The 1,153,433-nt window shown below is 37.9% G+C and overlaps 13 protein-coding genes and 4 long non-coding RNA genes across 34 annotated transcripts; 5 read left to right on the top strand and 12 right to left on the bottom strand.

Moving 5' to 3' along the window:
• Positions 1–8,364: 8,364 nt before the first annotated feature.
• On the bottom strand, positions 8,365–22,371 carry LOC146438408 (uncharacterized). The gene is made up of 3 exons (XR_014852071.1): positions 22,139–22,371; positions 10,258–10,394; positions 8,365–9,669 (listed from the first exon to the last, which is right to left on the bottom strand). It is a non-coding gene; the product is annotated as an uncharacterized LOC146438408 (long non-coding RNA).
• A 231,479-nt stretch (positions 22,372–253,850) lies between these two features.
• On the bottom strand, positions 253,851–257,696 carry LOC146438407 (uncharacterized). Its single transcript, XR_014852070.1, has 3 exons — positions 257,205–257,696; positions 256,639–256,714; positions 253,851–253,978 (listed from the first exon to the last, which is right to left on the bottom strand). It is a non-coding gene; the product is annotated as an uncharacterized LOC146438407 (long non-coding RNA).
• Positions 257,697–346,027: 88,331 nt separating this feature from the next.
• On the bottom strand, positions 346,028–349,151 carry LOC146438406 (uncharacterized). Its single transcript, XM_085059048.1, has 3 exons — positions 348,746–349,151; positions 346,395–346,463; positions 346,028–346,307 (listed from the first exon to the last, which is right to left on the bottom strand). Exons 1-3 carry the CDS (start codon positions 349,025–349,027, stop codon positions 346,230–346,232), a joined length of 429 nt encoding a protein of 142 aa, XP_084915174.1. The 5' UTR covers positions 349,028–349,151; the 3' UTR covers positions 346,028–346,229.
• Positions 349,152–376,461: 27,310 nt separating this feature from the next.
• On the bottom strand, positions 376,462–433,625 carry GABRG1 (gamma-aminobutyric acid type A receptor subunit gamma1). Of its 5 annotated transcripts, none has more exons than XM_085059047.1 (9): positions 433,309–433,625; positions 416,006–416,154; positions 408,130–408,197; positions 394,575–394,795; positions 391,724–391,806; positions 390,538–390,675; positions 390,265–390,417; positions 387,014–387,225; positions 376,462–378,093 (listed from the first exon to the last, which is right to left on the bottom strand). In XM_085059047.1, the coding sequence occupies exons 1-9, from the start codon at positions 433,398–433,400 to the stop codon at positions 378,085–378,087; spliced, it is 1,125 nt and encodes a 374-aa protein (XP_084915173.1). In that variant the 5' UTR covers positions 433,401–433,625; the 3' UTR covers positions 376,462–378,084. The 5 variants fall into 5 exon arrangements, with proteins under 5 accessions (XP_084915173.1, XP_084915172.1, XP_084915169.1 ...); XM_085059046.1 differs by having other exon boundaries at positions 376,462–376,928; XM_085059043.1 differs by having other exon boundaries at positions 377,369–382,222.
• An 18,315-nt stretch (positions 433,626–451,940) lies between these two features.
• Positions 451,941–454,412, top strand: LOC146438404 (uncharacterized). Its single transcript, XR_014852069.1, has 3 exons — positions 451,941–451,986; positions 452,084–452,163; positions 454,187–454,412. It is a non-coding gene; the product is annotated as an uncharacterized LOC146438404 (long non-coding RNA).
• Positions 454,413–466,860: 12,448 nt separating this feature from the next.
• Positions 466,861–527,480, bottom strand: GABRA2 (gamma-aminobutyric acid type A receptor subunit alpha2). Of its 3 annotated transcripts, none has more exons than XM_085059041.1 (10): positions 527,363–527,480; positions 526,273–526,361; positions 523,640–523,755; positions 500,836–500,903; positions 488,982–489,202; positions 486,658–486,740; positions 483,951–484,094; positions 483,348–483,500; positions 474,444–474,646; positions 466,861–470,550 (listed from the first exon to the last, which is right to left on the bottom strand). In XM_085059041.1, exons 2-10 carry the CDS (start codon positions 526,341–526,343, stop codon positions 470,242–470,244), a joined length of 1,368 nt encoding a protein of 455 aa, XP_084915167.1. In that variant the 5' UTR covers positions 526,344–526,361; positions 527,363–527,480; the 3' UTR covers positions 466,861–470,241. The 3 variants fall into 3 exon arrangements, with proteins under 3 accessions (XP_084915167.1, XP_084915166.1, XP_084915168.1); XM_085059040.1 differs by lacking the exon at positions 527,363–527,480 and adding an exon at positions 526,980–527,015; XM_085059042.1 differs by lacking the exon at positions 527,363–527,480 and adding an exon at positions 526,460–526,944.
• LOC146438402 (uncharacterized) lies at positions 526,579–536,682 on the top strand. The gene is made up of 3 exons (XR_014851758.1): positions 526,579–526,656; positions 535,614–535,717; positions 536,168–536,682. It is a non-coding gene; the product is annotated as an uncharacterized LOC146438402 (long non-coding RNA).
• An 81,606-nt stretch (positions 536,683–618,288) lies between these two features.
• Positions 618,289–677,984, bottom strand: GABRA4 (gamma-aminobutyric acid type A receptor subunit alpha4). 2 transcript variants are annotated; one of them, XM_085059037.1, is made up of 10 exons: positions 677,666–677,984; positions 677,460–677,578; positions 668,258–668,325; positions 665,623–665,843; positions 665,438–665,520; positions 663,547–663,690; positions 661,996–662,148; positions 658,448–658,707; positions 641,075–641,489; positions 618,289–628,292 (listed from the first exon to the last, which is right to left on the bottom strand). In XM_085059037.1, exons 1-10 carry the CDS (start codon positions 677,746–677,748, stop codon positions 628,165–628,167), a joined length of 1,674 nt encoding a protein of 557 aa, XP_084915163.1. In that variant the 5' UTR covers positions 677,749–677,984; the 3' UTR covers positions 618,289–628,164. The 2 variants fall into 2 exon arrangements, with proteins under 2 accessions (XP_084915163.1, XP_084915164.1); XM_085059038.1 differs by lacking the exon at positions 618,289–628,292 and having other exon boundaries at positions 630,529–641,489; positions 677,666–677,983.
• A 15,962-nt stretch (positions 677,985–693,946) lies between these two features.
• On the top strand, positions 693,947–817,023 carry GABRB1 (gamma-aminobutyric acid type A receptor subunit beta1). 2 transcript variants are annotated; one of them, XM_085059033.1, is made up of 9 exons: positions 693,947–694,532; positions 694,623–694,714; positions 694,791–694,858; positions 756,678–756,898; positions 782,075–782,157; positions 799,597–799,734; positions 799,841–799,993; positions 801,299–801,549; positions 808,304–817,023. In XM_085059033.1, the coding sequence occupies exons 1-9, from the start codon at positions 694,453–694,455 to the stop codon at positions 808,649–808,651; spliced, it is 1,434 nt and encodes a 477-aa protein (XP_084915159.1). In that variant the 5' UTR covers positions 693,947–694,452; the 3' UTR covers positions 808,652–817,023. The 2 variants fall into 2 exon arrangements, with proteins under 2 accessions (XP_084915159.1, XP_084915160.1); XM_085059034.1 differs by lacking the exons at positions 693,947–694,532; positions 694,623–694,714; positions 694,791–694,858 and adding an exon at positions 753,936–755,475.
• Positions 817,024–817,959: 936 nt separating this feature from the next.
• Positions 817,960–823,305, bottom strand: COMMD8 (COMM domain containing 8). Of its 2 annotated transcripts, XM_085059036.1 has the most exons (5): positions 823,163–823,304; positions 822,442–822,597; positions 821,319–821,471; positions 819,530–819,685; positions 817,960–818,424 (listed from the first exon to the last, which is right to left on the bottom strand). In XM_085059036.1, the coding sequence occupies exons 1-5, from the start codon at positions 823,205–823,207 to the stop codon at positions 818,404–818,406; spliced, it is 531 nt and encodes a 176-aa protein (XP_084915162.1). In that variant the 5' UTR covers positions 823,208–823,304; the 3' UTR covers positions 817,960–818,403. The 2 variants fall into 2 exon arrangements, with proteins under 2 accessions (XP_084915162.1, XP_084915161.1); XM_085059035.1 differs by lacking the exon at positions 817,960–818,424 and having other exon boundaries at positions 819,497–819,685; positions 823,163–823,305.
• Positions 823,306–831,311: 8,006 nt separating this feature from the next.
• Positions 831,312–868,914, top strand: ATP10D (ATPase phospholipid transporting 10D (putative)). Its single transcript, XM_085059025.1, has 23 exons — positions 831,312–831,454; positions 840,036–840,337; positions 841,106–841,300; positions 842,264–842,468; positions 843,754–843,839; positions 844,953–845,059; positions 845,799–845,930; positions 846,330–846,457; positions 846,602–846,854; positions 849,450–849,685; positions 850,318–850,506; positions 852,074–852,689; positions 854,134–854,237; positions 855,120–855,246; positions 856,386–856,570; positions 858,423–858,732; positions 859,322–859,398; positions 859,927–860,052; positions 860,452–860,652; positions 863,245–863,325; positions 863,565–863,669; positions 864,970–865,154; positions 867,129–868,914. The coding sequence occupies exons 2-23, from the start codon at positions 840,072–840,074 to the stop codon at positions 867,484–867,486; spliced, it is 4,272 nt and encodes a 1,423-aa protein (XP_084915151.1). The 5' UTR covers positions 831,312–831,454; positions 840,036–840,071; the 3' UTR covers positions 867,487–868,914.
• A 3,071-nt stretch (positions 868,915–871,985) lies between these two features.
• CORIN (corin, serine peptidase) lies at positions 871,986–991,101 on the bottom strand. 4 transcript variants are annotated; one of them, XM_085059027.1, is made up of 23 exons: positions 990,851–991,101; positions 973,873–974,017; positions 966,628–966,919; positions 966,476–966,597; positions 949,451–949,661; positions 932,317–932,498; positions 924,376–924,489; positions 919,212–919,319; positions 917,536–917,646; positions 916,860–916,976; positions 913,424–913,522; positions 908,661–908,892; positions 903,997–904,142; positions 903,155–903,262; positions 898,769–898,882; positions 896,182–896,292; positions 895,341–895,470; positions 884,956–885,078; positions 882,091–882,140; positions 880,431–880,605; positions 877,364–877,635; positions 875,600–875,733; positions 871,986–875,150 (listed from the first exon to the last, which is right to left on the bottom strand). In XM_085059027.1, exons 1-23 carry the CDS (start codon positions 990,923–990,925, stop codon positions 874,968–874,970), a joined length of 3,354 nt encoding a protein of 1,117 aa, XP_084915153.1. In that variant the 5' UTR covers positions 990,926–991,101; the 3' UTR covers positions 871,986–874,967. The 4 variants fall into 4 exon arrangements, with proteins under 4 accessions (XP_084915153.1, XP_084915152.1, XP_084915154.1 ...); XM_085059026.1 differs by having other exon boundaries at positions 966,476–966,919; XM_085059028.1 differs by lacking the exon at positions 990,851–991,101 and adding an exon at positions 990,390–990,827 and having other exon boundaries at positions 966,476–966,919.
• A 3,349-nt stretch (positions 991,102–994,450) lies between these two features.
• On the bottom strand, positions 994,451–1,043,019 carry NFXL1 (nuclear transcription factor, X-box binding like 1). 2 transcript variants are annotated; one of them, XM_085059031.1, is made up of 22 exons: positions 1,042,734–1,043,019; positions 1,041,345–1,041,515; positions 1,040,896–1,041,005; positions 1,039,230–1,039,363; positions 1,037,572–1,037,750; positions 1,037,240–1,037,401; positions 1,037,034–1,037,134; positions 1,035,689–1,035,803; positions 1,035,229–1,035,353; positions 1,034,296–1,034,418; positions 1,032,879–1,032,969; positions 1,029,282–1,029,402; positions 1,028,480–1,028,636; positions 1,027,667–1,027,758; positions 1,024,407–1,024,428; positions 1,018,163–1,018,303; positions 1,015,537–1,015,703; positions 1,014,699–1,014,768; positions 1,006,985–1,007,089; positions 1,005,651–1,005,737; positions 1,002,632–1,002,685; positions 994,451–997,680 (listed from the first exon to the last, which is right to left on the bottom strand). In XM_085059031.1, exons 1-22 carry the CDS (start codon positions 1,042,891–1,042,893, stop codon positions 997,507–997,509), a joined length of 2,661 nt encoding a protein of 886 aa, XP_084915157.1. In that variant the 5' UTR covers positions 1,042,894–1,043,019; the 3' UTR covers positions 994,451–997,506. The 2 variants fall into 2 exon arrangements, with proteins under 2 accessions (XP_084915157.1, XP_084915158.1); XM_085059032.1 differs by lacking the exon at positions 1,042,734–1,043,019 and adding an exon at positions 1,042,387–1,042,558.
• Positions 1,043,020–1,045,552: 2,533 nt separating this feature from the next.
• On the bottom strand, positions 1,045,553–1,050,742 carry CNGA1 (cyclic nucleotide gated channel subunit alpha 1). Its single transcript, XM_085059894.1, is given in 7 exon segments — positions 1,045,553–1,047,617; positions 1,048,441–1,048,547; positions 1,048,694–1,048,801; positions 1,049,694–1,049,795; positions 1,049,900–1,049,925; positions 1,050,318–1,050,388; positions 1,050,631–1,050,742. Coding segments are annotated over 7 exon segments (1,944 nt in total). The 3' UTR covers positions 1,045,553–1,046,199.
• Positions 1,050,743–1,060,976: 10,234 nt separating this feature from the next.
• NIPAL1 (NIPA like domain containing 1) lies at positions 1,060,977–1,072,566 on the top strand. Of its 3 annotated transcripts, none has more exons than XM_085059022.1 (6): positions 1,060,977–1,061,043; positions 1,061,767–1,065,567; positions 1,066,674–1,066,730; positions 1,067,188–1,067,278; positions 1,069,086–1,069,246; positions 1,069,388–1,072,566. In XM_085059022.1, the coding sequence occupies exons 2-6, from the start codon at positions 1,065,216–1,065,218 to the stop codon at positions 1,069,990–1,069,992; spliced, it is 1,266 nt and encodes a 421-aa protein (XP_084915148.1). In that variant the 5' UTR covers positions 1,060,977–1,061,043; positions 1,061,767–1,065,215; the 3' UTR covers positions 1,069,993–1,072,566. The 3 variants fall into 3 exon arrangements, with proteins under 3 accessions (XP_084915148.1, XP_084915150.1, XP_084915149.1); XM_085059024.1 differs by having other exon boundaries at positions 1,060,977–1,061,413; positions 1,065,304–1,065,567; XM_085059023.1 differs by lacking the exon at positions 1,060,977–1,061,043 and having other exon boundaries at positions 1,061,643–1,065,567; positions 1,069,418–1,072,566.
• A 2,942-nt stretch (positions 1,072,567–1,075,508) lies between these two features.
• TXK (TXK tyrosine kinase) lies at positions 1,075,509–1,094,610 on the bottom strand. Of its 2 annotated transcripts, XM_085059019.1 has the most exons (15): positions 1,094,492–1,094,610; positions 1,088,536–1,088,587; positions 1,088,215–1,088,317; positions 1,087,208–1,087,413; positions 1,086,246–1,086,311; positions 1,085,566–1,085,620; positions 1,084,675–1,084,754; positions 1,083,165–1,083,292; positions 1,082,488–1,082,562; positions 1,081,385–1,081,556; positions 1,080,456–1,080,672; positions 1,079,457–1,079,521; positions 1,077,308–1,077,426; positions 1,076,680–1,076,837; positions 1,075,509–1,076,262 (listed from the first exon to the last, which is right to left on the bottom strand). In XM_085059019.1, the coding sequence occupies exons 1-15, from the start codon at positions 1,094,505–1,094,507 to the stop codon at positions 1,076,194–1,076,196; spliced, it is 1,581 nt and encodes a 526-aa protein (XP_084915145.1). In that variant the 5' UTR covers positions 1,094,508–1,094,610; the 3' UTR covers positions 1,075,509–1,076,193. The 2 variants fall into 2 exon arrangements, with proteins under 2 accessions (XP_084915145.1, XP_084915146.1); XM_085059020.1 differs by lacking the exon at positions 1,094,492–1,094,610 and having other exon boundaries at positions 1,088,536–1,088,603.
• Positions 1,094,611–1,096,333: 1,723 nt separating this feature from the next.
• TEC (tec protein tyrosine kinase) lies at positions 1,096,334–1,142,574 on the bottom strand. Of its 2 annotated transcripts, none has more exons than XM_085059017.1 (19): positions 1,142,416–1,142,574; positions 1,127,569–1,127,750; positions 1,113,332–1,113,433; positions 1,112,246–1,112,327; positions 1,110,750–1,110,878; positions 1,109,344–1,109,384; positions 1,108,724–1,108,905; positions 1,107,709–1,107,774; positions 1,105,898–1,105,952; positions 1,105,657–1,105,736; positions 1,104,986–1,105,119; positions 1,104,127–1,104,201; positions 1,103,191–1,103,362; positions 1,102,809–1,103,025; positions 1,102,209–1,102,273; positions 1,101,177–1,101,295; positions 1,100,695–1,100,852; positions 1,097,223–1,097,717; positions 1,096,334–1,096,955 (listed from the first exon to the last, which is right to left on the bottom strand). In XM_085059017.1, exons 2-18 carry the CDS (start codon positions 1,127,704–1,127,706, stop codon positions 1,097,640–1,097,642), a joined length of 1,893 nt encoding a protein of 630 aa, XP_084915143.1. In that variant the 5' UTR covers positions 1,127,707–1,127,750; positions 1,142,416–1,142,574; the 3' UTR covers positions 1,096,334–1,096,955; positions 1,097,223–1,097,639. The 2 variants fall into 2 exon arrangements, with proteins under 2 accessions (XP_084915143.1, XP_084915144.1); XM_085059018.1 differs by lacking the exon at positions 1,142,416–1,142,574 and adding an exon at positions 1,127,839–1,127,862.
• Positions 1,142,575–1,153,433: the final 10,859 nt, after the last annotated feature.

Here is a 1,153,433-nt window from a genome sequence, read left to right as displayed (position 1 = left end):
GTGTGTGGGCCTGGCAATCCCAGGCATTTTATCTTGTCTGCCAGCATAGGAGAACCAACAATCTTGAAAAAGGGGGTATGAGCAGGAGATATCACCAGGAACTTGGTAAGGCAGACTGTAACCCTTGCTGCGATTCCAGTCCTGGCCAGCACTGTCAAGGTGAGGAGGGAACATTTCCCTTTCCAATCTCATTAGAATATCTTATATGCTGAAAAAACAGCAGAAAACAGAAATCCTTTGTCATTAAGGTTGGTTTTGTGGTGCATAAATATTTTTCAACTGGCATTGCAGCTGAGCTTTTGAGTCTGAATGCCTCAGCCTTGAAGGATGACTGCTGGAGAACTGGCAATGTGTGAGCTCAGGGTCATCCTAACCTGCTTTTACTGCACATGGGTGTGCCCTTAACTGCGCTGCCAAGGACAGAGGTTTCACAAGTCTCTCTCACAGCTACTTCCAACAGGGAAACTTATTATCTCTCCTGAATATGAGACTGAATGGGGGTAATGTGGATAATGTAGCTCTGCCCTTGAAAAACTAACCTCCAGTCTGCTGTCCAAAGGTGATTTGGACATTCAGAACCTTGCTACTGACTAGTTAGTACCAGCTTTCTTCATCATAATTGTCTTCTTTCAAACAGGTTGAGCAAACAAAAAAAACTGCATACCATGATGACACTGCTAATTCATTTCTACAGAAAAGGTTGGCGAAATCTAAGATATCATGGCATAACCAGCTCAGAAGGTAGCACGTAAAACTGTACACAAAGGCACAGTTCAGATTATGAAAGAGACGGGTCAGCGTCTGGAAGAGAGAATGACTTTACTTGTTTAAGAATTTATATCATACCTACACTCCTTGAGACCTTTTCTGCAACCAAGGACAGCTAACAGTGCTGACACATTTCTTTTAGTACTAGACAATTAACTGCACAATCAAACTTTTTCTCAGAAATGGAAACTGTTCTGGAGGAGTCAAATGGACACTTGATTAAAATGTGGGTTTTTTTCTGGAAAGGAATAGTCTGTAGAGCACCTTTGGTCTTAGTGTTGCCAGCAATAAAGAGAAGAAACAAATCTTTTGAAAATGCTCATCTGAAAATGCTGATACTTCTGAGAGGATCATCTAGACAGACATTCTCTTCCTCACTGTATGGCAAGAGATTGCAGGGTATGGAAATGTATCATCAGACAGCTACCTCAAATGCCAACCTCCTTCTTTCCTCCTTTACAAGACATCAGTTCCAAATAACTGATAGAATTATCCCAGAAACTGTGAAGTGTGAAACTACCTGCATGAACCCCCTCATTGATCTCTGACACACGATCAGTCTGATTACAATGACAAAAGGATTTATGCCATTTCTGCAAAACTTGGTTGATGCATGGAGCTCGTTGCTGGACTGATCACTGCCTTTTGAAATACAGGCTATCCATCATCTTCTCTCCACAAGCCCAGACAGCCATCTGTCAGGGATGCTGATGTCAGCAAATTCAAAAAAGGTGCTCTTATGTAGCATGGCTTTGAGGGTGGCGTTAGGGAGAAACTGGGCAAAGGATTTTGCTCTGATTTTGCACTTGTGCCCTAAACGCTCATACCGATTCATTACCAATAAAGAAGAGGTCAGGTATATCTTTTACAGACTTGCCTTAATATTGTAGTCACTGTATTTTTCATTGCTCCATTAAAAAACCACGAAGAGAAACTTTACAAGACCTTGGATGTTGTGATTTTGTAGGGCTTCAAAAGGAGGATGTGACTAGAGAGAGCCAAATACATCTAAGATAAAAACCATATTTTCTTATATTTCTAACTTCATGGCATTAAAAACCTTTTTGCTGTGCTTGTAGTGACACTTACATTTTACTGTCCTCAGTGCAGAATTACCCAGGCATTCCTCTTACACCCAGAAAATGTTGTTACTAATGCAGCTGAGCAGAAACCATTCCCAGCCACAGTGGTCCCTGTGCAGCTAAGGAAGCTGCAAGAGAAAGTCTACCTGTAATGGAAAGGTGATGTTTCCAGTGATTTTATTTTCTTTCATTGTTTACCCAAACTTTTACTAAATTATGAAACTCACCAGGTTCAGATGTTTCTACTGCACCATGTAAGGTAAAAGTCACATTTCACATGACAACTATTATGACATCTTGTTTATCTGCACGTAGAAGCTGTAAGGCTCAGAACAGTTTCATTTTGCAGACAGGAGAGTTCTGATAGCTATAAGAGCTCCCTGAGCTCCTCTTCAAACATACCAACACTCTCGCAGTAACTGGAAGGAGACTTTAGATACAGATATTAGCAGGCGAATTTATTGGAGAGCACTACACACTCCAAGAGGCAAACAGCAAGAAAAGGTAACTCAAAAAAGCTCAATAAACATCATATAACTATTAGAAATTTTTGTACTTGAATAAATAAGAGGTAAGGCTGATACTGAACTCACTTCCAATCCTTGTGTCATGTTCACCTCCACAGATGTGGTTGCACACAATAAATAGATCCCTTATCCCCATGCTGGGACTGAGGAAAAGCCCTCACCTCAGACCCAGGCAGCAGCAGGCCTTGGCAGAGCTGGGAAGCTATGGAACTCCCACCAGCCCTTGGCACTGCTGCAGCTGCTCAAGCACTAAAGCCAGGGCAGGGATTGCAGTGTTCCATGTGGCAGCAGAATGTTTCTGTCGATACTGAAAGGCAGCCTTCTCTACCAGCCCTGGAGTGAACAATAAATGGTGGGAAAGGGGAGAGGGAATGGATGAAGAAGATGATCCCTCTGATCTGTTGGCCAAAGAAACTGCCCACTTACCAGAAGCAAGTCCTGCTCATTTTTTGAGGCCAGTCTGTTCTCAGCTGACAGAGTGCACAGCCAGCAGTAGCCATTATTGATATTACTCTGAAGAAATGACTTTTCAATGAAGTGACAATGAGGTGATTGATTTTTAAATAGAGAGTATCTGGATTATTTCCTCCATGCTCTCTCAGATTGAGAGAGAAATTAATAACAAGGCAGGTGTTGAAGTCAGTTGATGTCTTTGTTGACAGGGTCACATTCTAAAGTTGCTCTTCTAATAAAAGAGTAGGAACTGTCAGGAACAGTTGGGGAATAATCACACTTTTAGGCAGAAAACACCATTCCTTGTGCTAGAGTCAATTTAGTTAAAGTAAAATTTAATTAAAGGCATGTGAGTAAGAAGATCTTAGAATGATTAAACATCCAGGCTGGAAGAGACCTCAAAAAATCATCCATTCCAACCTCTTGTGGACACGGGAGTCTAGCTGAGATTATGTAGCATCCTGTCCAATTGAAAATCTCTGTTTATGGAGACTCCGCCACATGCCTGGGGAGGTTGTTCTTGTGAATAGTTGTTCTAACTGTAAAAATCTCTTTATTAGATAAAAATGAAACTTCTGCTGAGGTTGGGTGTAGATATATGAACAATAAGAAGAAAGGCTGAGTATAGCTATTGTGCATAGTAGCAGAATGTGTTCATTAATCTTTTGTTTGGGGGTTTAGGGGTTGGAGTTAGGGTCTACTGAGCTCTTCACAGTGACACTCACAACAAGGTGTTTGTACCTCAAAAGCCATCTGTGCAGGTGAAATTGCTTCTTTCTCTGCATACCTCCATGAACTTTTGCACACTGGTAATCTGCTGGTATATTATCTAATCTCCTGTCTTTGTTAGGTCTGTCTGAAGTTTGCTGCATTTCTCTGCTGACTGGTTTGTATCACCTCTCTGCTTGGTCCCTCTTTCCAGGGTGTGAACAAAATGCCATTCAGGCTTGTAAGGGAAAATCTATCTGCTCTCTGCAGGCACATGCTGTTGCTGTTTATTTAGCAGTGTCTGCTTGTGTTTCCAGATAAATTCCCTTATCATTTGGTCTGTTGTTTTTACCAGTACTGATGTCAAACTAAGAGATAATGTTCTAGATTTTGCCCATCTTTATTACAGAGTGATACCATATTTGCGCTCTTGATTCTTTTGTTTCTAATTTTAGATAACTCTGTACTAAAGGTATCTTTACTTGTCTGACAGTTCTAAAAAACTAGCAGAGGTGTGACCTTGCTGCCTTGTGATAAATCAGCCTGAGTAGAGGAAAGGCATACAGGTCTGAGGGGTTAGCCTTGCCTTTTGGGAGATATTGGCTTCTCAGCACAACAGCTAACATCCTTGGATCCAATCCTTGCTCCATTTATTTCAGAAACATAGACATAAAATCCTTTCACCTCAGAACATAATGGCCACATCCAAATCTGGATGCTGGCAAAACGCCCAAGTCCTTTGTCATATGCCATGCTCCTGAAATGCATATTTTCTATATTTTGTTTTTCTTAAAACAGTGTCCCAGATAAACCCCAGAGGGTACCTAGGGTCGGGATTTTGTGTTGTATATGCTCCAGCCTGCAGTTATATTGCCAGTAGTCAGTAACTTGTATTCATAATGGGAAAGATGTGGAAGAAACTAGCAAACACCAGAGTATGCAAATTCACTACCAGCTGGCAAAATGATGGAAAGAAAATCCATCTTAAAGTGCAGCCTCTTATATTTGCTTTTGCGTATTAGCAATCTTCTGAAAGTGTATCCTCAAAAACATCAAACTCAACACAAGATGAAAATCACAGTTACCATTAGCAACAAAAAAACAGATGACATGTCTTGAAAACTTCAAGCCTGTTAAAACATCCTCAGAAACTACTTAGCATCTGTATTTCCCTCCTTAATAATTAGTGCATTGAACAAATATTGCGCTTTAAAGTGGTGATTGTATTTTATCTCAGATTTGAACTGTCGGATTAACGCAGGGAGGGGAGGAGGGATGGAAATAGGCCTCTGCGTTTACCGAAAGTGTCTCTAAGACTATCAAGAGATCACTCCAGCCAGCACTGCTCTGGTGCTGTACAGAAAGACCCTTCTCACACCTGTGCCGGTGTAAGGCACAGATTCTCACTCACCCAGAGAACCGGATAGCTCACGCGTTACCAGAGACAAAGAATCCAGAGGCTCAATCAGCTGGATATTCCAGATGTTTATTCCAGAGGGTTCTAGGGTGAAAGAGGAAGAAGAACCCCACGTGTCCCTAGATATAGGGATCACCTGGAATCAGGGGAGAGGAGGCAGGGGGAACACCACAACCAATGGGGAGAAGGGAGGGATGAGTCAAGGTTAGGTTACAGCCAGGGAGATTTACATAATTTGGGGAGGGACTTATCATGTTACTCAGACTAGGATGTTTCCCACCAGTGAAGCCCTGCTGTACTGGAACCACTTGGCTCCCCAGCAGTTCCTGAGGTGGTATCACGCACCACCACATTGGATTAAATCTTCTCTTAATTCCAAACTGACAGCATTTTCCTTCCTTCTAATTGCCACCATGAAAAACGAACTCTTTTCTTTGTTTCACCTCTGTTTTATATTTATAGCTTCCTCACCTTTCTTCCCCTGCAATTTTCTTTCTCATTCATTTTCTCCATATTTTTATGTCTCAGCATTATTCCCCTTCTGTGTCACAATGCTCCTTCATTCCAGGTACTTTTTGGCAAAACACAGTGATGTCTCCCCGTAGAAAACCACATTCAGCTGAAGAGTTTGTGCTGGTTTCTGATAACACAGATAAATATCTGAAAGAATTAATAATTGTATCCAACCCAGAGTACTGTTTATCTCTCTTCCTCAGGCACAGTTAAACTGTCTTGATAAAGATATTGCACATGGATTCGAATTAGGGCTGTATTTTGTAAGTCTTCATTGAATTTCATCTTTTGATGCCTGGAAAAAATTGTTCGATCAATTGCATTTCATTTTATGGGACATTCATATATTTGTGAAATAAATTTATTTCCTCACAGATGTGACTGATGGTAACAGCAAGAACCAAGTTTACTGGATTTGAGTCTTTATCATCTCTGGAGTAAATGCATGACTACTGCTCACCCTAGAGTCTTTCTGGTCCAGAGGAAGAAGGCAAGTGGGCATTTGAACTAATACTGTTCTTTAGGAGCCAGAAAATATTATTTAGAGGAGAGCCACAGATTCACTAATGGAAAAGTAGAAATAACCCTCTTATCCTCCTAGTGGTAATGGACTTAACAGTGCAGAGGGATATTAATAAAATGTTGAAAAACATGCTGTAAAATTGCTCACTTTTAAATTTTTTGATCAGAGCTTACTGACTTTTTATAGTCTATTTAAGTCATAAAATACTAGTGACAGATTGGTACAACCCATCTACATATACCTACAGACCTTTTCAGCCAGTCAACAGAAAAACTACAGCGAACTTGAGCAGTATCAAGAGAGATGGATGTCTTCATAGAAGGCGTACAGTGAACTCCCTATCTTTGAAACACGTACCTATTAGATAAGGGTATTTTGTTTGGAGTGCATGTCTTTTAAACTCATTAGACCTCAAAACAGAATATGACAAGCAAAAGAAACAAAAATGAGCCACAGTGAGCTGGAATTCTGAGTAATTGGTTGCTTTAAATTGTTAATACCTCAGGTAATTATCCATTGTTTCTTTTCCAAAGACCATCTGTGCAGCACTACTACCAATATTTAGCATCTTCACAAGAATACGGTGTTCCAGAAGTTGTGTCTTCTGCACTAAGCCAAGATGTTTCACCTCGGTGTGAAAGTCAGTGGGTTGTCAAGAAGAAAATGTCAGCTGAAAAGTGCATATCGACTCTTCCTATCACAAGCCTATACCTTGTTTGATCTACTGCTTTCAATGTTCCAGGTCTTGAAATTAAGGCTAAGGTAGATCATCAGCTAGATATTATAAAGTGATTGCTATATGCACTGCATTTCAACTCCATGGTATCAAAATTACAATTTTTACTTTGGCTGTTGTCCAAGCCTTTCCAATATGCCTTCCATTTCCTTTGCCTCCTACCAGTTAGATAGGCCATCTGTTTTCCCAGTGAAAGTTAAAGAGCCAATATATGAAAAGCACCAGCTCCTTTTAAAATAACTTTCCCACTGATTTGTATTCATGTAATTTCATAATGATCAGACTCTGTTTCTTGTTGCTCCTCCTTAGTGCAGGCAAGATTTGTTAGCTATCGAGGGTGTTGTTGTTAAGTAAATGTTGTTTGAGGTTTTCCTTTCAAGTAGCTCTCTGAGAAGACATCAGTTGGAACAATCTGGTGTTCTTTCATGAAGATTTTCTCTCTGGTTTGAAAGTGACATATGTGTAGGATGAAAATTACACATTTCTTCAAGGGTATGTGCTATTTTTGGCTATTGTGATCTGTACATTCTGCTCATGTTCCATAAAAGATGAATGTAAAAGGCTTTTCCTTCTTTTTTAAAATTCTAGGAGAAAGCCTGCACTATTTGCTCTGATATTAAAGAAAGGAATTATGTACCAGAAATGTATTAAAAAGTAACATGGAACAGATTCTGTTGTGCAAGAGAAATAATAGATATATCCCAGCTGGGTTCTCGTACTCTCTTAATTTTCATTTACTTTCATCTGATCAATTGTTTGCAGTTCTGTCTGGTAGCTGATTTAGTAGATCAGGGAAATTGCAGCTGACTTCTAAAACCTATTTCATGGAAAGTGTTGAATGAAACTAAAGACTCAGCATAGAAGTGACAGAAAGAGAGAGCTTTCCTGCTCCCTCATCTGTAAGGGCTGTACTGCAAATCACTATTAATGCTTCCTTCCTTAATTACTGAAATGTTAGGGATATTGCTTAAATAATAACATTGAAAGACAGGGGATTAGGAAAGAATGTTTCTCAAGTTTTTGATATAACCAGCAAAACCTTAAAAACTCCCACTCTCAAAAAAGAAGTAGATTAAATACCTTTTAAGGCTCTTGTATCAGATCTTGTGCCCAAACGTACAATTACTTGTATAAAGATGTTGTAATGGTAATTTCATTTTCCCTTCATATACATATAGAAAGGCACATTATAAGGGGTTAGCTGATCTGTAGAGATGTGTGGTGCTAATCTCTTTGCCAGCTGTGAGTAATTAAAGGAAATTAATCTGAAAAATGCATTCTCATTGCATTGCTGAATTCTGAAGTGTAAGTTAACCACTCCCCTTGGTTTTATATTTTCTGAAGACAAGAATAAGCACTTCATTTCAGTAAAATAGATGACACTGCTTATGAAAGAGATGCAAAATTCAGATAATCAGCATATAGAATACCTCTTCTCAGTTTTTCGTATATTTCACACTTTCCCCAGTAAAGCAAACCAAGAATTTGGAATAAAGTTTCTCAGTGAAAGTTAATCAGTTTCAAAACAGCAATTATACAGAATTTCTTATTGTTGCTGTTTCTTATAGCAGTGGGTGTTAATATGGTATCCTAAATAGCATGATTTGACCTATTATAGGATACAGAGAACACATGAATAATTAACCTCTAATTTAATGCCAGAAAAATGTTAATAATACAATCCATTACATAAAGAGATTTTTGCCTTCGGTTTCCAGCTCATTCATGCAATGGGGAAAAAAAATATTCATTACTGAATGAAATTCACCAAAGTAATCGGCAGGTTTTTTAAAATATGGAATCATAGGCCTAATGGATGAAGTGAACAAAATGAAGTTTCTTTCCATGGATAGCTACAGGATGTTCCTCAAACCTCAGGGATCAGCAGGCTGGGATACTGCTTCTCAATACTATCTGTTCTTTGGGTTTGAAATGGTTTATGGGAATTGTTCGTGTTTTCCTGTTGACAGTTCAACTTCACCAATATGTTCTCAGGCAACAATGAAAGTCTAAGCAACTATATGCCACCACTAAAGTTTACTCTCCCGCAAAAATGATAAAATATGTTGAATATAGAAGCCTATATCAGGAAAATGTTATTCACTTCACTATATAAATACATTGAAAAGAAGATACTAGTCCTCCTTGCTTCCATCTCACAAGGTACTTTGGGTAGATATTCAAAGTACTCAAAGTGTTTTAATATAGCTGAAAAAATTACATAAACCTTCATGGGACTAAGATTGAGCCAACACTGAGTACTTGTTAATATCTCTGCTCCTTCTCATGTTTTTTTAAATTCTTGTAAAGGGAAAAAAATATTGCCACACATCATCCAATTATATGATACTGGGCTCTACTGTGTCATTTAAAGAAGTTTATTATGCTGTTTGAGGATGCTTTTGCATTCAGAATGACTACTGTTTTCACCCTTGGATGTTATTTTCTTAGCCCAGCTTTGAAGTATGCCATTTCATTTTCATGTATCCCATGCCACTGGCATATAGGCAGGTCTCTCCTGAGATGTTAGGTACCAACAGGGCTTTGTAGGAAAGAGTGAGCTAGTTGAGGAGTATGCTACTCAACTTCCCATCCTGAATCTCTGCTCATCAGGGAAGAAATGCTGCCAGATGATGGCAATTCCAGTTTGGATCCACTTTGTGAAGTTTCAGACTTCTTTTGTGACAGACTAGAAGGCTCACAATAACTGTCACTAAGCTCAACACATCTGTCCTTTGGAAATAAAACTGCAGCTTCTTGGGTCCTGAGCCTCAAATCAACTTCCAGAAGTGTTTGCTCCAGCTTTAGCCTGGTGACCAAGGCATGAAACACCTGCCTTTGATTCTTTGCTATAATGAATTCATAGCACTTCCATCTCAGTTCTCTCCAGTTGAGGCAGTGAACAAATCTCGGCATGAGCTTCCTTTATTGTGAACAGATTCCTAGCCAAAGGATTCATAGGTTAGTGTTCTGGTGAACCCTGCATTTATGATGATTTTTGGTGAAACCTCTACATTTACTTAAAATGACAATGATTGCAGTCAAATTTGATTAACAAAACACATTAATAAAAGCTTGGTTTTGTACTAACTCAAGGCAAATCTTACTCAAAATCAGTATAAATTGTCTTTACAAGAATAAAGGCCATAGCAAAAACCCTGATCTATTGTCCCATGGAAACTGCAGAAGACAACTTCTCAATGAAACTCAGAGGTGAAAAAGCTGCATTTGTCTTTCGGGCTCCTCAGAGAACCAGAAGGATGCAGCTAATGACATGGTGACAGCATGCTGCAGTCCTTAGGAAGAGGTTGATCTTTATCCATTTCAGCTTTTACATCCAAGCTTGCCAGGATCTCTTTATAATTAAGATCGTATTTTTCTAGCAAATCCAACATGGGATCAGTGTACATTTGTCTCCTAAGTCAGTAAGTTAATGAAAAGGACTATGTTCTGCTTAATATTTTATTATTATCCCAGAGTTTTGTTGCCTTTTTCATTTTTTCCATAACTTGGATCAATGCCAGCCTCACCTGCCTCCTTTACAAACATTTTAATTGAGCTTTAGTCCCTCACTTTCATCACCCACTTTTCATTGTTTCTCCATTTCTGCATCTTTTGCATCATGTCTTTTCTTCTTGCATCCATTTGAGTTTTTTACTCACGTATTCTGAAAATAATACACAGGGGGAAAAAAAGAAAGCATTGAGAAAATTGAACAAAATAAATAATATGCCAATTACCAATACATGTTCTAATATGTATATAACCATTATTATATAATTTAAATATAATCAAAATAGCTACCTTCATCATGTAGCCATTTATGAGAGAAACCACATAATTAATAGGAAACTATTTACCAGTTTCTATCAATATACAAAATACGTCCAATTCTTTAAGACATTAAGTTTAAAACCTTTCTGTATGGAGTAGGAAATTGATGCATAGAAAGACTGTAGAATCATATCCCTGGTAAAACAAAATTGCAAAACGCTTAGAAAATATGAAGTACATTTGTAAACAGAGTTTGCAAGCAGTAGTAATCTCCTGGAATAGATTTATGGGATTTCATTGCCTGTATTGAAAAAAGTCTGTCCTTCAGTGAAAATCACAGATTCAAATCCTGCTTGTCTTCAGTGGTAGAGGTTATTCGACATGTTCCTATTTTACTTCAATATGGACTCCCTACCAATAAAACACAATTTTTAATCACGCTAGATATTTTTTCTTAAACTTCAAATCCTTTCTATTTATTCAGAGCATACAGACTGAGGAGAGCACATCTTTTTATAACAATTTTTTTTATACAGTGACAGATGATACTTAAATTTCCTAAGCATCAAATGTAACAGCTTGGTTCTATTTAATCATCTGGCTTTTTTTCTTTTTTCACATTGAGTTGTAATTGCACATTAAAATATTCTAAAAATCTGATCTAATGAGCCAGTAAAAGCCAATTATTTACTGAAAAAACACAAAGCTTAATATTTGATAGGCACAAAAATGCATTAATTACATGAAACATAATTTTTGTTGTTCAGTGACTACCCCATAGTCTATATCATCAGTTCACAAGGAGCAAGCGTAGCAGCTTAGAAGCTAAGTAGCAACATGTCTTTTTGCCTTCCCCAGTACTTGGAAAAAAATTTCCATTACTGTCTACTGGTCGTTTCTGGATGAGTGCACTAATCTTATTTCTTCTTATCTTGTTACAATAGAAAGAACTTTTGTGAGATGGGATGAAACAAATAGGAAAATATGAAACACATTTCTCAGTGTGGGGAGATTCTAATGTAAGTAGTTACTGAAATATAACCTGTAACATCTTCAAATGTCTGGTACCAACTTCATGCAATTGAAGAATGCAGAAGGAAATCTGATTAAGTAACCATCCAACATACAGTAAAGCTTTAAAAATAAAAAAGACATCCAGTCTAATTCTGATTTCAGTCTGAATTTAGCATAGCTCAACTCCTTAAATTTCTCAGCACACTTCAATTTAACAGGAAACACCTGTAGCACTGCACTTCATGTTGCAGTGTAATTCAAATAGAAATCACATAATAAGTTTAGTACTCAGAACACCTGCTACCTTAAAACCTATTCCTTTGAGACACTTCTACACTAAGCTTTCCTACATCTTCAAAAGACTGTGAATAAAGCCATGGCTCTTTCAAGAGCCTGAGATATTCCCTGAGATAAAAGTAGAAAATGCATAAATTGTTCTTTGTGAAAACAGGATGACAAATTTCACAACTTACCACCTAAATCAGCTCTGTTTGGACGTGAAACTTAGTTGTACATCCTGCCCAAAGAAAAAATAAATTTTCCACAGATTTTCTTAGGTGATGTTGGACAAAGCCAGAGTGCCTGGTTTTGAAAATAATGAACCCTAATTTTACTGCCATTCTTTTGAGAGTTCTGATGCCCAAAACTGTGCCAAATTCAGCAAAGTATTTACATTCCGAAGTCCTGCCGTGTGGACACAGACAATGACTAGTGATGGATATTTTAGTGGTGTATTTCCATGCTTTTTTTCTTCTTTCAGTGAAAATGGGATAACTTTGTGTAGGAGATCCACCAGGGCATCTGTCTCATTAGTTTTCTGTTTGGCTGGACTCAGCTGACTAGGAAATAATTTTGCAAGTGAATTGTATCTCTTAGCACCATTAAGATTTTTGGCAGAACAAGACATCAATGACCCCTTTTAGCAGTTCAGAAAATATTGAACTGTAAAAAAATGATGGAGGAGACTGTCCCTAGAATCAAAGAATAGCACAGAACCAGGCAAAGGGTGGAAGAAAAGATCTAACGCCAGCAGTAGTAATAAATCAGAACTTAGAGACAGAGGCAATGGGACTTTCATGCTTTGTCTCCAGAGGACATGGCTGGAATGTCAGTTCCTGAATGTGAACTGCCTGGATAGGAATAAGTTCTGTGCTGAATTGCCCAAAGGCATTCCTGCACTTCCCAGGGGACTGTTGTGCAGTCAGCAGCCCTTGTACCTGGTCTGCAATTCAACCTTCATATACACAAGTGTTGCTGCACAATCCTATTTTTTAAAAGCAAAAATAAAAGTATTCCATTTATCACTTTTAAAAACAGCAATAAATGCAGAGCAATGCTGCTTCTCTTTTGGGAAAAAACCCCAAAAAACCCAAACACAAACTACCCCACACAGACAGGATGTCTCAAATTATTGGCTAGCATACTGAATATACAAGGATAAAATGCAGTCCACAAGATGGCAGAGATAGCGGGTAGAATTCATTTTGCATCCTAACCTTTTTGTGTGTGTAGTCAGACTGCAGTACACACAAAACTTCTTGGTTAAGAGCATATCTCTCAAGACTGAATCATGTACTGAAATTAAATAGCAAACAGAGAATGTGTCTAAACATTTAAGATTTTTGCTCACTGAAAATAAAATATGGGAACTGGAGAAGAATTAATTTCTTGGGTGGCTTAGCATCTATTCTTTATATTCTCTAATTAAATTTTTAGAGTATATCCAATGCTTCTGTTGCTTCTTTGGCTTTTCATTTTGCCATTAAAAATAATTTAGGCAAGGTACAAGATGTCAGATTTACTTATCCTTACAGATGTTTTGTGCCTTGTAAAATATTTGTGTTTGTCTTGGGACTGTACCCCATGATCAAGAGCCCATGGTTTATCTCTGTGTAACTGCATATATTACATGCTGCACCAATCACACAGCATTATTCCCATGATAGCCATATATCATCATTCCCCAAACACAAGCTACTCGTTTGAAAACTAACACTGCAGAGTAGTGTGATTCTGCATAGCAAGGCAGGGCTTTTGTGTCTTCTGGCTCTTTGCTTGCCTGTTGGGGCTCCCACGCCGACTGCCAGCATCCCCACTCTTCCAGCATCTTCCACTCATTTCATCTGCTCCCTGTCTTCTGTCTTTGCTCATCCTTTCCAATGCATGGAACTTGTTTACTGAATGTTGTTTTTTGGAAATTTTTAATGAATTGCCATAGTTCATATACATTTTTCATAGTGTCTTTTGCTTACACTGTTTGACTGCACTTTAAAGTTGTCTAAGTTGTCTGTGTCAGGCTGCTTGCTGCAGACAGTGACAGAGAGCCCAAGAACTGGACAGAAAACAGAGACACAGATAGTTGTTCCACATGATGTGTGTCTGTCCAGACCCCTTGAACACTTTCCAAGTCAAAAGGATCAGCTGAGAAGTACCTAAAGTTATAAGAATTTCTAGACAAAAATATTTTTAGATCGTGGCATAAAATAATATACTTTTTAAAAACAAGTACTTTTGGTAAGGAAATATTGAAATCAGGTAACCAAATACACCATCAAGATTGGTTGTAAATGTTAGATAACCCTCCATGACTAATTAAATTCTATTTTCACTTCTTTTCAATTATATTTTTGTATATCTTAGGGACCCAACTGCTAAAGTGTTTCAGCAAAGTGTTTGCCTTAGCAAAGTGATAGTGGCTATGATAGATGCGAAAAACAAAAATAATGCTGTGTTAATTAACAGAAGAAAGAAAAGAAAAAGGTTAAGCATAACCACTGTCTTCTGTTAAGAGAGAAACATGCTGTGTGATACAGCACAGCTTTGAAGCACTGGACCAAGTTAATCAATAACTTCATTAGGAAGAACAAGTAAGCTAGTAAAAATCAGTCTTTTACCATCTCCCTTGGCTTCCCCTGCTCCTCAAAGCTCTGCAAGACAAACCTGCATGCCTGGAGTTGTAGCAGAGATAGATAGTAGCACTGAGATTAGAAAATGAGAGTTTCAGTTTCTAGAATATATTTACTTTTTTTCTCAGTATTTTGTGGAAATGTATTGTACAGTCTTTACCAGACCTGAAGGTCTGAGAAACCAGTAAATTTAGAAACAAGGTGTGAGAGTAGGGCTTCAAAGTGGTGTGAATTATGCTGCTTTTTCACTGCTTTAGCTATTTCAATTTTCAGCAAAGAGCCATCTGTTACTTGAAATCATACGGAGTATACTACAAGGGAAAACTCAGAGATTTTCCGTCCGCTGTGTCAGAGTAGCTGCCTTTGGAACCTTAAAACTGCATCAATAATAGTTTGAGTTTTGTCATTGTTCCTTCTAGGATTGTGCCTTTATTAAATGTGAGGTGGTTTTGGAATTCCTGACTTTTGCTTGAAAAGACATCAATTTGCCCTGCTTATTCTGCTTCTAACACCTGCTAACCTATGTTGAATGGTTAAAAGATGTATATTTCCTTTGTTAAAGAAACACGTGGAAGTCTAAAGTTATCCCTTAAAATACTTTTTACTATACTGAATAAAACAGAATAATGAGGGGCAAAAATACTTGCCATTGGCCTCTACTCCCACAGATACTGAATCAGTGAATAACTTCACATTATAGTGATTAATTTATATAATAACATAAATATTATTAGAATATTATTGCATCAAATCCATTAATGCCAGCAACTCACTATTGCTTATATCCCATACTTGGAATCAGGAATATGAGAGTATTTATTATTTACTTGGTTGCAGTCCTGTCATGGTTATGGCTTTGTGAATGCTGCCTCACTCATTTGAAATCTAACTGCTATCATAAAACATTGCTATTAGTTTTTATTTCACATAGCCAAATGGATTTTGCCCCCCTCCCCCTATTGGTGTTATTCCTATAGAAAATTACTAATGGCTTTAGAAAAGCCAAAATTTTAATGCTTTTAATGCACTCTTCACTATCTGATGTTCCTGGTAATTTACATATTAAAAACATGATTTATAAAGCAAATATATGCTATTCTTATCCACAGGGAGAACATGGTATAATTAATTTTTATTCTTTTTTTTTTGCCTTGACAACCTAAGCTTGATTGCTTAGTATAAATTCTAATTATTGGAGAAAGATGACAGATTCGGGATGGAGAAGAGAAGGAAGAAGCCAAAAGCAAAAGGCTATTCCCAGGATAAAGAAGCCATCAAAATGCTAATAAGCCCTGTTCCAAAAGGGTATTATTGTTTCTTTGTTCAGCTTTATTTATAAACACAAACATCTGAAGCAATGGTTCCATCTGCACAGACTAAAAAGCTCTGTGTCCAAAATGCACATTGCTCCAGAACCTACAGAGAATAAAAAGCTCAGTTACTCAGCTTTCAGAAAATAATTCTGGAGTGAAAATTAACAGAAGTTTCTAGAAATTTAAAGTTTAGGTAGAAAACATGCTTTGAACAGAAACTGTTCTGAATCAACTGCAAAGGAAGGAACTGAATTCTCTGGCTGATCTCAGTCTGGTGGATGTTCCAGCACGGGTAATTAGTAACATCAGCCTTTATGAGTTATCAGGAGGAAAGGGAATTGTCTGATTTACCTGATTATATGACCGACAGGTTGAACTGTATTTTGGGAGAAGAGAGTGGAATCTATGCAAGTTCTTGATGTATCATAACAGCACTTCATAAAAAATTGTAAGGGGAAGAGGAAAAAAAGATAGGGGAAAGGGGGCACCACAAACAACCCAAACTCAAAGTTAAAGGAAAATCAGGAAAGGATAACTCTCAAGTGAATACAGGACTGAGTTGAAAGAGCACTTCTAACTCTTGCCACAAGGAATGTTCCTCTAACTTTGGTTGCGAAGCTAAAAAGGCAGCAAGACAGTCTCACTGTTTGTCACAGTAGCAAGCTCACAGCAGTAGCAGAACCAACAGTCTGAGCCTTATTTGTTCATTATATAGGTAAATATAACACGGAATTATCAGCACAAATCTTTAAAATAAAGAAAAAATAACTAACTCTACAAATGAACATTTTGAGAGATGGCTTAATTAAAAATATTTTTCCACATTTGTGTAGGAAAACAGGACAAATTCAATACCCTCCTTGAAGACATGTTTTCCTTGAAGTGCCAATAGAAGGGAATTTAATTTTTTTTTAAACATTCAAGAGAATAAATACAACTTGAAATAGGACAACTTTAAATAGGACATTGAAAATAGGGAGATGTGAGCAGGTTTACATGTATGTTACTTTGTTTTTAGGTAAGTCACTTAAGCAGACTTTTTTCTTCTTGGAAAGGGACAGGGACATTGAGCTGAAGTGAACCAAGCATGCACTAGACATGATATGCCTCAAAGAATAATTAGCATGTATATCTATGGAAAAATTACAGATAACCTGCTTATAAACAGTCCTGCCTTGTGTTTGTGGTGGGCAGAGATGATAGATTTCACTGTCTAAAACAGCAGTATGGAAATGTTTCAGGAACTTGATCTTAGTCTAAGGCAAAGAGAAAATGATAACAGAATTTTCACTTTATTAATACAGTGGGCCTGATGATAATGAAAAACAGTTTCTACAATACAACTGATCTGCAATGTATTTGCTTCATTGAGCAAAAGCAAATTTCCCTTCAAGTTGTTAACATCCACAGAATTGATGAAAATAAATTTAGTTTTATGATTTTAGGGCATAATTCTTTAACAAAAAAAAACAAAAAGCCAACAAGCAACCATATAATAATGAATGTTTCCATAAAGTAAATTTCCTCATTGATTAAGTTTGGCATATCTCTTTCAAGGAAAGTATTTATTTTTATTTTTACTATCTTCTTTTACTTCTATATTTTTGATATATCTATATATAGATATGTGTATTTAGCTATTTATTCTGCTATTTATGTTTCCACAACCGTCACCACTGCTGTTGCTCTCTGGTGACTGCACGTCAGTTGGAGCTGGGCAAGACATTGAAGCAGAAGGGCTTTGACAACATGGGTTTTATTTTGATTTTGCATGTGTCTCTTTCTTTTTACTTTCAAAATATCAGCCAGTGACATTTTTCATTTGTTGATTTAAACGATGGGTTGTCAAAGTAGGAAAAAATTGTATGGAGCTCAGAGTTGGCACTGGCACAGTTGAGAGCCTCTGGGTAAGAATGAAGAGACAGACAAATAATGTGGATGTCATCGTGGGAGTCTTTATAAACCTCCCAGCCAGGACGATGATGCCAACGAGGAACTAAGGGAAGCTTCCAAGTCAACTACCTGTGTCCTTATGGGGGACTTCCACTTGCCAGGAATTAACTGGGATCATCACACTGCTGCTACAGACCAGGCCAGAAGATTCCTAAAAATCCTGGATGACAACTTCTTAATTTGTGTTTAACATAGCTAATTGACTGTCCTTGCATGGAATGAGAGGCTGGAAAGCAGTGATGTGGAAAAGGTCCTGGGGGTCCCAGTCAACAGAAAGTCTAGGTCTCTAGTCCAGCCTCCTGCTTACCTATTGACACATGAAAAATCTAGAGGAAGAACAATAGTGAGAGCAAGTGACAATCCTTGCTTATTAAAGAAAATAGCTCTGTGATGTGAGCCGTATTGACTGTTTAGCCATATTGACTGCAAGGAGACAAAGAAACACAAGAGAACACCAGCAATGCACTTGGGACTATGACAGAACCACATACAAACTTCTGTTGCTGCAGCTTTCCAATTTCTTCTGGTTTTGAATGTCAAGTCAACATTTTGTGCACTTCTCCCTTCAGGATGTTCTGTGCAGGTAGTGCATTTCTTATGTTTGCTGCCACATCATCCCCAAGCTATAGAAATAAATATGAAGTGCTCAGAAAGGTAGACTCTCAGAACAGTTTGAGATTACCAGTACCAGCTGAACAGAACCAGCTGAATGGGATTGGGCTGTGAAAAGAGGCTGTGTGTGTTGCAGGGGAGAATGTATTTACAGGCCAAAACTGACAGCAGTGTGGTCCCAGAGTAATAAGGTTTGGAAACAGATCAGACCTATAATTTGTGTTTAACATAGCTAATTGACTGTCCTTGCATGGACCTTTGCAGGAACTTAACACTCCCATTTAAATAAACTGAAGAATAAAGTATATATTATCCAGTTTAAAAATACCCCAACAAAATAGGATGGAGACTGACACCCATCTCCAGATGCTTATCTCTCAGGAGAGCTGTCAACCTTTCTTCTGAAGGAATTACTTCACACGTGGATGAATTTTTTACAGATGAAAACACCTGTGTTCTCTGTTCACTTTAGAAACTCCCAAGGCAAAGTATGTTCCAGACAGTCCATCCAGTGGAACACGGCACTGTGTCACATCACATTCTGATAAAGTGTATGTCCTTTGAAATGAAATGGTTATTTTCTGCTTTGTTTTACTCATTCCTGTTTAAGCAAGCATTACGGGGAGAGCTAACAAACAGTGGAGAAACTTCAAAACCTTCTTTTAAAGCCACAGCAAAAGTTGTATGCAGCCTACCTAGATTTTATATGGGGATTTTGAAAGCAGGAAAAAAGGGAGTTTTATTTCAGGAAAAAGTTTCTATCTTATTTAGGCTGCAGACCTGTCGTGGAGGTATCCCCATGCTTTGAGAGTTTCCTATCTCTCATGGCATTTTTTTCAGTGCGTGTCTATAATTTCGCCATGTGTCTACATATTCAAGTCCTGTATATCCCATTCTGATCTTATTTTGGTGGGTGACCTATCCCCTGTATCACCCTAGCTGTCCTGTGACTAAATTTAATGCAGTTAGAGGAAAATGATTTTTAGATACCTCATTTCCATTTACTAAATACATCTTATCAGAAAGACCACTGACCTCTTTTATTTTTCTGTCTTCCATCTGAATGCATGTTTGTCTCTATGTTTAAGCAGTGGTTTTACTGCAATAGCTCCAAAGTACAAGGAATAAAAAATAGCACTGTGAGGTGCTTAGTTTGATATTGAGACAATGGAGATCAATATGAGACAGCTGCCTGCTAAACTCATTCCAGCTAAGCTGACCCTTTTTCTCTGAGGTTCCAGCGAAACTGAAGGTTGCTCAGGCAATCACTGATGCTCCTGAAGAAGTGAATTATTTACTAGTGAATATATGACACTAATATTTTTAGTCTCTTGTCATTAATTGTGGAGAGGAGAGTGCTTTTCTTTCCTTAAAATAAAAGAAAGGTTTCTCTGCAACAGCAGCTGACTTAAACCAAAGATTATATTTTATGCCCTACAGGATGATATGGGAGCAGACACACCTGTCAGACATGTTCCTTCCTTCCCAGTGAAGGGTGCTAATAGGAAAATGGTTTTGCAAGTGCTTCTATGGCCTTTGAAGTGCTTCTATGGCCTCTCATACAATGTATGAGAGAAACATTTGCAAGGTTTAGCTTGCTTGAAAATGCTTTTCAATATTTGTATTGAGTAACTTCTAATCATTTGATGAAGCAGTGTTTGAGATCTCCAAGTGCAGACTTACCACCAGAAGGGCTGAGTATTGTTGCAGATCATTGTCCCTTAAAGTGGAATTCCAAATTGCCACATGGCTATTCAGGAAGCTGCCTATCTCTCCAGGCAACAGAGAGAAATTCCTCCAATGTCATACTCTAAAGACATGAGGTGCAGTTAAAGAGATCATAGAATTATATAATGGTTAGGGTTGGAAGGGACCTTATAGATCACAAAGTTCTAATCGCCCCTGCCATGGGCAGGGACACTTTTCAGTGGACCAGATTGCTCAGAGCCTGATCCAATCTGCACTTGGATACTTCCAGGAATGGGTATTTGCCACTTTTTCAGGTACCTTGTTCCAGTGCCTCACCAATGAAAAGAGCTGCCAGCCTTTCTGGCTGCTGTCCTTCATGAGGACATTTGCAGGGCAAGGTTTTGCTCAGATTGGCAGTCAGAAGTCCTTCTGCTTATAAAAGGAAGAGGGATATCTTGCCTTGGTGTAGGCGTAAGGCAATCCTGAAACTGCTCAGTATTATGAAGACTGAAGTGCAATGGGAAAAATTCTGGAGAATTACAAGATAAATGGACTGAAATGCTTAGAGAAGAAAAAGTCCCTTAGGAACAGACAGCAGCTGAGCATGGAAAGTTGCAAAGTCCATGCAAGACTAATTTTAAATTCCCAGCTGCAGTTCCATTTTGTGTCTGGTCCTTCAAGTCTAATTTTTTCTCGCCTTTTAAAGGATGTTGATCAAATCAGTAGAAGTTAAAAAAGCTGAATTTTACACTATGTTGTTACCTTTTATATTTTTCATTTCACCTTATGTATTTAATTATTTGGACGTTTTAACAATATTTTTGTGCAGTGATGATATCAGTGACATCTGTGCTTAGATAGATCTCTGTGCTTTTATTCTTCGAGATTTATGTTAAAACTTTTATATATTAGCTCAAAAATATTTACAGATTCTCCTTTGGCCTACTTAGTCTCTTTTTAGTAACTGCAGTGCCCTGCAGCTTTAATAGCATACTTTCACCTAAACTGAATACATATGAGCAAAAAAATTATACTAGCATATTAACGTGTCAGTAATTTGTACTTTAACTCAATCTCCCTGTCTCTCTTCACTGTCTAATGAGAAGGATTTTTTGTGTGTTTATATTAGAATGACTTCTTTGTTACTTAAGTTGTATTTTTCATTCTAAGTAGTTTTTCTGATTATTATACCTTTTGGAATGAATTGTTAGCAGAAAAATCAGCACATTCAACTGCATGAGTAGTGACAGAAAAAAGAAAGATTGATAACAGGGTAACTACTCTTTGCTTTTGTCATCATCTGCAAAACCTAAAAAATAGTATTTCCCTACTTTTCAATTGTGCATCCAAACAATATAAGGATTAGGAGGCACTCAGATGTTATGGTGGTTATCAGTAAAGCAAGCTGTACAAACAAATTTTGTGATGTCACAACACCAAATAACTTATTGCAGAAAATGATTGCATACACCTATTACGTGCATGTTAAACAAGGCATTATTAATGCACACAGTTTTTGAAGGCAAAAATGCAAAGTAAGGGAGAGAGTTTGGGCCAAGATTACAGGGAGTTTTTTTCTTTGATTTTGATTTTTTTTTCATACTGCTGATTGCTTTTGATAGATATATGTTTTCTAATGAAGAATTATACTACTTTAAAAAATCCTTCACATACACACTTGGTGTTTGAAGAATCCTTGCTTTGTGTAGAAGTGACAAGCTCCTAGGAAGAAATTATGTGTGGCACTGTTATATAAATTCAACTAACCTGCTGAGACATTTTATTCTCATAAGACACCAGAAAATTCCACTTGTGCTATTGCCTTTCACAGTGATTCTTTGAAAAATCTAAATCACTCACTTGAGACAAATTGGCATAGCCAGCAGGATCCTAAATCAGGATTCACAACATGATATGGTAAATTATATGAGTGTTAAAAATAGAAACAAGTTCTAATAACTGAAATATTTAAAATAACAAGTTACTTACCAGAGGAAGAAAACGTATTTCTTCTAGCTTTAACATTTGAGTTTCTGCACTAAGATTACAAAAGTATCCTTTATCCTGTGTAATCTGTAAGAACTGTCACATTTTTATATGTTGCAGCAATTAACCTTAGCAAGTGGTGTGCAAAGCAAAAGTTTTCTTACCGCTTAGTCTGATAATTTTTTTCCACATCAGCCTTCACAGCTGCTCCAAGTACTTCAGTTTTTCAGATGATGTGTCTGACCATGGCAATTCAGCCTAATCCAAATATGTATCAGTCATGCAAGCAGATTGCTCTTCATTAGGATTCACTCTAAAGAACTGTGACTAGGAGTAGCATGATGAACAGAAGGTCATCAAGACTGATTTTCTTTTTTTCAGAACATTACTAAGAAAACTCTGGAGGAATTCCAAGCTAAATCTTTGTTTCCCTAAATGGCAGATATTAGGAGAGTTGCTCCTACACAGCATGAGAGGGGAAGGGAAGTTCCTTGATAGACAGATGGTGCCATTGCAAATTGAATATGAAAAATAACGGGCAAGGAAAGAATTGGCAAAAGTAGGAACCAGAGAGCAGATTAGCACTTAAGGGAGAAAAAAAGGGAGGACCTATATTCAGCTAGCAGCAAAATTAAAGGATAAAGATAATAACCCAAATTTCTACCCAAGACTGTGTGGGGCACATTTCCTGTTTCCTACCAGATCAGGATTCTTGGGTATCCATCTGTTAGAATGCCAGGAAATCATGAAAGCAGTTTTCCTGCTGTGTTGTATTATCAATCTGAATTCAGATTAACCATGCTCAGCTAGGAGATCTCCTATCAACCTTAGCATCTCATCCAAGCTCATAGTGACCTGTGACTTGTACAATGCTTCAGACCAGCTTTGTTTTCTGCCACTCATTGAGTGTCTTCTTATCAGTGAATTGCAATGAAACCAACTCTGATGCCTTTAAGGCATGGTGGGGGACGTAAATAGTGTGAAACACTCATTTCTGTGTTTTTCCTCTTCTGTTGCCACCATCATAAATGGTGGATAATGTGTGATTAAGCCAACTGAGCTTCAGCCCGGTTTCCTGACCCAAAGGTGTCACAGATCTCTTTGCTTCTGTCTTTTGGTCTGCAGAAATCATCTAGCTTTCTCCTTTCCTTATAGTGATAAAATGCTTATCTGTTTCTCTGGCATTTTCTCTTCTTTTCCTCTTTTTTTTTTTTGTTAATTATTTTTCATGCTGGATCTGTGATGATAGAAGCTGCCCTTGAATGAACTTGCAACCCATTGTTTCCAGGAGCACCAGCTGCTTTGCTCTATCAGAATAATTTTGTCCAAACTAAGGATTTTCAGTCCATGTGTGGAAGTATTTTTCTGTCTTTCAGGAAGAATACTTTTAGCTGTTCCTCCATTGACAATTATTGTCTTTGAAACATATAGTTACACATATGCAAAGAAAGCAAGCAAATATCCTCTATCCGATTGAGGAGAAAATTTGGTTGAGAACTGGAAATGCACAGGAATTTTCACTATACATTTGTGTGGTCAGCATCCTCCTTTGGCAGAGAGAAGCCAATTATTCTTACAATGTCCTCAACTTTTCATTGTCCTTAAGGTCAAAGCAGTGAGATTAAACCAAAATTATGGGCAACTGTGACAATTGGCCACCCTTGTTCTCTTGTAGCAGTGACCATGAACATAAACGAGTACAGCAAAATCCCTTTCTGCAAGTGCAGGCAGGAGAAAAGTAGCCTTTTCTGTCTTCCATTGCCAGAGTCCTGAGACCTGATGTCTTATGGTGATACTAGTCCTGATGCCTCACTTTAACTGAACATGTATTTTTCACTGTCTATCTTTTGAAAGTGCAGTAGTTTTTCTATCTGATGTTTGACAAGTGCTAAAAAAGTCATGTTACTAACAGCTCAAAATAATAATTTTACATTATGAGTAGTCTCCCCTGACATTTGCTTACTACTAAAATAATTCCAGATATGTGCCCACACAGACGTGCTATAAAGGTCTGATGTTTTGGCTTGGGTGGGATTAAGCTCTCTAAGTGAAGGTTGCTTTATAGGCAATGGACAGAAGGAAGCACATACAAATGCTGATTAATCCCAATTACTTTAGACATCTCTTTTTAAGAAGGAAGAATATGCCTTTGGAGTTGCCTTGGATTGCCCTTTGCCTTTCCATTACCTTTGGAGGGGAAATGCTACCAGAATCTTCATGTAAACTCTTAATTTCCACATGGAAGGAATCTTTCCCTTGCTGATCAACATCCTCCTCTTTTATGTGGTTTCTGAAAGATCTTTACATCCAGAAACTTCTATTAACTTGTTTTCAGTATCCCTTGCCTGAAAACATGCTGCTTCATGCAAAGATTGACTGTTCTGTGTGTTTTTTTCTAAAGGTCCCGACTTTCCATGTTCTGTAGATCATTCATCGAAAGGTTTTTTATGAGCCTTTTGAATTCAGTGGCCACCAGATGGCGGCAGAGGATAAAGATAAATAGTAGGAATGGTCCCGTTCATTTTGCTAGAGATGGTCTTTGAATACTATTCTGGTATTAAAGAGTTAGCTCTGTTTTTTCTTTTTTCGTAATAGTCTTATACTCTTGATTTATGATTACAAGTTATTTCAAACTTATTCGAACAACTTGTTTTCTAATATGGGTAGAAATAATCTTTCCCTGCTATCTATCTTGAAACCTCAATGTATATTGCTGTCATTCTAAATCACCTTATATGCCATCTTGTTTTGGTTTGGTTTTTTTTCTCCCCCACTGTGTTTTCTACTGGCAGGGAGAGACAAAAAACACAGACCTGAAGATATGCCAGTGGACACCAGGAATGAGACAAGATTTTCATGATTTCACTGAAGTCTTTAAAACTTCTGATTCTTAAATTATAGACGGTCACATTTATCTCACTTGTCATCACTATTTTTTTTTTCCTCCCTTGCTCAAGTATTCAGTGTAAGATATCCATTCAGTCTGCCCTTTATTAAAGACTGGTGCTTGAAACCCATTTTGTGTGGAGCAGCATCCTTGGAGAGCAGCAGAGACAGGAGGTTTCTAGGCAGAGGAAGATTTCTCTGCTTGGAGTCCTCTCCTGTGAGTTGCTCTCCGCATGCACTCAGACAGCAGCACTCCCTGGCCAAAACCCGTGTGAATACCAACACCAGGCTTATAATTACCCTCAAGTCCTTCCTTCTAGGAACCATCTGCTAGTGGCATTTTACAAAGATTTGCAGCACAGACACTCAGAAAATCTGCTAGTGAGTTTGGAGACTTTGAGCAGTCGCAAGGTGCTTCTGTCTGCTCCTTCCATACAGACTCTGGGATGTTCTGTGGCTCCTCACTGCAAGCTCCAGCTGCTTTGTCTGCATTTCACCCCCAAAAGGGATGATGTGCTTACTGCTAAGTTAAAATGCATTAAATATGCCACTAGTATTTTTCCATGTTGGCAGTTACTGTAGTTGCCATGGGAATGTCAAATCATGTAAATGGGTGAAGAGGCAGTTCACAAAACAGTATAAATTAGAGATGTGGCCCACAGTATTAAAAACATGTACAAACTGTCTTCTGTACATAACCACACCATCTTCTGTCACTAAGAGGCTTCAGGAAAATAAATTGATACTTCTCTAGACCTGTTTTATAAATGAGCATCTTAAATAAATAAAGCATTTAACTGTGATGAGTAATCCCAGTTCTTTAATAAAGTATGGAGTTATGCTAATTGAACAGCAAAGTTGTTTGTCAGGGCTGACAGATATCTGCATACTTCATTTATTCCATTAATTCATTTTCTGCAGCATATAATTATGATCCCTCGCACAAGTGACAGAATCACAGATAGTATTTCAGTGCAGTGTTATATATCTATTTTGCTATGATCACTGGAGTATAGCAGTTATATCATTTTTATCAGGAGCATGCTGAGAATAAGCAAAGAAGTATTCTAATGATTATAGACTAGTAAATCTTCCATTTATTCATTAAGCAGCTCATGGACAGACATGAATTTATTTTAAATTAATACATCTTTTTTCTTTTGTTAGTTCTCAGGAATTAAAATTTAGAGAAAGACTGGCACTAGGAACTATTAGAGGCATTAAACTCAATAATTCTTAAGCAGTAAGGGAGTTAGAATGAGCATCTTTGTAAAGAATGTAATTATGGATAAGGGTATAACTGGTATTTTAGCTTATACCATGACAAAAATAAGTTAAATTCCACCCATGTTGACTAACACATTGTTTGGGTTTTTTTTCATCTCTAAATGTTGCTTATTTCACATTGAAATTGTTCCCTTACGTATGAATCATCTAAATTAGAGCAGCTGAATAGATGCCCGCCTCGCCCTAATCACAGAATGTTCTTTCTCACATTCTGTAAACAAGCTCAGTTTTTCAATATTCTGCAAAAGTTACTGTATAATAACACTTTGTTCCAGATAGGGTGGGATTTATTTCTTAATACAGAATCTGGACATCTCTAGGTGTCTTTCTATTAAATCTGGGTGCAAATCCACAAGAAGAAGGAACTAAACAGGGGGTGAACTTGGTAAAAGGGGGATAGCACCTCCTTTGCCTGTACATTTTGATTTCAGTAAAACATCACATGGGTTTAGACAGAATTTGTGTGGTGTAGATATGATCAGATTCATATAGGTAAATTAAATGTAAAATTCATCACCCTCAGGCATTAGACCCTCTAATAACAAGAATCAGGCATTGTGCACTGGTGAACAAAAAAGGCTTATTTTTGTCAGTTAAATATTTTCTAGTGTTGCTCAACAGAACAACTCATTTCAGACAAAAAAAATTCTAATGGGTTCTGAATGTAATAAAAATATTCACCAATTCTTATTAATGTCTAAAAGTCTGTAGTGAAATTTAAGTGATACCTTCTATTTAAAATATATTTTTAAGTAAAGAGATGACTTTTTATGATAAAAATCATACACAATGTCACGACTGCCCAATCATTTTCTAGATATGGGTCAATCAAAAATGACAGAGAAAAATCTGTTACCATTTAATGAAAGTGAAAAATGCATCACATTTAATATGATAATAACTGACTTCATCTGTATTTGGACAAGAATGCTATGTGTAGTGCAGCCAGGTGTCTTTAGCATGCATAGAAAACACTGTCTGTGTGAAGACTTGGATTAATTTTATTTTAGATCCAGTGCAGGAATTTCCAACACTTTTTCCACTGATATTTTTGGTGACCTCTCACAAAGAATGTCAAACTGCTTCTGAACTCACATACAACATGAGCTGGCCTCTTGTGTGTCAGACTGTAAGACAGAAAAGATGTTTCTTGCTGGTTGTTCTCAGAGTATCAGTAAAATGACTTTGAGATTCTGCATTTGAAGGTCAGAGACTAAACTGGGGGTGGGTTTTTTGTTGGTTTTTTTTTAATAAAAACTGGCCAAATGCACTGCATTGCTGAAACAACTCTGCCCCTTTTCATGTTTTGGTGGTATTTTTGGTGGTATTTTTGTACCAGATTTTAATTTGAGAGCAACTTTTAAACATGAACTGAAAATAGAAAATTGGAGGCTATGACCACTGACTCTGACTGGGTTTTGACCATGAGTAAATCAGGTAGTTTCTTTGTGGTTTAGTTTATTGAGCAATATAATGAATACATAATACTGAGCTGTGACCTATTATGAAATTATATACCATATTATGAAGTATTATGAAGATTTACAATGATTTCAGAACTTTTTTGCACTTTACTATCCTTGGGAAATGTCATTGAGACGGGGTAAGTCTTTTCTCATTTTGGAATGAAGTAAATAAAGAAATCTCAGTGTTTATCATGAAATGTTAATTTATTAATCATTAGAAAATGAAGACTTGTATAATATTAAAACTTGTTCTATTAGCCTCTCATAAGAACATTTTATTCTTTTAATTTGAATGACTTACAAGAGGCTGTTGTGGGTATTTTTCAGCAGAAGTCATCTAATGGTTTGCTGCCCTGCATGGTAAACAGATGTGAAATATATTCTCAGCCCTATCATTCTGCGTTGTGACTTAATGTGGCAAAGAGTACCTTCTGAGGAAAACTTCACAGATGAAAAAACCCATCAGAACCTCCTAATTCAATTTAAACAATACAACTAAATTAGAAAATCCTCCTTGCTAGATTATCAAATGAAAAAGAAAATTGAATACTTGGAGATGCCCTTGCAGACACAATTTTGTGTATTTTTTTGTGAATTATAATTATAATTATAATTATAATTATAATTATAATTAGTGTTGATGAGATAGAACAATGAAATATCTTGAGTTTACATAATTTCAAGTGCTAAAAATAGTACATGGAAAAAACCTTCCTAAGTGCTTTATCTTCAGGTATATACATGCTACATTATGTACAGACAAAAAATGCAATAAATGTCATCAATAGACATTTTTCACTATGCACAGATGTTCTTTCTGTTTTAAAAGCTGTGTTACTAATTGCATTACACTTGGGTACCAATTCAATGAACTTTGGTTTAGAATAGGAGTTCTCAATTAAACAGGCAAAATAACATTCATGCTTCACTGGAACTGAAAGGCTAGAGAAAATGTAAAATGTACACAGGATCAACAGCAAAATTTATTTTACATAGTTAAATTAAATTGATTTTATTGCAATATATTAGACTATTTTCTGGTGGCTAATATCAAAGGGAATAGATAACCATATGACAAGCAATTGGACTTAAGTCACTGATTTTTTTCCTACTAGCAAGTGGCACAGATGACTTAAGAAGCACCAGTTGTTAATAAACACTGTAATTTTTTTTTTTGTTTTAATTGCTCAAGAAATAAGAAGCTTCTGAAATTTTCAGATAATGAGCAAGCTACGTTCATTTTAGTGACCCTCTCTGGATATATTCTGGGTGAGACTAAAAAGCAAAATGCTTTTGAAATTTTAAGCATGTGTGCAGCTTCCTCTGTTGTGATATGATAATTCATAAAATTAGACATGTTCTTAAATTCTCTAGTGACTTGGGCCTGCATGTTGCGATCTTCTCTGGTGAACAGCTTAAGGCTACAGAAAATCATCAAAGAAATTACAAAATGAGCGGAATTTCTACTACTTTGATCTGGCAATAATAGGGGAAACCAGAAAGAGAGCTGTAACGTTTATTTGAAGTAGTGGGAGGACTACTGTAGATAATGTGTATTACATATTTATCACTAATGTTTTTCTCAGCTGTATTTATTTGCATCTTCATTTTACATGTATTTTTGTTATTCACAGGAATTGCAGGAAAAAAACGTTTGTGTGATGCAATACCTCCCCAGATTTAAATGTCCTTTAGTTTTTAAAAATGTTACAATTTCAACCACACTTCTTAATTAAGCCTTAGTGTGTTACTTCATAGACTAGAAAACACATTTTCCATGTCTTTGAAGCTTGATTCTAGTTATAAAATTCCTTGATTATATTTTTAAAATTTGGTGATATTTTAGTTTTAAATATTGATTACATATTTAATAGGTAAATTGAAATGTTGATTAGAAAAAAGGAGATGAATCAGAAAGGGAGTGGATGGGACCCTTTGACACGACCCTTCCTTAGCATAAACTGGTGAAACTGCTTCCTTCCTGCCCCCTGCACAGGCAGATCTCCCAGCAGGCTCATCAGATCTCCTCTAGAGCTGATGCCAGCTGGAGCAAACACCTCTCTGTCCCCAATGACACATAGCTCCAGCCCAAGGGCAGGGGCAGGAATACACAGTGCAGCAGGAAATCTGATGGCAACTTGCCCTTGGGTCTGCTAAGGCTGATTTGGAAGCAGCAGTGTCAGCTGTGAGCAGAGGCGCTGAGGTGGCCTGAGCTGGCAGCTAAGCTTATTTCCCTCCTCTCCGGGGACTGGGACAGGAAGTGAAGAAAGATCAGGAGCAGGAGAACTCATGTGTAAATCCATTCCTTCTCTCCAGACTCCTCTCCGTGCCCATTGCTGTCACTGCAGGTCACACTCCTTTCAGAGAGGCAACAACTGACATGGGCAAGGGATGTCCAGGGTTGCCAGAAGGACACAGAGGCTCCTCTCTGCCACTCCTTCCTCCTGCTTTTCCTCTGCTCCAGTGTGGGCTCTCCACAGGCTGCAGAGGCTATCCACTGTGCCATGGACCTCCTCCCAGAGGTGCCAGCAGCCTGGCTGAGCAGCTCAGCTGTGCACTACAGTGGCTCCTTTGGAGCCAGCTGGAACTTTCTGGAACCAGCTGCGTCCAGCACAGTGCAGCCCCTGGCCTCTCCCTAGCCACACCTGCAGCCCATATTCTGCTGCTGTCCTGAAATAAGCCTCAGACGTTGCAAGTGCAAGCAGAGCAGCCAGGGTCTCAGTAGCTTTTAGTCTACAAAAAGTCTGAAATTCTTTGTAGAAGTAAATTCTCTATTCATTTGCTGACTCAAAGCATGTGGGATTAATCATGATATCCCCTTCTCAAAACACATTTGAAGTCTGTTGTGTTGGAAATTATGCATTGCATGTGGATAAGGTTTTCATGGTTTTTTAACAGTGACTCATACCAGGCTTTTTTCCCCTCCCCTTTTCTCCCTGTGTGCTCATCCTGCAGTGTGTCTGACTGGTAAGGCTCCTCTGCCCCTTGACTCCTCTCAGACTTCAGCTGTCATGAAGCTGTGAGGAATCGGAGGCACAGCTGCAGGAGGCGTAGGAATGGCTGGTTTACAGCCATCCCTGTTACAGTCCTTTCAGGGAGATTGAATATTTACCAAGACATTATATAAATAGGAATTTTTGACATTCAAAGCATCAATAACTACTGCAGAATTTAGATGCATTAATAACTGGCATGCTACCAGCTCTAAAATTGCTTATTAATTTGGTGTCTAATTGTTTTATAGTGTGCATTCTGGGAACGTAATCTGATGAAAGTGGTGAATGGGATATCTGGGAGAAGTAATGCCGTTGTGTAATTGCTTTTGATGACAGTGTGTACTGTGGGATTTTTGTCACTTATGAAAGTGAATCCTACAAGTGTAATATATACTCCTGGAAAGAGCAGCATTGAGAAATGTGTGTCAGTTGGAGTGCAATAGTGAGTTATTTGCTCTAAGATGAGTTATTCACTAAGACTTGAGGCAGAGTTACTTAATCCATACAGTTCCTATCCTCTCTGATTTTGGTCTGTTTAAACATTGACACAGTAAACCTCTTACCTGGGCTGGGATACCTGTGTGATCCCACTGGAATTGCAAAGGGGCACCAAAGTCTCTTTTGATAAAGGAGTTTGGAAGATTTGACTTTGGGAATTAAGTAACAGCTGTTCAGTACTACTGTAGGGAAAAGATATCTTTTCTTCATAAACATCAGAATGCAAATAATAAACCAACATACAGATTAGTAGATGTCACAGGCATGAAATGAGCAGCTAATTTCATGCCCTACGTATTAGCATAATTAGTTGAGATTTATTACAGGAGTCAATCCCAAAGCTCCTTCACTGTGCAGTAAAATTGTGTTCACTGTCTAAAAAAAGAGTCTGCCTATGGCGCTCCTGTTAAATGCCCTCAGCAGCAGTAGGTGCTCCTTCATCGGAGCCGTGTAGTGGGGATTGGTTTGTAACTTTGGCTTTGACATCCATGTTTAAGATATTGTAAGACTCAGTAGAAAGATCTGAAAGTGATACAGGCTTCTAAGAATATAAGAAAGCCATAACTGCCTGGGTTTTATCTTTATTTCATTTAGGCTAAGGAAATAGGAAGAAACAACTTGTAAACAGAAAAACAAGGTGATGCAAAAGTGAGAAACATAAAAAGTGAAAGATAATTGGGAATTCCAAAGGGCATGTCTGGGAAAGTAAGTTTGACTGCAGGTCAATAAACTGTAAGTCTATCTGTTTTCCCATTCAGAATTATAGGTTTATAACAACTAAAAAGGTACTAAATAAGTAGTTCTACTCTGAGGTGGGCTCCTTTTCTCTGAACTGGCCTGCATTTGGAGGTTCCTATCTGCAGATGTTTTGAAATCTTGACGGTTTTCTTCTGGAAAAGGTAACAAAGGTTGGACTTATTCCCCAGCGAGCTGTCCATCTGTTAATGATTTCTAATGTAGAATTACCTTGTGATCACTTATCTTCAGATGCAAACAAAAGATGTTTTTGTTTCATGTATAAATTTTTTATGCCTTATTTGTAACATGTTATTCTTCATTATTTGTGTCACACATTTACAGTTTTACATGAGGTACTTTTTGTTCTGCTACTATAAAGTCTGTTTTTTCTGAAGCTGTCCTTGAAATCTCTTGGTTCTGAGTTCATGTCTGGGTATCAACATTGAACAGTCAGTTTTTGGCAGTCCTAGATGATGCCTCGTCTGAAGCACTCAGCCACCACCCACACAGGTGACCTACTAGTCATGCCAACTAAATAGAGCATCAAACTGTGGGTGTTGTCAGCATGGCTCAGAATAACTGTTGATGTCTGGGTGTAGTTCAGGGAGCCTGTTGTGGTTTATTCTTAAATTATTCATACACTTGATTGAAACAGAAATGTTTGCAGCTCACAAAGCAGAAACAGCAATCTCACACTCCCCAACACAGACCTGTGACTGTTTTTGTTTCTAGGTTTTTGGATGACTGTTTGTATTAAATCAGAACTAGCCTGACTTAAGTTCTGGGGTTTTTTTCTTTTTAGGGAAGTGTAGGTTATTTTTCGTAAATTTTTAAAGGCAAAAATGCCAAGAAATGTACTCAGGATCTTGTCACAAACTAAATGGCATTTTTCAGAAGCAGCTGAAGATTTGGGAGTAAGATGGTAGGTCAGTTGTGTTCTTTTACTAGGGAGAAATTTAGACAAAAGGATATCTTGTCTGATGGAATGAAAACAGCAAAGCTAAAAGTGAAGGAAAAGCAGAAATGGCATATGTATTGTAGTTTTTTCAGTAGGAAGGGTTTATCTGCTTTGTTGTTCAAAAAGTCATTAGGTTTATATTAGGAAGATTATTTCTTGCTGCAGGGGAGCCCAATCTTCACATCACAGGAAGACTCTTGGATTGCCTCTAATCATATGCTAATGTTCTTCAGGTCTTGACCAAATCCCTGCACACAAACAATGCAGGTAGGATGAACACTGCTCTGAAAATCATAAAACACTACCTAGCAAATCTATTGAGGACACCACAGAGCAGCTATTGCCCACCTTCCTGAGCATGGCCATTTGCACATGTAGAGAGCTGCCAGTCGTACATTTGCAGTGAGTCCACTGCTAATGGGACATAAACACCACAACCACATCTTCCCAAACACTCTCTGTGTAAGGAGCCAGAACCTGGCAGACCGGGTAGCAGCTGGTTCACATCATGCAAGCTGTCCGTTGCTCCAATGGTTGTAATGCCTGACTCACCTATAATGGACAACCCATTCAAAGAGCATTGTCTCCCTCTGAATGCAAGGAGAGTGTTCTAATCAAAATACAGCTCAGTATAAATGCATTAATTCCTTCAGCAGCAGTTTGCATTTAAAAGCTGTTGAATGTGCATAAGTTCTTATAGCTGTCCAGGTGCCACCATACAGCATTTATGGTTAGCTCTTGATTTAGTTCCGAGTTGTTTTGTGAGCACTGCTTTTTTTTTTTTTTCCCTTGCACCAGCCGCTGAAATAACTGGGAGAATAATTCATTGTGTCATGCATTTGGTGAGGTGTCTTTTTTCTATTTTCCCATTTGTCAATTTTTCTAAGCTGACAATTTTTCTAAGCTCTGTGAAACTCTTTGCCCGTAACTCCTACAAATGATGTCGAGTTCAATATGTCTTTGTTATTTATGCCTTATTTTTTGTGTGTTCCAAATGCATTCTGGTTTGCTTGTGATATATTGTATGCTAAGCCAGATGAGCATAACTAGCAGAATGAAGTTTTGCATGCAAATATGTTTCAGTTCAATTGATCTGGAAGCATTCCTGACAAGAAGCTCATTTCCTAGAACAAGCATAGAGAAGAAACACAATAAGAAAAAGTAGTTTAAATTATTTTTTCCTTTAAATGTTTAGTATTACTAGACAATGTGTTTCAGAATAAAACTTCCAGTCCACCATTCCATCACTTCATTTTTCTGATTTTCATTTTCTTTCCATTCTTAGGCTTTGTCTGTAAGCTCTGACACTGAAGCTAACATAAGTGTCAAGTGACTACTATATTTGGCCCACCAACAAGCAGGAGTTTCTTCTCATAGGACAAATTTTTTTTTCAAGCAACTCTTCCTTTTGGCAGTGCTTTTCAAACTGCTGTAGTTTACATTCCAGGATTTACTTCTCTCAGCCCTGACCCTCACCCAAATCCTGAGCCTTCAGCACAGCTATAAGCTGAGAGTTGCCCATCCCCATGAAAAAGTTCTCAAGGCAGACAGTATTTTGCAACCCACTTCTTCCCTTGGCCACTTCTATCCAATTCCATTTCTGTTCTGGCTCTAGAACAGAACCCTGATGGACTGACCAGAGGGAAAAACTCCTTACCCTGCCCATGCTGTCAGAAAGAGGCTGGAAAGAGAGACTCTCCCAAGCAGGGCCCAGCAGCAGCTCCCTCCCTCTTAAGACACCATTTCTCTGCTTACCCCCCTCCCTCCTTCCAACCAGCAGCTCGGGTAGGGGGCAGAGTAGGGGTATTTTCTTAGTCCATAAATCCATTTACTACTACAATTCTTCTACTACAAACACTGCTTTTCTGCTCATCCCTCTCTCTCTTGAGACACTGATTCTCTACTCAGCCCCCTCCCTCTTTCCAACCAACAGCATGGCAAGGGGCAGGGTAAGGGTTTTTTTCTGGTCAGTCCGTCAGGGAGAGGGGTTCTCTACTTAGCTACAGGGTCCCTCCCACGAGAGACAGTCCTCTGGGAACTTCTTTGGCGTGGGTCCAATCTCACGAGCCGCATCCTGCCCAAATTCTGCTGCAACATGAGTCCTCTTGTCCATAGGGTGCTGTGCAGACTCTCCCAAGCCGAAGCCACGCTGCTTCCATGCCAGGAGCAAGGCCCTTCTCTCCCTTGCAAGGCCTCCCGCTGGATCACAGCTTCTTCCAGGCATCTACCTGCTCCTCTGGTGTGGGCACCTCCCCACGGGCTGTGGGTGTATTTCTGCACCCCTGTGGACTCCATGGGCTGCAGGGGGACCTCCTGCTCCCCCCATGGTCTTCACCGCAGCTAGCAGAGGGTTTTCAGCTCTGGTGCCTGGAGCACCTCCTTCCCCACCTTCTTCACTGACCTTGGTCTCTCCATGTTGTTCTCCCTTCACATATTTTCACCTCCTCCTCTAGCTAAAAAGAAGTGCATGACTACTTTGTTCTGATTTTTTTCTTAAATATGTTTTCACATATTTAAAAAAATCAGTTTTCACATATTTAAAAAATCACATATTTAAAAAATCACATATGAAAAAAATCAGGCATAACTAGAGGCATAACTAACATCTCTAATTGGCCCAGACTTGACCAGTAGCATGTCCATCACTCTCAGAGCTGCCAGAGATTGGCTCCGTTGGACTTGGTGAAAAACTTCCAGAACCTTCACACATAAGCCATCTTTGTGCCTCTCCCCACCCCTCAGACACTTCTTCAGGCCCACTACAACATCTTTTGAAGGGTTTAAATTTCTCTTAGATGTTAAAGATACCTTGCTGATGTTCTGGGCTAAGCAAAACCACCACACAGTCCAAGTGAAGTAGTTCAACTGAAGAGGTGATCCTGTGGAAGGTCTGGTCTCCCCATGAAGGTCCAGTGGTAGCTCGTTTCCTCTGGGAACCCAGTAGACAGGGCTGACTTGGGTAGTTCCAAAGCCAGGTTATATCCAGGTGGGAATGCTTGGCTCCTCCCTCCTGGGTGGAGCATCTCACAATAGGGTGAGGTAATTCCATGAGTCATGTGGTGGGTTCTTGATAGCTCATTAACAGTTGTCAGGGGTGAGTCATAGCAGGAGATAACAACCAGTTCCCCCACCTGTTTTAACAGCTTGTGGAGGTGGTAATAGAATAAATACATCTATATTGCAACCTAGGACAAAGATACAGAAACTATAGTGGATTTCTCAAAATGTTTCAAAGGCTGAAAGGAAAATAGTGTTACTACTGGATCTTATATTGCCTTTGTATAAGTAGCTGACAGTATTGCATTGCTATTTTTGCATACTGGTTCTACTCAGTCTTGCTAGCTTAGCATTTCCTTGCATGAACTGTAAGGATAAAATCTTTAGTTTATATCCTAAAAGTCTCCTGGTACCTAGCAGCCTCAGAGAACAACATTTGCTGGTATCTTTACAAAGCTGGTGCTGTTCATGTTCCGCTTACTACTGTTCTGAGCATGATTCCATATAGTCTGCATTCTAATCTTCACTGTCTCAACATATTTCTCATAGGGAATTGGGTTATATGTTTAAGAGATGAGTTCTGTGAACAGCAAATAAGCATTTCTGGCAGTCATAATATGGATGAATATACTGTAATGTTAATATCATGCGCAAAATTTGTTAGAGTAGACTAACCATGGCAGAATAATGCTTTCCCCACAAGGTACTGAATTTCACAGATAAAAAAATGAGGAAAAAAAGTCTGATTTTTATCATACAAAGTAGTTATGCACCATTTTTTTTTTTAATCTTAGCCCATTTGCTTCAGTAGCATGTTCTTTAATAAAAAATGTATTTTTTTTAATTTTTAGTTAGATCAGAGACAGTTATTAGCAAGTTCTGGTTATTGTCTAGAAAGGCATTATATTCTGCTTTAAAATGGCCAGAGGACTTCAGTGTTTGTAAAATTAGTCACAGGTGAAGAGGTCTTCTTGGACAACAGTTACGAATCAACACCCTGATAGCAGATCAAGTTTATGAACTATGGAAAATCCCCAAGGTAAAGGCTGACACTGAACAGAATATTAAGGAGAATTTGGGAATATAAAGCTGCACATATACTCAAATCACAATCATTTTTGATGTAATAAAATGCCAACAATTTGGTTTTGCCTAAAGACCAGTTGTCAGTTTCTGAGTGGTGTGTGTGTTTTTCAGTGCCTTTGCACTGCCAGAAACAGACAGGCTCACAGAGTAAATAGATCTGAAGCACAGGTAGATATCAGTGTTGATTTTTAAATATTTTAAAGTGTTTTCAAATAAATTATTTTCAATAATAACTGTTTTTCCTGATATTCTTCAATTTAATCAGTGAACTTAAAAAAATACTTGTGTTAGACTAAAAATAGGTTGTTTTGATTAAGTGGAAAGATAATAAGTCAGGTTTTACCTACAGAAATGCTACTTTACCTGGCACTTTAAAGATCCTTCAGAAGTGTTTGGAATTGGATAAAAATCATCCTCAGTATACATGAAAATAACGGATCCTTGCATTATAAATTATAAGTTCGATTTATAAATTCTCAAAAAGCACCCTCTTGAAAACTGCTATTGCTTCCTTCTGGGGATTCAGAGCTATTTAAATTTTCCTTCTTTCTAGCTTCCCATGAATATGCTAATAGTAAATCTGAACCATCTGCCATGTAAACAGAGAAGTGGAAAAACCTTGACAGCATAGTCTCTCATTTAACCAATTTACATAAGTTATTATTCATAAAATTATAAGTGTCCTTGAGTTACTTAGAAGTGTTGTGGTCATTATATTTTTTCCGTAATCATCTACTAATTGTGATGAGGAGATGAAACTGCAGTAGAACAGACTGTTTTTTACTCACGGCAGAATGAAATTCATCATTTAAGGAAATTGAGTAAATAGGTTAGTCGCACAAATGCTGGGGATACTAATTTCTTAGGTTAGGGAATGTACATGTTTCTGGCCCATGAATGGTTTATCCAGACTGCTGTGTATGTTCTGTATGAATCAGTGTCTAATGATAGGCATCCATTAAGGGGTGGACCTCTGGACTCATACAAGATCTGTGCACCTTTGAGAGAACAACTTCAATGTTACATTTGAAGTAGTAAACAAAATGTTTGTAAAAGCAGAAAAACTAATGGCAAGCAGCATTCATTTTCAGCTTTTAAATGCAATAAAAATATACTCACAATTTCCGTACAGATTCACTGTGCACTCATTATTTTTGCCTAACATTAAGCGTGTTCTGTTTCAGATTTGCTCTATAGATATAAGAACAAATCTTTCCGACATCATAACCTGTGATCTGTAATAGTGGCATTAAGATAGGTTAAAATATCTATAAATTGAAGGAAAAATAATGACAATTGATTTTAAAATAAAAGGGAACTCCCTGGGAAAATATAAGAGAAGAAATATAGTGTAGCTGATTGTTTTGTACCAGCTGACAGTGTCTGGCTGTCTGCAGGGACCTCTTCTTGTCGGTTTTACACTGACAGCTAAAATCACATTACAGTCTTAAAATATTGACTGAATTTTGTGCTGTTAGTCTCTTTTCAGTCAGAAGAGTGAGAAGGAGTGGGCTAGATTATTTTGAATGGAAGTAAGAATTAAATAGTCCTTATGAAGGAAAAACCTGAAAGAATGCTGAACCACAATATTTTACAGCAATATTAGAAATAAGGAAAAGTGCCAGTTTGCATGAAAAGAGTGACTTTGTAAAACATATTCTATTTGAAGCCAACTGATTTACCTAATGCTATTTCTTAAAATGAAGAAAAGTTTGTATACTAGGAAGTCCACAGCTTTGCCAATCACACACTGGTGTTCTTATTAATTTCACCTTTTACTGACATGTCTGCAATCTTCAGTTTATGTACATACCTGTCTCTCAGAGTCTTTTCTTGTACACCAGCTCTATAATGAATTGGTAGTTGTATCTCAGGCCTTATTTTGCTACTTAATTGTCTCACAAATGGATCCTTTACAGGATCAGGTAAACTGAGAAAAGTTCTGCAAATCTGAGCCCTCCAATTTGAATAAAATTGGTCATTAATTGTGGCCACAGAATATGATATGGGGTAGTTTCAAGGTTATCGGTTATCAGCACGAACAGATGGGCACAATAGAGACTTTTCTCTAAGAGTTTCGGATTTGCTAATTGAGTCAAATAATCACAAAAATTATCCTGAATAATTTTAATTTTAAAACCTATAATGTCCACTTTCATGAAGGATTTAGGTTTTATTTTTATTGTGATGGAGGAACAAGATTTGTGATCAGTATTTTGTAAGGCTTAGAACAGAATGCTGTGAAGTATTTGGATTTCTTCAAGTTCACAGAATCACAGAATGGGTCAGGTTGGAAGGCACTACAGTGGCTCATCAGGTCCAATCTCTGCTCAAGCAGGGTCATCCCAGAGCACATGGCACAGGATTGTGTCCATATTGCAGTGCTCAGTCACCCTCACAGTAAAGAAATTTGTCCTCCTATTTGGGTGGAACCTCCTGTGCATCAGTTTCTGCCCAGTCCTGACTCCATCCACTGACACTCTGTGTGCAGATACTTAAAGGCATTGATGGGGTTTCATCTCAGTTTTCTCTTCTCCAGACTGAACAGGCCCAGCACCCTCAGCCTTTCCTCAGACATGCTCCAGTTCCTTAATCATCTTTGTGTCTTCCCCTGGATATTCAACTTGTTTTGTTCTAACAAACACACCTACAGTGATCAGAATATTATATTTTCAAATACCTTTAGAAGTGGAAGAAAATGTTATGTTTGATTCCCCTCTGTGGCTAGCACAGGTTTTTCCCATGAGAAATTGTCTTGTGTTTTATAAATAAAGATAAAGTTTGGATGTTGTTGGAACAGTGTCCCAGAACTTGGACAGTGCAGGCCTGGCCAATCAGGCCTGGGGGAAGGCTTCTGACTGACCAATCTGGGTGATTTTTGAGAACTCTATATATGTGATGAAATCAAAACAATAAAGGTCATTCCTTCTTGCCACTGAGAACTGATGCATTCATTACTCTGCTAGCTGCTCAACAGCGACATCCCTCTTATTCTAATTCTATATTAGATGCCTCTTTCTGTTTTCAGCGTTGTAAGTAAAGATTTCTTTACTCTGTTTCTCAACATTTCACACCTTCTACTATAGTAATTTTGCATGTATATAGTTTTGTTAAACAGTAAAGCATACTTGCTGACAATCATAGATGAAAGGCTGTGGAATCTCAAAGAAAAAATGTAATGAAAATATTTAATATTTACAAGAAAGGTTGTTGCAGTGATTTACTTATACCCCTCTTAATTTCTGTTTTTCATTGTTTGTAAATTTTCCTTTGAAGTGTCCACGTAAGTTGCAGTATATGTCCTCCAACTGATGAGCACAGAAACAATACACTGTTCCCCAGCTAATCACAGTTACTTGCATATAAACCTAATTAATCAGTCCATTAAAAATCACACAGGCTTTTTGGTCCTTCTCTGCCAAATGTGAATACAATTGGTACAGGGACAGGATCCAGAAACATATTGCTGAGCACAAAGTGCAAAGTGCTAACCTCAGAGCTGGAGTTGAAGTTCTAACAGATGCATTCATTAATCTGCTGAAGTACACTGCCATGTTGGTTCCCCCACTCCTTCTATGCAGTACAAGAAGGAAACAACCTCCCAGGGTCTGTGTGAGATTTAAATAAGACTCCAACACAGTCAGGATGCCTTGCCTCAATATTGAAGACTTCCAGCTGAAATCACTAGCTGCATCATTCGCTACCACCCATTACTCTTCTTGACAGAGACCGCTGTGTGGATTCCTACTGTCCCATTCATCAAATGGCCAAAGGACAAAATACTTTATTGGAAAATAAAGGGAGAATTGTTGGAATAGGCAGAGCTGGGTTGTACTAGGAGGCTGACTTAGTAATTCTCTGAACAAATAGTTAAAAAACATTATTCTGAAAATAAAAGGTGAGCACCACTAGGCCTACCTGTGTTTTCTAGCAGTCATGGGCCAGCTACTAGAAGTTACTCCAAGATTATGTTGTCACTGAAATTTTTACCAGAACATATCTTTTTTTCCCTGTAACTCCATAAACTCATGTAATCTGATTGAGTTAATGATTTTAGTTTATTTCATGTATATTCTTTGACATTTATCTCTGTTTTCCTATTTTTTGGTGGTTTTTGAGTCCAAGATAAAGCAATAGTTAGTTTGTTGTTTTTCTTCTGCCATTGGCACAGTGCAGCTTTGACTGGCCTTTAGAAATCCATCTTTAAAAGCAGTGTCTTGTCATCCAGCAGTACCTTTTCCTATTTATATGTCTGCACATTCACATCAACTGCACAGTAACTGCAAACATTTGTAACAATCCTAAGCTATTTTTGAAAGATATTTGTCAACAGCATGTTCCACACTGCTCTCTTGTCAGATCAGTTGTTAAAGGCCATTTGAAGAAGTGATTTCTGTTCAAAACTGTGCTGACAAGATTCAATTTCACAAAATAAGCAGCACCATCATAAGCAGTCTGGGCTTTGTGAGGAAGAGAAGGATTGGAGTCCTCCCCACTTAATCAACAAGAACTCCAAAGGCAGGGTAATCTTCAGAAAAAAGGAAGTGTTTTCAGCACCACATTCATATTGTAGTCAATAAAATTATATCCTGGGACCTTTAGAAGAGAAGGTCATTGATTAAACACTTAATAAAGTATGCAGGTGTGCTTTTCATTTGAAGTGCCCAATTTAATTAAATTTGGAGGAAAGAAGATCAAGACAAACAAAAGGAGGTTGCTTTTGATACAGCATGTAAATAAGTTGTGGAGCTTCTTGCTGCAGGATGTATAAACTGAAAGTGACTATTGTTCACAGAAGAAAATCTATTAAAAATGTATGCAATTATACAATATTGAGAAGTCCCTTAATGTCTTATTGTTGGAAACAATATCAGAGACTTTCATCATGTCCTTCTTGTCTTATTCCCTAGGGAAGTGCTAGTTGACATGCCTTGGAAGCACATGTGGGATGACAGAACTTTAGTCTGACCTAAACCAGCTGTCTTTTTGGTCTTTAGGTCTTAGAGGACATGAAAAAATAGTTGCTTAAATCAAGATATAACATTAATTCAGTACTTTAGCTATGCATAATCAAATAATTGGCAGTAAGATTTACTGTAATGGAGTTTTTAAGAATATAAACAAATGTTCTAAAAAAATTTGGAAAAAAGTCTTATTCAGGAATTTAAAAATTGATGTATGTGTGTTTACTAGAATTAGTATCTCCAAGTCAAACTAAGATGTCCTTAATTTGCAAATATCTTTTGTGGAGAGATTAACATACAATTCAAATACGGAATAAAAATCTCTTTATTTGCTATTTCTATGGAATATGACTGGGAGAAGTCTCTCTTTTTATGCTCAATTTCTCACCCTCTTCCTGAGAAACAGTTACCACTCAGTTACATTTAAGAGGTACATATGAAAGAAAAATCACAGCTAATTTATTCAGTAAAAGAAAACCATTATTTAATTTTGTTTTGTTTCTTTTTTTTCCCTTAGAATTATCTTAACCTGTTCAGATATTTATTAAAAAAAATTAATGACGGAATGACAGATGTCTCATAATCAATAGAACAGAGAAAAAGTGAACCTTGGAATTGCCAAGTGTAATGAGCCAGCAGCACTGTGCTTTTCCTATAAAGTTTTTCAAGACACATTTCATGTTATTTCATGGGCAACTTAATATTACTATTTCCTGTGGACCTCAAGAACTGAATGCATTTTTCCACAGTTGCTCAGTATCCTAAAGGCTCATATCTGAAACATTTGTTCACTTTCCCTGGTGGCAATTTGCAGTGCCTCTGTTAAGGTGAAAAGATGATTTTTGGGAGCCCTAAACTGAACGGGTACCTTGGGCAGTAGTTTGAAGTAGGATAACATATGTTAAAGGCTATTTCTTGTGTGGGTGTAGAAAGAGAGCTTATGAAACCCTGTTTCCCCTGTGGATTTGTTAGAAAGCCTAAGGATGAGAAAGGAACCTGTCTTGCTCACTCTTTGGCTTTGAATGCACCATGGTTATTCAGAGCTGTGGAAGGCAACAGCAGGATACATAGGAGTCCAGGCAGACATTATTCCCGGGGCAGTAATTATCAATTGCAGACAGACAATTTCAGTTTTGCATTAAAATGGCTGTTTTCAGTTAAGAGAATTGAAGAGCTGTAGCACTTTAAAATAAGGTGGTATTTGGAAATCAAACCCCAATGTGAACTCATTGCCAGTCTATTAAATTTTTATGATACACAGACAGAGTCATAATCCAGCATGGGTGTGAGATTTAGTGACACTGGTATATTACTTAATTACGTCATTATTCCATAATTATTACTAATTATGCATTATTACACGTACTTACAATAAGCAAACTGAAATGAACATGTTGGAACTGTTCTGTCACACGTGGGTGTTCAACATGGTGTTACTTATGGGCAGTTCATTCTGCATAGGGGGAAGTAAAACTTCTCTCTCTATCTGAAAGGGGGTCTTTGTTTAGTTCTGATGTGCTTTTGCCTTTAAATGTCTTTCAGCAGCACAATCAAGGCAAGTTACCCATTAAAATGTCAGATACAATAACTGAAACTGTTCTTTTAAACCTGCTAAGGAGAGTTTCTTCTTCAATATGAGTATGGGCTGGGACTAACCTCATCTGTCTTTGTAAGCATATGACATCTAAAAAGGACTAACTGTAATTTCCAAACCCTTCATTCAAAATAGTTTCTGACTTGCTTAATTCTTTAGGGATTATTTTGACTGCAGGTTGTATGAACCTTTTGCTGTGGTCTCTTTTGTGTTGTGTTCCTTCCCCACTGATCTAAGCACTTACCTCATGCCTGTCTGACAGTGCCATCAAATATCTGTTGCAAATGAAACAATTCCCAAGAGCCAGTGAATTGTCCGACCTGTGAATGAGCGGTAGGAACCTGATATGGCATCCAATGGGAATGCAATAGGAAAGAAAAATTACCCCTTCAGAGAGAGCTCTGCAGTTCCCAGAATAGAACAAAAGCTCTATTAACTGCTGCCCAGCCAGACATCACAGCTTTACAGAGAGTAGACTCTCCAGGAGAGTTTTTCTGTAGGCTCAGCAGGCAATGCCTAAACCAAACATATAGTTTATGGAGACATCAAGAGGTACATGTGCATAGTTAGAATTGATCCTTTCCTTCTTGTCTGCCTGCTAAATTTTAAGGACTGTGTCTGCAAGTAGAAAATAGTTTCCCTAATGTATCTGAAATAACTCCAATCTGAGACACCACAAAATGTAAAAGTTAAAACCAGAAACTATGTTCAAATGATATTACAAATCCAGATGTATTCTATATTGACTTCATTTCTCGAGGCAAACCAAAGTTCTAAAGCATTTCATATTTTCACCATCTTTTCTCAAGCAGGAGCCACTGTAATTGAATCTCACTTGAGGCACTGACTTATCAGTGTCCCTCCCCAGATGTTAGCTATCAATAAAAGCTAGCAGATCTGCTATGCTACTTTTCAGCCATGACAGTGTATTTGCTAAGTCTTCTCCATGTCTGTTGACTTCTAGTGATATTGTTTTGGCAGTATTTTATGGCAGGATCATGAGGAAAAGGCCTGAGTTTCCAGAAAGATCCTAGTGTCACTCCTTAGGATTTGAGAATTTGTGCTGAGGACGTTGGGCCTGTGACAAACGGGTCAGGAGCAGATCTTCTGCCCTCATACTTATGTGAGGAAACTGAAACAACAACAGAACTTAGTAATAACAACACAGCAGGAAAACAGACAACTGGACTGAGAAAATAATTTACTTTGTTTTTTATGCTTTTTATTGCTCATGGGTTAGGGAAAACAACTGTGAAAACAAGGGTTTAGACTGTATCCCAGATATTTAATTTTCTTTCTGTATGCGACAAGTTAAATTTCTTTTTTTAATGAATACTTGCATGAAACACAGTAATAAATGTACTTACCTTTACCAGTAGCTGCACACATGACAAAACTATGTCTAGCAAACAGAGGGAAAACTGGTGGAGAAATATTTTTTCCTTGGCTTAGGAGAAGGGAAACAAGACCATATTATTAAAGTAGAATCACAGAAATTATTCTCAGAGCAGAGCATAAATAATAGAAAATACAGAAGTTACTGCAGTTGTAGAGCAGGCCACGAAACACTTAGGGTTGAAATGAACCCTGAAGATCATCTAGTTCCAATAGCCTGGCCCTGGACAGGGACACCTTTCACTAGACCAGGTTTCTCAGACCCCCATCCAGCCTGGCCCTGAAGACTTCCAGAGATGTGGCAACTACAACTTCTCTGGGCAACCTGTTCTAGTGTCTTACCACCCTCACAGTAAAGAATTTCTTCCTAAGCCTGAGCTAAACCTGCCCTCTTTCAGTCTGAACCACTATCCCATGTGCTGACTATCTGCTCATATAAAAAGTCCTTCTCCCTGACTTTTATAAGCTCCCTTACAATACTGGAAGGCCACAATGAAGTTTGTCTGTCGCTGTTGAGCAGCTAGCAGAGTAATGAAGGCACCAGTTCTCAGTGGCATGAAGGAATGACCTTTATTGTTTTGATTTCATCACATATATAGAGTTCTCAAAAGTCACCCAGATTGGTCAGTCAGAAGCCTTCCCCCAGGCCTGATTGGCCAGGCCTGCACTGTCCAAGTTCTGGGACACTGTTCCAACAACATCCAAACTTTATCTTTATTTATAAAACACAAGAAAATTTCTCATGGGAAAAAGCTGTGCTAGCCACATTTGTCCAATCTTCCTTTCTAACTCTCCTTAAATTACTGAAAGGCTGCAAGAAGGACTCCTCAAAGCCTTCTCCAGGCTGAACAACCCAGCTCTCTCAGCCTGTCTTTGTAGGAGAGCTGCTCCAGCCCTCTGATCATCTTCTTGGCCTCCTCCACATCTGCTCTAATGGGTCATCTTGTGCTGAGCTGAACAAAGCACTCCAGGAGGGGTCTCACCAGAACAGAGCAGAAGAGGAGAATCACCTCCCTCAGCTTTCTGGTCACTGGACTTTTGATGCAGCCCAGGATGCCATTGGCCTTCTGGGCTGTGAGAGCACACTGATGGGTCATGGCCACATGTTCATCCACAAGAACCCCCAAGTCCTTCTGGTCAGGGCTGCTCTCAATGACATCTCCCAGTCTGGGCTTGTGTCTGTGATTGCTCTGACCCAGGTGCACGATGTTTCACTCGTACTTGATTAATTTTGTGAGGTTCTTGTGGGCCTCTTCTCAATTTTGTCCAAGTGTCTCTGAAAAACATCCTATCTTCCTGTTGTGTCACCTGCACTGCTTAGCTTTGTTTCATTGTATTTATGTTTCATTGTATTTGGGTATTTTGTGGAGTAAACCTGTCCTTTCCTGAGGGACTTGCAATAGGTTTATTAGAATTAAACTTTAAAAGAACATTAAGTTTAGAAAAGAGAGTAAACTAAACATAGAATGTACAGCAATAATAGCTTAAGCATGTTGGTACATATAAGCACATCACAACATGACCACAATGTATATTTGGGGGGAATGAAAATATTAATTGAATGTTCTAGCTTATTTTCTTATGAAAAAAATCTGAGTGTTGCATATTTCTCCTTTGTGTGTGTATATCTGTGTATGTATTTTTTATGTAGCTATGATTTTCCATTTAAGAAAATATTAAGTATTCAGACATTGAGATTTAATTGTAATCACTCACATCTCAGCAGGAATCAGAAAAAAAGCCAGAGATTTAACTCTGAAGTCAAGGAGCTATTGAACACTTGAAAGTATCAGGGAATCAGTCAAGTAGGAACTCCAGATGACTGTGAACTGGGACATTCCTGTGATCAGAAAGAAATATCACTGTTAAAGAATAGAGGCATCAGATGATTCTTTAAACTTTGCTTTTGATGGCTTTCTAAAACACTGTTTTGAGATAGGGTTAGCTTGAAATGTCTTTTTGAGAAAAATAGATAATTAGCATAGAAAAAGGCTTACAGAGGCTTTTGCTGCAACTGTTGAAACTGATGAAACAAATGTTTAGTCATTTTCTAAGTTGGCCCAACAGAATAGGAAGTATTGCATTGGAAATTTGGAGTTGATATGGAAGATAATGTACAGTGTTTTGATTACTCAGCAATTCTCTTTTAAGAAATAATGACAATAGAAACAAACATTTGTATATGTTAATTCCTTTAAATGGTCCTTGTTCTGTTTTTGATTCCTCCCTTTCTTTTCACAGTTGTGATATATGATGTCCACATTTATTTTTAGTATTCCCCGAGCATTTTATACTGCCTAGTGTGTTGGCAAAATATCATGATTCTGACCAATTTGGCTGCTCTCTGAGATCTCATCTCACACCAGATGGTGAGCCTCAGCTGCTGTGTGAAACAGGTAAAAAAAACCCAAACCTAAAAACCTATGAACCCTTAAAATATTGTTGGCAGTTTTATCAAAGATGCTTTCCAGACAACAGGTGTTCTTATCTTTAATTTTTTTTAATATATATGAAATTGCATATCATTTAGAGCCAGTGGAAGTTGATTCCTGATGACCAATGTTGTTATTCTTTTAGTCTTTATGGATTTGAATTCCAGTTTCAACTATAGCCTCTGCAGCATATTGTACTCCACCTTGTAACTTGGAGGGTTACAAAGAGGCTGCAGGGAGAGTTGGGGGTTTATTTTGTAAATAAATTAACAGAGTAAATCTACATATCTTATTGTGCTGTTTTACTATGTGGTGCATGCAGGACTGGGACCAATGCCAGCCCAAGTAGGCTGAAGAGTTACCCAGCAGCAGATAGAGGTTCAAGAGGTTTGTAAGTGGGATGGGGATTTTGGGTGAGTGACATGTTTACCCTTAGTGCAACAGCAGTTCTTGGCTGTGTTGTTTGAAGGCAGGCAGATTTATTTTTCTGCCAGCATGAATGAGAATATGTTTTGTTCCTTGGTGATGCAGTAAAGAATTTCTAACCTGGTTGGGTATCTGAAGGAAATATCACTAATTACAAAGGAGTGAGAGGCAGGGTGCAATATTAGGGTGCACAGAGAGCTGCTGTTTGATGCTTTCACCCCTTCTAGGATTACACCATAGGCTCTGCCTCTGGACCTTCTATTTTGTTCTTCTTACTGTATGTTCTTGCTTTTGCTGCCCTTTATCTTGCTCCTTCCACAAAGCTTCAGAACCTAGAAGAAAAACTCCCCAAATTGACTGACTGACAGTCACAGATAACTTATTTTCTTCTTTTTTAAAGGTAGCATTAGGGCTTTGAATCCTGTTACTTTTAAAAATGTAGAGCTGGAAAACCTGACTGTAAGAAGTCAACTAGGATATATTTCATCTGCCTTTTTTTAATTTTTTTTTTTTATGCCAGAAAGGAATGTTATGTCTAATTACACCTTCAAGTATGAAAGCATTTAGCTGGTTCATTTAATGAAGGCCCCTCATGAAATTTTGCATCATGTTTGGGAGGACTGTATGAGTAAAGTGTCTATATATATTAATATTCCCAGGGCAGAATCTTTGTTCAGAAACTGGAGAAAATCAAAGCAGAAAGTCCATGGTTAACCCTGAGGTCAACAGAAGATGGAAACCTGTTACCTGTTTCATTTACAGATGCTTTAAAAGAGGGAGTGAAATCTCCTCAGCAAAACCGTGTTACAAAAAATCACTGAAGTTTGAAAATAGTATAATTCTAGTTTTCTGTCCACACTGTCTGCAAAGTTCTTTGCTGACAATCTTCAAAAGTACCTGAAGAGCTAAGAATTCTACTAATAAAACCAAAATTTTACTAAAATTTGTGATTTTAGTAGAGTAAGTGCTTTTTGGATTGAAGTGACACTATGCAGTCTGAAAACAAATAATGCTGGCTTAGTCAAAAAAACCACACAGAAAACCCCAACAACAAAAACCTCAAAAAATATCAGTCCTCTTTCATGAGAAGACTTTTAACTGGTAACAGTTGGACCAATCAGTCCTTTGTAGATATGGATAAACGAGTGGGTTGTGTTACATTTCTTGCTGAATGCAAAATCTAAATAGTACTATGCTCCTTAGAGGCACATCAAACCCTTCTCGGTAAAACCATGGGAATGCCAAGCAGTGGAAATTTGGATAGGTCCTTCATTAGCTTCCTAATGGTTTTCATTTCAACAACTGTAATCATAATTTAGTAAAATGATACTTAAAACAACCTGAGTAGCAAAGCAACACACCAAATAAAATCACCATTTTGTGGCAGGCTATGTGACTCATATGAACGCTGAGCTCCAAAGAGTGTCAGACTGGGTAAAGCTCATAAAGTTCATTCTGCTGTGGCCAATGTGTGCATGCACCAGCCAGGGCCTCATCCATCTGCCTGGGGAACTCAGGAACTCAGGAACCAACAGCTTTATGTGTTGAAATCCCCACACAGAACCACCTGCTGTTTGCATGGCTGTGCTTTATCCAGCAGCATAGCATGACATAACATAAAACATGCAACATAACCTAATATAACATAGTAACCTAGCCTTGAACAAACACCAGCTTCATTGAGAACGTTCTTCGCTGCCGTTTGTGATATCATCTTACTCTGCTATACTCATGATTGCAGTTGCTGTGGAGGGTACTTTGTAACAGCACTATGGAAAAAAAAAGATCAGCTACTGCCATTTTATGTGAATGTAATGAAACAAAGTGAACAGACCAAGTACCAAGTCTAGAATGAACTAACGTGCTCCCAGTGAATCTACTTCTGATGCAGAAGGATCTGAAAGTGAATGTAGCCTTTAGAAACTACATAAAATATTTATAGTATCTTGTTCTTTATTTATCAATGCCACCAGCGACAAAACACTGCTTCATTTCACAGAAGCTCCCTTTATATGGCACTGCATAAGAGAAGCAAGCAAAAGTAAATGGACAGAAAAATAATCCTGACTCTTAAAATGGAATTTAAATTATAAAGCGGACAGATTTATAATTTATAATGCAGCTCTGAAAAACAATTCCAATCTTTGAGCTGAATCTGTACATTATACATATATAAGTATGCATATGTCACATACATCCTGCTCTTACCTGTTAGATACAAATCTGGTTATGGTACTCTTGGCTTGATGCCTTCTGACTGCTTGAGTCAAATGACTGACTTCAATTTGGATAAATTATTTTACTATAACCTTTTTATGTAGAAAAAATAAATATTTAGAATTTCTGTCAAATCATGGTGGCCATCTGCAATTGCACATATCCAATTCCAATGGCTAGCAATAAAGAGCTCATTTAAAAGCATGGGGAAAAGGAAAAAGGTTCATTCAGAAAATACTCAGTGTTCAGAAGTTTGTGCACATGAGCAATTTTATATATAAATTTGCATTTCAGTTTCAGGAGACAATTTTTGTGTTTTGCTTTAATACTTAATATAAATATTTAAATAGCAAAATAAAAATTTGGGTGAAATGAACTTCAAACCACAGAATAACTGTTGTGGGTGGCCTTTCATGTTCTTGCTCAGCAGAGGAAGGATTCACTTTTGATTCCTTTGTACCTTTGCGGTACTGACCACATCAGCCACAGGGAGGCAGAGAACCCATTACCATCTATCATGCATCTTCCTTGTGCATAATTTATAAGATAGAGCACTGAGAAGAAATAATGTTCTGAATAACCCTAAACCTAACCCTGACAGTAACTCTTCTGTCTGTGTGTTATTCTTTCTTAGGTGGACATGAACTAACACTTTATATCAAACTAGACACTGTCAGATCATACAGGACTGCAACGTTCCTATGCTATTATTTTTGTTTCAAAAGGGAAACTGACTGGTTTACAAAAGAAAAAAAGAGCAAAATCTCATTATATTTTCATTTATGAATGTTTTCAAATGCCTACCATTATTTTAAGTTTTTGTATATGTCTGGTTTTGTCTGGCTAAACCACATTCATTTTCTGTTTTGGTGGAAAAGTTTTGATCAGTCAGAGAGAAAACTACATGAATGGTTAGGAAAACTTCTTGGCAACTCCTCTCATAATGAAGAATAGGAGGATTATGCTGCTGCTTATTTATGCTCTGTTTTGTAGAATGGCTTATTTAAAATAGAGAAAAAATCCTGACATAGCTAAAACTTTACTCAGTTCCCTGAGCTGCTTTTATGCAGTCAGTGTCTTTTAAATACTGTTATATAAGACAGCTCTCATCCTATTTTAATAGTTAAGGCTTTTGAAACAAGCTCTTTTGACAGTGCAAGATATATTTAAAAAAATAGATCTTAGGAGGGAGTTTCTGCTATGTCTGTTCAGGATATGTGTGTTCAGTGGTCTTCTTTCCTATAAGACCTGCTATCTTTTACCAATGTTAGTCCTAGAGAGAAAACCTTAGTTATTCATATTCTGCAGTGAATAACAATGATTTTGTTCTTTTGCAGATTATATGTTCATCTGGCCTTTTCTAAGGTTGGAAAAATGCAGAACAGAAATGAAAGCATCTTTTGCTCCAGTTGTGAAGGAGAAAAAAAGTCTCAAGAGAAAATGAAAAGAAGGCAAGGGCTTACATTTTACCATCTTTTTTTTCCTTTTTTTTTTTTTATTTTTGTGCCTGGAAATAGCTTGGGTTCTTCCCCTCCTATCATCATAAGGAGAGATGAGAAGAAGACATCCCTCATCTCTTTTGAGAACTGTAGTGATGCAGTTTAAACTTAGCAGCTCTCTAGGTAACACTGTCAATTCTACTTTGACAATTAGTGATGAAGGAAAGTGTCCTGAAGCAATGGATGTTAATATTTCAGTAGGTGGCTTTGTCTCTGCTAAGTCAGTGTTGCTAGAGGGCATTTTGATGATGGTGTTTCAAAACGTAAAGCTGACATCCTGGTCCCTTGCAGCTGTTGAGATAAAAGCCAGGGATATTTTTACAAAGATGAATAATAATAGGGAAATCTACTTGTGATTTTCTTCATCTTTAGTTAATGTAAAATGGGGTGAACACATGCTCCTAAATACCTTTACTCTTTACTCTTTCCAGTGATCTATGCACTGACAGTGCAGGAGCTGCCCTTAATTAACATTAATATTGAATTTATATCCTTAGGCTAATGGAGAACAATTCATATGAACCAGGAATTTTATCAGGATTTAAGTAAACAAAGGTGTAGACTGCAAAGGAAGTGCTTTGGGAAGAAAAACAGTCTGCACAGATGGTTGTTATTTGGCCCTCATGAGATTTCATTCTTAAAACATTTAATCAGGTCTCTCCTACCACAACTCCTTCCCTCTGAATTTTTTTATCTGACCAGTTTGTTAGTCTGGGTGGGATACTGGCCATTACCTTTACTTTACCCTCCCTTACGAAAATTAATTTATATGTTCTCAGTATGTTGGGGAGAAAAGTCACAATGCCTATTGTCATTCTGCAAATGCAGCCTGAGTTTTTAAAAATCCCCTCTATTCCTATGTACAAAGCAGCAACTGACTGCACTGTAACCATGGAGACCTGCAGCAGATTCAGGAGTTGATTTTAAGTCTCATGTTTCAAACCAGAAAATGTTAGATACTCTGCTTCACAGAGGTGATGAAGTCAGTCTCAGGGATGTGCTGGATGTGCTGCATGCTGGAGATCCTCTGGAATCACTGGATCCAGGACTGTTCTCAGAAAGACTTTCACTGTGTCACCATTCCTGCATTCCAGGCAAAAACTGGGACCGACCATAGAGTGTGAAGACTGAAAAATCTCTTATGCTATTATTTGATTTTCAAAAATACCTAGAATCCTGTCTGTGACCTGGAAATTTATATTTTATCTTCCCTTGCAAGAGACCTACCCCCTTCCAGTCTTTCTAGTGAAAGTAACTTGCAGTAAGACTATAGAATTATATCTTGAAGTTATATTGCCATGAAACTTTCCTTTTCAATAGAATATGTCAGAACTGAATTAATCACGTGGTATAAACTACTGATTTCATTCTTGATGCATTACAGGTATGTTTGATCTTATGTAAATATTTTTTGCACTTTGGCTCTATATCTTTTCCATGTTTCTCCACAATATTCTCCTATCATAGCAACTTTTATTAGAGAAACTTAGATCAGGTAATAAATCAATGGCTGCCTTAAGTAACAGCTCCAATAGGATCTCTAAACTGTGTTAGTTATATTGTGGAAGAAATAGCTTCTGGATGTTCCTTGTGGGGTATGATCAGACTTAGGGATCAAACAGCTTTAAACAGTGATTAAGCATGAGAAGCTATGAAAAATCAAGGCTGTTTAAACAGCAGAAAATCAGAGAGACAAGTAAGAACTGAAAATAGAGTAACATTTAGCTGATGAAAGTAAAATAAAAGTACTTTGATACGGGAAATAGAGAGGATGAACATTATAGGATCTTGTCTTTGCCAAAACTGACCCGCAGTATATATCAATCTTATTTGTCTATTCAAACAGCAGAGCTTTCAGCATTTGGCTTGTCTTATCAGTACTGTCAGCTCTGATATTCCAGTAAGTGATATATGGCTGCATGCCTCTGAATAAAGGAGATATATTGATATTTGTAGCTAACATTTCTTCTGTATGGAAGAAAGCTGTATTATTGAACAGTACAAATGATTCTTTAGAATGCCATTGCCTGATTGAGTACAGAACAATTGATGTTGGGAAGAAAAGGTTACACTTGAAGATTAGGGTCTTATCTATGTAGCCACATTTAAGGTTTCAATCTCTGAACTCTAAGAAGACTACTCAGAAGATGTAAAATATCTTTTTTGCCCTTCCTCTTTCATTTTTAGATCATTCTTAAACAGTGCCCAATCAAATATTTACTTGTTCTCCACTCCTGTCTATGCACAGGAAATTCTATATTTTGTTTTATGTGGGTAGAAAAAAGCATCTGCACCCACTATTCTTCCCTGATTCTGCTCATTGTAATACATTATACATGGAGGGAAGGGAGTGTTACTCTTTTTGGTTCAACAGTGGGAGTGATTTAGAGCATTAAATGCTTTCTTTAGTAATAGGCTGTGAACATTTGTGAATACAACTAATAAGCAGGAATCTGAACTGAATCTGTCATGGCCTGTACTGAAATAACAGCTTTTCCCTGCTTATTGCCAGCCCACCTAAGACACATCCAGAATGCTGATGCAAGAGTTGTCGTCTCCGAGGCTGAGGAGTTCTCAGACATAGTTCCTGCCCTGGGATACATAAGGGCTAGAGATTTTGGCCTGGTTATGGATCCTGTACACATTAGATCTTTTTCTGAAAGGCCTCTTTCTTTCTAATAACCCTCTGGCATGGATTGCTGCGCAGGGTTTTTACATCCCAGATGCATATTTTTACTTGTTGAGCTTCAGCAGATGTGTCAAAGAAAGAGAGAAGATTCCTTGGAAGATGAGAAGAAATTTGCAAAAATCAGAGCTGAGGAAAGAAAACAAAGAAGAGATAAAAAAAATATTTTGGAAGGCAAAAGTAATGGAAGATAATAAAAATATGGGTAAAAAGGAAATTAAAAAAGCCTGAATTTTATGGCTGTTGCACTTGTATACTGCATTTTTATTCCAGGAGCATATCAGATACAGGAAACAAGGGTAAAAAGCAGTTTCCATGTTATATTTCTAATCTCACACTTTTTCTTGCAGCAGTGGGATAAAACAATGCAGATATGTTTTTATTGTGCCATGGGATTCTGCAGCTACTGCAAGTTCTCTGATGGAATCTGTCAAATGTAAAAGCATATTCATTAAGGTCATGCACTTTTCTGCTTCCAGCTCTGTGCAGCTGTGGCATTTTTCCATCTGTGTTTCTTGTTAAAGATCTGGATGACTCATCCTTGAATTTGCCTTTGAGGTAGACAGTTTTCCTATGGCAATGAAATCCAGCTGGTACACAAAAAAAGTTTGTATGTCGGTGTCAAGGAAGGATCATTCTTCAAAAAGTTCAACTCAGTCTAAAAGCTGGAATGTTAACACTCATTTTTCAGTCCCATTTTAATGCTTTGCAGGTTTTTCTGTGTAACATCATTTTAAAGTAGCAGACCAAATATTAAATCCCCATATATTATGAGTTAAACACTTTCTAAGGATTTTCAAATAGCATTAGAAAGAAGAATCTAAATGTTACTGAACCTCAATTTTCTTTGAAAATATGAGTATTTTCTAAAGTTTAGTTGTCTAATTGTACTTCACAAACTGCCATATACTATTGTCTATTATGAAGCACTTATTATATTTTAGCTGTTTTTTATAGTTTGGTGTTTATGTAAGCCATTCTAAATGTCTGTGGGTTATTAATCTCTCATGTTCTCTGGGGGTTTTTTTTAGGCTCACCAGTTAACCAATTTCTTTGCAAAAGCCTTTACTGAATTGATTCACAGGGGAGCTGAGAGAATGTGCAATGTGACACTGACAGTTATGTGAATTCTGGAAGACTTATTCCAAATGGGGACTATAATAATATGTATTACACTACATTGAAACAGTTTGAGAAATTAATTTGGCTCACAATAGGAAAATCAGTGGTCTGTATTAGAATACCACAGAGCATCATATTGACACTAGAATAGCAACATGGAACTGGAGAAGCCTTGGTCTCATCATTAACACTTTAGAATTAAAAGAATGCTTTCCCCCTATACGTGGCGTACTCACTTGTTGAGTGTGAGTGTGGGCACTGTGAAGCTGTGCTCAGATTTGGGCAACTCACTACAAGAAAAAGGTGCTGAAGTGAGTCCAGAGAAGGGCAATGGAGCTGGGGAAGGGTCTGGAGCACAAGTGTTATAAGGAGCAGCTGAGGGAGCTGGGGGTGTTTAGCCTGGAGAAAAGGAGGCTCAGGGAAGATCTTATCGCTCTCTACAACTGCGTGAAAGGAGGCTGGAGAAAGATGGGGGTTGATCTCTTCTCCTAAGTAACAAGCACCAGGACAAGAGGAAATGGCCTCAAGGAGCACTGAGGGAGGTTTAGATTTGATATTAGAAAAAAGTCGTTTAGTGAAAGAGCTGTCAGAGGTAGGAACAGGCTGCCCAGGAAATGGTGGAGTCACCATTCCTGGAAGTGTTCAAAAAATGTGTAGTTGTGGCACTTGGGTGGTAGTTTAGTACTGAACATGCTGCTCCTTTAGCAGTTGGATTCCATGATCTTAGAGGTCCACTTCTGCACTCAGTATGGTTGTTTATCCATACATAAATGGATATAAATGTGTCATGGGGGTGTTCAGACAGAATGAAAGCAGAATCACTGCTCAGAAAAGATTAGGGCAAAATGCCTTTACACAAAACAAGACAACATTTATCTCAAATACAGTATTTCTAAAGAATGATTCTGTCTAATAGCAACTACAATAGTCACAAATATCCAGAAGAAAACAATTACAAGATGATCAACATGAATGCATGGGAAAGGGCACGAACCAGTGTGAAACATAGACAAAACATGCCATCAGAATATATAGATGTATTTGAATATTGAGAGGAAACTCTACAAACCAATATCTTGCATTTTAGCATAACAGAAAAATCAATGCTTTGGGAAACAAACTCCCTATTAACTTTAATTTCTAGAATGTTTCTTCCAGTTAGTACAAAAAGTCATGCATATGCCTTTGAAGTGGTTTAACAAAAAAAAAAAACTTGAAAAGGGGAATGTAATACCAGAAATAATACTTAAAACACTTGTGACCATCTCAAATAATAAACCCAATAGCATTAGCCACATGGCTGTCCTGGCCCTGGAGGGTGTTCCTGTAATCATTGATATGAATTTCTTCAGCTCTTGTCACCTACCAGTCAGCCCCAATGCTTCTAAATTGTAACAATTTCTAAGGAAATGCTGAAGGTAATGCAAAAAACAATAATTACTCAGGTAAGACTAAATACATACTGTAATCATCTGTTCAGTGGTCTCATCCAGTGCATTTAGATCACAGTCATAGAAAGATTTGGGTTGGAAGAGATCTTAAAAATTATCTAATTCCAACCCCTTAGCCATGGGTAAAGATGCTATTCACTAGGCAAGGCTGCTCAGAGCCCAGTGCAGCCTGGCCTTGGATATTTCCAGAGATGGGGAAATTTCTTTCACAGCTTCTCTGGCCAAATGGCAATGAGGGCTATACCGAGTTACCAGAATAATGTAGGTCACTTTACATGCTGTTTCTACAGAAAAGAGAGATTTTCCTCTGTAATTAGGGGTTATGGAACAATTATCCCTAAAAGCCTTTTGTTGAGTCTTTCAAATAGCAAAAAATGTCTAACCTAAGTAAAATAAGTAGTTTGATGTGCAAAGTAGAAATGAAAATGGGACTCACCTTGAGACATGAATATTTACAAAATGGGTGCATACTAGAGCAATATTTTGAAGTGTACACCTGCAGCAGATGGTTTATGCTGTTGTTATTTTGTTACAAGTGTGTTAAGTCCCAAATGTCTGACTGCAGGCATTGACCATGAATGTTAAAACACAAATGTACCATTGCCGATAGCACAGATATAGACATGCTTCCCACGGCATTGTCTTATGGCAAGAAGGATGACTCACCTTAACCCTTTGCCCTCTTTCATTAAAAAGTCCTTGCTAGTCAGAATACTTGATACACTTCCCAGAACACCTGCTATTAATTGAGTCACTGGTGTGCCTAGAATTTTTCACAGATTTGGCAGATTTTGTACAAACCGCAAGCAGGATTAATGCAAAACAACACAATTTTAATTCAAACGTAATTTTGCTTTTTTTTTGTAATTTTGGTGTTCTTTTATCTTTAATATTGACTTATAAGCTATATTGATGGTACAAAATATAAGTTAAAGCGCACATTGCACACTCAGTAAGCCAGGAAACTGTCCTTGTACCCAGGTGAAGGGAATCTGGTGTATATTGCAACTGTCTTGCGTGATACTTTCTTGGTTGCTTCTCAATAGCTTTCACAAAAATCTGCACATATTTTGATGAATCAAGACACATTTCTGCTGAATACAGAATTATCCTCAAGTTAGCACGTGCTTTGAATCCATTTTCTAGTTAGCTTCTGATATGGCCCACATGTGGTTTTGTTGATAAGACAAGGGCAACAGAATAGCTTACCACCTTCTCTCTAAATCTGTGAGGTTTTCAGTAATATAGAAATACAGCTAAATTTTTTGTTTGTTTGTTTGCTTGCTTGCTTCTTGGGTTTTTTCTTTTGTATTTTGGTTCCCCAGTTACACTTTGAATGCATGAGGTAGTGGGTCATAAAGAAGGTGTAGTCACGACTTGGTCCTGCAGGATACAGGACAGCAGCTACAGCTCGGGAGGACATGCAGACAAAGCAGTTTTCTTCCACTTTGAGGTGCATATATTACTGACAGTAACACAACAAAAGCAATCCAGAAAACTGAAGTAAAGTTATTTTATGATATGGTAATGGAAGCATCCTTCTCCAAGATGATGCAAAACAGCGTAATTGTACTCAGTTCAAGATATCATTTACATAAATTGCTTTTTGACAAGTGACCCATGTTTGAAAATATTTTAATATACGGAGTCTAAAAATATTCTTAGGATCACTCAACAGTAGTGAATAATAGTAGTGATAAATGTTAGTTAGGATTTATTTCATAATGTTTTATTCCTCGGAGGTTGTAATTTAGTGTATCATGTTTAGAGCAATGGATAACCTTTATGTCTTTATAGAACATGGATTTGAATTGTTCACATTAATCATGATTAAAAACAAAATGTGTTTTTAATCTACTACCTAGTTCCTCAAAATCTGCCACCTTTATGAAAAGGTGGGTGAAAGGAGCTAGGAAAATATTATACAATTACATATATTTGCCAAATTCTGTGAGACCTGTAATAATAATATTGAGCTATATATTACATAACTGCACAAAATATTGCATACATGTAGAAATTATTTAGTTTATCCTCACAACAGTAATACAAGAAAACATTATTGTTCTTCTTGCTGTAAACTATTGGCTACATAAGGCAGTGTAACAATTTTGAGATATAATAATTCCCTTTAACAAAAAAAATTAATTAGACTGGATCTTTTCTCACATTTTACCAAGACTGTGTGTCCTATACTAACTTTAAAATCATTAGAGAACATTTAGAGAACATGAGATTTAAAATGAGATTGAATTGTAAAGTTGAGATTCTAATTTTAATTAATATGTAACCAAGGTTTAGCTTTATCCTAGTAAACACTAGAGTTCTTAAATGGAATTGGCTAGACTCATCAAACTTTTTAATCTAAAGTACATTATCTTTTTAAATGTGTTAAAACCTTAGAGAGTTTTGTGTTCAGAGTGATTTTAGGTGAGGTAAAATGAAAAGTCCATTTCTGTAATGCTTTTATTAGAAGATCCGTGTAAAGACTCATAGGAAAATTTGGTTTTCAGAACCTATATTATTTTTGTACATTAAAATGCCTGTTTGATTCCAATGATAATTTTCTTACTTTAATGCATTTTTCCTTTCATATTTTTTTGGAAAAAAAAGAAAGAGAGAGAGAGAGAGAGAGAATATTAATAACCTGCCACAGTACTGTGGGAGGGAACACTGTAAACAGCTCAGGAAAACTTCACTTTTCTGAATTTTTTCAAATGAGAACTTCATGGAAATAATGTCTTCAACAATTATAAAATGATACCAGGCCAGGGGCTTTCCTTCTTTGGTTTCATATTGTAATATAAGGAATATTTATTTGTCAATGCACATGGATAATAATGATTACATTGATCCAAGAAGAAATGATTGCAACCAAGTCCTTGGGGAATTGCTTGATTTATCATCTGTCTCTGCACTTGAAAGAAGAATTGAATATACTTTTCCATGCTCGTCCCTAATTTCAGAGAAGGTAAATATCTAATTAAGGTGTTCTGAATCACATCCAGCTGTGTCTATTGAGTCCTGAGAGAGGCTGAGAGGACCAGCTTTCTGGTGTCTGATGTTTTTGTGACTCCTTGCCTTGAGATGCTGAAACACTGAGTGTATTCTCATGGATTGTGTGAGGAGCTAAAGAGCACAGCTGCCTGTCTCAAGTGCTGTTAAGGCCACAGAAGGATGTTGCCATGAGATAAGCACAGGAGTCTGCGTAGTTCTTTAAACATTTGTCTTGGAATTGAGCATCAATACAAAAAGATACTTTGACTAAAATAAGTGGTAGTGCTTGTTACTTCACTGAATACTCAAGAAAGAAAGGAAGAAAGAATACTTCTATTCTTCACTGAATAGAAGAAAGAAAGTGGAATTGTTCACCACTGGAGTCACAAGTGGCTGGATTAGCACTTGAATGTGTTTTTCTCTCTCAGCCTTTAAACTATTTTATTGTTACATACAACTTTTTAACACAGGTATTTTACAAAGAATGCTAGAAAGTAAATATTCTTTTACTTTTTTTTTATATGAGGAAACAGTACCATGAATTGCAAAAAATAACTTGGCATCTAACAGTCATCAAATATTTAAGGGCATCCTGGCTCTTCAGAATCTTGTTCTGGGCCTTATCCACCATGATACACTGAAATTGAAAATTAAGAAATACATGTACTTGTTATTCTTTTGTTGTACAAGATCCTGCATTCAAGTAATAAATGTAATTGTATAACTATAAATATCAAAATAGAAGGAGTACTCAAACTCCCTTAAGAGATGCTATAGTGAATGTATATGATTTGCACCATCAGTAACTAACACCTCTGATAGAGTTGTGGTCAGAGATGTTTTTCTGATCCATGTGAAAAGAATAGGGTTTGTGTTTTAATCTAGTCAGTCTAAAGTATTTCTTTTAATTGGGGGAGGGGGGAGGATTCTTTAATTAATGATTTTTAAAGTACATTAATTAAATACTAGCAATTATTTAAAAAATCCATAAAGCCAGAAATGGTAGTTTTAATTTCTTGACTTTTTCCTGACATGATTGACATTTCTTTTGAGATGTTCATGTAGTTGTCTAAATTCTTGTCAAAGCATATTGGTGTCATGGCTGTTGTTTTCCTTTCAACAAATTCATATCTAGCTAGCTAGATTTTGTTTTCCCTGACAGAAAGTGTTATATGTTGATGGTGGCATTGCCAACCATGACTTCAAGAACAAATATGGTATTCACTATTTTTTTACTTAATTCCAAAATTACATTCCACAGCCATATTGCATAAATCTAGAAAACTCTAAATAATGCTGATTAAAATAGTGTGATCATTCATTAGGATATAACTATTATGAAGGTGGTGGAATCACCACCCCTAGAGGTGTTCAAGAAATGACCACATGTGGCATTAAGTGCTGTGGTCTAATTGACAAAGTGGTGTTCAGTTGAAGGTTGGACTCAAGGATTTTGGAAGTTTTTTCCAACCTAAATGGCTCTATGGTTGTATAAGGGCCTTATCTTTCGGTCCTGTGAAAACAAACTTCTTTCTCAAAAACTTAATTTATATGTTTAATTTGTGTATGTGAAACAAATTTTTTAAAAAACCCCAATACTTCACTTATCCTAGAAATGCATTATCTTAGCAATTGCAGCATTGGCCTGAATTCAAATCCCCATTGTGCTGAATTCAATTCAGGAATTGCAATCTATATCCTCCAGGAATACCCATCATTAAACAATTTTGAGTGTTTTAGCTTGAGAACCTGTTTCTCTCTTGTTGGAATTCTTCCACTTTATATAAATAATTAACCAAACATTGAAAGAATGATGTGAACTTGTAGCTCTTATATCTTGGTTGAACCTCTAACCACTGGCCTGGCTGCAGCCAACTCATGCCTATTTGCATTAGGTACTCTCTATTTGGAGAAAAATGTGCTTACGAAACATTTTTCACCTGAGTGAAATGGGGCAGTGAAGAAGAGGTCTATATTAAGAATCTTATCACCTAGGGTATCTAGAGCTTCCAAAAGGATCAAAACCCTTTGCAAGATGCATGACAGCCTGAGTCCTTCCTAGTTAGCAAGCTGTTGAATCTGAGTTACTTAAGCAATTATAACACCACCAGAGCTGGATAGCAACAAAGCATCTTTGGCTGAGGAATGTAGTGCCAGATAATGTTAAAGATATAATTCAGATGATTTTATAAAAGGAGTATCCACCTGGATATTAGGCAGAGATTTTGGTAAGGGAAGCTGATGGGCAGAAAACACATTAATATTCCAAATTCAATTTATATAATTGACTGATGAAAGAGGAACCCCACAAAATGGAATAAGATTAGGAACTTTAAATTCCTGTATTGTTAATTAGTGTCATTACAGCAAATGAGTATATTCATGATTCTAGAATTGGCTCAAGGGAGTAGTCTATATGCTTAGATTGTAAATTCAAACTTTTAAGGTTTTTTTTTTTCTCATTTGTTTCAAACACCCTGAGAAGCTTTTCTCTTAAAAAGCTCTGTTTTTCCTCTCTACACTGTTATGTTTCTTACAGGACTGTCAGAATCAGACTGAAAACCACTGAGTAAATGAAAACACAAAGATTTTGTTTGCTCAATTTAACTGTCATTGATTTGTTGGTACTCTCTTCAACATACAAGTTTTAGAAATATCTTGTTTCCCTTTTACTTTCATTATATTTCCAAGGTAATTTGAGATTCCTCTTTGGCACCCTTTTTTGTAGCCAAAGGATGCAAGTCAAATTGTTTTGAAGGCCTACATTTTGCAGAAATGCAGGTAAGGAAGAAGCTAACGCAATTTTTAAAATCTTTTCAGTCACCTAAAAATGAATGCTGTAGAAATTAATAAACAGTACAGAAGATTTCATGTTAGTGTTGTATGGATATCTCCATCAAAGCATTTTATAATAAAGTATTTTGAATTTTGCATTTTCTGGTGATGCTTCATAGGTCCATTATTCTCAGTGTGATTCTACTCAGGAAGAGATGAAGCACTAGAGATTGCTGAAAGTCCCTCAAATAAGTCCTTTTTCATCTTCCTGGTTTAGCTTGTACCTGCCTTCCCTTCACTCTTCTGTCTAGTTTAATCTGCTTTGTGAATGTGATGGACGTCTGTCAAAACAGGGATTTTAACTACCAGGAACACCAAAATATCTTCCTTTGATACAGCTTAATCTTAAAATATCATTACAGAAATAGTTGAGTAGTCTAGTGTCCTTAAAATCTGAACTATATAGAGCATGAGTAGGCCATGAAAGAAGATATCTTCAGTAAGAAGGAGCAGCAAGCATTAAAGAGGAAAATGAAAAAAGCCAAAGCTACAGAAAAAAATTGTTAAAAATACAAGCAAAGAGCAGCTTTTAACAGAAATAATATAGATATCAACATTACTATGTCAAGAAATACTTAGCATACAAAAACCTCTTCAACCTCTTTATGCTACCATTTTTAAAGGGCATCATCTGAGAAAACCTGTCACAGGACCTGAGATTCACTACAGAATTTCACTCCTAAGTGTGGTTCCTGAATAGTTGTCTAGAAAGCAGTAGAATCCATATTTCAAATTGTATTTGTATAACAAAGAAGACTGTATTACCTACTGCAAAAGTCACCTGGGGCTGATTCTCGTCTCAGGCCAGCGGAAGTAAAAATTTTTCTTATCTGGAATTTATGGCCACACTGCTGTGAGGGGAAATCGTGCCTCTTGTTTACATAATGAATTGGAATAGTGTGTTGTTGGGTTTTGTTTTTTTTTTTTCTTTATGCCTAAATATGATAGTTTTTATTCATTTGCATTAGCCATGGTGAAGTATATTCAAGTTGAAGTATACAGGCCTCTCATACAAGTCAGCATGTCCTCATTATTCTGAGTATCTCACCAAGCATGTAATGTGTGTTTACTTGAACTGCACAGTGTTTTTTCCACTGCTCTGTTTTGTTGGAATATCATCAAGTTATTTTATTTTCATTTTTTCTTAAGAATTCCTAGCTTTATGTAAGGCTAACATTGAACTGTTTCCTTCTTCCAAAAGTTTTAAAGAAAAAGCAATTTTAAATATCTGTAATTATAGAACTTAAAACTGTTAAGCAAATAACATAAGTTTACTGTTGATGCATACTTACTCTCAGTGGGGATCTTTATTTTTTAATGGTTTAGTCCTGCAGTTATTAAAACATTAACTGTTTTCCCAATAGGCATTATAGCAACCGCTTTTGCTAAACAAATCTGTTGTGGCTCAGCCTGAAATGACAGCTTGGTACTGAAATTCTGTTCTAACTCTCTTGACTGCCCCTTCTTTTCTATTTGCATTTATGCCATTGCTACTGCTTCTTGATCTTATGCTTTCATTTACCATATCTCAAAAACAGCCCATAAAAATTATGGGAAATGAGAGCTGGAAGTGACCCTGAGAGGCTTCTTATGTATCTTCCTTTTTCTCTTCTCATCGTGTGGACTCTACAGAAAGGACACAGATATGGAGAACTAAAATTAATGCTTTTTTAACTTGAATATTCAGTAATGGAGAAAGTTCTGCTTTCTTCCTTTTTTACTCTGTGAATTACACCATGAATACATGCTGTAAGACAAAACTACGTTTTCTTCCAAGGAAGAAAAGTCACAGCTAAATAAAGACAAATAAAGACAACTGCTCATTCTGAGGCAGATAAAAAATACACCAGGCTGAACAAATTTCTAATAGTCAATTAAATTAACATTTGTTAATAAATATTACATACTCTAAGATGGATTTGCCAAAGTGGTTTTCATTATTTATCAATTATCTGTAGACATGAAAATTCCCTCTGGAATCTACTAGTACCTGATTTCAAGCCCATTCAGAGCTTGTTCTCATCCATTGCTCATCACTCATTCTTCCCTATTGAGGCTTATGCCTTTTTCTGAAATTTATTTTTTTTTAAATGCAATGGAGAATGGTTCCTTTAGAAGCATTGAATGAGGTGTTTCAAATCAGTGCTAAATTATAATTTTATAACCAAGTATTGAGATACTAATAATACATTCAGGCAAAAGGTCATGTGATGCTGACAGACTGTGAATTCATACAGGAATGTTTAGGTCTCTACTCCCTTCCATCCTCCTGATCCGTCTACACTGATCTGATATCTAGGGTCAGGACTAAACTCTTGGGTAAGGAGAGACAAGGCAAGACAAGGAAACAAGGACTGGAACTCCTTATTCCTCACAATATAAAGGACAGGGACTGGAAGGACATGCAAAAGACAGTCTAGTGGGGTAGAAAATATGCATGAACACCATGACACACTGGTAACATCAGTACCAATAATTTTGGTAGCAGTTGATATTAGTCATAGTAATTTACTGAAAAGTGTGGTGTTATTGTGGCATGGTATTATACCTCCCTATTTCAAATCATTATGCAGGGAGAAAATAAACTAGAAAACGTGTTTGAAAACTCACATGTCCTGGATATGATTAAAATTCAGGTTTGACAACAATACAACAGATATGAGGAAAGATTTGTACTTTGGAAGTCCTGTAGGCCTGGTATACATTTTAAAGCCAAAATACTACTCTATCAGTATGAATGGGCATACAATCTAGAAGACAGTTTATTCTTTGGTGAATTTTTGGTCAACATTTAATTTACTAAAATGTTTCAGAGTAACCATAGTCTAAAGAACAATTTTTCTATGGGCTTACCTCTGAAATCCTTTTTCCTTTTGGGTAGTATTCTGACTCTTTTCACTGGGTCTACTCATCAAATTATGATGCATCTGGTGCAAATGTGACAGAACAGAACTACATGAGCACCAAGAAAAAAAAAAGTAATTCTGCATGATTAGTGCAAAAGAGTGGAAAATTATATCAGACTTTTAATGACCCTTGACCTTGCTACCATAATCAAGTACTGGAGGTGGTCATGACATCCATCAGTTATGGCTCTCTTGCTATGAAGGAATATTTTCAAATCTGTCAAATACAATTATGTTTTACGGATATATAAGTGAAGTAAAATGTTGTAATTCAAAGCTGGTATGTTTCTCATTAACACTGTTATTCTGACTAATATCAGATATGACTGCTATGATTTGACCATTTCTGGTCAATAACTTTAACAGCTTTTCAAATTTACATCTGAATATAACCACAGTACTGCCTTATATTTTATGTTCTTGCTGTGATTAATTTCCCAAGGCTTTTCAAATATGAAGTAACCTTCATTTGCCAGAGTAGGTTTGCATTTCTTAAATTTATTTGAAGATATAAAAGTACTAGTATGTGTTTAAATAAAATATTAGAGTGTTAATTTATACTTGAGGAACCATGCATTTGTGTTCATCAGACATTAATGTAATAGCACTGAGCTAAATCTGAAAAATGTTTCCTTTTGGGATATGTACTGTAGGCTTTTTTTACGTTAAAGAAACATTACTGAGTGTAATCACCTAAAAAACCAACTTACTAAAGTCTGCTAAGAAGCTGTGAGAGTAACACCTGTGTTGTCTGCAAGGAGATTAGAAACTCTTCAGGATCAATAACCCTAAAAGAAGGGTGTTTGATTTGGAAATGGCCACTGATGGATGGGCAGCAGGTGCTGAAGAGCACTACCTAATATGCAGACTAGAGAAGGGAAGCCTGGTAGCCAAATGAGAGTGCAGAAGGAAGGCAGCAGAAAGATGATGATTTTAGGCCAGAAGCCATAAGATCAAACAATACAGCTGGTAAGCTGGACACTTGTCTGGAGAGAAAGGCATCAGCAAACAAAAGGGATTTGAGGAAAATTTAGGGGTGGGGTCCTGCTAAGGAAAGCCAGAAATACTGAAAATATTCTTTTGTAGACAACAGTGGGAACTTTTAAATAGTCACTGTAAAGAGCTAAACACGACTTTGGTAAAATTGCGCTTCTTTGTGTGACGGCAATGATGCAGTTTTTTCATGGCAGCAAGTATTTGTGATTTTGCACTAATGAATTCCTTACAAACTTCAAAGAGCATCTTTTTATCCTTGAAATTTTGTAGCTGACATCATAGGAATCAATCAGACTGGAAATCTGATGATTTCCCGGCTTTGGCTTCTTATTCCTCTGCAGTAGTGTATTCAGGTAGTCTGGATGCTCCTTCATTTGAGTATGTGGGGCCAGAAAAAGCACTTGTTCAGGCAAGATTTGCTACTCCCTTGTTTAAAGTAAACTGTCTGGACATAGATGTGTGCTGAGTGCTCTAGGATGACCATGCTTGAGCAGGGAGGTCAGTGTGGTCCAGTGTGGTCCCTTCTAACATGATCCATTTTAGCATTCTGTGGTTCTGTAATTCTGTGGTTCTGTGAAAGGGTTTCCTTGGTGTGTTTCACTTGCTGTTCTCATAATTGAAATTTAATTTGTAACCTTTTCTTGAACATCTCGACAGAATGTCAGAAAAGTAGCTAATAATATTGATAGTGTAGATATCTTGGAATTTACACAAGCAGAAAGAAAAATATCTTCATCTTGCCTTTGCAGGAAGGCAGAGAAATTAAAAGCATACTTCTATTCATCCATGGTTCTGTTGGAATCAAGATGACAGCACAACTTCTGGAAAGATAAGAGATTACTTTAGTATAGCTTAACAGGATAAAAGTACTCCTCATGACCCCCAACATATCTTCTGATGAAATAAGGAAGGGTGCTGGCATCCTGTATATTGTAGTTTTTCATTACATTCCACTGCTCTTTTTGCTCATTTCTAAGATTATATTAAGACATAAATTTAGATATTTGAGATTTGATGTCACCAAGACTTTAATAGCTTGTAATTTTCTTTCTTTTTACTTCAGTCAGTATGGAGCCTTTCTGATGGACCTAAGGAGTTCTTAGGTGGTGTTCTTGCTTTAGTGTGACATGGGATCAATCAACCATACATGCTCTGTGGAACTGTGAGGAGCTCTAGTGATAAAATATCGTGAGAGTTTCGCAAGTTAGCAGGTAGTGATGCCTAAGATAAATTTCAGAAAGGAATTATGTTTCCAAATGGTGGATGGGAAAGATGGGATTATGAGGGTATCTTTGTCTCTTTCATCTCAGATGGACAGGAGAGGAAGGAAGAGGGAAGAGACAGCTGCATTATTAATTTAATAAAAATAATTTAACTATTTTTTCATATAGCAGCCTGACCTTTGGCGACACCTTTAACAAGATAAATAAATCCAAGATCACTGAAAATGCTCTCAGAGGCATAAGATCTCAAAAGATCTGAGATCAGTTCTCTGTTTCATGAAGTATTTTATTTAACTAGAACACATCAGGGGAAGATTTTGTGAGAGGAATAGCAATATATAATCTTTTCAATCAGTTGGAGGATGATGTCAGAAACATAACCAGTGATGGAGGGTGAGAGTGAGTAATATAGAAGAATTTGATGAAACCTGTAATTGGCTTTGGATTTATTTGTTGTTTTCTGATCCTAATCCCACTCTTCATCAGTGCATGACTTTTTCATAGGGTAACAAGGGAAGGAGATGTGGGAAGGAGAGAAAATACAGGGTGTACAAGGCTGACTCATTAATTTTTATGTATCAGTTTGACCTTCTTGGCAACTGGTATTTCCTATTACAAAACAGGTCATTATGACTACAGCTTAGCTGGGCTTTTTGTCTGTTTATTCTCAGATCTTTTGAGAAACATATTTAACACAGAAGAATACATAGTCTTTCATTGCTTTTCTGGATGTTGCCCAGTGAATGTATTTTTCAGAATGGCTCTGACCACTGCTGATTCACGAAGTGCTCTGTTATTTCTATAGAGATTTTTCTTTCCCTTTTCAGGGGCTGAAGGAAACCTAATATATCCAGAAGACAGCAAAATAGATGGTATTTGACTCAGTTGACATAAAGGCATTTTTTGTCCTGTGCTCAGCTAGGACCAGAAAGCCTATTCTTTTGTTGTTTAGTCATACATTTTGTTTGACCCTTCTTCATTTTCATTCTTTCTTGTACTGTTTTTTTTTTTTTTCTGTTTTTTTTAGCTTCAGAAATTCCCTGAAGGACTCTGGTCTCTGTTAGCTATAAGATAATGCCATTGGTGAGACTGAAAAGATTATTTCTTATACAACATGATATACTCCTGGTTTTCAAATACATTTCTCACCACCACTTTTGAATGAACCCTCCATAAATCCAGCTGAGGGCAGGCAAGATCCATGTAGCTCTGAGAGAAAGGATAAATGTAATTTACTAAAGATTCATGAGCTGTTTTCCTGCACTCTCCCAGCTATTATACCCAAGTATAGTATACCTGATAGAATTACTCTGAACGTGAAATAAAGTTTCTGCAGCAACTGAATTTGAGGAAGATCACCACTAGTCTCAAAAGGAATAGAATCTTTCTCTTAATTTACCATAAAATATAATTTCATTTTGGAATATGAGTTTGAAATTAACTGTAATGACAGTTTAATTTCTTCAAAGACAACATTGTACTTCTGCTTTGCATGATCTGTATGGGTTTACATACATTGTAAAGCATTCTCTGCATACTGAAAATACAGAGTGAATGCAAAGCAGGTAAAATTTGAATAAAACTGGAACAATGGATACTGTTCCACTGATTTTAGTCACTTAAATCTGCAAGTTTTTGCATCTGTGTATCCAAGAGTTGCTTTCTTTTTTCCCCCCTCCCCACTGAATGCCTTGGCTTTCAGTCCCTATCAGAACAGCTATACAGGGACAGCTACAGCTGTATTCACTTTCATTAAGGCTCCAGCTCTCATTGCTCTCTTCATCCCTGCAATGTAAAACAAAGCTTGCCCATGTCCATACTCTTGTGAGAGGTAACCAGGTGCTTGAGAAAGAAGCCTGTCTGTGCCCTTCCTTGTTAAGACCTATCCTGCCTAACAGTCTTTCCATTAAGAACTGCATCTAACAGACCATCCAGCCAGGAAAGCTGCAGCATCCCTGGCAGTCAGGCAGGCTGGAGTAGTTTCCTTCTCTCTCTGTATTACAGAGGATAGAGGCAGGAGACAGTTTGCCAAAGTGTGATACTCCCATGTTTTGCCATTTAGCTTGCTGTGTTGCTCTAGTACTGAGGACAAAGAAATTTTCTACACTTGTTTGTTTAAAAATTCATGGTAAACCATATTTAAAATAGAGGAGCAGAATTTCTTGTGTTGTAGTATATTTGTTAGCTGTACTACTGGAAATAATTAAAAACCTTTCCATATGCAATTCAGAGGGTTGCTGCCTCATATATAATCTTAAAATGCATGTTCTAAAAATCAAGAATGTAAATGCAGTTTATGCCTGGGGAAAGCCTTTGTCTATCCCCTGCCACCCCAGGAAAGTTCAAACACACCATATTTTCTAAAGCTGAGAAAGGATTTAACTATCAGAAGCCCATTTTTCCATTTTTATTTGTGTTGGCTAGGCTACTCAGAGAGAGAGAAAGCAGAGATATCTCTTCACATCTTTTCACTGAGCCATGAATTCTTTAAAGCAAGGGACTACCCCACTCCTAAATTATTTTTAACAGTAGAAATACCCTGTGGATAATAAATACATTGAACATTGTATTAGAAAATTGATCTCAAAAGTATTTATAAGGTAAAAATGAATCAATCACCCTCTTCTTACTTTTGAGTTTATATATTGAGATCAAATACATGAGTCTTCCCACTGTTTCTTACCATTACACTTTCCTTGCAATGTGGATTTTAAGGCAATCAGATTTCAAGAAAGTAGATAGTGAGGAATTATACTAAAACAAATCAGTCTGGATGAGTAGTGGAGAAGCCTTGATGAGAACATATTTATGGATTTAAAACTGTATTATTTATGTGAAGGTTGGGCCAGGAACAGTGTTCTATGAAATTGTGATCTCAGCATAACATAAAGCAAACAAGCCTTTTCAAGTGGATTAAGAGTACTCAAGTGGTCTGAGCAGAGAGCTATAACAAATATTGACTACCAAACCGAAGAGAGGAACATGGTGAGCTACATTAGACAGGTTCATCCCTGTCTATATTTATTTTATGTATCCCTGGCAATTGAAAATAATGAAAGCAATGTGGCTTTATAAATAGGGAAACAAGAATATTAGCCTTGCTAAGTGGCTGCCGAAGAGCTCTGCTATAACTTTATATCCTAGAGTAGAAAAGATTTCTTTCCTTCTCTTCTGTCCCCTGAGGAACCCTCTGCCCTGCTTTCTTATTCCAGTGCACAGCCCTGTGACTCAGGCTGTACTGCAAGATAACTCCTTGACCCCACAAGACTAGATAATACTCCTTATATATGCTGCACTGTTTCAGTCCTCCTAACATGAAGTGATAGCTCCTAAGGGGATAAAGGGTGTTGTTATCAAGTTAAGTTTCTTTAACAAGCCAATGGTCCAATCCAATATAAAAATCAATTTTTCAGAGCTTCACAATGAAGAGGTATAATGTATTTTTATTGGATCTAGCCCTGAGCTATCTTGTAAAAAGTTTGCAAAATATTGTTCAAAACCTCTTATCAAATCAGGGGCTCCTAAGCTTTGGTTTTTCCCCCAAATACAAAGGAACCTAAAGCATCAGAAATCTGTGAAGGAATGAAAAAAAGTGAGTTATGCTAGGTGACAGAAATTGGTTATGCATTATCTAAGTTGGCAGCTTTCTGGAAGTGATAATAACTTTTGGGTTGGTTATTTTTTGTTTTAAAGTTCATTGAAAATTCAGGTTCACTGACAGAGATGGACACAAATGACCCTGGAAATTAATAATATATAAATGACCTCGTGATTTTCACAAATGAGGACAGTTTTCCCAGTCAGGAGAGTTCTAGGTCACTCATTAACATGGAGCAGTACTATTTACCTCCTTTCTCTTCAGAAGATTGTACAAGAGAAACTTCTGAATTTTAGTAAATATTTATGCTGGAGGAAAGTGGCAAAACATTTTTGAATAATTTAGCTTAGAGATAGTTTAATCGTGTTTATTATAATGCTCATCACTCATTGTATAATTTAAACATCATCCTAATCAGGAAGGGGGAAAAATGGCTAGAGTCACACTATTAAACCTCCTTCTCTCATTATAGTAATTTTGTAAATTAGTTATTTGATCATGATCTACAATGTAGACATTCACCTGCCTTTTGTTATTTTGATAAAGATCAAGTAACACTTAATTGCTATCCAAGGCATAGGGTTTTTCCAGTGTATTCTATCAATTACTCTTATATCCTTTTGCAAGAATGTGCATTAAATGAACATCACTGAAATGTAGATGAAGATCAGCACTGTAACCCTAGAACTCTTGAGCCTCCTGAGTTTCCTGTGTTTGCCTTTCTAACAGTAACATTCTTATTCCCATTTTGACTTTTCTTTTTCATCAGCTAATTGGTCATTGAAATGGTGGCATAACTTACAACTGGAGAGTTTAATGGGACAACTCGAGATGATTTTTCTTGGAGAACACAGAGCTACTCTGCCCTGGACTAGATAAATAAAAAGACATTCAATCAGAGAACTGGGCAAAACACAAGTGCAAATTTATTTCAAACCATTTTGTTTCTCCTCAAGCCAGAGAGGATCTTCAATCATTACTCTGATCTTCTGTTGAACGTAAGGAGTTGAAATTACCTAAGTGGTGTCTAATCCTGCAAACTATCAGAAGAAATTTCTGATTTGAATGCTACAGATATCCAGAAGAGATACTAAAGTGAAATCACTCATAGACTTTTCTTTCATAGTAGGATTTTAGGAATTATCTTAGCTTGGTTCAGACTAAGCTTTTACAAGCACAGTTTTTTTTCTCCCCCAGCTGGGAAAAAAGAATATGTTATTTGGTGGATACTTTTTCCAGGTTTGACTTAATAACTCAAGAATGGCTTCTCATTGAGGCATTTTCTATATTCCTTATTTATTTGATCACATTATCCTAAGGTTTTCTTCAATTAATAATTTTCAGCAATTTTGGCATAGTTGTAACAATGAGGCACTTCACTGTTACTGCAGACTTTTAAGGAAACTTGACATGCCACCCCATAAACATACTGGGTAATCATAGCTGGAGAACTAAATCTGCATCATTTTAGTTGCAAACTTATTATGACTTTTACAATGGTGCTGATTTTGAATGAATAACGTCTTTCAGAGTTTCATATAAATATATCTCCTCTTTATTTCCATTTTAGAGCGGCAAACATTACATTGTATATCCGTCCTCTTTTTTTTTTTTCCCAGATGTATCTTAGATTTCAGAAATTATGCCTTTCCCCCTTTTTTCTTTAAAAAAATCCCCCAACCATACAGTTTTAGGCTGAGGTCCCTCAACCTGTCATTCAAACATGAAATCTGATTACCTTCAGTGAGATTCCATATGTGAGCTGAAAATCTTGGGATAGCTTTGATCAAATGTTTGAGTTGTATTTCTCCTTACAGATATGTGTGGAGATATAGAAAACCCAAATCTTCAGCTGAAGGCTTTTCAGTCCTTCCTCTGTTAAGAAATGTATATCTCTGTCTTCTTGATTGACTAAAAATCACTAAATCCTTTTCTTAAAGTCATTAGCACCACCTAAATCCTTCAGGAGCACATTAGGTACTTGAAATTTAAAAATTTTTGAAATATTTTTGTACTTGCAGAAAGGTCAGCAATCTGGATTCTTCATATGGACTTTCTGAAAGAGCTTTAGAGCTCCATACATTTCTGCTTTTAAAAATCAAGATTCCTTGCTGAGCCTGTGAGGACCATTAGCTCTTCATGGTTATGTATTCTCCCATTTATGTGCAGTGTTTTTCCCACATTCTGCAGCTTATTGATAAATGAACTTTTGTACTGTCATAGCAAGCTTATTAAAATAACTAGGAGTTCTTGTAAGCAATGCCAAAGTAAGATGCAAGTCACATACGTGCATGAATAACATTAGAAAATAACTTGTGCAGTTTGTGGAGGGGCAGGTTTGTGCATCCAGATATCCTTGAAATTACTAACTGGTTAAAGTGAAGAAAAAATGGTTTCAGGAAAAGATGACAATATCCTGCCTGGATTTCAGATGCTCCCAGCAACGTGCTGACAGTCATAAATACATATTAATTTGGCTCATTCTGGCCTGGGTCATTTACCCAAATGACATGCTTCACCAGGTGAAGAGGCATAACGAAATGTTAGATTTTTTAGTTTCTGTTCTTGAGTATATATATGAAGGTTTTTGGATTAGCACCACTGCCTCCTTAATTATCAAAGAAAGAAATTATGTTATGTGTAGCAAACAATCTCAAAGCAGTGATTTCCCAGTTTCTCTAGAGCAGATAGGCTACCATTTCTGATATGATTTACCCTCTTGAAAATACAGACTATCCAGGAAAAAAGAACATTTTCTCACATACATGATCATCCAGTACATAAACATAAAATCCTATTTTTAATTGGATAAACACTTGTCCCCTTAATATCACTCAGTAGTAAAAATCAAGATGTTTGAATTATAAAAAGTAAGTGTCTATGAGCTATTGCTCGACAAGGGTCAAGAGTTTGAAAAGGGGGCCTTTGGGGGTTGGAACTACATAATCTCTAAGTTCCCTCCCAACCAGAGGGAGGGAATCATTCTATGATTCTGTGCTTCAGGGTGTTAAGAAATCTGTAAATTTACTCGTTAGTATTGCCTCTTAACAGGATATGGGAACTGTTACTCAACCACAAACCTCTTTCTCTTTCTGTTCATATTGTTCCAGCTTAAATATATGTATTTTCTAGAACTTCTACTGTTTGATTCATTTGGAGTGTTGTGTTGATCTGATGAAGCCCAATCGCAGTGATGACAAGGCTAGGATATATAGGGTGGTCATTTCCCTGAAGAGACAGAAATCTGCAGCCCTAAAACTACATTATGATTTTCACAGGTGTTCTGCTGCCTTTGGATGTGATCTCTCACCATCAGAAAATTTCTGTGTAGGGTCAGCAATGGTTCTATTCATGAAGAGCTGCTGATTGGGGAAAAATATGGATGAGATCTAGGCTAAGAAGGAGATAAAGAGGAAAAAACTGGAGAGAAATTAAAGGGATAGAAAAAAATGTATGGTAATTTTATTTTTGCCTTCTTTTAGATTTATCTGTTCCCACTTTGTTAGGAGACTCTACTAATTAAGAAACATAATTTCTTTGGGCTTTATGACTCTAGATCTTTTAACTGTGAAAATAGGATCCAAATATTTTTAATAACCTGCCACTGAATAATTTGAAGCACAGTTTTGATTAGCTCTAGAAAGCATAATATTGTCAATTTTCATGTTCTGTATAAAGCTCTAAAATGGCAGGATCAATTAGTTTCAATTTCCATACCAATCAGTCCAGATAGTTCCCACTATTTGCTGAAGATAGCTGCAAATTTAATTTTTCAAACACATAATTCACATTTTGTAAAAGGTGATAGAGAACTAGGTTTTTGCAGAATAATCAGAGCTGAACTGCAGTCTAAGCTCGCTTTTCTCTAGACTTGGAAACAACTTTGGAAAGTACAATATACTGTTTCAGGAAAAGGGAAAAACAGGCTATGTTGCGTTCTTTTCAGGGAGGTGGAAAAATGTTTGCTTAGATAATGTCTTAAGAGGTTTACATGGTATCTTATTCAAAGATACTAGAAATTATGTTGGATTTTACAAAGTGTTTGTTACTTTCTGTTCTGGTCATAAGCCATTATTAGCACTTCAAACACATATACAGCAGAACACAATCTACAGTCTGTTTTATATCAGAGCAAAATACTTAGGAAGAAGCTGTTTCTAGACAAGACAATGTTAATTTAGCAGTCAGTGCAAGCTTTTTGTGAAAAGCACACCCTCCCCAGTCAACCACACTCATATCATTTATCTGAACAACAGTCAATAATAATCCTTCACATTTATAAATGAAAATTTAAGCAGTTCTGGCTCCTCAATGCTTTGAACATCTGAGTCCTATATATCTCTTCCTTATATCTCGTGATGTATCTTGAGTCCATAAATAATACAGATTTCAGCCTGCATATGATGCATAAGGTTGTATACATCACTTTGATCCAGGACTACCATTGCAATATTTATTGCACTTACTACCATTCCCCTTGAGTAATAAGAATTTCAAAAAGATTTATACATATATGCATGCACATAAACTATATATAGATGCATATTACATCTTCACATATATTACCTTTATATATATTTGTGTATGTTTATATAGATAGATATAGATATAGATAGATGATAGATATAGATATAGATATAGATATAGATATAGATAGATATAGATAGATATAGATATAGATATAGATATAGATATAGATATATACATACAGTATTTTTAAAGGTACAATTTTATCCTTGTCTTAAAAAGCCAGTTGGAGGTACTATCTTTATCTCATTATGGGTGAACTGGAAGTTTTGTTTTAAAATATCTGGAGGAATTGTGCAGTTTTTCCTGATTAAATAGTAAAAGCAATCAACAATCTAAGAATGTGACCTGTTAAATTCAAATTACTGTTCAATAGCAAGATGATACCTATATGGAGACAGGTGTCAATCATTATTATCTGTACCTTTTAAAATCTGGTTTAGAAAGTATTGGAGCATTAAACATATCTTTTGCATAACTCAAGAGGGAATTTGAAGGATCCTCAGCTATCCTTTAGTAGACCAAAGAAGTGGGAATTTCAAAGGCAAGAAATTCAGTCCGAACTGGGCTTTGTAGTATTTGGCTTCTGAGAACAAATTTGTCCTTGCATGTCCATTAACTACAAACATTTATTCCACTTTCACTAACATGTACTTTCCTGCTTCCATGATTTTTCTTTAGGGTTTTTAACCTGATTGCCAACAAAAGTAAGTGTTGTGCGATTATACTGTCAGCCTCTTCTTCCTTTGATGACATTTGAATTCACTGATTAATTGCAATCCAATTTTGACAGGTGGACAAAACTTTCAAAAATAATTAAGTTCTTAAAAACTTCATAGAAATAAGCAGCTAAGGAGAGGAGGGAAAAGCTGTGAGAGCTTGGATGAAGGGAATGGCAACCATAGGCATGTAGTAATGAGGCACTGGCAAACACAGAGCAGTGAGAGATAGAAGTGTCTCCACTGCTGGAAAAGCTTCAGCAGGATCTTGTACCTTCTTATGCACCGGAATAATTGCAGCCCTGAAAGTAGGAAAGGAAGCTTCTTTCGTTTTTAGTACTTGCTAAAGGAGGCTGAGCCATCTAGCTCTTATCATTAGATGCATTTGGGAACCTGATGCTGTCCTGATAGTTTGGTTTTTTGGGTTTTTTTTGTGAAAAATCAACACCTACTTATTATGCTCTGAGAAGTTTGGAGACTCCTGCTTAGAGAAGCTGTGAACTAAATGAGATTATGTAGAACAACTAATTGAGTTCTTCAGAGACTCTCAGACCTGAGGCCTAATAAGCACCTTGCAATGTCAGTAGAGGTAATTGGCCTGCAGCTACTGAAGAGGCAGCTGAGTTTTGCAGGAAGAAAAAGAAAAGAAAAAAGTAAAAAAGAAACCTGTCTTGAGCATGAACTACTGGGTCAATGTCATGTCATGAGCTACGCATGCTTGGAGAATAATTGATAACAGAGAGTGTCTTAGCAAAAAAAAAACAAAGCTTTATATGCAAAGAATAAGTAATATGAAAAATATGCAGCCACGTGTAGGGAAGATAGAAATTACCTTGTTTTGCAAAAATTTTACTTGTCTCTAACCATCATATGATAAGGTAGCAATGAACTACATTCCAGCTTTAATACTATTGAATAGTTGAACACTAATTCAACTCATTTGAAACACAATTAACTAGAAAAATACCAGAGAAATGTGAAACAAAAAGCATTAAAAATCCCTGTCTCTCATGGCAACTCTGCTGTAGCTGCAGATCTTTATGGCTCAGAGGTGACCAGGAGTAGAGCAGCCTGCAACCACCAGTGGCCATCAATTTATGCATCACAGCTCCCCTCTGAACCTCCCTTAAGGACTTGTATTCTCCAAGGCAACCTCTTTCTTGTATTTTTGGTGGATTCCTCTTTGATGCATATAGAGTACAAAGGCACAAAGTGTCCTACTCCGTCACTTTTACAGTGCCCTTATATTTTGTTATTTAGTTTGTTCAGCTTATTTCCCCTCTTTTGCATTAGGAAACAACATTTTACTTGAAAGCTAATGGATACTCAGGGTAATGAATGTTCTTCACATTTTACGTATGCAAAACACAGCCAGGAGAATGCTTGCAATAAATCAACTGCTTTTGCAGCAGACATGAACAGGATTTGCATGCCAGCACATTCCTGGTTTAAAATCAGTCAAGCTGTGCCCTGGAGCTGCAAAGGTTTCTCAGGCTGAGCTGTGTGGAGTGCAGCCTTACTTACATCAGAGCAGATGCTCCCAAGTGCTGGCACGTTCCTACAGCAGCTAAAGCACAATCACAGCTTGGGGACCACTTCTTCAAAAAGGGTCTTTGGAGAGCCACCACAATGATGATCCATATACTGGAATGCCTCCCTGCAAGTGATGTTTTGTTGGCTTTGACTTGGTTTAAAGAGAGGTGAATCAGTGTGTTTAGATACACACTTATGGCACAGTGAATTACATAATACCTTCTACCTCCAGTAAATTTATATTCCGGCCATTGGCTGGTGCAGATGACACACAGTCTCATGGTTTTTATCATAAGATTCCTCTTACAAGTTCATAGTTAGCTGTAGGAGAGAAGTCTGGGCTAAGGACTACTGGACAGGGCAGCAGCTGAAGGTTCCCCAATGAATTATAGAACAAGGAACATCACTCATATGTCTTTATTGCTGATGTGACTCACTGTCTCTTCAACATCATTTGGAGGCGTGAGAAGCAGTCCTGTGGTTCATGCACTGAGGCATCCTGTCCCCAGTTGTGTCTCTGCGTATTCTTCTTTCTGTATGCTCTTTCCATATCAGCAGGATCAACATTCCATATTTTATTACTCAAAAGAGCTAATGGTCATGTGTCTGAACACAACCAAATTTACTCCAACATAGTTGAGATTTTATCTTCTCTATGCAGAGCTCATGTCTCATAATGTGGAGAGAAAATTTGATACAAACTCTAAATTGGTCTTAAGAGTACAATAAAATGCTAAATGTATAACTTACCATAAATATTTTACAGCACAGTCATATAAGTTCACAGTATTCCCATTACAGCTCTTAATTTATTCATTTTCTGTGTGAGGCACTTCTATACATGATCCCTCTTAATTGCGAGTTCATAGATGAATGGAATTAATTTTATCCTCACATATTGTAGTTTTAACATAAATATTTGTTCCCATTTGTACAACATGACCTTGAATATTGCTGAGGAAGAGAATATTTGAAAATGTGACTTTCACCTCTTCTTTATCAGGATTTATAAGCAAATATTAACATGGATATGAGTGTGTGATCTGCAGTAAGTTCATTTTCATAACCCACAATATTAGAAACTTTAGGTGAATTAAACCTGTAAAAATAACAACCTATTCCACTGTTTTGTATTGTAAAAATTACCTTTAGTATGTTATAAAATCTCTTCATGATATTTTTTACCTGATCACTTTCAGAGAAATGCAAAAATCTAAGAATATAAATCATTAAAATGGGAAATTAAAAAAGAAGAAAACATTTCAGCCCCTTAAATTCCAGAGTCATAGAATAGTATAGGTAGGAACCCTTAAAGGTCATCTAGTCCAACCCTCCTGCAATAAGTGGGGACATCTCCAACTAGATTGGGTTGCTCAAAGCCCTGTCCAACCTGACCATGATTCTTTCCAGATATGGAGAATCTACCATACCTCTGGGCAACCTGGTCCAGGGCCCACCCTCATTTTAAAAAATATCTTTCTCACATCTGATTGAAATCTACCCTTTTTAATTTAAACTCATTAGTCAATGTCCTACCCAACAGGCCCTGTTAGAAAGTCTGTCAAAATCTTTGGCATAAGTTCAATTTCAGTCTTGAAAGACCAATAGATAAACTCAAAATAATATGCCCATGAAACGAAGGGTACAATCAGACTTCTAAATTGTATTATGTATTTTATAGTCTTTTACAAGCTATTCCATAGCATTATGGCATGAATATGTGTTAAACAAATTTAACTGCCTCACCAAAGCAGCGATAAAATTATGCTAAATTGTGACCATAATTCACTATGTGCTTTTTGAAAAGAGGAATCAATCAACCCAGCAAACTGAACATGCTAAGTGGTCTAGAAGCTACATCCATGTGGCAAATGCAATAAATACAATACAAAATGAAGGTCTAAGAGAAAAATATAGTCATTTTTTCAGTCTGCAGATATTACAACTTTTTTTCCCCAGTAAACACAAAGAAAAAACAGAGGTTTACATTCTGATGAACTGTTTTATTATTCTATTTTCAAATACTAGAGTTATCACAATGTATGAATAGGTAGGTACTTGGTCAATTTACACATGAATATTTGATTCAAAATTGATAAGTGCATGTTATTCTGTAAGTGGGAATGGGTCAAGCACAATATGCTCCTCTTAAAAGAGTAGGTGAAATCCTTACCTCCCCCTACAGGCTGCAAATAAAACTGAGATAAGCTGTGGCACTTGAACAGCACACAGCTTCAAAGGTTAGAAAATTGGGATCATTCTCTGCAAACTTCAGAATTTGTGTTCCCCAATGTCAGACCAATTTTGACCTTTAAAGGACTGAAAAAGCCCTGTCTCACAAAAATAATTAGACTCCTGATGCCTGAACACCTTCAATCATTACTAGAGTTAATGGAGCAAATATTTGCTCATGGATGTAATCTACCACTGATTTAGGATTGCTTCTGATATATACTCTCAGATGAAAGTTAATCATATTATAGTAGACACATGGGGGTAGAATGAGGGTGAGCAGGTTTTAAAGGGTGCATGTGAGTGCTGGGAAGTCAGAGAAGGAGAAATGCAAACTTGCCACAAAGATGTTGCATATGAGCCTTCACTGGATTTACCTCCTAAGTGGTTTTCCCCATGACAAGTGAAATAGATATTTTGACCAGAACTTTTTCAAAGACTATCTTTACTTTGCTTGTAATCCATATATTCATATTACAAAATGCAATCTTTTTAGCTGTCTGTATTAATTCTATGGAGAACTTAACCCTGCATTATATACAACCCAATAAAATTATTTTGGCCACACAAAGCTTTGTGGGTATCAACTCATTTGGAGGTCAGTACACTGCCACTCGGTCTTCTTTGCTATCAGAACTTATGTATTTCAGCCCTGTCAGAGACAAAGGCTGTCAGAAACAGTTCTTTCTCTTTGGGATTTTCAGTTGCCCTGTCTCTTTGGACTGCTCTTTAAATTGGGCCAATGCCATGCTTAGTGCAGGCTATAAAAGGGTGGCTTTCTACATAATTGCTGACTCTCATCACAATATTGGATGAAGTTCATTATCTATGTATAAGGAAAAATACAAGTGCCATTCTTGCTGTTTATCCTCCTTGTAGAACTTCTATGTAGTAATTCCATAAGAAGGACAAACTTCATATACAGATAAAACATGAGGACTTGTGTACATAACAAAGTGTACCAAAGAATTTAATTTGATCAATACAAACACCAGAAGACCAAATCATCCTCTGTGACTGCACTGTTCAGTGAGAAAGGGAAAGATAATGCTAAGATAACTTTATCACTAGCTGGTCTCCAATAAAGAATCACCTTGCTTGCTGGAATTCTCATTGGAAAAAGGCCAATTTATTTGGTTAGGAATGTTGTTTTGAAGTAAGGAGCTATATTACATTATTGGCAATTAAACAGCAGAGCTACTGTCTTTCACATTAGCATAACCTTTTTTAATACAGAAAACTATAATAGTTCATTACTATACTACAGCAGTTTAAGGAATTATGGCTCCCATTTTGTTTCAGACAGTAAGTACTTAGGAATGGCTAATTTTTTCAGAACCTAATTTAGGTTCTTGGTTTTTTATTGGAGCTATGAAACTATAATATAGTTTTCTTCAAAATAGAATTTCATTTTTGTTTGTGATCTCTGATCCTCAGAGCAGTGATAGCCTTTATTTTTTCTAGACAAAATCATGACTATCCAACTTAATTTAAACTAGGAGCCACTGAAAAGGAGCACTTGCAGCTTCATCCAGTATTTTGAATATAAGACTAGTGCTGTGATGGTATCTTTAAGGTAAAAGTGAAACAATTAGATTTTAAGTATTGAAGACCTGAAATTAAGTATGCAAGCCTAAGTCTGGGGAAGGACAAAAGGCCTGAAAAGAGAAATCCGCATTATATGGTTTCATACTGTCACAGCAACCATTCTGACTGGAAAGCAATATAGTCTAACAAATTTGGTCTAAGGCATGGGATAAGAAAATCTGTTTTCTATTCTTGGCACTGCTGATGACTAATGGAGTGACCCTAGAGAGTCATTTCAAGTCACTGTTTCTCTCTTTTCAGGACTGAATTTGAAACTGTTCTGGGGAGGGATTGCCTTTTTTTTGTAGGGCCTATATAGTGCCAAAGATCTGGGTCTTCTAAAACTGTGATAACATGAATACTCTTAGAGAAATGCTTCACTGAAACTTGAGGTGACCTGAACCAGATATTTCTGGAGCATCAAAAACAGTATGAACAAATCTCTTTCTTTGTTTCATTGTGTGTTCCTATAAGATGTTATTCTTGACTTCATGCAGAGGAGCAGAAATTCAGTCTTTAATATCTCTGTAAAAGCTGCCTTGCAGTATTTCTCTGCAATTTTGCACTCCAGAGTATTTCAATCATCCAGACTTTTAAGTCTTTAATTACCCATTGTCATTGAAGTAAACTTTTGAACCTGAGATGTTGTAAAAAAATGGAAGTAACTTTAATGTGCAATATTCCTGTGCTGAATTCACAGCATTTTCATGATTTTTCAGATTATTAAACACTGACTTCAAAAACTATTTCTTCAAAGACTTGTCTGTCTTCAGAAATAATGAGAGGCATTTCTCACTTTAGAAACTTTCCCTCTCCAACTACAAGCACACACAAAATTTAACTTTAAACAGTGTAAGGGTTTGGCTGCCTGAAGTTTTCAAGAGATATAACCATGACAGGACAAAAAAGTGATGCTTATCTCATTTGAGAGCATTGCTACTGCTCTGTAAGTAGCTGGTGCAGTCTCTTGTAGTTAAGTAGCTGAACAGAGCAGAGGGAGAAAATAAAAGCCTTTAATTATCTTGAAGTTAAGGTTAGTCATACACAGCAGTGAATTCAGGGCAAGAGGACTACAATTACTAAAACCAGTTGTTTTTAAAGGTAAAAAAATTAAATTTCTTTGAAACTCATATATTTGCATCTTGCTACTTTTTTTGGGGGGAAGGAAAGTTGCTACATTTCCTTTTTTCTAGATTTTAACAGTTACACAAGGCTATAAAATCTTACCAGCAGTATGTTAGAGCTCTTCTCAATCCTTGAAAAGTTCAGGAGACTTACTAAGCTTCTCCCTGAAACCTTATGTGATTACTCAGGAATCTGGTAGTCCACAATCCTTACACAACCTTTACAGGTCTCTTTGGGAACTTCTTAAGCATCCACCCCCTCCTGCTATCTATTAGAGGAGATAGCTCATGATCTCACACCCCTGCTGGGCCAGGAGTTCCATCAGCGCATCTTTTCTTCGCCCTTGAAAGTCTTTCTAATTTTACTGTATTCCATCTCTATCTGTGGTAAGTTGTTGGGAAAGTCCAGGTCATTAATGATTATATGTGATTAAGCTCACTGTTTTTAAGTAGTCAAACAATACCTCCTCTTTGTACATCTCAAAATGACCATTTGAGAAGCTAAAACAAAAGGGCTGTACTGAAGTCCTTTACCATCTATCAGATTTTAAGACCACGGTGAAATGATGCCAGGATTATCTAAATATATGAAAATGTGAAAATATTTTCCCAGACATTTTTCCAAATATCTTTTCAAATGTTTTCTCCAGTTGTAATCAATGGTAATATGTGCAATCAATGGGAGAGTCAATGAAATTTAAAGTGTGATTCATCCTATCAGATATTTAATTTTCTTCACGGTAAGATAAACTGTGTTTCTAGACTCTTAAATTTGCATCAATTTTAGTAGGAATCCAAGAGATCAAATGAAGTCTAGGCTTCACTGGTTTTAAATGGAATCCAAAGTTCTTGTATTATTCCCATCTTAGCCTGCTGTGCTAGAAGCATACTGGGAGGTGTTCAATCTTGGGGTTACACACTGTTTCCTCACTAGCAGTCTGGGATGTTCTGGCACTTCCAGAAGTTTCATGGAAATTAACATAAATCAAAATCTCTCTAAATAAGGTATTTCCAGAAGAATTGATTGTGCTGGTTTTGGCTGGGATAGAGGTAACTTTCTTCACAGTGGCTGGTATTAGGCTTGGTTTTGGATTTGTGCTGAACGCAGCGTTGATAATCCTGGGAAGTTTTTGTTATTTCAGAGCTTGCACAGAGCCAAGGCCTTTTCTGCTTTTCACGTGACCATGCTAGTGAGGAAGTTGGGGGTGCCTGGGAGGCTGGGAGGAGACACAGCAAAGACTGGTGACCCCAAGTGACCAAAGGGATATCCCAGACCATATGGCATCATGCTCAGTATTTAAAGTAGGGGGAAAAAGGAGGAAAGAGGAGAGTTTGGAGTGATGGTGTTTGTCTTCCCAAGTCACTATCATGTGTTGGAGCCTTGCTCTCCTGAGGATGGCTCAGCACCTGCCTGCCCACAGGGTACAGTGAATCAATCCCTTGTTTTGCACTGTTTGCATGCATAGCTTTTGCTTTCCCTAATAAATTGTCTCCATCTCAACCCATAAGTCTTCCAGATTTTACCTTTCTGATTCTTTCCCTGATCCCACTGGTGGGGGAAGGAACAAGTGGCTGCATGGTGCTTGGTTGCTGGGTGGGGTTAAACCACTGCACTGTGATATATCTATTATCCAGTAGAGTGGATTAAAATTGTATTTTCCAGTAGTAAACTTATGAACCATCTTATACTTGGAATTTACCCCTGAGAAAAGGTATCAATACTTTTGTGTCTAAATGATATTTCAAATATCAAGGAGGTAGGGCAAATATTTTTGATTCATAGTAATTTTAAGGGTATTATCAAAAGTATTAATTTAAGAGCTTTTATTCAAGTATTTAATTTTTATCACATGCACTGACACTGGATCTATGAATGCTGTAAATTAAATGTTCTTCCACGCTGTCATGTTTTGCTTCAGATTAAAAATAAATCTTTTTTCATCTATAGTAAACATCTCTATATTTAGACTGCCATGATCTCAGAATCACTTTTAAATTGCAGTCAAATCAAGTACAAAAGTATTAATACAAATCATGTTTTTCTTTGTTTCTTATAACAAAAAAGTACAAAGACATCCATTCTTTTCTTTCTGCCTCTCACATAATCAGCCATATATAAGACTGGCTAGATTCTATGCTCTTTAGCTCATTTCTGTCATTACTTGACAGCCTCTCCTTTTGGAGAAGAACACCTGTAGAGAGTAAGCAAATTTAGTAGTTCAGTCCTTCAAACAAAATAAAGCAGATTTCTTCATGCAGAGGTGCAGAATATATGACATTGCATGTTTTCCCATCTGGTGACTTATAAAGAAAAGTCTTTCTGCTTTATAATCAAGAATTGATTAACACATTTATCTTGATTTTTAAATGCATGCAGGTTACAGAGATATGAAACAGAGGCAAAGTTAAGTGAATGGCATCTGATGGTTTCTAAAATATTCCTAAATTTCTTATTTATTTGCAATGTTTGCCCAGGTTTTTTATTCTCTGATTTTGTGGCTGCATTTCAGTTTCATGAACATTCAAATACAGTTTTGACAGACATACTAGCACATTAACAATACAGCTGTGTGACATAAAATTTTTCAAAATATTTTTTTTTCAAATTGAATAGTCTTTTATACCCTTGAAGAATTTGTCCTGGGTAAACAAATGGTGTGTTATTTGAAAGAAGATGTTGTATTTTGTTTTAGAGTTTTGGTTTTTGTTTAGTACTCGTCATACATGGCCCAAGATATTCTTTTTTGCCTATGTTCGCTTATATTTTTTCAGGAAGGCTTTTGACAACACCAGTTTTAATATTAGAAGAAGAACTAAGTAAAACAGATATACCTCTGCAGATTTGCAAACAACTCTTATGTTTCTCTAGTTCATCCACCATCTTAGAGATAGTTAATAGTTGATTACTCAGCCTGTGAGTATGGCTTATTATTCTGCCACAATTATCTTTATATCATTTATTTGATTTTGAAATATTTTAAAAGTTGAGATTCATTTTGCTTTCTTTTCTGTCCTGCTTCCAATAAATTGTTGTGTTTTCCCAGAAGGAGTAAAAGTGGAGGCAGTTAAACTTGGCCAAATCTTTCCTGGGACTAACATATCTGGGACAGGTTACCAGTCCTTCTCGAGCTGTGTTTTCCTTGGGAAGTCTTGAGATGGAAAGTCAAGCCAGTCACAGCAGATCTCCAGCCCTGCTCTTCCATCTGGGGCCAAGGGAAAATGAGAAGACCCTCTGCTGTGATGGGTACTAAATTAGCTCTGCTCCCAAGTGCTTTGGATAACTTTTGAGTTTTACTAGCTACAGACTCATCTATAGGATTATTCATGCTGCTTTAAGTGGGTCCAGCTGACCCTGATCTGTTTGACTTTGTTGTTATATGCCAGAGGGTTCAGCAGCAGCTGTGAGGTCCTTGTGACTGCTGGTGGGGTGGGAAGAAGACTGAGAGGAGTGTCTGAGTCCTTCTGCCCCACAGGGAGCACGGTGAGCTGGGAAGGGGAATGCCCCATCTCACCCAGATCTGCAGTCAGGGCAAGGCCACGTGACATACAGAGCTTTGATGTGTAAAGGAATGATCTGGGTGATTACCTATAAATAGAAGCTGTGAGAAATATATCAGGGATGTCGCTAAATCAATTTATCCTGAAGTTTCTTTTCAGAAATTGCTTTTAAGAGGTTTTTATTTACCAACAATACATGCTTGTGTGTTTGAACCTGATGTGTGAAACCATATACCAGTTTTCTCCTTTCTAAATTAATAATACTGTTTGTGGGGTTTTTATTAACAACAGTGTGTTCTGATCCAAGATATTGTCCCTTTGATAAAGCTAGAAACTTGTGCTAAAGTAAGTAAGATAATATTCCATGTGCTCAATAAAACCTTATATTCCACCCAACCAGGGCATCTATCAAATTGATAATTCTATTTTGCTAGTTTGCAGTGAGAAAAATTTAATTAATAAGCAGTCTGGCAAGTGAATAACATTAGTTTCCCATTCAGAAATTGCAAAATTAAATCCAATGATGTATTCTCTTTTCCCTACCCTAACCCCAAAGACAGAGAATGACTCAACCCTATTTTCTTCATGTCTATAAACCCACCTTTTTCTGGTCATTTATTTTTTATCCAATTCATTCAATTATTTATTTCAAGTTACATGGCTGACCATTTCAGACTGATGGATGTGCTGATCTTGGTCTACATCAAACAATCTCTGGGCTTTAATATCTCCTTCTTGCTCCGCTAGATTGAGCTAAACATAGTTGTGTTGCATTCAATACTTATAAGAGTTTCTTACAGAGCACAGAATAAAGTACTGTGTTGGGTAACATGGTTTATTCATAGATATTTAAAAAAATATCTGAACTGGGAAAAACATGGATTATTCATGGATACTTAAAGACCTGAAGAGGGGCAGGAGTCAAACATTGAAGAAAAAATGCTGAGATGCAGCTACTTAAATCCTTGACATTAATGAAAAATATCTCACAGACTAGTGCGGAACTGGAAAAAAAGGATATCATAATGTAGCATTCAGCTTACTTTATAATTAGAAAAAGAAAACCATTACTTCATTATATACACAGTTTAACTTAATTTTAGGCATATATTGCAATGTATGATTCTAATTTCCCAATCTAGACAGAAAACCTCGTTAAAATATAGTTGCAGTGTCAGTCTTTTTCATGGGATCATTTCTCTTCTGAGGAAACCAAAGCATATGAGTGACATGTATGCCCTAATAAGTTAGACATGGCAAGGAATCAGAAGCATACACAGAAAAGGCTGTAGAATTTGTCTTTCAAACTGAAAAGTCTATTGCATGTCCTCTTTTTTTTTAAAGCAATGATTGATTCGGAACCTGATCCACAATCCTCTAAATCAGCTGGGGGTACCTTAGGAATGATTTCAACCCCTTTTGAATGTGTTACAAATACTGGCTGAGTTAATCTCGCAGAAGTGGTGATGCACTGAAATGGGCAATTTAATAAAAAGGGTATAGTAAAGAAGTATCAGTCCATGTATTTGTATTTCAATTCAACTAATGTTCTTGTCTGGAAAAAAAAAAGAAAATTCTACTCAATAGTTAAATGGAGTCACTACCAATAATCTTGCAAATATTCAGGAAACCCTCAATATTTCAATGTCCTTATTCCACTGGAAAACACTGGGTACTAGTAGTTGATAGCCCAAGAGATTATACAGGAAGATTATACAGGAAGATTATACAGGAAGTTGCTTAACCTATTTGGGTTATTCATTATTTACTCTTAGTATTTACAGGTTTATATCATGTCTGCATACTAGAGAAACTAGCTTGGACTTATGTTCTGTGACAGTAGGGTTTGGACAATACATTGAAAAATGTAGTGCACCTTCTCAGTGGTATAACCTGAAACTCCACTGTTGTTTTTTTTTTTATACTTCTAAAATCTCCTCCTTAGCCCACATTGGAATTTAGAAAAATTTCCTTCATGTCCTTTAAAGATGGATCTTCTTTTGATCCCTGCCAAGAGCTGTAGTATGACTTATTTTACTGTCGTTTTTCCCTTTCTTTTGTTAAATGGCTAAAAGGTACACTGATGGCTCTCCATGTAGTATATATAGGGGGTAGAAGCATGTGAGGTCTCTCTGGGGATTCATTTAGGCACTGGGACTTGCAGAGCAATTTCAAATTTGTAACACACTTGTAATATTTTGTCTTTCTGCAATTGCAATGCTTCCCTTGACACTAAGGTCTCACATTACACCGAGATTTCCATTATTTTGAGCTTATACAAAGCAATGGCAAGTCCTGCTCTTTCCTTGCACCCTGTTCTCCTCGATTCATTCACATCTGTTTACCTCCAGCAAAAATCAGAGCTCTTCACTACAGAGAGTGTATTATGTTTTCTTTCTGTTCTGTTTTGCTTTCTGCATTCTATTGACCAAGGTACATGCTATTTTGTTTTTCTCTCCACCATTTCTTTCTTTCCTCCATACTTACTGCCATTTCCTCTCCTTCCTTCCCTTCATTAACCCAGCTTTACAAGTATTGGAAAATAACTTAATTTTACTGTGTGTCTTTTCACTCTCCCTTTGCACATGTGTGCATGTCTAGGTAGGAAAAAAATAATATAGATACTTTTTCACAAGGGTCTGTGTAACACTATTTGTAATAATTCCATTAGAAAATCTATCTTTTTCCTCTTGCTTTGAGTGGATTAATCAAGAGTTCAAGTCAGATCCACTTGCAGTTTGACACTTAGAGACCAAGGGTTACCTAAAGCTTGGCAAATGTCTGTTCACAGTAGCGTTTATAAGAAATTGCTTGCTTTCTGTTGTGACAAACAATTTTCTTGCCTGCAGCATATATCTGGGGCAGCAATAAGTCTAGCAGAACACAAGCAGAAAGCTCTTTTAAAAATTACTTTGTAGGTCATGCACTGTATTGTAACTCTGGCTATACAAAACTGTTAGAAATGTAATGACTTTATTAGAACAGTATTTGGACAGGGTGATGGAGATTTCACAATTTTTTGGAAGAATAAAGGCAAAAGACACTTAAAGGTGATGCTCCCAAACACCCTTATCTCAATTTTCTCTAGTGCTTTTAGCTTGCTGTGAAGCACAGCCAGGTAAAGCCTGGTCATCCTAAAATGTTCTCCCTCTTCACAGTTTTGTTGTGACTTCTGTTGGTGACTTCTTTCACAAGACGTCACTATTTGACTTGATAGGGAGGACGAGAAAATAGTTCAGTGAGAGGCTTCCAGGGAGAAAGAAAACCTGCCACGCATATTTGTCACTGATGTTTTCAGTTGTCTTTTCTTTTTCTAAAAAAATTTTTTGCATTCACAAATTGCACACATATATAATATCTTTCTATATAAAGAGCAAAGAAATCTGCACATAAGATATTTAATTACTATCAAACTAGCTTATTTTACATCATATAAATCTAATCACAATTAGCTGGCTATGAGTCAGGTTTGCAGGTGGTGTATTTTTGTACTTGTCTAGCTTGCAGCATTGCACAAGTTCCTCGCCACTCCTGCAGCATCCCGCAGTGCTCTGGGACCAGGGGAGGGTCTACAGCAAGAGAATGCAGATCTGATTCCTTGTACCTTCCCTGGACACTTCCTGGGCCCCAGCAGCTTACTTGCAGAGAACCAGGAACCTCTAAACACTGAAGCACAGTCACTATGTGCACCACAGCATGAGCCCAAAGAATGCACACTACATGTGTTTCATTTGCCCTTTTTTTTTGCCAGTTCTCTTTTTATGATATCTTCATTATTATTTTTGACCACAAAAGTCAATGATTTTGAAAAATTCTTAGTTCTTTCTCTCTTCTCTAATGTCTTTTATTTTTTTTTTTAATATGCAAATAGCCAGTACATGCTAAAGAACACAGAAGGAAGGACTTCTACTATAAATACCCTCCCTCAAGCCTCTGTAGTGAGTCTACACATCTAAAGCTGATTAGTAAAGGTACAATGGAATTCAGACTATAGGGGGGGGTTTGTGCAGCTAAGTGAACTGTGCTTATAGCAATGCTCTCTTACTCTTTTAACAGAAATATTATAAGCAAACTTATAAAGTTTGTGTTAAAAGAGACTGTAATTTGTTGTGCTTTTTGTTTTCTAGCATCTGGCATGTGAGTAAAAACATTTGTCCCCCTTAAGATGAAATTAAATTGGTCTCAAAAATTGGAAAAAAAAAAAAGAAATGTTAGTGATTGCAAACACCTTCAAAATGTGAGTTGGTAAAATGTGAAGAGTCTTTCAATATTTCCTTTTCATGGCTGTTTTCAGCTGCAATACTGACTTGAGTAGCCTACCATGTCAGAAGTGACTTAAAGGCCTTTGCAATTATGAATCATCTTTTCGTAAACGGATCAGACCATCTCCTGTTCAAAGCAGCATCTGACTGACATCCCTGTTGGTCATCTGAAAGACAGCTGCCAGCCAGCATCATCATCCCATGGGAGCATCTCTTCTCCACTGCAGGGAGCAATGGTAACACTGATAGGAAGAGAGTACAATCTGTGCCTCGTTCTGTGTTTTTTAGTATCTCTCATGACTTAAAATTGATCAGTACACATGATGATTTTTATTTCACATGTTATTTGTTCATAAACATTTTGTTCAGCAATGAAAAATCTAAAAGACTTTGAATTAAGATCTTTGCCTTATGCTCCTGCACTGATGTAGCCTGACTAATTTCCAGTTACTCTGATTTAATGGTACCCTCGTGAACAAGTGAAAGTATAGCAGTGTAAATAAGGTGTTCTAAAGGAAAGAAGAACAACATTCCCTCCCTAATCGTTTATGTAAGTGCTGGTGGATCGCTGAAAATCAATTAAAAGTTGGAGTAACACTTTTTGATACTGTTTTTTTACTTGCAAAATAGCTGTGGGTCTCAGTACACCTCCTTGACATCTTAACTTTCTAATAAATTTTGAATATATCCATATGAGAAGCTTTATGAAGAATTTCCACTAATGTCACTGTCAAAATTACTGCACCTCCAATTGTAATTGGTCCAAGAGAAAAGACATCCTTTTGGGGTCTTCAAGTAAGAACAGACCTGAGAAATAGGAATTTATCTGATAAATATTTGATAACTACACCTTCAGGACATTTCTTTGTCACAATACAAAATATAGCTAAAATTCATTATTCAGTGCAGTTGAACTCTGTTGACAGATAATCTGGCCAGAGGTAAAGTTAATTGTTTAAAAATGGGTCCATGTAATGAAATTTCTGCACACAAAATATGTGAGTGAAAAAAAAAAAAATAGTCCAGGATTGTAGAGTTTTCAGCACTGACTCTAATACAACTCAAAAATTCAGAAAGGTCTACTATGCAAGTATGCTGTGGTTTCAGATTTCAACAAGCAAAATTTTAGTCTCTGGTGGTACTGCTTTTATCCATAATGGGCTGTAACTCTGCAGCAGTTGAAGCCAAACCCTTTGCTACCCCTCTGAGCTAAGGTCCTGCTGGCCACCTTGTTTCTAGCTGGCTTCTGGGAAACAGCTCAGAGCCAAAGGAATCCAGTAGTGCAAATCTAAATGAAAAATAGTTGAATAAACTAATTAAACCAAAGACATTGCTAATACTTCTGCTGGTTGTAAAGTTTATGAAAACTTAACCCTCCATATGCTGAATGTGAGTTGTGTGCCCTAGAAGGAATGAAAGCCAATTGCTTCCTTGACTCCTTGAACAGGCTGAGCTCAAGAGGCAATAGGTTGAGAGAAGTGATGATTAGATCACAGCAAGACACTGCACCCAATGCTGGGTTCCACAGGGCAAGAAAGAGGTAGCAAACCTGGAGCAAACTCAACAGACACTCATGGGATCATGTGACTTGTGAGGATAAGTTGAGGGACAGAAGATTGTTCGGCCTGGAGAAATGCCTGTGAGGACACCCAACAACATTCTCCCATAACCACGGTGATGTGATCAAGGTGACAGAGCCAGACTTCTTGTAGTGGTGCAGAGCAGGAGAATGAAAGAAGAATCCAGGATAAATATAAAGAAAAGCTTTTGCTCCATGAGGAGAGTCCAGCAGAGAAGCATGATGTCCAGTGTAGTTAAGCCATCTCCATCTTTGGAGAGCAGCAAGACCCAACTTGATCAAGCCCTGAGCCACTTGACCTGACATCAGAGCTGTCCCTGTCTTGAGCTGGAGGATGTACTAGACACACCCTGTGGTTCCACTTCTGTTTACAAGACACATAGAACTGGATTTTTTTTTCAACTCACCTGTTTATTTTATTTAAATGGAAATCCAAGGACCTCTTGCATATTGGAAGCTGTAAACACCACTAGGTCCTGTGTTCATTAATAGTGGTGAACTGGAAGTTCTCTGAGATTCCCCACGTAAAGTGGTAGTTTAAGGCCTTCTAACAGCTTGACAGATACATGGTATTTTTTATCTCTGCTGAAGGCACACAAAGCTGAAAAAAATTTGTACCCCTAATGAGATATGAAGTTAAACTGGAAGTAAATATATCATACTCAGCAGTTTAATACAGAGCTTTGGTCTGAAAGCTGAACTTGAAGCAAATGTATGAATTTCTGAACTGGATACTGTTAGTATTTGTAAGATTTTGTATGAAGGTATGGCTCCTGGCAGATAGTCTATCTGAATGATTTCCTAGCTCTTTAATCTGAAAGCATGATGCTGATCCTAGAGCATGAAAACCAGCTACATTCTTCTAAGATATATTGAATGTCTAAGAGGAAATGTGAAGAGGGCTTTCAAGTTCATTTTTTTTTTGACATGCATCAGTCTCCAAGATGGATCCACACTTTAAACCATGGCCCTTTGACAACTGTTGAAATTGAGTACTTAATTATACCTCTGGAACTTTTTCTTGCAGATATGAGAAGTTGTATATTAGCTGCTCTCCAGTGACCTTTTTTATAGCTGTCCATATAAAGCTTCTAAAGTCCTGACTTAGAAATCATCAGAACAAATATGTTTTTAGGCTAATTCAATTGGTTGCAATTACCATTATTTCCCACATGCTGAATCCATAGACAGTGTTCATCCTAAACAATAAAAAAAAATTTACTAGATAAAGTGTTAGACAGCAAGAAAATTAATTTGTTTAAGAAAAGTAATATTTAGAGGAACTGGAGTCAAACTTGCTTTTTAATATCTTTGTTTCAGTTATCTGGCTGTAAATTGAGGGTCATAGCAATATCTACTTTCCTATATATTCAGTCTTTGGTCTGACAAGTTTGTCATCCAAATAACAAAGATAAAGAGCCCTTAAACATATGCATGTAGAAGATATGTGACAAAACGTTATTGCTGGATTGGTACACTATACTGTGATCATCAATGCAAATAATCAAATAACATCTGAGCTGAACACTACCGTCTAATTCTGCAGCTGGGCTTATTTCTCATAATTGTTTAATATCACATAGACATGCAGCCCACTGGGAGTATGTTTGGAGGTTCAATCTTTAAAACTGCTGCAGTCATGAAAAATTACACATTGAGCAATTTTCTCACTCGCTAGCTGAATGAAACTACTTTTGCATAGTTGCAGTAATTAAAGAGAAACAAGATATTTCTGTTGAGGAGTTTGAATAATACGGTTATTTGATCTATTTAAATTGATGAAGATTTTAACATTCAGATACCTATGTGCATATGAAGAGCATATAAACTCATTAGACGAACATTTCATCATCATCTTATTGAAGCAGGAATTTATAAGTTGTTAACTGGCTTATTACAGTTTCTTAGAGAAAGGATTTTGAATACTCCAGTACAATTTTTTATATTAGCTACTTGTCACTAGCAACCCAGGATTAGACATGCAGATTGAATTTTCAATTAAAATTATTCTGTCTTTCAAAACATCCTTGTCTGCAGTCAAAAACTATGAATACAAAGGTTTCTCAAGAGTCAGTGGTTTTCAATATCAAATCCATCTTTTGGTATGGCTCAAATAAACAGAATTATGCCAATGGTTATAAAAAAGGTGGTGAAATTTTAAATCCTTTAATTTGATTCTTAGATCAGGATAAAAAAGTGATATAAATAGAATTTATTTCCTTTACATCTATCAATTTACTCTTATTTGTGTGCAGAGGAAAGATGTCTAGATTTTAAAAGGAATTTGATGCTCACACAAAGCTTTTAATGACAGCTTTGGAGGCTGAGCTCTTACACAGCCACCCAGTACATGTGAAATGAGCAACAGATGCATAAAGCTTGCAGTACTGCCCTCCTGGGATACTGTCAGCACTCATCCGACAAAAGGGAAAATAGTTTTCAAAGCCCATGATCAGAAGGTATTTGCTACAAGATACAGATATCTGAAGGGGAGTCTGGTTGCATGTTTCATTTTGGATGTAAGACACTGCTTTGACAGCCTTTGGGGCTGTAAACATTCCCAAGGAAGGAGGAGACAAATAAACATCTTTGTGCTATGCCTTTGCTCCCTGTATGAGGTGTTGGTCAGATCTTAAGGACAAGCACATGTAAAACAATCTCTTGTTATGTTGCATTTCAGTATTTTAAAATTCATAATCAAACGTTATATAAATGCTAGTCTCTGAAGAGCATCTCAGATATTGTGCATATTAGGAGAATTGAAAACAAAGGCAAGGAGTGGTACAGAGACTAGATTGTTCCGAAAATTTTTAAAAAGTTTTAGGTTCTTTTTCTTGTAAAGCAAGCTGATAGGATAACTGAAAATGTTCAAAAAGTATTGTCTCTGAGATGACTCTAGGTGTGAGTTATTTCTGCTCAGAGGCTATGACTGACTTAGAATAGATGTACTTTCTCAATGTCTGAGACATTATTCTGGGACTAATTGTGTATGTATCTATACCTACATATAAAAAACCTATGCAATATAAATCTACCAGAAGACGTCTGAAACATCTTCCCCGTCCTTTATATAATAATGTAACCATGTCTAAAAATACTTCATGTCACATTTTATTTTCAGACAGGATCAAAATGTCAAATCTAGGAACAGTTTTAGTACAGATACTATTGTGTCTCTTAAATTAAAATAATGCAAAGGTCTCTGAATAAATTATCACAGTTGCCATGGAAACATAGTGGGCAAGAAATATTTATAGTTGCTGCAAGCAATAATTTTGCAGTTTAATACTTTAAAATGCCAAGCAACACATAATCTCTGAAACAATTTTTTTTGTGCGTGTGTATATTCATAATTTTCTGTTAAAATATATTTTCACTTCTTACCTCCAGAAAAAAATTAAAAATTACAAACCCTTACAAAAAAATTAAACTCCAATATATACTGTGATTGGCAAAAAGCATTTTTTGGCTGTAAAGACATATAATATCTTGTCAGAATTAGGTGTGCATTTTTATATAAGTGATCATTAGAGTCAACAACTGGAGGTTTTTCAAAGATAATTAAGTTTAGAATCTTTTTGAAGTCTCCAAGATCTAGCAATAATTGCAGCTACAAAAATTGTACATGCCTTATTCATAAATGAGAGATAGCAAGTATCTGATATTCTTATTAAAATAAGTGTTATTCCTGTTTTTTTAATGGAAATAGTACTTTATAAGAACACATAGAGAAGCACTGGTAAATTATCTAGATGTATATTGGTTACTAGATGTCTGACAGATTTTCTTTTATATCCTATATCCACTCTCAGCTGGACCCAGTAATCTTCCCAGGAAAGCAATACAATTAGCTTCGTTATATTGGTATGTTGGTATAAACATTGAGCTTCATCATAAAGATGGACTATGTCTTCTTTAGTCCTCAGGACTACCCATCCACAGCATTTGAAAATGCTGTTTTACAATTCTGCATTCTCTTAACAGCTATGTAGAAAGGACTCTGCATAATACATAGAAGTGTGCATGGCTGTGAAGTGATGTACAAACACATGGGAGGAAGGGAAAAGTGAGCACTGAGGAGGGAGAAGGCAGCACAGTGCTATCTTCAAGTCTCTTTAAAGGACGCTCTTAGAAGATGCTAGGAACAGAATCAGTCTGGAGATCTAAGCACAAGTAGCAATGCTTAAGGCATTCATCCCTCAGATCTGTCTCACAAATGCTTTGGGACATGCTGCACCCATCCCTGGTTTTGAAATGCTCCCTCTTCTCATCATACCTAGCTTTATTTGATTATAAGTATTTTGTAGCACTGGAAGAAGACATTCTTAGCTATCCAGCTTTCAGAAAGTGTGTGCTGCTCTAAGTCTCGGGGCAGAGAGGGGCACTGTGACAGCTGGTATTTAAGACTTGATGGATCTGATAATCTGAAGGTGCACCTGGTAGCCACCTAAACAACATAAAGAAGTTGAAGGCTCTCTCCTTCCCCTCTCACTACAGGGACTAAGGAAGAAAAATTTTCACATAGTTCGAAGTAACACAGATGCAAAAAATAAAATATTTCCCTAAATTAAAAATTCAAATCCTAACTTATATACCACATCAGCACAGTCTATTAAGTGGAAATGTTTTTAAGCTCAGACTTATTTAAGTATTTGGGGAACTGCACTACAAGTTCTGCACATCTCTAAAAATGGTCACCTTTGCACAAATACAGTTATGTCTGAGGAGATCGGGGGTCAAGAACATAGAGAAGAAAACCTAAAAAATAAAACTAAATAGTTTTGATTGAATTCCTTGAATGAGAAATATTTAAAGCTAGAAGGATTCTTCCTGTACAGTTCTTCTTCTATCTGAATAATGTGCAAGGGCAGAATTAGTCTCACTTCTCATAAATTTTGTGAAAGAACAGAAATAATCCAGGCATTTACTTCTAAAGAACACTTAATCATTTTCAGAATTTAATACTCCAGTAACTGCAAAATGCTGTCAATTGTAATGGCAAATCAGTTCTCAGCAAGGCAAAGTATTGTATACATTACTATAGAATAGACCCATACACATTTTAGTCAGGCCACACCTTCTAAAAATCCATTTCCTCACATTCCACACTCACTGCAGATCCTGAAGTACTTAGAGCATTATTCAGAAACAGAGGCAAAACTCACAGAACAGCAGGAAGAAGGGCTCAGGTTTTCTCCTCTCAGGAAAAACTCAGAGAACTGACACCTTTGTATAATTTTGCAATACCACACAACAGCAACTGCTGTCTGTTCTGTTTACCAATTTGGAAATGATAATTTCGTGATTTATATAACCTTCAGTGAGAAAAATAAAGATGATATTTCTGCTTGCATACCAAAAGTGGAATTTCTAGGTGTTAAGTTTGTAAATAACAGGAAGGCTTCATGCTAAAAAGAATTTGATTTCTTGATGATTAACTATGTGCAGAAGACATTTCCTTATTTTGTCATATTCCTCATCTCGAAAATTATTGCTTTGTTCATTCATTTCCATATTAGGGAATCAGTTGTCTCCCTATATTTTTGAATACATGTCTATAGCAGAACTACCTTTGCTTTATGAGTTTAAATAACATACTGAACTAAGGCTTTCTGTGAATAAACAGATCTTGTCAGCACTTTGCTAGATTGTTAAATTCTGTTATTTTTTCATAATGAAACACTTTAGAATTTTCACTGCCATACACCATATACTTAAATAATTATTTTGTGGTTTTTTGTATTTTAATGGATGAAATTATTTTAATGTGTGTGTAATAGATATCTTAATGGGCTACATGTCAGCCCTATATTTAAGGTATACAGCATCACTGGTGATTCAGTGAACTGGGACATTTTTCATTGCAACAGTAAAGCAAGAAGTAATGTGTATTCAAGGAACATCAAAGGTATTTTCAAAAAATAAATTTCATATTAAGTAATGTACTGTGAAACGAAGGATAGAAGAGAAAGTGTGTAGCATTTCTTCTGATCTTCCAAAGAATCTGGATTAGGAAACACTGTCTCGTATTTACATGTCAGCCTCCAGCAGGATGCAGCTTGACCTGAGGTTGACTCCAGAGTCACAAGCTAAAAGGAACGGTTATGCAACAGAGAGTGGCTAAAATTAGCCATGCAAAACCCCAGAAGACTGGGGTGAGGGTACCCAGAAACCATGGAACTGTGAGAAATAATGTTTGCTTCTTTCACTGAAAGAACTGACTTGCATTATTTCAGTGTCCATCTTTATTGAGCTTACAGACTGTTGTGCTTCAATTTCTAGGCATAATTTTCTATTTGCCAGGTCATTTATTGCAAAATACAATACTCTTGCTGTTAGATAGAAGTTGTTTAGTGAATGCCCAGGAGCCATGCATCAATATTAAAGAGAGAGCAAGAGTGAAAGAGAGAGGAATAAAAATACATAAAAAGTATAGCCAGACATTTTCTTTGAAAGCTTCAACTCTTATTATTATCTCTATTCTGCTGTATTATTTCTTCAGTGAGAGAAGTAGAATTCCTCTATAAGGGAGAATACTCAGAAACTAATAGCAGGACATAGATGGGGGGCAGGGGTTTGGGATGAGCAGATCCCCCCTTCCACGTTTTTGCCCTTTCTGTGGACCACTGCAAAATTACCTGCAGGTCGGGTAGGGCAGAGTTATTGTACCACTTAGGAAAGGGGAAGTTACTTCCCATAAAATCATCTTTGTCCAGAATCAAGACTCCGAAAATTTCCAGTAGCTGGTTTGGAGGCCCTTAGCATCTACTGGGAGCCTCTGTGAGTTCTTCCAGGATGACAGAAGGAAAGAGATCATCCAGGGTGGCTCCTTTGAAGCTGTGCTGCCATGTCAATTAGTGGTTTAGGAATAATAGCAGTTATTGATTGCCCACCAAATAGCCCTTTTCTTTGCTGAATAACCTGAGATTCATCACATGTTTATGTAGGTGCTACACTCTCAAAACCAGTAGCTGGTTTCTGGCTTCTGGACTGAAAACTATATTTCCAGTTTTGCCCTCAGAAACTGAGGCATTCAGCCTAGCGTATTACTTATTAATAGTATGGACTAATCAGAAAAATCTGAAAGGCAGAAAAATAAAATACTGCAAACAAAAAAGGCTCTTTGTGTGTTCCAAGCATTATGCTGTTAAAAAAAAATACAATACTATGTCAGAAAACAGTAGATCAGTCTTATGTTAGAAAATAAGCCTAACTAGCAATAAATCTAGGGGAGGGAAAGACCACTCAATCCACTCTTACTTATAGATGCCATTGCAGGAAGGAAAAGCAACAGGATTTAGCAAGGTTTATTATAATTACAGACACCATGCTTCACTTTTGGATCTAGATTTCATACTCCAGCTTTGGCACTGAGACCTGTTCTGAGAGTTCTGGAGCATTGCTGCGAAAGTAAAGAGCCTTATGAAAAGGTCAGGTGAGAAGGATTGACAGAAAAATCAGTGCTACCTGCTTCCTTGTAGTCTTGAATAGCACTTGGAACATGAGACTTGTGTTATTTCAGTCAGATGGCCCTTACCTCTTCTTTTCTTTCACCACAATTTTATTTTCTTTCCTTTGTTTCTTTCTTCTTTCACCTTCAATTTAATGAAAGTCATGCTTATCAAAGCAAGTCGTTATCTTTCGAACACTTCTCTGCACCAATGACCAGAGAGACTAACGAAAATAAAGTTTAAAATAGTTCACAGCTAGTACAGGTCTCAGCTGACAAGATCTGTTATGTAGAAAGATGATGCCTTCAAGTAAGTCAGATGCAGAACTTTACAACACAGCACAGCAGAGCCCCTTAATGGAGCACAGGAGGCAGAAACTGCAACTACAAATAGGCTATCCCCAAATCCCTCATCTGTGGAAACCTTACTGCAGTAAAATTAATGCTTATACTTCACTGCAGTACACAGCTACTGTGTCAGGTTTGCTTTTCTCCAGAACTCAGGTTGTAAGTGACTCAGCTTAAGAAAAATAAACTGTTTTCTGTCTTTGCGATACTTTCCTTTGTATTGAATGTTCTTGTGGGTGGGTGTTGACTCTGATGATAAGAGAGAGCACTGATATTTCAGCTGATTTTAGCTTTTTGGTTTTCTTTCCCAGCCAAAGGAGAGTTACTGTTTTCAGGGTCACAAACATGTCTTTTGAACAGTGCTAAAAACTATGGAGAGAACGAAGCAATCCTAAAGTGGAAAGCTTAATTATTCACAATTCAAATGTTTAACTGTATTGCTGGTTTGTGAGTTTTTGTGTTTGGTTGGTTTGTTTTGGGTTTTTTATGTTTGGTTGTTTGGGTTTTTTGGTTTGTTTGTTTGTTTTTGTTGTGGTTGTTGTTTTCATTTTGGTTTAGTGGGGTTTTTTTTTTTAAATTGTGCTTCTTTCTAAGAAGACAAAAAAATTTTTAATGGCCATTATCTGACAAGACACTTTTAAATCCTGTATCTATAGTCAGAGCTTCAAATCTCTAACACTGTAGATTAAAGGCTTCAAATAGACCATTGTTTGAGATAAAAACACTTCCTGGAAAATTAATATGATCCAGGCATATCAGTAAGTTGAAATTCATAAAATTTCTGTTAGCACAACATTTGGATTTTGAGAATTAATAATTTACTTAATTCTGTCAGCATATTAATGTTTTGTATATAATATAGAGCACATCTGAAACTCAAGGAATATGCAAATAATAAAGGTAGATGAGAAAGGTTGCAGTGGTATGCTCTACAGTACAATTAGAAAATAGTGTTTAACATAAGCACATCAAGAATTTGAGCATATTCTTTTCCTTCACCCTGAATAATCTCTCTACAGCTAAAACTTCCCAGGTTTTCAATTTTAAGCTTCCAAGCATACCTCAGAAAGAAACAGAGACTAGTTCAAATGCAATCATGACCAGTTTTTATACTTCAAGGCAACAGATGGTATGAACTTTTTGTTCTAGGTCAATAGCAGACTTTATTATACAGCTCTCTGTCTAGAAATGCTAACTACTATAACACAGATGAAAAGGAAAGCTACTGAGGCCACAATAGCACAGTAGCATGCCCAGAAGTACCACTTATAAAAGAGAAAACACCAAGAGCTTATTGGCATTGACTAAGATTCCTATGTCAATTCTAGAGATAACAAGTAGGACTCCTCAATATTTTCATGAAGGAAACCACTGAGTTGAAAAGTCTTTAGAGATGCATTTTCTGGGAAACTCTTTAATTCACACCACATTTGTTGTCCCTGTTATTGTCCTTGCTTGGAACATCAAAATGAATACCCATTGGCATTTATGACAGATATTGGGTAACAATAAAAGGGATAACCTGACAGAATGTCTACTGTAATGAGAGCCTGAATATAGGGATGTAGGAAGTCCCTTCCTACCAAGTGTCTGTACACATATGCATGCACTCAAGCTAGGGTTCTTTTCCTCATCTAGTAAAAGGTTGACTTTTATGTTCAATTCAAAGGATGAAATCTTAGAGGTGAAAAATGAAGAAGCATATTTTTTAATTGTTTTTCTTTAATTAATGCATATTTATGTCAAAAGAAATGTCAGTATACTACAGCAAATCCTACACACATTCCTGTTTAGAAAAAGAAAGTCTCAGTGAAGCATGTCATTAAAGATTAATATTAAATAGAAATTATTAGTAAACATTTTAATTTCTTGCTCCCTTTAGGAAAACAGCCACAAACATCTTCAAAGATAAATGTTCACACTTCTTATTTCTTTATGATGTATTTTCTAGTTTTTGTGATTATAAAATACTGGTAAAGGTTTATTCAAATTCTTTTTTTTTTATCTAGGTATAATAGTGTAGTGCTGAAATATGCAGACAGCTTCTGAAAAATATTTCTTTGCAAAAAAATGCTATTCTTCTTTGAGCTCAGAATGAAAATAGAATATAGCTGTAAGTATATTATTTCACAATAACATAAGTAAAGGTTGTTAGGGAATTTTATAAACTTGCATGATTACTGGAAAATATTTGATAAAGTGCACTGTCATATTCCATTACAAGAGACATATTTTTTGACTGGAAATCTGCCTTTTTTATTTTTCATGACTTCTTCCATCACTGTCATTGCTTTACAAGGCAGTGAAGCTCAGAGTTTGCAATCTTAACAATTATTGGTTTTAAATGGTTTGGGGAAAAAATGCAGCACAGGATCCAAACAAGTTCTTTTTGCTGTGTGGCTGATTATATGTCTGTGTATATATACATGCCTGTGTATGTGGGTGGTGGGTGTGACTGTAGCATTTGAGCTGACAACTTCCCCTATAAAGTTAAAGATGTCTGGCATTCTTTTAAATTGCTTATGACTTGGCCAAAACTGCAATGTTTGGACTGAAATTTTCCACAGTAGGTTTATGCATCAGACAGAATTTTATTCAAAACATTCAGACAAAATAGTTCATCTATTTCAGAGAATGAGATTAGGCAAAGTCTGTTGTTTTACCAGTTTTAAAGAACATTAGAGAACAGTGTCTCATAAAAGCTGGAACAGAACCCAGAAGCTGTTAGTTGTGCCATCTCTTTGGCAGCAAGTAGCAGAAAAGCCAGCTGCTGAGTGAATGTCTTTGCTTTCTGATCCACATAGGGGAGACTGGGATGTTTTTGCTACCACACCAGAACTGATGGTGCTGCAAGTTAGTTTTATATACAAGTTATTTTATTTCTTCTAACTCAAAATTTCTATAATTCTACAATAGTCTCCATGCATTCATGGTGACTTGACTGGTCCCAGAATTTTATTTCTGTTACATATCAGACAATTGCTCAGAATTAGTTCCCATAATATGAAATTAATTAATATCTCAAGTACAGAAATATTAGTTTAAATACGATGCACATATTCTGCATCTTAATATTACTCATAGACTCGTAAAATCATGGAATGCTTTGTGTTGGAAGGGACCTTAAAGCTCATCTTGTTCCAAACCCTCGCTATGGGCAGGGACAACTTTCACTAGACCAGGGGTTATTATAAGTCCCATCCAACCTGACCTTGAACACAACATCCAGGGGTGGGGCATCTAGAATTTCTCTGGGCAACCTGTTCTAGTGTTTCACCACTCCTACAGTAAAGAATTTCTTCCTAATATCTAATCTAAATCTACCCTCTTTCAGTTTAAAGCCACTCCCTCTTCTTACTTTATGCCCTTGTAAAAATTCTCTCACCACCTTTTTTTCTTTATCAACATTCCATTCCCAAAATTCTTACCAAGTCCAGTAAAAACCCAGCAGTAAATGGTTGTGGGAGAGAGGCTGCTCGTCTTTCGGGGGTGAGACATGACTATTTCCTTCCCGATGTGTTTGCATCAGTCATCACTAGTAAAACTGGAGCTGCCTTCTGGTTGACAAATTCATACCTAACTCCCAATACAGATGCAGAAACTTGACAGAAACTATCTGCAGTGCTGCCTCTGTTTGCAAAATGTTTTGCTCTAATTAAACACAAAATCCGTAAAGGGTTTTGTTGACCAATCTGTCAATTACCGAAAAGAAGGTGTAGCTCTGTTTCAGAACACATTCCTTCTTATAGTAGCTCTGCTTCCAGCCACGTGAGTCAGCAGAATCCAGTAAAGCCACACATTTGTCATAGAATCCCAGAATGATAAAATAGTTTAGGTTGTAATGGGCTTTTAAAGGCCATCTAGTCCAACACCCGTTGCAATGGTCAGTTACATCTCCAATTATATTTGGATGCTCAAAGCCCCATCCAGCCTGACATTGAATGTTTCCAGGGATGGAATATTTGCCACCTCTCTGGACAACCTGTTCCAGTGTTTCACCACCCTTGTAAAAATTTTCTTTTTTATATCAAGTCTAAATCTACCCTTCTCTGGTTTAAAACCATTACCCGTTGTCCTATTGTGATATGTTCTGTAATAAAGTTTGTCAGTGTATTTCTTTTAAGTACCATTTAAATACTGAATGGCTAAAATGAGGTATCCCTGGAGCCTTCTCTACTCCAGACTGAAGAGCCCCAACTCAGCCATTTCTCAAAGAAGAATTGTTCCATCCATCTTATTGTCTTGGAGAACTTCCTCTGGACTTGCTCCAACATGTTGATGTCCTTTCTGTACTGGGGACACCAGAGCTGGACACAACACTCTGGGTGGGGTCTCAAAAGAGCAGAGTAGGGAGGCAGAATCCTCTCCCTCTCCCTGCTGCCCATACTGTTTTTGATTCAGCCCAGGAAAACAAAGTATCTTTGCACATTATGAGTCAGGTGGGATTTTGCTTGGAAACATTTGAATACCAAGATAATAGGCACTGTAAGAGGTTATCAGCCAAACTCTCATAATTGGTACTTGCAACTGCCATAGTAAGTCCTCTAGTGTTTACATTTTTATCTGGTATAAAAGGCTGCTTCCTTTGAACTAAAAATATAATTAGTGGCTAATAAAAGAGCATATTAGATTATTCACAGTGTAAATTCATATGGTACAAATTAACTAGGATGTGTCAGCTGAGGTTCAGGCTTGAATTTAATGTGATAGTGAGGGAATTTACAGACCACATCAAAAGAAGCACTGATAATATCAAAATAACTAAAATTCGTAAGCAAATCTCGTAAATTCTTTTTCTGTATATACAGTTATTTTAAAATTCAGATGAAAAGATAATTAAGATAATATATCTAAATATAGATGACATCTATGACTGGAAGCAGAGCCAGTAATTTATTTTTATATGATACTCAGTTTGCTTAATTGGATTCAAACTCTTTTCTATTGCATTTATTATATTTGATGTGTATCACAAGTATTTTCCCATGGAATTTCTATTAATTGACATTATGAATAGCTTTGTATTTGTTAATAAGATTTGTGTTAAAACGTAGCCTTGGATTTGTGCAGAATTATTCTTGAGACCTGTATTCAACCAGGTCATTCATTCAAGTTTGTACCAGACACACAATAGAGTCACCCTCCCTGGAGGTGTTTAAGAAACAATTGGACATGGCACTCATGCTGTGGTTTAGTTGATATGATGGTGTTCAGTCAAATGTTGGAATCAATGTTCTTAGAATTTTCTTCCAATTTATATCATTATTCAATGATCTAGAATTTTCTTCTAATTTATTCTGTGATTTGGTGAAAGACAAATACTATTGAAATTATACTGGAGCAGAGTACCTATCTACAATAGAGACGAGATTGACCCCCACAAACCATCACATTTCTCACCTCACAGCTGGAAATTAATAGAACTTAACAGGCACACTGTCCTTGCGAATCCAACCTGTCAAGTGTAAGGGCTGTGCAGGATCTCAGGGTTATAACATATGTTGTCCTGAACTTTAATCAGCTACCAGGATTCTGCAAAACCTGAAAACTGAATATTTTTCATGTGTGGAAGGCAGCAAACTGTGCCACATAGAAAATACAGGCAACATCAGACTAGAGAGAAGACAAGCCATGAAGAAGAGCACTTCTATTCCAGAAATATAAATTGAGGATTATGGCTGAGTGAAGAAAAAGAAAGATTAGGTTTTCTGTGTTAGCAGTCATCTGCATGTACCTGCATCTGTGTCTGGTAAAAATTAATTGGAAGATCAGAATGTATTTGGCTTCTTTTGAGGCATAGTACTAGCATAAACAAATTTATACATGATAAATGCAATAAAATTCTATTTTGTCAAGTGTAAAATACTATTTTTACTCTATTCCAGTGAACACTTCTGAGAAGAGCTAAAGGTGATAAAGCTGACTTAAAAACCCCCTAAGAGATGTAGCAGAGAAAATTCTGAAATGGGTTCACCTTAAGAAATTGTTCCAAAATGTCTCACTTACCAGTGACCCAGGGCTGGGCTAATTTGGCATAAAAGCCAAAAACTCAGAGACAATTAGGGAGTCTGGTAATGTATCTCTAAACCAATCTACAAGCTAACAGTGTCTCAAACACCACAGCATTTCCCCCTAATTAGGTCAGCATCCCACAGCATGAGGAGTGCAGCTCTTACCCTGACTCATTTCACTTCAGTGACCTGTTTCAAATCAACAGAGAAAGTACTCATGCTTTTATCAGCTAAACTTGGACTGCATTTTGAAACAGTTCATCTTTCTACATTTAATTTTCAGAATTCTAAAAAGCTCAGAATATTGCCTTCTGTTTTTCAGCTAAGAAATTAGAGCCTGAAGAGGTGACTGTGTTACAACTGAGCCACTATTGGTCATTTGTCATCTTTTACTCCAGATCTTCAGGTACTCTAAATGTTCTGCCCCATGTATCTTGACAGTCTGTCGTGATTCAGGTATAGGGGCTGGCAAGAAATGGGATCCACTTAACCAAGTAAGTAACAACTTGTTTTCCAGGAGGCTTTCCATCTGCTTGATTAGACCTTTCGCTGTGGCATGCAGGTGATAGCATCCTGTAAATAGGTGAGGGAACAGATGTCAGAGGAAGCAAAGATATGAGGTAGGATAATGGGAGATAGAGATCCCTCAGGGTGAACAAGATGGGTTAAAAAGGAACCCACTCCAATGGATAAGGGAACAAAGTGTATGGGTTCGTGTTTACATGAAAGAACACCTCAAAGATATGTAGCTGAGTGATAAGAAATAGGAACTGGCCCTATCCATGCCTCTTCTGTTACTTACTGTTTACCTTGTGCTTTATACTGTAAAATCTTCATCTCAAGCTTTTGAAGCCATATCAAGGCAATGTTCACCTACAGCCTGCAGTGAAAAATTATACAGAGTAAAATATAAATTATCACAGATGTGCTTCTGATGGTGATGTCATTATCCCAGCATCAAAACTCCGTGTTGTAATCATACGGTGTTTGGAATTGCATTCTGACATAGTGTAAAAATATCAGATTGCAGTAACGTGCTTTAAAATATATAGCCCTTTTATTTTCTTTGTGTTTCTGCTGCACAAGACACTTCATAACCTCGGTATGAGAAGAATTGGATCAATTTACTCTTTTTCTTTTGCTGCCGTTTTTATTTTTTATTTATCCTCATCAGAGGGGTTTAATTAACAACTTAATCCAGCAGGTTGTAGTTTGTGAGACAGACCTCTGAGGGGTGGTGAACAAATAAACCGTTTGTATAAAAAGTGAGATTATTGCCATAAGTTTAAATTTGCTGCATGATAGTCCCTTATCTTCAATGAAGCAAGTATAAAGTTTTATGAACTGAAATATGTTTTAATTTGGTACCTTAATTGGTACTTTTCTTAGTAGCATTTGCAATCTTAAAGTAAGACAATATAGGATTAATAGGAATAACAATAGCAATAGCAACAGTAGTTACTCCCTCTACTACTATTAATAGAGTAGTAATCTACTGCTACAACTAATAATACTATATTGGATGTCTTTTTCTGAATTCAGAAACCAGGATTTGAATTAGAAGTTCTTCATTGATTTCAGAACTATTTATATTATCTGGGGAACTGCCCCTGAACTTCACAATCAACTCTCAGTGCTGCACTCATTGCTCATTAGTATAACACTTAGCACTGAAGTCAGCAGGACCACTCGTTCAAAAGCTGTGGACTTTGTCTCTCATTATGTTGTCATTGATCACAGTCAGCAGAACAATCCTCAGTCATGCCTTTACCCTTAAGTGAGTGCCTGTGACTTGACACCAAGTAGTGAAAATAAAGAATGTCTGCTGTTTGTTTTTGAAGTCAGGCATAACGTCTGCTTCTTGTATTTTAATAGAGATAGTATACATACTAACTTAGCCAAATATTTCATTTTAGAACAATAATGTTGTCATAATGCAACATTACAGTACCTTTGATTCTCTTGTTACTCACACAAATGCAGACAGCTAAAGAGTTAAATAGAATGACACTACCTTATCATAACTATACCAAAAATAAAGTCAGGCTACATGAACATAAAGTGTCAAGAGTTACCATAAATATTAGTAAAGATGGCATCTTTTCATTGTGTTAAAGTGAAAAGACACGGAATGTTTTTCTATTGATCTTAGAAAATGCAAGCAAATTATGCTTAGACAAGTACAGGATACGTGTACAAGATACGTGCACAAGAAAGCAAGACAGGAGAAAAAAAGAGGTTTTTCTAAAACTGTTAAACAATGTTTTATCTCTCCTATGAATGAGCTGAAGCAAAATTTCTTACTATGCTTGAACTTAGACCAATGTGAGACCCAGATTCATAATAGGGAATGAAAAGATAAGTTTTTTAAAAGTTTAAAGATTTTTGACACAGTGGCCCTTGCATGCAAATATTTATGATTTTCTAAATTATTCATACTCTCCAAAAATTGAGTGTTAATATTGTGATATCAATTTTGTGTTGCAGATGTACAGTGTGTAGCATTCTGCATGACATTTTGAAGTGTTTTCTTCAAGACTTAACTGATGTGAAACTCTGTTAAACTCTGTGTTAAACCTACTTTCTACTGAATTAATTGAAACAGTGGAAAAGACAGCACAACACTGTGAAAAAAAAGCCATAAAAAAAGTTGCTTTCTCAGGATGTGAGAACTCTGACTCATGACCACAAGCTGTACAACCAAAGTGTAAGGATCAGAAAACACATGCATGTCAATAATCTTGTTGTGAGCTATCTTGAGAAGACTCTGTGTGCTTATAGAGAGGTACATGCACAGCAGTCTGGGGAACATGCTGCAGCCTCATCCTTGCAGTATTCTCTGAAGTACAGATTTAAGGAACTGCAAGCAGAAATAAACACTGCTGGTTTATTAGTCTTACTATTTAAGACAAAATTTAAGCCAAATCAATCAAATTTTTTGATAGAATGTACTAACCTTAAGGCTGTAAGTTTAGCCCAGTCTTGGATTGTTTTTATACTTTCAAGTTGACTGTAACATGTCAAGCAAGCATGCTGGCCAAGGGATGTAATCTTCCTGCAGAACATGAATGGCACTGGTTCCTTCTCTTGTCCCAGAGAAAAAGTTTACTCTTCACCAGCAAGCAATTGTGCTCAAGTACAGAAATTTCTATTCCTTTGTGAAAATTCTTACTTGTCATTGACCTTGATAAGCTCTTAGTTTCCACAGTGCTTTCTAGCAGCGCGTCACTGCTAATTATGTAGGAAATGTTTTCATTTCTAAGTACTGATTTTCCTACCTTTGTATTTCACTGAAGATTCTTTATTTCTCAGTTAAGGAAAAAGATGAATTCAAGCTCCTTAGCTGCTTTCTCCATCATGGCCCATTTTTTTTTTTTTTTTCTGAATTAAACACTGTTCTTTCAGTCTCTATTGCTATGAGAGTTTTCCCATGCCTCTGTCTTCTCATGACAATATGGCAGAAAGAAAGCCAGTGGTCTGAATGTGTCCCTGGGGGTGATCAGCCCAAAGGATCACCATTAACTAAGGAGAAGAAATAATAAGCTGAGACCACAAGTAATACATTTAAAATAAGTTTTATATTTCAGTCTCTTTTCTATTTTTTTTAATCCAAGGTTTTAAATACAATTGCACTATAATAGAAGCAAGAAAAACTAATGCGTTTTTAAACTGATAAAGACCCTGCCTAAGGCAAGATTGAAATTCTTGAATTGAATAAGTGCTTTGGGCTATAAAAATATTTATTCATGCATTTAACTCAACGAGACATTTTCTAGCACTTTACAACAGAAACAAAATGAGACAGTCTATTGTGATTACTTCATATGTGGCTTTAAACCTGAATATGGTAAATTTTAAGACTGGTTATTTTTATGAAGTGACTAAAAATTCAATATTTAAAAGCAGTGATTAAAAATCCTTCATTTTTAAGCACAAAATAAAACACCAAACTTTTTGAATACCTTACAGGTGTTCTGGATAAACATGCAAAATATCTCAAATTTCTCTTTGTGACTAGAATATATTCATTTTTGTCATGGTTTAACCCCAGTCTGTGACTAAGCTCCACACAGCTGATCACTCACTTCTGCTTTGCCAGGCTGGGAGATATAGAGAATTGGAATAATCAAACTTGTGGGTTGAGATAAAGACGGTTTAATAGGTGAAGCAAAAGCTACACATGCAATCAAAGCCAAACAAGGAATTTGTTTATCACTTCCCATCGTTGGACAGCTATCTACAGGAAAACAGGGCTCCAGCACATATAATGGTGACTTGGGATGACAAATACCATCACTCTGAATGTTACATTTTTACCTCCTTCTTCCCTCAGCTGTATAGACCAGCTGGAGTTAAACCATGAAAAAGGTCAAAATTCATCTGCATGGCCTAGAGTTATTCCTAAGAGTTCTAACTTCTTCCATATTGGAAAGAGATGCTCAGTCTGTAATGCTACCTTTCTTTGTTTAAAATGTCATGGTTTAAAATATGAAAAATTACATTCTTTCATCTCTCACTTTCTTTTAATTTAATCAGTATGTGGTTAAAATGGATAATTTAGAAATTTGTAAATTTATCCAGTTCAGTTTGCCCAGACAGCTCAGGAACACCATTTAGGCATGACCATCTTCTTTCTGAAGAATCGGTTCAGCTCTTCCAGAGCTCTTTTTTCCTGATTTTCAAAGCTTAGAGTATCGCAGAATTCTATATCACAGAATTCTAGCTTGCTCTCAGTCTTTTCAAAATAAAACATTTTAAGCCTGCTGAGGTGATCAGTCAGCAGCCATTGCCTGAAATCCTAGTTTTCTTTGAATAAAATACTCTCTCATACACGTAAAAACGAACTGTAGGTGCCTAGCTAGACACAGATGAAGAAAAGCTTGTCAAAGTATGTCATTAGAGACATTAAAGCCAAACCTTTCTATCTTGGAAACAATTCATATACTTTCTAGAGATGCACACTGGTTCTTGAACTAACTAGGGGTTTTTTTGCAGTTTCATCCATCTCTATTTGAATTCTATCTCATGATCTGTTAACCATGTATTTTAATGCTGTCAGATCAGCTGGCTGGCTCTTCAACATGGTTTTGGGTCCTGATCCCCCAGTGTTAGTGTAACAGCTAATTAAATGAAATCTTCTCTCAAAGTGAGTCAGTTTTTTTCCTTCTGAAACAAATCCACTTTGTTGAGGCTGTGGAGATCGTTGACCTCCTACAAAAATTGGGTTGGTTTATGCACGCAAATTTTACCTTAGGGTGTTACCAATATTACAGGTGTTGATTCTTCATTTTGGTTAATCATTGTTACTTCCTCCTTTTCTTTATTTTATGCTCAGCACAAAACTTCCATGGTGCTTCCTGGTTGCAAAATAATAATAGATTTATTTAATTAAAAAAACACTTTCAGCTTGCTGCCAGTTCTTTAACATGTTTCAATGATTTCTTTTGGTCTTTCATTATTGTATTGAACATCAAAGCCCTCTGTGGTCACCTGAGCAAGTGAACTTACTAGAATCTACTCTATTAAATTTTTTATGATTTTCATAAGCCAGGAGGACTCTTCTGATGACTTTTCCAGAAATGATGACTCATGTAATTCCCTTAAATCCACAGGGCAAATTGTAACAGTGAGTAGAGGCAAACCTCTCATATATTTTTTCAAAGGCATTGGAAACTATTTTTGTGTATTTTGTGCAACTTATTTTTAATAATTTTTAATAATTTTAATTTTAGAACAGCTTTGTGAAAGTGCTATATAGTTCACTAATACCTCATGACTTACAGTCAGTCTTAATGACTAAAACTCACATCAATTAATTCTTGATCAATTTGAAGCCCTAATAAATTGAGTTGCAGATCACTTTTAGAATAATCTTGTTCTATTTATCATCAGTTATCCTTAATGAGTTGTGATAAAAAAGCCTCTTTTAAAGCTGAACCTCAATACCTACAAAATACATGTTTTGAAAGAGCTGTCTCCTTTTATTACAAGAAAGAAATATAAGTTTGGTCTGCCTTTTCAAAGGTGAGCTTGATCTGGACTCTAATTGCATCCAAAAATCATCATTTAGAAAAAAAAAATCTGAAATACTGTAAAAAATCAGAGACTATGAACACTGTGATAGAATTTGCTATTTCTTGAATCAGCGTGGTTTTGTATACTATCTAGATACTGGGACATTAAAAACAATGTAATACAGTTTTATTATGATATCTTGTGAGTTCTGTATGCTAGTTAGGTATTGATGTTGATATAAGACGAACTGGGTCTTGCAGGTACAAATTTAACAGTAATAGCTGTGGGTAGGATTTAGTCAGTCTGCTTTTTCAGGGAACATGAAGCTCCTGCACTTACATGGGATCCATTCATGTCCTTGCTTGAGGACTGCAGCTAAATGAACAAAATCTCCATTCTTTTTTTTAAATACGGATATTATTGGGACACTGCCTTTAAACTTTCAATTTTTAAAAATTAATTCTTCCCTAAAACCAAACATTTCTGAGATTACAAATGGTTGAAGTGAACAACAAGGGAAGTTTAAGGTGATGTAAAGAGAAATTTAATTCAGGTATCTACAGCAAGAGGTAGCCCCAGAAAGGAGCTCTTCTGGACCATATATTAGGGGAGAGTCTATTTTGTCATTGGCAGGTCTGACTCCACACTACTCTACAGATTTATACTAAAACGTGTTAATATACATACACATATTTAATATCTATTAGATTTTGAGCATTTTTCCCTTCATTTACTTTTACAGGGTTAAACATTCATTCATTTTTGCCCTATGAGACTCACTTTTATGTGCATTTTCTTCTGTGCTATTGCATATAAAGATGTGACTCTTGGGAGGGCTGCAGCTCCTAGAATAAAACATATTGATAGCTGTTAGCAGAAAAAATCCATTTTTATTTCTTTTTTGTGACTAAAAATTTGTAAAACATTTTAAGAAAAAATTCTAAGGTCCTTTCATGAGGATAAATTCTGATTTGTTATTCTTATCCGGAAAAAAACTGGAAGACTTCTCAAAGCCACCGTTTGCAATGCCACCAAGTAGTCATGTAAGATAGTGTTGCATTCATAAATCACTTTGTGTGACTCGTATCATGGCATATACTGAGGGCAGCAGGGGATGTCATGAGGTTGCATGTAGCTTGGTAATGGCACAGCTGGTGACAAACACACCACTACTGAGATTACGGCAAGGAATTCAAATATATGCCAATAAAAGCCAGATATGCCTGTTGGTGTCTTTCCTAACATTTACTCGTATTTTACCTATTTATTTCTGTGTGGAAAAGGTGATGTTTTGGGGTTTTTTCACTCTGCTCTGAGGGAATTGTGTCCAGCTTAGGTTATTTGCAGAGCAGATGAAAAATAGGAATGCTTTATGGAACATATGTCAAGGCTTGATTCAGTCAACCTGCAATACGTATGAGATTCTTCTGTAGATTCATTAGATTCTTTTATCCTGGAATGCATGTATCACACAAATTACCTAAAAGAAGTTGCTTATTTCAGCTGAAATCCTGTGGCTAGCAAAGGTCTTTCCCATGAGAACATTCTTGCATGTTTTATAAACAAAGATAAAGTTTGGATGTTGTTGTTACAGTGTCTCAAGATTTGGACAGTGCAGACCTGGCCAACCAGGCCTAGGGGGAGGTTTCTGACTGACCAATCTGGGTGACCTCTGAAAACTCTATATATATGTTGGATTCAAATAATAAAGCGCTTTTTTCTATGCCACTCTGAGAATCCGGGTTCTCCTTCTCTGCTAGCGGCTCAACAGCGACAAAATCCCTCATGTAGTTTATACTTTTAATATTTCTACTATAGAGTCAATTCATAATCAGTGATCTAACCTATTGTTTGTGGTAGGCTGAGTGCAGAGGTTGTACTGACAGGTCACTAAGAATATAACTGCAGTCACTAAAATAAAAGCATTACTCAAACTCCAACAACTGTGTCAGTGGAAACAGCAGCAAGGAGAGAGTGCTGTGGAAGCAGCCCCTCCTGACAGGAGTGGAATGATATTTTCTTCCTCCAAAGGTTTAGGATATCTGTTCTTATTTTCATTTGATAAGATTATATCATGACATTGCTGTAGTGTCTTTGAATAGTGATGCCTCCTCGCTGGATTTTTTTCTAACTTCTGCTCAGATTTCCTGTGTAATAAAGGCAGGACTGTTATATAAGTTTCCATGGCCAGTAGTACAATATCTCTCTATAGTGGAAATTATAATATATTTTCAAGCAGCTGAGGAAAACATTTTTGAAAATACATCAATAGTACTCATAAGACTGCTATGCTTGGAAAATTATTTTTAAGTGTGTTATGAAATGGATTAAGAAGTAAAGGAGAGACAAAGGGCTGAGGGGTGGGGACATATTGGGGAGGACAGACACATTAGGGGCTAGGCAGAAGTTAAAATTCTACCAAGGGGGGCCACCCAAGGGTGCCCAAAAGCACTTACATTGTCTGTCATCTAATGAAAAGTTGTGTTACTTAAGGTCCTCAACAACTAGAAAAAAGCAAATGTTGCTTCCATCCAATGCACAACCAGAAGGAAACAGAGAAGTGTAGGCATTACCTCAGTGCCTGACCAGGAAACATGTCCCCTTGGAATTCATTTCTAAGATAGAAAGAAAGAAAGAAATCCAATTAGTCACCACTAATTTGTCACCTGGCTTACCTGGGCAAATCTTACTTGACCCAACTTTTTGCCCTTTATCTGAAGAAAAGACCAGATGTGTTTCTGACAGTGGGTTAGTGCACCTTGAGTCTGAACAATGTTTTTGACACTGGATTCCAAGTATTCTTAGCTGGAAACAGAGGAACCCTGGGCTGTACAAATGGGCTGTCACACTGTTTGAAAACCAGCTGTACTGCCAACCTGCCAAGCTCATTGTGCAGTAATCAATAGCTTGATGTTCATTTGGCAGAGGTACAGAGCTGCCCTAGGGTCAATACTGGAGCTGGTGTTATTCAATATCTTCATCAGCAGGCTGGATGATGTGACATAATACACTCTCAGCAAATTTATGGATGATGCTACATCAAGGAGAAGATTGATTGATTTGCCAAATGGCAGAATTTTGATTCAGAAGTACCACAGAAAAATACAAAAATGGACCAGCTGAAGTCTCATGGTGTTCAATATGAAAAGTATAAATGTTTCAGCCCTGAGAAAAAGAATTATGTAAATCTTTGCAGGCTGGGAACAGACTGGCTGACTGTTGAAGACAACCTGAGCAGTCAGAGTGGACACCAGTTTGAATGTCAGCTGAAATTTTGCTCTCATTTCAGGTAAGATAAACCTCACAAACAGGTTAAGCTGAAACTCAGAGAAACATGAAGAGGAGCATTGCCAGTGGATCAAAGCAAATGCTTGTAGTTTTTATTTCCCTTGTTGTCATTGGTGAGTTTAAACCTGAAATTCATCCACTTTTGGGCCATTTCAAAAAGCATTTTAGGAAAACAAGAGAGTGTCCAGTGGATTACTGTCAGGATGGTCAAGAACCTCAGGAAAAGTTGATGAAATGCCATGATTGTTGATAAATGCGTAGTTTGACATAATGTTGATACAGCATGCACATGGTTTCATTATCTCATATTTACAATGTATATTTGAAGATTTTTCTTTTTTGCATTACTGACTTGATTTTCAGGATTCACCATTCTCAGAGTCAGAGATTATTACACAGAAATTGAGCAGGTATGACCTCTCAGGCCTTCCATAGATGATCCCAGCTGGAGAGCAGTAGGTTTCAAAGAGAATATGAATAGATTTCTTCTCCTGAAAAAGTTTTAAGATGTCAAGAGACTCCTATAGAGAACTCTCAAGTTATGTTTTGTTCTTTACTTTGCATTGCACATAGACAAGGTATCTTTTTTAAGAATAATCATTGATTTTTGTGCAGACAAATGGTACCAGCAACTGGGACCTTTAATGCTTGTCTTAATTTAGCCTTTTTCTGTATCTGCCAGTATGACTTTTCATCTATAATGATGTGCTACAAGGATATGCAGATGACTGCTTCCAGCAAATCACATAATAAAGAATCTGATATTACAGTTAATGCCTTCAACTCAGTACAGTTCCTAAGCATGAAACTGCATCAACAAAACAGTGACCTGGTTTAGCTTAAAAAGCAAGTCTAGCTGTACAGAGCTCTTTGCAAAATCTGGGTCTTATTTTTACCATATGGATAGTGTATATAGAAGAAAATACCATAGTCATGCTGAGAGTGGCCTACTTTGCAGTGTGCCTGGATACTGGAATGGCTCAGCAGGGCCACTTAGGTACTGTGATTCTCTTCCCAGTGAAGTGAATGATCTTGGCATGCGATGTGTAGATGATAACTACAGGCTCTGTATTCATGGCTGCAGCATTTGGACCACTAATTGTGTTACTGCCAGAGCAGGCACTGAATTTAGCTCTAAGTGCTCTGCAAGCCAAGGTAGGACTTGCTGCATATCTTGCACGTAGCTCTATATACTCATTCTTCCCTTACTGTTGGTTATTATGTATTCAGTTGCTATTATGAACACAATGCTCTTCACTTCTTGTCTGAACATCTTGTTCTTTCTATAAGGTTCCAGACCTGTTGGGAAATCAGCCAGAGATGCTGAAGCTCTCCCCTTTGGAATTTAATGTGCTGTGTTATGCAGCACATTATGTGCATCTATGCAGGCTGCAGACAGTCCCTCTAGGGACTTCAGTATTTTACAGGCTTGTAAAAATAGGGTGGTTGGTTTTCCTTCACAAGCCATGACAACAAAGTGGCAGCGTAATCTCAGGGAGGTGATTTCTCACTTCTACACAAGCCTGATGTAAATCCTGACATTGGCCTTTGGCACAGAGCACCCACTTTCCATCTTTTCTATTATGTTGATGAGTCTGATAATACTTTAGCAAGTAAACTGGTGCCAGGGAGTTAAAAATTTACTGTGCCTCTTTACCTGGCGGTGTGTCTTGGAGCTGTTCTGCTTGATTACTTGGACACACTCCTGCCATGGCTGTCTCTGAGAAACTTGTCCATTTGTGTGAAAAAGTGTGCTGATAATTCTGCAGGAATTTTAAGTAAATTTTAAGATAAATTTAGTTTAAGATATGAGGAAGAAAAAAAACACATCAATGACTCTGGCAAAGAAGGTAACTCTGAAATCAGAAAGACAAATAATGGTTTAAATGGTCTGAAACCAGATCTTCCAAACAAACAATTAGAAATACATATGTTAGTTCCTTGGTTTTGATGTTGTCCTCCATGTACTCTAAAAATATAGAAGAAATGGTGTTAAGTGAAGATGAGAGGAAGGAGCATAGATTTGTATTTAAACTACAACATAATGATTTTAAGGAGAGTGAAATGATTCTCAAACAATGGGAACCAGCTGATCGAAATTCTTTGTGTTGCTTTGAAAATGTAGTTAAAAATCTACAAGAACCTAGGAGCACAATTCTGAGTAAGGAAGAGACATTTAAACTGTTTCTTTCTTTAAAGTTCTTAAATAATAAATAAAATGCAAAATTTATTTTTAAAAATGCATTATTCCCCAGCCCCAATACATTAATGAAGTCTGCCTGCTGATTTGGTTTTCCACTACTCAAAATCCTAATCAAATAAAGAGGGAATAGAAAGATCTTTTACTTAAGGAGATTAGACATTTTAGTTAGTACATAATATATAATTTTTTTCTGTTGGAAACTAGTGCTAGTAAATTTGGTTCTATCAGGCCATTGGTCATTCTGTTTCAAAGCAGACAAAGACTGACTTGGAACATGGTCATAAAGCAAACAACATTTTAATGTACACTATAGATGTATATGTAATTGTCTAAGATAACACAGGTTTTGTGACAGGATCCTCTGATAGGGATGTCACAGTATATAAAACCAGGTTTTATACGTCTCACAACTTAGAACTGCTAAAAATTTTCTACATTGACAGGATACAACTCCCCAAATTTGGCAGACATTTCTTGTCTCACCACCAGTCCCATGGAATGCAGAGGCTTCATCCCACACCATGGGGAGACCTTTTTCATGACAGGTCATTCATGTAAGATTATGCTATCTATATTTTCTGTAAAAGGGGGAAAGGAGAGGGAAAAGAATCTATTTTTCCCTAGCATACTTTTAGATTGGAATTCAAGTATTCATGAGCTATAATCCATTGATTTCACCAAAAAAGGATTACCTTTGGTTTAGGAACAAACCTCCAAAAGGAATTTGGTTAACTTTTCCCTTGTTTTTTCTGTGAGATACATTTAATGTGGCCTCATTTCCAATTCCTGGTCTCCTGCCCATCTGACTTGTATGTGTACTGTTTGCTCCTCTGTTCTCTTTTGGGGTGAGCCAAGGGGACTTGGTGAGATAAAATCCACCTGCAGCTGTGGTGATAATTTGCTCCTGTGATTTCTTGCAATCAGAGATACAAGTAGGAGTGCAGTCTGCTATCCCAGTAGGCTTTTGTCCTCAGACTCCCCCACACACCCCCCCAGCCATACCCTGGGGCATACAGCAGAGACCTGGTGGCTATGCTACTGAAGAGAGATGTTGTCAGGGCCTGCTGTGTCCTGGGTGAATATGATTCAAGGTAGGGCATGTGGACAGACTAAGAACTTGCAAAGACAGGAATATTAGAAAATCTGAAATGGTAGATACAAATATCAAACTATTAGTTGACAGTGCACCTCTGAAAGACAAATGAAAGAGTCAGAAAAGCTTTTTTCCTATCCATAAAAATTTTGTCACTAGAATAATAATGTCAAAAATTAGCTCAATATAGCTACTGAAATCATGAGGGATTAAGGGAAATGTTATGTTTCTGTAGGCAGTAATTACAATTATTGTAGATCTAACTTCAGGGGTTATGATCTTGTCATGTACACAGAATCACTCTAGTTATCTACCGGGAGTTGGAGCCTCAAGTAAAAAGTCAATACATCTCTAATTCTGTAATTGTAGCTGAACATCTTTCCTCAACATCACTGTTGAGCATTGATTGTCAGTCAGGTTTTAAGTGGTGGTGAATTTAAGCATTCCTAATCATATGGCTATTATTTATGCCTGGTCAAATTGTGAAAAAGTGAACTGGAGTCTTAGAAATCAGGTTCACTAGTATAGATTGGTTTGAAGTAAGTGGTCATATGGCATGGCAGGCAGTTCCAAAATATCAATCATGAAAAATTCTAAAGGGATGAGTGATTTAGCCTGCTGAACAAGAAAGAAAAAAGATGCAAATTTTTGTTTGTAAGGAAAAAAGGAGACAACATGGCAGAGTGTAGTGATCAGAACTGGGGATGGAAAGGCTATTGTGCAAAAGTTCAAAAGCAAGGACACAGAGTCAGAACCTAATGTAGAATAAAGCATGGAACTACAAAAAATATATTGTTCTATAGAAATATTGCAAAAGTCAATTAAGTCTTAAATATGTGTAGGTCGATGCACAAAATAAAATGCTGAGAAAGAAGGAAGGACCAACTTAGAAAATGAAAAGTAAAGGGATGCAGGATTCATAAGAGATGTGTAAATTTGTGAGGATGGAAGTAAAAGCATGAATGTGAGGAGAAAGGAACAATGAGGATTAATTTTGACTTTGCGGTCTAGTCCCAGTGATTGATTAAAGGAAGGAAAAAATACTGAAAAATATATAGAGACGTCTTCTGAAGTTCAATTTTGGAGTTTCTATTTTAATGATTTGAAAAAGTTAGAAAGGTAATCTGAGGTGAGACAATAATACGAATCCTGATTAAAGTCAAAGTGATGACAGAAGTCAAGTTGTAAAAAGACAGTGGCTGAATACAAAACTCTTAATTTTCTGAGTTCCTTTCCTCTGCTTTGCATGCACTATATACAAAACTCATGTTAACTACAAGCCCAGGTAGTTTGAGGAGTTTGGTTTATTACTGGAATGAATCATGAGTATCAGACCAGAAATCATCAAGATTATATATATTTTAGAAGAGTGTATTTATTTCTTTCTAACTAATCAAGAAACAGCATGGCATCATTGCAGAGGAAGACTTTGGCAACTAGTCAGATTTAGATTATGTTATTGCCGCTTCTGAAAGTGACTGTCATAAACAGGGAGATATCATCCTAGGACAGGGCAAGAAATAAAGAAAGGAAAGCCCCAATTCCTGCTGCTGCTCCTGCTGCTCCAGGTGCTAGAGGGAGGCAAGGCAGATCTGCAATGGATGTCCTGTCAAGACACTCTGAGGTTGTTATTGCACTATTTTATTCCAGGAATGAGTTTAAGTGCATATGGACTGTGAATAGAGTGCCTTTAGAAACTTTAAAAAGTGGAAACATAAAAATAAATATCAATTTTGGCATTGAAATAAAAATTATAAGGGTGTGTTCCACCATCTGGGAATGTCTTTTGGCAAATTACACATGACCACCTACAGCAGAAAGTTAGAAAGTCAATTCCTTGCTTCTGTTTTCTTTCTGGTTTGGTCCCTGCCAGTACCTATTTCTGGTTCATAAATGCTTCAAAAGGCATAAGGCAGGCACCTAAAAATCTTCATACTTCTTCTCCACAACAGCCTTTCAGCTAAGACTGCTGAGAGACAGATCAGGACAAATGGCTGCTTTTTCAGGGGGAGTTCTGCCTGTAGACAACTGTTTTATATCTATGTTTTTACATCAATACATTGGTAGTGATGAGAGAAAGCTACTGATTTGCCTTGGGCATATGACATAAACCAAAATTATTTGGAAGGGATACTTTCACAACATGAACTCCTCAAAGCACAGAGCACTTGAAAGGTTGCATTTTCATTGACATTCCATTAGTGCCAACAGAAGCTGTACTTGTAGCTCCCTGTGTAATTTGAGAAACTTCAGTAAAAACTGCAAACAACCTGTCATCTTCCTGACTTTTCAGAAATCTTTTAAGATACTCAGATTTTACTTCACAATTTCAGCTGCTGATTTTTCTTTTTTGCTAAAAATCTATGGGGTTATTTTTCTGTAAACAAAATTGAAAAGGACAATTTTCTTCTGACTAAGCTTGATTAACTTTTTGTCTCTATCCTAGTAAAATTGATTTCCTGTACAGAAAGATTTAACAAATTATATTAATTTAAATACACTCAAAGCCATGATGTTTATTAACGATACAGCAAATGTGCCTCTCAGCTTGCAAGATGTAACTACTTAATCTTGCAGTTCTCTGCTGGACTGCATGCCAAAAGCAAATACATGCTCCATGAATTCTATAAAATGTGTAATAGCTACTTCCCATTACTCATTATGACTGTAGCTAATGTCAAAACAGAAGTTTAGAGGCATTTGTAGGAAGATGCAGAAATACTGGTGAGATGTCGATGAGAGCTACAGCCTGTCGATGTGAGCTACAGCCTGTGCCTGGCAGGTAACAGCACAGCTGACAGGAGCAAGGGGATAATCATGGGCTGGTATAAGTCTCAGCTGGGGTCTCTTCCCAGAATATCTCTCTTCTTTCCAAATCTCTGTGAGAAAATTGGTCCAGGCTTTTCTTACTCTTTGCAGACATTTGAAATGGTAAGAACTGTGGAAAGGGGGATATGCCTGAGTGAAGCAAGGAGGGATGAACATTTTCCCAGTGCCAGAGCAGCAGCCTTTGTGACTTGGAGAAGAAGCTATTGGTGTTTCAGCTGAAGAGCTGAAAGATGGGGAAGATGTGTTTATTACAGGATGGGGTTACACTCTTTGCATTTGTGGCACACAAAAATTTTAATCAAACTAATATTTATGCTTTGGCACTATCAGACACTTGACATCTTGGAGAGAATATCTAGGGTTAAATTGGACATTTTTGGTTATTTAAGGCCTTGACAACTTTGCAGTTATTTTTTGTGGGTGGAGGGTGTCTTTTTCTTTTTGAAAGGGTGGCTAGGACTTTCAAAGTTAAACCTGAACTGCATGTGTATTAAGTGGCTAAATAGATTATAGTTTCTTATGCAGTGAATAGGAGAAAAAAAGAAAAAGAATGAAATATAATGGAAATTTCAATTAATGCTTAGCCAAAGCGAGACCAATGACTATAACTTGACTCCATCATACTTCCATTTGTTCTCTCATTTTAGTAAGATTCAGTCTAATGGGATTTCAATACTGCCAAGTTGTGAGGTTGAAACTGTAGTTTTCCTTTATCTGTGAAAACTGACATTTTTCATTTTCTTCATGAAATAGCAGTTTGAAGCTATGCTGTATGTAATAAAGGGCTCCTGTATTCTTTTCCAGAGACAGCCAGAGCCCACTACCCCAGGGAGTGACCTCTATGTTTACTTCTTAAAATATTTTGTTATTCTGAAGCACAACTTGCTGTGTAGGAATGTCAGTTTCTGTTACAATTGAGTCAGAATCTTGACAGTTTCACACTTCTACCACTTTTGCTTGCTTTTGCTGCCAAAAAAAAATGCTTAAAAGTAGGTGAAATGTCCTAAGTTTCACACTTAGAGGGCGATGGACAAGCCCTTGTCTCTGGATTTGTAAATGCTCATACAGAACCAACAACAAATCTTGAATGCTTCCATTACAGAGGTTTTGCTTGTGGTCTGACAGAGTCATAAACTGAAACATATTGCACAGGAGCATTTTTCACCCAGGGAAAATACAAGGAGTTCACCTTAATCCAGAGTGACTGTGATTTTATTGATTAAGGAAGATTAGCTCACCACAGAACCTGCTGTTTTGGCAGAGCTGTACAATACACACCTGGAGGTAGGTACTGCTACTGATTAACTGTGCCTAGGTGAGAGATGGTGAGTGAAAGGATTCTTCTTTGAGTAAATAGCCTTTCAGGAAGCATTTAGACAAGAGCAATGAGATGCTGTAGGATTTCTACAATCCACTTCGTTCTAGGAGTTGAGAAGCAATCCTGAAGATAGTTGTAATAGTATTTCTGCAATGCTGAAATTTAGCTCTGCTCAACAACTTCAGTTATTACTATTTGTATTTTATTGGTGACCAGAGACCCCAGTCACAAATCACAGCTGCAGTGGGGTAAAATGATAGAATCCAGGACCAATTTTACATCATAGTAACACAGGGTATCGAGGTGAACAGGTTAACTAACAACCTGCTTTCCTAGAGCATGAAATGCACTGCCCTGGCCTTCAGAGCCTGATGCTGAGACAGCTCTACTACTGCTTCCAGTGCACAGGTTAAGTTGGAAGTGACAAGCCTGTATTTCATGCAAGTAAAAGGCAGGACCTATCTAAGTAGAGTATTGATGAATGGAGAGTTAAAAACCCATATCTGTCTGCATCCAACATGAAAACTTTATGATGTCAGAATTCCTTGAATTCTCATGTGCCATTCCAAGCCACTGTCCTCACTTGTTGGCATGAAAAATTCTCTTTCTTTCCAACAGAAAGACATCCTAATCTTTATCTTATGGCAATATACACAAAACTGTGACAGAATACGTCTTATTCATGAAACAGCTGCCCATTGCAACCTCAGAAACTCAGGACATGGTACTGAATGAATATAATCATACCACACAATGCTTTTCATTAAATGATACTTTTAGCTTTCTCTTATCTCTGAAGTCCTTAGACTTTAATTACATTATTATTTTATTTTTCCTCTTTATGAGAAAGAACAGAGACTCAAGAACAATATTCTTTAAAGATCAGGAATCTGTAATGAGGCTTATGATTCAAATCACTTATTTTGTATATATATACACATAACTGTCATTAAAAGAATACTCGTGAAAAAAACAAAAGCAAATTTGTTTTCACAGGAACACATAGAATTTAGCCACATGGATCAAGAGCTAAAATGGAAAGAAATAAAAGCTAGGAAAGGGAAAAAAGGAAACAAAGAGGAACTTCTTGTCTGATATTTCAATGACTTTCTCAAATTTATTTGCGCAAGCCTTTGCTTCCAAATTGCAGATTAAGCAAGCATTCAGTGGTGAGAGACTGATAGTTTGTATTTGAAGAAAAAGTGCAGATTAAAAAAGAAATTGTGTTCATCTGTATGTGAAACACAATTTGTATGCTCCTGTCCGTACTCTGTAGAAAAGAGCATTTTGATGAATCTATGCATGAAGCTGCTCCCATTTGGCAAATGTAGAGAAAAGTTTAATCTTCAGACTAAACTGTTCCCTCAGAGGACAGTCTGGTATTCAAAACTGATACTTATCTCTAAATGTACACTCAAATTGACTCAATAAAATGAAGATTTCTGATCATACTAAAATGCCATTTCTGATCATACTAAAATGCCATTTCTGATCATACTAAAGGTTTATTCTGCAGCACTAATGTTTGTGTCAAATATCAAGAATACTGAAGTTGTCTATCTCAATATTAATTACAGGCACAACTATTAGCACTGTAGTTTGTGAGAAAAGAAAACCCAAAGAGGTTTTGAGTCTAGTGTTCTGCCAAAACATGACTTTTTGACTTTACAGCTGAAGCAGTTCAGGAAATTCTATGATAGTAATAGATTATTAACACCATTTCAGTTTTAAGAACTGCTGCATCCTGGAATACTCCAGCAGGTGAAGCCTAAACTAAGGTGTCAGGCCTGACCTCTGTGATATGCAGTAGGTGAAGATAGTGGAGAACAGTTTGAAAGGAGGGAATTTTAAAATGCTGGGATTCCTTCACCCAACCCTCTACCTCTGGAAGTAGAGCAGACCCAGAAGGTTCTCAGAAGCAGAAACAGTTCAGGCAGAGGCATATTTTCATAATACATGAATATTTAGTTGTGGGAACAATGTAGGGAGAAGGAATTCTGGTTCTGCACAGACGCTGCGCTCCTGTGGTGAAGATGTATGCACAGATGTAGGATGGCCATATGCTCCCTTTTGAGTAAGGATCATAAACCTCAGAGCCTGTGTATCCTGATGGTTTTTGTAGTGGGAACTGCTGGAAGAGTAGCTGCTCCTGGCTCTTTATGTATGGGGAGGAACTATGCATTCTTGGAGAGTACTCATGTATAACTTGGCAGCAGCTGCTGAGACAAAGTCTGTGTGGTATCCTTTGGGAATACATGCCCTGGAAAAATGTCACCTAGTTTTGAAGAAGTGCATCAAGAATTGGCATTTGCAAAAATGTACACAGGTATTATTTTAGGTATTTTTTAAAAATGTTTTTAATATGAAAGGGTTATTTTCAGAGCCTTTCTAAAGACTTTATACTAGACCTCTGAAGAGGTGAACTGTAAAACCAAAGTAATTCCAAGGTTTCAGCTCTAGAAAATAATATTTAAACAAAGAATTTGTGAGGGGGCTTGAGCAAGCTGACTCTTGGTTAGATCTCCCTTAGCAGATTGTTAACCAGGTGATATGCAGTCAAAATTGCATGGGGATGGAGAATAAATTCCCATATGAGATACTCCATTTTATATTCATGTGCACAACTGGTATTTGCACAGTACTCTTGTAGTAGTGCAGCAGCCCGAGGCTGCTGATCCCGAGTCCCAAAATATTGAGTTGCATCCCGTACAAGCGAATGCCTCTCCCGACAACATCTCCTGGGACTCGGAGGAGGCCGGGCTGTAGGCTGCACTCTCCCTCCCTCCAAAGTTTGTATTAAGTTTATTGGTTATAAGTTTGCTGTCCCCTCCCCAACTCCTCCCCTGTTGCTGCCTACCCCCAGAAAGTTCTGTTGCTGCCCCGCTCCTATTGGTTCTATGTACTCCCCTCCCAGTTATACCTGATTTGCTCCCTATGATGTATTCCCTTCCCCGGTTGGTCCCGCCCCTGATCTCCGCCCCGAGAAACCCCGTAGCTCCCCTTAAAAGGTCGTGTTCTGCCTGCGCTCGGGGCTGCTCAGCGTGGCAACTGCGTTGCTAGGGAACCCTCTCGTGCCCTGCACCGGGACTCCCTGCTGAGCCGCCTCGAGGGCTCGAGTGACGCACCTCCCCCGCCTGCTATCCCTCAAATAAACTGGTGCCTTGCTCGCCTTCGCCTGCCTGGGACTGCTTTACTCTGAGGGCATCCGGCCCAATTCGTCTTGCTCGCGCGGCTGGCACTGGCCATTGCGCCGGGGTCTCCTCGACCAATTGGGCGACCCTGAGGCTTTCCCCACTGCCGCCCGGCTGCGGCTCGAAGGATCCGGACCGCTTGCCCGGAGAGCCTGCGGGTCCTCTCCTGACCGTGCAGGAGCTCCGAAAAGCCCGTAGCGGACAAGGCACGGACAGCGGACACTCCATAATATATTATACTCTGTTCATTTAAATTTTAATATCATATTGTAAATTCTATCATTAATATTAAACCTGGTGTTAATGTTAATGATCTGCTGCTTTCAAAAAGTGCTGCATCAAAAACACTCTAGCAATAAGCCCTTAACACTTCCATCACTCTAAAAGAGGGAAAGGTGAGGATTTTAAGTACAAAATGACTCTCACTTGAAACCTGAATTATGAGTTTCTGTATGCAGATGAAGTGTAATGTCAATGATGGACAACCAACAAGTCCAAATTTGTTAAGCTTTGAAGATATTCAATATGAATCACAAACATTAATTCACTAATATAAATTGTAAATATTGGTAATTATTTTCTAAAAACACTATGCATTTTATTTCAGGATACTGTAAGAATTGTTGTTTGTTGAGTCTGAATCTTTAAACTTATAAAATGTTTTATAGTCCTCATGGTAAAATTGCTAAATTTGGTTATCTAATTGTGCTTAATGAAAACTTCTGTTATACATTAAGCTATATTAATTACTCTCTGTATTTCTGGCATGCCTAGGATATGTTTACATGGAGAACTTTTGAACTCCAAAGAGCTTATTCAAGTGCCCTAAACACACACACCCACACCCACACACACACACACACACACACACACACATACACACAGTCTAATTTGGTTTAACACTTTTGGTACTTCCTCTCATTTCCATTGCTAAATTTGTCCTTGGAGACCTGGACAGTCAGAGAGAAAACTGTTTTTAAATGCGTACTGATAAAACTTTTCCTGCTCTGAGCCCTATCAGTTGTCTGAAGTCAGTGGAATCTATATAAGATTTAATGGAAGGATGCTTCATATATTCTGCATTGTCAAGTTCACTTTCATTGGCATGGGATTTTGCTAAAGGTAACCCTTGAAAATCCCTGAGAAAAATGACAAATGAAATTGCTTTCAGATTTGCTCTGCAGATTTAAGTCAGAGACCTCTGGTGTTGTAATAAATCAGCTCCATTTTAGAATGCCAAAGGGAAAATTTTCTTGATATTATACCACATTATAAGCATTGTTAAGACATATTTAGCTGAAAAAAAAATCTGTAACATATTCAGGATTACAAGTAGAAAGTTAGAGAGAGAAAAGTGACCTTGGCTATACGAAATAATACAAACATGAATCGATATGAAATGCACTGGGATGGTTCTTCCATGGTCACGATACACTTACAGAACTTTACAAACCAGGAAATGGATAATTAGTTTTTCATTAAGAAGATGGAAACAATGCATTTTACATCAGTCTTTTTCTGTTCAGCTAAAGCACAGACTTAAAAAATATTATAAGCAAGTATTTAGCAGTCAACTGTGCAGAGCCAGGAGTTGGACTTGATGATCTTGATGAGTCCCTTCCAACTCAGCATATTCTATGGTTCTGTGATTCTATAGTTAAAATAACATAAACAACTAATTAGAAATAAATAATCTTGTTTTGTAAAATGTTCTTCAGGTCTTTGATTTTTTAAAATATGGGAATGGAACAAAAGCTATTGAATTATTTCATGGAATGTGAGAGAGAGTGAACTCACTCTTCTATAACCCCAATCTTTTTTAACCTAGCATATGCTTACCTGTTTATTTATTATTTGAAATCCCCAAAACAGCTCTTCAGGGGAATAAGTTGCTTTTCAAATTGGGAGGGATAAGTGAATCTGGTCTACATGAATCAGAAACTAAAATGTTTGTTATTAATGAACTGTGTAAAATTTCTGTAGTTCAAATAACTTCAAAACAATCTACAAATTATTGCTCCTCAAGAAAACCTGTTTATCCTGAGTTGAAACTAAATACTCTTTTGAAGATATAGTCTTACACATTTGTCACATGCTGGTAAATGTTTCCCAAATTCCTAAATTTCTCTACTAATTTAATGGACTTGCTTCCTTTAAATAATATTTTAGCATTACCTTGAAAAATTGTAAGACCATAAAAGACTGACCATTAGAACACCGTGCTAAATATCTTTAAACTATAATTCAACTACATAGCCTAGAAGTACAAATGACAAGGATTTTTCCAATGTAATATATTATGCACTTATTTACATAAAGTATCAATATTTATATTCACTGATGGAAAAACAAGATGACTTGGTTTTCTAAATAAAGATGGTGCATATCAGTTTGACAGACACAGCTGAGACAGCTGAGTTTATGTTTCTAAAAAAGTATTCATTTTGTACTTTTTTTATAGAATACTGACAAGGGAATTGCTAATGAAGATGAAAAAGTGTAAGGGTGGGATGTGTAACAGACGTGATTCTGTAGAAATTAGAAAGAGATATAAAGCACTGTCTTACTTTCGAGTAGTATGCTGAACATTTTCAGTGCTACTATTTATAAAATGAGACATACAATGTGCTGTCAGTAAAAAAATTGGGGGTCTTTTTTTCTACAAGTTACAAATTGTATCATAGATTGTCCTAATTTGTGTGTTGTAATTAGAATACAGACCCGTTCTTGTAAGTGGCTTCAAGAAAGTTTTTGAAAAAACCTTTGATATACCTATGAAAGCTGTCTTTTAATTTCCTTCACCAAACCATTACTGTAAATCACTATATTTTCATTATTTTATTTTGATGAAATATTTTTTTAAACCAAAGAAACAAATATTTAAATTTCTTTTCCTTTGTTTTTGTTAATATAATTTAAACTGCTAGAAGTATTGCAGAAATATAGTGGAAAATTACATGGTGGTTTCTTTACTTATATGTATTTAAAGTTTAACAGTGTTCAACAGTAGGAATTTTCTGTGTCAAGGATCATTTACCCCATTTGTGTTAGTGTAAATCAAGGCACCTTAAGTCATTCATTAAAGTTGCAATATTTTCTTTTCACCAGTGAGAACTTCAACATACAATCTTGCTTGGATTCATCAAGTAATGTGTAGAGAAAAATGATGACCTTTCTGACACTGCATGAGGTTTCATGTCATGTTATATTACCTCACCTAGGCTGTTTAAGACTGCATGGGTCAGTCATGATTCAAGCAATTTGACATTCTGTGATAGAACTTGACACTGTCACCACACTCTAATGAGTCATGTCAGTAATTAGAAAACAGACTTGCATAGTTTCAGAAACTGGAACTATTAATTTCATGTGTATATGTTTACTTTGTGTGTCAAAGGATACATAAACAAGTTGAAAACTGTAGTGAATACACCAATTCATTTTATTTGAATTGATTCCATATATTTAATTATGCACATGACAACATCAACAGCCTTCGGTAAGCAGCAGGGAAAAAGATTCCATATTATGTCCTAATTGGCTATTAAATTATAATTTCAAATGTCCCTATGTGACTTCCATGCCAAAGTTAATAAAAATTTAGACCACTCAACTCTTAAATACTTCTGATATTTTATCCATGGTCTCCAAAGAGCAACAATCTTTTTTTTACGAAATGGGACTTTTTTTCTCTAGTATTTATTTCAAAGGGCAATAAATCAAAAATTTGAATAATTTAAAATAAGATGTCTTTTAAATGGTCCGCTCCAATTGAATTACAGCTCAGGAGCTGCAGGATGACAGTCCATCACTTCTTCTGCTTTATATCAGAAGTGATAATCTTAATAACAATTCTGGTCCTAAAATATGTGAAAGAAACCTTGTCTCAAAGTGGTGAAAGTGTTGTCATTGCAGCAAGCAAGGGTTTGAGTCTGTCAGTCTGTGAACTCTTCCAAGACTGCATTTGTTGTCTTTCATATAGCAGGTTGCCATGTTCCTTATGTAAGCAATTCTTTCCTAGTTTAAATGCCTGCAGACTAATTACAGAGTTGAGGTACTAGCAGAAAAGTGAAATAGCATTGCTGACGCTTTTGTTCTAAATAACATTGCCCACACTTTTCTTCTCTGGATGCAAATATGTACACCACCAGTAAAACCATGCAGATTCAGAGCTTCTGTTCTCTTCCTAAGCAAGGTTTTATGTCTATATCAAATACTCTGAATATTCTTTAGGACTGGATCTTTCCCTCTTTTGACTCACCATTGAGAATCTCTTTCGGGAACATTGTGTTATAGAAGCAACAGTGGTTTTAAACCAGCTTTTTTTGTTGTTCTAGAATCACATCCAAATAGCTACAGAACAGCTTCTTTATTCTGCAGCAATTTGATGATTTTAAATACATTGAATGACCTCTAAAATATAGGGACAGTGCTGTGTGTATATGAGTGTGCAAGATGAGACAAGGGGACATGGCCTCAATCTTCCCATGGGGCATTTAGATTGAATATTAGGAAAACTTATTCACTGAAGGGATGGTCAGACATTGGAACAGGCTGCACAGGGAAGTAGTGGAGTCATCGTCCATGGAGATATTTAAGAGATGTGTAGATGTGGGGCATGGGGGACATGGTTTGGTGATGGACATGGCAGTGCTGAGTAAATGGTTGGACTCAATAACAATAAAGTGCTTTTCCAGTCTAAATGATTCTGTGATTCTATAATTCTCTTAAGGTAACAAAAAATTTATGATTAATAGTTACTTTTATTAGCACATCAGATATTTATTATGGGCATCTACCTATTTCTATATATTTTTAATACAATTCTCTATCAATACTTCATGTGTTCTCTCAGAAAAATGGATTGAGATGTTAATTCAAGTATTATCTTAATCTACAGGGAACAAAAAAGTCCCTATCTCTGATGTTGTCTTCATATATTTATCAAGAATTCACACTTTTTAAAGAACATGTAGTCACAGCAATTCCATTTTTCCAAGCCATGTGATGGTGATTAAGGATTCATTAACTACCTCAAGTACTATCACTCTGCTCTGTGTGTGTGTGAGCTATATTGCTTGCCATTGTTTTACAAGTGAGCATATTTGGAGCCATAAAATTTTTCACATTCACAAGTTGAAGTATAAGCAGTGTCTTGTTTCCTCTCTGAATCTTGTTACTGACATGGTAGAGGTGGTCTTGTCTGTTGTTTTCTTTTTACCAGAGTGCTCCACTTCTCCAGCACACACCCCATTAGTTTAAAGCTAAGGTCCATTTTGGACCAACACTCTTAAAAGTATTAATGTTTGATCTCAAACAGTTTATGCCTATATATCTTCATAGCCCACATATAGTAGATATTAGGTTAAATAATTTAAAGTACAACACTCATAGATTAGAGACAGAAACTGGCACTTGCTAACAAGTGACCTGATGGTCTAAGAAGCATGAGAGTTTTTGAGGGGGAGGAAAGAAGGAAGGATGTGATAACAGCTTCATCTGCTGCCAAAAATTCCAGTTTGGTCCTGGTTTCCATAGTAGATCCCTGAAACCTGGAGCTATATGTGCATCTACCTCATGTCCATGACATTGAAAAACTGAGAAAAAGGATGAAAGAGCCCCTATTTGTAGACACTTATTCTTTTCTTCCTGAAAAACCAAGCTGATAATGGCTGACAAAAAAGTAATCTTTGACTGAATACATGTTTTTAACAAGGATATTCGTGTTTGTGTTGGTAATTAGCTGAGAAAGCGCAGGAAATGTGGTGTCAGAATAAAGTCTGACATTTTTTAGCTAGTGAGCAGTCCTTGAAAGACAGGAGATATATTGCCCCAAAGACAGATAAGGCAGGGAAAACTTTGGGAAGCTCTTCATCTGTCTGGGTCCTACATTAGCCACATAAAAAAGGAAATAGACTTGATAAACCTCAGCTTTGCCAGAGAAAAGGAAATAAATTTGGGGTCATGTCTCAGCATCCTTTTTTTTATGATTTATCACTATTTTAGACACTGATGGAAGGCCCAAGTGTGTAACTATATGTACTAATCAAACTATCACTTTGTTTCTTCCCTGTATTTCAGTGGTAGTCTTCTGCCCAGTGAGATTTCTGGACATGCTTTAGAAATACTTTGTGCAGAGGTATGCCTTTTCAGCAATTTAAGTTATTAAGAGAAACCTTTCAATATCCCTTTGAAATGCTTGAAGCCAGACATGAGTTATTGGTGCTCTGTGCTGTAGCTACTGCTGCATCTTACTGTGTCTTTCCTTATGCCTGAGTTTATTTACGTTTAATTGTATTGTGAAGTTGACCGTCAAAATGAAAACTTTTCACTGTCAGAGAATGAACAAAAATATTGCTTTGTTTGTTTGTTTGTTTGTTATTTTGTCTCTGCTACACAAAAACTTGGGTGTAGTAATTCCAGAAAAGTTCCTCTAACAGGCCTGAACCAATTTCCTGTTCTCTAATAAGAAATGGTGAGTGATAAATCATGATTTTTCTTGACTTTTATTTTTTATGATGAGTTTTAATTCTCATTTGGAATATGCATTTTTCAACTAGTCTAATTTTCATATAAATATTCTGGTTTTTTTAATGGAATATTTTCATATGAATAAATACATTTAAAAATTTTTGAAATATACTTACATTTCTTAAAGAGTTTTGAGTTTTCTCTATAAATAATTTGAGGCTTAGAATCCACATAAGACATACTGTTGAAAGTGAAGCATAAATTTTTAAATGTGAAGTGGTTAACCTTGTCAAAAGGAGGTATAACTAGAACTGACACATACTGAGAATTTCCAGTTAACTTCATTCCCTTCCTCCAAATGCCTATGATCTCAATTGCACTTTGAAAAGATTTGTAAAACTTAGAAATATTTTCAAACCTGGGGATTGTAAAACTTTGATACTTAATTCTACCCCACTTCTTGCTGCTCTACTGACAGGTGGATTATTTGAGAGAGAAGTTGATGATCTTGCATCGTTGCACAATTCCCTGTGTCTCCATTAAAGTATAGTGAGTCCAGTGTTCTGGAAGTTCAGCTTCAGCAACCTGCATGCATGTTTGTTATGAAACTGCTGCACAAATCTGGGGAAAATTACTGTGCATCTCCCAAAAAGGACAGAATAGGAAATGTAAGAAAAAGCTATAATGAATTTCTAACTGCAATATGATTTTTTACTGGGAATGCTAACAATTCATTTATGTATTTGGAGCACATCTTCCTAAATCTAAATTAAAAACATATGTATAGAATGAATGTTACATCCTACCTGAACTGAGTCTTTTTTTTTCCTTCACCAGAGACATTTTTGGCTAAACTCTAGCTCAGACTATAAGGGTAAAACAAGACAAGTTATTCTGGCAGTACAAAAAAGTTCCTTGAAAGAAATTCTTTGGGGGAAGCATCCCTGGCACTGAACACATTAATTGCTCTGACAGTTACCAGAGAGCAGTTGGAAAAATCCACAGGCAGCGAGTTACTTACTCTTACTAATAGCTGCACTGGTGACCATTTTTATTGAGTATTAGACTGAACAGGGAGTCTGGGGATCCCAGACTCCAGGTATTTGCAATTTAAGATTAGTCAGGACTGCACAGTGTGGCACAGAAAGGTAAATCCAAGAAACAGAAATGACAGCTTCCCCAGAGTTGCCAGCACACTTGCTCAGAGGTTCTTTACTTTTTATTTCTTTTTCATTATTTCTTAGTTTAGTGCTGTGTTTCCCTGGGGCACATTACTCCTGTCTCAGATGAAACTTGCCATGCAGCTCGCTCAGTTTCAGCTTAAGGCCTTTCCACTGCTGTACAGAGAACAGACACCCTAATCCTTTTCCCAATCGCTTTCAGAAAATGGGATCCATAATCTCAATTCAGGACACATATCATCTGTGAAAATGGAGAGAGAAGAAAGGAAAAAGGTGCAGATGATACAGATTAATCTTACGAGTTGTGGATCATCTAAATGCATCCTCTGGGCCATTGCTGCTCACTGTTACTAACGACTGCAGGAAAACTCATGGTCTTCCCAATGTTCTGGGTGCTAAATAACTACTAAATTCTGTGTGAGAATTCAATTTAAAAATATGGGCCAAAAGCTTTCCTAAACAAGGTAGGAAATGGGGATGGTTTGCAGAGACGTCACTGCTGACTTCACCAAAAGAGAAGTGCACAGGGACATGGTCATTTTCTCTTCTTTGGTGCATGGGACACAAAAGATTGATTGAAGAAAAGCAGGGAGATTTCTTAAATTAACTTTCCATGATAATTTTTTTGTCTATATCTTTGCTTTGAATTAATGTCTTGGACTGTATCTATCTAGGTATTTCTAGGGGTGATCCTGAGCCAGGGAGACTGAGATTGTGTCGTCACAACCACTATTATGCTCTACATAAATAAAATGGGGATAATATTACACATTTTATTTGAACTTAAATATTATGCAGGTAATGGTGTTAATGAAAAATGGTAGTGTAAGTTGGAACTCCTCCTATAGCAATTTTGGTTCCTTCCAACTCTGCTCAGTTTATATGAAGCAGGTAGCAGGCTCATTCTTAATTTCACAGATGGAGAGACAGGTACAGCCAAGCACTTTTTATTTAGGCAAGTGGGAATTCCATATATGTTTAAGTGGCATAATTTTTATGGTTATAGTAAGCCTACTATGACTTCAAATAGTCAAATGCTAGATAGTTTCTTGTTTGTAATGATCTTACCAAGGTGTAAGAATGTTAAGTTTTTTTTTAATCAAGAACACAACAGATTTAAGTTAACACAGGGAAAGTAAAACTTGTCTCTTAGAATAATTAGTAATTTATGTTGCTTACAAACTGCCAGTATTCTATCTTGAATTCTTCCCAAAAAAACCATGAGAATATTGTCTATCAGAAGAGCATTCTGCTACGTGAGTGCATATTCCAGAGCAAAATATTCTGTATCAGTTTTAATTCTCCAACTCAGAACATTTTCAATCCAGTGCCTGAGTACCTAAACCAAGTTTTCCTCCTTCATATTTATCCTCTGCTTACCCTGGAGGATAGTGACAGAATTATGCTGGTTCCTTGTGTCCTCTAGGGACTGAACTATCAACAACTCACTGCTTTGAGAGATCTTTACAGCTGTGAGTCAGGGCTGACCTTTTCTGAGACAGACTGGAGGCTTCAGCAGGGGCATGACGTTGACCTTGAATAGTGAACTGAATTTTTTCATATTGATCTCTTGTGACACTTATCACTAGCATGTGGCTCTGCTTGTGAGATGAGGTTTTATGCAACTTTCAAGCAAATGCAATACATATGCTTCACAAATCTGGGTTTCAACCTGTAGTAAACCTCCTATGAAGGTGTGTACAGTTGTTTCCTGTCTCTACTAAGCCAAAATCTTGAGCTTTCCAGGCAAACTTGATGTGTTTGAGCAGACTAACAGGGTGAAAGAAATTCACTACACGTGTACCTGATGTGAAAAATTAGATTTTATTGCTTGGCGTGGTATAAAGTGCTAGCCATATGGAAAGAACCTTGGACAGGCAGTGATCCCTGAGCATGTACTCTGACTACATTAAATGTTGGAATTTCCTAATTAGGGGACTCTAACTACCTCCACTACCTCCCCACTACCCCCAGTAAACTGAACCACACCTCTCTTTTTGTAATTTTTCAGTACATGAGATTGCCATTCAATGTGTGTAGTAAATAAATAAGTAGATAATACAGGCTCATCTGTCATACAGTTTCTTATCTGTCAAAGCTCTATTTCAGCCTAATCATCAAAACTGTTCTTTTCCTTGGATCTTAATGTTACCATAAAGTCTTTTCTTGCATATTTAGGCAGTCAATGAATCATTAAGCAAAGCTACTCTTTTGCTGGAATTTACTGGTGTTGAAAATTAAGGCTTTATTCCCTTAATTTGTCTACCCCAATTACTCTCTTCAAAAATTTCAATGCAACATCTTGAATACAATGGGAAAAATTAATTCCCTGATGTATTTGCTGGAGTAATCAAAAGTGGAATCTATACATTTATATGCACGTTACGTGGTAACACTGTATCTTGCTGAAATACTGGCAAGTATTTTATAAACTCATACTAGGCACTGCACTATGAAAGCAGTTTTGTAAAGATTTTGTTAAAATCAGTAGAAGAAGAAGTTTAATTATTTATTTAAGCATTGAAGAAAGATGCTTGCAATTTCATTTGTCTAGAATACTATGTTAATTACTTTATATCTGGAGATGGAGAAGAATATAGCCATTGAAAATCTGAGTTTCACATTTGTGGAGTTTTTTATGAAAGAAAATGCAGCCTCTAGCAATAACAGTTTTAAAAGCCATAATATTCACCTGTGTAATATGTCTGCCCATTTCTGTCTGCAGCTGTCATTAATGATTATCAAAAGGTAGAGGAGACTAATGGGAAATTCTACTTATAACAGTCAAGTTCTGTTCCCATGGGAAATAAGTTCTTTCTAGAACTGGTGCTGTAGAAACTGAGATGTGCTTTGTAAAGGTACTTCTATACTATAATAGCTAGTTTTCACATTTGATTCCATGGAGGGTAAGATAGGCTATCCAAATGTTGTAGGACTATCAGAGTTTGCTAAAACATAAAAAAAGGGGAAGCAGAATTTAAATTATCAATAACTTGTAAATTAATGATAAGATTTAGCTGAACTAGAAAGATCTTTATATTTCCAAATGTGGAAAACACAAATATAATTTTTATATCAGATTTTACTTTTATAAAGGTGATTAGGATAATACCTACATTATTCTTTAAATATTATATATATGAAAAACTTTGCTTTCTTAAAGCTTTCACATAAAATTTGCTAGTAAGACAGATATTCTAGTCAAAAAATATGAGATGCAGAGTGTTAAACCAAAATGTGTGAAATCTACTCATTGGGGATTTGCTGTTTCTGCTTGGTGGACAATTCTTTCATTTTCCACAGAAACTGGTCATTTAAACTGACATAGTAATTTTCTGACTGGCTAACTGAGGATACCTCGCGTTTCTGAGGACAGCATGACATTTTGATACTCATTAGTTTAAAATGTCATCTGGAAAGAAATTGCCTAATTTTTGGCACTTAAAAACATTTGAAGGTTATTGCAAGTGAATAATTCCTGATTAATTTTTATGTCTCTTTTATTCTTGTTTAATTAATATTAAATCATGACATTATAGGGAGTTTCTCTATAAATATATGCAACAAGTAATAAATGAGGATTACATTAGTTCTTTCATGGCTTCCTAAGAGAAGGTTTGGATCAGGATAAAACAGCACAGCTCACTTAAGGATTGTTCTCATCATCCCTGAGACTTCTCAGTACACTGTTTTGGTATCTATTAGAGTAGAACTAAAGAGTATCTATAACTCCTCCTATTTCAGAGACCAGAGCATGGACCAGGGCATGTGTGCTTCCTGGCTTTCAGAGTTCAGATATACAATTAATTCAATTTCTGTATGTTCTAAATTGCTGTTTTTTCCCCTTATTGCATGTTTTATAGGCCACGTTCAATAGTGAAAGAAAAATGTGCTCACAGCCTTTTGACTTGGACTAAGATGAGCGATGTGATGAGGTCAGTAAGTGTTTCCTAAGGAGTGAATAGCAAATGAGACTTTACCTACTAAATCACAGGGTTTTCCCCTGAAGTATTGCTGCATGGAGTTGCATTAAGACTTTCCAAGAATGTCCAAATGCCAAATCTTTCAAAATTTGTGTGTCCTTTAATAAAAGCCACACCAAGTGTGTGCAAGTGTGTGCCGACAAAACTCTCAAGGTGGATTAGGTTGGTTATTCATGCAACTAGGCTTATTTCTGTGAGCTTTTTCAATGCATGTAATCAATGCTCAGAAGCAGAGAAATAGGCTAGCTAACTGATTCCCTCATTAATTTAGATTCAGGGTTTCATAATCAACTTGATATGCAAGATATGTTGGCCTAGCTCCATGTATGAAAATAACAAGGCTCTGAATAAAAAAGAACCTTTTAAAATATTTTCATGATCTTGCATCAGTTTTTAAGCCATGCTTTATGAGTTTTTTTACCCACAGTATGAAGTTTGTTGTATTATCACTACAGTTCAGTATGACCCCAAGGCCAAAATACAATTCGTTTTGCCTTAAATCTTACAGCTGACAGTGTTTGGTTTAGTAACACAATATTCCTTTAAGAAATCTGTAACAAAACCAGAAAAATCACATAATCTTGCAATTAAAGTTCAAAGCTTTAGGGCTAACCTATAATTAAGCTCAGAGTTTAAAAAATAACATTCAATGGTTTGTTTTGGTATCCTGATTCTGGCTGGAGAGGCTGATTTTACATCTTTGGAAGACCTTCAGGTTATTTCAAATTACAAAGACATGAAACATTCAGTATTAGGAAATGTTGTTAGAAATGATCCGTAATCTGCTCATACCTCAGGCTTTTTACAAACAATCCTTTTCTTTATCAAATTTTCAGGGGAAAAGGTAAATATTTAAATGAAAAACACAATCATATCCCAGAATCACAGTCCCTTCTGATCTGGGAGGGGCTCAAGGTTCAGCTCTTAAGTGAATGGCCTGTACAGGGATCAAACCTGCAATCCTAGTGTTATTAGCACCATGCTCTGACCAACTGAGCTCATCTCAGGGTCATATGGAATATTTATATGAATATAGAGGATCTTGTATGATCTATCAGTAGTAAGAAAATTCCTGAATTAATGCTATCCACAAACCTAATTGGTTCCTATTCCCTCAGTTGAGAATGATAGGGTTAGAGACCATTTAATCCAACCTGCCACCCACAAGTCCATGGGATCTGATGGGATACACCCACAGGTATTGAGGGAACTGATGGACAACATTGTTAGATCATTCTCAATCATCTTTGAAAAGTCACAGCAGTCAGGAAGGGTAGCTGAGGACTGGAAGAAAACACGTTACCTCAGTCTTCAAAATGGCAAGAAGGAGATCCTAAGGAACTGCAGGCTTCTACAATTCTTTGCTTCCAAGATACTAAATTTAAAATGCTCTGTGATACCACAAAGTCAAATACCACAATGATGTATTCATAATTTCTTTGAGAGTCGTAGTTTTACTTCCATTTACGAATACATTTTTTATGTAAGCAAATCTCCTGAAAATTATAGCTGTGAACAATGTCTAGATTTTAGAGCTTATTCTAATTTTAAGACTTAAGGCAGCATTTCTTTAATACTTCAGCAAAATGTATGTCCCGAAATGCATGCACTATGAATTTGTTTACTAGTAGGTTTATTATACCTGTGTATTGCTTCCTACTTACAAAACACTCTTGAGATAAGCTGCTTCTATTAAAACATGTGCAAGTTGCTCCAAAGTAGAAATATTGGAAGGATAAATATTGTCAGGAGTGATGGACTGCTCTGATGAAGTAATTCATTATTTCAGTTCCAGGACTTACAAACTTTGCTGAGTGACATGCTGAATGCCCCCTGACACATTAATATGCTGATCTGCCTTCTAAACTGGTGAAAGCTGTGTTTTCATCAAGTATGCAAAAATCATATCTCTCTGTAGAAGATGCCACAGAATGGATGAATTTAGGAAAGTAATGCCTTTAAATTGGGTAGAAGAGTTTTAAATTTTGCTTACAAATCAGCAGGGTCTTGTAGTGAAAAAGCATAGTTTTGGTAATGAAGTGATTCTGAATCTTAAATGTTAACTTCTTGGGATTTGTAAACTCTTAGAGGGCAAAGTGTAAGGATCGAATTTTCAAAGGAGAATTACATGCTCAATTTCTGTTAACTAATCCTTTAGGCAGTATTGAAAATCTCTGCCTTACATCTCACAAGCCACTGAGGAATCAGCTTGTTAACATAATGGGTTCTGAAATGAAGGGGAAGGATATTGGAAAATAAGAGTAAGTGTGGATGATTCTACATACAAAATATAGTGTAATTGGGGATTTTATTTTCCTATCTCTCTCCTTTTATGTCATTCTTTTCCTTAAGGTTTGATTTTTTCACATCATGGCAGCCAGCAGTGGGGAGGAAAGGACATCCTCCTTCCTTTGCACTTCCAGTGGGTGGCTGACACTATCCTGTCTTGTCCTCCTGTCCTGGAAGTAGGGGAGCAGAGCTGCCTTCATTTTCTGGCTGCTTCTGCATACCTCTGTGGAAGAGGATCCCAGAGCTAATGTGTCCTTGCAATTTAGATATGAAGAGCGAAGGGTAAAAATCCTGATAGTTGTTAGTAGTAAATCAAGTTTATGCTGTTAAACTTGGCCCCAAGTAAAAGAGAATTCTTTCATCTCTAACTTACAGGCAGAGGTATTTCTCTTAAAGTCAAATCAAAAATATAGGCACCAAGGAAACTCTGTGCCCTCAGGAAACCAGGTATGGTCTTTGGACTTTGATGGTGATGAAGCAACTAAATGCTGTGTAAGTACCATTGAGGTTTTATCTCCGAGTTCTATAAAAAGCCCTGTCATGTAAGGGGCATGGTCCTTGAAGGTACTTTAGTGCTCTCCTGGAAATCATGGAGTAAATGGGCATAACAAATCTTTACTTACATGTGCTGGAAAGAAAATACCTGAGTGGATAGGAGAATAGATACTTTAATTTTAGTATATTTAAATTATTCCATATATGAAAATTTGTTCTAGTCTTCAGTGGAAATCTCGTGCCTAGTTTAATGAAAATATTTTAAAATAGTAAATATATTTATCTATCTGTGTTTTAATTATTTGGACCCCAGACTAACCTGAGAACATGAGAAGATCTGTTTAGGAAGTAGATTAAGAAACAAAAAAAAAAGAGAAAATAGAAAAATAAAAGGAACCATATTTAGATTTTCTTTCATGAAAAACTCTTCATATTTATTTACTGAAGCTGAACCACAGGAAAGAGCATGGAGGAAGTCTAAAAGATGAAAAAGGAATTGTTATGCATTAATAGAAGTGGCAGTGCAAGAAATACTGACATTCAGAGTTGATTGATAGTGAAATGAAGGCAAAAAATATGAAGAAAAATGTGCAGAATGAACAAAAGACAGGTATAGCAACGATGTGAGATGAGAATATTTATCATTATTGCACTAATCTTATCTAGAAACCTTTTCATAGACAGCTACAATTGCACAAACAGAAATGAAGCAAATGAAAATGACATCCAGGTCAACGAGGCAGCACAGCTCTCAGCAGTTTGATCACATGGTGGTCCCAAGGTCCACTCTCCTAGTGCCAGCACAGCCGCCTACAGACCCTGCCAGGCAGCCAGATGCTGCTGGAGGATGAGGACCTTACACAGTTGGCATTTAACTCTTGAGAGGGAAGTAAAAATATTCAGGCGTTATTTTAATTACTGAATCACATCTTGCTTTAATAGATTAATTTAAATGCTCATGGGCTCCTACAACTCTTTTAGTAGTGATTTTTATTTTGATGTGTGTTATGTAGTATATCCTGTTCTAATAAGAACATTGGTTTTTTTATTGGAATGTTAATACCAACATAACTCCATCCCAGCTTCATCACATACTGCTTTAATTAAGACACATCCCTTTTGTAAGGAAAACCAGCAAAAGTTTGATTTTTTGTTATGATTATGAAAAGAATCATTAATGATAGATGTAACATCTAGTGGAAGCCTGCAAGTACTCATATCATTAACTTCCCAAGCACAGTTTCTCTATATATTGTTAATGCTCTCCTTTTGATTTTTTTTATTTTTAAAATAAGATTCTCTTTGTAGTAAGCATAAGAAACTTCTTACACAGCCTATGTGATAGTTTGTTTCAGAGCACTAGCATATTAGATGTCTTTACATCAAAGAACTTCCAAGGCATGGAAACACCCACACATTATTGAATCAGATTTATTGAAAATACCTGTAAAAGACTTCAAGGTTTTCTCTGGGGTTTATAGACAAGCCATTTGGACTCAAGACACACTGTGATGCACTCCAGCTATCACACTCTAAACATTTCCACTGTGGATGGGTTTTTCATGTAGCTGTAAATCTCTGTAACGTTACACTCTAAATTTGCAGGAACAGATTACAAGAAGACTTATTACTATCAAAAATCAAAACAAAACCAAAATTGATGACAAGAAGATACCATAATTATTGCATATAGAGAAACACCACATGCAGAGGTTTTGGTAGTTGATGTTGGCTACCTTGCTACAAAAGGGAAGTATCTGACTATGCTGGAAAATGAATGGCCATTTCAGTCTGGTATAAACTGTAACATAGATAGTATATATAATACATGGTTGTCCTCCAACATCAGCCAAGGAAAGCTGACATTCAAAAGTCACTTTCTTCATACAATTCTACGGCAACTTGCTTTAGAATATTAGTTCCTGTAAAATAAGAAATAAAACAACTAAGCATGGTAAATCAGGCAATATTCTGTTTCTGGGTTACTTGATAAATGCTACTGCAGGAAAGTTTAAGGCTGGAGTAAGGAATGATCAGGGAATAAGGGGGGAAGTGAGTTGTTTGGTCTCTAGTTCTCTCATTCTAGTCATAAAAGAACTTGTGTTAGCTCCTCTCTGCTGACTCTGACCAATGTAAGTCTGCCAAGACTACAAGGAAAAATAGAAACAAGTGCACTCTTTTTATATGCTGTTTGGTTAGAGCTGATGAAAAAACTCTTTTTTTCTGTTTTCTTTTTTTTTTTCCCGGCAAACAGGAGTAAATTACTTTCAAAAACCTTAATTGAATGCAAGATTTCCTCCCTGATTTTCAATTATCTTCATATTTAGTACCTCACTCTCTTCACATTCTTTCTACATCAGTTCCCTGTCTAGCTGATAACTGCAGAATTTTTTGGCATCCATAGTGGAATGTTATAAGAGATAGAAATAGGCACATATTTAAAAAATGCCACTATTGCCCAAGAGTCGTATATATGCAAAAGATGACAGAGGTGATGCTTTTCATCTGTTTCCCCCAGTCCCTATGGGAACAGGAGATACAAATAAAGGAACTGAGAAGAAATTATAACTTGCACTAATTTTGTAAATTTCAGCTTTTCTCTCATGGTATCTCCAAACCGGAATTGTTACCTTTCTGCACTGTATATGACCTACATATTTTTCTGAAAGTGCAGTGATATGCAAAACCTAAATTAATCAAAATATTAAGAAGCAAGTATGCCTCAGGGTAAATATAGGGTGAATTTTGTACTGCTTTGTAAGTTTCAGAAGATTAGAGTTAAAAAAAGTATTTTAAATAAACAGATTTTTTTTCCCAGCTACAAAAGCCTACCTCGTGCCAGACTCAGAATAAAAGTGTAAAGCCCTCTGCTATGGTGGTGCTCATCAGAAGAATTTCTGACAAGTACGCTAGAGAAACTTCTTGGGAATCTTACCAATAATAATAAAATACCTTAAGAATTCAAAATCCTGTTATGCAACATTAGTTTATCACTCCACAGGATGCTGACCTTGCAATGTTCTGGTAATGTTTCTCCAAGCTGACTCTCATCCCAAAGCAAGCAAGTGAAGGTATTTTCAGAGGGTGATAGCTATGACAGAAGCCAAAAAAAATGCACACCTTAAACCCAAGCATTTTTTATCATGTCCCAGAGTCACCACCTCTAAATACAGGTAGGATTTTCATGTTTAATTTTCAAAATATGGGCATGTCAGATATAGATATTACCATGCACATTGAACTCCAGGTTTCTGTCATAAATAATCTTTTGGTGGCTTTATTGGTTTGGAATTTTGGTTGGTTGATTTTTTTTTCTGGAGCCGTAGTAATACTTTGATTTATAACTATATGTGTGAGAAGAATTCATTTTTCAAATGAAGGGAAATTTTTTCCATTCTAATCTGAAAGCCACATAAGACTTTTATGGCAGCAACAGTGTCTGTTGCAGCTTTACAGTAGTCTTAACACTACCCAGAAGTGAAAGCAAAACCTGTGACAATGTCAAAGGTTAATCCAAGTGGAAATTGTGATGAAATTTGACTGGCAGAAAATGGCTTAAAAAACAATTGAAAAAAAATAACTGATTCAAACATTAAGCACCCATGTATGAAAAGCTATAACATTCATTATAGCTAAAATTCAAACACAAAGGACTGAATTTAACTAGTTTAGCACATGTGGGTAGATTCTTGTTGAAATATAGTTGCTTTGTGCTGGCAGACTTGACTTTTTTTACAAATTAAAATGATGAGGTGGCATGGACCCATTGTAGCAACTCGGTTTTGGCATCTTTGGCCAAAGAGGGGAAGAGGAAGGATGGCGACTGTGCACTTGCATTTAAACTCTAGCGGTTGTTTTATTGCCATAATAGGGTTTATACCATGGAGAGTCAACTAGAATGAAGATCTGCTGCTCATTTCCAGATGTAGCACTGGTTTGTGTTGTGTGTGTCTATTTGCATAGGATGCTTTACATAAACGCCCCTTAAATTTTCCTTTTACTTCCCCCTTTCTTTTCTGCAAGTAGCTTGAATTCAGAGCTTGATCCAGAAGCCCAGAATCTGGACTTTCTTGTATTTATATCCGACATTAAGGAGCTTGTGTGTACGCATTAAAATGTAATCTAGAGCTGAAAATAATGAAATATGTATTTGGAACATATTGTCTTTGGAACTTCCTGCACTAAGAGTTGCAGGAGGTGACTAGGAATAGAAAAACTGATACTAGGAGATATGCTGATTTGCTTCTCTATATAAGTTAAATTTTTGAAAATGCTGTTCTAAAGTGTGTTATACAATGCATGATTTTTAATATTCTTATTTCCAACTGAATGTATGGGTAGACATGAACTTCTGCCTTAGTTTGATTCTCTGCTTTATCATATCATTGGCTTGTTTTGTTAAAAGGGAAGCCTTTGAAACACCACTAGCTTTAAATTGCAAAACTTCATGAAATTGCCAGTTTGCTTAAGGCATCAGGGGCTTTCCTTTGATATTATAGAGTGTTGGAATTTTTTTCCCAATCCTTTACAAAGGAAACCTCATCAGCTGATTGATTGACCACAGAGTCAGCTTGATATTTATAGAAATGTGAGATCCTTGCTTTTAATTGCCAGTCTATTATTTCATTTATTAGAGACAGATGTATATACAATTCAAGAGAGACATGATGAAAAAAAATTCCCCATGTAGAGAAACAAAACAAAAAATCCACTAGCTGGTTTTTTTTCTAAACTGTGGGATGGTTCTTTCATGGTTTTACCACTAACATATTTAGCACACTGTAATGTCTAGGTGGGCAGAGCATATTAATCCCGTACTTAATAAAAAAAAGTTGAATGTTTTTCTTTTGTAGCATACAGCCCTTCTATCATCCCTGCTCTGTTGTGACAGAGTCTGTGTAAGATTTCACAGACAACTTCTTGTTACTTGTTACTTACTATGAGGAGTAGGACAAATGCTTTTTTCCCCAACAAAATCAAAACCCTAAGAGATTACATTGGTGTTGTGCTCAGTCTGGCACTTCTGGGAACTCACAGCATAAAGAATAGTCATTTCACTGTGAAGTCTTTCCCTCCTGACTCTGTTGAGAGTTCCCTCCTGACTGTTGAGGGGGGCAGCTGGAGAGACAGGAAAGCCATTCTGGATGTGATCCTGATGGAGATACTGGTCTTGTTGCCTGTCCATGGATGGTTCATGTAGTGTCCCAGGCAGAATGGAAACCTCAGATGAAGTGTATCAGGGACACCCTCCTGTTGAGTCAAGAGGCTCAGAAAGACCTCCTTTGATTTCTAAGCTCCCTCTCAGAGAGGAGTCTAGGTGTGGCTGGATCCAATTCTAATCCCAGGTTTGATCAATAAATTGTGTCTAAAGGGTTATAAAGGTGCAATCGAGCCTTTGTACAACTTTGTCCTGCAGGGTTAAGGATGGCAACCCAAATATACTTCCATTAATGAAATAAATAATTTATCTAAATTGATGGTGATAGTGATAACAATTAGACTAAAAGACTTTGATCAGAATTATTTACTACACAGCATAGATCATTAAAACTACTAGCAAAGTGCACTATTTATTGAAGCAATATTGAAGCAATGGTGTTAAATCTAGCAAAATAATTAAGTAGATTGATGTTACACACCCTTACCAATGACTGTTGGCAAATCTCTTTTTCTGTGCCTGAAGGATTAAATTTGAGAAGCATCCCAGCTTAGGGGTGGAAGATTCACACACACTTCAAGAAGCAGTGTGTTAGGAGAACCTGCCTTGAAAAAGTGGGACTGGCCTTTTACAGTATAAAGTGATCGTCATGTTTCTAGGAGTCATGTTTCTGAGTCATGCAGTCTTTAGCTCATCAACTTTAGATAAGTTATCAGTGCCATCACTTGTTTGTTCCTTTATCAGGAACTTTCTCTGCCATGTGCTCACTGGTACCATTTTCTGTCAGGAATTGTTCTTCACATCCTCAGAATATTTATCTTTCGGATTGATGGGTTAAGCTAGTCTTGATATTCTGCAACTCCAAAAGCAGCGTGACCTCCCTTTTCCATGCACCACGGATAACTTTTGGAGGTAGGTTAAAGTTCAAGATATTTTACTGCTTAAGAAGAGGTTCTGCTCCATGTGGCCAGCAATGCCTCAAGCCAGGGAGGCATCTGTACTAGGAGAGGCAGTGACTAACTCACATATTAAGTTAAATCAGGATTATTAGAAACACATTTTCAGTCTTTTGGTGATTTCTCTTACAAATAGGTGCTATGAAGGCACCATAACATAAGAGGTGAAGGGAGCTCTAAAGACCCATAAGTTTCAGAATACAAGAGCTTAGAGCTGCAGCTCAGAACAAACAGATCTTGGCAAAAACTGTATGCATCTATTGCTCAATCTTCGGGCTCGAGTGAGTGCATATGCACTTATTATTGGAAAGTGAGAAAATGCAGATATCTGGGACCAAGTAAAAAGATAATTTGTAAAAGTTTGCAAACTTTAAAAAAAACAAACCAAAATCAGCTGGATAGTTAGAAGAATTTTGTGTTTGTTTTATGGATTGTTAGCGTAACATTGAAAATTACAAACTCAAATCACTGAAGTGCAACAAAGAAAGGATTTTAGTCCTGGCTGACCTGTCCAATTAAAATTCAATATCACCTCTGAGGTTGTAACAGATGTCTGTATAGACTGGAAGATGAAATTCCTTTCCTGATAATATTCAAAGCATTCCATTTTCACTCCACAGAACTCATTTTACATTTGCTATGATTAAAAGATTTTCTCTGCATGGAGTCAAGAGTAATTTTACATTTCCCTATAGCAATATCTGGTTTGACCTTATGAATCCAACTGTTATTTTGTATGCAGAATATATAATAACTGGATATTAATAAATCAGATTTTTTCCCTCTTTTTATCTTTTCTTTTTTGAAATTCCCTTCCCTTCCCTTCCCTTCCCTTCCCTTCCCTTCCCTTCCCTTCCCTTCCCTTCCCTTCCCTTCCCTTCCCTTCCCTTCCCTTCCCTTCCCTGTACTCACTCATTAATAAGAAATCCAAAATATTCAAGCAAATATTGTTATACGAATGCTTGACTTGTACAGTGCCATCTTTTGTACTAAATTATTCAGATAAAAATAAACATGGACAGTTTGAAAACAAACTAATATGGTGAACTAGACTGAATAAAGAATTAATGAAAAACAGTACAAATATTTGTTGGTACATATAACTGTGAGGATTAAGTGGAAGGGGAGAGGTAATTTTATCTTAAAATTAGGCAAATTAAATATTCTTCCTTCTGTTTGCTTCACTGGTAGATCTAGTGAGACTGTTCACACAGGGATTTTGCCAAAGATTTATTTCATATTCCTGATGTCTGTGTGGTCATTTAATATGTGGCCCAAATTACTCAAGGAGATCTTTATGTGAAGGCTGTTTTTAACTTGGGCTATATTATTAATTAACTGCATCCTAAGAAAATGCAAATGAGGTATCCTAAAGAAGGGAAATTCCTGCATCATCTCATTGCCACTTGGATCTCTGTCCTGTTGTGCACATATGGGTGTGCAGAGCTGTTTTAGATGACCTCATTTTTAATGATGGTTTAGTCCAGCTATTCCCGAGATGCTGTCTGGGCACCAGGTGGGTCTCTAAGTCACAAATGTGTATTTCACCTGTGCAAAGGACAGCAACAAATGAAATATTAACCTCTGGACCCTGTGTTTCCCTTGCCACCCTTGCTGCCTACCCAGTCAAGTATTGTGGGAATATCACACATCCCCTAAGAGGTCTCTGCAGCTGACAACTTTTCATGTCCACAGATGCTCTCATGCAGCTATGCTGTGTTTAGATACTCACACGTGGTGGCTGCCACAGTTCCCCAGGGACTGCAAACATTCCCCATCACAGCTGGGCTTTAGATGCCAAGTCTGCTTCTGTGTTCTCAGAGTCAGCAGTCAGGTTAGACAATTTTACTGAGGGGATTCAAATGTTAATAGAAGTGTATACATGCAGAAAATAAAAGCATCTTCCTGTGGAAGTTTATGTTTGATTAGCTGGATGGGACCCCACAGTGACTGTGTAAATCTGTGTTAGATTATCCATTTTTCAAGTCCTGAGAGAGAGTGTCAGTTCAGTCAGCTGAGCAAGAATTCATGAAGAGCAGTAGCTCATGAAGAAAATCTAGTTATTTTGAATTACATGGACTAAGAAAACTGCCAGAGTTACACCAGTTATGAATAAAAGAATCCTTCTTAACCAATGAGTTCAGACCAGACAAGTCAAAACGTTGTTTTTGTTGTTGTTGTTGTTGTTTGGTTGTTTTTTATAAGTTTGTTTGCTTGTGCGGTTTGGGGTTTGTTTGGTGTTTTGTTTTTTGGTTGGTTGGTTTTCTGGGTTTTTTGGGGGTTTTTTTGTTAGTTTGGGGTTTGTTTTTTCTTTTTTTTTCCCGGGTTGGGTTGTTTTTTTTTAATTTTAAAGATATGGTTTATTTCTTCTTTTGTTCCTGTAAAATATTCTAGAGTACAGGAAGGCAAATGATTTATACCTTCTTGTCACATCATATAAATGCTTCTAAAGCAGAAATATGAATACCCCATAGTCTTGCATTTAACTGCTGCTGTGATTTGTGAGCATATATGTTAGTGCCTCACAGTGGTCATGAACTGGGATGATGCTGTGCTATAGAAACACATGTCAAATGCTTCTAGCTCCAAGAGGCTTTCTAAACTTCCAGACCTTCCTGATAGGGTGTTTCCTGTAGAACCAAAAATCTCACTGCAGTTATTACTATTCTATTTCCAGCATTCAGCACAAAATATGTTTCATTGCCTAAGAAAAGCAAGAAATTTATATAATTCATAAAAAACTCAGTCACATAAATAAATTTCAAAGCACACCGTGTTTCATTATGCCTTATGTTTTTTGTTTTAAAAAACCCACCATGTTTAAAGGACTGCACTATTCTCCTTTATCTGAATTCAAAGATGCACAGCGGAGAACTATGTGCAAGAATTAGCTTTTATTTTATTTGTGACAGATTCATTGTTTGCTTTTGCCAGGCTCCAAACCACCCACTGAACAACATGAATATTCAGGAGTTGTCAGCAGCTGCAGCCAGCTTGATTTTTCTCAAGAATTCTAGTATATACAATGACAATTAATTCACTTTTGTATGCAGTGGTTGTGCATGAGCTGTTCCCTGATATGATTATTTTGGAACTTTTTGAAAAAGTCTGAGAAATATTCATGGTTACCCCAAAACCACATCAGCCCTAAAACCCATGAAAAATCCCAGAAGTTACAGGTCTTTCTGTTCAGACATGAACACCTGCTGCCTTATAGAGAGATTTAGGAATGCATAAACTTGAATAACTATTCTTACAGTCAGGCACAGTGAGCCTAGCAGGTTACATGAATTAAGTTTCTTGGGTACGAGATCAAAACAGGATTTCAGTTTTCAGTGACTAAGTATGTGGTTTTGGAAGGAAGAGTTTGTGATTGTCCAGAGCAAGAAGTTACAATATAAGCATAGAATTCTGGATCAATCTGTGAATGTTTCAGATATTTAATGGTATATGCGAGTGGCATTTATTCTCTCCAGGAAGATTCTGGAGACGTCAGGGACACATATGCATGATGGTTGTGCTCTAGTCAGGATGGTAGTGATGACTGTAGTGAAAAATGGAATCTATAGATTTGTGTTGACAGAAAACCATAACAACATCACAGACTTTTGAGGATGGCTGGGAGACCATCTCTAATTAGGTATGATATGCTTAATGGGAAGACACTTGGTGTGCTCTAGAATGCTGTAGTCTGCTGAGATATCCCAGGCATACTGCTACAAGAAGAAAACCAATTGCTTTCCAAACTCAAAAATGAGTCTATTCAATCAGACTCCAAAATATTATTAGTATTTGCTGTAAGAGCAGCTTGGATTTTCACAAGTGGTGATTGAAATTTTGTTTTAAGAGACTGTTTAATAAGGCTGCTGTTTAATACATGCATGGATAAGAACATTCCTCGACTGTAGAAGCTGGTCAGTGTGAATATACCCTTGTCCTTGTGCACCCCTCTGAAGAGCATCACTATTTTTAAATTGTCAGAGTTAAAGTAGATTGTAACTCTTTGAAATAAAACAGTTAAGTTAGAGTGGAGAAGGTTTTATGTGACATATTTCAGAACATATCCTGTTATTCCTAATATAATTCTGTCTTTTGGTTACTTCTGACTTCCTGAAAGACAAATAGTTGGGACTGTAAATTTTCCATTCTTGGTGAGAATTTATTTTAAAGTTTGTTTACAACTGGGGTAACCTTTTCAAGAGTTTGAAATTATAGAGTAATGTCTATTTTTAAGAATGCTCTGATCTCATTTTCACACTGAAAAAGAATTGGTGCAAACAGAGACATTGCCAGTAACAAACAAGACTTTTTCAAAGTCAAGATACAACATAGAAGCTAATTGCAAAGGGTGCCATTCCTTCCTGTTTGACAGCCCTTATTATTTTGATCTCATAAATCCTTAAAGTCTGTCTTCTTACTTCCCCTACAAGAAGATCTAACTCCCCAAATATTCTTGCATGGGTTCCTTGTATTTAGTTTTTTGCAATTAAAAGTAATAACAGAAAAGCACAGCAAAGCAAAAGACAAAGCAGTAAAGACCTAGTTGTATACTCATGAATGTTCATCTGTGTATGAAAAAGCAATCAATAGAGCAAACACACTTATTTGTGTACTCCTTTCCTGAGGAGTCTTCCATGAATTCTGTATTGAGTAGGTTTTTCCCAAGAAACCCTATGTTACCCAGAATTTTATTGGACCTTCAGTTATTAACGATTCATTTTACATGTTGTTATCACAAAGAAAAGACATTTTGTCTTTTGAGCCTAACAGAATAAATCTGATATCCCTGGACACTGAGAACTAGAAAAATATTTCCTTTCCAAAAGGAGTGATGAACATATTTCCATGCTTGGACTTGCCAGTTCTCACCATAAACTGTGAGGAAAACTGACCTATTTTTTTTTTTTCTCTCAGGCAGAAATGCTCCAAACCAGCCTCAATCATAAGCAAAACAAACAAAGATAAATAAAATATTACTCTAATACCTATCGTGTGGCTACAGTGCAAGGCTGTCACGACCCTGATGGTCCTACAGGTTCCTCACTTTGGAAGGGTTTCCAGAGATAGATATTTTAGGTATTTTGGCTGGGGGTTTTGCCTGTCTGATGGAGATATATATATATATATATATATGGATGGATGGATGGATGGACAGATAGACAGACATACAGGTGGATGGATGTAGGTAGGTAGCAGGGAAAGAGTGAATAAGGGAATTCCAATTTCATTTACTTTTATGAAATAGCAGCACAAGTAAACTACTGGTGTAAAAAATAAGACAGCTGGAATTTGGTTTCTTATTGATATAACTTCAGCCAGCTTTTTCTTTCTGCTTTTTCTTCCTTGCTTTTTAAATTCAATTATTTCTTTTTCACAGGGGTTTGGGCCTCTCCAAAACATTTCCAGCTGTCCTTTAAGCTGTGAAATATGAAGATAAAGACCACCTGGAAGTGCAAAGCCTCCCACTTTGATTTTACAAAATTGTAGTACCACCTGTGCTGAGTTTGCCTCTCTGGACTAATTCTATTTCTCCACTGTTGAGTTTTCACTCACTCTCCTCATATTGCAGCTCTGAGGATTTTAATAAATGTAAAAGAAATTTCATTATAGAAAAAATTGATTCTAAGCTCCAGAAAGCTATAAACTCTTGGGGGAGAGAAGGTGAAATATAAAGAAAGAAATATGGAACAATAAAACTATATGGTATTTGCAAACAAAGCAGAAAAAAGTTTTAAGTAATACGTGTTGCTAATGGAAGTTAATGACCCAGAAGCCACTGCGATCTTCCTCTCAAATTGCTTCTCTCTCTGGTCCCTGGTTTTTTTCATCCAAATAGTTCCTTGACAGTGTTCTGCTATTTCTTTTTCTCTAATTTCAGTCATATTGCAGCCCTTTGTCACCTGTGCATTAGTTTGCATAGTGCATAGATTTGGTTCAGCTTGAACCACAACAGGATTTAGCAAAGTGAAAAAGTGAAAATATTTAATTTTGATTTAAGGAAATGTTTTGAAGGGGGCTGGGCAGGGGTAAATGAAACACTTCTAGTTTTCATTCTTGAACTGTAGTTTGTTTACATAACAAGTCACCCTCTTTTTCACAGCACAAAGCTGAAAAGCTCATTTTAGAGCAAGACCATTTCTACTGAATAACCTCAGGGGGCTTCTGGGTTTCTTGTTTGTCTTGAACCCTATCAGGGCATAAGCTGTCCAGTGTTTGTGGTTCTATGGCAGTCTAGCAGGAATATAAAAATAGCTCACCTGGAGCCTGAACGGTATTTCTTAGAACTGCTACAAACCTGAGATCTTCTGAAGGACCTTCAGAGCTGTTTGATTTGAAAAGTTCAAGTCATCTGTAGTCCTACTTTCTTCACTTGAATGTCTCTTCTCCTAAAGACTTGACTTCAATAACCACAGTGCTGGAAGACAGTGGCAAATAATGCTTGATTTAAAATACAGGTTTCATCACTTTCTTGACAACTTTCTGTTTAATTTTCTACTCATGCTCTGAGCTTTTTATGCCAGACTTCTCATTTTATTTCAGTGCAGGACTTTGTGGGTGCTAACTGAAATCCTTGTCAAATGTGGCCATTTTATGTCTAGTTTTTCTTAATTTTACAAACTGCTTTACATAATAAGTGTGCTTCTATAATGCTGTGAAAGCACTTTGTGGCTCAGGCTCACATGAAGTACACACAGAGCAATTTATATCAGAGTTCATTTGTTAATAATTATGTTAGCCTCATGGGGAATGGACTAGCGGTCACACAGGCGAAAAATAAACGTTTCTACCACTGTTCTTTTATAGACAGAGGTTGACACGTGGCTGCCTAGTATATTGGTATAGATTTATAATTTCCTTTACTATAACTTTCTCCTTATATTTTTTCATAGGTGTCTGAACGCACTACCCTTTTGCAGTATATTCATTACTAAGAGTGGAACACTATCGTGCGGCACAAAAAGCAAAACTGGTTTTGTAAACATTTAATAAGCTGAATCTTGATCTCCCATGGACCATCTAGAGAATAAGTTGTCATTTTTTGTTTTTCTCTGATGTGGATTTCTGTGGTTTCCCTTGGTAAAACTAAAAAATTACCACCTAAACTGTATCTATTTGTACTACAGCATAAGTGACAACTGAATAATTACTTTCATTTTAGTCCTTTCAATTCACTCAGGAGATTTATTTACAGTCTGCTATCTACCATTAACATGATGGCAAAATTTAGGTGATCTTTGATACACTAATATTATGTTTTGGAAATGGAGTGTGCTTTAAATAGCATAGCTTGCGCACATTGGCATGAGTATAGGGGAATCTAGATTCTCTTTCAATATGTAATGTGGTCACCTTCTATTTTTGTATCTTTTCCACCTCTTTAAATGCACCACCTTGTTCTGTGAATAGAAGATCCAGAGGAAAATAATTTATCAACATCTGCAAATCTGTATGTTCTTTATTGAAAAATATGCATTCTTTCATTAGTGGAGAAAGAACTGAAATTCTCCATCCATCCTTTCCAAAATGGCAAAGCATGCTTAGGTAAGCCGGATCAAACATCATGATCCTTTTCAGAGATATGTTTAATTTAGTTTGAACTTGGACATTTTTCTTTTTTTTTATTTCAAGGGTTTCATTTTAATGCATTGGCCACATGATGTGCTGCTTTTTGCAAATTAAATGTCTGCAGCTTGTAGGCAAAGAGGTTATTTTCTACCAGTGCTGTAATTTGGTTCAGTGTTTTTCTTGTTTACAAAACCTCAAGTTTAGATTCAGAAAAAAATAACAAACAGGCATTTGGAGAAGGCTCCAAATTAACCTTTCTTTATATCTATATAACAATGTATATGGTAATTTCTCTGGAAAATGTCTCTAGGTGCTTTGAAATGTTTCTTACTCCATTCAAAACAGAGTGGCTCTTCTGTTGTCTCCCACTTTACATGGTGCTGTAAAAGCAAGGTCTCTAACCCATTTTTTTATGTATTTAAAGCTCAGCAGCAAACTCCTAGTCTATACCAGGCCTTCAGTCTCTGTCCCCGCCTTTCAATTCTTTCTTGGAAAGCTTTATATAAGATCTGGTATGAGAGTTATTGCCAGAACTTAAACTCTTAACAACATAGCTTGGAAGATATGAAACACATGAAGTTTCTCACTGTGTGAATTCCAGTAAATCATTAGATAAGAGAAATAAGTAGGTTGTTAAAAACAAAGTACTAGCAGAATCAAAAATCAGGAAAATTTAAAAAAAATCCACAGTCCATAACATAAATATGTTTTGCAAAATTAAAAATATGCTGATATGTTTAAATGACCTTCTGTATTGGATTTACATGGCCAGGTTTTGGTAGCTGTTGCTTGCTGTAGAAGCTTGACTCAAAATAACCTTAGAGATCTAAAGCTGGAAAATATATACAAACTATCCTTATGAATATATGTATTTTATTTCTGAAATTTCAATAATTAAAAGTAATATACCTATTATTCCAATCTCCTAATTACAATTTCACACTTTAAAAATGCATGTGTTAAAAGCAATATAGACAATGTACTTACCATTACACACTTTTGCCTTTCTGAGGAATCTAAAGAAATCTCTGGCATTTTGTGTTCTCTTACACGTTAAAATGAAAGCTGTTTTTTAGATGAAATGATATACCCTTCACTATTGTTATATCTGGTCTCTTCATTAGGGAATGCAAGGGATGAAATTTTATCTCCCACTGCATGCCGTACAGAAGTAAAATCTATAGACACATGCTTCCTGTCTGTGGCTAGCACAGTTTTTCCCATGAGAGGTTTTCTTGTGTTTTGTAAATAAAGATAAAGTTTGGATGTTTTGGAACAGTGTCCCAGAACTTGGACAGTGCAGGCCTGGCCAATCAGGCCTGGGGGAAGGCTTCTGACTGACCAATCTGGGTGACTTTTGAGAACTCTATAAATGTGATGAAATCAAAACAATAAAGGTCATTCCTTCTTGCCACTGAAAACCGATGCATTCATTACTCTGCTAGCTGCTCAACAGCGACACCTGTCCATGTCTATTTTTCTCTTTCCTCTTTTCTTGATATATAAAACATAACTTATAACATTTAGTGAACTTTTGCACTAAGCAATTTTGCCTTTTGGGGATAGAAATTGATTTTCCTTATCTTCACATGTGAACATTCTGAGTGCATCCCTTTTTCCTCTCCATGGCAGATGTTCAATGAAACCATGGGTGCAGGATAAGATGGAACTGCCTTTAGGGCATGAGAAGGAGCAAGTTTGGGTTCAGGCAATTTTCCCTTGTTTTGGAAGGAGAGAGCCTGAATCAACCATCAGCATGAAAAAAGGGACAAGTGTGCTGTTCAGATGGAAATGTGTATAGAAATACAGGAAATTAGGGGGAAAAATTTCATTAAATGAAAGACAAAAGGTCATCTAAGCATGAAGATTAGTTATTTTGCTGAGATGGATTAGGGTTATGGTAAGCATATTAAATTCTTATGAGTACCCTTAGACACCCATTAGTGAAGGCAAACCTTTTCTGTGTGGACAAAACTTCCACAGTATTTCCATCTTGTTATTTTGAATAGTTAAAAGAGACCACAACTGAACACGGACCTTTTCTTGGCCTTCTTCCACTGCCTGGCTTTTACCCATTATATCTGCCAGCTCCACTTTTAAATTTAGCACAGCATGGTAGCATGGTGTAGCACAGAATCATGAGTAATGGATACATTTAGGAAATACAAGTATCCTGCTCCTAACTGCAGTTTACATCTAGGCACAGTTTGCAGTGAAATGAAGACATTTGGACTTACAGTTATTTTCCACAGTCCTCCTAGATTTAATATAGGCAAGAATTTCACTCTATTTTGCTATATAATTTGTTGTATGAAAAGAGAGAGAGTGAACTTAAAAATTTTTCTCAGTGACCTTTATGCATGATGTCAGGGAATCAGACAAAGTTTCTTCCAAATGGCTGTGACAAAATAACCCAGGAAAATGGAGAGAACAGGACTATGCAGAATAAAATTTCAAGGAAGACTTATGATCTACAGGTGATGCTTGCAGTGCTCAATATATAGTAAACACTGCAGTCAAATGCTTGAGACAGAAAGAAGTCATATCCAATCCATATAAAATATGATCCTCATCAATGCAGAAGAAACTCAAACAGATGTTAAAAGAAGTGAGAATCATATTTTGTAACAAATAGCTACAAAGAAAATGACTCATGAACCAGATAATGGAAATAACAATTACAGTATAGCATACAACAATAAGGGAATGAGTCATAAACCACTTGAATCAGAGGAGAGAAACATAACTGACAGTTTTGTGGTGAGGATAAATGCAATGAGTGATAGACACTTCTGAAAAGCAAAAAATCCCAAAACCTTGGATTGTGAAAAACAAGTCTCTTGAAAGAGGAAAAAGTCTGGCATTCGTTGTATAGCTCCAAGTGCTGCCTCTGCCATTCCATGTTAATGGTTGTATGTGGCATTTGCATTTTTTCCTTACTGATCGCAAAGGAAGGATGATTCTTCATTTATGCTGTGTAACTGATGATCAAGAGCACTGAAATTCCATTGCAATGGCTAAATTAGTATCTCAAAGAATAGATGAGATGCATTTGACTGGACTTGGCTCAGCTCAGTGGAGCTTGGAAAACTGAATCTCTGTGTGAGGCCCAAATCCTCTTTCTGGTTTCATCACTCCAAGGCCAAAGCTGGTTAGGCAGTGAATGATATGGCAGAAGGCAGACACAAATTCTGTGCCCTGTTTCATAATACTCCCTGGTGCTGACAGATCCCTAGGCATGACACAACTCACCTTTTAAACTGACTCTTATGTTTCTGTACATCAAAACAGACATGAAGCTAGTACAGGGCTGTGTTTGGGATTTCATATGGACATCATATTGATAGCACACAGATATTCTTGCTGTTGCTGGGCAGTGCTTACACTAAGTCAAGGACTTTTCAGTGTCTCATGCTCAACTAGTGAGGAGCGGCGCAAAAAGCTGGGACAGAGCATTGCCAGGACAGATGATCCAAATTGTTCAAAATTATATTCCATACCATGGTATGCCACACTCAGTATATAGGCTGGGGGAGTTACCTGGAACTGGGGCCTATCACTATTCTGGGACAGGGTTGGTATAGGTCAGTGAGTGGTGAGCAATTTATTTTTCTTGGCTTCTGTTACTCTCTCCCCCTCTTTTTATTACTAAAATCATTACCATATTTTGTTTCAATTATTAAATTCTTCTAATCTCAAACCATGAGGTTTGCTTTTTCTTTCTGATTCTCCTCCCCCCCCCAAGGAGTGAGCCAGCATTTGCATGGTACTTAGCTGCTGGCTGGGCTGAAAATGCATCAGCTTTTCTCTTTTGTCTCCAAGTCCAACTGGCCTTGGCATCCAAGCATCCAATCTGTAACCACATTTCTATCTATGCTGCTTCCATGACACAGAAAGAATCAGAATTTCTGCAGACTAGATCCTGAAAAATAGCATCACATTGCTCAAAAAAAGGAGACCTGGAATACTCCCCACTTACAGCAAAAAGAAGGGGAATGTGGGAAGCCTGCAATGTGGATCAAGGTGCAGATGAGGAAACAATAATTTACTTGACTCTGGTAAACTTTGATGAGCTTCAGTTTTAAAGACCTAAAATCTCCCTGTCTTCCTTAGGTTCAGAAAATTGGTTTGTAGTTTTTTCTTATAGGGCATAGCAGTTTAGAAACAACTCTGCAGCTTTTTCACTTATACTTTTTGTATTTATACCAAACTGCTGATTTAAGTCTTTCAATAAAATGCATAATTTTTGGAGCTTGGCCAAATCTTAATTCTAGACAAGACTAACTACATTAGTGAGAAGTATTGAAATAAAGGTTGTGAAATCTAGTTCTAAAAGTCTTTCAGGCCTGAAAGGGTTTCTTTGGAACCCTTAAATCCTTTCAAAAGATATTCAGATTCTATTATCTGAAATTCCACACAACTCAGAAGAATTTGTGTGCATGTATGGAAAATGAATGTAGTGTGAAAAACAAAATTGTGTGAGTTTTGTTACAAGCAACCTAGGAAATTGGAAAAATTTCTGCTAACATACTGTAAAATTCTGGAATGCCTATTTTTCTTTCAGCAACATTTTTTTAAATGTGAATATCCACAGCATCTGAAGATGATTGAACTTGCTTTTTACCTGCTTCATGATTATGAAATATTATCATCACCCCAGGATTATCACAGAGAAGAGATTAAATGCTTCAGAACTAAACTGGTAATTGATATACTGCAATTTTTTCTCTGATGGTATTTTCTGGCTTTCTCGTTGATTCCCACGGTGCTTATAGTATTTTATGGAATCAAACCAGATGAAGTTAATGCAAATCAGTTTTTTATTGCAATAGGAATTAAAAGCTGTACAAAACTGGGGAAAATAGATCATATAATTTTTAATTTCACAAAGCATCATTTGTAGTTCAGGTAAAGCAAGGAAAAACTTTTTTCAGACAAAGCCAATGCAAGAGAACATCATGCAATTTTCTTTTGGCAAAAGTTAGTTTTGGCAAAACAGCAGAGAAGCAATGTTAAACATGATGGTTATTTTTTTATGCCACAAATAAAGTACAAAAAAAAAGTTTATTTAGTTTAGGAAAAAATACAACATTTAAAGTTAAATTAAGGAAAATAATATTCAACAGAATAATAATAATAATAAAGTTGCTCCTTCCTAACTGTAGATGTCACATAAATTTTGAAATCCTGTGTATTCACCTTTGGTATTTGCAGCTAGATGGATTACACTGTATAGGCTATATTACACTGCCTGTAAATGGCAGGATGTAAAATCTGTTGGAAATACATGTGTCAGGCTGAAGATTCAAGAATGATCTTTGATACCAAGCTGAGTGTTCATTTTTTCAGGGCCACACATCAAAAGGCTGAGGTTCAAGCTAAAAAAAATACTAACCAAACAGAAGTTAATGAAGTTTGGTGTTACAGGCGAGGGAAAATGACATGGAAAAGTCCTATTGAGAACATGGGTTTCGGTGTTCACACTTACTGTGGGAAATACAAACAAACACTGAAATTCTTGGCCTCTGCAGCCTACTTGAAGGATTTTACTAGGGAAAAATCAGCATGTCCTTTTAGTCAAGCTTATGGGACAGTCCAGAATTACAGAAATGTGTCTGATGGGGAAAATATCAGGAAACTACAGATCTATAAATTTTATTAAATATAAACTTCCCCCCATCATGTGTGTATCAGGGGAGCAGCTTCAGAGCATGAGAACATACTAGAAATGCTATATTGCACTTCTGTCTTGAAATGTGTAGTTTACTACAGAAATGTAAAAAGGAAGCTGAAGCAGAAAAGCAAGATCTCAAAATTCTAAGAGAAACCTAAAGACAAGGTAGAGTGCTAGGCCACCATGGCTCAGCTGACAATGAATTATTGCAAAACTCCACATGGATTTCATGATTATTTAAAGTGTTAGAATTCTGAACAGAAAGCAGATTTTTCCATACTTGTCATTTTGTCAGTGTGCTGTGAATAACACCAAATTATATGGAACTGCAAAGACAATGGAGTTAATGCAGGAAGCACAGCTGAATTAATAAATAATGCAAGTGCAAGTGGGAGGTAGTTTCTAGGCACACTAGGAAGTCTGAGACGCATCTTGTTTTTCCTAATAGGATGAAAAATAGATCACTCATGCATGCTCCATGCTGGTTTTCAAAACACTTGTACTGAAGCCCAATTTACCTTTATGGACTAATCAGGGGAAAAGAGTTTGCAGGAAACTCACTTCAAAATGTAGCTCAGAGAGCAAGAGAGAGAGAAAGAGAGAGAGAGAACCAGATCCTCAGTGTATGTAAAAAGCAAAGTGCCTATTTCAGAGAGTGGAACACTGCTAGGCAATATGACTGATAAAATTAGCTTGTATTTCTGGTCATCCTAATTGCAAGCTTTCTGCTCTGAGCCAGAGTATTTTCCTATAAGATCTGGGACACTCAAGGCCAGACTGGATGATGGTTTGAGCAACCATGTCCAGTGGACCATGTTCCTGCCCATGTTAGCGAGCTGGAACAAGATGATCTTTAAGGTCCCTTTCAACCCAAACCATTGTGATTCTTTGAGATTCTTGATAGGTTGAGCATTACTGATTGTAGTACTTAGGGTGGACTTAAAGAAAGGTGAATACCTTTGGAGAAATCTTAGGGTTTATTTTTATAGGCACTGATATTGGGTTTGCATGGCTTGTTCTTGGTAGCAGAGGGACCACTTCAGTGAGAAGCTGCCAGAAGCTTCCACCGTGTCCAGCAGAGCCAATGCCTGGTGGCTCTAAAGATGGACATGGCACTGGCCAAGCCTGGGACAATTAGAGATGTTAGTAAATCCTCACAATGAACATTTAAGGAGAGATAAGTTAGTAGAGAATTTTTTTGAGCACACTCAAGATTATAAACCATGGCCAACTCTTTGCTTGGAAACTAAGTTGACATCTTCAAATTTTTTTTAAGTATGGAAAGAAAACATCCAAAAATTACATTAGTTTCTGTCTCATGAAAAGTAGCAGAATTTGATCAAAAGTCTTCAATAAAAATGAATTCTCAACAGAAAATATCTTCTCCATAGAACTGGCAGTACTTTGATTTTACCAACCTTTTATCGCTTGTCTATTTTTTTATAAAAAAATATTCTTCATGTAGAAAAACTATGAAAAGTCTTGGTACAAGCCTAAGAAAAGCAATGTGAAGGATTTATTTTTAATTCATTTTGTAAAATCATGTAATCAAAGTGATTGGAAAATGCACATTAAGACACAATTAGACAATATTATGCAAAAATTTGTTCCATGTCACTCTTGCTGACATCGCTAACAGAAATACTTGGCTGTACATACAAATTCTCTGCTTGGTTAGTCATGCCTGAACCTGAAAAGAAGAGCTCAGGGACAAATAACTAAATTCAGCCTTTAAAAATAACTGTATTAGATTGATATACAAAAATCAGTGAAATTATTTTCATTCCTCTATTATCTTACTATGAAATAATATGTAAGTACATTTTAAAAAGAAAAAGAGGAGGTTTTGTTTGTGAAATTCCAAACCAAGAAGTTGCAAAATTTACTTTTAAAGGCAACTGTACAGAAAAGTACTTCCCTGAAAAATTGAATTTAAAAAATTGTCAGTTTTTGATAAAAATAAAATTGTGTGCATAATATCTGGCTAGCTCTCAAGAATGCTGTTATTATTAATTGGAATGTGTGTGTGAGCTTGTGTGTGTATGTGCAAAGCAATCGGTGCACTTCTGAAATTGATAAAAAAGCTTATACTCAGTATGGAAGTGCCAGCAAAGGACAACCTATATTCAAGATAGCTTTCAGAATAATAAACCATTCCCTGAAGCAGGAGGGAATGATCATATTTGTCTGACTCTGAGTATTGTTTTGATCAGAAACTGTAACTCTGCAGCCATCAGACCCGTGTTGCTCCTTGATGACTCTGCTGTCTAGCCCCACTAAACTCCATCAGTTAGCAAGAAGTTGAAGGCTTTGTTAGAAAGGCTAGCTGTTGCCAATGTAATCCTGCTGTGGAAAGCTAAATGCTCTTCTTTTACTTTTTAAATTTTGTTGACTTGTTTCTATGGCAAGCAACTAGTTAGATAGGAACAAGAGGCACCTCTGCAGTCAACACTGAGATGCAGGGGTGATGCACAGCCAGCGGGAAAAGAGAGCTGCAGCATCCTCTGGTGTATTTTCTGGCTTGGGACTATCAATGGATCATGATGCTTTCAGTGATATGCACCACAGAGAGAACTTGCCAGTGAGGTAGGAATGGCCAACAGCATATTGATTCAATTAATTAGCCTAAAGAGGTCTATAGTATGGAATCTCTCATGAAAATGTGGTGGCCTTAAGTCTTTAATTCTCATACTTTTGCATTGTAAAATAGTGATCTTTCAGGAGCTACGCAGACAATTATCTACCTTGACAGAGACAAAAACTTCCTTATTCACTGTCTTTTCTGGCTCTATCAATCCTGCCTGCAGTGGGACTCACACAGAGAATAAAATTCTTAAGAATTTGATTGCAAAATCTCATTTCTCCTTAGACCAAATGAAAGATAATGGAATTCTGAAAAACTATTTCTCATGCCTTTTTGCATTGTGTGGTCAGATTCCCACTGAATTCTTCTTCTCTTTCTGCAAATTTGAGCAGAAGAAATAATATGAGACAAAACCAAGGAACATCTTTCAACAGAAAACATATTTCATTAATTAACAGATTCATCCATGAGGTAAGAGGAAGATAATTTTGTATTTATTTCTGTTCAAACTATTGGGATTTTTGCTCCAAAAGGATGGCATGGCTGTCTCTTTTCGCTGCATATCAGACCTGCATCTAATCTGTTTCATTCATTGCTTTACATTTAGATTGACACAATGTTACATTGCAATTTGTTGATTCTTCTTTAAGGATATTTGGAATGTAATTTATGTGTCAAATAAATTAAAGCCATTTAAACCTATTAAGTTTTATAACAGATATTGTTCTTGTCAAATTCTTCTTTCCACTGGAATAATAGACTGAGTGTTGCCAAGTTGCTTGACAAAGGAAATTAAATTTATCAAAGCCCAAACTAGTAGTCTTTTAGTTTTGGAACCTCAGTTCACCTATATATATAAATAACAGTTTATAAGAACTTTTATATTTTCAAGTTATGTGTTTTCAAACATGAGCAGAATGGCTATTTCTTCTGGCAAGGAACCAAACTTCTTCAAAGGCATCAAATCAAGACACTTGGAAGCTTTTGAATTTCTGTTCTGGCACAGTTTGGGCAAATTTGAACATTTAACATTCAAAACCATGCTTGAATTCAATATGCCACTTGTTGCTCATGTGTCCAACATTTCTATGAAAGATATTCTCTCAAATACAAGTTTTTTCAGAGTTTTCTGACTTGCTTCATTTCAGAGAAGTCTTAATAATGCAGTGTGAACAATTTCTCCCATATTCCATTGCTTTTTTAATCTCCCGTACAAAAAGATAAGATATACCTGACAGTATTGTGAAAGGAAAATTTCTTTATATTCAAATGTTTTTATAAATGTCAATCTATGGAATTCTACCAAGTAAATCAAGTACCAAGCAAAATATTCTATTAACATCTCTTTTATATATGTGCTGAATAGGAAAACAAATATAATATTTCAGACTAGAAGAGATGCGTGACAACAGACTCTGTAAAATATTACATAGCTTTCTAAACATCCATTACTTTTGATATTCAGTTCATAACTGGGGACTGCAGGTGATCAGAAATGCTTGAGAAAACATACCTGTCTGGCTATATCAAAGTTAGGGTGCCTGGCAGTTCTCCTAAATCCTTGTGTATTTCAGTCCTTTCACTTTACACTGTGAACTATTCTTACAGTTGCTTTATACATACATAACATTTTGGGACCTATTTCAAGGAAAGGGCTTTGTCTTTCTCTCTCTCACTCTCACTTTTTTTTTTTTTTAAGAACCTTGAATATTTTTGAGATATTTTCCCTCACAGCATGGTTTGGAGCTCTGGATTTCCTGTAGATATAGGTGTTTGTAATTCCCCATCAATCCAGGCACAGCTGAGAAGAGTCAGCTTGTCTGAATCTCCCTTATAAGGTCATCATCTCTTTCTCATCTTTGAAAGTTTAGCTGTTTACTTTGCAAAAGTTATTCTCTCCTCCTACCTGGACAGAAACCAAATAGTAAGTGAATCAACTGCAAAGAATGGCAGCGTCAGTATCAGGTATATCTCAAAGTGTCTAATTTTCTACCTGAAATTATTTTGATATGTTTGTTGACAGCCTTCTGATTATTATGTGCATATTTTAAAAGCCTGAAAAATCTAGAAAAATATTTCAGCCTTTTACTTGCCAAAGTAGTGATGAGTCATAGTAGCAAGTATTGATAAAACAGTGAAAGCTTTTATACAGACTTAGTCTCAGACACTTTAAAAACTGTAGTTTAAAATCTTCCCAAATCTCAGTACTCCACTGATAGATTAGAAATTAGATCAGGGTAAGATTGGAGTGGGACATGAAAGAAAGCAGGGCCTTTGGAGAGGAGAGGACTCCATCACACATCTGATTGCCGGAGAGTGTTAGGAAGAAGTACAGGTTTGATTGTTGGTCCTTTCCCTAAAAGAGGGCAGCAAACTTTGGTTTTTACTTGGACTTACCACCCTCACCCTTGGACTTTCTCCCCTCTTCTCAGCAGCTTGGTGCTTTCTTACTGATTTCTAGGATTAGTTTTTATTTCATACAGTTTTATGGATGTATTTCAAAAGATTAAAAATGGCACATTATTTCAAATGACAGAGTTTGAGGAGGCATCATTTGAGATAGCTCTTGTCCCAAAAATCTTTTAGTTCATTGAGCAGAGTTTTCTCTTTTACAAACTGGCATTTTAGATGCCATTTCAGATAATCCTGAAAGAGCAGTCACCCTTACTTGAGCAGTCACATAAATAAGTATGTATGCTAAATTTCCAGACACTTCCAGAAAAAGAAGTGAATTTTTTGCAAAAATACTGGGCTGTGAATTTCTTTTTCCAATAGAAAAAAAAACCCACACAAGCCAACAAACTAGTCAACCAAACAACTAAACCCCCATTCCCAACAAACAAACAAACAAAAACACACTAAAAAAGCCCTCCCCTTTCCTGCAAAAGAAAAATCTATTTTATTTTATTGTGCTCCTATATTGTTTCAGTTCCCACAGCCATTCTGTATTCTCTTGCATTATTGCTCAGTCTCTGTGCTCATTTTTTTCTCCTAAGTCTCTGCCTTCTCAATAGATGCTAAAAGTGGACTCATTTATCATTCCAATAAGTGAATCAGTTAATCTGAACAGTGACTTTCAGAATACTAATTAGAGAATACTTATTTATAGGCACCAAGTAGGATTTTTAGAAACTATATGGGCCATGTCCAGATGATTTAAGGAACTAAAGGTATCTGTTGAGTGAGAGCTGGCAGCATTTCTCAGCTCTTGAATCTGGGTGTTGACCCCATTGGGCTTCACCCTAATGCAGCATAAGGATGAGATCCACATATCCCACCCCATCGTCTTGGGGTGATATGAGGTTTCCTGCAACCCCATCATCTTGGTTTCCATGTGAAAGAAACTCAAGGGCTTCGTCCTGAAAGGAGTCATGGAGGTCTCAAATAGGTTTCCTGATGAGTACTAATAGAGAGCAGGACTGAAGGTGCTAAGGACTTCTGTCTTCCACGGAAAGGCAAAGACTTCAGATAGAATAAAACACCTGAGCCTGGTGGCAGTCAGACCAGCTACCTGGGCTGTGACTGTCTAATGCCAGTGTCTCATAAGAGCCAAAAGAGAACTACATGTGCATTTAAAGTTCCCCATGCACCCAAGGATTTGCTTCTGCACAGATGCACAGGTGCCTAAGCTTCACAGGACTGAGCAGCTTGTGCTGTCATTCTTGCCAAAGCCCCGCTTTCCATAACTATGACATTTTCTGCATAAAACTTGGTTGTATATTGCAGATGAAATAAGTGTTGTCTATCATGCATCAAACACCTTCTCCCAGGATTACGTGTTTTTTTTCCCTGTGCTATCTCCCATTTTTTTGGTCACATAGCATCAGATCATTTAAGTACCTGAACACCACAGTTCACACTGTTTTACAGCAAGGCTTACTCTGTGAAAGTGTGTGGGAGAGAAGATTAAAATAAGGACACACAGCTGTGTGTGTGGGATACAGGGCAAATAGAAATGAAAATCTTGATTCCAGGATTCCCTGTGTGTTGTAATAAAAGGTGGAAGTCTATTGATTTAAGGTGATAGTAGCTGTTGAAATTGATCCCTGCAGGCAGGAGAAAATGTTTTCTGAGAGGATGGTTTGATTGGAAGAGTAAGGACCTCTACTGTCTTCTATCATAGTACAGATAGGAGCTCTTGCTCTGGCATCAAGCAAAACTCCAAATCATTAAGGGAATGGTGAAGCTTAGAAACAAGCTCTGCCTTTTATTTTTTCCCCCCCTAAGCCAGTGTTTTCAATGGATTATGATTAAGTATATGATTCTTACTTTGATCTGCCCAAAGTATTTTAGAAACTTGGGCCTCATTCCAATGTCCACAGGAGTAGAAACTGTTCCTTAAGAGTTTTAATCTTTTTATTCTAATGACTTAATGGTGGCATGAATATAAGACACAGAATTTAAAAAGAATCATATTTGTCCATTATCAAAATTTAAAATTTCTGATTAAATTATTGTTCTCTTAGAAAAGTCTTTTTTAGTTTATTGTGAAATTATAGTAAATTTAATGAAGAAATAGATTTTAAATTCTGAAAAATTAAACTAGATCTTTCTGACATATAAGTCATGAGGGACACTTTTTAAAGTGTTCTCTGATGACCGGAACTGTCCTCTTTTAATCTTACTGAACATTTGAGAATGTTCGGGAATGCTTTGGGTTTTATTTTTAGGGGAAGAAGAGAGCTATTTCTTGTCTGTTCTTAAAATGGACAGGTAAAACACAGTAGCCTTACTTGTTTATTTTTGGATCTGTAGATGCAAGTGCACAGTTTCTATAGATACCATTGGGTAATCCTGCAAAAATGTAGGCTGCTCCGTATGGAGAGCTCAGACAGAAGACAGGCCAACCTGCTCAGGGAGGCTGCAAATGTCCCTTTTATGCTACTTTTATGACTCATGCTTTCAGAAGTACATTTGTTACTATGAAATTTTCAGATGTTTATTCCAAATATCCTCCCCAAATTAATTTAAATCTGCAAATTTCAGCATACTGAAATGTATCACCATCCTTTGCTTCAGAAATGAACAGAGGATTCAAAGCAATTTTATAACTGCTGCTGAGCACCCATGTTTGAAAGAAATCATAGGAAGGAGACTTCGGTATTGATTAAAATGTGTTGCCTTCATTTTCTTCTCCTTAATGTCACTATGTGGCCTTTGAAGTCTAAGTTGATGACAGGAAAAGTGGGTGATTTCTGGGAAACAAAGTGAGACAACTTTGAAATTTAACTGCCCCTGGGCTCAAAAATATTCCTCTGCAGGTTCCAGAAGAAGCCCATTCTCTGTCCTAATACGTAAAAGACACCATGCAACAATGACCAAAGAAGAATGCAGGGAACACTTCTGAGCTGCTACTCAGGCATCTTTTATTAAGACACAAGTTTTCTGCAAACACTGTGTTTGTTTTTCTGGGCAAGATGAAGTCCACAGATGGTTACAGTCAGTGGTGACACCTAAGTAATGACATTGTTAGGATGCCTTGCTTGTTTTGTCCTTTTCCTATTCAATATTCTCTATGTCCATATTAGAAATATATCTCCCAGCTTTAAAGATTCCATTAGATCTGAGATTTGGGTCAAATTCCTGCTATCATTAACAAACCATAATAACATAGGAAAGAAAATATTGGCAAGTACCAATTTCTAAGTTTTGCAATCAGGTTTTACTTGATAGAGGACAAATGCATGCAAATACATTCAAGTCCTCCATTGATTCATTGGTCTTAGAAGTATAGCGGTTACAAATTTCTTTTTGTCAATACAGCCAGCATTAAATGCAGCTAAAGGACACTCAATAAACAGACAATGGTACATCATCACTTATGAGCATGTCATCTTACTGGGAAGTTTTTTAATATGTAAACTCCATTTAAGAGCTGGGACTTCATAAAGAAAAAAAAAGAAAAGGAGTAATCAATCACATTTTAAAAACTTTTGCTGATAAATTTAAATCTACCATCTTAGGTACCCAGTTTAAAACATCAGAGATTAATTTGGTGTACCAAGAAAAAGACTACAGATATATTTTTCCAGTTACAACAAACCAGAAGTATTTTCTCTTTAGTAAGACTGTGGGGCTGAGAATGATTACTACAAGTTTAATTAGCTAATTGATCTCCATAGCCTTTGTCTTCTGTCTTCCTTACTGCTTTTGCACCTTTCATGTGCAAATTTATCTGTGGCATAAATACACTGGCCTTCTGCCAAGTTATCTCATAGTTTTCTATTGGATCTTTCAATTTTAAGCACCCTGTAAGCAGTCAGAAAATGTATGGAATCCTCCAAGAATAAATCAGATGTGGCTCTCCAAAGAGTTGATGATGCAATAGTGTTTTCTCCATAACAGGTTAGAAAATGGGAGTGCAGATGGTGCTTTGCTCAGTTCCTTCAATAGCAGGGATAAATGACAAAAGGAACAGGAAAATTCATGTTATCAATAAGTGGCTTAAGGATTGGTGCCATCAGCAGAATTTTGGGTTTTTTGATCATGGAGCAACTTTTACTGCACCAGGTCTGCTAGAGTCAACTGGGCTTCATCTATCTAGCAAGGGCAAAAGGATTCTAGCCCATGAGTTGGCAGGGCTGATTGAGAGGGCTTTAAATCAGGTTCAAAGTGGGGAGCGGATGAAATCAGGCTCTCCAGACATGAAACTAAGGGTAGTAAGAGAGAGTCAGGGTCAGTCTTTTCTCCCATGCCACTATCAAATGCACAAGAGGACATAGTCTTAAGCTGCACCAGGGGAGGTTTATGCTGGACATCAGGGAGATATTCTTCACAGAAAGGATGACTGGGCATTGGAATGGGCTGCCCAGGAAGGTGGTTGAGTCACCATCCCTGGAGGAGTTTAAGAAACGACTGGATGTGGCACTCAGTGCCAGGGTCTGGTTGATAAGGTTGGCCACAGGTTGGACTCGATGATATGAAAGTTCTTTTCCAATGTAGCTGATTCTGTCATTCTGTGATCCTCAGTAGTTTTTTGACTCGATCATATTTTCCTTCAGTAAATTCTGAAATTCTCTCTTATTTTCCAGGAGTGAAGCATACTTACATGGTATTCAGAGCTCTTCGACTGAGAAAAACAATGTTTTCTATCTGATGTACCCCTGAATGTATCATTATTATTATGATATACAGATCAGTTTCTCTAAATTTCACCCTGAGCTGAGTGATCAAGGGATCCAAAATAAGTGCAAATGAGGACAGTGGCAAGAAATTGTTCTGTAGCAGAGAAAGAACCGTGGGAGTACCTCCTAAGGTGATAGTGGCAGTAGGAGGTCTCCTGGTGGCCAAGCAATCTTTACTTCTGACATTTCTGCACAGTTAGCGCAAAACGACAGAGCAGCAGCCTGCTCCCTTGGTTAATTGCTACAGAGCACCTTAGCAGTGATTTACAGTGGCATATTTAAATACATACATTAATTTGTACAGATAAAATACTTGGCTACCACAGAGATATTTTTATTGTGGATCAGGATAATAGCCCTGACTCACCCATATGGGTGACATTTCCAAGCTTGTGTATTGTTGAGGAGTTAACATCCCATTCAGTATTTGACAACTGGGGAGTCAAGGCTGACAGTTACCATCTCTTCTACGTGGCGCCTAAGGCTAGGATTTGTCTCTGGTTTCATTTATTAGTTATATAACCCACATGCTATTTTTGAGCTGTTAAAAAAAAGAAAGGAAAGAATGGAAAGAAAAGAAATAAGCCAGTGTAGAGAAAAAGAAATCCCCATCTGGGAATTACCCACCAGGTAGCTACATACAGTGGACTGATCTACATGCGCATATATTAATTTTCATTTAAAACATTCGTGCCAGTGAAAACAGAGCCAATGAAACCTTTTAGGGTTATGTAACAATGATAAATGTACAGCAACAGTTACAGGCAAGCAAAGGGCCCCTGAGATTTATAGGTTCTTTGTATCTTTTTTTCAAAGTCCTGACTAGAAAAGCTCAATTGCACTGCAGCATGTGTATTTTGCAACAAGATTTTGCTTTTTTTTATCTAATGTCTTTGTTTGGATGGCCTGAGACATGTCCAAATCATAAAGTGAATTGGAATCTTATATACTACCAGTTACTACCTAATTCCCAGTTTTTCTTACTTTAGTGAAAAGTGAGGAAAACAATGCAATGCCATAAGATGTGACAGTCTGAAACCCACACTTTCACTGTTATTATCTGAGGCCAGTTTTGGGGAGGGCAGTGAGCACAACAGCAGGGAACATGGAGGAATGAAATTGAGCTAAATGACAGCAAGTCAAATCAAGGCAAGTGTGGGTAAGAATGTCCCCAGTGCATGTTTCTGCCAGCTGCTCCCTGTGCTGCCAGCCAGGAAAGCAGCCCTCTTCGCCCTGAGCTTGCTGTTGGTGGGGTGCATCCCTCAGTTCCTTCCAGGGCAACCCCATTCCTCTGCAGACAGATTTGCCCAGCAGTGCTGTAAGAGACACCATGGCATCATTTTGCTACTGCTGCACTGGCAGCCCATGGCTCTCTTCATGCCAAAGTGCAGCAGCAGAGACACAGGCAGCAGCTTGAAGAAAAGGGGGGGGGGGGCGGGGGGGGGGAAGGCAATAAAATAAACAAGATAAGGAAAAGGAAAAGCTTGTAAAGCAATGTTTGTTTTAAATATGGTAAATGGAGTCTTCTTTGTCCTGGTGCAGCTGCCCAGTGTCCCTTCCCTGTGGGATCAGAGAGGGACTCAGTCTGTCAGCAGGTGCTGCAGCTCAGCTCTTTTCACAGCATGGGCCTGCAGCCCTTTGTTTATCACAGGTACTGTCCCACCAGCAGCTGTAAATGTTATTATTATAGTGGAAACTGAGAAGATTTTCACCTTATGAAAGTTTTGTACCCATAAACACAAGTTCAGTTAGGTTTTGCTATTCAAAATGAAAACTTCAGAAATGAGTTAAATTTAGTTTCCCAGCTGTTTATCAGTTCTCTGGCTGAAGATACTCTAGAGAGTACTTAAGTCAGGTTATCCAGGTGAGTTTCTTTTTTTGTTGTAAAAGAAATATGATATAAAAAGGAGAGCCAGCAGAGCAAATCACCTTGCCTTAAAACTGCCTGTCACAGCAAGATAGAGCTGAAAACCAGAAACATTTCAGCTTTGTCAGCAGAAGAACCCATGCATTATCTCTTCCTGAAACTAATATTTTTTTACTCTACCTAATGATTAAACAAAGATGATAGCAGTAATAGAGCACTATCAACTGAAAATAGTCTAAAAATATAGCTTCTACAAAATTCTGTCTCAATCATCAATACAGACATACCTGTTTCAGTGAAGAAAATAACATTTCAGCATGATGAAAATGTGAATAAGATTTTCAGGTTCAATTGCTTCATTATTTGGCTTTCTTTTCATTACTTCTACCTATAGATCACAGCTTAGATTTTCATTCAGGCATTTTTTGTGTGTTCAATGTAATACTGCTGCCTTCAAATTGACAAGTGGGTTTTCTGCATACATTCATGTAGTAAGTTAACTGTTCTGCTGCAGGTCTTAATGAAATCATCAGTTTTGGCTTGTTTTATGTTGCTTATTTTGTCATATGGAACAGAAGTCTGATATCACAGAATCATTAAGGCTGTAAAACACTTCCAAAATGGTCAAATCCGAGCTTTGGCCCATAGCAGCCTTGTCAACAAGACCACATCTCTAAGTGCCACGCCCAGTCATTTCTTGAACACCTCCAAGGGTGGTGACTCCACCACTTCCCTGGGCAGTCCATTCCAATGTTTGACAACCCTTTCTGTAAGGAAACTCTTTGTAATGTCCATCCTGAACCTACTTTGGCACAGCTTGAGGTTCTGTCCTCTCACCCTGTCATTGGCTGACTGGAAAACCAATCCCCACCGTGCTACAGCCTCCTTTGAGGCAGTTGTACAGAGAGATAAAGTCTCCGCTGTGTCTCCTTTTCTCCAGTCTAAGCATCCCCAATTCCCTCAGCTGCTCCTTATAAGGCTTACTCTCCAGACCCTTCACCAGCTTTGTTGCCCTTCTTAGGACTCACTCCAGCACCTCAATGTCTTTCTCATAGTGAGGGGCCCAGAACTGGACACAGGATTTGAGATGCAGCCTCACCAGTGCTGAGTACAGGGGGGCAATCTCTGCCCTGGTCCTGCTGGCCACACTGCTGCTGATGCAGGCCAGGATGCCATTGGCCTTCTTGGCTACCTGGGCACAGCTGGCTCATGTTCAGCTGCTGTCACCAGCACCCCCAGGTCCTTTTCTTCTGGGCAGCCTTCAAGCTACTCTGCCCCAGCCTGTGTTGTTGCTGTTGTGACCCAAGTGCAACACCTGGTGCTTGGCCTTGATGAACCTCATACCATTGACCTTGGCCCATTGATCCAGCCTGAATGCTAAATCTTACCTGAGATGCTAAAGCTTACAATGTAGTATCAGACTGATTAGTTTATTTTTGTATAGATATAGCTAGAGATAGATGATATAGATTTAGTTCTAGATCATAGATATAGATTTATTTAGTCCACAAAATTTTCCAAATTGGGATTGCATGACAAATATTCATGTCTTCAATAAATTTAATAATGAGCGCATATTTTCCCGAATGTGCTGCTGTGAAATATCACTAGAGAACATGCTATAGAAAAGTTTTTTGTTGCATGGGATAGCTTCACTCTTTTCTACTGCTGCCCAGCACACAAGTTGAGACCCACTGTTATATTCTGTTCTCTTACAGACCTGAATTCCCTGCACAGTAAAGATGAAGTGAAACTAAAGTTGTCAAAATCTGGTGTCTGTAGAATTGTAACTATGATGTGATCGATTCTATTATCTAATATTTCAATATGTCTCATTTCACTTAAAGCTATGAGATACACATACCCCCGCTCTTTGGAAAATATGAAGAGACTTTGAAATAGAAGAGATCAGTTTAAGTTGAATAACAAGGTATTTTTTGTATACAACATAAGAATGGGGTTAGCCTGAGCTTATATACTCTGCTTGAAAGGAGTTAATATTTAATTCAGCTCTCTGAAATAGCTTGTCTGGTTATTTTGATTCACTAACAATTCTGCCTGAAATACACTCTGGTGATCAGCCACATGTTGTGATAAATATTTGGCAGCCCATCTGTGCCATGACCTGCAGCTCAGTCTGACAATTTCAATGGTACGTTGCTTCTAGTTAATTTAGATTGTTTTTCATGCCATTGCCTACAAGTCTAAACACTGCATACCATATGTAGACAAAAAGGAAAAAAAAATAATAAACCAAACCAAAAAAGTCCTCAAAGCTGAGCACATCTATTTGAAATAACAGTCTGTAAAAGTAGTAGTCTAAGGAAAGTGAGTTCTTAGCAGGGTCTTATGGCTCAAAGCCATACTGTAATGGCATTGTCTGCCTGGAGCTAAATCTTTTGGCAATTTCCAGTCTCTCTAGAACTGTCAGTCTGATAAGTGTGACAAGGTAATTTGCATAATTTTGCAGTGTTGTTACATACCACTTGTTTTTTTTAAGAAATAAGAAAGGGTTCATATTCCATAAGCTAGCTTTTCCCCTAGGAAGGAAAGCAGCCAACTCAGCAAGCAGCCCCCATATCCAATGAATGTAGGAGTGCACTGGCAGCCTTCACCCCTGCATTACAGAGGCTTGAATCCTGTATAATTATAACAGCCTGGGCTTGGGGGCTGGCTCAAAATGTGAATGCTGTCCACAAGAAAGCTTTTCTATTTGTGCAAAAGCTTAAAAGACAAACAATGCCCAGGTAAACATGTGAAACATGAGATTTAGGATGACTGCCTGCTCCCTGGTTTTCCTTGTGTTAGGTTCCAAAAGTGTTTCACTTGGTGTGCTGTGCTCACCTCTCCAATGAGAATAGAAAAGAGCAGCTAAATCACAGGAACCATAAAATGCTCTCAAGAGAAGCAAACCAGTGGGGAAGGTCATTCATAGCAAGGGGTGTAAACAAGGGCAGAAAGAAAACACAGTTATTATGATGAAGCATTAGAGTAATCAAACCTAGTGGAAATATTTGGTATTTCTGCTGACTCTTCTTGGTTTTCCTTCAGTTTCAAAAGAAAAAATCTCACAAAAAAATAATAGCAACCTTGACAGAACAAAAGGAGAAATATACTTTAGCTGAAATCAATTTAACATCCAATAATTTAGACAGGGATTTTGAACAGTCCTTATTTATATCTTGCAGGTATTGCAGAACAAACATATAATCAGTGAAACAGTTTATCTATAGTTTTCAGGTATTATAGGTGCCTTGAAGTGTTCAGTATGGTTCAACTTAGATAGCAGAAACCCTTTACAAAACAATTTTATTCTGCCACAACTCTGGAGAATACAAAGGACTCCTTCAAAAATTTCACAGGAATGGTTTCTACCCTGGGCTCATCTCAGAGTCTGTTCCTCTGCAAATAATTTAAGTTTTGTTTACATTATTGAACTAGAAAATGTTTAAAACACGCCTTATCACTGAGATATCTGAGTATAACACAGTAAATTGGAAGACATTGGACAACATTAAACATGCATGCAAGTATTTTTTAGATATTCATGAACGGTTACAGAGCAAGTTTAATCTAGAACCTATAGTGCTTTCTTTTACCAGTTCCCAGACAAGTGCTTGGAATGAAGTTGGCAGGAAGTAGAAAGGGACTTTTTTCAAGAAAATGTAGGTATAAACAAAAATTGTCAGGTAAAAGGATTCTTTTGATGGTCAGAAAGTATTTGAAAATCTCTCATGCTGGATTTTCTGTGGTGTACATATGACTGTGTGCTTTCATTTGAAAAAGAAGTATAGGAAATTAGATTTTGGCTCCATTGATAGTTTTATGGCAGTATTCATTTCCTCCTTTTTTGTTACATTCTAGAGTACATGAATACACACAATATAGAAGAAATTCACCAGTCATATAGTTATCAATGCTAGAAAACTTCACATGACCATGGTACAGCATAAAAAAATTATCAAAATTTGCCAACACTTCTACACAGTGTATGGATTGTCTTGTCTAAATATAGCCAATTCTCTGATGCCACAACTTGAAGCTGTAAATAAGTGCTGAAACTTAATAGCACAAGACTAGATTTAGACTTTTGGTATAAATAATGAGCTAAAAGCCCTTCTCATCTTCCTTAAAATACTGCATGAAAAACTGGTCTGTCACAGCAGCCTGTGTGGGCTTTGCTCTCAATAAAACCCTACTGCCTGCAACTCCCTATTCACAGCACCTAATTGACTTTATTCCTAGCAGCAAATTCACTTCACCCTGCACAACCACATTGTGAAAGGGCAACCAAAACCTGCTCAGAGTCTCAAATGACACATGCAGAGCTGAAAATGTTGCCGGGCAAGTGATGGGTGGCCATGGTGAAGCTGGTTCTCATGAAAGAGAGCAGAGGAGGGGCTGAGTACAGGAAATTTTGGTGCTGTGCAGGAGTACTGGGGCATGGCATGCCTCTTTGCATATGCTTCAAAAGTCTTGATAGAAACCTCATCAGGGTCACACAGACAGCAAGACACAGTCTTTTTTAAGTATAGGTATATTGAGGTTGGAGAATCTGGTTCTTTACAATATAAAACCTTTGCAAGTGCTGACTTTCATATCTCTCATCTTTCTGTAGTTGTGTGTGGATTTGCAGTACTCTAAAAATAACAATAGAATATGGCAAATATTTGCCCTAATTTTTCATCCATCATGAAATAAGGACACTATACATACACAGATCTTAAGTGCCAGCTCTTGTTTTTTTAACTTGAATTTGCTAAACTTAAATTTGCTAACTGTGGTACATTAAAAAAAGAAACAAAACAACAAAACCAAAACAATCTAAAAAATTAAATTTACGTATTATTATAATAATATAAAGACACAGTAGATATGGCTTAAACCAAAGGCAATTGCAGTTTAAATGTAAGGCAGCGCATGAAATACACTGAGCACTGCTTCAAGCTCAGTATTTATAATTTTTCAATTATTTTGCACTATTATCCTGCATTAATTCCTTTTCTAACTTAGAACAGATATGTTTTTGCAGGTTTTGGGATTAGCAAATGTAGAGTTGTCAAAGTTTGGACAACTGACTGTTGTTGGAGTCCTAGACAGGCATTCTGAATAAAAACCAGACCAGAAAGAGGATTTAGCTACAGCTTCCTCAAGAACCAAGAATTTTAAGCATTTTTTCCAATTTTATGGGCATATTAACTACCATCTAATTGAAAAGCTGATTTTTTTGCCAATCAATGTTGTAAAATCCAATGATATCTTCCCTTTTTTAGTAATTCAGTAACTGGCCTTGCAGATGGTACTTTGTTCTGCCCTTATCTGAACAGTTCTCAGTGTGGATGTTTTCATCTATCAGGTAAAAGCTAAACTGCTATCTGTCTGCAGGCCATGTGGTCAGAACAGGCTATAAAAACATCATAAAGATACATTTAAAAGAGCAAAAACTTTTTTCAAAGACTAATCCGATAAAAGGATATCTCCTATTCATAACTTAGTCCTAGACTATGATCCTTGATCTTAGGAAGAACTCTAGTTCTGCAGATATTCCCTTGCTCACCTCTGTTTCCCCTGATCTCTGAGTAGACATTACCCAAGCTTCTCTTTTAGCTCTCTCACACAGCTGCCCTCTTCCCTTTTCCCTCCTGAAGCAAAGATGGGCACTGCACATCTTCTGGCATCCCTTCAGCTCCTGCATGCCTGCTGGGACTACATGAAGATCCAGGCAGCTGGGGTAGGATTACATGCCTGGCTTTACTGGACGGCAATTATCCTCGTGAAAATTCTTGCAGCGTTTTCTTTTTGTTTTGGAAACAGATAGCTATTAATTTAAAATAATTGTGTGAATTAGGCAGCATGTCATAGTCAGTGGAGCTGAGAATTTAGGGTCAAATTATCCATGGAAATAGCTCTCAGTAGACCTACATTAGGAGAGAAAATGTCTTTCGGTTTTCAGGTAATGTGTTATTTCTGTGAACTTTATAAGTAAAGAGTATGCAAACTTGTTACTAAATCACTGGATTGACTAGATTGCTGTACAAATACTAATGACTCCATCTCTCTTATTTCTTGTACAAGAGCACTAATGTCTTTTTTTTTTTCTTCCTATAAAACAAAGGTTCCATGAAACAGCCTTATGGTTATAGACTGCAACAATACATTTGAGTGCACCAGGAGATAATATGTACCCTTTAACATAATATCCATAAAACTTCTGGTACAAATTCTATTTTCTGTACTTGTTGTTTTGGGGATGTGTTACAGGAAAGAATTAGACAAACCATTGAAACGACTGTCATGGATTTGTGAGAAATTTAGCATGGCAGGGTGTAAAGGCTTGTCTGAAAACTTAATGCTGACTTCTCTCTGGGCAGTTCTCTCCTCTTTTCTCCCACGAGAGTTTGATCTTTCATTTTCAGGAAATGTGGTATTTTTTATAAAATCTGTAGTTAATCAGGGAACACAATGTAATTGAAATACTAATTACAGTTGTTTATTCAGGTACCAATATTTCTGCTACAGTATAAGTTGCTTAAGTGCCTGTGTGACAGTGGATTTTGAATGCATATTAATCCAATTACCCAGAAAATATGACCCAAAATAATTTGGTATCAACAGTCTCCTAAGCCAAAGCAAATTACCATTGAAGTTAATAGACACAATCGGAAAATACAGCTTAATTGTATCTGGATTTGTGATTTTTTTTCAAGTTTTTAGAAAGCATGCTTGGGGTTTTTTTGTTGTGGGGTTTTTTTTGTTTGTTTGTTTGTTTGGATTTTTTGTTGTTGTTGTTGGTTTTTTGAGTTTGGTTTTTTTTTTTTAAATCCATCTTTTCCATTGCCTGGGACTTGCATGTTTGATTTAAATGTTTTACAATAATGCACCGTGTTGATATGCATGGCAGTAAACCAACCTGAGCTTGATGGTATCATATCCTGTATGACATTTCTGTGAAGATGATTGCTGACATATTTCTGAGTCTGTTATTTATGCTGTGTCATTTTTCTGTAGGTCTACAAGATGTTCTTTGTGCTGTAGTGCTTGGAACTGATATGAGGTTTGGAAATGTTGAGCCTGGAAGAAGGAAGCAGACTTGGAATGTGCCATCAAATTTTCAGTTTGGACACAAAGTGAAAGAGCATAAATTAATTGAATGTGGAAACTTATGGCAATCATGAAAACCCTTTTCCTTCCAAATCCATCCTTTGGTGGAAAGGAAGCTGATTAAACTGTGTACAAAGGATCCCTTCTGGAACATGCTTGAATAGCACTGCCACATATGTAGTAGCTCTGACAAAGCTGCTGCACTTACACAGTTCCCTTCTGCACTGTCATGTATAAAATAGGTGACGAAGAACCCTAAAGTATGCTCACAACTAAAATAAAATCAAACTGTGTCACTAAAAGAAGTTCTCTTATGTATTAATCCAAGGTAGCTTTTTTCCCCACAAATGTATTTGTGTGATACTCATTTCTGGACTTACCACATACCATCTGCCTTTGCTATATTTGTCTTATGATTATAGAGTTCTAGCTCACATGCTGACTATGCAATAGAAATCAAAGGAATTAAATAACTGGAGTGAGACTCTCTCCGTCCAATGTATTTCTAGTCCAAACATAACTTTTTTTTTAATGAGTCTGATGCTTGGATTATTTCACTTGTCATAATGGAATTTAGCAATCCAGGATTTCTCAGACTCTTAATTCAACCTGCCCTTGCTTTTATAAAGATAAGAATGAAGTCTTTCTTTTGCCCTACCTATTGAAGCTTTAGGACTAGGGTTGATTTTAACACTGAGAAGGAACAAAACCTTAGGTGGATGCTAAGAAGAAAAGGGTTTTGGTCAACACAGCGTACATAATAATGAGTGAACTATATAGCCCCACTATAATAAACCATTCTCTTCATGGCAAAATGTTGTTAGTAATAATAATTGGTGATAGTAATTTGAAATTATAATCTATCATGCCTTTCCTCACAGGATACCAAGTTACTCGTCTGAATAACTGCTGAAATACCACATTTCCTTGCTGATTAAGTAAAGGATGTTTTTCTTTTGCCTGTTTCTCAGCTAGAGAAATGATTTCTTTTTCATTAGAAATTACTATAATTTCCAAGGACCCAGCATCTCCAAAGAGTGAGGCTGAAAGACTGAGGACTCAGCAGATTTGTCTTCCACAAGCTTGTCTATTTTCCAAGAACAATGAACAATGTAAAGCTTTAATATTCACCACCTTCTGCAACAAGGAGATCCACAGTTAACTTGCCTAATATATGAGGAAGCTCCTGTTTTCTTTGAACTACAAGTATGTTAACTTCTTTGGATGCCTTCTAACCCATATCTTCAAAGAGCCAATGATCAAATGCTCTGCCCTTGCCATGCGACTCATCATTTTGTAGGTATCATGCTATATGTCTTGTAGTTTCTCTCCCTACCCATGAAACCTAGTCTGTTTAGTTATTTCTTCCACGGAGATTGACCTATAACCTTTTCTGTTCTTACTGTCCTTCTCCAAAGCTTTCCCAGTTTTAGTAAGTACTTTTTTGAGATAGGTTCTTTCTACACAATACCCACACTTTGGATCCACATAATAGCAATCAAAAAGTGAGAAAACCTATGGATTGTGTAAAGAGAGTTTAATAAATGAAAGAAAAAAATTATAATAAATTTTAATGGAGAGGAAAGAGAGAGAAATAAAACCTGAAGAAGGGCAAATGATACTTGTAAAAACAATTGCTCTCAACAAAATGACCAATGCCCAGCCAGTTCCTCAGCAGCAGCCCCCACGGCCAGAACCTTCTCCCTTCAGTACCTGCTGAGCACAACGCTGTATGTTATGGGGTATTCCTTAGGTCAGTTGACATCAGCTGTCCTATCTGTATCCTCTCCCGACTCCATGTATATTCCTATCCTCCTCACTGCTGAGGTGGGGTGAGAAGCAGAACAGACCTTGACTCTGAGTAAATGCTGCTCAGCAGTAAATAAAATATCGCCGTGTTACCAATACTTCTCAGCACAAATCCAGAGCACAGCCCCATCCCAGCTACTGTGAAGAGAATTAACTCTACTCATACAAAATAAAAAAAAAGCACACAACAGAGTTGCAAAAAATAAGAACCACAATTTCCATATACGTTCAATAGCTGGACAGAAATCAGAAAAATATTTTTAAAATCAGTGGGTTTTAAACTACAAAGAATGAAGAAGCGTTAACAGACCTTACAGGAGTAAATCTGCACTATACCTCTTGGGAGCAGAGCAAAATAAACTCAGTCCTTAAGTGAAATACTATTATACCTTTTGTATATTTGAACTATACTTTCTTATAGGTATTAATATAGTCTATTGATAAAAATTGTGGCATCATTATATATGTCTGTGAAAGTCAATGCCACTGTGTTTGACAGCCTATTGCTTGGCAACAAGGTTCCTGCTCTGACATCTGTTCTTGTGTTCTTTGAAATGCTGTTGCATGAGCTTCACAATGGCTTTTAAGTTACAATTTGTAATGAAATCATCTTAACACACTTGAAAAGTTGATAGCCTACAACATTGCTTAGAGAAAGCAGTCATTTTCTTGTCTTGCAAATTATGTCCTCTGGATTCTGTATTAAAGACAAGCATTCATAATTTCCATTACTGAAATATAAATGACAACTTACTGCAGAAAAAAACAATTTTATCTTTTTGTATTGGCACCAAACTATATTGTGCGTTTGGAATTGACTAGTCATGTCTCCTTAAAAATCCCCCCATGCTTTACTATGTGCCATAGTTTTTTGGGTTTGTTTTGTTTTGATTCTATATATCCTGCTTATAATGATGTGTATATTATTATTCTGGAAGAGAACTTCCTATTTCTACCATCACCCTTCCTGATAGTAATTCACTATCTCTTAAAGGTCTCATTTCCATCTGCTAGTGCTCTCATCAGTGACAATTGTCTGACTCCTGGCTGTCACACTAAAAAAGTAAAATAATGCACATAGTTATAATGATAGAAAAGCAATTAATGACACTTTTCAAATAAAAAGCCTGCAGAGTATGATGAGAAATCGGACACCGCATTTTTAGCTAAAATTTTTGTCAAAAGAATGATGATCACAGATGGGCTTATGGAACAAAATTTAGCAATCTTCTTGACAACAGCTGAGGACAGATCAGTTTGTCACATCCAGAAAGAGTCAGTCTTTTTTAGATGATTTAGTGATGCCAAATTTAAAACACATTGTATCAGATCTTTTCATGGCTTTGTGAAAAATGGAGAATTCTGACAGAAACAGAAGGGCTAGATCACTTTCATAATGCTGCAAGATTGTATTCAGCAAAACAAGTGTTCTTAAAAGGCTGAAAATTATGTTGAGCTACCCAAATGGATCATTTTAAGCTTTTTTGCATGGATTTAGTGGTATGAAATATGCTTTGTAACACATCACACTGGTATGAAAGACTCGTTGACTTACTTAATCATTAAACTGAAAGCAAATCTATGAAGAAAGGTGACCCTAGCAGTCATTAAACAGCACATCACCTAATAGTTTTAATGACTTAATTTTTGCTTGGTAAATTAGTATACTTTGTCTTTCTGGTTAGAGGCTTTCATCTTATTTCTGGTGTTCAGTGTCAATGATTTTTCTGGACCAGCTTATAGCGGAAGTACAGCTAGATTCAAATTCAAGAATATGAAATATCGGTTAGCTCGCAACTCTGCTTGATCTTCTTTCAGTTTTAACAATTTGGCAGTTGGCAGGATTTTAAAATAAAATTTTGCCTAGCTTTAGCATTTTGCACTTGCACATTAAAAGTGAAAATGAGTGTAAAAATGTAACAAGTGTAGATGAAAAGTGCGTTATGCTTCAACTTTATCTAAATTTCACTGAGTTGTAATAATGTCATTTTATTAATAATCTCTTTTTCACATAAAAAGCACTTTTATTCTAGAAATGTCCCATGTATCTAGTTAATACAGATCTTGGTGCTTAAATAAATCCAATTGTATCACAGATCAGCAGCCAAAAACTTCAAAACCTATCAAGGTAAACAAAGCAATATAGTACCTCGTATTTTCTCAAATCTAGAAAAAGTACAGACCATTTCAAAACACACCTCCATGGTCTGTAGCACTTTTTTCTGCTTCTAATAAATATTCAGTCAATCTTGCACTATTTTTTTTTGTATGGTATCTCCTGCAATTTTTCCAGCAAAGAAATAATGCTGATTTAATATGTATTGTGTGAAAGAAACCATTTTTCAAGGAAAATAAGTTCATATGTCAACTATGATGAAAAGTCTTGAGAAGTGCTTTAGAGATCTATATTTCAATTGTTTCTGGATCAATTTTCTGAGAACATTTTGAATAGCCAGTGCTCCTGAATGTTAAAAATAACAGCTTGTTCTGAGCATGAATTCTTAGAATTTTTGTGCATTTGTGGTTTAGGAATTACTTCACAAAATACTGTTCATAATTTTTGGAGTAGAACATGTGCTAACAGGTGTAAAATTTCTTGTGAAAACAGATAAATGTGCAATATGGCCATTTAGATTACATTAAATTCTTAATAATCTTTGCTTTTGAATTTTAAAATTCACAGATAAGTCCTTAGATTTTTCTTTAAATTGCCATTAAACACATAGTAAATAGCCCATGTTGAGATGCTATTTGCTTATCACATCTTTCAAGGTAATTTAATAACCAAAAATTGGCCAAGATACTCCCATGAACTCCAGTACCATTTTTTTCTTTTTAAAGATATTTCAGCATTCTCTACACTATTCTAAGCACACCAAAATATCCTAGCTGAACATTAAAATCTAGTGGCTTTATAAATAAGTTTTGCATTTCAGAACAACCATGCTTATCACTACAAAACTGTTGAAAATTTTAGTGTTTATAATGAATAAAGAAAAAAATCCAGCATTTGAGGAGATTTTTTTAGAGGCATTTTAAAAACAACCCCAACCAAAAAAAAAAAAAAAAAAAAAAAAAGGAAAAAAGGTAGAATCCAATGCTAGAAAATAACTGTCAGTCTGCTGGGCTGCAGCTGTACTTTCTCTACATCAAAATTATTATTTCTCAGCTTTTTTTGTAGTTCAGCCTTAGAGGAAAAACATAAGGCCCATATAGGTTTTGGGGACTTATACATAAAGCTAAGGAATCCTAGCTATTCCTTGTGGACATCCAGGATACACTGCTAACACACTTGCACAACTGAGTCAAGGAAAGCTTAGGGTTTGCCAATGACAATGAAAAACATTCACAGATAACACTCACTCCAAATGGCATTTCCTCTGCGTGATAGTTCTAGTTTATCATGTCCTGCTTACTGCATCACAAACATGTAATGTTGGGCATTTTCAGTGTTTTCCCTTTTTTCTTCTGGGTTTGTATACTCTTCCCAAGGACTATTTTTGGAGCTGTCAGCCAGGCCTGATGAAAATGACAGGGAAACTATATTAACTTTAAACAAGCTACTGAGCTGTGTATCTCTGCAGCTCCAGTGATCGTGAGTCATTGCGCGGTCCCTGGGTGACTGTCACGTTTACGCTCAGAACAGTCCCTTGATTATGCCATGATTTATTTATATCAAATTTTATACAATGGCAAAAATGTTTTTCCAGTTCCTTGTGCAGTTGCAGAAAGAGTTCAGAAAACAAATTTTAAAATAACATCTGATAACAAAGGAAGGTGTCTAATGTAAAAAAAAAAAAAAATTATCTTCTGCTGAGGGAGAGATGTGAAAGAAGGAAAGAAAAATCTTAAAGCAAATAAGTGGGTTGCCCATGCTTTTACAAGTACTTATCTCGACATTCCCTGAAAATAAACTTTGATGTAATGCTACTGGAAACTCACTTTGTTGATATATTTAGTAATTTAAATAAATTAGTGTAGGATTTCTGCAATCATATTTAATTTTAGAAAACCTGAACTGACTGGAAATTTGAAGTTGCTAGACAAAGCGTGTATTTCACTTTTTACCCAGGAAATTTAAATGGAATCCTCCTTTTTTTAAAGTTCTGCTGTTGAGCATGTAGCAACAGTTCATCTGCTTGAACAGAAATTATTAATCTTGTCTCCACACCAACACTTTAGCTTTTTGTCATTACTTTAATTTGCTTTATATCAAATGCCATTCACTCTCTATAATCATCTAGCCTATTTTCTCTCTTCTAGGGAAAAGTACTATAGAGTTGATCCTAGTTTGAGCAGAGGGTTCTCTAGTTCTTTCTTTCAGATTAAATTAGTTTTTGACTCTAGATACAAATATGCCTTTCCTATGCTTGAAATATTTTGCCATTGAAAATTGTTGATTTAGATTAAAAGTTGTTTTACCTTTTCTTGATCAGTAAAACTATCTTTACCTTTCTTATTGAGTCATATTTCCCACTTTCTTTCTTTTTTCACCTTTCTTTCCTCCCACTCCACAGAGAAATATTGATAATGAAAAAACCTGACTAATTATGTAGATATTTGTATGAAAATAGCATTTGTTCATTCAGCAAAATTGATGGGATAACTAAACTGAATTATAACCTTGTACTTAGGCATATTCCAACTACTGCATCTCTAGTCTATACTAGCTAGGTTACTGAAGAACATTTTTAAATATGACAGTTGTTGTATATATTGTTAGGCCTTGTTAAAGATTTTCTTTCTTTTTTTTCAGATGCATATTAATTTGTAGATATCTGTAGCTTAATCTATTTCTCTACTCCTGTTACATTTTGGGGTTTTATTTATTTAATATTCTTTATGTCAATTATTCTCTTAGTCTTTCTGCTTAACTTTAACATTATTTTTTTCATTTTCTTCATCTGTCTCACTGAACTCACAACTGCATGTCTGCATAATTTTCAGGACTCTACACTTTGGTTCCAGTCAGGTTGAAATGTGTCTATGCAGAGACAAAAGTGTACCACTGCTCTGTTTTCAGGACATGGCTCTAAAAGTACTATCATTTTGAGGTGTCTGACCTACAATGTAAATATAGATGGAAAGTCACATACAGCAGTTAGAAGCAGACTTTGTTGAAAATGAGGTTATTAAAAGAAAGATCACTGTGAAAAATCTTGATTTTTATTGAACACCACTTCTGGTTGACTCTTTTCTTTCAACTAGCTATCTTTTCTTCCTTTCAACACAAAGTCTTTGATGTATTTTCCACCTAAATGAAAGTATTGTGCTAAGGGTTGTTTTTTCTTTCCCCGAAACTGGTGCAACTCTTCTAATTAGTTTCTAATTGGTGAGTTTTTAAAACAATTTTTATCTTACAATTATTTCTAAATTATTTTCACCAAAAATTGATTTTTATTTTATTTATGTCTTAGGTTTAAATTTTCGTTCTTATTATCTTTTACTCTCTCTGAAAAATGTGAACTTTCTTCTTAATTCAAAGTGGAAAATTACACTTCCATGTGCTTCTGAAATAATTAATTGATACTTTCAGATATTCTTTAGAGGTCTGAAAATAAAGAATGTGGTTTAATCGTAATTCCAAACTCTTACTGTTTTTATCAGCCTTTTTGAGGAAATACACGTGTGTACAAAACAAACCTAAAATGAACATAGTGGCTGCCCAATTTTTCCCCTTAATGTCCCAAAGACTATACATCCTTAGTATCATATAAATCAAATTGGTTGAAAAATAGATATGATTTAGTAAAAATGTATATTGGAGTATTCTATTCAGACTTCATACACAGAAGATGATCAAATGTTGGCAATTAATAATAATTAATTTTAGGTTAAAGACTGTATTTCATGTGGACGTAGGAACGAAAGCAATAACTTTCAGAATTGTTTTAAAATGTAGAATTAATGTAAAATTGTTTTAAAATGTTGTATGAATTCCTAGTATCATGTAACTCTTACTGAATGAAGGGTACCATTTTTAGGAAGAAAAAGGTTTGCCTCATGCTTGTAAGGCTCAAGGTACAGATGATATCTATTAAGTAATTTAACATATTCTCCATTGACCTTTGAAAATTGTCCCACAAGCCAGTAAAAAAGACGTTTTTAGAAGTTCTGAATATTTTATATCTCTCTTCATTACACTGATTTATAGTCTTCAATCATATTCCCCACACAAACTATTCTTGTTCCTCTCTTTCTAAAAATAGTAAACTAAACCAGGGGACCTGTAAGTTCTTCTCTTGTCCCAAGTGCAGCAGAGTGTTTTAGTGGCATCTGACCTTGTCTCAGAGTGATACCTAGGCAAAAATAATCCCTTCTTCACATCTTCTTCATGATTAAGTGTGTGGACAAGAAGGAAACCATAACCATCTGGACATTTAATAAAGCCTCTTTTAGCTGTTATCTTGATCAGCTGCATATATTTACCTTCCCTTCAGAAATGAAATTTTTGCACTCCCAAGATATTTGCAAAGTCTCAAACCAGCCTCAGGACAGTCTTTCATGTTATATTTCTAGTGGCAAACTTGGTGCACTGCTCTAGTCATTGTGGCACCAGAATTGTATATACCAATTGGGGCTTTTTTGCAAAAGAACCCTAAAATGCCCTGGCTGAGGATCTCTATTTTTAGCAAACTAATGATTGATTTGACATATTGTCTAAGATGGAGGCAATGTGAAAATTGATTCCTCTATAATAGCTTGCTCTAATTTGTTTATCACAGAACATGTTTCTAATAGTTCCCTTGTTCATCCCATTTCTTTGGATGAATTCTTAATTTCCAGTGTTAAGGACACAGAAGTCCTTATTTATTTTGCTTTCTTTCTCTAACTATTTCATGTTGTACTGAAATAATTTCATTTTTATTTCTATGAAATTTCAGTAGTATGAAAGAAAGGTTCTGGTTTACCAGACTCATTTAAAAAAAAATGCAATAGTACTTTTGTCAGCCATGTAATATGACCACAGGATTGCTATTGTGTGCAAAGAGTAACACTTTATGACCTCTACTCTGCATAAATAAATATGATGGTTTTAAATGGAATTTGACAAATAGAGAAGACACATGTGCGTATGGCTGTATGTCATGACTGAAACAGAGATGTACAGTCTGACTCATGCCCCAGTGGAACCTTGCATTACAAATTAGAATGAACTTTGCTTTCTGTTTTCCTCTGCTTAAGTATTACACAGTAATTGAAAAAGCAAATAAATAAACCCAGAGTTAAAGAATTTTCCATTCTGTTTAAAACAGCCTTTGGATGGTGGTAAGTGCAGCTGCCTAAGAGACTATTTCCTGGGAATGAAAGTAATTTCACTATGTCATTCTCCTTCTTACCCTGAAAAATACAGAAAATGCATGTAACAAGGGGGAAAAATAAAGTCTTAATCATATACATAAAATCATAGAATAAATAGGACACTTTTAAAGACCATGTAGTGGTCTTTAAAAAGACCATGTAGTGAACGACCATAGTCTTTTAAAAGACCATGTAGTGAAAGGCACTTTGAAAGACCATGTAGTCCAACACCACTGCAATGATCACAGACTTTGTCAACTAGGTCAGGTTGCTCAGAGCCTCATCCTGCCTGGTCTTGAATACTTCCAAGAGTGGGGCATATACCACTGCTCTGGGCTACCTGTTCCAGTGTTTTACCTGTTCATTGTAAAAGATTTCTTCCTTATATTTAACCTAATCAAACCTTCTTCTAGTTTAAAATTATCATGCCTTGTCTTATTGCAATAGGCCCTGCAAAAAATGTCCCCATCTTTCTTCCAAGCCCCATTTAAGTACTGAAAGGCTGCAATGAGCTCTCCTCAGAGCCTTATCTTCTCCAAGCTTAACAACTGTGCTGGTTTCAGCTGGGATAGAGTTAACTTTCTTCACAGTGGCTGGAATGGGGCTGTGCTTAGGATTTGTGCTGAACACAGGGTTGATAACATGGAGATGTTTTTGTTGTTGCTGAGCAGGGCTTACACAGAGCCAAGGCCTTTTCTGCTTTTCTTATTGCCACACTGGCAAGGGATGTGGTGGTGTGTGGGAGGCTGGGAGGAGACAGAGCTGGCACAGATGACCCTAACTGACCAAAGGGATATTCCAGAACATGTGGCATCATGTCTGTGTATAAAGCGGAGGGAAGAAAGAGGAAGGGGGAGACATTTGGAGTGATATGTTTTGTCTTCCTGAGTAACTGTTCTGCGTGATGGGATCCTGCTCTCCTGGAGAAGGCTGAACACCTGTCTGCCCATGGGAAGGGGTGCATTAATTCTGTGTTTTGCTTTGCTTGCCTGCACAGCTTTTGCTTTCCCTAATAAACTGTTACTATCTTAACCCACAAGTTCTCTAACTTTTACCCTTTCAATTCTCTCCCCAGTCTCTCTGGTAGGGCAGTGAGAAAGCAGCTGCATGGGGCTGCTTGGCTGGGGTTAAGCCACAGCACAACCCCAGCTCTCAGCCTTTCCTCATAGTAGAGATGCACCAGCCTCTGATCATCTTTGTGGCACTCCCCCGAACTCACTCCAGCAGGTCCATATCCTTCCTGTACTGGGGACCCCAGACCTGATGCAGCACTGCAGGTGAGCTCTCACCAGAGCAGAGCAGAGCAGAGCAGAGCAGAGCAGAGCAGAGGGGCAGAATTCCCTCCCTGGCCCTGCTGCCCACGGGGCTTTGGATGCAGCCCAGGACACGTTTGGCTTTCTGGGCTGTGAGTGCACATGGCTGGGTCATGTCCAGCCTCTCACCCACCAGCACCCCAAGACTCTCTCAGCAGGGCTGCTCTGGATCTGTTCATCCTCCAGCCTGTGTTGGTTCCTAGTGTTTCCCTGATGTTACACTTATCCTTTTTGAACCTTATAAGGTTCATCCACTGATGTAGTCACTCCATCGTAGAAGGCCATTAGGTTGATCAGACAGGACTTGCTCTGTGTGGTGAAGTCTCGTGATTTATAGTATATCAAATGCTTTATAACTTCTTTCAGTAATGTAGTTACTGAATAACAGGTAGAATTTTATGTGTGTTCTGGGTTTTATGAGATACTAGCAAAATAAGGAATGAATTTTACAATGATCGAGCTTACAATTTTCGTCTTTTAAGAAAGCTAAAGCATACTGAATGTCAGAAGCTCATGCATGAAATGAGGAGATCACTTAGATATTTCCTTACTTCTGTTTAGTGCTGTATAAACTACATCTCTGGGCATCCAGCAAGAAACCAGTGACGGTTTTAGAAGTCACAAACAGAATTTCTCCCATTAGATATGAAATAAGGACTTTGCTGAGTTTACATGACATTTTCTTCCTTCGGGGTCCCAGGGATCAATAAATATTTGCATGTATCTTCTATAATAGCTACCTGTTAAATTATCTCATTATTGTCCCTTTCTTCTTTTGGATTAAGCAGGAAGTACTGGAATCTATTGCATTATCTACCATTTGCAATTAGCAGTAGTTCCAAATATTATCAAATTAAAGTTGGATTTGCATATTAAAGTTGAATGCCCTAAGGGCAAAAAGTCATGATAAAGTTATTCCTAAATCTATAGACCATGCTGCAGTACAAATTTCTTTCCTGTCAGCCTGGGAGGCTCAGAGCTCCTGCCTGCCTGAAACCTACAGAGAGTTCTCACTGGGAAGCTAGAGGCTGATCCTGTAGCTGGATTCCAAAAAATGCTATGAGCTCAATACTGGGGAAAAAAAACAAACCTAAAAACAAAAACCCGCTTTTATCATGAATCTGAAGTTGTCCAGAATGTTTTGAAAAATTTGGATCACATTTCTGACATCTGAGTTTCATTCCAAATTTGTTGTGCTTCTTTGTGAAGAACTGAGAATTGGCAGCAGAAGTACCCTAGTGGGGAAAGGACATTCCCTTGGGATGTCTGAACTATAGAATTTGTTCATGCTTTCTTGGTTTCTTGTGTCACTGTTACTGTTATAGTGTAACATACTAACAAAGTAATGAAACTTAACTTTTAATGAAAATAAAATATTCATATGAACCAGAAAAAAAGCATTATTGTGACTTTAGATCAAGTTAAAATGAAACACAGCTTGTACTGAACCATGCAGTTCACTAAATAATGGCCACATTTACCATCAGAAGTCAAAGCCTGGCTTTTCCCAACAGTGACATGTCACTAGTATTACCCTGTTGCATCAGTGAGCTGTATATTTCCCTCATCTGTGTAGCACCTACGTGTGTACCTTGGCACATCTGTTCCATGATGCGCACACCTGCTTCATGATTCTCATGGTTTCAGCATGTCAGTATAAAATGCTCTTAAATCTCAAAAATGTTTGATTTATTTCACTTGAAATTGTATATATTCTGTATTTTGCCACATATTATGAGTTGGAATGCAAAAGACAATGAAGAGGAAGAAGGAGAAGAGAAAACATGTGAAGAGGCAAATAATTAACCTGTTAAACTTTTCAGGGCACAAATTTCTGTGAGATCACCTGTGAGGGTTAGTCACTCATAGCTGAATCATAGTGGGTCCAGAAAAGAGGACTCTAAGCGCCTTCTTCAGCTATAATTTACATACATTTACCTTTTTATTCAGCACAATTATTTCTTACAATTGGCCTGTGAGTTAGACCTTTTGACGCAGCTGGATTCCAGGAGTCGTATCAGAGGGATTGTGAAATGAAGTATAACTATGTGTCAGTAAGTGGGTGTGATCCTACGGGAGTCTCACTGAAGCTAAATGAGTAATTGAGCCTGTGAAAGTTGGGGCAAGTGTGATGTGCATTTGAAGCTCTCCAAAAAGATATTTGCAATTTCCAGTCCCTTCAGCCCTTAGCAGACCATGGTATGCACAGTATATTTTTGTCTGTATGTTAGCTGAAACACTCTTTTGCTTCTAAAAGCTAAACTTCAAACCATATTTGATTATCAAAGGCAAAATTCATTTGATGAAATACTATGGAAGACACAAACTCAAATTGAAACCCAAGAGTTGAGGAGTTTAGATTTAATTTTTTTTTTCCACAGGGTACATGGAACTGAATGGAAATAATGGAAAAACTGTGAGAAAAATGGGGAATGGTTTAGGTAAGTTGACATTCAAACTCTTAAAATTCTCAGAATCTGTACCAAACTGGATTAGCATATTATAAATTAAAAAACAGGATTTATTACATTTGAGACAAAGCATTTTCTGGATGAAAAGAATTCTGTACTTCCATCATTTTGGAATCCCTTCACAACACGGTGTAATCCTGTAAAAGGATTGTATTACAGTACAAGATGTACAATTTCCCCATTGTATTTAGTTATAGAACAGATCCTTTGTCAGATTAAGAAAAGTGTTACTTTAAGTATGTATATATAGACATATGTTGAGAAGCTAAAGGGTGTTAATTTCAGCAGCAAATAAAACAAAAAATTATTAGGGTGTCAGTAACAAACAAATAAAGACAGACCAGCAGACAAATCATGAGTGTTAGCCATTTTGGAATTTATGATGTATCCCAAAAGGAACGAAAACAGTCTTTTCCATCAGATACTGGTTTAATCTGAATGAGGAACAGTTACATCCAGGAGGCCTCACTGCAGAGTCTGTTTTCAGAAAAAAAAATTCAGTGATTTTTTTTTTTTTAATGAGAAAAGACAACTTTCAAAGCCTCGGAAACTTTGGGAGAACAATTAACTTTTTGTACAAGTAACAATTAATGATTTTCATGGCTTATTCAAACTGAATTAAAACTTATTTAGCTCTTTGGTATTAACTGCACTTAGATAATCAAACAAAAGGATAATTAAGCAGCGTTTTCACTTATTGGTTATTTTTGTATCAGGTTTGCTGATTGCATTCCAGATAATTAGGGCACAAGCACTACTTTATTCCATGGTGCCTATACTGCTAGAATATGGTGCATGGACAAGCAATTTGCATGCCTAAAATATTGGGAATATCATACTAGTGGTCCATATATACTTGGTATATACCTTGCAGAGAAAAAATTGAACTTCATATCCATATTGAAAAGTAGAATGTATTCACAAACTCAAGTAGCTGTTTTCAGGTATAGACAGATATTTGTGTGCTTCATGTCTAAATATGCATAACTGATCATAAAAAGTGTACATGATAATTTACAGGGAGGTTGTCAGCTATTTTAATGTTCTTATTCTAGAAAATATTAATGTTGAGAAGATAATGATGACTATATCCCAATGTTCAACTGAACTATGCTGAAGCTTAGAGTGTCACAGACCAAGAGCAAATGATTGATTTCCTCCTATGACAACTGTAAACAAGCCAAGAATCCATGAAGCTAAATAAATTATTTTAATAGACGACAAGTAATTAACATTTTTTCTGTAGTCAGTCAGCAACCATGTGGAGATGTTTATCAGAAAACAATAGTCTGTGTCCAGGAAGCTGTAGTAGGATCCTTGGATCCCAGCAATAGGACAGGCAGTGTTTGTTGAGCAATGTCTCTTTACTCTGCCTTGCTGCTTGCTAAAGTTCCTCAGGACAGGCAGGAAAGTTAGATGATGAATTTGGTGTTAATCCGAGTTTGTACATAGGGAGATCAGGAATCCCCAGCTAACAGGAATGACAAACCTTCAAGGAAGAGTGAGTGACTGATTAGCCACAGTTTGAGTCATGGTGTCAAAACGTCTGTAAGGATTTTGAATTGATACTAAGAATATAAGTTATTCCTTTGACTTCAGTGAGGCCAAACTCATACACCTGGGTGTTACCTAAACAGAGACAGTCATACTTGTTTTGAGTGGTATTTGGCTATTTCTGCATTCTCATGTATAATATACTGCAATATTTCTTTCAACCAAATATAATGCTTGTCTGCAGAAATTAAAATTTATGTATGGAAGAGTAGCTATAATTCCAATAATAGATTTATCTTTTGGACTGAGTTTAGTATTTACCAGTTAATTTCAGGTTCTTTTAAGAAGACAGTGAAATGTTATTACCTTTATCAGTCTCTGTTCTTACATGAGTGATTATGCTGTAACTCATTTTGTGATTCATTCTCACTGTTCTTTTTCACTGCCTTTCTCTGAATTTTATTTTTTGCTTTAGGGTAGAGAGTTAAGGCAAAGTAATCATAAGATAAAATAAAGACTATTTTCTCCCATCTTCTTTCAGTGGAGATTAAACAATCTTGGTTGACTGACAGAATGGATTTCTCATTGAGTACAATGCGCTTTTTCTCGAGACTACATTTATACACAGAATATTTTTATCTTATCAGAGTAATGATGACAACTGCAAGCAATCCTCAGAACTTCACAACAAAAGGAATACATTTAATGATTTTACTCTCATAGAAATATATAAAATAGAGCAATAGATTTCACAATATGCACATTTTGACCCAATATACTATTCCTCTAAATGTCCCCCAGATGTTAAATGTATAGTTTTTCATATTTAAATTTAAAAAAATAAGAAATGCTTTGCCTAGATATATATTTTGTTATAATCATAACAATTTTCTACTGTGTCCGCACATGAAAGATGTCATCCCACAATCCAATCTTTTCTGAAAGTAAGATATATCAGCAAAAAGGTTTCCTGGAAATCTAACACACTCGAGGTACAAATTAGAAAAGAAAAATCCCATTAATTTATTATAGATTCACTTTTAGATCCAGATCCTCAAACAAATTGGGAGTCTCAGTAGAATTTCATCACTTTGCAACAGCCATGGATTAAGTCTATATGTGGAAATTTTAACAGAATACTTGAGTTCGCAATACTAAAATCTAATACAGGTTTAATTATAGATACACGACCAAGCAGATATACTAGTACTCTGCTCTCACATTTTCTGAATCATACCTGCTACTATTCAAATATTGTCCTTTTATTCCTCTCTCTTCCAATGGCAAGTTTCTAAGTCTCTGGAAAACAGAGCACTTCATCCATACTTAAATAGCTTCAGAATAGCCTACAAGAAGTGGCCTGGAGTCACAAAACATCCAGGAGGTATTTGGAGAACATGAACAATAATTTTTTTACACAAGTGGTGGAGGAACAAATGTGCTGTTGGACCTTACAGTAACGAGCAAGGAAAATCTAGTTGGAGATGTGAAGGCTTAGGGCAGCATGGTCACAGTGACCAAAAGATCATAGAGTTGAATATCCTATGAGGAGGAGGCAAGGTACTGAGTAGGATTAAAACCTTGGATTTCAGGGTAGCTAACTTTGTCTTCTTCAGGACCTGCTCGGGATAATCCCATTGAAATGTACCTTAGCAGGACAGATCTCTTTCTCCAGGCTCAGTAATAGTGCATCCCTATGGGCAAGCAAGTGGACACAACAGGCAGGGAGACCTGTCAAGGAGCTCCTATCAAAACTCTTGACATAAGCAGGAGATAGACATGAGATGGAGGCAGGGACAGGCCACATGGGATGAATATAGAGATGTTGCCTGAGTATGTAGAAATGCACTGAAGAAGCCCAAGGTCCATTTGGAATAAAGTATGTCTTACAGTGACAATGAGAACAAGAAGGGCCTCTTCAAATACCTTAATAACAAAAAGAAAATGTGAGAAAATGTGGGCCTGCCACTGAACAAATCAGGGAGCCCTGCAACAGAGGCAACACAGAGAGCTGAGATATGCAATGCCATATTACTTGCTTCAGTTTTCATTGTCAAGGCCAGCCCTCAGGAATCCCTGACTGAGGAGACCAGGGAGAAGGAATGGAGAAAGGATGACTTTCTGTGCTGGGGAGGACTGGATTAGAGACCATTTAGTCCATCTTGGCATTCACAAGTCCATGGTCCCTGATGGGAGGTGCCCACAAGTGTTGAGACATCAGAGCTAGGCCACTCACAGTCACCTCTGAATGGTTGTGGTGGTCAGGAGAGGTGACTGAGGACTGAAAGAAAGAAAATGTGACCCCAGACTTCAAAAAGAGAAAGAAGGACCCAGGGAACTACCGCCCAGTCAGAATCATCTCAATTTCTAGAAAGGGTGGGGAATAGCTCATCCTGCAAGACATCTCTAAATATGTGGAAGACAATAAGGTGATCAAGGGTAGTCAGTATGGAAGTCAGCTAACTAAATCACAGGTACTGACACTGATATGGTTGTTAGATTTTAACAACATAAACATGTGAGCATTATTTAGAAGGAAGAAAAAAAACTAAAATGGCTATGATACCTAAGGTACAGAAGTGACATATCATTAAGATTTACAAGTAAAAAGGAAATTTTTTTTAAAAGTGTTATGGAAAAAGAAAAAGAAGTAATGTATAAATATTTTTAACTTGTAGGAGAAATTTTTTGAAGCTACTTTTCAAGTTCACTTCTCACAGAGATAGCCTTAGACTCTAATGTCTAAATGTGATCTTAATTTTTAAACCAATTTTTTTCAGTCAGTGGAGTATGATACAAAAATTGGGTAATTCAAGACAACAGCAAAAAAGAAATGGAAAAAAAAGTCAGAGTATTGAATTGCACTCTGATAGAGAAGATGAGAAAAATAAGCATCAGATTGGAAGAGGGGACATAGATAAGAGAATTAAAGGTGTAAGAATATGGTTTTCACTGAGCAGTTGTATGAATGATAGCACAGTAATTGGAGCTTATATGGGATTTTATCTATCTATATATTTTCTAGAAAACTACTGACAAAAATCTGTCTCCAACAGGTTTATGTGATCCATTGATTACAGTCTTTTTTGATAAAGATGATACAATTGGAAAAAATATAAATAAGAACCTTATTTAAGGAGAAAAGTTCCTTGATGAGAAAAAAAGAGAATATATTCTCAGGCTTTTGAATATGTGGAAGATCTAGAAAAAAATTTTGAAGTAAAATTGAAGGAAGGAAATTGGACCACTAGCTTGCAGGAAGACAGACCCTATTAAACTCAGAGAATTGATAAAGAAATGTGTGAGGCAAGTCTCAGGAAAAAGGGATATAAGAAGACTTGGCATGTCTTTGAAGACTCAATAACAAGGGCACAATTACAAACTGTTACACTGGTGAGGAAATATTAGAATAGTACAAGGACAACAGTTTGAACATGAAATGGATACTGACCTCAAGTTCAAGAACAAAGGATGCAGGAAGTATTCTAAAGGACAAATAAAACTAAAGGCTCAGTATACAAGGACAAAATTAGGTGGGCTTTGGCAAAAAATATTTAACTATCCAGAGATCATGAAAGGAAATAGTTTTGCAAATGTAGGAGTCCAGGAAAACCACCACTCCACTATCAACAGAGGGGAAAGTTACTGATAGATGATATTAAGAAAATTGTATGTTCAATGCCATTTTACATGAGTTTACAGAAAATCCCACAAAGTTCAGTCCCGCAGCTAGTGAAATTGTGGACTTCAATCCACTGAATGCACAGTGTGACCAGGAAAAGTATATGTAGACAAAAATCTATGTTCTAGATTGCTGGGGTCTGAATTAGTTTTCTCTAAATGCTGAAAGAAAAAGATGATGGATTCTTAGATTTCCTGATGTTTGAGTGCTTAGATTCTATTCTGCAGAACAAACAACTGCTTGCTTTTCTGTTCTTTATTTTTACATGTAGAATTTCCCATTTATTCTATTTCAGTGCATTTTGAGTTCAGTTCACCTTAAAAGAGGAAAAATTATTAACAATTACAGCATTTTCATTATGTTCATTCTTCACATAATGTCTATTTTCCAAAAGGGGAAGAGAAAAAAAAGAAGTTTGATGTAATTACTGTTAGGGTATTCAGCTTGATTCCTAGAAAATGGATAGAAAATCTATAAGCACAAAAAAAACCCCAGCTTAGATTCATAAGAGACTTGTCTGCATTGAACTGACCTATTTTACTTCTTTAAAAAGACACCAGAGTTGTACAAAAAGAAAAATTAACTTGACTTTTGTACGGATTTTGCCCATTACATTCCCATATGACATTCTCACAAGTAATCTGGGGAAAGTTTTAGCAGCTGTAAGCCAGTACAGTAAAGCTAATCTCAAATACACAACTGGTTGGAAAACTACTCAGTTTACAACAGAAATTAAATTGTAAACAATAAATTTAATCAGAATTCACATCTGATTTCATTAACACTAATATTTTTATCAATACACTAAGTGACAGAACAGAGAGAATTTTCATTATACTTAGAGAATACATCAATTGTTATTGAAAAGAATGGGGAGACTAAGTTTCTGGACAAGAATGAAAAATAATTTCAAACCAGAAAGGAGCTGAAAGTCTTATAATGAGACAAGTGGAAAGTTGTACATTTAAACTGGAGTAATCAACTATGTAAAGAGAGACTAGAGAATTAGATAAATCGTTAGTCCTAAGGAGAAAACCTGAGTGTCATTGATTCCAGTCCAACCATAAATTAAAAATGGCATCCTATTTCTGATAGAGGTGATACCTTTCTTTCCGTCTAAATGGTAGAATAACCAATACAATATATGCTGAAAATATATTCTACTTAGCTTTGATAAAACTTCAGGGAGTATTTTGTCCAGGTTCTGATACTGCACAGGGGAAGAGGTATGGCCAAATTATAAAACCATGGAGCAGACCATAACACTGTTTTGAAAGAGATGATGTTTGAGGGGAGAGTGTGGGAATTGTTTAGCTGTAGGAATAGAAGCTCCAAAGGTGATACAGAAACAGTGTTTAAATACACAAAAGATAACTGTGAAGAGACAGAAAAAAATTCCTGAGCAAATGAAAGATGATGGAACAGGCACAAGATTCAAACTAAGCAAATAATAATCAGACAAGATATTAAGAAAAATGTCCAATATTATAGATGAGGATGCATCCAAATAAATTGCTTTACAGGGCCATGGACTCTGCATTGTTGGAAGTCTTAGGCACAAATCTGTCAGGAATGATACTTATAAACTGAACATAAATACAAAATGGTATTCTAATTTCCTTTGTATTCATGCACTGATGCCATACTGGGGAAAGAATATTGACTAAATAAACTTTGTATGGTCCTTCCAATCAATGTTTTTTGGTTCTATTGAAATATGTAATTGGAATGACAAGAAAAAAGAATCAAGGGAAGTTTTTATTGCTGTTTGTGCACAAATACTTGAAAAATTTTAAGGAAATATACTTCTGTGAATTATTGTATTATAATAGTAATGGCATATGATGCAGAATGTTTAAAGCAAGGATTCTTCACAGAATCTGTCAACATTCTTCTACCTGTAGAACAGATGAAGAAAAAAAGGTGAAAGTCCTGATTAGCTGACCTTATTATTACCCAAGATTTTAGAACAGATTCTGAAGGGAAGTTCAATGAAGGATTGATAAGAGGAGAATGGGATAAAATGCAATGAAGTTCTATCACAGGTAGAATTTTTCAGAATAAGTTTAATGACTACAAATTTACTGTACCTACTGTATTTGTAGTCTACCTGTGAAAGTATGGTGGTCTTGGACAAAATATTTCAGGTGAAATAGGTATAGAAGAAATGTAAGTTGAATACAGTTTGCCCACCATTTTGTTGATTATATTGGCATGGGAATTATCAGTCTTTTAATTCTCTGCAAAAAATCAAAAGAAGGAAAAATGTTAAGTGTAGGTATGCTACATTGGGTAAGAATGGAAGTTTTTCTTATGTCTTGTTTATTTAAAAAAATTTAAAAAGGAAAGAAAATAAAGCTTGAAAACAGTTTATGAAAATTTTATAACAAGATGCATGTTGAAGATCACACCAACTCATTCAAGAGCTGCATTTTCAAAACCAGATTAACAGAACAAAATTTCATCCAGTCCTGTCTCCAGCAATTTAAAGTTGGCGAAGTTCTGTATTCAGTAAATTGTCTGTGTGGGACAAGACATTTCAGAGTACTTGAAGTGGGAAAAGAGATGAAAAGTAAAGGTTACGAGTAATGTTTAGGCATTAGAGACATATAGCATAAGGAAATATCAGTAGAACTAATAAGTTAAGCTTCTACTCTGAAGATTGTAGCAATGTGGTTCTGCAGGGTTCCACGAGGTTTTTCCTTTGCTCCCCTGCTCTGTATATTATTGGCTGTTTTTGAAATATGCACCCTGCCTTATCAGAAGTCTATTGGTGTGTTCCCCTGCCTTTGTTCCCCTCAGATCTTCTGGGATTGGTTCTGGAGAGCCAATCCCTCCCCCCTTCCCTTCCCTTATAAACTCATGCTGGCGTGAGCCCAACCATCACTGGTTTTGGGCTCCCAGCCCCTTCGCCCTTCCCCTGCTTTCCTCCCCCTTTCCCCTTCCCTGCAACCCCGCCCTGAAGACCCGAATAAATCTCCCTGGGAGACCAGAGACAGTCTCCAGTATGTTCTTTCACCTCACCCATGGTTCCTGCAGAGTTTCTGTCACTCGAGCTTCATGCCACGCTGTGCGCACCCTGGCCCCACCCGGCACGGACTTGCGTGGAGGTTCGCACCGCGGCAGACCTCGTTCGTGAGGTTTCTGGGTCCTGCCGCTTTCCCCAGGGCAAGAAACGTCAGAAGACATCATGTGGATGTGCTTATTTTTCTTGTACTAAGAGAACATAACCAACTGAGTTAACTGATATGAGTTTTCTACTGCCTTTCACATCCTTAGAAACTTCCAAAAATGTTCTGGAGAGATGGTAGAGATGCTCTGAACTTGGAAATAAATCTGTATTTCTAAATGCCAGACTTATTAATGAGGGAAATAATATGTACTTCTCTTATTGGCTTCCTAAACCTAAATAAATATTTGAGGATGAGGGCAGGGATAGGATGTGTGGACAGTTGAATAGAAAAAGAAATTAAGTGCCTAGGTGCTTGTGATTAAAAAATTGATAACACATAATATATAGTAAGCTTAGTTTGGGATACGTTTTCTAAGAAAATTTTTGTTTTAAATGAAAGATTTTGTTTTGTGAAAAGTAGCTGGCCATGATTCACTCTATCATTACATGTATGAGATTAAAAAAATTGGCCCACGATCTGAATTGAGTTCAGACTTCCTGAGGTCTGCTCTAATGAAAAATCAGCACAGAGAAACTTTAGAATGCAAAAAAGCCATACCAAGTAACAGAAAAAAATAAAACAGGCAAGTAAAGTAAATGTTTTTCTGTGTTGTAGTAACTTCATAGTCTATAAAGTTTTAGTTTTCAGGAAGTTAGACTCCATGAAGTCTTCCCAGCAGTTTAAGTGAGGTTAGATCAGGTTAAAGTGGGTTCTGGAGTTTGAGATACTGGAAGCTGAAGAGACATGCTGAGCAAGAGCAGCTTTTGCTCTCTGCTTCCTATATTCTTTTCTACAGGTGGCTGCAGCCAGAAAATCGCAATGTATTTGTCTTTCAGAAATATTTTCTGTAGGCTTATGTGTGTCTTCATGTAGAAGGTACTGGAGAAGCATCTCAGATTTCCTGATTTCTAAGATGTAGGTCCTGAAGTTCCCAGAAGTTTGAGTCTCTCAGGTTCCAAACTGCCACCAAGCTAGAAAGCATACTAAGGGAGTAGGTAACTCCAATTCTCAGCCCCACAGTTTTTCAGCATATCTTCTGGGAACTGCTGAGTTGACTATACATGCAGATGATCTTGTCACCCCCATGTGATTTTCATAGTGAACTATTTAATGTTTGTGAAGTAAAATATTCTGATATTTTGCTCCTTCTATAAACAAAACACAATAACAACAAAAAGTTCCATCTAGGTTTTTTATAATAATTGATAATTCTATTTATCTGAGGGACACCTTGCTCTGTGCAGAATTTACATTTAGTTTCCTGAACAGAGCAAAGCCATTCCATCTCTCCCAAACATTCAACATTGTCGGGTGGCAGAGGCTCAGAAAGAGGCCTGAGTGTATCAGTCTTCCACATTGAGGACCAAGAGCAGGCACAGAGACAGATTTTAGAGACTCCAGGACTGTTTATAGTTTCTTTGTCTGAGCCAATGTGGGTCTATCATTACTGGAATACAGACAAATGAGAAAACTTACAGAAGCTGTAGCACTGGGCTGGGGAAAAGAAACAAATCTATTGCTGTAAATTCACACATCTCAAAGGAAAAAGAGAGTAGGAAGATACCTATAGGAGAGTAAGGACAAGCCATTTTTAGAAATACATTTCATAATAATACATTTCATTTCCGAGGGCTCTAGCTAGAATGAAATAAATATTGTACCTGTTAATGAGCAGGTCCAAAGGTCATAGTTCTGAAGAGTTTGTTTTGGCTGGTTTGGTATATGATTGAACATAATTTCTAGTTCAGTTTTATTTTTGGTCAGAAAAGGATCTTACAAAAGCCAATCAAATGTTTAGCACTAATGTGCTGTCAAGTGGAATATAAATTCCTTAGTTAGCACTTCACATACTGTACACATACTTTACCACATTTCACAGAGTAAAGCAAATAAAAAATAGCTTGATTAACAAATTCAAAATCAGGCTCAAATAAAATCTATATTAAATCATATGCATCCTGTACAGGTTGCATGTAAGCAAGTAAGAGAAAAGAAAAGCTGAAGAGAAAATGAAGACCAGAAATTAATTACACTCCACTATTAAGCTTATTTCCACTTTTTTATATTAGAATGCTAGCAGCAAGCCTTGACAAGCTACCCAAACACTCTTGCTGATCCTATTTTATGCCTTTTTTGTTATTAATCTTCCTCCCGTCTATTTCCCATGTTGAGATTGTGACCAAATCACCAAAGATGTTTTAAAGTCCATGTCTCTGGAAAACAAAACCAGTTGTTCTTCCTGGAGGGTGTGAGCCTGTATGTCCTCTGGAGGATGTTCAGCTCCTCAGACTGAGCTCCCACAAATGCAGGCCTTGCCATGGCTCTCTTTTCGACCCTTCACTTCCTGGGCACGACACTGAACAGCTGCTTCAAAGCATCCTTAGCTACCTCCCATTTCCTTTTCCACAGTCTTGCCCATCAGCTTCAACACCTTCTATTTCACAAGTATCTCTTCCCTTTAACCCAGGATGCCTCTTCTACTCTGACCACCTCATTTACCAGTTTGTTAGATTTTGATCTCACTTAATACTCATTTATATTTTAAGACCCAGCTAATCTAGTTAATCTCAGCATTTTGAAACAAAATAAGAAATAGGCAAGTTGAAGCCATCATTTCCTTTTTTCTGTTTTTATTTTTGATTGTTTATGCAGTATTAGACCACTTTTGATTTGTGTGCTATTTGGTGCAGCCAATATCTCTCCAGAACAAGCCTGACTTACTGTAGGTCAATTGACAAAGAACATCTATAGGAAGAATATTCCGGAGAACCAAGATGTCCTAAAATAGAAGTATTTTTCAGCACAATTCCTGGGTCACACTTGTTAAAATCTAGGGTGTGACTCACAGCTGGCAGAACACATTAAAAACCTTGTGTTCCTGAGAGTAATCTGAGTATCAGGCCAGACAAATTTCCCCTATATTTTCTTTCACATTTAAGGAAAAAAAATAGATTTTGGCTGTGCAGACATCTCAGAGAGAAAACTGCTAACATTGTTTAAAGACATTGATTTTCTTACTATTTTCCACAATGGTCATTAAAACCACATGAAAAGCTACTGTCTGATTCACTTTCAGACTCTATATTCTGAAAATCTGCATTCTGCAACTGTGGTATTTTTTTGTCACAAAGTCTGAATTACATACATTAAAAAAAATAAGTAGAATTCAACAGGTATTTATTTTTGTCATGTTTATATTAGAATGGCTTTGTGCTATGAGATTAGCTTTAGAATAAAAAGACACAATAATTTAATTTTAAAACTGAAATGCTCAGGGACTGAGGTTAATAAAGAGCAAGTATTATGCGTGAACATTTTTCTATTCATACTTAATATTTTTTATCATTATGGGTAGAAAGCATTGTAAAACATTCTAATTTTTTAAATATTCAAATTCATAATGAGCTGAATAAAATGCATCCCCTTATACCATTAATACTCTAATTCCCATTGACACAGTGGACCTTTCCAATCATATCCATTTTTAAATACTCAGACTAAGATGAGAGATTTATGCAGGTCAGTCTGTCATATGTGTCTGGAATAAAAATCTGTAATCATGTGCTTTTGTAGATTAAGAAAGATCTTAAAGAAAGACTATATGCCAAAAACTAGGCAAGAATCTTTGATACACTTGTGTTAACCTTTCAAATTCCTTCAGCTTTTCTGCCTTTTAAATTGATATAAGAAAATATGTAGTTTTTAAGAAAATATCTGAATTTCCAGCTCTTTTCCCTCTCCCCATCTTTCTCTAGATTTAAAAGCCAACAGTTTGTAATACATCAGTCCCACATTGTCACACAAAACCATATTCATCCTTTCCAAGTTCCTAATGGAAGTTTTTCCTTCCTAACTACTGGTCTAGCTAGAGACTTTTCATCCTACCATTCAAATATGACAGATTTGAAACCAGAATTTCCAGTTTCTTAATCTCTCTCTGTTTAACTGGGCAGTTATCACAAGTATACTGTTATTGACTGCATTTCTAGAGACACTATATTAAGCTCTCTATACTTTCTCTTTTCTGTTGAGTGAAATTTGGCCTTCTGAGAGAAAAAGTGCAATCTCTCTTTAAAACTCCTCTTCAAAATTCTATTTGTCAGAGGAGCTGATAGTTTCAAAGAAGATTTGAAATAGTTCTTCTGTCTCCTACAGGCTAACATTTAGGAAACAACAATGTACTGCATAGTTTGCCTTGGATTGTTTGACAGCACAGTAGGCTCAAAGTGTTCAGTGTTCTTACTTTTATGCGAGAACAGAAAATATCAAGGGTTGGTGCTAAAATTTTCTTGGCAGGAAAGTTTTACCTAGCAGTGATGACTTCTTAAGTAAAATTTTAAGGGTATTTTTGTTTTTCAAATGTCATTGTTTCTTCACCACCAGCTTTCTGGTGTTTTTTTTTATTTTCATTTAGTATTCTATATGTTGCGAACAAGCTATGTGAGAACTGAATGTTCTCAATGAGATGAATTCCAGTTTATGATATGAAGGTCTCTTTCCAGACTTAGCCAGTGCTAACTGTAATTGTGTACAATGTTCTTTGAAAAAAGCCCTCATGTAGAACTCTAGTAATGATTTCATGCTACCCACAGCACTAGTCAAATGTTTTAAAAGTGAAATAGAAACAAAGAAATTACAATATAGAGAAGTTATTGAAGGTTTAAAATGTTTAGAGAAAACTTTTGGTCCCATAAATGATCTTGAAACAGTTTTATTTTTACTCATAGGATCAGTTCAATGTAAAGCAAGAGCAATACCTACAAGACTAGTAAGATCAGGATTTGGTACCATACAGAAATTCTTTTATGAAAAACCTAAAGGCTTTTTTGCAACACAAATAGCAAACTTATTGTAAACTTGCAACTGTACATGCACATTTTTAACAAGAAGATTACTTTGATTGAGTCAAGATGTTAAAATGCATGAAAGAATTGGTATGGTGGTAGAAAAGACCTTGTGAGTATAAACACAGAGAACTATTATGATGTTAAAACTTAATGATGCAACAGCTGATCCTTTTAATTAATGACCTGTGAAAGTCCTTCCACCTGCAGTGACCCGTGGAACTTTTGTGTTATGGAGTAATAATGAATACATGCAGGCTACATACCAGAGGAATGATATAAAATTCAAAAAAAATCACTGAACAATAAAGTACATAATATTTCCAGGTCTCAGCACAGTTTCTCTAGATATTATACACTTTTTCTATATGGTGCTGCACTGTGATATGTAAGCATAACTTAAATGCCTGGCAACAGCAGTGCAAATTGCTTGACTGAGTCTTAATGGTATGTTGCTAAAATCATTATTATAATGGGAAAAATTACTTTCCTTAATATTAGGGAGAATGAAAGGCAAAACAGTCAAACATTTTCTGTCTGTAGTTAAACTATTAAATTCATATTTAGCCACTTGAATTCTAATGCCTTTATTTTTAAAAATTCTAAGTACCATCTTCTCAGTGAACATCACTGAAATGATTGATATCTCTGGAAATTAAGCCCTCTATTTAAATGCCAGGAGCGCACAAGTTTCACAAGACTACCTACTAGATATAAGGGTAGTTATGTGATATCTGAAGCTTGTGACTAAGCTTGAGCTCAGAGATTCATGATCAGAATACTCAGTGCCAGGCTGTAATTACATTCCGGTTTGGTTCATGCTGTAGAACATCTGAGCTGATAGCACCATCAGGTCATGATGGGAAAGGGGACAATGATTGTCCTGTCCTATACACGCCTCTTTCCTAAAAGAAAAAACTAGTTTGTCTTGTGGTGACATCATCTAGTCCAGATGGGTCACCAAGCACGGTCCTTCCTAGAGCATCTTAGATCATATAAAGCAAGAGAGAGTCATGTAAAGCAGGAGCCTGTCCAGGCTGACATGTTGCTGTCAGTGAATATGAATGGAGAGTCGATAGAAATCACTGCTTTAGTGGACTTCAGTCAACTCATTGACTCAGACAATTTATGACTGTATGGACATAACCTGGCATTAAATTTAAGGTCCTACATGTGGAATGTCACTTTTCAGTTTAAGTCCTGATTTAAATTGTGGTTTGGTAGCTCAGACTAACTAGGATAAGAAATATGTCACATTCTTAGAAGTAAACCTGATTTAAATAATCACCTATAATGGTCACAGTCTTATGTTACTACAGTAGGCAAGACAAAAGTCTAGACTTAGAAGTAGACAAGCTCAATAACATTCTTCACTTTTTATGCATACCAATCATTAATATAACCTGAGGAACAATAAATAAGATTTAATAACAATGTCTGGATTAAGTGGGGGAAGTTATTCCTCTGTTGGTGTTCTTAAAACATCCAGCTACAGTATTGATTTTAAGCCTTCTAAATATATCAGCAAAAAGTACTTATGTAATCCTTCAAGCAGAAGGGAAAAGGGTATATTCTGTTTATAACACTCTAAGTAGGCAGATGTCGCTAAAGTAGATTCCACTTCAATGCAAGACTTTGTGATACCAATTAGAAAGCACATGCCATATTGCCTTGACATCCTGTTACTAAATGCTGATGAAAGCTTATGATCATAAGTGAAATATGTAAAGTAGGACTGAAAATAATCTTTCAAATTAAAACTGTTAAAATATATACTGTGCAGAATGTATACCAGGTGTTCTGCAATGCAGGCTCTCAGAGATGTATTGCTGTGGGGGTTTGTGTAGTACAGCAGCAGATTTCAATGCTGCCTCAAGTCCTGAAATACATCAGGTTCCATATTTTTCCCTGAAGACTAACACCAATAGCAGGTGACCAATCAAGTTACAGTAAAAGATACTGACAGAGACAGCGTATTTTGATAGCAAAGCTATGGTTGCACCACTGTGAGGAAATTTATTTGAAACCAGAATCTCCCAAATACCTGTGGGTTCAGGCATGCTTTGTAGAACCCACTGCTGCCTTGATCCATGATTATGTAAATTGCTGCTGATGCTTGAGCTTTCTTTCTGCTCCTGTTGAAGGTGGAAGCCATGGGGACCTGAGACCGCTCAGGGCATATGATCACAGTCTCTGATACTGGCAGGGACAGCAATTTGGCGTGTACTGAAACCCTTAAGCTGGGACTGTTTCAGTTCAATAATTTAGTGTATACAAAAAGGCTACCATTAAACTGCTGACTTTCCCAGGAGTGGAACAATTACACTGTAAGCTCTATTTTAACTGCAAGTCTTTGGACTTGATGCGGGGCTCATTAGGCCTGAATTGCAGACACATGTTCTCTGTTATGTCGCTTTGATTAAAAGTGGTTATACTTCTGTATTGTCCTTTGTTTACTAAGCTCTCAAAGTTATATTCTAAGACCAAAAATCTTTATCAGAACACCTGATCTAATGCATTTCATAACATGGACCATCACATTTCAGAGATTTTTTCTTCACTGAGAGCAAAAACTAATGAGTTTAGAAGGGCTAAGAGTCTAAGCAGAAGGCAGAAAAAGACAGAAATGCCATCTCACATGTTCTGATGTTTATTCATATTCAGTCATAAGGAAAATAATGCTATTCCATTTTCAGCATATTTTATTAAATCCCAACCATCTTTGTTTTTGTCTTTAAACACTGAAGGATTAATGCCCTATCCAGCAAGGCTAAGTATATGGTATGATCAAATCAACTCATGGTCTTAATTTCAGTATTCTAATTAGGCAGAACCCATAAACCTAAATTTTCTTTAGCTGTTAAAGTGTTCTTGTGGCTTTTTAACACACCATTTCCTTTTTCATTTCATGATATTCAATTCCAACTTTTTGAAGTACATATATACAAAAAGTGGTCTTCGTATTTTACTATCTCTTTGAATAATGCTGAAGAGATATTTCTTTTATCACATTCATTTTTTAAATCAGCACTGCTCAATTTTTATTCTTCTGTCGCTGCTAGCCCCTCCTAGTTCTGTTCAGTGTGTTTCCTCACTTTGAGAAGTAAATTGAGTAATTATTAATCCATTTGCCTCAATTTTGATGATCTTGTATGTGTTTTTTTTTTTTAAATTGAGATACTATGAAGCAGTAAGCTAAATGCATTGAGCAGAATGGATTTGATACAATAAGTGTTTCTGTCTTTAATGCTCTTTATTAATATTGTTCTTCATCATCTTCTCAGCTAACTGACCAGGTATTGTTACCATAATAATCAATATATAAGAAACTCTGTGAGCCCACTTTTGGTGTTGGCAATGGGAAGGAAAGTTTCAGTCTACTAGGAATTTTGGTGAGGCCTTCTTTCTCTTCCTCTCTTACCCTTATTTCCAATCTCTGCAGATCCAAACAAAATTTTAAAAGTTATTTAAATAAGCTTTTCATAATTGTTGTCCTGATTTTGGCCAAGGACAAGGTTAATTTTTCACAGTAGGCATGAGGGGGCAGAACCTGGAGCTGTGTGGGAATGGCCAAGACAATGTGTTATTCCATACCCTCTTCCATCATGGCCAGGGGCAGAGAAAAGGGACCCTCTTTCACATCCTAGAAGGAGGGGTGCTCCTTTCCCATGAAGCAAGCATCATGAGCAGCTGGGAAAATAGCATGGGCGTGGAGGGTCCAGGCATTGTTGTTCATCATCTTGGAGCCACACTGGGTTGGGTCAAGTGGTGAGCAATTTTTGCATGATAACTCACCCTCATTTTGCATACTTTTGTTAGTAATATTGTTGCTGTTCAGTTTCATATCTCATGGCTGTTTCCAGTAAATTTTTCTTATCTCAATCCATTATCTCTGCATTTTGCCTCTCTCAGCAGAGGACAGTGGAAGTGCCTGTCCTAAACCACAATTGTTAGTTTTCAAAAATCTCAATTTACCATGTAAAACAAAGACAGCATGTAAGAGCTTCAAACACAGTCATGCTCCAGAAAATGTTTTGTTGTGATGAATCATACCAAGTGATTGAATTCATCATCTTTAGCAGATGAAATGTAAGTTCCAACTTCTTTCAACATACTGAAGTATTCATTGAATTAATTTTCCTTTTCATTATTATTACATATTTTTCACATATAGATGTAATAAATCTTAAAGTTATTATGTCCTAGTTATAAGACATAATATGTTCAAACTCATGGATCCTGCCAGAGAACATACTCCTTATGCCTTTGTTTCCTTTTCAATTTCCTTAAACCATTCCATTTTCATTTATACTCTCTCTTTCTTTTTGCTTCCTCCCAATATTTCACTTTCCCTGTACTTATTTTCCTGTTATTGCTTTTTCCTTTCTTTCACCAAGTTCCTGTTTGTATTAGTTTGAAAACAAATCAGTGGGAGATCACAAATCAGGATTATAATTAATACAAAAATTAAAAATAAATGCAATAATACAAGAAAAAACACTGACAGAGTCAGATACAACCTGACACCCTGTTAGTCAGGGTGGTGGTGGCAGTCCAAGTGAAGTATTTAGGTTGAAGCAGTGAGCCTGTGAAGGTCTGGTCTCCACCTGAAGGTCCAGTGGTAGCTCTTGTCCTCTGGGAACCCAGTAGACAGGGCTGACTTGGGCAGTTCCAAAGCCAGGTTATATCCAGGTGGGAATGCTTGGCTCCTCCCTCCTGGGTGGAGCATCTCACAATAGGATGAGATAATTCCATGAGTCATGCATTGGTTCTTGATAGCCAATTAACAGTCATCAGGGGTGAGTCACAGCAGGAGATAACAACCAGTGCTCCACAGCTTGTGGAGGTGGTAATAGAATGATAAATACATCTATATTGCAACCTATGACACTGTTAAACACATCTATTCCAAGCTATTGTCTGCCATTTTTTCTTCTGTTCCTTTTTAATTATTGTAGATTTTCTTTGGTATGCATGAAAAGACCTGACAAAACAAGTTTTTTTCTATACTAATTGTTTCCTTTACTGTTGACTTGAACAAGAGATGTGCATAGAAATTGTTGTATACTTTTAAAGAATTGTGAGTTGAGAAAGACCTAGTGGATTAAAGAGAAAGAACAAGAAAAAGACCCAAAACACAGAAATAGCATATTATCTCATGACAATTGCAATACAATCTAAACTTGGTCTACATATACTGTCACTGACTCCCATCATTCTGTGTTTACTTTCCCAAACCTCCACAAACCTCTTGAATTTGGATATTAAAATCTAAGGAGAAAAAATGTTATTTTCCCTACAAATTGCATCAGTCAATCAGGAACTGCAGGGTTTTGATAGATTCTGGCCTTGTAATAGACATAAAAGAGAAATATGATGTTTATAGCCAAACATTAGGATGAACATTAGCATTCTAGAAATGGTATATCAATAATATCCATTAATGAGAATAGTGAGTCATCCAAAAACTATGCTGTATATATTCTGTAAATTTAAATTTGCAACAGTCTTTGAAGGATTCTTGTACCATCTCTAATCCAATTTGTAACATTTAACTGCATATGATTTGAATGAATATTTCTAAAATAATTATACATACTTTTTTGCTATCAAAGTGATGTGTGTTAGGTTTTCCTCTGATTACCTATAAACAACTGTGAATTATTACTAACATTTAAGTGCTCTGCACTTAAGTAAACATTGATATTGCCTAATGCATGTACTCATCTACATATTCCTTTATGTAATCTTTATGCAATCATTGCTCTGAATCCCTGGTAACATTTTTCTGTGTGTCTGTTTGTTCATGTCATGAAAATATTCATTTGATTTCTGAGTATCACTGTCAGCAAAAGGCAGTGAATGAAATATGAAAGCTTAGTGGGACAGACTGAACTAAATAGATGAGTGGCTATAAAGGTCTGCAAATCTCTTTGTTTCCTTTGGTTTTAAATATATGTAATTATTTAATTCAAGAGCTGTGTACTTTCATTACAATGATTTGCCAGCCTCATACACTCCTAGAAAATGCAGAAGGTATTTGTGTTTCCCTGTGTTGTGAGGCATATATAAGCTTATGTTTTTATGATAAACTCTTTTCTGGCCATTATGTCAAAAATTATTATGTTGAATCATTTTTTCCTCTCAAAAACACATAGTGTCAGTAATATACATGAAGTTTTATAAAAAAGTTTTAAGTCTCTAAGATTTTATGCAAGGCTGAGGTCAGTGAAGGGTACAGAAGTTAAAGATTGGCTTGATACTAGACTATTTGAGGAGGAATGACAAGAAGCCAAGATCCATGTGGTCTGGCATATGCTTTCCCTCATTTGTTTGTCTTCTACCATGGTTTGGTGGCACAGATGCAAGGAGCCAATTCTGTTGAAACAGCAGGAAAGATTTTCTTCTAATGGAACAAAATCCACTGGTATTTGCTAAAGGTCTAATGACAGGTTACAAATAACTGATTTTAAGCTTCCCTAAGCTTCAATGAGAACAAAACATGAGGATACTCCCAACCTGTAGAACAAAGAAAATATGAGATAGCTGTTCAGTGTTTAAATAGCACATTTTTAAGCAGTTGAAAAAGTGCAGAACATGTTTATTAGAAAAAATAACTGCATGGTAGACTCTGCTGTAACACAAACTGAGATTTTCTTAATTCTATTCAGGTAACAAAGACTTCAGGGAGCCACAGAATACTTCAGCTATCAAAACATAAATTACATAGCAGTACATTATCAACTATTGTATCTTAAAATTTCTGAACTAGCCTTATTGTGCCTATAAACTTCTTTCACAGCAAGTTATGTGCAATGGGGGTCATATACATAGTTTGCCAATAAATCTCTAGAATTTACCCAGTTAGTACTCAATGACCTGCTGAATTACTAGTTCATGTTTTTCAAGTCTTAAACTATGATGCTACACTGGTAGGCAATGGAAGAAAAATTTTTTACAGTATTGCTGATAAAGACAATCAAGGAAGTTCCAAATAACACAGGAGTTCTTTGCTTTGTTTTATGTTTCATCTTTCTAGATCCTACCTTACTGTGCACAGAATACTGAATACCTTGAGCCTTTCATTCCTGTCAAAGAACACTTATTTACCATTTACCTAGGGAATGTGAACCATCATCTAAACAATTTTGCTGGAATAAAAGAGTATTTGCTGATTGAGAGCAGCTCAGATGAATCTTGGTGAGGTAGGTTGCTAAGACATTTGCTCTCTGCTCTTACTTTGAACATTGTTCTTATGGGAACATACACCCAATCAAATGCAGTTATAGCAGTGCATTGCATGGACCTGTTTGGCTTTGTGTCACTTGCATGCTATGGTGGCCACTGCTACTTCAGGGAAGTGTCATGGGAAGACCACAAGGCATTATGGCAGAGAAGTATCTCAGTATGATACAGAGGGAGGAAGCCACAAATGGAGGAGAGGCCCTTTGGGACACAATTTCAGCACTGAGAAGCCTCAATAATCTCTAAGGCGAGAGAGACAGCTTGTAAATTTAAAGATCTGAGATGGAGTATTGAATTATGATCCTCCTGTAGGGACAGGTCACTGAAGATCACTCACTGCCTATTCATCCTCCCTGCTTCTGGAAGTGTGACAGATATGACCATACCACTCTTAGTCACCCAGGTTTCTCTCTCATGTGGTGGCAGCCTCAATAGATCCTGTTCTTAGGAAGCTTTAACTTCCTAGTTCTCTCTGCATAGTGGTCTTTCATATTGACTATATTTTCAATTAAAGATTTAAAGAACCCTTTTTTCCCTGAAGGTACAATACACAACGGATTTACCACACATGCATTTTCCACCTGCACATATTTTTTTCAAACAAGTAATATAGTAGCACCATCATTGCTTTCTGTCAGCAAAATAAGCCATCCTTCTTTCTTAAAAAGGACTTTGTCAAAGAGAAGTGAGACCTGCATAGGAAATTTGGACTAAGGTCAACGCCAGCAAAATAGTATCAGTAGAAAAACCCCGACTTTTCTGTTACTTATATTTTTTTAAACTAAATTCCAGTCTTGTCTTTTTTTTTCATAACAGTGTTCAAGAAAACAGCAGTAGTTAATCCACAACTCTGTCAATCATTCCACCAAATGGAAAAAAGCTCACAGGATATTGAGTTGCAAAGCAAAATAATGAAAACCAACACGTGGAAAATTTACAGATACACCTCTTCTCATAAATGTGTAAAAAATCCCACAAAGAATATTGTCAAACAAGTCTTGCCTATAAATTAAATCTTGTGAAATGCTGAGGCAAAGGTTATTATGATTTCAGTTATAAGTAAGTTACCTTTAGGGCACTGGTTTACCCCTAATCTAGGAAAAAAAAAAATTAAGTGCTGGCTCCATGTGTTAATATGCTAGTAGGGTTTTTTCTCACTGCCTTTTTTTCTTGGGTCCTTGCAGTCAATAAATTTTGTCAAAGTCTTCTGTGAGAGAAGGGCTAGAAGCAACATGGAAACACAGAACTAAAAATAAGCAAATATTTTTGGGCATCCTCAGGAGACAAATGCCTATAAATTCAGATGCACAAACTAGTGCCTTAGGGAATCATCATCCTGAGGTCAGAGCACATACTGGGCTCACTTTCAGGGAAAGGTAGAAACTGTGCACATTGGATGCTACTGCAGTAATTTAATCAGAAAGAGCTATCATTTAACATTAATTCTGTTCCATAAAACAGCTGGGGAGAAAAGCAAAATGATAGAGAAGGATAACAAGGACCGTAATGCATTAATTAATCACTTGTGCAAGCAACATCCTTCCCCCTCCAGCCCCACTTCCAGCCTGGTCTTGCAGAGCTGCCTGACTCCCATCTAAAGGGCAGGCACCACTTTAATTTCTGGGGGGGTTTTTTGTCACATATTGCTGGGCTGGAAATTCTCAAATCCAGTTGCTCCTAAATTGGAGTTTCCATGGCAACATTTACAGAGGTGCACATTGGAGCCAGCTGCCAGAAGAAGACAGTTGCATAATACAAACTGAGAGGATTTTGGCTTTTCACTTTTACTGCCCTGAGATACACAGACAGACAGAATGTAAATAATAGTGTAAAACTCTGGTGGAAAAGTGGATGATACCACAAAGGTATTTAAGATAATTTCAAGAGGTGAGAAGTTAGATTTCAAGAGGTGAAATATTAGATCGTATAAATTACTTATATTCATCCTTTCTGTTGGTTTTAATGCTGAGAAGTAGTGAGTTGCACCAAAGATATGAAGTTGAGAAAGTAAGGTGGTGGAAACATGAGCTGTATGTCAGTTTACTGCCAGCTAAATCCAATCTCTCTCTGTCAGGTAATGCCAGAGGTAGATCAGGACTCTCATGTCAACTATGCAGTGCAGAACACTCAGAAAGAAGAGATTTTAAAGAATGATATGTTGGTTTTCCCAGAGTAACTGCAAGGGAATTAGTCTGAAAGACAAGAATGGAAACTGGATTTGGGTGTGGAACTGAAGAGTAATTAAATACAGAGAGATGAGAGGGACCAACTTGCTGGCAATCATACTTGGAAAGGCAATATTAAGTGCACGATTAAAACAAGACAATTAGCTGTAAGACCATTTTAGCAGCGGAAGATGCCTAATTCTCCTGTGAAGCTTCCCTTTCATGTACTATGATACAAAATGAGTATGTCTTTGTCTGGACTTAAAGAAGTTCTAACAGTTATTCTCTGGTCTTTAACTTGTAAAACGCTGCCAGAGGAAACATGAAGAATAGAGGATTCTTTCAGCTTAGCTGATAAAATAAAGAAGTTATAGGAAAAAGTTTAGTCAGAGACAACAGAAAAGTTTTGGATTTGTCCAGTTTTTAGGATTTTGCTTTTCAAAATGGGGAAGGAGGGAAAGGGAAGGCCATCTTCCTGGTTCCTATCCATATTCTTTACATTTTTTTAAACATGTTTCTAAGAAAAAAAAAAAAAGTAAGTGAAAATATTTTGTTAATAAATATGTTAGAAAAAAAAAATTTAAATTTTCTACTCTTTTTGACTGTTGGTATTGACTAGATTCAGTTTCAACTAAGAATAATATTGTACTTCTGGATACTTCTTTTTCTCGATTTGCAAAATGATTGAATGGTGATCATTTTTTACTCAAGAGTATTGAGCACAACATGCTTAAATACATGTTAATATAAATTTGAATTTAATAAACACTTATTTTATTCACATTTTATTTATAGATGCTTATTTATGTTGATTTTATTTGTAAGTTGGTTAGATTTATTTCCAAAGATTTTCACAATTAATGTTTGCTCCATTGCTCTCCACTTGTGGTACATCTGCTTCCTGCTTTTATTGACTGAATTTGAAAAAGAAGTTGACTGAATCTGAAAAAGAAGTTAACTGAAATATCAGAATTTCAGAATTTTAGTGAGCCAGAAATTTCAACTGAATTTCAGGCCTATATTTTCGCCTCCTTATTTTCTGTCTGAATTCTGTCTCTCAGAAACATTTTTCAACATCATGTAGCTAAGCTGAAAGAATCCTCTATTCTCCATGTTTCCTCTCGCAGCATTTAATAAGTAAAAGACCAGAGAATAACTGTAGGCACTTCTCCACTGCCTGAATAGCTTTGCGATCCTTTGTGGTATTGTTCTAGAAAGGATTTCTCACACAGGTTAGATTTTAACATTTGAGACCCCAAGCAGTAAATCCCACGGCCAGTCAGGAAGAGAAAGGTTCTCAGGGTAATTCCCAGATGAGTTGCCCACAGAGTACATGAACAGCCACAGAGCCTTGCTCTTTCAGGTGGAACCCATGGGAACCACAAACCAAGCAGAGGGACAACCTCTGTCAGGGCACAAAACACTGCCACATTCTAGTGCTTTGCCCATTAGAAATTTTGTACCCCAAGTGGATATTGAAGTCATGGGCAGACCTCTTTTTTTCTGCAGATATGAGATGTGCTGTTACCACAGTGATCAAAGAGCAGAGGGAAGGGGAATGGGAGCCTGAGAATGGCAAGATGAAAGACTTGCACTGGCAATAGGAACTAGCAGATCTCCATGGTGCTTCAGTGAAGCCAGCTAAGATCATGAGCTCTTACTGCCTTTGCTTAGTGCTAATTCATACTGATTACGCTGCTAGCTCTCACCTGTGATGAATTACAGCCTCTCCTGCATGTATCATCCCAGCTGACCAGTGCAGGTAGTATGGAGCATACAGGGAATGGATCTGCCACAGACAGCCCTTCAAGGAGTATTTTATTTTCACACCTTTGTACTCCCATGTTCATACAATTGAACCACAGCATAACTGAAATTGCATCTAAATGGCAATGTTTAAGGACCTTACTGGAGCACTGAAAGTAAAATTTATGGGCTTTGTGTTAATTGGATGAAATCACAATAAACATCTCACACTGGGATAAAGATACTTAGTGGGACATCTGTCAAAGTCAGAACTGGATGCAGGGCTTCGGGCTGCCGTTTTTGCCTTTGGCTGTTCCTTGCACTGAATTTCAGCACATTAAAAATTCTTTGCCTTGTATCAAAAGCATTAGATCTTTGTGCAGAATTTTTTTCCAAAGGCTACAGCTTGTATCTTCCTAAGCACCAATCCTCAAAAAGTCTCAAGTGAAGCCTTACTTGTGAAAGCAATTTAATTTTATCTAACACAAACCAGGAACAATTTATTATGCCTTTAGCTCTTCAGTTGCTTCCCTGCCTCTCTGACTGTCAGTGTTTAAACCAAACTCAAGACTGACATACAGAGAGCAATTTTGCCAATAGCTAGTCCCAGAATTCTGCACACCAGCATCTCTGTACCCACACTTTTATCTTCAGGATTGATAACCAATGCTACAGAAAGTGCAGATCCTCAATGAGCAGTATTTTTTATCCTTATACTAAATGTTCTATTTCTTGTTCCTGTATCTGACGTGGAAATACTGTTTATCACCCTCTCCTACAACTATGTGTAGGTTTTTCCAGTATAATTTTTCTGTATTTAGTTAATTTGAACAGTTCCACTTTCTGGCAGTTGCAAGTGAAAAGGCAACAGCTTGTATGGCAAGAGCCCTATTCCATTTCTGAATTGGAATTGATCTTCCTCCTTTGTCTTGTTTGTAGTGAGCAAAGCACCTGTCTCTAGAGCATCCTGCTTCCACCTACCACTCTAAACAAAAAGCCACTCTGTTCAAGTGGAACAAACATTGTAGAATTTTTTAAAAAGACATTTAGTCATACAGGGAAGAGTAAACAATAAAATCTCAATGTCTTTTCATCCATATATATATGTATGGGTTTAACTATCTCCCATTTGCTAGTATAGCCATGGAAGAATAAGCATGAATAGAACTCCAGCAAAGTCCTGAAATATCTTTGGTTTTGCTCTTGATACATATCGCTTCTCCAAATCCCTCTCTTGAGAACACTTGAAATTAATTTGAAGCATTCTGTTTGCTTCACCTCTAAACATAGTTTATGGTGACTTAAAGGGAATATCTGCTTTTAGGTAAACCTTTATGGGTGACCTCCCGGGACAGGAGAGGAAACAGCCATACTATCTATAAAAAACTTGGCTTAATATTTTTCTATTTATATATTAACCATTATATTGGAAAATTTATATATATCAGGAAAAATTCCTCATCAAAATGTCACAAAATAGATAAAAAATATCCAAAGATATTCAGGGAAAAATCTCCCTTTCAAGAATAAATGATACACCTTTTGTTTACCAGGGAAATTCTCTGTGGATGTATTTAATGAAAGTTTATCAGAGTAAACACAAATATGAACCACATAATGTCAGACTGCTGTAAAGATAAAGTCCAACGATGTTGCTTGTGGTTGACTCTAGGAGAGCTGGCATAGGCCTGGATGAATTTTTCTCCTAAGGCTTATTGAAGAGAAACGAGGTGCAAGTTTTAAATTATTTACTAGTGTCTGAACTTCTCCCCATTAACAGGAGCTCAATAACCACAAAGAAATATGCAAATACATACTAGAGAAACAATACAAGGTGTTGAACAGATCTGTTCTAATTATCTAGACAGACTAGTAGCTCTCTTATTCCAATATACACCATCATTGTAATTGCTCCAACTAATAAAATTCAGTTGAATAATTCCATAGGATATGGGAAAAGTGTATATTACATCAAGTTCCTTTATCAATTCTGATGTCAATTCTTTCAGGTATGTAGTTAGTGGTTATTGCCTAGCTGGTAATATATGGCCATTTTTTCATGAAAGAAAGCCCTTCTGAGGTCATGTTGGTGCTTTCTTATTTTCTTGAATTGTTTCCTGAAGAAAATGGACCCCGTTATATTCTCAGTGCAGTCTTGAATGGGTTGCACATCTGAGGGAGTGTGAGCTGAATTGGATCATTTCTGAATTACTGTTTGGGTCTGATTTCACATCTTGGTTGCCAGAAGAGTCACAGTATATTTTTGACAGTGGCCAAAAAGAACTTAAATAGCATGAAAAATGCAATTTGACGATTACCAACATTTGCTATACCTTGTTGTTATAGCAACATTAGTATCCAGTGATTGATGCAAAGTGATTGCTAAGTGCTGTAATTAATCAATCAAATGTCATTCAGCACTGAGGAGCAGCTATTGACATCACACATATACACACACACACAAAAACACACAAGGCTATCCTTCACTCAAGAGGGTCACAAGTTCAGAAAATACTATTTATTTTTTATTACTTTCTCCTTTGTTTGTTGCAAAGGCAAGGTTCTGTGTGGTCTGAGACCAGTAGCATGACAGTGGGAAAATTTGCCCTTTGGCTTCCATCAGCAGCCCCTAATTCAAAATTCTCCCAGGATCTTTAGAAATACTGAGATACAGTAACTACCCAACTAAATGGGAAATATGGCAGACAGATATTTTGTCTGCTTGACATTATTGTTGCAAACACATACAAGATGCGTGATAAAGTTTTATGCAAGAGTATAAGCTGATAACTGGGCTAGCAGCTGCTGTTCAATTAATACAGAAAACAGAAGTGAAAGTTTCATGTGAGGCCAAATTGCTAATATTGTCAGTATCACAAATAACAGTAATGGATGAATAATGTTGAGAAATTCCTTCTGTGCTTACTTGCTTTCCAGGTCATGGATGTGTGACACTGGTAATGAAAGTAAGTGCATCTTTGGTTATTAGGGGTTTTGCAGCAACTGCAGAATAGTCATAACTATATTTGCTGACTTTTTGTCTACTTTTGCTAAGTGTGTGCTGCTTTTGCACTGGCTCTCTGCAGTCATTCAAGAACTACCAGGAGCATCTGAAGAATATTCTTTTTCTGGATACTACTGGGACTGTTCCTATATAGTAGCATAAAAAAGTCCAAAGAGGAGCATCTTAGATGTATTCAGGGACAAAAACCGATTCCATATGATAAATGTACACACCTCAGTACTCTGATGCAAAAAGTTTAAAGTTCCCCTCCATAAGTAAATTGTTGTTATCCAGTCTGTAAAGGTCACAACATTGACACTGACAGTAGGGGTCAGGTATATTGGGGGGACAGATATTTATATCAATTAATACCATAAAGTTCAGCAGCCACCTTTGGGATTCTGTGACTGAACAGCCATAATTAGTGTGTAAGGCAGGCATGCACTGACTATGAATAGAAACTGTAAGACAACTACGCATTTAAGTAATGCTAATCACTTGCTCAGGTGGAAGGAACAAGCACCAGTAAGAGAAGCAGAGTAGACATGTTAGGAACATGAAGCATGCATCTGGGTGTTTTTCAGTTGATCGCTGCAAGAATTTGGTAGCCAAATCCAACTAATGCCTCCTTAGATGTATATCTTTAATTTTTATTTCGTGTGGCACTTGAAATACCAATACCTTTCCTCAGGAACTGGGCTTCGATGATCCTTTTGGATCCCTTTCAACTCAGGATATTCTGTGATTCTATGAGATGGACCCTTTCCAAAACAGACCTACACAGCTCCGGTAAAAAATGCCTGGTCCTCTGAACAGTTCCATCTGGTTTCTCTGGAAGCTTCTTTTCTTCTTATTGTCATTATGAGGTTACTCGCACTATTCCTTTGCAAAAAAGTAAACTCATATAAAAACTGTTGGGGCATGCCAGAGCTGACCAGTTTGGATCTTGTTTGGCTTGTTTTCAACCATTGCCCAGAGCAAACACCTAATATCAGTTTAATGGCAAGGTGGTAATGATTCAGTTACTAATTTAAGGGGGCTAGAAGCTGAATAATAATCTTTTAGAACTAATTTAGGAGGTCAGAGGTTAGATAACAATTTACTAGAAACTACTTGCTAAAACAATATATCGCTTGCTTAATGTTTTTTTGTGCTTCCCAAGCAGAAGGGGAGGCGGACCCCAGAACTGACTCAAATTAGTTCTAAGGCTTGGACTTGGACCAAGAGCCAAGGGAGCCTGCACAAAGAAACAGGGTGAAGAGTTTATCCTGAGGAAGACTACTAACTTTGTCCCTCATTTGTCTTTGGGACCCTCGCCCACAATTAATCCATGACACTGCACTTGCACGAGCATATTTAAATGAACTTTGAACTCATTATAATACGAAGCAGGGATAGGTAATGAATATTTATAGGAGCACTGTGTAACTTCATGCACATGTAACCTGTAACCTAATATAAACCAAGTGAAGTGCTGCTGACGGCGTGGATGCCTTTGGAAGGGCTACCCCCACACACCTCAGCTGGAATAAGAGCATATCTACTTCATAACTTTCTGAGTTGTGGAGTCAATCCGCGCCTCCCTAAGAGCTTTTTTGTTTTCTTTCTCGGCCAAAAGCAGAAAGAAAATAGCATATTTCATATAAAAAAATCCCCAACTGACACTATATAAATCATGCATTTCTCATTGTTATGGATTTTTGAAAGATTCATATAAAAGAATTAGACTCTGCTCTTCTCTATTCCCTTATATAACTAAGCCCTTCAGTAGAAAACAAAGTTTTGTAAACGCTATTTAGTAAATATTTTCAATTATTTAGTATTACATATCAGTAAATTATTCCAGCTTGTTAATTAGTTCAAAAATACATGGTAAGGGAGATGACATACAATACCAGTCATTATAGAGTATCACTTGGACTCTGAGTACTTTGTTGTTTGAAGATGCTGTAAAAGATCAGAAGCCATTTCATTCTACAGCTGAAATTCAACCATTAATCCAACTAATCCACTTGCAACATCTTAATTTCCTTATGCTGTCCCTGGTGATGATTTTATCTGCAATATATTGCTCCAGGGAGCATCTTCGGATGCAAGATTTTAAAGTTATTTTCAGATTTTTCCTTCTTGTCAAGAGATGGAATTTAAAAAAAATCATTGTTACAAGCATTTGTAATTTTGAGAGCAAATGGCAATAGAGATGGGCCAAGAAGATACCTAAGGGCATCATATATGCCCATAGAGACACATAGAAATGCCATTTAATATGACTGCATCAGTTTTTGGGCACAGACAATGTTCTGCCAAACAGTTCTGTGAATGAGCTCAGTCTCCTCCGGGCACTTAATGTGTTGTATTTTTTCATTACACATTTCAAATAGAGTGTTTTCCAACTATCAGCTAAGTACAATAGCTTCTCAGTACACCTGACCACTGAACTTGGGAATAGTTTACTTTTGGGCATGATTTTCTTTGAAATTATCAGAAATTGAGTCAATAACTTGCAAATAATTTTGTTTTGAAATAGATCCAAAGCAAGAATGTGCTAATCCATTCAGTCTTTCTAGTTACTGCACAGGGCATGAAGAAAAGACCATTTAAGTCAGTCTCCATATTTTTAGCTTATTATCTTGTGTTTTCTGACTTTGGTAGCAAGTCAAGGCTAACCTCTGCCCAAACACTCAATATTTGCTTCTGATCTGCATTACTGCAAAGTCTTTTTTGTTGTTATGATGGGACACAATCCCATTTCTGACTCACATCCTTATCTCTGGCTCTCATCAACCTATTCTTCACTGTCACCACGAGTATCCCACTGCAGAGATCTTGTGGGCATCCCTCTTTCCCTGGAAGATTTCACCTCGCCAAAAGCACAGAAACCAGGAAAAGCAAACAGATAAACATCAGGCACCTCTCCAAAAAAACCCCATTGGAATTGAGCCAACCTACAGTAACATGGACAAACAAAACAGGTGCTCTTTCTGTCATGGAGTACCTACATGCCCTGTGTGATCAATAAAAACAGGGATCCTTGAGGATCCCATGGCACATCTAACACGATTTATTTTGCAGGTCTATGCATGAACAAGAATACATTAAAAATATTTGATAGTATTTTTAGCATTAAAAAAACTTGATAGTAAATAATATGGAAGAACTGGATGATACCTAACATGTAGTCCTGGTTTGCTCAGACCCAAGGAACCTGACGGAACACTACTGCTCACATATCTTCTATGGAAATGCATCATTCCCTAGGCTTTGGTTAAGTTATCCATCCATACTTTCATGCTCAGCAGGATGCTTATATTCATTGGCTAAATCAACATTCACAAAGAGCATGGTGCCACAGGAGAAAAGTGGGAAGGCTGGCACTGAGGACTTGATATTCCCTCCACAGATGTTTCACCAGTTCTACCTTACTTTAAGGTAGCTGTAGCAGGCTTCTGTGAATGACAGACCTGAAGGGGCTAAATGCTTCTTTTGGTTTTCCTCTTGCCCAAATGGCATGCAGTTTGCTCTCTTGGAAACTTCTCCATGTCATGATTTAAAATGTGACAACTGTGGAGGCTGAGATTTGATTAAAGATCTCACAAATAAAATGAAACAGTACTCTGATTTAATCCACTATTTTCCTTCATGCTGTTCAGCAGATCTATGTCTTCCCTGCATCTTCTTGTCAGCTGAGAGCGTTAAGGTTCTCGCAGTAGCCATGGAGGTGCAGAGCCTGGAGCCAGGTGGGCACACACAGGCTGTTGTTCTATGTAATGAACATCGCTGGCAGGAGGCAGAAGTAAGGGATTCTCACTTCCATGAAGGAAATTATTTGTGCTTGGGAAGAAAAAGTGGCAGTGGCACACAGAGGATCTCGAGGCCATCTTGTTCTTTGTCTCAGGGACTGAGTCGGCCTGGGTCGGGTGGGTCAGTTGTTGAGTAGTTCTTTGCATGTAAATCATCCTCTCTTTCTACATTTTTGCTATCTATATTGTTGCTGTTGCTGTTGCTGTTCCTTTCCTTATGTCATTGCTGTTTCCAGTAAATTGATTGTATCTTAGCTCAGGATCTCTGCCTTTTTCCCCTCTCACTAGAGATGGGCGGAGGAGGGAACAGCTCATGGTTTTTCATGTGAGCACTAATACCATTCCTAAACCATGACACTTGTATAAGAGAGAGGTCTTCTACAAAAAAGAAGAGCTGTTTTGTTGTTTTTTTTTTTTCATTTTACATATAAATACCAAGGCCTGAAGGATACACAGATACACATGTTAACCATGATGTTTTTGAATTATTTATCTTCTTTTCAAAATTAGAAATGTCAGATAAAATCCTTCCTAAGAAAGTCCAGCCCCTCATTTTACATGTTATAGTATTACAATAATTAGGTTAATTTCAAAGGTTTCTTTAAATGCTTAGTTGGTGCAATTGTATCTGTTTACCTATGCATGAGAGACAGAGGGGGAGAATTGAGAGGCAGGGGAGATGGACAGATAATTGGGTAGATAAAGGTACAATCCAATCTTGATTACTACTGTGATATGTGAATCACATTTACTGAAGTCAGCATGATATCTCTTGCTTGACACCAGGGGAAATTAGAGCAGAATGTTACCCTTAACATTTTTTTAAAAACCATTATTTGAGTTATTGCACCAAGTAACATTCTCAAATCTAGTATTTTTTCTCCATGCAGCTATGAGTTGTGCCATCTAGAGAACTGCTCAACTGTCAATTTAAACACCAACCACTCAGTAAGGCTTTATATTAGCAGAAGTGGAGGTGATAGGATTGTTATGTGAAATCCCAAAAAAGCTTTGTATTTACTTTTGTATAACTTGGAAAGAATTTTATCATACTGCTAATAGTAAGATGTATATGATGTCTGAGAGACATATATATATTTTTTATATTGTATTTATACAAAATTATTTAAGCAAATTTTATATATGCACGTCCAATATGTGATATTTGAGTGCATACCCTCTTCTTCTGGCACACTAGTAGCTTATGAAAGCATGGATTCTGCAAACACATTTATTCTTAATTTTATTTAGGTAAATAACACTATTAACCACAAATACCATAAATGTACAAATACACTGGCTTTGAACATGCTTATATTTCATCTAGTGTAATGCAGATACAAGACTGACTGTATCAATTAGCTTATTGTACTAGCTACAATAATAATATCATTATAGCCAATAATAATTTGTACTTCCTTATGTATGTGTATGTACATGTATATATCAAGTAATAAATTAACACCAGAAAAACTATTGCAATCAACAACATTCAATAAATTATGATATTTTTAATACCGTAATCATACTGGGAAAATCCAGGACAGCACATTATTTTCTTGTAATTGCATTTCCTAAGTGCAAGAGTTGTAACAAAACAACAGATGCTAGGCATCGCTAGAGATATGAATCTTTGATTTGTTTTTATAACTGCTCTGACATTTAGGCTGTGGGCTTTAAGAGGAGATTCCAAGGCAAATGTTTTCATCATCATCTGACTCATTTTTGCCTCAAGGAAATACCAATTAAAAAAAGAGATAAATAAGCAGCAGCAGCAGATTATTGTTAGTCACAATTTCCTCCAGTGATTCTGCTTTGTTTATTATGAAATGTCTGAACACTGACTTTCACTAAGCATTACACACTTCCTTACACTCACACACCACATTTATCTTGATTTGTGTTTGTGGCTGTACACAAAGGTTCAAACAGTCCTTATAAATCATTTCACTTGTCTAATATTGCCCTTATGGGAAAATTACATGTTCACTGGAAGACAGTAGCAGCTAATAGGAGAAACCAGCAAAGAAAACATGCAAAAAGCTCTCCAAAAAGTCACAAGCAAAATGTCATTGCGTTTAATTACTCTCCCCAGAAATATAAGCACATGATGGTGCCTGCACGTAGTGATGAATATAGCATGTGATTAGCACTGAATGTAAAGGCATGCACTGCCAAGGGGAAAGTGCTCATCTTCTATAATAAATTCTCTACTTGATTTTGAGAGATACTACAGACACTATGTACTTAGAGCTCCAGATGAGGATCAGGATCAACCTTTCCTTGCAGGTTGCAGTTTGATTTTTTTTGATAATTGTCTGTGGTGGATCTTCAAAAACTCTCCTATGTCTGTGCTTTTCAATGTTGCATAACAAAAATATTCAGCTTTTTTGTCTGAAGCTGCCAGATCAGTTTACCAAAGAGTATGGAGTACAAAATTTTCTTTGAAGTTAGGTTCTAATAAATAATTATTTCATACTTAATGGTATAGCTGTGTTCTGTAAATCAGTTCTGAATTGGAAAAATATTTGTAGTCCCTTACAAATCTGTATGGTGAAAGAAATTTTCCACTGCTTAGAGGAAGAAAGATCTGAAATAATCTTTCTTTAGAAATTGAAGTCTGTCCAATCTAGCACGCTGACTGGGCCCAACAATATGTATATGGCTGGGTGCTCATACATTCCTCCCTGACTGTGGCATGAGCCTTCAGATCTCCACAATGTGAACATAATTATTTAGGAGATACAAAAATGCTGTCTTTCAGATGAAGAAACTGCTTCATTTAGAGATCCACAGGGAGTCTTTAAAGGGAGAAGTGGATATAATAACTAGTAGATCAGCTGTGTTTAATTTTTTAATTAATGTCAGTGTTTTCTCAAGCATTACAAAATAAGAAAATACTAAAAGAGGAGATTTTTTGAGGTTTGAATTAAAAGGCTACAGAACAGTTTCTAAGGAACACAGCAAATTTTATTTGAATACTACATACAGGTTCAGAGATTAAAAGATTAGAATTTCATCACGGACATGATACTTTGATTTATTGCCATGTAGAGCAAAACTGACAGTCAGAGAACAGAACCTGCTTACTACAGGGTTATGTTAAATAATATTTAGTTTGACGTCATGTTGGTGACTAGTGTACAGTGATGCCAGGGTTTAAATCTGGTTTAGGGTTCAAGATACTATGTTACATTTTGCAGAGCCATAAGAACTGCAGTAAAAGTCGACATTTATGAGAGCAACTATAATATGTACGTGTCTGTTATTGAATAAAGTGACTGGCAGGGAGAACAGCTAGAGGTACAAGATTTGTGTTTAATTCTTTGGTAGAGGAGGTACTTTCACTGAGATTATATGTGGGGTTGGATTAAGGCTGGCAAGAGCATAAAATCATATTTTTCCTGGAAAGTCTGCCTTTAAAAATAGACCTGACAGGTCTACCCACAGCAGCCTGAAATGATTTCTTCCTACTGAATTCCAGTTTTGTTTTAATCTTGTGATCTTTCAGGATCCTACAACAAGCTTATCTTTTTTGCATTTATTGCCACATTTTCAGATTTGAGAAGGAAGATCTACACATGTTCTGGTTTGGATCAATGTTTAGTAAGCTTTTGAAACAAGTGTCCCAGCTGATCCCACTTACTATGCTTTAGCTCACGGTGTCAAGCTGCCTCAGGGTGCCTGAATTGAATTCTTCTCTGAAAAATCTACATAGCAGATATGCTCCAGGAGCTCACCCAGTGCACTCTGACTGGAAATGGACACTCAGTCCGTGGAGGCAGGCTAGAGCTACCCAACAAAACAAAATAAAATAAAAGACAATTGTGCATATATACTGTGGAGGTTAGGTTTTCAGCACAAGTTTGGTACTGTGCAACACTGTTCCCATTTATTTGCACTGCTGTACAGGTTATACAGTGTGGGTCATGCAGATGGTGCCACACTGGTACAGGGGTGTCTGTTCTTTTCCTTGGCAATCCCAGGGATACCAGCTGAAGTAAAGGAACCAGAGTCATCTGCATGGAACCAGACTGGAAAAGTCTCCCTCATTCCATGCAGATGACTCCAAATGCAGGACACACAGATTGAGAGGGGGATGGAGTGGACATTCCTGAAGTTATCTGGTTGTACCCCAGGAATCTGATTTGGAGATACAAAGAACCTGTGTTAGAAGCTGGGACATAAGATTTTGGGTAATTGCTAAATATCACCAGGCAAAAGTAGTTTGAAATGTTTAGATTTTGTAAATCCATAAATGGGAGTTGAGTAGCCAGGGCATGCCATAGAGAAGGAGACCATATATCTGATAGGTTGAGTAAGAAACTATTGCAAAAACAAAAGGAGAGAAAATTATTTAGGAAATTTGTGATCTGGCACAGTCTGTGTTAAATCACAAACATTGTGCTCCTCAGTGATAAAGATCATGCTCTTTCATCTAGTTAGTGGCAAACTGGTAATATCTGTTTATTTAATGCCTGTTTTTTTCCTGAAAAAAGCCTCCATCTTCTGTCAGCATGATGTCTTCAAATATGAAAAATCTATTATTTGCTGTGATGGTTTACTAAATGTTGTACTGTTTTTAAGAATGTGTGCACAAAAGTTACTGCTAGATTGTTAAATGGCTGAGGTGGCTTTGCAGGAGCAATAAAAATCTTACCTCTGTTGTTTGATTTAGACTTCCCAGCCTAATTTTTATTTGAGTTAATCCTCCACATTCTAGAGACAATATGAACAAGTTTAGCTCTCTATCAGAAACTTCATAGGTTAGTTAACAAGTGTTACAAATGCACACTAGTAAAGTCTGGGTATGTTCAAACATCCAGTGGAATATAATTAGGACAAAAAAGAGATCAACAGTTCATTAAACCATTTCCATGCAGCTCTGGAACAGTATGTAATGAGCAGAGCTATAGAAAATTCTTATATAACATAATATACCTGGGAGCTTACTTTGCTTTAAAATCTGTATTGCAAGCTCCAAAATCAATGGTATGCATCCAGAATTGTGTCCATGTTTTAGCACACAGCAAGTGGGGAAAGTTTAGATGCTTGAACAATGCAGGAAGAGTAAAATTCTGCCATAGGGAATGATGTCAGGCATGCAACAATAATGGGCTACATTATCCCAGAGACGCTACCACCATCCCTGGTGTGCTCTGCTTTGGCCAGTGCTGGATCCCTCTTGGAGCTGGTTGGCATTGGATCTGCCAGACATGGTGGAAGCTTCTGATAGCTTCCCACAGAATCCACCCCTGTAGCTACCAAAACCCAGCCATGCAAATCCAACACACCTGTATGTAAACTATTAGCCAATTTTCTCTCCTCCTTGCTTAAGGAGTGAAAAGTCAATATGTGGTAGTTACAACTTTGAGAGTCCATATTGGTAAGCCCTCCTTGCAGTTAAGATTGAATGAGCCAAAAGGCCTATTTCACACCCTTTGGGAATTTTGAGTAGACCTTTCTGCACAGCCATAACTTCAGCCTCTTCTCTGGAGGCTTGAAGTAGAAGCCAGAGAGGCCTATAGACTTTTCTCGTATGTGACCTGCAGGAATGGATCTCTTAGGTATTTGTTTGGAGTTTGAACAAATTAATTTTTACAAATGAAGACATCCCAAAACCAGAGCAAAAATTAGTTCAGTATCCACACCCCTGTGGAATAAAGAGAAGCTAAATAAAGCAGACTTCAAATGCTATCCCTTTCCTAAAATGAAAGACACATCTGAATGGTTTTCAACATATCAGGTAATAAATATATTAGCTGATTCAGACAAACAAGTACTCTAGGTATTAATGGACTAAATTATCTTTTATGTTGGGGGTTTTTAATGGTTTTTGTTTTCTTCTCTCTTTTATCTTGTTTTGTCAAGAATTTCAGTACAAAACCTAGAAGAAAATTCTGTATCACATAAGGATATGTAGAGCTCTTTACCTGAAAACGACATGGATTACCTTGCAGAATCAAATCTGGCAAAATAAATGGAGTTCTATGGTAAAGTTTTTTTATGGAATTGTCGATAGCTGAGGGCACAAACTCTTTCAACTCTGAAGAGGTTCAAGTAGGAATCATTACTTTAAATTCCTGTTCCTAGCATACAAGGTCTAGCTTACAGGCTGGAAATAATAATTGATTTGTAGAAGTTTTTCAGACATGGTTTAGAAAATAAAAAATTCTGACATCCATTTGAAGTGTTTGCAAAATGAGTTTGAGCTCTGATTCTCCAGAGTTGTATAAGATTTATTGTTAAAAAAGAAATTAAAACATTCAAAGCCTTAAAACTTAGAAACGTTTTCCTTTATTTTAGGATTAAAATAATAATAATAATATGCCTGTGCATCTTGTTTGCTCTCCTCGATCTTTGAACTGTGAAATTACATGCTTATGCAAATTTTAAAAGTCACCATATTTACATTGATTAGAAATGTGCCCAGATAGATAAAGACATAAAAATTACTGATTGGAATTATAAAATATTGGCAATATATTTAAAAAAGAGCTTGTGAATCCTGTACAAAAAAATGTAATCAGGTCTAATACTCTTTTGGAGCATTGGCAATAATAGAGGTTTTCTTATTCAAATTCTTATTTAAGTATAGTGAGATTTTACTTATGCTCCCCAGATGATTTTTAGTATAAAGCCTCTTTCTTTGTTCATTTGATATTTCAATGGTTTAGAGTTATGAAAAAAACCCACATATTTTCCAGAATAATGAATATCTGAAATAGTGTGATGACAGCAGGGGAAATTATAGTCCGTTTCATTTTCCATTGTTGAGTGTTTTGTGGAGTAATTTACAAAGTGAGTTCAAATTGCATATAGACATTCTAATTTGGATTTGGTAACAATTTATACCTGTTTGCATAGTTGTAAATAACTTCACAACGTGCTAACCAGAGAAGAATCTAGCTCAGTACCTTCCATAGAGCCATTCATTTCTTGCTTTTACATGCAGATCTATCTTCTGCCCTTCAAAAGAGTTTGTTTCTCTTAATTTTTCAGGATATATTTTTGTCAATATTTTCCAGCTAAATAATTGGAGGGGTGCAGGAGGTCAAACAAGGCTAATTCCTTGAAATTAATGGAGACTTAGTAGTTTCCAGGCTGTTGTGGGGCACAGCTAGCAGCCATATGTCTATTAATGTTGAAATTATAGCTGTTAAAGCAAGTGACCTTTAGAGCAGTGCAAGAGGGAAGAGCAGTGCAATTACATCAAGGTGGATGGATATGAACTGACCAAAGAGTTGCTGCTGCAGATGTCGTATCCTCATGCACATTTTGAACAGATTTTATTTCAGGCTAGCCCTAGTTTGGTCCCTTAGGCTGAGTGACGGCAGCAGGAGAGCATTAGAAACATTCCTGGAGCATGTTTAGGTTCATCTTAAAGAAATCCAGTGCCTTGAAACCATTCCACAATAGCAACCATCTTTGCTGTAAGTAGGAACATTTTGGAGATTCACCGCAAAAGCATGTGCTGCCCACCCTGAAGAGCAGCATAACTACAGCTACAGTGCAGCACACATCCTGCAGTGCTTTGCTGCATAAACTCATGGCCCACTGGTTTTCAGTGTAACTGCCCCCTCCCAAGCAATGCATAAGAAAAAATGTACATTGCCCATCTGAGGCTATGAGCACCAGCAATATGTGCCAGGGACCATAAATCAGTTTCACCTCTTCTGCTGATTTGTCCTGAAATAATGACTGCACCCTTCAGCCTCCTCAATCCTGTCACTTCCCAGAAAACAGAGACCATTTTCTTGGAACCTTAGTACCCAACACTGCCACTGTTTTGTTTTGGTTTTCCTTTTAAGGTGTAATATTTTCTGTGAGGAAAGGATTGCAATAATGAAAGTATCAAATGTAATTCTGCATGGCTCAGCATTAAAAAATCACAAGGTAGATCTCTGGAGACTGTATTAAAATTCAGATGATTAAAAATAATTAGGGAGGGTGCAATGGCAGAGATGTCACTGATCTTATTGTAATTAATTCTGTAGAGTTCATATTATGAACTTTCCCTTATTGATCTCAGAGCTAAAAATATAAAAATCTGGAAATCTCATGTGGTAATAGGCTTTTAATGAGAGGGGAATTTTTATTTTTTTGAAAACACCAAATACCATTATTGTCATTATTAACTTGGGAAAAATTGACTTTTGTATTGCCAATAACTTATAGGACTAAACTAATACAATTTTTTAGTCTATTCCTTAGAATAATAGTGAAGAAACCAAACAATTAACACTGTACTATCATATATGGCTTTTAAACCTTCATCTACTTGAAGTATTGAGCTGTATATGAAAAATTTCAGGTGAATATCAGTAACAATTTTTATTTATGTGAGAAAAATTCCACTTTTACTACAGAGCTGATATATGGTCTTGAAAGCTGAGTGAAGAGGGAAAAAGAGGGCAGCCTGTTGTGGTTAAGGGATCTGAATTATTTGAAAAGCAATACTTGGAGCACTGTAGTTACTGTTGCTACATGAATTGAAAACAGAACATGGATGTCTATTTTCAAGTATTTAATAAGTAAGCACAGTAAATAATTTATCCCTGTCTCTTTTCAAATCCTTTGGAACTATATTAGGTAAAAACTTTACAACTTGCACAGTACCATTCAAAGGCTGAGCTATGTCTTCATGTAGATATCCATATTTATCCATTACACATGGTGGCCTATCAAGTTGTTTTCTGTCATTATCTTTGATTATTTCATTCCAGGGTAGCTCAGTGTCTATTGAGTCAGAAGAACAGCTCTTTATTCCTGCAAAGAACATGCCTCAGACAACTCATGTCATGCCATGGACTTATCCTGGAATTCCTTGTTGGTGTCTAGACAAATCAAATAAAAATCCCAGTGCAAGACTTCTTCAATCAGATAAATTGGCACCTTATTTCATTTCTTTTGATTTCTCAGCTGCACAGTGGACTGATCATTCTTATGGCTGGCTGACAGCTGGATATCTTATGTTTTATACAAACTTTCCAATCAATGGAGTAATAATAACAGCAATAGCAATAAAAGTAAATGTAACCAGCCTATATTATTATATTTTTTCTGTTCCATCCCAAGAAACAAGTTTTACAACATCAACTAGTCTAGATCACCCAGTGTTGTGGTTTAACCCCAGCTGGCAATTAAGCCCCACACAGCTGCTCACTCATTATATCCTAGTGGGATGGCGGAGAGAATCAGAAGAGTAAAGGGAGAAAACTTTTGTGTTGAGCTAAAGAAAGTTCAATAGGGAAAGCAAAAGCCATGCATGCAAGCATGGCAAAGCAGTCACCACTTCTCTTGGGAAGGTATCTCTAGGAAAAGCCAGACTCCATTACATGTAACAGTGACTTGGGCAGACAAATGTCAACCCTTTGAATCTCCTCCCATTCCTTCTTTTTCGCCCAGCTCTATATGCTGAGCATGACACCATATGGTATGGAATATCTCTTGGTAAGCTGGGATCAGCTCCCTTTGCTGTGTCCCTTCCTAACTTCTTGAGCACCCTCAGTTTTCTTGCTGGGGGCTAATGATGAGGAGCAGGGAAGGTCTGGCTCTGTGTAAATGCTTCTCAAAAGTAACTAAAAATATCCCTATGTTATCAGCACTAATTGCAGAAAAAAAAAATCCAAAACATAGCTCCATAACAGCTACTATGAAGAAAGTTAACTGTTTCCCAGCCAAAACCATCACATTCAACACAGCTTCTAGAAACCTTGCTTTCATCTTCAATTCCAAGACATCCATTTGGATGTTAAGCTAAATCAGCCTGCATAGGTTTTTTCCACTCAAATACTTGTTCATTTTGGGATGCAGAAGAATGGGATCACTTCTTCCTGAGTCATCCCCAGTAATAAATTACCAGTACATTACATTTTGTCTCTCACGTCACCACAGTTGGCCAGCCCTAGGAACAGAGTGTGACTCTTGGAGCTGTCCTGTACAGAGCTGGACTTCAATGACCCTTGTGGGTCCCTTCCAACTGAGGATATTCTGTGATTCCATGATTTTACTACCTCTCAGTCCAAGAAGTTTAAAATTTACATAATTTCCTCCACTTTCTCTTAAAATACCCAGAATGTTGTCAATGCTCTTCATCAAAACTAAAAATTTTAAATCTTGAATCAAAACTGTATAGCTACAGAAATTGAGAAACAAATCACAATTTTCAGTAAACTTACTGGAGCTAACCAGGATGTAAATACCTGGATTTGTGGTATCCTGACTATATCAGTCTTATGTTCACAGAAAATAGGCAGATTAGGCATTACTTACTTGCATGGATGAACACTCAGTATGACCAGTGGTAGAGGGAGTTGTAATATTTATTTATAATTTTATTACTTTAAATACAAATTAAAATACAAAATAAAAAGCATTAGTTTACCAAACTTCAGAATTATTTTAATGTACTTTGGTTCTTTTAATTTATTTTTCATGTCCAGCATAGAAGAATGAGAAAGAACAATTGCAGACTTGCTATGGGTTAGAACCCTCTGCCACATAGTTTTCTTGGTGTTTCTGTAGACAGGCAACTTGAGTATAATTAAATATCAATTTAAAGAATTAACCCATACATTTTCAAACCAATTTACAGGAACACAGATAAATCCTGGAGGTACTTACAGCAATATTCATGCCCACTGTTTAAAAGCATGTCATGGTTTAAGTCCAGCTAGAAATTAAACACTACACAGCTGCTCAGTCAATCCCCTCTCCAGTCAATCCCCTCTCCACCCTGCAACCCAAAGGAATGGAGAGGAGAATCAACATAAAGCTCATAGGTTGAGATAGAAACAGCTTCATAATAAAGTAAAAATACAGCAATGATGCTAAATCATAATAATTATAATAATAAGGGGAAAAAATCCAGTGATGCACAATACAGCTGCTCACTACCTGCTGACCAATGACAGATCCTCTTTCCAAACCCAGATCGGCTCCCTTTATGGGTAACTCCTCCCATTTTATATACTTGGCATGACATTCTGTGGTGTGGAATATCCCTTTGGTCAGTCCTGGCTGTCCCAGCTCTGCTCTCTCCCAGTTTCTTATGTCTCTCTGTTCACTGGCAGAGCGTGTGAGAAGAAAAAAGTCCTTGTCTTAGAATAAGCATGACTTAGCAAAAATCAAAAACATTGATGTGATATCAAAACCATTCTCATTCTGAATCCAAAAACACAGCACTGTAAGAGCTACTCAGCAGAAATTAACTATATCCTAGCTGAAACCAGGACAAAGCATTATAGTCTGGTGCCCAGTGCAATTACACTCTATTGCCATGAAGAAAGAATGTATGATATAAAAGTTTAAAATATTGTCCCTCAATAAATATGGTAACAGATAAACCATTTGAACTATAAACTTTGTAAATACCCAGAAGATCAGCAGTGTTTAGTGCCTATCACCTTTACAGAAATACTTTTAAATTCAATACTCTCCAATTTCTGTGCTAAAGAGAGTAAAGTGTTTATTGCAAATCCAGTGCGAATATGTGGCTGGTTTAGGACAAGAAATGGGATTCAATAGTACGTGTTCATCTTCTTTTTTTCAAAATTACATTTGACCTAATGAAAATTATGTTTTCTGTTATTATTGTGCAATTAGCTCCTTTAAATTTTGGGGCATTTGGGGAAAACGGTGGCAAGGGAACTCAGCAAAAACACAAAGCTGGTTTGCTGCTTTGCTCTTCCAATCCATCCATGAATGCTAAGAATTAGAGCATTATGAAGGTTGTTCTTTTGGAATCCCTTCTACTACTCTGAACACAACCTACCTAATATACAGTACTTTGTTTGTTGAATGTTATAGTGTTAAAGAACTCACAGGTATCATAATCTACTGAAATGCAAAACTTCCTGAAACCTTTGATTAATTAATAAATTAGTATGAGATTTTACAGTTAGAAAAATTCTTCACTGCTGTATTTGCCTCATCTAACATGTAAGTCCAGCCTCTTCAATTCTGTATTTATGTGCATACTTTTTTCTTGCATGTGAGTGGTAACAAATGCAAAGGCTGATATCACTATTTTCACCAACTCATTTCTCCATCAGGACAAATAGGAGAACAAGCAGAAAATTATATACATTTTTCTGCTTCACACTTGTTATCATACTAATGATGTGAAGCTGTCAGAGGTACCAGCATCTCAACTTGCTAATGATTTCTTGTACCTTAGCTGGGACAAAGGGGATAAGCAGACAAGCTGAAATTCCAGTTTCCAAGGAGACCATCTTGGAAACATGTAAGAAATATTTAAGAGGGTGCGACATGTCTCCAAAAACCTAGAGATTTTTCCCTCACACAGTGACATATATAAGCTATGTTGAAGAGGCATATGTGCCCTCCAGACTCCATTCTGAAGCTGAGGTCTTGTGAGTTAGTGTGGCTTGCCAACCAAATTGCTTGCACAAGAGAATAATGAGTTCCCTGGATTCCAGTAATGTTTCAGATGGTTATCAGTCACAGGCACTGAGCAGAATTGTGTTCTCTGCATACTTACCTATCTGTCTAACTCTCTGTCTAGCTATCTGTGTGTTCATTTCGCTGTTTTTATTTATGGCCACAAGAAAGCATGTCTTCCTCATTTAAATTTCAGTAAGGCATTCTGTGCTAAGATACACTGTGCATGAAAATAGAACCAAACTGTAGAGGGATGCTGGAAAAACATTTGATGTTACTTGAGGAAAACAGCCCTTAGGATTATCTTTCTTCAACTCAAAATATTGCATATAAGGTGTTTTTTTAGAGTACTAGATCCTGCTTTTCCATTCCCATGTAATCATGAACATCTGCTGTTTCCTGCTAGCCTGCCTTACAGCCAGTGTTGCAAAACATGTAGCTCTGTAATGAAGACTTCCTCAACTATCCCATACAAATGCTTTTCCCAACTTTTCCATGCTAAAGGGAGATGTAAAGAGGAGGGGAGAAAGTTTCCTTCCAATTATTCAATGAATATGAAAAAATAAATGGTGAAGGACTGATACGCTTAATTCACTTTTAAACAGCTGCATTGGCATCACTGAGTTTGGGACTTTTGCAGATCAGAACTCTGTTCTCACAGAGTTTAGTTAATATAAGCAATCTTATTGTATTTACTTTTCCAGTATGTAAATATTGCAATAATTAAATAGATGAAGCCTGTCTCTACTAGACCTCTCCAGAAACTTTTTTCATTTTTGCTCCTGGATGGTGAAAACAACTGGGGTGGTTTCCAAGCAACCACAACAGCCAGCAACTAAGGACCAAACAGCCACTTGGTCACTGCCTCCTGGTGGGATGGGGAGAATTGAAAAAAAAGGTAAAATTCACAGTTTGCGGTAAAAATAGCTTGTAAACGAAATTAAGTAAAATGTGATTATATAACAATAATAATAGTAGTAGTAGTAGTAGTAGTAGTAATACTACTACTACTACTAATAATAGTAATAATAATAATTATACTAGTAATGAAAAGAAGGGAAAGAGTACCAAACCCCAAGAAAGTCAAGTGACACACAATGCAATTGGTCACCACCTGCTGATTTATGTCCAGCCTCTCCTTGAGAAGTGATTGGCATCTTCCAGCCAACCTCCTTTAATATATATACTGAGTGTGATGTTTTGTGTTATGGAACATCACTTTGGCCTGTTTGGATCAGCTGTCCTGGCCATCCTACCAATGGCTTCTTGTGCACCTGCTCATTGGCAGCCATGGGAAACTAAAACATCCTTGACATAGACTAAGCACTCATTAACAAAAACTAAAACATCAGTGTTATCATAATTATTTTCTTATTAAATCCAAAATACAACCCTATGCTGGCTACTAATAAGAAAATTAAACTGTGACAGCTGAGATCAGGACAACAACTAAACGGCTCTGACAACAAAAAAAAAAATATCAACAACAAAAAAGCAAACCCAGGAAATAACACTGATCAGAGAAAACCTTATTGCAGAAACAGGAAAAAATACTCTGTACTGTTTAAGACTATTCATTCCACAGAGCAAAACTCACAAAGCAAACTCCTACTTCCTAATTACTATCACTGTATAAGAAGAAATATGTTCTTTTTCAGCAGATATTTTATTTGAAAGATTCATTACAGCAACTGAAACAGTGTTTAATTTTGATGCTTTGCAAATGCAAGGCCAGATAGGATAGCATTTAAAGATAATTGTTTTTAATAGGTGTAAGAGACTCAATTTTAGCAAAATACAGTATTAAACTGTATTTTAGCAAAATACAGTAATAAACAGGTCAATATTAGGCATTTCATTGGATGTGTTTGTTAAGGTTGTCTGGGAAATGGAAGACTAGTTCTACAGAGAAAGAAAACACAAAAAAGGATCTAAAAATTGGGAGTTGGTGGAGCTCAGCTACTCATGAATAAGAGTTGTAACAGTAAAATCATAGTTAAAATATCTGTGATTTCTCACCAGAGAAAATACTAACATATACATTTCTTTGAATCACACAGAATTTGTAAAAAAGGTTTATTAGTGTTTATAATGAGGAAATGCCACACAATATCTTCTCCAGGTAGCATAACTATTTCTTAACATTTTTAAACATAATAAACCAATATAGAAAACACTTTCCTAATTATATTGTCAAGTGTCACTGATGGTGAGATTCAGTCTGCAAATGGGTCATGTAAACATAGGTGTTTATTTTTAGGTCTCCCTCTTTGTGGTAGGTATCCTTTGCTGTGCTCCCCGTGGTCACTGGACATCAAAGGCTTAATTTAGCTGCTTGCCTACCTGCTTTTCACCACACTTGGAGAAGTCTTGCCCTTCAGCTGTGGGTCCAGAAGGGCACATGTCTCCCCGAGATTTGTTCTACCTGCCGGTGCCATAGAAATGTCTGTAATAACCCTAGACCTTGACAGCATGGAGTGTAGGGAGCTATTCAGCTGAGCAACTGCTTGGGAACAGCATTCAGTTCCTTAAGCACAGGTAACGCTTGAAATGCCCTACAATATATCAAAGTTTGCACAGGGATGACATTTGTTATATATGATACATGACCTGTGGAAAAATAATTGCATCCTAGACCAGCTGTGAGAGGCCAAACTGGACAGTGTGGGATATCTAAAATGGTGTCTGAGCAGCTAAATTCTTCTCTAGGTTAGGTGAATAGCTCTCCTCACTCTCCTGACTCTTTTGCTTATATGTGGTTTGGCTATCACAAGAACTTGGACACCAACTCAAATGTAGTTTTGATGGAAACTGAATCTCTCCTTCAATGGTAAATTTCCCTTTAAGACATACATTAAGAGTTGCTAAGATATTGACAGTCATTCTTTAGCTTGTATTTCTTTCCAAGAAGACTTTGGAAGATGAGAAACAAGAAAAAATAGTTTTCTAAAGCTTAAAATAAAAATAACTGATTTGGAACATCAGTTTAGTGAAGAGAAGTTCAAATAAAAAGTAGGGCTTGTTCATGGACTCCAAAAGCAATTCCAAAACACTAAGGATTTTTTGCTGATTAGTGGTCCAAATCTTATATGAAAATAATAATAATAATTAATAATAATAACAAGAAGAAGTAGTAAGGGAAGATAAAAGAGCTGACATGTTAAGCAGTGAATAGGATGAAGACCCCAAGCAATTTAAAACATGAATATTGAAGTCAGGTAGACAGCTACAGCTAAATGATGATTAAATAAATTCAAAAAGTGACTAGGTATAAAGGTTTGAAAGGTAGCTGTCCATATTTAGAAGAATGTAGGAAGACACATTCACTCCATCTGATAAGGACAGAATTTACCAGTTTTGACAAAGGAGAAAGTGAGGGAAAATATGTTGAAAAGAAACATATTTCAAATCATTGAGCTCACAGTTCTTCCAAATCGTAACATTAAATAAACTATTTGCACTAGCAACACTAAGAATTGTGTTAATGTTTGGCAAACCTTGGAAAAATACTAAAGGACTGAAAGACTAAAATGGACACAAAGAATGACACAAAAAGAAGTCATCTGAGAGTGAAAATATAATTACTCATGTTGTATAAATAAGGTAGCAGTAGATAAAAAGCTACAAGACAGTTTTATGGAAGTATGGCTCTGTCCAATACAATTGTTTTCTTCGTTTAAATGAGACTACATAGTTGAATATTAAAGATGTGCATGCTGGCATAGCACTTGGATTTCTCCAAGACATTTGCTGGAGACATGCAGCATGCATTCTTAAGTAGACTGCATTTTATATGAGGAATTAAGTGGTAATTTAGGCATTTTCTTGTTAAGCTTGCATATTTCAAAGGCTGATTTTCTATAGTGGCAAAGGCAATAGAGTATTATAAAATGATCAAAATTACATTGCTAAATGGCCTCAATCCACTAAAAAATGTTTTCATATGTTCAGAGGCAAGGTAATAGTTCAGAGCTTTAATGATAAAAATTATAGCAGCAGGAGGCAAATTCTGTCTTTGAAAGTAAAGATCTGAGAAAAAACTTGATATCAACATTTATGACTAGCAGAAGCCAAATTCTGTAATGTCAAAAATACTTGCATGATGATTTGGTACAGAAGAGGATAACAGAATAGGCACATCCTCCCTTTACATATCATTAGTAAAATATATTTGTATACCTGTTTCAAACACAGACATAGGAGAAAAAATGTCAAGGAAATTTAACAAATGAGTCAGGAGGCAGGAAAACGAAATTAAATAAATAACATTAAAAGAGAAGGTTGGGACATTACTTGATCTCTGTGTTTTGAAAGGCAGTTAAATATGGTAGAGACACAGATTACTAAAAGTGTTTTCATTCTTGTGTACAAATGCATAAAATACATAAAATAAAATAATGAAAAAAAAAAGAAAAAAGGCTAGAGAGTGAACTTAAATTAGTGCAGTTTTAAAACGAGGTGCAGCTTCCTGGCAGTGATGGCAGTTACTATGGGGGTAGGAAAAGATCTTTTCACCTTAAAGTGATTGCTTTTAAAGTGAAGTATGGTAAACAAAAACCTGTTTTAACACAGTTCCTAAAAGAAATGTTAGTGCTCCTGTGCATGAAGTTTGAGCTGAATATACACAGAGATGGCAGCAAACCTCAAAATTTGTGAGTTTTGGAGATTTTCTGTTTGATTGTTTCTTCCTTTGTCATGGGAAGAAGAAAATTACCTGTATTGTCATCCATACATTAATAAACCTCGAGTCTCCTAATATGGGTGTTTACTGAAAGTGAACCTCTTCTCTCAGGACCTCAGCTGATCAATTTCATTAATTAAGTACTATTTTTTCCCCTAGGCACAGCTGATCACACATGTTGCTGTTCCTTTGGGGTTTTTATTTCTATTGAGCATCAAAAACAATTTAGCCATATCTGGTGATGATATGTGGAACAGTAAGGCCAGGTATGTGTCTCACCCACATCATTGAGGGTAAAAGAGCTGTCACATTTAGGCTTGGGACATTTTCTACTAAGTAGACTGAATTTTTTTTCCCGTCAATTCACTTATTGAACAGGACATAGCTCATCTGCCAGAATTATCAAAGCGGCTCTTTATCATTGCAGGAATTAATACAGTGACATCTTAGTCACTGCTGTTCCCTGCCAAATCACAGTTAGGTCACCTAAGGACTGGTACAGTTTGCTGTAAGTATAGTCATTTGTTATCCATACGGGGATCTCCATGAAATTTAATATAATATGAAAAATCAGAACAAATTATCTAATCAAGACTTGTGACCTTCTCTTTCATTAGGAAGAAAAAATAAAAAGGAAAATAGATAGAGACATAAAAATTTAAATATTTGATATAAGCATTATTTATGTGTAGGATAATTACTATTTGTTTGCATTGCAACAGTGCTTGAACAACTGCGATAGACAATTTCCAGTATTACTGTTTATGGGTTTCCTATACATAGAAGAGGTGTGCGCTATCAAAATGTATTTAATTCTTGCTAATAACAAAGCAAGATAACGCGATCTAGTGATTAGGAGCTAAAGTGTGTCATTTTCAATCTTGAAATTAAGATGGAGCTCCTAACAGAGAGGTTAATTAATCATTGAACTAACTTACAGAGATAGGTAGCAGAGTCATCAACATCTGCTATTGTTCAAAAATGAGATTAGATGTACTCCTAAATAGCATATTTTTTAATTTAAGTCTGCTGGAGAAAGTCTGTGGTCATGGCTTTTCTTCTCTGTCCCTGGTATCTGTGAGGTTTTTGCCTTGCCTTATCCATTTTCCACCTTCAAAAGCAGGTGAAGGCAGAGGGGGAGAGGGTGGAAGAAGTGACAGTATTGTCAATCCTTCTGTTTGTGAAGAGGCAAAGGATACATCGAGAATGTGTTTATAACTGAGTGTTGGTACAACATTAAGATCCCACTGCATCAGGTATATTTCAGCTGTAGAGCAGGATTTTATCCTGCTGAGCTTGGAATTTAGACAGACAGGCAAAGATTTGGGAGGAACTAAAAATTAGTGATGTAAATATATGAAAATGCCATTTTAAAACCACAAATTATTCATTGAGAGTCTTGATATTTCATTTAGGAATGCTGTAGTGAGGGGATTTGCTAAGGCAGGAAAATAAAATATCACACTTGATCACAGAAACAAAAACAAGGGTAAGGGTGTGAAGATGGAGATAGACTAAAAAAATTATGGAAGACTTTTAAATGAATGCTGCAGACGAGGGTGGGGGAGGGTGGGGCTCAGGGCAGACTTGCTGTGTGTAGTGTTGCTGGTTTTATTGGCTTAAACTTCTGTCTTCCTGCATTGTGTTCCTTTGTGAGCTCATACAGGTGGTACTGATTAGGCCTTGAACCCCTGAAGTGGGTAAAACTCTCCAGTGTGAGGAAAGGTGGTGTGATCCTCCTCAGATCTCTGTTTTCTCCTGCCACAGGACAAGCTTGAGCATCTTTCTAATAATTTTCTTGACTCTTTGAATTGGAAAAATTGTTAAGATCTGCAGACATATAGCTTGCGACAGCAAGTGACTTTACTTAATACCATGAACTGTGTTCAAGACATTTTAACTTTCTTCGCAGCAGAGTCTCTGGAAACTGTGTTGCCATGGAAATATGATTTGCTAGTCTCTTCTAAGAGTGTGTGCTTGGGGAGAGCTAGTGAACTGCCACTTTATTTCTGACTAACAAATAGGGTTCCAAATGTAGTATAGTATATAAAGTATAGATGAAGATATCAGAAAGTCCATAATTGTTTTTCTGAAATCAGTATGATTGAGGAAAGTGATCGGAGTCATGATTGCCAGTTTCCAGACCGTGACTGGAATCCTCTACATCACTTGGGCATCAGGCAGGAACTGAAGGTCCCTATTCACTTCTGAAGATAATTACTCAGATGAAGGAGTAGCACAAGCTCTTCATTAGGAGCCTGGGTCTCTTTTCACCACTACAGCAAAAGCACTATTGTAAGGAAACCTGTGTGAACACAGATAGCCACATTGGAGCATGAACTAAACAACAAATACAACTTTTCCTTTAAGAGCCCAGGTGGAAGCATCCTTTTGGGTCTTTGAGAACGGGAAAGGTTTGATCCTGTAAGTCTTTTGAACACCAGACCTCTATTAACAAATTATGCTGAAGTATTTTAATTTGGGGCCTGTAGAATTCTTCCACAACTAGTCTGCCTCCTTCCAGTTACCCAGTTAACAAAATCAACTAAGATGCTAAGGCAAAGCTACAAAATGGTTCCAAATAATCTTTGCAAACTCTTCCAAAAACACTTCAGTCTGTTGCTGGGGATGCAAACCTTTATTTTGCAGAATTATTTTCATTTATTCAGATAACTAGTCAGTAGACATTGTGAAATTTATACTGGAGAATGCAATATAGTTAGTTGCCAGGGATGTTGGTGCCTGTAGACAGCTGGGCTTGGAGCTTCCTTCCTCAGCTTTTGGTTCCTCTAAAATCTCTCATTTTAAATTCTTGACCTCTCCAATTTGCAAGAGTTCATCTTTTATTTAGCTTTCAATCCTTTTTACTGTGACGTGAGAGGAACATCACAGTATGCTTCCTTACTTGGAGTCTCACAGACACTTTCTGAAAGGCTGAACTTAAATGGTGTGACTCTTGGGGATATCCTGTGCAGGGTGGGGAGCTGGACTCAATGATCCTTGTGGGTCCATTCCATCTCAACACATTCTGTGCTTCTGTGAAATCTATTTTTGTCTCCTTCACAGCTTTTGGGAGTTTTCCTTGGCAGACATAGAACACAGCATGATGCAGAGCTGTGTAAAATAAAAAATCCATATGTTTTCTGCAAGGCTTTGTATTTTGCTCATGTTTTTCTTGTTTCTTAAATTGATTTGTATTTCTTTTAAAAAACTCAATTGTTACATGTCGTGATTCATGCTGGCTTATGAGTACCTTTGTATAATAAAGGTCTTTCAAAATGTAAAATAATTTTCTTCAGTTTGCAGTACTTCTCTTTTTCTTTTTAACAGAAGGACTATTTTTGTTTTTCAAACACCTGTATTAATGTTATTACCATCATCTCACACGTATCTCCAGGTTAAAACTACAAAGTGTTACACAGCCAGTGGGTAACTGACTTAGGAGTTCAGGGGTATAAGCCTCATTCACAAAGAAGCTGACAAGTAGCCCACCCATGCATTCCGCAGATTGTAGACCTCAAGGTACAGTTTTGCTTGGAAAAGTGAGAGTAAAAATTAGGGGACAAATCTCCATTCTGGTTGTACTTTTCTTCAACCAGTAACTTCTGCAGGTCATACTAGATTTCTCCATATTTCTCATCAATAGTGCACACACCATACAGCACTTGCAGTGATCAGGGAAAGCCCTCTCTGTTGTGTGAGGTATGTGCATTGACAGATGCTCCTCACTTCTCCCATCTTGATTGATAAGAGTCAAAAGTTTGTCTGAATTGAGTCATGCAAATGAGCAATTAATGCAACTTTAGGAACTGAGCCTATATAAGCCATGCTGCTGTGCATCAGCAGAAAATTGAAAGATTGGGGTGAATTTGGTGACCATTTTTCTCTATCTTCTCTGAGAGGAAAGTGACATCTTGAATGTGCCTTATATAGGAGACAGAACATGGATTAGAAGTACAGTTTAGTCATAAGCACTTCTACATACCTAGAGGCATAGACAAAACAGAGTTGGTAAAACTATAACAGTTGCTTGAGTGAAAGCTTGCACTAGTTCTATGCCAACTTCAGAGCAACTATAAAGGCTCAAAGATTCAGAAATGTCAGTCAACTTGCCCACTGTACACTGTCAGACAGCCTGATCTGCTCAAAAGCATGCAGTGCCTTAAAAGTATGGCATGAATTAAATCAGAACATTGACAAATGTTGTTTATTTTTTCTATCTGATGCTTTTTCCCCAACTTTTTCTGGGGCCAGAACACCAACTTTCATAATTTCTGCTTCTTGAGGTGTCCTGGTTTTGGCTCACCAAAGGAATATTCCATACTATATGACATAATGCTCAGCAGTAAAACCAGGGAGAACACTGGTGGGTGTACACTGCTGAGGGGCTGACTGGGCATTTGGAGATGGTTGTTGATCAATTCCTTTCATTTGCATCACTTGCCTTTCTTGGGTTTTATTTCTCTGCCTTATTTCTTTTAATTACAAGTTGGTTTTGCTGTTGTTGTTATTGTTGCTATTACATTATTTTTATTTCATTTCACTTGTTAAACTTTTTATCTCAGTCCATGAGTTTCCTCCAATTCTCTTCCCCCATCCTGCTGGGGCAGGAAGTGAGACTGAGTGATTGTGTGGTGCTTAGCTCCTGACTAGGTTTGAAACACAACAGGAGGGAAAAAGTGAACTTAAAGGCAGCAAGGAAGTTATTATAAAAAATACTTTAAGGTGACAGCTATAGCTTTCCAAGAGGAGTAGATGATAAAACATTATTTGATTACGGACCAGGGCTAATTCTGGCACTGGTCCTAGCATTCCTATTCCTAAAGCTGCCAGCTTATGCCAATACATTATTTAGCAGCCGTATGAAATGACAGGGATGTAAAAGAGCAAACCATGTTGACTCAAAATGATTGGGAGAGTGAGAAAATTCCTCAGTCAGCTCCAAGGCACTCCAAAGGCAAACAGAAAGGATGCAAGAGGCATATGAAAGATGACTTGCATTCTAGGGCTTCCCCAGCATACAAAAAGTAGATTATAGTTGACATTCCTACATTTTTCTGCAAGTCCATTTACAATAAATATTTAAAAGCAAGAAAAAAGTATTCAAGAAACAAACCCTGAAGGAAAGAGGTGGATTCATAATTCATCATAGGACTATATCTTGCACACACAAGACGTGTGCTCTGAATATGAATTGACAGTAGTATCTTGCCAAATACAATGCATGGTTGAACAAGGGTGATACTGAAAAACATTTTGTGTTGAGTTTAGAAGACAAGCATTGTTTCTTTTAATGGTTAGTAAAATTCACTTTACTTCTTTACTTTTCTCCTTTTTTTTTCTTCCTGGGTACACCAAAAATGTTTTCCTCTCTCTTGTCAAAGACATCAGAATGTTCTAAGACTGAGAAGCCTGCCCTATTCAAAATGAACTTAAATAAAAAGCTTCACTGTAAGGTATTTGTACAACGTGTGATCAAAACAATACTTCTTCAAATACTTGCTAATTCACAAGGTAGTTTCTTTTCCATTTTCTTTCAAAAAGGATTTTTGTTTTCTTACTGAAGGGATTGTGCCTTGCAAAATAGTAATCAATAGCTGTCAGATACCAACTTTAAAATTAAAGCTAATTTCCATGATTGACAGCTTGGGGTGGGTGGCTTTTTGTTTAGCTAAGTACAGAATCTAATGTAATCTGTAATCTAAACTAAACCATCAAAATCAACAAGACAAAAAAGGTCTTGAGATAGTCTTTGGACTCATGCACAGCTGTGATGATATATTCAGAGAGAAAACAGCACTTCAGAAGAGATAAATAGCTTTTCCTATCAGAGTTCACTGTAGGAAAACCTGGGGAGATTCGCTTGCTGTATTTTAGGATTAATGAAGGATCAACCTGACTAATGAAGGATCAGCTGAAACAATGCTATAAGTAGAAGGTGATCACAGTAAATAGAAGCAGAACAAAACTAGCAAATGACCAATGCTGGATGTTATTCACCCATAAGTCTCAACAGTACTCAAGAATGAAACAGTACAACTATAAATCTACCATGTATCTCATCTAATCCTGGTATCCAAAGACTTGAGAGTGGCAAATATTATGATAATCTTTAAAAAGAAACATTTCAGAGGAACATAGGGAAGTGCAGTCCTGTAAGCCTGCAGGCAAATAAATAAAGTTTTAACACTGAGAACTGATTAAATGGAAGCTACCTGAGAAGAATATGTGTGATTTCCACAAATGGAAGTCCATTATTACAAACCTTTTCAAATTCTTTTAAGAGGTCAAAACCCTTGTGGGTAAGGATAATATACTTGGTATGTGCTGCTTGGATTTTCAGAAGACTTTTCATAAAGTCTTATGTGAAGCATTTGTGGCAAAAACGAACAGCAAAGGCAGGTCCCACCATGGGTAAATAGATGGTTAAAATTAGGGGGAAAGATTAAAAAAATAATTAAATGTTACGTACAGGAAAGTTCCCAATGGTTTTCAACAATGGCTGGGACTTGTACCTGGAAAAGGCAGTGAGCAGTGACACGACCATGTTTGCATACAATAAAGGAATCCATAGGTCAAGGTGTAAGGACTTAGAGAGCACAATTTCCTGCCTCAAGCACTGTTACCACAGAAGGACTTTGCCATGAGATAAGCACCAGAGTGACAGGATGGAGCTGACTACAGGCCTGTTGGACCACATCCTGGGTAATGCATCTGGACAAGAATTTCCACTGTGGCAAACTGTGTAAAGAAGCAACTGCTCATAGGCACAACAGCGGTGAAAGAAAGATCACCCCAAGCTATGGCACAGATGGAATCTGCAACCACCAAAGCTCCTACAGCCTATACACCTTCATGGGAACTTGGAACTTGGACTGTAAGTTAAGCCACCACAATGGGAACTTGAGATAAGATAAAGGTGGTACTATTATCCAGGTGTTATCTCAGACCGAGGGGGAGGTAGACAGAGCTGGGGGAGAAGAATGTGTCACTGATAATGGACAAGCAACTGTGCTGGAATCAGCTCAGACTGAGTGAAAGGAAATTCTGTCAGAGAGATCACAACCCACCTGCTCAAGAAACCCAGTGACTCAAAAAAGAGAAAGACTGAGCATGGGACTAATTAGCATTAGAAGTGAGGGAATTATTTAACCAAGAGAATAAGACAATGAGAATTAATTTGTTTGTTTGCAAGAATGCATAGTGAAAAGTTTTGAATGCCCTCAGGAATTTGAGCCACCACTATCAAGAAGCCCAGAGTGAAGAAAGACCAATGGGACACCACTGAATCCAAGGGTGGTGACTATCTTCGGCTTTATCTCTCTCTCTTGCCCGCCCCCCCCAACGCCCATTTCTTTCTATCTCTTTATCTCACATTTACTGTTAAATAAAATTTGTATAATTGATTTGGCATATGGTCTCATTTGTCTCATTTGCACCTTAATTCAGGCAGAGGCATGTCTGTAGTAGGATCTGTACACAAGGCAGTAAGTATGAGGGCTGACTGTGAAGAAATGCAGCTTGTTCTGAATAAAATGACTGACTAATAAAATAGCAGATGAAATTTGAAAAAAGAGCTTGTTCTTTTCGTATGTAGGGTAAAACAAACCTAGTTTCACACATAAAATGATAGGATCTGTGCTGTCTGTTGCCATTGGAGTAAGCCTTTGTGTTTGTGACAGATGAGAATAACAGCTCAGTGCTTTCTAAGAGTGGAAAAGTGAATCATATATTTGACTTTATGAGGAAATGAATAAAGAAATAAAAAAGAGCATCATTATGCCACTGTACAAAATCACGGTTCATGCATGCTCCCAGTTAATGTGCACAGTTCTGATCTCCTCAAAAATTACAGGAAAGCTGGCAAAGGTTCACAGAAGGCCAACAACCATGATATGGAATAATTTTCTTAGAAGGACTAAGAAATTACTTTGAAGGAAAAGACAAAAATCATGCCTGGTGTAGAGACTGTGGGAAGGGATTTACTGCTCACCATTTCTTGCTATACAAGAAGTAGCACCACCAGATTAAGTCAACAGAGGCCAGGCTCAGAACAAGGAAGAGGTGTTTCACACTGTGGGGGGAAGACCTGTGGGGTGGTTTACCAGGGGAATTTTGGAGGCAAAACTTTTACATACATTCGGAGTAGACTGGACAAATATTTTGATGGGACATCCAGTAAATGTTACCAAGGAAACATACTGCTTCAGACTCAGAAAATCCTCTGAGCTGGAATTATGCAGAAGCTAGGGGCAAATGTCATACATGTTCTTCACCTGCCATCCATTTACAGGTACATGTTCACACATGCTGCTAATATGGAGCCATAAGAGATAATTTAGACAGAGCCAGGATTAGACACAGCTTGAAGCTACTAGTGTAAAAGTACCACAGGCTTTTGTTTCTCAAGTCAAAAGAAAGCATTGGCATACTTTAGATAGGGTTTATGTACCTGACTGCAATAGCATTTGATAGGAAACATCAGACAGCTTTGTAAGACCTCATTGTTGTATAGTTCCGTGGCTCCATTTTGCTGCATGCATTCAATTATGACAGGCTGAACTCATGTCACCTATCTGCAGCAATCTGGAAGTGTTTAGTCTGAACTGACACCCAGATTCTCTGGGTGAGAAAATGGGAACTCCAGAGTATGAGTCATTCCATCTTAAAATAGACGAAGAACTCATAAAAAAGTGAAAATCTTGTAAAGCTAAAAAAAAAAAAAACCAACCAAAATACCTTAAACAACAACATTTTTATATTATTCTAGCTAATGATAATTCTGATTAGAGGATTCAAAGTTAGATATGCTGCCTAGAGTCAGGTAATCACCATAGATCTCCTGAAAGAAACAATGGAATCAAAAGATTTTCTGGCTGCCAAGAATTTGTTCATCTGGCTTAAAAAGTCTCTCTCTGTCTCTGTGTATGTATATCAGGCATCTAAGTGACAGCCACAGGAAAGCTGCTCTTGGTGTCTGTAGCTAACAATAGCTAGCCAATAGTGAAGTCCTATTTCTACAAATGCTCATAACCATGACAAAGATCTTAAAATATAAACTTGATTTTCAATACATTTGAAAATTTTATTTAGGCAAGTGAACAAGTTATTTCAGCATGCATTTCAGTCCCAGTGAACCTGAAGTGAGTAAGAAAGCAAAGTCAGTGCTGACTTGTGTCTTAAGACTTCAGAGACATAACACAAGCTGAGAATCTAAAGTCAACATTTCCACTTATTGCTCACAACTAGGGTGCAATAACATTGATAATGCATTGCATTTATAGTAGAATATTAATGCCAATGTAGCTAAATATTTGTTTTGCATAATGAGCGTTCTTTTTGAGATGTTACAATCCATTTCTGAAATTTCACCCCAGTTTACAGCCTAGCACCCAAGGGTTTTGAAGAGAGGACTAGTGCTAGAAGATATTGCTTTCTTCTTATTTCTAAGCTTTAAGTTTGTCATAAATTTAGGAATTTAGATTTTTCCATTAATATATTACATTAGCAGGGAAAATCAACAAAGGCTTACCATAAAGAGAATATAATTGTTCAGTTAGTGAAACTTTTTTTGCAAAAGACATGATTATTACTCTGTCACAATATTGACTAAATGGTAAACCATCACTTGTAAAAGTTGCAGTACAGCTGGAACTGTGCAAATCAATTAAGAGAAATGTGTATAAACTTTAATTTGGCTTTTTCTGTGAAGACGTAGGGGTTTTTTTTCAAATATAGCTAAAACACTTAATTAAATTCAGTGCTCAGCCCTAGAAGGTCCAACAGGCCAAGAAAAAGGCAGTCTGAAAATATATTTTTTTCTATTTCAATATCAAGCAGCAGCTTTTTGAATTTGTGGGTTTCTAACCTCCTAACAGTCAGTGCTTGCATAGATTTTTACGAGGTATTGGTACAAATATCACAGATAGAAAAATAAATCAATGGAGAATAAAAAGCAATCATCAAAACACCAATGAAAAATTCTGTAGTCTGTAGTCTTAACTGTTTATATAAGATTTAATTCTGAATATTTATGCAAGCAGCATCAAATACAAATTGAAAGAGAGCAAGTCCCACAGATGCAAAGCTGAGTGTAAAGGCCTGTAGCATCCAGTGCTGCTGAACAGATACATTCTGCTTTTAAAAAGTCGGCAACAAACCCTGACACATGGAAGATCCATGTGACTCAACGTTTGCTCAGAAAAGAGAAGAACCACACATGGCAGCTAGTTTCCCAGGCAACTCTGAATCTCTGGGAATACATCCTAAAGAATAATCTTTCTCAAAGTATTTTACAGGAGCAAACTATTATTATGCAATGGTAAGTTACTGAATGCTTTTCTGTTTGAGCTTAATTAGATAATTTCTACAGCTCTGTCCCAAATGCTCCCCAGACTAATTAGGTGGGAATGAGTTCCTTATAGATTTCTTATAGCTTTCCAAATTTTTTAGTAGGTTTTTGTTTTGTTTTGTCAAGTTTTGATAGCATGAGATTGCCCTCCTCCCTTTCTTTCTCCATTTTGTATTTTTTTCGCTTCCCCAGAAAACATGTATTGCGGAAGTCTCTGATGGTGATGACACTGTATTAGTCATACTTCTGTTACAACCTGGTTTAAAAGATCTTCTGAGAATTCTTTGTCTCACAGCTCCAGTGTCACCATGTTTTTCCCAAAGGAAAACATGTGAATAAGCACTATAAAAAATAAAATCACTAAAAGAAAGAGTCATTGCTGTAGGACCACTACAGCACTACATGGAATGATTAATAGATCATTCATGGGTAGAAGTCTTGTTTAAGCAAAAAAGAATAGCATACATCCCACTCCCAGGATGTCTGTTTCTGTAAAGTCACACGAGCTATTCTGCATTTAAATGTTCTGAATCAAATGGCTTGGGGGTTTTTTAACAGGTGAAGGTTGGCAGGACATCTGTAAGTATTTTTAAATGAGGTTGTGTTTTCCTACAAAAGACATCCTACAGTGGTAATTGGAAAGAATGTTCATAAAAAATTTGATTAAGGAATCTTGTTTCAGTAAAAAAATAGGTTATTTTTCCATTACTGAAAATTGCACTTGTTTTTGAGATTTATCCAATCAGAGGCACAGAAGTAAATAAAATAGTTACAATATTGAGTAGTCAAAATAAATGCTTGCAAGCAAGCAATGGGACAGTAATCCCTCTCATGAACCATATGTAGAAATTGCTGTAAAGAATTCATAATTTGAAAAATAAAAAGGAATAAACCAAATGATCTTTTGGTTTTTGTGAGGGATAAATTAACATTTTTATGGTGGCATATATCTCTCCATGTAATTCTCTTAAGACCACCAATGCAAGTTTCTTAGTAAAGTAAAATTAAAGGATAGTTGTTTTCTTTTCCCTTAAAAGCAAACAAAATAAATGAAGAAAAATATTTTCTGCTTAAATGCATTTTCATTTTACCATAGCCTATCCAGACTGAATACTGCATAAGCAGCATCATGTTTGTAAAGACTGAATCACAGCTACTTGCTCACCACAATATCTGATCTGATCATTCTCTGAGGCAATCTCTGCCTTTAAATGAAGTAACTTAATGTTTGCTGTGTCAACAAAGATATGTCTAAGTAGTACATCTATACATGAGCTTTCTGAAAAAAAATGCATTTTTTTGAGTACATCTGTAAATGATACAGTAAAAGTATCACTTTTCTGTAAATGATACAGTAAAAGTACTTCTTTTACCTTGTTCAGGTTTGTTACATTTTTCATTAAAAAATTGGCAGTCATAATTAAAATAGCAATTCTTCCATTCAAGTTTCTATATTCTTCAGTCAAAAAGTGTCATAGTGCCCAGAAATCAAATATGGAAGAAGTAACTGATTCTAGATCTTACCTGGAACCCTTATAACCTCGCAGAAAAATTAAATTTTAAATGTTGTAATTGTAGCATTTTTTTTTCCTCAAATGCCAGCTTCAACTGTGTCACACAAGACAAATCAAATTTGGATTTTAGGCCATATGTACCCTGATGGCTGCTGTGGATATAATACCCTGAAACTGAATATGTGGGTAGCAAGGTCTCCAGACAGCAATGTGGGTATCAACTAAACCAGTTTTGGAGGCTGTGTGTCCTGTTTTCACAGCCCCATATCAGAGCTGGTAACCCTGCACTTTGGTGCAGCCCCATTAAACTCATACCTGTTTCTGAGCATGGGCAAGTGTTCAGCTGTTCTGTATATTCTGTTATCCCTGGAACCTCTACCAGGTTAAAAATTTCAACAGTACATTAGTTTTCTCCATGTAGGTATCTTAAAATTCTTTTTTGGAAATGGTGAATAGTTTCTCCATTTCTCATATCACTGTCATGGTCCTTTTCAGCATCTGAATATGATTTAGACTCAGATTTGGAATATGATTTGGACTTTCCCAAATGTCAATAACAACAGAGGGCACTGCACACCATTTAAGGACTTGTTATTGTGATAATTCAGTTTAAGGAAGGAGTTTCTGTTATTTTTGATATTGTGCTTGGGAGGATTTAGCTGTATAAAATAATTTAACTTTGAAAGTTTAATTTACTACATTATTGCACTAGATTATCCATATTTCATAGAAGCATAGATATTACAATGACATTTGAAGAAAAAATCATGGTGGGTGGTAAGCAAGGATTTTGTATATTTTATATTGGCCTTCTCTGATTAGCATACAAGAAGTCTCACAGGCTTCAAATATTAAATGTGATGAGATTACAGAACAACATTGCAAATTATTATGCCCAAGTTGTCTGACATGTGAAATAAACAAACAAAAGTTTCAGTTTCTGCTGAAAAAATTGTTTTAATTTCTCCTTTCCAGGATTTAAAGTCCTGTTTTACAAGCATTTTTTAATTTTCTGCTCTCCTCAGGGATAGTGTATTTTTTTGCACAGATATATGCTGTGCTTGTCTTATGACTTAAAAGGAGAAATATGCATGGTAGGTAGATCTGAGATGCAAGAATAGAAGATGACATTTTAAAAACCCACTTGTTTTAAAGGTTGATTATTATTAAATAAACATAAAATCACTAATTAACACAGTCATACTTTCCTGAAGTGAAGATTACTGCTGAACATTAACACAAACTGAATTTGCTGTCAACTGAATAATTTTAAGATGATCAAACTTTATATCAATTATACATTTCTAAATAGTTTGTTGAGATTGTAAGAGAAGGTCGAAAGCTGTCTATTTAAGCAGTTCATTATTAGAGTCAAAAAGATGAGTAGGTGGATCTTAAATGTCACTTTCAAGACCCAGTCAGATTTCAAGCCACAGTAAGATTAGGGAGCACACATTTTTTTCTGTAAAATCCTTGTAAGAATGACTATAATAGATAATTAGTAACTCATAAACAAATATATAAAATAGCTTTTCACACATTGCATAATCTGCTCATGTGCATTTTTTTTAATTTAGTTGTTTAAATCGTCTAAACATAGTGTTCTCCAATGAACTCAGGTTACATATATTTTACAGAAACAGAGCACATATGCAATAAATGGAAGAAAAACATGCTCAAGGTAATTGCCTAATTGCATAGGAGCTTGAATTTCTTGCTTAAGTAGATCAGATCTGTTCAGCTCTACTTTGTTTTACAGTGAGGTTCCAGTGTTACTAGCTTTTGGTATAGAAAAAAAATTCACAAAATGGCAATAGATTTAAGTACTCTTATGTTTGTTCTTTCAACATGTAAATACAAAGAAGCTCAACCACAATAAAAACAATGGTAACCTACTTTACGCATGACACTGCTGCTTTATATCAGGTTGCTATTTCCAGTGGTAAATTTTATGCTGGGACAAAGTCAGTACAACAGTTGTTGTGGTGAGGCCCTGGCAACACCAACTCTTCTACTTGCAGAAACTTGCAAAATTCCCATCAAGTGCAGAGGTCTTTAATAATCCCTGAGACATAATGATCACATATAGTCCTTCTGAGAGAACCATCCTGTGGGCTACGACTTTATTATGAGTAAGGAATCAAAGTTGTTTCACTAAGATGGATGGCATAATGCTCCGCATTAAGAGTTGCTCTCAGACGTACAGATAGGCTTTTCCACACAAAATACTCTTTGATCTCACATCCAGGAAAGACAAAATGATTCCTAGTTCAGCTACCACATTTTAAAGCACTCAGCAAAACTAATCATTACTACAGAGGTTTTTCTGTTCAAAAAATAAGCATAAGGAGAAGGAAATATACAGGATATATTAACATTTTTATCTAACAGGTACCAGTTACATTAAAATACTTGAACCAGCATCAAGACTTATATGTGTGTCAACAGCTAATGAAGGTTAACTGCTCAGCCTTCATTATGCATATTCATTTCCTCCTAAAGAAAACATCAGATTTGTTATTTATCATTTACATGGTTACTGCTGACTGGTGAAAGCATACTGCGTATTTGAAAGCATTTTTTTCAACTAGCTGGCACCAAGAATGGTTTAGAAGAACCCGTAATAGAAGTATATTTGGCTGCATGAAAAAGGAAGGCATGCTGGAAAGAATCAAATAGTTTCTGTTAAAAAGGCAGATGACTTTTTAATGGGGAAAGGGGAAAGGGGAAGGAGGGAAAGGAAGGAGGGAAAAGGAAAGGGAAAGGGAAAGGGAAAGGGAAAGGGAAAGGGAAAGGGAAAGGGAAAGGGAAAGGGAAAGGGAAATGGAAGATGGGTACCTGATGGAGTGATACATAGAAGGGCCATGAGGATGCTCAGAGTGACAGAGCACCTCTCCTATGATGATAGGCTGAGGGAGTTGGGGTTGATCAGTCTGAGGAAGAGAAGGCTTCTGAGAGACCTTTGAATGGCTTTTCAGTAGCCTAACGGGGCTTATAAAAAAACAGGAGAGGGATTTTTTAGCAGAACCTGATGTGATATGACCAGTGATAATGGTTTTTAATTAAGAGGTTTGATTTAGGTAAGATATAAAAAAGAAGTTTTTACAGGGAGGGTAGTGACACACTGGACTAGGTTGCCCAGAGAGGTGGTGGGACACTTTCCCTCCCTGGAAGTGTTCCAGGTCAGGTTGAACAGCACCCTGAGACATTGGATCTAGTTGAAGATGTTCTTGGTCATTGTAGTGAGGTTGGAGTAGATGACCTTTAAACATCACTTCCAATCCAAACTATTCTATGATTTTTCAGCTTACTTTACTAAATGTCAAAATTCATTAAAGAAATACTGGGACCACTCCATCCCCCAGTGCAAGAGAATGAGGTTTATCTGTTTTATTTTAAAAATATGAAAGAGCTACTATTGAAAGAAAGTCTGTCAGGCACTTAAGAAACACTAATCATGAAAGACCCCCACATTTTCTAGAATTAAAAATAAATATAAAATCCAGAAAGATACTGCTGAGAGATGAATTTGCAAAATATGCCATTTATTCTGTAAAAGTTGTCACTTGTGACACATTAGTAACATACAGCGACTGTTGTGTGTTATGGGAATGGTCCCCTAATTAGTTTTGTCATTAAAATTCATTTAAAATAATTTTGTTCTTGATATTGCTTAATTATTCCAATGACACATTCAGATGCCTCCAGATGGCTTGGAGCAGGATAAATAGCACTGAGAAACTTCCCTAATAGCATCCTACTCTGATTGTTAATATCATTTATGCAATATCCAGTTTCTCTATATTAATAAACATAATTAAGTAACAAAAGGCAAGAAATTCCATTGGTGATGTTTTGGGTTTGGAAAAAGTATCTTCAACTGCAAAGATGTGCAGTCTGAAAACTCAGCAACATTAAAGTCTGAACAGACTACAGAATTTGTACTGGGAGATTTGGAAAGAGGCTTCCAATACATGCAGATGGCTAGATTACTTATTGTCATATTCACATGGAAAATTTTAAAGTGATATGATAGTATTTTTCTTTCAAAAGAAGTTTTCTACTAACTTGCCAAATAATAATTGTATTGAAATGTTGAACCATATTCTCTCAGGCCCATTAGTTTCTCAGCACTTATTTCAAGAAAGCTGCATCTTCATTTCAATAAAATGAAAAACACAGGTGAAAAATGTCAAGATCACACAGCTGAGACACTGTATGTATCCATAAGGGAAAAAACACTACTATTTTTATGAAATTAGAATCAAGTGTGTTATCAGTTTCCTATATAAAGAGTATTCCCTATTTCTTTCCTTAAATGTAAAAGTATTTTGGATTAACTATGACAGTATTTAAAGAACTCCTATACGATTGGGAATCTATGAAAAATCTAAGGCTCTGCCAGGCATAGCTTGATCAGGTCACCAATCTTTGATATGTACACAGGTACTTTGACTAAGGTAACCAACATAAGGTAGATTTAAACTGGTAAATGCATTGCTAACCAAACTGCCTTTCTCTCAAATCCTTTCACATCTATCATTGTGTTTATACTCTTATCCCAAGAGTGTCTGGGAGACAGGAGCTTTCTCAGAGTATTGAGAAACACACTGACTTACTCATTCTTGAAAAAAGCTAGAAGAGATGTTGGGCTGTAATTTTCTTATCTGTTTCCCAGATGCTTCAAGAAATGAGTAATCTATATGAGGACCTGATTCTATGTCTTCCTCAAAGAAAGAAAACAGTGACCTCAAGTATCACTGCATTTGAAAGCTTTCTGGTTGAGCAATTTCAATAGAGCAACATCATTTGTTGCCTGAGCACAGAAGAGGACTTGTGAAGAGGACTACAATTCTATGATTCTATGACTTCTGCTCTAGGCATCTAATAAAATGATGAGTTTGGAAGGAGTTTCTAAGAAATCACAGCTTGAAGAAAAAGAGTCAATATAAGGAAACACACACAAAAGAAAACAACAGGTTGATATGTTTTCTGATCTCATTTCCAACCTAACACTTTGTATTAAGACCTGTCCTGTGCATTACCTCCTTTTCATTACAATTCAACCAACTAGTATTTAACTCAGCACTTTCCAGGAGCTCCAACACCTCATTCTAGGAAAGGTGCTTTTTCTGATAATGTCAATACACACCCACCCTTTAGTTTTTCTGACATGGTTCATCTGAAATCCTTGAGCAACTTCCTTTTCAGTTTGAGCAAGCACCTGGTGTCCTGTGAGCATATAGTTCTGATGTATTTTCCAACTGTTTTTCATGTCTCCTCAATACAGAGTCACAGAATTATTAAGTAGGAAAAGACCTCTAAGATTGAATCCAACTTTTGACCAATCACCACCTTATCAATTAGACCATGGCGCCAAGTGCCACATTCAGTCATTTCTTGAACACTAAGGATGGTGACTCCACCTCCTCCCTGGGAATCCCATTTCTGTGCCTAATGACCCTTTCCATGAAGAACATCTTCCTGATGCCAAACATGAACCTCTCATCCTGTTGTTGGATGCCTGGGAGAAGAAGCAAATCCCCACCTGTCTACAACCTCCCTTCACGCAGCTGTAGAGTGTGGTAAGTTCTCCCCTGAGCCTCCTTTTCTCCAGACTAAACACCCCCAGCTCCCTCAGCTGCTCCTCACAGGACTTGTGCTCCAGACCCTTTACCAGCTCCGTTGCCCTTCACCTCAGAGAACACAGGTGCTCCAGTACCTCAATGTCCTTCTTGTAGTGAGAGGCCCAGAAGTGGACACAGGATTTGAGGTGTGGCCTCACCAGCACAGGAGAAGAATCACTTTTCTTGTCCTACTGGCCACACAGTTTCTGATACTAGCCAGGATGCCATTGGCCTTCTTGGCCACCTGGGCACAGCTGGCTCATGTTCAGATGGCTGTTGACCAGCACTTCCAGGTCCTTTTCTACTGGGCAGCTTTCCAGCCACTCTGCCCCCAGACTGTAATGCTGCAGGGGAGTGGTTGTCACCCAAGTGACCGTCCTAGTATTTGGCCTTGCTGAAGCTCATATTGTTGGCCTTGGTACCTCAATCCAGCCTGTCCAGATCCCTCTGCAGGTCCTTCCTACCCTTCAGCAGACCAATACTCCCTCCCAGCTTAGTGTCATCCACAAATTTATGGAGGGTGTACTTTATCCTTGTATCCACACCATCAGTAAAGAGATAAAACAGAGCCAAACCCAGTACTGACCCTGGGAAACACCGCCTGGCAAGTGGATGTGACATCATTCACCACCATTCTCTGGGCCCAGCCATCCAGCCAGTTTTTAACCCAGCAAAAAGTGCACCTGTCCAAGCCATGGGCTGCCAGTTTCTCCAGAATGCTGTGGGAGACAATATCAAAGGCTTTGTTGAAGTCCAGGAAGACAACATCCACAACCTTTGGATGTTGTCCAAAGGTGGTCATAAAAGGACATCAGGTTGGCCAGGCAGGACCTGCCCTTCCTATATCTGTGCTGGCTGGGTCTGATTCCCTGGCTGCCCTGGATGTGCCATGTGATTGCGCTCAACATTATCTGTTCCATGTAGACCCATACTTTCAAATCTGAGTTCAAACACACACTTAAAAATTAGGTCATTGAAGAATTTGCCTAAAGTGTTACATGTGGTAGCACAGAACTCAGGCCCTGTATCTAAGGAATATGGTTTTTGTGAGTCTTATATATGTAAACTTTCAGCATGAAAGCGATCCCTCAGATGCCTGAGAAGGATCACAGCATGTGACAAACAATGGAAAAAAGACTTTAACTGAATTTTAGGGAAGTAAAAGGAGAGGAAAAACAGAAAAATAGACACATACACAGTTTCATTGCAGATCTCCTACTAAAGTTTTATATGGATTTATATTATGCTTATAGACTATGAAACACACGCACAAAAATGAGATATTACTTGCAATAAAATTTGTTTGATTATGTAAAGTGGTTAAAAGCTCAAAGTTATAAGCAGATGTGGTTTAAGAATCCTGAAAGAAAATATAAGAATTATAAAAAAGCTAATATGCATTAACAGAAGTAGAAATAAGGGAAAAATATTTTAAAAATAGCAAGTAAAGTAAGTTTAGCAAAAAATGCCAAAGACTGGTGGATATTGTCATGGAAGTAGTATATCACTTCTGAGTCTATATTGTTAATAATGTAAGAGCTATTCTAAACTGCACAAACATTTCATGTTCTGCATGATATTTAGCTGTTTAGGGCACAGACCCATTTTTGATATTGCTTTCAAGAATTTAATAGATAAAATAAAAATACAAGTCTTCTGAAAAAGAAATAGAAGAATGGAGATAGAAATGGCAGCTCTCAATAAGTTTAATGACCAGATGAAATAAAACTCCTGATGTGGAACAAGAAGCATATCAAATAGAGAAAAAAATTTTGTCTGTTTTATGAAATGGAATTTGTTTACAGCCTGTGGGGCCACAGCTACATTTTCAGAGTTTCAGAACAGTAGTAATATCTGTTTCAGCAAAAAAGAAAAAAGAGGAAGGAAATTAATCAGTGGCAAAAAGCACAGAACACAATGAACATACAGTTAACACCCATCTGATTGCCTACATATTTGAAGTCATCCTGACCAACTCTAAACCCAAAGCAAACCCTTGGTGGGTCAGGAAGCCCAAGATAAATCTACAGGCAAAGAGTTTCCTATATTGTCTGCTTCATAATATTCATGAATTCATCAGAGACCTACAAGATCCGGAGACAGGTATTAAGTCAGAGTGAATCAGTGGTAGAACATATTCCTCTAAGAAGTTTTAGGTAGTGACTTTTCACAGAAAGCGTTAGAATGAAAAGACTGGACATTTCAAATTGTGGTTTTTGTTTATTATTTGACATGCAGACTTCAGGATGGGATGACTTTCCTACCATGCAAATCATGGATCTTATTAAAAATTGTAAGCTCTTATACACAGCTGCTTATTCCACTATCTAAACTGGAATTTTTAAAACAAAGACTTTCTATTTACATTCTTTTTTTTTCAGCAAGAACTACTGAGATACAAATTTCCTCAGGATTAATGGCAAATTGATCTAATGCAACACCTGAATTCTGGAGCATGTTATATCTTGCAAGTTACTGATGTCTTCAAAGAAATGCTGACAATGTTACTTCATTCAAGTATAATCTAATATTCTGCTACTCTTTCTCCAGCCATCAAGACAAACAGAAGATCTGCTGGAACACTGCGAGAAAAAAAAGGCCCCTCATCTGCCTGAAACAAAACATTATACCTGGGAAAGAAGGCCAACAGTGTAACAGCTATTTGAACTAAACATGTGGCAACCCATTCAAACTTTATAAAACAGAGCATCTTTTCTCAGAAAGACACTATGAGCCTCTTGACTTCTAAGTATATAAAGTCTACTGCTAAGCAGAAGAGCTAGAGCCAGATGAAAAGCCTAGACATTAATAAGGAGGATAGATTCTGATTTTTCAGAGGGAAAAAAAGGTATGAAAATTATATGGGGTTCTTTGGACCTAGCTGTTTTGAAAACTAAAAATGTTACCAGAATCTGAGAGGTGGTTTTTTTTTTTTTTTATGAGATGTAATGGGTCAGTATTAATAAAGAATTAATGAAGCCCAGTTAACCAGCTAAGCCATGCCTCAGCTTCCAACATGTTCAGTATAAACAATAATTATGAAAGAGGGCACCTATTAATCAAAGATAATTCTGACAGTCAGCTGCTAATATAACTATGCAGGCCAAGGTTTGTTAAACAGTCTGTCTCCCAAAAACTTATTATGCCAGTAAAGGAAATCAAAGAGGACAGATACCTTTATTTTTTTATGCCTTGTTTTCCTTTTATCTGTTAAACTTGTAAATATTGCAGACTTCAAGAGCTCTGCTTAAACAGGGTTGATGGGGAGATGATCACAAACAAAATAGCACTAAGCTCAGGGTTATTTTTAAGGCAGCCTTTGGAAACCACTACCTTGCATTTGCTGCTCTGATTTGTGTTTCCATGGAAGCAGGACTAGACATGGACACAGCCACTAGCAGATGAGGAAATTTCAGCTGCCAGTTTCTGGTTCTCAGCTCTGTTTCCATGACAACCAGTGCTGGCACCCTGAAAAGGAGGTGAGGTATTTAAAACACTACAGTACTCTTAATAAATATCTGCTGCTGCACACGTACAACACAGACCCCTTAAATCTCCAGCTACAGAAATGCTGCTCAAAGTAGCAGTGAAAATACATCTTGATACCAGCTACTACTATTTCCCTGGGCAGGTTTCAAGGAGAAAGAATGGGTGGTTTCTGAGAGCTAATTCCATCCTGACATCCAGGAGCCCGGGGGAAGGGTTGTTCAGTTCTTTCAAAATGAAGAGGGAGATAGACAAAGATGCTGTGCTAAATATATGTTATTGTTTCACAGGGAAAACACAATGTTTTTCTATATTTGGTGTCACTTTGCTATAAAAAAATAACCAAAGCCCTCTTGAAAAGTGACAGTGTGGCAGATGTGAGCCTGAACCACTTAAGATGGTTCTCAGGATGCACAGAAATTTTGGGGCAGCAACTGCCCTTTTCTCAGCTTAAATCTTTCACCCTTTTTGAATAGCTATATATGCTTTTGGTCTTGTGAAGAGATGGGTGTAGGCAAGGGCCATCTTCCTCCGTCTGCACTCTTTGGAGGAAGGGTACAGAGGCATCAGTTCTCCTGCCAGCAGGTACATGCCACAAGAGACAGCTGTAAAACAATTCTTGTTCTAATCCAAGCTGCAATTTGAGTCTGTTCTCTTCCCTCATACAAAGCACTTGAGCTAAACAGAATGCAAAAAGTGAGGGAAAAAACAAATTTATTTATCTTGCTAAGAAGAAAACCATTAATAGGAAACCTCTGGGAATAAGGGGAGGTGGTTTTGTGTGTGTAAATTGCAATATGAAAACAATAATGCATTTTGTGTAGAGGTTGTGATGTCCTGTCTCAGAAAACTGAAAACCCAAAGGGCCCATACCATTCGTGGTGCATCTTGCAGGAAAAGAAAAAAGAAGGGCTGACATGTTGAATAAATGTCACCTGTAATACAAGCCTGCAATACTTTGGAAATAACATTGTCACCACTATATATTGAATATGCTGAGAGGAAATGCTAGAGGCTTGTTCTCAGTGATGAAGCAGAAAATAAGTAGACAACTAATAAAAGTGGAATAAAAAGCCTTAAAGCAAGTATTAAAACCAGATTATCAAAAGGCAGCACAAAATTTGGTACCAGAATTAAGAGCAAAGCTGTGCTTGTGCTTGTCTGTCTTCCAGAGGTGCCTAATTATCATAATACAAGGATGGCACAGGCTAGTGGAATTAAGTTTGTCAGTGCTCTCTCACATTGTGAAAACTTCAGATTGAGACTTCAATGATATAAATCAAACCTACCAGTGACTCTTACATGATGAAAGCTGATCAGATAGGTCCACAAATTAAGGAACTCATGAAGGCTTTTATTCAATCTTTTATAGATACGCACACAATATACAGTAGTCTTTAAGAAACTAATTACGTTTTAACAAAGGAGTTTTTGAAGCTAATTGTGTGTTCAGTCAAGTTAATAAAAATACTTGCTTTGTTGGGGAAGTATAAACAGTTGGAAATACATGCATAACGTTATTCAAAGAAATTGACATGTACAAGAAAAATTGAGGTTAAGAACGGACTTCCTTTATCCCTGCTTGAAAATTGCAACTATTCCATTCGTAGCTGTCTGGCTGTTGCACCTACCACATAAAGCTGGTACTTCAATAATGGTAAGAAAATCTACAAAGGATTCTCAAAACCTACCAACTCAATAACATCAAAGTATTAGAAGCATTATCCATGTTAAGAATGTATTACTTGACTTTTCCAAGAAATAAATCATTAACTGTGTTTTGCTAAATGTCTATATAAAGGACCATCCTGCCCCTTGCCAGTCTCTGACACATCTTTTAGTAGCCATCATATGTTTGAACCCTCATGCAACACCCTTGAAATATTTCAACAGAACTGCATAAGGATAATGAAAAAACAGACTTTTTTTCTTTATGGTATTTTTAACTTAGCACAAAATAATTTTTAAGATCATCAGCCCAAGCTGCAACAGCTTTCCATCATAGGGAAAAAAGATTTTTGACAGTTACAAAAGAATTATGCAGAGAGGAAAAGTCAGAACAAAATATTAATTTCTTGGAGAATGAAAATACTACAGGTTAGGAGCCAGGTCCTTAAGTATGACAAGACTGCAATGGAGCCAGGATTATATTGAATAGTGTTACAAACTGCACTAGCACAAAGCCTGAGGATCCTTGCACTTGCCATAGAACTTGCACATGTACAGGTGGGAAATGCATCCACAAAGGAAAGGTCAATCCCTATATCCTTGAAATCACACTCCTAGCCTTGCCTTCAGGCACAAGCAGGCTGAAAACAAGCCTTAAAGCACACTGCAAGGAAGCCATTGCTGAGTATAACAAGCAACAAAATCAAATGCTATCAAGAATTCAGTGGTATGGAGTGAAGTCAAGAGTACTTGGCAATGTCATTTGGGGTTAGTAGCGTAGAGCATGACTTTCCTTCAATACAGAAAGATCTTAGGAACAGGAAGCACAATCCATCACCATGAACAGCTTTACAGCTCTGACAGAAAGCTCCAGGAAATACAGAGATGCACTCACCAGTTTTATGAGTGCAACTAGAAGGAACAGTTCTTGCTCTAGTTTTTGCCAGGTCTCAAAACACGAGAGTCAAAAAAGGTTTCGCACATGCTAAACCAAAGATAAGCTGTGTATGACAGTTAGCTAAATTGTTTATATGGGATCAGACAGAAATTTAGAAGCCTGAAGTGCTGCATTTGTCACATTTGCCTATAGAAGCAGGTCCATGGAGGGCACATGAGGATGAGTCAAGCTTGAACATAAAGTAGTTCAGTACCTGCTCTGAGGCAGACAGAGGGCAGATTACACAAGAACAAGGATTTCATATTTGACTCATGGACTAGGTCAGAAGAGAACTATTTGCTGCTTCTTACAGTAGATTATGCTCTTACCCACAACTGATTATTTCTTCAACTTCTGAAAGATACACCATGGGACAGAAATTTAAAGCAGTCGAAGAAATATGGGCAACAATTTCTCTCTGTGAAATCAGAAGAGTGAAGTGGAAATGAGATGATGTCAACTAAAGCCACAGACAAATTAAATCAAACTGGAAATTACTCTGGCCATGTTGGATCACTTCAGAACATTTTTCCCTGTGCCAGCTAACAAGAAGCACATGTGCCAAAGGGCAGGAGACACGTTTCTCTCTTTCCCATAAGGCCCTTGCAGCCTAGTGGAGAAATGCCATTCTGCACAAGCAGGTTTTCGCTGTTAACATAGAGCTGCAACTAAATCACCAAGTAGTTACGCAAGAAAAAAAAAAAAAAAAAGGTGGTCACAGGTCACAAAAGATAACTGCAGGTGATTGTAAGTTGCAAAATAAGGCTGAAATTCAGGGAAGATACACTCCATCCATTTTAAGGTAAACCCGCTCAATAGTAAGAGAGTTAGAAGGCAGATGGAAAACCAGCTGATTCTTCAGCCTGAAAAAGTGGAAGAAATTAAAGGTAAGGAAAAGAAATGGAAATTATATCAAATGAGCAGCTACATTTGGGTTTATTGGTTAACACTGCAGTTAGAGATAAATCAAAAGCATTTCAGTTCTGTTCTGAGGTCAAGGTTGATAGAGCCACATTTAAAAGTTGTAGTAATAATAAATGTTATGGTCAAACCTCTATCATGTGTTTTATTGTTATGCACAAGCATAAACATGTTTCTTTTGACTCATATGTTTAAAGTAAGTTCTGTTTCAGAGATCAAAGAACACAATTAAAAAAAAAAAACTACTGTTAGCCAAATGAATGCATAAATTTCAATATTTTGTTTGTCCATTATTCTTTAAATAACATTTTAAAATTCATATATTCTGATTTTTGCATTCTCTTCACTGAATCATAAATAGAGGAGCAGTGCATTAAAACTACAGTCTTTCCCAAAAGAAATGATAGAAAGAATTTTAGATTTTTCTCTTTGCTGTCACGATTGAAAGCAAATGAGCAGCTGTCACCATCCCAGAAAAAAAGAAAAATCATAATCCCTTTATTAAGCCAGATATATGGAATTCTATGAGTTAAAATCAACAAATTTATTCAGTAGAAGATCTTTCATTTCTACAGTTCCTTGTCATGAACAGAAACCAAGCTGTCAGGAAAGACGTGTTTTTGTAATGTTTCAAGTTTATGTCTCAATAAAGTCCCATTTCAGTCTTTCAGGTTGTCACTATTTGTGGTGGTATCATGCTGAAAGGATTACTGCATGTTAGTCATCCAAAGAGAGCTTTAGGCCTCTTTCCTATGGAGCAATAACTAGAGGTAGGAGCTGAGTCATGTAGCCAAGCCTTCTTGCAAGATCACCAAGTCCTGCAATTTATGTTGAGTGGCTGTAATCCCTTGGCAAAAGAAATAGGCTCCTTCATCAGGAAAAACAATGGATTTGAAAGTTATTCTTTTCTGTCTTGAACAAAAGTAATATCCTAAGTTCATAATGCTGGGAAGTAAAATGCTTTCCTCAAAAAAGGTTCCATACTATAAAAGAGTCATGTGTATGACTCCTCATATCAAAATTTCCTTCTTTCTACGGTAGTTTCAAGCAGCTTGAGGACCTAGCAACTTCAAATTTTTGAATACAAATTATTTTGCAAAATATTGAAGATACAGGTATATTTCTTACAAATCTTCAATTTTAGATATTACCAGGAAATACAGAAATTAAAGCAAAGACAAATCCCTGACTGCACCCCAGCTATTGCAAAACAAGCATGAGAAGACCACATAGTCAATTCTGCGTTTCCACAAGTATTTGTAAGGTTGCTGTATATGAGAATCCCCCTGTGCAAGACAACCCCAGACATTGCTATGCTTTGTGATAGGAGAACTTCCTGTAACAACTTTTGCAGAAAACAATAATTTTCAGTTAAAAAGATGGATTTCTCAGCATCCATATATCAAATTACTATATTTGAAGTAGTTTAAAATTCAGATTATTCATAGTTAGTATATTTTTTTTCAGCTTTGGAGATGATTGCATTACACTTCAAATATTCCTCTAACTTTATAATATATTTTAGAAACATTATTCTCAAAATTATTTTCTTTACATTTTTAGTAGTTTTATAATACTTTACTTACTTTTTTCAGTTTTCCAATTTCCTAGGAAACTTAAATTGTTTTGTTTTCGTTCTTAACTAGCATGAACAAGTTTATTTTTAAATATAATAGCTTACAGTTAATCATTTTTGTCCATCAGTAACTTCTTCTGTCATCTCCCTGTTAGCCAGTGCAGCTTTTAAAAGAGAAATTTAAGAAGATAGCCTGAGAAAGAGTCCATATGTAAAATAGTGTTAAGTATCCTGATGCCTGTCATTATTCTTATTTACCTTTGGTCTTTTGCAGTCAGTTTTCTAAAGAGAAATTTTCCACCAGGGTATTTCAGTGGAGTTTTAGACCTGCCTCTATTTTAAATTTGTGTTTTATGTATGTTCAAATCAACACTACATTACCTAAAGTTCTGAGAAATTATTCTGGATATTTTGCAGAGCAGTTCCCTTGGAGATATTGTTTCATTCAAACATTTAGGCCTCTACAGGTCACATTTCAAGATATCCAGAACTTATATCCATTCCATGCTAACTATGCAGCAATATATTTTTCTTGAAATTTTCATGGGAAGAAACAAAATACTCCATCCCAAAATAGCCAGGAGATTTAAAATATTCATGTGGTGGACACAGGGGCAAATCCCTGCCATGTTTACTTCAAAAGAAAAATTTGTACCTCTTACCATAATGCTGGCATTTTCCAAATCCATAACTGCTTGACTGTTTAAACAATACACTAGATCTGATGAGAACAGTTGCTAATAAAGACTATGCATTTGTACACTGAAAACCAAGATTCAAGACTCCTACACAGCCTAAGGGAAGACTTCAGCCAGAATGTTACTGGTAGACAGATAAAGACCCTTTTCTCACACTGCTGACATCTCTTTCTGATTTTGCCCTGTAACCACATCCTACACTTGGGCTTCTTTTGCTACAGATTTTTTTTTTTTTATGTTATGCATTTTTTACACTATCACATTCTTTCTGAAACAAAACATGAAAAGGAGAAGGTTAAGTAGAACAGTAAAAACCAAAAGAAACAGTTGCTTTAGTACACCTAAAGCCAAATTACTCAACATAAGGAGGTCATCAAGCTTAAGCTGCAAATAATCAGATTTTCAGTATTTAGTAACAGAAACTCATAGCAAAATTAATTTATGATTGCCAGGCAATGAAATATTCACTGCTTTCATTTTATTGTGTGAAAATGAAACCTATTTTGAATAACATTTTTAAACATATAAAATGGATATTATTTGTTTGTCATATACCCTATGAAGTAAAAAAAAATTAGAAAAAAATCTACTCATACAAAGACAAGGACATTATGATCTTCAACATTTCATGTGCTTTTAAGCATGAGCTGAAACATCACAAGTATTTATGACTGAAATTTGTAGACTGCATAAATCTGAAGGAACTAAATAAATGGAATACCGATTTGAATAAAGATGTAATTATTCAAAATTTTCTTGTAATAAAAATTGATTTTTCTTAATTGACATAAGCAGCATCACATGAAAGACAGTAAGACTACTTTTCTCTTGAGAACACTAGAAATTTCTGTGGGACTGAAGAGAACTCAGACAAGGAGGTTTCTGGGTCACTGACTTCAATTCTAGTTGTTGTAAGTACCTATAGATTATAATAAGCTTTATAAAGATGAAGGTTTCACCTAAAAGTGTGTTACTTATTTTATTACATCAGATCATACTTAATTGCACCATGTCCTCTATGGTTTAATGACTTTCTTTTAATTTCCAACCTACATCTGTTAAGGGAATTTTTATCTATTTCTTTCTGTGTTATTACAGTTTTTATCTAAAAAGATATTTTCTCTCTATGGTGCTTATCCTCCTGCTGCATCTAGTAAACACTGGGAAGAGAATAATACTCAGTTCTATGGCTATAAGAATGAATGCCATATAGAGTAAACCAATATTAGGAGATCTTGAGTGTTTCTAAATCACTTGGTTGTAAAAAGTTCTAAGTAGTCTTAACTCCTATTAAAAACAATCAGGATGAGAAAATGTCTGTCCTCTTGCATAATCAAACCCTCTGAGAGTACTAAACATAGAGTTGAACTGCAATATTACATCCAGGAGAGAAATACCCTGAAAAGCTTCCAAGTTAAGTATTTGCATATGATATTCCAACACTACTCCAATCTCATTTGCATAAAAAAGCATTTACAGTTCTTTAGAAAACATTATTTGTCTTGAAAAATGTTTTTAAATTTAAATCACAGATGTTTACATGGTTTTTGTGGATGTTTCCAGCTCACCTCAGAACATTCTCCTGTGGATTCATGGTTACACACTCTAAGCTACATCAGCTCTTGTACAGGAGCTACACTGCAAGGGTTGTAATTGCCAGTGAGGAAATACTGCTGCCTGATGTTCATTCCCTACCTACATACTTCTAGTTCTGCCTACACTCAATTCTCTGTGATGAATGATGATTTTGGCCTCCTGCAGTTGTATGGAGGGACCTATAGTGTTTGTCCAAGGGTCCAGTCGTAAAACCTAGCACAAAGGAGTCAGACTTGCAGCAGTTCAGGGAGGATGTGGACAAGGGCAGATTGTTTTCTCATCTATATGGTAGAGAGAAGCTCTGCTCTCCCAAATGTAATGCTTCCTGCCAACCTGTGCAAATCCTGCACTTTTGTGAAAACAGCAACAGATTGCAACATGTGTCGGAGGGCACGAGGAAACACTGCTTTTCCAGTAATTAGGAAACAAGAAATACACCAGAAATTAATATTTTTATCCCCAAAGAAAGGGTTACCATCTTTGGAAAAAGTAATGCTGCCACTGTGAAAACAGCTCTTTACGCAAAGCAGGCTGTCTATCTGAATGGTTTTTTGTCATTGTAAATTCAGATCCAAATGAACATCTCTTTGCACTACTGTCTTTTCTGCAAAGCTCATGAATCTGACACACCAGTTCCAGTGCCCTTAAAGAAAGTTTCCCAGTTCCAGCTCCTTCTCTGGCAGCCTCCAAAGGAGTCCTTCAAATATTGTGGTTGCAGAAACATCCTTTTCATACATATCAATTAAACTTACTGAAACAACAGTTTGTCCCTATGTTTTTGCATACTCTGTGCAATGTAAGTAGGTAAGAAATTATCAACAAAGTGCAGAGCAGTATCTTCATAAAAAGTCTCTAGTTAAAACTCCTAATATGAAATTTCTTCTGACAATTACCATTCTCCTGAGAATCCAAATATGTCTCTGTGTTTTCATTTGTAAGCTTATAAACTGAGGAGGTACTGTTTCTGCGGTTTTGTTTTTAATTTTTTTCTAGAGATATTTTTAAGGGAATGATTTTGTCTTTCCTTGTGAGTGGGATTACAGCTATTAAAAAAAAAAGGTTTTATTCTGCAGTGCAGGGATTTTTGATTTTTGCTTTTGACAAAAAAGGTAATAAATCCTTCAAAGCACAGAGGATGCACAGCACTGAGCTAGAATGCATCCTATGTCATTGCATGTACATGCAGTATGCACAGCAGAGAAACTTATGTAGGGGTGTCCACCAGTTTTGGAAATGCCATATGCTTTCTGTTGTGTATTCTAAAGGTATCAGAAACCTCATACGTTTTTAAAAAATAAATGAAAACCCAAAGAAATTCTGGCAGATGACACCCATTAAATCAGCTCAGAGACAAGCCACTCCTAATTCAACAGAGTTCAAAGGACATACACAGGAGAGGTGTCTTGACTCTGGAGAGGATCAGAAAAAAGACAAAAATATGTGTGTGATCAGAAGATGATCTGCTAAAATGATATATTCTCCTATGGAATCAATGCTAGTTAATGGAAATGCTGCCAATTAAAAATAGCTTGTCCACCATAATGTGTTCTGGGGAGAGCTTCAGGAAAGTCTGAGTGTCTCTCACTCACACGCGGTTCAATCTAAGACATGTATGTACATGCCAGGAGATTTAACTGAGAAACAAACCCCCTTGAGAAAGAGTAAGGCAGAACGGAGTGACTATGCCACTGCTATTGATACGTTGAAGGCAGTGGCCTAAATATGCCACTTTTAGGAGCAGCAGACAAGGTTATACCCATGGTTTGCATCAGGCATCTCACTTCCTAGTTAGGAAAAAATTGAAGTTCTGCAGTATGTCCCAATCTTTGACAACCATTAAAATACAAACAATATCATGTAGCAAAGCTACATAATCTTGGAAATAAAGTCAGAAAACTTTGTGTAACCTGAAGCATAGAAATGTTGGCATTACTGGTATGGAACACCTAAAAGGAAGTGGAGGGAGAACATTTAAGAAATATTTGTAATTACAGATAGGACATTTGGTATGTGTAGTCAAACCTAGGACATTAGGTAACTGTCTCTCTTTAATCTCAAATAACTGTTGCTATTAAGAAATTCACTGTAGATTTATATACAATAAATAATATGCCACGTGCAATATATTCTGAAAATACCAATTTTTATGTTGCATTTCATCTGAAAATCTATGCCTGTGTAGATTCAAGGCCATAATGTACCACTGCAATCACCTTGTCACACCTCTTGAGCAAGTGAGCTTACAGATTTTCTCATAGTAGATGTTCTAATTTTTAATTACCCCAGAGCATTTACTTCCAATGCTGAATCTAACTTCTATTCATTCACTGAATCTCATTGGTTTCCTTCAAGGTTGAAAAGCTTCTCTCAACTCGTTCTTCTAACTGTGAGTATATATAACTATCAGTCAAGTCCTATCTCAGTTTCCTCTTTAATACGTTGTTAATAGAGTGTTAATAAATTGAGTTTCCCCTTTAATACATTGGACTTTCTAATTTGTGAGACTTGTCTTCTAGCCTTTGTTTTATTTTTGTGGTGAGACAAGACTGTTGATACAGATTTTAAACACAATCAAAGCAAGGAAGATCTGCTAGAAATATGTCCCACTAGAGAATGTCTAGCCACTTTATAAGGTGTCCTAGAGTAATTTTTCTGTTTGATATTTTAGCTACTTCATTCCGTGCAAAGCAAGGTCTCAAATCAAAATACCGGGTGATAAACAATTGAAGTACATCATGCACTATGATCCTAACAGTGGATTATTAATGAATCCTTTATTAGGTGGACCTTCCATGTTGTTTAAAAAAGGGTAACGCATTTGTTTGAAAAGACGTCTTTTCCATGAAGCCATGGTGATTGGCATTAGCTATATTTTTAGCAACAAAATCTTTGGAAAGCTAAGGTGCATGAAAATAGAAGCTTAATAGAGCTGAACAGATGATTACCTCAACATCCTCATCCTTTTTACAAAAATAACCATTCTATAATGCTTCAAACACTGTATAATTCACAGTGTTTCACAGGTCAGTTTTCCCAATATTCAAAGCGTTCAACTTCATTAGAGATGGAAAACCTGTGATAGAAATGCATAAGGCCTGCACTGATGAAGGTTAAAGGTTGTCTTGCCAGGAAAGTTCCTAAAGATGTGCTGTTTGAAACTGTGGTGATATGTTTAGTAATTCCAGGGGGCCATAACTCAGATTCAGGAATCTCCCTCTTTGAAAAATTTCTGTGAAATTACTGAACCCACACATGGCATTGAAATCTTCAGCCTAATCTTCTTGCTCCCTTGAAGAAACTTTTCTTTCTTACAAGTCTGTAGGCTCAGTTTTCCTTACAATTCCTCTAGGAATTTCACTAGAATAGATACTCTGATAAAGAAACTGGACCTTGCTCCTTTTGCACTATCTGGCACTTGGAACAGGGACAGCTTCCTTGTGTGTCAACAAAAAGATGTTGAAAGCAAAGAGAAGCAAGAAAATTGTTTTTTTATTGCAATACTCTATTAGAAAATTGGAACTGTTAATAGTCAGGACAGGAATTTCTTCTTTATGATTAATCAGTCTTCTTACTTAACTAGAAAGCATGAGAAAAGACTGTCTGGTTTTAAGAAGTAAAAGTAACTCTATTTATTTGGCTTTGGTTTTAAGGCTTCAGAAAGTTATCACTTTCCAATCCATCAGGAAGGGCTTAGTGAGTGATGTTATATAGTCACACAATAGTCAAAATCATTCTGGTCCTCTACATAGCTCTGGTGATACCCACCTGGAGTACTGCATTCACCTCTGGGATCCCCAGCAAGGAAGGACATCAATCTGTTAGAGTGAGCCTGGAGGAGGCCACCAAGATGGTGAGAGGGATGGAGCACCTCTCCCACTAGGAAAGCCTGAGAGAGTTGGGGGTCTTCGGCCTGGAGAAGAGAAGGCTTTGGAACGATCTAATTGTGGCCTTCCAGTACCTGAAATGAGCCAACAAGAAAGATGGAGAGACTACGTACAAGGGCGTGTAGTGACAGGACAAGGGGGAATGGCTTGAGAAGGGGAAATTGAAAGAGAGTAAGTTTAGATTGGAGGTTAGGAAGAAATTCTTTACTGTGAGGGTGGAGAGGCACTAAGCAGGTTGCCCAGAGAAGTTTTGGATGTCCCATCCCTAGAAGTGTTCAAGGCCAGATCAGATGTGGCTCTGAGCAACCTGGCCTAGTGAATTTGTCCCTGCCCATGGCAGAGGGGTTGGAATTAGGTGATCTTAAAGGTTCCTTACAACCCAAGGCATTCTATGATTGTATGATTAGCAGGAAGGAAAAAAGTAGGAGTTGCATGTGGTTTAGGAATCCCAGCAGTGCTCATACATCAGCAGACGGGTTCCTCTGAATTGCTCATCACTCTGTGATGCCAATAGATAAAATACCAACTGAACAGTTCACCCCAGGTCATCACTTTGGAATAACCAACACAAAGAAGCCTTTCTCAGTCTAAGTAAACATTTTTTACATTTTTAAGTATGTTCATTAAACTATTTCTTACTCAGCATTATTTTATTATTAAATATTACTAACAGTATAGCGAGTGGAACAGTGTAGTGAATGACATTCATCCACCAAGGCAACTAAATTTTAAAAAATCTGTAAAGCAGAGAAGGACACAGATTTTGAGGGGGGGGGGGTCTTAATCCAACACTTACTTCTGGTAACTCATTCTGTTATTTAATAAAAAACATGCTAGGAAAAAAATTAAAAAATATATATAAATAACAGAAAAACATGCATATTCCCAAATGGAATAATATGCTTGGAATAGTAAAGGCAATTTTGAATGAATAACCATGAATGGAAGGTGAAATCTAAGATTATGTTCTTGAATACTTTTTATATTGATATTCTTCATATTCTTCAAGTGATAATTTGCAGTAAGCCATTACAGGATACACTAAATTATCATTTTAAGAAATTCTTTTTCTGAGTATTACATACAAAGGTCTCTTTTTTTCTCTTACATGTAAGTTAAATAACATTTAGTAAATAAGGACATAAAGAAATTACAACCCATATACCAATGAGACTAACATCAGCACTATGTTCAGGAATCTTTGTCAACAAATTCTTATTTGTGTAGGTTGTAAGTAATAAATACCTCAATGTTGCTATTCCACAGAACCATTTAAACTAAAACAGAAAAAAGTCACCTTCAAAGATCAGTGTTGTAGAAGAAATAATACCTGCACAACCAGAATAAAATAACTTAAATAAATGTTTAACTAAATCACAGCCCACAAGGATGATGATGATGATTATTGTTATTTGGCTTTCTGGACTGCCTTGAACAGCATAACATGACAAGGAGTCTTTCCAAGACTTTCTTTGACTTTTAAGTCATGTGGTTTCTCTCAATATCCCCTTTTGTCCTGTAAACCTCTTGAAGTTCATAATTTGCACTCCTATTCTAGACCTTTAAGGTTTTGCCAGAGTCATAAAATAACCCATAATTTAAATAGAAAAGAAGCTTCAGAGATCATCTAATCCTTCTCCCTGCTCAAAACAGATGTTATTAGCTCAAGCTGTTCCAGGCCATTTCTAGTAAAAACTTGAATGTCTCCAAGGATGGACATTGCATCAGCTCTTTGGGCAACTTGTTCCAGTGTTTAACCACCATTAAAGCCCTGTGAGACTTTCAATTTGTTGTCCTGAAATTTTGTTAGAGTTTGTAAAGACAGTACACTGGAGAGCATTCAAGAAAATTCTTATAATATTATATTGGTTCAGGTGCTGTAACCTGAAGATATGTAAGTGTTTACTGATTGATTTTTTTAAAAACTGGAATACCATACTATTAAATAGGTAATGTATTTATTTAAGGTTTGGTTATGAAAAGTTTCCAAGAGAGAATTTTTCAAATGTTTCTAAAGACAGTCTGAACATCTGCCAAATAAATTCCTCAAAGCAACATGATGAAAACGTACAGTTACTTAGATTTTTATCTTGTGAGGATGCTTCTCTGATTTTAATTATAACATTTAGTTAAAACATTTTCTACCTGTTTTCTGCTAAAATAAACCCAGGAATAATTTTGCCAATTAATTACAGACAGACCTAAGAAATATGTGAAATGCTAACTGTTCCCCATCTATTCTTACTACAGAATGACCATCAGTAGCAAAAAAAAAAACAAAAAAAAAAACAAAAACACAAATTAGAGAAATCATGGCTTGATTAGCAGTAAGTCATCTTTTCAGAGCTCAGAAAACTTTATTTTCTATATCTTCTTCTCTCACAGCACTATTACTGGATGAGTGGCACCAATATACTTAAACCAACATAAAGATGTCACAAAATCAATCAAATGGAAACTTGTAAATTCATTTTATAGTGTCTGAAACTTACTGAAGTCAGTGGGAAGGTCAGGCCCCATGTTAGCATTTAGATTAAATTGATTTAAATGGTGTAAGGTTCAAAATCAACATTGGATTTCACAGGTTTTACAGTGGTCAAGATACTTGACAGTAATTGATCCCCTCATTGTTTTTTTCACCTTAGCCAAGGTACTTTAACTAAATTATCTTCTGCTCATTCCAAACTACTTTTCAACATCTATTTGCATTTTGTTTTTATTTTTCTGCTTAAGCTAGGATACTCTAGCTACCCCACAGAAGGAATAGATTATTTTAAAATGTTTTTACTACCACCTTGTTTTGCAATGCTACAACACATTTCCTGATTTATTGAAACACCAAGTAAATCTTTAAATGGAGAAGTTAATAAATGTCTTTGCTGTATAGACAAGGCTTCACTACAGGGCATTAATCTGTTAGCCACAATTCCGCATACTGCAAGTAATATAGAAAGCTATTAATACAGTCCTTTTCAACTGCTAGAAGTCATTTTTAGCTTTGATCACATCAATCATTAGCATCAGTAATATGATCACTATGAGCTCTATATTAATGCATATATATATATTCCTACTTTAATGCTCTCTATTCTATTCCTATTTGTCTAAAAGAAAAAAACATAAATTTGCTCACACTCTTTGAAGCACCAATTTTAGACAGCCCCATATTTAAAGGCACTGAAGAAATAACCACTATTATTTTAGTCTCTTACCACATTGATTTCCCACTCAGATAATAAGGCATAATTTATAACCAGTATATAATATTTTTTCCATCACAAACTAAAATAGGTTTGACATTTTAAAAGAATTTAACTTTAAAGTCATGCTGTGTGTTATTAACATGAAACTTATTGTGTGCTCAAAAATCCCAATGATTTACCCCAAGTTGCTGTGTAATCATGGTAATTTCACTCAGGCATTTACAACTACTCAGAAAGAGTTTACCACTTGTTTCAGCACACTGCTGGTGACTCAGGAGCTCTGATTTGTTTTGTGTTCTAGTGTTACTCTGGTGTCACTTTTTGTTCCTCTTCTACCTTGTTTGCTTCTAGCTCTAAAAAATATCTCAGATTTACCAGGACAATGCCCAGAGCAAGCAGTGAATCAGGCAGATTCACTGGCATCTGAGAGCATACCTGCATGTTCACCCTTGGATTGATGGTACTGTCAAATTTACATCACAGTCCCAGGCTTGGAGCTGCTCTATGTCAGGTATTTTCCCAGATAATTTCTTGGTGTGTCTTGAAGTTTGGGCCAGTCCTTGGGCCAGGACACTAGGAGATCCTTTCACTGTATGGCATTTTGACTTAGTTTGCTTGTTTTGGAAAGGAGAAAAATTTCAATACTGCCAGCTGTCCTTAGTGCTGGAAAAAGCTGAAAATGGTGTTGATGTGTTCGTGACTGGAAAGGCTTAAAGCATTTTACTTTTGTGCAATTTAAATATCTATATTGTGTGAAAAAAATCACTGTAGCAGTTAGATGCTGAACAAACCTAAATGCCTACAGCCCAAGCTTAGAGAACTATCTAACAGAAAATACTTTGCTTTTTACAGTAGCTTCATACAGACTTGACATCCTGACAACAATAGAAAAGATGTGGACAAATCTTCCTCAGCACAAAAATTCACTGCTTTTTCCATCTCAGAAAATTTCCATAACCACGCATAGTTCAATAGTTTGGAAAGAGAACCCCAGCACGGACCCACGTGCTAGCCTGGAAGGTAAAGAAATATGGTTTTGAACTCCTTCCTGGTGGGGAAGGAATTTAACATACCTCTGATTTGGAGTTGAGTGCAAAGGGAAGCAATATGGCCAGCTCCCTGCTCAGCCTACCACAGACTTCTTCACCCAGGAAGGCAGCTGGGACTGAAATCTCAGATTCATGTACTACTTTTTCACAGGTGCAAGAGATAAAGAACCTCTGTGAGGCACTCTTGTCTGGCCTAGGCATTGCCACACAAAAACTCTTCAATCATAGGAAATGAAGGTTTACAGATGGTGAATGTTTCCCTGTATTGCTTAGGAAAGGAAAGCAACAAGTTCAGGCTCATGAGTTCCCTTCCTGGAAACAGTGCTACAATGCTCAAAATAAGGAATTATTTCTTTGTAAATGTGACCCTAAATTCTCAGAGAGGATTGGGAATCCCGAGGCATGAATTTCTAGTTAGCCTATAAATTAGGCATGAAGAAGGCTTGTGGCCTGTGGAGTAAAAATCATGGAAAACATAATAGCAACTCATAGAAAATCAGTGTATCCTGCCAGGTGGTGCAAAAAAGAACCTGGCCATAGAAAAGTTCTCATTGTCTCTGCCATCAACGCTGAAACACATTACAACAAAAGCATTTAGGTTTAAAATGTGGGTGTCAGGACAATTTGATCTAAGCAGTGGACTCGAATGTACTTTTAAATAAAATTGTTATGTCCTTAAACAGTTTAAGTTTTTAGACAGCTACAAGGCTAAAAAGCAGGGGACCTGAGAATTACAAATATCCATGCCATTGAATACTGGTTTTCAGCAGCTTATGAGACTGTAAGATGTTATCAGTTTTGCCTCTGCTTCTGAGGACAAATTTTATTTTTGACAAGTGATTCAACAATGAGGATCTAGTCATGTATTATAAAGTACATAAAAAATTAACTTTGTCACTGTATTTGCAATTGCTGCAACGACACAAATGTCTATGTAGTTCTGATATATAGTTTTTAAATGCTTTCATCCCTCAGCCACAAAACTCTCGTACAATGATTTTAGAAGATATTCTATCTATGTTGTTGGGAAAAAAATATGTTAGTAGGATTCTTTTCCCAATTCAAACCAGTTATCGACAAAATATAGGATAAATATCTGAACTACATATTTAAACATTTCTTAACAGTAATAATTATATGTGGCTGAAACATTATTTCTTCCCTGTCTATACATAAGGTGTTTTGTATCAAATAATAAATATCACATAGTATAAAAAGTGATACAGATTTTAGCACAGAAATTCGATTTCTCAGATTTTCCTTTTCTAGCTTGGTAAAATCAGGAGCCTATAATTTGAGTGATGCATGCAAAATTATCACCAACCATGGAGTTCTTACGTGAACTGAGAAAACAGAAGTTAGCATGAAACCACTCTGAATAGTTTTCTAAACCACAATGTCTTTAACCACATTTTTCACTTACATTATCTTTTTGAAGTTTTCAATTGAATCAGTCATGTTCTGTTATGCTGACTGTTATCACATGATGTGATGGAGGAATAAAATGACACAAGACATTTGCAATAGATCAGTCAGAAAATCAAAGACAAGAAAAGCATCAATAGCAAATAATTCATAACGAGGCTTTTGTATAGCCTGTAGATTGGGGAAAATGAATTTTTATTCTTTATAAGTTGACATTTTCAGGAGTATCTTAGAGAAAATATCCAAACGGGAAAGATATTTTATGACATACTTTGTTTATGAGACATCTCTTTACTAACTTTGTATGTTTTCATATATAACATAAGTGCATTTTAAATCTGGTTTAAGAAAGCCCATATATGCAAGCTGCATTCTGTGTTACATAGAGCAGTTTTGAGGTATGCTTTTCTATGCATTTAAATAGATTTGAAGATGTTTTCTGATCTAGAACTGAAATATTATAGGTGTGGATTTGTATATGCTTTTCAAACATTTTAATTTTCACTGGTTGCAAATAGGAACTTGAAAAGATAAAAAATACTTTGTCTTATAAATTTTATGAATGAAGTTAATTGTATTTGAAAATTAGGATAGAAAAAACAGGAAAATTCTAACCCCTGTAGGAAGAACAGATTAGATGGCTGACTGTAAAGGTAATAACGGAAAGACAACTTTGACTAAATGCCTCTTCTGTGACTATGTAAAAATTTGTGTTATAAGTGAAAAAGCACAGTTTTTGTTGTATTTTTGTAACTATAACATTTTACTGAATGCTATGTTTTAATTACTTTATCATAATTATTAAGGATAACTTATTTTTCACAAATATAAAAAATAATTCCAAAAATACTTATCCTAACAGTTTTGTTTTTCCTTTTTAGATGCTCTGTGTAGGATATAAATACACAGTATATGTCATTCAGACTGTACTCTCCAGAAGCGTCTAAGCACTTAAAGATATTGAACAGTCCAGGAATTAGTCAAAAGCTTCTTGACAAAGTAAAATCTCCTGTCTGTCCAGTGGTGCCTTTCCTATGGAGACAACAACCTACTTCTCTCCCAAAGTTCCTTATCACTCTTTCTTTCTTGTATCCTCTGTACTTCGTCGAGCATCAGCAAAAAAGTGGTGCTGAGTGGTAATTATCTTATTTTTCCGTAGTGGCTTCCTGATTGTCTAAGAAGTGGAATAACTATTTATTGTAGCTAAGATCAGAGCATTCAAACAGTTTATCAGGTAGATTATGGTTGTTCCAGGTGACTTCACTTCCTATTCCACCATCTCTTCTCTGCATCATGCATAATGGGCAAGAAAACAGTCATGCAGAGAGTCTGGCACATGCATCTGTAATAGCAATGGAATTCCAGAAGGCTTGTGCATCTGTCCATATTACATTAGGCTATTTAAATTGTTAAAAGTTATCTTTTGTTCCCATTTTTGTAACGGAACAAAAGCAGCGTGTAATCTCCCTATTCTGTGCTGTAGCCAATACGCAAAAGTCACAGTCCCCCTTGCTGCTTCCCTGAACCATCAGTCTTTCATTCCTAGAGAATAATAAGGCTGATGGAGTACACAGGTACCTAGACTACCTAATAGTGTTTCTTGGAGTAAGAAAATTATGTATTCAATCTCTTTCCCTCCTCATACTGAGGAGTGTTTGGAATCCACTTCCCTCTTTTTGTGTGAGTACTCCAACAATTGACTTCCTAGACAGAATGTGGGTATTTCCAGAGAGAACTAGGTGAACTGGAACTTAGTGCAATAGGGGTATCCATTATTTTCTGCTAATTCTATATACATTCAGTGGTAGATAGAGTCATCATCTTTATCTTCTACAGTTAATGAAGCAAGAGAGAAATACCTCCAGACAGTGATCCATCTCATTTTATGATCCTGTCTCACTCTCCAGAAGTACTTATTACACATATGATATATTGTGTAATATGCAGTTAGAAACATAGAGAAATTAACATTACATACCTAGCTTTGGGCAACTAAAGTTAGTGGAAAAGAATTCACATCCTAAATAAAGCAGATGGAGGCACTCTAGAAATACTGCAGACACCAACCATCTTAGTGGAGGAAGAAACATCCAGTTAAAGAGATTAGTTCCTCCTCCTACAAAACCTGAGAGAAAGAGAGCTTTAGCTGTAATCCTAGATCATCTGGGTTACTCCTGTTCCTTGTCACTTTTTCTTCCAATCCCCCAGGGTGGAGCCAATACCTATGCAAAATTTGGAGCAGCCCTAAATTTGTGCAACTAAAGAACAGAAAATCTATTCTTAGTAACAAAGGATCTGTTTCTGCCCTGCTTTTGCTGTTCACATATAGGGACCAAAAATGCTGGCCAAGAGCTCCATCACAGTAGAATTAGTGAAGAAATTGACAGTGTCATCTGAAACAGATTTATGAACAACCCAAGTACCTTACTACACTGAAAGATTTTATCATGGGCATGTAGGTCTGTATGCTCAGGCCTGGGAAGCCTGACCATCCTCTTCCTTGATGGGGCTGGTCAAGAGCAAGTCTGCTGAAGGCACCAAGGTGGCATCCCTCCTTACTTCAGTGAGGCTGGAAAAAGACAGGCAAAAAGGTATAGGTATTTTTGTTTGTTTTGTTGGGGGTTTTTTGTTTTGTTTTTTGTGGGGTTTTTTTTTTTGTCTTGGTTTTCTCACTAGCCAAATATATTTTAACTGATAATAAATTAATTTAATTTTTACTGTCTTTGTTTTTCTCAAGCCAAGAGCTTTTTCATTGTAGTTTCTAATCCATCCTGAATGAGTGAGTAGTTGGGTGGTAGTTTGTTCCCTTAGCCAAGATCAACCCACCGCTGCAATAAAGACATTCTTTCATATAGTTTATGTGTCAAGTAGCTTTGAAAGTCACAGAAAATCCTACAACTTTCTTTCTAGACTTGGTCAAAAGATTTCACCTGAAACTCTTTTCACATTAGTTTAAACCATTGTCACTATGAATTTCCAAGAGGATGCAATAAGTATGAGGGTGAGCGGAAAAAAGAAAATCTATAAAAAGTCTGCTAAAAAAAGCCTAAGACAAACCAAGTTATCTGCACTGTCGTGTTCTTGAAATAAAATTCCATCAGTCTAAGTTAATGGTTCTTAATAAATGTGGTTAATAGCTAAAAATGGAGTTGAGGGTTCATTTCTTCAACATTATAAGAAGTCATTGCACAGAGTAATAAAAATAGAAAGAATGACTTCAGGTTTTTTTCCCCTTTGAATTGAGTTGTCACCTATTAACGTTTAAAGTATAGCTCATTAATACACTGTCATTGATGTGATTCCATTATCAAAGTTCTTCAAAGATGTAAATTTTCCATTGTAAGCTCCCCATCTTTCTAAAACCTAGGAAAAGGACTTTAAATCCACCAGGAATTCAGCTTTATAATGCTGTCACATCAGTTGTATTTTGTTTTATTTATGTCTCCACCATTTAACTTTCAGACTCCCAAAGGTGTATATAGCTGCCTGTGGATTATAAATACCTGAATTAGTAAAAAAGAGCAACAGCCAGGGGTCAAATTATGTAAACTTGGTATTTTCTTATCTGAGGTGCCTCTTGTAATTCACATCACATTTCAACTGTTGAAGTGGAAAGAGTAGAGCAAGAAAGAGAGCAACATAACTCCGAAAATATAAAGGGAGAATACTGAATACATCTGACAATCATTATAGCAACTAGCAGTTTCCATGCATTCCCATCCTCTATAAGCAAGCGACTCAAATGGCAAGAGCTGTAAGGCATAAGATATTTTACCTCTTGCTGAACTGGAATAATCATGCCATTAGCTGTGGCTGCATCATGAGCAGAAGTGCATCAGGGGGAGCAGCACAGCAACTTCAAATAAGGTAAATCTAGTAGCTGCAGTAGACTGCAGCTGCATGTCAGCTAATTTTCTCTCTTGAGGAGTCAAAGAACTAACTTGTATTACCATAGCCAGACTATTTCTTCTACTTGCACGATCTTGAGCCTTTGGATGATGCCACATAGAGTTGGGAGAACAAGTATTCTGCTGCAAGTTTTGAAAAAGCAAGATGTTCCTTTATAACACCTGTGAAACACATGACACTTCAGGAAACAATTACTCAGTAAATTGCTTAATACTGACAGTGGTATTTCCAGCTGTAATTGGTCCGTATAAGTGCAATAAAGATGGGAGCTGAATCACCTGTTAACTTTTAAGAAGGTAAAGTTTGTATTTGCTTGTGAATGTAAGTAGTGATTGTTTATAATTAGTAGAAAATGTCTTTGGACAAACACTTTACTTAAATGAATTGCATCTTAGATTATTAGTCACATTTTAGCTTCTAGTTGCACAAGTGTGTGCTACATTAAATTTTGAGCTGTGCTCTTGTGTCAAAAAGTTGCCATTATTAATTAAAGAACTGCATCATATTTTATTATTCATAGACCCATTTACAAGGAGCAAGATTTTCAAGATTTTTGTTTTTATCAGCTAATCCTCATTGTCTGCTACACAAAAGATCATCTGCAGTTACATAGAATAGAAACCACATGTTGCGGCTTAAAAAGAATTGAAGAAAAGTCATCTCCATCAACTAGCTCTTGAAAGCAAAGAGAATGATCTCTTGCATTTTACTTTAAGTCCGGGGACACATCAAACCTCCCAGAACAGCAATGAGGCTCTATGTCATGATAATGAAGAGACCATTGCTGCCACAGGTCTGATATTAAGAGAAGGAGGTACTGGCCAGGAATCAATTATGTTCCATTCCAACATGTTTCATTTTATCAGTATTTATATATCATATATTATACATTATAATGTATTGTATCTATTAGTTATTAGCTATTATATTATAGAAATTAATCTATGAAAAACTGGAAAACATCTTCAAAAGGCCCTAAAAAGTTGCTGGATATTTTCTCTTGGAGAGTTTTTGGTTTTCTTACACAACATTTTGCATGCTTGAAAATCAGCAGCATCATAAGGAAATTATAAAATATGAAGATCCACCTACTTTCTAATGTTGTTCACACGTTTAAGGAGTTTAGACTGTAACTATGATGAGACATAGAGTTAGGAACAGCTTTGTGCAAAAGCATTTTGTCCAACCCACCATTTAATAAAAATGAAACTTTTGGGGTAGAAATTTCTCGATTTCAAGAAAATTGAGATGTGGAAGAACTTTTGAGTTCAGGACAGAAATCCTATGCAAGGTGACAAAATAATTTTTTTTTTAAAAAGAAAAATATAGCATATTCAGAAACAGTGAGAAGAATTAGATTGTCAGTTAGGCTGTGGGGGAATAGATGGGATAAAGGGCTAGGCTTTCCATAACAGATCTTCCCATGTACGCATGCAGGGGATATATAAAAATGAAAATTATATCATATTATAAAATATTAAAACTGTTAGTAAAATACATAAATCTACATTTTTCACAATTCTTATATGAAATATAAAGCTACCTATCAAGTAGATCTAGTCTTTCCTTGAAATAAAAAAATCAGCTCCCTCTATTTTATTTTAAAGGCTATAGAAAAAAGAATTTTAATTGTTGAAAATAGGAAATCTCTGTGAAGGTCAAAATGATGCAACAGCAAGAAGAGGCCTCTTCTTCCAATATCCAAGTTAAAAACAAAAAAGATAAACACATATTATATCTGATTATTACTTGTTTGCATTAAAATATCATGCAGCTATTCTCTTTGCTAACATCTGCGTGTTTGGCTTTTGAATTTAACCTGATACAATGGCAGTCCCTGCTTCAATATACAAGGAGGCATTTGCTCCTTTGTTCACATGGATATATAGAATAAAGCAATTTTGTCCAAAATGGTCATCAGAAGCACAGTGTAAGACAAGATTCTAAGTTTGGGAGCATGAAAATTAGAAATCAGATGGTTCTGCTTTCTGCCCTTTGAATAACCCAACCCATTAAAAATATCTCTACTTCAAAGCAAACAGAAAGACCAAAGAACTCTAACATCCTCCACAAGCATATATCCCAGGAAATTCTTTTAATGTTTTTGAATATGTTTCTGGATATGAATCAACTTAAGATACAAAGTGAAGACAGTTACTTATGCCTGAATAGGCTCCAAAGTTAGTCAATAAGAGTGCTAACCTAGTTCTCTTTATGTAAGCCCATTTCAGAGGTGAGGCATCCATGTTCAGCTAAGCAAAAGGAATTTGTGGGAACTACAGCTAAGACTGTGGGATGCTAGATACCCTGGAGGATTAGGATTGAGCTAGGAGACACAGTTAAGAAAAGCTTTACTGTGCTGTCTGCTTCACTTCGGGGCAGTGAAGTGCAAGTGAAATTTGTTCTGTCTAGACAGTAGTCCTCTGCCTTGCCTGACTGCTAAATTTTTGCTTCTTACAATGACATCACAGACATTGCCTGAGCTGTAGCTGTTAATGAAACAAAACTGGGTTGTTGAATAGTTTAAAAATGTGCTTCTGCTTTTGTTAGAAAATACAAAATATATTTATTACCAGTGCATACATTTTTGAGAAACATATGTTTGCTTGCATGAGAATAATCCACAGGCAGCCAGTATCACACAGACTGAAATTCTTTGAAAGAGATTCAAGGCAGGAATAATTTGATGGTGATGTCTTTAACAACCTAAACCATAACTACATTACAGATGAAAAGAAATGTAGCTGAAAGTAAGTTCCTAGCCACCATGAATTCTGATTAATGGGGCTAGTGAGAACAACTGCTTGGAAATTCACCAGTGAATCCAGCAATAGCATCCATACGTACATGTATGAGATCACCATCTCTGATGGAGGTATCTTCAAGAACTGAGGAGTTCATAGCTAAATATGTATTGGGTTCGTAAAACCCCACACTGAGTTCTCTAAAACTTTGCTTAAGTACTTCTCTCTTGCAATCAAATACTGAGGTTCTGAGCATTAGCTAGGCTTTTCAGAGGGCAGAGATGTTGAGGAGCACAACAAAGGGGACTCTCAATTGAGTAGAAAAACTACTATGGAGAAAAGTGGACCCCCAAACCAATTTTGCCTAGACCTACTCCAAGAGACAGCATTTCCAATCTCCAGCATCAAGGCTATATTCCTGTTTTGTGTATCAGTATCACATGATTTGAATGAAGCACTTGGATCCATTTCCGAGTTGCAATAATGGAAATTCCCCATAATGTCATTTCCACTAACAGTCACACAACCAAACACTTGCTATTCACTCTTACATACATCTGTTAGTGAGTTTAGGCAAAGCATGGCTACTTTAAAACAGGTTCCTTCACATGGAGCTAAAACTCCAAGAATATGAGCCTGCATGAAATTAAAAAAAAAAAGGGAAGTGGATTTTGTGCAATCACAGCATATGTGCATTAAAGACTTCAAATTCCCTCCTTATCTGCTGTTTACTTTATATTCTTTTCTGTATGTGAGTGTCAATGTTTCTTCTTGAATTTACTTGTCTTATTTCAGGAATGAACAGCATGGGTTTCAGGGGGGCTAATCAAGCAACCCTGTTCTGATTAAAGCTAAAAAACATTGTCATTTTTCTCATGTTATTGGCTAACCTGCACTCTGGCATTTTGATTTAGTTCTTTCCTGTTTTCCCCAAAAATCTGCTCTTGTGGGGATTAAACTTTATGGAAAATTTGTATACAGACATTTTTTTTATTATTATTATTAGAAGAATAGGTGTATGAGTTATTTGATTCAGATATTACTTAGATTTTTCCTGCTTGGAAAGTTTTATTTAATAATTCCTTCAGATTGATCAACTGCATGCTATAGAGGGGAGCATTTGGAAAATGCAAGTTTCGTGCAAACAGCCTGGTTTTCCATGTAAGTGGAATGTAAATGTGGCTGTATTCTGTTAGTTGAGATCAATTCACTGCACAGATACTGACTGTATCTTGGTTGAATTTTGTGACTTAGAAATTCCTAAGCTAAACTATTCTTGCGTATTTGGGACCTTTAAGATGTGAAAGTAATTTTGAGGAACAGACATAAACCAGACAGGTGAAACCCACCCCTGAATTCCAGGTGATACAAAGACATCCCTAAAATACAATTGTTCTGTGATTTAGGGCCCTACTTTGGGTTGAGTAAAAATTAGATTCAATTTTCAGTTTTGCCACAGACGTCCTGTATGACCTTGGACACTGTGCCAGAGGCACCTAGCCAATTGGAAACACAAGACTTTGAGATTTAGCTGGCATTCAGATTGTCTGAGTCTGGGCTTTAGCCTCTCTGTGCCTCAGGTCCCTGTCTGTGAAAAGAAGATAAATTGACTTCCCTGCTTCACAGTAATATTGGAAGACAAATTCATCTGAGACTGTGAGGTACTGTTGTGAGGTTTCTGTAAGTATCTTTATAAAAATGTATTTTTACTTTTTGCTGCTGTCTTCAGCATACAGTGGAGAACACAAGAACTGGAGTTACAATTTTGTCATTTCATATAACAAAAACTACCAGCCATAAAATCCTGGTTTCTATTTCCACATATTGTCCAACAACCAACAGATATTAAATATGTGTGTATGACTTACACTGGACATACATGTGTATTTTATTTTATACAGGCATATACGCTTTTATTTCTGCTGAGTTATGCGAACATGTATGAACATTCATTATGTTTGCTAATTAAAACTGTTTCTGACAGTTCCCCTAACACACTTAGGTTCTATACATGGGATACAGTAAAATTATAGAAATGTAATTTTGAGCCAGTCACCTACTGTCTATATATTAAATAGGTATTTTAAATGAAAAAAATAATCACAACAAACCAAAACAACAAAAGAAGAGAAAGAGCAGCTCTTCAAAGTTAGAAGAATATTAAGCCACATTAAAATATGAGTCAGAGTCAAGTCCCATAGAGGTATTAGCATTAAGCCAAAGCTGTTCGGGTTACTGACAGATACAATTATATGTAAATATACATTTGTGTGCATAATTATCCACATACACATATTTTCACTTGTTTTAGAAATATGTATTTTGTTTAAGGTAATCCTAACTAAAAGTGTTTCATGTAAAACACGCAAAACCTATAGCAGATAAAGTAGACTCCAAATTCCTCTAATTAAAATTATTGCTCTCTTTCTTAGACACCTGTGGTCATTATTAAACCCAGTCAACTTTAGATAATACTTGCTGGCTTTTTTTTCAGTATTCATCAAAGAAAAAAACCTATTTGCTTCTCTTTTTTGTTTTCTTCTCGAAGCTCTTTAATCATTTACCATCTTCTCCATGGGCATTTGAGGATGATTTTCAAATATTTCTGCTTATATACACACAGCTCTAGCAAAAAAGTACTGTGCTGCATGGAATTTTCCATCCACCATCACTTGTAGGACTTCCTAGCGTAGTTGATTAAGTACCTATTAGCTGTGTGCCTGAAAATCGTGTAGACACAGATTTACATTAATTGGTGTTATAGTTGTTGTGTGAAAAACAGACAACCAAAAAAAAAAAATCACAGAGTCATAGAAACATAGAATCTTTTATGTTGAAAAGATCTCTGAGTCCAAGTGCTAACCTACCACTGCCAAGTCCACCACTAAACCATGTCCCTCAGCATCAAGCATTACCATTATATAATTACTGAATTACTGATTTGTAAGCCTTTGCAGAGGACTGCAGTACTTTCAGCAAAGTAATTTACCATAAACCAATGAATTCTGTACTGGTTTTGGTTTGGAATATGTTTTGGAATTGTGAGCAAACCAGTCTTGATAACACAGGAATGTTTTATCTGTTGGTGAACAAGTGCTTACACAGTGTCAAAGCCTTTCCTTTTTTTCATGTTTCCCTGACAGTGAGTGGACTGGGGATGCACAGGAGGTTGGAAGGTGCAACAAAGAGGAAAGCTGAACCCAAATGCCACAAAATATGGCATTTTGCTTGGTAACAAAATTTCAGGGGGAGAAGAAGAGAGTTCTGGCATTGTCTTCCCAAATAGCAATTACATGTGAAGGAGCTCGGCTTTCCTGGAAATGGCAAAACATCTGCCTGCAAATAGGAAGAAGTAAAAAAATTCCTTCATATTTATTTGCTTGCATGTGTGGCTTTTGCTTTACTTATCAAATTGCCTTTATCTCAACCCTCATGTTTTCTCACTTTACCCTTGCTAATCTCTTCTGCATTGCACTGGGGGGATTGAGAGAGCAGCTGTGTGGTGCTGAGTTGCCTTACAGGTTTAAATATTGACAATTCTAAATGGAGCTCATAAATTCACATTGATTTGAAATCAGTGATCTTTTGCATAAGATCACTTATGTGCTGAAACAAGATGTTAACTCCCCTCCACATCAAAGTCTATACAAAAAACAATATTGTTTGAGAATATCAGAATTAATTTCATTTTAACAAGGTACAATTCAGAATGTAGTCTGGCAAGCCAACATGTATTTTTTAAGCAATGACAGCTCCAATAATTTCTAACTTTAAAGACAATGCTAATCCTTAATTAGAGTTTTGCTCAGCTAATGAAGTGCTAGATATTGGTTTTTTATACTAACTCCTAAGCTTAATGAGAAACTCTCATTAAATATTTGTTTCCTAGAATTTGAGTTTGTTTCAGACTTACCTTAATTCATACATTATAGTTAGCAGTTAGCATTTTCTCAAAACATAAAACATCATAATGAGAATGGGGTTCATAAATGGAAATTGTTTACTGAATCCTACAGTACACATACAGGGAAAATTCTCCCTGAAGTTACCCTTTTCTCTTTCATTTTAAGGCTCTTATTCTGAAAAATTCATTAATTTCAACATTTTTTAGTATTATTATCCCAATAAGGACAAAAAAACCAAAATAAAAATGCCAATGAGATTTAATGTTAAATATGTGTGTGAGTACACTCCAGAAAAAAAGAAAGACACTGTATTTTCAGCATTGGGTCTTATTTCCTTACCTTAGATATAAGCAGCATGCCAAAAATCTTATGTTAAATGGGTAAATTATAGCACATAATATCTGGTTAATCTATGTACAAACTGATTCATTTGGCTGACACTAAAGCCTCCTGTCTTCTAAAGAGGAACAATCCAGCTTTATATAGGAGATTTGAAATTACAGTGAACCATATAGCATTTCACTCTACTGATTACTAAATTACCAATTTGAAAGCAATTAACAGATTTCAGTATGAATTGAAGTTAGTCCCTTAAATGCAGTAGCTTTGCATCACTATGCATCACAGACTGATGATTTTCTACAACTGCTACAGAAATAATGGAATGTAAAATTAAACCTATTGGCTGTACTCACAGGGCAAATACACTTCTTTATTTGCTTTTGGAGCACCAGGATAGCCAGCATAGTATAATTTGATGACAAACTACACTTTATAGTCTCAGATGATATTTTATAAATAAATAGAAAAGGGTAAATGTCACAGAGGTAGTCTTTTAATTTGCTAAACCAGCTAGACGAACTCAATTGTCATGTGTACTTAAAAACTGTGCAATTGATAATAAGATAATTGTGATTTTCATTTGGTTTAAATAAGAAAAAACACTTTTGATATCAGAAAATTATTTAATTTTGGCACTACACATGTATTTAGAGACACTATATAAAGCCAAGAATTTTAAACATATTCATACCTATATTTTTTCTGCTTTTGAAATGAATACTGGTTACTTGGTTGCCAAAAATACTGTGCCTATTCATACTGTGTTGTGCAAGTTCTTTGAAGTCTTCTTTCTAAGTCTACACACAGGAACATTTATTAATACCACAGTGGCTGTCAGAAAGGAATGCTTGAAAATGACTTTGTCTGAACCTAATGATACTGTTCACAAGTTCGAAGTGGGATGTGTATGCCGTCATAGGGCTGAGATCTAAAACAAATTTTCACTGTTTAAATAGATTGAAAAGCAGATATATGGAGACTCTGGCATTAAAATGTTTTCTTTAGTAACTTTGGCTCCTTGAAGCACAGCAAAATGACAACTCTGAAATATTTATTGACTTTCTTAAAAGAACAATCTCAGAAATATATTTGGAAATATATTTGCAATATGTATTTGCAATATATATTTGCAATATATATTTGCAATATATATTTGCAAATATTGTATATGCACAAATGTGTAGGTTTCCAGATAGCTCAGGAGGGAGCTATTAAAAAAAGATAAGAGTAAAGACCACACAGGAGACTCAAACAAACACATATATAAAAAAATTTTCAAATGCAGTATCTGGATTCTCAGATCTGAAGAGAAGTTTTCTCAACCTGATTAGAGAAACAAAGTCATTCAGTAGGTCTGCTATGTAGAAAAATAAGGTTAAAATGATTGGTTTGCTGCAAGTACGTGATACTTTGATCCTCAAGAAATCACAAAGCTGTACTTGAAGTCTTATCTAAATCATGATTGACTTGAGGGGGATGACAAGCCTAAAAAGTACAATATGCAACTAGGTTTTCATTATTTGTCCAGAATCTCATTTATTTTCTTTGAAATGACCTCAAAAATTACTATATTCCATGGACAAAAGCCAGTTTAGTGGTACTATGCATTATTATTCTTCATAGCTGCCAGAAGGAAACCCATTAACAATGCAGATGATTAGACTGGCTTGGCAAAATTGATGGAGATAACCATGAAATGGACCGATATAAAACATCAACTGGAAGAAGAGGCATGGGCTTACCACTCACTCGGCAGTGTTCTTCGGAAGCTGTAAGAGGCCCTGTAAACCATACTAACCTTATAATAAAGCAAATAATATTACAATATTTAAATACTGTTTCCAGAAAGGATTTCTTAAAACCCATGTTATCTGTTCAGGTTGTAGCTCTATGCGCTCCTGATCAGTGTCAGAAAACCTCAGTCCTGAGAGGTAGTAAGTTTATGACTGAAGACTCTATCATGTACATTGGAGGCCTTAAATAGCAATCCTCAGAATAAAAGCTGTGGGTTTTCTGTCTTCCACCTCCTGCAGAATAGGTTCAAATTGGCAAAATTATTGTCACTTCTATTCCTCATTACCCAGCTTTTGGCTCTTCAGTTATCTTTTTCTCTGCAGGTATAGTTAACTCAGCAACTGCCTACATGTATGTTTTTAACAGAAGTGTTCTCATCATGTACCAGAAATCTTTAAGCACTTGATAAGGAGTGAATGGGACACAGCAAGAAGAGAGTTTTCCTTGGGTATGTTTTCCTGGGGTATGTTTTCCTGGGGTATGTTTTCCCTCAGTTTTTGACATGAGCTAGAGGCTTCATTCAAAGCAACATATTTCATAGCTGTTTAACGCCTGATGGATCCTGCCTATGGGCTTGTTTAATCCCTTTTTGAGGTCATATTTTCGAGCTTCACAATATTCTTTGGCAAAAAATTTAAATTATGCATAATATGAAAAATGCTTCATCTTATCACTGGTTTAAGCCTGATACATAATAATTCGATTTTGAACTCACTGGTTCTTGAGCTATCAGAGTTATTAATCACCCACTCCCTACCTTCTTCTTGCCACTTGTGAGTCACATATTCTCCATGCACTTGATTTTTTTTTCTTTACCAAATTCAAGTACCTATCTAACCTTTTTAAACTGTCTGTATGTGTAAAATATTCAGTGCTTCCAACCAATTTTTGTGATAATTTCAGTCTTCCAATAACTTCAGATTACTCAGTGTCATTATGAACTAATATTTACAAAGCTACACAGGGTGATCTGTGCATCTTTTTCTTGTGCATGATGGCTGATATAGAGCTTGTCATCATTCATGGATAGTTTCAGTTGGTTTACATCCATAGTTTGAGTACTTTCAGGTCAAAGAAGAGCAATGAAGCTGGTGAAGGGTCTGGACCTCAAGGAGTATCTGGGGCAGCTGGGATTGTTTAGCCTGGGGAAAAGGAAGTAGCAATAAGAAAGCACCTTACAAAAAAAGTCTTAGAAAAATTTAGTATTCAAGCATGCATGCATTCTGTACTTCAGAAAGCAAGGTGATCTCACAGTAAGGGACAAGCCATGGCATTTATCTGTTTTCAAGGAAAAGTGCCCCTCCAATAGACCCCCTTTGAAATGGATCCATTTGGAAATGGATCCACAGTGTACAGTTCACAGCATGAGGACATCCTTCTAATATCGTACATCTTAAATCAGCAGATAAGCTGCTGCTTTTTCTGTAACTGTGAAAAGTCAAGACTGTTCTGGCAGAGCAGAAAACAAAGGCAAGTGCTGTTCAAGAACCTTCACCAAAAAGAAGTTTCACTCATTAGTTGTACAGGGCCTCAGCCTAAATGTAAAATACAGGCACAGAGTAGAATTTATAGAATTGTTTAGCTAATTTAGAACTCTAAATTCACATTGATTCAAAATAATGTGAAATTGCTACCCTCACTATCTTTAAATAACAGAATAAAAATTATACAATAAATTGCACTGATGGAAAAAAATTACAGCAAACCCTTTTTTAACTTTTGTATGTCTGATTTAGGACAATGAGATCAGCATCACAAAGTCATGTCAAAAGGCTTCAACTTTCACAGAGAAATAAACACTGAAGAAGACAGTGTGGTACAACTTAAACACATATGTTGCTCTGCTAGGCAAAACAGAGCTTCCCTGCACACTTAAAGAAGGGGCAACTCCTTAAAATTTGGTCTTCCCTTCTTTTCTCTCCATAGTGTTGAAGAGGACAGAGAAGACCAGTTCTTGAAAACAAAGTCATGCAGTATCTCAGTCATTCCCAGAAAACCTGTGTTATAATCAAGTAAAACTTTTTGCTGACTATAACCTACACAGCTTCATTTACAAGGCACAGAATAGAGGAGGATTATTCATTTAAATAATGCCTTGCATTTTTTTGCAACCTAATTATATTTATAAATATTACTGAAGCTTGCACTGCTGCTTCTAGACATGAAAATTATGACACCAAAGTCAGCATCTCCATTTCAGTAACAATGCTTTTCACAGTGATTGCAACACGGTTAATAATACATGATTCTGAACTATAAAAAATTTAACAGCATAGAATCAACACTGATAATATAAACCAAATACAATTCAAACAAAATTAATTAAACTAACTTTTTTACAGTAGAATACAGTTCAATTTACTTAATTTAGTCACACAAAATCATTGATCATAATTAAATTAGGATATTATTAAAATTAACTTATGACTAAATATGCAGAGTAGAGTAAACAGGAAAGAAAGCTTTTGCTGAATCACAAGAAAACAATGTAAAGGTTTGATTTTATTCAATTATTTGCTTCTTTTTATAACAGAATGATCAAAGTTGAACTCTACAAAACTGACTCCATAGAAACAATATTCTGAATTTTGATGTTTTACAGTGACTGACTTTAATATCAAATTCATAACTTTTTTTGTTCATTAATTCCCTCGTAGGTCACCTATTTCTCCATTCAGGAATTCAGTCAGGAATTCACTCACACCAATCCAGGTGAATACTTAGCACACACTTTGTTTTAGGCTTTTAAAAGTCAGTCTCAGCATTTCCTTCTTATATGCTTTCATAAGCAGTAGAAAGGTTTGAAGAGCCAAATGTTTGCTTTCCCTCTGTATTCCATTTTGTCTGGTACCAGCACAGGCTCAAAAGTGAAGGTGAACTATCTCTGGACTTGTACAGATGTAGGATGGATCTGAAGTGAAAATTAATAATGTGGTGTCAATAGAAGAGAACTTTTAAAATATGGATATCTACCTGAGAATGTGTTTAATAAGATGTTTAGGAGATTTTTTTGTGTGTGTGCCTATGCTATTACACATTACATTACAAGTATGCTTTTTGCAAAGAGCTGCAACTCAAAAACTATGATATGCATTCTGTATGCACTACAATTACCAGCAGAAGAGTATTTTTGTTCAAAGTTCCCATAGAGGTCTGGGGTTTGCTTCTACCCACCCTGCTCCCTCTGCTTTGCCTTTTTATATTTTCCCTGTAGTGTGCAGAACCAAAATCAAGAAAGGTTAATTCCTACAAAAAAGTTAAGTGCTACCAATCTACTTTTGGCTGGAAAACCACTATAAGAGTTCATACACTGCATCAGCTTACTTGGCAGAAATAATGAGAATATCTGGCATCTACTAAATGTTAAGAATAGGTCAGCTTCCTTCTTAAAACAAAAAGCATTGACCCTAAAAACATTGCAAGTACCTTGGAGCTGATGGGCAGCCTGGAAACCTTTACATTCTTTTTATTTCACATCTCTCTCTCACACATAAGAATCAGTAGATATAGTGTATTAAATTCTTACTCCTAAATTCCTACATTTTATAGAGGATTTAGACCACAAGACTTGCTGTTTAGAGCCAGAAACTGCCTCTAGGGAGTATGGTAGATCTCTTGACTACCCACAATGACTGACTTCTGCTCACTTATTAAGAATTACAAGTACTTCCCTTGTGAGAATGACAGCTAGGACCATTAAAGGAAGCAGAAAAGGTATATTTAAAGCTACTTACACCAGGTACACACACCAACTTCCCAAGTTGTCAATAGTAGTTCATTTTAGTAACACAAATTGTATAAAAAATGGGAATAAAAAGGTTGTTGTTTGAAATGAAAATGTGTTCCAGATTTTTTTTTCAAATCCCATTTTCAAATAATAAAGCTTCAATATTCAGAATTACAAGTCTGTATCCTTTTTGAAGGGGCAGATTTTTGTGGCACTGAAGTGAGCTGGAATTTTTTATTAACTTGAATTTCATCAGAATCAGAACTCCAAACTCTGCCTCCAGCTTCCTCCCCCTCCCAGTTCCATTTATCCTGCAAGAAATTTCTGCCTCATACATGGTATTTTGCATGTATGCCTCATAATACTTTTAGCAACACAAAAATCACATTTCTGAGATAAGAATAAGGCAACTTTAATTCATGTGCTAACAGGTCAAGTGAGAATCAGCCCAACCTCAGTAGTGAACAGTTGTTACCCATTTGACTTAATACTTGAAGCATCTTCAAAGATTTTTACAGGCGTTAAATTTCAGATTTACAGTATTTCATAATTCTGTAACCTGTTTTGTAGAGGTGGCCTGACTGCAACAGTGCATTCGTAGACCGTGATCAGACAGAACCTGGCTGAGAAGTGTGAAACTCTGTGCTACCACAGCAGTCCCTTCATTTGGCTTACATGTAGGAGTAGGATGAGGAACTCCTGATCACAAACTAGGGTTTACTGTTACTAATCACGCTGATATAATCAATGTGTCAGCTCATGTGTGCTGACAGCTCCTGGTGATAACCTAACAGCAATGCAAAATCACAAGTAGCTGAATCCTTTTCATGAGGTAAGGTATGGTTATAAATACACTATTTCTAAATAAAAATAAAAACAGAACTTTCATGCAAAAGCACTCATTGATACAACTGTACTAAATTAAAACAAACAAACAAACACCATTAACTGACATTTATCCTACTAGAACTGCTTTGCCAAAGATCAGAATTTTAATTACAATGTATCAGTTCTGTGGTGACTTAGCCATCTTTTTACATTTTAGATGACATGTTTTTTCATTATTTTACACAAATATCGAAAATATTTCATTCTCCTTTGTCTGAGGTTTTATCTTTCCTTTTTTTATCTCTTACTGCCATCTGAAACCAGCATTCCTAAGCCCCTTTTCATATCACAAAACTTCCAGATGGCTGTTTTTCAAAATATGTGAACCAAATATAGCATGTATATACATTTTTGTAAAAAGATCACATTTCTTGGAAGTATATATAATCTTTCTCTTTCTTTTATTCTCCTTTCTTTGTTTGGCTTTATTGTATGTGTGTATGCCTGGCTGTGCCTTTCTTTTTTGTGGGTAGTGAACTCCAGTGGCACCCCTGCAAGAAAATTCAGAATCTTGAATGCTACTTTCAGTTAGCTTTTGGTGGAGTTGGTCTTCTGTACTGTCCTTCAAATTGACAGCTGAAAATGTACTATGAATCCCCCAATTACCTTTTCCCTCATCTATTAAAACTACTTGTGGCAGCAAAGTCATCAATACTTGTTGTGAAATCAAAGTCAAAACAACCAGTTGACTAAGCTTTAGAAAAAACATCACCACATAGTACAGATTTTTTTGATGACAATAGATTGGTCACAATTTGTATTCTGTCTGTGTTTAATACATGGATAAAAACACACAGAACATTCATGTCAGTAATAGAAACATTCTAAAATTGAGAAAAACACTAATTGAGAGACTTCAAATTGTCTGGCATAACTTCAGGTATAGGTTTGTCAACATAAACAATATTTTTTTTTTGTACTTACATTCAGTATCCCCTTAAAATGTTTAGTCAGGATCCCTAAGAGACTTACTGTACCATAAATGCTTTACCAGGATTCAGAATATTAGTCCTAGCAAGAAAAACTACAATTTGATAAGCACTACTCACAAACAATAATTGGGAGGAAAATGCATATAGTAATCAAATCTTATATTTTCTCATTTCCCCTCCCAATATTTACCCACTAAATGTCTCAGATATTCTTACCCACAAGAACACCATTTTACTGACATGCATGTAAATTGCTTGTTGAATCCTCTCCAGATAGTTAGAGACCAAGGAAGAAGATACTCGAAATTAATCCCAGAGATACCAAGAACTCATGAGAGCAAGCTACAAATGACTTAAAGTTCACCTCGTAGCATGTATTAAGCAAGAAGATTAGATAAGAAGAATACATAAAGAAATCACATATTATTGCAACATAAATGTAACTTTCAGATTTCTTCAGTGGTAGAAAAAAGAGCAGAAGTTGTGCCATCTCAGTCCACAGCTCTTTCTACCATTATTTTATCTCTTTTACAGAACTACTTGTTTGAGACAGTTGGCTCTGGTGAAGCCTGCTTAAAAACTCAAAAAAAGAAAAGTCTCAGTAACACAAACTTTTGAAATTTCTTGTCTGTGGTGCTTTCTTGTTAGACTATTTAACTCAGAGTTGACTGATGATGTGAGCCTGCATGGTTTGTATGTCAATTGCTCATGTTCTTCTAAACTCCTGTACATTTATAATGTTCTATCAGTTACTGTACTCAGATCCACTAAGATTAACACCATACAGTAGGTTTCCATGTTGATTAGCAGCAAGCTCACATTCATTTCACCTTGTCTACTGCCATTTCAATAAAAAGGACAGAATTAGTGAACTAGATAAATACAAATTTATTTGTTAGAGCCAGTAAAAGTTCTTCAAAGTAAATAACTGTTCTACCAGCCTCTTGTCCTTCATAGAAGTGATCAGCAAGTATGTGGAAAATCTGCTTTGCATAACCTACCAGGGCCCTGGAGAAAAACTAATCAGCCATGGCATAAAAAATGTCCCAGTATAAATAAAAAGATTCTAAGGGAGTGGAAGAAAATAGTCAATTTAGTCAATTGTAGTGGGTGGAGTACTTCTTAAAAAAGGAAACCAACATTGGAGATGCAGACAAGTGCATGCGGAGTCCTGTGCTGTTGAAAACATCCAAAAATGGTCCAGAAAAGAAAGGAGTAAGCCCAAAGTTTGATGGTGACACAAAAGTTATTAATGTTAAAATATATTTATATGGCTATATTAGTGTTACAACAACCTGAAAGTTGCAGTTGGGGCAAGAACTAATTGCAGCATTGCAGAAGGCAAACTGTGAGATAAATATTTTAGAATAATTTAGGTTGGAAAAGACCTTTAAGATCACCAGTTCCAACCATGAATCTGACATGGCTAAATGCACCACTAAATCATGTCTCTAAGGGCCACATCTCTACATCTTTTATATAACTCCAGGGGAGGGGATTCCACCGCTTCCCTGGGCAGCCTGTTCCAATGCTTGGCAGCAATTTTTTGGAAGAAATTAAGATGTCTGATGAAATTTGAAACAAGAAAAGTGTTACACATGAGCAAAAATAACACTAACCTCACATATCATCATGGTTTCTGGAGTCACCCTTTGTGAGCAATCTTGAAGCTGTGACTGTAGCCTGGTCACACAGTAAGTGCGTGCTTGGTGGTGGTCACTAAGGTAGTAAAATATTAGGAATTAGGGAAAGAATGAGAAATCACTCTGAAAACATAAACAGATACTTACTAACTTCATAAACTACCTCTAGGTATTTCTGTGTTCTTATATAAAATGTTCTGGTAGTCAATTTACAAAACTAACCTCAGAAAAAAGGTAACCATCCCATGCCATTACCCAAATATGTCAAGGTAATTTGTCTTGTCATTGTGGATGCCTTTATTTTCTCTCTGCCAGCCAATAACTAGATCTCTGTATTTTTGCTGGAAGAATTTCTTGCAGAGAAAAATCTCTGACAGGAGCTCATGTTTAGATATTAAGAGCACTGCTTTTTTCTTTTTTTTTTTTTAATGCAGTTTTCTTCAATTTATACACTCCAACCAATACTGAAAACCAGATCTAATAGCACATCAGAAAAACCATTTCCTTTTTCCCACTAAGGTCAATAAAATGTTAGCACCTGAGTATTCCCAGCAGTCTCTGGCACCAGAATTAATTTTAATCTAATACAGGAGAGACTTACCTGATACTTATATGGTTGGTTCCCTGCAGAGTCCAAAACTAGCCATGACATATGTCATCCTAAAATATGAATATATGCTTGTATCGTAAGGAAAAAGAGCCTTAAATTTTTGTGTTCTCCTAGTTTCAACATCAGCCATACAAATAGAAATGGTGATGTGAAAATTTTTAATTCTATTGGGCATGCTCCAAAGAAACAGAAAATTCACAGGATAAAAAAGCTGATGCCATTTCTGAGGTATCAGAAATCAAAAGAGTTAAGACAGCCTTGTAATTTCTATTATGTTTTGTGTTCTCTGATGAGATTTTTTTGCCAGTCTGATTGTCCTTTAAGAAGTAGATTCCAGCTCTAATATAAGTCTTAAAAATGCCTTTTAGGAATTCCATTTCATTGATTAAAGCTGTCAAGAAAAGAAGGAAATGACGAAGTAGGCAAAACACTTGTATCCTAAGCTACATGATAAATTCCCAGTATGAACAAACATACCATTCATACTGCCTCCTACATTATTTAGCTGGTTTAACAAATGTAAATTAAGTACTTGAAGTCAGCAAAATTAAGTGTAATAGATGAGGCTTACAAATGAGTAATTTTGTACAGCTGCCATTTGCTCAATATTATAAAAGTGCTCTTAATTTGATTTAACACATCTGTAAAGTGACTTCATTCTATAGATTTATCATCTGAATTTGCATTTTTTTTTCTGCTTACAGGAGGGGAAAAAGAGCCAATTTCACTTGGAAATTCTCATTTATTAGGCTGTTATATAAATCTCTTCTATAGTGCTTTGTGATGCAAGTATCAGCAACACCAGTGAACAGGGTTCTGTGGTAATTATGGATAAATGAATACATCTGAGTGACAAACCACTAAGCTTTTTGTTTTGTTTTGTCACTCCCTCTCTCTACCCCAATATACCCCTGGTTACTCTTCTACTGTTGATTTTGAAAAGCTAGAGAGATACACATGCTTGCAATGATTTATTAATCAAAGTAGAGTGAATTGCTATCTTGTTTCAGTGATTTAGCACTCCTCTATCAGTTTGGGCATAAGCCCTACATCCATTTAAAAATTATGCAATCATCTATGTTAATCTCTCCTGGTACAATAGTTTTGTTTCTTACTTGGTGTAAGTAGAAATAAATTCACTGAGTTCAATGAGGTTAATGCAGAACATTCTTAGCTCTACCATAGTCAATATTATTCTGGCTATAGAGCATCTTTCCAATCTTAAAAAATAGCTTAGTTCTAGCCAAAGAGATCATAAAAACAATAAATAGAAGAAAAGTTGCCTTTTTATATCATCTGTGAAATTTTGACCCTAAGGCCTTGAAGGACAAAAGGTCTGTAAACATCTTATTGAGGTTACTGACAGACTGTAACAGATCACAAGGTTTTTCATAAACCTGTACTATGTGTACTGCATGTCTGAGGAAAGAAAAACTTCAAAACATAATCACACACAAATGCCCCAATTCAGCACACTTATATTTTTTTTTCAGTTCCTTAAAATTCATTCTGTGTTTATTAATTATTTTTATATGTAATGACTGGATTAGAAGAGGAATTTAACCCCTGTGTGTCACCTAATTTTTGTCACTCTAGTGAGGCAGTGGATGCATGATGTTGGAGGCATTTAGTACCTGTCTACATGGACAGTAAACCAATTACCATGTTAAAGAATATTCTAAATAGGTCTCACAATATTCTTTCCAATAGCAATTCATCATTCCATGGAACAATTCACTGACCATACGGCAAGAGACAGGAGGAGAAAGCATGGCAATTTAATCAGTGGTCATTTCACTCTTCATAGCATAAGATGAGTGAAAGATAGATCTGAGTCCTATCTCCAGTGCAATATAAATATTCATATAGGTTATAGGATCTAAGCTTTATTGTTGTTGTATCTATCATTATTACATTAATTACTGTATCAATTTTTATATAAATAATTTTTAGACTGGAATCTGGTCTTTTCCTGTCCCAAGTACTGGCTTCCTTTAGCTAATGGGCAGAAAAATTTTCCCTCTCTCTCACTAGAGTCCCTTCGCATTTTTATTCTGTTTGCCTAGCTCCTTTGTACTAATCAGAAGAAAATTATCTTCAAATCTATGAGAAAACTGAGACACTTAGCATCATGTGGTAAAGTTCCTCCTGCTCCTGCCATTTATGCTGTAGCATGGAGGTGAAGTTGGAAGCTAATCTCAGTAAACTTCTCTGGCTGCTAACAACACAGTCACACATTCTGGTCTTATATAGTGGTTACGCAGATTTTCATTTCAGAGATTAGCTCCAGCAATTAAAGAGAATATCTCTTAAAGACTGGGTTAAATCTAAGTGAAAAAAGACCTCATTAAAATTGAGCTATGAAACCCAACTAAACCAAAGACAATTCTAAACAATTTAATTTCTTTTTGTTCTGTTCCTTCTGAAAATGGATCTACTGACCATGGTCCTACTGACCATGAATGAGTATGTGGAAATTTGTGTCACATTCAAACCAAGATTGGCACGTAATTAAAACAAAAACACATTAACCAAAATACTCTTGTACCTGCTACAAGTTTTTCGTGCTTTTTGCTTGTACCACTTTACTAAGAAAATATATAAAGATACTTAAGTCCTCTGGATTTTTCAAAAATGATCTATAGTAGGGCCATAATGTTAACAATAACTCTAGAACATAACAAGTGCTCTTATCATGTTACTTATGTTACTTATTTTCATCTGAGAAGTGGTCATATTGTAAGACACGTATAGATATGCACAGTCATATTTCTGAACAAACACATTATGGAAGAAAAACCAGGTATAAACACCAAGCCCTCCACTTAAACAGCGGGCAAAATATTAAACAATTTTTCCTACTTTTCCACAGCCCCTGTACATTTAGAAGATATTTAGATTCTGATCTCCAGTCTTCGTTTACCACATTACTGCAAAACAGAAGACAGAGTTGTATTTTTTGTCCTCAATTGTCATGGCTATAGCGAGAAACAGAAGGAGGAAAATAGACAATAGTTGTGTATAGATACAAGGTTTTGCCACACCAAGCTTCACATTCATTCACTATCAAACAAAATGCTTCAAAAAAGACCTATGGAAATGGGAAAATTTATGTTTCCTTCATTAATTTTGCATTTTTCTGTGCAGTCAGTGTAATAAGTAGGAACGAAGTTTCTTAATGTTTCTTGAATATTTTTGCACATGATGAATAAGACCCTTTTAAGTCTGGAAACAGTGATAATTATATTTTGTACACTCTGCGCCGAATCTATAATTCTCATTAGACATACAAGCTCTTCCACAGTATTTCAGGTAATGAAGAATAACCAGAGCCATGCTACATTAAGAGGCTCATTTTTCCATGAAGCAATAAACCATACAACATTTATATTAGTGGCTCTCTGAAACTGCACACAGTAGACATAATAGCAGTTGCAACCATCCATCTTGTGAGCAGCAGTGACAGGTGTTGCCCAGAGCTCTAAGTAACACAAACATCAAAAAGCACTCAGTCTCTTAAAAACTGGTTAGAAATCATACAATGGGACATATATTTGATCCTCAAATAATCAATCATTCACATGTATTTCTTCTACATGCTGAAGAAAGTTATTGAGAGAGCATGAAGTATATTTGCTGTGAAGCAGAAATTTGATATAGCTGAACAGGTAATAAAAAGCAGCTGAAAAAATCTAGCAATACCAGAATGTTTGCACAAGCTACAATCTCATTAGGAATTGGAATATGGACACCTCTAGCAGTGAAATTATTATGTTGTGCTTGAATGTTACGAAATGTGGGAAAGCTCTGAAGAACTGGGACAAAATCATACGGTTGTTTTGTTGTTCCTGTTTAGAACATTTTCATTTTGTCACTGAGACAAGAATCCAAGTTTGTTTAAATACTTATTGGAATGATATAACATTCTTCCTTTTCTATCCCCTCCCCCTTATATTTTACTGAAATAAATTATTATGAAAATTAACTTTCCTGCATCCAATTTTTTTTACTGGTGTGCAACTTTCAACTGCTGTGAAAGTTCATAGTGCAGGAAGGTCTTACATAGAAAAGTGATGCCAGGAAAAAATCACACTTCCTAAAAACAAGAGGGAAAAAATAGGGAAATAACACATCTTGTACAATATTACTATATTTTATAAGCAAGCCTTCTTTTCCTGATCTGAAATGTGGATCCTGTTCCAACCTGGGGAACATAAAATATGTTTTACATCATAGCTAATTGTCTGCCAGTGTTTAGACTCTTCCCGTTTTATGCCATTAGAGCTATGTATATTTATATGGTTTAGTCATAAGCCAGAGCCCCACTGTTCTGTGAAATATATTGAAACTCACTTTTTACAGAAGACAATTTCCCCAGGGATATTTTCTTCTAATGGCAAGTATTTAATGAAATATTTATAAAAGACCAAGATAATATAGCCATGTCTTTCTAGATATAATATGCAGGGTTACAAGTCTACCCTACCTGCATAGTGAAATGTTCACTCATTTTTCTTCAGTAGTCCTTTAGGAATTCTACAGAGAAAGAAGCTTCAAATGTAAAACAAAGCCATCAAGACTGTATTGTACAGCACCCACCCAAACTTCTTATGATGATATATATACTTCCTCCTTCATGTAAGGTGGTTCATATGGAAATCCACTTAGACTTGTAATATATTTCTTTTCTCAAAATTCATCCCAATATTAAAGGATGGTATCTGCATCTGACTGATTCCCATTTAGTATTTTATATGCCTGACAGGACTTTTGAGTGCAGATCTAAACTAAGGCAACTTTTCAACAACTTGGCAGTGATAAGAAGCCTGAAAATGAATACAAATGTAATGTGCCCACTTCATGCTGTCAGAAAGATATAAAGTGGTCTCAGCACAAATAAGAAACCCTACAGAGTTTGAGCATGTCAATGGATAGTAGCTCAGATGCCAGTAGTTAAGTATTTCTCTGCATATCAAAGCATTTATAAAGTGAGTATCGTTATAATACAAAAAACCACAGTGTTTGAGTGAAAGTCTGTGATGAATAGAGGTTTAACTACCCACAGTGAGTCTGAAGGACTAATTTTTTTCTTTCAGTACTTGCTAGATAAAGAGAAAGCAATTGAATATGTTTTGTAAAAGGTTTTGTCTCTCCAAACAATAAAATATTAATAAAATAGTAGGCAAAATACTGAATCCTTCATGATCTAAAAAACAAGATATATGTTAAACAGTTTTTATTACAAAAATCTATTAGTTTCGTACAAACCAGAACTTGAGTAGTTATGATGCATGCAACAAATCTGTCTTGGCAACATCAAAATTCCTCAGAGACCTCATTTACAGAAAAACTACTTTAACTCCCCAGTATGCTATTTATAATCATCTCAATCACTGGTTCATTATAATCTATTTGAATGATCCTATTTTATTTTCAGATATTCTACTCTCATTAAACTCACACACTATCACAGAAATTGTGATGACACAGTATTGTCACAGAATCACAGATTGGCTGGAGTTAGAAAAGACCTATGGAGTCCACCTGGTCAAAACCCCTTGCTCAAGCAGGGCCACCTAGGTATGATTGCCCAGGACCATGTCCAGGGGCATTTTTAAGTCCTCCAAGGGCAGAGACTACACAACCTGCTGGGCAGTTTGTGCAAGTGCTCAGTCACTCTCAGTAAAAAAGTGTTTCCTGATGCTCAGTGGGAACATCCTTTGTATTTGTAATTTGTGTCCATTGTCTGTTGTCCTGTCACTGGGCAGCACTGAAAAGAGCTCAGCTTTGTCCTGTTTGCAGCCTCCTATCAGGTTATCTATGTGTAATACTAAGTTGCCCTCCTAGGCTTCTCTTCTCCAGTCTAAACTGCTCCAGCTCTCTCAGTCTTCCCTAACAGGAAGAATGGTCCAGCCCCTTCATCATCTTTGTGGCCTTTTGTTGAAATCTTTCCAGTATGTCCATGTCTCTCTTGTACTGGGGCACCAAGAATTGGTCGCAGAACTCCAGGGGTGGCCTCACAAGCCCCCAGTAGAGGGGAAGGATCACCACTCTCAATCTGTTGACAACACTTTTTTTAATGCAGCCCAAGATACCTTCCACCTTTTTTGTGGTAAGGATATATTGCTGGCTGATGTGCAACCTGGCGTCCATCAGGACCCCCGTATCTTTTCTTGAAGCTGATTCCTAGCTGCCTCCAGAATTTATTGGTGCCTAGCATTGATTCTCACCAGGTGCAGGACTTCACACTTCTGGTTGAAGTACATGAGGTTCCTATCAGCCCATTTCTCCAGCCTGTCAAGGTCCTTCTGGATGGCAGCATGACCCTCTGGCTTGTCATCCTTTAGTACCAGCTCTGTGTCATCAGCAGGCCCATGATGAAGATCCTTTTAAATAGGTTTGAACCCAGCACTGACCCCTGGATACACCACTAGCCACTGGCCTCCAGCTAGTCTTTGTGCCACCACCCTCTGGACTCAGAAACTCAGGTAATTCTCAATCACCCACTCCTCATCCAGCCCACACTTCAACAGCTTGTCTGTGAGGCACACTGTCAAAGGCCTTACTGAAGTCCAGGCAGTCAATACCCGTTGCTCTCCCCTCATTTACCAGTTGAGCCATTTCACTGAAGAAATTTATTGAATTGGAACACTCTAGTCATGGGACTCATCCCACCATACTTTTGTGATTGAAAAAATCCCATAGCCCTGCAATTGCACAGAGACCCTTAACTCAGTGTGTTTTTTTCCCATACTGCCTGTATTAGGGTACAAGCACTTTAGAAAGGCACCTCAGTCTGTTGAGTTCCTGGAGAGGTTCTTGGGGATTTCTGTACAATTGCTCCTTGTAGGCACTTGCTTGATTACATGCAAGTGTTCAGGATGACTTGATTTGTGAAATATTAAATTTTCACATTTCACAAGTTTTGTGGTCTCCATGCAGCTTCATCTCCCATTATTTCATTCAAAATACCAAAACTTGCACTATATTTTGTCTACTTATAAGTAACATTAATAAATATAATGCAAAATAATTTTTATTACGTTAACATGAACTATAGATCCTTTGTTAAGTTAAAAGTAAAGCATTATAATTTTACTAAGTATAAACTCTACTTTCATTTTAAATGCTCTTAAATCAGTCGTAGATACTGTGAATGCCACCCAAGCTTCTCCAGACATTCTCATGCATTTCTAAACCTCCTTTTTTCTATACTACCAGTCTGAAGAAAAATTGCCTCAAGATAATTAAAAGCCTTTGTGTAAGGTTTAGATACCACCAGCTTGGGAAGCATTGAGCTAGATCGTTGCTAAATCAAAGTAGATCCCCAAAGCTGCTGCTGAACCATGGATGAAGGTTAAACATTTTCCTACCATCATTTTTCTTTGGGCAAATTACAGGTGTCTCCATGCTTAGTGGGAAATTAACAGTATTGATATCTTTGAAGTTTCTGTGCCGTATATGCTGCGGCAGTTGGCAGGTTTTCTAACTGACTCGGACAAGAGGAGACCTTTTTAGCAAACATGTCTAATTTTCACAGCTTTCACCTATTGGACGTTCCAGCACAGCTTTGTCAAATATTTCTGCTGTTTCGGTAGTGTTCCTTGCTTCAATAGAGCACAAAGTTATTCTCTCTCACACACTGCTGGATAGCAGCCCAAGGTGATGACATCCTTAGGAGAGCATGAATTGTATGAAGGTTGGTAAGAGCTCCCAGAGGCTGCTTGCAGCCCCATTGCATAAATACACTGCTCAGTCTAATCTAGAGATTATTCACAAGAGAAATTTCTTCATTACAGATCATTTCCCACCCATTACAATTCAGTATATGGGACCAAAATATTTACAGCTAAACACCCAGTACTACATGGTTGATGTCCACACTTTAAACTCTCTTGTCTCCCATATCCATGCCACTACCACATTCTGTAGTCAGTTTTTATTTAAGTTCATAATTCTCAGTGAAAGTAGGCCCACCTTATCCTACATGTAAATTTGTAAAAGTTAACCTCACCATCATATTTGATCTCTATTCAGTGTGATTCTTCCCACTCATGCAGTTACCTCATGCTGGCAATACCTGGCCTAGAGGCAGCATTAGGAAGATCTCATGACTGGAAGCCACTATATCAGAAGGAGCTAGCTCTGTATTCAAAAAGAGGATTGAGAAACTACCTCTAAGCTATTTCTTGTGGAATCTTCCATGAAGAGTAATATAAATGGTGTGATTTTTTTCTCAAGTCTGAAGATGCTCACCAAATCTTAGGAGGGAATTTGTAGTGCTCATGCCATTTGAATCCTACCCACTCCTTCAACAATAAGTGTATTCTTGTAAGCTCATAAACTCCAGGGGCTTAATCAAAATCATATTTACTACTGCTATCTATTTCCATTCCTCAGATCAGGAGCACTTAAACCAAAGTTAAAAGCATCAGACCAACACTGGCATTTTCTGCCTGAATTCCAGTTAAAATTTTGGTTACTTCTCATTTTTAAAGTAAATATGCTGGTGAAAAATAGACATCTTCAATACTCTGCTGGAAATTACTGAGATATAATACTACGTAAAAAGAGCTTGTAGACACTAGAGTTTAATTTCTAAATCATCATGTTTATTATGTTCTTAATTTCTCACAACCTTCTGTCTCAGGGATGGGAGCTGCCCTTCAGTACTCAAGCCTCCATTGTTTACTTCAAATTATTCTTCGCTTCATAGAAGAGTCACATAGAACTCTTTTTCAATAATTATTTCACATAAAATCAGCAATGCTCTTACAACTCCAAACTCACTTTCTCATGCTGGCAGCCTCCTATCAGCTCCTCAGCAGGCCGTGGGAGAGGTGAACTCCTGCAGAGATTACAGGTTCAGTTCAAGGTTTCTGAAGGAGGCCATACAGCCTGTGTAATTTCCACAGCTAGGCTGAACAGCCAGCATGCTTCCTTCTACCTTCAGAGTATTATCTACACACACAACCCTTTGGAGAGCAGAAAGGCAAATTTCCATGTGTATTTGCTAGTGCTACCATTTAGACCGGTAGTGGATGTTTGGAAAACAAAAACCTAACACATTTAGATTAGAAAACCATCCTTTAAAAAAATTATTTTATTGACTGAAATACAAGTTGAGATAAGACTAATACCATATGTAGGTACAAAAAGTGAGTATTAAATATTTTAGGCTATCTGATATTTTAATACAGATGCACTGCGTTGACTGTATTTTTCACAGAAAAAGAACTGCAGATTGTTCAGAAACAGATACAGATTTTTCTGACAATGGTCAAGACTTTTTTATAGTTTTATTTAAAATAATACTTCCAGTTTGGGTTTTTTCTCTGTGTGTGTGTGTGTGTGCAGTTGCATTGTACAGGTCTTTCATGATATTTTGTGAAATTATTGATCTTACCTCTTAACTGCTAAATCTGTCATAAATAAATTTGAATTCCTTACCAAGAATGCATCACTTGAGATGATGCATCATTAGTGGGGAAACAAATTTCTAATGATACAATGTGACTGCCATAACTAGAAAATAAATATTTTCAGATTGTGTTGAACATATTCATATCTCTGTGGTGGATTTTACAAGATCAAAGAAGCAACAGCAAACATCAAACGCAGTTGTTTACAAAATGTTACAGGCACAAGACAGATATGGCATGTGTGTTAGTGCTTCAGAAGCTTGTTATTAGTTAGCTAGCTCTGTATCATGTTGCACAGAAGAGGTTTCCCATATTGTTAAAAAAAAAAGAGAGGAACCACTAGATCTTCAGATTCTGTGGTTCTATGCATATGATTTCAGAGATCTGATTTTTTCTCCCTAGTAACTTTTTACTCTAAATTTTTAGCACTATTTTAAGCAAGCTAATTTAAATGGCCCATTGAATTCAGTGAATAATATCTATTCATGGTGATTTTTTCTAGGTTATTCTATTTTAAGAGTCTATTTTAAGAGTCTATAGTCTATTTAAAACAAACAAACAAACAAACAACGAAGTTTCTATTAGGAATAAAAAAGCAAAGATCTAATCACAACAATAGCTATCCTCAATAGACATCTTCAATGGGTCACAACCCCTCTTCATTTATTAAACCTAGTTAGTTAAGGATCTGATCATGTATGCTTTCATTTTTAGTCAAGTATTTTTCTAGGAAAGACTGACAGAGATCTCTGCAGTGGGGAGACAGAGAAAGCACAGTAGTGACTGCAATGGGCTCATAGGAGGAGAAGTGTGTAGGTACACACAAAAATAAAGAATGCTTCTTTCCAGAGAAATGGCCCTGGAAGTTGCTGCTCTGGTATTATCCCTGTCTGGATTTAGAAGGCAGGATGGTAACATAAACAAATAAGCAATCTAAGAACTAAACCAAACAAAAAAATACGCCAACACTCACAGCAGATCCAAAATACAATACTGCAGACAGGGATATGTAGTGAACAAGCTACAAAATCCTTCATTTTAATCTACTGGGAGAAGAGGAGAAAGATTCTAAAGCAAATGTTGAAGTGTCCTTTAAGAGAATACAAGTGAAAAAGGCATTGCTAATCCTAAGAAGTTTTAGATGCAGCATAATAGTTTGTTAGTTATTATCATAATGCAACAAAAGCTACAAAATAACCTTGTCAACCTTGTCATTTCAATTTTTTATGCATTGGGTTTCTTTTCCTGGATATGTCAGTGAATTCTTCTCTCCATAACATATTGCCATAGGCTAAAAGTACATAAAAGAGGTCTGTCAAAGAAGTGTCACATGTAATAACATTATACCATAAAGAACACTGTCCTTGGTTACTTCTAGAGGTCTACATTTCAAAGGTATTGCAGCACCTGAAATACTCCATCTCAGACTCAGCAGGAAGTACATGGTGTTTCTTCCCTCCTTTAGTGAAAAACAGGGTACAAAAAATGACCTTCACAAGGTCTGGCTAACATCCAAATTATTCTGGAAGAAAGGTAAAGGGGAGGAAAAATAAAACTTGCTGGCCATTCCTATTCACTCACAGATTTTTTCTTGATCTCCAACTTTTAGAGGGGCCACTGCTCCTTCAAAATGGAGGTAGTCAATGTTGAGACCAGCCCAGTGTTGAAGCTGGGAGGATGATAAGTGGCTAAAGCACATCCCAAAATATCTTTTGGAAGCAATCAGGACTTCCAGCATTTTGGGTGGCATTAGCTCTACCTCAGTGCAACTAGTTGCTCTTTTCCATGCTCCCTTACAATTGCCTTTCTTTGGGTTTCTTGAACATCTGACTATCTTTCCTCCTCCTCCTCCTCTGCTCTCTTCAATCCTTCAGTTTATACTTTGTTGTAAAAACTCACCAATATTAGGCTGGTCTTTGCTGAAGAGCCATGAGCATTCTGCTTTTGTATTAAGTACCCTTCACTTCATTATTTCTATCTAGCTCTAAATGTTAGAAGCTGACTAATACTGTGTGGTTTTAAAGCATCACACACACAAAAATATACAAACAGCTTGCTTGAATGCTAATTTCAATATGTCATACATGCATGCCAGCATCATTTGCAGAGTAAAGAGTATTTTCAACTTTATTTAACTTTTAATTTTAAAATTTAAATAATGTAAGGATGAAGGTTTCCAACCTGTATATCAACTAAGATTGCCTCAAATGGGATGACATCAGACTGGTCACCTGTCACTAGTGGGGTTCAGCAAGCCTTGTGTTCTTCATAAACGACCTGGATGCAGGACTGGAAGGGATACTAGAGCAAATGCACAGACCATATAAAACTGGGAGAGCTTTAGACTCCCTTGAAGGCAGAAAGTACCTGCAGAGAGGCCTCGACAAATTAGAGTACTGAGTAATCAACCATATGAAGTTCAACAAGGGAAAGTGCCAGATTCTGCACCTCAGGTGGGGCAGCCCTGGATGTACAGACAGACTGGGGAATGAGAGGCTGGAAAGCAGAGCTGTGGAAAGGGACATGGGAGTCCTGGTCAGGGGAAAGTTGAATATGAGTCAGCAAGTACCCTGGCAGCCAGGAGGGAAATCCCTGTCCCAGGTGCATCAGACACAGCATTGCCAGCCAGGCAAGGGAGGGGATTGTCATGCTCTGCTGTGGGCTGGGGCAGCCTCACCTTGAGTCCTGTGTGCAGTTTTGGGTGTCACAATATAAGAAAGATATTAAAATATTAATATCTATCTAAAAATAGAGCATGCAAAGATGGGCAACAAAAATGGTGAAGGGCCTTGAGGGGAAGCCATACAAGCAGCAGCTGAGGTCAGTTGGTCTGTTCAGCCTGGAGGAGACTGAGGACAGACCTCATTAAAGTCTACAACTTCCTCATGAGGGGAAGAGGAGAGGCAGACACTGATCTCTGCTCTGTGTGCCCAGTGACAGGACCCAAGGGAATGGCCTGAAGTTGTGTCAGGGGAGATTTAGGTTGGATATGAGGAAAAGGTGCTTCACCAGAGGGTGGTTGGGCACTGGAACAGGGTTACCTAGGAAGTGATCACAGCACCAAGCCTGTCTGAATGCAAGAAGTGTTTGGACAATGCTCTCGGGCACATGGTGTGATTCTTGGGGATGGCTCTGGATAGCACTAAGAGTTGGGTTCGATGCTTGTTGAAGGTCCCTTCCAACTTAGCCTAATCTGTGATTCTGTGATAAAAGCTTCACCAAAATTGCCAAAGACAGGGAGGAAAAAAGGCAGGGAATGATAGAGAAAAAAGAAAAGATAAAAGAAAATAAATCAACTATTCACAGAGTCAGTGGAATGAAGAAGTTCCAGTTCATTGGAACTTGATGTTCTTCATGCTTCAAGGGCTTTTGGAATAACAAAAAATTGTGCATGCTTCCTTTGCCAAAGCAAGTTGAAAAGACAGATGTTATCCTAACTTACAACCAGGGAGTCTTGCTGCCCATTCCAGTGGCATACTCTGGGCAATTAAAAGCTGACATCTTTAGAAGTGAGAAGCAATAACAAAAGCAAGAGTCCAATGCTGCTTCTGACTGCAAATTCTGTATTTTCCGTCTGAAAAGATGCTCTATTTTGAGCACAAAGGAATGCTCCATTGGTGACATTCTGCAGGCTGCATTTAGAATAAATCACGGTTTTAAAGACTGACTGGTATCATTGCTTGGCCTAGAGAGTGGAAGGATAGATTCAATTCCCATTGAAATTAATGGAAAGGCTCTTATTTAGGCTATTGTGTTGGGGACAGTTCAAGATCTGGAATTTTATTTTCTTTGTAATAGAAAACCAAATTCAGCAGTCTTCCTTAGCACATTCCTATTGAGCCATCATATGGGCACATTTTACCTTATTTTATCTCTTGACCTTTATATTAAATGTTAAATAGTTCTTATAATTTTGGCCTTACCTTTCACAGAGACACATTTACAGAGACTTTGGAAATGTTTTTTCAGCTCACTTACCCCTCTTTCCAAAGGCAGACAGTAAAAAGCACACTTCTAAATTTCCTCTACTAGTCAGATGGAGGAACATATTTTGCTTCTTCTTCCACTGGTGTACTGCTTTGTTTATAAGCAATATTTTATTTGTCTGACACTCTTAAATTTTAAAAGGAAACTTTCTTGAGAATGATCTTAATGGGAATCTTTCTAGTAAAGATTTTTCCGTCACAACAGTTCAGTAGTCATACCTGAAACTAATTTTAAACCAGGTAGTTGAACATTGTAAGGAGTACAGCTATTTAAACCCAGAACTAAAAAGCAAGACATCCCCAAAGAAGCTGGATTAAACTACCATTAAATATTGCTGTCTGAAGTGTTTCATCCAAGGATGCATATGCGTATTGCAGTCCCACTGGCAGACAGAGCACAGAAGAGCTCCTGTGTTACTGGCAGATTTAAAGATTTATTCTCTGTATTTTTGCTTAAACTTGATTGAGTTTCTTCCACCTCTACTGCTACACCCATCTCAATTGTTCTTATTTGTCATGGGCTGTGCAGGTTAATAAGCTTGTCACTGGTACTGGCATTTAAATTGCTGTTTTCATCTCCTTCCTCCTGTTTAATAATGTTCTCCTTTTTTTGATAGGACCTGACAGTTTTCTGACTTCTCCTTCCTACCATTTACAGAGATGCTTCCGGAATAAAAGTAAATAAAACAAAATTAATGATGACATGGATGTGACAGCTTCCAAAATTTGCAGCTATTGTTTTCCATTTCCTCCTATTACTCTAATAACAGATAGCAGTTTGACATGGACATGGAAACAATATGCTTCAAAACAGCAGTGGACTTAGCCAGGGAGACAGCGAATTTGTTTAAAATCTTTTGGGCAGCAGCACTAACCATTTCAAAGCTGTAAGACAACGTCTGAACCTGAAAATAAATTAAAGCACGCACCTTTAAGCCTCTCTAAAGATCTATAAATCAGCCACAATTCACTTGTCTTCTTGCTAGAAACATGAGAATTGATGAGCAATAAGATTAGTGAAACAAACTGCCACCATACTGCCTACCAGGAAAAACACCCAGAAAATGCACTTGCACAAAACCTTTAGTTTAATTCACCTTCTATTATGTCTATGCTGATGAATCTGCATTTCAGTCATTTGCAGTTTCAGTCACTGCAGTCATTTAAACCACAAAGCCAGACATCCTAAGTGTGTGAGAAAAAAAAAAAAAAGAAAAACAAACAAATAAGCAAAAAGCACACAAAGCAAGTATTCTTGTTCTAATTAAGGTGTACTGGTGAGCTACAGCACAAGGAGCAGCAGGAGCCAGGTGCTTCCTCCAGGCTGGGGTCTCAGACCTGAGGTCAGGTTTTGCTGGGACAGCAGGGCTGATTGGGGGAGAGAGGCTCTGTCTACACTCATAGATGTGGCAAAATAGTGGTCCAACATCCAATCAGGGAGCCCAGCCAGGAGCAAAAGGAGGTAGGAGCAAAAACAGGATGGTATTCGGCTATTCTAAGAGGAAGTTGAGGCCTGAGACTGGAGGTGGTGTGATCACTGGCAGGATGCAGAGAGACCTCTGGGCAGGCTGATCAGAGCCATCATCTCAGGGCCCTGGTATAACTGTTGAATTTCCAAATCCTGAGATCACAGAAAAGCTGAGTTAGAAGGGACCCACAAGGATCTTCAAGTCCAACTCCTGTCCCTCCACAGAACCATCTCCAAGAGCCACACCATGTGCCTGAGAGCATTGTCCAAACACTTCCTGAATTCTGTCAGGCTTGGTGTTGTGACCACTTCCTTGGAAACCCTGTTCCAGTGCCCAACCACCCTCTGGTGAAGAACCTTTTTCTGATATCCAAACTAGACCTCCCCTGACACAACTTCAGGCCATTCCCTTGGGTCCTGTCACTGGGCACACAGAGCAGAGATCAGTGTCTGCCTCTCCTCTTCCCCTCACAAGGAAGTTGTAGACTTTAATGAGGTCTGTCCTCAGTCTCCTCCAGGCTCAACAGACCAAGTGCCCACAGCTGCTCCTCCTATGGCTTCCCCTCAAGGCCCTTCACCATCTTTGCTGCTCTCCTTTGGACACTCTCTAATAGTTTAGTATCTTTCTGTGCTCAAATCAGTGATCTCTCTGCAGGCTGAGTAACAGAGCGCACTTCTGAAAATTGGGAATATATACCTTCTACCAGAGTTGGAGTTTTTATGAGGCTATTAAGATTTTAGTCTTTCACTTCAAATCCTTGTCAAATGCTGACCTTTGTAAAATAACTTACACTGAAACAAAGCTATCTTTACCAAACTTGACTTAGTAGTGTCTCTATTTTTATTATTTGGTGAACCTTTCCTGAATTACCCAAGCATTCTCAATAGCTCAATTACTAATTTTTCAATGTAAGTTTTAGGTATTTTCAATTCAACTGGACTATGAATTATATGTGATTTTAATAAAAGCGTGACCTTTGTTGTTGAAATATCTAATCTTTCAAGAAGATTCAGGATTTTTTATATAGTTGGAAGTTGGAGATAGCTAAAATCAGCTGCTGTTCCATAGGCTCAGTTCCTGATTTCTCCATTGTTTGCTACATGCTGTGCATCCTTACAAGTCTTAGCTTACCTGTAGACATTGATGAGAGTTTGTCTGAAATGAGGCTTCTGGCTAAACAGAGCTGGGTTTTTTGTTGCAGGAATCTCTTGTTTCAGATAATACATCAGAAACACCCCATGTGCTAGGAATAGTTTAAAAAAGAATTGTTGCAATTTTTTCCCAAGGCTTCTATTATCTCATTTTGAATAACAAAACATGTGAATTGTCTTGGATTCATTCTCAGGTAACTTAAAATACTCACAACATTCTCCAGGTGCAGTGGACATATTGCTGAATAAAGATGCAGTAATATTTGACATACAAGAATATATTTTCCAACATTCTCGAAAGACAAAAGTGTGACTGGAAGAGATCTCTTTAATCCTCAGATCTAGAATTTTTTTCTCTGGAATGTTGCTTTACAAAATTATTAATTTTCACAGCCTAGCTTTAAAGCCAATCTTCTTGTTTGGCTGGTCTTTTTCATTCTTACTGCTTTCTACTACTTCCATAAAAGATGATGAAACCATCTGTCTTAAGAACTTGCTGGGTCTTTTCTGCTTATCTTTATTCCTGACCAGTTTATATCCATTTATATATCATTTGTACTTCTCTGTTTGTACTGTATGTTGCTGGGTTGTTATGATTACATTTCCTTTTCTGGTTCACATTGCACCAGTAGTTTCAATTTTGTCACTACTCACCCTAAATTTCCTCTTTTATGTTATACTGATATGGTGAGGCTTTCTTATGATGAAGTTTGTATCAGAAATTCATGTTGGCATAAAAATCTTCATGCAAAAGGCACTATATTTGTATTATTACTCTATTCAAATATCCTAGTACTAGTAATATTTATTAAAATTTACTTTCAGTTATTCCATTCCTTAATGTCATGTGATCTACTCATCAAAGTAGGTGGTGAACTGCCTGCTGATTTGGGTGAAGCTATTTATGGATTTACACTGGTCTGCTTCTTTACTAGCAGGAAGTTTTCAGCTGATCTCTGGATGTTGGCAACATGCTGCCTGCACCAGATAGTGTGGAGTTGTAAATCTGTTCCCTCCTTGTCCCATAAAGCTGGTATCTCTAATTCTCTGCAGAGATTTTCTTTAGTTCTCTGTGTCCCACTGTGGATATTAACTGAACACCTAGCAGAGTGACCGTACTAAAAATAAACTATTGCCACTAAATTCTATGTGGGATTTGCAAAAGTTCCCTTTACAGTTTCCAAAGGGAAATTGCTGATTTATGACTGTAATTAAAATTACAAGCTTAATTTAAACCAGCCAGCTAAGGCAGTGGTTAGGATAAAGAGAAAATTCACCTCACTCTAAAACAGATATATAAGGCAGGTGGAATGTGTTTACTTCCAGGGCTGACTCCACTGAGCTCAAAAAGAGCCATGACTTAGTCTGGATGCCTAATTTTTAAACAGTAAAAACTGGGGTAAGCCCCAACCAATATTTACATATTTAAAATTCAGTGCATAATAATCTCATGGTGTTCATGTGACTTTACAAGAGGGAATTTGTATTTCTGTGCGTACAGCTCAGTGTATGTATATCTGATGCTTAGGCAGCACAATCCAGTTAAGAAACCTATGAAAGACACACTGTAAAATTCATCAGTCATTTTCTCCCACTATGCCTGTAGGAAAGCTAGCTTAGAACTTTTCCCCTTTCATAATTGGAACATCCTTTTGATTTACAGCTTAAGATTTTTTTTTTTTTTAAATCAACAGTTCCTTCCTATTTTTATGTCACCATTGACCTAGAGAATATTTATTCTGCTTTTTTGTCATTTATCTCTCACTCTCAATTTTTCTATAATGAATAAATATCTGTCTTTGGAGCACTGGTTTTTATTGGCTAAGAAAACTGAGATTTTCCTGTATGCATTAATACAGGCTTTCTGTACCTCCTGACTTGGACGTATCATACCCATGGTATTTAAAATACTATTTTATCAGTGCCAAGCAGAGTGGCAGCAATCTTTTCCTCTGTCTCATAGAAATGCTGCATACAGGTGCAATCGTATATGGCTAAAATGAAATTTATGGACTTGTTGTGTAGGTTCATGGCTTTGTTGCTTGTATTATGGATCTAGAAAATGATGACTATTCCAGTTGACCAAAAGAAATTAATCAGATATTAACAAGTAATTTATTTGGACTTGTTGGGAGGCTATAATAATTGTAAAAATTCAAAGGAAATTATATATATAAAATGACTTATCCTTAACATAAGAGGACATAGCAATAACATTCTTGCACTTTTGGAGTATGTGCAAATGAAGTAGTAAATATTTTTAATAGTAACTACTCTCATAAAAATTTAAGAAATTTAAGCAGCATTGGTGCTAATGTTAACCTATCTCTAAGGTCAAACTGGGATAATAATACATGCAATGACCCCACTTTATCCTGGTGGGAGAAAACAACTGATGAATAATGACCTGATGGTATTGAAGGGACAAAATGTATTACTTAACCAAAAGCCTACAGTCCACAAAACAAACAGGTATTCAGGTGTTTATTTAGCAGAATGTACTTAACAAAGTGATTAGTGTTTAAGTATCCTATTTTTACATTATATTAAACAAAATTAACAAAGAGTTTGGAAAGTGAGGGAGATCATGACAACAGAATAGAACAACCATGTACAATCAGCCATTCTCTCTGGTTAAGCAAGGGCTCTCCACATCCATCACTTCTTGGTAGTATATTTTATTTACTTCACCTCTATTCTGCTTGGTTCTTATTCACAGCGTATCTGTGGCTGCACGCCCTGTCTCCCAGCTCTCTGTAGCTGATGGTTTCAGCTTAAGTTGTTTACAGCCTCATTGTTTCCACTGCTCTCACTTGCAAATTGCTTCCATGCTCTTTCTCTCACCATCCTTTTCCCTCGCCCATTCCTCAAAAGCACTTTCCAACTTTATTGCTCTCTTCAGCCCTTCATCATGAATCCAGCTGTTTCCACTGAGAGCAACATAGTCAAGCAAAAAGATTCTGAGTCTCAATGAGATGTCAGAGTACAATGCTAATTTTTCACATTTTCTTTAATTTCTATAGGCCACATTTCCAATGACAAAATGTTGACTTAACATGTGTGCATGGATATTCCTTTCTAGCTCCTGTAACCAGATAATTATTTTGAGAAGCATTAAACAGCTATCCGTCCTATTCTATTATTTGATGATTATAATTATATTTAAATCATGAAGGAAAAATAAACAGAAATTGACCTTCCCTATTCACAGAGACAGGGTTTTCTATTTCAAATTAGATTTTTTTTCCCCTGTAGATCTTTTCTACTATTTTTGTGACTTAGTCAGTCATTTCCCCCCTAAGCACAAATGCCTGTGAAGCTGTTTTGCATAGAGGGACTTGGCTTGTTCTCTGAATTCACAGAGTAGCCCTGAACAGCAGTAGTTATTTGCTGGGGCTTATTCCCTGCTCTATTTTACGATCATTTTATTCTTAGTGAGTTTGAAAAATAAACATGTATTATCTCCTTGAGCAATTCACAATATGCAGCTGAATTGAATAATATATTGTTTTCAACTTGTTATACATGTGGCAATTTAAATTTTCAGGAACAAAACTGCTCAGGAATATGCAGGGTTAGATATCTATGTATCTTTCAATAAACTGTAATCAGATTTCTTTTGGTCCTGAATCACTGTGAAAAAAAAGATGTGTGGTTACTAGTGAGCATGCTTGCTTCAAGAATACTGCATTTCTACATGCTCAGAATAATTTTATATTCATTTTGATTAGAGCAAACTGCTTAGTCTCAAGAGGCTGACAGACACTAAAGATTTCCACTTTAGTGGTTTACAATGACATCAAAGTGGCCTTATATCTTTGCAAAGATCAGTTTCCTTGGTAACACAAAGCAAACTCTTCATTCCAGAGGTGCCTATAGAGAGCAACTGAGATTTTATTTTCATGTTAAATATCAAAACTTAATGTGGGTAATGACATCGTACAAAATATTCTGAGTTTAAAATATATTTAATCTTCAAATAAATAATACAAATGGTCACATTGGAACATTAATGATTTCTAATTATGTTTAGATAATATTTTTGTTGGAAGCTAAAGTATTATGTTTGCATGCTTACGGAATGAATTTTACTTTGATGTAATAAAATAAATATGATTTTTTTTTTTAAGACAAACAACAAAACCAGAATAATGACTGTTGAAAAAGTACACATATTAAGAAATATTTCAGGGGAAAGTATTCCCAACAAGTACATTTCAAAGTGTTTGCTAGTACTGTTTGGTTAACAATGAATGATTTCTCTGTCAGGAGTATCTTTCTCTGCTAAACAGAAGCTTTATACACACAGAATTGCAAAGAAAAATAGCTCAAGTTTCATACAATCAATAAATGATTAAAACTCCCCGCCCTGGCTCCATTTCTCTATTGCACTCTTTTTCTGTGTCTTAACTAAGGACTCGAACAGGAAATACATCTAAGCATGAGCTTAGCTTTGAAGTGGCAAACATTTGTATAGAAGCCTTCTGAGTCTAGGAAAGATCTGAGGAACAGATGCAAAACTTACAAATTCTCATGAACACTGCGAAGCCTTTACAGCTGAAATTATCACACGTGTCTACATGCAAATGAGTGCTCTTTTTCTGACAAATCATCTAAACATCTGCCAGAACATCTCCACAAAACAAACAAACTGGCACTCCAGTTATGATCAATAATCACTCTGTTCAGGAGCTCATTAGAGTTGGGAAAATAACTATCTCCTTTTTGTCTTTATGGAAAGGGAAGAAATGTGAGGTAGGGGTTGGAGAGACCAAGACGAGTGGTGAAAGAGAAATTCAGCAGGACCCAGACAGAGAAACTTTATGGAGAAACACAAAGACCTCTCATGAGAGAAAGCAGGGGTGTGCTTTTATAATCAAAAGGCAGTATATTAAGAAGGCAAAGTGAAATTTACGGGTGCTGAATAAAACTCCTGCAAAGAATTCAGCCTCTACCATGTTCCTAGCCACTATTCCCATAATTTATTGTAAATTATGCCAGTGTAGATCTCCCAAGGAAACTGAGATTATCTGAGTGAACTCTTTTTTTACCAGCAACATATTGTCAGTCTTTTTTACCATTTCCTTGCAAGTCAGGCTGTGAGGGCACACAGTAGTTTCATGCTTCAAATTATTTAAAGGTGCATTTAGTTTTCAGAAAATATCTAGTGTGCTTCAAGAGTAGGTTGGAAGAGGCAGCCCAACAGTCTACCTGATAACCAAACAAAAGAATTGTACCAGGGTATTTTGTATTACATGATGGCAGCAATGGTGATAGCAGTGAGAAAAACACCCATAATAACAAGAAAGCTAAATTTCCAGAATAGCCTTTCAAAGGTGTTTTCCTTCCACATTTCCCAAACAGCAGGAAGTTGTAATACTTCTACAAATAAACAGAGCTTTTCACGAAAGGGACCTTTTTGGCATGAAAATAACAAGAAAATTATTGGAACCTGAAAAAATCTTAAAAAAAAATACTTTGGAGCTGTACAAGATTTTGCAATCATTTAACAAATGTGAGTAAAGTTCGTAAAGCCACAACTTTACAAAACTGGGATTTAAAGTTCATTTCTGTAGCTCAGAAAACACTTAAGTGTTTTTGTGTGCAAATAACAGTTAAACAGAAAAGTTTTTTAAAAAATAATAAAATCTATGAATAATGCAGATATATTTTTACTGATCACTGGAGGAAAAATAATTCAATCCAAAAGAGGAAGCAAAATTAAATAATAACAAAATGCAATAGAGCATTAAAAAGACAGAACTATTTAATCACGGAAAAACAGATTGGTATTCACAAACACTCTATAAACAGAATAATGTGTGTAAGAACCTTGACTCATGCTAATATTTCTGTTTATTTTTTTATTTGGTTTTTTTTAACTGTCAATCACAGCTGAACAGAATTCAAGACAAAGGCTTAATTTATCAATTTTGCAGATTCTTTCATTTTATTAAACCGCATTATATTCACTTTCACTACTTTAATTCTATTAGCAATATTTTTGTAGCCTTAATATTTAATTTTCCCTCCTTTTTTCTTGCAATATCTGTTCCTTTTTTAAAAGTAGGGATTTTTTTTATTTTTTCTTTAATAAAACTGTGTATTTATATCTAAACATCTTATTTCGTTATTTTCACTCTTTAAACATACTAAGAAAGCTACCACCTGGCAGAAAACAAAGCCACAGCAACAAGCAGAATTAATTGCTGGAAATTAAATCTATAAAATCTGACTATCAATCAGATCTTTGAGCCTAAATCTTTAGTGCTATGCAGATAACCTACATTCAGTTACCTGCCTTGCCATGCAAATTTATTTTATTCTTCTTTGGCTGTTAGTGCATTAGTGATATATTTCAGTTTGTTATTGAGAAATGGTGTAATACAACTCCATGTAAATCTTGAGACATATGTGTTATCCTTTTAGTAGTATACACACACATCTTTGGACAGTATCCTCAACAGGAAGTTTCAGAGATTTCACAGTAACCCCGGCTCAGTCTTTGTCTTATGAGTGTCTGCCAAGAAGGCTATCATCCAGTTTAAGTTCCTTCCCTCAGGAAAACATTAGGTTCATTGTAGGGATTCCATGAAAATAAAATGCTTTGATAACCTTATGAGTGCTGTTAAGAACATACCATTGCTGCTGGACATGTTGCCTTTTTCTTTCAGTCTATTAGACAAATACTCATTTGAACTACTGCAGCACGTTTTAAAGGTATATTTGTTGAAGGTGAAGACAGTACATCTTCACAAGCATACAGTTCAGAGGAAGAAAAAAAGTTCCACCACCATCAGATATCCTTTCTTTTCTGTCCTTCAGGGCTTTTTTTTTCTTTCCCACCCTTTTTTTTAAGTCAAGGTTTTCTTGTTTTGATAAAATTGCCTTCTTGTGCTACATATTTGATGCTCTCCCTGATGAAGTTTTCAATCTGCAAAGACATCTCCTCTCACCTTCAATAACTCTTTTCCTGGCAATTCCCAAAACACTTGAAGAAGTTTACCATGTCACTGCCTTTCAAACTGCAATTTCCTCTCTTTACTCCCAAGAGAATTCAAATTCTGGTCGAAAACTCAGAATACAGAATGCTCCTTTTATTCTCCCGTCTTGATTCTTTTGTTCTGACTATAGTTCCTGACTACAGGGCAAGGAGCATCTCTCTTGTCAGTTCCTGTAATTTCCTATGTAGCTCCAGGGATACATCCTAAAGAAGGTGGTTTGTTTGTGGTGCAAAAGAACTGTTGAACAGGTTCACTGTTTTTCAGGTTCCCTGTACAAATTCAGAAAAAATCATTTGTTCTAGTCCTTGGGATTCCTCTGCTTTATAACTTTAAGTTAATAGTGGTAAAAACCTGTGACTCTCAGTTTGTAGCTCTATGTGTGTGTGTATGCATATGCCATCCAACATGCAATACCCAGATACCCAAATGAAACCTAGCAGAATTACCAATTTCAGTTTCCAAGTATAAAGAAAGTCTAGAAGAAGTATATATTTGTCTTCCTTAGAGTTGCAATTTGTCTAGGCATGTAGAGTTTAAGAATATACTGGTGTAACTCAGCAATATACGATATTGCTAAAGCAATTTATGTAGAAAATGGTCTATGCATTGAATGCACACATTGCTGCCAGGAAAGTGAAAACCAATTAGCCCTTAGATAAACAGATTATGGTTATGATGTGAGACATAAAGAGCAGTGATGAAGAAAATTAAGAAGTCTCCTAGCTCCAGCAACTGTATCAAAACTTTGTATTTTCAAGTGGAAAGAATAACCTTGGCTCCATGTGTTTCTTGGCTGCATAGGGAATAAATCCTCTACCAACAAATCAAGACAGGGAAGAGTTTCAAAATGAAAGGTGTATGCATGCATCAGCTACATGACAATATTTTGCAAGTTTATTTACTAAACAATTGATAACAGAATACAAATTAATTATGTGAGTCTAGAAAAATATATAAATGATGCAAAATTACTGAAAGGCTTCAACAAATATGGATATTTTAAACAAAAATTATTATGCAAGTAAGTAAATCAGACAAAGTATAGTGTAATATTGTACTGTCAGAGCCAAAATAATCCCTTCTCTCCAAAGCTGAAAGGTAAAATATTTCAGAAGTTGGGAATGCCGCTTTCAACCAGAACTGATGGAGATCCTGCCTTCCCAAAAGGATCTCAGCCATGCTAGGGCTGATGACTGAGCATAAGAATGAGCAGCTGGCCAGCCTTGTCCATGACTGGGACTGGGGCAGAGTTTGTCTACCCTGATGTATTGGGTGTGTCTGAGACAGAGTTATCTTCCCCACAGCAGCCCCCACAGAGTTATGCTTTGCTTTGGTAGCTAAGAAAGGTGTTGATAACACACCAATATTTTGGCTACTGCTGCGCAGAGCTGGCGCAGCATCAACACTCATTCTCCAACATTCTGCCCACCCATCAGCAGGCTGGGCAAAATCTTGGGAGGGATCACAGCTAGGAGAGCTGACCCAAACTGACCAAAGGGATATTCCATACCATGTGATGTCTGCTTAGATGTAAAACCTAAAAAATTGAGGAGGAAGTGGGGGCATTCATTATTTCTATTTGCCTGCCAGAGCTGTTGTTAGGTATGCTGAAGTCCTGCTTCCTGGGAAGTGGCTGGATGTTGCTTATGGATAGCAAATGGAGAATAAATTCTACTATTTTCACCTTGCATGTGTATGTGCAACCTTCCATTTTTGCTCTAGTAAACTTCCTTTTTTGATCTATTCATTGTTTTCCATCTTATTTGCTCTCTCCTGGCCACATGAGAAGGGGAAGTGATAGAGTGGCTTGGTGGACACCTGGCATCCAGACAAAGTCAACCTCTCACACCTGACAAGAGAACAAATGCCAGAGCTTTACTCATCTGATTTTCTGGAGGCTAAGTTACTCAAACACAACTTAGTGTTTCAGTAACCTGAATAATCATAGCCAGATAGCCCCAATAAGATGTGCCTCCATCACTAACAGAAAGAGCATTTTCATGGAATGCAGTTTCCCTTTCCTTAGGCTGCAATCCCAGCACAAGTCATAGACCACTTTAAATCATTCCAGCTTGCTGTCTACTCCCAGATTAAAGTGGAAAAGAAATTAGTAGAGTGAAATGTTCAGTATTTAATGCCAAGTAAGAGAATAGCAAACAGAAAAAATATTTAAGACGCATGTATCAAGGTAGTGCACATACCAAGGCAGGCTAGGCAAAGGAATAAAATACACCTAAACTGATTACAGAAAGCTGATCATTTTTTCCCAAAGAAAAATTATTCACTAAGGAAGCAGAGGGCTTGACTCTACAGAAATGTACAAAAATCTCAAGCTGCTTCCCCTGCCCAAAGAAATAAAACACATAAAATGTAAAATAATTTGTGATATACTTTTACAGAAACATAGAGGTACATATAGTTATTTATTTTAAAATAGATTTCAATTACACAATTTCATGTTAGTTGTTACACTATTTTAAAACTATCATCTCCAAGTACCAAGAACTGTCAAACTGATATTTTTACTCATAGTATGGATCAGTTGCTTTCAATATAAATTAAAAACAGGATCTATTCTCTCACCATATAAAACAACAACCTGAAATCCAAACATTCCTTTCCAAAGTCATCTGTGATCAGGAGGACACAGACTTCCTCAGGACACAGATGCATTCTCAACATCCAGCAGGCTCATGTCTGCACCAGTCTAACCAGAGGATTTCGTCTCCCCAATGCTCCCATATCTGACTCTGATGATTTAAATGAAACCATTTGTAGAAGGCTTACTTTTCAAGCACCTGGCCTCATTTGAGAATCCTGAACAAAAAGCAATTAAACTATAGCAACTTTTTAAGTTAGTGAGGAATAGAATCTCACCAAAAAAAAAAATCAACCCAACCAACAATGTACAAAATCAGGGTTTACAGCTAGTTGTGCATGAGAAATGAGGAAAAGACAAAATTCAAAATACCAGTCAAGGCATCAAACACTTTGTCAAATAAATATTCATACTTGAATTATAAGTATCCCGTTACAGAGTGTGAGAGCCTTATCCTGGTGAATATGTGAATACTGGACCCACCCATAAATTCCCTCAGTTGTGAACAAATGGAGACCCTTTTTGCTCGCTTCCCTATAACTAGCTTGAGGAACAATAGTGTATCTGTTCCCAAATACTAGCGTGTGGGTGGCTCTCTATGACTTTGCATCTGTTTCCACAGCTGAAGGGAAGATAAGGAAAATTAATCTCCAGTCTGTACCAACTGAAATAATACTCAGTGTAGTTTCAGTGCTTCTTTCATTATGATCTAGATGTTCAAACTCTTAAAACTCAGTGCAGAATCCATAGAGAAGTACAAAGCAAGATAGAGCCCTTAGACAAAACCCTTGCTTACAGGGAGAGGTATATTTTTACCTAAGGTTCCTTTCCCCCCCAAAAAGCTCATTCCTCCAAATTTCCAGGTACTTCTTATTTAGGGCTTTTTAGGTAGAATTCTAGTTGTTGTTTTCAGAAGCGGAGTACTAGTCAGTGTAAATGGAAAGAGGGAATGACACAAAGAGATTAAAGGCCTTTTACAGTAGCCTTGGAAGAAAATTTTCCTGATTAATCACCTCAAGCCCACTGTCATTCTGAAGAGGCTACCTACTATAATGCCTGTTTTTTAATTAAAATTGATTAATGAGCTACATCCATTCACCCATTTAGATTTCTGTGTCAAGGATTTTCATTAAAGTACAGATTTCTATAAAATATAAGATTCAGCAGAAAAGACACTTCACACTGAAAGATACATCTTGAGGTATCAAAGAGGGGACTGATCCCTTCGGAGAAAAAAGGCTATTAATTCATCAGTCACACTCAGGAAATTATATCTGGCTTCAGAAAAATACTGAAGCCTATGAGGATAAGAATTGACACTAATTGAGAGGAATGACAAAACTGTCTTGTGAATAGGAAAGAAATTAAAAAGTTTCATGGAGAAAGATGAAACTTACCTGAATGGATGTCATTAACGAGATCTTGTTGTGAAAATACAAAGTTGTTTTCTTAAAAAGCTAGGGTTTGCCTACTTTGAGAAATTCCTTATTGGACATAATCAGAAATCTAAGGCCTGCAGAAAGAAAGAATTCTTGATGAAATGGAAGCACAACAAAAGACTTTATGAGGTCACATGGATAAAGAAGTAAGAATTTTCATTCCACCACCTCTGACTTTTATAAATGCTTCTAGCAAGTCTATCTATTCAGCTATTGTGATCTTAATAATTTTGTAATGCATTTTACCTCGGAGGCAGTTTGAATTAAGAGTGATTTCAAGATAACTGAATAACAGAAAAAACATTTCTCTCCTGGGAGTGTGATAGGTTAGCTACCACTAGAAATATCTCTTAAAAATCTCAAAAATAATATATATGCATACAGTGCCATTCTGGGCAGTGTATTCATGCCCACAATGTACAGGAAGCATCCATGTAAAGCTGAGATGTCTTCTTTATGTGGTGAGGTGCTGAAGTACCTGGGCAAGCTGCCAAGAGAAACAGTTCCATGGAGACTAATTCCTTGCACGCCAGCTCTTAACAATTGCAAAATACAGAGTGTTCCAACACTGAACTCAGTCCAACTGGTTAGCTGCTCTAGATACATCGTCATTAATGGGGTTTAACCTAATTCTGGCTCTGCAAAACTGCTTTGTAGAAAGCAAAGATAAAAGCTGACCAAGAAAAAGACAAAAATAATACTGTAGAGTGGCAAGAGTTGAAGCAAAGACTTTACATAGTTGCAATGATTTTAATCTGAGAGATTCCTTGTAAATTCCTGATCAATCGACCATAAGGAAGAAAGGGGACTTTAGTATTGAAGTTGTAATGTATTTTAATTAGTGGACTGACTCCAAACAGATTTAGAATTTGATTTCTCCGATTCCCTCAGGGTTTCACTAATATGTGATAACCTTAAAAAGTATGCTTGAGTTTCTGGTTTTTGAGCTCCATTTAGACTTCATTATTTCTTTATGAAAACTCTGGGTACTGTCTTGGAGATAAATCATCTAGCATATGATCTAGCACAGCAACATATTTTTTGAGAAAGTTAGTTCCCTGGTGTCACTGAGACCCTTCTGACTATCCTGGACTCGCAGAGAGACATTCACAGTTCTGTTACTCTGAATGATTGATCCAAATGAAGGTTTGCCTGTGTGAGGACATAGAGGATTTGGACATGAATCTTAAGGAAGGTTTGGTTAATTGTACTGCCTGAAACATTCCACTAGAAATCAGCTGATAACACAGTTCATTCTAATATTTACAGTCAATCAGAGCGTTAAAGCACTTTCTAAAGTTCCCATATATGATCTCAATTGAAATTAAGAGAAGAAACCCACAGAGTTTAATACTTGCAAAGTTTAGATTTGTCCATAAGTTTTGCTTGGGTTTTATGGGGAAAATGAAAGCAGGAGTCAATAAACAAGAATGACATGAACAGTGATATTTTCCTTTTTTTTTATCCTTACTTGAACATAACATTTCCAATTAAACTCTTCCTGTCTTGAATCTCAGTTTAATGACTGAACATCACTTAAGACAAGTCATATGTAAAGTAGTGATGGCAAGACTTGCAAGACTAGAAGTAAGAACAAACTAAACTGTAATTTTTTTTTTCCCCAAGTTATCAACACTGCCCTAATTCTGCTTACACTGAGCAAATATCACTGTGGAACTGACTACAGTACTGGCAGAATTAGAGAACGTGCCAAATGTTCTTCAGGAACCAACACTAATATTAAAATGAGATCACAAACTTTGGGTGAATTCTTTGCCCTTTTTTCTCCTAAAATATCATATTTGCCATGCAGATGACATAATTAACATGAAACAAATCACCAACAAAATAAAAAATGCAAATCAGAGTATCTAATGATCTGAGCCCATGACATTTAAAGGATTACTTACAACTCCAGGATTGCTTAAAGCTACAGTGTAACCAACAGTCATGGGTTGTCACGTAAATTGAAACAATACAGTACATCTATAAATATGGAGACTCCTTCCTCGGAATACTTTCTAACACTGCAGAAAGCCTCCTGTATCAAATAAAAACATATCATAACTTTTTAATTTTACGTGCAACGATAATTTTCTCCTTGCCTCCAATAACATAGAAACACGAAACAGAAAACAGATACTATAGGCTAACAGTAAAAAAAGTCAGCCTCCCCGTAACAATCCACTGACCACACTGTTTCCTTTCTCCTACAGAGGAGGAGAGACACAAGGAAGAAATTCTATGAGACAGATGTTAGTCATGGAGAAAAATACACCACTGGAAAAGGTTCAGATTCGTGATGTAAAGAACCTATATAGAAAAGGTTCTCAGTCTTCTGGGAAAAGCAAATGAGCTCCAGAAAATTGCTTTGACAATTTTGTAGGTTTTGCAGTGAATCATAGTCTAGCTTCTGTAGGACATATGGCAATACTGTCCATGACTCTCATTATAATGTTATTGAGCCTGTTAAAAAAAAAGAAGGCCCTGGTTCTGTCCTCATGCCAGAAGTCTAGGCAGACAATACTGGAGAATATTCTACTTTGCACAGCTAAAATCACTTAACAAAATATACTGCTACTGGGTGTCATGGTCCTGGGCAGAGCAAATCTCTATGTAGCAAATAAAGCAGGATGAACACTGGACCACTTTCTGTGTCAAACATAAGGTCAACTAGCACTGGGAACTGATGAGCCACAATACAGCTTTTAATATTTAAAAAAAAGTATTGATGGTAACAGCAATTTGTGGAGAAATCTCTTCCCTCCTCCTCCTTGTTAAGAGAAGAGCTACTTTAGGAATACACTGTTCTCCATCAGAAACCACCAGTGGGCTTAGTTGGAAGATTTTTCTTAACACAAAATTTCTCAAAAACTTATTTCCAAGTGAGTTACGGATATGGAAATACTAATGACGGTAGTAATATGTGAAGATTTTTTCCTGTTGATACCGTGTTTCTTGTATGGACAGTTAATAGAATTTGAAGCGGAGATTCAGCCTGACCTTCCCTCATCTGAGGGAAGGGCTTTAGCCAGGAAAAAATGCCATTGGGTATTCACCTTTAATGTTTCCCCTGAACAGCATTTGTGCATGGCAAGTTACTATACAGTCTTATCTGAAGCATCACTCTTTGCAGTTGAAATTAAGGAGGATTGCACACTGATTATGTATCAACAACCCTGGAAGTGCCATGGTCACTGTATAGATTCAATACGACTACAATTGGTTATTGAATTTGACATCTTCAATGGAAAAAATGGTAATTTTAGTGAGACTTTCACCAGAAGCTAGGACTGTTGCACAGATCTCAAACCTTTTATTTCTCAGTGGGCTACTGTAGAGCTGAGAAAAGTCAAAGCTTGTGTGTTAATGCTAACTCAGCTCTTCTTGAGCACAGGACATAGGATTAGATGTTTTTCTCTTTACATGTGGAAATACCTTTTTTTTAGCTGTTTATTTTGAAACTGCACTTACCTTATCCATGGAGAAAACAATTAAAAATTGTTAAGAAATTAATTCCTATAATTGCTATTGTCTGCGTACATAAAGTATTAAAATATTTCCAGCATATTTTATTTAAATACAGCTGAACAAGTAATAATATTACTCACTGTGACTGTTTGACTACTTTAAAAATAGCGACATAGTAATTGCATTAAGAGAAGGTGTGTTAAAAATAAATGACTTGGAATTTGGCAGAGTGTCATTGGTTACAAATGAGGTGAGCAGGCTGTTCTATCCACAAATCAATGGCAAAGGAGAATGACTTTGCTTCTAGCTAACTGTCCAACTAATGATCTGCTTATAGAGCAAAGTGCATTGTACATAAGTCAAAATTTGCCCTTGAAAACTGAATCTTCTGTTACACAATAACGTTTCTCAGTCATCAGAACACTTTCAAAATTACAAAAATTATTTCTTTTTTTGCTAGCACAGAATGGATAGGCTGTATGGTTAGCATTTTAAAATTAAAGAATATTAAAAGATTTTCCAGTTATTAGAAACTACTTTGACTAGCAAATGAGTCCAAGTAGAATTTCGTAAATTTTTAAAAGGAAAGATAAATATGAAGGATGGAGACTTTCTGGTTCTGAGAGCAAGTACTGTTAACGCCGTAATCTCGTAACTCTGATGATCTTGCTCAGTATGAAATTTGGGACAAGAATGCATTCATAAAATGGCAAAATACAGCTCAGAAATGAAGAGACATACTGTGGTCATAAATAGATCACCTAAAACAAATTGTGACAAAGTGGAAAGAAATCAGAAGAGATTTCTTTCATTGGTATACAAGAGCTCTCATATACCTGACTTACTATTTCAATCTAAGGAAAAAAATCACCTTAATCAAATTCAGCCACAGTCTTTGACCAAAAAGATAATACAATTTTTAAAAAAAATTACCAAAAAACAGCTTTGCAAGATCCTTTCAGTCTTGGCTCTAGACCAAATGCTGAATATGAACTGGTTTTAAGAATTATACACTGACAGTTTTATTACAATGATGGTGCATCATTGAAGAATTTTACATTAGTGGTTTAATACTGATTGTAACCTGGTTTTCTTTAATGTCTTAAATTGTCTGGAGCATATTATTCCCAGTACTACCTCAAATGCAGTATCAGAATATTTCTTTTTTTAAAAAGAGGCAGAGAGTTTTCTAAACATTGATTTTTCTAAAGCAAAGCTTCAGATGAAGATTATTTTCTTTTATATTTTATGAGTCGTTACTTTTTTAGAGCTAGACATATTAAATCTAATCATAAATAAGTTCATAACAACTGATTTAAACATTTGAAGGAAAATCTATACTTCACAGAAAACAGAATAATATTCTAGGCACTTATTTGAACTGTGATTCAGAAGAAAAACCACATTACAAACTCTCTTCTTGCCTTTTTGTCGTTTTCCAGCAGGAAAAAAATGTTGCTTACTACTTAAAGAAATACTACTGACCTTAGAATTGGGAGATGAAAATACCATTGATGGTCAAAATGGACGACTTCTGTGAGTGAACAGAAATATTCTCAGATACCAAAATAAAACCTGTTGAAGGAAAAGGTATGGAAAGGCACATCTAAGGTCTCATTGCATATGTCTGAGATTACAAGATTGTAAATTTGAACTAAAGCAGAAAAATTAAATCTCTGTTTCATATCAAGCCTAATATCTGTGAATATATATACTGCTTTTAATCATGCTGGACTGTACAACACAATTTTTGCTTTAATTTAATTTTTGGACATGTGCCCACATGACTCAAGTAGAGGCAACTAGAGAGCAGTTCAAATGAATTACACACCCAAGAAGCAAAATTACTTATGTTGCTCCTGCCTGGCAATAGGAATCTTTATTTACTCCAGAAAAGGACTCTCTAACCTTATAGACTGAAAAATAATACAAAAGAAAAAAAATCCCTTTACTTCCACAACAGTATTTTGAATGATATGTTTGTTAATTCAATTAAAGTTAAGTAGGTTCATGGTATCCTGGGGTAAGGTCACAAAGAACTCATATAAAATATAATGTTGTCATAACAGTCATATCACATCAAGCACACAAAGTAAAATTATCCCAAAAAATTACATTTTAGTAGCAATTGCAAATTTTCCCAGGATTACAGACGTTCAAAGGAAGTTCTACCCACTTCACTAGAAAATCAGAAGTTGTACAGTAAAAGCCTGATTCCTATGTCAGTCACCCAATTTTTCCCTAATTTAATACCATGAAGTGGAATAGTCGTTTGTCTTAGTGTAACCAAGAACCATATCAAATTTTGTACTGAATTTAGGAAGTCACTGACTGCCCCAAGTAAATGAAATTTCAGAAGGAAATGGGGCCAAAAATGTGCAAACACAGAAAACTCTGCCATGTGTTCTTGCCTTCTCTAATTCAGAGTTTACTAAACAGTCTGTTCCCTCCATTTTTTCCCATTCTAGCTTTTCTGAGGTGAAAGCAGAAAAGAATTAGCTGAAGATATTAGCAGTGAAGAAAGAAGGAGAGAGAAAAAAGGAGACATATTAGAACTCATCTGCAGGTAAGAAAAATACGTCCTTCCTCTGCTGGAACCTTCCTAGATCACTATAATAAACTAATTAATCTCAGAGTGGTAAGAAAAAGCATTAAAGTGACTTTGAGCTTGGTAATAATCAGTTGTTGAAGGCAGTGGTCACAGATTTCTCCCATATGCAGGGCTGTCTCCCATCTCCTCAATCTCACAGAAAGGAAATTATGATTTTTTTAGTTCAGTGGTTGATGGGAGTAGGGCATTACTCATTGCAGGGATTTTTTTTTTTTTTTTTTTTGTTTTCCTAGATATGAAATCAAGAAGGACTCATGAGGAGCAGTAAATGTACAGACACAGGGAGGAACATTGCAAATCCTGGTGAAGGAAGCATTTATGTTTAGCTTACTGAGTAATCTAAGGGAACAAAAAAAAAGGGATCGTGGGAGACACTGAAAGAAGGAAGATTACGAGAGTGTTGTGGAACAACAAAATTAAGAAGCCTAGAGAAAGTAGTTTAATGAGAAAGAGAAGCAGCCTTTGAAGCTCATGGAGAGGTCAGAAATCTGTTTGGGACAGCCTAGGGACAGACAAAAAGAAAAGCAGAGGGCCAACCTCCTTTCATCTGGCCTTACAGGAAAGCAAGTATGAATAGTACAAGCTTGCTAAAGGACAGCAGAGACTATTTTCTTTATGTCTTTTGATATTAAAAAAAAAATTATTCAGAATAACAGAATGGAAGAGCACTTGTGTCGGACAGAGGTGGAATGGCATCACTAACCTGGCACCTCTGTGAGTTTTTGCTGCCAGGGTCAGCCAAAAGAGGTACAGGAAGGCTCAGATGGTTATGCCAGTGGGGAAAGAGGAAAGCCTGACAAGTCTTGAAAACACAAACTCTTCCAAACAAATTTTTATGGCTCTGTGAATGGCCCACCTTGTTTAAATATGAATCTTATTGTTCATTGTTTCAACTAAAATGTTAGTGCTGCACAGCATTGTGAGAGCACACAGATGATTAGGAAAGGCATACCTGACAGCTGTGAGGAAATTAATTGAAAGTGAGACAGAGGAACACAACCCAAAGGTATTCTACTGCATTTGAACTATATTCAGTGAATTAACAGAACATTTATTACATATAAACTGAGCAGGTAAAACAAAGAGCGGTAGCATCATTAATAGCAGTAGGGGAAAGTACAAAGGATAGGGTTATATTCCTGTAATGATAAACAAGGATCAATCATACTGAATGCAGTTTTTTCAGCCACAGACAAAACTACACATGAACAGTGTAAAATGCTGAATATGTACTGAAAAAAATGTCAAAAGCATATGCTTTTAACACATCTTTAAATGCTTTTGAAAGAAGAAATATAACTGGGATTACTGAGCAACAACAGCAAAGTGATTTTCACTTCTCCTTAAGTAATTAAAAGACCAACACAAGCATAATGAGAAGCAATGGGGGTTCACGCTCCACAAAAACATTACTGAGAAATCACAATGGATGCATAAAAATATTCAAAGGCTAAAGAAAATGCCATCCTGAGGGAGGCACAAAGAATTCAATCACTACAGTTTACGTAAAAGACGGTTAATGACAGTTAATGTGCGTGGCTTCACAATGTCCTACAGAGTAAATCTCTGTTAAGGCACTTGGTGAGCTATAAGAGAAAGAAAGGCAAAAACTAATGTCTGGAAGCTTAAATCAGACAAATCCAATGTGAAAACACAGAATTTTAATACTGATTAAGAGGGGGAAAACAATTATCAGAGGAAATGATAGATTTTCTCTCTCTTTCTTGATTTTTTCCCATCAAGACCAGCTTTCTGGAAGTAAAACGGTAGCCAAACCAGGTAATGGGCACAGGGAGAGATCAGCTGCATAACAATTCCATGATCCTTCTGGATTTAGGTATTCTAAGTCCCTGAATGCATCTCAGACTGCGGAGATTAGCAGAGCACATTTAGAGGGCATTCACTAGGTCTTTCGGGAAGGGTGCTGGGGGGGTTAATTTGTCCCAGGAACAGACACAAACCTTTTTCCCATTTGTATTTCAAATGTCAGCAATCTGTAATGCTCTTGTGTTTGGCAGCAAGCCGTAATGTTCTTGCGCTTGACAAGAAGATCAGATCCACTTTGAAAATGATGACAGTTTGGGGAAATTTATTCTGCTTAGGAAGCTTACCACTGCTTTAGATACAATAGTCACCATATGACTTGACAGTGATGGAAGAAACCCATTTTTTGCTGACCTGTATATTACATTGCTGCAACAAAAGAAAAAGTTGTCCCTACATATCTGTCTGCTAGAGTTAGCCCAGACTGGAATATCCTTTAGTTTGTAGGATAGCAGGGAACACATGAATTATAGAAAGTATATATCCGAGTAATATGCCTATCTGACATGACCCATCTCCAGATTCTTGTCCCGCAGGAAATCTAGCACACAGGCAGCTGGAGGATAGTTAAGGACAACAGTTGCTTTAATTATGAATGCGTTTGCTTTTATCCATCTTTGCAAAGTAGCTTTAATAAACTGTCAAGTCTTTGTTGAGAAGTGTCTCTCAATTTCAAATGTCCACAGATATTTGTTGTTACAAACTCTAATCACGTAGCTGTAGCTTTTTCATGTAGATAGCAGATAATGAAGATGTGTCTCTGCTATTCTCTTTATGGTTTATCAAATTGATAACTGTCATCCAGCTTGGGCTTACTTGGGATATAAGATGTTCTGGGCTCGTTTCTCAAGATAAGCTTCATTTGCAAAGAAGAGATATGTGAGCGGTGGTTTTGCTACCATTTTTCTTCATATTATCTGTAATTGTTACTGCTACCATTTATGCTATCAGAAAGGGCAGAATACATAAAGGTTTCAAAAATATTTTTAGTACTGATCATGCTACTGATTGTTCACTATAGAAGTGGATGGATAACCATTTTCACAGGAAGAAAAAAGAAACCTTCATTGCAGAATTAGTGAAAGAAGGCACCTGCCCTTCTAAAGGACTTCATGGGACAGAAAGATTGATTTTTAACAATGTACTTAACACAAAATGTTGCAGATTAACCATTTTAACAGTTGCTGCCTATTTTATAACTGATTTAATTGACTATGCCATTGGAGACATGAATGACATTTTAGCCGACAAAGTTCAAGATAAATTCAGCTGCTGGCAATGTAATTATCCCCAGTCATTTATTCATCTGTGTGTTTCCAAGCAGCAAGATTTCTGCTTTTACAGATGTGATGGGTAATTTTGTCTCCTTTTTACGTGATGATATCTCAGTTTCTTTTTAGCTGTTTATTTCTGACAGTTTTAGAAGTGCACCTGAAGGCCAGGGTAACTCAGGTTCTTGTAAATAGATTCCTTGGAGAGGATTAGAGTGAAACAACACCAAGTGATCAGTGTTTATAAATATATACATGCATAGGGTTTATTTTAGAACAATTTGGTTGTAATGCAAAGGAGGTATGCAGCCATTTTGGTAATTATTATCTGTAGCAGTATAACAACATAAAAGCACACTTTAAAAAAGTGTGTAAAGTAAATTGATCATGTGGAGGAAAAGAAAGTTAACAGGTGTAGTCAAAGTGAATTCAGCAAGAGGACATATTGCTTGACCTATCCTATAGCCTAGAATGTCTGCCTGGGTAGATGAGAAGCCGTGAATGTTAACCTTGACTTCAGCAAGGCTTTTGATAAACTGGCTGAATTTAGGTCCTAGAGGGTTTTGCTCAGCCATGCAGTGTCTCACTGGAGACCTGTAACTCATGGTGTGTCCCAGGGGTCAGTATAGCCAGCTGAAGATGTGATTCTGGATTTTTTATTCTCCAAAGGCATGAAGAATATTTGACAAATCTTATCAGAACATTCCAAAGTCTTTCCAGTGAGTTTTGTACCTTAGACTAGAGATCACTACATCATATTTGAATTACTATTGAACTTTAGCAATATCTATTAGCAAGAAATGTTATGTGTAATCAGATGGATTAGCAAAATCAATAAATTCCAGTAGTCAATTTTTAACACCCTTTTAACATTGCTTTCCATGCTAAGGAAACTGAATGCAAATCTAATTCATTATATATAAGACTTCTGATCTAAATACAGAATTTTCTTTGAAGAGAGCTGGGATACTTTGAATTATATAGCTGCTATTCAAGCTAATTTGTACAGATTTGTTATGAAATTACAGATTTGTTATGAAAACTCTAAGTGTGCTAGCCTTATAACACTAGTACAACGTAAAAGTTTTCATTAATTCTGTAAAGGGATGAAGGAAAGAGAAGGCAGAAGAAAAAAAGCTGACCAGCCCATTATAGTTGTTATTGGCAGGGGTTCTAATTCAAACTTACAGACCCCGGTCTGAACTTTAGAAAACTTCATAAGCTTAGAGATATCCCTGCTGACTTTTGAATTAGCATGTGCAAGATAAAAGCAAATGCAATTCTTAAACCATTACCATAGCAACATTATTAAAATTTCTTTAGTTAAGACTGCAACAATCTTTCCATTAAAAAAGAAAAAAATCAAAATAACAGTACTTCTTACTCTTTAGTAGTCCATATAAAATTAACCACTACAGAAATATTTACTTCAAGTCTGCCTCACAATTAGAGATTGTTATCTCAAGTAAAGTTCAATCTCCACTGGAGTAGTATAAAATCTTTGGTGATTGATATATTGTATTAAAAATTTAGCATCCTAAAATAGCAGACCTAAATATTTCACTTACAACTGATCCACAAGAAGTACTGAAAATTCCAATATATAATATCACTTGGAATGTAAAGCTAATATATTTTCCACCCATGCCAGCAGCTGCTACCTTAGGATACCTTCATGTACATATGCACACCGAGTTTGTTAGGCAAAACTTTCAGTATTACTTGTAGTTTGCAATTACTCAAAAGTACCCAGTGCAATCCTATTTATGCATGTAGCAATGCATGACAGGTACACTTTGTCTTTATTCTAGTTTTCAAGAACTTTTTCATTTTGCCTGTATGTCTCCTAATATTAATGCATCTTTCTTTTCCCAGGAGATAATACTCTAAAATATAAACATGTTTGTTAATCATGAAAGGAGCAAGAGCAGAAAAGTATTACTCAGGAGATTGTTGAATGAAAACAAGATAGATATGATCTCCTGAATTGTCATCCCTTAAATATTTCATCAACATTTTATTGGGTGAAAAATTAGTTTACATCGTGTTAGTTAGGCAAGTACTTCGGAGGAGAAATGCACACAAATCTCACAGTGAGCTGGAATCACAGGTGTCCCCAATGCTCTCATTTGCACAATGCTTGGATATCTTTCCTCTGCTTCTTCAAATACCTATAATGGAAAATGCAGTGGGAGAAGTTCCCATAAAGGTGCTGTGTCAGCCAGAATGATTGGCACATGATGCACTCTGCCTTTCTCCTTGCATATACTTGCTTCAGCCTGGAAGGCCTTCTGTGCTTCAAGAGAATTGGAAACAAGGTATTACTTGTAATCAGTCAAGAATCCTTGGCAAAAAGTAAGAGAACAGTGAGTTTCTTGCTTTTAGACAGCTTTAACTTTTTTTTTTGGTGCTGTGTGTCTTCAGGAAGGGACAAGCATTCATTCAGGCCTTGCATAAAATAAATACAAAGTGCTTCCTATTCCCAGAAGTAATAAATGCTCACTCTGAACCAATTTATTGTAGTCAGCCTGAAATGAATAGCTTCTTCTTAATGCCAAAATCTTCATTTCTGAAATCAACACCACATCCTCAAGAAGAGGACTTTTTGCTGCAGTGAGATGTTGATCTGCATGCTTTCAGTTTAAATTACATTGCTTCTAAATGTGTTCAAATTATCAGAATTTAGAATCACTTCCAAAGATGAATTTTTCGCTTGTTGCTTTGAGTTACTGTCCTGATTTCACCCAGGATAAATTTTGTCCTAGTAGCTGGTACAGGGCTATGTTTTAGATTAAGTATGAGAATAATTATGACACACTGATGTTTTGGTTGTTGCTAAGTAGTGCTTACCCTAAGTCAAAGCCTTTCAGTTTCCCATGTTCTGCCATGAGCAGGTGGACAAGCTGTCAGAGAGCATGGACAGGACAGATGACCCAAACTGGCCAAAGAGGTATTTCATAACACAAAATGTCATTCCCAGCATATAAACTGTGAAGAATAGCCAGAAGCTACTGATCACTACTTGTGGATGGACCAGGCATTAGTCTCCAGGTGCTGGGTGATATATTGTGCATTTCTAGCCTATCTTTGATTTTATTTATCCTTCTTTTGTTGTTGTTCCCCTTTTCATTACAATTGTTGCTGTTATTTTTTTAAATTTTATTTTATTTTATTATTTTATTTATCTCACTCATTAAGCTGTTCTTATCTCAACCTGTAAGTTGTACCTTCTTTCTGATTCTACTCCCCATCCCACCAGGGAAGGAGGGCATGGAGAACAGCTGTGGTGCCTAGCTGGGGGTTACACCATGACACATAACCAGATGTGAGACATAGAAGGGTTATAACGAGGTTTCCATGAATGGAAGGCATCAGCAAGGATGAATTGTAGCAGGAAGGGTAAAACTCATCATTAGATAGCAAGGGTCTGTCTAATTAAAATTCACAAAGTGAGGAATGAATCGTGCTCTACGTTCTGGAATGCTATGAAGCTTTAAAGGGGAAAAAAAACGCAAAACACACTTCTTTCAGCATAATACCCAGGCTGCTTATGTGGCCTAGCAGGCACTCTCTGAGCCAGAGAGTACTCTGAAAAGAAAATTTGTCTTTTAAACTCTCAGCATATAGAAGAGGTGGGGAAGAAAGTTATTGGTGGTTAAATGAAATGGAGGTTTTGATTCTGCAATAATAATGAATGGACAACTTCCCTCCCCAGTTCTTTTTCCAGGGATGTCCTAAGCTGAAATATCTCAGAAAACAAAATCATATTTAAGCCTTATACATTTTATTTAAACATGCTCCTTATTACTAATAAAGCACCAAAATTGTTTGATACTGACTCAGTTCACAGTCCTATAATTTACCTGAAGTATTAAATTATTAATAATTGCTCCTCAATTGTAATTATGAACTTAGGAGAGCTGTTGGATTAGCATTTCTAGTCTGATGACCTATTTTCCCCTTCCTTTCAGAAGTGCAAGTGTCTCTGTAGGCAGGTAATGAAGCACATAATAACCTGGCAACCTTATAGGAATACTGAGGCAGTGTTCTCAGAGCTTTGTTTTTCCTAGTCTTGGGAAGGGAGTTGGGTGTCCTGGTCAACGTAAAGTTGAATATGAATCAGCAGAGTCCTGGCAGCCAGGAGGGCCAGCTGTGTCCTGGGGGGTATCAGGCACAGCATCACCAGCTGGGCAAGGGAGGGGATTGTCCTGCTCTGCTCTGTGCTGGGGCAGCCTCACCTCGAGTGCTGGGGGCAGTTTTCAGTGCCACAATGTAAGAAAGACATTAAAGTATTAGAGACCATCCAAAGGAGAGCAACAAAGGTGGTGAAAGCCTTCAGGTGAAGCTGTCTGATGTGGAGCTGAGGTCACTTGGTCTGCTCAGCCTGGAGGAGACTGAGAGGAGACATCATTGCAGTCACAACTTCCTCGTGAGGGGAAGAGAAGGGGCAGACACTGATGCCTTCTCTCTAGTGCTCAGTGACAGGACCTCAGGAATGACCTGAATTTGAGTCAGGGGAGGTTTAGGTTGGATATCAGGGAAAGGTTCTTGCCCCAGAGGGTGGTTGGGCACTGGAACAGGCTCCTGGGGGAAGTGATCACAGCACCAAGCCTGTCTGAATGCAAGAAGCATTTGGACAATGCTCTCAGGCACATGGTGTGATTCTTGGCAGTGTCCTTTGCAGGGCCAGGATTTGGACTTGGGTGATCCTTTTGAGACCTTTCAACTCAAGATATTATATGATTGTATTACTTTTTATAGTTTTCTAATCCCGAAATGACTTCTTGCAACAGGATTACCATTTTCAAATGGGATGACTGTCTGCATCCAAGCAAAGGTCCCTCTGCTTAATATTTCTTATCTGACATGGTAGTCAAGAGCAGATGTTGGGGGAAAATACCAAGACCAACCAAGTGGGCAGCAATGCTTTCCTAGAACTTTCTCACAGCCTCCAATATTTTCAGCTAGGGACTTACCCTGTGAAAATTTATATGCTTGAATTTAATAGTCTTTTTGGATTTCATTGATTTGCCTAATGACTTTTTGAACGCATGTAAACTCTTAACATTCACTGCATGTCATCTCATGGAGGTCCACAGCTCACCTATCATGAACAGAATAATTTCCTTTATTTCCTTTTGCATAAGACTGCCAATAATCTCATCTGGCTGCTTGCTCTTTCACAAGAAGAAATTGTGAGCTGCATCATTTCCATGAGTGTGCTTTTAGCAGTCATTGCCTTCTTTTTTACACTATTTCTTTTCTAAGAAAGGAGTCATACTTTTCCCACCTATTCCTTGTAGAAAAGTATTCAGTGTATTTGATTGTTCTCTGAATTTTTCCCTCACTGAAGTTCTTCTAGCTTTATCATTGTCTTTTTGAAAAGGAAGGAGTGTGGGAGAGGCAGATGTTCCGTACAATGCTCATCATATAAGATAAAGGAATACCTTGGATTAGAACAGTAGGATAAAATATTTTAATTAAATTAATACCGAGATTTCACTTTAGATTACCAGTAGCCAGCTTACAGCCTAGTAGGCTCTAAATTTCTAGCTAATTCCCTTGCCAGCAATGCAATCTAAATTATGTTTGCTAATTTCACTGGAACACTATGGCAATTAAGTCCTCCCACATACTTCTGGAATCATACATAGAGTATATAATCAATACTGCTTGGTGTCTTTAGTAATACCTCCCTTAGGTTTGTGCTACCCACTGCTCAGCCAAGAAGAAGGAATAATTGTTCCAGATGTTCACAAGTTAATGTTAGTGGTGTAACTGAGCTGCAACCAAAAGTGACCTGATAAGATTAATTACATTTAAAAAGGAAATGTTGGCTTCACATGGGAAAAATAAATCATCTGCTCAGAGTCTAAAGGCTTTCAGATTATTTCAACTTTATTTAATTTTGTCAAATCTACATGACCCAAATTATCAGCAGCATTTTCTGCTTAATTTAACTTGCTTTTATCACTCAGTTCCATGCATTTAAAAATTTTCAAGTTCTGAACTGGCTTGTTCATAAAAATGAACTGTTTGCTTGTATTTATTTTATTTAAAAAAATATATTATAAATTATGTTTTCTGGGAGGCGTTACAATTCTGCCTCAAATGTTAAGCAGCCAGAAACCAGAGTTTACACACTGACTCACTGTCATCCCTAATGATATACCGTGTCTACAAATTATTATCTTCCTCAGATCAGTCAGCAGCCACACATGGGCCCCATGACAGCTGCCAAGCTTAAAAAAATAGCATTTCCTTTCTCTCAAAAATATGTTCAAAATCAAGCTAGATGAAACTGTAGCCCAAAACTACTTTTAGTTTTGAGCACAGCTCTTCCAGTATCCTATTAAAATGCCTGCTTTCAATTGTTTCCCATGATGTCCAATAATGCCCACCATCAGTCCTATTTTGATGATGACAGCTCCTGGTAGTTTTGGGGGGTTGTTTTCTCTTTGTTTTGTTTTTAATGTGAATGTAACAAAGGTTAGAATGGCACTCAAAATGAAATTCTGCTGTTCCATATTCATTGTGTCACGGTGCTTTTTAGCTCAATTTGCCCAACTGCAATGTAAAGATAACTTCCCCTGACTTGAAGCCATGTAAACACATGCAGGGATATGTGGGTCACTGTGCAGCCATGTGTGGCTAGCACAGGTCTTTCCCATGAGAACACTCTTCTGTGTTTTATAAACAAAGATAAAGTTTGGATGTTTTGAAACAGTGTCTCAAGATTTGGACAGTTCAGGCCTGGCCAATCAGGCCTAGGGGGAGGTTTCTGACTGACCAATCTGGGCGACCTCTGAAAAGTCTATATATATTGAAATCAAAATAATAAATTTCTTCTTTCTTGTCACACTGAGAACTCGGGTCTTTTTCTCTACTAGCGGCTCAACAGCGACAGCCATGTACTTCAAAATGCACTCATGGTAGCTCTGAGCAGGGCAAGTGGCAACCCTTTTAAGGAACTCAGTCTCTATAATCATATATCCCTGTAGTAGAATTAAATATAATGCATTATGTTTGAATATTAATGTTACTTATAATAGCATGACACACCAAAGGAAGACATTTGTAAAAAAATAACTCCTCTATTAGTTTGAACTATCATTTAAAAATACCATTGTACAGAATCATAAAGCTATACCTTACTGCATAATTATGTCCTTCAGACAGATTTGTGTTGTGGACAGAAACAATTAAAACTTCATAGAAACAAAGAAATTAAAAAAAAAATTCTAAATCTGGGCAATAAGTTCCCATTAGGTCCAATAAGTGAAAGAATCTTCTTTTCACCTTGCAGGGTCCTGTAAGTCATTGTTACTCAAACCCTGAGGCAGACTCTGATGTATAATTGAAAAAGAGAAGCCACTGGCCAAAAGCATATATATGGAGAAAGCTGTGGTGTGTTTTCATCCAAATTTTTTTGCAAACAAAGGATAATTCCATTCAACAAATTCAAGTAGCAGTAGGAAACTTTTATTGTACATGATTTTTATTGCAATCTTTTATTGGCTTTGTTAAAATTGAAAAACTAGAAAGTTATTTTATTACAGGTTTTGTCTAACATGGTTTGATCATTACCCAAGGTGCATATAACATCAAAAACTGAATTACTTGCAATTTACCAACCTTAGCACAAACAAAAAAATCAGACCTCAGATTTTGATAGTCGAGTTTCAAAATGGAATTACAACTTACAGCTCTGGATCTTTCTCTCCAGAAAGAACAAACTAATTGGAATAGTTATTTTCTTTAAGCCCTGTGTCAGTGCTCTCAGCACATAAGCATGTCTGACACCAACACCTGGGAACAATACCCCATTCAAAATTTCAGTTTTTCTGCAGCCCAAAGGTTTGTTTTGGGGTAATTACCAATACAAACATTTTAACTGACAGTCTCTGTTAGGAGTACCATAACAATAAAATTTCTATGTGATATGACTTTCCTGTATGCTAATGTCCTGTCACGCCTTTGTGATACTCATTAGGAAGTCCTGGAATCCCGAAGGGTACCAGGATCCTTCAGGATCACCAACATCCTTCCTGCCCTGGGTAGAATACTAGTAGATCACCATAAAATAAAGGGAACTAATAGAGCTAAGAAGACATAAACTCACTTCATTTAGTCCAGAAGAGCCACAGTGGGAGGGAAGACTGGCTGGTTGAATGTTTCAGAGATGTGCGTGATGGAGTTTGCACCTTCTACTATCTTACCTTCTTGGATTTAGGGAAAGATGTAGAGAAATGGAACAATAAGTAGTACAAAAAGAGTGGTAGCAGTAAAATCAGTGGTGTTGCTGCATTATCAAAGTGTTCATTAGTATCTTCAATATCCATTACACATTTACAAATTTCAGAGATTGCACAAGGAGATTCTACACTTTTTTCAACTCGTTTGACAGGTAACACATTAATAAATGCATTCAGGTGAATTCAGGTGAAACTATTTGTCCATGAAAGAGTAAAATTATGTGATATGTCATGAATTGAGCAAAAACATAGATGCATCATGAGAAAAAGTTTTTGATGTGACCCTACTAAAATGATTTAACTGCCAAAATCGTGACTGTGTAATTGCTGCAAGATAAATGTGTCATCCTTCGGCTGTCTAATAGAAGAGATAATGCACTGTACCAGGGGTTAATCACAGAATATGCTGATTTGGAAGCGACCCACAAGGATCATTGAATCCAACTCTTAGGCTGCACAGGAGATTCTCTGAAGGACCTCCCTGCCTTCAAAGGAATCACCATAGCATGTACCTTTCTGTGGCATCTTTAAGCCTTAAGCATAAATGATAAAGGTCAAATTCAGAATGTTGTTCAAGTTGTTTCTGTTCTCCTCTAAGAAAGAACACTAAAAAAATCTCAATTGACAATAATAAAATTAATAAAGAATAAAACAATAACAAAAAATTTTAAAAACCCTTTGCTAAATTTTTACATTATTTGAGAATTGGACAAAAATATTAATCAGACAAAGATAAGAAGAAAGTCTTCTACAAAGGAAAGAGATACACACCTTGTAGGGAAACCAAAGTCTGCAAGTTCTAACAGCTCTAATAGTGGCTTTGTCCTGGTGAAGCTTGCTATTTAGGCTGGAAATAATCCTACCATGTCCTTTAGAGCTGCACAGATTGTTAGCATCCTGACAAAGTATCAGCTATCAAGCTTGAGGACAGTAAGCAAGGGACAGTGGGGAAAGAGGGAAGTTTTTGCATTGTATGTGAGCCAAGTCAGTTAAGGCTTGATATTCTGTGATAATAGGAAAAGTCTAAGACCTACATTCTGCAAACTTGCAAGGCTGAAAATCTCTCTGAAATTATTTGATTCCAAATAAATACAGATATTATGTGAATCTTCTGTGGATCAGATATAGTAAATGAGGTTAAATTTGGATGTGCCATTTCTGAGAAGCTGGTAAAGCAATAGCCACAGTTTTGGTCTCTTACCACAGGTTGCTTTTCTATTTTGTCGGCTTGCTCTCTCTATTGCTTGTGTTGGTCTTAGACATTATGAATTAGTTGTCTGTTATTTAATGTATCAAATACCATCTGGAATTCAATTATTGTTTCATCAAATAACATTTTTTTTCATTAACCTAACTTCTTCAATCTTTTCATCTATCATAAAAACAAAAATAATCACTCATAATCAGAGAGGAAGGAAGCATAACTTCCACAAAATTATTAAAATTACCCACATCAAGATATATCAGATTCTTATGAAAGGGCTTTTTTATGAAATACATTATAGGTTCTTCTCTACATGTATCAAATGAATGAGAAAGGAAGCAAAGTGAAGCATGATGTCCCTGAAGGAAGCATTGACACATTTCCAGAGCAAAGTAGGTTGCTCTGTTCTTGAAAGAAGAGTCATTAAGGACTAAATTTCATTTTTCCTGGGGTCATTTCCAAGTGTGGTTAACCAGCAATTATCATTATTTTTTTAATACTGGGTAACTATACTATTATTGGGGTAAAAAAAATAACTATTTTTTTTTCTAAAATCTCATTATTTGTAGGCAGTGAACAGTCCAAAATGGGTATCTTTGCATACCACATGCTGATAAATGGGCAAGATATTCAGCCACTAGTGATTAATTTTCTGTTGCTGCAGTGTCAGTCAGGAGCAAATCAGGTTAGTATGTCAGACAGCACATTGGAGGAGATTGTATCACCTCTTCTTTATCTTTCAGTGGGACAGAGTTTTTGATCATTCATTGCCAGCACTGACAGCCACCTCTCATCTCTTCACATTTCCACCCACTTCCCCTCAAAAATACTTTTAAGTTTACAAAAGCAATTATGGAGTCAGTATGGGGTTCATTTCTTCACATAAAAAGATGTAAGAAGCTGTTATGCCTTCTATATTGTATACTTTTGAGACAACTGCTCTACAGAAGTCTATCTGCAGCTCAGAAAGTTTCAAAACAGACACTTTTGCTTACCTAAGCAAAGATATATTAGGGGAAAAAAAGCCCAAAAAACACAAACTAAATCAAAAAACAAACCCCAAACCACATAAAAACTAGACAAATGTTGGGCTTGTGCAGCATACTGAGTGCATAACTGTTATGACACTATTAATGTGGTGCTTAGGAACATGGTTTAGTGGGGGACCTGGCAGTGTGAGGTTAATGGTTGGACTCAATGATCTCAGAGGTCTTTACCAAACTTAATGATTTTGTGATTCTGTGGTTGAATACTTTATTTTCCTGGACAGTTTCTGGCAAAGAGTGTGAATTGTAAAAGAAGGAAATGCAAAAGGAGCAATTTAAAGATAATGAGACACCAAGATACCTGTCAGGAGTCTAAAGGTTGCTGTAAGAGAAGTGAATGAGACTGAATAGGTTGGAGTACTGGGGGGAAGATATTCAAAGCAGTATTTCTCCAGCCACCGAAAAGTGAGGTGATAAAGTGCTGATAAGGTAGTCACCACAGTTCTGAGAAGGTTTGATAGGTTAGATAACCATAAAAATGAAAACATGCAATGTGAAATTCCTCATTTAATTTCTCCCCGAGAGTGAAGCAAATGATGAAAAGAAAAGGTGTGTACCCATCTTTAATGGTTAAATTAGTCAATGATTAGGTGCTTCTAAATCCTTTTGCACCCTTACCAGTTTTTATCTGCATCCTTTGTACCCCTTACTCTCTTGCATCACCAGTCTCTGTAAATATCTTTCTAAACTGATTCTAGTCTGATTTTCTTACATATACTTCAACTATGCAGTAAGTAATAGAGTGAACCTTGCCACCAAAGTCTGTTGAATTCACCTTTCATGGTGACTCTTTAAGTGGCCTAACCACTTATTGGTAACAGAGCTTCTCCATAGCTAATATAAAACACACAAAAAATTAAGCTTTCACTTAAACAGAGTGGTAGCATATCCAAGTAGATGGTAACAGGTGCATGTCATCTTAATATTAGAACAGTAAGCAGAGGATTAAAAATAGTTTTCAGCTATTTCCCTAGGACACCTGTTACTTGATTTTCTCCATTTTGACAGGTGACAGTGGGAATGCTTGGAGACTTAGATTTGTTAACACTAAGAGAAAATCCTTTTTTCATCAGTATTTCTCGTTCTCAAAAGGAAAAGTTAAAAGTTTTTACTTCTCCATAGCTTCCTCTGCACTGTAGTTAAAACAATTAATTTGGTTGTCAATTATAACAATGTTAGTGTATTATTTTTAAGCATAAAAAGCTATAAATAAACCCAAACACCTAGTATGAGTGTTAAACACAGTGAATTTTTAATGAAGCAGTGTGAAACACACCCACAAGTTTGGTCCTTAGGTGACAAAGGAGAGAAGGTTCTTTGCACTGAATGTTGTAGAAGGGCAAGCTGAAAACAGGGTAGGCTCACTCTTTTTGACTTCACTTTTGCTTCCTTCTTGACTTGGCTTTTGTTGCCTACTTGGACTTTCTGTTCTTACTGATAGCAGGATCTCACAGGACCTGTCTGCCTGGAAGTGCCAGAATTTAGCTCCAGGACAATCCGTAAAGTGTTCTGCAAGTAGTGGAAAATCAAAATATAACTTTGCTTATCTGAACTTCTGCCTTCCTGGGCATCAGTCATCATTTGTACTTGCCATACATTGCTACTAGGATCCGCTTCAGGTGAGCTGCCAGGCACAAGCTGCTCTTTCGGAAAGATCTCCAGGCACTTTATAAGTGAAAATAAATGAACTTAAGTCAATTAAAGTCTTGATAAAGAACAGGTTCTTTTCAGTATTCTGATAGTAATGACCCAGAAGAAGAGCATTTACCTATCTTAATGCAATTGTATATTGATTCGCAAAATGTAATCATATTTACAGTTCTAATCAAAAAGAAATCATAGCACTCATTTCTATAAGGGTGGACAAATGCCTGGTAAGTACTGGTAACAGCAGTAATATGCCCCACCTCAATTATTTTTATCTAAAATATGTCAGACTGATCACTAGCTCAAGGTTGTTCTACCTACTTTAATTAATACTGTGCTAGCATCTGAAAATCCAATCCACAAGTGGATTTCTGTCATGTCTGGTTTTGCACATACAAAAAACTCATGAAGACCAGAAAGAACTCTTGTAGGCTCTGCAGTAGGCAGTTCTCAGGAAAATATTTAGGTTGTGTGTACCAGGAAACAAGCTATTCCCATTTCCATTATGCTATTTAAGCTATTTCCCCCTTCTTTTATCTATAGAGTTCTGCACAATAGAAATACAAATTTAGATTATTTTGCAAAGTTACCATCTACTGTTGCTAGTTAATTTTCTCCTATTCATTTTCATAATGTACTCACAATTTTAAATGGACTAGAAACAGTATTTCTATTGTTTGTCTAAAGGACTTACATTACCACAAATGGTTCTAAAAGTGAAAAGATTTAACTTCATCATTATCTTTTACAGTGCATCATTATAGAAAACATCAGTACCTAGAAATGATTGCTATTCAAAGTTTACATGCTGTAAAACCATTAAGATAAGACAGCTTTATTATGTACACTGAGTGGAACTACCATCTCTGGACCCCAGTATGAAACAGTGGCTTCTGTGCATTAAGTAATGTTCTGTGTTAGTAGAATCTGAATCAGAAGAAATGCTATAGAGAAAATGAAATAAAAGTAAAAATATACACCTATATTAAATATAATGAGGCTCATTTTACAGGTTTCTCAACAGAAGACATAATATTTGTTTTGAGTTAAATGCTTTGACATCATTGTATTGTAAACACTATTTTGTTTCTTCAGTTCTCAACTTTTCTAAGTTTTAAATAACTATTAGACCCCATTGGACAGACAAATTTGTTTAATAATACAAACACTGTAGAAGAAACTGTGCAAACTCATTTGAAATCTGCTGGAACTCTCCCCATACATGTTTCTGTCCTTCTATATGAGTTTTAGCAGCCAGGTTACACAGCTGAGAGGTTAAATCTAGAAACAATTACTTTTCTTCATATAGTGAATATGCTGAGTTGAAAGGTACCCAAAAGGTTCATCAAAGTCCAAATCCTGGGCTTGCGCAGAACACACCAAGAATCACAATATGTGCCTGAGAGCATTGTCCAAATGCTTCTTTAACTCTCAGAGGCTTGGTGCTGTGACCACTTCCCTGGGGAGCCTGCCTTCATATTCAGAGACATGCAAATACCAGTTTTGAAGTCAAACTTCACTATTCAAATTATTTTCTGTAATGAATAGTCAAGCCCTAAAATTCTCCTGATTGGTACAGAGCTAAGTTGCAGCTCCCAGACAAAACATCAATTTTTTCTAAATAAATTCCTTTCTGAATGTTTCCAAAGAAAGAAATACGGATGGGAAAATCACCCATTTCTATAAAGATATACATAGTTTTCAAGTTAGTACCATCTCAAATGCCTGCAGAACACCTCAGAGCTCCTATTTACAGAGTTATAACATTTTAAAAAATATTTTGCATCAGTAACATGAAAGAGAACAAAAATAGCAAAACAGCAAAAGGTAAAAAAAAGGACTTTCAAGTGAAAGTAATTCATGTTGGCCTTATGTCAATTTTTTCACCATCCTTTGACACTTTCAAGTTCAAAAAACCATAAAACATGTATTACATAACTTAGAATTGACTGATGTATTCCAAGGTGTATGTCTGAAGTTTCCAGCTCTCTTTTTTCTCAAAGCTGATGAACTATTTGCAAAGGCTTTATCTATAATCAATGTGTGACATATTTAAGTACTTCTTTTATTCAGCTCATAGTTTTTGCAAACAACTTATATTAATATTCTTATTTCCATTGCTTTCTGTAAAGGTATCCCTTTGCTTGTCCTACCTCTCAAGATGAATTAAAAGTAGAGTTAAATTCCACTTAAAATTGAGCATGGGACAACAACAACAACCAAATGAAAATTGATAATTATAATGGTGAAGAGGGAATAGTAATAATAATAATAGTAGTAATAAAAAATCTGCTACCCACCACAGTGGAATCAGGACTGATCTCCTTCTCCACCTTGACTATTAAATCACCTTTATCAATGTCTTCAATGCCTTCTTGAGGTGTATTTGGGTTGGCAAATGCATTATGGATACAATATCCAGTCTTTCCTGGTTCCCTGAACTTCCTGAAAATCTTCATTTGTTTGCGAGCGGGTGGAGCAGGTGTGGGGTTGAAAAGCACAACGCAGCCCAAAGCAATCAAGCCACAAACGACAATTATTCCAGGCAGCAGGGCAACAAGATAAGGTGGGCAATTGATCATGGCTGTAAATGCCCTGATGTTGTAACAGCAAAACAAACACCTTCAGAGAGTGCTGCAGTCCATGCTGGCATTCTGGTGACCTGTTCTTAAGTCACAGGCAGCAGTTTCTGCTTAAGTGTGCACAAGGCTCTACTACGTCACAATTGGTGACACAGAGGCAACAAACAAATCTTGCATGTTGACTATGTCCTTGGGTAGTTCCAGCTCTTACACATCACAGAATCATAGAACCAGAGAATCATAGACAGTCTTGAGCTGGAAGGTGCCTCAAAGATATTCTAGTTCCAACCACCCTATCATGGCTAAACAGTCCCAGCTCTTCCAGCCTCTCCTCACAGAGAGATGTACCAGCCCCTAATTTCAGCCATTCTCCAAGGTTATGATAAACCTTATGATTTCCACATCACACAAAGCAAATTACCCAGCTTAGTCAGCCTGCTAGAATTTAACATAAATTGGAAACTCAACAAATTTAGCTTTCTTTTGAAGAAACCCCTAATTCATCAAAACAACATTATGCCTTATTTATAGTACATCTATTAGTTTTCTTTCTAATACAGTCAATAGAATACAATAGAAAAAGTATATGTTGATATTGCCATTTAAATTGTAACTTTGCACGAAGAATCCACATAAATATTTATGAAGCACTTATTTGTTATTTGTTGAGAATATTTTGCTACGTTTTCAACACGAAAACAGTACCAGTTGGGTAGATAAAACACCATTTACCTTTGGTTTTGTGCTTGAAAACATAATTCTTTAATGTACTTTTTACAAACTCTAGGTGCCAAGACAGCCTCTGTGAAAAATGAAGTTTAAAACAGTTTTCAACTAAAGTTATATATAACTGTTTTTATACTCTGAGTATGAAATGTGTACTCTTGTTTTAGACAATTTTGTTTGCTTGCTTTTAGTTGCCAGCTGATCTTTCTGGCTATAGACAAGGCCTCTGGAGGCAGCTTAGAAAATGGGACTGGCACTGACTCAAGAATGCTGAGCTCGAGGTCTGTATTTAATCTGGAGAGATGAAGCTCTTTCCAAGAAATCAGAAGATTTTCATTTTGAGAACTTCTTTAGTCAGAATCCTACATCTAAAAATCAACTTTTGGCATTTGCCTGTGGCTTTAGAAGGCATGCTACTTTGCCCAGAGTGAAGTAGAAAATTCAAGACACAAGATTTTAGGGGCTTTCTAGTAGTAGGAGAAAGGAGAAAGAAGCCAAAACCAGCCTTAGAAACATGTATGTCTTATCGATAGAAGACCTTTAACAGTTTTGTGACATCCTGAGAGTCCAGATAATTAAGCATACTGTTGTGTTGAGTACAGAAATCTGGCAGAAAATAAACCCTCTTGCTTTTGAGCTAGTCCTCAGAGATCAGATGGGCTGGGTGCAGCTAAACTTAATTTCTGATTAGAAAAGTTCAGCACTTAATTCTGGTTGCATTCAATAAGATCTAAGATCTTATAAGTGTGGGTTACACTATAAGTCTGGCCTCATTCACAGATAGCACAGTTCACTGTTTCAACACTTTGAGTCCTATAGGAATTTTCACAAGCACAGATTCACAACTAGTGTGGTTTACTGGAGCAACAGACTTTAGATTCTCTTAGATTGCCTGTGATAAATTCATTAAATCTACAAAATATAAGGATATCTTTCAAAGCACTTTATTTTATATCTGGCAGTTACACAATAAATTAACATTTTCTAGAGAAAAATGGAACTTTTAATTTTATTGGGTTTTCTTTACCTTCTCATAAAATTATGAAAGGATTAGCAGATTTTTTTTCTGGTAAATTAACACCCACATGTCCCTGATTTACAGAGCATCATTAACAAGATCTACTCAGCTCACTCTAAAAGCTGAAACCAAGTGCATCTACACTAACATTTTAGAGAATCTGAGGACTGCACTTTGGAATTAAATCTTGTGCTTACTACCACCTGCTGCACTTTGGTCAGCATTGTGGAGTGGCAAGAAAGTGGCCTCACTGTGCTTCTCTTGAATAAAACTAAACTGGAAAATAGAGTCCAGGAGCATATGAGACAAGAGCTATTTTTTATCACCTCTAAGATGATTAGAATATGGCTGTCAGGTCCTCAGGACCAACTGTTTCTCAGACCACTTCTATTAACCTAATAATGATTAGGTCTTGTTAATGGAGACATAACTTTGCAAAACCTATCTTTTCCCCTATTTACATTATTTTATCTCTGGCTGAGATCTTTTAACCCCAAAATTTCCTTGAATTGAACTGGCATCTCTTCTGCCCAATATTAAGAACTACAGCTACTATTAGAGTCAAGTAAAAGTGTTTCAGATACTATGCTAGCTTGTAAAAATCTGTTAAAAAATATCACTGCAATGGATGCTTGGCTGGCTGGTTTTTGCAACCATTTTTATATTTAAATAATTAAAAATTTAGGCAAAGATGTACTGAAAATTTTTGCAAGCTCAATTCCAATCTTCTGCTGTTAGGTGCAAACCTATTCTCTTCTGCTGTAGTGTTTCATCTCTCATTTTCAACTTAAAGGCATAAATCAAGTATATCAACTTTTAGCATGGAAGGTGTTTTCATGCAGCACAAATAAAATAGAAAAGAAATTTTAAAGGGAAAAACGTTAATGCATTTTCTTTCAACTCATGAGGAAAAACAATTTTGCCATTTTCTTTCCTGTATGATTTCTTTGTATAAATATATATACTTACATATATTTCACACATTTATTTTAAAAAATCACATTCTCTGCGCATTTATTTTTTACAGTGTTCTAGACAATGCATAATGCATAGTCTACTGAAATTCAAATACTACATCTGTCATGATGAAATTAATTATTACAATCAGCTTGGGTGAATTAATTTTTTAGGGACATCCAGTTTCTAGCAAAGCAGGTAAGTAATATTATCATGCCTTGATTTCCCCTTCATAATGACTAGAAAAAGACAGTATATGTTTTTAACTAGAGTAACTCCTGTCATGATTGCTTTTAAGAAGAATATTGCTTGAGAAAAATCTGCATTTCTCAATGGAGTAAGTGGAAACTATTAAGTGACTGCAGTGATTTTTTCCGAGGGAGTATACAGTTTCTACCTCAGAAGTAAAAAGTAAACTATAGCTGTGTGAAGATTAGCTCTAACATGAAGAATCTGAATGAAACATTTTTATCTTAGGTTTCAAACCCCCATTACAGAGGTTCAAAAAAGAAAGGTCATTTTGTTTTCAAGAGCCTTATGTCTTTCAACAAGAGAAGAACACTTCTAAAGTATTATGAAGAAAAATTTGCATTTGCTTTTATAAAGAGGTTTTGATTTGTCTGTGATATCTCCTCTTTTCAAGACAACATCTCCTAAAGACATCTTGTGAATGCATAATATTTAGATATATATATCCATAGATCTGTGAAGGGAGAGGATAAGGATGAAGAAAGTGGTTTATGTTTTGTTCATAGTGACAACCTATGTCCTTGCTGCAATAACCTGAAGTTTGGTGTCTGTGCAGGTACCAAAGAGCAAGAATTCAGAAATTCTTGGTTTCTCCTTATAGAAGGACAAAAAGAAGTCAAATTTATTATTGGAAAGGTTTCCCTCCTTTATAAGCCTCAAAGAGTTGGAAACAGTTCCTCCTCCATGGCCCATTTTTGTGCTATGTAAAAAAATGGATCCTGGCCCTGTTTCCCTTTCAAAAATTAACATACTGCAAACAATTTCTACACTGCTCACAGGTCCAGTAGGTCTTGGAAGTTCAAATCTTTTTATTCCCAACTTCAGATTTCTATAGATTTTCAATGAGGGGATGTAATGGTTTAATAATGGTATTCTCCAATTTAGCACCCCCACTAAAACCACCACTAACTTCCCCTTCCCCCTCCAACTGGAAGCACAAAAGACAAAGATCATGGGTTCAGATGAGATCAGTTTATTGGAAATAGCAATAAAATAAAAAAATTAGCAAGTACCAGCAAAAATATTAATAACAAAATGTGTAAGACAAAGAAACAATGTGTACGAAAAGCCCCCCAAAATAAACAATTACCAATCAGCTCTCTCCCACCACATTTTCTCCACCTGAAGGAATGCCCTTCTCCCCTGAAGTGGAAGTTCCTTTCCCCCACCCTGGCAATGATGTGAGGTTGTATCAAATAACATCAGGATCCTGGCCATGCCCCTTCATGGTTATTGCAAAAAATTAACCCTGTCCTGGCTGAAACCAGGACATGAGGACACCACTCCAGTTCTTTTCCTTACTTTGTGATCCAAGCAATGTCACACAAATCATCTAGGAGGGCTGCTACTGAAGACCTCATGAAAAAATGGAATGAACTTCTCACTCCTAGTGTGGTTTTCAGGTTTTTCTAATTCCTTCAGCTGTCTTCATGCTTATTCTTTGCTTTTTCCTGTACTTATAAGGTATTAATGAAAAGATGAAGAAGTTGCCCATAATGTTTGCTCACGATGAAGACAGGTGTGCTTTTTTTGTCAGGGTGGTCGTAAAATGTACAGAAAAGCCAAGTTTCACTTTTTTCAACTTCTCAGCAAGAAGCATAGAAAGCGTTAGGACATCTCCACACCTGCAGTCTCCCAGAAATGACCATAATCTACTCATTGCAGCATATTCTACTTATCTTAATGAGATGCCACTTTATTCCTGAAAAGGCAATGAAAAAGGATGGTGAAATGCCATCCCTCCTAAGCTCCAGGCAGTGAAACTGAAATGGAGCATGGGCTTTAGGAAAGCCACTTTTGCTGACTATTATTAGATCTATCTCCATTTAAATGACTTGTGTGTTGGAAAATTATTATTACTACACTAAATGTGTCATGTTCTTTCCACAAACCACATGATATAGTTCAATATAATAAAATAGTTTAAATCTACCAAGTTTAATTGTCCCTGCTTGTATTACATAACTGTTGGTGTGCAATCAGTGGGATATGCTCACTTAACAAAGGCAAATTAATTATTTTGATGTTCTTATGGCCTTATCAGGATGAACTACACTTCTAGCTATATAAGCTATATTTAAAGGTGTACTATTTAAGTCTAAAACAATAAAAACTTTTTTAAAATAGCTCTTTATCTCTCACAAAATAGAGAAGAATAAAAAATTGTCTCAAATTTTTCACTTACTTCCACCTTAAAGATATGAATCTGGACTAGCTGACCTTCATAAATGCTGTCCAGTTCTAGAGTGCATAACAATAGAGAATGACTTTCACTTGCACAGGGTCACTCCTGACCTTTTCAGAGGTACAAGGCCAACCAATTTATGCTTATATTGATTATAATTGTGCTGTAATTGAACGTAAATTGCCAATAGCTTTTCTATCAGCCAAGTCACAATATAACAACAGTAAAAGATGAAATTCCTAAGTTACAGGGAAACCTAGGAGAGCTAGCAATAAAATCCAAGAAAGCATAAGAGATTATGCTATACTACTTAAAAGTACTTAATTTTTTTTTTTTTACATGTGAATGATTTCAGACATACCTTTTCTCCTTGAATTTGTGGCTCACAGAAAGGCTTAATGCAAACTGAGTCAGAGAAAAATATGTTTCAGACACCTCCTGGGAGTTACATAGGTCTTGGCATGACCCTGACTATGTCTTTGCTAAAAGAGTTGAATTCAATCAGGCTAGTATTAACACAGGAAATTTTAATTAGACATTTCATGCAATGGACAGCATGTAATTGGCATGAATATACCTTCTGCAGAGCAGTCTGATTAATCATGAATAAGGATTGCAGTACTGCTGGGGAAATTAGATGAATACTGTGTCATACTGGTACAAAGGCTATTGACTCAAATAGATCACGATGAAAACATTGTTTTAATGAACTGGAGCTGGCATGGCAAAGTATAGGACAGTTTGCATCATAAAGTTAAAGCTTCAACTTTTTAGATGAAGAACACAGATTAATTTAAGATTATATATAATATCCTGATTGCAACAGTTCATTTGCAGTTGGGCAAAAATACATACACAGTTGTGGAGGTGTAATTGATGTTTGATAGTTTAACTTTTTCCACAATAATCACAATTATGCATGCAGATACAACTTGTTACAATGAAATTACAGTTCTTGACTGACTATATGTTTATAATACCATCTGATAGAAATTGAAGTTCAAACAATTTTCTCACTCAGAAATTAGAAGTTCCGTATTAACCTTTTTCTTAATATGAAGAACTACATAGAATCATAGAATTTTGATTTAATGCAGTAATTTTTTCATAAATTATTGAAGACACAGATATCTCTTTGTTTCATAATTACATATACATACATATGTACACAGGTGTTTATGAAACTTTCTCTATATAATTACTTCTAATTACATAATTAGAGATGTGAGTGTACCATATATTCCTATACTGCTCAGGGTTAACTGCTGACAGCTTGTGAATCTTGGGATATGGACTTAATATAATAAATGCAGCAGTTGCACTCTTTAAAACTCAGTAGGATTACAACTGAAATTCTCTCACTATGACACAGTGGTTCCTCTAACAAAGGCAGTGGGGCAACTCTAGTGACAAATGTGGAATTCTAGATAAAGAAATGGTACATATTATAGATACTACAAAAATTATAATGAAAATGACACCCAAATAATTGACAGGTGTGTACAGAATCCAACAGCAAGCAAGTTTGGGCATGTCTGTTAATTATAGGCACTTTAATATGGTTGGCTGTTAACAAATTATCACTATTAAAAATAAATACATTTAAAATCTTTATTACATGTACAACAGGCATTGAGGATGGTGCCAGACTGTTTTTAGTGGTGCCCAGCAAAAGGACAAGGAGTAATGGCCATGAACTAAAATACAAGTTCTATCTCAACATGAAGAAAAACTTCTTTACATTGAGGGTGGCAGAGCACTGGAGCAGGCTGCCCAAGGGAGGTCGTGGAGTCTCCCTCTCTGGAGACATTCCAAACCCACTTAGACACATTCCTGCATAGCCTGCTCCAGGGGACCCTGCACTGGCAGGGGGTTGGACCAGATGATTTCCAGAGGGCCTTTCCAACCCTAAGGATTCTGTGATTCTGTAATTCTCTCAAGTTAATTGTTAAAGGAATGTTGAGAGTATGTTTTCCCATTTTCCTTAAGATGAAAAAGATGAAAATACACAAGGAAGATGAAAGAACAGCAAATATTTAAAAAAAAAAAAAAAAGAGAGAGAAGAGAGAGAAAAGAACAGCAGAGATTAAAAAAAACACAGTGCCTTTTTTTGGTGTGCAGACTCATTAATAACAACTCTGCTGGATAATGAGATAGCAGATATTTTGTATGTTCTTATGCCTTTCAGAAGACTTGACAAGAAGCATTATTTTCATTAATCTTTAACAACAGACAATTTCTTACTGTTTTTGTTTCTAGATTATGACAAAGTAGTTTCTATCTTTTTTTTTTCATGGTTTGCTCATTTTTCTACACTTCAAATAATTATTTCTTCTGATTTTATGAAATTTCATGCTTCTTTTCAGTGACTTTTCAGAAAATAATGGATTTGTAAAGATTATTCACAGCAAAATGGTGATTTTAAATTAATCTTAACAGACCAAACTGAAATTTGCCTCATTGCAACTTTGTTTCAATCACAACACTCAGCCTGGATCCAAAATTATATATGGGCTCTGCAATGGTCTATTCCTTCCCATCCCCAGGAAACTCCCTTTTCCACTTCCTTTCTATTCCATCACTTCTGAGAAGATTTCACCCTCTTGTAACCACACTAGATTTTGATAGTGACCTTTTGCCTGAGAAACTGTTTTGTCAATAGATGAGAAATACAGGAAGTTTTGGGGAAAAAAAGTCTAGGTGTTTTGTTTCTGAGAATATTAATTTCAATGTTCCGCACTAGAATTTTGTAAGCACAAAGGACTTCAGACACAACTTAATGTTGCAGTCCAACCAGCAGCACTCACATGTATAAACAGCTGAGGATTGCTTTCCTCATAAGAGCAGGGAGAACTGAGCTAGTTTACTGAGAACTGAGCTAGATTACTCTAGTATCTATCAGGGAAAGCTTAGCATTGATGAAGAATCCCAGTAGAAAACAAAATTAGGGCATGGATTCACTACAAATCCAAACTTATCTGGGCTCAGCATTAGCAGGCTGTCATTCATCCATGAGTTGACCTTTTATGTGCTCTGGGCCATTTTTGCTAGCAAGTTTGGAGTTACACATAATGCAGGATAAGCTGTGCCACCCAACCTGTACAATCTGCCCATCTCAGCTAGTGGCTGTAGATAACTTCTGAAAAGCAACAGAGAAAACCAACACCAACTTCACATCTGGGAGGATACAAACTGGAAGTACAGAACCTGGTCACTGCTCTTCTTATGCAGAAGCTGAGCAATATACCTTCTGCCCCTCCACCCCAAGCCACAGCCACTGTTCCCAGCATTTGATTATTTACACCTATCACAGCAGTTTGCCAGGTCAGCTGAGCTGTTTCCTCCCACCCAAAATCCCACTTTACAAAATGCTGTTAATAATATCTAAGGAGAATTTTCAGTTTCACTGTTTATGCAGTAATATGGCTAGAGCTTTAAAGACATCCTACCTCGACATATTTCAGAAGAATGTAATTTTCTTCTACTGCTAATTCAGCTGCACAGTGATCACTGCTTGTGGAACAAGAATGGAATGACAGGCACAAATCTATGCACCTCTGCTTCTCCTGACCATCTTGCTAAGGATCTGAATTTCAAGTAAGATTCTGCAGGAGAAGAGCTGATTCAATTTCAAAGTGTAAGTACCATAGCATAACACTTGCCACATACCAAAAGCATTTTATTCATTCTGAGCTGAACTGAAAGTTTTTTTTCTTTTTCTTTTTTTACTAGATTTCTTAGTTCTGAGGTGTTAAATCATGTAATTTCAAACATGATGAATTATTAAAGCTTATCAATAAGTCTACCACTTGCTCTTTGCAAATGTCATGGAGAAAAGAATTTAGGGTGCTAAACTTAGAAACTTAGAAACTTAGAAACTTTTGTCTGTTTTGCAGACAAAACATTTGCCTTTCTAAAAAGAAAAGGCTCTGTTCTTAAATTTAGAACACAAATTAGTATATTTAGAACACAAATTTTTATATCAAATAGTAGATAGTAAAAATCACAAATTCTGCTTACTATTTTATTTCTTTTTTCTACAGCTAGCAATAAAGCACACACAATTTTACCAGACTTCTTGTTCTTTCTTTCCCTCACATGCCTTGTCACTTTTTTACACATATAAAAATCTACAGAGGAGAAGTTCTAAATAGGTACCAAAATAAAAGCACTTACTAAGAAGAACTCAAGTACATAGTGCAAAAAGTTTACTTTTCTGATGAAGACATTTCATATGAAAGTGCTGACAGTCACAGGAAGGAATGGCAAATCACATTATTCACTACAGGATAGAGTCAGCTGGCCAAATCCCCAGTCAGCTTTGAAGAGTCTAGTCCCTCATCATCAGAGTCAGTGAAGAGATGACATTTACTCTGTATTGACTTTATCACCATCAGTGGTCAAAGCGTTGACCGTTTCAGCAGAGGGCTGAAATACTGATACTATTGGTGAGAAAATGCTTTCACATATAACAAAATTTGCACAAAGCTTGAACTTCTTTGCAGGAAATTTTGGTCAGTAAAAAGAAAACAGAACAAAGCAACACCCCCAAAAAAAAACCACAGCCCCCTCTGCTCCCGAGAACACACAATAATAATTTTCCTTTAATCTGAACTTTAATACAAGATTTAAAACTTTTCTCTGTTGCTTTTCCAAAGTTTCTAATTAGCAGGGTGTTTTCAAAGTTTTCCTTAGCACTTTGCCAGTAACTATTCCTACTATGAACTGCTCACAAATATTTGCCCAAGAATTTGAAATCAGTGTTCCAGTTTTAAGTGCTGCCTCTTCTTAAATGAAAATTAATTATTATCTACTGCCCTTTTCCAAATAAACATATTTTTTCTTTTTACAGTCAGGTTTTGGTTTGAGCTAACAATGTCTAAGAAAGTTTGTTGGGGGTTTTTTTCCACTTGTATCACATTGTTTAACATTCTTCTTTTCCATTTTTTCCATGGTACCTAATTGACATGAAAGGAAATTTACTGCTGTAAGACCACTGGGAGTATTAAATACTAATGCCATTGTCATTCCAGCAGTTATCTTCTTCTGATTATTATTTTTAATAAATGAAAACAAGCAAGCACACAGAAATACGCATTTAAATAAATAAAATAGCATCTCTTCTCTTTTTTCTATCAGCTGTTCTTATCTGTGTGCTGGTACATAGACACTTATAAATGACTGTCCATGGAAGAAATTGGTCTTTGCAGCTCAGTTGCAGCAAAGATGTTTCTGCATAATTAGAGAGAGAGAGAGCAATTTTGCCCTCCTAAACTTGTGACAGGCAAAGGGAATTCACAGCTGAGGGGAGCTAAATATAGTTTTTCTTATCTCAGTCAGAAACATTCTCTTCTAAACACCCTGACTGAACTTCAACATGCCAACAAGTTTCACAGAACTCTATTCTAAAATGAAAGATCAGCTATTGCAGCTGCAGTTTCAAGATTTGCTTTGCAGTCTCAAGTCCACAACCAAGTGGGCACCATGGGAGTGGCAGAGATAACTGAAAAGCAAAAAAGCTAAGAACAGACTAGATTTCAAGCCCAGTATGCTGACCTGGGTCATGGCACTTAAAACATTCATCACTGTTTTTCGGAGTCCTTACTTTATTCTTGTCCTCTTTAATCTCTAGGACTCTTAAATCAACATAAATTATACCTCCTGAAAAAGAAATACAGTTTTCAGACACTCCAGTATCAAGTCTCCCCTGATACTACTTTCCTAAATAGGAATAGCCAGTATTATCTGATGGCATTTCATAAAAGGTCAGAGCAACAGAACCAGAGGTGAAAACCAGAAAAAGCACTTTTCTTCTGTGCTGAAATATTGTGGTCCTCTGAATTTCTGGTTTTTGAAAATATATCTGGGAACAAAATTTGTGGAGCCACACACATACATCATCAGTCTAAGAATAGATTTTGACAGAAATTAAGTCTTAGTGACTTCAGACAGTTTCAAGATTAAAGGGATACAATTTGAGGTCACAATTTTGAATTTCATCACTAAATGTCTGCATGAATCCTGCTTCAGGAATTTTCATCTTTTGCAATATCTGGCCCCTGATCCTGTAAGCCTTGCCAAGACCTGGCAAGCTTGTGCCAGTGAAAGACAGTTCTTTTTGCCACCTTTCTAATCAGGAGAGTAAAGCATTTCTGGTAAAGAAACTCAGTCTGCTAGGCAAAGAGTCAGCACAATGCAAATAGAGAAGGAGACAGAAAATAAATGTGTCTGGGGAAGGAAAGGGAGACAAAAGAGAGGAAGGAATCCCTATTTCACATTCAAATCTGTTGTTAATTTCAGCTGTAGAAATACCTCTCTGACTTATTTTGGTCAGGTTATCTTCAGAACGAGGTTTACAAAGATCTACTGCTCTTGGTGACCCGATGTGGTGAGAGCAGTGGCTAGAAAGGCAAAACTCACTGTCTTCAGCTCACCCACATCTGCAGGATCATCATTAACTGAAGGTCTACAAGAGGTAGAAAGCCTATTACATGTTCCTCAGTTTGTCACATGAGTTTTGATATGTATATGTTCTTGCTTATCTGACATAATCCTAAATACAAATCTCTAAATGAGTGGATTTAGTCCATGCTTAAACTGTGCTGAATATTAACATTTATCTGTTGAGCTAAGTTGGATCTTTTCTCCTATGACACCTCACTAAACTTACACATATTTCTGAGTATCTAAGCATATTTCTACCCCTGAGTAAAATTATTTGCTACACAGCAATACTTTGGAGTCCCCACAGCTCATGCCAGAGCTTCTTAAATATCTTTCCAAGGGTAAACAGAGGGGCAAACAATAAAAATGGGACCTGCTCAGTATAAAGCCAGCTGGAAGATGGCAAACATCACTAGAAAGAACAGAACAAGGCATTGAAGGAAAAAAAATATTTTCACCTTCAACTAGATTTTTGAGACTAATGCAGAGCAGAATAGGGAAGCCTGGTTAGAGGTCAGCTGCGAGTTCAGTGGGTAATATTTTTGGGTTTGATCTGATTTGCAGCTGAGAGAAGGTACAGTGAACTATAAAAAAAGGTGCTGGCTCATTTGAGACCTTTTTTGATAACTGCACTAGCAGGGAGTTCAAGAAATAACCATTTTGCATGCATGCAAAAAACTCTCAGGCAGATTTAATCAACTTGAGCACCTCAGGAAGTAGCTCTGGGCCCTAGTTGAGTTGATGAGACCACTTATCTTTCTGAAATGGCATCTTCCAGTCTTTATAGACCAAATTCCATTCAACCCTGCTGCAACAGCTGTGCTAAACCTCAAGGGCCTTTTCTTAGCCATGTCTTTCATTTGGAGCTGCTATTTAAAATTGTCTACTCTACCTACATAGCTTAGTATTCCTCCAGACCATAATGCTGCTTAATGTAATGCAATGTGATGCAAATGTCAGCTTGAATCACTGCTAAAAACAAATGACACTTTTTGTGGCAGACTAGGAATTAGAAAAGGTAAATAAATATTCTGCTGTCAGCATGTCTTTGCATCAGGCTGATCAACAGTCTGGCCTTTCCCTGCTGGTATATTCTGAACAGCAGCAATTTTGCATTTATGTTTTAATAATACTAGCAAACATTATCAAGGGGGCTAAGACTTCGAAACAGTAAATATTGAGTCTCATGAAAGATGTTATTCGTGGATAAAACAGAATAAGTACCATGGATCTACAGCAAGAAATCAAAACAATGTGGTCTGAAAAACTATTTAGGCGATATGAATTGTATTATTCTTGCAAAAGGAAAATTTAGTTAGTTACTGAATTTTATTGCAATGTTTTGCTAGCAGTAGATTCACATTAATGGCTGTTTTTAACATTGCTCAAGCAGTTAGAATGATCTAATAGTATGAAAAGCTTATATAAATTGGTCACAAGAATCCAGCTTACTGACTGTCAGAATTTACCTCTATACTCTGAGTTATACTTGCAGAATTTGTAATTCATCACTGATTTAAATAAATGGTTTAAATCACTGAGACTCAGTGAAAATGAGCTATATAGTGATTAAAAACTATATTTTCACACTGGAACTGTCATTCATTAAAATTAATTACTGAATTTTAACCTCTTGTGATGAGAAATGTATGATTTCTACAACCATCCTTGGGTCCTGGAGGACTTTGATAGGGAGAATAGCCTTCTCAGTACAGTCATGACTGCACGACTAATGTTTCACAATACAAAATTATATGTTTCAAAATACTTTCAGAAAGGTTACTTCTCAAATTTTCAGGCATAGCCATGAATTTGTAAAGGATTGCCCAGTAGGAAGACAGTTCAATAGACCCACCACAGGACACAGCTGAGCCCACAAGACAAGCTGGTGGCATTGCTCTGAAAACATATTTTTAAAAGGGCAGAATACACCACACAGATGGTGGAAGAGGGTAGAAAAGAGTGAAAAACAGCAGTGGGAACAACAAGATCAGAAGAGGAGAATGTGCTCCATGGTGAAGAAGACACTCCTGAAGAACTGCAACCCTTGAAGACACAAAGCTCATTTTTCCTCTGCACCTCCAGAACAGAGGAAAAATGTGAGGAAGAAGGAGCGACAGAGAGGAACCACAGTGTCCTGATCTAACCACCCACTCCCCACACTCCTGCACTCACTCTGGAGTGACAGAGTGAGGGGGAGTCTGGGAAAGGGGGAGGAAAGGTGTGAGTTGAATGTTTGTTGTTTCATTTCCTCCTACCCAAATCAATAATTTGATATCTATTTTAATTTGCAATAAGTTAATTTTCCCCATGTCTAGCTGGTTTTGTTTGTGATGGTAACTGGCAAGGGGGATTTTTGTCCAGGATGTTTCTCACCCTTTGCCTTCCTATTTTCTCTCTCCTCCACTGGCTGAAGAGGAGAAAGTGAAAAACAGCTGGGTGGAAGTTTAGCTGCTGGTCAAGGCTAGCCCACCATGGACATAATCATTTTATTCAGAAGGTCTAGAAACAGAGGGGGTAATTTCACCTGCCATCTAAGAATAACCAGATACTTCAGCAAAACAAAAGAAAAACATTTCAAAGGGGCTTACTAGCATTTCCTCTATACAAGTAACAGAAATATCATGTAAGGAAGGCTGTTCTGCAGATCAATAACAAAGGCCATGCTGCCACGACGAGAGCCATCGTTTTCCAAAACTATATCCTCACAGCTTGATTCACTTGTGTAAATGTCACAATGCCTAAATTTCTGTATATTGTCTTGTTTCTGGCTTCAGTCTCATAAAAACTCCTAACAGAAATTTGGGAACAATGTGCAAGAGTCAGATGTCTCCATAATAACATTGTAGCAATTCTCTTAAATTCCTGTCTCTAGATGTTCTTTCTACCTCAGAAAGAGCAAGATTGTCATTCTAGCACAGCCCAAAGAAAAGCTAGTACGCATACCAAATTCCCTCTGGATGGCACTCTGGCTTAGAAACATCTTTGCTGGCCAGAGGGTAATTCAGTAGAAGTATGACTCAGCCATGCTCTCTACTATGCTCTCTACAGTCCCAGGCAGCTGTAACCTACTTGACAAACAGGTCATCTACTATTGGAATTAAAAATGTAATTGTTAAGACATTTTCAATAGAATTTCATATACTATCTTGCGAAAGAGAAGCCTCAACAACAGTTGAGATTCTTTACCTTCAGGTATCTGTTTAATGAACTTCTACATTTCCAAAGGTTGAATTTATAGTATGATCAAGACTCAGTGTAGACCAGCTTGGTAATCTTCAGCAGGACTGTACATAAGATTATCCAAACACCACAGTTTCAATTGTAAACAAAGTCTTCCTTAATAAATATATTCTATTACCATACTCTTATTTGTCTGTTTGTGGACCACAGAATTAAAAAAAAATCATCTAGCCCCTACAAAAAGACTGCAATTCAATTTAAGTTCAAAGTAAACTCTGTAAGGTCCAAAACAATTCTTCCTGACTCCATTATTTCTTATCTTCTGTTCAAGCCATAGATTTCACCCAGGTGATTGTTTCCTTCAGGTCATACAGAATGGATTGCACTTTCTAATTATTTCTACAGATGTTCTTGCACCTGACTCAGCCTAAATCAGTGTCTAGAAGTGCAGCTGGAAAAAAAACTGGTACTTTTGAGTGAGCTTAGTTCTCCACAGAGGCACAAGGCATTTCATCCAGCCAAAGTCAGCCCACTACATTCACCATTAAACCATGTCCTCAAGTGTCACTCACTTCTACACATCTTTTAAATACTTTCAGAAATGGTGACTTGACCTCTTCCCTGGGCAGACTGTTCCAATGCATGACAAAACTTTTTATGAAGAAGTTTTTCCTAATATCCAATCTACACCTCCTCTAGTGCAACCTGAGACCATTTCATCTTGTCCTCTTATTTGTTATATGGGAGAACTGACTGCCCCCCACCTGGATACAACCTTCTTTCAGGCTGCTGTAGACAGCAATGAGATTCCCTCTGAGCCTCCCTTTCTGCAGCCTAAATACCCGCTGTTCCCTCAGCCGCTCTTCACAAGACTTGTGCTCCAACTTCATCACCAGCTTTGTTGCCTTTCTCTGGACTTGCTCCAGCACCTCAATGTCTTTTATGTGATGACAGGCCCAGAGCTGGACACAGGATTCAAGGTGTGGCCTCACCACTGCTAAATACAGAATCACTTCCCTAGTCCTGCTGGCCACACTGTTGCTGATCCAGGCCAGGATGCCATTGGCCTTCTTGGCCACCTGGGCACAGCTGGCTCATATTCAGCCACTGTCACCAGCACCCCCAGCCCTTTCCTTCTGGTCAGCTTTACAGCCACTCTGCGCCCAGCCTGTAATGCTGCTTGGGGTTGTACAACCCCAAGAGGAGGGCCTGGCACTTGACCTTCTTGAACCTCATACCATTGGCCTTGGCCCAGCAATCCAGCCTGTCCAGACCCCTCTGTAGAGCCCTGGGGAGCACCACTAGTGACCCACTGCCAACTGCATTTAACTTTATTCACCATCACTCTGGGTGGTACATCACCTGGGGATGCACTAAAAGGTAAAGTGTCTTCCTCCAACATTTAAAGATTTTTATATCCTTCAGTGCTTGGATTTCGATCTTTTGTTTTCTATTGCTTCCCTTCTTTCTAAGGAAACGTCCCTGTAGTAAGAAACTGTAAACAGACTATTCTTGGCAAGTTTTGTCTGGGTAGAAAAAAGGAGCAAGGAGAAACCCTCACCTTCCATCTCCCAGTGAAGGTGTCTCCAGGTAAATCGTCGCTTTCATACAGCTTTACCCCAAGGGGATAATGGCTATCAGAATGCAGCTCACAGGCAACTATAATTTCCCTGCTGGATTATGAATCATGAACTAGTGGTTAATTTTCAGCCTAAATTATCAGCTAATTATTATTTCTCAGGCAAACAATAATCCCTTTCATGAGGGAAAGCCTTCAAAGGGAATATTTTTAATTGAGAACACAAAAAGTTTAGAAAAACAAAGCAAAGAAAGGTTAATCTCAGCTTGGTGCAAGCTTTCTGCCTTCTCTATGCGGTCCAGAGCCTCAAGGGGTAGGAAAGGCCTCAAATGCAGAGATTTTCATTTACTCTTCTGCTGTAATCCACTTAAAATGTACAGTTTTGAACCTGTCTGATTGGTATTTTAAGGGCAGAAAAAAAAAAAAGAGAAAAAATGGTGTCAGGCAAGATAAAACACTAAGACAGAGAAAAACCAGCAGCGCTCGTAAAAATGAGGCAAATTTATGAGTAAAAACACAACTTGTCCTGGAGAAAGGTAAAATACATGATTTTATATTCTCTGATAGCACTGGCCAGAAGATATTCTGCCAAATTACAAATTTTTCTCCAAGCAAGAAGAATGAAGAATATAGATATTTTCTCAGATACTCATTTCTGGTTTCATTCTGAAGTACCGCACCAACTAGCTCTGAAAAAAAGCCAATATGGACTGTGTGGTTGATGTGGGGGAATAAAGATAGTAGTCTACTTCCAGCCTGTGACCCATTAGTCTCTAAGCAGGTGGCACAACTACCTTTCTCACAGGACACAGGAGACTGAAGCAATAACAGGAAGTCTGCCTGTTGGGTTTTAAAGCTTCCTGTTTCCTTGCTGCATTAAGCAGAGATGATGGAAAGACTCATAGTAAGCAGAGTAGATTTCCCTGGGGCTGTGTATGCCAACATGGGGCAGAAGTGCCTGCAGCACACCACCAGTCGTGGGCTGCACCTCTGGGAAGCTCCCAGGCTGATGGTCCACCTGGGCCTCCTGCCCACAGAAATCACCAGATAAGCAGAAGGGTTTATTTGGGTCCTGTCCCAGTCTCCCTTCTCTGTCTGATCACAGAATGGAGTCAGCATGCAACTACATGCAGCTCTGGGAAAGAACTTTACCAAGGATCACGACACTCAGGAAACCACATCTCAGCAGAGCATAGCATAGCAGTCTTAATAATGCCAATGGGTCTTGAGGAACTCACATCAGTTCCTCTCACCACTCCAAATTTTACTTTGAACTCATCCATTTTGTCAGAAGCAAGGATCAAAGGAGATTATGCAGGTGCCTTTTTTGCTACAAAGCAAGAATTCCAAGATTTAAATTTTATTTTAGTGGTAGGCCATAATGTCTTGGTCCAGTCCTGCCTGTTTATCTATCTTTGAACTTTATTTGTGTGCCTGAAATGTTGAGCTGTTTATCTACGTAGCTGATAGCTCAAAATGCAATGCAAGCATCACTGTATAGGTTGATGGAGTTTTTTGAGTATTAGTTCAGCTGCTGCATCTGAATTTCCCAAAGGGAAAAGTGGTGGTAGGGAGAGGCAGAGAAGACAAGAAAATCATGAAAATCTCTAATGCAAATGGGAGATGGGAAGAAATGGTATCACCAAATGCTAGGCCCTGCTCAAATAATGGACTTAATGTAAGAAAAATATTTGCAAGGTCAAAATATAAACCAATGGAGGAAAAAACCTATGAAAAAATAATGTGAAAATATTGCAAACTTTTACTAAATTTTAACTATGTACCAGAAATTAAATTGTAGCAGATGCCCCTAATCCCTTAAATGATGCATTTTAGCCATGTAGGCTATTCTGCAATAGTGGACTGTCAATCACTTGTATCTCTTTTAAAGTCATTATTTTATGACTTCTAATTGTTTAACTAAGTAGTTGTTAACATCTATAGTTGTTTAGAAAAAGGGAACTGTATCAGTGAATAAAGAATCTATGCTAGTTCAGCACAGTGGTATAAAATATTGTCTAAACAGTGCCTGTAACAGAATAAACAGGTATCTAGTACAGAATTCAAGAGAAAATATTCATTCAGCGTTAGCAAACCTATATTCTAATCTAAAGGAGTAGTTAAGGCGATTTCTGTTGTGTGTTGCCGTCACTACAATTAAATCCTAGAATCATAGGATGGTTAGGGTTGGAAGGGACCTTAAAGATCATCTAGTTTCACCTAGTCCCTACCATGGGCAGGGACTCCTTTCACTAGACCAGCCTTCTCAGGGCCCCATCCAGCCTGGTTTTGAACACTTCCACGAATGGAGCAACCACAGCCTCTCTAAGGAGCCTGTTCCAGTAGTTCACCACACCTTAAATAAAGAATTTCATCCTAACATCTAATAAATATCTGCCTTCTTTCAGTTTGAAACCATTGCCCCTCATCCTGTCACTATCAGCCCATGCAAGAAATAATTTTTCCTCTTTTCTATTAAGCCCCCTTTAAGTACTGGGACGCTGCAGTAAGTGGGAGTAACACCAATGTTCTTCATCATGTTCTGAGAATGTCTGGCAAAGTGGCTCCTGCCCCATTTCCTAAGGCAGCAATTGGGTGGTACTGTGCTAAACAGAGATATTAAGAGGTTTACTCCTGAAGAGGAGCAAACTGAAATGTTTCAGGACATAAAGGCTGCAGAATTGTCACAGAAGTACATAAAAGCGACCTCACACAGAGGAAAAAAGTCAAATGTGCAATTAAAGCCAATGCCCAAAACTAACAAACATGGAGGGTGTCACCAACAGAGAAACTGGAATGTAATTTAACTGGTCAGAAGTTTGGTGTACCCATCAGGAATATACCACATGGAAAAGAGCAAAGGCCCAAAGTGTGCTTGTGCACGCACAGAGGACTCTCACTGCAGAGTTCCCAGAAGAGCTGATTGCTTCACCCAAAGGGCTAAAGGATCACTCGGGGATATCCAGTAGAGAACAGTGACTTGCTTAGGAGAGCTGGGCAGCAGAAGCCTCTGTGGATGCCCAGGGTCACCTTCCCCTCACAGGAATCCCCCTCTAAGGGACAAGACAGCACATGGGCTTGAAGTGAGACCCATGGCCATACATGGCAATGGTTTAGAAACACAACCTCCAATATTCTCACAGCTTCCAAGTTTTTTCAAGTTCTTGACTGCTGCCTTTGTTACAGGGCATTGCTTCTGACAGTCAGGGCACCAGTGATGGCTGCCTGCATGCTTTTGGCCCTGCTACCCAGTTATTGACCACTAATCCCCGGCAGTCTGTAGGACACGTCAGCTTTGATGTATCACTTCCCTTAATGTGTTTTTTGGAATGCTGTGACGATAACACACTCACATTTATCTTCATTGTTGCTGCTGGGAAATGTGAAGGTTGTCTCTAACAAGATTTTCCCATTTAGTGAAATAATTATGTTAAAATTTTAAAGCACTCTGGGCTATCAGAAGGCAGCAACAAATCTCTAGCCTAACAAATGCTACATGGTGAAAATATTTTAGCAAATTATATTTCAAAGCCCTTTTGCATGTTGCTGTAGAAATTCTAAATACAGGGAATCAAACTCAGTTGTCAGTAAAGATGACTCTTGTTAAGCCACAAATGTATGTACTCACTGCAACAGACTGTATAGAATAAGTAGCAGCTTCTGATGGGAACAGTGCTGGATGCTCACTGACAGTCTGAATGACAACCATGTGATCTCACTGTGACTTTACTATGTGCTGAGAAGGCTGTAATTCCAAACTCAATATTTCTTTGATGCAAAACACTGGTGATACTTCTCAGTCACATCAGGACATACAGCTCTTAGTTATAAAATAATTTTAGTCATGCAGCTGCAGCTATAAATCAGTTCTATTGATTGCAGAGAAGAAATACTGCCTTATACTGAGACTCTGGTCTTGTCAACTCTTAAACAAAATTAGATCAGCATTCTCACTCTAGCAACTAAACTTTGCTATTAACTTTATTTATTGGCTGACAAATTTTTTTTTTCCCACCCGTTCAGACCTCGGGCAGTGATGAGCTGTACTTGTGCCTACAGCTTAATTTACTACAACTATGAAGGTCTTAGAGTCTTCCAATACTGCCTGTAGGATAAACTACAAATAAGCCCAGTATTAAGATAGCATGCTTTGTTATCAGCAACAGACCCAAAACAGGAAACAGATAAGTGGGATAAAATTCCTCTTATGTATTATCATTAATAACAACAGAAAGATATCAGAGTTCTTAGTTTCACACCTCTTTCCAGAGAGTTTTCAGATTCAGAATTTACTATCCAGATAGCTCTGCCTCTCGTTACTTCCTGAGGGGAACCCTGATTGCTAGGTTCTGAGGATTTGTCTTTCTTAATTACTGTTTTGTTTACCACAGGAAAGTCCCAGGGACAGAACTATCACCCATCTGCTTAATTGGTGTAGTTCTGTCTAAAGAGATCCATATTTCTCCTTCTCAGAACTGAAGTTCAAAAATATCTTTTGTTCTAGTTCCTGACAAGTCCTTTACAAAAAAAGCCATGTACTTTGCATTCATTAATTCAGTGTTAATTTTAACAGCTTTATGAGTAGCATTATTGACATCTTATAGATAGAAACTGAGACACAAAAAAGTATTTATCTTAAATGAAGCAGAAAATAATGGAGTCTCGCAGATTCAGTGTCCATATAGGAAAAGGACAGCTTTAAATTCCAAGTCTTAAGGATCATATCTAACCTTGGATTCATGCTCTGAGCAGAGCCCCCAGGGCTCCTTGTCGTGGTCTCGACAGAAAACAACAGTTAGGAGCATGGAAATAAGGTCAGTGTTGAGGTATCAGTGCCCCCTTTTCTTTAGGTATTGCTGGCAGGAAGCTTAGGAAAGTATCTGAACTTTTGCCAAGTTATCCATCCAAACATATCACAAGGAATTCCCAGCATTTCAGAACCCAACCAGCTTTGGAGGCTCTGCTGCTGAGAGCCCACTGACCTCAACAGTGGGGCCATTTAACAAACAATCCAGACACAAATCATTCTCAAGGATTTTTGTCTTATGACATCCTTAAGAGGGTGTTAAAAAAGATCTACTGCTTATTTTCTATTACCCATCAGATGACGTACACCAGACAAAAATCTCTGAGGTGTTCTGCACACAATAGGAGGCTGATATACTGCATTGTCTGACTGCTGGTGGTGTGTGAGGAAATATCTCATTTCTTATGCCAGCATCACTTTCACGGTGATCACCTCTCACCCTCCACAATTCTCACTGTGAATGTGTGAATTAACCCAGAAATAAACAGAAAATGAGAAAACAAAGGTGCAGAAACAGGTAAAAGGACGGACAGTACAGTGGAAGTTTAGGAAGCACCAGTAATCTATAATGCAAGAACTGAGAACCAGATTTGCTGAGGAAAATTATGAGGAGATGATAGCCAATGCTCGAAACAAGGAGAAAGGATGAAGAAACCTGAAGTGTTTCTCACAGGATGGAAGACATGAGAAAACAGAAGAGTAGCATCAGACTGGACACAATCTATCAGTGTTTGGTTTGCAGTATGAACCCAACATTAGCTGGTTGGGGTTGAAAACTGTTACCATTTTCTGGCTGCTCATAGGCCTCTGTGGAATGACTTCAGTGCTCACAGTCCCCTTCCCAAAAGAGAAGTGAGAGCACCACAGATGTCACTCGTACCAAGAGAAGCTCTGTTGGCAGTCTCAGGGCATGTGGACTGGGTTACTCTCTCACAAAAACCACCGTGCAGGACCTTAGGGCGTGAGGGGGAGTGCAGACACAGCTTCTACCACTTTGAAAAGTAGCCATTGCTTCTTTTGACTAGGATTTTTTAATGTCCACAGGTTTAATTTACACACTTTGAGTTCCTGATACACATTTTAAAAGACCTCTTCAATTTATACTGCAGATATTATTAGCTAAAAATAAAATCGTGTATTACTAAGAAATATTTATTACGACATTTGTTTGTTAATTGTTACAAAGTAAAAGTTAATTTTTGATAATAAGATTAATTAGTTGGAAACTCTTAAAAATTGACTGCCTTGTTCTGGTTCTGCACTGACATTTTGTCATTTCAGTCAGCAAGGCTTGTATCACCCCAACTCTTAGCAGTCTCAGTTCAGTAGAAAATAATGAACTTTGGCTGGTCCATGAGAAATGAAGTCATTTTAGCTGCCTACAGCCACATACAGCTGAAATTGACCTTATTGACAATAATGATGAAAAATGTTTACCTTAAAAATATAGATTACAGATTTTACTTTGAAGTCTGTACATAAAGGCTTTGCCTAATTCCTTCATTCATCAACAGTACTGTTGATGAAGCTAGAGGTTTGATTTTTTTCGACCTAAAAAGCCATTCAAAACATTATGCACTCAGAGGTTTGGCGTTATGAAATACCAGAGTTCTTTTTACTGTACGTACAATGGACAGGACATCAAAAAACTGAAAGAAAAAGATATTAATAATTTAAGTAACAGCTGTCAAAACATAGTACTGGAGGTAGTTACCAGGGAAAAAGGAACACACAATGCTAAAGGGAATGCAGGTAGTGCTAGGATCCCTAAATTTAATCTGAAAAGTATTTGTAAGAGGCTGCAGAAATCTTGGCATTTTCCGGAACTACCAGAGACTTAAAACGTCTTTGACCCCTTTCCAAGGGTTTTCACATTGACTAAATCCCCCTTTTATCACCTTTTCGCAGTCAGTTTAGAATGCATTGAAAACATTTTCTGGGACTGGCTACATGAGGAAGATGACACAGGGAAATCCTCTGGTGGGGTGGTAAGGCCAGAAAACAGAATGTTTTTGAGGAAAATAATGAGGAGTGATTTTCCCCTGGATATTTGCCTTCAGCATGAGCCTTGCTCCTTGACCTGAGGCACATCTAATAGAACATTACAACTTTTCCTAAAATGACAGGACAAAGAAAAGGGAGCCACACATCATGGCCATGAGGGACTCTGGAAAGGGAAAGAGTGGTATTAGCCAAGCACCAGCACTTGCAGAAGGGAAAGAGTTGTGTGGGAGAGGAGGACCACTCCTCTTGGCAATTACAAGCAGGATATACACCATTAGCTTTAAAAATGCTCCCAAACAAAATGGCTCAAAAAAAGTGGAATTTTAGTTCTGGAGCTTTATTTCTATGGCATGTCTGCTGTTATTTTTATATTATCAAAGGAAGAAAAGAGGAGGGGAAAGGAAGGAAGGGAAGGAAAAAATGTAAAGCAAATAAAGGCATTGCTGTATACCGGAGCAGTGTACAAAACTGTTTTCACCAGAATGACCATTATTGTCATGGTCTTAAAGGGAAAAGAATGTATAGCATATAGAAAATAAATAACATAAGAAACTAAGTAGCCAGGCACTATTTATTTTTTTCACAGTGTAACTAATCACCTTCACAGCAGATACAGTAAAAACAATGCATTACAACTGCTTTACAAAATTCAGTGTTGAAACTCCCTTGATTCTTATCAGTTTAAGAGACATCAGAACACAAACATCTAATCTATTTATTTTGCACAGGACACATTATTCAATGGTGGGGTTTTAATGTATTTTTTAAGACTATGGCTTTCAGAGTTTTACATTTAGAAGATTACAGATTACATCTCAGAAACATCTGTATGAACCATGCACCAGGGTGCAAGCACATTTCCATCCAATGCACAAGGACTAGTGCAACATTTATATGAAAATTCAATAGACATTAACACTCACAGTAGAGTTAGGAACGATAAAAATTATCCTTCAAACCACTGTTAGTCTTCTGGCAAAATGTTTCTGAGATTTTGTTTTTCTCTAGAGGTCCTTATAATCCAACTCTTTCTTCAGAATTTCTGTTTCCACAGGCTTGTGCCACCAAGTCCCTTCTGATAATGATGGCCACAAGCACCTTCTTTCTGAGTCTGTTACTAGTATTATTGTTATCAGTCTCAAAGTCTTATCTGCCCTTCAATAAAATCAGCTTTTAGCAACTGATGTACTATTCTGCATGAGCTATGCTGCTGAAAAAAAACCAAAACCAAGCAACCGTGGGATGAAATCCCTCCCTTTGCTTTCACATCTCCCCAGATGTCAAGAAAATTTAAAAAAAAAAAAAAAAGAAAGAAAATCCCACAAGAGGCTAAAAAATTCTAGCCTTGAACCACAATTGAACTTTCAGCACTATTCTATAGCAATCTAATTTATTTAAAACACTATCAGTGATGCCTGGTTACTCATTTTTTAAGTACTTGAAACTGAATGCTCAAGGGATAATGTTTAGAAAGGGCTAAACTTCTGAAAAGCAGATTTTTTCTTTCATGTCCTAAACTGCACATCAGAAAATGAAGCATTCAAAAACTAAGAGTATACTAAAAAATGCAAAACTCTGAGTCAGTGTTTTATCATGATACCAACAGAGTTCTGAAAATGGAGAGCAGAATCCCTCTACTCTGCAAATGCACTGAAGAAATTTGCACCTACCTAGAGCAGTATGTAAAAATCTCCTTTTCACAATGAAGGTATTTTTGTATTTACCTTTAGTGATATCAGCGCCTATCTCTGCTTTCTTCCTTCAATAAAAAGGAGTAAAATTAAAAATTAATCCACAACACCCATCAAATGAATTTATTATTTTAAGCTTCTGAACCACTCCTACATTCTAAATGTGGTAATCTAAATGGGGGTTTTTAGGACCTTTTTGGTCACATTTAAACACAAATTTTATTGGCAGGGGGAATTGTCATTGTTAAAATGACAATCAGAAACTGACATACAAGTATTCATATCTTGCTTTCCAGTATGTATATGTATATGTATATGTATATGTATATGTATATGTCTATGTATATGTAGTTGCCATTGCCATTATAATTTCTATACATTCATAAAGTCATAGCTGTACATGGGATTTAGCCAAGGGCATCATCTGTTTATCACCTCTGAAGACTTTTGGTTGAGTCATGCTCATTAATAATGTTGTCGAATATAAAAATTATCATATCAGTGTTTTACTATAACTGAGCAGACAGACCTTTTCAAAACTGAGTTGCAAGTAAAACTCAATTAATACCTGAAAATGCTTTAGTTTTGGTATTGCATGCAAAAAATTATGGCATTTTAAGAGAGGCTGGAGAAGTTATAGCTTAATCACATTAAAAGACTGTGAGGATACCTTGATGTTTCCACATAATTAAATAAAACAATGCAAGAGTATATTCCAAAGCTATTGGAAAAGAACCAGATAACTGAGTAGAACTGTAAATATCAGCATAATAACAATAATAATAATAATAACACAACTGAGGAGGTTTCTGGAAGGAAAGCTGAAATGGAAGAATAAATTTGCTTCAATTTCATGTATTTTCTACATAAACCTTAAAAGCAGCACAGAGAGTTACAACATTTATCTTATGTCCCATATTTCTTGCAGTAAGTTATCCACAAGGGCATTAATAAATAACTCTAAAAGGAACACTGGTGCATAATATTGCAACACTGTCCAATGGTGCCAAAACTATAAAATTAAATGCACAGTATAAATACTTGCTTTGGCAGTTAAAAATATCAACATTTTTTTAAAACAATGAATGAAAAACAAGGATGTACTTGTAAGGTGCAAAGTCTGAGTAACTGAAACATTATGTGAACTATAGATGCCAAGACAGAAATTTGGATTAAGGACACATTTGAATATTGGACCCTCAATATAATAAATACTAAGACACATCATAAATAAACAAGCATTATTTTTCAAAGATATTTCTGTTATATTAAGGCTTATACCATAAATTGCAATTCTTTATAAAACTTTGATAGAGGGGAAAATAAACCATAGCATTATTATTAGCTTAATTTAAATGGCAATTAGGAAAAAATATTAGCTGTTTTTAATATAGGAATCACCATGAGATTGCCAGATTTGTATGCTTCATTCTCGTTTAAGGAATAATATTTTATAGAAATTTAAACTGTAATTAAAGGTATCATAATACAACTCTTCATGTTCAGACAAAAAGTCCAAGTGTTCATAATGGACAACAGTGGGAAATACGAAAGATACTGTGAACCTGCACAAACAATTAGGATTTTTTTCAGTGACTAAAGTGTGAACACAGATTATATATTAATACTGGGTCTATGAATATGCAAATTTCCACATTTATCTGTCTCAGAAAATCTGAGCCATAGGGCAAGTGCCTTCATTTCTACTGCTCTTATGCCATCATTGGGCAGGTGGACTAACGTGACTTTACTGTTTAAAATGACCATCACCTGTTTTCTGAATATTTCACAAGCAAAAAGACTCCTATATACCATCTTCCTAATGAAGAAAAACAATTCAAGGGAAAATATATATCTATAGTATAATGATGACTCATGCTAATTTCCCACCCACTGTGACAGTTTTGGATTTTGTTTTTAAATATCAAATTGGCAAAAGTAATAAATCCTCTGTGGAGCAAGCACTGGTCATTGCTGCTAACAGCCTTCGACCTCCTCAAGTCTAAATGGCATAGGAATCCTACTGTCACCCTAGAGAAACAGTCTGTCTTCTCAGCAGGATCAACTGAAAATCATTTTTCCAATGTTTGGCAAGAAGACATCTCCTACCTGCAATGCCTGGACAAGGAAACTTCAAGAGGAAACCTTTCCTTTTGAATTCAGCAAGGTTCAAACCCTGATGATAAAGACATTGTGTGAAGCCAGAAACACACAAAATAATTGCTTCCAACCTGAAAAATATTTTGAGTCTCAGGTAGGCCTGCAGAGGCATATGGAAAAATAGCTACTACAAAGATTTACAAAAGAGAAGTTTTATTACTGTGAGTCTCATCCCTCTTGATTCTGCCAGTGGGACTCAGGCCCTGTTGTCAGTAGCAAAATTGTCCTCATTTACACATGCCATACACCTACTTTTCTGAACCTTTTTCTTGACTAAGAAAAGGAACTGAGAAAGAACAAGGCAGAACAGTTTACAGGTCTTCTGTCTTACATCCCCCATGGCTCTTCTCACACAGCTTAAGTGATGTTGATGTACAGTAAGCAAAATCTGCAGGCAAAGCAAGATTTGTCACCAAGAAGAGGAATGAGAATTTTAGAGATTTTTTTTTTTCCCTTAGAATACCATGAGCCTTTTACTTTCTTTAGAACAAATTTATTACTAGTGAACAGGATCCATCTATGGTAAAAGGGATATATCCTTTGTACTGCTTCTGTTTTAGACATTCTCCTGTCTCCAAAGGCCATCTGAAATTTCCTTGAAAGCTTTCTTTAACTCTCTGGCTTTCTTAGTGAGTTTTACTAGTAAGTAAAATCCAGAGTTTATCATTTATTGACTTTTCACTAGCATCATACTCAGGAACCACAATACTGATGCCTTGTGACAAGATTTAGACATCTTGCCCAAGAGTGACATCGAAACTCTTCTATACCACACAGAGAATACCTCAGTGCCTCATAGCAGGACAGTCAACTCCATGAAACTGTTCTTGTGCAAAGATAACCATTAAATGCAGGGATCTTTTCCAGCACTGTGGATGTCACAGCACAGATCCATCTTCTGAAAGGAAACATGATTCAAATTACAGTCTTGGGTAGAAATGACCCTTCCTTTTAACCAGATCCCTGGAGCACTCCAGCTATCCTAGTTCATGTCTGACATGATCACAATTCACCTTTCTGACTCCCTGATGGGAATAGGGGATAATAACAGAATGCAGTCTGAGTCAGGTTTCTATTCCCAAGTGTTTCAGCCCTTGAGGGGACTAACAGCAGTGTAGACACCTGGGTACTAGGCCTTTCCCAGTGTCTACTGCACTAATTAATACTCAGTAATTATAACAATGGCTTTATCATTAATAATAAATGGAGGGAAAAAAAGACTTTTTCTGATTTAATCTGATTTCTCTTTTCCTGTCTGACATTTCACCAGAATGTTCACTCAAGATAACTTTCTATTGCTCATTCGGTCTGCAGTTATTGTATAGAAAACACACAGTATTTTCCTTTTTATTTAAAACATTAAAAATATTCAATTAAGTTGCAGGGAAATCAGCATTATCACAAATACCAGTGAGAAACCAATGAACTAAATACAAGTCACTCAGATCCACATAACTTGATTCTGGGATCACTGCCACCATCAATCTTTCCCTCATACCATTGTTTCCTTTCCTCCCACCAGTTTTCAGTGCAGATTCTCAAGTGAATGAAAAATGCCCATCACAGGAAGCCATCCTTTTGCCTCCAGTTGCAAACTCCCACCACCTGTCTTGGAGCAAAACCTGGGCATCGTCTTGTGTGTTCAGTCAGATGATTCCACCCATCTGGTTGAAACATTAACTAACTAAGAGTAAAATAAAGGTAATTTTTCAGGTTTTGTTTCATCCGGCAACACAGCATTAGAACTGCTGTCGCTGATAGAAATTAAACAGAAACAAGAGACCACTGAAAAAGGAAGGGCAGATCTATTTCTTTCTTCAATTTGAACAACCTGGGTAGCAAATCCATGGCATGAATGAATGCAAAGGCCTTTTCTACAGCCTGGAGACTATTCTTCCTCTCCCTGATTCACTTTCCCCCTCCAGTACATTAATCAGGGCATGTGGGTATCCACTGAGCTTTTTCAGGAATGAAAGTCCAGTAATTCTTTCCAATTCCTGCCTTTGTATTTTTCAGCTGTGGAATCCTACATTAGTTTCTGTCTTCAGTATCTATTATAATGACTAAAAAATACATTATTTCACAAACATGAAAGATCATATTTAAGGTATAAACTACAATGAATTCTAAAAAAATAATTATACTAACAATAAAAAAATGTATTTGCAGTAGTTCTCAGCTATTTGGAAACAGTAGAGAGAAATGATGACTGATACAATTAAATGAAACATATCTTACTTTAGGGAGCTAGATAATTGAATCCAGACTCCTCTTGATCGGCTTTCAATTGTAAGGTGTTCACAAATTACAAAGTACAGTTCATATATCAATTTTAATCAAATGTTTTACTACCATACCAAATAAACAACAGAAAGTTATAAAAATACTGTTGGAGGTGATTCTCCTTCAAAGTCTTACACAATCCTATATGTCTGAATGCCAGAAAACTGGATAAGGTTAAAGTCTTTGAAGCACATCAACGTGTGAATATAAAATATGTTACCCAGAGCTCATGCTTTGGTTGCACTGCCACTACATAAAACAGATTCATTCAGACACGGAAGACATGCACTGAAGATCAGTGAGGTACAATCATAGACAGAACCTTACCAAAAATAACACACTGATCAGTACTCACTACTAAAACAGACAAGTGGCAAACACTAATACAGAAGTATCAAGGAAAAGTCTCTTTCTTGAAAAATACAATTCAAGAGATGCCAAAGATAGGTGCAGTATAAAACAGTTTTCCCAGAATTTTTCAACTCTCTACCTTTAGGGCAATTTCTCTTCTTGCATCCCTCTTTTTCAGTGAGAAAATCTCTTACTGAAAAGACTGGCACACATCCTTAATGTTCAATTATTTGAGCTACTGATCACTCATTATTGAAATTAGTGCAAATTAAGCATGTGTTAATGGCATCAATTCATGATAGCATCACTCTTTATGACAATACATAAGCACTCGCTTTTCTGAATTCTGGTCTAATAACAGTACTAATTAGGGACAGGTTAAAGAGTGTGCTTATGCAATGATGGTCAGAATAATATGACTCCCAAAAACTGTGATCCCAGCTATGAGTAAACAAACTTTTATCCAGGTGAGTTTGAGAAATGATTGTAGCATCTAACTCCAATTAATTATACCGTCTGTTTCTTGCCTTTTTTTTTTAAAGTATCACTTGGATCTCTTGAAATCAAGTGTTTGCATGCAGATTAGAAAAAAATACATAGAACTAAAATAACACATTTATTACATGCCGTGTTACAGCTCACTGCATTCCCATTCCCATTTGCTCTCACAGTGCTATGGGAAACTAAAATTATTTCATCAGAAACAAATGAAGTACACAGAAAAGTTTGTCAACAGACAGAAGCAACTGTATCCATAAGCCAAACAGCCATAACATTCAATGGGTTTAATACTCCATTACATTGTTCCACAGAAATTAGAGATGAAAGACTTCTTACCCATCCCTTGCCAATTCTGAATGTTTTCTGTTCTCCAGTTCAGCCACTGGAGGCTGATTGGCAACTGACAATCACATTAATAGAAAAAGCTAACTAGATGAGCCAGAAGAGAGCAGGCTGTGAAATTTGTATTTCCTCTTGTGAAGTGTCAAGTTCTTTTAAGTTTCTTTTGTTTAAAGGTGAATTAGTGAAACTCAGGGACTCACTAAATCTGGGCCTTGCATCACACAGCAAACTGACTGCTTTTCAAGCACATATTCAACATACTGCTGCTGAAGCCACCTTCATCCCTCCTACAGAGGAATGTGTTTAGCATGCTGTCAAAAAGCATCAACCTACATTATGGAATTAAAACTGACATGTTGGACTGAACATTTTCTGAAAATCAGACTCTAAAATACCAATAAATTATAGCAGATCAGTGCTGTTAATGATCCAGCATTTCTATGCTCAGTCTAACATTCAGAAGAGCTCGGTACTCAGAAATGTCATACCACAAATAATGTCGATAATCTTAACATCTGGGCTTTCAGATTTTCTCAACCCCTCCTATATTTCATAAGCTAAATACTGAAATAAAATTTTTATTAAAATTGGATCTTCTGCCACACTTCCTTACAGTCTGACTGCAGATGGTCTCACATTCTGTATTAAATTTTGGGGCTGAACACAGGAGTAACATTTCCTCTGAAATGCATATTGCATATCATATCTTAATATGCCTGGTACCAACTAGAATATAAATACAGTAATCCTTTCTGAGAAATTCAGAGGAGGGAGCACATTCAACAGAAATATTGGGGGGGCGCCTTCATGTAACATTTTCTATTCTTAGCTATTAATAATGTCTTTATCTTTAGTACTGAACACCCTTACCTACAGCCAAATGCTAATCCCATTAATCCTCTTTAAAGATCTGTAAGGTCTTCTGTGTAATGCTGACTTTTACTTAATGTGTATCTTAATTTTACAGTGATTTTTGCAAGCTCACTGGAGACCAGCTTCTTTTTGAGAAAGGAGGAAAGACTGCACTTTTCCATTATGAAGGCAATGGACTTAGAAATAGAAATAAGATACCAAATGCTGCCAGACAGTGATAGTCAACACCAAGAAGTCAGTCCAGAAAGGCTGCTATAACTTAAGGATTTCTATCAAAGCTCTCACCACAGAAAGGTTGAAGAACTTGTCCTATGATTTTGGGGGTATGTATCCCATATTGGAAAAGGTTCTGCAATGCATAAGGATTATTTTAACTCCCCCTCCATAACACATCTTTTCCATTAGAAACAAACAAATATCAAGAAGGTAATTACCCAGAAATCCATACCACATGTTCAGTGCATTAATACCACTTGGGTTTGGCTCAGTGAGCAGCATATGCAGTAACAAATAGAACTTACAAAACCATACTGTATGCAAAGTGGACCAGATCACACACTGCACTCTTAGGACTGGAGATTTAACACAGTGACTTTGAGTACATTGACTATAGCACTGTTACAGGTCTTCCAAATTCTGTTGATATAAATTCTTCCAAACGTAGAGTTATGACTTTTTCTCCAACACTGAGTATGAATCAGACAAAGGCGAGAATGGGAAGATCATATGCTTTATGGCCAGAATCTGGGCTAACACCAATATGTTTTCCATGAAATGAGCAACAAATGGCAGCTAGGTAAGAATTTCTGAAAGTTGTAGCCCTCGTGGACAACCTCGGGGAACTCACAACAATGAACAGGAAACGGAGCACAAATATAAACATAATCTACAGTTGAAAGCCAAAAGTCTGTATCCATGGTCAGGATAAGACAAGCTCAGAATCACCCTTGGGTTTTTTGATTTATCCATTTCTTGCTGCTCTAATATGTGCATTCTGTATAAACCTGAATTGATTAAATATGACCTAATCATGCTTTTTAATATACTGCAGAGAACAAATGGCTGATTGAAGAGAAATGTTACATTTCAACTTTTTAAAATTAGGGATTAATAAAATCATCACCTTATGGATAAAATGTATGAAAGTAACTAATCCCATTTTATTAAGGCTTTCTTTGTAAAGGTGTAAGAGATGCTACAAAATCCTTCTGCATTATCATTTAGGATTAAAATCAAGAGCTTATGTAGGACTGTCCAGTTAAATAACATAGCTTCTTGACTCTGCATTTTCTTTGATCTGGAAAAAAGTGTATGTATATGTGTTCAGGAAAGATAAAACTTAGGGATATTTATTTTAAAATTTTCTCTTAAAAATACCAGAATCAGTTCTACAGTTGATCACAAGAGGGAGACTAGATCATCATATTTCCTCTCATTGTTTCAAGTTTTTAAAGCATACAAAAAATTTGAGTCATTTTGGATCAGCTCTAATCTTTGCTCAGTTAAAAGCATTAATGACTATTCAATTAGCATTTTTTTCTGAGTTTGTCAAACCTCTGAAATTTACAGATAAAGATAGCCAATCCAGTAAACAAGATTGAACAATGCAAAGGCAGTTGGAAAGAAGATTCGAGAATAGGAGTCAATTTTTGCTACACGGATGTGTATTCTTCCTTCTCGCCAAGATCCTGTGCGGCAGTCTTCAAAACAACAAAAGAAACTAGCACAGTCTTTTCCTTCTAGGCACTCATATCCATAATCATCATCACGTTCAGGGAGATGATTAATGTTATTAATGGGTATTAGTGTTGATCCAGGTCGAACAGCAATTGCAGGTGGTTTCTTAAGGAAAAAAAAAAAAAAGGACATATAGTTTTGTGTGCTTTTATCCTCACATTAAATAATTCCATAGGCTTTCCATGGCAATATATTCACCTTCAGTACAATATACAGAAATTTTAATATTAATGAAAACAGTTTGGGTATCTTAGCAAATTATGAACTGCTGTATATAATTAGCGCATGCAGGCAAAATAGCATGAATGACTTTCACCTGCCACAGTGAAAACTGGGTTGTGCTGGGATTTGGGAATAGTAGATAATTAGTTACACAGACAGGGTTGGCTGATCCCATCTACACAACACAGACAAACATTTTGAAGTCAGTCACTGCTTGACAACTGGGTCACAACCAAGTCCACCAGCAGACTGTAGTCATCACTGCTAAAGGAATGATGGTCCTCCCATCATCTGGAGCTTTTAGAATGAGACTGGATGTGTTTCTGGAAGCTACATTTTCACAAAAATAAAAAAGCTAATGGGATTAGCACAGCCCCACTGGTGAAGTTTAACAGACTGAGACAAGTAAGGCCAGACTATGCCATGTAACCCTCAGATATTAAATCCCTAAATAATAACCACCCCCGCTTTGGAATCCAAGACGCGATTCCTTCAGAGTATGCGACTCACATCTGGTTAATTTACCTCTTAATTCTTACTTTCAGTTCCCATGGTCATAAAAACCCTCTTGTATCTGATAAAAACTCAGTGTAATATGTTAATAATTCTCATTGAAAAAGTCTGGGTGGCTTATTGCCCATTCCCTTACTTGTGACTTTTGCCTTTTCACCTTCCTTTTACTTACACTAACACAACCCACCATTCCCCCTTTCATTACTTTGTTTCTCCGCAGTTTTATATGCATCATCCATGTTTTACTGAATGTTTCAAAAGGCATTCTCTTTCTTCATCTGTCCTTTTTCTTCTCTTTCTAAATTGCATGGCCATTTTAAACTACTCCATAATCCTCTTTCAACTTCCCCCACCCTGCCCCACCTTTGGCTTCTTTTCTAAAATCTTCAGGCCAAAGAGAAGGGTTACATTAACACTACTCTTACATTTTGTTCTCTCTTTTCTACCATCTTCATATTTTCTCATGTAAGGAATTAAAACAGCAGCAAAGGAAGAAGTGAGAAGATCTAACTGGATATTTAACTGTAAAAAATAAGTTCTCTTAACCAATTGTACATAATAAGCAATGAAAACCGATGAAAAAAATATGAAAAGTGGGAAGCCATCATTTAACTTCTCGTTACGCTTTAGAGTCCTGTTGTCCCGCTTCTGGGGAATTACTTTGGCCACTACACAGATCTCTATACATTGTTAAGGTGACATTGTTTTGCTGCCAGGGCATTTTACCCAATATCCCAAGGGATGATATTAGTGCAATGCAGTTATCCACCATGTTTTCAAACAGCTTTATTCAATAAGTGTCTTTACCAGAAAAAGTTGCACACAAACTGCTGTTTCAAAACTTATTATACATGATGACCTAGGGAGCTAATTATCATCCTAAAGGACCTCATTATTCTTTTCAGTTATGATAAAATACTGACAGTACTAAAAACCAGGAATTGCATGCTTTTATCCTAATTTGAGGCATTGCAAAGAGGGCTTATTTTAATAAAACATTAAAAATAAGTTCAATTTTTTAAACTTAAAAAAATCCTTATTCTATTGAAGATAAATAGGGAAATATGTTTATTTCTGATTCATGTCTACTCTGGTTTTACAAAAATTTTATGACTGTTGGTTCTGCCCATGTAAGATTCATGGCATTAGTCATTTCTACTAGTGGCGTAAAACAGGAATCCCCAACACAGAAACACCATGGGAGGACGAAAATATTACAGTACTGCTTTTCATTGCTCACATCACCAGCACAGACTGGAGGTGGCTACTGAATTACAGGTTTGAAGAGGTGGCTTGAGAGAGGCAGACATCCTATAGGCTTAGCTACCTACAGGAAATACATAAAATGTGTGTAAGAGGCAATGTGAGGGAAAAGAGGAAAAAAGACCAACACCTCCCAGTAAAATGACTTCATATAAATTGGCAGAAGCTTTAAAAAAAGCCAACACCCTCAACATGTAGATATAGAAGTACATGCTGATTTTTATGGATGTGCCTGCTGACACTGTAGATAAAACTCCATGTATTATGAGAAGCATTTATAATACACTCTGATAGGATCAAACCCCAATTATTCTGCAATAACATTAATAAAAGTACAAAAGAAAGCCATTGTCTGTGAAGATCATGGCACAGGTGATACATTCACTTCAGGTAAAATGATGATCAGAACAAGATCCACAACTAATTAAGTTTAATCTTTCCTGCCCAAACTCATTACCCTTACTAATGTGGATTTGCATAAGCCAATTCATACTACCTTTCTTGAATGATGCCAGGACATATTTTCTAAGATAAAACTGTTGTAATCATTTGTAAAACCTCATCGTTTTTTCCACAAGATCATTTATTGTGCCTTATTGGCATCAGTTCCTGGAATAGTAACCTTGCAGTAGAAATAGAAGATTTATTCAAGGCAAGTTTCCCAAAGAAAAAAACCACTCATAAATGAGAAATTTTCAGAAGGAATTGAAGGGACTTTTTAAATTAAATTGGGTTTTTGAGTTACATATCCATAATTCCCAGACAAAAAGAATTAATAGAAGTCTTTGACAAAAATAAAGGGGGAAGAAAAAAGAAAAAAAAGAAAAGAATCTGTAATTTTATGACTTCCCATTAACTAATTGGATGTCTTCATTGTTTATTTGGAGCAAGAAATGTTATGGCTTTTTGATAAAAGATCACTGAAAAAACTCCTATTTATCAAATTACAATCCTTGCATCTAAGTATATTAAAATTAATTCTCCCTTTTGTAGCATAATCTCTTTATCTTGTATGGTCTTACAGCCATAACATGCTGGAACATGTTTAAAGAATTCTGTGCAAAAGGATTTTTTTTCAACTTCTTAGATATAAAAAGAATCATTTAAGAACCCAGAAAAACACAATTGAACAGTGTTTTGAGTATTATTTTCCTAATTTTAATCTTACACAAATTCCATCTATTTATTTAGTAAATTCCATAGTTTCTATCTCATCCTTATTCTACATTTTAAATTTTCATATGCACTGAAAATCTCAAAGCACTTGGCAGATTATTGCACACATGGCTGATGTGTGAACAGATTCTGGAAAGTGTCATTACTTCATTCAATAGAGCACACTTGCAAACTACTTTAGTGTCTTTTGATTTGTCAGCAGCTGATCTTTAATATCTCCCTGGTTTGAATAAAGCTTCCTGCTATCTTTGTCTTCTCTGTGTTGTGCATGCCAAGAGTAGACCTACTCAGCTCCCTGTTCACTAAGTGTTGTTGAAATCTCATTGAAAGAGCAGTCTGAAACTGAATCTGCTGTGCTGACACTGGGAAGTTCCACATCCTGCAGCCTCTGCCACCTTGTACCCTCATGGCTCAGCTGTGGCCACTGACAGCACCTGCATTCTGCCCCTTCTGTTGTGCCTCATTTGTTGCTACCACTAACAGGAGGGAGGTTTCCATTTTCCAGTTTTCCTGGCTGTGCTGGATTCCCTAAGGATCAGAGTGATGTCTGACCAAGGCAGCACAGGGAAGCATTAACCTTTCCCTACTAGCCTTGTCCTAAATACATGGCTGATCCACTTGGTACAGCTCACCAAGTGAGCCTAAGGGTTTTCATTTCCCTGGCATCAAGCCCCAGCAGCCTCCCAGTGCCCCCATGAGAGAGACTCCCACAGCAGTGCTGCTCAGAATGGGTGCACCAGCTCTTGCTGACATGAGTTGCACAATGGATATGGTTCATAATAGGATTTCTGCACTTCTGCATCTGCAATTGCTTCTGTAATTTCATATCAATTTCTGTTTCATCTTACAGAGCTACTATGCAGCCTTCATCCAGAAAAGGCAACTGGTATTATGGTTCAGGCATGCTCCTGAATCCTTTGATGAAATTATTTGGGAGGGGGCTTTATAACATTGTATTTCCTCTTATTCTCTCCACTGTTTTCTTACTTTAAAGACTACCTTTAAATATTTGTACTGACTTCCAACAACAAATTCTTTGGAAATTACAGTATTCTTACTACACAAACAAAAAACCTCTTAAAATCGAATGACGTTTGATCCTGGGATATGTGGGCATTTACCACACAAACATCAACTTGTAAAAGCAGAAGGTTCATTTAACCAGAAAGAAACAGGGAAACAAATTCACAAAAGAGTTAAGGTGGAATTTCTGTAGTGGAAGGGATTCCGAATACTGACCAATAATAAGCACTTCTTCCTTTGCAAAGCTTTTTAAGACTCAAATTAGGTGATGCAGATCCAAAGAAATCCTCATACCCTCAGTACATTCACATTATCTTTACTGCTACAGTCTTAGCTGTGGGTCTCTGCCAGGTGCTCTTTGCAGAAGCACTGTGCCCAGGCAGAACCATCTCTGTGGGCACACACTTCATGGACAGTTCTAGGAGCACCAAGGGCATAGAATATTATATCAAACCACTCTCCACCTTAGGCTGATGTGTCCTCATTCACATAAGAGTGAAATCATCTAAACCCTTTGCTCATTAGTCGTATTTACACAAAATTAGTATAAGCACCCAACTGTAATGAAATGACAAAATAAATATTAGTTTTAATTATCTTTGAACATTAGCTTTTCTACTTAAGAAACAGTCTCTCAAAATGTATGGTACAATAAAAGGCACTCCGTATTTCTTTTTTTTCTTGTTTGACTAAACTTACTGATGGCTTAGGTTTTGCCTTCTTTTCTTTTCCTTTGTCCCCTTTTCTGTTGCTGGTAAAGTAATGCAAGGTGCCATATTCCATCAAGGCAGCAAACACAAAAATAAAGCAAACTGAAACAAAAAGGTCCATTGCTGTCACATAGGAAACCTTTGGGAGTGACTTCCTAGCAATTGTACTCAGTGTTGTCATGGTCAGCACTGTAGTGATCCCTGTTTGAGAAAGAAAGAAAGAAAAAAAGACAGAAGGAGGGAAATGTATAGGTAATCCGATCATATTTTCATTTAAAAAAGTCATCATATTAGCTCTTAGTTCATTGATGGGGTCACACAAAAACTGAGCCACAGCAGGGCTCACCACTGATTACATCCACATGCATTGGTGCTATTGCAAGAAGCCATCCCTATGGATGCAGCAGCCTCCATGGGATCCTAGAGAAAGCAGCACATTTCACCTTCCCTTTAAATCCCTCCTATTTTCAATGCACACTGAATAAACAATGACATTCAGTTTGTGTAATTTTATAACTCTGACATACAGTAGAAAAACTGGTACAAATAAGCACACAAATTTTATAAACACAAGAAAGACCTTTAGTTCTTGAAAGATTAAAATGTTAAAAAGGATGCATTCAGAAATAAAAGGTGTGTTATTTATCAATGATTTTAAGCTTTTGGTAAACACAAGAAAAATAATATTTTCAATTGTCTGCTTTTGACACATAGCAGATGAAATTAGATGACATTCATGGCTTTCTGGTCTCATTCTATGTTTTCAACACTGTGTATTAAGTAATAGAAAATGTTTCCCTTGCTTCACCTACATACAAGTTAATTAAAAGAACAAACTGGCCTTAATAGCTATGTGTTCAAAATCTCAACGATACCACTCTTCATTGGTTTAGCATTTATAAGGTGTTAACACTTTCTTCTTACATTTGATGCTTCAGGGAAATGCAAAGCCTTTCACATAGTAGTCCAAAATTAATATGTGACCTTTTCTTTGGAGAGCAGTACTTGAACACAGAAATAATTTATTTACATGCACAGGAGTATTAAAAAAAAAAAGTCTAAGGCTGTCTATGGCTTATAAATCAAAACATGGAATCAGTGGTCACTGTGGACTGTTCCTGCAGCAGGAAGGCAGGAGTGATTTTCCAACAGATTTCCCAATGAAATTACATGTCTAAAAGGGCAAACAGATAACCACAGAGTTCTTCAAAAGTGTTCCACTCCCACTAGATGCTTTTGAAAATCAATTAGGCATTTCTCTGTGTAGCTAAATATTTAAATACCTTTAATCACCTCAAATCTTTTGCTCTGGGAAACCACAGTCTACCAAGATCTTACAATGTGTATGGGAGAAAAAGGCCCAAGCCTTCTCAGTGTACCAGGCCCAGCACAGCCTCCATGTGGGAAGTGGCACACACCATTCCCTGTACTGATTTCCATTCAGGGAGGACAAAGAGAGACAGGAATTTTTCCAGCCTTGTCTGCTATGTGAAAGGAATTTAGATCTGTCACGGGGAGCAAACCTTCAACAGCAAAACAGCTATTTGCCATGATAGACCTTGCTGAGTTTTGGCTTCCTTGTATTAACTTCTTGTTCCATAAAATTGTGTCTATTTGACAAGTTCTCTCTTTCTCCTTCACCAGAGCATACACATGTGAGAAAAGTCATCCTACAGTCTGTCAAATGATGGCTTTTGCATGTTCCCAAGAAAGGAGTTCAGAGTTACCTGCAGGGAGCTGTAAATAAGATATTACAAATGTTTGTATTTCATCTCATGTAGATGAAGGCTAGTACTGCTGAAGTGGGAATTTGAAAACTTCAGCTTAACCGTGACATCAAAGGCAGATTTCTAGGTTCATGGCATATAAAAACTACTTTGCAAAAAAGAACAAACTGGATACAGAACTAGCAAGATACCAATAGAACAGTTTTTCGTGTTATAGCTATTGCTTTATAGCTAGTCAGAACCCACAATGATGTCCAATGATTAGTCAGTCAAAGAAATCAGATGAGATTGCTCCATCAAGGTCTAAAACTTTTCCATCAAGGTCAAAACATTTTCACTTATTTATTCAAAACTTTAGTCTCTCTTCATTAAAATTTTGCAGCACTTTTAAATAACATAAAGTTAGGATCCAAAACTTAGGTTTTCTTCCCTTACCTTTTCATTAGGCTACTGAGCCATGCTCATTTTTGCTTACTTTCTTGACTTATTCTCTCTTGCAGACTTTCACGTGGTCCAGTTTTAGTGGGAAAGCAGGAGTGTAATTGTGGACTCATGTTTCTGGTAGTGAATGATCTGATAGGGTGGGAATGGTGTGTTCACAATACTATAACTGATGGGGAAAATTAACTCAAGTCTCTCACTTCCTAAGATACAAGTCTCAGCTCTTGACCTTTCCCCCAAAGTAGGTCAGAGTGCTGTCACTAGTTCTGCTGCAAGAATCTGTCACTGCTAAGCTCCAAGCTGTGTCCTGTGCACTCCATGAACCTGTTTATCAGGCTTTATGGGGGGACTACACCTCTTCTCCAAGGCAGCACATCAATCCTAAACAGTCACACTTAGGACACTGACACCACACTAAACAGGTCAGCCAAGGTGACACTGACACAGAATTATCTCTGTAGTGGAACTTGCAACACACCTCAGTACTATCTGGAGTAAACACATTAGTTTTTGTGAGTTATGGGTTTCACTGCTTGAGGTGCAACTTTGGTTGCACGTTTTCTGTCCTGTCATGGGTCTAAAAGAATTAAAAACAAACAAAACCCAACAAAAAAAAAAAAAAAAAACAAAACAATACCAACAGCACAAAAACCCCAAAGAAAAAAAAACATAACCAGATTTTCCCAATTTTTGCCCATGTACTAATGACTTCATTTGTTCCATGATACTAAGTGATGCTAAGTGTCAGACTAATGATTGCCACATGGCAGTCCCTGGAGATGATTAAAAAAGCTTAAAGGAGAAAAAAAATATATTTATGTGAACAACAGCAGATCCACAAGGCTTGGATCAGGATTTCCATGGTCAGCATTGCCTCCTTATGCCCTGCTGTGCAACTACAGCAGGATTCTCCTCCTCCCAGTCTTGCAGTTCAAGAGAAAAAATGACCCATGGTCACAATCTGAAGAGGAATAAACTTTGGTTAATAAACTGTGGTTAATTTACTTTCTGCTGCAGATTTGTATTCTTTGGGAACACCAGATCCTTCAATGCTGAAAAAAGATATTCTTACCCAGAGAAGTCCTTGCAGGAACTGCATCCTTATTGATCCAAAATGACACCCATGAAAGAACAACTGTGAGTATACAAGGAATGTATGTCTGAATAGTAAAATATCCCATACGTCTGCTGAGATCAAAGAATATTGTCATAATAATATAATCACCTAAAAATTAAAAAAAAAAAAATTTATATGGCATCTAATATGGTTTTCAGTTGTATCTTCATCTGTTAGTCTTGTTCTACATAGATATTACACAAAATAAAACTCATCACTTTGCCTTACCAGACAAGGTATGAGAAATTTCAGTTGTATTTCGTAGCCCTACAAATGCAAACTGATACAATCTCCAGTATTTCGGATCTGCCACTTCAACAGAGGTTTTCTTCCATTTGTATTCAATTTCATTTCTGGGATATCCATCTAGAATAAAACAAAACAAATCAAACGTTCAGCCAGAGAATGTACCAAAGCATGTTTTTTGATCTCTGAAATTACTTTAAAACAGGGCTACACATAAAGTGGATCTGAGATGGCCTACAGTCCTCCTGATACACTTAAAATTTAACCACAAAATATATGGCTTCAATTTTAAGCCTAGGTAAATGTAAGATCAATCTAAAACTGTGTAAATACAAATGTTTAGAAAATATCTGCATTATATTCTCAAACTCCAATAATAAAAACTGTCTCAGAATCATCACTATGAATTAATACATAATTGTAATTACATTAGCATTAAATTATCAGAAAGAGCTTAAAAGGAGAGACACTTAGCAGTACATAATTTGTATGTACATTGCAATGGGCTGCCCAGGGAGGTAGTGGAGTCACCATCCCTGGAGGTGCTCAAGAATGGCTGGACATGGCACTCAGTGCTGTGGTTTAGTTTACAAGTGGATGTTTGGTCATAGACTGGGCTTGATGATCCTGGAAGTTTTCTCCCAATTCTATGATTACAATACCACAATTCCCCTAGGATCTTTTGTTTTTTAATACCATAGTTTGCATCAAAAAGATAGAGCCTGAAGGTTGTGGTTTTGCTCATATTAAATAAGTCCCACTGAAAGGAAAAGGACTTCTTATACTGATTCAGCATTCACAGGAGCGGTTCAAAGATATATCTTATTTTTCCTTTTAAATATATCACATGGAACTGATTCAAAGCTGTCAAGTCTTGCAAGCATAAGATAAAGTTCTTCCAGGGCAATGCATTTCCATTAACTGGAATGGGCTTTGTATTAGACTCCTAAGCAATAAGACTATTTTTAAAGTTCCAAAAAATGCATGTGATTCAACTCATCCATTAATACATTAAATAATGAAATAAATCTAGTCAAAACATAAATGGTCAATTCTTCCTTTCACTGCAAGGCTTTAAAAAGTAAACATTTGCTCTCCTGCTGCCAGAATTTAATGAAATTTAAAGCCACAATGTAAAGATGGGAAAAAAAAGTGTTTTACCACCTACAGCTTGAAAACTCCAGAGGACAGGAGTGTTCATCCATAGGAAAATTATGAAGCTGAAGGTAACATTCAGCATTAATTGTCAACCTAATTAGAAAAGGAAAAAAAAGTTATATTCAAGAATTCAGACACGTCAGACTACATAGTAAAGGACATACACAGAAATCAATTTTGGCAAGTAATTGATATTATGAATAGCATCCTGTGTATCAGCAAAATCACATCCAGCATGAGCACCAAAGAACAAAACAAGAACGATTATTGCATGCAACGTGAGAATCAGTGCTGTTTCAATTGGTATTTCAAGCCATTTCAAAAGTTTCAATTGATTTGGGGGCACCTCTCAGCTCTGCAAGAAATATGGGATAAAAAGGAGGGTCTAAAGGCAGGAAGGAGGGGAGCTTATGACAACAAAGAAAGGAAGTTTTTTTAGAACACATTTATCAAGTCAAATTGCATTTGGCATAATTTTATCTGGTGGCATTACATAAAAGAAAAATGGTGTGGACACTGGACTTGCTCTGTACTCTTGGAAGCAGCTCTGGTGAAGACCATATTTGAATAGGAAAAAGCAGACTTTATGTTTCTACTCATTTAATGTCTAAGGCATTCATGTAATTCTCAACTAATTACCATTTTAGAACTGGTTTAGGATTCATAATTGTGTGAACTGAATCACACTTTGCTTTTGAAAATGCTGTCACAGATTTCCACAGGACTTCCAAGCAATCAGTGCAAAACACAGTTTTGCTACCTTTCACCAGTAAGCCAAAGTAAGGGGCTAGACACCAAACTAACTTCTTCACATTTGAAATACCTCCTGCTTTGTTGGTAACACTGTTTAGAAAGTCAGATTGTCTTCTAAAACCAGCTTTAAAAACTACCATAGTGCCCACATTACTTGACAGTATGCAATGCTTACATATTAGACAAGAGGAGATGGGAAAAGACCCTGAGACACACTGCCAGATAGTTTTATAAGACTCTGAACAAAGTATTTATTCTACACAAACTACTACTAAGACCTGACCAAAGGCTTATAACAAAGGCTTATAAGGCAAAGTGCATTTCTTAGCATACCCTGTGGGGGAGAGGAAGAAAAACTCTTACCCACACTTTTAAGCAGAATACTTGCATTGCTCTGGAGATGATTTTCAAATTATTCAATTATGATTTATTGCCTTTACTTTCCATTTTCAATTTTTGGATAGTTAAACAAGAAAACAAGACCAGCTTTCTGTTAAAAGCAACACCACTGTATCTGGAATCACTGATGGTGCAATGGACAGACCTTGGGCTACCCTCAGAGGAGATTCAGTAAGGCTGATTAACATTTTCTCCACATCTGCTCCCTGAATTACCAGTGAGGAAAGAGTGGTGATACAGGGGAGCCCAGCAGCCTGGAGCACTGTCAGATCATGTTATTGTTCCTTCAATAAGCAAGATATGAACCACTCAATGTTGTTCTACCTTAGGTCAAATTCAGGCCATATCCTCACCTGTACAGATGTTTGCATGTTGCAGTGCTGGGGGAAAGCCTGTTCTGCTGTTCTGTTATCAGCTCATTGCACTTTATTGCTCATACTCTGACACAGTGATTCTAACCTATTGCTCTGTGAGGGCTCACATGATTTTTTTGCTCATATTTATTTCCTTCTGCTACTTTGAACCCCTTTAGAAGAAATTTTACATTGGAGCTGAATGGACAATAGAAGGGTAAAGTCCAAGTATGACTACAATTGGTATTTAGAAAAAGAAGAAAAAAAATTAGCTTGTCAGCAGAAGGGGCTCTCTAGAGGCTTTCATAAACACCAGCATAATAAACTGTTTAAAAAGTGCTCTTCAGAGATGTCTGTATGCTCTCAAATAATGCACACAAAGAAAAAAATCAGTGAAGAGAATCCTTGTAAAGCATTCTAATTCTTCTCACACTCTATGCAGAAGAAATTTATAAATTGTTCATATAGCATAACCTACATATGAACACAGCATAAATGATTGAGAAGAAAGTAACTAAAGGTACCACTTTTTATTTTAAATAAATGAATAAATAAATAAATTCTTAGGAGCAAATCATAATTATGGCATCTTCTACACGGGCTGCTTCTTGACCAGCTCCTGATTTACGGAAAGGTTTTTTTTAGGCATATTTAAAAAATATGACAGCGATGACCCTAAAATTCTTTCTGTAGACTACAGCCTTTCAAGAGCTGTTTGAAAAGTGACTCAAAAATCAGTACAGATAGCTTTAAGCTTAAAAGAAGCACAGGCATCTCCCATTTGCCAAGTAGAATTATCACCAACATGTTTGTTTATGGCTAACAAATCTGTTGATTTTAATAGCTTGCAAGGTAAATATGTTAAGCATTACATGCAAGACTGGGGCCTTAGCTTTAATCAAACATCTTGCAATTTTTATTATCTGAAGAATTTTATATTTTTCTTAGAGAGCATAATTTGGTGGAAATTAGATACTGGAATATTTAGACCAGAAAGTTTTTTATTTTTTGCAGAAAGTCTGCAAAGTAATTTATCTGCAATATATTACTGACAGATCACCATGATGATATATTCTACATACCATTCTTTTTTAAATGTTACCTGTTAATAAATGAGATCAAAATTTTCTATCGCTTTCAGTTGTCCTTACCCAATTATCTTTGCATTATATTTCAATACTATAAATTACATCTTTTTCATGATCTAATAATCTTTTTGATTTTCTTGTTTAATCAACTCTTTGCAAATTTCTGTGGTCCATAACAAAAGAGATGCCAGGAATTTGATTCATACTCTTTATTTTCACGTTCCTAATTAGGGTTTTGGATTTTTCTACCCAAATAATAAAAACCCACCTTAGAGTGTATAATACTCTTCCATCACTCCAGATTCGAAGCAAACGATTTGGAGTTGTAATCCAGTGAGCATCAGATTTCCTTGAGTTGCGGAAGAAAGTGTCTGGAATCCAAATTTTTCCAACCATATTGCTATTAAGCATAAGCACCTTCATTGAGCTGTTGAATTTTAGACGACTGTCATACCAAGTCTGGGCAAAAATTATATCTATAGTGTATTCCTAAAAACAGAGAAACAACCATATCTATGTATACCATATACCATATATACTATGTATATCTATGTATACTTTACCAAAGTCTGCAAACCAACTGTTTTTTATTCATATATAAATTTGAAGCCATTTCCTCTATTGTCCTTTGTAGTACCATTTAAGAGACAAAAGATGCACACAGCCTTCTGTCCCTGCCTCCTCTCCCCTGACACCACTGATTACTTAAGGAAGAAAATACCTGATGGGAGCTTACTGTAACTTGGAGTTTCCAGCACAGTGCAATCATCTCTGGGGGCCCTGGACAGAAATTTAAGGGTAACCTTAGTACTTCAGGGTTAGACTATATTTTGTAAGACAGATATTCTACATCTTTTAAAAAGCAAATGAAACAATTTCCTCCCAGTATTTTCCCCAGACTTTTCAACATGCAATTTAACCTTTCAAGAAATTTAATTTTTCAAGAAATTTCAGATCATGAAGAATTCATGAATATGTGGAAATTAAACATGACAGTTTGCAGGACTATCTGTTACCATCTCCATGGTATACCTACCAACATACACACAAAAGTATACATAATCAGAACCAGGAAGGACATTTCCCTAAAGAAATTCCACTTTACTTATTAAAGCCTCAAGAAAGCTCTTTCTGTAATAGAAAATCAAATTCCTCTAGACTTATGGCCAGAAAAGAAAGGTGAAAGACAAAATAAATAAATAAAATAAATCCCTTTAAAAGAAACAATTCTTGACAGAGTGAAACTTGATGAGATAAACAATACGCATTCCTTACAGAATTCTGTTTTTCAAAGAATCCAGCCAGTTGGTTTTGCACTTCAGACCAAGGGGAAAGCACCAGCTCTGTGTTTTCACAGCTCTAGACCATGACTCTGACCTTAATGGCAACAGTCTCACTGCCTGGTGGCAGATGTGATCTGTCCTCCACAGCTGCCCCATGAGGGCCTCGGTGAGCAACTCTGCAGCTCCCCTGCAGGGAAAGAGCTGGAGACCAGACTGAAACACTTGGTGCTGGTTGTTCACCTCTCAGTTACGGGTTGAGTGGATGGGGGAAAGTGAGGAATAGACAGTGTTCACACTCTTGTTCGAGCCAAAGTGGTTACTAGCAGTTCACTTGGTCAACAAAAATGCATAGTGCAGTCAGTCAATTCTGATTTTTAATAAAAGCTGAATGCTTCATTGATTGGAGTAGATTTTTTTGTTCATTTTGCTTTTAAACAATCACAGCAGCCAGTTGTATAAGTTACAGATTCCTCACTAATTTCAGCAACTGATACCACCCATCTCTCAGAAAAGTTTGAGAAATTTAGCACTTCACCCTTGAGAAGTGCCAAGGCAGATATTCCAGGGCTATCTTAATCTCTCTTAAATTTCCCACCTCTCCAGATGGGAGAAGTACAAGTTCAGGAAACAGATATGCTAGAGGGAGGCTTTCTCTTGCTCTGTGATTCATGGCAGATGAAATACCACCTGGACTTCAGTAAATCAGTATTTTTCAAAGGTTATGAACAATTAATGCATGAAGCAAACAGCGGAGAAACAGACCAAATAAAAGAACTAACAAAAATGCATTTTAGAGGTGACTTCACTCTAAAACTCTGCATATTTCTTGAGAGTCACTGCCATCAGGGGAAGATTCTGCAGGTCAAACAAGTCCTAGATATTTTTTTTTCAGTAAACAGAATTCAAGACACCTGTGAAAACCCTTCAACTGTTTAACCTTAAAATTCAGCTTTCTGTGCTCATTTGTAGTGGTTACAACTGAAAATGAAATTTGCCTTGCTGTAGTATAAAGGAGAGCCCAAGGCAGTGCACCAGAGAAGTGTTTTAATGGGCTTTAGTGGAACAGAATGAAAAAAGATTTATGCATTGCCTTTACAGTACAAACAGGAAAAGAAAAAAGGAAGTCAGTGAGCGAAATCAACAGACACAACCAAATGTATGAAGAGTGAAGATTGAGTTTGAAGGTGCTACTCTAAGCAGCCACTTCACAGTAGCAATGCCTGGTTTGAGAAAAAGAAAATTGTCAAAGTGTTATTACAGTCAAAACCTCCCAAGCAAGAAAACACAGACTGCCATACAATACCAACAACCCTAATGAATTAGAATAAAAAAGGAAGATTATTTTGGGGGAAAAAAAAAAAGGAACTGCCGCAGCAGACTCAGATGCTTGTATTCTTTTACCTTCCAGTATTAAATGTGCAAGTTTGTATCCTGTTAAATCCAAACCACAGCACTGTGCCAGCCACTAAGAAGAATGTTCTATCCCAGATGAAACCAGCATTCCTTGTATTAGAGGAGTTGTTTAGAAAACTTTTGAAAAAAAATAACCCAAAACAACAAAAACCCCAACAACAATTCCTCATGGTACATTTAGAACTGTTCAAAAATAATCTAATATACAGTAATTTAATATCACAAAATTAGCAACCACTTGTTTCCAAGTGTCTTGCTGAATGTCAAACAAGAGATCCAAGTGCCAGCCTTTTGTAACCTACCTGAAGAGACTTGTCCTCCATTTATAAACTCACACTGCTGAACTCAGACATATTCCTCTCCCTCTGGAATCAGCCAGCCACAGGCACAATCCTACCATTCATCCCACCTGAAAGACATGGACTTGGAGCCTCACAGTGGGTGGTGGCAGCAGCAGCTCACCCAGCTCTTCATCAGGGAGAATTATTCCACTTCTCCCATCTGCCTTGGTGACATTACCAACTACTTCTTCAGCGTATCTTTTTATCCTATGCCTGCCTGAGACCTCTCTCTCCTTGAAGGTCCATAATACATCCTGAGGTGGCACATATTCTCCACACAATACATCTTACATGGGATCACATGTTTAGCCCATTCTATCTCTACTATCTTTCTCTGAAATGAACTTTAGGATCGTGTTTAAGCGCATACATGTACTTACACTGTAGGGGCTCAAGGTGTGAAAATGGGATCTGTGTTTATTAGCCTCTTTTCCAAATACATCTTTTCCTGCAGAAGATGGCATAAATACAAACATCCCATGCAGTCACCAAGCACAAGCAAAAACATAAACGGTGATGAGACAACAAAGAGTCTGATGGCATGTTGGTGTGATAGGATAGATGCTTGAGTGCAATAACCTGAAAGGGAAGCTGTGTGAGGAGAATTATTATGAAAGTCAGATTATTTCCGAAAACCTAGTTTTGAAATGCACCTGAAATTTTCAGATTTTATGGATTCATACTTCGAATTCCCTTAAATTTGCATCTCCTGAAAAATATTTCCTACTTCCTTTTAAGAAGGGGAAATCTGGGTCCCTAAAATTTGTTAAAAATCAGGTAGAAAAATCACCATACTGTCTTTTCTGTGAGTACTTTGTTTCTAAAACAAGATTAATAAAAGCCCTATCTTTTTTTTCAGACATTGCATAAGCAAGCACAACAGCAACAAGATTTATACAATATTCTTTTAGTGCAACAAATCTTTCCAGCCAACTATTTTGCTTTCCTTCTTTTCTTATAAAGTTTAAAATTAACACTCTTATCACTACTTCTACTATTCTTTCATGAAACTCACCATTTAATGCCACTGTGCAACCATAAAAATTGGTTTACTACTTTCTCTTTCAAATTAAACTAATGACAAAATAGCCATGCAGAATAAAGGGGGATCCATCTATGGCTGCGTTAGTCACAGCCATAGCACAATGCATGTTTATTCATATTTAGCCTCACAGGGTTCAAGAACAATGGCACATATTGGCTCATATTCGGCATTTGAATAAATCACTGGGTACTTTTTTTTCACAGCTGGCATAAAGAGCCCACCTGCCTAATTATTTACAGATAACTTCAATCCTCCTCCATCTCTTTCCTCTCTAAAAGATCATAACAAATTCCAAAGGCTGAGAACAGAGTGACTAATCAGAGATTACCATTAAAGGGCCAGGCAGGGAACAAACTGTGGCTATTGACAAACAGGTTCATAGTCTGAGTGAAAGTCATTTAAGATATAAAAACAACTGCTTCAAACAAAGTAGGAACAGTTACTGTAGGGGGATAAATGGAATCCTCAAGATGTTTCCTTGTCCTTGTCATGCACAGTTCAATTACAGCCAGACTTGAAAACAGGTCAGTGGATTGCTTTTTTTTTTTTTTACTGGAAAGCTATGAAAGTAAGGGAGGTAGATACCATCTAACACAAGTTTTTTTCATTATAAAATGCATCACACAAATTCCAACATAATGTCAATAAGGATAGCAAAAAATCTACCAAAGAAGAAAAAAAAGAATTTTTGGATATTTTGCCTGATGGTCAAACAACTGATTTGATATTCCACAACAAAAAAATTGAGAAGTCCAGTAACAAGAAGCTAACTTGTTGGCTGAATTATGTCAACTGCAACACATTTTGTTTGAGAATAGGAGAAAGTGGCCCAGTTTCATGAGGTCAAACAGAAAATCAAGGGAGAGTCCCAAAACCAAACTCAGAACTAAAAAAAACATGTTGCAAACTACAGACCTACAATGCAGTTTATACTCAGGGAGTTTCAGAGATAAATGAATAAAAACATACTCCTGTCATTTCATCTATGCTCAGAACCCACACCAACGTTTCTTCCAGATTCAGAATTTTACGTGAAGGGCATCTCAAGGTTTCTGTAATGGCACATTCTGAAATCTGTTTCATATGGAGTTCCTCAAAGCTGTTCAATTAACAAGTTGACATGACTTCACTTTAGTCAGTTATTTTATCATTCTATTCAGCATTCTAATGCCTTGAACTGGAATTCAATGTCCATGAGGCAGGGAATTTTTCAGAAAAAATTTAAGAAGTGGAAACTAGAGAAAGCATTCTGCCAGTCTATATGTTTCCATAATAAGGGATGTGATTTAATATCAAATATCAGTTTAGTATGCAGATAAAGAGATTTTAAAAACCAAAAAATCATGGACAAAACTTGTAACCACATGCTTTCCTAAGAGAAGTAGGAATATAAAAAAAATACAGCATCAAGCATTAGGCAATTAATCTTCATCTTCCCAGGGTGCTGCCAATAAACACTCGTAACCTTTACCTTTTTCCTTAACCAAATATCTTTGGACAACAATAAGAGGCTATAAAGTAATTTATTAAAATACTTAACCTATCCGTGATGTATAACCACTCTTAAGAAAATGTTGAAAAAGTGGCTACTTTCCCTGGTAGGCTACTTTAAAAGCCCTTTAAAGAGATTTTTTTGAGCTGCTTCAGGGCCAACGATGGTTTCACAAATTAATCGCCATGGCTGAGACCAAAGCAAAAGTTTCTTGGTTTAGTAAACCATTTTAGTTTGCTCACTAAAGCAATCTGAACTTAGTGACCTTAGATCTAACAGACCCAACAAACCACAGCACTTCTGACACATACCTGGTAATATTACGTTAATGATACTGCAGCCATGGAAGAGGTGCAGGCTGCAGGAAATGCAGTGAACAGAAGTGCATATCTTCGGCTTCCAGAGTCTTTTAATCAGTCAGATTGCTATAATAGCACAGATAATCACACTAGAGTATGCTAGGAGAGCATATGCACAGGGTAAGTGGAAATATGGCAAATCATATCTACAGAAGGTGAGGGAGTACGATATAGGCAGGACCTATATAGTTACAATTCAGAAAAAAAAACCACTCTTCACATCATAATTTGGCATCTGTGGTTATCTAGTCCTTATTTTAAACATGCAAATTGACAGATGCAAACAACAACACGAATAAAGGCAAGATTTATTTCAATGTTTTGTAGATTAGAAACGATCATTAAAATCTCGCCAATAGTGAAAAGATTAGCTAGAAAAGTAACTAAAGGACTTCAGCAAAATCTATGCTTTTATGTCATCAGCTTAGATTTTAGTTGATAGAAGAGAGCATATGGAGAGGAAGTAGGTAAGTTATATACATAATTATATATATTCTCATGGTAAAAATTATATTAAAAGTTTTGATTTGTTTTTCAATTGAAAGATTGAATATTTCAGCCTGTGCCTCTCATAAACAAACAGTAAACTCCAGAAAGAACTGGAGAACTCAGAACAAAACAAAACAAAGACCCATAACAACAGCCAAAAAACCCACAAAAAAAGTAACCAAAAAAATCCCCCCAAACTAACAAAACCCCCCACAAAAATAAAAGCAAACCAACTACCAAACATACATGAATAAATATATATCAAAAACCCAGGAGTAAATACTGGTATGAATTAAGGGTTTGGCTTAAAGGTTGTCAAAAGTGATTTATCAGCTCCATTGACTTTGCTTTCTAAATTCAGCAGCTACATCTACCTTCCTGTGGTTAGAGAGACTTAAGCAGTCAAAATTGGACTCACAGTCAACTTTAACAACAAAGCTGTACATTACTCAAGCATATATGGTTTTGTAAAGTTTCCCTTTATAAAAAGGTTTCAAACACAATACTTCACCATTGAGTATGGTGCAACTGTTTTCAAATTGCACAGTTACTGCTTGGACTTTAATGTACATGGTTTTCCTGCCATGGTTCAAAATCCCAAAGTTGACAGCAAACAGACATCTGGAGATTGGCTTCTACTCTGCACCTTCTGTAAAATACATGATCCTACATGAAATACAGTGTACCCATTTGGTTTTCTGCTTGATGAGGCAGTAATCAGCTCCAAATATCAATAATCTGCTTCACTATACAAGATTAATATATAATATATAATATATAATTAATATATAATAGCATGCGCAGCAATCAAGAATTTCTTAAAAAGAGCCTCTACTTACTTACTGGCCTCAAGAACATAACTTGTTGTGGGGATAAAGTTCTACAACAGAGACACTACTGCTATTCAAAAAGGCAACATCTCAGTCAGCACTTCAAAATAGTCCAAGTAAAATAATTTTAATTATGCATTCTCCATGGTGGTCTAAATAAGCACCCAGATGTGAAAGAATTTAAGATCATGTAAAACCAGAATAAAATGAAATCCAAGATCAACAGGCAGTGAAGTTGCATTCACTTATTAGCAAAGGAGTATTCCATTTCCTAATAGCTACTTTGTCAGTGTAGTCACCCCAACTGCCAAGGGAGTGAGACAACACTCATTCCAGGGGTAGGTCTCCTTTCTTTTGGAGGTGCTGCTGCAGGAGAGGGCTTGCAGACCATTCCCCTCTCAGGGAAGTGACCTTCCAGTAGCATGCACTGTGAGCAGAAAAATCCTGCTGTAGCTGCCTGGCTTTGAAGAGAGAATGAGGTTTCTCAGTGTTGGCACAGATCCTGACAGCAGCCCTTGTAGGGGCCAGGGAATGACAGAAGCTTTCCACGGTGCACAGCCATGAAAACCTCTGTGAGAAGAGCCATTGCTGAGGTCAGCCTCTATTGCACCAGCAGTTACAAGGTATTGCAACAATCAAAGCCTTTCTTCCCCAAAACCCTGTTCAAATCTAGGCCAGCAGAATTATTCCCACAGCTGGATCACAGCAGAATGTATTTCCATAAAGACAGACATATAAGGGATTAATAACAAAGAACAGATGTGTAATGTTCTTCAAAATATTTATCTTATAGTTGACACAGAGATAAGAGGTACAGACTGAAAACTAAATGCAGCTTGTGTTAGCTGCAGGCACAAGGGAGACAACACAGCTGAAGAAGACAATAAGAATTTGGAGAAGATATTAGGACATAGGAAGTAACAGTGAACTCTACATCAGAGCAGACAAGTAGTCTGTGCAGCTTTGGGTTGAAAAGGAGGAGTAAAGTGCTGTTTGGGTTAACTTTAACACTAGTCAATAGCTTTACCTTCTCAGTGAAGTGCTATGTAACACAATTAACATTATTCTTGGTTCAGATCGTCTCAGATCACAACTGAGCTGCGCAGGCACTCAATACAGCTTATACAGGATACATAACCTCTGCAAGGAGCTTATGGGTTGAATTTAACATAAAAGACAAGATTTAGAAAGCCAACAGGGGCATAATTACAGATAGTAACTTCAGCACAACATGAGCTTAATTCTCTGTGATATTTTGTAACCTTCACAAAAAGAAAAAAAAAACTGGAAATGAAAAAAGGAAAAGTAAGTTTAAACAGAAACATAATGAAAACAATGAAGTGGCTTTGCAGACATTTATTGAAAGTTTCTTTAAAGCATAAAGGGCAGCTTGGGAGAAACTGATATGAAAAGTTGAAAGTATGGAAGCAGAAACTAGCAAGATCTGAGGCAGGAAATGGCCTTTTGAGGAAAAAAATCAACTAAAAATCACTGAGGACAGGTTTTGAAGTAGCTTGAAAGTGAAAGGGAACTGTTTATGTGTGAGATCCAAAGAGAAGACAAAGGAAGAACTCGAACAAGAGATAATTCAGTAGAAAAAGTGGAAAATTCTATCTGTAGGACATCTCTAGATGATATGAGTGGAGCCAAACTGCAACTGGAAAGGTTACAGAAAAACATTAGCATAACAATGGGAATTTGGACAAGAGTTTCCATGTGACAGATTGTAAAATAAAGAAACACAAAATCCCTTTGTATTCAGAATTTACAAGAATAAAACTGAGACCCTACTCCTGGTTCTAAGGAGAAATCATAGAAAATTTTTAGATTTCTATCCTTGATGACATAGAATAGTGATTATTCACAGCAACTGGGAGTGTGGAAGAGGTGAAAAGCTGCAAGCTTTAAAGCTGTGATTCAGCCATACTGAGCTAACAAAATGACTGTGAACCTATATGAGTGACACAGGACAGTATTTTAGACTGGACAAAAAGAGACACAGAATAGTAGGTAACTGGCACAGAAAGGTGACTGAATTTGTGTATGAAACTTCCAAGAAGGAACTGAGAAGAGAAGGTGACCATGGAAGACATACTGTGCAGAAGCACCAAAGGAAGAGCTTCAAGAATTACAGTCACATCAATTCTTAAATAAATCAAGTGTTAGAAACACAAGAAACTAAGAGACTTTAACACAACACACTGACTGTCCACAGATAAAAAGGAAGCTTTTTCAGAATTGTTTTCTAGCCCCAGTCACATCCACAGCTCAGCATTTCTGCATTTCTTTAACAAATCACAGAATCACAGATTAGCCCTCTGCAACTACAGAGCACATACATAGGAAACCTCAGATAGTTCAGAGGCAGTTTGGTTATTTCTCCAGCTGTGAACACTAAGAATCTCAGATGATACAAACTGGATTTCCAATCATCATGCTGGCACACTCCAGTAAAATCAGGGGAGCGAAGTAAAAATAAACAGTTGTTGTAGTAGTACTACCATTACTATATTTACTATTATCATTACTGCAAATATGCCAACTGTGGCTTAAGTGATGCAATGGTACCACATGAAACCAGTATCTCCTAAAACATGAAATAAACTAAGATTTAAGAATCAACCACAGCACAAAAAGCCTGCAGCCTTACATAATAGCATTGCTATTATATGGCACACAGAAATTAGGCCATATTTTACAGCAAAGAGCATAGATTTTCCCAGTGACTTGTGTGGAACCTTCAGTACCTCTCCCAGCTTCAAAACTATTAAGGGGCAATGGGTAAACTGCAGCTGAAAACAGAAAAAACACTGAACCCTGTTTAAAGTCAGGACTGAAAAGATGTCTGTTCTCTGCGTTGGTTTCAGAAGGCTACAGCAACATTTGTCCGTTGTTCAGTAACTGTATTTTCCCTCATCCCTCACCATTCCCTTCAAACTAATCACAGAAATTGGGAGCAACACAGGAACTGCTATGCTGAGCCAGTATGAGCAGAATGCTACTTGTATTTGGTCAATTCCCCTGAAACTGAACAAGACAGAGCTATCTTGCAGTGGCAGAAAACAAATTGCAGGAACCAGATTAACCAATTTAAGTTAATTTTTTTGGGGGTGGGAGGGGAATGAGAGAACAATCATGAAATTGTACTTGTAAAGTATTATTCAATTTCTAGAGATGATAACATAGGAAATGCTACCAGAAATATGGGGTTTGACTTTTAAGTATATTCCATAACAGAAAAAACAATGCTCAAGCCTACTGAAGGAATATTAACCCAGCTGCTGTAAATGAGCAATGTCCATCAATCTCAAACAGTCATCTGAGTAAGCCAATTAACCATGATCATTTGCAGTGCTGACAGGCACCACAATGATTGGAATCTATCTTCCCTAATTGAAATAAAAGCGTAAGTTGGGGAAAAACACACTATTCTAGCTTATTTCAAAGAAGATGTTGTACAATAAGATACAGGTAATATTCAAAGACTCATTGGTACTGTTGTCATATTTTATGAGCAAATAGATGACAGAACTCCTGCCATTTGAAACAGAATGAAATCAATTTACATATAGTGCACACACTTGATTTTCCAAAAATTTCCATTGCTTGCACACTGAATCCACACAACCTTTGGAAAACCTCATAAATTCTCAAATATGAGCCAAATTGCATCCCTCATGATCTTCATTTCAGTCTGTTGTCATAAAGCTCATAGAGACAATGGTTCTCCTCAGAACAGTCTTCTTCAAACTGAATGCAATTTTAACCTCCAGGGAAAGCTTCAGGTCCATTTCACACACCACAACAAGACCTATCAAGTAGTGCTCATCCAGTCCTGAAATATTACTATTATTGCAGCATTTGGATAGCACTGATTCACTGTGTTTACTTTTCTCATACAGGAGCTATGTTCATTTTGACACACAGCTCTGTAACAGGCAGACAAGGAGGGAGAGAGAGAATTCACATCTTTCATTTTAGGCAATTCTTGCTTTGGATTTTTTTCTATAGTGTTTGTTAAATCCTTAAGTCAGTGTGACATGTGAAGTCAATGTTCACACATGTAAACTGACTAGGTATATGCAGGATCAGGGCCTTGCTAAATCAAATATCCTTGAGTAACGCAACATTTAATATAATTCAAAACAGAGTTTAAACTACATCGTTTTACAGAGCAATGCAGAGAAAGAGTGTGTATCTTTCTGTACTGGATTTCAGAGCACCTTCAGGTAATGTATCTTCGGGTCACGATTACTTATATTCTAATGCACTTCATGTAAATTAAACTGCATTGTTAAGTAAGAGTACAAACCTTCAAACCTTCAATACAAATTTAGTGACAAATAGATTAAGTGCAGTGACACACCTGGCCACAAAGTACTCTCCATAAGTGCAATGATGTTGAATAATCTCTATTTGGATGCTGATTCCATTTCTACTTGAATACCTTGGAAAAAAAATCTGCAGCTAGTTACTGCAACTAGAGAATGAACTGGAATTTAGAAGTCAAAGGATACTTAAAATTCACCACCATGTTGGCTGGGCTTGATATCCTGGTTGTCCTGCATGTGCCATGTAATAGCACTTAGCTATATTTTACGTGGTTGTTGCATAAGGCATAGTACAGGTTACCTCTAAAACACAGATTCAAAAATCTTTAGACTTTTAGCATTGGAAGCTTAAATACTCCACTAATGCAGTGTTACTCAGGTTGAAGATGCCTGAAGAGACCCTAAGCTCTAGGAAAATGTATCTTAATAATGGGGTGACTCTAGCATCCAAAATGTTGTGTAGATCTTGCTAAATAGTAAAAGCCAAAATACAACAGCCTTCAAAAACAAATTCTAATAAATGCCTTCTATAGTCCTCATTTATAAAAGTGAAATTTTATCAAATAGCAGGAGGAAAATAGACAATTAAAAACTCAAATCTGTTTCCTCTCATGGAATGCGTTCTCTAAAGTTTTCAGAAAAATACTCCCTTGATATGCTGCTTCCACATCTTTGTCAGAAAAAATACTCTCCACGTCATGCCATATTGTATCCAAACTTGATAGTTAAAGGACATCATTTGCCAGAGTGAATTTACGTATCTGGCAAATGAGTAACCCAATGGGGATTGGAAATCACAGATAATGTATTCTCTTATTAAGTGATCAAATAAGTGGCTAAGGAAAGCCCTTGAAATGGAAGCAATTTTTTGGATTATTGGTTAAAAATATCAAAAAATATTGACTCCAGGGAAAGTGCCTTCCTAATGAAACCAACAGCTCACATAAAGAGAGTGTACAGGGTAAAAATTGTTATTATTTATTTTGCTGAGAATGCTGTTTCCCAAAATAAAAAACTGGTTTTTTTAAACAGACAAAAACAAAAATACCACTTATACCAGATGTGGAAGTTTGAAAATATTCCCCCCTCCATCACTCTTATGCTCTATCACACATTTTATTACATACAGTCCTGGCCTGAGACATGGATTTCCCTGCCACAGCCCCAGGTAATGACAACCCTAAACTTGTTAGACCATAATGCTAGAATGAATATCCTGTGTCACAGATCTGCATCTTTACCCGCAGTATCTAAGTACCACTGGTTTTTCTTGCTTGGCTTCCTATCACTGAAAGTCACTTTTCTACACCCAGACATGATGACATACATCTAAACCACAAGATCCTTAGTAATAATTGAGAATTACTGTGCTCTCAGAAAATGCTCAGAAGCCCTCTCCACTGGCATACTCCAGTCTCTGAACAAAATCTTTCTGTGCCATGCAAATTCAATACTGTCAGCAATTTTGTAGGGAGGAAGTAAAGAAGGAAAACTCAAAATCACCTGAAGGCAAGTCCCCATCTTAGTCCGGGGCAGAAGTCAAGCCAAAAGGCCTTTTTAAAGCTTCCAACACCACCATTTCATACAATGCACATCTAAGAGAACTAAGGAAATACCACACATTCAACTTCTTCATAAACTGCTACTTCAGTGCTGGTACTGAATAGATAAGGCAGATCTCAACAGGTCTGCAGAAACTAGGTGAGATGCGTTGCTTACCTTCCAAGAAACCAGCCATGTATACAAACACACACTGAAAAGCACACAGAAGACTAAATGGGAAAGGGAGGACAAAAGAGTTAACTTCAAATTTTTCTTTCTATGAATCTGAAAAAAACTCAAACAACAGATCACTTCACTGAAAATAGTTTGGTTCACAACTGCTGTGACAATTGTTATTTTTCTTAGGCTCTGAAGAGCAGCTCCACTAAACCATACCAAACCAAAGACAAACCAGGTATAGACAAACATAGTGGAAATGCTCAACACAAACTAAAACAAGGACCTGATACAATGTACTCTGTGTGGCCTATTTATTTTTAAAGAAAAAATGTATTTTAAAAATTACAATTTCAAATAGAGACTTAAACGTACCTCTGCAATAACCACAATCATATCCAACAGCATAAGAATACATAATAAGAAATAAAGAAATTTATTTGAATGAGATTAGAATTATTTCATAATATTAACCCATTGTAACATGCAGATGATGTTTTCTGTCAATAATCAGAACTTACCATATTGATTGGGTCAACTGGACCAATGCTGTTAACGTAGACATCTGTTTCAATTACCGTAGTTCTCACTAAAGAAAACAGTAACCATAATAATTACATATTTAATTAACTCTGGGCATTGTTAGTGTAATTTAGTCTATTTAACTAAAACAATAACACATCTTATATCCTTTTATTAGATTCAGGATAATTAAATTTCTGTTTTTTTCATTTTGTGAAGGATCATATATGACTTGGCTCTCTTATTTCATATGAATTGTTACATTATCAACTTGAATTTTTTAGTTCATAATATAATCCCCACCTGTGCTTTTAGAAGAAATGTAAGATAAATAAAATAGGTAAAGAAAGGATAAAAAAATAAAACAAAAACCCAAACACTGTCTTCAAACATAAAAATACAATCCTAAACAGAAAAAAAATGTTTGGAAAAATTTTTCATACAACAAACCATTAGGTCTGGGAACAGATGTGTTTATCAGCTACAAGGAATCAATATGAAGTGCCTCTATCAATTCCTACTGAGAATGTGTAACAAATACAAAATAACTCTTCACCACAGGTTTCTTCAATTCATAAAGCTATAGCACACATAAGGATTACTAATGTTCTTTCATCGTCTTGATTAATACACTGGTTCAAACACCAAATTGAAAGTTCCTCAACGAAAGTCATTTAAATGTTAAACATTCCCAAACTTATTTTTCTCTAAAAACATAGAAAGCACTCTTACCATGTAGACAAAAGACCAAAACCTTTTAAAAATATATTCTTTTACAGAATATGCTGTTACTTTGTGCTTCTACAGAAGGACAAAAAGTCTAAGAGAGTTTCCATGAAAAGCACACCTGAAGTACAGGAGGCTCTGATACTTCAGTTTTTTTCCACCTAACTGGTTTATACAGGAAAAAAAGGTACAAACAAAAGAGGTGAGGATACATTTTAACTTCATCAATTTACCAAGCATTTTCTTCTAGTTTGTACTGGAGAACCAGAATGTGGACACAAGAGGATATAAGTCCTATTACCTGATGGAATGAAGAGAGATAATAATAATAGAGCTCTGCTAGTTCTTTTATGTCATGACACAATTAAATAAGCATCTCTGTCAATCTGCAGATAAAAAAAGGAGTAATGTACACACAAAAAGGCATTTGGATTTGATAGGAGAGGGACCCTAGGTCATCAGATTTATTTTTTTATACAGCAAAATTTCAGAGATTTCCCAAGTGTTCAACAAACCTAAAATCTTAAGTAAGAAGATTTTTCAAATTTCTAAAACCTTGAACAGACATATGGAAAGAAAGATGGTATCATTGACATCCCTGCCAGCTGCAATGACAAGCAAGATACATTTCTTAAATACCCCTAGGTACCTTTTCCCTGCCAAGCTCACCTGGGAGGAAATTCTCTCTGATTCCAAATCTGGTTAATGGTGTGAACCTAAGCCTGACAAAAAGACACACCAGTGAGGCTGCACAAAGGATTTTCTGCATGACCAGAGAGCACAGAATCACTTGATCACCATCCTGTTCCCAGCATGCTTCACAGAAAGTTTAAACAGGTTTTGGAAACCAATTTATTTCCTGGGGGAGAGAAATAAGTACTTCCTGCAATGACCTTTAAGAGGCCCTTCCAACTCAGAATATTCTGTAATTTTTTGATTCTGTGCAGCAAATGTTTCCAGTTTCTGCAGAGCTCATAAAGGAAGGGAGACAGCACAAGAACTCATACACACAGACTGAAATATCAGAGTAAAAAAAAGATTATCATCTGTGTATATAGTCATACGTATAAAGTAATCCTTTTAGGATACATCACGTTCTGCAATCAGATATGCTCTTCCTTTAATTTGCAATCCTATTTATTTTTGTAACAGCTGCCCCACAGCTACACCAGAACACATGGAGGTGGATCAAAACATATCTTGCCTTACTGCTCAAGTCATGTTGAATATTTTATTAAGAAGGCTCTCTCACCGTGAAATACAACTCACAGGCTTCTTCCCCCTCCACCTCCATTATTTCCCCTCTCAATTCCAGTTTACTGAAGGAGGTGATTACTCTGCAGATGCAGCCACTCCCTTTCCAACAGTTTTTGTGTCATCTGCCAGATTTACTGCAAAATTAATTGCTGAAGTCATTCAAAATACCATTATTCTTGATCAAAACTTTCTTGTGAGACCACACTATAGACAGCCCAACCGTGGATATTCCTTATTGACAACTAAATTTTGAGCTCTGCCAGCAACAGCTTTTAATGGTGGCAGTGTCAATTTTAAGAAATTCCAACTTGCATCATGCAGTATTTCATCTGCCACAAGGCCTTTCCTGTAGTGAGCCACATAGTTTATTTTGCCTCTTCCACACTGCTGTGAGTTAGATTGTTAGAGTTATTAAGAGCCAGTGAATGGTTTGAAAAACTGCCTCTGTTGAAATTATTTTAATTGACATAAATAACCCAGAGAAAGAAACCCAGTTCAAGAGGACTGGAAGACGCTATTTTTTACCTTAATTCTTCTGTATGGTACAGAAAAAATTACTTCTGAATTAGAAGAACTAATTAATTCTTCTTGTGTTCTTGAACTGGAAGTGATGAGAGTTCATGAAAATGACAGGAAAATACCTTCTTTATACTAATTTGACACCCATAAAATTAGTGTTGCTCATTTGCTCTTCACAAATAGCTAACAGCGAAAGATGCTTTGAGAAGATTTTCCTGCCATGAGTGCTTCTTATTTTACTTTAAAATTTGGTCAGCCCTGAAGATGCTACAAGTGGGAAGAAGGCTATTTAACACATCCTGCATGAAGTGCAGAACAGCAGTGCTCTAAACAAGGGGACAAAGAGCTTGAACACTTTAAATATTTACACTGAGAGACAGTATGACTCAGGCTCGAGTAAAGCAAGAAGGTGAGAGGACAACAGAGCACATATTCAAGAGGGAGGGAGAGAGACAGAAAGAAGAGGATGAAGGAGAAGCTGACCACAAGATACAGTTTATCAGCTGCTAACGCAGCTAAAGCCCACAGGAAACTTGTATGGTAAGCCCAATGCAGAGAGATAAACTCCCTTTCTGATTTCCTGCTTTGACACCTTTTTTTCACTGGACTAAATTATTTTCTAATTTTAAAAATTTTGAAAAATATTTATTCCTGATAAGACAAATCACAGTGATAAAAAACTACCTCAGTCATTGACAAATTATTTTAGTAATTACCCCTGCCATCCAAAGTGCCTGGTTTCTAGCCTACATTTTTGTGGGATCAGTTTTCAGCTTTTCATATTTGAATATTTCTGCTTAGTACACTTAAGAGCTCTTCTTATCAGCTATTCTCATTCTATAAACACCTATCTCCTGTGAGAAATAATTATCATTATTGTAAAAGTGCAGAACATTGCACTTTATATTGCTTAATACTGCTCCATTTTCATTACTCCTATCCATTATTTCAATACATTAAACAAAAGCAGGGTAGTCCATCTAAATTCACTAAGTAGTTCCTGTAGTTTACCACAATTCCCTCATTTTTAATGAAGGTCTAAGTCATATCACCTTTGTTTTTAATTATTACTTATTATGCTCTTTAACTAAGGCCACTTTTGTAATTTCATCCAGGCTTATTTTCTTCGAGAACATTTTTTATAACTCCTCATTACTTGTCTAAAGAAGCATCCCCTCCTGGTGATAAAGCAGTCATTCAGCAAATAAATTAGGTGACTACCACACTCAGAAATAACAGAGACCTTCAATTTGTAATAGCTTTGAATGGAATAGTACAATTCTCACTACCAGTTATCTAAGATTATTACTTACATGGTTACTTATATTGAAAATTCAACCTCAAGTGTCTACAGCAGCCTTCCAGGTCAACCACTGAAGAATTTTTTCAAAGTGATTTTGTTGAAAGCAGAGCTCTGTTCTCCATGCTTTTTACCCTTTTATTTAAAAGAAATCCATCTTTAGCAAATACTCCTACCCCACCACTTTGATTATTTCCATCAGTTTCTGTGCAGTGCACAAATCCATTACCTTTTACATTCACTGAATATGCACTTCTATATCTTGCTCTTGTATTTTGTTCTTCAATTCTTGTAAAATATTCTTAAACTCAAAATACATCTCTCTCTACCTTTACTTGGTATTTTCTTACTTGTTTTGTTGCCTGGAATAAAACACAAAACCTTTCTAAACAGTGTTAAAATGATAATGCAAAAGCAATCTTTAATCAAAAGCTTTTGAAGTGCACAATGTGGCGATACACCCATGTGATACAGCATTTCTACAATTTTTATAAGGTTATTTAACTAGTATATCTAACAAATATTGTCCAATGGAAGAGTAGTTGGTTAGGTAATTTCCCTGGGGTTCTGACCCATTGGAGCCCCCCTCAGTCTTCTAGTCCTACACTTCATTGTGTCTACAATGTAAGGCGCACAACAGTGTCCTTTCTAGACCAAAGGCAAGACTGAACAAAATTTCAAGAATGTATTAGTAAGGGTTTATTTGGGAGAGAGCAGGAAAAGCACTAGAAGTTATAACTATGTATTAACAGCCTACAAAGTTACAAATATATGAAAAATATATAAATAGATAAAAATCTTTAGGCATCAGTTTGAGCTAATTACTCTTTTGCCTATATTATACTTTCATCAATGCTACACTGAGAGCACCTGTTCAACAGGATACTTCCCTAGTACCTTTATTTTTTGAGAATTAGCACTTCTATTAGTATTTTGAATGTCCAATATTTTCCAAGTATTCTTTATATCCCTGAGAACATTACTTTTCACATTAGCCTGCTGAGATGTAATTATTTACCCATGCCCTGCCTATAGAGCATTAGCAACTATCCAAATTTCTCTAGGAATCAAATTCTTCTGTGTCTATAAGTAATCATCCTTAAATTCCCACCATTCTTAAAATTTCCATCAATAGTGGAAATTCCAATGACAGAAAACTGTTGATTGAAAACCCCCACTAAAGTTGTAGATATGTGATGATTGTTTCCTATTTTTAATTACATTTTCAGATAGAGCAGTTGTGTTTCACCTATACAGACATCACTGCTGGAAGAAATGATCCATACATAGATAGGATAATATTAATATATCAATGTTCCTAAGATGAGAGAGGTGGAACAATGAGGAGCCAGAATCTTTCACTTTAAACAGGAAAGTTCAAAAATAATAGTTACTTTGATGCAGGACTGAAGCTAAAACAGTGTGGTTATAAAATCATGCAGCCAAAAGGTAATGTTACAGTGAGAATAATACTGCATTATTAGTATATCAACTCTCCAAGGTTGTATCTGTAATTAAAGGTATTTATACCACAGATAGGAGACTTCATCTGATAATTACTATTACTTTACACTGAATAGAAGAATGCTAGAACCTTCAGTGCTAAAACCTTTATGCTCCAAACACCTCAAGGCTACTACATAATTTGAGTTAAAGATTAGTAAGATTCATAAACTTAGCAAAGGGTAGCAGGTAAGGAATTACTATAACCCATGGATATTTGAATGAGACAAACAGAAAATGACAGAGAGGATTTTTCTCCTATTAAATTTCAGTATTGCCTCCAAAGGTTCAATTTACATTTGGCTCTCCTTTAGCATCTCCCTCAACTAACTGTATGCTTAACAATGAAACCCTTATCTCACTCTGAGATGCTGAAATTTTGTGTCAACACCAGGAAGAAAACAAAATTCTGCTCTGGGATTCAAATCCAAAAAGTCTGAGTTCAAAACAAAAAATGTTGTTATTGTAAAGGAGCTTTGTAATTTAATCATGAGAATGTTCGGTGGGATACTATTTGTTTGAAAGATAATGAGAATTTCAGTTCAATGATCTTGTTGTACAAGAACTGTCATACACTCTGAAGAAAGGAATCTCACACCAGATTTTATCTACATATTTGAAGCAGATTAAGATGAGTAAACTATAGCCTGGTTTTGTTTTTCTGTCTGTCAAATATCTGTTGCAGTTCCCAAACAACTGGACAGAATGCAGTGCCTCCCCCCGAAGTCAGAAATTTCATCTTACGCTGTCCAAAACTTCTTCCCTGTGGCACAAATTTGCAATTTCCCCTCCATGCAGAAGAGAATCATACTTAACTTAAATTTGTTCTCCTGCAAACAAAGTGAATACTCCCAAATGTTTCCTTTCCTCATTACTCTGGCTGATTATTCATTAACTCAATGTTCTAGTACAGTGGATGGAGGCAAGCCCCAGATAGCAAAGGTCAGACTGGTACAGAACTTTTGAGAAGAGAAAGGGTACATTTATGTGACAGAAGATACAACTAAGTGTCTTCTTTCAGGAACTGCTGTTTTGAATCCAAAAAGCTGTACACTGAGTTACTCACAAAAAGACAGAGTTTTTCTCCTATCAAGACTCAGTATATAACCAGAAAAGTAAAGGCAAGGATTACATCCAAATTCTTCCATGCCTGTCTAAATCTCTTTGACATGTCAGAATAAATTCCTCCCCTGTATTCCCTCCATTTACTTGTAAGTCTTATAGGGAGAGAAGAGAAAAAGAATTATCTTTTCCTTCATCCCCCAACTACCAGCTAATCATTAGAAGGAATCCTAGCAGAGACAGTTTATTCCCTCATAATTGCTTTGCTGTCTGTTGCATCAAACAGGGGTAAGAAAACAACAGTAATGCTGAACATTTGTCACACACTGAGAATTTAAGGAAAAACATGCTGGAAGACCTTTCTCGTTGTCTAAATATTTTTAGTAATTCAATTAAATGAACATGAAGAAAAAGACTTAAACCAAACTTTATGAGATTCACATGTGATTACATTATGACAGGGAGAAAAATATTGCCTTTCAACATCTTCAGGATAACAGTCAACAATAAAACACAACTAAGAAGTTTGGGAAAGAAAACAATTTGTCACAAGCTTTCAAAAGAAAATGCATAGCTTGAGATTGCATCTCTCTTCTCCTACATAAATGAAACAGGACTAGATTGTTGTATTGCTTATCATATAAACAGCTTACAGACTTACATGGCATCCCTTTGATAGGAAATGCCAGGTATGTAACAAATAATTATGTCCTCTACCTTTCTCTTCACATTTCAGGAAACAAACTCAGAGAAAATATATTGTTTTTCTTATTTGATCCTGTATGCAAGTGGTAGACAAGAGCTGGCAAGGTTTCGTGTACTACTTGTTTTCAAAACAAGATTCTTCCAAATATTTACACTTAATAGTCATATGCAAATTTATGCTTTGACTATCGAAATACAAAATTTCCCTCCTACTAGCTGCAAAGTTTGATCTATAGCAATGCAGTTTTCCTTCCTATATTCTGCTAAAAATGATGGGTCCTAAGTTATATTTTTATACTCTTAAATTTTTTTCAAAATCTTAGCTAAGGGAAGAAGAGAACTGAGTTGCATTACATTTGCTCAAAATAGACACAATGCATTTCCTACAGTAAGAATAAAATGTTTAGGAATAATTCTTTAATAAACTGCTACAAACTTAAGATCAATTTTTTTTAAATTACCATGGCTGGTTTATATCTACAATTCTTTCTGTCAGAAGATCTTTGTTAAAAAAAGCAAATTATAGTTGCCCTTCAGTGATTTATTATAGATTGCTCACTGTCCCCCAAAACCAATACTTTCCATAAGAAAAAAAAAATATTATAAATGGAACATAAAGTCTAATATTGCATAGAACATTATTTTTGCTAGTTCCAGAAATCATTACATTTTATTTCTCTTATATTTATCTTCCTATATTGAGTTTTAAATATTGCAATAAGCAGAGTTTTGCCATCTTTGAGAAAATGCATACCATCTCTAATTCACATCTTTTATTACACTGAATCATTTTATGAGCTTACCCCCAATATCTGGCCGAAGCTTATTGTCATATCCTTGGAGTAAGGAGTCCAATATGTGAGTTACATCCCCACCATGAATCTTTGGTGCAAGGACCCATGTTTTATTCACTGTTAGATCTTCATCATCCTCATCATCTGCTTTATCAGCTCTAGGTTGTGTGAATGCAAAGAGAAAAAAAAACAACTAAGGTTAGGAAAAACACAAGGCAAAGTGAAACTGAATATGTAAGAGGTGGAGAAGAAAGAGGTGAAATATTGAACACTATTTAGAGCATTTCATAAAACCCAAATGCACTCTGGTGCCAACAGAAAGAAGCAGGCCTTTACCTACTACATATATATATATATTTACTAACTTTTTTTATGGTGGCGTGAGCTAATAAATGTGTAAATAAAGGCATTAACACATCACCCACACAGAAAAACCCAAGCCTTGAGTCAAACCCATAAAAGTAGTAGCAACAGTCATTGTCTTACTGTCAGCCCTTTCCTGTTTTAAAACAAAAGTGTAATTCCAAAGCTTTTCCCTACCTGCATTTCTTTTTCAAATGATAGTACTAATATTTCTAAGAGGTGCTTAATCTTCATAATAGCATGTGTATGTATGCTACTTAAAAGAGCATCAACAGAATCTCCTTCCTAGTAGCCTCTGTTCTAACTATGACATAAAAAAATAAGACTTATATACTTATTAAACTCCGTTCACATTTTAAGCAAGCAAAGAAACATTACATCCATGAGCTACAACTAAACATTACAGAAGCTGCAGACATATGTCAATTATGTGTCTGCATGTATACATGGTATAGTTAACTGAAAGGAATGGTACACCGTTTTAAGATCACTCGTTAGCTACTTATTTCATCAAGATGAAACAAATGTAAAAGGAAAATAATTACACATTCATTTATCACCTGTCCTTTAATTAGATAAGCAGGAATAGATAGTCAATCACTAAATCATTTTTAAAAATTGCAATACCTTAGTTGCATCTGCAGATTCACTCAGATATCACCAAAAGGTCAAAGAATGCCTGGAAGTAGTTTTCTTTCCACTTCAATCAGATGAGTATGGACTCCAGTATTCCTCCAGTGCTAAAAACTACAATCTGTATTACTCATCCAGTTTATTTCAAGGAAGTGCTATGGGCTTGATATCAAGCAAAGTGCATCAGACTGATAGCACAGCCTGCCTTCACTAATGGGCACTGGCTAGCAATTAAAGAAAATACACAGCCCCTATAAATCAGAGCCAATGTTAACTTTAGTACAATACTCCAGTAAAAGTATGGAATTAAATTGCTACCCTTGTGCCAATTTGCATTGTACACCAAAACCAAAAATGTTACTGCTTTATTATTAAAAAAGAATTTAAGGGCTTCTAAATTGCACAGACATATGCTGCCCTCAAAACCAAAGGTGGGATTTTTCAGCAAATTTACTACAGGAATGGAGACCACCAGTATGTTCCACATGAAGAAAGGACAGAAAATGTCAGGAAAGGACAGAGTGAGAATAGGCATTCCTGGCTTTTCTTGGAGACCTTTGTGGGAATGCCTCAAACCAGTCTGTAATAGCAAGGCCTTGCATCACCTCTCGGATAACACTAGCAAGTCTCACTGAAAATCAAAACTGTCAGGGCTGTGGAAATTGCTCAGTGGTTTTGGCATGCCTGCTTAATTTGGGAAGTGCAACAGTAACCTTGCCACAGCTCAGTAGGTTCCCAGAGGCTGAACAAAAGGCACTGTTCCTATATCAGAGCTTTCATACCTAGCTCGCTGCAAACAAGTTGAAAGTGTCTATTTTAGCTGAAAGAAATACACAGTCTAAATGCAAGGCTTACTGACAGCTTCCCCGTAACAGTCTGAAAAGCACTTTCATTCTTTTAAATTGAAATGCACCATAAAATACTTAATCTCTACTTCACTACATAGACATTAGAGAAATGTCAGATATTAAATATTTAACATTTCCCATTAGCAGGATCCTACTAATGGGAGCACTAAAAGTAGGAAGCTAAGTTTTGTAAATGTACACTCTTTTCCCCTCAAAGCTACCTATTGCCATCTCTTTCATGTTTTGTTGCCACACAGCTTTTTTTTTTAATATATCTATTTATGGTCTGCTTGCACATTTTGGCATCTAATTACTTTATAAATTAGCTTGCAGTTTCTCAGAGTGCAGAGGCAATCCCAGCCTTTTCCCAGAGGCATTAAGATGATGAGGAGTTAAAAGTTAATTTATAAGTAGCTCTCTAAGGAAAGAGACATAACCACTGCAAAACTGACCTTTTTCTTTTTGTCTTCCATCCCATAAACAGCAGAAAACACAGTGAAACTAAAAGAGCTCCTTACAGATACAGGGCTCCTGACTCTCTGGATCAGCCCAGTTATTTGCAGAGAATTTGAAGTGATTGTGACACTAGTTTTTTCTGCTTTAATGTTTGTTCCACAATGTTATTAAGAACAGCAGAGATTTAGCCAGAGATTTAGGAAAGTACAAGAGGTCATGCTATCACCACCTAAACCCAACAGGAGTTACAACCACAACACCTCCACTCACAGTCACTTGAATATCTTGACATTTCAAAGAGTACTTAATTTTATTTATAGATTCACAGGACAAGTCACATGGGAAAGAGATCATGAGAGGTCTCTCTAGACCAGCCTCCTGCTCAAAGCAGGGCTTGCTCTGAGGTCACAGCAGGTTGCTCATGACTTGATCAGGTTGGGTTTTGCAGACATCCAAGAATGGAAGCTGCACAACCTCTCTGAGCAACCTGATCTTTGCTTGTCTCTTTTCTACAATTTAATATATTCAAGTAAACTTGAAATTACCAAGAAACAAAAATGCAAATACAAATACATTTCAAATTTTCATTTTCTGTCTTATTTGATAGGAGGACCTATGGTCCTCTTCTAATTTTAAAACTCTAAACTACAAATAGGTACACACTGACAAGTTACAGAAAGCTATTTAAGCAATTCCAGAGGGAGAGGGAAAAATTCCATCTGAACATCTGAGTGTCTTTCCAGACACTAGTAAATAAATCCATTTAAGAAGGCACTTTTATTAGAGGCAACATTTCTTTATTTAGTGTCTGAAAATCTTGGTTTAAAACGCACATTTATGACTATTTACATGGAACTACCTGATTTTATCTAGAAAACATTGTACACTGAACAGAGTGCCGATGGTTGGAAAAGAAAAACAGTCGATTTCCATGCTAGTACACAAGGCCAACAAGAGCTTGTGACTCACTAATCCATTTGCTAAACCTGCAATGCAATAGACAAGAATCAGATAATAATATAACCAAATGTGGAGGACCTGAATTATTGGTGTTCTACGCGGTGAAAACAGCTATTCTTACTCTCTCTATTCCTATCTTACCGGCCTTTTCAGAAGTGATTGATTGAGATTAACCCATCTAACTACCAGAATACCATATTTTTAACTCTACTTTAAAATGTGTCCAAGATCACCAAATGTGTAATAAAGACTATAATATCTCTGAAATGTTGATGGCACCCAGTTCTACAGTTCTGATTCCTAAACCACAGACACTGATGTGCAGTAACAAGACTGTGGTAAGAAGGAATGATGCTGGATGGAAGAAGGAAGTGACCACAATATATAGAATGTCTTTTGTACACCCTCCAGTGAAGCAGGGCACACCACCTGCCAACATGAATTGCCAATCCAGTTGGGTTTTCTTTTGGGAACTGTGTTGGGGAATTGCACAACACTCCTTTAAAAGAGTACCTAGTCACATGAAGGCACAGGACAGGCACTGTGTACATATTCACTTCTAGGAATCTGAATTACCAATCTTTGTCATGCTGAACAGATTTGAATTAGTCTGTTTTAAAGACAGAAATCCTTTCAGATGTGCACAGTCAGCAGGATCAGTCAAGATGGTGTAATTGGGATCTAATCAATCTTGCTAGATCATGTTTTATAAAGAAGCATTCACTTTAGAAAGCAAGATGGCTCAAAAGTGTAAATCTTTTACCAAGATCCTGTGTATCTCCAGCATTTTCTCCAGGGTTTGGAATGGGATAGAAGAAAAGACAGAATGCAGTAAACTTCATTCCAAACCAGAAAAAAAAATGTTAAATTCAGGTATCCTATTCAATTATTTAGTGACAGTTAACTTGGGCTGAGGGCCCTTTTACTTCTTTGCCATTAAAATAAATCTAAGAAACCTATGAAGATTAATGTCAATTAACTCCACTCCTACTTTAATAGTAGCACTTTCCCATGTCTTTCACAACCCCAGGAAGAAAGGCAAACTTAATTAAAGAGGAATTCTTTTCCTTTCCAAGTTCATCTAAAGGTTATTTCACTATACACAGAACATAATACTTACTCCTTTCTCCATTTACTGTAAAATTTATTTGTTCCAGCAAGGTTCACTCACTAGGTCTTTTTCAGAATGTCTGGAGAGACTATGATTTAGAACAAAAATACATCATCAAACATTAAAACATTTCTGTTCCATGGCACAGTGCTACTTTACATCTATTACAGCAGGTGCTATTTCTGATTTTAAGGATTTTATAAATAGGCAAGAGACCTCACTTCTTAAGACACTTCTTGTTGTAACACATGCCCTAGCCTCATAAATTCAACAGTAAACTGCATGTACACAGCTAACAGCAATTAGGCAAAAAGTGCCCCCATTGTGCTCTCTGTCCTTCAGCTAATTGGAGACATTACCATGACTAATAAATCCATGTGCACAAGTGACTAAAGACTAAATAAGTCTTTTCAACATCAGGCAACATGCTCATCTTCAGACATTAGTATCATAGGTTTTTTTCTCCTTTAAATATGAGAAAAATCAGTCAAGTGAGCTTTGAGTTGCAATTAACATCTGTCAAGTTATGTAATGAACTGGAAAAAAATGGATATAGGGAAAATGTTGACTGCTATCTGCATCATGCATGTCAAAGTATTACACATAGAAGTACACGCAGAATAAGTGGGACTATTTAAACATGGTTATGCATCAATTTAGTTGTCCATTCCTGGGCTCCTATTCCCATCCAACACACAAAAGGATATCCAGTCTTCCAAGCCGGTTTCTGGAGAACCTGTAGGCCTCTAGAAAAGTAGAGACTTGGCAGAGAACCTGAGTTACCTCTGCTGATGCCTTAAGTCTGTGCACAAGCAGCTCAATAAAACCTTTGATATCCATGAGGTTTAGACAACCTGTATAGTGGCCTTGTCTTTTTGGAGATAGTGATCCTTCCGTACAAAGAATACACTGACTATTATTTAATAAATAAATAAGTCAGTGTTTCAGATAATTTCTATGCTGGAAGAGCTGAATAGAATATGTTTTCCTTTTTGCCTTACATATGTGAATGAAAACAGTAAGACTAGTGGTGTCACTTCATTTAGCTGAGGATCTTCAGCTGCTTCAGGAGTTTAACCAATACAGGAGTAGGGCAGAGCGACACTTACTCAAATGATGAAACAAGCCATAAGACAGCTGTTACTCATGGGAGGTGCTCCCCAGGATATGTCCTTTGTCTCAGTATAATACAATTTAACCTTTATTTTCTATTACTTAAACCCACCCCCCGCAAATAAAAATACCCAAAAACCACCAACAAAAAAACCCTAAAACCCCAACAAAACAAAAACAAACCAAAACAAAGCCAAACAAAACAACACCCCACCAAAAAAACAAAAACAAACAAAACAAACAAAATGAACAAAAAATAAAACCAACAAACAAACAAAAAAACAAACAAAACAAAACAAAAAAACCCCACCAAACCAAACTATTTCTATCATCTTTCAGAAAAATGGTAATGTTTCTTCCCAAGGTAGTTTCCAACAGATCATCTAACCAGACACTAGCTTGCTCCAGAGCACCAAACATTATATGCATGTATGTAGTAAAGAAGTGTATCTGATGGCCTCGTCAATGAGAGGTCAGAGCTCATCTGACCTAGCCAAATTCCACACATGATAAAAGACCTAAAGCACTGCTGAAAAGCAAAGCATGGTCACTGACACCCTTATGACCAGAGCCAGACATTTGTACACAGGCTGGTGATGATTCTAGTTCAGAATACAAATAAGTACTTGCATGTGTCATGTGAATGACCAAGGCATAGGACCAGGTATAGATGAAAATCTGAACTCTTGCAGGATAATAAATTTAAGAAATGTCTGAAACAGAACAAAGTTCCTTAAATAGAAAAATGCAACTTCAGCATGGAAAGAATGAATAATTACTCTCATGTCGGCAATTTAAATTACATAGTTCCATATTTTCTTAAACTTCTTAAGATAAAACAAGTGCCTCAGATAGAATTGTAATATTCTTAGAAGCTGAGAAATTATTGGGACTCCTGCACGTATGCCAATACTACTTGTATTTTTGTTTTTGCTACTACTAGTAGCAAAAATAAGCAGGACCACATAGTCATAACTGCTGAAATAGAACTCAATTCCATTTTTCTACAAAAGACTTTGTTGAAAGCTCACTATCACTGCTAGCTGTCAGTAGTGAATGGTTTAAACATCTCTCAAGATTTGTCTTTCAGACTTGATGGCTGACTTCATAGTCATCAGTTCCATTACATTTCTGTGAAAGTGAACACTCTTTTGTGTTTCATCATCAGTGGCTTCACTGATATGCTCTACGTGTGGCAGAAAATTTCTGGGAAAATAAACCTAACTGCAAGCAAAGAAATACAGCTACTGGAAATATGTCTCCAAAAAGTATTACTTGCTACTCTTAATCCTGTGGTATATAGAGTCACTGATGTTGTATTCCTTCATCTTTATCCTTCCTAAACTGGTTTAGACATTCTCTTGACAAAAATCTCTTTTCCCACCATCCATTCTATCTCCAATATTTTCATCAATTTATTTCCCATGCCTTCTGCCTTGCCAGACTGGCATATTCTTTTGTGTGTCAAAATAAATTTCTCTCTCCCACTGAAGTATGTTTACTTATTCCCTATATTTTTTCCTACCCCATACTGTTAGGTTGATTCTTCTTCTGAATACACAAAGTGCCTTGTGCCCATTGTCTTATTTCTTATTTGTCTGGCTATTTATAATTTCCTGTCCTGCTTCTTCTTTCCCTTCTTCTCCCTTAATTTTTAATGAAGGGATTCATTTGAACCTTAATTATCAGGGAAAAGTGTGTCAAAAATGTTAGGAATTCATACACAGAAATATTAGAACACTAGTGTAGAAGTATAAGCTACATAAGGAAGTTCACTTGGTATTAAATAAATAAAGATTTGTTGTAAAAAAATGAACAATCATAGCACTAACAGAATAAAAAAAGTACCTCTGCTATTCAATCCCTGTAACAAAAAGTGTGTCTGAGTGTTTAGACTATCAAACTTGTGATATCTTAGTATGTACCACAAGCATCAGGTGAGTCATTACATCTTTGAAAGATACAAAACACTTTCTTCAACATGCAGTAACTTCAGTCCAATTAATTTCAATCCCGGCAAGACTTTCACTTAAAAACATTATCACATTTCTCATAAAATCTTCAACATCCTTGTGATATTTATATACTAAAAACTAACCCAAAATTACTGAACAATACAACCAGACTTAACTCTGAACACTTAATAAAGGCACAACCCAACTGCAAAAAATATTTAAAGAAATGTGGATTTTAAACATTAAAACAACAGGTATTATTATTATATCTTCCAGAAGAACAATTTTGTTCTTAGATACACACAAATTGATCTCCTTCAAGTCAATTTTCACATAATGCTGCACACTATCTGAAATTACGCTGGTCAAATGTTATTAATTCAAATGGATTTTACAGATCTCAAAAAATTATCATAAGGACTAAAAGCACTGCAGATATTCTTTATCCATCAGTCTTCTCACATAATACAAAGTTTATCTTCTCCCCTTGAAAGTTCATCCAAACACTGATATGGTCAGACCAGTATAACTGCTGCCTCTTCTCCTATCAAGCTGCAGTCCTGAAATCAGTTGACAATTTTTCTCACATCTGTCTAGCCAAGTACAGGTAATTCTCTGCGCCGGTTCAGAGCTGCTGGATTCTTGGGCATATTCAGTTGATTAGTATAGCAATCTTACTTTGACCATTTCTTTACCTCTGTTTGTGATGACAAAAATTTCTTCCCAGTTTAGTAGGCTTGATGGAGACAACTCCCTGTTTCTACACTCCCCCTTTTTCATGCTATACAACAGAGAGCAAGGAGTTTGCGCAAGTAACAAAACAGCAAAACAAAAAACACGAGCTGATTTCTGTAATTTTCAAGAGACATTATGAGTTTCCACAAAAAATTTAGGAGGGATCTTGTGAAGTTTACTTCTAGTCAAAGAAGTGCCAAAATTTAATTCAGACCAGGGTGCTTGCCTAATCCAGCTGGGTCTTTGAAAATTCCATGGACAGACATCCCAAAATGTCACTGGACACCTTGTTCCACTGTTTGATTATCTTCCCAGCAATTTTTTTTCTTCATATGTAGTTGAGATTTCCCTGTTGCAATTCACCAACATTGTTTCTCATTCCCTTACCACACACCACCAGGAAGTGCCTACCTCTGTTTTCTTGATCACCTCCGTGTGAGTGCTGGGGACTGATGCTGAATCCCCACAAAGCCATCCTTTCTTCAGTCTGTTCAACCCTTGCCTCATAGGGCAGGTGCTCCTGCTTGACCAGCTTGGTAGCCTCTATTGAGCTCTTTCCAGTTTAAACCCAAACCTGGATGCAGTATCTAGATGTAGTTTCACAAGTGTTGAGCAGAGGCAGACAATCACTTTCTTCAGCCTCCTGAATGTGCACCTGGTCCCACAGCCCAGGAGGCTGCTGGCCCTCTCTGCTGCCAAGTGCCATGCTCTCCAGATGCAACTCCAGGTCCATTTGGAAGAGCTGATCCCCAGCCAGTTAGCTCTAGTCCTGCTGAGGCGGATGTGCCACTCAGGTGCAGGACTTAAGCACTCATCCCTGATGAATTTTATAATGCTCCTCTCAACCCATTACCCCAACCTCTCCTGCTCCCTCTGAAAAACAGCCCTGTTTGAAAACATAAGAACTTGGTAAAAAAATCTTACAAGGTTGGAAAAAAATTGTCTTCAGGAAACATTATGCCAATATCGTTATTCCTGATGCTCTGATCTGTTCTTGTTCCACCCCAGAAAAAGAAGGAAATAGGATATATTTATCACTTCTCTTTCCTTGCGGCAATTATTCCACATTCTGATTACAAACTTGAAGAACGTGTTGTATGATCTGTTTTCACAGAATCAGAGAATCATTTAGTTTGGAAAAACCCTCTGAGATCATCAAGTCCAACCTTTGACTGATCACCACTTTGTCAACTAGACCATGGCATCAAGTGCCACATACAGTTGTTTATTCAACACCACCAGGGATGGTGACTCCACCATCCCCTTCCAATGCTTAACAATCCCTTCTGAAGAAAAAATCATCCTGATGTCCAACCTGAACCTCCCCTGGCACAGTTTGAGGCCATTTTTTCTTGTCCTGTCTCTAGTTGCCTGAGAGAAGAGGTCAACCCACACCTTTACAACCTCCTTCCAGATAGTTGTAGAGAGTGGTAAGATCACCCCTGAGCCTCCTTTTCTCCAGACTAAACAACCCCAGCTCCCTCAGCCACTCTTCAAAGGACTTAACCTCTAGATCCTTCACCAGACTTGTTGCTCTTCTCTGGACACACTCCAGTACCTCAATGTCTTTCTTGTAGTGAGGGGCCCAGAACTGAACACAGGACTTGAAGTGCAATCTTATTTTCTCAGTTGGTAAGTTTTACCTTCTTTGTGGGTTTTGGCCATAACATGTAATCAAATAATTAAAATGTAAACAGCCATAGTCCACTGTTCATCCAGACCAAAAAGCAGGGAACATATGAAGACTTGAACAGAAGTGGATAACCATAGCAAATTATAGAACCCAAGCAGATATTACTGAAGAGGGACAAATGGTGTTAAATAAAGGTCAAAATATCCCCTAAAGGGTAAGGAAGGGCAGTGTTACCCTCTCTTGATATGTGAAACTTGTACTAACTGTTGCAGTACCAGATATCTTGGGAGTTTCAGACTGGTCATCACACAAAGACAGCCACACATTAATCCATGTGCCACATGTCAGCACACCTTTAAAGAGACTGCAGATCTCTGTCTACACTTGACTGATGAAAGGTTAACTGTCATCAAGTTCAAAATGCACAGATACACTGTTGATGGGCTAAGTATCTCAATGCAAGATACACTTTCTATAGTGAAACTAGACTTAAAACAAACCCATGATAAATGAATGCTGAGAATCACAACCTTAATAAAAAGCAGTTGACCTAATTAAATACCATCACACACTAATTAAAAAATTCACCACATTGCAAAGTCAACTTTCTAACTTAAAATATCACCAGCATCTCAATGGATATATCAAATGAGCACTCCTTTATAAGGCATTTTCATTCATTTAAGCTGATGGTATTTCAACATAGCCACATGAACATTTGTTCTAAAAAAATTCATCACATATTTCCTGCAAAATCTTCAGGTAACAAGAAATCTACTGCAACCCTTCACAATTCAAGCTTATTTGAAATAGTTCCAAAAATTCTGGTACACATGTGAGCAGATACCACCCTTCTCCCACAGGAGGCAAAGAAATATGTATAGACTGAAGCAGCAACAGAACCAGAGACTTGCATTGAATTGCACACTGTAATTGTGGCATATAGGTAAATCTGGCAAGAAATCACAGAAAAAGCCATACATCTACAATAAGCAGGCAATGACTACATGTCCCCAAGAGAAGTAGAGTGAATGGATTCTACTGAGATTTTAGTGTAACTGTCATTAGACAATTATGGACTAATCCCAAGGTCAATTAAGTTAATGAATAATTGCATAAAAGGGTGAATATACTCTGTAAAGACTAATGCAAGTACCTAAACCATGTAATCAAAAGCTTCTTGTCTCTGTGAGCAAAATTACGTCTTCTCTGACATAATTTATTGTGTATTAAATGCAACACATGTCTTTAAAACAGAACTATTACATCTCTTGTCAGATGATGATTGAAATTTATGGTAGGTAGGGCTTTCCCCTGCTGGACACAACCCACAGCCCCACAGCTGGATGGCCCTCACTGGCAAAGCAAGAATCTAAGGTACAAGTCCATAGGTCATCTGCAGCAGGTCTGATACAACCCAATACATATTCAATGGCTGTATGGTGGTGAAATCAAGAACTGCTCTCCTCCAGAGAAAAAAGTGACGGCACTTTCTTTTTAAAAACATCTACATAATTTCTTCTGTCATGCAAATTTAACATTGGACAATGGAATTAAAAAATTGTCATGACTTATATTGACAGTTAGCCACCTTAATTAACACTTGATGCTACAATTTTTTACTAATATAAATTACACCCAGTTGACCTTTATTCAGGAAGAAAATTTGAATGATAATACTACATTACTACTAATAATATTACTTAATCACTCACGGTACACTGCCTTAAACAAGAAGAAAACTCTCTTAAAAGAAAGGCCTATGAATCTATTTGAGACATCAAATAATTTAGTGCAAAGTGGATGTATCCCATTCTATCTCAGATTTTTCCCTATTCACTATGTCTGTCTGTCTTCCTGGAAACAACAAAAAATTACTGCACATAAATTTAGAAACATAGAATTAACCATTCACACCTTACCAGAGATAAATGCAGTGACACAGAAAAGGACCAAGGCAGAAAGCAAAAAGAACATTAGTTATTTAGAACATGAGAACATTAGTCTGAACAGTATTGGAGTTAATCCTGTAAGAGTAGCTGAGCAGTATGAAGTAGTAGCAGTGAAGCAATATTCTGTGTGTACCTCTTCTTCAGAGAGAAAATTGAAAGGGTTTAAAAGTGGTTAAGCAAATAATTAAACTTTTTCTCAAGAAATGTAAGTATCCCAGTTTACTTACCTTAGAGGAAAACATAAGTGGCTATCAAGTTGTCTCTTAAACTACATATACCAGGGATTTTCTTCAAAGAGTAGCTCATATGACTGTAATATGGGTCCAAGTCAATGGAAATTTCCACTCTGCATAGTGTTGCCAATTGTGACACATTTGTATAGAACTTCTATTTTGGACTAGATAATTCATCCTGCAACAACTGCTTTGAATTGAACCACACTGGAGCTTCCTGTCACCTGTGGCATTAAACACATGATCTCCACGATGGTATGGTGTAGACATTAAATCTGGGGTTCTCAAATTGTTAGTTTGTTATCAGTTTACATACTTGTGAGACACAATAAATGTCCTGAACCAACCACCATAGACCATGATAGGAACAGGCATCAGATGCAACCAACCATGAGCCCCACCACAGTGTGAGCACTTATTGGTTCTGATAATTGTTTTACAATTACATAACTTGTTTTTCACCTCTAGTTTAGCTAAGTCATTCCCAGAATGCTTTTCTAGTTAGCCAAAATAAGAGAAGTGAGCAAGGATTTTACAAGGGTAACAAGTCCCTCACTTTGCAAGGCCTTTCTGCTCTACAACAGTCACCCAGAGGTGTGGAGGTTTCTACAACACATTATGAAAGATTAGGCTGGAAAGAGAAAGGCAGCAGGATATTTTCTGACTAAAATGCTTATTTCTTTAAGAATTTTTAGGATTCATTTGAGAGGCTCTGAGTTCTTGTCAAGGCAAAATTTGGCAGAGGCAGTCAGAGCAAGGAAGAGCTTTGATGACTGGTTTCCTTGTTGGAGAGCAGATGGATGCAGACCACACTCTGGTCCTGAAGAGCAGTTGCAGCCATTGGTCTACACCTTGAAGCTACCCTGCACCAGAAGTATCAACCAAGACCTGGATTTCCCCACAAAGAGATGGACATGGAATCCAGTGGCTGAACCAGGTGTAGTAGGTTACACTGGGAAAAAAACCCAGGCTTTTTCTGCTGGCAGAAGAAAACAGGAGATCCACTGGCTGGAAGCCAGAGAAACCTCAAACTAGAAATACTGTATAACACTTCATCAGATTGCTTCTTGTCAAGTCTGTATGCAGGGACTTAGTTAAACTGAAGGAACAAACCTGATAGAGAAGCCAGGGTAAATTTTCCAGTTTCGTTTAGCCTCTTATATATTGTTATATAAAAGTGGATTATCTCAGCAGATCCTACTGACTGGAACATCACCAATTAAAGCATATTTTAGGAACTATTTCTTTTCATCATATCCATGTCACTGCAATTGCCCTCTTTGAAACAAGTTCTGTTCTGATGAACTCCTGCTGACCTTCCTAGTCCCTCTAGTTACCTCTATTAGTTCAGTGTTGCTGCATGATTTACCGTTTTAAGTTTATATATATAGAATCAGGTTTTTACATAGGCCTTTAGGCCATTGAACTCACCACATTATTTTTAGTCTGAAAAAATGTTTGCATGTGCAAAAATGCAAAATCAGGACATCTGTGTCATCTTCAGATTAATTCAATTGCATCTGAATTATCCTGTACAAATCATTATTATTCAGAGAAATTAAGAAATAAAAGTTAGTGTCATTGTCATCCACCAGCCTTTGAAAGATTCCTGTCAGTGTGTTACAGTCATTTATAATTAGTGCTTGTCTCTGCTGCTCTTTACCAAATAAGTTATGATATTGTTATTTTATAACAACAACTCAGGCACATGATCTATTTAGTATGCAGTGCAAGAAAGAGTTATGCAGGTAATTCAAAAAGTGCTACTACTCTTCTGTCATAGATGGTACTACAGAAATGAGGTTTGAGATGCTCACCTTTGGTTTTCTGTGAGTTCAGCCTACATGACTCTTTTAGTTTATATATATGACAGCCCAAACCAAAGCAACTCACCTTCAAGCAGTGCATACACCTGTCCATTTCAGTGGTCCTACCTACTAGGTGTTTTGTTTGAGCCAGATTAATACAGTTCCTCTAGAGCTTGAAAGAAAAGGCACCTGTTCCCCCAATCCCCTTGTAATCTACTCTGTGAACAAACATGTATTCAGAACAAGAACTTGAACAAGGTCAACAAGTGCTCACCTGTAACCTTTTCTGTCCAGTTCTGAAAGGCTTGAATTTGTAGTACAGGTGCTCTTTTTAGCGTCAGGCATATTCAACAAACAGAAGGTTAAAAGTAAATGAAAATTTGGTTAAATCTGCTGAGACCCTTTTTATTTTTTTAATGGATTGACATAGTTTGAAGGTTTCCTTGAAACCATTGTAAGAAGATTATGTGCAAAGACTATAAGTATTTCTCAATATTTATGTGTCTTTAAACTTTATATCAACAAAATAAAATATTAACAAACTTTTAATAAAATAAACTGTATTTTAAACCACTGGGACTGCTGAATAACAAGTTTTTCACTGTCACATCACAAACAAAGCACATAAGAGTGAGGATAATAATGAATAAACATCACAGATGTTCAAATGAAACAGTAAATCACTATTATCAAGCGCTAAGAAACCAATGTTGTTATGACAGGCTTAACTCTGATTCAGGAATTTATACAAGAAGACAATACATTTTCCTAACAGATACTTTGAAATTAAAAAGAAAATATTATTTGACATTTGTACCTGCTGACAGTTACATTTCAATAGGGCATTTATAATTGTGTTTAGAACATCAGATTACAAAGCTAAAGGGAAGATGTGGTCAAAATTAAGTTAAGCTTACAATATACTTTTAGGCATGCTGACCAGTACATGCCATTTAAAGAAGTGTAAATTAAAAGAAATGTTACAGTTATGGTGCACCTGTATGGTTGGAACTAAGGAAATAATATTAATGATATTGTCAGTTCTTCTGCTCTGCCTATCAATTATCTGTTTATTTGAATTCAACAAGAATAATGGGTTTGCCAAACATTTAGGACTGCAGTGACTGCTGGGTAAGTACTCTTTCCCTGCACACACATTGTAGAAAGGGTCACAGCCCGATTTCTGCTACAGAAGAAATGTCTGCAATAGACAAAAGTAGTCCTTCAAAATATTGACTCATGAAATTACATCAAGTGCTTAGGCCTTTCTGATCTGTTAGTGATGAATGTGAAGAACTGAGGGTAAACAACTGTTTTATGGGACAGAGTTCCTGTGCTTTGGTGTGAGAAGTTTGGTGTAGTGTCAGGCAACAGCTTTTGTGGCAGTACCATAAAAGAATAAACTCTTGGTTCAGTTCAACTTCCAATGTGCTTGCTTAGGCTTTAACTCCAGTTTGTTACAGCTGAAGAAAATTTACTCATCCTCAGTGCAAAGTATTTTGTGTATAAATGCATACTCAAAGTGATGCAATCTGCATCCCTTTAAAAGTATGTGTTGAAAAGGCAGACTGGCTCCTGCAAGATAGTTTTAGAAAAACAGGCAGAAGTGGTGCAACCTGGTCTGTTTTGAGAAAAGTGTTACTCCTGGATTTTAGTTTGATCTTCAAGGAAAATCTTGGGCTGAAACTACAGAGAGGCATCCAAAGCAGCAGAATAATAGTATTTCCATCCTACTTTGTGGCAGACTGTTAAAGAGCACCAGAGGTTCCGAGCTCTCTGCAAACACCCCTGAATTGCAATGCACTACATACCAGAGAATCATGATCTGCAAAACAAGTCCATTTGAGGTCACTTAAAAAAAAAAATAAAATAAAAATGGGGGTGGGGGGAGACTTTCACATCTTTCAACCACCATTTTTCCATGTAGCCTCTGAAAAAAGTCAAGGCTGAAAATAGTTGATTCAGATACATGGGTATTTATACCAAAGGTTCCATTTTATCTGAGATGTCCTGGAACACAGAACAAAATAATGCATTTAAGTTACCTCTTTCTCTCATTGAAGATTTCTTACCAACTTATTTATAAAGGGTAATGTTAATGAGATGCATACATAACAATCTACACCTAGTTTTATAATCCCAACCACAATTTCACAAACAAAGCAAACTAAATTATTTTCTTAGCTAGTCCTCCTCCTTTGTAACTAAGTCTTTGAACTGATAAATTAGCATGCATATTCTTTTCTCTCAAACCACTTGATAATTTCTTTCACACCTGAGGTACACTATGATCATTAAGAAAAATTCTGAAGATGCACAGCTGCACTGGTATAATTTTCATCAATGCCTTTGAAAAATATTTCCATAATTTATCAAGGTTTTAAAAGACACAGATTAAGAAAAGTATAATCAATGGTGTTTCTGACTAAGATTACACAGCAGCCTTCTGAAGATGGGAGATGAGATCAACATACCTCACAGACTGATAAATCATTCAGAGTGGTGAAGGGGTCTAGAGTATGATAGACTTTAAAAAATGTTTAATATTTTTTTTCCCTTTCTTTTATATTTTTTTGCCATCCTTTACACTACATATTTTTACATCCTCTAGAATGATAATCTGGTCCTTCATTAAAAAGAAAGACACACTGAGCAACAGTCAAATACCCTTTCAGTCCTGCTTTGTGATTTTTATGAGTGTAACCTGTGGAATGGTCCACATTAGTCCTGCATTATTAATGAGTTGAATTATCATGTTGCTTTCCGTTGTTATGGGTATTAATAACACATGTACACAGCTGTACCAAACTATTGTTTCTTCAGAGCCCTTCAGCTCAATTTTCTAACTCTGCTTTCAAATGCACGTTTCCAACTTGTGGCACTTGAGCAGCTGCCCTGCTCCACGCCACGCGTGATGCCGATCCCCCTCCCGAGAGCCGCAGCGGCAGGAGCGGGTGTCGTGCGGGAGTCCCCGCACATCGCCCCGGTCCCACTGCCGCCATGGGTGTCCCCGCACCGGCAGCTGCAGCTCCGCACATCGCCCCGGTCCCACTGCCGCCATGGGTGTCCCCGCACCGGCAGCTGCAGCAGCGGCAGCGCCAGCCGCCTCCTGCCCCTCTCGCCGCAGCCGCCGGCGGGGACGGGCGGCACCGGAGCCGGGCAGCTCCGTGCTCCTGGCCGCCCCCAGCACGGGGGACGAGCTCTTCCCGGCACCGAGCCGAGCCCGGACTCACCGACCCGCCCAGCGAACAAGTGGGATGCGGCTGAAGTTTTACTTTGCCGGTGCCGGCTCCCGCCGCAGCCGCCCGCGGGAGCCACAGCGGCAACGCCGACACGTCTTTTGGTTGAAGTTTTGCGGCTCGACACGCCGCCTCCCCTGCCCCTGCCCCTGCCCCCGCCCCCGCCCCCAGCCCGCCCGGAGCCCCCGAGCCGAGCCGAGCCGAGCCGGGGCGCGATGCGCAGGTAGCGAGTGGCTACCTGCCGGGGCAGTGCGCGGTGCCCGCCGTACTCACCCGCTCCCCAGCCGCACGGTCAGCAGCAGCAGCAGCAGCCGGGCCCCGCGGCGGCGCATCCAGCGGGGCGCGGGGCCACCCCATGCATCCATGAGCCTGAAGGCGCTCTCCCTTGCCCGAGTTTCCTCCGGAGAGGCTGGGGAATAGCGACCCTACCGATACCACCAGCCCCCGGCACACGGCAGGCAGAGGGAGGGGAGGGGAAGGGGGGAAAAAAATAAAATAAAACACCCAAACAGGTAGAAACCCACTCTGCAAGGACCGCGCAACTCGCCCAATAGGCTCATCAGGTTGCTTCATAAATTATCCTAAAAACTGCTGGGCGAATCAGTCCCTAGCAGAGGTGGAGCCTCCTTTACTAGAAGGGAAACATGCTTGGGAGAAAGGGTGGCATTGATTTGGTATTTTCGCCAAAGAGGGAGATGAAATAGACCATATATATATATATATATATATAGGCAGAATATATAAAACGTTAAATACATGTTTAGAGCTATACATATACATTAATTTTTTTCTATTTTTGAAGCTACTCAGAAGGCGGCTCTCCGAGAGGCAGCCTTGCCAAACGGAGACCCGCAGCCGGGAGCAGCAGCGCCGGGGGATGTACGCGGACACCCGCGGGGACTGCGCGGCTCTACGTCCGGCACGATCGAGATTTTGGGGCGCGCGTCCCCAGCCGCGGGGAAGGGGACATCCGCCATCCCCTCGTTCGTCCCCGGGAGAGGGAGCACACCCCTCCAGCCGCAGTCCCTAAAGCCGTGCTGGAGGCGGAGGCGTGCTGGACGCGCAAGGGCAGCCGCGGGAATTCCGCGCCCCCGGGCTGCGAGCGGCGCAGACTCGGCGGCTGCAGGCAGCACTGCGCGGCCGCGGAGCGCCCCGGGGGGGACGGGCGGGAAGCGGGCGATGCGTGGTGCTGCGCTGTGAAATGTGCCAGGGCATGCAAAACGCAAGGGTATGGGGGTTTTAATTATTTTTTCCTCCTTGTCTCCTCTCGACTGCTCCCTCCTCTTGTCTCTCTCAGAAGACGTAGGCGGGAAAGTAGCCAGACATCCCCCCCAGGCACCCCACGCACCCCCCCAAGCCGGGGCAGGAAAGCACCGCGGCGGCGGCAGGGAGCAGAGGTTCCGCGCTCGCAGCCTGTGACCGGCCGTGGGGAAGGGCGGGCACGTCCCGGCGGGTCCAGCGCTTAGACAAGGCGTATTTGTTCTCTCGGCTTCAGGTTGTCACCAGCCCAAATCCCTGCCCCCGGAGATGCCCTTGCTCGCAGCACTATAGGGCGCTTCTGGAATAACCTGTGCGCCGAGTTCTGTGTAAGGAGCAAACCCTTCTGCAGTCATCATCATCATCCTTCTTCGAGTCAAGTTGTCACTACACAGAAACGTAAATAATCCCCCATCCAGTGGTTATTCCGATGAAAGGTGGTGTTCTGTCTTCTTTACACATCATCATCTGGTTATTATTTTATATATACAGCTTACAGCTGCTTTAATGGTTAAAGAAACTCACCATGCTTCAGAGAGCTGCAGTACATTAAGTGAAAATTCAACGACTTGAAAATTAATAGCCAGTCCTGGGGGTACTGGCAGACGGTAAAGGCACATATTATTGCATGACCTGAGGTCTCTTTACTGGTGGATTAACACAGCAGGCAGCATCCTAGCATGATGGCAAAGGCATGAGCTCAGAGGAGAGCATATGCATTTATTACAGAGTAAGTGCAGAAGCAGCTCCTCTGCTGCAGCTGGTGGCACTAGCTCCAAGAAGCACGATTGCTGTCCCCCTCAGCAAGACAATGAGCACAGCCCATGCCCAAGTCCTTTCCTCTCTGGGAAGTCCTTCTGCCCTGAAAATGGCCTGGTCCTTAGGTTTATTATAAATTGGTCTGTCAAACTGACTGCATTTTGCAAATAATGCAATGAATGCTTATGTCTTTGCATTCTGATGTTTATGGAATCATTAAAGCTCTTTACCAGTATATAAAATTCCACCCTGTCACTAATAGATATGCAATTAAGGTGACTACTGAGAAAATTTGACATAAGAAGTTTAAACATACTTACAGGATTCCAAGACATCTTCTTTCTACATAAGCAGTTTGGAGCATCTGTTTAAAAACTTAATTTCGCCCCTGTGTAGATCCAGCAGCTTGCTAATAGTGAAAGCAGTGGAAGATTACAGCAAAAATAACATGTAGCATGAATAGTGAGGAAAGGGAATTTTTCATTTGATTTCAGGGTTTATAAAACTAAGGCACATGGAAGTACTATTAAAAAAAATTAAAGGCAGTGCCAATGATATTTCTCAAATGACACAAGACCAAAGATGACATCTGGACATGCTAGAATTGTCCTAAATCTCAATTTTTCTTGTACTTTAAAGTAAACAATAGAAATCCATCCCTCTGAAAACTAGAGAAGAAATTATTCCATAAGTAAGTAAAATCCTAGATGAGAAATAGCTGTAAAACTTTTGATAAGCAAACAGAGAACAGAAAATAAAAAATCTTTCACCATCAGAAGAAAATATGAAGGGAAAGAAATCAACTCAGATTGTCTGCATTCCTAAGGAAAATAAAAGAAGCAATAAATGAAAACTGCAAAATGGAAAAGAGAATATTGAAGAAAAGCTGGGGAAATTACCTAGTTGGGTGTCAAAAGAAGCAGATACTGAAACAGGATAATACACTAAAAGATAGTGAGTTAGATACTAAGGTCTGCAGATATTTCTCATCTGCTTGGTACTGGCACAGCTAACCTACCAACAATATTTAAATTCTCAGTTAAAAACATCTTCTGATGCTGGAAGTAAGAAGACTGTCTTTAAAAAAAAAAAAGCACAAAGATGAAGAAAGGAGTCAGTCATGTCACTTCAGACCTGCTAGACATAATTTCAGAAACAGCAAATTGACCAAAGTTAAGCAAAACTTTAGGATTCACATCACTGTTATTACTAAGGAGGAACAAACCAGAATGGCTTCTGCAAAGGAAAACCACAGTCTCTATCTTTTTCAGTCATATTTAATGAGTCTATGAATAGAAGATCAGAGCTTCATAATTCATTGTCTTTCAAAACCATTTTAAGTCTATCAGTTATTTTTTTAAAGAAGCTGCATAGTTCTGGGGTCAGCAGGAAAGTAAGGCCATCTCTCAGAAACGACTTGAGACTACTCTCAGTAATTAACTTGCCATGTTAAAAAGTTCTTACAAATCTGCTCTTGAGATTATTTTATTTAACTGATTACTCACTTAACTAATGGTTTCAAAGAGAAGAAATACAAAAATTTACAGATGAAAGTTTCAGTTTGGTTAAATCTATAGAAAAAAGTGAATATATTTTTTAATCATTGCAGTTTAAAATAACAATTATAAAATGGGAAGCAATGACATGCTGACAAATGAAAAAGAAAAATAATTCATGGGTTGAATTTTGTGAAGATTTTAAGTACCTAAATGTAAAATCACATGTCAGCTCTAAGCTCTGCTGCTGCCTAGTAGTGGAAGATCCAGCGAAGATATATATTTAGACTTAACTGAAATGTCTCCAGGACTGTAGAGGAACACCTATAAAAACAACCAGAGGAGCACTAATTTGAGCAGCTCAGCACCTAAATTCTGCCCAAGCTTACTGGAAGCCTTTCTCTTCTCTTAGATTTAAGGAGTACAAGATAACAGGATAATTGAGTGTAAAAGACCTCTAAAACACAGCCATGGTAGATCACCAGTTTCCTAATTTCTTAAAAATGTAATTATTGATTTGAATTCCATAGTAATACACCTAACCTCAGGCACTGTAAAAGGAGCAAAGGCACTTAGCACAAGCTCTTGATTTCCAATCTGGAAGCCACCTATTCAACCACAAGGCACCTACAATTGGTGATTAATCTAAACGGACATGGGAAAGAATTTTCATACTTAAGGCTGAAGTCCAAGTAGAAGGAAGAGGAAAAAATCCACCACATTAGCACAGAAACAGCCAATATCATTGTATTTTTCACCTGGGAGGTTTCACACCTAGTATTGAAGAGTATTTTGATTCTTCACAATTCAATTTTTCAAGACCACAGAGGAACTTAAAAATACTCATATGTAATTTTACATAGCTGACATCCTACATCTGCTGTATTTCTCTTGAATATAGCTACTTCCCTGACAGGAACATGTGAGACCTGCTGCCAGATTTGTGTGGCTGCATACCATTTTGAGTGCATAAGAGCTTTGGAAACCTAGACTTAATGGATGGCCCATCTTCATTCACTGTGCTTAAAGGAAGTCAATGGTTCTCATGTGGTTCTGTAAGGACCACTTACCCTGCTGAGAGCAAAGTTATCCAGTGTGTGTAGATAGAAGAAAAAATTATTATGGTGTTCTCTCCTCCACCTAAAATAAAAGCATATAGAACAGCAAGAACTCAAGGACCATTGCAGTCATGTCTTCAAAAGGTTAGAATTATACAACAATATTTAAATGAAATTGCATATGTAGATCATAACTGTAGATACACAAAGCAACTTCTTGTGTGCTCCTCACACCTTACATTGATAGAATCAAGAGAATACTTTGGGTTGGGAGAGACCTTCAAAGGTCATCTATTCCAATCCTCCTGTCATGGGCAGTGACATCTTCAAAAAGTACACATCATCTGTGTGCTTTCATTTTGGTAAGCACAAACATAAGAACAGAGTTACATGCATGATATTTAAAACTTTAAACCCAAATGAAAATAGTTCCATTCCTCTTAGGGAAGCTCAGAAAAAGTGGTTTTAAGTATACATCATCATGGTTAATCCTACCTGAATATTTAATATAAATCAAGAAAACTATCTTAAACAGCATAGTAGCCTAGTGTTGCAATAGATGTAAAAAACATCTCAAGAATAAAGAAAACTAATGCAAAGATTTTGGTGCTGACCTTTTTAAAAAGGGCCTTTAAATTTGAGGATGGTGGAAGACCACAGGAGGAGAAAATAAAGATGCAGAAATGTAACATCAGTGCAGTTTTTATATTGTGATTAGAACCACAAAATAATTGCTTCTAGTGAAACAGTTAACATCTTAATAGAAAATAAATTATAAAATTCTCCCTTTTCATAACTAAATACTATTTTAATTAGGATTTCATCTCTAATACCTTGATTTAACTGCTCACTCACGTTACTCATTAAAATGACTACTAACAGGACATCTTCAGCTGCACTTAAAAATTAAGCAAGAGAGGTAATCTCAGGTAGAAAACAATTGATGAGGAAAGAAGACTGCACCTATCTTTGCATCCAGAGAAGGGGAAGTTTTACAGCATATAAGAGGATATTCCTTTGCATTTAGCATGTTACACTTCCTCCCCATCTAAGTTATGATTAAATTAAAAACACATTGAAGTGTAGACAGATCTATGTTAACTAGGCTGAAGTGCTTAGGTACAGAAAGATAAGTTCAAATCACAAATGTTCCCTTGGTCTCTTACTATTGTCATTGCCTTTCACTAGACTTTCAAGTATTTTCAACATGAGCCAGCAAACAGCAAATAAATGCATTTTGATCTTTCCTGTTTTACAAGGCATAAGACCACAATCCCTAACTCTTCTTCACCCTAAGAGCACAATTTTATCATTGCTTCTCACCTATCAGACCATTTCCCAGAAAACAGAGACCAAGAGCCTGGATTTCCCAGGAGCCTGGATTTCCCAGGAGCCTGGATTTCCCATCTGTCAAGACACATCTTCAAAGGCTGTGAACTTTGATGGGGAATATGGTGACCAGTGGGCAGAGGGGTACTTCCAAGTGTGAGGCATGTGTATGCTGCAGTCAAGGCAAGGAGTCTTAACTTAGAGGAGACTTGGACACCAAGATGCACTCTAGTTCATTCAGGAAGTTAAATCCAGCTTGGATTACCCCAATGTCATGGGCAGGAGGTGAGCACTATTCAAACTCTTCTCCTCTGTGTGCCCTATTTTCCCTGGCAAGGAAGTGACACAGTTCAACTCAGTGAACTGCAGTGGCGCAAAAAATGTATGAGGAGTATATGGAATGCATTGGCACTGCAGTTCAGATGAGGAGCATTCAATTCAAAAGTGGACCTTGGAGTACGTGAAGATGATTGCAGCAGCTTTCTGGACATGCTTACCAGGACTGCTGGAATCTACTGTGCTCCAGCACTAATGGGTGTTCAGTCTATGGAGCTAGATTGGTGCTAGTCGGAAGTAAATCCCCTCCAAAGCACACTTGCTGAGGGTGCTGGGTTCTCAGTACTAATGGATTGTCTCTGAAGGTCTGCTTCTATTTCACTCCAGTATTTGCCAGTGTAGCCACAACCAGAGTGAATTATTAGAGGACTAACACCCTGGCATGATCCATGGCAAAACAGCATGCCAATGTATGTTCAGTGTATGTTCACCCATACTTTGAAATCATATAGAAAAGAAATCTTTTCTTTTGATTCCTCTTGTCTCCAGCTAGGATGAAAATTCCCTTCAAATGGCTAAGGATAAGAATAATTTCACAGCTTCTAGGATGCTCTCTGGAGAATACTGTTTGATTATCTGTCTGGTCTTATTTTGTTAGAGGCTAACAGGGCAGCTGCTCTGGCTGACTACTGTGAGCACTTACTGTTCCAGCCAGATCAGGAGGACAAAGACATGTGAAAATGAAAAATAATGGGGCAGGAAAAGTCTGTGGTTGTACTTTTTCCAGTTTCAAAAAGATTCGGTTGATACTTGGCTCAGCCTTTGTTGAAAGTTGAAAGTGGCTTTTCGGTATACCCTATCCTGAGCAATCCTCCTTAGAGTATAAGAAGGTTTTTAATCTGCAAAGCACAAGAGATAAAAAGGTCCCTTCATAAGACTGGTCTGTCTGATAATTGGAAAACATTTTCTCCAGAATGACAATTTAAACTCCTGGTAGCAGAATCCCATAGCAAATCTAAACGAAGGCTGAAATAATTCTGTCCAGAACATTAGCACTCCTTGTGCAATATATTATGTCACTTGCTGAATTTCCACAGTTGCTATTAATTGACCTCTAGGTCTCTCAATTGTAAGAAAAGTCTCAGATATTTAGAGATTGATTTTTGGTTTATTAGATTGTATTTTGCTGCCTTTTAGATTCTCTAAAGTTGCACTAAATTTTTCCTTTTGCATCTCCATTTTTCTTCTTAAGGTTCCTTTTCCATCTTCCAATTACTGGTTATTATACTACATTTTAGGAAACAAAAGTTTAATTACTGAATTGAATACATCACAGTCATAAGTATCTCCTTTGCTTACTAAAGAAATAAGCAGAGATCTGGCTAAGGTTCAAATTACTTTGTTATTGGATATTCACTACGTAATCAAATAAAACTGTCCTACAATATACCTTGGTGTAAACTCAGCTGTCAGGTAAATAGATTTATTTACAGTTGTAGGAATGGGTCAGAATACTTCATGTAAAACCAGCATTGCTTCTTAGTTTAATTATTCAGAGAAAAGTGATCTATTATGGCAGGTCCTCACTAGATTGTGTAGGGAAAATACTGTTGATTCTCAAAAATCATTTGTGGCTAGCACAGGTCTTTCCCATGAGAATTCCTTTTGTGTTTTATAAATAAAGATAAAGTTTGGATGTTATTAAAAACAGTGTCCCAAGATCTGGACGGTGCAGGCCTGGCCAATCAGGCCTAGGGGGAGGTTTCTGACTGACCAATCTGGGTGACCTTTGAAAACTCTATATATATGATGAAATCAAAACAATAAAGGTCTTTCCTTCTTGCCACTGAGAACTGGCTTCTTTACTCTGCTAGCAGCTCAACAGCGACAATCATTTGTTGATGATATGAAACACCTCAACATTTAGCAGCATTGGGATAGCATGGAGGTTGAAGAATATATGTATATTCCATTGTCATGATGCAGAAGTCTGCCAATATTTTAAATATGTATTTCATTGTATGTTTCCAAAACTACTTCATTGCCTCATCAGCATGAAAGTGCTGTGATTTTTATATTTTTTAAACATGACCCAGAGAAGAATAATTTCCCCTCTCAAACAATACGAGAAAATAGGACTAGAAGACCCTTAGTCTTAGATCTGTTGCTCCTAGACAAACATTTTTTCTGCAGTTGTTTTTTAATCACCAACTTGCATATTCTAGCATTTGCATATGATGAAAATTCATCATTCTAGCATGACAAAAAAATGTTGCTGTGCAGAGATAATTCTAGTGAATAACAGAGAAATCAACTGGTTTTGAAAGTGGAAGAATTATCTTATGGTTTATCATATACACTCAGGAAGGCCATTATCAGTTATGATTATCAATACCAATTCACCCTGTTGATTGGAGACTGATGAAACAGCTGCTGTGGTTTGCATCATTGATGGCTGTTCTTAAGAATGATCCTTCTCTGGAGTAAATCAACCATTCTCTTGAAAGTATCTCCTAAAATAATACCACTGACAAGATTGGTGATACTTATATTATCTTCTGCTTCAGCTGCATTGCAAATGATACTCTATATGTCATAGTCTTTGATTTTCCTAGCTGTTAGAAGCATTGCATGTTTTTGTGAAGCTTCACCTCAGTTATCACACTGTATGAGCCATGTAAAACAGATTCTTTATTTAGTCTGAAAAAATCGTTATATTTTAATTTGATTAGTAAAAGAAAATGCAATTTCATTTTCTCATCTATTTTGTTTCATATCTCCTTTCCTTTAAAATATTTCTTCTAAACTACTAATCTTATTTTTTCCATTAAATGCTCATTAGCTCCTGGCAAAATGTTGTCTACCCAGAGACTTACATTTCCTTTTTTAGGAAGTATTGCAAAGGCTGCATGCAGTATGTTAATAGCTGCCAGTCTCAGTGTGCCACAGGCTTAGGACAGGTGTGGAGCAGAAGCTGCCATTTGTGCAGTTTGACAGTGTCCCAAAGCTGAGGAATTTCCATGATCTATCTTCCCTATATCTTTATGATAGTGCGCAGTTTTGGGCACCATGATGTAGAAAAGACATTAGGCAATTAGAGAGCATCAAAAGCATGGCCATGAGGATGGTGAAGGGTCTGGAGGGGAAGCCATATGAGGAGGGGCTGATGTCACTTGGTCTCTTCCTCCTGGAGGAGACTGAGGGGAGACTCCCTCAACTAGGGGAAGTGGAAGGGCAGGCATTGATCTCTTCTCTCTCATGACCAGTTACAGAACTGCAGGAAACAGCATGAAGCTGAGTCAGGGAAGGTTTATGTTAGATATCCAGAGAAGGTTCTTCACCCAGAGGGTGGTTGAGCACTGAACAGGCTCTTCAGGGAAGCAGTCATAGACTCAAGCCTGACAGTGTTCAAGAAGTGTTTGGACAACACTCTCAGGCACATGGTGTGACTTATGGGGATGTCCTCTCCAGGGTCAGGAGTTGGCCTCGATGATCCTTGTGTGTCCCTTCCAACTCAGACAATTCTATGTTAATAGAATGTTCCTACTTCCTTCCAGATCAGTACCAGGACCTGGATGCCTATTTACAGCAGAATTTGCACTTCTTCCCGCATCACACTGTTTCTGCTATGAAAAGATTCTTTTCCGAGGACCATACCCCTACTTCCATTTTCCCAACCTGAACACTTTTCACCCCAGACATTTTTTCAAAGTATCCACTGTAGTATCAGAGACTTTGTATAATTTCTTAAATTACCTCATCAAATTCCTGAGTTAGTTACACGCAATTAACTTAGTCAAGTGTAGGTTTTGAATGGAAAATCTTATGAAAAGACAAAAAAAGACAGGAAGATATAAAGGCAGTCACAGCGTTGTGGTTCTGCAGTCTTGTGTGCATCATGAACCTTGCTTGGCTTTGCTCATTCCACAAATTGCATCCAGTAGATTGTTACGTGTTCATCTGGTAAAGTCCTGCCTCCAGGTTTTGACATTTATGGCCTGATTGTGAGCAGTACCTGCAGTCCAGCTGTGCTCTCTAGGGAAACCATGGCAAGAATGAGAGACTTTGCTTTTGCTCAGCTTTGTTGTAACTCCACACACTTGGTCTACAACAAAATAACATCTGCCCCTTGTAATAAATTATTGTTGTTTAGGAATGGTATTCTCCAATTCAGTATTCTCACTAAAACCCCATCCTGCTTCCCTTCCCACCCCCCTCTTGTGTTGAGATAAGAAAAATTTAATGGAGACAGCAATGAGATGAGAAATCGGACAATAACAGCAACACTAATAATAATAACAACAGGTGTAAGAAAAATAAATTATTTGCATGAAAAGCCCCCAGCAATAAACAAATACCAGACCACTCCATCCCCCGCCCTGTTTACTCAATCGGGATGATCCCCCTTTCCCCTGTGGCAATGGGGTGAGGTGGTATCAAATAACATCTGTGCCCTGGCCATACCCCCTGCCTGCCCCTGCAAAAAATTAACCCTGTCCTGGCCAGAACCAAGGCAAAAAATGTAGCACCAATGGAAAAGACACATTGTTATTATCTCTTGGTTTTGAGTCACAGCCGCACTGTGCCAAGCAGTAGTCCCTGTGTAAGCCCAGATAAAGTGAATCATAGCTGTACAAAAGCCAGGGATTGCCAGAGCCCATTGCAATTGCAAAATACTCTTGAATAGCAGTGGTGTAGTCCCCAGTCAAATTTGGTATCACAGAACACTTTTGTCATGGTGAGTAAACACTAATAGTCTTTAAGAAGGAAAGCAACTTGTATTTTTGAGATGATGGAGACTTTTGCTAGCAGCAAGTGTTCTGGCTGGAACCTTACATGAATATCTTAGCCAGGAGAACCTGTTTCTTGTTTGGACTCAGAATAAGCTGCCTATTCACAAGCATACAACTTTTCAAGACTTATGAAAACTTGGGACCTAACACACTACATCTGTTGAGGACAGAGGAATTAATAATCCTATTCAAGCCATTGATGATTAAGAATGTACTGAAAATAAATCCTAAGATTAGATTGCATCTAAATAGAGATTGGATAACATAAAGTGTAGGGATGTGTTACTACATGTACCTAATGTCATCTTACCTTATATCTGTTAATGTTTTTTTATTGTTTAGACGTGCTTCAAGGTAGCAGAATAAGCTTTTATCCTGTAAGAGTGCTCCCTGAAATGTCAAATTTTCCTTGGAGAAGCAATCTGGTAAAAAAAAATCACTGTACTGAAACAATCTTTCTCTTTTAATCTGTTCCTAGGAAAAAAAATAGTGAAGTTTTAAAAAGCCATCTGTATGGTTTACTGGTATGTGTGTTTGAAAAGCAAAGTGCTTAAGTCCAAGTTATAACTTATCTTCAGGCTGGCACAACTTGACCATTGTAATATCGGTGCCTGCAAAACAAAAGATGCTCCTGAAAACAGGCAAAATTTTTTCAGTAACCAAGTACTAATCTGAAATTAAACTGATTTATTATCTGGAATTATTCAAGCTACCACATTTATTAGCACATATGCCTTCTCACTCTGTTACAGTGGTCCTGTTCTCTCAGCTGTAAGTACAGCATCATGACTGCAAAGCTATAGTGCTTCTGGGATGAATGGGTCAGAAAAAGAAAAGTAACTCTATAAATACAAGCATGACTCTCACATTGTAAGTTGTGGTGGTGTCTTTTAACAGTAATTTTCCTATAGAGTAAGAGAAAATTATGTTGCTTAACCTCCTCTTATTATATACAGGTCATTCTAATGCCTCTTTTGGTTATTTTGTAGCAGTTTTAAAAAATAAAGAAAAGGCAAGAAACAATGAGTATGCTGCTGTAGATATAGATCAAATATATTTGGGGCTGCTGCAGACATAGTTCATGGTAGCATCTGAATTGGCTGCCCTGCAGATTTCTATTTACCTGCAAAATAGATGCAGCCCATACAATCCCATTGCACGGCACCTGCCTACCTATGGGATCTGAGAGTGAACACCAAGCTCATTCTTTTGATCTAGACATTTGTGCTGTCCCTGAATCTGATAAATATTTCAACAAACATCAACTGTGAGACTTATTCTTGAGACTGAAGGACTACCATCTCACAACAACAGAAATGATTCTGACAGCAACTAAATTAAAGTGACCACTGTTAAAATGTTTGGTATTTTATAAGTACGCACTTATACAATTGTCCTAGGTTACAATATAGATGTATTTAGTATTCTATTGCCACAAGCTGTGGGCCATTAGCTGTTATGTCCTGCTATGAATCACCTTGATAACTGTTAATGAGCTATCAAGAACCCACTGCATGACTCATGGAATTATCTCATCCTACTGTGAGATGCTCCACCCAGGAGGGAGGAGCCAAGCATTCCCACCTGGATATAACCTGGCCTTGGAACTGCACAAGTCAGCCCTGTCCACTGGGTTCCCAGAGGATAAGAGCTACCACTGGACCTTCAGCTGGAGACCAGACCTTCACAGGATCACTGCTTCAACTGAACTACTTCACTTGGACTGCTATCACCACCCTACCAGGGTGTTTGGTTGTATCTGACTTTGTCAGTGTTTTTTCTTGTATTATTTCACTTATTTTTAATTTTTGCTATTAAATTTTAATCCTGACTTGAGATCTCCCACTGGTTTGTTTTCAAACTAATACAACAATAAAAGGCACTCTCTGATTTGCAATTCTGCATTTTCCCCATCAATATAAAAATATTTCAATTTTTTTTTCTGCATTAGTGTCTGTGAAAACACGGATATTTATAATGTCATTGCTGTTTTGATAGCTAAATACTTGGGAAGCAAACAGCTAGGATACCAGTTTTAGCAAGTGATTAGATAAATGTGACATACAATTGATTAGATGTTTTTCTGAGGTACATAGGTTAAGAGACTTATTTCTCAGGATCAATGTAGTCCATGAAAAGGAAGGTAGTTATCTTTTGGAAGGTTCAGTTTCTCTTCTCAATGGCATAGAGAGCATAGAGTTTAACTGTGGGCCTAGTGCTTCTCTCCTATTTCTTCAGATGTTTTTTGCTGTAGCTGGGACTACTGTAATTACTGTTTGAGTAATTACTCTTTCTGACAAATTACTACTGTTCACTTAATTCCTGGAAGCTCAATATAGTCAGAGTCTCCCTTATGCCCCACTGAACAGCCTCTTGGACTCTCTCTGCAGTACAGTCCTGTATGTGTTGTGTGATCACAGCCAAGATGATCTGTTTCGCAACCTTCCTTGGCACCAACACTAGACTGACAGGCCTGTTCTTCCCCAGATCCTCCTTCCCACCCTTGTAGATTGGCATCACACTTCGGCTGTCTGGGACCTCTCCAGTTAACCAGGACTGATGAAAAATGATAGAGAGTGGTTTGGTGAGCTTTTCCACCAGTGTCCTCAGTACCCACAGCTGAATTCCATGCAGACTCACAGATTTGTGAGTGTCTGAGTAGAGCAACAAGTCACTAACTACTTCTTCCTGGGCTGCAGGGAGTCTTTGTCCCTGTCTACCAACGCAGAGGGCTGGTTGTCCTGTGGAAAACTAGCTTTTCTGTTAAAGATTGAGGGGAAAAAAAAAATTAAGCCTTTTTCCTCATCCTTTGTTACAATTTTCCCCCCCACATCCAGTAAAAGATGGAGATTTTGTTTTCTCTTCTTTCATTGTTGATATATTTATAAAACCATTCTTTATTATCTTTCACAGCAGTAGCTGGATTGAGTTCAGGCTGAGATTTTTGCCTTCCTAATTTTCTCTCATGGTGACCTAGCAACATTCTTGTACTCTTCCTGATTTGCCTGCCCCTCCTTCCAAAGGTCATAACCTCTCTTTTTTTCCACTGAGTTCCAGCAAAAGCCCTTTGTTCAACTAGGCCAGTCTTTTGGCACATAAGGACAGCCTGCTTCTGCAGCTTTCAGACCCAACACGGGCATGCTGCCCCCGGCTCATCTCTAGTAAGCCTGGTCTTGTCCCCTTCCCCCTTCAAACCTAGTTTCAAGCCTGCTCAATTAATCCTGCCAACTCATGGGCTAGAATCCTTTTTCCCTTTTTAGACAGGTGAATTCCATCTGTCTCCAACAAGGCCAGTGCTGTATAAACTGCGTGATGATTGTTAAAGCCAAAATTCCACTGATGGCAACAGCTTTTAAGCCACATGTTGATCAGGTGTGTTCTCATGCTCCTAATCTTCTAGTCAGAAATGAGAGTGCCCAACTAACCACACCTATCACTCCTCTGATGGCAAGTAGGCTTTTCCCACTTTCATCAAACACATGCCTGTAGCTAATTTTTTTCCTCTGGAAGCAACTTAAAAAATTACCTTAACAGCCACAAGAATAACCATAGTAAGAGACAATTTGTTGCACTCTCAATGTTTATCATCATCTCAAATAGATAAGCTAAACTAAAATATTAAACTAAAAAGCATCTACCCTTTTGTGTGACATCCTCAGGTCTATGTGAGTGGAAGATGTTTCCAAGTTGGGTCTGCAGAAGTCTTCCTGTCCTCATCAAAAAGTGACTGTCTAGTTCTTTGCTTTCACTGAATTGGGTGCTTCTTTACCCACTGTAAGATGCCTTTTCTCTTTCTTGTCAGAAACTGTCCATTGGTATCTGTAAATAGACAGTAGATGACAGCATCTCTGTTTCCTACAGCAGAGATAGGTATGCTCAAGCTAAGCAGAGTAGTTATGTTTCCTTCTGCTGTTTTCCATTTCCGTCCTTTGTCCTTGCCTACAGAAGCATTTATTGCCCTCATCCCTCTAAATAATGGTGGCTTTCCAATAACTTCTAGCCTTGTTTTAAATTTCACATTTCTGCTTTTGTGTGGGATCCCAAGATATTCCTCAGGCTTGCAGGCCTGGAATCTTGTGTTGTGTGCAGATTCTCTGTCCTTATCCCCTAGAGCTCTGCCATGCAGGATAGCAGAAACACATCTGTTGTATCAATTTTTGTCTTTTCCAAGGGAAACAAATGTATGATAGTATATTAGACCAGCTGAAACAGTTGGAGAAAGCATACAAGCTTGCAAGTACATGATGTCTTCACCAAGTCAGAAAAAATTCTGAAAAATTCCAAGCAAAGCAGAGATTGAGTGAAGTTGCTTTGAATTTACCATAGTTACATTTGTCAAACAGACAAGTTGAAAGCAAAGAGCACTTAGCACTTGTTTCAACAAGCAACTACAGGAGCTAGGAGATGAGGTAGGTTGGTTTAATGATCCATTTGCAATATGGTTCTCAATCAGAATATTAGATTTGAATAGCTCCCTGAATATTTGGTTGCTGATATAAGAGAGTTGATGATTGGTGCCTGAAGGTCCAAAGATCTTCCACTAATACAGCTCTTAGAAATTTGTTTCCCAGTTCTCCTTCTTTTCTGCAACAAGTTTAACTCCTTTCCAGAATTTTATTTTTATAGCTTTTTCTTCTAATGTAGCCAGTCCACAGATTTCAGTAAGGAATTCCAAATCCAGTTTCAAATATGTAACTGTAAAAATGTCTGATCTTGAATGGGAGAGGGACTGGCAATCAACATATTGGGCTGCCCTCACTCTGTGTTACCAACCTGCTTAAGCTGGTGAAAATACATATGCAAAACATAAACGGATTTTAAAAAACTGTTAAGTTTGTGATCAGAATTAAATCATGGTTGTAATAACAACAAGCTAAAATCAACGAGTTAGAAATAGCATCCCAGTTCTACCTACCAATGAATTTTTCACATGCAATGCACTCAAACAGAATTACTCCACAGTTAATCTTACACAGCTTTTGACAACGTGCAAAGTGCACTAAGGATTTAAGTTCAACGGTTCAAATCTGCCCTTAGCTCTAGAAGCTACTAACTCATACTGACAAGTTATAAACACCAAAAGTAATGCACTATAAACTTTTTAAAACAGCTACTCCATTTCTAGTGACTGAAATCTCTCCTCTGGTAATGCAGATTAGATAACAGTGATACTGCCATAACTAATAGGTATTAATAACGAATAGCTACCAAAACATATCAGTGCACAAATAGGTGTGCCAGTAGAGAATTCTTTTTTTGTAGCATGAACCCTTGAGTTACCCTTGATTGAGGCTCTGTGCTTGACTAGCTTGTGTTAATATAATACTACAGTACTGGGAAAGAACAGCTCCAGGCTTTTGAAGAAAAACAGTAGTCTCCAAAAATTCAAGCACAAGATGCAGAATGGGCCTTAAAAGCGCAAGAGCAGGATGCTATCAGAGCTCTAGGGCTACAGACCAGGGTAGTACTGGACATAGGGGTAACAAAGACAACAAAAGTCAAGTATCTAACATATAGAAAACACAATATATATACTAAAACCCAATGACAACATGGAATTTGCAGACCTTTGAAGAAAGCATAAATCAGTTTGTTAGTAAATGCATAAAAATAGCACCAAGTGAAACCAGAATTGATGAGGAAGAAGTCCTGCTATAACCACCATTTTCCTGTCAGTGAAGCACCTCAGATCCTGGATCCACAGTACAACTATGGTCCCCTATTATATCCCCCTTAACAGTAACTCCATCAGTCTACTGACCCACCTAGTACAGGTGTGTGTAAAAGAGACTAGGAAATCTGTGTTCAACAACTGTATTATAATGAGAAATTGTTGTATTTGGATAATTTCAACTGTATGTTCTAACCTCATTGTAACTAGATTAGTAATACAATTTTTATTAGATTTAATATTTTAATTGGACTAACAATAAATTCCAGAGTTTGCATGAGTTGTGTTTTGTTAGCCCATATGCACTGCACAGAGAATTTGGTCTGGTACCTTACCCTTGATTGTAATTTGGATACACTGCTCTTTAGAGTTATGTAACATATCTTAGGTATTATTTATTCTTCTTTACTCATTCATCCAATGTAATGATAGACAAGTTAATAGGACAGCTTTTCTTTTGACGAAAGGCTGTGCATATATGAGGGTCTAGTGAGTAGGTACGTTTGTTGACTTTTGATGCCAAGACAATCAAAATGAGAATAGTGGCAATTAGGGCAACCCTAAAACCCCTGGAAAAAAGCAGGGATGGCATAGGCTAAGGGCTCAAGCTACAGCAAGGGAGTAGCATAAGCCTTCATTACACTAAGTGGCTGCTCTCACTGAGTGGTGCTTCCCAGATTGCAGGAGTAAGCTCAGTGTCACACACAAAGTTACCTGTCCCCTTAGTTCACTCATAGAGACACTGTTTGAGCTCCTGTCTGTCTCTGAAATGCCTGCATGTTCTAGTTGCTGAAAATGCACATGAACAGGTAATACCACCCTGGTGCAAGTCTGGCTGGAAGGTTTGTCTTGTCCACTCCTGGTTCCTCTTCCAATGCTCCTGTAAAGCACCTGAGATCAAACCTTTCCCTTTGCATAGAAAGTCTTACTTCCTCCTGTCTGCAGAAGACTTCTCTCTAAAATTATAACATTTCTGAGACTTTTCTGTGAGGAACTCACACCTAAAAAATGTTTGTTATATCTTTGATATTTGTTTGAGTATTATTTTTCACTAGTAGAGGCATTTTGGGAAAAACAAGCATTAATAAATTAGTGATAAATGCTCATGGAATGAACTTCTGGAATGCCTTATAAAAATCACAGCCAGTCAGACCAAAACATATTTTATGAAGAACAACAAACTACTTTGTATACCACAACACTTTTTTTAATAATGTATCTTTATATACAGCAGCCCCTTGAACACATAACCCTAGCAAAAGACGTTTCCAGAGAATCCATGCATTTTTACCTCCCTGATGTGTCTGATTCCTTTACAGAGTTTTTAAATAATCTGCATTCTAACATAAATCAATAATCTTTAAGGAGAATATCTTCAGGAAATTTCTCTTTAAACAAGTAATACAGTTGCTTGTGATTAAATATTGCAAATTATTAATGTGTTTGCTTATTGCTTTCCCTTTTCTGAATTGCATAAGCATAATTTTAATTTTTTTTTTTTTACTCTGTGTCTCCTTTGTAGACATTCTTTCCACTTCAAAATACCTGCCTTAATCATAAAGCACAAAAGACCTATAAAAGCTGACTTTAAGTGGTGTCCTGAAATCCCTTAGGGACTGTCCAGGACTCAGCAGGTTAAAATACTACTTCTTCAAGACTGAAATGACATCTAAGTGTGAAAAGTCCTTGCAGGAAAAAAAAAATAACTGTTGGATGCTATAGTAGACAGTCAAGTCTCTTAAAACACAGTTTTTGCAGAGCAAAGTCACTACCTGGGTATTAATATGTCTCAAGTCTTTTTTCATACACTAAATGGAAGTGTCTGGGATAAAAAAGGCTGCTTGTTCTCCCTTGTTTTTTACAGTATGTAGCACTGAATTTAGCTAATGCTTAGTCATCTCCCAACTGTACCTGTTGCTGTATAAAGGCCTCTCTAATGGAAAACAAACCATTCTCACTTAAAATTAATTGCAAAGTTACCAGCTGGGCTTTAAACACAGCATCTTGAAGAGGCTGTGGTGACTGGACATTGTGCAGCAGCTCTAGCACTCCAACAAAACTGTGAACTGTTTGCAGACAATGAGTTAAAAATGTTCTTTTGCCAATAAACACGCAATGCTCCCGCCAATGAAAACACAACTAAAATCCAACCAGATAGGTAAATTTACTAGTAATACAAACCTGTAACAGAACTGAGGATTTATATTTGTGATGTAATACCCCAGCAATTGCCATTCCATGGCTACAGTACAAGCAGCAGGGCCCTGCAGGCTCCTAGGAGGTTTATAATATTGGAGGGAAGATCCTCATGGGTTAGCAAAAGCTTCATAAATCTCAAAATCAAACTTAAGAAGAGGTATCTGAGGAAACAAGACTTTGAGGTTGACCTTTCTTTGGTATTACTTCTAGAGAAGGAAATGATGGGACCATTTCACTCTTCCTGCTCAGGCAAGAAAAGAAAGTACAGATGTGTTCTCTGTGCATGCAAAGTAAGTGGGAAGAATTCTTGTGAGGCAAGGTAAAGAGCAAGCAAAATAAAATTATTTTTCATGCAATTGATACTAACTGAACTGGGAATGGAAATGCTGAAGGAAAGGAAATTGTAAAAGTCTGAGCTGTATTTTATCAAGAGCTACAATGTTATCTGCTTTAGGAGAATTCCCTGGGGATCATTCCAATGTGCAAGAATATATGTGCTCTCACACAGCATTTCAGTAAAAATTTGAGACACCACGTAAGTTGGAAGAGATAGAAAATATCTTAAGTAAATTTAAGTTAAATTGAGCCAAGAAGCTTCTTTAGGGCTATTTAACATATGTTACAATTCTAATTTTCTCCCACATTATTCCAATACTTAAACAATCCCAGTTGCTTCTAAATGGAAAAATACACCAAGCTACTTCGCCAAAATACACCAGGTAAAGTGATTGCTTACATCTGATGCATCTAGAGGGAATTTTATTCCCAAAAGTGCTTTTAAAGTGCCTCACTAACTTATTAACAAAACAAATGTACTCCATCATTTTTATTATAGGGATTTTCTGGGAATTAATAAGGGCTTGAATTGTCTCTAGGCCCTTTCTGAGCAAATTTTGATTTCTGTAGAAAAAATATATCTAATGACAGAGATCATAAGTTTGACTTAACTGCATGTTTTCTTTGATGTCTTGGTAAGTTCTCCATCTGTCTCCAGGAAACTCACCATAAGTCTCCACCTTGGATTTCTGGAATAACTTTCATTGCTGCTGTTTCATCTTATTCAAGCTCTCTCTTCCCAAAAGGATGGGTCACACTAACCTGCATCCTGTCCTGTGCAGTCTTAAGTCAGTTTGCCAGGGAAAAAGAGGAGACAGCAAACACCCTGGCAGCCGGGGGTTCCCTCCTTGCCCTTGCTGCCCTGCAGGAGCAGGAGGTGGCTGTGCTGTTTGCATCCATCTGCAGCTCCAAAAGCCTCTGAGTATCCCCTCCATGAGCCAGGGGCTAAGCCAGCCTACAGGAACCAGGCAGAATTTCTCAGATGATTCAGAAAAGCTAAGGAAAGGATTATGGCTTTACATATATTATAAATGCTTACGCCTTCATACCTTCAAACCATCTGCAAAGGGTATTATGTGGCTGAGGTTTGCCTGTTATTTTGCCTGACTTCTCTCCAATGCATGCAGAAGTTTCTGTAAACAAAAATGTTTCTTCCTCAGAATTCTGTGCTTCAGAAATAGGAGGTGTATTGAGTCTAATCTTCTTTGGGTTTGAGGGGAGATAGGAGACTCAGAAATGCTCTTGTAAGCCCTCATACTTTTATAAAAAGAAATATGATGTTATGTATTGAAGCCAAGCAAAAATTCATTTCACTAAGCCAAGGAAAAATTCATTTCACTAAGCTAACAAGGAATTCACTAGAATGAAACATATCAGGAAAACAACTGACACCAAAATCAAATAGGAAACAACCCCCAAAACCCCAAATGAATGTAATTTAAACAAATTATTTTTAGAAAAGTTTGAAGGGGTAAAAAAATTGGAAAAGTTCTGGAAAAGCCTGACACTAAAGAAAAATTCTTTTCAACTAAACTAAGGAAAAATTCACTGGGATGAAATGTGTTAGGAAAAAACAAAAGCAAACAAAAATCTTTTAACCAAATGGAATCTAAACAAACTTGTTTTGTAAAAAGCTATTCCTCCTCAATTGTTCAGCAAGTTTTCTCTGAGAAAGTACAAGTTCAATAGCTCTCAGTTTGTCTGACTTTCTGCTATAAAAAAAAAGCACAAAACTGAAATATTTTTCTTTTGATAAAGCCCTCCTTGCCTTGCACATGCATTACAAAGAGCTAAAACACAATAACAACTGCCTTTATCCTGAACAAGTCACCTTGAGAAGTACAATCTAACCCTGAATTTATTTATGGTGACTATGAAATACGACTATGAAAGGGATATATAGTACTGAAGAATGAATATGAAATACATTTTAGTTGAAGTGGTACATTATTATATAATCTCTCCTTTGTTATATAGCCTCTTGTAATCTGATAGAAGTCTGCAAGAACAAAAGGGAAGCACTTTAAACAGAGGAAGATTTTTCTAAAAGTCAGCTGCAACAAGATCTCCGTGTTAAGTATTAAGTCTAATCAACTACAGCTCCCTCTTCCAAAATCTCTGTGGGATGGCTTCCAAATAAAATGCACATCTAAGTATTAATCTTCTGGAGAAGAAAACAGTACAGAAGAATAGCAACTCACAAAACATGGTTCTTCATTAATTTTAAAGAATCTGCATTTCTTCTTTTTCATGCCTGCCTCTATCAGAGGGAAACATGCCCAGGTTGGAGCTGCACATCTGCACCATCATCTGCCTGAGGAAAGAAATTAAATCAAGGGTCTGTTTATTCAGAGATTTCATCAGGATGTGAGTTGCCTCACAATATTGCCTATTGAAAATATCAATAACTTTTCCTAAATATTATATACTTATTTATATATTAAATTATTCAAAAATAGTACAGGTACTGATATTCACATTCTGATGCTTTCTGTGTGAGATAACTTTGAGTTACTCCCCAATTATCTAACTAATGACAATTACCTAGACTGACTTCCTGATTCACAGTGAGGGAAATAGTCCATGAAATGAAAATACATACTCTCATCCCACACAAAAATTATTGAAATCCAGGTGCATGTTAAATATTTTTATGCTTTAAAGAGTATTACCCATTGCATGAGCAGGTAAGATGGAAAACTTCTACAGGTTTTCTTATCATAAAACAATCCTTAGGGAACCAGTGATCTCTCTCATGGAAGATTTGTCTCACTTATTTTTATTATAGATGGCCCCCTATGAATGAGAATCTTAGTTTTCATGCTTGTGTATAAAATGTGCTTTGTGCAATCTACATTTTTAACCCTAATTTAACACTTTACTGAAATGCTCATATTTCTGGCTTAGCAAGAAATATGTCTGCTGTGCTATTTTCTGAACTGCTTTCTAAAACAGATTTATCGATAAATCATGTTCCTTTATGTAGTCAGATTTTTCTGAAGTGCAAAAGAAAATTATAAGCATCAGTTCTTAAAGATATGTCAGGCTGGGAGGCAGGTTGGATTTGAATCAAGAACATTTTCTAAGATTTTAATTTTAAAATCCATTAAGAATATTTAAACATACCAATAATACAAAATTGCCAAGATTTTTTTTTGTAATTTGCTATGAAAATAGTGTGAGTCATTATCCTGAAGAACTCTTCTTGAATGATTTCTCTCCTTCCAATTATTTCTCAATTAAAGTAATTATTTGCTTAGATGCTTTGCATATTTCATTTTCTTTGATTCCCTGTGGTACTGTACCATACAACAGATGTAGTTTAGCTTTTTGCTCTTTGAAGTAAACCATTTGGGGGGCAGGGGGGAGGATGGGGGATGGAATTCATTGAGATACCATGTCAAATGGGTGCTAAACAGACACCCAGGCTATTTTATGGCCTCAGCATTTCTTTATATTTTAAAAGCCTTTATACAAAATGGCAAACTCTAAAAACCAATGGTCCTTGAAGGTTAGATAATGCCTTCAGGCTTAACTGCTGGCATTGATTCTGAAATAGGTAGTTTGAAAAAAATTCTTGGTACAGCTCCTATGGAAAAAGTCTTTATCTTTGCTGCAGCAAGACCACGATATGGACCAGTACAATAGGAGGACAGAGTAGCAGCCTCATCCTCACTGCATTCCATCCTCCTTTCTTTGGGACTGCAATTAAACTTATGAATGAGCTGGTCAACTAGCAGAGAGACAACCATGGACCTTCCACTGCTGCACCTGCACCCTGAGAGGGTGATCATCAGGGCCCTTACCTTCTTCAGCCAGTTTTTCGTGGCTCAGTATGTATCAAGCCAAACCACCAGAACAGGGCAGGATGTAGGACACAGAGCCATTAAGCTTTTCCCTCCTACAGTGGTCCCACGAGGTGCCTGTTGGTGTTGAAGGGAACCAGAGAACCTGGAGGAGAAAACCAAGGTCATGTAGAGCAGACTTGCCCTTACAGCCCAGCAGGGCAGGAAAGTGCTTTGTGAGGAGCTCCATTAATTTAAACAGGATTACCTGAGGAAAAACATCACCACAAGGGCAAGAGGGCAAATCAGACATGAAATGAGTACCAAAAGGGTTTTGCTTCAACAGAACCCTGTTCTGCATTTGGGTCACTCCACCCTTGACTTAAATGTAGGTTACCTAGTGCCTTCACCTGGAGAGTGTTCTGGTCACTGTTGCCAGAGTGACACAAGACAGGAAGCCTCTGCAATTCAGCAAGGTGGGAATACAGCCCACACCAGACTCCTTCAGCCTGGGAGGGCTGTCCTAGGTTACAATATAGATGTATTCAGTATTCTGTTACCACCAGCTGTGGGACATTAGCTGTTATCTCCTGCTATGACTCACCCCTGATAACTGTTAATTGGCCATCAAGAAACCACAGCATGACTCCTGGAATTCCCTCTTCCTACTGTGAGATGCTCCACCCAGGAGGGAGGAGCCAAGCATTCCCACCTGAATATAACCTGGCCTTGGAACTGCACAAGTCAGCCCTGTCTACTGGGTTCCCAGAGGACAAGAGCTGCTACTGGACCTTCAGGAGGAGACCAGACCTTCACAGGATCACTGCTTCAACTGAACTGCTTCACTTAGATTCCTACCACCACCCTACCAGGGTGTCAGGTTGTATCTGACTTTATCAGTGTTTTTGCTTGTATTATTTCACTTATTTTTAATTTTTTCTAATTAATTTTAATCCTGACTTGAGATCTCCCACTGGTTTGTTTTCAAACTAATACAAGGGCTTGCTCTACAATTCAAGCAGAGGTCTGAGCTAGAGGGGCACAAGGTGAAGGACTAGTACTTAATAATGTTTGATTTGATCTTTTGTCTGAATGAAATTTAACATGTAGACTATTAAAAATGGGAACATCTCATATACCATAAGGTCAAGTGCTCACCGGGTCAAAAATGCCTACTTGCCTGTGCCACTCCAAACTTCTTCGTTCTTTGAAGAACAATGCTGCACTTAATTCCAAACTCAAATGCTATGGTTTTCGTCAAGGAATAGAGAGGAAACAGACTTTATAATTTCAGTGGTAATTCCTTCAATACAGATATGTCATTCTGATATGCAATAACCCACTACTCCACTGAAGAAATCTTAAGGCAGCGGCTTTTGTTTTAGATTTTACATATGGTCTGCATTCTAGAAATTATAATCAATAAATGAACTTGCAAATTAAACCATTAATCATTATGAGTAATATATGTATCATCTATTCATTAATGATTTGAAACTTATAAGATTCCTTCACCATGGATCAAAATAAATCCTGCTGAAGGACACTTACAAATGTTCTGAAAAGTAGTACTAATCTGTGATTCCATCATGTAGCACAATGAAAAAAACTTACTGAAAAATGGAATCAGATGCAAGAATATGGTAATTGGTGCTTGAGCAGGTGTAAGGGATTCAGGAATAACTGCTGTTGTGAGAAATTAAATGCTGACATACATAAAAAAATAAATGTCAGAAGTAATACTTGTATGTGGAAAGGGAATTGTTTAATCACCTTTATTAAAAAAAAAAACCCAGTCAATAAAACCAGCTAAAAAACTGAGCGGAAAAGAGTAAGATCTGAGATGGGAGTTAGTGAGACATATGAGTGAGTTAGTGAGACATATGAGACATTTCTTGTCATAACCCAAATACACTGCTAAAATTAACAAAATATCAGTCACAGCAGAATCTAATTTAATTGTGATTATTCTATTAGAATTGATTATCACTATTTCGTCAACACTGAAATAATTAAAACAATATTGATATGTGCATCATGCTCAAAGATCTTCAAAGTTTTGCCATTATTATAACTTGTCAACAAAGCAATTACACTTCAGACATAAACACTCAGGCTCTAGCAATGAGTGTGATGTGTGAGTAGTGAAAAAGGCAATAATTTCAAGTAGTCATCTCTTTATGACATTGTGATTAGCTCACAATAAATACAAATAATCTGATTGCCATAAATTCTCTATGGAAGTAAATGGACAATTTTGAAATTTTCTTTGTGAAAATGGAGGATGGGTAGCAGGCAAAATATTGATTCAGTTGCAGCATCTTAGCATTAAAAGGACTATCTAATGCATTTTCAGAGTCATAAACATAAGATACCAAAGTGTAATAAGAGATCTAGTCATTCAGTAGAGAAGAAATTACTAAAGTCGTGAAACACGTGAAAAGCCTTCTCACACACTGGTTTTCTGTGACTGGGAATTCTCCTTACAACACAAAAATGTAGCTGCAATTCTAGCATGTGCCCTACTACTGGGAAAAGTCCTTATTAAAGGGCGGGTGTTTTTACTGTTAATGAGTTATAGCTTTATAACTTTAGAATGTACTTTTAAATACATCCTTCCTTGCCTTACAACCTTCAAAACTCAGTTCTTTTGGATTCATAAGAGTGTAGCACTGCATAAATCTGTTTGCTCTTATTTTATGATTTAGTCCTTCCCATCTCCTAAGCACTAAAGTTAAAAATATGTATTTGTAGCCTAGAAGAGGAAACAAACCCTCTTCCACACTCAAATTGCTTAAATTGTCTTAATTGGAGTACCAATTAAATGATTAACTGATTTTTCCAAAACACAGTAAAATGACACTTCTCAGAAGTGATCTATTGAGTCAGATTGTCTGCAGATTCAGGGAGCGCTGTGTCTTTTGATGTTGAGAGTAGACTTCAGAGGCTTTCTTTGTAGCTGCAAGGAATAGAAACTGTTGTTCTAAGGCAAAATGCGACATTGGCGTACAAGGTAAGAAAGGGGACAATAATGAAGGATTGCCTACTGTGTTGACTCTTATGGGAATGCAAGACATATGGCTAATTTTTCCTAAACCTCTTAATGCAGGAAAAAAATATCTTCAGAGTTAGAAAAAATCCTAGCAGCCAAACACTAATGTTATACATCATGCTGGTACTGCTGGAAAAGATGCACTCCTTCGTGCTGGTTTTACCTGTAATGTCACACATGTAAATTGCCTTGGATTTCAATGGGTCTGCTGTCATAAGGGAAGTTATTTGTCCCTCTGGAAGGACATGGGCTGTGGAATATAGATAGCCAACCCTGCCTTTCTGGCTAACTAACCAAGCAGGCCATGGGAGCATGGCACCAAATATAGAGAGAATACCAGTTAATAAGGAAACTGGTAACAGACAGGAAGGATGACTCCTGGGAAAAATGACATACAAGGGTGACATTTAACAAAAGGCTAAATTACAAACAAATGTGCTAGTAATAAGTTGAAGGAAAAACTCTGGAGCCAAAAGGGGCTTCAAATCTTGCAAAACTTACTTGTTCCCATACAGAAATGAACTATACTCCCACTCTGTGTACAATAATTTTTGTGTGTTTCTGAATTTGAGGATTGAAATATATGCATTACCCTCATTGGCCTTCCCACCTTTGTTTTTTGGTGTTTTTTAGTTTGCTAGTTTGATGGATTTAAGTTGGTTTTGGTTTGGTCTTTTTTTTTTTTCTTCTAATCAACACTATTCTTGCCTTCTTTTCCACAACACATTGTTGGCTCAGTTTCTTCTCTGCCAGGACCCCAGGGTATTTCTCTACAGACCTGCTTTCTAGCCTGTACTAATGCATGTTTTTCCTCTAATGCAAGACTTTGCATTTCCATTTGTTGAATTTCATGAGGTTCTAGGAGATGGTGTCAAAAGCCTTACTGTAGTCAGATAAATGATAGCAGTGCTCTGCTCTTGTCCACAAAGCTAGTCTTATAATACCAGAATTGTTGGTCAAGCATGACTTCCCCTTCATCAATCAATGCTTACTACTCCCAATCACCATCTTGTCTTTAAGATGTTTGAAAATGTCTTCCAGGAATACTTGTTTCATTACAAAGAAACTGACCAAGAATCAAGGTAAAGATGACTGGTCTGAAAGTCACCAGATCCCCCCTTCTATCCCTCCTTGAAGGAAGAAGTAATATTTGCTTTCTTCCCATCCTCAGACTTTTGTTTTCCCGTGAATGTCTCTGCAAACTCAGAGTGTCTCTATATTCCTTCCAGGTCATCTGGCCCTGCTTCTACCTTTTTATATTTGAGTTTAGACAAGGCCAACTTGTTTATTTATACAGGCCTCCTGCCACCTTGGCTTGGCTTGTTGCTTGCTGAGTTGGACTCTGCTTGAGGTTGGACAAGAATATATTTGAAAATCAACCAGTTGGACTGGACCTGTTTTCTCTCCAGAGCCATCTACCAAGAGACTCTTCCAAGCTATCCCTCAGCTGCCTGAGGCTGTGAATGTAGCTAGCACTGTGCAGAGATCAGGGCCAGTCTGCTGTCTTGCAGTCCAGGGCTGGTATCCAGTTTTTTGCCTTTTTTCCTCCTCTAAGGACCCTGAACACCACCATCTCAAGGTCAGTACACCCAAGGCTCACACATCTCTAACCAGTCCATCACTTTTTAAAATATGAGCTACAGCTGAGTTCCACCCCTTCTTGACTCCTCCATCACCTCTGCCAGGAAGTTGTCATCAATGCACTTCAGAGCCTCCTATGTTTCCCTGGGGTTTTTTGACTCTTTTTGTTCAGGTGTTTTTTTAATATCATGTCTTAGTGTGAGGTGTGAAGTTACTCTCACCATTGGTAACTGGCAGAGTTGCCAGATGGATTTAGTCTTTGATATTCCCAGCACCACCTGATCACTGGCTCATTACTGAACACTTGTTCTAGTGTATTAATGCTGTCAGAATTCTTGATTTAAAAAGACACTGACCACTGTACACAACTACAGTAAAAACAGCTGAACTCAACCCATTATGAAACTTGAAGTATGGTTTTGTGCCCATGCTCCCAACACTGCCCAACAACTCTTCTGAAAACACTAACCTGCTTAGTGCCAGGTGGCTGTGGTAGAAAGGATTAACAGAGAGGTGTTTTGAAGGAAAATGTGTTCCATCAGAAAGTTTTAAGAGCAATATTCCAAGCCACAACTTGAGGGCAATTTTTACTGCAAGTTTTTACTATCTCCAATATAAGCAATTGACTCGGCGAGGGTGGGAGGGAGAGAAGTGCAGCAGTTAAATATGTTTCTCTACACAAACTGTAATCCTCATAAAACTGCCACATTCTTTTTATTTGCCACTCATGTCCAGCATTAGCAAAAAGTGATGCTAATCTTTGGAAAGTTGAAGAGACATTAAATTCCTTCCTCTTTAATAATTTATATCAGGGTCTCAAAAGATATGCAAAGAACTTGAAAGCAGAATTGCTTTGCAATATTTAAAATGTTATGAATATTCATCTTTCACTTTGACTCCTATCCACCACAAATGCAAAGGACAACTGTTAAAGATGTTTTCCATGCTGGATCTAGTTAAATGGTTCTCTTCTGCCATGTGGTTTGTCAGCCCTGCCAATATTATTCAGGCCCCAGTTTGCTCCATACCTGTACATAAACCACACTGAAAATAAATCCTTATTCATTACAGTCTGATTTTTGTACAAGAGTTTCCTGAAATTGTATATACTATATTATAGACCATTTTCTGTATTGCTGTTAATCCCTCAGCATTCCATAAGTTGCCATGGGCAAGGACACCTTCCACTGGACCAGAATACTCAAAGTCCCATCCAGCCTTGAACACTTCCAGGGATGGGGCATCCACAACTTCATTGGGCAACTTGTGCCAGTTCCTCACCACCCTCAGAGTAAAAAATTTCTTCCTAATATCTAATTTAAATCTCTTTTAGTTTGAAACAATTGCCCCTTCTCCTATCATTACTTGCCCAAGTAAAAAGTCCCTTTTCCCTCTTTTTAATAAGCTCCCTTATAGTACTGGAAGGTCATAATGAGATCTCCCTACAGCCTTCTCTTCTCCAGGCTGAGCAACCCAGCTCTCTCAGCCTGTCTTCATGGGAGAGCTGCTCCAGCCCTCTGATCATCTTTGTGCTGTCCTCTGGATCTGCTCTAATATGTCCATGTCTTTCTCATGCTGAGGAGCCCAGACCTGGACACAGTACTTCAGGTGGGGTCTCACCAGGGCAGAGTAGAGGGGAAGAATCACTGTCCTCAACCTGTTTTTGATGCAGCCCACGATGCCATTGGCCTTCTGGGCTGTGAGAGCACACTGATGGGTCATGGCCACATCTTCATCCACAAGAACCCCCCAGTCCTTCTGGTCAGGGCTGCTCCCAATGACATCTCCCAGTCTGGGCTCATGTCTGGGATTGCCCTGACCCAGGTGTAGCACCTTGCACCTGGACTTGCTGAACCTCTTGAGGTTGCCATGGGCTCACTTCTCAAGTTTGTCCAGGTCCCCCTGGATGACATCCCTTCCTTCTGCTGTGTCACCTGCACTGTTCAGCTTTGTGTCATCTGAAAACTTGCTGAAGGTACACTGGATCTCATTGTCTGTCAATGATAAAGATATTGAAGAGCACCAATCCCAAAACAGAGCCCTGAGGAACACCTCTTGTCACCAGCCTCCACCACTGAGCCATAGACCACAGCTCTCTCTGGCTGTGTCCATCCAGCCAAATTCCTTACCCATCATATAGTCCATATCTCAAATACATGTGTCTCCAATTTGGAGAGAAGGATGTCACGTTCTTCATCATCCATCATCCAAATATTTATGTGTTTCTTGTGAGAAGATGTGACTTTGCAGGAAAAGAAAGAGCCATCCCAGAAAAATTTATAGCTTTTTCACTGAAAGACTAGGAATCAGAGCATTCATTTTAAAACAGAAAACCAAACCCACCTTACTAGAAGTTTAGTCATTTCTTTGTTTCCAAGTAAGCATTGTTACCCCATATATTCCTGCTGATGAATTAAGCTGCCTGATAGGAGGTTTCTTATGCTCCACATCATCTGGTGGTTAGTGTATACTCAGCAGCAATATGTTTTATAACCTTCAGAAAACATGAAACATTGCCATTTGTAATATGAATACATGAGGGTATTCTCATTATATAAATAGGAACCTGTTTACAGAGTTTTATATAAACTCTCACCAAGCTGAGGAATACTTTCTTTCCAATATATTGTTTGTTTCCTTTGGGAAATACCGTCTTTAATAAAAAAAGCACCTTCATAGAGGCTGTAATGGGTTGTTTAAAAACAAGAAAATTAAAAACCCGCATGCTAGTCCTAAGAGAAAAGACATGAACGGAATTAAATATTTGTGCTGTCAAAGCATTAAAAAACAAAAACACAAAATGTGCTATATTTAAATTAACTTTAATAAGAAGTACAAAAAGATAATGTTAAGCAATATTTTGCATGTGGTTAATAAATATTCTTCAACAGCAAGCAGTGACACATTCAAACATAAATCCAGTTATTTCTTTAACATTTTAGAAAAGTAACAATTTTCCCAGTTAAAACAAGGTCACAAATTACAGAATATTATCATCCTCTTTAAGTATTTATAACTATGAAACCTACTAAATAAGTAAACTGTCACCCAGAAGATTTTATATGACACTGATGTTCAAGGTTAAGTATACTTACATTTATCATGCAGTTTCTTATGGTGCATAATTGATTGGTGTTTAATTTTCTTTAAAATTATTGGTTTCATTCTTCCCATTCCCTTACTTCTTTTTAATATACTGGAAGTGCCTATTTTCCAGGTCCTATAAATTTTCACACCTAAGTGACTCACTCAAGTAGGTTTGTCATACACTGCATAAATGTTTTCTGACTCCAGCCCAGATGAGAAATTGCAAACCATGTATGAATCAGACTCTGCTTTATTTTTACTTTTTTTTTTAATCAAGTATAGCAACATTTAGGGAAATCACTTCCATTAAAATTAAAGTGCCTTCAAATGTTTCCTAATAAAGTGGCTATTTGGAGGGGAGAGGATGAAGGGGTGCAGTTTAGAAACTGATTTTTTAACAGTTTATAGATACGGTGCATATGTATTCTAATAGATGTCAAGTACTACATTGCATTCCGTGCTATTGCTAAGCTACAGTAGCCTATAAACTGATAAATTCAGCCAAAATGAACATCTAATAAAGAATATCAAAAGCAGTTGATCAAAGTAATATCTTGTTCCGTTCACTATTTCCATTCATCCTCAACAGCATAGTTTGATGGATAAAGTATTGGAAAACAAATATAACATTTCAACCTGTTGAAGCTCACCTCTTTTAATATCAGATGAATGAAAGCACTCATTGCAATCATTAAAAACCTTGAATGCATAAGAACACACTCCAGAACACCTTATCAAGTGAAATATCCACAACATTATGTAAAGAATTAAAATTTGAAAGCAAAATAGAACTTCTAAATTATCCAACCATAAAAATATAATCATATGTATTTATGTAGACTCCAACACTAGAGGAAGAGTATACATCATCTTGCATATTTTAAAACATCCTCCAAGTTCCTTTTTGTTAGTGTTATCAACTCATCCTAACTTATAGCACTTTCACAATATTCTTAAAGGGCATTAATACCAGGAATAAAACAGACATCAAGTCCTGTATTTCAGTATGGTTGACACTTCTTTTAAGGGTTTATTTTCATGGATTAAAGAACTGACAACCCATATCCAAAGGAGAGCCCAAGTGTACTTTTAGGTGTACTCTGCTTCTGTAAAAGTCCTTACAGACTTCATTGATAGACATTAATATGATGAAGATGTGAATCAGTTTTATTTTAAATTCAGTGCAAATTTTGCCCTGATCTCCGTCAGAGATGTCAAGCTCTCAAAGTTTATCCTCTTCCAGTAAGATATAATTACAGGCTCCAATACAGGAGTTAAAAGATTCACCTAGAGGGTTCTGAATTTAGAAAATTAAGTGGTTTAAAGTAGAGGGAAAAAACCATTTTATGTGATTAACATCTGCCATGCATTGAAAAGTTTTGAGTCTTTAACTTCTACTACTGAAGAGCTAAAGTGACGAAGTCCCTCACTGATTCTCAGATGTCTGTAATTAACAATTGGATTTAGAAAATAATTAAAAATTCTATTTGTTAGGGAGTTTGGGTCATCTACAGAAATGAGGTAGAGAAGGTTCCCTTGACTAGAAAGAAAAAAAATTGAGATATTAAAGGGATGTAACTTGAAGTTATATTGCATGCTAAGAGCATTCTAGCAGAAGGTTCACTGTTGCTGGGATGAGATGGAAGAAATCCTAGTATTGCTTTATAAAGAACCATTCCCTTTACGTAAGGCTTAAGTGTGAGCTGAATTTCATATAAATTCACATGATTATTTTAGAACTTCAATGTGTCTAAGACACAAACTTTATATGTGACATGAAATTATACCACACAGAGACTCTATTTAGCCACGTTTAGAGATTGATGCAATTATCACGCTCTGTGTTTTTTAAATGAAGCTATTTAACTTACTGGGTTTATTTTAAAATGTTTTCTTCCTCTACTTCAAAACTCACTGAACAGCTTTATAAATTTTAGCATTATGTGTCTACACATAATTGGGCATAGATGACGATAGCTTCATCTCCACACTGAAATAATCTTTCATGCAAACTTGTTTTGAATTGAAATGTTCAGCAGCATAGACTTCATCTATTTTGTGAAGACCAAGGCAAAACTTGTGCACTACTAAGCTTTCAGAATAGGAATGAGAGGTATGGAGGATGAACGCTGACTCTCTGTGGTTAAGTGAAAGCCACGCTTCTTGAGAAAACAAAATGTAGAATTAACAAAATTCTACTTAATTTCTGAAGCTTCTTTTCTCCCTCCAACCAAGATGTCCCAAACAGCAGGAGATGCACAGCATTGCATGGTCTGTTTTCACAAAGCAGTCAGTAGAGGCCTCTCTTTCAAAGGCACAAATCATGTCCCTCAAATTAAACAGAATTATACAAGTATTTCCATCTTATGTGCTCTAAAAGTTACTGTCCCACAACTCACATGTTGCAATGAAGGCTCAGAACTGAAGCTGAAACAAAAATACACATTATCTCCCTCAGTGACTTCTTCCTCAGTTATCTCACATTCCACTGCCATGGTAACAAAGCCATTTGTGTGTTCTCTTTTCTCCTTTCCTCCCCCATACATCCCTACCTCCTCCCTGCTGTTTCTGCTTGATTTCATGCATACAGTTTTTGGTCACTTTTGAAAAGTCTCACCACCCTGTATGTTATCTGTAATCACTGGGAAGGGAAGGTGATTCAGTAAGGCTCTTGTTTGATGCCTAGATGCTCTTTCCTGTGACTATACAGGCAAATTGCCTCCTTAATTTAAAATAATGTTCAGTGGTACGAGTACTCTCCCAAGCTAAAGCTCATATCTCAGAAAACCTACCATAATACTTTTATAAAAGATGCTCAACTATGCAGCAGTTACAAGTTGAATTAGCCCAGATATGGCAGGTGAAGGTAATTTAATTTGCCACAGCACAACTGAGAAGTTTCAAAGCCACTCCTCTGTCATGAAGTCTCCAGCAGACAGCTCTGGCTGATAAACTGTGTGATCTCTAGTTTTCATGCTGATTTATAAATTACTTTTAAATTAACTGACCACATGCATCCAGACACATGTGCCCTAGTACTACATTGGAAGGCTGTTTCATAAATCTCATTCAGAAATAGTGTAATTTCAATCTAACTTTACCACAGTGTTTTATCTTTGTATTTATTTATTTTATAAATTTCTTAAGTCATATAAAATATGACACACTGACCCAAGAATAATGGGAGAAGTAAATTAGATTAATATGGCAACCAAAAAATTCACTGGCAGATTCCATGTGCAAATCTTTGATAGAGAAGTGATTTGCATTTTCTCACTCATTCTCCCCACTTTAAGTATTTAAGACTAGCAAGTTTTACTCAAATTATATGAAACCTCTAGATATTTGGCATGTAAATTTGTGACATTAGCTTTAAAATTCCAGACACAGATTCTATACTAAATGAAATTACACAGATTCATTCTAAATGAAAAGAAGGCCTAACTCTTGTATTCTGGTATTTCTTGCATGATGCTCCCATTCACTTAAATCTTTACATTTATATTCACTTATCCAGTTGGTAGTCTTACAAATTTGCACCTTATGTGTACTCAGTTGGGCCACTGTAAATGTTTCAGCAGTGAAACAGTAAGGCAGACTCCTTCCCATAGGAGAAGTTTGCTTTAATGTAGACCAACTACCTAAATTTTCTGGAGTAGGCCCATTTAAAAGCCTTGCTGATGCCCACAATAACTGCATGTAATTATTTTAAATGGGACTTTTTTTCACTGAGTTTATGTAGTATGCCTACTTTTCTATATAGGTGGGTGTCAAATGTAACTTTAGCATGTGACAAACGCCTGTTTTTTTCTACTGGCTCAAGCATAAGTGTAGAGAAAAGGGTCAGTGAATGAAAAAATAGTTGTACCCAATAAAAGTGGTAGCAGCAGGGCTGACTAACATGAGACAGCGTTGGGCTTCTTGTGCAAACTGAAGATATCCTTTTTGCATGCAGCTCTGAGTTACCCAGATGTTATTTTCCAAAGAAGCCTTGTTGGAGAAGACTTTACTGTTAAAAACCTTTGAGGAGGTCACATTCTTGGATAAGGATATAAAATCCTTCCTTGTCAGGTAATTCAACATGACTGAGCACACTCATATTTGGCATGGGGAGAGTTCTGCCTGTACAGTGTCGTGCATGAAGAAAAACACAAGAGTTTCAACACTGTGAAGGGTTTGAGTGCCTGGGATGCAGCCAAGGGTGAAACACAAGCCTCTGTTTCTCATACCCCAGTCAGATGAGGTTTGGAGGGTCCCTAATCCTGCTGATGTGAACAGAAGGTAAGAACTCTCACTAGGTCACAGGAAGGAGACCTCAGCCATAGAAAACATAATCAAGCTATTCAAGTTCAAGAGCAGTTTAGCAGGGGCCTCCATTAAACTATACAGTCAGAGCCCTTTGCCAAAAACAGAGTTAAAAGTGAAGGGATTTTTCTACAGTCCTAATATTTACAATTATTTGTACATATGTACATATTTATATATTTATTCATACCTGGACAATGTGATGTTGAAGGGAAAATTTATAATTTACAAATGAAACATTTTAAAAATGTATGCTTATACCATGAAAAAACCCTTTTTTTATTGCTTGCCTTCCAGCCTTTTACTCATAATCACACTATTGCACACATCTCCATGTTACATGGAAGATCTACATTTACATATAAATATATATGAAAATAAGGATATTTTTATTTTAATGTTCTGAGTAAAGTGCTCATTTTTTAGCTACTGTTGATGAGAAAGGTTTAGTCTGATGGTTTAATTAGAGGGAATTCAAGGGATACACACCTTGTCCATGCTTCTCCCTTTCTTTTATAACATACTAAATATCTTTATTTTACTGATGTCAACTCTGTCTTAACTTATTCTATTTCTAGTATGCATTTGTGACCTTGGCATCTATACTGTCACACAAAGTACAAAACAGAATCACATCAAAAGCAAAGAAAAAGCAAGAAAATAAAACAGCAAAAGAAAGCGGTGTTTCTCTTTTTTGTGTTTAGCACATTTCCATGTCTTAAGATACTCTTTTATTTGATTTTAGAAATATTTGTACAACTTCTTTTTAAACTCTGAACATATCTATTTTATGCACTATACTCAAGTTACTGTACAAAACTGCAATAAATGACACTATACGACTACATATGTCTCTACTAGAAGACATCATCATAAAGGTGTATCTTTTTTAAAGGTCAACTAATAACTGCTAATGTATGTGTGAATCAAAATATTTTTGATTGGCCAATTACACTAAAATCTAAATACAGTACACAATTATTATTTATGTTATGATTTACCAGGCCTTTAGGGGCATAAAGAATCTTTGCAAAGACTCAGATGAAAAACAATTTTACTGATAGTATTAAATGTTCTTATAAAATTGCCAATGGCAGATCCAATTTTGTTATATTTGTGTATATGAAATATAGTTGATGCCTACTGATGATGCATGACCTTTTATTAAAAAAATAACATTCAAATCTTAGCAAAATCATTTATAGTATACAAAGTTGTTGTAAAGTTATGTCAGCGAAATGTAAAGTTGCAATTTACAAAAGCAGCAGTAAATTTTATTATATGGACAATTTCCTGAACTTAAATCATGGTTCTTTTTTTCCCTTGAAAACAGTGCTTCCTGGGACAAACACAGGTAAATATTTTAATGGCAGGTTTTAGGAAAACATTAAGCAAGGAGAAAAAGTATATTATATTACTGATATACTTAAACCCTGAAAAATTTCTGAGTGCTTTTATGAACCTGAAAATAATCCAATTAAAAACAAAGTCAAAATTTTTTAAAAAATCTAGCTTTGCTGAACCAGACAACCCAGCTTAGTAATATCAAATAAATAAAACAGTGAAAAGAATAACTAGCGGAAGTTGGTTGATATTGAATTAACACTTTTCACTGAAATCAATCAATTAGATTAATTTATTAACAACTTCAAAGAGGATAGAAGTAAGAAACTTGTGGTTTTGCCCTATAGTAGTGTTTACTACCTCTTCAGTCTAACTAGTATCCAGAATGTTTGTGAAGAGCAGAACTGTACGACCTCCGTACTCTGTTATGTACATGGGTACTGCTATTGTATTAAACAATTACACCTTTTTAAAAAAATCATTTTTTAAATGACAGTTTTTCACTAAAGTAGAATTAGTTACTTTATAGAAAAATATTTTAACTTTAAATTAAAAAAATACTGCTCCAAAATAATTATGTAGGATCACATCTTCATTTCATTGTACGGAGAGAATATAATTCTGTATATTTGAATCCTAGTTTAACAGAAGTCCCCTGGGTTTAACTTTTAAAGAGCTGGCTGTATTTGCCATGGGTGCTATCTGTTTACAGACCCATGAATTAACACTGTGTCCCTCCTTTGGAGATACACAGACAAGACATTTATATACACACTGTACAGAATGGTTCACAGATTAGCAGTTATTAGTCGGACTGTACATAGTGAACAACCTATCTGATTAGAATGATGCTTGAAGTCCTCAGTGCAAGTCAACTTTTAGGTTGATGGCGCAAAGCCAAGTAAGACAGGCTCCCTGTTTAAATATGTAGCCCAATACACTAAATTGAAAGTACCAAATAAGACTGGAAACACTATTCTAGACATTCTGTCAATTTTGCTAACACTGTTGAATGTCTTCTTTGCTTCTTGTGGCTTCGCTTCTGGTTTTGCCTTGTTGGGTTCTGCAGTTGTAGCACTCTTGGAGATGGTTGGTAGCACTGAGTCCTTGGTAATATTTGGAGCATAGTTGGCAACAGCCACTGCATAGGCATTGTTTTTCTTAATGACAGACGCTTTTTCTTTTTTCTATTGGAAGACAGCAGGAAGTTAAATATTTCATTTGTATTTTCCAGAATAGACTAAATAAAACATAATTTCAAAAGTAAAAGAAACAAATGAGCATATTAAAATAATACCAGGAATACCATACTGATAAGATATGAAGAAAGACATTTCCAGTGTGAGGAATTGTCTGTTTCTGTGATTGTAAGCATACCTGGAAAAGAGTAGGTCTTTCTCAAGTGACTTTGCATCTGTCCTCTTACAACTGAATTGCAAGATCTTTACAATGTTTTCTGTGAAAATTACCCATCATTGTAGTAAAATTAAAATTAGGCCACCTTTCTCACATAAAACTAGCATCACTATTATTTGGACATATCTTAACATACCACTAATAAATAAATGAATTTCAGTTGAGGGTATAGATTTTTAGAGGGATTCTGGAGAAATAAGTGTGTTTACATACATAGGAAGACTCCAGACTGATAGTTTTTGAACTGAGCTGAGATTTAGCCCTAGAACTATTTCTGTTTTTCATAAATTACTGTTAAAAAAATGCATAACAATGATGAAAACAGGAATAAGAACCTGAAAAACAGCAGAAGATAAGAAGAGTGGGATGGAATTAAAATAATCCAATGAAGCTCAGCAAAGGGAAATATAAGTCCTGCACCTGGGGAGGAATAACCTATGCACCAGTGCAGGTTGGGGCTAATGGGCTGGAAAGCAGCTTTGTAGAAGAAGCCTGGGGAGTCTGGGTGGACACCAAGTTGAGCACAAGCCAGCAATGAGCCCTCTCACAAACAAAGGCCAACAGCCTCCTGGGCTGCATTCCAGAGAGTGTTGCCAGCCCAGCAAGGGGAGTGATCGTTCCCCTCGACTCAGCTCTGCCAAGGCACATCTGCAGTGCTGGATCCACTTCTGTGCTTCCCAGCTCAAGAGAGATGTGGACATAATGAAGCAAGTCTAGTGAAGGAGCACAAAGATGATTTAAAGCCTGAATCTTTTGAAACATAAAAGGCCAAGAGAGCTGGGGCTCTTAAGCCTGGGAAAGAGAAGGCTCAGGGGGAATCTTATCAATGTATATAAATATCTGACAAGAGAGAGTAAAGAAGATTATACTTTTCCCAGTGAAATCCAGTGGAAGGACAAGAGGCAATGAGTACAAATTGAAATACAGAATATTTTACTTAAACATAAAAAAACCCCCCAACTTTTACTATAAGCTTGACCTAGCACTGGCACAGGTTACCTAGAGAGGTTGTGGAATCTTCATCCTTGAAGATATTAAAAAAAAAAAAAAAATCTGTATAATGACTCTGAGCAACTATCCCTAGCTGACCCTGCTTGCACTAGAGGAGATAAATTTGATGATCTCCAGAGGCCAATTCACCAATTCTGTGCTGTTATGGGATTGTGTATGCTTTCAAAGGGCTAAAGATCAACCAGGGGCAGTTCAATGGAGAGTCCCTGAGTACACATAGGCACAGGGATGTATAGGGAATGAATACCGGCTTGGGGTTTTAGATCTATACATAGGTACACAAACTAGCTCTGCAATAAGACTGTAAAGCTATAAATTGATCCAGAGCTTTGCAGCAATCTCAAACTAAGGAATTTCTAATAACCTACAGGAAAGAATGGAAGGCAGTTTCTCAGAAAGCAATATATATTATTTAAATATATATAAATATAACATATATTACATATATATTAAATATGATAATATAATATAATTTAAATATATGTATATAACTTAGAGACAAGGAAATAAATATTAGATTTAGTCCATCTCTTCCACAAAATACAGAATTAAGCAGATGAAGAAATGGTTAACTTCTGGATTATATAAGAAATCATCAGTGGTTCTATTGGTTTGTTTTCATTTTTAATATAATGGAAGTGACAGAAGTAAGGGAATTCCTGTGACATTTCTCATACAGGTGCATTTCAATTTTTTACTTCCACTTGGAGACGTCTACTCAGTTTGCAATTTTGGCTTCAAATTATATCCAATTTGATATTTATCTGGGCCATCTAAAAATCTTGCTAAGATCTTCATGGTTATATGTTGTTCCCAAAATACCTTGTCTTAGGAGATGGTGTCACATAAAAAGAGAATGTGGGAATCAGTTGGGAATTCAGCATTGTTCCTTATTGATTGGAGTGTGAAAAATAGTTGATCAAATATGTAGCTTGTACCTGCACCTGCTTTCCTGTGACACAAATTCCATGTCAACAGCCCTTAGACAAGAATTTCCATATAATGTGAATACAGATGACTGTCACTGAGGAAACATATTTCATTTTAATTGGAGAAGAGTAAGCCTGGCTTTTGGTGTAGAGATGCATTCACCAAAAGAAAAAAAAGAGTAACTTACAAAATTGAATTATGAGAGGAACACTTTAATTCATCTATAAGTCCTTCTTTTCAGACAAAACTAGTGTGTTTTTAAAAGGTATCTGTAATACTATTAATGAGATCTGCATAATAAGGCTCAACCATATTTTTGTATGAGAAACTCTGTTAAAAGCTTAGCTTTTTGTTAAGTCAGTTTGAAGAAAGTAGAGAACTGGACACAAGAATGGTGTATAAATCTTAGAATGTAATGCATAATATTGTCACTCCCAGGGAAGGAATACTGCCTAGCTGATAAACAGCTGCCACTCCTAAGATCATGAGACCACACTGTTGTACAACTTAGCAGGAATAACCGAAGGATGATCAGAGAGAATATAAGGGCTCCCCACATAATTACAATGCCAGGGCAACATGCCAGTCTGAAGAGCTTCACTCATGACATGCTGATAAACTTGCAGTGATTTGGTATCTACCTCTAGCAGGAGGAAACAGATCCTGAAGTTATGGATAGCTCATGCCCTTCCAGAAGTCACAGGGAATTATGAAGAATGTACATTTCTTCTAATTCTCCTTTACACTTAACTGAACATCCAGCCTCTTTATGCACTCAAAATGGTGAGAAGTCAGTTAAGGAACCCTACTTCACACTTACTATAATAATTCAGGAAGCAAATAAAATTCTATCCTATTTTAAGAAGAATTGCAGAAATCTGTGTATTTATCAGAAGAAGTCTCTTTTCATTGGTAAAATCAAGGACTGGGATAAGAAAAAATTATGTAAGTCAGTCAAAATGAGCAAGATTTAATATTTGTTCTGTGTTATTACAATGCTAAACTGCAAACAAACAAATTTAGGTGTATCACCAGCTCATTCCGTTCATGAAATGAGCAATTCCATCAGGTTAAAACTTCTTCATGCTCTCACACCTACACCACTATAAAGACCAGAAAATTAAGGTGTGACTGTGTTTCTGTGTACCTAAAGCATCAACACATCACAGGTGAAGAATTTTGTACATTTGCTATCTAAAGTAGTTTTAAAAATTATGTCTAGCTATCATTAGGTGTAAGTTTCAGAATACTGGAAATGTTCAGAAATTCTAGATTTTGTTATTCATAGTCCTTACATATATAGGCATTAATTTGTTTTACCAAACCTTACATACCACAAAAATAAGTATACATTATATCATTATTTTCTTTTTTCCTATTTCAAAGTCAATTGAATTAAAAAGTAATAAAAAGTTATCAACTGATATAATATGGATTAAATTTCATGAATAACCAGATAAACAGTTGTATCTGAGGAGTCAAAAAACCAGACAGACAGACAGTTCCCCCCCAAAAAAAAATTCTTGATAACTAAATCTGGATTAATGAGACCAAATTAGATTAGCTACAGAAGGTCAAATATATTTATGTTTGGAACAGAAAATATATCTGCATTATTTTGATTTAAAGCATCTTTTTTTTTTATGTAGCAAAATGTCAAAACAATATATTACAGCTGGTTTAGGTAAATGACTGAAAACAGGACTATTTCCTTAGGACTTACCTTATCATTCACTACACTTTTTCCATCCCAGGCCCATCCTCGTTTTGTGAAATAATTTACAGTTGCAAATTCAATTAATGCAGAGAATACAAATGCATAACAAACAGCAATAAACCAATCCATAGCTGTTGCATATGCTACTTTGGGGAGTGAATTTCGAGCACTGATGCTTAGTGTTGTCATTGTCAGCACAGTTGTTACACCTGCAAGGGGACACAAAAACACAACATCAACACTTTCACTTGGATTTTGAATCTCAGCAAAAATAAACCAAAAAATATTATGGCACGTTTTTGAAACACTATGGAAATTTTTTTATGTAAGTCGGTGAAAAACACTGCTAGAATTATATTAAAGGTTGTATCTGGATTTTCCTTTGAAGTAATTGCAGTTCAATTTCTTGTCAAAACTTTTTTTAATAAGCTGATGATTTTACTTACAGAAAATATTTTTTTAACCCATCAGGGCAGGTAAGGAACAAAATCAACATTTCTTAATGGATTCATAATATTTAGCAACATTAGAGTAATAAGGATTGGTATGTTAATGTTTGGTAGCTGGCTTCACTGCAACGGCTGCAGGTCTGGCACCCATATTTACTGAAATTACCACACAAATACACCTTTGTTATGATTTTTTTTTTTTTTCTGGCCAGTAGCTGTCTTGCTGTTTATTCAGTGACATAGTTGAAGACATAAACAGGGTAAGTTTTCATTCAGGTAACATGGATTGTGTTCTAGAACAGCACTGATTTGAAATGACAGGTTATTATAACTTTATTATGTGTCAGAAAACAAGAGCTGGTGATCCAGGAAGACTGTTCATTCACTGTGGCACTTACTAAAAGAACTTTGCAGTACTTTTTACATAATGAGACCTACTAAAAAAAAAAACCCACAACAAAAAACACCAAAAAAAAACCTCCTAAAAAAACCAGGGGACAAAGTACATGGGAGGAAAGGAAGAGAAGAACATTTTTCTGAATCAGATTTATCAAGGAGAAACCCACAGCCATAAACACAGTCTCCATTCCTTAAGTAAATCAGTTCTCCCACCTCAGGCTGAATCACACTTAGACAAACTAAACAATTCCCTTTGTGGCACACCATTAAGTATGTCTCCAGAATTAAAAGCGACACAAAGTGATATACTTAGCACAGATCAGCAAACCTACACTTCATTATGACAGGAAAAGGAGAAGCCATGGCAGAAATATTAGTAACAGCACATCACAGCTTCAACAAATACACACTCATAAAATTGTTGTAGGAGGCTTCCCAAGAGAAAGTAAAGTTACTCTCCCTAAGCCAGATCTTCTGCTGTCAGCAATCTGTCACCTGGGTTCTGGAGGATTGACATAGCTCTGATTTTCCTTCTGCTGCAAGAGAAGAAGCAATTTTAACCACTGTGTGAAAGGGTAGAGAGGCAGCAATTACAACTACTGAGACCTCCTCAGGCTTCACAATTTTCATCCCTTGTCGCTGTTGAACCACTAGCAGAGTGAAGGAACCGAGCCGAGTCGAATATGACGAATTTCTGATTTATTAATTAATTTCTAAAATTTATATAGACTTTCAAAGATCATCCGGATTGGGCCAGCTCAAAACCTCCCCCTAAGCAGAGTGGCCAGGCTTGAACCGCCTATGTTTCCAGAGACCATTTCAATAACATCCAAACTTTATCTTTGTTTATAGAACACAGGAAGAAGAAGAGAAAAAATTCCCATGGGAAGAATCTGTGCTTGCCACAATCCCTGCAGTAAAGAATCTCCATCTCTGAAAATGCTACACAGGGTGACAAAGCAAGTCTAAGTGGACACAGCCTCAGTGCTTTCAAAGGTGTTTGCAGAAGGGAAAACAAGGCACGGAAGCATCCTGCTGAGTCACACAGTATCCAGATACCTCAGCAAACATAAATCTCTAATTGCTGTTTTTCAGCCCCCATAAATTAAAGAATCAGATTTGACCAGGAATCAGCCATGACACTATTGGAATCTACTAGCCTACACAATGAAAAGGAAGCAGCTATCATACTGCACGGTATGAAAATGCATAGACAAAATATATTTTGTAAAGAACATAGTCTTTCCTAACACTTAAACAGCATATGGCTTAAGTGGTTTCAGCACCTCAGGGAAAAGACAGCCTATCTTACATTTATCACATGTAAATCTCAACTCTGGTCCTGAGCTGCAGATAAATCATTTTAATTATACAGAAGTATCAGTAAAGTGAATGTTTCTCAGATATAAGGTGACCTTATCCACATGTAAATATATACAGTTTCTAAGGTACTGCTCTGTTTAAGTCCCACTTTATAGAATAAATTAATCTTCTGGAAACCCCATTGACTTCTTCAGAAATCTGATTTAAGATTTATTGCTGACCTTTCCTAGTCTAGGTTAAAACATGGCGAATTTATATCTTGTATCTTGCTACCACTTGACAATTTCTCCAAAAAGTTCAGCAAGTTACACCCCTTTGTGACCCAAATGCAAATGAAGCAGCACACTGTCAGACCATTGCCAACACACTTTCATTTTTTCCTTCACTCTATAAATTCAGTGATGTTCAAGCTACCACAGTAATTTAACCTGAATTGAGTGGGAAAAAATTGGACAGAAAATTTAATCTGTAATACCTGTCAGTTTAGAATTCTCTAGTCCTATATTAATATTGCTATTATTCTTCAGATAAAAGATGTGATTTTGCACATTAAAGTTAATTTGAAAAATCAATATTATCAAGTCTCCTTTATGAAAAAGGACTGAATGGAAATAACCTGCCTCCTTGCCACTGCTAAATCTGAGAGGACTGAAAAGTTATTAATGTGGAAGAACATAGTCAACTTGTAAAATAAAACACATTTATTTAGAAAAGATTTAACCTAAAACCCCAGAAAACCCATACACTGACCAGATCAAAACCATTTCTCATTGCTTATCTAATTCACAACACTAGTATATAGTAGTATAAAGCACAACAAGTAGATTGTACCCCTTCAATGAAGTAGTCGAAAAATATTTAAAAGGCTATGTAAAGGCTGCATGATATCTTACTATGATGTAGAAAAAACACAGTTTACATAAAGGTCAAGAGCTATCTTCTATAGCCCAGCACCCAGCAGATATGGCAACTGAATTGATGCCAGAAAGAAATGGTCAGGTATTATTTTTTTAAGGGATCTTGGGCAGTCATCACTTTGTCTTTGGAAAAGATCCAGAAAATAAGCCATTAACATATCCTCTCTCCAAACAAGACCAAGCAATTTTTACTTGACAGTAAACACCCTTACATGGTTCGTTCTCAGCAGTGCAGGCCTATAAAGCTAAATATCTTCTATCACTACAGCTTTATCTGCTCAAGCCAAGAAAAGCTATTTGATTGCCTGGTTTTTTTTTTTATGGTGCTGCTTTTGAAACAGCATCTGCCTACTGGAGAGAGAAAATCCACCTCCAGACCTGCAAATTCAACACTTTTCACTGGCACTAAACTTTTGTCTGTGGAAAATACCAGCTCTGTTATGCTTATAACAGTGGAAGAGATAACCCAAAAAACTAGAAATATCTAACTAAAAAAAAAGAGTGGAAATTGGAGAAGCTAGCACATATATATTAAAGTAAAAATCTGTCATGATGACTCGTTTATGCCCACATTTGTATGCAAAAGTCAGGCTATCCCTTGACAGGGACAAATTTTTGGACCCCAATTTCACCTCTTGTATATCAACTGATTTTTCTAATCTGAAGAGACTTTAGTCAATCATATCTTAGCCTTCTTGTGCTAGAATGTGGACATCTCCTTTGAAAGTGAAAGTTAATTAAAGAGATACTAAAGCACATTTCTGTAACAAAAAAGGTACTGCAACTTTGCAAATAATTTGTACATAATGTTTTAAATGTACTCTATTCCTTATAATTTCCTCCCACTATTTTATCCTTTAATCACAGAAGTTTGCAAAGTTACACATAATGGTTGAAGAACACATCACAAAAGGATTGATAAATTACTTTTTTTAATTTAGGAAGTTAATTTCATTTTTCTATTTTTTAATAGCAATTGCAAATGTATTTTGCTAATTAGATATCCCATCCTAGTCCAAACCCCAAATAGATTCACAAATAAAAATAACAGCAGAAAGAAAATATTGTTGACCATTTCAGAGATACAGATTATTACTTCATTTTATTATTCCAAGACCAAATTAGGTTAGAGGTATGAACAAAAGCCTAAAAATTCTGGATGTAGCATGATTTTAAAGTATTGCACCATGGCATTTAGCTACACACCATATTGTTTGCTTTTATTTACGCAGTGCATATGTGTTACTAGAGAATGCAATACAAAAGGAGTGTACTGTGATTTTGCTTGAACACCAGGAGGTAAGTCTGAACAACTGAGAACAATTGAGAGAAAGTCTGAACAATTGAGAGAAAGATTACAGAAAATAGCTCAAGTGCTCTGTCTACACTTTTTACTAAAAGAACAACACAAAACACCTTTTTTAAATAGCATGAGAGGCAAGAACCATAACATCATTTATTTCCAGAAAAGTTGAATTCAATCAGCCAGGTGAGCTACATATCCATATGGTGCAGCTGATGCTGCGCTGCTTCAGTGTATCAATGCTGTGCAATAGAACAAAATTCCCCAATGAGCAACAGACAAGCTTATTCCCAAAGCCAAATGGCAAGTGCTATTTAACCCAACTCCAGTAAAAGTTGCATGCAATTATGCCACCACTGGGATATGAGCTAGTATGTTCACACATCACTGAGCTTAGGAGACATTAGCTTGTTTGCAGGCAGCTGAGTCTCTTAGGGCTAGGTTTCCACTACCCACTGCCTAACACTGTATTATTATATCTACATTTAGCAGAAATTCCCAATTAAGAAATCATAAACTGAAGGGTCTGATTGTGGGGTATCTCTGAAGGCACAAAAGATAACCTGCAGCATGTGAAAGGAAAGAAAAATAAGGACAGTTGAGATTTTTTCAATGAAATGGGAAAAGGTACTTTGTACATATAAAATTGTTCAAAACAATAGGTCTCCATCACTCAATTCCCATGTAAAAATAACCAGAGAACAAATCTGAACTTTTCTTGGGTTCCTCTTTCTGTAGTGTCACAATTAAACAGTTGCTGTAGGTTTGCATGGGAAGGTTTTGGTAATGGGGGGGGCTACAGCAGTGCCTTCTGTGACAATCTGCCAGGAGCTTTCCCCATGTCTGAGAGATCCAAGGCCAACTTGGACTTGATCCAAGAGGGACCCACCACTGCTGGCCAAGGCCAAACCCAATGGGGACACTGGCAGTGCCTCTGGCATGACACACTTAAGGTGGAGAAAAAACAATATTGAGCAGAAGCAATTGCAGCCAGAGAAGACAAGTGCAAATATGTGACAGAAACAACCCTGAAGACACCCAGGTCAGCGGAGCAGGAGAGGGAGGAGGTGCTCCAGGCACCAGAGAAGAGTTGCAGCCTGTGGTAAAAACCACAGTGAGGCAGCTGTGCCCCTGCAGCCCACAGAGAGGTCCATGGTGGAGCACAGATCGACCTCCAGCCCACAGAGGACCCCATGAACGAGCAGGTGAATGCCTGAAGGAGGCTGTGACACTATGGGAAACCTGGGCTGGAGCAGGATCCCCAGCAGGACCTGTGGCTCCACAGGGGACCTGTGCTGGAGGAGTCTGTTCCTGAAGGACAGCACCCCATGAAAGGACCCACATCAAGAACAAGTGAAAACAGACACAGGAACGCAGAGTTAGAATAAAATTATCACACTGAACTGACAAAACATGGCTATGTTAATTTAAAATTCTGCATCTTGGGCAATATACTTAATAATAAGAGTAATTTTTGTTCATGCCTGCTTCAGTTAACAGAGTATATACCTAACTACACTTATTTTATCATTCTCATTGATACTCCATGTGGGTTAAAACATAGATAATTGTAGCGCTAAGAAAACTAATTTCTGATTTTCTGTCACCTGCATCTAATGCTACTATTCAAATACATGTGATGCTTCTAAATGCCATGACCCATTAAAAATGAAACAAGAATCCAATAAGCTGCACAAGATTAGTTTTGCTAATATTGTTGACACTAAATGCATAACAATAAACACATTACTAAATGAAACAGATTGTAATCTTGCACTAAATTAAGGCATTATGAACCAGGCTTATTCTCTTTCATTAAGAATGCAATCAAATGCTTTTCAGATTTCTCTGCTAGAGAAAATACATTCAAGACTTATTTAATCAACGATGACAAAACTTTCTTCTTCCAACAATTTAAAGCCAAGTTCAAGCAATATAGCATTAGGCCATAATTCATTTGGGATAGGGTAGGTCAACAATATTAAATAGATGCCATATAGAAAAGGGATTAAAGAGCTCAACTAAGCCTCATTATACCAATCCCTTAATGTTAACCTGGAACTTGAAACTACTTTGCAAGAGAATAAAAAGGGAAAAGTAACTTCTTTCACACATGAAATAATATATGCTAGGCAAGGCTTTGAATAACTAGAAGTTATGTTTCTTTGAAAAGAATGGTATTTCAGCAGTTAGTCCTTAGCTCTCAAGAAGGTCCTTGAAATAAATTTCGCATTGATTTTCAAGGATTTTCAAAAACACTTTGTCAAAACTAGTAACTTCTGTTTAATTATATTTCAATGTTTATATAAATATACAATGCAAAGATGGGTATCTAGCCAAGTGACTACTCCACATAAAAACTAAATATTAAGTATGATCAATAAAAATGTAAAGGAATATCCCCTACAGTTTTTATATTCCCTGCTGAAAGTAGCTTGTTTTATTAACTTAACTGTAGTATGGGCTTCTTTTGTCAATGGATGAAGTCTACCTGAAAGCATCACCCAGATGAAACCTCGAGTGTACCTGTCCAGCTCTAACTGACAAGAATAATTCTGTACAAAAACCAGTACAGAGCAATAGATGAACTTAGTTATGAAACTCTGACTAACTTCCCATTTTTGTAACACATTCAGGCAGGAGACCGGAGGGTATCAGAAATGCCAGTGACAACTGCTGTCAGTAAGGATGGAGAAAGACTGGGAGATCCACCTGAGGCTGTGTATTTAGAGAGTCCATTGGCAGCTTATGCTGACAATCTCATCTAGAGTGTAAAAGAATGCTAAGAAATAGCTCCTCAGGGAAAATCCATCCTAACCCAGTGAAAAAGGCTAAGCCTGAGGACCAAATACTGCATGCTGGGGCTAAGGCTTCTGCATCAGGCAGAGCCTAGATGTGTCTTGTTTCCCTGGGTTCAGGGTGCCAGTCTAAGCTGGTCTGGAGGGGACAGAGCCCTGAGTGGCACACAGGGTGCACACCTATGTGGCAGGAATAAAACACTAGCACAGAAATGCTATGTCTGCAATAAACCCATCGTTTTCAGTAAACAGATTTCAGGTTTTGTGTCACTGAGTGGTGTGGTTCTGTTCTTACAGCCCTCCTACGCACTTCCCTCAAGACATCCTGAAGCAGGACACTTCATTATCCACACTATACTAAACCCCAGGAGAGCAAAGCAGCAGGCTGCCGTGCAGGTAATACTCATTTCTAAAGTTAAAAAAAAAGAAAATTAAAGAGAAAATAAATCAAGAATAAGAAAGAGGTGTGCAGGAAGAGACATATTTCAGGAAAATTATCCTAGGGTCTTGTTATGGATGTAGTGCCTTGTTAATAGTGACACAGCAACAGAAAGTGCATTTTAGGAAGAGCAGATGTGAGATTTTTTTTTGAGACACCAGTTACACTGTCCTAAATGTATAGAAGTTGGTACAGAAAAGGGCAAAGACAGAGATATAGAAGGATTTTACAGTGTACTTACAAGGCTGGAAAACAGGAATGTGCATTTTGATAAGCAAAAATGGATACATTCACAGAAGATTTTGAAGACCAAAAAAAAAAAAAAAAAATCTGCCTGATAGCTGCCTGGAAAACCATGATAGAATTCTGGTCCCACTGAAACCACTGACCTATTTCATCTGACTTCAATAAGGTTCATATTCAAACCTGCAATTTTCACAGTGCTTTGTGTGGCATTTTCTCTACCAGGAGCGACAGTAAATGCTTTGTTGTGCATCATACTTAATATGCATTTGAGTTTGGCCTATTTTTTGAAGAGTGCATGGTGTTTACTGATGACTAATCATACCATTTTATGCAGCCTTTCTGATGGCTGATTCCACACAGACATTAATTTTATTGCGCTAATCTCTCTTTTAAAGCAAACAAATGAAATGAACTTTGTTTTGCACATAAGAAAGACATATGTTACTTTACTTAAACAGTGAGCAAAACCTTATTGCAAGAGAAACACCATTATATTGTTCTGTTGAAGCTGTTTGCTGCCTCATAGTACTCTCCAGTCTGAATTAGGGAAAAAGTGTTGCCCAAATCCCCAAAACAGGGTTTCTTTAAAAGAACTGCAGCTTGAAAATTTTAACACAAATAATTCAACAAATTCAAACTTAATTTCCTTAATTTACAAATAAATTTAGAAGTTTGCTTGTCTACCAAGTACCAGAATACTTGGATAATATCAAGGTAAGTAAGATATTCCAGAAAATCATCTGAAGTTATTAATTTACTTTTTAAATAGAAACATTATCATCTTTTTCTATTCTGTGATTTTTTTCCTCTTAAAAGAGTCAAGGATATATGAGGACAGTTTTCTTGTATGTACTAATTTCCAAAATCTTTGGGATTCTCAGGAGATGTGTAAACTGCAATTGAAAGCTGTTTGGACTAGAAATCATATCACATTCTCCAAACACTTTTACTCGAATGAAAAAGCCCTTTACTTGAGAAGTGTCTCCTAGCATCTTAAGCTGCTGCAAACAGAACTAATGCTACTCAGTGTACTCACCAAAGACTGTCCTGGCAGGTACAGATTCTCTGTTCAGCCAGAATGACACTTGAGAGAGAATGACAGTCATGATGCAGGGGAGGTAAGTCTGAATGACAAAATAACCAATTTTTCTCTTCAAGTGAAAATGAGCCGTCATTACTGTATATTCACCTAGGTGCCACAAACAAACAAAACACAATGAAACAAAAGGTTATCATCTTAAAGAAGTCCATTTATTTGATAAGAGAAAGTTTGCTACATTTATGTGAAACAAATGTTCTACGGTTATATTGTACTGAATGTACTTTGTAATAGAAAGCATCCTACAGAATATAAGAAAGATTTTGAGTACAACTATATCTTACATATATTAGGATTCAATACAGAGCCCCAGACAGCATTTAAAAAACAGTTACTGAGGACAAATTCACCTCTGCTATCACCAGTTAATTATAATTTAAAAGAATCAGTAAAGTGCTGTTTTGTGGTACTCATACAGTACATTGGCTATGCCTAATAGATCACATTTTGCAACTTTTTTTTCAGTAGCCTTTAACACCACCTGAAATATAGTCTTCACAGCCAGTAACTGCCTTTCCCTCCAAAATATCTTTTACTAACCTGTACTTGATTTAACTGTCTCTTTTCCAATTGTTTGGCCTAAAAGATCATACTGATTCAGTCTTGAGCCATCTGGTGCCACCTGCACTGAATCTGACGCGTTGTAAGTCCAAATGTATGTCACTTCGGAAGTTGTGTATGCATCTGTGAGAAACAAGGTAAAATATTTCATCAGCAATTTAAATTAAACAGCTTCCATCAAAAGTCACAGAATTACAAGAGCTACTTATTTTTCAAATAAAAACTCACCACAAAGAAATTAAAATTATATGGTAAAAAATACCTTTGCCCTGGTACCTCATCCTGCCTACCCTGTTAAATCTCACTAGTCACCACCATTCTGGGGGACACACTGGCATTAAACAGGCTGCTCTCTCAATACGTTCATGATCAAACATACATCTAGCCTGGAGTCTGCTAAGATAAACTAGTATGAAAGCAAATTAATGTTGTCTTTTAAACAGCAATAACGCCTCTCCAGTAAGTAAGAAAAAAAAATTACTACGTCCTGAAAGTTTTTCCAGTCTAATATCCTATTAACAAATGGAGTATGAAAGGAAAAGGGTAAACCACTGATGGGAGAAGTTGTGTGTTCAGTTTGATTGACTGAGACAAGTACATTTTAAATCTTACACCATAATTGCAGTGCAATTAAAAAGTAAAGCATCATTACTGCTGGTCTGCAAACATTTTCACTTGAGAAATCTCTAGAGGCTCAGAAAGTAGCTTCTTCATGCAACTAGCCATAAATTGCATGACTAACAAAATCTAGCAGGTGGGTAGCAAGTAGAGATTTTTAACACTTCCCATCTATCGTTCCAGCTTTCCATAAGAATATCTCTGATTTAATGCAAACCAGCAGTATGGCAAATTGCTGATTTGTCCCCATTCTTGTCACTGTCAGCTAGACTTACTGAAAAGACTAAAGAAAAGCAATATATTAAGCTAGAGCTTCTCCCATACATTGTTTGGCTTTTCTCTTATGTAAAAAAAGAGACATTCATACATACTGATGATCCTCCCTGCAATGTAAGATTAGCAGCATATGAAGAGCTGTGACAAATATATACCACTGTCCTTAGTTAAACCAAAATCCTCAGGATTCCTGCGTATTTTCACCACTATTCATCATTCAGATTCTGTCCCAGAATAAAAGCTGAAAAATGCACAGTTGTCTAGAAATGAGTCCTAAGTAAAGAAATAAAATGTGTGTGAAGCCAAAATGGACAGAAATAAGAGTCCCCTGGGTGTGCCAACAGGCTGGAGCACAGGTGACTTTGAGGGAAATGAAAGACAGTTTTTGTAAAATCACATTGCTCACATTGGGAATTACCCTGATTATTAGAAAACCATAGGTGGAGAATAAGCTGGTAAGAAAAAAAAATTTAAAAAAGACAAAAAAGAAGTGATTCTCACAAAGTCTAATATACCTAGTTATTAGGGTTTCCAACCTAAAAATGTACATAAAGAAAGTAGCTTTTTGGCCTGAGTATGAGTTGCATTATTACAGGAGTTTTCAAGTTGCTTTGAGACTATATATGAGTCTCTTTTTCCTGCAACACCTTATAAATCAAACATACCTTGCTGGGCACATATATGTAACTATTATTATTCAGTAGCTGATTTTGGCTAACATCTCTGGTGTTAGTTATTTAGGCTGCATTATTTATTACAAATACAATATTTAGGGTTCAAGAAAAGGATCCATGATGTAAACGGTATTAATTCTAATGTTTTTTTATCCCCATAGCTAAGATTTCCCTCAAGCATGGAAACATCATCAGAAGCACAGGCTTGGTTTAATTTGCTACAAACTCCAAAATATCACAATGGAGAGAGTGTGCAGAGTGCTATGACAAGTATCATGTGGCTAATGATGTCCTTAGTAGCAGCATATCCCCTGGTTTGTATTCTGTGGTTGCTACAGTTATTGTAAAATCAGCTAGAATTTATAGGTTTAGACTTGTTTCTTAAAAAAAAAAAAAAACAACAAACATTTCCTTTCCTGGGCACAGCAGAGGATGCAGGCTGCAGCCAAAGAAAAACAAAAGAAACCTTTTTGTGTACAAAATCAAGGAAATACGTATAATGAAGGAGGAGAAGAAGAAGAAGAAGAAGAAGAAGAAGAAGAAGAGGAAGAAGAAGAGGAAGAAGAGGAAGGGCTGTAATCTAAGAAAGTGAAACAATGTTGCTGTTAAAATAATACCAATGAGGTCAAATTCCACCTGTCTGTAAAAAGCAGAAGCAGTAAGGAATGAGATTTTTTTATCACATAAAGCCTTTTGTTATTGCCTTCATTGACTAAGACCATACCAAATATCATTAACAATAAACTAAGTTTTTGTGTCAAATGAAAAAACCCGCTCACTGAAGTGTTTGACCTGCTCTTTGTTAATACCACACAGGCTACATGCATCCAGTTCTGTGTTCATCAGGATGGTTTGCACACTGCAACGAAAGCAGACCAGTGCAGTGCTGATCAGGTGCAGTGTTTATGGTTAAGTGGAGCCACTAAATCTTTAAAAAACACTAGAAGACACAACACTGAATAGAGAAAAGGGATTTTGATGCATCAAGTCACAAATTTTTTTTTAAAGTTCCATCCTGTGGCTTACATTTTACATGTAACAAGGTACTGAAACAAAATTATGCTGAGAAATGTTAGATATTCACTAACCAAAGGCTGTACCTCATACTATATACTTACAGCTGCCAAATTTCAGTGGGCATGAGTGAGCATCCATGGGGAAGTCCTCCAAGTGCATTGGACATTCAGCTTGAACTGTAAGCCTAAAAAACAAAAGATCACCATGCATTTTAGTCATTTTGCAGGACAAGAAAATCAGTTCCACAGAAATGAACAGAGTTCATGCTGATTTTGTAGATTAGATTGAAATTTTATATTGAACTAACAAGAATTTAAATCACATTTTGCTTTTCTTCCATTCTATGTGTTCCTTTGAAAGGCACTTATCACATCAAGACCCTGTAAAAGCCAACCTCAAAATTATGAGCAAAGGCCATTTAACAAAAAAAAACAAATTCAGTAATGTCAGGTTGTCAAGAAAAATCCTTTTCTTCTCACAATATTCTGAGATACATGAGTGTTAATATGGCTCTTAAAGGCTCATCATAAAAGCATCTAAAGTACAGTTAACGTGCCAAAGGAATGTACTCCAGTCTTCTGAATTGAATTTTTTTACAGTTTGAATGGAAGACATAGAGAAAAAATATTTGTATTCTTTCAAAAGATTGCTGCTACTCATTCTCCCTGTTGCTTGTGATTATTCTTTCTATTTATGTAAAGTGTGTTAGCAAAGTGTCCATTTTTGCTCATTTTGTGAAAAAAACCCAGCAATATCCCAGTATGATATATGGGGAGTAGTACAGTATAAAATAATTTTAAACAATTTGAAGAAAGCTTTTCATGGACTTCCCCATTATTTTGAATTAAGAAAAAAAGCCAAGAAAAAAGATTCTACATTTCTCCTTCCTATCCTGTAAGTCTCCTCTGGATAGAGATTTTTTTCTGTATGCCTTTCTTCTTCTCCATGTAGCCTCAAACATCAGTTATATCCTTCTGTACTCCCAGTGATTCCAAGTCATTGTATTCTTTGCTATTTTCCCTGGCCTTCCAACCAAAAATATTTCATATTTCAATTCCTCCACTCCCCAGGAATGTTTTCCTGAATTCAAGAGGCACAGAGAGATAAGAATCAGCAAACAGCTGAAGGCAAAGGAAAGAACTGCATGAGCCTCTGATATAAATCACACAATCATTTTATGTAGACACAATCAAAATAGCTGCTTAAAATCTAAGCAAAACACTTAAAACAGTGTACACAATAATGTCATACCCTGAGAACCAACATACTTACAAGTAATAAAAATGCTTAGTTAATTATAATTAACCTGACCCCGTCTATACTTCAAGGTTTCAAAACAGTATTTCCTGTTATTTATGGTACATGATTACTATACCTTCTGAAGGAAGAAAATTTCACTCAGTTTATAGATAATAGTCCAAATATTGATTTGAGGCCAAGCAAAAATAGAACATGGGGCCTTAATCTACTTCAAGCAAACTTTTCTGAATCTCTCCAACCACTGCATCATCCAACATCTTTAGCATTCTACCCATCAACAGTCAATACTGTGAGGGTTTCAGAGTTGTGTAGTAAAATTGGGCTTCAGGGATGCTGGCATGGCTGCATGGGAAAAGTACCACAGTATATGTTCACTTCAAAGCTCACATTTTCTATCTTACTTAGGCTGGGAGTTTTAAGTCTACATTCACAATAACTTAAATTTATTAAGAATTCTCCAAGAAAAAGAAAGAAACTAAGTCAGGGACTTCTGGAAATTTAGATTAATTTTTTTTTTTTAATTTACATAGGTAACGTTATTGCAAGAGTAACCAAAGAAGAAATGAGTCTTATAAAGATGCTGCTTATATGTATACATGATTTTTTATAATTTTTCATAATCTATTTTCTAATCAAATTTAATACATTTTACAGCCAAATATTTATCTTAGCTACTAATGATGCACAGGATGAAAAAATTAAAACTCGAAGTAAAATATTGTAATTATATATAAAGAAATAGTCACTACAGGGTAAGACATATTTTCCCTGTAGCTCTTGCTGGAAAGAACTTGAGACCTTATTAACTCCTTATTGATTCTCTGGTTTTTTTTACTGCCCCTGATCCTAATAATAAATTTGCTTAGGGGCTCACATAGTCAGTACAATGGCTGCACTAACAGGGAAAGGTTTCAAAGCACTTTATTCAGGTGTTCAATATCTTTAATATATTACAAAAATATGAAAACTGAGGTGAAAATAGGAAAACTGATCTAACTTTATCAGCCAAGGGACTTTTAATGGAACTGGAAAGAAAACACACATTTTTCTAGCTTTCCTTCTGCTTAGTGAGAAATAAAACAAAGGAAAGTTCTCCTGGAACCTTACTTAATTGTTAGATGGAAAGATCACATCAAGAAACAGTTTGAGCAGAGAACAGACATACCTCATGGTGTACAAGAGTGTCCCATCATCCTGGATTCGTAGAAGCTTGTTTGGCATCGTCATGTTATGAGCAACTGACTTCTTCCCATTGTGAAAAAATGTATCTGGGGTCCAGATTTTGCTGGCCATCAGGTTATTCAATCTAAGAATGTTCATTGGCCCCTTAAACTTTAATCTCTCATCCTTCCATCTCTGACGGAAGAAAACATCTATTGTGTACTCCTGTAATGGAATAAATATATGGGTTTTTTGAAAAATTAACACTAATCTGCTTTCTGAGAACAAAAATAGAAAAGCTCTGTTTGCAAAATTCCCTCGGCAAAATTGTCAAGGGAGAACAACCATCACAAAAAATGGTATAATATTGACAATAATAAACAGAAAGTCAATGTATTAAGGGTATGGCATTCTTCTTCACGATTGCTAGCTGTTTTTTTAATATTAAACTCTTTCAATATTTAGATTTCTGTATCTGATATACAAAGAATCTGTAACATGGGTAATTTCAGTAAACACAGTAAGGAAGGAAAGTAAGGAAAAAATACACAGGAAGACATTAAATAGTTCTTTCAGCATCTTCTCCTGTAGAGTAACCCGACATTTCAAGAGCATGGAGAATGGCTGACTGGAAGTAAGAAAACAAGGCAACCCCTAAGGGGTACAATATATACAAGGAGAATGATACAAGGAAGATTTTTCCAAAGAGGAATATAAGGGTCTGTAGTGGTGTGGATTTTATGAACAAAAGAACAATAGGCAGGAAACAATAGCTGATGATTAAGAGATGACACACACTGTCTGGTAAATTTTACTCTCATGCCTAGTCTTGGGAAGGCAGTATAGTCTGGAAAAAAAGGATGCAAGGAAAAATAGACTGAAGACCTAGACCAGATGCCTGTGTCAACCAGTGCTGGGCATATCCCATCCTGCGGGGTTTTGTTGCTGTTCAGTTGGTTGCTGGCTGGGGTTAAACCATGATACAAACAAACAAAAAACTGATCAAACACTGATAATGTAAATTCATCAACTATCTTGGAAATGGAACATTAAATGGATTTAGTGTTTTGCTACTGTCAGCACAGCATATAAATTAGATGTGGAAGAGCTTAAAAACTAAATTGGAAGCAAACTGTATTTGGCGTATTGGCAAATGCTACCTTGGTGCAATTTTGTTTTGTTGGACAGGTACAAGATGGTCTCACGATTTCAAAACATTAGTATGCTGCAACACTCTGTACCATTGCAATTGCTCTGCACAAAACATTTTCAAATAAACTATCTTTGTATGGACAAGGCCTGATAAAATTTAACCAATATAAAATTTTCAAGGGATTTCAATTTAAAAGTGACTTCAAGGAACTTATCAGCCTCTATCATTTTTTGCTGGCTCCCTTGTGTGCTGATTAACAAGGCTTAAGGTTCTTCTCCATCAGTCATACAGAGATATAAAAGGAGTGCTGACTGGACAGCGACAAGTGACAGCTCTCTTCAGCTCCTTCAGTCTGTGAGCCAAAGAGCTTGGAGGACCTTTTCCAGGTCAGGGCCAGAGGCTAAGGAGAGCATGTGGAATAAAGGGAAGAGAATTTTGTTATGTGAAGGAGCATGACAGGGGCAGGAGAGAAAGCAGTTCTCATTAGGAACTCCAACAAACACAAAGAGATATTTTGGAAATTATGGATTTATAAGTTTATAAGTATAAACTAATCTGGCAAAAACCAGAAGCTCAACTTTTAGCTATACCATGAGGTCTTACATTAGTGCAATAAAATTTTGTCATTTTTCTAATTAAAATTTTAAATATTTGAAATAATATTAAATAAATCTAACAGGACAGTACACTGCAAATTAATTTGCTTGGTTTTCTTTAATGCCATTTTCTATTATCGCTAATATTTTAGTAAATATATCTGTTAAATACAAAACTATGAACCTCTATGTATTTCTTTGATATCTACTTGATTTTGTACAGTCTCTCATCACTGCCAGAGACACTGCTTCATAACAAGTGGTTTGCTCATTTCCCTATGATAGATCACATTCAATTGTCCTCTTTTATTTGCTGATTTATATGTTGTTTTGTTTGTTAAATTTCATGTGATTTAGAATCCCATTTACAAATAACAAGTTACCTATCAGTTCAGTTGCAGACCAGGGAAAGTGACAAAATGCATAATATCATGGTGAAACAGGAGCAGCAGGGGAGTATATGAAATCTGGATACAAATACCAGGTAATTAAAGGAAAACAAGTGCCCTAAGAGCTTCCTCATGGTTTTTGTCTGAGGAGCTTTACCAATAAATCATTTTTATGGTAAGATTGATGTTTGAGGTATAAAGAAGTGGGACAAAGAGCCTGAGGGAGTAAGACTTTGAAATTCCACTGAAATTCAACAGGAGTGAGTGATATGTCCTACAGGCTCTTTTGACAAATATCCCTGCACATAAATGATTCGAACACAAATCTGAATTTTTCTGCAATGTTTCCATCAAGAAACAACTTCAAAGATCCTGCTTCATTACTGTCTTCCAACATACATAAAAAGAATTACAAGAGAAATAAAATAGAAAAAAAAAAGCAGTCATGAAATGCCACGAAATCGAAACTGCAACAGTTCATAAAAACCCACATCTGCTGCATGGCAACAGCTAAGAAAGTAGAATGAGCAGGAAAGAATCTGAGCTGCAGCCTTGAAAGATCCTACTGACAAATCTCTGACTGATCCTCAGGCAATGGTTAGTGTCTTAAGCACTGCTAAGGTTATTACCTAAGGACTTTGCCCACTATGGCAAACTGTTTGAAGAAGCAACTGCCCACCTGCAACCGCCAAGCTCCCCTGTCTCCCTCTCCCCAGTATGCCTCTGTTAATTCCTGGAAATGTGGACAGTAAATTAAGCCTCCTGATGGGATTTTGAGATTAGATGAAGGTGCTGATATTGTCCAATTATCTCAGGTCTATGGAGAAGTAAACAAGGCTGAGAAGAATGTGTCCACAAAAAATGCCAACTCAGCAGATGTGCTGAGCAGACTCATTTCTGGGGTCTTCTGCACATCATCCACCATTGCAACAGATCTATGGTGTTGCAAAAGACAGAGTAGCACTCCACTCCCCAGTAGAGGTGTTTGGGCAGTCCCATGTAAATCTGAACATACATTAACCCGTTGAACTCCATGTTTTATAAGCTTCCCCCCTCCCTGGCAGATCAAAACTGAGACCATCACTTTGACCAACAGACGTTGAAATTACAACAGTCAAGTCTTGTCATTGAATCCATGAGTAGTGATATCTTTTTACTTTCTTTTTTTCCTTTTCTTATAAGTTTTCTTCAGTGTTATTGTTATGGTTTCTACTGCTATATTGCTATAAATAATACCCAAAATGGCTACATACCTCCTTTCCACTGCAACCAAAATTTTCCAGAATTAACTTATATATATATAAACATGGATCATGCAGTGTCATTTCACCCTAATCTGTTCCCAGGAATACATTAACAAGAACCTGTGCTACCCTTGCCTTCAGGGGTGGTTTATAACACCTTCCAGTCCAAGCTGGAGGTCTTTATTTCAGAACATCTCATTTAGATGACAGAAACCAAGGTTTGGTGGAAACAGGGAATAAACCAAGGTTTGGTGTGAATGATGATGAACACCTTCTCTTTCCATTTACCACAGTCAAACCCTGACAAGTAATAAAATAGTAATAGTAATAAAATCTCACTTAGATCTTAAATAACTTATCTTTCTATACACATCTTCACATTTTTTCAAAGGAAGTATTGGGATCTCAGTTTTATATGAAGGGAAACTAAGGGACAGAGGTGGAATTAATTTGCCATTGTCTACTTAAAATGATTATGTACAGCAAAATACAACCCCTGCCTTTGCCTCCCACTGCTATATTCACTGATCTCATGTTCCCTTCTGTGCCAAATCTCTTCTACTTATGATCATGAATACCCCTATTGATGCTTACCATATAAAATAAATGAAAAAACAGGAAGGTATTGAAGTACTTTGAATATAATCAATATGATAAAAAGCCAGCATTTGTTAAAAGATGCTACATAAATATTTTGAAACTAATTCCTATTCCATATATGTACCACTCTGTGGTAAATGCTGTGTAATGTTTACTTTTCAATCAACACTAATATTCTGTGAGAAACGCAAATCTGGACTCTAGAAAAAATACTCAGATTAATCCCCAATACTCATTTCATTCATTCTGCAGATATTCTCCCGGTAAAAAAACTGTGCTGTCTCTGGACATGACAAAACCACTCTCCATTATACAGTGCAGTATCTCCACAAAATCACAGGAGCATACTTCCAGGTCCTCAGATGACTTCTGTGATCATTTCCAGACAAGAAATGTCTTGTGCTGTGTCCTCCTACTGTGTTGTGTCTAAAATGGTGCTTACACAGCTAGACTCTAATGCAGTACAATTAACATAATCTTTCAAATGTGTATTTATACCACCTTCATGAAATTTTAGGTACAGACAACAAGATTCTTATTACAGTTTTAAGAAGCACTTGACCCTCTGCCAGTTCAATGATCAGAAGAATAAGACAGTGAGGAAATTTCATTCCTCTTTTAATATGCAGTTGTTTGCATAAGAGTATGCACCATAAAAAAGACATTAGGATCTCTGGCAGAAGCTTTAACTGACCTGAGTATAAACAATTCCTCCCCACCACATCTTATTTGTTTTTTGCTAAGGCCAGATTGGTATGGAAAAATTTCAAACAACAAAAAATGTACTCTCATTCTTTCAGATAATGATTTGGCAGATAATTGGCAGATTTTGGCAGTTTTAATATCTGGAGTAAAGATGGGAGTGTTCCAGATATCTCAAAAATTGTAAGTGTCCATTAGCAAGCAGTATTGTCCTGAAGCAGACTGAACATTTTATTAATTACCTTCTGCAACACAGCATTTTGTTTAATGAATAGTTCAAGCCAGAGTTCCTCATTCCCTACTTGTAAAGATTTTTCTTACTCAGTTCTCTGAAGTATGTTTGTCTTTTTCCAGGCCTCTTTAAAGCCATTAACTGGCACACATATATAACCACAAAAACAAATTTTAAATACTGTTTAATAAAAAACTCTGCGGGCAGATCTTTGTATGGTGCAGATGGCAAACACAAGGGCTAGCACCCTATACCAGTCTGCATAACCTAGTTCATCATTATATGGCTTGGCTTTACCTAGGCCCATCTACCAGATTGGACAAACAACCCATCTCACTTTCTACTTTTCTCTAAAACCAACCAATTGTCTAACAATGTGAGGACTGAAAGAACTCTTCTCTGAACCCCCTCACTGCCCCAATCACAAGCACTGACTACTCATGCTCTGTACAAGCACTTCCTCTACCTGTGTATATCAATATCAAACCTCACTGCACAGATAAATAAACTGAGTCCATTTCCTCTTCTCCTAAACTTACCTTCTGATGTGTACACAACACAGAAGATAGAGGGACATAGCAGACAGACAGAAATTCCCTTCAGGTCTTTCAGAGGGTGGACCTTACATACCAGTGAATAGAATCCATGAAAATATTCTTATGAAGGAGCATTGTGGTTTGAAACTGCATTTTTAGTTATTTTTTATCAAAACCCTTAACAGCCCTGTTAAAAATTGAAACACTATGCCATCACTGCATTTCAAAGGAAGATATATCCATTTTAAAATACATAAGTAATGTCTGCCAGATACATATGACCTTTAATACTATCAAGAATATGTGGAATATTTCTGGGGAATTGCGGCATGATTTTTCTCTATTCGAAGAACTTGTTTCAAGTCTTTTATTTCTGCCTAATCTGTCAACTTCAGTCATTTTTGTCTGAGCATTTAATCAAAACATGAAGTATTAAAAAAATCTGGAAAAAATGCGTTTAACCAGTTTGAATGATAGAGTCTAGGGAAGAGAATGTCATTCTATGCAAATCCGTTTATGAAAGGGACCTTCTCTGAATAATTTTCTCCCTCTTTCCATACACCTGATGTAGAGTAAACTCTGAGTCAAAAAGAAGCATTGAGGAGGGATAAGAGAGGCATGTTAAAGATATGAACAGGGATAACTTAGAAAAGAGACTACAGGACATTATACCCACTGCTGTCACTACACATACAAACACTTCTCATTATCCTTTTTTTTATTCAGACATTGAAAAAGAGCAACCCTGAAACACAGCGGATGCCTGGTGCCAGGAACAGGAATCCAAACAAAGGTACAGAGAGAGCTAATGCCAGTGACAGGCTTGGACACAGCCTCTGACAAATCAATCTCCAATATTGATCCACTTGGCAGGATGTTGCACAAAGGAAAAAGCCTTCCCAACAGAATAAAAGGACAGAAACTCTGCAAGAGATCATGTGAGACATTCTCATCAAAATTTCTGCATATGGATTTAACTTGCAAAGGCAATGACCTCCGGCAATAATGAAAGGGAATAAAGCAACAAATTTATTGACTTTCAGAAACATATCAATTGTAAAAACACAGCCTAGATACTCTCCAATGATCCCTAATATCCAAAAAGTCCAAGTGTATTTATCATTACTTTCAGTCTTTAGTCTTCTGTTACTGAGTTCAGATAATAACTACATAAAAGTAATTGTCGTTCTTCTTCTTTTTAATCTTTGTGAAAAAAAATCACCTTGGTGCATTTCCTTATTCCGTCCAGATTTACATATCATACTACCCCTGTAGAGCTTCTCTTAAGTAAAGGAATTCTAGCTAATAATTAGATTTTGAAACAGCTAAAAATAAGTTGCATAGAAAAAAAACCAAAACAAAATCTGAAATACAAACTAGAAATCTGGGAAAAAAACAAAAACAAGAAAAATAGTGAAAAAGAAATAGAGTTCCAAGTTCAGTCACTATCTCCAAAGAACCATCCTCAGTTGTAGTGAGGAATCCTGTGACAACCCTTCTGATCATTTCTGTATTTGACTTTCATTCTTCATTGTGATTTCATTCTATTCTGGCTGTATTTGAAAAATCTGAAACATTTACTGACATTTCAATTGAAAACTGACAAGATGGAAGTGTGAAGCGATGAACTAGCTGTGTATGACGATCTCTACAGAGAAATGTTCCTGTTTCTTGACTTCAAAGTGAAAAACTGGAGGTCTACCGTGAAGAAACTAGGAAAAGTTGTTCACAAACAACTTGGGAACAAAGACGCAACCACAGTAAACAAAACTTCCCAATAACAATGAAAATCTAAGACTGAAAGTAGAAATACAAGAGTTTCAGAAAGCTTGTTAGTTTCAATATTCAAGCTAAACTGATTCAAGTCCTGCCACCTACTAACCGCATGTTGTAGGAAAGCAGGAAAGATGTTCCCAGTGACAATCAGAAGGACTGATCTGAGGCAAAATTTGCTAAATCTTGGCAAAGCTTTTTTCACAGCAGACCTTATATAAAGGGTATCAGTACCGCTGTAGTCGGTCTTACATAAAATAACTATTGCATGAGGAGTAAATAGATCTTATTTATTACATATATAATTGTTTTTTCAATTATGTACATCAGCACTTACTATGTCTATGGCTATGGGGAAAATTTTAGGAGCCAAAGTGCCAGGAGAGCCTGGAAAGACAGCACATCTGAGAAAAAGAAGTAAAAGTACATTGCTTTCAGTGCTGAAATTCAAATTAGCAGCATATAGATTTATAATGATAGTACAGTCTACCAAACTTCAAATAATTAGTTTTTAAAAACAGAAAAATAATCAGGTTTAATGTTTAATCCTTCTTATCTTACAAATTATAATCTAAACAAGTTTATCCCTTACCTCTGAATTTTCAAATATTAAATATTTTAGTTTCATGATAAATGCTTTAATTAGCCTCTGTAATAATTTAGACCTATAACTTTAGAAAATTCAGACATGCTTTGTTTTTCAATTGTTCTGTCCAATTTTTCTTTTTTTTTTCTAAACAATGCAGCTTCTCTTCTCTCAGGCTAATGTCAAAATAAATTTGTGTCACTGATTGGGTTGGAAGCCTATAAGGCATAGCATCATAAAAATGAACTTAAATATTTCTGAGAAATAACAGCTCAAAAAGACAGAAGAGTGAAAGTAAAATCTGTTTAATCCCATGCTTTGCTTTGCCTTCCTTGATTCTCACTGATTTGGAAAAAGGAAGTTGAAAATTCTTATACACTGGCATTGTATATTTAACATTAAATAAAGTGGTTGACATACAATAGCATTTCCTTGACACAACTGATATAGATACCCAAATATTTTAGTCACAGCAGTTCATTTGAAGCACAGTTTGCAACAGACTCCTGGCCAAGAGTGAACAGATTTGGTAGCTGACTATTTTGGTCAGAACAGAGAGTAGCATCTTTTTAACTTAGTCAAAATGTTAACACACAACAAGGACCAAATGTTTTTGACTCTTAACACACCCGGAGAAAAATCTCAGCCTCATCTTCTACCTCCTGAATTTTCAATAGCAACCTCAGCTAGCTTAAAATCAAAGATCAAATTCCCCTGGACTTTATTATTTTTTGGCAAAATTGTGATACTGTCAAAATACAGCAAATGTAAATAAAAACCTACATTCTAGGAATCAAACTGAGTCATAGGTTGTAGGCAATACTATATTACCATTAATGGGAACTAGTGAGGAAAACAGAAACCTCACAAAGTCATTGCAATTCAACAACAAAGGTTAGAATTACATTTTATCAACTTCATGAATCAACACTACTATGTGAGGACTTTGACCTTAGAGCCAATCCACCCATCAGTCTGTGTGCCACTGTCTTCTTCCATACTCTAAACACATACTAATCATCACCTGGGACTCCCCTTCCTGTTTTCAAAACATCCCTTTTCTCCTAAGCACCATTATTCTCCATAAGATACTAAATAAAGAGGAAAAAAACAAACTGGAAAATAGATCATGCAAAGGGCTGCAGTCACACATCTGATGCTTTTTATTGCTACAAGAAACCCCAGTGGAAGGAATCCTAGGGGGATTAATAATCATGAGAGTTTTGGGCAACTGCAGCGTTCAGCCTAAAAGCCTCAGGTGACTGAGGGTCTCACCATTCACATTGTGACAGCAGAGGACCTCAGGGGCTGGGACTCAATCTCCCTGAAAAAATCTGAGTTTGGGATCCTCTGAAAATTCTGGAGGATGTGAGCAAGAGTCAAACTTATTCTCCCAATGAAACATTTTAAGGAGAAAATTTTAAAAAATTATAGTATCCCAGAGTTTCCAATATTTACAGAAGAAAATATAAATGACTTCTCTATATAATAGTTATCACTTCATCAATTCAGTCCTAATGCAGCTCCTAAATGAAAAAGTACTCCTGGTTAAAACTCTAATGTCACCTTCATGTTCGACAGAATAATGTGAGGGTTTGGAAGCTATTATTTCAAAACTCACATGTTGAAATTTTCTAATTGACTGCTCATACATTTCAAAATGATTTTATAATTATCAACAGAACAAGCTAAATTAACCCTGAAGCTTGTAGTAATAAGAAATAAACTGCTCTTACTTATCTATCTACTTATCTGCAAATAAACCTACCCATTACAGTAATAGCTGCCGTTCTGATGCACTGCACTCTGCTTTGATTAACACCTCTGCATAGATCTGTTAGAGATCAAAGGACCTGACCTCTTACTGCACTGTCTGTATGGCTATGCTAATAGGCACCCAGAGTTCTCCACACATTTATCCACTGATGTCAGAAGTGTGTTGGGAGTGAGGGAATAGGCTTAGGGAGCTTTTAATTACATTTGCATTTATACATTGATGACTTGCACAGCCCTGGGTAAGTGTCCTTGTGTCTCAGTACTCATCTTTACAACTGGATTAATATCATCTCCCTGTTGCACAGGACTATAGTATGAGCAAGGCTGTACCCCTGTAAAGTCATTAGATACTAGATCAACAAGGTCAAGATATTCATATCATCTTGGTACATTGCTGTGGATACCTTTTTTACAAAACTATTAATAAGAACAAATAAGAAAAAATTCATAAACCCAAAATCATTTAGGAAAAAAACACCTCAAGAGAATCAGCAACATGTAATAAAAACAAACAAAAAAAAATCTATTTCTCCTATGAAATGGTCTTTCATGTGAAGTCTCACAAATGTATTCATGACTATCAAAACAGAGTTTGAAAACTGAAACTATCCCACACAAAAACCACAAAAATCCACCAGAATACATTCTTCAATGCTATGGTTACCTGTTAGTCAGTAAGCAAATAACTTTTAATGTACAATGCACCATGAAAAATTTAGTTTCATAAAGTTGTTCATAAAATCATAAAGTTCCCTGTTTCGTGTGATGCATAACCTGAATTTTTTCATAGAAATATCATGCTGATGTCCCGCTTACACAAATGGCTCAGTTGTAAAACTTCCTCCCAGCCAGGGGAGATATTGGAACATTCACACCTAGGCCTGAAGGATTCATCCCTTCTGATGGGGCACACCTGCCTCAGCTACACTGACTGAGAGGCAGCTGTCATGTCCTACAAGGTGCCATAAACCATCAAAGACCCAAAGTGCCCCCAGACTCATTTCTGGGCCTTTCACCAGGGGACTGCCCATGATCCACACTGTTGCAACAGATCCACAGTGTTGCAAAAGACAGTGTAAAATCCCCCATCCAGAGGGGAGGAAAGTGCCTGAGCATTCTACCTAAAGCTAAGAATATATTAACCCACTGGACTTTGTGGTTCATGGGCTTCTGCCACCCCACTGGATTAAGATTGTGACCACAACTTGGACCAATGGAAATTGCAACAATCAAGTCTTGTCACTAAATCCATGGATGGTGATATCATCCTACTCTTATCCTTTCTCTTTCTTTCTCCCTTTCTTCTCCTAACCTCTCTAAATACATTGTAAGCCAGACTGAAAAATTCCAGTCAATGCCTTAGTAAGTGCCTTGTGTCTGAATTTGTTAAGGCTGGCTAAGTTTGCTAAATTAAATTTTGTGAAGGGCCTTACTTTGTCTAGATGTTGTTTTTTAAAAAGTACCTTATTTTACCTTAATGTTCTAAATTTTGCAAGTAAAAGTTTGTTGTTAAATCTGCTGAGAATTTTGTTCTCTCCTATACATTGCCCAGAGTGAATTAAACAACCTTCCCCTAAACCCATCAAATGGACAGAAGCATAACAGGCAGTTAAAGTTTGAGATTGTCCTTCCCTTCCTTTTTATAGAATATAATATTTATATCCATCAGGTCTTTCTACCCAGTATGAGACATTCTTCCCAATCTCTATTATTTCCAGTGAGCCTACAAACAGTTCCTTGCAATTCAGAGCAATATTCTGAAAGCTTCTTTCTTTTTTAAAGTCACTGACTTCCTTAAATGGTTACTAAACAATGCAAATTATGAAGGACAGATCTGTACAACACCACAATCACGTTGATGACCCAGCTTCCAAGCTATGTCTTTCAAGAAGTTTAATTTATATTTGACTCCCATCAGGTCTCTCAGTCTTTTGCCAACATTTAGAGTGTTCCTTTCACTCCAGGTTTTCACCCAAGAGGAGTCCAGTTCACCCATCTCAAGATTGCTCCAGAATATAAACCAAAGTAGTCAGTGAGACAATCAGAATATTTACTGGTCTAAACTGAACAGCTAATACAAACATACTTATCATGTAAAATCTATAAATCAATTTCCAAATTTAGAACTACACGGGGTTTAGCACTTTCTAATTTTGGTGGAATCGTTTCAAATTCATCCACAATAAGTAAAAGAAGAATACAAGTTTAAAGAATATTTATATATATATCTTACATCATTTACCCATATATGCAAAAGATTCAGGAACTCACCATATCAGTATCTGACACAGGTCCAAAACTGGTCACATAGATGTTAGTGAAGACTTCAGTAATACTATCTGATATAAAAAGAAAAAAAACAAAACAAGCAAACATTTTAAATTGATAGTATTTTTCTAACTCTATTCAAGATTATGGGACATTTTGAACAGGTTTCTCTCCTTGTTTACTACTCCTAACCAGTATCCTGTTGGAAATACAGAGGGTTTCTCTCCCACTCAACACAGAGGTTATCAGACAAGAGTATGTCCCAGAGAGTAGTTTGCTTCAGTTAAAGAACTATACAATTATCAGCAACTACACACATATTTCCCATTTCTCTACCAGCAAAAATAAGCACAGCATCTCAGACTTAACATGGAAGTACAGTTCTAAATACAAAGTGCCTTTGTTGCAGAGGTGCTATCTCTGTTGTTGCAGATCTCTCCTATTAAAGCCTTTCTACTTGAAGGCTGTTTTCTACATCCTTAATAGCTTTTTCAAAGAAAAGGACAAGAAAAAGCAATTATTGACTGTACCAAATGTAACACAACAGCATCCTACTTTTTAATTGGGTGTGTTTTTAAGTGGCACATATTTTAACATAATAGTTCCTTTCCTTGCTACACTATGCTCCTGATACATTACTGTGGCACTGTGAACACTTTGCAAAAACGTTCTTCCTAATCATTGTAGTCAGACAGGCATGAAATCAGAATATTAGATATTGTACTGCAGGGAAAAATAATTGCTTCATTTTCTATCTTCAGTTTTCAATTAGGCTCAAAATAGAACAATATTCACAAGAGGGGTAGTACACACAGGAAACTTCTTACAGCAGTAGCCAATAACAGCCTGCATTCTAGACAGTCAATACAAGACATTCTCTGCCTTAAAGCCAGCTGCTGATTGGAAAAGAAAAATTTGAATATAACTAGGTGCAATTTGACTCATCACAGAATTCCCCATTCCTAAAAATAATACAACTGCCTGTTATATGAGTGATCCTGCTGTTAGGATTTCCACGTTTAATCATCATTAAATGCGGATAGTTAATAGTTTCTGTTTTCCTAAAAGCTACCTTTTAACAAATATGTGATATAAGCAAATTTCCCTTCTAATTATATTGAGGCCAAGATTTAATCCCTGCTTTTTACTGGGAGAAACCAATGGTGCTCACTCATAATGGCAGAGTGTCTACCAGCCACCAGGAAAAGGACAAGACTGATCCATGAGCAGCTGAAAGACACAGTGCTTTCAGAAAATTTCTGGAGCATGGAAGAGGAACATTCATCCATTCTCATCTATAAGGAAACCTCCTTCTTCAGCCAAACATCAAAATGGAGGACTTCCCAAAGCCCTCCCTAACAAAAAGAATCTTTTTTTTCCAGGATCATTCTGCTTTTTAAGCAAATAAATAAAGACTGACTTCTACAATTCCTCTGCATGTCCTGAGATATGTTTATTTGCATGATAGAGACTTCTGTGATCCCTTATGAAGCATCCTTACACAAGCTGAGTTGATTTCTACTCCAAACATCTTACAAACAAATTTTAAGTCAGTGGACAGAAAAGGTGGTGAATCAGCACTGTTCTTGCTATTCAACAAGGATAAAGTATGGGTCGGGCTGAAGTATTGTACAGAAGCCACAGTACAGTTCAGAGGACTGGTGACTTCATGCTGCCTGTGAGAGACTCTCCAGAAGAAAAAAGATTATCTCCAAATGGTTACCTGGCACAGACTGGAATGAAATGGAAGAGTGACAAGAGAGCTACTCTTCAGGAGGTAAAATGGTGCTGCAGGGACTAACTGTGAAATTTGGCCTCTACTGTGATGACAATACAAAATCTTAATTACAATTCCATTAAAAACATTGGTGTTATAAAAATATGACTGACAATCAAGTATCCCAACAGCAGAGCACCAAGGCTAATTTCAATTATACTTGTATAATTTGAAGGAACCTTACTACAGGCAACAGTCACTAGGCAAATCTTTACTTGCACACTCCCGACCCCCCAAATGACTGGAAGCATGGTCTTCTTGTAACCTCACTTTACTGCTATTCATTATTTGCATCTGATTTATTATTTGACACAGGGGAATGATTTTAAAATTTGCATATAATAAACTACAGGACATGGAATCTTAAAGCTTGCCTTGCATTTCAAGTTTTAATTAGAAAACAAATCCTATATTCTATTATACAATTTCTTCACTCTTGTGGATGAATCCTTCCATCAGAAATGAGAAGAGAAGACAGAGAGGAGAACAAACATATTGACCACAATTTATGCTATTGGAACACTCTGTATATTCCCCCATTGGTGTGTGTTAAGAAGGGGAAAAGTACACGAAAGAGGAAATGGCAGATTTTTATTTCTTCCTCCTATTTCTCACATTCTGCATAGTTTAAAAGTTTCTATTCATACCCTACCTTCAAGTAAACAAATCCTTAAAGGCAAAAGAAGCTGAAATGTAATAAATCTTGAATTATTTCTGTTACCATCCATTGCTGTTAGCAGCCTGAGTCTTCTGTTTGTTTCTTCCTTGCTACTGTACATAATCTTACCATGAAGGTTCCTCTGAATTAAAAATTTGAATTTGGGGGTTCAGAATCAATGTATAGAAAAAGAAAAAATACAACTTCCTTTTTATACAACAAATATTGTGGCTATTGCTTTGAAGGAGTATATACTTGCCAAATAATTCAGAAGCACAAAGCACAGTTTCATGTGTGCTCTCTAATCAAAACTCATCCAGCAGACGTCACAGTTATAGGCTTTTTATAACTCACATTCTGTCAAGAACAGCACAAGTCATCATCCTTAGCCCAGCAGAGAATCAAACAGTTCTAGATCATCAGTTCTTGTGGAAAAGCCAAAGTAATATACTCAGCTAAAAAATGTTCAATGCAACATGTGTTTGCGTACAAATCTAGCTTGTTTTTTTGAGAAAAGTTAAGGACAAGGTTTTTCCACTGGAATTATAAAATCTGTTTGCTCAAGTGACATGTAAGCACATAATTAAGAGGCCTGATTTTCAAAAGTGCTTAAATCAATGGAGGCCCATGCTTTTGAAAAACAGCCTAGGTTTTAAAGAATCCTCTGTTGGGAGGAAGTGTGGCTGATTCACTTGTGGGCTCTTAAGTTATTCTGAATCACTGCTTTTGAAGGTTATACAAAGAAATGGGAACAGGAAATGGTAAGGATATAATTTCCATTTAAGATGCTTCTTTTAGGGTGAAAAAATCTCAGGCAAAGAATACAACAGGTAGCTGCCACCATCACATGAAGTACTCCAAAATTCTTCAAATGCTATCACAGCACCATTTCTAACTTCCTTTGGTCATAAATGTTAAAAGAGAAGCCTTAACTGACTTAGATCAGGCGAATTTCTCAGATGATGAAAGCCAAAGGTAAACTGATAAAATACAGTCAATAAGTTAATAATAAAAGCAGGAAGAAAAGCACATCCTATGGAAGTAAAAAAAGAAGTAATTATTAAGATCATATTGCACATGGTTCTCAAGCACTGGTTTCTTCTGATTCCTTTTCCTTACTTGAACTGACGTGGTATCTTTACTGGAAAAAATAAAAAACAGAAAGTAAGAAAAAGCAATACATACACCAAATTGCAAAAGATTTATACATCCTTATCTGTCCTTAGTTGGAAGGTTTGCTGTGTACTTTAATTACATTTAGAATTTTTAAAACGTTAATTATAACTCCTCTATGAAGATAATAATTTTCTTATCCTCTATTTTCCATACTTGGGAAGCTGAGGCTGAAGGATTAAATTAAGTGTAAATAAGGTGAAGCACAGGTGTTTGCCAAGTCTGGTTGCAGCTGTCCAACACTAAGTAGCCACACTAGAAAATGTCAGCATCACTGCCTTGTCAAAAATTAGAATATGTTTCAGAGCTCAGGTAGAGCTGATATCAGTAGCATCGTCAATTCCTTTATGCCAGCTCTCCTGCTGTTGGGATACCCTTTCTGATGGTCTGAAATTCTGCTGACTTGTTCCTCAGTAGAAGAGCTGGCTCAGCTGAAGTAGGCTGTTTGGCAGAGAATTTGCAGCAGCTGAAGTCAACACAGGCTGAGTAATGGAGATGACCAGAAGTCAGATGAAAAGGTTCCTCCTGAGCATCTACCAGTTTGTCAAAACTGGAAGACTCCACAAAGGCATTTAAATTTGCAATGTGTTCCTTTGGTCTGCTGTCTGACAGTAGTGTTCAAAATTTTTTCACATTCTTTCAGCAGTCCCTTCTCAGCTGCCTGTATCCCTGACAGGGTACAGAGAGTTCCAGTGTCTGGGATGTGAGGTAGCTTGACATGCAGGACTGGGCATACCTGAGAGCTCTCCCTTTCCTGGAGAATGCTTAGACAGCATTATCTTTCTTGAAATAAATTTCCTGGGTATTTCTCATATATGAGAATGATCTGCGTATTACTCATTCCCCCTCTCACTAAAATAATTTACAGTCCCTTCTTCACAGAGAGTAGGGACAGGACATAAATTCTATGTATGTTAAAAAGAAGAGAAGAAAGGAGTATGATCATTGCAAAATCTTCAGAATGAAGCATCAGAAAGGTTCCAGATGTTCGTTTGCATGAAGCTAGCTATATTATTGATGAGTGTGTCAAGGCTGTTTTCACAAGAAAACAGGCTAGTAGATTGGGCTGGGATTGGGTTGGACTTTTTATTCTTTTTAATTTGAATTTTTGGTCAATAAAGATGTAAATACAGGGTTTGGGCAACTAAAATAGAAGACAATCTCTTTGAGGTAATCCAATGCCATCAAAAGTGTTCTTGGTGGGACAGAGCTTTTAAAACATACAAATGCAGTTCTAATATAGAGTGTAAAAAAACTTCACACAAACATTATTTTAAATGTAGAATTAATAGTGCCTGTGACAACACTGCAAGGCTGTAACTGAAAGGCTGAACAGCATGAAAAAAAAAGAAGTGAAAATAAAATACTGCTTTTTAATTATGTCAACAACAACAAAAAAAAGTCAAGCTGCCGTGCTATGGGAGCCTTAACTGAGGATTTCTGCATTTTTGTGGAAATGCTGTCAAAAGCTTGATGTTAATTTAATTATTTCTCTATAAAAATTATTTAGCTGGAATTGACATTGTTCTGACATTGTAATATGGTCTCCAGGGGCATGCTTGGCTATGTTGCCCAAAGGCTTTGAAAATGTCATTCATAATACAAGTCAGAAATTGCACAGGTGAAACAGCCAGAGTCTTAATCCATCAAACACTGTTCCAACTCAACATGCTGCCCTTATCTGACAAGCTCCTTAGTGTGTCTGCTGACAGCTCAAGACACTGACTGGCTGGCAGGGAATGGGGGTCAGAGGAGGTCATGCAACATGGAGCTGTAAAAGCAGCAAAATCCGTGGGAACACAGATATTTCAAAATCATGTTCTGCCGCTTCTTCAGTTTTGGTTTTGGTGGTTTATGCAACAATTTTATTTAACCAACTTCAGCATCTTAATTTATTATCCAGTATTAAATTACCACAGTCTCGAAGCCACATATGCCCTACTTAACACTTCCAATTTGTTAATTGAAGTCAGCTGTGAGTAGAAAAAAATTCACTCCTCTCCTTGACATCAGCACTTCACTCCTAATGGCCTCGTTCTGTCCATAAACTATCAGCAAGAAAAATTCTGAGTATGGGCAATGGCCAATGATTCTCTTTCAAATTTCCATCTTTAACAAAGAATATGTAGAGTAAGCTTACCAGTAAGACCTAATAGTACCTCTAAGGGTTACTATTAACAGTTGCTCTCTAGCTTCCCTTTGGTGTAAGTAAGACCAGAATCAGCCACTGTACTTAATTTCTCATAGTGTTGATTGTAATAATATACTCTGGACAATATATCTGGAGGAAGAGGCAGGATTTGAAAGTCGGTGGGCTAAGATACCCCAACTGACTTCCTGCTGAAGAGCTGATATCTATTAGCAGACATTATACCACTTATTAAATAGACAGCTCTATATAAAGTCCATTAGGGCCCTCCAAAGGCCTGTTCAGCACCCATGAAATCTGGCAGCCCTGTAAAGCAATACAATAAATACATTTCTGTCATTTAGACTAACAGAATACTTGGGCTATGTATAAGCCCATTCTTTTATTTCGGTCAACTAGCATTCATTATTATGAAATTAATAAAACCGGTCCAAAATAGTAGGAATTTGCTGTAATACAAAAATTCAGTTAAACATTGGTGTTTCTTTAGAGATGAGTGAGACTTTTTGACCATTAGAAAAACACATTGACCTGGAAAAAAGAATTTAGCTTAACTGTCAACACCCTTCTCTTCTGTAGCAAAAAATATGACTTGGGAAAACATTCTTGGATATGTTTTTAGCTGAACTAAGAGCTTTATTTGGTGTAGGTTACCCACAAAATTTGCACAGAATGATATGTAGGCACATCTGCAACACAAATAATGCGATATATTACCATAGTCAGTATTTACTCTTATTTGTTCTGTATTTAAAAGACATTAGTGCAAATTGCCATAGCACCATTATCAGATATCAAATTGAAAAAAAAAAATTCTCTGTGCTGAGAACATTTACACATTACTAAGATAATTTTCAAATGTATATGAAAAATTCGGGGTTTAACTCTCAGTCAAAAAGAAGATTACAGCTCACATACACGAACATTATAATTACTACTTTTTCTTCTCTCTCTCTCCCAAGGGACCTTTAATTTGCAAACCTTATTACTTCATGTGACAAAATTAAACATATTTCCAAAAGGTCCTATGAAAGAAGAAATTTGGATACAAGTGGCATTTGAGGTGCAGTTTTAACTTTATTAAATGCTTTCTCCATAAATTTGAGAAAGTCACTCCAGGATAGAGCTATATGATTTTGGTGCCCCATTATCTCTTAAAGTATATTGGACAAGCTCCACAAAATTATTTAAACTCCAAATTTCCATTTAAATCAATAAGAGTTAATCTGAATGTCTCTGTGGTCCAGATCATAATGACTAAATTTTGCAATTGTATTTGTCTGCATTCTGTTTATTCCTAAATTGCTGTCTAACATTGTCAGTACCTAAAATTCCCTGGCTGCTTATATTTCCACCTTAAGGCAAAAATATCCCAATGCTGCCAAGCAGCCTAAAGAATTGGCTCTCAACCAAGTCCCAATGAGTTCCTCAAACTATAAATAATTACAGATTTACTGAGCCAGAAAGATTTGAGAGCGAAAGCAAGAAAACAAGCAGGAGACTGATTCCACAGCCTAGCAGTACTCATGGGATAGAGCAGACATAAATTGAAGCCTCAGCTCAAGGTCTAATTATTTACACAAAGCAGAAAAATTCCTTCCAAAGACTGAGGAAGCATGCTCTATCTTAGAAAAATTCACCTTTGTGGTCAAGGCCAAACTTGACACACTGTAACTGAGTTCATGTTTCTGCTTTAAATTAGAGCATGCACTTGACAAGAGCTGCTCTCTATTTTAGAAGTTTCCATTAAACCAAACTATCAGCTTCTTTCATGGCTCTTTTCAGGAAAGGAGAAATGGCATGAGCTCTAGAGGGGCAACACCCCAGTGAACAGATAAACAGGAGACTGGTAATGTTTTCACACCTTGTTTGTTTTGCATGTGCTGGTAAGAAAAGGCTTCAGCTGCCTGCCTCTCTTTAGTGTTTTTGATTACTTAGCTTGACAGATTCCTACTCAGTTTATCAACTTTAAGAACCACATTTGCAGACAGTCAAGACTATGCCTACACCATTTCTGAGGTGTGCCAACATTCCCAGCTCTACCCACACTGCACATAGGATGCTGTGCCATTTGAAGCAATGAATTCCACTGGATGTGGGGTCCAGGAGGTGTGAGAACTGACAAACCTAAGACCTCAGTCTGTGTGCGGCCAACTGGCCAAAGACCCTGAATACCTCTAGAGGCCAGCAGGAAAAAAGATCTCAGTCCATGTTCTGACACATATGTAGATATTTTATACAAAGTAAAACATCTCCAGTAAAAGAAGACACTTTCTCAGAATGATCGAAAGCCCTGTGTCTACATAACATGTTTGGAAAGTGGCAGACAGGGATTTGGATCTCTTTTCCAAATCAGGAAGAGAACAAATAAGACGTTTAAGCTAAAATGTACTTTATCCCTGATGAGAGGGCTACTGTACTGACTGGTGCAGCTCATATCACATTGAGCCAATCAATCAACAAGTGCTCAACTTGAATCCTGCCAGTGCTTCAACATGAGAGAGATTTCAAAGCAATCCAGAAGTTCATAACTTAATTGGTTCTTTGCGCTGGGAAAAGACGATATTTAGATACTCTCACTCGTTAGTGTTGGACTTCATAGACTTTTGTCACCTCCGGCAACATTTTGACAATCTCAGAGGTATTGACTGCCAAGTGATTAAGAAAGCAATTAACTATCTAGACAGCTTTTTGGATTTTTTCCCTATCATTTAAACAGAGTATTTCTCCAATTTACAGGGTCATTTTAAAGATATTAATACAAAATGGATGCTTTGGTTGTATAAACACTTGCAACAACTGGGTAATTATGAACTCTACTGTTGACTATGGTACAATCAAAAAAGGCAGACACAAAATGTTGAAAATAAATAAATTAGGTCATTGGGCAGGACAACCTAAACTCATATACAATATGAAACTTATTCCCAGACTACTATGAAATCCACTAAATCTCCCTTTCTTCCCTTGTCATTACATCCTCACACACCATGAAAAAAAAAAAAGAAAGATAATTTAAAATAAATTATTAAAAAATAAAATCATTTTAAATAATCTAAAATAAACTACCAATGTGAGTAATTTTTAGTTGAAGTTGCACAAAATTTTCAATAGACACATGAAATTGAAAATATAGTTGAGTTTGTCTGGAAGAAACGTGATCTTGCGGAAATGGGTTACTTGGAAGGTTGAAGTAAAAGGAACTTAGCTAACACAAAACACATTTGGCAGCAAACCAAAACTACATGTCACTGAAATGAAAAATGAAACATCAGCACTAAACCTTGTCCCTTTAGACACTACAGCTTCCATCATGATGCAGAGAGAGTGTTTATAATTACCAGGCTGAGTAATTGACTAACAAATATGACTACTGCATTGTTTAGATCAACTGCATGAGCATGATAGAGCTAAAATGAACCAGACTGCCCCAACACTCTAAAGAATAAGACAGAGGAAGACTAAGAGAAAAAGAGCACTCAAACAAGTCTGGAATCTGGAAGGGAGCATATTTTGATAAAGTAGAGCACTAATTATTTTAACTGACTTGAATTGGTGTCACCACACAAGTAAGGAGGGCAAAGTTACTATTCACATGTGACCGTATTTCTGTCTACTCTGCTTAGAGGCTATGCTGTTAGAAAGGAAACCATAACTTGTAGGTAAGGCAGAAAGATTCCCAAATTTATTTCACATTGGAGAAACTTACACTCCAAAGTCTTTATCTCTTCTTTTTTAAAAATGTTTGCATTTTATGACCTCGGTACTTAGAGTCATGGAACACCTTGGCAAATTCTGCTGCATTACACTTCTAGGTTAATTTCAGGTTTAATCTCTGTGCTTTATTCCAAGTCACAGCATTTATAAATCATCCCATTTGATACACTCACTCTGACAGTCCCTCCTGTATTTCAAATCACATTTACCCCTTACAGCAGTATCATTTTAAAAAAGTAGCAGCTTCCAACTTCTGTTTGTAGTCATAATGCAGCCAAGTCTGGGCTTCTTAAGAAATGCTATTATTGTATGGTGGCTCCTGACTCACTTGAGTTTATTTGCTAGCTTATTTGCTTGCTCATCTCTTACATAGGCCCAGTTGCTTTTCTAACCAAGATCACTCATCCTAGATTTTATCCAAGTGAGATTTCAGAAGCCGCTTTGGTTCATATATATTAAATATGCAACATGTCAACTTGCCAGTGAAAGTACAGGTTATACAAGTACAAGTTGTACAAGTACAACTCCTAACTTGAAGAAAGGTGGTTCTCCTTTAGGACCTTCCCACATTCTAAAAATTAAAAAAAAAAGAAAGCCAAATTATCATAATTTCCTGGAAGAACTTCAGGAGTCAAAGTCCTTCTGCATCAAGCAGCTGTGAAATGCCTAAAAACGTGTCATAAGACATAGATAATACATAGAGCATTTCATTCTTTGGCTACACACTATTAGCTAAAGCTGACACTGTTACAGTGCTTATTAGCCTTGCTAATTATTTAATGAAGAATTTGGGTAGCATGCCAGAGCCCACTGAAGCCAGTGAAAAAGTCTTCCCCCTCTAGTGATTACCAGCTTCAGCAGAAGCCTTTGGAGGGTGTCTCTCTCTGTGGTCAGCCACGGCAAAAACATTTTCCCCCTGGAGCTGACAGAAACTGTGATGAAGCTCTGGGAAGAACCATCTTGCTTGTTCTGTAGCAAGCATTCATGTCACCAAAGGTTGACATTTTCCCAAGGCTTGCTGCTCTCAGAATAAAGTATGAAACTCATGTGTTCCAAAGTCCCAAAGGCTGATGGAGGTTCTCTAGAGATCAACAGACATAAGAAAGCATTGAAAATGAAGATCCTTTCAGACAGATTAATTTCACTGTCTGTGCTTAGTGCCTGGATCCTATAGTCCCGGATTGTACAGTCATTAAAAATGGAGCTGCAGTTCTTTTATCTTTTGCTAGCCTTGTACTTTGCATTCAAGCATGACAGGAACCAACGGTAGAAAGAGGTAGTGCCTTTATTTAATACAGTTGCATATTAGTGGGCACTTTTAATGCATTTTTTTGCATCAGGATCCTCAAATACATTTTTAATAGGCAACGCTGTATGAAATTCTATAATAGCATTTCAGAAGACTGTGACACACTATCAAAAAAAAAATTAGACAGCATTCTAATCCTTCTATCAATCAGGCAGCAGTTCCTATTTTAAGCCAGGTAAAATAACTATGAAGTACAGGAAATTAATGTTTATCCAGACTACTCTATATTCTCAAAAAAGCTAGCATGGAATTACCAAAATCAGCAGGAGGTTGTGTGCATGTTAACACCCTAAATACCTAGCGTGCTCAAGAACATGTAGACACACACTTTCCTTACACGTGCCTGAGCCTCACAGTTGCTGAAATGTGGGGAACGGAGGAATAGAGTTATGGTTTCAAGACACAGCATAAATCAGACTGACTGCCAAGCTTTTATTTTATTATTCTTAACAGTTTTTGCTTGGCAGGACAGCTCCTGGGATGGTCATGGGTAATAAGCTTCTTGCTAAACAGGAGTCCTGACAAACAATGAGTTCATGGCTTGATCCAACAGAGCATCATTTTAATACTTAAACAAGCATCCCCCAAATAAGCAAAAAATACTGACATGGACAGCAATGGAGCAATTTTTAAGTCCCATTTTAACATACAGAGTTGTCAGTTACTCTTCTGTTATCCAGTTAATACTAAAAAAGGTCTTAGTCTAAGACTATGCAAAGTGTCTACAAGAAATATACTGTAGCACGCACAAGTCCCACAGCTGAGTCACTTGAATGTCTCCAAGCTACTTTACAGACAACAGTGTTTCTCAGAATCTCCTCTAAAACATACTCCCAGGATACTCCCAGAGTTTGGATTAAGCAGCCTCAAATTTGTCTTTTATTTTTGCCTATGACAAGAGAATTTGCCGCTGGCTGTCCATGGGACTTTCAGAATCCACCAGGCTTCTATATGTGGAAAGACTATATATTTGGGACTGGAATCAGCTTTTAATGTTGAATTAACAGGTTGGGCTTTTCAAAGGCATAAATTAAAAAACAGAGTGGGGTATTTTATTTGAAATAATGAGTAACATCAGTTTAATCAGAATCCAGTTTCTTAAACTGCTTATTCTTCTAAGCAGAAATTATGGATTTGTGAAAATGCAGATAGCATCTACCACAGATATTATTTTAAAACAATTGATTATTTTTAAAATGGCATAGTATGCAATAGCAAACCAGATTATCTGTTCTTTTTTTTCTCTTAATGTTCATTAAAGACAGCATTTCTAGTAAAAACATAAAGAATTCTCTGACAGCTTTTAGCATCCATCAGATGAAAAGGGATTATTAAAAATGTGACTATTTCCTTATCTCAAACAACAGGCATTTATATTTCTTCCTTCTCATCTTTACTGATTTATTTATCTATTTTCTCAGGTGGAAGTCTCTTCCCTTTTGTTCAGAAAACCACATAAGACAATGCAGTACCAAATTCACATTTAAAGATCTGGTAAAAAGAAGTCCGCTGTTTGATGCTCAGTTAAAAGTACTGACAAAAACAAGTCCATGAAATGCTATGGAATGCCTTCAGGATGGCAGAGAGGTTATATAAACTCTGCATTGCATCTAAGACCAAAACTATTGGTTTTCTCATTTATATACACCACAATACACCTCTTCAGCTGCTTCTCACTCAGTGAGCCTTCAAATTATTATTTCTAATAATGAGAATAAAAAGGCATCTACAGTAGTCTTTAGATTGTCATTCAGAATGAAATATCTAGAACATTATGCTGATGTATTAAGGGTAGGAATTGTCCTTTCAACCTACCTCTAAATTCTTGAATATTAACACAGACTTTCTTACATGCTCCATTCCTTTTCTATGCTCTGGTGTTGAGCTGAGAGGCTTTACATGAAAGAATGGAAATAATAATAAGCTCTAATAACTCCCAAATTCCTGATAAAAGTGGTCTGAGGAACCTATTGCCTTAGAACAACTGAGAATGGATACAAGAAAGAAAAAGGAGGGAATGTGTTGGAAGACAATTACCTCTCTTCGGTGAGAGAATCAACACCAACCGAGACCAACAAAGAAGAACTAACAGGGCAATCATTCAGTCAGAAGATACATTGCTTTCATGACGTCTACATATTTAAGGGATGGAGAGTATGCAATTTTTTAAATTGAAACAGAAGAAAGTGTTAAATTAAGATATGTAACTCCAGGAAACTACTTTGGGATCAAAGATCAAACACTCAAGCAGTCTACAAACTGGTCATGTCATTTTACAGCATATGCCAGTTTTTAACTGATTTCTATTGAACCATATGCATCAGAACATAGGGAAGGTCAGCTGTCCATCGCACTGAATTTGAACTTCAACTCTATTAGTCATAACACTACAAGATTATAAAATAGTTCACTTACAGTCTGTAAAAAACACAGATTAAGCAGATAGAACATGGGGCACCCAGGTTTTCCCAAAGAAAAAAAGAAAAAGGGAAAAAAAAAAAGCATGGGGAGGACCAAATATATGTGTGTATATATATATATATATATATACATTAAAAAAAAATGTAATTTGGTCAGAGTAAATCCAATCTCTGCAGCTGCACAACGTCACTAAAGTGTTTTGTGTTCTCTGATGTGCACAACAATCCCAGGTAAGAGGGAAATTGATTTACATTGCTTTCACAGCGTTAAATGCTCTAATTATTAAATAGCCCTCAACATATGGCAAGGAATTAAGGAATGTAAATCAGGAGCCATGTGCTACACAGTAATCACATAAATGGCTCCCAAATAGCTACACCACTTCTGGAAGGTTAGCAGAATCACACTTTTCTGATTTGCACACAATTTTTGAAAACTAGTGCTGAAATACTCTGTGCTATAAAACAAACTATTAATAGCATGGCAGTGGTAAACAAAATCTCCTTTAGCTTGTGATTAATTTCATTAGAGCATTAACATGGAAAAAAACAGATATAAAAATGTGTTTAGAGATTAATCTTGGCATATTAAAGTGCTTTGATTCTTATAATTAAAATTTATTAGACTTTTGACAGTATTAATTCGAAATCTTCTGCTGATGCTTTAATTTAGCAGGTTGGTGAATGGTACAGCAAGACATCCTCTATAGCTGCTTCTTGAGACAGATGACTCATTGTTGAAAAACACTAATATCAGAAATTTAAATGCATGCATATACCACAATGATAAAACTGCTTATCTACTCTACTTTCAGGCTACCAAAGGATACTTGAAAAAAATATCATACAGCTCTCTTGATCTTCAGTTGTTTAAAAGTGGCCAGTGTTTAGTAAGACAATTTTATCTCCCTCCTTCACTCTTCATCTCTGTTGTTCTGCTCTCCTTCCCTTTCCCATGTTTCTTGCTTGTAGTGTTTTTTCATCTTGGCTTGTATTATGCTAATGCTAGGTTGTTGAAAAACAGCTTTTTTTTCTACTTCATATCTGTTATATGGAGTCTTTAAAAGCTACTGTTAGGTTTATTAGTAGCCACTAATACTGACAATGAATACAGACCAAAATACTTAAAAAAAAAGCAAAACAAAAAACCATGTGCTGTTTTAATATACAGGCAATTGCAATGCCCTTCTGCGTGATCCTTTCTGAAGAAATACCTCTCTCTCTCTCCACACTATTAATTCTAAAAATTGGACGCACTAGATTGAGCATTGAAAAGGTTATTCTTAAAGACAGTCACGAAATGGTAGCACTGCAAGAAAACAGAAACAGGAATATGCAGTCAGGAGTACTGCCAGGGGCAACAGCTCTATCTCAGAGCAGTCAACAACACCAGCAAAACTGTTCTGGCACAAACAGAAGGCCATGCATTTTGTGGGTAGAGGATAACCTTTGCTTTTTACCTACCCAGGAGTCTGCTTTTGCATCATTTCAACCTCCTCCATCCAGTTTCATTAGATAAGAAATCTTTCAGGCAACTGGATGTTACCAGCTGTACCTGGGAGGAGGGTAAGGCAAGTCTGAGTTTCATGACATTAAAAAAAAAATAGACAGCTGCATCTACATGGCATATCTCACCCAGATTTGGGTAAAACTATATTTAAATGGAATTAAATAAATTCATCAAATTCTGGTCAAAAAACACAGATGGGCATTTTCTATAAGAATGCACAAAGGTATTTAGAAAAGAAAAAGGTGACCTAAAAACAGAAGAATAAACCAGGAGGAACTCTGGAAGGTGTCTCAAGGCACTTCAGAAGGGCAATGATTAGAGGTTCCTGGGTGCTTCCTGAGGAGGTGTTGATCTCTAGGATACTCAGTGTTGTGCAGCTTTCCAGTTCCCTGTACACTGCCAAAGTAAACTGAGAAGGATTCAGTGAAATACAGTGTCTTTCCTTTAAAATACTGCCTTTTTGCATATTTAGCCCCTTTCAGGACTTCAGCTTAAGGTGATAGCAGGAAAAATGTGGCAAAGACCATAAACAAGGATATTTCCTCTACATTTTTCCAATCTTTCCTGTCTCCCCAAAATCTTCTATTTATCAGAGGAGTGTTTATGAATAATAAGCTCAAGAGTTGTACAACACTGTGCATCCTGCTGTTCAGAAGCAGTTTAAACCTTGCATTTACACAGATGTTTTTCTTCAGCTGTATCTTCAAGATCTGACCCACTAAATATAATCTTTTTCACTGTTTCCAAGTAAGATGTAAAGCTGCCACCATTATTTCAATGTCTTTCTGGCTGTCAGTTAAAGAATCTTAGCATAATTCAGTTTAAAAAGAATCTTTGGAAGGTCCAAAGCAGAGCAATCTCTGAAGACAGATCAAATTACCCAGGTCACATTCAGTCAAATTGTGTGGGTGTCCACAAAGATGGAAATTCCACCACATATCTGAGCAGTCATTATCTCTGCAAACAGCTGAAAATCACCATCATTGGCTGAATAGTTATGAGCTTGCTTAATAAATCTAAGGAGGGGAACAAAAGAATTCTTCATCTATTTTGGTCTTTTTAGATTATGTCTCATAAAGAAAGATAGTATTGTCACACTGTTTCCACCACAATCAGGCCTTGAATGCAGTAGAAGCCTGTTGTGCTATGCAAAATGGCAGTTTTTTCCTTATGGATGCTAAAACACAGGAAGTGTACTTAAATGTATATTTGCCATTGGAAGTTTCGAGAACAAAGGTAAAAAAAAACCCAACCTTTTCTACACAAAGAAGCTGAAGGAGTTCTCCCTGTCCATTTAATCCCAAGTTTTTAGTTTTCATTGAAAATAAAATGTCAAAACTTGCCAATGAATTGTCTTGAAAGTTATGCATGACTATTTGATTAAATATTGGTTGTTGTCACACAAGCAGAAATCAGCATCACTAAATAGTGATGCCCATTCATATCACAGTATGATGTCATTGCCATTTTTCCTTAAACATACTCATAAGGTGCATTTTTTCTGCTTTGTGAAGGGCAGCATATTCTAAATATTGTCTGTATCCTATACATCTAAAACCAAAATGTCAAACACCATCAATGCTTTATTAAGAACTGGTTTAATAGTTCACCAAAATTTTCATAATATCTTTTGGTGATTATATAACTGAATAAGAGATCTCTATAGCTTCCTTCTTCCATTCTTAATTAGCACTTTTTATGGTACATCTTATTAAAGAAAACATTTGAAATGTAATTTTCTGTGAGTCTCCTATACAATGTACAATACAAACTCCATGGATGCACCATAGCAGTAAACATTAAAGGATTTCCCTGACATTCCTCATCAGTACACCTTTTAGTGTAACCCAGAATACTATTAATTTTGTATTACAAAATCTCTTTGCTTCTATAGATTGACTAATAATTTTTTTCATTGTAAACAACAGATACGTCGATTACTACATTTTCAATTCACTTTTTGCTTGGTTAAAATCCACTGCTAAAAATCCATGAAATCCATTAAAATCCCTAAAGTTATCCTGGATGAATTTCTAATGTGCCTAAATATTTCTGAAAATGTTTCAGAGTTAGATTACTTAAATAATAATTATATTTCCAATTCAGGTGGCATTATGCAAATTGTATCATTACACAAGGGTAATAAAAACTTCGGAACTATGATATTGCATTCCTTTGGTACTCAGCTATTTAAACTAGTCAGCCTGAATGAGAAGCAGTTCTATATTTCAGGCAGAAAAAAAAATCATTGCAAGATTTATGTGACATGATAAAAGGCCTTAGTGCAAAGCAGTCAACAGGAGAATACCTTAGATATCAGCAAGACCACTGCTTCTCAACCACTTCCTAAATAACAGAGAACAACTGCATCGAAAGAAAAGGTGATGGTTTTGATGTCTTTGTCCATCAAATGCGGCTGAAAAATTTAACCACCCCATCAAGGATTTACAAGGAGCACCAATGAGACACACAGAAATCTGCAGTAGCTGCTTTCACGTCTTCCTTGTAGATGAGACAAAAGTAAGCAAAGCTGTCACTCAGCCTTGGTGTTGTAAGCAGTAATTCTAGTATTAGAAGAAAATGTTGATGCTTTGCCAGGAGAGAAAAAAAAAGTACTGAATATACATGTTTAGCGAACTGGGAGAGCCTCCTAGATTAGCTCCTCTATAGGCATATATAACTACTTTAAAGTACCTACATTTTTGTTAACTCTGCTGAGGCACTGCATTTGACTCATTGGGATGGTACTGTACAAGGCCAGGAGCTGGGCTCAATGATCCTTGAGGGTCCCTTCCAAACCTGCATGTTTTGTGATTCTGTGATTTTTTCACTTCACATTGTGTAACACTTCCCCCAACTGCAATACTCTGCACAGTTGTAGCATAAATTTTATTTTGATATCTTCAATGTTGATTTATTCACACACTTTCAATAAATAAATAACCACATAACCTCTGTCAAGCTACTCAGCCCCTATCCTATTCTACACAATTTTTGCTGGTTTGTTCTTCAGTATCAAAGAGGTTTCTGTGGGTTTTTATCCTTCCACTTTCCTAATGAGTCATTCCCTGGAATGCTTATAGCTACCAGGTTAGTTCTGTTCTTGGATTTCAGCACCGTCTGCATGCCCCGGATAAGTAATTAATGAGATTTTCATATCATACTCTCTATTGCTTTTCCATTTTTTACAAGGAATGCTTTTTGCCAATATGCATTATCCACAGCTCCAACATAAATTAACCTGAGTTTCTCACTGACTCCTCTGAAAGCACTCTGAAATGACCAGATTACATGGGGCCCTTCCAGGTATGCCCAAAAAAGCAGCATACAGTAGTTTAATCCTTTGGATCCCAGCTACAAAGAGCTGCAAAGATAGTGAGCTTTTAGAATATGCAAGTGCAGCTCAGAATTGCTCTGCACCAACACTGCCAGAGAGATATTACCCTTTCCAAAAGATGAAACTGGAGCAAAGAAAGGCTAAGGAAGCAACCAGGACTGAGCAGGGGAACTGCACTTTCTTACTTTAAAAACAGTCATGAAAGCTTTCCAGTAGCATTCTGCAGAAAAAATAGTCAAAGAACCTTCTTTTATGATACTCTGAATTTGCAGTAAGCATGTTGGAGCTGACAAACATGGCTAGGTTTGGCTAGAGGACTAGCTGAGCTAGGGTCCCCCAGCTAGGGACTGCTATAGCTACAAACTCTTCCAAAGCTCATTAAAAACTCTGAATCATAGAGGTGTATAAATACACTGCCCTAAATTTAACGCATTCCAGATTATCCACAGATGATCATGGCCATGTTTCCTGGCAACAGAAAAAATCCAACTGTTTGATAAACACATGCACACATATATATGCATCTCCTGATCTGCATGGGGGACAAGGGTAATCTGTAAAAAAAATGGGCTTCCCCTATGCACATATTGTTGGGCACATGACACAACTTTTAATCACCAAGTCTGATATTCTACACCATTACACTGATTCTATGCAACAATATATCCAGTGCTCCAAAGATGAAATATCACACTTGCAAGTGCTCATGTCTGACCATCTTTCTCATAGCAACAGTCAGCAAGAATTCCCCTCCATTCCCTTCAGTTTTCCTATTCAATTGATTTACATAATGTTGGGGGAAAAGAGGTTTTGATCTGTGTGTATGAGAAATGGAATGCAGATGCTTGCTTAAAGCAATCAGAACCTTTGAAAGCAGAGATGGTTCCTTCAAAATGGAATCACACTGCATTTAATTGTCATCTATGCATTATCTTCTACTTTTTTTAACAACCAGCATTCACCTTTTTGGTTACAATAAGAATGCCATTCCCTAAGCTGGTGAGACTGACCATAGTTTGAAGAAGGATCCTCAAACTGTATACATTTCCATAGCTTTTTCAATGTCAATATGGTACTTGAAACTTTAGGCTATGAAGTCCAGACTTCTGTCCTTGTAACTGATCCTTGGTTTTGTTTTTGGGGTTTTTCTCCAATATTTATGTTTTCAAGTCAATTATATTTTATAAATTTTGGAGAGTAGAAGAGACAGAACTTCCATAGCTGTTGGAAAAACAGTTTCAAGTGTGAGAAAGTAAAGAAAGCTGAACAGCTTATGGAAATTGTCAGAATACTGAAGTATCCAGCATAATCATGACTGTTCATGGGGCAGAGGAGAGCAGACAGATAATTCAACAAATTCCAGATTTTCTGGTCCCTTACTTAGTTTCCATGCCCATGATTTTGTGGATTTCCTTTTCTACACACTAATAAAAAGCAAAGGATTTATGAAGTGTTACCCTAAGTGTCTTGCAAGCATTACAGCAAATAAAAAGACAAAATACCTTCATGATCTGTAGAAAGCCATAAGCAATTAAGGTCCATAAGACTTGCCATTTGCATGGCTATATTTCATACAAATTAATGCTAATGACATAGGGAATTTGTTTTGAAGTCAAACTTGTAATTTATTTTGATGCCTAAACAGAAATGGCATGGAATGATTGGGTAAAATAGTTTGTGTCACAGCTGAAAGTGCAGTCAAGAGTGTTCCATCTGCAATCCTGCGCTTAGCATAAAATAAGTACAGAGAAAAAATTATCTACCCTTGAACAAACCCCTGCCTATCCATATCAATACAGTAAGTTGGGGAATATTTATCTAAGCCATATGAGATGTGTCTGGCTTCAGGGGAGAGTGAAGTGTCTTCTTCTCCCTGCCCGAACCCATTTTGCAGCTTATTTCATCACTGTAGTGTTCATACATCATTCAAGGATCCCAACTGCTAGGACAGCCAATAGCCAACAGCCCAAACCTGTTTACCTGATAGAGGCGTACAACCAGTAAAATTTAAACCTTCCTCAACAGTCTATAGAAAATAGCACTCAGTTTTGTAGTGCATCGATGTACCAGTAAAGCATCAAGTTAGACACAGCCAGTAGTCACAACAAGTCTCCAGTAAAATGAATTACAAATCTATCCCTTAATTCAAGAACTAGCTCCCAAACAGGTGTTTACTCAGCTGAATTTAATAAACAGTCTTTCAAAAAGCATATATATTTCCCTTTTGTTGGTCAATAACTAGATAAAATGCCACTATTAAGATAAAACTTTTCCTTACTAAATGAGCAATTTTTTATAATGAGCTAAATTTTTGCTGTAAAACATCTCTGAAAATGTCTTTCACAGCAAGTGAAACTGGGCTGATAAACAGCTCTTGCTTTCAGAAGTCTTTAGAAGAATTCATCTCAGAGCCTGGACTATTTCTGTTGTAGCACATGTTAGGCCAGATTGTGAGCCCAGTCATAGTAGTGATGTGTGCATGATAACTCAAACTGCTGTACCAAAGTAAACATTCTACTGGTTTCAAATGAGTTATTTCAGATTCATATAAATGGAAGTAAAACATAACTGAGACTACGTATCTTAAATTAATGATGTGTAGCATGGTTAGAATGCAGTAATATATTGGAAAAACACTTCTAGAAATTCCCAGGGCTTACTAGGCACACAGTGCTAAAAAAAACCAAAAGAAGGTTAATTATTTCCGTATCTCTTTTCAGAGTACAGGTCAATATAGAAAACAGAATAAATTGCTACAAAATCCCTGAAACATGAAACTACATAATTACTAAGCACTATGTATAAAAGCATTGTTTGGTAGGTTTCATGTCACAAATTATTACAACTGCCATTTACAAGTATTCTTTTAAACTGTAAGAATCAATCCATCCACAACTGAAGTATTCTTGAAGATTAATCTTAATGTGTCATGAATCACCATGGTTTAATATGCATGACACAGTTTCATTTCACACATGTTCTGCATGGGTTGATTGCCTTGTATACCAATATCAAACAGATGTTAATTCTTTAAATTTTTTGCTCTCAAAGTATGTTTTAATTATCTATGAGGCTTCATAAGGAAAAAGAGGGAGGTTATTCTGAAGCAGATTTAATGAAAAATATAAAAGAAAAATCCATTAGATATTTTATTTCATGTTCTCAATAACATAATTTCAATATTAAGAAAAATACTTGCTATGCAAAGGAATTGCAGACTGCTCTCATTAAATGGCTCATTTCTTGTTGTAAGCAAGGAAACTTTGATTATTTTTCTAATAAAATGCATAATTTTAAAAGCCCTGCCAATTGAACATGAGCTCGGTGATATGAAATGTTTCTGCAAGTCATTGTATATTTATTATATGCCTAAATTCTTAAATTTGAGTATTTTGCAAATAAATTAAAATTCCATGTAAAACATTACTGTATAAATCCTCACATCAACAGTGCTATAGGTCCCATGTATCATCTAATTTTAAAAGTCTTTGAATATAAAATATTTCACAAGCCTCCATGGTACAGAGGCCAGAAATGGAAATTAAAAGATATCCTAGGATAAAAGTAATGTATAATGAGAAAGCTGTTTCAGTCAGCACCAGCTCCCACTTTCTGCTGCGTCAGACACGAGCCACAATGCTCCAGGACCAGAAGAGCAGCAGAGCTACAGGTCAGGATGGAATACTGTTAGATAAAAACTCCGAGCTTTAACTAATTCTTAACTTTATCAGAGTTGTTATTGTAATTTCCATGGAAGTTAAAGCATGTCTCTAGCTCTGGGCCTGAGCTTCCTGAAATCAACAGGAACAGGAATGGCTCCCAGGGATTTTGCACTAGAATGAGTTTCACCACGCTGAAACAGTCTCCACATTGAAAATTACAATTACCAAAACTGTAACAAATAATAGTAGTAAGAGTGTATATTTGTTAGATACGTGTCAATTGTAGATAGTATAAACACAGATAATCACAGTAGATAAAATATTGTCAAAACCAAGATATTCAGCCCCTCCCCATGTCATAGAGATTTTTTTCTGTACACAGTAATGTTTTCAACACTATACAAATTATTTAAATTTCTTGCCTACATAACACACACTGACATAAGCTGGCACACAGCTTTAAAAGCAAAATGTGAACTGACACTTTGAAAAATAACTGACAGTCATGGCACAAGAGTGCAGTGACCTCTGTCCTCCAATATTCTCTTTTTCTGTATTTTTTTCCAAATGACCAAATAAATGCGAGGAGCCTAGAAACAAAATGCATATTCCCAATGAAACCCTAATTACAAAGGAGTCAAAAGACAGCATTTTCACTGAATTTACTGGGCCAAGGAATGAATCTAAAATGTGGAATTTACACACATCACACAAAACACTTGTGCAGATTTCTGAAAACATACACCCATCGCATTGCAGGGAATTAAGCCTGCATTCCTTGTTCAACCAAAATTCCCTAACTGGAATAACAGCTTTAGATGTAATTTTTGTTCACATTCTGTTTTACTATGTTAAATCATCAGATTTTTTTTTATTTTTACTTAAGATAAATGTGTGAAAGTGCCTTCTTTCCATTCATAGATGTTATCTTCCTCAAACTTCAAATGATTCATCTGGGTGAATGTAGTTATAAATAATTTATCAAGATACATGTCAGTTGTTAGGGAAAAAAAAACCCGGAGGAAGAATATCACTGCATAAAATCTGAACATTAAAATTGATTTTTTAAAATCAATCTTTAATTGGTTTTATTACCTCCTAATCCAGGTCTGAGGCGATTATCATAACCATCCAGAAGTCTGTCTAGAATTCTTGTAAAGATGGTGATGTTATTCTTAGCTTCATCTTCCAGGGAGTCAGCCAGCACTGATCTAAAGGGATATTTTACATTTTAGAAGGTGCTAAATATGTTTTAACATACACTCAACATGCATTTTTTTTTCAGTCTGGCCTTTAACTTGCTGCATTCTAACAGGAGGGGTGTATTTAACAGTATATGAATACACAATTTATATATAACAAGTTCAGACATATAAGAGTCAACAACATACTATTTAAAATATGCAGGAAGTCATTTTCCAGTAGCCTCTGCCTCTAGTCATCATTGCGCTACTGTGAGTGCTGCTTCAAGCCCCACTGACACATTTGGCTGTGCTGGTGCAAAACCCTGAAAGAGCTTCCCAGGCATGTCACTCCCAGATTGATACCCGGGATCCCATGCACAAACCCATTTCCTTCCAGCTCTATCTTAGCTGTCCTCACCTAGGTATACTCTATCTCTGGATAAATCCTGTGGATTTGCTTCCACCCAATGGTCATGTAATGTACATGACCAGAAGAACTAACATGAGGGAAAACTCCAGCGATCATGCTCAGGGAGTCCTCTGACGCCAGCAGTTGGTGGGAGGGAACAACAGTGCTGACTAGCAAGCTGCAGGATAGCTGTGGACAGCCTTCATCTTTCTAAAACGCTATTTTGTCATAAAAAGCGCTATCTGATATTCCACTAGACGCAGACAAACCTTATAAAAGTTGGATAGAAAAAGGAATCATAAATGAAGTGTCGAGAAGAATCTATACATCACCAATTGTTTCAAACTTCCCCAATAAAGAAAGAGACATCACAGCCTTTATGGATCAAATCTCCGTGGAACACACCAGGGGCTGGAATATGAACCTGCTGCCCAGGCAGCTCTGGTGCTCCACAGTCCTCCGGGACCTGGGCACTCAGACCAAAAGGGTTTGTGCCAGGGAAACCCTCGCATGCAGAAAGCCTTACACATGCAAATGTTCCTGTGCCAACAATTTTAAGCTCTATGCATGTGAAGTCCATGAGTCTTATCTACTCAATACCAGCATATTGGTATCAAGGAAGTAAAGCATCATATGCTACACACATTACCATTTACACCTTTTTCAGCCACCTAAATTTTTAACCTTAAATGTTTGAGTATTAATCATCTCAAAATGAAGGCATTCTGAATGCCATAATAACAAGCATGTTTTCGTCCTTCTCCAAATGAAAAGTGGGTTTGGGCAATATTTTCTCTAAAGCAAGTTCTAAAATGATTAAAAGACAAGGCTTTATCTTGGTCCCTAGTTCAAGAGAATGAAGAAAGTATTTAACTGTAAATCATTGCAGTCTGTGTTTTCCATCATATAAACCATAGAACAGACCCAAATCAGATAACTTATAAAGACACATCAAAATGTCTCATGTGATTTTGCTCATGTGTCAGTTTTTTCTTAATTGTAATTACTAGATGGTTCATTTCATGTTTGTAAAATGTATCACACTCATGGTAGCGTACATCTCTGCCATTTTTAAGCTTCTTTTTGAGATAAAACAGTTTTTGAACTCAAGACTCTACTAAAAAAATTAGATCAATAAAATTATATGAAATTAGGATCGAATCCTGCAAACTTTACTCAGGCATAAAGTCCTTAATAACGCATGTAGTCTCTTTGACGTCAGTAAGATTACTCACTTGAGTAGGGTTTGCAGGATCTGGCCCACTGTGACTCAACTAATACTGCACCATAGGTATAAACTGAAATCGAAAACATAGTTTCAGGAAATATTTTGTTTGCTGCGTAATAAGCAAAAATAATTGCAGACTTGTTAAATCATAGGAAATTTGCATTATTTACCATGCAATCCTTACCATATTAGGACAAGACCTACTGCAGCCAGAACTAAAGCAAGTAAATCAAAGTTACAAACCACAATTAATTATATGCTTAGGGACTGTGAGCAACACAAAAGTATAATGTGAAAAAAATTACTTCCTCTTATGCTGTTACTTTAGAAATTGAGAACTTTAAACAACATAGGAAAAGTTGATTAATAAATGATGCTATTGTTTTATTATATGTGATTGTGAAGTTGTATGCTATCTCCACCTAGAGGTTTAAAGCTTAAGTATCATTTTGAATTCTATTATATTTGACAAAAAAAAATCAAGAAAAAAAGAAGGCATGCCCATATTACTAAATATGTGAGCATTATTTTAGAGACTGTGATTTGCAGTGTGACTTCATGATAATCTATTTCTCCATTTTGTATGGTACAGAATCACAATAATACAGTAACTCCAATACATCTTTAAGATCCCATAAGGCATTTAAAGAAATTGTTATTTTAATGGTGAAATGAAGCATCAATTCACAAACCATTCAAGTACAAGAGATCAGGCTTTTAGGGTCCCTAAACTACATTCTACTGCATTTGCTCTAGAAACTATGTAATACTGCATTCAAACAGCTAAGAACGGTTTTTTTATTACGTTACCACATACTATACTTTTATAACCCCTCACACAAGCCTACCCTTAGCAGATTGTAACATACATGTTTGCACCGAACAACAAAACTAAATATCCTCTCACCTTGTTGGTAGCCACACCAATAAAACGAGAAGAACCAACTGCATCTCGGAGAGTGCCAGCTTCCTCTTCATCGCTGCCCTTTGCAAAACCTAACGGTGCAAGAAAAACACAAACCCACTCTCAGCGACAGTCAGTCTCCGCCAAGCAGTGCTTTCAACTTAACCGGAGGAAAAATATGTCACTTCACTGGAGAAAGGAAACCACTGGATTTCCGCAGCACTTTTCAGTACTAGCAACTTATTGTATCTCCATCTTTCCCAACGATCCTGCTCTGTGCACAGAGGCAACGTATGATCAGAAGTGGCATGTGAGCCGGCGCATCAGATGCTTTCCTGTTCCGTGATGTGAAAGCCCCGAGACGAAAAGGAACAAAAAATAAAAACCGTATGTATGGGAGGATGGGGGTTTAACCACCCCTCGCCTCACTACGGCACACCGCAGCCGGGGGGGCGGGCGGGAGGCAGAGTCATGCCATTCGCCGGGGCTCGGTGCGGGGACCGCGGGCGAGCGGCCCCCCGTCGCCGCCGAGCGCCCAGCACGTTTGACAGCTGCTCGGCAAAGCACCGGCGGCCGCCGCCGGGAGGGGCGGAGGGGCGCGGGGCGGCGGCGGGGGCAGAGCCCGCAGGGCGACAAGTTGCGGAGCGCGGCAGAGCCCCCGACGCGGGCAGGCGCTGCCCGCGGCAGCCGGGGACCCCCGGGGACCCTACCTGGGAGCGGCGGGCGGGCGGCCGGGGCGGGGAGTGGGGGAGAGGGAGGGAGGGAAGGAGGGAGGGAGGGGAGGCGGGTGCCGCCGGCGAGCGGGGCAGGCGGCGGCGGGGAACGCGGGGCGGCGGCGGCGAGCGCGGCCGGGACCGAGCGCCTCCCGAGCGGCGGGTGCGCGCACGCGTGCCTGCGCGTGCCGGGGCGCGGGGCTGCCCCGCGGGGCGCGCCGGGGCCGTCACGGGGCCGCGCCCGCCTTGGGGCACGGGGGTCGCGGGGTCCCCGCCAGACCCGCACCGGCCCGGAGCGCCTTCCGCGGCCTCGCAGCCGCGCCGAGCGGGCGGGCGAACGGGAATCGGGGCGAAAAGAGCTCCCCGGAACGGTACAACACATTTTCCGTGGCTCTCCCTCCTCAGCCTCCTAATCGCCTCTGGTCAAGTCGTGCTCTCCAGGGCACAGCCCCGGCAGCCGCGCCGCTCTGCCCCGGACTGCGGCGGGAGCGGGGAGCCGCCAGCCCTGGCTCCCACCGCGCTCCTCGGCTGCCTCATTAACATTCCCTTCCCCACTTGCCCATTGGCACAGTCTAATTGGAATGCAGAGAGAAGAAAAGTCTATAATTTAAAGTGAGCTCAGGATGCAGGCAGACATGGAATCAAACCTCGGGGTATTTTTTCCTTCCCCCCGCCCCCCTCAAATTGCATTACTTTCTGTTGTATTGTCTTTTAAAGCACGTTGCCCTCCTTTCGTATATGCAGTCCTCTTCTGGCAGTAACTGGACCGCTGCTAGGATTCATTCCCATTGATTTTAGGTTTTCCAGCGCAAGTAGAACAGGACAGGTTTGATAATTAAAGATAAGGGTTTATATTTAGTGTACCCTCGTTTTGCATTGTTAACTCGGAAATAATTAAATAACGCTGGCAGCAATATTTCAACTTTTATTTTTTCTTTTTAAACCAATCCTCATCTATCTCTATTCCTTTCAGTCTCTTAACTGCCCAAAGCACCGTCTCAATTGTCGTCTCTTAATGTCACTGGCCTGCTTATTATGTTTTATCTGAAATTATTCTGGTGAGGTTTGGTTCTGAATCAATACTAGCTCCAAAATGAGCAAAGAAATCGGATGGAAGGGGGAGAGAGGGAGAAAAAGAAAAAGGGGGAAGGAGAGAGAAGGAAGTAGGAAGAAAAGAAAAAATTTCTTCAGTTACCAATAGAACTGGGGTATTCCTGCTTCCTGGTTGTTGCAGCTTGTAATTGGAGGTGTCCTTGTTTTCCTTGTCCTTTAGTGGTTTAATGACTCCACAGCAGAGAGTGAGAAACAAAAGAAGGAAAAAGAACACTTGGGCTATCAACACAATTTGTTCCTTCCAACTCTGAGATGTTTCGTAACTTGGAGTAAGACTGGGAAGAGAGAGAGAGAGAATAAGCTGGATGGCTTTGTTTTAGCATAACCAGTAAAATGATAGCCCAAACTGTGGAAAATGACAAAGAAAAGGACACAGGAGCAAAAACAAATCTGAAAAACAATCATTCAGCAGCCATCTAACCCTGGCTATATCTAAGGTACAAAGCCCTCATCTTTTCCTGTCCAGATGTGAAAATGTGCCCTGTTCATTGTCACTTAGGTATCTATGGTCCATCTAAAGTATTCTTTGGATCTGCCTGTATATCCCACATATTAGAAATCGACGACTGACACTAGATGCAGAATCGTCTTTCACCCTCATGGTGAAAACTAGTTTTAATTACTTGTCCTAAGAAAAAGTGACTTCACAAATATCAAAATGGAGGAAAAAAAAGAATCACTGGAAGTGAAGAGTCTTCATTATTCATTCTTATATGAAACACATTATGTAATCAAAGCAGAATGGTTTTTTCCACAGGTATTCATGGCATTCCTTCTCAAAACACACTTCCAGTAATCATAATACTGAAACTATAATCTGATTTTCATATGTGAGCTGCATCAAAAAATAGAAAAACTCATTAATTAAGGGAAGCAGTCACAGGGGCTCCTTGTTGCTGTGATAGCATATTGTCATTCTTCAAAGGCCACATGGGGTAGGTATGTATTTATAATGAGCTTGTGCTCATAGACTTCCCCAAGAAAAATGTGCTGGGTTTTAGGCTCGAATCACAATTATTACCTGTGATGTTCTTTGAGATTTACCATAGTTTCATGCACTGAAGCCATGCTTCAGAGCTGAAATTTTAACATAACCCCTAATTCCCATTTTAAACAAGTTGGACAGCCCTAGGGGGCATCCCAAATCACAGGGAAGCTCAGTATAGGGACAAACTACAGTGGCAACATGAAAAATTGGCAGCAATATAATTACTAACAGAAAGAAGGGTTTTTCTGCTAGTGCCACACACTTATAACCTGTGCTGCTGATGAACTGGAAAGCATTTAGGGAGAAAACTGTAGTGTTGCTGGGGTGTTATTGTCTTGTTGGGTTACATGCAAGCATGGCTCACAAATGCTAGATGCTTTAGCTGTCGTTGGTTAGAAAAAGTGTGCTTGAGCCCCCTGAGGTTCACAGTCAGCAGGTAACCCTCTCTTCCCTTCGGCATTATTTGTGTTATGGTATTGAATGCTGTCATTCATTATAGAATTTCAATTAGCTCTAAGTGATATGCAGCATCCAACTTCACCTGGGTTTGTCAGACTCCTGAGTCCTGAAGCAAGCACCCTGGAAGGTGGGGAGTCATGCCCTTGGTTTGAATAGGAATTGAAATAGTCCATAGAAAGGCAGCAGGTCTACAAATTTTTCCTTTCAAAGGATAAATATTTTACTTAAAAGGTCTTATTTCTTTTGTGCTATATTTGCTGCAATATATAAATAGAATTCAATCCGTATTTTGATATTTTAAAAATCTTAAAAACAAACAAAGGACCTTACAATCCTATTATTCCCCCTTGCCAAGGATCTCAAAACTCTGCACTGGCTGATAAATGATGATTCAGAATTCTTTTGTGAGACGGGAATGACTTCCTCTGTGAGCGCAAATTGAATAGCAGGGTAGGTATGTGACATCTCATAAGCACTTGTTACAGTTTAGAGGTAATAGAAACACAGCAGAGGTTAAGCCAAGGCTAGTCATTATCCAGACTGCAAAACACTATATTGAATGCTTCCTTTAAAACTGTGCTTAAAAGAATCATTTATATGACAAAGTTACACCATCCTTCAAGCAAAATAAATTACTCAAAAACAATACCTCTGATTTGTAGCCACTAGGGAGGTGGCAGTCATGGACATAATCAAGTAATGCAAAACAGGGCTTAACACATAATGCTGATCTGGGGTACATTGTGCAGTACATTTCCAGAAAAAAAATTGGCAGATTGAGGTAATCATCATTTACTTTGTACTGCTTGAGAATAATCCCCACCCTTCTATCTAGGGCAGCAGCACTCTGAGCTGTAAGGACATAAACAATAATCATTGGAGTTCAATGAAGTGATGCATATGTGTGAATATGCCTTTTATCATATTGAAATATGCCTTTTATCTCTAAAAAGGCATATTTCAATATTATATTATTTTTGTAGACTTTTATTTATCTTTTTTAAAATTATATTTATGTTAATTAAACATAAAATCAATGTTTGAGATATGTATCCAAGACATAATTTCTATGTAATTTTAAAAATGTATGTTATTTTATTTCTGTAAATAATGATGAAATAAAACATTGAAGGGCTGAATTAGTTTTTGACCTAGTCAGTCTTTAGACTGGCTCATCATGCAGGTATATGACTGCTAATCTGAGAAAAAAGAAGGAGGATTTTTATAGGAGCCCTGTGGAATGTTGATGGAAATCAGATTTCTGTAAGCAGAGAAGACTCAGGAGTCCAAAAATCCTCCACCTAATGCAAAATTGCAGCCCAGATTTCTCAGAGAGTTGAAATTATTTTGAGATGCACCATCCAGCATTAAATGTTAATATAACAAGAAAGCAAGAAAAATCCTACAGCTTTATGCAGCACCCACTGTTGTAAGGGTCTGAGCAACTCAGAGTTTTCAGTCTGACTGTGACACTTATGGATTGGGAAGAGTTGCTGTGCTTGTTCAAAAGCTCTGGCAATCATACAATCTTCCTGACTGAGGAGCAAAAGCAAAGGTGCCAGCTTTATTTCAGCTGTGTGTAATCAGCTTTAAGTTACTTTCCAATGTGCACTGAGAAGTTCAGCAGAACAGGAAATTGAAATGAGCTTTCCCACCTTAAATATTGATGAATGTTTCTTCTTTCCCAGGATTATAGATCTCCCAGATTTGAACCTTAACTACCACCTGAGGATTTTTAGTTTTCTCCAAACACACAGATATCTACAGAAAGAGTGAGCAGAGAGTCTTTGCTGTCTATCAGGAGAAGTGAAACTTCCATCATTATTTTAGAGTACATCTTCCTTGGTGGGACAAATGTAAGACAAGCAACAGAGTGCAATACAACACATTCACCAGCTGGGACAGGAGAGGTCAAGTAAATAGAGCTTGCTAATCACTCTTGGTCTGAGTTGAGACGGAGATCTGCTTTTATAAAAGCAACAGTTTTATTCAGATGATTCCCATTTTCTGTTTAAAAGCTATGACTAAAAATGATTTTACAGAAAAATGAGACCTTTGCTTGAGTAGACAAGACAGAATGCTGAAAATGAAAATATATCTTAAATTGTTCTATAAATATAATTACTTTTGTGTTATTTGTATAAATGCAGTTTCCCTTTAGAGCTGTTCACTCAAGCATTTCTTCAACTCTGAAGATGTTTTTAATATAAAGCAACACAATTTGTGATGTTTCATGTTTCATGTGTCCAGTTTGGGGCAAGTGAAGCTTGTTTATTAGAGGGATGGAAATATACTTAATTTCTAAAAATCGGCATTGCAACATGAAACTACTTTGAGATTAATTTGTTTCAATATATTTTGAAGCTCACAACCAAATCCCTTTCTATTGCTAAAATGAGATTGACATTCAGAGAAAATTTTACAGACATAGGGCCAGTTATGATCAACCCTTTTTACAGGAATGCAAAGAAAGGAGAGACACTAGACTTCTGCCACTTCATGTTGCCTACAAAATTGCTACATGCTGACTTTGCAGCCTTGTAATAGAAGGAATCAGTTGTCAATGGTTATCTTTGTTTCCACAAAGGCCTCATCTCCCCTTGTCACTACTTAATGCTGGCAATCCTAAATAATGTTTGATGCACACGAATTTATCAATGATCAGAGGATTTGCCTAAGCCTCAGGGCCTCAGACAACCTCTTAGAGGATGTGCTTCTGCACATCTTTTCCCCCACACCATAATGCAGGCTGTAGGCTGATGACACACTGGAGCAGTGATATTTCGATGTTTAAAATATTTAGTTAATTACCTAAATTCTGATTGTGGGGATTCAGTAACATGAAAGATCAGTAAAAGCAAGCAGAAGCTAAATGGAGTAGAGTATGACAAACAAAGGGATTAAGGAGGGATGCACTTTTCAGACAAAATCATTCAAAAAGTACTGTCTTTTGTACACAAGCACAAATCACTCTAGAGCAAGAAGAACAATACAGACCTTCAGATTGCCTGAAAATTGCTGAAATTGTCAGTTCTGGCATTGCCAAGTTTTGAGCAGAAAATAATTATGGGATGTTTATTCCTACTAAGAGGGCATTTAAATTTTAAATTTAAAAAAATGATGCTTTTCTAAATTCCTTATAAAAAAATTTTATCCTTTGGCCTAATTTCAGTGCTGCTCAAAAAAATGGCCAGAATTCAGTTAGCAGTCTGTTCCATAACTGCTCCTAGTCAGGAAAGCTTTTGTTCCTGATCCAAGACTACATTATCTTGGGTGGCAAAAAGTTTGCATTTTAAAAATGATTCTGCCTCCCAGGACTTCAAAGAGTTTTCTTCTGTCTTTGACTAATGTTAGCTAAAACACACACAAAGGTGTTCTTCTATCACTAACAACAAATAATACAAAGACAGTTCTAACATGAACTGTCTTGCCTAGTTTCAACAAGAACAACAACAACCAAAAAAAATGTTATTCCATACTTGAGTTAACACAAATGTAGCTTCTTCATCTGTGGAGCCTAGGAGGAAAAGTGTTGTGCTATGTCACATGTTTTTTAGAAAGAAACATAAACCATATAATTGCTATGGGGTGTAGCTGTAGTTTATAATAGTCTGTTCACATTTTGCAGAAGCATGGAGCTATATATAAATATATCTGGGTTAATTAGCTGCCATTACTGTATTTTTATGCATTTAAAGGAAGAATTTAGCTTTTGAGCACATTGCAGATGACATATTATGCAGGATGACAATTAAATCATAGTAAAGACAATTGAATAAACAAACTGCTGTATTTCAGTGCCTGCTCTATGTGTTGCTGTTTCCTAAATTGCCCCTTGCTGCATCAATTGATAGAGAGATCAGGAAGCTTCCAAGCTAGGCAAATGAGAACAACCCCATATCCTGAGGAGCTGGTTAGATGGGTTCTCAGCCTGCCCTGCTGGAGGAGGTTGAATTACCCAATGATTGCTCCTAGCATGTACCTAAAATGGCAGTGTGGACCCATCCTTTACTATTCCATGCTTCAGTGCAAGAGATCTTTATGTGGATGAAGGTTCTCCACCTCATCTCCACTCACTTCCATATATGCAGGTGCCAAGTAAAGCCCAGGGCCTGAGAAAAAGCTTCAGACTTCGTCTGCTGGCAGTACAGCTGCACTCCATTGCTTTGAGGATGCCCCAGGCTAAAATAAATAAATAACCAGATAAAAGGATGACAGTTTTTATAACCAGTACTGATTTACCTTCCTCTCCTTTCAAGCAGTGAATCACCAGTGAAAGGGTGATGACTCACTAGGGGAATCCAAAACATGCTTGCTCTTTCATATGTGAGTCTGCAGTAGCCATCCATGCTCCAAAGGGGGAGAAAATTGGGCTGCCTTTTAATATTCATTTCCACAAAACTGAGTCAAAACTGCTTGTAATTGTAAAGGGATTTTGAAGAAAAAGAGCTGCCCTCATATCTCACTGATGTAGTGAGAATGTATAAATAGTTGCACATGGCAGATAGTTTATGTCAACACAGTATTGTATTTATGAGCCTCTGAGTAGCAACTGCTGGACACAAGAGAGCATCTGCTATAAAAATAATAAGCTACTGTCTACAAAGTAAGCACTGTGTTACCCAAAAGCTCTGCATGGGACTATTTAAGTTTCCCATACAAAAAGTGGTGCCCAGAGTAAGAGTTTATTCAATATCACCAAGATTATTTGAGAAGAGAGAGCTTGTTATGTCCTTTTTAATTGATTCTGTGGTACCTGTGCTCTGTATTCTGTGCTCTGACCTCATTCTGATGGTCTCTGCTGTCTGTCTAAGAACCTGGACATGTTCTCACCTTGGCCTGGCATTAATTGACAAAGTTGCACGCACATTTGTCCCCTCTTCCCTGTTTGGGTTTCCCTTTTCTCTCCACACCATTTTCTCACTGTGTCACCTGGCTTCAGAGGCTTGATCTGGTGCATTGCAAATCCCTTTTTCCAGGGAAGCCCAGAGGGATGCTGTGGGTGCACAGGGACAGCTCCTTCCCCACCCTACCTGGGAAGTGCAGGACCACATTTGATGAAGGACACTATTAGCTAGCCCCAAATTGCCTCTGTACTGAAAAGAAGGCATGAGCATGGCCAGATGTCACAAACATCCTTGTTAGCTGGGGCAAGATACTCCCCAGTGCTGACTCCCCATAAGCATCTCGGTCTGTTGTCACAAACACCAGAGGCAGAGGGACAGTGATCTGGGGTGCAAGAGATTGAAGAGGCATGGAAGAAAAGTCTTTTTAAAATCTGATTTACCTCATCACGCTTCTTAAACTTCCAACTTTACACTCCTCATGGAATTCCCACTCCTCCTTTTTTGCTTGCGATTTACCACAGCCAACAATTCACCGGGAACTTCATATCATCATATCCTTGACTGCATATTTTTTGAATTATGTATTTGCCCAACAGGATCATTTCCACAAAAAAAAAGTGTAGGTGGCTGTTACAATTCCCAATCAGTTTCTCTCCAAGGAAAAAAATTGTAGCTGAATGGAGTCTTATTTAGTTTTTGAAATTTTAAAGTACTAGAGGAGATTCTATTTGTATAAAGATCTTTCTATTACTCTGAACCTAAGCCTACATTAAAACGTAGCTAACTAAGAGATCAGTCTACCAAAAACCACCAACAGCTGAAATTCAAGAAATTGAAGAAAACATGTGAGATAGTCTTTGTGCTCTGTTTATGTCAGGGATGTACCTGCAGCCCAATTTGGCAGACTTGTAGCTTTCACGTATTTTCATTGAATTAGTTTGGATTACAGAGAGAATCTTTCTTCCCTGATTTATGTTACTCAATCTAGTCTCTCATGAGTACATTCAGGAAATGGGGGATATTAATTTTTTTTTTCTGCACAGCAGCAGGTCTATCTTTAATTCAGTATAAACACAGTTTTTCCTCTAATTGATTCGTATCATGCATTACAAACAAAAACAAAAACCAAAACAAAAAACAATGGATCAAGCTGTTTAAAGAGACTGTAGAGGTTTTTTTTTTTGTTTAAATACACCTGTCTTACCAATCATCTTTGTTTTTCAGGATGACTTTCTTCTCAGCTTCCTGCATTTTCTACCAGCCTGTTCCACTTTAAGAAAAATATCACAGGCTTCAAGTTACTCCTCCGTTACATCACCAAAACTCTGGTAAAATTACTATTTCAAAGTTAATTGTTATCAATACTTTTCATTTAATTTTGTAAACATTATTTTAAATGTGTAGTGAGTCTTTGGTGTTACATCTCTTAAACTGAAAAAATATTCTGTCAATGAAGAACTTTGTACTTCACTAATACAACAGCAGTGTTGAGAACAAGTCTCAAAAAGTATAAACAGTACTTGTAAAGCCATGAAAGTATTCTCAAATGATACAATATTATTTTATTTGGCTGAAAATGAAAGAGTAAATTTAAGTTGATCCTGAATACTGTTCAAACATATTATTTAAACAAAGTCTGCTTGTTTGCAGTTTTCATTACTTTATATATTTTTTACTTCAACTCTGTCAAAATGCACTTTGTGGAACATTAATCATATGCAACCAGTTGCATATTGTTGCTGTGCTTCCTCAAGTTTTTATGTATCTCTTCATTCCAGTCACTTGGCAAACCAAGCTGCAGTGGTGAAACCCTAACCAATTATCTTGACTTCCAAAGGGCTCATAATTCTTTCCAAGGGTTTTCTCTTCAGACTGATTTGAAGGTGAGTCCTTTTGATTTATTTCGCAGAAGAATGGCAGGCACTAGCACATTATTCCACCCAAATACCTGTGTTTGAGTGAGAACATCTGTATACTGCAATTGTCTGGGGAAGAAATGTGAAGAAGCTTCAAAGTAGCTCAAATTCTGTTAACAGTGTGGAATTTGGCAATATGAGCAACAAAAATTGCTTGGTAACATCTGCACTTTGGAGATGACAGGGTAAACGCTTGATGGTAGGTAACTCCATGGATTTAGTTCCATTAACCTAGATTTGTCTGCAGGTTGCTCTGTACTGGATGTATCAGGATGAGTCCCCCTAAAAACTTTATTATTTTCCTACAGTATTTATGAAACTTATTTAAAATCTAAAGTTTTGCATATGGTCCAAAATCTCTTTCCTATACCTATTATCTGATGGACTATGTAGAGGAAAATTAATACATTATCAACCAAAAAATGGAATTTTCTATATGTATTGGTTTTGGAATAATCCTTCAGTATTATAAGATCATGGAAGGTCTATTAACATAATATATTTATACAAGGACAATGCATATTTAATCAGTACTTAATGGTGATATAATAATAGGTTTCCCCATAGAGAATGACAATATGATTTTCATCTTTCTGAATTAATAATCTTGCAGAATACTGAAGACCATTTTTACATTTCACTCACATGCAGAAAGAAGAAATCTTTTTCTGAGCAAGTAAGGAAACCTCTAAAACAAATCAAAGCTGTGGGCAGTGAGCACAGAGAACTAATTAACTCAAGGCAAGTAACCCAGGAAAATTAATGCTGAACTGGGGGGTAGTTCAAAGACTTCAAGGGTAACAATTTAAAATGAAGCATTTATGGCCTTGAATAGTTAAGACCTTGTGAATTACTATATTCTTTTCAGAAGGCATGAAACATCAAAGGCAAGGGGAACAGAAATAAATCTGGTCATACAAAGAACTGGGAAAGAGAAAGGAAGAGCTTTCACTGTGTTCACAGGAAGGAAAGATTCCTCAAGATCCTCAAAGTCTACTTAGAAGATAATGGCCACCACTCCTGCACTATGAACAGGGGCATGGATGCAGGGAGATTGTGAAAGGAACATGCACAGGGGTCCAGATATGCTGGGTACCCCTTAGGTGGTTGTGTCTGGTGGATGTTCCAGCTGTGTCAGGATCTTCAGCATGCAGCTTGTCCCATGTCTGCAAGTGGCTTCTTTTATACTGTTGTTAAATTCATTGTTCATTAATAAGAAACAAAGAGAGGTGGTTCCGAATCATTGATGTAAAGTGGCACTGCAAAGTAATTATGATCCTAGGATACACCAGGAAGAATTTTGCAGGAGTAACAAAATTTTAGTACCTCTGTATACAATGCTTATGTAGTCCTGTCAGGAATAATAATGATCAGCTTTTAAGTGGGTATTTCCAAAGAAAGAATTGAAACTTGGAATATCTGTCCAAAAGGCCCATGGAAAAGATAGGATTACTTGTATGGCAGAAGCAAGCCAACTGTTTTTTTCTTGTGCCTGCTATAATGAAGGCTGAAGAAAGAAAGGCAAAGAGAGATAGGAAGCTCTGATAAGGTGTCTTTAAGAAATGTCAAAGCAAAAAAGAGATGTTGCTGCTGAAGGACAAAAGGGGTGAGTAACCACAGGTCTTGGAAAGATGTACCCTTGAAAGTAGACAGTTTCTAGCAAAGTGGAACAACTGCTACAGGAGACTGCAACAGAGAAAAACACAACTGTTGGTAAGCAAAAATGAGCAAAACAGCTGTTTGAGCATAATTTCATCATTTTTCTGGATGCTTGCTGTTTTGAGATATATTTCTCATTCTTTGATTAAACTTTGAAAATACTGGAAACCCGTCTTTTGTCATCTTCACTTATATTCTCTACTGAAAGACAGTGTTGAATGGGAAAGCTATAGGCAGGAGCAGAGTGAGGTGTTTTACTTCTATACATCTTGAATGTTTCAGCACTATTGCTTGGTGGTAGAAGAAAAAAAAATCTAATTAATGATAGCAATAATTTTATAATGTGGTACAAAACTAAGGAGCACACTTTATCATAAGAGCCTACGGACACTGCTGATGAGTGTTAGTTTGGCAACACTAGTAGCATCTATTGCACAGATATTTAAATACCACCACTCCCCAGTTTTTAGACAGAGCTGTCTCGCAGAAAATTCTGTTTTCAAACAAATAATGCAGTGATTCTTTACACATGAAACCTGCCCTTTTCCAAGCAACCTCACTATGTCGTCTCATTATGGTTAAAATATGTTATCATGCTTGCCCTAGAGCTTTTAAACACAAAATTACTTTTTTTTTTTTTGAGATTTCTTAGCTGGTTGAGACAAATTCTACCATCTTCCAAAAGACATAGAGAGCAAACTACAGTTCTTTCCCTTATTTCGTAAGTTTAGGATATTCCCCTTAAGGTTCAATATGAATTCAGTGACATCACAGTTGTATATTTTATAACACCATATTCTGAATGCCTCAGAAGAGTAAAATATGTGCTGACAGAAGTCAGGAATACGTGAGGTTTCTCAAGGTTCATGAAAATGTATGCATGGGTGAAGATCAAGTTTGGAGATTTTCTGCTGAACAGGAGAGTATTTTTTACAGAACTGTCAAAGTATTTATTTAAAAAAATTGATAATATAGCCTCTCAGTATCACTTTCCTATATATTAAAAATTACTGGCCCTACAGCATCACTACAATTTCGTTGAAATGCTGCTATGTCAAATTTATTCTTTCTCTATTAGAGAGAACGAGCCATTTATATATGTAGATACATACATACATACACTAAAAAACTGTGATTGATTAGACCTGATTTTGATTAAGCAGATATGTGTTGTTCCTTTCCATCCCAAAAGGGATGGAAAGTAAAAAATGAATGAAAAATGTTAGGAAAGTCATTTAAGAATAAATGTGATTAGAATCCATATCCTTCTTACTGTACCCGGAAGACTCAAGAGCAAATGGCAAATGTATTCCAGCCACTGGCAAGCAAAGAATAGATAATAAATCTCAAAGAAATGAGAAAGATTAATAGAAGACCATAATAAGGAAAGAAAATTATCTCATGAAGTCAATTAGAAACTTTGATATCTAAAGCTAAAAGTAGAAACCAGAGTTTCAGAGATATATGGACATGGAATTGTATGCCATTGAAACATGAAAATGTGAAACAAAAATGCTTTATAGTAGAGAGAAGTCAGCTTTACAAAGGTATAGAGGGACAGAAGTATTTCCTTTGTTGAAAAAGCTTCTTTACTAGCTGGATTGGATACTGTTGTTTATTACTATAATTGTTGCTATATATTGTTGCTATATTACATCTGCATTGAATTTGTGTATTTCCTACAGTAGGATCATCTGTCAAAGCCTGTCTCAATGGTCAGGAATTCCCCCTCTCTTCCTTGTCTCACAAGGGGAGTGTATTCCCCAACGAATTCTACAGCCTTGCTTTTAACCTTGATTATTTAAAGATAAATAAGTAGGGTTAAATAAAAAGAACAGCTTTCAATTACTTTGGGCTGTTATTACTATGGGATATAGTTAATAGAGTAGCTTACAACCTCTATCAATTCACTTCCAGGTCCTTATCCAGAATTAAGAATCAGAAATACACAAAAGATTTAGCAAAATGTTATTTTGTGATTTTGTAAAAGAAAATTCTCCCAGTTTAAATAAGAAAATACAGGCGTAAATGTAGTAGGATGTTCATAAAACTCGAAGTTAGAAAGATATGCCTTTCTGTAACAAAAAGCAATTAAGTATCAGCGGAAAAAAAAAAAAATAAAACCAACAAAAACCGGGAAATGTCTCCTGGAGCTCAAGGAATAGTTGTTCACACACTTGGCCAGGAGAGGGACTGCTGATGTCTGAGTCATGCTATGCCCAGCAGAAGCTGCCTTAGTTGCGCCGGAGAGGCATTTCCAGGACAGTGCTGCTGCCAGGTAAAGAGTTTTGGTTTTGATACTAAACTGCAGCATGAAAGCTGTCCATCTGGAGGTTCAGTTAAGTGCCCAAGCTCTCAAAAAGTGCACTCACACCTCAAAATGCTGCATTGTGGCCTAATGGATGAAGGGGTTTATTTAGATTTAAAATGACAAGGACATTTCTCCGGGCTTAAATGAATTAATTATACAGCAACTAGAATACAACTAAATCTCAGCAATATCCAGGCTGTTTGTGTGTAGGCTGACACTAGTAGTCAGACAGTGTCCAGCATTCTTTTCCCTTCCTCTACCTCCCTTTCCTGCCAGGCAAACCTTTGGCCCTCTGTGTTTCATTTAACAAGTGCAGGCTGGACCACTAGTTCTCCCAATACTATGAAGACACAGTGATCACTGTTTTAACTTGTGTACTTTTATGTTTCAAATAAAGGGCTAAAATTTCCAAATAAAGCTTTGAAATATGTCTTTTTATCATCCTTCTGTCCTCCTTTTATATAATGACCTAATGCAGTTTGGTTTCAAACATTTTCGATTTGCAGACCTCTAAAATCCTCCTAGTGGAGATATACAGTGAATTTAAGCCTACTAACATGTCATGGTTCCATTGCTCAGGCCCTTAGAGAAGGAACCCAGACAGTTTACAAAATAAAAACCCACCATAGTGTCCAAACCTTATCTTGATTGCAACCTACGAGTGAATGTGTCTTGTGGCGCTAGTCATACCCTTTGATTTTACAGGCCTTCCTAAAGGCAGAAGGATATCATTCCCATTTAAACAGTATTAAACTGGTGAGAATTGGTTTACATATATTTAAAAGAATTGAGTCTTTCCTCATCAGAGCTTTGCCAATGGTGGTTCACTTTAAAAAGATATAACTTAGAATTTCTTCCTTTAGTCAGCTAGAGTCTCTTTATTTCCACCAGTCAAGTGCAAACATATCAAGAAATTCAAGAAATCAATTTAACTTTATGCATGTGCTTTACAGCCAGAGGAACAGCATTCTGGAGAGCAAATTTCCCTTTTGCATGTGCGGTTGTCACCTCCGATAGGGCTCGCAGGAGGCAAATGGACCTGCCATGGTCTCCCCTGTCCCTCATTTTTCCAGCCATTGGTGTGTGCACAGTCACCATGTCCTAGGCACTCTGTGCTGAGACAGGCAGTTGAGGCTTATCCAGACTAGGACTTCACCAGAATCTAGACCTCATGTTAGAGACCTCAACACATGGGGTGTGGAGAAAGAGGGAGAGCTCAAACAACATCCCAAACAGCCACCTGTAGTTACATACATCTTCTCCTGAGCTTATAGCTGCTTTAAAAATCAAGCAGGTTATTTAGTTTTAGAAAATATCGAGCCACTTGGTTCCTACATTCTAGACAGATATTTATCTGCCAAGTACATTCTGATCCACCTTTCCCATAATAGCACCCCTGTCCTACTTCTGTGTGACAATATGGAAACTCGTCTATCAACATGCAACAGAACAAACTCCATCTCAGTTATGGGACCACAGGCTGTTATGTAGAAATAAAAGGAGTGACTAAACAGGATGGAGATCATGAGACTATTCCTAAGTATTGCTATCAAGACATGATCAGAATTCAGCTTGGATAAACTTTGTGCAAACTACTTCCAGAAGGGATGTGTTCTGGAGAAAAACAAAAAGAAAACCCAGCAACAAACAAACAAATAACCCCCACCCCACAGACACAGGGTTTTTACTCTCTGTACTTCTCACTGAGATTTCTGAGGAGTTTGCTAGGAAAAAAAAAAAAAGATAGAGAAAAGTTAAGTTGCTCTTTTCCCCATATGCTTCAGATTTGTCTAATTTGGATGAAGAGTGGTGGGTGGGTATTTTGGATTTTCAAGGACAGTTGCTCCAATTGTACAGAAAATCTCAGCATCTATTCCACTTTTGGCAGAGTAGAAAGCATGTAAGTAGCTAACAAAGAGAAAACATGAAAATCTGTAAATCCTTACTTGAACTTAATGCCCAAGCTTCTGCCTATAGGTGACAGACTCCATTTCCCATTGATGCAAATCCTTTTAATCAATGTATTACTTCAAATAATTTACACTGTAAAATGAGGTAATTTGTGTTTGAATTTCTTGTGCCACAAGAAATACTGTTTCTTCCTATTGTCAAAGGTGTCTGACATACAAGTCACACAAAACATCTTTTGGAGAAAAAGTTTAAAATCCAGTGGCTTATGCAACATGACACAGGAAAGTGTTGCATGAAAATGCAATCTGTGCTGTGTAGAGGTGGTTGCAAAGCAAGCACTGGTTTTTAAAGATAGTTCACAAGAGTATTTAAAAGAGCTGTTAGCCCAACTTCTCATCCACATGTAGGAGTTTCATAAAAATTCATTTTAGAATATAAAGCAAACGTCTCCCCAGCCATTTCAAAGAGATTATATCCCTTGTTGTTTCAATATATTAAGATGCTGAGCATAAGATTTTATGTAACACTTTAGGATGACTAATAAGGTCAAATTACTGTGTTAAATAATCAATCTTTAAAATTAGTGTGGGAAGAGACAAACTAAGGAATTGTTGTGGTTTTATTCCTCTGAATTTATAGCTATAGTTCTGCTATTACCCTCTAAGTTTTTTATGATGCATTTGCAACTTTAATAAGTATTACAGTCCAAATAAAGTTTTAAACAAACAACTAGATTAAAAAACATCTTAAATTTCATCAAGCTGGGGACACAAAGATGTCAGATTTATTTGAAACTATCTATATTAGTAAATCTTGTTCATTTAGGACCTTTTTCAATAAAGTTCCTTTTAGTATAAATTTGTTTAAGTAGACTGAAAAGTCATTTAATAAATTCAGTCTTCATGGTCAACAGGAATCTTTTCTTTTTTTGAATTCAAGAGATATGACTGCTATTCCACCTCATAAGTATCTTTGCCAGTGAACTCTTGTGATATGGACTGCACATTTCAGCCCTGATACGCAATATTTGCTTTCATCCCAGAGGCACTACTGAACAAATAAATGACTGCTTTTTGTGCAAAGATCACGCAAGTTATACAGGGTAAAGCAATCCAAGTTAAATACAATCAAATTTTAACACTATGCTATGAAATTATAGCCTGGATTATTTTTGCCTACTTGTACTCAAGAGATTTCAAAAGTATTTCCAATAATCTAATTTTAACATTTTAGATTGACATTTCACAATAGCTATAGCTGAGTCAATTAAATGTTTGGGTACCAGAATGAGTAAGGAAGGGAATTCATTTGAATTGATTGTCTTTTTCAGTTGCTCTGTGAAATACATCCATAGCATGCTCATGGCCATTGTCCTACTCAAAAGGCACTACTTTACTGTAAAATGAGATTTTAACTTCGACATCAGAAAAGAGATAGGAACATCGAACAGTCGAATTATTTGCCTTAGTTATAATTTTTTCCCTTGAGACTGCTTTATCTCAAAAAGAAAGAAATAAACATCTGATAAAATATTTAAATTTGGTGGATACCAGTACCTAGACATCCTATAGACACTTTCTAACTGATAATACTGTTTCTTCAAATGTATTTGAGACACCTCTGACACAGTGCTTGCTATGCAGAAATGTAAGTGTATGGGTGAAGTAGTTTCCACCCTGTATGTTTTACAAGGAAAGCTTTTTTCTTTCTTTATGCAAGAATATATCCCTTTTTTAGAGCTTGAAAAGGATCACTTTTTCCTTTGAAATTTTAATTTCAGTTCTTAAAAGACTCCTAAGAGACACTTAAAATATTTTGAGTCTTTATGCTTAGTTGCAATTAAAACCTTCACCAAACTGGAACATGCCCTCATTGCTTAATGTTCAGCCCCGGTGACCAGTCTGAGCTTCCACTCATCAGGGATAAGTGCTTGGGCATCTTAAAGAAAATAGATAGAAATCCTGTCCTATCACGTGTCTATCATTCAGCTCAATTTATTCTCTGTTCCAAATGAACATCCTTTTTATGTGGACACTTTATAAGCATTTCTGGCCTCTAGATTCATCTCAAGTTTCTTGTTTCCCATTCACTATTGCAGAGGAATCAGTAGGACTGGCAGAGTATTCTTTGTGCTGACATGTAGGGGTAGAAATCTCTGCAGTGTGCATGTCCAGAAAATATTGCTCCCCAGAAATAATGTGTCTGTGGTGGCAACAGGAGGATGTAGGAAGTTAATTTCCCATATTATCCACTGGAAAAAGCCATTTTAAATGAACTGATTTTAAAATGAACAGGTAGAGAGTACATCAGAAAATTGCTAGTCTCTCCAATTCGTGCTGTTGGAATAGCACTTGGGGACTGATTTGTGATAATCTGGTGATTCACTGGAAAGAGCTGAAGGAACAATGTCCCCCCTGTTGACAATGATAAGCAAGAATGAGATTTCTTATTGCTGCCGATGTACCTGCTGAAATTACTACTCAAGTACGTTCTGCTATTGCTATTTTTCCTTCTGTTGTAATTAAAGCAACATCAGAACACTGCCTTCTGATGTGTCTCATTGAAACCAAAGTCAGCTTCTTCATGCAATTCTGTCCAAGATGTTTACAAGAGGAACAAGAGACAATATACTAACTTTAATACTGTTTCAAAATTTTTAGCACTTTCACTATTTAGTGGGGCCTTTATCTCAGACATTTGCATTTCCAAACACTTGTGAGAGTCCAGATATTTTTGGGTTTCCTGAGGTCACATCCTCATTATTAATTTAACTGCAGTAGGATTACTGGTTGATCCCAGATACCAGAGGTACCTAGAATGCAAGGGTGTCAGCATGTGACCTGAGGGTTTATTATATAATGACTCACACAAAATTCCCTTTTCTTTCAATAGCTGATTTGACTGAAGGAAAATAAGTGTTGAAACACATTCCATGACCTGATCCAAAACTTCAGCCAGATTCACAGGTGTGATAGTAAATGTAACTTGAATGCCAAGGTCAGATTTATTAACTAGTAGCTGAGCAACTTTCTCTGCATACATAAATTGGGCTTGGCTGTGAGTTAAGTCCTCAGCCAAGAGCCCAGCCCCTTCATGGACTGACAAGTGAGACCTCATGCTTGCAGAGGCAAACCTACTCACATCAGTCACAAGACATGGGGAAGGGAACCTTCACCCTAGTCCTGCCTACTGAGGTACTTTACTCATCAGAGGGAGTATGAAAGGTGCTTATTGCTTAAAAGGACTGGCATTAAATTACTGCTGTGGGATATGTAGAGCATTATCCCCCAGAGATTTTTCTCTTAATCACACAAGCTATGTCTACATTACTAAATTAAAGCCAGTCAGGCAAGTGTCCTTATGTTTAAGGACACTTTGACATTGCAAGTGAGATGGTATGGTCCAAAACAGGGCCAGGTAGCAAGCTATCAGTTAAGTAATTCAGACAGTCAGGAGACCAGTATTTTACCTCAGTTTCTGGGCCTCTTGTTAACAAAATAGAGGCATGATAGGACTGTTCAATACACCCAGTGCACAGAACCATGGCTAAAGTCACAGTCCTCAAGCATCTGCCTTTCTGCAGTAGCCACTTCTTCTGTCAATGGCACAGGGCTCCCTCTTTCTCCAGACTGGCCAGAGATGGATTGGTTTAGCACATTGAGGTAATGTGTGGGACATACCACTTGGAAATGTGCCATTCCTAGGGGAGAAGAGGAAGAAAATAGCAAAAGGGAGGTGACAACATGTGTCAGTAAATATAAAGACAGAGGCTGTGTCCATCTCATGTCCAGTTCAACTGATACAGCCTAACCCTTTAATGCTTCTATATAATCTGTTATATATGTATCTATTTACATGCATATGTTTTTATATGCCAGTAAGAGGCAGTTTCACATTACAGCTAAAGGAAACTAACCACCAGCTGCAGTGAAGTGATCCCAATATTCTCCTTATACTATTTCCTTAGCATTTGTCTCACTTGCAGTGAACCAGTTCCAAACCCTACACTACACAACTGTACCCTAAATTCTGTCAGCTCAGCTCCCTGAATAAATTAACTATTGAACAGGATGCCATCATGGTGAGGTTGTTCTGGAATCCAGAAAGAAAGGTGCTTCACTGGGAGGCAGAAGGAGAAGCAGGACTGGCCTTCTGTCAGTCATCAGCTATTTGACAGGCTCAGCTATACTTCCTAACATACTGTCAGCCAAGATTTTTATTCAGCAGGGATTTGATGGACCTATCAATATCTACTATTACATACATACATTACAACACAAGAAAGATTTATTCCTTAAGACCTGAAAATACAATTAATAAATAGATTTAGATACATGGGCCAGTTTGAAACTGGAGAACTTTCTACTTCTTAGGATGTGATGTCTATCCAGTCTTACCTTGAATCTCATGTCAAAAGTAAGATCCCAACATATATCTGCCGCTTCCTTTTCAGTGAAGAAGCCATAAGAACATAAGCAGCAAGAAACCTCTGTAGTCTGAAACTTCTGGTTATCCTTTTAGAGCACTGCTTTCTGGGCGTATCAAGAGTACATCACTTCTATGGGCTGAATCTCTCAGAAGGTTACTGCATTATTAATAGCTGATTCAATTTAGCTAGTTAGACAAAGAATAGTTTTTGAAGTTACATTGGATTCCAACCACCTTTTTTTGGATTTATGTTATTTTTATCCACTAATTGCTCCCTGTGCATGGTTTGCCACACAGTTGTAATTCCTATATAATACTAAAATGAATAGCTGCTAGGCAATGCTAATCCTTCCTAACATCATGCTGGAGATTTTACTGCCCGCCTTGTTTGGATCTTTCCCCAAAAAGGCTTTTTAACTTCATCTTGAAATTGCATTATTGCATTTTCCTAGTCATGCCTTCCCACTTCTCCCACCTCCCACCAGAGATGCTTCTGCTGCTAATTTTTCATTGAGCTCTAGCATATCATAGAACCCAAAATTGTCTTGGGTTGGAAGGGATCTTTCTCTCCACCGTGGGGAGAAAAACCTTCCTCCAGGCCAGGCTGCTTACAGCCCCATCCAACCTGGCCTTAAATACTTCCAGGGATGGGGCATCCACAACTTCTCTGGTAGTAGTGAAAGGTAGCCTCACTGCCAAGACATACGAGGCACACTCAGCCACTCTCATTTAGGAAAGCTGCCAGCACGAGGGCTGTCCTCTACCAACATGGCTTTCTAACAATGAAATCTGTTCTAAAAAGTAAGTTCTCCAAGCAAAAATATTGCCCCAGCACCAAATCCCTTTCAAAAGGAAGACAGTGGCAAATATATTACTCTGTACCTTTCTCTAAGTTCAAGAATAAATACAGTAGGTCCTTCAGCTACTTCTCTCTAGATACCACATTTATATTTATTATCTGTAACTGAAAAATATACAGCAACATTCTGCAAAGAAACCCTAGTGATACTGTGCTGTGTTCACTTATAAAACACAGTAAGTTTTGTGTCACCAGCAGATGTACAATTTCTCCTCTGAGGGTTTTTTTGACTGAACAATTTCTTCAGTGGTCATAACCTTACTTACACATATAATAAAATGTTTGCACAAAGGATTTTAGTTAACATTTACAAATACCTTGAGAAACAAAGAATGGTAGTGGTTTTTCTCCTTGCTACTTATTCCATTAAAAAATTGCTCTAGATGTTGCTATAGAGAGCAGTGGATATGGAGATTCCAATAAAGAGTATTAGCAATATATTCCCAGATACAGTAAAGGCAGATGACATTAGCAGCCATATTTTTTTCTGGGGAAAGGGAGAAAGTGATGGTAATCTTGGGAAAAATAGACAATAAAGTAGTTTGAGTGCTCACAATGTATAAGACTTCAAGCCTGGATATGTTGAGCTTCTATTGAAAAAGAAAGACTGAGATTTACTACTGAGGAAAAAAACGGAGCCATGCATGAAAAGCAGCCTGGGTCTTGGAATCCAGCAAGAAATGAGGGTCATCTTGCATATTTTATAATCCATATTCCAAGACAAATAATAACACTTTGAAAACATTTGTTGCTTTCAGTTTTATTAAATTACAACAAATTACTTTCTCATCAGTCAATTAAATAGGCAAGACTGGAACTTGATTGTATATTCCTAAGTTGATCTGCCATAAATCAAACCCACAGTTGAATGAGTTCACAAACTGTTGTGTAAAAAGGAACTTTTCTACCAGGTCATATTTTTTACTTCTTATTTGAAGAATGTGTTTCTGATTAACCACTGACTAGCCACAGGGAACTTTCTTTTCTGCTTAGCATCAGGACAGAATCTCACCTAGGAAAATCCTGTGATTCTGTGTGTCCATTGACTCAATTCTGGCAGCTTGAGGAAAGGACTCCATACCTTGCTGAAAGAGGATTCATTTTTAATCTGAATGTGTACATTTCTGGCTTTGTCTTGAGTTTTCTGTATTGGGCCCACATTTCTGAAGTGTATACAAGATTGAGGAAAGCTGCATATCAAGATACAAGCAGCAAACTTATTTTTAGACGACAGGGGAAAAAAACATGAAGAGTAAGAGCTTATTTCATGTATTGTGACAAGAAAAGCCACAGGATAGGATGCCTTCCAGTGCACCCAAGAGCAAAAGTATCAGAAAAACATTAATTTTCCAGAATGGACTATGTGCCCAAAAGGTGTCATGACATCCATTTTTTGTAAACTTAGTGAATAATTGGACCATAACTGAACCACTGTGGTTCACAATCTTTCTATATTATTAATTCAAAAGCATCAGCCACCTGGGTTTTTTGCTTGCTTTTAGGAATTTTTAGCCAAATGGGTGATCACATGTAATCCATCTGCACTTCCTTGTTAATGCAAACAATTGAATGCACTGGGCTTTTTAAGACTATCAGGCTATTGGTAGATGTATCTCAGACTCTTAATGCAAGTCATTACTGCCCCAGAGGGAAAGTTTCAGAGACAGACTTAATACTTTGTAAGGACAAAGCTATTTGGGAAGTCAATCCTATGTTTCATGGTCATAATTTCTCTCCTACTGATTTCCTAAGAAGTATACTGTTAAGAACTATTCTCCCATCTTTTCTATTTGGTCTTTTCAATATATTGTCCTCTTGAAAAGAAGCCAAGAAATCCACATTTCCAGAGTGACTCAGTGCCTAAAGGATGACATACAATCATTGTCATCAGTTAGTGAGCCACTGTGATGAGTAAGTCATGAGAGGAAAAGAAGTTTCTAACATCAAAACCCATAATGCGTAAAAAACTAAACTACATTAGATAGAATCCAGATAATTCATCATCTCTGACCCCAACGTATGCATAAAGTACTTTAAAGGGTAAGTCATCACAAGTTTTGTCTTGGTCTTAAACTTTCTTCTGTTGTAAAAACATGCCTTTCAATGGGCAGATAAACACAACATTAAGAAACCTGTATTCTCTTTCTTCCACCATCCCAGCCAGGGCTGGTGATGCTCCACGGAATTTGATTTCGTAGAAATAGCAGTTCTTGAACGGGTTTGGCTGGTCTCAGATGCCATTATGTGTACAGAGAACAGATTGCCCTATTTCAGTATCCTTCAAAATCAATGGAAAATTCTTTAATAAATTTGCATAAGGGCACAAGCTCAAACTTCAAAGTCAAAAATTATGTATCAATTCTAACTCACAATGCCAAAATCTTTATCTTACATATTTAACTTCTGCTAATATATATGAACCTGTTAGGAATCTACAGAGGTTCCTACTGGAAAACCTAATTTAGCCAGAGATCCAAGAAGTTGCCACTAAACCTGTACCTTAACATTTTGTTGAAGAACAATGTATGCTCTTCAAATAAACTTCTAGCTTGCCACAAGAGAAACATATCCACACTCAAAGAAGCTGATGTGAGAACAGTAAAACTGTATATATAGTGCAATTTTAAGGTGCCAGGGAAGAATTACAGATGAATTTTAAAGATGAATTTCAGGCTCTTTTTTGAGTAATTATGACTCTTGGTCTGAGAGGAGAATGGTCAGATCCAGCATGAGATTTCCAAGAGGCATGAAGGACATAGATGTTTCTATCTTGAACATCTGTAATTAATACTTTCTTGGTGCAACCATCTTCTCATGTAGTAAATGAGACACTCTGGCTATTTTCTCCCAAGTCAGTTCTTGCCAGCCTTGGTAATTTGCTGGCTTCCACCTGCTTTGCATTTTTTACTGCTGGGAGCCAGATGATGACTGCCCTTGCTACAATGCAGGATACTCTTGGATAGGGAAAAAGTGAGAGAATGTACCAAAAAACCCAGTGTTATGCAGCAGATAGAGGGTGGGGAATGCTGTTTTTGTATGATTTTTTGGGAGTGTGGAAGTTCTCCTACTGAACCTTGAGCATTGGCTTCGTAGTAATGTATCACTGCTTATACAGAACAATGTGGGTTGTGATCTCCTGTGTATCAGACACCTGTAATTTCAGTTTCTGGGCAGCTCCATACACTCAACTATTGTGATAATAGCTGCAAGCTCCCCACACCCCTTTCTTAACGACTGTACTTGTCACCTATTGTCCTGCCTTCCCTACTCCACATAGTCCTAGCCACGCCCCCAGTTTTCCCTATTGGTTCCTGTACCCTAACCCCACGTGGCCCTGGCCACTCCCTCGGGTTTCCCCTATTGGTTCCTGTACTCCTAACTCCGCCCCTGTACCTCCCCTGTACCCAGAGGTCACTGGGCCTGTGTGCTGTCCCTGCCCCTCTCTGTTTCCCTATAAAACCCCTTACCCTCCGCCATCTTGCTGTCTATGCTCCACGTGTGTTTATGCACCACATGTGGCTGTGCATGTGAGGCCTTCGCCCTCGAGGCATCTCTGCCTCGGGGAGGTCGTTGGCCTCTGCTGCACCATGCGAATAAACATCTTCCATGGACACAACGCATAGACCCTCCTCGCCTCCTTTATCACCGCCGGTTGTGGAAGCAGACGGACCAGAGCTAGCCTTATGGCTCCCCGGCCGGTGAGAGCGCAGTGTCCAGCCCTGGGACAGAGGGTTTGGAGCTCTGAGGCGCTGAACCAGGCTGGGTAGAGACGCTCTAGGGTAAGGTCTGCTATAACATCCTCTAAACCGCAACACTCAACATTTTGTCGTATTCTGAGACATGAATAGGTTGATACATAAGTATAGCCTAGTTTAAATTCCTAGACGAGATATTTATTTATAGAATCCCGAGACAAGACTTCTCCTATGGAATGTCCAAGATTTTAATTTGCCTAGTATATGTGTCCTTGCCAAAGACATATCAGAAGCCAGATAAGGTCACTAAGAAATTTATTACTGTTCCAAGGCTTTGAACTAAGATAAATCAAAAGTAGATTTTAAACTTGAAAGTAATAAGTCCTTAATATCACTTTGGTACTTAGCAAGTGTAATATGTTGAGGTTTTTTTCTGTGGAGTGGGAAATTTTGGAAAAATGTATATTTTTCCAAAATCAAAATGTATTTTATGTATTCTTTCGTTTAGGGCAAATGAACTGTTTTTTCCCTTTTAGCATCTCCATAATTTGTTCTGATTCAGCAAGGTACTCAAATTTAAGGCTACAAATAAGAATGTGGAGTCAACAGAGCTGTTGTGTCCCCCAGCTAAGGAACATGCTTGGACATAATGAGGACTTCTGCCTTAATTATTTTCTAATACTAGTAAATGCTTCTTAAGACAAGGAAGATATCAAGAACATCTTGGTTAAAGCATTTCATACACAGCAGGAGCCAGGATTATCTTGATCTAGCTGTGAATGTCCTAAGTCATTGACCAGCTTCAAGACGACACTTACCTATGTATTTATTTATTTTAAATAAGGAGAGAGACAAGATTCCTAAATTTGGAGTTATCCTGACATCACAAATACTACAAAATAAATTGCTAAGAAGAAGAAACAAAGAAAACCCCGAAGACAGGAATGCAACCACATCAGCGGAAAGAATTAAGTACCTTCCTTGTCCATGAGGAATTCATTTGGACCATCACATTAAGTCTCTCTACCTGTTTGTTCTTGCAGATTAAACCAAATGAGTTGTTTAAATTCTGTTTACTTAATGGAGGGAGTCATTGCACTTGTTTAGTGGAAAGAGTGGGGACAGCAGGATGGGTTGACTTGATTTTGGAAACTGTATTAACTGTGTCTAGACACCTTTGTATATACACTAGGAATGCTAATAGAAAATCAGAAAAATGCGCTAAATGGAACCCTCTGCCTACAGGACTCCAGGGCAGAGAATTTTTGTCTGCATATTTAAGGCTACACATGAAGAGAGGCGGCAGCTCTAGTGAATAGGAGTATAAAAATGGTAGATAAGGACTGAGTTTTAAGAACAGTCTTCTGAGAATTTTTTACTGGATGCTAAACTAACTAGAAGTTAATGGAATTGCTTTATAAAACATACCTGTTTTTGGCATGCCAGCTCAAGTCATAGCTTCCTGAAATTTTCATTGCCACATCTTCCTTTCTTATTCTTCAAACTGGTACAGAAACTGTGAAGCCTCTGCAAGTTGCAAGGATATATGACGATTTTTGATTCTTTTCTACTTAATTTCTCTGTTATTGGGTTGTGCAATTCTTTTGCTTCCAATATTTTAAAGTATTTCCCCTAATACAAAAAGTAAGAGTCAGAAAATCAGTGGGGTAAAAAGCTCATTGACAAAGGTAAACATAAGTGAATGAAGTAATGGAAAAAAAACAGTGGTATGTGTACTTTAAATACAGAAGAAAGCAGCTGTCTGGTGAATTTGCTTCCCCACAGCCAAAGCCATTTAGCTTGAGTTTAAGAATAATGGCAAATAGTAAAAATAATTAATAGAAACAGATATCACTGGGGCTACTTAGGTAAGAAAAACTAATGTGGTTAAATACTTGAGGCAATATAACATTTAATGATGGATACTTATAGGGAACTTTATGTGTTCCAGGAACTGCACTTACAGCAATTAATCCTTAGGACACCCCAGGGAGATGACTTTGTAAGAAATAGTTTTCTGCTCAGTTTGCAGAAGGAGTTACAAGTGTGGAAACAAGATGTCATTGTAATATGCCCAAGACTAAACAGCACTTTGATAGGAACAGCAGGGCAAGAACTCCTGAGGTTCTGGGTTTCTGTTGTGCATTCGTGCCATAAAAGTGGCAGAACCAGAGTGATGTGGGAGATAAACACACACATTTACTTTGTGGGTTTATCTGGGCACTCTGTTCTAAGAGTGGATCTCATACACTGAAGTCTCATAGAAAAATATCTAAAAAAATATTGGTGCAATTTTCAGGCTGGAAATCCATAGTTTTCCTTCTTGATTTTTAATGCTGTGGCTAATGGAAATATAAGCTGATTTCACAAAATAAAAAAATAAATAGCAGTTGGGTTGTTTTGGGGTTTTTTTGTTTTTTGGTTTTTTTTCCAGAAATATTAGGGAGAGAAGAGTATTTCTTTGCTGATGTTTTGAAGATGAAACAAGAGTTGGTGTAAGTTGAAAATGCCTTGTATTTTCCCTTGGTATTTTAAGTATCAGTGGCTCATTTGAACAACAGAGGATGGACAACAAAATAGAATGTGAAAAAGGGCAAAACAGAATGCAATCAGAAAGGGAAGGAAAGAAACTCAGCTTACAATTTAAAATTTCCCATGTTATATTTGAAATAATTGCTTTTTTCCCCCAACTGATTCATATAAGCACATCTTCATCTACCTTACTGAGGTTCACAATAATTTTATGTGCTCCCATTTACAAGTATTTTATTGAGCATAGCAATTATAGACAATTATCTTTATTACTAGCATTGGGTACAAGTAGTAGACCAAGATGCCATTATAAAGACAACAACAAAATCATTCTTCCTTCAAATAACTTACATATTCTTTTTAATGGGATGCGTAAAATATTATAATGAAAACGATTCTGAATTGCAGTGATTTTCCTGATTAAATGGTGCCATGCACAGAAACTTCAAAGACTATTTTTTTCATGTAACTCTTGCATTTAAAATAACAAGGCTTTTAAAGCAAGCTTAATAGAGAATTAATGTGGACATGGACATTTTTATTCATTGACAATTAGTACATTTATTTAAACATCATAGGTCTAAAACAAGTAAACAGGAAGAATCTGATTTTGATACAGTTGTGTGTCCTGAATAACAAAAATTGATTTATCCTGTCATGAGCGTCAGTGGTGATTCTAAGGACTTCAGTTTGTATGCTCAGGCCGTTTACAGTGATGTTTTCACAGTTCCTGCACAGGAGGGATGGATAACAGTTTTTCATTGGTAATATTCTCTGTCAGATATGCTCAGACATTGCTTTTTGCACTCTGCCATTCCAGCTGGATCCATAATCCATTCCTGCAGGAAGGGCAGTACAAAGACCAACCATACTGCAAAAACAAAAAGTGACTCTTGAAATCCAATCATGATTCGAAATACAGCTATCCAGTTACCATACTTTTCTCCTTCAAGAAAAAAAAATAGGAAAGGGGTGGGGGGAGAGGAAAAACTATTATTATGCTTCCCATGAGGCTGTAAGCCATATGCAATTTGAATCTATTCTGTAGTTTTATGTGTAGCAGCTCCTCTAGTTTACACTTCTCTTTTTTTATTCTACATCCTCTTTCATAGGGAGAAAACAGTCATGATGTACCCATAATAATTCACAATTTACAATGATTCATATTACAATGACAAAACCTTTCCCAGACAAGCAGAAAGCAGATGTCAGATTTTTTATTTTTACTATTTTGTCGCATATGGTCTCTAAGAAAACAGCGAATGCTAAGTTGGAAGTCACAAACTCTCTGTTGTGCATGAGCAATGAATCCTCCTCCTAATCAAGGAAGATGAAGTTCTCTTACAGCTTTAAAATAATTTGAAGAAAGAGCCAGAAGTCAGGAAGACTAATTCAGGAACATGGTGGAAATATCTGTGTGAGGTTGCTACAATTCCAATTAATTAGAGGCAAATTTGGAGAGAAAGAGAAAATAAACCTAACCCCTGGCAGCAAAGGCTGAGAAATCATCCTTCTTACTAGTAGTGTCCAAGTAGCCTCACAAGAGAGGAAGTAATGCACAGCCATACGTAAGAAAACCAAGGAGAAAGTCTACCGAGCACAGTGAGAGAAACTCACTCTACGGACAATATGGTTTTAACAAAGACCAAAAGAAAATCTTACAGGAAGAATGACTAAAAAACCCCAATGAAATAGGGTAAATCCCCAGCACCTATCCTAGCAGAGATGCTGAGGCAGTGAAGGAGGGAGCTTTAGCAGAATCCATCCCTAACTATGGAAAAAAGAGGTCAAATAAGAGAGGAAAACCTCTGAGTAAATGGTATACAGAATATCTGAGCTCGTAACTGTGTCCTAACAATGGGTAGTTTGGAGCAACTAGGGAATTCTTGCATTGCCAAGACTGATGCAGGACTGCACTTTTGTGTGGCTTACTGGGTTTGGGGTTTTTTTATTGCTTTTTTGACTTCTATATTTTAAAATTTGTATTTTAAGGAACTTATTTTTAGCTGGAGCTGAATGTGGTGATGAGCACTCTCAGATTGCTTGTCAGAAATGCCCAGGGCTCATCTCTAAGATATTAACCCAGTTCTTTCTTCGTTATGGAGCAACATATCACAATACAGTGGGGACTGAGGGCAGAAAGCTTGGCCAAGAGCAGTATTCCTGTAAGGGGATATTCCCAGAAATCACTGGGATTTGTGGTTCACATCAAAAATATCCTGAAGAAGTGTGCAAGATGAAAGTGCTGCCTTTACCAAACGGAAACAAAGGAAAACATATTAATGCCTTTGTTTCCTTTTAGTTTCCCTTTTCTCCTCCCCCTTCCACCCTTTTCCCGTTTTTTTCACTGCTTTTTGAGAGGAGTTCTTTGGATTCCAGTACTAACTCATCTCAGAAGAGAGGCCAGATTTTGCTGGTAAGTGTCAGAGCTACAAATCTTCCTTTGCAAATCGCTGCTCCAGACTTCTTGTATCTCCAAGACAAATTAAATTCCTAAATAACATGCTTAGGGCTAGTGTTCGCTATAAAAGTTCTGATCCTCCACTCATGTAAAGCACAAGAAAAAAATAAGCTCAGCAGGAGCAGGCTTGTGGGAGGGCTTCTAGTCCTTCTGCGTAACAGCAAGTCCCAGCACTTCACATTCACTGCTATTTGTTTCTGCAGCACTTCAGCAACATGTAATTCCTTATCCTGCAGGTGACAGATATCTTTGGTGTTATTGCTGCTCTGTGGGCAGTAAATCTCCACTCAGATATAAGCCTAGGTCATGCCATGTGACAACTTCTTTACTTATTTGCATCACTGTAAGGCAGCCTGGCAATTATACACAACGTATGTTACCATGGCAACACAGGGAAACTGCAGCGTCTAAAAAAAAAAAATAAGACTGCAGAATTACTTAACATTTTATTCTCCAAAGACTTCAGTATTCTGAGTTTAAGCTTTCAACAAAAAATCATAACAAATTGTGCCTATTTCATAAATAGTGCTTCCTACATCTTTTAGAAGTAATTGCTTCTTTTCATCAAAGTATTTTATATTTTCATCTTTGTGGAACTATTGAGTAGAGAGTTTAATGAGTAAAATACTCCTCTATCCCCTGTCCAGAATTTTTTTTTTTTTTGGCAAAAAATACCACTTATTAGTCAAGTCAAATACAGTAACTATTTCAGCACAGTTAATGCGTAAGTCCCCTCACACACCTCCCACACAAATGACTGCAGACAGCTCTGACAGCGCCTGAGTCTTGGTAAAGCTCTAGAACAGCACAAAAGAATAGCTGACATTTTACTCTGCATAGGATGGGAAGAGCCAAGCAGTCTGAATCATGAAAAGGGACACAAAAAGGTGAGAGGGATACAACTATCTGATGCCCAAGTCATGGGCTGGTACCCACCGACTCAAAATAAAAAACAGCCTGGCTTCTAGCATGTCAGAAGGTTCCTTCTGGCTTAGTGCCTAATTCAAAACAGGCTCAGATGATCAAAGATGGCTTTATCATCCAAGTCCCACCAGCTGCACTGATTTTGGATGTCATATCACATGACTTTATCCTTTTAGTTATGTGATGGTGATCAGGAAAGCAATGGAGACAGTGCTACTGCAGACCCCTCATAATCCAGGGTTTTGTAATAATTTAGTATAAACTATTGCTGTCATATTGTTACTATACATAGGGGCAATACAATAATGTACACACACAATATTAATGAAATTCAAATAAATGAAAAGAATAAACATAACTATATCCAAAACATTTTCTCTTATCCTGCTATCATTTCATCTCACAAATGTGGCCAACGTACGTAAAGGCAAAAGCTGTTTAGTGGCCGAAGGGGCCAAAGTTACTATCTTCCTCAGAACAGAAATAATTATATGCATACATGAAGCAGTCATAGTTTTAGGACACCTTCCTTGCAAATAGAGGGCAGGCAGAGAGCCCTTTTTGACAGAAATGGAACTGTGTGACACAGATACAAAATTTTAGAGAAGCCCATTAATGCATGACTAATACTCTCCACTGAGGTAAATACTCTGGCTTCAATTTCTTTTCTAAAAGATTTTACACTAGTAGGAGTCTAATTTAAAGTCTGATTTTCTAAAACACACCATTAATTCGTTCATTGGCAGAGTCAATAGAAAAATACATATTGACTTCTGAAGATCAGAGTTTGAAAAACAAAGTCTTGCTGTGCAGTGTCTCTGATCTACATTCCATGCTAATTAACCTATCTTTCAAGTGAAAACAGATCTTGCTTCCTTATCAAGAAGCTTAATTATGTTACCTATATTGCATTTCTGAAATAGATTATTAAGACCAGTCTCAAGTCTTTGTTAACGCCATTAACAAATAAAATTCACGGAGAGCTCACTAGGAGCAGAAACTCTCAAAATGTCCAAAGCATTTGCACAAATAAAACATACATAATTTAACCGCCATGGCATACCCAGAATTATCCATTGCCTTACTATGTACAATAAATATGCAATGAAAAATTCAAAATAGCCCACCTATCTACAGAAAAATTTTAGATCTTAAGGCCAACATTACAAGAGAAGATAAAGTAATAGCTCAATAAAAATGCAGAAATAAAGGCAGCAAGGATATGCAGATTTTTATTCCAAACAATAAACCTGATGAACAAGAACCAGAATGCAAGGCACAGGAAAGAGCAGAAGCAGCAAGAGGAGGAGAGGTGACACAAGAAGATACTTGATATTGTCAGGGAGTCTACTGACATGTCAACTGGAGAAACAAGATGAGAGCTGTGAAAAGAAAGCAGTAAACATGAAGCAGCAGCTCAATCACTAACAAGCAACAGCCAACTAATGAGAAAAGACATCCAGCTACCAGGAAGTCAACTGCTTAACTAAAACTGCCACAAAGGAAAGGTGAACACCTGGCACCCCTGAGAACAAAACAGCAACATACATACCAACCAAAGTATTGAGAGGAAAATTGAGAGGAAAAAGCAGGAAGAAGGGTAGCCTGAAGGTAAAGCTGCAGGAAGGTTTTGGCCACATTGCAGACAATATTTGAAACAAATTCAGTTTTGACTACAGCCTCATGTAGTTTTAATGCAGCATTCACAATGAAATTAACCCATTTGCAGGTGCTGAAAAATCTGTGTTCCTTCTGGAGAAAATGAGGTGATCATCCTCACCAATTCTGACTAACTGCTTACCTATTCCTGTTTGTAAAAGTGCTGAATTGAGTGATATTTCTATTCATAGGATAGGATTCCTTTCATGCCACAGAAGTATTTCCCATCATGCCAAGCCCCCCAAAAAACTATGTGTCTAACTAAAGAGAGGAAGTATGACACGGTAACATCAGCATGGTACCAGAGAAGTCAAGTAGGTTCAATACCCTGCCCTGCCACACCTTTCTGGTACAAACATTTATAAGCCAATTTAGGCAATTCAGTTCCTTCAGTATACCATTATTCATAGTCTTGGCATGGCTTTCCACTGGGCTCTGCAGGTGATGCACAAACCTACACTGGGATACGTGTGCTCCTGCAGTCGGCACTGGAAACTTTCCTATCTGTTGAATGAAGATAAAAATCTACCACATCCCATAAAAATGTGATCTGTGTAGAGATATGGATGGCAAAGAGCTAGTGAAATATTAGGTCTGTATATCCTCATTATTCACAGAGCACAAACTGTTGAAAAATCCAGTGGATACAGGCTGAAAGGAATGTACAGCCACCTCTACAGAAAACATATGGCTGAATTCAATCTTGGTGTAAACAAAAATACTCTAAGTTTCACACAATTTCTTTTCCTTCTTTTTATTTCACACTTTCCCAATAGCTGCAAACTATCGTCAAAGCCCATCACAGATGAAGTCATTTCTGAAGCCAAGCTATGCATTTTTTAACGCCATTTTATCTTTTCCCATATGTCACTCCATCTATTTCTGTTGCTCTTCTTCACCTTAAGCTGATTATGTATCTGCTAATTCACTCTCCAGCAAAGTCTGATTCATCTGTAACCACGTAAGGACAGATTCCATGATGAAATCTTTAATTGAGATGGTTCGGAGGAGGGAAACTTCACAGTTTCCTCCAAAGGTATTTTTTCAAGGCGTTCCAACTCTAGGAAGAAAGATCTCTGAAGCCTGTGGAATTAACATAATAAATAATACAAACCATAAGGCCAAAACTGTAAAACAGAGAAGACTGTTTCTGGACATGTTTTCTTTCAGTATCCCCAGGATCATTTTTTTCCTTTTTAAGGACACTCTTGGGAGGAATAAGTTATATTTTACTGTGTCTATAGTAATTACAAAATTATTTCACCCATTTTAACAGCCATCTTTCCATATCGTCACTCCAAATTGTTTTTTCACCTGTTTATCCAGTCTTTTGACTCTAAATCAGTGTTTTCCCTACCATTTACTTTGGACGTTTGGAACTCATGGATGTGTTTTACCATTTCCATAAGAAATACGCTACTTATGCTAGTAAATTGTTAGTCCTTAAAGCAGGGCATTGAATAGCTATATTGTTTGAGATATTGTTATTTTTAATACATCTGGTAGTCTTTCAGCTCTTTTTCTGGAACATGTGGTATTATTCTTTTCAAGTAGATGTGAATTAATTTTTGTCAGTGGATTTCATAGAATGAGATAAAACTCTGAAATTAAATTCAAAGATATTTTATTTCATCTGCTGCTGCCACTGATGTCCTACTGCACTTTCAAAAGAACAATTCAAAACATGCCTGACAAAAAACAACTTTTATAAGAATCATAATACTTCTTGCTCCAAATGGTTCTATATATTTAGAGAGATAGTTTTCACTACAATTTTATTATGCTTTTAGAAGCAGAAGTTAAATGTGTGGAAGTCTCACAATTATCTTGCCCACTCTACCACTTCCTTCTCTATTCCCAATTTACTAATCAGGAGAACCAGGTGTGTTTTCTCCCATTTTCAAGCAAGTGACGGGTTAAGTGTTCACCCCAACGCTGAATGCCACAAATTCTCCAGAGCAACTCCCTCAGGCTCAGCTTCTTCAAGTGTTTCCTCATTTGCTCCCTTGTCCTCCCCTGAAATTATTTCTGTATGACCTTTTCTTATTTCTAGTTTGTGTGTGCACATACGACAAAAAAATTTTGCAGAGAATCTCAATCTTTGCCATTTTCAATTCATAATTAATTCACTCCTCTTCATTTATTAATGAACTAATTTCTTGCTAAGGTTAAAGTTACTCAAAAAGGAAAAAAGGCAGAACTTTTTCAGTGCATGAAGGGCTCCCAGACATCAGTAAAGAAATATGTTTTGGTGGCCTAAATCCCATAAGAATCCACATCCTATGGCAATGAATTACAGAAGCTGAATGTTTAGGAAAACTGGAACCTGACATCTGTTTTGCACTTGTTTGCACTTCTTATTTCTAAGCCTTGTAAGTCTGATTAGACTCTTTAAAGGAGGAAAACAAAAACAACCCCCTCAACCATTCCTATATAAACATCTGCAGACAAAATCTTTTTCACAGCTTTTGAAGGTATGCCCTCCCACCTTCACATCTGTGGACAGTATTTATTTGCTGAGGCTCATGAAAGCAATTCTTTGAATTTGTATATAAAATACATTTTATTATCATTATCATCCTGGACTGGAAAGCTCAGGATTTCAGGTGTCTAAATCAGGAATCATTAAGGCATGTCAGACTGTATATCCCAGTGCAACTTTTCCCATGCTGGAGCAGCACTGTTTTGCAGGTTTGGCTCACAATTTACATATATGAATTCTCCCCTATATGCAGTCTGATCGTTACACTGAGCTACACATCATATCTTATGGACAAAATACTGCAAGGTAAGGAGAATTGTGGTAAGCAATGATAGTCTATCCATATTACTTGCAGAGAAGTTTTTGAATATTGCATGCCACTAACCACATCTGTGGGATTATGCATGCCTCCTGTTCTCCCTACCCTCTTGTATGATTGAATGTTGGGCACTGATTTCAGATCAGGCTCACTCTCTTTTCACTAACATTACGTTCTCATTTTTAAGTTCTCTCAGAAAATGGGTCTTTAGCTCATTCGACTGTGGTATGCACATTTCTAAAACAAAAAATAAGGTCAGTCAAGGTCACCATTACTAATGGAGCCTATTCTAAAATTATATAGCCCAGATGTGATTTTTTTTCTTTTTTAATCAAATGTAGGACAAGAGTAAAGAGTACTTGAATTGACACATTAATATAGGAGGAAGACTATGTGAAGAAGGAATTGGACTTATAATCAAAGCCTTCTGCATAAGAGCAGATTGCTTCAGCCATGTTCAGAGTGGAGTATAATTTGATCTGTCTATCCACATTTTGATTTCTTTATTGCTTTGTTACTGAAGACTTATATTGTATTTCTATACACAGACACACACAAGCTGTAAGGGAGAGATCACAGTTACTGTTGGCAAGGAAACAAGTTACTCGGTTCTGAAACTGACATTTCAAATTAAAATTATATTAGGACTTGAGTCAATTCATACTTAGAATTGTTGGTGAGTTTTTATTTGTATATACTTAGAGCAGGAAATCATTAATTGAACTAATATATTTGAAGGAAACTTACTTTTTCCACTAATGTTGAACTCAGGGAAAGATACAAGAAAAAATTGCTAAAGAATGTGTGGCCATTCCTGTACAAAAATCAACCACATAAAATTGCAATAACTTGCTTCCCACAGCTTTCAGTAATTTTTGAGGAACCAAGACACCAAAACCCAGCATCTTTTTTTTGTTTGTATTAAATTACTCCTACAGACTGCATGTGAATTATCTGCCTTCCCATACTTGCTGCCCAGAAAGAAGACAACTTTAATTTCCCTTTCTCCCATTCTTGTTCATGTTATACTCACATGCAGCCTTCCTTGTACCCCTCTGTTGCTGTCCCTCGATTTTGTGCAGTTGTTGCAAGTAATTCAGCACCTCTATTTCACTTTATATTTTAGGACAAGCAAGAAACCTGGAAATATGCACTGAACTGAGCTTGTATAGACCTAGCAGCAAAAGTGAAAGAAAATATTTAGTCCTTATAGCTGTTTTGAGGGCTTCAAAAAGCAGCCAGGAAAGGACAGCCTTTGTGTACTACGCATCACTAGGATACTGGCAGCATTTTCCTTACAGGTACTGTTTGTTACCAGAGAAAGTCCAATTACAGGGTCATGAAAAAAATTTCACTCTTCCTAGATGGAAAGATCTGAACCTGAATCAAAGCACAATGCTTTATTGGTTCTTTCTGAAGTGACGTTTTTGTTTTTCTTCCATATAGCAATTAAAGAGATTCAGTAGGAATTCTGACAACATTACCAGTTTAGGTGAAAACATTAAATGTGAAAATACGAAGTGTGGCAGTTCAAGTGATACGTGGAACAAGTCATCATCTTAAGTTTTCCATATATAAAACAGTTCAACACATATGTCTTATTAGGATATTATAACTGAAAAACCATAATTCCCCTCCCATTCTGTTCTCATGGTAAAGCTGGTATAGTCTGGGAATGTATCATCTCTGCTTGAATCACTTCTGGGAGTTACATGCATAGTATATAATGAGAATAAAACTTCATGTCATATTTTGAAAATGGCATTTATCATCTATTTATGGTTTCACAGTACAAGGTCATTTACAGGGATCATTACCTCCACTTATTCTGCCAATTCTTTCTTTAGTTTGACACAGTCAACTAATAATGTTTCTGAAAGTATTAAAGCACAAGTTGCCTTAGTTTAAAATAGATGACAATTTAGATACATTGTTGAATTTCAAATCACAAAAAAGCACGATGTATCATTTATAGACATAAAATCACAGAACATGCTGTGTTAGAAGAGACCCACAAGGACCATTGAGTCCATCTCCTGGCCCTGCACAGAACCATTCCCAAGAATTGCACTGTGTGCCTGAGGGTATTGTCCAAACACTTCAACACTGTCAGGCTTGGTGTTGTGACCATTTCTCTGGTAGCCACAGCACCAAGCCTGTCAGTTGGTTCCAGTGTCCAACCACCCTCCGAGTGAAGAACCTTTTCCTAATATCCAGCCTAAACTTCCTTTGACTCAGCTTCATGCCATTTCCTTGCATCCTGTCATTTATCACGAGTGAAGAGATCAGTTCCTGCTCCTCCGCATGCCTTTGTGAGGAAGTTGTAGACTGCAGTGAGATCTCTCCTCAGAGTTCTCTTTTTCAGGCTGAAAAACCACGTGACCAGTTCCAGCCACTCTTCCTAAGGCTTTCCCTCCAGACCCGTCACCATCCATGCTGCCCTCCTTTGAATGCTCCCCAATAGCTTAACGTCTTTCTTACATTGTGGCACCCAAAACTGCACACAATATTTAAGGTGAAGCTGCCCCAACAAAAAGCAGAGCAGGACAATCCCCTCCGTTACCCAGCTGGCAGTGCTGTGCCTAATGCCCCCAGGACACAGCCAGTCCTCCTGGCTGCCAGGGCACTGCTGACTCATGTTCAACTTGTCATTGACCAGGACCCCCAGGTCTCTTTCCGAGGCAGTGCTCTCCAGCTTCTCATTTCCTGGTCTACACACACAATCAGGGTTTCCCCAACCTAGGTGCAGAATCTGGCACTTGCCCTTGTTAAACTTCATACAGTTGATGACTGCCCATCTCTCTAGTTTGTCAAGGTCTCTCTGCAGGGCCTCTCTGCCCTTGAGGGAGTCAACTGTTCTTCCCAATTTAGTGTAATCAGCAAACTTATTTAGTATTTCTTCAAGTCCTGCATCCAAGATGCTAATGAAGATGTTGAAGACCACTGGTGTCACTGTTGAGCCGCTAGCAGAGTGAGAAGACCCAGGTTCCAAGTGGCATCAAGAAGAAGATTTTATTATTTAATTCCATCTTATATAGACTTTTCAAAGGTGACCCAGATTGGTCATTTCGAAGCCTTCCCCTAGGCCTGATTGGCCAGGCCTGAACTGTCCACATCCCGAGAAACTGTTTTTAATAACATTCAAACTTTATCTTTATTTATAAAACACAGGAAGAAGAGGGAGAATGATTCTCATGGGAAAGGTCTGTGCTAGCCACACACTGGGCTGAGGATGGAGCTCCACGAGTGACCAAACACCAGCCTGTTGTCCCCCCATTCACTGTAGCTCTCTGTGCCAGACCTGTGAACCCCTTGCTCACCCATCATGTAACATGGTCACTCAGCTGTGGGATGGACATTCTGCCCAGAAGAACTCTGAGAGACAGCATCAACAGCTTCGCTGAACTCCAAAAATATTATCTCTTCTGGCTTTCCTAGAGCAGCTAGGTAGATTACCCTGTCATAGAAGGATATCAGGTTGAACAAGCAGGACTTTCCCCTCATGAAGCCCTGTGGGCTGTGACCAATGACTGCGTTGTCCTAGAGGTTTTTTCAATAGCTTCCTGAATAATCTTTCTCATGATTTCACCAGGCACTGAATTGAGACTGACAGACCCATAGCCTGGGGTCCTCTTTCTTGCCCTTCTTGAAAATTGGGATGTTAGCCAGTTATAATATAATACACAAGACTATATAATTAACTCTGAATTTTAAGCTTTTTTTTTTTTTTAACAATTCCTACATTCCTGGAATAATTATTAAATTCTGTATGGAAAATGGCTCTTCCAACTTTATGTCTTTTTGAAAAACAAATCCTCATTATAATTTTAAGCTAAAATAAAATTTTTTGTGGTTTTTGAAAAGAGCGTATTTTTTAAATAATGGACTAGAAAAAGATGCTTAGGAATAAGCTATTAAATCCTACTACATGTAGGAAGACGGGTCTAAATCTCTTGGACATTTTTCAGCCAGAAATATGTCAAACACTTACTATGTTATGAGCTTTATTTCATCTGAATAGAAGGGATATTCTTACTGATTTAGCTTCATTAACTATGCATATCCATCAGCAAATTTAAAGAATAGAATTATTAGAGAGTTTTCCTGTTCCCTCTAGAGGAAAATTTTCACTCTTTTCAGAAAGCTGTACAGAGCTGCCCTGCTACAAGTATTAACCTCTTAGCATCTACAGTAACAATACATTTTCTTTCTCCTCTCCTAATAAATAGAATTCAGGTGTTGAGTACTTTAATTATTACTTCTTAGTACTAATTACTCTTTATGCAAGTGAATCTTCTTTTTCACTTGAAGCACTAAATTATCAGTACTAATATGCCCATATAACTCCAACAGTGAAACTATCTGGCATCAGGTACTAGCATCAGGCAATGCTGTGAATATTATTATTTTTAACTTCATATGTTTACAAAAAAACCCTTATTTGCGTACAGATGGTCAAAAGAAACAAGTGATGGACCAAGTTCTTTAAAGATATACATATTTTTTAGTAAATACTAGCAAGTAAGACATACAAGGCTGAAGTAATTTTATTTGAGTGTAAATACAGACACTGACTACATGAGACAAACTTCACCATGTGAGCTTAGAAAAATCTTGATTTAGGTTTAGTGTGGTTTCTTGCTGCAGTTGTCAAAAGTGCCTCACACCCTAATGATGATGATATTTATTCTAGTCATTTTCTCATGGCACTTCAAAGCACTGAACACATCAATTTAAAAAGGAAATGCTTGATTTTTTCAGAAATATCTATAATATTTTTTCTGGCTACATTCATCCCGGAATCCCAGTGCTTTGAAAACACTACTGAACATAGCACAGCACTTAGTGCATGGAGGTGTAGACAAATGAACCAAACCTATAACACAGGGGTTCTCTTATGAAAGGCCAAGGACTTTCTTCTTTTCTAGCCAGAAGACTGGTGATTTCTATAGACAAGTTTTATAATTACAACAGCTAATAATAAATGACAAATCCTCCACTCCTTCTGCACTGCCAGCTACCAAAACAAGTCTCCTTTCTGTTGCATTTCTCTCAAAGCACGTTTTGAACGTGGGATCCAGAGCCACATGTTCAGCACCCCTAAGGGAAGAGGAGCATCCCCAAGCCTACTGTGCTCGGGAGCCACGGGCAGGATGGGTGCCTGAACAGGCTAAGGAAAAGAGGCTCTAGCCCGTCCTCAGTGAGTGTGAGGGGTTTTGTGTTATTGGTAAGAAATAAAGCAGCAGGAAGCCAAAATGTTTTCTACAACAGCTAAAATGTTTTCCAGCCCTGAAGGCACTATTTGATTTCTCCTTACTTTGAATGCTTTTCCTGACCCTCCTGAAACTTCCCTTTCTTCTCTGATGTTTGTCTCACTCTGCTTTCACCACACTTCTCACAGTAACCAGTTGCTCTATTTGTGAAAGATAATTTCATGCTGTGTTAATACATCTAGGAGAGACGATGCCCCAGACAGAAAGTTACAGAAGCTTTTGCTGGGCGTGGTTTTGTGGAGACCTGTGTAACTCAGAATGTGTGTGTGCACAGTGTTTTCCTCTTTCCTCTCAACCAACCTCAAACGAGAAGAAGGGAATTTTTTTCCGAAAAAAAAAAAAATTCAAAACTCTATAAATTAGTTTCAAACCAAAGCCATTTGGGTCCCCAAATTATAGGCAACAACACTGGCAACTACTCTTATTGACTCTGCAGTGGGTTGTTCAAGGGAGTCAAGGTCATTGACAGCTCTCTCTGGGCTAATAACCACTGAAGCTGAGCCATTCTTTTCTACAGCTGAAGTACTCCTACAGAAGCTTAAAAGAGCAACACAAACTTCTAACTTTCCTCCACTTTAAAAACGTTTGTATTATCACCTGTTTAGAGCCCTCCAGAGCACTTTTCTGCTTTCTAACCAGATTTTGGTGGTATGTCATCATATACACAATGAGGTATACGTCACCCTTGAAACAGATCTCCTTGCCGTTCTCTTCCTTTTCGATTACCTACAACAAAACAATAATTAAAAAGAGAAATCCAAATAAAATATGATACTGGGGGAAAAAAAAAAAAGGGGGGCTTTGTTTAGACTCAAAAACAGTTCCCAAGATGTGAAGAGCATTTCTGAAATTACAGTGGAATCTTTTCCAAAACCTAGGTGTATTTTCACACATTCCCTGACTGATTCATGGAATAGTCACTAAGTTGATGGAATAGCTCTGAAAGGTTTAAAAAGATTGGACCAATTAAGTTAGTTCAAACACTAGCAACACATTAAAGTAATTGAAATTATTACACACTTCAGAATATATAAAGTTATCTATGTCTAAAATAGATTATATATTCTGTTACAATATAAGTATATTAAGAAACACCTGACTCTTTTTTTCTTTCCAATGAGCCCTGGGCTGAAAATCTATTCTTTGCCCATCTGGTTTGTCTGCACATTTTCACTCAACAATAATCCTTCTCTCAGCAGTGTGTGTTTTCCTTAATGCAGAGTCTCATCGAGAAGCACTGATGTGTTTGGTGGAATTTGGTGCTCAGCATATGCAGCATTCAATTGTGCTATGAATAGTGTACATACAAATCACCTCTAAATTTGTTCATTCCAGTAGTGTAAATTAGCAACATTCTGAACAGATTTTTCAACGCATTCATCACAGAAAAAATTTTTTAGATCTTCTGTGAATGCCAGTACCACTTTAGTATCACAGCAATACGAATCTCTGTCTTCCTAAACTTATGGGAACGTGTTCTTCATTCTATCATAAACAAGACTAACCTAAAAATTTAGTATTTTTTCATTATTTACTTCACTAAAACTGCGTTCTAACTACACTAGTGCTCAAAGTACAGCCAGTCAGCCAGCTGTGCAATTGCTCTGTCAGCAGCACAGAACCTTTTAAACCTAAAACGCTAAAATGGCTGTTTAAAGACATGTCAAACTATTCAGTGGTGAATAGAATACTGAACTGGAGCCACTGTTTGCTGGTTAATGATGGGCAAGAGTTATAATTTCCTACCCATGAAAACAGATGAATATTTTAGCACTTGCATTGTCATACTACTGCCTTCTTATTTGCAGCACACAGCACAGCATGAAAAAAGACTCACAAAGAAAAGACATAACATTACTGGGCTGAATTCCATAGGCCTTTGCCAGGCAAAAGCCATCACTCAATTAAAGAGTGCAGAATTTGGCACACAGACCTTGACCATTTGTCTCATATGCAACAATGTATGGTTTTCTAAAATAAGAAAAATTGACACTAACCAATTTTATTTCATCTTCCCATCTTAAACAAACAGAAGTATGACTGTTTATATCCCTTCTATAATTCCCACTTTAAGTGCAGCTGTAAATACTGTGAAGAGATATATGAAATTTTAAGACTTTTTGGCCTCCTGTTTGCCATCTGTCTGCAATGATATCTTGGGGCAATACATGATAGAGTTTAATTAGGCATTGCAAAAAAATAACATATATTTTTTACTCAGCCTCATGTTCAACTGATTGAATGCTCCCTTACTGTCAGCATCTAGGAATTGTGAACATGAAGGATTAAAAGAGACCCCAGGAAATCATCTAGATTAATCTCCTCTCAGAGGCACATAAATACCACTTACTGTCAACTAGAAGGATGCTCTAGTTTGTGACTTGTCAGTTTTAAGTTGTATACAATGGACAAACACCACCTGATAATTTTTTTTCCTGAAAACAAATTGAAGTCTTTTCTTATATTCAGTAAGGATTAAATATTGCCTATTAAGTTTAAATTGCAAAAGGGGGCCACTACAGAAAATGGCCAATTTCACTTATCTTTATAACATCAATAGTGCCATTCCATGATTCTTGAGTAACATTCAGTATAATTTCAGCTTCCAATTTTGGTATCTTTAAAGTCATTGCTGCAATTCTTCCCAAGGGACAAATTCCTGCTATTTGTAAAGACACACGGAAATTTTTGCTGCCTTTCCTACAAAAGAATGCACAGTGGACAGGGCTGATTTAAAGAACAGTAAAAAAATCCCAGAAAAATCTCTGGTGGGAAAGCAGATGAGGCAAAAATACTACGAATTTAAGCATAGCCCCATTTCAATATTCAAATGGCTTTTGGATCCAAGATAATTTGCTGGGCCAGAGCCCATTCAGCTTCAGGGAAGTGCTAAATTTTCTTGCTCATATAACAAGATGAAAAAGCCCTGAGATGTCTGGAAAGGTTGAGCTGACTTCTCTATACATTTGTACTCAAGCTTCTGCAGAAGCAAATTTCATTGTCTGGACCCATTTAGTAAGTCAGTACTGATACAACATACGCAAGACTTTATCCTCATGATGCATAGCATCATCACTCAGAGCATTTCCAGCCTTTCACTACCAAATCTGATCTGCACTCCAACTGCCTCTCTGAGCAATGCACAAAATACGGTGCACTACAGTCCCTTTCGACTAAATTCATTGCTACCTAGTTTCTGATGATGTATATGCATTCCTATATTTCATTCTTAAGTCTACCAGTGAATTCAGTTTGTTCCTGTAGCCATCACCAAAATGTTGGATTTTACACAAGGATGAAAAGAATATAATAATCCAAATATTTTGGTCAAAGTTTGGAAACACTGCTGTAGCTTTTCCAGGAAAATTTGTGTGCTTTTTTCTTCAGCTGTCCTTTTTAGGTCAGTCTCTCCTCCTGGGGAAAGCACCTATTTTCATACAAAAGTCTTGTTTAGTCAAAAATGACTTCTGCAGGGAGCATGCTTAAGTGTAACTTTCCATCAACCATAATACCAGCACAGCAGTGGAGGTTAAAATTTAAATTCCTGATTGCATGTTCATTTTATAGTCTGTTCTTTTTCATTGTACTCTCCAAACTTCTTTTACATGAATGGATGCATCTCAAGGATACAGCTGATGCAGGCGAGCATAATGTAGGAACTATTTACAGTCAAGGCCAAACCTCATTAAAGTTATCTTTGGCAGCTGTTACAATCTATCGGGAAAGGAACCTTGCAAACTACACCATGTACAATAATTCAGCACAAAAAGAAGAATTGTTTGGTTGGGTCCTACCTCTGCATCTTCCAAATTTAATCAAACTCTTGATGTTAGTTTAGCATATTTTTCCTCTGGATTCCTTTTATGGTGTTTAAAGGAGAAAAGATGAATAAACATTTATAACATAAATTATATTTAAAATTAAGTGTGCTGGTGAAAAGAACCAGGCAGACTTATGGAATTCAGTACAGCAAAGCTCCAATTTTCCCCCAAGTGCAGCAGAATTTCACAAGAGTAACCATTTTGCCTAACATGACATCTCCTCATGAAAACAATCACTTTGCAGTAGGGGCTCCACCCCTCTAAGAGCGCCAAAAGCAAATTCATACCACCCATATCATTGTATCAGGACTTCAATCATAAGGCTTCTGAATCAATTATTCTGACCTTGTACTATGATACCACGATGGTATCCTTCCCATCAACCTCACAGGCTGTACTACCAGGTATATTACCACCAATAATAATAGTGTCATAAAAGATGATTACATGTAAAATTTAAAAATAAATACATAAACATACACTTTATATATATATACTATATAGATATATATTAAGCACACATAAGGATGTACTTATGTATTTAAAAACAAGTCCATAAATAAATAGTTAAAGCAAAATATTATCTATTACCTAAGTCAGTGATGAACCAAGTATGCTGTATTTGTCACAAAAATTGTCCTAGCTTCTCTTATTTCTTAGATTTCTTCCAAAATGACTGAAAAATTTCTTTCTCTCTCTCCTGGTTAAAGTGTACATCTTCACGAAGGGTGTCCAGCTCCTAGCACAGTGTCTGTACATCTGACAGCTCCAGCCACACACTGAGGCACAGCAGAGGGTAGAACTTGCTGTCACAACATGTTTTAGATTTTCAGACTCAAATTAGGCAGGACTTTTGGATTTAGTAATTAACTGCCCTTGATCAGTGATCCAGGAATATAAATACATGCATCAATCAGGTGAAGTTTGTGTCATCAAGCTTTTCTCTTTAGCTGTACCTAAATTAAAATGTATCTGAACAAGCACGCAAGGTAAAGTAGCTTGTATACTATTGGCAGACTTATTTTTACAAAACACTTAAGCACACCACCCGAAGATCAGCTCCATAATTGAATATGTCAAATACTACCTTCAACAGAAAAAGAAATAATAAATTGAACATACTTCATTTAGTACTGAAAGTAACAAGAATGGACAATACTTTGTTATGATGACAAGCCCATTTTTTGTTAGTACAAGCCATAGTAATTTTTAGAGAACTACCTAAAATACTGGCATTCAGAAGTAGTTTACGCAAAGACTAACAATAAGACTGTCTGGTTGCTCTTATTTCATACTAGATTGAGGAAAAGAAAAACAAAACCGCCATGATTCATGTTATCTACTCTTGACCAGATCACCACTTTTCCTATTTTTTCTTGTCTTTCAGGCAATAAATATTTCCAAATGTCTTCCCTTACACACACACACCAGCTAAGTTAAAGAATACGCCCTTAGGATCAAAGATGACTCAATGCTGTTTTTTCTACAAAATGTCAAAAAAATAAAGCAATTTGTTTCCAGAAGTTACTTTTCTTTGCTCTCTAAGAATATTAACAGGAGTATTTGAAAGAATGTCCTTTCTTACCAACAACAATTTTGGTCTAGTTATCTATGAAGCAATCTCTTGCAGTGGTGAGGAAGGTAATAAAGAAGAATGAAATGAGGGTAAAAAGCAGCCAACTAATAAAAATTTAAGTGACTAAACAAAAGACAGAAAGAAAGCTGCAATCTCACTCCATGTTTACAGAGCTTAAACAAAGAGAAATCCACTACATTACCTACATTCATCTGTCTGGCCTTCCTATCACTGCTGATCTACAACTTACTAAACAACAAAATGCACACATTCTTCATTTCTTTATGACTTGCATATAGGACACAAATAAATTTAATGCTTCACAGTGATGTATGAGGGTTTAAAACTTGGGTAACCACTGTCATGGATCATTCTGATTTCCTGCAGACACACCTAGACAGAGCCCTGTCACTTGATTTATACAGAAGTTTTACACTTCTTAGATGAATACATAAACTGATTTTTTACAGACTACAAACAAGAAAATTATGCCCAAGGCAAGGAAATAATGGAATATCCAAAATCATTTACAGAAGCCTCACTACTACCTTCAGTTTTAAGAGGAAGACCCTGACAGCCAAACACAGGGAAGGCAGTGTTCCAGATGCTTGGACATTCCAGAGATGGGGCATCCACAGCTTCTCTGGGAAACCTGAGTGCCTTGTTACTCTTTGGTTAAAAAAATTTCTTCTAATATCTAATCTAAATCTACTCTATTTCAGTTTAAAGCCATTCCCTCTTGTTCTGTCACTACACACGCTTTTAAAAATCCCCATTCATCTTTCTTGTAGACTCCTCTCAGGTACTGGAAGGCCACAATTAGGTAACTCCAAAGCCTTCCCTTCTCCAGGCTGAACAATCTCAACCTGTCCTCATAGGAGAGGTGCTGTGTCCTTCCTGTGCTGGGGACCCCAGAGCTGGATGCAGCACTGCAGGTGGCTGAGAGGGGCAGAATCACTTTTCTTGACCTGCTGGCCACTCTGCTTTTCATGCTGCTCAGGTTATGGTTGATTTTCTAGGCGGCAAGTACAAACTGCTGGCTCATGTCTAGCCTCTCTTTTATGTAGCTGCAAATGTTAAAAACATCCTAAATGAAATACACATCTTGCCTGGGCATCCTCAAAAAAAGAGAGAGAAATAGAACATATAAAACCATTGTAGGAAATATTCTGCCTCCATTTTAAGGTATCAGAAATTGGTGCAGTGTCATATCTCCAGTGCCAGTCTTTTGAAATACTCAGTTATCCCCATATGAAGGTGCTTGCTCTTTTGAAACTGGAGATTTCTAACCAGCTTACATCTCCAGGGTTTTGATGGAGATAGGAGTGGAGCAGGGAATGCTTTCATTCCTGAAATTGAGATAATTGAGATTGGGATAATATTCTCAGCAATTGTATGTTTTGCTTTCTTCTTGGTCAGGTCACAGGTATTATTGAATGTTGTGTTTGGGAGAGAGGGAGAGGGGTGGGTTTTTGTTTGGTGGGGCCATTTAATATCGCCCAGGGGTCCATGGGTGAAGAGATAGTTTGGAGTAAAAAAAAAAAAATACACTTACTGAGTGCCTTTAAAGGTCCAAGTATACACTGTCAAAACATGTAGATTTGAGATGTTTAATTTTAGTAGAAAAATAACTCACAATTCCCTTTGCTACAATTGGCAACCTACCTACCACACCCTATATGATGGAGCTATTAATTTGCTTCAGAACTGGGCTGGCTCTTGAACCACTTGCCTCTGTATTATTATTTATAATCAACCTTTTAGAATAGCTATGTCTCTAAAGGAAAGTCTTTTATTCCTCAGATATATCAGAGAGACTTTGCATGATTTTTAGCCAAAGTAGCCATGGATATTTGATTATTCCCTTACAAAATTTCATCAGCCAAGTCTATGATTAACACTTACAATATATCTCATTGCATTTATGCAATGTAAATAATTACCTCTCTTCAAGTAGAATGGATTATTACCTAGTGTAACTTCCCATTCTGCAGCTCTTTCCAAGAGTTTAAAAGTGTCTCAGAGTAGTGTGTTTCATCCCAGATGTACTCACAGGTCTTCAGACTGCTTTGGACTAGTGTGTACAAGGAAGCTTCATGCAGTTTCATAATTTGGGTTTCTCCATTTTTCCCAGAGACAGACCAAAAAAACACACCACACACCACCCAAAAGTGTTGGTAACACCTGGCATGACGCAGAAGTGGCCTCCTCCAGCATCAGGCAATCAGAGAATTCTAGGCCCTCTTGGATTCTTTATTTCACCTTAACACAAATGAGAGGCAGGATACCAACAGCAACAACCACAGCATGTGTTTCACCTAAAACTTACCGACAAAGCACAGTTCTTCTGACACTCTGCTGTTTTGCTAATCTATATAACACTTATCAAGGCAATAAGACTGTAGGAGATAAAGGAAAGGATACATACAGTTAATCCTTATAATCAGAGAGGATATAAAGAACATTTGTCTTAATTTGCTCTAAGACTTCTGGCGCACTTAATGGCTCCTGTCTGGCAGACACCCTTACTTTGAAATCACTGGGACAGATCTGACTCTTGTGTATAAAAGGATAATACTCTACCAAGGCAACTCTGTCAGCATAAATGGCTGCAACAGAAGAAAAACCCTTCACATTAACTCCAATGGCAGAATATTTGGTTGTTTAAAATTGCCATATTCATTCTCCTCTGTTACCTTACTTATGTTTTCTAACAGCAGCAATGAAAGAAAGTACTACCAAAAATCAATAAAAATAAAAAAAATTCCTTAACACCAATGTAGCATTAAGAAGCAGGCATTCTTTATTCAACCAGATGCAAGAGGGGAGATCTCCTCCAAAAATCATGCATGCTGAGCAGAGAAAAAGCTCCTGTTCATGTACTGTACATAACATACATGTTCATTGATTTTCCTGGAATAAACATACATATGATAATCATTTCCCCAAAATCATTAACAAATTTTCCCTCCCCTTTATGCATGCACTCTTCTGTCCTGGGGGTCTCTTTGGTGGTCCCTGGTGGTCAGTGACCCCAAAGTCATCCCTGAGTACCTGGTGAACAGGTAAAAGTTGGCACAACCAGGCTGGTTGTTTTCCAGTTCTTCCTACACAAGAAGCATTGTGCAGTTCCATAGGCCAGTGGTATTTGAGGACTGAGCATTGTATTAGGCAACCAGATGTAAATGATTTTTCACTTGGAAACAGAAGTATTACCATGCAGAAACACATCTCAATTTAAAGCTGATAAGGAAGTACTTCTATCTGTGGCATGTGTGCTGCAAAGACATAGCACATGAAAAAGTGGCAAGTTGTTTGGTGCAGTTGCCTGACTAAAATCTCACCAGGTAACTGCAAGTGCATGTATCACATGTGCCTGGGGCTAATGGTTGTAGCTCCCACAGATCCCCAGGACCTCTGTATCTTCCTAGCATTGCCTTTCCATGGCAGCTATCTGCTTTTGGAGAGATGCTTACGTGGCACGTAAAGCTATTGGTCTCAACATTAGTGTTTGGAGAAGGCAAAAAACATCCAAACTCTAAGCTGAAAAGAAAGCAACTTTGAGAATACTGTAAAAAAATATGTATCTTATGAACAATGAAATCCAGTGGGAAAGTCACTCGATGCATAAGTCACATTTAATAGTTCTGCTAAATTATGTCAAAGTGACATAACAATAATTCAGGAAACATTTCAAAGCCTTTACATCAATTTTAAGGTTTTACTTTACATTAATTTTAAGCAATGAAACCAGAAAACCAAAAGTATATCCATTTTTATGGTGATAAATGTTATTTTACAACATGCATATGAATAGCTTCTCCATTGTCTGTAGACTTTGAACAGATGCATAATAATCTTAAAATAATTCAAATAGCCTCTCTGAGATACACCACCCTCTTGATTTGCTGCAGGAGTCATGCACTCACACTGATACACACAGAATAAGAAAAAAACTATGAGGAAAAATATATTGTTTCAGTAAGTACTGATTCAGAAAGAATCAGACTTTCTTGTTTAAATGAGGACATCGTATTTTCCTGAGATAAATTTTTGCCTTTACTTTGTCATAGGTGACAATATTTACCCCCTTTTTCATATGCTGTATAGGTGATAAATAGCAATCAAGGAGTCAGTAGTAAATAAAAAATGTGTTACTGTCTGGAAGTATACAATCAGTCAACAGACTTCAATATTGATACCAAAACTGATTATCTTGTTCATGTAATTTCCATTATTTTGATCCTGATTTTGCTCTAACATTCTGTTGTGAGAAACTTTCCAGTGAATTTCGTGCCCTTAACACTCAAAGAGCAATTTCTCATGTGTTTATATTTTGATTGCTTTCTTGGTGACACAAAATACTTAAATGAGTTAAGGAAATCAATACACAATCTGTTTTTTACTAACAGAAGCCAAAGGGAAAACACCCTCTTAGCTCTGAACCCAAGTGTGTTCACTCTAAAGGAATGCAAGTGATTCTAGAAGGAAGTTTTGTAAATTTTGTATTTCTTAGCATACTGTGCTTTTTTAAACACGGTTTTTAAATAAACACAAGAATGTATACAATATGGCACTATGAATCATATCCAGTATGGAACATTTGGTAGAAGTTTCATTTTAACCATTCTATAAATGGCTATGAATCTAAAAACTATTGGGTCAAAACACAAACAACACGAGTGTCTCCCTGCTATACAAGACAGATAACTCCTGTACAGGTAGCAGCAAATTACAGATAACTTGTCAAAAAGATTGACTCATGCTTACGCTTTAGCAGGGGATCTGCCTGTGTAAAAGAAGTATACTGAGCAGATAGCAACAACAAAAACAGCAGTGATGCCAATGGTATATCTTATGAGCTGAAAGCTCATAGAGATCATATCCATCGCCTTGGGTGAAAAAGGAACAAAAATATTAAATATTAGCTGTAGAAATATATTTGTGATACATATAAAAACAGTGTAACTTGAGTGCTACCAAAAATAGAAAAATTTTTCTTGTTGCTGTAGTATCAAATGTCCTCATTTTACAACTTTATCTGCAGATATGTTTACTCTAAAAAGCAAGCCTTCAAATTTTCATATAATTGCATGAAAGTTTGGCTATATACTGCTAAAATGCTGTATATAATAGTGTAATAATTCATAACTTATTGAAAGGTTGTTAATTGTAGTTAAAGACTGCTTAAGAATCATCTATGTTTCAAAAAATAGATAGCCTGACAAATAAATATTTTGTTAAAAATAAAACAGAGATAAAATTGGAATTATGTACAGTGAGTGAAGGTTCATAAATTCACACTTGGAAATATTTTTCTTTAAGATCATGTAATTGAGAACTACAAAGAATAATTTAAAGTGCTAAATAATCAAAATGGAGTATTTCTGGTTAGATTTCAAGAGTTTGTCTTACAGGAAATATTTTTCCTCTCATTGTGTGCAAAATTCTGTCCCAAACATATTTTAATTATATTTGCTTGCTCCTGCTCCATGTTTTGGCAAGTGCAGAGAGGAAAATAAAGATACCTCTCCACCCTGATAAACAGATAAAATACATTCCTAAGAAAGAGGGTCTAAGAGTTAACATTCAAAAGATGTCCCAAGAGCTTTCCTACTCCTGAGGCAAAAGCAGTTACTCCTCCACTGCATTAGCAACACTGAATATACATTTTCATGACCTCTCCTCTGCTCTCTGCACTGTCTTCCGATAAAATTCACCTGGCACAAAGTAGCTCTTATCTGGAATAGCCTGTTACACAACACTGACCACCCCCTTCACATCTCAGGGATTTATGAAAGATGAAATAACCAGTATGTTCATGGAAACTGTAATGATTAAGGAGGATCAAATGAAAAACATGAACACGCACACACAGAATGCCAAATACTACTTTTCTGATCTAAGGCACCTCCAATTAGTTGATAGGCAAAATTTCTAGTCCCGTAGCTCTGAGAAATTCCAGTGTTATGGATCTATGATGCTTGTATAGTCAGGCAGTATGGTGCCTAGTCTAACAAAAATTAAACAAAGGCCATCAAAAAGCTATCAGGAGTTTCTGCAAATTCAGCAGAGAATGCAGTGCAGTAGGGCAGTACCACCTTCTGATACCTTGAAATAGTACTGATATTTTGATAAGATTAGCTCAAAATTTAGGACTGACAGTAAAATACTGATAGGTAACGTTAACAGTAAAAACATAAACAAAAGCCAAACTAAACAAACACATAACAAAAACACAGTAATTAACTAAATAAGTGTCCAAACACCAGTAGAAACTTTCTAGAGCTGAGGAACCTGCTCCACTCTGACAAGCCATTGCAAAGGATGGTTACTTTTTAATAAGAAGCTTCATTTCTTTCAAGTTTAAATATTTCTTCTTTCACAAGTCAGATAGTGAATATCTCTTATGAAATTTTGTTCTCATTATTATAAATAGATTTTTCAGCACTTAAATTTCTCCTTGATAAACAGACTGAGTCTTTAGGAACCCATAAAAGGCGTATCTTCTAGTTGTTCCCTCACTCTTTTTTTTCTTTCTGAACCTTCTTCAATGCTTTTTTGTTTGTAAATTATAGATTTCATATCTGAATGTAGCATTCTTTCAGTAATCTTATTAATATCAAAAGGAATATAGGTATTAGCAAGAACATATAATTACAGCAATAAAAATCATCCTCTTTACATTATTTTGTAAGCTCACATATAGATTTTCAGTAGAAAAATACATCATGAAAAATACAATTCTCCCTATGATATTTATTTTGCAAAACCTCTCCATAGGTCTGTTCTCTTGGCACAGCCTTCCCATTCTGTTGTGCTCCCCAGAATGGTTTCCAACCCTTCAGGTTTTCACTGACATCCCCTAGAGCACATTATTTGAAAAACACATGCTCTTTTTCACTTCTTTCATTCTTTCTCCCTGCTTTGCAGAGAAGGTCACCTTTGGGAAGGAGATTAGCAGAGTTTAAGTGAAAAGACTGATGAAAAGGCAGTCTTAAAAATTTGATTTCTCTTAATTACTGCATAGCAGCTGCTTGGTCTCCCTGATTTGAATCAAATGGACCTGAGAGAAACGCCTTCTGGGTTGACTCACCTGAGCAAGGAGCTACAAAATTGGAAAGGCAGAATGTAAAGCTGACACTAGGAGTAGACAGTGAGAGGCACATCATCAAGAGTAATTTATTCCTATTAGGCTTGCAATGCCAGCAAGAAAGGAGATACCTCAGCAGCACCTTGGTCATTTCACCTGGTTATGGGCAGCCTAGGTGTTTCCCAGTAAAGAGGACACATCATGCCTACACATGTTTGGAGCAGGAGAGGGGGGCAGGTCACCAGCAGTATGAGCTGGCATGGGAAGTATGCAGACATGAGGACAGCCAGCAGACAAGGAACTGAGGCACTTGGTGAAGCAGCCACAAAGCCTGGCCATCTCTGAGCCGATGCAAACTGCGCCCTCCCACCTCTACCAAAGAGCCCTCACACATTGTGGTGAAAGCAGCAACACTGACTCAAAGGCTGTGTTTGTACTGGTGGCCACTGGGCCTCTCTGAGATCAGGCAGACACACAGACCCGGCTACTCATTGTGAGCATCACCAACTATGTTTTGGCCAAGTGTTCTCTTCAGCATCTGCCTTGGTTCAAGGGAGCAGTTATGGGTGTCCTGAGGGGAAGATCACAGTCTTTGAGGAATCATGTGATCCCAATAAGCAGACAGTAATACTCTTTTCTATTAATTATATTTTACTAGAAATAAAGCCTGGGTTATTTCTGACAGAGAGCTTTTTCCCTACATGTATTGTATTTTGATAGTAAACACAACACAAAGATAATCTGTGCAATATCCAATTTTTCTGTACCCCAATGACCTGTGAATAAGTGAAAATGGCATTAATATGCTGCCTTTCCAGATACAGACTGCAGTTACTGGGAATCTTTTAATTATCTTCAATTACATTAACAACAGAAAAAAATATTAAAAACCTCCGTAAGACAGAAAACCACACTTGGCTCAAGTACACCTCAGTGTGTTGGTTTTAGGTTAATTTTTAAAGGTAGAATTTTTCCTTTCATCTATTCCATATTATCTTTCTAATTTTAGCTTTTCATGTGAATATTAAGTTAATAGCAAGCAGCTCACATGTAATGTTTGTATAATATCTTTGAATTTAGTTCAATTTGGTGACACTTTATCCTTAGTGGGTGTTTATAAGCAAGGATAGTGTCCTAGGTTGCGATATAGATTTATTTATTCTATTACCACCTCCACAAGCTGTGGGGCACTGGTTGTTGTCTCCTGCTATGATTCACACCTGATAACTGTTAATGAGCTATCAAGAACTCACTGCATAACTCATGGAATTACCTCATCCTACTGTGAGATGCTCCGCCCAGGAAGGAGGAGCCAAGCATTCCCACCTGGATATAACCTGGCTTTGAACTGCAGAAGTCAGCCCTGTCTGGGTTCCCAGGGGAAAAGAGCTACCACTGGACCTTCAGGAGGAGACCAGACCTTCACAGGATCACTGCTTCAACTGAGCTACTTCACTTGGACTGCTACCACCACCCTGACTGACAGGGTGTCAGGTTATATCTGACTCTGTCAGTGTTTTTTCTTGTATTATTGCATTTATTTTTAATTTTCCTATTAAATTATAATCCTGACTTGCGATCTCCCACTGGTTTGTTTTCAAACTAATACAGATAGTAAGGATAAAATATCTTAATTCCTGCTACTTATAGGAGAAACAGCTGGTAGCTACTTCCTCAAATGCATGGAAAAATGACAGAAACCTCCTGCAGGCAGAATCTTCCTGTGTGTGAAAGTCATTGCATGAAATAAAAGCCACATGGAAACAAAACTGCAATCAATTCAGGGACTTAAACACCAATAATCACAAAGGCGTTTGCACAAAAAGCAAAACACACTTCCACAGCCCAGGCGTTCTGAGTCTTTTGACTCAGTTTCCCCACCTAGTGATGTGGATATCCAGTATTAAAGTCCTCTGGTCACATGTTTCCCTGGCATGTTTCCCTCGCAGTTTTTGGGGACACCCTGCACGCTATCAGTGGTAAGCGAAGCTGCAGAGCCCGTCACAACCTTATACATCCCCCTTCAGCCCCGGGCCATGTGCCCTGAGGAAGATGTTCGCGTCACACAGTGCTGTGACTGCCTGTGTCACTCGCTGCTCCCACACCCTCTCCTCTTGGCTCTCCTTCAGTGAGCCTCCGTGCTCCTCTGCCTTTTGCACAGCCCTGCAAAAGCATTTTCATGCTTCCAAACTGTCGAACAATCACTGCTTTACAAGTATTGTGATGTCTGTGTCAGTTCTTTTAGCTCTTATTGTAATTCACTGTGAAATTCATTCCGGCAAAGCCCCCGAGGCCTTTCTCCCTTCTCTGCCCATCTCAGAGGCGCTGAACTCACACCCCGTGACCCGGGGCTGGGACTGGGTTATGCAGAAACCTCGGTCATCCTGCATCAAAATCCAACCATTTACTGCTTATTCGTTCCCTGGGGACACCGACAGCTCATTAGATCCGTAGAGGGAGATTACCAAGCGGCGTGCAGCGGGCCGCTCGGCTCTGACCCTGCCGCCGCGCTATCGATAGATGGCAGCAAGCAGCTCCTTGTCCCGGAGCGGCGCGGCGCGGCGGGAAGGTCTCCCGGCGGGATCGCAGGACAGGATTCTCGGCAGAACCCCCGTGCCAGGTGTGAACAGCGGCGGATCAGCACGGAACGGCTCGCTGTACACTCGCAATAAAGCAGAGGTACGGACGTGGCCTTTCGGTAGTGTCCTGGCGTGTTTGCAATACGTTTGAAATGAGTCAATAACGTGAATTAAAATATAATTTCCGCTTGGGTTTAATTGGATCGTAACTGGTGGGGGTTGAAATCCTGAAATGGTGCATAACAATGAGTGAAAGCAACAGTCAAACCAGGTCAGGATGCCATTAGCACCACGTTAAACCACAAATTTTAACTCGCAGACAGTGAGACTTTGACACAGCCCACTACACAATTTGACCAGTTTGTGTGTTTAGAAGAAAGATGCAACTTATATTACAGGAAAATTTGAATGTGTTTTAAAAATAACTTTTCTTTTCCCTAGCAAAAAAGAATCCCTCCGGAGGGTCTCAAAACAACTGTACTCAATGTACTCCTTGTACATTGTACCAATGTACGTCCTTGCACTCAATGTGACTCTTTTTGTCTGGATCAAATTTCTAACTTCCTGTTTTGCCACTTCCTCTATTCAAAATAATCGTTTTTCCGTTCACAGAATGTCTCTTTAATTACAAATAACTTTTCCTCACACCCTACACACTACCCCTCCCCACCATGTACCATTCTTTAACATCCCTTTTTCATGCCTGTTTTTCCCTTTCTTCATTTCTCATGCTCTTAGAGTGAAAAGTCTTCACATTAAAACATCTCTTTGCCTTCCCACCTGTTGTAAATTCACTGAATTGGACAGTTTATCAAAACTGGCCGAGTGATTCTGGTGACCTCTGAAGGATGCATGAATATGACTGAGCCTTGCTGCTGCCATACAAATGGAGACACTGTGTTGGGATTGCTTGGAAGACAATTTTTACTATGATATTTGATATATCTGCCCATAAAAGTAAATATTTAAGCTACAAAACTATTAAAGCAGATCATTAATATTTTTTCACACAAAGAAAGTTTCAATATAATATCCTGAACAGATAATATCCAGTAAAAGAGGAAAATATACCTTCTTCAAAGCATTCAGACTCCCTAAGAATTTTGAATTTCATTGTTCATTTTTCAATATTAAAAGGACTCAGAACATTGACTTCAAGACCTTTAATTTCCTGCACCATGCTATATACTTTTAAAAAGTAATTTTGCAAAGAAAGAAAAATATTTTGCTATTCTTTTCAGTAGCCAACCTATTTTTTCTGTTTAAGGTCCCCCATGTTCTGCAGCAATTAACAGTTGCTTGCACAGATATTGATTGAGTTAAAATGCAAAGTCTACAGCATCACATCTGGATGCCTAAAATCAGTCCTAATGTCAGCAACAGGGATAGTGCTGTACATTCCCATGCAATACACTTCTCTCAGTCTCCTGCATGTGTACAGCAGAAAGTGCAGAGTGCCAGTGGCAGTTTAAACTACATTAAATTCTGACTTCTTATCAACAGTGTCATACTATGCTTGTTAAGTGGTATTATAAGTTGAGCTGGAAACAGATGACTAGATTTGGGGGGGGATCTAACATTTTAATTTTGTGGTCAAGATGGGGAAATATATGTACTGGACAAGCTGGAAGTGCCTCATCACATCATCCTGCTCTCCCAGCAGCTTTAAGACCTCTTTTCTCTCTTTTTTTTTTTAATCTTTTTTTACCACTTCTCCCTTCTATCTGAAAGTTTTGTTGTTGGGAATTGACAAAGAAAAACTTAGTTCACCATGGATTGAAGCCTTTATCATCCACGTGTTTTATGGGCTCTTCTGATTTCACTGGTCCCAATCTCTCTCAGAATTCCTTTTGGAATTTAAAGTGAAATCATGTAGTTACATGAGCACCCTGTAGACAAGAGCACCCTGTCTTTAAATTTTAGCTAGATGACATCAGGCTTGTTTTCTTGAAGCTTTTTTTTTTCCCCAGTCCTTTATGCAAAAGCCAAGTACTCAGACTTACCACAGAAGTCTTTCCTTGTATTTACTCTGGCAGAATAATACTCAGGTATTCTTGCAGATATCTCCAAGCATGTTTAGCTAAGCTTCAGGTTGGGGAGAACTTTCTGCCAAGATGAAAAGAGGCAAAGGAGAGTCATGAGCTTAAGTGGAAAAGATTTCCTCAGAAGGGTGAAAACCAACAGTTTTCCCATGAAGTTCTGATTACAGGGAGTTAGCCCTGGGCTGCAATCAGAGGTAAAACCCCTCATGCTTGTTAATTTATTCTCCTTTTCTAAGCAGCAGAGATCACTGCAGAAAGGTATGACTGAGAAGATACGGATTGTTGAAGATAATTTATGGTATGCAATTCTATTTCAACTTATCAAAAATGTGCAGAGGAGGGAAGTGACACCTACACTTGCAGCCAGAGGGTGGCCATAGATCTATTTCTGCTGCACTGGAAGCTGCATCCCCCTCTCCTGTCACGATTATTTGCACATCCAGTACCCAGTCAAAGTGCAGTCACATTCTTGCTGGGTGGCAGCATCAGTCATGGGACTGTGGCGTGGGGGAGCAGGCCGAACAGCCAGCTCCTCTGTTCATCTTTGCAGGTCATGGATGTTGCAGGATGCGCATCTGGCACATGTTAAAAAGAAGCATTATTTTTCACACAGCAGGTATGGGATTGGTCACGGCAGAGAAACTGCTGCAGAGACCTGGAAAGCTGCCAGCAGAAAGGACCTGGGGGTACTGATTGACAGTGGCAGAACGTGAGCCAGCATGTGCTCATTAGGACAAGAAGGCCAAAGGAATCCTGGCCTGTATCAGAAATTTTGTGGCCAGCAAGACCAGGGCAGTGATTGTCCCCCTGTAATCGGCACTGGTGAGGCCACATGTCAAATCCTGTGTCCAGTTCTGGGTCTCTCACTACAAGATGGACATCGAGATGCTGGGAGGTTATAGCCAGGTGGGAGTCAGTCTCTTCTCCCAGCTAAAAAGTGACAGGAGAAGAGTAAGCAGCCTAAAGTTGTTCTGGAGGCTTAGACTGAGTATTAGGGAAATTCCTTCACAAAAGCATTCTTAAGCATTGGAACAGGCTGCCCAGGGAAGAGGTTAAGTCACGATCCCTAGAGGTATTTAAAAGACATATATATGTGATGCTTAGGGACATAGTTTAGTGTTGGAATTCACAGTGTTAGGTTTACAGTTGGTCTAGGTGACCTTAAAAGTCTTTCCCAACCTTAGCAGTTCTGTAATTATGTGAAATGAGAGCAGCTTCTGACTGACACCACAGTATTTTGGCTCTGTGGCCCCTTCCCAGACACAAAGATAGCAGACAGCTCTTAGATGCACTCAGGCAATGGCAACGGAATCACACTGTAGAAGGGAGAAATTCTGCCATGAAGTGTATCTGGAATATGGACCACATCTCAACCAACACTGCTTTGATGAGCAAAAACTATGAAAATGATCGATCATTCTCAACCAAAGGAAAGCAGAGTAATGGCAATGATTAACAATGCACACTCCACTGAAAGCTAATCCACTAAACAACATGCAGTCTATACCCTCCAGGAAAATATTTTCCATCAAGGAGAATCTTTTCTACAAGAGTTAAGATGTCATTCTGGAAGCCAGTAATAAGTTCTACTCTGTATTGGACACAATTAAAAATTGTTACATAGGTGAAAACTCTGTTTTATTATGCTTTACAAGTGGGCATCAGTGTACTAATTTTGTTATTACTTAATCAAGGTAACAATTAGTTCTAATTACCTAAAATATTCCATTCATACAGTGATCTTGAAGGAAAGGTTGAATATTTTAGATGTTTGTATTAAACAGATCTCATACCACACAGACCAATTTCAGTATGGTTTGCCTGCCAATGCTTCTGCAAACTGCATCTCACCTAAGGGTATTTGAGACAACCAGCGTACCAGATTCCCACTGCTTGTTTTTTCTTCTTGCTGCTGTTTGCAGACTTGTAGTCATACACAAGACAATTTAAGGGAAGACTGCCATAAGTGGAAGGGATGACCCTTCCTTGTGCCATTTTTACAAGGCTTATTCACATTTCTTCATCTTATTTCACCAGCAGAGCAGTGAACACTGTGCCCAGGAATCGGTGGGTAAGTAGCTACACCTGCCACCTCCCATTGCCTCACACATGTTTAAGGTATTGTAGCCACCTCCCTAAGTTACTGTGGGTCAGGCTGGTGATGCCTTTTGGTCTCTTTCTCTTGTCTGCTACCACCAACCATTTGTTTTCTGCAGAGATTTAAAATACTTTTCAAAGCTTTTAGAAAGAAGAGATTTTATGTCTGAATAATATTCTGTGGTCTTATTTTCAATACATATTGCCCTGTGTTTGCTATCTAGGGGGTTTTTACCTTTTTTTAATTTAGAACCACCAAGTTGTTGGACCATTGCCAGCTTTTTCAATTCTTTAACCAAGCATTTCAATGGAAAGGGGGTACCTTGAATTGTTAAACTAGGTCCTACTCTTTACTCTTTTTTGTTTGTTTGTTTGTTTGTAAAGAATGGGTTTATGCATCGCAACAGGTTGTATGACATACTTCATTTTTCATGAGTTTCTTGTCTGGAGATAGCATGAACATTTGCAGAGTGGTACATCCTGGGCAGATACAAGAGCCTTCATAAGTCATCAAGCTGCACTCAGTCGTCACTTCAGAGAGTTTCAGACATCAACACCATGACATCTTCTTTTCTCCATTCTTACTTATGATTCTTTCTACACTATCATAAATTTGTTTCTGCAAGGGAGACAGAAAAAGAAGGATGCAATTGGTGGCAACAGACAGAAGCTGACTTCTTAGAAACATGGCAGAGCTGATAGGAGAGAATTGAATTAGCCCCCATAAAAATTGAGAAGTGGAAATAAGTCTGTATTACTGTTCTTGGGAAAAGAAGAAATAGCAAAGCAGGGTGGAGAGGAAAACACACTTTGGATCTATGAAGGAATATGCGCTTTGTAACATTCCCTGAAGTAGCAAGGAAAGGATGTATTTACCATTTCCAAACAACCATCTGACACTTTTTGAAGAAAACAACTTTAGCATGCAGAGTGAGAGGAAAGATGAGAATTTAGATGTCAAGGTGACAGTTTTCTTTTGCTTTATAGAGTTGTCTCGACACCATATTTACCCTGCTTACTACTCTAATACCTAAATTTTTCCATTCAGTCTGGTGTTCCTAGTGAGACCTGCAGCTTTTCTTATTCTGAAGGCCTTCAGATATTTCCAAGATACAGTATTTCATTGTTAGTATTTGTATTCTTTAAAAGGAAGTGTGAGGTGTCAATCCTATCACCATTTCTCATTGTGTGTACAGTCAAGGTAACTATGAACTTATTTTCTCCACAACTTTGTTCAGAATGCTAGGAAAATCTTAGCACTTTGTCTTTATTTCTTTATTGCAGAATAAGGGCAAATGTAAAACTGCACAATTGACATATGTAAGGCTTTTCAAGGATCAAGATAACAATGATTAGCCTTGCTTGTTGTGGGCCCATGCAACTTGTTTTACAATAACCTTTAACATGCAGAAAAACAAGGTGGGAGGAGAGCAAGAGAGCAAGAGAGCAAGAAAGAAAGAGAGAGAGATGGAAAGAAAGAGGGAAGGAAGGAAGGAAGGAAGGAAGGAAGGAAGGAAGGAAGGAAGGAAGGAAGGAAGGAAGGAAGGAAGGAAGGAAGGAAGGAAGGAAGGAAGGAAAGGAAGGAAGGAAGGAAGGAAGGAAGGAAGGAAGGAAGGAAGGAAGGAAGGAAGGAAGGAAGGAAGGAAGGAAGGAAGGAAGGAAGGAAGGAAGGAAGGGAAAGAAGGAAGGGAAAGAAGGAAGGGAAAGAAGGAAGGGAAAGAAGGAAGGGAAAGAAGGAAGGGAAGGGAAGGAAAAGAAAGAAAAGAAAGAAAGAACCTCAATGACTTCACATTACCCCCTCCTTGTCTGGAAACCATAGAAACCAAACTGAAAGTACAGCCAAGAAGTTCGTCATTTGGCTATCTCTGGCTGATCTCCATGGAAACATTTCATTTTTTGTTGAAAGGAAAGATTTTCAAATCATACAAATGGCCACAGTCTGACGGGTTATGACATCTTTGGGGAGAATTTAAAGAACAAAAACAATGATAAGTGTTTCTGCTTTACATATTTGTATTACACTTCTATTTTACGCCATTCATGCCTATTTTATTTAATTACAATTACAGCCTTTCTTTCAGAGTTTTGTTAGCAAATAAGACATTACATTTGTGAGGAAAGGTAATACCCTGCCAACAAACCAGGGTCTATTCAACCTAGTATCCAATTTAGATGTTATTTGCTGTAAACTCTATAGATCACCCAATATCTTTTTTATGCATGCTTTGCCTGGAAGATTGAATTGAGGTGTTGAATGTGTCATAACAACTAAAACTGGGATTTAAGAAAATGTTCAACACTGGCAAGTCACACCTCTTGGAGTTATTCTTTCAGAAGCCCTGAAGAGCCAGGAAGGTACTTCTGCATGCCCTCACTCTCTTACCTTTTGAATTATGATTAAAATAAGCACTGGATGACCATGGAAAAAATCTACAGATACAACAACTAATATGAAAGGCACTTTCGTAGGACTCAAGGTTTTTATTGATCCCATGTAAGTCATTGGGCACTTAGAGTACATGCCTGTGAGGATGCTTTCATCAGAGATGGAGTAACCTAAGGATCTTACAGAGTCTTCAGAGCATGGTCAGTACCCAACTACTCAGCCACATCAGTAGCAAGGCTGCTCAGGGCACAACAGAAAGAGAAGGGCTTTGAAAGACTCCACCTTTACAATTGTATTTAGTACTCTGTAGGTACCACCTACACCGTATGTACCACCTGCACTGGTAAGAGATGTCTAAGCAGTGCAGATACTCTGCTGAACTATGAATTCAGCACTGAAAATTAAAAGGTCTGGTTATAAAGTGGTCTGAGGTATTAAACCATAATTCATGTGTCCTTGGGCAGCTCCAAGTTACTGCTGTGGGCATTCTACTCCCATAAATTTTTATTTGCTTCTTTTACTGGTAGCACACATAGCATAGGTGAGAAGAGAGTAAATTTGTCTGCTAACTTAAATACACACAGAAGCTCCACTGCCAGAAAGCTCTTAGGCAACAAAGAAAGGAAAAACACTGACGGCATCTTAGCTTAAACAGAAAAAGAATCCACAGCCACCCTAACACTATTAAAGAATTTTTCTGTTTATCATTGTGTACAGCTCAACAAACTGCAATGCATATGGGATATGACTTACAGTCTTAGAAAAGCCTCTAGATTTCTCTGATTCATCATGCAGTGAATATTATTTCCAACATCAACATCATTGCATTATGACTTAGCTAGTGCCTCATGGTGGCAGTTTATTACAATGCTTCTATCAGTGGTCTACCTGCAAAGAAATACTGACAACAGAGATTAATGTAACAGAAATATTACCACCAATGAAGAGACATTATCTGACTTCAGCTGCAGACAAACTGTCACTGAACAAAAGGGAAAAAGTATGCTGATGCTTCCTAAAATTTGAAAGACTATCAGAAAGACTGCAATGAATTACAGAGACAGAAGTAAACAGAGCAGGAAACTCAAGGAAGTAATGAAAGAACATTCATAAAGTGACAGGCAAAATATGGTTCTGCTGAAAGTGTTATCAAACAGTCAAAGTAAAATAATAGTCCAGACACAAGAGCAAGAAAAAGGTCACATCTACGCAGTTAGAAGAAATTACTTTACTAACATACTAATGAAGAGTTTTTATGAAAAAGATGAGAGGGGTTTGGTCCAGCATATTCAGATCTGCTTAAGAAGAAGTGTTCTAAATATTTTCACCCCATCTGGCATCTCTGCACATTTCAACATTTAGGATTAGTTGGAACATGTCCTTTGTGTTAAAACCCCTCTAATATCAGAATATAATAAAACAGAATATAATAGAACAGTTGTGCAGGAGCAAACTGGACAGGATTTAGGTTAGGTTTGCTCAATGATCTTAAAGCTCTTTTCTAACCTAAATGATTTTAGTATAAAGGTGGTTAACAGTGGTATAGTTATTGCTTTCACTGCCCATAATTACAGTATGGATACGTCAGTTTTGTAGACTACTTGATCTGCAAACATACGGGAAAGCAGACTGTATATTATTTTAACTCAACAGGTATAACAGACTGACATTTTCCAGCCTGACTGCATTGAAGTTTGGGTGATTTTTTAATCAGCTCTTGAGAATTCAAAATCAATCTCAAGAAATTTTTGAAATTGTTGTGTGTTGGGGGGGAAGTATTTTCTGCTTGTGCTTATATGTGATTAGGTGCCCCAAATACAAGAAGAAAGATGATTAACTTAGTAGTACCCAACAGCATCCAACATGTTCTATTCAGCACTGCTGCTTCCCACAGAGTATCAATTTGAAGAAATCCATGGATCAGCTGGAGAGAACCTAGAGGAAGACAAGAAAAATAATCAGAGGGCTACAAAATGTCCTGTAGGGAATGATTAAATTAATTGCAGCTACTTAGTTAGAAGAGAATAAAGCTAGAGGGAGACTGAGCAGCGTTCTGATATGCAAAATCTTCTTGTAAGGAGAACAGATCAATCTGTTTTCTGCGTCAATTGCAGGAACGTCAAGGAATTACAGACTTATATTGCACCTGGGGGATTTGGTCTAGTGATCAAGAGAGATGTATTTCTAATCTTAAGCATTGTGATAATTTTCCTAATATAAATAGAGAAATCTCCATCACTAGCAGTTTTTGAGGGCACATCACACAAACATTTGTCAGGAACTATTTATACATAATTGGTAATGCTTAGGCCAGAGGAACTGAATACATCAGTTTCCCTGCTTTACTCTTGAGGCCAGAGCCACAGGCCCCTTGGATGACAACTGAGGTCCAGGGCAAACTCCATTCCTTTTTTCAACCTGGAAGGCCAAAGGGGAACTTATCACTTAGTTATAAAGCACTGGCCAAGTTATTTCAGCTGTGCCGGACTAGACAGCCTCCCCAAGTCCTTAGACCTTATTTCCTACAATATTCCAAAATGAGGAAGTTGGAGTGCTAGAAATGGAGCATTTCAACTTTTTAACATTTTACAAAGCAATTACGCTTGAAACTTAAATTCTAGTGTGAACACATGACTCAGATATCAGGTGAAAATAGATTTGGATTAAGATAATTTAGGGAGCCTTTAAGCATCCTACGTGGCATAGTCATTAGAAAGTTTAAGAAGAAAACCCTCATTTGGATGTTTAAATGCAAGTTATCTTCTTGTAGGAAAAATAAAGATATAACAGCATTTCCCCATCCCTCCTCTGCTAGGTCCTTCCCTTTCCCTCTAGTAGGACAGGAGCCTGCACAAGCTCACAGAGCACTGCCAGTCCTTGAAGGCAGTAAATCTTTCTTCAGCAATAAAAAGCCAGGCAGTAGTGAGATGGGGCAACCAATAATTACTGTGCAATCTGGATAAAGCACCCTTCAAATGCTAATTTAAAACAAAATTATTATGCTTCCAAAACTATGAATGTGCATCACTACAGGGTAGTTTTAGACTAGAATTTCCTGGATTTCTATATTTAATAATTAAACTTCTATTGTTCTTGCCTCAGTCGAAACTATTTTGTGGCTACTAAGACCACCCTTGCATGAACAGCTTCTTCTTTGCTTTCACACAAAAATATGAAAATTTCCTCTTGACTTCTCTTGCTGCAGCTTGTAATAGAACTGCATCTGGAAACACTGTACCATACTCTTATACTACTTTTACAGCAGGAACTGCTAAGTACTTTGGCTCACTTACAAATTCCTCAATTCACTAAGATATAATTGTGCGGTGACTCATGCCTTTGCTAAATCTATGCAAGTTGTGGGCATGATTATTAAATTATCACATTAAAACCCTAGAACTAAAGAGATTAGCAAACAGATTTTTTTTTTCCTGGACATTGGCACTTAGGAGATAAATTACACTGTCAAAATGTTTAAGGAAAACAAAGCACAATTATGACAGAAATGGTTTTATTTTACAGATTGCTCTGTTTTGAAAGAGTTCAGCAATTGTTTTATGGCAAAATACAGCATGATTTCAGCATTTGTCTATCCATGGAACAACGCAAGCGCAGCATAAAACAACATAAAGTATTCAATTCATGCACTTATGGTATTATTTCTTAATTTCAATAGAACTTCACACTCAGAATGTTATAAGCCTCTGTAGTGACATACAGTAGCATAAATAGGCCACTCTATGTCATCTAGTAATGGCTGTGGAGACTATAATATCTCTTTGAACTACAACCACTGAGCCACAAACAGCCTCATTGACTTAAAAAAAAATTTAAGTTTTGCTCAGTTTCAAATTTAAACTACTTCCTTTTCTTATGAGTTTTTCTGCTGACTGGTATCCCATTCCAGCACAGGTATGCATAGGCTATGATCAAATAAATGATCATTCAACCACACTAAAAATCATGGCCTCTCATTTTTCATTTCTATTCAGGTTTTTTTTTCCACATCCTCTAAATGTCTCACTCAGCAGATTTTTTTTTTTTATAGGATACTTCAGAGTTTCCAAGGAGGGAAGGGGTAAAGTAGGAAACTGTCAGCCAGGGTAGAAGGGGTAAACTAAATCAGTAACAACATATGCCATTGACTTTACAAAATTCTAAAGTGTATTAAAGAGCAACAGGAATTATACTGTGGCTGCAGAATATTGTCACTGCAGTTTCTCAGGAATTTCTCATGAAAATTTCCAGAGAAATTCCAGCAGAGAAGGGAAGTCTGACAAAAATGGCAGCTTTAATTTTTTAAGGCAAATTTGATGATGAAGATATCTTGCCAAGGCAGTTGATGGTGGCAGAGATCACCTTCTTAAATCATTTTGGGGGGGGGATTGTTTTTGGGTTGGGCTTTTTTTTGTTTGTTTGGGGGTTTTTTTGTCCTTTCTCAGCAAGATCATTGCAGAGAGCTGTGCTAAAAAAATCATGGTTAGGAAATACATGCATCATCCATCACTAGGAATCTCTGTTAATATGATGATACAAGCAATCTAAGCTAAACATAAAGATTCTGAAGCATATATCATAATTTATTTTGTCACATGTATAAAACAAATAGATGAATAAAAAATATTTATCTCTAAAGCCATTAAGGTAATTTGCCTTAATAATGCCTTGAGGTTTATAATAAATGCCATGTTGCTCTTAGCCCTTTTACAAGTAAATCCTATTACTTACAAAATAAATAATTAAAACACATCACTGCCTCTAGTCACTAATCACTCATATCTAAGAGCTTTCTCGTGGCAATTGATTGTCTTGGTAGTTATACACTGGAATGTTTTCAGATAAAATGTACTTAAATGCTTCTGGCAAGGAACAAAGAAGATGGAAATACTTTTATGTTGTTTTTGTCAGAAAATTGTAACATCAAGACCACACAGATTTTCAGTGTCTGATAACAGAAACAGATCAAGGATCGCTCCTAATAAGGTAAAATATTGCATTCAGATGTTCAGCATACCGAACACACACACACAAGAGAGACTTGCAGGGATTTTGGAGCTAAATAGTGCAGGAACACAATTCACATTGGAGAGGCTCTGAGATAAGGGGACTAGCTCAGCACACCAAACCAGGAATAGCCAAAGAAGCCTGGAGAGATGGGAGCTTGCTTTCTGCACGTCTGGCCTGAGCAGACAGATACGACAGCTACCTGAGATGGATGGCAGAGGGGAGCCATGCCCACCGTGCTCCATGGGCTGGGGCACAGCTCCTGGGGCTCAGGGCAAGGGCAGAGCAGGAGGCACAGGGGCTGGCGTTAGGCTGTTGCTGTTAAGGATGCAGGACATGGCACCACACTGCTGCTGACACAGCAAGCCTAAAAATCATCCCAGTGCTTTTTTCAGTCAGAGATCACTGTTGAAGCATCTTTGCTTTCAACAAAGCCTGAATGAGCATTCACTCATCTCTATAGCTCACTTCTGGTAATACCAACAAGCCTAAAGCCCAGATCTGTGTGATTCTGGGATGAATTTTAACATATTACTGGGATGAATCTCACCATGATAGCCATAGTATAATTCAAGTACACCACCTAACAATCAAACTAAGAATTACTAGAACTATAATTTCTTGATTACCTTTCATAAGACTTCAAAAAGACAAACATAAGCAAAAGTTTCAATCTGGGTGGTCTGCAGTTACCAAAAAACTGCTGTATTAAGAGAGGAACAGCAGTTTTCCCAGATTAAATCTGGTTTTAAGCTTAAATAGATTAAGTAAAAATTCAAAGCAATGCACAATACTAACCTGCATAATGACTTGCTGGTCAGACTGTAGCAGAAGAATCAAAAGCTACTGAGCAGCAGGTAAAGGCCAAAGTCATTAACAGATTAACAATGAAAGATGATTTTGTTTTGATCAGAGACAGATAAGGATAATTGCCAACTATCATTGTTTTTTCCCTAGTCAATTTGCCCATCCCAAGCCTCAGCCTTGTTCATAATGATAATGGTTGTTAAGCTTTGCAACCGTAAACATGACAGAAGGTTTTCATGACTGTTTTCTTCTAAAAATATCAATGTCAAAGAGTAGATGACACAACAGATAACAAACAATTTCTTGCTTCATTTATCACAATTTTCTTGTTAGCCACAGGCCTCCTTTTAATTACAGTTCAAGCATTGGTTCAGCTACTTTCTTGCCTCTGATAAGTCTGTAATTGTTAGTATCTTCCTTGATCCAATGCTATCATTAGCAAAAGAGCTCAGCAGTGAATCTGATATCATCATCTAATATCTAGCCAAAGAAACACCAAGAAAAAGATTTATCAATGGGTTTTGTTTGTTTTTAAAATAATGGCTGTATCCCAGAAGACTAATTAGTTTTCTGACAGAGTAGCTCATTAAGCTCTTATTAACAAATACACATTTCTCGGGTCCTATGATTGTTGCAGTCTTAGACAATATCCACAAGCAAAAGAGAAAATTAGTGATGCATTCTAGATAATCCTTTTAAGGCAATCTAAGCCCTGTTGCTTGTAGAAGGAAGTGGAATACAGAACATGTCAAAAGAACTGCAGGCACCATTTAACCACTGGTATTTAGTGTAGTTGGTTATTAAGAATTTTGGTAGGGCTTTTGCTTTTCTCAAGTAAATAACACTAATATATTAATTTCTCTTCTACTGGAAATACTCTCCACTTCTGCCATGGCTCACTGTATGTGCCATGCTTTAAATCAGACAGGAACAAATAATAATCTGTTAGCTACTCTGAGAAATGCAAATGAAAGACACATGAGCACATGGTATGGTGACTGCTTAAGGACTATGGAAGCAGAGATCTATTGTGAGAAGCTGTTTCCATCAGGTGTGGATGCAGCAGTTGTACTCTAGTCATAAACATCAGTTGTAGGTAAAATTTGCAGCTATAGATGATGAGAAAAACAATACTGTGTTTCATCACTGCATTGCTGACCACACTTACTTTAAAAGTCTAAAAGTTAGCTATGAAGTTATAATTAGGATGGTTTTAGGAGTTGTTTGTTTTTTTCAGAGTGCATATGCTTGTACTTTAATTAGGGCAACATTTACTGCTACCCAGTTAGGAATGGTGCCTGTGTGAATCTTCCTGCATATTTTAAAATTTCCTGTCATTACTGTAGCCTTATGGCCTGCAGCCTCAGTAGATACACTACTAAAATCCAAGAGCATCTTTCAACAAACCTCTGCCACCTTTACAGTGCCTCACATGAAACTTCTTAATTTTATTTTCTTCTCCAAAATAGGCCCGTCCCAGTTCGGAGTCTTCAAATTTTCTATTTAAATTTAATTTATTCCATTTTAACCTCTTTTCAGATATGAATGCTTTTTCTTCTAGTACATGCCTAGTATATTCTGATTTCATGTTGTGAAATCCATATTTTTCAAGGCTCCCCCTGACATTGCTTGATTGGTGCTAGCATTTGTTCACTGTTATGCCAATCTGAGCTGAACAATTCCATGACTTCAGAAAAAAAGTTCTCAGAAAATTCACTCTGGATTACACCTTGCTAAGAAGTTACTAGTTCAATACAAAAAGCTACAGATGGAGAACAAATCATTTCTGAGCAGGAAAACTCATGAAATCTATTTTCCTGTGTATAGAGAAAGAAACAGCCCATGTTTATATGATTTCTATCCCACATTGTACTGTGTGATCAGTAAACCAAAGACAAGGTAGAAGTCTGGAGCTAAGCAGGTCTAGACTTTCTGTCAAGAGAGAGCTAAATCTGTTCCCTCTCAATAGCCACATACAAAACTAGGACCAATCTCATGTCTTTGAAATCTCTACCCTTTTGTCATGTTTGTTTGAAAATGCTGGGTGCACTGAAATGTCATGCTGCCTTTTGGGAAGGGAGAGGAAAGGGTTGATACCAAAAGCACTGTGGAAATGCACAGCTCAGCATTTGGATTTCTGGGTCATTCTGGATTTCTGGTGCTACCTCCCACTTGGCACAGTGGCCAATGTGGTGGAGGTCACTCGCAGTTAGGAAATGCAGCTGAACTGCAGCGATGGCAAACAGAGCAACACCCCAGTGGGGGAAATGGACCAAAAATATCATCTGAGGCTGAAAATAGCTTCCAGGGCTCTGACCAAAACGGGATTATTTCAGTGCTGCTCAAGTTCCCTGACCACATGGAAGCATAAGGAAAATAAAGCAATGACAAGATGTTGTGAGTTGAGGAACAGTCACCAAGAATCCCAATATAGCATTAAATATGCTTGAAAACAGGTCTGGAGAAATATTGTAGCTTGGGTAGAGTGTTACTGCTAAGATTCACCTCAAGACCTAGACAGTTTTCTACTACAGTGTAAATGGGACTCCTGGATAGTGTTTTAAACACTAGAATCCCCCAGGTTCTTGTTCCCATCTGAATGTGATGGTTGTTTTAGAGTAAGGGTTGGCTAATTGCTTTTTGAAAGAGTATTGAAAGAAAAGGTTGGAGGTGAAAAGAAATAAAGAACTAGAGGCTGAATTGTGCTTTGCTCAAGTGAGACCAAGGACAAATCTTTATACAATCTGCTGAATGAAGCATTTAAGATAGGGAAGCCTGGATCAAGGTTTTAAGTTACTACTGCACAAAGCATTTGTTTCCTGTTTTCTCTTTTATTGTGCTACATATCCTTTGGAAATTGAGATAACCAGTTTGTTTTACATAGGCTACCAAGACCAATTACTTGTAGTGATTATTAACCTGAACAAAATAAAATGCACTGTCCAAAAGGTGACGTTGTGTCTGCACATTAATAATACTTTACAAAAATGGCAGTCAATGGTCCATGTTTTGCATCACTTAGAGATTGAGTACCTCTCAGAAATAAGGTGACAGTGTGTAGATGGTTTAAAATCATCTTAAATTAGAATATCATGAATGCCTTTCCAAACTTACTTTTCTTTAGGAGACATCAGAGGTGGAACCTCTAGTACTTACATTTGGTTTGTGGAACAGTAATGTCAAAACTCCCACTCCCCACTGGTGTTCAGGTGCCAGGCAGAATTCTTCCAGTCAGCACAGTGTTAGCTCTCTTTTGTTCAGTTTGTGGATGCTTTCTGTGCCTATTTTTAGGTTAATCCATTGTCCCATCCACCCATCCATTTTCTGAATACTCCTCCAGCCAGATGTTTATAGGTCTCAAGCTGCTGTACACAGCAGTGTGAATTGTATCCTTGAAGTTTGTCACTTGGTAAATTTTAGAGTTAAGTGTATATTGAGTGGTTTCAGCTTCCAGTGTCTGGAAGTATAGGAATGATTTTAAGACTAGGAGGCTGGGCTTAGACTCCTCTGTTGTAAAAAGAAATTGTGTAGAAATATATTTGACCCTCTCTGGCATTTCAGTTGCTATACTGTCCCCTCACTGACATGGACAAAGCCTTTCTTGGTAGACTTCAACTGAACTTTGGTCCCCTTAATGCTGATAGAATTATTATAGTTATCATTATCAGTAGTAAATTGAAGGACTTACTATTTGCCAAAATCAGTTTCACACCAAAGAAAGGTGTTCTGTTCTGTGGACTAGAAGCTCCCAGGATTTCTATGTAAAAGTCCATAAAATACAGGATTTGGAAATAGCTGCTAAGGCATTAGGTATAACTCACATTTGCCCTTGAATTTTAGTACAGGACAGGATATTCAGGACAGCTTGAGGAGGATGAATATTATAAACCTTGCCTCAACCATCTTAGAAGGGACAACATTTGCCAGCAATTTGTCTTTCAGATTTATGCTTGATCATATCAGTGGGCTAAATGTTAGTAATTTCATTCCAAGTAGGTGAGTAGTATCATACATTAATGCAGTTAGCCAGGTGTGGAATGCAGTGGAACAGGTTAATGGCATTGTCAACTTGAGACAGATCAGAAACAGGCTTTGTTATAGGCAGCGGGATTTCTGAGACATACTCCATTTACTCAAATTTTAAATGTTAATGGTATTGCATTAGAAATAAGCAGCTGAAATTAAACATGTAATAGTTGAGAGAATAGAAATAAACACACAGATACAAGTATTCTTAAATTGTAACATGGTTCCTGAGTCATTATGGTATTCTTTTCCATTAGTCACCAAGAAAAAAAAACAAATACCATTGACAGGTATTTATACTGGTGGATTTATCCATCTGTTTAGCTAATCATAAAGAAACTCAGTTTCTCTGAGTCTGTGTATATTTGTGAATATAAAAATACATATATATACACGTGTGTGTATATATATATACACATATATATGTATATATGCATATATGACAAGCATTTATTATGTGACTCTTCAGTTAGAGGAATTGCTGTACAAATGAGTAACAATAGCCTGAAATCTTTGTTGTAACCGAGTGGGTTACAATGAGGTGGGTAGAGGATCATATATGCAGTGGTTACTATAGTTACAGTGTGTCTCTCTCTGTGTCTCTTTAATGAGGAGCTAATCACTGTTCTCTGACCAAGACATCCACATTTTGCTCATTTGCCTCTTCACCCACACCACACAGCATTTCTTTCCCAGAAGGCAGAAATATAGCAATGTTAACCCTTTAGAGCAAAAGACTCCATAACCAGCTAATCCCAAACTCTGCTGAGTTTAATAATGGGCAGGAATCTGCCATGGCTTGGCAGTGGAAACTACTACCCACCTCCCCACAGCTAGCAGAAGCCCTAAAGGGTTGTTATGGGATTACATATCTTAGGTTTCTATTTCCACCTGTCAATAAATTGAATATCAGAGATGGGGAAGAAAGAACAGAAATTTGCAAGTATTTAATGAACAGCTTGCTACAGCACCACAAAATTTAGTAGTTCCTAAGATTATAGAAACCCATAGGTTCTTTATGCACGCATAGTAGCTTTTCCCCCCTTTAGAAATTATGTCTTATAGCAGTAGGAGATGAATTGTGACCCAAATCCAGGAAGGGATTGAAGGGCTCACATCCAACAGCTAGGATGTTCTGCTTCTCAAAATATCTGCCAGCTGCCTTCAGTGCCTCCCTTCCCAGAGCTATTTAGGTCTTTTCTTCGGGCAAAAAGAACAAGACTCAGGGCCATAAAGATAGGTGCCAAATTCCCTTTTTAGGCACAGCTGGGTTTCTTAAACCAAGTCTTATCATGTCAAAATCTCACCTGCTGAGCTGGTAGGTACAAATACCTCAGTACCCTGAGCAACTGCTCTTTTACACAAGAACCAGCAAGGGAAATTTAAGGCTATCAAGTTTCACAGTACATTTTATCTCTCTAATGTGTGGGACACTCCCCCAGGAGGTTGAGGAGTCTGTTAGCAAATACCCTAGCTCATGGGTAAGAGTTATCTGAAGAATGATTATTAAAATAATCAGCTATTGACCATTTAATATCACCACGTAAATGCAATATTTTTTCTTTTTTCTTTCTATCCTTATGCACTACAAATGACAAACATCAGCGGCATTAGCAGGATTTGAGAGCACATTTTACTGAGCATAAAATCAAGCTAAAAAACAACCAATAAAGAAAAATGTGTGTTAATACCCTAAACACCAGGTACATCTATTACTACAGTAAGCTAAAACATTCAGCATGTTCAGGTTAAATTATGGGCAGAGGTATTAATGTTGAAGAACAAGGGCTCTATTATGCTTCATCATAAATTTTCCTCAGTTCAACTGACAAGGTGAAATTGCCCCTGCTTGGTCTTTGCCTCGAGGAAATGAGGTTTAAAGTCACCAAGGATTCACATCTCTGTGTGAATATCTATGTTTGTCTGTATCCCTGTGAGCTCTTCCTCTTTCACAGTCATTGCCATTTATCAGATGAATATGACAGAGTTGAATGTGCTGTTGTAAATACCATAAAGATATTAAGAAATGTCTTTAACACCTTATACATTTTCTATCTTAATATCCTAACTTAATACTCTTAGTTACACCAGGTTTTTTTCACGGTTTCATGAAGATACTGAGTTTTGTTAATATAGGTGGCCAGAGTGAGAAGAAAGTATGTGCAAGTGTCACAAGGTAAAGACTGTGTTGTGATTCCAATCCCTCTGCACAAGGGAATCCAGATACAAGACATAAAAAATGGATTTCATTGATTTCAACAATGGGGAATATTTTACTGACATTTTAAAAATCAAACTAAACTAAAATAGGTTTATTATTTTTATTTGAGACAGAAGAAGTATGGTTATCAGTTTAGCAAAGATTTCTGACTGCTCTTAACAATTCCTTTATTATTTGGAAGAATAAATTTAAATTTAGCATTCTAGTTCTTAGACATAAGAAATGACACCATAAAACCTGACATAAATATGACTCAACTGTCATTGCAGAAAGTCACTGCAGTCTAAAGGGATTTTTACATCTCTTGGGAACAGCATCACAGAACAGTTTCAGGATAGGACACCAACAAAATAGCCTTTCTTTTCTTTTCTTTCTACTTTCAATCTCCCTGGGTTTTGTTAGAAAACATCTCAGTATTTATGCTCAGTATTATGCATAACTTATATATATATTAATATTTTTGAGAGTAAACTTAAGGTTAGTCTGTTCAATTTGGAGGCTTGCAGTCTAACTGCTGAGAATTTCACCTTGGACAGGGAAGATACACATATTAAAGATAGGAATTGAGGAGACACTCCTGCTAGACCCTTTTTAGGGTTTCTCCTAGTATTTTTTCATTTGGTAATGGTCTACTTACACAACAGTAAGACGCAAGAAAGTAGATAATGAAAAACACTGTACAAACAGGAGACAACTAAGGCAACACTTGTCTCTTTGTAGAAATTTTCTCTAAAAATACCATTTTGCCTTGTTAACTAAGATGTTTCATTTTAGTAAATCAAGAAAATAGGAAAAAAAGAGTTATTCAGATGAGCATGTGATACATGCATATTAGCCAAAAAGTGACAGACAATTGCATAAGCAGAAAAAGAAAAGAACTTTTAAGAAAATTATAGCACCATTAATTCCTGAAAAGGTTATTGTCTTTGAACATGCTCCCCCTTGTTCAAAGGCCCTCACTAATAGCTGCAATTATTTAAAACAATACTAATAATGTTCCATATAAATTGACACAGACAGTGAACATGTTGATAAAGTAGGTGGCATCATTCTATTGTAGGGTTAGGCATTTTATACCCGGTAAATTAGAAATACATTTGTTTCTACAGCAAAATTGAAATTGTAGCTGCTCTTATACCTGTTTCTCTGAATTTCAAGTATGCAAGAATATGAAGTCTAAACTGCAATAGAGTTACCTTGGCTAGAGCTTTCTTGTAAGTATTTCCTGCATTGGAAAAATGACACTTTGTGAATGTTGCTAACAAGGCAGCTAATAAGTTCCCCTCTTAGCTGTAAAATAGTTTATAAGACCAGCACTTGTGTATTTGCATATGAAAGACAAAAATCAACAATTAAAATAATTTCAAAAGATAAATTATTTTATCATTGCAATTCTAGATATAATTTGTCATATCACATTAGCTTTTCCTTGTTAGAGTATTATGTAAAGCATAACCATTTCTTCCCAACACATCTTTCTGTAAGGCAAATGAATAAATTGTATATTTTAAACACTTCTGCTCTATTTAAAATAGAAAGTGGGTCACTGGGTTTGCAGATAATTTAATTTAATTCTCTATTGTCTTGTATGTCTTGTTATCAAGATGAGCATTAGATGCTACTAAATCAGAGTTCTGTTTAATCACGGGGCCAGCAAACAGGCAACTGCACTGCATGGCAGGCGGCTGGAGACAGCAAAAACTGCTCACACCTCGAACAGCCCCATGGACAGGCTGGCAGAGGAACAGAAATCAGAGCCACATGAAGACCCCTTTTTTTTTCCTGCCTGCCCTGGTGAAAGGACTGTTAGCCCAGCTAATCACCCCAGCTAAGGTCACCCATTTCAAACACCAGCAATCTTCATGCTCCTCTTGCCAGTGGGTTGATAGTCTGAGCTGTTGAGGAATAGGCTGACCTTCTCCTCTGTGCCTCTCCTACCCACTGAGACGGTGACTTCCACTGTGGGGCAGTAACAAAGCCTGGTAGCATTGTAGTTAGCTCACAATAAGAACAGTAATTTTTGAAAAATCAGATAACTTCCGCATCTGCAAATTCTCAGTCTGGGCATCTTTGAGGTCTGTGGAAATGATGAATCAAGTTGCAGATCCTCTTCCTCCTCACATGCTTTTTCTTCAGCAAGCATCTTGTGGGGGAAAATGGGAAGAGATACCACCCTAAAAGATCTCAGAGAGCAGTAATCAACATAAATGGGTTTTGCTCCAGTTAGGGCTATCCTCATTAAAATCAGGTGAATCTTCTCACCTTATCCCCATACCCACGGGCCAGGAGGAAAGAACATCCAGCTTCTCAATAGGGCAGTTTATCAGGAAATCATATGACCCTTATATACCCAATCTATTCGCAAATCCAAAATCTCAGCAATACCAATGAGGAGCAGAAAATTATCTCTGCAGAACTCCACAGAGAGCAACTTCTTGAAATGAAACACTCTATATCCAAATTGAAAAAAACAAACCAGCTAAAATATGTAGGCAATAAAATGCTAGTAACAATATAGTGGACTGAAAGTGGGTTTGACTGGAACCATGGGTATGTTCAGGGTATGTTCAGTTCCCTTGTAAACATAAGAGTCAGGTCTCAGGAACTGTAAGGTAAGCAAACCCAGTGAGCTCCTACCAAGGTGATTGTGCCACAGAGCAGCAGCTGCATTGCAAGCAGACCCCAGCACAGAAACAAACATCTCATGATCCTTCTCAATTTATCATCTCCTCACTCAAGGTTTCAAACATGGAGAGCAGCTAAAAACTGGGACCCTGATGCTGATTTTTACCATTTGAGGTGCAGAAGGATAGAAACAGAAAAGTGCTAAAGGAGCTCCACTCCTGTAATGTGCTAGATATTGCTATAAAAATGGGAATAATACTGAGTATACAATTGAATATAGCCATTATTTGCTAAATGAGAAGTTTGAGATAAAGAATTGTTTCCTATTCAGAACTGAAATCCTCCCTAGCACTAACATTTGCTGGAGTATCTATTTTTCCTAGAAAATGCTATATCAATATTACCCAAATTTCATTACTTCCCACAGTATTAGGTTAACTTCTCCAAACTCAGGAGAAAGAAAAGAAAAATAAAAAAATAAAAATTTAAAAAAAGAAAAAAACCAAGGAAAAATCAGTGAGAAGGAATTTGGATTTAAAACTTACTATGGGGTTGTTTGGGGTTGGGGATTTTTTTCTCTTTTTTAATTTATTTTTGTTTGGTTGGTTTGGTTTTGGGGTTTTTGGACTAATTTTAATTAGCTTGGAATTGAAGGAGCAATAAATGACCAATTTCATGATAGTCATATTATTTCAAGTCTGAAAAACATATTTACCAAGTATAGAAAATAACACGTTTTTATTCGTAGCCTGATGTTTAGAGGAATGTTTCTTTCCCAAGGTACAAAAGGAGATTAGAGTATTGCTTCTCTGCAACAAGAAAAGTATGAGCATCCGGCTTTTCACAGTAGTCTCCTGTACCATTTTCATCTGCTCAATGTGAGGACAAACAAGATTCAAATTGTAGTGTAACAGTTTTTGGAATCAAACTTTGACTTTTTTCATATACAATGGAGAAAGAAACCAGCTCTATGTATTTCAAGGAATAAGTAAATAAATAATACTATTATTTTCTGTCTATTTGTCTGTTTTTGTTGAATTCAGGTAAGTTTAAAGAAAGCCATTCTCTCTTTTGGTCTCCACATACAGTGGTCTTAAGAACAGTAATTTATTTGGAATTATGAAAAAAAAAGAATGAAAAGTTATCAAACTCAGGATAAAGTGACCCAAAATAATCATGAGTCACCTCACACTTCACCTGATATTGAATATCCAATATATTAGATACTAATTATATTATCAGATAGCTGTCATCTTTCAGCCATAATCTGATGGGGCCTTACAAGAAGAGCTTCTGTATGGGTAAGAAAGCTATTAACCACCCTAACTACACTAGTGGTCTTACTCTGCATCAGCCATGTTTCAAATTCATGTTTCCTCAGCGTAGGTGACCAAAATCAGATGATCATTCCCCAAGAAGAAGTCTGACCATGTTCTTATACATAAATGCATTTTAGAATCTAACAGAATTAAGAGAGCCAAGCACTTGCTTAATTTGCTTATTAAAGCCCTGAGAAGTTGTTATATCAGCTGGACCCCCAAATGTTGTCTCTTTACCCAGTTAGTACAGTATAGCCTGGCACAACATACTCTCACTCCAGCCTGGGTTCCACTGGTACAAATATTTACCAGTCCTGGTTTTATTCGCAATTTTCTGTGCCATGCCTTAAATACCAGGTGGTAGACACTCTTACCTGTTTTCACTTTTTGAATTTTAAGGTTTGGCTTCACAAGCATCTTTCTTGGAATTGTAGTAACAGGTCCCCTGAATCCTGGAAGAACTTGCTATATTAGTCAAACATCAGAATAAAAAAGCAACACGAACAAATGAACCGAAGATCAGGAGATAATTTTAATGATTGCAGAGATATGAGTCTTCAGTCTATGTAACTAACATATATGAGATAAAACCTCATAGGGAATGTGTATGTCTGGAATTAAGCATGATTTTTTAGGACACAGTGACTGTTCAGCTGCTGAACACAGAAATTCCACAGTGAGGTTGAATTTGAATTTTTATATTCTTTAGAGAGCCTTAATGCAAATGAAAAGCATTTTAAAGTTTCTGGGATCAGAGGCTAGAATCTCGTGGTGGATGATGCTGATGCAACATAAATTGGTTGAAACTATAGCAATAGGAGTCTATGAGTCTGTTATGAGCCTTTCGTCTTGATGGTTGCTCAAGCAATTACTTAGTAGCACTGAAGATGAGATTAACCAAACTAAATTAGAAAAACACTCATATATTTTACTTCCATTCACCACCAGTAATTGCCAGTTAAATTTAAATTTGTTCGCATTTTGGATGATAAAGTAAAAATGTCCTTGGTGGAAGTATTTGACTACTTATCAACTCAGAGGGAAAATTGGGCTATTTATGGAATGTTAATGCTCAGACCATCTGAAAAGTACATATAATCTTTCACATATTAAGATTTCCGCTGTTTTACAAAAATGTTTTAAGTCTAAAAAGAAATAAAAACTGCAAATGAAAATGCCTACTAAATATGTAACAGCTTTTCATGCTAAACTGATCACAGATGAGAAAAAAAAGTGATACAGCATATGAGCTAACACTTAGTGAAGAGACAAGGCCTTAGAACATAATTCTGCAACAACTTTGTTTTTAAAAGTTAGGGCTACACAATGAGCAAAAATCAATGTGCAGTCAATACACAGCATGTGATGTGACCTGGAGATAAATAACAAAGTTATGATGCTATAAACACTTAAAAGTTCAGTAGTGGTCTAGCCAGGAATAGTAAAAAGGGAAGCTCAAATTGCTTATTGTCACAGCATGGCTTTGATCACGCTGTGATCAATCCAAACTTGGTATGATTTGTGTGACCTAGATGAAGAACAGCTACAAGTCCAGAAACTCTTGGAGGTTTCTGACTGGAGTCCGAGGCCTTCACGAGAGCACCTCAAGGCTGGGTGCCCTTGTTCAAGAGGTGCTCCTGCCTGCTCTGTCCATTCCATTAGATGAACTCTAAAAATGCCTGGATTTTCAGTTTTGTACATAAACTTATGCCTAGATGGTATTTGGTAGGATGCTGTAAGAGAAATTGTCCTTCTGATGGATCAGAAGCTGATCTGCCAAGTCTAAGCAGTAACAAATCAGGCAGATACACAAGTGGATTAAATCTAGATTGTGCACCGCACTGATCTGAGCTATCTAGAGCCAGTTTACAGTGCTGGGGCTGTGGCAGGAGCTCTTACAGACTTGACACCCTTTAGCTACCAACTGCATCTACCCTTGGTTATGTACTTTGTTTACCAATCAGCCTTCCTCTGTAGTACAGATTAGCCAGGTACAGTAGTCACAGGTATACAGGAGGAATGAGACCTTTAATGGCCACTGCTGGATGGGACAGTCTCATAGAAACAAAGGTTTGGGTTGCAAGGGACCTTAAAGATTGCCTAGTTCCCACCCCCCTGCCATGGTAAGAGACTCCTTCCTCTAGACCAGGTTGCTCACAGCCTCATCCAGCCTGGCTTTAGATGCTTCCAGGGATGGTTCATCACAACTCTGGGAAACCTGTTCCAGGGCTTCACTGCCCTCTGGGTAAAGAATTTCTTTCTAACACTCATCCAAATATTTCCTCCTTCAGTTTGAAGCCATTCCCTCTCATCCCATCACTACATGCTATTGCAAAAGGTCCCTCTCCAGCTCTCTCATAGCCTCTTTTGGTACTGGAAGGCTGCTATAAGGTCTCCCAAGAGTCTTCTCTTCACCAGGCTGAACTCACCAGGCCCAACTCTCTCAGCCTGTCCTCATAGGAGGACAAGCATTCCAGTCATCTGAGCATCTTCAAGGCCCTCTTGTTCAAGCACTCCAGCAGGTCCACAACTTTCTTATATTGGATGTTCTGAATTCAGAACTCCAGGTGGGGTCTCATGAGAGCGGAGTGGAGGAGCAGAATGACCTCCCTTAACCTGCTGGCTGTGCTGCTTTGGATACAGCTCAGGACATGGTTGGCCTTCTGGGATCCAAGCTCACATTGCTGGCTCATGCCAAGTTTCTTGTCCAACACCCCATTTCCCACAACACTGCTCTTGATTCATTCCCCATCCAGCCTGTACTTGTGTTTGGGATTGACCTGACCCAGGTGCAGCACCTTGGTCTTGTTGAACTTCATCAGGTATTCACAGACCCTCTTCTAAAGACTGTCAAAATTCCTCTGGGTGGCATCCCTTCTGAGGGTGCAAAATTGTTGACTGTCAGTCTCCCCAGGATTTTAGGTACCACATGAGTAGGCCTAGTCAAGCAAAAAGGGATTTGGGGGCTGTCCTGGCAGTATAATGCTGTGGTGACTTAGGATGCTCTTGAATTGCTGTGTTTGCATCACAGCCATTGGACATATCTCCACAAAAGCTATCCCCAAGAGGCATGATTATCATGCAGCACAAGCTGGACACTCCAAACAAGAAATGTAGGCAGTAACTGCACTGGCACAGGCATGCTACTTTGGTGATATTCTTGTAGCACCTCCTGACTTGTGTGAGTATCTCTGCCTGGTGCTGCCATGTCACATGCCACTTCAGGGTCTCCATGGTGCATTCAATCCCACAAAGCAGAAGTTGCCTAAAAACAATTGGAATTTTTTTAGAAGACTTGTCAAGTTTCACATTTATATCTACACTATATTTTACCATGTATGACACAGCCAAATTATTCTTCTACTCTGTTTCTACTACATTAATGCTGATGTTTTTTCCAGGGATGGTGAAGTCCATTGGAAATTTCCCATGGTAGGACAGCTTTACACTAGAAAAACTGATAGCAGAACATGTAGAGTTTCCAAATTTAGTTTTTTAATTTAAACCAATAGGCCATGACAAGCAGTGACTTTCTTGAATGGTTATTGTAGGCTGCAGGAGGCATTAAAAGGTACAAGACAGAAAGCCAAATGGTTTTTTAAGCACTCAAGCAGAGCGAAGCTCAACTGGAAATGAATTACCAGGAGTGTTATTGCTCCTGTAACATGAAATTCAAGAATCTAAATAAAACAAGGCAAGCTATGTTTTAAATAACAAGTAATATTGGAGAAATGCAAAGTAGGAGGAGATCATAAAGACAGACATTCTGAAGAAGGCTCATGTATCATTTCATGATTTTGATGCTCTGAACCTTGAAAGAGAAAACTTGTGAGACTCTTCAAAGCTACCCTGTACACCTTGGTCATGGTTTTAATGTGTATTAAAGAATAAAAACTGTTCCTAAGTAAAAATATCCAAAGGCATTTAATTATGATGGGGAAAAAATGAAAAAAATTAGGTAGAATTTCACTCAGTCATGTACTTAGAAAATGTATGGGGAATATTGCTAATTACATTCAAATTTTGCCCAAATTTCATGCATTTAATTCCAGCTGCCATTAAAATAAGGTAAAAGTCAAGGTAGTAACACTTCTAAAGTTTGCTGCTATACCCAAATTATTCTTTATCCACGTGGGTTGATCTCTTCCAGAGTTCTTTCTCGTGTCTAGACTCAAGCTAGGTGCTGCAGAGCCAAATAGGCAAGTAAGCCCCTAGTGTATCTAGACCCAAGCAGGTATTGGTGTCCTCACTGTGAAGTTGCCCAGCCTTTACATTGATTCAACCCATGTCTTGCAGCTGCCATACTAGCAGTCAAAAATTTTGCAGTGTAATTTAGAAACTTACAACAGAAATATATGAAGCTGCTCTCACATGAGTTTAAGCTGAAAGTTAAAGCTGAGATTGGCCTAACTACCATTGTGGATGAATAAGAAACCTGGAAGATGGGAGATCTGTGGCAATTTCTCATAGAAGAGGGCAATGGATTTGAAGGAAAAGGTCTGCATCCACCAATGACAGCCTCCTGCCTGGATTTTAGTCGAGCATTTAATTTGCAGAGCACTTGATTTAACTACGTAAATATACACTTAAAGTTGAAAGAAGTACAGCAACTGGATGGCATGATGAGCCAGGAAGCCAGTGACCATCTCCATGAGGGGAATACCAAAAATTGGAAAACAAACAACGTGAGATGCCTAAATATTTCACTGAAGTGCCAGAAACTTCCAGAGATGTTTTGGATAAGAAAATCTTGCAAGAATGTATCCATTTCAATCTTATAAAATTTTAACTGAAAAGTAAGAGGGATTTTCTTCCAATTTTATTTTAACAGCAGAAAAGCTGTGTAAGGGTAACAGGCATTTACAATCTGGCAGAAAAGAAGTCTGAATATACTACATTCTGTTTTTTTCTTTCTTCCTCTATTCTAATTTAACTGCAGCCTTTTCAAAAGAAAAAATGATCGACAACATTTTCAAGCGTGGATTGTGATGTGGAAAGCTATCCTTATCATAACAGCTTTCAATGTCCCTTTTGTTAGCTTAATTGTGTATTTGCCTTGAAAATCTCACCTGTTGCTCTTTTGATGCTCGCAGGATGCCTCATTGACAGGTTGTCAAAGTTTCACTCCTCTAGAATTTCAAGAACCTGGATATATCCATTACTTAACAAGGTGTTTGAAAATCCAGGATAATATTCAACTCACAGATTTAAAGCTGACACAGTTTTGATAAAGTATTTTTTCAAAGCATACACTGTGCAATATTAATTGTAGCCCTCTCTTGCATAAAAATTTTATACCATATTACAAATATTTTAGATTTACTTTGAATTATATGAAAATAATAGTCAAAATAAAAAGGAATTGTGGCTGATATTTGGAAAAAGGCCAACAGTCTACACATTTATGGATTGCACAGTTTAAACAAATAGACATGAATAAATCCTGAAATACATATGAGAATAAAATACTACTCCGACATGCACATGCAAAAAGAGAAACAAGGAAAGGGACTGGCAAGGTTTAGAGTCTCCAGGGGAGATGAAAACAATTAATTTAATTTTGCTCCAGTTTGTGAATTTTATCAAATTCTAATTTATTCTGTCTCCAGGTTAAGAGAAAAAAAATATCTCATTTAAATTCCTACCACTCTCAGATGGGCACCAAGATTACTATGCAATCATCGCATTCAAACTCCTCACAGGATCAGACTAGAACAAAAGAAATTAAACCTACTCTTCCTTCTATGCAGACTTTCCAGAAAGTCTTTTTGTAATGTTCTAATTACAAAAAGCATCACTTTGAAGAGGAAACTGAGAATTCAAATCAGCATACCTTGACTGGAAGAGGAGAATATCACTGACTAGTCACATGCTCCAAAAGAAGTATTTAAAAATCAATTGGCTTTCCAGTTGACTGCAGTGTGCAGCAGTCATGGTTTGTAGTACCAATATTCCCTTTTAGCTGAAGAGAGATCAGCAGCAAACTGACACTAAACTCTGGAGACAAATCTTTTTTCTCTTCAGCCAGTTTCTCTTTGCAATAATTAACAACTGTTATTACAGTAAATCCCTTTGGAATGCAAACTGTTTATCAATCCAAATAAGGCAAAACACTGGATACAGAAAAGACTTGACTTTTTGGAGCTCTAGCTTTCATTTCCCCCTCTTATTAGTTCTGTGTAAAAACGAAGTGGTCTCGGTGTTTTTACAGGAAATATGAAATTGAGTTTGTAGAACAAAACAATGATCTCAAAATAACTAACCAAGTCCATCATGTCCATCTACAGTCACAAATTATTTGTGAGTTCATCACGAGTTCGATGAATAGAAACTGTAGACTCCAAGTGTTCCCTGAGCAGTTCAGAGGTCTCCTTGATCACCCAAATTAATAGTAAGTGGGGCGCTAAATGTATTAGTTTATGTTGTTTAGAATTTTCCAGACTGGGGATGGGACGACCTTTAACATCAGGAAAATTAAAGACAAATAGATTAAAAAGAGAAGTCTTTCTTAAACACTTTTTCCCTACTTTTTGACAATGTATTCAACATTCATCTGCTATGAAACTACTTGAAGAATGGCAAATTAGGAATAACACATTACAGCTGAAGTGTGCCACCACTTAATTAAAAATGCATGACCAATGGGAACCATTGTGTGTGAACAGCCACTTTTATTTCCACGGTTCTGGATAAAGACAATTTAGATGAACATTTGGTTCACAAACAGCTTAACTGATAGACAGCCTTTGCACAAAGAGAGTGGTTCCACTAATCTAGATTGTATTGAGCAATTTACTGGCAAGTAATTTTGTGATTATGGGCTAAAACAACAGAGAGTCTGAAGAACCTAGTTGTCCTCATCACTTCAATCAAGAGCATTTGCTGAAGCTGTGTGTAAAAAGGTCTCCATGCCCCGAACTGGACTTCGGCCTAACACAATTCACCTCCCAAGAGGCTTTTCTGATGCAGGAATCTCAGTCTCTCTTGCTGCATTAATTTGCCTGTACTTGGCACACTAGTACCACCCTGGACAAATTTAGCCACCAGATTTAAAACAGCAATCCATATTTGCTACCTCTCCTTGGCCCACTGAATAATTACTCCATGGAAAGCAAAGAAGAAAGTTATAACCTCCTCACCCCAGAATAACCTGAAGAAACATCTTCCTGCACACAAGAAATTGCTGGATCCAGGCAGCAGTGAATTTTTTTTTATTACTGTCACAATGTCATTTAAAAAAAAGAGAGAAAATGGTAAACATCTTTGAAGTCTTTTTCTGTCTTTTCTCTCAGAGTTCACAGTATCTCACTACTCAGCAGCTAATTAGCATCATGTTGAAAAACAGTGCTGTGAGTCAGTGCCAAGTGACAGGGGAGGGGAGAGGGCTGGAGACTGGTTCAAGCACACACACTCCTTCTTCTGCAGCCTGACCACAGAACAGGGAAGAGAGGAACCTGACTAAGAGAAAATATTGTGATTTCTAATTTATTGGCAAGCCACAGTCATGATAATGGCACTCTTAGTGCTTCTCTCACATCTTTTGCAGTACTTTTCAAGCAGGAATTTGGAACCGAAATAATTAAACAACATAATTAGACATTTATTTTAACTCTGTGGGCCAACGTGTTGGCTGAGGCTTTGCAAATGACGAAAACCACAGCTGCCATGTTCAGCTTTGGGAGCAGCTCAGCTGCGCTATGTGTCATCAGTTCCCATCCTGCTCTCTTGTTTTAATTAGACTCTCTTGCAGGCAACAAATCAGACTGATATTCTTCCTAAATGCTGCAAGTGCCCAGAGCAAACTGTGAATACTAAGGGAAAAACAAAGAGACAAACTAGATGTTTGTGTTCTTATATATGAGATACAAGGGCTTTACCAATACAGTCAAATCTATCAAAATAGCCACGTTCAAAAGTGGCATGCTGCTGTTGCAGTACTGTTAGTTCAAAGTTGTTAGGCAGAAATTCTTCTGACAAAGATACTCTCCATGTGCAAATGCTTGGGTTATGTAAGGCTCCTGGCCCAGGTCCTACCTCCACTGTTCCTTCTTCAACATTTCTTCCCACCAAGGGGATAATGCCAGTGTATTGCCTGTGGTAATTGCAAGGAAAAAAGGATGTGGCAATAGGGATGTGTTGTCCATGCCTCCTTCCAGTCAGCTCAGCAAGTACCACAACTCCTTTAATTTTAAAATCCCCAGTTGTCTCACTTTGCATCAAAAGCAAGGGATCAGATCAACCCCATTTAGTTAAAGTCAACAAGACAAAATAATTTGACCTTTTTGAGGTGGGAGCGCAGGGCATGCCAGACTCTAAAACAGAAACACTGCCCTTTGCTTTCATTCATCCCTCTGTCCCCCTCAAAAAAAAAAAAAAAATCTCCCCTAAAATTAGACGGAGGGGCAATCACCAGCCATATGAAGTTTAACAAAGAAAAGTGCTGGATTCTGCACCTGGGATGGGGCAACCTTGGATGTATAGACATACTGGGGAATGAGAGGCTGAAGAGAAGCATCACTTAGAGGGATCCTGGTCGATGACAAGTTGAATATGTGTCAGCAGTGCCCTGGCTGGCCCTGACCCAGGAGGGCCAACCATGTCCTTGGGGCATGAGGCACAGCATCGCCAGCCAGGCAAGGGAGGGGATTGTCCCACTTTGCTCTGCTCTGCTCTGCAGCAGCCTCACCTCAAGTACTGGGGACAGTTTTGGGTGCCACAGTATAAGAAAGATAGAAAATTGTTTGGGAGGGTCCAAAGGAGGGCTACAAATACAGTGAAGGGTCTGAAGAAAAAGCTGTATGAGGAGAGGCTGAGGTCACTTGGTCTGTTCAGCCTGGAGGAGACTAGCAGGGGAAACCTCATTGTGGTCTTCAACATCCTCACGAGGGGAAGTGGAGGGGCAGGTACTAATCCCTTCTCTCTGAAAAGCAGTGGCAGGACCCAAGGGACTGGTCTGAAGTTATGACAGGGGAAGTTTAGTTTGGATATCAGGAAAAGATTTTTTACCCAGAGTGGGGTTGGGCCCTGAATCAGGCTCCCCAGGGAAGTGATCACAGCACCAAGCCTGACACAGTTCAAGATTTTGAACAATGTTCTCAAGCACATGGTGTAATTCTTGGGGCTGTCCTGTGCAGGGCTGTCCTGTGCAGGGCCAATGATCCTTGTGAGTCCCTTCCAACTCAGGATATTCTGTGATTCTATGATTTTACAAAATTAAAAACCTGAATCTCTCTTTCTTCTGCAATATTTTCCTCTTCTTTGGGCAGCAGGATGTTCTGCCTGTGTTGTATGTCGAAGGATCAATGCACTTGGTGAATTGCTCACATCTTCCCCTCTTGTGATCTGCATCTGCCCACACGGTCCCCAGCAAAGCACACAGCAAAGCGCCTTGTGCAAAGGGGACTAAGGGAGGAAACAACTGTAGTAAGTAGAAAATACAACTTAGTGTGGAGGAAAAGGATGAAGCATGTTAGGGTCTTGACACTGCATCTTGAGATGAAGTCTTAGTTCCCACAATTTCTCATTTTCTCCTCTCCCACAGATGCAGATGCGATGTTCCTATAATAGGAGGGAGGGAGGGGAAACCCACGGTGTCCTAAAGCCATGCAAAAAGTTAAGAAAGCTATACTAGTATTACAATACTTGGTTTAATAGCAATCAAGGTGTTAGTACAGATGTTAGTGTAAATTTCAATATATATGTTATAGTTAGTTACCTATATATGCAATATAAATGCTGTCAAAGATTCAAATGACAGCCCCCATCACTAACAGACAACTGAAGGGAATAAATCCAGATCTCAAACATGCAATTATTCCATGCCAGACAGCCATATATATTTGTGATCACACTATCAAAGTATTTTAAGCACTGTAACAGCTATTTTTCCTCAGAAAAAGAGTTCCAGACATCACGTGAAAAAAAATCCATTGTAGCAGGTCTCATTCTTTGAAAGAGGTGGGGGACTCTAATCTCCAATGTTTCTAACTTGGCTAAGATGTGAAAAGCAGCTTCCACTTCTTTCACTATTTTAATGAAAAAATTTTTAAATATTCTCAAAGAAAAATGTTTTAAGCCATTCTCAAAGCAGCAGACCATTTTACATAAAGATCTGAACTACTTGTACACTGCATGAGCCATACAGTAACAAGTTAATTAGCGAATAAACTGCAATTTTGGAGGATGATTACAGCTGAGGGCCTGGGCATGCATGGAGCAAGATCCTTTAATCTGAAAATATCTGGAGTGGTAAAAACAGCAGAGAAGTAGTTTTTCTCCTGATGATGTGGAGATAAACTGTTTCACTGAGGCAGGAATGTACTGTGGCAGGGAAATTGGGGAAAAAAAAAAAAAAGCTAATGCAGGCTTTCTCTGGAATGTCAGTGTCTGGGTTAAAAAGTATGGGACTCATCATGTGAGTAATATCAATTGCATGATCCTGGTCCTGCAATATAAGTATCCTAATATAACTCTAAAAGAGTGTAAAAGGTTGAATAACTAAATCATCTGAGCTGGAACTGCAGAAATCCACAATTCTGGACATTCATCTGATCTCCTAAAGTGAGGGCAAATGAAAAAACTTTTCAATTATTGGGCCAGGCTGAGGGAACTGAGGGAACAAACTGAGGGAATAAACGGTGCTTGAATAACTGCCTGTTGACATATTGAAAAGCATGTACATGATTGCCAAGGCAGGCAGCTCCTAGGGATTATGCTTTTCTCTGAACAGCTATCAGCCTGCAGCATGTATCTGAGTTTGCTAAAAGAGGTTTAAGAAAATGTGTTGAACTGCAAACAAAAATAGTACCAAGTGCAGGCACAGCTCAAACAGCTGCATTGCAGTAGATGTTTGCTTTGAACATCGTGACAGAACAGCATTCAACAAAACTATCCAGTGCATGCGCTCAAAACGGATGCCAGGATGTTGCTAGTTCTTGTACTCCCCCTGACAGGGATGACAAAGCCATGAACACAATTTTCAGGCAGAAAGGAGAAATGAAGAACTGTGCCGAGGTGCTTAGAACAAAGGATCATAAAGATTTCTGTGATCAGCTTATGTCTCACTAGACTGTAAGGGGGGAAACGGCACAGGGAAGAGTGAGAGAGCAGACTGATGAGAGCACTAGAGAGACACACTCTGAAAGATAAAGGATTGGCACTGCAGAGGGGAAAATCTCTGCACGGTACTGAAAATAAAGGATGATAAATAGACTATAGAAGAATGTAGAAAAACTGAACAACATTAAAAAAAGCACTGAAGAGCGTGTAAAATCTTTGGGTCAAAGTCTATCTCTTCATGTGTACCTTACCAAACATGAGTGAGACAGGGTCCCTGGGGTTACAGTTACACACAGACATTGGTGTTAAAGTAGTTATGTTCCTCAGGGCCCCAGGATCTATCAAATCTCTCACCAGATAATCTTCACTAATGAAATGAAGTGTGCTGAAAGAGCTTACAAAGAATCTATTTGGTCGGTTGTTTTTAAGTGAATGCCACAAACTCAGGTTAACAGCTCTTTAAGTGTTGAAAATTACCAATCTGAGCTATGGCTACATGTTATATAGAAGAGGTAAGGAGGCTCCACAACAGGATTTATCCAACCCAATTCTACCCCATATAGTTCCATTCAGCAACCTTCAAACTGTAGAAGTACTCAAATCCCTTTGACAACACCCAAAATCCTCACTGATAGCCTTCTTCTCTTCTGCATGTCTGCTTCAGCCTGCCTTATTCAGCATCTAGCTCCCACCCAAGTCTCAAGAGTATGCCAAATTAGTCATTCATCCACCAAAGTCTTGAATGGAGACAGTTTTAAGAGGTTTCATAATGTCCATAATTCACTCAGGAGCAGATACTCTGTGAATGCTACTTGCTTTGAAATGTGTGCCACAGGGAAGCTTTCCAGCAACAGACCACCTTTGCAAGGTGCAGAGCTTTCAGGGCAGGTACAACATGACCCTAGTGAAATGGCATAGCTTCTCACTCAGAAGTGGTGAATATACAAGCAAAAATACCTGTACGTTCAAATCTAACTGTGTATGTCTCTAATGTTTTATTGAATACAGCCTCTAAACTAACTTAAAAACAAAAAAATATCATGTTCTCATTTGCTGAATTTTTTAAAAATTCTGTGCAATTTTTCTCTTGGAAAGACAAAAATGAGAAAAGCTGATTCTTATTAAGAGCTAGTTTTTTTTGAGTTCAACATCCTTATTTTCTTTTTAAGAGATTCTGAATTCTCAGCTATTTTTTTCTGCACCATTAGCTTCTTAAAACTTAATGGACCTGTTTTCTCACTTCCTTTCCTTCTTGCTCTTGTCCACTTAGTTAATCCTTTTAACACCTGATTAGCTTCAGCCAAACCAATTCATTATTACTCTTATCATTTACACATTGATTTTAATAGTGTCTTCAATGTTCTTGCAAATATCTCCTTTATTTTTTACCTGCCTCTAATTTTGCATGAAGCTTCTTTGCTTGTTTCTTTTTTCACAAAGCTGTCACAGCATCCTTAATTATGTTTTCTCCATTATCATCACCCACAAGTGATGATTTTTGAGTCAGAAACCAAAGTTCTTCTATTCAACAGATTGTTTTTCAATCCCTACTGATGGGTAGATACTTCATTCTCATTACTTCATTAATGCATTTGTATATTATTTCAGTACAACCCTCTATTATTATTGTTATATTGCTTCTGTCTAGTATTTCTCCATCTTAATACTATTTTTACACAATAAGTGCCATTATCTCCTCTGTATTTACGGAGCAAAGGGCCCTTTGTTTTAAATCTCTCTGAGTGCCTGATAGGCTGACTGTAATTTTCTTTACCCACTCATTTTCTGATCTTTAAGGTATTTAATTTAAATCTTCAGCCTTTCTTTGACTGCTTGAGGGCAATCTAAATACTTCCCAAAAATCTGAGAGCTGTATTAATTCAGAAAGATACAGATATCTTTTATAAAATATTTGAATCCCAAATTTTATGATCTTTTCTTTCTTAAAGTAAATCCCAGACATCTCCTTCAAATCAGTTTCTGAGCTTATTTCCATTTGTCTTCAGCTCAGTTTGCTTCTTTCATTGTATCTCACAGTTTAGTCTGAAAATTGGACATCTTAATGACACACCTACTTTTGTTTTCACAGAATTTAAAGAGAACCGACATATGTCAGTTTAATCTGAGGATGTTTTGTATTATCAGGGCTTTTTTTACATTTTCAGTGCTTACCACACTATCTCTTGATACAAATTCATGTTCAACCAGGGACACAGTGAATTATAATATTAGAAAACAGAGGGAAGTCAGAAGAAGGTGTGACTACAGGCAAACAACTATCTATCTAGCAAAATCGACTTCCATTGGCTATTAGTATCTAACACCTAACCCTAAATAAAGAGAACACAAACACAACCCTAAATAATAACAGCATAAAATAAGAACCACATCCTAACTAGAAGTATATAACATTTTTGCAGCAGTTAAATATTTTTCCAAATAGAATACAAATGCGCCCAAACTCTTCTTGTCCCTTATCCAAATATACAATTATATCAGTAGTGATGACAGCAGGTAATTAAAAGCCATGACTCCAGTACATCATAGCTGTGGCTAGCACAGTTTTTCCCATGAGAAGTTTTCTTGTGTTTTGTAAATAAAGATAAAGTTTGGATGTTTTTGGAACAGTGTCCCAGAACTTGGGCAGTGCAGGCCTGGCCAATCAGGCCTGGGGGAAGGCTTCTGACTGACCAATCTGGGTGACTTTTGAGAACTCTATATATGTGATGAAATCAAAACAATAAAGGTCATTCCTTCTTGCCACTGAGAACCGATGCATTCATTACTCTGCTAGCTGCTCAACAGCGACACATAGCTACCCTTTTTTAGCTAACAGGGTCCAGGTTTATTCCCCATTCTGAAGCATTCATATTATTGATATTCCACTTTTTACTGTCACACATGGCTTCAGCTAATTCATCTGCAATTTTTTCTTCTTTGACATCACATCTGCCCTGCACCACAGGCCATTCCATCATTAAACTGCTGAAATATTTATTCAGAAGGTTGTACAGGTGGAGGGCTGGCAAAAAGAGAAGAGCAGGATCTTTTAGCTGCACCATCAGAAAAGAAAGTAGGATATAACTGGAATTGCCTAGGTGACAAACAGTTTTGACCTCACCACTTGCTCCTACATTATACATAGTAATTCAACAAGGTAAAGCTGAGCTGCAGCACAGTTAAAAACTAAAAGCAATGTTGAGAACATCATATTCTAACAGAAGCTTTTGTAAAAACTACATTTTTATTTTTTTAATTAATATTTTGATAATTTTACATACAAATGTAACCTCTTTATCTTTACCTAAGAAAAATTAATATATAGATCAGGAGTTTGAATGCAACTAGAAAAAACACTAGGCAGATAAACTGTCAGTTGCCAAATTGCACTATGTGCAAACACTAAGTTGCAGGAGACCTTATATTAAAGGTGCAAACTCTTAAGGGACACAAGGAGTTATATTCACAAAAATATAGATCAAAATAATAATTTTTAAAACCTACGCTTGATTAATTTTTTTCCTGAATAAAGGAAATACACCTTATTTTTCTTGATATATTGGACCGTAAGAGACCAGCTTATCCAAACACATATTCAAGGCAGGACCAACAGTGTTAAAACATTTCTGATACAGGTTTTTTAAAAAAGAAAAACAGTAATACTCAAAAAAATCCCATAGACAGCCCTCTTCTTGAATACAATAGCAGCTAGAAGATTTTTCTTGATGTCAAAAGTATCCCTTACTGCTTGATTGTCATGCCACAACCTTGAGTTGCCAGAAAAAATGCAGACTAAAGAGTAATCTTCTACATACAGATAATCAAGAGAGCACATGAAGTCAACAAGATGAAAACACATAATTAAAATCACTGAAATACACAGTGGGTACGAATTAGTGAAGTGAGACACAGTATTGTTATCATGTGAATGTCTCTGTTTTCCCCCAGCCATAGAGACACTGTCCATCTTCTCAGTTTTAAAGCCTGACATAAATAAATTATTAGTAAAAACCACTCACTGATGGACATGGGTCAGCAAGCACTGGGCTGTTTCACAGTACCAGCAAAGAGCCATAAATCCCATAAAGGCTGATAAATGTGAAGGGGTGCAGGAATTTAGGTCAGAGCAAGAATCTTCTTTCAGTTCCGCCCTGCAAGTGAATTGTTTACTACCCCTATATCTCTCTCCAACGATACTACCTCCACATTTCAAATTTTCATCAGGTGTATTAATTCACTCACTTTTTCTCACCTGTTTAAAAATCCTGTTCAACAGGGATGTTTTACAAGGACTGTCTATACTGGCAATTGCAATTCCTGAACTGAAGAAAGGTATAGAGCTTCTTTTCTGTAGTAGCTTGAAGTCAAGAGCATTTAGGGTTTGCTTTTTTTATCCCTTACAATTTCCTGTTTGAGGATCATAAAAGCTATTCACTTTATGTAATTGTTTCCTTAAATTGCTGTTTTCAATTTGCATAATGTATCATTTAAGTAAAGGTAAAGAAGCATTTCAATTTGATAATTTCTGCCACAGCTGAGATTGCAAAATTGCTTCTTGTTAGAAGGAAATTTTTAAAAAGTGCAATCACTGCAACTTTCCAGATGGCATCGAACATATTTTTCAGTCTGCTGCAATAGTATGTTATAGATATGCTTGCTATTCACTTCAAGCTAGGAAACATTTGCTCCAGCTGAAGTAGCTCTTTTGGCCACACTTTTTCATATTGCCTGACATTTCTTGATATTTTCATGATTTTATTAGCTCCATAGTTCCAAATATTTTCTTCTATATAAAAAATTCTCTACAATTGACTTACCAAGGCGCTGTATTTCTCCGTTGCTAATTTCTTTGCTATTAAATCTGATTAATACTTTTCTACAGCCTTATCTAAGGATGGCACAATTTAGCCAAAATGCCATTCTACATTTATCAGTAACTTCTCCTAACTTCAATTCTCTTCTATTATTAATAGCAGGTATTGATACATGCAGTACCCTGTAGCTTAGATGTACCCATAGGGTGAAATCCTCAAAACATCAAATTTCTCCTAAGTTTCACACCTGATACTTCTCAGGAATTAGTCTTTAAATATAGAGTTGCTGGAAATATCAATGTATTTATACTGAACAGTTCTGTGCTGGTCAAAAATCTGGCTACTGATCTATAAATATTGTTTATACAGGTTTAGCCCCACATTTACCTGAGCTTTTGCCTCAGCTAAGCATATTAGTCTTACACTTCTGTAAAGTCACTACTTACATGCCTAAACTTTGGTTCAGTGTGTCAATACCAGGCACAGACATTCAACAATTTAAATAAAATTAAATTTAAAATAAATAAAAACAGTCCTTCACAGGTGATAAAGAACATATAGATCATGGTGATTTAAACAATCCTATTGCTTAAGACTGCAAATCAGACCCAGTGCCTGCCAGAGAGAAAGAAAACACTGAGTTACTCTCAAGCTCTTCTCCTGGGTCAGGAATAAATCTTATTTACCTGAACTCTCCCATTCTGCCTTTGAACTTCGAGGCAAGCAGGGTACATATCCTTATTATATTTGCCGTACAGGGTCACAGACCTGTGCAGATAATCAGCAAAGTAAAACAAGATTTGTCCTTGATTCGATCATCTTCCTTTTCTTACATTTGGAATCTGTATGTCTCTATCTCTGTATGACTTGCAAGTCTGCAAGCTGATGCAACCCCTCACTTGAAATTCTTTCATTAGATCAAGTGTATTAAAATGGGGCATACATATCCCTGCTTGACTGCTATATTAATCTGTCTTTTTCCATCAGAACTGGACAAAATTTCCAAATTTTTCATTGAAAATGTGAAAATCTTTATTTTGTTGACTTGTAAACGTAAGGATTTTAAAGATTTCTTTTTCAATCACTGTTGTTTTCAAAGCTTAATTTTAATACAAAAGAAAACAAAAAGCTATGATAATGTCATTTTTTATGACATCTCTCTTGGTCAAAGTAAGCTCTATGACACACTTCAGCTTCAAAGAACTCCAATGCTTCCTTTATGTTTAATGACAGTGACATGGACTCAAGTGATCTGCAAGATCTGCAAGAAGGCAGCAAAATCAGCCACCAGCATGCAAGAGTCAGAAGGGCTGTTTACTGTCAGAACTGAAAGACTACAAAGAGTGCAGAGTTTATCTAGAATGTGTGCACATCAGCCCTGTGGTTAATGATTCATGGAGCTATCACTATGTGTTAGTCTGGGTGGAATATGCTGTGGGATGTCTCAGGTGAATTGTTTGTATAGCACTGCTTGGATGTGGTCACAGATTGTGAAGTTCACATGTGACAGCACCAGCAAGATCATTTACTTGAAATGTCTAAAACATTAAGTAGCTTTAACTCAAACTGAAGGAATGTGTCAGAGTTGTGTAAGACAATGAAAAGCATTTGTAAAGGACCAAATTGTAATAATACATGTAATTTCATTTTGAAATACAAGGATTAATGGCACACGATGCCAATAATGGTAGTTAAATTTGACCTTCAGCTAGCATCATTATAGCCCTGCAAAGTATTCCTCTGCAACAGCTTTAAAAAATTCTGCTCCTAACAAAACAGTTTGCTGCATCCCTCCACAGCCCTTTAAGGAGAATGAGGACTCTCCTCCACTCCACTGCAACCTGGTGCACCTCTGCTACCAGGTGAAACTTGCCCAGGACCTGTGCCTGCTGCTTAGGCCAGCTGGCACTGAACAGTGATGTCATTTACTCCTTTGCTCTCCAGTGAGGGCACTATGTATTGAGAAAACTCCTATAAGGAGCTCCCAAATTGTGTCCAGAAACCACTTGGCTTGATGATGCAAACCAAAACCAACCCAAACACTGGGTTCGGCACTTAACATATAGCATGGACACAGCCAAGAAGGAAAAAGACCCAAAAATGAAATAAAGTTATGTCTTTCACAGAATCATCAAGGTTGGAAGAGACCTTCAAGGTCATCTAGTCCAACCCTCAACCCAGCACCACCATAATCACCACTAAACCATAATCCAAGTGCCACATTCAGATGCCTCTTGAGCAGCTCCAGTGACAGTGACTCTGCCACCTCCCTGGGGAACCCACTTCAATGTCAAACCATTCTTTCAGTGAAAAATTTTCTAATATCTAATCTGAACCTCTCCTAGAGCAACTTAACATGTTATTTCCTCTTATACTTTCATTTCGGACCTTGCAAAAAAGAGCAATCCCCACCTCACGACAACCTCCTCTGAGGTAGCTGTAGGGAGAAATGAGGTCCCTCCCAAACCCCCTCTTCTCCAGGCTAAACCTCAGCCCCCTCAGCCACTCCTCAGAAGACTTATGTTACAGACCCTTCACCAGCTCCATTGCCCATCTCTGGACTCACTCCAGCACCTCAATGCCTTTTTTGAAGGGAAGAGCCCAGAACTGAACACAGCACTCGAGGTGTGGCCTTACCAGGGCTTACCAGTACATGGGGACATTTACTTCCATGGTGACACTGTTGCTGATCCAGGCCAGGATGCCATTGGCCTTCTTGGCCACCTGGGCACAGCTGGCACATGTTCAGCTGCTGTCATCAGCACCCCCAGGTCCTTTTCTGCTGGGCAGTTTTCCAGCCACTCTGCCCCAGCCTGTGGCACTGCCTGGAGTTGGTGTGAGGCATTTTGCCTTGGTGAACCTCATACAATTGGCCTCAGCCCATCAATCCAGCCTGTCCAGATCTCTCTGTAGAGCCTTCCTGCTTTCCAGCAGATCAGTGCTCCCACCCAACTTGGTGTTGTTTGTGAACTTCCTGAGAATGCTCTCAATCCCCTCATCCAAATCATCACTAAAGATTTTAAACAGAACCAGCCAAAACACCGATCCCTGGGGAGCACTGCTACCAACCAGCTGCCAGCTGGATGTAACATCCTTCACCACCATCTCTGGGCCTGGCCATCCAGCCAGATTTTCACACAGGGAGGAGTTTCACTGTCCAAGCACCAGACTGCAGAGTATGGCTACTGCACTGGGGGATGCCAGCAAAAGCTCTTAAATGAATATCTAAGTGTGGTTCTTTCTCTTCTACAGCAGGTATCTGAGAGGTTTATCTAGTTGCCGGAACAATTTATTAATAAAGTACTTTGTGACAAAATTAACATAAATAAATTGTTCTTGCATTTATTCATAACTCAGAAAACTCTTCATAAATGTTATTTACTACACAGACAATTTCAGTCTGATTAACTAGAGCATCCTTCTTCAGGAGAGCACTTGAGCATGTCCTCAAGTTCCATTGAATTCAATTATTAAGTTAGTTGAGGGAATCAGTAACAAAGACAGATTGGGGTGGAACACTAAACAAAGAAAAGCAGGAACTGAATAGCCAAGGACAGAAACAGTATTTGGGACAAAGCCTAAATAAAAAAAAATTAAAAACCAAAGCAAAACCAAACAAAGAAGCCGAAAAAACAGGATTTGAGATGAAATCTGGTGGCCTTGTGCCACTGTACTTTGGCTATTGTCAGAATCTGTACCTCACTGTCCATTAGTTTCAGCACACACAGTAGAAAATGTTTTCTGTAGTTCTCTTGTGAGTCTCTTCATGACTCTTGCAAAATGCTTTATTTTATACAACTTTCCCTAGAAAACTCTTTAAATAAACATGTTAGTAACACAACACAAAGCCATTTGTATACTGAATTAACTACTTGGGAGTCTATCTAAATTTAAAGACATATTAATTTAATATGTATTAACTAAATAGTGAAAAAAACCCTAAATAATGGTTACAGGGAAATGCAACAGCAATGCATTTGCAAGGACATAGTGAATACTCACAGGGAAAAATCCATGACAATGAATTAAGCACATGATTAAGTAATGATTTGGTTGATTTGCTCCATTTAGCACACCCTGCTCCTGTGATAACAGAAATAAGAGATGCTCACACGACATAATTTACTCAATGAATTTGACTTCCATGTGAATAAAGTAACAATAAATCAAGTCGCATGATACAAGAGAATGCTCAGGCTCATTCACTCAGCTCTTGCTTAAAGCACCTGTAACTTGTCACTGCCACAGGTCATTACATCCCATATGATTGAACAGCCAGACCGGAGCAGTGCAGGGATAGAGGCTGGATAACTAACCAAGCATCTAATTTGGAGCTCAGTACGTGTTTCCACATGCCCAAATTTAAACATTTTTGCAAGACTTGCACACTTGTTCAAGAAAAAGACATGAAAACAGTGACCCTTTAGAAAACAAATTTTTATATTGTTCAAATTATGCCAATATTACCTAAAAATAGAGCTGTCTTTTCCTCCCATCCACTGTCTGGTTTTATTTCCCTCCCACATGCCTTATTCTCCTCCTCCCCATTCCTAAAAAAAAAAAATGCAGGAAGAAAGACCTTTGCCATGGTATCAGAATGACATAGCATGTGCTTGAGTTTAAGTTCAAGCTCAATTATAGGTTTGGATGTTAGATTTCACCATCACCAAAAAAGTTGTGATGACCAGCACTTAGCCCAGGATTTGCAATCCAGAGGTTCAAAGGAAAGGCTGTTGGTTTTTCTCCTCTGGGATCCCTGGCTCCTTATCCTATGTTTATTTGAGATTAAGGTGTCTCAGAAAGGGATTTCAAAGATTAGGGTGCTAAAGAGGGACTATCTGGAGGTGGCTCAAAGGAAAACACTGAGAAGACAGTATATCCTAATCTTTCCTCAACTGCTTCTTTGGGCTTCACTCAGGTTTACAGTGAGATGTGTTTTCTCCAGACTAAAATCTGTGGGTGGGCTGCTGCTAAATGCATTTTTTTTTCCAAGTAAATTCCACAGGTCTCATGTTTCCAGCACACCTTCTCAATTTTTCCCTCTGATGACAGCACATTGCTTCCTTACTGCATTTATATGCACTGGTTTTGCGAATGCAACATGTTGGAATCAACAGTGAGAGAGTTCAGTGACTAAGCACTTAGAAGGCACATCCAGCACATGAATAAAAATTTTCATATGCAGGTTTTGATATACCTACTTAATAGGCTTTGCCTACAGACACCTCGGACAGAGAACTGAGCAATCCATTAGAGAATAGCACTTTCTAAACCTTTCTCAGCATACAGACACATACATTTTGATCAAATTTCAGAATATACTAAACCAACTTCTCTCCCCATCACCACTTGCAATATCAAACTGGTGGCCATTTATTTTCATGCAATTTTACTCATATCCCAGAGAAGACTAATTGCTTATATTTTAGAATGCAGCTTATTGACAAAAACTTATGGAAATAAGGGCAAGATTAAACATGCATTATGTGAGAACTGATGGAAAAAGATCTGACAGATGCTGGGATATGTAAATGGACACAAGTTTGATAACTAAATATATTCAGAAGCAACAATATTGATATCTTAGCTGATCTATGTGGATGTGAAAAATTATGAAAGCCCAAGATGCTGATAGGATCCCAGGCTCTTAAAATCCTAGGAAAAGAGGCTTTCAGTTAGAGATATTAAGCAGACTTAACAATTACCCTGCTTACATTGCTACATTCCCAAATAGTTATAATATTTTCTCAAATTCAGGGATAGAATTTATCACATTTGCTCTCCAAATGTGGTATTTACTGCAATCTCATATGATGAAGTTAAAACACAATAAAAAAGGGCCTTAAAATAATGCCAGCTGCACCAATTCTCAGACATGGCTTGGAGCCACATGGAGAGGGTGGAAGCACATCTCAAAACACCTCTTTTGCTGTGATGGCCAGGGAATCTGGTAGGGCTCTGCTTCTGCATTCCTAAGGTATCCCACCTTCTTGACGTTCAGCCATCAACACACAGAGCAAAGCCCACACATACTGTCTCCCAAAGCATTGCTACGCTCACAGTAAATCACATAACACAGATGCAATGCTGTTTAGAAGAGCTGGAAATTTAGAAGAAAAACACAAGCAAAACTTCCAGCCTGAACTGACAGATGTAATTAATTTCCATAAAAGAAAAGACTGTTATTAAGGAGAATAAATAAAAGAATCAAAGTCAATTGCGTGGTAAAAAAGAGGCTGGTATATTACAACAGCAAAAATCATTCAGACAGGCCCAGACTTGTGCAAATAATCAGGCCTATTTAACTTTCAGCTGGGCACCTCTACCCTTACAAAGTCTCTCTTTGAGCCCCATATCAACACCACTATGACACCTACTCACAAAGCTGGGGTGGAACTCTGAGGATGGTTGTGTCACTGGGGAAAAATAGTCTTCCTATCACTGGAATTGTGTCCATACAACCCACATAACGCTTGGGCCTCCTCAGCTTCAAGGCCAAATCTGTAGGCATTCAAACATGTCCATACAAACTCCATGCACAACATTACCTGGTGCTAAGGCTTCCTGCATGTATAGGGTCCTCAAATAAGGGATCCAGAAACACTGTGAAAAACACATATGAAATAATCTCCTGAACCTGCAACTGAATCATATACCTCCATCAAATTCAGACAGACTTCTGAAGCAAAACACCTTCTACTATACTTAGAGGGACGCCACAGGTCTTTTCCTTTCCCGTAACAGCCCACTGGCTGTGGTTCCTTCACATTACACACAGAGGGTTTTTTATGTCAGCTGGGAGCTGACACCTAGATACATGTTGTAAAACAGGCGCAAGTCTTTCAAGATCTTTTATGGGCAAATGGTCTAATCATTAGCCTTGCAAAGGAAGGATATAAGAATACCTCCATCTGCAATCATTAAAAACAACCAAAAAACAACCAAAACAAAACCAATTTAAAAAACAAAAAAACCAAAAAACCTAAAAAACCCAGTAGATAAAACACCAGGGAGTCCCAAGCTGTTTGTGTTGTTTTGGCAGGCTCTCCCATGCTGTGAACGACACTTCAGAGTAGCTCTTTATTCAGCTTCTTGTCATCTGAAAAAGAAAATACTTCAATGCATTTTTAATGAATTTCCTGTAGTTTGAAATGAAAATTTCTCAGTTGAGAAAGTAAAAATCTCCACAGAACAAACAGGAAAAAGTCACTTAAGAAAAATAGCCAAAATTGCAATAAATACAGTGAGTACATCTGGACACATTGCCTATCCTAGAATGCCTTTGGCAACTTGCCCCAACAGCTTCACACCTGCTAGGTCTCCAGCAAGTTTCCTTTCACACTATCCATAAGGGCTGACACATAGCTCCCATCCATAGGCTTTCATCAGCATTCAAGCAGTTCAGCAATACAGGTAAGTTCTCTATTCCTGGTAAAGGTCTTCCAGCAAATCTGATAAACAAGCCTTTGATCTATAATTTCTCTAAATTTTGCTGGCTTAATCACATCAACTCACACCTTCATCTTCCCTCCCCTAATAGCATCAGGTTGTTACCAGTTCCTTCCTGCACTCACCCTGGGACTACCCTTCACCTCATCTTTTGAATTTCTCCTCCAGGCTCACTCAGCTGTGCTGAAGTCAATACAATTTCTGTCTCTCTGTGCCTGCACTGGCTGCCCTCCTGACATGACAGTTGCTGGCATAAGCTACTAAATGTCACATGAGCTACATCCAGCCCTGTCTCAGATGTTTTTTCACTTATATCTGAAGCTGTCATCTAGTTCGTTTCCTTGAAAATTTTAGTCTTGCCATCTCAGACCACTGAACAGGCTGAGCAGGTTTTACCTTTAATACATACCTTTAATACATACCAGCAGGTCAGAGGCTGCTCAGTAGATGAACACTGATATTCAGCATTTGAGACCAAGGTTTTTGTTCCAGTAACAGTATACTTAACTGTGTCTTCTCCGGAACCATTCCAAAAGAGCATCCCAGAATACAAATCCCTGCAAAAAGGAAGGAGGAGAAAGAGCAGAAGGCAGTGGTAGGCAAAAAGCCAGAACCTGACCTCCACAACTGAGTCCTCCTCTGCTGTGTTTTTTCTCTTAGGAGAAGTACAAAGTAGTGTGTATAAAAGTAGAATATTTTAATGGGAATTGAGAGCACCTATTCCCAGCTCAATCTCAGATATTTCATGGGCCCACAGTAAGACCATTCAGACAGAAAAGACAGACTCAGTTCCCTAAAACTCAGACTGAAAACATATATACAACAGAAGTCTCATGCTCCTAACAACCAGAAATGGATCTACTGCTCTGAAGAAGCACTAATCACACCCAGTACACCAAGAGGTATGAAAAATTAATTTAGGAGATATTTTGCACCAGCCCAGCTAAAGTTCCTGATCATTTCCAGCCTGCAGGCTGAGTTCCTCTTATACTACCAGCAGCCATAGCTCTAAATTATGTAACACCTGACCTCAGCATCCACTGAAGTCAATGACAACTCTCCTTGGATGCTAAACAGTCCTCATCTATAACCTATCAGCAGAATTCCCCATCTAATCAATGCAAGTGACATGAGTAAAATGTGAGATGTGGGGTAGGTAGCATCATGCCGTAGAGCATTAAGTGGCAGCAGCAGCATGTATGACTAATTTGTGCTACAGGCTTAAAAATGACAGCCACAGAAGCCAGGAGAAAGGGCTGTATGATCTAGCTGTGGTTGTCAAACATAGCAGATTTCCTGGCATCAACATCTGTCCTGAAGCAAGCAGCAATTACAGCACTTTGCAGCACTGTAAGCCATTCTGACAGCTTTCAGCTCAGCCTGCAAAAAGATTCAATGGTCCTGGCCACACTTAGCAGAAGAAATTAGGGTGCCTCCTCCCTGCCTTGCATGGGCCACTACTCAAACTGAAATGATTTCTCCCTACATGCTTCTACACACATATTTGTTGCAAGCTATAGCTCGTTTTTGCTGAAACACAGTCTTTACAGTTCTATGGCTCCTAAAGTACAGAAGCATTGCCAGGCCCAAGCACAGAACAATCGAAATTTACTTTCAGTCATGTAAAACTAGAGCAGCTGACAAATGGTCTGTTGGCAGGTAAGGCAAGAAGTGCTCTTAGATTATCTCACAGGAATGAAATATAAATAAATTAGATAATAAAGTGAGTACTGCTAATCAGTGTATGATTTGTCTCTGGTGCTGTGAGACAGTCTAGGTAACTAATTTAGCTTTTAGCTTGTTGACACTGTGAGATACATCATGACAATGATACATCAGTAGACTGGTGTGCCATCTCAATAAATAATAAAACAGATTAACATTTATCACATTGCTCATGAAACCCATCCCTTTATCTCTCCATATATAAAACATCAGGTGGATGGAATAATTTAGCTAGCATCAATGTTACAGCAATAACATTGAGGAGAATCCATATTAAAGAAATTTACTATATTCCTTCCTCTTCCTGCTTAATTAGGCCATAATTAGAAAGACAACTGTTTAAGAACTCTCACAATTGTATTTTATTTGACATCAGCAATATACACTGGAGTATAATAGGAACAATTTTTTGCACAATCTTTCTTGCAAGATGGATTTATTTTCCAAATACATAGATGTTCATAATACAGGAAGGTAACAGTTAAGCTGCACAATAGCAAAACAAGTTGACAGCTATCAAACCACCTTTAAGTTTGTTAGTATAGTCAGGTGACCAGCATTGAACATATCACTCAAATAATTTAGTTAACCTCTGATTCTTCAAATTCTCCCAGCCACATTGTTCCATGCAACTAAAATGTGCACCATGAATAGTGTAAAAGAATTCAACCCAAGGCTTCCCTTGCTTTGATTTCCTTTCAGTTTTTCCCCATGTATGAGCCAATACAAAGGGATAGACATCAGAATTTGGCATGGCACAGGGACTCTCGCAACATGCATCTAGGACAGCCACATATTGCAGAAGTAGTAAGTTACTGACAGAGAAGATAGGACTTTCCTATAGAGGGTGTTTAAGAAGTATTTTTACTATTCTTGCTTTAGTGTATATTTTCTGCATGCCACTATTACAGAAAACAAAAATAAAAGTACTTCCAAAAGCGTCACATTTTTCACTGGGAGTCTCCCTTGCAATGTCTAAGCCTAAACCCAGATGTTTTGGTTGCAATGGACAGGGCTTCTCAGGAAAAGAAAAGCTTACAGTAAATTAAAATACCAGTAAATTCCACCTTTTTCTTTTTACCCCTTTTCAGTTTTAAAATGGCACAAAATATAGTAGCTGCTGCACATTCACTGAAGTGGCTCAGCAATTTGGTATATCAGAACTGGCAGGACTGGCAGAGGGCAAGGGTGGTAGGCAAAGGTGAGGAGAGAAAGGAACCCAAGGCAACTCCTAGGGGCTTCATTTACTTACTACCAGTAAGTAAATAGTGTGCCTGCAGACAGGATTTTAACATGCTGTCACTGCTCTGTATGCTTGCTAGTGATGCAGCACACAGCACAAGCGGGCTGGCAGTGCTAGCACTCATCCAGAAAATTTAGAAACCCAAAAATCTTTTTGTCTGTTCTACAACTGATTTGTATATCAAGCAACCGAAGTTGGTTTATGCCACTGCACTAGCGCTGGATCTTGAAACCCACCCAAAAGTCCTTACATGCCACTATTTTAGGAATCCAACCCTGCTCACACTGTGCCTTGCTGCTTGACTGCCAGGGTTTATTTGGCATGGATATACACCCTCTCCCTGCCTAAAATCTGCTGTCCACTCTAGTGATGGAGATGTGATGCATAGAGAGCTTGTGGCTAAAGGAAGGCACCCCTTCAGTGAATCCCAGAAACTGCTGCTCCCCACCTCAGACACAAGGCAAGGGAGCAAAGTCAGGGACAGGGCTTGAACAAATCAAAACAGAGCAAAAATAGCAGAACATGCCAAAGAGTGGGTTTAGATTGTTCACTTGGGGGGTTTAAAACAGCTAATGAGCAACCCTTAAGCCTAATTCAGCTCTTACATCTTACCTCAGCAAAATGCCTCAGCTGTTCTTACTCAGAACTGGAATACCTTCTCCTGCTCAGGAAGAGATTGCTCCATGAGGATGAAATTTCCACCTACAAAAACATGTTCCTAACTCAGCAGGGCCAGCGCTGAGTGCCCTGCTGACTGGACTGGTGAATTGAACCTAAAAATTGCTAGGTCTCCCGCAGCTCACCCATGGCACTGCAGAAACAGAAGTTGGCAGTATACAGGGAAGCTCTTTAAATTGCATACTTAGTAAGGTCAACTTGAGAGTGTGAAGATCAAAGAATGTCTTTTTTTAATCTCACGTATTTTTTCTTACCTGATTTCACTATATTTATGCATATGATATATGGAAGTGAGGAAGTGAGAAGTAGCCTTTAAAAACCACTCCACAGAATTTTCCCACCTTCTGTTTATGTATCATCTCCACATTCTCCAAAGGAAAAAAAAAATACAATCCATGTATTTATGAAATGGCTACTGAATATCCCACAGCTAAGCATCTTTCCATTTTGGCTTAATGGAAAACCCACATATATTTGCCATGCCTTACCTTCCTAAGGGAAATGTCTAAAAATAAAATTCACTTTTTCAGTATAGAGAAAATATTTTTTCATAATTTAAAAAGTTTTAATTAAATGTTCTCCAAATTAGAGATTTTATTTGAAAACAAAAGATCTCTTTTTGAGATAATCATAGAGAGAAGTTTGCTTGGAAGTGTTTCCTACCTTCCTGAAGTTTGCAATGGAGCTTATGACTTCCATGCATGCAGGTGAGGAAACCTGTTTAAAAAAACAGTAAGTTAAAAAAATGAGAATTCAGCTTGTTTTTCTTCATAATTATGCAACAAAATGGAGAAATGGGCATCAAAGAGAAAACCCCTTTTTCCAATGTTTAAGCCACAAGAGGGGGTAGGGGCATAATAACGATACCTCCAAAGAAGCCAGTGATGCAGTTCTGCTTCTGGGAAGGCCCAAAAGCTGCTGGCAGGAGACTGTGGGTACTTACCTGGAAGCAGCACTAAGCTCGTTCTGTTTCATTACCAGACAGGTACTTGCACTTCCAGCACTCTCCATTTCAAAACATTAAGCAGATATGCAAGAAGACAAATACACCTTAGTCCTCCCTTGGGATATACTGTGCTGTTACAGTGCATATGAGCACTGCTGATCTGAAGGAAGATTTTTCATTCTGACCTATTTTGTACCCAAAAAAGTATTTTTTGTCCCCCCCTCACTACCCCAAAGACTCTGTTGCACTACAGGACAGCTTGGATGCACAGCAACATGAAGGCATTCCAGCTAGCAGCAGGAGCTACCTCACATCTTTTCAGTCTTCTAGCCACAGCATCAGAAACCTTACGAGAGATTAACCGTGCTGATCCTTGATTTGCAGTTGGAGTTGAATTCCACATCACACTCAGCTTGTTCCTAAGCTGCCTACTTGGAAAAGAGTTTAGGGGGCATTTTCGTAAGTGGCTTAATCCAATATAAGCTCTGCACAGCCTCTGGAAGACGCAGTCTCACTGTCCTTACCCTCTGTTTCTTATCACAGACTCCTATCTTCTCCCACATGGGCAACACAACAGCTCTCATGCACACACACTTCGGCCCTTTGTGGGATCCACGCTGTGCAAGTGCCAAGCTGTGGATGTGCATTTTCAGACGTGGCAACTCCAAATGCAGCTGCAGCCCACAAGCTGTGACACTGGATTATCAGAAATGCTCTGCACTAAACAGCTACCATGAATGAAGGTACAAGAATGAAGACTTCAGGTTTAGCTGGAAGGCATGATACTTTAAAAAAAACTGGTTGTTACTGCAATGAAAGCTTTTTCTTCCCCCACATCCCCTTTGGAGACAGCATTCTCTGGTTTTAGTGTCTTAAACGTAAAGCAAGTTAAATGCTAAACACTCTAAAGTGCTTCATTACTTAAAATTAAATACATAGAATCCCAGAAAAATTTAACAAAATGTTACTGTTTACATTTTTGGTTGAGAAATGTTCTAAAACAGAGGGAAACAGTAGTACTTAATAAAACTAATTCTTTTTCCATTCCCATTCTGTCTCCTAATTCTTCCTGGCTGACAATGAAAATACCATTTTCGAAAACAGCATCAATGGAACGCAAATGTTTATAATAGGACATTAGACACTTTTCTTTATTACTTTCTCATTATACTTATAATGAAGAAATAATTATTTCTAGGCTGTTTCCTGCCAGATGCAGTTCTAGTACCTCTAATAGGACATATCTTAAAATAACTGCTTGGTAGCAAGAAATTAATTTTTCATCCATACTCATGTTTTTCCTTCTCTTCATTTTCTATCTCTTCAAATAACTTCATTGATTTGGGCTCTTTCAAAAATTCTGACCTTTTTTTTAACTCCATGATTTGTCATTGATATAATTCAGAAAATCACCTTTGTGGAGGATAAATGACCGCAGGAGGCACCGGAGGTTTGAGAAAGCCTCAGAGCACCTCTGTTTTAAGGACAATGGAGGCAAGATGAGAACCCCCAAACTGTGGTTTCACACCATCTTTAAGCCAGCTCAAAACATCAATCCAGGCTCCTCACCCCCTCCTCTGTACCAGCACTAAGCAGGGAGTCAGATCAGACAGATCCCACTGCTACCAACCACCCAAAAGGAAACAAGACAAACCTGGGGTTTTAGCTAGGCAAGTTATTTCAGCCTGCTCCCCACAAGCACTGAAATACTTCCCCACATGCAAAGCAAGACAAGAAAGAAGGTGAGAGCACTACATTTAGCAATAACACAGTTTTATGGTAGAGCCTTTAAAAAAGGCCACAAAAAACCCCGTGGATACTGCTTGTAGTCTCTCTCTGGTGCAGACTGCTTCAGAAGATGGTAGGATATAAGCCAGCACCAATTCAGAAGTCTCTTAGAAGAAACACCCCTGAGTCCTGCCCTGCCCAATGCACTTCATCAGCACTTCAAATATGGGTTGAGCACTCAAGGCCAGGATTTTGCACAGGTGGATTAATTTTCACCGGAGAAGCCCTGCTGATACTGATTTGCAAAGGCATGTATCTATGAATCAAGCATTTTCAAGTAATTCCTCAAGAACTCTGGTTATCTGAAACACCTGAAATCTCCACCACTGGTCTGGTGACAGAGAATGCTGCCACAAATTAATAAAAAATAAAATACATTGTACATAAAGAATCATCTATTCATTAAATTTTCGTTTGACAACCTGGTATAGTCTAACAGAAAAGGAGATTTTCAAGCTTGCAAATATAAAGCATACTTGTGATGTTACTGTTAGTAATAAGGTTAGCTATCTCATATTTTGAAATAACTTTGAAGGAATACCTGTACACATTCTTTATTTCTAAGTCCTCCATCCTCATAGCAATTTTACTCACCATGGAGATGAACCCCCAGCACAAGATGATGATGCAAGACAAAGCAGTACTCAACTAAATTTTTTCAATGCATTGAGCTCAGAAGTACAGCTGAGTGCCTCATACCGTCATCTGCTTCTTCTGCTAAAGTCCAGTTAGGTGTTTTCCAAGGATGAAAACATATTCACAAAAAAATATTTCTTTAAGTGTTTCTTTAATCCATAGATTGCTCTGTCAGTTACCAGCAACCTGGATACAGCACTCACAAAAACACTAAGCAAATGTTGACACAACAGCAAGATGACCAGCAGGAAATAATCCAGATCTTCATGCTAGCTGAAGATTTATTCAGTAGTACCATAGTTTTCTTCTGGATCTTTTTGTTGAAAATAGTTATATGAAGATAGTAATTAAAAAAAAAATAGCTACCTCACACTTTCAACACAGAACTATTAGCAAATGCATCTTGACTTTGCCTCCTTACAATTCAGAGAATTCATATTATTTCAAGGGATATATGTATATATGTATCCAGGCTGCAACAGCATTAATATTTTTAAATGCTAAAACTACACTATTTTTTAAAAAAGCGTTCAAAAATTGATGGAAGTTTGGATGGTTTTCTAAAAAAGGGAATCTCCAAGGCTTTTGTTCTGCTGCTGTTATTTTTATTTTGAAGAAGTCATCATGCTCTGAACTCCTCTTGCACAAGAAAATGAAAATAGACTTATGACCAAAAAATTTAGTTTGCTGCAATGGATAGTAACTAGTGTTCTTTGAAATACTTTCTAGTGGAATAATACAGAAAGTATAAGAAAGTCTAAGAGATATTTCTAGATGCATTAAGTTATGGACTAGAAGACAGTACTATTCACTTCTGAAGTAAATACCTACCACATTTCTAACTCACGTGAAAACAAAGTATGTTTTGCAAATTCTATCAATTTTACAATAATTTCAGTTTTCATTCCCTCCATCACAGAACATAACATCAGCAAAGAGAGATCTTTACAGGGTGCTGTGTACTTTGCACTACTCTCACTTGCTTGGGATGTGGCAAAAATTTAGAGTCTGATTTACTCAGAACATGCTGAAACTCTCACCACACTCATATTCTCCAAAATAGCTACATCTTGACTCTGAGGAGAGGCCTACAAATGAAGACTGCACAAATTAATCCGTATCAGACTCTCAAAATGGCACATTTTGCCTAACAGTAAACTTCCCATTTCAAGTGCACTGAAGTAAATGAAAAACATAGTTGTGTCAATGGATACCAGCACAGGTCCTTACAACAATGTAAACTTACCTTGGAAGCACACAGTGAAAGAATTACAAGGTCTTGGGTAAAAAAAAATAATAATTTAAAAAAAAATGCTACTGTCATTTAACCTTTTTTCCTGGATTTTGTCCTCTAGTTTTTTGTGGGTGGTATCTGGTGGTTAATACTGACCTCCATAATGCTCTTTGCCCCCTGGATTTTCATTAAGTATGGAATTTTGTTTACACAGTTTTGTTCTACCAAATATAAATAGAGGAGCTGTCCTGCTTATGCTATATTGCTTTACTCCTGTCAGTGTGAAAGGAAGCTCCTCCTATTCTCCCCATTTAGCCATGACCTGCTGCAAATTTACTGCTGCATAGCCCTGCAGTTCCCTAGGACTTGTACAACTTTGATCATCCTTGCCTTGATCGATATCATCAGTAGATGTTATACTAAACCTGGGCTTCTCAACACTACAGCTGCCTTTTTCCTAATCTGTTATTCAATACTAGGATTAAATAAAACCAAGGGGAATTTTTGTCAACTGTCTGTATTGCAATTTGTAACAGTGCTAGCCACACAGACCCTTTCTATTTCAGTGAGGTCAAGCCCTATTGGCAAGTCTCAGGAAGACAAAGCAAAACTCACTAAAATTTCTTTCCTTCTTAATCTTCTAGGTCAAGCAAAAGTTATAGAAAGTGTCCGAAGTCCATTATCTACTCTGCTTTCCAAATAGACCTCTTGGAAGCTTTTGGGATTTGAAGGTACAGGGTGCTATAGCACACTGAAAAAGATTCTCCCAGGAAATCTGTAGTATCTATGGGAAAATGTCCCAGGTGGCCAATGTGTGTCTTACAAAGGATGCGTGTCATTTCTTCCATTCTGGCCTGCCCTCCACTTCTAATAGGACAAGGAATATGGGAAGTTAGGCTTTGGATAAACTGGATAAATATACACTGCATACCCTGATGTTCTCAATGGCACACAGACAATGTGCTACAGCATTAAAGTACACTGAGGCCGAACGACATACAAGGAGGTACACAAGACAGTAGAAGAAGATGGGATTCTGGGCATAAAAAGCTGAGTTCATTCAATTTTTTGTAGAAATACTGGTTAAATCCTGTTAAATACATTCACTTGGTTTTCCCATTTTGCTGTAAGGTCCCTTCTAAATGATGATGAGATGCCAAAGGCTACACCTGAACACCCTGTAATCAGTAACTCTTAGCTCCTGTTAACAGAAGAGCTCTAATCACATTTCTTATTAAATTATTTACCTCTTTCATTCAGTTATAATCCAGTTTACTTGCCTGATCAAAGGGTAATGTAGGGTGGACAACTAAACAGTTTAAAAAGTCTACTTCACCCCCTCCCTTAAAAGACACATGGGAGAAGAAATGCACCACCAACATCCTTTTGATGGAGACAAGTCCATTTTACAGGAGTAAAAACAGATTCTAGTGCTGTTGATGAGCTCTAAGAGCTCAGGTCACCATGAAGGGCTGGGGCCTAGTTTTGCTACCTTTCTCAGCTGCATTATTTTCAGAACTGCATTGAAACCTGTTGATAGTGGGCTCACAATTGACTACAAACCGCACTTCAGTTCCTGTGAAGGCAATCTTCCTGAACCATGTTTTTAACTGTTTTTCCCGAATGAGTGCATTAGCGGTCAGGGCTGCATCACTGCAATCTCTGGGAGTTTTGCTGCTGGCAACAATCTCTCCAAGGAAATGTCAGTGGAGAGCTACCTCCATTTCCTTGCAAAGACTTTTGTGTTTCTATCCAGTTTCCTTTCCTGTTGGTAGATATGAACTTATCTGAAGTGTTTGATTAATTTTAAATCACTATGATACTGCCAAAACAAAGATTGTTCAACAAAGCCAATAGAAAAGAAGAACAAAAAACTAAAAAATTAGCTCCTGGAGAGTTCATCTCACTGAAGCTTATCTCTAATAAGCTATTTGGTCACTGAAATGACACCTGTAATGCTCTCCCTTAGGATTTTAGTTAGCAGTTTTGAACATTTGGGCTGCTATAGTTAGCATATTGCTCGTTTTGTGCTTCCAAGTTATGGTGCCACTGAGTATATTGCAGGCTCTTTATTGTTTTACTGTTTCTGATCATTCAGGGAAACAAAATATTATGAAGAACAACTGTTAACAATGAATTCCTATTTACATTGTCCACATGTACTTTGGAAAGGCAATTATGGCAATTTCTTCATATGCTGCAACATAAAAATGTAGTACAGTTCAATAAATTAGTCCTAATGTTTTGGGGTTTTTTTTAAATATATCTCATTTTAAATGTAGGCATGGAAGTTTTGGAAGGTACTTCAGAAATACACTGGCAGATTTAAAACAGGTTATTTTTTATTGTGGTATCATAAAAATTTCTTCCTAAAGGGAAGGATAGAAATAAATATTTGGAATCTATTAATTTTTGCAATCCTTTTTCTTCCTTTTAAGTTTTTAAAATGAAACAGAAACTGCAAGTGAATTCGAGCAGCACGTTTAGATCAATCTTAGCCTGAGCTAGTGTTGATCCCACTGAACAATGCACTAGAAAAAGCTGATTATAAAATCAGTACACAGGGACTGGTGGAAGGAACGGACAGCTGTTTCTAATGAATCGTTTAAAGCTCTGCCTGTGAGAAAACATCCTTGGTTTTCATCACAAAGGAAAGCAAAGGGTAACTTCAGTAACTTCAGATGCAAATACTGGGTTCTCCACACTGAAGGTCACCGTTCTTCATGCTAGAAGTATTTTATCGTTTGTGCAATTGTAATCAATAATTCCCAGACGGTTTAGCTTTGTTTCTTTTGGCTTAAACAAATTAAAAAAAAAAAAAAATCAAACTCTTGCATACTATCTTCTATTCTACCAATTTATAAAAATGTGACCTAATTAGAGAGGAAACAGCTACATCAACTAGCAGTACATCCAAAGATACAAACTACTGCAGTTAGATATCTTGCACGGGTGCTCCATTTCCAATTCTGCAATGATTTTCTAAGGAGTGCTGTAATCTCAGGCATCTTCTAGATGCAAAAGATGAAAAAGGAAAGAACCATACCTGGCATTTTCAGAGCATCCCTTAAGTAAATGAAAGACTAAGGCAACTGTTATATCACTACATTACAATAAAGTCATGTAATACATTCCCACCGCATTCTATCATCTACAGTCCAGTTTTACACATGAAAGAGCAGTCTGGGATTCACACTACACACTGCAGTATCTCCTGTCATCTCCCAGGTCCCATAAGTTAAAGGTCAGATTCTCAGCCATGAGCTGGATAAAAGGCTGGGAGAGAGAGGCACAGTCATAGTTCCACACTTATGGGGTCTTTTTACCCTGACTCCTGTCCCAGCACAGTCTAGGGCAGTCTCACACATGCCCTCCATTACCCCACCTGCTTGTGGTCTACACCAATACCTTGATCATTGCCTGGGCACAGAACCACTCAACACTCACCTGATCTGCCCTGCAGCGTAAGACTTTGACAATAGGCTACCAATCTGCTATTCCAATCACCTGAAGCTATGGATTAGTCCAGACCCTTTAAAGGCACAGCCAGATCATAGCTGAGAATTTGGCCTTTGATTTTCTTTTGTCACCTGCACAGAAACACTAACCATTTGCCGAGCAGATGGATCTGTACAAACATCTTTCCTACTTATTGGCAATATGTTTTCTACCCATTCTAGTGAAAGTAACATTTATGATCAGGATTTCCATCAGGTTTAACTATTCAATTCCTTAATAAAATTGCTTGCTTACATACTGCAATTTGGTAAGAAGAGCACCTATCTATGCCACCGTTTAAAATAAACAAATGGGTCATAAATTAACTTTTTTAGCCTGGGATCCACCTAGAAACTTTACTTTCTTACTTATGTCACAGCAGTCCTTCTCAAAAAGGGTGTCGTTCATTCACCCAGTGACATGCCCTAGCCACACTCATCTATGCACACGGTTTTTTTCTTAATTTTGAAGCCACATTTAAAACTATGTTGAAAATTTAACTTGACACACACATTACATAAGGGGCGGGGGGTGCACAATATGTGTTCAAAGGAAATCAGGAGTGTAACTGAAAAGTATGGGGGGAAAAAACCAATAAAAAAACCCCAAAACCAAGCCCTAAAGCATCCAAAGAAAAATATTCAAATAAAAAGTTGAACATTGTGGAACTGGCTCATCTACTACAGCTGATGTAATTTAGGAGTAAATCCACTCAAGCTGGTCAGCAAGGTCAAAGAAGAATCGCACACTTAGGATCACCTTACCAAACAAGAAAATCCAATTTTGAGAATTACATCAGATTTCAGATTTTACAAGGTTCACTCATTCTTAGTTTGGCATGAGAATTTCCCAGGTTACAATGCAAAATAATGCTTAGTAAAAATATACGGAGCTCTACAACTCCTTTGCATAACTTTCCCAGAGTTGCACTCTCCCAGGCTGGACTCTCTTTTCTTTTGCCACTGTTCATTCTCTTCCCCCCATTCTGCCAATTTTAATCTAGCAGGGTAAGTCCTTTTCCAGCAAGCACTGTCAAAATATTCAGGACATAGACCTCGCACTCAGAGAATGCAATGCTGTGTCCAGACAGCAGTGCTGGGTTCCTCAGGGACTTGTAACAGCCAACATGCATGCTCCTAGCAGTCAGATGTGTTCCACTGCACAGCTGTGCACCTCTGCCTCTGTATTTTTTCAGGTGCATGTTCCTCCCAAAGGCAAGTTCTGTGCAGCCAGAGTAGTTTGTCTCAAGTGAGTGTTGGTTCATTGCTGGCTGAAGGGAGGAAGACCCATTACTGTTACCCATTACTCTGTTAAGAGTTAACTAATTATCCCCAATAACTCCAGCCTTTACAACGGGAAAGTAGCACACAACTTTTATAAATAAGAATTACTGACCTTTTTAAATAGTTTCAAAAGAAGAAACTCTGCATCAAATGTGAGTATAATTTAGGAACTACTACATAGCAGCAAAACTACATTAGACTTTCCGATTTTTCCATGGTATCCTTGGATAGATACACCACCCAGTAGACCATGTTAAATGCTCCAAAGGTAACAGGAAATAAAATGCGTGCATATTTGTCTATCTTACTCGTGCCAGAGTGGGAGGCAGGGGGAGGAGGTGGTGTGACAGCAGATGGCTTTGCAGATGCTCCTAATGTATTAGGTGTGGTGGTCTGAATCTGCTCCAGTCTAGATCCAAGCAAGTGCTGAATGGAAGGGGATCCAGCTGTGGCATGCTGGGATACAAATCCAGTTAAAATTGGGGTAGAAGGAGGAGCTGGAGGGGTAGCTCTTGCAGAAGATAATGTCTCTGACGCGTTGATTCGTGTGAAAGGGTTGGGACTCGATGCAGAAAGGGAACGGGGTGTAATGTCAGAAGACCCCTGAGCTACAGAGGGAGGCTGGATGGAGCTGTGCCTTGTGTCAATTCGGCTCCCACCGTCAGCTTCAGACTGTACTGTGGCATTTGTTCTTTTCCTCACATTTGAATTGGCATCTGTACTCTGCAAAGTTACAAAAAAAATACTAGTCATTCTTAAAATAAACACTCACACAAAAGAAATGGAAACTATAATCAAGCACTATCAGAGAAATAATCAAATAAAACAATTAACTTGATCCTGAAGCACAAAGATACTGCAAATTCATGAAAATAGATTTAATAGCATATAAAGTGACAAGTAAGAGTTCCTTCTACCTGTGACTGAAATGCCAGGGTGAAGACATCTAAATGCATCACACTCTGTGCGATGCAGTTCCTGTACAAACTGAATACCATGAAGATAAATATTCTTGGGTTAGAATCACAGCTTTTTCCAGGCTCAACCTCAAGAAACAATTCCCTGATGATATAAAAACATTCTAAATGCAACTTACCAGCCATGAAGGTTTACTTATGCTTTACATCTCTCAAAAAATAAGTACCATATACTAGGAACTCTAGTCTTCTACAGAAGAGGCTGTTAAAATGCAAGTATTTACCAAACCAAGTTACCACGTTGCTGATCTTTCAGAAATAAAGCCAGTGCATTTTCACATCAGCCATAGGCATTAAATTCCCCGGGAACAACTGAACAAGGGAATATAATAGTCTTTTATCAACTACTCCTCTCCATTCATTAAGTAAGAGTAGTGGTGAATTCTCCATCACTTGGTGTCTTCAGGCAAGTCTGGATGTCTTTCTGAAAGATATACTTCAACCAAATAGTACTTATTAGGCTGGATGAGAAACTGAAATACAGATAAGGAAGTACAGGAATAGGAAATCCACCAGTGTCTAATATTCTACTGACTTTTGGGAGTAGGACTCAGACTCTGCCTTTTTTGTCTGCACTTAAGAGGAAGACTAACATCTCCTGAACTTCCTTCTGGAAAGGTACCTAATGAATTCTGAGCCTTCAGCCCTGCAACTAAAGTATGATGTAGAAAAAATAATACTGTAGATATAATATGTGAATATCTTTTAATTAAGAAACTAACTGCTTTCCAGAAGACAAAGGCTTGAGGACAGATAGGGTTCACAGGTCTAAATACAGACAGGACCAAATAACCACTTGATATATATAAAAAATCCTATGTTTTACACCTCTCTGATGATACAATTCCCAAGCATTGCCCGTACCATACAGACTGTGCCTTTGGCTCCCCTTCCTTCAACCTTTCCAGAGAACCCTGCCAAAGCTCACAGCGCAAATCAAAGGGAGAGAAAGCAGGCAGAGATGTCCTCCCTCCTTCATCCAACAGCAGTTCTCTCCAGCCAAGTGACAGAGCAGTGAGAGTGCAGGTTAGGTGTTATTCAAGGTACTAGTAGTTCATTGAGTAGTGACAAGAGTGACACTGGGTCTGTCTGCTACATCAGTTGTGCTTCACTGTTCTGCTCAAGGAAACAGAGAAATTGAAGCTGAAAAGAAATCTAAAATAACAATTTTTTTAAAAAATCAAATAACTTGATAGTACTTCCATCATGGCCAGAATGCTGGTCCCTAATCCTGTTAATTGAAGTACAAATCTCTTGCTGGCAATACTGTTGGCCTGAATTTATCCTAAACTGTCACAGCTATATAAGTCTGTTCATGGCTGATGTATTTGCCAGCTTACAGTTGATATGTCAAAGAATCCCTCTTAAATTTCAGTTTTCCTTCCTGCACAGAAGCATGTAAATCCTTTTTACTCACTCTGCTGCATCTGCAAGCCAAAGAAGCAGAGGGCTGGAAGAAATACCAGAAGAAACTGGTATTTCCTGAAAGAAACACTAATTCTACTGTTTGATAAAGAAGCCTGAGTCACTCTTTGGGAGGTGCAGAAGTGAACACAGGGTGTGCAGTTTGGATACTTTCATACTACACTTATAAATGACCCAGGAATAGTAAAGCAGTTTTCAAGATTGCTGAACTGAAATGAAAACGTACAATCAGGACAGGGGTACATTTATTAGAGATTTGGTAACACCTGGTGGAGTGCTGCAAGTTATTGAAGGCTTTCAAAGCTAAGCAGATGGAAGTCATCAATGTTCACTGCCCAAAATAACAGCTCTGCACTATGGATAAGCTGGCACTAAAGTCAATGAGAAGAGGTGAGTTTTATCTTCTACATGCAGATCCTTGGACAACCTGGCTTTGCTCAAGCTGGGTGAGCACTGTAGCAGTGAGCAGTGAGCATGAGTCACTGTAAAGCTCTCAAGCAGTGCCTGGGGAGCAAAAATCCACAGGCTGGGACAGGGGCTGCAAAGTAGATGTACACTGGAACTAACAAGTGTCTCTGTTCCATCCTGTTCTCTACCTACATTAGACAAGTAGCTTAGAAGGACTGCTGCTGTAGAATAGAATTACCACATCTTCAGTCACTCCACATGCAATGGAATCCAAAGAACAGAACAAAAAATTAAGAGCAATTAATTTACAGAGGCACCATTTTGTGTCCTTGCTCACTTGTACTGTCACCTGTTTTCAACAACCATCTCGGTATATTTCCCTTCTGTGCACCATCAACTGCCGACACAGGTAAGACAGACTGGTAAAAGTGAGGCTCCTCCCATTCCAGCCATCTCTATTTCTTTTGTAGAAACTTATTTCCATCGATATATTTGCATAATACGTCATCTTCCCCCCCACTTCAACTATTGTCTAAATGACCAAATCAGACCCATCACTATTTGATTCACTACTTATTTTCTATTGCAGTCTCAATTCTAGAATAAAATTATCTATACTGTTTCAAATGGTCAAAATGTGTATCTGTTTAAAAGCCTATAGGCATTCACTTTCTTGTTACTGACACAGAAAACTTCCAATACTTCAGAATCTTAAGTTTAGAAAGAAACACAGTTTTCTCATAACATACACATAAATGTACATATAAAGCCCAAATAGAAAACATTGTAAGATCAAAAAATAACACAGCATAACAAGCACCAAAAATATAGGTACATTTTCTGTTAATTCTCTGGAAACCACCTTTCAAGCGCCTAAGGCATGGAAATCAGAAATGGCATTTCTAACATGGTCCACAGGCAATGTATCACAGAAAACCAGCTGTTCTTGCACAATATCATTAAAATAGTTTGGATTTGTGTTGTTGAGTTGAACCTTGTTCTTGAAATGCACTGAAACAAGCATGCTCCATAGAGCACCCAGGTCCGTGCCCAGTCAAAGCTGAGCAGAATGCACATCCAGGATGACCTCACCAGCACACTGACCATCTCGTACCCTCATTTATCCTTTTCTTGCATTTGTTTTACTCAAGATTAGATCATGACAGTAGCTCATTCCCCTCATTCAAAGCACTCAGGTATCTCTCCTTGTTGAGTTGTCCAGTTGAAAACTTTCTAGCAAAAATTCTTATCATTGGTTGTATACATGGGGTCCTCAAATATTTCTCTATTCAACAAAGATAACTCATTTCTCCCACATGAGTCTATTTCTCCGCTGTACTGAAGCTATGTCACAACTCTACATCATCTGAAGATTAGTGCCAAGGTCACTAACAAAAATATCAAATAAGCCTGATTCTGTGGCACGCCTTAATGCACCAAATTCTGTTGTAAAACATAGTAAAATACAACATTCAGTTTGTATTAGGAAAACATTCCACAGACATTTCAGCTATGTGAAAGGATAATGCAATAATGACAATCTGACCAACAAAATTACAAACGTGTGCAAAGCACTTGCTACCTCCCAAAACTATTTCACTCAATCTTTTTTAAAACAACAGCAAGAAACACAAAACTACCACCTTTAAGTTTGGAAGCACTGATTATGTTTGCATGGCAAGGTTTTGGTAGCAGAAGGGCCACAGGGGTGGGTTCTGTGAGAAGCTGCCAGAAAGTTCCCCTGTGTCTGACAGACATCCACCTGCAGCCCACGGAGATTCCTGTGCCAGAGCATGGAGCAGCCTGTTTTTGAAGGACTGCACTCCATGGAAGGGACCCCCACTGGAGCAGCTCATGAAGAACTGCAGACCCTGGGAAGACTCACATTGGAACAGTTCATGGAGGACTCCCTCCCCAGGAGGGACCTCACATTGGAGCAAGACAAGAGTGTAAGAATTCTCCCCCTTGAGGAGGAAGAAGTGGAAGAGATAACTTGTGATGAACTGACTGTAACTACCATTTCCCATCTCCCTGAACCACTTGTAAGGCAGGAGATATTAATTCAGGAGTAAAATTAAGTGCAGGAAGAAGGCTGCAGGGAAGATGTTTTAAGATTTAGTTTTCATTTTTTCATTACCCTACTCTGCTTTGACTGGTAATAAATTAACCAGATTTTCCCCGAGTCAAGTCTGTTTTGCCTGTGATGTAAATTGGTGAGTCAACCCATAAGCCTTTTGTTATAATTTCTCTACCCTGTGCAGTCTAACAGAGGAGTGATAGAGCAGCTTTGGTGGGCACCTGGTGTTCAGCCAAGGTCCACCTATCACACGCAAAAACCAAGAAATATAACATGAAAATCAAGTAGAAGCCAAATGAAAATGCAAGCCAAGAAAGGAAGGGATTATCCAAGTAAGGATTCTTTTATGAGGGCAAGTCAGGAAACCACTGAATTGTTCTGAACCAACAGAGGGCTGCCATGCTAGTCCAGACGGGGCTCCACAGGAAATCCTGAGTGCACATATTTTACATTCTCACTCTAGATTGAGAAAGGTTTTCATTTCTGGAGGCATTTCAATAAAACTTTTGAGAGATATTTAAAATTGTGTAGCTCAGGAATGCAAAACGGGAGTCTGGAAACTACCATAACATCCAGTCTATTACACCATGCAGCACAATAAAGATTGCCTTTCTATAAAAACAACAAATTCTGCTCAGATAAATGGCGCCTCACCCTCCCTTTGAAACAGCCTATCCATCTGACTTGGTCCAATCAATTCCACATAAACCAGAAACTCGGATCACAACCACCACCAAACCAGAAGTTTTAAGTACTTTCCTCTGATATGTCTTCCTTCAAGAGGAAACCTTCTTGCCATAGATTCTCTCAGGGTAATTCAGCCTCTGAACCTTTACTGGCAGAAGCACTATGAATGAGTTTCAAAATTTTGGGTGATTTTAGTGCAGAATTCCTGTCCATGCACAAACAAAGTTCTCAGGAGCTCTGGTAATAATTTAAGAATACATATATTGTCCTAATTGTAAGACATCTTCATTGGCCAAAGCTCTGTGGTTGGCTGGGATACATTAATGCCTATTTCATTTTTAACAGCCAAGATTAGCAGCCATGAAAACTAAATTCCAGCCTTTATGGCAGTTCAAACATTTATCATCAAAACTTTGATGATGTCAGAGGTAGGTGAGTGTAGTAAAGCCAAGAAATTAACAAAATATGGGAAAATATGGACTACACTCTTTTTCAGAAGAGGTTGATAATCACTCCTCCTTTCTATCCAAATGAATATTTCATTAGCACATACAACTAGAAAAAGAAAACAAAAAACGTGCTCAGATAAGAGGTTTAGAAAACTTCCATCATATGCATAAGCATACTTCACTGAGGAGGAAGGAGGCTGTAGGATAGGACAGGAGGTTCAAATTCAGTCAGACATTTTGTCACATAGCATGCAATATCCAAAAAGCTTTTGAAGTATTTACTGCATTAAAAGGCATAGAAATTTTGCTTTAATTTTAAGCACCAAATGCTATTTCTCATGTTTTTTATCTTTAAAAAAACTAAATTAGGGAAAGAACCATTGAGTACAAATTTTTCCTATGTATAATGTCCTGATACAAGATGGTCTTTTGCTAGTACTAGAACAGAAAGTCCATTTCATTTGGCAGGAAGATAGGACATCTAAACCAACCTCCTTACAAGCGTGTGTAAAGTGTGGTAATTAATGCTGTATCCTTCCCCTGACCAGTGGATTCACATGCAATTAACCATGAATAATACAATGAAAGATTCTGTTAGCATACTTCAGGATAAATCCATATAATACATTGCTAAATACTGTGGCTGATTTGTGGAGTAAGTTTGATGGTCAGCCTCTACGACAGAATGCATAGAACAAACAAAAAAAACCTACAACAAATTCATTACCAAAAATCAACTCATACATCATCTGCTTTTCCATTTAAGCTCAACTTTGAGGGACACTGCTGTTTACTACAGCACTAAAATGATGCACAAATATCAGTCGATCTAAACTCTTCAATATTTAACGTGGTTTGTACACCATAAACAGCTGCTCACATAATGTGGAAATTCTGAAACTATTTCTAAGTCCATGTAAGCCTCAGCTTGAGCCAAAAAAAATTAAAGTACTGGATTGTTTTGTATGTATTACCAGTTTTTGACAAGCAAGGCAATTTTGCACTTCAGTGAAGTCAAGATTGCAAATTTAGCATGAACTGAAGTGGTGTGCAGCAGCTGAGCTGAGGTTCAAGGGAAGGGGATCATCAGCACAGCAATATGCAGTACTGAACTGACAAACTTAGTCATCTTGTTACAGAACAAAGAGAGCTGGTAAAAAACACACTGCATCTTTCCTACGATAAGGCCAACCTAGAATCTGTAAAACAAACAAGAACGTTATTAAAAAGTCACCAGCCAAGACCTGGGAAGAATGCAGCCATGATAAAAGTGATTACCAGGGCATCAGGGAACTTAATCCTTAGGACTGTATTTAAAAACAAAAGCAGTGAGAATACTGCAAACTGTGAGAAATTCTTGTGTTGGTACAGCACTGTACAGTCAGCTGTTTCACACAACTCGAGAGCATCTTCCTATAGCCTGTTAGTGCTCTACATAGCAGCTTTAAATCAGTCTCGGCAATTTTAAATTTCTTCTTAGTTTTTATGATGGATACATCCTGTTGAGATGTGAATCTAAAATAAGCAGCTCTTACTGCTTGAGCTAACAGAGTATCAGTAGTACTGAGCACAGAAAATCCCCCTCATAGGCCCTCTGATCACTAGGAAGCACAACCACCATCAACTCCTTAAAAACAGGTGCACAATAAAACTAGAACCATGTTTCAGCAATATAATTGAGATGCATTCTTCTAATCTGCCTCAGCATTCTCTGGAAAACAGCTCAGCAGTCGTGGGGTTGGATATACAGACACTTCTAAAGACCTGCATGAGCCTCACCCTTTGACAGAGCTTCACAGAGGCACTGTGCAAGATGCCAGGGTTGCTTTGAACCATTTGTTTACTCAAAGGGAGAGGTCACTGCTGCAGGTCAACACATTTTCTAGTTCACCACAGATCTTTGCCACAGGATATCACTAACATGGTATCTCTCTCCTGGACAGAGGTAGTACAATATTTAAAGCAGTAGCTTCTATTTTCTCGGGGATAAATGCACAGCAGAATTTACAAGTCACAACACCACCATATGGTACCAGTTATAGTGGGAGAGAGCTAACACTTCGACATCCAGCAAGCAGTTGTCAAAGCTGGAGAGAAATGCCCTGGGTGGGATCACAGCCTAAATTACATGTCTGTGCAGAAGGAGCCACCCAAATGTATCCAGCTTTTTTAGCTCTGAGCTCTTTCCTGAGGCAAGAAAGCTAAGCCACACTGTAAAAAGACACTCACAAAAAGACTCTGTCTTCCTCTACTGTAACCCAGCAACCAGGATGGGAACATGGGTTTGGTGATGGGAGACCTCTTCTCAAATCTGCCCTGACTGTCACAGGGACATCAACACAGGCTTTGCACATCTCAAGCACTTTCACACTAGGCCACTGGATATTCTAGGACAAGTGGACCTCCTTCCTTGTTATAGATATTGCATTCTCCACATTTCAATCTTGCCCTGCCATTGCAGTGCATGCCCAAACAAGCCAGCTCCAGAAACAACTCCTCTCCTTCTCCTTGGCCCCATATAAATTATTTAACATAACAGGAGCAGCTTCAATAGGAACTTAACATGCCAAGGACTATCTAGCAGTCTGGCTACTAATATAACTTTCCAATATCGAAAAGGCAGGACTCAAGTCTGCTAAGATTCCCAAGTGGATTTGTGGGAGGCTGTACCTCACAGGCATGCTGGCCACCAAGTTGAAACAGGGTAAGTATCCACATAAGATGCATGGCAAACACTTAAGAAGCAACAAGTCAGTTCTGTACATGTCTACCCAGCAAAATTTAGTAAGGAAGCCTTTCAGGTGTCTAGTCACCATTTTGCATACTTCATCTCCCTAAGTAAAAAAATAAAACCCAAAGACAAAAGCAACCAGTTTAAAAAAAAATCCTGAAGAGCAGTTTTAAAATTGCAAAGAATTTTAATTGTTTATTATAATAACCAGGCATGTGCCAATGTGGTGTTAGCATAATGAAATTAAGACTGAACAGTTGATAAACATCTTTATGCTTTTCTGTTAATTTTCCAAGAATACAATTAGAGTCTTTCATGACAACACTACTAAAACTTCAATGAAACACAGGTAAATTAATATACAGGAAAGTCAGTAATGTGTTATATGAGAGCATGGGTTTCCCAAGTTGGAAGATCTCAATTAACTCAAACAAAAAATCATGCAAAAATTGGAAGGCTTAAAGCAACCAAAAGTCTGATATTACTTACTGTTTATCTGCAACATCAAGATTGTTTGCTTGGCAATTTAGTAATATTTTCCTATTAAAATCTACCATAGTGATTTTTATCCTTACCAATCCTTCCTCAGAAAACAGTCTGTTCTTCTGGGAGGACATTGGATATCTTGCCAAATTCACACTATTTGACATTTATCAGGGAAGCAGCATGGTGTCATCAGTGTAAATAATGCTACTTGTACCAAATCCCACTGAGACACCATATTGACATGCTGTGAGCAAATGCACAACTTGGAGGAGAAATCTGCCCTGTTTTACTACTATGTTGTAGAGCCAGTCAATCAGAATTTTACTGGAACAATACTAGAGATTTTGGTTTGCCTTAGAGAGCCCTGGAATATGACCAAGTAAAAGCTCCACCTGCTACAAAACACAATGAATCCCAGTCCATAGCTCTAGCATCGCAAAAAAAAAGTGCAAATTATTTGGAGAGGAAAAACCAAGGGGAGATAAGTCATAAGAGACAGTCCACTATCCACTCTGCTCATTTTGGAATCAGAATCATGTGCTGGGAGGGGAAAAGAGGTAAGCAGAGCACTCCATTCTATGTTCCACCACTAGACAGGCCTAAAACTGCACAAAGTAGAAGAAAAGTGAATTCAAGGTTATTAAAGAAACATAAATTACAAAAACCTTTTTTTAAGAAATGGATGCCAAACCGATGCCAAATAAACCCATCCACCTGTACACTGCCTAAAAGCCTTACACATGCAAACATATATATGTGTATGTATGTGTAAGTATTTAAATGGAAGTATGCATGTATATGGTTAAGCACTGGTGTGCACAATTCTTAAAGATTTTATTTATATTATGACAAAAATGAAAGAACTGAAAGCATAACTATGGTGGGGAAAAGAAATCTATTAGTCTAAGTCATGTCCTAATGAACTGTGGAGGTGATTTGTGTAACATCTATGAAAGGAAGAAGAATAGCTGATTAGGGACCAAAGACCTTCGTCATTTTCTGTATCTTTCAATTTTTGTTGACCTTAAAGCTGTAGATAAATTTGCTTTAGTAGTTTGCTGAAAATGCTTGGAACACTCATTTCCTTGTAGATTTTTCCAAGTCTCTGAGTGCTTATTTCTTCTGACTCCAATTTCCCCAGTGTAAAAATGAAGTCAGCCAGAAATTTCACACACAGCTGTGCAACTCAAATGTGATTTGGTGTCATTGGACGCACCAGTATTGAAACCTTTGTGGAAGGGACACAAAACTAAAATTTAAATAGAAATACATGAAAAGGTTTAAGTAGAAAATATAAAGAGCCTTTTGTTCAAAGACATCATTTCATACTAGCCATCACAGGGAAAACTATAAACTTCCCAAAAATTTGCATTGTAAGGGCTGCTGAACAATCTGAAAATCTTACCCCTGTCACCATAAACGATTGCCCTGACTTGGTGTTTCTGAAATGCTACCACATATTTTTTGACTACCTAACATTTCCCTCTACAAAAAAGATTTTAGAAAGGTAGGAAATTGCCATTATATCAATACAAGACCTATCTGAATGACTGCAACTGGTACTGGCAGGAAAGTAATGTTTTATTATTAAACAGAAACATGCCTTGTATATTCTAATGAAAAAACCATAAGGAATATGGGTTTCTGGAGCATGGTAGTCTTTTTTTTCCTTTTCTAGTAGATCATCACAATGACAGAAAAAGGCATTCACACATATTTTTGGAATTAAAACCAATGGGATGTAGTATATTTTAAAATAACTGAGTTATGCTTTGGTTTCCAAAATAGAAGTCTTATCCTAATACTATTTAAATAAAGTCTTCCACTACTTACAGTAAACACTGTCAGGTATTTTAGCATCAGATGAACAACAGCCAAGTATTTCCCTCATATTTCCTTGCCTACTTTTGTGATGGTTGATTCTAATACTTACAGAAAATTGAAGAATTATCGATTGTAACATTTCCTAGTAAGGTTTGGAGGAGATAGAACTCCAGAAGGATTTTTTATCAACCAGGTGTAGCAGCTAAACTCATACACTTTCCTGTGCATATAAAAAAAAAAAAAAACCACCCCCCAAAAAAAAAGAAAAAACATAAAAACTTTTCCACTACAATAAGGAAAAAACTCATTGCTCAGCTTTAAATTCAACATTTTTGATGGAAAACTCTGCCATTTTTTACCTTCATTATAACTGAATTCTGGAATTCAATGGAGTTTACATCACAGTTAATTGGTCAGAATCTAGGCACAAATCCCATACTACATTCCCCACTTCCATTAATTACTCTGCTCACTTTGCAGAAGAGAAATGTTTCTACTTACAGTTTAAATTCATTCCACAACTCAACCATGTTAAAGGTAGAGTAACACCAGGTAGTTAAAAAGCGACAAAAATTTTTTATATAGCACTTTAATTTGTGCTATTTAAAAAGACGTATTATGTGAAATATGAAAAAAAATTAAATTTCGTGCCTCACATTTATGCCCAAATCATATTATTTGAGCATATATTTAGCTTTATACATTACAAATAGTCCCAGCTGATCAGTAGGACTAAGTCTCGTGAACTAAGCAAAAAACAAAAACAAAACAAAAAAAAAACAAAACCAACCAAACAAAAAAACCCAAAACCAAAAAACACCCAAAAAAACCCAAAACCAAAAAACACCCAAAAAAACCCAAAACCAAAAAACACCCAAAAAAACCCAAACAGAAAACCCAAACCAACAGACCAAAAAAAAAGCCCAAAAATACCACAAAACTCCCATACAAAACAAACAAACAAAAAAAAACCCAAACAAAAACTACCCCCTCCCCAAAAAGGACAAAAAACAGAAACAAAAACAAAACAAAAAACAAAGTAGCAAAACAGCAAAAAGACAAAATCAAGGAAGCAAAAAAAGCTTCACACAACATTGCACCTGACCATCACAACTAACAAAATGCTTTACAAACCATTTTGGATCTTCTCTATCTTCAGATACCCAAACATTCAAATTTCCCACTAAATCTCTGCCTTTTCCCAGGTGATCAATCTCTCCTTCTTTCAAATAACATTTAGCACAAAAATGTGCCAGTTGTTTATGACCTGCATTCACCCTCCTCTTACTTAAACCTGATGCTAGCCTATCTTGACTGTAAATCATCAATGCTGACTAATGAAATTAGCGCAGCAGAAAATTGTTGACATGTCAAAGAAATTATTCCCATGGCACAGCAGCCTCCATTTGTATGGTCCTGTCCTTATATTTAGATGAACTCTATGCATTTCTTGAGCCCAATGTCCTTCATTAGGATCTGAGTTTTAAATGCCAGTGTCCTAAAAAAACCCAAACCATTACACCCTAGGCAGTGGAGAAGTAGTGAAGCAGAAAAAAATGGTTATTATATTTTAAAACTGAAATGGTGCTCCAACTGCAGGACCACTCAAGTCACACAGAGAAGGTAGGCTACGCATCACAGGAGTCCAATATCCAGACCTGTGGCCCAAGTGCTGCCGTCAAGACCGAGCTGCTCTCCAGATACTTCCATTCACATAAGGGGGAGCAGGGTTTAGCTTCACTATTTTCTGGGACAAAGGAAGCTGTCATTCTACTACTCCAAAGAAGGAGTAAAGTAAGTGGTACTACTCTAGGCCTGGCACATTTTTTGTACCTCTCCACTACAGAATATGTCTATATTCATATAGAACTTTTGGTCCAGAGGCTAAAATTTTCACTTTCACTTAAAGTCTAGACCTTAGACACAACAGTGCATCTGCTGACATCTCATCATTAATCAACCTCAGGGATTAAGGAAAAAAAAAATAAAAAAAAAAAAGGCACACACTAAAAAAATAAGTATCCTACCTATAGCATCAAGATTATATGCAGCTCATCAGAACAATTTATCTGGCCCAATCTTTGTTCTGTTAGTCAGAAGTTTGGGGAACAGAGATGGGCATCAGCAAGATTATTTGCTCCAGATGTCTGTTCACCAAGGGCTGCCAAAGATCTCCACTTTTCTCCCACCCCTGTCAAGTAACTAGAGCTGTGTCCATATATGACTAAAAGACAAGCATTTCATATCAGAGAAAACACATTTGAATCACATGAAAGCAGTTTGCATGTTGTCCACACGACAACATGTCTTGTAAACTTGCAAGGTCCATGCCAGTCACATACCACCCAAGTAAGGTGAGGAGTGTGCCTATGTGGCAGTGAAGAACTTGACTCTGAGTTCCTCCATCACATGCTACAGGGCTTACTAAAGACAAGATGATATTTAACTGTCTTCAGAAAAGAGGAAGAAAAATTGAAAGTTACAACCTACTTGTGACTGAGTTTGAAGAAATAATTCCATTCAAAAAGGTTTTTTTGAGTCTGACCTGATTTTTCCCAAGTTTCACACTCTTTTAACAAACAGCTGAGGTTGAAGCTCATGTTACCAGTGTTTAGGAGTCTATTTTTTGAAGACTACTTTTCAGTGGAATTCTTCATCTCCAAAACTGGGTAAGTCTTTAAAAATAAACTTCATAAGAATACAGTGGAAAGGAAATAGTACAGAAGAATAAAAATAGACTCAGGAGTCCAATAACAAACTATAAATCATTCATTTCCATCACACATTGACTTGCAGCAACATTTCTGATTATACTAAAGAAAGTAGTTCAGAACATTTAGGGATAAGTTCATTCCTTCTAACCAGAAAGCATTTTAGCTTGCTCCCAAAACAAGGAAATCACGGGAGACCATGCTGTAAGTTACCTCTCTTGGCTTAGATATATTTCAGTGCTATGCTGCTGTGCCTTACAGAAAGGATGAGTGTGGCTGTCCAAGTCCCTTGTGAACTGAAGAAAGACCTCAAAAAAAGCTTGAGTCCTACTCCTGGGATGTCTACTGCAGAACTACATGCCTCCTTATTGAAACACACTAAGTTTGTATCAGGAAGTTAAAGACAAGAAGAAAGAGTTGAGATGGGGTAGGGAGGGAGAAGAGTATAAAAAAAACATGTTGACAATTACCATAGCTAAAATCAAATCAAATTATAAAGGAATACACGCTGCATCTGCAGCCACTGCAGGCTTGCTCCTGCCACCCTCAGCCCAGTCAATTAGCTTGATGCCAGGATTTTTCTGTTGGAATTAACACAGTTGAGACTATTTAGCTAGCCTCTAAACTGCATTTAATGCTTACTTCAATCAATGTGTTCATCAGTCACACCCATCATGTGGCCTAAAACAAGTAAATATAATCACGTAAGAAAATAACTTAGAAAAGCAAATAGCCCAGATTTGCCACAGTAAAGATTTAGAATCCTTCAAGGACAATCCCACCAAGTTACTTGAGGGAAAAAAAAAAGGTCAAATGCATGAAACCATCCAGTTAATAACACAGAATCGACAGCTCATAAAACAAAACCTTTATTTAGAAGTATAATACCACTGTTTGTTTTCCTTAACAGCCTCATCTGCTCTGTAATTTTTCAGGGGACGTGTGCAGATGACACCTCAACTGCAAAAAAGCAGGCAGAGACACCTCTATGCCATTTCAAGGCAGGCTAAAGTACAGGGCTAACAGGCCCAAGAGAGGAACCTCCCTCTCAAGTTAGTAGAAGATCCAAAGCAGGTTGTAAATGGTGAGGCACACAACAGAAAGAACTGTGAGGTTTTGGTATTTGGTTATCTTCTTTCCCAATTAGCATACACTTCCTCCCTAGGCTAAGTGAAAAATTTTACTTTTGGGAGACTGGCAAATTTATTATTATAGGCAAAGTCTGCTTGAAAAAAGTGTCAAGTTTAAAAAACAATTTTTCCTTGAGCTCTGGCAATTGTATTGCCATAAACAGAATTTCTATCACAATACTGCCAGCATAGTAGAGCATTTTTTTAAACACTGACTGGGTTAAGAAGTCAAACATATCATTTATCTATGGATAAAAAATGTGTAGTCTTTACATTAAGAAACATTGCTTACAAATTACATGCTACAGTCAGGCTACTGTCTTGCATTCTTTATGCACCACAAACTCTCCACTGATCTCAGTACCAAGGAAGCTAAGATTTCATTATCTCTAGAAAACCAGCACTGACTAGACAGTGTATGTGTGGAACAAAAAGTCAGATTCATAATAAGGAATAAAGAAATGTTATCATCATTATAGTAACAGATACAATAATGTCATAATAATAACGAATAAAGAAAATTCTAGATAGTCCTTATAAGCAAAATATAGCAAGGAGAATTTTATATCTCAGGTTGGAAAGCAGAGTGTAACAGCAATGTTAGGTTCTAGAGAATTAGAGCAGTGATCCTGGCTTCTGTTCTGCACAGCAGGAGACCAGAAGTCATCCTCTAGTCATAGAAAGGACTGCACAATTGTTAAGCCTTTCTAACAGTAGCTGTGGGCTCACTTGTACACCTGTCCTGGAAGAGCAAAGTCGCAAGTGTTAGTATAGGCATAATTAGAAAGAAAGACATGAAAACAAATAACAATTCAAGGTACAATCAACACTATCACTCACTTATATACTCATAACATTAATGTGTAACCCCTTGACTGCTTTCAAAATCCCCAAATCTGTGAGAACGCTACCACATTTATCACAGCAGTATTAATTAAGAATAGAACTATTCACATCTCACTTTGTCTGTCTTTCAAGTTGGGTGAAATTGTGTGTGTTCTATTGCTGATGTAGTAGTAGAAGTAGTAATAATAATAATAATAATATAATAACAACAGAAGAAAAAAGAAAGAGAAATTTCTCCAAAATGTGTAAAAATGGCTAAGCATTATACACTATTCACTTAGAGCAATTCTGTCCATGAATAAAAATAATTTTCTAAAGCTTCTATGAAAATAACTGTTCTGCTAAGCTACCTGAGAAAACTACTGTTTTTTCCCATTGTTTTAAATAAAATCTTATAAATAAACCTAGGATGAAACTGTTCTCACATAATGTATTTCCCGTGCATGCAAATAGAACCTATCACCAAAAGCAGTATTTACTAACACTCCACAGGAGCAGCCAAGATATTCTACTAAACCTCATGCTGCACAATCAAGAAGCTTAGTGTAAGCTCACAGAACTAATGCCTCTGTGTACAAGGTGAACTACGTGCCACTATAAACAGATTTCTTTTGGTTTCTGCCTCTTCCAGCAGCCAATGGAGTGACAAATAACAAACTCTTCAGGAGCACATCTATCCTTTTAAGCAGAAATGGGAGCTAGCAGAACAACATAGCCAGGAGATTGAAAACAGTATCTACAGTAGGAGAGCAAAGAAGAGGAAGAAAAATGGAAGTGGGTGGACAGCAGCTGAGCAGCAATAGAAAATGGAAGGGGTGGGAAGGCAAAAATGAGAAGATTAATAGGGAAGGAGACAAACGAGATGTGAAAAGAGACAGAAGACAAAATTAACCAGAGTTAGTCTAAAACAGCGCTTCTTAAATCCTGGCTCAGCCAAAGGAAATTACAAAATCAGCCTGACAGGAAGAGTAAGTAAATTACAATGCTGCTGTCAGCGTCTCACTTGAGTGGTGCTGCCAAGAGTCAGCCATGGCTGGGAAGCGCTGGCCTACCGCGGGGCTGGGAGAAGTGCTGCAGTGACTTTGCTAGCTGTGAGTCTCGTGAGCAGATGCTGCAGAAAGTAAGCACATGGCAATGGGAGAAGGGAGGAAAGAGTAACCACCAGCGAGCTCAGCTGGAAATAAGAGCGAGCCTTTAGTAACTAGTCCACACACTAAAACAGCTCCCACACAAGTCACTCTTAATCCAAAGCATTAGGAAAGCAGAAAAGCATTTAGTTAAACAGAGCCCCAAAAACTTACTTGGACTTGGGGTGAATTCCTGAGCAAAGATACACAAATTACATAGAAATTATATCTATGGTAGACACAAAGTCTCCATCCACCACTCGTCATAAACTCCTGAAATTGCAACTGATAAAGAAAGAAAACCCTAGATAGGCAACACATGCAATGCAAAGAGAACTGTGATGTTTAGCGAAGTGTTCCAAGGTATAACTGCAATGCTTTAACATATTTTAATTCATTAAAGACATTAGCCACGTAAGATAACATGCTGCCCTTATAATCTGCAATATTTTGGCCTGTATAAGCAGTCCATACAAAATCAATGTCCAAAAGTAAACAAAGTTTCCACAAGATATCCATCCTAACTGACCTTCACCAAAACACAAATAAACACAGAATAGACTGCAGGTATGGATGGACTCAGTTGCCCCTGTTTCACTGAGTTTATTCAATAATGCAAATAAGAATTAAGTCATGTTTTACAGGTTTTTATAATTGCATATAGTGTAGCATTAGCCTTCTATTAAGCTGATGTACACTGCATCATTAGCTCAGAGGAAACCTGGGAGGAAGCTAAAGGCCAATTTTTACTGAGAAATACTACCAAAAATACAAAAAAATGTTTGCATATGCTGAAAACATACCGTGAATGTCTCTTCTGTGCTTCTTTTCCTTGGTACTGGAGCAACTGGAAACTCAAGAAGGGACTTTACTGTCTTCCTTTTGGCTTTTTCCATTTGAATGTTAGTAAAATAGTTGACAGCAGCAAACTCAATGAGAGCAGAGAACACAAAGGCAAAGCAAACCGCTATGAACCAGTCCATGGCAGTAGCGTAGGATACCTTTGGCAGTGAATGTCTTGCGCTGATGCTCAGCGTCGTCATTGTCAACACTGTGGTTATTCCTTCAAAAAAATAAAGCAAAAGCACTGCTGAACCAAAGGAAAACAAAGCAAGAAGCTTCACACAAAGAATTTTAAATCACTTTTGAATCTTTCTCTGTTGCTTGTGAATACTGCATTAGATCTAAGTCACATAAGATCACATCTCCATGAGCAGCTATGCCCACAAAACAGTTCACCACTTTTTAAAGGAGGCACAGAAAGCCATGACCTTCAGCAGACCATCTACACTTCACATGAAGAAAACACAGTAGCCTTCATTTAATTTTTTTTCAAGTCAAGTTCAGTAGAATTTTTTACATTTTCTAAACATTTGAATAAAATTTAAGTTGTTAAATTGGGGACTACTCCTCAAACTGCAACAAAAACATGGATTTTCCTTCAAAGGGTTCTGAATGTCACCTATTATTCTGCATCTATGCCTCTGATCACACTTGTAATCCAGAAGCCATTAAGCCATGACAAATTATTTTGGTGCTAAGGAAGAATATTATGTTAAAAACTCAGTTAATTAAGAAACCATCACTTTTTTCACAGCCTTCTGTTACTAGTCACCAATGAAATTTAATTAAAATTTTCCCTTCTGAAAGAACAACTTTTTAATTAAAAAGTGTGCAAGCATGAACACTGAACTCAAAATATACCCACTTCATGCTGTACAAAAACATGCTGTACAGAAACTTGTACATGGTGTACAAAAACAAAGGAATGGGGTATTTTTTTCTGTTTTCATCCAAAATATCCCATATCATACAAATGTAAAATCTCAGTATTTAGTGAACATTGCATAAATCCCAGCATGACAACCTCAAGGATGAGTGACTACAAATAGAGACGTCTTTATTCTTACGAAAAGAACAGTGCATCCATTCTAATTCAAGATGCAATTCTTATGCTCAGAAGAATTTAAACTCATTAAGAATATGCTTTTCAACAGATTCTTCACATCCCTATTTGCTAAATGGTGTTATTCCATCATGGTAATATGATAAAAAAAGCTTCACCTACACATGGCCATACAGAGAACTGGTCACAAAGAAATCAGTCCTTCCTACTAAAGAAGAAAAATGAAAAGGAGTAATAGCCAGGTCATGAGAGCTCAAAGGATATCTCACAGTTTTCAGGGGGATAAAAAACACAGATGCAAGCTCACAAAACCTTCTTCAGATGGAAGGTGTTGAAAACCATATCACTGAAAATGTTTAAGTCCAAAAAAAAAAAAAGTTATAGAAAGTTGTTTGGGGTTTTTTTCCCCCCTGGAGGAGACCCATTCCTGTTTAGCCCCATCCTTTCTAAGGACCTGAGTGGGCCTTTGTCCACTTCAAGCAAAAAGTTTGTCAGAATTTTTTCTAAAGACATTTTTTTAATAGATGTAATAATAGGGTAAAGTGAAATAAATGACCAAACATTAACCAAAAATGAGGAGGACATGGGAGGCTGTGACAATATTATAGTTTACTGACACTCTTTATCATATTTTTCTCTAGTAAGTCATTCCTCTGGAAGACTTGGAGCTGTCAGTGCAACTACCCCTAGATACGTGTAATAGGGATTTACAGCGTAGGGAATTAAGTGCTGGTAATATCATTATATTTGCACATATACTGTATTTATCCAAAACTAGATGCTTGCAAGCTTCTGATTGGGAATGCACACATACATTAAGTTTTAACATTTTTATATTTAAATACTATTAATATATTTTTATATCATTAAAACTTGTTCTAAAAATAATGTTGTTTTTCCAATCTCCCACAATCACCAGATTTCAGGTGTCTGAAGCTCTGAATGCAGAAATCATGAACCAATGTGCCTTAATCCTTCATGTTACCTCTGCCAAGTTCTCCCTAATCATGCAGTGTCCAATTGAATGATCTTTTGGTCAGCCTCTTCTGACAGTTCCTCTAGAAAGGTGGTACCAGAGTAGTATTATAGCTTCATTCCTATCTCCTTTTTCTTTTAAGTAAAACCTTTGAAAAACAGGGTGCCTGTCATAATTTCTCTCAAAACTAGGAAGACACTTGCTGCCATATTTTCAGTAACTTGCTATCACATGCATTTTAGTGACTTATCTGTAAGTTAGTGGATGTCCAAACTATTTTTTTTAGCTTAACATATTGATATAATTACACATATTACTTATGTTGCTCCATAATCTGCATGGAAAAATTAATTTTGTCTGTAAATACAAATTCTATATTTCCAGTTCATGGCAATACTCCATTCAAAAGAGTACCATTATTTAAAACCACTGCAAAGACATATGAAGTGATATACTAGTTTGTCAAATGTAATGATTGAGTTGAAAGTTAGTGGGGCTCTTATTAGGTTATAGATTGTTTCTACCTATAACTAACCATCAACCTTGTCTCACTTGTGATATAAAACAGTGTTCCGACTCCACTTACATGTTTGAATGGGACATCATTAGAAACATTAATTCCTATCTCTCTTGCCAGCATTTATCAATCTATAGAAAGGCTTTTAGTAGAACTTTCTCCTCCTGCTTTAGACTACAGTACATTATGAAGTCAAGACATTGCTCTTTTAAGGCTGCTTTTAAAATGTTTTTATACTATTTCTTTGTTAGGAAACATATTTCCATTTAGATTCTTACACTTTGTCTTCCACAGAAGATTTCTGGCGTTTTATTTTCATTGTAGCATCTCATTCAAGCTGTATTTTGATGAGAGCAATTTTAATATCTAGTGATCATTTTGCTTTTGTAATTCATTTTCATAATGGCAACAGCAGAAAGGAAAGAAGAGCACTAAATATGCAATTACAGTAACAGAATCTAAGCCTTACTCATAGCAAGCTTCCACTGATGACACAGATATCTAATAACAAGGTAGCTGAGCATTGCACACACTCCAAATCAATTTATTTTACAGGTACTCTATGAAGTGTCAGTTCAAACACTTACACCGCTGTCCACTGGAGTCTAAACCTGATCTGGATGTAGACTAGGGACTTGACTGCATTACTCAGAGACAGGTCTTTCCAGTTTGCTCCCTCAAGCAAGTAGAACTCCTAGAACTGAGCAGCCATTTGCTACAGGTGACCATGCCACCCTTCAGGTTATATATTCCAAGTTTCTCTTCAGATTCCAAGGAGGCCCATAACAACATTCTTCATACATAAATAGCAAAATTTCCTCTGAATTTAAATTATTCCCTTGTTTCTGCAATAGCATGAAGTACTCCCCAAGGCACTGAAAAGGCCTGTTCTAGTGAGAGTTATTAAAAGAGCAAGTACAATAAAAAGTAAAAAAAAAAAAGAAATAATTACCAAATACAGTTCTAGCAGGAACGGATTCCTTATTTATCCAAAATGAAACTTGAGAGAGGATCACGGTCATGATGCATGGGATATAGGTCTGAATCATAAAATAACCCATTTTCCGTCGGAGGTGGAAATAAACTGTCATAACAATATATTCACCTAAAAAAATAAAACAAAATATTTTTCTGACTTTGTATAAAAATTTGTGTTGCAGAATAACTGTTTCAGACTCTCAGCTAGGATTGTTTAAGATTATGCTATTCATATCACTTAACATGTAGAGATAGGTATCTTCTTTAGAACAAGAATGAATGAAAGTTTTTTTTTAAAAAAGCCTAGAAACAGTAAATCCTTACAGTGTCATCCAGAAGCTAATATCAAAAATACTAAAATACAACTAATACGGGATTATATTTTACAGTATAACCATAATTTTAAAAATTCTTTTGACAGCTGTTGAAGAAGAGAATCCCAAGACACAAGTTATCTACCTACCATAGCATTTGTAACATTGTGGTACCTCCCTGCCGAATAAAACAGTAAGAACAATGACACACATCCGATGTTATGCACCTCAGCTTTTTTCTAGGTTTATAAGTCAGCCCCACTATGACAGTGAAACAAATGCAAAAACCATTGAGAAGAATTAAAAATACTCTAAGTTTATCTAAAATGTTATCATTCACATTAAGCAAACAAACCCAAAAAATCAGTTTTACCATAAACTGAATAAACTGTCTAAATAAAGCACTACAGAATGAGCCTTTTGGGACAGCAAGGGCATTTTTTTCTTAACTCATAATAATCTGTATGCTGAGAAGTAAATCTCTAGTGAATTGCAAAATGCCATTTTATATTTGAGTAAAACATCCATAGAGTAATACATCAAACATATTTGCTTTATCGGTTTCATTTTGACTATCCCAAAACACCCAAACCTGCTGATGCTTAGAAACTGATTCCAAATTTTAAAAATATTTTGGGAATATGCTTGTTTATCACCACACTGCTCATCAGTGATACTTCACTCATTTTGGATGCCTGTAGTTGCCATTTGCCTTATTTCTTACAGCAAAAATCAGCAGAAGTATCTATTGTGACTAATGCATTTGTGCCTACCCTTATCTGACTAGAGGGTTTTTATGGTTTTAATAACCCATTCTGTATGCTGTACTTCTATCCTGAGCTGTTTGCAACGCCAAACAAAGGAAGTCTTTTGCACATAATGTGGATACAGTGCTGAGAAATTACTTCCTCACCCAGGCATCCTCTTGACTCTTCAAACTGCATTTTAAGCAGTGATTAAATGCTCATTTTGTCCCTTGGAGTAATGATCTCATTCTAGCTTTCTGAAAGACTGTCGCAATCTACTGTAATGAATCTGCAAATGTAAATCTCAAGGACAGAAACCTAATTCAGATTTACACTCTCAGCCCTTAATACATACTCTATGACATTCAGTAGAATAACTTACAGGAAGAAAAAGAAAAAAAAAGCTCTGGGCAATTTTACACGTTATTTTTACCTCAGGTTGATTTTCACTGATGAGACTCCTACCTGTAATAGATTTAATAGTTTCAGAGGATACCGTATGCCCAAGCAGGTCATACTGAACTAAACTGGAAGACTCCTCAGGAACTTCCACTGACTTCTCAGGTCCTTTTGTCCAGGTATAAATCATTTCACTCTTTGGATAAGCATCTACAACACAGCATCAATTTGCATAAATAGGAAACTTTTTCTCATGCCCTACTAAGAACCCAAGCCAAACCTACCGAAACCAAACAGAAAAACTCACACGAACAACTTCAAAAGATACCCTTCATGTTCAGTTACCCCCAAAAAGCCACCCTCAGAGGAAAATAAATAAGTGCTCAGGTTATATATCAAGTGCCACACATAAATTTACTTTGCATATCAATGTGAAGACTAAATGCAAATCCTTTCCACATCAGCCCTTACTGGGCATGCAAAGTTTATTTTAGCAATTTCTAACTAAAATTTTGCTGTTAAAATATACTAATCTACAAAAAAAAAAAAAAAGAGTATGTACAAGGAGGATATATTTTGAAGATTGGGTGCATATTCCTTTACAGAAAAGAATTATTATACTAAAAACTACAATATTTTAAACTTCTGTTTAAAATATTTGCCAGAAACCATATGTCAGTAAAAAGTTCACATAAGCCCCAAAATAAGCACACACAAAGAAACATTTTACATTTACTGCAAAAGACATATCTTAGGGCTAGCATTCAATCCCTACACAGTGCAAACTCCTGTTAAAATTGAATCAAATCAGTCTCACATTTGAAATGGCTACAAGTTATTTCAAGTTTCACTGTGGGAAATACCAGACTAGGTCTCAGCACAGTTTCTGCTGACTGGTGATTCTGTCTGAAGAGCTGTGACTGTGGATGAGCCCCCACTACCGAAGCACCCTTCGGTATACAGCTGATACCAAAGACAAATCTTGCAGCACCTGGTCTCCAGTGTCACCATGGCAGAAAAAAATCCTTTCAGAGCAGTGTCTTTAATACCCCCATTCAGGTTGACTACCTAGCTGTATAAGCTAAATTTATGCTATGGAAAAACTCTGAGTGTTCTCCAGCCATTTCTGACTTCAAAGCTCTGGGGTCAAGGAAAACAGATTATTGTCCAGCCATCAGAGGGTCTAAAGCAGAGAAGTCAGTGACCAAGAAGGCTTAAAAGAATAACCAGATAGTTAATGGAGCACACCAACTAGGTCTCCAGGGGGTCTCAGAGCTCTCTGCTTTGGATTCACATCAGGGAACCACAACTACCTCTCTTGCTTGTTATGAAGATGTCCTAAAATGTTCCTTCTAAAGTTTGGACATTTTTCAAAATCTGTATCTGATTTCAAAGCAGAAAAGTCATCTACACTAAGATTCTTCTCTCCATGTAAAAACATTATTTATCTAGTCTAAACTTGTAATTTATACTCCTATTATAGGCCAGGAGACAGACAATTACAGCTAAAGGTCAAATATCTGCACACAACCTACACCTCTATCTTAGGATGGCAATGTGCTTCCACTACCTGTAGAGAAATTCAGCTAGCCTGCTCCACTAGGTGTCTTCTACCTGCTGTTTTAATCTGAGCTTGTCTTCTCCAGAGAATATTTCACTTCACTGAGTATCCAATTCCTCCCCAAGAACCAAGAAAAACTATATGTTTCAAGCAACTGTGTAGCCAGAATAGGGGGGTTTAATGTAATAGCTGAATCACTGTCCACTATTTAGTTCTCTGGGTTTAATTTTTGAGGTCCTAAATAGAAGTCCCAAAGAACTTAACAGGAGTTTTGTCTGCATAGGGATTGCATATCAAGACATATCTGTATATATTCAGACCGTTTAGTAATTGCTCAAAATTTACTTCTACTATTTAAATTCTGTAGTTACAAGAAATTTCATAATTGCAACTTACAACTCCCAAATTTGAGAGGACAAGCATGACCATCCATGGGAAAATCCACTAATCTCATGGGACACTCTGCACTTATTGTAAGCCTATAATGGAACAAATTAAATAGTCTCTGGTTGCAATTTTGTCTAGGCAGTACAACTTTTGCATACAATAATTGTAAGAAGTCAAACAAACACATTAGATACCTCATTGTGTACAGGATGGTGCCATTTCTCATTATTCTGAAGAGTTTATTTGGAGCTGTCATATTATGTGCAACAGACTTTTTCCCGTTCCTGAAGAAAGTGTCAGGAGTCCATACCTTCGAAACCATCAAGTTGTTAAGTCTTAAAATTTCAATAGGACCATCATATTTTAATCTTTTGTCTACCCATGTCTGACGAAAGAAGACATCCATTGTATATTCCTGTATTAAATTGCAGAAAAACAAAGACCACATTTGCATGTGTGTTTCCTGTAAAAGAAGAAATCCCTCAGGAGCAAAGAAATCAGTAAGAAAAGAAAATCCTAAGTCCACTACACAAACATCTTTCCACCAATTAAAGTGTCTTGTGTACTTCTTAACAGCTTAATTTCTTACATTAGTCATATCAATAAGCCGCTACACATTTAATCATTAAGGAATAATTAACCTAATTACATTGCAGGAAGCAGGCAACTGAATTTGAAGTCAAGCATATAACTGAAAACAAAATGATCTCTGACAAGAATTGTCAACAGATTTTTAAAGAAAATAGATTGGCTGCTACTAGCTAAATTGAAAATACCAGGACAAGTGATTAGTTCCACTTTAAAGTTAGGAAAGAAAACTTAACTTCATCTCATGGAAAGTAAGCTTTTAACTGAGAAAAGATAAGCTAGTCCTTTGCCATGCCCATAAATCACAAACTATATACAGATTTGCATATATGTACTTTTTTTTTAAGTATGTAACTATCCCATTAACTTCCTCAGAAAAGCTACTCAGATGCTCCTGAAAAAACATGCAAACAACTGCAGAACTGCAGACACAGGCACATCATGAGAAATCATACGTGAATGAATGGATGAAAGAATGTGTTTCTCATCTCAGGAAGCTAAAGCATTTCACAAAAAAACTATCATGTGTCATTGAAAAAGGCAACATGTGAAGCTTTAAGTCCTTTCTAACTTACAGTTTTGATTGTGTTGTTAAGCCAAACAATGTTTTCTGACTTCATTTCAAATTCTTCTGCATAATGCTTCCATTGAAATTCCTTGTAAGGCCATATCTATTTGCATTGGCAAGGAGGCATGTCTACTAGTGTAATGCATTTTAGGATTATATCTGTCTTCTTTTCCATGACTGTATCCTCCACTGTGGTTTATAGTTAATCCATGAAAAGTGTCTCCTCTAGTGTCATTTCTTGCTGGCAACTTCATAGCACATAAGTAGCAGTTTCTGTTATTAGCTTCTACATGACAGATTTTGTAATACAAGATTTCAACCTTTTTCATTACAAAATGAAAACGGGTACAAAAGCAACTAAAAAGACCTTCTGATGATCCCCTGTACTGAGACCATATCACACTTGACTGTTGCAGCGAGTTTTATAAGTGCAGCCACATTCAGATTTCATTTTTCATTTCATTTCAGGGTCATTAATGGATACATTAACTAAAAAGTATTCCAGATGCAATTCCTGTATTCCTAAATACCCTAATTAATCCCTAATGAAGAAATCGGAAATATCTGCTGTAAACTCTCCTTCTGCAAGTTCCTTACCAATCTTCGGTCCATGTTCTCACTTCTGCCTGTTCCAATATAACTAATAACTTCCCATGAAAATGAAACCTGAGAGCTGCTGTGCAGCCCTCATTGTAGATTTGAAGCACATATTACTAGATTTCCTTGGAACCACATTCTTGTCCCCCTTGTCACTCTAATAAGCATCACACTGCACATGATAACCAATGAAGGGGTAAGATGCATTTCAACATGAGACTGCTGGCATGAATGTAGCCCTTGAAAAAATGCCTCACTATCACATACCTTTCCACATAATAGAAGTAAATAAGGTGCACCACAAAGTGAACAACAGCACTATATGAGAAGAAAATTACGACCCTGAAGCTGATTTTTCCATGAGAAAGTTCAGTTCAGCACATATGGCTGTGTTATTTTCATGGGATTTCTTGAATATGTTATAAAAAGATCAACAGCAGTATGATTTAAGGGTATATCACTGTATTTTAGAAATTGATGAGAGTTTTGCTGGATTTGACCTTGAAAGCAAAAGCCATTCAGGCACAAACGACAGAACATGCAAATGTAATATTTCTCCTCTGCTATTATTTCATGCACGTCACTTGGACATTTAATTTCTGCAGATATGAAAACTTTTATCAGAGAAACATTAGCTGAAAGTGATGCTAAAAGGAGCACACCAATCAGCAAAAGGCATTCATCTGAAATGAAAACATCAACAATTATTTGTAATGTCATTATAATTCACCTGAGAATAACACAAGTGTCAGAAACAAAAAGCAATTTCAAAGATGTTACACATTTTCCCCACAGCAGACTGACTTAGATACTCCCTGCAAGGCCAGATTCTGCTTCTATGCCGTGAAAATCTCTTTTAAATCCTATGAAGTGAATTTCTTAAGCCAGCCAAAACCCACTGAAACTGTGACCAGAATCAGGCCTGATGTATCTAATTATAACCTGTAAATTAAGCTGTTACTAATCTTGCCTAATTTGCATGATTGACAGAACAGTACAGATGAAGCATCCACTCCTACTGCAGTTAATGGTTTCTCAGAACCAGGAAATGGCATTTTAATCCCAGAAATACATACCATTTCTACATCAGAAACAGGTCCAAAACTGGTGACATATATATCTGTTTTGACTTCAGTAACAGGACCTAATGTATGAAAAGGAAGTGAGCAAGAAAATTTGAATTTTGCAGGTCAACAATTCCCATAAATGATCCTGGCGTGTGAACAGTTACCGCTTTCAAGGTTCTGTGGATGAGCAAGAGCAAAATGCAAACAGAGGTCAATTCAGATAAGTTTCAAGTAAGAAGCACTGCTCAATTACCTTTACCACATAAGTAAATCAAAAGCAGCATTCCCATGCAAATCCCCATTCAGAAAATCAATGTTGACTCAACAGCTGAGAAAACTGATGCCAAAAGTTAAAAAGACTCACTAAAAACACCATTCTACTTAACGACAAGCAGTGAATCCAGAAAATCCACATTCCTCAAAGCATGTTTTACTAATATTTGGACCTACTGGTAATAACTGGACTACAGACATTAGCATGCCATGCACCAAGCAATTTAGTATTGCAGGATCAAGAACTGCATCCATATCCTGAGACATACTTAAGAGCTTTAATACTAATATCCTAAATAAAAGTTGGAGGTCTAAGCATTTTTGAGGTTTTGAACTAGAATCCATATTCTGCTACAAAGCCTGTCTTGAGAGAACTAATGATTCTTAGGACACCACTAAAAACAGGCACTGAACAAAGGTCTTGCACTCTCACAGCTGCACACAGCAAATCAACCACCAGAGAAAGCAGTTTCATTTTATATTATTTCCTTTACTACCTTGACATTTTAAATGAGCATTCACTCTACAGTAAACTCTACACTTCCCCTTAAACCAAAGAACACACACACTAATTTGATTGGGATTTAGGTCTGTTCCCAATGTAAAAAGCTAGAAAGCTGCTAATCATTACCAGCTGTTATGGTGATTTTGTCATCAAAGCATTTGTTAACAGTTTAATTCAGGTAATTAACTCACATCATAAATTTAAAATAAAAAAAAATTTTAAATCTATTGAAGGTCCTCCCAAACAGTATCTGTTTGAAAAACATGCATGATCTACAAATTCACAACCAGCTTCTAAACCCCTACAACTCAAATTATTAAAGAGGATAAGTGGCTCAAGTCTGGTAATTCAAGCTTTATCATAGTATTTGCAATCTAAAAATGAACGGAGGAAAGACTCAACAGAGTTAGCAGAATATGTCCCACTTGAAAGGAATTTTTTTTTTAAATCATTCTTCACAGATGTCACTTTGAATCAAATGGTAAAAGATAAAAAAGAAATAAGCAATGGGAAAACAGGGAACCTGTACTTTTTGCACTTTGAGTCTCAAGCTGTGAACAAAAAGTAAAAGAAAACCATGTAAAATTATTTTACTACAGAATTTGCAAATTAGTTAGAGAAGAACAGCTAAGAATTTTTCAGCTAAATGCCAAAAAGATTACTTTGCTGGAAGCTAAGTTTCACAGAAGGCCATTTCTTCAAAATAGCTCTAAAGAAATTTCACTGTACAACAGTTGGTAGCTCAGAGGTCCCTGGAAAGTTGGATAGTTTGGCATGTCTGTTTCGAAGATGTTTTAAGAAGTAACTCCAAAGTTCCAGATAACACACTTTCATACCACGCCATTTCTTTTGCAATGGGTTCCATGCCAAGTGGAAGCTGCTCCCTTCTCTACAAAGTGTCTGTTGGTCAGGGAAATCCATGAGTGTTGAGATCACTCATCTTACTGACAATGCAGTCCAATGAACATTTCCTGAATATATTTATTTCCAGAGAGCAGAAGAGCTCAAAGAGACTAGAAGTGAAGACATTTCTCTACAGTGCTAGAAAATAGGAGAGAAAAGCCCAGTCATATGTAAAAACAGAAGAGATTCAATTACAACTGATCTCCCATAAACTATGACAATTTATCCAGGATTGGTTTAAATATATAAATATTTATTTCATTTGAACTTTAAATATTTCTGAAATCAGTTCTATAGAAATGCAAAATTAATTTTCCCATATAGCTTTAATAAGAAAATACAGGAATTAGTCTTAGTTACTCAATAATAAGAGAATACTAAATACTTCACTCAGTTCCTGAAGGAATCCCTCTCAGGAACCAAGTTCAATATCCAGTATTTTTTTATTATTGAGTAACAGAGACAAGTCCCTGAATTACTTTCAGGAACTGCTTTACTTGTTAGTTCTAAGAAACTAAACAGGAATAGTCCTCAAATAAACCCTGAACCTTTAAGAGTTTTTCCTCTGATGGTAAATTCTTTTCTTTAGCTCACAGAACACTGTAATTTCAGAATCATACCAAATTGAGCAAAGGGACAGATTTTTTCCCACGGGCATGAACTGCTTGTCCTCAGACACTGATTCCTTTTATTAAATGATTACAGCTTCATGAGCAATAGGCATTCAGAGGCTTTTGAAACTTTGTTTTTTGGAGTTCCTCAGAAAGAAGGGGAAAGCTAAGATCAAGAAGCTAATCTCCAAGTCAGCAAGCCTACGACTTAATGCTATTAGAAATACTATAGCAGCAGCACAAAACGAAAACTATGTTTGAGTTCACTCTCCAGTAACTGCTATTCTTTTCTCAAATATTTATTAGTATGACCCATGAGAAAGAAAGAAGCAGGAAGTCTCAGACAATAACGAGGCCACAAAATAGTGTTTACTTTTGGTTGCTTGCTCAACGTGATGGCAGAAGAGTGACAAAACAGATGTTAAAATCACATCTTGTTCCACTAGAAAATGGCAGATGAATGAGGATCTAGAAATACTTTAAGCATCATAACAGTTATCCAGCTAGTACTGACATACAAATCCTTGCTTTGCAGCCAAAACCTTGGTCCAACAGTTCAGCATGTGGTAGGAGCAAAGAGAGGGAAGCTGATTATCTCCTTAATGCTTTCTCTCCAATTGCAGCCCTTTCATGCTCCACGTCTTCCACCTACCTTGGCCTTAACAGTTGTGAAATGACAAATCTTGGATTTTCTAGCACATCCCAGTACTTAATGCCAGCCCAGGAGTATCTATGGTGACACCAATACCTATCTCCTATTCTTCTTGTTCTAGAAGAAAACATAACTCCTGTTGGTAACAATAGCGGGGGTATAAATAGTGAGTCATGCTGCTGCTTCTTTTTTAAACTATTATTAATCGTGGGAATTCCTGTCAACGAGGAGGTGATCTGTAGTCACCTAACCTACTTTTACTGGTGATTTAAGCAGCCCTCCAAAACGAAGATGTTGCACCACTTAATCAACTCAGGCTCTGCAAGCAGAAGATCCTATTAGAATCCTTAACGCTCTATTACTGGCAATAAAACGCAGAGAGTTGTAAGAAGGCCAATTAACTTTAAATATGACCATTTGGGCTTACCCCTCAGTGGATCTTCACAAAGTATCTATCTTCCATAAATCTTCAGGAATGCTGAAGAACTATTTATATCATCCTGGTGTGTATTTTTATGTCAATGAAATAGGAGGAGAGTCCTACACACTGCAGTGGGAACAGTTAAGTCTGAATCACTGCTTGCAAGATAATATACTTTAAAGAAGCTCAGGCAGGATTAAAAGCAACCCCTGCAAAAAGCCAGAATAGTTCAGTGTTATAGATGTCACATGTGGGCTGAAGAAGTGATGCCAGGCCCTAACCCTGGGAAGAGGAAGACAAGAGAGCTCTCCCATATCTTTTGTGTCAACATATGTGTTGAACTGCAGCACAGCTCCCAGTGAAAGCCTTCGGGCTCCATTATCCCCGCGTCTCCATAGGCAACTGTCACTGCAGAGATCTCCGCTGGATGTAAACAGTCAAATCCGGCACAGGCTCTCTGTATATTGCAAATTCTGCCATCAAGAGTCCCACAAGTAATCGGAAACATTAACAAACAGAGTCTGTACAAAGATTTCAATAAACAAAGTGCAATTTAAATGCAGTGCAGTTATTGGTGGTATTATGAGATCAATGCCAGGATATATAAACCACATAAAATCATATTACATCAGTTCCTACAGCTACACTTTAAAAAAAAAAGTAGCGCTACAGATTTTTTTTAAATATAACTACATGTGAAAGATTTGGTGCTTTCTCTTTCCAAATTCTAGCTGCCTGAATAGGGCTGACATTTTTTAAGTGAGGCAAAGAAAAAAAAGAAAAACCCATCATATGAAACATGTTCTCTTGTTTCATTCTATCAGAAAGAACAGCTAAGGACACCTGGTATATGTAAGAATTCTGTTCATAAGCCAGAACTAGGCAGGGCATTTTTAAAAAATTAATGCAGAACTCAAAACATGGGCTACATTCTCTACCAAAAGACAAGACAACAAATACAGCAGCACATGATAACCTTTGTCTCTATGTATGTTCATTTATCAGCATGTCTGAACCTGAAAAGGGAAAAATACACCTCCAGAAATTAGGAGAATACTGTTTCTTTGCCTGTTTATCAGCAAATCATCTCTGCTGAGAAAGCCAATAAACCTGACACTGCTGCCAGTTTTCATGATGTGGACACCTGTCTACTAAGAACTGGACTAAGAATATCAGCTAATTTTATGCAGATCACTGAACAACAGACAGATGGTAATGACTTCAAGCATTACTAACTGAGGCCAAATTCAAATCTGTCACCTACAGGTATCTAACACCATATCCTGTTAAGCTTTGAGTCATCATCTCTCACCAGCTGAGAAAGAATGGACAACTGCCGGAAAAAAAAATTACCAGCTTCACTTTTCAATGCTCACTTCAAGACCATTTGCAATCTAAATAGTAAAAACAAATTACAGTATCTACTATGCTGAGCAATGGAACCTTGAAGGTATGCATGAGTTCCTAGTAAGAGTAGATAATCATGTAGATATTTTTATTTTCTCTAAAAACAGAAAATTGCCTTTGCTCTTCAAATGTATTCTGTGTTTATTTTCTGACTAAAGTCCTGCATAGACAGGAAATGAAACTCTTCAGAAATGCTGTTCATCAGCTGAACAACACACTGTCTAGATGGGGCAGAGAATCCTTCTCCTACCCTTCCTAGTGGAGACAATGGCTAACATATTTAATTCCACCAAGTACTCAGCTGCACTCTCCCAGTTACAAGATCATGAGAAAGAATACAAAAGGAGGAAGAAAATAAAAAATGTTAATGAATGAAAACCGTCCTGTTCCTTCTGTTCATGAGTCAGTGTACATGGCAATTTCAAAAACAGAAAGCCACAGAGCTAGCACCAGTAGCTGACAGTGAGGTTCAAAACTTATGCCAGATTCTACCTCACACAAACGAACAGAACTCAGGAAGGGAGAGGACTCCAGCCTTCCTGACTGGGCAAGCACACCACAACGCACCAGTGACGTGCTGTGGGCGATGCTGGCAGCTTGTGGTCAGCAGATTTCATGGTCAACCTAAGAACCTTGGGCAGGAGGCAAGTCACACACCACTTTGTTTCTTTGGTCCAACCACACAACTCTCCAACTGCTGAAAGGCGCAATTCATTAAAATTAGCAGATACATGGCAGCACAGGGCGCTGACAACCTCATCAGCTTCAGTCTCCTTACTCCTTCCTATACCCCTAAGTCCAGGCTGAAGTGTGGTTAGTTACTGTGTCATGAAAATTTCAAAGACACCACTACATTTTTTACAATTACCATCCAATACAGGTTTGAATTGGCTCTTGCAGGCCCTTTGCTAACATCAGGAGTTGCTCAGGTGAAGTCTGAAACCATGCAAGGGCTTAAATTGGCAAATCAGACACAGGCCTTTTACTTCAAGTGAATAACACTCCGTTCAAAGACTTTAGACTTCTACTGTCACTTTGAAACTAATCACCAGAAAGGTAATAAAGTGATTTTTAGAGAAAATACAACTTTTGTAACTTTCTGTAGTTTTCTTCATGTGATAGACAAAATTTTTAAAAGCAGATGAAAATTGGAGACAGGGTTTAGCTAGAAATGCTTTTACTTTAAACTTCTACAGCTGAATCAAAATAGTACTATGATAGTACTCTTGAAGTTTTCCAGCAGATGATGATGTTAATTAATGACACTACAAGCACCTTCTGTAAAAACACTGTTTTTATAGAGTGGTGTTGACCAGGAAACCCCCTTGGATTATAAATTGCACGCTGAAATTCAGGAAAACAATATAACAGAGCATACAGTGGAAGGAATGAACTAACTTCATTTCCACCACACCATTGTCAAACATCATACAGCATTACTTTACTCATTAGTCCCTAAATATCTTCCCTCTACTTGAATTCAAAACTCTTATGCATTTAAAGTCTTCCTGACAGCACTTGCAGGTTTTTTTTTTCCTTTCCTACATGAAAGTGCCTGTTCTGCTTTACTTCATTCAATTTCTAGGTGACATTTCTTTGCTTCTCCCTTTAGAATCTCCCCCCACCCCAACTTAATGGGAATTTTCACTCAAGTGGTCTTTAGTAACCATTTTAATAAACACTTCTGCTTTTGTTCATCACACAACCAAACCTCACCCTGCCTAGTAAGGTGACAGCAACTTTTTAAGTTCATTAAATTCTTTTAATAAAGTGAATTAATAATGCAGGGTGTCAATCCAATGACAAGTGGGTGTTCATTCTTCTATTAACCCTTAACATACAGCATGCTCAGAAGTACCACCAAGAGAAGCTTCCATATACTCCACTGGGGCTCACAACTCTGCTGGGAGACCACGTCTGCATTTGTAAGCATGCTGAGGCAATTCAACTTCTCCTCTATACCTACCAAAAATTGTGCAAATTAATGATAGAATGGAGAATTTAGATCCTGTTGTACACAATATCCAAAATCTAACATTTTCTACTTTGCTCTGCATGTGAATAATCCTCATGTATTTTTATTTGTGGTAACTCTGGAATATGCCAACAAAATTCAGAATTTGGCTACCACCCCAAGTCTGATTTTAAACATAATTTGTGCCAGAATTAGAAATATTTTCATCAATTTGAAGTTTAAAATCAGCATCAGTTAGTCCTCTGCGAGGCCTTTTGTTCTTAAAATAAAACCTTCATTTCATTTCAGGCCATGTGAAAACTAGATGGTGAATCAGCTTCAAGAAGAAAACAAAAATAAGTTTCTGCTCTTCATCAGAAAGTGATGTGTCTTTAATATTACCAAAACACACTATACTTTCCATCTCTAAATATTCCCATCCCCTCTGACATTTTGTTTGCAATGCTACAAACTAGTGAGTGACCCACTTTTAAGACACAAATCCCATTTGTCATAAAGATTTATCAGAAAAAAAAATCCAGAATATAGATAAAAGTTGATTTTATGTTCCATATTTCAATAAATAGTCTGTAGTTATTACTCTGAGCAATGTCAAAAAGTGAAACCTGATCAATTACAGAAATTTCTTTCTTTGGTTGGTTTTGTTGTTTGATTTTTTTTATTCAAAGTTGTTCTTCTCAAATCAGGTGTAGGTAATTTTCACTGTAAGGACCTAGGGAGGCAAGCATCATTTTTAAAAAGTAAGTATTTTCACCCCATATCATACTTAAAAGTTCAAAACTCAAAGATGAGTGGTTTAAATATAAACCAAAGACATGGTTATGAGGAAGGAAGAAGCAAAATAATATCCAGTTATGAAATATTGACCCAGAAGTGTTTTCCCCAGGCTGAAATCTGAGAGTTTTTTCCTCCCTCTCTAATTTACTTCAAAATTGCCAATATGAAAGTTCAAGAAGACACAATGAACTTTTTTGCCTTGATTGCATTTTGCTGAAAGTCTGCCACACAGGGGAAAAATATCTACTCTTGCAAAACATCCTGCAAAGGACAACTGTATTGAAATAAAAATCAACGTATATTACATATTTAGTAGTTGTTTAATTTTGGAAATCTGATAATGCTCATAAAGCATCTTTGCTAGATGACTAATTAGTTGGCATTCAACCTAAAATGATGCCAAACATAGCACATCTCTTGTACGCGTGCAGAAGTGTCTGTAACCTCTCTGCAAAGACTAAATTGCAAAAGACTATCAGTTCCCAATGACTCCTCCGGGTGTTAATAAATTTAGCTTCCTTCTCACTTAACGTGTAAGCTAACTCAAGAAGGCCTCATTTATTCCATACACTCAAAATAATAAAAGAGTGGTCCATGGTGCCAGGGGCTGTCCTTTAACAATCACGGTCATGCATGTGAGCACTGCATATGGCATGTGGGGAAGATGCTGGCATGTCAGTGGGGATGGATCACATGTATGAAGAAGGTACTTTCAGAGGAGGAAGAAAGTATTTCGCAACAGAAACCTACGCAAGGATCTCATTCAATCCTGTATTGGAAGCAGCCTATAAAAACCTCGTTATAGCTTCGAGCACCATAAAAAGGGCTGTAGCATTCCTTTGTAAGTATTTTTTAGTATTATTTTTACTTTCAAATTTGCATTTTCAATATCTTCGTTCTAGACCACAAAAAAAACTTTTATTTTGCCTAGATCTTAATGATTTTTCGTTCCAAATGCCTACACAAAATCGTCAAAATCATAAAGAACAGCAAGTCTGGCTGCTTCTTCAGCATCACAAAACTGCATCTCAACAGCTGGGGGAAAGAAAGAGGCCCAAAACCCCCGCAGGCAGAGCACAGGTGAAAGCAGATTTGAAGCTCCTCCACATCTAATTCCTATACAGCAATTAAGTCTACTACTATTAAATCAAAGCTGGAATTTCAACAACTGTGGTAAAGAACTGGCATGCTCAGGCACCTGAGCTCTGATTTTCCCTAACTAGCGGAACAGAATCCATCCTAGGCTGGTGAAAGTACACTTGTTTCTGTTAGGAACCGATCGCGGCATTTACGCGTCAAAAACTGCCAAAAACGAGAAGAATCTGGATGTTACAGAGGTCCCTCCATCCCCAACAAGCCAACCCACACCGGCTTCACGGCTTATTTTCCCCCCGCGCGGCAGCAGCAGCCCGAGCCCGCGGTGTGGGCAGAGCAGCCCAGCGGGGGCTGAGCCCGGGACCGCCCCAGCGGGTCCCCACGGCCGGGATGCGCAGCACCCCGCGGGCTTGCGGGCCAGCCGCCGCCACCATGCCGGCCCTTCCCGGAGGGTCCGGACCCCGGGGCGGGCAGTGGGGACACACCCCCACCTTTTGGGTCACTAACGGGTCGGTCCGAGCGGTCAGCGCCGCGTCCCCCGCCCCTGCCCGGCGACCCCCCGCCCGCCGCCGGCACCGCGCCGCCACCGTACCCCCGAATCCCGGTCGCAGCCGGTTGTCATAGCCATCCAGGAGGCTGTTCAGGATGCTGGTGAAATTCTCCGGCCACAATTTCTCCTCTTTTTTGATCTGCCCCGGCGGGTTGGTGAGACTGCGAGGCAAAGAAGGAGCGGGTGAGCGGAGCCGCCGGGAGCCCGCGGGGAGCAGCGGCACCGGACCGGCCGCCGGGGCTACTCACCAGGTCGCCAGGCACAGGCAGTGCAGGAGGGCGATGGAGAGACCCGAGGACATGGCGATGGCTGGCTCCTTGGCAGAAACCATCTTTGCATGCCATACTTCACGCCTGGGCACGTTAAACGCCTTGTCCGGGGCGGGGAGGGGGACGCGGGGCCCGGCGGGGGGGCGGCGGTCCCCGGCGGTCCCACATGCGCGGCGCCCCGGTTGCCAAGCGCCCGGCACGGGCGGAGGAGCGGCGAGCGAGTTTCCCCGCACCGTTAACTCTCTCGGGGCAACAGGCGCCGGTCCCCGCCGCTCCCCCGGCTCCCGCCCCCGCCCCGCCCCGCCCGCGGCCCCGCGCTCCGCCCCGCGCTCCCCTCCCGGCCCGGCCGGCCGCCGCTGCCTCCGGTGCCGCTGCGGAGGTGGGGTGGCGGGCGGCGGGGGAGGCTGGGGGCGTCGCGGGGGTGACCGTGGAGTGTTCGCTCGTCCCGATCGCCTCTGCTCCCCACGGGGGGAACAGAACCGAGCGCGGGGGCGGGCGGGGGCGATTAGTTCGCCGGCGGGGAGGGTTTGGGAGCGGGAGGGTCTCTCCGCTCCGGTAGGAGAGGAGCTGGCACGAGAGAAGCAAGAAGAGGAGGCGAAGGAAAGCTTTGACTTCAAGGTTAAAACAGAGCGCACCCAAAACAGATGGGAGCGAGTGGGTTATCCCAGGTTTCTAAACGCAAAAAATGCCAGAATAAGGGAATCGTTTCACATTATATCTGGTGGGTTTTTTTCTTTTTTCTTTTCTTATCATTCCTATAATTAGGAAACAAGATTTGGTGACCCAAAAAAAATTCCATTATGCAAGGTCCAAGGGATTCTGAAGAATTACAGTAAAATCCACTCAGAAGAGTTGTTAGTCTGTCACAGGCTATTGGGATGGCTGGGTGGAGAGGGGAAGATGGGGAAAGGAGGAGAACTGGGGGGTGTTCCCCACACGGTAAGTATTGGCAGTAAACAACTTACTCTTCTGATCAAGTGTGCTGCAGAGACAATTGTTTGGGTTTGGAAATCAGTGTGCATGTCAGTTTTAATGAGGATAGTGAAATTCATCATGCACGTAGGGCAGGTATTGTAATTGACTCAAAGCCTGCCTCAGGTTGTACTGTCAATGCCAACAGTAAAAATCTTTTTTCATTACTTACTGTAGTATCTATCTTTTAGCACTGAAATGCCTGATTATCTTCAAAACTACTGTACACTTGAAATCTTCCTGATTGTACTTCAGAGCTTGTTCCAGCTAGGGTGCCCTTTGCTGATTCGTTTGAAAAACAATTAAAGCTGTGCTTGAAATCCATTCAGCTTGCTGACGCTGTTTATCTTTCAAAAAACTCTGTCTAGGCAGTCAGTTCTGCTTCCAATTTTAAAAGCCCTATTTAGGCCTCTGCAGATTACTAGTCTGCTTCCTGAGATTTTGACAAGGATCCTCATCTCCTGACTGCTTTACAGCATCCTGATCTGACTGCCTTAGTGGAATGACAAATGTCTTGCCAAACCCTCACCGAGTGGGGCAGCCTGCCTATGGATGGCACACACGTTCCGTGCGGTATTTACAAACCTGGACAACACAGACGGTAGGATGTCATGCCAAGGTCACTTCTGCTCTTGTGATGAGGCTCTGGGAGCAGCTTGTTTAACTCCACACACAGGTGAAAACCAGCACGACAGCCAGAGTCCACTGCTCTGGCTCCATTAGCAATCTGATCAGGAACAACAGAAGGATGGATGCACAGCTCTTCAGAAGTCTAATTTCACCAGTCAGATAAGTTTCTCTGGGTTAATCAGCCACTTGGGATCTTCTATAAAGTGTTGTGATTTGTTTCTCTGGACCAGTCTTCTGCTGTAGCATGGACTGTGCCAGGGAGATACTTGGAACTGGCCTCCAGTAAAGAGAGTGTCTAGCTTTTCTCCCTTGCAATAAAAAGTAGTCCCTTATTGCAGAATATTGGAAATATCTCTTACTGAGATTACCTCATATAGGGATACCTCAGTAAAATTTTGCTGGCAGAAGCAAAACTCAAAAAACTAAAGTGAGGGCAATAGAGGGTAATTGAGAACTGGGGAGAATCCTGCTGGCTAGTCACAAACATGGAGCAAAACGTGGCTCTACAGCACTGTCACTTATTGCAGCTGCATAGGAAGAAAACAAACACCCAGGCAGAGCTGGGGACACTGTTGGGTTTGGATTGTTTTAATACCTTCTGGATATGTATAGGCACCTGAGTGAACTGAAATAGAAAAGTCAAGCGGTATTCACCGGTAATGATTTCCACATGAATGTCATGAGAAATGCTATCACACAACCCCCTCCCAAATCCATGCCTGGAGTCAGTAGTTATGCTACAGCTAGAAATCAAAGAAACTCCCCCTTTCATCAAATCTAGGAACTGAGCTGGTCTTTGAATGGTTTTCAAATTCTTTAGAACAAAGAACAATATTATTGAGACCTTTTCTCTCTTCAGTACAGGTATTTCAGTCAAGTAACTGAAGTATCATTTAATAAAGGTAACAGCAGGTTACAAGACTTGTGGACATGCCATGTAAGGGCAAGAAGTACTCACGGCTTCTAAAACAATGCTCGTGTTGTTTTTTCTAAGAAAAATGTAGATATAGTGCTCTTCTGTCTCACCAAGCCTGCCTCAGGTTGTACTGATGTAGTATCCAGGTGCCATGTGAGTGCATTTACTCCCTACAAGTGCTAAATGAAATATCACTTTCTCTAAATCTAGAAAAAAAATTCTAGCACTTCTCAAATTCATCAATGGTTAATATCTCCCTTAACGTCCAGCAGTGACTATCAAGAGCTCCAAAGGATTAGTACTAAAACCAGGTGGGTTTCCTTGATATCTGAAAAACTGTGTCATTTGTAGATTACTGTAGCTTTTAGAAAACTAGACTTGAAGAAAACATAAACCACTTCAAAATAACAGTAAACAGTCCTGTAAGGCACATATAGGACCTCTGAATATTTGTTTATTACTTCTGATCTATGCATTGCCCTGCTTCATTTTAATGTTTTCTGAATTACCACTTAAGAGCTATTCTAGGGTTTATTTGGTAATGTATTTGTAGCATAGACATACAGAGACTCCAAAGGTGCTTCTTTGTCACCCACAGATGTATGCTGTTTTGAAAAGTACTGCTTTAAATGGTCTTTGATCTCTTCACAGAATATCTGGGTTATATCATCTCTCTAAAAGAATTTGATGACTCCAATAAGGATTTAGTGGTCACGGGCTAGATTGAGGGTCCCCAGAAGTATTTGCTGAATTCAGCATATTTTCAGCTTCTCCAGCGTTTACCACCAAGATTTCTCTGAAGAAATCTCACCCATCAGGGACTATTGTAAGAAGGGGGCTATTTTTGCCAGGCTCCATATGCTCAGAAAGCACTTGAATTTCTTAAATAGATTTTTTTTTTTTTACTGTCCCTGTACTGATGTATTCTACTAATGATTTTTGATGAAACGGGCATTCTGGCCAAGCCTCAAAAGCAGGTTTACCCAAAGCTATGGATCTTCAACTATAGCATAATTATTTTTTATTTGTCACAACACAGAGAAGCAGAAAATTTTCTCATCGCTCTTTTCATTTCTCTTCTACCATCGCATTAAGGAGAAAGGAAAAGGAAGTTGGTTCTTGTCTTGTGGTAGTGATTATCTAACCATTATGGGTTTGTATTTTTTTTGTTTGGTTTTATTTATCCTTTTGTAAACTATAGCCTCTATCAACACTACAGGTTATACAGGTAAATTATAGGTTACATCCTTTTCCCCAGCAGATTTAATTATTTAGCTGATTTTTACCTGATTGAGTTTTGGCATCAAATCCATGAAGACAAGCTAATATTGAATGGACTGTGAAAATCTTTAATGCCCAGCTACATGTTGCATACTTAAAAACCTCTAACTCTTAGAAAAGAGAAGATAAAACTGGGATCACTGCCAAATATCTCAATGTTTCTTTATCTAAACAGCTAAGTCATTGATTTCTTGAATTTTTTACAGTTTCTATCCATATCAATAGAGTTTTTTAAAATCTTGATCAAACAACTTGTCTTCACATACATCCTTTTTAAAAAATCAGAGGTTGGGTATCCATTCTTTGGAAAATGCACACCCTGGTCCCATTTATTGTAGATGACCAAGAGAATATATGGATACCTTTACTGTACTAACTAAAGTGTCTTTCATTTCCTTCTTCTTCAACATCCACACTGATTGGAGAGATCATGGCAACCTGCATGTCTTGGCTTTATCAAAACTTTGATCTGGAGTTCAAGGAAAGCCTGTACTACCTGTTCAGGGAAGAGTTTTCAGTCAGTGAGGATACCAAGACACCTGCCTTGACTGCACCTCTAGTGATGCACCTGTGTTTGAGTGTGGATTTTGCAGCTATTGATTGAAACTTAAGTTCTGCTCTGGGAAGAGAAAGATAGATGTATAACTCTTTCTGGCTGTTCTTCCAGTTCCAGCTTTCCCTGTAATTCCCTTTCCAGACATAGTTCTAGAGGTTTTCTTTCCAGGTCTTTATTTCAGTATTTGATCACAAAGCTTTTACCTATGCACTTCCCTCTCTAAAAAATGTACAGTCTAGATAAATAAGACTAAGTAAGGACAGGATACAGGAAAGTACCATTATTTCTGTTTTGCAGGGAGCAGAGATGCAAAAAGCTTAAGTGGCAATGCAACACCATGTATGAAATGTAACTGCTTCCCATATAAGAAATTTGCAGCAGAACAGGAGCTCAATTTCAGTCTGCTGTGTCCCAGGTCAGTTTTCTAGTCACCTCCTCCTTTGTCTTTTCAGAGCAGAGCATAAGCTCTGTGTAAAACGGAACCTTCAGCTGGCCCAGCTTTGCTTCACTTCCATGGCCAGAACTCCTACGAAACTGCAGGAACTGATGCCGACATGCATTTAGCTGTGTATTTTTTCCTCTGACATATGGTATTTACAAGACTGCTCTACAGTACCATGGTTATTTTAACACACATGTCCTTGATTGCTTGGAATAAGACTAGAAAATCCTTTGAGTACCAAATATATATATATACATACACACACACATGCATATATTGCTATTACTGATTGCAAGAGGATTTATATGGATTCTAGTGATTGACACATGGATGTTTAAGGAGGTAAACTGTGAGCTTCATATTTAAGGGGACCTCTACTCTACACACTGCAATGGAAATGTGTTTGTGAAAGCACTCACTGCAGGAGCTGCAATTTGGGGCAAAAAGTACTGTCAACAAGAAAGCACTAGAAGATCCATGTGCCTTCATCTCTTCTGTCTCCTCTGCCCCTAATACTTCCCTGGCACACATAGTCATATGATTTGGCTCATCACTGACCCATGTCACATGTGCAACCAGGGCCATCAGGACAAGTCATAGTCATGTCCTCAGTGGCAAAGTGGGGAATCAAGCAGATCTCCTGATTTCTATCTCTAAAATAGGTATCCACAGAAAAATAAGAAAAACCTGTTCATGTAGGGGGGAATGTAGATTTTTCTAAAAGTAATACAAATCTGTCTCTCTTTCCTGAGGTGAAGGACATGGCAGCCAGGGTTGTGGGGAGGAATCTGGGAAGTCAATGCCCTGTATCCTGCCTTTCAGACCTCCCACGTATAATTCAAAATGTGTCAAAAATTTTGGTTGCCCCGAGCAACAGTTGCAAACTTTCTGTAGCATTCCCAAGTGACAAGCAGGACAGAGAGGGGCAGGGGGCTGAGGCAGGGGGAGTTTGTGGGGGCTGCCACAGCTCAGAAGGAGAGGGGAGGAAGGCTGGGTGCTCCCACTTGCAGTCTCCTTCAGATTCCTGCTTCCAGGCAGAGCCTGCTGCTCTGCCTACTGGTTTTAAGACAGCTGCATCCTGCTGCTGGCAACTGCTCCCAGAGGGAATGAGAGAGAAGCACCTACAAACTGCCTTCCTAGCAGGCTTCATTGTTCCCAGTCATTACATGCCTATTAATCCCAGAAGTATATGAGTCATGGGCAGATACCTGGGGAATGACTTAAATATGCCATGAAAGCCACAGGTCTGGCCCCTGACTCACAGTGAAGCCACTGGTAGCAGCTCTAGTTATTTTCTTCCTGCCTTACTGGTGCTTGGCTTGCACCAAAGGAGGAGGAGCCTTATTTTTCTTTAAAAGAGGGAAAGGGTTGCAAAGTCTCTGGATTGTACAATGCAGGGAAAACCCTGAAAATTTGACCTAGATGTTTTACAAGGTACTGCATAAAGAACCCAAAGGTAAGGCAGGTAAGTAAAACTGAGACTTCTGAATCTCATGAGCCCTGTGGGGCTGACTTCTGCTTCTCAGAATTCTGGGGATAGCAGTACTTAAGAGTCTCTGTTTATGCTGCTCTTCCCTCACGTTGCCATGCTGGGGGCTTGGTGAGCTGTGCTCAACACCACCTCTTCACTGACAGTAATGTTCAACCAAGAACTTTGCTTTCATTTGGTTCACTTCTCAATACTGCTCTCTTTGCTGATGTCAAGCACACACAGTAACAGACTTTCTTTTCTACCTTGAAAGAGGTACATCTTTCATGACATTTGGAGAAATATAATGGCAGCAGCAGAAGCAAGGCATACAGTCACTTAAAGGTGTTTTGCGTTTATCTCTTACAAGATATAGCTCATATAGTGGTTCACAAATTATAGTCAAAACCTTCCTTATAACGAGAACATTTTTGTACTAAAAAATAATATCAGCATTTGTGCATTGGGTAGAGAATATTCCCTTTAACATGTTTTAGTATAACAGCAAACAGAATGATTGGGGGGTTTATGCAAATAGAGCTGCCAAGAAGACTGGCCCAGAGGTGAACAGCTGAACAAATTGGTGTTTAGACCTGTAAGCTCTGGTTGTAAAAGCAAAAATTGCCACTGTGGTAATACACTAAATCTATGAAAGGCACTCAACTAGTCTGCTCTTCATTACCATCTGGTGGTTGTTGCATGGTGTGGCATTACTCACATCTCAAAGTTACTGCAGGAAAATTTCATATCCTCAGAAAGGAGGAGGGCACTGTAGCAGGAGTGGGCAGCACAAGGGGGCTGGTTTTGTCCTCTAGGCATCAATACAAAGGTATCAGACTAAGAAAACACTGTGAAGATGAGCAGGTAGAAAAAAGAAAAAATTAAGAAGTACTTCTCTTAAGTAATTTGAGGTGTACCTGAGTATCATTTGCAAGGAGCTGAGAACTGCTTGGGAAGCATAGTGTGCTGTTCTCTCCTGCTGACAGCAGTGGCAGCTGAGACCATTTGACAAGATAAGGTATTTGTTAGCCACTTTCCATAACTAGTTCCCAGATCTTCACTACTCACCCAGAGAGGTATTTTACAGTGGCAGCCTAGCAGGAGCCCTATGTCCTCAGCGGTAAGCAAGAGGAAACTAATCCCATTCTACAGCTATATGTGGAGCTAGATCAGCTCTTGCAAAGTGAATAATCTCCATATCTATCCACTGTATGGTCTCTACCTCTTGGCCTTCCCACACAGTGGTTCCACTGAAGAGAAATTGCAGTGTGATTCAGCTTGTAAGTGACTTCTAGAAGTCATTGGTCCAAACTGCTCAAAGCACAGCCAGCCTCAAAGTTAGATCAGGTAGCTCCAGGGCCTCTGAAGATCCTCACCCTTTTCAATCTTCCTGGAGTATTTCTTATCCTTGGAGTATTTCTTATGAAGGGAGGGTGGTCTGCTCTTATGCAGAGTAAAAGAATTACGATAATTGACAAAGTGCAATACACTTTTGCTTTTACCTGAGTGTATGGATCAACAGATAATTCATGTGCAGTGACAAGTCCACTCTAAGTAGTTTGCAACAGTACAAATATAAACTCCTGGACACAGTCACAAAGCATGCTAGTCTGTGTACACCATGGGGTTGATCCAGAGCAGCTGCAGCATTTCATGTCTTCTGTACTAAACTGAATTTTTCAAGAATAGCATGAAAAAATTAATTATTATAATTATAAAATTCAGAAGGCATAATACACTTAAAAACAGAAATAGTTTTATACCTCAGTTGCTTTTTACCTTTAAAAATGCACTCTTTAGATCCTTTCCCAGCTCTGCCACTGATTTCTGTGACCTTGGATAAGTCACTTAGGCCAAAACTTCTAAACAAATGTATCTTATTCTAAGTGCATCAATTTATACATAAGAGTGACACAGACCTTCTGGAGGTCAAATACCAAAATCTGCATTTAAAATTTCGATCTCCAGACCTCTGTGTCTGAATTTCCCGTTCTTTAAATTTTAGAAAAGACTTCCATATATTGCAGGGATATTTGAAGGCATTAATTAGTCCAAATGCACACCATGTCTTAAAAATGTAAAGTACAGAAATACTAAGTATTAATTTCAAACAGGTCAGTATTTAACCAATACTCATGTACTTAGTAGTTTAGACATTTTGTCACCTTTGTGTCTCATTTCAGATGTTTAATACATAATCAGCTTTCTAAATATTTCTCTGCTGGACACAGATATCAGAATACATGAGATGAAACCTATATAAGAAATACCCTGTCTTCGTGAGCAGGTCTCCACCATCACCTCCCTCATCTCTTAGCCCACTTAGAAATGAGAAATTAAGACGTCCACCGCTGATGGTGAAAATGAGTGGGTGGAAAATCCAAGGGACAAAAAGGAAGCTGAATATTTAACAGAGACAAATACACAATTCCAGAAGGCAGACTTTACAAGATAAATGGTTTTAAGAGGATGGATAAGGTGCTTTCCCTGTCCTATTAACCCAAAGCAATACATGACCTTTTCCCTACCCAAAATGAAGAAGTAAAAATCTACCCTGACTTATGTATGATTTAGATACTAGGGTCATTTAGGTCCTGTTCCAAAACTCACTGAAGTAAACAAAAACCCTGCCACTCACGCTGGCGATTCTGGATCAGAACCAGAGAGCATATTTCATTCTGAGGTCCTAATTTACTATAGCATTGGGTTTGTCTGCATATTTAAAATACTTTGTTTTCTTATAGGCCCATTATTGTTGTTTTCATCCCCTTATACAAATTTTCTAATTCTTCAGTTCCCTATCTGACTACAGGCAAGCAACATTTTGCTTTCTGAAACAGGGGGGAAAAGGAATTTGACTTGTTTGCCACTTACATGGCCTAGCACCTCTTACTGAAACACCTTTTTAAAATTCTCTGAAATTAAAAGAGATAATGTCCGGAGCTGAAGTAAAAATTAAGCCTTAATATACCAGGTGCAGGGAGAGAAACACTCTGAGTCAAAAAACTAGTCACTTAAGGAGAACTTAGCAAGACAAAAGAAGACACAACAAAGAGGCTGAGAATATGAGAAGTCAACTCATGTGAAGGATTCCAAAATCATCCTTTACAGTAGGAAAATACGAAAGAGAAAGACTTCCAAATTATAAAATTAATATATTGATATTTGTTCTTTTGGCCTCTTCAGCACACAAAACTAAATCTTCCTTCAATCTCTTTTACTTCTGTCCCAAAATGGTACTAAAAACTCTCTAAAGTTAATATTGACATCCCACAAATGCTTGATGCTGCTCAAGAGAAGCTCAAGGGAACAAGGGGATGCTCCCACACCCCTTATCTCACCTTTTACTGCTCTTCCTGATTTTTAACATTCTGCTGATTGTCCTAAAAGAGAATTCACGATGATTTTGCCCTCTGAGGTGGGTTTGAAGGCAACCATAAAGTGTTCAGTCTTTTCCAAAATGCACAGTGAATGAAACAATACCCCACATTGTTGAACCATTCCTCCTGAGCACCTCTTCTTAGAGAAGTTATCCATGGGAGTACCCTTGTGGCCCTGTGCCCACCATTGCAGTGGGAAGAGATACCAACAGGGGCTTAAAAAAACTAGTAGCATCCCAGTTCTGTGATTTGGCTGAGGAACATCTTTGCCAGTTTTCTGTCTTTGTGTTCAATTTCTTTTTTCTTCAAATTCTTAACTTTGCACTTATTTTAGCCTTTATTTTAAGTTTCTTTTTCAACTAGCTAAAAACAGCAAAAATGACAGGGCGCAATCCATTTTTCAGTTTATGGACGGCTTCCAGTGACTGCTGCCAGCCCACATGACATATATAAATCATGGATTTTAGACCTGCACCCCTACATCACTTAAAGAGATAAGTAAAATTACTTGTTGTCTTACACTTCCCAGATGACAAGTGACTCCCAGCAGAAGAAATTCACATGTGCTCTTTATTTCAGCAAGCCAGAAGCATCTATCTTGCTCTTCAAATGTGCTGCTGAGACAAGAAAGGAGTGTGCAAGCAGCTGTTGTGTAGGACTATTGCATTTGTTAAAATTATGCCCACTTTGTTTTCTCCTAGCGTAGGTATGACTATGCATGGTGATACATATCTAATGCTGTCATTTTCATGGCTGTAATTCGACAACAGAATTCCAGGGGAATTTGCCATCATCAAAGAAAACAGCCTGTAAGTTTTCAGTCTGGCAGGTTTTATTGTTGTATTTTGCTCTCGCCATAAAACTCACTCTTAAATGTGAGAGGCGAAATATTTTGTAAACATATTCTTGAAATACAATGCAAATTTTTCTTATTGTCATCTCCATCTTTGGAAGCAGCCGACAACCTTGATAATGAGTGGAAATACAAAATACCTACCTTTCATGAGGCAGGTGCAACAGCAAGAAGAACTATTTCCATTTGTGACCCCATTCTTGGCTCTGTTCTAGCTTTTACTTTTTAGGGTTTTATCATATACACAACCTCTCAAAAAACAAGTACTATAAAATCTCAACCAAAATGTCTGTTTCTTTTCTTACTGACCTTAGCTGTTTGAGGAGTATGTGATTTGGAGGCTGAGTTTCAGTGCACTAAGAATACTTTTGGGTAGATTTAATTTTAAAACTGGAAGTGGTGGCCAATAGGAAAGGCCCATGTTCAGCACCAGTTTTCATCACAAATCAGACTTATGTCAAAACCCCGAAACTTCTAATGTAAAACTAGTTTTGAGGGAAAACTACTTGGGATCTTCAATATTAGCAATGTAACACACCAGATAAGCAGGAGCTACTGGAGATTAACAAAGGAACTGGAACTACAGTTTCTATGGAAGAATTGTAAACCCTAAGTAGAGGCTGAAAGGAAAGTTACCACCCTCTAGATCCACAAGATCACAAAATACTTGGAATTGGAATGGGAAGTTGTGAAGCCTACCTCCTGTTAAACTGCAGAGCCAAGCTCATTTTTTGCTTTGAGATGCACTAAGTTCAAAGACACACCAGGTTGCTCAGGAGTATCTTTTAATTCAAAATTTCTGGAGAGTATATAATGCAATAATGTATATTTTCTCAAAGATAATTTCATTTTTATTCAGTTTTTACTTTGTTCCTCCTGAGGAAGGAACTCTCTGAGCTACATACTTATGGAAGATATCTCCAGAGAAATTGCATATGTGACTAAATTCAGCCATGCTATCTCTTTATTGCTGGAAGCAAACTAGCTAAGCTCCTATTTAGATGACTCACATTCACAAGTGTAAATAGTGAGTGCATCTCATCACTGAAACAGGACAAAGAGACACATTGCATTCTAGTGGATCTGTGTGGTAAAATACTTGTGAGTATGAGAATACTACTCATAAAACCTGATAATTTAAATAGGGATTTGCAGCAAGCTGCTTCAGAAAACAATGAAAAGGCAAAGCTGGGTAAAATGAATCCATTTATCAGAAAAAAAATATTTCTGAGCTACTCCACTAACAGTGTTTCATTTCTTAGGCTAAAAAAACCAAAAAAACAATCCTGTACAAATCAAGACAGGACCAGGCCTAAAAAGCATGGAAGCAAAGCTCTGAATCCTACACATTTATGATCACCTTGCCACAGTACGCATCAGTCTCTTAAAATCAAGGGAGCTGCTTGTAATCAAAAGGTATACGTGTTCTCAATTTCCACAGGATAGAACATCAGGTGTTAACTCTTTCTGTCCTGCTTCTCACATAGTGCCACTACTGACAAACCTCAGATTTTAGGAGCTGTATAAAAGGAAGCACCTGAAGTACCTTTTAAGAGAACTCAAAACAGTATCATACTTCATATGTCCCTGTTCTCTAAATACCTCCTTAAAACCAGCTTCTGCAGTGCTGCTATCAAATGCCTTCCTTTCTCCAACACCACTTGAGTGGCTCCTTGTAATTAATGTGTCCATTAAACTATACAAGTGCATACAGACTAACTGCTGCCATCACCTTCTTCATGTCTGTCTGAACACTTGTGACTTGTCTTCCTAACTTATCCTGAATGGTCTGTTCTCTGAAGCCAAGATTGTCTTTTTTGATAATCTCTACAGCAACTGGCACAAAGGCCTCAATCTTTAGCCCCTACTACTTCTCTTGAGCCAGCATCAGAGGCAGGAGATTCTGAATCTCTCACACGTGGGATGAAGGACTTAGAAGGTCAGCAAAGTTTCTTCCCATAGGTAGTGAGGAGGGAGGGCAAAGAAAATGTACTGCTGTAGGGTTTTTTGTCATTAGGGATGCAGTGCTGGGCATGCACATCTTGAGAAGAAGCAAATTCTGTAACATTAAGAATGGAGGTCGGATGGTGGTCTAGACACAAGGCTGGGAAATCTAAAAATGGGTTTTAAATGAGTGGTACAGATGTTTATCTGACGTGATTAAAGACTCCCTAAATTATTCTGGCTATAGATACTACAGGACAAAATCCTATAGCTCATATATTCTCTTCTCATTTTGACAATTAAAGGTAACTGTGCTTCAGTTTTGATATTTATTATTAATTCCTTAAAAGCACTTTCCTAAGCATTTTACAGTCTTTTAAAACAAGATCTCAATTGTTCTTTACAGAAAGATAAGAACTAGAAAGATCTCAATTATCCTTTACAGTATACAAAAAGAGGGATGAAAATGGAGCACAAAGAGGATATGTACCTTTTTTTCCTGAGGTAAGGGTGAGGGTTTGCTGAAGGACCAAAGGAAAAGGAAATGGGTGTGAGGGCAAGGTGGTCTCAGTGTGTGGCAGCATCCTGCTGACTACAGGTGCCAGGATAAAGCACAGGTTCAACGTGTCAGTACAGAGCTCTTCTCGATCTTTTTTTTTTACATTTTCCCCCCTTGTTTCTTTAACACTTGTGGTCCTCCTGACTACAGATCTTATGCAGTGGGACACAGAAAGAATTTTCCTTTTTTTCAGTGATCTTGCTTTTTTTTTTTTTTTAATTAGCCAACATTATCTGAGTAGGGCATTATCTTTGAATGGTGTGCAGTTTCTAATGCCAAATAAAAATGAGCAATGCAAAAAAAAACGTATTTAATAAACTGGAAATGCTCATTTGTGCAAGTAAAAAGACTCCCTCCTGAAAGTTTAAACACAGTGAAGGTAAAAAATGAACATGCATTTGGCTCCAGATAGTTTCTGCATCATCCTTTATGATTATATGATTTGTCTTGCTTCTAGTATGCATTTGCAATGATTTCAAGAAAACTTATTGAACAAGTATGAGAAAATAACCATAAGACTGTAAGAGCAGAAACTGAAGCTACCACAGGTGTTAGAAAACCAAACTGGGTTTGGTACAACTGGGTTACAGCTCAAACAGGCTGTGAGCTGGTTGCATACCTCCTCAGTATGCTGCTGGTGTCACTAGATAGCTCACACGGGTCAGGGTGGCAGCTCTCTGCTATGGGAGCTCATTTCACTGATAGAGTGGACAGGAAAGGTAGTAGCAATAGAAATATGTAATGGTTTCTGTCAAGGTAGATGCTTCCATGCAGAGGAGGTGCACTTTTCTTGGTATAGCAGCTGTATTATCTCCAATGCCATTAAAAACCACAGATTTACAACTGCTTATCTCAGAGAGATAAAAATATTGAAAACTAGTGGCAAAACTCTCCAGGTTAACCTCCTAGAACTTTGGGCACTTAGCAGCCTGATTTTCAAAATTGCAAGTTAGCCATCTAGTTAGGTGCCTACATTCTGGGGTGATCAGCAAATTCCAAGATGCCCAAAAGCCATGTTGGGTACCCACTGGGTTTCACTCAGCCTGAGTGATTGAGCAAACCCTATTGGAGTGGATGGAAAGACACACTGCTGTGTTTTGAATTGAATTTTTTGACTGCAGAAGCAGCTGCCATTTGAAGCACACATCAAAATCAGAACCCCAGACATCTCATCACCTGTATAAGCTTTTAGAAAATGTTTGTAAACAGTAGTGATAATACCTGGGCTTTGAGAGTTAGTCTCTTCCCCATAGTCATTCATTTTGGATGTCACTTGTTCTTTGTTAAAGAGATCCTGAAAGCAAGAACTATGTCACATGGAGGGTTTTAATCAAAATTATGTCAAAATTCTTCCACATTGGTGGCCTGGACAAGCATACTATATACTCCTAGAAACAGATCATCTGAAAAGAAACCAAAACTTCAAATTCTTAATTAATTGACTACTTCCGCTGGCAACACATGTGAGAGAAGAAGTCGTGCAATGGAAAACAGGTCCCAGACATGTTTCCATCATCCTCTCCATGGGGCAAAAGAAATCCTTCTCACCATCTTTGCTGTGGCAGTATAACACCATGCAGCGCATCCTTTGTATGGTTATTAAAAGTACATATAAACCTCTTTATATAAACCTCTTTGTTCCCAAGCCCCCATTACTGAGGGCTCTTCTCAGTATTGTGTCCACACAGCAGGATATTTGCAGCTGTTTCAAGAACCAAGTTTAGAACCCAGATGTCCCCAGTAGTCAAGCTGTACAAAATAGAGTTGCATTTTGACTGTTTGGGTCTTATTTCTGGCATGTTCAGTGGACGAAGCTTGAGGCTGGTCTCCAGAAACCAGGCCAGCTTGTTTGTGAGAGCTGTCAGAGGAACCAGCTTGCCAAGAGGAACATCCTCATCCTTGCTGAAATATACTTGCTGGGCTGAGACAACCCTGATAGGCAGGAGACCTGCAGGACAGGCTTTGCTCATGCCTTCTCAGACTGGATAAGCTCAGAAATTCACCTAAAACAGTTCAACCATTAATGGGCATTCAGTCCAGGGGCTAGACTACAGTTCGTCTAAGCTAAAGCTACCCCGAAATGTACAGCAGATTAAGAATTCTAATAGAATAAACCCCTGCACTTATGCCTTAAGACAGATTTTGCCAAGCCATGGAGAGCAGTGGTCTCCCTTAAATACAGGCATATGTGGCTTTCACATGGCTTACAACAAAGCTAAATATTAATGCTACATACCATCGAGAGTAAATGGGACTCTAGTTCCATGTTAAATCGTAACTCAGTGCTTCAGAAAAACCAGGTAACTTTATTATGGCTATGTGGGGTACAACTCTAAATAAAAAGACACTTTTTGGTAGACGACTATATGCAGGATATTTTTTTAAATGCTCTACCCAAGCCACACCACTTGTAATTGAACAAAACTCTTTCTGAACAGCAATGCTAAAGTACCATAAAGTTGAGCTGGGAGGTCACATTTTTCAGCAGCTAATTACTGAACCAGGAGGAAAAGAAAAACATACAAAACTCCTCAAAGAAAATTGAAAATATTTATTATATACTGTTACAAAGAATCAATAAAATAATTACTTTCATAAACTTGTACTGTTACGGTTAGAGGAAGCAGATGTGAGAAGAAAGACTCCTACAGTAATCTCTCAGGAAGCATGTTGTGCTCCTTCTCCAAGAGTGACAAATTTTCCTAGAAAAATGCATTGTTCAAAAATTTGTTTTAAAAAATGCTCAAAATTATCACTAGAATGTGTATCACAAACTATATCAATATTCCAGCATTTTTCAAATATCGTGGCATAATTCAGCTACAAAAACCATCACCAAAGTCTGCCATTTCTCAGAAACAAGTCTGCATGATGCTGTAGTAGCCTCAACAGCATCCAATCCGTATCCCAAAGGCACTGCACGCAGGACTGTGCAGCGCACAGACGAGATGGGTTGAACCTGAACGGGATAAGTGTTATTTCTGCTGAGCTACGGTGCAGTGAACGCGACGGACACGGGCGAAGTCATGAACTGTTCACAGGGCTCCGGTCAGTCTGTAATAATGCACGAGAGGGCAGGTTACGTTAGAGCATCCATTCCGACAGTCCTTAAAAAAAAGAAGAAAATCGCGTTTTAGACGCAAGATCAATTACACTGGTTAAAAATTTGCAGCTAAAAATCAGTGTCGAGCTCCCGAGGCGCGGGATACCAGCCCGCTGCCGAGCGTCCTCCAGCCTCCGCGCTGGGCAAAACGCTACCTGCACCAAACGTGCCATCTCTGCCGAATTTGTCATTCCCCGTTCACGTCATGGCTAACATCCCATCGAGGGGAATTTTCACACCGAAGCGCCCTGAACGATTATTCACTGTCTCTTGACGGAAAGTCGGCGCTGCAGCGGCGGGGGGCGCGCCCAGGGTTCAGCCCTTCCCCGCGGCAGCCCAGGGCTCTCGGTCCCGGTGCGCTCCGCCAGCCGCGGGGCTCCGCCGCCCTCAGCGCTCCCGCGGCACCTGTTGCGGCGGCGCGGCCTCAGCCCTGCTCCGTCAGCTCTCCGCGCCCTCAGCCCTGCGCGCACCCAGAGCCCCGCGGCCTCCATCCCCCGACCCCTCAGCCCCCGCGGCGGGGCGCGGTCCGGCCGGGGCGGGCAGAGGGGCGCCCAGGGCTCGCGGCGCTCCGCGCATGCGTCCCGCTCCCGGGAATTGTTTCTCCTCGCCGCTCCGCACCAAGTTCCAGTCCGCGGCTCGTCCCCCGCGAGGTGACGGCCGGCATGGGGGCGGCGGCGAGGCGGGCCGGCCCGCGGGCGCTGCTGCTGCCGCTGGCGCTGGCCGTGGCGTGCGCGGCGCGCAGGTGAGCGCCGCCGGGATGCGGACGGCGGGAGGGAGGCGGGCGCGGGGCCGCCCGGCCGCCTCCCTAACCCGCTGGTGCTTCTTCCCGCAGCGCCGACGGGCCCAGCAACATGTCCTACGTGAAGGAGACCGTGGACAGGCTGCTCCAAGGCTACGACATCCGCCTCCGCCCCGACTTCGGAGGTGAGGCGCCCGCGCCCCCCGACCCGCGCCCCGGCCCCCCCAGCTCCGCTAACGCCGCCTCCCGCTCCCCCCGCAGGTCCGCCCGTGGACGTGGGCATGCGGATAGAGATCGCCAGCATCGACGTGGTCTCGGAAGTCAACATGGTGAGTGACCCTCGGGCCGGGGCGGGGGCTGCCGGAGCCCCGGGGCCCGCAGTGCTACCGGCCGGGAGCCCGGCTGCGCGGGGATGCGCCACCGAGCCACGCCGAGTGCTAAAAACAACCGAGCGCCTCGCAGTTGCTAGGAAAAGTTACTGATGTTTTTGAGATGATGTTGGCGTGCCTGCGGTGGCACTTCAGAAGAGCTCCCTGCCTTGGTCAGAATACCTGCTGCAGGTCTGAGGTTCTGGGTCGCACTTGCCCTGGTTTGCCTTTTGCGTAGTCAACAGCTGCCATCGAAAATACCTGAGTTTCTTGAGCTGTAGCAGCAGATGGCCAGATGTGCGTGTTTTCATGTTAAATTATTTAAAGAATTCACTTTGCACGCTAGTAGCCTTGAGTAAAAGGTGTAAAGAGAACATCATAAGTTTTAGAAAATGCAGAAGGAAAAAAATAACAGCACTGCAGAATAAGTACATAAGAATGTTTCCCACTATCAAAATCAGAAGTCTCGTAGCTACAGGTGTGAAACATACTGCATTTGATTTCAGTTCTCTTGCAGGAAGGAATGCTAACAGACAAGCAGGCTTAAAGTGTGACTGTTTAGTGCCTGCCTCGTTTGACAGCCTCTTCCCAGAAGAAAACAATAAAACAGTTGTAAGTTTGAGCATTATACAAAATCATGCTGAGTTAGTCAGCATCATGAGCATTTTGCTCTCACTCTCTTTTTTTATGTTTGATCTTAAATGAAAATCTAAGATGCTTTCTGTACATAGGGAACACCTACTTAGTTAAAAGAAGCTTAGAAACATGGCATTTCCATCCTGATCAGCAGTTTATTTCACTGGGTGATATTTGCACGTTTGAAGTAATTTGCCCAAGGGTGGGGATTTTTTCCTTGGTATATTAAGTAATAGCTGTCATTAAAACAGTGTCTTCGTAGATTTTGTTTTCATACTTAGTTTTTTTCAGTTGTTTGTTACATGTATCACAGCTTCTGATTGTGTATAACTGTTGTATTTGCTTATGAATATGCATGGTAGAGTAGGGAGGAAACAAAATTTGTCAGGTTGTGTGTAGCATACCAAGCTCTGCAGACTGTTAATGCTACACAAAGATAGTGTTTTGCAAGTTCCAGCTTCTGGTGTTCCTGTTGCTGTATTGTACTTTCAAGGGAGGAACATGGTACAGACCTTGCAGATCAGGCAGAGTAAACAGAACACAGACCTTACCAAAATAGTCAAAGAACAAATCTACTCCCAACTCCAAACTATTTCTATGACCCTGTAATGGGATTGGTGCTATCACAAAGCAGTACACCTGGAAAAAGCCAGAGCAAACACCAAAATACCTATTCTGAAAGGTCCAGTACTTGCAAACTCTCAACACCTGAAATGCTGTTAATCTGTAGGGGAGTGGATTGCCCAGTGGCAATCTCACAGGGCATTAATTGCATTGCACCAGCTCACAGCATTTCTTAGTTGCATCCTGTACCTGTCAAAGCTTTCTTCTCCATTCTAACACTTGCACAGCCCCATGGAAAGAGAAGTTATATGCTAGATGGATTCTTTGATTACTCTCTGTGTGTAAGGGAGCAGCTTGACAAAAACTGATTAAAAATTAAGAAAATGTTTTCATTTTATGAAATGTTACTCCTCACGGCAGAAGGAAGCAACCAGTCCCAGTTGTAGCCAGTAGTCCATTCCTGAAGGCAAAATATGGAGTCTGCATTCTGAATCAGTTTGAAAGGGCTTTCCCATATCACCTGTACCCACCCATGTCTAGAGTGTTCTGTGTTGCAAGGTCGTTGTTGTGTTGCTAGATACTGCCTGGTTTTGGACAATGTTCAGTAATTTCATTGCAAAAACAAGGGGGTTGATATCTTGTCTTACGAAAAGGTTTTTTTACCTAGTAAAATAATGCTTTGTTCTAGTATTTTTTTTATTTCTGCGAAATCTCAGCCTTGAGATGCTTAATGTTGCAGTCAGGTGTAATGTTGCAGTCATCTTCTTTGCTTTTAAACTGTTGTCTTACAGAATTTTTTTAATTTGGTCAGTAAGAGCTACTGTTCTGTGGCTTCAGAGCCAGAAATGTTTCTCAGAAGATCTTAATTTATAGCTTCCTTTGGCTATAGGGTGGTTTTGTTGCTGAAGGAAACCAGTAATAGGAGCTGGGAGAGCAACACCCTAATCCTGTGAAGTCTTCCTGGCAAGAGAGTCTGGTTGGATCCACTACAGTTCAGTCAGCAGCATTGAAGGGAGTTGTTTTATCCCTTGGCTTTTCCTCACTGTTGTGAAAACTGATATCCAGAGTGACACAGACATGATTCCAAATCATGGTGCCCACAGAAGTATGTTTTGTATTCCAGTCTCAGTGCTTAAATAAGAGTAAAGATTAAATAAATAAGTATGCTATGAAGGAGGTGTCCTCCTTTGGTGTGTTGGCTGAGACATGGTCATGGCTGTAGACTGACTGCCACTGCAGCAGGCTGATTTGTATGTCCAAGTAAATGCAGTCCTTACGTAAAAAGTTGAGATACAGACAACAGAATTATTTTGAATTCTGTGAGCACCAGTAGTAGTTACTGTCTGTTCAAGCAGCTTGGCTAGTTACAGTGGCTTGTTCTAATCTACTAGACTATTGTGAATTACTGTACTCAGGTAATGAATCGAGACTTGCTCAGTCTTGAAGTCAAACCTTCTGGTTTTTCTCCCTTAGTACTCAGTCATCATCTGTTCAGCTCAATAAACAGCATTGTTTTATAGCTGCTTGGTAGTTCAGTCATACTGTGGTGAGCTTCCATACCAATTTTACAGAACGATTAATCGAAGCACTCATGACTCTGTCATTTGACATCACATGTGTTGTCTTACATTGATTTTGGCAGGTAATAATTTGAAGAGCTTGTCATGCAATGAACAAGCAGGAGAAGTAGAATGTAAACATCCTAGTGACCATTGCCTGGTTCTAACCATGCTTTCTCCCTAATATACCATGAGATAAGTTTTAGTTTAGTTTTCCATCAGATTTTCACATCCTTGCTATAGTAACTGTAAGCATTCCCTTCCAAAGGCACAAGGTGACCCTTCTTGTCTCAGTTAATGACTGTTCAGCTAACTTCAATTCATGACAGAGTTCCTTAAGAAGTATAACAGACATTTACATGAATATAGATTTCATTAAGAACCGTGCTGTGACTAGATCTATTAAGCTGCTGTGATGTCTGGTTTACTCTGATGCCTTTACGTGGCTAGCAGAAGGTGCTGCTTATTCATCAGGAATAAACATGTATAGAATGATTGGCAGTAATTACTATCATGCTTCAGGGCAGGCAAACAAATAATGTGTTGTTATATCTTCTAAGAAACAGTGGAGAGAAGTATCTGGACTCTAAAAAAATTCACATGCAGTATGTGATATAATTTTCTTCAAAATGTGTTCCTTACTGAAGATAGATGGTCAAACCTTTATAATGGGCAAAAGATAGCTGTACATGTCATAAAGTTTAAAAAAACAATGCATATGATAAAGAACCTTTCATAGAGCAGTTAAAAAAGACACCAAAAAATAAACAAAATAAGAAAAAAGAAAAAAGCCCTTTATTTTGTATTGGGAGCACTGTCCTGATCTAGCCTAGTGATTTGACACTGATAATGATGTTGTTTCTCTGATCGCAGACTGAAGGTTTCATGTCCCAGCAAAAAGAGGTTAAAGAAAACATGGACAGAATATGTAATTCTTTAGCTTCTCTAAACTTGTACTCAAGGCTTTTACATTTATCTGATCTCCCAAAATCTTGAAGAGAATTAGTTTGTCTTTTATGCTGTCAACATCCCAGTCTGTTGGGTAATATCTTTTTGCCCCAGAAAGAATTTAATTTAGCTTAAACCACTCACTTTCTGTGTCCTTTTGGTAAAGTTAATAATTAAATAAGCCAACTGCATAAGCATGTATGTATGTGTAATGGGGCAGGGGGAGGGCAACTGAAGTTTTCAAATTTGCCTATAAATCCACAGCGAGGATATGGAAGACTTCAGGGCCTAAAAGAGCAGGAGGCCTTCCCTTTTAGGGGTACTGTCAGCCCAGGTGGCAGTGGCACCCTACAGGGGTAGATGTTTAGCCAAGAGAAGCTGAGTGTGTGGGCTTAAACACTTGGGCTGGGTAGTGCTTAGAACCAAGGCACTGAAAGTTCAGCCATTAATCCTGTCAGGCTAGTGCTCATGCATTAGACCCCAATTTTAGGAATGGTAGGAGGACTTTCATGTATGGATGCAGGCTGTCTTAAGACACTTTTTGCAGATTGAGAAAGACTTAAGGTGTGTTTACTGACATAGCCAGACTTCCACACATCTTAGTCCTCCTTCCTGTCTTGATTAAGTGTCTGAGAATTTAGCATGGTGGCTGTTGTGAGTCTCAACATAGGAAACAAATCCTAGGGAACCAAAAAAAGTTAAAAATTCCTTGAGCCTCAGCCCGTATGGCAACACAAATGATGATAATAAATGGTCGTTGGTCTAAATATATTTGCCTGAAGATGTTCATACAAATTAAGCTGATTTTTTTTTAAGCCATAAAGCTTAATAATTATTAATGAAAATTTACTTAGCTGTAGTGCAGAAGAAAGGAAAAATACTTTTCTGTTACATAGTAACTATCCTAAAGAGCATGAAGGACATGCAAAGGCACTTCAAATTAATACTAATAAGAATGTTCAGCAGCTGATTTTATTTTTTTCCAGCAAATGTGGAAAAACTGATGAAGTAGTAATACATAAAGGCCAAATCATTTCATCACTGTCTATTCCAAACAGGAGTAATTATACAGAAGAGTGAAACATGGAATGAATGTAGAAGCTTGAGGCTAAATGACTGGGTCACTGTTAGTGGATGCTTTGTTGGATCATTTTTCATTTGACAAGAATAAACATTTCTTCGACAAAATTGATAAACAGGCAAAAGATGTAAAGCAGTTGTGTAAATGTTTCATATGATCCAGAAATTGGATATATCTTAATTTTTTAAAAGCTGAACAAACTTGAGACAAGCTTCAGGGTTGGTATAAGCAGTCTAAATTTTGGTTTTAGGCTGACAGGCACAATAGACTTGTCCCACAAGTGCAACTCTCCTGACTCCCACAATCTACAGTTAATCAATCATATCACAGTAGTGCCTATGAAATTAGAGGCACTACTATTCCCCTTTTGTAGTGGAAGCTTTAGCACCCAGTTTGAGGTGTCTAGGATTTCACTAAATAAGGGGTGTACCTGCAAAGACATAGGCTTTTTAGTTGTGAGGAAGGGAAAAATGCAAGGATTTCCCCAGCACTGCCTGTTCTGTGCACCTGCATCAAACAACATGGCTGTGCTGTGACCACTGGAAACATCCAGCTGGTGATCTGTTGTAATGTGCACGTCCCACAGTTCAGTAGCACAAACCTTTTGAAACAGTCACCATCCCAAATGGTTCTTTAATAATGGAAGTCAATGATTAACACAAAAAGAGTAATTCCTCAAAATTAACTTCTTTCTAAAAAAAAGAAAAAGAAATCCATAAAATTAAATTTCATGTTTCTTTTGTTGTGTGCAGGACAGGGCAACTGCTTAATTAGAAGCTTTCAAGTTTTCCACAATTGCATTTCCCTTTTACTTCTGATTTTGGATTTTACATCTGACTTCTGAAAAAGAGTATCAGAATCTCCCAAACTAAGCATTTTTCTTCATCGGGAAATTCAAGGCATGCATTTCAAGTGTCTGCAAAACTTAGCGATTTTTTTTTTAATCAGCTTTCCTTTTTACTCTATTGATTGAAAAGTTCCATACTTCCTCTAGGCTGTATTAATAAATTATTAATTACAGTTAGACCTGTGCAGTTAGACCTGTACCTGTCAGTACTGACCTGGAGCTGAAGCTGTGCAACCAAGAGAGGGAACACTCGCACCACCCGTTCACCCTGAGGTGGGAAAAGATACCAGCTTCAGTGGAGGAACAGTAACAAGTTTCAAAGCTATTACCCAAAAGACTTGTTCCTGTTCACAGGATGCCAACTACTTTGTGACAGCAGCTGAAACTGTCAAATCAAACCCAGAGATTGCCTTCATTCAGAAGTATCCCCAGCTGATGTGTTTTTTTTAATCACTGTATTCTAAACAACAGCTGCTTAGGAAAATTCTCTGTGGTTTCTCATCTCCCATGCATCTTAAGTGTGCTGTACTTTAAAGCATCAGTAAAGGCTGGAAAAACAGCTGTAAGGTCTTCTGGCATGTGATGAAAATGTTCAAGATGGCTACCAGAAAGATTTCACACTTCAGTGCTCTTTGAGACTCCTTATTTGCTTCTAGAAAGAGAACGAAGGATCTCAAGGTATGTATTTTAGTGCTTGTAGAATTCTCTTACATTAAAAAATGCCTGTAACTCTGACAGTGCTCCAAAAAACATATTAAAATTAAATTATTTCCACCCGAAGGCTAAACTACTACAAATATGTTCACAAGGAAATTGGTTGCAGGAGTCATTGAATAATCAAGCAGAATAACACCAGATAATGCAGTGTGTTTGATTTCTTTCTTTAAGCAAAAACTGTATTAAGATTTGCATGGGATGGAGAATATAGATAAGATTTTTTGCCTATCAACTTTTACAGTAACCTTTCAAGATAAAAAGGTTGCTTTGTTTGCTCTTGGCCAAAGCAGTGTCACACAGAAGTTTGTTTCATACTCTGCTGGGGCAAATCCTTAATGGTTTGTTTTATGTTGTGAACCAAGGAAAGGTAATTTAAAAGTTTCAAAGGCAGCTTCTAGAAAGCTGCATTATCACTCAGATATCCACCTTAAAACGAGATTGACTTGTTATAAGTCAAGTATGGTTTTCAATCCTTATGTTACAGTACATAGTTTCAAAGCAAAGATTAATGATTTCAGACTGCCAAACTTAATTAAAGGTTGGAATAAATGTTCTTCATTAAAACTTATCAATCCATTTGACTGAGATGGAAGAATTTCAGTCATGTCTTTTTTAATTGCTATAGAAAGAACTAAAGAGTTAGCAAAGCTAAAACTGTTGAAACAGATAAAAGGTGTCTAAATATTATGCAGGATCTTAATCATATTAAAAGAGGAGTGCAGATAATTTCTCAGCGTATTTTTAACTTGAAGAGCCTTGTAAGTGTAACCAAAGCAATACGAGTAGAAGTGGTAGATACGTTCATAGTTGTGTAGCTCAGAAGCTTCTCTAGGTGCTAATTATTACATTTCACCAGTGACTCCTGTCCTATCTGAGTGGACTAGATGCTGACAGTCCCATGTTTTCAATGAATATGCTCACAGATAAAATTTCTTACACCACTAAAATGAAGTACATGTTAGCTCCACCAGTTCAGCAGTTTACTCAGCAGCTTGCAGAAGCAGTTCAGCTCTCCAGTTACCATCATCTTTAAACCTTCATTTCTTTGTAATTTTCTATGTTGTTGCTCTTCAACAGCATGAGAGAATAACCAAGCCTGGAAGGATAATCCTCCTATCCTGTGTTATTCCATTATAATTTATCCTTTCTTTAACCTTTTTTTTTTTTTTTTTTTTTTTTTTGTAGACCATTAACTGATCAAAATTTCACTGGTAGTGCAGCTTTGTCACTGGTGTCCTATGAAGGAAACAGAACATGGAATTAACAGCCACCTGTAAATTCTGAGTTTATGTTAACTACTGCACCAGGACCAACTAGGGGGGGAAAGTTGCAGAACATCAGTTACATGCTGGGAGTCAAATCTGTAATGATTGACAGTCTTCACAACTTGTTCAATGTTCCATGCATTCCTAAACTAATACGGAGCAAATACACTGTCATTGTGGTGTCAATTGGAAATGAATCCTGAATATAGATCTTTTCAGTTCCCACTGTCAAAAGAAATGCGATTTTTTTACCGAAGCACACTAAGGGTGTGAATTTTTGGTATGTTAAAGATTATTTACATTCCAGGTAATACATTATTTGTTTTTATTTATTCCTGGTAGAAGCTCAGAGTAAGTACTAAGCAGATGATGAGGACTAGTATATAACAGGAAAATATAAAGACAAAACATAACAAAGTAGTAACCATTCAACTCGCAGCCATTATCCTAACTCTTCTCACCAATGTGACATGGTCTATCAGAGAAAGTTGGCCTTTGGAAATTTTTACCTTGGATCAATTCAGTGAACCAATTTCAAATATGAAGCTAAAAATTCTTCCTCTTTCTGGAGTGTCTTATTCCAATGGCCGTTTCATCCCTGCAATGCTGAAAATTTACCATAACACAAATCTTTCACTATTCTATTTCCAGAACCCTATAATCCTAAATGCAGTTACACAGTTCTGACCTTTAGATAACACCAGGGAAATACCACTGACAGAGCCAAAATAGGAAAATGTGGCCCATATCTGACCAGTGTACTTCTCTGGGTTTGATCTCCTCAGTTTCTCACTGGAGCAGGGATGCTTTTTAAGTAATACTGCTCTAGCCCCTAGAAGAGGAATAGGCAAGAGGAGACACAAGAGGAATCGAGAGTATTCTCATGAATAATCTGATACTGCACTGTCACCCTTGGTCTCTGGACATTTTGGAGTGTGACATGTGCAATATTGTTGTACTGTCTGTCCACTATGAAACACAATGGATTTGAATTTATTTTCTTTTAGTGTCTTCAGAGTACCTGTAAGCACTCCAGTTAGTCAAAGAACAGACATTAAATACATACTGTGGATTACTTTTTGAAGGGTATTTACATTAACTCGCCAACTCATAATTTTGAGTGAGTGCTGCACTGGCAAAGAGTAGCAGAGTAGCCAGGAGTGCCCTCAGTGTCTGGTGTTCTCATTTCACATCTGCAGAAGCCAGAAGCATTTAAAATGAGAGCACATCTGAACTGCTTCCTTCTCTCAGAAGGTAACAAAGAGCAAAGGTCCATCCAGGAACACTGCTCATTAAGCAGTCCAATTTAAAAGTTGGTTTGCTTTCTCAAAAGGAAAGAGAAAAATAACTTCCCTTTTTTTTTTCCAATTTATTTACAAGTCACTTTTTCTCTTGAAGTTATAGTCATGCTTATCCCTGCTCTCCTCCCACAGCAGGGTAGCTATTAAGCCACTATCTTATTGGAAACAAATACTTAAAAATAAAAGAAAAGAAGTTAAATACTAATCTGCAGATGATTCAGACATATTACTCAGGCAAGCTTGTTACCTGGGTTTATTGTGGAACCTGATGGTTTGAATGACTTTTGCTCAGCTTCTATTTGGAAATCCAGGCAACAGTGGTGCTCGAGATCATAGAGAACAAGTAAATGGAAGAGGTGCTACTGAGGACAACCTGTTGTGCCAGAGAATAGCGTCAGGACCTGACTCGGCAGGAAAGGACTGCTGGCTCAGCAGGGACCCTGCTGATCTCACTGCTGCTCTGCAGGACCCATCAGGTCAAGCTGCTGTCGTGACAGATGGCTAATTCTTTTCAACAGATCCAAAACAGCAATACTGTGGTTTAGATTATTTTTATAGTACTATATAGAACCTTTTACAATGTAGTCAACATTTTTTATGAATTTCATATTTGTCTTTTTTCCAAGGATGGTTGTGGGGCTAGAAGGAGCTTGAAATAAAGCTATTGTTGTTCTGGTTTTTTCTCATCCAAGTGATTACCAAGTAATGAAGAATTCAGCACAGTGTTACGGAATGGAATTAAAAAATATGGAGCGCTGTACTTAAAACAGTATGAATTTATTAAATTCATTAGTATGCCTAAATTTGCAATTTTACCAAACTAATGGTAAGTCAGTATTTCATGTGACTTCCAGTAAACAGAAATTGTCAGCAGAATACCTTGCAATATGCAAGAACTCTGGAGCAAGAAGCTGGACAAAGTTTATGCAACAGTAAGCCATACACAATTTTGAACCAATACACTTTGGTTGACATACTTTAATTAGCTAAGATTTAGCTATATCCATGTGCTCTTGAGTCATTTTTTACAGAAATTCTATAGAAGAAAAATATATTTGACATCTTGCAAGGGGAAGAGGTTATTCCCATTTACTAGCTGTTCTGCCACTGAGTATCAGCTCCAGAGGGTTCCTCTGGAGTATGTGGAGCATTGAAGTGCTCAGCTCACATTGTTCTTCGGTTACGTTTCTCTGAAATCAGTGAAGTTGCATCAGTAATGAATCAAACAAACCTTACTCAAGCTGATAATATTTTCTTGCAGTAACTGCATATTCTTCAAAAAATTCTGCCTGTAACATTTGTAAACTTAAGGCAGAATGAACTATTCTGAACACACACAGACATCAAGAAAAAACTTTTAAAAGTTAATTGTTATGGTAATGCCTAAGAGAAGCAAAATGTGAAAGAATGAAAATGAGCAAGTGAGAAAAGTCAAGAAGTCTGTTACCCTCACAGGAATATATTCTCTGACATTGCAGAGTCTTGGCTTGCAGACAGCTTGGTTTTCCTTGCAGTTTTTATACAATTTTCCTGCTGCTATATCCATGCATCCTAGCCTAATGTTTAAATTAAGGGCTGGGGCAACCCCCAGTATCAGCACAGGCTGGGGATGAACAGATCCACAGCAGCCCTGCTGAGAAGGACTTGGGGTGCTGGTGGGTGAGAGGCTGGACATGACCCAGCCATGTGCACTCACAGTCCAGAAAGCCAAATGTGTCCTGGGCTGCATCCAAAGCCCCGTGGGCAGCAGGGCCAGGCAGGGGATTCTGCCCCTCTGCTCTGCTCTGCTCTGCTCTGCTCTGCTCTGCTCTGGTGAGAGCTCACCTGTAGTGCTGCATCAGCTCTGGGGTCCACAGCACAGGAAGGACACGGACCTGCTGGAGTGAGTCCCATGGAGGCCACCAAAATGATGAGAGGGCTGGAGCACCTCTCCTATGAGGAAAGGCTGAGGGACTTGGGGTTGTTCAGACTGGAGGAGACTCCAGGGTGACCTAATTGCAGCCTTCCAGTCCCTAAAGCAGCCTTCAAGAAAGATGGAGGGGAGAATTTTTACAAGGGCATGTAGTGTCAGGGCAATGGTTAATGGCTTTAAAGAAAAAGAGAGTAGGTTTAGATTAGATATTAGGAAAATGTTCTTATGTGTGAAGGTGGTGAGGCACTGTAACAGGATGCCCAGAGAAGTTGTAGATGCCCCATCCCTGGAAGTGTTCAAGGCTGAGTTGAATGGGGCTCTGAGGAACCTGGTCTAGTGAAGGTGTCCCTGTCCATGGCAGGGGGGTTGGAACTAGATGATCTTGTCCCTTCCAGCCATAACCATTCTACGAGTATGTAATTTAAATGTTGGCATAAGAAGCTATCAGTCTTTCTGACAGTAATCTGAGACTTCAGTCTTCTTAGTCTGTGCTGAGCCGTCTCCATTGGAAACAAAATGAAAATGAACAACTACCTGTGCATCTTCTTTTTTGGTTATTTACTCCCACAACCACATTATCAGAATGGCATATAAATTTTAAAAGTCACAAGTGGGAATCTCTTCTGTTCTTTGTAGGTAGCAATTAACTACCTTTGATTTTATTTGTATAATTGACTTTAAAATAAATCAAAATAGATCCAGAATGGGAGCTTTGAATTTTGTACTGAAACTGGGGAAGCATGTGGGTGTTAATGTCTCTTCCTCCTGATAATCATAACAGTTATTGTAGCGGCAGAACAAAGCTGTGAGTGGCAGTCCTGATTCCAGAGGAGAAGGCAGTGATTCAGGAGGCTTGGGTCATGCTCAGAAAGTGTTTCAGAGGCCAGTGTCTTAGATTTCACTCTTGTGTGCAGCAGGAGATCAGTGCCTGCAGGGTTATATGTTGTTTGCTTTATGGAAGGAAAACTAGTCTCAGGGGAGAGAGATTAAGTGGAACCAAAGTGTAAATTTCTGTCCTTACATAGATTTTTCTTTATTGGTTTGTTTCTTCTACAGGACTGTGGAAGCACAGCAATTTCTCTGGCCCTCAGTTGCTTCTCTAAGATTTCTGCCTTACAGAGATATTATGGGAATTAAATGCATTGTATGGGCATTCCTTTGGACAGTGAGCAAGTTTCTGCACACTCAGGTGAAAAGAAAAGGCATACAGCCTGCAGCTAAAAAAGTATATATCCCCTGTGACCAGTAATTTCAACACAGCGTCGTGACTTATGACCCAGCTGGTCTGTTCCTACATCTCTGAAACAGTACTCCTGCAGTCCTGACAAGAATTTATTTCTTACTTACCTAGTGAGAAGTCCCAAGAAACCACAAGATGTTGCATGGCAATTACATTTTCCTCAGTGGTATTGCTGAATGACATATTGTGATATATCAAGTGGCAACTGTGAATTTAACTTGGGTCAGCACAGTAGACTTTGCCCAGTACAGTAGGTTTCCAGATGAACATAGTGTGAATGTAAGAGTAAAGAGAAATTTCTGAATACTACACAGCATCATGCATACTTTGTCAGCATTAGATTTCAAAAGCACATATGATTCTGCACCAGCTTGGGAAATCTTCATGTATTCATTATTTATTTAGCTTACATATTCACTGTAGTATTTAAGAATATATTGTTTGCAGATGGTTTCACAGGAGAAGAGAATAATGATAGTCATTTGTCAGAAGAATCAGATGTTGAAATACCAAGTTTTCTCTGTTTAGTGTTTGATGTCACTAAATGCCTGTTACTTGTGATTAACAGAACAGGTAAGCAACATGCATGACTATTCTGTTAGGAAGGCCATTTAACCTTACTAGATCTCAGATCATCATGTTCCTAGTTTTTGGAACATGGTAACAACATGCAAAAGCAGAAGGCTGTAGTAATCATTGAAGAGGTGGGCAGATTTTCCTCTTTATCCCTCAGTGATCACATTGTCTTTTGCAAGATATCGCAAGGCTGGCATGTGGGGAGGAAGAAACAATAAAGACTGACACAAATTCTGCTTTTTGTCTGACACACTTACAAGGGCAGTAAGCATGAGTAGAAATTCCCCTCTGTGGAAAAAATGTTTTTCTTCAGGTGTTTGTGTGAGAGTTTTAGTGCACCCTAATAAACAATAGCCTCCATGCAAAGTGTGTGGCTGATAAATGAGAACAGTCTTCCCAGGCCTGCCATTCTTATTTCTAGAGTGAGCACTTACTTCACTGGGTGCTCTCTTAGTGCCAGATCCAGTGTGCTGTAGACAAAAAAATGTGTCTGTAGCAACACTGCATTGCAGTTTCAGCCCTTTGGCATCTTGGTAAATTGTGTCTTATGCTGGTAGCAAGGAACACTTTAAAAGTCAGCCATCCCTGAGGGGTACAAGAAGGTGGATACCCAGTTCCTGGGTAGATGAGGAGGTCAAGTACTTCAATTCCAAAACACTGCTGATGTGCTGGAATGAGAACTGGGGGTGTTAGTGCCAAATATCTTAAGTTGCTGTCTGTCTACTCACCAGAGAGGTAATGCAGGTTACTGAAAGTGACAAAGAGGAAAGTTTTCCTCCCTCCTCTAAATAATTTGCTTGAAGTATCTTCATCTCTCTATTAATCCTATGATACGAAGTCTATGCTGACACTTTTCAAGGTTAGGAGCCTTACGTTAGGCAGTATGAGGACCTTGACAATTTTTTTTTTCCCCTGCTTTATAATATGTTACTCCTTAAATTCAAAGCCAGGAGCACTTTTTTCACCCAACAATTCTTAGTCTCATGATTCAAGCATTACCACATTACCAGACCAGTTGCACAAGTAATTTAAAGACATCTGAAAACTGTATGGATGTTAGTGTGGTTTGGTGCATAAAATCACTTCTTGGACTCATTCTTTTGTCCATGTCTTTACCAGAAAGACCAGTCAAAGGCAACCTGAGGTAATATGGCTGGTGTGTGTCAGCTGGAAATTTTCATGCACTTGACAAGAAGTCCTAATAACTGAGTGAAGTGGTATTATGGCTGCTTAAAGATACTGAATAAGTAACAGGACCTGAGAATGACAAGATATTTAGATCCATGTCAAAACCTGCTGCATTTGTTAGGAGTAAAGTGTGAAATGAGAGAAGTTATCTTACCTAGTCCATCCACTAAGTGAAGAGAATCCTGCTCTTCATTGTGTATTTACTGTTCTTACTCCAAGCCAGTCTGAAAGATTCCAGGAGCTAAAATCAGAACATTGTTGAGTAGTCCTTACCTATCTCAGTCACAGGTTTGCCCTTGACTCCAAGACATTATTTTTCATCTATTCATTTTATGACTTTTGTATCAAATATCCCAATACCTGCTCCTTTTGCGAAAAGGTATTTGTTTTACATTCCATAGTGCTTTTTTTACCTCAGGTTTTTCTCTGATGTCTTTAAAATAAATGACCATTTAACTTATTTTCAGATTAATAAAATAGCACATTGTATGCCATTGCAAGTACCAGCCTGTGCAAGGATCTGCCTCAGGCAGTCCGGAAATGCATGCTTGGCTATGTTGCTGCTTCCTAGGTGTATTTTCAGATGTCGCTGAGAAAACTTGACAACTGATGTGTAAAGCCATTACACATCATAGGAGTAGTCCATTTTGGTGTAATACTTTTCACTACACATTGATGTTGGATCAGAACCCTTGCTAACCAACATTATTATAAGTTGGCAGTAACTAGTCTGAAATGAACCATACTCAGATGAAAGAAGGAGGACAAGTAGACAAAGTGTATTTTCAAAAGCCAACTTGTGCATATGCATGCATTCCAGAACAAAGCGTCTTTCAGATGTTGGATGGAAAGTAATTGCAGTTCAGTGTATTATTCCCAAATCTCCTCATTTCCCTGTAATTTTAGTTCCTTACAGCACAGCACAGGTTTTTTATACCATAAATAATAATTTATTAATGATGGAAAGTAATTGCAGTTCAGTATATTATTCCCAAATCTCCTAATTTCCCTTTAATATTAGCTCCTTACAGCACAGCACAGGTTTTTTATACCACAAATAATATTTTATTAATTCTGTTTTTGTGCCTGTTCTTACATCTAAGCAATCATACCTAAATGTACCTGCACCCTGTTTATTTTAAAACATGACTTCCTGCATTCGCTCAACTTTCTGGTTGTCATCCTGGAAAATGATATATATTACATTTGTTTGTGAAAAGAGCTAAGAGTAAACATGTTCAAGATACCTGTTTACCTGTTTACCTTGTTATCACACAAGATGCTTTACTGGCATAAATTATTTCTCAGCAAGTCAGGTACTCTAACTGAACTAAGTTTGGAACCAACATCTTTGAGATAAGGATGTAGATGAAAGGCTTTGACCACTCAGCCTGCACATTATTACAGACCTGAAACAATCAAATTCCTGGAGAGAGTATTTTTTCCACAGTATGAATTCTAGTAGATAGGCAACTTCTATATTGCTTTCCACATCAGTGCCAAGAATGAATTTTCATGCAAGGCTGAGTGAAAATATGTTAAAATAAGATATGTAAACACATTTTTTAGTGTCAGCAATCCAACTCATTTTCTCAGGGTTGGGTTTTCTATTGAATAGGCAGAAGTAGGCAATCATCAAATTTTTTTTTTTTCCAGATTCATTATCTTGTGACACATGAGATATACACAATGGGGCAGCCAAGCTGAAAGCCCACAGGCTGTCTGATTCATTGTCATGGAGGTGAGCAGACAGAACATCTGCATGGCAGATGTGAAATGGGACTATCCTCTAGAAAGATACCGTGCTGGAGTTTAGTTATGGACTTCCTGAAATTAGCCTGCACTTTGAGTGTCATTTGGATGGCATTTGATGGTTTTTACCTGGTTCCAGGGAGAACACTGGCATTTTAAAATGGCACTGGAAGCAAGACAAGCAAATAGTGTGTGAGCCGTCAGTCCAGACAGTGAGGCATACCTTAGACCAAGGTCAAAAACAGTGCTTTAAAAGAAACCAAAACAAAACATTTGTCTTCTTTCCAGCATGTTTCTGAGTTTGGTGAGGGTAGGCAGAATGTTTCCCTGAAGTGGATGATAAACATCAAGCAAGAATTACGCGTCTCACCTTGGCAGGGACTGATACAATACCTTGATAGCACACGCAAGTGATTTCTCAGTTTCTTTGTAGTCATGATACACCCAGACAGTCTTACTGACAATATGAGTTCACAGAGTCAAGTGATTAAAGTGCATCAGATCAGTGAAATGTATTTCAGAAAGGATCAGCAGAAAACATGTAAATAATATGATAATAATGTACCTAGAGCATGCCAGACTGAAATACAAATACTAGATGGTGTGTTGTGTATAATTATCATAATATAATCACATTTTAAAAAATAACTACATTTTTCATTAAAGACGGTTTCTGAGCAACAAAATCTCTCAGAAGAGATTAAACATTAAAAACTAAATACACAACAGTTGGTTTTTTGTCCATCTCTGTTAATAGTTTAAATCTCTGCTATCGAGATACCTGTAAGCCTAATATAATCTAAAGAGAAATACAAAATGTAACTTTAATTTTTTCTACTTTAACTTTTTAAAATTTAGTTTAATTTTGTGAAATGTTTTATTGTCTGTATTTAGGCTGGATGTGAAAAGATGGCCAAGAAAATTTCCCTTTAAAAGAGAGCTCCCTGTGTTCTGTTGTCCCGTGGCTCCCATCTCTTGTCCTCATCCCTTGCTGTATCTCAAATGATAAAAAGCCAGGACCAGTACTGCAATAACCAATGCATTAGAGGTGTTTGCTCAGGTAGCTGCATAATTAGGGATTTGAGCAGGAGGATTTTGGCAGAAGTATGATGAGGAAGACGCTGTCCTGAAGAATCCTTCCTAAATTAGTTTATTTATTTAGTGTTTATCATTAACATAAAGGTCGACAAAAGGCTTAGGTTTTGATACGGACTTGGCATTAACACTGGAAAATTAAATGGAATAATCTAAAGCAGCACTTTACTCTTCATTGCTACGTAGACAGAGCAAAAGCAAAATTCACAGAAACGTTCTCAAAGATGAGAATCAATCCTGTAGAACACTACCATGATTTTGAACAGATGTTACTATTTTTGGTACTGAAGCAAATTCCCGACTCTACTTTATAGCCTCCTTGCTCCAGAAAATGTTTTGTAAACCAGATAGTACCAACAACTGAGGATGATATTAATCAGTGTTGTGACATTTACTCCTAGCTTTCCTGCTATTTCTACATACAGATACAAAATTTTTAAAATGTAATCAAAATACTGTGATCAGTTTCTATATAATCAAAATACTATGACTCAGTTTCTGTCTCCCTTTGCAGTGTTCCATGGAAAATATCAATTCTATTTAGTTCACTGTCTGTGAAAACACAATGCAGTGCAGAAATCCAAATTTTACTCTCAAGATTTTATAAACCATTCTTCCTGTACTTATGGCAGCCATTGTGTCTTTATGTTTCCCATGTTTTCAAATGGATATTATTGGTTTTCCTGTAGGATCCTTTGGAGTCTTCTTCACTTGGCATTTGCTGCTAACAGATTGTCAGTGTACATAAGTCTGTTGCAAAAAGTATTTCAAAACCCATTAATCTATCACTTGCCTTCCAGTACAACTATTTGCATCTCTTGGAATACAGTAGTTGGCCAGCAGGAGGAGAACTGCGTGTATACTGCACTCTCCAAGCGAAACAGCCTTTCAAAATAAGATATTTGGAAAGAGTAACTTCCAAAAAAGGTATGAATGTCTGGCCACAGTTATTTAAACATTTACTTAGTCAAAATTGTGAATCAGGCAGACAAATATTACCTGGTAACAAGAAGCTGCACAGGATGTGATCAAGGACATCATATACAGAGTTGTTAGGGATCATGTAAAAGGCAGTGGTGTTCTTCCTTGAACCAGGACTAGAAAGGAAAGCTGTTCTTTGGCTATGATTCTAGATAGCCTGATTCAGTTCCTAAATCAGCTGTAGAGTTGCAGCTGTATTTTATGTAGTGATATTATTTTCCTTTGCTGAAGGTCTAAGCTTTCCAACATGACCGGTTATAGCAACATCCATCAGATTTATTACTAAAATACTGCATGATATTTTATGATACTTCTTATTTCATTTTAAAAGAAGAATTACCTAAAATAATTTCACAGAATAAGAATTAGAGTCACAAAGAAGGATTTATTTCTCTGTATTATATATTTCGGCATCTGTATTTTCATGTTTTATTAGGTAACTGATTTGTTTCCAACATTTTCAGATCATGGAGGAGTTTCTTTGAATGCTCATAATTCAAGTTCATAATCACTTGAGAATTAATTTTTGCTCAAACAGTTGAGGGGAAAAGGTGGTTAAGAGGATTATTTTATGAAAGAAGATGCCTACTAAAATGCATTTTTCATAAAAACTTTCTTCTATCCTGTTGGTTATAAGCCTGAGACTTAAACTAACAGTATCTACTGGACTTGCACACATTCGCAAAAAAAGCCCAAAACGGTTTTTATGGAGTCTCCAAGTCTTTGACTGTTTTGTCTTTTCTATAAGCTCCTGTAATCTGTAAACCAATTACAGAACTGCGAGAAAAAAAAAAGCAGTTTTGTTTTCACTGAGTGTGTCTGACATGTTTGTCAAACTAGGGATATAAGTTTTTTCTGTGCTGGGCTGCAGAGAGACAGCTATTTTTTACTTTCTTTTCCATTATTCATCCATTCTGGAATGAAAACAACAGAAGCAATATCAGAGTAAAAATCCTTCCTGAATTAAACCAAGGGGAGGCTGGCCAACGTGGACAGAGAAGGGCAACATCTGTTGGTACAGCACTTAATCACAGTGTTGTCTTGCATTTGCTTTTAGTTCCTCTGGGAACTTGTCTGGGAAGTTCTCCCAGTGTAGACTACTGTTTGGTTCAGAATATCTGAAAATACAGAAGATAGTATAATGATGAAGACTGGAGGGAAGGGCATGAAAGAGATTCAGAATTGCTTATCATTTTTGTAAATTTTGACATTTCAGTAATACTGGGCTTCCCTATCTCTACATTGTTGCATTTTTGTTCCTTTCCCCACTATGTTGTTGTTGTTCAAACAGTAGGTTCATCCACTCCTTTTGCTGAGCTTGCAAAAAACTCTGCTTCTCCATTACAGTGGTATTGGAAGGTTAGCTGTGAAGAAGAAACAGAAGGAACATTTAACTCTTCAGGTTTTCAGGGGCATTCCTTTAGTGACTGCCAGCAAGGTGAAGTATCATAGAAACAAACACAAATAGTTAATAAAGGAAAATTAAATAAATAAATAAAACCATATGACTGGTGGCTCCCCTTTGCTGTGCAGGATATTGTCTGCCAGTAATCATTTCAGAGTGCAGACATTAGATTCAACATTTCCTTTGTGTTCAAATCTGAGGAATTTTCTAGCTGTCTGTAAATCTGCCATTGGTTAGAAGGAACAAATGGCATTATTCAGTGTCTGTACAGATCTTCTCAAAATCTGTGACAGAGATAAGTCTTCCAGCACGCTTTTCTACATTACAGCTATCAGCATCTTTCAATACCTTTGATGACCAAAGATGTGATTATTAAAAGGTACCTTTTAAAGGTACTGAAGTAATTTGCTAAACGTGTCAGAATTTGAAGTAATTTGTTAAAAGGCATCAGAGAGCATTTGCACACCATCTAACTAGCATCTCTTTGGAGCAAGTAGAAGGAGTTGGTCTCTTCTTTCTTTTCAGCATGACTGTTCAAAAATAATTCAAAGTTTAGCACAAAAAATTGGAGAATCAAAGCACACTGTTTTCTCAACCAATTTGAAGTCTCTAAACCTCTTTAGATTTAGCTCCGTCACTCATGTTGTGTTTGGACTGTTGTCCAGACAGAAACTAGGAACAGCAAAGACCAATTCACAAATAGAAGGAGCTGTAATCAAATTCCCAATCCCATTCTCGTCCTCAGCAGGACTTAATTCTCCGACATAAATCAATAATAATTCCACTTAAATCAGGGGGTTGTACCAACAACAGAGAAATTGGTATCAAGCTTCAGAACTGTAGTAACAAAATACTAGCTTCTGTAGTATTTCAAAGGCTTACATAGTGCTGATGCTACTTGATGATGCTGGTTTTATCAAAACAGCTCTTAAACACAAGGGAGAAAAGAGAATACACACTTGGTATGCTTGAAATATTCTTTTCCTGAAAAGGTTTCTAAAGAAAAGAGAACAGGGTCAGTACTTTAATAATCATAGCCCAGTTAAGACAGTATGACAATATATTTGGGTAATGAAAATTTATAATCTATTAACTGGAAAAAAAAAGTGATTTCAGGTAAATTTCTTAAAGCTTGAAAATAACCTGTGTTGAAAAGACAAGGATTATTTTTTAAAAATTACATAAACCAATCAACTACATTTTTGAAAGCCAAGAAAAACTTCAAATGGAAACTTCATGACTATCTGCAAAAAAAATCGTACTGCCTTGACTAAAGAGAAGAGAGGCAAAAAAGGAAGTGATTACATGCTGAGAATTTATATTCCAAGTTTTAGTTGGATGGTTGTATTGTAAACTCCTCACATTCATTATGTTCCTGCTGCCAAGAATTACTCTAATGTAGTAGATGAGAATTGCTCTAATCTATTACTGTTGGCTGGCAACAGTAATTCTTTTAATTCAAAGAACTAATGACATTTACTAGTATTGCCATGCTGCTTTATTGCAGCTTTGAAAATAGATGGGAATACTCACTGGTGTGGCATTCTAAACAGACTAAATTTAGAGCATTGTTCCTAGCTCTTTCCACTCTGTTTCATGTGACCAAATCTGAATAGCAATCACTTTGTGTCAGGTTTGCAGTGGTGCGATTAAGTAGATGGAATGGCACCTTGAATTACAAACTCTGCAGCACACCTGGAGAATGGTGAGTGTCCAAGACAATGATGGGTCACCCTGTGATGGAGTGTTAAGATGTTAAGATAATCATCAAGCTAATCCCTTCCCAGGCTTGTACTTTTACATCGTGCAGGATAACATGAAGATACTGGTTTTAGTCTGGAAGCAGGGAAGCCAGATCTTGCAGCACTATGCCCAAGATAATTAGTCCAGGCTCATCAGGGATTATTAATTTTGCCTTGGCATCTAGAAATACGGCTGTATAATCTCTCCTTCAGTACAGACATGGATCAGAAGCGGTTTAGGTTGCCTGTACCAAGACCTGAAGCAAAAGACTCACATACACAAAATTAAAGCGTGGGGTCAGCTCACTTAGACTAACCTAGCCAGACAGAAGTTTTCTTCCTAACTGAATGCTCGTGCTGTGGCCATGCAAACCAGATGTTCTTCACAGAGGAATAAGATGCAGTACTGTTGTCCTTTCACTTGGCTGCCTTTGGGCTTGAGCAGTTGCACAAAACACAATTTCTGTGTTCTAGAATAACTGATTTAATGCCTCCTTAAGGAATGGTCTGAACAAAGTTATCCTGGTGCAGTGTTAAGTTGCTCCTGTAGAAGTAGTTGCATGTTTTTGAGTAAGAAAACATGAGGTGTAACATATCTGCCCTAGCTAGGTCCTGGCTTAGCTCCCTAAATGCCTAATATTAAAGCCACACTAATACCGGATTAAAATGTTTGCTTATGCAGTTCTGGTGGGAATTCTTTTTCCCCAGGAGTTAGGCAGAAATCCAGCAAACTTACAAAGTAGGAATATATGAAAACTCCCAATTAAAATGTTCTTTCTTTGCCTTGGCAAGGAATAAGTACTGGACATATTCCCCTGTCAAGGGGGTGCTTCTTCCCCATCTAGAAACCTGTGTAGGTCTATGCAAGAACATATATTACAGATTTTCAGTACACAACCACATTGTACATGACAACATTTTCAGCAGAGGTAAAATAACAAGGAAGATAAATCATAAGAATAATTTTTATTATGAGAAGCAATATATTTTTTTAGGATTTTCTACGGTGAAGTTGTAAAACTTCCCTAGAAAGATAAAAGAAGCCTGCTTAGCAGATTATTTGGATATTTGAAGTCCCTGTGTTCCAAATGTGCACAGACAGGCTTTATTTTTCAGATGACAAATTTCTTAATACGAAGTTCCTTCTCAAAGGTACTAAAATCTAGGAGCAGTACAGCAGTAGCCACAAGGATTATAAACGGGAATCTGTCTAGTCATAAATAATTTGTTGCCTTTCTCTGGTCTTGTTGCAAATTCATCATCAAAATACATGGTGTGTGTAATTCTAACTGAAATGCACACCCGACAGCTCTGCATGAGTGGTTGTACTAGGGATTGCAGACTGTAGCACATGTGGCATCCTGCTCCTTTGTGACTGCATGTGCTAAAAAAGGGTAGAAGGCAGCAAGTCAGTAGTTCTCACTGTATCACCAAATGATTCCCTGCTGCAGTGCATGAGAACAAAACAGTTATTCCATATTGGCTTGTGGTTCCCAGACAGTGCAGGTTAAAAAAGAGTTCTGAAAGCTGTGGTTAGTGATGGCAAAGGCTCAAGCAAAATAAGCGGTTACCTAAACTAAGCGAGTGCTGGACACAGAAAATTTGTAGGGGTAAGCACAGGAGGGAAATCCTGTCATTCTCACAGCAGTGACCCCAGCTCTACTCCAGGTTCAAGCCCTCTCCCCAAAACAGCTCATTCGAGTGTCCTCTCCCCATGCATCCCTGAATGCAATTTCCTCTTGCAATGCACCCCTGGCTCTGCTGTGCTTGCCAGTGCTGACACTGAAGGAAAGGACTGCGGAGTTAAAGCTGCTTTGGTGGGCAGGGAGAAACAGCTGGCAACCTTCTCTTCCCATTCCTCCAGACAGCAGGGCACGGTGTGGCTACATGCACTCAGCATTGGCAGGGAAGGCAGCTGCTTTAGATGTAACTGAATACACAAACCGAAAAAACAAAAGTGTCAGGAGAGGGAGCTCATGCAGCCTTTGCTTCCAGCCCACGCAGGTAGATGGTGCCTGACAGTGCCATGCTCTTGTGGCTGTGAAACCGAATTTTGTCAGAATTAGAGAGTTATTTTAACTTATCCTCAAGACAGTAATATTAATTGTGTTTGCACTGATACGAAACCTGCAGCCAGCTGAGTACGTGGGTGGATACTAACCAGCTCATGCTGCATCTTCCATGTACTTTTCCCAGCAGAAGGCTACAGGTCTTAACACAGCATGCTTCGCCACAAGGAGAATCCGTTTGCTGTCATTTCACATGTCCTCCACAATTAGCAAGATGTGATTTCACTGTGCTGAATCCATAAGGACCAAGGGGCACTTACAAATCAAATAAGCTTAAGTCTCCTATGCTTGAATTTCCATACATCCTACCCTCTAACTCCAGAGGTCTTCTCACTCACTGTTTTTAGCTAGTGTAAGGGTTAACTCTGAAGGAACAAGAATACTCTCAAATTCATCTTAAAAGAGTTAGTTCAGTTTCCAAAAGAGAAATTTGCAAAAGATTTAGAGCCTGAATTGATCTTTCTATCTGCAATCCCAGGAAAGCAGCATCTGTCTAGAGGGTTAGGCTTGAATTCAAATAGAGAATTCGCTGTGCCCGTTAATGATTTTAAAACAGTTCCATTTTTTACATTAGCTCTCTCATTTTTTCTGCTACCTTGCAAAACCTTTTCAGATTATTGAAGGAAAATTATGAAGACCTAAGTCATACAAACTAAACTGCTCACCTACTGTGAGCCTTGTTTGTGTTCCACCAATGTAGAAATTTTCAGGTCAAAGCACAGCCTCATAGGTATTAGGAATCTGGTCTAAGTCATAATCTAAGCTCATTTTTACTGTGATAAGAGAAAGAAATGTCTGCCCAGCAAGTTATCAGTCAATCAACTCATTGTCATTTTAGGATGCATAAAATGTTATCAAGGGTGTAGTGAAAAATCCTTCTACAGTTAAGTAAAATAACATTTTGCATAGAGAGAAAACATGATTTATTAAATGAGGGGGACAATTTATGAGAGATAGTGAGCAAGGGGAAAAAATAAAATCAAGAGTCAACAATAAAATAATTCAGTAAATCAGGGTAATTGAATCAGTCACATGTTATTGGACATTTTTCTCCATTCCTAATCTGAAGCAGAGTGAGTGGCTGTAGCAAAGCTCTATTTGGAGATACTTCCCAGTTCCATATTTGCCACCTGGAAATGGCATGACAGAAACACACTGATGTGCATTTAAATACACACCCACACACTCAGTAGTCCCAGTTACATAAGAGTATAAAGCAATTAGAGCCTTCTGGAAAGAAATAATGTTCTTTATTGCAGCTAATTTCATGCCTCCCTCGTCCATTCAGTCCTTCTTAACTACCACAGCGTTGTTGTGGCCAGACCTATCCCTGTGCTGGGAGGAGGCATTTCATGCTCTGGCTTCAAGTCCCTTTGGTCCCAACACTGCAGCCAGGGAATAAACAGGAGCACAGTAATGCTTCTTCTGCCCATGCACTTGATTTCTCAAGCTTGGAAATGGAGTCAAGGGAAGATAGGACAAATCACACTAATTTCAAATGTTGTCAGGCTTAATTTGTAGACCTAATTTTTGTAATTGAGTCATAGAAGGTCTTAGGGGCATCTGATGCTGTCTGACTTGCACTGCTGGGTTAAAAAAAATAAGGTACTCTTTCTGTGTGCATTTCAAATTAAAATTGCTTTCAGCTGAAGAAAACTTCATCATTCAAGCCTTCTGGGGCTCAAGTTTGATGGCATGGTGGCAGTTAAGAGACTTATCATAACATTCAAATTATAAAAAGGCAGAAACTATATAACTTTCTGTAAAAAAAGGTATGTCAAATAAACATAAAAATATAAAAAGGACTATACTGGTCAAGTTACATTTGATAGGAAAAAATGCTGGATCTTACTGCCCTCTGTACTAGTTTAAGTGTTAATGTTGCAAGCGGCAGCACTTAGTTTTTTGTTGATAAAATTTCAAAACAGGGAAGTATGTTCATTTCTGCTTGAAAAAGCCAGGTTCCCTGAGTTCACGTCCTGTCTGGAACAAATAGACTGTGTACAGATGTGGTACCACAAGGAGTTTCTTTAAAATAGTTTGATAATGAATGAAGCATTTGCTAGAAAAGAACAACAGGGCAAGTTCCACCTTAGAAACATGCCATTTCTCTAAGCTTGCTTTCTTTTATGTTACCAAGTACTTCATCAAAGATTTTACTAGGAGTAAGAGTATTCCAAAACTCTCTAAGTCCATACTTCTGGCAGATTTTGTGCCTTTTCCTGTCAAGATCCTCTGGTTGCTCAACGACAAGTGTTTCTGAAACACTTTTTAGAATTTTTACTGTCTTCCAGTATAGTTCACTGGGCTAAAAGCAGCATTTCCAATTAATTAACCTGTGAATGAGAGCAGCTTCCCTGAGGTGGTCATATGCTGTGATCTAACCCTTAGCTTGTGTTCAGTTCACTTTACTCAGCAACTAACTGGCTGCAAAACTTTTATATTAGCTCCAGCCTCTGTCTTCATGTGGAGCTGATATATAATGCAGTTAAAAAAAAAAAAAAAAAAACCACAACCAAACCAAAACAAACACAAGATGGTAAACGAGTAATCAACTTGAAACAAGTAAGTTCAATACCTATGCTTCACCTGATAAGCAGCAGCTGCCGCCCCCTCCCGTAGGTCCTAAAACACTTCCTTTTCTGTTCTATCACGCTGCTACCCCTCTACCTTTCTTTTCTACCATGCCCTCTTTTTTCTCCCTGTGATGTCCCATCCTCACACAGCACTTGACAGCTTGCTTCATTTACACTCTGGCTGTCTGGCCAATATGCTGAGCAGCACAGTGGGCATCTTAACAGCTGTCTGCTTTCATGTGCCACATATTGTGCATAGCATACCATAATAGATAAGATTTATTAAATGTTTAACTGGAAATCAGGCACTAATCAAATAACCAGGCTCTGCTGTTTAGAGCCATTTCCAGAATGAGTGCTCTACTCACATGTCTTGCCAGGGGTTTGACCTGAAATTGTTTCAATTATTAGGCTGATCCACTGCCTTAGGCACTCTGAGCCAGTGAAGGACAAGAGAGCAAGTGCCAAAGACAAGCACAGACATCTTTACATACAGGGAAAACCCATGTGCAAGATGTTAATCAAACAGTAGGTGGAAGCTCTGACTCAAAAGACTTTATCATCTAAGTTACAAGACTTAATACTTTGATAAAGGAAACAAGTGAGCCAAAACAAAAGCATGTAGGAATACAGCTGATATGAAAGAGCAAGTTTTTTCTTCTCCTGTTGTCCTGAGTACACAATTTAGAAAGGGTGGTCCTGATTACAATTTACCACCTGACATAGTCAGATTGAAAGACTCTGTGTCATGGGTAAAGGGGGTTGAAAGTGTTGTCTGTAGGAACTTTTCCACAGTTAGGAGAGTTAATAGAAGAGAATAAAGGTTTTAGGGGTGTAGGGAACCTCAAAAACATGACTTGAGCAGAGGATGATCTGCAGCTCTGGTAGCAGGATAATCTGTATCATTGCGATCACTCTGTGTGTAGTTAGGACACCTTCTTCAGATGTTATTAACATTTGTTACTGGGATTTTAGGAATTGGCATGAATAGATATTTGAGTAATTGTAAAATAAATGAATGTACTTCAAAATTATGTTACCTTTTATCCTGCCTCTTACCAAACACTGATAATGAAATAATACAGTTATACATATTGGTATAATCCCAGAGAAGCCTGAAAACATCACACAGTCCATTTCTTTTAAAGTTTCAAGACAAGGTTAGTGGTGCTATAGAAACAGCACAACACATGTTGTTAACAGGTACTTAGAAATTGACAGTGACTGATTACAGGTAATATCCTGAAGTAACTGATGTAAAACTTATCCTTGGTGTTATAAAGTTTTTCCTTGTTAACTGACATCTATTTTGTTGCATTCTAAGCCCATGGTGTCTTAACTTAGCAGATCAAAAAGTCAGGAACAGGTCAAGTCAGCAGCAATCTTCCATGTATTTGAAGACTGATATATCTTATCCCCTATGTGTCTTCTCTGTACTATGTTAAATACAAGATGTTGCAGATTCTCCTTCTCTTTACACATCCCACTACAGCATATGCCTCTTTTCCTTCTGCAACAGCTTGACATTGGTCCACATTCATTTTGTGAGCTACATATCCTTTTGCTCAAAGCTGCTTCTTATTCCCTGTCCTGTATTTACACTTTTGATATTACTGTTGAATATAGAACTTGAATGCATCTTTAACTGAATCACATCACACTTTTTTTCAGGCTGCTTTTTGAGTTTATCAAAATCTTGACATAAAGACAAGACAGAAAAGATAGAGCAGAGTCTTCTCTATCATTACAGTCATTGCTTTTTCTATTACAGGAAAAGGAAGGAAAAAAATACGATTCCTTGTCAGTAAACATGTTTAAGGTTGAATTCACCACTGTTGTGACAGACTTGTATCTTATCCTTGTATCACTGTCCTTACAGATAGTGACAATTTCCAGTGACATTCTCTCGCAGAGAAAGAATGCTGAAAACATGTAAAATAAAGCAAGAACGGCAACTCAGTCCTCTCAGTGTCTCTGATAGTTTACAAGTTAATATCAAGTCACTTAAAGTAACCATGAGGAAGTCACAAGTCACAATATATTACTGCTGCATTTGGTCACTTCAAAACATGAAATTCTTTTTTAATAACATCTTTTTTTTTTTTTGAGATGTGACATCTGCCAGCTTCTAGGAGCTGTAGAGAAAGCTCAGCTTGTTGAACAACTTGTACTATAACAGAATCCAAGAGAAATAGTCTAGCTCCCAACACAGCAAAATAAAAATAATTACTTATTGAAGCAAGAGATGCTGCACTCCCATCTGCTTATAACAAAAAATGGAAAGTAATTACAAAGGGTAGTGCAGGAATCAGCACAGTATTTTTTCCATGTAATATTTAGGATGATGTGTCCAACTCCCTTTTTACAGTATTAGACTATACACATCAAAATACTGCGAGGAGTGAAACATAGAATAAAGATTGGAATTTCCAAATTCCAACTCCGTATGCAATTGGAAACAATAGTGTACTTGCACTATCTCAAAATAAACGTGGTTAGTAGGTAAAGATTAGAGAAAAGGCCTTAAGTTAGTCTTGCTGAATATCTGTAATCCTGTAACATCCAAAGTGTCTATCTAGAATCAAATCATCTGTGTCGGAGAACCATATAGAGGTATAGGAAAGCAGCACTTATCAAAATTGAGAATATTACCACTTACTCATTTTGTATTTTAATACTGAGCCAGAGTAAGGATTCTTCACCTCATGAAGAAAAAAATTACAGATCATACTCACCTTCCACTGCAAAAGATGGGGAGCAGCATATAGGCACAGAAATCAACACAGATCGTTCTCCGTTCTTTCTCAGTCTGTACAAGAAAGAAGGAAGGAGGTTGAGCAGCAGCTCCCACAGACACTACCCCATGTCTGAACTCAAGCACCTTACAGTAACTTGTGCAAAAAACAAATCCACAGCCTTCACCTTACTGTGGGAGCAGGTGGGGCAAGAGCAACCTGGACTAGCATGATTTAATACCTGCCAAAGATGCTACTGCTCAGAAGATATATTTTGCAGTACTAAATAGTGCAAAATCTGTGAAGACCAACTGTGGTGTATACATGACATCCATGACAGGATGGATTTATAAAAGACAGCTCTGAGAAGTTGCTAGGTAACAGTGTCTTGTCCTCACAACTGCTGAGTGCTGATCATCTGTTCTCATGATGCTCCGCTGCATCCTCTTGTCCCTGCTTAAAATTTGGGTGTATACAGATTTTTAAATCAAAGTAGATCTGAGATGATCACTCTAATTTAAAAAATGTTTCCTTTGCCAACCTTCTAAAAGTCATCATATTGCTGGGAAATTACTGCCTGGTCCTGAATGCTCACTCTTTCTAAAAGACCAATAAGGAAATTTTACAGCAGAAAGCTCACCTCTCTGCCTGATTTTATTAAGAGAATACATGACACACAATATTTTATTCAAAGTACATTCAGTATGGTGTCAGCTCAAAACAAAGTGTTCCAGCAGCACATACAGGAAAGTGCCTTTTGAAGTTTTAAGGACATCTGAGAAAAGACTAGCTCTGTACCAGGACTCTCAGAAGACCTGAAACAGCCTAGGGGAAAAAAGATGGTAACACCAAAACAAATCCAACAAAAAGGCACGTTCCCCACAGCCCATCATAAATAATAAAACACATCTGCTGCAGACATAACATCACTGGGATTTGTATGATTGAATGTGACAGCCAAGGAACTCTGACACTGACAGTGGCTTTGCTTGGACTTTGTTTCTTTCCAAGCACGTTAACATGGCTTGCCCATTCCCTTGCTTCATTTCACTGTGGCATTTTGTCCTTCCTGTTGTTTTTTAAAAGCAGAGTAAGCAATACATCATAGATCATTATCATCCCAAGTTAGAAATTCAAAGCTCAGAGGTCTCTCTCTGAGTAGTGAGCTGGTATAGCAGCTCCCTGGGGCCTCGGGTCTGAGGTGAGCACAAGGCCTCTAAAGGAACAGTTTAGCTGCCCCATCTGTTCTTTGTGATGCTTTACTCCCCAGCAGGGCAGGCAAAAGCCATGAAAACCTGGCTTCAAGGGCCAAGGAAAAGAAGCAAACTCACTTTACTATGCAGAAAGCTTTCTAAGGCCATGTATCTTTGGCCAGATCCATTATAGTTCCAGCTGATACTTCAAGTGATCCCAATCTGCCCAACAGTGGTGTCGTGCTTCTGGCAGTTTCAATCAGTTCCAGTCGGAGAAGAGTTATTAGCTTAATAAATTCTGTTCAGCCAGAAGCCGAATATCCTCAAAAACAGCTTTTTGGAAGGAATCATCACATTCTTCTGCTGGGTATCTAATTTTTCAGTGTATTGCTCTAAACATTCTTTATACTATCTAGAAGTAATGGCTCCATATTAAAGACTCTCTGGAGGCAAACAAGAGTTTTTAAGGTTGCCTTACACCCTTTCCAACAAATTCCACAGTGCATCTGAACCCCCCCCTCATTCATGTTATAGACACTTCCCAAGTAGGCCAGAGACTTACTTTTTGGCCAAGTTAAAGTTATTAAGGCACCATGACTTCAGGCTAGGCTGTAGAGTACACCCTTGGCAGAAGCACTCCTCCACCCAGGACACACAGTGTGTTTCTGAAGGCAGAGCCTCTCAGCTCTGCCAGGATTATCCTGCTTGAATAATTTGTTACATTTTGCTGCTGATGGTGTTTGCTGTTTGGGGACCTAGTTCATTAAAATTTCTTCATAACATAGGTACATAGTATATTAAGTAAAAGGCAATGGCACATCTGACCACTACTAAACCATAGCATTTTCCTTGAAATTTTTTTAACTTCTTCAGCCTCAAAATGGATTTGGGCACTAACTTCTGCTCTTCACCTCTTGCAAAGTCCTCTTTCAGTGCACAATGTAGCTAATTTTAGTATCTTTCCCAGCACATAATACTTCCAGAAATAACCTGTTTGCCCTGGGATCTTTTCAGTTCTTCAGAGTACACATGAGTTTTCAACTTTTACCAAATGTTGCTTCCTTAGGTGTTGCAGCTTTTATAACGAGTAGCTTTCAGAGTTTTCAGGACATGCTGGGGTATGCCTTCACCACCTTGTTGTGCCACTACAACACATTCCCCCATTCCAGGTGCAACGCCTTGGTCAGCTGCCCACAGGGCATTTGCACACCAACCACACTTTTCCTCCTCAAGGAAACACAGTTTTTCTTAGAAGTTGCTTTTATATAGTTTAGAATAGTTTAGAAATCTCCTGTCCCCAGTGTATGTGTGAATCTGTTCCTTCTATCTACAAAAGCGTCTGTTGTAACTGAAAAAAAGACTCAACAGATTTCTTTTTTCAATCTGAAGCTTTGGTAGGAGTGATACTGAACACAAAAGGAAGAGTTCAAAGAAAACAGAGAATTCTCTTACACGTATCAGAGCTGTAGATTTCCTCTGATTCTCTCTGCTGCCGTAGTGCTCTTTTTTCATTATTGTATTACATGGTCTGCATCAGCTGCCAGTCTGGGGTTAGGTTCAGCTGTGAGCTATTTGGGACACTAGTCTTGAAATATTTTGTTTGTGACCAAGAATTCACTTATCACAGCTGCACACTGTACTGTGCAACTCCCCATTTCCCTTTTATAAATAGTTTTGCAGACACTTCAAATCCTAAATCCCTAATTTCCTACTGTTGGCTAAATGTTACACATTAAAGTGTTTTTCAGTGACTACTGCTGGCTTCTCAAAGATTCCCTCTTCATAGCACAGCAAGTGATTAAGGATATATTTTTTATATTTGTTACCTGGTTAGCACTAGACTTGTTCTTCCTTTGAGTCATTTCAGTGACAAACTAATCAGTACAGTTCTTCATTACCACAGATCTTTACCCATTAACCTTGCTAGAAAGCGCCATAAAAAGAACACTTCACAATATAAACCAGCTGCCATGTGTGTAAGCATAGTCCACATGAAAAACTCCACTCATTTTTAAACTGCTTGGAAATAAATATGTCTACAATTTTTACAGTAAATATAAAAATATAATTAAGCTCCCTTTCAGTATGAGGCGTGAGTTTAGTTCACATCATACTTGTGTTTGGAGCTGTTTGTCTCTATATCAGATCCACTTCAGAATGGATCATCTAAAGGCTTCCTAGACATGTACATGAATGCTTGCTTTTAACTGCCTGTGTTGCATGGCACAACATCATTTTCAACAGACATCAACATCAGAAACAAAATGACAGTGCAGATTACCATCATCCTACCTGAGCCGCAGAAATTATACATAGAGGCCAAAGCAAAATGTCTGGGAGTCCAGGAACTGTTTTAGCTAGTTGAGCTCACCACATGCCCAGTGCACCCCTTCAGTGAATGTCTCTGCCGTAGAACTTCTGAGCTGAAGTGTTCATAAAGTGCAAAAATGTGAAGCACTTGACAAGTCAGGTACCCAGAAATTTCACTGAGAAGGTAACAAACAAAACACTTGCAAAAAATGTTTACAAGATTTTCTATTTTTTTCCGAAGAAGGTTGCCTGGAAAGTTCCCTTGCTTATAACAGATACCTGTTAATACCATACGTCCACTCAAAGTCTCCAGAGCACGTCACATTCTTGTTCATTTTCCTGCATTTCTCACTTCCTAGCTTGCTGTGGCAGGAAGGGAGAAGGTGTATTACTGTTCATGAGATGTTTCTACTTTATCCCCTCTCTTTTAAAACTGGTTGTTAGTTCACCCATTAACACTAATTGCAGCAGCAGAGGTATCAGATGTGGAAAGTCAATTCTCTCCCAAAACATACAGAACTTTATAAAGTAATAAGGCAGAAAGCAGCTAATGCAGCATGCAGTGTGCTAGCAGAATGTGTGAAGCTCTAGAGCTTAGATAAACCCATTTGAGTTTAATTCACCTTTTGGGTGATCTCAGTAAACATTTCCATCTACTGAATAAACGTGTATTGGTGAAGGGTGATAGCGTAAGTCAGAAAAGCCAGATTCTCCTCAGTAGACATTGTGGCTGCATAAACATCTAGGATTGAAAACCACCTAAAAACTGCAAACTTTTCTTAAACTCTGCATTGATAAAAATCACGGAATTGCTGCGGTTGGGAGGCACCCCTAGAGGTAATCTGGTCCAACCCCTCTGCTTACGCATGGCTGTCGCTGTTGAGCCGCTAGCAGAGTAAAGAACCCAGTTCTCAGTGGCAAGAAGGAAAGACCTTTATTGTTTTGATTTCATCATATATATAGAGTTGTCAAAGGTCACCCAGATTCGTCAGTCAGAAACCTCCCCCTAGGCCTGATTGGCCAGGCCTGCACCGTCCAGATCTTGGGACACTGTTTTTAATAACATCCAAACTTTATCTTTATTTAGAAAACACAAAAGGAATTCTCATGGGAAAGACCTGTGCTAGCCACACATGGCCTCTGTTTGCCGAGCAGGGCCATTCCCAGACAGCTTGAATATCTCCAAGAATTGAGACAGTATGACCTCTCTTGGTAACCCGTACCAGTGCTCAGTCATCCCTCACCGTAAAAAAAATGTTTCCTGAAATCCAGGGCAAACCTCCTGTTTCAGTTTGTGCCTGCTCACTGTTGTCCTGTCCCTGGGCATCACTGGAGATGCCTGGCTCTGTCCTTTTTGCACACTTCCTTCAGGCATTTACAGACATTAATGATTTTGATATTAATGATATTGCCCCTGAGTCATCTTTTCTCCAGGCTAAACAGAAGCCATTCCTCATAGGAGAGGTGCTCCTGTCCCTTAAACCCCTTTGTGGCTCTTTAACTCTCTCCAGTAGTTCCGTGTGTGTATTGTTCTGAGGAGCCCAGAACCAGACACAGTGTCCAGCTTTGGTCTTACTAGGGCTGAGTAGAGGGGAATGATCACCTTCACCAACCTGCTGGCAACACATCTGACAAACACAGCCCAAGATACCATTAACCTTATTTGTGACAGGGGCACATTTCTGGCTCATGTTCAAGCTGTTTTCCAGGTGAGCATCCACCAGTATAGACCAGTGAACGGAGTTGTTCCTCCCCAGAGGCAGGAACTTACATTTCTTCAAATATATGTGTATATATATATGCTTGTATATATGTGTGTGTGTGAGTGTATCTGTGTAGATATATATCTTTCCCTCTGATTTGCATCAAGGAATTGCAAATTCCGTAACCAAATGTTAATTTTCTCCTGTAGAGTAGCTGCAGGGAGTGTTTTAAGTAATAAACACTAATTGAGTTGAGAGTAGCTGCTATATCCAAACTACTTGAAAGGATGAAAAGGCAGTTTCCCTCCTAAGCAATCCAAAAATCGCTTGGGATTGCAAGTCTACCAAAATTTTGAGCAGAAATGTACTAAAAGCCTTCCGAGGAGCCACATGCTTGCAGTTCCTCAGGCAATGACAAATATACTTTGCCTTGGTTCTGAATCAAAAAAAAGGTCTCAAAAAGTATGCTCAGTACAAAGACACTATTTCTAGTGCCAGAGCTATAGCTTTCCAAAGGATTCAGCTGTTACATCATAGTAGGTGGTAGATTAACAGGATGCCTTCAATAGTTGAGTTCCAGACCTTCTTTCTGTGCTGAAGACATGCTGTTCTTTGTTTTGTCTCCTGTTCCCAAAGTCTACACATTCCCACTTTAAACAAGTCTTCCAAAATTAGCAGCAAAGGAAATGTTATACTGATTTATTTTTCATTTCTATTCCTTTCTGCTTTTCAAATTAGTCCTGCAATGAAAGGTAAAAGTGCCTTGAAGAGACATATCTCTTCCCATGGATAGCTATTTAGACATTTAATTTCATACCAATTAAAGTGTGACATTTTCTATATCACAATATAATAACTGCAGTCCTTTAATGAGTGTAATTAATTAAGTCTCAGAACATCCCTGTGAAATAGCCAAGATTTATTATTTTACAGGTGAGTGAGCTGAGGCACAGAGATGATAGGACCAAGAAAAAACAAGAGAAGTACTCAGTGCAAACTCACCATAATCATTCCTGCTCAAATGCTGTTAAGTTTGCATTACTTAATACTAGCAGCTTATTAATTTGTGAGAAGACATTCAAAATCGTTGTTAATTGGGAATTGGGGCTGGTTTTGAATAGTCTCTTAAGCTCTCCCCATCAGAGAGATTTCTCCTTCCTTCAGAGTTTGGCATATAGCATATTTTCAGCATCTGAGGACACCACACATAGATGACTTATGAAGGTCATTAAAAAAATAAAAATAATAAATTTCTGAAACTGGTTATGGTAGAGGATGATGGATTAATCAGTCTTACCTGTCACTTGCACAGTAGATCAGAGCATTATCATGACATATTTTAGCAGCAATAAATCTTTACTATGTGTAGTCTTTCTATGCCTTACAAAACAAGCACTGAATCATTATGTTGTAAATAGGTAAAATAGCAAATACTGGCTCAACAACACGTATAAATTGCAAGAGTAAAGCATGGCATGGTGGATATAGCTGCCAATAAAGTATATTTTTTAAATTCTGACAGCATTCTAGGGCTAGAATGATTTTAATTTCTCCTTGTTTCCAAATTCTTCTTAGTTACATCTTGAAATAAGTGACCTGATTTTTTTAAAAACTGCTAGAACCCACAGATCTGCTCTTTGGGAGTGTTTCAGCACCTGGCACATATCTGGGATTTGTGCCTGGCTTTTACAGTCCTGGGTGTAATTGTAGAATGTAACTGTACAGCTGTTAATGGTCCAGGGAGTTAAGGCAGAAATAGTTGACACCTGGGTAAAAGTCTGCTTGAAGCTCCATAGTGGGTCACAGAAAAGACACTTAAAGAAAACAAATCTCTATCAGGACATTTTTCAGGGATTGTTTTTTGACTTTTTCCTTTCCAAACCACAGAAGCCTTGAAGAATTTGACCCAAAACAGACTGTTTGCATCACATGTCAGATTCCCAAAGTGATTGCCCAGGAGGTTTTGCTCAGAAAACTGTCCTCTGGAGAAAAAAAAAATAATACCCTTAGTGTAACTGGGCTGGCAGTCTAAACTTAAAATCCTAATCAAAGGATTAGCAATATGATGTTCTGTAAAATAGACAAATTAATAGCATTCATTCACTTGTGCAAGTTTAATTTTGTGCATCTTTTTCATTTTTAAAAATTATTTTTCCATTTGCATGGCACAGTATTTGTGAGCCCATTTTGAAGATGTTTATCACAGGGTTTTGACTCAAATTTCTGTAGGTAGCTCTTTAGCACAGAGCAGAGTTCATATACAGAGCAGTTGTTTTAACATCTGCCTACACTCAGTGGGACAGGTGACCTATTTTAGATAAGGCTTTTGTAAAAGTCTTACAGTGCCATGTAATCCTTTAGACTTCATGATCTGGTTCTAAGGTTCTGGTTCTCCTTTCTGAACTCCTCCTTTGTTGTGTACTTGTTCATTCAAGGGTTGAAGTTTATACTTTCAAGGAAGCTATTGAGAGTTTAGTCAGCATATGTGTAAACCCAACACTTAGTTAAGAGAAACATGCCCTAAATCAATTAATGCTCATTGACACCTCACTGATGAAGTACTTGGCATGTCTAGTTTCCCTTCTAGTAGACATGTGTTCTTGGAGTGCTGTGTTCTCACCATGAAGTGAACCATGTGCTCACTCAAGGTTCTGATGGAACTACATTGTACTTTCCCACAATGGACCAGATAGTACCTGTCCCTGCTACAGGCATGTGGAAGGGAAGAAGGTACAAAACATCTTTCCAGTTCTTGTCCATATTATAAGTTTCTCCTTCTGTACTGGTCCTTGGACCAGAACCTACAAGTAGGGCTAATTTGCTGAATCTCACACAGTTTCAATAATAAGAATTATTCTCAAACAAACATAACAGAGCTTCTTTTTGCTTACTTGTCTGTTTACATGAATGCTTCATCTCAGCTGGCTACATAACTCTTCTGTTTTAAGCCTCCTTTCCCTACCTACACAGACACAGGATTTTTATCAGACTGTTTGTGGTCTACTTACAGTGGACAAACAAGTAAACAAAAATGGTCTTTCCTTGGTGAGTTGCTGAAAATATATGACAGGAAAACATAGAAACACAGAACTCTTCTGCCATGTAGTTGGAGAGACAATTTGTCCTACCAGCATCAGAGTCTGATGATAATTAAATGCAAACTAAAAACAATAAAGCAAACTTGTAAGTACTGAACACAAAAGAAAGAACAGTTCAGCATGGCAAATATAATTACACTGTTACGCTCTAACATTAAAAATAATTAAATGACAGCTACTTCTGTATTGACCAGTGTCAACACAAGATTGTCTTAATGTTCTGAACTTCTAGGAGAAGTGTATATTCCTGTTCCTGAGTTTCAGAAAGCATTTCTCTCCCAGCACCACCTTGCCATTTGTTAGGATAAAAGTGAAGGAGAAGTTCCCATACAATTTCTGTGACTCTCAGACAGCTGACCAAGAAATCCCTGAAGAAGCATACCAAGAAATAGCTTGATATAAACTCAGCAAGGCCAGGTGAAAAAAACATGTAGAGATAGATGTATTGGGCATGTATTTATTAATTGAATCCAGCTAGAAATAACAGAGGAGAAAGAAGAAATGTGGGAGATGCCAAAGCAGGAAAAACACAAGACGAGAAAACAAAAAGCAGGCATTTAATACTTTATTTTAAGCATTATTATTTAAGACAAAGTCTAGTTATAAACCAGAGGAAAATATTACTCACCACATAATTTGTGTATTGACAAAGAAAAGTTAGAACCCTTACCAAAAGCTCTGAAATGTTGTAGAACAAATGTGATTGCCACTCCTCAAATGCCATATGAGGACCTAAAAACATGAAAGCAGTGATTCACTTGCTCCAGGAAAACCACAAAACTGTTCAGTTCAAATAATCTGCTTCCATTATTTATGGTGTTCATCAAATATAAATATGTTTTCCTATCCTCTGCTGATCAAAATGTGAAAGTACTCAAGTCTACTCACACAAATGAACTCCAAGCCTGAATCCACTGCCCTCACCATGATTACGTGGAAAAATGTTTTGAGGTGATCTAGAAGGCTAGAAAAACTAGCTGGGGTCTTCCCCCTGTACCAAGGACTTTTCACAGAGTAACACTACAGCACCCCTTCTGACAGACCACAGATGTCCTGTTGTATCCGCTGTCAACAGCAGAGCTGCACAGACCTGCCTGAGGGACATGGGCACCCTGTTGCTCACCCTGCTTTCCAGACCACTGAACCATTGTTTCCATGGTTCACCTGGGCTTCCTCCCAAAGGAGGCTTGTGGATGTGGGTAAATGAAAGCTGCTGGCTGTTTGAATAGGTCCTCTGGCAGGGATGAGTGATGCACCAGGTCTTATGAGGGTACAGCAGGGAACATCTGCTCAACATGGATTGAACCAGTGGCAGTAGGACACAAGAAGGCAAAATTTCAAACCCTGCCTATTAGAGCTCTGGAGATTAATACTTGTTCCTTCAGTGTCACCTGGAAGTCAACCATGTGCCAGGTTGTGGACTCCATCACACATACACATAATAATGTTTCCCATTAAGATGATGCTGGAAGTAAGAAGACATAAGAAGCAGGAAAGACTAGATGTCTGAGCACGCATCACATAAATCTGACTTACCATAAAACTAACAGAAACTATTTTCTGCTTTCCTATTCAAGAGGAATTCCACTAAATATCCACTAAATAAATTAAATATCCACTAAAGTTAACACTGACTGCTGAAATGCATTGAATACAGTGAAGAAAAGTGAGTTAGGAACATATGAGAGAAACCTCATTCTCTTGAATTCCATAGTCTGTTGTAGATTCTTGTGGAAATATAAGTGGAAAATAACTGCTACAGGCACCCTTTTCATGCAGCATCTTCCAATTTCTGTGAAAAGTATGATGCTCGTATGAGAAAGCTGAGCTTTAAAATACCTAACAGATTGTGGGCTTTAGACTTTCCTCAGAGAGGGGAAAAAAAAGCCCAAACCAGACATGCTAGCTATGAGCTGAAAAGTATATCATAATGTTAGGAAACTAAGGAAAAAATACATTGAAGTAACCCTTGTGCTTTAAAAGCCCAGCCTTCTGTCACTGATGGAAAAGAGAAATCCTTTGGCAAGGTGATCTGTGACCTTTCAGGATCAGTGATGCTTTCAACAGAAAAGGATTAACTGAGTATTGAATAACTTGCCTTTCTTGTCTATGGAAAGAGATCATGTTGCTTTAAATTTAATTAACCTTGACCTATCACTTCTCTGTAGGGTTACTTCTTCTTTCATCTTCTAAAACACCTTGTATCAAGTCTGTTACAGAACAAATTATATAAATGAATGTGACACAGCCTTTCATAGTAGTCATTTCTGTGATGAGTAGACAGATATTAGATATTCCTATGATAAAGGAATGTTTTTATATTCGCGTAGTAACTGGCTAAAATGGAAACATAGACTAGCCTATAAGAGACAAATTTAGAAATAAAAATGAAAGAAAAGGAATTCAGACAAAATAAAAATCTTAGGATAAAAAAAGATTTTAAAAAATCTTCCTCTTGGTAGTAATTCTCATACACATCATTGCATTAATATCTCTGGCAACTATGTTTTTAATGTACTGAGAAAGCATTGAGAATTTTCTTTTTTTTTCATGTATGATGCACTCATAAAAAGCCACATTTTTAGTATGTGAACTATGTTTTAGGTTAGAATCTTAAACCATTGTGGAACTGATAAGGGTGGCTAGTGTAGGGGGTGAAACACCATTTTATTCCAAAACAAATCCCCTCTAAAAACTGTCTTTGTAAACACATTCCCATGATTGAAGGTAATTTGAAACTTTCCTCTGTAAGATAATGGGCATATTCCTCTAGTATGTTGAAAACTAGTCAGTTCAAAAGTGAACTTCATTACATAAAAGACATCAGTTTTACAAAGAAATGAAAACCAATTATGTGGTACACAATAAGCAAATAACAAAAATGGAAACAATTGCAGAAATTCAGGCCAATTGCTTCAAAATTCAGGTTATTGCAATAGTCAAAGTGGTATGCACAGAGTTTAATTTACCAGAAATAAAGCAAAACAGACATCAAAAGCATATCTCTGAATTTATTACAATTATTCTATTTCCTTTAAAGGTCCTTGTCAGACATAAGTCTGTGCTCGTTAACATGTAAGTTCTTGTAAACAAAATATTCAGAAAATTCTGCTTCTTTCACTTCGTAATATTACAGATTTTCTTGATGGGATCATTATTCAGTAATACTTGGTAGCTAGTGAACCTGAACTCATACTAATGAGGATATTTGAACTTTAGGGTGGGTTAATTAACCCTGCTTCAGCTGCAAAGTAGGGGTTTGAAAGTTTGATATGTGCAAACAGAAATAGCAATTAAATGCTAAATTTACTTAACTTGCTAGAGAAATAGAAGCACATTAAAAAATACAAGAATGCTCAAGTGGCTAGTGTGTATAATCACAGAATTTAGTGTTGAATTCTTCATCAATGTCCCAAAAAAAGTGTAGCTGTTTTGTCTCTCTCGACAAGCATTTTCAAAATTACTTCATCATTGTAGGAGACAAAATTACGCATGGCCACTCACAGTGGAAAGCAGCAGGTAAAAGAAGGATTACATGTTTCTTTCATTAAAGCATTGACTCAGACTGGCATCAAAAAACAGATTTAGATTTCCGCATCTGTGAAATGTAATAGTTGTCTTTATTAGATCAGGGAGGTTGCCTACAGCTGACACTACCAGCCATTATAAATTAATGCATTTTTCAGAAAAAAGAATTGATTTCCAAAGGCAGTCAACACCTGCCCCTACCAATTTTTCTGTGGAAAGCTGGTATGCTGCTTTTCATTGCTTTAGGAGCTCTGTGAATCCCATGTTAGTTTCTTATAACAATAATTTTCTGGGTTTGCCACTGGCTATATTACCTATGTCTTCCCACTTTAGAATGTTACAAACCTTAATCGAGTGTGTTAGATTGACCTCTAGCACCATTGTGCTGAGCGTGGCTAAGTTCATAAAGTTAAAAAGATCAAAAAGTTACAGAAAGTACCTGAGAAAACTAGTGTCAAAGTTCAGATGATTGAATTGTGTGTTCATACATCTCTGAAGTATATATAAGAAGTTCTAACTAAAGTTCTAACAGAAATTCAGTATTTTAAACTTAACGATGCATAAAAATCAAGAGGCTCAGAGACAATTCTTGTATGACACTAACACCTTGATAAACTTACAGTAAAGCTTCCAATTTTCTCATTTAACTTCTTCTTCCAGATTTTCCCAGAGCCGAAATAAGATACTCCTTTCTTCTGCAATAGTCTTCCTCTTTCCCAGCAACTCCACTGGTAATTTTACTTTCTCTTTGTCCCCATACAAATGTTGTATTGCCTTCACCACCACACTGTTCTGTAGCCTTTCTTTGCAGTCTAACTGTAGAAGCTCTGTAAGCCTGTGCAAAAGTCAGGCTGTCTGTTGACCTAACCAAAGCATTGTTTATAGACAAATTCAAGAGGCAAGATGCACTGCATTAGAATTTGTACAGGCTTCAGGGTTTTTTTGATTCCTCAGTGACTTTACAGCATATGCTCAGGAGATCAAGAGAGCGAGGAGCACCCTGGCTTGAATAGGAAGTATCTTATTTGTCATGACCACACAAAACAGCCACATCAAATTAAACATTGGTATTAAATAATACTTGCAAACAATTGAGAAATTAATGCAAACACTGTCTTAGTCTCTGTGGCTTCTATTAGGTTTCTTACTCGTAATATCAGTGTCTTCTGTTAGGGAAGTGTTTCTTTTTTATTAAAGAAATACAATATACCTTAGAGAAAAGAAAGGGAAATGAGCTAGTATTCTAAAATCAAATGTCAGATCTACCTTTATCTAAGCCTGCAGATGATTACAAAAGGCTTAGCTGGAAGCCAGTTCTTATGCCAAGATACACACTGGAGCATTCCTATAGACTTACTATTTGAGCTACGCTCTTATTCCTTTATACAATGCACCTTGGCCAGAAAGAAATATTATTTGCAAAGATCAGCTAAAGAAAATGCTCGATATATTTGCAAATCACCTGTGCATCTCTATAAGCATGCAAATACACAATTTGATTCCCAACATTTTTTTGGTAGAAGTATACTACAAAGGTTGCTTTTCTGTCCTCTCCTCCTCATCCCTTAGTTTTCTTCACACTTGGGAATACAACAAGAATCTAAAACAAAGTATAACATATCTGACTTCTAATAGCTGTTACTCAAAGTGACTCAAAGCTCTCACTATTATTTTCTTCCTTATTAATAAGAATTCAATCACAGTAAAATGTTCTAGATTAATTCTTCATGAGCTCCATTTCTGTCATTTTTCTGCTGAGACATGAGAGCATTTCATGGCTAAAAAAAAATTAATCCTCAGTATTTTTCCAAAACACTTTAAGTTAAAAAAAATAACATAGAAGTACACACGAGCTATTACTGGAGTATTACAGGGTGAAATAATGCAGGAGATTACCTCAGAAAAATATCATATGTGAATGAAAGTAATTTTGCTGGATTAGCTACATCTGAATGAGAGACAGATGTTCCCCAACAGTTCAGGGTTTAAAATCACCAACCCAACACATGTCTGCGAGAACTTTTCCTTCACCTGTAAGTGAAGAAGATTTAGCAAATTACAGAAGCCCTTTGATCTACTTGATTTTCTTGTGTACATGTTTAAAGCTAAGAATTTTAGCCAAAATTTCAAATATAAACTCAGTGGAGCAAAAATTATTTTACAGGTAATTACAATAGAGTTGAAACTTTTAACCATATGTTTTCTTACATTGTCACACATAATTCTACTTTAACATGCTTTTAAACGAGGAAAAATTTCTTGTTCAAAAATGAATGTAAAAACATCATGCAGAAATATATAAGAAGAATTAAAAAGTCAGTATCATCATGCAATATCATTAATAATCATAATGAGCTCTAATGAAATTTTTAGTTTAGTACATGAGCATTTTTGTATTTAACTTACACATACCATAGGGATTAGATGAGAGACAAGGGGCAAAAGTTGGAATGTGAGAAATTGTGACTGAACATAAGAATGGATATTTTTCCTGTTAGGATGATGAAATGCCAGAGCAGGTTGCCCAGGGAGGTTGTGGAGTTTCCATCCTTGGAGATACTCAAAACTCAAGTGCATGAGGCCCCAAGAAGCCTGATCTCATTGCATGTGCTGTGAGCTGGAGGAATATTTCTGGAGCTTCCCTCCAACTTGCATGATTCTGTAATTCATATAAAATCTGGTAGGTGTAGCTTAGAAAGAGGCTGATCACCCACACACTTTGAATCATTTAAGTGGAACTCTGGGGAGACCTTTCAGTACAGAAATACTTTTTAAAAAATTATTCATTAATTCTTCTCACAATTTATGAAGTCTTTTGATGTCTCCAGTATTAAAAAATACTGTGTCAACAGTCTGATAGATTGATTTTTAAAACTACATTTTTGTCATATATTCATCTATACTTAATTATTTAATAAAGTAGTTTAAAAAAAGCAAAACAAAACAAATATGAGACGTCATTTGATTAAAAACATTTTAGAGGAACTTTCTTTACAAAAAAAAAGTATTTACTTTAGGGTGATCCAAAATTCTTTTCATTTTCCATTAGTCTGCTGACCTAAAAAAAAAAAAAAGCCACCCCTCCCCCCCCAAAACATCAAATCCCAAATACTTCATGCTTCCTTCTGATGCTGCTGTTCCCTGATGCACAAGTGACATATCAGATAGATGAGTATTCAGCTCTTTCATCTTTGTTTTTCATCCCATTCCCCATCAAAGTCTCATCTTATAAAATAAATCCTTATAATTAGTTTCCTAGTCTATGACTTTTCAGTATTGAACATAATTCCACTTCTGGTGCCCCAGCATTCAGGATGATCATTATGATATTCTGATACTTGCTGATGGTAACAGTAGCTCCTTCCTTTAATATCACCTGCAAATTCATTGATATATTTTGATTTTTCTAGTGGCAGAAAAAATAAAAGATAAAAATTAGTCCCAAATGTCATCCTTTGAGTATTTCCACCTGTAATCTCCCTTAGCATGTTACTTCTGTGTTCACCATACACTACTGGCACAGCACCTTTTATCCAGAATCTTAACCATTCTACTGTTTTTTCTGGCTTTGACTGGAGTACAGTTAATTCTCTTCACAGTTGCACAGTATGGGGCTGTGTTTTGAATTTGTGCTGGCAACAGTGCTGCTCACACAGGGATGTTATAATTCATGCTGAGCAGTGCTTACAGAGAGGCAAGGCCACCTCTGCTCCTCACACCACACCGCCGGTGAGGAGGCTGGCGATGCACAGGGAGCTGGGAGGGGCACAGCCAGGACAGCAGACCCCAACTTATCCAAGGAATATTCCATCCCATAAAGTGTCATGCTCAGCGATAAACTAGGGCAGGAGGGGCAGGGTGCCACTGCTGAGGCCCTGGATGAGCACTGGTCAACTAGTGCTGGGCAATTGCTTTCATTTTCATCACTTGTTTTCCTTGTGTTTAATCTCTGTCTTCATGATTTTGATTTTCACTACAATTTATTACTAATACTATTTTATTTCTATTATAAACTGTTCTTATCTCAACCCAGGAATTTTCTCACTTTTACTCTTTCAATTCTCTTGCCCCCATCATGCTGGGAGGGATGGAGAATAACCAAGTGGCTGTATGATGTTTAGTTGCCAGCTGGCATTACACCATGACACTACTTTTGTTCTAATTCCCATCTTATTCAATTTACATCATGTAATCAAAGATGTTTACTGAACATTAGATAGCTGAGGTCCACCAGATTTCTTTTATCTAGGGAATCAATCAGAGAATAAAGAAGAAGTGACATTGATCTACAATTGCTAAGCATATGTTGCATTTTATTTCATCACCAGCTGTTTCTCATTTTGTCCCTTATGGTGTTAAAACAACAACCAAACAAAAAAAAAACACCACACAATTTACATAATTCTTGAGATTCCTCTAAGCAAAACAAAACAAAAAAACTCCAGGGTAAAAGGAGTTACCAATTAATTTGAGGCCTCAGATACAAATGAAACTTAATCCGAAACAATACATCCTTTTAAATGTCCTCAGTCTAAAAGTCAAGTGAAGCAGCTGCTTAGCAGAAGCAGCTGCTGTCTCCTAATCCATATACCAAAACAAACAAACAAACAAATCATATGGTAAATATGTACTAGCTGCTTGTGATACAGTTGACTTAGATATAAAGTTCCAAGACTTGCTGGAGAATATTCTACATCTAATATTATGTTTAATAGATTCAGGACAAAAATAAACCACAATTAAGATGAGTCACTAGATATGAAAGTTACTTGCAGTAAAACATTATATAAGAATTCCGTTTCCTCAGAGCCTCAAAAAACAGTATCATAAAGTTTAAAAAGTCATGTATCAAATGGAAAAAATGGTGTGCTATTTACAACTGAATGGGACTTGCTTGAAGATTTGATTTAAAATTCTAATTAGTTTTGCACTTCATTATCAAAAATTATCTAGAGAATAAATCATTGAATCGTAGAATGGCTTGGGTTGGAAGGAGCCTCAAAGACAATCTAGTTCCCCTTGAATTGGGTGGGAACACCTTTTGCTAGTACAGGTTGCTCAAAGTCCCATCCAGCCTTGCCTTGAACACTGCCAGGAATTGCCCATCCACAACTTCTCTGGGCAGCCTGTTCCAGTACCTCACCACCCTCATGGAAAAGAATTATTCCTAATATATAATCTAAACTTACTTTGTTTCAGTTTGAATCCATTCCTTCTTGTCCTGTCACTACATGTCCTTGTAAAAAGCCTCTCTCCATCTTCCTTGTAGGCTCCCTCCAGGTACCAAAGGCTGCAATCACTTCATCCCGATGTCTTCTTTTCTCCAGAATGAACAAATACAAGATATGATGAAAAGTTATAGGGTAAACAGCCCTTTGAGGTTAGCGAGTAATGCCATTCTAAGAATGCAGTAACAAAACCCACGTTGTCATGACTTGGGATGTAGAAGCTCTTGACTTACACTAGTTATCAGTCATGTTCGAAATTCAGTTCTCAGGGAACTTGAGACCTTTTTTCCCATTAATTAAGCATAAAGACACCCCTGCATTGACCTGAAGTATAGCATGGCCAGATCAGACATTCCCTATGCAGATTCATTCCTATGCCTGAGCCACAGCCAGAAAAGGCATTTGCCAGCTTAAAAGCATTATTTGCCTAGATTTTCCCATTAGGCTTGTCTCTGAGAAGAGCTGCCAGTACTGCACTAACACTTCTCAGGCACTGATACCATCTCAGCAAGTCTCCCTGGGTGATTCTGGGTTGTTAATTTGGCTTATGGATGGATACCTGTCTGCTAGAGAAAACTTTGGTAGATCAGCGATTTTCTGCCATATGTAAACAGATGGATTGCAATTAGTTACTAATTGGGGTGAGAGACCTCAACACATGAACTATCAACCACCTGGGCCGTAAAGTGATCTGCTGTAGGTTTGTGAAACCCTGGTACTTCATAATGTCCATAGCTCTCGTAAAGCCTAAAAATGGCTCATAGTGATGTCTTGGTAATATTTGCAGCTGGGAAGGATCCAAGTTTCAGTCTTTCTTTCAGCTGACAGTGTTGACACAGACTTCAAACCAGGCAGTGATTAAATCTTAGATTTCTGACTTTAAAAACTCAATATTTCTTTGAGCTGCATTTTAAACTAGTAAGTATTCTTTCACCTCTTATGTAAGCAATCCACTTATAATAGCAGACCACTGTCTTGCAAGCAAAGCATTGCAATGGAATTATCTCAAACTGTCAATGTCTGTTTTAACACTTGCAAACACAATCCCAAATGTCTGGGGGTGTCTCAAATATATATATTTTGCTACAAGCGTTAAGACTTAAATCTTGGATTTGTTGCTAGAACTGGATGCTGTAACCATAGTGATTACCTTTCAGTTGCTAGACTTTGACTTGCTATGAAATGAAGAAGGAAAAGGCTTGGGGAGCGATTTAAGCAGTTCACCCAATATTGAACTGACACCTACTGCTGAATCTATGTTGATACTGTAGAAAATAGGTATCTTTATGACAAGCAATCTTTGCAGACAGAATTTGAAGACGGAATATGATTAAAAACTGACTGAAATCAGGATTAAAGAACAAGAATTCTTCCTGTAAATACAAAAAGGGAGAAATAAAAACACTGTTCTCACATAGAACACTAATCTTCCACCTAACAGATATCCCCATGACAGAAAGGCTTTTCCCAAACATCAGGTTGGTGATATAGAAGAGGATATATGATAAAAAACAAGTGCTGGGCAGGGACTAAGTTGTCTTAGTTGATCCCCTGGAGTGGAGTCATAAGAATATTATCCATGTCATAAAACTCTGGCAGCTACCACTGCAGCAGACCACATACAATACCTACTAAGCCCACTGAATTTCATTTTGCTACAGTCAAAACTATGCTATTCTCCCATCCTGTCCTCTACACATTCTCAGTAGGATTACATTACCTATATTCATGTTTCTTGCAGAAGCCACAAAGCTCTAACTCATCTGCAGCTATTTCACTGCTGAATATACCAGCATGAGTTTGTCTGTTTTATCACATCTGCAACCTAGGAGAGACCCAAGAGTTAACATTCATCTGTCTGTCTTAGAACAAGAGGGCTGTCATGCTGTTTAAGACTCCACTGTCCTGTCTCCACTGTGGCCAACATGCAATACTATATAAAAACATACAAGAATTCTCCAACACATAGAAGTGGAACAATCTCCCCCCAAAATTATTTTCATTCTGACCCACAAAAGGGAAGCTATTTTACCCTGCACCATGCTAATTTATATTCCTCCCAAGATTTATTTACAACACACTTTCATAAGCCTGTTTTAACAAGTGCAAATTAGGTGTCACTTCTATGACTAAAAATAGCAGACTGAAAAGCATATCAGAAGAGTAATCTATTTCACTCAAATTATGAGAAATTATAGAAGATCACCCCATGACAACACTGGTGAATGCTGGAGTGAGATCTGTTTCTGGCATTGAGCTCTAGGGTTCAGAATGGTTGGAAAAGGAGGCAGGACTATCTGCTTCTGATGATCTGCTAACACCAATTTTTAGAGAAAGGTGTTCAAGTCCCAGAGCCACTATCTGATTTTCTATCCTGTTCTAAAGAAAATGGACTATTGCATCTGGCAAGTTTGCTGTAGGGTATGTTAGAAAGTCAGTCTAATGAAAGGAATGTACTAAGGTGAGAGTTAGCAAAGAAAGGCAGAGTTGTCCCTTGTTTTTCCCTAAACTCCATTCTCCACTTCATTCATTAGCTCTATAATTATTGTCTAAGAGTCAATCTTGAGGGAACAGATGTTCATACTATCCTGAGATACCTTAAGATGTTGTAATCAGCTGAAAGCAAAGGGGAGGATAAATTGTTTCGTAGCTCAGTAGATTTATTACTATACCCTAACAGATATAAAAGCCATTTCTGCTATAATTAAGTGAAAAACTGCACATCTATTTGGATACAACATATCAATCTGGAGAGTCCTGTGGTTAGCCGACAGGTTTATTTCTAAGCATTCAGTGTCTACTGATGCAAGCCCACTGTAACTATTTAATCAAGGTTTATGTGATTAAGTTAGGCAAATAACAGGCAATATATGGAAAAGGTTCCTTTTTACCCAACCTGTACTTGACTTCACCTACACCGTATCGTCAGGAACCTTAACTGAAGACACTTGCCATATTGCTTCAAAGATTTTCTTGCTGCATGGCATGGCACTGCATCCTATTTTGTGCTTTAGCTTCACTTATCTGATTACTTTTGAAGGCTTTACATCCAATTAGAAGTCACCAGCCAGAGCTATTTTATCATACTGAAGATTAGCAAAACTCAACTGCCATTACCACAAAGAAGGAAAACCTTCCCATCATCTGCATTGTTGCTCATATCATGAACAGTGGCATGACTTGGTCATCTCTGCCATGCACCAAAACTTCCAAACAACTGATCTCCTGTCCCAGGAGTTCGCCCTGTTCAGTTTCTCTCTGTCATCCCCTTCTTGCCACAGACTCTTTTTGTAGGGGGCAAGAGGAAAAGAGTTACTTCTGTCCCATAATTAACGCCTCTGCCAGGAGTGCTGCATCACTGACATTGGTTTGCATTTGTGTCCACAAACATCTCATTTATCAGCACTGTCTTCAGAAAAGCCAAACCTTCTGGACCTTTACACTTCATACTACTCTGATAACAGCATCTATGATTAGCTCTGTGAGAAGTTAAGCCAGTCCTACAAAAAGCTGTAGGTGAAAAAAATCTACATTTTAGCTTTGAACAAGAGTGTCACAGAGCTCGGTTCCACATTGCCCAGCTGCATGTAGAGCTTCTCTGGCTGAATACAAGTCTATTTTAGTGGGAAATTAGTCTTACAACTCAGTAAGAGGCATTAAGGAAAAAAAACAGAAGAGCAGTCATGTTTGTAGAAGGAGGAATAAATGCATAGGAACAACTTGAAATGCCTGTTTCCCTTCTGAAAACACACTGAATTTCCATTCTTCTCTTGGATTGAAATTGTCTAATTTGCAAAACAGTAAAAACTTACCAGTGAAAAACAGCTATTTGCTTGTTTCTAAATGGAAAAATATTCATGAGGACTTTTAGTTGACACAGTTAAGGGTCTACATAGCTGCTCTGAGCTGCTCTGCAAAGCTTCTTTGTCTTCCGCCTTCACTCTTAATTGTCCTTTTCTGCCCCAGAACCAATCCTTGGATAGCCATTGGTGGTGGAGACAGGATAGAGGAATTTACCTACATAAAACACACCATGCAATAGTAGCAATGACAGGTTCTCCTCTAACCTGGATCAATTCCTTCCACTTCCAAACTAGTTATTCAAATGTGTCACTCAGGAAAGGATGGAAGTAGCAGTTGTCTTAGGCTTCAGTGAGGTGAAAGCCTTCTGAAACTTCAGTCTCAGAGAGAGGTTTTACTGCCCTAAGCATTAAATAAAACTGATTTTGAGGTTTGCTTTATTTACAGTCATTTGCATGAAAATGCTTTTCCAGATTTTCAGTATATTGGCACCAATCTAAATTTTCTGCTCTAAGCTACCCAGTTCTTCAAATAATTACTAATCCCGTGTTCTCCCTAGTTACATATTTTGCAGGAGAGATCCTGCATCTCCGTATCCTAATCAGTACTCAAGAGTATTAATCAGTTGGTTTCCAACTGACTGATGAATTATTTTCTCTTGTGTTGGTTTTTTTTTCTTCTGCTAAAATGTCTACACATACTATACAATATTTTGAAATGTTGGTTCCCGTGATACTGGCAATAGCACCGGATTTGTATGGTTTTAATGAAATTAATCATATTAAATTGGCCAGCGCCATTAGTTATCCAATTGATTATGCTGTTAGTAAAACAAAAATAAAACAAAGTCCTTTATTATCAACACTCTAAAAATACTCTGCATTTTGCTCTGAGGATTTAGTGTCAGCAATACATGCATTTAAAGGCAAACTGATTCCTTGCAAAAGCCAAAAGCAAATTTTCCACAGAAAGTCTGCATCAGTGTTGTAAACTCGTCGGCTATGATGTTAGATTATCATGTAAGCAGCTTAATAATATTTAAATGATGCAGCTCATGAGAAATCGCATGAAGAGCTTGTTCTCAAGCTGCCTTTTTTTGAAAACATCCCAGATGAAAAACAAGTATTTACAACACATTTGGTTTGCAGTGACCCCAAGATGACAGAATTCAGGATATGCAGGATAGCTGAGACAGTGAGCAGTTGACTTAGGACATCAAGACAGCAGAATTTGGCTTATTTAGGTAATTGCTAAATAAAATTCCCCCACAAGCCATCATCAAGCAGAAAGAGTGGAGGCCAAATTTTAAAGAAAACCAGGAACAGTCTACCCTCTCATGCAAGAAGGCCAGAATTTTACTAGCAGAACTGCCAGGCTAAGACAGAAGCTTCTCAATGAAGTAAAACACAGAAGGTAGCATGCAGGAGGAGGAAACAAGGCAACAGAACTGGCAAGGAAACCAGAAACAAGAGTTATTATTCAACTGACTGGAAAGGAGAGGAAATGGAGCTGCTCTCTATGTGAGAAAACAGCTGGAATACTTGGAGCTCTGCCTTGGGATGGATCAGGAGCCAAACAACAGTTTACGAATCAAGATTAGCAGCCAAACCAACATTGTTTGGCCTTCTTGTAGGGGGTATCTACTACAGACACCCTGACCAGGAGGAAAATGCAGATGAGACTTTCTTCCGACAACTGGAAGAAGTCTCATAGGCACAGGTTCTGTTCCTCATGGGAGACTAACCGCTGTGGTATCTGCCAGAAGGATGATACAGGAGGACTCAGGTTGTCGCTGTTGAGCAGCTAGCAGAGTAAAGAACTCAGTTCTCAGTGGCAAGAAGGAAAGACCTTTATTGTTTTGATTTCATCATATATATAGAGTTTTCAAAGGTCACCCAGATTGGTCAGTCAGAAACCTCCCCCTAGGCCTGATTGGCCAGGCTGCACCGTCCAGATCTTGGGACACTGTTTTTAATAACATCCAAACTTTATTTATAAAACACAAAAAGAATTCTCATGGGAAAGACCTGTGCTAGCCACATCAGGTCATCTAGAAGACATCTTGAATGCACTGATGACAACTTCCTGGTAACTGAGAAGCTAACAAGAAAACATGATCTGCTAGACCTTACAGTTACAAGAAGAAAAAATCTGTGTGAGTTAAGAAAGTCAGAGGCAGCCTTAGCTGCAATGACCACGAGATGGTAGAATTCAGGAATCTGAGAGGAGAGAAAAATTACAAAAAGCGGGATCACAACCCTGGATTTCAGGAGAGCAGCTAAGGCTGCCTCTGACTTTCATGTCTCAATTTCTCTCTCAGTCTCAATGAGTCCCTTCCAACCTAGATGAGTCTTTGATTCTGTGAAGCATAAAAGCATTGCTTCAAATCCTTGTTGCACCTGAGAGTAAAAAGTGAGAGTGCAACAAGAAAGTCTTCTGTAATTACATTTATTGTAAAAAGAAGGTGCATACAACGTGGGTGAGAAGGTAATTAGGAGTTCACTGATAAATTTGAAACTGCTGCCTGCTGTGGTGAAAAATGTATGTCATCAAGGAGGTCTCTGGTGATACAAAAAACAACAAACATTATACCCATCTCTGGGCCCAGCTGTCCAGCCAGGAAACTCAGAGTTCAGCAAGAGCTACAGCCCCTGGATCAGGTGGAAAACTGATGGATCAAGCAGTAGCATTTAAGATTAAGCAATGCACAAAGTGCATTGTCATCATGTAAACTGTATGCTGACATTGGCAGGGTATGGTCAGCACAGAAGGAAATTACTACACTCCTATACTCTGTAATGGTAAGGCTGCACTTAAACAGTGTCTCCCATTTCTTTCCTGATACTGAGAAACTGGAAAGGATCCAGCGAAGAGCTATCACTGTGGCCAGAGCCTGGAGCACATAACTTATCAGGCTAGACATAGGAGCTTGCCTTGCTTTGGTTGGCCAGGCAAAGAGCCAAAGGAAAACCTCAAGGCAGCCTACAACTGCCTGAAGGGAAAATTGCAGTAAAACCATTCTCAGTAGTGGCAGATGAAATAATGAAGGGCAGCAACTACTAATTGCGCATAGGGAGGGTCAGAGTAAATGTCAGGAAGGATTTCTCACCAAGAAGGTAGTGCAGCACCAAAAGAGTCTGCCCACAGATGTTGTGGAATTCCCATTCTTGAGGGTCTTCAAGATTTGCTAGAGGAAGCAATGTCTCATCTGAGACAGGGTTGGTGACAGTCCTGCTTCAAACAAGAGAACGGACTAAAAATTCCCAGAGGATTTTGCAGCCAGTATGTCAGTAGTCTTCTAGCATTTTGACAGTGTCACTAATACCCTTAGTGTTATCCACCCCAAGAGCAAAGTACCTCCACTTTGACAGTCATTATAAAGGAGAAATGTCGTGATGTTCTTCAGTCCCTGGTTTCCAAATACAGTACAAAATGTAAGTATGAGCCTGACCTATGATTTATAGGTTAGAATTCTGTAAAGCAGTCAGGGTGCCAAAAACATACAGAAAAAAATATCTCTGGAAGTGTAAGTCATAATCAGGACCATTTTATAGAACACAGTTCTATCATAAGCATAATGAACAATGAAACAAAGTTGTCCTGAACAACTTAGAAAAAAAATCCCAAGTTGTAGTTACATATAAAGTTACAAAGCAACCAACAAATTAAAAAAAAAAAAACCCACAAACCAAAAATACCCACACACACCAAAAAAAACGCAGCAAGGTATACACAAGTCTAAAGATCTGGCAGCAGCTATGAAATTACTGTTTCTATTCCAGGTAGAGCCACTGACTCATCGCATGTCACTTTGACCTCCATCTGCTTCTCTCAAAACGAAAGAAAATTGATACAGTAGAATGACAGCTGAGAACCAGGCAGGAGGAACCAACTGGATTTCAATCACCAGACCCATAGAAATAGATATAACTCCTACTCCTAAATGGGTAAAAAAAAAATTTATATATACATTAAGGCATTAAAAAGAAAAAATCAGTTGCTGTTTTTATAAAGTCGGCCCAACCTCATACTAAGATGCATGCAACTTCCCCCCTATGTTGTTAAACATATTCTGGAGCCAAAGAGTCTAGCCATGGCTGACTGTCTTCACTTCTCATTTGTTACAAGTTTGGCTTAAGATAAGGCCCTTCACAACACAGAATTTACTTCAGATGATCAACTAGTTCATCCTGTGACACCAATTCATTTTTACACCTCTGATACTCACTTTCTTTTGTTTCCTTTAAATTTCTGTCCAGTTCCTGTAAGATTTCCGGAACTGTTACTGCTTATACAACAGGGTTCAAGGCAAAATTCAAGACTTCCCCCATCTGCTCCTAAGATCACGATCAGTTCATCTTCGCCTGCAGCACTGTGCACTGACACCACAAGGAATTCTTCTGAGCTCTTAGCACTGTATTTTCCTCCTTAGACATTCAGTGCACTTTGTAATGGTCTCATAGTTCACCCCTGCTGAGCTAGATGGAAATTACAAAGGAAAAAATAATCAAGTGCTTCAGCAACAACCATTGTTAGAAAACAGGCTGCTTTCCAATTATCTTGCTTATGGGTAGCAAGGGAAGTGTGGTTTAATTAATTCTTCACTCTTCCACAATGTTTTTCCTTAATGGGAACTTGAAAGTGCTGCACCCTTCCAAATATCTTTGGCTTAGTTTGCTTAGTCCTCAAATCACGTTGCATGTGATAGACCCTCAGAGCTGATCTATGCCCAACTCATGAGTCAGTCCTCCCATCAGTAAGGAGCTATCTCCATATAGTCCACTCAAATACAGTTTTCACCCAAATGCTCAGTCCTACACCTTTGTATTGATGCTTCATCGCCAAGCTGGATAAAATATTTTGGAATGTCAGTTAAAGCTTGAATTTCTATTCCTTGGAGTGCTTTCTCCACCTGTTCACAGAGAGGATGAGGACAGCACTTCCTGAGCACAAGGTGACAGTTCTCAAATGTCATTCCACCATTCCCTTTCATGCCTGCATATGAACAGACGTGTTTTTGTAAAACTCAGAGGAGAAAGATGATAAAACATCCTGGACTTCAGCACCAAGCAGCATATCATACCTGGAATAACTTTCCACTGTAGTTGTCAATACCTGGTCTTGAGCATTAACTAGAGTCCTCAGACACAGATAGACAGGTATGGACCACCTGGACAAGTTGGGTTTGTTTGGGGGGTTTTAATGAAAACTTGTTTTTAGCTGTGTCACAGAGAGAAATGTCTATGAGAAAACATATTTTTCTCTTACTGTTGTCTACATTACATTTGCTCTTAAAAGATGTATCTGGGCTTTTATTAGCATGTGGTGGTCTATGGGCTACTTGGTGATAAGAAACTTTTCTGTTCCTTTGTTTTCTCTTCAGTTGCTCTTTCTGAAACAGCAAGTGCCCTCACTGGAGCCAAAGTATCAAGGACACTGTTATTTGCTGCCTGTAAAAATACATGAACACATTGAATATAGTTACTGTATACGCCACTGTGCTTGTATTTCTTTACTCCAGCATTCTTTACAGTGGCATCTTACTTGAGCAGATATATCTCCTGTGCCATATTTTTCCTGTTCTCCACCCCTCTCCTCATGCTTCTTTATGACAGTATTACCCTCTATAAAAAAAAAAAAAAAAGACTACCAGTTTCAAAAGCAAAATCAAATACTATTGAAATAGATACCATTGCTCGTTTCCTACAGGTGCTAAAAACAGTTAATTGATCTTTCCAGGAATACAAATTGTACCATGGACATGTTCTGGTTCTTATGTTGGCAATTAACATAGCCACTTAAGACAGACATGGTATTAAATTTGAACTGTGAAAAATGTTATACTGGTGTATCTCACTGCTGTCCCTGACAGTGGGTTGTTATGCAGCTGGAAGTTTGAAGTGCAGCTGAGAACGGTAGTTTTCCACCTTTCTTAACAGAGCTTCCAGCATGAAGTGAGGTAACAGTAACGCAATTGTAGGCCTACCTTACCCTCTACCTTACCTTCGTGCTATATTTTGGCAAGTCCAGGTCTAATCAAAGTGATCCATATTAGTATTTAGTAACATCATCTCTCTTCTTCCTGTGTGAAGAGCAAATTACACATTCAAGCCTTTCAAGTTAGCAAAGCTCAAATTAGAGGGAAAAAAAGACAGCAAAGAGCAAGTCAGTGGGTTATTGTTTTAAAGTGCAGAAGTCCTTACTCTTCTCCCCAAGAGGCAAAATAGAACACACAGGATAAAATTGGGATTTTACCCTCCTCAGTGTTAAATAATGCCAAACCAACAGAGCACAACTGTCAAAACAAACCATTTAAATGTGAGAAGCATATATTACTGCTTCTGCTAAGTATTGTTACTAAAACATTGAACAAAATGCAAGAAAGTACATATTTTGCAGTTGCAATTGAGAAATCTTTTGCGTTTGCTTTGCTTTTCCAGTAATGATTGATGTAATTGGATGTAATTCTTACCCATTGCAGTTCAGGGGACTTCTGCTTTCACTGCAAGGAGTAATATTGGATCCCAATAATGTAATGCCTTCACTTCCAGCATTGTTATGGGTCTAATCTTGTTCTTAGCTGTGCTTTAAGCAATAAAGAACATCATCATTACAGCTATATGGATTCCTGCTAGATCTTTGCTTCTTTCTGTAAGACACAACTGTGATGCCACATTCATAATTGTGAAGTTATTAATGCCAACAAGTTTATGAAACACTTTCCTGAAGAATTATCAGCACATTTGAACAACAAAAAATGCAAGGCAGTTTAATAGCAAGTGGAACTACCAGCTGGATCAAACAAAATTTTAAAAAAATCACAGAATCATTTAGGTTGAAAGGGACCTCTGAGATCATGGAGTTCAACCTTTGACTGATCACCACCTTGTCAACTAGACCATGGCACTGAGTGCCATATCCAGCTGCTTGTTGAGCACCTCCAGGGATAGTGATCCCACCACCTTACTGTGCAGTCCTTTCCAATCTTCAACAACCCTTCCCATGAGGAAATTTTTCCTGATGTCCAACCTGAGCCTCCCTGGTATAGCTTGAGGCCATTTCTCAGTGTAGCTTTCTATCCCATTTTCCCTGTCAGAAGTGTAGTTCACAAGAGCCATGGTCTCCTGTGAACAAGGCCAGTGCACTGAATATTTGACTACATGCTCCTTCTCCCCTCTTCCCACTGCTTTGGATAGAAGAGGATAGATAGGAGAAGAACTGGGTAACGTATGCTGCATCAGTCTTCATTGAAAACAGCTACAGGAACACTGAACCGTGTCCTTACAAAGAAAGGCAAGTACAGTTGGTCCAGTACTGTGCCCCCTAATTCCCTGGCTTCCTTGCTTGGCTGGACTGCAGACTTAATGAAGAGATGCAGCTCCCCTGATATTTTTAGAAAAGAACATGAGTGGAACGAGTATATTCTTCCTCTGTAATTGCAGATAATTTTTTGCCCCTAATTTCTGTGCAGGATCTGGAATTGAGCATCAGGGGTGGGCAAGAGGTGGGGAAGAACCAAAAACACCCCAGAAAGAAACAAGCAAATAAACCCCAACACAAAGCACACACACATACACACACACAGAAGCTCCAAATATAAACACAAAATTCCACACCCAAAACCCCACATCACCATTTGTATCCTCTTATCTTAAAATAGCTCTTTTGCAGGTGAGGACATAGATCTTCCCTTGGAGTTCCAAGGTAGGACAGCTAACTGCTGCTGAATGAATGCTAACAGCTGCTTCCAATACGTTAGCATGCTTGCAACATAGGAATGAGTATAATTTTGAACAATTTGCAAATTTAGCATTCACCATTCTTTCAAAACTCTGCCCTTCCTATTCTTGTATCGGATAAACACAGAAAATACTCTTTCCCAATTAATAAGAGGTTGCAGCCACGACAGGATTTACATATATCGCTTTTCTATATTTATGGCATTATTTCAGTCAATATTAATATTCTGATCATTACTCCAAATTTAATTTTAAATTGCAATTTCACTTATGCTTGTCTTGATTAAGTTATAATGTATCTGAATTTCATTGCATCTCATTTTCTGTGAGGCTGCCAGATATTTGATTAGTGGATGGTTCCCAAGGATAAAATTTAAATTTAAGTTTGTTTGGGTGTACAGTGTGCATCCCACAACTACCAATATACACTGCTGTCTATTAGAAGTATGGCATTGGTGTGCTTCAGGTATTCATTTTGCTGCACAGTGCCTTCATGTGCAAACTCACGTAGAGAGCTAAAAGCTGATGCTAACCTAGAATAGCTAAATATTCACAAAATATTATTTCTTTTGCTAATAATGGCATCCACATTATTGTTAGTGTGCTTTGATATTCAGGTATTACTTAAATATGTCACAATGTGCCAAACTGATTTTCAGTACATGAAGTTATAACAGAACTTAGATAAAGGCCACCTTGGAAAAAGGAAAAATGAAAGGTGGTTTTAACCATGAAGCTGAACATAGCAAGTTAAAAGATCCCCTATTTTCTCCTTAAAATATGGAATTTGTAAAATATAAAACAACTACCAATACAGCAGACATGTGAACTCGTCTTTTATTCCACCAGAATCCATAATTCAACTGATAAACCTGGTGAGGTACTAGTTCTGTATCTCCCAGAAGGGTAGATTATAATGTAGCAATGTGTTCTACATTATATTCTACTGTGTTGAACTGGTAAATCACAGAGTAGAAATTACCAGCAAATCCAGATTCTTCAGCTATTTTAATGTATCTCTTCTGATTTCAGAGAGCTACAGAGATTCAACAGGAAAAAAAATCCATTATTGCCCTTACATCATCTATGCATATTGCACCAAAAAAGGAGTAGGGAACAAGAAAAAAATAGAAATAAAAAAAGAAATTATTATTGTATGGTAATTCTTCAGTCTGTTTCTTACTGGAACTATAAATTGTTCATCTAACTTCAAGTACGATATGCTTCAGTGGTCCATTAATTTTCTTTACTATGAGAAATTTATATTCCTCAAATGAACTGTGAGGTTTGGTGTCAGTGTTTATTTTTGAGGCTGCTTAAATTCAGATTATAAAATAACTTGAAATTTTGAGTAAAATAGACTAACTTCTCTTACTCACATTTTCACAGAACCTCTCCTACCTAGGACGAGCATGTAAATACTTGTCTTAGCAACCTAATGCACCTTATTAAAGCACTGATACAGATTTACTTAGAAGTTATAGTACACATCTGTACACACACAGTTACAAATTCCTGGTTTGATACAAAGAAATAAGAAATTTGCACAATTACTGAGAAAGGGGGAAAAACCCCTCATTCTAATCAACCAAAATTTATCACATAAAAAACCGGAAAGTAGATGCACATCAAAACAGCTTCATCATTGGTGCTCAAATATTCACCACTCTCAAGGTTCACTGTGCCCTGAAAAAGTAATGAGGCACTTTTGGAAAGCATAAACAGCACTATTAAATCTACTGAAATATCATGATTTTTCAGCAGAATTACAGATTTTTTTAAATTATGAAAAGTACAGTTCAGCAAAAAAAAGTTCGATGTGTTTCTATAAAAGCTAATTATTTTTAAAAACAGATCATTTGAAAGAACAATTAGCTGCAGAAACAGATTCTCTTTTAATTTTACATTGGGTCTTTTTTTAACTCATGAATAGAAATTCTTAAATATGAAAATTAAAAATGGTGTGATTTATTTTCATATCTAGACTGATGCTTAAGATCTTGGGAAGCTTTCATAAAAAGCTAAAATAATTCTGCAGCCAATTACCAATACAGATGTGACATATTCAGAAATTATTCATATGCTCTAGAGCTTGAAAGCACAAAATCCCCAGCAAATTTTACAGGGTTGAAGACAAGTAGTCATTAAATCCCCAGTTCTCTCACACCACTGTATAATAAAAAAAAAAAGTACAAAACCCTCCAAGATGTAGCTAGCTATATGGTTTGCCAGCATTTTATGCTTTGCTGATGAGAGATGAGAAAGGTAAGGCTGTATTATTCCATTAGAAAACAATTAGAAAGTTTATAAATATAGAATTTGGGTTATTATAGCACAGATGTAATTTGCTTTTCATAAAAACAATCTTTAACTATGCTTTTTAAAATATGAGCTTACAGCAACAGGGACTCTCACAATCATGACATCAGACTATTTTTCTCATTAAAATATTGAATGAGTAATACCCCCACGTACTGAGGAATGGGGAAAAAAAAAAGATAATTTGCTTAGTTAAGAAACACTGAGATTCCTTTAGGATGAAGCTCAGATTTTGTCCTTCCTCATTAACACTTGCTGGCTTGCCACATACTTCTCCACAATATAGCACAACTGCAGACCAGAGGGTCACTCTCTCTACTGTGGTGTTGCAAACAGCAGTATTTTGTATAAAGCACAGCAGGATGAAACAAAATTTCTTAACAGACTATGATGCTAAAGATAGCAACTCAAATTCTTCTAGTGGGCATAGCCAAGAGACAGAAATTCTTTTTCTTTCACTTGATCACATAATTTTAAGATCTCACGTAGCTTACTATGGCTGTTTTTCTCTTGGTTGAACTTTGAGAACCATCACATAGGCACCACTCTCAATTGTTCACTTTTTTGTAGGACAGCATGAACAACTCCACAAAAGCAGCCTTGAGGCCCAGTGAAAACATAAATAGAAGCAAGAAGGAAAAAAGATAATTATGTAGAATTGGAATTTCTGTTCCGTCTATGCTGCAGGCTGTAGAGGCTCTGCTGGATGAGGCAGAAGATGTTGATACCAGGTGAAGCACTGAGGATTCAAATTTTATCAGTCATCCATGAAAGCTTTTCTACCTAAAGAAGCTTGAAATAGGACAGGTCAGGAAACATACAACATAAGAAAACTGCACCAGAATAGTGGTGGGGGCTTTAGAGGTATTTGTGGTGTTGGGTGGCAAGATTTTGTTTTATTTTCTTTTGTTTGGTTGTTTTTTGTTTTGTTTTTTAATTTTCATTTTCTCTCATCCAGTTCCTGACTGGTGATTGTACATATGTAAAGGGAACTAAGGGCAAACTTCTCTTTAAGTGATGCTTCTAATCCACCTCCATTCAAGTTGCACATTCAAAAACTTGCCTCCTTGGTGTTCATGCTCCTCTGTACCACTATTTAAAATAAATCACCTACTTAGCAAAGCACAGCATATACCTCACTGCATTCCTTTGTAGTTCCAGGCTTGACCACCAAGGTCTGAAAAACAAAGATGTCCTGACCTCCTCCTAGGGCCCCACGCCAGCAAAAAAAAATGAGCAAACCTTCAGCATACAGCCTCTTGTCTCTATTGTGGGTAGCAACCATCTCAGAGGCCTGAAAAAAGGCATATCTATGAAATCCTTGCAAATCTGGAGTCTGTGCTCACAGTGGATGTAATTGGCCTATTGTATATAACTGCTGCTCATCAATTATGGCATTTCATCCATAAAGAAAACAACCTACAGGCCCAGGGCAAAAAAGAACAGTATTTTTATTAGCAACTTTTACTGGTAAGTCTGTAGTTTTTAGCTCTGTTGGATGCAACATTTCAGGTAGAAAGTCTTTTTGAAAGGTAACAACTCTGTTTTGATTTCATGGCAATGATACAGGTTTAAGAAACTATTAAAGATGAAGAGCGCAAATTGTGTCAGACAGCTTTTATGCTGTTTCTTCAAAAATTAGAGTCCAGGCTAGGATTTGTGACAATAACAGAGGTAAGGGTTTCTATCATGTAAAAGAAAATCTTACTCCTGCCCAGTTTTTTCAATAATAGCTATGATTTTGATGCACTTCTCCCATAAAAAATACGTGACAAAGTGACCTGTCGCTTGGAAACAGGGCTGGGGGAGGAGATGAGGAAGAGAAAACTCATAGTCCACATACTGCTGTTCTAATAATCTTTTAAGAACTCCATGAGCTACAAAATACATGGGCTTTTCCACTTGAAAAAAATCGACTACCTTTAAAATCACCAAATTCCCAGAAAGACATATACAAGAGAGTAAATCCAACCACAAGCCTTTGAAACATTTTCTTTTCAGACAAAGTGAAAGCTAAAAGGCTGCATAAATGGTATTTCACCTAAGTTATAGCGTGATAGCCAAGAAAAGGTGTTGATTTTCTATACAGTAAATTCCAATTGGCAAGGACAGAGAGCATCACATTTCCCAGGCTGAGATGAGATGTGCCTGGCTATGTAAAGACATTGTATCTGGCCCCTCCAGCAGATGTGGAATGGAAGTTATTCATTGTTTTCTGAGGTTGTATTTGCTCTTTCTGAGGAGGGCTAAGCCTTCTGGATTGTGGGAAAAGCTTTCAGGATGAAGGGAAGGAATAGCAGAAGAATATCCTCAGTGCTGTGCAATGCTATTTGGCTGAGGTCAGCTAAACCCTGCTTTTTTCACATTAAAAAAAAAAAAAATCAGAAACTAAGCTTGATCCACAGACTGGAGACCCAAATGTGCCACTGTTCCCTCTGGGTCAAGAGATTTTGAAAGCCTGTAGCAGTCATTGCCACTGGAGAGTAGTGTCAAGTTTGACACTAATATGAACAAGCCAAGAATCATGATCCTGCCTTATGGCAACAGCACCTTAATGATCCTTAAATTTCCTGTTGCTACGGATATTCAGTTGCTGAGACTCACCTAAAAATAAACTGCTGGTCAGTTAATCAGTATGAAAATACAAAAAGTCCGTCTTGTTTCTTCCCTAGGACTACACCCTGACCATGTACTTTCAGCAGTCCTGGAGGGATAAAAGGCTCTCTTATTCTGGGATACCTTTGAACCTAACTCTGGACAACAGAGTGGCTGACCAGCTCTGGGTGCCGGACACGTATTTCCTAAATGACAAGAAGTCATTTGTCCATGGGGTGACGGTGAAAAACCGAATGATTCGGCTCCATCCAGATGGGACAGTCCTTTATGGCCTACGGTATGTTGGGTGTTTTAATCAGCTCTATGTCTGTGCTGGCAGAAGTGCAGGTAGAACCAATGCCGCTTTCCTCTCCTTTTTTCCTGGTTTCTCTGTGCCACTGTAGGACTTAGCACATAGTCCATTTAGTCAACCACAGCACACCCAAGGATTTTACACAGAGCAGCAACACTACCTTTAATAGCTATAGCCATAGCTAACAAAACCTAATGCCTCTTTCTTTCAGCTCTTCTTAGTATTTTAAAACTAATGAAGGGTTCTTTATTATGGTTTTCACCTGGTAATCGATCACAGCTTAGACAAACACTTCCTTCCTTCCTTCTAAAATTTCTCCAGGAGCTCTTTAGGACAATGGGAAATTAAAATTAAGAGTTATTTGAAGAAATGTGACAAACATTTGATAGGGAATACAAAGGAGATGTTTTTAAATTTACATAAATTATTTAAATATTATCAGTATAACTGAGTATAGGGTTTTTTTACTCTATCTTGGTTTCTAACTACTTCTTCACACCACAGCTGCTTCTTCATAAAGTGCAAACCATATTCACCCCTGTAGATAAAAAATGTATCTTAAAGTTTGAACTGGCATGATCTAATGATAAGGTTCATAACTGTAAAATTAAAACTAAGCCAATTTATTTCTTACATTCAGATTGCTGCAGAGCCTGAGTGGGCCTTTATTGTATTATTTTTGAAGTTAAGATAGCTTTGCTTGGAAAATTGCCTGCCTGAAACAACCTTTGATCATTGTTATCATTCAACAGTGGAAATAATGTTTGGAGAACATAAACCTGAAAGCATAGTTCAGTTAATCAGAAAAAAAGTCATAAAGCATAAAACCTAGCTGAAATACCTCAAAATTGTACCTAAGAAAGAATTAGGGAAAAAAAAAAAAACAAAAACAAGCCGCTGCAGCAATCCAATGAAAACAATATTTGGGCAAGTATAACTTAGAGCTTAGTGAAAATGTAATTTTAAAATTACCTCTTAAACTATAAAAACATAACCTTTTAAAATACAACACAAACCACGCAAAGAAAGCCTTCCAACCCATCAGTTCAAGCTTCTCAAGAAAAAAAAAATATTTAAAAACTGTTGTTTTGGCTGCTTGTGGTTTTGCATTTGAACCTGTCTGATTCCCAGGCAGTGCATCAGTCGCTACCAACTTTAATGCAGCCAGATCTGTTCTGGTGCAGAAAAACTGCTACTGCAGTTGTAAAAAAGAACATGAGGGATCCATTAGGAATTAGCTGTTAGACCAAAGGCTGTCATTATCATCTGCTAAACTCAAGCATTTGAAGAATACATCTTCCTCATTACCTTCAGACCTCCTGCAGTTCCTTTCAATCAAACTGACTCCTGTGGGACAGTTTTTAGGAGAGGACTGTTTGGTCTGGTTGGACAAATTTTCAGAATATTTCTCCTTTTTTTTTCCTTTTAAGGCCAGGAACTAAATTTATTTCTATTCCAGAATTTGCGCAGTGGCAAGAATGCGTGTTAGAGCCAAGGGCTCCCTCACAAGCAATTGCATACACAGTATAAATTGCCTTGAAATGTATGCCATGGATGTGCTTCCACACACATGCTCTGCATCAGGTATCAATAACAGCCTTCTGCAGAAATACCAGAAACAGCTGTGATACATCTGGTGAACCTGCTACAAGCCCTGCCATGTGTTTCATCCACAGAACAGCAGCAGGCTGAGAAGCTGTGACCTTGCCTGAGCATACTGCCCACACTCTTTCTCTCAGAGGTACTCGAGGCAAACCTCCAGTGCAGCAGCTAAGATGGTCACCTTTGCATAACGAGTTTGTTCATTCATATGATTGAATAGCTATTCACATACGAATAGTTAAACAGCAATTCTGCAGCTCTGCAAGTTAATACCCCATTCAATACCTCACTACTTGTGTAGGAAAACAAGCAAACAAAAAACAAAACAAAAAACAGCAGAAAGTCACACACTGATATAAAGGGCACTCTATATTCCATACCCTTGCAGTCTGATACTGTGCAATTTCCTTCTCTCTTATCCCTGCCTCATGCCCTTGGTGCCTCAGGAGCAACTTCTGACTCTCCTAGGTTTCTGGGCTTCCCCACCTTCTCACCCCAGAGAAGGCAGCAGGGTCTCAGGGTACAGCAGGGACAGGTACTGCCAGATGTGCCCATATGCACTGAAAGTGTTGCCATCACCAGCCGCATGCAGAAAGAGATGCTGAGCTGTCAGGTCTTTTCCACAGCTCAAGCTGATGCACCATGTTTTCTCCAAGGATAAGGCAGCTGTTTAGACACATCTGGTGAAGAGACTTTGGCCTGTAGTTGCCAGTGAAAACACATGTAGTGTCCCCATCCCACAAGAAAGATCTAACCAAAGACAAAAATAACAAATGAGCGGAAGAAAAAATGAAGTTAAGATACGTTAAAAAAAATTTCATACAACAGATGGCAGTTATTGCACTAAACTTGCATCTGTTATGACTGGTTACTTTCCTCATGCTAATAAATATGCTTCTGTCAGCCTATAGTTTGCCTTTAGCTCTTGCATGCATCCATTTTTTCATATTTCAGAAACATATATATATATACGCGTTTCTCATAAGAAACAAAACACTGCAGAAAATGTTTTTAGGTAAAATTCAGCATTGCCTGTTAGAAATTTGAGCACAGTATCAATCTTAGTCTCACAAGTAGAAAAGAAACTTTCCAGTGTATTACCTTGATTTAGCTTCTGTGCAGTGGCAAGCATAAAGACAGTATCACCAAACCTCTCACATGGGTTGTGACCTGCAAGTTTCATTTTCCTTGCTGAAGATAGAATATTTGCCTGGCATAACTTGAACAAGAAAGACAGCGCCAATTATGCTGCAAACAGAATCTGAGTTCCTCACCAATCAGTCAGGGCCTTAAACTATATCTTGAGGATGGTTTAAATGCTTTCTTTCTCTCATGCCCCCTGTTCCCCTAACAGCTTTTCTATTTTCAGTACAGAGTTAATGTTTCTATTCAGCCTCAGTTATTAAATTTTACTGGCTCCTTTAAACAGAAGTTGGAGCAATCATAACAGCTCTGAATAACCTCTTTGCTTGCACCCATGTTCACAGCAGTTTGTCATTGATGCAATGTTCAGCAATCAGCAGAGCTGAGGAAAAATAAACCAAGGTTAACCATTTGGCTTTACAGATGAATAAATAAGGTAAACAAGCACATAATACACTGGACTGGTTTTCAATCATGTAACAAAGCATTATCACTGCAGTATGTCTCCATTATTGTATTATTTCTATGATGAACTCAACATCCCTTTAGCTATTTTTTCCAGTAACTTTCAGGTGCTAAGTCCCCACAGGTTAAAGAACAATGTGTGCTATAAATCTGTGCAGACACAGAATACTCCTAAGCCTTCTGACCTCTAAAACTGTATTGCTGTTATGTCTTTCGCTTCAAAAGCCAGTTCTGTTAATTGTTCACAGTAGTGAAAAATGTGTAACATTATTTACCAAATTACTCTTTCATCCTTTCACCCAAGAACTACACACACAAACACATTTAACTCCATGGTAATACTTCCACTGAGTTTCATTTCAAATGTACCAGGGAAGTTGAGTGTCATCGTTAATTATTATGTAGCTGAAGATTGTGTTTCTTCAGTTTCTGTGAAGTATTCCCCACCAGCAGCTATTATCATTTTCTGTGGTATGAACACCTGCTTCCTAAGAGGACGAAAAAAATGCCTCTGAGTCAATGAGCAAACCTGCAGCACTATGAGGCTGGTGTATGAGTTCCATCCTGGTGCCAATACAGCTGGTAAAATACTGGATTATTCTTTTTTTTCTCTCCATTTTTAACAAGTGATTGAATCCCATTAGCTCTAACCCTTCTGGCACTGACAGTCTCTCATTGCTTTTACTGCCTGTTCAGGAAAGACTGTAGAAATCTCTTCTAAAGCTCTAGATTCTTAAACCAGTACATGCTGTTGCTTCATTTGCTTCTATGTTCTCCCCCTTTCCCAAGTAAGATGCTAGACATATAACGTGTGTTTGAGATATTTAAGGAACCATTAATAATTTATCGTACTGCATTCTGTATTCAGATTCTTATGTCATGATGTCAGGAATGGAAGCTCAGATTTAAATCATCCTTTCCTAGTATTTTATGCCACCTCTTAATTCTTCTCAGATTTTCACTAGCAGAACAATGACACCTTGTTGCTTTGGAGACATCTGTTCTTTTATCGTGACATTGCCTCACAATAACCAACAGCAGAATTTCATACGTTAGAAGGAGCATATCCATCAGAAGTGTTAGTTGTTCAGAAGCATAACATACCTTCAGCAACACCTTTACACAGATTCTCTCCCTTCTGATGTTCAGACACAAACCCACCTTTCATTGGAACAATTCTTTATTCCAAGGCAAGGGGAACTGAGCATATCATGACAAGATGTGAAGATCTGGTTGTGGTTTCAGTGACACCACACATTTTTATACTGCTACAGCAGAGGATGACACTTTGCTAGGCACTGCTACAACTGCAAGAGAACAAGGGGAAGAATAATATTTGCCTTCAACATAAAGACTTATTTCACCCCTTCTTACACAAAGAAAGTTTTCTATGATGCAAACACTGGCAGACAAATTCACCTACCTCCAACCAATTTACAAATGAGAATTGATCAATTAAACATTGGATTTACTAACCACTTATTAATGCAATATCCATGGAAGCATATCCTAGAGGTGGAATGCAAGAAAAGCTGTATTTAAATACAGAATGTTTAGGTTTTTACTAAGTTTTTATGCAAACTTCCCTTTTTACTAACTCAATTTTGGCAATATAGCTGAGAATGTTACTAAAGAAATTTGCTAGACAGTTATTTACATCTTCCATTGCAGTGAAATTGTAATGGTTTGTGAATTGCTTTTGCATTGCCATGATTTGAGACTATGGAGTTTTGGTTTTCCTCTAAACACCTTCATGGATTTCCTTAAAGAGTCAGTTGTTGAGTCCTTTTGAGGACGATCCATCATGGCAACAAGTAGCCTATTTATGCTGGTACTCAGTAGATTGTCCTACTTGTGTTACTAAACAGTTCCAGCCAAAAAAAAAGACCACAGCTATTCTAATGTATAAAAACCCATGTCATAATAAAAATAACAATAAAAAGCTACACTTTGTTCCACTACAGAAAAAGTAAAGAGCAAATTATAAGGTAATGTTTTATTAGATTGTAATTTTTAAAATAGTAAAAAAAATTTTTCTTCCGTGTAATAATGGCAAAAGTTCTAGCAGTGAGCATTTTAAGACTCACAAGAACCAATTTGGGACTCCCTTTATATTTTTAAACCCTTAAAACATACAAGAACTTTGCAAAAATAAGTCAAGAAATTATTTATCATTTCTTCTGCTTCCCAAAACATTTCAGTCTGGGAGGGTTAATTTTCAGGATTCACAGGCACATGGAGACATTCCTCAGTGTACAGCTGTTAGGAAGGGGTAGTGATGAGGGGGGCAGTTCAGATGCACATTGTGGATGCCTGTTCAGCCTGCCACAGGTCACACTGCACCTGCTGCAAGCTTTCTTCCCATCAGACCTTTAAACAGGCATATGTGCCTGCTGGGAAGTCAGCATGACCCCTTTTGACAGGCAATGCACCACTAGGAGCATTCCTTTAACTCAGAAGGATAAAAAGGGAGGAAAAGGACATGGCAAATTGATCCTGAGGCAGAAGGATTGTTGTCTTTGTCCCTTCAGCAGCTTGCAGACTGTTTGAATTGTCTGTATCACTGTCAATCCTGTTGTCATCTCCTCTTCCTGGTCTATAACCCGGTCCTGGCCGTGGCTTGGCTTTTACAAGATGATCACAGAAGTATGGCATTGTTTAGGTTGGAAAGGTCTTTTAAGATTATCACATCCAAACATTTACCTCACACTGCCAAGTCTGCCACTAAACCATGTCCCTAAATGCCATATCTACATATCTTTTAAATACCTCCATGCAATCTCACGTTGATTTTGCAAAATGAAACATATCAATCAACACAGGATTTTATAATTCTTTAACATCATGTGATTAAGAATACCTGAGACAGATATCATTGTAGTACTATATAACTGAAAGCTGAAACTGAGGAAATCTAAGACAAAAGTGAGTACAACACCTAAACTTACGGGGCATTATTTATATAGACCTTTACTACTGCAGGTAATTCAGAAAACCTCCAGCTGCTGATGGGCTTCTATGTGCAAACCAAAAATACTTCTTCCAAAACACCAATGTTTTATTCAGCATCAAACACAAAATGGAGCTGGCAGGCTCAGTAAATTTAAGTGGCAAATCTGTAGTTAATAAATAGCACACGGATAATAGTGTAGTTAATAAATAGCAAATGGAAAAGGAAGGCTGAAAACGACAAGAAAAAGGAAGAAAGCTAAGGTGCTCTCTGGCCACCAGGCCAGCTAAGTCCCAGGTGCAGCTCAGAGACAACATTGCTGTCTTCCTTTAGCACAAATAGCCTCCAAAACAGCCAGGGTGAATCCAGCAGCTGTCCATCCCTGAAAGGGGTGCTTTCCTCATCCCTGAGGAGAGGGAAACTGAATTCCCTCCAGTGGCACGTGTAGCAAATCTCCCCCCTCGTGCCCCCAGGGTACAGCAGAGATGGCAGAAATGCAGCTCTGTGGGGAGCAGCTATTCATAAGCTCCATATGCTGACTTATCAAATAATCTGTATTTGATTTAGAACTTTTTCCTCCAATTTCACCCAGCTTGGTTTTTATTCCACATAACATAGTGTTTTTAATATGCAATATAGAGAAGACAAGGAAACACTTCAGGTTGACTAGGTCTCTGTAGAGAATATATTAAAAGCAGCAGAAACACACAAGTTCTGAACATGGACTCAGCTTTGAATATATGAGCATTGGCTCTTGTAATCAGTGGCTAAGTACATAAGCAGTCTGGTGGAGTCACCACTGGCTTCCCAGGCTTGAATTTGAACACAAGCTTTAGATGCTGTAATTGATTGCAGCTATCAAATACAGCACTTTGAAGAACTAAATAAGTATTTTGTAGAGCAAAGTCCACTAAGCTTTTTTCAAAGACCACTTAATTCAAGCAGATTCTAGATAAAATACAGATTACTGAAATGATATGTCAACTATTTAAGTATATTAATATTTTTAATAACTATTTAAGGTCATTAATACTATCCAAAGAACAATGAAAAATAATTTGACAATATTTAACAAATTTTTAATTTTAAAGCTTAAAGACACTGCAGAGTAGGGGTTACATATTTTCTAGGTACCACATAATCTCTTCCCATCTCAGTATAAGTAGATTTTGGATTATTTTCTTATCCTCTATTTTACAGACTGTGTTCTGCCTACTGAATCTGAGCAAGTCCTCCTTTTCTTCCATATCAGAAGTGCAACTATTTTCCAATACTTTGAAATTATTGCTCTTTCACTATCAACCTGATCTGCATCAAAATTGCTCTTCTAAATAAAATGGTCTTCAATTTTTCTTTTACTATGTCTTCCTTTTAAAAGAACTCTTGTCACACCAAAACTTCTCTCTAGTGTGTATAAATAAAACTATTATATTTGGCTAAAACATATTGGGGGATAAAAATCAAGTAAAAAAATAATTTAACGCCAGAGAATAGCACTGAGGTAATTTTGATCAAGAGGTATTTCAGATAAATTTATACACACACTCTAAGACTCACTTCATCCAATAATAGTATAGGCAAGTTTTTACAAGTATTTCCTTCTTTACTTGCTTTTAGGGGGTAGGCATTAAATGAGAAAGGAACTTCTGTGTATTTGCTAGCTCAGTTTTCTCCTCTACACACCATTAAAGCTCAGATGCAGAGATATAATTGAGTAACCAGAAAGAAAATCCTCACAAGCTTTTCACAACTGAGCCACAAAATGCCTGTTGTTTCATTGTGGCCAGTAACATACACAGCATTGAAGCAGAACATCTTTAATTTGCATACTCTGGAAGTTAGTGCTTAAGTTTGCATAATGTTGTAATATTTGCTTTTTCCCTAAACTGATAGATTTTTAACACATTTATTGCCACATAGATTGCAAGGAACACCAACTGGACATATAAAGTTACAATAGTTACTTGTATTTTTGAAAGAAAAAGGCAAAAACATTTTTTAAACCACTGCAATTTAACATCTTCAATGCTGTATTTATTAGTTTTAATATCTCCTGGTCAAGGGGCAGCAAGAAAAAAGTTGCACAGATTTTATTTGTAAGGATTTAGTTCAAATAATGTCTTAGCCCATTTCCCATTATTTTCTTCTGCCAGAAGACATCTGTGGAACGCACCTCTGTAGTCCAATAAAAAAAAATAATCTCAATTTCTGTTTTATTAGACCTGAACTATTCTGTGAGAAATATTTCCATACCTGAACAAATGTTTCTGAACAAATACTTCTGACAAATCTCTAGTCAGACTTTTTGCACATGGAGGGAAGGGAGAGAATAAAATGTTGTCAGATTATTTCCTAAGAAATATTCTATTGACCCTAGCTGGCATAATTTCAAATAAGGTTGGCTACTGGCTTACATGTCTTGTTACAAGGTCTCCAGTTGTTGAGTCTTTCACTGAAAGAAGTAAATGAAAAAGCTATAAAACTAGCACTTTTATTTTTTTGGCGGGATTCTAGAAAGGTATAGCAATATTTAATTAAGTTATTTCTTTATATGAGACAGATAATTCTGCTCCTAACCCAATTTTATAATACAGGGTATACGTTTAATCCATCTACAGAGAATTACTAAAGTGAATAAGGATTCCAAGATATCTCTCTGGGATATTAGGTAGAGTTAAGCCTAAACTGGCAAAAGACTTGTATCAGCCAGATTTTTTAAAGACTTAAGGCAAAAATTTCAACTTTTCACAATCTACCTTTGGATGCAAGGAAAAGCAGTTCCCACTGAAATACTTCAAGATGAGCCAAAAGAGTTCAGCAGCTAAAACCTGCTTTAAGTAAACGGCTTTGAAAAAATAAAGGAAAAAGGAAAAGACTACTCTAAGGAGTAATTTAACTCAAATTCTAGAAAGTTTTAAAATACGTGCTGTCATCCAAGTGTGGGCACCGTGTGCATTAAGAGTGCTGCAGATTTTTGTGTTACCTGGGAGCCCCCTGCTGGGACTCTGTCATGAGAAAACAAGAAAAGAGAAGGGTTTTGTTTTGAAAGTGTGTCTCAGATGTTTCAGTAGTATTTAATTATGCTATATGTGGTATATTAATGCAACCTCAGAGTCACTGAGTATTTAATTTCTATAAGCAAATCACTAAAAAGAAGAACTCTGCATAACAGATGCATACGCTTAGTATTAGTTAAATACTTCAAATACTTTAAAATATTCCTTACTCTGGGAAATGCATGAAGATGATTCAAATGGACAGCCCATATGCTAAATATTAAGGATCTAAACTGATAGATGATCTATGTGGTTATCATTAAAGAAGATATAAAAACAGAATTGGGTTTATTCAGTTTAACACATATACCAAATAAAAGCAAGCCAAACAACTCAGATGTTGAAGGACTTCAGGGCTGTAAGAAACATACAAAGTACAATACTAATTGTCTTTCATGGAAAAATAGTGGAATAGTATTTTCATTGCACCACTTGGTTTAACTGAAAAAATACAGAAACATTTTCAGGCACACAAGCTCTTCTTAAGGTCTAAACAAACTAAAAGATTTCAGGCTAAGTACATGGTAGAAGAATTGCTCTTAACTCACAGATCATCAGTATTTTCTTTTTTGAAAATCTCATCTTAAATATTTCAGCTTATACTGTAGTCACTACCTTCTCCATTCTGCCGGGTATGGCCATTCAGAGCTCTGTGCAATTAAACTGCCTGGGTTATAAACAGCAGCCTCTTCCACAAGTATTTTGTACCCTTATAATTTCATTCTTCTGGTTATCAATGATACTGACATAAAGCTTAGTTTCCAGATTAATCTTTGAGGATATTTTGTAGGTCTCCCTATAAGCTGGAAATGTTTTCTCAATGGCAATGGAAGTTTCTGTCTTTTATGAGTGTTGAGGTGATGGCTGTTTGATATATATCTATGAGCTTCCATTCACTAGTGATCTTTTATTCCATTTTTAATTCCTCTTTTTCTATTATTTCCTAATGGCAAAATGTCAGGCTTATGTTTAAGGTGCCAGTGAAAATATCAAAGCATTTTCTTGAAAAAAATCAAAGGCCTGCATGCTCACAAGATTATAAGTAAATCTGCCTGAATACTGCACAGCACTGTTCAGGACTTTCTGCTTTCATGGGGAATAACTCAATCTTCTGCTATACTCAGTCACCTGTAGGAAATTTTATCAGAATAAGCAAATTATTTGCTAAATTGAAGAGCTATTAGCATACTCAAAGAGACAGTCCTGGCCATAGCAAGAGGAGTTTAAAGATCAAAGGAAAAAACTTATCGCAGTTCTTCTCACTATGCCAGGTATGCACTTACTTTGTGTAAAGGTAACAAGAAGTAAAATATATATGTAAATATTTTTCCTACCAAAGCAACTTTAAATTAGACGCAGGAAGAATGTATGAAACTAGTGGAAGCTGCAATATATGAACTTGAAAATATAACATTTCCAAACCTGTTTTTAAACCCTTTTCCTCAAAGGATTTCAAATGCCATCCTTCAATAAAAAAATAAGGTGTCCATTAAAGGAAAAGAAATTATTCTGTGAAACCACTGGACACTAAACCTTAGGAATATGTTATTTAGCTACTAGACATGAGAATAATAGCAAAAAAATATATAGGATGGAAGGTAGAAAGAGGAGAGTTTCAAAACCCTAAAGGTTTTGAAAAAAAAACCCACAATGGCTTTAATACTTTTCTACATTTTTATTAGCTTATTTTAATGAAAGAATGCCCATGTAGTTTATTATTACTTATATCATCAAAACAGTTCAGGGAAGAACTTCTGAACTATGAAATCCAGCAGAAAATACAACGCAGTGGTCAAGTAGCAATGCCTTACTGTATTTCCCTCTTGTCCTGTGGAAAGAAAAACAAATGAATAAAACTACCCAACTACCTCTTGGGACTCAAGAAGCCATGCAACGTAGAAAGGTTATGATGAAACAACACAAAGTGAGAATTGAACACCATATACAACCTGATTTTATCTGAAAATTCCCCTTAACTACTCAGACAACATAAGCAGAAAAGTTTGTCTGTTTTATAAACTTCGGTCTTAATTCAGTATTTTAACATGATGGTAAAGAGCATCTGTGTCATCTAAGGAGATTTTTACTTGTTCTGGACTCACGAGCAACTGATCAACAACTAAGGCACAGTAGCATTAGAAAGAGTCTATTGCAAGTCTTTTAAAGCTAAAGACAGAAGAAACAGGCACAACAACAGATACTGACTGTGAGGAATTGCATGTCAGGTATTTCTAGAAATCAAATGCAGATGTGTTGCTAGGAGAGAACAAAAGCCTGCAGAGTCAAAGCCTGCAGAATATTAAAGATCTTAGAATCACAGAATATTCTGAATTGGAAGGGGCCCACAATGATCAAAGTCCAGCTCCTGGCCCTGCACAGGACATTCCAGAGAATTACACCATGTGCCTGAGAGCCCTATCCAGGTGTTTCTTGAACTCTGTCAGGCTTGGTGCTCTGAGATTACTCAAGACAGGAGGAAAGAGGTGAAAAGAAGAGCTGATGTAGGTCAGCACCAAAGCCTGAGCCAGGAAACTGTCAAAAATACATAAATACCTGTTCTGATACTTAAGTAGCTTAGGAAAACAAGCCTTGTCCTCATTCTGCTCATGGCTTTGGTACACAAAACATTTCCTTCCTTCCTTCCTTCCTTCCTTCCTTCCTTCCTTCCTTCCTTCCTTCCTTCCTTCCTTCCTTCCTTCCTTCCTTCCTTCCTTCCTTCCTTCCTTCGGCTTTGATCCTCTCTGCTCAAAGAGCCAATAGAAGAGCCATCCTCACATTCACAGAACATCCAGCTTCCTCACTTTTCACCAGTCCATGCAATCTTGCCAAGTGTGCTGGCACCACCATTGAACACAGCTAACCTTCATGATCTTAGTGAAAAATCAAAGTGTTCTGTATCTAGCCTTTCTCTGACAGTACTCTAAATGCAGCTCTAATTAATGTGTGAAAAATTAATGTGTGAAAAAGTACCAAGAGATTCCATTTGTGCCTTTTCTTGGATTTCAGATATTACAACCTGCCAGCTCTGTAAGTTGCTAAGTATTAAAAAGTATGACTGTACTGCATAATGAGACATGGAGTGGGCTACCTGAAATAATTTAAGTACTTAGCTGGACCACTTACTCTCCTGCTTTAACAGACCCACTTTTCTGGCTGTCCTGTGTTCCATCCATTTGAAAAACATTTTGTCTCAAGAAGAAATTAGAATGGCTAGTGGATTTTGAATAGAACCAGGCAATCCTTTTATGAAACTTTTAAACCAATGTACATGTTTTGAAAATGAAATTTAAAAAAAGCAAACAAAAAAGCAAACAAACAAAATAAGATCCTCCAAGATATCACAAGGAAAGCATTTTTACATGAATATTTTCTATAGAACATACACACCTTCTTTATATTGGGAAATATATATTTTAATCCCCGAATAATGTATATTTAATTCCTGAAATCACACTGTTTATAACAAGTCTGCATGCTCTGTTTATGAGGGATATTCAGGCTGCAGAGGAGTAATGACAGATATTGTGCATTCAAGATGCTACTCAACTGTATATCAGTCTGCTGGATCACTGGTGTACACAGCACTCAATGAATATAAAAGAGCACCAAATATCATTGTGTAAAAATAAAGAGAAATTATATTTTTGATATAAAGAATATCTAAAACCAGATAAAACTGTATGAAGCATCAACATTGGAGTAAGTTATTCTTACCTCTCTAAATAAAGTTAAACAAATAAATAAGCATATTCTACTCTAGAATCACTTACAATTTTTGTACCTTCCCCGTAAGATATTTTTGGTATACAGAGCTGCTATCCACCTTGTAAAACAGCTACCACTACTGAAAGACAAAAACAGTGAAAATATTCCCCCCTCAAAATATCCAATTACAAAATATCTACCCCCTTAACCCTTCAAAGTTCTCAATACTGCTTTAGTTAACAGACATTTTAGGATAAAAATATCTCATTTGCACAAACAATGATTTTCTAAGTTGTGAGCAACACAGATGAAATCTGACTCATCAGTGTTGGCAGTCAGGAGAAGCTGAATGCTCTTAAGTACAAATGAGCGACACTCTCAGGAACTCACTCTCTGTCTTACGCAGGCCCAGCTGAAGAGCTTATAGGGTGAAAAGACAAGCTCATATAAATAATCCACACAGAGAAGCCCACATGTGTATACATATATTATCTCCTAATCCATGCTGTGCTGGTCTAAGAAAGTCTCTTCCAGACTCCTCCACATTAACCATCACCATTTCCCTGCTAGAGATTACAGCTCTCTTGTGGATGATAACGAAGGTTGCTTTGGTGAATACTTCCTAATCTATTTCAGTCACTGTGAAATAGTTACTGCCTTACCCAGTTTAACTTCCAATCAACAAAAACAGATTCACAAAGACTATTCAAGGTGTTTGCACATCAGTAGCTCTGCTGGTAGACAATAATGGATTTTAGTTTCAATGGAAGGAGAAAATTACAGGATGGGAGCTTCTTCACCGGTTGCACCTGGGAAGGGAAATATGTCTGCTTAACAAAGACAGAGAGTTTTTTTCACCCAGCAGTGAAAAGAAGAACTGACAGGAGGTGTACTTTTTGTCCAGAATGGAGTAAACAACAATAGCGAAAATTGCTGTGTAAGTCACGGGACAGTATTTTCCAAAGGCAAAGGGGTACACATCATCCATAAATCAATCCATGCTCCAAATTAGAGTGCAAATTCTCAGAAAAACATGGCTCCCAAAAAAATTCCTGTTTATTAATTTGCCTTACTACTCCCAAGACACATGATCAGGTTGTGAAGGAAATGTCACAAGGCAGTACTTGCAGTAGTGTGAATGACAACTCCAAGGGCCTTTGCTTTCCACTGGATCTCGACTCCTGTTTTCTAATTAAAATGAATGTCCAGGTACAATTTTTATTTCTATAATGTTTTAACTGACTCAATGGCACAATTCACAGAAAAAAATATGGCATAAGAACAACAAAAAAGCTGTACTAGAGTAACAGAAACACACCAGGTTTGTTGTAAGATTACAGTTAATTTATGCTTATTCAGAAAGTTATGAGGATTAATAAAATGTTGCAACTAGAAATATCTTTGCAGTAATACATGCTTTAAACTGATTTATTCTCACAGAATCAGTGTTGGGAAAAATACAATGAAAACATGATTTCTTCTCTGATTTATCTTATTTGCTCATTACAATCCATCGACTGGGCATGATCATCAATCAGTTTTCTACACAAAAATCACATCATCATTCCTCCCAGGCCAAAGGTGTGCAAAAAAACCCAAACAGTCTAATATCTTTGTTCACACTTTATACTGCCAGCAGAATCAGTATTTTCACAGAACCAAAAATCATCTCATTGATGTCCCAGTGCAAGGTTTTCATTTCACTTTCAGTTCTCCAAAGGAATTAGTAACCACACATGGTAGGTTAACTGGAGCAGCTCAGCTTCTTCAGATGCACTGGAGTTTCCTCACATTATCTGTATCAAGACATAATTGCACTGCCAGCTTTGCTGACTGGAATTATTAACTGTCACATTCAACTACCGATCTGGAACAAATGAGGTGTACTTACTGTCTGGACAGGGTGGGAGAACATGGGTAAACAGTGAATACCAAAGACCTGAGGAAAACCCTCAGAAATCAATCACACTTTGTATTAAGAATTGCTTGAGTGGTCTGTAAAGGCTTGATAATCTAAGCACTCTATAAGTGACAAAAGCATATTTTAATGAGTAATGGGTCTTAGAGTCAGTTACAAACAATGCAGCGTCATGCCATAAGATGCCACTTACTGCTGCTGTTGCATTCTTTCCTAGGTGATCCATGTCATTAATAGATTTCATAGGTGAGCTCATTATAAATAAGCATAGCTGTATAAATAACTACAGATACAAGTGGAAGCCCTTTTTCCTTTGCCTCAGAGTTCTTTCTGCCTTGTACTTTCCTTTCTCTTCTCTACAGGACCCCTATAGAAAATGCTGCCTTCCCTTCCCTCTCTCTTGCACTCTGCTAGGAGCAAGGAGTGTAGTTTCAAATGATACTCAACATAAAGTCCTAAAAATCTCGAGTCAAAATTTTCAGTAATTGATTAGCTACTAATTTCCTCTTCTGTATAGCTAAAAAAAGACGCAAGGCTCACCTACCATCAGCAAAACTCCTAGCAGTTCACATCTTAAACAGATGCTTAGCCTGATCAGGCATCTGTTTCCACAAAAAACAAACAAAAACAAACCAAAAACAAACAAACAAAACAAAAAACCCAAAAAAAAAAAAAAAACCAAAAAAGCCAAAACACCCCAAACCAACCCCAGAAGTAGGTCTGGTCCCTGAAGCAACCTGTTATTTTGACCAAGCACATCCTGAAGCCTTCCAGACCAGGCTGCATGTGGAGGATGTGCATGTCTTTCTTTCTCACACAATAAGTATGCTGGTGTCTAATTTTATTTTATTAAAAAAAAAACCAAAACAACCAACCCAAAAAGTGAAGATACCAGATGACACTAACATTCATTGCTGCCATCTAGCAGACCTCTATTCTCTCCTGAGCAGGATGTTTCAGTCAGCAGATATTACCTGCACCTTTCTTGCATTTAGTCACTTTTAGAAGGTTTGTATAGAGACATTGAAAAGGTTACAGATTTATCACCTTTTTTTTTTAATGCAAACCAGGCTGAAAACCAGTGATCTGATCTGACTTTATTTCTCTCTTGGACCTTCCTTTATGCTAAGCACTTCCTATCCAGCTCACTCTTTTTCTTATCTTGCAACATACTTGCACTGTCAGCCTAACTTACTATTTGCGGTAAATTTCAGCTCCAACTCTGAGACACTTTTTATTGAAGTATCTTGTTTGCCCTGGTATGGTTATATGCTTTTGGGATTTATATTATAAAATTTATTTTCATGGGTTTATAGCAATGCAGTAAAAATTCTCATTGCACTGAAATTTAGCTTACAAGTATCAGATACAGAGCTTTTTTTTAATATTTCAAAGGTTACACTGTAAAATTTTAGTGATATTTTTATTATGGTTTCTTGATATTTACAAGCATCTTCATTCTTCCACCATTCATTTCCACTCTACTCTGAATTATTTCTGATGCAGTGCATTGAACAGGAAAAAAAGTCTGACATTATCTTTTAAAAGTACATATCTGGCTTAAGGTTTTGATTTTAGAAGGTTCTAATTCATTCAAAGCAACAAGTTTTCTCAGAGACCTTTTCTCTCACCGCCTCATCTCTTCCATGCATGAGCTCTCCCTTTCCCATTGCCTCCTATTCCCACCACTGTGCTGGAGCTTCAGACTCCCCTGGCAAAAGGCAGAAGCTAGCAAGTCTATTTGTCTGCATTTGAGGTAATTTCCTCACCCCACCCCTACTTTGTGATATAGTACTGTGTAACTAGCTATGTAATTGTTCTCTGAAGCAGAGTTCTGGCACCTGAAAGTCAGACTCTTCTTTAGCAAAATAATGGCGATTAATTTACTGACAATTACGTTGTAAGGTAAGGTAAATCTCCCAAGACAAATTAAATTTGATGTCCCCTTCCCCAAAATATTTCCATGCCTAGAGCACTCTAATTGAAAATTACATAGATTTGAGACACTCGGACTTTGCACTGACTGTAGAAGTCAGGGTTCTCTGTGAAAAAAATACAGAAATAAAGTGATCTACAGCTCTGGCAGAACGCCTTTTTAAACAACTGCCAAGCAGGACATAAAGTACCAAAGCATGGTGTTCCCCTAAGCATTCAGCAACACCTGCTTAACACTCTTGATAACATGTATTTGCATTCAGAAGAGAGGTTAAAGGTGAGAATGATGCCATCAGCTTGCATTCTGCAACGGAGATCAAAGTTAGGGACAGAGAATTCTGCTTGAGGACATCACTTGCTGCAGGCAGTTCTTAGGCAGTGTTGTCCCATAGATCACAACACCATTATCACAAGGCACTGTATCTGCAAGCCTGCATCACAAACTTCATAAGCTTTTAAGAGCTTCAAGAGATTTCTGAACCTGAAATACTTAAAGGAAGATCAGCAGTGACCTTTTCCAGTAAACAACCCTTCATCATCAAACAAACAACAACCAAAAAAAAATACCAGCAAAGGAAGCATAAACAGCAAATGGATAATAGGTTTCAAATTTACAGTCAGTTCAGTGTAGCAGAAGAGTATTTGACTATTGCATAGCTTTGTTGGCACAAAACAGATGTAATAAACGAGTGCCTGGGTTATGTTAAAGAATACCAATTGGAGCAAACTGAATTAACCACAACAGCAAGACTAGACATATGCTTACTGCTATCAACACATCCTGCATCAGACCCAGTAACTGTTTAGGTATATAAAGACACACAGACCATTCTTTCTCTCTTTGATGAATGTCACACTGTGCTCAGTGGCTTGCCCCTGCCTGACACTGAATATATACCACAGGATTAGGCTCTGCCGCTGAGTTAGACAGAGAACATTATTTAAGAATAGAGTTTTGACTCTTCCAGGACTTCTGTCTGAGACAAAGCTCAGGCAGCTTACCAGCAATGAGCTGACCATGACAGTTTACTGATGGTGGATATTCCCACTGACATGGGAATAACTTGACAAAATACACTGTGTGGGAGTACTGCCTTCATCAGTTCATCATCATTACTCTCTTCAGAGATGGTGCCCAACTGATGGTGCCCAACAGTCAGCTCAACGTATGAGCTGATTCAAGAACAATAGTCAATTCAGGCAAATTCTGCTTCATTCGTCTTTGCAGCTGTTGGTGGTATGACCGGGGGAAATAGGAATTGGACAAGGAGTGTCTCAGGGGACTTACAGGACAACACAGCAGCCCAAGGAGGCAACTCAGTAGCTTTTGGGGAGAAGAACATATGTGAATGGAAGGAGCAATAGAAACAGTCATGTTTCCATTAAGCTGTTCTTTTCTTTAACATTCTTATTTCAAGCCAATGCAGTTGATTGATTTGACACCCTGCAGATTAACTTTTCATGCCTGTCTTTTGCTTCAAAATAGACATTTGTATTTACACCTCAGAGAAAACTAAATATTCCTCCTCTACATTTGACAAGTCTATTCACTCTCAGGAATGTTACTAGCTACACAGGGATAGACAAACTCAGAATGACTCCTCCAGGTCTCGGCACAAATCCATGACCGTTACTATGCTAGTTATTTCTTCCAATTTTTTTCAATAGTTTGTTGTGGTTTTGTTGAGGGGGGAGGGGGGAGGAGTTGTTGATCACTGCAGCTCTTTTTATCTTAAAAGCAATGTTTCAGGCCTTGAAAGACATTGCAGAAGCTCACCATGTGTACTCTTCTGGCTGCAGCAATACTAGCTCAAGACCTTGATACCCATGGCAACCAGAGTTATTGCTGAGCTGCTCACGTTTTATTCACGGTTCAACGTGGGCAGCTAAAGGGGCAGACTGGGAGGAAAGAAACAGGATGTCAGGGGGGAGGAGGAGGCTGTAGCACTGCAGGCCAGTGGGAGCTATAGCCAGAACATTCAGGCTATCCTTGAGACACCTTTCCCCACCAACACTATCCTCAAGCAGTGGAAGAGATGCTTCTGGAGGCACACTGGGTTTTGCATTGAGAAAAGGTTGGTCAGTGTATGACCACAGGTACTGTAGGTTATGGTGACCAACAACTGTAGCACCACTGGCTGGCTGGGCACTTCTGCCTAGAATAATCACAATAAAGTTCTAGTAAAGTCATGGGAGAAAGAATTGACCTAATGTTTATTTATCTACAGTGTGTTAAATTCACTCTGCTTAATCCAAAATATACATAGCATCTTTATTTATACACACACATAAACATATGCATACATACATACGTAGATACACACCTTTTTCAGAAAGGCACACCTCAGGATCCCATATTTAAAAGCATTTTAACCTCTTTGTGAATTTTAATCTATTTCTGATTTTGTTTTTTTCTCAAAGAAAATCAAAGATGAAGGAGAAGCAAATCAAACAAACACTGACAAGTTCAGGGTATTGAGGAAACACAATAGAAAGTCCATGGTCTGACCCATTTTTCCTGGTCTTATCTTTGTGTGACTTAAGCAGAACAGGTCACTTTACCCAGCATTATAAAGGTTGTTGAACTCTTCTCATGTTAGATCTTGTTCTCAGCTGTGTACAGCTTTAACCCTTTGAGCTGCATATTTCTCTTTGCACATATTCCTCCTTTTTATTGTCCTTTTTATTTTATCATGATTATTCAACTCTACTATTTCTGTGAGCAAGATTAAAAGGAAATGTGTGTTGTAGTTGCTAACCTAAATCCATACAGAAACTTCCATTGTAAACTTGAGTGTTATCTCAAAGTATGCAGTTATCTCAAAGTAGTCACAGCAGTGACCTAGCAGTTGACAGCTTGTCACCCTAGAGTCACAAATACATGTCCTACTGGTACAATTAGCTAAACTATAATATTTATCCAATTAAAAAAAAAGTTTCCACATGCTAATGTTCTCATGTCTAGAACTAAGGACCCAATATTGCCAATTTTCTCCCAGCTTCTAGTGAGATCTGTGAAAGAGTTATTATTTAATCACCTATGGGCCCTTCCCAATTTTATTAATACACATAACTTCTTTTTTTAATAGAATTTTATAGACTTTAATGGAAATTGACCAGACAAGCAATACACAGATTGTTGAACACAGATTTCCCACATACACACTACATTGTATAAAATACAGAATACCAAACCAATAATGCTGATGCTCAGAACACCCTGCAAGTAGGCTGTTCCAGGCACTAGAAGTTGGGCATGTTTGCAGGTTCAGGGATGACATTTCTCCCAGAGTCAAGTACTCAGGCTATGGTTGGAAATTTACGGTGTCAGCAGGTATGACAACTGTAAACCTTGTACATGGCCTGGACAGAGAAAAAATTTGCAAATTAAATGTACATTTTTTTCTGCCTTCCTCTATTCCTTCAATAACTCTCCCTACAAGACATCCCACTAAATCTTAAACATCAAGATTATTCCAGGTTCCAGAAAAATTAGGCCAATTAGACCAGGGATATAGGTCTGCGTTCTGATGTTGCTAGGGGACTAAGTTCCCTGATACCACTGAAGTTAAATTAACACTGATTTAATGAAAGCAATTTTTTACCTGGAATATGAAAGTGTACTTCAGCATGTACTAGAGCCCTAACTCTGTAGTGGTTATTCCTTATTTGATTTGAAGATTTTATTTAGCTTTTAAGGAAAAAAAACTAGTCCATCCCAGTTCACATCTTCATGTACATCTATAATTTATGCTCTGTTGACTGACAGAAAAAGAACAAACATATTAAAATTTGATACCTGCCCTCCAAATGAGGGAAACATTTCACAACAGTTTGCATTGTTCAGCTCTGATCATCATCACATTTAGTTTTTATTGCTGTCTTAAATATATTGCTTCTATTTCTTGTCCAGGAATCAGGGATCAGCTTTTTGACAGCATATTGAAGAAATTATCTAAGTGCTGAACCATAAATCCACTTCCTGTATTCATTCTGGACTTACTTGAACTGCTCATTGATGATTTAACCCAAAATATTAAGCTTTACCATTTCTTCCTACAAAACCTGTTGCCCTGTAGGGAAATCTCTGACAGTATTACTTAAGGAAGTCAGTTTCATAAATAATGGACATCAGTGAGGTTTTTTCATATAATTTTATTTTTAGCAAAAAGTAACTTGACTATACAGTAAGAAGTTGATATTCAGAGAGTAAGGCATCAAAGTAAAAGCTAAGCAGTGGATCAAATAACTTGAACCCCAAGCCAAAATTAAAAAAAAAAATCAGTTAATTTTGCTTTTATCTGCAAATGCTATTTATCTTGCCTGTTGGCAGTTCAGACTTCATTCCATCCCAGAATGTCTGAATACTGACATGAGTGAAATTAAGTAGCATAATGATATATCTCCACCTAGCTGCTTGTCTTCTTTGCATAATCCCATTTTTAGCATTTCTATCCAAACAAACCTAAAGAATGTAAGGACAGTAGAATAAAAGACACTGTACAAACAAAATAAATTAGCCCAAACATCTGAACTTAAAATGTATTTTAAGAATGGAAAGCCTGGAAGAAACATATCCTACTTTGAGATATAAATAGTTCTGCTTCAAGTGTAGGATTAATCCTCCACTTAAACATTTGCAGAGGCTCATGATATTCTGCCATTGCCACAAACTGCTTGTGCCAAGGGACTTTCAGGTCTAATCCTCTTGAACACAGATTTATTGCAGCTTTGCCCTATCTTCAAAGTATTGCATTCCCCTTCCTGCCATTACACCCCTGTATTCTGCATTTGAATTCTTTATTTTTAAGCTTCTGGTGCATGTGCAAGACATCAGTTACTCTCTCCACCCAGAGAGAGTGCAACCACTAACAGGTCTGGGATTTTACTCTATTTATAATAAAATATTTGATTTTTTTTTCCATCAAGACAACAATTGCTATTATTGCATCTGGGTTTAATTTACCTGCCTAAATAAGTTTTATGGTTATTCAGAGCATAATGCCATTAACAATTTTACAGAGCTGAGCCCTATCAAGAATGAAAAAGGTTATTGAAAGGCAGATTTATGAACTGCAGGTAATGAATGTTGCTGAATCCCGAAGCACTCCTGCAATTACAAGTAGCTATTTTCAAGGAAGCCTGAGATTCCAAATAAATTTTAAGCACCTCCAGCTTTAGGAGGGACCATATTGTGTTGGCAGACTGGTAGAGACAACAGTGCGGTTGTCAGAATTAAAATGTTAGGGTAAAAAATTATGTAGAACATTTAAATTTCAGGTATAAGCAATTACAGTATTTAATACTGCACTATCAATTTGCATTGATGATATAAAGAATAGCTAATTGCTGTTGCTTATGTAACTTATGTAAAATATGCAAAACTGCAGAAATCAGTAGTATGGATACACAGCCATTAGGAATAACTGGCCACTCAAACTCTGATTATCACAAATGAGTGGTTAAGCTGACACAAAAAATCACTATCAAATGTGTTAGCAAAAGCAGATTTAATATAAATTTGTGAAAGTACAACTTCACAAAGTGCAATGGAAAGGTTTACTCTGTTACTTGCTACATGGATGAAGCATTCAAAGGAAAATCGGATTAGAATCAATTTAGAATGATTTACACAGAGAGCAGGAACACAGAAGTGTAAGGGTGCAAAAGAGAGTGCATGACTCCTGTTGAGTATAAGGTTCAGAGGGACCCCCCTTGCTTTCTAAACTCCTGAGAGCCTAGGTGAGGCTAAGTCCAATCTCAGTCCCATACAGTTTAGTCTAAAGGATTTAGCAGCACTTAATAATTAACTAATTTAACCTCTATAAAAGGATTCAGTCGAATTTACTACAGCTACAACAGTGACTTAATTATAGATCCAAGTTGGCAACATTCATGCTATACTTGTAGTGTGTCTCAATCACTTCACACACACAAATATGTACAGACACAATGGCTCTTTATATAAATTTACAAAGATACACCTGTTAAAATTTCCCTCAATTCCAATAGAATACTTATGATAAATGCCTTGTCATTTCTCCATGGGTGAGACTTGAGCCTTGAGAAAGGAGTGGGGGTGTCAGTCCAGGTCACACCATGAGTTTTCAGTGACAGTTCTGCACGTAAAGCAAAGCTCTGAGGTACTCCTCTAAGAGAGAGGTGCATCCACTGTGGTCTAGAATTGCTCAAAGGGCCTCAGAACAGCTGCTTAGAGGGTCATAAAATATGTGGCTTTAGTCATTAGTGAGTTTCTATCCTGGCTGTAATCCAAGCTGGTAATTACTGGAGTTCTTAAAAAGTTCAGTAACGGTGGTACTGTGCCACTCAGGCTAAATAATGTTACAAGGCTGTCAGAGGATGATTGATTGTCTCTTGTTCCCCTCCTTGGTGAGGAAACAGAAGTCCCTGGTACAAACAGTGCCACCCCCACCTTAGCCACGCACGAGTTTCTGGCATGGTCAAGTCACACTTCACCACTCAAATCATTGTTCAAAAGCCAAGGCCTAATGGGAGTTCCTGAGATCATAGAGCAGCCTGAGGAGGGAGCAGGGGGAGTGCTACATCACCACAGTGGTTTAGAAAACACTCTGGTTAATATAGGTGAACTAAATTACCATGAAGGCCGATTTATTAATTGGGAACAAAACATTTCCTTATGAAACCTTCATTAAAAAGCATTTAACTGTGACTAATGTTAGTATATTGTTATGTGTGATCTTAAGCATTATTAAGCAGGTGTCTGACAAATGAGTGCTGCGTGTCTTCTCGCTGCCTGTCAGTGAGGCATAGTGGTACATGGCTAATCTAAATGAGGTCCTACTGCAGCTGAAGCCCTTGACCTTTTTTATGGTAAATGGAAACCTGTTAAGACCTATGAATTTCTACCAAATGTGGCAAAATCAGCCTGGAAAAAAAGTATAAATGTACCATTTTCATGGTACTTTACAAAGTATTCCAGAGCAGTTTCATGGACTGGTTCTCATTACAGCCCTTGCTAGATGCTCCTTACACTTGATATGACAGATGGATTTTGTAGACTTAGGAAATTTTGAAGCATGTCACAGTAATAAAGTATGTGGCATTTTTTCCCCCTTTTAAATTGTGTCATTTCAGTGACAGCAAGGATTATCACCCCAATACAGCATGTAAGTGTGCTTGACTTTCAGCACATCAAAAGTGAAATCTCAAGATGTGTTCCTCTGGTATTCATTAACATGGAACTGGAACAACAGGACCAAATCCAGATCAAGAAAAGAGGTTATTTGCCTTTAGTAGAAATCATTGGAGAGAGAAGGCGAGAGAGACCAATAAAATTACAAGCCAAGTTTTCCCATTCACAACTTCAAAAGTTTTATAAGCATTTAAGAATCCGTCTATCACAAAAAAAGCAAAAACCAAAACCAAAACAAACAAAAAAAAAAAACCAACAAAAAAAAACCAAAACCAAAAAACCCCAAAGGTGATAACTCCCTCTTGTGAGTTTAAAAACACCAATATAATTGTCTTTGTCAAAGGGACGTTTAAAATGAGCTAAAATTTGACACCCCATCCTAATGAAGTCATTTAACCTTCCTCCCACACAGTCACAGGCTTATCAGCAAGTATTTTCTCACATGCTCTGTGATTTATGGTCCAACAAAGGGAGAGCAACTGCCTTGCAAAAAGTCTTAGGCTATGGAGAATACCTTTAGGGACCAACTATCAACTCACATGCCCTCTAGAAGGAGCAAGGATCTGAAACATCCAGCCTGCAATCACAGTAACTCTCAATATTCATGAAGTAACCACCATACAATGTTATATTTCAGTAGTGTTTTGTTGCCTCATGCCATTTTTAAGAGGTGATGTACAATTATCATAGTTAATGATAAACTGATTATGAAACCATAAAAATAATGAGTAAGGTATTACCAGGTATTCCACAGCATGGATGAAAATGCACATACCTATCAGACAAAATTAAAACAGCAGTAAGTGACAAGATGGAAAAAGAAAGATACCAGCAGTATGAGTTGTAAATAAAACAATTTGCTAAACCATTTGAAGATGTCTGAATTAAGAACCTTAATGACAAAAATAAGCCAACCAAGTAGAAATCTCACTGCATGCTCTCCAAAACACTGTGCAGTTTTGCACATAAACTTTTGAGTCAAAATCCATCTCTGCAATATTCAGCATATGGTCTCATGCTTTATGCTGTAATCACTACACTGCGCTGCATAAATTAATCATTCTTTACAAGCTCTATAAAGACTGCATGCCAGGAATCCATGTGCATACCATCCCATATTTAAACAAATAGAAAACACATTATAGAAAATCTTGCCATCTCAAATAAGCAAAATGTGGTTTCAAGTCTCTTTTTTTTCACCCTCCTCTTACAGGATCACAACAACAGCTGCTTGCATGATGGATCTACGCAGATATCCTCTGGATGAACAGAACTGCACACTAGAAATTGAAAGTTGTAAGTTACTGGAGGGAAAGGGTTGGCCAAATGACAGCTGAGAATTGAACAACATTCACAGGTTAGGCAAAACAGGAGCAAGTTGTTCAAATACTATGTGTTCAGTGAGCTTGAACACTGAACATGCTAAATGTGTTTCTGCAATAGATAAACAAAAATATGTTTCATTCACAACATTGGTTGATCCAAGCTTGTAAGAGGTCTTTCAAAATCTCTTGCCAAGGAAGGGAGGAGAGTATTTTTTGAAGATTCATTCAGAGGACAGCAATCAAGAAATGTCCATCTTCAGCACCTAATCACTGCTGAACCTGGATTAATTACTTAACCTCAGCACATTCATTCCTAACATGAAGATTGACATCTTTCCCACATGGTGGTGGCAGGTTTGATCAATTGCTGTTACCAAATCATTTGGAGGTTATAAAAGGAAACAACCTGATCCTTCAGCACCAAGGTTAATGAGAGCTTTGTCATTGTCTTCCATGAGCATAGGAGCAAGGCATGCAATTAGAAATTTTTGTTATTAACATCGTCTCTCTATATTTTATGATGGTGGCTTTTGCAGAAGTGCCTGTGAAGGTTTTTGAAAACAATCTTTATTATGCTGGCCATTATAGCTTCCCTTTACGGTGCTTCCCATCATGCTACTGATCTCCCCAGTCACTTTCTGCTAGTTTAAAACTCAGTCCAAATGTCCCAGTCCACCACTTTACAGGACCTAAGAAGTTGCTTGTTAAGATGCATGGTTGTCATCCTATACTTGGGCTTTGCAGTTGCCTGAGTTTCAGTACAAAACAGTTTTTGTGATGTTGCTTGCTGCTGCTTGTCTCATCATGTAATGGATGCTTTTGGAGAATGGGTCATATCTTGATTTTCAAAATGAAGTGCATAACACTTCTCAGTCACTTTTCTACCTGATTAGTGGAGGAAATGGATATACACAGTACCACAGCAACCAAAAAGGATGACCATACTGAAGTTGCCTTCATACTGAATTCATACCTTAGTTTATTTGTTGGGAGGTAGTTGATTTGAAGTGCCCAGCTCAATCATGACTGAAGATGATGAAAGTACATAAATATTTATTAGCTAGCAGCCCGAATAAATAAACTAGACTGACACTTTACTGGTTTATACCTCTTTTTTCACAAGCTTTCACATAAATGAAGCTTTGTAGGGATAAATGTTTAGTGAGAAAGGACTTAGTACTACCACTGAGACCTCATCAAGAATCAAAATTAGCATCAGATGGAATAAGCAATTAAAATGTTAACACAATAGGGGATGAGAGAATACCATGTTGCTCATGTGGCCAGTCACACATGTCCAAAAGAAAATTGCTTTTCAGACCTTTTGAACACTTGTATAAATAATGCATGTCTCCAGAGATACATATGTTGATACGTTAAGCCTTGTTGAGCTGATAACAATTTGCAGGTTATCAGGTTATTAAAAATTTGCAGGTTATCAGGTTATTAAAAAACAGGTCAAAATTGGAGAGTGAATTACTTCTCAAGAGCATTTAGGTCAGTTCTACTAACAACTGAATGTTTTTCCAAAAGCACAGATGCACTGACCTGCTACTGGAAGCCCACAGGTAGTAGATGTGTCAGGGGCACTGGTGTCTTTGACGGTTCTCCACCTAAAATATGCCTTCTAATGCATCAGAGTTCTTCTCATCTGCATGTCTAAAACTCTTGAAAATTATTGATCATACTCAGAAGAATAGAGTTCCAAAGCGCAAGCTGCTTGCTTCTTTCTTAAGCATTTGAGTACATGTAAGCCATTTGTCCAGAGTACTCTGCACTTAGTAGTACCCACTAATCCCTTTGAAAGTAAGGAGGGGACAGACAGGAGAGGGTGAGTAAAGAGGTGACAACCAGCACCACGGTTTCTCTGGTCATGCACGTGTATTAGGCACATGACATTTGCTTCCATGACAGAAGCAGTTTATAAGACTCCCACCCTCAAGCTCTTCTTCCAGCTCCTGCATCACCCTTCAGCTATTGTACTTCTGTTCTGTTTCTGTTGTACCAGTATACAAATGTGCACAGAGCTAGTATGAAAATAAAACTGCTAACATTTTTTGGTTAAAAAAAACCCCTTTGATAGAAAGACTTATCTAGCTCAATTTTGGAACAGACAGGAATTAAATAAACCCCAGGACAGAACTGTTCCTTAAATAAAAGGGCCAAGGAAGGTGGTGCTATAATCACTGAGCAAGTCTGTTAATCACTAAGCAAGCCTGTGCAATAGAAAGCAGCATTTCTCACCACTAGGCAGATACTGTGCAGTATGTGCACTGTCAGGCCATTTTCAAAGCACGGGAAAGTGGTTTTGTTCATTTTTATACTGTGGACAGTTACATAATTTAACCCGTGTGGCACCAGATTCCAGAGCAATACTGTTGTACTGTGAGAGCTGCAGTGTTTCCTTCATTCCTAAAAGTTGGCAGGCATGTGGCTTCCAAACGAGTCCCAGGGTGCTTCCCCATATCTAAAACAAGCAAGCTGGAGATATGTTTTCCCCTCCAAAAGCTGAGTACTCCCCAGGGCATCTGCAAGAGCTGTGCAGCTGTGCAGCAGTGCCACAGAGCAGCAATGCTGAAGCACACACAACCTGGCTCTCTTTTGAGTTCCCGTGTGTTTTCAAGGGTGACTTACTCCTACTGCAGAAGGAGCATGTTCCAGAGGAGCCAGGAAGTCCCACAGATTAATTTATCAAACAATAGATGAACATCACACTTCTTGAAGCAGAAAGGCAGTGAGTCATTTCACCTCATAGGGATGCTGTGGTAATTAGCCAAAGACAGTCCCTGAAAATTTGAAGTGATAAGAATTGTTCCTTAATAATACTTAACAGTGAGTAATTTCAGGCATTGCAAATACCAGCAAAACAGCTGTGTGACACAGAAATGGAAAAGAGCACAAGGAATCAAGCGCTGCACTACTATCAAACCTCTCCAGCAGCACAGCAAAGGAATGGATAATGCATGCCTATATTGAGCCAGCAGATTATTTTCATTAAAAAATTGCATTTCCAGCTTCCCTGAAGCTATCTTACAGGACTGCAGAAGCCACGTATGCATGGCTGACAATGAGAGAAATGTATACATTTAGGAGAAGAGCATTTTGGCTGCACATATTCCTTCACACAGGTTTTTCACAGCTTTACCCAACCAGTTCACTTTATTCCAAATCCTGCAGTGGAAGACTGGAAGACTCTATCAGACGTTTTACACCTGTTCCAGTGCCTAATGCCATGATGGCCACTGGAAACTTCTGTGCACAGAATCAAGGGATTTTATAACTGGAACTGCTTCATCAGCGGAGCTGGGATCTGTAACAATCCATTTCTCACAGATTAGCATATACTGGGAAAGAGGAGACTTAATACTTGGCTGGAGGTTACACAGACTGCTTGGCACTCTCACATGAGTTCTGATGGATGTCAGCTTGGCAATTTAAGATGTTAAATCCCCCAGCTGCTAGTTTTGCTGTATCAGGTAGCCTTTGGCAAGGGCTACAGCTGCTATGGCAGTTCAGAACCCAGTGCCTTGGCACAAGTCCACTGTTCCTGGCAGCAGCCACGACAGGCTCTGGACTGGCATGGTGCAGACACACATCTCAGCTGATAAAGGAGCAAGCAGGAGGAGGAAGCAAACAACCAGGGACAGTAGCATCAAAATGCTACAGTTATATTGTCCAGAGATCGTCTGTCAGAGACATCTGACTGCACACAGCTGCCCCACTCTAGCATCCTTCTTTACAGGTGCTGACCTCAATGCTCTGCCTAGAAGATAAAACAGAATACTGTTATTAATCTGATACTCTTTGTCCATCTGAGGTGTCTAGTATCACAGTCACAGTGTGACCTTGTGGACTAAGCTTGCACCTAGATTTCACTCATGAGAAAAAATGTTTGCCCACAGCATCACTCTGACAATAAATTAAATCCCCATTTTGGTTTTACTTACAGCATCTCACAGACTTCAGTGAAATGTGTTTCACTGTCACAGGAGAGGAAAGGCCCAGCTGTACTCTAGCTGGGCAAAGTTATTTACTTATTGGCAAGCTGATATATGTTTTACAACAGGTCTGAGCTGATTATCAAAACTGTCCCTTTGGACTCAAAAACCTGTGTCTCTATGACAACAGTAATGCTGCAGGATGATTCAGGGATCAACACTGCAACACTGAACCATGCATTAGCCTTGTCAGCAGTGCCCTTAGAAACCACTTGTATGGGTGAGCTGAACAAGCCCACAGAAACCTGAACAGAGATACTTGGGGAAAAGAGGAAGATTTATTCACTTGGCTACAGTATAAAAAATGGCAATTCTGTTTTGATTCCACTGTTTTTGTGGCTGTCTCTTCTTCATTTGGAAATAGATCTAACACTAAATATATGTAATGCTTCTGTGAAAGCACAACCAAGAGTGATATTACGGTCAATCAATGAACTGCTCCACTTGAATCTCTACATAGTTTGTTGCCAGAAAAAAACAACTGAGCTCATACCTAAACATTCATTATCACCTTTGTTGGCACAGAGCCATCTGACAGAATGAGATTTGAACAGATTTATCACAGCTCTCTGCTTGAGACAAGGTTGCATTGATCCAGGGTATGGTTGCACTTGAACTATCAAGGATGTAAGAACCTACACCTCAAAGAAATAGGGATATTTTTTTAGAGATGAAAAACCTGTCTTAAATCCAAGCTTTCCCATCAGCTTTTCCTTTCCCTGTCTGCAGGCACCAGATATCTAGTAATTTATTCATGCCTGGCAATAAAAATTCACTAATGAATATTGCTGTTCTGGTACCTGAGGCAGCAAGAGCTTTGAGCTGGATCCACTTATGTATTTTCCCTAAAGTATCCAAAACCACTAAAAGGGCATCTGGTCTCATCCTGCTTCTCACCAAGCATATCAAATTGCTTCCATAGAAAGCATCATTTCTCCCTTCTCAAAGGAGCTTGTTGTGCAGAGTATTCTAAAAGCTACTTGCAAGGCCCCTTTCCAAAAAAAAAAAAAAAAAAAAAGGGCTGGAAGGATGATGAACCCAATGCCTTTTTTAAGAGCTTCCATTTCTGATGTTCCTAAAGAGGGCATCCCCCCACTAGTTGCTTGAGCTTTGCCACATGAATGAAGAACTTCTCTCAGTCACCCTCCTGCCAGACTGTCCCTGCTCTCCCATGAGACCTGTCAGCCATAAACCCATTCTCTGGAATGTGTTGTTTCTCGTGGGCCCTGCAAACCCTGGGGGGAAAAAACCCTCATTTTCTCCACTTTGACTTGTTTCTGGTTGTTACCGCATAGCACTGGGAATAAAAACTCTCTTCTGCTTCTGGCCATTTCCTTTAACTGTTCTAAAATACATACTCAGCCTTGAATTTCTTTCAAACTTGTTGGACTGAGAGAGAGAGGTTCCAAACCTCATATCACTCAAACAGTGCATCTTTCTGAGATCTGATGCAAAGCAAACTATCTGAAACAAAAAGTCAGAAGGGTTCCTGCCTGCCCATCTTGACTTAATCTGCCAGCTATAAGTGATTGGATGTTCTTAGCATCTCATCCCATTTGCAGCAGTCACAATTCACTAGGGTGTAGGTGTGTCTCCATCCATGCCTGCTGTACTCCCAATGCTGCTTGTGCTAGGACATGCACAAAACACCTTATTTCACAAAGACTCTGCCCCTCGATCAAATGCCATATTGCAGCTCCCACAAAACCTAACAAAAGAATAGGCAGCAGCAGGCCACAGGAAAGCACACTTTCTCACAGCACACTCATAAAACAAGCAAGACAGTAACATATGGAACACCGCAGCAAGAGCAGGAATGGAGACCAGCGCCAAAGGCTGCCAAGTTTATCCCATACACTGCCCACTGGGATAGCAAAGTGACTGCTCTCTGGGCAGCACATTTTGGAATTTGAAACTCACTTTATAATTTCTGAAGACATTCAGACAATAGACCCTAGGTTACTCCATATACCCTCTGCAGAATGCACACACTGAGCTTGTATCATTGCAAACACACTCTCAGAAGGATCACCCGTGGAGACTCTGCACACACACAACAATCTGGAGATCCACATTAACTTCTGACATGCCATCCTTCTGAGCTGCAGAGAACATGCTGGCAGCAAAACGAGGGGCTTTAAAGTTATAGCGTGAGCATCCACAGCAGCAGATTTGAACATCACAGGAACAGAAAGACTAGCACGGAGCTGTGAAGCTGAGCAAGTTGTTTTTTAGATACTCTGAGAGGCAGATTTGCAAATAGCTTGCTGATACTGAAACTGAGAAATTAGCCAAGTAGGACTGCATGTTTCCTTTTCTTTCCACATCAGAATTTAAAATGTATTTTTGGCTCAGTTTATGTCATTCCTTACCACTCATCTTTTAAGTCAGCCACTGAGCTAAAATAATTAATTCTTCACAGCACACTAGTGTTAAGCCACAGTGACTGCTCTGTTTCCACACTTTGGAAAGATTTCTTTCCCCAGAGGACTATAAATCAGTTATGTTACTTTCACAATGTATTTTTACACTGCACACAAATTTACAGATTACTCAGATGCTGATAGTTCAGTCTATATTACTTTCCCTTTTGATTTTTAAAGAGATGGATAGCTTGTCTTTATATGGGTGGAGAGATTTTAGTAGCAAATATTTGGTGTTCAACAATTCCAGTACAGGAACATATGAAATTAGCAAAGCCTGGTATATCTTAAGCACTTTTCTGGTGCACACAGGGAAATGCAGAGTTATTTCACCAATTGTTCTTCTTGTTGAGTGTCATCTTAGTAACCTCAGAGGTACCAATATGGGACCCAGGGTATCCCCTGGTGACCACAGAGGACAGGAAAGCTGGAGCTGAGTCACTTCCCAGCACAGCCTCATCAAGTCTCAGTCTTCAGCCTCTGAGAGCCCCCCAGGCCAGGGTAACAGCAAAAGGAAAAGCTTAGCTTGCTTTAAAACAAATTAAGAATTCATTTAGAGGAAGGGCTGACTTCTCCGGAAGCTGCTGTGCTCTTAGATGAGTCTGTATTTCTGCAGTCAGAGCTGAAGGAAAAATAGTCTCTCCACCTGGTCATATCACAATCTTGGAAGAGCTGGTATATTGTGCTTTGAGACAATACAGTTGTCCTAGAATGTTAGAGCCATAAGTATCATTCATGTATCATTCTGTCAAGGTGTGAATTGCTGTATAAAAGCAAAAAAGCCCAGAACAAACTGGAAAATTCTGGTACTCATGGATTTACTTCAATTTGTGAAAATGAAGCCTTGCCCCCAATGCACCTAGATTTACAGATATTATAAATCTTGAGAAATTATGTACTCAGTGCCTGTCCAGTCCTTGTCTTGATCTATATCAATGGCTTCTTGACACTGCAGTAATACAAATAACAAAACACAATGCCTTAAATCTCAATGTGGGTAGACAGCTTATCTGACCTGGGACAATATTAATTTGAAGTACTTTTATTAAGTGGGCAGTACACTCACATGCAACTCCTCCAGCCCTCAGGAAGCTTCTCTGCAGAACCGAGAACAGAATTGAGCCCTTCAGATAAAACTCTGAATGCTTTCTCCATTAGCTTTCTGCTGCCACTTCTTACAGCTTCATTTATTTATTCACTTTCCTCATAAACTTACAGCAGCAAGCATTAAGAGCCAGAGTAGACTGTATAAAGGGTTCTTAGGTTGTTATGAAGAAACCACAGTGTGTGGAAAACTTCAAGAAGAAAACATTGAGCATTACAGTTTTGTTTGAAGACTTCATTCATACTGATACAATTTTTCATTTAATTTATCTTTTCTGGTGATTGGGAGCCCTCAATTCATTAGGCTTCCATGGAAACAGCAGCACCAAGTTTCGCAGACTGCCAGCTCAGATCTCCCTAGCCATGCAGGAAACATCTGTGCAGAGAGGTGCATGTTTGTCTCCCTCAGTCTTTCAAATACCTGTTACGATTGGAGTGCAAGCCTGGTTTGTAAAACGGACAACTGTTCATCAGCATGTAGATGGAAACTGAATTAATAATGACTCATTTCACACAAGGCATTGGACCCCAGGATCGGAGCTGCATAGCCATAGTGCTGATGTCCAGGGAAAATGGAAAGGCTGCATGATAACTCTAATTAAAGATCTGAGCTATTGAACCTAAAGGTTACTAGATTGCTACCCAGTATTGCCATCTCTTCCTGCAGCTTCCTGGTGAGGTGCAGTTTTGGCTAATACTCTCAGTGACTTGGCTCAGAATACGTGGCTGATCTCAGCAATCTATTTCCATTCTTACTCATGTATATTCTGTAAGTGCTTATAAGCACAAATACAGGCTGGTTAAGGAGTGGATTGGGAGCAGCCCTTAGGAGAAGGACTTGGGGGCTTTGGTTGATGAAAGTTCAACATGACCTGGCAATGTGCACTCCCAGCCCAGGAAGCCAACCACTTCCTGGCTGCATCAAAGGCTGCATGTCCAGCAGGTCGAGGGATGTGGTTCTGTCCCTCTGCTCTGCTCCTGTGATACCCCACCTTTAGTTCTGTGTCCAGCTCTGGGCTGCCCAGCATAAGAAGGACATGGACCTGCTGGAGCAAGTCCAGAGGAGGCCACCAGGAGAGACAGAGCACCTCCACTATGAAGACAGACTGAGGAAATTGGAGGTGTTCAGCCTGAAGATGAGGAGACCAGGGAGACCTTACAGCACCTTCCAGTATCTAAAGGGGGCCTGCAAGAGAGCTGGAGAGGAACTTTTTACAAGGGCGTGTATTGACAGGACAAGGGGTAATGGCTTCAAATTGAAAGAGAGTAGGTTTAGTTTGGATATTAGGAACAAATTCTTTACTGTGAGGATGGTGAGGCACTGGAATGGGTTGCCCAGGGAAAGTGAGGATGCCTCACCCCTGGAAGGGTTCAAGACCAGGTTGGATGGAGCTTTGAGCAGCCTGATCTAGTGAAAGGTATCCCTGCCCATGACAGGAGGGTTGGAACTTTAAGTTCCTTCCAACTCAAAGCTTTCTGTGCTTCTGTGATTCTATGATTCTGTGATCACTAAATTACTTATGGAGGTTTCTTCGTGATGAAAAAAACTCTGTCATTTAAACTTTTACCATTTCTAATCCAAACCACACACACCAAGACTGCCTTATTTGTATTCACATTTAGGGTCAAAGCAACAGATGCTGTAATTCAAATATTTCACACATTTACTGTGACCAAGAATATGTATCAACAAGATTAGGAAGACAAGAAACCATTCAGTATCTTTTGATATAAGACCTTGGATCTTCTCCCTCCATGGAGCACCTGTCCTTATATTGCACCTTACATTAGTCCACTAAGGAGTGTGTGCTGCATGTCTGGCTCCCTCCACACAAAACTGCAGATACTAAGGAGGCATTGTACATTAACCACCCAAAAAGCTTCTTCCTTGATTTTAGCCTATGCTTTTAGACACAAAAACCCCCTAATCATTCTTTAGTGCTTAAGGAAAAATGGCAACCATAGCACTGACACCTTGCTGTCCAAGAAGGCATTCATCGCCTTGGTGTAGGACTGCACTCCTCTCTGAGCTCAGCCTGGTTTTGCCCAAGGGAACATGGTATTTTTCAGCCAAGAGGTTTTTCACAGCACAGTATTTAAGTTCAGTAATGTGTAAATATTTTGGCAAAATATGCACCCAGAAAATGTGGAGTACATATACAATTCATTTGCATTGCCAAATTCCTCTCAATTATTCTTAATTTTGTCTGAATGAAAATTTTAATGTAGCTCAATACAACTTTAAATCTTTCTACAATTGTTCATAAATTGAAAATTCAGCTACTTAGTCAGAATAGTGAGACCGTGCTGGCAACTAAGTACCAAACAGCCACTCACTCACTCCATCTTCCCCCCGTGAGGAGGAGAATCAGAAAAGAAAGCACAGACCACCGTGAAAACTTTATACTCATTATTTATATAAAAAGCCCAAGTACAGAGGACTCGTACTTGCCTCCACATTTACCTCTCTGAAAAACTTTATGCACCTGAATTAAGTAATTAAAATTTTAAAAGGCTTTTCACTGTCTCAGATGGTAACACAATATTGCACAGAAATATGTACACTTTATAGGACATGCCTGCATAAGTAAGGAATGCACAATGTCCTGATTCATCTCCAGTCTGAGTCCTGTGGATGGCAGAGACCCTACTGCCTTAAAGAAGAGCAGGTTTTGGCCTGTCACACTGAAGCACCAGCCAGATGGACCTGGATTTCAAATGTCTTTTTCACCAAGTACAACAGCTGTATCTAAAATTGGGCGAGTCTGCCTGGCAACAAAATGAGAGCACTTAGAAGTAGATCTTAATTAGTCAAATGAAATAAGTGCTCAAGGGCAAGATGTGTTTACAATATGAGCAGACAAAACAGTGCACCATGCAATATTGACTGAACTAAATTAATTGAATGCTAAGCAGCTGGACCTCTGTTGCTAATGTTTACATAATGTGCTTATAAATAGTGTTGTTCCCTTTTTAACTTTGCAAAGCAACTCAAATAAAAAAAAAGTCAGGATTATGACTGAGACTGTGAGAGTCATCTATTGTACAGAAGCTCAAATGAGAAAGAAAGAGGAAGGAAGGAACTAGTAGGGGTGAAAAGAGTGATTTGCATCAGACTTATAAACTGTATCTAAAATGTGCTCCTGACAGCATTGCAAACAGGTTAGGTAATAAAAATTATTCAAGTCCAAAATTGAATCACTGGCACTGTTCACTAAACATTTTCATATAAGGGACTTCAGAGTTTTCAATGACATTTTAGCCTTTGTTTGATTTACAGGAACTACACAGAGATGTGGAGAGTCAGAGGCTCTTAACATCAGGCTAAAAATCATCACTCCGGTGATGAAAGTAAAGTGTTGTAAAGGTGAAAAAAATGAGATGAGCAAATCAGGCTGCATTGGAGCGTGTCACACCCCTAAATGTTGTACTGTCTTAGATCCAATGTCCATCTTTCCCATCATCTCATCTCTGAGAGTGGCCAGCAGAACATGTCAATGAAGCTAGAACACAGAATAGGGGACATGTGCTGATATTTCCTCTGTAAACACCTCCAGGAAGTGTTCTGCACTTTGCTACATCAAGGCAGAAATAGTATCATTGTATTTAAAAACTTGGATAGATTTTTATTCTGTGACTCTATGGAAGCTTTTGAACATGCATAAACTCAGGACACTCACGTCAATGAGTGAACACAGTGAGTTCTGCAGTTTATCTGTGTGCTGTATTTGCCTTTATTTCAAACTAGCCACTAGATATATGATTTGTTGCTTTCTTGGTCTGAAAATTTGATGGTCTGTAAATATCATGCACTCTTCAAGTTCACCATGCTAACTTAGGATTTGACAGACTTCTTTCATCAGCCACCTTACCTCCAGGCTATAGAATCATGACTCAGACAGGTCTGTTCTTCACTGGAATCAAAGGTGTCGTTCATCATCTCCATAGCCCTTCTTCCTAGCCAACATAGGACTGTTATTTCAGGGAAAGAAAGGAAACTGTGTGAAATAGAGCAATGTGAATTGGAATGCGTATGGAAATGCAAACAAATAATTTTGCATTTGCTTTCCTTACCTAATAATTCCTTAGTTTGTGGGGTTTTCGTAGCTAATGGAAATTAAATCCTTACTAGTGAGCAGGACACAAAATAAAAATACCAGCATGCTTTACATGAGGTACTCTTGCACATGAAAGCAATGCTAAAACATACTAATGTGTGTTTCTGATAGTGCATTGCATTATCTTTATTTTAGGCTTTGAGGTTCTTTGCCATCATTGGCATAATCCAGTAGAAGGAGCCAAATTAACTGGCAATGCATTTTCAATACAAGTTTGACTAATTTAGAATCCTTCATTTCCCTCTGTTGGGACACAGTGATACAGAGAAGTCCTGCTGTGTTAGCCATTAAACAGATATTAAGCAAAACCAAACAATTTCTCTCCCAAAGGACTTTCAGGTTTGTATCAAGTCTCATTGGCAAAAAATGATAACAAGTAACAGTGAACCAATATTAAACATACTTGCAAATTAGCTAAGGTTATAATTCACTCTGTGAACTAGATTAGGATCTTGCAAGAGTGACTTTATGCTGTAATAACATTTTCTGTTTCCAATGGATAGGAAGTTATGTTTCCAACTGGGATGGAACAGATTGCCCCACTCATAAAATTTATTTTTATATGAGAAACCTTCTTAAATAACTGACAATGTGTAGTCCTCCAGCAGTCTAACCAAGTTTTCATTTGGGCCAGTGTTGCTAAGGCTAAATTCTAACTTCTATCTCCAGTGAAAATAGAAAATATTTCTCAGTGACAAAAAAAAAGTAATTACAGATGCAAACACCCACTCAAACTTAAGTGGCAAGGAGCCTTTTCAAGCAAGTCTATCACCTTAATGTTAACCAGCTACACAGATTTCCAAAACACATCTTCAGATGTGTGGTACCCCATTTACATGTCGGGTTTAAGTTGAAATAGCACAATACATTTACCACTGTATGGACCTCCTTGGTGGTTTGCAGAAGAAATGCATTATCTTCCTGTTTGAATACAATCATAAGAATAATAGCAAGAAAAATATAATACATTTAGCAACAGACTTCAGTTGTTACAAAAGGGACAATCGGGGAGGAATGGAAGAATGTTGCAGTCCAACTTCATGTCCTTACCCAGGGCCAAATAATTTGTGCACACAGAATTGAGGTAGTCTTTTGAAAAGGCCTCATTAGACTCAGATCCTGAGCCTCAGCTGCTGGGTGTTTCAGAGCTACCTACCCTGCAGAATCAGAAGGAAAAAGGGATTCTGTTTGGACATCTCTGTTGAGTTGGTAATGATAGTGGAACCATGACTTGTATTTGTGAATGTAACACAGATCCTCCTTTATCTCAGAGGTATTTGAGAAGATAAGTGCTGCAGTGGAAAATAAAATAGCCTGGTGACATCCCATGCATTGTTAAACTTGGCTATATCACAATGTCAGCAACATTTCTAAAATATTTTTTCTGTGAACAGCAAGATTTATACATAACCTATTTCTTGCCGTGTGTGTATATAGTTACTTTTTAGATCTGTGGTATTTCTGACCAAGTGTTCTCACTTGAAATCTCAGCTGGTGCTCTAGAAGTAAAAGAAAAAAAAAACGTGTTGGCACATTAAGGGCTCTATTTTAATTTCCAGACAATATTTTCTAGGAAGCAAAAGTTTTATATATTGAGCTGGAAAATTAAATGTGTTTTTTTAATGACTTTGAAGATGGAAAAGAATCTAGCAAGCAAAAAAAAAAGGCTTAAGTAGAACAAATATTTTTCAGGGACCGTTGTTAATTATACAATAAGTAAAATTATAGCGGTCACTTCTTATTTAGGTCAACAAAACCAGTAGCAGAATTCCTGGGAAAACTGGTTAAGTGAGATAGACTGCTCGGGATGTGAGCCCAGAAATGAGGGCAGGCTAGCTCGGGAAATAGGGAGCAGGGCGAGCTGGGATCGAGGGGCCGCCCGGGACAAGGCACGGCCGGGATAAAGAACCGCCAGGACAAGGCACGGCCGGGATAAAGAACTGCCAGGAAAAGACACCTTCGGGACAAGGCACCTTCGGGTCAATGCAAGGCACCGCCGGGACAAGGCAAGGCACCGCCGGGACGAGGCTAGGCACCTTCGGGACAAGGCACGGCCGGGACAGGGCACCTTCGGGACAAGGCACCTTCGGGACAAGGCACCTTCGGGACAAGGCACCTTCGGGACAAGGCACGGCCGGGACAGGGCACCTTCGGGACAAGGCACCTTCGGGACAAGGCACGGCCGGGACAGGGCACCTTCGGGACAAGGCACCTTCGGGACAAGGCACGGCCGGGACGAGGCACCTTCGGGACAAGGCACGGCCGGGACGAGGCACCTTCACAACACCCACAACACCCACAGGGCACCTTCGGGACAGGCACCTTCGGGACAAGGCACCACCACCCACACACCACACACCGGGACAAGGCACCTTCGGGACAAGGCACCTTCGGGACAGGGCACCTTCGGGACAGGGCACCTTCGGGACAAGGCACGGCCCCTCGGTCCCGGCGGCGGAGCACGGGCGCCCCCGCGCGGTGTCGGAGCGGCTCGGAGGGAACTCCTGGTCTCTTCCGTCCGTGTCGCTCCCGCCCCGTGACAGTTCTGTCAACAGCACTGAAATACTGCGGGTATCTGACTGCTATGCAATTTATTCAGACATCCCGGTCCGGTTGAGAGCTCTGCTCTCTCTGGCGCAAAAGCAGAGGTGTGCATTTAAATGGGTGACATGGAGACTTACGCAGAGGGAAAAGGATTACATGGGAAAAGAGCTGCCGAGGGAATACCTGTTCTGTACAGATAAGTTCAGTGAGCAAACCAGCATTAACACTGGCCACTACACTGGCAAGACCGACTTTTCCTATCACTGAAATAGCTTTTCTTCCATTGCAAACGCTAAGGCATTTGCTGCCTGAAATAAGGGCTTTTCATCGCCTGCTATCCAGAAGTCAGTAGTGCTCCACACTTGAAGGTTTCTTTATTTACATCAGTGCAGCTCCTCACTTAAAGGCACTGTCCCCTTGAAAAAGGAGAAGGAGTAATCTGTCTTCTGCTAATTGTTCAGAGCTGAGATCAGTTCCTGTCTTTAAACTGCAGCCGACTGTCTTCCCCCAAGTTTGTTAGGAAAAGGCCATGTCGAGGTGTAGGAAACATGAGAGCCTCCAATTCCTACACCTGTGAGCTATTGTCAGCCATGAAAGCAATGCCTCTCACACACCTAGAACTATGTGCAAAGCTCATGAGGAAAGGGTGTCACACAGCAACAGTCACATCGTGTCACAGAATGAACTGCCCAAGGAGAATTTGCACCTTGTTAGTGTCTAGCAGAGATATTACAATGACTGCCAAGAAAATAATGAATGTACTGAAGTTCACGGTACCCAAAACCACAGGAAGGTGTTTTTGCTGAATTATTTTTCTAAGAAGAGAGCTAAAAAATGTGACTGCTCCTGAGTGAAAAACATCACTATCCCTTTCTCATAATTTCCTTCAGTTTTAAGGAAGCTTTTATTTAAGAAAGAAATTAGTATATTTAGGAAAAGTGGTATCTCACATTAGACCCATTTTTTGTTGCATTTGGAAGTCTCTTTTAACTACAGATTAAAAACGTGGCCTCTCAGCAGCGACAGCTTGTCACTAGCTGATACCTTACATGCAAGGTTCTTGGTTTTGGTCAAGTAGGCTTTATAACCTACCAGTTCTACTTTTCATTTAGCAGACAAAGTCATAGAAAGCAAGACTAGGGAAAAGCACATTTGTCTATATTACAAAACTTGCATAATTTCCTTTTGCAAAGATCCGAAATCACCACACAGTGTATCAATAGCATGGTGCAATCTTTTTGTTGGAGGTTGTGCTGATTTTCTTTTTGAAATCTGCTTTCTGGTACCCCAGGTGTTTATTTGGCAGCATTGTGGGTTTTAACAACTATATCACTAATAATTCACCTTCAAGGAAGGGAATTTTAGCCACAATAAGATGCTCAAACTATTTCCTGTTTTGTCAAAATGTCAGAGAAACTGCAGAGAGGCTGGCTGTGTCTGCCTTAAGAGGCTGCAAGTCAAGTTCCTCTCTCTAGTTCCTCTCTCTGCTCTGGGTCCCAGCATGCACTGTCCAAGGAAGCAGCACAAATAGAGCAAAATTGGAGGGCAGGATGTGAAAAGGGCAACAGGTGATGATGGCACAGAACAGAAGAATCGTTTTCATGGTTTTCCTCCAAACTCTGAGGCAGAATTCAGGATTCTCACATCTAAACCTTCACCTGTGACTTTGCAGCATGTACTTGCTCAGCATCTAGGTCATGATGCAAAGCCTTTAAAGCAGCTGCTGAAGTCCTACTGCCAAGCAGCTATCTTGACCTTTTGCAATGAAAAGGAATGAAAACCAGCCATGCAGAGCTCTGTGGCACAGCCATGGGATGATTAATTTGGAAAAAAAAATGAAATAGCATAAGTGATGGGAAGCACAGTTTTAAGCTTACAGCAGCAATCCACATTATATAGGTTAGTGTAGTTTTCAGACCAATTCAGGTAGTTGGAACACCATGGCACTGAGCACTTCAGAAATAAAATATGTGAACATTTAACCTAGTTCAGCCTGTCACTATGTGTTTGCATCAAAAGATAGCTGTTCAATAGCTGCAGACTTTCCAAGCAATCTCTGGAGCCTGGCAGCAAGTCGTAAGAGCTTCTCTGATTGTCACCAGGGAAACCACAGATCTGTTCTGCACGTGGTCAGCCTTCCAGGGATGAGGCTATTACTAGGCACCATCACAGGAAAAGACATCTCAAGTCTAATTTCCTTAGCTTGATATTGCATTACTTGTGCATATGAAAGAATAGGTTCCTAACTCTGTGGAGGCTTCTGATGCTATGGTTGGTTCACCTGGCAAAAGTACTGTCAAGTTTTCTAAAGCTTTGAGTTCAAGCACATGTTTTTATTTGATTATATGTGTTATATAATTTAAACCTGATTAAATCTAACACCTGAAGCAAAAATTTAAAAATAGATGAGATGTTCTATTCTTTGGTAGATATCTGGGGAAAGTAGAAAAATGCAATAAAGTGGAACCAGTTTAAATATTAGTTCAAAAACATTGTCAATTGCGAGATTTTTTTGAAACTCAGTCACTTCTGAGATCAATCAAAATATTTCTGAAAATGGTAACAATAATGTTAACATTTCCAGTGATAGAATGGCAAATTAATTTTAATTAAATTATAAATAATTAACATCACTGTAAAAAGGAAACAGAAGAAAGGTGCTAGTTTTAGAGTAAAAAAGAAATAGTTCTGTGATAACAGAAGATCAAAGATGGCATGGTCTAATTAAAATATAAAATCCTTCATGAATATCAAAGGGTTACCTACAGCTCTGACAGACATTGTCAGGTAATATTACAGGCACCTTAATTCTTCTAGAATCATCTTTGCCTCCACATCCTGCATAGGAAATCAAATGAAAAGCTGGGAACTGAACCTGGTTCTACTGTCAGAGCTCCTCCAAAGAGAGTTTAAAAGTTTTGCTGATGGTGTATCTGTGTGTTGGCAAAATAAGCAACTCAAGCCTGAATGAAAAGTAGTTTTATTAGAGCTAGCTAAAAAACAAACTTTAATCATGAATTCTTTCCTTGTTTTCTGTCTTCTCCTTTTCTACACCTAGAAGCTTCCTCAGGGTATAGAGGAGGCTTCTGTGTAACAGAAATGTCACACAACAGAAGGCTGAATTCCTGATTAACAGCAGCTCCTTCCCCTTGACATGGAACTATTTAAGCAAAGTAATAAATCAAAAAGAAAAGCCAATAATCAAACTGTGCTTCTGTTTCAGATGGATACACTACTGATGATATTGAATTTTACTGGAATGGAGGAGAGTCAGCAGTAACAGGAGTTAATAACATCGAGCTCCCACAATTTTCTATCGTGGATTACAAGATGATATCAAAGAGAGTGGAATTTACAACAGGTAAGCACCAGCACGTTTAAAAAATTGTCCCCTCTTCCTCCAACCCAGAAATATCAGGGCCTAGCTTTCATTAGGCATTAGTCATTATATGATTTCTTTCTTTCAGGAGCATATCCTCGATTATCACTTAGCTTCCGGCTTAAAAGAAACATCGGATACTTCATTTTGCAAACCTATATGCCTTCCACGCTGATCACAATTCTGTCCTGGGTGTCTTTTTGGATCAATTACGATGCCTCCGCAGCCAGAGTTGCTCTAGGTAATTTCTTCTCAAAATGACTGAACTACATAGACACTTGCTGCCTTTGAAAAGAATGGCACCAAATCCATACTGCTGATTGCAGCATCATTAATTGTGATCTTACACAGGCAGCGTAGGACCTTGGTTGTCAGGAAGGCAGGCAGATGTGACCTTGCCTACATCTGAAGTTCTTGCTCCACAGTTAGGTTGGGATCCTGACTGACTTCCAGTTGTCATAATGGCCAAAAGTATCTTGCTTCCAAAGTGGAGCGTAAGTGTCTAATTCAGGTGTCTACGGGTATCTACACTGTGCTGCATGAACAATCCCTGTTGATGTTAAACAGGGTTCTCTCAGGCCAGATCTGTGACTGGAATGAATACACAAGATCCTACTGACACCAGTGGAGGTATACCAGTTTACACCACATAAGTCTGTTTTACCTGTAAGAGTTGGTTCTTTCCCTTACCATGCTCCTTCCTACAACTTTCCATAAGAATGAAGATCTTCTGCCACTATCTGTGCTTTAAGCATATATGTTTTTCAACTCAAATGCCAGAAAGCCATTTTGTTCCACCTCTATTTTGTCCCATCTCTCCAAATTAACCTTGTTACACCTGTACCTAGAGCTATTATCTACGTGCGTTAATGACCTGTGATTAAAGCAGACTAAAAAGTAATTTCATCCAGCTAAAAGAAAAAATGCATATGAGAAGAAAAGTCATTCAGTGATGGATAACACAAGGAGATGGAAATGCTTTACTTGCAAGCACGTAGTTAACAGGAAGAGCTGTTTTGGTACAAGCAGATATATCACTTTCTCTTCATCAAAGACCATCACTTTATTGAAAGGCTTCCCTTTCTCCTTTCAATCCTCCGTTTTCAATCAAGAGCTAGCTACTTATTCCAGATCCCCACAGCAATGCAAGTCACCCCATGGGGTCAAGCAGAGCTACTGCTGAAAATAAAGTGAGAGGCATTTTCTCACATAGAAAGAACAGCAAGCAACTCTTTGCTCTCCAGGTGAGCTAACACCACATTCCCTAGCACAGTTATTACAAAAATTAAGGCAAGATGTCCCAACGAGGCCTGGGCTATTGAAGGTTATTTCATTCACCCTCTGCTGCATGAAAAGCCAAGGAAAGTGCTATCAGCAGACATGCAAGGATATTTTCCTTTCTGGTTCTGCAAAATACGTTCCCTTGGCTGTTAAGAATCTGATCACATAATTAATCCATCTGCATGAAAAGAGCAATGCTGCCATTATGCCTTTTGTGCTCAAATCTCCTTCCTTGTCTTACTATGTCTATTTCTTCCTTTCACAGGAATCACAACTGTGCTGACCATGACCACCATCAGCACCCACCTCAGGGAGACCTTGCCGAAGATTCCCTATGTCAAGGCAATAGATATTTACCTGATGGGATGCTTTGTGTTTGTGTTCCTGGCCTTGCTGGAATATGCCTTTGTAAACTACATATTCTTTGGGAAAGGACCTCAACGTCAAAAAAAGACTGCAGGCAGGGCAGGACATGCTACAGGCGAGAAGAGCAGAGTGGAAACAAATAGAGTCCAGGTAAAATGTTCAAGCTATCTTTTCAAGCATTATTTTTACTGTGACAATGTTCATGTATATCATGATAAAGGTAAATACAAGTTGAACACATGCACAAAAGCATTTAAGATTGCCTAGAGAAAAATTGTATTTTAAGAAGATTACAGTAATGTATGGTCTGTTCCATCTTCAACTGAAAACAGAGTAAGAAAATACAGAAAATGCAAATGAATATTCAGGACACACATTTCTTTGCAGCAAAGAAGAAATACAGGGGGTACAAGGAAGCTAAATATTTACCTTATCAACTGTATGGGTTTTTTTGCTTTAGAAGGTGGTATAGAAGAAATGTTTATAATTAAGTTCCTCTTTGCACACAGAAACTTCACCAAAAATACAAAAAAAGACAGGCCCTGTTGCTTTAGTGTGCCCTGAATGACACCTGTAGCACAAGAAACACAAGGATGCTGCTGCTAGGTTCTAACAGTTTTCATGGATGTTGGGATTTTTCCCTCAGCTAACTCAGACACACCACAACTATCCCTTCCTAAAAAAAAAAAAAAAAAAGCCAGAAAAGCTCCAGGAAGTAATACTATGGACATATTTTAAATGAGGACAAGTTTAATTTTGCAGTACGTGGCCAAGCACTTGCAAATCCCTGTAAACCTATTTCATTTTTTCCCACTTTTTCAGAAATAAACTCTTTGAAGCCTCAGGTGTATTTGGCCCAGTCAGACTCAGAGGAAAATACATATCCTAATGAGCCAAAAATTTTCTTCCTTCCTCTGCTTTAATTACAATATATTATATCCAAGTATTAATGAGATCTTGCCCAGGCTGTCCTATAAACCTGTGCACTGTCATGGCCTGAGGTGATGACATTTGGACAAAACTGTACTTGAGCTCTCTGCTCAGTTTGAAGAATGAGACCGACACATGAAATTCTGACAAGTAAGACTTTATCTTGATAGATGGTTGCAATGTCACATCCATATCAGGAAGTGCATTTCAGAAACTCTGTGATATCTTACTAATTCCAGAGCTGTGTGTCTGGTGTCCCACCACTACAGCTGTGCATCATTAACAAAGCCATCTCAGTCTCAGTGAGCTCATGGGCCCATTAAAGGTTCTTACTTACATTTGCCTTCTGTCCCATTGTGTAGGAGATGCTTTATTACAGTGAGGGCACAAATTCATTTCAGGCAATCAGCAGTTTCCAAGATCCACAAAGTGCTGTCTTCCACAGAGCAGAGGAGATAAGCCACCTCGGTATGGATTGTTGTGCACAGACACTCTCTATCCATTTCTATGGAAAATAAGGAAGGGAAAAAACACCATAACCCACAATCTCTGACCAGCTACCCCAACAGCTCCTGAGATAACCCAGCCTAGGTGAGAAGCAGCACAGCAAGGATCCACAACGAAGAGGAAATCAAGACTTCAGAGGTCAGCCTTGGATACATGTGCCCCAGTGCACTGAACTGAGTAAAGGATAAGAGTGCAGGTAAGCTCTTTTCCTACTTATTTGGAGTTTGTTTAACTAACAAAATGCCATAACTCATACCTAAAAGCTTTTGTCTAAATGTTGTGCCGCAAAGATTACACTGAGATTGGTACTCAGAATGAGATGGAAAGTTTTTAAAGCACTGCATGCATACACCAGAATTTTTTTGATAGAAAAAGGAAGTCATACATGCTTTTTACCAGGATTTGTAAGTGCTCAGACTTCAGACAGCAATTCCATTCTGAGGCTGAGAGGGCTTTAAGTGAACAGACTGCTTTCTGCCTGTACAGTGCAGGTTTGTGATTTTAAATACATATAAATACAGACATACACATAAACACACACATGTGAATGGAGAGTGGTGATTTTTGTATCCCACACATGTGGGAGGTTTTGAACAATAATTTTACTCAGCATAGAAATGCTGATGTCTGACACTTCTATTTCTGTCTTTGGCAGGAAGAGCGCACATGACCAGAGCAGTGGGACGCAGTGAGGTTATGTGACCTCCAGTGAAACAGCTCCCAGCCCCTCTCCATCATGTTTTGAGATTTTTCACTGGTGTTGTGATGCCTGCACCAGAGCAGGGGAAAGTTTTTTTGGAACTTAAAAATTCAGCTGTAAGTATATATAGCTATAGGATATTTTTTCCCTTTTACTCTTCACCCACATCACTTATCCATGTAGGGACCTGTAACTAATAGAAGATATGTAACAGTGCTTCATCTCTTTGTGCCAGGTGAAGATATCGATCATTCCCATCTGACATACAACTCCAAAGACTAAAGGAGTTCAGCCTCTTTCACCAGATAACACAAGCTTTAGATGTGTGAGCAACACTCAGCAAACTGACCACAATATTAACAATATAGAGAAGACCAGATGAAAAATGAAACTGAAGTGCTGTTTCATAGGTGGCTATTCCTTGCTCTACAGACTGAAGAAGGTGAAAATAAAGTCTCTCCAGTTTCACAGTTTATGCCATTTTTATTTTTAGTATACAAAAAATATTAATTTGTAGTAAACAATCTTTCTGTTTCTCTAAATAAAGCATAAAGACTGTTTATATCTCCTTGTTCATTTGTCAAAGCTAGATGTCGCTGAGGACACCACCATAATTATAGATAAATAGGACAAACAACCCAGCAAGAAGATATTTATAGTCCATGCATGCAACTGCTTCTGTTTCCCCGGATAATTATAGTGGGAATAGTAATTACACAGAAGATACCTCTTAAGTATGAGAAAAAGGTAGGATGCAATAATAATAATATTATATAATGTGAGTGGGAAAGGGGCTGAGCCATCAAAAGGTTCATAAATGACAACACAAGGCAAGTGATAGATTGTCTCCCCAGTCCTGCACAGCATCACCCTTTCCTTTCAAACGTTCTGTGAAACATTAAGCATTTGGGATAGCAAGACAGAGACCAGACATAGGCTCCAAGGAAAACATGCAATTTTCCAACACAGTGGCTACTGGAAGGAGAAAAAGAAGAGAAGCACATAACCGTGCAACTACCTTAACCTTCAAGTAAATCTCTTTGTGAATTAGTATAGCCCTGTTCATCATAAGCTGTTTCTTTGCAGATCAGATTGTAGTAACACTACTGCAGTTGTTCTAGTAAGACAGTTTGTATGAGTAACATGGCCTTGAGTCTTTCATCCTAAGAGGAAGAAACCATGGGTTTGTACTGAGATTAAATAGAAGTTCTTACCTTTTACCTCCCAGCTGTTAGGGGAAAAAAATACACAGGTAAAAATTAATTCCAGAGAGCACTAACCTTTGAGATACATTCTCTGTAAAGGAATGCCAACATGCTCTTCCCATAGAGCTGTCTAAATACTTTTTATGTGGTCAACAAAAGGTTTGGGGTTGTTTTCTTTTTATTACTTTAACTATTTTACACTTACAATATCATTTGATGATCCTAAGCAGGAAACTCATTTTCTAAGTGTCATGTGAAAAAAGGAGGTTTCCTCAACCCTTAGTGTAGTGATATTTATTCAACCCTTAGAGTTTGATTTGTCTGTCAATGCCCTAGCCTGTCAGGGTCCTGTTAGGGAGACCCTTCACTCACTGTCCTGCTGGATCAGAGGGTGGTTTGACTGACTTAGCCAGGGACAGACACCCATAGGCAGCCTAAGGGAGACCCCCCGCAGGTCTTCCCAGTTTATGACCCCTTAGTGGGTCTTGTTCTTTATTTGAGTATGTTACCCACTGCCTGCAACTGCCAGCACCTGTGAAGCCTTCACACTAATAGCTTATGGAATATCACTGTTAATAAAAAGTTACAACAGGTTAAGGTTTAAGGATTGCCAGTGATAGTATCTGACTGCAAAAACATATTTAATGCAATACACAGAGAAGCTCTAATCCCCAATGAAAGTACTCAGCACACAGAGAGTGATTCTTCTTCAGTAGGTATCCCTGTGGGGTAGAAGATGTGTTCAACCCATTGACTGATGGCAGTAGTTACAACAGCGTCTTCCTGAATTCTTCCCCTTTCTCAGCCTGTTTGTATCCTATTTCTTTATGTTTAGGTAAAACTTGAGTGACTCTAGTCATGTATACCTTTGTTACAGATTGGTGTAAAATTCCCTTGCTTCGCTCTTACATAGAGCACATGCCCAGTGAAGGGTGGTTGTACCTTGGATGGAGGTATAAGTTAGTATTACAATTAGGTTATAATGAAACAAGTTCATCTGAGGAGAACAGTTTCACCACCATTGTTGGCTCAGCAGCAGGAGATCAGCTGCACAATACTTTGGAGTGAACTTCAAAATATACTGAAAGGGTTTTTAGTGATGTGGGAGACTGCACAGAGAACTTGACCAGATACATAAGAACATCTTGTATACTTCCATGAGCTAATTTAGACAAGATCAGTGTAAGGCTCTTTGCTCTGAATTGTAAAGACTGCGATTCAAAGACTGAATTACTTCATGGCGTATACAAATCATCTCGTGTAAAATGGTATAAATTAAATTCATTTTAAAAATACCAGGTTCATTCAGAACACTTAGAGCAGGAGCTCAGACACCACTTGGTTCATAATAAATTGTCAGGGCATATTAGTTTAAGTAAGATCCCTGTGAATCACTTCAGATTGTAGGCAGTTATGAGTCGTCTTCCCAAAAGAAAAGTCATAATAACTGCTTAATGATGCTTGCATTATTGTTACTATTATTATAACACTAAAGTCAATCAGCTTACACATTAGATTATGTAATCTAAAGACAGCTCAAAGAGCTATTTCATAAAACTGGGAAGAAAAGATTGACCTGTCAAAACTGAGAATTAATAACTCTTTTTACACAGAGACAACTCTGAGATCACTTTTTTCCACAGAAAGACTGTCAGATCTTCAGAGCAAATGAATAGTCCCATAGTTATGGCAGTCCTCTGGAGAGTAGGAAACCCTAGCTTAAATTTGAAGACTTGACCTAAAAAGTATGAACTGGGTAGTCCATATCTCAAGCAAACACCATGCTGATTTGTGACAAGCTAACCTTTCTAACCCAGAAGATGTGAGTTTTTCTCACCAAAACAGTGGTGGGGACTGGGGTGTTCCCACTGAATGCTCATTTCAGCACATACAGAATCAATTTCTAACCCAGACTACTGCATTTTCTATCTGTGATGACTTATTACTTCACTTGGAAGACTTTTTTACCCCACAGTTCTCTTGTGTGGCTTTTGTACAAATAGTCACTTCACTGGGTTGCTTTCCATTAGTAAGTGCTTAGTCTGGCACAGTGCAAATATGCCAGTAGTTATGATCTAAAGATTTCTCCTGGTGATAGGAAGGAACACCTTCTTGCTTTGCCAGGTGGAACTGGAACTTCCTTTGGTCCCAGCTTTCCTTTGCAGCAACCCACAGAGACTGGGTTTCCCTGTGTGTTTTGCTTGGAATTTTTTCTTGAATGTACTTCAAATCTGCTGTAGATTATGATATAATTTCCTAGCTCTGGTATATCTTACTAAAAATGTAAAGCTCAGAGTGTAAACAAAGCATTGCGTATCAATGGTGCTTCACAAGACTAGATATTGTCTGTAATGAATATCTTATTCCCTGACATAAAGGCATCCACAGACATGGTCTAGTTTGTTATAAATTTGGGATAGGTCCAATACCACAGTTTACCAAAAACAACATTAATATTCAAGCCTTGAGGTGAAGACCTTGAAGGTTCATTTAAGAGGCCTGTGTTCTGATGTATGTTTCCCTCTTATGAGCTACAGTGGATGTTTAAATATCTGTGAATTTGAAACATCTAGTAAGTCTTATGGAGAAGTCAGAAGTCAACCTGGAAACACCAAAAAAAATTTCAAAAGAGGTTTCACTACAAACAGGTAGAAAACTAAAGAGCTGTGAAAAGGTAAATACTTTGTAGCAATGCAGTAATTCAAGATTAATTACATTCATACATAATAAAGACAATGATACAAAAATATTTTATATATATATAATTGTTAGTGACAGATGTGTACATACTGGTTGCAGTTTTCAGTTCTTTGCTGAAGTACTTAAAACAGTGCTCTGACTAACAGCACAAATAAAGTGACAAACATATTTGAAACAACAGCTTCTGGTACCCAAAGATAAAAATGCAACTGAATGTAAGATTCCATGAAATAAAATGGATTATTCTATACACACATGAACATGGTATGCTATGATCTCCATCTCTATAATATAATAATTGCCCAACATCAATTCTCATCATGAGTATTTTACAATAACTGATAAAATACATGTGTATCTAGGTGCTCTTCATATGATGAACCCATTGTTGTACAATGAACCCATTGTACAAAACTTTTAGAAACTAATCCGCAGCACTAGAACAATCAAAAACTGTTTAAAATGGGCAAAGACAGCAATATTTTCTTTCCTCCTTGAGTACATGAAAGCTTCAGGTGCCCAGTCACCAGACTTTAAAAATCAGTATTTCATAAAGGCCATGATCCAAGTAAAACATAAAATTAGAAAAGTCTTACTTCAGAGGGGATGAGACAATTAACTGAATTGCAAGGTCCCAGGCCAAGAAGCTGAATCAGGATGGAAGGTTCTTAGATGTTTAATAGCCAGTTTCACACCAGTCGGGGAAGTGTATCAGTATTTTTTCACTTTTATGAATGCTCACCAGAGGTGACTGTCATTGCAGCCCCAGGAGCACCTGGACACTAGAGCCACAAGATCCATCTGGGGAACACCTTGGGCTGGCTGAGCAACTTGTCTAATCCACATTCCTTCCTTGACACAGGTTGATCCCCATGGAAACATGCTTCTCAGACCACTTGAAATGCGGAATGACGCTGGCGGCTCAGATGTGTTCACGAGCCTCCGCGACCCCCGAGCCACCACGTACACGTATGACAGTGCCAACCTGCAGTACAGAAGAGCCACTTCCAGCAGAGACCTCTACAGCAGGAGTGCTCTGGACAGGCACAGGCTCCACAAAAAAGGACATTTACGAAGAAGAGCATCCCAGATGAAAGTCAAAATCCCTGATTTGACTGATGTTAACCTGATAGACAAGTGGTCCAGAATGGTCTTTCCCATCATGTTCATTCTTTTCAATGTTGTTTATTGGCTGTATTATGTCCACTAATGTAGGCAATAATGTTATCACAGACTAACATAAGTAGACTTGTTTCTTTTCCTTCTCAATTTCGTTAACTGTGAAGAACTGAAGTAGCTATAATGTTCCATGCTCAATGTAAAATACTCAGTTGTGGAACACTTCTAGATTTAAGCTTTAAAAAAAACAACAACCCAACCAAAATCCAAGGCTCACAAGATTTAGATCAGAATAGTACAGATTGGCTCTTAAGGAGCATCTTGAGAAAAATCACACTGCCTTGATTTTTAAAATGTTAACGCATCACCCATGAGCTTTCTGTGGTAATTTAATTTAATTTTTTTTTAAATGGAATAAAAATTAGTCCCACGATATTTCTTATCACATGTTGGCAGCTCACAGCAGCATGCTTCCAAACAGCACTGTCAAACTACTAGTAGTAGCTATGTCACTGTCTTTCACCATTTAGAGTGTAGAGAAATCTGAAGAAAATACAGATAAAGGATTATAACTATTACACTATGTGTCATTTCAAATTAATAGTTATACTGGGAAGTATTTCCATAGTGTGTGTGACAGGTATCACTCAAGGAGAAGTCAAGTCACATTTTCAGAGACAAAGAAAATGTTCAAAAGAAAGAAAGAAATTTTTTCTTTTCAGAGAGAAATCCCAGAGTTTCCAAGCAAGGAAAATCAGATGATTTGATCTCCGTAGAATTTTATTTCCACAAAGTAGCAAAGAGGATATTTATGAGAACAATTTTGCCATATGTAATTTTGTAATAAAAGGCAGAAAACAAACACATGTTCATTCCTTGAAGCAACTCTGAAGTATACCCCAGGCCAAGATTTTTCTTGATGTGCAGGTCTCCTGTGGCTGGTAATTGCAACATTCTCCCATGTAGATGTCTGGGAACAGATCTGAGGAAGTTTCTGCACGTGGTTTCCTTCAGAGTTCTTTATTCCACAGAGGCCCAGGAGATGCAGCTGCATCTTACGGCACATGGAGATGCTGGGTGCACTCCTCCTGAGGAGTTGCCTCTTCTTACCTGGCTGCCTATTGCCTGACACAACTCCAGCCAAGGAGCCACAGGCAGGGCTGGTGATGTCCATGCAACTGAGAAGAAGTAGGTCAGTCGTCTTCTATATGTATTAAATCCATTTCTGTTATCTATTGCCAATTGCTTCCTAACAACTCTGACACTACATTGCCTAACATAGCATTCTCTTGAAACTATTATCACTTTGTTGGTTTTTTTTTTTTTTAATGTTGAAAGTGTTTCATACTTTTAGGAGAGTCAAGATATACAAGCCAAGAGAGTCTATGTGGGTACCAAGGTGATTGTCATCAGTGGAAGCTGATACAGAAAGAAGCATTGGTCAAGATATGAACAAAAAAGTGACATGGAAAGCTTCTTCAGCAGCTCCTCATTGCCTGGCAGTAGGGTCAGCTGATGACCTTATTGCCAACTGACATTTTAATCTCTCTAATCCGAACATAATAATGAATGAAACCATCCTACATGTTACAGTTCATCATATTGTGCAAGACCTGAACCTTCTCACAGACCAGGACCTCCTGCCCTTTCCCTTTTTTTTTTTCAAACAGGCTTCTGCAGAAAGAGTCTGGAATCATAGAATCACAAAACAAGAAAGAGAGTAGGTTTAATTTACTCACTACAAAATTTATAAAGCTGCAAACCAGGCATATGACATTTCTAATCTAAGGGGGTCTTTGAAACTGACAGTTTGTCTGTGGGCTCCAAAGTCCCAGTCTCATCCCAAATTCAATGGAGCACAGTGTGGTCTCCTCAGATACCTTCTCTCCGCTGCCACAACCCTTAATCCCCAGTCTACTAATGAGTTGCACAATTTTACAATATCAATCAGCCTCTGGGTACAACTTGAGGTGATTTGAGAGGAATATTAATTCAGTCAAATGTCTCTTCTGAATAGGCTATGAGTGCCTATCCCCACCCTGAAACAACTCCAAATAATTTTTAAACAAGAATCCCACATGGGATATTTTTAAAAAGTTTTTAGTTATATTTAAGCAATGTTTATAACAAGAATATTTCAGTGGAAACAAAAATTATTTTGGTACTGTAAAATAAAGAATACAGAGAACATAAGGAAGTCTTGCAAACAGAATGTTCCATAACTGCAAAAAATAGCCCCTGGAGGGAGACAGCAGTAGGGCTATATATGCTGTCCATTCTAAACACATGTCCCATTAAATAGCTTTGAATTCTTGGAACCAGCACCAGACTTTACAGAGGAAGTCCATGAGCCATTGCATTGCCTACTTTGTGGTCATACACAAAAACTAATTCAAAGAAAGTAATATATTATGCAGATTTTTGGTGTAAAATACAACAATCGTCAGTGACCCATATTTTTGCGTTACCTGATTTCCCAAAGATATTCACAGACAGACCACAGGTCAGTAATAAAGCTCAGCCAATCCCATGGTGAAGAGATATTACAATGTCTCCTTACAGCTGCAGTGAACATTTTGGAAGAGCCAACATCCAACACGACATCAAAAGAAAACTTCAGGTTAAAAAAAAGGATCCTTTATCTTTGATTACAAGAGCAAAGATCAGCTTTACTGGATTTCAGCATTTGTTCTTGTAGGCTCCTAACGTCTGCTTACACATATTTTTCTAGTTTATGTTTCAGCCAGATGTTTCTGGTATAGATGATAGGCACATGGACCAAAAGCAATTGCATTGTACAGTTCGAAACAACAACAACAAAAAAGTATGGAGCAGAGTAAAAACCATTAACAAAACAAGAGCAGTGAAAATGCAAAACTCCTTAAGAACAGCATGTTCCAAAATAGGAGGGGTCTGCCCTTCTGCCCTAGGAGATGTTCAACACATGCCACCCATACAAATCCCAGCCCTGCAGCCCATTTTGAACAGCACACACCAAGGCCTGTCTGCATCAAGAGCTGAAAGCCATGACCTTGAGTCAGGAAACAGCTGCCAGCTCTTGGGGCAAAGTTTGGCAGCAGGGACTAATAACCTCACCACATACAGAGGCAAGAGCCACTAGCTGTAGCTACAACTACTTCTAGAGGTAAAAGCAGAAGAAAACATTTCTCGTTTTCCTCTTGGCAGCAAGGAAAAGCCAGTGGTTATTAGTGGCATAGCACAGCAAAATGAGTCTCTTTATGGGTTACCCAGGTACATTGCCATCTGGAGCTAGAAATTAAGGAGTACAAAAGAAACACAATCTCTTCCCATCAACAGGATGGCGTAATTTGGCAGGCTCTAAGCAATAAAGGTGAATAATGCTGTAATGCTGAGTTCCCTCACTGTTGTACTTCAGTAGTTTCCCTGCTTTCAGGAGCCAGACTTCATGATCAGCATAGATACATTACTTTTGCTAATTATGTTTCAGCTAAACTCCCATACAGTTTGCTCTGCTCTCAGGCAATTTCCACTGGAAGTCATTTTGGGCTCAGTTTCCCAAGGCATTGAGTTTCTACTGTCCCTGAGCCACACTTTTTGTGTGCCTGCCCAGGAGTCTCCTAACAATATTTGAATGCATTGATAATTTTGACCAAAAGATAACAGAACACTAAGGATCTGTGAGATAACTACATTCCAGCAAAGCAGCTAGCTTAGCAGAGGACAAAGCTCACATTGATCTACCCCTCTTCTCTGGCAGAGAGAAGCTGGATAAACCTCAACCTTGTTAGACAGAAAGATAGTCTTTTCAATGAAACAGGAATACTTTTGACATCACATTGCTTTATGCTACCACTGAACAGCACATAGGGTTGCTATTTCAGAGTATCTGCTGGTTCACCTTGTTCACCCTTACAGGAAGTGTTCCATCCCTTTGTACTGCAAGTGGAGGATTTCTTGACATAAGTCATGAGGAAAGTCACCCAGGGCCTGAAGGCTATGTTCCACCAGCCGTTTCCCTTCACCAATGAGCTTCTGCCTATTCTCATGAATTCTCTCATGAATGAGGATGCATTGCTAATATGTCCTTGGGAGTATTAGTTTTAAAAAGGCTGGATTATAGCTGTTCTGTAAAGAAATACTTTTCACTCATTTCTGTATTACAAAACATAACCCCCCCATGTCAGTGATGGTACAAGTATGTTTCTTCCTACACCAATGGGCAACCAACTACCCTGCAACCCAAGGAAGGTAGGAGATCACACAAGAATATTGAATTTCAGCATGTGATAATGCTGAAATATGTATGCATAGGTGAAATAATTAAGTGACCAATAAAAAATCTGGCATTTCGTAAAGGATGACCAGGTGACTTTACTCTACTTACTGTCTTCGAGTGCGGAGTTAACTCTGCCTATGTTGTTTGCTCCTTGACATGTATTTTGTAGGCAATCTTGAGTCTCCAAGAATTATGAAAACATCACTTCTTGTCTCATGCTGGTGCCAGTCTAAGAAATGGCCTGGTACTCACTCATACCCTTTTTTTTGCAAAATCCAATTTCATTTGAATATCGATACCAATGAGGACCTAAAATAATTACATGGCAGCAGAAGCACATCATATCTCTAGAGATGGTTTCTGATCAATTCCTTTTAACTCATCTCTCATTCTCTGTACCTGCACAGTCTCATGCAAAAGTATAAAATCAATCACACTGCCAAAAATGTTCATAAAGACAGTTTCCTTTAGCAGATCATGCATTTCGGTGAAAATAGCTATCTCATTCACATCTGTGAACTCACCAGTTTCCTTGTTCTGATCTCTGAAATGTCATTTGCTGTTTTGATCTAGCTGACAACATATTACATGATTTTTTTCAGATTTTCAGAGGAAACTTTGAACATTGTCTGCTGGAGCAAACATTTCTGAAACAAAGCTGGCAAACCATCGTTTCAAGAAAGAGCTGAATGAGACTTTGGCATAGGTAAAGAATTCAGGATTGGGTTTTACAAAGGAAGTTAATAGCAGTTCTCATTAGATCACCCAATGTTAAATGGAAGCTCTGGCTCCCATTCAAATCAATATCAATCAATCAATAGAAATATGGCAGATCTGAAACCTCTGCATTCTCCCAAAAGTTGAATAATCTTTTACTGTAGCCATAAAAAAATATTTAATCTATATGATGCTAGGAGTCCTTCCCCACAGATAGTCCATCACCAAAGCACTCTCTGTGGACCTGTAGTAGTTCCTACTTAGAAAAATCTCCATACCTTCCAGTGCCTTTCATTACTCTATTAGCTAAATTAGCTGACTAATCCAATGCTCAAAAATAGCCTGGGCCTTCCCTATGTAGGACTCTCCACACAGGCCTGCAAAAGTCCAAAGAATGAATCTTTGTGATGTTTGCCTCCTTTTTTAGGTTTTGGCAGGGGTCTTATGGTCTTTCCAGAGAGGTCCTGAAGCAAGTATGAACTATAATTTTGCATAGGAAAGAGTAGTATACCACCAAATGTAATTCAGGTTGATATAAAGAAGTAAAAAAAAAAAGTACATCGACTGCCTCAATGCACTTATGAAAGCATTCTTTAGTACTAGAAGAGTAAAAATCCCTTTGCTGCTGATACTGCATTATAAATATTAATTCACTACTCAAAATGATAGCAAAATGTGCATACTCCAGGACAGGGTGTTACTGGTTCTAAAAATCCCCTTTCAGAAGAAAGCACAATTATGTCATAACATGTTTCCCATCAGAAAGGCTTGTTTCAGAACTCAGAAATGTTCTACATGTTTATTTAGATCTTTTAAAAACACAGCTTGGCATATATAATTGCTTTATTGCAAAAGCAGTTTGATTACAATAGTCAATTCCATACTGACAGTTTGCTGTTCAGATGCAGTTCTGGTTTCCTTTAGCATACCAAGATCAAAGCTGACATAGTTGACGCGGAAAACGTGTTTACTTTGAAATCAAGGGGAGATTTCTGTGAAACAGAGAAAAGTGCAATGAATGCCAGTGAAGGGCAAGTAACATTATTTTTATAATTCACTTTTATATTTTGTCTCAAGATATGCCGCATTTTCTGATTCAAAATGCAGGTCTGTTTATGCAATGTGAATTCCTATAGGTGCTTTTTACATGGTGAAATTAAAACTTTATACAGTGTGTCCATTATATTGTAGGCACTATATTCATTAGCTTTTGGCTCAAAAAGCCTTCTGTGCAAAGTTTTGTTTCTTGTACAAACTACATACTCAAGAGGTCTCTCCTTACTGCCTCCAAAACCAGAGAGATTTCTTGAACATATTTATGATGGTTGGTTGGGGGTTCTTTACTCGTGTGACTGCAGGACCCAGAAGTGAGCTGCAGGGAGAATATGAACCCATGTTCTTGAATTGGGCCAAAGGGGGAACATCTTTTGGGAACAATATTTACAAGTTAGTGTGGTGGGATGTGCAAACTCCAAAGCTATTCCACATGCTGTAGCCAGTTAATTAGAATGAGCTCACACCTGAAAGAACATAAGAAAATACAGATATAGGCAAAGTGAGTGGATAAGCACAGACAAAATTATTTAATGCTAATGGGGTCTCTCTAAACTCCCGCACCTTTGGCCTAATTCTTAGTCAAGGCCCAAGCTTCTTTGTGCGTAGGGCTCCTCACACCACAAACTCTCCTGCGCTTTTGTTACTGGTGCAGTTTTATTTAACTTTGTCCCAGCATACAGTTCCTCCAGGGGCTGTGACATGCATGGCAGAGCTTCACACTTCATGAAAACCTCTGTGTGGAAATGCAATGCCAACATCTTTACCCATCCTTCTGTTCCTCAGCCGGGAGGGAGCATGGCTGGCCACACCTGACAGACGTGCTCCTGGCCACAAGCTTGTTTTCTGTCCTGTGTAGGTTTGTCCAATTTGCTACCTGTTCATGTCTACCTGCATTCAGCAAGGTGTCTGCTGAAAGTGACACCAGTGTAATTGGTCTTGTGAAAGCTCCAGTTTTTTGCATTCGTTTGGTCTGGTACAGTCTCCACAAATGCCTTATCTGTCACAACAGAAGACTTGCTTGTTCCAGAAGTACCTAATTCTCTGAGCAAAGATAGAAAAGAAGCCCATTTTCCAACAGATGGTACAAAGAGCAAGCTCTCTTCTGCATTCTTTTTGGTCCTTTTCCTTGCCATCTACTAGAGGCCATTACATGCCTTTCATTACTCTGCAGAGATGTAAGGTCAGGATGCACGTTTCAAATGCAGTGCTGTGTTTTAGCTGCGAGTTCTCAACTGCTCATCACCTGGTGCTCCTGTCCCCCTCTAGCCACTCACACCGTGTTGTTATGCCCCCTGTTAGAAACATAATTTTGATGCTTATATAAAAAAATACTCTGATTTTCAATAAAGTCTAACACCTATTAAAAACAGCATCTCACTGCATTTTTATTTCTGTCAACAACAGCAGTATCAGAAAGCTGTGTTCTTGTAAAAGCAAAAAATCATTGAAAAAAAGTCTTTTCAGCCTTTTCTGTTCAGTGCTGCAGTAACGGACAGAAAAATAAAGGATGATACTAAAGACTAAACACCACTACATACCCTTAATTAAAAATCCATTATTACAGAACTTGCTATAGAATTTTAAATGAAACTATGTAAACACTTTAAGTCTCTACTACTAAGAAAAACTCAGAAACACTCAAAATAGCATCTACATTTTAAACAACTGCTTTTTGTCAGTGAGAGATGTGGCAGATTCTGCAATAGAAATTCCACTGATTGTATATAAAAATGGAAGTTATTAGTTAAGAAATTATTTATTATGTTATTGTTAAGAAAATGCAACTGTTTTGAAGAATTTACTGTATTTTTGAACAGTTGATCTTGAAAACTAAGAAGTAGCAACATAGAACTTCACTTCAGCAACACACTAAAAATTAATTTTAAATATCCACCTCTCATATTCTTTGAGTAAGAAATATTCCACGAATATTTTTCTCCTGTAAAGCAACTAGAACTAGAGGAAAGGAAAAAGCATAGTCAACACCTACCTATAAATAAAATAAACAGACCTGGTGAATTTGTTCCTTACACTCACAATTTAAAAACAGCATCCTCCCAAACATGCTAGTGGTCAACCTGCAATAACTCCTTCCAGACTTCTAATAAAACTAAACAATTATCAATTCCAATCTGATTTTCAGCTTGAATTTTGTACCATTTATACAAGGCCTTTATCTGTTATCTGATCCATTACAAAATTTTTTGCTTATAGAAATTCAAGACTATGATCAAGCCCTATGTTAGAGGTAACAGTCCTTTCACCGTAAGATACACTTTCCAGTCTTTCATCTCTACAACTCCTTACACTTCTCCACACTCTTTCTTCAATTGCTGACACTGAACATGTATATATGATTAAATGTTGTAGCACCAAATAAAAGAAAAACAATACCTTTTACATGCAAACATATGTTTAAAAAACATTTTCTGATTCACAAAACTTCTGTGATAGCTGTAATATATATTTAGGTTTGCTGTCCATGGAACATATTAAAATATTTTTCATAGAAGTATTTCTGCAAGAGAGCTTCTTGTCCTCCTCTTCTGTGACCAGTATTCTGAAGTCTATTTTTTTTATGTATTGCTTTAAACTTTGTATATATTAAAACCTATGGCACAACAAAATATAGTAGAAGAAACTCAAGACCCTGATTTTGAAACTACAAAAAAAGTTAACTCATCAATACTTTGCCTTATTTATACACAACTTGCCTAATAAACACACACACAGGAGAATCACACATTAGTATTTATGTAAGTATGACAAATAATTTGCTCTTTACATATAAAAAATGGCCTAATAGTAGAAACCGCAAGGTTTCTGGCATACTCTTTTCTAGTGTTATAGCTTTTAACTTTTGTTACATACTACAATCAAAACTCCATCTGTTTCAGCAAAGTTTGGAGTAGAATTCACCAATTATCTCCTGTATTAAGTGAGCTGGGAATATCTTTTTCACTCTCCAAGTCAGCTCCTCTCCAGCACTGCGCCTCTTTCTGAAAACATAAATAATTTAATTGAAAAGCCATCAACTATGAAACAGAAACAAAGCTAAGAACTTCAACTCTACTCTGAATAAAGCTCCAGTGCTTTTTTACAACTTCTGGGCACTGAACAGGGTGCCTAGATAGGTTGTGGAGTCTCAGTGGTTGGAAAATACTCCAGACATCTGGACCCAGTTCTGTGAAGCTGGCTCTAGGTTACTCTGCTTGAAGCAGCAAAGTTGGACAAGATAATCTCCAGAGGTCACATCCAACCTCAACTATTTTGTGGTTCTACACTGGCTTTTTTGTAAAGCTAATTTTCCCCAGCATCTAAAAAGATTGAGTTTAGTGATTCATAAATCAAAAAATAACTTACTGCAATTATTCACAAGCAAAGTCAGGTGTTTATTTACCATATTTACAAGTATAAATACATTAGTGCTACAAACACTCTCTCATGTTCTTTATTATCATGGCACTTTAGATAACATACAATGCAAGTAAGATGCTTTAGTTTAATAGGCACCTGTGTAGTCACTGCCAAAACAAATATGGCACATGTTGTATGTGATTCTCTTCCAAACGTCTATAAGCCTTCAGCACTAAAAGCAACTGTACATTAGATTTTCATATTTTTGGTCAAATAGATATAGGATTTTATTTTTTTAATTGAAGGATTGGTATTCATTTGGTCACAAGTCGTAAGGGTCTTCTCACTTCAGTATTTTACAGCACCAAAAACTTTTCATTTTGCAGTAAACACATTTTTTCCCCACATCATTTGGGAAGCCATCACCAGCAGATACTCTGATGAACTGAATCCCATCATTTCAGTTGTAAGACAACCTTCGAAAAAAGAGAAAAGGAATGAGATTAAATTTGGTGAAGACCAAAACTTAAACAGTCTATGAAATTAAGCGTTTTGCTTTGTTTCGGTATAATATGCAACTGAATAAGCATTTCTTTCCTCTGGAAAGCATGCCATCCTTCTCTGAGCTCTTCTACAACCTCACACAACCATCACTTTCAGTAACTTGCTTTACCCTTTACTGTACTCAAACCATTCTTCAGCTGCCTACAATAAAAAAGTAGAATAACAAGTCCAGGTCCAGTGACATTCCTTCTGCACAAAGCAAAGCCAAGGGACCAATTCTGCAGTGAATTCCTCCTTGTGTGCCCCCAGAACTAAGTAAGGAGATGACCACATCCCACAGCTTCCACATAGACCCTCAAGCAGAACAAAGGGTGTGTGAATACTAAGTCTGTCCCAGAAGAATCCTTGCTCACACACTGTTTTAATTTAGTTTTGCAGAGAAGAAAATCCGTAAGAAAGCAAGCCATGAAAGCTGTTAGAGCTGTAATTTCATGAGAACACCATTTTCTTAAAATCCTCATTTCCCTTAGCCTTTTCTATTAAGAAATCTGAGACTCTCTAGTGTCTCAGATCAGTTCAAGTGACACCTTACTGTTTCACTTGAAATTCTCTTCTTGGGTTACTGTAATGCAATCTTTGTAACTTTCTTCCTGACTTACTATGCCATGGAAATTAAAGGACTTAGTATGAACCAAGTAACTCCCCCTGACCCACACATTTTTCCAAGCTGAGGGAACATGGGAGTTTTCACCAATCTTTAAGGCATAAGAAAGGAGTAATTGTATTACATTAAAGAATGTAGATTTAGTGTAGATATTAGGAAGATACTTTTCACAATGAGTGTGGTGAAACATTGGACACAAATACCCCACCCCTGGAAACACTGAAGGTCAGGCTGGACAGGGCTCTGAGCAACCCGATCTAGTCAACAATGTCCCTGCCCATTGCAGGGAGCTGAGACTAGACAACCTTTACAGGTCCTTTCCAACCCAAACTACTCTATGATTCTACAAATTTTGCTTAAAATAAATCAGTATGTGAAAATCAGGAACAAAAGATTAAATCAGTAAAAGTTACCTTATTCGCAGCTTCCAGTGCATTTATTAGATTCTGCAACTCTTCCTTATTCATCTCTATAGAAATTGGCTTAATTTCACCATTTTCTCTCACATCCAAATCAAGATTGAGGAGTGGCATTTGCAGCATGGAGATCTTATCACTGGAAAGAGCAAGCTATGCAGATTGACAAAACAAGAAGTGGAAGGACAAGCCATTAAATTTTTAATCTTTCATAATATTACATCTGTACTGTCATTGAACTTGTAACAACAGAACAAACATCAACATGACAAAATTAACTTCTCACAAGTAATCTCTGCAGTTTTGAGGGATTTTTTCCTCTCTCTTTTTGGGATTTTTATTTGTTTAATACCAACAATATATTGAAACAATAAGGGCCTCCCTTCACAGCAATACACTTGTCAAAAACAATTTGTTAAAATTACTGGGCTGGCACATGTTAGTATTCTAGCTGAAAAGAAAGGACACATTTGATCATGGCTCTTTAATGCTGAAATCATCCTATTCAAATTCAGCAAGGGTCTTACAGAATGGGGTTGTTGGGAGAAAGAGAACACCTTTATGCATTTTTCAACACTCTGCAGCTGCTCAAACATTGTCAGATATCCTGTTTGACAAACACTGATGAAGACTACATGCCAATTGTGCTTTCTATTTAGTTGGTTGCTATACTCACTCCAACATAGAAAAGGCTTTTAAAATGTATTAAAATCAAAGGTTAGTTGATAATATTATAGATCAGTATTGTACAGATCTATCTTCTTTATTTAGAGAACAGAATGTGGTAGGGTTCAATGATGTCAAGTGAAAAAAAACATAACCAGCTCAAGGGGGGAAGAAAGTGGTTTTAAGAAAAATAATAGCTCAGACAGGTACCAGAAATTTGTATCACAAAATAGAAAGAAACTCAAGAAATCCTCTAGAAGGAAAATTTTAAAGAAGCCACAAACAAAAAATGAGAGTTCACGTAAGTCCAGTTTATATTTTTGTCAGCAGTAAATGCAGTTAACAAGATATCAAGGCAAATAACAGTTGATCTGAAGCACATTATAATGTCACATCTGCTCTTGCAAAAGCTTGTATGTTTTGGGCATTGCTCTTTAATTTCCAAAGCTGTTTGCTGCAGAAATTATTCAGGATTCTTGTTAACACGGAAAACTACTTAACAGCTCTACAACTCTCTTTAACAGAACTCATGGCCTATGTAAAAAGATAAACAGTGTAAGTAATGTTTTTAAGTCTTTGATAGAGCTTAATTTAAACAAGATGTCTTTGCAACCTCAAACCACCATCCTACTTTAGGCAACACCATTATCATTGGCTTATTACCAAAACAGGAAGTCTAAAGATAAATTATTTCAAACTAATTATTAAATAAATGTTTATTGCAAAGATATAAACATTTGGAAATAGTGGAGAAAACTTATCCTGAACCAGTCAACTAATCTTAAGTATATACTTCTTCAGGAAAAAATACTGTTTAATCAGGCCTCAAAATCATAACAGCATACAAAACTTTCAGGTGTTCCTGAATAGCACTAAGTCTTCCTGAGCAGCTTGAAAAGAAAAGAGGGGGAAAACAAAATAATAGAATTTTTTTAAATTTACTTTTGCAGTTTATACAAATTTCTGGCAAGCCTTTGATGTGTCATCATTAAGGTACTTTTACAACACCTATAAAAATTGAACCATTCTGCAGAGTGAGCAGGCCTAACGGGACTGTATCAATAGTTACTTCTCTGTTGTAGAACATTTCTTTCAAACAACATTAAGGCAACACTCTCACCTTTAACTGCCAGTCAAAATCCTGCAGCTGGGCAGAAGAGATCGCGTTTACTCTTTCTACTAGGGCATTCCTGATTTCTTCCTTTCTACCTTTCAGACATTTTGTGATTGCATCTTGATAGTCTGAATTTAACTCAATTATCTGCTGAGCAGCCTACAAAAATAAAAACAAAAACTGTGATTGCTTAAAGTATGAACCAAAGAAGTAACATGTACCACCTGCAACAATTGTGCTCTGTATATATCTAAGCCAATAGCTGTAATGCTGGACTTCTTTCTTATACCGCCTTTTGTGGCTGCACTCTGTCTTTGATAGTTAAGTCAGTGTTTACCACAGCAACATACAGTGAAAAAAAAAATCATCATTTAAATTAAAAGACACCAGAGAATGGAGCCTTATCAGCCTTCTTAGATGCCACCCTAAAATAGAAAGAAAATCACACACCCAAACAACTCAGGTTTAGGTCTGTAAGTTTCTCAGCATCAGGGCAGAGGCCAAATACATCAGGTCAGCTGAAGCAGAAATAATGATGCAGGGACATCCCCATGGCTACACAGGTGTCTTTCTCTGAGTTACTAGCAGGTGGTCAAAATACAAGCAATGTGCAAGAGATAAGGATTAAGATTTTGCAATGTTCATACATATTGGAATGTCCTGAATTACAGTCCCTGCACCACATGGTCCTCCATTCACAGCCAAATTTTTTACAAGATTTATTTACATCCAGTCAGTATTTTAAACCACTTCAATGCAGTACTAATGAATAAAGAAAGCCAAACAAGAAAGTGAATTGGTTTTACTGCTAATAAACAGTACTATGTACAGATTATGTAAATAGATTTAATCTGGTAGCACTCAAAATACCAATGAGTGATTAAATCAATATTTAACAACTATGCTATGATACCAAAAAATATTCAAAAATCACCATCAATTTCACTTTTTGTTTTAGAAGTCTTGGCAGTGTACCTCTAAACGCCGTTTACTTTCTACCTATATAGGCTTAATTCACTGCTATTCAAATGCTTCACTATAAAAATACTTTAGGATTACAAAAACTACAAGACTAATCACTCCACTCATGATCTCTCAAAGTCCAGGCTAACCAGTGATGAGCCCTTACCTCTTCATCAGATATGTTCTTGCCAACTGCAGTTTTGAAATATGTCATTGTTTCTTCCAAAACCTCCAGCCACTCTGACAAGCTCCAAACACTGCCATAATCCTGGTATCGAGGATATGCACGGCCACAGATGCCATCAACTATCTTATGAAGGAACTGCAACGATATGACACATAACTTATGAGTATAATTCTCTCGTGGTTAATCTACACCTGAAACTGATCAAGCAATTCAGTTATCATCCCTCCCTCCGCTGGGAGCTGCCTCAATGCTTCCAGACTGCAGCCCAGCCACCGTTCAGAAAGCCACGAACACTAACCACCCCCTGAATATGCACTGTCCTTGCTTCTCCCCTCAAAGCCAGTTCACGAAAGTTCTGGCCACAGAAATCACAACGTGACTCAGACTCAGCTCGGGTTTACACGCGGACTCAACAGCTGTGTGCACAACTGCACAGCCCTGCCGAGGTGTCGCGACCAAGGGCGCCTCAGCCATCCCTGCACTGGGATCGCAGCACAACCCCAGCTGCTGATTTCCGAGCCCGCGGGCCTCTCTGGTCTCCCAAGTCTCTGGCACTGCGGCCTGGCGGGAGGGGCGGCCCCGCTGCGCAGCCCCGCGCCCCGGCGGGCCCTGCCTCTGTCGCAAGCTCCGGAGAGCGGCTGCCCGGCCTGCCCGCGGCGATCCCCGCGCTGCTGCCCGCCCGGGGCCGCGGGGAGCTCACCTGCAGCGCCCGGCCCGGCGGGAGCTTCTCCAGCAGCCTCAGCATCGCCCAGCCCTGCCGCCGACACGTGACCGCCCGCCGCCGCTGCGCAGGCGCACGAGCAAACACCCGCCCTGCTCTGCCCGGTGTCACGGGTTCGAGACCCTGTCCCGGCACCGCGATCGTCCGGTGTGTTTGGGGGACCAGCGGGGCTGTGTGCGACCTTCGGTCAGACGGCAAATGAAGTCGGAACCTCCCCTGTACGAAAAATCACGCTATGAATAGCCAGTGTCCACAGAGGCGACAGAGGAGTCCTGCACGTTTATTCGAATAAAGGGAGAGAGTCCCCTGGGGCACACGCCCGCGGGGTTTTCTCTCTCGCGGTTTCGGAGGGCAATGCCCCTTTCAGCCTGAACTGCCGGCATGTTGCCCTCTTCCTTTCCCCATTGTGTGAGGTACTGGGAAGCTACAGCCTTCCCGAACCGCCTCCCACATATGCCATTTGAACCTGTCAGTTTACCCCAAAGTTCAGAAACTCAGGCTTGTGCAGACCCGCTTGCCTGTCTCAGGAGTCAGGCTGCCCGGGCTCTGTAACAAACCTGCTGCTTGCAGTTAGGTGAGACATTAAGACCCTTAACATTTCAAGTGCGTTAACACCCACAGCCTCACCCATCGGATTGTTTGTAAAGACATTAGCACACATCTTCCCCATCACCCCAATTTTTACAAGCTTTTACATGCAATTACATTTAATAACTATTTTCGCATTCTGCCTGTCTGGCAGCTTTGCTTTTTTTACTTTTAAGAGGTTAACTTTCCAACTGGTGGCAGGAGAGGAAGCTCAAGACTTACGACACTGTATCTTCTGTGATACTGAATCAAAGTGAGGGTTTGGAGAAACTCTAACTGCAGAGGTCCTTGCTGTGGGTACAGTGTTTACCATGAAGAGCTCAGGTTTTTTTATGCTTTATCAAAGTGTGAATTCAATCCTAGCCAGGCAGTGGAGGAGGTTAATGGAACAGGTTTTCTCATTAGCAGTTCATGGGTTGAACTGATTGCATGTGAATGCAAAGGAGCAAAATTGCCCTGATATAAGAGAACCTATAAGAATTCAAGTCCCAGCAAGACACAAAACTGCACAGACTGTTATATCTGTAAGCAGACTTTATTTCACTGAAGTCACTAGGCTAATTTACAGTCAAACAGTTATGCATATGTAGGTATAGCACGGGGCCATAAGAAAACCAAACCAGCTACAAGTCTGTACTAGTGGATAGAAGCTCTTTGAAAAAAACCCAGGCTGGTTAAGTCAGTCTGCAGCACAACTTCTTCAAAGACAAGCATGTGGCCCTGTTGGAATGATGTGGTGCCTGGGAGTTTTGGAGAAGAGACACATGGGGAAGAACAGATTTCACGTTTTGCTGACTGAAAACTTTCAAATTCCCCCAATTTCCCTCAGGGTTTGCTACTGCTAGTAGATTAGACTTTTAAGAAAGGTTTCTTGAAAATTTATTCAATTTTATTATGGAGAAACTACTCAAAACTACTGTTAAATTACGATTAGATGAAATTTCAAGTTTAAAAAAATCTGTAATAATTTCCTTTATTCCCCTAGTATTTGCTTTGTTAGATAACTGGAAACCTATCCACTTTGACTGCACTATGTTGCACACTACAAAACAGAGCACCAGGGGGAGCGTCTGCTCCAAGCAAAATAGACCGAGAGACAACAGGAGAAATACGAAGGTGATCCAGACTCAGAAGGAAATAATTTACGAAGAGAAAGGTAGCGAGTGTGCCACTCAGTCGAAAGAGATCAAACAGGTGAAAAATGCAAGAGAGCAAAGATGTAACGCATGAAGACAGGAACAAATAGGATAGGAAACTACCATCCCATGTGACACTATCCCAGTGAACATTTTCAAAGCAGCTGATTCTTTACAGGTTTGAAGAATAAAGAATTTCACTTTTCATTTTTCACATATATGTCGTTTAAAAGTAATATTTTTGATTCAGCCTATTGGCCTATGAGGAGCAAAGTCAGACTGCTCAGGGAAACCACAGCTGGGTTAGCTAAATTCATGTTTCAGAGCCCATGTTCAACTGCAACAAAGTAGGGGATACAAAGCTGGCATTTGGCAGTTTGGACCTTATTGGGATCGGCCATCAAGTCTTAACCTTTAAAAATACCTGGTTTTCATGCTTCTGTACCACAAAAGTGACAATCCACCCCACCCCTTAAAGCTAAGCTCTCAAATAATCACAAAACCAGGGAGGGAAACTTCTAGAACACTAAGTACATAGGCAAGAGATTCCAGAGCAGCAAGGAAAGAAGCAATTTTATGAGAGAAAGGTGTAGAGTGAACTTTGAATTATTTTATCCACGTTGCTGATCCAAGCACCAGTATAAGTATCCCACAAGGAGCTATCAAACAGGTATGTCAATAAATAGATAGAAATAAATAATAAATAGAAATAAATAGATAACTGTGTACTTTACCATCATAGAGGGGACAGTAAATGCATTTTTAAATGTAGTGAAAACGTTGAGATTGCAGTTGAGATTATGCTGAGCTAAATGTGGGTTGCTGTGGAAAGAGAGGTCCCACTGGCCTCCTGTTGCCAGCTCTGCTTTTTCTCCCCGCCCCTCATGCCAGTACTAGGGTGCAAGGGGCTGCAGGATGAAACTGCAGATGATGTAGATGAAAAGTAATTTTTTTGCACCCATTTATTTTTTTTCATGGGTTAGATTTCCACCAGGAACAGAGCAGCACTTCTGACAGAAGTGACCTTTGTGGTTGGGACTGAGGGGGAAGACAAAACTACCCCTTCTGGCAGCCCATACTTAGATGAAGGTGGTTGACACATGAATATCAATCAGTGAACCACTTTAATTATTAAACCAGGAATCTTTAAAGTTTTTTGTAGAAGCTTACATATAATCATGGCCATAGTGATGTGTTACAGTTGAAGGAGATTGAAAATATTATATCTCTATTTAGTTTTTACACTCTGATGAGCCAGTGAAGTTCATAGTGAGGCTGAATGAAATCTATTGTCACCATTTTTATCTTTCTATGTTCCTTTCTTCATGCTTAAAAATTCTAGGTGAACTGAACACCAGGTACTCATCAGGACAGGAATTTTACTCACAGTGTTCAGATCTAATGATTGTTATGTCTGGAATACAAAATGACAAAACCAGAAAATTAGTAATCCCTTTTAGGGCAGATGTAGTAAAACTATAAGCTAGATATTCCCTTGCTTCTCCAAGCCTAACCTTAAGATTTCAGTGTTAATAATGAATTGCAAGAGTGTGCTGGTGCTTTTCAAAAATCTTTGGATATCATAAAACAGAAAATAAAATGCCTAGTACGTAGATCATGGTGACTCTTAACCCTAGTAGTAAACAACAATTAGTAGTGCTGGAATATGCTGCACAGCAAGTTGTACCAACACGTCATAATAGCAGTGGGGAGAAAGTATTCCTAAAAAATAATAAACACCCCACTACATACATCTCATCTACACAAGGAGTTCATGGACTGTATTTATTATATAACCCTAGGCTGAGAGCTACTATTACAACTTCTATAGGTTTCATTTTTATCACATCATCAGTTATTCCCTTAAAACTTGACAAGCTATGTCACAGCAATTTACAACAATATTTTTATTATTACATTATTACAACATTACAATTTTACAACATTAGCTAAGGTCTGAATGGATTTATTAAACTGCATTACACCTTTGGCTGGACACTTTTATTTGAAATTTAGTTTGCCTTCAGTCAGTTTGATGGGATTCATTCTTATCTGGTTTACTTTAGCAAAACAAAGGTGGATTGATAAACACCAGGATCAAAAAGAATTATTTAATGGAAGCAGTGGTCACTGCTAATATAAGAGCAATTGGGTATGAAACTGAGTTTAGAAGCTAGAAGATAATTCTTAACCCTCACAGAACCCAAACTCTGGGGCAGATTTTTAGTACAGTAATATGAGCAAAATACCTAACAAGTTGTAGATAAAGTTCAGTCAGTTTATGAACCAGATTGTATGGCATGGTTGCAATAATGAGGATTTAATGACCCTGAAGGTGCCTTTCAGGAAAGTTCCCATGATAATATTTACATACAACTCTACCTTTCTCAAGATTTGCAGAACATACAGAATATACATAGATATCTTGCACTGTAAAAATATTAAATGTTCAATCTTTCAAACTGAGCATGTAGGCTCAGATTCACTAAAAAACATTTTCATGTTGAGATGCTTATTCTCCCTTGTTTCAATTTTAATTTGTAACCTGAAAGTAGTAATGCCTTCTTGTCTCACAGGGAGCAGTGAAGGAAAATTTGTGACTATTTATAATATGCTTACTCCAGCGATAAAAACAATCTCTTCATGAGGAAATCAGTAAACCAGTAAAGATCTAGACAGTGTATGGTAAAAAAAGGCTATAGCCACACACAGACTAGAGCAGATGAACAGCTGTTTTGTTCCCTGTGTATATGTCTTCCAGGGGTCCTGCCAGGAAATATATCTGAAGATCTTATTGTATCTGTGAGTCTTGTAATAAGAAATTACCTTAGTGATAAGCACAACAGACTGCTTTAATTTGCACTGGCAACATTGCTTAGCACTCTAAACACATCATTTAGCCAATGATCTGGTAAACAATAATTCAGTGTATTTTAAAACTCAAGAGTTATTTTGTGATATCTCTGCTACAGTTAAATTATTTGAGTTTACTGCAGAGATAAGAAAATAAAACATGATGAAATTACTGGGTAATAATAAATTCCCTTTCTGGCTATAATTTATTCTTAATATGCCACCACATTTTCAAATATATTTGAACTAGTGTGGGTATTATAATATGTCCCTATTTGCACTGTAAATACATGCTGGATCTCTAAAGTACATCCACTGACCTGATATGAATGAACTAAGCTGATCTGGGAGCATCTACATTGCAGTAATGATAACCAGCTATGTCTACAACCCCAAATCCTCACTGGCACTGCTATTTATGTGGATTTGACACTGGAATCATCATTGGATATGATACTCCTCTGGGGAAGAGATTTTCTCAGAGAACAGTCATACTCAGGTTTTCACATTCCATTAATTTGAGGTGCTCTGGGAAATGATAGCACTCTGACAAATTTCCCTCTTCCTTTCAGATCTTCATGGGAAAGTTTTCAGTCTGCCAACAGGTTTAGTTGGCAGGTCACATGAGTTCCTCTCTTTCATGTGTCCCAGACAGTGCCAGTATGGGCACAGCTGGATGAGTTGTCCATGCTTGTACTTGCAGAGCTATTGCAGCCACGAACAGATTGACAGTTTGAAATATACAAAGAGCTCTCCAACAGTTTTTGCATCATCAACAGCTCTTGTGTCATTGGACTTAAGTCCACATAAGTCACAGGGAAATTGCTGAAGCTTCAGGAAAGTACAGAGGGGTGCAGAGCCCACAACTTCACTTACAGGGTTGGACCATAATAATAGTTACTGGATTGAATTATGAAAAGTATTCACAAAGAGGGGAAAGAAAAACCCAAGTTTTTGTCAGAAATACAGCTACTGAAGAAAAATGTACTTTTAATATCGAAATTACTATTATGTTAATACTAAAGCAATACTTATAGGGAATTCATGTCTCACCAATGGCCATAGTGTTGAGAAACCTCTTACTTAAAACCATATTTGGCTTCCTGTCATCACCAAGAAATAAGAGAATTGTCGTTATTCCTGTTTTAATTAATGGTGGTTTCCAGCAGAGAGCCCCTAAGTGGTTTTACCTAAGATCAGAGTGGAGTTTAATTCCCTTAGCTCTTCTGTGTGACTCCAAAGCTGGTCTGAAGCCATTGGTTTGGACTGATTCTTTTCAGTTAGTGTGTGGACACTTACTGTTTATAGAAGAAAAGGTAGGACTGACAGGTGAGGATCACATTCTTTTGTTAATTGCCACTACTCTGGATGATCTGAATTTCAAACTTTTCTTTTTCATGTGGCAGTTCAGGAGATGATAATAGAAACATGCAGATCTCTCTGGGGAAAAAAAGGGGATATATCTGTATGGAGGATATTCAGTGTTATTACCTCAAGGCAGAAAAGCTATCAGTGAAATTTCTCAATCAAGCATCATTTCTGGTGACGATGTAGTTTGTAACTACTTTGTAGTTACTCTTCCCTAAGGTATGTGGGAGAATACAGTTTAATTACACTTCAGACATGCTGGATGGTTGCTCTGCATGCTTGGAATCAAGACTATTCACACTACTGGACAGGTGTGGAGAAAGATAAAGTGAAAACATGTATGTAATGGCCAAGTCAGGAGTCAGCAATGCCTCTCACTCTCCTGATCAACCTTACCTCTCCAAAAAGCTCATATGCTCTACTTCAACACATTTAATTAAACTGCACAGAGTGCTGCACTGAGGTAGTGGTGCTTTTTCTGGCAGCCAAGGTAGCTAATTTATGGTTTGGAGAGGTATTTTTGCAGTGCACTGATGTACAGGCCTAACTGAGGCAATTGTTATTGCTGGACAAACAGGGGAAACAAAATAATGCCTTTCATAGTTGTAGGCTTACAGAATGGACTGTCATGAATGAAAAAACATGAATGGGAAATGTGAGACTCTGCATATGAATTATTTACAGCTGCAATGTGATTACAATAGCTGTGGTTGGTTATAAGCTGTGTGATGTTCTCTTCTTTCTCAAACATCTCTGCCAACTTGAAAATTCCAACAAATCAACGTTAACCAATTAAATCACTTTGAAGTAACTGGGTTTTGGCAAAGCCTACTACCACCTTGTGTCTCGCAGCAGCTTGCTCTGCTCTCCCCAGAGCTGATTCCTCTTTCCTACAGCAACCGAGCCAGCAAAGGTGGTAGATCCTGCAAGGAAAGAGAACTCCACATCTTTTCCTGCCAAGAAGAAGAAACTGCATAATTTCAAGGCAGTAGTTACAGACTTCCTTCATGTAGAATTTTTATTCCATCTGACATGCCAATATGTTTTGAAATTCCTGCTAGCCACATGGGCACTCCAAAGAACAGACCATCAGCAGCTGTTCATTGAATATACCAAAAATGTTTTCAATGTATGGTCAGGAGTGCAGGGCATACTAGAGTGCAGTACAACAGAGGAAAACAACACCATGTACATGGGAAGGAGAACACAACCAAGTACTGCTGCTCAGCACAGCCCTCTCAGGTCTCTGTTAGGAATTGATTGTTGACGATGGACAAGTACTGGTAACCCAAGTCTATTTCAATAGGGACCAAGAGATCTGCAATTAATGTTTCCTGCTGGTTTTTCTTCTTCTTTTTCAGCAGAAGATCGCCTTGATCCTCTCATTTTGACGTAAAAGCCCGTGTGATTTCGTTGAAAGAGGCAGCCTTCAAAAGTGCCCGAGAAGGCAAAAATCAAGGATAGTGTGGGATTCACAAGGGCTATTGATGAAACACCTCACTGAGGTTCCTGGTGGCTGTGATTTGTTTAAGGCAATTTGGGCAGTTTCTCAATAGCCGGAGGCTTATTTCCTAGAAAACAAGAGAAAGTATTTGTTAACCTTGATTCGCCCAGTGGCTAGCAAACTTGATGTTTAGACGGGCCAAGCTGCCTTCAGTGCTGTAAATGACTGTAAAGGATTAAGAAAACCAATTTCCCTGACGAGCTGTCAAGGGCGTCAGGTTGTGTGACTGTCGCACTCCTACCACAGCCTCCATTTGCGGAGGCCCCGAGGTAAAAACAAACCTTTAAACAATAACTAACCTTGAGATGGGGGACCGTCACGGACTCTATAGCGAGCAAAGCTCCCTCTCCCGGAGCCCTGGGCGTGCGGAGGAGCCGCTGTAGGAAAGATCGCCGGCCGCAGCTCGGGTCCCGCCTGTCACTCCTGGGGGGTGAAGGATCAGAGCGGGAAAGACCAGAAGGGAAAGAGTAGGTCGGGGCAGGTGAGGGGCGGCGGGGCGGAGACGGCCGGGGGGCCGGGCAGCGCCGGCGGGGCGGGACGGGGCGGGAGCGCGGCCATTCCCCGGGGGTGTGCGCGGATCCGCCGGTAAGCCCGGAGCGGGTTCGGGGGGTAGGGTGTGTGTATGGGGGCGCGGGAGGACGGCGGTGCAGGGCTCCGGACCAGCCGTGGCGGTACACGCGGAACAGCGGCCGCGGGGGAGCTCCCTCAGCCCGGCCCGGGCGGCGCCTGGCCGGCGGCTCGCCCGGCAGCGCGGCCGGGACTCGAACGGCCCTGCGGAGCTCGGCGGGCTGCAGCGTCGTGGGCGGTGGAGAAGCACGGTTTGTGGGTTTTTGTTTGTAAATGGCCCCTGGGCCACGATCCCCCCGCCATTGAATTTGTTACTCTCGTCGACTTCCCAGAAACAAAAGCTTTTGTTTTAGTAGTTCACGGCGCTGGCTGAGGAGTCAGCTTTTTGCTACTTTACAGATTTTTGGCAAGGAAGTAGACTTGAGTCCGTGTAGGTCACAGGGGAATTGCTGAAAGCTCAGAAAGCGCAGAGGGGTGCAGAGTGCGCAGGGTCACTCACACGATTGGACCACAGCAATAGTTACTGCACTGAATTATGAAAAGTGTTCACAAAGATAGGAAAGAAAAATCCAAGCTCGTGCCAGAAATACAGCTACTGAAGAAAAATGTCCTTTTAATATCGAAATTACTATTATTTTAATACTTATAAAGCAATATTTACAGGGTGTTCACATCTCACCAATGGCCACAGTTTTGAGAAACCTCGTACTTAAAACCATATTTGGCTTCCTATCATCACCAAGAAATAAGAAAATTGCCATTATTCCTGTTTTCATTCGTGGTGGTTTCCAGCAGAGAGCCCCTAAGTGGTTTTACCTAAGATCAGAGTGGAATTTAATTCACTTGGCTCTTCTGTGTGACTCCAAAGCTGGTCTGAAGCCATTGGTTTGGACTGATTCTTTCCAGTTAGTGTGTGGACACTTACTGTTTATAGAAGAAAAGCTAGGACTGACAGATGAGGATCACATTCTTTTGTTAATTGCCACTTCCTTGGATGATCTGAATTTCAGAGGCAAGAGCCAGAGCTGATACATGTTTTCAATGAAAACTAGACTAAAACCGAGACAAGTGCTCTACGTAAGTACTCAGACATACTCCCTATTCTCATATTCCTGTCCCATCTTGCTTGTGCCAACATGAGTACTTTCACAGGTGCAATGATGAATTGGGAAATCCAGTGATGTTCTTGTCTTTGAGTTAGTAAAAAGTCTGGCAGATCAGTGAGAACCAGGTTCAGTAAGTACCTGATTGATTATGAAGGAGTTGACAAAGCCAGGAGTGGGAGTTAGAAGCAAGAATAATTCTGCTCAGTGTTAGCTTTTAACTCACTTCAGCTACTCACAGCAGTGACTTTCTAGTGTCTTAAATAGTTTCGGGGTTACTACGGTTAGAATTTGAACATTTTTAACTCCTTGTATTTTTTTTTTTCCTTCTATATATTTTGACTTCATTTTTATGGATAACACTTTTAAAGATACACATTTGTAGTTGAGCCCTCAATTGCTCACTTTCAGATTCTGAAATTCTCACTTTCAGATGAAATACCATCTCAAGAGTCATGTTTTATAGTCTTACGGGAACTCTCTAGTGGTTAAAGTGGATTCACAGGTTATTCCTCTCAATATATCCCCAAGCAGTAGGCAGGTTTTATTGCTCTGTGACAAATCTGATTGTCTTCCTGAGGTTGTACAAGAGTTGGTTTCAACAAAAATTCACTAACCCTAGAGCATTAGACCTGAAAACCTCAGTGGATGCCTTGGGAACTCTTGAGCAGCTTATAAATGTAGGTGTCTTAGAAAACCAGAAGAATGAAAAAAACTAGTCAAAGACCTAATCTAGGATTTTAGGAACTCAAGTACAGTTTCTTGCTGTAACAGGTGTTTTCAGTATTAATTTCTATGAGTACCCTGGACCTTATCTACACAATAGAGTTTTGGCTCTTTAAATAAATCAGCATAGTTAAAAAACATCAATACTATTAATATGGATCTATTTCCTTTAAAATTATTTACAGAAGCATAGGGAGTGTACACTGCTACAAAAAAAAAAAATCACATCCTTCTGCATCACATGAACACTAGTATAAAGTTTTTAACACGGTCCACACCTTAGTCGTACAGTGAAATTAATGTGAATTTCACACATACCAAGGCATTTGTAGTGACTAAATGCTGCATGACCATAAGCTAAAGATATACCTGTGTGAAAAGACAGTCATAAAAGAGTAAGACTTAATCCGGAAGGTTACGGTTTACTGTTTTGAGAGCAATGTGGCACATGAGAACAGGGCGTAAAGCAGAACTTTTCTGATGAATGGAGAAAAAGATGTAAAATATTTTCACATATGATCATTCTCCAGCAGACATCAGTTCTATTTTGAAAATGGTTACCTGTAGCAGAAATAAAGGGTTTGTCTGAAACTCAAACCTAAAATTTGCTAGTTTGATTGTGTTTATAGTACAAGATCTGATTGACTTTACCCAAGGTGAAGGAGATTTTCTGCTTTTGTGTACTGCTCCCACACTGTAGTACATTAACCAGTATTACTGCATGTATAGTTTACTATTACATTACCTTACATCCATCCTTGAGTCAGGGACGTGGCACTTCCTGGGTTTTAATGCATCCTGCTGATTGTTTTTCAGTTGTGAAGGGCTGTTGATGGCTGGCTTGACATACTCAGAACCAAGAAATTTCCTTTCTAAGATCCAAGGCATTTCAAGCCTTGCAAGTTTTCAGTGTTGCCCCTGCTAAATTAGACTTTGTAGGTAGGAGTGCATGGTGAAATTGACACAACAATTGACTTTTCATATTACCATCTACCACTCTTCATTCAAGAGTTCTTACATCCCTTTTATAAATATATCTCAGAATATATGGTTGGAAATAACAACATCATTTTCTCAAATTGAAGTTTTGATTCCTGCAGGTTTTTGGCTGTTTGTCCCATAAACAGACAGTGCAGATCTATTTGGCATATTAGAATGTCTTGGCAGATTTCATACTGGCTTGTCACAAGGACGTGTGACAAATTTGTGAAATTGCATATTACAGAGAAAGTAGCAAACTTTAGGAGAAAATAAGTATTTGTTCTTCAGAGTGTAAATTAATCTTCAGGCCCTGGTTCCCTGAAGCTTCGCCATTGTCTACTAGCTTCTGAGTTTTAAAAGATGATTAGGAGGAGTTTTTAACATTTAGCCTGTCAGTGGAGTGACAAAAGTGCTAGTGAACCTGTGCAGTAGCACTTGCTAAGGGGTTTAATTGGGACTTTTGTGTGGATTGGGGACGATCCATCCTTCCACAGGATTGTGTAGTGTGACCTCCATCTAGGTTAGCATTTTTTATATTCCCTGGTCACCCAGAACCTCAGGCCTGCAGGACATCCTGATATATTCATGTGGGGAGGAAAGAAAAAGGGATGTTGCTGGGGAGATACATTGTCTGAATTGTTTCCCTGTTAGGTGTTCTAGACATTTTTCAAGATAATGAAGTTTTATTGATTGCTTTTCTGTTTGCCAGGAATTGATTTATTACTTCCTACTGGAAAATAGGCCAGATGAAGGCGTACTGCACACTGCCTGAGAAGGAGCAGGATAGAGACACACACACCTTAAACACACATAGGTCTGGGGAACATTCTTGTTAAATATGTCATTTACCAAATGCATTTAACAAAGAATTTTCTGAAAGAAGAATGAGGACTACTAACTATTTGGAGGTCACAGGAAAAGAGGATGTTGTCAGAAGGGAGGAAGTGGTCAGGGGAAGCCAGGGTAAATGGTAAGGCACTTCATGTGACATGTGAGCAAACAACCACAACATAATAGTAAGGTGCAGTTCCAGAGCAGGATAAACATAGACTAGATTATCTACACATCTGTTTTGTTAACAATCTTAAGAAATTATCTAGTATGGCAGAGATCAGTGATTGCTAAGTGATTTGCCAAAGGCTACCAGTAATACAACTGGAACTAAGGAACTATTAGTGTCAGCTCCATCCTCCCACAGGAAAGCTAGGAGCAAAGGCTTGCATGCAGGTGATACTTCACAGAATTGGAAGCTGACAGAATTTACAAGAGACAATGGAAGGGAAGCAATGGGAAAATAAAACAACTTATGGACATGAAATACCCATACAAGAGAATGCTTACACAGGACTTTATGGTGAATGGCCCTTCTTCCAGGTATAGAGCATTTAAAAGTAGGAGTTTTCTCAGCATTACCACTAGAAGAGAGTTATCAAAGCCTGTTTTTATTGTGATATAGGGTGGTCAAACATAGAGAGTGTATAGTGTTGATCTGTGCTGTGGTAAAAATGATGCTGCTGTGCCTTGATTTAATAAAGATATGACAACCAGCTATTTCCTGTTAACCATATCTAGTCCTTCCAGGAAATAATCAGAATACATGAGGGGACTGGTGTAGAAAAAAAGCAAGAAAGCAAATAAAGCCAGTGTCATATAATTCCCTTCCACATTTCATCATTACCATGTGACATTACTAAGCTTACTGCAAGAGCTTCTCTTTTTGAGTGTAAGACATACCTGAATTGACTCTATATCAGCTATTTATATATATATTTAGCAAGATCAAGCAATGTTCACTTGATAGCATGAAAATGAAGACAGGCTAGCTTGCATGAGGCTGTCTGCAAAAGGTAGCGTGTGATCCTTTAGGCTTCCTGTTTTCAAATACATGAACATTATTCTTGGGGGTTTTTAAACATAAACGTATATTTTAGAAATAAACGTCTAAAAACAATGCTTCAGAATAACTCATCTTGTGGATTGTTTACCAGTATTTAAATAAATATCTGCAGGTTTGCATTACTACTTTAAATTTAAATTGGCTGGGAAACTCAAGACTTTACTATGAAAAATAACATGACAAGAGGGTCAAATAATTTTTTAACGGAAGAGATTTCTTAGAAAAATGATTTCAAATTGCTTTTATTTGATGTTTGGTGCCTTAATCCTTTAAAATATCTAACATGAAGTTGATGAAACTCCTGGCAAAAAATGTGTTCAGTACTTTATGAACCAAATTTAATGAGGAAGAATAATAAAATTAGAAGAGTTAAAAAATGTGAAAGAGGTTTCTGAAGTTTGAAACCTCAAAGGTGCTATTTTAAAATGGTGATGCAAATGATTTTTTTTTAAAATCTTTTGCAAAATAGTAGCTTAGTCAAATCCCACAGGAGTCAGAGGGTATTGTGGCAGAGTGTAAGACCCAGAAAGGTTTTTTCCCAAGATGTCTGTCAATTATCTGATTCGCTTCTCTGATCATAGGAGATTACTTTTTGTTTCTCACACAGTGTTTCCAGTGTGGTGGATATGTGCTAGTTATTTCTCACCCCTACAGTCTTCAGGGTTTTCTTTAAAGTGGTTACATTAGAATACTGGAGATACTGGCAAAAATATGCAGTGCACTGAACTGAATCTGATGTTTCCTGTTCCTTTTTAAATGCTGCTTCTCTGAAGAAGGATGAGCAGGGGTGGGGCAGAGGTTTTGGAGCTGTGTCAAAAGTCAGGGATGTGTATGTGGTGAGGGCTGACTGCTCTTCAGCAACATTGCATATGCAGTTTAAACCATTATCTCCCCCACCTGTGGTGAGGAATTCCATCTTAACATGCTGTCATGTTAAAGTGCCCAGTAGTCTTCCTCCCTGCTTCCCACCACCGTTTTATTTTTTTTTTTTTTTTAATAAATAGTGGTCACTGAGTATCAAATGCTTCAAAAGATAATAGATTATGTAAACCAAAAAGATAATAGATTATGTAAACCAAAAAGACCTAGAATTTAGGAGATTTTGAAATTTGTAAGGTGTGTTTTAGCTGTACAGGTTATTTTGCCAGTATAATTTTCACTGAATGAACAGGATCTGCTATTTAAAGCTTCTGCATTCCCATTAGCCTTGGGAGATTGAGAAAGAGTTCCTTACTTTACTTTTACTACTTCTTCATCAGTATCAGATGTTTGTTTGCTTGGTCTTATGAAGACAAACATGATTTTCACTGCAAATCTAACCTGCTCTCACATACCTGGCTGGTGCATAATGAGAAATTTCCTAGCATTTACTTACTTAGGTTTGCTGCAAGGTCATTGTACATTGTAACAATGTGCAGAGATATGTCAGATTATTGGGCAAAAGTGTGGTTAATTGACACACCCTGTATGATTCATGCTAAAGATGAAAGCCTGAAAGAGTCTGATAAATTTAAACAGAAGAAGTGTTAAAATTCTTCCTGATCATCCAGCACATTTTTAATTAAAGCAAACATTTATTTGAAAAGGGCCTCCCCTTTGCATAGACTCTGTTTGTACAATTACTGATTTGTCACAGCAGACACAGTTAAGGAAAATTGGTTTTTTCCTCAAAATGGTCAAGCCTTTAGGTTGCCATCCAAAATCCAGAAGTTTGGGGGGTTTTTAATAGTTGAACTGCCAAAATTTGTGATTGCAGGAAAAAAGTACCTCTTTTCATCCAGTCATATTTTTGAATTATTTAATTTTCAATACTTTGTTGTTTAATTTCAGTACTTCATTCTTCAGTCCTGACTTTTTTAGATGGGTCTTTGTTAATCTGGGAGTCCCGGAGCTCTAGGTGTATTGAAATCTGCATAGTCATGTATGGACTCCGCTAGCAGCACGTTCTACAGTCCCTAAAAATTTCTGAAGGCTTTTCAAGCTTTAGACTTGCTCTCAGGCTCAGTGTAAATTAACTGAAGCATCTCCTTGACATGTGTACAAATCAGTGTTTGTATGTATGACTATATGGTAGCCATACTTTAAAAGCAGTTCACTTATGAGAGGTAGCTTCTTCTAAATGTCAGTTCCCATTTCTGAAGGAAAGGCTGACCCTGACTAAAATGGGATAGTAACCTCTAAGCAGACAGCAGTCCCTCTGGGAACTGTCTCCCAGGCAGTAGGATTAGAAGAAACAAAGACAGAAGATGCCACATTTTGTGAAAATAAGAGGATAATGTGTATTTTAGAAAATCTTCACAATCTCTTTCTTGCTTCTCTAAGAAGTCCCAGACACAGCTGCCTTCCTGTGCAGCCTTTGGTAGTCTGATGTTATTGGGACCACAAGGTTTAGGACTGAGAAAAATGGACAGCCTTTTCTTCAGACTGGTCCCTCATGTTGTCTGTAGGAGCACTGCAGAAGGGCCTTGGAAGAACAGTAGGGTACTGCCAGGGGATGCTGAGAGGAAATGCTGTCCAGAGGGTTTTATTTTTTTTCTCTCCTTCATGTGCAGGTTGTGGTTTCTAAAGAAGAACATGATTTTTCTGTACATGATACCAGTCTTCTGAGACATAGTGACAGTCAATAGCTATCCACATCTAATGACTATAGGACAAAAATGTCCCATCTTAATTTGATGAGATGAAGAGGCCAGAGGGACATTAGAGAAAAGCTTTTGAGCTGTAGGGTGGTGACATAGACATCAAGGCTATTTAGGAAGGTTGGAGAATCTTCTTTTTGAGAGCAGAATGTGTTGATACAGACATATGAATTGCTAGAGGACCTGATGAGGACATTGTGCCCCTGTGTCAAGAATTCTGGAATTGTGACAGAAGAATCAAGGAAGATATGTAAGAGAAGATAGTTTGGATAAAATAGTCAAATTGATAGTTGGGAAAACTACTATTTAAAGCAACATTTTGGAGGAATCTGGGCAGGACAGAGTGGCATTTGTCAATAGCAGAGAAAGATATCCCATTAATAGAAGCTTGAATTGATTGAAGCCAAAATCAGGATTAGTTTGGTAACCACACAGGATAGTCTATTGTAAAGAGATTTAATTTAGGAAGACCCAGGAAGTTTTAGAAGCAGCTTTTCTGTGGGAATTTAGGAAGGGAATTTGGTCAAAAATTTTGCTAGAATCTGTGCAGGTAGTAAGATACCAGTTGGAAGGAAAGTAACCTGCAGCAAGAAGTACTGATGCTTTTGGTTTCATGCAATTTATAGTTTTAAACAAATATACTATGAGCTGTTCTATGGAAGAAATAATACAAGAAATGTAGCAACCATTCGTTAAAACATGCAAATTGTAGAAAACTTCATTATAAAAAAATAGCATTTTTGAGCTTCTACTAAAGCATGCTTTGTACAAGAGTCCTTTTCTGACTGCATTGGGTGATTTGATAAAGTGAGTATCACCAGTAGTTGTGAGTATCTCCTATCACTATGAACTTTGGCTTTTTTCAGTAAAACAAATGCCTGGGTAGAATGCTAGAGCTTAGCTAGGTGGATAGAGGAGAAGCATTGGCATAAAATTTATTGTTCTTCTGTGAGTTGTTAACAATTCTCAAACCCTTCTCTAATTCAATGGGAGAAGTTTTTTGTTCATGATGGCTACTTAGTGCCTTTCACTGGCAATTCCTCACATTGTGTCTAAGGCTGTATTCAGGTGCATATTGCTAAATTGTTGACTTCTGAGTTTGATAAGGTTTGTTAACCATCAGGATGGACTGCAGTGTCTGAGATGAGCATTCCTTTCAAAATGCTATTCTGTGCAGAATAAGCAGCTTGTCTGCTTTTTTCACTATACTACAACATGAGAAACTGGTGGGTGGACTGCTATTACAAAAATATTGTGCATTTTAAACAGAGTAATCAAATTATAGGATCCTGAAAGGGTTGATGAAATTCAGATAAATTCAATTGTTGAAGCAGAAGTTCCTGATCTTACATAACCTATTAAACTGTCTTGGTTGGGTTCATTATGAAAATTACTTTTTTTCCTAGGCTTATTCAAAACTATAACTTTTGTTGAAAAGCCTTTACAGAATTGTTGTGTAACTTGCTGTATTTTCAAATGTTTCCGGATAGAGGACACTCCTTGGATTATAAAGTGCTCCAGGCACAATGGCGGATCCCATCCGCTGGGCCCGATACCGCTGGCAGCGACTGATATCAACAGAAGGCAGAGAATGCAGCACCAACAATTCAAGAAGCAAGTGCTATCAACCATCAAAAACTACTGGCAGACATAGGATAGTGATACCCTGTTTGGGACGTTTTAAAGAAGAGTATGAAAAAGTATCAAAACAGTATATGAACAACAAAATACGAACTACTAGGTATACTTTATTGAATTTTTTACCACGGAATTTATTTGAACAATTTCACAGGTAAGGAACTCCTTTTATGGTTGTGGTAATTCTTCTAAAGCTGAAGCGTTCTGTTTAAATGGTTGTGTGTGTTACTATATATTAAAAAATTATTCTTCCTCCTGACCTACTACTTCTGAAAAGATACATATTATTTGGTCAAGTTTTCTTGAGTATCATCATTGTTGGGCTAATCCTTTTCTCCTTAGTTTATGTACTTTCCACTTACTCTTTTCTTTGGACTATTAAACTATTCCTTGCTCTTGGAGCACTGCCACCCACCAATCTGCTAAGGATTTTCAGTTTATTTCCTGTAAGTGTCCTTTTCCTCTTCCCTTGTGTCTTCCTCTCTTGCCAATTTTTTTCATCTTCCTTCTGCTTGGAGAACTGCTGATTTGTCAAGCTACACTGGGGGGTTAAAGGATGGCTTCCTTTTTGAAAAACGTCATCTTCCTTAAGAAATGATAAAATTCAGTTTAAAGGACATGGAAATTTGAGAATGCAGATTCCTCAGTGCCTCACTGGAAAACATGTGCTTGAAGGACTGTTTTGAAACTACAGGAAGATTCTTGGTTTCTGCATTGCATGATTGTGTATGTTAAGCAACTGTGTAGCTAAGTAATCCATTGACAAAAGAGTGAAAACAGAGTTCTGGATAGTTAATTCTTAAATTGCAGGTGAAGAAAAGATAAATCACAGATAACTTAAATGTCTGTATATCATGGAGTGGGGAAATAAGGATCATTGTCTGCTAGCACAGCTAAATCCTGTGTTTTCTCTTTGTTCCAGAGTTGCCAATTTGTATTTCCTATTTTTAGTTGTCCTAAATTGGGTTCCTCTGGTGGAAGCTTTCCAAAAAGAAATTACAATGCTACCTCTGATAGGGGTTCTGACAATTATTGCAGTGAAGGATGGGCTGGAAGATTACTCAAGGTACAAAACGGATAAACAGATAAACAACTTAGTAACCAAAGTATATAGCAGGTAAGAGCCAACAATCATTGTGGTTTATTGTTATTATTTGATTATGACTTTTATGTGAAAAAGTTGGTGGTAATTCTTCTGGTTGCTTTCTGGATACTCATAGAATCATAAAATAATGTAATTTGGGAAAGGTCTCTGAAAGTCACCTAGTCTTAACATCGTGCTCCAAGCAGGGCTGTTTATATCAGTTCACTCAGGGACTAATTGAGACTTGATCACCAGTTTTGTTAAATGGCTATCAGATTAGTGTAAAATTTGCCAAAAAAAGTTCTGGTTTAAGGCAAGTGAATTCATGCATGTGTTTATACAGCGTTAGCCAAGGTACTTTGACTAGTTAAGCATTTTTGTACATAGTATTTGTTTTGAAAGGTGTATTTTTAGTTCCTCTAAAATGGCTTCACGAAAGTTGAAAGGCTACTAGTTTATTGCTTATTAGTGGCATCGTGTTGTACTCATAATGTAATGACATTTCCCCAGTCAGAACAAGATAGTTTTCTATTTGAGCATGTCAAAGAGTTTGGTACAAATGTTAGCATCTGTTCCACGGTGCAGGACTGCAATATTACAGACTGTAGGTGCAAGTCAGGCATGAAGTCTGCTAGTGACGAGTCTGCTTGACAGGTATTATCATGGATAATAAAATGTTAGGAGTACAAACTGATCATATTCTTCATTAACTGTCAGAAAACTTCCGTAAGTATATATCAGTGTTGCCCACATAATTATTTTTCTCTTATAACTGTCATAAAAGGATATTCCAAGCTCCTAAAATGCAAAGATATAGGAAGTATAGTGAACCCCTTTTCTTTCTTGCATACTCTGTTTCCATGTGGGGATACAAATATTTTGGAAAATGTCACTTTCAATGTGTTGTAGTAACCATCACAAATAGCATCTAGGTAGGTTTTTCTGAGTTTCAGTTTATGCTTTTGTATAAAATCACTGTTCTTCTATGTATTTCAGGAAGGAGAAGAAATACATAGATGAGTGCTGGAAAAATGTCAATGTTGGGGACTTTGTCCGGCTTTCACGCAATGAAATCATTCCTGCTGACATGGTGCTACTATATTCTAGTGACCTGGATGGGATCTGTTACATTGAAACAGCAGGCCTTGATGGAGAAACCAATCTAAAGCAGAGACAGGTGGTGAGAGGATATTCAGAGCAGGTGATAATTGTGCATTTTTAGTGGTATAAGAAAGTTGATATGACAGATGATCTGAAAAAACCCAAACAACTCACCCCTCTAGACTGCCTAATTCACAGTAGCTCAACAATCCCCACCTGAAAATCAAGGTGTAAGGTAACACAGTTCTACTTTGTTGCTTGAGTTGTTTTGGAGCAAATCTTTGCATGTTCACATAATCCAGAGAAAGACAGATCTATTTCAGTTAATGAAAACCAGAGAAATTAACAATTCAGGTAAACATCAAGAAGTTACTTATGGTGCATAACACACCATGGGTGAGAAATTGGAGTTTTTTAGAAGGGACTTCTGTGATGTATAAAGATGAAGAGAGAAGAGCAGATACTGTCTTTTTCACTGTTTCTCCATATGCAAACTCACTGTTGCTCCCATACAATACTTTAATATTATACCTAGCAGCCAGAATGCTGGAGGCTGGCACAAAAGAGACAATATTAAAAGATAAAGACTCCTGACATTTCTGCAGCTTTCAGTTCTGCTGCTGAAACACCATGCTGAAAACAACAGCAGGGAGCTTTGAAGTTGTATCAGGGACAAATACTAGGGACTAGAGGCATACTCATGTGCCATTAATTGAAATTAAATTGCAGTAGCCAGTAATTCCAAAGATAAAGCCCTTTGCCTTTTCTCTTTCTTCTTGTCATGTATCATTCTTATTAATATAGGATATTTATTTCACTTGACTTTTCACTGAAGAGCTCACCTGCTCTTCATTTGCAGCATGTGCTTTGGTCTTTCATAACAACCCTTTGTTTGGTACTTGTAAGTCTCAAACATCGTGGCAAAGTTCTACCTGCTTGCTTTGTGTTAGCACAGAAACCATCCTGGTCATGGTATTGGAAAAAAAAGCACTTGCAAGAAATTATGCTTGCAGGGAAGACAGTGCCTCTTGTATTTTAATTTCATATAATTAACAAACCTATGGGAAATCTCAGCCTTTCAGATGTCCTGACTGTTTTTGGTTTTTTTCCTTCATCCTCATCCTTCCACCAATTTCTTTCCTCTCCAGTGTTCTCAAGCTGTCAGCAATTCAACTAGACAGGGTTTGATATTTACTAGGAAGTCCTTCTATGATGTGTAAGTCTGATTTATGCTGTGTAGGACACCAGCAACACCATGAGCAACCTACAGTTTAGAAGCTAAATTGTTAGGTAGTAATATCTGAACCTCTGAATTTATGATATTTTAAAGTTCTATTACATTTTGTCTGAGTTCTCTGGGGTTTTTTTGCTTCCCATGGCTTTAGGTCTCTGAAATTGATCCAGAAGAATTTTCCAGTAGAATAGAGTGTGAAAGTCCTAACAATGACCTCAGTTGTTTCCGAGGCTTTGTGTAAGTAAGCTTGGTGGCTCTTTAAACTATTGTCATTTGCTTTGACATTCGTATTAATTTTCAGAGATCTTGTAATGTTTGCATTAAGACATAACAATATGGATAGAGGTCAATTTGCACCACTACATTTCTGAATGCAGCCCAACAGACAGAGCTCCTGAAGTGTTTTCTGAGCAGCAGATTGGGCAGTGCTTTTTATTTTGTACTCTGTATTTTTAACATCTTAGTTCAGGCTGTTTTGCAATTGTGTATTTCATACTTGAAATAGCCAGTTTGAATCTGCTCTTCATACCACGTGGTATCTACAGTATTTGGTCTGCACCACATTCTTGGAAATCAGAAGGACTGGCTTCCATTCCTAGTCCGATTTGTTTTGTGTAACCATCAGTCACTTAATCAAACTCTAATTGACCAGTGTGCCTATCTGTCTGTGTCTTTTCTTCAGGCTGTGTTCATATTAGGGTTAGGGATTTTCTTCATGGTTAGGGTTGGAAGGGACTAGATGATCTTTAAGGTCCCTTCCAACCCCAGCCATTCTATGATTCTGTGGTTCTTACAGCTTAATGATTTTCTATAGACAGTAGGAAAACAAATACTGTTTTAAGGCATGACTGATTTCCAGGTTTTGAGAGTTAGAATGTCTATATTCTTCCCATTACACACTGACACATTAGATATTTGAGAATAAAAATAAATGTATATAAATCTTAGTCTCTGAGGAAGCACCTTGGGAAACAGTGGGCATACCTGCACTGAAAGTATACCGCAGGAGGGACAGTACTCACAGTGTATTTAATATGAGGTTTTTTTTTTCAAATATTTTCTGATGCGGATAATCCAAATAGAATAGGATTTCAGATTTCCAGTGTTTGTCTTGGATCTCTTTCCAGTAGTGTTGCCGACTTCTGATATGCCAGATGGCAAATGCTAGGCTTGTAAATGCAAAAAAAATGGTAATACAGTGCCTAAATGCTCAGATTTTCAAGGGTGATCTGCTTTGCTATGTCTTGGGAAATCTGTTCCTAATGGTTTTGCAAAGGCTGACTGGTAACTGCTGGAGTCCTATGGCTGACAGGATATGCCTTTTTTTTTTTTTTTTTTTTTTTTTTTCAGTGAGCATTCAAACATGGATCGAGTGGGTCTCAGCAAGGAAAATTTACTGCTTCGAGGATGCACAGTAAGAAACACAGAAGCTGTGGTAGGCATAGTGGTATATGCAGGTTAGTGAGCCACCCTGGCTTTCATAGATTGCCTTGCAAACAAGATAGTTATGTGCCCTAAGAAACAGTATTGTATAAAGAGCAATTGGGAGAGCAAAGGCTTGAATGGAGCAGAAGACAGCTGTAGCTAGAAATATTAAGAATGTACGTCCAGGTTAAGCTTGTTTCTGTTGTAACAATGTAAAAAACTGACACCGCTGATTGTTCCTGGAAAGACAGATCTGTTGTGTGTGAACAGATCCTTGTCCTCAACTTGCTAGTTGCAATGGTAAACCCAGGTTTGGAAATGGACATGGAAGTGCATGGCTCACTTAGGATTTCATCTTACCCAAAACTGAAGCTAGTGCTGTTCTTCTAGCTCACTTCTACAGTTTGTAGAAAGGGCCAAGGTTTTTACACTAATCAATATGATATATCTAGCCAGGTAGTTGTAACAGAAGTGTAGGATTTTGTAGAAAATATTAGAAATCACGTCAAAGGGTCAAGAACAAGGTTGTTCCTATAGGAAAGAATATTAGTGACGGTATAAAAGTTAAAGTGTACATAACAGATTTTGATTTAACTTGTTCAGTTTTCTTTGGGGCAGAATTTATGTATTGTAGGAGAAATTAGTTGCTCATATTTATAATCTCTGTTCAAATATTAGTTAATAGAAATACTTTGTTTTCCAACGCTTAAGAAATATAAAGCACTTGCAGTTCTGGTGCCTGTTATAGAATTTCAACCTTTTTGGTTTTAGGTCATGAAACCAAAGCCATGCTGAATAACAGCGGCCCTCATTACAAGCGCAGTAAATTGGAAAGAAAAGTGAACACTGATATTCTTTGGTGTGTTCTGCTTCTAGTTTTGATGTGTTTAACAGGTGCAATAGGTAAGTGAGAATCACTGAGACTCTTGCTATTTTTCTCTCTAAGCCTACAATGTTTAGTGATTTATCTTGGGGCTGACTCATTTGTCAGTCTTTATCCATGTGTAATTCCTTGAAAATTGGGAGTGCTGCCAGGTTTTTGGAAGGACTGTTTGTGAAGTGTAGTTAATATTTCTTTATTTCTGAGATATGCTGTATAGATATGCTGTTGATAGAATGCATGTAGTGTGTTTATTCATGTGTATCGATACTTGAGACTCCTGCTGAGGAGAAACCCAAGAGATAAAATTGTAGTTCAAAAGCTTAGAAAGAACAGCAGAGTATAACAGCTAACACAATAACCCTGAACTGTGATGTATTTTACATAAAACTGACTCACTTTCTCTTGTTCTTGTTTTCAAGGTCATGGAATTTGGTTAAGTAGGTATTCAGAAATACCTTTTTTCAACATCCCCAAGCCAGATGGGAAATTGGGTTCTCCAACATTAGCAGGCTTCTATATATTCTGGACAATGATAATTTTATTACAGGTAACTGGTCTGCCTTGAACATGGGTCATATTCTGATCTCATTTGTACCCTTGAAGTAACTCTTTGGCTGTAGTAGAGCTACTTCATGTTTGTAACTGGCCAAAGACTTTGGTTTTATTTAATCCCCATGTTTTATTTTGGTAGGTCTTGATCCCAGTTTCTCTCTATGTTTCAATTGAAATTGTCAAACTGGGACAAATTTATTTAATACAGAATGACATTGATTTTTACCATGAGAAAACAGACTCAACTATTCAGTGTCGAGCACTAAATATTGCTGAAGACCTTGGCCAGATTCAGTATATCTTCTCTGACAAGACTGGAACCCTCACTGAAAATAAGATGGTTTTTCGGAGATGCAGCATTGCAGGACGGGAGTATTGCCATGAGGAAAATGGTAAGATGCTAAACCTTTGTTCACCTGGGTCATTTTTCCAACATGTTTTGATACCATGAACTAAATATTCTTTACTCCTTACGGAAGAAGTCATGCCTACTATGTTTTGTTTCTCTTCATGGGATATTCAGAACACTGGAAGATTACCCATCTGGTCTTTCTCCCCCTTTTTTTCCCTCAAACAACAGTGCCAATGCTTACCTAACATTTTAAGGTTTAAGCTTCCTGTTGACTGTCCTAGCAGTGTACCACCTTTATGTAGTACATATTAAGGCTCCAATTTGACATACTTTTGCCCTTGAGGATAAAGTAACCCAAATTAAATAAGTGCTTAACAGTGTTAATACATTACTTAGCAGTAACTTTGAAGTACAAGTCAATCAGGTGTGTGTCCACATGTGTGTTAATGCTGCAAAAAACCTTCATCAAAAATGACTGTTGTAGTCTTATATCTTACACAGCTGATTATTATTAGCCAAAAAGTCAACAAGCAGTGTTAATGAATAGCTGCTGTCTTATTGTCTAAAAGTGTATCTTTCTGTATATATTTCATGAGAGCCAACTTGAAGTCTTCTGGGAGCCTGGAGAAGATACAACTCCAGACACAAGAGAAAACTGGGCAGTGACATGAATGATTAATTACCTATTTTATTAATTATATAAAACCACAAAGTATTTATTACAGTTACCGTGTATATACTAGTGGCTGCAGACATTTGCTCTTTTGCTGGTGGGCAATGCAAATATTCCATATGAGATCAAAGGGGCAGTGCTCATGGGTTGACATGTGAGTTGCAGCTGTGTAGTAAACCCCCTTTGAGGTTCTCGTGGGTTTGCTGCCAGATAGAACTGCTCAGAACTGCAAGCGAAAGGCACACCCTGGTGGCCACAGCAATGAATCAATTCAGCCCTTCTTTTGATGTGTCACAGGACCAGATTTTACAAACAAATTTTACAGCAATTTCTGCACATACTTTGGAAGTGTTATGGTGTGGGTTTCCAGATGCTTCTTTGGCTTTGCATAATTATACTGGGTCATTGGTGCTGCTTTCTGGTAAAAGGTATCAATGCGTCATTTGTTATATTGTATTTGGTAGCTATGGAGAGCCACAGTTTATGTTCCCACTTACCTGTTTTTTAAAAGAGCTGTGTTACTAATTACATGTTGATATCAGGAAGCTGGCCTGCCAAGGAAGGTGTAAGCTCTGGTCTCTCTGTTTCCTTGGACTCATCAGAATGGCAAGATGGCAATATTTCCTTCTCATTTAGAGCAACAGAGCTGGGGACTGACTTGTGGATAGGTTTTCTGTTTGCATAAAACAGAATGATATCCTGGTTTTCACTTCTTTCCTGTACAGTAGGTTCCACATGAAATGAGAAAGAAATAGGGAATGAGCAGTATTGCTGGACATGTCTCTGTGTTAATGTTGCTTTTTTCCTAGGATGCCGTTGTTTGTATTCACGCTTTAATGAAATAAATAGGCAATGCACAGCTCTCAGAATGGTTTTTCCATGCTCTCTGTGATTTTAGGCACTGAACTTCTAGTGTATTCTCATGGAATGCTGTTTTCACAGTGAGAGGTAAAACTTGAAAGCTGAATAGTGTACACAGTTCCAGTGCTTTCCAGATTGAGATTTCACCTTCTGGCATGTGGTCAAACACTCTCAGAACTGCAGTTCAAACACTTGGATATGTTCTTAATCAAGCGCAGGATAGCTTAGGAGTGTTTCCATTTGCTGCAGAGGTTCTTTACACCACTGATTTGTGGGGAGGAACAGAAGTGCATTTATATCTTTGGCACAAAGATGTTACACATGTCTGGACAAAGTTTTATTATTGAAACCTGCTTTTCAATTAAAAACTCAGAAAATGTTTATCTGCTTGTGAGGGGGTGTCCAATACTGAAACAGTAAACACAGTTTCAACGAGTTCCTGCTAGCAGCTGTATTTGTTAAACCTCTGACATACAATCCTGATCCATCATAACATAACTAGGCTAGAAAACACTTCCGGAAGTATGGTCCCATTTTTCTGGTCTAAAGCAGAATTGTTCTATCAACCTTTATGATATTTTTTGCTATATTTCTTCAAGACCTCCAGTAAGGTCCAATTCACTGCTTTCTCAGGCATTCTGTTCTAGTCTGTCACATTGTCTCTGCACAGGTTTTGTTCATACCTAGCCTGAGTCTGTCTTGCCACGATATGAGGCCGTTGTGTCTTCCGATAGCCACAGTGTGCACAGAAAACAGGCTATTTCCTATCTCTGCAATTTCCCTTCACTTGAACACTCACTTGGCTCCCATCAGTATGCTCTTCTAGAGTCTGTGTGACTCCAGCTCATTTTACTGTATCCACGTGGCTGTGTTTTCTAGAATATTCCGGATCATTATCTGATCATTCTTGTTCCTTCTTCTGGATTCACTCCAGCAGAATGCTGCTCAAACAGGAAGTCAGCATGGTGGCTTGTTACAAGTTTAATTTTTAATAAATGGTGGATTATTCTTAGCTATATAACAAACTCCTTACTTTAGGCAGTATTTTGGACATGTTTCTTTTTGCTCATGGAATGACTAATTTTGTTTCCCTTTCCTTAGCAAAGAGGTTGGAATCCTATCAAGAGATGGATTCAGAGGATGAGGATTCAGCTGATTGTCAGCGTGGCTCTTCAGCCCACATGTCAAAATGTCAGGGGCTCAGCTGCAGAGCTGTGTGTGAACCTTTGAACAGAAAGTCTTTGAATCGGTTGTCTGGTAGTTACCCTGCATTCAAAAGGCAAGATGAAGCAGGTGATATTCCCCATGCAGGATGCATGGCTTTCAGCAGTCCCATTGTAAGTAGAACCTTTTGGGTTTGAGGCTAAACTTCAGAAGTAACTCATGAGGGAATCTCTTTTTTCCCCCATTTGATGAGATTGCTTGTTATTTAAGAAATCCTTTCTTTCTTCCACCAAAATCAGAGGTCTCATGATGGCTTGGTTGCATCCTATTTACAACTGACATTGCAGGTACATGTTGGTTCATGAAATGTGTATAGATTGGCTCTTGCTGCTCTGCTGCTCTGCATCCATTTCAAATGAAATTACCAACTTCATGTTAATAAAGTTTATTCTTTTATTTTAAGAGGGAATAGCTAGATGGCCAATATTTATTTGAGGTTATGAGAGGAAAAATCTCTGCTTTTGTACCTGAAGGTGTCTAAAAAGCATTCATCATACTTAATCTCTATTCAAGTGTCTATGAGCTAAGACTTTAGTATTTACCTCTTTGGGCATGAAGTTTGCCATCCTCAATGGACTAGCACAAGGCAGTGAAGGTGCTAGAGTGTTCCTCTGTTTCCTCATATAACCAACTCAGCACAGGAGGGAAGTTGTATGAGCTTCTACACTTCGTTCTTCTGTAACTGATTTAACCTCCAGAGACTAAGTTTATAACCTAATGGACAGTTTTGTTCGTTTCATAATAGGAAACAGATATTGTCCCAGACACACAGCTGCTGGAGAAGTTCAGTCAAATTTCTTTTCATTCCTATCAACAATCAGAAGAAGGTAGCAGCAAGTTATCTTTGGAGACAATGTATATCATTGACTTCTTTCTTGCTCTGGCAATCTGCAATACTGTTGTAGTTTCAGGCCCCAATCAGCCACGTCAAAAGGTAAGAAGGCCTTTCTTTTGGCTTTTTGGCCATATTTGCAAATAATTCAGCTCCCTTTGTTTCCATTACAAAAAAAATAAAAACAAAAAAACCCACAATTACCTAACATTTTTTAAATTATCCTTTTCACCTTGCTGGTTTGTCCTGTTACAAGTGACTTACTGTAAACCCATGGAGTGCAATGAGTTAATGTATAAAAAATGCTGATAAATTGGCTTCAATCTTTTTGTTTCTGTGACCATTTGTAACTTTTACTAGACAAATTTTGAGATTAAATTGCAATTGTAGTTTTTGCCATATTATAATCATGGTTTTTTTTAGATATGGGCTCAACTTCCTTTAAGAGTACACTAACACTCAGGTTACCTTTACAAATAAGTTATTTTTGGCTGAAAAATAAGAATAATCTCTGAAGATGCCCAGAATACCAAAACTGAGAATGCTCTTACCTGTTCCATGACTATTCAAATAGAGATTCAGCAAGAGTGTGGAAAATGAAGTTTTATATGTGTATTAGTCTGAGTAAAAAAAAATGCTTTGAAGTATGACATAAAGTTGTTTAAACATGAATTAACAGCGTATTTACTAGGCTGCCCTGGTTTAGTAGTCTGGAGTGACCACTTGTTTTCAGTGCACAGTGTTTTTTTGAGAATAATAGTTCTATATAAATTGTCAGCAGGGTAGAAGATCTACAGGTCACTGGTAGGTAGATTGGGAGGGGCAATGCAGAATGAGGTTTCTGAGTTCATGATTAGTGAGTCACAGAAAAGAACTCAAGGCAACAGGAGATTCCAGTGTTGCCTTAGGGAGAGACAGTGAAAGGCTGTTCCTCATTTCTGTTTCCATGATGTTCAGTGGAGACACACTGCAACTTGCTTGGAGGAGCTGAAGCCAGATTCTATCCCTACTTTATGCTTTTCAGTGACAAAAGAGAGCATGCTTCCTGGTAACTCGTTCTTAGCTCCTCACCGGCAATGAGAAAGGAATGTCAGCCTTGTGTGCCTTGGTTTTGGAAGCTGTTACCTCCCTAGCTGTTCTGAGTGACAGGAAGCCAACTATTTTATAAAATTGATGACAGGGGAACTGTCTTTTAATTTAAAATACTTAAAACTATTGATAAGGTACTGTATATTTAGCAGTTCTTATAGCTAGTTAGTGTGAGGGGGGTGGAGTTGGTTTATTCTTCACAAATATTTTGCTGATTCAGAGCAAGGAATAAAATGTTTAGTTCAATTTTCCACAACTTCTAAAAGTTACACTGTCATACTAACTGTTCATTACTGAAAGTTCTGAAAAGAAGTATGGCTTGGAGTCTTGAATCAAACTTGGAACACATCCAGTTTTCGGACCTGAAGTACTTTTACAGTTTATAGAGGCTGTTTACTGTACTCACATGATTACAAGTTTACTTGAGCTGGCCATCTTCAATACAAGCAGTCAGATTAGTGGTAAATATATAAATACTACTTGCATTATGAAACATACCTGCTTTGTAAGATGTCCTTTCTTAATATAATAAAATATGAAGAATTCAACATAAATATTTTCTCTTACTTTTCTGTTCCAGATGAGGCCTTCTTCACTGGGTAGGATGCCTATTAAATCACTTGAGGAAATCAGACAAATGTTCCAGAGGTTTTCAGTCTGGAGACTAAGTTCTTCCCCACTTCCAGGTGTAAAGGAGTCATCGTCTGAAAGCCCCAGTGGTTTTGTGAGAAAACTGTCTATTTTCAGAATGAAACAGGCTTCACCTTCTTTGGATGGAGCTGCTCAAAAGGCTGCTGAGCCACACAATACTGACAGCCCAGAAAATTCTCATGTGCCTGAAGAAGTACCTCTGGTGAATGTAGCTGCTGGTGGTGAACCCAACAGTGCTGTGTCATCTATTGAGTTATCTCCCTTACCAAAACTGTGTTACGAAGCTGAGAGTCCAGATGAAGCTGCCTTGGTTCATGCTGCTAGGGCTTATAAATGTGTTTTACAGTCTAGAACTCCAGATCAAGTAACTGTGGACTTTGCAGGTCTGGGATCTTTAACATTTCAGCTTTTGCATATCCTGCCTTTTGATTCAGTGCGGAAAAGGATGTCAGTGGTGGCTCGGCATCCAGTGTCCAACAAAGTGGTGGTGTACACCAAAGGTGCAGACTCAGTCATGATGGATTTGTTAAGAACTGCATCTGAAGGTATGTGTAGAACTTGTAATTCTTTGCTTACCTTTATCCTTCTTTAGTACAGGTGAAAAATGGCATGATTCATGAGACCAGACAGCAGAACTGTTGCCTCTGAATAGTTCCTTTTAGGGGGCCCAGAAAGGTAGTACTGCATGTCACCTGGATGTGCCTGTGCTTGGTGCTGGCGTGGGAACGTCAAAGAGAAGCAGCTGTTATTCAAAGGATTTAGTGGTGTCTTAAGCAGACTCACTGGAGCCAACTGAAGTATTTCCAGTGATGGAGTAAGGTCATCTGTGTAAGAGTTGGCTTCTGCTACACAGTGAGTGGTGTTTAGTAGAAGGAGATACCTCTCTCCAAAAGCTGAGGAAGACTAACATAGGTAAAGGCTAGAGAGTATCAGGGGCAGATGTCAGCTCTCAGTGCTTTTTGAGGTTTTTTTCTCTTGGCTACCAATTATTTCTGTGTTTCTTAGTGTAATAATAATAATAATAATAATAATAATAATAATAGTATCTGTAGAGTCATTTGGTACATCCTGCTGAGCCCTGTTGTGTAGGTGTAAATGTTTCTGAATGGGCCACAGAAGGGATGCACCTTCATGTTGTTTAAGCACTAACTGGTTTATTCATACACTCTAGCAAACAGTCATTGATTTTTAACTGAAGGCAATAAAGAGAAGATATCACCTGTGTATGTTAGATACCTAATTATATTTCAGTTCAGAAGATGTTCCAAAGGGGGTTTTTTGTTTCTTTGTTTTTATGATTTGGAAAGAAAAAGGAATTCTATTTGAAGCCTTGGTTTCTGAAAAAGGAAGAGGGATGTTTCCAGATTCAGGGGTGGATTTTAACTTGTCCAACATTAGCCATCTAAAGTCTGGACAAAATGCCTCTGTAGGCCATGGGACATATACAGCGCCTCCAAAATCTGTCATCTTACAAGGAAGATGATTTCATTCTGGAGGTACCTCTGTCTGCTTTGATTCTTAAAGTAAACTTGGAACCTAATTTTTGCATGTCCAAGGTTAGGTGAGTTGACTGCCTGTCCAAATTGTCCACTCCTTAACAGTTATTTTTATTGAAGCTTTTCTGTAACTTCCCTTTTAGCTTCCTCCCACTAGACCAGTCACAGTAAAGCTTTTTGAGTATTTGTTCCCAGTTCATTTTAGGAAATAATTTTTCATTAGAAGATTTTGATGTACTACTGGCAACCAAAGACATCAGTGCCAGGTGGTTTCTTCCTCACTGCTTGTACAGACTGGTGCTCTGAATGTTCAGTGTAGATACAGAGACAGCACACTGGGCAAGCATGAAGACACATTCACTGTCAAAAGAAAAATTTTTAACATTTTGCAATTTTAAGAATGTATTTAGACCTTCAAAATTTTCTGCTAAATGTGCCTAAAGATGCCTAAACATGCATCTTTAATTTGCTTTAACTTCTTTTTGTTTGATAGTACCTACTAATTCTGAAATTGAAGAGAAGATTAAAGAGAGAACTCAGCACCATTTGGATGACTATGCCAGAAGAGGACTGCGCACTCTGTGTATTGCTAAGAAGGTATTCCTTTTAATATATATTTTAAAGAATGTTTGCAGTCTGTAACCAGCCTGATTGGCATCACCAATGGGGCAAACATATCTATATCTAAACAGATTCTTCTATTGTCACATTTTGTTTACCCTTACATGCTTTCAGGAGGAATTTGTGAGAAAACTCAGATCTATCCGTGATATCTATTAGATTGACATTGTTGTCAGTTTAGAATGCCCAGCAACTTCACATCATAATTTAAAAATGTCTATTGTCAAATAGCCAGATTTTTCTTTAGGAGTCATAAGCAGGTCTCCTTGTGTGAATCTTACCCTGGTTGGAATTCCAGACACAGAAAACAGATTAAGTCACACCTGTTTTACTGGGTTTTATAAACAGTTTGCAGTATTACAAGTGCTCTAGATGTACAACTGAAGTGATGTTTTGAGATTCCATTTTAAATTCAAAGATGCTCGGAAGGAAAATTCCATGGGGATTGAAGCAGGCAAGAAGCCTCTTTACAAAGCCTTATGCCAAGTGAAAGTACAGGCTGTGTAGCTGGACAGCCATCAGGCTGTACCCAGCTGGGCAGTGGTTCTGTGGCAGTGCTGCAGGTGAGGAGCAGTAGGGAGAGTGTGCTGTACCAATTGGTCTGCCTGCCTTCCGTCTAAATGGAAGCTGGCATCTCCAGGAACTCACAGGGTGCCAATGAGTAGCACAGCAAAGTTATGTAACACTCTGAGCATTGTGCTAAATCCATGGACATCCTGAAGCTGTAAGTAATTCACTGCCAGGGGCTGCAGTTGCAGGTTCAGGGTGTGGACAGCAGAAGTAACCACAAGAACACTTTTGATGCATAACTGAAAATCCAATATAGATACATGCCATATGTTTTCTCTCCCTGTGTAGGTGATGAGTGATGCAGAATATGCAGAGTGGTTAAATCATCGTTTTTTAGCAGAAGCCAGTATTGACAATAGGGAGGACCTGCTGCTTGAATCTGCCATGAGGCTTGAGACCGAACTAACTTTGCTCGGTACGTAGAAAATACTGTAACTCCCAGGAAACTGCCTATGATGTTCATAATTGGAATTTTCTTGAAGAGAACTGTGCTAATGTCTATCTGTGTAACACATGGCTTTCTACAGACCTAGAATTTGTTGTCATTCCTGAATTTTTATTAATCTCACTGGCACAAGCACACTGGCTGTAAAGCACACTGAAGACAGGTAGTGGTCTCCTGTTGTTTGTAAAAATTTACTGATTTTTTATTTTATTTATTTTTATTTTTATTATTGGGTATTTTTCTGTCTTCACTAGAGTTTTTAAATGCCAGCAAATGAAATTATAGTAACAAGTCACAGGCCTGCCTGTGCAAATATTCAGAGATACCCCATTTCTGGGTGTATTTTCCATCACTGTTGCATTCATGGCACAGCAGGTGTACTTGTGCTGTGTTCTCCTGTAATAACATGGAGATAAGAAGTCAGATATGCTTCTGCAGGAACCATTCCTCTGAAGGTCATTCAGCTGTGCAGAAATGAAACAAAAAATGTTTGGTGTAGGTGTGTGGAAGGTAAACTGCATGCAGTCTGGGATAATCACTTTAGAGAACTGCCCAGCAAATAACATTTGGAAAACAAAGTGCAAAGATCTGACTGTGGTGCTAAAGGCAGCTCATGCTAGAAGCTGAAGAGAGTCAGATCCTATTGTGTAAAAGGGTGCTAATTCTCCCATTTTGTGTCATATCTGCTTAGTGCAAATGCCATAAACCTTGAAACTAAAAGGAATTCTGGTATTGCTGGCTTCAATTTCTGGAGAGAAACCAGAGCAGTGCTGCAAACGGATGTTTCAAGGATATACAGGTGCCCTTGGCCACTACAGCCAGCAGAGAGAAGTCAAGCTGCTTTGGAGACCTGCTGTCCTGCAGGCTCATGTTTCTGGTGTGACAATAAGCAATATGTGTTGGCCCTAACATTAAATGGAAGTGAAAATAAGAAGCTTAAATGACTTCATACTGCCAAGATGCTTGTTTTCAGAAATTTCCAAGCATGTCATGGTAGCGTGTCTTTTGGGATGTGGGTACCGGCAGAGAACCAGCTTGTTCTGTCACTCTTGGAGCATTTTGTTTTTGGAAATACAGCAGCACTAATCCTTCTGCTTGTCTAAATGAAGGTGCCACTGGCATTGAAGATCGCCTGCAGGAGGGTGTTCCAGACACAATACAGGCATTACGGAAAGCTGGAATAAAAATATGGATGTTGACAGGTGACAAGAGAGAGACAGCTGTCAACATTGCCTATGCTTGTAAACTGCTGGAACCAGAGGACAGAATCTTCACTCTTAAATCACAGAGTAGGGTGAGTAGAAAAGTAGATTTTCTTCTCTGCTGAAAAGTTCAGTCAGAGGACAGTACAGAAAAGCAAATGTTCTTTGGTTTCCCAACCAAACAAAGACAGCATTATTTCTTGGAAGATGAAAATATTGGAAAACTGACTGTTCCCTTCCTTGTGGGTTAGATATGAAATCCTTTCTATGTCTGTAACATCTGTTTATTTATATACAGTCTCTACATTATGATTAATTATTTTAATTGAATAGACTTCCTAATTTCTGTCTGTGGTAAGTTAAGGATTTGACATGGCCTCAGGTTGTGCCAGGGGAGATTTAGATTGGATATTAGGAAAAGTTTCTTCACCAAAACGGTTGTCAGTTATTGGAACCAGCTTCCCAGGGGAGTGGTTGAGTCACCATGCCTGGAGGTGTTTGAAAGATATATAGGTGTGGTGTTGAAGAAATGGTTTAGTGGTAGACTTGGCAGCGTGAGGTTTATGGTTTGACTGAATGATCTTGAAAGTCTTTTTCAACCCAAATAATTGTATGTTTCTGGGATTTCCAACGGCTATGAGTTACAGCAGTAATCAATGTAAGAATTATTTCATGCAAATTCTATTGCATTGAGCTTTATGTTACCTTCTGTAATATCTTCCTTCAACCATAATTGTCTTGTATAAATATACAAGGAACTGTCTCTGAAGGAGACGTGAAGGAGATTGCACACGATTAAAAAAAAATAACCTGTCAATAATTTTCTTCTCCCCACAGCCCAGTTGACTCGTGATAAATAGTGTTTAAAAATGCTGGTTTGGATGGCAAGTTTAATCCTACTGGATCTCTGTGTCCTCTTGTGAATGCTTAAAACCAGCTGGTTTTCAATTGATTTTTATCAATTTTAGATTGCTTAAGACAGGAATTACTGGTAAAGCTAACATATGACATATCTCTCCTCAGAGCAGAGAAATGAAATCTGAGACTCTGTAAAGGATTAAAGAATTGTTCTAGGACCTTTCATTTTTCTTTTCTTCTCTGCTTATATGTACCTTAAGAAATACAAGTTTTATATGCCATAAAAGATAGTGTGGCAAGAAATAACTGTGCGGAAAATAAATTGAAAAAGAAAGGATTTTTAGTTCCTTTCTAAAAAGTTGTGTTTGAGGAAAGCTTGGAGTTGATTTGTGCCAACACTTTCATTTTACTAAGAAATTAGTGTCTTGACAGTGAGAACTATGCCCCTTTTGCAAGTGCTCTTCCTCCCTCTAGCTTGGCTTAGAAATAAAAACTAGGATTTGATACTGTTGCATTTCAAAATAAAATTATCAAAAGATTTAGGAAGATGTATTTTCTTCCATATTGCATGTGCTTTACGTATATTGATATCAAGAATTTTTTGAGCATCTTACATTGATTCTGATAAGGTAAAAAAACTCCACAAGGCCAGTTCCCCAGTAATTCATTGCAGCTCACCTGTAATGTGATATGAAGTGCACTTGTGACTTTGCATGCCAGACAAAAAAAAACACAGAGAGGAAAAGTTTTCTGTCAAAGCTGTATTTATATTACAGAATCTTTAATGGTTGCTATTCTTGCTAGTCTGTGAAGGTTTTCTGACTTGCATAGGGTTTTTTTCCCTTCTCCTAATGAAATACCCAAGCCAATCTGTTTAAACAAAGTTTATCACAGACTTTTTTGTTAACAACACACTGCATCCTTAGTGATTTTAAAGGGTTATTCGGCCTCATGTCTGAGCCTTTCAAGATAAATACTGTACAAGGACAGCATTTGACCTTTTCCCCATATGTATTTTATTAATTGAAAAGGGAGCCAGAATACGGACAGTATTTAATAAAATGCCTTTCTCTTGTCTTTAATTAGGATGCCTGTGCCTTGGTAATGAGCAAAATTTTAGAAGGCATACAGAAGAATGCTTCTGTCAAAAAAAAAGCCAGTCAGAAACTTGGAAATGTCTCTACGAGGCACTCCACCCAAGCTCCAGGGTTCAGTGCAGGCCTGGTTATTGATGGAAGGACTTTAGAACATGTCCTTCATGACAGCCTGCAGAATATTTTCTTGGAGCTCACAGGAAAATGTCGGGCTGTAGTCTGTTGCCAAGCCACACCTCTGCAGAAGAGTGTCCTGGTCAGACTGATGCGAAGTAAGCTAAAGGCAATGACTTTAGCTGTAGGTGAGTCCTGTGGTTACCCTCCTTTCTCTCTGAAGAGTAGAAGCCAGTTTCTTCTCTTGTGTATTTTGTTACTGTCTGTCACAAAATTTATTTTATGAGCAAGATAATCCTTTGAATTGTAGTTGTCTCTGGCATAAGATGCTGTTTACCTTCTGAAGTAGCAAATTTAGTCCATAAAACTATGTCAGTCTAAAGCACTAAGAACAGCATCAGTCATACAGTGTTATGTAACGTGCAAAGCAGCAAGTAAGAGCATTTTTCTTTCCATCACAACCCCCCAAAATAAGGAGGCAGAGGGGAGATGACTGGCTGTGATTTAAAGCACCATATTTTCTGTTGCAGCATGCCATCTAAATTCTGACAAAAACAACAGCTATTATCTATTTGGAGAACATAGCTCAGCTCAGTTCAACCCGGCCTTCCACTTACTAATCCTCTTTTCCTTAGGGTTTTCCATAGGCTGCAGTGTTGGCCATAAAAATGTATTTCTCTGGACCATCTGGTGTTTGATATTTGTTCTTTCCTGCCACCTCCATAGCAATATGATAGCCAGCAAAGCTTGTTTTGATTTTTCCTCTTTTCTCTGTAGGTGATGGTGCCAATGATGTCAGCATGATTCAGGTGGCTGACATTGGTGTGGGAATATCAGGCCAAGAAGGCATGCAGGTAGTGTGTCCAGACACAGCTGCAAATGACGTCAGGTTCCATTTTGAATTGGTTCAGAGTGTACCCTGGAGACCCAATAGCTGCACAGTCCATTCCCATGAAGGGCAAGACTTTGCAGCCTGAGCTCACACCGAGGCCTCAGTATTCTGCCAGGAGCAGTCAGAAGCTGAATGCTGCAGGTCAAGCTCCAAACAACAGAGTTTGTTGCTGCCTGTCAGTGAGCTCCGTATTACTCATGTCCTGCAGGGAAATGAGCAGCATGAGTGTCAGTGATTTCCATGCACTTGTGTGGTAATAATGATGACAGCCATATTCCTGCCTGTGCTGTGTTGGGCTGAGCTCTGTGTGTTAGTTGTAAAGTCTTATGTGGAAGGGGATATCTGAGTGAGGATAACCTGGCAAGCACTATGTATAAAAAAACATAAAAAAAGAATTTCCATCAGTGGGTAAGTTGCTTGGTTGGCAGTATCTGAAGCTTATCTTTAACAGTTTGCATATAGTATATAATTTTCTTTGTCTGTGTTGCAGGCTGTGATGGCAAGTGACTTTGCAATCTCTCAGTTTAGACACCTCAGGAAGCTGCTGCTTGTCCATGGTCACTGGTGTTATACCAGACTTACCAACATGGTGCTTTACTACTTCTACAAGAATGTGGTATGTAGCTGTATCATTCCAGGGAAATCAGTTTATGTATTTGTGAGCATACAAATACAAGAGTTTAGTGGGGCTTTATTTTATTTCTTCTCTTCCTATTGTGAATGGTTTCAAAGAGCATATGTCAAACAATTCAGTTTCCCATTTGCCTGCAGAGACCAGAGGCTCTTATTTCTTGGGCTAAATTTCCCGCTCAAAGGCATTGTTTGATTTGATTAAACAGTGGGTAAGCAGACATTACTAATATGGTGGCAGCATGACTATTTAAACAAGCCATGTCTGATTTTGAAATGTTTCCACAGATTACTTTAACCAGACCTAAGATTTACTGGTTTTTCACTTGTTTTTAAAGTGTTTGTCACTGGCTAAAGTTCCATCATGTCATCTTTGGCTTTTCAGACCTACGTGAACCTCCTGTTTTGGTACCAGTTTTTCTGTGGGTTTTCAGGCACATCAATGACTGACTACTGGATCTTGATTCTTTTCAATCTCCTTTTTACATCGGTGCCACCCATCATTTATGGTGTCTTGGACAAAGATGTATCTGCAGAGATACTCATGGAACTCCCACAGCTGTACACAATGAGCCAGAAATCTGTGGTAGGTTACAGAGCAATGAAGCAAATTGAAATGGGCTCAGCATTTGAGCCATTTCTGTCTTTCTTTCATGTTTCACCCCAGGCAAGCATTGTTTTAAATTACTTTATTAGAAAAGTATCTAGGCCTGTGCAATATGTGCACAAATAAAAAATAGTTTTTCTAAAGATTTTGTAGGTTCTTTTCAGCCGTAGATCCAACCTTATCAGACATTTGGATGATAAAATAAATTCAGGACTTCAGGTAAAGCAGTGTATTAGATAAACACTGTTACCAGCACATTTATTTCATTCACTGTGTCAGCTGTCAACATGCTTCCTCAAACTGGGATTTGTTTGAGCAAGATAAGAGCATTCTATATACTCCATGTTTTTTTCTTTGTCATACAAGGGTCTCAACTGCCAAAGGACCACAGCAGATTAATTTTAAATAATCCTCAAAGAAGTCCTGTCAGTCAGGGTACTTTTCTCCTTAGAGGTATATCCTGAAATTTGCCATCCCACCTGAAAACACTATACATCTTACCTGGTCTATAAGTAAATTCTGTCCAAACACTTAACACAGAAAACCACAGGGAGTGGGGTAGTAGGTTCTAAGTCAGAATTATATAAATCGGTGGGGGTTTTCCTGGTTTCTACTTTGCTTAGCATGATTTCTAGTGTAATTTTAACTTCAGATTTTTAAAAATTTAATAATTAAAATCTTTATTATAACAATTGAAGGCAGTGACATACTGAGCCTGAGACAGAATACATACTGTATTCAGCCCAGAGAGGGGAAACATTGACTATATGAGTCACCAAAACCTCAGCATTTTCTTAATGATCAGATCCTTACAATATCAGACAGGACACTAGAAGGCATTTCTTTACTAAGAGGATGGTCATTCACTGGAACAGACTTCTTAGAGGTGTGGTCAATGTCCTAAGTCTGTCAGTGTTAAGGAGGCATTTGGACAATGCCCTTAAAGGAGGCTTGAACTTTTGGTCAGACCTGAAGTGGTCAGGCAGTTGAACCAGATAATCCCTTCCAACTGGAAAAAACATTTCTGTTCTATTCTACTCTATTCTAACAAATACTACTTAAAAAAAAGTGCCACAACATGTGATATACTAGGTTGTCTTGTCTGTTATAACCTGGCAGAAGTTTAGGTCTGGTCTAGAAGGGAAAGAAGGATATACAGTGAATGGACAATATGTTTTGCTTGGTTGTGGACTTCTACTTTCTTTTCATATACCCTTAAATATTTTATGTTGCTTGGCTTACAGTATTTTTGAGAAACAACGTACTCTTTTGGTACCAATCTGAACCTCAGCAGATTGGCTTGAGCAGATCTGTGCTTTGTCAGTCATAGAGAATTTTGATTAAGTAAATGTTGCAAGGCCTCATGATTTGTTTTGATCTTCAGGATATGTGCAGTACAGTGATCTGAGATGAAGGTTTTGAAGCCACATAATCAGAATTACTGTATTACATAGTAGATTTTTTTCTCTTTTTATTCCCTTATCTTCTGTTGGTGTTTTTCTTTTTTGTCCATCGCAGTATTCCTTGTTCTGTAGTTGGAGTTGTTATAATTTCCTTTCTTGCATGGAAGCACAGGGAAATAATTGCTTGGAATCAAATGCAGTAAGAGAAATGCTTTAAAAAAAGCAATGTATTTTATCAGTATCGATATTTATCAATAAAGTAATATTGCACCATGAAGATGGTGAATGGGATTAATCTTCAGTAGTTTAAAGCACTTCCCTGAAAGGCAAATAAGTTTCCCACATCACCTCCAGACAGCAGTTCAGTTCTTGAAAGGGTTGAATGGCTTTTTGGAAAAACTTCTCTCCACTAATTATAGAGGACATCCTGCATGATTAGACTTCTCATCTATTTGTCTCAATTTAGTGCCTGAAGGAATGGGATATATCTGAGCCAGAGCACAGGCAACTATGATTTCATAGGTGGTTGATGTGTCATAGCAGTTTGCTGCTACTGAGGGAGGAAGGCTTATTCTCTTCCTTCTTTTCTTCCTGTTACCTCTTCATCCATATAGTTAAACTATCTTCCTTGTGTCAGCTCAGTTATCCCATCAGGTCCTTCCAGGATCTGATTTAACTCACCAAAACAGCAATGTGTCATTCCACCAGAAAAGTGAGTTGATTGCTCACCTCACATCTAATGAGTTTAGTTAGCTCACAGTGGAGTCCCATCCTCACAGAGGAGTCGAACAGCACACATAATAAAAAGGGATGGAGATAGAAGAAAGTGGGACTTGGCATTCAGTGACAGTAAGCTGCAGGGTACTTGCCTGTCCACCAGCTCCCTCCCTTCCTTAGTACTCAGCTAAGGCTCTGGTACATCCATTCTGACAAGAACAGCTGCAAGAACAGAGTTCCCAGCGCTGGCTGCTGATTTAAATACAGTTAGCTGTATGTGTGGAGGGACATCTTTGTTCGAATAACTGTAACACAAATGATGCCTTTTTCACTGGGAAACTAACTGGAATTACTTATACAAATAATCTTTCCCCATATTCAAATTAATGCTAATTAAGGATGCAGCAATTTGTTCAATTCGTTTCAATGCCATTGTGTTTTTTTCTTACAGACTTACTTGCCTTCAGCCTTCTGGATAACCTTGCTGGATGCTTTTTACCAAAGTCTCGTTTGCTTTTTTGTGCCTTACTTTGTAAGTGCTGGCCACAAAATACATTTATACATTTTGACATACTTAAAACCTAAGCCAATTAGAGAATAGATGAAGTATTTGATTTTTACTTCCTTGTATATGAATTTATACTTAGAAGATCATCATTGGAACAGAGCCGAACTCTGTGTGTGCATATATGTATGGTATTGAAATTATTCATGCCACTTTGTATTAGGAAGTAAAGAATATTTTACACTGACCACTGTCTTCCTTTGCAGACTTACTGTGGCTCAGACATAGACATTTTTTCTTTTGGAAACCCCATAAACACAGCAGCACTCTTCATAATGCTGTTTCATCTTCTCATTGAGTGCAAGTCTGTGGTGAGTACTTTGTTTCCCAAAGTATATATTCTTAACAAAGTATGTGCATACAGCTTTCAGTAAAATTAAATGGAAGAAAGGTCTTCATATAAAAAACAGAGTAAGTATAAAAGGGTCAAACACAAAATATTATATTTATGTGACTACATGAGCTCTCCTAATGCATCTGTCATTTGAACTAATAGGATTAATCATAATTAAAATGAACAAAATTTGGCCTCAGAATTATTTGTAAATAGTGAAAGGATTCTGCTTCATTAAGGTAGGGTGGTTTGGGATGTTGGTACAGTTTTGCAAATGGTAAAATCCACCAGTGATCTGCTGAAACATCCTTAGGTTGCATCTCAGAGACAACAGTATAAATTGTTGATTTTGAATGCTTGGAACTGATGATCTGCTCTGTGGCCAGGATAGATAATTCAGAAGTGTATTTTGGTGCCAGAACTGGAAAATCAGTATGTTGCAGAAACATTATTTCAGTTAAGTCTGCATAAGCTAAAGCCATCTGCATTAGCTTGGATAAATTTAGAGCCCTTACAAGGGGCTCTTTTTTGGCTTAATTAAAAAAAAAAATACAATAATGTTTACAGTAGAAGGACACAGATTAATGGGTTTTATTTTTTCTTTGACTTTTTAAAAATATTTTTTAGGATTGTTTCATAATGGATGAAATTTCAAGGTGTGATTCAGACTTTTCATTGTCCTTTTGGAAGTATGACAGCCATAATTAAAATGTCTTTATTGAGAATATATGTATAGCTTGAGTATATTCACGCTCCAAATAGACAATTTTACTTAAATTTGTTTTGTTTGACATTTTCGAATGTTGGCAACCTGTCAGACCAGTGACAATGTTGTTTTCATAGTTCTAGCCATCTAGGTGTGAAATTTCAGAAAATTTCAGTGTAGAAAGGTAACCAGCATCTCAAGGAAGATATATATGTAAGGGTGGTATCATGTGAAGATCTCCCCTCCATTTGCTTGAGAAAGCTTTCTTTTCTCCCACTGGATGAGGTAGTAATGTGAGGCAAATGTCTTTCACAAAAGAATAAAAAGCTATGAATTTATGAGAATTTTAAAAAATCAAATGTCTGGAATACCTATGTACTGTAGACAGAAGGCTCTGTTGCTTCTGCATGGTTTTGTGTGAAATTAGGAATATTATCTGGACAGATTTATCCTCTGTTACATTCAACAGCTGCCCTTGGAGGAAAAGTGTGCATGTTCATGCACATCCCGATGTAACAGGTCTTTCTGTTTTGCAGCTTAAATCTTACTTCTTTCCTTTTCTGAATTACAGACTTGGATACATACAGTAGTTATAGTTGGCAGCATCCTGCTTTACTTTATATTCACTCTGGCTTTTGGAGTAACCTGCAAACACAGCCTACAATCAGATTTTTACTGGATCATGGAAAAGCACATGACAGACCCAGTATTTTACTTAATTTGCCTCCTGACTACTTGTGTTGCTCTGCTACCCAGGTATATTTCTGTTTTATAATTGCAGATTGCTGCTGTTATCAAAATTAGTTTTCTGTGAGTCAGTGGTGTTACAAATATCTGGCTAGAGGTCATTTCCCCCTACCATCCCCCAATAAAAATGAAAATTTCATTACTCTACCAGTCCAAGCTATGTGAGGACAACTTTTTAGTGCCATTTAGTTCTCCAAGTAAATTAAATTTCAGTAATAAAAAAATTCTTTTGTGATTTATATAATATTAAACATTGTCATTGGAGGGTAAAGAAACAGTAATTTTTGTAACCACAGAGTTCATAATTTACATACATATAAGTTAAATTAGTGACCAAAGTTGGACATGTACTATGTATAGATAAAGAAGCACTGAGCTTAGTATGTGTTTATTTGTGAAACGATTTTCTGTTTGAAATTTATGTCATGAGTATTTAGAATGAAGAATGTACAGGCTTCTTTGTGGAAACATGCTGACTAGATTACAAGGGGTTTTGATTTTTTTTTGTCTCACAGAGGAAGTTCAAGTTCAATAATGAACATTCAATAATGGATGTTCAATAATGAACATTCACCCTGGAAAGGCAGTAGTGTTGGATGGAGGTCCCAGGCTCCAGCATGCTGATCAGGGAGACACCTTAGCAAGCCAACAGAGCAAAACAAATAATGTGAAAACCAGTGAGACTTCATCAAACTCTCTGTTTAGCTTTCTTCAGTAGCCCCAGCAATCTTCCTTTCACTGGCTGAGCATGAACATAAGTCTGCAGCCTACTAGTGAAGTGCCTTCAGTACTAATTATTCAGTCTTATGTGTTAAGTCTCTTCCTTTCCCTCTTATTTCAAAAAGAATGAGACTTGACATTGAATTGCACAGATACTGAGAAGTGTCAAGAATAAGTGCTGCTTCCTCCTCACCTGATGTAATTTTATATCATAAGACACAATCTGAGCACACTTTCTGGATCAAGGGCTGCAGTACTGGCTACATAAGTTATCAGTCCTGCCAGCAGGAAAACTGACATGCTGTAGGTGCCTGCAGTGGCCACCAAGTATTAAGTCCCCTTTGGGAAGGTCTGGTCTGTGTCTTGAGCATGTAATCAAGAGTTTTGCTGCACTCACTGGGGATCATGACAGATCTGTCTGATGGCTTTGGTTCACACTTCAGCAGGATGACAAACCGTGAGGAGCAAGAAACACGTGGCCTCTTCTCTTTCCAACCCTGCTCTCAGCTTGGTTCAGGTGGTGACAGTAGAACCTTTTCTTTCACATACAGTAAATCTCCCTTACATGACAAATAAACAGATAAAGGCTGTTCTGGTAGGGCTGTAGAGAGCCAGGGTAGGATAAAGGTTTCAGCTTGGTGACTACTTCAATGCAAGGCTGTTCAATTTTGAAGAAGACAGTGGTTTTCATGGTGAATTAAAGGCAAAGTATTTAGACTTACCAGTGAAATTCTTTAAGTCATATGTACTCTCCCTGTGTCAGTATCTCAGAAGTTTTATAGCCTTTGTGGCTAACGAAACTACTGCTGTCCCATGTATGTTTTTCTCCATGCGTATTTCTGATTTGATCCTTTTTGTGGTGCTGAAAAGCTCCCACTCAGGGGCATTGTGAAGCCAAGGGGTCCTCTGCAGCTTCTAGCATGAGGGAGTGAGTGAGACTGAGGCTTTCACTGGAGGTTTTAAGGAGCAGTTCTCTTACAGAGGAACAGACATGGGATGCCCTGTTGGCTGAAAATTCACTGCAAAAATCTATGATTAAACCCTACCTAAGTTGCCAGTTAAGTCAGTTCTAATATGATAGAATCATAGGATGGATTGGATTGGAAGAGACCTTAAAGATCATCTAGTTCCAGTCCAGGAACTAGGTTTCAGCTTCAGGGTTACTTGAATGGTGTTTGGTTTCCTTTAAGTCACTGGAAACAAAAGGAGGTTTTTTGAGTTTTATTCTAAACAGCTTATTTGTAACTGTGTTTATTTTTGTAGATACTTGATAAGAGTTCTCCAAGGAACATTATTTCCATCTCCGGTGTTGAGAGCCAAGTACCTTGACAGACTGACCCCCAAGGAGCGGAGGGAAGCAATTAAGAGAGTGAAAGATGAGTGCAGTGTGAATGATAGAGTGGAGCTCCAACCTACTTCTGTGCCTTCCAGCTCAGCTGCAGGTGTTGTATCACGGGAAGAAAGCACTGACAGTGTTTTGCCAACATCTAAAACACCTTTTCAGACCTGTTCAAGAAATGGGTTAGTAGAGGACACCTCCTTCTTACCAGACATTCAGGATGAGTCTGGGAGTACAAATGGCTTGAACTCTGAAAAGACTGAATTTATCAAGGGAAACTAATACAGTTACATTTGGTGGTAATAATTCATGTGCCAAAGTCTCTGTTTGAGCTTCTGAAAAGGGTAGCAGTGCTGTATCTCTAGGACACAAAGCAGTTTTGAGTTCTGTTTTGTGTGAAGAAGATGCTTTACTGTATTTTACAGAGTTGGAATGCTAACTGGTTAAACACAAGAGTAGTTACTGCTGATTTATACTATGCTGTGGTTTTGTTTTCTTCAGCCAAGGTAGATGATGCACACATTTCCTTAAAAGCTTTTTTGTTTATTAAACTTTTTAATAATTTATTAAGACATTCAAGGTCTCTATGTCTGGATTGATTTTATATTTCTTCATACAGTAGACTTTGCATGCTGCTTATTTTTTGTATGCAACCTTGCATAACACCTCGTGGTGTTAAGGCCAGGACACTGCATGAATGTGGATTTGTAGAATTCAGTTCAGGTAAGTGAGCCTGCTCCCTTACACTGCTGCCCTAGAAGCCTGGCATTCCTTGGGATTCACCAGTTGCTGAAGTATGATGTAAGCAACAGGGCTGGGATGTTGTGTTACTGGTTGGCTTGTTTCAAGACTTCCTTGTAGTGTGTGTAGACAGTAATGCATATAACCACTATGGTCCAGTTTGTTCACCAGGCTATTGGATGGGCCATCTCTCTGATGCACAAACACCATTTTAACCATCAGGAGAGAAGCCCAGATGAGACACATGTAATGTGTCTCCATCACCTTCCTTTTCACTTTGTGTGAAGCAGATCCTAGTGCGGCCTCTTGTTTTCCAGGATAGTTCATCCTTGTGCTGCTTCCCTCCATTTTGACTCCATGTGGCATTTCATGTTATCTGCCACCAAATGCACTTCTTTTGCTTGTCACTCAATTCAGATGTTGGCTGTCTGTCATTTCTCTAAACTACCTCATTCCTGTACTGCAAAATTGTTTGCCAGCAGCAGTGAGGACCTCCTGTCTGTCTTCAAGTCTTCTCTTACAAATAGCAGCTTCTAGCTGATAATATCACTCTTCTTCACTCTCAGGTGTTTTTACATTCCTCCAGGTTTTTATAATAATCAGCTTAAGTGTCTCTTATGCTGCTCAAAAGAACGTACAGTGCATTGCATGCCCCACATTTGAGTCCTGTTGCTCATCTGTCTCCAAGACAGATGAGCCCTGCCCTCTGCCAGTTTCCCACTGCTCATGCACAGCACAAAAAGTGGCTGAGGTGCATATGGAAACTTCTAGATTCCAGACTCTCTAAAATATTGCCTCCTTTTTACTTCCCTTCCCAAAAAGTTACATGGACAATTTAGATAGGAACCTGAGAAATCTGTTTGTATTCACTAGCACCTGTTGAAATACACAGTTTCCTCAAACTGTAGGTGCTAATGAATTATTAGTATTAAGCCCATTTTTTGGTTATGTTACTTTCTAAAAGTTTTTGCTTTCAAATTGCAAAGATTTGTAAGTTTATTTTAAAGCACGTTTGGGGCAAGGGCTCTGCTTTTTAATTGAACCATGAGCTTTCCACATCAATGACAAACATTACATATTCCACAACTTTTAAGGTCTGTGAAAGAATTTAAACAAATGCTGTGAGGTTTGGACAGCTGCTGCTGCACAGGGCAGATATTGAGGGCATGCTGAGTTCATTCAAATGCTGGTCACCACGTTACCAAATGTTTAAAACAGTTCTGTGATCAAAAGGTAGAATGCAATTAGGGCTGACTCTATCACTGGTGTTAGTGAGGAGAAAAAGAGAAAAATACACTTTTTGTTTAGCCTGTAGAAGAAAAGTAGTGGAAGGAGAAAGTGATGACAGCCTTTTTTTTTTTTTCTTTTCTTTTTTTTTTTCTTCTTTATACTTTTTTTTCCTTTTTTAAATTCAGTTCAACATATGACAAAATGGTAAGTTCTTTGGTAAGTTTTTTGGTAAGTTCTGACATAAAGTTAGTGGGGACCTTTGAAGTGATGGCAGACATTAAAAATCTAAGAGATCACATCAGGTATGTTGGCTTGAGTTACATTTTCAGATGTTTGTCTGTGACATCCTTCTTGCAGTGGGGGCACCTTGTGTGCACTCCAGGTGTCCCCAGTGACACATCTCAACTTTCTGTACAAGAAATGGGAGCTGCAAGGTGTCTGAGAAGATGCAAAACAGCAGGTTGTGCAGGGAGACAAGCTGGTCATAGAATCATAGAGGAAGAGAATTACTGGGATGCAGTGAAATCATTGACTCTGCTCCACAGCCCCAAGGCAGGCTCAGCTCTGCCTTTGTCCTTCCTTGTAGCAGATGTTGTCCTGTTGTAAAGAGCTCCAGAGAAACAGGCAGTGCTTTCCTGTCCTCAAAGTCAAGTGTTGTTTTTGTTTCTATTGTCTGACCCGAATGTTTATTGTAATCTTTAAATTCATGGCCTCTCTTCACTTGCTGCCACTGAAAGGAGATTGGTCCATGTTTTACAAGTCTGTAACTCAATGACTGAGGTAGGTTGAACTTCCATGGAGGAGCTCTGGAATTTCCAGTGACCTGAGGGAGTGCAGAGCTCAGCTCTGTCTTCTGTCACTGTGAACAGGAGTCTGGGGACAACACCAGCCTGTGACCTGCCCTCTTGATGCCTCTGCTGCAGAAGCAGAACCTACCAGCAGATTTGACAGGTAGGTGATAATTTAGTGTCAGGAGTTTGCATTTTTTTCATACAAAAGCTGAAATTATTCAGAGTAAGATCTTCCAAAACCTTCTGACTAAGCAATGTCATCAAAATAACTACATGAAGAAACGTGAGTGGGAATCATCTGTTAGACCTGAGACCAGATGCATGATGCCTCTGGAATGCTGAAATTGCTATTATGTGACTGTTTGTAAGGCTGGTCACTCCATTACTCACAGCTTAGTGTGGTGAGGCTTTCAGGACACTGTTCTTCTCTGCTGAGATTGTAAATGCTTTTGTACCACTTGAAGTGGTGCAAAATAACACATTTTTTTATTTTTTGTATTGCATACTGATGGTGAATGTTGCTTAAAATTGTCCTCTATAAGTTGTGTTCTATTAGAGAAGTTCGACAAGCAGTGATAAAATTCTGGGTGATAATCCAAATTATCTGTTGGGCAAAACTTGCTTTGGGGGTTGTTTTTTTTTGTTTTGTTTTGTTTTGTTTGATTGTTAGTTTTTTTGATGCAGTGGTTTGGGGGGTTTTTTAGTGGTGGACAAACAGAAGAAATACCTGAGGGTGCTTGCTGTGATTACTTGCTTTTACTGAAGCAAAGATGAGGGTAGTGGGTCTTCAATAAAAGCTTCGAAATATTAATTGGCCTTAAGTAGTGCCAAATAAAGGGTGGAAACAAATTGCTCTCCCTGCGCTTCTCAACAGTTCAGTGTTCCCATTGTTATTTTTTTTAGCACTGAAAATGTCACAATCCCCTGCTTGCTTCTGCACTCCTGTACTTAGGCACAGCATGACCTGACTTCCATTTTGAAAATAAGCTTTTTAAGAGCATCTTACAGGTGCCTTCCACATGTCATGAAGGGAAGCACAGCATTTACACTTCTGTAATTTTAAAATAAACAAAAACAAACACCTTGAACTGCCCCAAACTTTGTAGCTATACCTAGAACAGCCTTAACTCTGTTTCTGATGTGCAATATTTGATTTACAGGAAAAAATGTTTTAAAAAATTTTCTTTCACAGAAGCTGCACCTGTGCAAAACATTTACAGGTGGCAGTCAGCTACAGCCTTTACTGAGTAAGTGCTTTGGCAGCACAGTGAGCTTTGGTCTGTTCCTGGGGCACAGTTTGAGCTGATGTTTAGCCCAAGCTGTGTTTTTCCCACTGCCCCACTGGCTGCAGCACAAGGCTGAGGACCAGCTAACACAGAGCACCCACTGCTCCCACCAGCCCTGGCTCTGCCAAGGCTTATGGGCAAGTTCTCAATGTGATTGTATTATCAATGTTCCCATAGGTGGATTTCAGTGTGAGTGGTGCATTATTTGTTCCTGTTTTATTTTGGTTGTGTTACTCTTGCCCTCATGGTCCTGGCTTCCTTACTGCAGTGGAAAGGTAAATTTTAACTGTTTTAAGTTTCTATGTGCTCATTATTTTAATTTCAACATGTGTACATGTTGTTGAAATTCTGTGTACAAAAAAAGAGATTTGTTATTTAAAACTAGTTCTATTCCAGAGCAAAGCCATAGAACAAAATGTGTTCAGACTGCAGATTTGATTGCAGCTTTAGTTTTTCAGATTTCTCAGTCCAGAGTAGTTGTTGGCAGCAGTATTCACGGTAATATCTGTATTGGAATCACGCACACAAAAGAAACTAAAAGTTGTACAGCAGTAGAAATGCCAGAATCTCCACAAGTATTGCAGTGCTAACATGGCTGCTAAAAAAGCCACCTAAGGGTTCTGAAATGACTTTTGAAGGCTATTTTTAGGCATTATTGCTGAAGTTGTAACTTAACACCTCTGTATTATCATTTAGTCTCTCTAAAGATTAAAACACATTTTCAACAGAGAAGTTATTTGGAAAATGATTGTAATTTTTTATTAGTACAACTAGAAAGAAATGCATTGGCTTGACTGTGTGGCATTGCTGCCATTTGGAGATACAGCTGTGGTAGAAGCAAAACCGACAAATGTTACTTTACAATGAGTCTGTGCCTGTGAGACAAACAGCATAATTGTCATCACAGCCATTATGTCATTACATGGGGAAAGGCTTGATACAGTGGAAGAAGGAGCATGTTTGCCTATTTCATGTGCACACATAAAAAAGCAGTATAAAAATACATTTATAAAATTACAAATTTCCTCTTTACATGGAATGTTGTGTCAGACACAGTTGTGGGAAAGGATAAGATCCAAGTGCACCCTTCTAAAGCCATTTGGGATGGGGTTCAGCCTGTAATTTCTTCAGACTGATCCCATACACAATGGGGCTGGACCACATGTTTAAGCAGGACTCTCCCTCATTTCCGGGGACAGATTGCTTGGAAACTGGTGGTAGGCCAAATCCACTTAATTAAAATGTGTAATTAATTACATGTTATCATTTGGTAATGCTAGTATCTACATGAATGGTTAGATGTACTCCAATTCTTCACAAAATTCAAAGCTGCTATCCCCACTGCATCTGGTGGAGAGAAGTCAGGCTGGGCTGTTCATTCTGCAACAGCACCTCTTTGGAAAACAGACCTGGCCGTAACCTGTCTGACACCAGCCAGCTGGCTCTAGCAGCCACTGGGCCACCTTCTCCTCAGGGAACTCTTGATGACCTGCTCCAGGACTCAGAGCTGTTCTGCCCTACAGCCACACAGATCCCAGCTCCAAAGGAAAGCTGAAGTGAGGACTCAGAGTTCCAGCCTCCATATCCTTGAGGCCATGGCATCAATAACCTGGTTCAGCTGTAATCTACTTGCACTAGAAAAACATGGTCACAGCTGCTTTCTCTTATTTATAGCTGGGGGAAGAAGAATATTTAAGTGTTATAGCAAAACAAAAAATCCTTAAGATATTAAAAATAAAAAATATGCAACAATCAAACCTAGCAAAGCCTCAAAGAGTTTTCTTTCTGGGCATGAAACAGTGATTCAATAATCACTTAAACAGTTTCAGAATCCGTAACATAAATAATGAGTATTAATATTAATGTCTGCAGTGCACTCTAGTATGACTAGTGTTCTAATGTTAGTGATGTTAAAGGAGAAGATATGGAGACAGAGATAAACCTTTGTTAAAGCAATAGATCTATGTAGATGAGTTGCAACATGATTAACAGTACCTGAAATGTCCATGTGTTAGGTCTTGTAATGCATGTTTCCACAAATGGCAGTCATGCTATTGACAAGGCCCTGCCATGTTGTGGGGGCCATGGGGCCATGCCAGAGGTAGCAGAGAGGGTATCTGTGTGCCTTAGGCTGGATTACAGGGCACTAGGCACAGCATTGAAAACGCAAATTTTAAATGCATCGTTCCCCAGTGGAATTTATCCTGTAATCCTTAGATTCATGACTTGTCCTATTCTTGCCTCCCAAAAGCTGAAAGCTGTGCAGGACATCACCTACAGCCATTGATAAGACACACTTCCCCTCTAGCACCATAAAAAGGTGCCAAGCTCCATCATAATCTTTTTCAGCCAGACTCTCTTGGAGTTAAGGCTTCGTCTCTTACCACTGCACAGAGCATTCCACATCTGGCTAGAAAGCCATGAGCTGGGCTCTTTGAGCCTTTGCTGGTAAAGCTGTTGTACTTTGCTTCCCATATTTTTAATACTCATTTGAACTGAAGCTTGAATCCCAAGCCTTCTATCACTCAGATTTTCCTTCTGCTTTTTTCTTTTTCCACATGTTATCTTGCTAATAAAAATAAAACTTTATATGCAAGGTATGAGAAGAAACCTATAAAAATTATCCAGTTTCCCAATATTTGGGACAGTGCCCATACTGCATCTTTTGCATTTTAAATCTGCATTTTCCATCTCTCACAAGCTGTCCAAACTAGTTGACTCTAGGGGGGGAAACTACTGCAGTGGTATTGCTATCCCTCTTATGTTTTTAGAGGGCTGGAGATGGTCAGTACATGCTTTGAATGCTGAACACAGTTTACAAAGACAGGAAGAAAGCCAGTGGGGCACAGGTTTGATAAATGCACCGATCAGTGTAGTGCTGCTGAGACATGGGTGTTTCCTAGACACATTAGGACGTTGGAAGCTTCAGAAAATGAAGTGGCAGAAGCTATCTGAAGAGTCTGAACAATAACGTTTTGGTCTCAGGTGCCTCCAGTGGTAGTTATGGGTCTGTTGGCCCACTGGTTCCTCCATCACCCTGCAGAGATGCCCAACTGGCTCTGGGAACAGAAGCTGTGGAGTCAGGGCAGTACAGGGTTATGCCCATGCAAATTAGCCATCCTGAGGGACAAAATGCATTAGTTCAGGCACACCAGGAGCACATGGCTACACACCTTTGGAGTCCTGCACATGTGCTTTGATGTGTCCTGTGCCACATGGATGTACAAACCCCTCTACCTCTTCCACACCCTCCAGCCCTGTGGTGTGGCCCTGTCGAGAGGCGTTCTTGTGAAATTATGTCCTGCAATGCCATTTTAATGCACAAAATTCCTTCTTCATCACAAGAAGTGAGTGAAAACGCATGTGCTACTAATTGAGTAGTATTAAAATAGGTTATTTAAAAAGGTTTTTCTAGTCTGTGCTACTGCTTAGTTTTAATAGCTGAAAGGCAGAAAGTGGTTCTTTTCTTTTAAGCTTTTTGCGGTGTTTGGCATAGCACCACAACGCAGTTAAAAGAAAAGTCAAAAGGGTTATTAATTTTACCCCAAAGTATATTCATGAGCAGAGGGTTTACCAGTAACATACACTGCATATTCCATAGCTCCACAAGAACAGATAGAACTTGAAGCTCCTTTTTTGGACTGCAAAAGCTTCAGTATTGAAGTGCTGATTATTTTTTTCTTCTGTCTGTCAGCACGATTCTTACCATCTGGAGTTAGTTTAGCAGAAAGGTGTGGATGTATATTTGTCTTTCAATCCAGTCAATAAAATGTGACACATTACTGTAAACTCCAGGTCCCAAAACCTTGGAAAAGCAGACAGAGCCCCAAGATGTTAAACCAAACAAAGTCCAGCGCCCTGCAGTATGCTCGCACACAAGCGGTCCTCCACTGTCACCCTGCAACAGCAAAGTTAAAAACAGTCTATTACACACATGGCCAGCACTCATGGTTAAAGCTGTATCACAGTTCCTACAGCCATTTGCCTTTAGCAAATAACTCAGCTGTAAAAACCAGCTCCTCTGCTGAACTGTGTAGCCACACATAGTATTACCAGTATTTATTACCCATTACATTTGTACAAAAAATTACCTGCAAAAGGCTCATACAAATTAAATGGTAAACTAATATAGATAAGCCTTAGAGTCTTCAACCAGCATTTCATTATCGTGAAGGTAAGTTGTTTACACCAATATTAACAATAATAATATTAATAAAAGTTGCTTTAAAGTATGTAAATAGACAGTTGTCATTCCTAGAATGGATAAAGTATGCTAGACCTAAAAACATCGCAGTACTTTGATTTCTAAAAGCAATTTTGGCTGTTTCTCCTTAGAGAGAAGCCTACCATGCAAGAGTCCACAGTGCCAGATTCGTAGCCAGCACATAGCATCCTGCTGGTGATGATTTTCATGTCAAAATATGACTGGCATTGTTCTAAGGAAATGATACGAACCTCTCCTTCTTGAAGCTTGAACGGCACTGAAAAACAGAATTAAGTGTTAACTACACACAAATACTTACCTATTATGACTCTTTGACATACGACAAACATTTCCATTAGGATAAATTATAAATATTGCTCTCTATATATGTATTAAATGTAAGGAAAGAAGATCCTCCCTTTAGCACAAAGCCAAGATGAAAGCCAGTGGGTATTTGCACTGCTGCAGCACAGTATTTATGACTGCCGTGCTTCTGAGCCAGAAACATTACGTGTTGCATGCTGCAGAAGGACTAAGCACATGGAAATTGATGTGACATTTGTTGTTTATTGAGCACTGGCACCTTGACATGATGCAGTGTGTGACTTTTAAGATGGGGGCAGTAGTGGCTGGAAAACAGTCATGTGAGGGAAGTGGAAGAGAGGTTTGATTCACCGTTCCGGGGCAGGATCTCCCTGTTTCTTGGTGCCTCTCACGGTAAGACTTGGTAATAATCACAGCCATTTGGATTATGTTTGGGTAAATTTGACTTACAGAATGTACCAGGGAATCAGAATTCAAACCTTACGAAATTACTGTAATATGTTCAAGAGACAATAAAGACTTCTTCCTAGTCTAAAGAGCTGACTGAGCTCAAATTCTGATCAGTTGTTCAGCCTAGGGTATGCAGTACTAAATGTTATGTAGCACAGTGTTTTTTGATGCTTCCTAGCATAAAAACTTTAAAATCAACATTGACCACATTAGAGAACAAAGAACCATTTTCCATTTACCAGTGCTGCAAAAGCATTCTGTAGGTTTTTTCCTGACATCATATAGATGTAGAGCTGCTAGTAAACAGCTTACCCCTCATGTGGGCAATTTGATTTTTACCACATCTGACCTGGCCACTACAGCTGAAGTTCTACCTGAAGCAATACAGAAAGGAAAATTTCCATATCCAATGTACAAAAAAGCCATCCCTAGTAATTACTATAATAATAGCAAAGGGAGAAACACAATGGCTAGTGCACTAAAAGTCTTGTGCCCAGGCTAATTTGGCTAATACCATTCATGCAGAGTCATTTTGCCTGAACAAAGATTTACACAATGCAACAATTCTTGTCATGGGACCCAAGGATTGTGGTAGCCCCAAAAGAAGAAAACACACTAATGTTCTGTTCAGAGATAGAGAAACACTTTTGATTATGGAATAAATTGTGTCACAAGTACAAAGGGTGGCACAGAGTGCTGATTCATGACCCTGTTCACTCAGCTTGTATGCCAATGATTCCAGTGTCTCCAGCTTTCACTGAGTGTTTCTCCCACACTGATGACACGATACCTTTGCAATACCATTCTGAATGCAACTTAGATGGGTAAAATCATAACTACTTCAGGTGACTTTCTGATAGAAGTTTCCAGATCTTCAACATTTTTAAAAATCAAGCCAGAGTGTTAAATAAGAAAGTAACTAAGTATCAAGGAGCATAAATGGAGGCTGCTTCTTTGAAAAAGCTAGGCTCTAGTCACAGCTTGAGCCCTTCAAGAGTAGTTACACTTCCCTGGTATTTACTAAGATGCAGCAATAGTATAAATGGATAAAAGTTTGCTGCAGGATCACTTATTTGATTAACTCAGTATAAGCTTCACAAGTTTTTCATGAGCCCCAGAAATACTCATCTTACTTTTGTTGCCCATGTGTCCCCAGCCTGTGATGTAGCAGTAGGTGTCTGGCTGAACCAGCTGGCCCTTGGTGGGCAAGCAGACAGGTCTCACATAGCTGGTCTCATTGATATCCTCATCCAGTTCCACGATGCTGATATCATAGTCCACAACTGCTCTGTTGTAGCGTGGGTGGAGGATGATGGTCCTCACTAGTCGGGTCTGCATGAAACCTGATGGATGATCAAGATTGCTAATCCCAAACACTACCTTCCAGACAGCTGCGTTTTCTCTCCTTTGTCAAAACCCAAAACAAACAAACAAACAAACAAACAAAAAAAGAAGTGACATTTCAGTCAAGATCTTTCTTTTAAGCGTCACTGGGGTGAGAATATTGTTCAGTAGTCTGCTGCTGCCAGCAGTTAAGTCTTGCTGAAATCCCTAAGGAATCTCAAAGAAGCAATTATATTATGTAAATTAAATATTTTATGATAGCCATGGGAAAAATCCTTTATTTATTCAGCATTTAATCTGTGCCAAGTATACTTTCCAGGCCTAAGAGCAAAGGTTACTTTGACTCTTTAAATTGTTTAAGACTCTTTTGGTAAACACACCACAAAGCAATGATACATATGATACAAGGGGGAACACTGAACTGTTGTCTGTTGAGATACAAGACAAAAACATAAGATTTTATGAAAGGCTTCAAGGGTGTAATCTCTTGATCCGAACTGGTCACAGGATAAGTTGCAGGTTTGTGGGTTTCTAATTAGTCTGTGATTCTAAAAGCCCTCCAACAAGTTGCCATTTTTCACAACTGCTGAAAGACGTTTCCATGAATCTAAGCACCTTTGACAGGACTGAAGCTTATTCAAAGCAGTGTAAATCTAAGCATGCAAAATTTCAGCTTTTTCATTCTATTCAACAGGATTGTAATTCGTAAAGAGATTTGGTTGTTAAATCAAGGATACTTCTATCTTAAGAGTTGGATGAAAATTCTGACATTTCAGCCTACAATGATCATTTTACAACCATGATGAATTTGTGAGCTGTTCCATGAAGTTACAGGGATTAAGTGCTGCAAATATTCATATTCTATGGTGATTATGACCATTGTAAAAAAAACATTGTCTAGAGAAATGAGTGGTCACAGCCAGAATGCATTGTCCTACAGTTAAGAAAAAATCCTTAATGTCTTGAATGCTTTAATGTAATGCATTTCAAAACTATCTTAACAAGTCTGGGAATTGTAATAATAAAACTAGCAAAGGACATAATGTTTCATGCAGCCCTTTCTATTTATGCCTTCTACAAGTATTGATGGCTATTTGTATTAATACTGCATTATTGTTATATGGTTCTCATGTTTTGTATTCCAAAGTTCACATGAGTTTCACAAAATGGAGCATTTTGTATGAAGGACCAGAGCACTTTAAAACCACTTAATGCTGTCTTTTCTGGTTGGTTTGGGAAATTTTTCAATACCTTATATAAAAAATATTTTGTTACATCAAGAATGGTCTTGCCGATGATATATTAAGTTTACAAAAAGCTTCTTATAAACGAAGAATTTCAAGATTTCACATTTCTGAAATCATACCCCCAAGTGTATTCAGAAAAGCAGAAAAGAAAAAAGTTCATGTAACTTCTCAATCAATTATTAGACCAGAATGTCTTAGTACTTTAAGGTCTTTAGAATACAAATGTAAAATAAATTTTTAACAAGCTATAGTCTGAGCTCACAGGGATATTATGTAGCTCTATATTAGGAGTAAATGAAGAGCTCCAAAATGTAGTGGTACTTTTTCTGCATTTAACAAAACTGGGAGAGTTTTTACTTTACAACATGACAGCTGCTTTGCTTATCTTTCACTAATGAGAGAAATCTCTTATCCAGGGAATTCATTAGCTGTCCAATATTGCTGAAGGATCAACCCCTCTCCCACCCTTTATTTTAGATCACCAGAAAGTGTTCTTCTAAAGGATAGGAAATATTCCAGCAGTATATTTAGAAATACATGGAGAAAGAAGAGAAATTCCTTCTGGACCCAAGATAAAATGCAGTATTCTTGTTTGTAGTATACAGGTTTAGCACATTGTTAGTTTAGAAGGACAAACACCAAAGAACTCAGTGTTTCAGAAGTAAAAAAATTTTTACTGAGAAGGGGAATGACGACCATTATAAAGAAATATCAGTTCAAGAGCATCTTGCTTAACATAGAATCTCTGCTGCCTTGAACACAAAGGAAGGTGTTTAGTGTAGTCTAAAATAATTTCCAATGAGCAAGCACCAGTTTGAAGCAGGATTAAGCAACCATGTGCCAGAGAAATACTTGCTAACTACAGCAGAAAACACTTGTTTAAATTTTCTTTATAAGCCAAATTTAAAAACTTTGGTACAGGACAAAACAAAAGGAGGTAATAAACCTCCCTCTAAAATCTGTGGTTCATCAAAAAGAAATACTGGTTAGCACCATAAAGTTGTCAATGATCAAAACAATTCCTAAGACAAGTAAACATCCTTTGCACTCCAGACTGCCTCCACCACGGCCTCTGATACCACGAGGCACTAAGCAGTTGTTAGTACTGACTTGTTAATGATTGCAATCCTAATAAAAGTGTGGATTGTATAAAAAGAAAAGGCAGTGACTTCAATACGTCATTTGCACTGTGAGTAAATAGTCAGTTTTGCTTTTTACTGGTGGCCACAGCATTTTTTCACTGTCTTTTCTACCCTGGGACAGGGGATGTTTTTTGAAACCTATGGCAGTTGTATGAGAACTACAGAATTAGTTTTTGGTCTTCTTCCTTTTCCTGTTTCCTGCTGAAAGTCAGGGCATCTTTATGGAGATTTCATCAGCAGAGATGCCAGCAAGGAATAATAAAACATGTGAAAACCTAAGCTGATGCTGGTTTGTACTCTTTACTTTCTTTTTTAGTATCCTAAAACCAGGTGTCTGTGATCGGCCGTTCTGCAAAGGTTTTCTCCTACCCCCAGCGCTTGGTAAAGGAGGAAGCACCAAAAATCACAGACCATAAAATTCACACATGCAAGCTCATATGAGCAGCAAAACGTTGGAGCCCTCTCACCCTTCGAAGCAGTGTGCTACCGTCAGGACCCATCTCCTGGCGATGAGAACGCAGCCGCAGATGTGTCCGCTGGGCTCGCTCTGCAGGGAGCACTGCCATGGCCATCGGCCCGGCCGGCTGGTCCTGCCGCCCAGGATCCTCTTGCTCATGCGGGCAGCGGGACGGCGGCCGCAGTCTGCGGGAACAGAGAGCAGCACTCGTCACACAGAGGCACAGCAGCACCTTCTGCGGGAAAACTGGGCACGGAATGGTGTGAACAGTCATGAAGCTACACTGAACAATACAGTAAATGAGGCAATCACCAACCACACATCAGTAGCAAACACACTGAGCCAGTTTTAGCCCTCCTTTGTATCAAAAGATTTGCCTTCTGGCTATTAATCTCAGCTGGATCAGCCTGAAATATTAACCAAGCTATGTCTGGGATCCTGACTTCCTTTCGCTCAGGTGGTTTCCTGGGTTTATGTCTCTAACAGCTGGCAACATGTTTGGCCTACTTTGTACTGTCCAGAAGATTTGCTTCTGGAAAATCTGCTCAACAGTAAGGTTTTTCTTAAGTCAGATGTGAGGTTAATGTCATGCCATTTACTCAGCTACACAGCAGCAAACTTGCTTTGCCTGTAGAAATTACTAAGGGAGAGTATTTAAAGATCTGAAGATATTCTAGTACTTTGCCCATTACACTTTACAAGCCACTTGCACGAGAAATTACACCAGATTCTCACCAGCCAGTTATTATTCTGAAATAATCCTTCCTTTTTGTGTCACTTTAGAGCCTGGATTTGAAAGATGCCAGCCTTTATCCTGTTTATACTCAGTCAGATTTAGAGAACAAATAAACACCACCAGTTTCTGCAATCTGCATCTCAAGGGAGGATATGCTTCTATTGCAAGTATCTGAGAATTTAGTGGTGAAGAAATAAATTGGAGTAATGGTTATTTGTAACTAATAATTCTTACCGTGTCCACTTCATAGAGTAAGGGATTTTCAGTGTACTTAAAGCAACATACATCAGAAGAAAACACCTTCAACAATCTCCTTTGAGCTTTTTTCTTTTTTTGATCAGTAGCAAAAGTTTTGATTAGTTTCCCAAATTTAGGTGCTGTCTTGTAATTACGGTGCCCTGAGTCAAGCTAATTCTTAGTTCAAGTGTTCTTCAGCAAAGCTGTCCTTGTCTGTAGAACACAGTTTCATCACAGATGAAGGATTTCTGCATTTTCAAACCACCTAAAATTGCACAACCTGCTGTGCCAACAGACTTGGTCCATAACTTTCTATTTCAGGTTCTTCTGTTCCCTTGAACTTAACAATTGTACAGATCACAGCTTCAAATCCCAGGCAGATAGTCTGCTAACCACTCTGGTGATTAACAGTATTTTCAGCGGGGAGTTTTATCAAAATAATTTTTGGAACCTGATGGCTGACAAAATTCTTTTTGTGGTATCAGGAATGAGCTACCTCAATGCACAGCATCCTAGTCAAAATATAAGAAACACTGATTAAACTGAGGAGAGTAGCGAAAAAGAAACACAGTGCAAAACTGGATGTTTCAGAGGTCTAGTAAAAATTTCAGAATGAATCCACACTAAATATCTGCATGTGTTAAAGTGATTTAACACATTTTGGAAAATATCTATTTTATATGCACTTCTTTCTTACCTTCTTTAGTGCAAAAGAGAGCCACTTTGCTTCTGCTTTGACACGTCTGTCTAAATATTGAAAAAAAAACATGGTGGAAATCTCATTAATTAATTAACTTTGGTAATTTGAAAATCAGCACAGGTATTGTATTCATTGCTGTAATCCGTCTGTCAAAAATCCCCCCAAATTATAAGAAGAAACTCAAGGAGATTTTTATGACAGATCATCCATGGTTTCCAGCATCTGCCTGAAGATAATTCAAAATATTAGCTCAGCTTTACAATTCATTTCATGAGTGGGTGCTACATATTTTGCAGACTACCTTGCTCCTGGGCATGGGTCCAGCTCTAGGGTCAGATGGGAGGCACAATCTGTCAAGTTCTTATTTATGACACCTGAAAGCACAGATTGCCAGTCTCCTCTTCCTTACAGTCGAAGGACAGGATTTTCTTTGAAATGCCTTTGATAACAGATGATCTTTCATGCCCAGAAGTTTGCATGTTTCGACAAAATCCAGGAAGTTTGCATAAGTAGGTATTAAAAACAAAAAAAAATTTAATTTCTGTTGAAAATCATCAGATGAGAGAGAGAAGAATTGATTTCTTGTTTGTCAAGGGAGGAGAAATCACAGTTAAATCAGCAAGCACTGTTGCACAACTAGCTGACTGCCTTTTTATTTCCAAAACTTTTTCATTCCTACTGTGTATGAGATTTCTGAGGCAGGTGCAGAGCTTCACTGGACTGGATACAGAGGTCATCTGCTCCCCAGGTCCCCCATTCTTTGCAGACTTTAATCCCAATAGTTAGGTAGTAACTTTAAAACTGCAACCACCTAGAAAGAGGCTGCATTTGATGTGAAGTCATAGATACTAATGTGGGCAAAACAACAGTGTCAGCCAGCTCACCAGATTACCTTTGTCCCTTACATTTGTCCCTTACATTGCATATACTTCATTCATATACCGTGCCAATCAGTCTATTTCTCTTCCTGAAAACACAGACCATAAAATTATTTTTTCTAGAGTTAGTAGAGATAGACAACTAATTTGAGGAAATAAAATTTTGTGCACAATTCTGAGAGGCAAAGAAAATATACAGAATATAACTGAGACCAGCCATGCTCATGTTTTACACTTTTTTCTTTGACTTCCCAAACAGCCAGCTCTAAAGAGAAGACTTTAAGCTTTTATGTGTGCATGGGCTGCACTGTGCCATTCCCTCCTATGAAAACTTTATGGATTAGTGGTGTATTTGTTAGTTCTCACCCAAGTTCCCATTAGTTCAGAAGCCTGGCAACTCCTTTAAACATACATAACAGCACAAACAGTTTACATGCTGCATTTGATCCAGCTGAATACACCTAGACTGCAGGGCTCAGGAGCACTTCCCAGTCCTCTGGACTGGATGCCTGATGCAGCCAAACCAAAACAGCCTCACCCTTCATGTACCCTTTCCCCCTTAGGTTCTCATTTCTCATTATCTATTTTCTGGATTCAGGGGGAGTGGAACATCTGTTTCCTAACCATTAATTCATTTATGCAATACATTTAACAATAATCCTCATTACTGATGTTTTTCCTCCTGTAACTTGTACTTTGGGCAAAATTAAACCTTTTGCTACTAGAATTTGTAACTCAGAGGCTCCAGATGCATTACTTCATACATTTCCTAGTAGACCTCTTTCAAAAATGTCAAAAGGTACCTTGAAATTTCTGCTTTGCACTTTAATGACTGAACAGACTATGATTGTGGATCTGCCTTTGCATCTGGTCACAACTCAAGGTGTTTATTCTTGTATTACTCTGGAGAAAAGCATTTAGATACTGTTAGGCTAGAGGAAAAAGACAGTGAGAAAGGAAAATCATAGAGTTAAAACAACTTTTAAGTGTCAGGCACTGTTCACTAATGGCCCTTCTAGATGAAGAACTATGAATTAACTTGAATGAATGGGGAAAATATTAATGTAGAACAAAAAAGATACAAAATTGAGATGTAAGAAAGCAAAATTAGGTCTTTGCAGGCATAATCTTTTTTGTATTCTGCAAGTAGGGAAAACTTTGAGTACAGAAAATAATGGAGCCAAGCAAAAGAAAAGTAGATTTCTTCCTCAGATTGGTGTCTTCACATATATTATATCTCTGCAGTTACCCAAGACAATCTTTCCTTGTGAAACAGAAGGACCTTCTATGGAAGAAGGATGTTCTGAAAGCTCCTGGGCATATGAAAGAGAAACCATGAATCTGTTTTTTGAAGAATGGAGTTTCCGATGGCAATTAGGCGGCTCTCCCAATTTTGCCCTGGATTTCTAAGTTCATTGGCTCTTCAGAGCCACACTTTGAATGTCTCAATCATGAGATCCTGGCTTCTCATTAGTAACTAACTGTTTAGTTGGGTTAATTTAAAGGAATATACCATCATCTGAAGCCAGAGGAGCTGCTAAGGAAACTATTGTAAGTGGATATAGCTTCTACTGAAGAAGCTGTGGTTGCTCCAAATGAATGAATCCAGAGTACATGGGCTGCAGAGGATGGTAAGGTGTTGCTGCAGATTGTGCTACACAGTTCTTGCTGGACTTTCTTGCTCAGCAGAGATTTAATGAAGTTGTCTGGTCCAGGTGCTTCAAGGGCATCACCTCTGTATCACTCAAATGCTCTTATTCTACCAGAACAAGACCCTGAGGATTCAAAAGATGGGCTCAAAAGACACTACAGTGGTTGTAGACTAAAATCATTGTAGACTGTATCTTAACAACTTACACAAGTGTGTGCTGGGGTTTATACACAGATACCTTGATGAGAAAGAGCTTACCAAAGAGCTTGTCACCCTGCATTAATAAGTAACTGGCCAGACCAGCAAAATGGGTCCTATTTACCTCTTACTTACCCATTCACTAGAAGTGCGTGTAAAGTGGATGCATTCTTATTCTTCCAGTCTGAGTGCAGATTCAGCCATTTTTGGTCCTGCATTTCCTCATTCTCTATTACAATTTCTGTTTTGGATGGTCCTCTGAAACAAATGAAAGACATTGATAGAACTTCTGGTAGGTTTCTTTGTTACAGTTATGAAGGTGAAGAGGCCCTAACATCTCCTGTTTACTCCAAAGATACACATCTGAATGCTGTGGCAAAGCCATGCATGGCAGACTCATCGTTAGGAGAATGAAATCACCCTGAGAAGCCAGGCCAGCCAACATATGACTGTCAGGTTGTATTTTCTGACAAGAAACAGAATTGGAATCAGGAACAGAAGAACCTTCTGGTGGCATTTACTGTAATGCATACACTGATACTGTTTCAACAGTTTCTTGGCCTCCAAAAATGTAAAAAAAAAAAAGATTTTCATATGTAAAAGAGGTAACAGAAAAACATATTTTCATACATTCCTGTCACTGGAAAACCATTAAAATTTAACAGTAAGGAGCAATCTGGGTCTTGTTAATAAGACTTGAGAGTATGTCTAAGTCCAAGCTGCCTGCCTTGTGAAACAGAACAAATCACAGGTGATGATGTCAAACTCGTTCTGCTGTAAACTAACAAGTATGTGAGAGTTAGAATGGTTCACCAGGAAGTATTTTCATATATCCTCTATCTCAGTACAGTTATTGCTTGATAGACTCAAGCCACTGAAGAAATTCCTATTTTACTAAACCTTGATTGCCAAATGTAAAAAAAAAGGTGCATTTCTAAATTATTTTATTTGTCATGCAGCTTTTCAGCACAGAACCATTCATGATTAGCCATCAATCTCTGCCAATGACAAGGAGTCTCAAGCAATGCTCTCCCAAACACTGGTCGAAGGCCAAATTCTAAATCATAATTCATGGAAAAGAGAACGAGAGAAGTTCGGAAAAACTGTGCTATGTCCTTAATCTGGCCTTTGAACCCAATCTCTCATGACAGTACCTGGTAATGGCAGACAGGTTATTAGTTTGTCTTTAAGTCTAAGTGTCAGTACTGACGGTATTTCTTTTTTAAAAAAATTTACAAACCACCAGTACTCTTACCCACTTGATTGCACAAACTAACACAGATCAAATAATACTGTTTTATGGTAAAGTTGTCAGTGTAACCATATGGAAATATTTTCAGTGCAGCTGGCAGACTAAACCAAGCTTTGAGGTCACAGCCCTGGATCCTGCCTGTTACATGATTTATTTTTCAGAACCTTCTCTGGGCATATTAAGCAAATATCATTCCATGATCTACTAACCAGAATGTGCAGGCATATACTAACAGTTTGCTGCAAAAGGTTTTATTTCTCAGTGCCTGCTTTTAGCATACACACAGAGATCTCCTCTCTTCATTTCCATATTTCCCACTCTTTCCCACCAAACATATGCAAACATTTTTCTTTACAATGACATTCTGCTTTATGGTCTTCTCTGAACAATGATGTTCACCATTTCTTAACTGTGTACAGCGATATTTCATGTACTTATAAACAGTGTTTGATCCATAAAATATGTAACTCAAAAATATGCAAAAAGGTGCAAATATCACGCCATCCGATAGATCCAAATCTATATTCTACCAAATACCAGATTGTTTTGATGAAACCTGCAGTTCTGAATTACAGATTACAGTGAAGCTATAATCATAATTAAGGAGATATGTACTTCTAAACCAAGGGAATGACCTACAAAACACACCTGCATGAAATTTTATAATTATTTTACTTAGAAAAAGTAAGATCATGGCTATGCCTTTTTCCCTTGTTGATCACAGCTTGATATAGAACTCTCAAAACCAGGATACCTTAATTTATATCTTTGTAATGCCTTCTATAAACATTTGTGTTCCCCCCTTGATGCTGCTTATAAAAGATTTTCTTTTAGATAGGTAAGGGCCACCACTTGTCTCCTTTAATCTATTTAGTGAGAAATAGCCAGAATGGCAGGACCAAAGAGCCTCATTTCTAGACTCTGAAAGCTGGAGATAATGGTTAGCATTTGTGTAGAGACCAGAGCATACGCAGAATTGCTAGAAAATGAGAGAACATGAGCTAAAAATCTTAGGAGTAAAGACTCAGGCTGGTGAGAGCTTCTGACTGTGAGACTTTCAGAGGAGCTGCTAGACCAGGAGTATACACAACACCAGGGAACATAAATCACTCAGACAAAAGGAGGGAGGTGGAGCAATGGGTACTCATTTTAACCAGCCCCACCCTGTGCTCCAGAAACACAGCAGGCAGCAGGTTCTGCTTGGTCCCTCTGGGAGCTGTAGCATACCTTTTCTTCTTAAAGTAGACTCACAATAAAGAAAAGCTGAGAAGAATTTTCAATGGACAGAGCCACGTCAACTCACAATTCACTAGGATATTTGGCTTTCCTGAGTTAAGTCAACAAGGCTATAGTGTTGATTACTTCTAGGCATCAAGCTACATCTTCAAGTTTAAAACCAGTTCTCTTGCCAGTTTCATAGTTTAGTGGCCTGCTAAAGTTCCAGTATCTTCCACAATTTCAAGCCAACCAAATACTCTTTTTTAAGGAAACACTTTCAGAAGACTCTTTCACGTCTCTGTAATCTTCTGTTTTCCCCTTTGGTTTGCATATACCATACCAGCTTTGCTCAGAAACTTGGTGTGAATTTTGAATTAGTGCTTTTAATTATTACTGTACTGGAGCAAAGGCAAAATTGAAGCAGTACTTTTTTACTGAAACCATACATACTAGAACACAGTGCGCAGTTTTGAAGTATATCAGTTTAAGACAATATTCAGAAACTGGAAAGGATCACGCAAATGGCTTTCAAGTTTCCTAAGGGCCTCTGGCACTGATGTATAGGGAGGGGTTAAGGGTACTGAACTTGCTTACCCTTGTAAAGAGGAAGCTAAGGGACAATTGAATAGAAACTTGCAATTACTTGAAGAGGAGTTAAAACGTGACAGAAACAAATTTTTCTCAATAGTGCTGCATGGTAAAATATGGGGAGATGGCCTCGACCTACAGCTTTGGAGATTCATAGCACATGAAAAGGAGATACTAGGAGTGAAGCAGCTCTGAAACAGAGAGCCCTATCCATCAATGTTTTCCAGACTTGGCTAAAGAGAGCAGTGATTGAACTGATCCCATTTGGTAATAGTTCTGCTTCAAGTGGGAGTTGGACAAGATGTTCTCCAGATGCCTGTTAGAGTGTGGATTTTATGATTCTTCTGTGCAGCACTAACACACTGCAGTGACCAGTGCCTATGCTGAAGAGCTGAATCCTAAAGAAGGCCAACAGTCACTGGAACAGACTTTTCACACACCAGAGCATATTTTGACATTACAGAACAGTCACTGAATTGCAGATTCACATAATTAATTAGGTTGGAAAAGAGCTCTGAGATCATAAAGTCAAACCAATATCTACACACAGATATCTGAAATACCTACATTACTTCAGGAAGTTTATTAATGATATCTGCAAATTCAAGACATTCATACCACAGTAAAAACAATTCACACCTTTTGAGTGGTGAGATCACTCACCAGACTTTCAAAATAAAATATAAATCCTACCTGCAACTACATGACTTTATAACACCTCATGGTGCTATCTGGATGAAATTATTTGCATGCAGAAATAATATTTTAAAACCCATGAGGTTCCAAAAAATCTGAACAGACCAAAAAAGTTTAATTTTCTCATGTGTTGAATATCAGCAGTAAATCTTTATAGCCAAAAGAGCTACACTAGACCTTCTGACCTCAAACTGCTCAAACATAACACTCAATGAATTCATTTTTGGCTTCCTGTAGTCTCAGCCTACAGGCTTCTCCAAGACTGTGAAAAGTTCCATATTAAAGTAAATTTACAATAGATGCACTACAAACAGGGACATTTTGTGACTTTTTTCTCCTCTGTATTTGAGGTGATAGAAATACCAAGTTTAGTGGTAAAAGACAAGTGTGACTTTCACACAGATTTTCATTAGGTCCTGTGCACTGCTTTCAAGAATGAAATGGGATTTGGACCTACGAAAAAGGTCCAAATTCTTCCACGAGACTCTCTTTCACTAAAAAGTTAACTGTCAGAAATTGAGCTAAAAGAAAACTTATGAAGCCATCTGATCCATTCCCCTAATTCAAAATAGGATCAACCATATCTAAATTCTCTCTGACAGATTTTTGTCTGCCCTCTTTGCACATAATTTTAATGATGAAGAATCATCAGTATTTACAGTCAATATAATCAGCAATTTTTTTTTATTATCTTCCTACTTGTCATTTGAGCTCATTATTCTGTCTTATGTCCACTGGAAATGGAAAGCAGTTTATTCCTAACTTCCTACATACTTCAAGGCTCTGAAACCTCCTTCTCCCATGATCATGCAGAGTTTCCAAACTTTCTTTACAGACCATGCTTTCTAGGTCTCTGCTCATTCCTGTTGACTAATTCTCATTTAGTCAAAATCTAACGCAAACCGTGAATTACCGCGAAGTGATTACATGTAATAAACATTATTGGTTAATTCTGGTCCTTTCAAGAGCCTGTCAAAAAATTTTTAAATTCTAATCCTGTCTTCCAAAATGCTTTCAGATCCTCCCAGCTTGATGCTGAATGGGAAATTATCAAGCATGCTCTCCACTCTATCATCTGAATCACTCGCAACACTGCTGTATCCTCCCAGACACACTGGCAGGCGTCTTGCTCCCCACCAATACATCTTTATGGTTTGACAGTGATTCACCAAAATTCCCATGTCATTTCATCTCTGTCCATAGCTTATTTCAAAAGTCATTTCACACAGTGTGAAAGTTAAAAGTATATCACATCTACAGTTTCTTCCCCATCCACAGTGTCTCTGGTATTCAAGGAATAAATTAAGGGAATCTGACATGATTTTTTATTGAAAAATAAATTCGGTCTGTCATTAAGACCTTATACTTCTGTAATTATTTTTTGGTAATTCAAGCTAGGCAAGTAGTTAGTAAATCTCTGCATCTCCTTTTACCCTTTTTAATGACAGATGACATACCTAACAGTTTCCTCCTTTCTCTACAACTTCTCAAACCTATGACTACCACTGTTGTCAGCCATAATGGAGATCCACCAGAGCCATAAATCTTAAATGCTCTTGGTTGATTTCAACAAAAGTAGCTACTTTGAAGAGCAGGGTATTACCTATTAATGTCTTACTCTAGCCCTATTTCTTAAGTCTTTGCCATTTTAGACACATATGATACATATGATTTCCTAAAGTTTCTTTGTGGTTTTGTTTTGGGGTTTTTCACTTGCTTTGCTTGCCTTTTTTTTTTCCTGTATAATATTCCTAGCTTTTCTCATTCTTTCTGAAGATACTTATGGTTTTATACCAGTTCTTTTAAGTTTGAACAACATGTTCACTCTCTCTCGAATTCCACTTCCAGTTTCAGGTCCCTGTTCAGCTTATGCCTTAACCAAGTTAGTTGTGCTGCTTCACAGAAAGATGTCTGCTTGATCTAATTAACATCACAGGGCACACAACATTCTGACATATCTAATTCCTTTAATTTATTTTTTTTCCTTTAATCTAAGTCCATTTAAAAAAAAAAAAACAATCTATAAAATCAGTTGCTTCTAAAATCAGAAAGGCCAAACATTTCAATTTGCAGTAGCACTTACATAACCCAAGTGGGAATTTCTAACTTAAATTTTACTAATTTTTCCATTTCAACTTAAAAATTAGAGTATTCCTTTAATAAATTTAATTTCAAGCTATGTATTCCCTCATGTGTGTTTCAGAGAGGAAGTTTTAGAATAAGAAAGAAAAACAAAACCCAGTCTGTGTTCTACATTACAAATGTGCTCTCAGTGGGGAAAAGTAATGTTTCATTAGATAAGCTGTACAATGGAAATATTTAAGTTTTCAAAGCATTCTAGTCTGCTACCTGCTGATCTCTGTGCACAACAGTCAAAGTTTACAGTGAAAAACAAGCATTCTGACTTTCATAGTAAATGATAATGAAAAATAAAGAAAACAAAATAGAAGGCAGGGACTAATTTTAGGTTATGAAGTTCATAATTTTGTTCATAACACATTTAGGATACTTCTGTACAGCAATGTTTCAATACCTTATTCTCCCTATTCCATTGAGAAAAACTCTTTCAAATGTATTAAATTGCAAGTTTAGGATAAAGTATAATCAATAAATTGGATTACTTCTTGCTTCCAAGTATCAGTGACACACATCAGTTTAGTTTCTATAATTCCATTCTTGTAAGCGTCATGCGACAGCAGTCTTGACAAAGGAAGTCTTGAGTTAAGCCAGAAGTCAATGAATTACTCGCATATGGGCACTAATTTGAAACAAATTAGGCCTATTTCAGAGCTAGAACCACATCTGTTTCCTGTCTCTATGTATTGGTTAAGATGTTTCTTGTTCTTGAGCAGAATTCTCTAAAGCCACACCTGTGCCATAGAATATAGAGTAAAAAATCAAAATATTAATTTTAACAGTGTTAAAATCAGAAATATCTGCAATTTTAATGTGAAAACCTTGAAACATAGACAACAGAAATCAAAAGTATTCACTGCATTGATAGAAAAATAAAGTATGTATGATTAAATAATTCTTAAATTTTTTTGGTAGAAAGTACACAATCACTGTGATATTTTCAGCTTTCAAAATCCTTCAAGTCCTGTGTCCTACCTGATGAACTAGTCAACCTATGAAGAATGAGTTAACTCATAACTATACTGAAAAAAAATTGACTTGCATGCTTTATCTCTGTGTGCTGGTTTTGACTGGGATAGAGTTAATTTTCTTCATAGCTAGTATGGGGTTGTGTTTCAGATTTGTGCTGAAAACAGAAAGCTGTTTTCACTCCTGCTGAGCAGGGCTCACACAGAGTCAAAGCCTTTTCTGCCTCTCACCCCACTAAAGCAGCAATGGGGCTGGGGGTGCATGAGGACTCAAATAAAAGCTTCAAGTAAAATCTAGATTTTCTTAGCTGGAAGTATTAGTTTAACTTCAAATTAAATAGTAAAGTCCTTAATTTAAAGTCAACAAGCTTTTCATTTTAAAAATTCAAAGGATGTATTTCAGAGAAAAATGTTGCTTTCAAATAAAATTTTAGTTGCTTAATTTCAAAAATTTGAAAAAAACTTGATTTTTTCAACATTTTTTCCCTGTGGTGAAACTATTCACTGAATTTGAACAAAATTTACTTGTTTCTTTGTTCAACATTTTCCTTTATTCACTAAGAAATTTTCCCATAGTGAAATTTATGCTGTTTTCTCAAGATATATAATATATTTATTCTTTTGTTACTAATTTCTTCTTTTCCCATTTCTAACAGAATTTGAGAGCCATAGTCTCATAGGCATTTTTAAATTTTTGAGCTTGCTTTATATCTAAAGCTAACGCTGACATCATTTCATGAGCTAAGATACCTTTGAAAGAACGCCTGTCTGTTTAATGATGCAGGGTTTATGTGCAGAGGATGTCTTTCATTAGGATGCTTGGTAAGAGTTGAGGACAGGGTGTGGAGGTCAAAGAAGACTTTCTTGAATTACACAGCAGACAGAGCAAAACTCAGGGAGCACCTATTTGCCTGAAAGCTTGTCTGATAAAAGATGCTGTGTTTCTTGCAGTCCTTGCCCCTCTCAAAGTCTTAAATCACCTCATGAAGTTATAGAATAGGTTGCTCAAAGTCCCATCCAACCTGACCTTGAATATTTTTAGGGATGAGGCTTCTAGCACTTCTCTGGGTAACCTGTTCCAGTGTCTCACCATTTATTCCGTATGTCTAGTCTAAATCTACACTCTTTCAGTTTAAATATGTAAGTGAAAAAAATCCCCCAAAACACTATGACTTTCATATTTCAGAATAGATTTTCAATGCAGAGAGATTTAATATCTGTTTAGTGTTAAAAGGAGTAAATTTGATCTGAAAGCCCCAATGACAAAAAAAAAAGAAAGAAGAAAGGGGGCAGTAGGCCTGTAATGTACAAGTTATGACACAATAGCTTGAAAAAGGATTTGTGATTAATCATTAGAATAAGAACATTTCCTCTTTTGGTAGTATCAAGGTAGAATAAGAATACTTTCTCGTTTGGTAGTATTCATGTATCTTTCTTTTAGTCAATCACAGAATGGTTGGGCTTAGAAGGAACCTCTGCATGCCAAGGAGGGCCACCTATGGCCAATTATCCATGAACACATTCAGACAACTCCAAGGCTGTTTGAGATACTAAAATAATGAATAAGAATTATCATTTTACTTTAAAAAAAAAATCCAATCAACTGTTAGATGAGGTAACTGACCACATGTTTAATGACTATTTGAAGAAATTGTCACACTTTGCCAGGAATTATAAGGTTGACATTTCTTTGAAAAAAGCCTTATCCAAATAATTATATTTTAAACTACATATGTACATGAAAGACAAGACATAATCTATCAGATTTGCTATCTTTCTACATCATCTACAGGAGTAGTAGAACACACTGTGGCCATGGACAATATGTATAGATTCAAGGTAGGTTAAGAGTATTTTACATTCTTGTTGAGTAGGTCTAGAAATCCAGATTGAATTAATGTGTTCAAATTCTTCAGCTTTGGCATGGAATTTGATTGACTAAATGTCATGTTTATCCTTGCAGAAAATGAATTTTCATTCAGAAGTTCAAATTCATTATGTGGGTAAGACAGAAGGATTTTGGGGCTTGTTTCTATTATGCTTTTAAGCCAATAAGACATTAAGCTGAGCTCCCATTATTCTGTCGCAGAAATAGTTGCAGAGTAATAAAAAACCCTAATAGAACATGTAAAAACAAGAGATTGTTTGCCCAGCAGCTTTACTGCTCTGTTGTAAAATATTGAAGATCTTCATACCAAGGACTTAGAGTGAAAAAATACCAGGAAATTCAAAAGGCCATGCAGCAATGAGGGACTGGCCCTTCCCTTTCACAAATACACTCACAGCAGATGCTACAGCAGCAGAAAGAAGGAAAAAGAGCTACCTGCTTCAGTGGATCACCAGTGACACTGCCTCCAAGAAAGAGAGCAGCAGTCACAGGAAGAGATAACAGAGTTTACAGTAAATTTTTAAAAACAAGTAACTTGGTAGGCAGCTGTGATTTTACTGATTCTGATACACCAGAACTGGGTACAAGCTGCTGAAGATTATCATCATTATATTTGCTATATCATCCTGATATTCTGAACCTACTCAGTGCACCCATCTTCAGCAGCATAGCCTCTAGCCCACATCAGGACAGATGTGAGACTGGCTGCTATTCTGTTCTCTGCCTGTGTTGACAGAAAAGCCAATTGTCAGAGACTGCACTTAAATTCACTCTATTGAAATCTGGTACTCAGTCAAGAGGTCCCTGAATAAACTTGTGTCCTGACATGAAGAGGCATTCAGATTAGGTGAGCAACAGTCATCAATAGCCCAAAGTATTTCAGACAATGCTTGGAACTTGCAGTTTTATGTGATGTTGCATCATGCATCACAGAATACATTCCACGGGTTGCGATGTGAAAAACTGGAGAACAATATTGTCTGTAGAATTGGCAAACAGCCAGGAAAATTGCTTGCCTTTTGTGAAATGGGCAGAATAGAATTAACTTTAAGGTTGCTTCAGACATCAGGCTTATATGTTCCAAACAGACAGACTCATATTCTGTAAAATGTGTTACCAGTATCAGTTAAGTTAACCTAACTTTAACCACTGTCATTTAATTATCTTCATTTGTTTTTTTGAGATTAATTATTAAAATATATATTAGTTTAAAATAACTATAATATCCAAAAGCTGTTAGAAAGACATTGCCTTTATATTTTGAACATTACCACATCATATAGCAATTGGGAGTTTTTATTTGGCAAAGCACCAGACAGTTATGAAAAATTGGTTTGGAGAGCTTTACAGTTAAAAGTCAAATATACCACTTGTCTAACTCACAGTATTTATTGCAGAACGAAAATAAATGAAGATGTTTTTTCCTGTTTCCTAAGTCTGCTTTAATTCTTTTGAAAGAAACAGTGTATTACATTGCCAAACACTTTGGAGCCTCAGAAATAACTGCCAGTTGAAATACTGAGACTTGGCAAAACACCATTATCTTTTCAAAACGCTTATTTAATAACATGCAATGTTCATAAAGTGGTGAAAGTGTCTAGATATTAATGAAATTCTGTTCCTGACATAGTTCACAAAATTTCATTACCTCTTTTCTCTGTGAACCATTTTCACACTAGGTCTAACATTGCAGTGATCAATGATCATTCACATCCAACTCCAGCACTCTAATTGTCCTAAGAAATTCATCAAAGCTACAAACTACTGACCTTACCCTAAACCCATCTGATTGCAGGCCAGTTGGCTTAAGTTTTCTTGCCACTCATCAGCACAAACATGGTTATCATCAGCTGACCTGTGAATGGTCAGGAACATCAAGGAATCTGTGTTTTTAGACAGGGTAACTGGAAAGAAAAAAGAAGGAAAATGTCAAAGTTATTTCAAATAGTTCTATAAATGGCAAGCTGAAAACAACTACATTCAAGAGTTTTCCAAGTTGCTGGCATTTTTCCTAGTTTTCAAGCAGAATAGCTATGCAATTTAAAACCAAGGCAAGTGGGGCTATCAGAACCTGCTACAATTGAACAGCGTGAGATGCTGAACAGCAAAGGCATCTTGAGGGTAAGAATAAACCTGAATACTACTAATTCATCAGCACAGATTCACATGGGTTGCTGATAACCTTAGTTTTTATAGCCCTAATCTAGCTAGATAATCTAGATAGAAAGATCATCACCATTTCTTCTCTCTTAATCTGTATATAAAAGTTCAGGAACTGCTTTTATCACATTAAAAAAAGATTCTCAAAATGGCCTTCCCACTCCCAGCATCTTCTTAATCTCTCCTCTATCCACAATACTTTCCAGATTTCACACACCATCTACACATTTTCTTTCTTTATCTCTTTTCTTTTATCTTTGCACTGTGACACTTCACACTGAGCTTTTGCTTTCTCTGTTGCCCACTTCTTGCACGCTTTCCCAACCTCACCCCAGTCTTCTCTTTGCTAAAAGCAGGAGCACCTCTTTATTCTACTAATAATTCTAAATTAAATCCCCAGTGATTACTGCCATCACCCAAACACCACTTCAAGGCACCCCACAGCAGAAACTTACCACAGTCCCATTCATCTGAGCTGTCACTGCAGTCTGCCTGCCCATCACACCAGAGCTCACGTGGCACACATTCATGGTTGGCACATTCGAGTTCACTCTCTTCACAAAGTGCTGCAAAGACAAAAACATGCTTCCTCCTGAGAAAGACATGATAAATGTGAAATTCACATTGAGATGAAAGAAATGAAGAGGAGCATGAAGGTAGGCACAAATCAGATTTATGGAACAAGGAAGTGAGGCAGATTTGCAACAGCATTCAGCATGGATATCACTGAGGCTGAAGGTGGTTGCTGCCATGCAGTGGCAGAGAGCATCAGAACTCAAAGGGAAGGAAGAGTGGCTGGAAATGCAAGATCTGTCATTACTTAATATCATTTGTGTTCTTGTCACATGAAACCTGTGTAAGCCCCTCAGAAGCTATAATTGAAAATACTGCTCTGTGCTTTTTAGCCAACTGATCCAAATATGTTTAATTCTTCATGGCTTCTGAAAAATTATTTTACTACAATGAATATCTGTTTCTTCTCATCCACAGCAATACTATATTAATTTCGGATTCACCTTTGCTTTTGAAAATTATATAGTTATTTTTATCACCATTTTAGAGGCAGAGAACTGCTGTACTGATGTTCCAGTTCAGAGTCAGTTGCCAGCTGGCATCTTTATATATAGATTTCCAGAGCCCCTCCATTATGGGAGCCAAAGAGCTTCCATTTGCAAATGACTTGTAGCTTTCCCCCAACAACCTCCCTTCCAAAAGGCAGGTGTGTAGCAGTACAGTGCCTTCCTCACTAACACACTTCCACCTTCTGTAAACCCCATCATTATGGAATTCTGAGACCTGGGGGAGGGCAGAGAGGGAGCAAATGAGTGGAAGGGAGCTGCATTCAGCTGTGCCCATGTTTGGCTGATGTACAGCATTTATACTGCCATCCAGTCCAAGCATTTATTTGCAACGCTAGTACAAAAAGTGTGCTCCACAGTGAAAGCCATACAGATAGAGCAGGCAATGCTGCCTACCCCTGGTTTTTCTAGCTCTGGAATAAAGCACACAAAACCACAAAAACCTCTTTTACCTTTTCACCTTCCAGAAAGAGCATAATTAAAAAACTGGAAGCCCTCAGCTGTGCAAACTTTGCTGCCTTTTTAGAATATTGAAGCCCCAGCTCAAAAGCAGAGAGGAAGTATGCCCTGGTAATTATAAACTAGATTAACCTTAGCCCTTTGGTAATCTTTTCTCTGCCATGATCTTCATATGTGATCACAAGTAAATCACTTTAATACCACCTCTGCTTTTTAGATTACAGTGCACAGCTTGGAAGTTAAGTGGTATAATCTTTACAAGGAAAATCAGATTAAGAAATGTTTTCTGAGCTTCAGCTTCCCAAAAAGAAACAAAGTTTGATGTAGTGGTATATGCAGGCTACTGTTCATTTTGGCAAACATATTCACAGACTTCACATTCATAGGCAAACATATTCATAGGCTTCACTCAGCACATAAAATGTGCCTACCATCCAGTTCCTACCAGCAGAACTCCAGGGACTCAGGAGTAACTTCTTTTAAATCATTAAATTATATCCTAACATCCCAGCAAAAATGGCAAAATACCAGGTTTACCCAGAGAATGAAAAATTTCAGGTTTCAACTATTTTACTAATATGATCCCTTCTTTCTTGTGAGGACTGTCTCCCAGTATGTCTTTCCTACTTCCTTATCTTGGGAACATGTGCACACCAAGTTTTCTCAAGAGAAGACAATTCAGAGTGCCACTAATATATTTATGAAAGTGAAGCTAACATCTTATGGCACTCACTCCCAGCTTCGTATGCAGGGTGGGAGTCTGCAAAGCAGCTGCTCTTTGCAGCTGTTCCACCACTTCCCATCCCATTCATCAGATGGAAACAGTGCAAACAGAAGTGAGGGCAGCCCCTGCAGGTGACCAGGGGCCTGCTGTCCACTGCCAGCACTTTGAGCAGACTTACACTGTGCACACGGACAGTATGCCTATGCCAACAGTGTACCATAACAAGTTTTGTCTCTTGATTGTTCTCACTGTTTGGATTGTAAAAGAAATCTGTGGAGCCAAGTAGGGAGACAGAATCTGAGAAAAGTCAATCAAAAAAGAAACCAAATAAAGAAGGGAGAAATATGAAATTTACCAAAAAAACTAGATCAGAAGGAAAATCAAGTAGAAATCAAGGGAAAAAACCAGCAGTGAGCAGCTGTGCCTGTATGAAATTAAGTTGAGGAAACTTGGGAAAAGAAGTCAAAAAACCTACAAGGAATAAAGGAAATAAGTACAAAAACACAAGAACAAAGAGAGAGAAAGAGGAAAAAAAAGAGAGAGGATGACAGTGACCAAACAGACAGGAAGAATCCAAGGATGTGAACAACAAAGGACACAAGATGAGGAAAGAGACAAATTGATGCCACAGAAAAACTGAAAAGGAAATGGAGGGAATGATGACTACATCTTTCTGCCTATAAAAACATAAAGCATTTTTACTTTCATTTATTTTGCACACCAACACCCCAAAAATGTGATCAGCCTTTTAAGGGAGTAACAAACTGCATGAGTCCTTACAGCAATTCTTTTCATCCATCATGTCAGGGCAGTCTGGGAAACCATCACAGATCATGGTGTGTTTGATGCACAGCTTCTTCAGAGGACACTCCCAAAGACCCCTTTCTCTACAACCTGGAGGCAGAGAAGCACAGTTCTGAAATAGCTGCATGCAATATCAAATCAACTATTTTCTTCCTTAAATGTCCTGAAACAGACAAAATATTTTCACTTACAATATACCAAGAATAGTTAATGAAGAAATGGAAATAAGATTGGCACAGTGCACACTTGATAAATGGATATAGATATTATAACACTTCATAATACTTCAGTGCATTTTATATAATAATTGTATTATGCTACACATATCTATAAATAATGGTTTAGGTATTAGCTCAATCAACTCAAAACCCATACACCACTATCCTTGAAATACATTTACTAGTAAAAAAAGAACTTTTCTAACCCTGAAGTCTGTAGAAATTCCTTGGTCTTTCAAAAGCTAACCCTATAAAAGCATGGAATCTCCATGAAACAGTGAAGAAATACATACTTTTTTCCAGGCAGTGCTGATACAGAATCTAATGCAGAATCACAATGAAAGGCAGAAAGAGAAGAAATACTTACAAAACTATGTCAAAGTGCTTTGACAGAAAAATTCCTGTTGGTCAGCTAGAGGACATTAAGAATAGCCCAAGCTACATTTTAGAAAAGAGTTTTCTCTTGTTTTATTCCACTTTTCATTTCCATCCACTAATAAAGTATTTCATTCTGATACCAGTTTAAATACTTTGACATACTAATGTCCTGCATGTCTGACACTGGTTTTATAAGAAGCCATAAAAATGATGTGTTGTCATGACTAAACCAGATTACTTGATTGCCTTGTTTGACCTGTTCTATAGATGATACTTTTCATTTTCATCTAAGTGCAAATTCAAGTGATAGCCCTGATGTTCACGCATGCAAATAGTTCAGGTATAAATTTACAAACAGCATTTAAAGCTGCACCTCTCTTTGCCTGAACCTGGAACTAAGAAAGTATATCAGCAGTAAGTTACTAAGCAAATATATTGTTTCCAAGAAGTTTTAATTCAGAAGTACATATTTTACAAATATGAACCAGAGAATCTCTACTGGATTACTAGAAAAGTCTTTCTGGTTTTAACTGTACCTGGATGTGTGAAGTGCTTGATTTTCTTTAGATTTGAAAAACCATCCAAATATACGTTAAAGCACAGAGAAATAAATAGCCTCAACCCTTGAAACTAATTCCTCATGATCAAAGAACTCTCTTGGGTATCACCACTTTCCAGGTCTCCTTGTTGACAATATTTGTGATAACTATTAATGAAAAATTAATTGAAACCAAACAAAATCTCTACTCTTACATAGATCAAGGAATGTCATATTAGGAGCTTGATATGAATATAAAATTAAAAAAGCTTAACCCCCCCATAATTTATGAACCTTGCAATTTTTCAGCAGAGTGTTTACAATTCATTAAATACGTTTGCCTTTCCTCTTCATCACACATTAGTGTTACACTGTGAAGTGTATCACGACTCTCCAAAACTAATCACATAGACAAATATAGAGACAATTCCCTATGAAAATTTCACTACTTGCTGAATTCAGTGCTCAAACACACTGTTTCATTAGTAGAGACCATCTACCATTTGTAGTATTTATATTTCATCTCTAATTATTTTTGTGATGTGCATTTTTAATTCAATGAAAGGGAAGTGAATATGAAGATAGGAAAACTTGTCTATATGTACATTACCCTCATCTCAAAAATACAGTATGACAAGAGGTACGGTTTCATATATGATCTTACCTTCATCCTTCTTCATAATATGAAGGAAGTTACCATTTGTAGATCACATATACATTTCCCATGCAACTATCATTAAATGATTAACATTAAGACCACCACATTTTTCTCTCACCTAAAATACTACAGGCCAGAAGTTAGACTGCAGGAAAGAGGGAAAGACAATATTGGGTTTGAATGTTAGGTCCTCAGTCTCTTTAGTAGATGTAGGACCCTCTTTGTTCCCTGCCAGAGGCACTATTCAGCAGCCAGCAAGTTAATACAATCAATTACAACCAACTACATTTAATATCACAGAATATGGTGACATCACTCATAATATTTTTCTGAAATTACCTTCCCTACACTTTACTGCACTCAGAAGTCTCACTTCCAGTAATCCCAGTCAAAGTTTCTCCCCAAATCCTAGGCTAAGCGGCATTAAAATCTTAGGATTTCACTGCAATTGCATGGGTGAGATTCCCTCTCACAAAGACCACGTGAAAGTATGAGAGGGAATCCTAACAGAAGGGCAGTGGGTGCTGAATACAGCTCTACTCTGCATGGATAGAGTACACCTTAGCCCCTTTGGATTGTTCCAACGTACACTTTTTGGGCAGAGTAGTTTAAGCATAAGAAAGCTGTAGCTAGTTTTTTTTCAGCCTCCTTCTCCCTGCACTGTGAAGTTGTTCCATGTCTATCATTTAAAGCACTTCAGATAGAAGGGTTTCAAATTAAACATTCTGTGTTTATAACACTTAATGCCATAAAGCCAGTTTCAAAGGATAAAACTAATAAAATTTGAGCTAGCCATTTACACATGGAAAGATCAGGTTTTGATTTTGTCCTGCTGACATGGAATATGAATAAGTCAGAGACAGTTTCTTCTAGAGCACTACAAGGACTTTTTGTTCTTCAGTAACAGTATTAGCCCTGGTCAATGTAATGTCACTCTGACAGCAGTAATTTCCTAGCTGATACAGTCTTCCATATTTATAGAAACTGATAAGAATTCTGCTGATTGCTTGTGACATTCTGTCTAGACTTTAGAGAAAGAGAGATCCACTCGAGAAATGAATGTTACATATTAGAACAACATTTGATATGCTAATGTCTAGGACAATAAAATTATCCTAAAAGACACATAACAATTGGTTTTCTAAGGAGTTCAAAATTGGTGGCAACAAATAATATCTGACAGGAAGGACAATTGAAACAATTGATTCAAAAGTAAAGAGATGTAAGACTCTGAAAGAGCTCCTGTGATCATAAGCTCTGACTTTCCTTTATAACCCAAACAAGAGAGTGACCAAGTATTAAACTGTATTCCAGAGAGCATACCCCTCTTTTCCTTTCCTTCTTTTTTACAGGGGTAGGGGAAGGGGCAGAAAGAAAAGAAGAGGAGGGAGAAGACAAGCATGATTTGGAAATTCCCAGAGACTGATAATACATCACACATAAGTGATAAATAACCCCTTGGTTACTGCAATCATTAAAACAATCTGCTTTTTGAAAATGAGCATTTTATTGGGCTGCCAAGCAGGAATTTTAGCCTAGCTCTAGCTTTCTGGTGTTGGATTTTATTTCATTTTATTATATTTATTTTATTTTAGTGCCCCTGAATAGCAATTTTATTATTGCCTCAGTTTTGTTGCTCACATAAATCTGCTTCCCTCTCAACCCGTTCTCAGTTTAAAAATAACAAACAGGTTGTGCACCATAGCCCTACTCTGCTGGAATATTACCCAGTCCTTTGATCATATGCACATCTCTTCTCTAAACCCTCAGAGATACTTAATTAATTATTCTCGTTGCCCCTAGGGATGCCAGGCCTGCATGCAGACCTCCCTGAAGGCTACACCTTAGTCAATTAAGAATATTTAGAACTCCCCTCTCCCTCTGAAAACTCTCCTGCCAGCATGTACAAGGATACATAGTGACCAAGAGATTTCTTGATTGTTCTCAAGCTCAATACTTGATACAATCCCCTTAAATTCAAAGGCAAAAGCATCTATACTAAAAGTAAACTCAGAAACATATTGGAGAATAAACTTTGTGGGTTTATGCTTGCACTTGTAACTTGAGTTTGATAAATCTGAAAAAACATGCAGGATGCACTTTAGCAACACAATACATCATAATGACATCTTTTGTCTATACATCATAAGGAGAACATTATCATGTATGAATTTAAAACTAAATTTACAGATTCAAGATTTAATCTGCCAGGGAATTATGCTTCATCTTAGTAAAACCTTCAGCAATATCAAAAATTCTAAATTTGCAGATTTTTAAAATTTGATTACTTAATGAATATTCAAACATCCCATAGGATGGTTATCAGAATTTAAATGACCAATTACCATAAATTCTATTCACATTGATTAGGAAGGATTCCTGCTGTAGTATTTTCACTGATACTGTCTTAAAAAAAGCCCAACACTTTCCAACATATTTTTACAAAAAATACAAAAAAGGGGCTTATCCTCTGAACCATCATGGTACAATTCAAGTAGCTGAATGAAAGACAAAGCTCATTTTCTAATGCTGCAGCTACCCCTCCATTCCAACTCATTGAATTTATTTACCACAGCTGTCCTCATCACTGTCATCCTCACAGTCAGCTTGACCATCACACCTTCGGGATGCCAGGACACACCTCCCAGAGCGGCACTTGAAGTGACTGGGTGAGCATTCTGTCAGTGACAAGGAACAGGGAGAAACAGCACTCCATAAGCTGCAAGTTTAATCATGACATGGGCATGCACTTATCACCAGGGCTGTTTCAGAAGGGTAAATGCCAGGGACAGAAAACTTGTGCAACTGAAGCTATGAATCAGGTGAGACTCTTGATAATTGCACTGGGAATGTGGTGGAGCAATACTTTCCAGAGCTCTCCCTCACATGCTGCCCTCTGTCAAATTTCATTGCTTTGCCAGATCACTGGCATACAATGTTTAGACTGTGGGTATGAATTTCCTAGCTACTCTCCTCACCATTGTGCTGTTGTGTGTTGTGTTGAAATGAGTATAAGAAATCCCCAGGATAAAAAAAAGAGATTGACTATAACGTCTATGTGAACTAATAAAACCAGGTATAAATGTCCACTAATTAACCCTTTCATTGTTTCTGCCTCTTACAGTACCATTTGGGACAAAGGAGTAGTGCTGATCTTTAAGGAACTGACAGATCCTTAAAGAGCTGGCAGAACTTTAAGGAACTCTTCCATTGAGCACAATAGCTAGCAATACCCAGGAGTAAGAAATCCAGCAAAGAAACCAAGAGACCAGCATGGCTGAGTAGGGAAATTCAGTCTGGAATAATTTCCATAGTTTAAATATATTATAAAGGCAAGGTATGAAAAACAAACACCAGTGACTTTGGGAACCCATTTAAATATTTTCTTTGCTGTTACATGTATAGGAGATACCTTCTACACCTTCATCTGGTGTTAGACAAGTTTGGTTGTCTGAGTTCTCATCTGGAAACTGAGTGCAGTCTGTATCTTCTGGCCACTGCAGACCTACAATCCCAAGCACAGCCTCACAGCGTTCCTTAGACTGTACACATAATGTCCTGAGAAAACAAAGCAGAATTGCACGAAGTAATGAATAATGAATGTCTTAGAAATTCCCAGATACTGGAAGTTATTAATCCTAGCCAAAGTTAAAGATGAAGATCAAGAAAAAATCAGTTAAAGAGATGTTTTAATATGAAAAATAACACATATATCAAAGAATGCTACTGTTGAAACATTATTTTAAGCTACTGTTATGCAGTTATAAGTCATTATGTTATAAATAGGTTAATAATAAGCAAATAGAACTGCTTACAAACATGCTCTCCTCTGTAAGAGATGGCAGAGAACGTTTTTTAAGAAGCATTAACTGCTCTCCTTCAGGGGAAAAAAAAAACCAAGCACATTTTGTACTAGTGAAATGCTACCTCTTCTGATGATGCTGCCTCAGAAACCATGTGGTTTCAGATGGACAAAATATTTATATCTGCAAACAAAGCAGTGAAGAACTCCCCAGGAAATTCAATAAAATTACAACTCTAGGAAAAGCAAAGCACAGATCAACCCAGTCATGCAGCTGTTGTCAGTTAGACAAACAGAAGCTTGTATCACATCTGGAAAAGGCATGAACATATTCCTCCTGCAGCATTTTTTTTTTAAACCATATAAAAGATGGGACTCACTACGCAAAATTCAATCAATCCATTGAGAAGAATATCCTGTCTCTCAAAATACCCACTGTCAAATGCATCAAAATTACAAAGAGAAAAATGCATAATAGAAAAATCCCCTAATGTTTTAAACTTTTAGCCACTACTTTTGCCTGGAATCCTAGCTGATGTACTGTTCAATACAATAGTCTTGTCTTGTATCTGTGGAACCTTGAATCTCTGCTTTTTTCAACTGTCTCTTTCTTTAATCTTTTTTGTGGAGTGTTAACTAGGCACTACAGAATTAGGAAGCTCAACATCCTTTTCATCACTTCCTCCAAAGAGAAAATTGAATCATGCTTAACAGGTATTTGTCTAAGTGGTTTTGAAAAACTTCATTTAGCAAGATTTCATATATTTCCTTATCACAGGAAGTATATGTACTATGTACAGAAGTATATTTCATATATTTCTCATACACAGGTATCTATTGTATTCCTTATAGCTAACCTATGGCTCTCCTGATGTACTTTAAATCCTTTGCTTCATGATTTAACCTAAGAGAATATGGTGAAGAATTGATTTATTTTCGCAGAGAAGCTCAATTTTACCTATTTGAAGGCTATGATATTACCCTACATCTTTTCCAGACCCTGCAACTCATTGCACATTTCAGATTACAGTTCCTAAATCTATGATGACTTGGACTTTTTTCTACTGTTTCAAAGAAAATTCTCCTTTGTTCTATAGATTGAAAAGTCTTCAACCACAGGATCCCACCCTTTTTTATTTTTCAATTTCCTTCATATCATTTTTAACTTGCCTTTATTTGATTTGATTCATATTTATAAATCTTCCTTCTAGAAAGAGACATTCCTTTCATGGAAAAGACCCTCCTTTCATGAAAAGGATTTTATTACACTCATTTTCAGATCTTTTGACTAATGGAACTTCTTTATTTTCCTGCAATGAACTTTGGAAAATGCTGTGACCAAAACCAACAAAACAAAGCCATATGGAATGAATTCTTTCACGCCCTTTTGAGAAAACAATACATCATTAATATTCACAAATTATTAACTACATTAATAAAAGTCAGTGTTTTTCCACACCAAACAATTCACCACTGAGTTGAGTAACCATGAGTGGATTGCCATTAGTTAACCTCCTCAATATCAATAAGGTTGACTGACACTATTTTATAACCTCACATTCCTGAATGCCAGAATTTTCATTTTCCAATGACAAAAAACAAAACCCACAACAAAAATATGATAATACAGCAGAGACATCTAAGCCATTTCTGTCCTGTGTTCTCTGCACACTCAGATCTTTGGTCAAAGCTGACATTTTCCAAGATTTTAAAAGCCATCTAGTTGTCTGTCTCTGGTGAAAGAATTAGAATCTGTTTAATCTTCAAAGTAGGTCTGGACTAATATTATCAACACCTTAACAGAGATGAAGAGCAATGTTCAGAAATTGAAAACTTGATAGATCATGAATGTTATAAATAACAATAAGTTCAGTTCTTTAAAAAAAATCTCTTTACCTGTGTTCTTTACCTTGAATAAAACTTTATGAAGACTGTTACAGTTAAAAAATAAAGCATGACAGCTGAACTAACATAAAGACAACAAAAGCCTTGCAAAGCATGGACAGTTGTTTTATACAAGGGGAGTAGAATTAAAGTAATTTAATTATACCCCCTGGACCGAAACAAAGAGACCCACATGCCTGTATTTAAAAAAAACAAACTAATGCATCTCTGATATCAAAGTTTATATTATAATAGATCCAGAATCAGAACATTAATGTGTAAATTCCTGGTTGGAAAGTACACTTTGACTTAAAAAGTGTAACACTGAAAAACTGCATTAGCTGAACTCAGTTTCACATTTCCAGGAAAAGACAGGTGAAACAATATGTACATCCTGTTAAACTCAACTAACCACTGATATATTTGAACAAAAGGGCAGTTGTTTTGAAAGTCAGCAGCAGATTCTCAGAATACAATTTCTCTGCTGACAATGTAACATTTTGTCTTCTTGGAGCCTCAAACTGTAAAGTAAATTTATGTTTATACTGACATATCAAATTTATTTAATTTTTATTGGCATTTGGTGATTTGTTTTAATTTCTAAAACATTTTTAGGTTCCTACATTATACATGTATCTGAAATTTGTCCTAAAATTATATCGTTAAGAACATACTACAGATCTAGTGGGACCTTCAAAGGTATCCCTTCCAGATAAAACCAGATCTCTATTTGTGACCTAACATAAGAGTGAAACCTAAAAACTATTATAAAAGTAGAGCTTTGTATCTTACAATTTGAAGTTATATGTTGTATATTCAATTTGGTCTAAATTTGATGTTACCCTGCTTTGAGCAGGAAGTTGGACCAGATGACTTCTAGGGGTTCCAATCAAATTAAATTGTTCTATGCTTTCTATAAATTCCTCTTCATCTGTATGATACTTTAAATTTGAAGAATATTCAACTGTATCATGATACTCCCTAAAATCTCTTAGCCAGGTGTGACAGTAAAGAGCATATCATTTATGTTCCTCTACATTAGAATAAGGAAGTCCAATTTTTATTTATTATACTGCATTCTTTAAAAAAGAAGCACCTTTATTTTCAAACTAGCAAGCCTGACACAGACCTTACACAAACCCTTCTGTAACTTTGCAGCTATCCTGCATGCAATATTTTTTTTCCCATTAGGTTCCTATGTAAGAATTTAACAGTATATTCACAAACTTCCTTGTTCACTCTTAAATTGCACTAAGAAGCACATCACTAGATAAAGAAATGTTATCTATTTGTCTACAATATCACATGGTAGGAAATTTTAGAATGTACTGCAATTTTCAGTGCACTTTTCTTTCAATACAGAAGATGTTAATTGATCAATGTTGTCAAGGTAAGCCCAACAAAAGAGGCAGAAATACAGAATAAGAAGGCTCTAGCAGCCAGTAGCTCAAAGGGCTCTGCCTGTTGATCAAGTTTATTAGCTCTCCTAACCTGCAAGAACTGCGTGCTAATAAAGCCATGAGATCTACAGGACACAGTCTCTTTCAAACAATATAGGCATAACTTTTTAAAAGCACAGTGATGTTACTTGATGAGGATGGTAGAATAGCTTATCTGACAAGCAGAAAACCTAAGTCAGCCTGTAATTCAGAAAGATGTGGCACTCCTAATTTAGAAAAGTAAACATTCATTAAAATCTCAGTGTTTTTTGAGCATTTGGAGAGGGCTTTGCATCAAGTAATGTACTAATGCAAGGAACTATTTCAAAATGCTAATGTTCCGAATTTAATTTATTCTATGTTTAAACACCCTTTACAGTGGTGCAATTCTAATCAAACACACAGAAATGCAAAATGCTTCATACAAAGCTCACAGCATCCTTCATGCCAACTTGCTCAACAGTGGAGCGAGCAGGTTTGCAGCACACTGGGTGACAAACTGGCTGAAGGGTGCTGGCAAATAGAGCTCCATCTGGCTGGTGACAGGTCACCTGTGCTGCTCCTCTGGTTCAGTACAGGGCCTCTCCTGTTCAGGACATTTGTCAATGGCCTGGATGCAGCTGTTTAGTGCATCATTAGCAAGTTTGCTGATTGTACAAAACAGAGATGGTGACTCTCAAAGGACAAGAGGCCTTTGCATTGTGCAATCATCAAGGGCATGGAATTCAGTAAGAACCAATGCCTGATTCTGCTCCTAGGATGAAATAGCACCAGGTACAAAGTGGAGAGAAGCCCTGCAGAGAGTGACCTGGGCATGCTGGTCAGCAGTAGCCTTTTGCTATGGAATTCCAAAACAAAATTTCTAGCATTTTCAATGAAAGCATAAAATTGAGAAAAACTACTATGACAGACACAGTCAAGAATTAAATTAAATATGTTTAAGTATAGTACCTGCAAGGTGGGATCCGCTGATTTGTATGGGGGTCACATTTTGGTACTAAGATTGTACAGGCAAAAAACATCAGGTACTTGTAGCAGTTGGTCTGAACCAAAGCTGGGAAAAGGGAAGACTCCCAGCTGATAGAGGCTTCCTTCTGTGTCCTGTGGCCCAGGTAGTTAGGGTAATAGGTGTAATTGTAAGGCAAGTTCATACAAAGTTCCAGAGTAATTGGTTCACACTGACCTTTCACAGAAAGAAAACAAACAGAACCACAAATTGTGTGAGATTAAATTAAATACAGAAGAAATAATAGCATACATATTTAACGGATTTATCAATCAGGGGATATCTTCTCAGGTTCAAGAAACTAAAAGCGCCAGAGACAGAGATCCCTTATAAGCCTATTCATACCAGTAAAGGTTGGTTTGAATTCTGCCTACCTCATAACCCATTAAGAGACTTTTATTTCCTTATTAATATTCATTAACTTCCTGAGTGTCATCTTAACTTTACAATGGTGCAATAAATCATCCTTTAAAAACAGATTCCTTCATTTAAAATCTAGATTATGATGATTTTTAAGAACTCCTGTACAGTACAGCAACACACTTCCCACTGGTGTACTTACCATGCTACCATAACACACCTCACATTGACAGAGCAATTGCCAAAATTAAGAAGACAGGAACCATTGGATACTTTGGGTTGGAAAGGATCTCAGGAAGTCTCTACTCCAATGCCCTGATCAAAGCTTGGTCAACTCTGAGGACTGATTATCTTTCTCAAGGCTTTGTACAGCCAGGTCTTAAACAAATCTCTAGGGAGAGAGACTGCAAAATTTCTCCCTATAGAAAACACAAGCCAGGATTTACTTTTAATTTGGTTTTTTTTTTGTTTGTTTGGGTTTTTTTTGGTTTTTTTGTGCTTATCAAGATCTGAAGGAGGAGGGACAATAGGGACAATTAGGTTATGTATTCCACAAGCATTGAGCAAGAGACAGTCTACATGCCAATAATTTAATTCAGTTAAGACATAACTAAAAATAAAGGAGAATGATAAGCAAAGACAAAACAGATGCAACAGCTCTAAGTCCAAATGATTATAGATATTATAGCTACATACAAAAATTGTCTGACTTTTTGGGGTTTATCACAACAAGTTTTGAACTAGCCAATTATTTGGGATTTTAAAAATTGTATAGCTTTTTTACCTCTTCTCAAATTGATCTTCAGAAATATTTATTTTTCAATTTTCCACCATAACAGAAATCTACAGAAAGATTTTCACTTCAATTCAGACTGAAATTCAACTTTCTATTTAGCAATAAGATGATTGTGAAATTATTTAAACTTACTTACTCTGGATATATGAGAAGGTTTTCCATGAAAAACTCTACTATTCAAAAGTAAAAAAAAAAAAAAAATCATATATTTGCCTATTCCTGGAGCAAATATACCTTAATGTGGTTAATATTCTCCTCTAGCCAGTTGCTAGCATCAGTTGCTAGAACAGTGTGGTGACTGTGTCATCCCATAGTTGTATCTTTGAAAGAAAGTTGAAAGAAGACCCAACAGTCAATTATTCAGGTGATCAGCTGAACTGGGCACACTGTCTTGGTCTGGCATTCAGTGTTATAACTTCTTTGACTATTTACCTCTAATCTGATGATAACAAAGGTCCTTTCATATCCAGCTTTTCCTCACTGCTCAGTCCTGGCATACTACCAATACTGAACTATTTCTGTCATCTCAAACAACTTAGTCACATCTTTGGTGTATATGAGGTTCATTGACCTTAAAAATTCTCCTCACATTACTGCCATTTCCTTTTCTTCATGATGAACCATCCCTTGTCCTTCCACACTCTTGCCTGAGATGCTCAGATCAGTTTGGGCTCATCTTTTGATTTTGGCCAGTAAACATCTTTTCTTTGATGTGTATAGAACATTACATGTTCATCAGTATTTCATGATGAACACAAAAGTATATGCAATATTCTAAGTGTTTGTATAACACAACATTATTCAAGATTAAAGGGCTGATTTGCACATAGACCATTGTCTTTTATTATGCCTCATATTTGTAGGGGCTTAAGTGAATTCTGGAAGAAAATTTAGTCCATCGAAATTCTGCTGGAGGATAGGTCTTCACAAGTTTTCAATACAATTACACTTTTCACCCTGTGTTTAGAAAGCTTCTATTACATTATGTGCAAAACTGTTGTTGCACATTTGAAAATAATAACTTTGACTCTCACACGTAATTGCTGACAATCCAGAGAGTAACAAATAGAATATACGCTCCAGGAGAACATCTGACTCATTCTAAATAACCCAAGTGTTATTCTTTCCCTCTGAGTCTGTCCTCCAGTTTAAGAGGTCCTGCTACTCCCTTATTTATAACACATGTGAGTACAACCTGATGAGTGGGGAACAAGGAATAAAATTCATTCCACCTTTTATCCTAAATTAGAAGAAACAACCAAAACAAACAAAAAAAAACCCCAAGCCAACAAAAAAACCCCACAAACCGAGACACTACCACACAGACTATGCCTGGATTTAATATCTTCCTGCGTTTATTATTAGCTTGCTCTATTCACTGGAGTATCTATAACCACTCTGTGCAATCTGTGTCCAGAAACACTAGCAGGAAAAAAAGTGCTCATGGTCAGAGCTTCATTATGCTCTTGTGTTTTATTTTGTGCCAATTGCCTCTGATCCTGTCATTGAGCCCTATCTTCTTTACACTCTCCCTTCAGATTCTGTTGTCCTAAAAATGTTGTGAATACATTATAATGCCAGCCTAAACTGATCTGATATTATCACACATGGAGAACATCCATTGTATTCAATATTGGCAAATGTGGCCTACGCTTCGGGATTTTTCAACCATATAGTTATGTGGGCCAAAAAATACTGCTTTGTCAAAAATCAAAATTTCCATGAGAATTCTCACTTCTTGTCAAAGATAAAACAACTCTGGTCAAAATATGAAGATTGAAAATAACATGAAAAAAAGAAATAGTACTTCCAGATGTTATGCAAGAAAAATCTCTCCCAAATTGAATTGCTGTTCCATTGTGTATAAACAATTAAATATTCACTGGACCAGAAAAGGAGAAAGAGTGGTGGTCCAGAAGACTAGTTCAGATTATGTGTACTCCTGCTAAGAACTTCCATTGCCCATAATACATCAAGGAAACATCTTCTCTAAAAAGCTCATGGGTTTCTCATGATACGGCATAGGAACATTGCTTTAATATTCATATATTCCATGTCAAAAATCATAAAATCATAGAGTGGTTTGGGTTGGAAGGTGCCTTGAAGATCATCTTTAACAGGAGATCTTGCTGCCCTTAGCTGTTAAGGGGAAGGTGTAAATAAGACAGAACCAGACTCTTTGAAGGGTGCAGGGACAGGATGAGAGGCAAGACATGAGCTGTTACACAGACAATTCCAAACACCTATATGGAGAATATAAGTATTCTTATATAAGAATATAAGATGAAAATGCCCTAACCCTGAAACACATCTCTCAGAAAGTCTGTGGAATCTCTGTCCCTAAGGACAGAGCCGCTCAGCTGTACGAGGTCATGGGGGACATATCTTAATTGGCACTGATCTGATCAGGAGTTTGGGCTTGTTGACCAAAGGTGTAACCTAACTTCCTTCTAATGCTAAACATGGTACATAAGATTATTGCTTTACAAAAACTTAGGCAAAGCATTGATAGAAGCACATGCAAAGCATTTATGCTTTATAAAGTATCTTATAGCTTTACTTTGGCAGCATCTAAAGGCCCCAGCATGAGTGATGTCTGTCACAAACACTTGAAGATCATAGTCACAGCTCTAGAGAGAATATGGAACTCGGACTAGTTGACCTTCCCATGTCCATTCCATTCTAAATGGAATAACATTATCCACACAAGCTCCCACATAGTATCAAACCATACCCTACAGAGATAACTGCAGCACAAAGCAATTGCATATGAATTGTGTAGAAATAGTCTGTAAATGAAGCCAAGCCTGCCCATGTGCCGAGGTGACCTGAATTCATGTGATTGCATTAACACAACACTAAGTTTTAATTAATTCTGAGTAATTTTTACCACAGTTCTGCCCTGCTTTCAAAACATAGACAAATATATTTTTATTGATTACCTGTTCATGTTGCTGCATTGCACAAGTGAGAAAAACAGCTATTCAGAAGCAAGTGCACAATTACTACAAGAACCTTACATGGAATGCTATAGTACAGCACAGAGATATGAGGATACACAGAGCTGAAGACCCTGATCTTCTACAATATGTATTAGTCAGAAGAACAATTAGTTTTTTCCAGTTTGAATACCAAAATTATTCCTTCATAAAGGTCTAAAAGTTCTCCTGACTACTAAATACAGCAACATAGGGTTTTTTATACTTGGAAAATAAATCAGTATCTTCTGTTTTACACTTACACTACACTCTTTATATAGACACCACATGTCATTAAATGCTAAGAAAAAGTGCAACGGTAAACACCCATGAACAAAATATAAAAAATTCACAGAAGAGAAAATTAAAATACCCCAATGTCAAATGTCATAAATCCTAGTACATTAATAACCAAGAGTTTTGATAACACATTTGTTTCAACATTGCTGTTTTCAAAGCTTAATCATTAGACATCTGCGTTAGCTAGAAAATGAAAATATTACTTACTGTGTCTTACCCTGCATCCTCATTATAATCTAAAACAGTGACACAATGAAGCACGTAACCTACTTACTGCAGTTTGCCTGGCTGTTTCTCATCTCACAGAGAGAAGTTCCACAGGGATCAGGGCAAGAAGAGCACCTCTGGTCTCCCTCCTGACAGAGGGTTTGATCTGGGGGAAATTAGAAATGCACTTTTCAAATTATTTGCCAAACTAATAAAAATGACTGGAGTGTAATGAGAAAGTAAAGTGTTTACATAGAAATGCAGTATTTCCTTTACATAGTTCAGTAAGTACCCAAAAGCATTCATTTCAAGTGCAGTAAAGATGTGCTGTAAGGAAGAAAAGTGTCTGACACTGCCCAGATCCCACTTTTCTTACTCCTACATTAAATACAAAAATTTATATCCCAGCTGCTGAATGAGAGGTATGGATCTCTGAATGACATTCACCATAAACCTCTAGCAGAGTATGAAAAGTCATGTAAATCACATTTCTAAAAGAACAATAGGTCCTAGCTGAATGAGAACACCCTCTGGGAATTATTCTTCAGTGCCATTCAGCTGATTTGCTTCTCATTTTATGGTTGCTTTGGCTGACAATAAAAGATATCCTGAAGAAAGGTCATCAGAGCTGAAACTTTATTGTCCTCTTTGACTGGTTAAAGAACAAACAACAACAGAAAGAAATTTAAAAATGCTTATGGTCCTAATAATGGACTTCAGAATAAATAAAACTAATATTTCATCAAAAGTTTCTGAGCATACTACCCAGGTAGTTACTTCATCTGACAAATCCCTGGACTTCTCTCTTCCTCATAGTTATGACAGCTCCTTTCCAAACCATTAAATTCTCTCTTCCATGTGCAAAATCAGTCATTTAGTTTACTATTCTGTACAGAGAGACTAAATAGATGAAGTTTATAATCTTATCCTGTTTAAAATGGCTGACTGCCCCAACTGCTTAGTGTTTGTATTGCACTACTGTCCATGAACACTAATCATTCATCCCTCCCTTGGGCATACAGAAGGTGCTGAAGAAACATCTTGTTGCAATGACCTTGACAACAATCTTGTCTAAAGGAACCAATGATTTAGCCATATCTACCATAAATATTGATTTACTTCCGTTCATACACGTCATATATCGAAGCAATAGCAGTATTTTCTCTGCTAGAGCAATTGACCATCTTACAGCTTCACCTGATTGCAAAATGGAACTTGAGAGATAGGGAAAGCCTTTTGACTTCCAAAGCTATCCCAAATATTTATACTCAAATTATTTTTAAAGTTTGCTCCAATTCATTCCTATCCCACAATGGAAGAGTTTATAAACTATTTAAAAATCCCTGTGCTACAGTGTAGGTTCCTTTGATCCTAGCACAAATAATGCTGAATTTCTACAAATACACTCTACTCTGTCTTTTGAAGAGGTCACAGAAGCATTTGTGAGTACATCTAAATGAGATTTCTATAGTCAAAAAATGAATGAGAGCACAGATGCCATACCTTAAGTTTCCTAAAGGTATCTAGTGAAAGAGACCACTTTTCTCATTCAGATAGAGATGAAGCAATGGCCATCTGTAATCTCTGAATGTATATACTTGTAATAGGACACAAGGTACCCATATTCTTTTATAGGCAAGTGGAAGTCACTTCACCTTGACCTCAAATTTTTATGCCGATTTCACACATTTACTGTGTTGGTAATAAAACCAACAGCCCAGACTGTGTTAGGCCTGACTTCACTGACTCCAATAGACATACCCACATTTTTTTATTTGATTTGTAGAGCAGAGAAGTCTTTGCAATAAGTGAATACCCTACTACATTTTTTGCAATTGCTGGAAACAACAAAATACAAAAGAAATACAATAGTAAGTTACAAACAAGAATTCTGCCTTGCTTTTGTATGGACTTTGCAATAAACTAAAGATGAATGAAGTCCAAATTCTGCCAACATATTCCCATGCAAATGAGGATGGGTGGGATATGGTTGCCTAAAGAAAGAATTTTGCTCTACACAATATGGCAAAATACAGGATAGAACTTTTGCATATTGATGAATTAATAACCTTGTTTGTATGAAAAAGCTCTGCAGTTTAAAGCCAAGCAGAAAGATCTTTTAGCATGTAGTGAGAACATTGACTATATAATTATCACCCCATACTACCGCTTGAATATTTTAACTTATACCTGTTCATCATACCAAAAAAAAAAATTTAACCATTGTTTTGACAGCAAAAGGGGAAAAAAAGCAGGTAACAAAATACCTCACTGACTTCTAGCCCACATCATGCAACAGAAATGGAGGACAAAAGAATTCATAGAATAAGACTGAGATTGGACATCAAGAAAGAAGAAAAAACACTGAACATTTTGTGAAAGTGCACAGTCAGACCTGAGGACAAAATCTTGCTTCTGGGTTTTCAGATAGCTACAGTCAGAACTAGAAGATATTTCACGCAAGAGCTTTTTATATTTTCAACAACAATAGCAAAGAAAAGTAACGATAACTTCTGTGAAATTAGCAAAGAAAAGTAATGATTAATTTCAGCTTCTCAGCCATTTTTTGGAATGGAGGTATTTAAATTGGAGTAGGAAGATCCAAATAACTTAGTATGAACAGAAGGGACTGAGTATCATGCTTATGAAAGGATTTCTTCTAGACTGGTTTCCTAAAGAAATGAGGCTTATATAATGACACTGTGTATTTATCTTATAATAATAGCTCTTTCCTATTCCAACAACTTTTAAATAGCTTGTCCTATTACCACTGCATTGGTCAGCACTAGCTTTCTATGTAAGGTTAACTATTTTAATCTCTTTAAAATAAGATTAATAAGATAAAGACATTAATAATACTTGCATTGAAGGAAAGGCTGCACTCTGAACCTATACCTTACCAGAAATAAGAGAATTACATCTGAAAAATACCTTCAAATGTTGAAATCATTACAACATGACAGCATTGCTTTCTGAGTGTCTTTGGAAACCATGTTCTGTGGCTCAAGACAGTGCATAGTTTCCTCTTCTCTTGTACAGAGCATCATAAAACAGCTATCAAGTAGCTGTGAAAACTTACATTCTCATATATTTTCTTTTAGTCACATTAAATCATTTGTTTACTCATGAAAACATCCTTTCTCTGATTCCCAATTTCTGATAAGAAAGGGATCTAGATGAGAAAATTCCTCCTCAAATGACACCAATGCCTGTAATAGATTCTCATTGCTCCAAACAATGTATTTCAAGTAACAGCTGATAAAGCAGATAACTAAATGCTATGCTAAATATCACCTCCACTTCTTCAACTTTTTTGCGTTTTCAAGTACTAAAAGAAGCCTGCTTACAAATGCCTGTGTGAAAGCACACACCAACCAGCTTCAGCAAGAATTATTTGAAAGGTAAAGAAAGTCATTCGTCAGATAGCTTTAGTTAAAGGCACTGCAGAACACAGCAGTCAATAGTAGGTTTAGTAAGAAGAATAAAAGAAGGCATATCCTTACTTTCACTGCAGTTTTCTTCATCACTTCCATCTTTACAGTCATTATCTCCATCACACTGGAATGCACTAGGAATGCACTGCCCATTTCTGCACTCCACCAGACCCTGACTGTGACATGCTAGAGACAAGAAGAAATTTCAAAAGACAATATTCTGATCAACTTAGCTTAATGAAGGTCTACATTACATCTGAACATCATCTTGAAGTTATTTTAGGAGGAGCTGGTAACACTGCTTAGCATTGAAGATCATGAGGCATTTTTCATTATGTCTTGGCTAAATTTTCAATAGCTACAGCTGTGCTGTTCTTTAACTACAGAGATTGAAACTATGTATGTCGGATATTAGCAACAGGCTGAGATGAAGTTTTAGCTTCTCCAAGAAAAAAACCTTCATAATTTTTACTGATATAGTGGAAACATTACAACTTAAATAAAAGCTAATTCTGTAATTAACAAGAAGCTGAAATACAAAGCAACACTTTAATTCTCAACAAAGGCAACAAATATTAAATTTGCTGCGTCTGTCTATCAAGAACAGACATTTGTCAAGTGTGAACTTCTGAAATTAAATAAATTTATAGTTTTTCCTTACTAGTGAGCGTACCAGTTATCTTATTTATTATTATTATTATTATTAAAGAAAGAAAATAATAATTTATAGATTAAGGGAACTTACAGCAATTGATCTCATCTGATTTGTCTATACAGTCATGGTCACCATCACATACCCAATCAGCTGTTATACATCTCCCATCTCCACACTGATGATGTGTCACTGGATTACAATCTACATAGAATGGAAAATTGAAGAAAAATAAAAAAGGTGCTCAGTTACCTTTTGTATATTTTTTTATTACTGATCAACTGTTCTATGTTTATTAGCTAATCTTCTAATTAATGAGCCATTTTTTATTAATGAATTACATTAAGAGAATTTCTGTCTCTGCAGGTTTTTTTTGCAGCTGGTAGTTACACATACTCTTGATTGTATTGCCTGTATAATGATGCATTCATTCCCTCTCTCAGGTGCACAGCCGTGACCATTTGTAAATAAACAACTTTCTAAGATTTGTTAAACACATTAGAAGGTCTTCTGGCTTACCATCTCACTGAATGATTTTCAGTTAACCAATATTCTCAGTTACCATCAGAAAAAATAATTTCCTACATTTATCTTTTTACTAAGACATTTTAAAAAATGTTTCTCAACTTCAGAAACTGTATTTTTTGCATGTACTTGGAATTTTCCACAAGAATTATCTACAAAGAAATTATTATCTTCATCTTACTCTTCCTACTGAATGAACAAAAAAAGGAGAGCATTCTGTTTAGCAGGCTGACTTTACACCAAAATAAACAGAGAGAATAGACACAGTCCAGTCCTCCAAATTTGCTATGAAAACAAATTACAGCATGTACAAAACCTTAGATTTTAAAAATTGTGTAGAAAAAAAACTATGTCAAGGTAGGAAAGAGAGGAGATAGATTAATGTTTAGAAAATCTAAATCATCTTTAAACAAAGATTATTTCTGAAAAAACCAAAACATTAAATAACATGACAAGAAAGTATTGAAAGATCTTAGAGTGTGCTTAATCTGGAGAAGAAATATAAAACAAATCTCAGGAAAGGAAATGCACCTTGATTTTCAGGTTTTAAATTCCTCATGTTTTTCCTTAGAAAAGTAAAAGGAAAAAAGTGAGAAATAATATTCTAACTCAAAGAATTATTTTAGAAAACTTAATTTTTCTAAGGTGTAGTAACAGGACCAAAAGTTAGTTAAAATAAGGCTTTCTAAGTTTTCCAATATTTACATATGAAGATTATTCTTTTTTGATGGCAGACCTTCATTGTTTCTCCTATGGAAGTTAAGTGTAGGTAGATAGATAAATATAATGAGCCAAAACATGCAAACTTGATTGACAACAGAATTTGAAAGAAACAGAATTTGAGAATCAAAACATCCAAGTTCACTATGAAGCTTATGTAAAACCAGTTCAGCTCTAAAGCAGTTTGTACCACCAGTGTGGAGCCTCTTACCATTTGCTTTACTCCCAGTTAAATCCAGTCAAGCTAGCAGTGAAGAAAACATGACATCTTTTGGAATAAGTTTAAAGCAAATTGAAAATTGCAGTATTTCTTATAAATACTAAACCTTCCAAGATCTGGATTGACCCAGAACTCTCCTTTAAACCTTTTCAAATTGCATATAGAATCTGTGAGCTGGTTTCACTTTGTTCAAATGAGTAAGAGCAGAGTATTTTACTCTTTCAGCAGTTTAAGGAAAAAGATGACTAGCTTAGGCAGTTCTGATATCTTAAAGACTTTAGAAAAGCACAAAACTTTCATTTACCACAATTTTGTTCATCGCTAAGGTCTCCACAGTCATCGTATCCATCACAAACAAAGGTATGATTGAGGCATTTTCCCGTGTCGCAACGAAATGCATCATTACTGCAGTCTACAAAACAAATTTTTGTAAAATGTTTAAGTTACATTGGAACATTCATATAAATTATGAACACTGGAATGTGCTGACTACACACAAGATTAGCTAAAGATACCCTACAATTTAGAGGTCTGCAATAATACTCATGTGTACCAGTTTATGAGAATCTAATACGGAAGAACATGAAAAATCAAAAGCCATTTTTAGACATTTTTACTCTGTTCCTACCAACTGTTTTTTTGATAAATACCATGAGGAGAAAGTGCTCTGGTTACACATATGAACCAAAATGTTTAATCAATTTATACACATAAAATTCTCAAGAAAGGTTGTGGGCTTCCCCATATAGATTACCAGAACAAACCTGAGCACCTGAGCACTTAATATGGCTATTAAGTGGAGCTGAAGATTCTTACAGCAAAATCAAGATCCCTAGACCCTGCTTTTGAGCCTGCCTTTGATCTTACAATGGTTCCAAATGAGCTTTATGCTTAACAAAATTTGGAGCTCAGACTTGTCCTGGTGCCTTCTCATCAAGTAATTCTTATCACTGTGTCCTAGGCTGCAATATAGATGTATTTAGTATTCTATTACCACAAGCTGTGGGGCAGTGGTTGTTATCTCCTATGACACTCCTGAAAAGAGACAATGGGCCATCAAGGACCCACAGCATGACTCATGGAATTCCCTCTTCCTACTGTGAGATGCTCCACCCACGAGGGAGGAGCCAAGCATTCCCACCTGGATATAACCTGGCCTTGGAACTGCACAAGTCAGCCCTGTCTGGGTTCCCAGAGGACAAGAGCTGCCACTGGACCTTCAGGTGGAGACCAGACCTTCCACGGAATCACTGCTTCAACTGAACTACTCCATTTGGACTGCTACCACCACCCTAACAGGGTGTCAGGTTGCATCTGACTCTGTCAGTGTTTTTCCTTGTATTATTGCATTTCTTTTTAATTTTGCTATTAAATTATAATCCTGACTTGGGATCTCCCACTGGTTTGTTTTCAAGCTAATGCACACTGTCAGCCCTAAGTGCATTTAACATTTCTTTTCATGACTGGAGGCATTAGTAAAGCCTGACAGATATTCTCTGAGAATAAGCATAATACTAGAATAGTCAAGTTCAATAAAAACATGGAATCTACATTGTAGTTAAGCATGTTGAAGAGAAGTTGGGATTTGTAATATATGGTCCCATCAGAATTAACTTTTGATTTCAAACACACAATTGGGAAATGGGTAACTCAGTTTCACTGCCTTTTTCTAGGCTTTTCCTTGACCTCTAGCTTTTCAGGGAGAATGCCAAGATACAGAACAGCTGGGCAGACAATCCTTCCTTCCTGTTGAAGCTATGCCACTGGAACCAAGGAAGTCTTTTGTGCCTGTTCTTACTGGCACATGTGGGCATTTAAAATGAGTTCGTTCCTAGAAAACAGAGACAGAGAGAGCTCAAAGAGCAGGGACTGGAACACAAGTGCCTCCTGTCTCCTGAGATGATCAGCCACTAAACAGAATCATGCTACCACTCGCTTCTCTCCTCTTGGCATGTGATTCCTGTGTTCATGATTGCACAGTGGTTCCACTTTGAAAGCAGGATGTCCTTCTAAGGATATTACACACTGAAAGGTGCAGAACTCTTTCAGAAGGTGCAGTGGGGTTTCTATCCCTTCAGATCAATGTCAACTGAGTGTTTAACATCCTAGGTGAAAAAAACCTCTGGAACTTGAACATGAATCACTTTCTTCCCTTCCCCCACAGAAGTATTTATGCTCTCTACAAGTTTCATATTATCTTAGAAAGTCCAAACAGAATTTATAACATAGTGTGAAGGAAATGCAGTAAAATAATATGGCTGAGCCATGAACTACATACTCAATAGTTAATTTAGCTTCAAAAGGAACCATTATTCGTGAAACAGGGAGTAACAAAAATCCCACACTAAATGAAAATATTTAAGTTCTTTCTTCTTGTAAGCAGACCAATACCCAGCTGAAAGCAAATTCTAAACATTGCTTGTTTTGAATATGTAACAGCATGAAGTATTCTGGCAACCTTTAATCTTACCAGTTTGTAACTCTGACAGTTTCTATGCTTCCACTGCTCCTCATGCAAATGAAACAAAACTGTCTTTTTCTATGTTATTTCCTCTGGATAAATTTACTGTTTAATTTCCATCCATACCCCCATTCCTGTTTACATTCATACCTCTGTCACTGCTGCAGTGTCCTTTGGGGCAGACAAATCAAAGGCACACACAGACAGGGTAAACAAAAAGGAATGCAAACTTCCTTGCAGGGAAATAACATTTGTTTGATGAAAATCTATCAGCCTTAATATAAATTTTCTTCAAGATATTGGCAATAATGTATAGTGTAGGGAAGCTGGTTGCTTCTGTCAAGTAAGGTGGGCACTTGGCAGTTGCCACTTGTGAAAGGCTCAACTTAAATTGTATTAATGATGGGAAAATCCCCATTTCAATAATACAAATTCCTATTCTATACTCTACTAAACACAAATGAAGCCTGGTGAATTTTTTGCATTCAACATCTTGGCCCCGTAGAGAAGCTCAGCTGGTTAAAGCAGGGTGTCAAGAAAGCCAAGATGGTGCATTTGATCCCTGTATGGGTACAGCAGGACCTGCTGCACATGGGTCTGGGCAAACCCCCACAACATCCTGCTCTCTGCATTGAAGAGGGATGGATTTGATGGGTGGACTGTTTGGTGAACAAAGAATTGGTTGGATGATTGCATCCAAAGGGTCAACGGCTCAAAGTCCCAAAGGACATCAGTGACCAGTGGTGTCCCTCAGGGGTCTGTTCTGGGACCAGGGTTATTTAATGTCTTAGACATAGATGAAAAGATCAAGTGCACCCTAAGCAAAGTTGCAGATGTCACCAAGCTGAGTGGTGTGGTTGACACACCTGAAGGACAGGATGCCATCCAGAGGGACCTGGACAAGCTCAAGAGGTGGGCACATGGAAATCTCACATGGTCTAACAAGACCAAGTGCACGATGCAGCACCTGGGTCAGGGCAAACCCTGGTATCAACACAGGCTGGAGAATCAATGGGTTGAAAGCAGCCCTGTGAAGAAAAGCTTGAGAGAACTGGTGATGAAAAGCTGGACATGACTCAGCAATGTGCACTTGCAGCCCGGAAAGCCAATTGTATGCTGGGGCTGCATCAGAAGCAGCGTGGCCAGAAGGCTGAGGAAGGTGATTCTGTCCCTCTGCTCGTCTGAAAGCTCACCTTGAGTTCTGCATCCAGGTCTGGGTCCCTCAGCACAGGAAAGATATGGACCTGCTGGAAGAGGTCCAGATGAGGCTATAAAAATCATAGGGATAAAACAGATCTCCTTTGATGAAAGGCTGAAAGAGTTGAGCTTGTTTATCCTGGAGAAAGAGCGGCCTTTCAGTACCTAAAGGAGATTTACAAGAAAGATGGGGACAGATTTTTTGACTGGGCCTGTTGAGATAGGACAAGGGGTAATGGTTTCAAAAGATGGTAAGATTTAGACTAGACATAAGGAATCATTTTTTTATAATGAGGGTGGTGAAACACTGTAAGAGGTTACCCAGAGAAATACTAGAAGCCTCATCCCTAAAAATATTCAAGGTCAGGTTGGATGGGACTTTGAGCAACCTATTCTACAACTCCATGAGGTGATTTAAGACTTTGAGAGGGGCAAGGACTGCAAGAAACACAGCATCTTTTATCAGACAAGCCTTCAGGCAAATAGGTGCTCCCTGAGTTTTGCTCTGTCTGCTGTGTAATTCAAGAAAGTCTTCTTTGACCTCCACATCCTGTCCTCAACTCTTACCAAGCATCCTAATGAAAGACATCCTCTGCACATAAACCCTGCATCATTAAACAGACAGGCGTTCTTTCAAAGGTATCTTAGCTCATGAAATTTATGCTTGTTTTTTCAAGACATGTAATATATTTATTCTTTTATTACTAAGTTCTTCTTTTCCCATTTTTAATGGAACTTGAGAACCATAGTTTCATAGGCATTTTTGAATTTTTGAGCTTGTTTTGTATCTAAAGCTAACACTGACAGGAAAAATTGGAAAATAAAAACAATACTTTTACATAACAGACATTATCTCAACCTCCATTCAATGAATTGTAAGCTATTAAAGAAAAAGCAATCTCTAGCCTCATTCATATTGAGACCAGGAGGAAATTTCTGTCCTCATTTATTCCTTGGAGTATCCCTGATAAAATCTAACAACAACTTCCTTAGAAGCAGCTTTGTGAGTTTTGGAATGCCAAGGCTCTTAAATCACTAATATGAATAAATCTTTTGAGTTGAGTGTAAACTGCACAGTCTGACATTTTCCAAAATCTGAGTGAGAAATCCTGTTTTGTGGCATCATGTCCTGCTATAGTCCCTATTTAATAATTTTTCCACATTTTCCTTTGTTCTTTTTTTTTCCCCTTCTCACCATTTTCTTTCTGCACATTTACTCAGCTTTTCTAAGGGTGTTTGTAGCCCAAGGTGTTTTGTTAACACAGAGAAACACATAGGAGCTCTAAAGATATGCACTACCACAGACAAATAAATAAAAACTCAAGATATCACATATGTGTATGCTACTGCAGCACATACTGGGAATAATTTAAATAAATCACATCCACGGCTGAGACCAAGAGAACTTTCAGAACAGATGGTCTTGCATCTATTCTTAAATCAATGCCAAGGACCTGGAAAAAACTACAACTAAGAGTATTCAGCTGATTATCAGAAGTGCTCCCTTCTGATGCACACCATTGATCCGTTAAAAAAAAAAAAAGCCCATGAATAGTTCTAATTTCCACATAGCTCCTTGCAGAATATCTGCCTCAAGGCATAAAATTTGACAGATCAAAAGCGCATGCTGTGGCCTGAGTGAGCAAAGCTAAATAGAGTCCACGACAAATGACATAGTCCAAATGTCAATATATGCAAACACCATGCAAAGCTCCTGTTTTGTGCCAATAGCCTGCTTTAGTTTTCAGGCTTCAGTCCCCTGGATCGATTCAGTACTTCAGCAGAAAACTGCAAGGTTTAAGAAACTTACTGCAGTGGACCTCATCACTCCAGTCATCACAGTCATTGTAGCCATTACACTGCAGTTTCCCTGGGATGCAGATCCCACTGGCACACAAGAAACTCTCCTCTCCACCACACAGTGCTGCAAGAGAGCAAAAGAGACAGAATGAGGAGAAAAATCGTTAGCATCAACACTATAAAGTTAATGCTACTGGAGTCTTACAAATGTTAAACAGATATTCAAAGTTTCCCACAGGGATTGAAATATATTTCCAATTTGGAGAACACCAGGATGGCTCTCAGAGGAATACTATTGAATGAAAGAAGGTCAAGAGGAAAACCTGAAAGAAAAAAAATCCCCATTTTTTAGGTAGAACAAAGCCATTTAAAACTGCTCTCAGTGAATGACCCATTTTAAAACCTCAACAGGCAGTCATGAAAAGACTATTACAGCTGTTAAATCTGCCCCTGGGACTAAGGAAGAGGCCTTTAATGTGCCTACAAAAATACAATAATTTCTGCTTAAGACTGATTTTACCATACAGCCATTTGATATTCTTCACAATTTGCCAAACCAATAAGTAAACAGTGGATATTGTGAGGTACCACTTAGCACTGGACATGCTGAATGTTTTTCAAAAATGACAAATAGCTTCAGCTTGCACTGGCTGCAAGTTCAACAATTTATCTAGATTTTTAATTTTATTTGTGGTTCTAGAATAGCAGTCCTTTCTATCGTACTATGGCAATGGATATACACATGAATATATACACTCTCAGCACCCTCATTATTAGTTTTAAAGTTTGTCAGCAGGAGATTATTTCCTTTCAACATATTTACATTCTTTTCCAAGCTTCACTATTATTTTATCATCCCCAAGAAACAGGGCAATCTCAGACTTAGTGAACTGAAACATACACTCTTTATGAAAAATTTGTTTGTAATAAAAACTTAGGAATGATTTCAAAATCTTTTCTATTACGTTCCCAGGTGTACTGTCCACTTGGACAGCAAATAATTTTGATTTTGCAATACAAACATAATTTTCTAGTTATGTAATGGGGACACGGTTATTGCAGTGAGAGCTGCTTATGCAATGTATTTTAAAGGAGATCTCTAACTTTACAGAAATGCACCCAGAATACTAAGAGACTTTAAACCAAAAATTTTCAACTAGTTTATGCCATTTAATGTTTCTGACTCTCAATCAGAAACAAGATAGGGCAAAACTACCAGCATCATCCTTTTGCACACCCTTATAATGTGCTCCTCAGCAGGTTCCCTCACATTGTGTGGTTGGACATGTTTCCTAACCTCTAACTGAAGAGTTACAGCCTCACCTGTATTCTACAAGTTTTGGGACGGTATTAAAACTGGTATTAAAACTGCAAAATATGATTGTCTCAAAACAAACATGAGATTAGATAACATTCACAGTCTCATTTTACAGGGGAAAAAAATGAGGCAATGAGATATTAAAGTGGAAGTTATAAGAAATAATGAATAATAACTTCAACTGACCAATCTAAGACACAAAAATCAGCATGTGGTTTTTTTGGGTTTGGTTTTTTTTTTTTTTTTGAGGGTGAAAACTGATATTATTTTACAGGGTCAAAGAATAGCTCTCGTTGCCTTTACCTGTAGCTGCAAGAGCATGTCTCAGTTGCAAATAAACTCCAGTTATACAAATGAAGAGTCCAGTTAGCTGGAAGTATTCAAAGAGCTGTAGAGAAAATTTTTATTCAAGTGCCTTGTTCAACATGATCTTTTTATTCCTCCAGCTCCCTGCCCTACACACTGCACTTCTCAAATGCTGCAGTCACTAAGCTCTGCAGAAGCCCCTAGAAACAACAGACTCCCTTGGTATGGAAGTACTAGCTCCTTGGAGACCAGTGTTTATCCCACAGATGATGATGTCAGCTAAAAATAGAATATGATAACATAATCAGAATTGTGTAATTCATCATACAAGAAAGGCTCTTTGGGGTTGGAAATACAGCTTTAACTGATTGGTAATCTTACATTCTTGTAACTTGGCTTTTACACAATTTACTGCATGTTAAAAAAGGAAAACAGCATAAATAGCTCAAAAGGAGCCATCTTGATTTGCTTAGAGATCTCCATCAGCACAGAGCTTCACTGGTACTACAACAGTAAGAGCAATGGACTCCTATCTTTTGTGTGAATATGCCAATTTGGCCTGAGAAGATAAAAGTAAACAGCAGGAATTTCTGATAATTTTTGTTACAGATCAGAAGAGCAAAGATTCTGGGATCCCACATTCACTTCTGGGCTGTGAACAAAAGTATGCTGAAGCACTTATAAGTCATTCTGACTGCCTCCTTAATACATCTCTATCTTGTTCTGCTTCTATCCCAAACCCCTTCTCCATTTCTTCATCCCTAAAGTGAGAATCTTCCTGTTTATCTTGTATGTTATACAAAAAAAAAGCAAGAAGAAGAGTGAAATTAGTTTTCTTTATCTCAGTTTTAGCTTCCAGCAGCAATAAGAAGGAACTTTTAGAAACTTTCATCTCACCTCTTGCAGTCTTCTAATAGGTAATGACTGGATATGTTTGGTCCAGTCAGTGCAGAGCTCAGGGCAAGGAGAGCACACACACTGCAAACAGTATCTCCAATTAATGTAATTTCTGCTTTCCACCAAGCTTGTGCAAGAAGTTTTCAGTGGGCTGACTATTCCATCATACCTCCAAAGATCAGATTTTAATGGAAATTATAAAAGCCTTATCTAATGCTGTAAAACAAACACTTTTGTTGAATATTAAATCTGGGTATTTGATCTGGAACCTGGTGGATTTAGTTATGCAACCATTTATAAGACTTTCTTGAACACAGGTTGCATACTCAGAAATGCTGGGACTGTTTGAAACAAAGCAGCAATAGCAGAAGGAATAATGCCTGAAATAGATGTCTAAAATAGGAAAAATATGGACCATTCCATTCAAAATTTTTAAACACGGAAAAGGTGTTTTTCTAAAGAAGTTTGTTGGGAAATGTTAATTACTGATACCTCTGTAAATAATTCACACATTTATTAATAAAATCATGCAAATGTACACACAGGCAAACTCATGAATAATTAAAAATGTTATGTAAAATGAGCCCAAATAAAATAAAGTAAAATAAACTGAGCCCAAATAAAATAAAGTAAAATAAAATCCTTGGTGATAGAGAAGCTTGCTTGTTTTAGTCCTTACCCAGAAAGGTTTACAATCTGGAATAGCTTCCAAAATCCCTGACTAAACACCACTGGCTTTATTTTATACGTATCTGGCGTACTATCAAAAAAGTGTCTTTGAGACCATTTATGTGCTGTACTTTCCAGCTTAGATTACTGGAATGTCATCTATAGAAGTTTATGTGGAATGGTCCCTGGAAAGCTGCAGAGAGCACAGATTGAAATAAACGTTATTTTACTGTCCTCAAGATTGACATCTGTTTGCATTTCAAGGTATAGCAACAGATAAAGCATTATATAACTGTGAAAATGACCATGGAAAGTGATGCTAATTGTTTTTCAAAGCAGAGACAACTTTTACTATCTAATGCTATGGAACAGCTAAGAGGTATTAAAACAACCAAAAGGCAGTTCTCTTCATACAATGCATTAATAAGCTCTAAAATTTTAGAACACGATACTATGGATGCTAAAATTTATATGGATCCATGAAACAAAGAGACACAATAACAGAATAAAAATCTACGGTAGGTCACAAATTACAGAAAAATCCTTGAATCTCAAACAGATGGAAAATGGAAGAGTTTTTGGAAAAGTACTGCGACATAGTTGCCCTGTTCTCCTATTCTGGGTATTTGATTTATCAGCTTTTGGAGTCAGAATTATAAAACAGACGGACTTTTTATCTTACCCAGTATAGCCATAATAGCATGGTGGAACAGAGAGGAATCCCTGTGTTCTCTCACCTTCAGATTTTCATCACCTGCTCCCTATACCATGCATGTACCCTGCAGTACTGTGTATGCATCTTGTTGCTGTCAATTCTAGAAAGTTTTGATACTACAATCACAACCATGGAATTAGAAAAGCTGGCGACTCCTTACCCCCAGGTAATTGTTCATTTCTCTATTTCCTTAGGATGCAAAACCCTGTGGGAGAAAGAAGACAAAAAACCTTTTTCTTTCACTCAAGTGATGTGGCCTAAAAGGGCCACATTAAAAACTCCAAGCTGGAAAAGAAACAGGCAAAGAACAGGAATACAGAGAAACAGGCAGAGATAAACAGTGTGGGAGGCAGAATAGGAGAATAAAAATCAGAGAACACAACAAAATATAATGCAGGATCAACAGAATTAAAGAGCGATTTGGTGGGGGAAATACTTTTTTATCTGTGTGTGTTTCCATGAAACACAACAATACTGAAAAACATTTTGTCTCCCTCAAAAGATTATTCCACTATTGCTGGTTTTGCAGCTGCTCAGCATCAATGTTACACAAATCATCTTGCTCTTGTTTGCACTGCATTGAGTAAATGCAAGGGCACAAAAGAAAGATAATGTCTTCCTGATTTTAAGAGCATTTTCTCCAAAACATTATCTATTGGATGTATATGATTACATTGCCTACAGAAAAATAAATACCTGTTGACAGCAGGTATTTGAATTCTTTACTCTAAGTTATTCGTCAAAGACAATTCTCTCAGTAAACACCAGTGTGAAGCTAGGGGTGATCTAATTGCAGCCTTCCAGTACCTGAAAGGAGCCTACAAGAAAGATGGACAGGAACTTTTTACAAGAGCATGCAGTGATAGGACAAGGGAAATGGCTTCAAACTGAAGGAGAGTAGGTTTAGATTAGATATTAGGAAGGAAATCTTTACTGAGAGGGTGGTGAGGCACTGTAACAGGCTGCCCAGAGAAGCTGTGGATGCCCCATCCCCGGAAGTGTTCAAGGCTAGGTTGGACTGGGCTCTGAGCAACCTGGTCTAGTGGAAGATGTGCCTGCCAGTAAATATTTTTTTTCCTGATATCTAATCTAAACCTACTCTCAGTTCGAAGTCTCTCCCCATTGTCCTATCACTACATGTTCTTGAAAATAGTCTCTCTCCATCTTTCTTGTAGGTTCCCTGCAGGTACTGGAACACCATTCAATTGTAGTCTCTCATTCTACCTGAAAAGCATTCATCTTCAATCATCACACACAATAGTACACAACGCAAAATTTAATTTTAAGAAACCCTTTTTTTATATAGCAAGATGTCAGAACTGACAATAAGTAGCCTGGGTCACCACAGTCTGTCAGATAAGAGCAGAAAATCTCACAACTGGCTGTACATTTCTTCCCTTAATGAGAAAAATCAAGCTTCCACTGTGTACTCATCAGTAATTTTTGCAGTTTACTACCAGATAAATACCAATCCTGCCATACAGATTATGCAATAATCATTTACCTGACACTACTCTAAAAATCTTCTTCTCTAGCAGTGCTAAATATATTATTTTAACCACAAGATTTTCTGAAACTTGAAAGTTTCGTTAAGTCATGAATCTCTGCTGGCTTAATCTAAGTTCAGCTATCTAGATTTGTGGGGCTTTTAAACACTCTGACCAGCTATAATTTGTCAAAATTTAACAGGCATATTTATATGCTACCTTGTATTCATTTTATGTATCACGCAGGCATGAAATCCAGGTATTTGATATTCTGCTGTTTTTTCAGAATTATATCTCATTCTGTGATCATTCAGTTAATGATATGTCACCTATTGCTCATGGCTAGTTACCCTTACTGTTTAATGTATAAGCATTTACCACACTGATGTATTTATTTATGCTACAGCTTCTTACCTTGTTTTATGAACCTGCCATGAAGACAAAATTATTGTACTCCTTATTTATATAATGCTTATCCCTATGACACCAAAGGCATCAACAAATATATGGTTACAACAATACTGTGAGCTAAAAGGACAATTTTAGTCCTATTTTACATGGAGAATTGGAGGCACAGGAAAAAAAATAAGCATTTTATAATTACTTGCTTACTGTTCCCATTTGGAGAGATCCATTAGACCTACTTTTTTCAGCAAACTTAGCATATATTTTTATCATACAATTAAGACACGGCTCCCTGTGGCTTTCACAACAGCAACTTCCACAAAATACCATAGGACTCTATCATTAACATTTGTGGACAGTGTTCAGTTTTCCTGGAAATCATTCAATTTTAACAAGAAACAATCTTTTTGATCTTTCCCTACCTCAGCCATTACAAAAGTTCCCACAGAAGAAGGAAGGTACGGACGACAGCCTTCTTTACTTCATGACTCCTCAAAAATATGCCTTTAGAGATGGAGAGAATCCAACGGATAAAAGACTTGGTCTAATAATTTTAGGCTGTATTATTATGCATACTCAAGAACTACAAGGAGGTAGCTCAGGATAAATAATCAAAATAGATTATTTATCCTGAGCTACCTCCTTGTAACATTAACTAACATTAACTAACCTTCAAAGATACAATGACTTTCCTGAACTTTTAAGGTAGTCTTAAAGTGTAACTTCTTGGGTTTTTAAATTTCAGAACTGAGAAGCAGTTATCATATAAATTTTTCTTGTTTATTGTCACACAGAAGTCATTAAAAAAGTTAGAATCTACAGATAAACTGTACAAGCCCCAGTCTCTTCATCTCTCAGGAGAATGCTTATCAACAGCAGTCTCAGGTGCCAGCAAGAGAACCCCAGCAATTGGGTCAGTGAGAAAAAGTCAGGCTTACTGCTCTCAGGTGTGATCTCACCTCTAGATTTGGATCTAGAGAACACAGCAGCACCTCTGAGGAGATGGAAATGCCTTGCTTTTAGAGACTGGCTGGAAGGCTGCCCAGTGGAAAAAGACCTGGGAATGCTGGTGACAGCAGCTGAACATGAGCCAGCTGTGCCCAGGTGACCAAGAAGGCCAATGGCATCCTAGCCTGGATCAGCAACAGTGTGGCCAGCAGGACCAGAGCAGTGACTATCGCCCTGCACCAGGCACTGTTGAGACACCACCTCAAATGCTGTGTTTAGTTTGGGCCTCGTGGTACAAGAAGGACATTGAGGTGCTGGAGCGAGTCCAGAGAAGGGCAACAGGGCTGGGGAAGGGTCTGGAGCACAAGTCTTCTGAGGAGTGGTGAGGGAGCTGGGGGTGTTTAGCCTGGAGAAAGGAAGTCTCAGAGGAGACCTTACTGTTCTCTACCTGAAAGGAGGTTGTATAAAGGTGGGGGTCAGTTTCTTCTCCCAAGTAATAAGCATTATGACAGGAAGAAACAGCCTCAAGGTGCACCAGGAAAGGTTTAGATTCGATATTAGGAAAGATTGCTTCATGGTCAGTCATCAGAACAGGTTTCCCATGTAAGCAGTGTAGTCACCATCCCTGAAGGTGCAAGACAAGATGTGCAGACATGACTCTTAGTGACATGGTTTAGTGGTGGACTTGACAGTGCTAACAGTTGGACTGGATGACCTTCACTATCTTTTTCAAGCTAAACGATTCTATGATGCTATGTATGAGTGTATAAAGACCACGCTTTTTGAGAAGTCTACCTCTTGATCAGTTTTGGGCTCATTTTTACAGCAAGAAAAAGGAGATACACTTGAAATTTGGCCTGTGTATCAAGTTCCTACTCCAAATAACACACCTGTATTTACTAGAGCTTAGCAAACAAAAAGTCATCAGGTCATATTACTTTTCTTTCCTTGAAATGGCTCAGAATTTTTGATGAAAAATAAAAAGGATTCAAATCAACACAAGTCTGAAAAAAATCAGCCTAAATATTTAAAGCACTGCAGACTACAATCGACAGACAACCAGACTTTATCACAATAGTAAGATGGAACATGATAACAGAACAAGAAATAATCGTTTGAACCCAGAGCTTTTCCTACAGAGTAAGAAAATACACTATTAAATGAAAACTCATAAACACAGTGAAACAGTTAAGAATGAAAACATACACTGCTTTCCTTTTTCTTGGTGGGGTGAGAAGCATACCCTTGCAGTGGTGTCATTCTCAGTTTTGTTTTGGAATTGAGAGCACTTCAGGAAGTCTGGCCAAGAAGCATTTACCATACCCAGGACTGGTTCACAGCCTTCTTTTGCTGCCTCACAAAATGTTCTGCAGGGCAAGAGGCCTCGACTGAATAAAAGAAACAGAGAAAAAAATTTAAAATTATTATTACTTTAGTAGCTTGCAAAAACTTTTTAAAAAGAGCAAAAAGTAGTAATAAATGCTTTTGACAAATATTGCATTCTACAGAGCAATACCCATCCCCTTACACTGATTAAATTTTCAACTTAATTTTTGCAGTTTATGTCTAAATGACTGCAGAACCTCTTAGGTTTTAGCAAATGCACTTTTCCTTTATTCATAACCACTCGTAATGCCACAGAAAGATCTTTTTCCTAGTACACCACATGTGTCTTTCTCTTTATGTCTGACTCTCGGTTGTACCTGCCCATCTCGAAACCATGGCTAGAATGCCAAATTCACTGGCATTCACAAGTAAGTGGCCTCAACTGAAGAAGTCTTCAGTACCCAAAAAAGTGACTTATGGTTTCATTTTTCAGTAACAGAATAACATGGTACTATTTGCAACTGTGGGACATGGCAGCAAACACCACAAGCAAGGAATAAAAAGCAGCTAGAGCTGCCTGACTACCGTGGCAACGAAGAGATTGGTATAAAGCAAAATATTCACTTGTATAGGTATTCTGTAGTTGGTATGGTTGCCTTTCTCTGCTTAGTATGTAAAAAGACAAATGTGCTGCCAATGTTGTTACTACGTTCAACACACTCTGGTTGGAACCACTTTTTCAAAATAGGAGGCAGGGAAAAAATCCTGTGCAAAGGCAACTGCAGCCAGGAGAAAGGAGTGAGACTATGACAGACAAGCAACTCTGCAGATACCAAGTTCAGTGCATAAAGAGGGGCAGGAGGTGCTCCAGGCACTGGAGAAGAGATTCCCCTGCAGCCCATGGTGCAGACCATGGTGAGAGAGCTGTGCCCTGCAGCCCCTGGAGGTGCATGGTGGAGCACAGATCCCCCTGCAGCCCACGGAGGATCCCATGCTGGAGCTGGTGGATGCCCAAAGGAAGCTGTGACCCTGTGGGAAGACCTCACTGGAGCAGGCACCTGGCAGGACCTATGGGCCAGTAGAGAGAGGAGCCCACAATGGAGCAGGTTTGCTGGCAGAACTTGTGACCCTGTGGAGAACCCAAGCTGGAGCAGCCTGTGCCTAAAGGACTGCACCATGAGGGAGTGACCCACACTGGAGCAGTTCATGCAGAACAGCAGCCTATGGGAAGCACTCACACACTTACACTGGAGAATTTCATGGAGGACTGTGTCCCGTAGGAGGGACCCCATTCTGGAGCAGGGAAGGGTGTGAGGAGCCCTTTGCTGAGAAGGAAGGAGTGAAAGTGACCATGTGTGATGAGCTGACCTCAGCCCATATCCCCCATCCCCCTGCACCTCTGAGGGGGCAGGAGGTAGAGAATTCATGACCAAAATTCAAGACCAGGAAGAAGAGAGGGGTATGAGGAAGATGTTTTAAGATTTGGGTTTCTTTTCTCATTACCCTGCTCTGATTTGATTGTCAATGAATTAAATTACTTTCCCCAAGCTGAGTCTGTTTTGCCTATGACAGTAGCTGCTGAGTGATGTTTCCTTGTCCATATCTCAATCCGTGAGTCTTTTGTTCAATTTTCTCTGTCAGGCTGAGGAGGGAAGTAACAGAGCAGATTTGGAGGAAAACTGGTGACCAGCCAGAGTCAACCTGCCACAGACATGCACAGAACAGTAATAATTTGCAAATTACCAGTCTTCTAAAAGACAACTGCACAGTGATCTACTAAGCCAAGCAGAATTTGCAGTCTCTAGAGAAGCTCTGACAAATCAGAAAACATGGAGATTATCCAGCAATTACTGCAATAGTTGGCCCAGTTTCAATGTTGAGTCATGTGTGCTCCATAAATTAAATATTTCTGGATAATGATCAAGTTTAGAATGGACATGTTGCTTAATCTTCTGAAGAATGAAAATATTATTAAAAATCTTTATCTTGCTTAGTCTTATTTACAGCTACTCAGAGACCAATCATTTAAACCGGTAGGACTATCACAATCTTACCATAATTGATATGGCACCAGTGGCAGGCACAGAAGAAGGTTTTAACATATTTGGGTGTGATTTTGCTGTTCAGGATATTAAAGGAAAAGCTCCTAAAAATGGATTTTGATGAAAGAATAGATATGTGGCATATTTTTACCTCTGTGATTGATTTCCCCACAGTTAAAATTCAACTTCAGTAAATTCAGCTACATAGAAATACCAACATTAAGAATTGTAGGGCAGCAAAAGAAATAAATACCTTCTTTATAGTTTATTTAAAAGTAAATTAAGGGTAAAGATAATATATATAGGGTTTTAATTTGCATAAGGAATATTTGAAGAAGCTATTTATCAAGACTTGTATATTAAATATTCATTGAAGCATGTATGTACAATACAGCACAAACTTTGCAAACTGACTTCAACTTTCCAAAGAGGTTACACTCTGCCTGAAATCAGATGACCTGACTTCCTCTTCAAGACAATCACCTAGCGTTCACTTAAATTGGAATTCAAATTGCCTGATTATAATCCTACATGGATCTACTCCTTATAACTCAGAGATATTTTACATTTTTAGACTAATTCTTTTCAGAATTTACTCCTCCTCTAATAGCAACTTCTCTTCTTTGCAATCACATTACCATGCACAGGGCTCATCAGTAGACTCTGTTTCTTAAGTGGTTATTTTGCATACTAAAACTTATCAAGGAAAGATACTACAAGAAGCAGTAAGGAGAGGGAAGATGCTCATGGCAATTATTTTCCTCTTGCTGCTGAATTTACCACATTTTCTAAGGTTGGCTCAAGATTCAAGGTAGCTAAAGGGTCTGACTCTCAACCTCAGCAGACACTGAGGGCATGTGGAAGCAGCAGCCATGTGTGCAACTTGGTTCCCAAATTCCTGGATCTGGTTCTGTGCTGCTTTCTGTTTTTCTGTTTGTAACAGCTGTTTTAGGCTGTATAATAAGACAGGTCAAATAACTGATTCACCTGGAGAGCAATGAGACAAAAAAAAAAAAGGCTTTTTTATTCTCATCTGGAAATTGAATTGGGTCCTCCAAAGGGATACAGGCAAAGAAAGAATAAGATGTCAGGGGAGGAAGAAATAAGAATTGCTAAAGCAAACAAAAGCATTAAATAAAATATACAATTAACCATCCTGCAGGGGCTCTCCTTGCAACCTGGTAAATACAGTAATATATCTAGTGCCCATTATTATCTATGCCATTTCTTTGTGTCTTCACAATAGTATCTACACTGGTAAAAGCACTGTTATAGCCATGCCCTGTTGAGAAATTTATCATTGCAATTTTACAGATTAAAACAATAGAGGGTAAATGATTTGCAAAAGGCATACAACCAAGCTGGTTTTCCACAGCTGAAAACAGCATGAAGATCACTCCGAGAACATACAACTGTTGACTGCATCTGCTAAAGGTCACATCTGTGGTTCAACAGACAACCTGAAGGCAGACTGACGAAAATTTTTGTCACACAAAGGTTACAGAATCTCAGCCATGACTCTGTGGAGGTCTTGAACGTTGTGCGAACAGAACCAGGAGCAGCCTAAATAGGCATTTTAAACCATCTAAGCCGCAGTAGCAAGAGAAATGTAAGTTGTGCAGACAGGATAAGAGCAAGTTATGCTGACAGGACAGGAGCCCAAGGACAGACCTTGGGGCTTTTGGGGAAAGTACCACGGAAAGTACCGGTGGGAACTTGTAGTTGAAAGGAATGCAAAGTATCCTAAAATAGCAACAGTGGAATGCGAATTGTATCTTTTGTATTTAGCCAATGAAATAGTGCCTAAGCAATTGCAACAATATATAAACCACGCTCGCGGTAAAATACCCCGAAGCTTGCCTATCACTCATATTGAGTGGTGGTCTCGCTTCCCCTCATCACACATTTTCATGTACTGCTGGTCCTCATTACTGTTGTTTCCCCAATTTCATCCCTTCAGTTGTTCCAGGATAACTTTTCCTGTTGCCACACAATATGCTGCATTCAGGTATTGAGCCAAGTTAAAAACAGCTGTAGGGTATTTTGCTGTATCATTCACAGACACACATGCTAAGAATGGTGATGGATCTCAGGCCTGAGGCAAAATAAAGGAACTAGTAACACAATTGTGAGAAATTGCTGGGGCAGGGACCATGGGTACAAGTACAAACTGCAATATGATGAAATTACGGGAAGAAGAAAACCGAGGGTACTCTGTGTTTCTACAGCCCTGAAATCAAACAAGTTGAAGTGACAAGCTCACACACCAGCCTTTGTGAGTTCTAATTGTCTTTGATACTTCTTGTGATTCTCTAACAATAAAGACTTCCACAGAATATAAATGTCAGAAAGTGTCTACAGCAAACACACACACCCAGAATTACAGTTTTCGAGAGTACCCATTCTTGTGAAATCTTTCTCGGGACCCTCTCACAGTACTCCAACATGGAGAGCAGCACAGTCACTGAACAGAGTTTTATGAGGCAAACTCACAAAACCCTCCATATTACTTCTTGATTTATGGATTTATAAACAAATTGGCTGCTTAATGTTTCACTTTCACATAAACAAAAAAATTACTTATTTTTGTCTCTCATTGTTTGGTTTTCATCTCTATCTTGCAAGTTCATTTGAAAGGTTACATTTTCTTTTCTGTCTCTAGAGATGGGTTTCAATCTGAAATTTGCTTCTTTACATAATAAAATCTGAAAAGAAAGCAAGATTATTTTACATTTTTGTGCTTATTTCACGTAACAAAATTATACTGAATCCATACAGCAACATTTCAAGACGGCACCTCAATTCCATGTAACACTTTGTAATGTTCAATGCATATCTAGCTGCATGTTTCTTACCTCCTACCTTATTTTTAGCTCAAATGTATGTAATATTTTCTTGAAGCATGTCCCTGTGTAAGTACAAAGATGCACAATTAACCTGTAAAGGGATAGGACTCACAGTCTGAGAAACACCTAACATCTTAAAGGAGAAAAAAGGACTCAGAGGTGAACAGGGCAAAAAGCATAGCAGCTCAGTTTCCCTGGGGTGGGAGCCTGAAGAATGGTTGCAGCTGTTTAGACAAGATTAAGGCCTTGTGTTAATTGGCTGAACTGCGGGTAGGTGCCCACTCCTCTGCCCTATAGGGACTCAGGATAAGGATTTACAGCTAGTGCAGAAAGCCAGTTCTCACTCACACATTCATGAATGCTCCCTCTGCTGCCGTGAAGCTGGCCATCACAGATGAGCCACAAGAGAAATGCCCTTTCCAAGAGACTGACTGGGTTATACAAAGAGAATTAAAAAGATGGAGATTCTGAATGGATTGCCTGCAGCATGGACAAACAATCTGTTTAAAGGCCATGAGAACAAAAAAGCCTCAAAACCAAATTAGATTAAAAAGATGGACTGGAATCTCTTCTGTGGGTCTATACAGATGCATTGTATTTTTCCTCTAAGAATTACATGTCCTATTAACTATTCCTTAATAGTTGCCATATTTTATGGCAACAGAAGGGAGACAGCTAAAGAGTTATGCTCACAAAAGTCTGTAAACAAATCTGATATCCAAGTGTACCATACTTAACTAAGAGCTCACACAGAACTCTGAAGGCTGTTCATGCAGGAGGAAATATAAATTCCTGATACCAGTGAAAGTGGAACTGGGAACAAACCCAAATATACCATTAGATTAAAAAGACTCTTCTTATCCATCCAAAAATTAGTAAAGGCAGCAGCAGCTGCTGTTGAATTTCACATCTTCAACTGCTGTTATTTAATGTCTCTTTCAAGCCTAAAAATGTTGTTCAGACAATGTGGCCAAACTCTGCTGATATCCTTAAGGATGGACACGTAGAGTCTCTACAATGCAAGTTAGGATTTTTAGTCAGTGTAATAATTTATTTTGTAGACAAAACCCAGATAAACTATTATGACCAAAATAAGGAGTCAAGTCTATCTGAGCCAGCAGTGCCCTGGTAGCCAGGAGGGCCAGCTGTGTCCTGGGGGGCGTTAGGCACAGCACTGCCAGCTGGGCAAGGGAGGGGATTGTCCTGCTCTGCTCTGTGCTGGAGCAGCCTCACCTTGAGTCTTGTGTGCAGTTTTGGATATCACAGCATAAGAAAGAGATAAATCCACTAGAGATTAATCCCAAAGGGGGGCAATAAGGATGGTGAAGGGTCTAGAAGGGAACCATCTGAGGAGAGACTGAGGGCTGCTCAGCATGGAGGAGATTGAGGGGAGGTCTCATTACAGTCTGCAGCTTCCTTGTGAGGGGAAGCGGAGGGGCAGACACCAATCTCTTCACTCTTGTGACCAGTGACAGGACTCAAGGGAACAGCATGAAGCTGAGTCAGGGGAGGTTTAGGTTGGATATCAGGAAAAGATTCTTGCCCCAGAGGGTGGCTGGGCACTGGAACAGGCTCCTTGGGGAAGTGGTCGCAGCACAAGCCTGACAGAGTTCAGGACATGTTTGGTCAATGCTCTCAGGCACATGGTGTGACTCTTGGGGATGGTCCTGTGCAGGGCCAGAAGTTGACTTCGATGATCCTTGTGGGTCCCTTCCAGCCCAGGGTATTGTATGATTCTACGAATGAGCAAGAAACAAATTCAGAAATCCACTCTGACTCCCCGGTCACTTTCTATGACAGCACAACACATCACCAATTGAGCTTTTAATACCATAACAATCAGAAAGCCCCAAAGCATACACGGTACAGCAGAAGCATAAATTTTCTCATGCAGCATTGAAATTATTGTACCTAAAGGACTGCCTCCTATTTCAACAGATGACTGTGAGAGATACCCTTTATTTAATGTAGCTTTCCATAACTCATGTTTCCCTGTGCACTTCAGAGGATTGCCAAAAGGAAGACCTCAAGAATCAATCCAAGTTAAAACTTTCTGAGCCACATCTTGTCAGGAATCCTAAAGAATCACAGACAGACACACCTCTCACTCATTGACATACAAGGATCCTCTCTGTCAAGTAGAAAACCACTGCAATGCATTATCATGCTACTTCAAGCTCACATTAGTGTTGTTTCACAAACACTTAAATCTGGCAGGAGCAGATGTCACCATTTTTAAGAAACTGTCCTATCCCCCATCAACCTGCTCCAGAACCTCTCCCCACCTCTCTTCCCTACTTCTTTGTGCCAGCATGGCACTTCATGCTGTTATACAATGGATAATATCAGCCATTCCTACTTTAATTCAGATCAGTTTCCAAATCAAATCTGTCATGGAGCTGAACAAACACCCCTGACAGGACATGGAAAAGGTATTGCTGAGATGGGGAATAACAAGCAGCGGGGTAGGATAATACAGATCCTTTCACCACCACTGGCATTATCTATCATAAAAGAGTGGTCTGGAATATGTTCTCCAGAAAGAACCTCCATCCTTAGAGATATTCAAAGCTCAACTGGAAATGGCCCTGTGGAGTTCCATTCATCTTTAATGCTGGTCCTGATCTGAGCAAGAAGAGTTCCAGAAGTTTCTCTCCTCCCCATCAGCATAATCACGCGATTCTAGTTTCACTGCCCTGCTCAACCTGCAAGCCTGGTGATTACCACTGGGGTCTCTAACAGGGCAACAATAACTTCCCACAGAAGAGACAAACCAAAGTATGTCCCAGGCACTGAATCCTCATTAGGTTTTAGTGCAGATGGTTTAAAAGTTATTTGTCAATAAGGTGGGCACTAAAAGAACCTAAATATGAGCTGAAAAGCATATGAATTATTGGAGAATTTTTTAGCCACGCTTCAATCAAAACCCTTTTGTTTATTAATTGCTTCACAAGAGGGTATACTCATATATAGTAGAAGTGTTCTATCTACCAAACTAAGATAAAATGTTACCTTATATCTACGTTTCTGGTTGTGAACCCAGGTACACCAGTCCCGTAAGAAATGATAAGTGTTGATACTCCTAAAATGTTTATGAAAATTCAAGATCTTACTGAAAGTTCCTGTCCTACAATTATTGCAATTTACTAAATTAATAAATTTCATTTTGTGAGAAGAGTGTGTTTTTCTAGCAGATAGATTCAATTAGCAAACAAACATTAACAAAAAGTCATGCTAATTTTTAAGAGTAGTTGCAAACAATTATTTCAGCTACATAAATGATCATTATTTATTTATAAGAAATAATACATTGCATATGCAGGAGAATGACTTACTAACTCTAGCTAACATGCCAACTTAGAAACCATAAATTACAGCTTATAGTAGATAATACATACAACAAATCATTGCAACAACAGGACTGAAGGTAATTAATCAATAAAATATGCATTCATAAAATAACCAGTCCTTCTGATTTTCTTTTCTGCCTCCTTCCCTTCTCTTAACTTCTCTAAGCAGCATTGTGAAATACATTTTCCAGCAGACATTCCCATGTCCAGAATGTTCTCAAAAATGCTTCTCTCTTTGAAATTCTTTAAACTCTGGTCTATTATAATTCCCCCCAACACACACACTTTGAAATTAGATCAGTGGGAAGGGTGAAAGACTGCATGGAGTTTTGATTCTGCCTGCTATGGCAAATGCTGGCTTCACACGCATTGGACCACACCCCATTCTGGCCAATGTAGGATGCCATTGCCTGCATTGTTATTACTGTTCAAACTCTTGATTTTTTAAATTAATCTCTTGGGCAATCCCCTCTTTCTTTTCATTGACTTATTTACAAATTATATGTACCAGTAATTTTAAACAGCCTCTGTTTGTGGTCAACAGGGAAGGCACAGTTCTCTGAATGGGAAAAACACATTCTTTCCAGCATCCTATTTCTCTGTCCTTCTCCCCTATATTTTGCCCCTGGTTTGTCCTTCCCTACACTGCACCTGTGTAAAAGAGTTGGCATCACAGAGCTAACTTCAGGCCCTGTACCTGTAAGGGCCTTTAGCTATATCCAGAGCCACCCCTAGCTATTGGGACACTTTAGGTCCACCCACAGCAGCTGAGCCATGAGAGTTACAGAGATGCTCTCAGAGACTCCATGGTTTTTCAGATGTGTAAGCTAGAAATCGGGGATTAAGTTCTCCATGCATATCCACAGGTACATAAACTTTACAAACAGAAGTTCCCCTTAGGTAAACACATTTTATCTTCTAATTCCCTTATCTCCCTCTTTCAACAGCATGATGAGGAAGAGCTTACTGCTTATTAGAGCAACTTTCCAAACAAATTTCAAGTTTCAGTGCTCAAATGCTTGAGCAATCTTGGTGATTACAGAGTTGTTTTTTCCTGAGCAACCCATTTTTTTTCTTTCTGTTTTGTCCAGGGCATTTTTTTAGGCATTAAAAAAAGAAAAATTAAATGGTGCTTTTCCTTTTTTCCCCCTCTCAAAAATGATGCACATCTGGAGAAAGGGTCCTCTAAGATATGTTCATCAACTATATATATTGGCATTTTGGCCCATGCCACATCATTGCCCATGCTCTCCTTAGCATTCCTTGCAAAAGCAAACTTTATATTTGTCAACTTTATACTGTCTCAGCTTGGGACCAAGTAGTAGTGGATCCTAGGGTGATGAATATGACATGTTGACTCCACAATCTGTGTTCTGAGGGACAATGCAAATTATAATCTTCTCATCAGCACACTGTTTTCTGCCTTATGAATAACAGCTAGAAAAGACTCATAAAATAACTCATGAGCTACTAAATTATTTATGAATAATACAGGCTGCATTGAGAAGAAAGGTGTATGTCCAGAAATGCTACTTTGTGACTGTTGTTTCTTCAAGTTTCTTCATTTATTTCTTGGCAAGATGATCCACTCCAATATTTCAGAAGAGTGTGAGCATTCCCTCCATTGAAGTCAGATGTAAATCAGCTGTTTCTTTACTAAAGGTCTCACTTATGTCTCATGAAGAACATAGTCTACTCATAGGACAGCAGAAATAAAGTTTTCTTTCTTGAAAATCTATCTTTCCTCAGAGCAGGAGTTGGGGCTTGGGGATTTGTTTTCTTCTCATTCCTTTCTCTGGGCTAGAATTTCATCCCTTTCTGAATCTGCATATTGTAGATTTTCTTTGATCCATATATCTGTGACCTATTCAATCTTCAATTTCAAGTCACTCTGATTTTATTCACTGTCTCCTTATATTTAGAAATACATGCCTGTTCAGCACATTCACTGAAACATGTTTTCAATCGTGACTTTCCATATGACATCTGTTACTGCACATACACACTTTCAAAAGTATGTAGGAACTGTCTAGTGCTATTTTACAGATATCCTAAACAGACAGTTTTGCTAGTTCAAATCCCTACCCAGTGTATTACACTGCTCAACAATTTCACTTTTTTGTTGCTGCCAATCAGTTCTATTTCACCTTGAATAAAAGTGTTCTACCAACTCAATGGTAGACTGGAGCTGAAACTGAGTATTTACATTGTATAGGAAAGATTTACACAATGTTTGCCAGGGCATGTTGACTATCTGCCATTAGAAACTCTATCCTCAATTCACTTACCAAAAAATTACACCCTAAAATCACTATTACTATAGCTATTGGTTAAATTACAGCTACTGGAAGATTATTAACTGGTAGGAAGGACAAAATTAAAGGTATTAATTTGTTCTGCTGTTCTGGGCTTTCTCAAATAACACAGACCCTGTGTATTTCTCAATTTTTCTCCTAAACAGAAACATTTACATCAATTTCCTTAGAAGAATGCTTTAAATCAACAATGACAAGACACAAAAAACTCCCCAGAAAACTGGCAGACAGAGAACACTATTTGTGTGGGCAAGCATTCACAACTTTATCACATTCTCTTGCTCTCTAATTTTTGTGTTCCCTTAGGACAGGATTGGACTATACATGTTTTTCATTAGCTGGATCTCCAAGGTTGTGTGATTCAAGTCACAACTGCACTTGAATGAACCACACCCAGATTTAAAAACTGAAGACTGGATTATAACTCCTTTATATCCAAAACCAGATTTCACAACAGTCTGCTGAATTCTAAAGGGCTGAATGCCAAGATGTGGCAACATTTAAAACAGGAGACATGTGATTTCAAACATTCTAGGTAAAAATCACTTCACCTGTTGAACATCACCTCTGCTTTATGCATGATTAAAGAACTGAAATTTCTAATCTTCTGTATCTCCTTCATAAACAACCATTGCCCGAAAATACATCTGGAATAGCCTTTGTGATTCATGTTAAATTGCTTAGGCTAAAGAGGAACTATCAGAAAGTAAGTGTATTGGGAGGATAAAGCAACTCCCACAGGGTATGAAAGGCAGGACTGCAAACTCAGGAAACAGCTGGTAGTCACTTTACAAGCATCTGAAAGAAGCCTCCACTCCATGTGCCTGGGTCATGGCAAGAACTACACTGGATGGAGTCATGAGAAGAACATAAAGAGACAACAAGGGGTGGTAGGAGACAACTGTCCCACCTTATTCCTTGGAGAGCCGGTAAGTGATTGTCACCAATGCTGCAGATTATTTTTAAAAATAAATACCATCAATTTCAACAAAAACAACTCTGACAGGTTTATGATAAAATATAATAAAAAATTAATTTCACTGTCTGCAGGGGAAACAAAGAACATGGATAAGTTTTGAGTGAAGTTCAGAAAAGCAAAAAGGGAAATAACCACATCCCTGGTCTCAGACATGGATTACACTAAACATAATAGACAGATATCTCTTATTCTATGAAGATTGATTTTTCTTCCATTTTTAACAGAACATCAATGAAATTGTTTTAAGCTGTTGACGGCTTTTAATAAAAGACACAACACATATTTCTGGATTTGTTTTTTTGGACCTAATATTTCATCCTACTTTACATCCACAATGAAAATGACACTTTCTAATTTTTTCCTTTTTATTAATTACAGAAAAAAAATTAAGACAATCAGAAAAAAACCACAGCATTGAAATTGCCACTATGACTCATAACAGAGCAGCTCTTCAAAGAATATTTGACTGCACAGAAACTATCCACAGCTTCTCAGACCCTATTTATTATTAACCTAATTTTCATTACTCAGTTTCTCCCATTCCAAACATAAAACGTTGACCTATTCTGACCTCTTTTGTTTTCTACAAGTCTTTACCTGGCTATGTTGTGTGTAGCATAGATACTGTAGCACAATAAAACATTTGTTACATATAGACATTAGCATGACAAACTCCTTTGCAAGACAAAGCCTGAAAATCAAAGAAAGTGTTTTCCTCTCATTGTATTATTTTGCCCTTTAGAATTAATCTGAAGGGAAAAAAAGAAAAAAGTTGAATTATGGCAGAGAGTTTTGCCATACATTCACTGTGCATTAGATTACAAGTAAAATGAATAAATGAGTGAAATTAATTTTCAGACTTTAATCAAGATGAAGTATAATGTTGTGGCTAAAGACACAGGCTATAAGTTTACATGTTAGTTCTCTGCTGTACTGCAAATTTCTTGCTCAGTCGCAGCTTCCCTAGCCATTAATGTGACAGTATTACTTTCTCTTCCTATCCTATCCTTCACTAGTTTTCTTCATGTGGGTTATAAACCTTCAGAGGCAGGAGGCTGCCCCTGAGGGCACATTTGTACAGCATCCAGTATAAAAAACCATGAACTCAGATGGCCTCTTTGAGCTGTAACTGAAGACAAGCAACTTTACAACTCTATTTTCAAAGATATCTGACGTGAAAGAAAGCACAGTGACTAAAAAGGTACAGAAATCCAATGTACATTAGAATTTTACCTTGGGAGCATATTACACTTTCTAATTTGCATTGCCCTAATATTATTTTCTAGGCAGAGCCTAAATTAAGTTTGATCTCCAAACATTTAAGACTCTGGGGATCTATCAATGGAAGGCATTTCCTCAGCTTTCTGGAATAAACTTCTGCACAGAGTATTAATGTAAGTACTCAAGCTATTATTTATGTTTTAAAGGCAGCATGACAGCAAAGATGTATGAGAATCCATGAGCTTCAAACTTATTCCCAGCATAAAAATTCAAAATAAGTCATGTACATGGGCCTTCAGGACCTTATATAGCCTGCCTATCTTTCCAAGACTTTTGATGAAATGTATTTCACAGAGTGCAGGAAATATTAGAAAGCATCAACCAATGAGTCTGTTTGCATTATGCAGTTATAGGCTGACCTACTATGAACCTGTCTAATGATTTTAAATCTTTAAATTTTACATTAATTTTGGCTTTAAAATACATCCTTTTTTCATTTTGAAAATCTGAAAAAATTGCAAACTAATTTTTTTTAATCTTCTTGAATTGTGGAATCCAATGCACGTGAGTTGCTACAAATAAACATTCACTGCATTGTAGTAACTGGCCTTTGGCCCACTCTCCAGTGCTAATGGAGAATTCATTGGACTAAATCATTAATCATAACCAACAGCTTTGAGGACAGATCCCTCTCACAACAAATAAAGTACCAGTGTTGCAGGTGGTGGTCAAAGGATGCAGACTACCCCTACCCAAAAGGTCAAAGTTACTACTGGGAATGTTTTAGAAGTCATTAGCTCAGCACATTTAGCTTAATGTGTCCTTCCACCACTGCTGTTACTTTTCAGGACTGAGCCATGTTTTCTTAGCAGTGCTGCTTGACTGTGTTAGGACAGGGGTTTTAAGGCTGATTTTGAAGTTATATTGGAAAGATCTGAACCATCTACTCAAGAAGCAGGAAGTTGCATAACACCTTTAAATAAGCAGTCCCTTACTACACAAATTATGGGTAAGCAAGCAAAAAAGACTTACTGCACTTCAACTTTCCATGTTCCATTTTCACACGTTTTAGTTGTACTTTCAATCTTTATCTGTACTGGGAAGTATTATAAAGACACTGTTACATATTTTCTTAAAAGAGCAGGGCTAGCTGATTTTATATGCAGTTGCTGAAATTAAATACAGCTTTCAAAATTAATATATTTTTACCATCATGCGTGGTTTCACTGCAGTAAGACAGAGAAGAACATTTTTGAAGAGCAACAGTATTGTGGTAGTATTCAGAAACCCCTGTGCCTAACTACACAAACACTGAATGTTCTCTCTGCCTAAAAACTTAATCTCCTTCAAGTGTTAATGAAAACAATTTTTATAAATGCATGAAAGATAAATGGGAAACAGACATAAGTTTAAATATCAGAGAATAGCTGTGTAATGACAGCTCACTGGATGCCAAAGGTTAGTGCTTGTAACTTTCCCTCTTGTTCCTTCTTGTAATGCACTGTTACAATTATTGCTCCCATGGCTGCAAGCTGCCAACAGACTCTCAAAAATGCCTAAGAATAGACAACTAAGCATTACAGGAGTTTCATCTCCTCTGTGCTGTGTAAACAACATTTGTCAAATTAAGCTTTACATACATTAGCAACAATTGCTTCACAAAACAAAGAGGTATCAACAGATGAAAAATTATGTTCATACATATACACTGATGTTAGAATGAAACAGCTGTAACTGATGGGAGGAAGCAATGATGATGTCAGTAACAAGTGTTCACAACATGAATCACCACATTAGTGTATGTTTTGTCATTCTGTATGTTAAAGACAACAACAGTACCAAAAAAAGCACTACAGCATATGGACATCATTATCACCAGGGGCCTTTCACAGTGACTCTTCCACTTCAGTTTGCTCTGCTTACCAGATTCCCCTATTCAACAGGCCCAACACAGGTCTGTCTTTCATTTTTGGTATCTGCTCTCAGCATACACAAAGCAACTTCCCCCCATTAAATCATGTGCTTTTCTCTAGATCTCTCTGACAGGAGTTATGGGGGGAAGGCAGGGAAGGGGCTGGGTGAGAAGGGAAGGGAAGGTGTTAAACAACTACTTTATGCAGATCTGATGCTCCTTAGAATAAGTTATTCTGAGCTTTAAAATATGTATGTGCTTGCCTGCAATGATTGGATGCTACAAGAAAGACAGTAATCACAAAAATCACTTAGTTGCCTACAGAAAAAAAAAAAAAAGGTATTCTTGTTTAAAGAAAAAAGCAGAAGTTAGATTAGGAAAACTCATGTTTAGCAAACTAGACTTAATTAACCAGCACATTGTTGATCCCATGGTTGCCACTCTGACTGCAGTCAATGCACATTCAGTGACACCCATGGTGCACTCTGGAGACATGATTACTAAAAATGAAGTAAAATTCTAACTTAATCTTATATCATTTGCAGTCTCACATTGGACCTTCTTCCCCACCAGCCTGCAGGGGCCAGAATATATTCCACCCAAAAAATAAAGATTTTAAAATACAAATAGAGGAACCACTGTAACCTCCAGGACATAAAACAGAACATCGAAATCCAGTTCCAGCTTTGACATTATGAACCAATGGGAGAAGGCTGCTGCTATGGAAATAAATTGAAAAAAAAAAAAAAAAGAAAGAAAAAATAAAAAAGAAAGAAAAAAAGCCCTACAAAGGAAACTGCTGACTCTTGAACCTCAAAGTATTTTGGTTGTCACCAGAAACAGAGCAAAAACATGTATTCGGGAAACAAATGGAAAAGAAAATGTACAAAATTTATCCTTCCACCATTCTACTTATTTGATTGATTTAAGAGCTTTGCACTTTTGATACACACAACTTGCTCTCAAAAGGTTTGTGAAAGTCAAATTCCAAATAAGGCAGAGCAAGTGAAGCAACAGAAAAATGGCCTATTCTGTTGTCAAACATTTAAATGCATCAATCTATTACCTGAACCTACTTTTCTTATATTATTCAATGAATTTTAGAGAAAACAGGTAGTGTAAAGCTGTTTGTTATCAGATTCATCGAGTAGAACAATTGTAATACTGAATTGGAGCAGCAGTATAATAACTAATAATGCACACAATTAAACAGGAGTAATTGAAAATAGTTTTTCGTAGGCTAACAAAGATATGTACACAGGTGTATTTGGATTAAACCACTCAGCCAGTCTTAAGGTCAGTCTCACTCCACTGTTACCTGTGCTGCCTTTCCTCCCCACTAATCCTATCCATTTGTACACCTTTATTCTGGGTTGATTTTCTGTCACTTTAGTGAGCTTAATTAGCCAGTCCAGGAATTACAGTGTTGCACTGGAAATGGCAGGCATATATTGCCTGCAGTGAGACTGTACCTTTCACTGGCAACTGAATTTTACATCAGTTCTCACAGAACTTCTTTCATAAGTATCTTCTCCCTTCTAAACTACACAGCTTTCGACTTCCTGGTTCTCGTTATGTTATTTGAAACACTTCTTCAATTCTCATATTCTCTTCCACTGAATTTCACAATGGAGGAAGTGGAAATAAGGAAAAATTGAAAACAGGGAGAAAGAAACCTATCCTCTTTCTTTCCTCCCCCAGAAACAGCAAAGATTGTGTACAGGTATCAAAAAATATTCCTTTTTCCCTTTTTGTGTAACCTTTTGATTTTAGCTCTGCTAGACTCACTGATCCTTTTTCAAATCAAACTCAAAAAGTGCATGCACATTATACTAATGATGGGAAATTATGTAAATGCAGAAAAAAATAAATGCTCATTAAGCTTCCAGAATAGTTTATGTCACCCTGAACACATCCTGCTAATTTAATACCAAAAAATATATTTAAAATATTAACTTTGCTGAAGGAAATTATTGAATAAATCTGAAGTTTAACTGCCACCCCACTTTATGCCAGTGCTATACATATCCAAGGCATTAATGTTGTTACAAAACATTCCATTTTGGCATAGCCAGATAGGAGAAGAATTCTGGACAAGCTTCTTTAGGAAAATAAGCCTGACTGCCCAAATATCACAGTTTTAGTCTATACAGTGGCAATATTTTTTTCTAAGAGAGCTCTATTACAGTTGGCTTATCATGGCCAAGAAATGTTGTCAATAGCTTTGACAGACAGGCATTTTGCAATGAGAAGGTCATAGACTTAGTTTAGATCCTCCCTTGTCTGATTTGACAGAGAGTATTTTACCGCAATTGGCTCTAGTCAGTGATGATTTTCATTCCCAAATACCTGTCATCACCGTCACTGATGCATTCAGGAAGAGCAAGACTACAGCCAAACAGCATGATGTGTTGATAGCAGTTGAGACGATTGAGATAACTGAAGAACTTCAGGAACTTTTCCATTTCAATATTCTTGACAATAGAAAGAACTGAAGTGACAGTGGTGTAGTTATATGGCAGCATTTGGCACTGGCTGTTGGTGATATTTGTGCAGGCACCTGTGAAATCAAAACAATATATATTTAGAACAATAGTATCACCACTGAATATCTGGTTCAAAGCATATATTGAATTGACTACTCAGTATTTATAATATATAAGCAATGCCAGTATCTCACGGGCAAGATTACATTCCACAGGGCTGTCATAATACTGTCAAAAAATAAGAAAAAAATTAAACCAGAGACGCTTAGCTTGGAAAACCAAATAAGCTCTTAGATACTTTCACAATCCTCTGGCTTTGTGCAAAACTGGACTAGAAATAACAAAAAAATAATTTCTTTTTGACACAGCCTGGATACAATTGAATTCAGAGGAAGCTGAGAATGGAAGTCACCCAGAAAAAAAATAAGGCTAATTGGGTTCTGAAGCTGCTCTGGCTTTGGTGTTACCATAAAGTTTCTCTTTTTGCTACCATTCTACTTTGCAGCTGCCTCTCCTGACAAAATCATAGACTTGCTTACATATTTTTCCCAAGGTGATGGTTTTACTTCTGCAGTCTTTCTCCTCTTCCCTACCAACACATCACAAACAATCTATTAAAATTATAGTATTTATGACAACTCCCTACTTTGATGAAGGCCTTTCTAAGCCTTCTAGTCAAGCCTTCTAGTCAGGCATTCTAGTCAGCAACATTTTTTCCACACTCAGAGCATTTCCACGTTGTGCATTAAGCAGGGGCCTTGTCCCATTCTCAAGACCAGACTCTGCCATGCTGTAATGAAATCAAACTCATGCTAGGTGATTGTTCCAACTCCAGCCTTCTGAAGGGGAAAAACTTGAGCACATTCAACCCTTAGCACTCCTTATTATCTGGGCAAACTGGACAAAAGTAGCAAACTACCATAAGGTAGATCCTTTCCGTCATGCAACATTTTGGGACTGACTTCTCCCAAGAATTGTGTGGGTTATTTACACCTGACCTCCCAACTTGATAAAAGCTAGGGATGTAAAGCAGACAGGATGCAGATCTTAGGGTTCAGCAAGTCTGCCTTTTACTTGCCTTTCAGTCTAGACATGATGTCTGAAGGGATGGACAAAGAAGATGGGTTTCAGATTTTATCGAGACCTGGTAAAAAACAGTCCCTATTTTCCCAGTGCCTGATGAGTATACCCCTTTGTCTTCTCCCTCTCCAGAAATTTCAACAAAAATTAAGGAATTGAATTTTGCTCCACTGAAATAAGAGCAAGTCTATCCACTCATGTCCATAAATCCCCAGATTGAGATTTCCCTGCCTCCCACTACTGCCAACAGGAAATCTTTGTGCCAGGTTACACCCATTTCTGCCAGCATACCCCCATTTTCACTCTTCTCATTCCCACAGCACAGCAACTAATGGATCTGATCATCCAGGAATCATAATTTTCCATACAATTCTGGGACAGATTCTCCATTCAGAATTAAAAGTAAATCTGTGAGACTAGCAAAGAAGTGTTAAGTCTCAAAATTAAGAGAACTTTCAAAACTGCAGAGTGCAGTTTTCAAAAGTGACTGTATGTGTTAGCACTGCCTGCCAGTGATTCTCAGTGCAACTCCTGCTCTGAAGTTGTAAAGTTATTTTTGAAAAATACTATCAAGACAATAATCAAATCTACCCATTGGGTTGTAACACCAAAATCTGGTGATACTAAAATAGCTTTCCAGGGGAATGGGGTCAGCACATCTGCAAAAGCAAAATTCTGCACACAGGAGTGAGTGAGGAAAATAGAAGTGTGAGAAATAATCTAGTTTAGCCAAGGTGAGAGAAGAAAGGGAAATAGTGCTTCAGGCACCAGAGCAGAGATTTCCCCTGCAGCCCATGGGAGGGACCTGGGATGGAGCAGTTATCCATTCCGCAGCCTGTTGAGGGCTCCATGCTGGAGCAGATGTCCATGTCCTGGGAGTACTGCAGCCTGTGAAGGAACAACGCTGAAGAAGGCTTATCCTGTGGGACTGCAACCCGTCCAGAGGGCCCACACAGGATTTTTTCTGGAAGGACTGCAGCCCAGGCAGAAATCCAGCACTGAAGAAGGGGAAATTGTGAGGAGGAAGAAGCAGCATAGTGGAAGTTCTACGGACTGATCACAACCCCATTCCCATCCTCCTGTGCCACTCACAGCAGGGAGGAGCTAGAGGAGTTGGGAATGAAGGAGTGAAGCTGAGCCTGTGAAAGAAGGGCAGGATGAGGGAAGGTGTTTTACTTCTTGTATTTATTCCTCACCATCCAATTCTGGTTTCAATTGGCAATATATTCAGTTAATTTTTCCCGGCGTCTGTTTTGCACCTGATAGCAATTGGTAAGCGATCTCTCTGCCTTTCACTCAACCTAAGATATTGTTCATCTTGTTTCCTGCCTCCCTTTGTCCTGTGGAGGGGAAAAAGTGAGAGAGCAGCTGGGTGGATAAGCCCATAAAGAGCAATCCACCATAGTCTAAAAAAAATGTCCGTCCTTTCCAAATTCAAGTAAAATGAATATATAACTGAGAATACTAAAACAATTCTATAAAGTAAGTTTCAGCTCATGCATTGCTGTACTGTCTCTTTAAATACTTCACTTAACTAGCCCAGATCCCATGTAGCCATGTCAGATTTGGATAATTATTTACACAAGAATTTTAAAAATACTTATGAGGGTGTAAGGTATTCAGATACAAATCATTTGAGCCTATTTTAAAACTGGGGGTGCTTTTCTTTGATTAATATCTCAGTTCTAAACAACCATTACACTTTTATGTCACTTGACACTCAGTTCCATTTTTTTCCATCATGGAATGCTGAAATACTTAGAACACAAATGCTGCAAATGTACCTTTATCTAAAATAACAAATTAAACACTTGTTTTAACCAGACTACTTAGTCATCCTTCCAAAATTCAGTCTACCTAAATGGTAAAATCACACTGTTTTATATGCAGTTAAAATAATAGATGTTAATGAAAGCATTACAAAGACTATTCTTAACTTTATTCCTATATATTTTGAATTACTAACTGAATATTTGAGACTGCTGTACCAAGATTTAGCATCTTCCACTGGATATCCAAAATGAGACATCCGGTTCTAGAAGGCATTTATCTCATTAGTGGTGAACTATTCTAGTAAGCATTAATTGGATGCCTCAAATCAGAGGTCACAGTTTTGGGAAAAGTTGCAGAACCTCTCTGTCAGACCATGGCTAATTAAGGGAATTCTAAAGTTTAGCACTGTTCTCAAGATCCTAATAGAAGGAACTGCTTAAAACTTTTACATCCTTGCATGTAGGAATAAAAGTTAGCCATAGGCTACATGGACAGTTTTTTTCAGAACTATTGAGCACCAACAGACCCTATTCAAATCAACAGGGCAGACAGGTGCCAACTGATTTTTTTAAAGCACAAACTTTGGCTTATTTGGAATTTCAATCTTGAGGCTAGACTGCTTCTCTACTGAGAGCATCTTTCAAGCATATGCTGAAGTGCTGTCTGAATAGGAATGAAGTTAGCATATGCTCAAGTGTTGTTCTAAATAGTTGCCTTCCCCTTTTAAATATACCAATCTTGACTTATGTAGCTCCTTGAGATTTAATGTGAACCAATATATATTGTCACCACAGTACTGGAAAAATAAAAAATTTCCTAAAGAGACGTCTGTAAATGAAGCAAGTTCCAAATTCTTCATGACAAGGGAAGTGGAGCAACAGAAATAAAAGTAACACAATGAATGAAGAAGAGCTGAATGCTGTCTACTCATCTGTGGCTCCTGCTAGGATTCTCAGCAATTGCACATATTCCTTCTGTATCTATTCAGGTACATTTGCACAAAATCAAAACAGCATTTCAAACTTCCACTCAAACTGATTCTTAAAAGGGAACATCATGTACATAATACATGTCAACTGCCTCTGATTAGCTCAAAACTACTTCTAGTATAATAGACAGAATTCACTTCTGCAATTCTATTAAATAAGTATTGTATGATCACTGCATAGGAATAATTTCAATAATGATTCCATGAATAAAAAAGAAGTTGTAGTCAGTAAGAAGCCTATAAAATACAAATCACATGTTTCAAAAGCACTGACTTCTTAAGGTTTCTTTACTGATGTGCATCAGGCAACATTTTCCATTGTCTTACAACTAAAGCACAGGTATTCTTACACAACTAAAGCATTCCCTTATTATACATGCACCTTCTAAAAAATAGTATAAAAAGCTGTAGCTGTAGTAAGATTAAAATTAATCTCTAATTTTTAAAGATGGAGACTTACTGAGGAGTAAATTGTTCTATAGCTACGTTTCTCTAAACTGATGCCTCCTAGTACCACACAGTTATTTGCCAAAAGAAATCACAAGACCAGCATTGTTGCTGTCTCCCACTCTATCTGCTGTCTGTTAAAAAAAGAGCACTAAAACTATAGGGGGTTGCTCTATCACAATCAAATTTTGTATCATCCACATAAAGCAACAAACCCATTGCTGACAGCATCACCACTTCCAATGATGCCTGATGGTTTTGTCCTTTCTCTTTATACTCTTTTTATACCCTTTTTATACATTTTATACCCTTTCCCATTCCCTCTGCTTTTCACTCCCTGTATCTTAGCCCCACATGTTTATAACCCTTGTACTCTAGCCTAGTTCAGAATTCTTTGGGAAAGATGAAACATCCCCACAATCTCAAGAACATGAGGCACCAACCTTGAAAGGAGCCTCATCTCTGGAGCATGTTTTTGTAAATTAAGTTGTAGCCTTTTTGGGGGGAGATAATTAGAATAAGGGGACAATTACTTAATTTGTTAGGTTTCTTACTGGGGAATTTTAGATAGAGATGCTAATTGGTGAGGTCCATAAAATTGCATACATGTTGTACCCAGGGCCTTTTTTTTGTCGTGGTTCCACCTTTGACAATGGTGCACCTGGGATCATATGAAACCAAGGTTATTCCCTTTGCCCTATACTGAAGTGTCTGCATCTCATTTTTACCAGCATTTCAGGCATCACCATGACACTTCTTGTTTCCTTTGCAACTGACAAACTATGTAGTTGTACCATGGAAATAGAGCACTGATACCTAAAACCATCCTTTAAACACTGAGAAAGGGAAGAAAAAGACAACTGCATACTCTGGTGCATAAGCACAATATTACAAACAACTGTCAACAGCAAGATCCCCATTTCTGATAGCCTCTCTTGACAAGATGAAAACACCCTTGAGGTGTTGACCAGTATCTCTCTTTAAAGAGGGCTACCACAGTCAACAAACTTTTGGTAAATACTATGTCTGTAGACAAGACAAAAGCAAAAGTGTGTGTAAACAGCAATACCTCCATTACCAAAATGTAAAAAAGGTGAGGAGATGGAAAACAATGTAAAAAGGTGCCTCCCTTTGATCTGTGAATAATAAGCATTTCTCTTTTGCTAGAAGAGATCCTCTGTAGTATACTGCAAAATGGAAACATGGATTAAGAAGCACTTAACTAAAAGCACTAATAGCTGTTATTTTAGGTGATAATGGGCACAAATGATCCTGCAGACTTGGGAAATTATCAGAAGCAATTTACACATGAAATGTAATGTCTTGATCCCTAAAGAAAGGCTTAAGAGAAGTGCATTTATACAGCTTTTAGCACAGCAAAAAGACATAATCTGAAAAGAAGTAGTATAATTTTGCTGCATTTACATGTGGGTAGACATTTGACAAGCTCGTGTCTCCTGAGGGATCACACTCATGTTTCAGTAACAGTGATAGTAGCCTAAAGATATAAGCAAGATACTGCCCAAGTAAGTTTCTAACAAAAGGTCATGACTTTTCTTAAGTCAGCTGACATGGTCAGAAAAACATTTCACAAGACAATTGACCTGATGCAATGGTGCAATACTGCTTCCTCGCAAGCATGTGTGCTTCCATTTCCTTTGAAACAACTTTTGTGCCAAACCACCCAAGAGCTAGCTTAGCCAGTGCTGGAGCTGAGTCAGCTCATTGAGCAAACAAATGCCATAAAAAGCATGCAGCACTGTATGGTTCAGAGCAAAGGGGGACCTCAGTACTCCTAACCTCTAAATGAAGCCCAGCTGACTCGTAATAGCTTATGTGGGGAAAAGGAAAACAAACCTTTGAATGGCAAATTCCATCCACGGATCTGAAACAAAGCCAGGCACCAGAACTAGCTGAAAACAACTGCTCTGCATTTAATTTCATTCAGCTAATGAATTATACAATTTGAAAGGAATGAGTGATTATCACCTTCCCCTTGTGCTCCACAGGTACCAAAGGGGGAGGTGATAAGGCTACTGACCACCTGCAGTAGAGAGAAAAACTATTCATTATCTCCCAAGTCACAGAAAGTGGATTAGCCATGAGAGAAATATAACTCAGATTCTAGATCAGAGTTGAAGTGTTATCATAATTTTTTTAAGGCAATCTGTACCAGCTGCTGTAGAGTGGAACACCACACCCAGTCTGCCCCAGTCACTTCTTGCTCACAGCAAGTCATAAATTCTAACTCAGCTATTCTCCTGACTAAAGAATATTGCAAAAGCCTGGACACTTCATCAAGTCACCTCATCTTTTGGAGCCCCACTTCTTTCAGCAAGTTGCTTCCAGATGCTGCATTTCTTGGCTGAAGCACATTCTTCCTTAACCCCTTGGGCAGGCAGAGCTGAGAGCAGGTAAGCTCAAGAACGAAAGCTAAGGCTGAACATTTACCCCCCATGAGGTGCAAGCTGGCCTGTGCTCCAGATATGGTATTTTGATTAGTCATTTCCTAATTACGGGATTCTTTAGTGAAACTGGAGACATATTTCTAAGAGCCTGCCCTTAAACAAAAGGTACATGTTGAAATTAATTCTAGGATTAGATCTATCGTTAGAGGCTAATTTCCATGGCACATTAGGTTGGACAGGATTTTGCTATTGTTTTGAAACATGTACATGACTTTACCACTCTTAATAGGCCTTTTTTTAAAAAATGCATAAAAAATGGTAGCTTCCACTGGAACCAGGTGGGCATTCAGATGTTTCTGGTTGGGTTTTTTGGTGGGTTTTTCTAACAAACATGTTTTCAATCAGTGAAAATTAATGCTAGCGTGATTGACAACATTTAATTGTGTACCAATACTGTTATGTTCAAAACAAAACAAAAAAACACATTGCTTTCTTTGTAAAAGACTTAAAACAGTTGAGGTTATGAATAGGTCAGCAGACAAATAGGCTGTGCCTGAGCTGTCCCAGTTCTCTCTGGTTAACTACCTTTTTAGAATAGCCACTCTTCTGATCTATTTAACAAGAAATTAGGCTCCTTTTTTCCAAGTATATCTCACAATTACAACTATACACAACTCAGTTTCAGAGAAAAATAACGCAGCAAACCCCTTCCTCTGAAATCTGTCTAGAAACTAAGAGCAGAACATAGCACCTTGTTGCTGTTGAGCAGCTAGCAGAGTAATGAAAGCACCAGTTCTCAGTGGCAAGAAGGAATGACCTTTATTGTTTTGATTTCATCACATATATAGAGTTCTCAAAAGTCACCCAGATTGGTCAGTCAGAAACCTTCCCCCAGGCCTGATTGGCCAGGCCTGCACTGTCCAAGTTCTGGGACACTGTTCCAACAACATCCAAACTTTATCTTTATTTACAAAACACAAGAAAACTTCTCATGGGAAAAACCTGTGCTAGCCACAGCACCTCACTTGAAAACAGAACACTGCAAGTACACACAACATATGCTTTGCAACCCACTTGGAAGTTCACAGGGGAAGCTTAAGATCTGGGTGTTGATCATCAAAGCCCTAGTGAATTAAGGCTGATCAGTCTAACAAATTAATTGTTTCCCCTATGGGAAATTCCCACAACTATATTTTTCAGAGGCATTTATGTGCTTGTTTCATTATAGCATTGCCATTGTCTCTACAAGATCATTAGCATTGCCCAGGAATACTGCAGACTGGATCTTCTGAATTTGACAGCACATTTGGCAAAATATATGTTGCAGGATATGAGATAAAATTTCCTTGGCCATTTCTTTATTTGACTGCTACTGACTCTCTTGTTTGTATCACTGGAACTTTAAGCATTGTATTTTCAAAATATTCAGTGACAGCCTAATTATTTTTCTACCAGTAGAGTCTGAATGCTTCTGTTCACAGACAAGCCTAGCTGGCTACATTAATGGAGTTATTATTTAATGTTCCAGTTATACTATGTTTTTGTTGTGTGAACAAGAAAGAATTCTGACAAACTTTCTCAGCCAGAGCAATCAGAAGACAAATACCACTCTATTTTTTAGTGTGTAAAAGGACAGGGTGTAAAAGCTTAACATGATTAAGTTTTTCAGAATCGTATGTCAGTTCAGGTTGCATTTACATCTCAGGAACATGATGCCTGCAAGTTGTTTGTGCAAACTGAGATTTTTAAATCCTTGTACTTCAACTGCTCTTCACAGAATGGAAAGTCCATTTATTTCTTTCAAAAAATTCACTAATAAATACCAATAGCTTCCTTCAATGCTCTCTCTTGCAGCTCATTGTTTAATTGCCTATGTGAGTTAGAGAGAAATTATAAGTTTCCCCAAGAAAATCAGGATTAAATTATCTCAAATACCATGAAACCAGATGTAATGTTAAACTTTATTCTACCATGCAAAATGCCTATGGTTCTACTACCCATTTTTTTATACCCTAGAATCACAGAACTACTGGGAGAAAGAGTCCTTTGGAGGTCTCTACCCAATTTGCTGCTCCAAGTGAGATTGCTGCCAGCATGTTGTCATCTATGACTTTGAGTCTTGGAAACACCCAAGGAATAGGATTCCACAGCCTCTGTAGGCAGTGGGTTCTGCACTACCCATCCAATGAAAAAGATTTTCCTAATTTCTGGTATGAACTTCTGCTATTTTATTTCATTGGAGAGCATAATTTTTTAAATTATCAGTAATAATAAAGGTGAGAGAGACAGATTTTGTGCATGAATTAGTAGCTAAATTAATCTTTAGCTTTATTTGGCTGTTTATCAGTTTCTCAGATTCCCATCTCTACAATGATTTCAAACCATGGTACTCATTATGTTCTTCTTGAATTTCACATGATTGCAAAATATGACACTGACTGTAAATCACTTAGTTGTATCAACTCTTTGACTTTCCAATATTTGGACAAGAGTTTAGAGCTTACCATTTTACATTAAAAATGGCTCTGTACCCACACCTGGCTTTACTCTATCAGTCATAATCCATAACAGACCATGCAGAAGCACAAAACAGATACATTTTCATCAGTCACAAAATCACATACCACTACCAGATGGAAACAAAGTGAACAATCACAATATAGAACAAAACATGTATTAACATCATCTTTTTGTTGAAATAACCACACAAATACTTTCAAAATAGTTTCAGACAGGCTGATGGGTCTGAAACAAAAGTCAATGCCTGCAATTCTCAAACAATTCTCTTCAGATATGCTTTGCTTGGTTGTTCCATCCTTGAAAGCTTCCCTAAGCATTTGATGTCCTGCTTAGCCTCTTGATCAATTCATGGTTCAACCTGACAACAAATGTCTGCTCAAAATGCAAGCAACAAGTTTAAAAACCCATGATGGATGCATAACAGGAGTAAAGCTGAAAGTCTTCTATTCTTTAGCTTTAAAGGTACACACATACTCAACTCCAGAAGCACATGTGTCATTTAAACACTAGAATAAAGCTGACTTTGTAGTTATTTCCAATCTAGAGTAGAAGTGGGAATCTCTCACTCTAAAGGAAACCACACCATTGAAGAGTAAAGATAACAGAACTTCAAGGAGGGTGTGATAGCTATTCACAGTACTTATTACTTATTCATGCCAACAAGTATTTGAGGTCTATTAGATATCTTATACAGCATATTGTTTCATCAGACTGAATTTGAAGAGATAATGATCTACTGACAGAAGAACTGCAATAATGAGCTATGAATTTATTAAAATTAATTGAAATCACAAGCTTAGCTAGAGGTAAGTGTTAACAACCTCGTTACAATTTTCACACAAGTATCTGAAGTTTTTGACAAACTTGCAGTTACCTGACAGCAGTAATGAAGCATGTGATAAAAGCTAGTAAGCTTTTTTTTGCCTTATAAATGGTAACAAAAAATTGCTGTATACTCTATATAGTGAGTAATGGCTTTTAAGAAACTTTTGGATTTCAGCTAATGAATATATTGTACTTGTGAGAAACTTCACAGTTTCCTTTCCAAGCTATGCCCATGCACTCGTAAGAAACAACAATGGTGAAACTGATGAAAACTGGGTTCTTGCTACTGAATTTAGTGAAAATCCACCATGTTTCTCTTCTAGGTCATTAATTTTGCCCTATGAAATGCAAACATAATTTTAAATTTCTTCTAGAGAAGAAAAGCAGAATGGTTCCAGTGATTATTTTGACTAGTGAAAAAATGCATTTTTAAATGAGAAATGTATTGTCAAAATTTTAGTGCAGCTTTTCTCACTATCTTTAATTTTGAGAGAAAATGTAGGTGTAAGTGAAGTAATGAAACAGAAAATACTGCTGGAAAACACTCCTGAGCATGGACTCAAGCACCAACAAAATTAATAGTTACCATATTAGTCTATTCATGCTTCCATATGCATGAAAAAAAGACAGTTCAGTGGCTAAACTCCTGGCCTGATATTTAGGAAACTGCTTATGTTCTTCTATGACAATCTGGAAAACCAAAACCATTTTCCCTTCAAGAGAAAATAGTGTTTTAACAACGTTAAAATAAACGTAAAAAAATTTTTTTAGGAAATCTACCATGCATCTATTGCTGCTATTATTCCTTACATAATTGAGTCTATTCCAACTTGTGTGAATAATTAAACATAAATTGAGCTAAAAGACAAATTTTTTTATTAGATCACTGCTGGAAATACTGGGGATTAGGGAAACTCAAGCTTATGGACTGACTTGGGATGCAGTTATGAGATACCTTAGCTTCAGTAGAAAAAAGTATTTAGTATGAGCAGGACAAGGCAGAGATAGACATGGAATTTCTTGTTTCTGCACCGCTCATGACTTATTGTGTCCAGCTATCCCCACTGCAGTTTTCATATTGCTCTTTCCCACCAAATAGAAATGTGGGGCAGACCCTATCTAGCAGCAGGGGCAGAACACCAGATTCTGGGTAGAGGAATTCTAGAAGTAGCAGAACACCAAATACAAAATAAGAAATCCTGGGCAGCAACAAAGAGATTTATTACATGTATAAATTGAATGTAGTTAAGTGATAATAGACTTAGTATAACATCTAGGCTGAGTGGAGGATTGCAAAGAAATTAAGTCACTCAGTTTCAAAGACGTGCTAGAAATATTAAAAGACCCAAGGGTCCTCTGCATTTAGGGAGAGTAAAAAACGCAAGCAAACATAAACCCTGAGCTTTCTGAAACTCTGATAGAGTGAGTCGCTTTTACGAGGACACTTTTCCACTTCATCCTTTAAAGCAATCGTTCAGGGCTCGGGGGGATGTTCGCCCTGCTGCAGAGTTTTGCAAGTGCCCGTATTTCACTCCCCAGGAGCGCCTGCAGCCCTGTCCCAGCCCCGCTCCTGTCCCTCTCCAGCCCCGCTCCTGTCCCTCTCCTGTCCCTCTCCAGCCCCACTCCTGTCCCTCTCCAGCCCCGCTCCTGTCCCTCTCCAGCCCCGCTCCTGTCCCTCTCCAGCCCCACTCCAGCCCCGCTCCTGTCCCTCTCCAGTCCCTCTCCAGCCCCGCTCCTGTCCCTCTCCAGCCCCACTCCAGCCCCGCTCCTGTCCCTCTCCAGTCCCTCTCCAGCCCCGCTCCTGTCCCTCTCCAGCCCCACTCCAGCCCCTCTCCGGCCGCGCGGGGCCCGCGTTCGCAGCGCCCTCTGGTGGCGGCGGAGGGCACTAGCGGGCCGAGCGGAGAAAGCGCCCGGCGCTCCCAGCTCCCCAGCCTGCCGGACGGGCGCACGGCGCGCACACGAGGGCACGGCGCGCACACGAGCGCACGGCGCGCACACGAGGGTACGGCGCGCACACGAGGGCACGGCGCGCACACGAGGGCACGGCGCGCACACCCGGGCACGGCTGAAGATCAAGCTTGGACATGTTCCTTTTCACGTTAGGACTGGCCACCGGCACGGTTCTCCACTGAAACGGTTTTTGTGAAATGGCAGAGGAGTTGCTTTACTAGACTGTCTGCCAGGAGAGATCCACTAGGAGACTTAGCACATACTAAAAGGAATATCAGATATACATATGCATACACACCGGTGTGTGGAAGAAACAAAATCAGATACTAATACTTCTTGTCCCAGTGTATATTCCATTCATTTACAGCACGTTTTTCTTGGAAGAATATCAGCCCCCACTTGCTCTCCTTCCTGTCTCCCCAAATCATCAGTATTATAAAACAGGGAGTCTGCTTCATTTGAATCAGGTCTCCCACTTTACTGCCTACGTGGAGTCTGCGTTTGTTTCAAAGAGAAAAAAAAGGACCAATAAAATTGTATTAATATTTTCTTGGAAAACCATGCTTTATTCTTTACAATAATTACTGTTTAATATGTGGTCCTTCTTCTGTTAAGCATTGATTGACACATGAACAGAATATTACTGCATATACTTCTAAATTCCATGAATAAACAGTAGTGAACCTATTGGTTCACCTAAGACTCCCATCGTGATGTTTTTGCTATCAGAAAACACTCCAGTGAGCTGCCCTCGTGGCTTAGGACCATGGCCCATGCCTCCAGAAAACACTTAAATATGAAGTCACACAAATTCAAATCCCTCAACAGGAAAAACATATTCCTTCACTTATTTTCCAACAGAGTGGTAACACAGGATACATTTAACTCAGAACATGGCCTTTAGCAGGGGCCAGAATTATATAGTCAAGAAAAATTCTAATAATATTGGGCAAATAAAAGGAGCAACCATCTAGGACAGTAACAGCAACTTCTGGCAACATAAAATCTTGAACCTTCAGAAGTTGCCAGTGGACTGTTGCTTCTACAAGCCCCAACAGATGAAGCCCTCACAGAGTTCTCCAAGCATTTCCATACTTTCTGGTTTTCCCATCATCCTGTGGCAGTAAGTTCCATGAAGTCTCCTTTTTTTTTTTTTTGTTTTTTGTTAGTTTACTGCATGATAGGCAAAAAAAAAAAAAAGAAAAAAAAAAGCCACTCTTCATATAATGAAAAACAGTGAGTAACTGTTCTATTTCACCTAGACATTCAAAATGGCCTGCATATCGACCACAAGCACTTACTCATAAGCCAGCTGTTTTCCAGAAGGAGAACAGTGTCTCTCTTCTATTTAGTGCCTCCCCCCATCCAAGTCTTTCCATGTCTCTACTGGTCTAGTTGCCTGCTCTTCACCTTTTCCAATTCTACCATTATCTTTCTGAAGTTACACACTGATGAAGCAAGATTTTCCATTTTGTTCTTTTTAAACTTCATGGTGGTGGCTCTCATGGGACCAGAACACTGACTGCAGCAGCCCATCTGGTCCTTCTTTTGGTGACAATGCTTGCTGAGAGTCCAGCATTGTATTAGATAGAGTTAGCATTGTTTCCCTCTCTCCAGAATTATTTCACATCTACTGGCACAAAGTCATTTAAACATTTTATCAGCCACTGCCTCCACTATGAGACCTTTATGTGATCCCCAGCTATTAATTCTAGGCAGCTAAATCTGTATTGGCAGAAATGTTATTACTTGACCATTCACTGTTTCCCCAATTAGAAAACACTGTCTGTAAGACTCCATGAGCAGCCTTCTTCACTCTGGAGCCTAGCCATTCATTCTCATCTTTCCTTCTGTCTTTTAATGAACACTTACTCTATGAGAAGTGTGTCTGTAAAACTTTTTGGTGAAGACTCGTTAACAGCATTTTGAAAAGCCAAGTGTGTTGTATTAACGAACATTTTCAGCATTTCCTTCAAAGAACTTTCTGATAGATTTGTGAGGCGTTGCTTCCCCTTGTAAAATGGAAATAAACTTCTTCATCTCTTCCTTATTGTATCATTCATTCCTATTAACCCACTAATCTATTCTTTGCTAGAATTTTTGCCAAAGAACTTGCTGCTGCTTTGAGGACTTCTTAAATAATTGATGTCACATGTGCCAAATTTCATTCCCCTCCAGTTAGTAACTCAGCAATGTCTGACTTGTGTTATTTTAAAGTCTTGACTGAATACCATATGGTCACAATATTTATCATTTCTCTTACTAATGTCTTTTACTGAAGCTGTGGTCCACTAGTAAAGCAAATATGGTGCTAGGGATACTAGCATCAGACCAAAAACATAACGGCTACATGAATGCCAGTCCAAATGTGTTCAGACAATTTTCTCTGGTTGGCTTTGAACTGGCACTCTCTATGTTAAATGACATATCATTCATCTTTTAACATACTGCATAAAATCAGCATAAAGTCCAAGTTATGCATGCTTACTAAATCAACAGAAATGCATCAATGTCCCCATGCTTAAACCAGATGAAACTTCTACTGATGGATGATTTACTAGCATGCATTGATGACAATGGAATATCAGCCTCACTTCATTTAGAGGTTAGTTTCCTTATAAGATATGCTTTAAAAGCTCAAACATCCATTTTATATGGGTTCAGAAGTGATTACATCGATTCATGGGAGACTGAGCAAACACTCACCAGGACTCACTGCAGGTCACTGGAATCTGCTACCACATAGTGTTCCAGTGTCTCAGTATGCCAGCCCTAGTTTATTGTTCTTCAGACATGTGCTAATGTTCACAGTTGGATTCAGACACTAAGCAAGAGAGAAATAATTTGATCTACTACCACCAATCCCATGTGGTCTTTAAGTTTTACTTGTCCCTCAAAAAAATCACTTTTACTCCCGCAGAATATTTCAGTTTCGCTGTTCCAAAATTTATATCTCATCTCCCAGTTATATATCATCATCCTCCACACCAGAATACATAAGAACTTCCTGTGAACATCAGACCATGTTCTGTGTTGCCATAGGGTTTTCTCCAAGAAGCAAGCTTAGTGGAAAAAGAGAGATCAAAGAGACTAAAGACGAATATAAGGAGTTAATTTGCAAAGGCCAGGACAAGAAAGGGAGTAGCACTTTGTGCTTTCTAGTCCTCCGTGCCTTGGAGCCATGGGAACACACAGTTATCATGAGATCAAATTCTTCTGGATTCTTAAAATGTAAGTTCTTTTTTAATGTACCTACACACAGAATTAAGACAATATCCCCGTGAATACAGATAAGCAAAACACTTGAAAGTAGAATCAAAGAGTGTGAGGGAATTGGTTAGTAACATACTATATCCCCATGTTTCTGATGAGCAAAGTACCTCAGTTTGGGATGGGATTTCTTTTGTAGTTGTGGAAGTTTTTTATAGAAACTGGTGGTATTCCAAATTTGTCTTTGAAAACCTTTTATCCTTTTCTCTTTACACAGAAAAAATGATGCCACAATAGAATTCCAAGTAGTCACACCTCCCGAATGTACACACAGTCATACTGCTGTTGGAATGAACTGCACTTACCGGAATAGAACACATACATGGGAAGTCCTAAAAGTGCCTCTCTGTATAATACCAAACCTCAAATATTTAAAATATTAGAAATCCAGACATAAGGCTGTCCTGAGTCACTGTACTGCTGTCCCTGCATTAACACAGTAGTAGGGAAAAATATCATGTCCCACACACACATCAGCATATTACATATGCATATTATATGCATCTCGAAAGAGTTTATTCACACATGATAAGAAAAGGCAAAAGGGCTCTACACTCTTTCATCTATGATTCTTGGAATTTCAGGTATCTCAAATATAATGATGAAAATATTTGTACTGTAGCACACTATGCTTTCATTCTGTTCCTTGGCACAGTGATAATTAGCCAAGCTGCCAAAAGAAGTAAATAAATGAACTACTAATAGAATTCAAGTGTGCATTTATATACATTTATTTTGAGTTTGGGGTACAGGGGGAGAAGGAGACAGAAATCTGTATAAGAATAATTTAGCAAACAGAACCTACAAAAAGCCTGCACCATTCAAATACCCTGAGAAGTCACTACCATCTAGGGGAGAGAAAAAAATACTGATTAATCAATGACTTACATTAAGTTTTTTCTCTGACCTGGAATACTTTTTGCTTTGTGCTCTGGTGGGATTAAGAAAAAATCAATGATAAGCAGTTCCAGAGAAACAGATTCATTTTAATATGGTACCCTTATGTTCCAGTTGTTAGCAAAGCAGTGTCAGGGAATCCTTCACTACCACCAACATGGTGAATCAGTAACGTTTGCTATGACATTAATAAAATGCACCTACCTTTGTAATCAAACAAATTAAAAAGAAGTCCTGATCCCAGTTAATTGTTGTTACTCTCTTTCAAAAATGCAACTGGAACTTTATTGCTACATAGGAAAAACTGCTTCAAATTCGAGAAGAATTTATCCAGTAAGATAGAAAAAATTGTAACTGTGATTCCATCCCAAGATCAGGAATGTACTTGCCACATACACAGTTTTAAGAAACACAGAATATAAAGTCTACAAACTTAGTAACTGCAGTAACTCATTTCCAGCCTTGGTAAGCGTGATTATCAACAATTGAAGAATGTATTGTAAGTTGTCCTACTGAGAGAATTTACTGCATCTTCCTTAACAGGTTGAACAAATGTTCTGATAAGAAACAAGTTGATTGCAACATGGACTGTAAACAAAATGTAAACAAAATTAATTATCAAGAGGGACACATTCCTTAGACCTCACAGGAACACACTGAGAAGCATGCCAACAGTATGCTCTGTAGTTTTTGAGTCAGAATTATGGAGCCAAATAAAATATAAACTTACTTTTTTTATGATCCAGTTTTTGTGACACAGATGAACGGGTAGGACTTAATATTGGCAGAGTGGTCATCCTCTCTGTGTTGTTAAAAGAAGCATCTGTAGACCACAAAGTCACCTCCTCTGCCGTGGCAAACAACGGGGTGTTGTTTTCAGAGCCCTCTGCCAAAGCAGTGTCATTGGCAGGCTGATGATTGAGCGCTGTGGCTTGTGTTGGGAGAGCAAAAGCATTTTCCTGGAAAGACTCTCTAAGTATATTAGAGTTCTTGTTCATTTGGTCAATGTGGGATGACGGTGTGCTGGTCCAGGAAGAGGGCTGTGTGCTGAAATCCACTATGGGATCAGTCTTGGAACTATTTTCAACCATGTTTGGCAAAAGATCATCAAAGTCACCATTAGCTGTGAGGCTCTCACTTCCATTTGAATAAAAGCATGTTTTTTCTAGCACTCCTGGAAGAGAGGGAAAAAACCACCAAAATTACCATCACCTGGAAGAATAAGAGTTACCAATTTGTTTTGGAAAATTAATAATAAAAATAATGACACAGATTTAAAAAGTATTTTTATTTCAAAGTTAAAATTAAAGATAACTAAATTTAAGAATTTTATGTAGCAACAAAATAACAGTAGCACATAAAATATAAGCTATGTCTGCTGTAGGATAAATAGAGAATCAAATGTTCCATGAGCTTAAAAGGTTTTAATCTTATATATAGTATGTCACTGAATACTTACATGTTTAAAACTACAGAATGCAATTTCAAGGAGCTCTAACATGCATTCATTCTATTTATTGTGGTAACAAGACAGATACTATTATCTTTGTTCTCCTTTTAAATTGCATTATCTCTTGTTTTCATAGTACCACAATCTCCAGAAATCCAGTTCTGAAGCTTCAAGGGAACCAATACATTTATAATGTATTTCATATTCACTAATTTGCAAAATTGGAAGAGGTACTGTTTTTTTCTATATAGGATTATGTAATTTAACTACCACTGTTAAATATAGGCCCATGAGTTCTTTGTCATTCTTCTCTGATACTGGATTTTAAACATACTTGTTATCTAAAACTTTAATCGCTTGCTGGCTTTATTTTTTGATCACTTATTATTTATATTATTTATATTATTTATATTATAGACAAAAACAGACTTTGCTTAATTGTAAGTGTTGAATATTTGCAAGTAATAATAATTCACAAATCAAAACAGCTACATAACAGTAAGCAGATGTATCCCACAAGCATCAGGAATTTACATAGTAAGAGAATCAATCTTTAACCATTAATCCAAATAATAAAGAAGATATCTTAAACATATATAGAACATATAACTTAGTTATCTATAATAAAACTATGAATTTTATCTCATATTTTTAACCAAATATATTAGAGTCATACTTAGGGCAGGAAGAGAAGCACCATTATGTATCACAATGTGAGAAGTTTTTTGTAAATAACAAAAGCAATTTTTGCCACTGACTAGTCCTGTAAAAGAGCTTAACAATCACAATAAACACAGTTCATCTAGACTTGATTATTTAAAAAAAAAAAAAGTAATCCTCAAAACATAAAGTCTCCCAAATGTTTCTAAGTACATTGGCAACAATTGAAACTGTTAATAACTTTTCTTCATATGAATTTGATCCTTCATTAGCTGCTTGGTACAGATGAACCCCACGTGGCAGGGCGACTGGAATTAGATGATCTTTCTGTGATTCTGACTCCTAAGTGCACACACACCCACCACCATCTCTCCTAGACTTGGTTTTCAGTTTGGTTATTGCATTTACCAAAACAGCTGGTTGCACCATCGCCTCTCAGTCAGTCCTTGTACATCTCCCATCACCCCAGGCTCTTTCACCAGACAAACCCACCCCACTGCCAACCCCAGGCACCACACACAGCTCCAGAGGGTATCCTGAGCCTGATCCTGTTACTGAATTTCTCTTCTCACTACTTCATGCACTCTGCAGCTAGAACAAATCAGCTGACTGGTCTGAAATTCGAGGACTGGGCAGGACGAAATGTTTATTAATCACAGCTACAAGTAACTAGAACTGCCAGAAGAATCCAACTTCCAGTTACAGTCTGAAGTGACTTTGGGTTGGAAAGCTTTATAGGTAGGAAGAAGAACGAACTAGAACAGCTGAGAAGGGGCAATTTCAGCATTTTCTTTTTCACTGAGTAACCTTTATAGCAAATGCAAACAGCAAGAAAAACTTGTGAAATTCCTGAAATATAATGAGTTTCAATGAAACAGTTACCATTTGAGATTTACTATATCCTCATTTATCCAGGCTGGATTGGTTTGGCTTCAATGTCACTAGCCATGAGTAAATCTTTATGTCTAACTTCTACTGGACAAACCCAGGGAAACTTAATATAAATGTTAAGTCTTCTGGTTTTCTACCAGCAAATGTTCATACATATCACTGGGGTTGGAGGAATTTATTGTGTGCACTTTACAGAAGCAACTAAAAATCTCCCACCTGCAAATCATTTAAGTAGCAATTTTTTTGCTTGAGTCCTCTGGTCGGACCAAATGAGAAGAATGTATCTGCTGCAGTTTCACAAATAGGGACCAGTATTAAGATGATTTGCTAAAGTTTAAGGAAGAGTGAGTGGCTGTGCACAGAAATTGTGCTCACTTACATGTAGCTTTATTTGGATGCCAGATATTTGTGTCCAAATAAAGTTCCAAATCTCTGTAATTCAGAAGCCTACTTTGTTTCAAGTTTCAAACTTTACTAGTTTTTCTTACAGTTTTCAAAAAGTTAATACAAGCTTTTTTAACTCCTTTGGAAAAGTGCATAGTATTTTTCCACAATTCAAGAATAGCTTAAGGCTTTTTTTCACATTGTCTCTCCTCCCCCCTAGACTTGTCTCTTCTCCTCCACTCAGCATAAAAATAGAAAGTCTGTGAAGCATTGGTCCTAAAGAGCTATTATGAGAGCATTGGTCCCTAAGAGCTATAATGATTGAAAATGAAAGTTAAAATTATTAGCTATTTATATATCACTCACTCAGCAGAATAGGAGGCAATACATTACAAGACAGGTAAACCCTTGAAATATGTTTGAAAACCATCTTTAGTTTATACAGTGGCCAAATAAATACTGTGAAGCAAAGTATTGAAGTTACTCCCTGGATTCTATCCTCTTCTCATTCAGACTTACTTAATTCTTTTTCTGGAACAACAAATAATAGCTATGTCTATCACTGCCATAATGCCACATTTACTTCTTTCACTGAAATCCTCAAACGCTTCTTTGCTTCTTCAACCCATCTTTCCAACAATAGCATTTTTTGTTCTTTTTTCACAGTTTCCTAGTGTTAACAGCTCCTCCTCTTAAGAGGGGGACCACACAATGAACCTCTTCTACCGAAAAGGACTTTCTAATGGAATCATCTCAGCTGACGACTAGTATTAAAATTTAACATGAGCCTGGCTCAGGCACACACACCCTTGAGGGAGGCAGGCGGAGACCTCTGGCATTCCCCTTTGGCTAGCTCTAGATAATAAACTCTGTTTCCACTTAGAATGTAAAGAGTTTTGGGTCACCTTCCTGAGTCACCTCGTTCTTCCCCCACATTTTCCTCCTATCCACTCCTTTTACCAATGCAACATAGTGAATTTAGTCACTTTATTCTGGGCTGCTGAGTCCACTCTCTGATTTGGGCTCCCACTTGCTTTGATTCTCATCCTTCCCCCTCCCTCCCTAAAAACACTATTGTATATCTTAAATCTTAAATTAAGCTTACTGGAGATGTTTTTATAGCATCTACGTTTAAATTTCAAGATACCTAAGAAAACAGAGTGATGCTTTAAAATAATCAGTTCTTTTTTAATCTCTTCAGTGAAGAGAAATTAATTACTCTCTATCAATGTTTGCTAACAGCCATACAACAAATACAGAACATGCATTTTATTCATGTATGCAGGCACACTATATTCAACTATTCTTCAGACTTAGAGGAAGAATATAAGAGCTGTAGATAGTAAATCATAAGCCAGATAGTAAATTAGTTGAGAAATAGACGTAACCATTTGTGCCTCCAGCTACAGCTGGACATGTCCAGATGACACAAACATACAGTATGCTAGCCTTCATTGTGCTTGGCACAAAACAGAAGTACTGGGACCAGACTCATTCAGTTCAAACCAATGCTTTACCAGCAGTTTTACTGATTGTTTTCCAGTTGTTGTTAATTTTTTGGGAATTAATATTTTGCTTAAATACGGAGAGGTTTTAAATAATGGATAGTTCATTTAAAAATGGACAGTTAAGAGATCTAAGAAATAGTGACACTATCCACACTATAAAATTGAGATTTTGGCAGTGTAAACTGTGGCAGATTTCTAGCAGGTCAGAGCAGGAAAGCTCAAAAAGACCAAAGTCTGTTTAAAAGCTAATGAAATAGAGCAAAGGAGCCTACCAAGGCATGGATAATGGATGAGGCAATTGCAAAGGAAATAAAGCACTGGTTCACTACTACAACTGGTCACAACATACAAACTGAGATTTCTCCTGCAGAGTCTCTACCTGTGACTCTGCAACCTGGAGACATGGGCACATCCCTGATACTGGGACAGTCCCATAGTACACCAAACAATTGCACATCAGTTGACCTGCAGTAATAAACTTTATCCTGATCTCTTTCTTTTCTTCTTTCTTTCCTTTTCCTTCCTTTCTTTCTTTCTTTTTTTTTTTTCCTTTGTGGAACTGTAACTATAAAGCATTTTGCTTTCCCAGAAAAATAACTGCATTGGGAACCAATTATCATACAATCCAAAAAAATTTAATTTGGTATAATGCTTATTAGCATAGGAAGGACTTTTTAAAGACTGTGTTTCAAGTGGTTTGTAACACTTTCTGTGTTTATTTAAAGAAAAAGAATGTTTATTCCTTACAAAGTTTGCTTCTACAGGTTGATAAGCACATATCTTGTATCTTTATTCAAAATAAAGTGCATCTCTACTGACAATTTGCTTTGTCTTTCCTTTGTACACAGTTCTAACAGAATTACTTTTTCAAGGCTTTGGGTCTTGAATACTTGGCTAATAACTAATTTTTCAAAGATTGATTAATGTCATATTCTGAAAACAAGGCTCCATGACACCTCAAGTAGGATATTCCCCATTACTACCATATAACTGTACTGCTCTTCATGTCTCCTTCCACCCACACCAACTTTTCCGTTTCTCCAACGTCAGAGCTTGCAATGACGTGCAGGCAACAAAAGTGATGTAAGGAAAATGCATAGAAAGGTTCTCAGGTGCATGCACATTTTTTCATGTGTATATGCCTTAATTAAAAAATATTACAGAAGGAAAAGAATAATTACCTAAAAATTTACCACAGGAAATAAAGTATTTTCTAGCAAAATATAAAAGGTCTAATTTCCTTATGAGTTAATTACTAAAGTCAAATCAAATAAGTTTGTAAGGTTCTAAACTATATACTGGAGCTTTCTACTTATGTTTTATGCACCAGTGAAAGATACTAGAATGACAACCACAGAATCTAACTGCTCTGTTTTGTGAAAAAAAGTAAAAACATGATTTCCTATATATTAAACAATTTTTATTAGCCGGTCACTACTATCAACTTATTTCTTACACTGTAAGACTTCATTCCAATATTAGAATTCAGTTATCATCAACCTGAAATGCATATGAAGTACTATTCTTGATGTAGTATGTTCTCAGTAACTAAAACAGACTACAATATATTACACACACTTTAAATATAGCCACAAAATTCATTTAGTTCATTCTGGTCATCAAATATATTTTTTTCTAGACTATCAATGCACTGAAAATAGAAGCTGCTGAGAAGAATACTGAATTACAATAGGTTAATTCAAAAGATGCTTCTGAAGGGACCTTTACCAGTTTTAGACTTGGGTTATAACACCAAGCCTTATTCTTTACCCTACAGTAATTACATTGACTTTAGAGAAGATAGTCACTATTTTTGCCATGTAGGTAGGATCAGAACAGACCCCATTTCTCAGAGGGTTTCATACATTTTAATGACAGGTCGATACATGCCTCAGGAGGCAACTGAGTAGAGCTGATGTAAATACACCTGCTTCTTTATCTGCTTTCTCACCAAAGAACAAAAATCTAGGGCAGAGGATATGAAAGATACAAATGGAATGCTAAACATAAGGAAAGCAAATTTAATGGCTCCGTATTTCCTAATTGCAAGACTTCCTTGATCTTAAAACAAGGAAATCTATCTTTCTTAGCTCAGAGATACAACCCGAGACTTACTTGTCAATCATAGCATTCACTAGCTTTGGGGTTTTTTTACTTCCTTAACTTAAACTAAATGAAAAGAACAGGCCTGCTATGTCTTGTTGCATATCCTTTACAGACTGAATTGAGAAAACAGATCTAAGTTGTGCAGATTTTGACAGTGCTTTTGAGACATGTTTAGTTTCTTCCTATGCTTGCTGTTTGACTGACTGTTGTGTACTGAAATTGGAGTCTTTAAAATAGGAAAATAGATTTATATCTGTATATCTGCATACTGGATACATTACCCCACTTGTTTCAGATGTGCTTCTGAAGTACTTAAAGAAGCTCAACTAGAAAATATTCTTACTAACGAAAAGAAAAACACAAAAATCCCAAAACCAATCAGCACTGAAAGCAAATTTTTTTCTTTTATTTTTCTAAAAAAATAATGGTTTAACCTAGTATTACTGTCTTTTCTATGTTGTAGTTGAAGCAATTTAATGATATGTCAGCTTCTCTAAATGTAACAAAGGGAAGACTTTTTAAAAAATTTATGATAATAAATGAGCACCTTTTAATTATGTAAAACATACGCACAAAATTACTTAACAGACTAAGCCTTTATGAAATCTAATATGCCTTGAACCAGTTTCCACAAAACATATTTGGGGTTGTGCATTGATACATATTTCATATGTAGAAGAAATGAACATAATTTTCCTTAGCTAAACAGGAGTATTTTGTATGCTGTTCACAAAAATTTGTGGCTATTGATAAATTAAATTTCACCTAATCACATTTGCATATGAATGTGTGACATAAAGTGATCTAAAGTTATAACAAAAATCTATTTTGTACTTGAAAAATGACTGCTGAAAATTATCTACGTCCTACGTGTTCAAGATAGTGTGTTCCTCAAAAGTCTACCTTGGGAAAATCAGAAAATCAATACTTTAATTTTTTCTTAAAGATATAAATCTAAATAGCATATTTATTTCTCTGCAACAGTCACTAGGTAGATTCCTTTGTTAGGTAGGTGTGCTATGTAAGATATATGTTTAATGTCCAGAATTATATTAGCACTTGAGAATGTAGCCTTAGCTTTAGTCTCCTTGATTCAAAAAGTGTCTCCTTAATTAAAAAAGCACTCACCTACAAAGGTAAGCAGGATCACCAGCAAAAGGATAAGGGCACAGATGCATGGAATCAGTATCAGGAGCAAAAGTCGAAGGAACTTGGCAGAAGCCAGTTTCTGAGAGCAACCATCCCCCATATTATCCTCATCTGTTCCCAAGACCTGAAAAACAAAAAAGCAGTTTTATCACTCTAGTGACCATTAATAAATCCTTTTTTTTTTAACAGCAGCAAGTTGTATGTAAACTTTCTTTCTGGTGGACAGTCTAGTGCCATCCACATAATTTAATTAACTTTACTCAATATCCACAGACTTACAGCTTCATTGAAATGCCTAAACATTTCTGATGAACTGGAAGTTGGATAGGCATTTCATTTGAAAAAAATGTAAAATACATAATAAACTAAAGGAATAAGGCTAAATACGGATTATTTTATAATTTATAAAAATCCATTATTCAAGAACTCCATGTTCTTGTTTCTTTTATTAACAAATCAAGGCACTATTATAATCTTTGTTTTAAGTGACAGTAGAAGACTTATTATGCACAACAATGCTGTCTGATTTAATTAGTTTATAAAATTATAACTTAGTGCAGTATTCTGTAGTTTGCAAATCAAATTTCCTGTTCTATGAAAGAAATACAAAAGAACAGAGAAAAACTATTTTCTGAATTCCATTGAGCTGCACAAAGCACAAAAACTCAGACCCTTGCAAAATCCTAAATACGTATTTTATATTTTTTAATCCTAACTCCATTAAGACTGTGATCTCATATACTGGAGAAATGTCATACTTTTTAAAGAGAAACAAAAACAAACTTCCAAATTAATATTTAAGAGCAAGGCTGAAACTGTTATGAAGTCAATGCCCCTTTATTTGAAATTGACTAAAAAAACCCCAAATTTTCCTATAATAAGGTGAAACTAGATGATAGGATTATTAATTCCAGACAGTGTCTTCCCAAAGGATGACTAATAGTTTATCCTCTTTGTCAGGAAGATCAATCACATCAAAGTTGCTCATGACAGGACACAAGAGTAAATGCATCCATTACCCTGACAGCCTCTCCCCAAAGAACCTCGAGAGACTGAGGTCTACAACATAAAAAATATCAGTCATTTAAATGCCACTCTCTGTGTGTTATCCCTTTGGCTGGCTCTGCTGAATGTGCCTTTCTGTAGAGAGGAGCTTATCAGACTGACTGGCACAAAAGGAAGCTGAACTATTTATTAAGGAATTGCTGCAAAGGATTGGATTTATACCACCCACAACCTCACTGGCCATTTACTGCCTTGACTGAGAAGACTGTAGGCATTTGCAGAATAATTTTCCATCATTCTGCAATGTCTCTTGTCCCAGCATGGTACAAAGACTATCTGGAACGAAACTTTGCTTGCTGATATTAGAATTATCAACTTCTCCTGATACCCATGGTTACTAGACACTGCAGACCATCTACAGACAGCAGAAACTAAAACTGCATTTGTGAAGTTGTATGTATCTTTTCTGACTGCTAAGCATCATGGCATCTAACTCTGACACTCATCCAGTGCAGTGTCCCATGTGACTTCTTTTCCTACTTCCACTGTTCAAAGTAAAGACATTAACATAGAAAATGCAAATGGTACTGGTATGGTGAGAGCTGCTAGTAGTATCTCACTTGATAATCTCCCTCCTAATTCCAGTGATTCAGTCTCAACACAGTCCTAACACTATGTTTATCTAGCAAGCAGGATGGTAAGTTTAAAGATGTTGTATTTATCTGAACATCTGAAACAGCCAGCTCAGGATGAGAATAAACAGTGGTAGCTCTGTCTATTGAAACAGCCTGGATGAGATGACAAGGTCTGCAATCTGATCCTCATTTTCCACAACAAGAGAAATATAAATAATATTGGAGAGAGTTAAGTGGTTGTCAGAAGTGTTTTTCTTAAGCAACAGCTTATTCAGAAGTTGCATATCTTTCAAACCAGGATTTCAGGATATCTCAGCTTAATTAGTGCCCTTATCCACAAGTGACATCTAAAACATCCACACACATATAAACTTTAGAGTATCACAACCACATGAACACAGAGTCCTCTTAAATCAGAGCATGCCATCCCTCAAAATAATGATATTCTGTAAAAAAGAACACAGTTCTTCTGGGCCAGACAACAAGGAGAAGGACCATCACCACACAGCCCAGCCATCAGGGCACTCAGGAGCTGATTCTTAGTTTCTTCAAGATCAATAAATTTTAGATCCAGCTCATTTTCCGAAAGGAATGACTCCCAACCAAGATGCACTTCTTACAAGTCCCAAGCAGAAGTGTCCAACTCTACCCAGTGTAATACAAAGTAAATTCTGACCCATAACTCGACAAAGAGTTTGTCTTAGGAGTAAAAACTTACCAAGAAAGAACAAAATTGTATTGTCAAACAATTGAAAAAGCATACAAAAATTATATTCATCATCACTTTTTGACTCTTTTTGTGAGGAGGGGGTGATATGGAGTACTCTGGAGGTACATGAGATCTTAATAATCTCAAACACAGGTGTATAACTGAGCAGAGTAACCACCATTGTTGTACATATGCCTTAGAGTTAACCTAGCAGAAAGATTAAACGTGTGCTAATTAAAACAGTGAGCTTCTTGTGATCCTCTGTTTCTGTGAGAAATGTTTTCTAAAGTCTACTGGCGTTGTGAATACTACTTTACACAGATGTTCAATACTAAATGAGAACATCAAACATTTTCTTTCCTGTCCACTCCTGAGAGCAATAAATCTCAATCTTTGTATTGACAGCTTACTGCCACAGATTTTAAAATGGGCTGTTGTATCCAAATTTGCTTTCAGTGACTGCTCAAGAAAAGAATGTTCTATTGTTAAAGACATGTTTCTCTAAAACCATGAATTACTTGTTCTGTAGAACAGCAAAGTAAGTATTTTTAGGCAACTAAACAGCATGTTGTATTTTTCCTTCTACAGGAAAAGACCTCATGAAAACACTACACCTGTTTAAATCAACATCAGTGACTAGGCAAGCATAAACCTAATCTTTCCCGTTTCCCAATTTTACCAGTTTTCCATCACTTGAACATCAACAAGAGTTTTTTCCATCAATTTCTGTGATGAATATGAACTAAAGATAGTGCTACTAGTTCCTATATGAACAATGAGAATGTAATGATGTGTCCTATAGATAAACATGAATGCATTACACCTACTATTTCTATATTCCCTGATAGTGTTTCTTTTCCTCTTGCCACTAACTATTGCAATACACAAAGAATATATACACCAGCTTAAAGTGCTCTGGTATGACAGTGTATCTGCACAAACCTCTGACATGCTCTGTTCTCTCAGTTCTAATAAATAATGGAATAGGGGCACAAATAGTAGACTAAAGACATAAATAATGGAATCTTCAGATAAAAATGGGCCTTTAAAAGGAAAGAGAGGTGCAAAATGCTTATATTCATCACGAAGACTCACTTCAAGCTTCTAAGCTCGTGGCCAAGGTAAGAAATGAGTCTCCCTCAACTCTCTGTGTAGTTAATAGTTTCTCTGACTCATTCTCTTAAAGACTGAGATACCTGTTTGATACATGTTTATCTCCCTTTCCAAGATGAAGGACAAGAACACTTAAAAGCAGAATCCTTAAGGTCCAAATGAAAGAAATCAGCTCTAAATGCAGAAAATTTTAGCATAAAATAGACTTAGCCAAAAATCTACAGCACTGGACAAAACACATTCTCAATACTTGAAGAATATTGGTGCAAGTTCTCTTCCTACCACTGTTGTTAGAAAACTCAATTTAAAAAATATTTTTCTGACTTAATAATACTATATGCACTACAGTTAGGAAATGTGATTGTTTGTTTTTTAAGGCAAGAGGTCATTTACTTTTAATACAAACAGGTTTTGTATATAACAAAAATACAGTCAGAAGAGAGGATGTCTAAAAAATCAGATAATTTCTTCTTACAGCTAAAAAATTCTGTCCCTAATGAAATTTCGTTAACCACTGCTTATCTGAATGTCACTCTTTCAGTAATGACTGCAATAAAGGAAATAGACTATAAAGAAATTCTAAGCTGATTTCAGTGCAGATCTTCAAAAAGTTCTAGGTTTATCTAGGACTGCTGGATGAGACTGCTCAGTTTATTTTCTGGAACCACAGACACCAAAAAAAGTAAGATGGAAAAAAGTGTGTAGTCCCATTTGACTACAGAAAGACCAAAAATTCATTGGACCAAAATTCACAGCTCATTTTCTGCAAGATGTGGAAAGAATCTGATCTCATGGCTGTCATTTCAATAACATGCCTGTCATATTAAAGCAGAGAAATGACAGATTACATTAAGATTTATGGGTGAAAAGCCTATGGTAGCATGCAATTTTCCTTTTAGATACTAAAAGTATCTAAGTTACTAGTCTGTAAAACAGCCTGAATCATACTATAGGCAGTCGATAAAAATATCTCCTGCTGTTGTCACCACAGAACTAACAGATGTTCTCCCAATAAAGAAGTATCATTAAGGCTAATTGCTTACTGTCAGTATCTTCTGTGCATTATGGGTCTCTACACAGAAATGCAGAATACACCTCTTAGATCAGAAGCATTAAAATATCTCAAGCAAGCCATACACCAAAGCACCATGTAGTGTTTGTACTGGAAAGAAGTGGAAAGAAGACAAATACCACGGAATGCAGAAAGAATGTCATTAGGGGCAGTAAACAGGTGGCCTTGTAGAAGTTCTCATAATGCCACTGAGGAATCTGCTATCCAGTCAAGCAATAGTTCATGTAGGGAAAATATGTAAGATTATGGAAACTATCTGCAGTTTTTTCCATATCCTTGATATTGTTCCTCTTCTAATACCAAAGCAGTGCTCAGTTGCCAACTCCTGCACTTTTATCAGCTCTTGTGATGCTGCTCTTAACTCTCTAGATACTGGACTGACATGACCATACCAGCCGTTATAACTTTCCCTTTGCCATTTAAGGAAGATGGTTCCCACTTCTTATGGCTACAGAGCAAAAATTAATCATGTGAAGTGTCAATGTTTAAGCACAAAACAGCATATATATAAAAATTTAACCATACTCATTCTTACAGCCTTTTCTAATCAACTCATAATATTCAAGCTCCTGGTAATGAGTAACAGAATCTGCAAATGGCCTACATTTTTATCAATTCTGTTCTGTTTACATGGATATTAGTGGTCAGAAATGCACCCCTATTTAAATACTTTATTGTCAAAAAATATATAACACCATACCTTAATAGTCATTGTAACAAGTGGAAAGTGTAAGATAAATTCTCCAAAGGTAAAAAGCCACATGCTAAAACCACAAACATGCAAAAAGTTGCAAAATATTTCATTTTCAATATTAGAGACATTAGAGAGCCCAATAGAAGAGGACCCTGAAGAATGAACGTTAAGACAGCATAAGAAACTGAATACTAAGCAGCTTATGTCTGCAAATACAAGCAGTACCCAAATTCCAGGGTAAACAAATTGAAGAACAGAAGTGTCATAGTTATTTTAAAAGCAAATAGTGCCATTTAGAGGAAAAAAACTTCTCATGCAGCAAAGCAGCAAAAAAAAGCCAAACACCTTTTCATGCAGCAAGGCAGAAAAAAAACCCCAAACAAACAACCCTTTTCAAACAGTGAATCAGCAAACATGAAAAGCATGTTATTATCACATGGATTGTTATTTGCACAATGAAATGCAGTATTTTCCTGATAGCTCAAGCTCCCTGTAATCTTGTTCACTTCTCCCAGGGAATTCCATATCCTCAGACAAATTACACATTGCTGACAGAATTCATTAGAAGTTAATTTTGATGATCAGGCCTCCTTTCCCTTCCATGAAATTAATCAATCTGAAATACACAGTATCCCCGTGAGGGACATGTCATATAAAGCTGGGCTTATCTTTCCAAAAGAAATATTTGGTTGATGCTAGACGCCTTGTACAGCCAGATTCTTTTGGTTGAAGCATAAACCTGAAACATATTTACCCTTCCTGACATATATTTTCACTTAAATCCAGTGTAACTGTGTCAGTGATGTTTCATCTGTGTTGAAGAAGATGCAAGGTGTAAAATAAGGTGATTTTTTGCCTTTCAGACTACCACAGAGACCCACTGCCCACTTCTGTTCTGGCGACTTTGCAAGCTGTTTTTAATCCAGTTTGAGACACAGTGTTGCAAAAATCCAAATTGGGCATCACGAGAAGTCAGTCACTAATTCGGATTTACAAATGTCTACGTAATATTCCTTCCTTCATTTCTGTTGCACAAATTTGGGGATCTTGACTCCTGACAATTTCAGCAGTTTTGTGAGTCCCTGAGACAATTCTGGAGCAGAGGAGATACACAGGAGAAGCTCAGAAGGGACAAGGAGGTACGACCAGCTATCAGAGTCACCTACACACACTTCCAAATCTGCTTTTATCTGGGTGACAGATGAATGCTGTGCTGCCGGTGGTGTTGGCAGTGCCCAAGTTACTATCTTTACAAAGAATGTTTAATCAAGAGAGCTTGCTTCTGGTGCAACTTTTCTTTCATAGTTCATTTTTCCCTTCCTGAAGGCTTTGAGGGAGGTGGAAATAAAGTACAGACATAGGCATTGCAGCCAGGTGATGTGGAGTTCTGAATTTATTCTCATTTCATCTAATTCTTTTGGGAAAGAATCCACTGTTCTATCCTGCAAATGTAGTGGATTATAAAGGCACTTTGACAAAGCTTTTATTTGATATCCAAATAAGTACACATAAATAATTTAATAAATTGTCTCCCTGAAAATATTTTATTTAGAAATCAGAAAGTTATTGACAAGAAAACTATTGACCTTGAATCTCCACAACAGGTAATCTATGCTTAACATCTCATGCAAAAGATGGAAAAGCAAAATAAAGGATTTTCTTGGGTTCCATGTGCGGTACCAATAACTGTTCTCCGTGCCATTATAAAAAAGAATTAGACACACCATTAACTAACATATACAGGGGGGAAAAAGGATATTTTTTATTATCAGAGAACAGTAGTATCACTCTTAAATACCAATATGTTGTTATCCCTTCATTTTTAAAAAGAAGAGCTGCTGAATAATGATTCCACTGTGGCACAAATGTTAATTGTTTCCATATTTACTTGTATATTGTACATATTTACAATTATTTATAATTTCACTGATGTAAACTTGCAACTAATATGGGGATACTTCCCACATTTACCATGGAACTTTGTTGAATTTTGAAGAATATTCAGATTAGGAAATAGTAGAGCTGATGGCAAACTTACTACAATTCTCAGCTCTCTCTTCTTTATTACTCGCAGCTGGTGGCAAAGATATGTGATGTTGCCACTCCTCATAAGATGAGCAAGGTTCAGTGAACATATGGAAGATAGCAAAGATTTTTTAAAAGCTGAAGTGTGCATGAATGGCAATAATTTTTAAGACTATGGTTAGCATTATCTGATATTTCTCAATGCCAGAACACGAACACCCATTCAGCCCCCTTTGGCAAGCAGTGAGAAATTATTTTGGGGAAAGTACTCTTTAACTAATGCAGCATTCATGCTCTAGGGGTTATTAGTTTTCTTTAAGTTGCTACAGCTTGCAAAAATTACTCATGAAAGTTTCCACAGTGCCGTGCTGTTTTTCTGAACACACACAGAGACTATTCTAATGCTTTCCTGACTACCCAGATGTTCACTGCATTGAGCTGAAAGCATGTTGAGCAGCAATGGCAAGCCTCTGGCTACACACTGCTGAGAATCACAACCCAGCAGGCAAGGAGTAACACAGTACCCTCTTCAGGTTCCTGCCTTGCTGGGAATTCAATGAGCAGATGTCTGCAGAAGAGCCATTAGCACCAGAAAGCAAAATTGGAAACCATTAAAAAGCCCTCAAAAAATTTAGTGGCCTATTTTCTGACAATAAAAAGATTTGGAAAAAAAACAAAAACATTTTGAAGGGGTAGAGGGATGCTGTTAGAGGAAAACCTCCTCTTAAAGGAAGATTTCAAGCCTGGAAAAGCAGAAAGGGCCCATTCAGTGTATCAGTCACCCACTGCCTGTGCAGAAATCTCATCAGAAGCCCATCCCACACAAGGCAATTAGACCTCATAACTGGATATACCTTTTTTTAATGTTAATGCCTCTTCAGTAGGCTTAGTCCTCTGAACTTGAAGGTGACATCATGTATGTGCCACGCATATTGCTAATTATACAACTGCTTAACCTGTTTAAAATCAGAAGTTTTCAATTACACAAATTGGATGTTAAACTAGAATGCAAGATAAAAAATGGCAGGAATCTTCTTAGAAGCATTGGTGTCTTTGTGTTTCATGTATTTCTTATTAATTTTTCACTAAAATGCATAATTATTCTTAAACTATAAACACCTGCCTAGAAGAAATTAAAATTTAGTATTTGAATGTGTAATGTTAATTTTACTGACTTTTTTCTGAATTGTAAATAAAAATATACTAACCCTTGGACCAAAGATAAGACCAGCAGCAATATTAATCAAAGGAAAGGGACATGATTTAGTGTCAAAGCAAACCCTTATCCATTCAGCATAGCTGGATTTTTATTTGACCTCCTCTCAAAGATGAAAATGGATTTACACAATGTCTCCGAGGTCAATAACCTACTATCTAAAAAGTTTAGAGGTGACTCATTCATTTTCCAATAGGATACCACTTTGTTCAGAAACATGTCATCTTTGAACATTTTGCTTCAGTAAAAGAAAATAAAAAAAGAGAAGCATATTTTTTTGAAACTACCAGGACATTGTGACAGAAATAACTGGAGAGGTGACTAGAGATTAAACCTATTCACTATTGCTGAATTTACAAAAAAATGAGTTGATACAGAAAACTTGAGATTAAGTAGGTTGACAAGGTACTTACATTGGTGTATATATTTGACTATGACTTTGACATAATACTAAAGTTCTATGGATCACAGAAAGATTTATGGGATAAAAATGTTCATCTAAGTCACTGAAACAATAACAATCTGGTGAATTATTTTGTCAAGTAAGAAAAATCCTACTGTATTTATGGCTAGGAATATTCAATTTGTCATTCCTAGAATGGATGCCAGCTTTCCTTCCATTCACATTTTCTTTAAAAAACGCCAAGAATCATAGAATAATCCTCTGTATGATAAGGAAAAAGCAAATGGAAACCATCTGGGTTCTCAAACCATCCAGACTACTATCAACACTATTCCATATCTCTCACTTTATAGGGAAAAAGATTTGTTAACAACTTTTAAACACATTCAATCACCATTTCAGTCTTCCTTTCCAGATTTGTCTACAATGCACAACAAAATATTTAAACTAACACCCATAAAATGGCTGAGCAGGGGCAAAAGGAAGCTTTAAAAAAGGCATTTACTACTTAATTATTTTTTTACATAGTTGCTACATATCAAAAAGCAGTGTAAGGAAAAAATAAAATGAGAAGAATGCTACTTATTCTACAGCTCCTAATATTCCTTCAGATATATTATCCATTTAGACAGTATTTGCAGATTCAGAGAACTAGCATCTTTCAAACAATAAAGTATCTCTCAGCAATGTGTGTCCCTCAATACTGTGTCATGGCAAAAATGCACAGGTTGGTAAGGCAGGGTGGGCTCAGCTGTCTGTGTTTCTTCTTGGAGATGTGAAAATGCAGGAGGCTGGGAAAAGCCTGAGAACTGTAGCATGTGCTTCTATAATCTCCAGGTCCCTCTGGTTTCAGCACAACTTTAACACAGGCAAAATAATCCACCCAGCAAAAAATTTGACAGCAGATGCAATGGAAGACATCTCCATGTGGCTCCACTGTCCCACGGAAGACTGGGGAAGACACAATGGTGTATTACAGCTATATGCTGTATTATTCAGAGCTACAGGTCTGAGAGATGTGGGATGGAAAACTCCTTAATGCTACCTACCAGTGGTTTTATTTCCAAGAGAATAACCTGACTGTCTTGTGAAATGAGATGAACAATGCAAGGAGCACATAAGCAATTTCTCACTGCTTCATTCAGAGGCAGAAAAGGGGGGAATTGAGAGCCTCTTTCCTTAGGAATCGCTTTCTGAGTCTGTGACGTTCTCAAGTAACTTCCAGTAATATTGGAGTGACAGTATAGGCTATTTTGAAACTAGGAGTTCTTTGAGGTGATGAACAGTAATAGGAATTGCTCTGGGCAGTTGCTGCTACTGTTAAATCACTGCCAAGTCAAAGTTTTCTCTGGCGTCAAACAGATCAGTTGTGGAAGATTCTAGCACATCAGTTTTTAAAACACTCGGTTCTGTATATGGCAGAACTGAGTGTTACAGGTTTTAGGAAGAGAACAAGAGAAACACAGACTTTGACAATCACTCACCAGTCGGTCTCAAAGCAAGGACACCATCCACTGAGCACTGGAATCTCCCTGAACTACAACACATGAACTGGAGTAGATGAAATCTGATGCAGTCCTAAAAAAATTATACTCTCCCTTCACTTCCTTTCCCTTAAAGGACTAGGTGAAGATGAATTACATGTTCAATATACAAAATATTTCTTTTGCAAGAAAAAGTTGGCCTTGGAATTCTGGAAGAGCAGTAGCTTACAGGAGCACCTGCAGTGATGCAAGTTGACAGTCTTTTTTCTCACAGACTTACAGGAGCTGTCCCCCAGGGGCAAGGCTTGAACCATCACAGCAAAAACTTCACCATTTGAAAGCAGCTCTGTCAGTATCTAATTGTCAGCCTCTATTCACTTTCTACAGGACAACATGCTATAAAACTACCTTATACTGGAAACGAGACTAACAAAACCAGAGAACTGTAAACTGCGTGGCATCCAAGCAAGCAGATGCTTCTTTTTTGCTTTTGTTTCACAATATCTGGATCAGTCAATATGTATTTACTCTGCTCCAGTCTGTGCTGTCCATCATGGTAATCAGGAAGCCATCTCCCAGCTTTTATCTTGACCCATGAGCTTTCTCATTCTTTCTATTTTCTCCCCCATCCTGCGGGACAGGGTAGGGAGAGAGCAAGTGGCTATTTGGTGCTTGGCTGTGGACCGAGGCCACCCCACACCACCCCCAGAGTCGGCTGTGCTCCAGCAGGCACTGAGGACCAAGAACTGTGACATGCATGCACCAGAAGGATAAGGCAAAGCAGCATCAGACAGCACTTTCTGGTGTCTGTTGCTGGCTTTGACCTCCAGGTATTCAAATTTTGCAGGTAAAATGATCAGAAATAACAGCATATGCCAAATCTATTTACAAGCATTGCTTTAAATTATTATTGCTTGAAACCACAGCCAAGGAGCATCTATCCCTTCAGGGGGGCAGTTGTCTGTACAAGGTAAGCACAGAATGGAATCTAATTCAGACTTCAGAGGCAGCAACATTCTCACACCTTTTTGCAATGAGAAGCTCTTGCTTGATGGTCGTCTCGTTATTAGTTTTACATTTATTATATTAAACCATATTCCTATTTCTTTCATCTTTGCTGGTTAGAAAGACAAGCCGAAATTAAAAACAGTACTTGGAAAGCGAACTATGTGTTCCACAGCAGAAATGAATTATGAGTCCATCTGCAAGCAAGAAAAGCATTCACCATTGGGGCATTAAAGTGTTCGCAGATTTAGGAGCAGGGGGGAGCCCTCGGTGCTGACGGCAGCCGGGACCGCCCGAGGGACAGCGGGACCCGGCCCGGTGCGGCACCCAGAGCCGCCGGGACTGGCCGCGGGGCTCCCCGGCAGCTCTATTTTTACTACGGTATGTTTTGCATTCAGACTTTCCACTGCAGGCGGCCCGGGTCAGGGGATCCGCTCTGCCGGGGGAATCTGACAGGTCAGCTCAGCCAGAGTTATTTATAGAGGGCGGGGAACTGAGGGAAAGGATGCGATCGGCATCGTGTTCTTCTGCCGCGGGGCTGCGGACGGGGAGAGGCACCCCGAGCAGCCCCGCTTCGCCCCAAGCACAGCCGGGCAAGGCGGCCGTGGCGGGGGAGCCCCAGCCCCCTGCCGGGAGAGGGGACAGCCTGCTGGACACCGGGACAGCCCGCTGGACACGGGGACTGCTGCCACGAGAGCCAAAGGGGCACAGCCCAGGCGCTCTGCCTGCCCTCTTTCCCCGGGCTTTAACTCCTGCAGCCTCTCGGGGAGTGAGGGTGCACCCCAGGTACTTACTGGCACCCGCAGTTACAGGTCCCAGCAAGTCGAGGGGCAACTCTTGTGCCCTGGCACCCAGACTGAGGCTCAGGACAGTTCTAGGTGAAACTGCACACTCTAACAAGAAAACAACTCACTGCGAAGGGTCAAGAGAATTAAAAATTCAGAGGCAATGAGAGTAGTCAGGCTGGAGCTGTCTGGATACTGTCTTCAGTCACTGTTCTGAGTGTGAAGACCTTTACAAGGAGGATTTAAGCTTTCTTTGTCCTGCTATGACAATCCATCACTTCACAGTGGGTTATCATCCACTCTTCTCTCCTGGCACTAGAGAACTGCATGTACCCAGCCTGTCACTTATGAGGTCCATTTCTCTTTGGTAGGGAAAGAAATTGGGACGGACTACAAGCATTAGTATTTCAATCAGACTGTAATTCAATTGTAATCAGTCTGCCCCCCTCCAGCCCTGCTGCTTACTTAGCTGCTTCATCCTGAAGGCATTTAAAAATCAGAAGGTGTCTGGCGGCTGCATTTGGAAGGGCCTTAGCTGCATGTGCAAGTCTAAAACTGCCCAGCTGCAAGAGGCCTGACATCCGCCCCTGCCAAACCCTGGCTGGCATTCAGGAACAAGACATTCATCTGGCCTTGTAAGCACTTGCTGAGGATACCTGACACGCTGACAGGATTCAGACTCTTCCCACACAATGTAGCCATAGCCACGGTCTTTTAAAACCTGACAACACGAGGAGATAGTGCTGTTGTGTGTAACTGCCTAACAGCATGTGCTGCTCAGCCTGAAAGCAGATGACCTGGTACCCAGGGCCTCTTCATTCAGGTGGGGTCAAAGCCACAGATCCCACCTCTTAAGAAAGTGTCAGTAGTGCTTATATCATGCCTCCTGGATTGGGATGACCTGAATCTGATGGGCTGCAGCATGGCAAAGACTCACAGAGCTCAAACAGCCACTTAATCACACTGACTGAAGAGCTGTCTTCCTGCTTGTGTTCAAAAGGTTTGTTTATGGTTCAGCATTTGTTCGTTAGAGCAACAGAGTAGGAGCTGCTGGATTTCTTCACCAGATATAATCATCCCAACACCCCCTTGCCTGTTCCACCTTCTCTTGAAAGGACCATTCTCCTTCTGACAAATGAGATTTCTGTCTAGGTGCTTATCCACCTCAGCCTCTGCACACACTCCTTGTCTGGCTATGCGAGTAATGACAAGAAATTATGTGTCTGGCAATACGTGGACTTAGTATAATGGCAGGACAGTAATGTTTCTCAAGGGAGCTGAGTGCTAAGACCTAAACATGTATATCAGCTTAGCAGGAAAAGAGAAAAAAAAAAAAAAGGCAACTCCTACATTCAAGTAAACCCACATTTTTAAATAATTACTGGCACTGTTAACACTCTTGGCTTTCACTTGTATCTGCAGATATCATCTAATACATAACTAACAGCCAAACAATAATACAGATATATTGAATTGCCCCCTGCACATTTTATAGGACACCTCCAATCATGACACATTTTAAATAATCTACATACAGTACTTTCAATTCACGAGACACTCAAGTTATCTACATGCAGTCGAGTGCCAGCTAAGACTTCTGAAAAGGAAGTGAATGTTTTCTTCAGTATTTTATAGTTCCAGCTCCAAAAGACTCAGGAAAAACAATATTTTGTCCTGATGGCCCCATGAGATACTAACGGCACATGCAGACTCCTCTAATATGGGAAAGCACGCTGTGCTGCCTGGCTCACCACCATGAGAGCCTTCTCTGGAAAATGAGAGCTGGTGGCTTCCTTGAAAATGCATGCTGAGTGAGGATTACATGTGGGGTTGAATAGCTGGGCTTCTCCACAGGCAAAAAGACCCATCTGCCTGTTGGAGTACTCCATAAATGGCCTTTAAAGGAGGCAAAAAAGTAATGAGAATTTCATTTCTAAAAGAGGTTTGAACACTGTTTAGGATTCCCTTGTGTCAGAAACCAAAATAATTCACGCCTCAAACATTGATACAAAGTTTTGCCCAGTATAACAAAAACTGTATGAAGAAGCTACAACCAAAGAAGCCTCCAAGAAGATACCTGACTGGGATTTTGGACTGTAGATTAAGCTGTCGAGATATCCTATTTTTCAATCATCTCAGCCTAGGGAGAAGCAAACAAGGCTGAGGGAAAGGAATGCATACACAAGAGAGCCAAATGCAGCAGAGATTCTCCCGTGGCTACATTTGGGGTGGGGGAGACCACAGCCAACAGAAGCCAGCTTTACACAGACTCTCCCCAAAATGGGAGGCAGGGGGAGGAGGCTTTGGGTGTGACCACTGCTCAGAGGCACTGGACACCCCTCCTCCCTTACACAAACTGGCCCAGCTGTAGAACCCCCAACCCCACAGGGCACATCAAAGACCCCCCAAAGCACTCCCCAGAGGCCTTGCACCATGGAACTGCACATGATGCACATCCAGAGTCTGTTTCAAGAGTCTGCCCTGTCCCACCGGGGGAATATGCCTGGACATTGCCACCTGGCCTGAGTGTATATTAACCCATGGGATTCCATGCTTTCTAGGGGGACCATCACCACCAAGAAGACCAGCTGGAGAGGATCAATGTAACATTACTGGGATCCACAGAGTGGTGATATTTTCTTTATTCTGTCTCTGTCACTCTCTTTCTGTCCCCTCCAGCTCCTTTCCTAATTCTCCCTTTCTCTCTTTTATTCTCTCTCTCTCTCATATTTTCTATCAAATAAAACCCATACTATTGACTGGCATGCGGTCTCATTTGCACCTTAATTCGGGCAGAGACATTTCTAACACCTTAATAATCGGATCATAATACCTTGTTCACCTGGAGGAGCCCCCACTTTTCTTCAGAACCCTGATGTCCAAGATGCTTTGGAGATACCACCAGCTTTTATGGAGACAGAGGCAGAGCAGTTCTCTAATTCCTTGTATTATTGCTTTTTAGTTGCTTGGATTATCTCAGTGACACACTAATTCATCTCTGTGTTACACTACCCGAGAAGCTTATAACTGAGATCTCCAACTAGTGCATCCATTACAAAAACACACTAAAGAATTTAGTCATGCTGACTGGTCCACCTTTTAGGAACAGAGGAAGGGTGTACGTAGCCATATGGAAAAATCCGCTGCCATATTCTTACTGCTGAAAGCCAAAACTTCCCAAGAGATCCCGTGAATGTACTAAAAGCTCTAGATATTTGATTTCATTTCAGAGTTTCACCATCTCAACCAGACTGCTAGTAATTTAATTAATTAGTCGCCTGACATTAAATGCATCCAAGGACTCTGCATTTTAAATCAAGGGGAGCAACGATACTACTAAAGTATATTGCCGTGTTTCTAAACTTGTGAAACCCGCTGCTGTGCCATTTCGGCCGCGTACGATGGGTGTGACAGCGCGAGGAGCTCCATCGCCCTCTCCCAAGTGCCAAGCATCAGGCTCAGCACTCCTGCGCGGCCCTCGCCGCTCTCTCCCGGCGGCGGAGAGGGAGAGGGCAGCCGGTCCCTCCCTGCGGACGCTCCCCCTCGCTCGCCCTGGCTCCACACCGGCCCCGCTGTACAGCTGCGGCCCCCGCCGCGCCTGCCCCTGTGACAGCGCCACCCGCGCCGGGGACACTGGGGACACACCTGCGCCCCGGCTAGCGGAGGGAAGGGCAAGCTAGGAGTACTGACGCCGTGAGTTCTCACTAGCGCGGCAACCACGTTTTGCAAGTTCCCTCTCGCCCCCTCTTATGCAGCCTCTCCCACAAGGGCAGACCCTCCACCCCTCCTCCCAGGTGTGTGCTGGGAGACTGTCCGCACCCGCGCTATTCCCTTCGGACACTTGCAACCACACAGGCATGCTGGCCCTCCCTGCAAGGATTAACCACCCCATCTGTGACCCTGCACGGGATAACCTCTTCCCGCGGCTGGTGACGGCCAGCGGTAGCACCCCGCAGTACAGCCGTGGGAAGAGGTTATCCCGTGCAGGGTCCCTCCACCCGACCCCAGGGTGCACCGACACAAGGGTAAAGCCACAGCTACCGCTGATGCCGGGGGGCAACTACCGCGCCGGGCTCACGGTGCATTGGTTCCCCGGGAGCCCGGCCGCCGATGGAGCTGCCGTGACAGTCCTGACAGAGGTTAAGCCCAAACTTTGCTGTGCAAATCCTGGCCGGACCCACTGTCGTCGGGTTCAGCCAACTCCTTCGCGCTCTGTCCAGCGGCAGAGCATTTAACGGGCGGAGCAGCCCCGCTGATTTTCCGCGCTGACTTGGTGAGAAAACCGGGGCCAGGGGGCCTCTCGGCTCTCCGTCAGACGCCAACAACGAGCGCTTGTTGGCTGCGGCTCACCTGCATCCCGCGCCTCTGAACGCGGCCGTCCCCGGCGCGTTCCCGCAAGTTTCGACACCGAAGCGCTCCCGGACGGCTCACCGCGCCAGGTGGGGCGCGGGCGGTCACTTGTCCCCGGCCGCCCCACGGACCGCGCCTCCCGGGGACACGGACCCGTCCCTGCCTGTGAGCCACGGGTTTGCTCTCGCTCCAACAGCTCGGCGGGCTCGGAGAGGGGGTCGCCCCTTCTTCGCTTGCCCGAACAACCTGCCGCTCAGCCCCGTGGCGGCAGCGCAGCCTGTGCGCCGCGCACGGGAATTGCCCGCCGGGGCGGCGGCGGCCGGGGGTGTCCGCTGAGCGCGCTATCCCCGCCCGCTGCCCGGGGATCGCCGAGCGGCGGAGCCAGCCGCCCTCTCAATCCCCCGGCCCGCTGTCCCCAGGCGGCCCCCGAGCGGAGGGGAGCGCCCTGAGGTTCGCCTTACCCGACTGGCGGAGAGGACCTGCCGGTAGCGCTCCTCCTCCGCAGGCAGGGCAGGGAACTGTTGCGTGGAGAGCATGCTCTGGCTGCTGCTGACCCCTCTCCACTTCGGCCGCCCCCTCACCCTTCTCTATCTCGGTCTCTGACGAGCCACGTCCACCCGCCTCCCGCACAGACACACTTGCGGGGAGCGGGGGGGCTCCGCATTTTGTCTGCTCTGCAGACTCCCCCTCCCCGCTCCTCCACCCAATAATAATAAACCTCCGCGAGAAAGAGCCACATCCCCACCCCTTTCGCACACAAGGCTCTACCCCTTGGGGACAAGCTGAGAGACAGCCCACTTGCTAATTTCTCCCTAAAGCCGTCCCCCAGGGAGAGCGGATGAAGGGGGCACAGCCGTTGCGCCCGCTCTCCCTCCCCCCAGCCCTCGGTTAAGGGACGCCTCGTCACGCTGCGAAGGGCTTCAGGTGGCAAGACAAGCCTGAGTCACCGACGATGCCAGGAGCAAGAAGCCGCGCAGGTCGCCCCTCGCCCGCCTTACCTTGGCTCGCTGGGGCTCCGCCGCGCCCTGGCCCCCGGGCCGCCCGGACGCGCACTTGCGGAGGAAGCGATCCGGAGCCAACCCAGCGCACGGACCTGCAGGCGCTCTCGGCCCGCCGAGTCGAAGCGCAGAGTTCACAGCAGAGGTTGGCAAGCGTGGGCCAGACTCCCAGGTCCCTTCATTCATCCGCGGTTCCCGGGTGGACTTCCCTGGGCGCCAGAGGACGCGCCTGCCTTCTGGATGCGCTTTATTTTACGGTCAGGCAAAGGTTTTCCTTTCAGCCCAGAGACGGAGAGTTTCGCGCCTGCAGGCACTGCAACGCTTCCCTCTGTAGCTGGCCTGTCGCAGCTCAGCCTCTAAGGCTCCAAAGAGAGCTGAAAGCGGCGCTGGCACCGCAGAAGCGGAGAGGAAGGAGCTCCAGCAGGAGGAAGCTCTCCCGGAGCCAACGACAGGTTTCTCCAGCTCCTTTCCTCGCAGGAAGGCTCCGGTCCCAGCCCCCTGGCGACAAGCCTGTCGAGCCCCGTCCCTCCCCTGCGAGGAAGCGCTGCTGCGCGGGAGGACAGCGGCGACTCGGCGCCGTTACCCCTTGTCCCCGCGCCGCTCCCCGCCCTGACCGGCCCCAGCGACCCGGAGATGGAGGGATGTGTTGGTTGTTGCAGATCTGTTGAAACAAAACTCTCAGGCCAAGAGACAAGTACCGCCTGAAGCTGCAAATGACAGAGCAAATGTCCCACCCCCATGGAATATCTGCTTTTAAAACCTGCATTTGATGTATTTGTCCCCTTTGCCCTGTACCTGCATTCAAAGACGTCGAGCCTGACTGAAGCCCCGGTCTGTGCACACAACGGAGCTCACCAGCACTATCTAAGAATGATAAAGCCAACAGGACAAAAGGCTAAACAAAGAGGACAAAATGGGCAGAAGTGGCTGCTACTGGAATAGAAACAGTTCAGGACCCTTCTAAGAGTCACAGAAAGATGTCACTGGCACTGCAGCTGGGTTCTGAGAGGACATTTATAAACCAGAAAGGCTTCCAGTTTTTACTGTGCATGATTTAGTGCTTCTGAAATGCTATCATTGAAAATGTGAGTCAGAACACACCCAAGGAAATGTGACCACCTCTCCATGAATATGGGTTCCAGCTGTGTCACTACTCTTGACAATCAGTGATGGTGATACTGCTCATAACAGCATTTATACTTACAAACAGATGATGTTATATATGTTTATATATAAATAATAAGTAAGATGAGCATTTCTTAGCTTTTTTTTTCCCCCAGTTTCTTTTCCAGATATATTTCCATACCTTCACATTTAGACCCTGTTACCTTGTGTGCAAACTTTATGGTGCAGACAGGATTCTCTGTACTTCCAGAGTGCCAATGTACTTTAAAGGCTCCTGCTCATGGCCATTCAGTCCAGCACTTTTTACCCAACCACCAAACATCTCTCCAAACCAACCTCAAACATTTGGAAGAAAACAGTGGTGTTGGTTTTAAAACAATTGCACAAAACATAGGAAAAGCATGGGAAGAGAGAGAAGCAAGACCATTTATGCAAAATTATCATATTGCTTAATGTAAAACAAATATTTTGTGCTGTAATGCTGATTAAAAAAGAAACCAAACCATAATTCATTATTCCTTACAGAGATTAAGTAGCCCTATAAAAATTCTAATAACAATAATTGAAAACTTGTATTAAGAGGTGCAGTACATGGCTCAGACTGCAAAGCCAGCTTGGCCTTGGCTGAGGATGGCTTCTCTTCAGCTGAAGAACTGTGAATTCCAAACCCCAAGCCAATCTTGACTCCTAATCTCGTACTAATTTCCTCCCATAGGAGAGCCACTGAAATTGGAGTTTCACAAGACTCAGCACACAGAGAAAGCCTGAGTTCTGGTTTTGTTGGTGATTTTATGGAAATCATTGCATGAGCAACAATTATTTAGCTTAAGTAATACTTGGTTGAATTGAGCCACAGTTCCCTCAGAGTATGACTTATTTCTACACAGCTGCTGTTTAGCATACCTTACGACTCAGTTTGATGTATCACAGTTCATATTCCTGAACTATCCATACCACAGACTTGTTTTCTGGAACCATGATATATAGAAATTTTAATGCAGTGTTCAAATATATTACTCATTAATATCTAACCACTTGTGGAAAGAACCATATCTCACTATCTTAAAATTAATTTGACTTCATTTGGTTTTTTCCCTAATTTTTACCTTGCATTTCCCTCACTAGTAAATACAAACCACTACAAGTTGTTTTCTAATTCTCTAGAGCAACTGACTAACTTACCTGAATAAGGGCAGACAGGAATACAAATTTGCATTCATGATGCATGAAAAGGGAGCAATTTGAATGCCCATAGATAACAACTGGTAGCGGGATGAAACCAAAGCCGAGGAGGGATATCCAAACTAAATGAAAGTGAGGACAGGGTCACTCATGAACTGTCCAAACAAGAATGCTCCACCCTAAAGCACCCACCAGAATGGCTGCCACACACATCAAGCTTCCACTGCTTGGCACTGGAACACACTTCAAACCAAGCATTTCTGTGCTCTAACCTCACAACACACAAGCTCATCCACTCAGAGAAAACTGGCCCAGAGCAGATATGTTTTGCAGCCTGAACTACTGCTGAGATGATAAAGAGTTCACTGCTTTAAAGCCATAACAAAACATAGATGCTTTTATGAACAAATTTTGTTGCTATCTGCTTAGTAACATTTCCTTCTCTAGTAGTTAAGGTCAGCACAAATGTCTAATAAATCAGCTATATTTCTCCCTGTGAGGCAAAAGAAATCAGCTGCTAAGTCCATTCCCATTTGTTTCATCTTAATTGACTTCCCCAACCCATTCTCACAATTTTGTCAGAGCAGTAACATGAAGGAACACAATTACATAATTCCAGCAATAATCTGAGCAGTAAGAACTATCACTGCCAGAAAAGGGGGCAAAAAGCATACCTAAAACTTCTACTGCAGTATGCCAGTCATCATTACCTGGGAGGTTTGCTGCTTCACTACACCAGTCCTTGAGAACAAACAATTTTTCCAGTTGTTTTTGATACATTTATTGTCTGACTTAGTTTTTACATTAAATTAACAAACACAATGGGTTTGATATTGTTACAGGGAACAAACTTGCCCAAGGAATTTCCAGTCCCAAACATACAGACAACCTTGGTTCAGTGGAAGGATAAATGCATCCAGAATGAGGAAAAGCCCCAAGTTTTTTAATTTTACACATAGGTAAATATTCATGTTAAGTCATCATCAAGCTTCTAACGCCACAATTTCCTTTCAACAGCAGGTCAGATTATATAATTTGTTTTAACATACACTTATCAATATGCATTTTTTTGTAAGCTGTTAACATTCAAAATATTTGCTCATTACGTTACGTAAGCGCACATTACTTAAAAATTGCTAAAAAACTCTACCTTCAGTTCAGTATTTGTTTTCTATAATTCCATCGTTCATTAATACTGAACAAAAGGTGATTTTATCCATACCTTTTACTTCCCAGGTTGTTGACAACATGCAGCTCCAACCAAAGAAAGGCAAAATATTAACTGTAAAAATATTTAAAGAAACAAATAGAACCCTAGTGATTTATTAAACTGCAGATTGCTCTAACCCCCACACTTTTTTATGCCAAGAAATAAATATCTGGTTCAGCAGGCAGACCAACAGAGTGCAAATGACTCAGATGGTTGGATAAGATATACAGAACTATTTTGAATAAAATTTCAAAAATAGGTATGTCTTGCATATGCAAGGTTCAGAAGAGATACAAGTCCTTTTAGAAAGGGAATATGCCCACTCACAAACACCTTTGTATGAACAGAATGAATTTTTAAAGATTGCTGTGCTTTCTTATTATAATGAAGATGATCAATGAGAAGTCTTTTCCTCTCCAGTATTTCTCACAAATACTACAAAATATGCAGAGAAGAATACTAAGAACTCCTTCAAATATATAACAAGTGTAGTTATTTTTTATAACTCTCTAGAGAGATTTCTTCTCTTTGCTGTAGAAGCTAGGATAAACTTGCCATCTTACTTGTTTTGAAGAAAAAGCTACCAGTAAATAAGAAAATTAGTTATAGTCATGCAAGATAAAAGCTGTTTCCACACAATGTTCACGATGATTCCCATATTTCGCACAGAAAGGTATCTTTTTGTACTTTCAGTTAACCCATCCCATCTTACTTAATCTGAACAAAAATCTCTCTCCTTTTTCTTTCACTGACAGAAGAGTTACTGGCATATGCAGTCACACAACAGCATCACCTCACTCGGTTAAAGAAAACACACTTATATATGAAATTATCTTCCAGGCATTAATATGATAGAAAAAGGTTAAAGCAAAACTATGAAAAATTGTTTATTTCTTATATAGAAAGTAAGAAAATTCAATGGAGATGCAACTTTGCACAGCGCAATTTCACTTAATTCTACAACTTTAAATAGTAATGGTTTGACATAACTAATATGCATCTCTAAAATGTAAATTAAAAAAAACCCAAAGTACTTCGAAACAGCATCAATCCATGCTGAATATTGTCAATTTTTGCTCACCTCTCTCCTCATTCACCAAACTTCTATGAAAAATTGAAAAGAAACTGATTTTCTTCCTGTTTTGTTAATTATGCAATCAAAAGCTTCTGCTTTTTTGCAGCTTTTTATTTTATTCTCCTGCTGCTGAATCAGAATTACAACTGGCTATCTGTTCAAATAAATATTGGGTCCCTTTACACGCAAGTCAAAATCAACCAGAAGAGCGTTCTAGCAAACTGCAACCTTTTCTACTAACTCACACAAGTGGTCCCACTGCTTTTGCACGATTTGTGATGAAATTATATGCCTGAATTACAAGGGCATACTACTAATGCCCTTTGGCTTTGCACCCCATTTTTTGCAGGAGCTTGTAATCACTTTGCAGTAACCTGCAATGCTCAAGCATCAGCAAAAATTTTCCAGCAGAGGTTTAAAAATTCAGTTTTCTGATTTCTCCATTCCTAAATTTAACTTGCAGTCTCTCAGCTGAGACCACAGAGCTTCCTTGATAATCCTGATGCCAGATGAAAACCTTCCAGTTCTACCACCCAATACTGATAACCTAAAGCAAGGTATTCAAAATTGTCAGTAAGAAAATATTTAAGTATTTAAAAGCTTAGCTAGATAGTTTAAATGTGACTACCAAGCACCATCCAGATGGCTTCAGAACAACATACAACTGTATTGTTACGCTATCCAATTAGATTTTTGCCCACCTATGCAAATATCCAACTCTGACACTTACCTATACAAATAGCCAAGTGATACTCTTAAGTTTAATTTCAAATTGTTTTTCTGCTGTTGGCAACTGGGGCAACAGTGAGAATGCACCCCTGTACCCTGAAATTACTTCACATCCATGTTCAGCATAAGTATCTGTCCACTAAAGGAACTTTTCAGTTAGTTTGATTTTGAGGAAATGAGGGTGGGAAGGGATGGGGTGAAACAGCAGAAAAGCAACCCCCACAGTCTGGAAGGGGGGCCACTGTATTGTTTGTGATATAGCTGAATTGAAAGACAGTTCACATTTCCTTTCTCTGAACAAAGTTCAAGAATATTCAAGCCAAAGTGATCCAAGGTTACCTGTTAGTTATCATAATTAAAACTGACATGAAGCACAGAAATTATTGTGTGATACAACATAAAGACTAGCGTAAGAACACTAACCTTCAATAAACCATTAAGCTGATTTTACAGGAAACATATTTTCAATAAAGCATTTTATATTAAGCTATTCTTAGTATTATTAAATGAAGACAAGGAAAAATAGCATTATTAATGGAAGAGATGTTAACAGATCTCAGTCAAACTATCAGCACTTCAGTGTAGACTAGAATCTACTATTACTTTCAGTGTCTGAGTTCAGTTTTGTGCTGTGTTATGTAATAACAAAGGTGACATTTCTTCCCTCCGCTGCAATTTCTTAGCAAATAGTATACATACATAATCTATGCATATTAAGTTCTGTTACACACAGACTAACATTCTAGGGGTAATAGCTACCTAAAGCCCAACTGAGGTATATTAAATATTGAGTTGTTTTCAGTCATTGTAGACCATGAGCCATGCAACCATCACAACAGCAACTCCAAACACTGGCAGCATAATGAGGTTCTTGTACTTTTGCCATGATGATTGTTCAACTTCTACCTCATCCTTTCTTCTCTTATTCTTTCTTCGTCCTTTTAATCTGTTTTCAAAAGCTTCCAGTTCAGCCTAAATGAAGAGAACCACAAGCAGTTGACATTTGTGTCAGAATTAAAAACAAAGAAATGTGAAGATTTTAAATAACATTCCCAAATAACATTTAACAAAAGTAATCATCAGCCAATGGAAGTTACACATCTCAGAGATGAGATAGTGTATCCAACAGCTACAAAGCACTTTGCTTTCAAGTATTAAACCATTGTTTAGTTTCCTATAAAAGACATTGCCAAAAATGCAGCCAACTGAAGTTTTACATGCAATTTTCAACTCAGGATGAACATAATAAGTTAAAGTAAGATTGTTATTTTCATGAAATATGTCAAAAATACATTATTTTTTCCTATCAAAACACTCTTGCATTTAAGCTATTTTACTAACTTATGTAAGAGCATAGGCTGAAATCTTCAGAGACCTCTTCTCAAAATAGAGATGTACTCTACCAAAAATAAATTAATAAAAACATAAATAACTAAAAATCTATCCTATTTCCCTCAATTCTTTATATTTGCATGCTCAGCTACATTTTAGATTAATTGCTATAATCTTAGCTACGCACAAAAATATTCCATTTGTTAAGTGTTATAACTTGAGATTCAATCACTCATATGACTGTAGGAGGTATATAATGTCCTTCAAAAGGAAACACATGCCCATAGGCCCAATACTGGAGCAAAGCAACTGCAATAGTAAGAATGCCAGGCTTCCAACAAAGAATGGCAGTTTCAGGGTCCTGTCTGGAACAAATAATAGGATCCTCTGATGCTGTCCCTCATCTCCCTCCACATTTTTTTAAAAGGGCATCAAGAGAATACAGACAAAATTCATTTGAGGGTACAAAGCTGAAATAAAACTGGAACTAGGCAGCCTAGAATAAAGAGTGAAGCATAGGATGAGGCTCCAACGAGAAACCATCTAATTGCTAGGAAAATTAGAAAAGACGCTCTAAAGACCTGAGACAGACTAAAATCAGAAAAGGTCCAATGATTACCTGGATTTTTGAGTCAAGTTGTCAGGTACTTGAGAAAGCATGGGACAAGGCACTAGGGAGCAGAGAAATCCGATGGAGTGAAAGGGAAAAGAGATGGGAGTAGCAGAGCACAGCAAGCCAGGACTGGCTGGGCAAAAGGCGCAACACTGAGCTGAAGCAGAGGAAACATGGACAGTGAACAGAGACAAAGCCTGGCCAGGAGGGGAAATAAATCTACATGACTACTACTGCAGTGCTGCCAGGAAGAGGGACTAAGACAATACAGTAGGTGCATTAAAGAAACAAGAATAAGACTGTTTTGGGAAATGGACAGAGTAGTAGTTCAGTAAATAAAATTTTCCCTTGGAACGTAAGGTTGCCTGATGTCTGGTCTTCCTCCACTGACAGCAAATATTTGTCAGAGTTTCACAAAGCAGCTCTTCCCTTCCTGTGCCAGATACCACTGTTAGCAGGAGAAAGGGGCCTATTTTGATGTCTATTCCTTTGTACCTAACAAAGGCAGAAATTGTTGGCACTTCTCTGATGATATGGGAGAGGAGTTCAGACAAAGTCACACAGTCTGTTTGAAACAAGATTATTTTCAACTAGCTAATCCTACCTTAGAAAAGCAAAGAATTTTAATGAAACAGTTTTTCAAATCCAAAATCTGGAGGCAAGGGCAGAGCTCTTATGGTTTTATAGACAACATGGCAGTATTTCATCTTATACAGACACTTAGTCAAATTTGGGGCTTCTACAGTTATTACACACTTGTGATCTGTACATTAAAAGCAGAAAGCTTCATGAATTGCAATAATCTGAATTAAAATATGTGGCTCAAGCAAAATGATAGAGTAATTATTGAATCGCTTTCCTAGTGAACTCTATAAAAACCCATCTAAAAATAAATACATAATAAAAAAACCAAAATACACAATGAAAAAAGACTTATAGGCACAGAATATGAGAAGCCATCACTATCCTTGAAAAGCTGCCAACAGATTTTGTGTAACTGTCAACATCCCCGAAGTGTCACCTTAATGATCTCAGAAGTAATGGTTGTGCCCAGTCTTCAAACTACCTTTTCAAGCTTAACAAGCTTAGGATATTTATTTAGAGTAAGAACCTAACTTCTTTGTTTATAAACATATTAAAAGTAAAAGGACATGTATTTACTGAAACTGTATATTCAAAACAATATGATGCCAGATAATGTCTAGTTTAGTGTTGCTCAGGCACTGCATTTTGTTCTTTCACGTGTTATTCACTACAGTCTTCCTGCACTGGAAGGAGTAGCATACCCACGGGAAAATGTAGATAAATGAATGCAAGTAACAGTGATTATACAGTCACAAAGTGTATTTTCTCACAGTGAGGATATATTTTTATTTATAGGGGAGGGCAACACTTGACTTTTTAACTCATAAGGATCCATTAAAAACTTTTATTTGTACAAAAAAAAAAGGAAACAAAATCTTTCATACAAATCAATAAATTACACTTCAGGCTTGAGACCCTAACTTCCCGTACTGAAACTTTTAACAGTTAGCTTGAAAATTTAACCGTATCTTTTACAATGGAGAGGGACAGAGGGCTTGGTCTGAGCTGTTAAATAACCAAAGCACTGATCTTTTTTCCACCTCTAGCAATTGTGAAAACCCTAGCCTCACAGGGTGCCTCTGAATTAGAAGCAGAGGAAAAGTTTGGCTGCTAGGGCCATGACAAGAAGCCTAGCCAAGCCGTCTCTTCCACTAAAAAACAACTGATTCCATCTGTAAATGGCATTAGCAAAAGTTGCTACCAAATATAGCAAATACCAAAATACTAATGCACAGACTTACTAGAGCAGTAACTAATTTGTATATAAAACATTTAATGAAGTATTAATCAAAATAGTTTTAAGAACTGTGACTAACAGATGAACAGTCTCCGTAAAAATGTGCAAATGACATTGAGGAAGGTGGTACAAGACACAAACTTGTCAGATGGGAGTATACTCAAAAATACGCTCTTAACGTGATCTAACACTCTACGACAGTGATGGCCTCCAATTTCCATCAACAGATGGCTGATTATGAGTTCAAACTGGACAGGAACCAACGTTACATAAAAAGGCTCCAGTAGCTGAGGTTAATATTTGTGTGCAGTTCTAGAGCCTATTTATTAGTTACTGCTGTCTCTTTAAAAAAAAAATTGTTTTGTCCTGGTTTTTTTACTGTTTTTGTCCTACTGTCTCCTAATGTGCTATATAACTAGCAATTCTTAATTAACCTTTTAGTAGGCTTCATTATGTATAGGTGAAGTTTTCTATCCCTGAAATTGCATCCATCACAAAACACATATGCAGGAGCAGTTGCCATATATTGCATAAAGTTACTACTGCTGGGCTGGAACTGCGAAACTTCAGAGCATGTAAAAGTAGAATGCAATAGTGGTGTGACTGCTGAGAGAAACAATCACTGCTGAAGAATCCACCCAAAAGGATGTTGCACACTCTGTTGGTGGAGTCAATCTGCTACAGTTCCAGACGAGCCTCATTACTGAGACTTTACTAAAGGGACTATAAATTAGGTGATTTTGAGCAGAAACTGTTAGTAATTGGGTAGGATGCCTTCTGGAATGCATGAAAACACACTCTGTGCAAGACAAACATCAGCAACTTTGACTTTCCAGCTCTGGAACTGTAAGCGTGTTCTTTACACATTTAACACCCATTAGCACACCTCAGTACTTAGCTCGCAGAACCAACACCTACAGATTTCCTCTGCCCAATAACATGTTTCAGATGTATGTCTGCAAGTTACACTTCCTGACCTATGTGCCAGAAGTAACATTTTCAGGGTCAGCTTAGAGAACAATGAAGTGTCTGAGTTCTTTGAAGGAATATGTGCCCAATACTGTAAACAGATGAGATATGAATGTTGCAATAAACATTGCAAGATGACCACAAAGCAGTGCCTGGTCCCCTGGACAATAGACACATAACTTTGCTTTTCTTGAAGGATGAGAAGACAAGGCTTGCCTTTAAAAAACAAAAGCAGACTTTGCCAGAGCATTGTAGATGTAACATTTGCATTAATTGCTTAGGGAACTTACAAAGCATGCATAAGAGAAGTTGTGACCCACAGAGAAACCGTCTATCCTAATAAGACTAGGGAGATGGCACAAGTGGATCAGCCCTGTAAGCCTCCCTTACCCCTTCAAAGCAGGGAGCAAGCCACTGACCCCTGATAAAAATGGAGTGTGACATGCAGGTGAAAACACAAGTGTGACGTAAATACATAGATGCTGTGATAATTGAGTAAAAGGAGTCAGAAAGCACACCCTGGACTTGGAATATGATTTGGTGTCAAATGCTCACTCAGGAACAGGCACACAGGCATGAACTGTCTGGAAGGCGTGCAGACTCCAGATGACAAACCTGACCTAGCCATCATCACCAGCTGAGCTTACAGTGTTTGCCTGGATATGATCAGTATCAGCACCTCCAGGCAGCTGGCACAGCAGCTTTGTGGATTACAATGCTGACCACATACCCTCACCACCAAGAGCAATTACAGTGAATACACATTTCCCCCCCACCTCGGAGACCTTGAAGGACAAAGACTCATCTAGCTGTCCTTGTTCTTTCATTATGGGAGAGAGAAGGGGCGATTCACCCACTATTTAAATCTTGCAGAGGCTATTCAGTATTCTCTGATGTTTATGCTGTATAAAGTGTTTGAATAAAATAAAGAGTACTTAGTATTTTAAAAATAAATTACATTATACAAAGTTACAGAAATATAAGGTTACCACTGAAAATTATTTGGAAAATGTGGCCTCTTAACCACTGTAAATAATTTACAGCACACAGAGTATGGTAACAGCTGACAGGAATGACTGTGCATATCACATTAAAAACTATACATCTTTAATTGCATGCAAATTACATCATTTACTAACAAGAACAAGGTGAGGAGGATGTGGATGAGGAAGAAGAAAGGTTAATACCTGTTGTCTTCGCTTCTCTTCTTCAAGAGCAGCTTTGGCTTCTGCTTCTTTTATCTGTCAAGACATACAAAGTGATAAGCAACTGCTGTAAACAGCAGCTAATCATGTTTTCTTGTGGAGTCACAATTACTCCTATAGAATGGTTCTCAGCTAAAGTATGCAAACTTTCAATCATGTGAGCTTCACCATCAGAAAGTCATATGAAAAACAGTCATGGGAGTTACAAATGATAATTCTATAGAAATACTTTGCAGCATTCAAGAAAGCAAATTAAATTTAAAAAAAAGTGGTGCAGAAAAAATTATCAAAATGTAAACATGCCACATACTTGAATCTTAGCACCTGCATTCCATTTTGGTCCTACAATAACAAATAAATATGAAGTCTGAACATACACAAAAGACAACAGGATGGAGTGGCTTCCATCTGAAGAGATACATAACCAGGATTCATCAGGTGACTAACAGGACACCAAATCCTGAAGTGTGCAGATGCCAAGTAGGGATTAAACATCAATAATTATTTTTCATAATGCAAAGGCATAAAATGAATTTACCAGAAGGTTGGCTCACAACAGAGGAATGTATTCTACTCCCACGGAGTATTTGGCTAAATCTAGTATTTCAGTGCTACAGGACATTCGTAGATGCCAAAAGTTTATGTCAACTGAAAAAAAATCAGGCATGCTAATAGGTAAATCCAACAAAGCCCATTAGACAGAAAGACACCATCTCACCCTCTTAAGTTCCCACAGTCAGCAATCACTAAGTAACAGCAGTAACAGAAAGAATATACGGGGAAAGTTTATGTATCTCCCTTTTCTAATACATTATTTCAGCTTTTAGCATTGCCGTCACTGAATCACTAGCTCAGAAAAGTTGGATGTAAAAACCTATTATTAACTTGAAATGAAAAAAATCTTGATCCTAGTAGCTGAATGATTTGGTTACTAACAATGAAAATAGTTTATTAAATATTGTTTGCATAGGTAGAATTGTTTAAAAATAATTTTCAATTCAAGAGTTTTTGTTAACTAAGGAGAAAGCACACTAGCTCATGCTTTAGCACGCTGTAGATCAAACAGTAGGCACTGAGGGCAGGATCAATAGCTCAGTCCTATTTGCAGCTTTTCAGACAAATTTTTAAATTACTAAACATCATATCAAATAAAAACACTATTGAGAATTTCATTAATCTATTAGTCATTAATTCATGGCAGAGTCTGTTTAGAAATGTGTGTACAGGACTTTCTCAGCCATGCACATCTGAAATCTGAAAAGTGTGGTGCCCAAAAAACTATACAACGAGCCTCCTTGTTTTTCACTGCCATCTAATGGCAAAACTTCAGCTACAAAAGGTGACATGCAAATGTGGAAAAGAGCAACAGAAAAGCTTCTTTTAGCACTGGTGTGGTCATATTTGTACAATATATGTAGGTATAATGTACACAGATAAAGGGAACCTAACTATTATAATCACAATATGGAAAAACATTTCTAGAACTATTTCTTTAATAAAATGCACAGTAAAGGACACATTCAATTCCTAGGTACCTAATGAGTAAGAAGTGCTTAATCACTAGGGGCCAGACCTGAAAAGTTTTATTAAGAATTAATGCACTTTGGTTTTGGAAATTAATGGCTGTTTTGCAAATGTGCAAACTAATTTATCTTTGTAAATGTCTGCAGTTTTCAAAATTTTTTCCAGTCTGGACACATTAAACAGTAATAGACATAAATAAACAACTTTCCTCAAGTACCTATAATAGGAGACCATTCTAGTATGTGATTGGCATGCTAAGTCAACACAGGCTACAAAAAGATGCCTACAAATAATTTAAATAGAATTTTATTACTTAATATAAAAGTCCCAAACCAAGTAAATACACATTCTTATGCAAGGAATGTACACATAGCTAGGTTATGCCACACAGTATATCTGTGGCATTGCTTACAGGAGAAACTTGTAGCCATTTGCTCACTGCATTAGACCATTTCTCCCTGTGGATTACAACATCGGTGTGAGAAATTGGTAGTATTGTCTGCTGCAGTCCAACAGCACTGACACTGCACCACACAGACATGCTGCTCAGTCTCAGCTCGTGCAGTCTACTGTGAGCTCACCTTGCTTTATGGAAGGACTCCATAGCCTATGAACTTACCTTCACATTCTCACTGGAACTGTCTGTTATGGTTGGGATTTTCTAAAGGCTTATCCCAAGAGTTTTAGCATTCCACCTGATAGCAAACTTGTGGGATTTGGTCAGTGCAGTACTTGTTAGAACTTGTCAATCAATCCTGAAAATCTGAGCAGAAGCTGACTTGTCAGCTTTACCCATTGACTTTTTGGGTTGTACGTTTATCATATCTAATAATTACCTGATAAAACCCAAGCCAGTTATGCATCAATTCTTTTTGTTAATGTTTTTATAAAAGGTTTATAAGAGCAAGGATCATATCCTGATTCTCTGTGTGACAGCACACAGCAAATCCTTTACTTCATAAAATAGCTGAGCTAGGGAGAAGTCACGTTTACAGCAGTCTAAGAAGTATTCTTCAGTTGCTGGAAATTCTCAATTCTTCTAGTATAGGATAACTAATACCATGTAGCAGGATTACACTCCACACTGGACAAGTTAAGCATCTGATGGCAGCAAAATCTTCATTGGAAAAAAAGGTCTAACAATGCCTTGTAAAGCAGCCTGACTCTAATCTTAGAGCACTCACAACTGTTTTATCATCACTGATCATCAGCTGTTCTCAATGAAAGAGGAAAAAAATCAGTTCCAATCAATTTAAAGAAAAAAAAAGGAAAATAACATAATACTGTTTTAAAATAGTATTTCATGGAGTTAATTGACACCATTCATAAATTCGAGTCTGAAAAAATAGCTACTATTCAACAACACATCCACTTATGTTGCATTTCTGCAGGTACTGCCTTGAAAAATAATTGTGTTGTTTTTTTCTACTTTTCTTGAAGCTCTGAGAAGAAATTATAGCTACAATGGATACATTACCTCATATGCTTTCCGCTTCATTTCCTTGCACAATGCATCGCATTCCAGTGAAACTTGGCCTTCTTGTAACTTGCTGCACTGTACTTCCTGTTAAGTATAATTTGTCTTTTATAATCATTTCCCTATATAAGATTTTAGGTATGTCAACTTCTTTATGAAAATAATAAAACTTTCTTATTCAGTAAAACACTGGTTTCACACATAAAATAAAGCTAATGGCTGAATGTTATTTGAACCTTTAATTATGTATTAAATTGTACTTTTTTCCCCCCCTTCTTTTTAATAAGCTAAACTGAAAGGTAGAATAAATCAATAGCCCAGTTTAAGCTTTCTCCTCTTTTCTCATTTGTTTGCCTTAGACAAGTAAGATAACCTTCTGAACCTCTGGCAGAAAGAGTTTGCATTCAGTGTCTCAGTAATTTCATACACATTCCCTTAACTGGCTCAGATTACAGGACAAGGTCTGGTCATGGGAGGGGAAAAATTAAGTCATTCTCACTCATACGTTCTCCCCTTCTCCTAGTATTGAAGAAATTAAAAACAAAAACCAACAAAGTGGTCATCTGTAAGCAGAGGCTGATCAATTTTAAGCACTTATTCTGTATATGTCATCTTTTCTCCTGCTGAGCACCCCATCTGCAAGACTCCTAGATGCACAAGACATATTTTGAAGAAGCTGAGGACTCTGGGGAACTGAAACCTGCTTGGAATGCTTGGAAATTAATTTGGTCCAGAAAAATAATTCAAACACATTTTCATTAAGACAGATCATGTTTCTTTTTTCATTAAGACATTATTATTTGTCAAGACTTCATATCAATTTCTGCTGTTCCCCTCATAATAGTGTATAGCTATAGTAAACTTGTTATATTACTTTGTCCTTATATTTGTTAGAAGCTAAGGATGCTGATGTCCATACTTGCTTTTAGGTTTGCAAGGAACCTTAACTGATTACAGTAGTTCAGGTTTCACAACATCTGTGCTAATTCCAGTTTACATAAATTTTCCCAATATCGTCATAAAAATGTCATTTTTATTCTCAAATCACTCCAGGTCATCTGAGCATTCTTCCCACAAAACTACAAAAATTTAAGTGCCCATGAAGATAAAGCTATTCTAAGTCAGGCAGCTAACACATTTTTGAATTAACAAGATTTGATTTCTCCAATGAATCTTCTGATACAGCAGCCCAGATCTTCAGCTGATGTGAATTTACAGCTCGACTATAGTAACCGACCCTGTTCTAATCTGCAGAATCCATACACTCCATCCATACAAGCACAGGAAAATGCAAAGAATATACAACCCTCAAAAACTGCAACTTGTAAATTCACCTTTTTCAGTCTCTTACAGAGACATCGGAGTTTAACCTTCTGGCTGCAGTTCAGAGGACAGCTACCTGAATGGCAAATCTCCTTACACCGGTGACCACAGGGCAACTGTAAAGAGCAAAAATGTAAATAAAACTCTCACACCAATAAAACATTGTAAAATTGCAAAGAGTCTATGAAGTGGTTTTATTTCAGACATAGCAGTTTAACAGAAAACTCATTGAGTTAATCAGTCTTTCAACTTGTGAAATAATTTATTTTTCTTTTCTTTTTATGGGGGTGAGCAGGAACGTCTGCTTGTTATTTATTGCTTTTCAATTCCTGTAGGATGATTTCTCTTTTATTGGCACAGCTAGATTAGAAGACAATTTCTCCTTTCACATGTTTCAAGAACAGTCATTTCCACAGCAATGTATACAACAATCACCCTAGCTATCTGCTGTCTGCATGCTGGGGGAATACAAATGGATAAGGTAGAAAAAACATGAAAACTGAAATTAGGTGTACTGTAGCTACTTGTAGATTAGACAGAGTAATAAAAGAAAGAGGAAAGAATCAGAAGCAAAAATACTGCAGAAGAAATCTTGTATGCAAGAATCATCTGAACTATGCAAAAGTCATATAAAGGTCACCAAAATTCTTATCAAGTCCAAAATAATTTCACAAAATCCTAAATTTCTGTATTTGGCAGATTATCCCATTTCTGCCATCTGAAAGATAACATTTTTTTACTGCCAGTGCAATTTTTAACTTACAAAGAAAATATTATCATTCATTTACTGTGTAAGAATTGAGTCACTAATTTAAATATGCTGATAAGAACGAAGCAGTGCTCCCAGCATGATATTAAATATGTCAAGAAAGTAAACAATTTTTTTCATTGTTAAGAACTTAACTAAAAATATCCCTTGCTCATACATATGCCCGTAAGAAGTCTTCACAATAACAATTTTCAAATACATAACCCAATACTGTTAATAACTGAAGGTGGACTCTCACAGAAGACATCTAAGCAATTTACTTGCAGAGACTGTTAAATCCCCCAACTATTTAAAATAGCATTAGACAGTGTTCTCTATTAAAAGTGAAATTTCGCCTCTTCACTGTCATCAAGGGATTAACACAAATCAGAAACTGTTCTAAGACATACAATTTAAAGATACATTTTTTCACATTTATCAAAAATTCAAAATTAATGCATACTACATCACTTCATCCACAAGAATGAGAATAGTATCATAAGAATAAGTAAGTATCAAAGTTACTTATCACAAGAATAAGTAAGTATCAAACCCAGGTGGGCACAGTTTGATTAGTAAACCCAGATTCTTAGAAATCCATTGAAACTGGCTCAACATCTGAGCTAGTATCATAAAACACATACCGAAAGAGAACAGGAATATTTCTGAGTAAAAATTATGAAACACACCCACACGTTTTAATGTCCACGACAGTCACAAGCTATTATGGATACTTTGTGCTTTCAGCTCAGTTTTTTAGTTTCTGTTACAACACATTTCATACAGGACTAGAAGGAACTTTAATTAATTCACCTTTAATTCACCATGTTCAGTTCTGAAATTCAGTCCTCCTACATGCAGGTAGCTCCTATGACCCTTCCAGGACTGGATGAATGAAAGCTTACCATAGAAAAACAGTCCCCATTCTGACCCTATTCTACTGTTTCACTAAGGAAACTGCTCCACGAGCTCACTACAAGACACAAGAGCTTTTTTCAAGTTTCCTACGTTTGTTCTAGCTAGTTTAAGCTGCAGTTCTTATCCTCATATTGAAGTATTTCTGTCTTTTCTTAAAAAGCTCTTTATTACCATAGCATTCCCTTCATTGAATTTCAACCATCTTAAATCAATGTTTCTTGAATACATAGCCAGAACTGCATGTAGTATTTCAAATGACATCTCAGCAGGAAGGACTTTGTACAATGCCTTAATTGCACCTCATTCTTAGTAAAGTATCTTCCCCAAAACATCTTCAGCTCTCATAGCACTTCTCTGCAGGTAATCATGCTGTGAAAATAAGAATTTTTGCTGTTTCCTGGGAGTTTATTATTAGCTTCACATGTATGGTCTTAACTGGGGGGGTTTTTTCTGTATTTAATAACATGGCCCCAATACATGTGTTCAACAGATGCACTTCCTCAATTCTCATACACTGACAACACCCCACAACTTTTCATCAGAAAATTCCAATGCTTTTGGTGCCAAGGTCACCACTGAAAACAATGCAAAGTCAAGTGTCAGTTCAGTCCTTGGGAAATGTTCCTTATTGTTAATATCTCTTGCTCCAATTTCTTTAGTTTTGTTGTTGTTTTGGGGGGGAGTTGGGTGTTTTCTTCAAAAGATAATCAAATACAGACAGTTGTTTCCTTTAGCCACCTTCATGCTTGCATTAACCTTCTCCTCTATCTGAACTAGATATTCACAAAGTAGCATTGACTCACTCGCTCTGCTGAAGCCTTATGCAGTAGACCTCATCTATTTGCTTTGTCTGGAGGGAAAAATAGATAAATTGGTCACCTTATCAAAGAAGGAATTTAGTTTTTATCAGGCACAACAGATCACCAGCAAATATTTTTCCCTGAAATAAAAAAATTATTTTGCCTCATTTTGAAAATATGAGGGGAGAAGCTTGTCTAAGCCTTGTATGCTACCGAGGTCAAACTACCACCCAGAACATGGAGTCTAATGGTTGAGTCTCCTCACAACTGACCACAATTTTTGCAAAACTAATTTGGTACTCCATGAACACTATGCAGTAGGAGGGCCCATCTCCTGGCTCCCTACACAAGAGCATCATACACAGTAACTCAATCCAGTCTCACCTGCAAGTCATCTCATGCTGGCCAGAACAAGCCATGGCTAGAACTATTACTTCCAGCTTACTCTTCCATAGTAATTAAGCATATGTGCATTAATTAGGTCAAAGCCCAAACAGTTGTGTCATAACTGACATGTCAGAGCTGGAAATTCAAGACAGTAACCCTCACGTCGACCTCTAAGTGCTACTGCAATAAAATTCTTAGACACCATTAGACCAAAATATTTGTAGCCCAGGATTGTGTTTAATAAATACTGAAAAGCAAATGTACACACTTAGTTCCCTGCACAGAGATGTAGGACAAGAAACAAGCTGGCAGTGAAACTTTCTTCTTACTCCCTCCATTGCAAAATCAACACTAAAAAAATATCAAGAGAAGCTGTGAAATGAGTGGCAAAACAACATTTCCTCATGACCTCAGAAAACAAAAGCAATCATTCCGCTACTTCTGCTGGATAAAAAAATGCAATGGGAAAAGATTTTTTTGCTTCTTTTGAAGTGTCCGTGCTAAACTACTTGGTGCTAAAACAGAAAGTGTGTGCCCTATTTAGAGCCTTTTCTGCCACACAAGATTTCGTGTTAATAGCTTGAGGACTAAAGCTCAGATTGAACAAGCTTTATGTTTGATATTGCAAGGACATTAAAAGAAGGAATTTAATCCACAGCTCTGAAAAGAAAACCAAAAAATATCCTACAAATACTTTTCCCATAGGCAATGCATTTAAATCTTAACATTATACCTGATGATGATAAACTGCATCAACACTTATGGAGGCTTAAGTGAACTCCACCAGGAGGTAATAAACACAACCTGTTAACATACATCTGATAATAAAGAAATCTGTTACTAAAGAAAATAGCACTTCTGAGCAGTGATCTCAAAAGCTAAGTACAAAAGAGAATTTTATCACTTCCAAAGACAAAATTAAATTTTTGCGATCCAGATACATTTGCAATGTGTGTTTACAGAATTAAATTTTATCTCCAGAAAGCTTAATTAATGTATTAAAAACCCCCAAAAGACATGCATACTTTTAAAATTTATAGAATCATAGAATAGTTAAGGTTGCAAAATACTTTTAAGATCACTGGGTCCCTTAACCTGACACTACCAAGTTAACCATTAAACCATCGCCCCAAGTGCCACATCCACACACTTTTTGGAACACTTCCAAGGATGGTGACTCTATCATTTCCCATTTCCATGGGCACCCTAGTCCAGTGCTTGACCACCTGTGAAGACATTTTTCCTGATATCCAACCTAAACCTCCACTGGCACAACTAGAGGCCATTTCCTCTTGCACTGTCACTTGTGTGAAAAGAAACCAACCCCCATCTGTCTACAACCTCCTTTCAGGAAGTTGTAGAGAGAAATCAGGTCCCTTCTGAGCCTCCTTTTCCGCAGGCTAAACAATCCCAGCTCCCTCAGCACCTCCTTGTCAGACTTGTGCTCTAGAGCCTTCACCAGCAATGCTGCCCTTCTCTGGACATGCTCCAGCAGCTCAATGTCTTTCTTACAGTGAGAGGCCCAAAACTGAACACAATTTGGGGTGTGGCCTCACAGGCGCTGAATACAGGGGGGAAAATGGCATTGTCTCTATTGCACTATCATGTTAAATTAAATTTATCATAATGGGGTCCCATAATTCACATCGAGACAATAGCAGAATGCACAATCAAACTACAATGTATGGCTATTTTGTCAAAAAATACAAACTACATGGAATAAAGTGTTAAATACAGATTCACAATTACTGACAGGAAAACACAAACAATGAAAACTGATAGACTTAAAATTTCTATGTAAGAATTGTCTCAAAACATCTGCAAGCATGATCATAAGAATTTAATCACCCTGATTAAGAAAAGAAAAAGTTAAATTTCCTTCAACAGGATATCTTGTTATTATTACCAAACAAGAGAATTAACTTTTTAATTACAGCATCTCATATATAACAGCTGTGGCAGCATTAAAGACACTGCTTCTCCCTGAAGCAGAACGGAAATGTGAGCTGTACTATATAATGCTAGAAGTCACTTTTTTAGTTTTATACTGCCATAGCCAAAACAAAAGCATGAAACCTTCCAAATTTTTCAAGCTTCTGCAGCATTTTTTCAAAGGACCAGACAATATAATTGGTTTTCTTTATAACCAGATGTAACATGGCACCTGTAAAATAAATATGGTAGCATACTGTCTATTGCAATTTCCACTAACCAAAAACATCTCAAAATGACAACTCCAGTAAAATACTGCATTTTACTGAACTTAAGCTGCATTACGGTATGCTGGGAGTGACTGCACATTGATTTATAGCAAATATCAATATAATACATATATATATTGTATTTGCTATATACAGCAAATATCAATAGCAAACATCAATATAAATCAATTGCACATTGATTTATAGCAAATATCAGCTTCATTGAGCTCTGCTAATAACCCAACATCACCAAAGAAGAAAATTCTCATGAAACACTAATTTGAAATTCACTTGAGGCTTCCAGAACTACACACAAAAACACTTCCAGATTAGTTTGGGACAGCCATATTAGATTTGCAAATTTCAATTGCTCTAAATTCAGTAGTCTTATCCGTCTTATCTGTGGCCAAGTTGTTAGTAAGTTCTTGTCTCATGAGACAAAATCTTTCAAACACCAAAATGGGCTTGACCTATATTTGCTGGGGAGAGGTGGTGGTAGGAGTGGCAGAGTGATGTCTGTTAAGGTTGCTCCTTCAAACTGTGTTTATCAACGATTCCTTTAAAAGAGAACTATCAGTATAATTTGTATTATGATACAGCCAGCTAATTTTCTCAAAGCTGCAGGCATGTATTTTGTTTATAAAAGAGGAACAGATAAAACATCCCTCAGTATTCAGAGAAAGGGGAACAGATTTTTTGGACAAAAAAATGGTGAAAGCCCCATACAGGACACATGTAGTTACCAGAGTAGCATCTGAAAAAAGTAGGATGAACTACTTAAAGCGGGAAGATACTAATAACTAATAACATCTATGTTTCATGAAGGACATAAGAGCTAGAGCGAGCATCACAGGAAAGGAGGAACATGCATTTTTACATCATCAATTACACTAAAATGATTCTCTGGATAGCAGAAGCTGCAAAAAACCTTATTTTCCAAAGCATTTATAGGGTTAAGAATTTTAGAATTAATTTAAGGCTTTATAAAACTAACATAAATTCTGTTGTTCTACACTTTTCTTTTCCATCCCACCAAATTAAGTAAAAAAGACACCATCTGTGGAACAGGGCAATTCTGAACTACAAGCTAGAGTTTGGGACCACTACCAGGTGAATTTTAAATCCCAGACTAGGTCTGGGGAATAAGTTCAGAAAAATCACAACAGCTGCATTAATCAAAGTCAAAGATGAGATATGGGGAAAAAAATTCTTTGAAGAGAAGCTGAAATACAGAGGATATAGGTCATGATAAGAGATTATAAGCACTCATGAAAATACAGAGAAGGAAACATTGGAGCAAATAAAACCAAAGTAACAGAGAGGGACATGAAAGGACAAAATTAAGAGGTAAATGGACAATGAAATAATATGCCAAAGTGTTCCCACGCCAGGAAGAGAGATTTCAGATAAGAAAATTGTGACAGGCATTTACGGAATTTCATTTCCGGAAAAAAAATTCATTTACGGAAAAAACATTCATCAGATAGGCTTCTACACGGGCAAAAAGCAGATGATACAAGTATATACAGAGTATAGCCTTCCTGTTGGGGTTAACACAATCCCGTCTGAAAAGCAGAGGAACACAGACTGTTGGGAAAGCATCAGTAATCCCATGAATTTTTGCATTTACTCAAAATGTAAAAAAAAAAAAAACTTTTCTCATAAAGACAAGGATTCAGAATTGAATTTTCTAACACTGGACAATAATGAAATTCCTGCTTTTTGACTTCACATATTTTCTAACCCTCCAGTGGGAAATAGAGTAAAGAAAGAGCTGTCACTCAGCACAATTAATGACAACCAAGGAACAAACATATAACAGTAAGTAATGCACAGATTTCTGAAAGCACACAAGCAGCACACAACCGTAGCACTGGGAGGCAGAAGGACAAGGTCATTTAGCCCATCCCTCATGTCCAGTTGTGGGTAACACTGCTGTAAGAGAAATCCTAAAATACGTCTAACCTGCTGCTAATGAAAATTCGGCAGCTTCTCCAAGCAGTTCCTGCCCTGCTCCACAAACTTTTTTACTCAAACATAGTATTCAATAGGAATCTTCTTTACTGAAGCTATTGGCTCATAGTCTAAGCATCATCCAGTAAGGATATTATTCTTCTTCACAGCAAACATTTAGATGTACCCGCATGTAGTACAGAGACGAACAGGCTTGTCTTCTATTTTACACTATTTAGCACATATTTCACTAACACACTAGGGCATTACTAGCTCATCTCACTTATTAAGGATAAAATCTCTTAGCCCCCTAATTGTTGCACCAATAAGGATTGCTAAGCCTGCACTTAGATGAAAACAGCAAGCACAATTCTCTGCAATTTTCCTAATCCAACAGCATCCTATTATTTTTGAGAAATAAATTCATGACCCGTTTTTAACCATGTGAGCGGACATATTCTTCCACATTCAACCTTGTCTGCATGCTTACACATTCAAGCCATTAGTGCTTTGGAGACAAACCTCTGTTCATTTAATATAACCCTTCTAGTTGACAGCAATAGATTACTAAATGTCCTTCAAGTACAGTTCACTAACCACCTTCACATCTATCATTCAGCATATTCATTTAGACTAAGCTTCTCTAGTTTGCTTGAATTATATTCACAAAATTCCACATAACCATCAAATCAAGCATTTCTTTGATAAAATGGCTTACCTCTTTTGGACACTGATTTTTGCAGGAAATAAGAAGCTCCTTTTCTTTTACATCAGCACATGTTAGTTTTCTGTAAAAGGAAAGATGTATTTGTGTTAAAAAGATTCCAATTTAAAAATAACAGAAGTCAATATAGTTAGGGGTATATTTTCAGTATATTTCACTGTAAAGAAAAGTGGACTCATTTGTCCACATCCTGTGGGACTAATGTAAACTGCCCTGTTTTACACACAAATCCACATAAATTTAGAGGACTTGAGGTACTTTAAAGGAAATTAACAAAGAAAAACATGCTTGCATATGATGAATATTTTCAGAACAATCTCCAAGTTTCATCTTATATTTCATAAAGTCTAGCTTACCCTCTACCCACACACACACACAATTAAAGAAGTGTACAAATGATTACTAAGGAGTTTTTCATTTAAAACAGCTAAAAATTGAAGAACATTAACTGCAAAGACAAAGACCTTTTACAGAAATTACATTCTTTCTAATACTTGTATAAAATAGTCTTTACATACTCTAAAATAAGTACATATAGAACAAATATTATGTAGATTACTAAATATTTGCATAATTCAAATTATTATCTGTATTATAAAAACATAATAAATATAATTTCTGTTCATGAGATTCCATGCATTTATAGCAATTTTAGCAGTAATACCAAATAAAATACTAGAAAAATCTGAATAGAAGAAAACATTATTTTAGAAATTATAATCAAGAGAAATTTTATAAATTGCTGTAAGAGTAGCTCCCATCCCCAGACATTTCAAATGATTTCTAGTTCATAGCATTGAAATGAAAAGCTGGGTTGTGTTCTGACACTTACAAGCATTCAACATACAGTACTGATAGTTTGCAGTGACACTTTATTTTAAGCATCTGGAGACATGATGGGCAATCCCCAGGATGACAGGGCAAAACACATCGATGAGGACAGCCAGATGGCCTGGGCTTGGTGCACTCTTCTTCACACTGTGAACATTCCGGACCTGCCTAACAAAATAAAAACAAAGTACTAAAGAAAGTGCCAAACATTTGTTCGTAAGATGCCATTGGCAAACTTTTATATAGAACAAAGAGTCAGGGTGGTTTTGCTATGGGAATCAAGCTATTTGGTAAGATATTTCACAAGCAAAAGTAATTACTAAAATATGTTTTTTTAAAAGAGAAGCAGAAATGCCAGTGTTTATCAGTCAAAGAGAATTCTATTTTCCTTCCTGGGCATAAAAGAACCTCCTTAATATTAGCATTTTGGAAAATTACCATTACTTCTGTTAATTCTCTATGGAAAACTGTCAGAAAAAGAAGTCATTTCATATGCAAAACTTATCCCACTCACCACGTTACTACATGTTACACTACACCTGTAATTACATACTACTCTCTAATACAGGGGTGGAAGGGTTGGTTTCCTTGATTTTAAGAAGCAAACTTTAAGTAATTTCATTTCCATACACATATGATACCCTGTATAATCTTCCAAAAAGGATTAACTTATGTGTATCCTGGGAGCTGCCTAAGGCATTGCTTCTATTCCACAGACTACGCAAGTCTACAAGATCTGTGGTGCCACTCTCATTCCAGGTGAAATGATCATATGCACAAGGTGATGAACATCAGCACAGTAAATAAAGCTTCATTTCTACTCATATTCTTAACAACACATCCAGAACCCCAGTCTGCAATCAAATACACATGATTTGACATGATTTATCAACTGAACCTACACAGCACAATATTTACAGCCTACTATCACATTCAAATGTTCAAAGAAGTTAGCCGAAGTAAAGCCTATTTATGCAAGAATGAAACTACACTAAGTTTTCCCAAAAGGACTATTCCACACTAATGTTTCACTTTACACTGTTCAAAATAAGAGTGTAAGAATTTTAAGTTTTTAATAGCTTTTACCCAGTCCCTTTTCCTTCTGCTTCTACAGTTGAACAATTGTTGCTGAAGTTTAAAAAGAAACCTTTCTAAAATGATTGTTTACAAAACTTAACTCACAAAAATTCAAATCTAAGAAAAACAGCAACTAAAACCATCTAGAAAACTGTCATATAACATTTAACAGTAGGTAAAGGCAAACAGCTGGCCTTCCTGCAACAATTTTCTAACACAACTTGCAGAACAAACTGAAATTCCAGACAGAAAAATCACTACTCAGACATATAAACCAGAGATTTAATCAGCCCTGACTGCATTTGGTCTACCAAAACAACAGAACAAAAGCTCTAAAGGTCAACACCAACTTGAGTTCATATGAATTGAAGAAAATTGAGAAATGAGATTTACCCATAATTTGCAGGTACACAGACTCCCATTTTCTCAGAATGTATTGCCTCATTCAAAATGGAGCTAGGAATAGTCCTGAGTCATCCACATTTTAATTGGCATAACTGAAGCAGCAGGCAGACAGCCTCCTATAGTCACAACTGGGGATGCTTAACTGTCACTCTCAGTATTTACTGATGCCACTCTATTGCCGCAAGTTGCTTTTCCTCCAGTTGCACTGTTGCCCATACTCTTCAGACAAAATATCCACAATCATTAATAGATTAATATGTTAGCTACAATATACAGTTATTAGATGACAACTCCACCATTTCCAGGATTGGAATCCACAGGGATATTACGCTATTTAAGTTAAATATAACAGCCAGTTAAAATTTTTATGCTTTGTACCCAATTGAATGCTTCTCTGTTTTCTAAATGCCCAGAGTGCCCATGTCGCAAATTTTTCGAAAGTAATGCTTAAAAAAATTTGAGCTGTTTTCTTCCGAATCCTGACTCTCAAACCACAAAATATATATATATGGCTTTGACTGCTCATGTGAACAATTTTAGGTTTTATACTTTTATTTTTGTTTCATGTTATCTTCAGCAGTGAATACCTACAACTTCTTAACTGCATTAATCATAGTTTCTAGCAGACACTGATAAACATGAATATGTCACCCCAGTACTCTGAAAAGTCTTCAGCAATTCTGCAACATTTCCAGTGCTCTCCTAAAGATCTCCCAGCCTCCTCAAGCCATTTAAGCTCTCCTCAGTAAACAGTTTCCCCAGTAGATTGCAAGTGCATTTGTATATGATTATCAGCAGAGTAGTTCTCTTGATCTTGACAGTTACAGAAAGCAACTTTAGAAGAGACTTCTCGAGAGTGTTAAATAAGGTTCTGATGAAATAAAAGTAATGTATATTAACATAAAACAAAGAGGCATAGAATTTGCAAAAAATATAATATTGTCTCGGATTTATTATCTAAGGAAATAGAGATTAGCTAACTGTCACAGCATGAATGGGAAGAGCACACATGCAAGTCTCCCAGTGGAATCTGGAATAGATCTGTACCTTCCAGCTGCAAATTCTGTATTTTCCATGTAAAACTGAAGACAATGCATATACATATAAAATACACAAAAACAACAGCAAAAAGGAAATTAACTTACCTTATTTCCATCTCCACTACTGTTCAATTTAGTCACACGATGACACTCTTTCATACAGGTATGATTCTGACAATCAAGAAGCCGCCCACAAAATCTCTTACATGAGTAGGGATTTGCAGAGTGACATGGCAATGGACTAACCTAAAAGTTAAAAAAAAATAATATAAATATACAGGTGGGATTTATATACATCCATTGCACATATGTAGAGTGTGAGATACATACATATGCACACACACAGAGAGGCACAGAATTATTACAGAAAAATTTTAGTTCTGCAATATCTTTGTAAAAGAAAAAACACCAGTGAAATTCTATTTGGGTTTTTTTAGGTATAATTTGGGTTCCTGTCCACATAATCATGTAAGCACACAAATTTGTTTTACACTGATTATAAGAGGAAAAAAATTACACTTCATTAAACAAGATAACTTTTGCAGCATAGTTTCCCTTTTTTTTTTTTTTTTTGAAGACTATTATACACTCAAATCTTTTACTGTCATTTGTTCCATCTTTCCGAATTACACTCATGCTTTCCATTAAAGGTTCCTAAACTGCTTTACTATTATTGCTGAAAACAGTTTGCTTTCACAGGGCTAACTGTATTCCGGTCACCAAACACCCAAAGTTTGAAAAACAGGAAACAACTTGCAAGCCAGAGATTCTAAAAAGCAAATATGGACTATATAAAATATAACTCCCAGGAGAGGTAAGAAGCAGAAATGGCTCCATAACAGGACTAAGATTTTAATGTCTTATGATACATTTGTACTTTCTACTTTGAGGTTAACACTCCAGTTAACAGAGCTCTGTAATACTCTTCAGAGCATCTACTTAGAAGCAGCTACTCTTCACTGGTACCAAAACACAGTGTGAACTCCTAACTAGGTTATTTGCGTGAAGTTGAATAGTACAAGTCCCTCTGTACAGAAGGATTAGAGGAAACTCGCTGTTCCCATTTTCCAGCCATTATATAATACACAAAAAATAGTTTTTTGTGATGCTGTCAAAAAATTTTATTTTTTTCCTTACTTCATGATCACTTTGCAGAGAAAAACAAACTATTTGTGATGTTATTACACAAGAGGCTAATGTGACATAACTCATTTTGACTAGACTAAGGGCGTGATGTTACATTGCAACTGCAGTTGACTGAACAGCTTTGCAGGGTACCCTTCCTTTTCTCTCTTCAAACTCCACAGTTTGAACTCCAGTGCACACTCCTACCTCTTACTTTGAACAAGTCCTACCACACATCTCTTTTTACAAGAAGACAACTTTAATAATCAAATGGGAGAAAAGGAATTAATAGAAAAAGTTGCTTGTCTTTTGCCAGTGGCCTGGCCATACAAACAGGTGAACACCAGAACTGAAAAAAGAGAGGATGCCCCACAGGGTAGAGTGAGGGACAGACTCCCTTCAGCAATGTGCATGTTGGTCTACCCCAATCACACAAAGTATGATTTACATCCACTTGTCTATATAAATGTTTTCTGGGCTTCACCCAAAAAATACTACTCCACATCAAATCACTGAAAAATCCAATTTATTCATACGACTTCTGAACTCCTCTTATCATCCTGACTCACTGAGACTGAATAGAAGTCTGTGTGGCAGGCTGAAAATCAAGCATGGCACACACAGGAGAAAATCTTGAGGCTATCACATCCAACCACTTTCACATCCCTATGTCAGAGCTGAAGCTAATGTTGGCTAAAACACTAATACATCACATCAAGTAGTCTGAACACCTGGTTCCTACTGCCCCTAGCAACATCCTGCTCTGTCTCTGATGGATGTTTCTGGTGACCAAAGGAAGAAGAGCCAGCAAGCAGCAGGCCTAATAGAAAGAGTGTCCAAAGCAGAGAATAGTACTGTATCCAGAATGCATACACCAATTACCAAAGCTTTTAATGTTCCTAATAGCCTACCCCTTCACATACTACTCCATCTCCCTCCTCAGAGCACAACATCCTTTCAGTAGCAATGTTAAGTACTCAAAGGATCTTGAAAGAAAAGAATGAAAGAAAAGATGTACTAAACATTCCACTTTGCCCACTTCTCTACCCTTCCTTGCCACTCAGTTTTTTATGACCACTGGTTCTGCTGGGGCTCAGGCAGTGACAGCAGATCGAGGCAAGAACAGCAATTAGCTCTAGGGCTGCACTGTTCCATAATGCTGATGAGACTTCTTTTTACCAAGAATTAAGTCTTCCACCAGTTAAGGACACAACCACTAGCTCCAGCTAGAGCCAAGCACTTAGACAGAAGTGGAGCATCCCTTCCAGTGGCATCCCTCAAGTACACAGATGAGAGGCACAGTCAAACAAAGCCAGAGGCAGTGAAGCACTCAAGCCAGCCAGGCAATGGCAGCTTTCAGATGGCTGACTGGAGGGAACGTCCCAGCCCTCTGGCTGCATCCAGCATAGCTTCAGCTTGAGCTCAATAAGACAGTCTTCTGGAAACTACTGACACAGTAACCAAAATCCAAAAAATTTCAATTAATTTAAACCTACATTATAGGGCTTTTTCCTCCATCTCTTGCCAGGTCATTCTGTCATTCTGTTGTGGCTCTAAGTAGTAAATCTACAGGACAAAGTAAAGTTTTACTTTCTACAGTTGGAATGCATCTCTGAAAATGCTAAATGGGGGTAGGATCTCTTGCTACAAAGACAAATATCAAAGTAGCCACAAACTCCAGGAGGTTGATGAGCTGAAGAATGAAGAAGGCAGATGAGAACCATAAGTATTTTATGAAAGCTGAATGGTAAAAAAAAAAAATAAGCATAATCTTTTTCGGACTACAGGTCATCCACAGGACAAGGAAAGGAGGGAAAGGAAGAAAAAGACATGACAATTTCCAGATGCTTTCCAGGAAATATCCCAAATGCATAAAAGTAATTAACAGATTCATCAATTAGAATATGAAAATAAAAATCAACTTGGCAAGGAAATTTTGGAAAACGTTTTAAGGCATTTGGTTATAATGATGAATCTCATCAAGTTTTACATAAAATTTTACCTAGAGGCAGAGTAATGGCCTTCCTTTTGTAAACGAAGCAGAACTAAAATCTACTCAGAAGAATAAAACCTGCATTAAATTCCTACCAAAAGAAAAAAAAACCCAAAACACCCAAGAAGAAAGAGAGTTCAATGATATGCCCAGGAACAGAAAGCCTGATATTACAGGGTATTTACAATACTCATCAAGAAAACAAAACAAGAGCATTTTCCTCCCTCCAGAATATTTAATGAAATTAAGCAACTACAACAGAATTATATACAGCAGATAAATTGCTATCATAGTCAGTAAAGATCTCCCTCTTTGTCATCATTTACCATGTATCAGCTTTAATTAATGTTTCCCATAAAAAGAGAGTTAAAATAATTTGCTTTTGAAAGATTTTGAAAGAGCATATGAGTACTACTGCTACGAAATTCCAATGCATGTAACAGTTTAAAAAAAGGTAGAATATCAAGATTTCCTTTCGAGATGGCTCCAACTGTAGACAGGTAATTTTTCTAACATACACCCTGAAACAAAACTGAGAGCTACTTTTGAGAACCTACAAATGGAAGAATGATGCGTTGCTTATTTTTCTAAATATATGTAGAATTATTTAAGAGAAGGCTGTAAATCTCAGCTAAAAGAAATCTTTTAGCTTAAACATCATGTAGAATCATACTTCCACTAAGCACAGATTTTATACAATTACATCTAAAAAGTAATTCTAAGTAAATTTAAGGAATTAAAATTCCTTGTTCTAAATGCCAAGGAATGTAAGAGCTCAAACTAAATCAATCCCTTAAAAATACTTTCTAAATTAAACACCAAAGTGAAATAAAAACAAAAGAAACAACAAACCCACACACACACAAAAACTAAAAAACCCACCAAAACCAAAACAAACAAAGAAAAAAATCCCCAAAAAACAAAACAAACAAACAAAAAATCCAACAAAAAAAATCCCAACCAAAACAAAACCAAACAACTCCAGTCTCTACACAAATTAAAATTACTGTCCAAATATAAAAAATTAGACAGTAGATTTGCTCTTTATATGAGTCCTGACGTATTTGCTTTTACTCTCTAATATACTCATTGTCAGCAGGCATCCTGATAAAATACAACTTGCTTTATTCCTTGTTTCTTTGTTTTTTATATCGCTTCCATTATAGGAGGTATAACAACAGTGCAACATAAGTAGTAACACAGCACAGCAATAAGCACCTACTCACAGCAAAACTTTGCTTAAGAAAATTGCTACTTTTGTTACATGTGAACAGTTTACATTTCCCAGTGAGAATCCCCTCAGGGGCTGGTAACTTCTACTGGAAGGCAGCATTCTTAAATAGATAAATGCATAAATTGATTCATGTTTGCTCTTTTTAGCAAAAATAAATTAATCTGAGTTGAGATTATTTGTTAAGAACTAATGTAGCTGTAAAACACTGATCAGACATTACATATTATTTCTTTTTCTTTCCAGAGATCTCAGAACAACCCAAAAATCTACAATGAGCACAAAATACACTGCAAATAAAATACACTTCCCACACGCATTAACAAATCACTCTTTTCCTTGACTTTCATCAAAACCTCAAAGATTAGGAGAATTCATTCCACTCCAGAACTCCACTTCAGCAGCAAGGCAGCACCACCCTCTGCTGGCTGAGAGGAGTAACATTTCATCTAGGTGTACCATGGAGCATCAAAAAATCTAAATTAAAGTCAGCTACGGACTCCCAGGGATTTGTCCTTATTTTTCACACAAATCCATAAAGAAAACATGACCCAAAGCCACTAAATGATTTTGCTAAGACTACTATACAACAGAAAATGAAATTTTTTTCGATTATTCTGAAACAAGTAATAATAAATACGTAGTAATTGTTACTATTTTCTCCAGTAAGAGTAGTGATACTGACCTATTAAGAGGAAGGACAAACTTCACAACCATGTGCATCTAAACAGAGCAAATCCTTTTACATTGTCTACATCAAGTTATAGAGTTTGTTTATACATAAATTCATAAAAGTTCAGGTGAGATTCGGTATGTCCTATAAAAAAACCATGTCACTGACTCAAAAAAAAAAAACTAATACACATGTAAGTTTTACTGTGGAAACACAAAACAAAGCCCATCTGTTTCAACAACAAACAGATAGGCACTGTTGTTCTGCTCATGCATTCTCTTTGGCACATTTTCCTTTAGCAAGTGGCAAGCTGCTAAGTAGCTCTATGGGAGCTGCATTCACAGCCTGGATGGGTTAATGAATGTTCCACCCAAGCGGACTGCAGATACATTAAGGTTGGTAACAACATTTGAAGATGTTGCCACAACATCATCAAGCCACCATTATAACACACGCCAAGAGATTATTAAAAAAGGTCAAAGAAAAAAAAGAGAGGTATCTTCGATATCTTTGTATTTAGTGTTTTCTAGAATTTTTTACTAGCTTAAAATGATCCCAGTTTTTTTTATAATATTATTAGTCAGGCTTGGACAGTGAATTTATGCCAGACATACCAGTAGACAAAGCCATAATAGCAACAGCTTTTTTAAAATTAGTTTAGCTATCATCTTTCGAAATCAAGAATTACTTGACCTTAAATTTCATAATGTTTAGAAATTATTGTGAATAATGATGATAGCTACTTAAGCATCAATTAGATTCTCTTTTCATGTAAGCCCAAATAGATAGTGACTTCATCTAAAACTAGAGAAGGCTACACACCAAAAAGACAAGTTAGTAACTAACACTAAAGAAGTTTCCACTATACTATCTGATTTCATCCATGTGTGCTTAGATCCAAGTCACATGAGAATTTTCCTGTATGACATTATGTTCTTTATCCTTTTAAAATATACACAGCAGTTCATAGAACTTAAGAGTGTGTGACAGAGAGAGAATATTAACTACAGAATGGGGGGAAAGCAGAATTATTTAACAACAATACCACCAAAAAGCATTTAAACACAATTTAAACAACTGCAAGAATACGTAAATCATGAGTTAAAATTTCTGTCCATTAATCCTACAAAGTCAAACAGTTACATGTTCTCCAGAAAGAAACTAGAATACCTTATGATATGTAAGCTCTTATATTAAGGTACTTCGTTGATTTTAAAATATGTACTAAAAAAATCTAGTATTTCTTTTTAATGTTATTTTGTTTTGCAGACTGACAAAATGAAATATTTGCCATATTTCACTTTATAAGCCAGTTTCCATGACTCACCTCGTGCTGTCCAATACACTCCCTGTTAAAGGAAAAAAAAAAACCAGAGATTTATAAAATATATATTTGTTTAGTAGACTTAAATCAGTAACAGTGCTTTTCACACAAAAATTAGTGCAATCTATTATCTAAAAGTGCAAACTAAGAGAAAATCATCTATCTGTGCAGCTCAATGCCTCCTCCTTTTCAACAGTTGTTTGGAACACTTTGTTTTATAACAAAAATCTCAAAATCTGTTTTATGTGCAAATTAACTGTAGTTGTATATGAAATCAGTTACTTTTCAGAAAATAACCTGCTTTGGTTCCAAATATCATCTTCTTTGTCTCTACTAATACATTACATCATATTTTTCAGTTATTTCAGAGAACTATCTAGTCTACTCCTATATTTACAGTTTTCTCCCTTTTAGAATGGTTTACTGTTCCTAGGTAAGAAAACCTGTACTTGGATCAGAATTGTGAAGGTATTACGTGGTGACTCAATCAAACACTGAAACCAATATTTTGCTCAAGTTATTTTGAAAAGTATCTTTTTCTTTTTACCTCTCATCTCATACCTGTCATCTCTTTGATTTCTCTACTAAAATCTTGTATGAGAGAGCAATGAAATCACGAATATTCAAGCTAAAATGTGTGTAAATAAGTTCCTAAAAATTTCCAGAAGAGTATTTAAAAAAAAATACCCCTGATAACTTCTCTGACACAAAATAACAATCAAGAGCTACGGATGATGTTTAGGACAGCAGGATACTAACAAGTGCAATTAGCCACATAGTAGTTTCAGAACCCAGAGATGCAGCACAGGAGCCTGTTCTTCACTCCACACAGCTCAACCACCTTATACCCATAATAATCTTCCTATATCCAGCTAATTTGGCTTTTAGAACCTCTGCATTCCAGTGGAGCATACTTCTGTTCCACTGCAAGGATGAACTGCTCAACCAGCCTGACTGTCTTCTAGACCTGTAGATGAGCAATTCCCCATGGCAAACTTGCATTCAAGTTGAGCTGTAATGGTGTCAGATGAATTACCAGATGCATAAAATATTAGCAGGATCACTGGGCTTAAATGGTAGTAGCTAGTTTTTGTATACTGCTTAGACAGCAGTTACACATGGATTCTTCAGTTTGGGATCAATCTTGTTTCATTATTTTTTCCCTGCTGACTTGGAAGAGACAAAATGCAACAATTTTGCACATAATGCTAAAGGACAGTACAACCAACACATTCAAGGGCAGGGATACCTCAGCATCCAGACAGATTGAAGATATAGCCTGAGAGCAATTTCATGAAATGCAGAAGACAAAGAAAGTCCTACATCTAGTGACTGACTAAAATCCCAGCAATACTGAAGGCCCCAGGCTGGGGATATAATAGTGGCAATACGAGGAAGATACGAAGGTGATGAAGCCAGGCTCCTTCCTGAGGCTCACAGCAGGGATGCAAGAGACAACAATCCTGCTCTCAAAAAAGGAATGTTCTAAGCAGAATTTATGTACTCGGGTGGGGCTTTAACATCCAGCTGGACAAAGCTAGAGAAAAACTCCCTGAATTCAGTGTTGACCTGCTTTAAGCAGGAGGCTGGACTAGATGACCCTACCTCAAGGTAACTTCCAGCTTATGCAAAATTAGCAGAGCAAATGGAAATCTTCCTTTTAACAATTTAAAAAAATAGATACTGAATACATTCCACAACAAATCTCACAAAGATGCCATGCTCATGCTCAAAGACACCAAATCATTAGGAAAAAGGGCAGAAAGTACTGCAAAACCTCAGCAGTGAAGGATGGATTCTCCACTAACACCCATCCATACAGAAGAGTATTATTTAAAGTATTATTTAAAGTATTCTTCATTATCATATTTGTGCAAATGCCACTGTTCTAGCATTAATTCCAAAAGCGCTGCCAGCAATTTAAGAAGTTGTCAGGTCATTTGCTTTGTAGCAACACATACTTTTTATTATTTTGTTAATTCAGGAAACTATCCTCATAACACTTAAAAAAAGAACATTACAATTGCAAAGATCAATGAAGAGAGTTGGGATAATCTAGAATTAATGTGATCTAATGCTAACAGAACCTTAATTTGCCCCGAGCAATATGAAGTTAGAAAATTAAGTACTTTTCTAGTATGATTTCCTTCTTACTTAGGAACTTATCTCCTCTGGTGAGCAGTCTTCAGACTAACAGAGGTGATTTTGGTTTTGAAATTCAGAGGAAAAAGAAGATATACCTTACATAATGCATGATGCTATAGAATGACCTCTACTGAATACCTACAGGAGACAGCTTCTACAGCTGGCATCTACACAAACACTGAAACCAGACTACTCATGACAATCTGACTTTATCACCTTTCCTGAGTCTGGCTTTTGAGTCCAAGTAGCAGAAGTACTAAGTGGTCACAGCTTTGAACAAAAGTAAAACCTATTCTAGCACAATCCTATACAAGGTTCTAAATATATCTACATAGACAGTTAAATAGATCCTTTTATTTATCTTTCTCCATCTAGCTCCCACTTCATAAAATGAAGGGGGGTGTTTTAAAACTTTCAAAAAGACACTAATACCTGTGAACTATGCAGAGTTAAAAATAGTAGGAGAACAGAAAAACAGACCAAAAACATCAGCACTTTATTTTTCAAATAAATACTGAATTCTGAGTCCTCATTTTATACTGTAAACAGAGGTTCCATCAAATTGAAAAAAAGAGTGAAAAAAGTCATCATCATGTCTTCCCTTATATCATCAGCATCATCATAGAAAGAATTGATTCAGCTCAACTCAAGGAGCAAAACTTTCTGGACAAGTCAAAAATAGAAAGGAAAGGTATGGGATGAAAGGTATCCACCTGTCATTCACTAGCATGTAATAACCAAACAAAATACAACTCATTATGCAGAATACTATGATCCCGTAAACCAAACAAGATGGAAACTACATAGAAAAAGGCATGTCACTGATGACTACCAATCTTGGCAATTTTCATACTTGTATTTTAAAGGATCATTACACACAACATATATCAGAAAGAACTTATCTTTACTAACACAGTCAGTTCTTTCATAGAGTGAGCACACACTACAGAAATGTCTATCACAGTGCACCTAGCTTTATGAAATTGGTGTTCTCATAGGCTTTTTTCATCTGCAAATGTGGTTAATTTCATGTCCATCTCTACAACAGTACAAAAAGAAATAAATCTCTTTCCATATAAAAACTCTTTTTCAAATTTGGGGCTTTTTTCAATACTTACACTGGTATAGGAACCTCACAGGGAGGGCATGGTAGTGCAGTCTGAATGAAAGCTGGCTCAGATGGTTGTTCCCAAGGCCCTGCAGACTGATGCTGAGAGCAAAAGACATGAGTTGGATACAAAACACAAGTGGAACTATCTGCTTCACCATAAATGAATATATCATCTAACAAGTTTCCAGTTCTAACAAATTCACTTTCTAGTAACTAGCTTTCCACTAATGGAAATTTCCACACACTCCACCTAGAGATGAAACATTACAGTTTCATCCTTAGCCTGGTTAGGGAAAGGAAAATTACGTCCTGTGGCCCTAGTGCTAAAAATTAAGCACCAAGCTAAATGAAAAGGACCAGTAAAACAATTCTAACCAGTTAACAGAGGTAAAAATATTTCAATTAGCAAGCTAGTTCAATTACCATCATGCAGTGCATACACAGATCATGTTAAAAAATGCCAAACTATTTCTGACTTCTAACTTGCACAAATTTTGATGGTTTTGTAAATATCAAGGTGTTTTTTTCCTTTTGTTCTTATGTTAAAAGCAATTGCTTACAGCTGAAATTAAACATTTTTTAATACAATTCCAACAAAAGTCTTATGAATTTCTGAGCAACTCAATTATGTACTAAAAATTACTTAGATTGCAATGAAGACATTAGAACTACATAGCATCATGCTGAGGGGTATGAATACCTCTGTGCATTTTATTGTGTTTACTCTGAATTCCAAAAGCCTTGAAACATAAGATTAAGGTCAAACTGATGCTCATTGCTCCAAACCCAAATAATACATCAATTTTCACTGTTTACTTACTACGCCAGTTTGCTTCACAAGTGCTTCATCATGGCAGGAAACAGGGCACAAGTGGCCACATGTTAAGGTTTTCTGGCAGGGCTGACGACATGGAGGACACCGCCCAAAGTGACAATAGTGTTTCTCCTGGGTAGAATGGTGACAGGTAGGTGGCCGACTGAAGTAAAATCCAAGAATGAATCAATATGACAGCAAGAAATGTGAAGTTACAGTCACTGAACAATTATGTTCAACATATAATGAATTGAACAGTTGCTGTTGGTTTTTTTTTTTTTTAATTAGTTTACTTCTCACCTTCAGCAATGATTAACACTACAACAAAATTAGACAGGAGTTCTAAATAAAATTAAAAATCAAAGTTGGGTTTACATATTCAAACAGCTGTTTCAATCTTAATTCTATTCTGCACTATGTAATCTTGCTACACCGCAGCAGAAAATATTCTTTTTCCTTTTGCTAGTAAAGTTTTCTAGATAAACTGCCTCACTGAGGTACTTCAAAACATACCAGAGATGACTTGAAGAAATGAGCTGGACTACAGAGTTGGAAGAGCTTGGTGAGACAGAACCTCCCCCATGAAGCAGGCAAGCTGCTCATGAAACCTCGGTGTCAGAGAGGTATCTGTTAGGAAGGATTATTGCTAATCTCCATCTGCATAGTCAAGGATACAGAAGACTGAGAAGTAATAGCTGTAATCAGATAAGGAACAATTTTTGCCTTTCAAGGTATATTTTACTACTTTCTTCAAGAACACTTTAAACTCCACTCAAGAACGGGAAACACTAACACTTTCTATACTGACCTGCACAGCTGCTTGCATTTGGGAGGTCTGATGGTACGCTCTCTGCCACAGGGCACTTTAATGACTGTTTTTCCACAATTGCATTTCACATCTACAGTCTCTGGACATGGATTACAACTACCTAAAAACAAACATATTAGCAATATGACAAGCAAGTTAGAAATAAACCCCCCTCACATTTTAAAAAGAAGCCCAGTCATTTGGATCACACTACACTTCTGTATTTTCTATTTGCATTTCAGTCTTCCATACATACGAAGAAATGTCATCTTTCATCTAAATTCCAAGAGGTAAGGGACACTGAAAAACTGGTACAATAAAATTTTGCAGACTTTGTATGATATTAATGCTCAGCCAATGTATAACGAATGCTTCCTTGAAAATATCTGCCACCTCTATAGTTAACTCATGTTACTAATCTGACGTATTTTAAAAAATGAAACTGTAAAAGATATATGTTTTACTTTGTAACTCTCCCACACAATTTCTTCACCAAGTGCCAACTGCTAAGTTTTATTATTGCGTAATTAACACGGAGAATATGAATATTCTAAAAAAGCAAATTTAGACATGGGATTTTAGCTTACTAAACATGTTGCATTCTGAAACTTTAAAGAAAGCAACTGAAAGAGTTACTGACAGCAAAACTTTTTAAGCAATTGTGACTTGTTACCAGGATCTGAAAAGCAGCATTTCAAGAAGCAGATGTCTCACTGGCAAAAGGCTACTGAAGAGAAAAGGATGGAAGCACTACTGTCTTTATACTGCAAAGTCAATTAAATAACAATATAACGATCAGCACACATGGAATCATAGAACGGTTTGGGTTGGAACAGATCTTAAAGATCATCTAGTTCCAACTCCCCTACCATGGGTCAGGATACCTTCCACATACTGCTCAAAGCCCCATCCAACCCGGCCTTGAACACTGCCCGGCATGGGGCATCTAAAATTTCTCTGGGCAACTTGTTCCAGTGCCTAAACACCCATACAGTAAAAAATCTCTTCCTAATTATATAACCTAAACCTACTCTCTTTTCATTTAAAGCCATTAACCATCATCCTGACACTTCATGCCCTTGTAAAAAGTCCCCTTTCATCTTTCTTGAAGGCTGCTTTAGGGACTGGAAGGCTGCAAATAGGTCACCCTGGAGTCTCCTCCAGGCTGAACAACCCCAAGTCCCTCAGCCTTTCCTCATAGGAGAGGTGCTCCAGCCCTCTCATCATTTTGGTGGCCTCCATGGGACTCACTCCAGCAGGTCCATGTCCATCCTGTGCTGAGGACCCCAGAGCTGATGCAGCACTGCAGGTGAGCTCTCACCAGAGCAGAGCAGAGCAGAGCAGAATCCCTTGCCTGGCCCTGCTGCCCATGGGGCTTTGGATGCAGCCCAGGACACGTTTGGCTTTCTGGGCTGTGAGTGCACATGGCTGGGTCATGTCCAGCCTCTCACCCACCAGCACCCCCAAGTCCCTCTCAGCAGGGCTGCTCTGGATCTGTTCATCCCCAGCCTGTGCTGATACTGGGAGTTGCCCCAACCCAGGTGCACCACCTTGCACCTGGACTTGTAAAAACTCATGAGATTCCCAAGGGCCCACTTCTCAAGCTTGTCCAGCTACTTTTGCAAAATAAATTGAAGGTCTAAAGCTATACTGCTCAGAGTGGCTAATATGTGTACAATTCACTTAAATATCCTATAAACAAAGACAACTGACTACATGCTCAAAAATACAGAAAGGCAGAGATCAGAGATTCAGAGAGCCTGAAAATAAGGTGAGAACACAGTGCCCTCAAATCAAGTGTTATAATGTACTACAGGCGGAAGCAAGACATTTTTATTCCCTGGCAACACATTGTAAATTTCATCAAGCATGATAAATATTTAAGACTAAAAGATAAGCAAAAGAAAACCCAAACCACAAACAGAATAGATTAAGTTACCTTGTTTCAGGGACTCCTGCTAAAGGCCAACTGCTTCTTATCAGCAACCTCTAACTGAGACTAAGTACCTTTTAAAGGACCCCATCTGAGAAGTTACTTTCTAGGAGGCATCTATTTCCTTTAACATCAGTGGTCACTGAGATCTGGCAGCTCATTGGAAAATTAACCTGACCTGGTAGTACATACTGAAGATAAAATAATTAATCATAACTTTCAGTAGCTATTAAAATATTGGTATATAGGGAGAAACACATGAATATAAGTATTTCGAAATAAAACCAATTCCCTTCATTAGGAATATTTTCAAACATTCATCAAGACATTACAAACTGTACTAGACTGTATTTTGTCAAAGCACAGAGAAGTTAGAAAAGAAATTTATCATCAGGTATCATTAGTCACTAGCTTCACTATATGCAACTTTAGTTAGCAAATAGAAAATCATGCTCTATATTTGATATCTACATACTCAAAGATCACTCTTGGTTTCTTACAGATACTGCTTTATTGTTTTCATGTTAATTATGAGAAATCTTTGTCACTTTTAGCCAGGCTGTAAAATGCAAGCAACATCAAATATAAACAGTCATTCAACATAAAAGTTTATCCTATAATGCAGCATTAGCTCCCTAGTTTTCCAATTAGAATTTTATTCTATGATTTAGTTATCAACCAAACTAATGTGGAAAAAGAATGTTATCAGTTTTCCTCTGACAGTACACAAAAAAATAACATATTTTCAAGATTCTAAAGAGGTACAGGGGATGGAGAAGAAAGGAAAAAAGAAAAAAGGGTGCAGTATACAGAGAAAAAACCAAACCACTAGTTTGTGGTGACAGATTTAATAGCAAGTGAAGTGGTACAACTACCACCTTTACCTGTCCTCTCCTCCTAAGAGTCACTGCCTCAGAAGGAAGACCAGCTGAACAAGTTGTGAATTATATCCTGAGTTGCTGCAATTTATACTTCAGAAAACCAAGGGAAATTACATAGGCTACTTGGCTGCTATTTCAGCAGGGCAGCAGCTTCTGTGGGGAAAATTGCTGAGAGGGCAGACAATTTTTCAGTCATTCCAATTTAACCCCCTACCAAACAAATGTCAAAGTAATCTGCCAGGCAATTTTGCCCATTTCTAGCATCTTTTTAACAAGGTCACTGGATTCAGAAGCAAGCTTATTTGTTATCCTTCTTATAGGCAGTAACAAGTTCTTATTTTCTTTTACCAGTAGGATACCAATATACATTCAAATTCCATCACACTTTTTTTTTAAGCCCATATGTTGCATTCTAGGATTTTTTTAAAACCATCCAGACTCAATCAGCAGCAGTATTTGGACTTTGGACTTTGATATTCATATTCAGTGAACAGAATTATTGGGAAAAGGAAGTCAAGCCATGGCTTTTTAATTACACACCTGGAAAGGAGACAAGCATTTTCAGAGGAATAATATTAAGCAAAATCACCAGGTAAAAACTCAGGTTGCCACTATGTAAGTTCTTAAATTCTAACCAGCACTTTCAAACACACTGCCCCCACAATAAGCCCACATGCAACAAGGGAGAGAATTCATTAAGCACCACATACAGTCATGCAAGCATGAAATCTGGCAAAAATAAACAATATTCCATCGTGACAGGGATTCTTCACCTGTTCTTACCTCTGTGGCAGCCTGAAGGACATTTGTGATTTCTGCAGCCCAGAGTCCGCCCACAGACTTGATCACAAGGTGGACAGTTTCCAGAACAGCACTAGCAAGAAAAAAACCCCAGAAACTCTAATAACTGGAAACAAAAATTTCTGGTATACATTTTCCCTCTTTTACTATCTCATTTTTTTCAATAGTTATTTCAAGAAAAGTCAGTGTACTTTAGTCAAATTTCCTCAAACTCATTTCAGAAAGAAAGCCACCTGTGAAATGGTTTTTAAAAAAATTCAAATTATAAAATAACAAGAAAACATACATTTGAATGCATGTTTTCAACACACTAAAAAGGCAGAGAGCTTCATAAAAGCATAAGAACATTCAAAAGTTCTAATTATTGTAATATTTTAATTTAAAATAATTTCAGAAGATAGGACATCCAACAGTTTACCTCATTACTGTGCAATTCTTCAACTTTTATGCTATGTTGTCCTGAGGACAAAAATGTTGCTAAGCATTTTTTTATACACATTTTACCTTTGTAGTAAAGGGCAAATAACTTCAGGACCAATTATCTATTTTCTATTCTTATATAAATTAGAAATATGAAAGAATGAGAATATTTCACAAAACCATCGCATTTGTGATGCCAGGTCAGGAGTGAACATCAGCTTTTCCATTAACTTGAAAGGTACCCTTCTGCCAACAAGAAACCTGGAGTTTTCTTCATAGAGGTGTCAAGACTGCATTTAGTTGTTTTGTAATCTTTTCACATAAAGTAAATTCACTATAACAATAATATTTTAAAATACCTAAGAATAAAACTATTTTTTTCATGCCTATTTGTGGCAATTAGTCCAACTTTCACAATGTATTAATTCACAAACAACAGGCAACTTTCAGGCCTTCTTGAATGAATAAACTGAAAAGATACTTCTGAATATCAATCATTCCTTTTGACTTCAAGTAAGAAGGGAAACAAAACTCCAATTCCCAATTGTCAGACCACTGCTGCATGCACTGGTGCATCTTAGAAGGTGGGATGGAATGCTGAGCTGTCAAAAATAAAGAATATGTCCCTGACAAAGTTGTAAGTGATTCCCAGCTCTTCCTACAAAGTAAGGAAATTAATGGGTTTAACGACTGCACAATGCATAAAGCATCAATGACTGCTCAAGAATCTGAAAGCAAAACTGGCTTCTGGAACTGGAGAGCTGTCAAAATCCTCTTTATAAGGCCTGTGAGTTTTACTTGATGTCATCCTTTTCAGAGAATTCTGTACACTGAAAACTAGTTTCAATGACATGGAAGAAACCTCCTCTTTCTATACAATAACATGAGATGGAGCAACAAATTCATGTGATGTTATCTAGATTTTTCTTAAAAGTGAGCTAAACAATACATTTGAGAAAGATTATCTCTGGGCATTTACCTTCCTCCGACACTGGTGCTTTTGACAATCACGAATTTTAGTACACTTTGTTTCACACAGATACGGCTTATGGCACGGCATGCGCTTGGTGTGCTTTCCACAGCGACACTGTTTTTCAACCTCCTGGGCAGCATGACAGGGAAAAAAGGCAGGGTATTTTTAATACAAGGAAAAAAAAAAAGCAAAATAAAATATTCTACTACTATCTGTAAAGGCAAGTTCAAGGGAAAGTAACATTACACTGCAACCACACAAGCGTGTAGTGCAAGATGAGAAGTGTAATAGCAAAACAAATTCATACAAAAAAGTACCTCTTCTGCACATAAACTAGATTCACTCTTAGCATATACAGATAATTTGAGAAGTAGATGAGCAGGTTTATCTGACCATCATGGCTTTCACATGCTAACTACTTTCACCTAGACTTTGTAGCCAAAGCTGGTTCAGGAAGAGACAACTGAGACCTGACAGAGCAATGGCTTTGTACGGCAGACCACAGAAGCTCCAGAGATATCTAGAGCACTGCAAAATTTAATTTTCTCACAAAGAAAATAATAATGCTATGTTACAGCACCTTCCATTTCACTAATGAAGGAATATCATAATAAGACAAAGCCAGAAGGAAGCAAGAAATGATGGGGAAAAAATTGAGTGTCTTTCAGGGCATAATTAAATTTAGAAAACAAAACAAAACAAAATCAAGCCAAAGCAATAGAATGCTCATCCATGCCTGAATTCAACATAATGGTCAACTATTTACTCACAATTGTTTTGGGGTGGGAGGGGAATAACAAAAGAACATGTTGCTTTCAATAAATAAAGTCACAGATTTTGTGATAGATATGATTTCATTTTCCTTAGGAGACATGCACAATTCCAGGCATATAGTTTAAAAGCCCTAACGAAATGGGAAATTGCTACAGTAAGACCAACCTGTCTGCATATTTCACAGGGACCCCGATGACAGCGCTGTGAACATTTATGGATGCCACATTCTAGAACTTTATCACAACTATCACCACAGGTGGGCACATCTTCTGTACAAGGCAATGTAAACTCTAGATGAAGAGACAGAAAGTCCAAGTAAACATTTAGAAAAAAAACAAAACCAAAATATTTAGGAAAAAAATGCAACGTGTAGTAAGTTCAAAAGACCATTTTCTTTTGTTTTTTTTAAAATCTTCTTTAGAATTACTCATTTATTCACATCACAAATAAAACCCATGGTACTAAATAAAGCTTTGAAAGATATGCAAAAAAGGTTAATATACTGTCATGGTTGACTATAAGAACATTTTATGGACCCTGCCCTGCAGAATTAGCCTAAACTACTGATTGTGAAAGACCTGAGGACTTTTTATTGAATTTATCATTAAAAAAAAAGGTAGCTTACTTGTTTTTCCACATGGACAGGACCTTTTTCCAGAACGAGGACAGTCTCCACAGGGACCAGCATGACAAACTTGCTCACATGTGTGATTACCACATGGCAAACGTTTCCCACACACCTGAGAAATTCAGAGAAACCAAGTGCATGCAACATAATGGAACTACACACCAAGCCAAAGCAAGCCGTGGGGAAAAAGTAGGAGTGAGATGCTTCTGGATGGAATTTCACTTTCTCTCAATTTTGTTAACAAATCTTGTATTTGTTGAGTTCACCAAATAAAACTGATCATCCCTGCAGAGATCCTATTTGGGAGACCACAGTATACTGAGGAGTTAGTGTTTCAGAAAGCCTGAGTCATCCCAGGTCTGTGCTGTGCTGCACATACAGCTTAGCTGTCAGGCCTGCATTGTGCTGCACGTACACTTTGGCCACAGGATAAACTTATTGTAGCAGAGGAGATTGGAAGCAGCTCCCACTAGGTACCATGATTATGCTGTCTGCAAGTCCTTGCCTTTATCTAAAAGTGCAGCAAGAAGTTCTCATCTGAATACCCTTTCTGTTTGACTGTAGAAATTATGATCAAGAAATCATAGGGTCTTATGCTTTCTTGTAAGAAGACCCTACAATACCTTCAACAAACAAAATGGGGTCTGCACTGCAAGCTGCACATGTATCTAGGCCCATTCAATGTAGTACAGCTTGGGGTTCCAAAGATCTAAAGGGACAATATTATTTTTTAGATTATACTTCTTTTCTCTATAGTGTTAGTGTATTTTAGTTGATACTTCAGAGACCAAGAACCTTTCTTACTGGGGTCAGAATGATCAAGTACCTCTTGCTGCAGCCTCCTCCCTGCCACTTAATTTTTTAAATTATTTTTATATTTTACAGCCTGTCCATCCATAGCCTTGGTTTTAAGCATAAGCTGCAAATATACTTCTATGAATTAATCACAAAGCTTTCATTCTGTTACAGTCCTAAAAATAAGCCAGAAACTCTTGTCTACTAAACTGTGGTTTCCCTTTTATTTCTGAAGGCAACAGCTGAAATTTCAACTTCAAGAAAAAGAGCATACAAAGTTAAATTCACTGCTAGCTTAACCCTAGAGCAATTCCAGAACAGTAACATTTTATCTATTATAAAAAATTAACTGAGCCACCAACTAAATCTCATCTCAAACAATGCTGTTTATATTTTTGACTGCACTTTCAAAAGTTAAAAATAAGTTTTTCTTACCGAATACACTTTTCCAATCTTGAATACACCAAATACACTAATCACTAATTTAATACACTAATCAAATTTTATAAAGATGAGAAAGCAGTTAAAAAGGACAGCTTCAGCATACCTGATCACACTGCCACTGAGGACTTGCACAAAGTCTCTCTGCTGTCTGTCTTCCACAGATACACCGTTGTTTACTGACACGTGGACAAGGCTGACAGTCCCCTGTATGTAATTGCAAAGTGACATTAAGAGTAGGAATTGCACAAGGATGATGCATCTTAACAATTGAAACAATTACTGCTCTGAAGTTTAAAAGGACTGGTCTACCTGCATGACAGGAATTCTCACAAGCATGTTGTCCACACAGCAATGTTCGCCCACACGGCAGGCGACAAGACCACTCCTTGGCACTGCACCTTCGGGGCACTGGTTTGGCTTTCTTACAGTGACAGCTTGTTGTGACCATCTTTGGGCAAGGTGGACAGGGTCCTAATTATAGGAAAAAGAACATCTTGCTAACGACAATTCAGCAAATGCAACCTTGACTACTACATCTCTTTTACTCAGACAATTTTAAATACACTTAACAGATTCTAAGTCGAACTGTGTAACAGGTACCTAAATACAGGTCACACAACCAAGAAACACAAAGGATTTACCTGGATGGCATAGCAGCAAACATTTATGACCACAGGAAGGTTTGAATTCCCTCTCACATATCTGACCACAGGAGTGAGGTACCAGCCAAGGGTCCACGGCTGGATTCTCCACTTTTCCACAGTAACAGTAATACCTACTGGGAGTTTCAGAGCGTTTGTATTCAAACCTACATTTTGGACTACAACAAGGGAAAAAGCAAAAGCAAGGGAAAAGGAAAGCAATTTTTAAAAAGAATTCTTCAAAAACAAAAGGCAGTTTTTATCATTTTGGCTTCCCAAGATTGTTTCAATGCTACCAATTAACATTTTCACAATACTGTAATGAATAACAGCAACATACAGTAACACAGAATAAAGGTCTTTCTACATGTCAGACTTTACAATACATTCATTAGAATGTCTAAGGAATTGTCCTGCCAATACAATTTCTTTTCTCTAAGAATACATATAGACAAAAATTCAGCTCAGCAAAAATCAGAACAATTTTATATCAACATCATAAGAATCTATGCAACAGTTAACCTACTTAAATAGAACCAATTTTTAAAAAAGGGATTTAAAATCCAGGGTTTACTCGTAACAGTCTATTAGCCATGTAAAACAAAGTTTAGTGATGTTATTAAAACTATGAATAATAATTAGAATTTTATCTGAAAAATTTTAGATTCAAGATGTACACCATTGGTTTTATACCCTTGATGTTGACAGAAATTTAAAAAAATACACTATTGCTAAAGGTAGGTAGACACTAGAGGTCTAGAACTTTTAAGTGTCCCAGGCCAAACAGGCCCCATGCAAGCCATGGGCAAGGGAGAGAATACAAGGAAGGAAAAACAAAGCAGTTCACATGTCTGCCTACCCTGGGAAAAGACAACACACAAGAAGGTTCCCCTCAGAGAAGAAGAGGGACTTTGAAAGACCTATGCACTCAATCTTATCAAACAAAACATCAATCTTCCCTGATATAAAACATTACAGACCACAAACCATTTCTCAGTGGGGACTGAATAGCTTTAGCATATGCTTAAACATGAAATAAAATACCATTTCCCTGGAATTTTCTTCATTATAAACATTATGTTTAAACGTCTAGCATGTTTATAGTGAAAGAGACATTATCAACTTCAGATGCTGCCAGCCAACAACTGACACTTTATTTCCTAAGCAAACTTGCTTAGGAAATTTATTCATGCAGCCACATTATTATCTTCTTCTTTATACAATCTCAAGGAAAACTGCAAGACCTGATTTAATGTTTGAATTATACAGAGACTAAAAAAAATAAGTAATAAATCCCTACATCTTGCTATTTTACAATATGTTTAAAACTTATTTCATGGGGCCAACTTTAAATGTGAAAAATATATAAAGCCATTCAGAAATAAACGTCAGAAGCTGAGACATATGGCAGGTAAGTTACCTTCTCAGAGGTTAAAAAAAATTGGATGCAGCAAGGTTTTAATACCACTGTGAAATATTCCTGAATCATGTTAATGAAAACAAAAATAATTTCAAAAAGCAATAGAAAAGTCAGTCTTCTAAACTCTTGGTTTTTTGTTGTGAACATCACTTACAAGTACCATTCCTTCTAAAGTAACACCAGTTCACATGGTTTTCACAACAGAAATGACTTTGTAAATGTACCATGAGAAGCTCACCATGGCCAGGGATAATCTTTCTTCCCAAAATCATCATCCATCAAAGGAGAAGATACAAGGAAAAGGCTGTCCTTGGCCCACTTTTGGATACACACCAGGTGAAATATACAAAAGCATCCACAACAGCTCCAGACCTAAGGAGCAGACATCCAGTGTCAATTGCTTTAAATTAGGTTTCTGTTTCCATTGATGAACATCCGTAATATCTAAAGAAATATAAATTTGCTATTTTTCCCTTTAAAATAGATATCTTTTTGAAAGATAGATTTTACCTACTCTTTGATCAATACAGGCAGTTTTACTGTTATGGATTCATACCTACAATCTCTTTTATGACTCATGTGGGGAGTTTTTACCAAGGCTGATGAAGCCCAAAATACTCAGATAATCAGAGAAATGTTTATTTAAACACACTGTTGGAGGTCACGTAGCACAAACTGATGCCCAAAGGACTATTGCCAGCTTAGCTCGGTTCAGTCACAGTTTTGCCTAGCAAAGCTGGAAAGTCCTGAGGGGTGGAGACTCCACAACCACCCTGGGAAAGCTACTCCAAGTGTCATACTACCTTCCAAGTACCCAATCTGTACCTCCCAAGGCCCAATTTGTGCCACTGTCCCTTATTACACCACCTGGCACCATAAAGATGACTCTGGCTTTACCCAAAACTATCACAATTTGGTAAGAAAAGTGTAGAAGAAAATTTTATCTTTTAATTTTTTTTAGTAACTTAGGACAATGTTATGAAATTGGACTGTGAAAACACCAAGACTTTCCCCATTAACTTACACAGGACAAAGTCAATGACATAAGTTTCTACAACTATGGTAACTAACTTCCCAAAACTAAAGCTAAGCAGGAGACGTTTCGTAAACAAACAGACTTGGCAGAGATTATATAGATTCAAGATAATTAGCAAACCACTGAGCTATAAAGGAAGACTTCCAAGTTACCAAATCATCTCACTTCTGCTGAGATAAGATTAACTCTATCAAGAGCCACAGAACTTCAAAAATCAAGCTAAACATATTCATTAAGGTCTGAAAAAATATGGATTAAATATGTTAAGAATTCATACAAAATATATTGCATTGCTTTTTAGAAAGAAGTTACTGACTACAGTTTCATCGGATACTTGTAGTCTGCCTATATCTATCATAAGAAAATATTTTCTGCACTTCTTTTCTTTTTAAACATATGGTTGCAAACATGTTTTTGACTCAAGTAACTCTAACAGAAAGAGGAAAAAATATTTGTCCTGAAATCTCTCCCATATAGAATATACCTAAATGAAATAGGACAAACTTCTCTAACACACACTCTTCTCTTTCAGCACTTCTCTGATCAGCACTGAGGGCAGCAATAGTTTATTGAATACACCATTGCAAGCACTGGCATTCAAGCCATTATTTTTGTCACCTGCTACTATTTAAAACTAAAAAATAGCTATTTTACACTATGATAAACATATGACAAAAAAAGACATTCTGATTACAGGCTACACATATAAGCACTTATGTCTCCAAGTGTTTCAAAATCCAAAGATGCCAAATATTGCATTTAGTACTCACACTATTTTAAAGCTATCAATCCCAAGAATACCCTCAGTAATAAGTTATTCAGACAGTTACACTTGTTTTATTCTAAAAGATTACTGTAAAGTACTTACAGCTTGGTTCCTTTTAACTGAAGCAATGCAGATGAGACATGTCATAGCCCCTGACTGAAAAGCCTCATTCATGTACTGCCTCGTACGTTCCAGTTCACTTGCATCTCCATCTTTAATGTATAAAGATTTTTAAAGCAATCAGTAATGTTTGATCTGCTATTTGGTACACACCGAGACTGCTGCAAAAGTATTTTTTGGCCTTTAAATAAAGGCCAGTCATGTATTATTACAAAACCACATTTAGGACAGTTTAAAACTATACCATTGCTTCTTCATGAGAAGATAAGAATTACTACCAGCATGCACTGCTGGGAATAAATATTTTTAATGCAAGACATCAGGACAGAGTCCCTTCCTTCCAACTACAGAAAAATTCTAATACACAATGATACTGCATTGTTAATGCTTTCATACCAAAATAAAAGTCAATAAATGAAAAAAACCATTACCAGTTTGACTGGTGTAAATGGTAAATGTTTTGTCCAAAATTTTTCCTTGTTTTACTTCAGCATCTTCATCATCATCTTCAGATGAGGAGCTTAATTGGTCTTCAACTAGCTTTTTTGCTGCAGCCTGGTTAGCCTTCTTAATTTCATCAAATTTCTTCAGTGAAGATAACTCTGTTAAGAGAAAATACTAATGATGATTAATACCAAGACAGTTAATCGTAACACCACATTCAGTTTAACACACTTACCATTGTCCTTTGCCTTAGTTTGCTGATTTTATTTTTTTAAGAGTATTACATCACTAGATTTTAAATACCACACAAGAAGAGATTAATTGTATTTACATTTTTACTGAGCATTATCATAAAATTCACAGCAGGAATTACTGCTGACAAATCCAGCTAAACACACCAGAATATATGCATCTATAATGCTGGTTTATGAAAAGGATACTCTAAAAAAGCCCCACACATCCCACACAAACACAGCTGTCATGGCATGAAGAAGAGAAAAACAAAATACGCAATTCTTGACAGATACTAAAATTTGCAGATACCATACAGGTAATTCTCCCAGCATATGGTATTTCTTATATTACAACTTCTACCAATCTCCTTAAATGCAACAGACCAATAGTGTATTCATGCTATTTCATAGCTGGCCACATTATAGGTGAACGGGTATTTTAATGAAACCTTTAAGTTACCACATGTGAAATAGAGAAAGGTTCTCACACGGAGGAACAAAATTCTATAACTTAACAGCGTTCCCAACAAACCAAAGTGCCTTTGAGACAAAATATGATGCAGATATAAGGGTCTTAATGAGATCGCTAGCTTTCTTATTAGGCTACGGGATCCAATATACTTAGTTTTAAGGTTCTTCTAAAGAAACTACGCTGTCACTCAAAAGAACTTCGTCTTTGGCACTTCTCTGGTGTATTTCACGAGGATGAACTTACACTCACAGCTGCCCCGCGCACCGAAAGGCCAGACCGAAACCTTTCCCAGACCGGAGCAACGTGTTTCCCTGACCAGCGCACCTAAGGAAGTCTCTACCGAGCGTCTCCCCAGGGTGTTATGTTTCACCCGATACTTCTCACTTTACTCTTCTCCAAGAGCAAGACCGTGCACCCTGCGCACCCTGATGGCTCAGCCCCTCGCCATCGCCAGAGGCCTCCGCGTCTCTCCCCGGCAGGAACCTGCAAGCCAGGCAGGGCTCGGCACGTGGCGAACACCGGCTCGGGAGCGGGGCCGGGGCCCGCCAGCCTCCCTTCCCCGCGACGCCGGGGACAGCCCCGACTTGGCCACCTGCAGGGGCTCCGGGCCACCGCCGGCTCCCCAGCCCGGGGCCTGGCAGCCCGGGCAGAGGGCGGGACGCGACACTCACCGCTGGCCCCCTGGCCGATGGTTTCCGCTGCCGCAGCGCGGGCACCGCCGCGGGCCCTCGGGGCCGGGGGCCGGGCGGCCGCCCCAGCGCGAGCGGCGAGCTCGTCCCCGGGCCTGCCGCGGCCGCGGCCCCGGCCGCCCTGGCGCCACGGAGCCTCCATTGCTCTACCGCCAGAAAGCGGGAAGAGAAAAGGGACCAAACCCTCCGCCTCCCCCCCGCCAGCACAGCCGCCCCGCGGGGAGCGCTGCGCTCCGCCCGGCCCAGCCCGGCCCGGCCGCTCCGCCCGGCGCTGGGGGCGGCAGCGCCGCTAGTGCTCCCGCGGCAGCGCGACTACAGCTCCCGGCGCTCCCCGCGCGGCGGGCGGGCCGGAGCAGGGTGCCGCCTCAGCCGGCCGGGCTCGGGCCCGAGCTCTGTGCCTGGGAAACGGAGTCCTCCAGGCGGGTAAAGGTGTGAGATCACCGGGTCCAGCTGTTAACCCAGCCCTGACACGTCCACCATTGAACCACGTACCCAAGTGCCACAACCATACGGCTTTTGAATATCTCAGGGGGTAGTGACTTCACCACTTCCTTAGGCAGCCTGATCCGGTGGTTGACAGCCGTTTCGGTTGAAATTTTTCCTGATACCCAAATCAAGCCTCTCCCGGCGCAACTTGATTTCCACTCGTCCTGTCGCTTGTTACTTAGGAGAAGACAGTGGCCCCACCTCACTGCAGCCTCCTTTCAGGGAGTTGCAGGGAGCGATGAAGTCCCCCGAGCCGCCTTTTCTCCAGAGTAAATTTCTGGCAAACGCTCCTGCGGCATGCGTCTCTTGCAGACATTTTCTTCATAGCTCCTATAACTTCATAGCTCCTGGATTATGAGAGTTAAAAACCGACCACAAAGCCTATTTAGAAACTTCACTGAAGTACATCCAGAAAGTTTTAGTGCATGGAAATATATATTGAGGAAGCTGTGCCTCCTTGTAAGTTCTGACAAATAAGGGGCAAGTTGAAATAGTTTTAGTTTTATTGACATTTCCTTATAGCACTTACATTATGTCTTGTGTCAGGAGGTAACTTTGCATTTTTTCAGCAAGACCTTCTCATAAAAGTTAAGTTATGCAAGATTTCCAACTATAAATACTCTGAAAATAGTAGGCAAACCACTGGAGATCAATTCTGTTTCTCTGTTTTATTTTGAAGTGGTTTAAATCAAAGAATTTTTATTCTCAAGAAAGAGGCAGCTAGTGAATACAACTCATGTCTTAGACTGAAGGATCAATACAAGAAAAATTGTTAACAGTAGATATCTGCCTTTTTTTAGTTAAAACTCATATCATGTCACACATTTCTCTAATAAAAAATCTTAAGCACGTCAACAAAGGAGAAAAGTGTTTCCTAAGTGCCTAGTGGACATGTGGGATAGAGTGGTCCTGGCACACAGGTCACAAACTAGATTCAAGACCTGAGTTGGAAGAATATTGATGCAAAAAGTCCAACACTCACAATATAGCTAAATGCCAGAATAATCCTTGCTCCTGTGTGCCGGGATAGACTCTTTAGTGACAGGATGGCATATCCATTCCCCTTATCAGCTAATTAAGCCATTTGTCATTCAAAGCACAGGATCAGCAGGGCATGAACAGCCATTTTGTATTTGTATTTATATTTATCCTTGTTGTTCTGTAGCTATCCTGTGAATTAAGTAATTCATAAAATATAATCCTTGCAGTAAATCAGGAGTTATTTGTAGATCTCTGGCATCTTGGAAAGCATCAACATTACAAAAAGTAAAACAGCCAGAAAGAAATGCACTTTATAAAATACCCAATTTATAGCTCCATCTCATTAAGGAGAGAATGCAAGTGTAGAGATTATCATTGACAGTAACATGTTCATATGTATTTTTTAAGAGTGGCAGTCCAATTGATCAGGATAATCAAATTTCCCAAAATACAAAATTATCCATTCTCTCATTGCACCCCTGTGGCTAGCACAGGTTTTTCCCATGAGAAATTTTCTTGTGTTTTATAAATAAAGATGAAGTTTGGATGTTGTTGGAACAGTGTCCCAGAACTTGGGCAGTGCAGGCCTGGCCAATCAGGCCTGGGGGAAGGCTTCTGACTGACCAATCTGGGTGACTTTTGAGAACTCTATATATGTGATGAAATCAAAACAATAAAGGTCATTCCTTCTTGCCACTGAGAACTGGTGCATTCATTACTCTGCTAGCTGCTCAACAGCGACACACCCCCTTTCTTAGCTCCCTTTCATCAAACTCATCCAATGTTAAGTGCCTGTGATCAAATTCTGCTGAAAATTCCCAGCTGCAAATACCCAGCTGAGACCACAACTAAGCCAACCAGTTTTGCCAATGAAAACAGACATAAATTAGTGGGGAAATCCAAGGAGATAATGCATCTTAAAGCAGTTGAATATGGATCTAACATATGAATATATAGATTTTGCTATCTTAGAAGTAGTTATGAAGAAAAAAATACTCTATCAATGGGGGAAAACAGACTCTTTAGTCATATTCTTTTCCCAACAGCATCTGGAAATGCTGTAGGAAGAATTTAGTCTGTTGCTGTTGTGTCTTCCCCTTGCACTCTGCCAGCATCCACAAGTGTTACATTCGGAACAGAAACATTTTTAATCACAAACCTTAAAATCTTGATAGTCCATGTTCAGCAGCCACATGATTACATGGAACAGAACAATCTTTAATATATATTTTATTTGTTTAATGTTATTATTATTATTGTGGAAAGAACAGTTAGATTGTGAGCCAACCATATTTTTCATATTGATGCTTGCTAAAGGTTGCATTTTCTCCTCTCTCTATTCCAGCCTTTCAATGTATTCTCCTGAAAAAAGGACCATTTCAAATTGCCCATTTCTATTTCAAGAAATCAGCCAAGGTGGACACAATGAAATAATAGTATTTTTCAAACCTCACACCTTTCAGTACTCTCATCTGCATTGTAGATACACCTAATTCTTTATACAATATCCCATACTTAATTAATTTCATGTAAATCAATAGATATTGAAATGTGTTCATTTTTACAGAAATTTAATATAAAGGTTTATGACTTCAAATAACATAATTGCTACCAAACCTTTCCTTCCTTCCATAAGCAGACGTGACAAATTATTTTAAGACAGCCAGCAAAACTTCCAGTATTTGCCAGTATATGGCAATATATGTGCATCTGCCATAGAGCAGCATTACACAGAGTACATAATGCATTATCAGACAATACCACCTGTTTGTGCAAGAACAAAGTGTTATCTTCCATTCTCATTCTTGAGTCTTCTTTTTCTGACCCAAATCTGCCAAATATGCACTGCTCCTAGAAGATCAGTGACATTGTCTCAACAAATAATTTTTTGTAATTAATAGGGACTACAAAGATTAGAAATTAATGTATTCAGCTCCAGTAAGGATTTGACCCTCAGTCTTATTGGCAACTTCCATTGTTTTTATTCTGCTTTTGACAATCCAGGTTTATCTGTGGATGGATCTGCTTCTTCTAAGTCTGCAAACTCTTCCTCCATAACTGGCTTCAATATTTTCTCTATTTGTGTAAGTCTTTTTTTCACTTTCTGTTGTGCACCTTCATACTCAGCCAACAGCCTGGCAAACTTCGTTTGTAACCTGTCCATTGCACGTTCCATGTAGGCGACCTTCTCTTCCAGATCTTTTGGATCACTTCCTAAATTTGCAATTTCAAGATCCAACAACCCATCTTTCATTAGGATTTGCTTGCCTTTTTCTTCCAGCATAGCCTTTGCATCTGGGTATTCTGTTAAAGCCTCCATGAGATCATCTTTAGACAGACAAAACAAGTCCGAGTATCCAATACTTTTAATATTGGCTGTTCTTCGATTGCCGGCTTTGCTACCCTTGATATTAAGAATGCTGATTTCTCCAAAGTAGCTGCCATCACTTAGGACCACAAACTGGGTAATTCCATCATCAGCAACTACTGCCAGCTTGCCTTCTTTGATAATGTACATCTCTCGTCCAATATCTCCTTTTCTGCAAATATAATCTCCAGGACTGTAAACTTGGGGCTGGAGTTTCAAAACCAGTTCAACCAGCAGACCAGCTTCACAGTCCGCGAAAATCCGAACTTTTTTTAGCGTTTCCAAGTGAACATTGATTGCAATCTCTGCTCTTAGTTTATCTGGCAGATACTTCAAGACTTCCCTTTCGTCCACAGCTTTTTTGTTAGTCCACAGGTAGTCAAACCACTTTATAACTCTTTTTTCCATGTCTTTACTCACATTCCGAAAGTGCATATACTGCTTGATAGCATCAATCCTTGCTTGAAACTCTGCCCTTGCAGCATTCATGTTGGAGATCATAGAGCCCACATTACCAACAATGGTAGCAAAAATCAATACTCCAACCAAGAAGTCAACAACCACAAAAAAATACTCAGAATCTCTTACAGGAGGGGGGGTTTCACCAATAGTAGTCAGGGTCAGTGTTGACCAGTAGAGACTGTAGACATACTTTCTAGTGAGACGGGCAAATTCAGGATCAGAGGTGTTGGGGTAGACCCATGTGTCAGCCCCAAATCCAATGGCTTTCGAGATTGAGTAGTACACACAGGCATTCCAGTGAATAATAATCACAATGTACATTACAAGGTTAGAGATCCTGAAGATATTTGGGTAGTTTGTCCTTGTTTCTGTTCTCTGGAAGAATTCGAACATCCGAGCTACTCTGAGTAGTCTGTTTATTCTTAATTCTGGGTAATTCAATCCTAACTTAAAGTATAAGAGATCAGTTGGTATGATTGACAGAAAATCTAATTTGAATTGAAAAGACTTCTTGTATTTCTCTCGCAGCTTTTGTTCTTCTTTCACCAGAAGACCTTGCTCCAGGTAACCTAAAATAAAATTGTAAATAATAAAAATCGCTACAAGTTCAAACATGTTGTGTTTAATGTCAGTCCAAATCTACTTTGAAAAATATTTCAGGTACAAATTCCATATGAAAAATAACTTCTCTTACTTTTTCATATTCAATTTCTTATTTCCAAATATTCAGCTTTATGGTTCAGCTTGAGCTAAATTATACAGCTTTGAAAGGTAAACAATTCTAGCTCTGATTCTTTTCCTCCACTTTTCCACTATGGTGAACATCTGACAAAAACCAGCTTCCCCCAAAAAAAACCTCCACAAGCTATAGGAAGGGTGGTTAATGAGGGAAAGAATTTGAATACAGGAATTTCAGTTCCATACTGAGTGTATCTGCCTAATAGATCTATTGGATAATGTTTTGACATAAATAGTTGCAGCTGAAGTTAATGGGATGTCTTACTTGCTCAATGGTCTTGAAAATCAAGCAAATACTTGAATCTCCCCTTAATACAAAAAGCAGATTTAGGTGCTAATTTTTCAGAACCCCCAACCCTCATTTGGCTGCGCACATGTTTATTTTGTCTTGGTAAGTCAGCTGCTATCAGATCACCTTGTATCTGCATATCTCTAGCTTTGTGTATCCTTTGAGTAATACATCAGAATTTCATCAGAATTTCTCCTATGTTTACAGATGTCAGGCTACAGTCTTTCAGAAATCTACCTTAATGTCTTTTTTCACCATTGCACCTCATCAAGGCTATTCAGATAATACAAGTAGTAGTGTTCTGGTTTATTAAAAAAATTGCATAAATATATAAAAAGGAATAATCAATCATTGGGTATATTTACCTGTCCTTGTCCGTACAAACATATCAGCAACATAAATGGCATCAGAAACATAATCAATAATAAACCATGCCACTAAGTAATCATGCTGAAGCTCATCAAAACAGGCTCTAAATAGGAAAAGACAAAAGTAAATTACCATGAAACAAAAATTAAATACTGGCATGAATCAGTGATGAGTAGAATATTCTTTTATCTATTTAGGGATATTATGATTTTCCAGAAGTTCTATATAGTCATTAAAAGAGTACATCACCTAGCGATAATCATGGTCCAGTTGTACATGACAGGCATTGTGATGCAAAACAGCCAGTTGTAATATATATTTCCTGCTGGATCAATGGTGAAAATATCTTTCTTCTTCCTGAGTGGTAAGCAGGGGGAAAAAATGAGATTTAATGAGAGACTTGTAGTACAAATATCAGTTTTTGAGGAATGAAGCATTCCAGAAGTTATTATTGTCAAATAAATGGTCTTTATCAAAGTCAAACTTCCTTGCTCAAATGAATGGAAAATATGAAGCTGGTGTGACTTGAGACACAAACTTTAGAATTTAAATTTTGCTGAGCAAAATTAGCTTGGCAGTCTCACTTCAGTTTATAGTGGCACGTGTAATTTTTAATGTTTTTCCTACCCAAATAACTCTCCTGTCTGATAATTGATTTTATCATTATAAAAATAAAAAGTACCTACTAATTTTTTAATAAATGGGAATTATGAGATGAATCATGCCTTTCTCACTGGGAAGTCTAGCTCTGAGAAAGATAAAACACTGGCAAGGTTTACATAAAGAAACCAAAGAATAGGAAATCATAGAATAAAGGCTTCTACTGCATTGTTTTAAGTTTCTCCTCCTTAGCCAGAAATTAAAGAATTTACCAAGCAGAATATAAAGTTTAAACTTTTAGAGCACAGAAGAGTTTACTTGCTTGTAGGTGCCTTTGTGTGTGGAAGAGATTGCTTTATACTGGCACATCTTTGGCTGCCGTGTGTTATACAAGAAATACTAGATAATTAGAATCCAAAGGAGATATATCTTGATTATTTTTTTCAGATCACCTCCATGCCTGCATATTTCTGTTGTCCACCTATGAAGTTAAGTCAAAGCAACTCTACTCTGGGGAGAACAACAGCAGTCTGTACACTAATTCACTAAAGTATAAACATCTTTACAGGATGTCCATGAATGGGTTTGTTCTTATATCAAAAGCAAGTTTTTTATGCAGCATAACAGGACCTAAATGAAAAATACTTACTCTTCTATATTTTCTTTCTTCTTCAACTTGTCTTTATTTTTATTTTTCTCCTTTTTTTCTTTGTTCTTTTTTGTTTCTCCATCCTTTTTTTTTTCTGGCTTGCTAAAACATAGATTAACATTTTCCATTGTTAAAGACCAAGTTAAAACATATTTAGAAAAAACTAAACATCTTAGAAATAGTAGTATTTCTATGCTTCATCTTACCTCTTCTTTTCCTTTTTCCTTTTCCTCTCCTCTCTAAGAAAAAGAAAAATATTATAGGCTCACGGGATGCACCTCCCCTTCCTTCAACACTTATTTATTAGAATCATCTGAATTCAGTAAGAATAACATTATACCTAGGTGTTTGATCTTCAAAAATTTTTTCTTATTGCTTATTGTACTCACCTAGAACTACTTTTATTTTAAATTAATAGATACAATACAAGTTAACTTTGATAATGAGGATGATCATCATGGCTGGTGTGCATGATGTTAAAATGTGCATGAAGTCTCTTTTGGGTTTACCTGAATGACGTAACTTTTTCTAAAGAAAGTATTAGAAATATAGTATAATTATTAATTTCCTCTTTAACAATCAAAATTGCAGTGCTCTCTTTTTAACAAATAATTGTAAAAATACTTACTCATCTTTATTACTATTATTGTTAATATTGTAGCATGCAAATACTCCAGGTAGATATTGTTGCCTGGGGAACAACAAAACAACACAATTATATGATATCTGCTGAAATACAAAAAAAAAACAAACCAAAAAACAAAAACAAAAAATCCCAACCCTCCTAAATATTTACAATAAGCACTATACTATAATCTTAAAAGCTTAGTTTATTGCTAAGAGTGAAGAAAATTATATTAGGGCAAGAATCTGTGCTTAGATAATCCTATGCAAATTATCAAACTAAGAAAACCAAACTGACACAAAATATATTTGACATACCTGTTTTCCCCTTTGAGCAGCAGTCCAGGGTCCTTACTGGTGTCATGCACTACCACACTGGGAACAATTGTATGGGAGTGATGGGTCTCAATCACTCCTACCTTCATGGTCAAGTTTGTCTTTACTTGGGGAATTGAAGAAGACTGAATAAAATAATAATCAATTCATTTCACGACTAGAAGAAGTAGTGCTTTTTTTTTCCCTAAAAATTATTCCTTTACATCCCTGCTTTCCTGAAGACCAACAAGAATATTTGCAGTTTTCCTGTCTCCCATGACATTCTCACCAGACAAGAAAGGGCCCTGTGGGTGCTTCAGTGTGCTGAGTGACCAGGCAACTGCTACTAAAGGGCATGTTCAAGACATCTTTAGGGAAGCATATTAATTTAGGTCTTTCTCCTGAGTTTTGACACATACTTTGAAAATATTTAAACAATTGTGTTTGGAACATCTACCAGTGATTCTTTTGATTTTGAACCAGAGACATGAAACACTGTATCAAGATGGATAAACAGATTCATGCACAGATGACATCATGAAAACCAGACTAAAAGGTATCCACTAGTTGTAGGTCCAAAGAAATCTCAGTATGTCTGATACCTGAGACTTACATTCTGTTGAGATCAAACAGTGGGTTTTGTGAAAAAGAAGGTAAGACTGATGTAGTAGTTTCCTTACTCATACAGCAGGTAGTATATAAACACCTAAATAGAAACATTAGTGGCTCTTTATGTCTGGTCTGTTTATCTCAAGAAAAAAATGTTTTATCGCCAATACAGTGCATTCCACTGCACAATTTTCTAGTACTGGTGTAATTAATTTCTGCTCTCCTTTTTCAGTACTTATTCCTACAATTCTGTAAGTTATATCTTGGCATGAGTGAGACTGCCAACTCTTTAGGCATGAATTGTGTCTACCACTGTGATATGCTCTTGCCAAGGCCATTTAGAGAGGATTATAAACAGATATTGATACTGCTATCCACTGCAGTAACAATATCCCTGAATGTGTGAAATCAGGGTATAGAGATGTCTGTAAGCCACAAACTGACAAATGAGTGGCTGTACCTCTGCTAAGTGAAGTCAAATGCCATAGAGATCAGTCTTAAAGCAGTGTATTCTGGCACACTGCAAAGGAGAAGCAGAATGATACAGCTGATGTATTACTGCCAGATTTACTTGACTTCCCTTATTTGTCAATGAAACTAAAAATACACCTACACAGGAAATAGGAGAGGAAACCCATGCTTCCAGCATTCATCAGATATGAATGATGCATAGTGCAAAAAATAATACAGCAATATCACAGGATCACAGAATATTCTGAGTTGGAAGGGACCCACAAGGATCATGAACTCTTAAGTGAATGGCCCATACAGAGATCAAACCCACAGTCTTGGTTTTGTTAGCACCATGCTCTGACCAGCTGAGATATAACATTCTACAAAATAGAAAGATAAAAACTGAAGATTAAAGTGTGTTATTCCATGAATAGTCCTAAATGTAGACCAATATTGCTACTCAGTCTTTAAATGCTTACCAGCAAGAATCAGGTCTACAATAGACATAAAAAGATTCTAAATTTCAAAGACATGGTAAACTTTAGGTTAGATTCATCAGGAGACTAAAAGCTATACCAGGGTTTCCACTGACTTACTGCTTGAAAGTGTGAAGATTGAAATTACACCAGGTTCAATTAAGTAGCTTTATATCTGCTTACAGGTGCTCTGAAAGCTCTACTAATGCTGGCACACAAAATTCCATCCTGATTAACCCCATATCCTCCACAGGGCCACACAAATAATGTTGCAAAATAAAGCTATGTCCAACTCAACACCAGACAAATGCATTAATCCCAAGGGAAATAATTTCTCCAACAGAGTGGGCTCCAAGCCAGTCAGTTCATGTTAGGACTCACAGTACAAGCATTTCTACATGAGCACACATTTTTCATGTTTACATTTGCTCTTTGAGTCTTCTTTAGTTTTAAGAACAAAATAAAACAAAAATAATTTTGACTTTGTGCTCTCCAGACATACTGATTTGCACTTCTACTAGAGGTTAAAAATTATAAGTGTGATAAAACATGTGCAAAAATCACACCCATCCAGTGTCTGTAGCCTGGAGGCTGGGGAAAAATCTGTATCCTCTACATTCCTATGTTCTTCGGGTTAATAAGATTATCTGTGCTTTTTTTTTTTCAAATCAACAAATTCCTCTGGCTCTGTTGGTGTCTATTTTAAGTGGAGACACTGTGGGATACTACATGTTCTGGGGGAGCAGCCATGGCAGCTGTGCATAGGATTTGCTGGGAAAGAGGAGCTGCTATTTGAGGCAGGACTGGACATTTCATATTACTGAGGCACTGAAAGCATTAAGTGGCATAGAAATTGAAGTATTGGCTACCCTGTTGTCTCAAAATACCAAGCTTGAATGTCAAGCTTAGGTGAGTGCTGTGCCAGGTTATTTTCCTTGTTAATCAGTCAGGATGTGTAGCACAAGAATATCGTAGAATTCCACTAGTGTCAAAGGAAACTGTGGGGAGTTTAAGTTCCCCAGTCTAACAGAAATGCTGATACAGCATGTGCCCAGTGCAAGGTGGACACACACAGTACATTAAATCTAGTCTGGGGACTGCTGTTACCTTGAAACAGCATTTGTGTAACAAAACCCCCATACTGAGCACAGTAGAAAATGTCACATTAAACTCAGGGGGTGCAGAACTCAACGCATTTCAAGCATTTCAAATTATTTTACCAAATTGTATCACTATCATGTTTCCTATTCTATAGTCACAGCTATTTTTTCCTTAAACTGATACATTGTCACAATTTGTCACACTCCTTTTTAATATTGGAATGCGCATTTTTGCATTCTCATATTTAGGCAGTCAGTTCAAAAGGTAATAGATGCTTTCCTTAGAGATATTTTAGATTTCTACCATATGGTTTTTACTGTATCATCACAAATAGTTTTACTACTTTGGATTTTTCAAATGTAACTACTATGATAAACAACTGCGTTTTCAAGCATTATGACCTGAGAACTAATTATATTAGTAACTATAGATCAAAATCTTTAGGGCTGCAAGAAAATGAAGGCAGTATTATACTTTTACAGGATTGTAGTGAGTGGAAATTCAGCTTCCATCTCTTCTGCTCTTTTACTTTGCGTATTTCTCCCTTTCTTACTGGCCCACCACATTCACATCTCTAGTCATTATTTTCATAGAGAAAATGGTTTAAATAAGGATACCCTGGAACAGATTTTGGCATCAAAAAAAGATCAATTTTTTTTCTTCACAAAAAGAAAAAAACCCTTCATTAACATTGAAATCTGCAGCATGCTACAGCAAGATCTGTCTTTTCTAACATGGTAAGTCCTTAGCAGTTCTGCAATAAGCAGCTTCAACAAGCAGTGTGCATGCTTACCTTGGGAATGTAATCTGCTGCTTCTAATAGAGATTTCAGTCCTTTAAATCAGTCACATTTCCTTTCTACATAAGCAGAATCACCATGAAAATATAAATATAATCAACATTTCCAAAATAAATCCCTTACTGATTGATTTCACAAAGTGTCAGTCCCCTGCGCAGTTCTCTGAATTATTCCCAAGGAAGGACATGGTTTTTAGAGGAGGATTTCCTTCAGCTAGTGATGGATTTTGAGATTTAGAGGAAGATGAAAGTAACAGTGGCAGTCAGTATTATCCCTCACCTGAGCTTAGGGCTTACTAGCCCTATCTACAAACACAAGAAGTGACAAACATTGGAGTGTACTCTGTTTTGAAATGGAAAAAAAATATTATAAAGAACTATATATTCAGTATTGTCTGCTCACTTATTTTCTTATCGTTGCAGATGCTTTTTAACAGTAGTAACAGTTTTTCACTGTAATAGGTAAAACACCATAAATGGAAGTTTCCCATTTATTTTAATGTGTATATCAAATGGCTGAAGAAAAGCAAATAACATTTTAAACTACTTCAAGTTCTTAAATAATACAACATAACATATTTTTATGCTTAAAAAAATCCAGTGATTTGTGGATACATTTTTAGTGGAAGACGCCATGATGATGAAATTTTAAGACACTGAACTGATCTTCAAGTTCAGTATGGATTATGACTTTGCCAAATGGTTTGTTAACCTGCATTCCTCCTCCATTAGAAATGTACAAGAGTGCTTCTGTAGAGGCCAGAGAGTCAAGAAAGGCCCCATGAGGATTCTAGCATATATTTCTAAAGAGAAGATAGTATTTGCATACCTCACCTTTCATATTTCACTGCTGGATACCATAAGAAGGAAGAAAATAATGTTCTCTGAAGTTTGACTGATTCATTTTTCAATTTGGAATGTTTTACATGGCCCATTTTAGTTAAAAACAAAAATGGCTTTTAAGCAGCAAAGGAAGTAAATGTTTAAATTTGAAATTATATCTTTGTCACAACGGAGGCAAAGCTCAAGTTACTGAATTACATTTTAACTTTGCTTCACAACAAGCAGAATCCAGGAAAGCAGTCCAGCCCCTGGGACTCCAGGATTACGACACATTTGTTTCTATAACCAAGGGCAGCAGGAAAAAATGCCATTAGCAGTCATAGGAACCAACTAAGGTCTTGCAGCCCAGGTGACTGAGTTTATATAATTAATCACAAACCCAAAGCTCAGTATCATAGGTCAGCCTCCTGACAATAGAAACAAATTAGACAGATCTGCTGCTATGATTTTCCGACCCTGAAGACAGTCAGTCCATTTTCCAGAAAAGAGAAAACACTTTTGAAATTTAAAGAATAAAAATTATTTTAATTTAGACAGTAATAGGCAACAAGGAAATGCATAATCTTATGCGCAGTGGAAGCCACATACACCAGTTTTGAGTAAGATATGCAATATAACAAATAGTTAAAGAAGTGAATAATCTTCTAAATTCTGGCATATGCTTTACTGTTGTCTTTGAAGAGCTGAAATGCAACTCTTATTCTAAAATCATAGACATGAAAGGAATTGCAGAAGTTCACTGCATCCAACGAATATTGAATCTTGATCAGTTTTACCTCTGTCATTCTCAAGGGTTTTTGCCGGGCTTGCAGTCTGAAAGATATCAGTGTTCAGTGCTGAGCAATGATTTTGTGAATGTGTGGTGTTATTGAGTGTCTGGGACATATGCCTTGTGTGTCACAAAGAAGTTGATACACCTTTTTACTCTGGTTTAGAACTGTCAGCTTTCTTTTAAAATAAGCAGTCCTGCAAAGCAAGACTAACTTATTTTTTTCCTTGATTGTTTTAATGTGGCTTTTCTCAAAGCCCTCATAGGAAGATGAGTCCTACCAGGCCAGAGCAGTTCCTTGTCTGACAGTGGCTAGGACCTCACTTATCTGTGAAGAAGTTTGCAGGACAAGTTCTGGATGAGCTCAACCCAGAGGTGTCAATTCTGCCCTCCTTTAGAAGCCAATTACATAGCGGTCATTGAGTTCACTGACAATTATGTAAGTTTAGCATCAATATATTTTCAGGCATATTTTCCTGTAATTCTGTATTCCAGTGAAGTAACCTTGACTGATGGGAGAATGACTACACTAATGGATTATTGTTTTAGTAGGCCAACTATAATCTATTTTTGCATCTTGCACTGTCACCATCTGTAATTCTTCTCAATCCTATTAAGGCTACCTGGAGTTTCAGATACCCATAATCAAAACACTAGATACATAATACATATGTATAACTTATAAATAAGCAGGTTTTAATGGCACAACATTGCCTTTCAGCTTGCCATGTTGTAGCTGTGTAAACAGATGAGTGTTTGGATTGGGACCACAGTTTTGGCAGGCTTATTTTCTGCAAATAATGCTCTGTCTTTTCTAGTGCTGATGCAATTTCAGCAAGTAATGTCATGTTGGAAGTGCTATAGCTGAGAATACTCCAGGGCTTCTGGCTGATTTGATATGCCCTTGTGTAGAATTCAGCGTCATGAAGCCCAGTCAGCCACAGCGAGGATTGATGACTGGAAAACCATCAGTGCCAACAGTGTCTCCACCAGTAGGTGGTACTGTATTTTTACTTTATGGTGTGTGGAGAGTGAAATAGAAGCAACTTAAAATGTATGTTGGTGTGTTGGATTCCCATGTGCAGATGAGGCTGGAATCACAAAGCACTGGACAGACTTGCAAGTGTTCTCAGGCAGAGAGCACAACACCACACAGTGTGCCCAAAAACTGTTTTGTTAAAGCCTTTCACCACCATCTTCCACATCCAGACCCTAGTTTTTGCATGACTAATCTGCACAGGGGTTAGCACTTCTGAAACGTCCATGCTGTGCCTGGCCACACACAGCAGTTTTTTCTGTTCCTTGAGATGAACCTGCCATAAGGCTGTCCTTGTGCCTCCCAAGTTCGGTGGGTGTCTCTCCCCTGAGATGTCTATTCAACTCCCAGCCTGAAACCTGCAAGGAGCAGAGGGACTGGCTTATCAGAAAACTCTCTGGAAAATACTAGATCTTCACTCAATAGTATAATTACGATAAAGAATAATTGTAGTGACCCTACAGGAGGTCTAGAAGCTCTGTACAGTCAGTATTTCAGTTTAGCAGAATTTTATTCCAAGTTAAAATAACATAGGAAATCTTGGTTGGTTGGTCAGAATAATGATACTAAAATGTTTACACAAACAAAGGTGATTCAATTTATATTAATTCTGCTGAAGCAAAAATCATCAAAATATGATATTGCCACCAATAAGAGTGGTAAAAAATGCACTGTAGATAAAAAAGGTTTATGAAATCTAGCCTTGTCTGTCCTTCATTCATTGTAGTATAGGAGTTAGGGTGACACTATCTGGGAATTTATAAGGGAACATGTATACAATTAATCTCTATAAGCAAGAGCAGCAATCTTATAATTTTGAACTTCAGTCTAGAGACTTTTTTTCTCAGTTGAAGTTAATTTCTTCACGTATTGCTCCTGCAAGTCTTCACTGAATCACCAGCATTTGTGGTAGATGGAGTTCCCATGGTCAGAGCTTCACTCACAGATCTACCTCAGTAATTTTTGTGTGGCCACATGCCAGGAAAGTAAATGTGTCTGTAGCTGCTGCATTGAACAGAGCCCATGTTTTGACACTGTCACTTAGCAGCGACTGCTGGCAGAGTAGTGCAGAGCAGGGAGTCTGAGCAATGATGACAGGACTTAAAAACGCCATGGGCAATTTTCCTAAATAATAACAAAAGAGATAGATCTTGCTTCATGTCTGCACCTGGACTAGATGCACAGTGAACAGGTTTTTAAATTGTGGTGAGACTTCTTGTCATTATCTTCAGTATTTATGATAATATAATTGAATACTGCATAAATAACTCAATATATATGCATATGAGAAAAAAAATCCCCAAGGTTAAAGAATATATAACAAAGCCAAGGAGTCCCACAAATTGTGGTAAGTAATTCATGGCTAACACAGAGGTAAAGATGTGATTTATTAAGGCACAAAAATGGGGTTTCCAATTACTTTTTTATTTATAAATGTAAAATAATGAAGTTGGCTAGATAGTCAGTGCTTTCATTTTTATTGAAGGCCAACAATTAAAGTCAGTGCTTGCTGACTTTAAGGAAAGTTTCATGAAACCTTTAATACATTACATAATTAATGGAGTTATGCAACTACATAAGTAGCAGAATTTTAATATAATTTTTCTCTGCATTTTCCACACATTTAATGGGGAAAAAAATAGTGCAATAACACAGAAAGGAATAGCAGGGTTTCATAACACACTTATTCCTCTTTTGGAGAAATGGGAACTGCCACAAAATTGCTTTGACTGTTAGCACATGCATGTTATCTCATACACAAAAGTCTGATCTGTGCTTAGCTGTATCTGGCATATCTCCAGGGAATTAAATGGGTCTGTGCTGATTTGCATTAGCTCATGATCCAGGTATTGCTCTAAATCAGTCATAAGTGTCATTTTGACTGGTAAACTAGCATCTTTTTCCTCTTTGTCAGATGATAAGATTGTATATCAATACTTTGTTTTCTTTCCCATTTGACCTTTACATGGCATCCAAAATAAAAATATATCAAGGTTGATAAATTACTTTCATGTAGTTTCTTTCTTCCTGACATTGTCTCAAAGTTCTTCAAAACAAGTTGGATATGAAAACTGCTAATCATCAGTGAAGTATTCACATGGAGTATGCTTACTCTCTTCTGTAATAATATTATATATTCCAAGTTTTTTACCTCTGTCCATTGACTTGGATTTTTAGTAATAAGTTTTTTTACTTCATATTTTTTTCTCAGAAAAAGAAAGTTTCATAGTAGTTTCTGCAATTTATTACAATATAAAAATATGAAGCATGTAAAGATATTCAGCCAAGAAACAATAAGTACATAGAATCATTTAAGCTGGAAAATACTCTGAACATCATTGTGTACAAGTTAACCCAACACTATTAAGTTCACCATTAAACCATAGCCATCAACACCACATCCATACATCTTTTAAATACCTCCAGGGATGGTGAGTCCACCATTTCCCTAGGTAACCTGTTCCAATGCTTTACAACCCTTTGGGTGAAGAAAAACCTCCCCTGGCACAACTTGAAGCTGTCTCTTCTTGTCCAGTTGCTTTTCACCCAGGAGAAGAGACCAACCGTCTCCTAACTACAACCTCCTTTCAGGCAGCTGCAGAGGTGTAAGGTTCACCCTCAGCCTCCTTTTCTCCAGGCTAAACAACCCCAGCTCCCTCAGCCACTCCTCATAGGAAGGACTTGTGCTCCAGACCCTTCCCCAGCCCCATTGCTCCTCTCTGGACACACTCCAGCACCTCAATGTCCTTCTTGTAGTGAGAGGCCCACAACTGGACACAGGATTCACAGTGCAGCCTCATCAGTGCCAGCTTCAGGGGGACAATCACTACCCTGGTCCTGCTGGCCACACTATTCCTGACACAAGGCAGGATACCATTGGCTTTCTTAGCCACCTGGGCACACTCCTGGTTCACGTTCAGCTGCTGTCAGCCAATGTGTAAATTAGATTAAATATTTTATTCATTAATTAAATAGACTTTGATGCCCATGATCTGCTGAAGGACTTGGCCTGTGCCAAGCACATTTGCAGAAGTGTTAGCTGCATTGTTTCTCAGTATTCTAGCTCTGTGTAATGCACCACAGTGAAGCCCTGAACAGAAGGTCAGCAAGAGCTGTGCCAGGGGAAAAGGTGGTCTTTGGCAGCTCACTGTCTCCCACCTTCTCTGCTCCTTCAGCAGGAACTTGTGGATATTACCACCAGATCTGCCAAATGAGTCACTTGCAAGATTGCAGCAAGCTCAAAAAATTGACACATTTTTGCAGGAACAGAGGTGAGAACACACAGAGTTGAAGATCTGAGAGGACACAGAACAAAAATAGGAGTTTGGAGCAGACTGCAGACATACATCTGTCCTTAGATGTGGTTTTATCCTATGGGCATGCTTATGTTGTACAAGAAGATCGAAGTATGCTCCCAGATTTTCAGATTGTACTTTAAAATTTTAGCTTAACTGTTTCAAATATCATTTAAAATTATTGCTCTGTTTTTTTCAGTAGTAACCTGTTGTAGAAATGTTAAAGCAGAGAAGTCAAACTCTTTTTATCACACAGCCTGCACTGGATCCAGGCCACCTTCCATAGAAGTTGTTACAGTGTAGACATAGTAAAGATAAAGTGGGATTGTAATAAAAATCACCAAAAAATTGCAATGGCTCTTTTCTTCTAACATACAGAGTGCTGGTTATTCTAGAAAATAAATGCAGAAATAAAAAATGAGACTAAGACATTGAAACTGATCTCTCGGTTCTGATCTCACAGGACTGCAAAGTCAAGGAAAACCAAGTTATTTTGCTGATAATGTCACTGTATTTCAGCAGGCTGCCCCAGTGGTAAAACTTTTCAAAATCAATGATGATTAGTTTTAGTGCTGTGCTGCAAAGCACGGTTACAACTCTAATCTTAATCCTGAGTATCCCTGTGGTCCTCTGTGGAGGTGTGTTAAATTTGCAATTTTGCCTCCAGTTTAAGAAATCCTTGTACATGCTAAAGGTCCACAGACTGTCCCAGAAAGTTGGCTGGGCGACATGCAAGGTTTTATTAAGCCTTACATTTTGTAAATATATTTCACTTCACCATGTCAAAAACAAGACCTTAGACTTCCACGTCGAAACTATTGATTGGGTAATACAGCTAATTATTTCTTATAACAACTTGGAGCCTGTTAAGCCACAGGGAGTCATCTCAGGGTATGCATCACCAGGCACTGCCCTTGCTCTACAATGGCACAGCTTGGCCAGGGGATCCCTTTGCCTGCCAAAGTGAGCACTGCCAGCTTGTCACAGATGTAAGTGGTTGCACACCAAGACTGCTCACCTCTTCTCCCAGGTGAGAAGGGGAGGAAAATTACATCTATAGAGACTTCCAGCAGAGGCAAATGCTGCCAAGGTACTCCAGGAGAGACCTCTCTTCTTTGGATTCAGTATTCAGATGGGGTCCCAGGACTCCCCAGATCTGGGGCTCCATAACGATCTAGAAAGCCCATTCGGGGTCACTCCTGGAGCCCTGCGTGCCCTTTTCCCGCCCAGGACGGGTGAGAGGGGCGGCGGGGATGCCGCTCCGTCTCCATCGGGGAGCGCCCAGGTGCTCAGGGCCGCGCCCGGGCGGGCGGAGCTGGCGGAGCGGAGGCCGCGGAGCCCCGCAGCCATGGGGCTGGGAGAGGCGCTGCCCGCCCGCCCGTCCTGCCGCGGGTCAGTGTGTGCGGCCGCGGGAATTGCCGGGGGGCGCGGGAATGGCGCGGGGTGTGCGCGGGGATTGTGCGCGGGGATTGCGCGGGGTGTGCGCGGGGATTGCGCGGGAATTGCGCGGGGTGTGCGCGGGGATTGCGCGGGAATTGCGCGGGGTGTGCGCGGGGATTGCGCGGGGATTGTGCGGGGTGTGCGCGGGGATTGCGCGGGGTGTGCGCGGGAATGGCGCGGGGTGTGCGCGGGGATTGCGCGGCCGGCTCGCGTGGCTCGGGGGGTGCGCTCCGGTAACCCCTGTGCCCGCAGCGCGGTGCGGTGTCGGGAGCCCTGCACGCCTAAGATTTCCCTCCGCCCTGCCGTCACGCAGTTGTTTTCCGACAAGCGGCGCCAGGGAGGCTCCTGCGCTTCCCCCGTGGCTGCCTCGGGTTAAACATCTTTTCGGCTTCATTTTGTGCTGGTTTCTTTGAGTCTCTGCTCCAGCTATGCCAGGGAAGAGTTTCTTACAGCTTGTCGGTACACCCGCTTTTGGCCCCAGGAGCCACGCCTTGGCAAAGGTGGGCTTGGTATTTCCTGGGTGGCCGAGGAGGGCATTTCATGTTTCTGGCAGGGGTGAGCTGAGTCGTGAGCTCAATAGAAATGGTCACATTATGTGTCTAATCAAAGCAATGAGTTTTCGAGATTACTTAGGACCAATATCTTCAGTGGCAGGTTATCAGCCAGGATGTCACTAGCCAGGGTAAGTCAGTCCTAAATTGGCAGCACTGCAGAATGACAGCAAGTTAGACATGCCACAAGAAGTGTGTAGCACCAGGCTGGGTGATCTACCTAATTCAGACACAGAATATTTAGATGTTTGAGGAAAAAAAAAAGTTGTTTAGCTGAATCATAAAAAAGTTTAGAAGTTACAATGGCAGCTGCCTTAGCTCAGACTGGTTTCCTGTTGCTACCAGCCTTGAGTCAGAGCTGGGAGAGATTATTTCTGCAAGGTGGGGTTCTGCTGACAGGTTCATGTTTGTTGACATTTGGAAGTGGGAGGTGAAACTAGCTGAGCTACAGAAACTGTGCTGATCAAGCCAGGCAGCCTCAAGTGGTTTGTCACCTTCCTCAGCCTTTCCAAGTGATCCTCAGACTGTTCACAAGGGCAGTAAAGTAACAGTAATTCCCGGATCAGCCCTCCTCTTCCTGTCCCTCGGGTGGTTCTTTGATCAGTGCAGTGACATATCACTTTACATGCAAGTGAAACAAACGGCATGGTTTTTAAACTAGGAAAAGCTGTTCAGCACGAGTAGAGATCATAACCGTTCAAAATTACTCTTCTCAGTGACAAATCCAAGGGTTCTTCGTGAATGTGAGCAAAGATTGTAATTCAGAAAGAGGAGAAAAATCCTGTGGCAGTCACTGGGTGACTTAGTACAGATGGCATGATTAAATTTCCTTTATTTGATGTCATAATGTATGCTGAGGAATGAAGAACATTAGAACATACAGAAAAAGTAGCAGTAGTGTCATGAGAAAGGGAATAAGCCTGCCATTCATCTCCAGCTAAATGAAAGTACACCAGTCAGAAAAAAGGGGGAAGAAGAGTGTTATTTTCTTCACTGCAGAAAGCCAACATACTGACAGAAAGCTCTGCTTACCGTTGTAGGTAGCTGAAAGAACAATACTCATCAGGAGCTTCTATCTTCATGTCTTCTTTTAATTAAAGGCAAGGAATGTCTCTGCATCCCACACCAGCCTGGTTTAGTATCATTATAGGTACTGGGAGCTAAAGGATTTCATTCATCTCTCCATTGATTTTTTTCATAGAATCTTAGTATAGTTTGGATTGGAAGGGACATTTAAAGGTCATCTAGACCACCCCCCATGCCATAAGCAGGGGTATTTTTGTCTTGCCCTGATATGTGTTTACTAAAAGAAAATATATTTGTGCTTAAATGACTTTTCTGTAATTTTGTTTTGTGGTTTATTCTTCACTAATTATGTCAAAACAAGTACATGCAAATTTTTCTTCTTCTAAGACTACGCTAATGGTTTAGGATTTTAAAATGCTTTCAGGTGTAGATTCAAATTCCATTTTTTACATTATCCAAATGTAATTTCTAGCTGTGATAAGAAAGTAGAGTATTATCTATCCTACATACTACGCAATAGTACTCACATGTTGATCTAAGTTCTCTAAGATTTTAATCTTCAGCTGTGGAATATGAACATACTCATCTTGTGGGAACATTTTTATGAAGTCTGACTTAGCAATGAAAACAACTTTGGTTACATGGAAACACTCTTGGCAAAGAAGGAAACATGTTTGCACAGCCTGCAAATCAAATTATAACTTCCTGTCTTATGTTTGTTGTACAGTATGGAATGGGAAAACAGGGAGCAGGTACTCAGTCTAGTTCCTTACTTGTAAAATATGCTATCTCACAGAATTAATACTGGCATTGCCAGCTGCTAATATGATATTTTTAGGACCTTAGGTATTTTAACTGTTCCTTGCTAAACTGTGTTCAATCAGTTATCCAAGTCTGCTTATTATTAATTATTCAATGAAGTACTTTTGACATAACATTATTCTTTCCAGAGCTTCATGTGAACACAGAGGCACATCCTTTTCTACTAAGGCCCCAAGTGGATTTTTTTTTCAGTTGGGGGGACAAAAATAAGAAAAAAAAAAGAAAAAAAGGGAGTGTATTAGTGATGCTGCCACTCAACAGGATGAATCATTCATGTGTTATTTTAATTAGAGGGAAAACTTGGAAAGCAAAACTATTTGTTGCGTCCTGTGCTTTATATGAATCACAGTGGACTGAGCTTTTGTACTTCTGCACCATTTCATATTTTAACATGTCTTCACAATAAACCTTTTTTTCCAAAAAAGGTTGCTCTTAAAAGCTATTTCAGACTAGATTCTCTGATGTACACTGGTTGCCTGATGCACTCTACTGTGAGAAACTGAGACGTCAGCCTAGACTGCCCTGTTGCAGATTTGCTGTCTGACCCCTGCTTCCCCACACGAAATAACGACTCTTTTTGTTCTTGGAAATGCAATACCTCTTCTTCCTTTGAAAAACACATCTAGGTTGAAAACAATGATGTCAGTCCCACAGACTGTCATCATAGTGATACTGATAATGCTTGGCTGGCTGAGAGTGTGAGGCTGCGGTCTCCACTCAGGGTCACCCAGCAGTGTTGCAAGGATAGCTGGAGGAACTGTCCCCTGTGGCCTGTGATTTACCTCCAGCCAGGTTAGATGAAAATTGCTGTGAGGTGTAATGTGCTGCACCTGAAAATGTTATTGTTGGTTAAATAAGACTTGGCTCACACAGTATTCACTGACCAGTTTCAATAAAATGCCTTAGTGCCTATATGTGCTGAAAGTTTGTTCCCAGTTTAATTTTCCCTCCTTTTTCTAAATTTATTTTTCCAATCTCAGCTACCAATGTAAAAACAGAAGCCTTGAATAGAAACAGGCTTAGTTTAACAAGCAATGTCCAAAATTATGGATTCTGCTATATGTTTGTGTTTTGGGGATGTGGTCTCTACACAACAAAAAAGAACCCTTTAATCTTGAGGTTTTTCAGGTGAGCTTTTAAGAGTTTGAGTTGAATTTTACATTGAAGCTAATATTTTTGGTTGCATTTCTTGGTATTGCCCTAATTGCTTGCCTGAGCCAATGAAGTGGAATAAATGGTGGTAAAATAACATATACATCTGTGAACTACAGGGGTGGGTAATGACCCAGGGCAGCATTGTGTACATTGTGTGGATTTTGTGTGTTATTTGCACAGTCAGAAATTACAAGCACTCTGGGAAGACATGAAAAGGAGTGAGCAGAGCGAGGAGAGGGCTCTTCCAGGGCTGCACCTGGGTCATAAATTATTTATCCTTCTTTTTCTGCTCTCAGGTGTGCTCTCTTTTTCTTGCCGTGACTCCTGCCAAGCATGGTGCCAGATCATCAACATGTCTGAATCACAGCCTCCTTTCCTCACCTCCATGGACGGGACTGTCAATGAAACTAACTGGAGCCTTTCCATGCCTTCTGGAGCCAAATACCACCTCTACATTGGCTTGGCTCTTGCGATAGGTTCCAGTATCTTCATTGGTTCTAGTTTCATACTGAAAAAGAAAGGACTTTTGAAACTGGCAGACAGAGGCGTCACCCGAGCTGGTAAGTGATTGGTGACAGCATTGCTCCTGCTGGGGACACAAACACTTCTTAAAACTTGACAAAATCAAGGTTCGAATCACAGATCACATGTTTGAAACTGGTGTTCTTTAATGGTGATCAGAAGTACTGTCTGGACGAGGAATGGAGACACAGTATTATTTCTCTGTGTGTGATCACAGGGACTGGGATTTCAGAACTCCTGGGACTCTTGGAGCTGCAGGGGGTGTTGTATCTAGTGAGCTGAGGCTATTTCCCCGCTGAAAACAATTACTTACCAAATAAAATCCTCCATTCATCTTACCCTTCAAAATGCCTATCTCTCTCTTTTTTCCATCTTTTTACCCCTCGTTTGAGATGGAAAACCTTGTGCTGGTAACTAGGTTTAGCTTTCTACTTTGTGGTTTTGGTTTGTTTGGTTTTTTGGGGTTTTTTAAAGTAAGTGCAGTGAGTTGTAGAAACAACATCTATTAAACAGGTTTCTACAGTTAGTACATCTATCCTTTCATCACAGTCAACAGATGAAGAGCTAGGAAAAGAACAGTTGAGCTAATCTCATAATTTCCTTTGCATGGATTTATATACATAGCATTAACAGTTTTTCTTTTATTTGTTGTATTTATTGCAATATACTGTTCCCAGGAATTTGGTTATTTGAAAAAACTGTGTTAATGAATATTCCATATACTTACGTTTTATGTAAAAAAGAAAAAAATAATTCATGCATACAGGGGCATTTTTCTTTCTACTTTCTTCCAGCCTAAAGTAAAAGAAGAGTCAAACTGCAGTTGAGTGGATGAATATATAGGATCTGGCCAAGAAAAGCATTTCGAAACATTTCTTGAACTCACCAATCTTTATAGACATTTTAGTTTTGCTTGGAACTTTCCCTCTGTGTATATTTAGGCAAATAGCATTCTTCAGAAGTCCAAGTTACAAAGCAGTAGAATGGTTAGTAAAATGTCAGTCAAAATCAGATATTTTTCATGTTGCATCCAGATAACACGCTCTTTTGGTAGCTTGTAGGTGCAAATGTGAAGCTGTACTTTTTGTTTCTTATAATAAGGTGATCTGTTTCTTCTAAAATGAGGTTATTTTTTGTCTTTCAGGACAAGGTGGATATTCTTATTTGAAGGAATGGCTTTGGTGGGCTGGACTGCTATCAAGTAAGTCCCCTCTTTCAGCCTGTATGCAAATGCTACAAAAAGCCGATTGATTTAAAGAGGATTTTTCCCTGATTTTTCACTCCCTTCACTTAAAAGAAATGTCCTCGCATTCACATTTATGACAAGCTGTTCTGATATGCCATCTTTCAAACACTGCATTTGCTCTTCAGAACTCTTTGCAGATTAACCACTTTTTCTTTAATATCTGATTAAAGGCGATGGAATTGCATCTGTCCAGCATCTAGGAGTACTTAGGAGAAATATATTTAACTTTTTTCAGCATTTATTATTTCCAGAAGAGGTTCTGCAGCTAATTTTGAAATGCAAGTTTGCATATATCGTTCAGAAAAAAGATTTTTGTTTATACTTGCCATCATAGCTGTCATACAAAATATTTACACTAGTGAGACTTTTTATATCCCCCTCCAAGCTGATCCAAATGTTCTTTCTTCTGCAGTGGGATTAGGAGAAGCTGCAAACTTTGCTGCCTATGCCTTTGCACCTGCAACCTTAGTTACCCCCTTGGGTGCACTGAGTGTTCTCATAAGGTCAGTAACAATGGGAAAAGCCTTGGCAAATGAGTAACTCTTGAGGGAAAAATACTGTCTGGGGCTGAAAGTTGAGATTTTTCATAAGAAAACTGAAAAGCAATTTATGGACAAAAAATGCTTTTTGTTCCTTAGTGGAAAGATATTTTGCTTATTTAGAACTGAGTTCTCTGGGTAGATAGAATCAAAAGTCTTGTTCCAAAGGCCACTGAATGCCTTCCCAGTAGGCTTTTACCTATAATACAAAGTATTTCTTATCAGCATATACCAAGTATACTGCTGATAGAAGGTAATTTATCTCTTCCTAGGAAACTGGAGCTTTTTTACTGTTATTCTGTTCTTCAGTTGTGACAAAACTTTAAATAAAAATATAGTATTCCCTCACTAAAATGATTTCAGAAACATATTTCTAGGAGCATAATTTCATATTAAGGCACATTTAGTAAACCTTTTGGTTTTGTTTTGTCCGTTTGAAATCCTTCTGGAAGGAAGGCAAAAAAAATTTTAGCCTTTTCTCAGTATCCACAATTAAAATTTGTGATTCTTTTGAAACATAAATGGCCTTCAAAGACTTACTATTTCTTATGTATGTAGAAACAAATAATTTCCAAGCACTTAAGCACATACAGTAATATGGCTATCATAACAGAAAAGACATGCATTATGCTTACAAAAACTTTTTTGGAAAGAATTCATTAGCAAAATGAAATTACTTTATTTTAAATATAAAACTCTGATTTTTAAGACCTGAGTATACTGTATGAAACAGTGTTTAAAACAACATGGGCCATTTTTATTTAAAAAACAAAACAAAACACTAACAACAAACCAACAAAACCAAACAAACAAAAACCAAACCAAAACAAAAAAACACCCAGGATGCTTGCAATAATCTAACTGCTAAAACTGCAGCTGTTCTATCACAGCAAAACTAATGTAACTCAGTCACCTGCAGTTGTGCTGGGATTAGCATGCTGATAGATGCAGATTAACTGGCTGCCTGGCTGCTGCTTTGCAAAACAGCTTGAGTTTTATTGCCCTCCTCTTTGATGTGGATAGCAATCGTTCAAATTTTCATGAGACAGAGAGGTTGATAGAATTTCATGCCAGTGAGCTCATTACCCTTGTGTGAAAAAAAGTCTGTATTTTGATCTGTGGGTTGAATAACTACTTGTACGTTTGTTCACACGCCATTAAGCCTGTGGCTGTGCCCAAGGTTGTGCTCTAACAGGCTAATCATGCCCTGTGAGTGGTCTCATTTAGGCCATGTTTTTGTCCTTAGGCTAAATAATCAGCCCCGTGGAGATCGTGGGGTCAGTGCTCTTCGAAGGGGGAGACATGTCTTCTCTGTGTTTTTGGGGGAGTGTGCAGAAAGTGTGCCTGGGTGGGAGAGCCTGGGTAGGGATGAGAAACAGTTTCCAAAACTCATGTGCATTCGTTCTAATGGCAAATGAAGTGCTTTGAACCATTTTTGGAAGAAAAAAATAGCTCTTGTGGTTAATCTACAAGTGTGTGAGAGTGCATACCCTGACCCAGGCAATCAGGAATGAGAAGTTCCTTAGCAGTTTGGACGTTTTTACAACCTGAAGGGAAGTGATCAAGGTTGCCAAATTCCCTAAAACCTGACCTTACCTTCTTGGTCATGGCAAATTTTCTTGGAAAAATTCCCTACGCTTTGATTGTTTCAGGCTGGTTTACTGTATATACAAATTCAAAAGAGATTTTGAATTACTGTCACACTACACAGATTTTGAATATCTTGTGTGGCTGGTGGAGCTGAATGTTTCATTTCTATTTTGCTAAACAGTGCTATATTGTCGTCCCATTTTTTAAATGAGAAGCTGAACATTCATGGAAAGCTGGGCTGTGTGCTGAGCGTTTTGGGGTCAACAGTCATGGTTATTCATGCCCCACAGGAGGAGGAGGTCACCTCACTAGATGAGATGGAAAGAAAGCTGCAAGATCCAGGTCTGTATGCACTTGCAGTGAACACATGCTATAGTTCATGTGGAAGTGTCCAGGACACTGAACAGCTCTGAGTTTGTACTTGGACATAGTCCTGTGTTTTTATCTCATGTGCATTACTCTTTCCTTTCCTCTTTCTTCCAGCGTTTGTTACATTTGCTGTTCTCCTAACAGTTGTTGCCCTTGTCCTGATTGTTGTCGTGGCTCCAAAGAGAGGTCAGACAAATATACTGATCTATATTTTAATCTGTTCACTCATCGGTGCCTTCTCTGTCTCATCTGTGAAAGGCCTGGGCATTGCCATTAAACAGATGCTGGAGGGGAAGCCAGTCTATCGCCATCCGTTGGTTTACATTTTGGTGGGCATCCTGGTGCTCTCAGTCAGCACTCAGATCAACTATCTCAACAAAGCACTGGACGTGTTCAGCACATCCCTAGTGACACCTATTTACTACGTGTGCTTCACCACCACAGTCGTGGCGTGCTCCATCATCTTGTTCAAGGAGTGGAGTAGTATGCAACTGGGTGATATCATTGGAACCCTGAGCGGGTTCTGCAGTATCATCATTGGCATTTTCCTACTGCACGCTTTCAAAAACACCAACATCACCTGGAGTCAGTTGATGTCCACTGTAGCCAAAGAACAATCACTACCACACCGTGAATGTGAAACTGATCACACTTTGCTGGACAGCATGGGAGACCCAGCTTTGGCATTTGAGGAGGACAACATTTTGTTCAGTCAATGAAACTCTCAAGCAGTGTTCATCATCGAAGCATCATGAATTGCAAGCTCAACTCACTCACGTCTGCTAGAATGCTCTACTTTTCTGCAGTCCTCTGGAAATTTGGCTGTGAGATCTGTTAAGGGTGGGCCACTCCTGTATATGACAACTGTTGGCAGTAATGAATCAAAATGACCAATAATTAGCATGACAGAGAGAAACCTGGTGGTGATTGCATGTTAGGCAATGCAAAATATTGTCCTTTTTTTATGCAGCATCTCCTCTTGGGAAATTTTAGCAAAAAAGAATGGTCTTCATAAGCCACATTTGAAAAATGCAATTTTCTTTTCATGATAAAAGACAGTCCTTGCTGAAGTGACAGGTACTCTGCTATTATCTTGATGATGGCCTTAATATTTCAGGCTTTCATTATATTTTTTTTGTAATTTATTGCCAAGCAAGCTTGTAGATACTCTACATGAAGGATGTTCATTGGAGACTTAATATGAAGAAAATGGTGTTTAATCCTTTCAGCTTTTAATATAAAATTTTATGTGAGTTTTTTTCGCTTTTGATGACCTACCAATGAGCCCTGATTAGATGTCACAAAAAATTCTAGCAAATACAATTCTTGGTAAGTCTGAGCTTTTCTACCCAGGGAATCCTAAAGGGATTTCAAATCCCTGAATGTCCCTGTACCTCTTTATTTCAAAACTAACACCAAGTTTAAGAAAAAGAAAACCCACTAGAGGCCTGAAAACAGTTGCTACTGGCTTAAAAAATTACGTGAGATTATAGAATTAAGTATTCAAAGGCAGAAGAAGACCAGAACATGCAATTACAAATTTAAACTTTGTTTTATATTACTTTGAGAATTAAGAAGGGCCTTTACTTATTTCCATACTTCTTCCTAATACTGCCATTTATTAATCAAAAACCATTTTAGCTTTTCAAATTTTTTTCCCTCATTTTCTGGAAATGTAATGTTCTTTATTAATAATAAAACATTCCTGTTAATTTTCATTCTCTTATAACTGCAAAATCCATTTTGCAATCCATGAACTATTTCAAAAATTTCTAGATAAAGCATGGGCTATAGGCAAGGGGTTAGAAACATTAAAAAAAATTTTTTTTTTTGTTTGGCCTTTTCATCTTTTCTAAAAATGAGTGTTCACTTCTATTAGATGTTTAACAATATGTTAATCTATCAGAGGCCTTGAAGATTGGTATCTGTCCTACAGTATATTCCTCAGTTGTGGTCACTGATCTTCATGTCACAAAAAAACCTGTGCACAGTTCATGGTTTGCTCATTGTAATCCCCTTTGTTTTCCACTTTGTGAGTAAATAAGTAACTTCAGTGATCAGACACGTGGGTGGTGACAAGCTTATCAGACAGTAGTATTTCCTATCTTTGGATTTTAAGTGTGACTCCAGAAAGTTTGCCAGAAGATCCCAGCACTTCAGCAGTTAAAAACTGCTTTTCATCACCTGAGATTTACAAGCCAAGCAGAACTTCCTCATGAAGCAAGTTATATGTTTTCTAGTGTTCAAAAGGTTTAGTAAAATAGGACAGTTTGGATGGAAAGAAAATTGTTCCACCAAAGAAAGCTCATAATTTAGCTGTAAGAACAAAAGAGTTGCTGCTTATATTTCATATGTTTGTGTGGCAGCACTCTTAAACAGCAGAAGGAACATTTGTACAAAATATGTACTTGCCTTCTAAATATGATGACATTGTATACATTGTCAATTTGGAATATTTTTCAGCTAATTGAGTGATGAGACTTGCAGCAATTCTTTGCTGTTAAAATACATGTATTGAAAAAGCTTCAGAGAAGAAAACCTACTAACAAGGTTTCATAACTTCTTAGTTAATTCTCTTAGTAGAGAATCCTTGGTTTTATTGAGCAGATTCAGGCTTTAAAATCTTTATAGTTGAAAACAAGTAATACAAGTAATAAAAAGACTAAAGATGGAGGGCTTTTTATAGTTTGTCTTCTAACAAAAACCTGAATTGGTTTTCACTCTGAATTACAAAATTTAAATAATCACTTAGGAAAATATTGAATGTAAAAAAGACAAAAATAAATCCTTTTGCATGGTTTGTAGCCCCTCTATTTGCTTATACAGTCATCACTGGGGTGTGACCAAATGAGTTATTTGTAAGAATGAGTGACCAGTCCAGTTCTTGAATGGATGTGTGTTGACATTTTTTAAAGATATGTCATAATACTTTCTTTGAGAAGGGTGTGGACTCTTTATACCAACTGCTTGCAATCAATTAATTTGTACCAAGCAAAGTTCCTGTATTTTCTACAGGACCTGTGTATCTGCTATTACACATGAATAGCAACTAATAATAAAAGAATGTTATTTTCTAATAATGTCAGTAAACAAAGGTAATGCTTACTTTCATGGTGTACAGGAAATCCATCATGTTAAGAAATAAATTAGTGATTACCTTTTTGTATAAAAAACATTTGTTGTAAGAGATGTTATTTTTTTAAATGTTTATATTTAGTTACTAGTTTGGAATAACTTTGATTTTTTAATTGAAATTATGCTAATATTTCTCTTGTAATAAATTATTCACGGATCATGTGCTAAATTTTCTGTGTTTTTTAAACAAGGGAGAAAAACCATAGCATAATTCATATTTCTAAATTAGAGAAGACAGCCCAAAGCTGATGTATTAGGCATGGTTGTCTCATGGCCAGACTCAATAGAGGTATTTCAGTGAGTTATCAGGTTTTCCAGGCAGTGAAATGAAGGGCATTATATAAAGTAATTAGATGTGTTTTGGTATGTAGGGCAAATGGTTAAGAAGTAGAACAAAGCAAACCTCAGAGGCAATACACTGCTAACCAAATTACAGCTTTTAAATGCTGATACTAAACAAATCTTGGCAGCTACTCATTATTACCATGCCTCAGGACAAATTAATGGGCAATTAAGTTCATTACATAGCTGCACTGACTAAATGCAGGTAGGTCAAGAAGACTTGGAGAGGTGAAAGAATCTGAATTATTTTGGAAGGAAATACATCAGTTTTTAGTTTCTGTAGAAATCTGTTCTGCTATCTTCATTTTCCAGCCACACTTGGAAGGACCATGCTATAAAAAAATCTTCATCCCAAAGGGTACATATTCAAAACTTCAAACTCTGCTCATCAGGGTTGCATCCCGGAGCTATATGGGGAATTGCATACATCTAGTAAATGCCATTCTCTCACTCCTTAAATTACAGCAAAATAAAACTGGCAAGTGTGTTAAAAAATATCCTTCCAGCAGAGCAGGTTTGCAGTAGCTGACTCCTTTGGGGCAGGTTTTGAAATGGTGCCACAGTTCAGAATATGGCTGGGAGGCTGAGCAGGAGTCACACTGGTGGTGCATGAGTGAAGAGTGCTGGTGATGTGCTTCAGTGTGTCTGTAGGGCCTTCTGTCTGTGAAATTTGGGAGGGGGGAAGGGAGCAGGAATTGGTCTGAAAACCAAATGGCAGTGGAAACAAATGTCCCCAGCCCTATACACACTAGAAATTGGCCTGCATTGCTTCTCAGCAGTATCTTTGAGGAAATTAATTTCACCTTCTGAAAATACATTCGCTTTTGTCAACAATGCGTCTTTTTTATAGAAAAGAGAGGTATCTTAAGTGGTTGGCTCACAAAAGGTTGGAGTTCTGCCTTTTTTTTCCTCCCGTTCATAATACAGACTTGTTCAAGTTTTCTGATGTTTGATCAGGAAACATATAAATTTTTATAAATGCCGAACACTCCTACAGCCTTTGGCCAGAGGTTCCCTGTATGGAGGTGTTGCCTTTATTATTTTCCTAGATCTGATTCTTATCACACAGAAGTTTTAAAAAAAAACATTAAATAGACATCTCTTTATAGTCAGTGACAAGAATGTTACTCACTACTCACCCATTTTTGCCTTTTTGAATATGGTTAGAATGGGAACTAAGCTCACAGACCCATGAGGTCTAGGGTGGCCTACTCAGTCTTTATTAAAGGGTGTAGCAGTTCTGGTAAACAAATACACTGTAGGTACCTGACCTTTGTACTGTAGACCAGTTCTTGCTGTCAATTAAGCACCAGTTTCACTGACTCTGAAGCATGTTCTAGTGCTTTTTCATTTATTTACTGTCAGCTTGATGAGAGCAGCTGTTAAATTTATCTGTGTCAGAATGTTAATAACAGCTTATTCAATTTTTTTCCCCAAGCAGCCTACAGAAAGATTATATTGGGAAGTGGAAGCCTGTTAAGCAAGCATTATTGGCTCCAGATATAAGAGCAGCATGTTTCCAGGATGGGTGCATATTCACCATGGGACAGCTCAGTGAAATAGGTATGAGCAAGGTGCTTTGAGTACGTAAACCTACTGGAGCTGATTTTTACTGCATGGTGCTGTAGTGTATTACATATTAACTTGCAGTAATATGGCAAAACCAGTTGTGCAAGAGCTGTTAAAAAAAGATGCCTCATATATTATTCAAAGTGCCCATGTACTTTATATTGCAGAGATAGTTTGAATTTCACATTTGTAGCGCATCATCTGCTGAAAAGCTTTGTACTTCTGTGGCCTGGGCATAAACTGTGATGATCTCCATGTGCGTACTGCGTCATTGTCTGGATTTTGGCTGACAGGGAGCAGAGCCAGGACAGCTGACCTGAACTGGCCAAGGGGATATTTCATACCACAGAACACCATGATCAGTGTATAAACCGAGGGGGGCTGGCTGGGGGCTGCTGATTACTGCCTGGGGAGGGGCTGGGCATCAGTCAGCAGGGCATGAGCCCTGGTACTGTGCATCACTTGCATCACTTGTTTCTCTTGGGTTTTATTCCTCTTTCTTTCTCCTTTTAATTGCTCTTGCTATTGTTACATTTTACTTTGTTTCAGTTATTAACCTGTTCTTATCTCAACCCACAGGTTTTACTTTCTGGTTCTCTACCCCACCAGGGCAGAGGGCAGTGAGCAAGCAAGCAGCCGGGCTGAAACCACAACAGTTGTCTAGATCTGCATTCAGTCATAAGTCTGATAAGGGATTGAATGCTCATAAATAAATTGATTAGGCAAGTAAACAGTGATACCAGTTGGTGGCAATTCTTCTGGTAAATTACATGAATTAATAGGAATATCATTCTTTACTTGAAGCAGAAATGCCTTAGAAGTGTGTTTGAAGATACTCCCAAATGTTCAAACAATGGAACTAACAATTTCCTTTCCCAAGGGATGATAACTATCAAAATACTGCTGTAGTAAAGATGACTGATTACTGCCAGGACTATATTTGATTAAGAGATGATGTCATCTTTTGGAAATTCAAAACTTCGGGGCTTTTGCTATATTTAATTTTATTGTTACAGTTATTTTTTAAATTTGAAAAAGAAAAATTAAATTGTGACTCAATTTGTGACAAAAACTAAATTGAACTCAATCATTTCTTAGTGAGCATGTTTTACATATTTTGTCTAGAAAACCCTATGAATCTAAATATTGTGATACATTTACCTATAAATAATTCACAATGATCACATACTTTCAAGAACATATTTATTTGTAATGGTCTATTTTGTTTTAAATAATTATTAATTTCATCTGCCTTTCCTTCTCTACAACACATTTGTATTGACCATAATTAAGATTTAAAATTAAAAGGAAATAAAAACATAAGAAGTAGGGTTACAATAGGTCCATGTAAGGTATCTTAGCAGGCACTTAGCTTGCTGTGCCTTTGGAAACACTGCTCTGGTTCTCCAGGGCTGGACGCTTTGCAGGGCTCAAGGACTTCCCTTTAAGAGTGACATTGCCAGAGCTTTATCAGAGGTTCTTCCATCATTTTTGATGCTGCCAATCAGTATTCCCCAGTGCATGAGTCATAGTAAGTATCAAATAATTTAATAATATTGTTGCAGGAATTAGTGTAGCTCTGAACAAAAGAATGAATAAAAAGGTCTATAAGGTGAGTAGGCTTGGTTACTGCTTTTCAGACAGGAGATTTTTCTCCCTAATCATGAAAACAAAGCCTTGAGAGTCCCAAACCAGTCGTCTTTCTCAAATAAGTAAAAATTAGTCCAAGACCAAACAGCTGCTTCAATATGTAGGATGCTGGAACTGTGATTTAAGTAGAGACCTCTGTAAAAGGTTGAGGTTTCGTGTAACAGCTACATTAGTGGCATGCTAATGCTAACTTTTAAGTAAATACATTCGTATAAAATCTGTGATTATGTCATCTCTGTTAGATCTGTGAGGGTCACTATTAATTCTGCAAAAGTAGGACGTCCTTCAGGTTTCTGAAATGAAAAGCAGAGGATAAACTTATGTTAACAGATTGGTTGATTTTTTTTTGTACCAGACCTCAGAAATCGGATATAAGTACATATGAGATACCACTTAAAAATTACATTTTATTTCATTAATACAGAAAAAAAGATGAAGTTTGTCATTTAAGAGAAAAAAAAAAAATCTGTTATTCATGCCACCAGCAGCATGAGCACAGGCACTTTTCAAAAAATCTCTGACATTTCCCTATAGTTATTTCAATTCTGGGTCAGAATTCCTATGGAATGTGAAAAACATACTTGGAGATGCTGAGAATGCCACAAACATGAAATAAGAATTTAATGCCTCAAGTTTTTGAGATTGTTTCTATACACACATAAAAAGTTAATAATAAAGTAATACCCCAGCAGAGAAAAATAGCAACAAACCTCGTGCCAGCAGCTGTACATGACTTTGTACACAGTATATGATGCCAAATGTGGTCGATAAAGTCGGTTACCCTGACAAATCTCACGGACAACTTCAGAATTTGACTTGCTTTCAAACGGCATTTTGCCTTCTGCAAAAATTTCCCACATCAGTACACCTAGAAGTGAACCAAAATAGGTTTAGGACAAAACAAAATGTGCCAAACCCACAAGCTTTTAACAACATTAGGAGAATAAAAAACAGTCCTGATTCTCTTGTGCATTGAAAAATGCATGAAAATATGAGCAGCCTGAGCTGAATGGAGCATACAACCCAAACCATTTTCAACTAATATAATTTGGCTCTCTTTTTAAGTCAGCTAAGGTGGTGGTCCATGAAACTCAGGTAAATATATGTTTGGCTAATAGGGATTTATCAAAAATGCACATTTCAGTCAAAATGCTGATTTTTACGTACAGAACCTTTCTACTGAAAAATCCTTGCTTATATTTGTCCAATATAAGCAAGATTTGAAAAATGGGAAGGACTGCAGCTTAAGATAGATAGCGTGAGTAAAAAGTTACACTTTCCTCAGTCACATCAGTAGTTTTAGGGAAGTGCAGTTGTACATTCACCTAATCAACTCACCAAATGACCAGACATCTGATTTGCTGCTATATTTTTTGAAATGAAAGACTTCAGGAGATGACCATTTGACTGGAAACTTGGCACCTGAAGAGCTGATATATTCATCATCAATGACATACCTGAAGAATAAGAGGAAACCCCATATATTTGAATGAATGACATTTCCACAAATGGTTTAAAATTCCATAAAAATATAGTGTCAATTTAGAAAAAATGAAATTATATCACCAATTTAGTATAAAATACACACAGAAGCCCATACTGGAAGCTATGAATTTAAAGAGATTTCTGTTTAAACAAATTATTTGGATTGTTCATGAGAAGTATATCAGAATAAAACATTTTGATACTCTCTGAATGACTGACAAGATGGTTATTATTGTCATCTTTTGGGTGTGTATTGATAAGACACACCACTATGGCCAGGAAAACCAGCAGTAAATAAAATTAATCATATACAAATAATAATAGTTATAATAATAATAATGATTAGTAATTTTTTTAAAGGATCCACCTTTTCAACCACTTGTTCTACCCAAATATGACTCTTACCTCTCATCTGCAATATCAGGGACATTGTTACCAAACACACAAGGAGATGTTCCTCCCATTTGAGGCAGCAGTTCTTGTACATGCACTAAAGTAATTGGTTTTGCCCAAGCTAACAGGAGCTGACCTCCCAGATAAGATGAAATTATGTGCCTAATGCAGGCATTTATAGGGCAGCACTTAGAATGGTTACTAGGCTGACCCCTACATACTTACAAACCCTGAGCACATTTTCCCACTATTAATGTTCCTGAACAGATCACAGGTGTGCAGTACACATTTATTCTCAGGCAAAGCATAAAGTTCATTTTTTAAAGCACCTTTTAAAGGAGGTCACATTAAAATAAATAATCTCTTTGCCTCACTTTCTCATTTTGGTGCAAGCACAGAAACATGGGAGGCTATTGAATAAGGAACATATGAAATAGCAGTACAAAATAGTAGTAGCAGTTGTGTGAGCACTGAATAATCAGGTTGTGTTCCCATCCCTTCTCCACAGTCTCCTCAGGAGCGTGAGTCCTAGAGCCACACCACTGATCTCCACTTTTTGGCCGCTGTGAGCCATTCAGGTCCATTATTCTTAGGCTGGACCCTGATAGCCATCTTGGTCTCTTACTGTGTTTTCTGATTCATTTGGATAAATCCAGAGCCCTGATACTGACCTTACTTTTTTTGGGAGCAGTACAACCATGGTATGGGACAGCCCTCTGAAATACAAGTTCTTAGCTATGAACTGCTAGGGTATTGTAAGTCTGAGGTTAGGAACAGAAGGGAAAACCAAAGGAGCATGGCTGTGCTGATCCAATGACTTGCAGCCACACGGTAAATGTCACCATGACCTTCTGCTCAGAGCCACTAACTCTTTCAAGTTCATCTGCCTCCTAAGGGAGCTGATTCAGTCTGCTAATCCCACAGAAAAAACAGCCAGTAAAATACAAAAGTGGAGAGCTTTGTGCTGGTCTTAAAGAGGAAAGAAGGAAGAAGACATCCCCTTTGGGTAGCATTCAGTCATTTGGTCAGCTCAGCTGCGTCCTCTGAGGAAAGTCTGTGAGGCTAGAGCTATGTTTCTCAGGCTGGTGCTTGTCAGAGTTGAGTGTGCTCCCTTTTCTCACTTTGGCTGGCTCTATCACTAAGCAGAAAAACCACTTCCCTGCTAGAGCAGCATGTGTCACACTTCCTGCCCACCTTGCTGGTCGTCCCTGCATCCTCCCTCATCTACTCAGCTACCTCGAGAGGTCAGCACCAGCTCCCAGTTCTGTCCCTAGCATCTTTCTGTCCTCCATCCTGCTCAGGAAAGTTGGGGAACGTCTTTCTTCAAGCTTCTGGCTGTCCTGTGCACTCTGGCCATTTCTCTGTCCATAAACACCTCTGAAGTTTACCTGGCACTTTGCTTATCTTTCACTCCCCAAGGGCAAGAGGAGGACACAACATCCAGTTCATGGTATAGCAGTTAAACAACATTACAGTTTTCATCAGAATTCAAAAATTAACCACAGTGGGATTCCTCAAACCAGTGAAGCAAGCAGTGAAGTTAACCAGAGATCATGCTGCAGCTGTCTGAGAATGGATGCTCACAAAACCTTCATCAGTGGCCTCATACCTTGCCATGCCGAAGTCAGATACTTTAACAATGTGCTCCGCATTGACTAAACAGTTTCTTGCGGCCTGGGAAAATAAGAGAAACATGTCTGAAATCTGTGGTAAAGAAAAATACAGCAGCTGATTATATTTGCTTTGGCTCATACTGTTCATATCTAAAAGGAGATTAGTGTATTGGTCAAAACATTAGTGAATTTTTGTCTCTGAGTCAGTGAACATATTTCACTGCTGTGTAGTTACATATCAACTTAAATGCTTGTAGTATGAGTTGCAATGTGTTTACACATTCTTGAATGTTTACCATTCTTGAATGGTGAAAGAATTTTAGACTGCAGGGTCTAGTGATCCAACCAGATATTTTCCTGAACATCAGCACTAGGACAATTGGTGCAAAGTTTTAACATGTTTTGTGACATTTTGATTGCAGAAATCAGGAACCTCCTGGCGGTTTTCAAGATTTTACATTTCTTCACACAGCTAAGTAGGAGAGAAGGAAGATTTCCCCTCTACACCCAAATGTGAGCATTGAAATAGTATCAGGGAGTAAAGAAACAAGTTTCTCTCCTATGATTCCCTGCCTATGGGCAGAAAAGTCACTCATACATCGCAGTATCAAAGTATGGCAGTAGGGAGCTGAAAAAATACAGATAAAAAAATATTTGATTTTTTAAAATTCTGATTGTTGCTGACCTTTTGTAATTCTGTAATTTTGGTTGTATTGTGATTACTTTTGTATTGAGATGTCCTTACAACAGACAGTTTCATGTCAAGATCCAATTTTCTCTGCCATCTCAAGGCAGAGTTTTTCCACTGGAAAAACCCTTCTCAAATACTTTTTTGAGCTGTCCATGGGCAAAATAACAGCTGAGAAGTTTTGTTTTGGCTTATTAAATCCTGCATGGCTGAAGTCTTACAGGACACATAGTGTCCCATAAAAAGCAGAAGAACATTCCTGAATGCAAATATTTGTCAAGAGCCTCAGAAAGCCTATTGTTCTTACCAAATCACGGTGAATAAAGCTATTTCTTTCCAAATATTCCATCCCTTCGCAAACATCCTGGCACATCCTCAGGAGAATGTCTCTGCCCAGTTTCCCCCGCCTTTGCCGAAGGTAATTGAGCAGGCATCCATTTTCCATGAATTCAGTCACAACACAGAGAGGTTTGTGTTGTGTGCACACTCCATAAAGCTGGACCAGCTTCGGGTGGGAGAGTTTCCTGTTTAAAATCACATTTTAGGCAGGCTAATATTTGTTCTTAGCAGGTAACTAGACCATTGAGTCTCACAATGGTTTTGCAAAACACTTTCAGTATCTGATAAACAGTTTCTGATTCAGCTGTCTTCAGAGCTCTCCCACTACATAGCACACTTCTGTCTACAACTTCCTCAAAAAAGTTCACTCTGGGAACTCATAATTTTTCATCGTATATATAAATGCAGTGAATGCAAAGCCTGATTCGGTTGATGCAAAATGGAAAGGTCTAGTTCTGCCTGGCTTGCAGGCAGGGCACTTGACCCTGCAAGGGTTCTTCTTTTCTGGGCTTTGCCAAGAACTCATGTGGATACTTCCTTATTTTGCAAATTTTGCAGATATGGTAATATGGTTTCTCTAAAGCTTTAGTCAAATATAAGCTCTGCCATTGGTCCTAAAGACATTGAGTTATGGATTAAAGAATAGTTGTAGGAGCACATTTACATTTTACCAGAACATTTGTTCCCATTGAGCTCCACAGTATAGAGCAGAGCACACTCTATACAGAAATTGTCTGGGCCTAGGAAGCATCTGCACCAGTTTGGTTCAGACCTTTATATCAGCCTTTCTGTCCCACTCATGCACCATTCCCATCAAACTGCTTTGTCTGGTTGTTTTAAATGGAATTAGGTTATATTTATTTCTTGGTAAACTGACAGAATAGCTTTTGTTCTTACATCATCAGTTTGGCCTCCTCCATGAAATCATCTTCAGACATTGCACCTTCGTTGATTGTTTTGATGGCAACCTTGATAGTTTCTTTCCATTTACCGAGATAAACAACTCCAAACTGCCCACGCCCAAGCTCTTTCAGGAACAACAGTTCAGATGGGTTTAATCCCCACCCCTCTGGAAAAGCAACCCAAAATAACAGAAGAGTCAGGCAGCTGTCCTAAACCATGCTCCAGGAGACACGAGCTATCCCTTGATAATTGCAATTAATGAAACCCAGTATAGCATGAGTTTTAAGTATCTGAACATTTTCACTGGCTCATATATGTTTAAATGTAAATGCTATTTTACAGCTTGGAGAATGTGATTAGTAGTTTTGCTTAATGTAGGAATGTCTGAGGCTTGAAGATAAGGCAAGTATTTAGTTTTGAATACATAGGAGAACTTTTTTAGCATTATGATATGTGATATTTTTAGCTCCAAACCAGTTCCAGATGGATAGTATAACTACAGAAATAGTCACTATAGGCTACCTCTATAGTAATAACTACAATAGTTCTATCCTTCAGAAATATTAAGACTTGGAACCTGGAAACATGGGAACATGAAAGATACTCAATTTTGGAGGTGCCTGTTGTCAGACAGATGGTATGAAATACCTGATCTATACACACAAAACTGGCATTTATTGCTTGTTTGTTATAATACCACCTAAGATTCCATTCTTATTTCTATAACTTGCAGAACTGACAAAGAAAATCTTCGCCATAAATAGTATTAATTTCAGGTTTCAATTTTGATTTCCTAAGCCTTTAAAAAACTCAAATAGCATTTCAAAAGCTATTAAATATCTATTTGAGTCTTAGGTTCACTTAAAAATACAAATAGCTCTGAAATGCACTGGTGGTTGTAATAGAAGCACAACAGTCACTGCACAGAAGCAGGTGAGTCAGGTGTCTCATTTGGTACTGACACCTTACACTGTTCATGTCTTTCTTATTACCAAGGAATTTCACAGATACAACTTAATTATCAACTGGGTGAATATGATCTAAATTCTTGCTTAGGCAGATAGCTAAATCTCCTTCAAAAGAAGATAAATATTTACCATAACTCAGTCTTGCTGTTTCTGGTGAGGTACATCCATCTGATCCTACTGGATGTCGGAGACGTGTGATAAGACCTGCAGGGGACAAAGCAGCAATATTCTGCTGACCAATTACTTAATTCTAAAATATGCTATTTAAAATAAATCATACCTCTTCTCAAACAAAAATATTTGGAATCTGATGTACATTCCTTATTTCTTGAAGTTACTTTTGCTTACAGTTTGCTCAGATAAAACGCTACAGTGAGAAGAAATGGAGAAAGACAATTTAATAGGGGCCCTGACTACAAAAGTATTCATACTGTCAAGAAGCCCAAAATCAGCAGAATGCTGCCTGCTGATGCACAGCATAGCTCCTGCTTCTGTTAAATTACATGTATACAGGTCCTTGTCAAAGACAAAGGAAGAATTGTGATCAAATTTTCCCCAAGTCCCATGCAGTCAAATATGAACCAAGACAATACAGAGCAGGCTTCCATCTTTGCTAAACTCCTTTAGCACATGTAGATGAGTTTGGTAGTTCCACTTCCCCCATGGTATACACACACTGCAGCTATGATTTTGGCAGAAAGAATCAAGGCATATTTGAATTCATTAGCAATAGAAACACTCATGTCTCTTTTTATAAGGGAAGTTTAAGAAAAATATGTAAAACAATATGAGCTCACATGCATTACCTGCAGCATTGTGTTGATGATACTCAATGAGTTCAGGAACAGATGAAAAGAGATAGTTTTCTGCTACATAATATTGTCCTGAGTGATTTTGTTTAATTTGATAATGTAGAATATCTCCATTATGATTCCTGAAATCAACAAAATATTACGTTTTTCAGTAAAAATAATTTATACTATAAATCTGCTTAAATTTCCTTTTGATAGCATAGTAAAATCTGAAAAGTTGGGGTGCAGTTCTCAACTTAAAATGGTTGTGTATAGCTGGGATACTGTTTCAGCAGGAAAAAGAAAAAGACTCCTTGAATGGCTCTTTCTCCAAACTTTATAAGATGATTGCAGAATGTTTTTTGTTGCCCAAGTATTTTTTACCCCTATATAATTGCATTTGTAACAAATAGCCATAGTGTTTAAGCGGTGTTCCTCCTGATTTAGCATTTATTTGAATATAACCTCTCAAAATTAAAATGTTCTTAATTACCTGCATTTTCTCCCAAAAACTTAAAAACATATTCATATCTATCATGTGTTATACTTCTTCAAAGGCTCTTCATTGGAGGTCTTATTTGATACCTTTGTTTTTCTGTATTTCTTCACATTATCTGTCTTTTTTGCTTTCTGTATATCTTGCTGCCCATCTATCCCTGTATTCTGTGACACTCAAAATTAGGAAGTTGAGTTGCATTTCAGGCTGGAGGTAGTTGCTGAAGGTTAGTACTCTAAATTGTGGTCACATGGTGACAACAGACAAAGATCAGAATATAGAAACATTCTATATTCTGTGTTATTGAGTCATTGTCAGAAATATTACTGAGCCTGTGGAAATTGTGAGCTTGGCCCCAGTGCTGGGATGGTGGGAAGGGCTGGCCCCACCTTCCCAAGGAGGGTGTGGAGGGAGGAAGAGGATGGTGGTGACAGCAATGCTCTGCACTGCTTTGCTTTGCTCCTCTCACCTCTGGCTTTCTGTAAGAGGGAGAGAAGGAAAGCAGACACAGTTGATACAGGAGGGTGTAGAAGGGCTGATAGAGAGGGTATAAGACAGCTTGAGAGTGCTGTAGGTGGTTGCTACTGATACAGGCAAGAGTGAGTCCTGTGGCTCTTGTCTGGCAAAAGTGAGGCTGCACAGTAGAGGGATGAGGTGATTTCAGGAGACAAACATAAATTTGAGGACAGCAGTCTGGGATGAATTGACAGTGCACAGAGCCTGTGGAGAAAGGAGACAGTTTGGTGCAGTGGCCAAAGGCTGTAGCACAGCTTCCACAGCAGATTATTTGAGAATTTCAGTGAGTGCAGGTGATCTTGTCTTGACAGGACATTTGAACACTGACTCCCAGATCCACTGCCCACCATCCTCTTTTCTACTCACAGGGTGGTTAACTCTGCATGAACAGCATCCCAGTGGCTCCCTGCTCTCATGCACTGCATGTCCCACCTACCCAACTACTCTGAAGAGTTTGTAGGAAGCTTTTCCATCACCTCTTGATTCAAACCATGGCCATTCAGAGGAACTCACCCTTTAGCCCGTGAATACATGGACAGTGTAAGAAGACCTTGTCGGCTTGAATCTCTGACAACAAATGCACCTTCTTTGGGCTGAAAAGAAACCCAAATTAGAGTTATTTTAGGCTTCTGAGCTTCCGTAATGCTCCCTTGAGATAGGACTTGCAGCTAATTACCAAATTCTGTGGAATATCTATGACTATTTGGGAGGAAGATAAAGCTGTGGAGAACAGACATGGATAGCCAGGTACATGGCAGAGCAAAATAAAGCAAGGGAAAATACTAAGTGCCAGGCAACTTCTTAGACGTAAATAATTCAGCTGAATTATACTCTTCAGTGTGAAGTAGTGAAAATGCTTAGATTTATTAAAAAATCAAATTGTACAAATCACTAGGAAAAAATAGAGTTAAAACAGTTCTGTCCAAGATGTTCTTCTCTAGTCTTTCTTGTCCCAGGCCTGAGTTAGTCCTTGAGCAAAGACCTAATGAGTTTAACTGAGTTAGGCACTTTGGTAACTGACAGGGGGTAGAATGCAATATGGATTGTTTGCTCTGTATTTAAGGAAGATATTTTTGTTAAGTTCTGCTAAGCTCACTAATTGGCTTATTGCATGGATTTCAGTCTTTAGTGTCTAATGCAACAGAGAAGCACAGTAAGCCACATTTAATTTGATTTATCTAGCATGGAAAATCTACATAGAATTTGCTGGGGCTACAATTTAAAGCTTTATGAAGTCTGGATGGTCTGCACTCTACACTTACGCTAGAAAGTGTTTTATATTACAAGGTATTTTCTCTCTTACAGCATACCAAACAGATTTGGATTTGACTGTGATAATGCACTTGATGCCTCTACTGATAGACCTTGCTAGGTACTGTTAGCTCTGTCTGTAAGCTGAGTTACCTTCTGGCGCAAGAGAAGTTCTGCCTGGCTTCTGTTTATGTTTCTGCAGTACCACCTGCAACAAGGAGACAACTTAGCCTTAATTTCAGACAGTAAAAATGAATGTTTGCTTTGTTCCACAGTTTAGTAGTTGCATTATTACAGTTGCATTATTAAAAAACCTGAATAGAACTGTCATTTTATATGAGCATCTCTTAATTTGGAAAAATTTTCTTTGACTTTTTTTTTAGAACTTTTTTTCCCAGATTCCTTGTGAGTAAATATTAGCTCAAACAAAAGAAAGCCCAGGAAACAGCTACACCACACTGTGATGAAGTTTACAGTCCTCGATGATGTGTCAAGCCTTTCTTCTCTACAATTTTTCAGAATTTTACTCCTCTCTCCAGTAAAGTAAGTTGAGTAATTTGAATTGGCTACATGATCACAACAGGCAAAGGTCAGAAGACAGAAACGTTATGCATTGAGTCTACAGAAAGAGGCAACATCTGGATTCTGATGCTATGATTCATACAAATGAATGTTAATTCATTTTAAGAGAAATGTTTTGTAACAAAAAAAGAAAGCTTTTGATAAATCGATGTTCATGTCTAATAAATATTTGAAGGATCAAGCATTAAAATGTAGCTCTGCAATCCATTTTTAGAAATGAAAGCACAATTATAATTTCCAAAGGTACTTACTTGTATGTTTCTAAATTACTTTTCTTGTTCTCAGTAACATAGTTGCTGGGAATTAGACCTTCATTCCTGAAATAACATATTTGGGATAATATTATAGTATTGTGTAAAATATTTGTAGGATTAAGATATACATCATCCTTTTCCTGAATTATAAAGGTTCCTTATACCAGGGGCTATGTTGCTAGATACTGCATTCCAACATGGGAATTGAATAAAAATTTGAGTCCTTTTATTCCAGGCACAACCTTTTTGTCCCACAACTGTGGATGGCTACTCAAATGAAAAAGCAAGATGGGACATTTATTCAATACTGAAATTAATTTTCTTCTGAAACTTGAGTTGAGAAAAAAGCATTTAAAATATTTAAAGTAGAAATCTGAATGGAAAGGAGATGGTTATTTCATAACATATAACCATTCCCAACATCAGAGTACAAGATACACTGAAGAAAATGCAAAGGAGAAAGGGGAACAACAGAAAACAAAGATAAATTTTAAAAGGATCTTATCTGAACTTATCTAGTTCTCTAAAATATCCAGGTATTTTGTGCAAGAGGTTTTGTTTCAGGCATATCTTCATAATCCCTATGGTTTTCTAAAGTGTTTCCACATACATACTCTAATATAAAGCACTTGAAGTATGGAAAGCTGGATTTGCACATGGCTCAGAGCCCAGTGGTTCACATGGCCCTCAAACACCCTCATGTTGCTCAGGAAATTACTGAGTGTAGGGCTTAACTCTGACTTTCCAACAGATTCTAGATTCCCTGTCCATTTCTGGGGTGCCAAACACTGCTGGAAGTCTGCCCAGTCAATCTGTGTGCCTCAGACATAGCTGAACACTTTCAAGCCTGTCCCTAAGTTGCCTCACAAGTCTCATTCCATCTGCCCAGTTTTGCACAGGTTGTTTTAGGCTTTTTTCTTTCTGTGTATGGAGATTGAAATAGATGCCCTCTCTCTTACCCGTGTTGGTCTCTTGCCTTCCACCAGAGGGGATCATACTGTTCAAGGATAATATATTCTTCTGACTTCTTGAGAGGTAAATCTGAAGGCCCTCTAGCAAAGAAGTCATGGAGTGCAATAACTCTGGGTTCCTTGGCATAGTCTTCGAAGGCGTCAGCAGGCAGAGGAGGTAATGGCTTGTTCTTAAATTGCAATTGCCTCTTGCGCTGGTGAAAAATGAAAGTATTTTTCATAACTAGTCTTTTCTCTCTACTATTGCTTGCTTAATCCTCCTGCTATTAAACTGTCTCAGTAACAAATAGGAACTCATCGTGGTTGTTACTGCCCCTTGTAAAGTACTTTCACCTCATCACTTGTAAAACAGCAGGAGTGAGCAGTTTGGTGCAGAAGCAAAAATGACAATGGATAACAAATGAATCACAAATAAGCTACCTGTTTTCAGGGAGTGGCTTCTACACTGTCTGGATTCTGGGACAGCTCCGCTGGTGTAAAAGCAGAGCAGCATTGAAATCAATGGAGTTATAATGTCTGGAAATAGAGTCATTTATCTGGAGAATTAACACAGAAGGCACTGGAGACTTTTTAGCAAATTGGCAGGAACATAATGATTTTCTTTTGCATCAGGGGAGGCTCCAGCTTTGCACTTAGTTATACTCTGAAAACTTTGATTAAATCAGCTTAGATCTACTAAAACTGAGGTGAACATTACATGCACCAGCTGAGCAGGGTTCACTTGCATCTGCCCAGCAAATGACCCATGACCCAAAACCAAAGTGGAAGAAGGAACCATCTTCTTCATGACAGCAAGCTTGGGAAACCTCACTGTGAGGTTAATAACCTGTATTTACAGCAGTATGACTCTTCAGTTACCTTTACTCTGTAATTTTTATGCAACAAAGAACTTCACATGCTCAAGAGCTAGTTACTCCCCTGCTTTTTCTGGTACTGAGTCACTGTATGTCAAATAATTTCAATTCTCTCTTTTCACCTGCCAAAATATTACTTACCCTGCGCTTCCAAATAGATTCATAGGAAACGTCTGGTTGTGAGGGTGAGTACTGGGTCATGAGGACAGTGTCACCATCCAGGTTCACTTTTGCTCTTGTTTCTCTGATTTTGAAAAACATGAAGCATTTGTGTGAATGCATATCTATAGACATTCACCAAAAAACATCCACGACTATACATGCCTTCCTTCATTGGGGATATACACAGTACAGTGGCTTTGAACTTCTGCATATTTGCATTTCTATTGCAAATAGAGGGATTTTAAGAAGTCCTTTATGTGTAGATATTTAATTAATGAAAACCTTAAGCATTTTACATACCTTTCTTCCACTGTGCAGCAGCAGCAGCAGAAAACAGACTGGATGGTGTGATCTGTGAACAAGAACATATTCCATATTTGCAGTGTTCCTGTTTGTTTGTTCACAAAACTTCTAGAATTAAGGACTACCATATGGGCTTAGACCCACTGTTAGCACTGTCTTGCTGTGAGATATCTAGCAAATCATTAAGGCTGAATTTGCAGCCACCAGACACAGCAAAGCTTTCCTGCCACAGTCCCCCTTACAAAGTTTTGGCAATTATGAGGCAATGTGTATGAGCTATATCAGCTCACTAAATCACTAAAAATAAATAAGAAATGAGAAATAAGAGATAAGAAATAAATAAATAAGAAAAGGAGACATTGACAGCCAAATTAGTATCGATTTGACTGATCACACCACCCTCCACAAGCTCTGTCTGGTGCAGTGAGGGGGATGAGAATCTCATCAGGGACAAGAGGTGGAGAGCTGTACGCTTCAGCACTGACATAATTTTTAGATCATTCAAGCCAAATACAAAGCCGTACTTGCACGACAAGCTTTTCTCTATTGTGAGTTTTATTAAAGGAGACACACTAGATAAATTTCTTTGAATCAATACTGATTTTCCTGTTTCTGTGGAATCCATTAATACAATAAATGCATTAGTCCAGGTTTAAAGTCTGGAGAGAATATGTGCTTTACACTTGCATGTCAAGTGGCTGATAATCCTGAGAAGAATACATTGGATACATGTCACAGACATCAAAAATTTAGAGAGAAATGAATCCAATATATGTGGTATGTGCAGCAGAGAGGGTATGATAGTAAATAAGTTGGAAAGCATTGAGGATATTTGAATGAGGTAAATAAATGTTTCATACCTGCTCTGGTCCACTTCTACCTGGGCTGAGACCTATTTTCCCTGATTTGTGTTCCCATAGCAGTTTGAGCCAAACTGTAGCAGTTATGATCCCATACTCTTTCCCTCTGCACCTCATCTCATTTCATCTCAAACTGAGCAAGACAGGATGCTAAAGGGGCAGGAAATCCCCTTCTGCTGGGTCAGCTCCCTGGACTGTCTCACCCTCATCCATCACCCTGGGCAGGTGGGAGGGCAGCAGCACCAGCAGGACAGGCTCAGGTTCTCAGCTGCCATGTACAGTCTTTCAAGAAGCATGAGAGCCAGGGAGGGAGAGACAAGGTTTCCCTCATATTCAGCTGCACTAACAGAAAATAAACTTTATATCCCACTATAGTGTGTCCTATTTTTCCCTGCCACAGAGATCATAGTTTGCAAAGAGGCCTCAGACTGTTACTTGAAATAGACTTCCCAAGGTGTCAGGATTTTGCTGCTTTGTATTTCACATGATATTTCTTTGTGCAGTCCCACCAGTTCCTTCCACTTGATTTGTTTTTCCCACATGGCATTTTTGCACTGTTGATCCTAATGACCTAATCCAGCCTGGAATAAATAGGGTGTCCCTTCTAGTGTCCTGTGAGACTTTTTGCCAATGCCTATTACCAGCTGAGAGCCAAATGTGCTCAGAGTATGCATCCTAGCATTCAAAACATTAAGCAACTTTGCTACATGATACAAATGGAATTATTTTCCCTATGAAGGTACATAACTTAGCAGACCTTGTACTAATAAAAGAAGCAAGAATGTTGGATGTCAGAATGATAGGACCAAATTAGTTCTTAGCTGGAAGAGACCTGTCTTATGAGTGCTTTGTTTAGACTGTCTTGAAAGTTGTGGTGCAGTTTCCCTTGGACTGTTGAATTCTGTGAAGAATCAGTGGTGTGGGAAACTAGTGAGCCGACAGTAATCAGAAGACACCACCAACTGTCTGATAAAAGTTTCCACTGACAGCTATGAAAAATGCAGCAATTAAAAATACCCAAGCCAGCTGACAGCAACAATTCTCTTCAAAGAAGCCAGGCTAAAAAGATACAGGCAATGCAGTTTATTTGCTGCATAATTGTCCAGCGTACATTGAATTGTCCCTCACCCATTTAAAACTGTGTCACATAAACAGTTAACACCATGGGTGAGAAAATGCTTGGGTTTCTTCTACTTCAGCCAGTGACATGAAGCTTTATCAATGTCTATAAAGTATGTAGTTATTTGAAAAAAGGAACATGACATTTGAAATCTTGTCTGTTTCTTCTGATTGAACCGTCTAGTCTAATTAAATATATTATTTCTTATCAGATTATTTGCTCTCTGTTTAAAACACTTACCAGAAATATTAAGAAGCAGCACTGCAGACTTACTATGTAACACTAAAATAATCTTCTAATAAGATTTTAAAGATTTGGCTGTTACCATGAAAGCAAGGGGTTCAGACATATGTTACGGTCATGTAATTCTGTCTTGCTTTCTTTATGAGCCCAGGAATTTGAATATATTTGTAGTGTATCCTTTTCGCCTACAGTGAATCTCAGTCTTGCTTTGTTAATGGATGCATTTTGTGTTTGACTCCCTCCTTTCACTGTGCTAAAAGCTATTAGCAATAAATGACTGTATGTGACATTTTAAAAAATATCCTAAGCATTTGTGATATTTAATATCTAGCCTCTTATCCTGTCCATAAAACCACAGAAAAGGTACAGGTTGAAGCTGTAACCATGATGTTTCCTTCCTGGGACATGTGCTTCCTTTGGTGAGCAATTTTTCCAAGGGTAGAGTGGGTAATCCAATAAAGATGACAAAATATGATATGATAAAATCTGCGGACTTAAAGTTAAGGCTCAGATTAGACTAAGGCCATGGATCAGGCAAGACAACACTGAGCTGAACTGTAGGGTCTGGAGGAGCAGCACAAACTTTGCACAGTTCTGCCAAAGTTTAGTTGTCCTCATTCACTCTGTTGGGAGTATTTTCAGTGTGAAACCACAGCCTATCAATCCAGCAGATATTTATCATCCTAAAGCAAATAATTTCCAGCTCTTTGAAAATGAATTTGTCTTCAAACATATTTTCTCAGCAACCTCAGTCGGTTCTGAAATTCTTTTGTCCCTGCATTACTCCTACAGTATTTGTGGAATTAATGATTCCACAGTAGAAATTAGTACAAGTGTAAATAAATGCAGAACAAACTACTAATTTTTGTTTGGAAATTTGTCAAGTCTGCTAGGAAACATTATCAAAGGACATAGAGAAAGGCCTTCAGCTCTGCAGAGCAAAGTCCTGCTCTAGGTAAATTTACTTCAGTCTGGAGGTTTGACCTGATGGCTTAGAAATTCAGTATCTCAAGCAAAGACTCATGTAGTGATCTATGCATTTTACATCTTCCCTGGTCATGGGTTACCTTCTTGATCAACACTTTCCCCTCCTGATTAAATTAATATTTACTAAGTTCATCACTTACTACAGAAAGTAGCCCCAAACTGCGATGCTGTTTCAGAAAGACTTGGCCAACACTGCATAATGGGGAAAGCTTTGATACACTGAGCAAATAATTTCATTTAACTTTCTCTCCTCTTGGCCTCCTGCTTGTGGCCAAGGAAGATGCTGACACTGAGGCTGCACAGCAGTGTGTGTTGTCACGCCGCAGGAAGATGTTATTTCCTGCCTGACACTTCTCACCACATGCACCCTCTCATGTCTCGTGCTCTTTCTTCCTTTCTCTTTTCTCAACAGCCATCAGAGAAACTAAGAAAAAATTATAATACTTAAACCCCTATATTTTTTTAAGCTGTCATTTAAAATACAAATAATTTGAAAATATATTCTTAGATTTCACTCATTTAAAATATTTCTCATTGATTATCTCTTTTGCTGGATCACTGAAATCAGTGGAACTATGCTATCTAATTTCCTTCAATTTTTCACCAAAGACCTTTTCTTAGGAAAAACACTGGTTTTGTCAAGGAGTGTTAGAGTCACATACATAATAGCAGGGCTTGATCTCCCAGTCCCTAACTCAAGTAATGACATTGAGGAGTTCATAAATTAAAGATTAGTCACTGATGGTATCAGTGAGAGTTGTGCTTCAGCAAGAAAATCTCATTTTGGATTCTGTATTTTGAAGAGAACAGAGAGACCAATAAATTTTGCCATGTTATGAATGACAGACTGCTTGGAAAGGACACAGGAAAGAATTATTCCATATTTTTTAACAGCATTCCATATTTTTTAACAGCAAATTAATTTTGAAGTCTGTTAAAATACTTATGGATCTATCATTAGGTTCCACTTCTCTGTTTCCTACCTAACCAAAATCTTCCCAAAAATTAAAAAAAAAAAAAAAAAGTGATAAAATCTTGCTTCTTTTAAATCTGTAGCAAGGAATATTTCTCCAGCACCTACAGCCCCATTAAATATTTCAGCTCACACTTCCCTAAGTTCTACCAAAACACAAGCTACCCAAACATGTCACTTTGGTCCTCAGGGTACATCATCATGGAACAACAAAATTCAGTAGTTTAAAACCTAGCTTTAAATCAAACAAGATGAGTATTTGAGCTGTTGAGTCTTGAATTTGCCAAATCTTCCTTCTTCAGTTGTACTTACAGAATTTATTTCTCCAGTTTCTGATGAAAGCTTGCAACCTTAGACAATGTTAAATTCTACAAATAATTTAGTACAGGAACAAAAAAATCTAGCACATTTCACTGCTCATGTCTTTTTCTTTTTGGAAATGACTAATTTAGGAGGAAGACAGTTGTTTATAAAACAGCATCATACCATCTCCCTGGTGATAGGTAAGTGAATATGAATCCCAGCACTAGCACAGAACCATGACAGCCTGTCGAAGCACAGTGCCATACATGAGACCTATTAGGATGCTCAGTTTCAAAACAAGAAAAAATTTATTGCAAGAGAAACATGTGGCTAAAGTAAAAACACTAGGAAACATGTTGAAGCTAATCTGACAAGTACTAAGCCTAAAAATTTGCAGTTGACATTTTGATAACCAACTTTTAAGTCCTGGAAATAAATCATCTGTGCAGAAGAGCAGATGGAATGCTAGAGGACAAAGATGGGTCGGCTGTCAGGAACAGCCATTTGCTTAAGCAGCTTAAAGATAGAACCATCAGAACAGAGGAGGCAGAGTGAAAACACATCCTGGCCTGATACAGTCCCACAACACCCAGAGTACACTTGGGTTGATAACACTGTTTGTATTTGATGGCCAGTTCACACACATTACATGTCCAATCTTCCTCCTATCTTCAGTTGTAACTCACTGTAAATGGCAGCTTTGCGAAAGTAACATCAAAGACAAAAGCAACAAGTTAGAAATTAATTTTTATCATTTGCATTTTATCATTATTTCACCGTTTGCTTTGCTTGAGTTTCTTTTTCCGAATTGCTGTTTCTCAAAGCACTACTAACACTCAAAGCACTATAGTCTAAGGTTTGCACTCTTCTAGCATCTTTTGCAAGACACTCTTGCTGTTGAAATGGAGCAGAAGGTTAACTGTGTTCAGCACTACAAACTCAGGCTCACTCATCAAACCCAGACCTTGGCTGTAACACACAGTGTGCCTCCTGTCTGGTCTGTCAGTTTTCAACAGTACTACAAAATCAATAATCTGGTAGAAAGCTACAGCATAGTTTGCTTCTAAACGCACTTTGAAATACAAGTTTTCGGCTTTTCATGTGTGCAGGTCGAGGCTGCCTGTCTTTCCTGTGAGTTAACTCTACTCTGGAGGAAAGACAGATTTAGTTCTACCAAACTTTCTATTCATGTCTATGCAGTTCATGAGTTTAAGAATAGTATGTTGAAATACCTCCCTATTTATACATAAAAGTAGTTACTTTGCTAAATTCATCATACAATGGATTCATATTTGTGCATTAATTTTGAAAGTCAAGACAAGCAGTCTTAACAGTGATTCCCTTAGCAGTGCAAGAGAAAGTAGGTTTGTATTTTTACAGCAATATTTAAATACTTCATTTGCTAAGTACACTCCTCTTGCACAAAACAAAACTACAAGATCAAAATATGCAGCCAAGTTTACTTACAGGTAGAAAGAATCATGTCTGGTTATCCATTTACATTCTAATGAAAATGCAAACCTCTCTTCATCAGTTGTGCCAGTAAAACAGCCCAAACTGAGCTCTGAGCTCTGATACGAAGCATGGTAAACCACAAATATTTCTTGGCCACACCTACTTACCTTGTATTTAAAAAAAAAAAAAAAAGCCCCAAACGGACTAGAAGGAGTAAAAATGGTCTGCTTTCTAGTATCAAACATTTCATTAAAAAATATTATTAAACTGTTATCAGTTGTCCTAAGCATTTATTAAAAAAGAAAAAAAGGTTAAAAAACCACAGTGGATGTAAATCACAGCATTTGGTTTTGTTCAGATGGATTTTTGACCCCAAAATTTGAAAACATTCAGTTATAATAAAGATGGGAGGAAGGGCTAAAGTTGCTTAAGGGTGAGTGAGCTCATCCAGAGGGAAGGATGGTACAGCATTTCAACCTGCCTTTGAAGACATCAGGAGAGTCAGCAACACAGCTGCCTCCAGAGGTGTTCTGATCCTTTCTCAAATTAGCCATCCATGGCTACATTCAACTAAAAACATGCATTCATCTAGAAACTGAGTGCCTCAGATACTGAGTATCATGCCCAATACCAACTAGGCAGAAATTCTCCTCAGGTACTGGGAAGAGGAAGGTCAAAGGATCATATTCAAAGCACCTACCCCACCAAGAAAACTGCTGCCAAAAGTCCACACAGTTAGGGTGTATTTTATTATAGAAATTAATGATATTTAACTCTTGAAAAGAAACAGGCTTAAGGTTCATCGCAAGCAATTAATCTCCTGATTTTCCAAAGCTTCATTTGGGTTTTAAGGGAAACATTACTTACAACATGATGTATTGCTGAAAGCATTAGCAACACCATACTTTGGAAGATCTTAGAGAAAGTGGGGTTCAAAGGAGTAGTTAGGGAAGGAAAGATGTTCTTGGCTTACATTAAATGTTCCACATTGCTTTTACCACTCCTCTTTCTACTAGGTAGAGTAGAAACCCCTAGATTTTCCCTTTTAACAATACCTGCTGTTGGTATAGACTGGGGAGTGGTTTAGGACTCATCAATTTGACAGGTTGGTTTGCATGGTTAAAATAATTTTCTAAGACTTTGTCATTAAGAAAAAGGAAATAGGCATTTGAACCTTTTCTGGCAGCCTGTAACTTAATAAAACAGCAAGAGAAAAGGAAAGCACTTCTTCCAAGAAAGAGGTGGCTTCCTTCTTTTGAACATAAAGGCAAACATTTAATCAAAGCAGTGTGGGGATCTAAATATTTCCAAAACTGATTACACAAATACTCAAATGCAAGAATGATGGAATGTATTAAGCTAACTATGGTTACTTTTAATGATTTCATTGGAAATAAAGTTCACCACACTTCTGACTAGCAAAAAAACCTTCTTGTGCAATCTATTTGCTATTACACATGGCACAATAGTACAACTAACAAAAGAAAATGAAAACATATAGTAGAGCTATTCAGAAGGTGACTACAGCAAAAGTGGACTTTTGCAGTGCTCCAAAGTTAGGTTAACTGAAGTAGGCTTCAGCAAGGCTGTGGAGACATGAGCCTCTAGCAAAGGGGACAATGCACATAACATCTAAGGAGAGTTCAGGTAATTCTGAACACTTCATCACAACCAAATTAAGTATGTTTTCATTCTTGCATATATATATATATAGAGAGAGAGAGAGAATGCATACATGGAAGTGTGTGTGTGTGTGTATATATAAATACACATGCACTACCATAATGCCATATTGATGTGAACAATTAGTTTGACTTATGATGCACTGACAATAAATTATAGACTACAAATTAGTTGGTTCCAAACAATAGTTAACATTCAGTTTATTTACACACACATGCAGTATGACATCTTCTGTTATGAACAGAAAGGTTAGATCACTGTATGTACAGACAACAGACAGAAACACAAGCCCTTAAAAACATTTGAGAATTTACTTTCTTTCATTTACAACACCATGTAAATTGTGTGTTTAAGTGAAGGCAGGACAAATTTATGCTTGAACATTTCAAGAAAAAAACGCCCCACTTTATATAAATAAATGCATTGAATTCATATATTTACAGTACATACAGCATATAAATTATTTTATAATTAATCCAAAACATGGTACTATGGTTCATTGACAGCCAGTTGTGCTGAACCTTGGACTCACTTTCATTAGAAACATCAAGACTATGCATGGGAGGTCTCGTGTAAGCCAAGCTTACAATGACTCCAGGCATATCACAGCTCATGAAGCAGAGCTTTTAGAGTGTCATGCTAAATTGAGGGCTGTGCTGGTAACAACCTACCATGTGCAAATGAAAGAGGCACATTTCATCTTCCTGATAAACACCCATCAACCAAGCAAAATGATGTTTCTGGAGAATCTCTGGAAATATTTCAGTGTCAGTAAAAAGCCATTTATAGATACCTTTGTGGCTAGCACAGGCCTTTCCCATGAGAATTCTTTTTGTGTTTTATAAATAAAGATAAAGTTTGGATGTTATTAAAAACAGTGTCCCAAGATCTGGACAGTGCAGGTCTGGCCAATCAGGCCTAGGGGGAGGTTTCTAACTGACCAATCTGGGTGACCTTTGAAAACTCTACATATATGATGAAATCAAAACAATAAAGGTCTTTCCTTCTTGTCACTGAGAACTGAGTTCTTTACTCTGCTAGCTGCTCAACAGCGACATACCTTCCATTTTTAAGCATGCAAATCACAGCTAATGCTACTGCCCATGTAAAGAGAAACCAAAAAAAGGTGGACTGTATGTACATAAACCCAAACTACTAAATGCAAATGAGGTTCCTGGCCTCTGGCCACATTTGGTCCCTCCATAAAGACCTCAATTTACAGAGCTCAAAATATAGCTATGCAATGTTGACTCTTCAGAGAAAATACAGAGATTTCCAGTATTGCTGAAGATACTCTGCTCATTTCCCAGCATCATCTAAAACCCTCCTTGTGCTGGAGTGAATTAGATATTGCAGGTTCCCCGTATTGTTTAGCAGCACCCAACAGTTTACAGGATCAAGCTCTTAAAAAGAAACTATGAATCCACATCTCTGGAAAGTGCCTTCTTTTCTCTGCTTGTGCTGCTGTTGCCTTTTGTCAGAAAGCATCTTCACTTTCTGCAATGTCAATGATTGCATGAAGCAACTCTTCAAAAGTCGGGCGTTCCTCGGGTTTCTAAAAATAAAAAGCATGCACAGCTGTGATCAAAAATCAATAAATCTGTGTTGATTTTCATAAATTACTGGTCCTATCATCACTTTTTGGCAATGAATTTACCATTTCATAAGGCATGAAATGCAAAAATATTTCCTTGTCTGGATTTTGGGATGTGTCACTTAATCTCAGTAAGCAATACCTTTTCTTTATGCTTTAAAAAAGCATAAATAGGTGTTGCTGGACTACACTCTTCATATAATTCACTATTTTGCATAGTTTTACACCTTTTTTATTTTTCTTCCCCATTCCCACCCTTCACCCAATGGACTGCTCCAATCTTTCCTCATGCAAATTGTTCATACTCCTAGGAATTTTGGGTATCATTCCCTGACACCTCTTTTACATCAAGTTTCTTTTCTGACCTCTGAAATGAGACTGTGCCACAGACCTATGCAGAGTTATCTTTCATCTACTTTATTTTCCGTACAGTTTCTTATGTGTTATAACACCCTGTCTGTTTTGTTTATTCAAATGTTGATTCACCATTCCAGGAGGTATTTAAAAGATGTGTAGATGTTGCTCTTGTAGACATGAGACATGTTTTAATTTTGGACTAGGGCAGGGCTGAGTTAATGGTTGGACTTGATCATCTTAAATGTCTTTTTATTAGCCTAAACGTCTTTTTATTAGCCTAATCATAGGCTAAATGGTTCTATGATTGTGGCAATACCCTGAGATTGTGGCAATATGCTGACCTTGCTGACAGTTAATTTCACATCTCTTGAACGTTTGGGTAACTTGCACTTTCCCTCCATTTATTTGCATTTAGATCTATATCACCTGCGGAATTTTGAAGCCGTGGCAGTATTCATTTCAATCTACAAACCATTAATAAATGTATTAAACAAAGACTGAGGTAACTACAGTTAATCATACTTCATGACAAAGATTGACAGAATCTTGCCATTACTTGTGCTCTGCTCATGATTTGCAAAGCTTCTATCTCTCCCACATGATGGCTGTTTAGATTATTTTTTTAATAGAATTTATTGAAATCAACAATTTTTTAAGCAATTTGTTGATGTTCATGTAAGTCCTATAAATACATATCAATACTCAAAGAACATTAACAAATTATCATTGTCCTCCTGGTAACTTATTCTTCCATTTTGAGGACCATTTCAAGCAGGTTGAACAAAAAAAATGTAATGCTGTGTAGTTTCCTGACTCCTTTGAACAGCTTTTTTGAACTACAAATATGTCTGACATTCCACAGGTCTCCAGGGCACTGTTGTTTTTGCACTATTTTTTTCTGTATAAACCAACTGGTTTGAAAGTTTTAGATCTCCATCAGTTGGTTTGATAAGTAACTGCTCTCTATTCCAGCACCCTCTTCTCCAAGACAGGTGTCAGACACTTTGTCATTTTTATGAGTGGAAAAGAGCAGTTTTTCTGCAGCACGCCCTGTGGCAAAGACTAACTGGAAAGAAATCATAGAACCACAGAATAGGTCACGTTGGAAAGGATCACAGTGGGTCATCCTGTCCACCCTCCCTACTCAAGGAGGGTTGTCCTACAGCACAGCACAGGGCACAGGACTGTGTCCAGATAGTCCTTGAATATCTCCAGTGAGGGAGACTCCCCAGCCTCTCTGAGCAATCTGTTCCAGTGCATGGCCACCTGCACAGTAAAAAAGTTTTTCCGCATATTCAGGTGGAACTTCCTGTGCATCAATTCCTGCCTATTGCCTCTTGTCCTATTGCTCAGCATCACTGAGAAGAGCCTGGATCCATTCTCTGACTCCCTCTCTTCAGTTACTGATAGACATTGATGTGGTCTCAGCTGTCTTTTCTCAAGGGAAAACAGGTCCAACTGCCTCAGCCTTTCCTCCTAAGAGAGATGATCCAATCCCTTAATCATCTTTGTTGCGCTCTGCTCAACCTGCTCCAGGAGATCCATGTCTCTCTTGTCCTGAGGAGTCCAGAATAGGACACAGCACTCCAGATGTGCCAGGACTGAGTAGAAGGGCAGAATCACCTCCCTCAACCTGCTAGCAATGCTCTTCCTAATGCACCCCAGGATACCACTGGGCTTCTCATCCGCATGGACACATCACTGGCTCATGGAGAGCTTGTTGTCCACCAGGACCCCCAGGTCCTTCTCTGCAGAGCTGCTTTCCAGCAGGCCAGTCCCCAGCCTGTGCTGGTGCAGGGGGTTATTCCTCCCCAGGTACAGGACCCTGCACTTGCCTTTGTCGAATCATTTAGCTCTTTACACTCTTGGTATTCTCAATTACTCTCTTAAAAGTAGAGATAGCTCATTAAATGCACCTATCCTCTCAGAGACTTTCTGTTTTAATACTACAAAAACTGTTTTATACCAATTTAGTTTTACACTGATTTGAGTTTGCTGCCACTTTGACCTCTGTGAAAACTGCACAGTCAGTATCTTTCTGGGTTAGGACAATTAATAGTGCAGTATAGTTTTATCTTTTCTTAAAAACCTTCGGATTTGCTTTTACATTCAGCTGCAAGGTAATCTTTATTTCCTATACAATTTATAATGAGATAATGAGGTATTCCTTTGAAAACATTTTTGGTTATTTTAGCATGGTTTTGTAACAAACTGAGGCAATACAAAATCAGATTCTCCACCTCTAGGCCTTTCTTGGCTGATTTTTTTTTTTTTTTGCTAACAGTATTTGTATGCAGATATAATCAAAATCAGCAGATTTAGCAATGATTTAATTTTATTACTAAATGCTTTTGCATACTAAATCTGACAGTTAATTTATTTTACAGGATTTCCTCAACATTTTATCTTATCACAGGGCTAGTTCAGCTGCAAACTAGGAGGAGATCTTTGTCTTAGGAATAAGCTCATTGATAACTGAGAGAGCTGGATGCACTCAGAATGCTACTCTAGAGAAGATAACTGCTGTTTCTAGATCAACCTTTATTCCAATTCAAAGATGAAAAAATTTAAAAGTATATACCTCCTGCCAGCACATCATCATCATTTCATACATCTGCTTACAGGCCAGCTTGGGCCGGTACAAGCGATGTCCTTGGCTAACCATTGTTACCACTTCATAGTTGGAGCTTTTTTCAAAAGGCATTTTTCCTTCTGTATATACTTCCCACATTAAAACACCTGGAAAACAAATAAGAAAATAACTCCTTAAACATGTGTTTATTTTGAGCCCTGAACCCAGGATTTCTGATAGATAAATAGTTTGAGATTCATATTCTAGACACTGTTCACATGTGCCATCACTGAAAACATCTTATTCTAGTAGCACAAGTTTTAATAAATAACAGGACTAAATGTGTCTGTGGGACTTTATCAATCATAAAACCAAGGCAAATGGTTTTTCTAAGCTTCTTCTCAGATATCTGAATCCTTCCCAATAACCAGAGCTTAACTGCTATTGATAAAATATAAAAACATGCTTTCCTTCCATGATGAATGTCTTACCGAATGACCAGACATCAGACTTGCTGCTGAACCGGCTGTAATTAAACACTTCAGGGGGGCACCATTTCACAGGAAACTTAGCCCCTGAAGAGCTTGTGTACTGGTCATCAAGGACATACCTAAAAAAACCCAAAAATCATGAACAAAAATTGTATCTTTCTGTCAGCCTCCAAGCCTGCAAATTTTAATTTAGATTTGGATTGGAATAGTAGAAGGTCATATTGCCACCTAATGGCCACTGGTGTTAGCATCACACTACAAAAACAGCTTCCTGGGGCAGTACTAAGGCTTCAGACATGATTCAGTTCATTTTTCATATCACCTCAAAGTCCTTTCTTGTGATTTATTAGCTACACAACACAGTTCTAGGCCACCTGCAAGTTAAACATCTCTGTTATGAGAGAAAACGAGGCAAAAGCATAAATTTCATGTTCTGTTTTACACCAGCCCCTCTGTGCTCAGATGTCACGGATCATAGAAGCTTAGCAACACAGAGATGTGGCAAAAGTCAAGAGCATGGTCAAACCACGGTGCTTTAACACCTTTCCTGGAAGAGCTGCTCCCACCACTGCCTCACCCACGCATCGCCCACATGGTGCTAACGAGGGCAGGAAATTAACCCCCCTTCAGATCTCAGCATCTCCCAGCCCTTCAGCTAGCATGATACAACTCTGAACCATCTACCCCAAGAAAACCCCAAACTCACTGAACAGCCTCTTTCTAACATCTATTTACCAAAATACAGATTAAGTACTATCTCTGCAGTAGTTCTGCTGTCTGAAACACAAGCTCTAATATGGGGTTTTAAAAATTAGCAAGGGAATCAACACATGACACATGTGTGGAAAAAAAAGGGGAAAAAAAGACCTCCAAAACATCAAAGGCTGTCCCCCAAAGAGGTGCAAAAACATCATTTTTGTATGCATTTTTGCTTGGTCTGTGTTGCCTTTGGGCTAAAATTTGGTAAAAATACACCAATTTATGGTGAATTTTTCCAAATATCCATAAATACATTTGCACACTCACACATACCTTGTCATTCCAAAATCCGAGACTTTGACCACTCCTGAGTCACTAACCAAGCAGTTCCTGGCAGCCTGCAAGGGGAATGGTTAGACCTGGATGAAAAACTTGGAGTCCCTTGCAGACAAATTACAGCAATCTAATCAGGTCTTTGTATTCATGGTTTAGCAAATTAACCCATTTACCAAGTTTAGTGGTGTATTCTCACTATAAAAACTACAAGTGGACCTCCTCTTGATAGTACCATTTTGACAACTATACTATTTTGTAAAATATCACCAGAAAAAAATGATCATCTCAAGGGATTAATGTGCAGTGAAAATGGCATCAATACTTAAAGGAGATAGGCTACTATATCAGCACAACCTGCTACTAGCTCTTTAAAAAAATTTCAGAGATATTTTACTCCATTTTCTTAGAAGAGAAAAACCTCTCACAATTTTCTCTACAGAGCAGTTTTAGAGACCTGATTAGACCTTAAAGAGCCAACTTCAGCCACTCAATTTTCTGCAAGAAGCAGTTGTAAACAAACAGGCAGTTTCAAAAAGGAATAGGTACGTTCAAAAATAAAAATGTCAAAGACGATTGTGTTGCCTAATGGGATGTTACCAGGTCTCTGTGGATAAAGCTGTTTCTCTCCAGGTACTCCATTCCCTCACATACATCTTGGCACATTGTAAGCAGAGTGTCTTTACTCAAAACTCCCCGTTTTTGCCTCAGGTAATTGAGAAGACAGCCATGCTCCATGAACTCTGTCACGATGTAAATGGGCCTCTGTTGTGTGCACACACCATAGAGCTGAACAAGTTTGGGATGTGTTAGCTTCCTGAAAAGATTGAGATCATGTCGTTATTACTTCCTCCACCCAGTGCTAGTTTTCCACCACACAAAACTGCAGAAATACCACCTAACCCACAGTGCTCTATTTATAATCAGTATACAGCTTCAGAGGCTTAGAACTGGAAATCAAAGTGCCAAGCACCCAACTCACATCATTACTTTAGCTTCTTCAATGAAATCCTCCTCATACATCGCACCTTCCCGGATTGCCTTGATGGCCACTTTGTACTGTGCCCTCCACTTGCCCAGGCGCACCACGCCGAACAGACCACTCCCCAGCTCCCTCATGAACGTCAGCTCTGAGGGATTGATTTCCCATTTCTCTATAAAACAAAACGAAGTCAGGAACAGTTAAGGAACCTACTGAGCTGGCAGGCAATAAGGAAGAGGAAAGGGAAACTGGATTAGTAGCAAATTAGGAATTTAGGTAGAAAATGTCTTAGAATTAACTTGAAAACTGAACACTTCTATACCTCACAAAACAAACTTTTAACCTTTAAGCATCGCCTGACTAACACAGAAGTCAAAATTTAAACTTTCCTGAGGCCAGTAATTACATACTGATATTATCAGATTTGATTTCAACAAAATGCCACAACGGAAAGTTGTGCCAATGCATAGAAGTTGCTCACGTCAGCTGGTATACCATGCTTGAAAAATGGCTGCTCTGAATTTATATTTTGAAAAAGTAAACCCTCAACAGAGATCAAAAGGTCAAGTTTGAGTCAGAAGTCTGGAGGCTAATGAAGGTGCCAAAGGCACAGGTCTCTAATCAGGCATCCACAAGAGTGTGGAGGAAAATAATGAATTCCCCTTTTGTGGAATTTTGACTCGCACATTCTGCCTCTCTTCACTGCTGCTCTTAGCACCACACACCGCAGCTTGGCACACCACCAGCCATGGTGCCTTTGCATGCTTATATTCTGTGCAAGGGTCTTGAAAGTACAACCTGGACCAGTGTAAGTTCATATAGGCAGTAACAGCACAGAATTAGATATTTTCAAAGCTTTTAGAAACTATTGTAGCATCTTAGCATACATAAAACCATTAGAAAATATATGTGTAGATGAACATAAGAGGCAATCACCATAGCTGAATCCTGCTGTCGTTGGTGCTGTGGTCTTCTTTGGGGTCACTGGGTAACGCAGCCTGGTAACGAGACCTGAGGTTCAATGATAATTCAAGAGACACAGTTTACTTCTGAAACAGTGCCAGGCAGCAACTCAGCCTCTTGTTCACTGCAAACTCCAATTAAAAACATGTAGAAAAAACAGTTATAATAAATGAGAAGCAGGGGTATGGTTTTGGGGTGTATTTTCCAGAACGTCATCAGGAAATGCTGAGCCATCTGAGTTTGATGTAAAGATCAGGAAACTATAGCTCATGAGTGAGATTTATGCACAGAATTAGTATCTGTGCCTTCAACCCAATTCCGGTACTCTCCCCATTCCATCGTACAGTGGGCAGAGACCAGCATCAGCCACCAGCTGTGGATCTGGAGTAGGGATTTTCTAAACAACACACTACTGTTCTCCCCATCTGTGTGCTGTTTGGAAAGGTTAGATCATTTTAAGTGGCAGTGACCAGCCTGGAGATTATTCTGGGAAAGAACCATCCCTATCCATCTGCTGTGGGTTACAGGCAGCTGATAGAAGCACTGTGTGGAGCTAAGTAAACAGTTTTTCTTGACTTGACACAGCTATTCTTCTGTTACTCTGGGTACATTAACATTTCACACATTTTATAATTATATATAAATATATATATATACACACACACACAAAAACTTTAAAATTATTGTCTATATTGAAAAAATGTGAAAATGCAGTGTTTCATTACTTCCCTGAAAAAGAAGGATTCACAAAACCCCCCAAAAAGTTCATTAAAATGCCCCAAGTTCCTTTTCAAATCAACCCTAAGTGACAGAAATAATCCAATTCGTCTACCTGCTGCATTATGGCTGTGATATTCAATTATTTCTGGAATGGAGTTGAAGATATGTTTTTCTGCGAGGTAGTACTGTTTTGGTGATGTCACTGTTTCTTTTATATGGTAGTGTCTTATTCCTGATGAACCTTCCCTAGAAAGATAATAACAACAATAAGTAATAATACTGTGATTTACTGTGATTTTTTCAAAAGGAGCACCTTGACAAGGAAAGGGAAACTGAAAGGGCCAGCACAGGTACCCAGTACCAGAAGCTTTTGGAACAGCTTGAATATCAACCATCCTAAGCACTGGTGACTCACCTTCAACTCAGTGCTCAAACCAAGTTGAAGATTAACCCAGAAAAGGTTAATTTTCAGCCCAGTGAGCTCCCCAGCCCAGCTCACACATGTGGACACAAATGCAGGCTGACAGGAGAGAAGAGACCAGATGGAGTGGGAGAGCAAAACCTTCTTATTTGGGTGGAGGTTAAAGTCTACACTGGATTAAATCAAGTGGGACCTAACCATGGAGATGAGAAGTTCATTTTAGTCACCGATCTTTCCTACCACAGCAGCCCCTGTTTCTTTATTGCACCCTTTCCTGAGCGTTCCCCCAGCCAATAAATTTAGATATGGATACAAACAGATTCTGATGAGACAAGATGTGCAGAGCAGCCAAAGAAACTCACCCTCCAAATTTTGTATAAAGGGAAACAGTATACAGGCCAGGTTGGCTGGAGTCTCTCACCACAAAACCACCTTCTTTATCCTAAAACACAAGCACATCGACAGTTTCGTGCAATTGGTTTTAAGCTAAATGACTTTCACTTGGTGCTACGATATGAACTTGCCAAAATAAGCCTCTGCTTTAACAGAAGAAGGTATTTGAAGTGAATTTCACAGTTGATACTGCAAGGCTGTTGTACTCACCTCATTTCTGAGGAGCTGCTCTGCTTTGCTTCTGTTCAAGTTTCGGCTGTACCACCTGAAACACGACATCAGTCAACAAAAGTTCTCCAAGGTGCATGATTTACCTAAAATGCTTTAAGCAAACTATTAGGAAGCTAGGGATTAAATAATGTTATAATAAATGAAGATCAAGAATTGAACATTTGATAATCTATAAAAATCAGTCTCTATTATACTCTTCAGTTATCCCACAAAAAAAGCCCTGAAAACAAGTCCAGGGAGATCCCACAATAAATCTCAGGGAATTGACATAAGTTTTTGGAAAAAACACTTCTCAAACACGCCCAGGCTGATGGCAGTAGCTGCTGTGAAGAGCAGCCCAAGGGCAGGCTGGCAGCCCTGGGGAATCAGCTGCCTGCACACCAGTCAAACTGCCCATGGAGCTGGCTGTCAGACTGCTATGTCATCCAGTATCTCCATACTTCTGGGCTTCCAGGGAGGATCCACCTAGCAAAGGGGAGGCTGAAATCATGAGTTAAGTGTCACAGCTGCACATCTCAGAGCTCTGTGCTGCACAGGGATGTTAAATCAGCCACAGAAGCACTGGCATGTCAGCCAGTCACAGAGAATAATAAAAAAAGGAAAAACAGGCAGCTTGCAAACGGTGTGGTGCAGTTGTTTTGAGCTATGCTGTTACTGCAGAAAGCAAGCAGGGAAGTGGCACAGCAGCCTTTTAATCAGATTCTGCCCGTTCTGGAGATAGTGGTTTCTTGCAGTTGGTACATGACCTGGAGTAATGCTCCCTGGCCTGCACAGTGACTCAGAGTTACAGCCCCAAGCTGGTAAAAGCACAAAGTGTCTGGACCAGATAAGGCAGCCCAGTTCCTTCCTTTCCTTTCTGTCAGCCCTGCAGCCCAGCCCAGAGCAGAGCTCTTAGCAAAAGCTTCTAAGATGAGAAAGCAACAAAGAATTCCCTCTAGTCAAGCTGAGGGCAAAATACCAGCTGAAATTCTGCCTTCTGTGAAAAACAGCAGTATGAGCCATATGTAGCTGACAGTAAAGTTTTGAAGCTAGCAGCTTTGAAAAATTGTTTTATTTACTGTATTCTTACAGCTCCATTTTATCTAAAAGTCATGAAATATGTCTTAAATTCTCAGGCACAACATTTATGCTGTAATGGTGTTTGAGTATCATGAACAGGTTTGGAGACTATCGTGTTAAGTTTTATCCTGATGTTCTTAAATATATACTCCATAATTAAACATCAACTGGAAAACACATTAAAAAAAAAGCACTAGACATTTATAGCTGTTAAGCTACATGCATGCACTGAAACCTAAAACGCACTGAATTACATATTTTCTTGAAAACTAGAGCTTCCAAAACTCCAATCTTTTATGTTTACTTTGAATGATTTCCACTGTTTTCTCCTCTACAGTCTTACTGCCACAAACTTTGGATTGACATGTCGCTTTACTACTGAAACAACATTTAGCACACTTATAGTGGGTAAATTTCTTTCAAAGTTTTGCTGTGTCTACCAGAGAATTAAAAGGGTTTTTTTTGCTTTAACAGTGATTGCCTAAATACTACATGCTTGATGGTTGTCACACTGATTTGACCCTACATTGTAAATACCAACCTAATCAGTGAGGAAAATCTTAAAAAATTTATGCCTATTTCAGTTGTTTAACCTCTAGGTGCTATCATACATAAACGATTGCTTTCAAAATGCTAAAAATACACTGTCATTCCTGAAGCATCGGTTTCATTTTATGATATTCCAAATTTTAATTCAAACATGAACTTACTCATATTGATCATGAACTTACTCATATTGATCAAGGTTGTTGGTCTTCTTTTCTGTTACATAGTTGCTTGGAATATATCCTTGTTTTCTAAAAAAATATATATCATCTGAGTGAAAACATGTAAAATTGCATGCCTAGAAGACAGTTGTTTCATTCTGCTAATTACCAGAGATCTCTTGATGCATTTTATTAATTACTGAGCCATCCACTCTACTACTGATTATTCAGAAACTAATTTTCCGCATCAGCATTTCCACATGAATTTTCAGCGCCCTTAGAAAAGTGTCATGAGCAGCAGAAGTGTCCAAGAAAACCAGCAGAAGGGGTGAAGGAGAGTGAGCAACCCTCTGCTACTCTGTCACTTCTGCACTCAGAAGTCTCAGTCAGTCACAGGAAATATGTTTGGAGCCTGACACAGCCTGATAACTCACAATTATCCATAACATATGGCAACAGGAACCTGATAAATATTGAAATATGGAAACTTTCATCTTTGAAACTGCAGGGAAAATTTTAATATGGGGAATGAAAAGCATCATCACATCGTCATTACAGCATCTCACTGCAATTCTCTCTCAACTCATTTAAAGATTGTCCCTAACGATCCAGCTATTAAATAAGATGATGATTATTCAAGTCTGGAAGTTGGAGCCAGCTGAACTGAATGTTAACCATATGAGATAACCCTAATGAGATGTTCCCCAGGGAAGTGGGAGTAGTATACCAGTCTAGTGAGGTTTTAAAGGATGGTTGGTGCTTTAATTGGGGAACCATAAAATTGGACAGGAAACATAGTTGGAAAGGCTTCCAGTTCTGCAACTGTCTTTGCACTTGGGTCCCACAATCCATTGAGTACTGCACTTTTTAACATTGGGTTCTCCATGAGAATATATGGATGAGATTTCAGAGCCTGGGCCTAACGTCTGGAGCCTGGGGTCTAATGCAGTTATTTGTTGACACACAGTCAATATAAATGTCTACAACATGAAAATAATGTTATGAACTTTATAACAAAAAATAAGGAAGTTGTGTTTACCCATATTTGTTTCTTGCCTTCCACCAATGAATGTCATTCTTCTCAATCACTGTATATTCTTCACCCTTCTCTAATCTTAAATCATGGTGTTCTGTAGGCTCAAAGTCATACATTGCTACCACTATCACCTCCTCTTCATTCCCATTTTCTTCAGCTGGAGGAACAGGTGGTGGAGGCCTTCGCTGAAAACAACACATTATCATCATCCCACTCTGCTCCATTTTTCCACCCCAGTCACCCTTACTATGACACCACTGCATCCTGGAAGCAAAAGCTGGTCTAGTCCTGCGGTGGCCTGGGGGGCAGCTGGGGTACATGGCAGCAAATCCCACTGGTGCTATCCATGGGGTTGGTTTGTGCAGCAGCTCTGCAGCTGCCAGTGAAGGGCAAAGCTGTCTGGCATTTGCTTTTTGCCCACATCTTCCACCAGCAGTACAGATACAGCTAATTGATGCAGCTAAATTTCAGCAGGACATTTTCACCCTGAGATAGAGCATGAGGCCCACTGATGTGTACAGAAACAGACCTTTGCTCCAGGATACAAAAAGTGTTTTGAGAAATGTAATCTCTGTTTCAAAAAGCAGCAATTATCTATTGAATATTTTAAAGACTCTACCTACCGCACTTTTTTCTGGGATTGAAGAGGGCAATCTCATTACATCTAGAAACAAAGCACAGGAGAGGATTTCTGTCTATTCACTTAGCTATACATTTAAAAACTAAATAAAAGATTTACATTTCCGATAAGGGTTTAATATCCTAACAAGCCTTCAAGATGGCTTAGAAATTCAGACAGCAAAGATAAGTTAAGCCATAGGAAAAATTATTAAATATTCTTGCAAAAACATCCTAAATCAGCCAGCAGGTTTTGCAACATCTGTGCCACACCAGAGCACGCCACAGAGCCCTGAACCAGCCCTCAGATGCAGAAATTTATGAGAAACTAAAAAGGGATAGAGATAAAAAAAGCATAAGAAAATGAAGCAGTGTTCTTGTCACCATGATAATCTAAAAGTCTGTTAATACCAACATCTGCCCTTTTAAAAAAATGAGCCCCTGACCCTTGCTTTGCTGAATAATGCATAACAGTTTTATGTATTTTCTTATTACATCTCTCAGATACAAAAGTATTTTTCTCCTGCACTGCTTTTTTGAAGCATTTAAAACACTGAGCTCTGTGTCATGCTTTACATTTTGCTGAATCAGATCAGCCTTGAGCCACGGTTTATTTTGCAACTCTTCTAATGCAACTAAATCCCCAGGTCCCTGGTATTGCCTGTGCTGAAATAAGGAAGCATTGGGCACCACTGATTTAACTGGGAGATAAGCAATGGCTCAATTTCTTTTCCTACTAGAGAATTTTTCTTAAATCGAGGACTAAATAATTACTAGATGCTTTGTGGGACAATATTGCAGTGCCAGAGCAGTTCATGCTACAGCAAGTACTGTTGAACCAGCAGAGTGTGGATGCTGGAAAATGTGGTGCCTACAGAAGTCACAGCTAATCCAGGTTTAGCATCGTTTACAAACCTCTGAGAAAATTCAGTCCAGTGTCTGTAAATACATTAAACCTTTTTGTATCATTTTTAGCTTGGTGTAGTAACAGTGAACGAAACACAGTTATTATTATTTCACATGGATATGCATAGGTTTTATTAAATAACTGAAGAGCTGGCAAGATTTCTAGCTGAATCTTTTTTACCATAAGGTTTTATCCTCAGTCTGAGGTAAACACCTGGTCAAATAAGTTTCCAATGGGAGAAAAAAAGCAAATTAAGTTCAGCAACTTCAATAATTCCTTTCAGATTTCTCTAAACATTTTTTTTTTTGCAAGGATATTTTGCTGGCTTTTCTATTTCTTAAAAAATATTTGGAAATTAATTTTTACTTACTTTGGGCACAGTATCAATGATTACTCTGCTTTATAAATTTGCCTAACACCCAGGGCATTCAGGTATGATGACAGTATCACAAAAAAGCAGAAATATATGTCAGAACAACTTCATATGACAAAATATATACTTACTGTTTTCAAAAAGACTGTATTTTTCACAGCCAGGTGCTAATTTTTCTGTCTGTCTGCAGCACTGATAAATTCCCTCTGTCCAGAATTTAGGATGATATTTTACCATTATATTGCTGTTGTTCTTTATTTCTACAAGAAGAAAAAGAGCATATACTGAATTTTTTTCTTTTAAAGTCTGCAAGAAGGTGATTTTTAATGCGTATTACAATATCTTTGGCATGAGGCATAATCTTGGCTTGCCCTTATTTTAGCATTGCTTCTCTTCTTGTAAGTTTACATGAAGATGACACCACAGTCATAGAGGATATATTTAGAGTAATAACTTTATTCCAGAGGGAGTGCCATACTGCCCACCGACACCAGCCATCCTATAGGGGTTTGGTGCCTCAATGAAAGGAGATTCTGCACCTTGCCAATCAGTCAGGCAGCTGTGTAGGCCCTGGGAGCTTTGCCTCCTCCTTTGTTACTGTTTCAAGTGATTCAAATTCCTCTACAGTGTTCTGGACAGAAAGACAACTGATATTTATCTCTATTCTGTGGCACAATTTCTCAGTTTGGACTGGAAGGCTCCTTACCCTATGCTATGGGCTTGCTGAGCTTAAAAGGTCACTCCTTGCCTGGTGATCCCGAGCCCAGAAATCACTTCTTACTACTTTACAGACCATCTGTAATTAATGTGAGCATCTGATGGTGAGAGAGGGCATTAAGAAGCTCATTAAAAAAAAACTTTACTCACTGTGAAAGCAATTATCTGACTGCATCTCAGCAGAGATACCTCCTATCATTTCACATCAGCTTAAAGCCCACAATGTTGTCTAGCTACATCCAAACAAAACTTTTCAGTCATACCATCAACTAGCTTGGATAAACGTTTTAACTCATTGTGCAAAAAGCAGAGAGTCAAATTTTGATTGCAGCTGGACTTCACAAAATCAAATTAACAGGCACTCACCCACTCCCCCAGCCCAGTGAGATGGGGGAGAGAATAGAAAGAGCAAAAAGTAAAAGCTTTTGGCTTGAGATAAAGACAGTTTAACAACCAAAACAGAGAAAAAAAGAACCCAGAAGTGATGTAAAGTCAATCACTCACCACCTCCCACAAGAAGACCAATGCCCAGCCAGTCCTGGAGCAGTGGCCAATATGGAAGCAAAAAACCCTAACCTCTGTCTTCCTCTACCCCAGTTTTTAATGCTGAGCACAACTTTAGACAGCATGGAATATCCCTTTGGTCAGTCCAGGCCTGCTGTCCTGGCAGTGTCACCTCCCAGCCTCGTGTCCACCCCCAGTCTAATCATTGCAGGGTCAGAGGAGGACAAAGGGAAATCCCCCATGCTGTACAAGCACTGCTCAGCAGCAACTAAAACACTGGTATGTTTTCAACACTCTTTTGGCCACAAATCCAAAACACAGCACCAAGGTAACTCCAATCCATGCAGACAGCTCAAGCAAAGGCATCTGCCCATGTCAGATATTAAGTATAAGGAACTCCCATTACCTTCTTTCAGGTTCCTCACCCACTGATCCCGGCTTTGTGCACTTGGTGCAAAAACATAAAGTGTATTAGCATCATATACAACCTGGAGGGCAGAAAAGAAATAATCAAAATACAGTCACCTCCTAATATTAATTCGTTTCTTCCTCAGGAAACAGAACAAGACAAATTACTGTTATATTTGGCAAAATTAGTGTATTCAGGCACAAAATGCAGAAACTGGGAAAGGTTATTAAGGTTTATTATTCAGATATTACGTTTTCAGAAGAATTAGGAAGAATTTTGTAATGGTATATTATCCTGACAGCATTCCTTAAAATGCTTGCTTCACATTTTGCTTTGTTCATTCTTCACTGTGTTTTTTCTAAAAACAGCTCAATTTAATGAATGAAAGCTATTTTGCAATCAGACATTCTCCTGTCTGAGTCAGTACTGCGCAGGAGTGACTCTTTTTTATTTCTCCACTGCTTGAATTGGCAGAAAAAAAAGTATTGCTCTGGGAGAAATGGATCAGAGTCACTCCTGCCCCTCTCCAGTAGTGGAATTCATCCTTACTCGAACCATTCCCTCTATAGTAAGGAGGCACAGCATCCAAACCCCACATTTTTCTTTTTCCCCTCTAAGCACCTTGTTTTCTGTGGTTATTTCCGTTCAATTGACAATGAAAAAGGAAAAAAAAAGCAACAAGTTTTACTTTGATTTTCTTATTCCTATGTAATTTAATGGTAATTAAATTTACTTTATTGTGAAAGAATGAAGACAGGGAAATTGGGCTGCCAGCTTACTTGTTCCGGCAGAAGACCAGCACAAGGCACTTTACAGTCAAAACTCCAGCTGAGATGGTGGGGAAAAGGAAAACACCATGTGCATGCAGCACAGCTCCCAAGGGAAGGGACTGCAGGGGCAGCAGAGCTTACTGGGCATGGTTTTAACCGCTGATCCAGAACTAACCTCGCACCAGCCCCAAAGAGACAGAGAATGGGTTCAGTATTTGGAAATGACAGTAATTTTAAGAGCAGTATTATGCAAATGACTTGGTGCTGCTGAAAAGAGCACATAATTGATATATTTTACATTAAAAAAACATACCTGAAATGGGTATTTATTTTGACAGGGAATAATACCATCACTTGTTACAACTTCTACACATTTAATCCTTGAAACATCCACAGATCCTTTTCTGTACTTTTTCTATAAGAGAAAAGAAAAATCATTACATAAAAGATAACCAATTTATCTAATTCTCTTTCTGTATTTTCAGCAGAAACTTCTTGATTTCTTTTCCACCTATAAGAGTGATGTCACCTTAACTGCAGAAGTTGTTTGAAAACTGAGGGTATAAATATCTGCACTTGTGAAAATGCACTGAGTCCAGTAAAACTGTTTAGTGAAAAGTACCGATTCTTTTCATAGAAAGTTTCCAATCAGATGTGATCATAAGTTTAATATACTCTTTTTTACAAAAATAACTTGAGTACAGAAAAAAGAAGGGCTTCCCCCTTGCTGGTTTTAAACTATGATTAAAACTGGTATCACCTCATCTGCTCCCTCGTTCTGTTGCTGAAGTGCTCCCACCATTTGGTTGCTTCTGCTGTGTTTCACTAAGTTTCCAGAGAAATCTGGATGCTACACAGGCAACACAAGTCCCTGATGAGACAGAAAGCAGAAGATATGGATGTAACCCACCCCTGGACCAAACTGGGATCTGTACCAAAGCAACTTCTTTGAACTAGGCTAGCAGAAGCCCAAAGAAGCAAGGTCAAAAGCACAGACAAAATCTGAGAAGATTTAGTCACCTAAACTGATAATTATGAACACTTTAAAGAAGGCAAGGGGGCTCAGCAGGTGCTGCAGAGCGCAGGGAAGCACAGTGTAGTTCAACACTCTGGAGAGGCAGCCCCTTGGAAGAACAGCTGATAACGGGAAGTAGGTGCACTAGGCTTCATTCTACACTGAAGTCTGCAGGAAGACTGTACAGTGTCACCTCTCACTTTTGGGAGAACCAAATCTTTAATAGGAGAGGAAGGTTCTACTGGAATCTGGAACAAAACAAAAGCGGTAGCAGCTCATGGCTGGTCCTGAATAAATATACATTAATATACAAAAAATTGATTTGCCAAGCACATCCGGAACATCCAGTCCAGAGTACATCTTATGAAAACTGACACTGTTCACACAATGTGGAAAAAATTAGCAATTACTGAATTATTTGAGATATGCCAATCCTTACTCAGCATCTCTTTTGGGGATGGAAATTTTTGCCCAAATAGCAGAAGTCTGGTACAATCATAAGCAACTGAAAACAGTCTTGTAAGAAGAAGCAAAGAACAACTTCAAATACGGCAGTTATAATTCCATCACCCTAGAAATACTATAGTTAATTACCCAAGGAGTTTCATCAGCATTTAAAATGCATTTAGCACTCTGTCTCTTATGAAGATTAGCACAGAGAAAACATGCATGAAGAATTCATGTGCATCATGAGCAGCATCAGGAAGAATGACAAGGGATAAGCTCAGATAAAGCTGCAACTGTTACTTAACAGCGGAAAAACCAACACACACAAACACAGCGGCAGCTTTTTTTAAGGGGAATGTATGGGGGAATTAAGCACTTTAATGAACCATAAAGAAAAATGTAAAATCATACATATTACCATAAGCCATACTACAAAGATTTATCTTGTAATGCTGAAAAATAATTTGTACCAAGTATGCAAGTCTGGATTTTTTTACCAAAAAACCATTTTAAGCCTTTTGTTTATTTTATGTTGGTCACTTCCAACGCAGCATATTCTATGATTCTATGGTATCCCCTTACTTGAACACTGACTCCCTAAAGTAAAACATATATTCATGCAAAATCTAAAAAATGATACTGAAGTCTACACCATTTGGCAGAGCAGGCAGCACTGCTTCTCCCTTCCCTTGTCATGAGTGGCTGACCTGGCAATTTCAGGGCTGCCAGATGAGCCAAAGCAGAAAAGCAGGATCCAAACAATCAGAGCCTTTTCATGAAGCCCAGCATTCAATGCTCCACATAATTGCGCTGACATCTCTCCAGATGGCTTTCTTGCACAACGTACAAAGGAGAAAAGATACTTACCACTGCCATAACTTATCTACCCTTTCTGTGTCCAGAGGGGTACTCACACTGCTTGGATCCCATCTGCTGCTTCACTGAGGTAGCAGGACAGATAAACAATACACATTGGAGGGGTTTTTTGTATCCAGAATCACAGAAATTCCTTAGAGGAACACACAGTTATCCTATCTGAATCTCCCTCCTCCTGGGCTCAGATATTTTCATGCCAATTCTGGTATTCAGGGAGTGCTCATTCAGAGGAGACTGCCAGGAGGGCAAAGGACAGGGATCCACAAGATAATAATCTAACATTTGGGGGGAAAAACACAAAAGAAATCCCTTGATCTGCAGCACATCATTCTAGTAATTGTATTTCTTAAGCCACACCTTTGTACACTTTCATGATTTAGGGTGGCTCCGTTTGCTTCACTGCAAAATGAATTAAGCTAACTCAAAGCTGACCCGCCTTAAAACTCAACCCAGCAAATTAAACTTAATGTCAGGGATGATTATTCTGGTTTTGCATATTTAATAGATTAAAAAAAAACCCTTGCATATGGGAAATTAAATACAAATCTACTGCTCAAGACATTTTCAGATTACATCAGAAGCAACAGTTGTCAATGGCCACCAGCCTTCAAACTGCCAAGCGTGCAGCTCTGTTTTAGCTGAGCATTACTCACTAATAAACTATGGGGCACAGAAGCAGGAAAGAATGACTCAAGAAAAATGCTGAAGAGACCACTGCAATTCCTCTCTCCTCACTACTTAAATGATTTCTCTTTATGATAACAGGACACCTTTCACACCATAACTGTGTACCCATTTATTCCACAAGCCAAATCACTTGCTCTATACCCAGATGTACAGCAGACACAAAATGCAGAATCAAGGCAGAGCTCAAGCCCCGAAGGAGTTGGGAAGTAGAGATGCAGGCATGAGCCAGCCCTGAGAAATTCGCCTACAACCACTCCTTCCAACAAGTGACCTCTGCTACAAAGAGACAAAATTAGTACAATGGCTAATCATGCAATGTCCAAATGTAGGAAGGAGAGCATTTTTAAACCTTTTTTTTTTAGGTGTAAGATGACTAACACAGTAGAAAAGGGTAAGTTTTATTGTAGAAGTAGCAGTATTTTACCAGAACATTCATGCATGCCATCTGAATGGAATACAACTATTCACAGAGGATTTGGAAAAATCACAGTGAAATGAAGGACCCTATCAAACCTGGTCCACTCCCTTACTAAAGATAGATACATACCTCTAGAGGGAGGCCTGTAGAAGCAAATATGGCTAGAACAGCAATAAAGGTGTGAAAATACTAAATCCCAAGAAGGAAAAACAAATAGGTAAAATAAGTGCTTCAAAGTCACACTGAAGGTTGGGGTTGTTGTGGGTTTTCTTTTCTGATGTATCTGCTTGTTGAAAATAACAAAAGGGAAGTGACTATACAGAAACTACCATACAAAGCTTCTTAAAATGCCATACATATTTCATATTTACCTATGTTTCAAAATACTGATTTACAGTTTTAGAAGTCCTGCTCCTTGCTCACAATGGGGATGGCCAAGTCTTGCTTCCATACAATCCAAAAGGAATGAGCTATTCCTATTTTTTAAAACATATTAAACAGTAAAAAGAACACTAAATCTATGATGTCAGATATGGAACAAATATATTATTAAAGAATTCTTTTAAAAAATAACCTTAGAATACAGGAAGACAAGAAATATCCAAGTGTTAGATAAGTGTACAATCAAACAGCTGATCCACTGTACATCTGGAATTACTCCTCTGCTGAATACAGAATCTTAACAGTCTCAGGAGCCCATATCTTCACTATCAGATAAAAGTATTTCTTCAGTGTATTTCCTCTTTGCTGATGAAAATATTGCACTGCTTACCCTCGCAGAAGTATGGGGGGGGGGGGGTGCAGAACAATACAAAGGACATTGGAGTTGGAAAAAAAAAGGCTCAATGAAAACATGTGTAAGTCAGGCCAGCTGACAAGAAATATCTAGATTTTTGCCCCCTCCATGCTGTCTCTTTCTCTTTTTCCTTGTTCATATTATTTCTTTCTGCCATGCTTACCCCCATGTAGGAAATCCTGAGGTCATCAGCATGTGACCCATGGAACTTGTGTTCTCACAAGTGTAGCAGGTCACAGTATTACTTTTATCTCCTTTTATGGAGCTGCTCTTCAACTTCACAAAACCACGAAAAGCCTGGCTAAGCCAACACTGTTTGTAGACAGCTTCTCTGGTAGAATATGCTCCAGAGCCAAACATAAGGCTATTTCCATTTTTGGCTTCTTTGTGGGGAGGGAGGTTGGGCTTTGGGGTTTTTTGGTTTTGTTTTTTTTAATAGTATTGCCATTTATTAATAAGAAGCAGTGACTGGATACTTCTGCAGTTCCCTCTTGAGGCAAGCAATTAATGATTATGCAAATATAATTACTGCAGCTAAGTGTTAGGTGGCCACATTTTCCATTCCTGTATTTTCCAGTGTGTCAGATACATTGAAGAATGCCCTTCTCCTTTCAATTATTTTTTAAATCGCTATTTTAAGAAAAGTAAGTATCAAATATCTCTATTTACCTTTCAAAAATGGCTAGAATCAATATGCAAAGCAAGAGGTGATTACTATTCTGATCTAGTCTGACCTGATTCAATATCTGACTGCTAGAAAGAATTTAAAGGGAAAAAAAATACAAACATAATTGAGAAGAAGAAAGTTTTAAACCCTGACTTGCACATTAAGAAACAGAGAATCCATTACCATGGTCTGGCTGCTCAGCAGACATCAACAGCCAGCACTGGAGAGACCGAAAAGCAGAAAAAAAAAAAATTCTCTGTCATAGCACTGATAAAACTTCCTAACCATGACTACAACACATAATCTGTAACTTACTCTTCTCCTGCAATGGAGAGGCAGTCAGTCAAATGCACACAACTGCAGCTCTGATACACTGCTGCAACCATGTAAGAGTAAAGGAAGCATAATAAATCAGCCATGTCTCCATCCATACTAGGCCTTAAATAACCTGCAACCTTTCAGCTGTCAGAGTAGCTGCCATACCTCTTCAGGTTCTTTCAGACAAATCTCTTCTTGGTTTTCTGTGAAGTCCTCACTCACAGAGCTCTCAGTCTGCCCAGCCCAGCTGCAGCATTTCTGCCCTGTTTTCTCCCCTCTCAGGACCACTGAGCCAGGCTGCTGGGTGAGTGACACCTTGCATGCAGCCCTAACTCAGCCCCAAGCTGTCTGAGCACTAGACTTGGACAGCCTGAGCCAAGAAAAGAGCAGAGCCCAAGTCCACAGGCATCACAGGCAAGTGACCAGAGCCCAGGACAAGATCCAAGAGGTCACCCAGCCAAGGCACCAGCTGCTGTCTCAAGGTTCAGATGACAGATTCCACAACTACAGAGCTGAGAGGGGCTTTTTGTCTTTTGGGATTCCAGTACATCTCTCTGCTTTAAACAATTTCTGTTCCACTAACCAAGGCTTCATCACTGGCTTTTAGGAGCCTCTTCCCTCCTGCTGCTCCTGCCCTGAATCTCACAGCAGAGCCATATCTTCCTTGAAACTTACCACCCCAAAGCAGATGCAGCACTGCAGCTGATGCCTTATTATCAGTTATAAGGATTTGTAGTCATGTTTTTTCATCCTAATGTAACATTTGCCTTTTGCAGAGCAACAAGGTTTCATTGATGCATATCCACTTAATGATTAACTATCCTATAACTCAGGTCCTGCTGGGGACAGCCTGACACTTGGCTACTTCTTATTGCCATTCCTACCTTTCCCACTTGTCCACACTGAATCACATTCTACAAAAGAAATAAAAAAGCCAAACAACCAAACCCACCACACACCTAATCCCAATATACCACATGGATTTCTAGACTTGTTTTTCAAAATACTTGCAGCTCCTTCAAGTTTTATGTCACCTGAGAACTCAACAGGCTTCTATTGAAACAACAGTATTACTACGGAAAACACTAAAATGCAGAACAGAACAACACTTCATTCAAGACAGGTTCTCAATCTGAAAACAAGCCACTGATGCCTATTCAACATAGCATCAGCATCCCATGTGCTCTGCAATCATATTTACAAGAGATTTATATAGGTAATTTCTAATGCTCATGTGAAAATGTCTCATTCAGCAGTGTCAAAAGACCCTTACTGGGATGAAAACACAGGATATCTGCTGCTCTCTGCCACCCACAAGACTTGTTACCCCATGGCAGACAGAGCATAGGTAAGTCTGAGATTATTTTGTTTTGTTTCTTTATTTTGTTTCTTTGTTGACTGATGTGCAATTTCTGCATCTTCCAGGTATCTTCAACAAGCCTGGTTTTTCTTGCATTTTTCTCTAAATTATCTCACAGATTAAAGTTTCTCAGTTCTCTTCTGCACACTTTTAAAAAATTTGGGCCTTCTCTAGCTTTCTGTCATTTATTTTCCAGCTCTTCCTTCTAAAGACCTTTAAGACTCATCATCCACTCCTGTCTGGTATTAAGGTAAATATTCTTATCCATGCCTTGTCTACATCTCAACAACTACAACCTATGCTTTTCACCTTCATCTATGTCTCATTTGTTCCATTCCATAAAAGTCAAATTATTTTGTTGAAAGGTAATTTCTGCAGATTCTAATTTTATATCTGACTTTTCCTTCAGTAGATGTTATTGAAAACAGGGAATCTTTACCACAACATAACCAACTTTTTTTACAATTTAAGTTTCTTTATGAATTGCCCTTTACAGGTGAGCATTCCCATGTATCTGTTAAGCTGCCCCCATTTATATGAATAACTTTAAGTTATTTCTCCAACTTGAACAGTTTTCAATTGCAAGTATTTTAAGAAAGCTCTATCATTATGACCTGTGATTTGGAACAATAAAAAGCTCTGTAAACCTACCAATTTCAGAAGCTATTTCTCTTACATTAAGAAACAAGAGCAATCAGTAAAGTGATCAGAAGCATTTTAACACTGAATTGTGCTGTCATTTATATCAAATAATTAAATCACCTATGCAATGACCAAGGAAATCCCATAAATCAGGGTAATTATTTTAAAAATAATAAAGGATAAGCACTAAAGCAAAAAACAAGAGTAGAATGTATTAATCTTTTTTTAAAAAAGAAAAGTAAGTAACATAGCTTTTTAGAACTCTATAATGTTGTTATGCTCCAAAGGAAGTATTTGCACAATATTAGTGTCGCAATGAAGCTACACAATTTTACCCTGAAACCTGCAGCTTCAGAGTGGGCCCCAGAGCTTTTATTTTTCCTTCCTTAAAATATCACCACTGTAATTTCAGAAGCTTCTGTCTCCTCTATATTCAAATTATAAGAACCAAACACAACCCTTACAGAAGAACCTTTTTTCCTTAGGAAGAGACTTTCAAAATGAGCAACCCCCAAAATGTTCAGGTTTTTATTCTGCTTTTTTCATTTCTATCCTGGTTGGTTTTTATTAGTGGTAACAGTTCTGTTTATGCAAGAAAGTCTTCACACAAGTCTGATCCTAATGGCAAATGCCACTACTGCCACTGCAGAGAAGAGCATTTTGCACCTCCCAAGTTCAGCTCATCAGAAGCTGCCTTCTACTTGACTCCACAGAAGCATCCTTCTAAATAAGACTATTAAATGTTTTCCCTCAGGGAACTATTATTTGCTTTCTCTGTAGAAGCAAATGGTTTCTGCACACTAATAAATAGGTAAATGATGTGCCTGCTCCAATATCCTCTGCGCAGCAGTTCCAGAGCCAATGGGCACTGCAGCCCTAACTCTTCCCCTTCTCATCATCCCTTCTAACACCGCAGGCTCTTCTCCACCCAAACACATGAAGGGTAACCACAGGGACCAGCATTTAGCCTATGCCTTCTGAAAATGCAAAATCCAATGTAAACTATTTATTGCTGTTAACTGTAATCCATACAGCAAATGTGAGCAAACAGTAAAGATGCTAAAGCATAAAGAAATTTAATGTTCCTAAGATCATAGTCAACTTTGTACTCATGGTCAGTGCAAGTGGCTGTGGGCTGGAAAGGTTAAGTGAAGCATGCTGTGTCGTGTGTGGGAGGACAGTAACCAAACTACACACATCAGCACACTTTGAAACTAAAGAACATCACTGCTAAGCAAGCTGAGCAACAGAGAGAGAGAGGAACATCATGGTGAAAGGGAATATTGCACAGCTACAACAGGTATGAGGATACTAACAGTCCACACATTGAGAAGAATTTATAAAATTATTACCAGATCTGTGTTGGCTTTGTGGAAGCACCGTACTCATGAGAAACATCAATGGGAAAGTTTTCAAACCAACAAACCGGCAGGACATCTCACTTGCACAGACCAGTTCCTTTCAACTACTCCACTGATGAGAAGTACTTTAACACCTACATTTATTCTCTTTCCTTCATCACAAAGTCCTTCCCTTACTGAAATGCCATCTAGAGCAAAAACCTGTAGTCTGGCAGCACTTTTAAGTTCAAGCAAGCTGCTCTGTCAGTATTAGCTACCTAAACCTTGTGTGAAGTACATGTTCCTTGCTCTCGTGGCTGTTCTGTAATGCAGCAGCAAGCCTGCTCCAGCCAGGGCCATCCAACTGCCCAGTTCAGAGATCCCTGCTCACCATTCTCTGACAAAGAATTCCCAACAAATTCATTGCCACACAAGGAGGAAGACAGTAAAGCACAAGTACTTGGTGCACAGCCCTGATGGCTGCAGTAGCTTGGATGCTATTTTTGTGTGGTCTGTCCTGTTGGTTAATCAAGCCACCAGCCATGTTGGTAAAATGAGTCTTCCTTTCCATCGTCCAGCTGATATTTACTGAAGTGTTTAAAATTTCAGCGATAAGGTGGTCTCCAAGATAAACAGTAAGGTTTGATTTTCCAAACAGACAGATGGAAGCAGGAATGCACCAATCCTTTGAAAATAAACACCAGGGAATTTTAAGTTGAATATGCAAGGTATGAGGTCACTTTTGACAGAAAATGGCCATGCATATGTGCTGTTATTCCCACAAATGCCTCCTTGGAATTCAAACCTACACTCCATTCAAGATGAAATTAGCAATTTGGAAAACGTCATATTAAAACGTCAGCTAAATTTTTGCTGGTCAAAAATACAGAAAGCCATTCCAAATGTGATTTTTTTTTAAATCACTGCATGAAATACTTAATTTTCAAACAAGTCAGTTAGTTTCAAAATTGGTTAAATTTGCTTTATTATTTTCTGCTGACTAGTAAATACTAAATTGATTTCTTGGAAGAAAATAGTTCCAGAAAATGACCAGAAGCACACCTGAAGTATTATGCTGAGTTTTCAAACCACACAAAATTGAAAAGAGATTTCCTAACAAAATATTTCATGCTAGTGTTTCCTCACTTGAACACTACATGCCTTTTCTATGCAACCAGATCATCCAGAGAAGTTGCACCACAATCAGTGACTCCAGCTGAGTCATTGCTCCAGTAAAAATAGTGCAGCAGTCCTCAAGAACAAGGGCCATTTTGTGAAAAAATGCTACCACCTCCCACTTTCAAATTAGCTACTACTGTCTACATAAATGTGTTTAAAGCTGGCTTGGTAAGTCTGTAATGCATATTTGAGATCAGTGTACATATCTTAATTCTTTCTGACTGCAGCATATCCAGCTTTATCATACATCTCCATACTCAGAATAGGAAGATATTTTACTTCTTAACCACTTTTATAGATTCATGTCCAGTACTCTGTGCTTGGAGACCAATGCAGTTGTATCTTACTACAGTCAATTTTTATCTTCATTGCAAATGGACCCCATCACACTCAGATTTCAATAGCCACTTTTACAACATTAGGAAAAATATAGAAAATACTCTTTCCAACAATGACAGCTGATAAACTATTAAGGGCTTAATGGAACAACATTAGCCCAGCCTTTTATTTGCCTATAATTATTGTTAGGGCAATATTGCACAATAGTGCAATAACGCTATTTCCCCAACAGCTACACTTACTAATTCTCCGAATTTATGCCCAAAATAAAAGACAAAACCAGATGACAGCCCATCTCAAACAGAATATTCCTCTTTTCTGATATTAAAAATCTATCTTCACGATGCTTAAGGCAAGCCAGTTCCAATTTATCTTCATTTTCAAGCTTCTTAACAAACCTAAAGTCGATACTTCTTCCACTTTTTTAATTCAACAGCATAATCCCAGAATTTAAGCAGTAACAGCCAAGGTCCTATTGGCTTCCTATGCAAAATAAGATTGCAGTGAGATTAATCATAATTGTAGAGCTTTGCACAGCTGACCTAAACCAGGACTCTCCTTCCTCAAGATTCTGTGTTTTGAAACCAGTCTTGAAATTCAGCCTCTTCACTGATTCTGTAGCTATGCTCCATCAATAGTTCAGACACCTCCTCCATGACTTACAGCAGAGCGATATCTTTAAGTGTAGAAACTATACTTCTCCTTCTCATGGCAGCAGAGCAATTCCAGCTTCACTGTAGGCACTCACTGCCATTGTACCATGACAGTGGGCCTGATCTGCCTGAAAGCATGTATAGAAAGATTTAAACCAGCTATGAGCGAGTTAAAACCAGGTTTTAGCCTCTTGCAAGTAGCCATGTTTAAGGGACAATAATTTACTGCTCCAAGTAAGGTATATGGTACTTTGTCAGTACATAGAACAGGAAAGAACAGAGAAGAGTGGCTTCTACAATGTGCAGTTGCTGGTCAAAGAGCAAGTGATGCCCCACTACTGGTTGCACAGAACAATTAAATCTCTCAGCAGCACTTATATGAACAGTATTTGCTATGGTTGACTGCTTTCTGTTGTCATAAATGTTCCACTTCTGTCACCAGACACAGAAAATCTCTAATTCTGTCACCTCATTTGTAATCCCGACTTGTCCACACTTTGAATATTGACTAATCTGGTTGACGAGATTTACTTTCATCTTGTTTTTAAAAAGAAGTGGTATGATTATTCACGTGCCCACAAACCTTGGGTTTTTCTTGAACTCTCTCCCCTGAACTTCCACAGAAGTTAACATGGAAGAAAACAAGAACATACTTCAGATTGGCCAACAATCAAACTGGGAATCATACACTAGCCTAGAGGAGCAGAACTCAGCCACCCTTGGGAGACTGGTACCACTGCAGTTATGGGATTAAAATGAGGGTGTGAGATCCTCTTGCCTTGGGATTTCCATGCTTATCTTACCAAATCTGGACTATGAATACTGCCAAGCCTGAAATTAAATCAGTCTGTACCTATCCTTTCATCTGTCATGTTCTTTAAATTCAACCAGCATACACAGCAGTCACATTTATTTCAGCAATAAGACCACAACTGTTCAGACTGGACAGAATTATCTTGATCTCTAACAACTCTTTTTCTCTTCATACAAATTACCTCAGCCAGAATATGCAGCTGTCTTACTGTAAACATATATTTATAGCCACCACAACTGAATTCAAAAAACCCAAACAATAACCAGACAAATAATAAAATCCACACACATTTTTGCCATTTAAGTTGTCCAGAGACATAAAGGAATAACTACCACTGTGTCCACAGAGGTCTTAGTCTCACAGTATTTTTTTCAAAGAGACAAAAATATTCAGTGTGCCCCTGTAGAATCAGAGCTCACTATTTTCAGACAATATGGCTAATAAAATAAAATGCTGATTGATGTTCTAAAGGATCTAAAATGAGAGGAACAATGAAAATGCACATGGTTTGAGGCTGGAAAGTTACACATTATGGCTGAGCCAGTCCAACAACCTGCTGATGTCAACAGTCGGAGCATCCTGTTCTCCTCTGGTGACTGGCACAGCCTCTGGCACTCCTTAGATCCTGCATCCAGCTAATGCAGCTTGCTAACCCAGCAGAACACTAAACCAGCAAAAACAAAACCAGATCAAATGTCTTTCTGCTGACTTAATTGCAGCTTTCCAGCACCTGAAGGGAGCCTACAAGAAAGACAGAGAGACACTACTTACGTATGCATGTTGTGACAGGACTAAGGGGAATGGCTTCCAACTGAGAGAAGGTTTAGATTAGATTTTAGGAAAGAATTCTTTACTGTGAGAGTGCTGAGGCACTGGAGCAGGTTGCCAGGTGAGGTTGTGGATCTCCCATCCCTAGAAGTGCTCTAGGCCAGGTCCAGTGGAAAGTGTCTCTGCCTGTGGGCAGAGGGGTTGGAACTAGATGAACTTTAAGTTCCCTCCCAGCTCAGGCCATTCTATGATTATGTGATTAGCAACTTTTTTCAGAGCTGTGTGAATTCCAAGAAGGGCCAGAATCAAGTAGATGGGGAGGCTGGGAAGGCTAGGACAGGGATGAAATGGATCTGCCTGTTTCGGCAGCAAACTGATGGCCTAGCAAAGGCATTATATTTATTTTCAGCTCAACTGTCTGTATCCTGGGCTGCAATATTTTAAGAAGTTACTGCATCCTCAGCTGAGGGCACTATGGGCAGCCCTGCTCAATGCCACTGCAAATAAAACTGATAGTTTAAACCCCCTTTTAGAGAGACCTACAAGTCAGTCTGCTGGAAAAGCATTTTAGCCAGAGGACATTAACCTGCAGGGGAAAGAGAAAGCTGGAAGGGGAAAACTGGAAGAGGGGAAGCTAGCAGTGATAACTACTTAAAGGGTGGCAACTAGACCTGCAAAACCTGTTTGGTACATTTCTGTTTGATCTGAAAATAAGCCAACATAGGATAAGCATGCAAGACATATTTCAGAGGGCTTCTTAGCCCCCATCCCTTTATCCTCTGGGAGGAGGCCAGAGTCGCCAAAACAGGAGTGACTGAGACACTCTGCACGCAGGGGGACACGAAATACCTGAAAGGAGTGTGCAAAGAGAGCAGAGCCAGGCTGCTTCTGGCAGTGTCCAGTGACAAGACCAGAGGCAGTGGGCACAAACTGAAAGACAAGAGGCTCCATCTGAATATCAGGAAACAATGTTGCCTTTTTTACTGTGACGGTGAATGTGCACCAGCCCGGCAAGGTTGTGAAGACTCCATCCACAGAGATACTCAACAGCCAGATACTCAGCTGGACAGAGATATTCATCAGCCAGCTGGTCTGGGCAACCAGCTCTGTGTGGCCCTGTTTGAGCAGGGGGCTTGGACCAGATGGCCTCCGAGGCCCCTTCCAACCGCAGTCTGTGATCTTGTTCTTAATACCTCACTGTGTCCAAGCTACTGTCAGAGAACAGACTGCTGTGATCTTGCAGCAGGGTGAGTGAGCTCAGTTCTGGTGCCACCGTAAGGTCTGGCAGAGAAACATGCTTAGAAAGCCTGAGCTCTCCTGTACCCTCTTCTTTTATCAGAGGTAAGACAGCCAACACAGGAGGTTGCAGGGTTCCCTCCATTAAACTTTATTTGTGAAATGGCTTCCCAAGGTGTACAACATATTTCACGAGCTACTGCAGTCATTTTAATCCTCTTCAGCATTGTGACAAACATGGAAAGTAGCCTCACTTAAGTGGAAAATCTCACCCCCAGCACTGAGGATATGACAGGGCACTCTGGGGGCAGGTGATTTTGACGAAATCAAGTCTGGAGCTCGCTTGAAAAAATACTGGTCTGACGATTTGCATAGTTTACACTAATGACACCTTGAGTAGCTGAATTTACACAGAAAGTGGTAACAGGGATGAGTTGTTTGTGTGGTCAAAGATAAACTGGTCCCAGCTTCCTTTCAGTCACCACGTTGCATGTTCCACTCCAGTGGATCTCTCTGCTGAACTTGGTCTGCAATGCACTGCTCCTATCAAATGCTCTTTCTCCTGTTCACACCCAGTTAATTGTCAGATGTTAATTTAACGGCCTTCACAGCATACACAGCCACAAGAAACTGCACTTGTAATTTTTTCTACCTTTTCCCCACTTCATAATAGCAGTGATCTTTCATCTCTCTGAAGAAAGAAATCAGCTTTGATAACTACCTATAAATGCTATTTTATGTCATTTCTGCCATCCTGGCTACGGACTACTGCTCTGTTTGAGAATCAGTTCACATTGACTAAGAGGTTAGTTATCTACACCTCTGTCAATCTGCATTATAAATAAGAGAAATGCCAGCTCATGTTCATTGCCACTAATGACCATGTTCCCCATCAGCTCTTGATAGTATATGATACACAGTAGGAAAAAAAGCCAGAATTGTACAAAAGTAAAAAGGAACAAAGGCAATCTGTAGTACAAATCTGTGTCACCTACCTCCGCTCGACCTTCATAGTATGTTAGCATAGACTTTGTAAGTACAAAAAGCCTCTCTTTGTAGTTTAAGGGAGAAGTCCTCTTCTTCTGCTGTGATCTTTTAATCAAAATCTCTTGTAGGATAGTAGTCGTATTCATTTCAGCCACTTGTCAGCTCTCTTCTAGCCATTGAACATCAGTGCCTGTGAAGATGAAGAAGAAAACATTACCATATCTTTGGAGGATCACAGAACTGGAGATTTCTGTAGCAAAAAGACCTTCTACTTATACATGAAACTGCCTGAATATACAGAAAGCTGGAGCTCACCCTAAGCATCTGGAAGTTTACAGAAGTTAATTATTACACTAAAAAGTTCAGGCTTTGCTCAGCTGAGGGCTGCACTGGCACATTTCCAGGAAGCCAAAAGTTGTACGTGACTGGGATGAAATAAGGTACACTGCAGCCTATGTCACAAAGAATATGGGTGAGAAGTCTGAAATGTGCTCCAGGCAAACAGCAGGGTACAACTGCTCTTCACCACAAAGTTCTAACCTGTATAGAAGTTTTAATTGCTAAGGTCTGTGCATGTATAAATCCCATTTGCAAAAGAGTTCCATATACAAATTTGAAGACCACAGAATCATAGAATATCCTGCGCTGGAAGAGACCTACAAGGATCATTGAAGTCAAACTCCTTTCCCAGAACAGGACAGTCCCATGCATCACACCATTTGTCTGAGAGCATTGTCCAAATGTTCCTTGCACTCTGTCAGGCTTGGTGCTGTGACCATTTCCCTGGGGAGCCTGTTCCAGTGCCCAGCCACCTTCTGGGTGAAGAACCTTTTTCTGATACCCAACCTAAATTTCCCCTGATGTAACTTCAGGCCATTCCCTTAAGGCCTGTCACTGGGCACCACAGAGAGGAGATCAGTGCCTGCTGCTCCTCTTCACCTCATGAGGAAGTTGTAATTGCAATGAGGTCTCCCCTCAGTCTTCTGCTCCCCAGACTGAACAGACCAAGTGTCCTCAGACATTCTTCACATAGATTCCCCTCTAGACCCTTCACCCTCCTTTCAATGCTCCCCAATAGCTTAACATCTTTCCTACATTGTGACACCCAAAACTGCACACAATATTCAAAGTGAAGCTGCCCCAGTGCAGAGCAGAGGAGGACAATCCCCTCCCTTGCCCGTCTGGAAATGCTGTGCCTGATGCCCCCAGGACACTGTTGCCCTCCTGGCTACCAGGGCACTGCTGATTCATATTCAACTTGCCATTGACCAGGATTTCCAGGTCTCTTCCCACAGCACTGCTTTCCAGCCTCTCATTCCCTGGTCTGCACACACAACCAGGGTTGCCCTGTGCTAGGTGCAGATTCCAGCACTTGCCCTTGTTAAACTTCATGTGGTTGGTGACTGTCCAACTCTCTCATTTGTCAAGGTCTTTCTGCAGGGCCTCTCTCTGCTCTTGAGGCAGTCAACAGCTCCTCCCAACTTAGTATTGTTGGCAAAGTTATTTAGTATTCTTTTGATCCTGCATTGGAATTGTTTATGAAGATGTTGAAGAGCACTGGACCTAAAAAGAAGCCCTGGAGAACTCCACTAGTGACCAGTCATCAGCCTGATGTAACCCCATTTACTGTAACCCTTTGTGCCTAAGATGGATCAGTACAAGTAATTTTGAAAATTCACCCCAATTTTATTAATGAAAATTTTCACAAACAAATGGCTGCTTAGAAGTTTGAGAATAAAGAATTTAAGCTTATTTTTCAGACACTGCTAAGCATATGCCTTCCAACTTCTGTTTAGAAAGACTTCATGCTGACCATCAAAAGCAAGCAATTTACTTGAGATGGTTTTGGTCACTCAGTAATGTCAAGCTGCTTTAAAGTTCTGCACCACGACTGATACCTGTAGGACAGACTTAGGAGTACCTAAAAACAAATGTACCCCCAGTTATTGTTTGCAAATCTGGATCCAGGGTCCTGCCAGACACACAGTCAGGCAATCTCTCTGCTCTTTGCAATGATGCCACCTTAAACACAGCTGACCTCCTCCCTCCTCCACTCACTGCCATCCTGTCATGCCACTCTGCCGTATGCAGGTGCAGACATTCCTCCTGTTGGGCTGGGAAGCAGATTGGGGAAGGGATCCAACCAGATATTTCATCATTTAGCACAGGCAGCTGCCTGCACAGACTCATTAAATGAAGTAGCACAGAGGCAGGAATGAAAGCTGTGGGAGAGGCTGTAGAGAAGCTGTTCCAGAAATCTTTTTCCCCACTCCCTTTCCCTTTGCTCGCTTTCTGCCTGCCCTGCCCATGGCACCGCCTGGCCCCTGCCTGGAGCTGTGCTCCAAAGCCTGGGGAAGTTGCAGGTGCAGACCTGGAGAACAGCTCAGGCTAGAGCAGCAGGACTGGAAGCTGAAGCCATGGCCTGAAGAAGGAACAGCATCATCTACTGGAGCACCAGTGACCATGAATAATCTCTCAAATGTGTGGAGGGGCTGGGGGGACAACCCAAACCAAAGCCATAGAATAAAACAAAAAAATTCATTTTTCACTGGGCTTATTTTATGTACCTATTTACTACTTAGAGTATTTCAGAATTCACTGGGGAAATGCGTGCATATTTTTCTCTGCGGCCAACATAACTTCACCATGGACAAAACAGTGCACTTCCCAAAATTGTGCAGAGAATCTTGAAAAACCACCAACCTCCTCACAACATTCCATTACACAATTTAATTTTTAATAAAATCAAATGTAAACAAACTCACTTTAGTGCCTCTCATTTTGTTTTGTGCCTAAACATGTAATTAATTGCTGTCACAATACATGAAACAATACCCTTTGCCTTCCTAGTCTTGATACTACTTTTCACTCCTTGGTTTGACCAGCTGAGCTCTCACATCCTATACTCCTGCTATCTCAACAGCTGGAAATAGTTGTTAACTGTATTAAAATATCCTTTCCTTTTCTACGAATACCTCTTCAAATGTAAAAAATGAATATTCGGTGGCTTACATGGAAGATCAGGCTAAGACGCATAACTCAAATATGATAATTGGATGGCAAATGGTGATTATTATGAATAATCTCTTTTTATTATTTCTCTTCTTCTGATATGCATGCACACATACATTTTGTTGGTTATCTGTCATATTACATTCCTGGGAAGAAGGCAGATCTTTTTTAATCAGTAATTGTCTTGGATATGTTATTTAACTACTAAATCTGCCCAGTTCTGATTTATTGCTCTTCTAAAAGTAAATTGGCAATCTTAAAGATAATTGCAGAAGGAAGAAAATTACCATAAACTAAAAATATAAATGTGTTCAAAAAATTAAAAGTCAGTATTAACTTTCAGACCAGCTTAACGCACACAAAACTTGAAGGGCTCCCATCATAAGCTCTCCCACTCAAAATTCTGCTGTTCTCAATAGTAAAAATTCTCTGCTTGTATTTAAGGAAAACATAATTATTATCCATCTTAGAAACTGTGAACACAGAGATCCCTAGAGTGCTGAATTAGAGAGCACAAGAAGGATTCAAATCATAAACTATGATTTCAAATCTCAATACTGATAATGCTAATGTATTTCCTTTCTCTACCAGGTTATATTAACATGATAGAAGAACCAAAAAAATCCTTTTGACAAAATCAGGGTTAAAAAGTAGAAACATCAATAATGTAATTGATCAATGTCTGCACCTGGTTGCTACACTGAACTATCTCTGCTATGGAGATCTCAGCTGATTAGAACCAGTTTCCCAGGTCACAAGATCAGCCTTGGTCACAGAAACCTGTTTTATTTGGGGTTATTTCCAAGTCAATGGCTCTAAACACATTTCTGTTTCAATAAATAAGGCTCAGGATAACTGAACCCTCACCTATTATTCTGAAAGCTCTTTTTCAAAATTGCAGTGCTCCATTAAGAAGCCCCTGTAACAGCCACGCTTACATCTTACCAAACCCATACGTCACCACTTTTCTTCAGTAAGGTTTTAGACATTTTCTGCACATTTTCCCTGCCCCCCTTTCCCCCAAATACTCCATTGTTCCCAGACCATCCCTCAGAACATGAAGCTGTTTACATGACACATTGTTATCTCGTTACAAACAGCTGTGGGAGTTTCAGGCTGACACCCAACATAAACTTTTCACAATCCGCCTGGTGCCAAGGAATTGCCCTGCTCCCTGCCAACCTTAGTTACACGATAACAAATACCATCTACTTTGCAGAGATGCTGAAAAGTCAGAATTATGGCTGGAATCAGAAAGACTTACAGCTTTTCTCAGGGTGGGAAAACATTTTCAACTTTAAGTATCAAAATATCTGCATCAGCTTGCATTTTCCATCTTCACATCATACAAATATTCACCTGTAAAGCCATGAAGTCACCATACACCTTCCTCAAAACAAATGAAAACAACTGTTCAGATAAGCCTTCTAACTCAGTATTGGTCAAACTGCACAAAGTACATTTTCTCTTGCAGACATTGCTTCTCATGCATGCCACCTTTCACAGTTTTCACTGGGGAAAACTGAGCCACTAAGGGATGTGGTAAGCTCAGGTGTTGCAACACTACCCACGTATCTTCTGGTTCCCACTGCCAGCTCCCAGATTGTGTTTGTTTATTGAAACAATTAGTCACCATAAGCAGGTTGGACTGTAAGCACATCTAACATTCAGAAAGCTGAATAAATGTATGAAACTCCCAGTGCAAGTTCTAGTGAGTAGAAAAGAGAAAGTGCATCCAGTCTGACCCAAATGTAATAGGTAATTGTCACTTTTTATAGCACAAAATTGTATCACACATAGTTATGGAGGGGCCCACAAGAAAAAATTATTTCTGAAAAACATTTTTATCACAATGATTCAAAAGGAACACCAACAGGAAATATTTGTGGCTGAAAATAAAAATCAAATCAAGGTGGAACTGTTTTCTGAGTTTCAACACCTCCTTAGTGATGGTAACATTTCCCTAGGCATTTGGGTCCTTCAGTGCAAAGTCTTAATGCTAAGCTGATGGGCATTCAAGACAATCCCTCTAACAAATCAGCATTCTCAACTTTCTGACTTGGATTTAACGCATCATGCACAACGACTTTATTTCAGATTTGGGACACATCAATCCAAACCCATGTCAACTCCAGATCTGGATACTTACCATTGAAAATGTACCTCCTAGGGCAGCAGATTAAAAATAATATACAATATTCACTACTTCCATTTTTGCAAGTATCAAATGCTGATTTTAAAAACCCAAGTGGTACCTTGCAATTCTTACTCAAATCTGTAAATTTCAGAATATTTTTCCCCCTTCATTTTACTTAATTCAGATCAGTTTGCTGACCAAGCTCATATTGTGTCCCTGCAAACATCTGCAGTGGGGTAAGTGAACAGGCAGCATGCTGCTCCTCTGGGTAGAGAGCAGAAATAGTGCAGAAGGAAGAAGAAAAGGAGAACTCCTTACCCTGTTTTTTCTGCTGGAGCTTCTTTTGCATTATCATGAAACTACAAATTGAGTGACATGTGAACAGTTATTTACATAAGTATCCAGCACAGGCTCATTTGAATAATTAATACTCAGTGTAAGCAAGGGTTGCAAAATACACTCTTGTATTGTCTTTTTGCCCCATATCTAGGGTTGCAAATTCAAACTCCAAAAAATAAAACACAACTGTTATTAATCCCCGTTCAAAAGGTAAATTTCACAGAAATGCAAATACAAAAGAAATACACTTTAGGAAAAACCTGTTATCATTTTTAAATCCAAATTCAGGGGAAAGTACTGTAATGATATCTGAGATGTATCATGTATCATAAAAAGGGGAAGTAAAAAAACATTTAGATTTACTTTTTTTCCTCCTCTTTTTTTTTTTTTTTTTTTTAACAGCAGACTCTCGGAAACCACTTGCACTATATGCAAGTTCGGATTTTTTTTAACCAAAAGAGTTTCTTTCCTCTTACAATGATGATCTAGGAGAATGGTATGTACACGTCTCCAAATAATTTACAAACTCAGCTATTGCTCCTTACTGGGATTTCCTGAGAGCAGGACACTCCAGTTACCACGTTATCATTCCATAGCTTTATACGGTACCTTCTTCACAACTAAATTATTTAGGAAAGAAACCTCTGTTTTATGAAACAAAAATTACTTTATTACCATCCATGAAGGAGAAAATCTGTTGACATGAACATTTTCTTCTTGAAATTATTTAGTACTAACTTTGAGTTAGGAACACTATGGGATACCATACAAATTAACCAATACCAATCAATTTACCACACAAATTAACCATACCAATCAATTTTCATTATCCTCAACAGCTTCTTGTATTTTTATTCATTCCTCTAGAGCTGAGTACTTGTAGATTTTCTTACTTCTTCCACACAAAAACTTTGCAATATTTATAAACTTGCATTGACTATTTTGCCTTCAGTTTATTCAGATCAAAAACCTCCATCATTTCTAACATTCTTTGCTGCAAGACAATAAAGCTAGAAATTAGTTTGGGACACGGGAAAGCAAGGTGAAAAAGAAAAAGACTTTGAAACGTCAGTATTTGATATTAATATCAAATCTATCAAATCTATGTCCCTTAAAAGGGAGATAGCAGATTTTCCCAGGTCCAGACTTCATAGCTCAGGTTTATTTCTATTCTAAATACAAGTATAAAACAGAGTGAAAATGGCAAACAATTTTCTGCTGACATAAAGCAGTTTTTGCCCTCGATGGTGCCATCACCAGGACTTCAGGATGCTGCGAGGAGTTTGTAGGCGGCAAGATGAGGCAGAGCACACACAGATTTGCTAATTCACTTGTGCAGCATAAAGGTCTGGTGAAGAACATTGGCTTGGTTTACATGAACAAATATAACTGACCCTCAGCTGACAGAGAAGAGGCAAAAGACAAAGCAAGAACAGAATGGGAAGGACAGGGTCTGAACTGGGAAGAGGTAAGTGGTATACTCGTGCCTCTTACATGTTTACACACCTTTGAAAGGAAACAATCCACTTTATTCTGGCAAGTTTTTTCAAAGTAAGGTTAGAAAGGGACATGGAAGAACTCCCTCCAAACTGGCATGACACATAGGTTTGGAGGAGCAGAAGCTCCTAAAGAGCAGAGTCTATATGCTTCACTTCTACAGAGACCAAGGCTGCTCCACCAGTACCAGTAGACCCACTAGCTGTGGCACTGGGTGGACATTTAGTAAAGCAGAGAGCTGCCTCATTCTTCTTCCAAAAATCCCTTGCTGATAAGAAGGGAAGAGAAACAGCAACACCCACTTACTAAAGAAACAGGCAAAGATGAGATTGGCAAAGGAAATGGGCAATGCTCGTGCAAAAAATTTTCCTACTTCTCCAGGAAGCTGAAGATTTAGAGGGCCGGAAAAATAAAAGCTCTATTAAATCAGAGGTTGCCTCTAACTCTGTTAAGGAATCCTAAAGCTTCCTATCAAGTAGAAGGACAATTGCTATTGTACACAAAATTGCAAACCTGAGAAAAACAAATCAAATCTATGGGAAAGAAAAGAGATCAATAGTGCCTGAGGGCATCCTTCTTTTTAACTACTGTAAAGGGGTCAAGTTAATTCACTTCCTTCACAATTTGAACTTGTTTTCTCAAATGTTATACAATCTCAGGTAAGGATGTGATCTATTATACCAAAAATGAGCTCAATTTATTTCAGTATTCAAGATACTCTTTTGACATGGTGTAACTAAAATACTGAAATACATACAAATTATGACTGGTTTTATGCACAGGGAATGACTAATACTTCCTCAGTTATTTCTTTCCAAACACTCCAAGAACCTTTTTCCCTAACAGCTACTTTTTCTCCACCTTCTAGACTGTGTGGAAGCTACACAGTAAGAAATACTTCAATAAACATGAGAATTTCTGCTGAAGACAAAACTGTGAAGTTGACTCAGATGATGAACTACCGACCCCATCTCACATATTGATTAATGGATGTATTTCCCCTCAAAGTTTTTATTTTGAGGTAGTATTATAAGGTCACTTGATAAATGTTCCTTTTTCACATCTACTGAGCAACTGACTAGTGTCAACAGACAGTGCTGATATATTTAAAGTTACAGGTCAGAATTGCCTTCTGTGCATGAGGAAAAGCCCAAGGCAGAGAGTGGGGAACAGAAAATATCCAAGTTCTCATTTGTCAAGTTTTCCCAGTGTTGTTTTCACTAGGATACATCCCCTCTGCTACAAAACAAGTGCAAGAGATTGAACACAACCAGCCAGTTACATTTTGGCTGAGGTGTTGTACTACTGTTCCCATGCACAGCAAAGCAGTGGTGTTGGCAAGGTCAGCGTTCTTATCTTGTGATTCCAGACTCTCTTACCCTGTTATGTTGGAGAGGTGTGCTTATTTTGGCTGGGGTAGAGTTAACTTTCGTCACAGTAGCTAATATGGGGCTATGTTTTGAAACAGTGCTGATCACAATGTTGACAATATAGAGATGGTTCTGTTATTGCTGAGCAGTGTTTGCACAAAGCCAGGGCCTTTTCTTGCTATTTGTACCAGCACACTGACAAGGAGACTGGGGATACATGGGAAATTAGGAGGAGACACAGCTGGGACAGATGACCCAAACTGACCAAAGGGATATTCCAGACCATATGACATCATCTCCATATATAAAGTGGAGGGAAGAAGGATGAAGGGGGGATGTTTGGAGTTACCCTGTTTGTCTTCCCAAGAAACTGTTTTGCATGATGCAGACCTGCATTCTTGGGGATGGCTGAACACTTGTTTACCCGTGGGAAGTAGTGAAAGAATTCTTTGCTTTTACTTGCATTTCAGCCACTCATTAATAATGTCTCCACATACAGGACTGAAAAGCCAGGCTGTGACCTTGAAGAATTTCTTCTTCACATATGGTGCATCCTAAGCAACAAGGAATACCAAAGGACTTCAGCTTCACTCATGGCAGGATACACGTATTAATTCAGAGAAAAATTTCTCACTGAATCTGAAAATAAACACAGCTGAGGCAGTGGTGTGGTCTTGTGTTTTCCCTTTCTTCTCACTAATGCAAGGTAGTGAGCATCTCTAGCAAAGCTGCTTGTTATCTCTGCTCTCCTTGATGTCACATCTCAGATGTTGAGGTGTTTCAACTGTTGCGAGTTAAACAGGGAACGAGAGCACTTGTCAGGTGTCACACGACATTATGATCTTAAGGAACAGCATTCAGCTTAAACTCTTGGAGACATCATGCAATGCAGTCATTCATGCTTGATAGTATCTTACTCCACTCTGTTTATTTATGGTGAGATACTAGGATATTAGAGAATCAATCAAGCATCATCAGAACTTGGGCTGCCATGATCCAGTCCCATTGAGGTCCAACTTACAAGGAGTAAAGTTGAGGCACTGCAAAGGTAAGATAGGACAAGATAGGGTAAGACAGGACTGAAAAGGACAGTCCTTTATAGCTAGGTCTCAGTTCTCATGGGGAGTACCTGCATCACACTGACTTTCAGAGTTAGTTTCAGTTTAAGAGATCCAGAAAAGTAACCAAACCAAATTAAGGGAATTTTGCTGCTTGCCCATGACTTTAACTTTTTTCATCAGAAAGCTGTAATCCTCTTCATGGTTGGAGAGAGTGCCTTGGAGGGAGTAGAAAGCTGCTGTGGTGGCAAAGAGGCCATCTGCAGTCCCTGACACAGAATGATGGCCCTCCTCTCACTGCTCTCACACTTCACAGCCTTTCACCGTGCCATTCTCCCAAAATGCCTGCTGATAAATCAAACCCTCACAGCCCATCTGACACACTGGAGCTGTAAATATGTCTCCTTCCAGCAACCAAACCTCCTATACACAAGGGTCACTGAGGATGACTGAGAGGCCACCTAAGCTGCAAGCCTGATACCAGCCCACAGCTTTGAGAGGAGATGTCCCCATGGCTGAGCATGACAAAGCAAACTGAAACAGCCTGACCAGCCATGGTCTGAAAGAAATAGTTGCCTGAAGGGAAAGCAAAACCACATACGGCTACATAACTAAATACGAAACAAATTATGTGTAAGTGAGCTGAATTCAAGTTCCACTGGCAGTTTTGAAACAGCCACTTTTAATAATGGAGTGCTACATTTCTTCATGTTAAAAAACATTATTTCAAGCATCTTTGCCAGGTACAGATTAGGTAGAAATTTTAATTTCAAGAGATCCCAAAGTATACTTATTACCAATTTAGGGGATCTCCCATGAGACAGAAAAAGAGGTCCATTCAGCTCAATTCACTTAGCACGTTAAGACCACATCCCTCAAATTGAGTCATGTGATCCAATGTGGGCAAGTCCCCTCTCTTCTCCTCCTCCCACCGTGGCACTGGAAATTGATGTGGTTTGCAACTTCAGCCAGGAAGAGATGCTCATAATTGGGGAGGGAGCCAGGGCAAACACACACAGTTATTCTTTCCGTCAAGGTATAGAGCTTGGCCCTGTGATATAGGACATCCCATAATTCACAGGACAAGAAGCAACACTGAATGTATTAATGGATGTATTCTGGTTACCTCATCTACCCTGCAAGATAGCACAGCAAATTTGACAAGATTTGCGCACAGGGCTGCCTGGGAGAGATTTACAATGCTCAGCTAAAATGAAAGAGCAGATATTGCCTAGGTCTGATGGTGAGTTACATGACTATCCTGTGGAGAAAAAAAAACCAAACAACCAAAAAAGGCCTTTTTTGTTTCATAAACATAAATGGTCAAGAGTTTGTCCCAGTCTAATGTACAGTCCACACTCACTGGAAGGGCAGGGTCCCCAGTGTCCTGCCCAGACCCTGGTTCAGAAGGAAGAATCCTGTTTCCTTTACTACCCAAAGCCATTTTTTTCTGCCCCACATTCAAGTGAAAACAAGGCCTAGAGCTTACAAGTTAATCAGATCACAGCTTGTAATAGGCACAGGGCTGAACAGAACCCCTCCTCACAGGAAACTCAGCTGTGACCTACTTGAGCCTACGTGAAGTTATACCCTATGTGTGGCAAAGTGGTACCCATTCACACATCTGCTGATAAGAGAAATGTAAATGAGGAAAAGCAGGAGTGCCAAGAAAGCCTTTGCCCAGGTCCCACATGCCTCAGCACACTACATTTTTCTTTTCCTTTTTCCTGCATTTGTTTAATGTTGCATAGGATTTTTAAGTTAAGAGCTGAAACAGGGTAGCCCAGTTGGCAGCCTGGTGCTTTGCTTCTCAAGAGGAGCTGTGACTGCAAACATGGCCAAACACTTCTCCTTCCTGTCACCAAAAGCTGAGTCCCACAGCTGGCCTCAGCAGATGGCAAACAGCTGTTGGACAGGATCAAACCCCCCCAGGCAACTCTTCTCTCTGCAGCAGGCTCCTGAATAACTGTATCTGCTGCCCACTGTACCAAGGCTGGACCACACCAAGCTAAGCATGCGCTTTATTGAACCACCATTTTCCTCCTAAGTGCTTCGGTATTGTCAAAACCAGACAACTTCTAGGTGAAGTTGTTCTTCCTAAGAAAGGTAAACCATGCCCACAATGGACAGACCTACTCTCAGGAGACTTCTGTAACTCTTCCCAAGATTTCACAATCCCATCTGAACACAGTGACCCCTTCACAGTACTTGCAAGAAATGGCTCTCCCTCCATCCCACCTCCTTGCCCAGGAAACTGCCAAAACCTGCTCCCCTCCCCACAAAGTACAATGAGACTCATCTTCACACGGGTAAATAGCTGCCTATCTATTTTTCAAGCTCTTGTCTCACGTGGTATTTTCCCTGACTGTGAATCACAGCCCGTGCGGCTGAGCAGGGCAGGGGATGACTGAGAACTGCCAGTGCTGTAATGGCCACGGGGCAGTGGTCAATCACAAGCCTCTGTTTCCCAGTTCCTCTTCTGCCACACCAGACAAAGAGCATACATGGACACCCAAACACTAGTTTCCCTCACTTGCACACTGCTTTCTTTCCTAATGCTTTTTCCTTCAGAAAATACACTTAGAGGCCAGAAGAAGGAGAGCTTGCTCCTCGGTCTGAGGGCTGACAGAGCAAACTGCTGATTTGCCTCTAGAAATAAAATGCTTCATTAACAAAAATACATTTATTGAGACCTGACTGACCATTTGTTAAAACACAGGTGCACTTTCACAGGTTTCTGGAGAGTTGTGTCCCATTTTATCAGTAATACCTCTAATGCCTACTCCCAGCATAAGACCCTGGCCAGGAGAATAAGGGTAAATTGAGCTGATCCCTCTGAAATTAGGAGCAGGATGAGAGCCTTTCCCTTCTATTTGGCATAATGGAGAAAGCTGTGGGTGTCAGCAGGTCATTTAATGAACTTCATCACTCTAATTTCCACAGTACAACAACTGACTAATCATTGCTGACACTTTCTAGACAAGGTATTGGTAATTCTGTGCACATAAATGCATCTATATAATAACAAAATATATGCAGCACAAATCCAAAAATATAAGATAGATGTCCTTCAAGAGTACATTTGTTATTAGAGATATAAAAGGTCCATCATCTCGGGCTTTCTTCACCATGCCAACCTGTACTCCACTCTTTGAGCACTGTTTTCCATATTTTTCAGTTTTTATAGTGGTATTTCGTTATACTATTTCTGCAGGAGAGTCATTGCAGACTGCTACAATTGATTCTTTGGCATACACAAACCTGCCTTTTTTAAAGCACAGTTCTAAGTTCAGCAGTGAAAAGGTTACTGAAAAAAGTCAAACCAAGCAAAAGTAGAAAAACATCTTAGACATCAATGGTTAACAAAGGCTAAAGAGTATTTTCCATGACCTTTGCATTGACAGCAGGCAGCACAGACTTCTATTGTCTAAGAAACAGAAAATGTTTTGCATATTTGAAGCATAAATATTTGTATGAAACTTACACCATTCTGCACCCTATGTTGTGTATCCAGTTCATAACCCAGCACAACACAGAAGGAATGAAATCTACAACAGGTTGCACCTATATTTGGTGGAGGGGAAGACCTTTCTTGATGTTTCCAAGCAATTCTGTGAAATTAACCACTTCTCAGTTATTTTAACTTTATTACAGGACACCACACATCATAGCATTTCTGAATACAATGTTGTTTCAGGGGAAGATGAAAAACTATGGAGCTAATATCGTTTTATCAGCTCTACTATTTTTCTCTCTTTTTATCACTTGTAGGCAGTCAGCCTAGTGGATACACTACAATGCCAAATCCACAATGCCTACAACTAAGAATTAAAATGTGATTTAACTTAGGACATCGCTCAAGCTGCCTCACAGTCAATGGTTTCAAAAGTTTTAAATACTTGAAAAATTCTATATTAACATTTAACAAAAAGTGGCACTCCAATGAATTTTGAAGGGCTTATAAAAGCAAGCCTGGCAGTTGATAACTAGAGTACCTCCAAGACAGAGGTCTAACTGCCAGTATGTTTTTGATTTTCACGCCTATGAGATTACCTTATTAAAACAAAATAAGGTGCCAAACATAACCACACTACTCTGCTTTCAGTGGTTTCAGCAGACAAGCTCACATAGAAATCAAGCATTTGGTTCAAAACAAGCATAATATTCATTTAGAAATTTAGAGGAATGTATATGGCACCCTTTCATTAAGAACTAAATGCAGAGATAAATGTGATCATTTAACGATAAAACGTAATTTCACAACAAATAAAACATATAAAATAAAACCCCAGAGAAACATGAAGAGTACCAAAGGAAAGTCTGATAGCAAATGGGCTCTTTCCTGCTGCAGTCCCCTTACAAGCCATCAAATGGCTATGACTAACTCCCTCTCTGGGAGCTACATCCCCACCTACAAGAGCAGCACCCAGCAAATGAGACCAGGACACCTAAAGCGCCTCTTCTGCACAGCTGACATGATCTGAGCAGCACAGCCGGTGTACCAGAAAGAAAAGCATGTGCTTTCTGATGGCCCAAAATACTCTAAACATTTGTATGACAGCAGTAAGTAATAACCCATCTTCCAGTCTCTGAAGAGTTCTGAGAAATTAAACAAAACTTCACCCTCTATCACAGGTGAGACAATCAGAAAAAGTATCACAAACATGTGCTCTCAAGTGAAAACAAATGCCCCAGAAGCAAGTACTTGCAAGATACCCTTTTTGTCTGCATTTCTACTACTGTCAGTTTTTCCACCTCTAGAAGCCACAGTCTCACTTATTTGACTCATGAAACAACCCTAAGTATTTCAGATTATCATCTGTCATTTCAAGCAGGGAGCTCATGTCTATGCCTGTACTAAAAGCTCAGTTTACAGCTCAAATAATTACCTGTTCCAGCTTACAGGGGTGTAGAAGGGAAGCCTGTGGAAAAGCACCACGGAAGGCTCATCACCAGTGCACTGGCAGCAGGTGTGCTGTACCTCAGCACAAGGCTGTGTAAGAGCATTCATTGCCGAGAAAGCATAACCCGATGTGGGACACAAAGCAGGAGGAATTACTAGGGTGACTGAACTCACACAGAAGGCAAATTCTGCCTTGAGACGTGGCTGAACAGTCTTAGCAAAGCACAGTGGCTACACAGATGTAAGACTCGGAGAAGAAAGTCACATAAACAAGGAAATACTCCGCAATGTTGGATTTCAAACGGAGTTGGCAGCCTCGGCCACAACCCCTGATAGGACACAGATTAGAGCAATTTTAAGCAGAGGTTGAAGAGGCAGCTTTTGTCACTGCTCCCGCTGACACCTGTCCGCAGAGGCAGCAGTGTCCCCGCTCCGTGCTGCGGCTCCCCCCGCACCGCTCCCCGCGGCGGCAGCGAGTCCGCCGGGGCTGCAATGAACCGCGCAGCTCCCTCAGCCCGGCAGCCCCGGCTCTGCCTTACCTGCCTGTCCCGGCCGCCGTCGCGGAAGGAGCCCTGGCGCCGGCGGCGTGGAGGGATGCGGAAGGAGGGACGGAGGGAGGGAGAGAGGCACCGCACTGCCCCGCTCCGGCCCGGGAAGGCACCTCCTCCTCCTCCGCCTGCTCCCGCCGAGCGCGGCTCCCCGCGGGCAGCGGCGGAGGAAGCGGCGGGGGCGGGTGCTGCGCGGGGCGGCGGTGCTGTCCCGGAGCTCCCCGCGCTCGGGGCAGGTGCGGCACGACGAAAAGCTGAACTGAGGTGTCCCACACCCAACAGACCTGTCGGGAGCTGCCTGGAATCGTCTCCGTGTAGGACAAGAAAAAGGCAAATCGCATAACTCTGAACCCGTTGCAAACTCACTCCCAAAATCTAGGTTCTTGGCCCCAGCTGTCTTTAAATTGTGTGAAAGCTGTACTTTGGCTAGGACATTCCTCATACCAAACCACGGTGAGAGTGCGTGCTCGCAGGGCTCCGGGCTGGGCCGAGCAGTGGCGGTGGGCACAGCATGCCCCCATCCCGAGTGGGCTGTGCACCCCGAGGCTGCTCCTCTTTAATGCCCATCGCAGATCGGCTCATGTCCCAGTGATCCTCCAGTGCATTCCTTCATACATAACCATGCATAACAGTTGCATCCAGCCACCCCAAACCTGCAGCCCAAATAACTGAAGTGGTTTTTTTGCACCCATCAGGTGTCTGTGTTGAACTGCAGAGTTCAGGGTCTGTACTAAGATGGTGTGCAGGCTCTCTTCTTTACCTTCTTTCCTTCTCTGAGCCTGGTCCGACTTACAGAAACTGTCACTGCAAAACCACACGGAGAGAAAAAGATCTTGTAAAGTTCATCTCTCACATTTCAGTCTAGAAGAAAGCAAGAAGGGCCTATGCTGTTTGCAAGAGAATTGTTGTGTTGTGTCTGGTGTGTAATAGCTGTATCAACACAGATCTCTTTCTGTTCAGCTCAGAGGAAATGACTTTGAGTCTTTGTTTTCACTTGAGGGATTTCCTCCTACTTATTTTGGTGCTGTGGCCATGTCTCCCATGTCTGTCACACTACTGCTGAGACCTGGGATTCACAGGGCTGAATGCCTAGTGTGTGGGGCCTCTCTGTTATAAACACGTGGGAAGTCTCCGTGCAGCCACTTCATAATGATCAGTACCACCAGCCCATCTCACCACGCTCCCTTCCCTCCATAGCCACACTTTTGTGGTAGCACACACTCAGGCGTCCAGGCAGACCTCCTTAGCCACTGCCACTGATGTGGTCAGTTTTACAAAACAGGCAACTATTGCTTCATTTTCCAAGCAATGGCAGCTACAGCTTTCCTCACTGCGTCTGCTGCTGCTGTGGCACAGGGAAAGGGCAGTAAAACTGAACAGTTGCTTTAAGGAGGAACTTCAAATAGCATTGCCCCATACAGTGCCCTTTCTGAGCTCTAGAAAGAACTGTTGCCGAGCAGGGAACTAGATTATGTGTTATGCTACAATGCGACTTAACCAGCAGCAGCTGCATTACTCCTGAGGCTTCACTCCAGAGCTGCAGCAGCAGCAAAGGGACAGCAAGGCACACCTCTGTGGTCCAAAGCATGTGGCTGTTGCCTTGCTGAAGGTGTTCTTCTTACAACTACTGATCAAGGGTTAACTACTTTGATGTTAATCGATCACTTAACAGAGCATTGCTGATGGATGTGTGGATCACAAATTTGCTTGCAAACTCTATGGGGTTTGCAGTTCTCAGTTCTAAAAATGCTCTCTCTTCCCGTGTTCTTCTAGCACAATGGCAAAGGACGTCATCTGGACAGTAGGATCAAAGCAACTACAGGATGACACTGCTTCTGAGGATTTTGCCTTACTGCAAAGGAAGGAATAGTGGTAAAGAGTTCTTGTGGCAAACTGCCCCTCTTGAGAAGGAAGTCTCCACTTTGGAAAAGACAGAAACTTCTGAAATTCCAGGCCCACGTGTAGTGTAAAGAACCAAAGAGAGGAAGACAAATACACAAGTTGGATGGCAACTTTTATAGTCCACCCTTTCCAGCAGTTTCTCACCTACTGATGCTTCATCATCTCATGGTTCATGCCTGTTCTCTCTTTGAAGGTAGTGTTGTTCTTTTGGGTGAGCTCTTGAGTTCAAAAAGCCACTCTCTGCAATCTTCCTAGTCAGAGAGAGGGATCTCTACCTATCCCTTGATCACAGAGAGGCTCTTCCTCTTTTTCCTACTCATGTCTGTCAAACCCTCTTTGTCCCCTCATTTCTCAGAGGTTTCTGTCAATTCAATCATCAAGCATTTTCTGTGTTTATTTATCTTTGCTCACTTGCTGTGGGCAGAGATAACAGACAAGAGTTTTATTTACTCTTAGGAGGGAGCCCTGTGAATGAGAGAAAAATTGCAGTCCTTCTTCATTGTCTGGTTTCCATATCAGCAAATGTGCTGGTTTTCCTTTCTCCAGAGCTTTCTTTGGCCCAGTTTTGAGAGATTTTGGGAGTGGTAATTCCATTGAACTGCTGAAAGTAACTACACAGTGGAGTGTTATACAGACTACCATAAAATATTCTTTCTTGCAGTTGATATTGTTGTTTTGAAGGTAAATGGTGAGCCCAGCAAATAACTGAAAGCCACAGAGACAGTGTTTGAATATAGCTTGGTTAGGAGAAATCAGGTAGCAGAGAAGCCATGAGCTCTCTGGCAGACTAGCTTCTAAAGTGGGCTATGGATTGCTGGTGGACACTTAGAGCATGTTTTGGGTAGATTTTGACTGAGGGGATTGAGTGGGTGCATCCTGATGTAATATTTCATTACACAATCACAGTGTTTCCTCTGCCTCCTTTTCCACTCATCTGCTTCCTCATTCAGGGAGGATAAAGTTTATGAAAGGATCAATTCTTCAGTCTTTTCATTTAGATATTTTGAAGGAACCCTTATGCTTTCTTTTTCTGTGTATTGTTTTGAAGCTTACTCTGAGAAAATATTTAAAACATCAATGGGACTATATATTTGTTACATTAATGCGGCATCTATCACTACAAATGAGTGGAATGGATCATCTCCAGCTTTTAAGAAAGATGGTGTAAAAGGGGTATGATGAAAGTCTTTGAAATCTGGAATGGAATGGTTGAATTGGAATCTGCTGTTCACTGTCTCTTCTGATTCAAGACCTGACAGCTCTCCATGAAGCCGGTAAGCACTAAATCGAAATGAAAAAATTGTGACAAGGTTCACCATGCAGCAGCTGGAAAATGTGTGGAATCTTTTGATTTTCAAATGATGTTATAGATGAAGTAGATCAGATGGGTTTCAAGACAGACACTTTCTGAGACAGAGCCTTGAGGAATACTTGTATGAGGGTGTCATAAAGACTTGCCCTGTTCTTGTTTTCCCCTGGTCATCCATTTGTACTCACTATTGAAGGCAGGATTCTGGGCTGGATGGATACTATCTTTCACAGATTTTTTTAAAAAATTGTAATTTTAGAACAGACCTGTGAGTTATTGCAGCAATATTTACTGCCTGTCCATAACCCATCACAGTAACTCAGCAAGGTTGTCCTAGCACTTTCTCCATCTTGCACAACTCATAACCTGTTTCTCAGTCTTCCACCTTCTCTGTTCCTCCAGTCTTTCCTGGTGAAATAGATTGAAATTCATGAAAAGTAGGGAGTGTGATAGGAGCAGCTGGATCTTCCACGAGACACAGCTGTGACATTTAAGTGGCACCGCATGTCTTTGAGGGAATAGACATTTCCTGTACATGGACAGGTGTATTTGCCATTGCCAACTACAAAACTCGTAAGTGCTGTGTTTCAGTGAGTCTCTGAGTACATCTCCAATACAGCTGTACTTTGGAATATATGGTTCCCAGCCTGGTTCAGAAGTGAAAACTAGAAACACAAGAGGCACTGTAATTTTTTAATGGCAAGACCCATCTCCATGATCAACAAAAATATCTGCAAGGATGTATGTAGTGTGGCCTACTGTCTGAGGGGACATTTTTTGTTTAATTGTTTAATCTCATCATGCTCTGAGGACCCAGTTGTCATGAAGTGATCTAGGCCCACTATCACCAAACGTGCCAGACACCTTCATAACAACCATGTATTTGGGAAATCCCCTTCCTAGCTCTGAGGACAAGCAAACTGCTATCAGCTATTGAATGTTACTTTTATCTACTTTTACCTACTGTACTCCTTAAGCAATTCAAACAAATGAACAAACCCTATCCCCCTGCTTCCTCTTTGCTGACACTGTATTTCCTCTACCACCATAACAACAAATAGCTTTGTGTCCACAGGGCTAGACTCCGAAGATGTTCCATGTCCTATTTTAAAGAAAGGGACATTTATTTGGAAAAAAAGAAATAAAACCTTCTTTTCTGAATTCATTATAATTAGATTATAGTAAGAAGAAAAGCTGCTTTCAGCCTCAAGTTTGGCTATCCTTCCATTGACACAAAGAATGGGTTCTCCAGCACATCAGTGAGGTAGATAGCTGTGCTGGTGGTCTACATACTGGATTTGACTGCATGAGACCCCTGTGGGCTCTATGCTCTGAGAGCAGACCACGTATTTAAAATACAGAAGTACCTATTGTAATCAGTTTTTCTACATTGCAAAATGCTAACAAATTCTTAGAAAGTTGGCTGGCTGGAGGAAGCCCTAAAAGGCTTTACTTTAGTGACCTCTGGGAACAATATGCTGCTCCACTGGAAGACTGAAAAAATAGACTGAAGAGGAGAAGACTTTTAAGTCTGACCAGCCCCTATTAATGGGGTAGAAATAGGACAATTGGAGTCTCATCAGACATGGATTTTTTCATGGATATGGCCAGATCAGGTTAAACATAGGTCTCTCCCAAGCCATGGAAGGCTCCCCTGTCACTATTGCTTCTTTCCTCTTCAGAATCCTTCTGAATCCTTGCAGATTAGGGTCTCTCTTTGGTGCAGTGCATGACAGATAACTCAGAGAAAAAGACAATGTAAACACTGCCCATGTTCTGGGACAAATTTTAAGACATCAGAGATTTTAAGAGATCTGAGAAAAAAAAGAGCATTCCTTTAGCACTAACATGCATCTTTAGGAGAACAAAAAATTAGCAATGTGAACTATTAGGCCAGTTCAATGGACACTTACCATTTGCTATTTAAATATTGTTCATTTTCATAGTCAAAGCCAAATATTCATATTTCATAGTCATTTTTATTTTCATTTCATAGCCATTTTCATAGTCAATCATGAACAGGATAGTCAAATAGTAGAATAGCAAAAGATACAAATAGAAAAAAATCCTGTCTCCTTAAGCTATTCTTAAGAGAGCCTCTGATGGCCTCCTTTTTAGCAGCTTTTACCTCCTTCCTACTCTCTAGCCCACTGTTGGCAGTTCAGTGCCAGCCACTGGCTTGTGTTTCGTTGCAGTAAACGTGAGGATGTATCCTGGCTGTGCCACGGTTTTAAGGAGACATACAATGTGTCAAAAAGCAAAAGCATCATGTCACCAGGTTGGGACATTGGTGCAGGGTACTATAAACCATGTTATGTCTAGTAAAATGTGTCTGCTATTACAGACGAATGCCACCCTAGGGAAAGGTATTTGCCCAATGAGGTTATGGAACAGATCATGTTGAGTGCAATCACATGGCATATCCAGGGCAACCAGGGGATCAGACCCAGCCTTTCCAGATTAGCCTGGGCAACCTGATCTCCTTTTATGACCAGTTACCCACCCAGTAGATGAGAAAGACTGTGGATGTTGTTGCCCTGGACTTCAGCAAAGCCTTTGATATGTCATGTGACATCCTCCAGGAAAAGTGTGCAGCTAATGGCTTGGATGGGTGCACTCTTTGCTGAGTGAAAAATTGTGTAGACAGCTGGACCCAGAGAGTGAATGGTGTCACATCCTTAGTGGTGTTCTCCAGGGCTCAGTATTGGGCCCTGTCATGTTCCATATCCTTATCAATGATCTGGATGAGGGGATCAAGTGCACCCTCAGTAAATTCATGGAAAACAACATGCTGGCTGGGAGTGTTGTTTTGCTGGAGGGCAGGAACGCTCTGCAGAGGGATCTGGGCAGGCTGGATCGAATGGGCCAAGACCAGTAGAATGAGGTTCAATAAGGCCGAGTGCTGGGTCCTGCATTTGGGTCACACCAAGCCCAGGCAGTGCCACAGGCTGGGGCAGAGTGGCTTGAAGGCTGCCCAGAAGAAAAGGACCTGGGGGTGCTGCTGACAGCAGCTGAACATGAGCCAGCTGTGCCCAGGTGGCCAAGAAGGCCAATGGCATCCTGGCCTGGATCAGCAACAGTGTGGCCAGCAGGACCAGGGCAGAGATTGCCCCCCTGTACTCAGCACTGGTGAGGCTGCATCTCAAATCCTGTGTCCAGTTCTGGGCCCCTCACTACAAGAAGGAATTTGAAGTGCTGGAGTGTGTCCAGAGAAGGGCAACAGAGCTGGTGAAGGGTCTGGAGCACAAGTCCTATGAGGAGCAGCTCAGGGAGCTGGGGGTGTTTAGCCTGGAGAAGAGGAGGCTCAGGGTGAACATTTTTGCTCTCTACAACCAGCCTGGAAGGAAGTTGTTGACAGGTAGGGATTGGTCTCCTCCCAGGTAACAAGTGACAGGATAAGAGGACATAGCCTCAAGCTTTGCCAGAGGAGGTTCAGACTGGACACTAGGAGAAATTTTGTCACTGAGAGGGTGATCAGTCACTGGAATGGGCTGTCCAAGTAGGAGGTGGAGTCACTATCCCTGGAGGTGTTCAAGAAACAAGTGTAAGTGGCACTTGGTGCCACGGTCTAATTGACAAGGTGGTGATCAGTCAAAGGTTGGACTCGATGATCTCAGAGGTCTTTTCCAAACTAAAAGATTTTGTGATTCTGGGATTTACAAGATATGGTCATCACAACAGGAAGGTACAGTCAAAATACCTAGGAGTTTTGAAAGCACACCGGAATACAGGGAATCTGGGTTTTTACCCAGTGCTTTAGAATATTGCAGCATTTTTCATTATAAAAATTGCCCAGCACAACATGGAAGATCTGTGCATGAGCTGTGGTTACAATCCAGATTTATGGAGCTGCAATTATCCATATATATCACTTGTCCTTTCCTTGATCACCATCTCCTCTGAAAGTCCCCTCTCGGAACTTTACTTGCTGGACTATGCAGCCAATGTTTCCAAGCAGGAGGATGCAGCTGCTGCTGCTGGGCTGCTGAGGATGGGTAGGCCATGACCTACCATGGTGATAACCTCTGCTGATCTAGCTGGGATTAATCTTCTTGTGGATACAGGGTGATTTCAACCATGACGACTTTTTATCCTCTCAGTGGGAACTGTTGCCAGTTGATACCAGATTTTCCCATGGCATGCAGATATGTCACCTGACATTTTGGGATTTTCATGTCCACAGTCTAGGCAGGAGTCTGAAATGAATGCTACCTCCATGCAGGAAAAAGAAACTGGGGCAATAGTTTATCACACAGTTAGGTTATTGATATACCAGGACTAAAACTCACAAGACTTTGCAAGGAACACTAATACACTTATTGATTTAATGAACAAAAGGTAAAAGAAGTATTTATCCAGCTAAGTTAGCCTTCAAAAATCCATGCATACACTTCTCTAAAGCTACCTGACCCATAAATTTGCAAAAGAGCTTGTGAAACTTCTTTAATAAGTGGTGGGCCTGCATGACCACAATGTTTGGTAAAATCATAACCACAAACATTTGTCAAACCTTTCTTTCCTCTTTCTGTGTGCTATGGTGTCAGGCTGCAGTGCAAATTGCCAACAACCAAGGGAATTAGTTATTAAAAACGGGTCTTGTCTTCAGCACAATGGAGCCTGATTTGAGTGGTGGCTTGAAGTGCTAATGTAATAACATTACAGGAAAGTAACATGAGACCATAACATGGAAGAGAACCTAAAGAGTCATTTATTTGCACATTTTACCTGACATACAAGGTCAGAACAGTAACGCTAGGAAGCACACTGAAATTCTTTCACAGCACCAGTACAAGGAACAGCTATCTAAAAAGACAGGGATGTGGATTAGGATGTTGGGTTGCTCAGCTCTGATGAATTTCAGCTTGTGTTCTCTGAGTCTCTAGATATTTCTCAGAGGACCCATAGGAGGTAACCAAGAAGGGCCACAGTAGGATCCACTCTCTAAGGATCTTTAGATCTGAAAGCCACTGCCCTGCCAGCTTATGGAGGCAGTGTGGACCATCTGAAGCATGCAGCTACCGGGAGACATGGGCAAAAACTCTGGCTAGGTGATGCTGCAGGGCAACCTCAGACACTCTGATAACATCAGATGTGGTTTAGCACGTGCTGCTGCTAAGGAAACAAGACTTGGCTTGAAGAGCCAGGTCTTAGAATTCAAAAGCAAGTTGAGCCTTCAGATACAGGTGGCAAAGCAAAATTTAACCAATTAACATGAGTGTCAGTGAACAGAATCCGAGCTCAGCAAAACTAGAATTTCACATCTGACTTCAGTGGAGTTACACCAAATTTATAGGAAAAATGCTGAAAGGAGATTTCGTGTCAAGATGTGGTCTTTTTAACTAGAATATACTATGGAAAAGTAGGTGTCAATGTGTAATTTTAGCTTGTATGTAAAGTGCTATGTAAGACTGCATAAGGTTAGAACACAAAGTAAAACTGCAAACAACTTTTCTCTCTCAGGAGACAAGGATATTTTATCTCCACTTCTGAGAGGTTTGTATCACTGTGTGTAGAACCATGTTACACCGATTTAATTAGAAGAAGCAGCTGAACCACATTGATTAGAAGGCTATAATGCCAAATCTCCAAGAGAACTTCAGATTCTGATTGTGGCGACGTTATTGTAGATACATTCCTAGTTAAATTATTCTGAATTTACATGTAGGTCAGACTATGGTTTTGCTTCTACAGCTTTAGTGTATTTGGGATTCCTTTACACAACTGCAAAATAAAATATGTCATGCATCTGGCTGACTATATAAACCCACTTCAACAAATGCAATCAGTATTATGATAGCAGCCTTCGGTCCAAGCATTATGCCACATGACCTTAATTTATGCTACATGACCTTAACTTATGCCCTTATCAGGCTGGCACCCCACTAATGACAATGCAGAGTAAATCCACTGTGATAATAACCTACATGAACTTATTTTAGAGTGAATTTTATATCCTACACCAACTCATTTTTCCAGTCTTCATTGACAGACAATAATGTTACAAATTTTCAAAAGAGTTGCAGCAAGTAGCATTTGTTTTGTTATTAAGGGATTTATAACTTCATGTTGGAAGGTTTTATTTAACTGATGATCACTTTTCAAGTTATATTTACCAATTAAATAAAGTAGGGACAGAAAATACAACTTTTTTCCCCCCTAATTCAACCCCTGTGAATTTGCATTGCTGTGAGCAAAGCTCAGTGGAGATGAATGTTGTATCCTTTGCAATTTCATGTCCACAGCTATGGTCTTGCTGAAAACAATTGCCTTCATTGTTTCTAAAAGCTCTTAATATTGAAGTATAGGGACAGTTAGGGACCCTCAAGTGACATAAAGAGGGAATTTCAACTTCATACTTAATTCCTGTTTCCTTATGACCTCCTGAAGCTGCAGTCCAACATTCTAACAATTTTTCAGGTCCAACGTGGTCTGCAGATACCGTGTTTAATAGGTGTATGTGTGTACATTGTGCATGTATAGACACAGGGATACACACACACTATTTGTAATACATCTAATGAAGGACAAGTCAAAACCATGTAATATGACTCATCACTTTGAACTGCAGAAATATGGCAGTATGAACAGAACATAACCCTAGTCTTCCCAAATTTGTACCCCTCTATGCTTCATTAGACTTTGTCATAAATCAAATATTTTCAGAAAACTATTTAGCTATCACTTATTTCTTAGGAAGAAAATTAATTGTCTAGAGCACTAAAAGCTTTTTTTTATTTTTCTATTTTTTTAAAAATAATAATTACATTCCATGGACAAACCTTAATGTTTTTCTCAAAATTTTCTTGCCAAAGTGCTCATGAGAAAGGAAGAGGTCTTTCAGTCTCTTGCTTCATGTGTTTCTTTGTTCTAATACCCAGGCATGTCACTAGCAGGGGATGCCTGTGCCATGACTACAAGTGGGCTGACGCATTACTATCTACCCTCACATTTGGCTTGCAAACAATACCAGGAACTGAGCCCATAGAAAATATCTCACTCTTGCCAGCCTGCCACATTGTTTGAGCTGGGAAATTGAGACAAACTGCTACATTCTCAGTTAAAAATAAGAAGTTGTTGAATTTTCCCTCTACTCTGAACTTTCCACTAAGGGTTGACTTTTGTCATTTGGCACATCTTCTGAGGTCTGAATATAGCTTAGCTTTTATGTAGGACTTTCTGTACTTAAAGAATTGTGCAGCAGTGGAACAGGTTCAGACCTGTTAATAAAGGAAGTGCAAAATGTGTCTTATTGAACTAGACATGAGCATCCTACTGTGCCCTAATGTCCAGGTTTGGTTGTGATGGGGACAAGATGCCTCAGCCCAAGACACCTCCCTCTCCTGGAGGGAGCCTAAATGTGGCTCATGTTTAGCCCTAGAGCACCACTGACTTTAGCCACACCTGGGCTGAATCTGTCCCAAATGTTCTTTTGATTTTGCATCCTCCATAAATCACTCACAATGAGTGACTCAGCCTTTCCAACAAGCAACAGAGGAATTTAGAAGGTCACAGCTCACTCCAAAGATTGTTTCAAGCTGAAAATGATAAAATCAGGTAAACTGCATGTGTACAAAGTACAATACTGCAAGGGACCAAGGATTTTTACAGAGAAGGATTCCTACAGAAGGTAATTTCTAATAAAATGTACATGTTCTGCTGTGCTTATTGTTGTCAAGCCCTCAATAAACAGGGTTTCTATGATGGCAACTACATGTTCAGATATTATGTCTCCTTTTTAATTTTGGTAGAGAAATATAATTGTTTAAAAGTATTAAAAATTTGGTATTCTACCTGCCTA

The sequence above is a fragment of the Lichenostomus cassidix genome, chromosome 4, assembly GCF_008360975.1.
Source record: "Lichenostomus cassidix isolate B80296 chromosome 4, HeHo_3.0, whole genome shotgun sequence".
Classification (NCBI taxonomy): domain Eukaryota; kingdom Metazoa; phylum Chordata; class Aves; order Passeriformes; family Meliphagidae; genus Lichenostomus; species Lichenostomus cassidix.
Note: the sequence above shows the minus strand (reverse complement) of the source record. Positions and strands in the feature narration are given on the sequence as shown.

Coding starts and splice junctions, on each gene's coding strand:
- LOC146438406 (XM_085059048.1), bottom strand. CDS start 349,027: ATGATCAATTGCCCACCTTATCTTGTTGCCCTGCTGCCTGGAATAATT. Junction 346,464..348,745: donor TCAGTCCTGATTCCACTGTG/GTGGGTAGCAGA, acceptor TCACTTATAAAG/TGCCTGGAGATCTTTCCGAA. Junction 346,308..346,394: donor AAGCGGATCCTAGTAGCAAT/GTATGGCAAGTA, acceptor CACTACTTGCAG/AACACTTTACGGATTGTCCT.
- GABRG1 (XM_085059043.1), bottom strand. CDS start 433,400: ATGGATGCATGGGGTGGCCCCGCGCCCCGCTGGATGCGCCGCCGCGGG. Junction 394,796..408,129: donor CAGTTGACCCAATCAATATG/GTAAGTTCTGAT, acceptor CTCTGTTTTTAG/GAATACACTATAGATATAAT. Junction 387,226..390,264: donor TCCTGCAAGGACTTCTCTGG/GTAAGAATATCT, acceptor TTTCTCAAACAG/GGATCACTACAGTGCTGACC.
- GABRA2 (XM_085059041.1), bottom strand. CDS start 526,343: ATGAAGAGGAAGCTGGCACTCTCCGAGATGCAGTTGGTTCTTCTCGTT. Junction 486,741..488,981: donor ACACTCTTGTACACCATGAG/GTATGTCTGTTC, acceptor TTTGTTTTTTAG/GCTTACAGTTCAAGCTGAAT. Junction 483,501..483,950: donor GACAGTTAAATCAAGTACAG/GTTAGTAAAAGA, acceptor TGTGGCACCTAG/GTGAATATACAGTAATGACG.
- GABRA4 (XM_085059037.1), bottom strand. CDS start 677,748: ATGGTTTCTGCCAAGGAGCCAGCCATCGCCATGTCCTCGGGTCTCTCC. Junction 663,691..665,437: donor TCCTCTCAAATTTGGGAGTT/GTAAGTTGCAAT, acceptor GCTGTGTTGTAG/ATGCTTATCCAAAGAGTGAA. Junction 658,708..661,995: donor TCCTGCTAGAACTGTATTTG/GTAATTATTTCT, acceptor ATTTTTTTGAAG/GAATAACCACAGTGTTGACA.
- GABRB1 (XM_085059033.1), top strand. CDS start 694,453: ATGGGGGCGGCGGCGAGGCGGGCCGGCCCGCGGGCGCTGCTGCTGCCG. Junction 756,899..782,074: donor ACAGTCCTTTATGGCCTACG/GTATGTTGGGTG, acceptor CTCCTCTTACAG/GATCACAACAACAGCTGCTT. Junction 799,994..801,298: donor CGCAGCCAGAGTTGCTCTAG/GTAATTTCTTCT, acceptor TTCCTTTCACAG/GAATCACAACTGTGCTGACC.
- COMMD8 (XM_085059035.1), bottom strand. CDS start 823,207: ATGCTGAGGCTGCTGGAGAAGCTCCCGCCGGGCCGGGCGCTGCAG. Junction 821,472..822,441: donor AGAACATATCTGATGAAGAG/GTAAGGGCTCAT, acceptor TTATTTTTGTAG/GCTGCTCAGCAGATAATTGA. Junction 819,686..821,318: donor ATTTTGACTGGCAGTTAAAG/GTGAGAGTGTTG, acceptor CAATCTGCATAG/CTTGCTCTTTCCAGTGATAA.
- ATP10D (XM_085059025.1), top strand. CDS start 840,072: ATGGCGGATCCCATCCGCTGGGCCCGATACCGCTGGCAGCGACTGATA. Junction 841,301..842,263: donor GTAACCAAAGTATATAGCAG/GTAAGAGCCAAC, acceptor TATGTATTTCAG/GAAGGAGAAGAAATACATAG. Junction 858,733..859,321: donor GGCAATGACTTTAGCTGTAG/GTGAGTCCTGTG, acceptor TTTTCTCTGTAG/GTGATGGTGCCAATGATGTC.
- CORIN (XM_085059026.1), bottom strand. CDS start 990,925: ATGCTCTCCACGCAACAGTTCCCTGCCCTGCCTGCGGAGGAGGAGCGC. Junction 904,143..908,660: donor CAGCGGATCCCACCTTGCAG/GTACTATACTTA, acceptor TTGTTTTCTCAG/GACATTATGTGTACAGTCTA. Junction 875,151..875,599: donor GCACTGTGGACTCTTGCATG/GTAGGCTTCTCT, acceptor TTGCTGTTGCAG/GGTGACAGTGGAGGACCGCT.
- NFXL1 (XM_085059031.1), bottom strand. CDS start 1,042,893: ATGGAGGCTCCGTGGCGCCAGGGCGGCCGGGGCCGCGGCCGCGGCAGG. Junction 1,037,135..1,037,239: donor TGAGAATTCCTGTCATGCAG/GTAGACCAGTCC, acceptor AATTACATACAG/GGGACTGTCAGCCTTGTCCA. Junction 1,035,354..1,035,688: donor CTGTCCATGTGGAAAAACAA/GTAAGCTACCTT, acceptor CTCTTCATCTAG/AGTTTACATTGCCTTGTACA.
- NIPAL1 (XM_085059024.1), top strand. CDS start 1,061,146: ATGGGGTCCCAGGACTCCCCAGATCTGGGGCTCCATAACGATCTAGAA. Junction 1,065,568..1,066,673: donor CAGAGGCGTCACCCGAGCTG/GTAAGTGATTGG, acceptor TTTGTCTTTCAG/GACAAGGTGGATATTCTTAT. Junction 1,067,279..1,069,085: donor GCACTGAGTGTTCTCATAAG/GTCAGTAACAAT, acceptor TTTGCTAAACAG/TGCTATATTGTCGTCCCATT.
- TXK (XM_085059019.1), bottom strand. Junction 1,082,563..1,083,164: donor TCATCAACACAATGCTGCAG/GTAATGCATGTG, acceptor TGTCCCCTGCAG/GTCTTATCACACGTCTCCGA. Junction 1,079,522..1,080,455: donor GCTTTATTCACCGTGATTTG/GTAAGAACAATA, acceptor TTATTTTCCCAG/GCCGCAAGAAACTGTTTAGT.
- TEC (XM_085059017.1), bottom strand. CDS start 1,127,706: ATGAATACGACTACTATCCTACAAGAGATTTTGATTAAAAGATCACAG. Junction 1,102,274..1,102,808: donor GCTTTATCCACAGAGACCTG/GTAACATCCCAT, acceptor TTCCCCTTGCAG/GCTGCCAGGAACTGCTTGGT. Junction 1,101,296..1,102,208: donor TCGGATTTTGGAATGACAAG/GTATGTGTGAGT, acceptor GGGTTTTTTTAG/GTATGTCCTTGATGACCAGT.